This window comes from Schistocerca cancellata, chromosome 9 (assembly GCF_023864275.1).
Source record: "Schistocerca cancellata isolate TAMUIC-IGC-003103 chromosome 9, iqSchCanc2.1, whole genome shotgun sequence".
Classification (NCBI taxonomy): domain Eukaryota; kingdom Metazoa; phylum Arthropoda; class Insecta; order Orthoptera; family Acrididae; genus Schistocerca; species Schistocerca cancellata.
In genome coordinates this window covers 69,467,569-70,621,001 of record NC_064634.1, presented here as the reverse complement: position 1 = coordinate 70,621,001, position 1,153,433 = coordinate 69,467,569, and the positions used below count along the sequence as shown (strand labels likewise).

Here is a 1,153,433-nt window from a genome sequence, read left to right as displayed (position 1 = left end):
AGTTATATATTTGTAAAGACAGTGCAATGCATTAGGTTGGTGCATGAGATCGTAGCGTTTTTGTTTGCATGTTGGTATTCCGGTTGCTATAGGCTTATTTATCGATTGTCTTTTTTTTTATTTGTAATTCACTGTTGCCATTTGAGGCTACATATTGTCATGTTGTCATTTGGGAACACTAAGTGAAGCTGTGGACGCTGGAAAAGGGACTGTCAAATGGAGTAATCGCAACATTTCCGATTTATCTTCTGTTTGAGTTCAGTAGAGAGATGACAGCAACGGAGGCAGCCAGAAATATTTGCACCCTGTATGGGGATAATGTCATTGGGCTGATCACGGCAGAAAATGGTTTTCTCGTTCTACGGAAGATCGTTTTGACATTAGAGACTGTCCACGTTCATGAAGCACTTCGGTGTCTGATGGAGATTGTCTAAACGTATTAACCCACAATGATCCACGTCACTGTATTCGAGAACTGGCAAATGTGACGAACTGTGATCATTCCACCATCGTGCGACATTTGCAAGCAACGAGAAACGTCCAAAAATCGTGTATATGGGTACCGCATGCTCGAAGCCAAAATCACAAAAAACGGTTCAGATGGCTCTGAGCACTATGGGACTTAACATCTGAGATCATCAGTCCCCTACAACTTACACTACTGGCCATTAAAATTGCTACACCACGAAGATGACGTGCTACAGACGCGAAATTTAACCGACAGGAAGAACATGCTGTGATATGCAAATGATTAGCTTTTCAGAGCATTCACACAAGGATGGCGCCGGTGGCGACACCTACAACATGCTGACAGGAGGAAAGTTTCCAACCGATTCCTCACACACAAACAGCAGTTGACCGGCGTTGCCTGGTGAAACGTTGTTGTGATGCCTCGTGTAAGGAGGAGAAATGCGTACCATCACGTTTCCGACTTTGATAAATGTCGGATTGTAGCCTACCGCGATTGCGGTTCATCGTATCGCGACACTGATGCTCGCGTTGGTCGAGATCCAATGACTGTTAGCAGAATATGGAATCGGTGGGTTCAGGAGGTTAATACGGAACGCCGTGCTGGATCCCAACGGCCTCGTATCACTAGCAGTCGAGATGACAGGCATCTTGTCCGCATGGCTGTAACAGATCGTGCAGCCACGTTTCGTTCCCTGAGTCAACAGATGGGGACGTTTGCAAGATCACAACCATCAGCACGAACAGTTCGACGACGTTTGCAGCAGCAAGGACTATCAGCTCGGAGACCATGGTTGCGATTACCCTTGACGCTGCATCACAGACAGGAGCGCCTGCGATGGTGTACTCGACGACGAACCTGGGTGCACGAATGGCAAAACGTCATTTTTTCGGATGAATCCAGGTTCTGTTCACAGCATCATGATGGTCGCATCCGTGTTTGGCAACATCGCGGTGAACGCACATTGGAAGCATTTATTCGTCGCCGCCATACTGGCGTATCACCCGGTGGGATCGTATGTGGTGCCATTGGTTACACGTCTCGGTCACCTCATGTTCGCATTGACGGCACTTTGAACAGTGGGCGTTACATTTCAGATGTGTTACGACCCGTGGCTCTACCCTTCATTCGATCCCTGCGAAACGCTACATTTCAGCAGGATAATGCACGACCGCATGTTGCAGGTCCTGTACGGGCCTTTCTGGATACATTAAATGTTCGACTGCTGCCCTGGCCAGCACATTCTCCAGATCTCTCACCAACTGAAAACGTCTGGTCAATGGTGGCCGAGCAACTGGCTCGTCACAATACGCCAGTCACTACTCTTGATGAACTGTGGTATCGTGTTGAAGCTGCATGGGCAGCTGTGCCTGTACATGCCATCCAACCTGTGTTTAACTCAATGCCCAGGCGTATCAAGGCCGTTATTACGGGCAGAGGTGGTTGTCTGGGTACTGATTTCTCAAGATCATTGCACCCAAATTGCGTGAAAATGTAATCACATGTCAGTTCTAGTATAATATATTTGTCCAATGAATACCCGTTTATCATCTGCATTTCTTCTTGGTGTAGCAATTTTAATGGCCAGCAGTGTAGAACTACTTAAACCTAACTAACCTTAGGACATCACACTCATCCATGCCCGAGGCAGGATTCGAACCGGCGACCGTAGCAGTCGCGTGGTTCCGGACTGAAGCGCCTAGAACCGCTTGGCCACCGCGGCCGGCCAAAATCACAAAAATCAGCGGGCATATGTGTATCTCTAGTAATCAATGGGCTGGTGAACAACGCCGACCATTCCTATAATGTATCGTTACTGTTGACGAGCAATGGCGTCTTTGTGCTAATGTAAGGAGAAGAAAAGAGTGGTTAAGCCCAAGCAAACGAGCAACTCTCAATACAAATACGTGCGTGCATCCACAAAACATAGCGCTATGCATCGGACGAACAGTGACGTTTTGGTGTGCTACGAATTGCTTCACCGAGGAGTAACCATCGCTGCTGACATTTGCTGTCAACAACTGAAATGTCTTGCAGACGCAATCCAAGAACAACGACCAGGAAGACTACTCAACGATAACGACCGCGCGCATTCTGCTAGACATGCAAAAACACTATGCAATAATTGGGTTGGGAAGTCATTCTGCACCCACCTGAGTCACCTGATCTTACGCCATTGGATTTTTAACCTTCCCCCTCTCTATCGAACAACTTTCAAGGAACTTCCTCTCCAGATGAAAATGTGCCCCCAACATGGCTCGACGAGTTCTTCGTCTCAAAATCAAGTGGTTTCTACAGTCGCGGAGTCGAAAAGTTACCACGGCGTTGGCAGAATGTTGTAAATGGTGAAGAATAACATGTTATTGGTGATCAAAGTCTCTGTTATGTGTATGTGCCGTGTTTATTATTTTATATAAAAACGCGAAGAAGTTACGCACCAACCTTATACTTAGTAGATAAGGTTTTACATAGGAATTTCTTTCCGTCTTACGAGGAAAATAAAACTGACTCGCGTTTTTAACTCTCCCACTAACATCGGCTTCCCTTACATAAAACCCCTATGTTCATCGCGTAACCGTCTGTACATTACGCTGTGATCACTCCCATCTTCCAAGAGGAGAACAGCTGAGTTCACAGAAGTGCAGGCTGGTAGCTCTGTGGCATCTAATCACTAATGAGGGACTGTGGTTGAATATGGCATTCGCAGACTGTCTCACTGGCCCAGTTGAGGCCATTATCAAGTCTAGAAATACCGCCACGAGGTCTGTCTCCTGGGTTGTGACAAATTTTTTGTGTTTTCTGCTTACATTCCGACATGTGCATAACAACTTGTCGTAAACGGTAAGGAAGGAAGTTTGAAGGAAGACTAGGATTCCATTTATTTAATCGCATGGCTAGGGCCCCCCGTAGGGCAGACCGTTCGCCGGGTACCAGTCTTTCAATTTGACGCCACTTCGGCGACCTGCAGTCGATGAGGATGATAGGATGATGATGAGGACAGCACAACACCCAGTCCCTGGGCGGGGAAAATTCTCCGACCCAGCCGGGAATCGAACCCGGGCCCAGAGGACTGACAATCCGTCACGCTGACCATTCAGCTACCGGGGGCGGGCAAGACTACGATATAACGTGCAGCCAACAACGTGGTCATTAGGGATGGAGCACATGTTCAGCCTGTGGAAATACACTGCCTGAAAAAAAAATTGAAGCACCCAGAAGACACCGTCGGATGTCTGTGTAACTTCGTATATGTATACGACATTGACGAGTATGTAAATGTTTAGAGTTACAATTCTCTGTTACAGGTAGAACGGCCACCAGAGTGCATTACTGTTGTTCCTGTTTGAGCGTTGTTACCATGCCTTGTAGGTTATACAGGTTGTTCAGAAATATCCGTTGCAGACAGCTAGAGCTTGCAGAGCGAAGTGAGTACATAATATTTTGAATACGAATCCATGTCCGGAAACGTCTTCCACCAGAGCTACAGTGCATGAATGTTATTGCTGCTGACGCCTGCAAATATGTGTGTATAAATGGTGACACCATGATGAATTTACAAACTTACAGGGGAAATGGTGACGGATAAATGTAACAGTTTTAAGTAAGGGTCCCTGTACCGGAACCGAACGAGTCGAAAGTTACAATCTATAATCATTCTGATATCTCTGACAGTGGGATGCATGTACCGGTACTGTCGTTGCTAAGAAGGTAGGGTATGCAGCTTTCAGAGGTGATAGTGTAGATCAAAACAAGGAAAAATGTCTAGTAAACATGGGCTCTGCAATGCATACCTGAGGAGCTATGAACACTTGTTCACCTTCTCTAGTGTGAAACACATCTCTACTGAACAAGCGCTCATAGTTCTCACGAGATGCCATTTATAGCCCATGTTTACTAGACTTTCTTTTTCTTGTTTTTCTTGTTTTTCTCCATAATACAGTACAATCCTTGCAATAACAGTCCCGGTATAGGTATTCCATCGTCAGAAGTATCAGAAAGGTTTGCGCTTGTAACTTTCGACTCGTTCGGCTGCGGTATTGGGACGCATACTTCAAAGAGACAGATTGAAAGGTCTCTGTTGGATTCCTTTCATGTTAATTTCTAAAATCTGTTGTCATTTACGGCATAAACTCCTCTTCTAAAATTACTGTGGCGTTTCTGACTATCTGGGAGGAGACTGAGTAGTGGAACGTGTTACTTTTACACATAAACAAGAACGATCTGTCACACTACTACACTTTAAAACACAGTTTATATGTAATTCATGTCACACAGTCTCATACGGAACCTACATCCGCTTTCTTTGATATACTGTATATGATAAGATACTGTCATCCCCTTCCCTTCTGTGTGAGAGGATGAATGAGCAAATGTATTTCTAGTTGCATGCTTGAAGGTAGCAGACAAGCCTGTCTGCTAGAGAACAGTAGGACCAACGTCTAAAAGCAGAGAGGTTTCTATCCTTAGTATGGTCCTGTCCATCCCTTGTCATGTTGGTATAGGAAGCTGCCCCTCTGGCCACTTCCGTTTGTATTTGTGAGCCACCCTCAGGAAAGGACCAGGGCAGTCTGTCCGTGGCGAGCGTCTGAAGTGGTAAGATCTCCGGCTAAGCGCATCTCTGCTAAGTTCGTAGGACAATGGATTTCTTAAGTTCAGCCTAACTGAAAATTTAATCACCTTTATTTCAGGTTTAGCTCTAAAATATCTAATGTTATCTTAAATTGCAACGCAGTATAATTCGAGTGTGAAGTTCAGAATATATTCCGGTAGTTGCTTTGTCACTACTTTATGAGTAAAGTGGAACCACGTGTTGATCAGTAACTCTAACTAAGGTCATCAATCTTAAATGCGAATGTGCGTGAGATTATAACGTCTCGTCTTGACAATATTTTTCAATATAGCAACTTTTCCTTATGTTCAACCCACGTGGGGTGTACTTTGTGAGATCAGTACCACGTGCTTATACAACTGTTTAACCCATCAGGTTAATAGTAAGACGATAGTAACCAGTTTGAGGTTTTTCTTTTGCAAATTGCTTTTCGATCTAATTTATTTTCGTTATCGAAATTTATTGTGGAGTTACACTCTTTGTGTAAACCAAGTTGACCACGTGAAGCATGTGGTGTAATCATCAAAGTAGTCCTCAGCTACTCTTTTCGGGAAGATTTCACAGGGAGTTAGTATGAATTTAGTATAGCAGTGTGTGGTAATTACATGACGGACAGGATTGTGCTACGAACGTAACTTCTTTGGGTGAAAATTGAATCGGTTGGTTGTGGTTAATTTCCTCTTGCATATGTTTCAACGTTCTTCGTGTGTTATTTTATGAATGCAGTGTTGTATGCAGTCTCCCAATCTTGGCTCCACATTTGATGTGTTCCGTAAGATTACAATCTCACATTTTCACAATCCTAAATAAGGCACGAGCTTAGTTATGACTCACGTTTAATATGCTGAAATTTCCAAATATAAACTGATTTATTTCTTTTTATTTAAATTCTCTTTTATATATATATATATATATATATATATATATATATATATATATATATATATATATATATCACCGATTGTCGTATGACTATTAAAAGATTATAAGTAATGTTAGTCTGGTTGGGAATTTGGTAAGCTAGACTGGATACCTGGTCAAACAGTTGCGCAGTAATGCAAGGTTAACTTCCCCAGACAGCTCACAGCTTTTGACCCGCTTTTATTGTCAATCAGCACTGCTTTCATAGAAAATTAAAGCAACAACGTTACAACATTTATCCGTCTCCATCATCCTTGAAAGTTTGTAACACGTTCACGAAATCACCCTGTATACACACATATTTAAAGGCGCCAGCGCCAGTAACTTTGACACACTGTAGCGTCGTTGGATGACGTTTCCGGACATTGGCTCCTACTCAAAATATTATGGACTCACTCCCCTCTACAAGTCTTAGAAGTCTGTAACGGGATTTTCTGAACACCCTGTGTAACAGGCGAGAACAGTGTCAGCTGAGAAGGATACGGGGATGATACGTACTCGTATGAGACAGCTTTATCAGCATGAGACAGAGTTTGTAAGGGGCCTCGTAAGAGGTCTCCATATGTCTGGTTCGTCAAGCTTCCGATCGACAACGTCTGAGCAACACAAAGGAGGATCGCCACGTCGTGCAGCAAGCACAGCGTGGTCCCTTCTCACCTGCGCCTGCCTTCACAATGGACTCCATGCAACATTCTATGTCAGGGACTGGCAGCAGCCGGACTAGGTAATTGCCATCCCATGCGTGGAGTACCGTTAACACCGCAATAGGAATGGCATCGCCTACAGTTGTGTCGTGGCCGGGAAGATCAGACTGCTGATTAATGGTATCGCATTGTGTTCATCGATGAATGGTTGTTCTGCACTCCCTCGGATGACCATCATCCACATTTACGGCGACAGGACCTAGGGAGAGGTCATATTCTTCAAATGTTTTGCAGAGGGCCAGCTGTGTTTCTCCTGACGTCAGGGATTGGGAAGAGTGGGTATGACTTCAGATCACGGCTGGCAGTGATTCAGGGAAGTCTGACAACGCAGTGGTACGTCACGGACATCCTGCGTCCGCATCTGTTACCTCTCACGAGATAGTATCATGCCGTCACTTTTCAACACAATGCTCGACCACAAATTCCTCGTGCCTCTATGAACTGTCTGCGAGATTTTGAGGCACTGCCGTCACCAGAAAGATCCCCAGATCAGTCCCCATCATAAAACGTGGGAGGACCACTCCGGACGTCAACTCCGTCCCGGTACCAGTATCCAAGCTGATCCTGTGCTCCGCCTTTAATGACCATGTTGTCACCTGTACGTTAGATCTTAGTCTTCCTTCCTGCTTCCTTCCTTGTCATTTCCGACACGATATTACGCGCATGTGGCAATGCAAGCACACCACATAAAAATTTGTTCCCCCCCCCCCCCCCCCCCGCCACCACCTCCCTCTTAGGAGACAGGATCCAAATGCCGCTTGGCGATATTTCTACCCTTGACAATGGCCTCTGTTGGATAAGTGAGAGAGTCTGTGTCATATCCAGTCATAGCCACTTAGTGATTAGATCTCATAGAGCTATCAACTCAAAAATAAGGACAAATGTGTGCAGTTCTGAGCCACTGAAATAACATCACATACACTCTCAGATCGTGATGATTCATCTCGTTCCCTCCTGTGTGCTTCAGGTTCTTTCTATGGCAAGGTATGAGCAAGGAAATATGTTGTGCCCTTCCAAAGGAGCTCACGCTTCTTTCTCCTTAAGTGATTGAAGGAAATCACGGAAAAAATTCATTTGGGTGGAAGGGGTGTCTGACGATGATTTTAACTGCTTTACAGGTGTCCAGTTTCAGACTGCTAAAGATGACAGCAGAGAGCCGAATGGGATGATGTGATGATGACCTAGCTACGCTCGAGAGCGCCAAGAAAACATCATCGACAGTAACACGTTTACTAAGCATTTGACTTCCAAAGCGCCACGTCTCAATCGATGGTTCCACCAGTGCAGTGAAGCGTTGTGTCATGACAGTTCGTAAGTAGGCTGTTTAGGTTTTTATGTTGGTAGCGCCACGTAGCGCTCTGTATGAAAATCACTGACTGTGCTATGTGTAGTCTGTGGCTGATTTGCATTGTTGGAATATTTGCTATTGTAGTATTGGGCAGTTGGATGTGAACAGCGTGTAGCGTTGTTCAGTTGGAGGTGAGCCGCCAGCAGTGGTGGATGTGGGGAGAGAGATGGCAGAATTTTGAGAGCGGACGATCTGGACGTGTGTCCGCCAGAAAAAGGAAATTTGTAAGACTGGTTGTCATGAACTGATAAAATGACTTTTGAACACTATTAAGGTAAATACTGAAACGTCCCCTTAGAAAAATTATACATACTGTGCTTAAACTGACACACAATATTTTTAGCGCAACGCAATCTGACTTTCAAAAATCCCTACAAAAGAATTGCCCTGACTAACATTAACCTATACGTTTCACAAATCTCTTACCTCACAAAAATCTTCGTTACTCAAACTACTGCAATACAGCAAGCGCCACTACTGCCAGCTAAATAAAAGATTCAAACTACTGAAGGCACTAACTACTGATAGGCATAGTTAGGCAATGAAAGATTTTGATAGAGAACAAACAATGTATTTACCTCAATAGTGTTCAAAAGTGATAATATATATATCAGTCCATGATATCCAATATTACAAATTCACTCTTTCTGATGGACACATGCAGATCGTCCGCTCTCAAAATTCCGCCACCTCTCTCCCCACATCCACCACTGCTGGAGGCTCACCTCCAACTACGCAAACGCTACGCGCTGTTCGCATCCAGCTGTCCAACACTACAATGGCAGACAACAATGCAAACTAGCCACAGACTGCACACAGCACAGCCAGTGATTTTCATACAGAGCGCTACATGGTGTTACCAACATAGAAACCTAAACAGCATACTTACAATACATTGTTTGTTCTCTACCAAAATCTTTCATTTTCTAACTATGCCTATCAGTAGTTAGTGCCTTCCATAGTTAGAATCTTTTATTTAGCTGACAATATTGGCGCTCGCTGTATTGCAGTAGTTCGAGTAACGAAGATTTTAGTGAGGTAAGTGATTCATGAAAGGTATACGTTATTGTTAGCAAGGGCCATTCTTTTGTAGGGATTATTGAAAGTCAGATTGTGTTATGCTAAAAATATTGCGTGTCAGTTTATTGATGATCAGAATAAGTAAAGACAGAAAAGTCTGAGCACGTTCAGTTTTGCTCAGCTGTTTGAAAATCAAATAACGTAAGAGGTTTACCTGCATAGTAATTCATAAATTTTTCTATGGGGACGTTTCATATGGCGACCCTGCCAGGATTCGAACTTGGAATAAATGTCTGAGCACGTTCAAAATGGTTCAAATGGCTCTGAACACTATGGGACTTAACTTCTGAGGTCATCAGTCCCCTAGAACTTAGAACTACTTAAACCTAACTAACCTAAGGACATCATACACATCCATGCCCGAGGCAGGATTCGAACCTGAGACTGTAACAGTCACGCTGAGCATGTTCAGTTTTGCTCAGCTGTGTGAAAATCAAATAAAGTACGAGGTTTACCAGCACAGTAATTTATAAATCTTTCTATGGGGACGTTTCAAGTTATGTCACGGGTTGGTCGTCGACCTATGGGTTCTGGCAGCCTCCTACTCTACGTATTTTCGCTGATGACTAAAATTTGCACTCAGGAGTCACGCCCCCTGGCCGACCTGAAGTACTCGTTGACTCTAAGACGTCGGCTCTCAGCCCCTGTTGAAGAGAGGTGCCAGCAGCATCTGTGCCAGCCTCAGGATCAGGATGAGCAGCAGCAGCAGTGCCCCCCCTCTGGGAGGTGGCTGATGGACAGTGTGCTAGTCACTCAGGTCGAGCCTCCAGGGCCTGCAGGGTGAGGGTGGCCGCCACATCCAAACAGCGATGCCTGGCAGCAGCGTCCTTCCTGCCAGATTTGTGACTCCATAGGCGATCGAAGACAGCTAGGCATGCCGAGGGTCGATCTCAACAGCCTCCTCTCTCACTGGATAACTGCAACTGACCCAAGGGCTGAGGCTACACCCTGGGCAGTGAGCAGTCAATAGCAATTAACCATTAATGAAGATCAGTGGGGTATTTTTATTGGCGGTCCCCTATGCTCTGCAGAGTTGGAGGTGGCAATGGCATCATGTTTCCTGGTTCTCCCCTCGGTGTTAGCTTTTCTAGTGACTTCCGACTTTAGAGCCTCTTTTCTGCTGGTTCGGCACCTGAATATTTATTATTGCATTGTACCTCCTTGCGACACTCCGCTTTGTCACTAGTATGATGGAATATGTCGGCTTCCATGATGTCATTTTGCTTCGCTTGCAGACTTGGGTGCTCGTTGTGGTACTTGGTTGTTCCCCTGTGCTGCAATAACTTCTGCATCTGCCGTAACCCGTTCATCATTTGCCTCTAGCCGGGAGTCTACTGGTCACTGAAACAGGTGGTTCGCCTTCCGGAAGCTGCCGAGTTAGAACATCGATAAATTTTTGGTGTCCACTAGGGATACTATCATAGGATGTAACAGTTTAATTACGGAACACAACCGTAGAACTTTGCTCGGTGGAACTGAAAAGAAAAAACACAACAACTAAATGTTTATAGATTGACGTGTCAACAAGAATCCACGAATCAGAGAGGGACTTGAAGGTCTCGGGAAGCGGCTCGTTTAGAGCTGCCGGCAACCGGGCCTACACTTGTGGCTGGCGGCACGCTGCGTGGGCGGCGGGGGCGGCGGACGCGGCTGTCAGCGGAAGGCATTTTAACGGCTGCCTCTCGTGCCGGCCGCGCCCGCTTGCTAATATGGGTTAGCGCCGCCATTAAGATGGCTAACTGGCGATTTATTCGTCGCCGATCTCCGGCCGCGATAAACGGTTTTTCGCTCGCAATCTTTGCCTGACGGAGAGGCATCTGACATCCAGGACGCTGATCGACCGTCGCCGTTTCTCCTGCACAGTTATACCTGCCGCCCTTCCATTACTGCCGTGATGAAAGGACTTCTGCCTTTGTTATCTGCCCTACCATTACTGGCTTCCATTCTTAGTAGTCTGATTTCGTGTGCAACAATTAATCCAAGTCACATTTATGTCCGTGATTTTCAGCTTCATAGCAATAGATGCAACATCAACTTCGTCTACTTTTGTATTTGATCTCCGCAAATATCAGAAAGTGCTGCACTTGACAATGAAGACGCGACTGAAGAAACATCAATATACTTTGACGGTACTCGTCGATCTAAAAAGAGGAGATAAGTTCTCGCTCTCTTATTAGCTTGATGTGTTCCAATATCTGTATTGCTCTATAGGTTTTGCCCTCTACAGGCTCCTATACTAACAAGGAAGTCATTCCCTGATGGCTTAACAGGTGTCCTATCATTTTCTCCCTTCTCTTTGTCGGGCTTTTCCTCAAATTCCTTTCCTCTCCGCCTCTGCCCAGAACCTCCTCAGCCCTTACCTTATCAGACCACCTAATTTTCAACATTCGTCTCTAGCACCTCATGTCAAATACTTCGATTTCCTGCTGTTCCACTTTTCCCACAGTCCATGTTTCACTACCACACAATTCCGTGCTCCAAACGTTCTTAGAAATTTCTTCCTCAAATTAAGGCCTTTGTTTGATAGTAGTAGATTTCTCTTCTCCAGGAGCACCCTTTTTTCCAGTGCTAGTCTGCTTTTGATGTCCTCCTTGCTCCGGCCGTTATTCGTTATTTTGCTGCCTGGGTAATAGATTTCCTCAATCTCATCTACTTTGTGACCATCAATCCTGATTTTTAGTTTCTGAAGGTGGCAGGGGTAAAATACAGGGAGCGAAAGACTATTTACAATTTGTATAGAAAACAGATGGCAGTTATGAGTCGAGAGGCATGAAAGGGAAGCAGTCGTTGGGAAGGGAGTGAGACAGGGTTGTAGCCTATCCCAGATGTTATTCAATCTGTATATTGAGGAAGCAGTAAAGGAAACAAAAGAAAAATTTGGAGTAGGAATTAAAATCCATGGAGAAGAAATAAAAACTTTGAGGTTCGCCGATGACATTGTAATTCTGTCAGAGACAGCAAAGGACTTGGAACAGCTGTTGAACGGAATGGACAGTGTCTTGAAAGGAGGATATAAGATGAACATCAACAAAAGCGAAACGAGGGTAATGGAATGTAGTCGAATTAAGTCGGGTGATGCTGCGGGAATTAGATTAGGAAATGAGACACTTAAAGTAGTAAATGAGTTTTGCTATTTGGGGAGCAAAATAACTGATGATGGTCGAACTAGAGAGGATATAAAATGGAGAGAGGCAATGGCAAGGAAAGCGTTTCTGAAGAAGAGATATTTGTTAACATCGAGTATTGATTTAAGTGTAAGGAAGTCGTTTCTGAAAGTATTTGTATGGAGTATAGCCATGTATGGAAGTAAAACGTGGACGATTAATAGTTGGGACGAGAAGAGAATAGAAGCTTTCGAAATGTGGTGCTACAGAAGAATACTGAAGATTAGATGAGTAAAATGGTTCAAATGGCTCTGAGCACTATAGGACTTAACTTCTGAGGTCATCAGTACCCTAGAACTTAGAACTACTTAAACCTAAGTAACCTAAGGACATCACACACATCCATGCCCGAGGCAGAATTCGAACCTGAGACTGTAGCGATTAGATGGGTAGATCACATAACTAATGACGAGGTATCGAATAGAACTGGAGAGAAAGGAAATTTGTGGCACAACTTGACTAGAAGAAGGGATCGGTTGGTAGGGCATATTCTGAGGCATCAAGGGATCACCAATTTAGTATTGGAGGGCAGCGTGGAGGGTAAAAATCGCAGAGGAAGACCAAGAAATGAATACACTAAGCAGATTCAGAAGGATGTAGGTTGCAGTAGGTACTGGAAGATGAAGAAGCTTGCACAGGATAGAGTAGCATGGAGAGCTGCATCAAACCAGTCTCTGGGCTGAAGGGCACAACAAGAGCAGTTTCTCGTTGTTCTCATTTCTGCTACTTCTCATTACTTTCGTCTTTCTTCGACTTACTCTCAGTCCACATTCTGTAATCATTAGGCTGTTCTTTTCATTCAGCAGATCACGTAATTCTTCTTCACTTTTGTTGTTCCGTCGTAACATCAAGCACCGGCACGTCGGCTTGGAACGTAATCGCAGAGAAGGCTGTGAGACGACGTCAGCCAATACAACGCTGACTCTTGCGACACCACGACAGGAGCGGCCTCTATACGAAGAGAATGGAAGCGCCTCTGTCGCACTAGAAGACGCTCCGCCTCGCCTTCCGTATCCGCCTCCCGTCCCCCCACGCGGATCCTCTATGATCTCATTCCTTTCCCCCATCTGCTCCTCTTCCTCGAACATATCCGCATCCTCTACACCTCCCGCCGTCTTGAACCCCCTCACCCCCTGGTTGCTCCTCTCCTCTCCCATCCTCGCCCCCTGCCACGTCTTCACCGTTGTGTCCCCCCTACCCTCCATCTCTACACCCTCCATCTCCTTTCCCAAGGTGGCTTCCGTCAACTCCCCCTCCCAGATGATGCCCTCTCTCCCTCCATTTATCCTTCCTATCAACTCTGATCCTCCCTCCCCCTCCTTTCCTCTGTCCTTTCCCTGGGCTCCCTCTTCCCCCCCCCCCTTCCGTCCTGTTTCCTCCCCACTACACCTCTCCCTACCTCCCTTCTCCCCCCCAGTCCTTTTGTATTCCCCTCCTCTGCCTACCCCCCCCACCCTGTCGCGTCTGCCCCCCACCCCTCTTGTGGGTCCTCATCCTCCATCAGCTCCTTTCCCGGTTCCCCCCCCCTTCGCTTTTACTCTCCTTTCCCCCATGTTTTGTTTTCCCATCTCCTGTCCAGTTTCCCCCCACCTGCTCTCGACTGTGGTGTCACCTTTGCCGACTTTTTCGTGCTGTGTTCTAGTGACTATTCAGTGTTGTGTTGCGAACAGAAACCATGCTGTCGCTGGGTGTGAATTTTATATACTTTGTGAACAGAATCCAGACTGTCGCCGTGTTTTTTTTAATTGTCTATTGTTTTCCCTGTCTGCTCCGTATGTATTTTTATTCGCTTCATCATCCCTCTGTTGCTTGTTTTAATTTCCCCGTTTTTTCACCTTGTTACTCACTAAGTCCCCGATTTTATCGCCTGTTTTTTATTATTATTTATTCTCCTGTTCTTTGTCAGGAAATCTGTAGGCTGCAGAGCGGCGTCCTAAGCTGCTGCCAGCCCGCCCCCTTCGGGGGGGATTGAAATTCAATAAAGGAAAAAAAAAACTAGAAGACGAGCAGTTTTGAAACAGCAGCTTGCTGTAATGGAACGCTGGGCGCTGCACAATAAGATAACGATCAACCCGACGAAGACGGCAGCCGTTCTGTTCACACGGAGGAAACCAGTTCTCAACGACAGACTCCAAATAGCTGACCACTTTATCCCATGGTCGCCGGGAGTGAAGTATCTCGGTGTCTACCTTGACAAAAAATTACTCTTTACGCAGCATATTGACGACAAAAAGACGGCAGCCCAGAAGATGGCCAGGTCGTTGATTCCGTTCCTGAAGAGTAAGGATCTCAACCCTAAGACTAAACTCCAATTGTATAAGGCAACGGTGGAACCCACAATGTTATATGACTCCACCTCGTGGGGAACTACGTGCGTCTCCAACTACAACAAACTCCAAGCGCTGCAAAACATTTGCTATCGATGGATCACAGGAGCTCCATGGTGGACAAGAAACGTCGACATCCGCACCGCACTCCACGAGACCACCATACAAGAGAAGGTCCGTGACAAGGCTCTACGAGTTTTTGACAAGATCGATGCCCTTAGGGACGAAGTTCGACAATTACAGTCATTAGGAACGGTAAACCCTGCAAGATGGCACAAGTATCGCGTACCGAAGTCAATAACGTTTCACCCCCCATAGGCAATCTGTCATAACACGAGGAAGCAGTCACACATAACAGCCTTGACACATTTCACCCTCCACAGGAGATAGACATCACCAAAGACAGCAGGCTAAAGGACCCATTGCGTGCCCAAGCCTAACTGAATGCGTAATAACTAAAGTGTTTTCCTTTTATCCTTACATCCCATCCTAGAAGAATAAGTCATCAAGGATGATCTCTTCAGTCCACACTACTATAGCAATGACTTATAAACTTGTGTGATTGCTTGCATGGAAATCGATTATTTGCATCAATTCAATTTACTGTAATAAGCTCCATTAGTAAGATTTTTTAATGTTGTCTAGCTATCCCAGAAAACAGCTTCTAGGCTCCCTATGCTAAACGAGTGGGCAGCATCCCAAAACTTTTCACTTATAATAGCAATCTCATCAGCGAATCGTATCATTGATATCCTTTCACTTTATATTTTAATTCCAATCTTGAACTTTTCTTTTATTTCCGTCATTGCTCCTTCGAGATACTGATTGAGCAATAGGGGAGAAAGACTACTTCCCTGTCTTACAGTCCTTTTAATCCGAGCACTTCGTTATTGGTCGTCCATTCTTATTATTCCCTCTTGGCTCTTGTACATATTGTGTATTACGCGTCTCTTCATGAAGCTTACCCCTAGTTTTCACAGAATTTCGAACTTTTTGCACCATTTTGCAATGTCGAACGTTCTTTCCAGGTCGACAAATATCAGCGTGTCTCGATTTTTCTTTAGCACTGCTTCCATTATCAACCACAGCGTCAGATTTGACTTTCTTGTGTCCTTGTGTTTTTCTGATTAAAAAGGGTGAAAGGCAGAGATACAGTTTCCTTCCCAATGACCAACAAGAGTCTCGAAGAAGTAATGAAGGAAATAAAAGGGAGCTTCAGAAGCAGGACTAAAATTAAAGGATATCGTGAAGAGTAACAACGATAAGATTTTCTGTTTCTAGTACTATTAGCGAAAACGACGAAGAAATACAAGAAATACCGAAATGAATGAATCGTCTAATGAGCACAGAACAGAACTGAGAGTAAGCCAAATGAAAATTAGCAAAAAGAGATTAGTTATAAACCTATCGTCTAAGTTCTGGTCTACGAATTAGACAAAGGGAAGGAATTCTGCTATACTGGCTAAATAACGCATGAAAGGTGAAACAAAAACGATATAAGAAACAGGCTAGCACATGCAAAAAACCCATTACTCGCTGAAAAGAGTACATTATTATGAATCAGAGGCCGTTATTTGATGAAGATATTTCTGAGAATATATATTTAGATCACATAATAGGATGGAAGTGATTCAAAGAGTGTGGAGAGATAGGACAACAAAAGAATCGAGTGTTTGAGATGTGATGTTACAGAAGAATGTTTAAAATTAGTCCCATTAATAAAACGAGAAATGACTATATTCTACACTGAATCAGCATGGAAAGAACTATGTGGTAAATATTGATAATAAGCAGGGACAGGACGATAGAACATGTGTTAAGAGTCCGGGAATGACTTCCATGATACTGTGGAAAGCTGCAGTGGTCAGAAATTGTAGGGGAAGACAGCTGTCGCAATATACCGGGTGATCAAAAAGTCAGTATAAATTTGAAAACTTAATAAACCACGGAATAATATAGATAGAGAGGTACAAATTGACACACATGCTTGGAATGACATGGGGTTTTATTAGAACAAAAAAAAGTTCACAAAATGTCCGACAGATGGCGCTGGACAGCAAAACGTCAGTGACTGCGCATGACAGTCGTGTATAAAAGGAGAATCAGATGCGTCAGCTGTCGCAGCATGTTGACGCGCTTTTAGTCAAGTTGTATTATCAGAGTGGAGAATGTGCTAGTTCAGCGTTACGATCCTATCACCATAGGAAGGGTAAACGTCCGTTGACAAATGCAGCTGTGCCGAGAATGATTTCAAAGTTCGAAGCCACGGGTTGTTTAGACGATAGACCCCGTAGTGGCCGACCGAGCACAAGGCGTAATGCTGCTGAGACAGTTCAGGAAGAAATGGAGACTGTAGCGAGGGCGTCTGTGCACGGGGAAGTCAGCGCTCGTGCAGTCGCACGTCGCACCGGCATTCCATACACTACTGTTTGGTTGGCACTTAGGCGTACCCTCCGATGCCATCCGTACAAAATCCATCGGCATCATGAATTGTTCCTGGCAATTTAGTGAAGCGGAGGGCATTTGCGGTGTGGGCGTTTCAAAAGATGGCGGAAGATGACGATTGGTTGAGTAACTTTTTGTGGACCGACGAAGCTCATTTCACGCTCGGAGGGTCTGTCAACGTCCACAACTGCAGAATTTGAGCTACCGAAAATCCTAGTACTTGTCGTGGAAACTCCATTGTACGACGAGAAAGCACGGTATGGGTTGGATTTACCACATCTACCGTTATCGGGCATTTTTTTCTTCAAGGAAATGCGTGATTCTGGTTTTTTAACTGGTACCGTGACGGGTGAGAGGTACGGCGATATGTCACAGAATCGCATTGTCCCCAGCCTGCCTGATAAACATCTGCTGGAACGTACGATGTTTATGCAGGATGGCGGTCCACCCCATATTGCTAGACGCGTGAAAGATCTCTTGCGCGCGTCGTTTCGTGGTGATCGTGTGCTCAGCCGCCACTTTCGTCATGCTTGGCCTCCCAGATCCCCAGACCTCAGTCCGTGTGATTGTTGGCTTTGGGGTTACCTGTAGTCGCAAGTGTATCGTGATCGACCGACATCTCTAGGGATGCTGAAAAACAACATCCGACGCCAATGCCTCACCATAACTCCGGCCATGCTTTACAGTGCTGTTCACAACATTATTCCTCGACTACAGCTATTGTTGAGGAATGATGGTGGACGTATTGAGCATTTCCTGTGAAGAACATCATCTTTGCTTTGTCTTACTTTGTTATGCTAATTTTTGATATTCTGATCAGATGATGCGCCATCTGTCGGACATTTTTTGAACTTTTGTATTTTTTTTTGTTCTAATAAAACCCCAAGTTATTCCAAGTATGTGTGTCAATTTGTACCTCCGTATCTACATTATTCCGTGATTCATTCAGTTTTCAAATTTATACTGACTTTTTGACCTCCTGGTATTTAACACATAATTTACAACGTTGGATGAAAATCCACTTTAAGACGATGAAGTTGGCACAGGATAGGGAGTTGTGGCCGGCTGCATCAAACCATTCAGAAAATAGATGGCCCGAAATATGCCTTTTGAAATCTTTCCTGTACCATTTGTGGGTGGTGCACTGCTACAAAACAAACACAGCATCACAGTGTAACTCTGAATTACTTTAATCTCATTACAGTGGTCTTCAAGGGAGGTATATTTTTTTCCAGCCACACAGTTTTTAACGTATATTTCTCACTTACTCATTTATAGTATTTCCCGAGCTCAGTTTGTTACTTTTATACAATTCTGTGGTCCAGAGGAGCCTTTTCCTATGCACTTGCCACGATCCTACACCAAATTTGGTAGCAGTGGATTCATTTATAGAAATAAGTTACCTATTTTTTCCTACAAGAGAAAGAGGTAAAAGTAGCACCAGATTTATTTGCTGCTCTGATAGTTTCCCTTTTCATCTTGCATCTGAATTTACAAGCCATCCAATGCGGCGACAGAATTGAGAAGGAAAAGAGTATATGACGACTAGCACAACCCCTGAAAGGAGAAGGGTGAGGAGGGACGAGGATCTTGTTATTTCTTGTGAGACATCTTGAGTTCGCATTGGTCGTGGCCAAACGAGAACTATGTTTCGACAGTGGAGATTACTTTGAGGCCCATTAAAGACATCTCGTTTCTATCTTTCGTTTTCCATCTGTTTTCGTAAGTTTCGCCGAAGTTCTTAGTTTTACTTTTTACTTTTTCGGGAACTTGTACCACTACTGCAAAATGTAACATCCGAAAATAATTACCAAGAGATCAGTCTGTAAACACCATAAGAAATTTTGTTTCCACATTTATTGGCTTCGCCACCGCACGACCTAATTGTTACGTTCCAACATACGCCAAACCTTGGGCTAAGCTACAGATCAGTCTGTACATTCCAGAATGATATTTTCATTCTGCAGCGGAGTGTGTGCTGATATGAAACTTCCTGGCAGATCTGCCAGGAAGTTTCAGTGTGTACGTTATTTGACTGTTTCATATACACACCCACGTTAATCAGCTCGAACAGCTTCACTTCTAAACTGAAAAAAAAGAGCAGAATCAAACCACGCTAATCTAGGCCAAAGCAGAACGTTGTCGATGACAATTCCATCATCATTACATTAGATTCGCAGGCAGAGTCGTAGTCATGTCGAACATTTGGAAGTAATAGTGTGTAGAGGGTAAACTGGAAAAAGAAAAAAAGTAATAAGAAGTAGCAGAAATGAGAACAGAGAGAAACTTAACAGCAAAGTTGGCGATCACAAAGGAGACGAAGCTAAGGAATTCTGCTGCCTCGGAAGAAGAAAAACAATATGTAATTACTTAGAACATTTCTCGTCGAGAAAAACAGTGGCTGGTTAAAATTAAAAGCGGATTAAAAACAGTCTTGACCGCAGTAAAATATTTATATAAATGGTTATCTGTTTCGGTAAGAATGTGACCATCGTCAGACCATTTATACCATGTCGGTAGGCGTCGGAGGTAAACGGAACGGGTATTGTGACTCCACGTAAGTCAACTGCTCTTTGATTCGAAACAAGTGATAGAAAATAGAAATGGAAGAATAAAACAAAATGAGACTGGCTGCAGTAATTTTCGGAAACTTTTATTCATTACAGTCGCAGTGTTGCACATCCATAACGGATAAAAGTGTTACGTCCAACACGTAATTTAGGTCGTAGGCTGCAAGTGCTACTCTCAGATGAAGAGGTCACTGGAGAGAAATTCGTGGCGGGCCGCAACAAACCTATCAGAATAGTGACGACTCAAAAACAAAAGGTGTATAATTTTCCAGTCTTTTTTCCCCCCCACAGTTTTACTCTGTTCAGCTCCCTCTAATTCCTCGAAACTTATTTCCGGATCTCGTAACACATGTCCTGTCATCGTGCCCATTTTTCTTGTCAGTGTTTTCCATATGTTCCATTCTTCGCCGTTTCTGTAGAGAATCTCCTCATTCCTTTTGTTGTCAACGGATATAATGCTCAACATAGCGTCATATTTCAAACGCTTCGTTTGTCGTTTACCCACAGTTCAGCATTCACTACCATACAACTCTGTCCTACAAACACATGTTATTACAAACGTGTTCCTCACATTAAGTAAGTGTTTGATATTAGTAGACTTCTCTAGGCCAGGAATTTACTCTTTGACTGTGCTAATCTGCTTTTCATGTTCCCTTTGTTTTATCCTTCATGTTTTATTTTGCTTCCAAGATATCAGAATTCATTAATTCTGGTTACTACGTGGTCCCATGTCTCGGTGTTAAGTTTATCGCAAATCTCATCGTTGTTACCCCTCATTACTATTATTTTTAATTACTTTACTCTCTGCCTATATCCATTAAACATGTTCTGTAATTCTTCTTCACTTTCACTGGGGATCGCAACGTCATCAGAAAATCTTACGATCGATATACTTTCCACTGAATTTTAATCCCACTCTTGACCCTTCCTTTTATTTGAATATTACTTCTTTGATTCTATATTGACCAGTAGGGGAGAAGGCTTTCAAGGAAAAATATTTGCGGTTGTCTACGGAACCGTTATTGTACCCAGACGTTCATTCCTTTGTTCGAAGCAAATCGACCGCCAAGAAAGTCTTCTTAAGCGGCTACAAAAAATATGGAAATTGCATGGGAAGAAACTGGGACTGTATGGAGGATGTGTAAGGACTTTCCAGCGAAATTGCTGCACCGTAGTTGAAACAGGCAAGCCAGCTTCGGGAAGGACGTGACGACATTTTTCTACTACTGCAAGAGCTCGCTGCCCTTAGACTTTCTGGAACACTGCGCTACAATTAACGCACAACGGTACGTGGACACTTTGCAAAAACTGAAGCTTGGCGTCAAGTCCAAACGCCCAGAAATGTTGACAAGCGGCGTCATTATGTTGCCGGATAATGCCCGCCCATACGCGATTTGCTTCGGACGAAGAGGTGCGCCGTTGCTTACAATAATTGTTCCGTATGAAACAGCAAACATTTTTCCTATGACGGCCTTGATCGTCTCATCTCATGGCGGGATAAATGTATTAACAATTATTACGATTATTTTAGAAATAATGAACAGTTTACTTACTTTCTCCATCTGTCTCGTTTTCAGTTGAGTGCCCGTTACATATCGTCTTTCTCTATAGTTTACTATCATTTTCTTTTTCCAGAATTTCGATTATATAGCACAATTTCATCGAACGCTTTTCCAGGTCAACAGATCATATGAACGTGTCTTGATTTTTCTTAAGCCTGGCTTCCATTATCAATTGCAACGTCGGACCTGCCTCTAAATTGTGAAACGTCCCCTTAGAAAAATTATAAAGGACTGTGCTTAAGCTGACAAACAATATTTGTAGTGCAACGCAATCTTACTTTCAAAAACCCCTACAAAAGAATGGCCCTGACTAACATTAACCTATACCTTTCACAAATCACTTACCTCACCAAAAATCTTCGATACTCGAACTACTGCAATACAGCGAGCGTCACTACTGCCAGCTAAATAAAAGATTCAAACTACGGAAGGCACTAACTACTGATCGGCATAGTTGGCAAATGAAAGATTTTAATAGAGAACAAACATTGTATTTACCTTAATAGTCATAATATATATGTATATAGCAGTTCATGACATCCATTCTTACAAATATCAATACTCCGCCATTTCTCTCCCCACATCTACCACTGCTGGAGGCTCACCTCCAACTGCGCAACGCCACGCGCCGCTAACATCCAGCTGCCCAACACTACAATAGCCAACAACAATGCAAACCAGCCACAGACTGCACACAGCACAGCCAGTGATTTTCATACAGAGCGCTACATGGCGTTACCAATAAGAAAACATAAACAGCCTACTTACAATTGCCCTAACCTATCAGAAAGCGAAGCTGATCTTCATCCAACAGATCTTCAAGTTTCTTTCCCATTTTTCTGTTTAGCTGATTTTGCGGTAGTTCTAGTACTTATTTGTCTTCGTAGAGATATTAAATAGAAAGCAGCGATAGCTAAATTTTAAGGTAACTTGGTCATTTTATGCGCTCATTTTAGATCTATTTTTTTCTTTTTTTCTCTGTAAAATCTATTGACTGGCGCGAACTTACGTAACTATTCTTTTTATTTCACTGATAGCATTTCGTTTGTATCAATGCCATTGAAACAATTTCTGTTTAACATCAATACTTCCAAGTTTCTGAGTGATTTCCTACATTCAGCGAGTATTGGTACTTTTCTCACAACAGTGGCAGCGTGTAGTTTATTTATATCGGTATGATTACTGCGATTATAGTTGTGCTTGTAGACAAATATAGATGAAAACCGAGTGGAACATTACTCGTTGACGATCAGCTTTCTGTAAGGTGGAGACTGTCAGAGAAGAGGTAGTAGTAGTACATTTTTCCATGAAATTTGCAACACTTTGGTAACTTGGAAGAACACTTGCAAGCGATATATAACGAAGATGCGACTGTCATGAAGCCAGATATCAATTTTGTTTACAGCGATGACAACTACGACAAAAGATGAACGATATGGATTTTGTGTACAGCCTGTCAGGCAATCTCCCATTCAAGTGATCGATCTTTGTAATTATTTGTTTTTTAATTAAAGCATAGGACTGGCTGGATGGATAAGTGAAGGTAAGTGGATCAGCTTTTACCGTCAAAAGTAATAACACATTCAGAGGAGAAGCAAGACTGTAAATTTTGTCGCTGCTCGATTCAGTCGCAGCAATACGTCACGATTTTCTATGATGCGGTTGGGCATAAAAGTAATAGTACAGTTTTAATTGCTGCGCCTGCAACAGGCGGTAATCATTCTTACAGTCTTCCTTCTCTTCCGAATGTGCTATTATTTTTGATAGTTAAAACCTCAGTCACTTACCTTCACCCGTCCACGTACCAAGCCCCATGATTTAATCTAAAGAAATAAATCACTCAACACGTTGATCATTTGAAATGAAGATTGCTTGGCACGGCAGCCGCGTGGTCTTCAGTGTGTGTATAGGTGTATAGAGTATAGAAGCTTATTACAAACGTAAGTGGGCTCGTTTTTCGGAATTTATTATAGCGCTCTATTTTGTAGAAGTAATTAAAAAAATACTTCCAATATTGTAAAAGCCCCCCCATGAATCATGGACCTTGCCGTTGGTGGGGAGGCTTGCGTGCGTCAGCGATACAGATAGCCGTACCGTAGGTGCAACCACACCGGACGGGTATCGGTTGAGAGGCCAGACAAACGCGTGGTTCCTGAAGAGGGGCAGCAGCCTTTTCAGTAGTTGCAGGGGCAACAGTCTGGATGATTGACTGATCTGGCCTTGTAACACTAACCAAAACGGCCTTGCTGTGCTGGTACTGCGAACGGTTGAAAGCAAGGGAAAACTACAGCCGTAATTTTTCCCGAGGGCATGCAGCTTTACTGTATGGTTAATGATGATGGCGTCCTCTTGGGTAAAATATTCCGGAGGTAAAATAGTCCCCCATTCGGATCTCCGGGCAGGGACTACTGAGGAGGACGTCGTTATCAGGAGAAAGAAAGCTGACGTTCTACGGATCGGAGCGTGGAATGTCAGATCCCTTAATCGGGCAGGTAGGTTAAAAAATTTAAAAAGGGAAATGGATAGGAATTAGTGATGCTCGGTGGCCGGAGGAACAAGACTTTTGGTCAGGCGAATACAGGGTTATAAATACAAAGTCAAATAGGAGTAATGCAGGAGTAGGTTTATCAATGAATACAAAAATAGGAATGCGGGTAAGCTACTACAAACAGCATAGTGAACGTATTATTGTGGCCAAGATAGACACGAGGCCCACGCCTACTACAGTAGTACAAGATTATATGCCAACTAGCTCTGCAGATGATGAAGAAATTGAACAAATGTATGATGAAATACAAGAAATTAGTCAGATAATGAAGGGAGACGAAAATTTAATAGTAATGGGTGACGGGAATTCGGTAGTAGGAAAAGGGAGTGAAGGAAACGTAGTAGTTGAATATGGATGGGGGCTAAGAAATGAAAGAGGAAGCCGCCTGGTAGAATTTTGCACAGAGCACAACTTAATCATAGCTCACACTTGGTTCAAGAATCATAAAAGAAGGTTGTATACATGGAAGAAGCCTGGAGATACTGACAGATTTCAGACATCTTATATAATGGTAAGAAAGAGATTTAGGAACCAGGTTTTAAATTGTAAGACATTTCCAGGGGCAGATGTGGGCTCTGACCACAATCTATTGGTTATGAATTGTAGATTAAAACTGAAGAAATTGCAAAAAGGTGGGAATTTAAGGAGATGGGACCTGGATAAACTGACTAAACCAGAGGTTGTACATAATTTCAGGGAGAGCGTAAGGGAACAAATGGCAGGAATGGGGGAAACAAATATAGTAGAAGAAGAATGGGTAGCTTTGAGGGATGAAGTAGTGAAGGCAGCAGAGGATCAAGTAGGTAAAAAGACGAGGGCTAGTAGAAATCCTTGGGTAACAGAAGAAATATTGAATTTAATTGAGGAAAGGAGAAAATATAAAAATGCAGTAAATGAAGCAGGCAAAAAGGAATACAAACGTCTCAAAAATGAGATCGGCAGGAAGTGCAAAATGGCTAAGCAGGGATGGCTAGAGGATAAATGTAAGGATGTAGAGGCTTATCTCACTAGGGGTAAGATAGATACTGCCTACAGGAAAATTAAAGAGACCTTTGGAGAAAAGAGAACCACTTGTATGAATATCAAGAGCTCAGATGGAAACCCAGTCCTAAGCAAAGAAGGGAAAGCAGAAAGGTGGAAGGAGTATATAGATGGTCTATACAAGGGCGATGTACTTGAGGACAATATTATGGAAATGGAAGAGGATGTAGATGAAGATTAAATGGGAGATATGATACTGCGTGAAGAGTTTGACAGAGCACTGAAAGACCTGAATCGAAACAAGGCCCCGGGAGTAGACAACATTCCATTAGAACTACTGACGGCCTTGGGACAGCCAGTCCTGACAAAACTCTACCATCTGGTGAGCAAGATGTATGAGACAGGCGAAATACCCCCACACTTCAAGAAGAATATAATAATTCCAATCCCAAAGGAAGCAGGTGTTGACAGATGTGAAAATTACCAAACTATCAGTTTAATAAGTCACGGCTGCAAAATACTAACGCGAACTCTTTACAGACGAATGAAAAAACTAGTAGAAGCCGACCTCAGGGAAGATCAGTTTGGATTCCGTAGAAATATTGGAACACGTGAGGCAATACTGACCCTACGGCTTATCTTAGAAGCTAGATTAAGGAAAGGCAAACCTACGTGTCTAGCATTTGTAGACTTAGAGAGAGCTTTTGACAATGTTGACTGAAATACTCTCTTTCAAATTCTGAAGGTGGCACGGGTAAAATACAGGGAGCGAAAGGCTATTTACAGTTTGTATAGAAACCAAATGGCAGTTATAAGAGTTGAGGGGCATGAAAGGGAAGCTTTCGAAATGTGGTGCTACAGAAGAATGCTGAAGATTAGATGGGTAGATCACATAACTAATGAGGAGGTGTTGAATAGGATTGGGGAGAAGAGAAGTTTGTGGCACAACTTGACTAGAAGAAGGGATCGGTTGGTAGGACATGTTCTGAGGCATCAAGGGCTCACCAGTTTAGCATTGGAGGGCAGTGTAGAGGGTAAAAATCGTAGAGGGAGACCAAGAGATGAGTACACCAAGCAGATTCAGAAGGATGTAGGTTGCAGTAGGTACTGGGAGATGAAGAAGCTTGCGCAGGATAGAGTAGCATGGAGAGCTGCATCAAACCAGCCTCAGGACTGAAGACCACAACAACAACAACAACATTGTAAAAGCCGCGCCTATTTTAAATATATCAAATCGACACAATTATTACTCTGTTCTGATATTAACGTAGTAAGTTGGTCATGTTATTTTAATTTTTGGTATGTCATCGATGTCGAGAGAGAGAGAGCAAGCTATGTTACTGTTAAACAGTCTTCGGTCTTGTCATAGCACCGTCCTTGCCTCTGTGCAATCTGTTACAATCTTAGATGTAGTGTGGAAGGTGAAGGAAGTATTCAGTAGTGTTGTGATGATTTGTGATGAAGAAAGATTTATTGTAAAGGACAGCAAGGATGAATATGATGTATATGCTGGAAGGCGAAAAGGATATAAAGTTTGAATAATGTTATTATTTTTGAAGAGAAGAAGTCTGAAGTAAGACTGCAGCACTGTGTAGCTAGGAATGATTATTGTCAGCTAGTTAACTCGCTCAGAGCTGAGAGAAAGACCACCCCACTTCCTCTAGTCAAGCATTAACGTATTAATTGATTAAGCCGTTTGACTTTTATAGAAATTCGCTTTTAACATTGAATTCTCTTTAAATCATTGTTCACCTAGTTTAGCATAGTAGTGTTCAGACCAGTGTTATGTGTGAAGTGGAAGTGAAGTTTTAGTCTGTGTTTCTGAATACATATTTCATTCTAAAATCGTTGTGTTGGAATGTCATTTCATGGGAATAGTTACTCTCCATATCTCAGTGTTTATAATTATGCATCACTAGATGCAACAGTCTGAATACGTATTTAGAAACAGTAATTTAGCTCAGCCGCAGTCTGCTTGCTATCTGCTGTTATGCTTTCAAGCAATCTGCAACAACGTTGTCAAGACGCGAGGCAAGTAGAAATTTTGATTAGGGCCATATAATTGTTTCACTTGAGTTAATATAAAGACTAGTTGCATTCAGGTCAGTTACAGTTCAGTTCAAATTAGGTTCTGTTTAGTCAATGTTGGCATACGAGTTTAAGTTGGATAACAGTTCGTGAGTACGTACTTGTGGTAATACGTAGACTTCTATAGAATGGGAAGTAAAGTTGAGCTAAATTACCCACAGAAACAAATACAGTGGGGAAGTTACAACTTTACACGAGATATTAGTTTCATGTCGTATTCGAACAGCCGCTCGCTTTGCTACACATTACGCCAACTCTCATATTCGATATCTGGCCCCCTGACAGTCGCACTTTCGATATATATCGTTTGCAAACGCTCTTCCAAATTAGTTGCAAAAAGCAAATATAGTGGGTAGGTTACAACTTCATACGAGATATTAGTTTCATGTCGTATTCGAAAAGCCGCTCGCTTTGCTACACATCACGTCAATTCTCATAGTCGATATCTGGCTTCATGACAGTCGCACCTTCGATGTATATCGCTTGCAAGCGCTCTTCCAAATTACTAAGGCTTCGTATGCAACTAACAATACTCAGTTGTGTACTACAGGATAATGTTGTCCAGAAAGAACGGATTCCTCAAGAAGAAGACTGTGGTAAATACAGATGTGCAAATTTGAAGGCAGTGAGCAACATTCGAATCGTCACGCCTCCCTAGGGCACACACACACACACACACACACACACATTGGTGCTGGACGGCCACTGCGCAGCCGGGCAGCGGCTTAATGAGTTCTGAAGCTTAGCCTGGCCTAATGAGGAAACTAAGCCACCCCTTTGAGTTAGAGGAAATGCGCCCCACCGCCCCCGCGTGGGGAAAGCCCCCCGGATGTGACGTGTTTCTTAAAGACTCACATTTACAACAGGGGGCGGGGGAAAAAAAATTAAAAAAATGAGAATGGGAGGAAGGGAAGTGAGCGCCACGGGGTAAAATTAAAATTGTTCCTATTATTATTCTTACGCGCACTTTTTTGCGTTTCCACGGCAACAGACAGACAGAAAAAAGGAGATCTGCCTCCACTTTCATATCGAGCTTAAACACGAAAAAGGACGCGGGCAAGCTTCTCCACTTGGCCGGAGCGCGGAAGGAGAGAGGGGGGCGGAGCGGGGGTGTATGTCGTCCAAGGGACTAAAATATTAACAAAAATTCAGTTACTTAAATTGTCTTATTTTGTTTGAAATTAAAAAAGGGAACATGAAACACAGTAGCGGCGCAAGGAGGCGGGCCGTGTCCTGATTGCCAGCCCTCCCCAAACCACCCCCCACCCCCGCCATAATGCGACGTCGCGTAGAGCCAAGCCAAGGCGACTGCGCCCAGATCCGACGTTGTAATATCAGCTCAGGAACCGCGCCGCTCGCAACAGCTTCCGGAATACCAAGTGCGTGTAATTTAGTTCTTTGAACTCGCAAGGAAGGTAAAAGGGGAAGTAGTGTAATCTGCAGGACGGATTAATAAAGAAGACGTGGACTGCTTGTAAACAAATGTGACGCAGACCGTGGCGCGGGGCAGCCCGTAATGTCTCCAGTGGCCGAAGCTGGCGGCGAACGTTTTCTCTAAACCGTGCTGTGATGTCCATTACGAATTATTTATATACCACCGATATTGAAATAAATATTAAACAAAGACGGAGTCCCCTATAAAGGACTCTGAAATGCCTGGGCTAGCACGATAGAGCGGATTAGGTTGTGGAAAGGGGCCAAGATGAGTTGCTGTCAGTTGCATTCAACATACAAACTTTGCTTAACAACACACAATATTACAACAAGGATGTAAAACACTCAAAACTTTAATCGACCTCCTTTGATAAACTTCAAAATCCAGGACACAAGGCTTAAGCAAAATTGAAATACAAAGTTCTTCTGGAGGTTTCACCCAAGAATATTTTCTAAGCCTTCAATATAATCGGCTGAAGGCATTAGTAATTTAATGTTAACGGATCTAGGCTGGAGTTCCAATAAAAAAGCATAAGGCCTTATCTTAAAACATTTCATGCAAACTGGGCTGAAGGCCCCATTCAAAAGCATAACAATTTTATTCCTTAAGGGCAAGAGAAGAAGATTAGTTTAAGAGATATTAAAATTCGGCTGAAGGCTGCTCACCAACAAATAATTTAACTTCTTAAGCCCTAGAAGAAGAGTTTAAAGTTTAAAGAGCAAAAGGCCATATCTTAAAACATTTCATATAAAATAAAGAATAACAATCTCATGCCTTAAGGGCAATACAAGAACATTACTTTAAGAGATATTAATACTTGGCTGAAGGCCACATATCAACAAAATAAGTTTAACGGCTTAAGGCCTAGAAAGAGTTTCAATCTAAAAGGCAGAAGGCCTTATCTTAAAACCTCTCCAGTAAAATTCGGCTGAAGGCCCCATATAAAAATATAACAAATTCATGCCTTAAGGACAAGACAAGAACATTAATTTAAGAGATATTGATAATCAGCTGAAGGCCACACCTCAACCAAATAACTAAAATCCGAACAGGGAAATTACTACATAACGCACAAGGAACGGCGCACGGAAGTTTCCAAGGGTCAGCCTGGGGTTTTAACACTACCGCCCATTTAGGTTCAAATGGTTCAAATGGCTCTGAGCACTATGGGACTTAACATCTATGGTCATCAGTCCCCTAGAACTTAGAACTACTTAAACCTAACTAACCTAAGGACATCACACAACACCCAGTCATCACGAGGCAGAGAAAATCCCTGACCCCGCCGGGAATCGATCCCGGGAACCCGGGCGTGGGAAGCGAGAACGCTACCACACGACCACGAGCTGCGGACGCCCATTTAGGTAGGGACCGACGACCGTCGCAGTCTGGTCCCTTGAATCCCCAAACCAACCAACCAACCCATTTAGGTGAGACAGGCAGCCTGTCCGACGACTTCTTAATCTGGAGGCAACTCCACCAACAGACAGCTGACCGACCAATCAACCAAATCAGTTCCACTCCACGCAACCATCAAAACGACCACAAGATTTCAATACACGGCACACAGAATATTGGCACCCACAACGACCTCAGCTGTCGAACTACAAGCTACGCTGGACAGCAACAACACGACGAGGAAAATACACTTCCCAAATTACGTCAACGACCAGGGCAGGTAACCGGAACGTCAACGGCCACAAGGCAGAAGATACGGCTGGTGAACTTCCATAACAGGTAATAAATTAATATAAATTTCACGGGAAGATGGCTGGAATCTTAGCCGACTTAAATACAGGGTTATTACAAATGATTGAAGCGATTTCACAGCTCTACAATAACTTTATTATTTGAGATATTTTCACAATGCTTTGCAGATATACAAAAGCTCAAAAAGTTTTTTTTAGGCATTCACAAATGTTCGATATGTGCCCTTTTAGTGATTCGGCAGACATCAAGCCGATAATCAAGTTCCTCCCACACTCGGCCCACATGTCCCCATCTATGAGTTTGAAAGCATCACTGATGCGAGCTCGCAGTTCTGGCACGTTTCTTGGTAGAGGAGGTTTAAACACTGAATCTTTCACATAACCCCACAGAAAGAAATCGCATGGGTTTAAGTCGGGAGAGCGTGGAAGCCATGACATGAATTGCTGATCATGATCTCCACCACGACCGATCCATCGGTTTTCCAATCTCCTGTTTAAGAAATGCCGAACATCATGATGGAAGTGCGGCGGAGCACGATCCTGTTGAAAGATGAAGTCGGCGCTGTCGGTCTCCAGTTCTGGCATGAGCCAATTTTCCGCGGGCTACGCGTGAATCTTGCCCGCACGCGTTCAACCGTTTCTTCGCTCACTGCAGGCCGACCCGTTGATTTCCCCTTACAGAGGCATCCAGAAGCTTTAAACTGCGCACACCATCGCCGAATGGAGTTAGCAGTTGGTGGATCTTTGTTGAACTTCGTCCTGAAGTGTCGTTGCACTGTTATGACTGACTGAAGTGAGTGCATTTCGAGCACGACATACGCTTTCTCGGCTCCTGTCGCCCTTTTGTCTCACTGCGCTCTCGAGCGCTCTGACGGCAGAAACCTGAAGTGCGGCTTCAGCCGAACAAAACTTTATGAGTTTTTCTACGTATCTGTAGTGTGTCGTGACCATATGTCAATGAATGGAGCTACAGTGAATTTATGAAATCGCTTCAATCATTTGTAATATCCCTGTACATTCACGTTGTGGCTCGTGGGAATGTCCCAAACGTGACAACCAGGATGAAACAAAGAAATGTAAACAGTTGAGGCAAGACAGTAAGTTAAGTGAGGACTGAACTTTCATGTCCAAGATCGTTTGCAGGCTGGTGTTCATTTGATTTTTTTATACTTTGGTTGCTAGATTGCCTTTGTTGTTAGTTTTATGTAGGGTTTATGATTTTTCTAATACTTTGTATTTTCCTTTACTGGTTGATTTTGTTTCTTATTGCTTTATACTTTATGTTTTTATAATTTTGGCCTTTTTATTTAAGATTCCAATATATTTGGTTCATTTGTGACTTCCTAAGTTCACGCAAGCAGCACCTCACACTCCAACCGCGCATGCACGCCTCCAGCAGCTCCAGCCTGACTCCACACGACAGGGGCTTGCTTACTGCTCCATGCCAACCGACCGACTGGACTGCTGGTCGGTCCGCGACTGCTGCTCCGTCGCATCTGCTTTGCTGGTGCGTCTCCCACTCACTCACTACCCGCGATTTGACGACCCGGAAATATTATCAGTCACTCCAGAGATGGTAGGACAGTGTGCTTATCGATACGCGCTGCTGCTGCCACTCGTGGGCAACTAGGGCAGGAAGTTAGTGACGCCAGTGGATGGAATAAGAAAACGAGGTGGCACTATCGTAACAGAAGATGATAAACAATTAACGGGATGAACACGAGCCTTGCGCGGCTCGGACTCTTAGAAGGGCAACAATGCACACCACAGTTTCCACATGTTGACAGAAATAGATCGCTCTTATGAATATGTTCCAACGTTTCCTAACTGGACAGTACTTGCTATTTGTTTTGATACTTATGACTGAAAAGAAGACTTTAGTGCCATAAATGAATCTTACTGTTATACAGGCATGCAACTCGTACCATTAATGATTTTACCTTGGTGTGGAGCCACAATGACTTTTTGAAAGATACAACCGGAATTTAAGTGTACAATTGTTTCATTCCACAATCTAGATTTCGCCCTTAGGCCATTATCAAATGTTAACAACTGTAACAGACAAAAACACAATAAAAGTACAAGTATCAGAAAAATAGCAGGACAAACAGTTAAATTAATGTGTGGGTTGCATGGTTTGGTCTCTTACTTACGTATAAAAATCATTAGACTTGAGTAGAACACAAGTCATCGTCAAAATATTAATTATCTTCTGTTGTATAAACCAATTTCGTCAAAAGAAAAAAGGTTATCACATTCACTTGATGCATAAGTAACAGAGCATATCACGAAGCCCGTACCTTAATTTGTTTTCCCTGCTATTTTTCTGATACTTGTGCTTTTACTGTCCTTTAATCTGTTGCAGTTGTAACACTTGATAATGTTCCAAGGCCTAGATTGTGGAATAAAACATGTTCCACAGTCAAATGGTTGTTACATCTTTCAAAAAATGTATACCACATTGCTGTTGCGATCTTCTGTCCGAAGACTGGTTTCGTACAGATCTCAACGCAAGTGTATCCTGGGTAAGCCTCTTCGTATCTCCGAAGTAATACTGCAGCCTACATCGACTTGAACCTTGACCCCCCCCCTACCAACCCTGTTCTCACACACACTTCCCACTAACACAAAACTGATAAATCCTCGACGTCTCAGAGTATGTCCTGTCAATCGATCCCTTGATTTAGCCACATTGTGGCATAAATTTCTTTTCTTCTCAGTTCGATTGAGTACCTCCTCATTAATTAAGTGGTCCATCTATCTAATTTTCATCACTACGCTACAAATGCTATAAACGGAAGTTTAACTTCCTTTAATCTACCTACTATGATACTTCTAGGGGTCAGTATTGCCTCAAATATTCCTACATTGCTCCAGAACCGAAACCGATCTTCCTCGGTGTCAGCTCCTACCAGTTTTTTCCATTCTTCTCTAAATAGTATGTATCAGTTTTTGGCAGCCATGATTTATTAAACCAACAATTCGGTAATACTCACACCTATCAGCATCTGCTTTATTTTGAATTGGACCACTTAAACTCTTCTTCACTTCTTATGGTATTTCGCCTGTCTCATATATCCTGCATACCAGGTGTAATAGTTTCTTCATGGCTGGCTATCCTAACGATCTTCATAACTCTGAGGGAAAGTCCGGACATACACTGTAGGAAAAAATTGCAAAACCAAAAATAATTAATGTAGCGTAATGACATTCGGGGAATATATTTGTCTAGGTAACATATTGAAGTAATTAACGTTGCAAGATCGCAGGTTAATGGAAGCGCGAGATAAGTCATTGCAAATGTTAAATGCTGGTACATTAATAACCGGTATAACAACCAGAATGTTGAATGCAAGCAAACAAACGTGCAAGCATTGTTTTGTACAGGTGTCAGATGTCAGCCTGTGGGATGGAGTTCCATGCCTGTTGCACTTGGTCGCTCATTGCTGTTTGTGGATGACACCGGAGTTGTCGTTCCATGAAATCACGTATGTGCTGCACTGGAGGTAGATCTGGCGATGGAGCAGGGCAAGACAACATGTCGACACTCCGTAGAGCACGTTGGGCTCCAACAGTTGTATTTGGGAGAGCGTTATTCTGTTGGAAAACACCCCCTGGAATGCTAGCAATAAATGACATCACAACAGGTCGAATCGCCTGATTGACGCACAAATCTGCAGTCAGGATGTGTGGGATAACCACGAGAGTATTCCTGCTGTCATACGAAATCGCGCCACAGGCCAGAACTCTAGGTGTAGTTCCAGTGTGTCTAGCACGCAGACAGGTTGGTTGCGGGCCTTCAATTAGCCTCCTTATAACTAACTCATGGCCATCTCTGGCTCCAAGGCAGAACTAGCTTTCATCATAAAACACAGCAGAGCTCCACCCTGGCCTCCAATGAGCTCCCGCTTGACACCAGTGTGTGTTTGTCCTTAGGTTAATTTCGGTTAAGTAGTGTGTAAGCTTAGGGACTGATGACATTAGCAGGTAAGTCCCATAAGATTTCACACACATTTGAACTTTTTTTTTTTTGACACCAGTGAAGTCGCAAATGGTGGTTGTTTGTGGTCAGTTTTCTCACAGTGCAGGTCTCAGTTTCAGACAATGCTGTGCCCCAAACGCGCATTCTCAGAAATTTCTTTCTCAAATAAAGACCTATGTTCGTTAGCAGACTTCTCTTGGCCAGGAATGTTCTTTTTTCCAGTGCTAGTCTCTTTTTATCCTCCTTGCCCGTCCGTCATGGGTTATTTTGCTTCCATGGTAGCAGAATTCCTTAATCTGATCTACTTCGAGATCACTAGGCATGATGTTAAGTTTCTCGCTGTTAACATTACTGCTGCTTCTCATTACTTTCGTCTTTCTTAGAGTTACTCTCAATCCATATTCTGTACTCATTGGATTGTTCATTCCATTCAACAGATTCTGTATATTTTCTTCATTTTCACTGAAGATAACAGTGTCAACAGCGAATCTTAACATTGATATCCCTCCTCCTTGAACTTTAATCCCACTATTGAACCTTTCTTTTATTTCCGTCTACGTGTAGACTGAACAGCAGTGGAAAAAGACTACATTCCTTCTTTTCTGAGGACTTCGTTCTTCATGTTCCACTCTTATGGTACTCACTTGGTTGTCGTACATTGGCCGGCCAGGGTGGCCGAGCGGTTCTAGGCGCTTCAGTCTGGAACCGCGCGACCGCTACGGTCGCAGGTTCGAATCCTGCCTCGGGCATGGATGTGGGTGATGTCCTTAGGTTAGTTAGGTTTAAGTAGTTCTAAGTTCTAGGGGACAGATGACATCAGATGTTGAGCCCCATAGTGCTCAGAGCCATATTTTTGTTGTACATTGGGTAATATAACACAAATATAAAATTGTGCAAATTGACTTTTGGCACATGAATACAGTGCATGTATTCTGAAAGCATCAGTCCGCCTTCCTAACTGAGTGATCAGCGTGTCTCCCTACTGTGTTTAAGACCCCACTTCGATTCTCTGTGCTGTCAGGGATTTATTCTTGGTGGGTGGACTGGAACGGAGTTTACTCACCCTATTGATGTCAACTGAGAAGCTACTTGACGGAGTAGCAGCGGCTTCAGGGCATAAAAACTGACAAAGACCGGGATAGCGGTGTGTTGACCCAACGCCCCTCCATACCGCATCCAGTCACGCCATTGGCAGAGGCTGGTTCAAATGGCTCTGAGCACTATGGAACTCAACTGCTGTGGTCATAAGTCCCCTAGAACTTAGAACTACTTAAACCTAACTAACCTAAGGACAGCACACAACACCCAGCCATCACGAGGCAGAGAAAATCCCTGACCCCGCCGGGAATCGAACCCGGGAACCCGGGCGTGGGAAGCGAGAACGCTACCGCACGACCACGAGATGCGGGCATTGGCAGAGGATGACGTGGCGGTCGGTCGGTATCGATTGGCCCTTAGGGTCAGAAGGAGTTGCCATTCTAAAGTGCACATGTGAAAGGTCGCCGAAAGACGAATCGGAATATCTGCCTACATTATTTTTATGTTAATTCATAAAACACGACGTAAAAAGATACAAATAGCATTTATAATTAACGAAAGAACCAGTAGAATTAGACTCACAACAAGAAAATTGAAACTGCAACGTTCGAAGGAGAGCATCTGTAAAGTTTGGAAGATAGGAGGCTAGGTACTGGCAGAAGTAAGGTGAGAGGACGGGGCGTGAGGCGTGCTTGGGTTGCTCAGTTGGGAGAGCACTTGCCCGCGAAAGGCAAAGGTCCCAAGTTCGAGTCTCGGTCATGCACACAGTTTTAATCTGCCACGAAGTTTCATATCAGCGCACACTTCGGTGCAGAGTGAAAATCTCATTCTGGGAACAAGAAAATTGGCTGTTTTTGTAGAGGTATGGTGCAGTAAATGAAACAAACAAAAAGGAATACAAACGTCTCAAAAAAGAGATCGACAGAAAGTGCAAAATGGCTAAGCAAGGATGGCTAGAGGACAAATGTAAGGATGTAGAGGCTTATCTCACTAGAGCAAGATAGATACTGCCTAAGGAAAAATAAACAGACCTTTGGAGAAAAGAGAACCACTCGTATGAATATCAAGAGCTAAGATGGAAACCCAGTTCTAAGCAAAGAAGGGAAAGCAGAAAGGTGGAAGGAGTATATAGAGGGTCTATACAAGGGCGATGTACTTGAGGACAATATTATGGAAATGGAAGAGGATGTAGATGAAGATGAAATGGGAGATATGATACTGCGTGAAGAGTTTGACAGAGCACTGAAAGACCTGAGTCGAAACAAGGCTCCGGGAGTTGACAACATTCCATTAGAACTACTGACGGCCTTTGGAGAGCCAGTCCTGACAAAATTCTACCATCTGGTGAGCAAGATGTATGAGACAAGTGAAATACCCTCAGACTTCAAGAAGAATATAATAATTCCAATCCCAAAGAAAGCAGGTGTTGACAGATGTGAAAATCACTGAACTATTAGTTTATAAGTCACAGCTGCAAAATACTTACGCGAATTCTTTACAGACGAATGGAAAAACCGGTAGAAGCCGACCTCGAGGAAGATCAGTTTGGATTCCGTAGAAATATTGGAACACGTGAGGCAATACTGACCTTACGACTTACCTTAGAAGAAAGATTAAGGAAAGGCAAACCTACGTTTATAGCATGTGTAGACTTAGAGAAAGCTTTTGACAATGTTGACTGGAATACTCTCTTTCAAATTCTGAAGGTGGCAGGAGTAAAATATAGGGAGCGAAAGGCTATTTACAATTTGTACAGAAACCAGAAGGCAGTTATAAGAGTCGAGGGGCACGAAAGGGAAGCAGTGGTTGGGAAGGGAGTGAGACAGGGTTGTAGCCTCTCCCCGATGTTATTCAATCTGTATATTGAGCAAGCAGTAAAGGAAACAAAAGAAAAAATTGGTGTAGGTATTAAAATCCACGGAGAAGAAATAAAAACTTTGAGGTTTGCCGATGACACTGTAATTCTGTCAGAGACAGCAAAGGACTTGGTAGAGCAGTTGAACGGAATGGACAGTGTCTTGAAACGAGGATATAAGATGAACATCAACAAAAGCAAAACGAGGATAATGGAATGTAGTCGAATTAAGTCTGGTGATGCTGAGGGAATTAGATTAGGAAATGAGACACTTAAAGTCGTAAAGGAGTTTTGCTATTTAGGGAGCAGAATTACTGATGATGGTCGAAGTAAAGAGGATATAAAATGTAGACTGGCAATGGCAAGGAAAGCGTTTCTGAAGAAGAGAAATTTGTTAACATCGAGTATAGATTTAAGTGTCAGGAAGTCATTTCTGAAAGAATTTGTATGGAGTGTAGCCATGTATGGAAGTGAAATATGGACAATAAATAGTTTAGACAAGAAGAGAATAGAAGCTTTCGAAATGTGGTGCTACAGAAGAATGCTGAAGATTAGATGGGAAAAATCGTTCAAATGGCTCTGAGCACTATGGGACTTAACTTCTTTGGTCATCAGTCCCCTAGAACTTAGAACTACTTAAACCTAACTAACCTAAGGACATCACACACATCCATGCCCGAGGCAGGATTCGAACTTGCGACCGTAGCGGTCGCGCGGTTCCAGATTGTAGCGCCTAGAACCGCTCGGTCACCCCGGCCGGCAGGACTTTTTCCCTCCATTTCTAGTCAGGAATCTGTCCCTGCAGTTTGTCGGTTTTATTAATGTGCACTCTGTATATGTAATTGAGATTCACAAGTGCTGCGGATCCTTGGTCTCAGACTGGCGTTCCAGCAGCATCTTCGTTCCAGCAATGGGCTGATGAGAATTCGCCATGAGGCAGTGCCGCATGTCCATTTCTAGTCAGGAATCTGTCCCTGCAGTTTGTCGGTTTTATTAATGTGCACTCTGTATATGTAATTGAGATTCGCAAGTGCTGCGGATCCTTGGTCTCAGACTGGCGTTCCAGCAGCATCTTCGTTCCAGCAATGGGCTGATGAGAATTCGCCATGAGGCAGTGCCGCATGTCAGCCACGGCATGTGTAAAAAAGAGTGATGTTGGTCTCCCTTTTATGTCATCAGTCGAAGGTGTTAGTGGACTGATAGTGCTTTTACTTAAGATGAATGCGTTCTGAAGCGAGTTTAAATTTTACTTTTCGCGAAGTGCCGCAGTGTACCGCAGTGAATGCGAGACGATTTAAATTATTTCGTCGTAAATTATTAGCGTTCATGAGAAACTAAAAAGTTCCTATTGGGCAGTCTCGTTACTGCTATTCAATGACTATAGTACCTCTTCATTTTCCTATTTTTTTACATTTAAGACACTTATGGACTCTAAAATTGGGCGCCCGTCTATGGTAGTATGGCAGTTCGCCGTGTTCAGATAGAATGTTGTTTGTTGTTGTGGTGGCGGTCTTCAGTCCGAACACTGGTTTGATGCAGCTCTCCATGCTACTCTATCCTTTATGGGCCTCTGAATCTCCAAATAACTACTACAGCCTACGTCCTATTTAATCTGCGTACTGTTTTCATCTCTTGGTCTCCCTCTACAATTTTTTGCCCCCACACTTCCCTCCAATACTAAACTGGTCACCTCCCGATATCTCAGATTTGCCCATCAACCAATCCCTTCTTTTAGTCAAGTTACGCCCCAAATATCTTTTCTCTCTAACTCTATTCAGTACCTCGACATTAGTTATGTGACGTACCCAACAGAACATTCTTCTGTGGCACCACATTTCGAAACTCGGTATTCTCTTTTTGTCTGAACTGTTTATCGTTCGTGTTTCGCTTCCATACATGGCTACATTCCAGACATATACCTTCAGAAAAGATTTCCTAGCACTTGTATCCATATTCGATGTTAACAAATTTCTCTTCTTCCGAAATGCTTTCCTTCTCACTGCCAGTCTACATTTTATATCCTCTCTATTTTGGCCATCGTAAGTTATTTTGCTGTCCAAATAGCAAAGCTCATCTACTACTTTAAGTGTCTCGTTTCCTACGCTAATTACCCCAGCATCAGCTGATTTAATACGGCTACATTCCTTTATCGCTGTTTTGTTTTGTTGATGTTCGTGTTATATCTTCCTTTCAAGACACTTCCCATTCCGTTCAACAGCTCTTCCAAGACCTTTCCTGTCTCTCATAGAATTACAATGTCCTCGGCAGACCTCAAAATTTTCATTTCTTCTTCCTAATGTTTAATTCGTACGCCAGATCACGTTGGTCAAAGGGTGATAAATGGAGCGATGTATAATACTGTTCAGGCTGATTTTCTGCTAGGTTGCACATTTGCTACATGCTCTGATATTTCGATCGCAACTTACAAAATTAATTTTATTGGTCGAAACAGAGAGGGAATCTCTCAGGACGCTTTTATTATGGTCCTTTACTTTGCCCAAAGTCAAGCGGATCGTTATTTGCCAGAATTCCACTTCTTTTCCATAGTTTTGTACATTATTATGATCAGCAATATGTATACGTGAACTGACAAGTTAATTTATTTAACCTTACCATATTCGGGAACGTTTCATTTAAATACCATAGAAGGTGTTTTAACAAACTACTTTTTATCCTTTGAATGAGTTTATCTGCTGTTTCACAATTCCTGTACCTCATTCGGTGGTTCGTAATTTAGAAAACATTTTGGGTGTGGACCAATGTCCCTGGATATTCCGTTTACCTGCTACGATTAAAACGAAATTAAATCTAGTATAGGCGTTCATAATTTCTACAGGAGGCAAGAGACGGGTTCGATAGCATACCTTCTCATACCACAGCAGTGTTGTATCCAAGAGCAGTAGACACATGTGTGAGAGGCATGATCTATACCTAAGGTTCCATGGGGACCAAGATGCTGGAACTGTTTAGCTTTCCCGATTGCGAATTTAATTATTATTGTTTCTTTTTTTGCATAGAACCATTTGAAGTGTTTAATCCGCACTATCTGATCAGAACCGGTCAAAACTGTAATGTCCTTTCATTTATAGCAAAGGAAACTTTTTCCGATACGCCTTTAGTAAAACCGTTGACAATACAGGATACAGTACGAATCCATACAAGTGGTTAATAGATGTGTACAATGACCTCGTTCAATGAAGCGTGGAAGGAAAGCAAACGTTATTGCGTTTGTGTATAATGTTCTCCTGATTACATCACCATCACGAGCGTCCCATTATTTATTGGCATTAATGCCCTAGCCGTACCTGATAAAGCTATCATAAACTTCCGCTCACGCAAATCCTCTATAGCGATAAATTACACAGATTATTTCGAACTGCGTGACAAAGTAGGCCTATACATTTTTAAATACGTTCAGACAGTGAAGATAGAGATCTTGCTTTTCTTTTATCACTCTGACCAGAGGTACATTATTATTAAACAAGCTGCTGTGTCTTCCAATACACTCAGTACATTATTTCCTATAGCTTTTTTCCCCGTTCCTGACGCCGGCCGTTGTGGCCAAGCTGTTCTAGGCGCTTCAGTCAGGAACCGCGCTGCTGCTGCGGTCGCAGGTTCGAATCCTGCCTCGAGGATGGATGTGTGTGATGTCCTTAGGTTAGTTAGGTTTTAGTAGTTCTAAGCCTAGGGGACTTACGACCTCAGATGTTAAGTCCCACAGTGCTAAGAGCCATTTGAACCATTTGAACCCGTTCCTGTGATTTACCTTAAATTATTCTTTCCCCCATCTGAAACGCATTATCTTTCACAGAATGACAGACCTACGCGAAAGCCGAGGCATGGATACATGAAATGGAAATATTGAGCTAAATTTTATTTTATTTGAAAGAAACCTCATACTGGGACATCCAACTTTGTCTATCTGCCATGGGACTAGTTTCCATAATAATTTGTGACCGGAATAGTTCAGTTATTTGCGGAATAATGTTTGCAAAGGATATCTAGAAAATTAACTATTGCACGAGGACTCCATAATGTGCAGAGCTTACAATGGTACCCGGGATATGTCATTTATGGAACACAGGTGTAATTTCGGGTATAACACAGCGATATGTAATAAAGTCGAAGCATTACAAAATTTAGTTCCGAGATTCAAATGGTTCAAATGGCTCTGAGCACTAAGTGACTTAACATCTGAGGTCATCAGTCCCCTATAACCTAGAACCACTCAAACCTAACTAACCTAAGGACATCACACACATCCATGCCCGAGGCACGATTCGAACCTGCGACCGTAGCAGTCGCGCGGTTCCGGACTGAAGCGCCTAGAACCGCTCGTCCACCGCGGCCGGCTCCTGAGATTCAACTTAATTGTATCAGGTATACAGGATGACCTAGAAATGTCGCGACAGACTTCGAGGGGTTGTGCAGGGTGTCTTGAGGTACAAATCGAGGATAGGACCCCACGTCCAGAAATGTCATCCAGCGACGCTACAGAGCGTCAAAGTTATAGGCGCCGGCGCCTGTCACTAGGCACCCCTTCAGCACCAAATATGACTTTGTACGCTGACGGACTGTAGGCGGAACGTCTCGATACGTTGTTTGTTGTTCAGTGATCGCGACTGATTGCCACGATCGCCAGTGAAGCACATGGAGCTAGCCAGTGGGTAGACATGACTTGTCTCCTATGAACGCTATGCTTTACTGCCTCAGTGAATGAGCCCACATCTCGTGGTCGTGCGGTAGCGTTCTCGCTTCCCACGCCCGGGTTCCCGGGTTCGATTCCCGGTGGGGTCAGGGATTTTCTCTGCCTCTCCTTAGGTTAGTTAGGTTTAAGTAGATCTAAGTTCTAGGGGACTGATGACCGTAGCAGTTAAGTCCCATAGTGCTCAGATCCATTTGAACCTCAGTGAATGATGGTTTCGGATACAGGTTTCCATCCTCAGTTTACTTTTCTCCTGGAATCTTCTAAGATCTCCATTGTTTTTCTGTGAACAGGAGAAAAACAAAACTGCAGATGTAACCTGTGTCCATAACCGTCATGCACAAAAGCAAGAGACCATCGCACTCATAACGAGGCAAGGCATGTCTACACAGCAACCAGCTCCATCTTCTCCATTGGCGATAGTGGCAATCAGACGCGATCACTGAATAACAAACAACTCTGCGGGACTTTCCGCCTACAGTCCGTCAGCTTATAAAGTCTCATTTTGAGCCGAATGGGTGGCCCAGTGGCAGGCGCCTGTAACTTCGACTCTCTGCAGCCTCGTTAGATGACGTTTCCGGACACGATTTCCTATCCGCGGTTTGTTTCTCCAAACATTCTCTGCAATCCCTCGTAGATTGTCGCAGCATTTCTGGTGCACCGTGTAGATGTACTACCTGAAGTGACATATGAAAATTTGTGCTGGACTGGGTTTCGAACCCAGATATGACCTTTATCACGTCCAGCAGATCGGGGTTCGAGTTGCAATCTGGCACGTATTTTCATATTGGTTAAGGTAGTACATCTGTACCTATTACGGTTAAGTTGAAATTCAGGAATAAAATTCAATATTTGAAACTGTCATCAAATGTAAAACAAAACATTATGATCACAGCCCCCTGTGAGACTGAATCCTGCCTAATATCTTTGCGGACAGATGACACAATAGGAATGTACTATATACACTAAAGCGCCAAAGAAACTGGTATAGGCATGCAGATTCAAATATAGACATTTGTAAACAGGCAGAATACGGCGCTGCGATCGGCAACAAGTGTCTGGCGCATTTGTTAGATCGGTTCCTGCTGCTAGAATGGCAGGTTCTCATGATCCGAGTGAGTTTGAACGTGGTGTTAAAGACGGCGCACGAGCGATGGTTCACAGCATCTCTGAGGTAGCGACGAAGTGGGGATTTTCCCATACAACCGTTTGATGAGTGTACCGTGACTATCAGGAATCCGGTAAAACATCAAATCTCCGACGTCGCTGACGCCGGAAAAGGATCCTCCACGAACGTGACCAACGACGACTGAAAAGAATCGTTCAGCGTGACAGAAGTGCAACCCTTCCGCAAATTGCTGCAGATTTCAGTGTTCGGCCATCAACAAGTGTCAGCGTGCGGAGCATTCAACGAAACATCATCGATATGGGCTTTCGGAGCCGAAGGTTCACTCGCGTACGCTTGATGGATGCACTACACAAAGCTTTACGCCTCGCCTGGGCCCGTTAGCACAGACATTGGTACTGTTGATAACTGGAAACATATTGCCTGCTTGGACGAGTCTCGTTTCAAATTGTATCGAGCGGATAGACGTATACAGGTATGGAAACAACCTCATGAATCCATGGACCTTTCATTTCAGCAGGTTCAAGCTGGTGGCGGCTCTATAATGGTGTGGGGCGTGTGCAGTTGAAGTGATACTGGATTCCTGATGCGTCTAGATACGACTGTGACAGGTGACACGTAAGTAAGCATCCTGTCTGATCACTTTTTTACATTTGTCCATAATACATTTGTGCTGTGTACACTACCAAGGACTCGTCGAATACACGCATAATTACTGTCGTATTGCTGCTTTCCAAAGGTGGAGAAACACTCTGTTAAGTGCGTGTTCATAATGTTTTAGCTCATCAGTGTATGTTGTAGTCCCAGACTTTTCACAAAGACTGAAATTATATGAAGTTTTTATCGGATAAATTTTTTGTAGTATTATAAAATGGTTCAAATGGCTCTGAGCACTATGGGACTTAATATCTGAGGTCATCAGTCCTTTAGAACTTAGCACTACTTAAACCTAATTAACCTAAAGACATCACACACATTCATTCCCGAGGCAGGATTCGAACCTGCGACCGTAGCAGCAGCGCGGATCCGGACTCAAGCGCTTAGAACCGCTCGGCCACACCGGGCGGCCGTTGTATTATAGGTTGCGCAAAATAATACTAAGCTGAAAAATATTTATAATAATTAAGTGTATATAGCTGCAAAAAAATTGATACATTATGCGTTTGGGGTGATAGTTAAAACTTAATGGCTACCGTTGACAAGCGCAGAAATTTCAGTTTTCGTTTTCACCTCTGGATAACGAGTATTGGTTCAAATGGTTCAAACGGTTCAAATGGCTCTGAGCACTAAGGGACTTAACTTCTGAGGTCATCAGTCCCCTAGAACTTAAAACTAATTAAACCTAACTAACCTAAGGACATCGCACACACCCATGCCCGAGGCAGGATTCGAACCTGCGACCGTAGCGGTCGCGCAGTTCCAGACTGTAGCGCCTAGAACCGCTCGGCCACCCCTACCGGCTATAACGAGTATTCTAAACACAATTAATTTAAGAAACTACGCTAGGCTACTGAGAATTTTTTAAAGTAATACACTGCCTTATGAATGATATCATATGAAAAAGAATGTGTAGTATTAATTTAGTTTAGGTGATAATATTTAATTTCCAATAAATAGTTACTGGCGTATCGTTAAGGTACGGATGTCGTTAGCCTTGCAAATATCTCACAAATGCGCAACGATTGCAGTCGCTGAAGAACAGCAAACATGCAGGCACATTAAAGTAAGTCCGAGCGGGAAAAGACAGAGACATCTCCTATCAACGCGCTCCAACCGTAAAATGCACGGAAATATCAACATCAGAGCAGCAACGAAGTCACAGCGGAAGAAAGAAGCGAACTTCCTGAGGCGTACACAAACTTGTTCCTTCACGACAGGCCTCGGGTCGGCATCATAATACGAATGACAGATTTATACTTTTGCCATTCTTATTTAGTTTCCGATTATACGCCCCTCCCCTTTCGCTTCCGCTCGCTGCTCGGACTGCAGGCAGTTTTTCCCCACAGCCTCCTTTTGATGCTCGTATGTATATTCCTATACATATACGGAGGCGGAGCACAATGCCTGTCTCTCGTCTCGTTGACTTCTCGTAGCGGTAAATGCCGCAAGAAAATAAGAGAGAGAGAGAGAGAGAGAGACGGAAAGAGAGAAATCACATGTAAATCGCGCGGCGGAAAATGTTGTTCGAATAAAAAGTTGCGCGTGTGAGGGCTGTCATGGCAGAGGGAGGGAGTGAAGGTTTCGGCGTGGGAGAGGGGTGGGGTGGGAGGAATGGCGCAGAAGAACCGGGGCGCGGGGCAGGAGAAGGAAGCACCGAAGACGTGTCTGGGCTGTGACGCGGCCGCCTAGAGGGAGGCGCTCGGAGCGCCCCGCCTGACCCCTTCTGGGGATGACTCGACTCTTCACTGCTCCAATAGACCCGCGCGCCGTGTGCCCGGCGCTGCGCTGCGCGAGGAGCCGAGCGAAAGGAAATTCCTCGCCCTTCACTTGCTCCTCCGGTGGCACTCAATTTGAATGGTTCGCTTCTTCCAAACGGCGGCGGGCCAATCCCGGCGGCCCCGCTGCGCCGCTCCGACGTCGGCAGACGGGCAGAGGGCGGTCGACAAGAAGAAGACGCCGGCCGCCTCGCCTTGTTAGCCGGGCCTTCAGCGCGGCTCGGCTGCTCCCCGCCCGCTGCCAATTTGAGGGGCAGGGATCGGACCGCGACTGCTGCTTATAATGAGATTACTTGTTAGGCTGGCTCGTTCCGCGGATCCGTCACTCGCCGCGATCCGCTCGCAGCGGGCACGGGCCACCTGGCGGCGCCCGGAGGGTACTCGCCGCGGCTGCCTGCGGGTAATTGGATGCGGCGGTACCTGACACGGCGAGACAGCCGCAGCTGCAGGAGACAAGACGCGGCGCTCCTTCCCAAAGTGATTGTACAGTCTGTTCAGGGATATTTACTTAAAATTAAAATTAAAACTGAAGAAACTGCAAAAAGGTGGGAATTTAAGGAGATGGGACCTGGATAAACTGACGAAACCAGAGGTTGTACAGAGTTTCAGGGAGCGCGTAAGGGAACAAATGGCAGGAATGGGGGAAAGAAATCTAGTAGAAGAAGAATGGGTAGCTTTGAGGGATGAAGTAGTGAAGGCAGCTGAGGATCAAGTAGGTAAAAAGACGAGATCTAGTAGAAATCCTTGGGTAACAGAAGAAAAATTGAATGAAAGGAGAAAATATAGAAATGCAGTAAATGAAGCAGGCAAAAAGGAATACAAACGTCTCAAAAATGAGATAGACAGGAAGTGCAAAACTGTTAAGCAAGGATGGACAAATGTAAGGATGTAGAGGATGTAGAGGCTTATCTCACTAGGGGTAAGATAGATACTGCCCACAGGAAAATTAAAGAGACCTTTGGAGAGAAGAGAACCACTCGTATGAATATCAAGAGCTCAGATGGAAACCCAGTTCGAAGCAAAGAAGGCAAAGCAGAGAGGTGGAAGGAGTATATAGAGGGTCTACACAAGGGCGATGTACTTGAGGACAATATTATGGGAATGGAAGAGGATGTAGATGAAGATGAAATGGGAGATACGATACTGCGTGAAGAGTTTGACAGAGCACTGAAAGACCAAAGTCGAAACAAGGCCCCGGGAGTAGACAACATTCCATTAGAACTACTGACAGCCTTGGGAGAGCCAGTCCTGACAAAACTCTACCATCTGGTGAGCAAGATGTATGAGACAAGCGAAATGCTCTCAGACTTCAAGAAGAATATAATAATTCCAATCCCAAAGAAAGCAGGTGTTGACAGATGTGAAAATCACCGAACTATCAGTTTATAAGTCACAGCTGCAAAATACTAACGCGAATTCTTTCCAGACGAATGGAAAATCTGGTAGAAGCCGACCTCGGGGATGATCAGTTTGGATTCCGTAGAAATGTTGGAGCACGTGAGGCAATACTGACCTTACGATTTACCTTAGAAGAAAGATTAAGAAAAGGCAAATCTTCGTTTCTAGCATTTGTAGACTTAGAGAAAGCCTTTGACAATGTTGACTGGAATACTCTCTTTCAAATTCTAAAGGTGGCAGGGGTAAAATATAGGAAACGAAAGGCTATTTACAATTTGTACAGAAACCAGATGGCAGTTATAAGAGTCGAGGGACATGAAAGGGAAGAAGTGGTTGGAAAGGGAGTGAGACAGGGTTTTAGCCTATCCCCGATGTTATTCAATCTGTATATTGAGCAAGAAGTAAAGTAAACCGAAGAAAAATTCGGAGAAGGTATCAAAATCCGCGGAGAAGAAATAAAATCTTTGAGGTTCACCGATAACGTTTTAATTCTGTCAGAGACAGCAAAGGACTTGGAAGAGCATTTGAACGGGATGGATAGTGTCTTGAAAGGCGGATATAAGATGAACATCAACAAAAGCAAAACGAGGATAATGGAATGCAATCGAATTAAGTCGGGTGATGATGAGGGAATTAGATTAGGAGACGAAACACTTAAAGTAGTAAAGACGTTTTGCTATTTGGGGATCAAAATAACTGATGATGGTCGAAGTAGAGAGGATATAAAATGTAGACTAGCAATGGCAAGGAAAGCGTTTCTGAAGAAGATAAATTTGTTAACATCGCGTATTGATTTCAGTGCCAGGAAATCGTTTCTGAAAGTATTTATATGGAGTGTAGCCATGTATGGAAGTGAAACATGGACGATAAATAGTTTAGACAAGAAGAGAATAGAAGCTTTCGAAATGTCGTGCTACAGAAGAATGCTGAAGAATTGGTGGGTAGATCACATAACTAATGAGGAGGTAATTAATAGAATTGGGGAGAAGAGGAGTTTGTGGCACAACTTGACTAGAAGAAGGGATCGGTTGGTAGGACATGTTCTGAGGCATCAAGGAATCACCAATATAGTACTGGAGGGCAGAGTGGAGGGTAAAATTCGTAGAGGGAGTCCAAGAGATGAATACACTAAGCAGATTCAGAAGGATGTAGGCTGCATTAGGTACTGGGAGATGAAGGAGCTTGCACAGGATAGAGTAGCATGGAGAGCTGCATCAAACCAGACTCAGGACTGAAGACCACAACAACAGCATTTATTTATGTATGGAGTATCTGTTAGGTAACTATCAGTTTGAATTTAGCAAAGTTAAAGGTACTACAGAGGAAGCTCTGACCCTTGACCTCCATGATGGAAGCAAGGCTTAAGAAAAATCAAGAGACATTCGCTGAATCTGTCAAACTGCAAAAGGTGTTCATCAGCGTACCAGGCGCTTGTAATTCAACTGACGGTATACGTACAGGCACTCCGTCTTCAGGGCACAAGTGACCCATCGGGACCATCCGACCGCCGTGTCATCCTCAATGAGGGTGCGGATAGGAGGGGCGTGTGGTCAGCACACCGTTCTCCCGGTCGTTACGATGGTTTTCTTTGACCGGAGCCGCTACTATTCGGCCGAGTAGCTCCTCAATTGGCATCACGAGGCTGAGTGCACCCCGAGAAATGGCAACAGTGCATGGCGGCCCAAATGGTCACCCATCCATGTACCGGCCACGCCCGACAGCGCTCTATTTCGGTGATCTGACGGGAACCGATGTATCCACAATGGCAAGCCCGGTGCCACGGTACACGTACAGGGTGACAATTATTAAACTATATGAAAAAAAATTGTCATGACTACTGAAAGGTTTGCATTAGGACGTTCTAACTGCACGGTTGGCCGTGGGGCACGATCAGAATTAGTATGCTCATATCTCAAAAAACTAAAAACCCTCCTCGATTGCGAAAAAAACACCTAGTGTTGTTAAGTGTTAACCCAGGTTTCGGCGTAGATAACTACACCTTCTTCAGGACTACAATGAAAGCCACAAGTGCCTAAGAAGACATTTGTCAGTGTTTAAAATAACACCATAGCCATGCATTTATAAATGAAAAAGAAAAGAAAAACACAGTACATATGTACAAAGTCAAAACCACTACTTAACTTAATGGTGTACGCTCCACCTCACACCGGCCTATGTTCGATGGGCCATGATCAGCCATAAACTGCAGCTACAAATGGTCGCTCACTTACAAGCCTGACCCGCTATCTATGCACATGGGCAAGACAAGGGAAGTTGCTTGCATGCGCATGCGCATACGAATACGAGAAAGCTATACATGGGTCGGGGCTAAATAGCCCATATATTCCCAGCTGTGGATCAACGTATATAAAAAAAATTGAATGAATAGAACAAGAGACGAGCTAAATAGGAGATGAAACCTAAAAATAACCACACACGGTTGCTTATGCTAGTAAAGAAACTTATATATGAAGTCACCTATGACAACAGGAGGAACTTTTAAAAACTATACCTAAAGCCAGTAGTTAGTCCGGGGTGGGCGGGAGGGGAGGGGGCTGAGGGGACGTAATCTAAAGACGTCGTGGTAATAAAGATATAAGGATAAAACGTGAGGTGTTCAACGGGCTAAAATCACCTTCATCGTAAAAGGAAAATGAGGATAAAAAGAAAGAAGATGAACAGCTTGACCAACCGCGCTCGCCAATCAGCGCGCGCATGTGATAATGCCCAGATCATCAGATTTACAAGTATGAAGAACAAAGTAAAGGCGTGAAACCTTCAAAAAATTTCTATTTCTTGGTTGGTCGTTAAGGATATAGTCTTTAGCATATAGCAGATGCTTAAAGATCTGCATTTCTTCCAAAACATCGCAGCGCTCTCGCATGGAGGCCAATATGGATCCGTGCATGGAAGCGCTTTGTCCAGTTTGTGATCCCAGCTGAGGCAGTCAACCTCATAAAGTAGAACTAAAAAGTTATTCAAGTCTCAGATGGAACTGCATTTTAGTAAATGTCGAACGTTACACTTGTAAGACGTATGCGTTGCCGGCGATGGGCGAGGCATGGCAGAGTCTCTGACCAGAGAGTAGTACGTAGTTAGTTGTTGCTTGTCGCGAGTCGGCGTCAGTCGGCTTTAGTCTTCAGTTGTCTGCGTGAGTCGGCAGTAGTCGACAGTAGTCGGCGCGTGCCTGCACGTGACGGCAGTCTGCTCTGGTAGGGACTTCGGGCGATGAGTATTATTGTAGAAGGTTTTTACGTAAGAGCAGATATATTCGCAGTTTTTATTGAGGTAAGAATTTTTCCTTTTTTTTATTCAGAATACAGGGCCGAGGCGCAGCGCTGCTGTCGTCAAAAAAATTTACCAGGTAACTGAATTTTTTTTATTACTTCCGGATTTACGAATTGAATTTTGTGGTTACATTAAATGTGAATGCATTTCTGCACAGAGATTATAAATGGGAGCCAATTTTGTTCAGAGGTTACAATACTTTAAAAATTCATTTAATTATTGCCGGCCGAAGTGGCCGTGCGGTTAAAGGCGCTGCAGTCTGGAACCGCAAGACCGCTACGGTCGCAGGTTCGAATCCTGCCTCGGGCATGGATGTTTGTGATGTCTTTAGGTTAGTTAGGTTTAACTAGTTCTAAGTTCTAGGGGACTAATGACCTCAGAAGTTGAGTCCCATAGTGCTCAGAGCCATTTGAACCATTTTTTTAATTATTATTTTTGTGCGGAGGTTACACTTGGTTCTTGGTTTATTTAAAAAATTCTGTGGGGAGGTTACACACTCCAAGAGAAGAGTTCGTTAATTAGTGAATCAGTGATGCTTTAATAATCAGTGACAGTTGTAAATTGTCAAGCACACCCGTGGCAAGGTTTGCATCAAGTTAAGTAAATCTTTTTATTCATTCGTGCAATGAAGTGAACTAATATTTCATATATTGTAGATCCAACGTGTCATCTTCCAGAGCAATTAAAGAGCCCACAGTTTTGACCAGATGATTGTAGTTTCGTCTGGTCATAACAGTTTACGTATTAGAAAGTCTTTGTGGTAGGTACTTGTGTGTAGTGTAGGCTTACATAAAACTGAAACGTGAACAATAAATAATTCACACAAGAAGAGAATAGATTTAGAAATTGATGTCATGGAAGAAACATGAAGATTGGTCAGGTAGATCGAGTAACTGACGAAAAGGTGCTGAATCGAATTGAGGAACGAGGTGGTTGATAAGACACAAGCAAGGCATCAAGAAACAGTTAATTTGGTAATTCACGGAAGCGTGAAGGGAAAAAAATTGTAAAACATACAAAGGCTTGACTGCAAAAAGCAGGGATAATTGGATGCACAGGGGATGGACAAAAATATGGAAATTCAAAAAATATAACACATATCATGTGAAAAACGATAGAGGAAAATCATTGGGATTCAAAACAGCTTACAGTCGTCTCGGAATGGATAAACACTGGTATACCTTGGGATTCACATGATCAGTCAGAATGGTCACATTATCATTGGCAGTAGTGTGACATTTCAGAGTAAACATCAGGCCAACAGAATACCATGATATGTCTGCCCAAACCATCACCGAACCCCCGCCATGTTCCACTCGGGGCACGTTAAGCAGACCAAGACTTGGAAACAGTGTGGAAGAAGACTCATCCGACCAAACGTCTCTGTTCTATTGATCTATAGCCCAGGTTTTATGGCATCGGCAAAGCGTTTCCCTATCACGGACATGTGCATAACTGTGTGTTATTCTGGAACTCAATCTCGGCCTGCAGTTCCCAGCTTGTGGAACTCTCTTCGTATTCTTTTGGTGCTGACATGGTTTGCGTGTGCGATATTCACTTCTGCAGTGTCTTTTGCAACTGTCGTCCTCTTCTTTTTCTTCACAATCCTCTTCAATGACCGTTTGTCACGATCATTCAACACTCACTTTCGTCCACTTTTTTAACAATAAAATATACAACGGAATACAAAAAGGAAGCCAAATACCCAAATGAAATATAAGAACATTTTTTAAATTGTAATGTTTTGGGACTATATAATTATTCACTGTCTTAACTCGTCACAAGAAAAGCTAATTTTGCTTTGAAAAAGAATTTTTGATTGAAAACGTCACAAACATTTCTGTCAGATGAAAAATGCTGATCAGTCTGTATCCATTTCATTTTCGTTTTGAGGCTGACAACAATTATTGCACGTAACTGTGGTGGCTGAATGTCGTAGACAGACGATTCTTCCACATGCACCGCATTCTCGCCTTGTTTTTATATTCTTTTTTGAGCCACACAATTAACATATTCCTCTCCTTGTAGAGGTTGATACAGCTGGATAAACTACGTCACTCTCTCTGTAATTTTCCAAAAATACTAACAAATCTTTTGGTAAATGCTTCAATTTAGCTCTTTCTTTCAGGTTTTCGCTCTTCAGTTCCAAAGATAAAGCATGTAAGAATAGTCTTCTCGTTTTTTCTTTCATATTACCTGTGTTGAACTGAAAAATGCGTAACGAATTTAATCCTGCCAAGCCGAGTAACTGGAAAAATATACATGCAGGCCACCATTGTGTTCTTCTTGATGATGAAAGTCTGAAGCACATGCACATTCACTAGAGAACTGGAGAGTCTATAAAATTGAGGAATTATAGGGGAATTACAAAAAGAAATACTTACATTCCGAAGTAGACGAGTAGAACAAAGTCTCGTAAGCGCTCGCAAGGCGGTAACTGACCGGTTTTGTAAGTGCCGTAAGAGCTTGCAAGGCGGTAAACTCACCACCGAACGTGTGCGGACCTATTTGAACTGCCCGCATCTCGTGGTCGTGCGGTAGCGTTCTCGCTTCCCACGCCCGGGTTCCCGGGTTCGATTCCCGGCGGGGTCTGGGATTTTCTCTGTCTCGTGATGGCTGGGTGTTGTGTGCTGTCCGTAGGTTAGTTAGGTTTAAGTAGTTCTAAGTTCTAGGGGACTTATGACCACAGCAGTTGAGTCCCATAGTGCTCAGAGCCATTTGAACCTATTTGAACTTGTCCTGAGAGGCAGAGAGGTGCGACTTGGACGAACTTTGAGCAGCATCTGTCGTAAAAAGGTGCAGCTAGAGAATACATGTCCCTCCCGCCGCCTCGTTACCTTTGTGGAGTAAGTATGACGAGAAATTGCATAAAGGCGGTCACTTCACCGCCCGCGCGAGCGCGTGAAGGTTAAACTGCAAACTCTTCGGCTACTTTCAAAACGGAAGCACCCATCACACGAGTACCTACACTTAGAGCGCCTTCAAATTCATTTAGCTCTGACATTATGCTCCCACAGTTACACAGAACACAGTTCCGACACAACTGACGCTCGCAACTGAGCAAGTGCCGTTTGTGGTCAAACACAACAGCAACACCCGCACGCTCGGTTAGCATCTGCATTTATGTACAAGCTTGCATTTCTCGCTGTGTTCCGTATGTTTTGTCCAACCTCTGTTGGTTTCATCTATTGTTCAAAGATGAAGGGACTCGGGCAGCATAGACGAGGCGGAGAGCTTCGTCAGACCACTCTTTGGTCTACGGGGTGTTCAAAAAGTCTCTCTGCAGTGCCGTATGATTGTTCGCCTGCCTGGGTTACTTCCCTTCAAGTGGACTTGGTTCAAATGGTTCAAATGGCTCTGAGCACTATGGGACTTAACATCTGTGGTCATCAGTCCCCTAGAACGTAGAACTACTTAAACCTAACTAACCTAAGGACATCACACACATCCATGCCCGAGGCAGGATTCGAACCTGCGACCGTAGCGGTCACGCGGTTCCAGACCAAGTGGACTCTCCCAACATTACTCTGTTTCGTTTATCTCAGCCAGAGTCAGTAGTATTGCTGGTATGTGTCGTTACGTGTTGACGTGAACGTTCAAGTTCCTTTCTTCGTCTGTTTCGTTTTTGTCACTGTTAAAATTCTAACCATTGAAGAACGTGTGTTTTTAGTCGACCAAGTGTTCAAAGCTGGAGGCAAATACACAGTTTCAGTTCGTCAAACATTTAATTCAGTTTTCCAGGAGACAACACTCCCACATCGCGATACTGTACGAGATTTGATTAACAAATTTCGAAGTACGGGTTTAGTGACAGATGCACCGAGATGTGGTCGTCCTAGCGTTTTGTCTGAGGATAAACTACTCGATATTTCCGATAAAATGTCCATGAGTCCGAACAAGTCAGTAAGAATATTCGCCCAGGAAATCGATGTTACTGTCGGAACGACCCACACAGCTGTAGGGAAAAAATTAGAACTATTCCCATACAAAGTGACAGCCGTGCAAGAACTGAAAAATACTGATCATGGCAAGAGACTGCATTATTGTCAATGGTTCAAAAATTTCTTTCAACAAAATGGAAGGGATGTTCTTAATGAAACGTTTTTCACTGATGAGACGTGGTTTCATTTATCCGGGTACATGAACTCGCAAAATTCTCGTATGTGGAGTACTGCAAATCCATTTTGTATTCATGGGGAACCACTTCATTCTGTGAAAATAGGAGTTTGGGTTGCAATTTCTAGACGTCGGATTGTGGGTCCCATATTTTTCAACGAAACAATAAACGCACAACCTTACTGCAGTGATATTCATAGGAGAACTTGTGTTAAGTGAAATACTGAACGGTTATTTTCAACAAGATGGTGCAACCACGCATACAGCTCGCGTTTCAATGTCACTGCTTGCTGATGTTTTTGGTGATCGCATAAAGTCATAGGGACTTTGGTCTCCACGATCGCCTGACCTAACACCACCTGACTTTGCCGGCCGGAGTGGCCGAGCGGTTATAGGCGCTACAGTCTGGAACCGAGCGAGCGCTAAGGTCGCAGGTTCGAATCCTGCCTCGGGCATGGATGTGTGTGATGTCCTTAGGTTAGTTAGGTTTAAGTAGTTCTAAGTTCTAGGGGACTGATGACCTCAGAAGTTAAGTCCCATAGTGCTCAGAGCCATTTTTGAACCACCTGACTTTTTCTTCTGAGGTGCAGCGAAAGCAACTGTCTATAAAAACTGTCCAAAATCCACCGATGAACTGAAAACTGCAATACCCACTTTCACTGATTATGTTACAGAAGAAATGTTACAGCTTGCATTTGGAAACATGATTATACGAATTGAATTGTGTATTCAACAACAGGGTGGACACTTTCAACATTTAATATGAAAATTTGTAAGTAAAAATGAATATTCAATAAATTAATGACTTGTATTTCACCGAGTTTAATTTCGGTATATTCACTGCCGCATATGGCACGCGCAGCTAACAATTATACGGCACTGCGGAGAGACTTCTTGAACACCCGGTATAACAACAACTGATAATTGATGTAAATAAATGTTGCCTTGAGTGACTGGAAATATTTGAAACCGTAATTGATTGGAAGTATAGTTTAGAATTAGGCACGAGAATGTTCCTCAAAGCGCGGGATTAGCCGAGCGGTCTGAGGCGCTGCAGTCATGGACTGTGTGGCTAGTCCCGGCTGAGGGTCGAGTTCTCCCTCGGGCATTGGTGTGTGTGTTTGTCCTTAGGTTAATTTAGGTTAAGTTGTGTGTAAGCTTAGGGACTGATGACCTTAGCAGTTAAAGTCCCATAAGATTTCACACACATTTGAACATTTTTTTGTTCCTCAAATGCGCCATGACCTGAAACGAAATGGTATCGTAGGTGAACCTAACAGGGATTTGTAACATCGCGATTGGATCTCTGCCTATTACGAAAACTAGCAGAGTTTTGACGGTTCCATTGTGAGACGAGGTCTCCGCCGCAGAGAGCCGCCGCCCAAGTTGTGCGCCCGGGCCGCACAGTGCTCGTTAGGCAGACACAGCAGGTCGGTACCTCCCGGCGCCCGCGACACAAAGACCGCCGGAAGTGACGTAATAAGCCTGCCCTTTCGCCGCCGATATCGGCTCCCAGCAGCCGACCCCCACCGTCACTCGTGTGGGCATTCTTCTCGCGCTAAGAAACCTCATTAGAGGCTTCGCACGCGGAAGAACTGGGGTAGTGTGCCTGGAGAAACAATCAATGAGGCACGAAAGAAAGTAACGCCCATTGTTGGGACCGTTTATTTGTCCTCGCACCAGGGCCAGGATCTTATTAGTATTGTCCTTTGGCGGCCTTGCGTGAATTCACATACTGTATTCAGCTACTTTTTTTTTTAACACACTGGCGATCTGATACAGGCGGGCTACCATACCATTAAGCGACAAAAAATTGGGAACCATTGTGTGGTTCGAGAACAGGATCTTATTAGTCAAGGACCGCCTTCTCAGCGAAGGGAGAAAATTGTATATAAGTGTACGTTAATTAAATTAACGCACCAATTGAAATATTACCCTTTGTTATGGTCCAAAAATACGCTCGTGTCGATTCCTCCTGTAACTCATTACTGTGAAGCACCGAGCAACTATTTGGGAATGTTTCTACTAACAGCAAGTGAATTGAGAGGAGCATTTCCACTATCAGTAACCAGATTAATAAGATACTTGTTTTAGAGAGATCCACTTTAACTATACTAATTATTTATTCAAACCACGACGGGTTTCGGGATTTTAAAATCCCTTCTTCAGGTGTCTGAAACTGTATCATACAAAGGAGAGGAGCGTAGAATCGTAATGCAAGATATCTGTAAGGATACGTTGCATCATATATGTTTTGTAGATATGTTTCATTGTATTTCTACCCTCCTCTCGTTTGTATGTTACAGTTTTGGACACCTGAAAAAGGGATTTAAAATCCCGAAATCGGTCTTGGTTTGAATAAATAATTAGTACAGCTAAACTGGATCTCTCTAAACTAACTAGCATGCCTCTAAGTTGCGGATGTCCTACATACCAAATATTGTGCAGGTTGATAAGACTTTTAGCGTTTTACGTAGAGCAGAGAAACGACTTCCAAGCCTACATTCATCATTTCCAACTGAGAAATACGCATTTGCACATACTACAAAATACACTACTAGCCATTAAAATTGCTACACCACGAAGATGACGTACTACAAACGCGAAATTTCACCGACAGGAAGATGCTGTGATATGCAAATGATTAGCTTTTTAAAGCATTCACACAAGTTTGGCGCCGGTGGCAACACCTACAACGTCTTGACAATGAGGAAAGTTTCCAACCGGTTTCTCATATACAAACAGCGGTTGACCGGCGTTGTCTGGTGAAACGTTGTTGTGATGCCTCGTGTAAGGAGGAGAAATGCGTACCATCACGTTTCCGACATTCATAAAGGTCGGATTGTAGCCTATCGCGATTGCGGTTTATCGTATCGCGACATTGCTGCTCGCGTTGGTCGAGATCCAATGACTGTTAGCATAATATGGAATCGGTGGGGAGAGTAATACGGAACGCCATGCTGGATCCCAATGGCCTCGTATCACTAGCATTCGAGATGACAGGCATCTTATCCGCGTGGCTGTAACGGATCGTGCAGCCACGTCTCGATTCCTGAGTCAACAGATGGGGACATTTGCAAGACAACAACCATCTGCACGAACAGTTCGACGACGTTTGCAGCAGCATGGACTTTCAGCTCGGAGACCATGGCTGCGGTTACCCTTGACGCTGCATAACAGGCAGGAGCGCCTGCGATGGTGTACTCAACGACGAACCTGGGTGCACGAATGGCAAAACGTCATTTTTTCGAATCAATCCAGATTTCTGTTTACAGCATCATGATGGTCGCATCCGTGTTTGGCGACATCGCGGCGAACGCACATTGGAAGCGTGTATTCGTCATCGCCATACTGGCGTATCACTCGGCGTGATGGTATGGGGTGCCATTGGTTACACGTCTCGGTCACCTCTCGTTCGCATTGACGGCACTTTAAACAGTGGACGTTACATTTCAGATGTGTTACGTCCCGTGGCTCTATGCTTCATTCGATCCCTTCGAAACCCTACATTTCAGCAGGATAATGCAATACCGCATGTTGCAGCTTCTGTATGGGCCTTTCTGGACACAGAAAATGTTCGACTGCTGCCCTGGCCAGCACATTTTCCAGATCTCTCACCAATTGAAAACGTCTGGTCAATGGTGGCCGAGCAACTGGCTCGTCACAATACGCCAGTCACTGCCCTTGATGAACTGTGGTATCGTGTTGAAACTGCATGGGCAGCTGTACCTGTACACGCCATCCAAGCTCTGTTTGACTCAATGCCCAGACGTACCAAGGCCGTTATTATGGCCAGAGGTGGTTGTTCTGGGTACTGATTTCTCAGGATCTATGCAGCCAAATTGCGTGAAAATATAATCACATGTCATTTATAGTATAATATATTTGTCCAATGAATACCCGTTTATCATCTGCATTTCTTCTTGGTGTAGCAATTTTAATGGCCAATAGTGTATTTCAATCTGGGATAAATTCACCTGGGATAAATAAAATGAGACAGAGATCATGTTTTATTGGCAACGATGCAGAAAGAGTAAACTTTCCAAGAGAAAATAATTTTTTCGTAACATAATTTATTTTAATTAGTTTGAACAAAGTGTTGTTCGTAAAATATTCGTGCAAAGATTCCATTAAAAACTAGTTTAAGCTCATTTAATCTTTCCATTGTGATGGAAGGCGGAAAAGTAGTCATGTGATAAGTTGTATTTTTATATAAATTAGTTTCTGGCTCCAAGGATGGTTTTCAATTTCTTTGTTGCAAGGATAATTCCAATGGAGCTGAGTTATAATGTCCTGGTATGTCTGGAATGTAGTGTTATACACCAGAGAATGACAGACAGTTAAAAACGAAAAAAGAAAGATATTTAGAAAGTTTTGTAATGTGCTTATGGGGAAGATGCTTATAGTAAAGTGTACTGAATGACTTAAGACATGAAATGTATTCGCAGCTACGCATATGAACCAGATGTATAATTGAAAATTTGTGCCGGATGGAGACTCGAACTCGGATTTCCCACCCAAACCGAGCATTCACTTTAACCTCTTTGGCTATGCGAGCACGGCACACGTCCAGACCCGAACTTCCATATGTAATTCGTCCATGTGTCGTACCTGTCCTCGTACATCCCACTAATGTTATTTCCGTAAATGGGAGACATTTTATATGAATGTCGCAGGACCGGCACAGGTCGATAAATACGAAATTGCAGTGCCTGTCTTGTGAAGGCATCTTTGAAGGAACATTGCATCGTACTCCTTCACAATACACGCACTGCTATTTCGTATTTATCGGCCCGTACCGGGCTGGTGACGTACAAATAAAATACCTCTGCTGTAGTTGAATAACGTTAGTGGGATGTGCGAGTACAGATATGACACATGGACGACGACGTATGGACGTTTGGTGTGGCCGTGAGTTGTGCTCGGGTAGCCGAAGTGGTTAAGGCGACTGCTCCCGTATAGCGGAAAATCCAGGTTCGACTCCTGGTCTAGGACATATTTTCGTTGTTGCGGTTCCATTATACAGGTTGAGGTAGTTCATATTCGCAACTGCGAATACCTGTAATGGGAACTAGGTTGGTTACACCGCGTTCCAGTTGCAACTTACTTGACTTACTTACTTCCTGTTGCCCTGCAGAGCATAGGACTTCGACGATGCTCCGTCAGCGCACTCGATTTTTGGTGAGGATCTTCAGCTCTGCAAATGTTTTCCACTCCTCCTTCGCCTCTTCCTGCACTGTCTTCCTCCGTGATGTCCACGATCTTCCTCGATTCCTTTTATCCTGTAGGTTCCTGCAGAGATCTACAGCATCTTGACTTTTTGGGAGGCTGTGTCTGATACAGCTTCACGTCCTTCTCTTGATTTCGATGGTGATAGGTTCTTCTCTTGTTCGATTCCGAGAATCTTTGTTGGTATCGTATTTGTTCAAAAGATTTTAGGAATTTTCTTAAGATATCCACTGAGGAAGGCTTGCAAACTCTTCGTCATTGTACGGCTAACCTTATAAGTTTAGCATTGGTATAGCAGTACTGCTTTCACCTTTGTTCTACATATTCGTAGTTTAGTTGTTATGGAAATCTCTCTTGCCCTCCATAACAGATACAGCTGGGTAATGGCCTCATTCGCCTTTCTGATGCTTGCTCTGGCTTCGGCAGCTTCTCATCCGTCTTCAGTAGCAACACTCAAGGAATGTTAACTCGCTTACCTTTCTAACATCCTCAATGTTCGCTCTTAGCTTTCTCCTATCCCTTGTATTGAGTTTCATAATCTTCGTCTTGGTGACAGACACTTTCAGTTCTACAATCTTTGATTCATGTTCAAGGTCACTCTTAGCTTTCTCCTGCCTCTCGTATTGATTTTCATAATCTTCACCTTGGTGACATTCACTTTCAGCGCAAAGCTCTTGGCTTCATGTTCAAGGTCCTGCAACTTTCGTTCCATGTCGACACAGTTCCGCGAGAGGAGGCTGATGTCGCCGACGAAGTCAAGATATTCCAGTCGCTTACTCATTTCACAGTGTATCCCTCTTTTCTTCTTCTCCACAACTTTCCTTATCACTTCACTCAGCACCAGTAGAAAGATAGTTGGAGATAAAACACATCATTGCCGAGCTCCAGACGAAGGGTTCTGGCCGACAGCGGTGGTCTAGTGGCTCTAGGCGCTCAGTCCGAAACCGCGCGACTGCTACGGTCGCAGGTTCGAATCCTGCCTCGGGCATGGATGTGTGTGATGCCCTTAGGTTAGTTAGGTTTAAGTAGTTCTAAGTTCTAGGGGACTGACGACCACAGATGTTAAATCCCATAGTGCTCAGAGCCATTTGAACCATTTTTGAAGGGATCTGTAACATTACCCTCCTGACTGATTAGGCATATGTAGTTATTGTAAGTCGCCCTAGTAACCTTTCCTGTCTTCTCTGGCATCGCATACTTTTTGAAAATTTGCACAAATGACTTAATGGAGACGAAGACTTTCTCAACGTCAACGAAACGAATGTGACGACTAGTGACGAATTCCTTTGATTGTTCCATTGTCACTCTCAAGCGAATTTCTTTGATCTATCTTGTAACGTGATTCTATTAAGGATGATCCGCGCGAACAGTTTGCTTGGAATCGTAAGCAAGGTGATTCCCCTCCCAGTATGACAACTGTGCGCATTTGACGGTGAATCCTTCTCTCCAGTTTTTAAAGGCACATTTTTAGCCATAGCATGTAAATCTATTTTTTCTTCATCAGAGAACCCTGTTTAATAAAGCATGAAAGCCAATGCACGTTATCCTGTGTGCGGTCGCATGTGATCGCTGGTGAGACACAGAAAGGATGTCCAGTCTTCTGTTAATTACTTCTTCTGTTATCTGTTCTGAAATGGAGTCGAGAGAGAGCCTCGCGCGCTAGACTGGCCGCACTAATTTAAACTCTTTAATTTTATAAAAAGTCACTGCGTTCTGCAGGGCGCATACTCGCGCATACTAGTAATTATGTAAGGAAATTTCCACTGCGCACGGACGAGATACCGACGTGCGGATAATCAACATATCACTAGTGATTAATATTGTATTCCCAATGTAAGTAGCATAGTGCACTTCAGCAGTTATAGTTATGATTAATGCTATTGTGATTTCATTATTTGTTTAATCCATGATCCTAAAATTTCAACATTATATGTAAACCGCATTTTCAGAATTTATCTGATTTTAGCTCAGAAATAACGTGGCCCACGAACCCCTTCTTACGGCAACGAAATTCTCAAGGCATATGTCCGATGCCACCTTATCATGGTTTAAATATATTCACTGATTTTTTAATATTTCCATCCATCTCAATTCAGTTCAACAAAGATTATTAAAAAAAACCAAAATAATATAAATAATCATATATATATATATATATATATATATATATATATATATATATATATATATATATACAGGGTTATTACAAATGATTGAAGCGATTTCACAGCTCTACAATAACTTTATTATTTGAGATATTTTCACAATGCTTTGCACACACATACAAAAGCTCAAAAAGTTTTTTCAGGCATTCACAAATGTTCGATATGTGCCCCTTTAGTGATTCGGCAGACATCAAGCCGATAATCAAGTTCCTCCCACACTAGGCGCAGCATGTCCCCATCAATGAGTTCGAAAGCATCGTCGATGCGAGCTCGCAGTTCTGGCACGTTTCTTGGTAGAGGAGGTTCAAACACTGAATCTTTCACATAACCCCTCAGAAAGAAATCGCATGGGGTTAAGTCGGGAGAGCGTGGAGGCCATGACATGAATTGCTGATCATGATCTCCACCACGACCAATCCATCGGTTTTCCAATCTCCTGTTTAAGAAATGCCGAACATCATGATGGAAGTGCGGTGGAGCAACATCCTGTTGAAAGATGAAGTCGGCGCTGTCGGTCTCCAGTTGTGGCATGAGCCAATTTTGCGCGGGCTACGCGTGAAACTTGCCCGCACGCGTTCAACCGTTTCTTCGCTCACTGCAGGCCGACCCGTTGATTTCCCCTTACAGAGGCATCCAGAAGCTTTAAACTGCGCATACCATCGCCGAATGGAGTTAGCAGTTGGTGGATCTTTGTTGAACTTCGTCCTGAAGTGTCGTTGCACTGTTATGACTGACTGATGTGAGTGCATTTCAAGCACGACATACGCTTTCTCGGCTCCTGTCGCCATTTTGTCTCACTGCGCTCTCGAGCGCTCTGACGGCAGAAACCTGAAGTGCGGCTTCAGCCGAACAAAACTTTATGAGTTTTTCTACGTATCTGTAGTGTGTCGTGACCATATGTCAATGAATGGAGCTACAGTGAATTTATGAAATCGCTTCAATCATTTGTAATAGCCCTGTATATATATATATATATATATATATATATATTATTTACAAGTTCCAAGCAGTATGTGACGCCACTTCACACTGCAAGCACCACAAAAGTCATCACCGAAGTTCCTTCGCAGACAGCGAGCGCTTCTTCATCTCGTTAAGGATTTGATAATGAGAAACTAGTAACAGTGGGGACGTAAAAGCACATGGAACTTGGAAGCAAAATTTTCACGTTAGGCAATTCGACTGAGTGCAACTCACAGCAGGAGCGACATGACGCTGAAAGGGGTGCTATTCCAGTGTCTGATCGGCAGAAGAAAGAAAATGCACGCACAAAACATCATATTGATGACAGATGCCAGGCAGAAATTTCTGCGATATTATGAACAATACACAGCAACACCAACCTTGCGAAAACTTTACAGCTTTTATCACTCAAAGCTAGGAAGGAGGAAAGTGAGGAAATTGTTCCATGCAAGGGATTTGGTTTTAGAAGGTGCCATAACAAAGAGTCATCATATTCGTACGAGACAAAATAGTTTCAAATGACATAATACATTAGAATTTTACGAAAAAATTAAGCTTCAGAATCAAGGTAGCCAGTGGTTTACTCAGAGGAAACATGCGCTCATACATATTACGCTTTGAACAAATACTGTCACAGTGATAGCGTGCGGAAGGTATTGTCAAATGAAAGTGCAATGTATAACTGTGCTGTGCAGCGAATCGGCATTAGAAGTACAGCGTATGACAGCGTTCTACGTGTAAGAATACTGCAACGTGTGCCTTTACTTCTTAGATTCCCTGTTTCTAGGGCGTAAAAACGGCGGTGCTGGACGCTGATCGGGTCTTCAGTTCGCTTTGCCGCTTAATAAGAACTGATTTATGGACAAAATATCATTTACATGCGAAGCCACAGTTTCCAAGCCCTTGAACCAACGCAAAGAGAGTGTGTCACGATATTGTCAAGTACGAGTGGCAAAGAAAGTTAACGTATCTTGTATGAACTACTTTTACTGTTTTTAATGGTTCGTTGAATTGTTACTTGTTTTGTAGTTTGTGTCTTCTGTTTCGGAATTTCTCAAAAATTTATGCCATTTTGGTTGAACATTACATTGCTAATCCTTATCTTGTACTGGAACACTTTAGAAACACTGTTCAGGAACCATCATCCCATTTCGCGATTGTATTTAACGTTCGATAACGATGTACGTTTTGGACTTTTGAAAATTTCTTCATAACATAGTATTGGCAGCACTGCCATTGAACTCACCTCAGACATGTAGAATACCTTTTTTTAGTATGGTTTATCGAGTTTCTACTTTGTCTGTCTGTCTAAAACAAAGTTTTGCGTTTTTTTCTTAACCGTATGATTAAAATATATAAAAGCATAATTACATAAATAAAAACTCAAGCCATCACAATTTTTACACAACAATTTTTAACAAATAGCATGATAAGTAAATTGGACATTTCTGAAACACCACTTCACATTACTTTTTAAATTTAATTATAAGCGATACAGAAAATATGAAAATATGAATACTATTAAAAACTACAGGTTTTTTTCCATACCCTTAAGGAAACTAACAATCACTTTACAAAGCCTAATGCCTTTAGCAAACAAAATAAAAGAAGCTGACTGAGGGAGATCGCACCCTATATCAATGTCTTCAAAAATGCAGATCTTTCACAGTCAAATTTGGACATCAAAACGCGATGTGGTGTAAACCAGTGAGTGAACGAGGATCACATTCACATGCAGGAGAATCGAAACTCTTGATTCTGTATAGATTTGAAGGAAAACAGGCATAGCTGAAGCGGAGTTGAATAATTGTGGAAGTCGTTAATCGGTTCAAATAATTCCTCGTAAACCACAACAGTAAACGAATTTGAGTTTGTAATACTACTTCTTTTGTCAGAGCACAATCCACAACTCTTGTCATTGATATTTTCCGTGGTTCTTAACCTCACCTAAGCAGTTTACACACGGCAATTTCAAATCGAGAACAGTTCCTGATGCAGTTTGCTTGGCTAACATGTCAACTTTCTTACGATAGCGGATGGCAGAGAGGAAACGCACATACACAGCAGATAGATGTCGACTCCTCCGTTTACTGCAAACGAATTCCTCCATATCCAGAATACAACGATTACTTGTTTTATTCCGTCTCTTCTGTTTTAAGGACACTGTGCGATTCGGACACGATTAATCTCTTCAAGAAGAGAATCTGCGATACAAACTTCATTGTTGCCCGAGCTCCCTCGATGCCTGCAGCTCACGGTAGCGCCTGTATTCTCGCGTTAGACTGTACCGCAACACACGCGCGCTCTCTTTACGGTAATAGTGAAACTTGGGCGCCGAGACAGCGGACGATATCGCCAGCGAGATACCGGGTGGCGCTCTTCGTTATCGTTCTTGTTTGCGCATAACGCGAGGTAATTTTGGGTGGGGGAGCGGCACCTTTTATGGATTTGCTCGGCGTATCGCTGCGAGCTGGCAAGCAATTGTTTACCTCTATCTCGGAGCGCGTGTTGCCGAGGTACTGCACAGGAAGCAGCTTATTCACGTTGATTCCTGCAACTGGTTTCAGCTCTTCATGCGCCCGCATTCGGGACTGGCACACACGACGGAACTTCAGATCCTCCGAAGTTGCAACTGCGTCCTGCGACGACTGCGGCCATGTTCCACAGCACGAAAATCTTACCATCTCTGCACAACAACGCGGGCATCTTTTGCCGTGAAAGGATTTTATCGCTGAAAGTTGTATATACTGACTTCCAACTCGATAATCCCAACAGCTGCAAACTCTGTCTAGCCATCCATATACGCATCTCGGAACAGAACTCGGGTCTGTCGTTCTTAATGAGCAGGCGTTGTCAAAATCTAAGATACCGATCGACGTTCATAATGCTCCCGCTAAACTGTACGCTCAAAACTCACGGGAAAGATTTTCCCATTTGAAGATGCAGCATTCGAGGGCTACCTGGATATGAATAACCACGGATGCATTCATCTGCATCTACAGTAATACTGACTTTGCGGATAAAAGTCTGCGTCGTTACGTATACCCGCAGCTGTATCTGCAGGTTGTGACATTTTCTACTATTAGTGTCGATAAATTAAATTCTGTGTCCTGAAGGATGTTACAAATTCAACTTGAAGGTTTCATCAGTATCACATCACGAATTAAACAGGCTGCAGGTCTCTGGTTCCAGAGTTCACTTGTATCTTGTGTATATTGGTAAATCAAAGCATCTCTTCGTATCATAATATTTATTACGTAAAACAATTCACAAAACAATTTAGTAGTAACAAAAGACATAGGATATGTTTTCGAACTGTTGCCAACCTACATTTTGATGGCGTTCACAGAAAGTAAAAGTTTTGTAGATCTACACGACCTATCACGAGACCAGTTCAGTCTGAACTGCCTTCTAGTGACTCCTTAAAAATCAAATACTGATACCCCTCTCACATACACTTCAATGGACGTGAGGTCACAAAACCGAAGTATAAATATGTACTTCATAGTATAATTAAGCTGCCTGAAGTGTAGCACTATTTTAACTTAATATTAGCTTAAAACAAATTTCCTTTGCTTATTAAATTTGTCGGAATGTATATTAATGTGGCAAACGTACTTGAGTCCATTATTATTTTGATTACCCTTTCTGACATCTTACTGAATGAAAAATTATTTTTTCGAAATTTAAAACAATTGTGGACTGATATGATTAGTATAACTTAAAGCAAACTTCACGCCGATTCCAGACCTGGTTTTATATTTTGATAGTCTTTAATATTTCCAAAGTTGTAGTCTGTCTAATATTATGATTAATATTTTCGAAATACTAATTCAGCTGATACGTTTTGGTTACAGTTGTATGGGTAAAGCAAGATATTTCGTCCACCATATTTCGTCCTCCTGCACAAGCTGAATAAATGTTACATTTAAGAACAGTAGTTTAACTGAATATTAATATTACACCACAGTTGGCATTATTAATATGCGATGTAATTTTATAACTAGTCAATTGAGTAAGTACCCTATTAAACTTATTATATTTTATGGTCTTCAATTATTATAAAACCTCAGTTCATAGGAGCAAAATATTCAACGATGAATTTAACCGGCTGTCTTGCCGAGCGTGATCGGTTCTGAGACATACAGAAACGATCACACTCGGCAAGAGAGCTTGTATACAGCTGGAGAAGGAGGAGAGGAAAATTCTGAGGGACCTATGAGGCACCAAAAAGCATGGGGATATCTGGATACACTGACCACGACAGGAACAATATGGAAAGCACTCTATATATACGAGGGTTCGAACTTAAACAGTGGCAACTATTTCTTCACAATCGATACAAAAGAGTTACATGTTTTTTTCTCTTGTTACTTTCCTTCAAAGTAGTCTCCAGCGTTGTATAGAACCCGTTGCCAGCGATGTGGAAGGCGTAGTAAATCGTTAGCAGAGCCTGTTTTTTTTATGGTGCCAATGCAGCGGTCTACTGCCTGTCGAATCTCTGGAACAGTTCTGAAGTGAATGCCACGAAGCCAAAACTGAAATGCCAGTCCAACGAATGGGGTCATTATGGGTCGCCGCGAAAGTCGAAAGTGCGTCAGAGCCCCAGTATGGTGAAAGTTATGGTGATTCTCGTGTACGACTGTGATGGTGTTATCCTAACGCATTACTTTCCTCCACAACAGACCGTGAAGGCACAGTATTACTGTTCGTTTCTGTAACATCATCTGCGACCAACTTTGCGAAAGAAGCGGAGACAGTTTCTGCGCAACCCACCCATCATTTTGCATGACAATGCACTGGCGTATACAGTGCAAGCTGTGGCTGCTCTGTTCGGGAGATAGGACTGGGAAGTACTGTACCATCCACCACAGTCCCCGGACTTAAGTCCTTGTGACTATAATTTTATTCCGAAAATGAACACTACAGGGCAGGGAGAAGTATAAAGGATTGGTGGATGATCACAGGTGGCCGGACACCAAAATCAAAGTTGTATTACCAGAACTGTTCCAGAGATTCGACAGGCAGTAGACTGCTCCATCCGCACCATCAACAGAACAGGCTTTGCTAACGGTATATTACGCCTTCCACATCGCTGGCAACGGTATCCCAGAAATCCTGAGGAAAGACGTTGACTGTGCATATCATATCACAGACACAGTCCCTTTGACTGTTCGGAGATGTCACTAAACCGCCCAAAGATGTAAACAACCACGCATGAGCAGCGCCTATTAGACGGACAGCCGATCTGTTCCAGTCATTCCACCAAGAAGGAGGTAGGCGGCTCGTGTTGTCTGTAGTTTAACCATGCCTATACGGTCAATATCGCGGTTCGATCGTGTCCGCATTGTTACTTTGTTCCAGGAAGAACTCTCAACAAGGGAAGTGTCCAGCCGTCTCGGAGTGAACCAAAGCGATGTTGTTCGGATGTGGAGGAGATACAGAGAGACAGGAAATGTTGAAGACATGCCTCGCTCAGGCCGCCCAAGTGCTACTACTGAAGTGGATCACTACTACCTACGGATTATGGATCGGAGGAACCCTGACAGCAACGCCCTCGTGTTCAATAATGCTTTTCGAGCAGCCACAGGACGTCGTGTTACGACTCAAACTGTACGCAAGAGGCTGCATGATGCGCAACTTCACTTCCGACGTCCATGGCGAGGTCAACCTTTGCAACCACGACACCATGCAGCGTGGTACAGATGGGCCAAAAAACGTGCCGAATGGACCGCTAAGGATTGACATCACGTTCTCTTCGCATATGACTTCAACCATTCAATCGTCGGAGATGTGTTTGGAGGCAATCTGGTCATGTTGAACGCCTTTGACACACTATCCAGTGAGTGCAACAGGTTGGAGGTTTCCTGTTATTTCGGGTGGCATTATGGGGGCCGACGCACGTCGGTAGTGGTCATGGAAGGCGCCGTAACGGCTGTACAATAAGTGAATGCCATCCTCCGACCGATAGTGCAACCATATCGGCAGCATATTGGCGAGGCATTCGTCTTCATGGACGACAATTCACGCTCCCACCGTGCACATCTTGTGAATGGCTTCCTTCAGGATAACGACATTGCTCGACTGGAGTGGCCAGCATGTTCTCCAGACATGAACCCAATCGAACATGCCTCGGATAGATTGAAAAGGGCGGTTTTCGGATGAAGTGACCCACCAACCACTCTGAGGGATCTACGCCGAATCTCCGTTGAGGAGTGGGTCAGTCTGGACCAACAGTGCTTTGCTGAACTTGTAGATAGTATGCCAAGACGAATACAGGCATGCATCAATGCAAGAGGACGTGCTACTGAGTATTAGAAGTACCGGTGTGTACAGCAATCTGGACCACCACCTCTAAAGGTTTCGCTGTATTGTGGTACAACATGCAATTTGTGGTTTTCATGAGCAATAAAAAGGCCGGAAATGTTTATGTTGATCTCTATTCCTATTTTCTGTACAGGTTCCGGAACTCTCGTAGCCGAGGTGATCCAAAACTTTTTTTTATGTGTATACAGGGTGTTTCAAAAATGACCGGTATATTTGAAACGGCAATAAAAACTAAACGAGCAGCGATAGAAATACACCGTTTGTTGCAATATGCTTGGGACAACACTACATTTTCAGGCGGACAAACTTTCGAAATTACAGTAGTTACAATTTTCAACAACAGATGGCGCTGCAAGTGATGTGAAAGATATAGAAGACAACGCAGTCTGTGGGTGCGCCATTCTGTACGTCGTCTTTCTGCTGTAAGCGTGTGCTGTTCACAACGTGCAAGTGTGCTGTAGACAACATGGTTTATTCCTTAGAACAGAGGATTTTTCTGGTGTTGGAATTCCACCGCCTAGAACACAGTGTTGTTGCAACAAGATGAAGTTTTCAACGGAGGTTTAATGTAACCAAAGGACCGAAAAGCGATACAATAAAGGACCTGTTTGAAAAATTTCAACGGACTGGGAACGTGACGGATGAACGTGCCGGAAAGGTAGGGCGACCGCGTACGGCAACCACAGAGGGCAACGCGCAGCTAGTGCAGCAGGTGATCCAACAGCGGCCTCGGGTTTCCGTTCGCCGTGTTGCAGCTGCGGTCCAAATGACGCCAACGTCCACGTATCGTCTCATGCGCCAGAGTTTACACCTCTATCCGTACAAAATTCAAATGCGGCAACCCCTCAGCGACGCTACCATTGCTGCACGAGAGACATTCGCTAACGATATAGTGCACAGGATTGATGACGGCGATATGCATGTGGGCAGCATTTGGTTTACTGACAAAGCTTATTTTTACCTGGACGGCTTCGTCAATAAACAGAACTGGCGCATATGGGGAACTGAAAAGCCCCACGTTGCAGTCCCATCGTACGTGCATCCTCAAAAAGTACTGGTCTGGGCCGCCATTTCTTCCAAAGGAATCATTGGCCCAATTTTCAGATCCGAAACGATTACTGCATCACGCTATCTGGACGTTCTTCGTGAATTTGTGGCGGTACAAACTGCCTTAGACGACACTGCGAACACCTCGTGGTTTATGCAAGATGGTGCCCGGCCACATCGCACGGCCGACGTCTTTAATTTCCTGAATGAATATTTCGATGATCGTGTGATTGCTTTGGGCTATCCGAAACATACAGGAGGCGGCGTGGATTGGCCTCCCTATTCGCCAGACATGAACCCCTGTGACTTCTTTCTGTGGGGACACTTGAAAGACCAGGTGTACCGCCAGAATCCAGAAACAATTGAACAGCTGAAGCAGTACATCTCATCTGCATGTGAAGCCATTCCGCCAGACACGTTGTCAAAGGTTTCGGGTAATTTCATTCAGAGACTACGCCATATTATTGCTACGCATGGTGGATATGTGGAAAATATCGTACTATAGAGTTTCCCAGACCGCAGCGCCATCTGTTGTTGAAAATTGTAACTACTGTAATTTCGAAAGTTTGTCTGCCTGAAAATGTACTGTTGTCCCAAGCATATTGCAACAAACGGTGTATTTCTATCGCTGCTCGTTTAGTTTTTATTGCAGTTTCAAATATACCGGTCATTTTTGAAACACCCTGTATATACCAACGGAGAAGACACTTTGCGTGGTTCATGCATCAACTGCAAGACGACAGTGATAATTTCATACTACAACAGAGATGTGTTCCGCTGCATTTTCACAACGACGTTCGTAAGTTTACGGATACTGCGCTACTACGTCGATGGATGGGATGTGTATCGACTGGCAGTCTCCAGTTGGTGGCACGGCCCCCATGTTCTCCGGACCTGCCACTCGGTCACTTTTAGACGTGGGGTGGGTTACAGCAGCGACCCTCTTCTCACATCTCCAATCGCCCACAGCATCGCTGACTTACAAGCACGTACGGAGCAGCTGTGACGCACACCGATTCGGACACTTTTGAGCGAGAGTGGACCGGATTGAGCAGTGTGACTTACGGTTCACACATTGAACATTTGTGAGCGTGACGTAAGAAGTTTCCTGAGTTGGTGTAGTCGTACATATTGTCATTTAATTCCTTAATACATACTTTTTTTTACGATCGCTTGAAAATGTCCAAATAATTTTGAATAACGCTACATGAAATAACGTGGAATCATCGTATACATTTTTATTGTCATTATCAGAGGATGCTGACAATATAGAAACTGGTTGTCAACTTACTTCCAGCGATCTGGATAATTCAGTAAAGATGGTATCGCATCATTGTTCGCGTTTTTTTTGCTTCCTATTGACTGAGATCGTAGTTCACAACAGCAACAACAGAGAGATTAAAATTTTGATGTATTTGGTTCTAAGCTAATTCAAAAGCTGACTTATTCTAAATAGTTTAAATCTGTCTATTTAATCCTCGTAGAATTTCTTTCATTTGACGAATTCTTACTGATTTTAGCTTCGTAAAGCTTACACAAATGATTTCACGAAAGTAAGTATTTTTGCAAGTTGTTATATTTCCTTTTTCTGTATGATTTTCGCGGAAAGTGAGCTCATCTCGGAAATATCGCGTTGCACTAACTGTGTCTTCAGAGACGACGAAACAATTCAACATATTACCTAATTTTAAATATTGTTTCTAGATTTATTGTTTAATCTGTATTTCAAACTTACAACGAGAACTTTGTTAACGCTGCAGTTATAGAATGGCAACTTTTCGGGGCCCCAGGCAGAACAACAAATTGCGAGATAAATCAATAAACCATGAGCTCCCTTTGAAGGTTCGTAATAATAATTTAATTACACAGTTAAAATCATGTGATGTACTTAGATTCTGCGTATGCAGTGACGATTATTAATTCCCTCTTTAAATCTTTGTTACCAGGAAATTTTACGCAATTAATTTAGCTTCTGGCATCCAATTAATTACTGAAAACAGCCCGATTTTATTTACGTGTGTCTCGTAAATGAATATCTGCTGGGAGCAGCTCGACAACTTTTCCACACTCGTGCGGCAATACTCAGATTCCTCGTGCGACCCACACGACCTACGGTTGTCGGTTCTCTTTACATAATGAAGAGCAGAGAGTGACTTTCTGCCGAATCAAAGCGGAAACAAAGGATTTAACATATAAGCTAAAATAATTGCCGCGAGGGTCGCTTTGTGCTCGGACATGCGTGTTGCTGCAGATTCCAATCGACTTTATGCTGGGGTCACGTCGTTCCGCTAATAAGTTCAGAAATTTATACTAACCGCTTTTATACCCATCGCTTTGCAGAAGCTCAGAATTAACGCCTGCAGCTTAAAAGGTAGAAGCGACCTTGCGATAATTAACATGAGTCACAAAAAAATCAAAGGCATGAAAACGAGACGTGCTGCTTTTAACGTTTCTACGAAGTAAGGATAGGTGAAAAAATCCTTTGTTGCTAATCTCTGTTTTCAAGTGTTCTATGTAAAATGTTGGATTATACTAAGATAGTATTATCACATCACTCCCGATAAAATACCTCTTCTTCCATTGAGAACATAAGGTTGTGATGACTTTTACGCGCAGAAAGTTCAAGGATAGGGTGTAATCGTTTTTTTTTTTTTTTTTCACTACTACTAGTTTCTGACTACCGTCCACTTTCTACATGTTTCTATACAACAGAAATACCTGAAGTAAAATAACCTGAAATTCTCACAGGACAGGAGTGTTAAGAAATATGGTTGTAAACAGGAATAAAATAATTCCAGTTTGGTAAGGAATACTACCAAAAGTGTACAAAGAACGCTAACACGGCAGAGGGCGGTTTGCTGACAAGCAGAAAATAAATCATTTCCCTCCGTTCTTGGTGGTTTTTGCCCATAAGCGGTTATGTGATTGGATATTTTCTTCTCTCTTCTCAGCGATCACAGGCCCTGTAGACCACGGGCTGCATCAACGATCTGCTTCCACCGCCTTCTATCTCGCGCAGCCTCTCTCCACCCTGCGGAAATTCCTAATGCTGCGATGTCTTTCTCTATGTCATCTTTCCACCTTGTACGAGGTCGGCCCAATGGTCTTGTTGCCTGGAGAGTTCCTTCAAATGGTGATTCTGTTGGTTTCCATTCTGGCCACCTGTCCAGCCCATTGCAGTCTCCTACTTTTTAATTTCTGGATGATAGTGGGTTGCTTCATTAACTGATAAATTTCATTGTTCTTTAGAATTCTCCATACGCCATTCTCCAACACAGGTACCCAGATTTTTCTCATTACTTTTCTTTCGAAAACATTCAGCTTTTCTCTTTCATTCTTTGTTAGCGTCCAGCTTACTGAACCGTACAGTATTATGGGGTAGATAATAATGTTGTATATCTTCATCTTTGTGGTAATTGACAAAGCTTTACTTTTGAGTGGGTTGCTTAGTGAGTACAGACACCTTGACCCTGAGGCTATTCTTTCATTTATAGCCATTGTTATGGTATTTTTACTGTTGAAACGTGATCCAAAGTATTTAAACTGGAAAACTTTTCTGAATTTAGAATGTTCGTCAATTTCAAAGTAAGGATTTGGGTTCATGAATCGACCTATTTCCATATATTCTGTTTTCTCTTGGTTAATCAAAAGCCCGATTTTGCTGGCACTTTGCCTGAGAGATCTGTACATGTCTTTCAGTTCTTCTTCAGTTTCACTCAGCAACACTGTATCATCTGCATAAGCCAGGAGTTTTACGAGTACTTCACTGTGTTCGAATCGGAGACCATTGTATAGATGGAAATTACTCTCCCGAACCACTTTCTCTAACGCAAGGTTGAAGAGGACACATGAAAGAGCGTCTCCCTGTCGTAAGCCTGTTTTACTTGGAAAGGTGGGGGACATGGATCCTCTGAACTTCACTGCTGCCTGGGAGACATCTATGCATAGTTGTATCATCCTAATGATTTTACTGGGTATACTAAATTCTCGTATTGTGTTGTAGAGGCTACTTCTGTGGATGCTGTCGTAGGCTCACTGGAAGTCAATGAAGAGACAGTGGATGTTTTTGTTAAATTCCCAGTATTTCTCAAAGATTTGTCGTATAGTAAACAAATTATCAGTTGTGGGACGGTTTGCTCGAAATCCACCCTGGTAATCTTGAATAATGTTTTCTGCGTAAGGTTTAAGTTTTTCCAGAATGGTCATTGACAGGGTTTTGTATGTTATGTTCGGCAAACTGATTCCTCTGTAATTTCCAAATTCCATTCTGTTTCCTTTCTTATGTATGGGACAAATTATTGCAGTTTTCCAAACTTCGGGGAGTGTTTCAGTTTTCCAGGTCATTGTGACAACGTTATAAATTTCTTTGTGTAGTTTGCTTCCACCCTCTTTTAATATATCTGCTGCTATCTGGTCTTCGCCTGCTGCCTTGCTATTTTTGAGGTTTTGAATGGAGTGGATCGCTTCCTGTTCTGTGATTCTACATTCGTCATTATTAATGCCGTCAGTCTCAGACATTGCGTAATTGAAGGTTATGTGCGGATCAGTGCAATTTAACATTTCTGAGAAATACTCTTCCCATCTTTCTAGGATACCTTCCAGCTGCGTTAGCATATTTTGATTTTTATCTTTTACGAATAGGTTTTCACTTTGATAAACTCTCTTACTTTTCTTTGTATACTGAAACAACTTCTTTGAGTTTCGATTCCTGCTTTCCTTCCTTTTTCCATTCCTTTAATTTCACGCCTATCGAAATATGCCAGTACGTAGCACAACCTTAAACTGAGATTCCTGTGCTTATTTGATAGAAAAACCTTTGTCGACTGGAAGGAAGGTCAGATGACATCCGTACAACAAAAAGCTGATAGGATGACAATTAAGGATAGATGCATGTATTCACTGTACACCACGTACGAAGTTTGTACGAAAGTAATTCATGAGAGACTGCATTCTGTGTTAGACACTTTCTTGCTTGATAAATAAGTCGTATTTATAAAGGGTCGAATATGTGTAGATGACATAAATTCTTTAACTACGAAAACGTCTTCAATAGTGCGAAAAGATCGCTGCCTAAGGATGTTACGATAACACAATGAGACCTTGTCAATCTTACGCACGTCGTAAAAATCTTTTACAGGGCTTAAAAATAATCTTGGAAACAGAAGATCAAGTATCTCAAGAAATTTATATCAGCCATGGGAGTACGTCAGGGTTATAGCTTACTACTTGTTTTTCAAATATTTTCAGAGCTGAAATGATTGCACAAACATATTTAAAGCAAAAATAGTATCAGAAGGCCGGCCGAGGTGGCCGAGCGGTTCTAGGCGTTACAGTCTGGACCCGCACGACCGCTACGGTCGCAGGTTTGAATCCTGGCTCGGGCATGGATGTGTGTGATGTCCTTAGGTTAGTTAGGTTTAAGTAGTTCTAAGTTCTAGGGGACTGATGTCCTCAGAAGTTAAGTCCCATAGTGTTCAGAGCCATTTGAACCATTTTGAGTATCAGAAGGATTCTCAATCAACCAGGGAGTAAGTCATGGTTATAATTCATCCCTCAGTTTTTTAACATTTTAGGAAATTATAAAATTAGAGAATCGAAATCCAGAAAAAACTCGTTCGCACTTCAATACAGTACTATTTCCTAATGGGTATTTAATCCAATCTTTCTATCTCTTTATTAGTTCGGCTATAATAATCATTTTTCAGTTTAACTGCTATTGGTTTGGAATACAGAAGGGTCCATCTTTAGGCAGAAGGATGCAGACAGAAATCGTTGAAATCAACAGGCAAAAAAAAAAAAAAAAAAAAAAAAAAAAGAAGCTCAACCCTGAGTTGAAGTGTTTCCATATCTGTTGACACGTAAGCACGTAAGTAGATGAGCAGTTTACTCGTATTTGGATGATAATTACAGTATTTCAGATTCGCACCGATTTAGGTTATCCCTGTGTCTGCTGGTTAATGTCTTTAAAATTTAGATACAGTAAACACAGCTACGTTGTGAAAGAAATAAAAATAAGGTCAAAAATATAATTTATTTTCCTTTGTGAGTGTTTTAACTGGTGAGTCGCCACCATGTTCCATCACTACGGATACTACAGGACAAATGAAAACTACAGAACTATGGGAACCACAGAAAGTCTAATAACATTTTCCTTTGAGACTGTGACAGACAACCGCATATTCACTAAAAGAAGAAGAAAGATGATTATTGGAAACAAAATATGTAAACATAATATTAATTTTATATTTCGTGGAACATCAGTACAGCGTATTTCAGTTTTTTCTCTCTTTTTTTGCATGTGTAAACAGCCTCAACGCCGAAAATGAGCAAATGACAGAATATACCAACCAGTTCTTGTAAGACGATGTGGCGTTATAACCTTCTCCTCCTTCCTCTAGTTCTTGTAATAGTAGTAGTGTTCTCATTCGCATCAATCGTACAAGACACTCGATCAGGTTACAGGCTAGTAAGATGCTGGGGATTGTAAACTTCTCCTCCTTCCTCCACTTCTTGCAAGACTAGTTGTCTCATTGACACCCGTGACCCGTAAAACTTTACAAGACGCTCGGGAAGAAGGAAGCATCTGTCTCGGCTGCGGTTTCTTAACCAACGGTGTACCACAAGATTCGATGCTGGATCCTCTCCTCTTCTCGTTGCGAATCAGTGGCTCCCCAGGTAATATTCATGAAAAACCAACTGCTTTTTCTTAACATGGAGATTACCCCTAATTTTAGAAACATGAAAAACACATAGGACGACGGACACATTGAAGCCCGGAACACGAAAATACCATTTGATTAACACAAAAATGCAACTGAACTAAAAATGAAAAAGAGAAATGGTTCAAATGGCTCTGAGCACTATGGTACTAAACATCTGAGGTCATCAGTCCCCTAGAACTTAGAACTACTTAAACCTAACTAACCTAAGGAATTCACACACACATCCATGCCCGAGATAGGATTCGAATCTACGACCGTAGCTGTCGCGCGGTTCCAGACTGAAGCGCCTAGAACCGCTCGGCCACACCGGCGGGCATGAAGAAGAGAAAATTCGACTGAATTTCCTCTGGGTTCTAGAACGTACAGTACCGTAGACGGATGTAGCGACATTTCGGATGCTATTAATAGTGGCCTTCATTGAGGTTTGTAATTGAGACGGGCGACGTTTAATGCAACTAAGTGTCAGGAAGTCGTTTCTGAAAGTATTTGTATGGAGTGTAGGCATGTATGGAAGTGAAACATGGACGATAAATAGTTTAAACAAAAAGAGAATAGAAGCTTTCGAAATGTGGTGCTACAGAAGAATGCTGAAGATCAAAAGGGTAGATCACATAACTAATGAGGAGGTATTGAATAGAATTGAGGAGAAGAGGAGTTTGTGGCACAACTTGACTAGAAGAAGGGATCGGTTGGTAGGACATGTTCTGTGGCATCAAGGGATCACCAATTTGGCACTGGAGGGTAGCGTGGAGGGTAAAAATCGTAGAGGGCGACCAAGAGATGAATACACTAAGCAGATTCAGAAGGATGTAGGCTGCAGTAGGTACTGGGAGATGAAGAATCTCGCACAGGATAGAGTAGCTTGGAGAGCTGCATCAAACCAGTCTCAGGACTGAAGACCACAACAACAACAAGAAAATAACTCTGATACTAAGTCACACTTATTATGGAATTAAAACGTTCCACGCCGGAGCACATAACCTTTTTCATAGGGTAGAATTCACCAAGATAAGAGCGAGTTTTCAGAATTCACCCCGTTTATCTATAGCAATGAGAAAAAATACATTTTTTATTACAATGCTTTTCTTCCTTCTGTTAAATTACAGTAATTTCCGTCTCGCACCCAATTACAGACATAGACAACTCTGTACGGTCAGGGTGTTTCTAGTACAGCCTGCAACGTCTTCGTTTCTTTGTAACTTTCCATAGAAGCAGCTCCTCGCTGCAGCCATGAACTCATTAATAGCTGCTCCCAGATGGAGCGCTGCTCAGCGCTGGAACGTATTCCTAACTTTGATTTCAGTTAACAGGAACGGACTGCCGAGTGTGGGACCATTCTACGATACAGGGAATGCCACTGTTCCAACGTGAAATCGGGGACACACTTAGTGCTGTATCTGTGATCTGCATTTTATGATGGCAGTTCTGTACTCGTGTATATGAAAATATGATCTACTATAGAAAAGTGCCGGCCGGGGTGGCCGAGCAGTTCTAGGCGCTACAGTCTGGAACCGCGCGACCGCTGCGGTCTCAGGTTGGAATCCTGCCTTGGGCATGGATGTGTGTGATGTTCTTAGGTTAGTTAGGTTTAAGTAGTTCTAAGTTCTAGGGGACTGATGACCTCAGAAGTTAAGTCCTATAGTGCTCAGAGTCATTTTTTTATAGAAAAGTGAAGCATACGAGTTTTAGCATAAGTTTCGTGAGTGATTTCGCGTGGCTGTCGAGAACTAATAAAAGACAGATTTTGTGGGTACATTTTCTGTAAGAGGTGTAAGTAAGAAACCTGCACAGTGCGATATTTGTGCTCAAACATTTAATCAATTTTAGATGGGTGACTATCGGGTCTTCCGTGAGCTCTTGGCAAGCGGGGTTTCACTCAGCCCTTGTGAGGCAAACTGATGAGCTACTTGATTGAGGAGTAGCGGCTCCGGTCTCGTAAACTGAGATACGGCCGGGAGAACGGTGTGCTGACCACATGCCCCTCCATATACGCATCCATTGACACCTGTGGGCTGAGGAGGACACGGCGGCCGGTAAGTACCGTTGGGTCTTCCAAGGCCTCTTCGGACAGATTTTTTTTTTTGTGTCACCCGTACATGTTATAATTGGCGCCTCACGACGGAACTACAAGCTAAAGACAGTCTCTGTGAGACTCAGCAACGAATGAGAGTAGTCGAGAGAAGCCATACACCGCCGTTACTGGAAGACTACTTACGTCAGAGCACAGCGCCGCTCTCCCCCGTCCGTGATAGCCGAATATGAGAGCGGCATCATCATAGCTCAGATCCGGCAGTGCTGGTATTATTAGTTAGAAATGTGTACCAAATTTTACAATTAAATACACGTTTATCTGTGACTGTCGTTCAGTACTGCTCAACGTTAAAAACAGTTACCGTTGTGTACTGCGACAGTAATAAATATGCAAGGTGGTTCTTAGTAACGTTTAAAAATACCCGAAGCGACGCAGATGACGGTGACACAAGTAATTTAATATCAGAAACTTGGGGTCTCAAACAGATGAGAAATGTAGATGTACCTCGCCGCACGTGCAGCGGTTGAGCTTGAGCGTGGAGGGATGCAATACTTGCGCTCGAGCAAACGGTGCAAATTTCGAACACCTTTTGTAAATGCGATCTCTCGTAAACGTCGAAGAGTGTGGCACAGACCCCACAAAACCATGGACCCAAGTTGTCAACAAGGCACTGCGCAAACTTGGGGTGGCTGTATAATGATATGTGCTGTGCTTACAAAGAATTGACTAGATCCTCTGGTGGAAACTGTTATGTTGGGCTACTCGGAGACCATGTGCAGCCGTTATTGGATGGAATTTTTATGGATGACAACGCGTAATGTCACTTGGCCACAATTGTTGGCGAATGCTTTGAAGATTCTAGTGAATGATTTGGCTACCTTCGTCGCCCGACATGAATCCCAGCATTTATGGAACACAATCTAGAGATCAGTTCGCTTACAAAGTCATGCACTGACAACACTTTCGCAGTTGTGGCTCAATATTTCTGCAAAGGACGTCCATTCCACTTCTACTTGCTGCATTACGCCGCGCAAAAGGAGGTTCCACACGATATTATTAGGTATCCCATGACTTTTGTCACCTGAGTATAAAGCACACCTCAAATATGCGTTACTTAATTTCATAATCCAAAACTGAGTTGTAACTCGAAATCTTGAAATCCTTAGTTAGAGAACAACCAAAAAAGAGAGCACTGAAATCATTACCTAAGATGCATAACGTTGCCTTCACAATGAAGATTTAAATTACACCAAATAAATTAAGTCCAGGGTGCTTCAGCATAACGAAATACACACAGAACTTGTTAGTAACCAGAATTATTATAAAAATTAAACTCGTTAAAATAATATCATTTATGAGGTATAAGCCGAGTAGCTGTACGAAGATGATTTCTTCGCAACTACCGATTTCATCTGTGTAGATGAATCTTCAAGGTAAAGCAGAAAAAAAGCCGCTTAGCTGTGTGAAGGTGCCTTATCTGAAGCTTACACGTACTGTACTGTTTATTTACGTGTAAATTCTTTATTTCCTGCAAGTAAACAAGGATTCAAATGGTTCAAATGGCTCTGAGCACTATGGGACTCAACTGCTGTGCTCGTAAGTCCCCTAGAACTTAGAACTACTTAAACCTAACTAACCTAAGGACATCACACACATCCATGCCCGAGGCAGGATCCGAACCTGCGACCGTAGCGGTCGTGCGGTTCCAGACTGTAGCGCCTTTAACCGCTCGGCCACTCCGGCTGGCTAAACAAGGATTACTAGGAAGTCATGATGTAGGTTTTGTCTACTTGTCCATGAGGTGGCTCTGCTGTATCGAATTTACGTTGTTCCATGATAAAACGTGTTATGAATCAACACCATCCTCATTCTTCAACATGACGGTGCACCGCCTCACTTCAGTATGGAGGTCCGTAACGATGTCGATGCTGTATTTCCTGGTCGCTGGATTGGAAGGGGAGATCCTGTTCCATGGCCTGCGAGGTCAGCCCCCCTCTTGATTATTTACTATGCGGATTTCTAAAGTCACTTGCGTATGAGACACCAGTGAATACGGAGATGGAATAATTGCCAGAGTTTTAGCTTCCTGTGATGTGACTCGAAACACACCAGGGATATTTGTGAGGCTCCGTCAGAATCTTGTTCGCCGATTGCAGTCAGCTTCCGCACATTTCATGAGACACTGTACAAACGGTACATTCATTGTGTCAGTGATGGTATTTGCAGTTAAGTGTACCTAACGTAAATAATAAAGTCCACAGTAATGAGATTGTATTCCATTATCTCCTAAAGATGGCTTCTCCGACCCGAGGTTCCCTGCCTCAAGTTGTTCGGTTGAGCATCCTCTGCCGGCCGCGGTGGTCTCGCGGTTAAGGCGCTCAGTCCGGAACCGCGGAACTGCTACGGTCGCAGGTTCGAATCCTGCCTCGGGCATGGATGTGTGTGATGTCCTTAGGTTAGTTAGGTTTAAGTAGTTCTAAGTCCTAGGGGACTGATGACCACAGTAGTTAAGTCCCATAGTGCTCAGAGCCATTTGAACCATTTTTTGTTTTTAGCATCCTCTATGTCCTGTTAATTTTTTACACGCTATTACTGAAACACCCTCTATATGTAGGGTGTAACGTATAACTTAAAACCCACCAAATATGGGCTTCTACTGAACACGAAAACTAAGTATGGTGTCTTGCTTTCTCCTCGTGACGTAGGAAGCGTTCTTGCTTCCTATCGGTTCTATTTTACGTGGTACGTTGCCGAAATATTGTCACAAAACTCGTAGAGTGCCACATCAGCGTTAGCCAACCTGTCCCGTATGCCGACGGCTTTGCAGGGCAGCACCGGCCGGTTCGTCCTCCGCGCATTCGGCACCGCTGTGTTTGCGATGTCAGCCTCTAGTCACCGATCACCCTGGCTCCAGGTTCCGGCTGTTCCACTGCTCTGCTCCCTGTAAGACTCGCTCCTCACCGCTGCCGCGGTCGATCGCTTGTTTCACACCGGTGGTGCTGTCCGTAGCAGTTTCTATGAAAGGTGCCGCAGCGAGCAAACAGCTACAGTTCTGGCGTCATCTCCTGTGCTGCGAGAGACGTTGAAACGTCCCCTTAGAAAAATTATGAATGACTGTGCTAGTAAACCTCTTACGTTATTTGATACAGAGACAGCTGAGTAAAACTGAACGTACTGACATTTCTTTCTTCCCTTATTCCGATCATCACTAAACTGATATACAATATTTTTATCGCAACGCAATCTGACTTTCAATAGTCCCGACAAAAGAATGGCCCTGACTAACAATAATCTATACCTTTCATGAATCCAGAATGAGATTTTCACTCTGCAGCGCAGTGTGCGCTGATATGAAACTTCCTGTCAGATTAAAACTGTGTGCCGGACCGAGACTCGAAATCGAGACCTTTGCCTTTCGCGGGCAAGTGCTCTACAAACTGAGCTACCCAAGCACGACTGAAGTAGGAGACAAGGTACTGGCAGAAGTAAATCTGTGAGGACGGGGCGTAAGTCGTGTTTGGGTAGCTCAGTATGTAGAGCACTTGCCCGCGGAAGGCAAAGGTCTCGAGTTCGAGTCTCGCTCCGGCACGCAGTTTTAATCTGCCAGGAAGTATCTTTCATAAATCACTTACCTCACAAAAGTCTTCGTTACTCGAACTACTGCCGGCGGAGTGGCTGTGCGGTTCTAGGCGCTACAGTCTGGAGCCGAGCGCCCGCTAGGTCGCAGGTTCGAATCCTGCCTCGGGAATGGATGTGTGTGATGTCCTTAGGTTAATTATATTTAATTAGTTCTAAGTTCTAGGCGACTGAAGACCTCAGAAGTTAAGTCGCATAGTGCTCAGAGCCATTTGAACTCGGACTACTGCAATACAGCGAGCACCAATACTGCCAGATAAATAAAAGATTCTAACTACTGAAGGCACTAACTACTGATAGGCACAGTTAGCAAATGAAAGATTTTGATAGAGAACAAACAATGTATTTACCTTAATAATGCTCAAAAGTCATCGTATATATACATAGCAACCTCTCAGAACTCTGGCATCTCTCTCTCCACATCCACCACTGCTGGCGACTCACCTCCAACTGCGCAGCGCTACGCGCTGTTCACATCCGACTGCCAACACTACACAAGCGAATATTCCAACAATGAGTAAACTAGCCACACAGCACAATCAGTGATTTTCATACAGAGCGCTACGTGGCGTTACCAACATAAAAACCTAAACAGCCTACATAGAACATGAACAGTGCCGCGCAGTCGCAGCACGTGATTCATAGGGTTTTTGCAACCTGTTACCCGGGACTGGAATGTATCGAGGTTGGTGCTGTTGTTGTAGTCTTCAGTCAGAAATCTGGATCGATGCAGCTCTCCATCCTGCTTCATCCAGTAAAGCCTCTTCACTCCGAGTAACTACTGCAACGTACATCCTTCTGAATCTGCTTACTGTAATCATGTCTTGACCTCCCTCTACAATTTTTCCCCTTCCTCCCCCCCCCACCCCTCCCCACACACACACTTCTCTCCAGAACGAAATTTGTGATCCATTGACGTCTCAGAACCTGTCCTGTCGACCTATCCCTTCTTCTAGTCAGGTTGTGCCACAGATTTTCTTTTCTCGACCATTCTATTCCATATCCCCTCATTATTGACGTGATCTACCCATCTAAACTTCAGAATTATTTTGTAGCACAACATTTCCAAAGCTTCTGTTCTTGAGAATGCACTGCATTCCTTTACCAAACCGCATTAATATTCAGCACAGTCGGCTGTGGGGTGGGACAGCGAATCCAAGGTGGTAGCAAGAAACGCATCTTTCACAATTCAAACAAATACAACACTTTATTTGATAAAACGTGCAGCAAATTGTGACAAGACATTAAACAACTGCAGCTTAGTGAGGCAGTGATCTGATAGTGTCCAATTATTGCAAGAAAATTTTACTCTAATTGTTTGGATTATTTCTCATAAATGGCAGAAGATTCTACTTGAAGTACAGAATTATTTAAAGCTCTCAAGTTAATCTGTTTAACAAATATAAAAGCAAACAAAATTCAGAATTTTAAAAACTTTAGCTTAAATCAGTTGCTAGGCCTCATGATGACTGGGTGTTGTTCGCTGTCCTTAGGTTAGTTAGGTTTAAGTAGTTCTAGGGGACTGATGACCATAGATGTTAAGTCCCATAGTGCTCAGAGCCATTTTTTCAGTTGCTAGCTGCATCAACAAATGAAAACCTTAATTCTTAAGAAAAACCTGAATGAAATGGTTTCGTAAATATATCCATCATAAGTTTAACTGCGTTGAATAAGATACAATAATAGAACGTTTAATCAAAATCTTTAGTTGGCCAAGTATCCATATGAAGCCACAGTGACGGTGCGTTCATGTAGAAGCCCATTCAACTGCCCGGGAAACAACGGCCGGATCCGCGCTGCTGCCAGACCAAGCAGAGCACTGGCGAAATCTGCACAAAACTAAAACTAAAGTTAGATTACACAATTGTAGGTCGATTAACAAAGAAATCAGTACATCGATAGAAAGAGGCCCAGAGAGGGGACTGATAGAAAAATTGTCAGGCCCAAGTGACAAGGCCTAATTCCCTGGAAGGCCTTTTAAGATTTGTCAGTAGCCACAATGAAACTGACTTAAGTATTAATACAATAATTCAAGAGATCATTTCGCAACATTCCAGACAATAATGGGATTAAATAACTGACCTAAACATTTCCTCATCTAGAACAAAAATTACAATTACCGTTTGGATGAATTTTCAGGGAACTGTTACTACAAATAAGCAATGAGAATAATTCGGCCTGTATCTGATTGCCGTTAGGTAAGGGTAAACAGTAGACCCCTAGAAGTCCAACTTAATACCATGCCTATACTGAGGTCATAGTTTTCTGACAACAATGAAGTCACGATATAACAAACTCCTGGGGAACAATAATTACAATTACCGTTTGGACGAATTTTCAAGGAACTGTTACTACCAATAAGCAATTATAATAATTCGTCCTGTATCTGATGGCCGTTAGGTAAGGGTAAACAGTAGACCCCTAGAAGTCCAACTTAATACCATGCCTATACTGAGGTCATAGTTCTCTGACAACAATGAAGTCACGATAAAACAAACTCCCGGTGAATATAATCAACATGCTTACTCAAACCTTCTTGTACAGTTAACAAGGAGAGATTTCTTAATTTCCAGACTCTTAAAAACAGCCAGTAGAGAGATTGTCACAATATCAGTTACACGGGCAGAATAGTAATTCATGAATTCACTTGGCAATAGCGTAATTTAGAGTGTGCACAGCCTTTGACCTACTCTTGCAGAACCGCTGTAGCCCAACAAGCAATAACTGCATAGAATTTAAAGACCGCAAGGTTCATAAAAAGGATCAAAGTTTTATTTCAGTGAAGCGTGGTTCAGACAGCAACTCCACAACTAGATCCCCACAGTCCACGACGCAATACAGGGTCTCAAATTCTCGCCAGGAGGGTTTTCCTTTTTCCAACCAGACGCTCCCATCTGGAAGGACAAGGCCTCAAATCCCCGTTTCAGGCCTTCGCTTATAATCTTGTTTCCCGGGATACAGCCCGTCAGGCACAGACACTGAACGCGGCTCAGTCATCTACATCTACATCTACATCTACATCCATACTCCGCAAGCCACCTGACGGTGTGTGGCGGAGGGTACCTTGAGTACCTCTGTCGGTTCTCCCTTCTATTCCAGTCTCGTATTGTTCGTGGAAAGAAGGATTGTCGGTATGCCTCTGTTTGGGCTCTAATCTCTCTGATGTTACCCTGATGGTCTCATCGCGAGATATACGTAGGAGGGAGCAATATACTACTTGACTCCTCGGTGAAGGTATGTTCTCGAAGCTTCAACAAAAGCCCGTACCGAGCTACTGAGCGTCTCTCCTGCAGAGCCTTCCACTGGAGTTTATCTATCATCTCCGTAACGCTTTCGCGATTACTAAATGATCCTGTAACGAAGCGCGCTGCTCTCCGTTGGATCTTCTCTATCTCTTCTATCAACCCTATCTGGTACGGATCCCACACTGCTGAGCAGTATTCGAGCAGTGGGCGAACAAGCGTACTGTAACCTACATCCTTTGTTTTCGGATTGCATTTCCTTACGATTCTTCCAATGAATCTCAGTCTGGCACCTGCTTTACCGACGATCAACGTTATATGATCATTCCATTTTAAATCACTCCTAATGCGTACTCCCAGATAATTTATGGAATTAACGGCTTCCAGTTGCTGACCTGCTATATTGTAGCTAAATGATAAGGGATCTTTCTATGTATTCGCAGCACATTACACTTGTCTACACTGAGATTCAATTGCCATTCCCTGCACCATGCGTCAATTCGCTGCAGATCCTCCTGCATTTCAGTACAATTTTCATTGTTACAACCTCTCGATATACCACAGCATCATCCGCAAAAGCCTCAGTGAACTTCCGATGTCATCCACAAGGTCATTTACGTATATTGCGAATAGCAACGGTGCTACGACACTCCCCTGCGGCACACCTGAAATCACTCTTACTTCGGAAGACTTGTAACCTCCCCCTCACTTACCGACCTTAATGACAGTGAAAAATGAAACCGCGTGTACCTAATGGGAGTTTTGGAAAAGCAATCGTCACCGAAGTTAACCTGTCGGTAAAGAGGGGGGAAAGGGTTACATCTAAATGAAAGGAAATGTGCTAATGAAACTGGTGGAAATTAATTTTGAAAAGGGGTAAAGTTAATAAAGAAAGTAAATGTGCAGCTGTTACGTTAACAATTAACTAGCGGTAATTAGGTATTTGAGATTTGGGGGAAATCACGGTCGCCAGTCCTAAGGACAATTACTATAGTAACTGAAAAAGAAAGGTTATTACACATATAATTAGCACTAGAAGCGTGGCAACTGAAGGTTGACACGTGTAGTGTGAAAACTGAAAGTTTGTCAGAAGTAATAAATTTCGCTACACCCTGACTTAATTTAGCAAAAGAATTAATAAAACCGGAAAATCGAAAGTTAATTTAGTGACTGAAGTTAATAGTGAGCTTTCTTTCTGAAGCACATCGAAATTCAGTAAAATACGGTTAGTCTTGGACTACCTCAACAATCATTTCAAAAGCTACTTGAATCTACGCAATTTAGAAATAAGAGATTTAACTTTGAACTTGAATTAAATGATTCTGAACAATTAACAATAGTAAAATTTAGTACGTACCAAGCTGAGCTGCAGTCACAGGTAAGCTAAAATACGATAACAAAACTCGCACTCTTAATTTGTGCTTGTGTAATCTGAATATTGAAGCCAGCTATGAATACCTTTGAGATTAAAGCAGTGAAATGATGTTACTTTAATGCTGGCGTCTGAATTTCAACGACACTCGGGTTCATTCCGGAAAAGGAAGGGACCCTGCTTGGTAATGCAATTGGGACAATGAGCAACAAACGTTCATGCTAAGTTGCTGTAATTATAGTAACGAAAATGGAACAAGATTAAAAGCTGAGGTCTGCCATACAGCTCTAAAACTTTACGTGCGTCCAGTCTTCCTTGTCGGTTGATTGAAGGTTTGAAGCCGTCGGTCGAGGAGGTGGCGACAGTCACTCATTGTCGGCCGTCGCTGTTGTAGAAGCTGGATGTTGGCGCGCCTTCTTCTCGACACGGTCACCAGACGAAACGGGCTCTTGATGTGCGCTAGTTAATGTTTCCCGTCCGCGACATCATGTCAGAAACTATCATCGCAAGTCGAGCGCAATTACATGTTGCCAAACCCCGAAAGCGCGGCAACTCGCGGGAGCGTCACACAACACACCTGCTCCACTCGCTACTCCAGCCAGACTCCTTCTGCTCAGCCCGCGCTCCACGCGGCAGAGTTAACACTACCAAAGATCCTACATACTTTGATTCTTCACACGACCTATCGACGTAATCGTTTGATAGCAGTTTTCCCTAGGCAAGACCCAGCGTAAAAATACAAATAATATTTACGAAACAAACTAATTATACATCGACATAAATGCATAAATATACAAATAGTAAAACAATTACAATATACAAAGAGACAGAAATGTCATATCTTGAGGTAACAAAGCAAGGAAAGAAAATAATAGCACAATAGATGGAAATAGGAGGATATGCATTTCCGGCGTTACACGTTCCCCACATTGTCTGAGGATGTTCGTGTAACGTAAACAGACTCAGAAAATGTCCCAAAAAAGAAACAGCGGAAATGCATATGCTCAAAACATCAAAAAAATTTAGCATTCGTCTAATTAACCATAAACCAATTTTTAGACAATAATAATTGAGTGGAGACACTCCTAATCTTATTGCACTCTGTCATCTTGAACAAAATAAAACAGGTTGACAACATATCAAAATTCATAGAAAACATAGAAAATGGTTTAGCTATTCCAAAATCATTAAAATTCGTAACACTATAAGAAATGGAATACTATTTGCAAAATTGATCAGAGTACATGGTCATAAAAAACAGGTATATCAAAATACGCAAACTAATAATTAATTACATAGAATACACAATTTTATGTAACCTTTTCATAATTAATATTCTCGTCATGTCCAACTAACGCTAAACAAGAAAATAATATACAGCAGATAAAATAAAACATAAATATTGACAGTAGAATTCTTTCAGCTGTCCAGGAAGAAAAACAGTTCCGCCTTCCGTACCCGCAAGTACAAAGAATGCCGACAGCGGCACAAGAGCCGACAGCGGCACAGAGCCGACAGCGGCTTCGCCTCACAAGTATTGTTGCGCCCGCCTGTGCGGCACGCTTGATCTCACCTGCCTGTGTGACGGCATTTCCAGAACGTCCGTTTCACTGAATTCTTTAGGAAAAACTCACTCCCGAGTAATCTCAAGGAGTCCATAAACACTATCACAGTGGATAACTCAACACTGTCCATCATCACACGCATGTACTAGCCTGAAACTTAAAACAGCGTCTAAGTACATCGGCAATGACTAATAAAAACACACATTCATGAAATATTACAGCAAGTTACAATATCATATTTACATTCCTTAATCTACTGTGACTCAGCTGAAAACTTAAACTAGCAGCTTGGTTTTAAAATTTATTAATATTCAGTAACTCTTAAATCATTTAATCAACATTAATTACTTATTAATTACAATTTCTTTAATGACCTCTAGGTCAGGCAAAAGCATCGCAACATGGCACATCCTTAAATCTTACACTCTATATTTACATACTGTACAAATTACCCTTTCTGTGGTATTAATCAATCCTAGGTTGGTACAATTTCAAGTCTACAATGTTCCGTATACCTAATCGTTTTCCAGAGCTTGGATACTCTAAGCAATAAGCATTTGTGTGAGGTATACCAATGACTTTATATGGTCCATTATAAACAAACTTAAATTTAGAGATTTCATTGTCTATCTCGCTCGATTTCTCATGAGCTTTTACAAGTACTAAGTCTCCGATTGCAAACTTAGCAAAACGCGCTTTTGCGTCATGACGACGTATGCGAGCATCGGCTTTTAGCTTCATTACTTCTCGCAAACGATCTTTTTTCACACCAATACTAATGTCAATCCGTGGAAGGAATTTGATTGTCTCTTCCAATTCACTTTCTACACTTTTGTCACTGCCGAAATTCCTCACGTTACGGCAGTTCAAATTCATTCCTACGTAAATGTCATCCGGCCAGTTAACAATGTGTATAGGCTGGTATTGCTTATGCACACCGTCTCCTGCCTCGTCAAAACTAACTACTATCGTTTTATCTTGTGACGTACATGTCAAAGTTTTGCTTTCGCAATTAATCACTGCACGGTACTTTAATAGCCAATCTAACCCGATAATTACTTCCGTAGTCAAGTCTGGCACGACGACAAACTCTTGTTCAAATCGTGCCCCACATATCTCGAAGTTGACAAAAATCTGTTTTGTGACCGGTTTACTGGCCTTCCCAGTAGCACCGATAATTTTCACTCCTGCTACTGGCATAACTACGATGCCAGGTCTGTCTTTCAGTAACTCAAATATTTTCCCAGATACAGCACTCAATTCTGCACCGGTGTCAATCAACACGTTTAGTTGTAGGTCGTGCATATTAACAGACACTACTATCTGTCTACACTTGTCCTCGACTGTTTCTTTATTTTTCCCACAGTAAATCCTCGTCTATATCCAGGTCATTCCAGAAAAAACCATCCGGCTTTGACCCTAAATCCGGCTTATCTGGCGGCTTTTTCAGCCTCCGTTCACTTACAGTTTTAATTGCAACACTTTTGTCCTGAGGCTTAGTCTGTAGCTTCGCCTCCAATACCGAAACCTTTTCCTGTAACTCGTCAACTAGTGAGTGTTGCTTTGCTATCAATTCATTAATCGTCACCTTCGTTGATTCCACTTTGGTCAGATTAATCTCATCCGCCAATCTACCTGGAGGAATGTGTCCAGTAGTTTCTGCAATTACTTCCGCTAGATCTGCGCAACCCACACTGCTATCGTCTGACCGTATAATGTCAGCTCTAACCTCATACACGTTGTAATCTATGTGCTTTTCTACCAATCGTGTCCGGCTATCACTAAAATTTTCGCAATCTTTCTCCTTAATACTCTCGCAATGTTTAAACTGGAGGTTTGCGTCGGATGGGTCGGTTACTTCTACCACTGAAACTTTCGGTAAGGTCTGCCGGTTAGGGCCAGAACTTTCCGTTACTACTTCAACATCTAACTCCTGCAGGACGAAACACGACGAATCTTGCTCGTGCTCCCCCTTAACATCAACTATTTCTAGTAAAGTCTGCCGATTAGGGCCAGAACTTTCTATCATTTCACAAACACTATCTTCCTGCGGGACGAGACGCGGAAAATCCTGCACGCGCTCCCCATAAACGCTTCTCCCATACAGACCCCTATAATCTCTTAGTTCGTCGTATAAGCGACCGAACTGCCTTAACCAGACCTCATCCCTCTCTGCATCCCCTCGCTCGATGACGGACGTTTTATCCGACATCTGATCTTCTCTCAACACTTGTGAATCATTATTAAACTCAATCTCCAGTTCCGCTGTGGGTATTACAGCTGCCACTTTATGATCGATTCCCGGAACACTACTTAAATTGTTCTCACTGACAGCGAATGTATTTTCTACTGCCGTGTATACAGCTGATCTACTACCTGTGGGCGCACTCCTTTCTCCTAACACTGGCACACACTCCCGCCGTTGATTATTCCACACGGAATTTTCATAATGACGATACCTGGGTTTTCTCCTGTTATTGGGCCGCCAAAATTTCTCCACGCCCGCTCGGCCCCTCACCGGCGCGGCTAATGGTTTCCCTGTCTCGTCCCAGCAGATACGCTCCCCGGATGCTGCTGAGGCGGCTGATCACACCCTCTGGCGTTATTACTATTCTGTGAAGCCCGTATCACGTTAGTACGATACTGGTTTCCGTCATTCCTGTTATTATTTGCATTGTACCGATTATTATTACGGTCCGAACCATTATTGTTATTGCTGCGGTATGCATTATTCCCATGGTTATCGTTTTTATGGTTGGGGTGGTACCCGTTGTTGTTACCACGGCCTCTACCACTGTCGCGATTATTGCGCCAATTGTCCTCGTCCTCAACTCTTTCCAGGAAATCATTGATTGTCCTGTAATTGCTTCCTACGTAGCGTTTTGTATCATCTGGAAGCTTCTTGTAGAGTTCCCAGACTATTTCGGATTCCGTGCGGCGATCACGCAAATATTCCAACTTGCGGATCCAGCCCTCACAAAACTCCTTCATCGAGCCGCGCGAATTCGCATCGAAAGGCCTCGATACGACAAATTCGCGCCAGACACTTTGCTGTTTTTGCTCTGACCAGTATTCAGCCAGAAACAAATTTTTAAACTCGTCAAAAGTCAGGTTCGTAATGTTGAGGTTTAAGCCCCAACGCTTGGCATCACCAGCCAGCACATCAATAACCGCATTAATTTTTCTCTCATTAGTCCATGATCTGGGTAAAACTCTTTCACAATTTTTAATGAAATCCGTCGCGTGTATACCGCCTTTTTTCAAGGGGTCGAACCGCTCCTCTTTCGTCAACAATTCCGAACTATGTGCACAGATTGGCACATAGCTCTGTTTTTCGTCAAGTTTCTTTTCTAATTCCGACACTCTCGTAATTACTTGGCAAGTGGTTGTCGCAAGCGTTTCCACTTCCCTCTTTTTCTCTTCGCAGGTATTAGCCTGCTCCCTCACTTTAGTGTCTACTTCGGACACCAAAGCCTTTAAAGTTTCCACCTTCTGTTGATCCTCTTTTTTCACTAATTAAATTTGTTCCGTCACCTTATTCTCGATGATCGGAGCAACTGCTTCTCCTACACTTTTCTCGATTCTGCTAATTTCGGAATCAAAACGAGTATTTATGCTCGCAATTTCCGCCTGAACGCCTATCATTTCCTGTTTAAGATTACCGATTTCGGTATTAATTACAACAATATCTTCTTTGATTTTATCAACTTTTGTATTAACAACTCCAACATTGTTGTTAACAACGTTAATAGCTTTGTTCTGATTGTCTAGCATCCGTTCAATTTTTTCAGACTGAGCTTCTTGCTTGGCAACCTGAGCTTCTTGCTTGGCAGCCCGAGCCTCATGCTTGACAGCCTGAGCTTCTTGCTTGGCAGCCTGAGCTTCTTGCTTGGCAGCCTGATCTTCTTGCTTGGCAGACAGAGCTTTAATTTCTGCCGATTGACTCTTGATTTCGTTAATCAAAACATTCAATAAATCAGTTAAATTCCCGGAAACTACCGGTTTTACTTCCGTAGCGGCTTCCTCTTTAATTGTCCCCCCGTATTCGTCATCAAGGGATTCACATTTGATTTTCACTTCCGATTCCGAAACATTTTCTAAAGTGTGGAATTCCATTTCTGCTCTTTGTTGCGTTTCGGCGGTCGCGTCTTTCATGCTAGCCGCCTGCCCCTGCACAATGGGTACCGCGGTGCGCGTTTCCCACTGTTCGACCGATTGTTCCGTATCCAAGTCTACCAAATTTTGGCAATTGTTGCCTTCACTCATTTTAATAATTTTCAATATAAATGCAAAACCTCAAATATAATTAGGATTACTCCCACTACTTATTCTCGCTGACGTAACGGCCTGTACGTAACCAGTACTTTGTTACGAGATTTGCACAATGCAAAATTCGTGTCCAGAACAACCTCAAATCCGAAGATTGTCCTGTCACCAGGTCGCCACGTGTAACCTCCCCCTCACTTACCGACCTTAATGACAGTGAAAAATGAAACCGCGTGTACCTAATGGGAGTTTTGGAAAAGCAATCGTCACCGAAGTTAACCTGTCGGTAAAGAGGGGGGAAAGGGTTACATCTAAATGAAAGGAAATGTGCTAATGAAACTGGTGGAAATTAATTTTGAAAAGGGGTAAAGTTAATAAAGAAAGTAAATGTGCAGCTGTTACGTTAACAATTAACTAGCGGTAATTAGGTATTTGAGATTTGGGGGAAATCACGGTCGCCAGTCCTAAGGACAATTACTATAGTAACTGAAAAAGAAAGGTTATTACACATATAATTAGCACTAGAAGCGTGGCAACTGAAGGTTGACACGTGTAGTGTGAAAACTGAAAGTTTGTCAGAAGTAATAAATTTCGCTACACCCTGACTTAATTTAGCAAAAGAATTAATAAAACCGGAAAATCGAAAGTTAATTTAGTGACTGAAGTTAATAGTGAGCTTTCTTTCTGAAGCACATCGAAATTCAGTAAAATACGGTTAGTCTTGGACTACCTCAACAATCATTTCAAAAGCTACTTGAATCTACGCAATTTAGAAATAAGAGATTTAACTTTGAACTTGAATTAAATGATTCTGAACAATTAACAATAGTAAAATTTAGTACGTACCAAGCTGAGCTGCAGTCACAGGTAAGCTAAAATACGATAACAAAACTCGCACTCTTAATTTGTGCTTGTGTAATCTGAATATTGAAGCCAGCTATGAATACCTTTGAGATTAAAGCAGTGAAATGATGTTACTTTAATGCTGGCGTCTGAATTTCAACGACACTCGGGTTCATTCCGGAAAAGGAAGGGACCCTGCTTGGTAATGCAATTGGGACAATGAGCAACAAACGTTCATGCTAAGTTGCTGTAATTATAGTAACGAAAATGGAACAAGATTAAAAGCTGAGGTCTGCCATACAGCTCTAAAACTTTACGTGCGTCCAGTCTTCCTTGTCGGTTGATTGAAGGTTTGAAGCCGTCGGTCGAGGAGGTGGCGACAGTCACTCATTGTCGGCCGTCGCTGTTGTAGAAGCTGGATGTTGGCGCGCCTTCTTCTCGACACGGTCACCAGACGAAACGGGCTCTTGATGTGCGCTAGTTAATGTTTCCCGTCCGCGACATCATGTCAGAAACTATCATCGCAAGTCGAGCGCAATTACATGTTGCCAAACCCCGAAAGCGCGGCAACTCGCGGGAGCGTCACACAACACACCTGCTCCACTCGCTACTCCAGCCAGACTCCTTCTGCTCAGCCCGCGCTCCACGCGGCAGAGTTAACACTACCAAAGATCCTACATACTTTGATTCTTCACACGACCTATCGACGTAATCGTTTGATAGCAGTTTTCCCTAGGCAAGACCCAGCGTAAAAATACAAATAATATTTACGAAACAAACTAATTATACATCGACATAAATGCATAAATATACAAATAGTAAAACAATTACAATATACAAAGAGACAGAAATGTCATATCTTGAGGTAACAAAGCAAGGAAAGAAAATAATAGCACAATAGATGGAAATAGGAGGATATGCATTTCCGGCGTTACAGACTTCTCTCCATTGAGAATGACATGCTGCGTTCTGTTATCTAGGAACTCTTCAATCCAATCAAACAATTGGTCTGATAGTCCATATGCTCTTACTTTGTTCATTAAACGACTGTGGGTAACTGTATCGAACGCCTTGCGGAAGTCAAGAAACAGGGCATCTACCTGGGAACCCGTGTCTATGGCCCTCTGAGTCTCGTGGATGAATAGCGCGAGCTGGGTTTCACACGATCGTCTTTTTCTAAACCCATGCTGGTTCCTACAGAGTAGATTTCTAGTCTCCAGAAAAGTCATTATACTCGAACATAATACGTGTTCCAAAATTTTACAACTGATCGACGTTAGAGATATCGGTCTATAGTTCTGCACATCTGTTCGACGTCCCTTCTTGAAAACGGGGATGACCTGTGCCCTTTTCCAACCCTCTGGAACGCTACGCTATTCTAAAGACCTACGGTACACCGCTGCAAGAAGGGGGGGGGGGGGGAAGTTTCTTCGCGTACTCTGTGCATAATCGAACTGGTATCCCATCGGGTCCAGCGGCCTTTCCTCTTTTGAGCGTTTTTAATTGTTTCTCTATCCTTCTGTCGTCTATTTCGATATCCACCATTTTGTCATCTGTGCGAAAATCTAGAGAAGGAACTACAGTGCAGTCTTCCTCTGTGAACCAGCTTTGGAAAAGGACATTTAGTATTTCGGCCTTTAGTCTGTCATCCTCCGTTTCAGTACCATTTTGGTCACAGAGTGTCTGGACATTTTGTTTTGATACACCTAACGCTTTGACATAAGACCAAAATTTCTTAGGATTTTCTGCCAAGACAGTACGTAGAACTTTACTTTACAATCGCGTTCCTTGCTTACAGCTCCACCGGCCTCCAAAGTAGCCGCCTACCTGCCCCAACAGGCTCACGGCTTCCCCAGCTAACAGCACAGCGCTCCCTGGCCACTTTCTTCAAGCCGCGGTCCTTCCTCCGAACCCTTACTGCTTCGAGCCCACCTTTCAGCTACCGAGGCGACGCTGTCCAGTCACAGAGGCGCGCTCGGGTAAAGATGGCCACACAACGGCACAACCAACAACCGAGAGATCGAAGCGAACCGCGCGGTTCAGTTCTCTTTTCGTCTAAACTGTTTACCGTCCATGTTTCACTTCCATTTATAGCTACGTTCCAGGCATATACCCACTGAGAAGGTTTCCTGACACTTAAATGTATACTCTATCTTAACAGATTTTTCTTCTTAAAAAACGCTTTTATTGCCAGTATACATTTTATATCCCCTCTACTTCGGCCAGCATCAGTCATTTCGGTGCCCAAACTCTGTATTGCCTCGTGTGTTCCTCATTTTCTTCTGGAATCCAAACTAATCTTCCCTGATGTCGGCTTCTAACAGTTTTCCTTCCTTCTGTATGGGTACTGTTAAGTATTACTTGAAATTAATAGTTGGGCCATTCCCTACTATGTAATACACTACTGGTTATTAAAATTGCTACACCACGAGGATGACGTACTACAGACGCGAAATTTAACCGACAGGAAGAAAAGGCTGTGATACGCAAATGATTAGCTTTTCAGAGCATTCACACAAGCTTGGCACCCATGGCGACACCTACAACGTGCTGACATGAGGAAAGTTTCCAACCGATTTCTCATACACAAACAGCCGTTGACCGGCGTTGCCTGGTGCAACGTAGTTGTGATGCCTCGTGTGAGGAGGAGAAATGCGTACCATCACGTTTCCGACTTTGATAAAGGTCGGATTGTAGCCTATCACGATTGCGGTTTATCGTATCGCGACATTGCTGCTCGCGTTGGTCGAGATCCAATGACTGTTAGCAGAATCTGGAATCGGTGGGTTCAGGAGGGTAATACGGAACGCTGTGCTGGATTTCAACGGCCTCCTATCACTATCAGTCGAGATGACAGGCATCTTATCCGCATGGCTGTAACGGATCGTGCAGCCACATCTCGATCCCTGAGTAAACAGATGGGGACGTTTGCAAGACAACAACCATCTGCACGAACAGTTCTACGACGTTTGCAGCAGCATGGACTATCAGATCGGAGACCATGGCTGCGGTTACCCTTGACGCTGCATCACAGACAGGATAGCCTGCGATGGTGTACTCAACGACGAACCTGGGTGCACGAATGGCAAAACGTCATTTTTTCGGATGAATCCAGGTTCTGTTTACAGCATCATGATGGTCGCATCCGTGTTTGGCGACATCGCGGTGAACGCATATTGGAAGCGTGTATTCGTCATCGCCATACTGGCGTATCACCCGGCGTGATGGTATGGGGTGCCATTGGTTACACGTCTCGGTCACCTCTTGTTCGCATTGACGGCACTTCGAACAGTGGATGTTACATTTCAGATATGTTACGACCCGTGGCTCTACCCTTCATTCGATCCCTGCGAAACCCTACACTTCAGCAGGATAATGCACGATCGCATGTTTCAGGTCCTGTACGGACCCTCCTGGATACATAAAATGTTCGACTGCTGCCCTGGCCAGCACATTCTTCAGATTTCTCACCAATTGAAAACGTCTGGTCAATGGTGGCCGTGCAACTGGCTCGTCACAATACGCCAGTCACTTGATGAACTGTGGTATCGTGTTGAAGCTGCATGGGCAGCTGTACCTGTACACTCCATACAAGCCCTGTTTGACTCAATGCCCAGGCGTACCAAGGCCTTTATTACGGCCAGAGGTGGTTGTTCTGTGTACTGATTTCTCAGGGTCTATGCACCCAAATTGCATGAAAATGTAATCACATGTCAGTTCTAGTATAATATATTTCTCCAATGAATATCCGTTTATCATTTGCATTTCTTCTTGGTGCAGTAATTTTAATGGCCAGTGGTGTACTATTTCGACAAAGTGGCTTTTTATTGTGTTATATTGTTTTATTTGACAACGATGGAGAGTCATGAGCAATCCGACAAATTTTTATTTTTCTTTATTTTTATTTTAAGAATAGCTGTTTCTTTATTCTTGTGTTATGTATTTTAACGGTACGTTTTTGATATTCTGTACCATTTGCACAAGCGCAACTTAAATATTCATATCTCACTAACAATCTAAGCACTAGAGAGGTCAATAACTAGTTTTACTTATATCTAGTTGTCGAACCCGGCATTGGCTGGTTATCCATTTTGTTAATTTTCTATTAGAAACGAAATTAAAAATGAACTGTGTTTGCAGTGAAGTACGGAAAAAAATTCATTTCCACATTTTCGTGAAAATACTTTTGAAATTACGAAACAGTCGTACAAAGAAATGTGCTTAATGTACAAGTGTCTAAGTGCAGCATCCAAATTACGAGTCATGTCCTGGACAGCTTCTGTACACTGGGCGCAGCTGCTTCGCATGTCTATAAAGCGATTTTGTTAACGTGTCTAAGGCAACGCCTCTTCATAGCTCCATGCATGGCTAGGATTTTCGCGTACAACCGTTTGCGGTTCGCAGTTGAAAGCTGTCAAAAGCGCTGCCAGGTGTCAGGGATTTCGTTCAAATGGTTCAAATGGCTCTGAGCACTATGGGACTTAACATCGGAGGTCATCAGTCCCCTAGAACTTAGAACTACTTAAACCGAGCTGACCTAAGGACATCACACACATCCATGCCTGAGGCAGGATTCGAACATGCGACCGTAGCAGTCGCGTGGTTCCGGACTAAAGCGCCTAGAAACGCTCGGCTACCGCGGCCGGCTGTCAGGGATTTCCTTAAGCTGACCTAAATGTAGGTTTGTCTTAGTAGAAACGTATAAAGATTTCATGCATGATGCGTCATTTTTTCAGTATCTCAATGTTTATGACGCTATATCTCTTGAAATATTCGTCGTACATGGTATATTTGTGTTGGTACTACCAGCAGCGTATGTGTATACCGCCAGAGAAATATTTTGTGAATAAAGTTAGTAGCAAAGAAAAAATAAATTTAAACGTTATACGTGATGCGGCAGATTTTCACGACTCCCACTGTTTGTGAAGTCCTGTCTCCTAAACTGTATGTGCTACGATGATATACTTTCGTACGTGCATTTATCGACATATGTGGATACTGTCTGCGAAATTTATTGCGAAACCAGTTGGTAATGCAAATGATATAGATTTAAAAGTCATGCATGTAGTTTCTGATGCATCTCATTGTTTATGACATCATATCTCCTGAACTATGATGGGTAGGTGGTTCTTATCCCCACAGAGATTGCTGTCTGACAGTAAGGGATAAGTGTACCAAGTTTGGTCGAAATCAGTCCAGTAGTTTAGGAGATAAGGAACAAACAAACACACACACACACACACAACACATTTTTGCAACGTGTATGCACTTCACACATTAAATGGCTCTGTATACAGTGGGAAGTATCTCATTACATTTTGCATCTCAACTTGTTGTACCAGGAGATGCTTTGCTATGCATTTTCAGATTCAGCACGCAGAAGGCCTGCTTTGTTGGCACTGCACATTTTAGCAATTTTGACAGAGATAATCTCACCTTCCAGTGTTCTTCTGCTGCACACCATTGTAGAAGTGTGCACAGAAACAGCTAAGTGAAAAGTCGGCGCAATACGCACGTTTATTTATATACACTCCTGGAAATGGAAAAAAGAACACATTGACACCGGTGTGTCAGACCCACCATACTTGCTCCGGACACTGCGAGAGGGCTGTACAAGCAATGATCACATGCACGGCACAGCGGACACACCAGGAACCGCGGTGTTGGCCGTCGAATGGCGCTAGCTGCGCAGCATTTGTGCACCGCCGCCGTCAGTGTCAGCCAGTTTGCCGTGGCATACGGAGCTCCATCGCAGTCTTTAACACTGGTAGCATGCCGCGACAGCGTGGACGTGAACCGCATGTGCAGTTGACGGACTTTGAGTGAGGGCGTATAGTGGGCATGCGGGAGGCCGGGTGGACGTACCGCCGAATTGCTCAACACGTGGGGCGTGAGGTCTCCACAGTACATCGATGTTGTCGCCAGTGGTCGGCGGAAGGTGCACGTGCCCGTCGACCTGGGACCGGACCGCAGCGACGCACGGATGCACGCCAAGACCGTAGGATCCTACGCAGTGCCGTAGGGGACCGCACCGCCACTTCCCAGCAAATTAGGGACACTGTTGCTCCTGGGGTATCGGCGAGGACCATTCGCAACCGTCTCCATGAAGCTGGGCTACGGTCCCGCACACCGTTAGGCCGTCTTCCGCTCACGCCCCAACATCGTGCAGCCCGCATCCAGTGGTGTCGCGACAGGCGTGAATGGAGGGACGAATGGAGACGTGTCGTCTTCAGCGATGAGAGTCGCTTCTGCCTTGGTGCCAATGATGGTCGTATGCGTGTTTGGCGCCGTGCAGGTGAGCGCCACAATCAGGACTGCATACGACCGAGGCACACAGGGCCAACACCCGGCATCATGGTGTGGGGAGCGATCTCCTACACTGGCCGTACACTACTGGTGATCGTCGAGGGGACACTGAATAGTGCACGGTACATCCAAACCGTCATCGAACCCATCGTTCTACCATTCCTAGATCGGCAAGGGAACTTGCTGTTCCAACAGGACAATGCACGTCCGCATGTATCCCGTGCCACCCAACGTGCTCTAGAAGGTGTAAGTCAACTACCCTGGCCAGCAAGATCTCCGGATCTGTCCCCCATTGAGCATGTTTGGGACTGGATGAAGCGTCGTCTCACGCGGTCTGCACGTCCAGCACGAACGCTGGTCCAACTGAGCCGCCAGGTGGAAATGGCATGGCAAGCCGTTCCACAGGACTACATCCAGCATCTCTACGATCGTCTCCATGGGAGAATAGCAGCCTGCATTGCTGCGAAAGGTGGATATACACTGTACTAGTGCCGACATTGTGCATGCTCTGTTGCCTGTGTCTATGTGCCTGTGGTTCTGTCAGTGTGATCATGTGATGTATCTTACCCCAGGAATGTGTCAATAAAGTTTCCCCTTCCTGGGACAATGAATTCACGGTGTTCTTATTTCAATTTCCAGGAGTGTATATAAGACGACTTTGAAATTTTCCTTTGCGTGAGACCGCGTGTACAAGATTCGTATACTGATCTGAAGTTCTAGATTCGCATATCGTACTGCTTGCGTTGCTTCTGCATTGTACCGTTTGTATTGTCATACATTGCGAAATTTCGAACTTTCGCGAATGTCACGAGAAACTCGTACTGTTATTGTTGAATGTAGGCTAAAACTTAATTGTGCTCTTTTAAAATTTTTGAGAACAGTAGGCCTACTATCGCTCAGAACAATCGTTCTCTAATTTCTTTGTATAATTGCGTGAGAAACAGGTTATTTTTTAGAATTTTCGGACGCTTGCAAAACTATATTTTCGTAAGTTACCAGTACGAGTGTTTTGGATACGTAACTTGTTTCGTAGGTTCAAATGGTTCAAATGGCTCTGAGCACTATGGGACTCAACTGCTGAGGTCATTAGTCCCCTAGAACTTAGAACTAGTTAAACCTAACTAACCTAAGGATATCACAAATATCCATGCCCGAGGCAGGATTCGAACCTGCGACCGTAGCGGTCTTGCGGTTCCAGATTGCAGCGCCTTTAACCGCACGGCCACTTCGGCCGGCTATTTCGTAGGAAATCAGCGCTTGTGGTTCACAGTTAATGCCAAAGAATACATCATCCCTGTATTTCATTGTATATCAACGCATATAAACGGGTGCTTTTGAGAATTTTCGTAAGCTACCATTGTCCTTTGCAGAATCTACGAGTAATTTGTTGTAAATAGGCGTTACTGTAGCAGATATTCTGACTAACATGTGTTACGCCTAGTTTTCCCTTAAAGAGGAGTAGCCCTAGATAAATTACCTATATTTCTAATAAATTAACTGTGTTTTCGACTTTGCTAACAACTGTAATTAACCTCGAAACATTTTAGGAAACTAGTAATTTTTACCATAGATTTTTGTGTTGACTTAATAATTATCTCATTTTGTGCATCTGCTTCAATTCTTGTCGGGGATTATCAACTTCTTAGCTTAACATATTCAAAGATAATCAGCGGGCTTAATTTAAAGGTGTTTGTTCATGTCCTGCAATACGTTTCTCCAGCCAAAATGCAACCCCCTTGTGAATGCTCTTCTCGAACACGGGATGAATTGGTTGACGTTCGATATCACCTGTAAATTGCCCTGCCTACCGTGAAACGATCGGCAGCTGTTTCGAATCGGTGAGTTACAAGAGCTCCCGAGAGTCGTGTACCTGTGATACCTGTACCAGAGGTACCACAAGTACTATCCTATCCTGTGGATCCTGTCTCCTCTGCAGAGAGTACAGGATCTGTCATTACTCGTTCACCTCAGTGCGAATAGCGTGTCAGTGGTAGATCTAGGCCTCCTGCATTGCGTGGACGGGAACCAGGGAAGACTCAGGATGTCGTACCGATCCCTCTAACCAACAAGTTTGACCTGCTGTCTGAAGCATTACATGGGCAGACCCACGTTATTTTATGTAAATTTGACGTCCCAAAAACCACGGAAAGCAAAAAAATGTACACTTCTGTATTTATTCACTGTAAATAACTTCAACTGTAAATAACTTATGTAAATTAATTTTGTGAAATGTAATTATTATTTCATAAATAACATTCCCAAGATAAATCGGTTGATTGCGATCAATTGTAATACGTTATTTTTGTTTTAGAACGTAAGTGAAGAGCGTTTCTGCTCGGATCTCTCTCTCGTCTGTTAGTCTTTTTACTGATAAGACGCACTATACCCGCGTTACCTGCGTATCAGTAAATGATCTTTCTTTTGTGTAGATGGATCTGTTGTATATGTCATGTATTAGCTTTGGAAACAGTTGCACTTGAATTAATGTAAATTAGTTAAGTCTCACGATTTTATTATTTTAAGGGTTCTCCTAACAGATGTAGCTAGGATGATTGCAGGTACTAGCAGATGGGAACAATGGCAGGAGGGTGTCCACAATGAGGAAATCAAAGAAAAACTGGGAATGAACTCCATAGATGTAGCAGTCAGGGCGAACAGGCTTAGATGGTGGGGACATGTTGCACGCATGGGAGAAGCAAGGTTACCCAAGAGACTCATGGATTCAGCAGTAGAGGGTAGGAGGAGTCGGGGCAGACCGAGGAGAAGGTACCTGGATTCGGTTAAGAATGTATGCTCCAGACTGAACGCTGAAAGGCATAATCAGTCTTAAATGATGATGATGATGATGATGATGATCCTAACAGATATACGCAGAAGAGTCAAAGAAACTGGGACACCTGCCTAACATCGCGTAGGGCCCTCGCGAGCATGCAGAAATGCCGAAACACGACGCGGCATGGACTCGACTAATGTTTGAAGTAGTGCTGGAGGAAACTGATACCACGGATCCTGCAGGGCTGTCCATAAATCCGTAAGTACGAATGGGTGGAGATCTCTTCTGAACAGCACGTTGTAAGGCATCTCAGATATGCTTACTAATGTTCGTGTCTGGGGCGTTTGGTGGCCAAGGAAATGTTTAAACTCAGACGAGAGTTCCTGGAGCCACTCTATAGCAATTCTGGACGTGTGGGGTGTCGCATTGTACTGCTGGAATTGCCCAAGTCCGTCGGAATGCACAATGGAAATGAACGGATGCAGGTGATCAGACTGGATGGTAACGTACGTGTCACCTGTCAGAGTCGTATCTAGACGTATCAGACATCCCATATAACTCCAACTGCACATGCTCCACACCATTACAGAGCCTCCACCAGATTGAACAGTCCATTGCTGAAAGTCAGGGTCCATGGATTCATGAGGTTGTCTCCATACGCGTACACGCCGATCTGCTGGATACAATTTGAAACGAGAGTCATCCATCCAAGCAACACGTTTCCAGTCATCAACAGTCCAATGTTGGTGTTGACGGGCCCAGGCCAGGCGTAAAGCTTTGTGTCGTGCAGTCATCAAGGGTACACGAATGGGCCTTCGGCTCCGAAAGCCCATACCGATAATGCTTCGTTGAATGGTTCGCACGCTGACACTTGCTGATAGCCCAACACTGAAATCTGCAGCAATTAGCCGAAGGGTTGCACTTCTGTCTAGTTCTTGCAGGATCTTTTTCCGGCCGCAGCGATGTCGGAGATTTGATGTTTTACCGGATTCCTGATTTTCACGGTACACTCTTGAAATAGTCGTACGGGAAAATACCCACTTCATCGCTATCTCGGAGATGCTCTGTCCCATCGCTCGTGCTTCGACTGTAACACCACGTTCAAACTCACCTAAATCGTGATAACCTACCATTGTAGCAACAGTAACCGTTCTAACAACTGCGCCAGATACTTGCTGTCTTATATAGGCGTTGCCAACAGCAGCGCCGTGATCTTCCTTTTAAATTTCAAAACGGTTCAAATGGCTCTGAGCACTACGGGATTTAACTTCTGAGGTCATCAGTCCCCTAGAATTTAGAACTACTTAAACCTAACTAACCTAAGGACATCACACACTTTCATGTCCGAGGCAGGATTCGAACCTGCGACTGTAGAGGTCGCGAGGTTCCAGACTGTAGCGCCTAGAACCGCTCGGCCACCTATGCCGGCCCTTTTAAATTTGAATACGCATGCCTATACTAGTTTCTTTGGCGTTTCAGTGTAGATGTAGATGTGCGAGCATTATCGTTAACGTAATTTTGGCTACAGTGTATAGACATGCAAAGTGATGTAGAAAATTACAACAGCTAGACTTTTATGGACACCCAAATTACTGTAAGTCTTTTAGGACAGAAAATACGAGGACTGTTACGCCACTCTCTTGTAAATAAATTTCTTATCCGTCCCTTTGTATCGTACACTGAGGGAAAAAGTCAAAACACTAAAGAGTAGCTATGCGACATAAATAAAAATTGATAGGCGTCTTGCTACAACTGAAAGATGGTGCCTTTTCAAATTTCGTGCCAGTCACAGAAGAATGGCGCTAGTAGCCCCATTGTGACGTTGCAAATCAGGTTGCCTTTAAATACACGCTGTAACGGTCGTGGGCGCAGTTACCTTTGAGACTGGAGGTGATGAACTGATGTTACCCAAGCATGCCTTTAAGGGGCCACAGACGCCATTATTGGGAAAACGGATAGAGGTACTCAAGGTACCCTCCACCACACATCGTCAGGTGGCTTGCTGAGTACGGCTGTAGATGTAGATGTAGATTTTAACGCCTTACTGAGATTGAACGAGACTACGAGACTCTGGATGTTCCTTCTGCGATACTGCCGAAAGACTTGGTGGGAATATAGCCACTGCACATAATTGTTGGCAGCGGTTGTCAGAGAATGTGCGGTTGAAAGTATCATGTCCAAAAACTATCTTTAAAAGTGAAAGTATCTAACCAAAATTGTTTCCTTTTTTAATTAGTGAAAGTATTAGAGATAAAATTGATCCAAAATAATTATTCAACAAACCTGCATCTGACTGCGTCTGCGAACTTGTTTCGTGCACTCCTCCATTTTGCCAGTAATGAAACATGTATTTGACTCAGCAATCAAGTTTAAGAGAATAATGCCGTTTGTGCAATGGCATTAAGATGATACTGAAAAATTAACTTTAGGCTCTGATGTTTACGTAATTAAATTTTATCTTGACTTGAATAATGCGAGTTGTGCAAAATTAGTTATTTGAAATAACTTCGCTCTGGTAACTTTAGTTACACCAATATCGATCTCAAACCATGAACTGCACATGTATATTGCATAGAGGCCTCATTTTCTTTACTTTATTTCATTTGGTGGGTAACTTTACTTTACTACTCATTTTCATATTTAATACAAGCAAACGATGTGGATTATGATTCAGGCTGTTAGATTAAAACACAATGTTGATCTCAATATATTGTTAAAATTTTAAGTCATATAGAAGAACTACTGTAACCCTGTTTAGGTTTTCATATTGGTAACGCCACGTAGCGCCCTGTATGAAAATCACTGGCTGTGCTGTGTACAGTGTGTGGCTGATTTGCACTGTTGGAACATTGTTACTGTAGTGTTGGGCAGTTGGCTGTTAACAGCGCATAGCGTTGCGCAGTTGGAGGTGAGCCGCCAGCAGTGGTGGATGTGGGGAGAGAAATGGCGGAGTTTTGAGAGCGGATGATCTGGAAGTGTGTCCATCAGAGACAGTAACTTTGTAAGACTGGATGTCATGAACTGCTATATATATTGACTTTTAAACACTATTAAGGTAAATACATCGTTTGTTCTCTATCAAAATCTTTCATTTGCTAACTATGCCTATCAGTAGTTAGGGCCTTCAGTAGTTTGAATCTTTTATTTATATGGCAATAGTGGCGCTCGCTGTATTGCAGTAGTTCGAGTAACGAAGATTTTTGTGAGGTAAGTGATTTGTGAAAGGTATAGGTTAATGTTAGTCAGGGCCATTCTTTTGTAGGAATTATTGAAAGTCACATTGCGTTGCGCTCAAAATATTGTGTGTCAGTTTAGTGTTGATCAGAATAGGTAAAGAGCGAAATGTCTGAGTACGTTCAGTTTTACTCAGCTGTTTGAAAATCAAATAGGTTTTATCAGCACAGTAATTCATATATTTTTCTAAGGGGACGTTTCACTACCATTTCCAACATTTTTGCAGCACGAACCACTCTTAGAAAAAAAATTTTACAAAACGCTTACTGCATCAAAACTCGGACATAAAAATCCTAACTCGGAACATTATCTAACAAAAACTATTTTGAAATCATTTTATAGCTTCTCCCGTTAACGTGCTAAAGTTTGCTCAATGTAGAAGCTGAAACTGCGTAGCGCGAATCCTCCCTTCAAGCTGTCACCACACGTCTGCTTCCTGCGGGCACCCAGCTGCAACTCCCGAGTTTTTTACTGCGCGCGCCCGGCTCTCTTAACCACCAAAGATCCTCCTACTCAAAGATATTATACTCATTCCACCTTGCAGTTGGCAACTATCGACTTTATTTTCTGGATCTATCCTGATCCTTTCACGGTCACAAGAAGACAGGGCTTCCGTCAGTCACGTGGCACTACTGCGAGCGAAGAAAAAAAATGGTTCAAATGGCTCTGAGCACTATGGGACTTAACAGCTATGGTCATCAGTCCCCTAGAACCTAGAACTACTTAAACCGAACTAACCTAAGGACAGCACACAACACCCAGCCATGACGAGGCAGAGAAAATCCCTAACCCCGCCGGGAATCGAACCCGGGAGAGAGCGAAGACAATCGTGTTCAGCGGATGACTCTAGCGCACCGTACTGCGTCCGCAGTAGCAATTTGAGCAGCAGTTGGCACTCCATTGACACGATGAACTGTTATAAATGGGTTACTGCAAGGACAGCTCCGAGGTAGGCGCTCTGCACCGTGCATTTCACCGGCACCAAGTCGCCGCCATTTGCGACTTGAGTGACGTCAAGCGAGAACTCCTTGGTGAACAGGGTGAAGGTATCTGATGAAAGCCGGTTCTGCCTCGGTGCCAATGATGGCCGCTTGCGGTTAGGAGGAGGTCAGCAGAGGGCCTGCAATCGACCTGTCTGCTTGCTAAACGCACTGGACCTGCTCCTGGAGATATTATCTGCGGTGTGATTTTGTATGACAGCAGAAGCACTCTTGTGGTTATACCACGCACCCTGTAAGGAAATTTGTACGTCAATCTGGTGATTCGACCTCTTCTACCGCCATTCACGAACAGCATTCCAGGGGGTGCTTTCCAACAGGATATCGCTCTCGCACATACCGTTGTTGTAACCCAATATTCTCTACAAAGTGTCGAGAAATTGCCTTGGCCTGCTCGATCACCAGATCCGTCTCCAGTCGAGCACATATGGGACATCATCGGACGACAACTCCAGCGGCATTGAAAAATAGCATTAACCGTCCTTGTATTGACCGACCAAGAGCAATAGGTGTGGAACTCCATTACACAAATTGACACCCGACACCTGTACAACACAATGCATATACGTCTGCATGCATGCATTCAACATTCTGGCGGTTACACCGGTTATCAATGTCCCAGCATTTCACATTTGCAGTGACTAATCTCGCTTTTACATTAACCTGTGATCATGCAGTGTTAACCACTTCAGAATGTTACCTAGACAAATACACTCCTGGAAATGGAAAAAAGAACACATTGACACCGGTGTGTCAGACCCACCATACTTGCTCCATACACTCCTGGAAATGGAAAAAAGAACACATTGACACCGGTGTGTCAGACCCACCATACTTGCTCCGGACACTGCGAGAGGGCTGTACAAGCAATGATCACACGCACGGCACAGCGGACACACCAGGAACCGCGGTGTTGGCCGTCGAATGGCGCTAGCTGCGCAGCATTTGTGCACCGCCGCCGTCAGTGTCAGCCAGTTTGCCGTGGCATACGGAGCTCCATCGCAGTCTTTAACACTGGTAGCATGCCGCGACAGCGTGGACGTGAACCGTATGTGCAGTTGACGGACTTTGAGCGAGGGTGTATAGTGGGCATGCGGGAGGCCGGGTGGACGTACCGCCGAATTGCTCAACACGTGGGGCGTGAGGTCTCCACAGTACATCGATGTTGTCGCCAGTGGTCGGCGGAAGGTGCACGTGCCCGTCGACCTGGGACCGGACCGCAGCGACGCACGGATGCACGCCAAGACCGTAGGATCCTACGCAGTGCCGTAGGGGACCGCACCGCCACTTCCCAGCAAATTAGGGACACTGTTGCTCCTGGGGTATCGGCGAGGACCATTCGCAACCGTCTCCATGAAGCTGGGCTACGGTCCCGCACACCGTTAGGCCGTCTTCCGCTCACGCCCCAACATCGTGCAGCCCGCCTCCAGTGGTGTCGCGACAGGCGTGAATGGAGGGACGAATGGAGACGTGTCGTCTTCAGCGATGAGAGTCGCTTCTGCCTTGGTGCCAGTGATGGTCGTATGCGTGTTTGGCGCCGTGGAGGTGAGCGCCACAATCAGGACTGCATACGACCGAGGCACACAGGGCCAACACCCGGCATCATGGTGTGGGGAGCGATCTCCTACACTGGCCGTACACCACTGGTGATCGTCGAGGGGACACTGAATAGTGCACGGTACATCCAAACCATCATCGAACCCATCGTTCTACCATTCCTAGACCGGCAAGGGAACTTGCTGTTCCAACAGGACAATGCACGTCCGCATGTATCCCGTGCCACCCAACGTGCTCTAGAAGGTGTAAGTCAACTACCCTGGCCAGCAAGATCTCCGGATCTGTCCCCCATTGAGCATGTTTGGGACTGGATGAAGCGTCGTCTCACGCGGTCTGCACGTCCAGCACGAACGCTGGTCCAACTGAGGCGCCATGTGGAAATGGCATGACAAGCCGTTCCACAGGACTACATCCAGCATCTCTACGATCGTCTCCATGGGAGAATAGCAGCCTGCATTGCTGCGAAAGGTGGATATACACTGTACTAGTGCCGACATTGTGCATGCTCTGTTGCCTGTGTCTATGTGCCTGTGGTTCTGTCAGTGTGATCATGTGATGTATCTGACCCCAGGAATGTGTCAATAAAGTTTCCCCTTCCTGGGACAATGAATTCACGGTGTTCTTATTTCAATTTCCAGGAGTGTATATTCCGAAAATTGCATTGCTCTACATCAATTATTTTTCGGTGCTGCGATTTTTTCCCGTAAGTATATGACAGTATCATTATTAGACTCCTGTGTTCTGTCAACAAACGCAAAATAATATCATGACAGTGTGATTACAATTGAACACCTCGGCTGTAAACAATAGGTAGTGACAAGTTGGTTTTTTTGAGAAATTGCACAGTAAAGTTGCAACAAAATCTCATACTTAATCTTTTATATACATGGGTCCACAGCCGCTCCAATTTTCTTGAGTGAAGTCACTGTGCTTCGTAGGACAATGACTTCCCTCAACGTCTCATAAATAATGTATTTCAATTACATCCACCGTCAACTTTTTATTCAGAGAAGTCATTGTTTTCAAATATTTCTAGAGCAAAGATAAATTTTTAAACTTGTAAATTCTATCGGAAATTTCTTTCTTAAAAGTACTTTGGTTAATTAACTTTGTTTACCTGTAAACTGAGTAAACTTAAATCAGTTACCATTGACTTACCAATGTTTACTTGCTGTGCGAGTTAACGGAACATTATTCAAAAACCACTGAGAAGTAAAAATTTGAAACGTTCGAACTATCTCATATTATGATACTAAGATCTTCATTACGAAGTACTGAAATTATGTGGTATAAGAACATCATAAATCAATCTATGATTCAGCGCAATTTAAAATTAATTTCGGTATCGCCATACTGCGCCACGTAAACAATGTTAATGATGCGCTTTAATATTTCTGCCATAACAACTCACGTAAATTCATGTAAACTACAGTAAGGGTCACAACTCAACATTGTTCACTTGCTTCAAGAATTATTCACGTTTATCTGCCAGCAAACATTTTTGAGGCGCATTTGCGTTCAGTAATATATTCAGAATCTTTATTTGAGTCTTAGTCATCCACATCATCCTCAAATTTGTACAAATCATTCCCGAAAAGTTTTTTCCTGGCACGAACAAAATGGTTCAAATGGCTCTGAGCACTATGGGACTTAACATCTGAGGTCATCAGTCCCCTAGAACTTAGAACTAGTTAAACCTAACTAACCTAAGGACATCACACACATCCATGCCCTAGGCAGGATTCGAACCTGCGGCCGTAGCGGTCGCACGGTTCCAGACTGAAGCGCTTAGAACCACTCGTGGCACGAACACCGTACATGTTACCACTACTAACAGCAATGTTTCTGGCACTTGCCACTGTTTACAATGTTGCCATTAGTGAGAAACTGAAGTTAGAGATAGAGCTGCTATTTCTCGGTTTATCGTAGAACTGTTAATTAATCTGAATGAAGTACACGATGTACCATGTTTCACAGGTACAAACTCTGCTTCTCATGGATTATCCCTTACCACTGTTTACAGACCAGGACTCCATTTGCGCTGTCTGGGATGTATGTTCTCAGACAAGAGCAAAGAGAATATGACTTGTGATTGTATCTTCACGACAGTTGCCTCAGTTCTCATGTAAACAGCATATAAGATCAGTGGTTTGTTGCGAGTTATGTTAAAGATGGTCATAATGGTAATAATTTATACCGTTTCCACGAAGTACATAGCCTCGCGCTTGTTTAATTTTGCTGTCCTCTTACAGTTTAAAAGGCTCAGAAGATTTTCAAAGTTTGACTGGCGCTCTTTACTGGTCCTACTCCAGTGAAGAATGCAAGAAGCGACTGTCCTACTCCGTCAGTGGGAAAGGAGGTGGTGAAATGATCGTATGGCATTGTTGGCCGGGAGGCCCCATGCAGGGAAGTTCGCCCGCCGTATTGCAAGTCCTCTTTAGTTGACGTCACTTCGGCGAGTTGCGAGTCAATGATGATGAAAATGATGATGAAAGACACACAACACCCAGTCATCACGAGGCAGAAAAGGAAAGTCCCTGACCCCGCCAGGAATCGAACGCGGGACCCCGTGTGCGGGAAGCGAGAACGCTATCGCAAGATCACGAGCTGCGGACAAGGATGTGGTGACTTAGCTTCAGTGGAGTTATGACGCAAGCGCTCCTCATCACGAAGAAGGCTGGTAGCCCACCTTCCAAGACTTAACAATCAGGGGAACCGCAGCTCCCTGGGGCACTACAGCGAGGTACCTGGCAGTAGCGTTGGACAGGGGGCTAACGTGGAGACAGCATGTTGACGACGTCCTCCTAAAGGCCAGGCGTCTACTGATCCAACTGCACCCTTTAATGAGAAAAAAAATATTTATTATGTAAAATGAATGGATGAAAATGGGGAATAAATGGTTTTAAATACTTTTGTTATTTACTCTTTCAGTCCGAACTTTGTTGTAGAACCCCTTTTTTTACGTGTGGTAATAAAAATACATTTAGACAGAAATAAGCACATTTAAAATTACGTGAACCTTAGCAACCCTCTCATGCTGATAAATTCAAACTAACTGATTAATAACATTTATGACTTTGAAAATTATTTAAATTAAATTTTTTTATGTATTTCGGCCTCGGCACATATTTTCTAGATGCAGTGGGTTTTTAAATATTTTACTGAATTCTTTCCCGGCGTTAGCTATGGAACACAAGACTGTCTCTGTTAGCATAAAATGGTTAAATATTGCCAAGCCGACCCGAACGTTTAATTATCATTGACAAAACACACTTCACTATACGTTTCAGTTATTTGCTTTAGAAACTGAAAGAACCAACAGATTAACAACTTCAACGTTAATTATCCGCCTATGAATGCACAAATGTAAAACCAGTAACAAATTCAGTCAGCCTCAGGATCGCTGTAAAAGAAAAATATTTCGTAATTCACTGCTAATTTTACCTGCTCCCGACTGACGGGTTTGGTTAATTTTATAGCGGAACAATTTTTTAAATGTGCCGCCGCTGCAAATCGTTCGGTCGCGGCGCAGCCCAGCAACACCAACAATAATCGCTAAAAGTGCTGAAAATTCTTTAAAGAAATATCATAGATGACATGGGCAATCTAATTTTCGTTAGTAATACACAATTTTGATAAATTATAATGTATTTAGACCACAACAATAATTAAAATTACACACCTTTATAATTTCTCCTCCAATGGCGGATAAAGAGAGACAGACAAAAGAAGTCTACTCATTCATATAATGCTACGTCACAGGTTCCTCTCTCTCTCAGCTCTCGAGGAAGACGACAAAGAATGCACATTATGTAGTGCTATTTATACTATTGCTGATTATGAATGTCTCTTTGTAATCTTACAACATTATTTTCCTCTGTGGCTACATTTTACATTTTTTCATCGCAGATATTAACATATTTCGTAATTACATTATGACTATAGAAATATTACAATCATAAATATATCGATAATATTATTACAGAAAATATTACAATAATAACCAACGTCCTTTATACAAAATTAAATAATATTTTTTGTTAAACAATTACAGTACATACGAATTGCTTCATAGCGGCGTACATAGTACAATTAAATATTTCGGTTTATTAATAGTGTGTGTGCTGCCAGGGAACGTTACAACCCATTTCTGAACCCATCGACGACACTACCTCCACACCTAAGTGTGGCGATTTACGTCACACTCATGTGACTCATATTCGAATACGCCGCAGTGGTTTGGGGGCAACGCAGCGGAGACTTACGATGGACGCCTGCAGCGGCTACAGAACCTGGCTCGGCCGCTGGCGTTACACCTGCCACGGGAATTCCCATCAGCCGACCTCATACGGGTCTCAGATATACCTACCGTCAAAGACAGGTTTCGACAGAAACCTACGAGAGGACCGCCCAGTCAACAAATAGACATATCCGCACTCTGGGGCAAACGGTGCAGCGTCACACCAGCTTCGTGACGGGGAATTCGTAAGCAGCCCTGGAAAAAACCGTTCACGCCAGCCAATAGGACGACACCAAGACGCCAGGCTCACAACACCTCTATCGTCAATTCGGAGGCATGGCTCAACAGCTTGAATTCCACAGGACAACAGAGACCGATCTGTCTCCGTCATGGGGCAGCAGCGAAGTCTGACGTATGCTAAAGCGCAACGCCGGCCTGCAGCCCAGCACGGCTTGCGACCCAGCCGTCGGAACGTTGAAGTGGGCTCGGCGAGTGTGCAACGAAAACATTACCTTATATGGCACCACTGACGTCACAGAAGGCAGCGTGGCTGTACAGTGCAGTCTTGACGATGGCCCCGGAGTAGTCGGCCGACAGCTCGTCGATTTTAAACCACCTAGCGTGGCTGGAGGAGCGAGAGAATTTTATCAGTCTACAGGGTGAAAAGTATTTAAACCGACAAACTCTGGGAGGATGTATGGGACATTAAAACAAATATTTTTCCCTAATGTCATTTTTTCCTGTGAGGATTATTTAAACTGGTGGATGCCGTATTATGCTCTTCAGTTGTTAGAGGCCGCATTACGAACTTCAGTTGTTAGAGGACGTATTACGCTCTTCAGTTGTAGCCAACTGCTTTCCACCAGTGCAGTAGTGCATTGTCTCTGTTTACTGATGGAGCGATACACCTGGAGTGAGTACACTGATATGGTTGGTGCGTACTACGTAGCGCACCACAACGGACGAGCTGCACAGCGGGTTTATCAACAACAATATCCTAATCGCCATATCCCGCATCATACGACCTTTGCTGCTGTGTACCAACGTCTGCGTGAGACCGGGTCATTTAGCAGATTACCTGGACAGGGACGCCGTCGCACCGTAAGAACGCTGCAATTTGAGGAAGCTGTCTTGCTGCATGAGGAGCGGGATTCTTCAATCAGCGCTCGTGCAATTGCACGTAACATGGGGACGAATCAGACGAATGTAAGAACAGTCCTTCGAGAGTAATTGTTACGTCCATTTCACTTACAGCGTGTCCACAACCTGGAACCACTTGATTATCCACACAGAGCACAGTTTTCGCAGTGGTACCTGGAACAGGGTGAAATGCATCCTACATTTCCATCCTCTGTATTGTTTACCGATGAAGCAACGTTCGGGCGTGATGGAGTCTTCGCCGCGAGGGATTAGCCGAGCAGTCTATGGCGCTGCAGTCATGGACTGTGCGACTGATCCCGACGGAGGTACGAGTCCTCCCTCGGGCATGGGTGTGTGTGGGCATGGGTGTGTGTGTTTGTCCTTAGGATAATTTAGGTTAACTAGTGTGTAAGCTTAGGGACTGACGACCTTAGCAGTTAAGTCCCATAAGATTTCACACACATTCGAAAATTGTTTTGGTGGAGTCTTCAACATGCACAATTCGCCTGTTTGGAGTGAGGGTAACCCACATGCCACAGTTACCAGCGCTCATCAAGTGCGGTTCTTCGTTAATGTGTGGGTCGGCGTTGTTGGGGACTGTTTAATTGGGCCTTATCTGCTACCTAGGCCATTAAATGGCACGCACTTTTACAATTTTCTCGCCAGAGCATTGCCAGAATTGCTGGAAGACGTCCCGCTCCCTACAAGACAACGCATGTGGTTCTAACATGACGCGACGCCAGCACATGTAAGTCATCGTATGCGTCGATTCCTGGACCGACCCAGAAACGTGCATTGGCAGAGGTGGTCCTGTACCATTGCCTGCTCGATCCCCAGATACGTCCCCTCTGGACATTTTTGTGTGGGGGGAGATGCACAACCTTGTTTACGCAACTCCGGTTGCATCAGAAGAGGATCTGGTTGCCCGGATAGTAGCAGCAGCAGCAGGAATAATTCAGGATACTCCTGGGGTTATGCCCGTGTCAGACAGGACATGATCCGACGGTGTAACTTTTGTTTCCGTGTCAATGGAGGCATTTTTGAAAATCTACTGTAACTGAAATTGGGTTGTGTTAGTGAGTTATTTCTTGTTCATTAAAAAAATGGAAAAGTGTTTGTTGATTTAATTAATTTGCCTCCAGATAAATCTTCCTCTACCGGTTTAAATACTCCTCATAGGAAAAAATGAGATTAGGGAAAAATATTTGTTTTGATGTCCCCTACAACCTCCCAGAGTTTGTCGGTTTCAATACTTTTCACCCTGTATACCGCCGCAAAACCATGCATTCATATTTTATGTAGACTTGTTTAATGGAATTATAGTGGATGGAGTGAAGATCATATTTCTCGTGTACCCAGATGAAGGCCACATAGTTTTACAACATGGCGCTGTCTCCTGTACAGATGAATTTTTAAGAAAATCGGTCCCGAAAGGTAGCAGACCTGATAGGAAGCAAGGTATCCGTGGAAATTGAAACAGTGCGGGATTTACAGGCCACACAGACGCGTGGCGTGTGGTCCCTTAATAGCCCGAGCGCGATCTCAAGCGATGAGCGACACGTATCGACCGGCGCGTGCTGCGCCGTGCCTTCCCCCCTCAGGCGTTGTCGCCAGTAATGGACGACAGCGGCGGCCCGCATTTCCCCGGAGGCGGCAGATGAAGCCGTCACGTACGCCGCCGCCGCCGCCGCGTACCCGCGCTCCTCTGATCGCCGCCGTCGACTATCGATTGCGCTGCGGCGTCCTCGGGGACTTCCCCGCCCGCCGCGCGCGACTTATTACTGCGCGCCGGCCGACTGCCACAAAGCTGTGGTCACGACGCCGTCTGCGCCCCCCTCCACCGCTGCGGACCTCACAGCGCTGGTCGCGGTTGTCGAGCATCTTCTGCGCAGTCAACGGTCTCGGGTGTCTAGAAAAGAGTGCAGGCACTCCCGTTTACTAAGACGGTAAACAATCGCACACACAGAGTTGCATACCAATATCGTCGATTTCTGTCTAACAAGGACAGGTCCCCAATGGTGGGACCAAATTTTTTAAGCCACTGAGAGGTGGCATGAGCCCGCTTTCATATTTCTATCTTACTCTGAGTAATTCTATTTTACTCTCTAACTGCATGCGGTGAAAAGTTGCTATTCCTTCACACGCGGATTTCCCACGCAGCGTCTCTCGTCACCCAGGTGGTCCGGTGACAGGTGGGTTCTGCTGACCTTGAAAGGGCTAAGCCGACGGGTGTGAGGGAGTTGAGTAGATCCTTTCCAGACGCCAACATTGTCATAAGAGCGTCGGTGACACGCCCGCAGGGGCCTGAAGGAGCGGCTGGGCTAGAGATTCCGTTACTTCGCAGAAACTTTGTGAAATCACTTTCTGGCGGGCTGCCAGCGAGGCGTGGGAATGACTTCTGTTGTTCCCAGACAGTCTTGGCGGGCAAATTCCCCCGTTTTCTGCAAAATCGTAACTGTGATTGGCTTGCTCAGGGCATAGCTCCGTGACCTAGCAAAATCGGCACAGAAATTGGCGCCAAGAATCTCCATTGGTGGAACGGTAGTGATTCGGCAATAGAGTGGAATTTTCCGCCTGTTTTCGAGTTGCTGGTTGGAATGTTTAACCACGGCCACTGTCGTGGGGGCGGGAATGTTCTGTGTTCGGCTTGTATGGGTGCTCTTGAGAGAGTCGGCTCTCGCCTTTCGGTCTGAGTAGGTGAAAAGACTGAGCTCTCGCTGCTCTGGACAGGCTGCCTTCCGTTGGCTGTCTAATATACTATCATTTAATTGTAACTGTTTGACGAAGTTTCTGAAGTTTCGACTACAACGTAACTTTCCGAGTACAGTTGGCAGTTGAGCGTTCTGCGTACAAGTGGCTTATGTTGTCTGTCTTGAGCAGTTCTGGCTGAAGTTGACTGTATTGGAGTTACTGTGTGACTTCGCTTATTAAAATCATTCACTGTACCATCACTGATTGTGTGGCGAGCCTTCTTTGTCTCCCTCAGAGGCGCATTTGTATTGATACGAAGTCTTTAGTCTGGAACAACCAGACCAGGATAATTTGTTTCGAGCTATACTCGCGACATTATCATGACCACGACGGGACGTCGAAGCAACCAGCCATCGCCTCCGGTACGCCAGATCGTGTCCTTGCATTTAAGAAAACAGCTTGGTAATGTATGTCCGCAGCACCGGCAGATTAGGGAATTTTGCTCTGTGATAATCAGAGCTCAGCAGAGCGCGCCTGTTCCCGTCTTTTCTTGCGTGGTTCTGTCTTGGATGTTCATTGTCTGAGTTCTCACTACTGTAGCAGCAATTAATGTTGGGTTGGCTGGGTGTTTCTCTTTTATGGACAACTTCACTTTTACAGCATTTATTTGAGTATCCAGTTTGACATATTGTAAATGTTTCATGTGTTTTGTTTATTATTTTGAGTTTAGTCATAATAAATCAAATTGTTATTTTGGACAGAACTTTCATTCTGTGGATCGGTAAAGCAACCCTTTCATTTCTCATTACGTTAATGAAACTTTCCTTTATCAAATTAACTTCTATCAAATTCAATTATTGCAGGTGCCAAACTCTTTACTACACTACTTGCAGGGTCGATTACAGTCAGTTCGCGTTTCTTCTTAATCCATGTGCAACAGCAGAAGTCGGAGTTAGAAAAGGGGAGGCTTTGAGCATCATTTCAATATGAAGATTCTCGAAGAATTTAGTGTTAAATACACTGCTAGCCCCGGCACCTCGCACCATCTACGCGATGATGTAGGATATGGTGCAAGGTATTACACTCTGGACCCATTCACCTTGGTGGGCCCACAAAATATTTCGGAATCTCACCTGATGCTCTACAGCTTTAAAAAGAGCAACGTTGGGCAGACTGCTGTAGCGTAACGGTTATTGTGCAGTCCTCAAATGCAAGACGTTATATGTTCGATTTTCGTCAGGTACTTTTGAAATTTTTTATTTTTTAGTCTTTATTGAAACAAGTTTCTCCGTTATTTCTATTCAGTTAACTGGTATAAATGTAATTTCGTTTCCTTTGTCAGTAATTTTAATCAGTGTTTTAACTGCGTCAGATGCTGTCATTTCTTCGACCTGTCATGGTTTTTCCACCTGAAATATTTTTTCATGTGAATTTTGTTATTTTTAGTTATCTACCATAATATTTGAACACTTTAAAATGACGATTTATCAGTTAGAAAACAAAAACTGAAATTATCTGTTCATATAGACTCCGCAATGGTGTCAAAAATGTATTTTTCGTTACAAGTTGTACTTTTCTTTCGATGGCAATAGTCGTATAAACATTTAAAACATAAATTCTTATTCCACCGTTCACAAAAGTAACGCAGATAAAGATTTAAACCAAACAAGGGGCTATAAATAAAATAAAATTCGAGGAAAATGAGGAATAAAAATAATGAACGCGATAACATGGACGAGAATATAAGATGATGAAAGGGAAGAAATTAAATCGAAATCAATAAATGATAATAGTTAAATTCACATGCACAAAGATTAGAAGTGGAAAAAGGAGGAGAGCAATTGAAACAGTTAATTCGTTGATTAAGATGATCTACTAAGTCTACAACTTTTCTTCCGCCGTTTTTTCTCGGAGTTCGGGGCTTTATTGTGAGAAACTTACAAAAAAATTATGATTCACAGTATTGCCCATCGCTGGCCACTACATTCTCCCATCTTTCGGGTAGTATACGAATTCCGTGGCGGAAGAACTGGGCGTCTTCAGTGGGGATCCATGAATCGATTCAATTTTGCACTTGTTCATATGATCGGAAGTGCTGGTCAGCCAGCCTGTATGCCACTGATCGAAAACGGTGGTAGTCAGAGAGATTAACGTATGGAGAATACGGAAGTAGGGATAGGACTTCTCATTTCAACGTCTCCATGTATATTTTGACGAGTTTTGCGACACAGGGGCGAGCACTGACATGATGCAAAATTACCTTTAGGTGTCTATCGCTGTATCGTGCCCGTTTGTGGACTCGAACGCATCAGTTGCTTTCGATAATGATGTCCTCTGACTGTCTTTGTGTGTTTCAGTAGCTACGAAAACGTTCCGTCTTCCACCGCCATGCCGGTCTTCGACAACAAAATCACCATTCTTAAGTTGTTGAAAACATTCTCTACACGTTCTTCTACTAATAGTTCCCTCACTGTTGGTCTTACCCAGTATTTTAAGAGCCAGAGCCGCAGATTTCTTCATGTTAAAGCAGAAAATTAAAACTTCCCGCAAATGGCAAGAAATGGGTACGTAAGTTGACGTACTTAATCGAGAATAACTTTATGATACAATCACAAATCGACTAATATTTTATGGCATTATGTTTGCAGCCGCCTAAGCTTACTGTATTACACCTATGACCAACCACCTGAACCCCACTTGCCGCTACTGCTGTCCATTGCAAAAAATGTTCAAATGTGTGTGAAATCTTATGGGACTTAACTGCTAAGGTCATCAGTCCATAAGCTTACACACTACTTAACCTAAATTATCCTAAGGACAAACACACACAACCATGTCCGAGGGAGGACTCGACCCTCCGCAGGGACCAGCCGCACAGTCCATGACTGCAGTGCATAAGACCGCTCGGCTAATCCCGCGCAGCCTATTGGAAAACGGCGGAAGCAAAGCAGTAGACCTAATAACAAAGTAATAGAAATAAGAAAACTAAATTTGAATCAGTTAATTGAATAAAAATAACGATAAACGCATTTGATCAAGACAGTAAAAAATTTTAAAGCAACTGACGAGATTCGAACCCAGAAATTTTTGCGTGGAAGGAGCACATGCGGACTGTCACACTACAGTAACATCCTGGTTGATTAAAGCTCGAGAGAATCACTCGAAATTCCAATTTATTTTTCGTCGATTACTTGCAAACGAAGGCCCACCAGTTTGAATGGGTGCAGGTTGTGATACCGTGCCGGCCGGGGTGACCGAGAGGTTCTAGGCGCTACAGTTTGGAACCGCGCGACCGCCACGGTCGCAGGCTCGAATCCTGCCTCGGGCATGGGTGTGTGTGATGTCCTTAGGTTAGTTATGTTTAAGTAGTTCTAAGGGGACTAATGACCTCAGAAGTTAAGTCCTATAGTGCTCAGAGCCATTTGAACCATTTTTGTGATACCGTGGTCCTTACCTACAGCACAGTATAGATGGTTTCTAAAAATGTCTCACCATGGTGGCCTGTCTTTGTCAGTCCAAACAGTGTCACTCACGCTCCTGGAGGAAAAGAATCTTTTCAGAAAGAATCAGCACGGTTACAGGGGAAACCACTCGTGTGAAATACACGATGCCACATTCATACACAAACTCTTCAGAGAACGGTTGCACGTTATGAGGTATCGTATAACAGCTGAATGTGGGAGTGCATGTTCGTAGCACCAGAGAATACATTCTGTCATGGTGGACCTGAATCGTTGACTTCCAGAGTGGAAGCAACGGCTCCAGCGTATGGAGTGAGGACGGTGGCCGCTTTCATTTTCTGCATCTACATCTACATATACATCTACACTTACATCTACATCTATACTCCGCCGGCCACCTCACGGTGTGTGGCAGAAGGTACTTCGTGCACCAGTGTCACTCCCCCTTTTCCTGTTCCAGTCACGAATGATTCGCAAGAACAACGGTTGCTGATAAGCCTCCATGTGGTGTAGAATCTCTCCAATTATCTTCATGTAACTTTCGCGAGATTTACGTGGGAGGGAGGAATATGTTTGTTCACTCTTATAGGGGTGTACGCTCTAGGAAATTTAACAGGAAACCACACCGTGATGGATAACGCCTCTCTTGTAGCATCTGCTACCGGGTTTGGCTGAGCATCTCCGTGACGCTGTCTCGCTTACTAAATGAACCAGTAACGAGATGCGCTGTTCTTCTATGGATATTTTTGCCAACGGCCTTGCCGCAGGGTAACGTCGGTTCCCGTCAGATCACCGAAGTTAAGCGCTGTCGGACTGGGCTAGTACTTGGATGGGTGATGTCCGCGGTCTCGCGGTCGCGTTCTCGCTTCCAGAGCACGGGGTCCCGGGTTCGATTCCTGGCGGGGTCAGGGATTTTCACCTGCCTCGAGATGACTGGGTGTTTGTTTCGTCCTCATCATTTCATCATCATTCTTGCAAGTGGCAAGATTGGACTTTGCGAAGGTTGGGAATTTGTACAGGCGCTGATAACCGCGCAGTTGAGTGCCTCGCAATCCAAACATCATCATCATCTTGGATGGGTGACCATCCGGTCTGTAGAGCGCTGATGGCAAGCGGAGTGCACTCAGCCCTTGTGAGGTAAACTGAGGAGCTGTTTGATTGAGAAGAAGCGGCTCCGCTCTCGTAAACAGTCATACTGTAGGGAAGCAGCCTACTCACGCCTTATAAAATTCTCATCAGTCTTTCCATTGTGTACCAGCATAGTCCGCTGTAACTAGCTCTGACGTCATAAATATTGCGCAATACTTTAAAAATCAAGTAAATAACCTGAAACGGTTCTAGCATGTCAGGAATAATACTAAATTAATATGTGTTGAATATCAGTTCGATAACTTTAACCAATTTCGAAATTTGGACGTTTTTCTGTAAAAATCATTGGCGCAACAGAAAATAGCTAGAGACTTAAAAATTTATATTTAGATTCCTTTTTCATAATAATTTAATAGAGACAGTACTTTGGATCTCACAAATTTAGATTTTAGTTGAAATTCAATATTTTCTGGTTTTTGTCTTAAAAAATTAAGGAAGCAAGATAGATTAAGTACGCGAATAAATAAGGCTGGGATGTTTATATTTAAGTGGAATGGAGATCCGCTATAATCATAAAGATGTGAGAAATTTCAATTGAAAAACTATAAAACTATAGCGATAACGTATCTCCAAAGGGCAAGTTCAGAGCTCGTCTACTGCATGTAGTGTAATTAAATTAATTCTCTCGCCCAAAATATTTTACTTAGCCACGTCAGACCTTTATTATAATTACTTACCTGTGTGCTGAATCCACATTTAAACTGAGAGCTTCATCGGCCATCAGCAAAAGAATCTATGATTTATTCAATGACTTAAAGTGGTGCATTACTAGCCCAGCGGCTAGTTGGGAGAGCCGATTTGATCAGGCGTTCCCTTAGCCGTCCGCACCGCGGCTTTATATATAAGAACGCTGCGCGAGGAAGTAAGGCCCCAGTTCTCTCCAGACACTGAATAGCACACCATCTGTGCCGGGAGTCGCGTCGCGTCGGTATCATTGCTATAAACAGCCTCGGATGCCGTACTAAGTTACTTGGGCTACGCGTAACCATGAAATCGTTTTTTTTCGAGTGAAGTGTAAATTCTGGGATGACTTTAATTATCTATCTTCAGTTTGCGTATGTCGTATTTTCACGTGCCGCCGCGGGACAGACATTCTACCATTATTTAGCGTGGCGTTTGATGAGCACATTCATCAAATTATGGCGAGCATTCACTTATACATTTAATATGGACAGTTATAGTTGCATCAGCGCATTAGACTCTGAACTGCTCTGTTAGTCAGGTTGTGTGGATTCTTTTTTTTTTTTTTCATCTGTGACTTTCAGAATACAGAGAACGTCTTTTCAAGATCGTTTTTGATTATGAATCTCAGACAATCTCCTAATTCCTCAGAGCTATAAGCTGTAGCTATAAGTGTATTTCTCAGATGAAGTGGGCACTAGGAATTCTAATTACAGGCTTCACGTTTTGCTAATCACTTTCTGGTTGCCAATATTGTAGTTAGAGAGCCAGTGCTGAGAACGGCAAAAGACGGCATAAATAATAGGAACATTTATATAACAATTAATTCCACCTGCCGCCCCACATATGGTTAAACGGCAGGGAAATGCATCTTTTCTGCATTACATTACAATTCTACATTTTAAAACAGCAAAAATTTCCACCCGCCGCCCCACAATACGACTGGGAGAACGGTGTGCTGACCACATGTCCCTCCATATCCGCATCCAGTGCGCCCATGGCCTGAGGATGACACGGCGGCCGGTCGCTACCGTTGCGCCTTCCAAGGCCTGTTCGGTAAGAACTTAGTTTAGTTTCTTTGGATATTCTCTAGGTTGTTTGAGGGAAGAGACCAAACAGCCAGGTCATCGGTCTCATCGGATTACGGAAGGACGGAAAGGAAGTCAGCCGTGCCATTTCAAAGGAATCATCCCGGCATTTGCCTGGAGAGATTTAGGGAAATCACAGAAAACCTAAATCAGGATGGTCGGACGCGGGATTGAACCGTCGTCCTCCCGAATGCAAGTCCAGTGTGCTAACCACTTGGATATTCTCCGTTTGGTCTATCAGGCCTATATGATAGACCATAGCGAAGGTGAGCATCCCGGCCCACGAGAAAAGTCTGCCAGGATAGAACACGAGTTGCCAGTGACCTCTGCGGTCTGTCTTTGGGTATGGGGCTACGACAAAAAATGTAATTTAATCAATAATAAACAGAAACCAGGGTGGAAGAAGGAAACGTGATTGTTCTCGCATATTGGACTCAGAAGTTATTGCAAGTACTTTAGCAGTGAATAGAGCAGTGATTATGACAGGAACTGTGGTGTCGCACGGTACTACACCAGGCAAAAAGCATGCGGAGGTGCCGCGCGGAGTGGCTGCGCGGTTTGGATCGCCATGTCACGGATTGCGCGGCCCCTCCCGCCGAAACTTCGAGTCCTACCTCGGGCATGTGTGTGTGTGTGTGTGTGTGTGTGTGTGTGTGTGTTGTTCTTAGCATAAGTTAGTTTAAGTACTGAGTAATTCTAGGGACCGATGATCTCAGCAGTTTGGTCTGTTAGAAATTCACACACACACACACACACACACATATATATATATATATATATATATATATATATATATATATATATATATATATATATATATAAATTTGAAAACTGAATAAATCACGGAATAATGTAGATAGAGAGGTACAAATTGACACACATGCTTGGAATGACATGGGGTTTTACCAGAATCAAAAAAACACAAACGTTCAAAAAATGTCCGACAGATGGCGCTTCATCTGATCAGAATAGCAATGATTAGCATAACAAAGTAAGACAAAGCAGAGATGATGTTCTTTACAGGAAATGCTCAATATGTCCACCATCATTCCTCAACAATAGCTGTAGTCGAGGAATAATGTTGTGAACAGCACTGTAAAGCATTTCCGGAGTTACGGTGAGGCATTGGCGTCGGATGTTGTCTTCCAGCATCCCTAGAGATGTCGGTCGATCACGATACACTTGCGACTTCAGATAACTCCAAAGCCAATAATCGCACGGACTGAGGTCCGGGGACCCGGGAGGCCAAGCATGACGAAAGTGGCGGCTGAGCACACGATCACCACCAAACGACGCGCGCAAGAGATATTTCACGCGTCTAGCAATATGGGGTGTTTTTTTTTTGGTTCTAATAAAACCCCATGTCATTCCAAGCATGTGTGTCAGTTTTTACCTCTCTATCTACATTATTCCGTGGTTTATTAAGTTTTCAAATTTATACTGACTTTTTGACAATAAACCATGTAACTACCTCGCCAATCCGCGGCTGTCATGTACACACAACTTCTGCGGCATGCGTACTTAGCGCCACCATCGAGCCGATATAAGAAGAAGACGCAACGACACCAACCAGTCGACATACAGTCAGTCGAAGCATCAGCAGTTTACAGTACAGTTTCTGTTTAGTGATTATTTACGACGACGAAGCGCTGTTTATGGAACCTCTTGTATCTGCTGTTCAAGTTAAGTAAAGTTATTGTCAATCAGATTATATGCACTTTTAATCATTTCTGCTTTTGTCCAGCATCTACCTATTTCAAGGCACATGTCAAAAAAGTGGAGGCAAAGAAGTCTCCTGACTGGATATTTACACATTCCTTCTTGGGAGACAGAGAAGGACCATTTGGAACGGCACGAAAGATCACTTGGTCTGCTGAGCTGGATGGAGAAGGAGTAGACTAATGACAAAGAGTGAAGCAAAGGCTCTGACTCGACCATTTTGGCAGTGAAAGTTGCGGGTTTGTCATGCTGGTCTCTGTTTTTATTAAAGCGTCTCCGCCTAATAGCATCATGTAAGTTATCCTGGATGTCGCTCGGTCAGTAGCATCCAGAGTAATATCGGGCGTGTCCCAGGAAAGCACGTTAAGGACCTCTAAAGTTCTCGACATACGCAAACAGTTTTTCAGATAGGCTCATTTGCAGTGTTATCTCATCAGTTTCCGAACTACACAGCTTCTCAGCAAAAAGAAAGTTACAAAACTTGTGCAAAACTGCTAGAGCATCGATCGCTACATACTTACATTACTAAATCTGAATGCGCACTCTTAACGAAGAGTGGGCGCACATCGCTCCCGCTTCCAGAAAGAGTAGTCGTCCTCATCTCTGATTGGCTACAACACATTAAAACGCTCCTTCCACGGCGCTGAGGTACGTCATAGTGCGTCGCGTGAGGCAAACTGCGCGACGAACTGCTCGTAGTAATCGGAAACGTGTTCTTGCGGATGGAAATATATTCTCCGCGCTGTTACACTTCCAGTCATTGCAAATTAGGGTTGCCAGTGCTGCTTTCACCCGAGAGGCGGTCTTAAAATTCTTGCAATTCCAGAGTCAGTATCTAAAAACCCGATAGCTATCTCCCTACTGTGACGGAAGATGACGAGTTCCGACCGATGGACTGGCATATGTTCACCATTAACAGTTCTACACTTATCTCCATCTAACTACCGCCAACTCTCGCCGATAATCGCTAAAACAAAGAAACAGGATTACAATTCAAAGTCAGTAGGGGAAGAGTCAGATGAAAGCATCATTCTCAAGTTTTCACGAAGAAATGAAATTGATAGGAATGAATTAACTGTAGTCAAGATAGTCAGTTTTATCCAACACCACCTGCAGTTAGCTAATGGCTCCTCAATCTGCTACGGAAAAAGCTGTAAGCGTCAGACTTTTTCTCGATGTTTCACACACTGATACAGAGGTCTCAGCGGCTGTACATCCAGTCCTTAAAAAGAAAGGGAATAAAATTATTCGGCTAGTATAAAATACAATCACAGATCGATACAGAAGGGGAAATTCCAGCTACGACAATGATGGGTCGATTTCATGCATATTTAGTAAGTCGAAAACATTAATACGCAAATTCCCACTGTAAAATCAATTTTGCTCTGTTTCCTGGACTTGTCGAAATGTTGCTGAAGTACAGTACCATCAGATGGTAAGGCCAAAATAATTTTGTTATCTACAAAGCATATTGTTTTTAAAAAGTCCCAAGCTGGCATGGAGTTTGAAGCATATAGCTGTTCAGTACAAACTGGTTCTGTGTCCACCCTATCACGGACGAAGAACTACCTTTAGGGAGGGTTTCCGAGTGGCTCACTTCAGAATGGCCAATCTACGTGCAAGAGAGTCACCCCGGCCCCAGCAGTAGTTGAGGTCACCACAGCCTTCGCAGCAAGGAAGTAAGATTATGATTTAACGTCCCGTCGACATTTACTTTACTTTACTTCTCCGTGTCCAGATCAAATTTTATTTTTCCAGTAGTTAGCCACCGCTACGGCTTTGTCGTTGGCTTGTAGCACGTCACTAAAACTGCAGGGTTCGGGCAGTAGCCGGCACATGAGCAGACGTGCCTCGTCTTGAACCTCTCCGCATCCGCAAAGAACGTCGTCATCGTCAGTCAGCAGTCCCCACTTGCACAGATTAGTTTTGCATCTGGGTACACCAGCCCTCAGCCTATTTAGTGTTCTCCACACTGTATGAGGAAGTTTGTCTCCAGGTGCCATTTGCTCTTTTGGTATAATCTGCAGTGCGGTTTGTTCATTCTCCCATTTACCGACTCTATTATCTTGGTACCTGTCAAGTGAGACCTTGCTGCTGCCGGTCAGACCCTGGATGTACTGGGTACGGCAACCCCTTGGGATGTTTTCCCTTGAGATCCCTTTCACAAGATCGATAAATCTACCATATTCATCTGGTCGAGGAGGGCTTTCTTCAGTCTCTTCGTCCAATTGCTCTTTAAATTTCTGCCAGCCTGCCTTTTTGAAATTAAACCGTCTTCGGAAAGGCACCTCCTCTGGTTATATAAATTAAAGTCCCGTCGACATTGAAGTCATTCGAGACGCTCGGAATGTTTCAAGAATTGGGAGGAAAGAGGCCGTGCCCTTTCTTAGGACCCATGCCCGCTTTTGTGTGGGGCAATTTAGGGACATCACTCTGCACCTACTACATTTTTACTGATGGAGGCAACCACTAAGGCAATAAAACTAAAGGAGTCACACTCTCCAGCCCCTCCCTGACGTAGTTTCTTATCGATACCATCTGGTTTTTAGGTCGCTGGTTGCAATTAGTGCGGAACTGTATCTCCAGCTTTGTTTGGCATCTGATGCCCTCTGCTACTTGGGTTCAATCATGCATAGAGTCATACCCGTAACAATTCAGTTGTCACGCGAAATGAAGCGTGTGACCGCCGCGATCACTAAAATTACACGCGTATGCAGTCTGCTCAGCCAGCTGATTACACACCACACATTGATGTTACTTCCGCGCCACCCTTTGCAACCAAATCTCGTTTCTCTCATGGCCAACAGCATCTAATATACTCCTCCTCTGAGATAGCTTTCCCACAGTTTTACTGCATAGAAACTCCCTAGTGATTGGACGAATATTTTAATCATTTTTGGATATTTTCTCTTATAAATTTTTGTTCCTGCGGAGGACCGCTAATGCTAGGGATAAACCAACAGTTTGGATTAGTGTTGTCCAATTCTGCAAAGGCTGCCTGGAATTTTATTGTGTTGAACGGTTGAATATGTTAAGAATTTCCACCCTCCTCCCTGTTCCTTATTCTACAGTTTCTGCTGAAACACTTGCTGTAGGTCCGATTTCTGATGCTGCAACAGTCGAGGAGACAGGAATATCCTGAGGTAAGTTATCATATATCAGGAAATAGGAGAAAAAGTTGCAGTTACGGCAGCAGGACCATTATTCACCATAACTAGTATTCCATCATTTAATCTGATTATCTCTTTGGCATAATTCCACTGAGTTTAAATACTCCTATATACAATGACGGAACAAAAAGCACAACACCAAAAAATAGTTACTGTAAAGCAATGAAATTTCGGGAATACCTCTGTCTAGGTAACATACTGCAGTGATCAACATTGCAAGATCACAGGTTAATGTAAGCGCAAGATAAGCCACTGCAAATGTGAAATGTTGGTACAGAAATAAAGAATGTAACCGCCGGAATGTTGACTCCAAGCATACAATCGTGCATTAAGTGCGTTGTATAGGTGCCGGATGTCTGTATGTGAGATGGAATCCCATGCCTGCTGCAGTTGGTCGGTCCATACAGGATGGTTAATACTGGTTGTGGATGAGGCTGGGGTTGTCGTCCGATGATGCCCCATATGTGCTCGACTGGAGACGGACCCGCTCATCGACCAGGGTATGGCAACATATCGACACTCTTACAGCATATTGGGTTACAAGAGCGGTATTTGGCCGAGCGTTAACCTGTTGGAAGACAGCCGCTGAAATACACTACTGGCCATGAAAATTGCTACGCCAAGAAGAAATGCAGATGATAAACGGGTATTCATTGGACAAATATATTATACTACAACTGACATGTGATTACATTCTCACGCAATTTCGGTGCATAGATCCTGAGAAATCAGTACCAAGAACAACCACCTCTGGCCGTAATAACGGCCTTGATACGGCTGGGCATCGGGTCAAACAGAGCTTGAATGGCGTGTACAGAAACAGCTGCCCATGCAGCTTCAACACGATACTACAGTTCATCAAGAGTAGTGACTGGCGTATTGTGACGAGCCAGTTGCTCGGCCACCATTGACCAGACGTTTTCAGTTGGTGAGAGATCTGGAGAATGTGCTGGCCAGGGCAGCAGTCGAACATTTACTGTATCCAGAAAGGCCCGTACAGGACCTGCAACATGCGGTCGTGCATTATCCTGCTGAAATGTAGCGTTTCGCAGGGATCGAATGAAGGGTACAGCCACGGGTCGTAACACATCTGAAATGTAACGTCCACTGTTCAAAGTGCCGTAAATGCGAACAAGAGGTGACCGAGACGTGTGACCAATAGCACCCAAACCATCACGCCGGGTGATGCGCCAGTATGACGATGACGAACACACGCCTCCGATGTGCGTTCACCGCCATGTCGCCAAACACGGATGCGACCATCATGATGCTGTAAACAGAACCTGGATTCATCCGAAAAAATGACGTTTTGCCATTCGACCACCCAGGTTCGTCGATACGTGGCTGCACGATCCGTTACAGCCATGCGGATAAGATGCCTGTCATGTCGACTGCTAGTTATACGACGCCGTTGGGATCCAGCACGGCGTTCCGTATTACCCTCCTGAACCCACCGATTCCATATTCTGCTAACAGTCATTGGATCTCGACCAACGCGAGCAGCAATGTCGCGATACGATAAACCGCAATCGCGATAGGCTACAATCCGACCTTTATCAAAGTCGGAAACGTGATGGTACGCATTTCTCCACCTTACACGACCCATCGCAACAACGTTTCATCAGGCGACGCCGGTCAACTGCTGTTTGAGAAATCGGTTGGAAACTTTCCTCATGTCAGCACGCTGTAGGTGTCGCCAGCGTCGCCAACCTTGTGTGAATGCTCTGAAAAGCTAATCATTTGCATTTCACGGCATCTTCTTCCTGTCGGTTAAATTTCGCGTCTGTAGCACGTCATCTTCGTGTCTGTAGCACGTCATCTTCGTGGTGTAGCAATTTTAATGGCCTGTAGTGTACTATTCATAAATGACAGCACAACAGGTAGAATCACCAGAATGACATTCAAATTTGAAGTGAGCGTTCGTGTGATAACCGCGAGAGTGCATCCTAGACCAGGTCCAGTATGTTCAGGACGCAGACAGGTCGGTTCCCGGCCCTCAACTGGCCTCCTTCTTACGAACACACGGTCATCACTGAGACCGAGGCAGAACGAGCTTCCATCAGAAAACATAACAGACCATCACACTGCCTTCCAAATGGCTGTCGCTTGACACCAGTAAAGTCGTAAGTGGTGGTGGTTTGGGGTCAGCGAAACGTACGTGATAAAGCGTCTGGCTCGTACCTGTTCTCGAAGTAACCGTTTTGTAACATTACGGTGTGCCAGTGTGGTGCCAACTGCTGCTCAAATTGCTGCTTCAGATGCTTAAAATCGCGCCACAGTCATACGCCGCACAAGGTAGTCTTCCTTCTCGGTAGTGCCATGTGGCCGTCCGGAGCCCGGTCTTTTTGCGACCGTACATTCTGGAGACCACTGCTGCCACCAACCCTATACAGTAGCTGCATTCCTGCCGGATCTTTCTGAAATATAGCAGGAAAACGGTCCAGCTTTTCGGAGCTCTATTTCACGACCTCTTTCAGACTCAGTGAGGTGTTGATAATGTTGTCTTTGTCGCCTTAAAGCTGGGGCGGGCAGGAATTCCGCACGTGTGAGGTGCACATGCACGTGTGCAGTTAACAGGTGTTCTGCGTGCACACAGGGGCAAGCTGGCCACCCGATTCTCACCACTCCCCACCATACCGTCTCTCCGCTTCTTTCCCTGTAATGCGTTTTGTTTCCTGGCCTGCTTTATTAAATGAAGGAATAAGGTTAGTAGGAGTGTTTGAAAGTAATCATGGTTTGAAAGAGTACCTATTACGTACGATACGTTTTGTTTAATTGTCACAGGTGGAGTTTACAATACGTTTAATGTCTGGAAGAAAATTTCTACATACAGACAAACGCAAACAGTTACGTAAATTTTCATTATTGATGTTTGCTCTTAACCGAGACTTATTAATTTTCATAACAGAAAAAAATCTCTCACAAAAGTATGTCGAGCCCAACATTGACTATCCTCATGGCTTCACGATGGAGACGAGGAAACTCTTGCTGTGGAAAGACGTGATAAAGATCTATTACACGCCTTGCCAAAAGGAACTTGTCTCTCAGACGAGAATTACACTGTAGATCTATTAATCCCATTTGCAAACTGAGATGAATATCATCTACAGAAACCAGATTCTCTCGAGAACTATTCAGAACCTTGGGATAAGTAAGATATATCCACAAATCGCTTGAGAAATTCCTCTTTTATTGCACTAAAAACGGCAACATACTGAAATTTATTATAATGGCGTTCAATATTAAACTTCCGCTCACCAGCGAGAATACTGTCACATATTATACATTTCCAATCTTCACGTTTTTCCACAGAGAACAAATGATTCTCCCATTCCTTTTTAAAAGATAACAAATCTCCAATTCTCCGTTTCCTTGATTCACTCTGCATTTTCCGGTTATTGAAATACAACGTTCAGTACGTAGTGGTCGCTTCGCTTCAACGTCCGCAGCTGAGCCTGGTACTACACTGCCGCAACCTGCAGGCTGTCAGCACTGTCCCGTTCGACGGTTGCGCGCGAGCAGCACACGTGCAGCGCTGTGTGCTCATGAGCCGCGTGCAACGTTTGCCCGCCCCTGCCTTAAAGGCATTCTTGACTAACGTCTACTCACCACGTTCACTCTCAAAGGCAACTAGCGCTCACGACCGTTACAGCCTTTAAAGTAAACCTGATTTGTATCCTCTTAGTGGTGGTACTAGAGCCAACCTTACGCGATTGGTGCGAAATTTGAATAGTCATCACCTTTCAGATGGGGAAAGAGACCTAACAACTTTCGTTTATGTTGTACAAAGCCTTCTTGGCGTCGCAGTTTTTTTTCCGTCGAGCCTGGAATAGAAGGGAGAACCGATAGAGGTACTCAAGGTACCCTCCACCACACACCGTCAGGTGGCTTGCGGAGTATGGATGTAGATGTAGATTGTGTAGATGTAATAGAACAACCGGTAGTCCACCTGGTAGTCGGTGGACGTACCATGCCAGAAATTTGGCGACCACACGGTAGGATGTGATATGGGTTTCGCCTACGGCCAGAAGAGAAACCCAGATCAGTATGTGCATCGCTGCAAAAAGCCGGGGAACAACTCACCCACCCAGCCCACCAGGAGAATTTCTTCGGCGCATTCTTCGATCGCCAGTTGTGGCAGTCCCACCTGCTTTTATTTATTCGTCGATTGATGATTGTCCTCGGTGTCGACGTACTGCATTGCTACACTGGCTGAAAAAATGGGTTGTGGATTCCGACACAGACTACTGTAAATCATGTAGCCGACAGGTGCACAGTTGTGTTACACGGTACTTTAATTTTCGCTTTGCACAAACCCCCAACATTACGCAGTTATATGGCCAGTGCACTATTGTTTAACTTCTGATAAACCTCATTAAAAGTTAGCAGTCGAAACTCCACATACTGCTGCAATAGTTTCCTGTTGAACATCTGCGAGCAGTAAAACCTAACCACAAAGTTCACAGTTCTTGAAGAATAATCAGGTACGTATGGAGCAGACACTGTCACTGTTCTTACACACGGTCTAATTATTTAACACTGATTTCACAGTTGAATTGAAGCGTTGTTGTTGTTCTAGCCAGCACAGTTTACTCGTCTGGAACTCGGCCGTGGACTGGCTGTCTCGTGACTAAAAATCGGGCCCTTACATGTCATCACAATAATAGGCCCTGAAACCACACATTGTTAGAAGTTAAATTTACAGAAATTATCATTAAAACTTAACTCATTAAATTAACTGAATACATCGAAAAATTGTTTCTTTTCTTCTACTACAAGGGTTATACCAAATTATTTGATTAAATCGTGAAATTAACAAATATAGTGACGCAAGCAATACTTTTCACAAGACTGTTAATTACTCTGAAATTAATGAAGGGCTGGCTTTGCTAACATGTTTTCGAATAGAGCCAAATAAATACTTCAAGCTTACTAGCATTTCGTCTTCCGAATGTTTCCAATTATTATAAAAAATGGTTCAAATGGCTCTGAGCACTTTGGGACTTAACATCTGAGATCGTAAGTCCCCTAGAACTTAGAAGTACTTAAACCTAACTAACCTAAGACCATCACACACATCCATGCCCGAGGCAGGATTCGAACCTGCGACCGTAGCAGCAGCGCGGTTTCGGAATGAAGCGCCTAGAACCGCTCGGCCATTGCGGCCAGCTAAAATTATTACAGAATTCATATTTGTTTATATGTCAACAATGGAATTTAAGTTCCGAAAAAAATGGTTCAAATGGCTCTGAGCACTATGGGACTTAACTTCTGAGGTCATCAGTCCCTTAGAACTTATAACTACTTAAACCTAACTAACCTAAAGACATCACACACATCCATGCCCGAGGCAGGATTCGAACCTGCGACCGTAGTGGTCGCGCGGTTCCAGACTGTAGCGCCTACAACCGCTCGGCCACTCCGGCCGGCTAAGTTCCGAAACAGTTTACTGATTTCGCCCTATAAGAAAGATACTAACTAGGAATAACCGAATTAATTAGAAAATGAAATACATACATAAAACTAAGAACAAAACTAGATCATCCATTAGAGGTGAGGGCCAACCTTTTACGAAAATATAGATTATATTCACGTACGTTAATGGTAAATTGTAAAAAGTGAAGAAAACGAATTTAAGGAGGCAGCTGGCAAAACAAGAGGGGAACTAAAATTACCCCAGCTTTCTTCGTTGCACAGTGTTTCGTACGCTTCTACACTATTTGGAGCCCCGTGAAGCGTTTTCAGAAAGATGACTATCAGAGGAGTAATCGCGTCATATTTACAACGTGTTGCAGCCTTGTTTTCCATTGTGCAGTTGTCCGACTAGTGGGGCGCCCACCCACAGCGACATTTCGCCGGCAGTGGGCGGCAGGTAGAGGGCAGGTGGGTGTGGTCCGGCGGGTGATTGATATTAAAATCTGCCCGCTAACAGAGAGCGCCGGCGTCCGTCATTTCATTAGCGCTGCGGCGGGCACCGCCAGCGCGCGGACAGATACCATCGCGGCCTCTGATTGGACGGACCGCCGCCGCCCGGGCGCATCCGTCCTCCTGGGCTGCCTCATTTGTTAGGCCGGCCTGCCTGCCTGGCGGCATGCCACTTTTCTTTTACAGTCGAGCGATCCTCTGTATTACTGGTAATACCCTGCATTCACTGAGGCGACAAAAGTCCTAATATCGTGTCAGAACTCCTTTTGCCGGGCCTAGTGCAGAAACTCGACGTGCTATACACTAAACAAGTCTTTGGAAGCCCACCGCAGAAATGTTGAGCCATGATGCCTCTCTGTTGTTGTTGTGGCCTTCAGTCCAGAGACTGGCTTGATGCAGCTCTCCATGCTACTCTATCCTGTGCAAGCTTGTTCATCTCCGAGTACCTACTGCAGCCTACATCCTTCTGAATCTGCTTAGTGTATTCATCTCTTGGTCTCCCTCTACGATTTTTACCCTCCACGCTGCCCTCCAATGCTAAATTTGTGATCCCTCGATGTCTCAGAACATGTTCTACCAACCGGTCCCTTCTTCTAGTCAAGTTGTGCCACAAGTTCCTCTTCCCCCCAATGTCCCCATCTAATCTTCAGCATTCTTCTGTAGCACCACATTTCGAAAGCTTCTATTCTCTTCTTGTCTAAGTTATTTACCATCCACGTTTCACTTCCATACATGGCTACACTCCATACAAATACTTTCAGAAACGACTTCCTGACATTTAAATTTATACTTGATGTTAACAAATTTTTCTTCTTCAGAAACGCTTTCCTTGCCATTGCCATTCTACATTTTATATCCTCTCTACTTCGACCATCATCAGTTATTTTGCTCCCCAAATAGCAAACAAAACTCCTTTACCACTTTAAGTGTCTCATTTCCTAATCTAATTCCCTCAGCATCACCCGACTTAATTCGACTACATTCCATTATCCTCGTTTTGCTTTTATCGATGTTCATCTTATACCCTCCTTTCAAAACACTGTCCATTCTGTTCAGCTGCTCTTCCAGGTCCTTTGCTGTCTCTGACAGAATTACAATGTCGTCGGCGAACCTCACAGTTTTTATTACTTCTCCATGGATTTTTCTATTGTTTCCTTTATTGCTTGCTCAATATACAAATTGAATAACATCGGGGACGGGCTACAACCCTGTCTCACTCCCTTCCCAGCCACTGCTTCCTTTTCATACCCCTCGATTCCTATAAATGCCTTCTGCTTTCTGTAGAAATTGTACATAGCCTTTCGCTCTCTGTATTTTACCCCTGCCACCTTCAGAATTTGAAAGAGAGTATTCCAATCAACATTGTCAAAAGCTTTCTCTAAGTCTACAAATGCTAGAAATGTAGGTTTACCTTTCCTTAATCTTTCTTCTAACAAGGGAACCTCCCCATTGCACCCCCTCAGATTTAGTTATAAGTTGGCACAGTGGATAGGCCTTGAAAAACTGAACACAGATCAATCGAGAAAATAGGAAGAAGTTCTGTGGAACTATGAAAAAAATAAGCAAAATATACAAACTGAGTAGTCCATGTCCCAGATAGGCAACATCAAGGATAATATAAGCATGATCGCTGTTGTCCGATGGTTAGCGTGAGCAGATGCGGAACGGCAGTTCCGTAGTTCAAGTGTTCCCTCGAGTGGAAATTTTAATTTTTTATTTTCAGTCTATGTGACAAACTCTTATCTTTTCATCACTTTTTTGGGAGTGATTATCACATCCACAAGAAAACCTAAATCGGGCAAGGTAGAAGAATCTTTTTACCCATTCGCCAAGTGTACAAGTTAAGTGGGTCGACAACATATTCCTGTCATGTGACGCACATGCCATCACCAGTGTCGTATAGAATATATCAGAGGTGTTTTCCTGTGGAAGAATCGGTTGACCTATGAACTTGCGATCAAATGTTTTTGGTTCCCATTGGAGAGGCACGTCCTTTCGTCTACTAATCGCACGGTTTTGCGGTGCGGCCGCAAAACACAGACACTAAACTTATTACAGTGAACAGAGACGTCGATGAACGAGCGGATATATCATAACTTTGCGAAAATAAATAAAGTTAACTCTTTACTCGAGGGAAGACTTTAACCAAGGACCTCTCGTTCCGCAGCTGCTCACGCTAACCACGGGACCACGGCGTTCCTGAGATCACATTATCCTTGATGTTGCTTATTTCGCACATGGGCTACACAGTTTGTATATTTGTCTTATTTTTTCATAGTTTCACACAACTTCTTCCCCTTTTCTCGATTGATCTGTGTTCAGTTTTTCAAGGCCTATCCACTGTGCCAACTTATAACTAAATCTGAGGGGGGTGCGATGGGGAGGTTCCCTTGTTAGATAAGTCGTAAGGTCAGTATTGCCTCACGTGTTCCAACATTTCTACGGAATCCAAACTGATCTTCCCCGAGGTCGGCTTCTATCAGTTTTTCCATTCGTTTGTACAGAATTCGCGTTAGTATTTTGCAGCTGTGACTTATTAAACTGATAATTTTCACAACTGTCAACACCTGCTTTCTTTGTGATTCTTCGGGATTGCCTCTCTAGCCTTCCATAATGGTGAAAGTGTCGCCGGTGCAGGATTTTCTGAAAGAATTGACCTCTCGATTACGTCCCAAAAATGTTCTACGAGATTCACATGGGGCGATCTGGTTGACCAAATAATTCTCTCGAATTGTACAGATTGTTATTCAGACCAATGAGGTATTGTGTCCAGGGGACATGCTGCATTGTCATCCACAAAAATTCCATCATTATTTGGGAAGTCTACGAATAGCTGCAAGTCTCCACGTAGCCGAACATGATAGGTTCAGTTGGACCAGAAGACCCAGACCGTTCCATGCAAACACAACCCCCACTATTATGGAACTACCATCAAACTTCTTGACGACTTGCGTCCTTGGGTCTGCTCCACACTCGAACCCTGCGATCAGCTTTTACCAGCTGAAATCGGGACATCTGACCAGGCCAAGGTTTTCGTCTAGGATCCACGAACCCAGGTGAGTCACTGCAGGCGATGTCGTGCTCTTGGCAAAGGCACTCGCGTAGGTCGTCTGCGGCCATAGCCAATTAACGCCACATTTCGCGTTACTGTCCTAACGTATACGTTCCTCGTACGTCTCTCATTGATTTCTGCTGTTATTTCAGGGCAGTGTTGCTTGTCTGTTAGCACTGACAATTCTATGCAAATGCCTCTGCTCTCGGACGTTACTTGAAGGCCATCTGCCATTGCGTTTTCCGTGGGGAGAGGTAATGCCTGAAATTTGGTATTCTCGACACAATCTTGACACTGTGCATCTCAGAATATTGAATTCTCTAATGATTTCCGAAATATAATGTCCATGAGTCTAGCTCCAACTACCATTCAGCGTTGAAAGAAATATTTCCACACGAATCACCTGAATACAAATAACAGCTCCACCGACGCACTGCCCTTTTGTACCTTGTGTACACGATACTCCCCCCCCCCCGCCCCCCTCTTTGTACATGTGCGTATCGCTATCCCACGACAATGTGGCGGTTCAGTAAGTCTACTCCAGCGAAACGGATACTGAGTCCATCGTAAGAGCCAATGTTATGAATGAAATTTACTTCGCTCTGTATCATTCAAATGGATGTACCACCGCTTTTAAGAACTACTAACTAAACTCTGTCCAGAGAGCCCCTCGGTACCGACAGACCGCCGTATCCTCCTCTGCCAATGGCGTCATTAGATGTGATACGTAGAGGAGTACGGTCAGCACACTGCTCTCCCGACAGTTCTCGGTTTTCGGTACGTTGAGACCTCCTCAGTTGGCCTCAGGAGGCAGAGGATGCCCCGTTATGCTTATGTCTCCTACAGCTCTTTTAATTTTTGATTCTATACTGGATCCCCTATTTCTTCTAAATCGACTCATGTTTCTTCTTCTGTCACATCAGGCAAATCTTCCCCCTCATAGAGGCATTGTGCAGTCTTTCCACGGATCTACTGCTACATACCAACCCCGTTTCATCATGTTAGCAGATCAAGCGGAAAGCAGGACATCAGCTTCAAAGGTTCAAATGGCTCTGAGCACTATGGGACTTAACTTCTGAGGCCATCAGTCCCCTAGAACTTAGAACTACTTAAACCTAACTAACCTACGGACATCACACACATCCATGCCCGAGGCAGGATTCGAACCTGCGACCGTAGCGGTCACGCGGTTCCAGAGTGAAGCGCCTACAACCGCTCGGCCACTCCCGCCGGCTTAGTAAAGCAAAATGACTCAGAACTATCACTTCAGCTTGTTACGTGAAGTAAGAAGCCGCTTCGCTAACGCAAGAAGGGGTACTGAATATTGTTACGGACCAATCTGCTGGTATAACAAATGTGTCAAGCAAATAAGGAGGCGGTAGGAATCGCTGATACATTCGTATTAGGAAAGCCTATGCGGTCATTACAAGTGACGTTGGATCAACACCAGCCGATATTTCACACTGTAAATACTCCAGTATTTAAGTTCAGAGGGGAGTCAGTCAGAAGGATCGATGGCGTGCAGGACGCCCGTACTCGATTCTCCGACACGGTATTAACGCGGGGTATAAGTCTGTTGTACTGCTGGTACTGAACACCGCCAACAACCACCGGAGAGATGTCTTCGTCTCCGTAAGCACCAGTCAGGAGTTCAGAACTGATGACAGCTTCCAACGAAGATGGGAAGGCCTGGGGGTCTTCCGTGTCGACTTGGGCCACACCAGCGTTCCTGACACTTCAGCGGAGCCACGGGGCCAACCTTCACGGCTGGCCAGGGTCGGCGCACTTCTCTACCACATCTACATCTACATCTACATCCATACTCCGCAAGCCACCTGACGGTGTGTGGCGGAGGGTACCTTGAGTACCTCTATCGGTTCTCCCTTCTATACCACTCTCGTATTGTTCGTGGAAAGAAGGATTGTCGGTATGCCTCTGTGTGGGCTCTAATCTCTCTGATTTTATCCTCATGGTCTCTTCGCGAGATATACGTAGGAGGGAGCAATATACTGCTTGACTCTTCGGTGAAGGTATGTTCTCGAAACGTTGACAAAAGCCCGTACCGAGCTACTGAGCGTCTCTCCTGTAGAGTCTTCCATTGGAGTTTATCTATCATCTCCGTAACGCTTTCACGATTACTAAATGATCCTGTAACGAAGCGCGCTGCTCTCCGTTGGATCTTCTCTATATCTTCTATCAATCCTATCTGGTACAGATCCCACACCGCTGAGCAGTATTCAAGCAGTGGGCGAACAAGCGTACTGTAACCTTCTTCCTTTGTTTTCGGATTGCATTTCCTTAGGATTCTTCCAATGAATCTCAGTCTGGCATCTGCTTTACCGACGATCAACATTAAATGATCATTCCATTTTAAATCACTCCTAATGCGTACTCCCAGATAATTTATGGTATTAACTGCTTCCAGTTGCTGACCTGCTGTGTATTCGCAGCACATTACACGTGTCTACATTGAGATTCAATTGCCATTCCCTGCACCATGCGTAAATTCGCTGCAAATCCTCCTACATTTCAGTACAATTTTCCATTATTACAACCTCTCGATACACCACAGCATCATCTGCAAAAAGCCTCAGTGAACTTCCGATGTCATCCACCGGGTCATTTATGTATATTGTGAATAGCAACGGTCCTATGACACTCCCCTGCGGCACACCTGAAATCACTCTTACTTCGGAAGACTTCTCTCCATTGAGAATGACATGCTGCGTTCTGTTATCCAGGAACTCCTCAATCCAATCACACAATTGGTCTGATAGTCCATATGCTCTTACTTTGTTCATTAAACGACTGTGGGGAACTGTATCGAACGCCTTGCGGAAGTCAAGAAACACGGCATCTACCTGGGAACCCGTGTCTATGGCCCTCTGAGTCCCGTGGACGAATAGCGCGAGCTAGGTTTCACATGACTTTTTCGAAACCCATGCTTATTCCTACAGAGTAGATTTCTAGTCTCCAGAAAAGTCATTATACTCGAACACAATACGTGTTCCAAAATTCTACAAATGATCGACGTTAGAGATATAGGTCTATAGTTCTGCACATCTGTTCGACGTCCCTTCTTGAAAACGGGGATGACCTGTGCCCTTTTCCAATCCTTTGGAACGCTACGCTCTTCTAGAGACCTACGGTACACCGCTGCAAGAAGGGGGGCAAGTTCATTCGTGTACTCTGTGTAAAATTGAACTGGTATCCCATCAGGTCCAGAGGCCTTTCCTCTTTTGAGCGATTTTAATTGTTTCTCTATCCCTCTGTCGTCTATTTCGATATCTACATTTCGTCATCTGTGCGACAATCTAGAGAAGGAACTACAGTGCAACCTTCCTCTGTGAAACAACTTTGGAAAAAGACATTTAGTATTTCGGCCTTTAGTCTGTCATCCTCTGTTTCAGTACCATTTTGGTCACAGAGTGAGTGACCGTCATCGCGGTTCAGACGGCGGAGATGAGCCACAGTTACGGGAGGGGATGGAGGACTTCCTAGGCCGGCGTGTGCAAGCCACATACGCACGAGCCACCTTCTTCGAGCGCGGAGGGTGGAGACGCAGCATCCACTTCCTGAGTAGCTGCCGGGCGCTCGCAACGCACCCGGTCAAGTAGCGGCACAGGACCACCGTAGCATCGATATAGGAGAGATGTATTGGCGGAAATAAAGGGTTAAAAGTCACACTTCTTTTACTGCGACCACCGGCGTGCACAGGTTACAACCACCTCCCCTGAGGAACCTGCAAGTGGCAAACTGGGAGAGTGCCTCCTGACATACCGTTCATCTGCCACGCCTCCCAATAGCAGCCACCTGCACCGCTCTCTCCTCTGCATTTAACAGTGTAATCTCTGTTGTGCCCTTAATTTTACCACCCTTGTTTTTAATTTCGCTGGAGGTTCTTTTGACTTTCCCACATGCTGAGTCAGTTCTTCCGACAATCATTTGTTTTTCGATTCCTTCACATTTTTCATGCAGCTATTTCGCCTTAGCTTCCTTGCACTTCTCATCAGTTTCATTCCTCAGCGACTTGTATTTCTGTATTCCTGAATTTCCCTCAACATTTTTGTACTTCCTTCTTTTATCGATAAGCCGGCCATTGTGGCCGAGAGGTTCTAGGCGCATAAATCTGGAACCGCGCGACCACTGCGGTCGCAGGTTCGAGTCCTGCCTCGGGCATGGATGTGTTTGATGTCCTTAGGTTAGTTACATTTAAGTAGTTCTAAGTTCTAGGGGACTGATGACCTCAGATGTTAAGTCCCATAGTGCTCAGAGCCATTTGAACCCTTTTTTTTGTCGATAAACTGAAGTATTTCTTCTGTTACCCATGGTTTCTTCGCAGTTACTTTCCTTGTACCAGTGTTTTTCTTTCCAATTTCTGTGATTGCCGTTTTTAGAGATGTCCATTTCTCTTCAACTGAACAGCCTACTGAGCTATTCCTTGTCACAGTACCTGTTGCCTTAGAGAACTTCAACCGAAACACTTCATTCCTTAGTACTTACATATCCCACTTCTCTGCGGATTAATTCTTGCTGACTAATTTCGTGAACTTCAGCCCACATTTCGTCACCACTGCATTGTGATCTGAGTCGATATCTGCTCCTGGGTACGGCTGACAATCCAGTATCGGATTTCGGAATCTCTGCCTGACGCTGACGTAATCTATCTGAAATCTTCCCGCACCTCCTGGCCTTATCTCTCTTCCTCTTGTGATTCTTGAACAGAGTATTCGCTAGTACTATCTGAAATTTATTACAGAACTCAATTAGTCTTTCTCCTCTCTCATTCCTAATACCAAGCCCATATTCACCCGTAACCCTTTCTTCTGCGTCTCCCCCTACAATCGCATTTCAGTCCATCATGACTATCAGATTTTCATCTCTCTTTACGTATTTCATTACCCGTTCGGTATCGTCATATACTTTCTCTGTCTCTTCATCTTCAGCTTCAGCTTGTAAAGTCGGCATTTATATCTTAATTATCGTTGTCGATGTTGATTTGCTGTTGATTCTGATGGGAACAACCCTATCACTGAACCGTTCACAGTCACACACTCTCTGCCCTACCTTTCTATCCATAACGAATCTTACTCTCGCTATACCATTTTCTGCTTATGTTGATATTGCCCTATACTCACCAGACCAGAAGTCCTTGTCTTCTTTCCATTTCAATTCAGTGAGACTCACTATATCTAGATTGAGCCTTTATATTCCGTTTTACAAATTTTCTAGCTTCCCTATTACGTTAAAGTTTCTGACATTCTACGCCTCGATTCGTAGAACATTATCCTTTCATTGGTTATTCAATCGTTTTCTCAAGGTCGCCTCCCCCTTGGCAATCCCCTCCCGAAGATCCGAGAGGTGGACTATTCCGGGTCTTTTGTCAATGGGGAGGTCGTGAAAAAACTTTTTCAGTTTCAGACCCAGTCCTGTGGACACACGTCATGTGTCTTTAATGCACTGGTTTCCACTCCCTTCTTCATCCTCATGCCGTTGATCATTGCCGATTCTTCCACTCGTAGCGACTGTTTCCCACTCCAAGGGAAGAGAGTGCCCTGAACCTCTGTCTGCTCCTCCGCCCTCTTTGACAGGCCGTTGGCAGAATGAGTGTGACTTCTTATGCCGGAAGTCTTCTGCCGCCAATGCTGATTATTATTCAAAATGAAAGCCGTGGCAGTGATCGAACCTAGGACCAAACACGTCTTGATTACGAATTAAATACGCTACTCCCCCCCCCCCCCTTTCTTTTGTTGATCGCATTATGTTCGGGAGGCCGTCCCATGAAACACGTTTAAGTTCGTCGTTGATCCATTCACTCAGATTTTTTCATTCATTTTTATTTTTTTAGTGTTATTGCAGAGGGCACCTAGCCCCGAGACCAAACCGACTGAGATACAGTGCCGGCACCCCTTGACCACGAGTATGTTCTTATTGCCACACGAATGAAAGATCTCTTGAGCACATCGTTTGGTGAGAACGGCGTGCTCAGCGGCCACTTCCATCGTGCTTGGCCTCCCAGGTCCCCAGACCTCAATCCCTGTGGTTGCCGATGACATTGTAGTTCTGTCAGAGACAGCAAAGGACTTGGAAGAGCAGTTGAACGGAATGGACAGTGTCTTGAAAGGAGGATATAAGATGAACACCAACAATAGCAAAACGAGGATAATGGAATGTAGTTGATTTAAGTCGGGTGATGCTGAGGACATTAGATTAGGAAATGAGACACTTAAAGTAGTAAAGGAGTTTTGCTATTTGGGGAGCAAAATACCTGATGATGGTCGAAGTAGAGAGGATATAAAATGTAGAATGGCAATGGCAAGGAAAGCGTTTCTGAAGAAGAGAAATTTGTTAGCACGGAGTATAGATTTAAGTGTCAGGAAATCGTTTCGGAAAGTATTTGTATGGAGTCTTGAAAATTATGGAAGCGAAACATGGGCGGTAAATAATTTGGACAAGAAGAGAATAGAAGCTTTCGAAATGTGGTGCTACAGAAGAATGCTGAAGATTAGATGGGTAGATCACATAACTAATGAGGACGTATTGAATAGAATTGGGCAGAAGAGAAATTTGTGGCATAACTCGAGTAGAAAAAGGAATCGTTTGGTAGGACATGTTCTGAGACATCAAGGGATCACCAATTTAGTACTGGAGGGCAGCGTGGAGGGTAAAAATTGTGGAGGGAGACCAAGAGATGAATACACTAAGCAGATTCAGAGGGATGTAGGCTGCAGTAGGTACTGGGAGATGAAGAAGCTTACACGGGATAGAGTAGCATGGAGAGCTGCATCAAACCAGTCTCAGGACTGAAGACCACAACAACAACAACATATCGATTGTGGAGTTACCTGAAGTCGCAAGTCTACAGCTATCGTCGGGCCTCATCAGGATAGCTAAAATACAACGTCCGCACAACCAAGCTGAACATTTGTTACAAAGAACATCATCTTTGCTAAAAATGGTTCTGCTAATTATTGATTTTGTGTCATATGAAGCGCCATCTGTTGGTCATTTTTTGCACTTTCTTTGGTTTCTATAAAATCTCAATTCATTTCAAGTATGTTATGAAACGTCCCCTTAGAAAAATTACACATGACTGTGTTTAAACTGACACACAATATTTTTAGCGCAACGCAATCTGACTTTCAAAAATCTCTACAAACGAATGGCCCTGACTAACATTAGCCTAACTACTGATAGGCATAGTTAGCAAATGAAAGATTTTGATAGAGAACAAACAATGTATTTACCTTAATAGTCATAATATCTATAGCAGTTCATGTCATCCAATTTTACAAATTTGAAAACTCCGCCATTTCTCTCCCCACATCCACCACTGCTGGCGGCTCACCTCCAACTGCGCAACGCTACCCGCTGTTAACAGCCAACTGCCCAACACTACAACAGCAACTTCCAACAATGCCACCCAGCCACAGACTGCACACAGCACAGCCAGCGATTTTCATACAGAGCGCTACGCGGCGGTGGCGTTACCAATATAAGAACCTAAACAGCCTACTTACATAGCCCCCATGCTCCCCACAAAATATTTACAAATTGTCTTGGGCACTGGCCAATACATATTTGTTAAATTTTTTTCACAATTACAATAGCAAAAAAAAACAAATGCACACACTTATTGATACAATGTTGGTCAAAAGATAAAATTTTCTCATAGTCCATAAAGACAATCCTGATCGTTCATCACAGTAAAATTGCAGTGTTTTTCTCGAAGTCTGAGCAGTAAAAGAAAATCCACATGGAAGTAGTGGATTTCCATGCAGTCTTGAAGAAGTAGTGTTGTCCTTCCAACGGAAAGACAGTGCTGACTCTTGACATGCAGACAGGTAATGGGCCACAACAGAGCAAACCCACAGCAGAGTCAGTCGAAGTTTTGGAGAATATTAGTAGGTAGGTCATCACAGAGCAGACCCAATGTAGTTCTCGTAGAGATTATGGTATTGGTGGGCCACCAAAGATGCAGACCCACTGTAGTCCTTGTTGAGACAGCCAGCAGGCATCTGTTGTGACGGTGCAGGTGCCACAACAGAGCAAACCCACAGCAGAGTCAGTCGAAGTTTAGGAGAATATTAGTAGGTAGGTCATCACAGAGCAGACCCACTGTAGTTCTCGTAGAGATTATGGTATTGGTGGGCCACCAAAGATGCAGACCCACTGTAGTCCTTGTTGAGACAGCCAGCAGGCATCTGTTGTGACGGTGCAGGTGCCACAACAGAGGAAACCCACAGCAGAGTCAGTCGAAGTTTAGGAGAATATTAGTAGGTAGGTCATCACAGAGCAGACCCACTGTAGTTCTCGTAGAGATTATGGTATTGGTGGGCCACCAAAGATGCAGACCCACTGTAGTCCTTGTAGAGACAGCCAGCAGCCATCTGTTGTGACCGTGCAGGTGCACAATCATCATCGAAGAGTCTTGCGGACAATATAGCAAGTCCATAAACCACCACTTGTGCACTCACAAAGTTTTTGGAGTTGTCCTTAGAACCAGCAATGTTGTTAACCTGTCCCTTGCTGAATTATTAACACACGTGCAAGCACTAACAGTCCCAACTTCTCACATACTGTGCATATATTATGACCAACAGAAACATGTGCAGTGAAATGATACTTAATTTGAAGAACTGGTGTCTATACAATTATAAATTTACAACATAAGAATACAATTACAAAGGTACAAAATACATCATTAAAGAACATAACAGTACAGATAACATTTGTAGTAACACAGGCTTTACAAAAGAATAGAAATAAACATATACATCAGTGTTACAGGAATTATGACATAAGTAAATATATAGAATAATGAGAATAGTTTTCGAAACATTAATTTCACACATGAGCATTGAAACAGAACAGAATTAATAATGTCTATAAACATCTTTACAAAGAAAATAATATATTATTAATGCAAATTATGTTTGAGGATAACAGTATTCCTCCTCATAGTGAATGTAGCTTAGTACTAGAAAAATTCTACAACATAAATCGTATTAGCAAAACACATAAAGACAGGAAAAACACAAATACACAAGAGTACACAAACACATAGCAGAATAACACAGGAGGAAAGAACAGGGTTTGTTTTCAGTGTAACGTTTGGTACTGCAGTCCAACCCAAAACTTCATTCCATAGATCTTTCGTCTTATTTCAACATTTGTTTCTACGAAAAAAATCCTATGTTCACATATTTCTTACCTCATTATTTATTTTCCATTATCTTACCTCTTCATTTATTTCCAAGAAAATCCTACCTAAACCTGTTATCCCTAAACCCTACTTTTTTGTTCATATCCTGTTTCAAAATACTTTTTTTGGCCAAACCGTTTTCTTATAGCTTCTCAATGCATTTCTTCCAATTCATCACAACTCGTTCTCTTATATAGCCTACCCCATCTTAAGCTAACTTAAATCTACTGAGCTCAAATACATAAACTAAGGGACGAGGCAATGCAGCAGTACAAAACAATTAACACAAACAGTAATGACAAAAAAATGCAAATTGGCAAAGCAAGCAGCAGAATATCTAAATTAGCAGAGCAAATGCAACATTGCAACGAATATGAGCTAATGTGCAGCAACAAGAAAAATAAATCAGTAGTAGAACTGGCTTAACAGAGTAATACAAAGTGAAGCTCAGTAGCACTATGCCTGGCAAACAGCAGCAGCAAATGCAATAACTAATATCTAAACATGACAAACCCACAAGCAGAAAAAATGGTACACTAAAGACAACAATGCAGATAAGCGAAATGTATATTCACATCTTAATGTCTATGTAATTAAAGTGGTGCACCACAAAAACGTATTCTACAAAAAAGTACCACATACTTGAAAAGAAAATTATGTATGCAGTTACTGTTATTAGTCCCTTCTTATTGTTCTTTCCTTTCCAAGTGCTCCTTTCTTTTTTTTTTTTTTTTTTTTTTTTTTGAAGGATGTGGATCATAAAATTATTATCTAACAGATCTGTTGACAGAAAGTGTTCACATTAGCAAATGCATTTAATTTTATTTTATAAAACCAATGATGCAACACACCTGGAAAACAGATACCAAATGAAATAAGCAACTATCAAAAAGCGAAGCATAAAAATATCATTCAGTAGTCATGAGGCGTTTCATAAGTTAGTAGAAATTCTCTCAACTCTCGTAGAAAGACACTTGTCATAATCAGATGTGCAGATGTAAGAATATTTCCCATCAGTTTATAAGCATTTCAGTAAGTAGCACAAAGTACGCGCTCCACAATATAATCATATGTTTCCAAGTAATGAGCGTGTCGTATTTGCGATGCTTTCTACAAAGGAATGTCAATAGCGAGTTTAATGGTCCCTTTTTTTTCTCCACCTGTGCCTCTGAAAGGCACACACTAATGCTTTTTTCCAGGCGACTGTCGCGCAGTTGGGTGCCCACAACGCATTACGTGCAGGTGGTCACTTAACTTTCTTACCTAAATATTTACAACACCAGTTTGTTTACAGTGACAGTCTCATATAAAAATTTCCAGGTCGAGAATTTGCGTTTCAAATCTGTATAAACAAAATCCTGTAAATATAACAGTGTCCAAAAAATTTTCGCCAGCATAGCGATACATTCACGCATATACACACATTTCATAACTCTTAAAGTACGATTCTCGGTTTCTAACATCCTTTTTCACAAACCAGAGTCCCTAACCACTACTCATTATTCATATACGTATTCGTTGACACTTCTTCAATATTTCATCATAACAAAAACGTAGCATAATCAAATTCCTCATATACGGTAGCACCATCTTATTGATCATAAACATATCTCCACATCATAATACACATCGTCGTTGTAAAAATAACATCATAACACCTCAGTCAAATCTCAAAAACGTCGTAGCTTTCTGCAATAATATCAAAACCTAAAAAAATTCTGTGCTCATTTCAATAGTGTCATCTACCTCAAACATACTTTAAAATCATGCTCCCTTACCAAATACGTCATTCAAAGCTCTCATAGTATCACAATGGTTCCGAAAAAATATGAACAGTTCACAAAGTACAGACAAAATACAATTTCATAAGTGTGAAGTTATCCAACTGTGTAATTAGATAAACATGTTTCACTGATGTAGTAAAAAAATGTTTCTTTCTCTGTTAAATAATCAGATAGCTGTGTATTTTGTGTGTTAGAGAAATATGGTACCGATATGTAAAGTTGTGTAAGGAAATACCATATTAGCTAGGGCTCCTTGTGCTTGCTACACACATGGTACACAAAGTAAGCGTGTACCCCCCTGAGGATTAATGTAATTATACAGATTACAGCAATGGAATGAAATGTATCATGGAAAACTTTCTTTGTAATTCAAAAATCTTTAAAAATAAATGTTTTAAGTACAAGATTAATCACTCAAATGCGTGTCCTGTAGCGCTAAATGTGCGTCTTGGTGTAAGATAATTCTGTGAAAGTGTCGTAGTTATCGTCTTCTGTAAGCAAAATTCTGCTGAAGTCAATATACTCACCTCCTCATAAACAAAAGTGAAATGCTTTGCATATACATATCTTAGTTATTACGCTTATTGCCATAATGAAGAAAGTACTGTGCTGTAACGTATTGCTGTTCTACTGAAAAGGCTGTCTCATTGTAGGTATACCACAAAAGTTACTACTAAAACATGTTTTACTTTACAGAATAATTCAGAAAAACTGTGCAGATATAAAACAGAAACACTGCAAAAGCAACATTGTAAATTGTCACTCATTAGTAGCGTCGTGATGAAATCGTGTAGCTGTCACATAAACTAACCACTGTGTCATCTGGTATCTCACAGAAAGTACTTTAAATCCAGAATGTATTTTCAAGTAAACCAAAATGTTGCATTAAAATCTCATTAGCAGTACTAGTACATGTTCTAAGTATGTCAGCCTTATAGTCGTTACATAATTGTGCAACTAACAAGCAAGAATGTACACACACAATAACAATGTGTCGTCTGTTCATTATAACAATGCTCTCGTAAATACTGTCTAAATATGTTCCCTAGGTTCTAGACTGGATAGTGAACTTTAAAACATTGTTGCATGTTAACAGTTTGTAAGTCTGACAAGGCATACTAATAACGTGAAGTGAAAAATTTTATGGCAAAGACTAAGTTATAAAGCAGATCATCTTTCAATAAACGGTTTTACATGTGAAATGTGGTGCAATCCTTTACTCTTCCTAGTACGCAGAGTTTCAACTTCAATGCAATAATCTGCGGTATACGTCGGTAAAGAATATTGGAATTTTTCTCAATGTTAGCGTCTATGTTATTTTTCTCTGAGCCAGCCGGCGCACGCGGCTGCCTGCGGTGCGAGTCATTGTCTGTCTCTTTGTTGGCGCGCGTCGTTATTAGTATTAGGAGGCCTAACTTCTGCACATTCACCTTGTCGAGAAGGCCCTGCCCTGTTTGAAGCTCGCCAGTTATGATGGAATTCAGGTATGTCGTTTTGTCGGTAGTTTACATATTTTCCTGTTTGTCGGTCATGTGGTGGAGAATTTCTCCCGGAATCGTAACTGCGTGGTGGACCGTTGCATCTGAAGTTATTCTGTCTCGCTTGATAATAATTATTTTCGTTCCCATATTGTCTGTTTCTATGGTTATCTCTGTCATATTCATTACTACGGAAATGCGATCTTTCTCTGTAACTATTACTCTGCCAGTGGTTGTCATATGGGTGGTGTCTGTTTTGTTCACGATTTGCGTTGTAAGAATAGCCTTGTCGTGTCCAGTTATTATTTCTTTCATCGCGGAATTGCGATGGATGTGACCTGTAATTGTTGTGTTCCTGTTTTCGCGTTCCGCGATTGTCAGTGTCAATTTCTAATTCTTGTAAGAGTCCCTGAAAAGCTTCAATGTCGTCTTTGCAACGTCCTGCCAAAATAATATGTCGTAAATGTTCAGGTAATTTGATTAAGCAAATGTGGATGAGTTCTGAGGGGCTATATGGGTTTGACAGGTACTGATTCTTGTGTAATATGTCTTCAAAATATTTCACAAGACTGATGAATTGAGATTGTTCGAAATGTTTCATCATTATGATGCTATGTTTTACTTGGCCTTGTGTAGCTTGAGACCAATATGCTGAGAAGAAGGCATGATAAAATTCTCCCTCACTGTGTCAATCGTGAATGACCGATCACATTCTTACAGCTGGTTCATTCTCTAAATAGCCACACATAAATTCTAATCTGTGCTCTAATGACCTTTTGGGTGGAAAACAATGAGAGAATTGATGGAGCCATGCTTGTGGATGAATGTCGTTGCCAGAATTCTTAAATGTTTTGAATTTACGTGTAGTAATGAACAGCTTATAGTCAAAATCATCATGTCGGCGAGTCGCATGTCGTTCACTGTTACGTCGTTTCGGCGGTTCCATCTCAAAATTCGGTGTACCTTGCCAATTTCTTTCATAGTTTCCGAAATGCCCTGAGTTATTATTTTGTGGCCGTTCCGTATTTCTATGTCCCTCTTGGGAGCGCGAGTGGCCTCTGAAATACGTAATTCTTGTATTACCTGTGTCAGCTGATCTTGTGCTTCCCGGATTTCTCTTTGGTGTTGCGTATTAATTTGATTCTGATTTTGTTTGAATTTCCTAATTTGTTCGCACTCTTCTGTGTCATTAAAGGCTAACGGTTTTATGTCATTCAGATTATCATCTACCTTCGTAGATAAATTATTTAGCTGATCCGATATTCAACTACTTTCTCTGATAATGAACTAATTTCCTCCATGTGTCTTTCTGAACCAATTTTCAGAGTATCTACTGTGTCCTTTAAGTTTTCCTGAGTTTTTGCAAGTTGCGTAACCGAATCGGTAGATGCAACTGAGTCAATTTTAGCTTGCAAGGTCTCATGATTTTCATGAACAATAGTTTGCAGTTCTTTTATGGCTGCTTCGTGATTCTGTAATTCGTTTTCATGCCGCGAAAAAATAGGTTGAAAATGCTCACAAATTTGTGTTTTTACGTCATTACAGACTTTTTTACATTCAGATTCAATGTTATGTAACTCAGTAGTTAAATCTTCACGTGTTTGTTCAAGCGTGGTGTCTAACTTCCGAAAATTTTGTTCCATTGTGTCTAACTTTTGAAGCTTTTGCTGTGTTTGTCTCTGATTTTGTTCCATTGTGTCTCACTGTTGCTGTGTTTGTCTCTGATTTTGTTCCATTGTGTCTAACTGTTGCTGTGTTTGTCTCTGATTTTGTTTCATTTGTTGCATTAATTGCAATAATAATGTATTAGTGTCTGGAATCTGTTCCTCTATGTTTTTTGGCAGTGCATTTGCACCGACAACATTCACATTTTGACAAGCAGAAAATGTGTCTTGACTTACTTGAGGAAACGGTGAGGACCCAAAACCTGAATCTGCAGTATTTGCAAGATTGTGTCCTGTCATTTCGGATTCCTGAGGCGAGCTGTTGCCGCCCGATCGATCGATAATGCTTCCCTGTTCACTAATTGTTTCACTGCCTACACCATTGTTTGCAGCCGGCTCCATTTCCCTATGCACAATTACCAAATTACTATGTTGAACATTAGTTAATTCATCACACGGTGGCGCTAACACACTGCTTTCGTCTTCACTGTCATTTCTCAGTTTACTTTGGAGCCTAGTATTACGTTTTTCACACGGCATAATTGTCACAATATTTCACACGGCAACACAAAAAAACACAATTTGAAGAGCAAAAATAGGGGAACACATTAACATAGCACTGAAAATAGTATCTAGTTAATTGCAAGCGCAGCTGCGAAATACTTGCTGCAAATCTACATGTATGCCACAACTGTTTTACTGTACAACAATGAAAAACTACAACTACAAAGGAAATTCTCTCTATAATTACGCGCTAGCAATAAACAAAAGCTACACTAATTACACAAACTACAAGAAAAAATCAGTAGATTCCAGTGAGGTATCCTCGGCTAAGGGTCGACGTATGAAACGTCCCCTTAGAAAAATTACACATGACTGTGTTTAAACTGACACACAATATTTTTAGTGCAACGCAATCTGACTTTCAAAAATCTCTACAAAAGAATGGCCCTGACTAACATTAACCTATACCTTTCACAGATCACTTACCTCACCAAAAATCTTCGTTACTCGAACTACTGCAATACAGCGAGCGCCACTACTGCCAGCTAAATAAAAGATTCAAACTACGAAAGGCACTAACTACTGATAGGCATAGTTAGCAAATGAAAGATTTTGATAGAGAACAAACAATGTATTTACCTTAATAGTCATAATATATATAGCAGTTCATGCCATCCAGTCTTACAAATTTGAAAACTCCATCATCTCTCTCCCCACATCCACCACTGCTGGCGGCTCACATCCAACTGCGCAACGCTACCCGCTGTTCACATCCAGCTGCCCTACACTACAACAGCAACTTCCAACAATGCCACCCAGCCACAGACTGCACACAGCACAGCCAGTGATTTTCATACAGAGCGCTACGCGGCGGTGGCGTTACGAATATAAGAACCTAAACAGCCTACTTACAATGTGTGTCAATTTTTACCTCTCTTTCTACATTATTCCGTTGAGTATCGAATTTTTAAATGTTAATGGACTTTTGGGGTGACCATGTCTGTGAACTCGTGCTATCCTGCGGCTAGTGGAGACCTTTGGTCGGGCACTCCTGCAGGGCAAGTGCGTCCCCTGAAGTTGCCGATCGAAGGCGGCGATGTGTCGGCGACGTGGCACCGCCTGGAGGGGCGGCGGGGGCGGCCGTCTAATCGCATCAGCATCGACGGAGCGCCGCTGGGCTGAGCCGGTGAGCGTCCACCACGATTGGGGAGTGAGGCTGAAGCCTGAGGAGCGGCCGCCAGCCGAGCAGAAGAGGCCGCCCCCCCCCCCCCCACCCTCTCCGCACGCCCTTAGCTCCATGCGCCCTCGCTTCACGAGTGTCACAGCGTCAGCCTCTTCGGCGCCGCCTCCGACAGCCAAGACGGGAGGTCGTGTTAACACCAACTAACAGCAGACATCTTTGATTTGCAATAAAAATAGTAAGTTCTGTAATTTTGACTAGGTGATGCCTCACAATTGGTATTACGAAAACTGCTCACAAAGTAATTATTTATTTATTTAAGTCTTACTGTTGTGTTGTTGTTGTGGTCTCCAGTCCTGAGACTGGTTTGATGCAGCTCTCCATGCTACTCTATCCTGTGCAAGCTTCTTCATCTCCCAGTACTTACTGCAACCTACATCCTTCTGAATCTGCTTAGTGTATTCATCTCTTGGTCTCCCTCTACGATTTTTACCCTCCACGCTGCCCTCCAATACTAAATTGGTGATCCCTTGATGTCTCAGAACATGCCCTACCAACCGATCCCTTCTTCTAGTCAAGTTGTGCCACAAACACCTCTTCTCCCCAATACTATTCAATACCTCCACATTACTTGTGTGATCTACCCATCTAATCATCAGCATTCTTCTGTAGCACCACATTTCGAAAGCTTCTATTCTCTTCTTGTGCAAACTATTTATCATCCATGTTTCACTTCCCTGCATGGCTATATTCCATACAAATACTTTCAGAAACGACTTCCTGACATTTAAATTTATACTCGATGTTAACAAATTTCTCTTCTTCAGAAACACTTTCCTTGTCATTGCCAATCTACATTTTATATCCTCTCTACTTCGACCATCGTTAGTTATTTTGCTCCCCAAATAGCAAAACTCCTTTACTACTTTAAGTGTCTCATTTCCTAATCTAATTCCCTCGGCATCACCCGACTTAATTCGACTGCATTCCAATGTCCTCGTTTTGCTTTTGTTGATGTTCATCTTATATCCTCCTTTCAAGACACTGTCCATTCCGTTCAACTGCTCTTCCAAGTCCTTTGCTGTCTCTGACAGAATTACAGTGTCATCGGAGAGCCTCAAAGTTTTTATTTCTTCTCCGTGGATTTTAATACCTACTCCGAACTTTTCTTTTGTTTCCTTTACTGCTTGCTCAATATACAGATTGAATAGTATCGCGGAGAGGCTACAACCCTGTCTTTCTGTAAGCATGGTTTTTGTTTTATTTGCGAACAATATAAGACCATTGTCATACAGGCTGCTGTAAATAATTTTAATAACCTAAAGATAATTAGATGATCGAAACTTAGTGAACAAAGAATTTTTTATCAGCAGCTCTAGGTAATTTTGAAAACGGCATCGCCTTTTTTTACAGTTTCAACATCCAAGAAAACTTTTCTTTAAAATAATTTTAAATCCCCACTAACAATTTCCTTAGAACGATTTTCAAGTCGCAAAACCCCCATTAAATGTTAATTACGATGATGTCACCTACAATTATAAGGCACAATTTCAAAATACTTAATTGGAATTAATAACTGTAGTATAATTTTATGACTTGGTTGCCCAAGTTAGAAGCACAACATAAACGATTTTAGAGAATGCTTCTTCTTAAATATGAAATATTTTAACTGAGAAGTATATTGCAGTAGACACAACTAACGAACAACATTCCGTTATCCATGCCTGGAATAACTGTTTCTGCTAGCACCACAGATAACGTTACGTGTCTGAATATTACTAAAATTCGGGACCATGCACAGTTGGTCTCCTACTTACGTATAGTAATTGGGGCGCGAGGCACCGTGCCGGCTTGCAATTGAAGCCTATATGAATATATGCCGTTTATAACCACGAGAAAATTACTGGTCTCTCAAAAAGCCCTCGTTAATTGTACGATTTGGTGAAATAAATCGACAGGAAACATCATATTGCTGGTTAAAGAACAATTGTTAACTTGCATATAAAAGTATGCCGTTTCAAGGCACCGGTATGCTGAGGATCATCAAAAAGTGCATTTTTCTTCGTACAATTTGTTATAATTAAATGTCGGTCAGTAACATATCTACAGTGAAAGGTTTCAGGAGATGGTAACATGCAAAATATGGTCACAAAACGTCTACGATAGCTGTAGCGTAGCGTGTAGGGCTGCAGATTAGTGGCATAACAAATGATGCGTTGCTGGTTGGCGTCCACTGGATCCAAAGATCTTTTCACTTACCTTAGCGTTTTCTGATAGGTTCTTACACTTTCTTATTAGTGTAATAGAAGGATATTATGTAATATTCGATGGTATGTAAATATAAGTGCTTTCTTCCTGAGCATTCAATTTCTTCGATCACTTTTATCTACAAGACAACCTACACTTGTTTCAGTAAGATATTTTGCACTTTCTTTTATCAAGTTTAGTTTTTCATACATTATAAAGATACTGCTAATGAATAGGAACAGTGGTCAAGTAAGAATGACATTAGAGTTTTCCTAAAAAGTGAGAAAGGTGAAATAATTTACAGGGTGTCCGAAAAGTCTTTCCCTGATTACAAAAATTGATAACTCAGGCTAGAAGTAAGATACAAATATTAAACTGGTGTCTAATTGTTTACAAACTATCAAAGTTTTTTTCATACATCAGTAAACTTCCACATGAGCACCCTTGGTACCACGTAGCACATCTAGGCGATATTCAATTTCCGTCCACACATTAGCCAACATCACTGGAGGGATCGATTCAACGACTGTGGTTATCCGTTGCCGCAGGGTTTCAAGATCTGGTGCACGTGTTCGGTAGACCTCGTCCTTGACATATTCCTATAAAAAGAAGTCTGATGGGGTTATGTCAGGAGAGTGTGGAGGCCAAACCGTTGGCCCATCACGACCAATCCATCGCCCAGGAAAGGTCATATCGAGACAGGCACGGGCGTCCAAACCCCAATGAGGCGGTGCACCGTCTTGCTGAAACAAGACATCGGGGTGATACTGAAGCAGCTGAGGAACAGCATACAGTTGCAACATGTCCAGATAAAATGCAGATGTGATGGTAGCCTCAGCGAAGAAGAATGGCCCGATAATTCGATCGTACAATAGCGCGCGCCAAACAGTCACCTTTGGACTGCCTCTGGTGCACTCCATGACCTCGCCAGGGGGTTGTGAACCCCAAATGCGCACATTGTGATTCACTACTCCACTGACAAAAAAGGTCGCTTCGTCGGAAAAGGCAATTCGTCTGAGATAACCATCATCGTCCTCAATACGTGATAGCATATCGACGTGTACTGCCACTGGGCAACAATGGAAGTGGAAGTTTACTGATGTGTGAAAAAAACTTTGATAGTGATAGCATTTCGACCGCAAAGTCATATCGACGTGTACTGTCATTGGACAACAAGGCCTGAACGATTTGCACTTTGTATGCACGAAACAATAAACGTTTGTGTAAAATGTCGTGGAGAGAGCTTTTAGGCATCTGAGGCCCTGCGCACCGATTTCTTCTGACTTCGCAGAAAAGACTGCCTTACAGCTTCCATCCTGTCTGCTGAGGTTCTTGGTCGACAAGACCTCGGAAGGTCAGCAACCGATCCTGTGTTCTTGAACTTCTCATACCAGGCTTTACTGCTCTTGACATCAGGTGGATTCCTTCCAAATGTTGTCTGGAAGTGTCTCTGCACTGTGGTTGGTGATCGTGTCTCATGGTACCACAGGACACACTGTGCCTTCTCCTCATTGGTTAACTTGGCTTCTTGGGCACTGCACCTCATCCACTACTTACGTACTGCGAACCTACAACAGAAAAAAACCTTGATAGTTGTAAACAATTCGACACAAGTTTCATATTTCTATCTTATTTCTAGCCTGCGTTATCAATTTATGTAATCAGGGAAAGACTTTTCGGACACCCTGTGTATCTTACGTGGAGAACTGCTGTAAATTTCCATCGCACATCTGTAATGGAACTTTTAGAAGCCTACGCCCTTAATAGATGGAAACGCTACTTTTCTTTTTATCTTATAACATGTTCATGGATCGAACCTGCGACCGTAGCGGTCGCGCGATTCCAAACTGTAGCGCCTAGAACCGCTCGGCCATTCCGGCTGGCTTTATTCAGTAGCAGAATACTGCTGCCTCATTTGAATTAACATCTCCCCTATGAAGAAAACAAACATCGAAGTAAATCACACAACGCGTACAGCTACCAGTCATAAGTCGTTTATCTCCGTCACAAGACAATCAACAGCTTCCTTTGCATTTTTTCTCTGAAAACATAGATATTAAAATACTTTTCTGTAGAAAATTATTTTTTGCAGAAGCTATACGCTTAGAAAATAAATTTGGATATTGCTGAATACTTAAAGAGCGCCTTGAAACATACTGGAAATGTGGCTCCCAAGAAAATCTGATATATCTCCGAAAAACAGACTAGCTTTGATCTCCCAAGAAAATTCTGGGTAATTCTAAATGAAATTATAAGCAACCACGGCAAATACAGAGACTCATTGTATAATAGAAAACTGAAGACGTCTCCGAAGTGCGACGGTGGTGCAGAAAGGCAGACAACCCGGCATATAGTGAAGACATCTTCACTAAAAGCCTGCAGGGGACAATTTGAAGCTCTCCTGAATACGACTGATATTTCAGCTAACTATATTTGTAAACCAGATGCTTCTTTACCGATGTTATTCTTAGTTTATGTTCATTCATGTGACCCGTAATAATGCATGAAAAATAAATTAGGGCAGTATGAGGACAGTATGTACACTAAATAGAGCTAGAAAAACTGGTAACAGATACTGAATACGTCTTTTTTAAGAATTATATGCTCTGGGATCGTATCAGAGCAAGGTACTATTCTAACCACCGCCTACGTTAAGCTGCTCCTAAACACTAGTGCAAAGAGCTCAATATTATCTGTTGTGGTCTTCAGTCGTGAGACTGGTATGATACAGCTCTCCATGCTACTCTATCCTTGGCAAGCCTCTTCATCTCCCAGTACCTACTGCAGCCTACATCCTTCTGAATCTGCTTAGTATATTCATCTCATGGTCTCCATCTACGATTTTTACCCTCCACGCTGCCCTCCAATACTAAATTGGTAATCCCTTGATGTCTCAGAACATGTCCTGCCAACCGATCCCTTCTTCTAGTCAAGATGTGCCACAAACTCCTCTTCTCCCCAATCCTATTCAATACCTCCTCATTAGTTATATGATCTACCCATCCAATCTTCTGCATTCTTCTGTAGCACCACATTTCGAAAGCTTCTATTCTCTTCTTGTCTAAACTATTTACTGTCCATGTTTCACTTCCATACATGGCTACACTCCATACAAATACTTTCAGAAAGAACTTCCTGACCTTTAAATCTGTACTGGATGTTAACAAATTACTCTTCTTCAGAAACACTTTCCTTGCCACCGTCAGTGTACGTTTTATATCCTCTCTACTTCAACCATCATCAGTTATTTTGCTCCCCAAATAGCAAAACTCATCTACTACTTTAAGTGCCTCATTTCCTAATCTAATTCCCACAGCATCACCTGATTTAGTTCGACTACGTTTTGCTTTTGTTGATGTTCATCTTATATCCTTCTTTAAAGACACTTTCCACTCCGTTCAGCTGCTCTTCCAGGTCCTTTGCCGCCTCTGACAGAATTACAATGTCAACGAAAAACCTCAAAGTTTTTATTTCATCTCCATGGATTTTAATACCTACTCCGAATTTTTCTTCTGTTTCCTTTACTGCTTGTTCAATATACAGATTGAATAACATCGAGGATAGGCTACAACCCTTCCTCACTCCCTTCCCAACCACTGCTCCCCTTTCATGCCCCTCGACTCTTGTAACTGCTATCTGGTTTCTGCACAAATTGTAAATAGCCTTTCGCTCCTTGTATTTTACTCATGCCACCTTCAAAATTTAAAAGAGAGTATTCCAGTCACCATCGTCAAAATCTGTCTCTAAGTCTACAAATGCTAGAACCGTAGGTTTGCCTTTCCTTAATTTACCTTCTAAATAAGTAGTAGGGTCAGTATTGTCTCGCGTTTTCCAACATTTCTACCGAATCCAAACTGATCTTCCACGAGTTCAGCTTCTAACAGTTTTTCCATTCGCCTGTAAAGAATTTGCAGCCGTCACTTATTATACTGATAGATCGGCAGTTTTCACACCTCTCAACACCTGCTTTCTTTGGGATTTGAATTATTTTATTCTTCTGATATTCTTATATTATTCATGGCACCTGAACTCAACAGATATATTGCGTTTCTACTTCAGGCCTGCTTGTCAACTCTACTGTACATGCTGCTGTCTAGCACCGCGTAAAAGATCTAAATCTCTACGTCCTTCACCTCCTCTTCCACATAACCTTGTCAGGCTTGTGTAAGACATTCTTTCTTGCTTAATAAATGCCTCACCAAGTTTTTTTACATCTTTTTATTACACCATCCGTCTCCTCCCTCACACTCTTCTCAGGACATATTAATCTTTCCCACTCTCCATGCCTCTTATTCATCAAATCCTCCACCCTCTCTATTCCCAGAAGCCTTTATCCTTTCTCTGTCTTTTATCTACATTTTTCACTTTTCAGTGTCATACAGGCGGATACAGCATACAAAACAGATTAAAACTCTGTGCCGGACCGAGACTCGAAGTCGGGACCTTTGCCTTTCGCGGGCAGGCACTCTGCCAACTTTTTTTTTTATTTTTTTTTAGACTCGAACTCGGGACCTTTGCCTTTCGCGGGCAAGTGCTCTACCTACTTTTTTTTTAGGACCTTTGCCTTAGGGATGCAAGTGCTGTACCATTTTTTTTCTTTTTTTTTCTTTTTTAAGAAAAAAGAAAAATATTTGATTCCGAGCGGTATTGAACCCGGGACCTGCGGTACGAAAGTGCAGAACATTTTATTTATTTTTTTTATTATTTTTTTTACAATAACAAACATAAACTGCTTCTAGCATTTTTTTTAATATATAAGACGATGACTTTATAAAAGAAAATGTTTCTGGGAAACGTAAATAAGTGGATTTTTTTTAACATAATAGTGAAAAAAAATAAATAAAATATCCTGCTTCTGGCAGTACAAACAATAACGGTCTACGTTCCTCTTTTAGGCGCGTACCTCGCTAATCCCGTCACACCTCGCGTTGGTGTCGGGTACGTCTTCACGTGTGTTTGTGGATCCTCTCCACTGTCCTGGTCCTTTCTTGTTCTGATACTTATAGACAATAATTACATTCTCCTACCCGGGACACCCCAACTGGGTGGGGGATCAAGCAAGGCACTCCCTAAAAAATTTGCGTAATATGTTCGATATTTCGGATGTCTCATAAGCTGTGAGTGATGTTCCTGTAGTAAGGCCCAAAAGTCAAGCACATTCTTACTGCCGTCTCGGAAAAGATAACGCACAGTCAAACCTCGAATCCAAGTCACTGTGTTTGTCTTCGTTCGGGGATAATATGTCCTATCTGGGAGAAGTAGTGTGCGTGGTTCTATTGTTTGCGGCCCCACCCGAAGGAGGAAGGCGATCATTTTTTTGACCAAACACCAGACGTCCGCCGAAGGACCGCATATCTGGCGATGCTCCTCAGTGTCTATAACATTGCACTGCGGACACAGTGGCTCGTCCGCCATATGAATTGTATGCAACCTGGAACGAGTCACGTATTTCCCATTTACCACCTGATACCACAATGCGCGCGTTCCCGTATCGAGGTGTGGGTGGTGCACTGTACGCCATACCACTGACCACGTAACTGTTGGTTGGCGGCGCTCTACGGCATTATTCGGCCGTCGTCGTGTGAAGATGTGATATATATCACGTGCCGTTGCCGTCCTGGTAGTCGGTAGTTCCATATGTACATAACTGTGTTCCACAAAGAAGGTTCGCATATGGGCAAGCGATGGTGAGATGTGAGCCACCGCTACCGGAGCCGAAAGAGAAGGTGGAGCGAGTTCGTCTATCAAGCTGCCCGTCAGACTTGTCTGGTGTCGTGTCCACATCTTTATCATTGTGGTTACATAAATAGCCACTGCTCGGTCGCGTACGTGGACTAGTCCAAGACCTCCACGACTACGAGGAAGGGTGAGGGTTTCGTACCCTACCTTAAAAAGCAGACCTGTGCTCACAAAATATCCGAGTGCCACCAGGATTCGGCGGGCCAACACCACCGGCATAGGAAGAACTTGTGCCAGGTGGGGGATGCGAGAGGCTAGATAAGTGTTGGCAAAGGTGACCCGTTGTATCATATCCAGTGCCCTTAACCTGTGACTTCGGACACTCGCATGAATTGTTTGCAGAAGATTTCTGTAACTCAGTGCCACCGTGCGTCGAACGTCGGTAGTGAAGATAATTCCTAGGCATTTCATCTTGTTGATCGGTTGTAATGGTGCTACACTTCCTGTTGGGAGTCCTCTCCCGACGTTCATCGCTCCCGACTTTGCCATGTTCAGGCGACTTCCCGTAGCCATACAAATTAATCCAATGCAAGGCCGCTCCTGCCTCGTCGCCTGACCGTGCTAAAAACACTAGGTCATCTGCGTATGTTCGGCATACAAACTTGTTGTGCGTTATCGTCATTCCTTGAAGTCGATTCCGGAGCCCGCAAAGCAGCGGCTCGACAGCGATGGCATACAATATCGTTGACAGCGGGCACCCTTGTCTGACCGATCGTGAGATGGTGATGGGCCCCACCAAGCGTCCATTGATGAGCACTTTGGATGCGGCTCCGTGGAGTAGTCGCATGACGACGGTGACAAAACTTTCCGGAAACTTCATTTTCGTCATCACGTCCGTGAGATAAGCATGACTCAGCCTGTCAAATGCGCGATCGAAGTCTATCGATACCAATACACCCCGGAGATGACATGTTGATGCCAGTGCGATAACATCGCGGTAGTCGCAGAGTGCCGTTTGTATATTGCTAGCTCCTCCTAGCTGGGTTTGGTCGAGTGAAATCACTTGTCGTATTACGCGTTTAAAGCGTGCTGCAAGTATCCTGGCGTAGATCTTGTAGTCGCAATTAAGAAGGGTCAGTGGCCGGTAGGCCTGTATCCCTGTACCGCCAGATGGTTTGTGGATGGGGATGATCATTCCTTCCAAGAAGGAGGGTGGAAGAGGCACGTTGGGAGACATCAATTCGCCGTACATGGCAGTCCATCGTGGAATCATGAGATCTTTAAATGTACGATAGAACTCTAACGGAAACCCGTCGGGCCCCGGCGATTTGTGCGACGCTCCCTTATCAATCGCTTCCATTACGTCGTCAACTGTGATTTCACCTGTTAACTCCAGGTTGGCCGACTCGTCGAGACACGCGGAGAGCGTTCGTCGGACCTCATGAAAGGCTGCCTGATCGTGTTCCGCTTCTTCATAGAGATGACCGTAGTGTTCCACGAAAGCGTTGGCAATGTCTTTTTGCGTTGTCATGCGGCGACCATCTGGCAGTACGACCGTCTGTATTAAGGTTCTGCGGCCACGTTGTTTTTCTCTAATAACGTGATACATCGACGGGGATTCTCCACGGACTCGTTCAAAGGCCCTTGCACGGATTGCGACACCCTCCAGTCGGCGGCGCGTTATGGAAATTATTTGGGCCTGTGCTCGTTTTATACCGGCACGACGCTCCTGTGAAAGTGCTTGTACAGATAGTTCGCGGAGCATCGTGAAATAAAATTCCGTCGTGTACCGGCTCCACATCATCTGCTCTCTTCCGTATGCAATTAACGCTCAGCGCAATGCAGGCTTAACGCATTCCAGCCACCACTGCAACGTCGTCGGATATGTCGGGAGGCGTCGTTCACACACGTGCCAAGTGTCTTCGACTAAGCGTCTGCACTCAGGTTCCCTAAGGTGTGCTGTATTCAGTTTCCAAACACTGCGACTCCTCCACACCTGTTGACGACTCAGGGAGACCGTACATATATATGCTATGTGATCTGAAAAGGCGACAGGCCACAATTCCGCATCGAGGATCGCAGGTTCGAGACGACGTGTTACGTAAATGCGATCGAGACGACTTGCAGAGTGACTCGTGACGTAGGTGTATCCACGTCTGTCGCCATGTATCTGCTCCCATGTATCAATGAGATTCATGTCCAGTATGAGTTGCCGCAGCTCCGGGCATGAAGTATAACGGGGGTGTTGATCTTTTGGTGCGAGCACGCAGTTGAAGTCGCCTCCAAATAATACATGTTCATACCGACCTAAGAATAGTGTTGCAATCTCCTCTGCGTAAAATCGGGATCGGTCGCGCCGTCTGTCTGACCCCGACGGTGCGAAGATGTTAACGACGCGTACTCCCAGCACTGTGAGCGCTAGTCCTCGCGCTGACGGCAGGTACACCACGTCCTCGGCTACTATGCCGCTACGTAGAAGTATCGCTGTTCCGCTGCCGCCGTCGGTAGTAGGTGTAATGTACGTATCGTACTCATAGAGGTCGGGGAAGCTCTCAACACATACTTCCTGCAGCAGAACGATGTCGACGTCTGACGCATGCAACATGTCTCGTAATAATTGCAATTTGACAAGCGTTCTGATCGTATTAATATTAATAGAGGCTGTTCGATATGCCTGCCGCTGTTCCTCAGTGCGTAAAGCGCACATGAACGCTTATGTTAATTTGTGTGCTGCTGCCCGGTGACATGCTGTCTGTGCGTCAGTCTGCATCTTCTGCGCGGTTAACATGCGGTGGACGCAGCACTCGCCATTGCGGGTGCGTCGTCGGTGTGGGGGTCAGTATCAGATTCGTCGGCCCAGTTCCTGTGCTGGAGGTCCAGCTCCCGTCGTGTCTCTCCGGCCGGGCTGACCGAAGGCGGTGGCGTTGCTGCGGTGGGTGGAGGGAATCCGTCCGTCGGCTTTCCGTCCGGTGTGTCTGTATTCAACCCCTGCGTAGCATGATTCGCGTCGTACTGCTGTGTGGGAGGTAGATCCTCCCGTTGCGCATCCGGAGGCACTGTATCGACGTTACACCCAAGTCCGTCTGACGTGGACTGCAGTAAGCAGGTATCCGACGGCGCGAGCCGTCGTTTCTTGTGGCGCTTCGGTGATCGTTGTTTGCGCGTGTGCGCCTCCGTATCCGAGTGCGGAAGTGACTCCCGGTGCTCAGGGACGAAAGCAGCTGTCGGCACAACAGCAGGATCAATTTCCATTTCTCCTACCGATCCTTTCCGCTCGGTTAAGTGCGTCGTCGGCGCCGGAGCGGCAGAGGTGTGCGTCGTTTCGTCACTGGAGGCGGTCTCTGCCGCAGTCGGTTGCCGTAAACTGTCATGATTCTGTAGCTGGTCATTCTTCGGGATGGGATCCGTTCGAAATGCGTCCGCATACGTTAGTGGCAGCGGCGTCAACGTGGACGGAGGTACGGGTTCGCCGTTTGGAACTTGCACTATCCTCCGCTGCATACATTCGGAACGGACGTGGCCCTCTTTCCCACAGCCTGAGCATGTTTTGGGTTGTCCATCGTAGATGACTATGGCTCTACATCCGCCGATGAACAAGTACGAGGATACATGTTGTGTCAGTTCTATTCTGATTTGACGCACCCCATTGAGAACGGGGTAAGTCGCGAAGTTGCACCATTTTTCCTCAACGTGGCTGAGCACTCTTCCATACGGGCGTAAGGCGTCAATGACCAAGTCAGACGGAACCTCGAAGGGAAGTTCGAAAATACGAATGTTTCGTAAACCCAGTCCTGCGTGATCAATAGTTACTTCTCCAACATGTCCATCAGAGTGACAAAATTTGAGTCCATGTTTAGTATCTCGGATGATTCTGTCACATACTGCGTCGTTAATCAGCTTGACGTATACTACACTGCTCACTATGGAGAGGTGGATTCCGATAAGTTCGTTGTAGTCAAGTTTAACTTCGTCTCGTAGGAACCTTTCTATTTCGTAGGCTTTCGGTCTCGCATATTCATTCGAAAAACTAATCTTGAGAGTCGACTTTCGGTATGCATGTGCCATTCTATATCGAGTCGTCTAAACGCACGAGTACGCCGACGAGGTAAACAACTGCGCGAGCGCGAACTTCTCCGGCAGGGACGTAAACAGACGTCCGTGCCGTAGCACCGCCGAAGGCAGACTGTGCCAACTGAGCTACCCAAGCACGACTCACGCCCCGTCCTCACAGCTTTATTTCTGCGAGTACCTCGTCTCCTACCTTCCAAACTTTACGGGCCGTGAGCCGTGCTTGGGTAGCTCAGTTGGTAGAATGCCTGCCCTTAAAAGGCAAAGGTCCCGAGTTCGAGTCTCGGTCCGGCACGCAGTTTTAATCTGCCAGGAAGTTTCATTTCAGCGCACACTCCGCTGCAGAGTGAAAATCTCATTCAGCATACAAAACATTTTATCGCTTTCTGCCGTGCTTTTTAAATACCGGGTGATCAAAAAGTCAGTATAAATTTGAAAGCTGAATAAATCACGGAATAATGTAGATAGAGAGGTACAAATTGACACACATACTTGGAATGACGTGGGGTTTTATTAGAACCAAAAAAAAAAAAATACAAAAGTTCAAAAAATGTCCGACAGATGGCACTTCATCCGATCAGAATAGCAATTATTAGCATAACAAAGTAAGACAAAGCAAAGATGATGTTCTTTATAGGAAATGCTCAATATGCCCACCATCATTCCTCAACAATAGCTGTAGTCGAGGAATAATGTTGTGAACTGCACTGTAAAGCATAGCCGGAGTTACGGTGAGGTATTGGCGTCAGATGTTGTCTTTCAGCATCCCTAGAGATGTCGGTCGATCATGATACACTTGCGACTTCAGGTAACCCCAAAGTCAATAATCGCACGGACTGAGGTCTTGGGACCAGAGGGGCCAAGCATGACGAAAGTGGAGGCTGAGCACACAATCATCGGTCGCGGTGGCCGTGCGGTTCTGGTGCTGCAGTCCCGAACCGCGGGACTGCTACGGTCGCAGGTTCGAATCCTGCCTCGGGCATGGGCGTGAGTGATGTCCTTAGATTAGTTAGGTTTAACTAGTTCTAAGTTCTAGGGGACTTATGACCTAAGATGTTGAGTCCCATAGTGCTCAGAGCCATTTGAACCATTTTGAACACAATCATCGCCAAACGACGCGCGCAAGAGATCTTTCACGCGTCTAGCAAAATGGGTGGAGCGCTATCTTGCATAAACATCGTACGTTCCAGCAAGTGTTTATCAGCCAGGCTGGGGATGATGCGATCCTGTATCACATCGGCACCCGTCACGGCAGCAGTTACAAAACCAGTATCACGCATTTCCTCGAAGAAAAATGGCCCGATAACGGTAGATGTGGTAAATCCAACCCATACAGCGACTTTCTCGTCGTGCAATGGAATTTCCACGACAGTTCTAGGATTTTCGGTAGCCCAAATTCTGCATTCGTGAGCGTTGATAGACCCTCGGAGCGTGAAATTAGCTTCTTCGGTCCACGTTACTCAACCAATCGTCATCTTCCGCCATCTTTTGAAACGCCCACACCGCAAATGCCCTCCGCTTCACTAAATCACCAGGTAACAGTTCATGATGCTGATGGATTTTGTACGGATAGCATCGGAGGGTACGCCTCAGTGCCAACCAAACAGTAGTGTATGGAATGCCGGTGCGACGTGCGACTGCACGAGCGCTGACTTTGAAACGTCCCCTTAGAACAATTTATACAAGACTGTAGTTAAAATGACACACAATATTTTTAGCGCAACACAATCTGACTTTCAATAATCCCTACAAAACAATGGCCCTGACTAACTTTAACCTATACCTTTCACAAATCACTTACCTCACCAAAAATCTTCGTTACTCGAACTACTGCAATACAGCGAGCGCCACTACTGCCAGCTAAATAAAAGATTCAAACTACGGAAGGCACTAACTACTGATAGGCATAGTTAGCAAATGAAAGATTTTTGTAGAGAACAAACAATGTATTTACCTTAATAGTCATAATATATATAGCAGTTCATGACAAATTACAAAACTCCGCCATCTCTCTCCCCACATCCACCACTGCTGGCGGCTCACCTCCAACTGTGCAACGCTACGCGCTGTTCACATCCAGCTGCCGCTGCCCAACACTACAATGGCAGACAACAATGCAAACTAGCCACAGGCTGCACACAGCACAGCCAGTGATTTTCATACAGAGCGCTACGTAACGTTGCCAATAAGAAAATATAAACAGCCTACTTACAACTTCCCTGATCATAGACGAACCCGCTACAGTCTCCATTTCTTCCTGAAAAAATGGTTCAAACGGCTGTGAACACTATGGGACTTAATAGCTGAGGTCATCAATCCCCTAGAACTTAGAACTACTTAAACCTAACTAACCTCAGGACATCACACACATCCATGCCCGAGGCAGGATTTGAACCTGCGACCGTAGCGGTCGCGCTGCTCCAGATTGAAGCGGCTAGAACCGCTCGGCCACTCTGTCCGGCTTTCTTCCTGAACTGTCGGGTCTATCGTCTAAACAATCCGTGGCTTCGAACTTCGAAATCATTCTGGCTACAGCTGCATTTGTCAACGGAACCCTACCCATTCGAATCCCCTTCCTATGGCAATAGGATGGTAACGCTGAACTAGCAAAATGGTTCAAATGGCTCTGAGCACTATGGGACTTAACTGCTGTGGTCATTAGTCCCCTAGAACATACAACTACTTAAACCTAACTAACCTAAGGACATCACACACATCCATGCCCGAGGCAGGATTCGAACCTGCGACCGTAGCGGTCGCGCTGTTCCAGACTGTAGCGATCTGAACTAGCACATTCCTCATTCTGATAATATAGCTTCACTAAAAGCGCCTTTTCAGGTAACGTCAACATGCTGCGACTGCTGGCGCATCTGATTCTCTCTCTCATTACAGCTCCTTTTATACACGATTGTCATGAGCAGTCACTGACCTTTTGTTTTCCAGCGACATCTGTCAGACATTTGTGAACTTTGTTTTTTTTTGGGTCTAATAAAACCCCATGTCATTCCAAGCATATGTGTCAATTTCTACCTCTCTATCTACATTATTTCGTGGTTTATTAAGTTTTGAAATTTATACTGACTTTTTGATCACCCGCTATTTAAAGCTTTGTCCATGATCTCAGTTTTAGCCTTTCAGCACCATGTTTGCCATTTTATTTTTGAGATGACCAATCAGAACGTTATAACAGTTTTAACACAAGCTCAAGGGAAGGTGGAACGGCTAGGCAAGGATCAGGGAAAGCAACTTTCACCCTTTAGTTTATACCCTTAATTTAAACAAGACACAAAAATTTTAATACGAAAACATTTCCAATACTTCAATAAATACCATAACAAGGTTTGAAGAAATTAAATTAAAAACACGTAGAGTAATTACAGGGATACTAAAGCGCTTGAGAAAGGTTTGCAACTATCCAGTTCTTAAAGGGACATAAGAGAAAAAAACAATTTAAGAGACTCCCTAAAAATGTGCTTTCAAATCCTTTAAAACTCCCAATGTGTCCAGAATGTTTAGCGATAAACAAGCAACAGAAATTTTGTAAAGGTATTGACCATTTAAGAAAAACAACCATTTAAGGGACACCTCAATATGTTTTCAAGACAAGATTCCCATTATGTACAGTTACTTTCAAATATTAAGGTATCAGTGATTGTGTTCCAGCGTAACATCAAGCGCCGGCCTGGAACTTAACCGCAGAGAAGGCTGTGAGGCGACATCACCCAATAGAACGCTCACTAGGACGACACCACCACAGGAGCGACCTCTATACGAAGAGAATGTAAGCGCCGCTCCAGCTAGTCGCGGCCGCACTGGAAGACGAGGCGTCATCCTAACTCTTTAGTCGTGACTTACACTACTGGCCATTAACATGGCTACACCAAGAAGAAATGCAGGTGAAAACGGGTATTCATTGAACAAATATACTATACTAGAACTGACATGTGATTACATCTTCACGCAATTTGGGTGCATAGATCCTGAGAAATCAATACCCAGAACAACCACCTCTGACCGTAATAACGGCCTCGATACGCCTGGGCATTGAGTCAAACAGAGTTTGGATGGCGTGTACAGGTACAGCTGCCCATGCAGCTTCAACACGATACCACAGTTCATCATGAGTAGTGACTGGCGTATTGTGACGAGCCAGTTGCTCGGCCATCATTGACCAGACGTTTTCAATTGGTGAGAGATCTGGAGAATGTGCAGGCCAGGGCAGCAGTCGAACATTTTCTGTATCCAGAAAGGCCCGTACAGGACCTGCAACATGCGATCGTGCATTATCCTACTGAAATGTAGGGTTTCGCAGGGATCGAATGAAGGGTAGAGCCACGGGTCGTCACTCATCTGAAATGTAACGTCCACTGTTCGAAGTGCCGTCAATGCGAACAAGAGGTGACCGAGACGTGTAACCAATGGCACGACATACCATCACGCCGGGTGATACGCCAGTATGGCGATGACGAATACGCGCTTCCAATGTGCGTTCACCGCGATGTTGCCAAACACGGATGCGACCATCATGATGCTGTAAACAGAACCTGGATTCATCCGAAAAAATGACGTTTTGCCATTCGTGCACCGAGGTTTGTCGTTGAGGTTTGTCATGGCAGGCGCTCATATCTGTGATGCAGCGTCAATGGTAACAGCAGCCATGGTCTCAGACCTGATAGCCCATGCTGTCGCAAACGTCGTCGAACTGTTCGTGCAGATGGTTGTTGTCTTGCATGCGTCCCCATCTGTTGACTCATGGATCGAGACGTGGCTGCACGATCTATGCGGATATGCGGATAAGATGCCTGTCAGCTTGACTGCTAGCGATACGAGACCGTTCGGATCCAGCACGACGTTCCGTATTTCCCGCCTGAACCCACCGATTCCATATTCTGCTAACAGTCATTGGATCTCGACCAATGCGAGCAGCAATTTCGCGATACGATAAACCGCAATCGCGATAGGCTACAATCCGACCTTTATCAGAGTCGGAAACGTGATGGCACGCATTTCTCCTCCTTACACGAGGCATCACAACAACGTTTCACCAGGCAACGCCGGTCAACTGCTGTTTGTGTATGAGATATCGGTTGGAAACTTTCCTCATGTCAGCACGTTGTGGGTGTCGCCACCAGCGCCAACCTTGTGTGAATGGTCTGAGAAGCTAATCATTTGCATATCGCAGCATCTTCTTCCTGTCGGTTTAATTTCCCGTCTGCATCATTTTGGTGGAGCAGCAATTTTAAAGGCCACTAGTGTATGTTCTGCTTGCATGGAAATTTAAAGGCGCTGCAGTCTGGAACCGCAAGGCCGCTACGGTCGTAGGTTCGAATCCTGCCTCGGGCATGGATGTTTGTGATGTCCTTAGGTTAGTTAGGTTAAAGTAGTTCTAAGTTCTAGGGGACTAATGACCTCAGCAGTTGAGTCCCATAGTGCTCAGAGCCATTTGTACCATTTTTTTGCATGGAAATCATATACAGGGTGTTACAAAAAGGTACGGCCAGAGTTTCAGGAAACATTCCTCACACACAAATGAAGAAAAGGTGTTATGTGGACATGTGTCCGGAAACGCTTAATTTCCATGTCAGAGCTCATTTTAGTTTCGTCAGTATGTACTGTACGTTATCATGATTTCATATGGGATACTCTACCTGTGCTGCTAGAACATGTGCCTTTACAAGTACGACACAACATGTGGTTCATGCACGATGGAGCTCCTGCACATTTCAGTCGAAGTGTTCGTACGCTTCTCAACAACAGATTCGGTGACCGATGGATTGGTGGAGGCGGACCAATTCCGTGGCCTCCACGCTCTCCTGACCTCAACCCTCTTGACTTTCATTTATGGCGGCATTTGAAAGCTCTTGTCTACGCAACCCCGGTACCAAATGTAGAGACTCTTCGTGCTCGTATTGTGGACGGCTGTGATACAATACGCCATTCTCCAGCGCTGCATCAGGGATTCCATGCGACGGAGGGTGGATGCACGTATCCACGCTAACGGAGGACATTTTGAACATTTCCTGTAACAAAGTGTTTGAAGTCACGCTGGTACGTTCTGTTGCTGTGTGTTTCGATTCCATGATCAATGTGATTTAAAGAGAAGTAATAAAATGAGCTCTAACATGGAAAGTAAGCGTTTCCGGACGCATGTCCACATAACATATTTTCTTACTTTGTGTGTGAGGAATGTTTCCTGAAAGTTTGGCCGTACCTTTTTGTAACACCCTGTATATCGAAGGACATTGATTGTTGGCGTGTCGCCAATTGCTTGCGACACCTATTATAAAGAGGTAAAGTTAAGTATTGTCACTTCAGTTTACTGTAATAAGCTCCAGTAATATAGATTTGCTTGTGTGTTGTCTAGCTATCCAAGAAAACAGCTCCCTAGGCACCCTATGTTAGACGAATGGCCAGAATCCCACAGATTGCACCACACTTAATAAAACCTTACACTCTCTTTCGATTGAACAAACACGAGAATTCTTAAGATATTAACCATTTAAGAAATAAACAACCATTTGAGAGATAATTTTACAAATGCGTACGAACTGCGTTACGTAGCACTCGATTCGGTGCGCCGCTTGCCGAGCCGTCGTCCCTCTGTCGTGGCAGACCTGGCCGCCCTCCTACACCCTCAGACCGGCGGCCTCTTCTGAAAGGCGTGGCCCTGACGCTGGCAAAATTACAACACACTAAGGCCTGTGCTAACGGTCGGTTCCATACCACTTGCCCAAAAATAGTTCTAGTAAATACAGGCGGGAGGTAAATATAAATCTGGTACGAAATAGCTCAGTGCCTTTGTGAAACCGCAGTCCGTGTGAAAGCACCGGGCTACCAGAGTCTCAAAAGGGAACGGGCAGAAACCAAGTCTCACAACCCCCACGCGGCCGTATCGAATCGAACCACAGGAGAGACGCTACGGAGACCCAGAACAACTCAAGAGATGGCAGACAGACGCAAAGGTTAAACCTACTTAGGTCACCTCTGAAGAAGACAGCTTGAAACATCCCCTTAGAAAAATTATTGAATTACTGTGCTGATAAGCCTCTTACGCTATTTGATTTTCAAACAGCTGAGCAAAACTGGACGTACTCAGACACTTCGCACTTTACCTATTCTGATCAACACTAAACTGACACACATTTTTAGCGCAACGCAATCTGACTTTCAGTAATCCCCACAAAAGAATGGCCCTGACTAACATTAACCTATACCTTTCACAAATCACTTATCTCACAAAAAACTTCGTTACTCGAACTACTGCAATACAGCGAGCGCCACTACTGCCAGCTAAATAAAAGATTCAAACTACGGAACGCACTAACTACAGATAGGCATAGTTAACAAATGAAAGATTTTGATAGAGAACAAACAATGTATGTACCTTAATAGTGTTCAAAAGTCATTATATATATATATATATATATATATATATATATATATATATATATATATATATATATATATATATCAGTTCATGACATCCAGTCTTACAAATTTCCTTTTTCTGACGGACACACGTCGAGATCGTCCGCTCTCAAAACTCTGCCATCTCTCTCCACACATCCACCACTGCTGGCGGCTCACCTCCAACTGGGCAACGCTACGCGCTGTTCACATCCAACTGCCGAACACTACACTAGCGAATATTCCAACAATACCAACCAGCCACAGACTGCACACAGCACAGTCAGTGATTTTATATACAGAGCGCTACGTGGCGTTACCAACACAATAAACCTACTTACAGGCTGTTGCGTAAGAGTATGGCGAAACGTCCAGATAGTAGTTTGTGCGGTTAGTTCATTGGGGAAGACGGGTGGAGATAGTCCCACTATCTCCCGGCGTTAATTTGCACCTGCTATCCAATGCACTTGCTCCCCCACAACCTGCTGATAACGGTTCACTTTTTGAACCACGTCCTCAGTGTAATTTTATGTCCTGGTCGTCTGCCTTCTGACATCCTCGGATTTACGATCGCTGGGAGATCCTCATGGAACCGCAGCTCTTCCTCCAATGGTTCAAATGGCTCTGGGCACTATGGGACTTAACATCTGAGGTCATCAGTGCCCTAGAACTTTGAACTACTTAAATCTAACTAACCTAAGGACATCACACAAATCCACGTCCGAGGCAGGATTCGAACTTGCGACCGTAGCGGTCGCGCGGTTCCGGACTGAAGCGCCTAGAACCGCTCGGCCACATCACCCGGCCAGCTCTTCCTCAGAGTCCTACTTATGCCTTGCCTGCTTACAGACAATACTGACTTCAGGTGGCGAGGGCAATGAACTGCGCCGTGTGGGACATCCCGCGGGATGCGCCGGGCTGTCAAGAATGAGTCAGAACCAGCGGTGCGCGCTGCCGCATTAGCGGCACACGATTAATCGCAATCAGTCAGCGCTGCCCGTCCATTAGGTAATCATCGCCGTCTGCCTCTCTCTCTCTCTCTCTCTCTCTCTCTTTCTCTCTGACGCTTCGACACAGAAAAACGGCACAGGCCGGCGCGGATCGCGTGACCCCCTCCCTGCTTTGGGCGCAAAGCTCGCGCCGCTAATTGACGCCTCTTCCTGGCGCACTACGCGCCGTAATGGAGAGACCACGCCAACATACAGGCGGGGCTGCCTCCAAACACAGAACGGGCAATGTGGCAATAACGATTTCTCGCATGCCTTCAACACGCACTTCATCGTTCACTATAGTACATTCTCTTATGCCGACGTGGAATAACCATCTTCGCCGGTCGGAGTGGCCGTGCGGTTCTAGGCGCTACAGTCTGGAACCGAGCGACGGCTACGGTCGCAGGTTCGAATCCTGCCTCGGGCATGGATGTGTGTGATGTCCTTAGGTTAGTTATGTTTAAGTAGTTCTAAGTTCTAGGGGACTGATGACGTCAGAAGTTAAGTCTCATAGTGCCCAGAGCCATTTGAACCAATAACCATCTTCTCTAAAATGGTTCAAATGGCTCTGAGCGCTATGGGGCTTAACTTCTGAGGTCATCAGTCCCCTAGAACTTAGAACTACTTAAACATAATTAACCTAAGGACATCACACACATCCATGCCCGAGGCAGGATTCGAACCTCCGACCGTAGCGGTCTCGCGGTTATAGACTGTAGCGCCTAGAGTGGCCACTCCGGCCGGTCTAACCATCTTCTCTGTCAAAGCACATTGTTACGACCACTTTCTAGACTTGTCTATAAGATGAAGTCGCCAGAGGTACGGGGATGCTGGAATAGAGGCTGTGGGGCGGGGCACAATGCAGTCCACGGCTGCAGAGAGACGCCCCTGTTGCCTGTGAACATTTCATTTTCCTTTGCCTCAGGCGGAGAGCCGGCCGGTGTGACCGAGCGGTTCTAGGCACTTCAGTCCGGAACCGCGTGACCGCTACAGTTGCAGGTTCGAATCCTGTCTCGGGCATGGATGTGTGTGGTGTCCTTAGGTTAGTTAGGTTTAAGTACACTCCTGGAAATGGAAAAAAGAACACATTGACACCGGTGTGTCAGACCCACCATACTTGCTCCGGACACTGCCAGAGGGCTGTACAAGCAATGATGACACGCACGGCACAGCGGACACACCAGGGACCGCGGTGTTGGCCGTCGAATGGCGCTAGCTGCGCAGCATTTGTGCACCGCCGCCGTCAGTGTCAGCCAGTTTGCCGTGGCATACGGAGCTCCATCGCAGTCTTTAACTCTGGTAGCATGCCGCGACAGCGTGGACGTGAACCGTATGTGCAGTTGACGGACTTTGAGCGAGGGCGTATAGTGGGCATGCGGGAGGACGGGTGGACGTACCGCCGAATTGCTCAACACGTGGGGCGTGAGGTCTCCACAGTACATCGATGTTGTCGCCAGTGGTCGGCGGAAGGTGCACGTGCCCGTCGACCTGGGACCGGACCGCAGCGACGCACGGATGCACGCCAAGACCGTAGGATCCTACGCAGTGCCGTAGGGGACCGCACCGCCACTTCCCAGCAAATTAGGGACACTGTTGCTCCTGGGGTATCGGCGAGGACCATTCGCAACCGTCTCCATGAAGCTGGGCTACGGTCCCGCACACCGTTAGGCCGTCTTCCGCTCACGTCCCAACATCGTGCAGCCCGCCTCCAGTGGTGTCGCGACAGGCGTGAATGGAGGGACGAATGGAGACGTGTCGTCTTCAGCGATGAGAGTCGCTTCTGCCTTGGTGCCAATGATGGTCGTATGCGTGTTTGGCGCCGTGCAGGTGAGCGCCACAATCAGGACTGCATACGACCGAGGCACACAGGCCCAACACCCGGCATCATGGTGTGGGGAGCGATCTCCTACACTGGCCGTACACCACTGGTGATCGTCGAGGGGACACTGAATAGTGCGCGGTACATCCAAACCGTCATCGAACCCATCGTTCTACCATTCCTAGACCGGCAAGGGAACTTGCTGTTCCAACAGGACAATGCACGTCCGCATGTATCCCGTGCCACCCAACGTGCTCTAGAAGGTGTAAGTCAACTACCCTGGCCAGCAAGATCTCCGGATCTGTCCCCCATTGAGCATGTTTGGGACTGGATGAAGCGTCGTCTCACGCGGTCTGCACGTCCAGCACGAACGCTGGTCCAACTGAGGTGCCAGGTGGAAATGGCATGGCAAGCCGTTCCACAGGACTACATCCAGCATCTCTACGATCGTCTCCATGGGAGAATAGCAGCCTGCATTGCTGCGAAAGGTGGATATACACTGTACTAGTGCCGACATTGTGCATGCTCTGTTGCCTGTGTCTATGTGCCTGTGGTTCTGTCAGTGTGATCATGTGATGTATCTGACCCCAGGAATGTGTCAATAAAGTTTCCCCTTCCTGGGACAATGAATTCATGGTGTTCTTATTTCAATTTCCAGGAGTGTAGTTCTAAGTCTAGGGGACTGATGACCTCAGATATTAAGTCCCATAGTGCTTAGAGCCATTTGAACCATTTGAACCTCCGTTACGGAGAAGGTGTCCGTCGTCCCGCTCAAGTCGAATCCCGCTCGCTCGGCGGTTTAGTCGTTGAGCTTTGCCGAGGACGCAGCCCCGCTGCCAATGGCCCGGTCGCGACAGCCACGGCGAGCCGCCCAACCCCAGCAGCGAACTCTTCAATGATGACCGCGCGGCGGTCTCCGCTGACAAGTCGCAGTCGCCCCACACCGACCCGCTCCCGAGACGCCGAAAGGTGGATGCTGGTGAGTGGAATTCCTCTGAAGCAGCCGGGATGTGATCCCCCTCCCACCGGGCAGCAGTCGACAGCGCTGCTCGAAGGCGCGGTCTGGCCCGCTCAGAACTCAGAGGGTCCAACCGACACCCCCGGGATAACAAGGCCGCCCAGCAGTGTTAGTGACGTCACACTAAGCGGCCCATAGCCGACGCAGCAGTCCACGGACACCTCCATACAGACGCGCCTCATGCTAACGATCTTCTGTCCGTCATACAGAAAGGAGCGAACTATAATTCGAACCAAAGGCCAAATTATATATATTCTTGTAAACAGCATAAAGGTTCATAACGAAATACCGATTACATATACGGGCAAGAATAAGTTTAATCGATTGAGGAACTTTGCCACTATTTTATAATTGTCAGAACACTATTTAGCTTTAAAACTCGCATACAGGTGGTGACAAATGCCAACTGAGAGAAGGACTTAACATTTTCAAGCTATTACACTGAAAGTAAATTATCTTAAACGCTGTCATACATAGGAAAACCCTCACAACTTTCGTTTACAATAAGGTAACAAGAGTTCGCTTCATCTCATAAAACACATGACTATTGTGAATTTACTCATATGTTCATGATGACAGCTATTTTCAAGAATTTTTACAAGTTTATCCCCAGTAATAAAGAATGGAAACGAAAGATAGATATCAAATATTCTCCTTTTAACATAGACATCACTGAACACAAGATTCTATCTTGCACTGTGATACTAAGGGACTGCTCTTTCCTTTAAGAAAAGCCTGACAATTTGAAGTTCACTCTGCTATTGAAGATACACTTCTCGAAACAATATTAAAAATGTTATGAAAGGTAAGGAAATGAAAAACAACCAAGTGCATTACATGTAAGAATGTGAGCAAAAGGCTGAGGCTCTCTTTACTTACCATTTTCAATCTCTCTACAGTTTATTTCTTTTCCACGTAGAAATCACAAACTGCAAGTCTCATTATTGCTGTCTGTTACTAACAAAGTACTTTTCTATTTAGAAAACCTGACAATTTGATGTTCATTCTGGTACTGTAGATAAACACTTTTCAGAGGAATTCTAGAACTTATTCCTGCCCGTGTATGTAATCGGTATTTCGTTATGAACCTTTATGCTGTTTACAAGAATATATATAATTTGGTCTTTGGTTCGAATTATAGTTGGCTCCTTTCTGTATGACGGACAGAAGATCGTTAGCATCAGGCGCGTCTGTACGGAGGTGTCCGTGGACTGCTGCGTCGGCTATGGGCCGCTTAGTGTGACGTCACTAACACTGCTGGGCGGCCTTGTTATCCCGGGGGTGTCGGTCCAACCATGGCCACGCCACACACTGGAACGGCGGTCTGCGTCGGAGGCTTCCTTTGGTCACCCGTGTAGCACGGCACCGTCGTCCGAGAGAGCCGTGACACTACAGACACTAGTATCACGTGACTGCCCCCTATTTATACTCGGCAATTAGCATAAGTCTTCGAATGCACCTACTCAAGCCACGCGCTGACACGCATTACATCAGCGCCAGTGCGCTGGTTTCGATGGCGGCTTGCAACAACAGTTACACGCAGCCCACCAGCGCCGCTAGCCGCGCATTCTAAAGCCGTCAGCACACGGACCGTGCTGTCGAGCGTTAACGTTGAGCGTGCCAAGTTCAACGTGCTGATTAACGCTCAGGAACGATGTGACTTGTGCATACGGTACGTGGTCCCCAATTTGGATACGCTATCGCAACGCACTCTAGTGGCAGTTGAGGGATGTTTCTAGTTCATAAATCACACCGTTTACTCAACGGGCGTGCGTAAAATTCCCACTTCAGCTCTATTAAAACGCACATTTCCTCAATCGTCCACGAAAAGGAAAGTACCATGTCCAATCAATAAGGACACAGGCTTATAAAAGTTCCATTACAAACAGTGCGGTACAAATTCGGAATACCTCTCCGCATAAGATAAACATTCTTTCATGATTCCCACATTTTAGTAAAACCCCGAGGTCAGTCTCACTTGATCACTGTTCCTGCCCAGTAGCAGAATCTTTGCAACATGTGAATTACGAAACGTAAAAGTAAAAGGAGCAAAACATCTTTATATAAGTAGCACAAGCTCTCCTATAGATTAAGCCAATCGTACAAAGTCACCCCTCAAAAAAAGGTGAACTTATATTTACATAACATCAAATATTATAGCATTACTTATATTAAACTAATAATAAAGTATCAGAACCTAATAAAAACGCGAATGTTAGAAAAAAAATTTGGAAGTGTATAGACGCGAACCACTGCCCCAGAAAGTACTCTTTGTGGGGCAGAGACGCTACTCATTACGCTCTACGAAAACTATGGTCGTTGTCCTTAATCATATTGTCTTACCCAATGCTAAAAACGTTAATCGTAGATAATTATGTTACTAATTGAAATTTAACTAAAACAAATTGTACCAAGAACAATGCATTTTGGGTGGATCTTCAGTGTGTCGCTGCCTTCAAATACCCTACTCTCATAATAAGCTAGTTACAATAATTCTTTTGCCACGAATATGATGTTTCTCATTATTTTATTGCAACGAATCACACAACTAACAACGGGTTTTCCAGTGATTTTCAATTTGCTGGTGCTCAGAAACGGCATATATACATATAGGCTTGAAATGAACGCCAATACGGCGCCTCACAACTCTGTACTGAAGGGAGACGGCGTGCGTGCGACGTAGGTGGCGTTTTGCCATCTCATTGGTCAACGCTCAGACGCACGCTCAGAATATCTGACATGCCAGATATTGCTCTGCACGTTCGTAAAGACTCCCGAACGTGCTGTTCCACGCTATGACGTCAGAAACTCGGCACGCTCAGCGCTCAACGTTCGGATGCACGCGCTGCTTCCCGAGCGGGAAGGCGTGCCGGTCCCCTGCACGAATCTGCCCGGCGGATTAGTGGCGAGGTCCGGTGTGCCGGCCAGCCTGTGGATGGTTTTAAGGCGGTTTTCCATCTACCTCGGAGAATGCGGGCTTGTTCCCCTTATTCCGCCAGATTTACACCACGTCGGCGATTGTTGCACAAACACTGTCTTCACGTACACGTACACCACAATTACTCTACCACGTAAATATTTGGGGCTACACTCGTTTGGTATGAGACGTTCCCGGTGGAGGAGAGGGGTGTGGTGGGGGAGGGGGGAGGGGCTGCACTGGGGGCCGAACCTCACAATAACCCTGGGTTCGGTGTGGGGCGGCGGTGGGGAGGGTGGACTGCTGTCGCCTGTAGTGGGGTTGTGAACCACCGAGGGCTACGGCGGTACGGAGCCTCTCCGTCGTTTCTAGGTCCCTAGTTTAATACGCAATACACACAATACATGCAGCCCACTGAGCACGCCGTTTCGACAGCTCTTATGCCCATGTCTACCCGACATACCTTGCTACTACATGTTGCATGAAGTTATTTTCTATAAGCCCGCCCCTAACTTAGGAGCGCGGTTGTAATCCACTGCCGCAAATTCACAAGAAAACTATCTTCTGCGGTGACGCTGCTACAAAGGATACGTTCGCCGGAGAAAATACACTACTGGAAATTGAAATAAGAACACCGTGAATTCATTGTCCCAGGAAGGGAAACAACGTAGTGCACCGTTCAGCATGGATGAGATGATCAAGGCGCTCTTCATTGCGAGGAATGACAGCTGTGCACCATGAAAATGCCGTACCCATAGCCTCACGTTGCTCACGTCTACTGTATCGTCGATAGATTTCTATCGGCGCAATTTCTTTAGCAGTGAGGAATTCAATCACACTTCGCCGTTTTATATGCGCGTCCATATCAAACTCCATTCTGGAACACTCTTCTGCTGGCGTCATCCATCGAAAAACAACGGAACCACCTGCAAACGAAAATAGGAAGGTTCAAGCATTAGCATTATACGAACGACATATGGCCCGTACATCCAAAGTCACTACAAAAAATAGGAAGCACTGCATTCGGAATGACCCTCGTAATTGTTGAAAACATTGTGCCGTCAAACTACGGTATTCTTAGTACACACACATCAAAAAAACTTTTGCATCACCTCGGTTCAGAGATTTCCGGAACCTGTACAGAAAGTTGGAATATATATCAACATAAACATCATTTCCGCCCTTCTTATTGCTCAAGAAAACCACACATTGCATGTTGTACCACCATACAGTGAGACCTTCAGAGGTGGTGGCCCAGATTTCTGTACACACCGGTGCCTCTAATACCCAGTAGCACGTCCCCTTGCATTGATCCATGCCTGTATTCGTCGTGGCATACTATCCACAAGTTCATCAAGGCACTGTTGGTCCAGATTGTCGCACTACTCAACGGCGATTCGGCGTGGATCCCTCAGAGTGGTTGGTGGGTCACTTCGTCCATAAACAGCCCTTTTCAATCTACCCCAGACATGTTCGACTGGGTTCATGTCTGGAGAACATGCTTGTCACTCTAGTCGAGCGATGTCGTTATTCTGAAGGAAGTCATTCACGAGATGTGCACAATGGGGGCGCGAATTGTCTTCCATGAAGACTAATGCCTCGCCAATATGCTGCCGATATGGTTGCACTACTGGTCAAAGGATGGTATTTAAGTATCGTACAGCCGTTACTGCGCCTTCCATGACCACCACGGCGTACGCCGCCCCCACATAATGCCACCCCAAAACATCAGGAAGCCTCCATCTTGCTGCATTCGCTGGGTAGTGTGTCTAAAGCGTTCAGCCTCACCGGGTTTCCTCGAAACACGTCTCCACGACTGTCTGGTTGAAGGCATATGCGACACTCATCGGTGAATAGAACGTGATGCCTACCCTGTGCAGTTCATTCGGCATGTTGTTGGGCCCATTTGTACCGCCCTGCATGGTGTCGTGTGTGGTAGCAAAGATGGACATCGCCATGGATGTCGGTAGTGGAGTTGCGCATCATGCAGCCTATTGCGCACAGTTTGAGTCATAACACGACGTCCTGTGGCTGCACAAAAAGCATTATTGAACATGGTGGCGTTGCTGTCAGGGTTCCTCCGAGCCATAATCCGTAGGTAGCGGTCATCTACTGCAGTAGTAGCCCTTGGGCGGCCTGAGCGAGGCATGTCATCGACAGTTCCTATCTCTCTGTATCTCTTCCATGCCCGAACAACATCGCTTTGGTTCACTCCGAGACGCCTGGACACTCCCCTTGTTGAGAGCCCTTCCTGGCACAAAGTAACAATGCCGACGCGATCGAACCGCGGTATTGTCCGTCTAGGCATGGTTGAACTACAGACAACACGAGCCATGTACCTCCTTCCTGATGGAATGACTGGAACTGATCGGCTGTCCGACCCCCCTCCGTCTAATAGGCGCTGCTCATGCATGGTTGTTTACATCTTTTGGTCGGTTTAGTGACATCCCTGAACAGTCAAAGGGACTGAGTCTGTGACACAGTATCCACAGTCAACGTCTGTCTTCAGGAGTTCTGGCAACCGGGGTGATGCAAAACTTTTTTGATGTGTGTAGTTAACACTGTGTGCAGGTTTTCGTTCTTTACAAGGTCAAAGTCCTGAGTGAGTCTGCGGATTACCTTTTATGAATATTAATTTGATTCAGGCTGTCCGAACGGCAGAATTTACGTCAACTGCAGCTGCGATTTATTACGCAAGACCGAATGTAAGAAACTTTGAGCCGAATCTTATCTGCATCTGTTTTGCTGCCTTGATGATCCTGTATTTTACCGTTGTGGTGATTCGTTTAAGTGAATTGTAAGTTAATGTTGACTTCGTGTGTGTTATAGAAACTGTTGTCAGTGTACAGCCCGTGCTGGTTGTTGTTTCCGGTCGGGTCTCAGACGCGAAGCCGAAGCTGAATGACAGCCATGAATAGTGTGCTAATTTGTGTTTACTCTTTTCAGGCTGCTGCATTATGTTAAGTTCACCCAATATTTGTTTTCATTCTTTTCTTTGTAAACTGCAGATTCTTTGGTGAGTAAGACTTTTACTGTTAAGACGATTTACATTTGAATAGTTTGAAACCTTGCTTACTATAAACTGTGTTGCCGATATTTGTTGTTATGCTTTTATCTATAAGTTGCAGATTCATTGTTGATTAATCAGGTTGCTCAGACGCGATAGACTTTTTCTGCTAAGCCAGTTCGAATAGTTTGAAAACTTGCTTGCTATAAATTATTACCATATTGACATTCGTAAGGGATTATCACCTGGATCAAAATTCGTTCATTCAACTTACATCAGATTTTTTAAATTTTAATTTTGAAGTTAATTCTATATAATAGTAATACAGTTTTCATTGAAGTTTTGGGCCGTACCTTCCATCCCTTCAACAATTATTTGCTTCAATGGACCGTAAATTTTTAAAAATTTTGTTTTACGTAATCCTATAACCATGAATATACAACCGGCTGCTTATAATAATATTATTCTGTAACTGTGTTTTTTTTTTACTGTATTCTCAAATTGTAGGTCAGCATTCCACACCAGCAACGTTGTGCCGTGCTCCCTATCTTATCAAGATCATTTGAACGATTCACTTATCGAAATGATGTGTAACGGGTCCGTTAACAGGATAATCATAGACCTCGCCCATCTCGGTGTGGTGGCTTGCATGCCTCAGCGATACAGATGGCCGTACCGTAGTTGCAACCACAACGGAGTGATATCTGTTGAGAGGCCAAACAAACTTGTGGTTCCTGAAGAGGGGCAGCAGCCTTTTCAGTAGTTGCAGGGGCAACAATCTGGATGATTGACTGATCTGGCCTTGTAACATCAATCAAAACGGCCTTGCTGTGCTGGCACTACGAACGGCTGAAAGCAATGGGGAAACTACGGCCGTTATTTTTCCTGAGAGCATGCAGCGCTACTGTATGCTTAAATGATGACAGCAAATTGGGTAAAATATTCCGGAGGAAAAATAGTCCTCCGTTCGGATCTCTGGGCGGGGTATACTCAGGAGAGTGTCACCAGGAGAAACAAAACTGGCGTTCTATAGATCGTAGCGTGGAATGTCAGAGCCCTTAAACGGGCAGGTAGCTTAGAAAATTTAAAAAAGGGAACAGATAGGTTGAAGTTACTTGTACTGGGAATTAGCGAAGTTCGGTGGCAGGTGAATACAAGGCTATAAATACAAAATCAAATAGGGATAATGCAGGAGTAGATTTAATAATGAATAAGAAAATAGGAACGCTGGTACACTATTGTGAGCAGCATAGCGAACGCAGTATTATAGCCAAGAGAAACACAAAGCCAATACCCACGACACTAATTCTAGTTTATATACCAACTAGAACCGCACTTGGTGAAGAGGCTGAAGGAATGAATGAAGAGATAAAAGAAATTATTCAGGTAGTCAAGGGAGACGAAAATTTAATTATGATTGGGGACTGGAATTCGATAGTAGGGAAAGAAAGAGAAGGAAAAATAGTAGGTGAATGTGGACTGGGGGAAAGGAATGAAAGAGGAAGCTGCCTCATAGAATTTTGTACAGACTATAATTTAATCATCGGTAACACTTAATTTAAGGATTGAGAAGGTCGTGTATGTGGAAGAGACCTGGAACGCTAGACGGTGTCAGATAGATTATATAATGATAAGACAGAGATTTCGGAACCCGGTTTTAAGTTGTAAGACATTTTCAGGGGTAGATGGTCACTCCGACCACGGTGTACAGTTTATGAACTGTAGATAAAAAGTGAAAAAACTGCAAAAAGGTAGGAAATAACGGAGGTGGGACTTGAATAATTTGAACGAAACATGTTGTGGAAAACTTCAAATGGAGCAATAGGCAACTGATGACTAGAATAGGAAAACGAAACACAGTAAATGGCGAATGGGTTGCTTTGAGAGATGAAATAGTATAGGCAGCAGAGGATCAAACAGGTAAAAAGACCAAGCCTAGTAGAAATCCTTGGTTAACACAGGAGATATCGAATTTAATTGGTGAAAGGAAAAACTTTAAAAATGCAGCAAATGGAGCAGGAGAAAGGGAATACAAACTAAAAAATTAGGTTCACAGGAGGTGCAAAATGGCTAACAGGAATGGCTAGAGGACCCAAGTAAGGATTTAGTAGCAAATTTCACTAGACGAAAGACAGATACCGCTTACAGAAGAATTAAAGAGGCCTTTGGAGGAAAACGAAGTAGCTGTATGAATGTGAAGAAATGGATGAAAAATCAATCCTAAGCAAAGAAGCAAAAGACTGAAAGGTGGAGGGAGTATACAGAGGGTTTCTACAAGGGAGATGAACTTGGAAGCAATATTACAGAAAGGAAAATAGGATGAAGATGAGGATTAGATGGGAGATATTATACTGCGAGAAGAATTTGACAGACTAAAAGACATAGGTCAAAACAAGGCCCAAGGAGTACACGACATTCCATCAGAACTACTGATAGCCTAATAAAATTATTCCACCTTGTGTACAAGATGTATAAGACAGGCGAAATAGCCGGCCGGTGTGGCCGTGCGGTTCTAGGCGCTTCAGTTTGGAACCACGTGACCGCTACGGTCGCAGGTTCGAATCCTACCTCGGGCATGGATGTGTGTGATGTCCTTAGGTTAGTTAGGTTTAAGTAGTTCTAAGTTCTAGGGGACTGATTACCTCAGATGTTGAGTCCCATAGTGCTCAGAGCCATTTCTGAGACAGACGAAATAACCTCCATCTTCAAGAAGAATGTAGTAATTGCAGTTCGAAAGAAAGCAATTGTTGACAGGCGTCAAAATTACCAAACTGACAGTTTAATAAGTCATGGATAGTAACAGGAATTTTTTACGTAAGAATGGAAAAACTGGTAGAAACCGACATCGGGTAAGATGAGTTTGGGTTTCGTAGAAATTTAGGAACATGCGAAACGATACTAACCCTAGGACTTACTTTACAGGACAGCATACGTTTATAGCGTTGTCTACAAACTCTATAAACTTATGCTGTCCTCTAAAGTAAGAAAGATTTTGGCAGTGTTGACTGGTATACTCTCTTTCAAATTCTGAAGTTAGCAGGGATAAAATACAACGAGCGAAATATTATTTATTAAACCATATGGCAGTTACAAGAGTCGAGGAGCATGAAAGGGAAGTAGTGGTTGAGAAGGGAGTGAAACAGGGTTGTAGCCTACTCCGACGCCATTCAATTTGTATATTGAGCAAGGAGTAAAGGAAAAAAAGAAAAATTTGGAGTGGGAATTACACGCAAAAAAAAAGTAAAACGTTTGAGATTGGCAGGCGACATTGTAATTCTGCCAGAGACGGCAAAGGACTTGAAAGAGCGTTTGAACGGAATGGACAGTGTTTTGAAAGGCAGATAAGGATAATGGAATGTAGTCGACCTAAATCGGGTGAGGCTGAGAGAATTAGACTGGGAAATGAGACACTTAAGGTATAGATGAATTTTGCTATTCGGGCAGCAAAAGAACTGATGATGGCCGAAGAAGAGAAGATATAAAATGTAGACTGGCGATGGTAACAAAAACCTTTTTGAAGAAGAGACATTAGTTAACACAGAATATAGATCTAAGTGTTAGGAAGTCTTTTCTGAAGGTATTTGTCTGGAGCGTAGCCATGTACGGAAGTTAAACGTGAACGATAAACAGTTTAGACAAAAAGAGAATAGAAGGTACTGAATGGGGGAGAAAAGAAATTTGTGGGACAAACTGACTAGAAGGTAGGATCGGTTGATTTGTTCTGAGACATTAATTGGTCACTATTTTAGTTTTGGAGGGAAATGAGGGGGCTAAAAATCGTAAGGAGAGGAATACAGAAAGCACATTCAGAAGAATGTACAATTAGGTTGCAATAGTTATTTGGAGATGAAGAGGCTTATAGAGGAACGAGCAGCATGGAAAGCTGCATAAAACCAGTCTTCGGGTTGAAGACCACAACAACAACGTACACCATTAGCGTTAACATTAATGAAGACATTGTCATTTTATTCTTACTCAAGCAACTACATTTAATTTTATTTATTTTCTTACTGGCAACCAGTTTTTAAGCAGAAATTCATAAATGGAATACAAGGAGTTGTCCAGGAGAAATAATTTTAAATTACACTCCTGGAAATTGAAATAAGAACACCGTGAATTCATTGTCCCAGGAAGGGGAAACTTTATTGACACATTCCTGGGGTCAGATACATCACATGATCACACTGACAGAACCACAGGCACATAGACACAGGCAACAGAGCACGCACAATGTCGGCACTAGTACAGTGTATATCCACCTTTCGCAGCAATGCAGGCTGCTATTCTCCCATGGAGACGATCCTAGAGATGCTGGATGTAGTCCTGTGGAACGGCTTGCCATGCCATTTCCACCTGGCGCCTCAGTTGGACCAGTGTTCGTGCTGGACGTGCAGACCGCGTGAGACGACGCTTCATCCAGTCCCAAAAATGCTCAATGGGGGACAGATCCGGAGATCTTGCTGGCCAGGGTAGTTGACTTACACCTTCTAGAGCACGTTGGGTGGCACGGGATACATGCAGACGTGCATTGTCCTGTTGGAACAGCAAGTCCCCTTGCCGGTCTAGGAATGGTAGAACGATGGGTTCGATGACGGTTTGGATGTACCGTGCACTATTCAGTGTCCCCTCGACGATCACCAGTGGTGTACGGCCAGTGTAGGAGATCACTCCCCACACCATGATGCCGGGTGTTGGCCCTGTGTGCCTCGGTCGTATGCAGTCCTGATTGTAGCGCTCACCTGCACGGCGCCAAACACGCATACGACCATCATTGGCACCAAGGCAGAAGCGACTCTCATCGCTGAAGACGACACGTCTCCATTCGTCCCTCCATTCACGCCTGTCGCGACACCACTGGAGGCGGGCTGCACGATGTTGGGGCGTGAGCGGAAGACGGCCTAACGGTGTGCGGGACCGTAGCCCAGCTTCATGGAGACGGTTGCGAATGGTCCTCGCCGATACCCCAGGAGCAACAGTGTCCCTAATTTGCTGGGAAGTGGCGGTGCGGTCCCCTACGGCACTGCGTAGGATCCTACGGTCTTGGCGTGCATCCGTGCGTCGCTGCGGTCCGGTCCCAGGTCGACGGGCACGTGCACCTTCCGCCGACCACTGGCGAAAACATCGATGTACTGTGGAGACCTCACGCCCCACGTGTTGAGCAATTCGGCGGTACGTCCACCCGGCCTCCCGCATGCCCACTATACGCCCTCGCTCAAAGTCCGTCAACTGCACATACGGTTCACGTCCACGCTGTCGCGGCATGCTACCAGTGTTAAAGACTGCGATGGAGCTCCGTATGCCACGGCAAACTGGCTGACACTGACGGCGGCGGTGCACAAATGCTGCGCAGCTAGCGCCATTCGACGGCCAACACCGCGGTTCCTGGTGTGTCCGCTGTGCCGTGCGTGTGATCATTGCTTGTACAGCCCTCTCGCAGTGTCCGGAGCAAGTATGGTGGGTCTGACACACCGGTGTCAATGTGTTCTTTTTTTTCCATTTCCAGGAGTGTATATTTAAAACCCGCTTCGCTAACTGTCAGAAATTTTATGTTGTTGGACAAACGATCAAATATTTTTATTGCTGCATAATGAACTCCTCTCTGGGCCATTGACAGCTTCAACAATGGATAATAATTATTGGCGTTGAGATCCGTCACTGTGGGTTTTAACACCGTTGTCGTGTCGCTGGCTAACCCAGGGTGGGAGGCAAGGAAGGCATCATTGGGTCAGAGTTTTATTCATGAACACATTCAAGAATTCATGGGCGCCGAGCCTGTTCGCGAGACGTCCTCCAAGAAAGAGAGTGTGTTCCAAGGCAGTGAAAGGTGAAATGGTATGGGAGGGGGTGAAGGGGTTGGTAGTGGAACAAGGAAAGAGGAGCATGGAGGGGGAACGTGGGCCCGGGACAGGGAAGCTCCGAGCCTCGGCGAGTTATTAAACCGACACGACGACCGGCGTACACAGCGATGCGTGGGTTGTGGGGGTGGAGATAGGGAGGGGGGGGGGGGGGGTAGGGGACTGCCAGATGATCGTGGGGGTGGGGAGTGACAACGAGGCAGCGACGGCGGCGCCGCGGTGGCGGCAATAATAATTATAAATTCCAGCGGGCGCTGCCGCGCGCATCTGGAAACTCCTAAAATTGTATTCTAGATGATCGCGCGAGGGCATTTCGCGAGGGTCGCACTGTCGCGTAATACGCGTGCACTAAATTCTCATTTCTACTGGAGACTGTGTATAGGTACAGCGCTGCGTACACGCGGGCGGGTACACACTCGCACAAACGAGCACGCGCAAGCGCGCGACTGCTGTCTGTACCCTCGCACGGCGTTTGTTTATGAGGACCGAAAGGGGCCGCTACACTGCGTTAAGGGAGGGTGGCCACCCGCTGCCGGCTGCGAGAGAACAGGAGAGAACAGCGCCGGTTTTTTCGGCAAGTCCAGGTTTTTTTTTTTTTTTTCTCTGGGAGGACAAGGGGAGGGGACGGGGTGGCGGAGAGCGTTCGATAAAGCGCCCAGGGAAGGTGATATGGGCAATTCTGTGGTCGGGCCGTAACCTCGCCGGCTACGCAAGTGAACCTCCACCCCGCTCCCTACAGTCCTTCCACTTCCGCCCTCGTTAATGTGTGGCCGTCGAGCTGCCACCCGTACGAGAACGAAATTCAGATTTGAATGTTTTAAACAGGTAAATTGAGCGACGCCCTCGCGGCGGGGGCGGGCTGAAGCCCGCGGTCAGCGGAGAAGACGGGGTGGGCGAGGAAAGGTCGTCCGTGGCCGGGAGAGTGAGCGGCATCGCGGATTATGGTTAGTTAAGTTTATGGATATCGCATTTCCATACGTTGCACGCGTCGTCCGGCCCGACCGCTATTTTCTTTCCGCGGCCAGTGCAAACACGTAGCGGGCGGGCGGCCGTGGCCGCCTGTGCCGGCCGGACGAAAGATTGCTCCACCAGGGCCCCGTTTCAAAAAAAAAAAAAAAAAAAAAAAAAAATTATGTATCTCGGCCGCGGTTTATTAAGTCCGTCTGAGTTACTGCGCTACGTCTCACTGTTCCATTATAAAAATCTGTGCGGAAACAATGTGAGAATTACGACTTTGGTTCGTGGCAGTAACGGTGGAGAGGAACGGAAAAGGTGGATGAGGCTTTTTGCAAAAAAAATAAAAAAAAAGCACCACCGTGCATGGTGCTTGTGCCTGAATAGCTGGGTTGCTTTCCGAGGCGGAAATGTAGCGTGTGCACTGGTGTGGATTTCGGAAATGACGGCACCGACTTTTCTGCTTTACGACGTCTGCAAGAGACTTCTGAGCCTCACTTGCTGTTTAACGTCATGACGTCGTCTTCCACAAACGCAGTTGCAGAGAGTCCTCAGTTTTAAACTAAACGTGTAAGGTGAACTTATTCTTACAGATATTTTGTGTAGGCGGTGGTGAACAGCTTTAATAAAGGATGAGAACTGCATCATGCAATACACAGTTCTTTTTATTCTGCTAACCGATTTAGTTGATAATCGGAGCACCCTCGGGTCCTACAGGACATATTTAAGTGTCCATTTCACAATTACAATAATTAATAAAATTTTGAAACACATAATTTTGATGTAACGTACATTAACTGATCAAAAGTATACGGAAACATATTAGGGGCCAGTAATACGGGTCGCGTCCATCGTTCGCCTTTATAGCTTGCTGAACTCTGCTGAGGACACTTTCATTGAGGTATCTGAATGTTTGAGGAGAAATGACAGCCCATTCTTTGTCAAGAGCCGAATCTAGAAAAGGTAGTGATGGCCGCTGGTGCCTCGAACGATCTCAAAGGTGATCCATTGGGTTTAGGTCGGGACTCTGGGTAGGCCAGTTCGTTTCAGGAAACATCTATGGTGCCAGAGTGTCTAGATGGATCCCGTCGGACATGGTGTGTTGTTTGGTCTTTAGTTCTGTTATTGCTACAGCAGCTCCTTCGTGTTTAACCAGGCAGATGACTGTAGCTGTGTTGTACGGAGTGTGTAGGTGTCCTCTGAGTGTGGTTTGTTGTCTGTGTGAATAACATCGTCGGGGAAGAGTTTACTGAGGAGAAACTGTGCAGTGTTTCTCCATCCTCCAGCCACTATAGTGTCATCCTGCTGTAGCGTATCCAGAACTAACGGAGTTTTATAAAGTTTCCTGTTAGTATTTTATATGCTTCTCCTCAAACGTTCTGTTATGTATGTCTTGCCACGAATTGGTTGCAGTGAAATTTCCTTGTGGCAAAAGTCGTATTTTAGAAGGTTTCCTTGACCTACCGACATGTAGCATGTCTCAGTTGTCTGTCTCTATACGTCCAAGCTATCTGGTATAATTTTCGTTTTCTTACATCCCTTTATAGTCTTGTCATCTCGGTGTTGTCTTGGTATGGAGTGTTCTTTTACATGTTCTGTAGTGTTGTCGTGTCCTGACATAGGTGGGAGAGGGAAAAAAAGGGCTGCTGGTCAGTCTGCGCTCCCGAGCGGTACAGAGCAGAAGGCAGAAGGACAATTCACAGTGAAGGCATTTGATTCTTTTCGTCTATCTGAGCCAACACTGGTATAGGCATTTACTAGAAATGCAGGTGGTGAGACTCGGCAGGGAACTCGTTGTGGAGACTCTTGGACAAACAGGGTTTTGAAATAGTTGTTTATTCTAGACAGGGCTAACTAATACACTGGAGGCTAGTTCTGTGGTCAGAAGAAGCATGAATAACACTGTCACAACAGAAGCCAGTGCAGAAGACCCAGAAGTGGATGCTAACCACAGTACCAAACGCTAGCAGCACCTTAAGGCAACAACTTAGTTGCAAAACAAAACATACTGAATGTGATACTGTTCACTGCGGCACTCCAAGTGAGAGAGCAGACTTACGCGGAGCTGGACCGAGGCTGGAGTCGACGGACGCGGGTTCGGCGCCCAGATCGTCTGACTGAGAACTCTGCCAAAATGCGGATCTAGGGGTTTTAAAGAGTCGCGTGGGGGCACTGTTTTTCCCACTTAAAGCCACCCAGCCAATCCCTTAGGTCTCTTGCAGGTGCCTGCCAATCGTGGTTTTGTTAGGTCGCCTCTACTGCTCCTAAGGCGGGGATGTTAATGCAGTTGTATTAACTAAGTCCGTATTTGGTATCAATATTGTTCAGCTGAAAGCTAAACGTAACTGCTCTGCCAAATAAGGCTTGCAACATTATTGTTATACGTCATTTAGCCCCGCCCCTCGGTCTCCCCGGAGTAGGGACTAGTAGGTCAACAGTTTTTGGCGTTTTCGCTCTCTTTCTAACCGTTGTGAGTCTACTGACGTTGCTGTTCTCAGGGCTGGTATCAAGCTGACTTTATACGCTAGTACGTGCCTGTTGGTTACATAGATCTACGGTGGAAACCTACCACAGCGTCTAGACGACATATGAAGTTACATGTTAATTCCTTGAAGAGTAACTAACGCCCTGGCATCGCGTCTGGAGGCGTCTGCATTTTCGCAAGGCTCTCCCCTTACGGTTTACTTCATGTAACAATATCTCTCCTAGTTTCCACTTCCACTAATATTGCTAAGGTTGAGGTACTGTAAGAAGACATGCTTCCAGGGGCGAATCCAAGGAAGGGGGGGGGGGGGCAATTGACACCCCCCCCCCCTGGTGCGTGACCGATCTTTTTTTTCCGACTGCTTTAGGGGCTGATTACGTCGGCTTACCTAGTATGTTTCACTGGAAGTCGAAGATGTAAACAATGGCACACAGTTTGATGTAACAATTCAAAAAGAGAACTTGAAACCTCTTCCATTTAGCGAATAAACTACAGAAGAAACAACTATACTTACGAATAAAATGATAATATTCGCTAAGGCGTGAGCGATCTGTGTTCCTTTTTTAGCACTTTCCCCGCAGCGCGTATGTAAGATTTTGTTTCTAGTGGCAATTTCCAAAGAGATGGTGTTGATAATTAAGCGATGAACACCGAAGGAATACTTGAAAACATTCTCATTAGTTGCAAATAGTGAGAACCTTACGACAGTCCCTTTTATTGCACATTTTCGATTTGGATGAACGCTTCTCCCCCATTTTGGCTTTATTCTCACTCTTTCTCCAAAGTGCAGAGGGCAACTCTGCCAAAGACTGAGGAAGATGCGTTTTCCTCATCAATATAATTCATTCTGAGGTACTAAGCGTATTCTTCTATCGCAATCTGAAAAAAGCATGAATTTCATAACAGTGTTAGAACTTAAGAGTTGTGGCTTTGCTCTAAACTGTTTGCTTATTTCGGAAGTCAAATCTTGAAGAAACAAACTGGTGTTTGCAAATAGCCAAGGAAACTGCCGGAGTAGAAGGAAGAATCTGCTTATTTAAGAACATCGATGAATGAAAACCGCCTCCTCAGTCTTGCACTTATGCATATTCATTACCAGATTCCTGTAAACGTAGAAGAAGTAATTACAAGATTTTCAAAAAGTGGGCGTAAAAGGAGATTAGAATTTAATATTTAAAAGCAGTATTGTGAATATACATGTTTAATATTAAATTTCATTTTATTTATACTTTTGCATTTTTATTTTATTTTTTATTCTTTTTACACGAAGAAAGAAAGAAATTTCTTATTGTTAGTATTCACATTCATGAGAAAAAACAGCTTATTATGAGCATAAAATGAACGTAATTAACAATATAAGATGATTTCCTGAACACAGTCAAATACCCTATTATAACTTTTCGCAGTCGTATCCTCATTGTTACGTATAAACACATGCGCGAATTCGATGGCAACATTCTGGCAAGTGAAAGCAATTGGTGAAGTAATTTCGGAGATTTAAGAAAGGAAACAAATGAACATTAGCATTTCTATAGATTATTTTACATTAGCAGACAAACACAGAGTTTTACATGTGCACGTGTCGTCTTTGAAGAATATGTTTTAGGTAATGCAGTAATTTATTTCATTAAACACACTTAACACATATCGATACACAATTAAACTAAAAACAGAATATTATATAGGTGAGTCACCTAACATTACCGCTGGATATATTTCGTAAACCACATCAAATACTGACGAATCGATTCCACAGACCGAACGAGAGGAGAGGGGCTAGTGTAATTGGTTAATACAAACCATAAAAAAATTCACGGAAGTATGTTTTTTAACACAAAACCTACCTTTTTTTAAATGGAACTCCGTTAGTTTTGTTAGCGCATCTGAACATATAAACAAATACGTAATCAGTGCCGTTTGTTGCATTGTAAAATGTTAATTACATCCGGAGATATTGTAACCTAAAGTTGACGCTTCAGTACCACTCCTCCGCTGTTCGATCGTGTGTATCGGAGAGCACCGAATTACGTAGGGATCCAAAGGGAACGGTGATGGACTTTAGGTACAGAAGAGACTGGAACAGCACATTACGTCCACATGCTAACACCTTTTTATTGGTCTTTTTCACTGACGCACATGTACATTACCATGAGGGGTGAGGTACACGTACACACGTGGTTTCCGTTTTCAATTACGGAGTGGAATAAAGTGTGTCCCGACATGTCAGGCCAATAGATGTTCAATGTGGTGGCCATCATTTGCTGCACACATTTGCAATCTCTGGCGTAATGAATGTCGTACACGCCGCAGTACATCTGGTGTAATGTCGCCGCAGGCTGCCACGATACGTTGTTTCATATCCTCTGGGGTTGTAGGCACATCACGGTACACATTCTCCTTTAACGTACCCCACAGAAAGAAGTCCAGAGGTGTAAGGTCAGGAGAACGGGCTGGCCCTGCAGATGCTGCTCGCCGACCGTGGCCCGTGTTTGTTACAACACGCAACTGAACGTCGGAGGTTTCAAGCGTCAACTTTAGGTTACAATATCTCCGGATGTAATTAACATTTTACAATGCAACAAACGTCACTGATTACGTATTTGTTTATATGTTCAGATGTGCTAACAAAACTAACGGAGTTCCATTTAAAAAAAAGTAGGTTTTGTGTTAAAAAACATACTTCCGTGCATTTTTTTTATGGTTTGTATTAACCAGTTACACTAGCCCCTCTCCTCACGTTCGGTCTGTGAAATCGGTTCGTCAGTATTTGATGTGGTTTACGAAATATATCCAGCGGTAATGTTAGGTGACTCACCCGGTATATATATATATATATATATATATATATATATATATATATATATATATATATATTATTGGTGTTTTGCCCTTAAAGAGCGCATTTGGACTAAACTACATGGCCAGTTCCTTTTGCTGCCTTCCTTGCTGCCCAAACTTCGCTCATTCGCTCGCTGTGTTTCTGTTTCCGGTCCTCTGTCCATGCTTCTTGTCGGCTTCGTGTCTTCGGCTTCATCTTGATTGCCTTTTTGGTTGCCCATATTTCTTTCATCTTCTGGCTGTGATCTTGCTTTCGTTCTTCGGTCCATTTTATGCCTGTTCGTTTGTCGCATTGTATCTCATGTAGTTTACTTTTCTTAATGATGTTTCTGAACTTTATTCTGTCGTTTATTGTGTCTGCTGTTATGTTGAGCTGGTTCAGGTCGTTTTCTACCTCTGCCACCCATTTGTTGTTTCTAGTATATATATATATATATATATATATATATATATATATATATATATATGTGTGTGTGTGTGTGTGTGTGCGTATAATGATTTTATTTGGAATTAATTTTTTGGATGGCAGGTACCAAAAAATTTGCCCCCCCCCCCCCGACCGAGATCCTCGATCCGCCCCTGCATGCTTCTGTCTACCGAACGAAAGATAAGACCCCTCGGGCATACGAAAAGTAATTCGCAACTCGCGCGTCGATACCTAACACTTACGGCGTTTGTGGCCGACGGCTTTCATCATTTTCCAAGGAAGTGTCCTTTCTTTCCTGTTGTGCAGAGTAAGGTTCCAGCTGCAAGTGGACTCCCGCCTCCCGGGTGACTTCCAGCAGGACTCGGCCTTTCCCCCGCCGGCAGCGCTGCGCCCGCCGACGTCGACGCACGAGGAGTGGCGCCGGCCGATCAGTCACTGCTCGGCGCAGATGGTATCGGGCGCTCGCCGGCCCGCCCACAATCGCGCCGACGGGAGACACGCGAGGCGTGGGCGCGTCACGCACTGCGTGTCACCGGGGCGGGCGCCGCAGTTCCGCGAGCGGCCGCTTCAATTACCGCGGCGCTGCGGGCAGAGCCGGCCCCGCCCTGCCCACGCACTGATTACTGGCGACGGCGCCGGAAGTCGCGACACGGGACTGCTGCGCGCTGGCGACGCGCGACAAACGCACGAGCGCCGCGCTGCGATCGGCATGAAAAGTGCACTCTAGGGTAAACAACGGAAATCCAATATTGTTAACTTCTATTTGCTGCAGAATCCTTGAACGTATTCTCAGTTCGAATATAATAAATTTTATTGACTGAGAAGCTCTGCGAATCAGCATGGTTTTAGAAAGCATCGCTCCTGCGAAACTCAACTTGCCCCATTCTCATATGATATACTGCGAACTATGGATGAAGGTGTATGAGAAAATTAAAGAGACCTTTGCAGAAAAGAGAACCACTTGTATGAACATCAAGAGCTGAGATGAAAACCCAGTTCTAAGCAAAGAAGGGAAAGCAGAAAGGTGGAAGGAGTATATGGAGGGTCTATACAAGGGCGGTGTACTTGAGGACAATATTATGGAAATGGAAGAGGATGTAGATGGAAGATGAAATGGGAGATACGATAAAGCGTGAAGAGTTTCACAGAGCATTGAAAGACGTGAGTCGAAGCAAGGCCCCGGAAGCAGACAACATTCCATTTGAACTACTGATAGCCTTTGGAGAGCCAGTTCTCACAAAACTCTACCATCTGGTGAGCAAGATCTATGAGACAGGCGAAATACCCTCAGACTTCAAGAAGAATATAATAATTCCAATCCCAAAGAAAGCAGGTGTTGACAGATGTGAAAATTTCCGAACTATTAATTTAATAAGTCACAGCTGCAAAATACAAACGCGAATTCTCTACAGACGAATGGAAAAACTGGTAGAAGCCGACCTCGGGGAAGATCAGTTTGGATTCCGTAGAAATGTTGGAACACGTGAGGTAGTACTGACCTTAAGCCTTATCTTAGAAGAAAGATTAAGGAAAGGCAAACCTACGTTTGTAGCATTTGTAGACTTAGAGAAAGCTTTTGACAATGTTGACTGGAATACTCTCTTTCAAATTCTGAAGGTGGCAGGAGTAAAATACAGGGAGCCAAAGACTATTTACAATTTGTACAGAAACCAAGAAACCAGATGGCAGTTATAAGAGTCGAGGGGCATGAAAGAGAAGCAGTGGTTGGGAAGGGAGTGAAACAGGGTTGTAGCCTATCCCCGATGTTATTCAATCTGTATACTGAGCAAGCAGTAAAGGAAACAAAGCCGGCTAGTGTGGCCGAGCGGTTCTAGGCGCTTCAGTTTGGAACCGCGCGACCGCTACGGTCGCAGGTTCGAATCCTGCCTCGGGCATGGATGTGTGTGATGTCCTTACGTTAGTTAGGTTTAAGTAGTTCTACGTTCTAGGGGACTGATGACCTCAGATGTTGAGTCTCATAGTGCTCAGAGCCATTTGAACCAAAGGAAACAAAAAAAAATTCGGAGTAGGCATTAAAATCCACGGAGAAGAAATAAAAACTTCGAGGTTCGCCGATGACATTGTAATTCTGTCAGATACAGCAAAGGACTTGGAAGAGCAGTTGAACGGAATGGACAGTGTCTTGAAAGGAGGATATAAGATGAACATCGACAAAAGCAAAACGAGGATAATGGAATGTAGTCGAATTAAGTCGGGTGATGCTGAGGGAATTAGATTAGGAAATGAGACACTTAAAGTAGTAAAGGAGTTTTGCTATTTGAGGAGCAAAATAACTGATGATGGTCGAAATAGAGAGGATATAAAATGTTGGCTGGCAATGGCAAGGAAAGCGTTTCTGAAGAAGAGAAATTTGTTAACATCGAGTATAGATTTAAGTGTCAGGAAGTCGGAATATAAAGGCTCAATCTAGATATAGTGAGTCTCACTGAATTGAAGTATTTGTATGGAGTGTAGCCATGTATGGAAGTGAAACATGGACGGTAAATAGTTTGGACAAGAAGAGAATAGAAGCTTTCGAAATGTGGTGCTACAGAAGAATGCTGAAGATTAGATGGGTAGATCACGTAACTAATGAGGAGGTATTGAATAGAATAGGGGAGAAGAGGAGTTTGTGGCACAACTTGACAAGAAGAAGGGACCGGTTGGTAGGGCATGTTCTGAGGCATCAAAGGATCACAAATGTAGCATTGGAGGGCAGCGTGGAGGGTAAAAATCGTAGAGGGAGACCAAGAGATGAATACACTAAACAGATTCAGAAGGATGTAGATTGCAGTAGGTACTGGGAGATGAAGAAGCTTGCACAGGATCTGCATCAAACCAATCTCATGACTAAAGACCACAACAACAACATGGATGAAGGGCAACAGACAGATCCTGTATTTCTAGATTTCCCAGAACCATTTGACACGGTGTCCCTTTGTAAGCTGTTAAGGAAGGTACGAGCATATTGAATAACTTCGCAGATACTTATGTGGCTCGAAGACTTCTTAAATAATAGAACCCAGTATGTTTCCTCGATGGCGAGTGTTCATCAGGGATAAGGATGTCATCAGGAGCGCCGCAGGACTGCTGTTTTTCTCTATAGACATAAATGATTTGGCTGACAGGGTGGGCAACAATTTGCGGTTGTTTGCTGATGATACCGTAGTGTACGGTAAGGTGTCGAAGTTTAGTGACTGTATGGAGATACAAGACGTATTAGACAAACCTTCCAGTTGGTTTGATGAATGGCAGCTAGCCCTAAATGTGGTTAAATGCTAATGAGTGGGAAGATCAAACCTGTAATGTTTGTGTAGGTAGGCTGTTTAGGTTTTTGTGTTGGTAACGCCACGTAGCGCTCTGTATGAAAATCACTGTCTGTGCTGTGTGCAGACTGTGGCTGGTTGGACTCATTGTTGGAATATTCACTTGTGTAGTGTTGGGCAGTTGGATGTGAACAGCGCATAGCATTGGGCAGTTGGAGGTGAGCCGCCAGCAGTGGTGGATGTGGAGAGAGAGACTCCAGAGTTTTGAGAGGTCGCTATATGCGGACGATCTGGACGTGTGTCCGCCAGAAAAAGGAAATTTGTAAAGATGGATGTCATGAATTGAAAGATATATATATATATATATATATATATATATATATATATATATATATATATATATATATATGATGACTTTTGAACACTATTTGTTCTCTATCAAAATCTTTCATAAACGCCTATCAGTAGTTAGTGCCGTCAGTAGTTAGAATCTTTTATTTAGCTGGCAAAAATGGTTCAAATGGCTCTGAGCACTATGGGACTTAACATCTATGGTCATCAGTCCCCTAGAACTTAGAACTACTTAAACCTAACTAACCTAAGGACATCACACAACACCCAGTCATCACGAGGCAGAGAAAATCCCTGACCCCGCCGGGAATCGAACCCGGGAACCCGGGCGCGTGAAGCGAGAACGATTTAGCTGGCAGTATTGACGCTCGTTGTATTGCGGTAGTTCGAGGAACGAATATTTTTGTGAGGTAAGTGATTCATGAAAGGTATAGGTTATTGTTAGTCAGGGCCATCCTTTTGTGTGGATTATTGAAAGTCAGATTGCGTTGCGCTATAAATATTGTGTGTCAGTTTTGTGATGATCAGAATTGTCTGAGTACGTTCAGTTTTGCTCAGCTGTTTGAAAATCAAATAACGTAAGAGGTTTAACAGCACAGTAATTCATAATTAATTTGGATACAGTATTACTAGTGTCCTGCTTGCCACGGTCAAGTCGTGTAAATATCTGGGCGTAACGCTGCAAAGCGATACGAGGTAGAACGAACATTTGAGAACTGTGGTAGGGAAGGCGTATGGTCGAATTCGGTTTATTGGGAGAATTTGAGGAAAGAGTGGTTCACCTTTAAAGGAGACTGCATATAGGACGCCGGTGTGACCTATTCTTGAGTACTGCCCGAGTCTTTGGGATCTATACAAGGTCAAACAGAAGGAACACATCGAAGCAATTCGGAGATGGGCTGCTAGATTTGTTACCGGTAGGTTAGAACAACACGTAAATGTTACGGAGATGCTTCATGAACTCAAATGGAATTACCTGAAGAGTAGGCGACGTTCTTTCTGACAAACTCTATTGAGAAAATTTAGAGAACCGGCATTTGAAGCTGACTGCCGAACGATTCTATTGCCGCCAACATACATTGCGCGTAAGGACCACGAAGATAAGATACGAGAAATTAGGGCTAATGCGGACGCATATAGATAGTCGTTTTTAACTCGCTCTGTTTGCGAATGGAACAGGAAAGGAAACGAGTAGTAATGGTACAGGGTACCCTCCGCCACGCACCGTACGTAGGCTGGAGGAGTATCTATGTAGATGTAGACGAAGCGTGGCAGAGTACTCGATAGGCATTCGATAGCCTTCACCGTGCTTAAGGACACTTTCTTGTGAATCTGCTTCAAAAAATTTATTTTTTGAACAAAATGGTACTTACAAGAACCGGATTGGACATCAGGAAGTTATTTGAAAACCAACTTAAGAATCTCTCTGTGATCAACCACACCCGTGTTTCCGCTGCTTTCACACACCAAATGTCATTAGACTCCCATTCGAGAAAGATATACAACTGTTTCCCGGGTTGGCACCCGTCTTGGATGGTCTTACTTTTTCTTTGTATATCTTTAGTTTTCGAGCGTTGTTTTACTTATGAACATTTCTGTATTTCCGTTTTTGCTGTTCTGACATTCTCGAAAGTTGTTATGCTTCCTAAAACTTGGTTTGGTACTGGTGTGAAGTTACAGATTTGCTAGAAATATATTCTGGGTTCAGTATGAGGCAATCACTGGTCGCAGTTGATTCTATGACAGCGACCTTACCTGAAAAGTGGGTCCTTAGGCAACTAAAGAGACCAGATTAACAAGGAGAAACAAGAAAAGGGAAACAGAAGATGAATGAGAGGTAAACAAAAAATATATGTAGCTCGACTGTATTACGAACAATAAAGATGAGCCACAGATCAAATATAACTTTTAAATGAATTCCCTAAACATTAAATTTTGTAACATGCTTATTTTATGCAAAAAATTCATTTGAACTAGAGATTTGAAATTTTTTTGGATGTTTCAGGAGACTATCTGGAGTAAAGCAGACTACAGACAGTAATGTACTACCAACAGGAAGAATTATACATACTGATTAGTTATAGAAAAATAATCTTAATTTTTATTATCAGATGTAAATATTTCTAGAATAAAAACTTTGCTACTGAAATGATATGACTGTAGTCTGCTGTCTAGATGGACTTGCTGTTGACGTGTACGTAAAGTTTCAAGCATCTATGTAGGATCGTAAGTCAGTTCATAGATTCCGAGTAATGAGCGGCAAATAGAACGCGTAATTTACTGTTCTAACCAAAAAATTGTAGTAAACTCAGTATAGAAGTAATGTGATTAACTGTATATCAAAACGTTCAGAAAGAAACACTCGTATTGTCCTACAATTTTCACCATACTAAGAGTTCACGCTTTTTAGTTAAAGCCATGTAAACTTCATGAAAATTGTTAGTATTTTTCCAGACGTTCAAAGGCAAGTTATCAAGCTGCGTTTACAGCGGCATTGTTTTACGGCAATGGTGTGGCTGCAGTAGAATTGCCGTCAGCATTTTGCTGCAATGTTGTTGTAATACACGGCAATATAGCATTCTGACCGGACAATATTCCTGATGGAGCAGACTAGTTCGTGCAATAGCCGAGGTACTTTCAAGGCGTTGTCGGTGCTCGGGGCCAGGGCAGTGCCTATCCCTGTCCTTTGTCTGTAAACGCTTCCCTTTCACTCTCAGCTGTGCTTCTTCTTTCTTACGCTGACAGCCCTCCAGTGCCAAGTCAAGTAATGTGAGCGCAGAAAACAATGTCATTTCGCTTCAGTTCGAAAGATGATGCCCGTACCCAGAGACCCTTGATTTGCTTGTTTTTTACAGGAATGTAGAATTGGGCAAAAGAGACAGCAAGGATTTCCGGAAATGTAATACGTACGTCAAAGGCCCGAGCTGTGGAACAAAGATAGTCAGCTTTCCAGACCCTGGAGCCGCTACTTCTAATTCCTCTAGCTCCTCAATTGGCTTCACGAGGCAGAGCATATCCCGTTCCGGTCTTCCTGCAAAGGAAAACCTCACAGCAGTACCCGCAATGCCACCTTGGTCCTTCGTGTGACAGTGCTATAGCTAAGCTACGGGAGGGACGTAAACAACATGTACACGATCTTTAACCTGGATTACATTGTTACTTTAGATATGTCCTCCTTATTCTAGTCTAACAATTCAGTAGCTATGCTATAACAGATCTTCAGTACACTGCCAAAAAAAAAAAAAAAAAAAAAGAAATCGGCAGGACACACAGTCCTAATACCATGTTCAAAAATGGGTCTGAGCACTATGGGACTTAACATATGAGGTCCTCAGTCCCCTAGAACTTAGAACTACTTAAACCTAACTAACCTAAGGACATCACACACATCCATGCCCGAGGCAGGATTCGAACCTGCGACCGTAGCGGTCTCGCGGTTCCAAACTGAAGCGCCTAGAACCGCACGGCCACACCGACTGGCTAATACCATGTAACATCGCTCCTAGCCCTAATACAATAAGGGAAGATCTGACACACGAACGGCTAAAGATTTTAAACAGTGCCATATCCCATTTCGGTCTTCAGAATGTGTGGACTCAGGGTGACAGAGTAATCATTAAGACAGCAGCTGGAAAGAAGACAGTCACAAACATGACAGAACTGAATAGTATTAAGTGAAGCTACTCGAGCCAAAAGTGCAAACTTAACACCATTTGCAAATTGTAACAGCCCTATACTCAGATATAGTCTTGTAATTGTATTAACTTTTTAATTATACCCATATTTGTACTTTCAACTAATTGTTTTTGTAACTGTATTAACTTTTCACTATTTTTTTGTGTCTGTAGCTCTAACCATTACTTAATTTTAGTTACTGCTAATACTTTTTTCATTTTCTCAGTTTATTCTCTTCCATTCTGTAATAGTTCTATTGCAATTATTATTCTTTTGTTTAGTTCATTAATCACCCATCTCTTCAGTTTGAATTGTTCATAACAAAAATCACCATCAGTATCACTTTAGCAAATTTCAATCTAATTGTAGCTACCTAAGATAATCACTACCAGTATCACTTTAGTAAATTTCAATTTAATTCTAGCTTCCTACGATAATCTATTAATTATTAAGCTTACTTCTCTCTGCTGGCAGCATCGGCCTCTTAAATCACTCCCCTTTCCCTTATTTCCACCCTAACCTGTTTCGAATACGCTAATTACATTTCTCCTCTTACGACCTAGGATACACAGTGACACACAGCCGTCACTATTTTGGTCATATTCTCCTTGCACCGAATACCACTAATCCATTTTCTATACTCCCGCAATCTCAGGAAATCTCTTGCAGTCGCCTTTCTTTCGGCACTCGCGGAGTCACAAACAAGGCGCGCAAAATCTCGGACACCCCTGTGTTATGTCACTTGGCGGAAGCACCGGCCAGTGCCCCTCGCGGCAGGTAGTGACTAACAAAGGGACAAACCAGTCTGCCACCCTACTCCAGGCTGCTCAGCGGAACGCGTCAGAGCTTTTAGCAGCTCACTGCAACATCCAGTCTTTACCTGCACATTACGAAGAACTTAGCCTCCTCTTCAACCAACTAAACTACCACGTAATCCTCTTATCCGAAACGTGGTTGAAACCACACATATCCTCTGCATCTATTCATCTCCCAGGGTACACATTTCTTAGGGCAGACAGATCAAAAAAGCGAGGTGGCGGGGTCGGCGCGTATATACGAACAGATCTCAAAGCGAAAGTCTTATGTACGTCAAATCCTGCTGAAGAAAAAGAGGCTGAATTCATGTTCATTGAAATAAATAACAAAGTCGGAAATTCTTGACTGGCGTCGTGTACAAGCCGCCAAAAATAAACTCAATGAGTTCCTTCCAGAGTAATTACATTCACTTCAGTGTCAATACGAACATGTCATCGTAATGGGTGACTTCAACATAGACCTGCTAAGAGACACTCCCTCCACAATAAATCTAAGAAGACTGTTTAGTTGCAATAGCATGAACATTCTTCCATTACAGCCTACACACCATACGGCGCACAGTCATACTCTTACAGACGTAATCGCAACGAAACAGACTGACAAAGTAAGAGATGTTGGTCAAACATCGGCCCATGGCCTCTCAGCACATGATGTAATATTCCTGGCCTACTCTGTGCAGCCCCCAAGGATCAGATCGCGTTACATAACTTGTGGGAACATGAAACGTATTGACCTTGACGCTCTAACAGCCGATTGCTCAGAAATCTCGTGGCATCAAATAATCAGAGAACCTACAATCGACGGCAAAATTAATGAACTTGGTGATAAACTCACTGCCCTCTATGACAAACATGCACCTGTGCGCACAATCCGTGTAAGAAAATCTCCTGCTCCATGGCTGACAGCTGAATTACGTCAAATGATGACTAATAGGGATGCTGCCCACAGGCGTTTCAAGGCAGATCCGAAACCCGAGCGTTTCGAAGAGTACAGAAAGCTACGGAACAGAGTGAAACAATGCATTCGCAATGCTAAAATCAGGCACGCTCGCTCCCTTGTATGTAGCGATCTGACGCCCACGACTCTATGGAAGAATCTCCGTAGCTTGGGGGTCGGAAAGGCAAAATCGGAAACTACTTTTCATGTGTCAGCTAACGAATTAAATGAATTCTTCTCTGCACCTCTGAATACAGGCGCGGCGGATAATTACCGTCCACAAGAATCCCCAAACAGGATAACTCACAACGATACCTTCCATCTAAAACATGTAACAACAAATACGGCAAGAAAAGCAATAATGAGAATCTCTTCTGATGCAATAGGCAACGACAGTATCGGTATAACCATGATTAAGAATGTTGCCGATATCTTAGTATCTGTCTTAACTGACATATTTAATTTTTCCCTCGTGAATGGAATATACCCCACTGCATGGAAAAGAAGCATAATTTGACCCATCCCTAAGATCGAAAACCCGCAACTGCCTAGTGATTACCGACCAATTAGCATACTGCCTGCTGTTTCCAAAGCACTTGAATATATTGTTCATGACCAAATCACTGAACACTTGCATGAATTCAGCCTATATGACTAATTTCAATCCGGTTTCCGTAAACATCACAGCACAAATACTGCTCTAATTAAAGTAACTGCTGACCTGAAATGTGCCATCGACAATCGAAAGGCAACAATATCGATGCTAATGGACTTCAGCAAAGCTTTTGACACTGTTAACTTTGACATATTGCTCCGAAAAATGCAACAGCTTAATTTCTCTGATAGTGCAATGAGATGGTTTGAAAGCTACTTAAAAGACAGACAGCAATGTGTTGTCTGCGTAAATGAAAAATCTTCCTGGAAACATGTTTCCTCGGGAGTGCCACAAGGATCAGTCTTAGGACCACTTTTGTTTTCTTTATATGTCAACGATATTTCGTCGGTTCTGTCCTCCTGTAAATATCATTTCTATGCCGACGACCTCCAGCTCTACCTAAGCGTCAGATCTGAAGATGTAAACACTGCAATCGCTCAGATGAATGATGCTCTGTCTTCAGTAGTGACATGGGTGAAAAACTTGGGGCTTAAACTAAATGCAAAAAAGACGTAAGTAATCTTAATAACCCATCAGAAATTAATAAGTTCAGATTTCCGCGACTGGCTACCTCCTATTCTGCTCGACGGTACTCCAATACCATATCAGAAAACAGTGAAGAACTTGGGTGTAACCTTGGATGAGCATCTCAACTGGGCGGAGAATACAGTCGCAGTGTGCCGAAAGACGTCTGCTTGTCTCTATGCTCTCAAAAAGTTTCGGAACATATTTCCACAGGACTTGAAACGCCAGCTCGTGCAAGCACTCGTTCTACCTAACCTCCACTATTGTGATGTGATTCAACAAGGCACGAGTAGTGAAAACAAAAGACGGCTAGAGCTAACCATGAATGACTGTGTGCGTTACACCTACAACATTCGCCGATATGATCATGTTAGTGCTTCATACTCCGAGCTAGGGTGGCTGCGGCCGGACATATTGCGTGACTACCACACTCTATGTCTACTTCACCGACTCCTCGTCGCGCAAGCACCCCAGTACCTTGCTTCAGAGATTAAAAACCTATCATGCCATCATAATCGAAACACTCACTCTTATTTGGTATCCTAACTGTGCCCACTCACAGAACAAAAACTTTTGCAAACTCCTTCTCAGTTGCCGCTGTCCGCCTCTGGAACAAACTGCCCCTTACCTTGCGCAAAATTCAATCTCCTGCAGCTTTTAAGAAGAAGTTGAAGCATTTCCTACTATCATCCTCATAAAGTTCTCCACAAAATTAATGTACAAGGCCAATCCTCTCATCTGTCAAATAGCAAAGCTAGCGTCTCCTATCTTGCTCCTGAGATGCCTTCCTCTTCATCTATCTCTATTAGCTACGCAATCTTCTTTTCCTTTATATTTCCTTTATCATGTTTCATCATGTCTCTCTATTCTTCTCCTCCTTCACCATGAATCTCCCTCATACTCCCTGCTGCCAGCACTCCTATCTAAAATCTGTCTCTTCATTAATGTCTAATTATAACAGTGCTTATGATCTACGAATATAAACTCTATATGTATGTATTTTTCCAAGTGTACCTTTCTAATTGTTTATTTCACTTTTTGTACTAGATGTAGTTTAACATGCCTACTAAAACATATGAATGTAAAATAAGTAGAATGCCTGGTTAGATGTAAGAGAGGGCCTGATGGCCCTAATCTTGCCAGGTTAAATAAATAAATAAATAAATAAATAAATAAACATCAATTTGGCTAATGGCCAATTAGAGGTCACAAGTTTCTTCAGGCATACCTTGTGATCCGGAAGCCACTCACTGACGATTAGATCCCGTATAATTACCAAACTGGGGGGATGATGATTGCTACGTTTCGCCCGTGTTACGAACAACCCCAGACACGTCTTTTCTGTAGGATTAACACCGGGCGATTTAGCAGTTCAACAGGCGTGCGATAGGGGGTTCGTCAGACCTGCAGCGAACGTGTGCGGCCCTGTCAACAAAGTTGTTGTCTACTTGGAAGACGCAGTTGTCGTCAGTATACTCAGGATGAAGACTATTCTGTAAGAAAGAGTAGCATTTGGTCTCTGAGAATTCTACTTCATCCTCCTGAATGAGTAGACCTAAGCAGTGGTAGGAAAACACCCCCGAAACTTCATACAACACCAACCTGAACAACACCCTCCACACGCTGCTGGTTAAAAGCCCCAATGGGGCTCAGCATCATTTAAAAAGGCGCAAAGTCGTGATATACCAAGTGAGGTGGCGCAGTGGTTAGCACACTGGACTCGCATTCGGGAGGACGACGGTTCAATCCCGTCTCCAGCCATCCTGATTTAGGTTTTCCGTGATTTCCCTAAATCGTTTCAGGCAAATGCCGGGATGGTTCCTTTGAAAGGGCACGGCCGATTTCCTTCCCAATCCTTCCCTAACGCGAGCTTGCGCTCCGTCTCTAATGACCTCGTTGTCGACGGGACGTTACACACTAACCACCACCACCACCACCACCAAAGTCGTGATACGTCGGACCGCTCTTCTCATTCCAAATCATCAAATGTCCAATTTCTGTGTTATTTGGCTCAATGCAGACGTTCACCGTTACGTACCGCTGTGAGCAGCTAGTTTTTGCGGGCCACTCGACTTGAGAATATCCATTTCATGCAGTACGATACACAAGGTTGATGGTCGTCTCCACAAATACTGTCAACGAGGTGAACGGCGGTCGAAACGTGCAGCGCGATAGGAACGCAGGCTGGCGCGAGCAGTGCTACCAGGGGGGCGCAGAAAGCTATGCGCAGAAAGCAACGTGTTTTCTCAGTTGTGCGCATGACGTCACGGTGGAAGCAGCTGTGCCAAACAGTACACAGTTCGAATTGTGTGTGATTGTTTTTCTTGTGTTGTTTTGTGTTTGAAGGAGTACTTTGATTGAGTTCTTTCTTCTGAGGTATTCAGTCAACAGCGGAAACATTCGGAATTCGGGAGTTAACGGTTTTTGCTGTAATTGATATTTGATTCGGAACTGAAATAGTTAGCGATAGTGGACAGCGGAATCAACATTGTGTTCGCCAGCTCTATAGTTTATGGTTCATCCTGTGTAATTCTTATTGGAGAATCTACAAGTGAGTGAGAAAATTAATTTTTACAATGCCAGGCTGTGCTGTAACGGGCTGTTTTTCCTACAACTGGAGCACAAAGGGAACTGACGTAATGTATCACAGGTTTCCCGCGTAATGAAACATTACAAAAACTATGGTTGTCGAAATGTTGTAGGAAAGACAGTGTAAATGTTGCGCATGCAAGAATATGTTCTCGCCATTTCGCAGAAACAGATTACTTAAGGGATTTACAGTCTGAATCGCTTAATTTGCCCCGAAAAAGAATGCTCAAGCCAGATGCAGTTCCTTCGCGCAATTTGCCGTGCAGTAGTGCGACTGTCAATGTGTCACCCGCAACAGAAGACAGAACCAAACGGTATAAGAAACGAGAACTACATAAGAAATCTCTGGAAACTCTGTAAAAGCTGTCACCAAATAAGAAACATCATAATAAGAGCACATGTACAGATGACAGTTTTTTTTTTCAGACACAGATAAAGTTACTTTGATAAATACGAGGGCAGTTCAATAAGTAATGCAACACATTTTTTTTCTGAAACAGGGGTTGTTTTATTCAGCATTGAAATACACCAGGTTATTCCCCAATCTTTTAGCTACACAACACTATTTTTCAACGTAATCTCCATTCAATGCTACGGTCTTACGCCACCTTGAAATGAGGCCTGCACGGTACCATTCCACTGGTCGATGTCGGAGCCAACGTCGTACTGCATCAATAACTTCTTCATCATCCGCGTAGTGCCTCCCACGGATTGCGTCCTTCATTGGGCTAAACATATGGAAATCCGACGGTGCGAGATCGGGGCTGAAGGGTGCATGAGGAAGAACAGTCCACTGAAGTTTTGTGAGCTCCTCTCGGGTGCGAAGACTTGTGTGAGGTCTTGCGTTGTCATGAAGAAGGAGAAGTTGGTTCAGATTTTTGTGCCTACGAACACGCTGAAGTCGTTTCTTCAATTTCTGAAGAGTAGCACAATACACTTCAGAGTTGATCGTTTGACCGTGGGGAAGGACATCGAACAGAATAACCCCTTCAGCGTCCCAGAAGACTGTAACCATGACTTTACCGGCTGAGGGTATGGCTTTAAACTTTTTCTTGGTAGGAGAGTGGGTGTGGCGCCACTCCATTGATTGCCGTTTTGTTTCAGGTTCGAAGTGATGAACCCATGTTTCATCGCCTGTAACAATCTTTGACAAGAAATTGTCACCCTCAGCCTCATGACGAGCAAGCAATTCTGCACAGATGGTTCTCCTTTGCTCTTTATGGTGTTCGGTTAGACAAAGAGGGACCCAGCGGAAACAAACCTTTGAATATCCCAACTGGTGAATAATTGTGACAGCACTACCAACAGAGATGTCAAGTTGAGCACTGAGTTGCTTGATGGTGATCCGTCGATCATCTCGAACGAGTGTGTTCGCACGCTCCGCCATTGCAGGAGTCACAGCTGTGCACGGCCGGCCCGCACGCGGGAGATCAGACAGTCTTGCTTGACCTTGCGGCGATGATGACACACGCTTTGCCAACGACTCACCGTGCTTTTGTCCACTGCCAGATCACCGTAGACATTCTGCAAGCGCCTATGAATATCTGAGATGCCCTGGTTTTCCGCCAAAAGAAACTCGATCACTGCCGGTACAGACGCCATTTTAACAGCTCCGTACAGCGCTGCCACCTGTCGGAAGTCAATGAAACTATACGAGACGAAGCGGGAATCTTTGAAAATATTACACAAGAAATTTCCGGTTTTTTAACCAAAATTGGCCGAGAAAAAAAATGTGTTGCATTACTTATTGAACTGCCCTCGTACTATAGCGGCTTTAGAAAGAAGGAATGCTGTTCTTACAAACAAGTGTGTGCAACTTCGAGCTGTTAAGTAAATTAATTTCAATGCGATTAAATGAATAGTTTCTGATTTATTTGAGCCGAGGTTTTGAATTTTAAGTGTGTGTCAGTGTGGTTGTGATCTGACATTTTACCGATGTGTGAGGCATAAGCTGCGAAAGAATATAACTCATCAGTTTTAACTGTAATATTTTAGCAGCAGAAAAGCAGTTTAGACATCTCATTTCTGGTATAAACAAAATCTTCCGCCAAAAACTTGACGTAAACGCGCATGCCGTGTCGTCTGCTTGTGAGCGCTTGCTTCCACGCTGACGTCACTAGTCCAGCCAATGGCAGAGCAGAGCGCTTACTGCCCAACCTTATTATTTAGTAACCTTGAGTGCTACGCTATGGGAGACATTGTCCTGCACTTGCGTGGGGCCTTCGTTAGTAATCGTAGACACGCTGGCAACTGCGAACCACCTGCATCCCTTCCTGTTTGATTTCTTCCCCAACGGCGATGTCATCTTCCAGCACCATAACTGTCCGTGTCTCGGAGCCAGAACGCTGCTACAGTGGTTTAATGAGCACTACAGTGAACTCACACTGATGTCTCGGAGACCAGTTCGCCTGATGTAAAACCTACGGAACCCATCCTGATCGCTAACGAGCACCATCACCGAGTACACAAATCATCCGCCCGTTATATACGAGAATTAGATGACATGAGCGGAGACTTGTAACGCCACATATTTCCACAAACATACGAACAAACTGTCGGATCCGTGATATGCAGAATCAGTGATCACTGATTTCATTCCAAAGACGGACAAACAAGCTATCAGGCAGGCGGTCACAATGCTTTGGCTCATCAGTGTAATTGGCCTCTTGTGGTGAAAGGAGTGGGACACTTTATTGTGATTGATTGGTGTGATGATTTTTATTTGATTCGATTTATTACAGATTTAGGACCTGTTGCCTTACATTTTATAACAGGTCGTTCATTTCACAGCTTTTCATGTAGACTACAAAACATGTTTCATACACTCCTGGAAATGGAAAAAAGAACACATTGACACCGGTGTGTCAGACCCACCATACTTGCTCCGGACACTGCGAGAGGGCTGTACGAGCAATGATCACACGCACGGCACAGCGGACACACCAGGAACCGCGGTGTTGGCCGTCGAATGGCGCTAGCTACGCACCATTTGTGCACCGCCGCCGTCAGTGTCAGCCAGTTTGCCGTGGCATACGGAGCTCCATCGCAGTCTTTAACACTGGTAGCATGCCGCGACAGCGTGGTCGTGAACCGTATGTGCAGTTGACGGACTTTGAGCGAGGGCGTATAGTGGGCATGCGGGAGGCCGGGTGGACGTACCGCCGAATTGCTCAACACGTGGGGCGTGAGGTCTCCACAGTACATCGATGTTGTCGCCAGTGGTCGGCGGAAGGTGCACGTGCCCGTCGACCTGGGACTGGACCGCAGCGACGCACGGATGCACGCCAAGACCGTAGGATCCTACGCAGTGCCGTAGGGGACCGCACCGCCACTTCCCAGCAAATTAGGGACACTGTTGCTCCTGGGGTATCGGCGAGGACCATTCGCAACCGTCTCCATGAAGCTGGGCTACGGTCCCGCACACCGTTAGGCCGTCTTCCGCTCACGCCCCAACATCGTGCAGGCCGCCTCCAGTGGTGTCGCGACAGGCGTGAATGGAGGGACGAATGGAGACGTGTCGTCTTCAGCGATGAGAGTCGCTTCTGCCTTGGTGCCAATGATGGTCGTATGCGTGTTTGGCGCCGTGCAGGTGAGCGCCACAATCAGGACTGCATACGACCGAGGCACACAGGGCCAACACCCGGCATCATGGTGTGGGGAGCGATCTCCTACACTGGCCGTACACCACTGGTCATCGTCGAGGGGACACTGAATAGTGCACGGTACATCCAAACCGTCATCGAACCCATCGTTCTACCATTCCTAGACCGGCAAGGGAACTTGCTGTTCCAACAGGACAATGCACGTCCGCATGTATGCCGTGCCACCCAACGTGCTCTAGAACGTGTAAGTCAACTACCCTGGCCAGCAAGATCTCCGGATCTGTCCCCCATTGAGCATTTTTGGGACTGGATGAAGCGTCGTCTCACGCGGTCTGCACGTCCAGCACGAACGCTGGTCCAACTGAGGCGCCAGGTGGAAATGGCATGGCAAGCCGTTCCACAGGACTACATCCAGTATCTCTACGATCGTCTCCATGGGAGAATAGCAGCCTGCATTGCTGCGAAAGGTGGATATACACTGTACTAGTGCCGACATTGTGCATGCTCTGTTGCCTGTGTCTATGTGCCTGTGGTTCTGTCAGTGTGATCATGTGATGTGTCTGACCCCAGGAATGTGTCAATAAAGTTTCCCCTTCCTGGGACAATGAATTCACGGTGTTCTTATTTCAATTTCCAGGAGTGTATAATTGTTGCTGTCCGCAACCGCAGTGAAAGTAATAATAATTTAAAAATGCATTAGAATTTGAAGGAAAGCAACTACAGAAAACTTTCAGATATTAAGAAGATATGATAATAGATGATAGGAAAGACCTGATTAGAAAGAGAGAAAGAAATGTTACCCTATATGAGCCAGCCTGGTCTGAAAGCCTCGGAACTACTTTCAGCTTTGCAGTCCCAGTTCGCTACAGTTTAATTTATGGATTAATATTTCTAAACACTATTTACAAAAACACTATAACTATTATGTACATCGTGAAAAGCGCAGTGGTGTGTGAGTATAAAGTTTGTTGTTTCTTGGGGTTATTAATTAACGTTCAGTTCCTGTATTATGTATCTTGAATTTTACCTGTTACGTTGCTTACATACTAAGTGTCCAGTTACGAAAGTTACATCCCAACAGCGGTGTAATGATTGCAGGATGGATATGTCTGCTGTTTATACTTAAGCGAGAACAGGTTTACAGGACTGATTGCATTACACTGTTTATTCTGATGCAGTTTAATTATTTTAGATGTTGTGTAAGGTTGTCTGTGGTACGTTTTGGTGAAACTGTTTGCTGTTTGAGCGTGTGTTTCGAGTGCTGTCTGCGTTGGTGCATGAATTGGAACTGTTAGCTTACGTACTTCGTGTGTCTTGCAGGGTTCTGTTAAACGACGTGTCTGTCTGTATTCGTCACGTAATGTCCTTTGGGACATCGTCAGCGATTTCATTTACTATTTCCCACTCGTCTTTGTCTCTTATTGCCCGTATCTCGTCATTGTTTTACTGCTTGGGTGTCTGCTGTGCTGCTCTGTATCGGTCACAGTGAAAAAGTATGTGTTCTAGGGATCCATGTTCCCCACATGTACGCAGGTGGCGCCGTGCTGTCTCGGCCCTCGATATTTCCTCAGAAAAGGCAAAAACGTCAAACTCAGGGACGGCTGTTGCATCACCTGCCACCTGCCCCCAGCTAGACAACGCCGCTGGATCCTTCGACTATGGGAAAATTTATGGTAAGTTCCTGCTAAGGTCATCTGTCCCTCGGCTTACACAGTACTTTAACTTACGCTAAGGACAACACACACACCCATGCCCGAGGGAGGACTCGAACCTGCGACGGGGGTAGCCGCGCGAACCATGGCAAGGCGCCCAGACCGCACGGCTACCCCGCGCGGCTGACTGTAGGACAAAGTAGGCAACAGCCTCACTTCAGAAAAAACTGCCTGTCGCTCGTGGGGAGGTGGCTAAACCTAATGCGATTCACTGACTGCCCTCTGCTGACACCGGCCTGTGGTGGCCGAGCGGTTCTAGGCGCTTCAGTCCGGATCCACGCGACTGCTACGGTCGCAGGTTCGAATCCTGCCTCGGGCATTGATGTGTGTGATGTCCTTAGGTTAGTTAGGTTCAAGTAGTTCTAAGTTCTAGAGGACTGATGACCTAAGATGTTAAGTCCCATTGTGCTCAGAGCCATTTGAACCATTTTACTCCAGAACACTACAGACAGGCTTAGTAGATTTGCTGTATCTTTTTCTGCGAACAAAGCCCAGTTTTTGGTTCGCCTTCCCCGCGATTTTTTAAAAAAATGGTTCAAATGGTTCTGAGCACTATGGGACTCAACAGCTGAGGTCATTAGTCCCCTAGAACTTAGAACTAGTTAAACCTAACTAACCTAAGGACATCACAAACATCCATGCCCGAGGCAGGATTCGAACCTGCGACCGTAGCGGTCTTCCGGTTCCAGGCTGCAGCGCCTTTAACCGCACGGCCACTTCGGCCGGCCGATTTTTTTTTTTTTTTATTCTTGATAATTCCAATTAAAGTTGTTTGTAACCAGAGGCAGTCCCTTCCGATCCACAGCAACACACGTCATTAGTACCGACATGGGACATAAATCTGCAGTTGGCTGCACCCTGTGCTCTGCATGACATCCGTTCCGCATCCGAGATGGTTCCCTCAAGTATCCATACGCAATATATTGAGTTTTACCAACAGTCCGGGACGGGGTGCTTCTCTCACGGCGGAGACAGCAACGGTTCTTACACCGTCGTTGTCCTAGTTAGCTATCACATCGTCTACAATTACCTCCATGAGCTTAACCCTAACAGTTTTGAATGCAAAAAAGTAATTCATTAGTCAAGATTACAAGTATATACATTTTTAAAAACTCATCACTAGTTTTAGCTGCATCAATTATCCGTTTTCATATTGAAGTTTACGAGACCTTTAAGTGCCATCTATAACAACAAAATCAAACACTTCCCATGTGCGCATAGTGACAAAGTGAGAACATAACTGAAATGCATATGTTATTCTGAAGATATTGCACCTGAAAAAATATATAATGTTGACTCCATTATATCTGACGGTGTTTAATGTAGCCGAAACCAGTTATCAGTATAAGAAAATACATACTTGCGAACTTTACTAATAAGGAAATTTTTTGAATCCACAACTTTTAATAAACACTGGTAGCTTATCTCCAATGTGACTATGTCATATAACACACAATAATTCTTCGATTTTTTCCCTAAAATGATTCATCTGATTTCGTAATTTTCAAGTCCGTAATATCATACTGTTACAATTCTGCTCTAACAGACAGACATCGATCTTTATTTAACAGTAGCGCACCCGACGATGCTTCTCAATTCCTAGATATGTATGGGAGTTGGATGTGCATCTCCCACATTTCTCTATACTTCTCCTTCTACCCCCTCCCTTCGTCCATCTCCTCCACCACTTCACCTCAACTCTCCCCATCACTTTTCCCCCGCTCCCTGTACATCTCTTATACGACACTTTCTCTATCCATTTCCTCCTGCCTCATCTCGATATCCATATCTTTCTTCCCCTTCTTCATATCCATTTCCCTTTCCCTTCTCTGTCCATCTCCTTCAGTCCCTCTTTCTCACCTTAGTTATTGTTGTTGCAACAACAAACGGGACCTTGATTGGAAATAGAAGCCAAAATTGAAAGGTACATCGGTTTGAATCTGGATCTGTGAGGACAGTAGTTTTAGTGACATTGTTTCTTAGGGTTTTAATCTACAAACAAGTAAGATTAGAAAGTTAGCCATAAACACAACTTTCGTATATTCTGTTAAAAATGATTGCGAAAACGAAAACAAAACTGAACATTTTCATAACACAGCTTAGCATGTACTTTCTCGCAGCCAGTATAACAGAAAGCGTTTATTGTTTAACATGTCTATATGTCCAGTGGTTTAGGATGTGCGTTGTCTATTTGTCAGTCAGTCATCCAGTCAGTCAGTTGGTCGAGAAGGTATTCATCCAACCAAATCTTTCCTTGAAACTTCATGGCAGATTAAAACTGTGTGCCGGGCCAAGACTCGAATTCGGGACCCGAGTTCGAGTCTCGGTCCGGCACACAGTTTTAATCTTCCAGGAAGTTTCAAAGAAAGATTTGGTTGGATGAATACCTTCTCGACCAACTGACTGACTGGCTGACTGACTGTCGGTCCGGCACACAGTTTTGATCTGCCAGGAAGTTTCATATCAGCGCATACTCCGCTGCAGAGTGAAAATCTCATTCTGGAAATCTTTCCTTGCATGTCTGTGAATCGAAACAAAACGTTTTCAGTAAGAAGCTGTAAAGATGAAAACAAACTGTTGATTTGTGAGGCTCGGTAAGACTTTGTGAATCGTTGATGTTTGTTTGTGTGATACAGTCGAAAAATAATTTACATTAAAAGTGGGGTTAGAATTTCGTTCTTCGGTAATATTCGCCCCAAGTGCTGTCTTTAGTAGGAACTGATATCCTTTTGTACATTCTGCAAGAAATGCTTCGATCGTGGTTCTTGGCCAGAAAGCAGAGATGCCAGTGGCTTTGGTGGCGGTGTCAATTGTGGTAGTTCGACCATTCCGCTAGTACAACACAGTCTTGGCGGTTCGTGTCGAAACTAAAAGCACTGCATTGTTGACAAACATTGTTAATTGTTTCATAGTCGACGAATACAACCGCGGCGTAATCGACTGCTAGATCGTATCTGAAGGCCAAACGATCAGTTCGAATTGTCATTTGACATTCTAAATCATTGTGAGCGTAAGCTCCAAGTGAGAGAGTTCAACTCGACTGTAACTGTTGTTCCGGAGTCATAATGGATCGCACCTGAGAAATTCTTATTCGATTTGCCTCCATACGCTGTCTACACTCTTTGTCAGTCTCACTGACTCGACGATCATGTTTTATATTGTTGACTTAGGTTGCGCGTAAGCCGACCAGTATTTCAAAGCCTCACTGGTGGCATTTTTCCAACTGAAATCAATTGAATATTTGCAACACACCAAATTACCACGAACTGACGTCAATTTAATCTTTGCGACACACCAACGATATGATTACCACCGATTACGCTGTTAATCGTATTCTTTTTCGCAAAATATCAATGCTTAATGCGGAATCCCTTGTTACGAAAACATATGACAGCAGAATTGTCAAACAAACCAACCAACCATCACATTTCTTTCATTGAGATTTTCATACAAAAATAACATCCAAATTTCCGACTTTTCCTGTGGATTTTTCAAAATTTTCTTTCATACAAATTTGTGCTGACAGATAAACACGTGAAGAAATCAACCAAATCGATCGAACCGTTCTGAAATGACGATTTTTTTTATATTGCGACAACTGATTTTTATTTACAAAGATTTCCAGCTGCCTATCACAGCATATAATACAGATATACTGTAAATTCTAAGGAAATAAATATTTACAGTATGTTTTCCCAACGTCTCCCAGAGTATTACCACTGCTAGACGATTGCAGCCAGGAGAGCACAATAGAAAATGTGAAACGGTCGGAAAAAGCTCTCCAGCTACGCATACGTAACACAAGAAATATCCATTTTAATGGAACTGGCGCTAATGCTATTTGCTTATAAATCGCACTCGCTTAAAATATTGCAAGTACTTCTTTCATTTCCACCGATATATCAGAAGAGCTATCGTAATATTTTGTCTCTGCATACATAATATTCTGAATTCCATAATGCACTGTAAACAACAGCACACACGGCCGCCATCCACTGTTGTCAAACTTTATTATTATTTAATGTGCAAAAGGACACAAAACCAAAGTCGTTTCGGCCGCTTTCGCGTTTTTCTGGACAGGAATAAAAAATATCGCCCGCACGGTGGCTGAACAGTCGGTGGGGGTCGGTATTTACTCTGCCGAATTAGCGTCCGACCGAATGCTGGAATTCGGGTCTCGCTGTGGCCGGTACAATAATTTCTGGAACAAGAGAGACAGCGGGTAAGTTCCAAACACATTTCACACGCGTTTTGCAGGTCTACCCGTGAGATGAAAGCAAGTCCCTTGAACAAGTGCAAGCGGTTATGACTCTGCCCGGATTCGTACCCTAGAAGAGACAGAATCCGTCGTGGCGCTTATCTGAGTTCTTTTTTTACCCTCAGGAAATCAATTTCCTACTTCCTTGGTTATGTTTCCGATGTAGTAATTGCATGAGGGTCATATGAACTGAAATCGAGTTCAATGGAGCCAAGATAAGCTAAACAAATATTACGAAATTGTTACTGCTATTCTGGTGCCACTCCGTTGCCGGTGGAGGCTGAATCTCTGACAATGCCAGTACGTCAGAAAAACCGTACATCAAACGTGGGTAGAAGATCCCGAGACAAACCCCAATTCGCAATACGTACACAAATATTTCTATCAACTGTCAAATTACTGTCCCTTGCAGCTCACTCAAGACGAATTTAATTTTACTTTATTAGTAGCGTGACATTAGATCCAATAAAGTTTGACACCCAGCCCGCATCTCGTGGTCGTGCGGTAGCGTTCTCGCTTCCCACGCCCGGGTTCCCGGGTTCGATTCCCGGCGGGGTCAGGGATTTTCTCTGCCTCGTGATGGCTGGGTGTTGTGTGCTGTCCTTAGGTTAGTTAGGTTTAAGTAGTTCTAAGTTCTAGGGGACTGATGACCATAGATGTTAAGTCCCATAGTGCTCAGAGCCATTTGAACCATTTTGAAAGTTTGACACCCAACAAACAAACAAATCAAAATCGTGCTTAACGTGACACTACTTCTCAACAGTTGATCTCCCTACTGAAAAAAAAAGTTTTTCGTGGATCACTCACATCATGTTCCCTCAAAGTGATGTTTGGTGCACGAAAGAGCTTACAATTGAACTGATGAAAGTAACAAATATAAAAAAATAGGAACTCGGTGCATTTGAAATGTACGACACCAAAGCGAAGTGCGCAGAATAGTGCAGAGTGGAGTGATATTCGAAAAAAGGAGAGACGTATAAAGGCTGGAGGCACTCGTACTATAATATCCTGGACTTGCTAATTTGTGTATGGATTGAACATAACATCTTAAAACAGGCTAAGGAACATGAATGAACGAAATAAAGGACGAAGAGGTCGACGCAGAAATGGAAGAAATCGTAGACAGAATTCAATTTCACAGAAGTCTAATGACGAAAATAAAGGAATAGCGTCAAGCGCGTATGACGTGAAGTATTAGGGAAGGCTGGTTGCTAAGAGCATAAGTTAATATGGAGTTGTAACATAGCTCCACAGTTATTTAAGTAGTGTGTCGAAGACGCAGTGATGGAACTGGAAATAAATTTCTAGTTTGAGTACCATACGAGAAATAAATACTAATGATAAGATCCGCTGATGATATAGCCTTAATCCAGAGTGTAAGAAGGTAGAATATTAAAGACAATTCACAGGTTAACTGGCAAAGAATTTCGCACAGCGTAAAAAAAAATGAAAAATGTGTCCTCACTTGGAAGTAAGAGTAGACGAGGTAACTACTGCATGGGAGACATCATAAGTAAACTGACGCAATTTAAATAAATATTTCTTAATTGAAAAAGCTTTACTGCTGTACAGAATTGAGCTGGAGGTTTCCTAAAAATAACTTTCGTAGCACAGAATTATAGGAATGTGAAATGTGGGCCGCGGCAAAACTGGAGAAGCAGAAACTAGAAGTATTTGAACAATAAAGCTATAAGAGGATGTTAAAAATGATTTGGAGATATGCGCTGCGAATACTAGACACAAGAAGAAGCCTAGGTCAACGTTTCGTAGAAGAAACTTTCAGACTACTTTCCTTTTCCGTTATGTTAGAAGAAATAGTATAAGTCTCCAGTACATGTGGTGATGGACTTATCGTAAAAAAGGAATACTTAATTCTTAACTCCATTTTAAGGCGTAGAGTTAAACAGGCACCGATTTTAATGCAGATCTGAACTGCGTGAAGTGACATTTTTCTTAAGGGGCTCCGGAAAGGCTCAAAATCATGAAAAGTTCAATTTTTACTTTTTTGCGTTTTCTGAATCTGCAGACTATTACCTTTTAATAGATATATAATTTATTCAATTCCGAAGACTACAACTATTTTTAAATTTTTTTTGAAATGTGTTCTACATGGGCGTGACCCACTGTGGCGCTGTTAAACTGCTGTCAAATGGTGTTATTAATAACGTCCGTGTTCATCAGGTACATTTTAGTGATGTGAGATAGAGTATGTGTTGAGGCTAGCCTATTTTCAGAGACTTAGCAGCACCTGAACTGTTGAAAAAGTGTATTCACGGAAAAACTCAAAACCCCAATGAAAGTGTAAATAGTGTTATATGGTCGAGAATCCCCAAGACTGTATTTGTTGGAATAGAAACACTTCACTTTGGTGTGTATGATGCTGTTGCGACTTTCAATGATGGCAACATTGTAAGGTGCAAGGTATTTAGAAATATGGGAATGAAGATAGGTTCTAACGTGGTACGAGCGATGCTTGCTTTAGACAAGGAACGCCTTCGGGCTGCAGACAGGGCTGTAAAGAGTCTAGAAATACAAGCAAGAGTAAACAGGAGGAGGAACAAGAGGAAGCTGGAGGAGGAGTTTGCAAATGATGAAGATAATCCATCCTATGGACCTGGAATGCACTAAAAAGTTAATCCAATCTTTGTCGCTCGATTCCCAAAACTTTTATTTTCTCCTACTAATTACATGTTTTCTAAGGATCTTCCAAACATATTTGTTTCAAACTTTCAGTAAATGTTACACAGTACCTTCTGCATAATTTAACACAGCCTTTTTCCAAAAAACTGTATATTTTTGAATAAATAAATAAAAAATTGCAAAAAAATGTTGTGAATTTTCATTACAATTGAAAAAAAATCATCTTTAATAACTGAACTAAAATTTTGTAAAATCCCTGAATTAAGTTGTAGCCCATTTTCCAATAAATAATCTGTAAAAAGTTCAACTTCCTACCTCAAATACTTTGTGAGGAAAGATGTAATTTATAAGCGTTATTTTAACATTGCAAGTATAGGGCGTTCCGGAGCCCCTTAAAATAAATTTCTGTCTGAGTTGAAAGTTTTCTATAAGTGTTCTTCAATGACCACTATGATCTGTAACGTACTTTAATTGTACTTCCAGGATTACACATGGCTACTAACAAACATGCCTAAAATTGCTGTGCATGAAAGCCAATGACAAAGAAACTGTCAAACCCTAGCGTCTCTGCAAAGAAGTTGTATGGCCAAGATGTACCCACTGGACCCTACGCCACTGTCAATGGACCTCCAGCAGCCGAGGAACCAAAGTTCTATACATAGATCGACCGACTCCAAGCCATCCAATTATATCACAACTGATATCTACGAAGACATACAGAAGTAGCTAATTTTGAACTAGAATGAATAGTGTAGAGGAAGAATTCCATGTGCACAGATTAGGATATGCGGATTATTTTCTTGGGGGTAATACTTCTCATGGCCTACACCAGAATATGAGGTGTAAGAATAAGTCAACAATTCTGTTACCATCAAACATGAGGGAGTCCACCGCTAAAAAAAAAGGAAAATCTTTGTGACTATTACCGTCAGGTGAGACACAGACTTTATGTCAAATTCAGAATTCATACAAACAGTATTACAGGAAATTAAATTGACAGAGACCCCCAGTCATTTTATAAGAATAGAAGGATATGAAAAAACCATTTTTCTTGATCAGAATGTTAGAGAAGTAAAAAATAAAGTAAATGAGTCGATAATTTGTTTGAAAGATCTTTGTAGCCAAAAAAGAAATCGAGGGAATTTGTCTGTCTGAATGCCATACGACCACAAGGATATAAAATCTTAATGCAGCTGTTTATAAATTAGAATCATATTCATGTAGATACACCATAAATAAGGGAAGAGTTGTTGCATACATAAAAGAGAAATATAAACACAAAATTATAGAAATAATTAATTTTTTTGTAGATTTCTATATAGAGGCATGAGCTCAGGACTTATTACCGAGAAATGTTGTACTTGTGATTGTTATACTGACTGGTTCCTTGCTGTAAAATTGGGAGATAATCACTAAAAATTGTAACGGTTTATTATTCGACAAGGAAAGTGCATACAGTTGAGAAGATAAAGCAAAACAGTACACCGAAGAAACAATGGAGTAGATATTTAGTGAAATAAAAATGAATTCACATCCTCATCTGAAATAAGGAAGATTGTCATCACTCTAAAAAGTAAAACATCATATGGGGTGAATAATATTTCTAAAAGATACTGGAGGTTATGGCCCTATAATATCTAATGTTCTTAGTCACTTACATAAAGCATGATTGATTCAGGGTGTTTTCCAAGATAGATTAAAATGTACCATCGTTAGCCTCGCTAAAAGGAGAGTAACTCCACAGGTGTAAACAACTTCGGCTTCCTCCGTCGGAAGTTCGAGTCCTCCCTTGGGCATGGGTGTGTGTGTTTTCCTTAGCGTAAGTTAGTTTACGTAGTGTGTTGTAATATTTCTGGCTTATTCAGCCACCATATTAGGCTCCAGGAAGCTATTCCCAGGGCAGTGGAGATGCAAGAAGCATAGAGATGACGCAATGTGGGATGAGGTACCGGTGTCAGATGTTATATTCGGTACCATTTCCGTGAGAAAGACCGCCTGCATGATGCTGCTGCTCTGTGATTGGCTGCTGTGTTCGGCGGTAGGGCGCCAAAACGTTAAACTTAAGTTGCTATTATTAGTTAAAGATGTCACCCAAATTACTTCATTTTTTTAAATAAACATCTCTCAACAGCCAGCTATCAATCAGTCATTTCAAAATAATTAAAATCAAAGTATTACTAAAACAAAAGATGTCGATATTACTGCCGATGCACTTCGGTGGCGTTCGGGTCACGCCTTGCTGGCGGGGCGCGTGGAGTGTCTCGGGCAGTCCGGCTCTCCAGTTCTGATCGTTCCAGTGGACAGACATGTTGTCTGTCATAGCAGTATTTGTTTCATGCAATTTTATTTACTACAGTTCCGACAGTCGCTAGGTACAGACATGTTGTCTGTAATAGTAGTATTTGATTCATGTAATTTTATTCTCCAGTTCTGACGGTTCCAGTAGACAGACATGTTGTCTGTGGCAGGATGTATTTCATGTTATTTTAGCCAGATATAATGACTGTGGAAAGGTATGTTCAATACGTTGTGAACAAGAATAGTTTCTCGTGTCTATATCAATAAAAACGCGAGTGGCATCCCAAAAGAGTTATAGTTTATTCGTAGCAGTAGTTCCTTGCGAAGTTAATTTCAGCCTCAAGAAAAAGAATCCACGACCTGCGTGCTGTTTTCTGCGCTGGGGACATCATCATCATGAAGACAGCAGGTTAGTGAAGTGTACAAGAACTCATGTATTCCACACAGTGGAAACAACTAGGCACCTCACGTGTACTGCATGCACAGTACAAATGTGCTCAGAGACACGTCATCTGCAGTAATGCAGAGGAGGTCAGGATGAAAGTATTAACACAATCTCACTTTTATTCCTTTTTCTTACCGTAGTGTAAGCCTAGGGACCGATGACCTCAGCAGTTTGGTCCCATAGGAACTTACCACAAATTTACAATTTTCCGAGAAGGTACATTCGGACGTACATCTCGCGATATGACGACGACGAGAAAACCATAGAAATCTGGGCTTATACCGAGGTTTACCGACGATTTCCTCGCGACACTGATGAATGGGGCAGGGGTGCACGAGGAAAAGATAGCGGTATCAGGACTACTCTTCGCCACACGCGTTAGGTAACCTGTGGAGTATCCTATATCAAAAGTTATCCTGATTCTTTCTACACACGGAAGGATCCACCTTAAAGAAAGCCGGCCACGGTGGCCAAGCGGTTGCAGGCGCTTCAGTCCGGAACCGCGCGACTGCTACGGTCGCAGGTTCGAATCCTGCCTCGGGCATGGATGTGTGTGATGTCCTTAAGTTAGTTACGTTTAAGTAGTTCTGAGTTCTAGGGGACTGATGACCTCAGATGTTAAGACCCATAGTGCTCAGAGCCATTTGAATCATTTGAACCTTAAAGGAAAGTTTTGCCACTTGTTTTTGTTTCCGAGGCCACTTGTTATGCAGATATGGATAGTTAGGGGCGCAGCGCCCGAAGTTGGGCAGTGCCTGCGTGCTCGCGCCCCGGTAAACAGCTGCGCGCGCTGTACAGTTCCCCGGGGAGGGTCGGCGTCCTCGGCAGCGGCTGGAATCTCCAGGGCGCCGCCGGTCGTTCGCGCCTGGAGCCGGTGGCCAGCCAGCCTGGAGCCGGGGCAGTGAGGCGGCCGGAGTGCGGACCGCTGTTATCCGCCAGTTCTGGGCCGCCCGCTCTCCGAACTCCTGCGGCCCGTATCGCCCGGCCGGCCCACGCCTTTCGACTCTTAACGCCATCCCGGCGGTCCGGTTTCGTTTCGGCCCCAGAGGCCCGGCCGACGTCAGGGGAAATTCATCGGCCGCTTCGCCCCGGCTGCCGGAGCGACGGCTCATATGCAAAACATTTCGCATCCCCGCAGTCCCCCGGGGGCCGGCCGGTCGGTTCCTGCCGCAGGCGCCGCCGTCTCACTCCAGCTTCGACGCTGTCCGGCCGTCTGGCCCCTACTGCTCTTACGGCTTTCGCGCCGTCCGAATGCCGGTGCCGGAATGTGTAGCTCGACCTTGTACATCGAAGAAGGAATGATGGAAGGGGAAAAGATTTCCGGAGAGGAAAAAAGGAACAAGGAGACTGGACACTGTGCTAAGATCTCCAGAGGCATTCACGTCATAATCCAGCTGTCTGTCTTATGTCCAATAGGAAACAGCTCTGTAGTGTCGCGGGATAGTAAAGAGTTCGAAACGTGGAATATTGTCAAAGTTTCGTTGCCTATGCCGAGAGCCAGACGCAATACGTTAGCCGAGATGTAGGAGGATTGCACATATATCGGAATGTGTCGTCACGCAGGGGCAATGGCCTGGTTACACACGACAAGCGAGAGAGAATTGCTTAGCACGCGGGTTTGTGTTGGACAGAGTTTTGCAGAGTGTAAGACAGAGGTATAGCGTCAGCTGTATTGCATTTCACAACTTCGCGTAAGTCTGTGGTAACAACACGTAACTCTGTCGCAAAAACACCTAGGGGGCAAGTATGACAGATGAATCAGCAGTATAAGTGGAACGAATGCGTTCATTACAAATGAGCATGACGCCAGGACGTCGCTCGTGCTTCCTTTAAATACGCCAGCTTTGATAGCAACAAGGCACTCGCAGTTAGACTTGCAGTTAGATGTGTACTGGGTCGCTGCATTGCAGTAAGGGTGGTCCATCCAGCAGCAGACGTGAGGGGACAGTACCAGCTCTCGCCTTCTCTGCTGCTGCTGTCAATCATCAACCCAGGATTAGCAGACAACGCGGCAGACTCGCTCGCCGCCAATGCTGACCACATCAGGGAGCCGTCATCGAGATCGTGCGGGGCCTAGGCCCTGTGCATCCAACGTCACAACCGGGTGAGCCGACGACACTGTGGGATTGCAGCCCGTTCCGCCCGTCCACAACGGACGAGCCACCAGGAGGAGCAGGGAAGAAGACGGGGTGGGATAGAGGACACTCTGCACTACGAGAACGCTTCTCGTGCCGACAGCGCCAGGACTCCAACCCGGAGCCACCTGCGGCAAGCAGCCTGCTGCCCGCAGCCGAGCCGGCCGTCCAGCCGGGCGCCACCAGCCACACGCGGCCAAAGTACGAAGTAAGGACATTCCTTCACTACGTCACAGTACGTGGCGCTGCGCTAACAAGACTGTGTGGCCTGGAGCTGGTGTCACCGCTACGAGTCAGCGAGGACTCGGGAAGGTCGTTGATACCACCAAGCCACATTGTACTCAGCAGGAATAAAGGTGTTATGAATTAATAATGTTTCTTTGGCGTTTCTGATGCGTCCACAGTCATTTCCTAGCATCCTGACAACTGGAGAGGTCACCGCTCGGCCTCCAGTCCACTGTAGGTGACCGGGACCACCGGGGCGCCTACAGCTCTTCTCCCATCACACCGTCAACACAGTCCCAGCCATATTCATCCCTATCCATTTCCATTTTTTTCTTCCATCACCACTGGACGATCATAAGAAAATCCAAAAAGATTCATACACAATTTTCATGTGTTTCTATCAATGGTGGTTCTATTTAAATGTAGATTAATGAAGAGTGAAGGTAGATAGCTCATTGATTAAGTTTCTGTCAATAGATGTCAGAGGATGACGAATCAAATCCACGTCCAGCCATCCTGATTTAGGTTTTCCGTGATTTCCCTAAATCGCTTCAGGCAAGTGCCGGGATGACTCCTTTGCAAGGGCCCAGCAGACTTCTTCTCCCATCCTTCCCCAACCCCGGTGACTTCGCTGTTAGTCCCCTCTCCCAAATCAACCAAACAACCAATAGATACAGAAGACTGGTGTTCAATTCTCCGTCAGTCCTAGGATTTATGTATGTAACTTATTACTAGTTTTACCCCTGGCAATGTTTCTTAATTACACTACTGGCGAATAAATTTGCTACACCACGAAGATGACGTGCTACAGACGCGAAATTTAACCGACAGGAAGAAGATGTTGTGATATGCAAATGCTTAGCTTTTCAGAGCATTCACATAAGGTTGGCGTCGGTGGCGACACGCACAACGTGCTGACATGAGGAAAGTTTCCAACCGATTTCTCATACACAAACAGCAGCTGACCGGCGTTGCCTGGTGAAACGTTGTTTTGATACCAAGTGTAAGGAGGAGAAATGCGTACCATCACATTTCCGACTTTGATAAAGGTCGGATTGTGGCCTATCGCGATTGCGGTTTATCGTATCACGACAATGCTGCTCGCGTTGGTCGAGATCCAATGACTGTTAGCAGAATATGGAATCGGTGGGTTGAGAAGGGTAACACGGAACGCCGTGGTGGATCCCAACGGCCTCGTATCACTAGCAGTCGAGATGACAGGCATCTTATCCGCATGGCTGTAACGGATCGTGCAGCCACGTCTCGATCCCTGAGTCAACAGATGGGGAAGTTTGCAAGACAACAACCATCTGCACGATCAGTTCGACGACGTTTGCAACAGCATGGACTATCAGCTCGGAGACCATAGCTGCGGTTACCCTTGACGTTGCATCACAGACAGGACCGCCTGCGATGGTGTACTCAACGACGAACCTGGGTGCATGAATGGCAAAACGTATTTTTTTCGGATGAATCCAGGTTCTGTTTACAGCATCATCATGGTCGCATCCGTGTTTGGCGACATCGAGGTGAACGCACATTGGAAGTGTGTATTCGTCATCGCCATACTGCCATATCACCCGGCGTGATGGTATGGGGTGCCATTGGTTACACCTCTCGGTCACCTCTTGTTCGCTTTTGACGGCACTTTGAACAATGGACGTTACATTTCAGATGTGTTACGACCCGTTGCTCTACCCTTAATTCGACCCCAGCGAAACCCTACGTTTCAGCAGGGTAATGCACGACCGCATGTTGCAGGTCCTGTGCGGGCCTTTCTGGATACAGAAAATGTTCGACTGCTGCCCTGGCCAGCACATTCTCCAGATCTCTAACCAATTGAAAACGTCTGGTCAATGGTGGCCAAGCAACTGGCTCGTCACAATACGTCAGTCAATACTCTTGATGAATTGTGGTATCACGTTGAAGCTGCATGGGCAGCTGTACCTGTACACGCCATCCAAGCTCTGTTTGACTCAATGCCCAGGCGTATCAAGGCCGTTATTACGGCCAGAGGTGGTTGTTGTGGGTACTGATTTCTCAGGATCTATGCACCCAAATTGCTTAAAAATGTAATCACATGTCAGTTCTAGTATAGTATATTTGTCCAATGAATACCCGTTTATCATCTGCATTTCTTCTTGGTGTAGCAATTTTAATGTCCAGTAGTGTATTCCAGTGCTCCTTCGTTGGCGTCCGTGTTAAACAGTGCGCCACCCTACAGCTGACGGTAAAAGTCTGTTCAGACACCGGAGGAAGGAATCAGTTCTAATAGGACCTTGCCTAGGAAAACACTGTGACGTTGAAACCACCCATCGTGTCCGCCTCAGCAGCTGCAGCATCAGGGCAGCAGATTGTTAACCGAAGGGACCCATGTACGATTCTCGACCGGATCTGTGATTTTCTCCGCTTGGGGATTGGGTGTCATGTTGTCCTTGTGCTCGTATCGTCATGACTGCCACGAAAGTCTCCTCAATCACACTGCCGTATAGTCTTTCCCCTGCTAAGATGACTGTAGGGGACAAACTGAAAAAAAAAAAATCTTCAGGCTCATGACAGGTTTACCTTAAATACAATGCGTGTAACAAAGAGAAATAACCTGATAGTATGCAAACTATAATGTGTAAGTATTTAGGTAGGAAGAATAATGACCAACTCACGAGAGACGGGGATATGAGCTAGACTCGAATCAAATCCGTGGAGTTAGATTAACAAATGATGGTCTGGTAGACTGGCCATCCTGAGAATGGTTATTAGGTAGGTTTCCACTCTCTTTTAAACAGGTAATGGGCAGTTCTCAACCTCAGCCACAATAAATGAAGAGCAAAAAAACGATAACATACAGAAAAAGTTTCTACCATTCATGATTCCCTTATGTTAACTGAAGATTGTGGTGACAGGAGGGGCATTCATCCGCAAATCCACATATTCTGTATACATATATAAGGCATCTCCTCCCAAATCCCTGGTTCGATTTCATCCAGATTTGGCATATAAACAGTAGGCCTCACAAGTATCAGCACAGTGGGATTTATAATCTCTCAGCTTCTATAGGACCAGATATGCGCACAGGAACATGTTTTTTTCCAGGCACTGTCGTACAGGTTGCCTTGTATGACAGATACATTGCATAGGAAGGGGATCTGCTGCCTGATCGACCTACTTTGCAGGCTAGCCTACATGTCAGAAGCAAGCAACAGTTCTCAATCCCCAACTCGCAGGCAGCACTGCACAACAGGCATGCTGTGAAGGAGCAGTATCAGCCTGTTTTATCGACTTGCCCTACATGACAGTTCAAGACAAGTCTACATCGCAATAATACACTCCTGGAAATGGAAAAAAGAACACATTGATACCGGTGTGTCAGACCCACCATACTTGCTCCGGACACTGCGAGAGGGCTGTACAAGCAATGATCACACGCACGGCACAGCGGACACACCAGGAACCGCGGTGTTGGCCGTCGAATGGCGCTAGCTGCGCAGCATTTGTGCACCGCCGCCGTCAGTGTCAGCCAGTTTGCCGTGGCATACGGAGCTCCATCGCAGTCTTTAACACTGGTAGCATGCCGCGACAGCGTGGACGTGAACAGTATGTGCAGTTGACGGACTTTGAGCGAGGGCGTATAGTGGGCATGCGGGAGGCCGGGTGGACGTACCGCCGAATTGCTCAACACGTGGGGCGTGAGGTCTCCACAGTACATCGATGTTGTCGCCAGTGGTCGGCGGAAGGTGCACGTGCCCGTCGACCTGGGACCAGACCGCAGCGACGCACGGATGCACGCCAAGACCGTAGGATCCTACGCAGTGCCGTAGGGGACCGCACCACCACTTCCCAGCAAATTAGGGACACTGTTGCTCCTGGGGTATCGGTGAGGACCATTCGCAACCGTCTCCATGAAGCTGGGCTACGGTCCCGCACACTGTTAGGCCGTCTTCCGCTCACGCCCCAACATCGTGCAGCCCGCCTCCAGTGGTGTCGCGACAGGCGTGAATGGAGGGACGAATGGAGACGTGTCTTCTTCAGCGATGAGAGTCGCTTCTGCCTTGGTGCCAATGATGGTCGTATGCGTGTTTGGTGCCGTGCAGGTGAGCGCCACAATCAGGACTGCATACGGCCAAGGCACACAGGGCCAACACCCGGCATCATGGTGTGGGGAGCGATCTCCTACACTGGCCGTACACCACTGGTGATCGTCGAGGGGACACTGAATAGTGCACGGTACATCCAAACCGTCATCGAACCCATCGTTCTACCATTCCTAGACCGGCAAGGGAACTTGCTGTTCCAACAGGACAATGCACGTCCGCATGTATCCCGTGCCACCCAACGTGCTCTAGAAGGTGTAAGTCAACTACCCTGGCCAGCAAGATCTCCGGATCTGTCCCCCATTGAGCATGTTTGGGACTGGATGAAGCGTCGTCTCACGCGGTCTGCACGTCCAGCACAAACGCTGGTCCAACTGAGGCGCCAGGTGGAAATGGCATGGCAAGCCGTACCACAGGACTACATCCAGCATCTCTACGATCGTCTCCATGGGAGAATAGCAGCCTGCATTGCTGCGAAAGGTGGATATACACTGTACTAGTGCCGACATTGTGCATGCTCTGTTGCCTGTGTCTATGTGCCTGTGGTTCTGTCAGTGTGATCATGTGATGTATCTGACCCCAGGAATGTGTCAATAAAGTTTCCCCTTCCTGGGACAATGAATTCACGGTGTTCTTATTTCAATTTCCAGGAGTGTATTTTATTAACGAGCAGTTTCAATTTTGTGTAGAAGTCGAAAGCAGTCAGTAATAAAGTATTATTGTGATCTAGACCGTTATTTAACCCATTTGTATCACCAAATCGTGATACTCCTCTGGACTACATTGTTCAAATTGATGCATTATACATCAGTGGCAAGAAACGGTTTTCCAGTCCCCAGTGTGTTGGCTGCCCTGCATGACGCAGGTGTATTTGTGTCAGTGTAGTAGCAGCATGTATGGAAGGATGGATAGGGAGAGATAGAGACAGGAGAGGATGGATAGAGAGCAGGGAGAAGTAGGGTAGGATCACAGGTGGGGGGAACAGGAGGATAGAGAGTGGACGTGAAGGAGACAGGAAGAGAGTGAGGAGAAAGAGACGCTGGACGTCACGGAGAGGTGGTCGAGAGGATGGACAGAGAGAGGGGTGGGGAGTGGATGGACAGAGAGATGGGGAGGGCGAGATGTCGAATAATTCTGTGGGCGAAGGCATGGAGAAAAGCCCAGTTTGAAACATAATAAAGCTGTTAAATGATGAAAGCAACGGAACCCTTAAGAAGGATAAACGCCAATAAAGGGTCCAAACGCTAGGAAAGACATTAAGAAGCGGCATGAAAAGAGACGATCAAGCAAAATCAATACTACGAAAGGCGAATGAAAAAAGTACTGTAGTTGAAATGGTTCTGGGAAAGTGTAGACATACGCTAAAGGAAATAATTACAAGACGGTAATACGAACAATTCTGAGGTTTTGTTTTAGTGTTTGGAAATCCTTATCAGTAGGTATAACAACAGGCAACATATAAATTTAGAGCCTGATTGCTACATTTCAAAGAGATCGGTACAGTCCATGTGAAAATGTAGAAGGGATGTTCGGGGAATTTAGAAAAAGACGACGCAGTTCTTGTCAAACCCTGCCGATTAAATTTAGAGAACCCGTATTCGAACAATATTATGTGACCATTATGCAGCCACCATCGTATTCTCACTGTCGTTTGCGGAGTCACAGTAAAGTGACCACGACGTATGTTAGACGTCAGCATGCAATAACCACTTACAGACTGCAGGTAGCAGCACTGGCAGCAGAGGTAATATAAAGCGCGTCGGGGGATATGGACAACAGCACAGTCGTTGTCGTAATCCGGAAACGGAGCGATTTATCTGGTGTCAAAAAGGGCATGGACGTTGGCTTTCGGGTAAAGGGTGGGAGTATTTCCAAAAAGCAAAGTTTGTAAACTGTTCGCATGCCGCCATGGTAGGAGTATAATGTGTATGGCAAAATGGCGCTACACGAAATCGGCACCGAGGCGACTGCGGTGCACCACAGGCCATAGTTGACAAATGTGACTGACGTCTAGGGAGAGGTTGTAACACCATAGCTCCGTAGCACTACTGACATAAATTTTTCTTTTTTGTCTGTTCTACCTTCTGTCATCAAGATATTGCAAATATTGTTTGATTGTATTGGTACTACAAGAGTGTTCGCTTTTTCCTTTGTAAAAACTTTAACGTCATGGTTTATTCCTACACGATGTAGTGTCTGTCATTTAAATTCTTTGACTTACTGTATATAATTGTTATTTCTGTGTGAATAACTTTTTGTAGAAATACCAGTATGTGTAACTGATCTATTTTATTTAATATGTTTGGTTGCTGTTATGTAATTGCTGATCCTCACTAAGGGCTTTTAGTTAATGTATAATGTAAAACCTGGTGTGGTTCCCCTCCTGAACGGAACTTAGTAGCGCGCACAAATTGTAGTTGGCATAGGTAGAAGAGGTGGATTAACAGTCAGTCGGAGACGAGCTACTGAACCGCTAAAAGCTCATGTAAATGTTGTGATTTATGCTGGTGCTGAGAGGGGCTTTTAGTGCCGTTTTAATACACGTTAAAGCCTCAGATGAATGGAGTATAAATGGAGTAGTATGCTGGCAATACTCTGAAATTAATATCTATCTTCGCCACCAAGAAATGACAGAGTCCAGCTTGTCTGTCTGCCCCTCCATCCAACAACATGAACTCGCCACCACATTCGCAATCACTGTAAAGGGACCAGGAAATAGTAGAATTGTGCAGTGAAGGATCAGCTCATTGGATATTTCAGTGTGCTCAAATATAAGGTAATTTATAACTGAACTATTGTACCTATCCTGATTTTTTATCCTCAGTCACTTATCCAGTCAGGGTCCTTCCTGTTAAAGTGCTTACCGAGTATCCTAATTGAAAGAATATCAAAGCCCAGGGTGTTATATTAAAAGGCCTCTTTAAAACATTAAAAGATTTGGTTAAAATTAATGTGGATAAAGAATGTGCCGTGGTAACTGATTGTTGAAGCAAATTTTGCAATCAAAGTCGTTGCTTAAAAATCTATGGGTTTTCGAAGAATTATCGAAAATATAGGAGCAGATAAATTCAATTAGGTTTTAAAACAATTTGGTGTTATTTCAAAGCTAATAGAATACTTACTCATACTGAGGCTACAAAATTTTGTTCAGTAAATGAATAATACTGCTTGTTGTCCACTGTACCAGGTGAGTCAATACCTGATATTTTATGTTAACTTGTGTCTTACTGTAGTAACAGGTCATATTACTGATGAAAGTCTCACGGTTGTGTTTGCTAAAATAAGGATCACAAGTGTATAGGAAAGTGCATATCATTAGTGTAATAGGAGCTACAGTTCGTGTATTGTGCTCACTAGTAGGAAACATTTGATAGATAGACCATTTGTTATGATTACACTAACTGCTTTCAGTCATAGATCAGTGAGAAAGTGTTTGTCAGTGCATTACATTTAAATTTTATTCGAAGTCGAAAGGTATTTAGCTGAGACAGACTTAACCTATGTCTAATATATGATTCTATGGTGAATATTAATAGTAATACTGTTGAGACCATCCTGTTTGATTAAGCACTGAAGACAACAGTGTGTGTCAGTATCTGTTGTACTTACGCAAATAGTTTGTTCTACTCTGACTATCAGTTCCAACCTAACGTTAACATATGCTTGTGCTAGAGTCCGTTGCACATTCGTGTGGTAAAGTACAGCTTGTGTTTGTCCATTAAAGTTACTCATATCCATTTTCTTGAATAGGAATGTTACTCATTTTTATGTCTAATTAGGCTGGCGACCGTTTTCTTTATCGTTTATACAGTGTGGATAGGAAAATTTTGTTTGTTACCGTTTAAACATTTACGTAATTCTGACTTTCCCTTCCGATAAGCCACTTCTGTTAGGTACATCACAGTCAACAGAACAAAATTCCTTCCAGATGGTAACACCGCTTTGCTTCTTTATACTATAATTGCTTTGACTAATAATTTCGTGATACAATTTGCCTCCAGCTTTGAGGTTATGGTATAACAGTAGCGGACAGTAGTGTCATGAGGTGTACGGTGGAACAGGCGTGTAACTTTTGAGCAACTGACCGCCCAGATGTACCAAGAGGGCTATCGACAGTGTCTCCCACACGACCGTTCAGCAAATGTTGCTGCGTGTGGGGATCTGCAGCAGGCGCCTGGTTGATGCATCCTCGGCGCAGAGGAATTTAACGTCAATACAGCACCTAGACGTCCACTGATTGGTGACAGATGTCCTCTTCAAATGAATCACGGTTTATGCTCCACCAGACAGATGGTCGTTGGCGTGTATGGCATGAAACGTCGGAAATTATTTGTTTCTTTCTGGTAGTATGTCATTCTCTCGTCCGACAGAATCGTTACGAAAAATTGCTTAATACAATGTTCATGTCACTGACTTTCCGGTAATTCCAGATGTTGTTTACTGAGGTCTTCAGTCGGAAGCCTGGTGTGCTGCAGGTTTCTCCGCTAGTTCTGATACCAAACACCTTTTTCCAAAGCTGTTTCACAGAGGAAGACCGCACTGCAGTTCCTTCTCTAAATCCTCGCACAAACGAAAAAATGGCTGACATCGAAGGACATCCAAGGAATAGAAAAGCAACTGGAATCACTCAACAGAGGAAAGTCCACTGAACTTGACGGGATACCAATTCGATTCAACACAGAGTACGTGAAAGAACTTCCCCCCCCCCCCCCCCCCTTCTAACAGCCGTATACCGCAAGTCTCTAGATGAACGGCAGGTTCCAAATGATTGGAAAAGATCACAGGTAGTCCCAGTCTTCAAGAAGGGTCGTCGAGCAAATGCGCAAAACTATAGACCTATATCTCTGACGTCGAACTGTTGTAGAATTTTAGAACATGTTTTTTGTTCGCGTATCATGTCGTTTCTGGAAACCCAGAATCTACTCTGTAGGAATCAACATGGATTCCGGAAACAGCGATCGTGAGATCGTGAGACCCAGAAAATATTAGATACAGGCTCCCAGGTAGATGCCATTTTCCTTGACTTCCGGAAGGCGTTCGGTACAGTTACGCACTGTCGTCTGATAAACAAAGTAAGAGCCTACGGAATATCAGACCAGCTGTGTGGCTGGACTGAAGAGTTTTTAGCAAACAGAACACAGCATGTTGTTCTCAATGGAGAGGCATCTACAGACGTTAAAGTAACCTCTGGCGTGCCACAGGGGACTGTTATGGGACCATTGCTTTTCACAATATATATAATTGACCTAGTAGATAGTGTGGGAGTCCCATGCGGCTTTTCGCAGATGATGCTGTAGTATACAGAGAAGTTGCAGCATTAGAAAATTGTAGCGAAATGCAGGAAGATCTGCAGCGGATAGGCACTTGGTGCAGGGAGTGGCAACTGACGATTAGCATAGACAAATGTAATGTATTGCGAATACATAGAAAGAAGGATCATTTATTGTATGATTATATGATAGCGGAACAAACACTGGTAGCAGTTACTTCTGTAAAATATCTGGGAGTATGAGATCTGAAGTGGAATGATCATATAAAATTAATTGTCGATAAGGCGGTAAGGCAGGTTGACATTCATTGGGAGAGTCCTTAGAAAATGTAGTCCATCAACAAAGGAGGTGGCTTACAAAACACTCGTTCGACCTATACTTGACTATTGCTCATCAGTGTGGGATCCGTAACAGGTCGGGTTGACGGAGGAGATAGAGAAGATCCAAAGAAGAGCGGCGCGTTTCGTCACAGGGTTATTTGGTAAGCGTGATAGCGTTACGGGGATGTTTAGCAAACTCAAGTGGCAGACTCTGCAAGAGAGGCGCTCTGCATCGCGGTGTAGCTTGCTGTCCAGGTTTCGAGAGGGTGCGTTTCTGGATGAGGTATCGAATATATTGCTTCCCCTTACTTATACCTCCCGAGGAGATCACGAATGTAAAATTAGATAGATTCGAGCGCGCACGGAGGCTTTCCGGCAGTCGTTCTTCCCGTGAACCATACGGGACTGGAACAGGAAAGGGAGGTAATAACAGTGTCACGTAAAGTGCCTCCACCCCACACCGTTGGGTGGCTTGCGCAGTATAAATGTAGATGTAGATGTAGTCTATCCTGTGTAGGCCACTTCACTTCTGCATAACTGTTGCAACCTACATCCTTTGGATAAACATATCGACAATTCCTTGTCGCCTCTGGATGTGTCCTGTCCAGCGATCCCTTCTTTTAGTCAAGTTGTGTCAAAATTTTCTTTTTTCCCCCATTTCCATTCAGCATCTCCTCATTAATTATCCCACCCACCAAGATAATCTTCAGCATTCTTCTGTAGCATTACGTTTCAAATGACACAATTGTCTTCTTTTCTGAACTGTTTGTCGTCCACGTTTTATTTCCGTGCAAGGCCACAACCCAACCTTACACTTTCAGAAAATACTTCCTAACACATAAATTCACTGTTGGGAGTGTGCTTCGACTAATACAACTAAATGAAAGGTTGTTTGTCTTGTAATATGCGCGTTTCGCTTCTTCTCATTTGTGAAAGCATATTACATACAATAAACACGCCAATCAAAACACAGTGAACAGTGGAAGTGAGGCGTTAAGTCGAAATATATGCATAAAATGCCGAAAATCAGACATCCTAGTACGCCGACAAACTAAGTACAACTCCAGAACGCCATACATGCGATGATAAGTCCGCAGCGCCACAAATGAAAAGAAACGAAATGCGTATGGAACATTAAAAACACCCCTTCATTTAGTCGGCACTGCAGATCTTGGTGATGTAAGCTTGTAACGCAGCTAATACTTTATTGCAAATTACATATTTAAGACTTCTGGAAGTTTGCTGTGCTGCCTAGTCAGCAGATTAATTGTATTTTATCGTGTCTGTAAACTTTTTCATGTTATTGATGTTTCAAGGAGGTAAGGCCCATATACACTCCTGGAAATGGAAAAAAGAACACATTGACACCGGTGTGTCAGACCCACCATACTTGCTCCGGACACTGCGAGAGGGCTGTACAAGCAATTATCACACGCACGGCACAGCGGACACACCAGGAACCGCGGTGTTGGCCGTCGAATGGCGCTAGCTGCACAGCATTTGTGCACCGCCGCCGTCAGTGTCAGCCAGTTTGCCGTGGCATACGGAGCTCCATCGCAGTCTTTAACACTGGTAGCATGCCGCGACAGCGTGGACGTAAACCGTATGTGCAGTTGACGGACTTTGAGCGAGGGCGTATAGTGGGCATGCGGGAGGCCGGGTGGACGTACCGCCGAATTGCTCAACACGTGGGGCGTGAGGTCTCCACAGTACATCGATGTTGTCGCCAGTGGTCGGCGGAAGGTGCACGTGCCCGTCGACCTGGGACCGGACCGCAGCGACGCACGGATGCACGCCAAGACCGTAGGATCCTACGCAGTGCCGTAGGGGACCGCACCGCCACTTCCCAGCAAATTAGGGACACTGTTGCTCCTGGGGTATCGGCGAGGACCATTCGCAACCGTCTTCATGAAGCTGGGCTACGGTCCCGCACACCGTTAGGCCGTCTTCCGCTCACGCCCCAACATCGTGCAGCCCGCCTCCAGTGGTGTCGCGACAGGCGTGAATGGAGGGACGAATGGAGACGTGTCGTCTTCAGCGATGAGAGTCGCTTCTGCCTTGGTGCCAATGATGATCGTATGCGTGTTTGGCGCCGTGCAGGTGAGCGCCACAACCAGGACTGCATACGACCGAGGCACACAGGGCCAACACCCGGCATCATGGTGTGGGGAGCGATCTCCTACACTGGCCGTACACCACTGGTGATCGTCGAGGGGACACTGAATAGTGCACGGTACATCCAAACTGTCATCGAACCCATCGTTCTACCATTCCTAGACCGGCAAGGGAACTTGCTGTTCCAACAGGACAATGCACGTCCGCATGTATCCCGTGCCACCCAACGTGCTCTAGAAGGTGTAAGTCAACTACCCTGGCCAGCAAGATCTCCGGATCTGTCCCCCATTGAGCATGTTTGGGACTGGATGAAGCGTCGTCTCACGCGGTCTGCACGTCCAGCACGAACGCTGGTCCAACTGAGGCGCCAGGTGGAAATGGCATGGCAAGCCGTTCCACAGGACTACATCCAGCATCTCTACTATCGTCTCCATGGGAGAATAGCAGCCTGCATTGCTGCGAAAGGTGGATATACACTGTACTAGTGCCGACATTGTGCATGCTCTGTTGCCTGTGTCTATGTGCCTGTGGTTCTGTCAGTGTGATCATGTGATGTATCTGACCCCAGGAATGTGTCAATAAAGTTTCCCCTTCCTGGGACAATGAATTCACGGTGTTCTTATTTCAATTTCCAGGAGTGTATTTCGGGCAGTTTCTTGAATTTGTATCACTCCCGAGCTTAGTGGTCTGGTGCAAGATTTTACTAGAAAAATTTAATCTTCATTCTGCAATTCAAATTTGGCCTATCTCTCTGTGCAGTTACCGCGAGTTTTCCGTCTTGCATCTCGACTAATAAGTTGTGTATCCTAAGTCTACCTCCCATCCTAGTTGTTAATGTAATTGCTTGTGTGGGGCTACCTTGCTTGCGTTATTCGTCCTCGCATGCGTCGCTGAGATGTTCGCGCTGGCCAGTCCCCACATCTGCGATCCCAAAGAGACACCTAGACATCGGGCGACACACCTTGGTATGTGTGACCATTCCACAGGTACTCCGTCTGTATATTGTGCCTGTTGCAAACAGTCCACGAACTAATTGGCAAAGTCAAGTTATTGTTCACTGTGGTTGGAAACTGGCCTCTGGCCTTTGACACTTCTTGTAATAACTGGAAGTTATCTGTTTTTGATGTTCCAAGAAGTTCCTTACTCTGCTGTTCTACGTTCTTGCATCCGGTCTGTTACCGTGTTGATTAATAATTTTACAGGCCTAGTCTTCCTTTAAATTTATATTGTTCTGACTCTCATTTCTCCAAGGAAATATTACTGATAAAATTTTCGTACAGGTTGCAATTTTTGTTCAACTAGTTCCACTTAATGGGCCAATTCCCCATGGTTAATGAATCTGATCTGTATTTCTTAAAAGAAAAAATAATAATTATAGTTTTAGTCTGAACATTAGCGAAACTGTGAACCTTGATTTTCATGTTATTAGTTAGAGTCACGTTACACAGCCTTGAGATTTGCAAAGCAACTCTGGATTAATTGATGGTTTAAAGTAATCTTCTTTTAATTGATTAATTGTATTGTTGTTTTCTTTATGGTTATGATGTTTACATATTTGTGTTTGAAACTAAACGGTGAATGTTGTTGTACAACTTGGGGTCAAGTCCTTCCATTACTGTGTTTTCGTAGAAATTCCTCGGGGCGTAATTTGCCCATTTCAGAAACCACAGCCATTCTGGCTCGAAGTGAGTGATTCTGTTTCGACTACAGATATTAGAAGAAGCCTTTTAGTCAAAAACACTTTCTTACAACAACATCATGATGCAAGAAAGTAGTCATTTCAATAAACAAATGAAAAATGTTTAAGATAACGAATTTGTACGAACAGTTACGATGTTTCACGAGATCTAGACTGAGCACCATAGTCGCCAGTCGGCGATATTATGCCTTTCCATCTAGTTCCAACGTAAGACTACGCTCTCAGAAATAGCTAGTTTTGAGGTAAAAGTGATGGATTGTTTCATTATTGTTAGATAAGGAAGTCCATGAACATTATTTCGACTAATATAGCTTCCTGCTTCATCGCTTAAAAATTCAAGAGAATCCGATGCCGTTGATACAGCTTATGCGAGGGACATCAACAACGAAAGCCTTGGGCCATAAGAGGTACGAAGAAATCCTATGAGACGACTCACTAAGATAATCCGAGGACGGATTCTCTTAATCACCGTACGTTTTGGATGGAAATGCACGGTCAGTCATACTCTACGGCTCTTATAACATCTTCTACGGACTCCCTAACTAAACTGAGACAATTCTGGAGGTTTAGTAAAAAGGTGAGGGGGGGGGGTGGCGATCTTACGCTATTCACTGATCTGGATTGACTCACAAGCCACTCTTACGTCCATCTGGAATCAGTTCGAGCTTGGCACATATATCTTTACAAGACAACGTACGACAGGGGACTCCTTTATTTTACAATATTTTGAATAAACTCAATCTACAGCCGGCGAGGTCATGTCATCTTTGGCGACTGTCTCACTCTTGCCGTGCCGTCGGTTTCCCGCTGTTAGTAGTCTGTTCCACGGGTCGGGGTGCGAACAGCGGTACCGAGCTACACTCCTGGAAATTGAAATAAGAACACCGTGAATTCATTGTCCCAGGAAGGGGAAACTTTATTGACACATTCCTGGGGTCAGATACATCACATGATCACACTGACAGAACCACAGGCACATAGACACAGGCAACAGAGCATGCACAATGTCGGCACTAGTACAGTGTATATCCACCTTTCGCAGCAATGCAGGCTGCTATTCTCCCATGGAGACGATCGTAGAGATGCTGGATGTAGACATGTGGAACGGCTTGCCATGCCATTTCCACCTGGCGCCTCAGTTGGACCAGCGTTCGTGCTGGACGTGCAGACCGCGTGAGACGACGCTTCATCCAGTCCCAAACGTGCTCAATGGGGGACAGATCCGGAGATCTTGCTGGCCAGAGTAGTTGACTTACACCTTCTAGAGCACGTTGGGTGGCACGGGATACATGCGGACGTGCATTGTCCTGTTGGAACAGCAAGTTCCCTTGCCGGTCTAGGAATGGTAGAACGATGGGTTCGATGACGGTTTGGATGTACCGTGCACTATTCAGTGTCCCCTCGACGATCACCAGTGGTGTACGGCCAGTGTAGGAGATCGCTCCCCACACCATGATGCCGGGTGTTGGCCCTGTGTGCCTCGGTCGTATGCAGTCCTGATTGTGGCGCTCACCTGCACGGCGCCAAACACGCATACGACCATCATTGGCACCAAGGCAGAAGCGACTCTCATCGCTGAAGACGACACGTCTCCATTCGTCCCTCCATTCACGCCTGTCGCGACACCACTGGAGGCGGGCTGCACGATGTTAGGGCGTGAGCGGAAGACGGCCTAACGGTGTGCGGGACCGTAGCCCAGCTTCATGGAGACGGTTGCGAATGGTCCTCGCCGATACCCCAGGAGCAACAGTGTCCCTAATTTGCTGGGAAGTGGCGGTGCGGTCCCCTACGGCACTGCGTAGGATCCTACGGTCTTGGCGTGCATCCGTGCGTCGCTGCGGTCCGGTCCCTGGTCGACGGGCACGTGCACCTTCCGCCGACCACTGGCGACAACATCGATGTACTGTGGAGACCTCACGCCCCACGTGTTGAGCAATTCGGCGGTACGTCCACCCGGCCTCCCGCATGCCCACTATACGCCCTCGCTCAAAGTCCGTCAACTGCACATACGGTTCACGTCCACGCTGTCGCGGCATGCTACCAGTGTTAAAGACTGCGTTGGAGCTCCGTATGCCACGGCAAACTGGCTGTCACTGACGGCGGCGGTGCACAAATGCTGCGCAGCTAGCGCCATTCGACGGCCAACACCGCGGTTCCTGGTGTGTCCGCTGTGCCGTGCGTGTGATCATTGCTTGTACAGCCCTCTCGCAGTGTCTGGAGCAAGTATGGTGGGTCTGACACACCGGTGTCAATGTGTTCTTTTTTCCATTTTCAGGAGTGTATTTACTTAGCTCTTTCTGCAACAATTCTTTTACTACGATTAGATAAAGAACTCCCCTCCCCCCCTCAATTAGGGTCAGCAGTTGTCTTTGCAGCTGCCTGTACATTAAACAACAACAAAAAAGGTTCAAATGGCTCTGAGCACTATGGGACTTAACTTCTGAGGTCGTCAGTCCCCTAGAACTTAGAACTACTTAAACCTAACTAACCTAAGGACATCACAGACACCCATGCCCGAGGCAGGATTCGAACCTGCGACCGTAGCAGTCCCGCGGTTCCGACTGCAGCGCCAGAACCGCTAGACCATCGCGGCCGGCGAAAGGTATTTAGCTGAGAGAGACTTAACCTATGTCTAATTTATGATTCTATGGTGAATATTAATAGTAATACTGTTGAGACCATCCTGTTTGACTGAGCACTGAAGACAACAGTGTGTGTCAGTATCTGTTGTACTTACGCAAATAGTTTGTTCTACTCTGACTATCAGTTCCAACCTAACGTTAACATATGCTTGTGCTAGAGTCCGTTGCACATTCGTGTGGTAAAGTACAGGTTGTGTTTGTCAATTAAAGTTACTCATATCCATTTCTTGAATAGGAATGTTACTCATTTTTATGTCTAATTAGGCTGGCGACCGTTTTCTTTATCGTTTGTACAGTGTGGATAGGAAAATTTTGTTTGTTACCGTTTAAACATTTACGTAATTCTGACTTTCCCTTCCGATAAGCCACTTCTGTTAGGCACATCACGGTCAACAGAACAAAATTCCTTCCAGAGGGTAACACCGCTTTGCTTCTTTGTACTATAATTGCTTTGACTAATAATTTCGTGATACAATTTGCCTCCAGCTTTGAGGTTATGGTATAACAGTAGCGGACAGTAGTGTCATGAGGTATACGGTGGAACAGGCGTGTAACTTTTGAGCAACTGACCGCCCAGATGTACCAAGAGGGCTATCGACAGTGTCTCCCACACGACCGTTCAGCAAATGTTGCTGCGTGTGGGGATCTGCAGCAGGCGCCTGGTTGATGCATCCTCGGCGCAGATGAATTTAACGTCAATACAGCACCTAGACGTCCACTGATTGGTGACAGATGGCCTCTTCAAATGAATCACGGTTTATGCTCCACCGGACAGATGGCCGTTGGCGTGTATGGCATGAAACGTCGGAAATGGTTTGTTTCTTTCTGGTAGTATGTCATTCTCTCGTCCGACAGAATCGTTACGAAAAATTGCGTAATACAATGTTCATGTCACTGACTTTCCGGTAATTCCAGATGTTGTTTACTGAGGTCTTCAGTCGGAAGCCTGGTGTGCTGCAGGTTTCTCCGCTAGTTCTGATACCAAACACATTTTTCCAAAGCTGTTTCACAGAGGAAGACCGCACTGCAGTTCCTTCTCTAAATCCTCGCACAAACGAAAAAATGGCTGACATCGAAGGACATCCAAGGAATAGAAAAGCAACTGGAATCACTCAACAGAGGAAAGTCCACTGAACTTGACGGGATACCAATTCGATTCAACACAGAGTACGTGAAAGAACTTCCCCCCCCCCCCCCCCTTCTAACAGCCGTATACCGCAAGTCTCTAGATGAACGGCAGGTTCCAAATGATTGGAAAAGATCACAGGTAGTCCCAGTCTTCAAGAAGGGTCGTCGAGCAAATGCGCAAAACTATAGACCTATATCTCTGACGTCGAACTGTTGTAGAATTTTAGAACATGTTTTTTGTTCGCGTATCATGTCGTTTCTGGAAACCCAGAATCTACTCTGTAGGAATCAACATGGATTCCGGAAACAGCGATCGTGAGATCGTGAGACCCAGAAAATATTAGATACAGGCTCCCAGGTAGATGCCATTTTCCTTGACTTCCGGAAGGCGTTCGGTACAGTTACGCACTGTCGTCTGATAAACAAAGTAAGAGCCTACGGAATATCAGACCAGCTGTGTGGCTGGACTGAAGAGTTTTTAGCAAACAGAACACAGCATGTTGTTCTCAATGGAGAGGCATCTACAGACGTTAAAGTAACCTCTGGCGTGCCACAGGGGACTGTTATGGGACCATTGCTTTTCACAATATACACTCCTGGAAATTGAAATAAGAACACCGTGAATTCATTGTCCCAGGAAGGGGAAACTTTATTGACACATTCCTGGGGTCAGATACATCACATGATCACACTGACAGAACCACAGGCACATAGACACAGGCAACAGAGCATGCACAATGTCGGCACTAGTACAGTGTATATCCACCTTTCGCAGCAATGCAGGCTGCTATTCTCCCATGGAGACGATCGTAGAGATGCTGGATGTAGTCCTGTGGAACGGCTTGCCATGCCATTTCCACCTGGCGCCTCAGTTGGACCAGCGTTCGTGCTGGACGTGCAGACCGCGTGAGACGACGCTTCATCCAGTCCCAAACATGCTCAATGGGGGACAGATCCGGAGATCTTGCTGGCCAGGGTAGTTGACTTACACCTTCTAGAGCACGTTGGGTGGCACGGGATACATGCGGACGTGCATTGTCCTGTTGGAACAGCAAGTTCCCTTGCCGGTCTAGGAATGGTAGAACGATGGGTTCGATGACGGTTTGGATGTACCGTGCACTATTCAGTGTCCCCTCGACGATCACCAGTGGTGTACGGCCAGTGTAGGAGATCGCTCCCCACACCATGATGCCGGGTGTTGGCCCTGTGTGCCTCGGTCGTATGCAGTCCTGATTGTGGCGCTCACCTGCACGGCGCCAAACACGCATACGACCATCATTGGCACCAAGGCAGAAGCGACTCTCATCGCTGAAGACGACACGTCTCCATTCGTCCCTCCATTCACGCCTGTCGCGACACCACTGGAGGCATGCTGCACGATGTTGGGGCGTGAGCGGAAGACGGCCTAACGGTGTGCGGGACCGTAGCCCAGCTTCATGGAGACGGTTGCGAATGGTCCTCGCCGATACCCCAGGAGCAACAGTGTCCCTAATTTGCTGGGAAGTGGCGGTGCGGTCCCCTACGGCACTGCGTAGGATCCTACGGTCTTGGCGTGCATCCGTGCGTCGCTGCGGTCCGGTCCCAGGTCGACGGGCACGTGCACCTTCCGCCGACCACTGGCGACAACATCGATGTACTGTGGAGACCTCACGCCCCACGTGTTGAGCCATTCGGCGGTACGTCCACCCGGCCTCCCGCATGCTCACTATACGTCCTCGCTCAAAGTCCGTCAACTGCACATACGGTTCACTTCCACGCTGTCGCGGCATGCTATCAGTGTTAAAGACTGCGATGGAGCTCCGTATGCCACTGCAAACTGGTTGACACTGACGGCGGCGGTGCACAAATGCTGCGCAGCTAGCGCCATTCGACGGCCAACACCGCTGTTCCTGGTGTGTCCGCTGTGCCGTGCGTGTGATAATTGCTTGTACAGCCCTCTCGCAGTGTCCGGAGCAAGTATGGTGGGTCTGACACACCGGTGTCAATGTGTTCTTTTTTCCATTTCCAGGAGTGTATATAACTGACCTAGTAGATAGTGTGGGATTTCCATGCGGCTTTTCGCAGATGATGCTGTAGTATACAGAGAAGTTGCAGCATTAGAAAATGCAGGAAGATCTGCAGCGGATAGGCACTTGGTGCAGGGAGTGGCAACTGACCCTTAGCATAGACAAATGTAATGTATTGCGAATACATAGAAAGAAGGATCATTTATTGTATGATTATATGATAGCGGAACAAACACTGGTAGCAGTTACTTCTGTAAAATATCTGGGAGTATGAGATCTGAAGTGGAATGATCATATAAAATTAATTGTAGGTAAGGCGGTAAGGCAGGTTGACATTCATTGGGAGAGTTCTTAGAAAATGTAGTCCATCAACAAAGGAGGTGGCTTACAAAACACTCGTTCGACCTATACTTGACTATTGCTCATCAGTGTGGGATCCGTAACAGGTCGGGTTGACGGAGGAGATAGAGAAGATCCAAAGAAGAGCGGCGCGTTTCGTCACAGGGTTATTTGGTAAGCGTGATAGCGTTACGGGGATGTTTAGCAAACTCAAGTGGCAGACTCTGCAAGAGAGGCGCTCTGCATCGCGGTGTAGCTTGCTGTCCAGGTTTCGAGAGGGTGCGTTTCTGGATGAGGTATCGAATATATTGCTTCCCCCTACTTATACCTCCCGAGGAGATCACGAATGTAAAATTAGAGAGATTCAAGCGCACACGGAGGCTTTCCGGCAGTCGTTCTTCCCGCGAACCATACGGGACTGGAACAGGAAAGGGAGGTAATGACAGTGTCACGTAAAGTGCCTCCGCCACACATCGTTGGGTGGCTTGCGCAGTATAAATGTAGATGTAGATGTAGTCTATCCTGTGTAGGCCACTGCATAACTGTTGCAACCTACATCCTTTGAATAAACATATCGACAATTCCTTGTCGCCTCTGGATGTGTCCTGTCCAGCGATCCCTTCTTTTAGTCAAGTTGTGTCAAAATTTTCTTTTTTCCCCCATTTCCATTCAGCATCTCCTCATTAATTATCCCACCCACCAAGATAATCTTCAGCATTCTTCTGTAGCATTACGTTTCAAATGACACAATTGTCTTCTTTTCTGAACTGTTTGTCGTCCACGTTTTATTTCCGTGCAAGGCCACAACCCAACCTTACACTTTCAGAAAATACTTCCTAACACATAAATTCACTGTTGGGAGTGTGCTTCGACTAATACAACTAAATGAAAGGTTGTTTGTCTTGTAACATGCGCGTTTCGCTTCTTCTCATATGTGAAAGCATATTACATACAATAAACACGCCAATCAAAACACAGTGAATAGTGGAAGTGAGGCGTTAAGTCGAAATGTATACATAAAATGCCGAAAATCAGACATCCTAGTACGCCGACAAACTAAGTACAACTCCAGAACGCCATACATGCGACGATAAGTCCATAGCGCTACAAATGAAAAGAAACGAAATGCGTATGGAACATTAAAAACACCCCTTCATTTAGTCGGCACTGCAGATCTTGGTGATGTAAGCTTGTAACGCAGCTAATACTTTATTGCAAATTACATATTTAAGACTTCTGGAAGTTTGCTGTGCTGCCTAGTCAGCAGATTAATTGTATTTTATCGTGTCTGTAAACTTTTTCATGTTATTGATGTTTCAAGGAAGTAAGGCCCATATATTTCGGGCAGTTTCTTGAATTTGTATCACTCCCGAGCTTAGTGGTCTGGTGCAAGTTTTTACTAGAAAAATTTAATCTTCATTCTGCAATTCAAATTTGGCCTATCTCTCTGTGCAGTTACCGCGAGTTTTCCGTCTTTCATCTCGACTAATAAGTTGTGTATCCTAAGTCTACCTCCCGTCCAAGTTGTTAATGTCATTGCTTGTGTGGGGCTGCCTTGCTTGCGTTATTCGTCCTCGCATGCGTCGCTGAGATGGTCGCGCTGGCCAGTCACCACATGTGTGATCCCGAAGAGACACCTAGACATCGGGCGACACACCTTGGTATGTGTGACCATTCCACAGGGACTCCGTCTGTATATTGTGCCTGTTGCAAACAGTCCACGAACTAATTGGCAAAGTCAAGTTATTGTTCACTGTGGTTGGAAACTGGCCTCTGGCCTTTAACATTTCTTGTAATAACTGAAAGTTATCTGTTTTTGATGTTCCAAGAAGTTTCTTACTCTGCTGCTCTACGTTCTTGCATCCGGTCTGTTACCGTGTTGATTAATAATTTTACAGGCCTAGTCTTCCTTTAAATTTATATTTTTCTGACTCTTATTTCTCCAAGGAAATATTACTGATAAAATTTTAATTATTCTTGTAATTTTGATCCAGTTAATTTTCGTACAGGTTGCAATTTTTGTTCAACTAGTTCCACTTAATGGGCCAATTCCCCATGGTTAATGAATCTGATCTGTATTTCTTAAAAGAAAAAATAATAATTATAGTTTTAGTCTGAACATTAGCGAAACTGTGGACCTTGATTTTCATGTTATTAGTTAGAGTCACGTTACACAGCCTTGAGATTTGCAAAGCAACTCTGGATTAATTGATGGTTTAAAGTAATCTTCTTTTAATTGATTAATTGTATTGTTGTTTTCTTTATGGTTATGATGTTTACATATTTGTGTTTGAAACTAAACGGTGAATGTTGTTGTACAACTTGGGGTCAAGTCCTTCCATTACTGTGTTTTCGTAGAAATTCCTCGGGGCGTAATTTGCCCATTTCAGAAACCACAGCCATTCTGGCTCGAAGTGAGCGATTCTGTTTCCATTACAGATATTAGAAGAAGCCTTTTAGTCATAAACACTTTCTTACAACAACATCATGATGCAAGAAAGTAGTCATTTCAATAAACAAATGAAAAATGTTTAAGATAACGAATTTGTACGAACAGTTACGATGTTTCACGAGATCTAGACTGAGCACCATAGTCGCCAGTCGGCGATAGTATGCCTTTCGATCTAGTTCCAACGTAAGACTACGCTCTCAGAAATAGCTAGTTTTGAGGTAAAAGTGATGGATTGTTTCATTATTGTTAGATAAGGAAGTCCATGAACAGTATTTCGACTAATATAGCTTCCTGCTTCATCGCTTAAAAATTCCAGAGAATCCGATGCCGTTGATACAGCTTATGTGAGGGACATCGACAACGAAAGCCTTGGGCCATAAGAGGTACGAAGAAATCCTATGAGACGACTCACTAAGATAATCCGAGGACGGATTCTCTTAATCACCGTACGTTTTGGATGGAAATGCACGGTCAGTCATACTCTACGGCTCTTATAACATCTTCTACGGACTCCCTAACTAAACTGAGACAATTCTCAATTCTAGAGGTTTAGTAAAAAGGTGAGGTGGGGGGGGGGCGATATTACGCTATTCATTGATCTGGATTGACTCACAAGCTACTCTTATATCCATCTGGAATCAGTTCGAGCTTGGCACATATGTCTTTACAAGACAACGTACGACAGGGGACTCCTTTATATTACAATATTTTGAATAAACTCAATCTACAGCCGGCGAGGTCATGTTATCTTTGGCGACTGTCTCACTCTTGCCGTGCCGTCGGTTGCCCGCTGTTAGTAGTCTGTTCCACGGGTCGGGGTGCGAACAGCGGTACCGAGTTATTTACTTAGCTCTTTCTGCAACAATTCTTTTACTACGATTAGATAAAGAAATCCCCCCCCCCCCAATTAGGGTCAGAAGTTGTCTTCGCAGCTGCCTGTACATTAAACAACAACAAAAAAAGGTTCAAATGGCTCTGAGCACTATGGGACTTAACTTCTGAGGTCATCAGTCCCCTAGAACTTAGAACTACTTAAACCTAACTAACCTATGGACATCACACACATCCAAGCCCAAGGCAGGATTCGAACCTGCGACTGCAGCGGTCGCGCAGTTCCAGACTGTAGCGCCTAGTACCGCTCGGCCACCCTGGCCGGCATTAAACAACGCCCCAAACCATTAGAACGATCGTTTGGCTGTTAAAGTAAATTAATACGACCACTAAAAGCAGACCGTTACAAGCCATCGTGTTTGGACGTGCCCATAACAGCACCGTCAACGAAGTTCTTCCGCATTGATGCAGCTCGCTGTTGGCCCCATAAGAAACTCATAGTGGATGGCACGGTGGTGAGCAAACATCGGTGTGCTTGCATAGTCAAACAATGATCTTATTAGAAAGTAAGAACACCCTAATTTTAACTCTCACGCAACATATCGTCTTTTACAATTCATGATAGAGTAATACCTTTTATCTTTCGGGTACCAATTTTAAAAAGGTTTTATCTCATTTCATACAGGCAGAAAATGATAATCTACAATTTCCGTTGCACTGTGTAAAATCGAAATTGGCATTTGAGATTATAATTAAGAAATAGGTCCAGCTAGTTGTAAACGCTTCAACACTTATTCCAGAACAGAAGGAAAAATTTTGTCTAAGATTGCGACAAGGAAAAAGAACAATAAAAAATAATAAACAGTTCGTTTGATATGCGAAGCAACATACTTATACCATGAAGTTAAGTGATTATAGGTACACGAAAGACAATAAGGTCTTACAGGGTGTTTCAAAAATGACCGGTATATTTGAAACGGCAATAAAAACTAAACGAGCAGCGATAGAAGTACACCGTTTGTTGCAATATGCTTGGGACAACAGTACATTTTCAGGCAGACAAACTTTCGAAATTACAGTAGTTACAATTTTCAACAACAGATGGCGCTGCGGTCTGGGAAAAACTATAGTACGATATTTTCCACATATCCACCATGCGTAGCAATAATATGGCGTAGTCTCTGAATGAAATTACCCGAAACCTTTGACAACGTGTCTGGCGGAATGGCTTCACATGCAGATGAGATGTACTGCTTCAGCTGTTCAATTGTTTCTGGATTCTGGCGGTACACCTGGTCTTTCAAGTGTCCCCACAGAAAGAAGTCACAGGGGTTCATGTCTGGCGAATAGGGAGGCCAATCCACGCCGCCTCCTGTATGTTTCGGATAGCCCAAAGCAATCACACGATCATCGAAATATTCATTCAGGAAATTAAAGACGTCGGCCGTGCGATGTGGCCGGGCACCATCTTGCATAAAATACGAGGTGTTCGCAGTGTCGTCTAAGGCAGTTTGTGCCGCCACAAATTCACGAAGAATGTCCAGATAGCGTGATGCAGTAATCGTTTCTGATCTGAAAAATGGGCCAATGATTCCTTTGGAAGAAATGGCGGCCCAGACCAGTACTTTTTGAGGATGCAGGGACGATGGGACTGCAACATGGGGCTTTTCGGTTCCCCATATGCGCCAGTTCTGTTTATTGACGAAGCTGTCCAGGTAAAAATAAGCTTCGTCAGTAAACCATGCTTATCGCCGTCATCAATCCTGTGCACTATATCGTTAGCGAATGTCTCTCGTGCAGCAATGGTAGCGGCGCTGAGGGGTTGCCGCGTTTGAATTTTGTATGGATAGAGGTGTAAACTCTGGCGCATGAGACGATACGTGGACGTTGGCGTCATTTGGACCGCAGCTGCAACACGGCGAACGGAAACCCAAGGCCGCTGTTGGATCACCTGCTGCACTAGCTGCGCGTTGTCCTCTGTGGTTGCCATACGCGGTCGCCCTACCTTTCCAGCACGTTCATCCGTCACGTTCCCAGTCCGTTGAAATTTTTCAAACAGATCCTTTATTGTATCGCTTTTCGGTCCTTTGGTTACATTAAACCTCCGTTGAAAGCTTCGTCTTGTTGCAACAACACTGTGTTCTAGGCGGTGGAATTCCAACACCAGAAAAATCCTCTGTTCTCAGGAATAAACCATGTTGTCTACAGCTCACTTGCACGTTGTGAACAGCACAGGCTTACAGCAGAAAGACGACGTACAGAATGGCGCACCCACAGACTGCGTTGTCTTCTATATCTTTCACATCACTTGCAGCGCCATCTGTTGTTGAAAATTGTAACTAATGTAATTTCGAAAGTTTGTCCGCCTGAAAATGTACTGTTGTCCCAAGCATATTGCAACAAACGGTGTATTTCTATCGCTGCTCGTTTAGTTTTTATTGCCGTTTCAAATATACCGGTCATTTTTGAAACACCCTGTAGGATCCCTTAGAGAAAACGTAACGTGTAATTGTTGTCAGTACTTGCTAATTGGAGGACAAAGTACACAGGTACTTAAGGACAAAAGAAACTTTCGCATGATGTATCACTGTCAAGTAACATAGCCACTGTAAATGGTTGCTGGCAGCGGTGCTAGCGAGAATGTGCGGCCGCAAGATCGGCCTCCGGAAGGTCACGTGGCGCCACCGAGAGCGAAGACCATCGTGTTCGGCGTATGGCTCAGGTTGTAACGGAACATATTAAAGGCTTTACTTTGCCGAAGTATGCGATACCCTCCAAATTCAACTAGTTTAACGAGTTTTTATGATTATAGAAAAGTTATTGTGTATGTTAACAATGATTGCATAACATGTCTGCATAAAGAGTCAACCCATTAAATTATACTGAGTAACTGACCCACACAAAAGTTTATATCACTTGATCACTGATACAGCAAATGTCATCATGTAAAAACACTAAGTTCATCTTAAATAATTAATATGAAGTACGAAAAATAGTGGCCAACTTAGGTATTTTGGGTCTCCTTAAATAAAAATCACCCAGTGAAACCTATTTGTTCACTAGGAGCGTTTTCACTCAGTATTCACGTAAGCAATCCTATTTTAGACGAAAACCAATGTAATTGTTAATAATTCATGTTATTTACTTATTTATGCAAATTAGAGAAGTCAATTGACAAACTTCTAAAAAACGGCCTTTTTGTAACAGAGAATTATTCTGTCAAGTCAACAATTCTGTCTGTCATTTTAATAACATGTTAAATTATGTCACTCGATGCAAATTAATAACTTTTCTGCACAAATTATGATAACAGATGTACATGTGACTTATAAACTATGTCTCTTTTTAGCAGTTCTTTGACAATGTCATAAATACAAGCAGCAAGAAGGGTCGGGGGGCAGTCGGAATGTCACTTTGGTAAAGTGTGTTTGTGTGTTATTGTTTGAGGTGGATAAACAATGCAAAGAACATGTAAAGGAAGTACTACTTTGTGTTGTGTCATGGTCTTTGGTGGACAGTGGAATTAAGATGGCCACCAGAGTAATAAATATTTGAAGTTTAAATATTTGTTGGTTTCGCTCGTTCTTTATCATCAAAAGCACATAAAAAACTCGGGACCTCATGTTTTTAACCCTAGACAAGCAGATTTAGAGCCAGCATCAGCATCGAGACACAGCAGCGATCCAGCAAGTAGCAGCGATTACCACAACACAATGCATTTTAATGGCGCCAACCTAACATCAAGTGCTAACAAGCTCCGTAAATGGGAGAGAAATAGTGCGATTATAGCTACACTCCTGGAAATGGAAAAAAGAACACATTGACACCGGTGTGTCAGACCCATCATATTTGCTCCGGACACTGCGAGAGGGCTGTACAAGCAATGATCACACGCACGGCACAGCGGACACACCAGGAACCGCGGTGTAGGCCGTCGAATGGCGCTAGCTGCGCAGCATTTGTGCACCGCCGCCGTCAGTGTCAGCCAGTTTGCCGTGGCATACGGAGCTCCATCGCAGTCTTTAACACTGGTAGCATGCCGCGACAGCGTGGACGTGAACCGTATGTGCAGTTGACGGACTTTGAGCGAGGGCGTATAGTGGGCATGCGGGAGGCCGGGTGGACGTACCGCCGAATTGCTCAACACGTGGGGCGTGAGGTCTCCACAGTACATCGATGTTGTCGCCAGTGGTCGGCGGAAGGTGCACGTGCCCGTCGACCTGGGACCGGACCGCAGCGACGCACGGATGCACGCCAAGACCGTAGGATCCTACGCAGTGCCGTAGGGGACCGCACCGCCACTTTCCAGCAAATTAGGGACACTGTTGCTCCTGGGGTATCGGCGAGGACCATTCGCAACCGTCTCCATGAAGCTGGGCTACGGTCCCGCATACCGTTAGGCCGTCTTCCGCTCACGCCCCAACATCGTGCAGCCCGCCTCCAGTGGTGTCGCGACAGGCGTGAATGGAGGGACGAATGGAGACGTGTCGTCTTCAGCGATGAGAGTCGCTTCTGCCTTGGTGCCAATGATGGTCGTATGCGTGTTTGGCGCCGTGCAGGTGAGCGCCACAATCAGGACTGCATACGACCGAGGCACACAGGGCCAACACCCGGCATCATGGTGTGGGGAGCGATCTCCTACACTGGCCGTACACCACTGGTGATCGTCGAGGGGACACTGAATAGTGCACGGTACATCCAAACCGTCATCGAACCCATCGTTCTACCATTCCTAGACCGGCAAGGGAACTTGCTGTTCCAACAGGACAATGCACGTCCGCATGTACCCGTGCCACCCAACGTGCTCTAGAAGGTGTAAGTCAACTACCCTGGTCAGCAAGATCTCCGGATCTGTCCCCCATTGAGCATGTTTGGGACTGGATGAAGCGTCGTCTCACGCGGTCTGCACGTCCAGCACGAACGCTGGTCCAACTGAGGCGCCAGGTGGAAATGGCATGGCAAGCCGTTCCACAGGACTACATCCAGCATCTCTACGATCGTCTCCATGGGAGAATAGCAGCCTGCATTGCTGCGAAAGGTGGATATACGCTGTACTAGTGCCGACATTGTGCATGCTCTGTTGCCTGTGTCTATGTGCCTGTGGTTCTGTCAGTGTGATCATGTGATGTATCTGACCCCAGGAATGTGTCAATAAAGTTTCCCCTTCCTGGGACAATGAATTCACGGTGTTCTTATTTCAATTTCCAGGAGTGTATTAGCAATATCTACGACTAGGCGACCATTACAAGGTGCATCGTGCAGTATGTGCAACAGTAATTTGGACAGTATTTGGCACCGCAGTGACACAACAAACCGTTATGATGCTTCAGTGATAGCTCCGAGCCAGACGCCCTGTAGCGTGCATTCCACTGAGCCAAAACCATCGCCGGTTGCAACTTCTGTGGTGTCACCGAGCGCTCATTGGAGGTCAGGGTGGAGATCTGTTGCGATTTCTGAGGAAAGCAGGTTGTCTCTCGGTACCAATGATGGCCGTGTGATGGTTAGGAGGCCAATTGAGAACGTGCAACCAGCCTGTCTGTGTGCTAGACCAACACCGACTCAAAGGAAGGCCTCGGCGCTTGTTGCTGACGTCACGTCAGCTAGGCACGGCGAACGCCAGGTCTGTTGCAGGCATACCCATAATGGTGGTGTCTCCCTCTCTGACACAGGAAAATGTGAAACTATTGGCGGTAGTTGACCGACACACATTGTTCTGAGAGATTTCTGCAATCAATTAATTGTGCAATTCATTACACTTCTTAACAAATAGTGTACTCCTGAACTTAAATTTCCACCTGTTTTAAGGATTGACATACAAAAACAACTTCATGGTCCAGCAGCAAGAAAATTCGTGCTTCTTTACCTTATTTGTAAATCTGAGGAAGTTACGTTTGTACTGGGTTACTCTTACAAGAAACTGTGAACATATTGGTGCTCTTCTTTAGGTATCTTGGTTGACTATGGGGTGAGGAGCACTGAATGTTAATGAAATATCTTGCGATTGTACACGTTGGCGGACGGGGTGGGGGAAAGAAGAAGAGGAAAAAGAGAGATACTTATTTTATCAAATAATTTTTTTTATCTTGTAAAGTTTATCCTTTCAAATGCAAGAGGGAATATTTATCTTTTCTAATGTGCATGTTTAAAAAAGTTTAAGCTCAGCAGTATTTTCGATGTATGAAGCTATTTTGTTTCCTGTTTAGAATTCGTTTCGTTGAAAACGACTGTAATCTAATGACTGGCAACAGTTGGACATTTACACATGTAAATTAGTTCACATTCCAGTGACGATGTCAAACGAAAATAAATAAATAAATAAAAGAAACGAGTTCATTGTAAGGGGGTTGGGGTGAGTTTCGATAACAAAATGTATCAAGTAAATATAGTTACTTGAATGTAAAATTTCCGAAGCTTGCAATGGCACAAAGCGTCTTCTCATATTGATCTACGTTTGTTTTGAGAGGATTCAGTAATACAGAACTATGATCTTCACTTGTAGCTTTACGATAGTAAGAAAGTGTTTCATCTAAATCAAACTGCAGAATCCAAATCACCACCAAACATTTTGTCCAAAAATAAGAGATTTATAGTGATAAGCACGCCCAGGCGTTTCTGCCTGCAACAGACCTGGCGTTCGCCGTCCTAGCTGACGTGACGTCACCAACAAGCGCCGAGGCCTTCCTTTGGCTAGACGCACTAGACGTACACCCGGAGTTATGGTATGGGGTGCGACTTCGTATCACGGCAGGAGCACTCCCGTTGTTATCCCAGGTACCCAGACGGCAAATCTGTACGTCAGTCTGGTGATTCGACCTGTTGGTCTGCCATTTGTGGACAGCATTCAATGGAGTATTTTTCAACAGGATAACGCTCGCCCACATACCGTTGTTGTTAGCCAACATGCTCTACAGAGTGTGGACATATGGCATTGGCCTGCTCGATCAATGACATAATCGGACGACTACTCCACCGTCATCCATAAACACCATTAAACGTCCCTGTATTGAGTGACCAAGTGAAACAGGCACGGAAACCCTTCATACAAACTGACATCCGGCACGTGTACCACACAATGCATGCTTGCATTCAACATTTTGGCGGTTATACCATTTATTAATGTACCAGCATTTCACATTTCCAATGGTTTATCTCGTACTTACATTAACCTGTGATCTTGCAATGTTAATCACTTAAATAAGTTACCTAGACAAATGTATTCCCAAAATTTAATTACTCTGCATTCATTAATTTTTTGGTGTCCAGTCAATATGATTTACAAATAGTTCATTTTCCATTTTTGTTTCACAAATCTTCAGTTATTATTAGAACATCATGTCGAAACCTATTCAAAGAATTGGGCATACTAACCACAACTTCTCAGTATACTTATTCCTTAACGAAGTTTATTGTAAATAATACATCTGTTTTTCCAACTAACTGCTTAGTACACAGTATCAATACTAGGAATAAGAACTATACAGGGTGTTACGAAAAGGTACGGCCAAACTTTCAGGAAACATTCCTCACACACAAATAAAGAAAATATGTTATGTGTACATGTGTCCGGAAACGCTTAATTTCCATGTTAGAGCTCATTTTAGTTTCGTCAGTATGTACTCGATTCACTGCCAGTTGGCCCAATTGAAGGAAGGTAATATTGACTTCGGTGCTTGTGTTGAGATGCGACTCATTGCTCTACAGTACTAGCATCAAGCACATCAGTACGTAGCATCAACAGGTTAGTGTTCATCACGAACGTGGTTCTGCAGTCAGTGCAATGTTTACAAATGCGGAGTTGGCAGATGCCCATTTGATGTATGGATTAGCACGGGGCAATAGCCGTGGCGAGGTACGTATGTATCGAGACAGATTTCCAGAACGAAGGTGTCCCGACAGGAAGACGTTCGAAGCAATTGATCGGCGTCTTAGGGAGAACGGAACATTCCAGCCTATGACTCGCGACTGGGGAAGACCTAGAACGACGAGGACACCTGCAATGGACGAGGCAATTCTTCGTGTAGTTGACGATAACCATAATGTCAGCGTCAGAGAAGTTGCTGCTGTACAAGGTAACGTTGACCACGTCACTGTATGGAGAGTGCTACGGGAGAACCAGTTGTTTCCGTACCATGTACAGCGTGTGCAGACACTATCAGCAGCTGATTAGCCTCCACGGGTACACTTCTGCGAATGGTTCATCCAACAATGTGTCAATCCTCATTTCAGTGCAAATGTTCTCTTTACAGATGAGGCTTCATTCCAACGTGATACAACACACTGACGAAACTAAAATGAGCTCTAACATGGAAATTAAGCGTTTCCGGACACATGTCCACATGACATCTTTTCTTTATTTGTGTGTGAGGAATGTTTCCTGAAAGTTTGGCCGTACCTTTTTTGTAACACCCTGTATACATAAAGATTTAAATCACTTACTCTTGTCCAAAAAGTAGTCCAGTATTCAGCAATGCATATTTTCAATAAGTTACCAGCAACCGTTAAGAGTTTAGTTTCAGACAAGGCGCAATTTAAACATAATTCAAAAGAATTTTTGGTGGCCAACTCCTTCGATTCCATCCATGAATTTCTCAGCAAGTTCAGTAGACCATTTTAATGAAAATTTATTATACTTTAATATTTGACAATACTTGGTTGTAACAGCCAAGTAACTATCTACTCTGTGAATGATTGATGTATGGAAAGCAGATGTAAGTCTTAAGTCTATAAACAGTGGAAGTTTAATTTTAAATCTTGTACATAATTTGACTGTTCTTAACTGAGGATCACTGAAATGAACAATTTACTTTAATTTTTGAAAATACTTGGTTGTAATACCCAGGTAACTAGCTACTGTGTGAATGATGGATTTAATGAAAGCAGATGTATGTACTAAACCTGTAAATATTAGAAGTTTAATTTTAATTAATGTACATAATTTTACTGTTTATTGACTGAGGATCATTAAAATTAATAAAACTCAACTTTTTCTAATTACATTTTTGTAATGTGTTTATCTGACATGTTCCACACCCAGGTGGATCCCCTCTTTTGTGGGTCTATAGAATGAATAATTAATCTAATCTAAAGGCAGTAAGCTGTAATCGTGCTTCCAACATCCCAGTTTGCTGACGCAGGGACACGTATTTCGATGTATTCCCGGCGACCTCCTCGGTTATTTGTATTTATACAGAGACTGCCAGGAGCAGGGGGAGGACATTTACTGCCTCGGATGGAGGCAGCCGTCGTTAAAAGCCGTCTTTTTTTCTGTAGCCCAGGCGCTGACCTCGCGAGTCCCAATCAGCGGAGCGCGAAGCCGTCAGGCCTGATTACAACCATCGACCGGTCGACTGCCAGCGAGTGTCGACTGATTGACTGCTGCCGGCTCGTGGGTCTGCTGTGAACACAGGCCCGCACCTGTGCTGACGTCGGCAGGGGTCTGGCTCTCAAAGGCGCCCAGTGCAGACTCCGACACGAGACCCAACGCCTGCTCCGGGTGTTAACGAGCCGAACGGGTAACGAGTTCACTGTCCTCTGGTAAGATTTTATTAAGGATCATTGCTTTCTGTCGGTGAGTAGACCACACATCCTAAATGAGCTGCTCTTGGCATCAGGGGAAATACTTCTCCATGCTCGATGCCAGTGCCTGGCCGATTAATGTCTTCAAGTCTCAAGCAGCCAAACAGGAAAGTAAGTGGAAGGACTGGTGGGATTGGGGGTCACATCATTCACCATTGTTAATTAAAACTTATTTACTTAAAAACAATAACCAAATTCAGATAGTGACAATCTACAGGATTGAAAACAACACTCTGAACTTTTCAAATTTAAAAAATTACGCACCTTAGTTTAGTGACAATTTAAATAAGCTAATAGTTAAAGACCAAAAGCTGTGTCTGACAGTGGTTCTTAACCTGAGACTCAAAATTTCCACCTTTACGAAATACAGATCAGAAAATGCCTCAACAAATGAACAAATAATTAATATTTGGAAACAGATGCGTCTTTAAGACAACACAGAAGCACAATTCATTTCAAAAGGTTAAAAACTTAATAGTTATACAGGAAGGCAGAGTAACTAGCGGCTGCCTCGAGACACAAATCTTAAAATACACCTCCAAGAGCATATAGCTAATTTAATAACATAACCGGTGCACAGATTTATAGAGCTGCCTTCAGGCAGACAGATTAAGTTTCCTTAAATCTCGCCCAAAAGAGCAGTTAACTAATTAATAAGAGAACGAGTGTGCAATTATTGATATACCTGTCATCTGACAGTGAAAATTCTGTTAAAGTACATACTAAAAACACTTAAGTGATTCAGTAAATTAACGATTATGCATAGTGGCTCAAGAACGCCATTAAAAAGGAAGAGAACAAATAATTAGTAATCAGAACCGACTTGTAGCAAAAGTTAAATATATACATAAATAAATAAAAGGTGAGGGAAGGTCATCCTATGAAAACATTTAAATAACAAATAGTTGAACAATTAGATCTAGTAAGCTGTAACTAGAACTGAAAGAGGGAATAAATTTCTTTTACTCTTCAGCTTACAAATGGCTAGCGAACTAACACAGAAGCAACCTTCATAGCACACTAATACAGGGTTATTACAAATGATTGAAGCGATTTCACAGCTCTACAATAACTTTATTATTTGAGATTTTTTCACAATGCTTTGCACACACATACAAAAAGTTTTTTTAGGCATTGACAAATGTTCGATATGTGCCCCTTTAGTGATTCGGCAGACATCAAGCCGATAATCAAGTTCCTCCCACGCTCGGTGCAGCATGTCCCCATCAATGAGTTCGAAAGCATCGTTGATGCGAGCTCGCAGTTCTGGCACGTTTCTTGGTAGAAGAGGTTTAAACACTGAATCTTTCACATAACCCCACAGAAAGAAATCGCATGGAGTTAAGTCGGGAGAGCGTGGAGGACATGACATGAATTGCTGATCATGATCTCCACCACGACCGATCCATCGGTTTTCCAATCTCCTGTTTAAGAAATGCCGAACATCATGATGGAAGTGCGGTGGAGCACCATCCTGTTGAAAGATGAAGTCGGCGCTGTCGGTCTCCAGTTGTGGCATGAGCCAATTTTCCAGCATGTCCAGATACACGTGTCCTGTAACGTTTTTTTCGCAGAAGAAAAACGGGCCGTAAACTTTAAACCGTGAGATTGCACAAAACACGTTACCTTTTGGTGAATTGCGAATTTTCTGCACGAATGCGTGAGGATTCTCTGCCGCCCAGATTCGCACATTGTGTCTGTTCACTTCACCATTAAGAAAAAATGTTGCTTCATCACTGAAAACAAGTTTCGCACTGAACGCATCCTCTTCCATGAGCTGTGGCAACCGCGCCGAAAATTCAAAGCGTTTGACTTGGTCATCGAGTGTCAGGGCTTGTAGCAATTGTAATCGGTAAGGCTTCTGCTTTAGCCTTTTCCGTAAGATTTTCCAAACCGTCGGCTGTGGTACGTTTAGCTCCCTGCTTGCTTTATTCGTCGATTTCCGCGGGCTACGCGTGAAACTTGCCCGCACGCGTTCAACCGTTTCTTCGCTCACTGCAGGCCGACCCGTTGATTTCCCCTTACAGAGGCATCCACAAGCTTTAAACTGCGCATACCACCGCCGAATGGAGTTAGCAGTTGGTGGATCTTTGTTGAACTTCGTCCTCAAGTGTCGTTGCACTGTTATGACTGATGTGAGTGCATTTCAAGCACGACATACGCTTTCTCGGCTCCTGTCGCCATTCTGTCTCACTGCGCTCTCGAGCGCTCTGGCGGAAGAAACCTGAAGTGTGGCTTCACCCGAACAAAACTTTGAGTTTTTCTACGTATCTGTAGTGTGTCGTGACCATATGTCAATGAATGGAGCTACAGTGAATTTATGAAATCGCTTCAATCATTTGTAATAGCCCTGTACTTAACTGTTTCACACCCTTTTCCTTTTTACACCCGGTGAACCTCAAATGTGCCAGTTAGTTACTATCAACGGGCTGTTCTTGTTGTGGTCTTCAGTCCTGAGACTGGTTTGATGCAACTCTCCAAGCTATTCTATCCTGTGCAAGCTGCTTCATCTCCCAGTACGTACAACAGCCTACAACCTTCTGAATCTGCTCAGTGTATTCATCTCTTGGTCTCCCTCTACGATTTTTACACTCCACGCTGCCCTCCGACACTAAATTGGTGATCCCTTGATGCCTCAGAACATGTCCTACCAACCGATCCCTTCTTCCAGTCAAGTTGTGCCACAAACTCCAATTCTCCCCAATTCTATTCAGTATTTCCTCATTAGTTATATGATCTACCCATCTAATCTTCAGCATTCTTCTATAGCACCACATTTCGAAAGCTTTTATTCTCTTCTTGTCTAAACTATTTATCGTCCATGTTTAACTTCCATACTTTCAGAAACGACTTCGTGACACTTAAATCTATTCTCGATGTTAACAAATTTCTCTTCTTCACCAACGCTTTCCTTGCCATTGTCAGTCTACATTTTATATCCTCTCTAATTCGACCATCATCAGTTATTTTGCTCCCCAAATAGCAAAACTCATTTACTACTTTAAGTGTCCATTTCCTAATCTAATTGCCTCAGCATCACCCGAGTTAACTAGAGTACATTCCACTATCCTCGTTTTGATTTTTTCGATGTTCATCTTATATCCTCCTTTCAAGACACTGTCCACTCCGTTAACTGCTCTTCCAAGCCCTTTGCTGTCTCTGACAGAATTACAATGTCATTGGCGAACCTCAAAGTTTTTATTTCTTCTCCATGGATTTTAATACCTACTCCGAATTTTTCTTTTGTTTCCTTTACTGCTTGCTCAATATACAGATTGAATAACATCGGGGACAGGCTACAACCCTGTCTCACTCCCTTCCCAACCACTGCTTCCCTTTCATGTCCCTCGACTCTTATAACTGCCATCTGGTTTCTGTACAAATTGTAAATAGCCTTTCGCTCCCTGTATTTTACCCCTGCCACCTTCAGAATTTGAAATAGAGTATTCCAGTCAGCATTGTCAAAAGCTTTCTCTAAGTCTACATATGCTACAACGTAGGTTTGCCTTTTCTTAAACTAGCTTCTAAGATAAGCTCTAGGGTCAGTACTGCCTCACGTGTTCCAATACTTCTACGGAATCCAAACTGATCTTCCCCGAGGTCGGCTTCTACCAGTTTTTCCGTTCGCCTGTAAAGAATTCGCGTTAGTATTTTGCAGCCGTGACTTGTTACACTGATAGTCCGGTAATTTTCACATCTGTCAACACCTGTTTTCTTTGGGATTGGAATTATTATATTCTTCTTGAAGTCTGAGGGTATTTCGCCTGTCTCATACATTATGCTCACCAGATGGTAGAGTTTTATCAGGACTGGCTCTCCCAAGGATATCAGTAGTTGTAATGGAATGTTGTCTATTCCCGGGGCCTTGTTTCGACTTAGGTCTTTCAGTGCTTTGTCAAACTCTTCACGCAGTATCATATCTCCCATTTTATCTTCATCTACATACTCTTCCATTTCCATAATATAGCCCTCAAGTACATCGCTCTTGTATAGATCCTCTATGTACTCCTTCCACCTTTCTGCTTTCCCTTCTTTGCTTACAACTGGGTTTCCATCTGAGATTTTGATATTCATACAAGTGGTTCTCTTTTCTCCAAAGGTCTCTTTAATTTTCCTGTAGGCAGTATCTATCTTACCCCTAGTGAGATAAGCTTCTAATTCCTTACATTTGTCCTCAAGCTATCCCTCCTTAGCCATTTTGCACTTCCTGTCGATCTCATTTTTGAGACGTTTGTATTCCCTTTTGGCTGCTTCATTTATTGCATTTTTATTATTTCTCCTTTCATCAATTAAATTCAATATTTCTTCTGTTAGCCAAGGATTTCTACTAGCCCTCGTCTTTTTACCTACTTGATCCTTTTTGCTGCCTTCATCACTTCATCCCTCAAAGCTACCCATTCTTCTTCTATTGTGTTTCTTTACCCCGTTCCTGTCAATTGTCCCTTATGCTCTTCCTGAAACTCTGTACAACCTCTGGTTCAGTCAGTTAATCCATGTCCCATCTCCTTAAATTCCCACCTTTTTGCAGTTTCTTCAGTTTTAATCTACAGTTCATAACCAACAGATTGTGGTCAGAGTCTACATCTGCCCCTGGAAATGTCTTACAATTTAAAACCTGGTTCCTAAATCTCTGTCTTACCATTATATAACCTATCTGAAACCAGTCAGTATCTCCAGGTTTCTTCCATGTATACAACCTGAAAGGGTACAGTACCGCCCGACATTGAAAATAGGTACAACATACTTCATTATTTTTGTCAGAACAACACATTTTTTTTTTGTAAAATAACTCAATTTCAATTAATACAGTGAAGCCGGATACCAGTGTGGGAAAGAATGACAACTTATTTATTTAACTGATCACATGTGCACTCCCACAAAGTAAATCCCTACATCCAGTTTGGTGAGATCTGTGAAATGAATGAATGTATGGTCGTCTGCTAACCGGAGATAGTGAATGTGAATATATGATCATCTTTGAGACGATCCTTTGGCCACCTTTGGTGGGACCAAAGAGATGAAATTTACCTGAGCTTTGAGCGCCTGAAATGTGGCTATTTCAGGAACTTTTGTGGGGAGAATTAAATGTCAGGCAGGTAATATTAATGGGATCGTAGTAATCTTCGGAAGTGACCAACGGTCACAATGAAACCACGTGTAGCAATAAGTTGAAATACTTCCGTGTGCTTAAGTTAAGCTGAATTACTAGCGTGTGTACTATAAGTTGAAATATTTAAGAAATACCGTGTGCAGGACTTGAAATTAGAGGCGAGTACTTCCACGTGGTGAGTACTGTGTGAGTCTCAATCTGTGTATGAGACAAAGGATAAAGAGAAGTGCTCGTCCATGGTATCAGTTGAGGATTCGTGTGTGTGATGAATATGTTCTTAATATTACTTTGCGAGATATGTTTCCGTGTGACGCTTGTTTCAAACTATAACACTCTGAGAGAGAAACAAGGTGAGTCAGCCGTCTATCCATCAACGCCACTTGGCTTGCATTGCACAGGAAGACGTGCATATATCTCCAGAGTTCATAGTAGGAAAGAAGAATTACGAAGTGGGGCAGTGTCGTGTGAAACTGGGATAGATACTAATTGAAGTGGGAAAGCTGAAAGTGATAGTGCTGTGACTATTTATTGTGTTGTATCCCATGTTGTAGTGTGGTGTATGTCATGTAATTTGGGTATGTGTGGTTTGCATGAGGGAGTAGCAAGGTAGTTTCAGAGGTAGTGGGTTGTGCTTGTTCCTTTTGTACCGCTCGGTCTGGAGGAAAGTTTCGTGATGATGATTGCGAGAGTCGAAGTGTGAGATATAGCAAAAGATCCACCATCCTATCCAGAAAGTGCACTGTAGCGTTAAATAATTACGAGACCATAAGATAGAGATTCACCAATGTAAAGGCAAGCCCACTGGGCGGAATTTCTCATGTGTTATTGTTGTAGGTTATAGAATTTGTGTGTTTAGGTTATAGAATTTATCGGAATAAATAAGATAGTGAAAAGAAAATGATTGGTGGCCTTTTCCTTCGAATTGTATGTTGTCATGATATCCAGAATTTATAATGTGTGCGCCACTCATATTCAGTGCGATGGCCACGTGTTGATAAAAGCCGTTAAATAAAAAGGAAAGAAAACGTGGTATTGCCAGTGCGTAGTGAACAGTCAGAGTTCTGTAAATTACTGATAGCCAGATGTGCGTTTCCGTTGCGTATTATTCATACAGGAGGATAATTTGTAACTTAATTGTGAGTACGAGAGTTCATGTTACTCGATAAATAAGAATGAATCCACTCGCTTGGCAGACCACTCATCTTGCAGGCCTGACTGCTTGATGCCACAGTATGAGCAAGGCATGTGGGTGCCTCTCAAACTTTCTTTTATGATTCTTGAACCATGTGTTAGCTAGTATTAAGTTATGCTCTGTTCAAAATTTTACCAGGTGGCTTCCTCTTTCATTTCTTACCCCCAATCCATATTCACCTTCTACGTTTCCTTCTCTCCCTTTTCCTACTATCGAATTCCAGTCACCCATGACTATTAAATTTTCGTTTACCTTCACTATCTGAATAATTTCTTTTATTTCCTCATACATTTCTTCAATCTCTTCGTCATCCGCAGAGCTAGTTGGCGTACAAACTTTTACTGCTGAAGTAGGCGTGGGCTTCGTGTCTATCTTGGCCACAATAAGGCTATATTTTCACAATTCCAGACGACATCTCAATAAGACACGTGCGATTCATGTACAACCGACGAACATATGGCTGACCGAATGGAGCTCTACACTATGTCCAACAAGAGGGTCCAACAAGAGCAGCTGAGTCCACAAAGCCCAAAACATCAAAATATACACAATTTATTACAAAATTTCAAACAATAATTTACATAACTTGAGTGAAGGCAGCCCAAGGGCAGCCGGCGGCGGTATATTCCATGAAACCGGTGTAGAGAGGCGATGTTAATAGCCGCAATACCTTGAGCACTCAGTGAGTCCAGGTCCAAGACAGTCAAAGCTTGCCACAACAGTAGAAAACTGGAACAGACTAAGAGAGCGTTTTAATTCCACTCTCATTCTCACTTAACACGACCCCATGACCACTGTTCTTGTGCAGATCAACGGACACTTCAGATGACCCTCTTAAAACACTTGGTCTAAGGCGAAACATGGATGCACTTAAAGCAATGTATAGTATTACCAAATCATCGAATCCACTGCTGAACGTGGGAAATTGAACTGCAATAACAAGTGTCTCCGGTTGCTACACGTTACCGTAACCTCTTCCAAGACCACGTTTCAAGGTATTAAGTCGCGCCACACGACTCAAATCAGGCAATTTATCGGGTCGGAAAGTTCCTTGCAAAACGTGACTCCCATCGAGAAGAACCAACAGCAAAGTCAGATACCCAAGATCACACGAATGTTTCGTTTTCAGATAACACCCGTGCTCACAGCTATTAAATAGACAACACGTTTAAAAGGTTACCGAATAGTCCATGACGCATCAAGTTCGGCCGAACGGCACATGCTGCCCACGCGCCTCACCCAGCGGTCCGTCTTCAAAACACCGACTGCCCGTGCGTTCGGCTGCCGCTCCTCGCAGCCCCTGCGAGGCTCCACCGCACCAGGCCCACTGGCCATATAAGCTCCGAGCCGCGAGAACTGGCCTACGTCAGCCGCCCGGGACGGGAATACAAGCAGTAAGACCGCCATTGGTCATGTACGTTGAGGAGACCATAACTCTGGATTCCCCAGTGGCTCTAAAACCATACACTACTAGCCATTAAAATTGCTACACCAAGAAGAAATGAAGATGATAAACGGGTATCCATTGGACAAATATATTATACTAGAACTGACATGCGATTACATTTTCACGCAATATGGGTGCATAGTTCCTGAGAAATCAGTACCCACAACAACCACCTCTAGCCGTAATAACGGTCTTGATACGCCTGGCCATTGAGTCAAACAGAGATTGGATGGCGTGTACAGGTACAGCTGCCCATGCAGCTTCAACACGGTACAACAGTTCATCAAGAGTATTGACTGGCGTATTGTGACGAGCCAGTTGCTCGGCCACCATTGACCAGACGTTTTCAGTTGGTGACAAATCTGGAGAATGTGCTGGCCAGGGCAGCAGTCGAACATTTTCTGTATCCAGAAAGGCCCGTACTGGACCTGCAAAATGCGGTCGTGCACTATCCTGCTGAAATGTAGCGTTTTACAGGGATCGAATGAAGGGTAGAGCCACGGGACGTAACACGTCTGAAATGTAACGTCCACTGTTCGAAGTGCCGTCAGTGCGAACAAGAGGCGACCGAGACGTGTAACGAATGGCACCCCATACCATCACGCCGGGTGATACGCCAGTATGGCGATGACGAATACACGCTTCCAGTGTGCGTTCGCCGCGATGTCGCCAAACACGGATGCGATCATCATGATGCTGTAAACAGAACCTGGATACATCCGAAAAAATGACGTTTTGCCATTCGTGCACCCTTCGTCGTTGAGTACGCCATCGCAGGCGCTCCTGTCTGTGATGCAGCGTCAGGGGTAACCGCAGCCATGGTCTCCGAGCTGATAGTCCATGATGCTGCAAACGTCGTAGAACTGTTCGTGCAGATGGTTGTTGTCTTGCAAACGTTCCCATCTGTTGACTCAGGGATCGAGTCGTGGCTGCACGATCCGTTACAGCCATGCGGATAAGATGCCTGTCATCTCGAATGCTAGTGATACGAGGCCATTGGGATCCAGCACGGCGTTCCGTATTACCCTCCTGAATCCACCGATTCCATATTCTGCTAACAGTCATTGGATCTCGACCAACGCGAGCAGCAATATCGCGATACGATAAACCGCAATCGCGGTAGGCTACAATCCGACCTTTATCAAAGTCGGAAACGTGATGGTACGCATTTCTCCTCCTTACACGAGACATCACAACATCGTTTCACCAGGCAACGCCGGTCATCTGCTGTTTGTGTATGAGAAATCGGTTGGAAACTTTCCTCATGTCAGCACGTTGTAAGTGTCGCCACCGGCGCTAACCTTGTGTGAATGCTCTGAAAAGCTAATCATTTGCATATCACAGCATCTTCTTCTTGTCGGTTAAATTTCGCGTCTGCAGCACGTCATCTTCGTGGTGTAGAAATTTTAATGGCCAGTAGTGTATTAACTACAGCAACGGTAATGTATCCCCCCCCTCCCAATCAACAATATCTTTGTATTTGTTATTTTTATCCATTTTATTTCCAGAGTAGTTCTCTTAATATTGTGTTTATACAGTCTGTAAGGAGCAGGGAACTGCCTATAACAAGGACCTGCGGCTGCTGTAGACCAGGCGAAATTCAACGTGCAGTATTATCTTCCGGACTCGCTTTATAGCACTTATAAGCGTTCAACGTCAACATTTTGAACTCTTGATACGACTCTCATTATAACAGGCACACCAACCGTACCTTAGTTACCTGTATGCTTACTTTCGGTACTGTATCCTCTTCCTCTGGCAATGGCGGAGTGGCTTGCGGCGCTGCTCTCCTGTCACTGATTGATAACGCGTCAAAGCGTTATGTCATCCTTCTTCGAAGGCTCTTCCTTGCTCCATAGAAAGCAGTAGTAGTTTAATTTAAACAAACAAAGAAATAAAGTCGGTATAATAAGTCGGCACCTATAAACATTAAAATATACTTGTGTTGTCATAAAATTCTCCATATGGCCGCTGCACGACATATTTACTAATTCTCGATATAATCTAATCAGAAATACAGGATGTTTCAAAAAGGACTTTACATTTTTTTTAATTCGTACAAATTTATTGAAAGAAGATGTAGAGCTGAGTTTAGTGTTATTTTGTAGGGAAACACGTCCAGCATTTTACCTTAAACTGAAGATGTTGTGGACCGGCCGGAGTGGCCGTGCGGTTCTAGGCGCTACAGTCTGGAGCCGACCGACCGCCACGGTCGCAGGTTCGACTCCTGCCTCGGGCATGGATGTGTGTGATGTCCTTAGGTTAGTTAGGTTTAAGTAGTTCTAAGTTCTAGGCGACTGACGACCTCAGAAATTAAGTCGCATAGTGCTCAGAGCCATTTGAACCATTTTTTTGTTGTATGTGGCTTCCGTTGGTTATCTTGCACACATCCCATCGGAAGTCAATTTCTTCCCAAACTCGCTGTACCATTTGTAATATTAGTAATTTTCGCCTAACAAACATTAATATACGCTCAATAGTAAACGCCTGATGGCCTAAAGTTATCGGACAATTGTAAAGTAAAAGAAATGAACCATCGCATAGCAGCGACAGAATCTATTATTCTTTATCTTTGCCGTTCTTACGCGGTGCCTGTAAATCTCTATGAACATGTATCGATTAATGATATAAAAAAAAAGAATTCTGTTGTTGCAAGACAAATGAGGCATTTGGCGCCTCACCTTTTACTGTTTGTATTCCATGAAAGGCGGACGCGGACTTGCTGCGTTGCGTTCCGCAACGGTATTTTATATTTCATGTGAAAATATTGAGTGAGTATGCTAATTGTTATTTTTCCAATCAGAAAACATGTTGTTTCCTGTAACTGATTACGAACAGACAGCATCAAGAAGACATTTTGACTGTTACGTATAAAGTATTTAACCACAATGGTCTTCTATTGTAATTTAATATGAAAAGGTACGTAGCATTAAAAAAAGGTGTGTTAAAGATAAGTGTGCTTATTTTAGTAAATTAACCTTGATGATTTCCATCTCCTCATGTACTCAATTGATAATTATTTTGTGTTAGTTCATCACCAGAAATTACGATCACGCTGATGGGCCGAACGCAGCATGAGGCATAAGGAACATTATCGTTTTCCTATTATTTCTGAACCAACTTTTTTAAATTGTGTAGTGTTGAATTTCTTTTAAAATCTATAAATCTTCTGGTCCCTTAATGTTGTTCCGGGTATGACAACGCGAATATAAAAATGCACAGAAATGATAATGTTTCTCTTATTCAGGTATTTAATGCTCAAGGTATGTTATTATAATAGTGTAATCAATCCCTGATTCTGTTGCCAAGTGGCCCACCAAAATATTCACTTTTTCGACATTTTTAAGAAAAATATAAAATACCAATTCTTTTTCTTTTTGCCCCCCAAGTGCAACGCTACACATTGCAGATGTAATTTGCTCAATGGCGGTTTTATGTTCTGGTAGAGAAGCAGGCACAGGAGGTACAACGACGATACCCCTGATGAATTCCCATTTTAAAAAATCGAGTCGTGCCAGGTCTGGGGAACGTGGGGGCCATGCAGTTGGCGTGTCAAGGCAAATACATTGACCTGGAAAGCGGTCACTGAGAAAATCCCGGACATTAGCCAGGTAGTGGGGCGGTGCACTATCTTGCATGAAGTAAACATTTCGTTCTTGGTCATCCTCATCATGGTATCAAAAATTGTTGTAACATATCCAGGTACACTATCTTGTTGATGGTTCTCTCACGGAAAAAAGGGGCCGTACACTTTGTTCTTGCTCAATGCACAAAAAAAAACCTTCAGTTTAGGACTATCACAAATATGTTTGATGTGGATTTTCACTGCCCCAAATCCTTCAGTTATGTGGGTTAACCTTGCCACTTCAGTGGAAAGTCGACTCATCAGAAAAGATGGTTTTGTGCAAGAAATGTTCATTATCATGTAATCGATTTAACATATCCGCACAGAAGTTCTTGCAAACAATTTTATCAGTGTCTTTTATTGCTTTTACGATCGTCAAACTGTACGGTTTCGATGCAAAGGTTTCTCACCACACGCCAAAACAGTCGTAAGTGGGATCTGCAGTTCGCGAGACGCACACCGGGTCGATTTCGTAGGGCTGTTGACAAAACGTTGTCTCACTTGCTCAACGACGTCGTCAGATGTGCTTGGACGACCTGATGATTTCCCGTGTCTTACCGAGCACCCTGCTTCTACGAAGAATTGAGGCCACTCATAAACTGTATGCCTACTACATGAATCTTTAGCGTACTTGGTACGGAAATTACGCCGAACTGTTCTCGCCGACTTCGATTCCTCAAACCAAAACACACAGCTGTCACTCTCGGGTCAGGTGAAGACAGCCATCTTTAACGCAACTGCCGCTAGCGCTCCTTACGGTGCGATTCGGCACTAGCGAACTACGTGAGACAAAACTTGATGTATGATGTATTTACCACAGTGTAACTTAACAGTCGCGACACTTCGCCTCGATTTTGTTGCCTACCGCGCCAGCAGCGCCCCAAGTGGCCAGTAAGTTAAACTGTGAGTTCGGTGCGATCATGAAAGCGAATAGTGGCTGTTTGTCTTGATTTATAGAATGGTTTTTACAAGCGGGAGCGTTTGTAGCGCAATAAATTACAACAACAACAGGAAGAAGACACCATAGCTGTCTTTTTTTTTTTTAGTGTTCCTAAGGATCCTGAGAGGTATGTACCACCACGTTACTAAACTAAATCGTCAGGATTCACTTGCAAACTACATGTGTATTAATGATTAATATTTCGTTTTAGGAGCAGAAAATGGCTTATTAATAGCACACGAGAAGAACTTATGAAAAAAGATCCAGTTTACCTGTATAATAATATTAGGTTTTGTTCGCTACATTCCGTACAAAACCAGTCCATGAATGCAACAATAATAAACTCGTGTGGAATGCAGTACCCACACTGTTTGGCATCCCAAATAAGCCACGTAAATTAACGATGAGGAGGAAACGGCCACAAAGATTCCACAATCCATTTAAGCTGTAAAACAGTCGTATGACACAGAAGCAGCTAGTTCAAATCACCATGTATCAGTGCCAGATTCGTGTGCATCGTCAACACAGACCTGCTTTGACGGTGAAGTGGTTATTCGTGTCTTACAAAAGCGTGTGAAGTGGCAGAATGTGTAGATCGCTAGACTTCAAGCAAAACTATTACAGGAAAAGGGAAGTGCCTACAGACAGCGACAGAAATTGTATCAGAAGAATGAAGTGAACAAGGACAAACGAATGTTGAAGTCTGTAGGTATGTATTTCATTCACTTCTGTTATTAGTCACCTTATTTCCCTTGCTCCCTTCGTGCGACGACATTTTTTTAGCACGTCGTTCACTGACAGATTGTTTGAAAATTATTCAAATATTTGGTTTTGCGTGAAATTTGATGTAATCAGCACATTATAAAGTTTTCAACATATTTCCCCACTATTTGGCAGTTGCTTGTCCCACTTAGAATAATATAAAGATGAAGGTCGTACTTGTGGCAACAGATGACCATGACAAACACAGTAGGCCTACCGAACGATAAATGAGCTGTCGATTGCTTCCGCATGTAGAGGTGCTTCTCACATTTGAATCTGTGTGTTTATATTCTTTTAATATCAACGTGGTAAGCTGCAGTTCTATCCAACGTCACAAGTGTTTCTTCACGAATGTGTTGTAGCTTGCCACTCGATTCATGGTTTTTTTCCATACTTGCTCTTGGTTCAGAATCATTTTTAGAAACATATGAGCCTTCTGATACTATACAAACCCTTGGAGGCAAGAAAATAACTCAAATATTTCGTAAATTACGTAGGAACAGGATGCAAACAAACATTATGCCTACGACGCGTCTGACGTTCACCTTACTAGCCGTTTGGGACGCTAGTGTCACTCCATCTGTCAAACGGCAACAACTTTTACACCAGTGAGTGTCGCGACTGTTATGTTACACTGTGGTATTTACCTACAAATTGACACTACAATCGCCTCTGTAGGTATTACGAATTAATTTATATGAGTTTTCAAACTTGTAAAGTCCTTTTGAAACACGCTGTGTACTTATAACCCTTAGCAGTGGTAATGGAGAATTGTCGAGGAGAGGCGAACGCGCCAATATAACAGGAAGCGGGGAGTATTTTACTATCCATCCTTACCCGACGCATCCACCAGCATCTCCGCCAGCACCGCCTCCTTCGCGTTACCCAGTGTGGCTTTCGGCCGTCCTTCTCTACCGATGACCTTCTCCTTCACCTCACTCACCTCCTCTCCGAACAGCTTAATTCCCGTCGCTCTGCTATCTTCCTCTCCCTCGATCTCGAACGCGCCTATGACCGTGTGTGGCATTCCGGTCTCCTCTTCAAGCTCCAAACCTTCGCCTTTCCTATTAACTACGTCTGTCTGATCGGGACCTTTCTTTCCCAACGCCCTTCCTACGTCACCACCCATAACACGGATTCCTACACCTTCTTCCCCTCCGCCGGTGTGCCCCAAAGTTCCGTCCTCTCCCCTCTTCTGTACCTTTTGTATACGGCGGACATGCCGTCGCCTTCACACCCCGTCCACCTTCTCCAGTACGCCGATGACACCGCCTTCCTTGCCCTAGCCCCCACCCTGCAGCGCTCCCAACACCTTCTCCAATCCCATCTTGACCGGTTCACCACTTGGTGCAACCAGTGGTTGCGTAAGGTCAATCCTTCCAAAACCCAGGCGATCATTGTCGGCAAAACCAACCCTTCCTTTCGCCTCCTCGACTTCTATGTCACCATCCATGGCCGTCCTATCACCCTCACCCCCACCCTTAAGTACCTTGGCGTCACGCTTGACCGTCGCCTCTGCTGGACCCCCATCTCCGGACAATCCAAGCCAAGGCATGTTCCCGACTCCGTCTCCTCAAGCTCCTTTCTGGCCGTATATGGGGTCTGGACTACTCCACCACCCTCTACACCTATAAATCCCTCATCCGCCCTATCCTCTGGTACGCCCACTCTGCATGGATCTCCGCTCCTCCTACGTTTTACAAATCCCTTCAAATCCTAGAACGCCACGCTCTCCGCCTCGTCTATCGCACCCGTCTCCCTTCCCCACGCGGATCCTGTATGACCTCATTCCATTCCCACACCTCCTCCTTTTCCTCGAACGGACACGGATCCTCTACACCTCCTGTAAACTTGATCCCACTCACCCGCTTGTCTCTCCCATCCTCTCACACCCCTATCCACTGCCACGCCTGTATTCCCGCGTCCCACCTGCTATCCATCTCTCCACTCTCCATACCCTCGCCCAAGGTGGCTTCGGCCAACTCCCCCTCCCTGATGATGCCCTCACCCCCTCCATCTACCCCTCCTACCAACTTTGATCCTCCTCTTCCACATCCTGTGTGTTTTCCTTAGGGCACCCTCTCACCCTTCTCTCCCTCCTCCCTTCCTCCCCCCACCTCCTCCCCTGGGGCTTCCTCTACCCCCCGTACCTTCTTCCCTCCCCTCCAATCTCCTCTGCCACTGGCATCTACACTCTCCCCTCTCCCTCCTCCCCACCTTTCCCCTTTTGGCAGGTACCCGGACTCGCACACATCAAGTGAACATTCGCGCGCTGGAGATCATCGCCATCGGTTCTCTGTGTGTGTCGTCGTGTTAGTGCTTCAGTGTTTTCGCCGCCCACGCTCCATCGTTCACATGTGTCATATCAATCATCAGTGTTCGTGTACAGTGCTGAACCGTTTTTTATTTTTCTACGCCCGTGAACGGCTTCGTGTTTTTTGCTCATGTGTTTACTGTTTGTGTCCACCGTTATCTTTTATGTTTCTCTGTCTTCCTCGATTCTATTTGTACTGTCTGTGGCCGAAGAGCGTCGTAATTATGCCGCTGCCGGCCCGCCTTTTTATGTAAGGTGTTAAAATAACAATAAAGGAAAAAAAAGTATTTTACTGTCAGTGGAGAAGCAGTAACAGCAGAACTGGTCCGTCAGATGAATTCAGTGACTTCGAACGTGGACCAGCCATTGCATGTCACACCAGAGCAACTAATCCAGCAGGGACTTTCCAGCCCTTCTAAGGCCGCCCAAGGCGACTGCTGGTGATGTGATTATGGAGCGGAAGCTTGAAGGAACAGCCACAGCTAAACGAAGACCGGCAGATCTCATGTACTGACGGACAGGAACCGGCGAACAGTGCGGAGGACGGGTGTAAAAACTCGGATGAAAAGAGCGGAAGGAATGCTACCGGCAGTTCACCTACCACAAACAATGTGTATAGGCAGTTCAAAAGAACGGGGTACAGAGGTCGAGAAGCTCCTCGTAAACCACACATTTTTGCAGCCAGTGCCAAGCGATGCTTCAGGTGGTGTCCAGAGCGAACTGCCGGCTGCGGTGGTCTAGCGGTTCTGGCGCTGCAGTCCGGAACCGCGGGCCTGTTACGGTCGCAGGTTCGAATCCTGCCTCGGGCATGGGTGTGTGTGATGTCCTTAGGTTAGTTAGGTTTAAGTAGTTCTAAGTTCTAGGGGACTTATGACCTAAGATGTTGAGTCCCATAGTGCTCAGAGCCATTTGAACCATTTGAACCAGAGCGAACTGGGAACGAACGACTTGGAGTGATGAACCTCTGTACTCCACGGTAATCTGATGGAAGAAAATGTTCAAATGTGTGTGAAATCTTATGGGACTTAACTGCTAAGGTCATCAGTCCCTAAGCTTACACACTACTTAACTTAATATATCCTAAGGACAAACACACACACCCATGCCCGAGGGAGGACTCGAACCTCCGCCGGGACCAGCCGCACAGAATCTGATGGAAGGGTTTAGCTTCGACGAGTGATTGGATAACGTTACCCGCCATCATGTGTGGTGCTCAAATGGTTCAAATTGCTCTGAGCACAATGGGACTCAACATCTTAGGTCATAAGTCCCCTAGAACTTAAAACTAGTTAAACCTAACTAACCTAAGGACATCACACACATCCATGCCCGAGGCAGGATTCGAACCTGCGACCGTAGCAGCCCCGCGGTTCCGGATTGCAGCGCCAGAACCGCACGGCCACTGCGGCCGGCATGTGTGGTGCCAAGAGCAAAGTACGGACGAGGTGGTGATATGGTATGGGGATTTTTGTGTTTAGTGTGTGGTCCTCTTATTCCACTTATCAGCCGGCCGCGGTGGCCGAGCGGTTCTAGGCGCTTCAGTCAGGAACCGCGCGACTGCTACCGTCGCAGGCTCGAATCTTGCCTCGGGCATGGATGTGTGTGATGTTCTTACGTTAGTTAGGTTTAAGTAGTTCTAAGTTCTAGGGGACTGATGACCTCAGGTGTTAAGTCCCATAGTGCTCAGAGCCATTTGAAACATTCCACTTAACAAAACGCTAAATACGAAAGGGTATTGTTTGTATCCACATACCAATGCACCGTGTGATAAAGAAGCATCTGTGAGGCGAGACCCATACGTCCGACAGTACTATGTTCTCTGGATTCGGCACTTCAGAAAGAATGGCCTACCATTACTCCACAGATATTCATGTATGTCATATTTTTATCAACCTCTATTTTCTTTCAGTTGATTATGCTTTACTTCACAGTCTACGCAAATGTTTCCGACGTACCCGGATTGGGTGTAGTATCTCTAAACTGTTAGTCTCCATTTTAAAAACAAAATTATAAATCAAGCTATTGCTAGATGTCTGGCTGCTTAGCAATTTGTAAGTAGGCTATTTAGGTTTTCATGTTGTAAATGCCACGTAGCGCTCTGTAAGAAAATTACTGACTGTGTTGTGTGCAGTCTGTGGCTGGTTGGCATTGTTAGAATATTCGCTATTGTAGTGTTGGGCAGTTGGATGTGACAGCGCGTAGCGTTGCGCAGTTGAAGGTGAGCCGCCAGCAGTGCTGATGTCGAGAGAGAGATGCCACAGTTTTGAAAGGTTGCTATAAGCGGACGATCTGAACGTGTGTCCGCCAGAAAAAGGAAATTTTTAAAGATGGAGGTCATATATATATATATATATATATATATATATATATATATATATATATATATATATATATATATATATGACTTTTGAACATTATTAAAGTAAATGCATTGTTTGTTCTCTATCAAAATCTTTCATTTGCTAATTGTGCCTCTCAGTGGTTAGTGCCTTCAGTAGTTAGAATCTTTTATTTAGCTGGCAGTATTGGCGCTCGCTGTATTGCAGTAGTTCGAGTAAAGAAGGTTTTTGTGAGGTAAGTGATTCATGAAAGGTATAGGTTATTGTTAGTCATGGCCGTTCTTTTGTGGGGATTATTTAAAGTCAGATTGCGTTGCGCTAAAAATATTGTGTGTCAGTTTAGTGTTGATCAGAATAAGTAAAGAGAGAAATGTGTGAGTACGTTCAGTTTTACTCAGCAGTTTCTGTATCAAATAACGTAAGAGGTTTTCCAGCACTGTCATTTTTAATTTTTTCTAAGGGGACGTTTCAAATTGTTAGATGCTTCCTTCTCAGAGAGTGTAAGTGTTAATGTTCTCGCCAAGACAACTCAAACAATTACGGCACAGAGGACAAAAAATAAAATAAAAAATAAAAAAAGCATCGTGGAGAAAGAAGGAACCTCATCGTGTGATAAGCCCTTCCCGTGATCTCTTAAGCGATTAAAACGGTTTATTAGAGTAACTAAATTATCAGATTTTCACGCTTTATTATTTTCGCACCAGAAAGAACCCTTTTTTGTGCTTGAAACGTTAAATCGCGCTTTAGAGGCCGCGCCTTAATTGCCAATAAATCCGGTACGGAGCCGAAGTTTTAAATCTGCCATAGATTATCTCAGCGAGCACAGACGACGTGCGCTAAGGGCGGAATCATATTAATACCAAAAAAAAAAAGGCAAGGCTAGGGGGCGGGAAAGAGAGGTGTAAAAAATGTCAGGTGGGCCGACAGAGGCCAGTGCACGCAGGAGGTGCGGTACCCGCAGTAGGACCCACCTACACACACCCACACACACAGGCGCGCGCGCGCGCTCACACACATGATGTCAGTGCGGTCGCGTAATATTGACTCTGGTGGCCACAAATCACGCAGCCATGAAGTGCCCGAACCGAACCTCCAACCATCCCCCCTCCCCACTCCCGCGAGCACGGGAAGATTTAGGTTGTGTGTACACGGCTATTTTCGCACCGGGGTCGTCCGCATACGCGAGAGAAGTTTGCATAAGCGGGACCGTTCGCGCATACGCACACGTGTGTGTGTATGTGTGTTCCTGTGTGCGTGCGATCGCGCGTGCCTGAGGGACAGAGAGAGAAAGGAGAAAGAGAGGGTTAGGAGGAGGACGGAATTGGTCAGCGAGAGGGGGATGGAAGGGGTTGAGGGTTGCTATAAGCATCGTGTTAGGGGCTGCTCCGAAGCGCTAGCTAGCCCTTCCTCTTTTTTACCGGCACCTACAAAAAATTATATAATAAAAAAAACTGTCGGCCGCGGTGGCGCATATAAAGATTGTGTTTTATATTGTGTGTGCGGCGGTTCACTTATCACGGCGGGGCCACACGTACGGCGGCCGTGATGGACGCCCGCGCTCGCATTAAAAACGATTATGGGTGCGCCGCCGGCGACGACCCGCCTCGGTGCTTATATTAGCACGCGGTCAGCTGTTATTTATCGGCGCTTTTAATGAGTTCGCGAACCTCTTTGCAGGGACCGTTGCCCCCCCCCCCCCCCCGCACCCCCTCTCCAGCGCACCTGCTCTGTCCGTCGTCCTCGCTAGTCAGTTCGGCGAAACACCTGCCATCTGGCACTGCACTGCGTAAATCTCGCTTAACTGCAGTCCCGACCTTGCACGTATTACTGCCCGGACCTTACATTGGCGGCAGACACTGCACCGCCTGAAATACGAGGGCAGTTCAATAAGTAATGCAACACATTTTTTTCTGATACAGGGGTTGTTTTATTCAGCATTGAAATACACCAGGTTATTCCCCAATCTTTTAGCTACACAACACTATTTTTCAACGTAATCTCCATTCAATGCTACGGCCTTACGCCATCTTGAAATGAGGGCCTGTATGCCTGCACGGTACCATTCCACTGGTCGATGCCGGAGCCAACGTCGTACTGCATCAATAACTTCTTCATCATCCGCGTAGTGCCTCCCACGGATTGCGTCCTTCTTTGGGCCAAACATATGGAAATCCGACGGTGCAAGATCGGGGCTGTAGGGGGCATGAGGAAGAACAGTCCACTGAAGTTTTGTGAGCTCCTCTCGGGTGCGAAGACTTGCGTGAGGTCTTGCGTTGTCATGAAGAAGGAGAAGTTCGTTCAGATTTTTGTGCCTACGAACACGCTGAAGTCGTTTCTTCAATTTCTGAAGAGTAGCACAATACACTTCAGAGTTGATCGTTTGACCATGGGGAAGGACATCGAACAGAATAACGCCTTCAGCGTCCCAGAAGACTGTAACCATGACTTTACCGGCTGAGGGTATGGCTTTAAACTTTTTCTTGGTAGGGGAGTGGGTGTGGCGCCACTCCATTGATTGCCGTTTTGTTTCAGGTTCGAAGTGATGAAGCCATGTTTCATCGCCTGTAACAATCTTTGACAAGAAATTGCCACCCTCAGCCACATGACGAGCAAGCAATTCCGCACAGATGGTTCCCCTTTGCTCTTTATGGTGTTCGGTTAGACAACGAGGGACCCAGCGGGAACAAACCTTTGAATATCCCAACTGGTGAACAATTGTGACAGCACTACCAACAGAGATGTCAAGTTGAGCACTGAGTTGTTTGATGGTGATCCGTCGATCATCTCGAACGAGTGTGTTCGCACGCTCCGCCATTGCAGGAGTCACAGCTGTGCACGGCCGGCCCGCACGCGGGAGATCAGACAGTCTTGCTTGACCTAGCGGCGATGATGACACACGCTTTGCCCAACGACTCACCGTGCTTTTGTCCACTGCCAGATCACCGTAGACATTCTGCAAGCGCCTATGAATATCTGAGATGCCCTGGTTTTCCGCCAAAAGAAACTCGATCACTGCCCGTTGTTTGCAACGCACATCCGTTACAGACGCCATTTTAACAGCTCCGTACAGCGCTGCCACCTGTCGGAAGTCAATGAAACTATACGAGACGAAGCGGGAATGTTTGAAAATATTCCACAAGAAATTTCCGGTTTTTTCAACCAAAATTGGCCGAGAAAAAAAATGGGTTGCATTACTTATTGAACTGTCCTCGTACACTGCGAAATCAACATGGCTTTCGTTTTATTAAGACCGCATCCTCCGACAGCGCAAAAGTTCCGAGATGGCCACAGTGTGTGGCTGTTTCAGCTCAGTGAAAAGTGCATTGTGAAAGTTGCCTCTAACGTACGTCAACTCTCAGCTTCTAATCTAAATGTCGGGTGATTAGGGCCTCCCGTCAGGTAGACCGTTCTCCGGCTGCAAGTCTTTCGATTTGACGCCACTTCGGCGACTTGCGCGTGGATGGGGATGAAATTATCATGATTCGGACAACACAACACTCAGTCCCTGAGCGGAGAAAATCTCCGAGCCAGCCGGGAATCGAACCTGGGCCCTTACGATTGACATTCTGTCGCACTGACGACTTTTTTTACCTCATTTTGTTCGCTTTCGTTCGTTGTATCTGCTCGGGGCGGACGTCGTAAGACATCCGTTTAAGTTCGTTGTTGATCGCCCTGCAGGATTCATGGTGTCAGTTGCCTCCAGCACTACTTCAGACACTAGTCGAGTCCATGCCATGTCGCGTTGCGGCACCTCTGAGTGCTCGCTGGGGCCCTACACGATATAAAGCAGGTGTACCAGTTTTTTGGGTGGACAGATCACACTGCTCGACAAGGGTTCTATTTCTAATATTAAAGTGTGTGCTTCTAAACCAGTTTGACCATGGGAAATTCAAATATGTAAACAAAATATCGTTGTCAGGGATAATATATACGGCCGAGCGGTTCTAGGCGCTTCAGTTTGGAACCGCGCGACTCCTACGGTCGCAGGTTCGAATCCTGCCTCGGGCATGGGTGTGTGTGATGTCCTTAGGTTAGTTAGGTTTAAGTAGTTCTAATTTCTAGGGGACTGATGAACTCAGATGTTAAGTCCCATAGTGCTCAGAGCCATTTGAACCATCTTTTCTAACGCACGGCCCAGTCACATTAATGCAACCACCTGTCAAAAGTCTAAATAACTATGTTTTGCAGCGCGGATCGCTGTAAGACGTGCAGAAAAAGAGTCAGTGAGGTTGTGGAACGTACTGACAGGCATGTGGAGCATGCCGACTCCAGTTTTGTGGACAGCTGCGCAAGATTTGTCGGTTGATGATCCATGGCACGGACAGCCCGATCTAGGTGGCCTCACAAATTCTCGATTGGGCTTGAATCCGGGGAGTTTGGTGGCGGGTTGTGTAGAGTAAGCTCTTCCAACTATGCACGTAGCGTGCGCGTTGTGTGAAACGTTGCGTTGTCGTGCTGGTACATGTTGTGGCAAGTTAAAATAGACTGTATGTAGGAGTGAACACTGTTTCCAAGGATAGATGCATACTTGCGTTGATCTGTTGTGAGTTATCGTAATGAAATTACGGACTGGATGAAGCAGCAATGCTGTACATCAAAGTGAATAGGCAAAATTGAAAGTGAACTCTGAATAAGACAATCAGGCTGACAATTAGACAGAGAATAACCTAACATGACAGAGAACGTCACTGATTCAAAACATTATACTGTGGCGCTAAGTTGCCTTGTATATGCAATATTGATATACACTCCTGGAAATGGAAAAAAGAACACATTGACACCGGTGTGTCAGACCCACCATACTTGCTCCGGACACTGCGAGAGGGCTGTACAAGCAATGATCACACACACAGCACAGCGGACACACCAGGAACCGCGGTGTTGGCCGTCGAATGGCGCTAGCTGCGCAGCATTTGTGTACCGCCGCCGTCAGTGTCAGCCAGTTTGCCGTGGCATACGGAGCTCCATCGCAGTCTTTAACACTGGTAGCATGCCGCAACAGCGTGGACGTGAACCGTATGTGCAGTTGACGGACTTTGAGCGAGGGCGTATAGTGGGCATGCGGGAGGCCGGGTGGACGTACCGCCGAATTGCTCAACACGTGGGGCGTGAGGTCTCCACAGTACATCGATGTTGTCGCCAGTGGTCGGCGGAAGGTGCACGTGCCCGTCGACCTGGGACCGGACCGCAGCGACGCACGGATGCACGCCAAGACCGTAGGATCCTACGCAGTGCCGTAGGGGACCGCACCGCCACTTCCCAGCAAATTAGGGACACTGTTGCTCCTGGGGTATCGGCGAGGACCATTCGCAACCGTCTCCATGAAGCTGGGCTACGGTCCCGCACACCGTTAGGCCGTCTTCCGCTCACGCCCCAACATCGTGCAGCCCGCCTCCAGTGGTGTCGCGACAGGCGTGAATGGAGGGACGAATGGGGACGTGTCGTCTTCGGCGATGAGAGTCGCTTCTGCCTTGGTGCCAATGATGGTCGTATGCGTGTTTGGCGCCGTGCAGGTGAGCGCCACAATCAGGACTGCATACGACCGAGGCACACAGGGCCAACACCCGGCATCATGGTGTGGGGAGCGATCTCCTACACTGGCCGTACACCACTGGTGATCGTCGAGGGGACACTGAATAGTGCACGGTACATCCAAACCGTCATCGAACCCATCGTTCTACCATTCCTAGACCGGCAAGGGAACTTGCTGTTCCAACAGGACAATGCACGTCCGCATGTAGCCCGTGCCACCCAACGTGCTCTAGAAGGTGTAAGTCAACTACCCTGGCCAGCAAGATCTCCGGATGTGTCCCCCATTGAGCATGTTTGGGACTGGATGAAGCGTCGTCTCACGCGGTCTGCACGTCCAGCACGAACGCTGGTCCAACTGAGGTGCCAGGTGGAAATGGCATGGCAAGCCGTTCCACAGGACTACATCCAGCATCTCTACGATCGTCTCCATGGGAGAATAGCAGCCTGCATTGCTGCGAAAGGTGGATATACACTGTACTAGTGCCGACATTGTGCATGCTCTGTTGCCTGTGTCTATGTGCCTGTGGTTCTGTCAGTGTGATCATGTGATGTATCTGACCCCAGGAATGTGTCAATAAAGTTTCCCCTTCCTGGAACAATGAATTCACGGTGTTCTTATTTCAATTTCCAGGAGTGTATAATTTCTTAATAATACCTATCGTAAAATCAAGAACTGAATGGCCCCAGGTGGGCTTGTACTTGGAATACATGCAAATCTTAATAATTGAAACATTTGTAGAGAAAATATCAATCAGAGGCTCCAAGTGCTGATCTTGGTAGCTAAAAAGGTGACAAAAATCATGGTTTAGACTCAAAGTGGCCTATTTTAACATAGCATAAACATCAAAGCTGAGAAAGCATCACAAAATGTCATTTACTTATAACTCTATATGGCACTCAGAAGCCTACGCATAATTCATAACGAGAACATGTAATTCGATATGGCTTTAACAAGAACAAAGTGCATAAATAGCAGTATTATATAAAAGTATGGCTCTGTATGACCTGTATGACTACATATTAGACAAATAGCTTCATAAAATCAAAGTATGGCATTGCACGAGTAAATACACAATATTTATAAGTTGTGTAGCACCCTCAGGACTTCATAAATTTCAGTATAGTAAATGACCTGTATCTAACAATGCTCATAGCTAGAGGGAAGGATACGGGAATGATTTATATGGGCAGAGAACTTTACATGTAAAGAAAATGGTTGTCAATCGTCGGTAAAGTTTATTGAATTGAGACGTACGTACCAGCCGATGTCCCCTGGCCATAATGGACCGACAGAAACTCCAGGAGTTGTTATGTTTGTGAAATAAACACGTGGCAGGTCTGAAATTATGTTAAACCAACTGGTAATTTTTGTTGTAGACTTCAGTTATTAAGATGAGGAGCTTAGAGTTCGAAGTTTCAGAAAATGATGAAGAAACAAGACAGTAAAAGAATACAAGAATTATTTTATCTCAGGCAATTGTGGGTCTTTAATTTCAGATACACTATACATATAAAACAGATGATGGTCTATTTTACTGTCATCATGATGGCCAAGGTAAGAAAGTTTCTAGCGACGAGTGCACCTTTGCCGGCCGGTGTGGCCGAGCGGTTCTAGGGGCTACTGTCTGGACCAGCGCGACCGCTATGGTCGCAGGTTCGAATCCTGCCTCGGGCATGGATGTGTGTGATGTCCTTAGATTAGTTGGTTTAAATAGTTCTAAGTTCTAGGGGACTGACGACCTCAGATGTTAAGTCCCATAGTGCTCAGAGCCATTTGAACCATTTTTGCATGCACCTTTCTACGCCGTTACACTGAGAAGTGTGTCACCAAAAACATAAGAGAGCTCCAATTGTTCAGCAATGCATGCGGAGACCAAAATCGGAATCATACGGTTATAAGAACGTCATTGAATTTAACAGAGAGTGACAGATCTAAAAAATCTATCATTAATTCCCCATTAGAGGACACTCTTATCTACCACCTGCGTTTGGTGTCGTGTAAAGGAAGTTGCAAATGTAAGACCAAATGCTTACTGCAGATCAATATACAGTATGTCACTTATCACCGAGTCCAGCAACGCTCGTCGCTTTAAAGTTTATTCAGCAAAAACAAGCGAAATAGAGGATTTGAAATCATGGTGGATCCCTTTATGTAAAAATCTCGTCATATCAGATGAAACCATCGGAAAAAGGCACTAGAAAATGACAAAGTATTGTTTGCTCCATAGCAGTCTGCCTTGAGAGTTCAGGAGCAAGTGGTTCCTAAGCCCCATATCGGAGAACTCGAATCCCACACCTCAACATTACAGAAAGCCAGGAAGTATTTTCTCAATAAGAACATTTGGATTCCGCAAACAGAAGTACGAGTAGATGATGGGAAAGCTCCCATAAACAAGGAAAAGAAATATCTTTTTGGAAAATAGTGGTTACAGATCCACAGGGAAGAGCCAACTAAAGAATTTGGTTCTCGGTAGAAACTTTTTTCTTTAATTATTTCGAAATAAACCTCAATTTTCCCGCACCATGCAGCGAAGTGCAATGAGGTCTAATGTAAGTCCTGCTAGCAATTAGCGTTAAGGAATGCAATTTATGTATTAGAAGATGTATTCATCGTCCACTCAAACAGACATTGTTTCTAAAATTCTCTACACAAAAATGCTGATTGCGATTTTTAGAAAAGTTATGACTTTTCAGACTTCATTTGCAAGAGACATTTAGCTGACTTTGCGTCGTTTCCAGGGGACACCACGAGGAGGTAGTCTCTCTTCGTCTCCCATTATATTTATTTACAATATTTACAGGATGATTATTTATTTACAATTTTTACAATAGAGCGATCGAGTGTTGCTGTAGCTTCAGCCATTTCCTTTTCATTGTAATTTCTGTGCATAGGCCACGCAAGTAAGAAATGATTTTATATCGCCGTCAACTTGGAGTCTTGTAAGGGCCTTAGAAACTATCTCACCTGTCTTAATTGCGGACTTCTTTCTTCTTTTCCCACCTAGATTTAAAACTAGTCGTTCAAATTGGTACCCATGATATTCTCGTCCTCTCTGAGAATTTTTACTAAGGAGTAAACATTTGGATCAACCTTCGAAATTAATGTATTTATCCTCCTATTCCATCCTTCTGAAACATAGTTGGTGCGGTGACGCCTTCGTGCGCAGTTCCATATATCCCTTGACATGTCTTCATTATCCAGCCATTGTTCAAGAAAATAGTCGTAAAAATCCTGCAGTTTTTCATTATCTGGCGTGCTCTCCTGAATGCATAGCCACCCATCGTATAACATGTCGAGGGGAATTTGAGTCAAACCGGAACATAATCTTATGCGAAAACGAATTTCTTTGTTTGCCTTGTAGGCAGCAACGAGGCCGCAATTCTGCACTTGCCTCCAAAAGCACTGATTGAAATGGTAGTTGCAGCCATTAATCTTAGCATCAGGAAACAAATGTGTTACTGATTGGATGATTGCAGCTTGAAAATCCATCGTGATAGCTGTAGTATTCCATCCAGGTACGTTGCTCGTACGTTTCTCGCTTTTTATTGGGTAGCAAGGCGTACACGGTTGGAACTGTGTTTGTTTCCTCCTCAGAACTAGAAATATCGGCATGAACAATAAATAACTGTCCAAACTGCTGGCTGGAGCTTTTGAACGTTCCATCGACAAAGAACGAATTGCAGTCTGTTAAACAGGATTTTCCCCTTTTGCTGGCGAACACCAATAACCTATCGTTTGGTCCTCTGTCGTCATCTGCAAGTAAAAATTTGCTCCCATCATTCATTAGCAAATAATGTTCTTGCAGAAATATTCGTGCAGCAGCATCGGTCGGATCTTGTGTAGATCCCATGCAGCGATCGTTTTGCACTCCTGTGTGACGGCAGTGATGTGACGATCCTTGATTGAACAGCGGCCCTACTTCTTCGGCGTAAACAGAGGAAACTGAAGTCTCCGTTTCTTTTGCACGCTTTTTGGCGTTTGCCACGTGGTTTCGCACTTGATTAGCCGCGACGTCCGGAATACATGTATGGCTGCCTTCGCCTAAAACTAAGTTGTTTCTGTTGGATAGTCTTCCTTTACACTTCTTGTTTACGTTTACGCACCGCCAATAACTTATACCTTCATTGTTGGTATATTCCACTGTATACTGGTAACCGTTATAAAACACTAGAGGCTTCCCTTTCTTTGTCGTGGTGAATTACATCTTCACAACAGCAGTACTGAACTGCAGTGCGCCACATGTTTGGTGTCCCTGTAGACCGCCCGCTACATGTTCGGCCGGGTCTCCTCACAAATGTCGCTCCTCACAACTGTCCCTCCTCATAAGTGTCCCAACCCCATGGTCACAGGCGATGCCGTGTTGTTAACAAAGGTACTCGCGTCGGTTGTCTATTGCCATGGCCCATTAACATCAAATTTCACCGCACTGTCCTAACGGATACGTTCTTCGTACGTCCCACATTGATTTCTGTGGTTATTTCACGCAGTGTTGTTTGTTTGGTATCACTGACACCTCTACGCAAACGCCGCTGCCCTCGGTCGTTAAGTGAGGGCCGTCGTCCGCTGCGTTACCCTGGTAAGAGGCAACGCGTGAAATTTTATACACTCCTGGAAATGGAAAAAAGAACACATTGACACCGGTGTGTCAGACCCACCATACTTGCTCCGGACACTGCGAGAGGGCTGTACAAGCAATGATCACACGCACGGCACAGCGGACACACCAGGAACCGCGGTGTTGACCGTCGAATGGCGCTAGCTGCGCAGCATTTGTGCACCGCCGCCGTCAGCGTCAGCCAGTTTGCCGTGGCATACGGAGCTCCATCGCAGTCTTTAACACTGGTAGCATGCCGCGACAGCGTGGACGTGAACCGTATGTGCAGTTGACGGACTTTGAGCGAGGGCGTATAGTGGGCATGCGGGAGGCCGGGTGGACGTACCGCCGAATTGCTCAACACGTGGGGCGTGAGGTCTCCACAGTACATCGATGTTGTCGCCAGTGGTCGGCGGAAGGTGCACGTGCCCGTCGACCTGGGACCGGACCGCAGCGACGCACGGATGCACGCCAAGACCGTAGGATCCTACGCAGTACCGTAGGGGACAGCACCGCCACTTCCCAGCAAATTAGGGACACTGTTGCTCCTGGGGTATCGGCGAGGACCATTCGCAACCGTCTTCATTAAGCTGGGCTACGGTCCCGCACACCGTTAGGCCGTCTTCCGCTCACGCCCCAACATCGTGCAGCCCGCCTCCAGTGGTGTCGCGACAGGCGTGAATGGAGGGACGAATGGAGACGTGTCGTCTTCAGCGATGAGAGTCGCTTCTGCCTTGGTGCCAATGATGGTCGTATGCGTGTTTGGCGCCGTGCAGGTGAGCGCCACAATCAGGACTGCATACGACCGAGGCACACAGGGCCAACACCCGGCATCATGGTGTGGGGAGCGATCTCCTACACTGGCCGTACACCACTGGTGATCGTCGAGGGGACACTGAATAGTGCACGGTACATCCAAACCGTCATCGAACCCATCGTTCTACCATTCCTAGACCGGCAAGGGAACTTGCTGTTCCAACAGGACAATGCACGTCCGCATGTATCCCGTGCCACCCAACGTGCTCTAGAAGGTGTAAGTCAACTACCCTGGCCAGCAAGATCTCCGGATCTGTCCCCCATTGAGCATGTTTGTGACTAGATGATGCGTCGTCTCACGCGGTCTGCACATCCAGCACGAACGCTGGTCCAACTGAGGCGCCAGGTGGAAATGGCATGGCAAGCCGTTCCACAGGACTACATCCAGCATCTCTACGATCGTCTCCATGGGAGAATAGCAGCCTGCATTGCTGCGAAAGGTGGATATACACTGTAGTAGTGCCGACATTGTGCATGCTCTGTTGCCTGTGTCTATGTGCCTGTGGTTCTGTCAATGTGATCATGTGATGTATCTGACCCCAGGAATTTGTCAATAAAGTTTCCCCTTCCTGGGACAATGAATTCACGGTGTTCTTATTTCAATTTCCAGGAGTGTATATTCTCGGTAGACTCTCCACACTGTGGATCTAGGAATACTGAATTAACGCTTTCCAAAATGGAATGTCCTATGCGTCTAGCTCCAACTACCATTCCCGTCATGCAGCCATAATCGCAACGGAAGCCTTTTCACATGAATCACCTGAGTACAAATGACAGCACCGCGAATGCACTGCCCTTTTACACCTTGTGTACGCAGTACTACCGCCATATGTATATGTGCATATCGCTACTCCATGACTTTTGTCACTTGAGTGTACCTGTTGTTGTTGTTGTTGTGGTCTTCAGTCCTGAGACTGGTTTGATGCAGCTCTCCATGCTAATCTATCCTGTGCAAGCTTCTTCATCTCCCAGTACCTACTGCAACCTACATCCTTCTGAATCTGCTTAGTGTATTCATCTCTTGGTATCCCTCTACGATGGAGACGCTGCCCTCCAATACTAAATTGGTGATCTCTTGATGCCTCAGAACATGTCCTACAAACCGATCCCTTCTTCTGGTCAAGTTGTGCCACAAACTTCTCTTCTCCCCAGTCCTATTCAATACTTCCTCATTAGTTATGTGATCTACCCATCTAATCTTCAGCATTCTTCTGTAGCACCACATTTCGAAAGCTTCTATTCTCTTCTTGTCCAAACTATTTATCGTCCATGTTTCACTTCCATACATGGCTACACTCCATACAAATACTTTCAGAAATGACTTCCTGACACTTAAATCTATACTCGATGTTAATAAATTTCTCTTCTTCAGAAACGCTTTCCTTGCCATTGAAAGTCGGCATTTTATATCCTCTCTACTTCGACCATCATCAGTTATTTTGCTCCCAAATAGCAAAACTCCTTTACTACTTTAAGCGTCTCATTTCCTAATCTAATTCCCTCAGCATCACCCGACTTAATTCGACTACATTTCAATATCCTTGTTTTGCTTTTGTTGATGTTCATCTTATATCCTCCTTTCAAGACGCTATCCATTCCAGTCAACTGCTCTTCCAAGTCCTTTGCTGTCTCTGACAGAATTACAATGTCATCGGCGAACCTCAAAGTTTTTATTTCTTCCCCATGGATTTTATTACCTACTCCGAATTTTTCTTTTGTTTCCTTTACTGCTTGCTCAATATACAGATTGAATAACATCGGGAAGAGGCTACAACCCTGTCTTACTCCCTTCCCAACAACTGCTTCCCTTTCATGTCCCTCGACTCTTATAACTGCCATCTAGTTTCTGTACAAATTATAAATAGCCTTTCACTCCCTGTATTTTAAACCTGCCACCTTTAGAATTTGAAAGAGAGTATTCCAGTCTACATTGTCAAAAGCTTTCTGTAAGTCTACAAATGCTAGAAACATAGGTGTGCCTTTCCTTAATCTTTCTTCTAAGATAAGTCGTAAGGTCAGTATTGCCTCACGTGTTCCAGTATTTCTACGGAATCCCAACTGATCTTCCCCGAGGTCGGCTTCTACTTGTTTTTCCATTCGTCTGTAAAGAATTCGTGTTAGTATTTTGCAGCTGTGGCTTATTAAACTGATAGTTCGGTAATTTTCACATCTGTCAACACCTGCTTTCTTTGGGATTGGAATTATTATATTCTTCTTGAATACCTAGTCCATGCGACTTCTTCCTTTTCCCAAAAATGAAACTGAAGCTGAAAGTGCGGCGTTTTGACTTCACGGAAGAGATTCAGGCGGAATCGCAACTAATTCTGAGCATGATTCGCTCAGAAGACTTCCCAGCATTGCTTCTAACAACAGAGAAGTAGCCGGTTGTGTTGCTTACAAGAAGCGAGGGGTCTACCTTGAAGGTGATGTTAGAAACAGTAAGTTCTCTGATTTTTACTGGAATATTTTCGGAAATCTTGCGTTGCATCTCGTATTGTAGGAAGAATACGCAACTAAATTTTCAGGATGTCAGGCTATACAGGGCGCGAAATTTAGCACACAGAGCTGCGGCCTCGAGCGTCAATAATGACTCTGTCCCAGCTGAGGATGAAACTGCTGAACTGAGTTTGTACGACAGAGACGGGTACGTAAATCTATGCTACTCCTTCAACTCTATGACAGAACTGGTGTGCTGTAGACGCTGAGGACTGATGATGATGATGTTTGGTTTGTGGGGCGCTCAACTGCGTGGTTATCAGCGCCCGTACAATTACCCAATCTTTGCTCAGTCCAATTTCGCCACTTTCCTGGATGATGATGAAATGATGAGGACAACACAAACACCCAGTCACCTCGAGGCAGGTGAAAATCCCTGACCCCGCCGGGAATCGAACCCGGGACCCCGTGCTCGGGAAGCGAGAACGCTACCGCGAGACCACGAGCGGCGGACACGCTGAGGACTGAAGTAGAATTACAGGATCTGGTGAACGGAATGAACAGTATAATGAGAAGAGAATACGGATTGAGAGTAAATCAAAGAGAGACGAAAGTAATGAGAAGAAGCGGAAATGAGAACAGCGAGGAATTTAACATCACAATTGACGAAGTTAAGGAATTCTGGTACCTAGGAAGCAAAATAGCTGATGGCGGGCGGAGTAGCAGAATATAAGAAACAAACTAGCACTCGAAAAAAGGGCATTCCTTGCCTTAATTTAAAGAAGAAAATTCTGTGAATGTACGTCTGGAGCGTAACACTGGGTGACAGTGACACATGGACTGTGAGAAAAACTGAACAGAAGAGAATCGAAGTATCTGAGAAGTTGTGCTAAAGAAGATTGTTGAAAATTAGGTGGACTGATAAGGTAAGAGATCAGGAGGTTCTCTGTAGGACCGGTGACGAAAAATATGCGGAAAACATTGACGGAGAAAGTGCAGGTTGATTGGACACCTGATAAGACATCAGGGAATAACCTCCATGGTACTTGATGGAGCTGCAGAGGTTAACAGCTGTAGAGAAAAGCAGAGATTGGGACACATCCAGCAAATAATTGAGGATAAAGGGTGCAAGTGCTACTCTGAGAAGAAAAGGCTGCCACAGGAGAGAAATTCGTAGCGGACCACATGAAACCAGTATCGAGGTAGGTGAGGAAAGCATCGACTTTATACGAGATAAGAACTTCGTAACAACTGCTCCACAGTGACGTGCTCCCACAATGAAAAAAAGACATTTCCAATTCATTTCATAATCATGATTAATCAAAATGGTTCAAATGGCTCTAAGCACTATGGGACGTAACATCTGAGGTCATTAGTCCCCTACACTTAGAACTACTTAAACATAACTAACCTAAGGACATCACACACATCCTTGCTCGAGGCAGCATTCGAATCTGCGACCGTAGCAGCAGCGCGGTTCCGGACAGAAGCACCTAGAACCGCTCGGCCACAACGGCCGGCTATGATAATTATACACAGTCATAATTACGATACAGGAACAAAGACGTATACAGTATAATATATCATTAAAGAATATTTTATAAGGTAAGTTGTAATCCTCCTAGTATATCTTAGGGCATGATTTGTTCTTGTGTTAAATTCATCAGTGATACTAATGCATTCAGTGCAATTTGCTTCCGTTTTAGATACTTGAAAATGGAACAAGGGCAAAATTGTACGATTGCACATCAAATAAAGAAAAGTCTGCTGACAGCATCACAAAATCACTTAAAACACCCATCGTCGCTGCAGGCCTTGTCGCAATGATGATCATATTCAGAATCATTAAAATGAGACATCTTATAAAGTAATAAAAATGCTAAAATATCCAACGTGTCTCACGTGTTGCAACGGCCTTCCTCAGGATGTAAAGTATTTAACTGCGGAATGAGTGTTTCATTTCTATATGTCTCAGAATATCATCGACGTCAAATGGAGCCAAAAAATCTAAGAAATTCGACACTGGTGGTGCTATGGACCGTTAGAAACGCATAATATTAAAGATCACACTCCCCAGCTGACTTAATCAACGCCCTGACGCAGATACACATGCACCCCGGAAGCCTCTGGGATAGACTAAGTACCGGCCGGAGTGGCCATGCGGTTCTAGGCGCTACAGTCTGGAGCCGGCCGAGTGACCGCTACGGTCGCAGGTTCGAATCCTGCCTCGGGCAGGGATGTGTGTGATGTCCTTACGTTAGTTAGGTTTAATTAGTTCTAAGTTCTAGGCGACTGATGACCTCAGAAGTTAAGTCGCATAGTGCTCAGAGCCATTTGAACCATTTGTTAGACTACGTCGTTCTCAATATCGTCTCCATCCACTTCTTTTTTCCCTAAGGTACAATGGCACTGCTTTCAATCATTGTTCTGTCTCGTTGAGTGACAAATTTACTTCAAGATCTTGTTCCGATGTTGCGTCCCTGATCCACGCTGACGAGTTAAAACTGTCACGTGAAGAAGGAGGTATCACGACGTCTTTAATAAAGAATAACCATTTACAGGAATTGTTCTTTTTTTAGCGGCTTAACAAAGTTCTTTAAGTCAACATCAGAGTGTTACAAATGTGGTCAACTCTAAATATTTGCAAATCACATTTAGACTTTTTTCTTTCTACTATGGAATATCATCCATTCAACCAGACTATAATACGTGAAGATTCGAAGCAAAATATTACCCAGTTACATTGTGATGGAAGTCCTCTATTTACTCGCACGTCTACGCACACCCTCCGCCCGCCTGGCCTCCTCATACGCTCTTCCTCCCTCTCCATACATACACAGACAAAATCATACTGTTAGTTCAACACTTAAAACATTATTATTAATTATCCACTAACTAAGAGGCTGACTATTTGTGTGTTTTGTGTTGTTGTTCACAAAGACTTCTTACCAATGGGTAAAGCACGAAAATGCTTTCGTCACACTGCACTCTGTTCGCCTAATGCATCTTATGACATCACAGACAACAAGAGCTTGTATCTTAGGTCGACACCAACCAACAGAGGTTCAGAAGAAGGATTGGGAAAAATTATTGAAGATCATTTGTTACCAAGTACTCTTTAAAAAACAATTTATCAACTAACAATACAAGGCTCTACCAAAAAAAAAAAGAGAGAGAGAGCTGGCCGATGTGGCCGAGCGGTTCTAGGCGCTTCAGTCTAGAGCCGCACGACCGCTGCGGTCCCAGGTTCAAATCCTGCCTCGGGCATGGATGTGTGTGATGTCCTTAGGTTAGTTAGGTTTAAGGGGGGTAGGACGTCAAACAGGCCGACTTGGAGCAGGAGAGGCAGCACAGGATATTTTAATTTTCAGTGTCTATACTTTTGCAAATAAATTCATAAAACTTTGTCAGCATCACCAGGAAGGATTCAGGATTCACATTCATCGCAGTGGAAGTTCGAAAACATAACGAAGTAATTTTTTTTACGTGTGAAATTTCATCATTTTTTCCCTTACTAATGGCTGCATTTGTTGCTATAGGTACACTTTTCTTCATAAGTTAGAGAGATTCTTCGATGAATTTTGTACAGCATACATACCATACTTACAGGTATATGAAACTCTAGAATTTATTTAATTTATGAAAAAAGGAATGAGCTGCTATATTTTAAACTTCATGTTTAGAAAAAATACAAATTTTGTAGTTAATTACCTCAATTTTTACCACAGCTTTTAATAGATTTTGAAAATTCTAGAGTTTCATACACCTTTAAGTATGGTTTGTTCGCTGTGCAAAATTCATAGAAGAATCTCTCTTACTTATGAAGAAAAGTGTACCTATAGCAACAAACGCAGCCATTAGTAAGTGAAAAAAATGATGAAATTTCACATGCAAAAAAAAAAAACAACTTCATTATGTTTTCGAACATCCACTGCAATGAGTGTGAATTCTGAATCCTTCCTGGTCATGCTGACAAAGTTTCACGAATTTATTTGTAAAAGTATAGACAGTGGAAATTAAAATGTCCTGTGGTGCCTCTCGTGCTCCAAGTCGGCCCTTTGACGTCCTACCCCCCTTAAGCAGTACTGAGTTCTAGGGGACTGATGATGTCAGATGTTAAGTCCCACAATGCTCAGAGCCATTAAAAAAAAAACATATTACAGATTAAACCTGAGCTTTCATCTTTAAAAAAAAAGCGCTAAATGTGAAACACCAGAAGCAAACAATTTAGATATTCGTTCTGTTTTTTTACAAAATAATACACCTAATCTAAACATCAAAATTCAATAATTTATATTGAAAGTCATGCTGAGGCACACCATAACCTGAACATTGCCATTAAGTAAAAGAGCGGCCCCACGTCAGGTCTGGACACAAACCCGAAGACAACACGTCCGACCCCAGACGTAGACATCGGGTCCCAGCTCCCCAGCGACAACAGAGCTCTTTTAATCAGTGATAAGGTTAAATGAAACCAAAGCTTTTGCCCCGGCTCTAAAAGAAATCCAGAAACTACTGTTAAGATTAATGCACCACTGAATATAAACTCGCTTCGTGATGGTGCTTCAAGATAACAAGTTCGAGCGAAATACAGACTTACAGCTGAATTGCTACCGCCCAAGGGTCAAAATCACTAGTATCTAAAATGTAGAATCAATATCACCACAATATCACCTTTAAACTAGCATCAACAACCCAAGATATACCAGTGGACTATTTTTTAGCTTAAGGGGAAGTTTACTATCTTTAGCCCGAAAGAAGCATGTCCTTTGAGAATTTTTTTCTCGCGATGTGTTACAGATATCAATGTCAAATTTAGTTAAAATGTTTATTGATAGTTCCTCTACAAAGCAGAATTTTTTTGACCGGAAATGTCGAAGAGTAAAGGCGGAAGTGCCGTCGGAACGAAACAAAATTTCGATGTAGACCTCCACGCGCGGTATGACACAGGTCATCCGGCTCGTCTGAAATAAAAATTGAGTTGCATTAGTGAAGTATATAATATTCTTTAGGAGTTGTACCACGCTTAAGTTATTTGGACCATAAGGAAACAAAATGGCGGCCATTTGAAAAAAAATAGGGTTTTTTCATCGATTTTTCGACTTCGTCGGCCAAGTAAAAATATTTATAGTTGATGGATCGGAATAAAAGTGGTACAACTCCTAGACAATTTAATTAGCTTCGTCGGAAACAAAGAATCATGCCAATCGGTTCAGTAGATTTGAAGTTACCATACCGCGCGATAAAAAACGACATTTTGAGGAAGACGGGTTCGACTTTTTGACTACATATAAATGCAATATTATGAAACGTAAGTCCAATCTGCTATTCCGTGTCCATAAACTAATCCTTCCTATTCCCCGTACAGCTCTATCTGGGCCATCCTGCGCTGCTCTAGAGCCGCTCGTACGGCCGGTGACAAGCGGTTTTGGGCCGCTTGAATCCGGTGGGCATCCGAATACTTAGCGAACTGCGTCGAATAGAGTCCCAGGGTGACGTCCATCGTTGTCATGCTCTTCAGAATCGCCGAATACCCTTCGTTGAAGCTGCTCACTGCCAGAAAAGTCGCTATCTCCACAGTCTTCGCACCACAATGCAAATGCTTGGGGGCTAACTTCCAAACTCACGTGTTCAAAATTTCATTTGAATTTTGTGTGTTTCCTCCCAAGCAGTGGTACAACAACACGTACTCCGAAAGAAAAAAACTGGTGCGAGAAAAAGGCCGATTTCAGGCAGGTGCATTTTTTTTTTGTTCAACCGCAAATAACAAACATTTCCGTTCCGTATTCGGAAAAACCATTTCAGGGTTGTATTCTAAACACTTTTATGGATCCAAAAATGCAGTTTTAAAAAATTCGATCTTTTGAACCAAAAGATAGTAAACCTCGCCTTAATGATCAAATCAGAGGCACTTAGGCACTTCAATTGTCCTCGTGGAATCACTTTAGCACAGTGTACATACAATTTAACAGAGGCAAGCATCATTTAAGCATCATATAAAAAAATCCACTTATCTTTCTTAAAGTTTGTAGTGGTATCTAAGGGAACAGGCCTCAAGGTCTTAAAATCAAATCACCAAAACCACAGTGTGCACTTTGCTTTAAACTAGGAGCCCAAACATTTTTAAAAACATTTGCTCTAGACATATATAAATTTCCCCACGCGAGCGAGTCAAGCACGTGCCGCAAATCCGTTCGAAATCACATTACGGGGAAATGGGAGAGTGAGGCGCAATCGGAAATTGAAGAACCAAGCAGAAGGCCAGCACCAAGCTGGTTGAAGCACAACCAACAGCGAGCAATGGAGAAAAGTCACTGGACAACATTAAAATGACGCTCGCCATAAACGTAGGGAAGCAGAACCGGGCTCTTTCCTCGATCAAGGAACCCAAAGAAGGCGCAGACTCGGTGCCCGGCAAAATCCTGTGGTGGAGGCGTTCCGGTGGTCTTGTGCAGAAGGGTACACGAGCGGCGACCTTCGCCGAATTACTGCGTGAACAACTACGCCAGGGCAGGACTAGGGCGGTCCAGGTCCAGCACGGCGCGTCAACAGCCGTACCGGCCTGCACGGAGAACGCCGACCGCCAGCGTCCACACCAGGAAAACGGTGCGCCAGCAATCCTGACCAAGTTCTCTCCAGGAGGCCCCTACGTTCCACCGGACACACCATCCACCGTAACCGACCAAATCCGACTGCCCTTTCTCTTCCAAAAATCCACTTCCTCTCTTCCACCAGAGAGAAAAGCAAAGACACTAACCGGCAGAGGCAGTGCTCAACCCGCCGGGCGCAAGCTGTTGAACTCGACACAGGGCCGCGCGGGGTAGCTGCGCGGTCTAGGGCGCCTAGTCACGGTCCGAGTGGCTCCCCCCCCCCCCCTTTGGAGGTTCGAGTCCTCCCTCGGGCATGGGTGTGTGTGTTTTCCTTAGCGTAAGTTAGTTTTAAGTTAGATTAAGTAGTGCGTAAGCTTAGGGACCGATGACCTCAGCAGCTTGGTCCCATAAGACCTAATCACAAATTTCCAAATTACCACTCGGCACAGGGCTCATAACAGGGCAACGGTCTTGCCGCAGTGGATACACCGGTTCCCGTGAGATCACCGAAGTTAAGCGCTGTCGGGCGCGGCCGGCACTTGGATGGGTGACCATCCAGGCCTCCATGCGCTGTTGCCATTTTTCGGGGTGCACTCAGCCTCGTGACGCCAATTGAGGAGCTACTCGACCGAATAGTAGCGGCTTCGGTCAAGAATACCATCTTACGACCGGTAGAGCGGTGTGCTGACCCCACGCCCCTCCTACCTGCATCCTCCACCGAGGATGACACGGCGGTCGGATGGTCCCGGTAGGTCACTCGTGGTCTGAAGACGGAGTGCACAGGGCTCATAAAGTGTACAATCTTAAAATAGGCAATGTATGGCCGAGAGTGGTTGTTACTGTGCATAAATAGACAAAAAGATCCATTATTATATTACACGATTGCAGAACAATCATTGGAAGCTGCCACATCGATAAAATATTTAGAAGAATGCGTAAGGAGCAGTTTAATGTGGAACGACTACATAGAACTAATTACGGGAATGGCAGATGCCAGGCTGAGAATCAGTGGAAGAATCCTCAGGAAATGTAATCCACAGAGAAAGAAAGTAGCTTACAAAACAGTGGTTTGACCTGTACTTGAATATTGCTCGCCAGTAAGGGATCCATGGTAGATAGGACTGATAGATAGTACAGGAGGTCCAAAGAAGAGCAGCTCGTTTCGCTACAGGTTGGTTTAGTAAGCACGATAGTGCCGGCCGTTGTGGCACAGCGGTTCTAGGCGCTTTAGTCCGGAGCCGCGTTGCTGTACGATCGCAGGTTCGAATCCTGCCTCGGGCATGGATGTGTGTGTTGTCCTTAGGTTAGTTAGGGGACTGATGACCTCAGATGTTAAGTCCCATAGTGCTCAGAGCCATTTGAACCAAGCACGATAGTGTCATGGAGCCCCTCAGACAAATACAGTGGCAGATGCAGCAAAACAGGTGTTCTGCATCTCGATGCGGTTTACATTCCTTGGAAACTGATTTTCGCGATGGAACGCTTCCGCAACAGCCAAAATACTAAATTCTACTACCAATGTCTCCCGTCACTCCGCCACGTCATCCATTGTTGGGAAAAAGTGTCTCTTTAAAGGATGAACATGCAGAGAACGGCTAACACTGTCACTAAGTTCACCATCGGAGCCAACACTGCCTATCAGGCGTACCAACGGGTAACTCTCGCTCTCTGACCGAGAAGAAGAATTAGATTGACAAAGAAAATTAAATATTTCCAGAATGAGATTTTCACTCTGCAGCGGAGTGTGTGCTGATATGAAACTTCCTGGCAGATTAAAACTGTGTGCCTGACCGAGACTCGAACTCGGGACCTTTGCCTTCCGCGGGCAAGTGCTCTACCATCTGAGCTACCGAAGCACGACTCACGCCCGGTACTCACAGCTTTACTTCTGCCAGTACCTCGTCTCCTACCTTCCAAACTTTACAGAAGCTCTCCTGCGAACCTTGCAGAACTAGCACTCCTGAAAGAAAGGATATTGCGGAGACATGGCTTAGCCACAGCCTGGGGGATGTTTCCAGAATGAGATTTTCACTCTGCAGCGGAGTGTGCGCTAATATGAAACTTCCTGGCAGATTAAAACTGTGCGCCCGACCGAGACTCGAACTCGGGACCTTTGCCTTTCGCGGGCAAGTGCTCTATCATCTGAGTTACCGAAGCACGACTCACGCCCGGTACTCAGAGCTTCACTTCTGCCAGAGTCTCGGTTGGGCACACAGTTTTAATCTGCCAGGAAGTTTCATATCAGCGCACACTCCGCTGCAGAGTGAAAATCTCATTCTGGAAACATCCCCCAGGCTGTGGCTAAGCCATGTCTCCGCAATATCCTTTCTTTCAGGAGTGCTAGTTCTGCAAGGTTCGCAGGAGAGCTTCTGTAAAGTTTGGAAGGTAGGAGACGAGGTACTGGCAGAAGTAAAGCTGTGAGTACCGGGCGTGAGTCATGCTTCGGTAGCTCAGATGGTAGAGCACTTGCCCGCGAAAGGCAAAGGTCCCGAGTACGAGTCTCGGTCAGGCACACAGTTTTAATCTGCCAGGAAGTTTCAAAATTAAATATGTTTTGAGAATGAGAGAGTTTAGACTAGTACTCCGTTCCCAGAATAACAGGCTCTCAGTTACTAATTCACGAGTGTGCGAATATTAATTAATACAGGCGCACCTGCTTTACTCGCTCTTAGACATGGTACCTCGTAAAAAAAGAATAACTGCAGGTTCTGATAAAGTTTGCTAACCGTCAGTAGCGAGCGAGCTGCATGAGATGTAGAAAATGACTGTTAATTTTTTGTCGGCAAACCCGTTATTCCTGAAAGTATTACAAGTAGTTGCAACAACCAGAAAATTTCGTCTGTCAGTTGCGAAAACGTTGGTAAATAGCTTTACAATGAATAGATGTACACCATCCTCAGTTAATTAATTCCATTATTTAGTATTTTATCCATCCTCAGCAATTACAGTCATGTTCAACGAAATAATAAGCAACCAGTAATTTCTTTACTGGTTTCGGACAGTTAGTGTCCTTCTTCAGAAGGTTATACCCATCACATAGGCACTTAGCACCAGTCAGGAGAAGGTCATATATGTCACATTAATGCGATAAGTATAACCTAGTGAAGAACGGCACTAAGTTTCCGACACCAGTAAAGAAATTAAATATCTTTTATGGAACTGGTTGCTTATTGATGTTGTTGTGGTCTTCAGTCCAGACTGGTTTGATGCAGCTCTCCATGCTACTCTATCCTGTGCAAGCTTCTTCATCTCCCAGTACCTACTGCAGCCTACATCCTTCTGAATCTGTTTAGTGTACTCATCCCTTGGCCCCCTCTACGATTTTTACCCTCCACGCTGCCCTTCAGTACTAAATTCGTGATCCCTTGATGCCTCAGAATATGCCCCACCAACCGATCCCTTCTTCTAGTCAAGTTGTGCAACAAATTTCTCTTCTCCCCAATTCTATTCAATACCTCCTCATTAGTTATGTGATCTACTCATCTAATCTTCAGCATTCTTCTGTAGCACCACATTTCGAAAGCTTCTATTCTCTTCTTGTCTAAACTATTTATCGTCCAGGTTTCACTTCCATACATGGCTACACACCATACAAATACTTTCAGAAACGACTTCCTGACATTTCAATCTAAACTCGATGTTAACAAATTTCTCTTCTTCAGAAACGCTTTCCTTGCCATTGCCAGTCTACATTTTATATCCTCTCTACTTCGACCATCATCAGTTATTTTGCTCCTCAAATATCAAAACTCCTTTACTATTTTAAGTGTCTCATTCCGTAATCTAATTCCGGCAGCTTAACGAGATCTAATTCGACTACATTCCATTGTCCTCGTTTTGCTTTTCTTGGTGTTCATCTTATATCCTCCTTTCAAAACATTGTCCATTCCGTTCAACTGCTCTTGCAGGTCCTTTGCTTATTATTTCGTTGTAATTATTATTGTCTAATAATCACAAATGGTTCCACAGGCAATGGGCAAGGCAGAAGAGAGCAGGCCAGCTGAAGAAGAAGACGAGAATGACATCCTATCAGAGACAAGTGATGTACAACTTACGAAAATTCAGAGATAACATTATGTTGATTTTTCTCGCAGTTATTGAGATGTACATAAAGTTTACCTTGTCTGGTTTTGCACAAAAGATCACTGAATTACCGATATTAGAGAGCACATGTAATACAAAATATATAAAACTTAAAGAATCATTTGACATACACAGGAAAAGAAATCGATGCGTCGTTAGATGTCTGAGGTGTGGTGTTGATCTGTTATTCTGCACAACGGATTAATCTGAGACGTACCCTTTACCCTGTGGCTCCTGCAAGATGCAATTTCCACCCCCACACTACAACAGACGTTAGACAGACGCTCCTAATGTTCTAAAGAGAAATGCCTGAAAAACTTACAGCAATAAATATCTTCTGGAGTGGTCCGCTGTAAGGAAATGACACAAAAATTCACAAAATTTCTTACGTAACTAGTGAGATACTTGGGTACTGGAGTAGTACTAGTTAGTGTAAGAAAAACATGAAACTAACGAAAGTTATTATTTGTTTTGCAAAAATTCTGAGAAATCACAGTGGCCCTTTTAGTTATGAATTAAACAAGTTATATCCTGGTTCTTTTCGGAATGTGAAGTTACCTTTCAAGGATAGGATTCGCTAATGAAATTTCTACACAAAGTTTAAGATGCTTGTTAACTTGGCAGAATGGCTGAGAGGCGCGCCTACTCAATTTGAATAATTATCCTTTAGAATGTTGCTAGGTACGGTCGAGGCTGTCGTGTGTGAAATGCAGTGAAGTTTACTGTTGTGGAGGAAATATGGGGCTCGCAAGAGCTGTAGCGCACAACACCGTAAGCTGCGATGGCTGCTGTCTGCGCCGCTCACTGCTGAAAAATAAGATAACTCTCGTTCTATCTGGATTGACCTTCGCCAATCAAACTCTCCCATTGCCTTGATGAAGTCAAGGACTCCTATTCGCCCCTAGTCTAACTATTGGCGTGGTACACCGGTCAGATAACCAGTCCACCGAGATGCGACTAAAAAATTCGCTCACAGGCGAACAATAAGTGTGTCGGCCAACACAGTGAACATCGCTTAATTGCAAGGACTCAATATAGAGTAGCACTTCGATTCGCTCTCGACAGAGGTGCTCTCCCAGTGAAGTACTGAGGAGAGACTTGTTCCTCGCTCAAAGAGCGACAACGGAATGGCGCCTCTCCACGCCAGATGTGAAGGGGTATATCTTTCAGTCTCTTCCATTACTCCTTCATCTCAAGGCATCAGAAATATCGTCTGCCAATCAGCATTGCTCTTCTAAAACTGGAGAATGACGTTTCGTTTAAGGCGACCAATCCAGAAACCTGTAGCATTGGCTTTTGGCGTATGCTTTCTCCCTGTGAAAATCTCAAACTGCGTGCAATGTGTAAGGAATGCATAGGCTGGCCACTCCCACACAATATAGCGGAATTTGTTTTTAAGCTGAACACGGGCTTGTTCGCCCCTTTCACTCGGGCCCACACTATCCACTACAAAGGCAGTCACGGGCCAACATAGGCTGGGTCGTCCTCTGAAGGGACCGGCGTCCCGTTGTGCGGTTTCTCTCCCGAACTAAAAGCTTTTGTGACCGTCGTGTCTCGAATGTAAGTGTGAACGCCAGCCTCTAGTATTTCAACCACGGTGTGCTTACTTGTTAATTGCATATCGTTTACATGAATTCATATAATATTGACTTGATCTTATCGAGTTTGGGTTCGAATGAAGCGTCTTGATGTGCGGAATATGATTGTGAGGGCGGAATATGTAAGCAATGAAGGTCAGTAGACCACGACGTGTTACAGAAGGTTTAGAATCTCTCCTTGGCTGAGAAGGATCTGATTGTGTGAAGTGCTACGCAGCTATTCGTCAATGTTGAGTTCGGAAGAGAGATATCTGTGTGAGGGCGGGCAGAAGACGAGGCGGCTCCGATCGCCCAGTAGCACCTACACACACACACACAAGCGAGCAGGGGAGAGACAGCTGACAGATCGCGGCCGCCGACGAAACACTTGGGGCGCCCATCTGGAGGGCCTGCAAGAAAGACGGCGGCGATAGGTGCCGGCGCGGGGGCGGCGGATCCATTAATATCGGCCGCATCGACACCTGTGCCCACGTCTTTATCTCCGTCCCGCGCGGGCAGGGCCCGCAATCCGCTATCCGCTATCCGTCCTGACCGATGATTCGGCCGGCCCGCGATCAATCACCGCGAGTGCCCCCGTCTGCAGCGTCAGCTGTGCTGCGCCACCCGCCGCTAGCGGCCCAGCCCGAGGCCTCGCTACGCTGCACCCGTCTTTACACCTCTCTCTGTTCTCAGAATAGTGGAACAATTTGTGGCATAATTTGGCTCGCTGACCATCTGACAGAGCGAATGCCTCTCTTGTATTCGACGATGATTCCATTCCTACCAACCTGCTACAGAGAGCTGAACGGAGAAACCTCTGCGTGAAGGCAGGATAGCTTTCGGAAACATGCGATGCGTCTTCTGCTCTAGTAAAACATTATTAGATTACAGTTACACTACTGGCCATTAAAATTGCTACACCGCGAAGATGACGTGCTACAGACGCGACATTTAACCGACAGGAGGAAGATGCTGTGATATGCAAATGATTAGCTTTTCAGAGCATTCACACAACGTAGGCGCCGGTGGCGACACCTACAACGTGCTGACATGAGGAAAGTTTACAACTGATTTCTCATATACAAACAGAAGTTGACCGGCGTTGCCTGGTGAAACGTTGTCGCGATGCCTCGTGGGAGGAGGAGAAATGCGTACCATCACGTTTCCGACTTTGATAAAAGTCGGATTGTGGCCTATCGCGATTGCGGTTTATCGTATCACGACAATGCTGCTCGCGTTGGTCGAGATCCAATGACTGTTAGCAGAATATGGAATCGGTGGGTTCAGGAGGGTAATACGGAACGCCGTGCTGGATCCCAACGGCCTCGTATCACTAGCAGTCGAGGTGACAGGCATCTTATCCGCATGGCTCTAACGGATCGTGCAGCCATGTCTCGATCGCTGAGTCAACAGATGGGGACGTTGGCAAGACAACAACCATCTGCACGAACATTTCGACGACGTTTGCAGCAGCATGGGCTATCATCTCGGTGACCATGGCTGCGGTTACCCCTGACGCTGCATCACAAACAGGAGCGCCTGCGATGGTGTACTCAACGACGAACCTGGGTGCACGAATGGCAAAACGTTATTTTTTCGGTTGAATCCAGGTTCTGTTTACAGCATCATGATTGTCGCATCCGTGTTTGGCGACATCGCGGTGAACGCATATTGGAAGCATGTATTCCTCATCGCCATACTGGTGTATCACCCGGCGTGATGCTATGGGGTGCCATTGGTTACATGTCTCGGTCACCTCTCGTTCGCATTGACGGCACTTTGAACAGTGGACGTTACATTTCAAATGTGTGGCTCTACTCTTCATTCTATCCCTTCGAAACCCTACATTTCAGCAGGATAATGCACGACCACGTGTTGCAGGTCCACTATGGGCCTTTCTGGATACAGAAAATGTTCGACTGCTGCCCTGGCCAGCACATTCTTCAGATCTCTCACCAATTGAGAACGTCTGGTCAATGGTGGCCGAGCAACTGGCTCGTCACAATACGCCAGTCAACACTCTTGATGAACTGTGATATCGTGTTGAAGCTGCATGGGCAGCTGTACCTGTACACGCCATCCAAGCCCTGTTTGACTCAATGCCCAGGCGTATCAAGGCCGTTATTACGGCCAAAGGTGGATGTTCTGGGTACTGATTTCTCAGGATCTATGCACCCAAACTGCGTGAAAATGTAATCACATGTCAGTTCTAGTATAATATATTTGTCCAATGAATACCCGTTTATCATCTGCATTTCTACTTGGTGTAGCAATTTTAATGGCCAGTAGTGTATTTATTCACAGTGTTTACGAGTCGACGTTTTCCGCACCAGGCTCGGCTGTTGCTCATTCAGCCGCGTGCTGTATTCTAGCTGACACCCGAGCGGCTGCGCACCTACGCCAAGATGTCAGCGAGCCTGGTGCCGCGGCTGACTGTTGGCGAACAGGCGCGGCTGTTGCGTCCTGGCTACTATAGTATCATCGGACCCACTCAGAATTCTACCCCTCCGCGATGTACCTAGTGTCGGTAGTCGCGTGGTCGGGTGTTCTCCGCCCTGTCTTTGGTAGGTGTCAGCACCCGAAGGCGCTTGAGTGTTGAACAGGAACGGGGACCCGGAGAGGCCCTATTGCTGGCTTCCGCGTTGAAGCCCGGCTCTGGCAGCGATCATCGATGTGGTGCTGTCGAAAGACGCCAGTTTCTGCATCAGTAGATGGTGGGCGGCGAGCAGCATGAAGTTGATCAGTTATTCAAAATGACAATCACAAATGCATTATGTATTTTGCCGCCAACCGGTTTCAACCCGCGATGGGGTCATCTTCAGGCAGCTTACACTGTAAAGTTGTAATATTAGTAAGTAATCGTGTACGTAATCTACTAGCAATTAGTCAAAGTTACATAAATAAACAGATTTTTACACCCATTTGGTCGCTCGCTGGAGTCGTCACCCTGCCTGTGCACAGTTGGTAACTATGTTTGGTTGGCTCTCTGCATGAGCTCAAATAACGGCCAAACACGTGGGCAGACGGAAACGCCCTCCACGGTGACCAACGGTAGTTGCATGCTAAAGCAAGAAATCGTAAATTTTAAAGTTTGTTCCAGTTGTTATATAAAACATAATAAATAACTAATTAAATCTCGAGAAATTTACAATTACTTAAAATTCAGCTAACTGTTGTCCCATTCATTTTTCACATCATTTGTGGATAGAGCAGAGCCCTTTATCTTTTGTGGTAGTGGCGCCGTTGCCATGGGCGATGGTATATATCAAGCGCCCTCTAACTTGTGTGGTTGGGACGCTGTCGTCGTGGTAGCCGCTTCGTGTAAGTCGTCTGCTGTAATATCATAATTGCGTGCCATTTGTTGTACCATAACCATTCTTCCGTCATATTGTTGTCAATCGATGTGGTCTTCTGCTGCGTCTAACACTTCAAAATCAGTGTAACTTCCGATATAAAATTAACACATTAAAAATAGGCTAAGGGGCACTTGATATACTTCCATTTTTTAATATGTTAACGTGTTGTTGGCCGTTATTTACGCTCATGCAGAGAGTCAACCATGCATAGTTACCAGCTGTGCACAGCCAGGGTGACGACTCCAGCACGGTGTGGCCGTGCGGTCTAGGCGCTTCAGTCTGGAACCGCGTGACCGCTCCGGTCGCAGGTTCGAATCCTGCCTCGGGTATGGATGTGTGTGACGTCCTTAGGTTAGTTAGGTTTAAGTAGTTCTAAGTTCTAGGGGACTGATGACCACAGATGTTAAGTCCCATAGTGCTCAGAGCCATTTGAACCATTTTTTTTTTTTACTCCAGCGAGCGACCAAATGGGTATAAAAATCTAATTATTTATGTAACTGTGACTAATTGCTTGTAGATTACGTACATGATTACTTACTAATATTATAAATTTACAGTGCAAGTTGCCCTGAAGATGACCCCATCACGTATTGAAACCGGTTGGTGGCAAAATAAATAATGCGATTATGACTGTCATTTTGAATAAATGATTATAAGCAAATTAATCGCTGTTATCTCTACACAACCATGTTGTCTAAAAATTTATCGTACGGAAGATATTCTAATGCGTTAACGCGGAACCGATCTGCGTTAGAAAAAAATTAGTTCCAAGTTTGGCCGTCAGGTGTAAATCTGGCGCTGTAAATGCAAGAAAAAGCTACAGAAATGTTTCCATGAGTGACGGATCAGGAGAGGCACGTGGGCAGGAAAGGCCTATCAAATGACAATGGCATAATGCTGGTTTTATTATTAACCGTAGCTTACACAATTAGTTCAGTACGAGCACCAGAGACAGCGATGAGGTGCTGAACAGCACGAGATGTGCATCCTCAGTGAAAGTGAAGGATTACAAGATTTCCTGAATGAAATTGACAATCTGATGAGTGTAGAAAATGGATTGAGAGTAGAGCGAATTAAGACGAAAGTGATGAAAGTACCAGAAATGAATACAACGAGAAACTTAGCATCAGGATGGTGATCACAAAGTAGATGAAGTTAAGGAATTCTGCTAACTAGGCAGGAAAATAACCCAACGCCGGGCGGTGCAACGAGAACACAAAAAGCAGACTAGTACTGGCAAAAAAGGCATCACTGGCCAAGAGAAGTCTACTAGTATCAAACACAGGCCTTATTTTAGGAACAAATTCCTGAGAATGTACGTTCGGGGCACAACACTATATGGTAGTGAAACATGGACTTTGAGAAAAATGGCTCAAATGGCTCTGAGCACTATGGGACTTATCTGCTGTGGTCATCAGTGCCCTAGAACTTAGAACAACTTAAACCTAACTAACCTAAGTACATCACACACATCCATGCCCGAGGCAGGATTCGAACCTGCGACCGTAGCGGTCGTGGGGTTCCAGACTCTAGCGCCTAGAACCGCTCGGCCACTCCGGCCGGTACTTAGAGAAAACCGGAAGAGAAGAGAATCGAAGCATTTGGGACGTGGTGCTACAGACGAATGTTGAAAATTAGGTGTAGTGATAAGACACGGAATGAGGAAGTTGTGCGCAGAATCGGAGAGGGAAGGAATGTTCAAATGGTTCAAATGGATCTGACCACTAAGGGACTTAACTTCTGAGGTCATCAGTCCCCTAGAACTTAGAACTACTTAAACCTAACTAACCTAAGGACAACACACACATTCATGCCCGAGGCAGGATTCGAACCTGCGACAGTAGTGGTTCCAGACTGTAGCGCCTAGAACCGCTCGGTCAGAAGGAAGGAATGTATGGAAAACATTGTCAAGAAGAAGCGATAGGATGATAGGACATCTGTTAAGACATCAGGGAATAACTATCATGGTACGAGAGGGAACTGTAGACGGTAAAACCTGTAGGGGAAGAAAGAGATTGGAATACATCCAGTAAAAAACTGATGACGTAGATTGCAGGTGCTATTGTGAGATGAAAAGGTTAGCACGGGAGAGGACAGGCCTAGCAAACTAGTCAGAAAATCGATGACCCAAAAATAAATAAATAAATTAAATTAAATTAAATAATAAGGAAGGTTCAAATGACTCTAAGCACTATGGGACTTAACATCTGAGGTCATCAGTCCCACCTAAGGACATCACACACATCCACGCCCGAGGCAGGATTCGGACCTGTGACCGTGGCAGCAGCGCTCTTCCGGATTGAAGCGCCTAGAACCACTCGGCTACAGCGGACTGCAAATAATAAAACGTACCAATCAGTGATATTTTTATTTCTGTCCTATATTTTTCTTCGTACGCCAAATGAGCCTAACATATAGTGTCACAACCTCGCTTCGCTCGGAGCGATCGAGTCAAAGTAGAATGTGTCTGTCAAAACCAGTGACACCCAGCACCGACACAGCCACGTATCGCCCCTACCCATGTTTAGACACGCCAAGTGCCAACGAAAGTTAGCTTGATGAACTGTGGTATCGTGTTGAAACTGGATGGGCAGCTGTACATGAACACGCTTTGTTTGACTCAATGCGCTGGCGTATCAAGGCCGTTATTACGGCCAGAGGTGGTTGATCTGGGTACTGATTTCTCAGGACCTATGCACCCAAATTGCGTGAAAATGTAATCACATGTCAGTTCTAGTATAATATATATGTCCAATCAATATCCGTTTATCACCTGCATTTCTTCTTGGTGTAGCACTTTTAATGGCCAGCAGTGTATTATGTTTATTGAGTTACTTATACTGTTGAGAGGAAGTAATCTGATTAAGAGGACACATGTAAAATAGTCACACGGCTGTGAATGTTGCGGCTACTATGTTGCGAGTGCAAAATACATTGCCGTAAAAAATTAATACACTCTTTTACAGGTTTCCAACTTACTCAAGATTTGTTGTTGCAACAGTGCATATGGAGTACATGAAATGATTACATTTACAGCTCAGTAGTACAAGCGGTTCTGAGGTACCAGGAATCGACTCATGCTGAAACACTCATATTAGTACGTGATGTAGTCTCCACAGGCGACAATGCAGGCGCTAACTCTGGCACCCAGTCTATCGTACAGATGGCGAATAATGTCCTGGGATACGTTATGCCACGCCTGTTCGACCTGTTCATTTACCTCTGTAAGAGTTGTTAGTTGGGCAACGGCCTTGCCCCAGTGGATACACCGGTTCCCGTGAGATCACTGAAGTTAAGCGCTGTCGGGCGTGGTCGGCACTTGGATGAGTGACCATCCAGGCCGCCATGCGCTGTTGCCATTTTTCGGGGTGCACTCAGCCTCGTGATGCCAATTGAGGAGCTACTCGACCGAATAGTAGCGGCTCCGGTCAACGAAAACCATCATAACGACCGGGAGAGCGGTGTGCTGACCCCACGCCCCTCCTATCCGCATCCTCCACTGAGGATGACACGGCGGTCGGATGGTCCCGGTAGGCCACTCGTGGCCTGAAGACGGAGTGCTAAGAGTTGTTAGTTGGCGAGGCGCACATCATCTCCCACTCTTGCTCGTCCAAGTCCGGGAACGGTGCTGGCCAGGGAAGTTTCCACACGTCTTGCTAAGCACGTTGAATTCCAAGAGCCGTGTCTGACGATCATTATCCTGTTTGAACACCACACCACCTTTGTGTTGCAAGAACGGGTCTAACAACATTCTGTACATACCGAGTGCTATATGGAGTCTCCCCACCCAGAACAACGGTGAACGAGAACTGTAACTTATCACACCCCAGACCATAAGGCCTAGGGTGGGGCCAGTATGTTGGACAAATGCACTCTACGAGGCAGCATTCACCTGTTTTACGTCGCATGCGCAAGCGACCATCACTTGCGAGCAGTCAGAGTCTGCTTTCATCACTGAAGTCCACAGCGCGCCATTCCATCTTCCAAGTGATCCCCCGAAGGCACCAGTCGAGCCGTGCATGCCGATGCTGTGGCACGAGTGGAAGACGAGGGAGAGGTGTGCGTGCCAGTAGTCCCACTACTAACAACTGGTTCGCAACAGTTCGTGTTGACACGTATGAGCTCACAAGCCCTCTTATCTGTACTATGGTAGCTGTACGGTTTCCTGCTGGTACCCTTACAATACAAGGATCCTGGCGGGCGTCTGTGCAGTGTGGCCGTCCTAAATATTCGCGTGATAACTGATTCCCGCATCGTTGTACAATAGACGCATGGGACATTCCATTTCAGAAATAGTTAGGGAATTCTGTATTCGGAGATCCACGGTGTCAGGAGTGCGCTGAGAATTATCCAATGTAAGACGTGTATATTTCTATTGTCTATTGTCAAATCACAATTTATGAAAGATGTTTATATTTTATTAATAGGATTAAGTAGGAATAATTAATATTTGTCATCTTGGAAATAATTGTGGTAGCAGGGAATGTCTGCACCAAAGTATTGTTGACAAGAGAGACCGCAAATTGATATAATTTTAAAAAGCGCGGGAGAGACCGCGTATGGACACATTTCAAGAAAAGAGCGGGATTGACCGCGCATTGATACATTTTGTAATGGTAGTAGGTATTGTCTGCACCAGAAAGCATTTTTGGCAGGACAGACCGCACTTCAGCGTTCGTAGGAAGTCAGTAGAAAGCAAGATGTGAAGCGAGTCGGCAGCAGGTCTAAAGCGAGAAGTTGAGAGAAGCGGTGTGCCTGCCAGCCACCAGCTATGATTTACAAGAGATTATAAACGGATGTACAGAGACATCAGCTAACTATTATTATAAGAGGAACTAATATTATTGAATTATTTTTTTTTTTTTTTTGAGAAACTCAAGACTACTGAAGGTATGTTTGCGCAATGCTAGTTGTAAGATTATTGTGAAAAGTAAGTACCATTTGAACGTTTGTAAAATCATTTCATTACCAGTAGTTTTCAGAATATAATTAATTTTTGCCAGCAATGTTGCATTACTGATTACAATCCATCCCAAAAACCATTAACGTAAAACTTTGCAAATATTTTATTGTTGTCAAGAAAAAGTGTAGCTATGAATTACGTAACTTCAGTCAAATTAATTAAAGAATAACGTCAGCTTTGTTAATAAATACAGCCACTTACTATGACAGCCCACCAGCAGTTAATAGAGTATAGTAAACCAGAGTAAGTATATTCATGTCGCAGTTCGATGTAGCAGTCAGATGGCGATCCAGTAACAGTAAAAAAAGGTAAAGAACAGTTTTGGGCTATTGCAGATAACGACTGAGGGCCACGACGACGACACATTCTATGTTTCGTCGAAATAATCAGTAAATCACTTTTAATAAGCAGCAATTAAATCTGTATGCGAAGATTGAGAAAGAGAATAAATTTCAAAGGAAAGATTTCATTTGTTATTATTAAGCAAGAGATAGAAATCCTAAGGAAAGGTTACATAGGTTATTGTAGAAGGGAAGGTTGCGTAACAACAACAAAAAAAGAGATATAGAGGAGACGGGAAGGTTTCACCAACTTCAGGCATCATCTCTGACTACGGACAACGCAGTGGCTGACAGTCTTCATTTAACGACCGAGACAGCGGCTGCTGCCTCGAGTTCTCAGTGCTAACAGACAAGCGACACTACGTGAAACAACCAGAGAAATCCATGTGGGACGTACCACGATCGTATCCGTTAGGAACGAGAGGCGAAGAAATTTGTCGTTAATGGGTTATGGCAGCAGACGACCAACGCGGGTGCCATTGCTAACAGCACGACATCGCCTGCTGCGCCTCTGCTGGGCTCGTGACCACATCGATTGGGCCCTAGGTAACTGGCAGACTGTGGCCTTGTGAGATGACTCCAGATTCCAGTGGGAAAGAGCTGATGGTAGGGTTCGGAAGTGGCGCAGATCCCACGAAGCGATGTACACAAGTTGTCAAAAATGGTTCAAATGGCTCTGAGCGCTACGGCACTGAACATCTGACGTCATCAGTCCCCTAGAACTTAGAACTACTTAAACCTAACCAACCTAAGGACATCACACACATCCACGCCCGAGGCAGGATTCGAACCTGCGACCGTACCCAAGTTGTCATCAAGGCACTGTGCAACTGGTGGTGGCTCCATGGATGTGTGAGCTGTGTTACATGAGATGGACTGGGTCCTCTGGTCCAACTGCCTGGAAATGATTACGCTCAGCTTTTTGGAGACTATCTACAACCATTCATGGACTTCATGTTCCCAGACAATGATGAGCCACAGTTGTTTGCGTTTGCTCTGAAGAAATTTCTGAACAATTCGAGCGAATGGTTTGGCCACCCAGATAGCCCGACGTGAATTCCATAGAACGTTTGTGGGATATAATCGAGAGGTCAGTTTCTCACAAAATCGTGACCCAGCAACACTTTCGCAATTGTGGACGGGTATAGAGGCATCATGGCTCAATATTTCTGGAGGGTGTGATGTCGTCAGCCATACGACCACATCGCCGCCTGTGAGATCGATCGGCCGGATGCGATTATCTCGATAAACGGAATAGAAGAACGGCTGTCTCAGCCAAAGAGTACACTGCCAGTCGCAGAACTTACGCTCGCCGCGAGGCGCCGCTAGACCACTTTATGTGCAGCGGGAGAGTAGTGCAGTTGCGCCAGTCTACAGTTCGTAGCCGCGCTCAGTGGTCAGCCAGTGCCGATGTTAGTCATCGTCTTCAGCTCAGTCATTGCTGCCATCAAGTCTTTGCAGCTCCGTTCCAAGTTAGTCTTCAAATTCAACGGATTCGACATTCAAGATTACGAGAGATTAATTCGTCACTGCAAGATTTGTGACTTGTAAATTATGTCGTTCTACAGACGCTTAGTCTAGTCGCGTCTTCTGTAATTGTCAATCAACTGACCACGGACTACAGCAAAGTTAAGTAATAAATACTTTCTCATTTTGTACTAGTGCCAGTTAATTGCGTTTTCCTGTTGTAGCTATCGAGCAGTCTTGGCATAGTAGAACCCACGTTTCCACCTCCTTGGCTACCTCATATTTGCCACCTCATGTTGGTGGACTCGGTTATGGTGGGAGATCGAGAGCCGTCACAGGGGCCACGGAACGACTTGTCGAGTCCATGCCATGACGCGCTGCTACACCACGCCGGGCAAGGGAGGCCCGATATGGTATTAGGAGATCTCCCGCGACTTATGTCGCCTCAGTGTATACGGTTCCGTCTCTCGTGACATCTAGTGGTCGATTTCGCATTACGTAGGGCTGTCCGGATATTTTTGATCGCTTAGGGGGAAATGAAGCAACGTATCGGATCAGGAAGATTCTCTACATCGATCTTTTCGAACAGAAGAGATCGGTAATTGATTTATTTTTGTAGTGAGCAGCTACACTACTGACCACTAAAATTGTTACACCAAGAAGAAATGCAGATGATACACGGGTATTCATTGGACTAATATATTATACTAGAACTGACATGTGATTACATTTTCACGCAATTTGGGTGCATAGATCCTGAGAAATCAGTACCCAGAACAACCACCTCTCCCCGTAATAACGGCCTTGATACTCCTGGGCATTGAGTCAAACAGAGCTTGGATGGCGTGTACAGGTACAGCTGCCCATGCAGCTTCAACACGATACCACAGTTCATCAAGAGTAGTGACTGGCGTATTGTGACGAGCCAGTTGCTCGGTCACCATTGACCAGAGGTTTTCAGTTGGTGAAACTTCTGGAGAATGTGCTGGCCAGGGCAGCAGTCGAACATTGTCTGTATCCAGAAAGGCCCGTGCAGGACCTGCAACATGCGGTCTTGCATTATCCTGCTGAAATGTAAGGTTTCGCAGGGGTCGAATTAAGGGTAGAGCCACGGGTCGTAACACATCTGAAATGTAACGTCCACTGTTCAAAGTGCCGTCAATGGGAACAAGAAGTGACCGAGACGTGTAACCAATGGCACCCTATACCATCACGCCGGGGATACGCCAGTATGGCGATGACGAATACACGCTTCCAATGTGCGTTCACCGCAATGTCGCCAAACACGGATGCGACCATCATGATGCTGTAAACAGGACCTGGATTCATCCGACAAATTTACGTTTTGCCATTCGTGCACCCAGGCTTGTCATTAAGTACACCATCGCAGGCGCTCTTGTCTGTGATGCAGCGTCAAGGGTAACCGCAGCCATGGTCTTCTCGTCCTAAAGAAGAATCTAAGCCTTTTGACTCAAAAGTTAAATTCAATAATTTATTAAGAGACAGTCCGAGCTGATAGTCCATGCTGCTGCAAATGTCGTCGAACTGTTCGTGCAGATGGTTGTCGTGCAAACGTACCAATCTGTTGACTCAGGGATCGAGACGTTGCTGCACAATCCGTTACAGCCACGCGGATAAGATGCCTGTCATCTCGACTGCTAGTGATCTAGTGATACGAGGCCGTTGGGATCCTGTACGGCGTTCCGTATTACCCTCCTGAACCCACCGATTCCATATTCTGCTAACAGTCATTGGATCTCGACCAACGCGAGCAGCAGTGTCGCGATACGATAAACCGCAATCGCGATAGGCTACAATCCGACCGTTATCAAAGTCGGAAACGTGTTAGTACACATTTCTCTTCTTTACACGAGTGTGGTGTGCGTAGTGTAAGACCTTCCGTACACGCACCATGAGATTATTTGATTTGTCGCTCTAACGAATAGGCGAGTGTCAGCAATATGTCTCGTGGTCAATATGTGGCTTGTTTATCTTCTGCCGTTAGGTCAGACGATAGAAATGCCACTTGCACGTTTAGAGTAGCAGATTGACAGTGACCAACTTTAAACAGAACTTGATTAATTTTCACACACATTTATTAAAATAATAAAAAGCATAGACATTATGTAATTTGATTCTGGATGCTGTTTACAATTGACAATCTGAAGTTCCTTTGGTCTTGGTAAGTTAATCTTATTCTCAATATCTCTGATACTTGACAAAGTGTCTATACATTTCTCTTCATGACTATGTACAGGAATATGATAATCCTATTAGGTGCAGACTGAAACTTGGCCAGAGGCTAATGCAGAATGGGACAGACTGGTGCAGACAAATGCAGACTGACTAATCGGAGTTCCTTACACTCGTTATAATACCTCGCACGTTCAGGTATCACCGTGCGAGTGTGATCCGCAACGAGAAAAGGTTCTACGTTAGCAGCAATCTCATTGACTGTGTTACATATTAATACTCGGATCGGCGGAAGCAGAATTTGGTCTGTCTCTAAGGCAGCGCCATCTCGTAGTGCGGAGACGGACGAGCGCTGCGCCTGCGCTGTTGTGCTTAGCGGGGCGCGCTCTAGTGGGAAAGTTGTGTACGCGCTGACTATGCGGAACTATGTACACAACAACAAGGCATCACGACAACGTTTCACCAGGCAACGCCTGTCAACTGCTGTTTGTGCATGAGGAAACGGTTGGAAACTTTCCTCATGTCAGCACGTTGTAGGTGTCGCCACCGGCGCCAACCTTGTGTGAATGCTCTGAAAAGCATATCATTTGCATATCGCAGCATCTTCTTCCTGTCGGTTAAATTTCTACATCTACATCCATACTCCGCAAGCCACCTGACGGTGTGTGGCGGAGGGTACCTTCAGTACCTCTATCGGTTCTCCCTTCTATTCCAGTCTCGTATTGTTCGTGGAAAGAAGGATTGTCGGTATGCCTCTGTGTGGGCTCTAATCTCTCTGATTTTATCCTCATGGTCTCTTCGCGAGATATACGTAGGAGGGAGCAATATACTGCTTGACTCTTCGGTGAAGGTATGTTCTCGAAACTTTGACAAAAGCCCGTACCGAGCTACTGAGCGTCTCTCCTGCAGAGTCTTCCACTGGAGTTTATCTATCCTCTCCGTAACGCTTTCGCGATTACTAAATGATCCTGTAACGAAGCGCGCTGCTCTCCGTTGGATCTTCTCTATGTCTTGTATCAACCCTATCTGGTACGGATCCCACACTGCTGAGCAGTATTCAAGCAGTGGGCGAACAAGCGTACTGTAACCTACTTCCTTTGTTTTCGGATTGCATTTCCTTAGGATTCTTCCAATGAATCTCAGTCTGGCATCTGCTTTACCGACAATCAACATTATATGATCATTCCATATTAAATCACTCCTAATGCGTACTCCCAGATAATTTATGGTATTAACTGCTTCCAGTTGCTGACCTGCTATTTTGTAGCTAAATGATAAAGGATCTATCTTTCTGTGTATTCGCAGCACATTACACTTGTCTACATTGAGATTCAGTTGCCATTCCCTGCACCATGCGTCAATTCGCTGCAGATCCTCCTGCATTTCAGTACAATTTTCCATTGTTACAACCTCTCGATACACCACAGCATCATCTGCAAAAAGCCTCAGTGAACTTCCGATGTCATCCACCAGGTCATTTATGTATATTGTGAATAGCAACGGTCCTATGACACTCCCCTGCGGCACACCTGAAATTACTCTTACTTCGGAAGACTTCTCTCCATTGAGAATAACATGCTGCGTCCTGTTATCTAGGAACTCCTCAATCCAATCACACAATTGGTCTGATAGTCCATATGCTCTTACTTTGTTCATTAAACGACTGTGGGGAACTGTATCGAACGCCTTGCGGAAGTCAAGAAACACGGCATCTACCTGTGAACCCGTGTCTATGGCCCTCTGAGTCTCGTGGACGAATAGCGCGAGCTGAGTTTCACATGACCGTCTTTTTCGAAACCCATGCTGATTCCTACAGAGTAGATTTCTAGTCTCCAGAAACGTGTGTAGGACGTCATCTTCGTGGTGTAGCAGTTTTAATGGCCAGTAGTGTAAGTTGTCTTTCATTAAGTTTAAATTTTCAGCAGTGTACCTGTGGAAGGCCTCGTTGGACAGACGCCCGGAGCCTCAGAATGTCGTGGGCAGGCAGAGGGTTCGCAGCCGCAGCGCCGCCGCCGCCGTGGGCGACCTCCGTGTCACGTGACGGCGGCGTCGTGATGGCGTCGCGTTCCCGGCCACGGCACGGCTGCGGCGTCGGCGTCCAGTAAATTGTGTGTTTAATTACCGTCGGCCGCGGGCTGCTTCCCTGGCCCTAATTTATTGGTCAGCGGCCGCTGGGGCGGAAGGACCGCCCACCCCCCTCCTTGAAGGAGCCGTCCGAGGAGCGGCCACGATTTACACAGCGCAGCCGACACAGCCGGGCAAACAGGAGCGCGCCCTGTGCCCCGCCTGGCTGCCTACCCTGGGGAGGGCGCCGCCTCCTCGCTCCTTGATTAGTTATTAGTTACGTCTCGCTGGACACAGCCTCGTTTCTCGGGCGATACGCGTTATAGATACTTCCGGATGCACTCACACTAGTGCAAAACGAGAAGTGGACACCTACAGAGAGGCGACGGAGAAACTCTACAGGGTGTCAGAAGGAAAGGTACACGTTTTGAAGGGTGATAGTGAGTCTGGACAAAACCTTCCATGGACATATGTCCTATTCCAACTGGTTTCCAAGACAGAACACATTTAATATTATTTCTGTACGTTTTTCTTGAATAACTCGTTGCTGTTGTTGTGGTCTTCAGTCCTGAGACTGGTTTGATGCAGCTCTCCATGCTACTCTATCCTGTGCAAGCCGCTTCGTCTCCCAGTACCTACTGCAGCCTACATCCTTCTGAATCTGCTTAGTGTATTCATCTCTTGGTCTCCCTCTACGATTTTTACCCTCCACGATGCCCTCCAATACTAAATTGGTGATCCCTTGATGCCTCAGAACTTGTCCTACCAACCGATCCCTTCTTCTAGTCAAGTTGTGCCACAAACTCCTCTTCTCCCCAATCCTATTCAATACCTCCGCATTAGTTATGTGATCTGCCCATCTAATCTTCAGCATTCTTCTGTAGCACCACATTTCGAATGCTTCTATTCTCTTCTTGTCTAAACTATTTATCATCCATGTTTCACTTCCATATATGGCTGCACTCCATACAAATACTTTCAGAAACGACTTCCTGACACTTAAATTTATACTCGATGTTAACAAATTTCTCTTCTTCAGAAACGCTTCCCTTGCTATTGCCAGTCTACATTTTATATCCTCTCTACTTCGACCATCATCAGTTATTTTGCTCCCCAAATAGCAAAACTCCTTTACTACTTTAAGTGTCTCATTTCCTAATCTAATTCCCTCAGCATCACCCGACTTAATTCGACTACATTCCATTATCCTCGTTTTGCTTTTGTTGATATTCATCTTATACCCTCCTTTCAAGACACTGCCCATTCCGTTCAACTGCTCTTCCAATCCAGAGAAAACATGTCGCATTATAAAATTAAACTACATTATATTTCCTACAAAAAAAGCTCCTTTTCATTTTTTTCTCTAGGGCTAGTAGTTTGCTCGAAGAGCGAGAGAGAATACTGAAAATATCGTGCGACGGCATGCGCTGTATATTAGGTAGTTTCTGTAGGCCAGTCTGAGGTAGTTTCCCGACTGACAGACCACAACTCTTCGGTATCAAAATGTCAAATGGGTCAAATGGCTCTGAGCACTATGGGACTTAACATCTGAGGTCATCAGTCCCCTAGAATTTACAACTACTTAAACCTAACTAACCCAAGGACATCACACACATCCATGCCCGAGGCAGGATTCGAATCTGCGACCGTAGCAGTCGCACGGTTCTGGACTGAAGCGCCTAGAACCGCTCGGCCACAACGACCGGCAACAAACTGTCCATCTCAACCTCCTACTGTGGTACGGTGTTGACAATGATAATGTCTGAATAATACAGAAAATACATAACAATGTATATTAAATGTGTTCTACACTTGCACTGTTTGATTGAAGACTTGCTAGCAAACTTAGCTGTGTGTCGCTGTATGGGCTGAAGCAAAACTCCGACAAAAATTTGTAGGTTTTTCGGAGGCATTTTCTGAGTACTCTGGAGTGAGGAATCTATTGTCGCTGGCAACTAGCTACAGACTTATTGCATTTCATTTTATTTCTTACCCTCCCCTATCTCCATTACACAAAAATATCTACAAAAATTGGTCTGAGCACTATGGGACTTAACTTCTGAGGTCGTTAGTCCCCTAGAACTTAGAACTACTTAAACCTAACTAACCTAAGGACATCACTCACATCCATGCCCGAGGCAGGATTTGAACCTGCGACCGCAGCGATCGCGTGGTTCCTGACTGTAGCGCCTAGAACCGCTCAGTCACTCCCGACGGCAAAAATATCTACACCACAGTGCAATTATCGCCTGTATGTGCTGAAGATCTTGTTTGGAAAATGTAAGGGTACAACTTTAGGGAGGCTATGTAAATATGTAACTTTCAATATCTAACGGATTGGGAGCCCTATGTACCAATGTTTTCAGCACCCGTTCCTCCGCCTCAGGTGGTGGCAGCTGTCAGCATGTAGGTATAGATCAGTCTGCGTCTTCCTCTGGTGTACGCTGTGGCTCATAGTGCCCTCCGTTCTTCTCATTACTAGGACGAACAGAAAGGGGAGCACTCCATCCACTTCAACTTCCACGATAAAATTAATGTTCTGGTGCGTGGAACTGAGATAAGGAAATCATTCAGCTTGGCTCTTCATGTTACCATATGACGAAGATGACAACTACATACCCGAAAGATATATCCCACAACGAACTTACTTTTGGAGCAGGCGGAACGAGAACAGAGATGCTGCCACCATGTGTCCCTGGGAAGGAACCAAGTACGGTACAGTAAGTCGACTGTAGAAGGGCGGGGGGGATATATCAGATAGGAGGGGGTGGATGGTCGGAGGGATGAAATGAAAGCGCTACTCAGAACCTCAAACAGTCACTTCATTATTGTGCCCGATGGTGGAAATGCCCGTTGGACACCGACATCTGGCCGTTATATATATTTTTAAATCTGGCTAGCGTTGTCAGCTAGGACAATTCAGCTACAGAGAAAAATCTCGAACAGACAAAACAGGCAGTTTTAGACACCTAGAGATACCTGCTGAATTGTAGATAAGTAACGTCTTAGCAACAAATTCCACTGCTGACATGTTACATATCCAAAATTTCGTTTCAGCTACACCTACGATAAGCAGCAGTACAAAATATTAGGGAGCGACAGCGTTAACGTTTCTTTCGTAAGTAAGTACCATGACAGATATACAAAAAATTGTCATTAATTACAAACAGATGCAGATATATCCATCAACAACGCCATGTATTTGAAGATAACTTGTTAGTGGCCTTTGAGCTGAAATAATCTTATATCACCAGAAAAAGAAATATCGTAAAAAGTCTTTATATATAGCAGCGTTTTGGCTTACTAAACATATAATTTCATTAAAAATATTACATGTGTTATACTCGTACTTTGGAACATGTGTATGATGCTTAAGAATTTCATCCCAAAAAGTGATACACTGTTTCTTTCTCTAGTCTACGCTGGTAACTGCATAACTAAATACAGTGTCATATTAAAGCAGCTTATACTCTCTAACATTTGCAATTGTTTCCTCACTGTTACTCTTTTTATTTCAAAAATACAGACATGTTTTGCGATTTTATATCATATTTAGGTGATGTTACCCTACAGACAGACTGGAGCGTAACAGACGCCTTCCTAAGTCTGCACATAACTGTAGACAATATTAATACGAAGTCGTGCATGCTAATATTCATATCAGACGCTTTGTATCGACAAACTACCAGGCGCCACTGAATTTTTCCACCGACGAACGGCACACGTCATTCACGACAGAGAACACTGGAGAGAGAGGGAGAGAGAGAGAGAGAGAGAGAGAGAGAGAGAGAGAGAGAATGTGGCTGGGCTGTTATTAGCCGGTAAACGAAAACAGGCTCAGGCAGCCAGATAATCGGTCCCTGCGACCGTCATTCTTTCCCCCGCCGCGCCACTCTGTTTTTTAACCTGGCAAAGCACGGGGGAGGAGTTCAAAACCCACGACAACGGCGGCAGTCTGTCACTTCAAACAGCTCTGCCGCCGCCCCCCTCCCCCTCCCCTCTGCCCGTCTATCGGCGGAACCGCGGCGGCGGACGACGACAATATCGCCGCCGTCGATTGCTCGGCTGTTTCCGCGGCAGCAACGGCAGACGCCGGCGCCACCTGCGCCGCACCCCCCATTTCACCCCTTCCCGATCCGGGCGCCACCCCCGCCCCTGCTGTCCCCACCCCCGCTGGCGCTCCTCGACCCCCTACGGAAGCCGTCGCCGTGGCTCCAAACTCTCTGTCGGTTCTCTCGCTAACGCTGCCGCCATCCCGCCCACCCCCCGCATATTAAAAAGTTGCCAAGATCGATTCTGCGGGATTAGCAATTGAGCCCCGTTAATGCCGGGTCTTTGTGCCTTGTATTAAATTTCGTTGCCAAGATTGATCGGACCGCGAGTGGAGCTGCTTATTAAAACACGGGGTGGGGCGGCAACGCCAGCGCACAAAGACACTGCCGCAACTCGCGGACGCGGGGGAAACCGGAGAGACAAATAAAAAACAAAAAAAAACAACGACACTTCTTGCAATTAAACCTGCGTGTCCCTAATTCACTCATTTCTAAAAGCAATATATTTCGCCGCCGATCTCTCGCACAGCCGTGCTCGTCTCTATGTCACGTTCGCTCCGCGCAACTCCCACCAAAGCAGGCCCTTCTGCCCTTCCCTTTTATCATTTTTTTTTTTCATTCTAACCTCCTTTTAAGTGGATTTTCGTGCTTTTTTCCCAATAAAATTTCAATTTGCATTGTCTGGGAGAGGAGATTGGAGCCGTTAATTTCGAATTCTCTTAAGAAATATTGCGCGCGTAACATTGCGGTTGTCCTCTGTAATCCCCTGTCTTCCCCGCCTCCATCCGCTCCAAATCCCCGCGTCACATTCTCTCGCGCGGCGCACGCCTTCAGCCTGCCTTTCCGACTCGTATGGCAGACTTCATGTAATGAATAACACGACTAATGGCGAATTATAATGAATCTTTATACGGCGGCGTCCTCAGAGAACTGTTCAAAAAAAGTAAACAAAGAGAAAGCTAATACGTGAAATAACAACCCCGTAATAAAAGTCACAGTGAAACATGGACTTCAAACATCTGCGTACAATACTGGCATTAATTCTGGACGCTTTGTAGAGATTGACTGAATATTGCATTCAGGAGTGGGAAATTTTTAGAAACACGGGGATTCCATTCCGTGTTACAAGAACTGTAAAGGGTTCTTATAAAACTAACAAAATACAGATAAAAATAGTATGGCTGAACAAAAAACAAGGAGTTAAAATTAACGATGTTGATGTTAATATACTACTTTTTGCAGACGATCGAGAAGTTGTTAGTCACAATGAAAATGATTTACAAGGAGCTGTCTTTAAGTAAAATAGCCAGAGAAGACAATCTGAAAGCTTCCATAACAAAGACAAAATCAGTGGTATTTTCAGGACACCAATCCATGAGAGTTAAGACTGAAATTGAACAAACAGATCATAGAGCATATTAATACATTTAAATATGCAGGAAGCAGTGTTATATACAGGGCAAACAATGAAGTACAAAGTAAGTTAGACCTGAAACTTCCTGGCAGATTAAAACTGTGTGCCCGACCGAGACTCGAACTCGGGACCTTTGCCTTTCGCGGGCAAGTGCTCTACCAACTGAGCTACCGAAGCACGACTCACGCCCGGTACTCACAGCTGTACTTCTGCCAGTGCCTCGCCTCATTCTGGTAAGTTAGACCTATTTAACTGTTACTGTGGAACTTTACGCAGAACATTAGGAAAGAAAATTCACAGAAATACTCTACTAAAGTTCTATAAGATTATGGCGATACCAGCGCTACTGTATGGATGCGAGAACTGGACTCTTAAGACGACAGATGAGAGACGTGTGGAAAAACAAATTCCTTAGATGCGTGGCTGGATATATTTTGGTGGATAAAAAGAGAAGTGACGACATCCGAGCTGAACGGAATATGCAGAACATAACTGGCATAGTAAAACAATATCAGTGAAAATGGATAGAACTTATAGACCGTATGCCAAGTGCAGGTATAGCTAAAGCTGTAAAACAATATACACCAAGAGGCAAAATATCTTTAGGAGGATCAATGAACAGGTGACTTGACCAGTTTCGAAGGAGACAGAACGAACCAAAAGGCGCAATCCTTGATACAGATGATGATGAGTTTATTCTAGCTGAAATATGCATTATAATTTGTAATAAATTTTCATGAAACGTTCCCTGATGGCCACTGTTTGAAATTTGAGTTAAAATATAAAAAATTAATTAAAGTAAAACAAAATGCTTACAACCCAATAATTTCAGAAATTTACAAATTGTTTAGTACAAAAGTTACTGCTAATTTAGATAACATGATTGGAGATAAAACAGCGATCTATTACAGATTATCACTTAATGGAACAGTCAACTTCGTAAATAAACGTTTATTTAAAAATGATGACCGGCTTCACGCTTAACGCTGGCCGCCTTCACATCCAAAGCACCATGTGGCTGAAGTCCGCAGTGCACAGAACGGCGGCAAGAAGTCACTATCGTTTACTGAAGTAACCGTTCTGCGCACCAACCACTTCAACCATATGGTGCTTTAAATGCGCCAGCACTGAAGGTGAAAACGGTCATCACTTTTCAATAAGTGATTACTCACGATCTTGACTATTCCTGTTATGTCTCTCAGCATTTCACGGAATATCCTCTTGGTTTAATCACGGTCTCGATTCAGTGTAGCACCGAATCCATCAAATGCCGGAGATGTCTGGCTTGATCACTCTGAACCATGAATCGACGATGACCTTGGCATCTCCTCTTCTTACTGGGATTCCGTCGTGGTGTAACATTACGAGTCAAGATAGCTGTAACGGAAATTGAATAGCGTAAAGTTATCATTAAAAACGCACGCCGCGCGATTTAATTGAATAGCGTAAAGTTATCATTAAAAACGCACGCCGCGCGATTTGTGACGATTTGGTTGGTCATAACAGTAGTAACATGCTTTTGAATACAGTTAAAATATAACGGCGATACCTGTTTAGTGTTATTGGAAACAATATGTAGTAAATTAATGAGTAAGGTAGCCGATCCTATAAGAAGAGGTGAAATTGGGCATATTAAGGTGTTTTGCTTTATGTCGACTAAGCCCATGATACGGCGTCTTTTTTTCCGTTTGCTCTTAGAAAAGAAAAAAACGAGTAATGAAGTGCTAATTGTGCGTTGTGAAAAATATAGGGGCGAATTTTAAATAGCTACAGTGTATAATCAGACTAACAAATAGACATTCAGTTACGCGAAATAGCAGACAGCGAAGTGTGGCCATTAAATTGAGTACACCTACAGGGCGGTCAATTCCGGGATAAGTCTATTCGCATCTCACGAGGGACGCGGTATTGAGACCAGTTTTTTTTTTCATTATATCACGGAGAGCGGGCTTCAATTTATAAAAAGGAGAAAAGCTGTATCATTATCATTGACTGTTGGTGTTAAGCAACCAAAACTGTTCATCAAAGGGTTCCGGTGAATGAGTGGTGAATGCGAAATGAAACTGTGAACGAAGTTATATTAAATAAAGCAGAAGAGACAAGACAGTTTGGTCGTATCTGTTATTATTCCATCAACCGTAACATTTCTTCTCGTTGTACGAAGCCTTTATAGACGATCGTTATGACAATTTGCTTTGAAGGGATCTCGTTACGAGTTAAGTTTTGGGGACCTGGTCAACAAGGGATAGTTCGTAGATCTTAACTACTGCAGCTATTCTGGAATCAGGTGCTACCGTGACCGTTGTGTGTTGTCAACGGCTTAAGGTCATCATATCTCATGCTCTAAGATCGACGCGCCTTTCCTCTTGGTATAACGGTGTCTCACGGTAACAACGACAACGCCGACGGCGAATGAAGATACGGTAGAGTGGAACCATAATTTTCAGCCTTGACCCCAAGTTCTCCGTCGGGTTGAGATCGGGAATGTTGCCAGATCAGTAAATCAGTTGACGGTCAGTAAGCCGTTTCTTATTGATTCTAACGCTGTGGCACGGCGCACTGTCTTGCTGAAGCTGCAGCGATCGTCGTTACCTTGAAAGAAATCTCTGGTACAGGCAGCAATTTCAACACTTACGTCAGACTTCTTCTTGGTACTTGTTGGTGTTGATGCTGCCCTGTAACACTCGCAGCCGCCTCACGCCATGTTTTGCCATGCAGCCCCACAGCACGACACTGATGCTTCATAGTGGCAGTGATGCATTCAGGAAACAAGCCCTCACTGGTCGACGACGCACGAATCTAATTCCATAGTTTCCAAAGATTTTGATGTTGGTCTCGTCACTCCAAATGACTCTAGACCACTCTTCTTGCGTCCAGTCCCTGGGTGCTAAAGCCCATTGCATACGTTTCTGCCTCTGCATTTTCCTGGGACAAGGCTTCTGTCTTGGACTCTTCGCTCAGAAGCCATTTTCACGAAGTATTTGTCTGACCCTCCGATGAGAAACTTCAACCCCTGAAGTTTCCAAATAAGCATTTACAGCTTTTGCAGTAAGGTAACTATCTCGTAAACAAACATGACAGATTCCATGAGAGTGTCGGGCAGGCGGTAATGGATTTCTTTCGGTTCTTGGAAAAGTTTTGGTTGTTCCAGTTTCTTCATAAAGTTTGCCAACATTCCTCACACCCGACCCAACCTTTTTGCTATACTCGGCTCTACTCGGCTCATTTTAAAGAAATCTTACATTTCAGCGACAATGTATTGCTGACTGCTATAGTTACAAGTATGATCAAAACACTTTTTCTCATTGGATAGAGCAATAATACTCATTCATTGTTTGATTTCTTTGAGCAGAACCAACGACAGACTAGTTTCTAGCTACACCAGCATGTAAAATAACAGTTTTTTAACTGTTGTCAGTTGAGTCTACCTTTTTAATTATTTATCTCAATCAGATTAGGGCCTTCAGGCACGCTCTTACACCCGATGAGTGTTTCACACATACAATACCTTGTTTACATGTTAGTTTCCTAAGAAACATCACTAATTTTAATGTAACAAATAGTAATAAAATGATCTGAATGTCTGTAGTGACAACATGAATAAATAATGTTGAGTATGAACTTCTCAATACGTCTAGCACTGCAGTCCCTAATAACAATAACAATAAAATAATTTATAGCTGTAACAAACAGATATTTTCTGATGCAGCGAGTTCTGGGAAAGGGAAATTTAAGAAGAATGCACTAGCTAAGCACATTGGGATATGAGGAAAATGTGGCTGGAAAGAAGGATGTTAAGGTGTACCGAGTGTGCACAGCAAATATAAAAATAGACGTTCAAATGGCTCTGAGCACTACGGGACTTAACATCTATGGTCATCAGTCCCCTAGAACTTAGAACTACTTAAACCTAACTAACCTAAGGACATCACACAACACCCAGTCATCACGAGGCAGAGAAAATCGCTGACCCCGCCGGGAATCGAACCCGGGAACCCGGGCGTGGGAAGCGAGAACGCTACCGCACGACCACGAGCTGCGGACAAAAATAGACGTAACACACACGTTTTTCGAAAAAGATGTATACTGAGTATACATATCGCAAAACATAAAACAGCAACATAATTCACTGATATATTGTACCACAACTTACCTACGTCTTGTGAGTCTGAAAAGAATGAATATTTCAATAAAGTGTACAGAATTAATGCCAATACTGTACACTGTATGGGTGACATACTAAAAAAATGGCTCTGAGCACTGTGGGACTTAACTGCTGAGGTCATCAGTCCCCTAGAACTTTGAACTACTTAAACCTAACTAACCTAAGAACATCACACACATCCATGCCCGAGGCAGGATTCGAACCTGCGACCGTAGCAGTCCCGCGGTTAGCCGGCCGAAGTGGCCGTGCGGTTCTAGGCGCTGCAGTTTGGAACCGCGAGACCGCTACGGTCGCAGGTTCGAATCCTGCCTCGGGCATGGATGTATGTGATGTCCTTAGGTTAGTTAGGTTTAAGTAGTTCTAAGTTCTAGGGGACTAATGACCTCAGAAGTTGAGACCCATAGTGCTCAGAGCCATTTGAACCATGTTTTGGTCCCGCGGTTCCAGACTGTAGCGCCTAGAACCGCACGGCCACTCCGGCCGGCGGTGACATACTGAGCGGGGCTCCAAGTTCTTTTGGGATTCGGACCATTGTTGACGATCGTAGTATGTATAACACGAGTTTTCCGAGCAGCTGAGCGCCCGTGTATTTTCGAGGGGTCACTGAGGACAGTTTTATAGGGAAGCGTGTCGCGAGGGCAAAGTTATACTGACTGCAGCGAACATTAAAAGGAAGACAGATATCCACGGAAGATAAGAAGTGGAAATACGGTAAGAGAAACCGTATTAGTTGAAGAATTCAAGGGAAAAGTCGCGTTACAAGAAGTTATCATGGAAACTGCGTCGGATTCATTTAACATTAACGGTCGCACACGTATCATGAGTAATGGTAATTGTCCAAATCAATATTTAACTTAAGCTTCAGTGATTTTCATGGACACATTCCAGAGTGACACTGTTGTTGCTGTGGTCTTCATTCTGGTTTGATGCAGCTCTCCACGCCACTCTATCCTCTGGAAGCCTCTTCAGCTCCGCACATAACTATTGCAACCAACATCCAATTAAATCTGCTTGCCGCTTTCAGTCCTAGATCGCTCTGCAGAATTGTCGCCCCTCACCTTCCCCCCAACCTCCCCTCCACCTCTCCCCACCTTCCACCAAACTTTCTCCACCTGCCCTCCACCCCACACCCACACACTCTTTTCTCCAGTCCCACCACCTCCCCCCCCCCTCCACACACACACACACACACACACACACACACACATATATATATATATATATATATATATATATATATATATATATATATATCGGTCCCTTCAATGAAATAGATAGACTACTACTCACTGTAAAAATGACATGACGAGTTGCAGACAGGCACAACGAAAACACTGTTACACACTAACACCCCAACCTCCAAATGTCAGACACTCACATGTGTACCAAACGTTGTGTATCGATAGAGTATCAATTAAAGCTGAGATTTAGTTCGCACTATGTGCTGTCGTCCAGCAGAAAAGGCGTAAACGTTAATGGAGAAATAACACCAGAAGTAACAGAGCAAGGGAAACCATATCTGTGAGTAAACAATATGTACGGCTTCTGTGGGTGAGTTGCCAGAGCGTAAGATAGTAGTACCGAAGTGCAAATGCTTTTTCTCAGATGTACGCTTCACTCCCCGTTTGATCTTTGCATCGTGTTTTCTAGCACTCAGGAAGTTACACTACTGGCCATTAAGTTTGCTACACCACGAAGATGACGTGCTACAGACGCGAAATTTAACCGACAGGAACAGGTTGCTGTGATATGCAAATGATTAGCTTTTCAGAGCATTCAACAACGTTGGCGCCGGTGGCGACACCTACAACGTACTGACATGAAGAAAGTTTCCAACCGATTTCTCATGCACAAACAGCAATTGACCAGCGTTGCCTGGTGAAACGTTGTTATGATGCCTCGTGTAAGGAAGAGAAATGCGTACCATCACGTTTCCGACTTTGATAAAGGTCGGATTGTAGCCTATCGCGATTGCGGTTTATCGTATCGCGACATTGCTGCTCGCGTGGGTCGAGATCCGATGACTGTTAGCAGAATATGGAATCGGTATGTTCAGGAGGGTAATACGGAACGCCGTGCTGGATCCCAACGGCCTTGTATCACTAGCAGTCGAGATGACAGGCACCTTATCCGCATGGCTGTAACGGATCGTGCAGCGACGTCTCGATCCCTGAGTCATCAGATGGGGACGTTTGCAAGACAGCAACCATCTGCACGAACAGTTCTACGACGTTTGCAGCAGCATGGACTATCAGCTCGGAGAACAAGACTGCGGCTACCCTTGACGCTGCATCACAGACAGGAGCGCCTGCGATGGTATACTCAATGACGAACCTGGGTGCACGAATGACAAAACGTCATTTTTTCGGATGAATTCAGGTTCTGTTTACAGCATCATGATGGTCGCATCCGTGTTTGGCGACATCGCGGTGAACCCACATTGGAAGCGCGCATATATGTCATCGCCATACTGGCGTATCACCCAGCGCGATGGAATGAGCTGCCATTGGTTACACGTCTCGGTCACCTCTTGTTCGTATTGACGGCACTTTGAACAGTGGACGTTACATTTCGGATATGTTACGACACGCGGCTCTACCCTTCATTCGATCCCTGCCAAACCCTACATTTCAGCAGGATAATGCACGACCGCATGTTGCAGGTCCTGTACGGGCCTTTCTGGATACAGAAAATGTTCGACCGTTGCTCTGGCCGGCACATTCTCCAGATCTCTCACCAATTGAAAACGTCTGGTCAATGGTGACCGAGCAACTGGCTCGTCGCATTACGCCAGTCACTACTCTTGATGAACTGTGGTATCGTGTTGAAGCTGCATGGTCAGCTGTTTGACTCAACGCCCAGGCAACTGGGTACTGATTTCTCAGGATCTGTAGGCCCAAATTGCGTAAAAATGTAATCACATGTCAGTTCTAGTATAATATAATTGTCCAATGAATACCCGTTTATCATCTGCATTTCTTCTTGGTGTAGCAATTTTAATAGCCAGTAGTGTAACTGAAAAAAATATTCAGGGAGAGAAACGGAACTGACAATTTTATTCACAGACAATAATTATACTGTAGCCACTGCAATTCGTGATGGTCCCCTGAACCTTATAAACAGTAGACTTGGTTCTTTCGAAATGGTTCAAATGGCTCTGAGCACTATGGAACTACATCTGAAGTCATCAGTCCTCTAGAACTTAGAACTACTTAAACCTAACTAACCTAAGGACATCACACACATCCATGCCCGAGGCAGGATCGAACCTGCGACCGTAGCAGCTGCATGGTTCCGGACTGAAGCGTCCAGAACCTGTCGGCTACAACGGCCGGCCATGGTTCTTTACAATGTGTGTGATCACAATGGACAGCAATGCATGCTCTGCAACGTGCTCCCATGCTGGCCAGAAAGTTGGTAAGGAGTTACTGTGGTAGGGCAATCCATTCATCCACCAGTGCAGCCGACAACTGCTGGATGGGTGCTGGTCAATGTGGAAGTGCAGCAGTATGTCTCTCCAACGCATCTCACATATGCTTGACGGTATCTAAGTCAGGGGACGAGCAGACCAGTCCATTCACTGAATATCCTCCCGTACCAAGAGCTCCTCCACTTGCGGTGTTCGACACGATCGTGCATTGTCATCCATGAAAAGCAAGTCAGTGCTGAATGCAACCTTTAAAAACACAAATAGAGAAGGCGTACGGTGTCACAACAACGTGTAACCTCCCCCTCACTTATCGACCTTAATGACAGTGAAAAATTAAACCGCGTGTACCTAATGGAAATTTGGGAAAAGCAATCGTCACCGAAGTTAATCTGTCGGTAAACAGGGAGGAAAGGGTTACATCTAAATGAAAAGAAAAATGCAAATGAAACTGGTGGAAATTAATTTTGAAATAGGGGTAAAGTTAATAAAGAAAGTAAATGTGCGGCCATTACGTTAACAATCAACTAGTGGTAATTAGATATTTGAGATTTGGGGGAAATTACGGTCGCCAGTCCTAAGGACAATTACTATAGTAACTGAAAAAGAAAGATTATTACACATATAATCAGCACTAGAAGCGTGGCAACTGAAGGTTGACACGCGTAGTGTGAAAACTGAAAGTTTGTCAGAAGTAATAAATTTCGCTACACTCTGACTTAATTTAGCAAAAGAATTAATAAAACCGGAAAATCGAAAGTTAATTTAGTGACTGAAGTTAATAGTGAGCTTTCTTTCTGAAGAACATCGAAATTCAGAAAAATACGATTAGTCTTGGACTACCTCAACAATCATCTCAAAAGCTACTTGAATCTATGCAATTTAGAAATAAGAGATTTAACTTTGAACTTGAATTAAATGATTCTGAACAATTAACAATAGGAAAATTTAGTACGTACCAAGCTGAGCTGCAGTCACAGGTAAGCTAAAATACGGTAACAAAACTCGCACTCTTAATTTGTGCTTGTGTAATCTAAATATTGTAGCCAGCTATGAATACCTTAACTGAACATTGAAATTAAAGCAGAGAAATCTAATAATGCTGGCGTTTGAATTTCAACGACACTCGGGTTCATCCCGGAAAAGGAAGGGACCCTGCTTGGTAATGCAATTGGGACAATGAGCAACAAAGGTTCATGCTAAGTTGCTGTAATTTTGCGAGGCAAATGGAACAATTTTAAAAGCTGAGGTCTGCTATACAGTTCTAAAACTTTACGTGCTTCCAGTCTTCCTTGTTGGTTGATTGAAGGTTTGAAGCCGTCGATCGAGGAGGTGGCGACAGTCACTCATTGTCGGCCGTCGCTGTTGCAGAAGCTGGATGTTGGCGCGCCTTCTTCTCAACACGGTCACCAGACGAAACGGGCTCTTGATGTGCGCCAGCTAATGCTTCCCGTCCGCGACACCATGTCAGAAACTATCATCGGAAGTCGAGCGCAATTACATGCTGCCAAACCCCGAAAGCGCGGCAACTCGCGGGAGCTTCACACAACACACCTGCTCCACTCGCTACTCCAGCCAGACTCCCTCTCTGCTCAACCCGCGCTCCACGCGACAGAGTTAACACTACCAAAGATCCTAAACACTCTGGTTCTCCACACGACCTATCGATGTAATCGTTCGATAGCAGTTTTCCCTAGGCAAGACCCAGCGTAAAAATACAAATAATATTTACAAAACAACCAATTATACATCGACATAAGTGCATAAATATATATATACAAACAGTAAAACAATTACAATATATAAAGAGACAGAAGTGTCATATCTTAAGGTAACAAAACAAGGAAAAAATAATAGTACAATAGATGGAAATAGGAGGATATACATTTCCGGCGTTACAAACGTTGTTCAGCAAGTGTACCGTGTTCAAAGATTTGGTGTTCAGTACACCTACACACATTGCGTCTCCCATCTCCATAACACTGGGCCACCGCAACGATCGTTTTGTACAATGTTAGATGTAAAATTACCAAATAAGCAGCAACCAGTCGCAAAATCATGTTTTCTCTATTTACTTTTGCAAATCGATTTCAACTGATTACCAGCCATCATCGGTGATACAAATACAAGAATAAAAATAAAAATAATGAATAACAGTGACCAAATGAATAAATGTACATAAAGCAACGTAAAACCAATTAAATGTATATAGACGCATTAAACCATTTAAAATCCACATGCAAATTTACCTTTCAACGAATATGTGCCCTGAGTAGTAACACTGTCTTCAGCAGAGGTCACACATAAAATGATACATCGAGAATTGACTATGACAACGAGAAACCATAAGGGGGGCGCTGCAAAGCAAACCCGCCCTCTATGCTAAAAGATACAGCTAAAATAAAAATGAGAAGAGGAAATGACATACAAAGTGAGGTAAAATATAATGATAAAATACTGAAATATTTACAAAAAATGGATATATAGACAAAGATTTTCTCAACCACATTGTACAGTTATATACGCCAAAAAGCGATTGTACAAATTAGTACGCCACCCGCCGTATTCTCTCTGACTGTCACCTGTTTAGATCAATGGCACATGGCCAGGCTGACCAACACTTCCGATCTCATGAAGAAGTCACAAATTTGATATATTCGTGGATCGCTTCAAAAGATGAATAATCCGTACACTGCCCGAATGATGGTAGAAAGTAGTGGCCAGTGATGGAAAATACTTTGAATGATAAAAGTGTAACCAATTTATTTCATTATAGTCTCAAATGTTGGGGAAAAAACGGCGGAAGCAAAGTTGTAAACCTTGTGGGATCTTTAGAGTAAATACGAAGCTTTTACAGTTCATTTCATCAGTGTTTTGTGTTACTGTTATACAATAAAATCTTTGCCTTTGTTAAACTGTTATTGGACGGGATTTTGTAAGAATCAGTAAGCATAAAGCGGCATGTAAGGTAGCTGTCGGGTATTTAACATCGTAATGTACTCCGCCTCCCCACAGTCAATGTGCTTTGGTTTACACAACGACTGACTTTATCAGTTAGCATTGTATGTGTTCAAGGAAGTTTTTTCTGGGTAGACATCTGGAGGAAGAAGAACATATGCTCCTGCAAAGACTTTGTATATACTCTGGCTTGCTGGGGGAAGCAGAATCACTGTTGGATGCGAAAGGAACCAACCCACACCTGGAAGGATGGCTAATTCTTTTATCGGTCTTTGCATATATATATATATATATATATATATATATATATATATATATATATATATATATATATGTATATATAGACACAATAATACGAAAAATTCCGAACGCAAATGGGGAATACGGGATATCTACAGTTACTGCACTTATTGTTGGAAAGTAGCCACATATGTTGTCATACTTGCAAAAAATCTTATTCTCAGGGAGTTTAATAACGTAAGGAACATATGAAAAATGAGTTTATAAATCTCCAGCAGAAAACGCAATAGCTGCTGTATTTGTCGAAAACAGTTGTCACAAAGAAAAACTATAGACAGTTACTTGATAAAGAGCAGGTCATTACCAACGTGCAAGCAGGGCTTACAAATTGCTCTAAACACAGCATATACAAAAGAAATCTGTGTACAAGTGGGGGATATATCTCCAAGCACTGTAAATACTAACTGAGAATTGTGTACTTGAAGAAAAATCATGAATTCGAGGGCATTTACCACATGCACATTAGTTACATGATACTTGAGCTCTATGAAAGATAGGAAACTTTTAAATATTCTGAACAGTTTACATAGCAATAGATGTACACAATCGCAAATCATATGGTAATGTTAGCTAAAAATGCAGTGTAATTGCATGCACACAAAGCATGTAGCTGTTTTCAAATAAAACTTTTCCACTTCATTAGGCTGGCTGGTATACCAACCGAATAAAGAAAAGTACCTTTTTTATTAAAAAAGTTATACTGCATAACAGCATTCCATATCAAGACAGATGGGTCAACTCTTAATACCATAGATATGATTACAACTTGATCCTAACATATCCTTCAAAAAAACTGGTTGACATTAAGGAACCATGATTTTAGTCTAAACACGTAGAAGTAACAGAAACGACCACCATTTGTTGACATACACAGTCGTCCAAAAGGTTAAAAAAAAACACCATTTTATTCCTTGCTCAGTGCTATTGCTACCACATTCATCTGTTAACAAGTGCTTTGCGATGTGGGAATAGCCCACCAGCAACGACTTGTACACACTGCTAACCTAGTAATCATTTGAGGCTGCCTTGGGATGTATACCTGGGGGATATCAGACTATGTTTCACAGTAATTATAATTCGTTGCCCATGCCTGTATGTCAGAATCCTTTAGTAATGCTACGCTTATTTTACAGAGACACCTAGCAAAAGCATTATACAGTGGAAGTACTCGGAATTTGTGACTGAAGTTGTTAGTATTAGATATAAGAGAGGAATGGCACCACATATCTATACCTTAATTGAGGAAAGGTGATACATTCTAGAGACATGATGTCAAGATGAAACTAAGATTCCTCCCACACAGAAGAAATACTGTGGCAGTAAAAGGTATGTTATCAAAAAATTGTGAGCACTGCGGATTCTTCCAAGGAAATCTGGAAACACACCATATAAAATCGAATTGGCCAACATCAAGATGAATCAGCTGTCTGGATTATTGCCACAGCTTTATATAGACGACGATTTGCTTGTGGACGTGGATACAACACAGGAAGTTGCTAAAATTTTTAATAAAATTGAGATGTGTCACTACCAAGTACCGAATCACGACTTCTCTGTGGAATAAGTGTACTACCATGGGAATAATAATTTTATTGTGAACAACGATAAGACTGTTTAACTTGGATGAGGTCAAGCTGTATATTAAGGAATTATAACAAATATATTTGTCAAAAGTCAACCCCAAGAGCGAACAAAGTTATCAGTAGCCATATTATCAATTTTAACATGTGCACTGACACACTTCTAGCAGAAACTTTAATATCTTCCTTGGTTAAAGAACATGATCTTAAGCTAGAATTTATAACTGTAACATCTCCACAATAAAGTTAGTCTATATTAACTGAATAATAAAATGTGCCAAGCATAACCTCGTTGCAAAATTAAAGAATAATAATGGCCCAAATGTAAACTCCCCACAAAATTAACGTTAAGGAATGAAGATTGATCACAAACCCACACAATAATATTGATTAAATAATGAACCATGAACTGACTGTAACATCTCAACACAAATAATTAAACCTGATAAATTTTATAAGGGCAGCTGCGCTGACCTTCGGCCCTGTGAAATAATTAAACCTGATAAATTCTTACCTCAGTAAAACTGCATCTATATCTGCTCTTATTTTTCGGCATAGCTTTGTGCAATGCTGGCTTATATTTAATTTTGATTCTTGGAGGGAATGCATAGGAAATATTATTTAGCTTGAAATGAATCTTTTTCTCTAAATGAGTTACTTTATAAAAAGTTATTATTGGGGCATCATTTTGAACAAATTAATTACAATTAACACACATTATTAGCTGAGCGCAATGCTGCTTCATTACCTTTTACAATATTACACATCGTCCTGAATCGTGACCAGAGTCGCGGGAAGATCGCGCCGCCGACGCATGCCGACGTCTGCTCGGTACAACTGTCCACTCGCTACTACTGTCGACTGACTACACGCAACTACAACTCGCAACTGTTCCTGTCGACTCGCTACGTGCTACTACTGGACTCTCGCGCGGTCAAGCGCTGACTAACCACGATAAATAACTCTCTGGTCAGAGATTCTGTCATGCCTCGCCATCGCTGGTAATGAATACATACGTGTTTCATAACCATGGAATGGATTGTTCATGTTTGACCTTGTGGAAAACTCTCTAAATGTATTAAATGCCTGCAATAAGGAAGTGTAACAAGAAATAAGGAGAGAAATAAATTTTCTCAATCCAGAAGTTTATTTGCCATAGTACTGTCAAATATAGAGATATTACCAAATTAGTAAAGGATAATATAGCCCATAGTGGGCTGTAACACTCTTTATTAATTGCTCACTCAGCTCACTTCTATATACATACATACATACATTAATCCTTGTTCCATAGATCATGAATACGACACTTCGTAATGATGTGGAAATTTCACTTTAACATCTTTTCTTTACAAAAAATAACTATTTTTTTTACAGTTACTACTCCATATCTAAGAATTCATCTATTGAGTAGAAGTTGTTGTCATTCAGAAATTCTTTTAATTTGCTTTTAAATGTTGGTTGGCTATCTGTCAGACTTTTAATACTATTTGGCAAATGACCAAAGATTTTTGTGGCAGCACACTTCACCCCTTTCTGTGCCAAAGTGAAATTTCATCCATAATAGTGAAGATCATTCTTTCTTCTAGTGTCATAGCTATACACTTTGCTTTTATTTTTTAATTGGGATGGGTTATCAATGACAAATTTCATAAGTAAATATATTTATTGCGAATGTACTGAGAATATCCTGAGTTCCTTAAAACAATGTCTGCAAGGTGATCTTGGGTGGGTTCCAGCTATTATTCTGATTACACACTTTTGTACAACGAATACTTTCTCTCTTAATGACAAATTTCCCCAAAATATGATGCCATATGAATGCAGTAAATGAAAATAGTCATAGTAGGCTAATTTACTGATATGTTTATCACCAAAATTTGTGATAACACTAATAGCAAAAGTAGCTGAACCTAACAATTTCAGCAGATCATCGATGTGTTTCTTCCAATTCAATTTCTCATCAATGCACACATTAAGAAATTTTGAGTATTATGCCTTAGCAACAGACTTCTCTTCATAGTCTATATTTATTAATGGTGTTATGCCATTTACTGTACAGAATTATATAAACTGTGTTTCCTCAAAATTTAATGAGAGTCCATTTGCAGAGAAGTGCTTCATAATTTTTTTAAAGACATTATTTGCAATTTCCTCAACTGATTCTTGTTTGTTGGGTGTGTTTAGTATACTTGCATCATCAACAAAAAGCACTAGCTTTGCATCTTCATGAATATAGAGTGGCAAGTCATTAATATATATTAAGAACAATAAGGGACCCAAGACTGAACCCTGTGGCACACCATTCTTGATACCTACCCAGTTAGAGGACGCTGCTGGTTTTTGTAGACTATCTATACTGTCAGTTTCAACCTTCTAATTCTTCCAGTTAAGTATGAATTAAACCATTTGAGCACTGTCTCACTCATACCACAATACTTAAGCTTATCTAGAAGAATTTCATGATTCAAACAATTAAAACCCTTTGAGAGATCACAAAATATCCCAATGGGTGATGTTCAGATATTCACTGCATTTAATATTTGATCAGTGAAAGCATATATAGCATTTGCTGTTGAAAAGCCTTTCTGAAAACCAAATTGACATTTCATTAATACTTCATTTTACAAATATGTGCTGCTACTCATGAATACATTACTTTTTCAAGAAGTTTGGATAAATCTGTCAGAAGTGAGACTGGGCAGTAGTTGTTAGCATCAGATCTATCCCCTTTTTTATGCAGTGATTTAACAATAGCGATTTCGAGCTGTCTGGAAAAATGCCCTGTTTCAGTGAGCTAATATATATGTGGCTAAGAATCCTACTTGTTTCTTGGGAACAGGCGTTTAGTACTCTGTTGGAAATGCCATCAATTCCAAGTGAGCTTTTACTTTTGAGTGAATTTACAATTTTCCTAATTTCAGTAGAAGAGGTGTGTTGAATTTCAGTTTTATCAAATTGCATAGGTACTGCCTCTTCCATATACTGTCTTTCATTTTCTAATGAATAGCTGGATCCTATTTTCCTCTACACCATTTAAAAATGATTATTAAAGATATTTACTAATTCTGACTTCTTGTTAACAAACTTTTCATTGTGTTTGATAGAAATACAGTCTTCCTGTGCTCTCAGTTGCCCTGTTTCCCTTTTAACAATATGCTTGTGTCATTGTCAAGTTCCTAAAATAAGACCTACCAACTTGTAACACATTCTAAAAAAACACTTAGTACAATGTCATATTTAATTTATGCCATTATGATCTTACATGTACAGTATATGTATTTAATGCCTGTTCTATGAATAATTAAAATGACTGTGATGGGAATGATATTCCATGTAAATCACTGACTCTGCATTTTTATAAATATTCAGTGAAGTTCTAGCCATCATGAGACATTTATATATTATTTATGACCATCCCCATCTAACTATGGGATGTGCAATGTATACATATATACATACACATACTTCTTTTATGACAGGTCAGATGTCGATTTACTTATCAATGGATATGCAGACATATGTCTTTTCTATGGTAAATGTTTAATTAATTTTTATTATGAAATAGATCAGTCCAACTGGGGCCTTTTGATAATATAGTTACCTGTTTTGAATGCAAAACTGACAGGATATTCTGATGTAATGGAAAAAAATATAATTTAAATGGATAGATTAGCCGAATGCAATTGGATTTTCGTTTTACCTTTTACAATCTATGGCATACTGTGCCTTACCTAATTGGTTTTAGACTTTTGTTAATCTTGAGACACCTGTTCCCTGTTTTGATATGTGTGATGTTTTACTTTTTCTGGTGCACTAACCAAGTTTGTTAAAGATTTCGGGTATAAAACCATGTGTTTAGTACTATTTAACTGTTCTGTAACAGCAGAAAAATACAGATTTCTCATACTGACAGTATGCATACAATAGTAAGCATAGTTTATGCAGCCTCCCTTTAGTAGATCTGCTACATCTTGTAAGTGTGCTGGTAATAAAACGTGCACTGCTGTGACATACAGCAATACACTTTGATTTACACGATACTTTGGACATTAGAGACATAAAATATAAGTAAAGGTTTTGATGTGCTACATGGTTTACATTGCATTAGAAATACAAAGTTATAAATGCTATGGTAGGGTTGGCAGAAAATGCTGTATAATTATACACATCTAAAGTATGTGGCTGGTTTTTGTTAGAGTGAGACATCAACATTCTACATTTAGACAGGTAATACCTAGATTTGTCAACTCTTAACATGACGGATGTGATTACATCTTGATTTTAACATTTTCTTCGAAAAAACTGCCCTGTAACACGCAGTTTCACATCATCTGTTAACAAGTGTTTTGCAGTGTGAGATTAGCACACTAGAGGCAGCTCATACACTCTAACTCAGTGCTACATTGGCATGTATTGCATGGAGAAACAGCAATTATAATTTTTTGCCTACACCCATATGTCATATTACTTTAATAATTTCACACTAATTTATAGATACACTTAGAATAAGCAATGTACAGTGGAAGCAATTGGAATTTGCAGCAGAAGCTTGGGAAGTTCTAATATAACTGCTAGATATAAAAGGGAAATTACCCCACATATGTGCACTTTAACACAGGGTAGATGACAAAGCATTCTAAGTTAATGGATCGAATAAACTATGTAAGCACATGTTGTCAAATAAGATCACATGGCAATGTAGAAGGAGATAACATCGGATAAAGGACTACAAGTGTGGATTAGACAGAGGTGCGCTTCGCTAAGGAGCCATCAAAACACTTTGCAACCGGTCATTGTTTCCTGTGCCGGATCAGAAGTACTGGAAAACGTTACAGAGAGATTGGGGTTTTACAGTACTTATCACTTTACTATGCAAGGATGCAACATACCCGTCAAGCTAGGATATATTGTCATTTTAATACATATGCACCTATAAATTTCCTCCCTAGGAAGGAACATTGCCTGGGCGGAAATGATATGTGTGCAGAGCATATGTATGTGGCTTATGGTAATATACAGAGGCTGCTCACAGATGAAGCAGTTGCCTATGAGAATAAGATAGCAAGCAACATGCAACAGAGTAGCAGCCATTGTGATGTCAGTGCTGAATATGATGATTAGCATATTCCACATGACCCGTTATACTAAATAGTGTCTCGATTCGGGCTCATCCAAAGATAATGAGAACTGAGGTACCAGTTTCAAGCAGGAAACTGGCAGATAATATCAACAAATTGAATGTAAATGAAGTGCAGAAAGCAGGACCAAAGGTAATACCGGTGGCAAGCAGGAGCGGTTGATGGCTGAAATAGGTTCGCTGACTAGCTTGGCCAGCTGGTTGCTGGGGTGTTCTAGTGACCTTGGTTGTAGTGAGTAGACTAGTATCCTGAAGAGTGGGAGTGAGGCATGTCTCCAGTGCTGAGTATGATTGCAATGCTGCATGACCTGTCTGTCAGTAGATTAAACTATCATGACAATCTTCACGAATTTCCTGCCGCTAATATACCGTAACAATGCATTAAGCTGTCAAGTGTGGGAACTTGGGCTCCAAAGCATAATATTAAAGAATGTAAACGTGAAACGGGTTCAGAGCTTCAAGTGAGAGAAGCTGTAAAAGCAACTACAGTGATAGTATAAGAATGGTTCTGGATGAAAGTCACATTATTTATAAACTAATATTCGATGGAGATTCAAAATATGATCTGCCCTTAATGATGGATAATGGCCATGCAGTGCGTTTAGGCTTCCAAGCCAAGTGGGGCAAAGTCCCTTCATGACAGGACGCTAAGAGAGTGGAAATGCCTTTCTATAGTAATAAAGCTAGAAAATACGCTAGGTACACTTGAATTTGATAGAAAAGCCACGTTTAAAGCATTGTTATATGAAGAAGAGCCATTGGACAGTCCAGATGATGTTAATCCTATCGTAACAGCACTAGTAGGTGGTTCGCAGAGCGAGTTATTCGTTGATAATGCTTCAGAGATTTCAGCGATTTCAGGTGAATACTTTACAGCCTTGACAAGCACTCTGGATATGGCCAGTCTCCAATGTTAAAATCTTCAATGCTACAGGGAAGTTGTCCAAAGTAATCCTGCATGAAGTAATACTACCTGTGTAATTTAAGCTTGTAGTCATAGGGCACATATTTTTTATTGTTCAAAACTCAGTGTTAATACGATAATATTTGTAGATTTTTTTGAATTTTTTGTGATGTAAATTCTGATTTGGATCATATAAAAATGCACGTGCAAAAAAAAAAAATCGGTAGTAGTACCTTTCTTAGAGAAAAATGAGCTGGTTTTGGGAACCTCTGAACTTCAGAGTAGTATTGAACCCAATAACTAAAAAGAAGTATGAAGTATAAATCTATACGTTTTTAGAGTTAAAAGGAAAGTAGAAAGAGTATGTAGTAAGGGAACCAGGAACAGACATTTTGGAGGCAGATGAACAGATGATGGTGGAGATGGTGCTATCCTAATGGAAAAGTGTAAGGGATTTCTGTGGGCTTTGGGAAGCTCCACAGTTGAGCAACTGTGTGCACCTGAGCTGTACAGAAAAATTCTTCCTTTTCTTGTCCTATTATCTTTCTCTCTTGTTTGATCTATAGTTGTTTTTCTTTTTAGTGTACATACAGGCATCAGAAATATTTCCATGAAGTAATGGGAGGGGAAGTTATTGAAGTGGCAAGAGAACATGGCAAGTTAATAAGAGGTAGACATAGTATGGTGAAAGGTAGCATGAAAGAAGTGAAGTACTAATGTTAGATCATTGTGAATAGAGGTCTGAAATATAGGGAAATGAACAAAGTTAATTTTAAGCAGAAATGAGGCATAAGTCCAGATAAACCAGAATACTGAAAGCAATATTCTGAGACACTTATGTATCAATAGTGTTTCCACAGTTTAAGATTAAAACGTTAAATTAAGCCTACGTATAAAGGAAATGCAGCTTGAAACTACGGTACAAGTATGAAATGTAGGATACGTACAAGGACGGGGTTCTTGTCTCAAGAAGATGAGTGTTCTGTGTCGTAAACAATTGATTAATCTGTAAATATTATGCAAAAGGCTGAGGAAACAGAGACTGAGCAGCACAGAGCGCCAGAATAGGCGGAGAATAACTTTTGAACATATACAGTGTGTTAAAAATCTATCCAATATATAAGGGGATGACTGTTCGCATCAAAACAACAAAAAAGTCTTATTACGATGGATAATACAAACTATATTCCGGCATATGACCACTTGTTCAGAGGAGGTTCTCAAGATGATGTTCTTTCATCTCAACACATGCTTCTGCTCTTTGGTGTAAGGACTTAAGCACTCCTTGAAATCCCCTAGTTGGTTCTGAATGTGCTGAGATGCACAGAAGACACAACTGTGCAGTGTCTGCACGTCGTTTCTTGGAGTGGCATAAAACATACACTTCATGCGTTCCCATAACCTGAAGTCTAGTGAACTTATGCCCAGGTAACGAGCGGGCCAAGGTATGGAACTTCCCCAGCCAATCCACCAGTTTTCAAATGTCCTCGTCAGGTGACGACGCAAAATGCAGAGAAAATGTGCTATTGCGCCATCAAGCATAAACAAAATCTGCAGTTTGTCCAGACATGGCACATCCTCTAGCAAGATAGGCAGTATGTTCTTCAAAAAGTGATGATAACCAGCCCTGGTTAATCTATGTGCTAGCATGTATGGCTTTAGTAAGATATCTCCAAGAATGCCTACCCACACATTGATTGATAATCGATCCTGATGCCTTGTTTCTTGAACCACATGGGGATTTTCATCGCCCACACATGCTGATTAAGGAAATTTACACTGCCATCTCGTGTAAACACCTCACATCAGCAAACCAAATCTTGAAGGCAAATTGTGGATCTACACCAAACTGCTGCAAGAACCACTGGCACAACTGCACTGTGGCAGATCGGTCTTTTGCCCTAAGGGCCTGGACGCGCTGAACGTGGTACGGATACAACAGTTGCTCATGAAATACCGCCCAGACACCCCAGAGGATAACTGCCACCTTCAGATGCTGCTATTCACCACACACTGGTTTCAGGATTGTAGTCCACTGCACCTAGAACACTCTCCTCCATTTCAGGCATGCGAACTAAATGAGGCCTTCCACTGTCCACTTCATTGTGTGCTACAGAGCCTGTTTTCCCAAGACGTGGGAACGATCAGCTGAGCAGCTTAACAGATGGTACCCAGAATGTTGGAAATCGTTCAGTGTACAGGCTCTCAGGTTAACTCAATCTGCTAAACCACAGCAGTAAATCATGTCTGCCATTTCCATTGTGGAATAAAAGACCTCCATTTCTATGTAGTGTCAGAGTATCTGCAAGAGAGTAAATGTGTTGTACCACACCATAAACATCACAATAAAATGTTCTTTAAACTTGACCTGTAAGTACGCCAAATATTACAGTATGCATCCGGAATTACACTCCTGGAAATTGAAATAAGAACACCGTGAATTCATTGTCCCAGGAAGGGGAAACTTTATTGACACATTCCTGGGGTCAGATACATCACATGATCACACTGACAGAACCACAGGCACATAGACACAGGCAACAGAGCATGCACAATGTCGGCACTAGTACAGTGTATATCCACCTTTCGCAGCAATGCAGGCTGCTATTCTCCCATGGAGACGATCGTAGAGATGCTGGATGTAGTCCTGTGGAACGGCTTGCCATGCCATTTCCACCTGGCGCCTCAGTTGGACCAGCGTTCGTGCTGGACGTGCAGACCGCGTGAGACGACGCTTCATCCAGTCCCAAACATGCTCAATGGGGGACAGATCCGGAGATCTTGCTGGCCAGGGTAGTTGACTTACACCTTCTAGAGCACGTTGGGTGGCACGGGATACATGCGGACGTGCATTGTCCTGTTGGAACAGCAAGTTCCCTTGTCGGTCTAGGAATGGTAGAACGATGGGTTCGATGACGGTTTGGATGTACCGTGCACTATTCAGTGTCCCCTCGACGATCACCAGTGGTGTACGGCCAGTGTAGGAGATCGCTCCCCACACCATGATGCCGGGTGTTGGCCCTGTGTGCCTCGGTCGTATGCAGTCCTGATTGTGGCGCTCACCTGCACGGCGCCAAACACGCATACGACCATCATTGGCACCAAGGCAGAAGCGACTCTCATCGCTGAAGACGACACGTCTCCATTCGTCCCTCCATTCACGCCTGTCGCGACACCACTGGAGGCGGGCTGCACGATGTTGGGGCGTGAGCGGAAGACGGCCTAACGGTGTGCGGGACCGTAGCCCAGCTTCATGGAGACGGTTGCGAATGGTCCTCGCCGATACCCCAGGAGCAACAGTGTCCCTAATTTGCTGGGAAGTGGCGGTGCGGTCCCCTACGGCACTGCGTAGGATCCTACGGTCTTGGCGTGCATCCGTGCGTCGCTGCGGTCCGGTCCCAGGTCGACGGGCACGTGCACCTTCCGCCGACCACTGGCGACAACATCGATGTACAGTGGAGACCTCACGCCCCACGTGTTGAGCAATTCGGCGGTACGTCCACCCGGCCTCCCGCATGCCCACTATACGCCCTCGCTCAAAGTCCGTCAACTGCACATACGGTTCACGTCCACGCTGTCGCGGCATGCTACCAGTGTTAAAGACTGCGATGGAGCTCCGTATGCCACGGCAAACTGGCTGACACTGACGGCGGCGGTGCACAAATGCTGCGCAGCTAGCGCCATTCGACGGCCAACACCGCGGTTCCTGGTGTGTCCGCTTGTAAGTAGGCTGTTTAGGCTTTCTTTATGTAAGTTTGCTGTTTATGTTTTTTATTGGCAACGTTACATAGCACTCTGTATGAAAATCACTGGCTGTGCTGTGTGCAGTATGTGGCTAGTTTGCATTGTTGTCTGCCATTGTTGTCATGAACTGCTATAGCTGGATGTGAACAGCAGATTGCGTTGGGCAGTTGGAGGTGAGCCGCCAGCAGTGGTGGACGTGGGGAGAGAGATGGCGGAGTTTTGATAATCTGTAAGACTGAATGTCAATTATGAATATTAAGGTAAATACATTGTTTGTTCTCTATTAATATCTTTCATTTGCTAACTATCCCTATCAGTAGTTAGTACCTTCAGTAGTTTGAATCTTTTATTTAGCTGGCAGTAGTGGCGCTCGCTGTTTTGCAGTAGCTTGAGTAGCGAAGATTTTTGTGAGGTAAGTGATTTGTAAAAGGTATAGGTTAAAGTTAGTCAGGGCCATTGTTTTGTAGGGGTTATTGAAAGTCAGATTGCGTTGCGCTAAATAATATTGTGTGTCAGGTTAAGCACAGGCTTGTATAATTGTTCTAAGTGGACGTTTCACATGTAAAATTGTTCAAAGGGGACGTTTCACGCTGTGCCGTGCGTGTGATCATTGCTTGTACAGCCCTCTCGCAGTGTCCGGAGCAAGTATGGTGGGTCTGACACACCGGTGTCAATGTGTTCTTTTTTCCATTTCCAGGAGTGTAGAAGAAACGTACGTGAACATAAACGGATGTAACAAGGCTACAGTACAACCACACAACATAAACGGAACAACTCACTGCAGACCACTGAGTACGATACGGAGCGCCGATGCAACAACATTGCTCACATCCGCAGCCATGTTCGTGGTGCCTTTCTACCTTGTAGTATTCCATGCCAGGGGTTGTAATTAAAGCTAAATTTCGGGTAGTCGTCTTTAGTAGGACAAGTAATGCATTGCCATGGACGACATCACAAGAGCACCTCCTATGAACTTGTGTCCATGTCAGATATCAGGACGTTTGCTTTGTAGGACACATTATCATAAGACATTTTTGTCTTGTTTAGATACATACTATCATCCCCTGGAATATTGGGTAGCCTTTTTTTAACACCCTGTACATGCAGAGGTCTAGAGATTAAGAACCAAGAAAGTATCATATTCAGTCGATAAGATTAGAATGGTACAATAACTGATGGAGAAAAGTCGATGCAGTTGAGAGTTGTAGTCATTAGCCGGAATGTACCATGATGATTAAGAGTGGCAAACGTCCAACGTTTTCCTGACCATCCGAAAGGCTATCCTAGAACTAAACGGAGAGTTAATCCAACAAGGGAAACCTGGCTCTAGGTCGGGAACAAACTTTTTTATGTGGCAGGACAACTGGTGCCCTTTAGGCACCATGGCAAGGCCAAAATTCTGAGATTTGTAAACTAGCCAACAGCTGAAAAAGAAAGCTATGGAGTAGGGATTGGAGCAGACAGTAGCAGTAAAGAGGAAGGAAGCGACATCGTTGCAGCTATGCAGTACACGGTAGTACCGTCCCGTGTCCCATGTTATTGATAGACTTCAAGGTGAAAAATCAGATTCAGTCTCCACATGTCTTTTTGATCACTGTACCAACACTAATGTGTGAAACTGTATAGTGATGCAAGAGCAGAAGTGTTAAATACTGCGACAGAGTAACAGAGAAAACTATACACAGACCACATAGACATCATCTTAGTGTAATTTTGTGTGTTATAATTAAGCTTGGTGATAGATACATTTTATATGGAATTAAAACTGATGGTGATAAGTATCATTTGATGTTTCCTTGCAGTCAGCAGTGTTAAATACTGATGAAATTTATAATAAATTGGTAATGCTAGCAAAGGGAATGTAACCACCAGAACCCGAAAATATAGAGTACAGAAAAAATATTTTGTTTAAATCACAGTGATATATAGCTACATGATAGAGTAATAACAGAAAGAGGAATTTATGATGCTGTTATTCAGAACTCATGGAAGTTTTGGAAACAATGGGTGGGTGGGTGGGGGGGGGCGGATGGGGGCGAGGCATGGCAGTGGAAGGTCTTCCCACTTTTTACAGTCATCTCGACATCAATAAGTTGATAAATTGTAATAATGAAAGACAAAAAAATCATATATAGACAGACGTAAAATTTTATTAGAGTGAGATTGGTGAAGACAGCGTGATGGTGCGAGCGAAGAATGGCGAGACATCTGAATTTTAATTGGAATGCACGAGAGCTGGTGATGACCACCGATAGCCATGGTTGCAGAGAAGAGCGCGGGCGCCCATAAAAATGCAAGCCACCTTGATGGGAGTTCAGGCTAAAACTTCTGGAAGTTTGAACACTGGGACGAGGTTACTAACAGGGAATGAAACGAAAATACCGCAAAGTTTTGCAGGAACAGTCGTGCCTCAGTTAATACCTCGTTGAAAAATCCAAGGGAACCTACAAAGTTACGAATTATCATAGTTAGGGTGGAGGAGAAATTACGTCAGGTATCATTCTGAGAGCGTCCCCAGTGCAGCGGTCAATTTAAGCTGATATACTATCAGAAGAATTAATATTTCTAAAGTGGATGGTCTGTCACTGTAGTCCAGGATGGGCAGCCGTAGGGGTGATGCGTCACTGTTAGTGTGAACTTGGTTGGCATTGGAAAAGCTCAGACATGCGGCAAATGTCAGCTCCACTTCTGTGGCGTTAATAAGCTTTGTTTTTGCTCATGTCTAATGAAGTATTGTTGCGTAAGAAGTGAATGTGGTCGGTGTTGACAGAGTACATATTTACCTGTGACAACAACACAGACGAGGGTAGGTAACAAACAAAGTTTATGCTCAGGTAAATGCTATCACTCCAGCTCATGTCGGTCAGTAGGATGCTATCATTATTCCAGCGTTCACAGTCCCAGCGTTGTAACTTTATCGTCGCAGATGACTACATGCTCAAGACGCTGGATTTAGGTTATTTTCGTGTGTCTTGAGGACTGTAGTGTTATTAGTTCCCTGCAGATCCTACAGAATCCTGGCATTGTGGTCCGAAGTACCACCTCGCAGACAGCACAAATCATATTCTGCACAGCAAAGCAGAGTTGTGGCAGCTTAGAACTGTAAATCCGTAGTTGAGTAACTTTTCTATAGTAGTGCCGTGTTGAGAGGAAAGACGGTTCTGATAAAAGCACTCGTAATTTTATGCAGCTGATGTAACTAATGTACACCTACAAAATAGGAGGACACTGGGCTTCAACAATATATTAGATTTTACCAGATTTGTCTGCTGTTCATTTATGGGTGGATCAATATCCCACAGAGTTTTTTTTGTCATAGAATAACTCATTATCAGAGTTCATATAATGGAGCACAACGTACTAGCAGATGCACTGCAGGTAACGTCAGGTAATAACAAAACGAAATTGTGCGGATGGCCCTTGAAGATGCAGGACTAATAGAAAGATCCGCATTCCAATTGAGTCACACGCCTCTACTAGGCTTCCGCTTCTTGGTACTGTTAGGTTGTTCACGATACGTTGTTGGTTACGATTTGGACAATGGCTATTTTTCTCTCGATGACAGTTGTCAACCAATATGTGTTGTTTCGATTAGTTCCAAAAACGCAAAATCAAATCAACTTCAAATACGAGATGAAGTAATGTAGGATGTTTCAGACTAGCTTCACTTACGAAAGCGTATATTTTCTTTTCTTTCTCCCCTTCTCAATATGCTGTCTGTAATTTCTTTTTCTTTTTAACAGTGGCGTCGCTACGGACATACCGTACAACAAAGCAAGTCCAGTTAAGCGGTTTTGCGCACAGTGGTTTTCGACAAAGTATCCATTAGTTACAGTGTCGAGGAAGATATTTCTCCTGTTGCAGTTGACGCAGGAAGAAAAAATAGGATCAACATTAAAAATTTAGTTGAAGGGAAATTTCTGGAGTGCAAGATAGCAAACACTCAACTGCACTGCGTGATGTAAGTGCTTTGTTTGCATCTTACCTTTTCCATTTTGGCACCCGCAGCTTGATTTCTACCTTCAGTTGAGAAATCCAGTCACTTTTATCACCCCATTCCCTTTGTAGTAGTTAGTTACCAGTTTATTATTTCCTAATCACTTACTCCATGGACCTTGTTGAAGATGAGCAGACTTTTGGTAGAAGTGTACAGAGATTGTAGAGACTGACAACATCCTTAGAGGATCTGTTTTTTAGATCGAGGTTTATTGTGACAAGCATAGGGATAAACATATTCACCCTAAAATAACATTCCATAGCACATGGAGCGGTGTTAGGCCTTTCAAGGTGTCGAGACGTGATCCTTTGTGTTTGAATGGTACTTCCTATAATATCCGCATGTTTTTTCGGCTCGATTATACATCAGGCTGAACTATGCAACCACATTTCCTCGTTCTGTTTCTAAAATTGAGAAAATATCAGTCAAGATCGCAGTTGCATTGCCAACATCAATAGTCTCTTGTTGGAAAAACCTACAAAGAGGCACACGAGAGGTATGCTGTATTCTCCATCACTGTTTGCATGTAAAAGGGTCCTACTTGTTACGCTAGAAGTGTCACTTGAAAAATTTTCCCACTGCTAAATTTCCTCAGGACATTAAATTTTTTTTGGAGTAACGCTACATGGGGTCTAGCTGTTCCCCTATATGCTGTATGAGTACAGCATTTCTTTTTGGTGAAAGTGTAAAAAACAGACAACTTCTTTAACGATCCCAATTGAATTCTGCGCTAGTTGCACGTCAGAGCACCTAGTAAAGACAAGTCAGAGCATCCATCGACTGCAATACCAGTAAATGTACTAAGAGCGAGATTAAAACTCCTCATAGTATTTACCACAGTTTTACCTCATTTTTCTCCAGTCATTCAGGGATCTTTATTCTTTTCATCTGCTTTTTTTGTCACAAATAATGGCATTTTTGTCGCGTTGAAAAGACTCCTCTCGGCTATTGCCACTTCCACAAGTTGAAGAGTAATCTCTGTTTGCTTTACACCTGTGCTGAACTTTGAGAGACTGTTCCCACAGATTTTTTTTTTCTGTCTTCCGCAGATTGACAAAACATATGAAATCTTCTCTGATCATATCTTGGTAAACAAATCCCAGAAAATGGTCAAATGAGTTTTGTGAGAATTATCAGTGGTCTCAAAAAGCCGAATATTGTAGAATCAGGTTTCTTTGGTTCTGTGTAATTTTTGCGAAATAATTTCTTCGCCACCACATTCAATCAAATACTTTTGTACAGCTTCACTGAGAAATGTAGTTATCTCTTTTAATATACTGTATGGCTAATACAATATCTCCACATTATTCGGCACGAAGTTTCACAGGATTTTCGAGTTACCTTTATTTGTCGGTTTGGACGCATTTTGATCAAAAAGAGCCATCATCACGGTGTCCTCTAAAAGATATATTCTACCTACCAAGAAATACAACGTTTTGCAAAGGAAATGACAGGTTTTTTCTGTTTATATTTGCTCTTTATATTCTGTACATGTTCACTTGACTTTCTGTGGATTTCTTGGAGTTTTGGTAAGAAACCAAACGTTCGTTAGCTCGTTGTAAAGCTTACTGACGACTTAACGTTTTGCTGTGTTTTTTGAAATATTCATCTTTTCCTAGAAACTTAGAGAATTTTGCGAGGGGTACTATCACTAATGTGTTTAGCTTCATTCCTCTATGACGACCACCCTAACGAGCAGGCGCAAGAGAAATATATACCTTTCAAAACAGGCTGTGTTTTATTGTGAGAAAGATAACAATGATTTGTAGTTATCTAAGTATTCTCTTTCCCAAAATCTGTTTTCAACCTTTCCTCTCTTGCTGTGATTAGAATGCGGAAATTTGTAATCAGCAGGAGGTTCCCAGTTACTGTGGAGTATGTAGCAAGTATTCTGTCTGAAGTATTTGTTCGAATATATAGACCAGTCTCGTTTTCATAATGCCTGAAACCGAAGTTTAACCTGTGCGTAATGAAGCTGAAGGACATCTGATCTAATCATCTTGGACCTGCGATGTGTCGGTCGTTGAAGGCTCTGAATCCTCAACATCCTTTGGTCTGGAACAAGAAAGCATATGCAGCGTTAAATTCATAATCGATATGTGTTCTGCCCTGTCACCATACAGACATGCATGTACCCATCGCAGTTAGCACCACCAAGTAGCTATTGGCATAAATAAACACTTAGCCGCTCGCCCTACCAGACGGCTACTGGTCTACATGAACGCCCAGAGTTTACCACTGTTGACCAATGACGCATCCAGAATTTTTTCCCTGCGGGGGAGCACGATAAAAAATTATGCTCTATATCTTGCGCTTTTGAGAACATTATGCTTTCTGTAAAAAAGTAATTGACTACGTAAGTTTCCTATTTAGGATAAAAATCCGGCAGGATGTAATTTTATTTTGAATTCTAATTAGAATTGTGGCTAATCTGGTTATTTAAGGCTAAGGGTAAAAATGGTAATTATGTATACGTAATGAAAAGACATCATTATCAAAGTGATAAAATACTTGTAAAAGGAGACTTAATGTTTTATACAGTGACATGGGCATAGCGTACCTAAATGTCACGTAAAAATCAGGATAACCAGATACATGTGTACCAGAACATTTCCACACATTTATTGAAGAAAACGAAATCGTCATAAAAAGGAAAATATTCAAGGAAGATACCATTGTTTTACATTATTATGTGCAGCTATATTTATGACGAATATGTAAACAAAATCACACACACACACACACACACACACACACACACACACACACGTCACACTAAACGAGGCACGATCTGTTGGATATTGGGAATAATGCAAGGGAAGGTATACTACAGTTGGCTCAAGAGGACTCATTACATCAATAAATACGTTCGTACGTGAAAGCTCAATTGGAAATTTGTGGTAAGATCTTATGGGACCAAACTGCTGAGGTCATCGGCCCCCAAGCCTTCACACTACTTAATCCAACTTACTCTATGGACAACACAGACACCAATGCCCGAGGGAAGACTCGAACTTTCGACGGGGGCAGCCGTGAAAGCCCATTTTTTGCTGCCTAAGCAAATAAAATTAATTTAATTTTGTCAGTTAGTTTGATCCATTTACCATCTGAAGATGGGTGAGCATCACAATACTCTGTGCTTACCACGTACAGCGACTGACTCAGAAATACTTTCTATTTTAACTTTACAGCAGCAACTTCAAACATAGTCCATTGTGGACGAAAACGTGCAAATGGTGAATAATCTCCTTTAATAACCTTAATTCCGAAATTAATATAGGAACAAAAAATCATTGCTCCACATAGCACGTATGGAACCGTAGTCTTACGCTGTGGTAGACTTACATGACGTCTTCTGTTTCTTAGACAAGAAAGATGTTATTGTTTAAACTCGTTTCATGACGCACAAAACCGAAAAACTCGACACCAACTGGACGGACTGTCTGCACAGGCTACTGAATTCTGTGTGATCCAACAACAGCAGCAATGAAAATAATGGGGGCAATGCAAATGACCTGAATTGGTGTTGGGCCGACGCGAATCTCCCGCTGCCGTGTCAGATCGGGAAATCGTACTAGTATTTGGCATGCACAATTGGAGAGCCGAACAGGAGGGGAAAGCACATGCTACTGGTACAACATTCTCCCAGGACCACAAAATATGGTGGCTAGGGGAAATGACCGAATCTACTGACCAACACTTTAAATCTCCTTGCGTAACTTCCGCACTGATTCGCATTTGAATTTAGTTTTAGCTCTCGGGGACGGGGAACGAGAGGCGATCATCCGCTCCTCCCCCCCCCCTTCACCCCCCGCCCCCGATGAATGCATGAAAATTACTGATAGAATTCCTTTATGAAGCACTCAGTATTGTGACACGTCAAACTGCAATAGCAGTTCTCCACGTGTGAATAAAGAATACGTTTTCGGCAATATCGCGGATACTTCCTTACTTGTCAACAACGAAGGACTAACAGACTACAATGAAGAAAAAAGTCGATGAATTGCACTAGCAGTATTATTTCCTGAATGTAAATTCCAGTAATTTATGCAGCAAGGGTGAGGTCATCTGAGAAATTCCTAACTGTTTGAATGAATAACAGTCTGTGATAGAAATGATACGACTTCGGATACGGCCTGCAATACTGTTTTCACCTGTCATACACATTTAGTGACGCATTACACTGTATTCCTGAGGATTAGTGATTGTAACAGTAACTATGAAAAAGAATTTACAAATGGTGGTAAGTCGCGTAAGTTATACAGATCCAGATGGTGTTGAATCCTTTATTGTGCTCATGGTCGAAAATCAAGACAGGTTTAAAAGATCCTGCAGGTGAGGTGCTGAAACCAATGGAGAAAAGGAGGAAGAGCAGACGATGGTTTAATGATAGGTGTATAGATGCAGTCACCAAGAGAAAAGCAGCGAAACTGTTATGGCTGACAAACGAACAGGATGAAAGAACAAGGTTGGGATTCATGGAAGCAGCTAGAGAAGCAAGACAAGTCCTTCGAACACAAAAGCGAGAGTTCATAAACAGTAAAATAAAACTGGCAGAAGAAGACTGGACAGTAGGAAATACAAGAGACTTTTACAGGACAGTCAGGTTCATTAAGAAACGACAGAATCCAAGGATTGACGTGATCGGAGGTCAAAATGGTTCTAATGGCTCTGAGCACTATGGGGCTTAACATCTGAGGTCATCAGTCCCGTAGAACTTAGAACTACTTAAACCTAACTACCCTAAGGACATCACCCACATCCATGACCGAGGCAGGATTCGAACCTGCGACTGTAGCGGTCGCGCGGTTCCAGACTGAAGCGCCTCGGAGGTCAAGGACAATCACAGATGAAATGAAAGCTATGGAGGAATGGAAAAGCTACTTCGAAAACCACATGAATGTGGATATAAACACCATACGTGCTACAACAGAAAATGAAGAAGAAGAATCATATAGAGAAAACAGAGATACTTGACCAGTGGGGTAGTATGAACTACCAAGAATGGAAGAGGTAAGAGCGACCATAAAACTGCTGAAGAGGGGAAAGGCAGCAGGAATAGATGCCATACCTGCAGAGATGCTGGAGGAGGGAAGAGCTACTCTACAACCGAGACTATACCACTTAATCTCCTTTGTTTGGAAGAAGGAAAGGATCCCAGAAGAATGGAAGGAGTCTGTCATCTGCCCCATACTAAAGGAAGGAGACCCAATGAGATGTAGCAACTATAGAGGAATCACATTACTATGTACAGCTTATAAGATCTTGAGCGTGTTGTGACTGAAGCGACTAATACCACATGTCGAGAAAGTACTGGGATTCCATCAAGCAGGTTTCAGAAATGGAAAGGCAACAGTAGAACTTTTACATACAATACGGCAAGTGCTAGCAAAGAGCTGGGAATTCTGCAAAAATGTTTACTGCCTTTTTGTGGACTTCCAGAAAGCATATGATAGTGTGAATAGACAAGCAATATGCCAAGAACTCGAAAGGGCTCTAGTTCCCAGAAAACTCATAAAACGGACACAGACACACACCCAGGAGACAACATGCATGGTGAAAGTAAATGGAAACATATCAAAGAACTTCAAAGTGAGGACTGGAGTGTGACAGGGAGACTGCCTCTCCCCTCTTCTGTTTAACCTGGTACTGGATGGAGTCCTGAGAAAGGTAGCAAGCCTAGAGACAGGAATACAGCTGGGAAGAAGGATCAACACCTTAGCCTATTCGGATGGTGTAGTTTTAATAGTAGAGAAAGAGCAAGACCTGGTTCAGATGACAAGAACATTAATGGAAGAGGCAGCGAGAGCAGGCCTGAAGTTGAATATGCATAAGACAAAATACCTCGTAGTTAGCAGAGAAAATGATGAGAGACCCCTGGAGATGGAGGACAAAGTCTTTGAAAGGGTAAAAGACTTTAAATATCTTGGGGCTATAAATCAATGAAAGGAACGAGATAGACCAGGAAATTGGCGCACGAATACAAGCAAGAAACAGGACAAGGTTTGCTCTGGGAAAGCTGTTAAAGTCCCAGCTCCTATCGAGATCCTCAAAGACCAAGATCTACAAGACAATCATACAACCTGTAGTCTTACATGGAACAGAGGCCTGGACCATCACCCAAAAGATGGAAAGAAAACTCCTGAATTTGAGAATAATGCTATCCTCAGACAGATTTTTGGGCCAGTGAAGGATGGAGATGAGCGGAGAAAAAGAAAGAATGTGAATTGCAGGAGCTATACAAGTCGATTGAATCGTGACAGTGATCAAAGAAAGAAGGCTGAAGTGGTATGGATATGTAATGCGTCGAGAAGGCCAGATGATCAGGCAGGTAGTGGAGAAAGATATTAGAGGCAAAAGACCACGGGGAAGACCACGACTCCGATAGATCGATCAGGTCAGAGAGGATATGAGTACGCTGGGGCTGTCTGAAGAAGAAATGCATAGTCCGAGGACACTGAAGGAGGCTGACTAGTGAGGCCAAAGACTGACTGCGGTTTCTACATCTACATTTATACTCCGCAAGCCACCCAACGGTGTGTGGCGGAGGGCACTTTACGTGCCACTGTCATTACCTCCCTTTCCTGTTCCAGTCGCGTATGGTTCGCGGGAAGAACGACTGTCTGAAAGCCTCCGTGCGCGCTCTAATCTCTCTAATTTTACATTCGTGATCTCCTCGGGAGGTATAAGTAGGGGGAAGCATTTTTAAGCCTGGGGTGCGCTGACTCAGCGTCAACAGCAAACCCTGTAAGTTCTGAAACGACGACGACGACGTCATGTGGAGTATACGAGAAACACTTCCTAAGACGCAGAATTTCTTGCGATTCTGCAGCAACTACTTTTCTCGATCACAACGTCAATGTCCTTTCGGGCCACACGTGCAACTTCCGCGATATAAAAATCGCACCTCCCCGGCGGGGAATCGAACCCCGGTCTCCCGCGTGACAGGCGGGGATACTAACCACTATACTACCGAGGAATACCACCTGAGTGAGTAAGTATTATGCTCATGACACGTTTCGGGCATAGCTCATAATGGGATGGCTTGGTAACAAATAATAAAGAGTAGTGCAAATAAAGATATCATACAATACGGTTTTACCAAAGAAATGAGATTATATAACTCTCAAATGAAATTAATTGCGCACAATTTTGAAGAGCCATCATACCATCTAGGACCATTATGCATTGACAAGGTCGTTGAATAATGTAAGTACAAACGTCAAGCAAAACATGTGACCGTCGTATACAAGAAGTAGACGTAGCCAGTAGCTACGTGACAACGCACCGCTAACGGAACCATATCAAAGCGGTACGAGCTTATGCAAACGCTCCGTTAGCAGTGCCTTGACACTGTAGTTGTCAGCTGCTGGTTAGGCCTACTTCTTGTATAAGATGGCACGTGTTTTGAATGGCATTTGTACGGACATTATTCAACGTCCCTGTCAAATCATATACAGTAATGACCTTAGATGGAATGCACTTATATTATTCAAAATTTGTATAATTAATGTGAGATTTATATAAATTCATTTCTCTGGTAAAGCTGTATTTGCAGTTCTTTGTTATCAGGTCATCTGATGATGTGGCTGTGCCCGAAAGGCGTCATGAGGACAATAAAGGACTCAATATCATCTGGTTCCGTATTACTTATGCGACTTCCCAGCATTTTTAAATTCACTGTCATAGGTACTGTTACTATGGTAGCACACCTCTACCAGGAGCTCAGGTCCGTTTTACATATCATAAATGTAGTTGTTCTTTAAACAAAACTATTTCTTATACTCACAGAAGGAAGGTTTCTTCGTTTACAAAAATATTAAGTGAATCTCTAATTAAAAATTACAATGAGTCTTTCTTCTCCTTACTTGTGACTTCGGATAACCTGTATAGCCATCGGGAAAAGTATAATGGTTTTCCTCTGTTCATTGTCGTTGGCAATCATGTTGATTTAGACTCATTTCTTTAGAGAGCACTGGATAACAGTTGGCTTCTGTTGATTTCCGTTGGCAGCACTGCTTGGCACGCACGTTGGAGATAGAAGCCAAACAAACATGGCGCTTCCCGCGGATAGGCTCGGTTTGTCAAACCATTATCTTTTTATAACATTGCGCGAACATCTGAAAAAAGTAAATTGCAAAACACAGAACATTTTAGAATGCAAGGACGATATGCTTTACGTGTGGAATCCCGAGGAAAGTTGTGTATTGACGCTGAACTTGAAGCTCTGCAGAGATGAAGAACCGGACAGACCGCTCATGCATCAGGTAAATAATTGTTATTTATACGTTGTAGAGGTACCAGATTTCCCCGGAATGTCGTTTCATCCTTTATAACTGTGTGTGATTACTGTACAGTCTCGGGAACTGCGTACATACGCATTGTTTACAAATCGTGCTAGTTGTTTACAGTTCTCAGTGTTCCTCGTAGAGTTTAAGTATCTTTTAGACAGTTGCGATATAAAGGCATATTGGTTGTTATGACTGTAATAGCAAGGATAATTTATCAAAGGTCAGTTGTTTTCTGTGTATTTAGATTTTGCACTTATTTTGTCATTATGTGTGTTGTCATTCGTGATTACGATGTGGGCAGCGAAAAGTATTCAGTTGTTTGTCGAAAGAAGCGTGTTTTAGATAATAATAAGGTGTTTCTGTTGAATGAACTACAGTTAGTTACAAAAATTCGACGTTATGAATACTTTGATGGGTATTACACAACAAGTAAGATAACTGGGCGATATTTATCATATACGTTCTCTACTGGGCTCACATAATTCTCTGCTGAATAGCATTTACTTGTTGTAGCACCATCGGTTGTGTAGTAATTCCCGCTCTGTACTGTTGTTATTGTGTCAACTACTTGCTGTTTATTCCTGTCTTGAACTTCATAATGAAAAAGCTACTGCCCTAGATAAACATTATAAGTGGCAGGATTTAGATGTCACTTGCTCACTTTTAAAGCTAGGGCTTGCTTTTCAACTAGCCCCATGTGTAATAATTGTTTTTATAATGATTAAAGGTTATTGTAACTGTTTTGTAAGTTGTTGAGTATGATTTTTCTACATCTCAGCAACAGTACAGTCTAAAAATACAGTGTTATTTCTATTCTCAGCTAGATAGTAGTTTTTAATTGCATTTCTGTTGCATTTGTAGCATGAAACATAAAGAGGGTAATATTTTTGGCCTCATAGTCGTGTTACCTTATCTCATAATAGGCCTGTTAATGAAAAATAACCTGTGGAGCAAATTTGTGCTGTGAACGAGATCACACACAGAAATAAGCAAACAGAAAACATATCTACATGTAAATACAGTTTTCTCATTCAGAAATATGCAGCTGCATGGAGATTCAGTAAACTAACAAAATAAAGCTTCGTAGGTGGTAAAGGTAATATGTGAGGCTAAAGGTTTTGGTATGTCATGTAGTAGGTGTCTTGCCTCTGACCATTATCATGTGCGTTATTTGGATAATAGTTTAAGGACATGAGTGAACTTCTGTTGTGGAACTTTTTACAGAAAATAAAGGAACTCTTCTTAAAGTGGCATGGGAATACCTTGACACATGATTTTATCAGTTTTACTGCCATTGGGATATTTCTAAAGGTGTTGTACATTTTTTTAGCCTATATAAAAAAGAATGTTCTCATTAAGGAGTAGAACTGTTGCACTAAGTAGTGTAAATAGTCTTAAATTTAATGTTATGACAGAAGTTTATTTGAAAAATTGTTTGTAGGTCATAAAACAATAGCCAGCATTTGAATTTAGCTGTTTTTTGAATCTTGGTTAGGAAAAATTATTGATATGATAAATAACCAAGCTGTAAATTATTAGTCACACATTTTACATTTTTACTCTGAAAATCGCTATACTATTTGGCAGATGGAACAGTTTATTGTTGACAAATATTATTAATGGGGGTTTCAGTGGAATAAAAATGTAGTTGTGTTTCTGTTTCATCCACTTCATAAGTTGTTTCGTTTTTGTTGCCGTGAACACCACATTTTATCATTCAGTGAGTGATGTTCAGTGCAAGTAGTTCACCATCACTCGCATATGGTCTTAGAGTTGCTTGTACATGCATGATGACTCTTTTTCTGCTGTGTAGCACCTAACCATGAAACTTACTCCTCATATGTTTGCCCATTTTACTGAATTTGTGATGCTTAGAGGTATACCGTACCTAATTTTGCAACACAGACCGAGCTTCATTTTGAAATTTTTCCTTGCATTAGCTACATTGAGGAAAGGGTGGTGGTGGTGTGGATGAAAGTAAGTAAAATGAGAGTTTCTCTTTACACTAGTGATCACCAGGGGAAAGTGATCAAGATTATGATTGCATATCACTAGCAAAGACTTTTTTTGCGTAGTGGTCCTTACAGGAGTTAAGTTTACTTGTTCTGCCCATACGGGTCCTGCACAGTGGAAGGTGCTTCGTGCTTTCGTTTTCCAGTTGTGAATTGTTTGTGGGAAGAATGACTGTCCGTAAGCTTCTGTGTGAGCTCCAGTCCCTCTAATTTGATCTACATGGTCTTTTCACGAGATATGCATAGGATGAAGCAGTAGGCCTATATTGGTTGACCCTTCCAAGAACATACTCTCTTGGAAGTTTACAATAGGAATTTTCTAAGCAAAATTATATAGGGAGAACATTTTCTTTATAAACTATCTGTGTACTTTTAACATCCAATTGCTGGATAATGTGGCCAAGTAGAAATCTATTGATATGCTGCAGAGTTGATTCTGTCCCATCCTTCAAGTCAAACAATAGGTACCCACACTTGTACAGTAGGCCCCTACATAAAATACTGTGTTGTGCTGAAAAAACTGCTGCTTATGTGATCTGCCGTATTTGTATTAAATATGTAAAGCATCATTAACTGGAGACATTTTTTCCAGAGATACCGAAATATCCCTCCATAAAAGAGATGACAGGCGAGATGTCATTATCTACCAACCTCTTTCAATACTGACACATTTTTCCAAAGTTTCTGTGGGGGTGACCTATTGTAGAATCATATCCCAACTGAGAAACAATAATGTTCTCAAAAATCACAGTTTGGATTTCAGAAGAGGTGCTCTACTGAGAATGCCACTTACACCACTCACCGAATGTTACAAATGTTAAATAAAAAACAATGCTGGTTTTATTTTCTGTGACCTATCCAAGTCATTTAGCTGTGTGAATCACAATATTTTCCCACATAAACTGAAGTTTTATGGAACTGATGGTATAGTTATCCTGTGGATATATTATCACATTTAACAAAAATAATGCAGAAAGATGTATTTAGTAATTCAACCATTGTAGTCAGGAGAGCTTATTATACCTGGCAAGAGATCACATGTGGGGTACCTGAAGACTCAATCTTGGATCTACTATTGTTCCTCATATATGTAAACAACCTTCCGTCTAATGTGCTACAACCAGAATTATTTCTTTTTAGGGAAAACTAGTATTGTAATCACAGAAGAAATGTTGTACAGTCTTTTTAAAAGCCTCACTCTCAATTTTAAAAAGACACAACATATTCAGTTCTGCACATCTGGAGATACTACACCAGTGATAAGTGTAACATATAGTGAAGCAATAATGAATTGGATGGCAACTTCAAAATTCTTGAATGGCCATTTTGATGAGGATTTAACCTGGAAAAAGGAATTTTTGGAACTCCTAAAACAACTTAGTTCAGCCACGTTTGCACTTAGAATCATTGCAAAGCCTGGGGAGAGAGAAGCCAGTAAGTCGACATATTTTCATGTGGTAGTGCCATATGGGGTAATGTTCTAGGGTCACTCATCTTTAAAAAAGAAAGTCTTCAGTGTTCAAAAACTTGCTTTGCGAATAGCGTATGGTGATCACCCATGATCATCTTGTAGACATCAAGGATTTATGCATTGTGTCTACTGCTTCACAATATATTTATTCCTCGTGAAGTTTGTTGCAAATAATCCACTGCAGTCAAGAATGAACAGTAAGATACATAATTACAGTAACCAGAAGGAAAAAAAATTACAATAATTAAGATCGTCTTTAGCACAAAAAGGGGTGCAGCAATGCTGCAACCACAATTTTTGTTCACTTAACCTAGTGAAGAATTTCTGACAGACAACAAATTGAAATTTTAAAACAAAGTGGGAAAATTTCTCCTTGACAACTCATTTTGTTCCATAGAAGAATTTTTATTATTGTAGCATGTGAAAGGTGGTGGGTAGGAATCACTGACTCATAAGTGTATGCTCTTTTTTATTCATGAAAATAATCCATGGAACATGAAACCAAGTAACTCTGGGATCTTTTCTATTATAGCAAAGCCATTCACCCTTAGTAGTTATCAAATATATATTGTAGCATTTGTTGTTTGTTTTGCACAAATTGTCAGAGCTACCTGTAGTAGCATCAAGTGTGCAGATTGAAAAATCTGTGCTGTATGATAGTGCCATTGCCTAGAATTTGTTGTTACCATTGAAGGTGCAGCTGACTGTTACTACTTAATGCTGAAGAATTGTGAAAACTAATTCACTTCTTATTATCATACATTTGTTTCTGTTCTAATCAAGGTACAACATGTATTCTTCTTGTTTTAGTAAGTGGAGGCAAAAGGACAAATTAGTTATTTTTGACAATTTTGCACATTTTGACAGTCATTCTATTGTATATTTGTAGGTTCCTTCTGCAATCAATTATATGGGTTATGTATACATGTAGCTAAAAATTACTTTATCCTTGTTGTCTTGATGCCATCCTTCCTATGTTTTCATTTGGTGGGGAGGGGGTGTCCTTCCACTCTTGCAGACCTGCCAATGAAATTAAATTTGTCAGCTGAAACTGCAGTATTTTCACCATGTCACTAAATAGGCAGCAACTTGCTTGGTGAAATTTGGGTTTGCTTGCAGGCGTGTTGAAGTGATGCATACATTTCTGGGCATACATCACGATTATAGTTTCATTATTGCCCTGTGTTTCAACTGTTACCCCGACTGTGGCCAGAATGTTACAAGAATGTGAAATCCTCCACCCAGCAGACTGCCTTAAAATGTATGTATGTCTTAAAACTTGGAGACATTCTGGAAGCTCCCACAAAGGTGACAGGTTGTACAGTGACTTTGGGAAGAAAGTATCATTCTTTTAATCTTCAGATTAGATGAGTAAAATCCAACCTAGGTGCATCGATCATTCTACAACAATAGATAACTGACCAAATTGAAGATTGGAATCTCAGTCAAATTATATGTTGAGAAAATTGGGAATATACTGCCTATGGTCCTTGTTTTTAATGAAACTTAATAGGCGAGATCATATTGGTGCAATTTTGTGTGACTTATCTTTCCCAATAGACTTCAGGAAAGAAATTGTATACCTTATTCCCATGCATTGGTCATTTATTGATGCGAATAGGAAGGGGTGCATTGGGTTCTGGAAAGTCCACTGTGTCGTTTAGCTGTATACTTTATTTCTTTCTATACTGGACAACAGATTGTCATTTTTCATCATTGCTTCTTTACAGTTTTTCAAACATCTTTCATTTTTTTGGGTTTATGTCAGTATATATAGGAGATGAACAAAAATATGGGATCACCACAAGAACTGCATGTTTGAACATAAATGTAAATGCTAGCCATTCCTACAGGGGGGAGAGGGGTGCTGTTGTAAATGACCACAAATGGCACCTGTACATTGCAAGTGTCAGTTGTGGTTAGAACAATATTTTGTGTAATTGGGATTGCATTGTGTCAGAGCTAAGTGGATTTGAACCTGGGTCAAGTGTTGGTGCTTCCATAACCAGGGTAGCCTATGTGTTTGGTGTTTCAAGAGGCACCGTATTGATGATCTACACCACAAACAGAGAAAGCATAAAAATATCGTCTGATAAGTCATAACGTGAATGAAAATGTGTTTTGACTGATCACATGTACATGTACCCTGCAAGCTGCTGTACAGTTGCTTGGTGGAGGGTATCACGTACTGCTACTAGTCATTCCCTGTCCTGCCTGTTCCACTCACAGACAGAGCAAGGAAAGATATGTCTTAAGCCTCTGTACAACCCCTAATTTTTGTCATTGTATCTTCGTGGTCTTTATTCAAAATGTATGTTGGCAGCTGTAGAACCGTTCTGCAGTCAGCGTCAAATACTGCTTCTCTAAATTCCCTCAGTAGTGCCTTGTGATCATGATATATCATCATTGAAGATGATTGTGATGAAAAGTAAGAGGATGACAGCTGCAAAAGCCACTGCAGATATGAAAGTCGCGCTTGCAAACCCTGTCAGCACCAAAATAACAAAATGGTAGCTTGCAGTATGAATACACATCAGTGATGCAAATGCCTGTATCAGAAAAACAAGATGCTCAAGCCTTAAGACTGGACTGCAGAGCAAGGGAAAAAAGTCTTTTGGTCAGGTGAGTCTTGTTTCACACTGTTTCCAACTTCTGGTCAAATTTACATCTGATGTACCGCATCTCAAGCCTATGATGCCGACTGCTTGCTGCCAAGAATGTAACATGAAGGTGATTTGGTGATGGTTTGGGCAGCCAGTTTATGGTGTTCCTTGGGCTGTGTAGTTGCTCGGCAATATAGGATTACTGTGAAGGATTGTGTGATCAGTTTGTCTGATCAGGTCTATCTCATGGTACAAGATTTATTCCTCAGTGGCAGCAGTGCTGTGGTTCAAGTTGACAGGGTCCTTGCTCACACAGCTTACATCATCCAGAGCTTTTTTTTTTTAAAGATTCTGTCGAAAACAACATAGGACCTGTATTTATCCATTCCAAGACAACTGGAAGCTGCATTTTATGCAAATAATTTTTGTACACCATATGGGGCATGGTAACGTGTTGTTTTTGGTGTTCCCTTATTTTTGTCCACCACCTATAAATAGAGTGTGACATAAAAGTCTAAGGTACCAAAAGACAATGTGAATAATATGTACTGTAAAATTAAATTCCTTTGAAAATTATTTACAATTACATGTCTGAAATTAAAATCCAGTTTTTACAAGGGCTGTTATGAATAAGAAAGGATGTCATAACATTCCACAAAATAATGTGCAACAAAACGTGAAAAGCCTTACTGAGCTATTTAGGTGAGCCATTTTTCAGTCAGTGCAGTAACTTTTTGAACAGTGAACTGAAGTACTTAAGTATTGAGAACTCAAGAAAGCATACTATATAACAAGTTTCTTCAATGATTGGAGAAGAAATTGATTATGTGCTGCTGAAGTAATTTTGTAAAATTTTAAATGTCAAGATTTAAATTTGACTCTTAATAACATTAACTGGCCAGAATTTTACCTATGAGTTATTCTGTGTGATTTGAGCTTAATAATTTGATAGGCGGTTTGCTTTACAGAAGGCAACTTAGGTGTAAATGATTTGTGGATTTTATATATACAAATGAACACTTGCAAACATTGTGAGATACAGTTAAAAAGAAAAGCAGCACAGCAGTGGTGTGAATCTGTCTCCACGGTCAAGGTCACTTGACGCACACTTGTGCAGTAGCACTCGACCCGGGGGTAAGTCGGTTCGAATCCTGGTGTTGAAAAAAATTTTCATTGACAGTATTTGGCTTGGAAGGGGATGAGAGGTGGTGGTGTAAATTTCCTGATCATCAGACTTTGTGGCAGTTTCCTGGTTCAAATACCAACCCTCTCCATAGTGTCTCGTGAAGTGAAGGCATGTGACTCTTTGGTTGGTGATCCGTCAGTCGGTGGGGGACATTAAGCTTGATGGACCCCTCGGTATTATTCACGACACACACACACACACACACACACACACACACACACACACTATTACAAATATTGTAATGGAGCATGTTGCAAATAAATAAACAAAAAAAAATGTGAAAATATCAAGCTGAAAAGAGAGAACATATGTTCAGTTAGAAAACTATTGTTTAGAGACATGGCTATATTAATACTTTTCTTCATATATATTTTAATAATCAAACATATAGATACAGGCTGATAAATTCTGCTTAGCAAAACACATTATCACCCCATTTCCATAGTCCATACAGCGGAAAATGAGCCCTTACATTTAAGTGAGGCTTTGTGTGAGTGCTTCGTGCAACTACTACAACAAGTGTGTAATGTGATTTTGCATACGTGAGTATGTTAATACCTGAGTGCTGCAGCTGCCGAATAGATGACTTGTTTTCAGCCACGTAGCTTCAGTGTCTTCAGCAGCCTTTTGTGTTTCACATTTAAAAGTGGGCAACAGTACTGCCTACCATCAGGGTTCCTTTTTGCCATACAGAGTATAATTATGTTAGAAAGAAATTTCAGCTGACCAGTACTAATAATTGTTGATTTTTGTTTACTAGTTAGGTGACTTTCTCTGACGTAGTCTATGAGTGCCATGACCACAAGATGAAATGTGCTGTGGATATTTAAGTTTGTGATCAGCGTTCTCTGTAGTTAAAGATTAAACAGATCAACATATTACTTAAGTAATGCTAGTTTCAACAAGGCCCATTCTCGTCATCAAAAACTTTTTGAGAGAGCTATGATAATGATACTCATTTTCTGTGTACAAGCCATATGGGCTTACTCATATAATTTACTGCATCCCAAGCAGCATGTCACACGTACAACAACATGGTTGCACTGAATAATAAATGATTATTGCATAGAGGGCATGGGAATGTCAGCATGGCATCTTATAGGCCATTCTTATTGTTGAGGTTCATAGTCATATATTTACTCGTCTTTTCTCCCTGCACAGCTAATGTGTCCAGGTGCTTAACAGCTCGGTAGTTTTTTTGTGATTTTCCCCACTTGCTTACCAATTGAAACAACTACACACAAATGTAAATTGCTGTTAAAGATAAAAAACTCTCATAGTTTTTATACAATCATTAGTTGTGTATAAGAAAACTGAGTGCATCCCTTTTCTGATCTATCCATAACAGAAAAATTTGTCACTGGGTATTGAATGCAGGGGCCTGCATCAATAGCCAGTGACAGGAGCCACTGTTAAAATCGAAATAGTGTATGTTTTAGAAAGAGTAAAGAAACGTATTACTTCCACCCACATGTATCTAACAAAATTACAATGACAGTAAACTGAGAGGAATTCGAGCTCATATGGAAGCTTGCTTACAGTCATTACTTCTGTGCATCATTTGTGGGTAGAGAGAAGACAGTGTTACACATAGTACCCTATGTGTTCCTTGTCAATTATATATCTATATTTCAGGAGATCGTTAAAATATATTTTTTAAGTTGTCAAAACCTTCTTTACATTCTTCATATTGTCACACTAAGCTTAATAATTCACATTTTTACTTTGTTTTTAACTGGTTATTCTTGTGGGTCTACTTATAATGTGTAATTTTATGGGTCAAAAAATATTTTGTGTTATAAATGGGTACACGGTCAAGATTTGTTCTTGGTCTTTTCACCATACTAAATTTTGGCTTCCATGGGAGCTCCACTCAGGTTCCTGATGTATGATGTACGTTAAAAGCTCTAAATTAAATATAGATGTGAAGCAGTAAGTAAACGAATGACTCAATATTCAGATTACGTAAATCCTTAAATATGCTCAAACAGATGGAGAAATTTTGTGTTTGCATCTTGTAATGAGCAAAAAAGGAGGTGCAGTGCATTACATGCAATCTGTACAGATAATTTACTGTGAATGTTTTTCATAGTAATAGCAATAACTGCAAGATTAGCCTAGTCACTGATGTAATGTGTTCAGTGTCGCACTAAGACATACGAAATATTTGTGAGGTCATGGCCTGACAATCTGAGTTTGTATTCACAATATTTTAGTAACGTGAGTACTGTTGAGAGAACATTCTAAAATTTTGTAAAGATCAGTCAATGTGCTTTAAATCTCTGATGTTTTCATTCATATTCTCAGTCGCAGTAAGTCTATATGTGTATCCAGTAACTGATTGGTGTTTCAGATGTATAGAAGGGAAAATTGAAGTGTTTAGACAATGCATCTGAGCCGGAAATATTTCATTTCATGCAATCAAGAGTGTGCTTCTAGGGCAGTATTTGCTAAGTACACTACCATCCTATAGTAAAATCTAATAGTTATTCCTTCTAATGATTGGCTTCTTTCCTGACCAGGGTATTAAAGAACTATGAAATGTAGACCAAACAGGGTGTCATAGTTTTGGAAATGTCGCTGATGGAATTACGTTGATTGATTATGAGTGTGATCTGAAAGTTCTATCCACCCAGAAATTCACAGAAGGACTTACTTTGTGTGTTTGGCATCCTAATGTAAAAATCACTATTTTTTTGTCATTCAAGTGTGTCCTTTTTTATGAGGAGGGGGGGGGGATATGGAGTCGTCTTCTAGTTGAATGCTAGAAATCTCAGGCCCATATGTTGCCATTGGTTGCCTCATTGTCCATAAAAGAATGTCCCATTTTCTTTGATATGTTGTAACAGTTTAATTTTGACTATTTACAACAAATTTTACATCAAATTGAAGTTGAACTAACCTAGTTTTTCTTACAGATGTGCAGTTTGTGCACCTTTAGTTATACGGAAGACGTCCAACCTAAAACTCAAATCTTCGCACACTTTGGATAAAAAGTCTGAAGTAATGGAAGCAGTAGTGCCTTCTGCATCTCAGCTTTGGTAAATAGTTAGGTGGTGGCTGAATGTAGACATGACCTGTTATAAGTCCCCTAGAGAAAAAATTGTATGGCAAGGTTCAGCCACATTTTTACTTACTGCGAGTCAGGGGGAGAGAAAAATTCAGGAAGTTTTTTGCATATTTTCGTTCGGTAATGTCATATGGAATAATGTTCTGAGGTTACTCATCTTTAAGAAAGACAGTCTTCATTGCTCAAAACTGAGCTGTAAGAATATGTGGTGCTCACTCATGATCATTTTGTACACATCTGTTCAAGGAGTTGGGTATTCTGACTACAGCTTCACAGTATATTTATTCGCTTGTGAGATGTGTTGTAATTCAAAGTTTATCGAGTTAGTTGAGTCACATTTGAGCAGTTTCTTCCTAAAAACTTAGTTTTTCATTTGCTGCATCCAGTTCCCACAAGGCTCACTTTTCCAGTTTGCGTATTGTTTCGGAGCAGTATCAGGTTCCTTAGTGGTCTGTGTAATTCGCTCTTTTACTTTATGCCAAAATCCTGATCTGTTTCAGTACTCGTCTTTCCTCGTATAACTATCGGGTCTTTAATTTAGCCTGACGAATAGTTTTATACAGGGTCTTTCGGTACAGTGGTTACAAATTTTCGGGAGACACAGTACACCTAGACGTTGGAAAATCACAGAGCAATGCATAATCGATAACGCTTTCTGTTGAATTCCTACCTAGTCGTCGAATATGCGGTGTGCAGGAAACCTGCTTTCTCGGATCGCTAGACAACATTCAAACGAATCGCGTTACTGAGCTTTATTACGAAAGGAACAAAAATACAATACTTAATTTTGTGTTGTACAGGTGAGTCGCAAGCAAAGGACGATAGACAAAATAAGAAATCTCTTCAGTATAACAATTCCAAGTTTGAGCTCCGTAGAAAGTACGAGGAAAGTAATGAGTTTTGACGCTTCTGTCTAGTTGCTAGTCTTCAAGCTGCCGTAGCACTGGGCCGCGGCCAGTCGGGTTTCTGTCCTCTTCGCATAGAGGCCACTGCTGTCGCGTTGTCCTGGAGAGGGCTCGGTCAGCGTGCGGTTGGCTGACTCCTTCAGCCCTCTCTACTCTTTCGTTCCCGATTGGCGTGCCGGCGTTTGACTTTACGCCGTGACATTTTCCTGGCAGAATAGTGAAGACACCAAACACAAGAAAGCTCGCGCTATTCGTCCACGGGACTCAGAGGGCCATAGACACGGGTTCCCAGGTAGATGCCGTGTTTCTTGACTTCCGCAAGGCGTTCGATACAGTTCCCCACAGTCGTTTAATTGACAAAGTAAGAGCATATGGACTATCAGACCAATTGTGTGATTGGATTGAAGAGCTCCTAGATAACAGAACGCAGCATGTCATTCTCAATGGAGAGAAGTCTTCCGAAGTAAGAGTGATTTCAGGTGTGCCGCAGGGGAGTGTCGTAGGACCATTGCTATTCACAATATACATAAATGACCTTGTGCATGACATCGGAAGTTCACCGAGGCTTTTTGTGGATGATGCTGTGGTGTATCGAGAGGTTGTAACAATGGAAAATTCTACTGAAATGCAGGAGGATCTGCAGCGAATTGACGCATGGTGCCGGGAATGGCAATTGAATCTCAATGTAGACAAGTGTAATGTGCTGCGAATACATAGAAAGAAAGATCCCTTATCATTTAGCTACAAAATAGCAGGTCAGCAACTGGAAGCAGTTAATTCCATAAATTATCTGGGAGTACTCATTAGGAGTGGCTTAAAATGGAACGATCATATAATGTTGATCGTCGGTAAAGCAGATGCCAGACAGAGATTCTTGGAAGAATCCTAAAAAAACATGCAATCCGAAAACAAAGGTTACAGTACGCTTGTTCGGCCACTGCGTGAATACTGCTCAGCAGTGTGGGATCCGTACCAGATAGGGTTGATAGAAGAGATAGAGAAGACCCAACGGAGACCAGCGCGCTTCGTTACAGGATCATTTAGTAATCGCGAAAGCGTTACGGAGATGATAGGTAAACTCCAGTCGAAGACACTGCAGGAGAGACGCTCAGTAGCTCGGTATGGGTTTTTGTTGAAGTTTCGAGAACATACCTTCACCGAGGAGTCAAGCAGTATATTGCTCCCTCCTACGTATATCCCGCGAAGAGACCATGAGGATAAAATCAGAGAGATTAGAGCCCACACAGAGGCATACCGACAGTCCTTCTTTCCACGAACAAAACGAGACAGGAATAGAAGGGAGAACCGATAGAGGTACTCAAGGTACCCTCCACCACACACCGTCAGGTGGCTTGCGGAGTATGGATGTAGATGTAGAAAGGATGGACACGAACAGAGTGAAAAGACCGTTTTGTATGCTTAATACAGCAGAAAGCAAGAAATAAGAACAAATATAAGCAACGATCGTCATCAAAGAATGTGTTCGAAGTTGCTACCCCGGACCGTGTTACAGGCCTCACATCTCCAGTGCCTGGAAGATCTTGCTTTCTGGAAAATAACGGGCGTGCGACAACTGCCTCAACAAAAGCCGTCCCAGCGTTTTAGCTGTACTAACAAGGGAAACTCCCCATCGCACCCCTCTCAGATTTACTGGTAAGATGGCCCATTGGATAGCCCGTCAAAAACTGAACATGGATTAAAGATGAAAACACGAAGGAGGTGTTCAAAACTGTGAAAAAAGGAGCAAAATAGAAACAGTGAACAGTCCACGCTTACGATAAGCAACATCGGCGTCGTGGTTATGTGACGGTGTTGGACTGCGAAGTGGTAGACCCGTGTTCAAATTTCCCTTGCGTATGCCCCATTTTTTTCCCTCAAAATTATGAACTGGCCATACGGTCCTTGACGAGTCTGTTCGCTGTATTTGTGTCTGTGTCGTGGTGTAACGTCCGTTTGCAACAGAGAGGTGTAAGGAAGGGACCTCCAGACGTATGTACCCCCTATTTGGTCTATCCACGTGCCACATGTTATGACTCTCGCATTGCGTTTTGGAAGCTTTGACTCTTGAATTTCTTTATTGTAGCGTAGTTCACACCCGTTTATTTGTTGTATTCATTTATGTGAGAGAGCTAGGCGGTATGTCGCCTGCTCTCACTATTCATAACATTTACTTTCATCTACATCTACACTCTGCAAATCATGTTTAAGTGCCTGGCAGAGGATTCTCTATTGTTCCAATCTCGTATACCGCGCGGATAAAAGCGAACACGTATATCTTTCCGTGCGAGCTCTGGTTTTCCATATTTCATTATGGTGATCGTTTCTGCATATGTAGGTCGGTGCCAGTAAAATATTTTCGCATTCGGAGGAGAAAGTTGGTGATTGAAATTTGGTGAGACGCAATGAAAAACGCCTTTGTTTTAATTATGTCCACCCCAAATCCTGTATATTTCAGCGCCACACTCTCCCCGATTTCGCGATACTATAAAATGTGATGCCCTTCTTTGAACTTCAATGTACTCGGTCAGTCGTATCTGGCGAGGATTCCAAACCGCGCAGCAGTATTCTAAAAGAGGACGGACAGGCGTAGCGTAGGCAGTCTACTTCGTAGATCTGTTTCATTTTCTAAGTGTGCTGCCAGTAAAACGCAGTCTTTCGTTAGCCTTCCGCACATTTTCTATGTCTTCCTTCCAATTTAGGTTTTTGGTAATTGTAATTCCCAGGTATTTACTTGAATTTACGGCCTTTATATTTGACTGGTCTATCGTGTAACCGAAGTTTAACGAATTCCTTTTAGCATTCATGAGGATGACCTCTCACTTTTCGTTATTTAGGGTCAATTGCCAATTTTTGCACCGTGCAGATGATATCTTTTCTAAATCGTTTTGCAAGTTGTTTTGATCTTCTGATGACTTTACTAGCCGATAAACGACAGCATCAACTGCAAACAACCTAATACGGCTGTTCAGATTGTCTCCCAACTCGTTTATGTAAATAAGGAACAGCAAAGGGCCTACAACACTACCTTGAGGAACGCCAGAAATCACTTCTATTTTACTCGGCGACTTTCCGTCAGTTACTGCGAACTGTGACCTCTCTGACAGGAAATCACGAATCCAGTCACATAACTGAGACGATATTCCGTAAGCACGCAATTTTCTGTACAAGCCGCTTGTGTGGTTCAGTGTCAAAAACCATCCGGAAATCCAGAAATACGGAATCAATTTGAAATCCCTTGTCAATATCACTCAGCACTTCGTGCGAGTAAAGAGTTAGGCGTGTTTCACAAGAACGATGTTTTCGGAATCCATTTTCTTAGAGGTAATTCATAATGTTCGACGGCAATATATTTTTACCACATGACTCATATTCTACAGCCAGTATATAGTCTGAGAATTGCCATGACTACGGAAGGAGAACAGACACATCAATAAACGGACGGAAAGTTCATAATTTTGTGGGAAGAAAGGACACGATTGAGATTTGACCACGAATCTCCCGCTCCGCAGTCGAGCATGGCGACCACACAACCACGACGCCATGGCTCTTGCAGTTTGCTTGATGTCGCATATCTTGAGCTTCGACCGTCCACTGTTTCTAGTCTCCATATTTTTTCATAGTTCAGTACACCATCTTCCTGTTTTCATGCTTGATCTGTGTTCGGTTTTTGACGGGCTATCACTAAAGAGCTGAGGGAGTTGCTATGGGGAGTTTCCCTTGTAAGCATAATGGAGATGTTTTCTCATATGTTCTTGGCTTTCCTTTCATGTGTTTTTTGCCGTAACTACCATTCCAGGAAAGCATTTCCGACCATGCACTTCACGAAGCCGTCTACCTCTAGTATCTAAGTGAAGGGATATAGCAATTGTGCTGACTAAATCAGAATCTGGAAGCTGTTTCACAGACACCATATTTAGCTTGGCTAACAAATCAGCTTCAGACCTTAACATGTAAATGAGACAGCCAAAAACGGTGTCCGAAATTTGGTTTTTATCGTTCGGAAGATGGTCGCATGTGAATGTAATTATAGATTCCTAACATAGTTTTCACAACACAGACCGTATGTAGTGCTATAAACGTCAGCAGCAATTAAAAAATGACAACATATTTGCCTTTCTTTAGTATCCTGTGGACCCTGGGAGGTATGAGGACAGTTTATTTGCGATTCTCCTGTAAGCTACACGAATTAGAGGATTTGGAACGTCTAAAACTTGCGTTGAATGGAATAACTACATTATTTAACGTACCAAATAAGCCACCACAACTGAAGCTGAAGGTAATGATGAAACATCAAAAACAATAAAACTGTTTCCAACGCAGAAGCAGCCAATTCTATATCTTTTGCTGCATCGAGGCCACAAACGGCATGGATCTTCAAGACATGTGTTTGATGAAAAAGTAAATACATTTACAAAAATATTCGTTTGTTACAGAGTCGAATGGAGTGTAAGAATATGTGTATCATTAGAATCCACACACAACTTTTGTGTCAAAGGAAGGGCCTATTACAGTAAGAACAGATAGCAAGAGAAGTGTATACTTCTCATGCATGAAATTTGTATTTATATTCTCTTGATTTCCAGCAGAGAAAGTAACACACATTCGAAAATATTTTTTGAGGAATACGCTGTAGCTTATGTCCACGGAGTCAGTGAGATGCGTCTGTTTTTAGGCCCCGATAATTTGTTAATACTTGGAACCAAAACTATAGTAGCTGTTTCTTTAATGTAGTAGAAAAATAATTAAAAACAAACATTTTTTCTAACCGGTGACTTCTCGGGCGGTCGTATCGTTCCAACTGATAGACGGGAACAGTTTCAGCAGCAGTGAGTGTCGCCGACTGCGTATGTTTGCAAGTCCCGACGGACGCAAAAAATTCTAGACTGAATGGAAAAAAAACTAATCACGCATTTATTGGGCAGTAACATTTTTCTTTTATTAACAGTTTTGTACTCTGTACGGTCACTGTTCGAAACAAAATATTCGCAGTGCTGTTTGGAAATCTTGCGCTGTTAGTGTTTATGCTAAGTGCGGCAGTACATCATTTTATGCTTCCTACTAAAGGCGCCAACATCGCAGCGAGAGGAGTCTTTCTTCTGGAAATGACGCACTATTTCCTGTTTTATTCTCCATTGGAGGTGTTTGGAAAGAAAAGACTAAATAATTTTATATATATATATATATTTTAATTTTATTGTCTGTTCCCTTTATCTAGGCTGTTGGCCAGGGGTACTTGGGAAGCGCAGGGATGCGGGTAGGGGTGCGGTGAGGGATAGATATTCCACATTGTACAAAGAAAGTAAGTTTACCTCCAAATGCCAATTTTTATTTCCTCAAATAGGTAGTTTCTGGGTTTCACAAAGTCGCAATCTTCAGATTATTATGTTGTGAAATCCCGAAAGTCGTATTTCAAGAGATAAAAATTTGCTTCTGAAAGCTGACTTTTTTTCTGTATGAAGGTAAAATAAAACAGGTGCAGGATAAGTGCTGAAACCAGTACCACTGCCAAGATTCTCAAGATGTTCCGCAGTTCTAACTTACACAACTCGTAATTCATACCGAACAGATGCTGTGGTTAAAGTGACACAGAAGTATCAGTGTTCCATAAAACCGCGTTACAGAGACGTTTATGCCCATCTGCGGTGGGCTGTTATTCTCATTTTACTGTCACTATTTTGTAACTCTTTCCTTTTTCGGTGCTGAAGCCAGAATAAAAAATATTAATACTACAGTTACACACCCTTCAAAAAAACTGTAGAAGTTTGTTAAGGCTAAAGGAACTGAACTCATCTGCGCGAGTTGTTTATCCTTAATTTTCAACATGGTGAACTAACAACGAAGACAGAAACACAATCTCCTCCTCGGGAGTTAAGAATGTACACTTGGAAGTAACGATGTTTCTGAGATTACAGTGGACGCACGAAAAGTTGTCTGATGGGTCCCTGGTTTCGGTCGTCACATGCCGATCCCGTTCGAAGCACACGCAATTACATTAGCTGTAGTTTAACTTACGTTATTTGCTCCAAATAAGTATCGCATTTGAAAATGGATTGTCTCATAATGCGTATTCCCGAATCTGTGTTATATCTGTGCTAAATTTGTACTCAGGAGTCAGTGACTCATCGGTAGGAGGAGCGCTAAGCTGCAAATATGTTAGTTAGTGTTTCCCCCGTCACGTATTTTAGGCCAGCGGTGACATACGTATGCACTGCTTAAAATTTATGCAGGTTGCAGCTGTTTTAATTTCTTATTTTGTAATTTTTCTTTTTTGGACAAAAAGTCTCTACATTTTTGCCTATGTCTCTAGATTTTGGAAAAAAGTTCACATGCGTAGGGACGTGCCCCTACGGTTGGCAACTATGATGCGTTAGACTGTGGCTCTTAACTATGTGGAGTTGTATGCTGTGTGCCGATTATTGTTTGCGAATGCACTTTCTCTTGTGTTGGCTTCCGTTCACTCATGCATAAACTGAGCTTAACATGATAGCAACGTGAGATTTAATTGCCACCATGTTGGTAACTGCTATCGGATTCGTCGGCTTTATTTGTTCTTTTCGTGTATTCAAAATTTGGATGTAACTTTTTTTAATTTTTAGACCTCATGTCAGCATTCGCCGTTGGCAAACGTGATTGGCTGTGATGATAGATCAAAGATGTAGTTTTACTATCGTAAAATTTTAATCTACACACATTTGTTATTATATGACTTGGTCAGTACCTTAATCAATCTTGATATCCTCGATTTGTATTTAAAGTAAATGTGTGTATGAAGGATGGTTTTATGGCGAAAAAGCCAAACCTAATTTAATAATAATAATAATAATAATAATAATAATAATAATAATAATAATCAAAGGTGTACAGTAATATTCAGAGATTCTAGTCAAACATTATTCTTACTTTATAGTATAAAATCATTGACTAAATACTTCAGAAGGAACGTGGCTGCAGATTTTCACCTCCGTCCTTTACACTGGATGCGGCCTTCTAATTACAGTTCCTCGTCTTTTTGTTCCAGAATCTCTGTCAGGTATTTATGATCTTGGTATCAGATTTCATTTATCACGACGAGGTAATTGTTTCGCTTTTGGTGTGGCCGCCGCGGGATGGGCTAATTACTCAATTAGGGAACCTGGAGGTGGTGTCAGTCTCACGGCACGGTTGGCCATCTTGTATTGAGTATAAAGTCCTCATCATTCTTAATCACACGCTCCATTACACCTATCGAGTCATCAGCTGGGGGTTGCGGTATCAGCATTTCTAATTAAATGATTAATTACCGCGAAATTTCCTTTTATTTCGAAGTTCAAAGGTAAGCTTCTTTGCATCTGAATGTTCAGAAAAACGGTGCGTGCCTTTGACAGAACGACGTTCGTGTGTCTTCCGCCAAAAAGATGTAGTACTTTTGTGTTCTGAAATATTTGCAGTAAGGTACGTGTCTTTAATAGTATACAGCGCGCTCTAAATCTACAATATGTATCTGTTAAATTATCACCGTTGGCTTCTGATGTTTCACATGTATTTCTCTCTCTATTGAAAAGGGTAGTGAAGAATCTGTAGTTCTTGGAAGCATGACTGCAAAGACAGTTATGAAAGTAGGTACTTCTATTTAAAATTCGATGCGAATTATTGAGTGACCGCGTGTGGCAGTGTAAATATCGCGTGACGGCGAGTAACAGGGCACTCTCAACTGCTTAACAGGGATAAACAGAACAGGTTATTGGAAAGAAATGAACGTTGAGGATTGATAGCACATCTTTCTCACCATGCTGCAATTAAATTATTAACTGGGTCAAATGAAAGGGAATTGTTATCGATCCCGTAGTGATTATTACATTTTTTTATAAACTTCGGCGTCATTTCGTAATTCTGCTCGCTAGCTAATGAATAGATTTGCTGGGTGTCACTTCATAATTCACTGATTGTTGATTAATTAGTCTGCGACGTAAGTAATAATATTAGACTAACATGTTGCGACCATTGTGTTAAAACATTTTGAAATGAAGCTGTTACTTGCCATAAGTGTCATGTCGGCACTAACAATTTTGTGGACCTTAGCCATAATGTACATGATGCACACGTTAAGCCGGTAAGCTACTGTGTGTGTGTGTGTGTGTGTGTGTGTGTGTGTGTGTGTGTGTGTTCCGGGGAGAGAGGGAGGGGATAGAGCAGGCGAGAGATTGTTAGTATATGAAAAATGTGTAAAAAAAAACCTGCTGCCAGTCACGTTTTTAAATTTCCAGTACGATGGCCAATATCGTGCTAATCGCTGGTGTACGCTCGAACTATCTTACGCCAATTGTGATACCTGGCGTTCTCTGCTTGGTGTTCGCCTGATGTTCTAATGTGCCATGTGGCATATTTTATGAACTGAATGTTTCATGAAATTTTACAAGGCAACAGAATGAAGAATTACCTTAGAATGCTGGACACTTATTACAGGTTTATGCCCATTCTGACCGTGATAAATTAATTATGAGAATACACGGTGTTTGTGATTCTCGCATGCGGCATGAGAAGAGCTAAAAATTGCTGCGAGCTATGCCGCATGCATTGTAGTGTAATGGTTAGTGTTGTTGTCTAGCGTGATGCTTGTCGTCAGTGCAAACCCGACCACCACAAGTTATTTGTTATTTAGTATTTATCATTTCTGGAAGGTTCGCGAAGTATTTTATGTTTATATATTCTGGAATATTCGATGTTTGTGTAAGTAGCAGCACTCTCCCCCCCCCCTCCCGGAGTTTAATTCTGTTGTTACTGTAGTCGATGTTCGCGATAAATGTGTTTTCAGTGCTAAGTGATGTATTTCATTGAAGACAAAATGGCTCTGAGCACTATGGGACTTAACTACTGTGGTCATCAGTCCCCTAGAACTTAGAACTACTTAAACCTAACTAACCTAAGGACATCACACACATCCATGCCCGAGGCAGGATTCGAACCTGCGACCGTAGCAGTCCCGCGGTTCCGGACTGAGCGCCTTAACCGCGAGACCACCGCGGCCGGCATTGAAGACACTGCTCTTGGATTTGTACTGTTGTGGTTACGACATGACAATATGCTGTGACGGTGATTGCCACCGAAACTAAAATAGACAAGCACGATCTTTCTAGATTCTGCAATTCCATTAATTTTACCAGATAATGCTCTTAAATCCTACAGAGTCTTTCCTTAAGTATCAATTTTGTAATAAATGCGAAGGCTCTGTTTCTGGCTGCACGCTCCTTTCCTTGTAGGATCACTTTCCGTTTCCCATTTGTACGGATCGATAACAGTGAAGAACCCAGACTTCATCCACTCTTCTACTTCCCCATAGACGTGGCCCCTTGTGGGACGCTGTGTCTTCCGACATGAGTCATCGGCTTTCAGTACTTCTGAGACTGGGTAAAGCCTTCGTATTAACTCCTGTATCCTTGAGATATTTGAAACTATTTCCACAGCCTGCAAGCAATGACACGATTTGCAAAACTTGTTTTCCTGAGGGGAAACTTCATTTTAAAAGTTGATCCGACACTGTTCGTTCTTACCAAGCCATCTAATAAAGGCGTTTAGAAACTTAACTGATAGTCATTGTTCATGCAGCACATCTCTCTTTATTCTTATATTTATTATTGTCTGACAGCCTTTGTTGAATTACTGATTCAGTAATTGTTGAAGAGTCTTGTTCTATAGGGATTGACCGAGGCAAATGAATTACACTACTAACCATTAAAATTGCTACACCAAGAAGAAATGGAGATGATCAACGGGTATTTATTGGACAAATATATTATACAACTGACATGTGATTACATTTTCATGCAATTTGGGTGCATAGATCCTGAGAAATCAGTACCCAGAACAACCACCTCTGGCCGTAATAACGGCCTTGATACGCCTGGGCATTGAGTCAAAAAGAGCTTGGATGGCGTGTACAGGTACAGTTGCCCGTGCAACTTCAACACGATACCTCAGTTCATCAAGAGTAGTGACTGGCGTATTGTGACGAGCCACTTGCTCGGCCACCATTGACCAGACGTTTTCATTTGGTGAGAGATCTGGAGAATGTGATGGCCAGGGCAGCAGTCGAACATTTTCTGTATCCAGAAAGGCCCGTACAGGACCTGCAACATGCAGTCGTGCATTATCCTGCTGAAATGTAGGGTTTCGCAGGGATCGATTGAAGGGTAGAGCCACGGGTCATAACACGTCTGAAATGTAACGTCCACTGTTCAAAGTGCCGTCAATGCGAATAAGAGGTGACAGAGACGTGTAACCAATGGCATCCCATACCATCACGCCGGGGAGACGCCAGTGTGGCGATGACGAATACACGCTTCCAATGTGCGTTCACCGCGATGTCGCTAAACACGGATGCGACCATCATGATGCTGTAAACAGAACCTGGATTCATCCGAAAAAATGACGTTTTGCAATTCGTGCACCCAGGTTCGTCGTTGAGTACACCATCGCACGCGCTCCTGTCTGTGATGCAGCGTCAAGGGTAGCCGCAGCCATGGTCTCCGAGCTGATAGCCCATGCTGCTGCAAACGTCGTCGAACTGTTCGTGCAGATGGTTGTCGTCTTGCAAACGTCCCCATCTGTTGGCTCAGGGATCGAGACGTGGCTGCACGATCCGTTACAGCCACGCGGATAAGATGCCTGTCATTCGCGATACGATAAACCGCAATCGCGATAGGCTACAATCCGACCTTTATCAAAGTCGGAAACGTGATGGTACGCATTTCTCCTCCTTACTCGAGGCATCACAACTTTTCACCAGGCAACGCCGGTCAATGGTTGTTAGTGTATGAGAAATCGGTTGGAAACTTTCCTCATGTCAGCACGTTGTAGGTGTCGCCACGGGCACCAACCTTGTGTGAATGATGTGAAAAACTAATCATTTGCATACCACAGCATCTTCTTCCTGTCGGTTAAATTTCGCGTCTGTAGCACGTCATCTTCGTGGTGTAGCAATTTTAAGGGCCAGTAGTGTAGTAATAAAACGTAGCCTCATCACGTCAAAGGAATTTGATTTGTTTGCTTTGTAATGTGGAGGTCATTTAGCTTCTTAGCTGACAAGTTACGGTGAAACAATAATAGGGTTCAGGAGAAATTGTTTCTAAATTTAAAACCGCTCTTGCGGTCTTGAGCCCGAAACTTGGTTCATGTTGTGCAACACCATAACCGTTATTTACAGTCTGATTATGAATCGGGCTTAAGCTGATGACGTTTACCACAAAGACTATTTTATATTACTATCGACCACCAGAAAAAAATAAGTTGATAGTATTTCATCTCTCTTGCCAATTTTTCGCTGCCTTGTGGCTAATCGAAGACCGAAATGTCCCGAGAATCGTCTTGTGGATATCACGCCCGTTCCGAGAAATGGATGAAAGCAGCTCATGACGCTCGGGGAAATGTATAACTGTTGTTCATCTGATACGAAATTCCAAAAAAAGAAGAGTAACGACCCTTTCGCAAAGCACGGGAAAGAGCAGCCGAACAAATATACGGCGGCATTAAAATAAAGGCGAAAAAGAGCACGCTTTACGGGCGGCAATAATCTAAAATGTAGGCAAGTATATTTCAAACCCACATCAAAAATCATGACTGACAGGGTGAATGGAGCGCGGCTCGCACATCTGAAAGACATAAAATAACGCCGGAGCTGAATGCAGTGTGGGAGGCGAGGGAAGAGCGAGCAGAAAGGAACTATTCCCAGACTGCGGCAGCAGAAATAAAGAGACTGGCGAGCGTATAGAATGCCGGCGAGTATTGTCTATAGAGCGGCGCCACGCCGCGCCGCCATGTTCGCAGTATATATATACGGGAATATTGGTCTCTGAATTCACATAAACATTCTTGCCACCCTCCCTTACCAACTCTTAAGGGAAGGCTCCGCGCTCGTCGCACACCCCGCCGCCCCCCTTTCAATATTACCCCCTTGGTGGTGAAAAGTAGCGACGTTCTTCCTTATTTTGCATATGAAAGGTGACAAATGTCTGTATTTCGAGCACGGGGGAGGAAGGCGAAATAGTCTCGCGTACTGGCGCGCATGTGTATGTATGGGAATAAGATGCACAGCGGAGGCCTCGGTGAGGAGAGAGGGAGAGGTGGAAGGGAGGGGTGGCGCGAATTTGGGCCGAATACGAAATCGCACGGAGGGGAGCGACGTGCGTCTACCGTGCACACGTGTCTTCGCTGAGGTGCAGAGGGCGGGGGTGTGCTGGAGCTGGAATGAGATGGCTCAGACAGTAAACACCGGGCATGCGCCACTCGTGGGAAAGAATTCCGCGTTTGAAACCGGCCCAGAAACAGTCAAGAAAGCTGCGCTTTCGAGATCGGAATGCAGTGAGAGGGAGTTGGCGTCGTAGAATTTCCGCAAACTACATCTTTACTTCCGCTGTCTCTCTTAAGAGTGAAGTCGTATGGCATTGTTGCCTGGGAAACCCCGAAGGCCGGGTTCTGCCGCGTAATTGGAAAGTTTTTTCCGTCCTTCGCGCATATTAGTACCTTTGCGTCGCGAAGTGTGACAGCGATGTGTTTAAGTGTAATTGTTAGTCGTGCTATGTTTGTCCTGTATGATAATAAGAGAAGAGAGAGGGTGAAATCTGGTGCTGACACACAGCCTACTAATCTCCAGTAGCATAAATGGGCAGCCGAGCTGAACGTCCACATCCGACGGTCGGATCACCATCAAAAACGTCACGTGTCCTCATTTCGTGAGACATTGCGTAGAGGTTTGGAATTTAACCAAGGACATTGACGCATATTCTGGTGATCACGAACTGTACGCCACCAGCACCCGGTTTGCCATAAAGGCAAAGCAGCCAACAGCACGTAGTTACACCAAGACGATTGCCCGTGCAAGTAGTGGCCACGCCCGACGTTGCTTAACTTCACTTTGGTGATCGGGCAAGAACCGGTGTACGAGGGGGTCTTCTGAATTGTGCTGCAAACCAGTCATCTGTATCCCTTCAAAGTTTCAGAAATCGCCTGCCATTGAGATGTTTCATGGAGTATAGGAACAGATAATAGTCTGAGGGAGCCACGTGAGGTGAACGTTTGGAGACCCAGTTGGTGCTTCAGTTTGTCCAGAAGTTCAACAAAGTGCATTGCCCTGATGGTTTTACCATGTTGTAAGTAGTCATTAAGCAGGAGTCCACCTTTATTCCAAGACAGAGATGCGACCAACTTGTCTTCTGATCGTCGTAGTTTGAACTATTTTGGACATGGAGAACCATTGTGCCCCACGCTTTGGGATTGTTCTTTGGTCCCTGGATCATAATTGTATAGCTATCTTTCGTCCATGATGACGAGATGATACAAAAATCCCACAGGACCCCTCCGAAATAGGACCAAATTGGACTGTGAAGCAATCCCTCGTTCATATCTTTGGTCTGGATTGAGGCATTTTGGAACCCGTCTGGTTGAGAGCTTTCTCTTGGCCAGAATCTCGTGATTAGAATGACCCACACGTTCTAGGAATCTCATATCTTTTTGGCAGCTATTCTCCGATCATCAAGAATATGGAATGAGCAGCACCCACAGTTTCCCGAACTGTTGACTTGAATTAGTCTTCTAGGACACTCTTCATCTTCAGTGCTGAAATGCCGTGTTTTAAATACAGCCACCTAATTCTTGATAGTGGAATATGGAGGGCAGTTACCACCCAGTGTAACCTGGCATATAATCATAAATTTGTGTGGTCGTGTTACCTTAAAATACTTAATCTCATCTGGACTCTCTTTCACTGCGAATTCTCTGTTTTCTTGTGCCATATTCACTTCAAACCTGCACAGAAAAATAAAAACGAATGTTACTGCTACGCTGTTACCACCACATGTAATGTAAAGAACTAGGTTTAATACCAAAGCATTATAATTAATCTATATCAGTTTTAACTAGGAAGATCTTACCAGTATCCCGTCGTATTCAGAAAGGTAGTGCCATTGGCGCTCTGTCTCTTGAAAATGGTGGAATCAACGATACGTGCAGTCCATTACAAAATAATGATAGACCATGAATTTCAGGTAATCTAAATTACAAATGTACGACGGTTTGATTTTACACCGTGGGACGCGCTGCCCTGATTGTAACATGTAGTGTTAATCAGAATTGCATCTTGGACATTAGTGTACGTTTACAAGAAGGGTTTTTTTTCTGTGCTGGGTGGAGAAAAACAGCCTGTTGATAATGTCAAAGCAGGTAGGGAATTTCGAATGTAGCGAAATTTTCCAAACAACCATGGGTTGGAAGAGCACCGTTGTACATTTGCGGCCGTTAAGTGTCAGCCAATCAGAGACAAGCACATTGAAGAGTGTGCATCTAAACTAACTTGCCCCGGATTATACCTATTACGCCAAGGAGTACAGTTACTAATTGAATTAGCTAAAGTTATTGGATTCATCTGCACAGTCAAAGCTAGATAAATTTTAAATTTCTTGGCATGTCTGGTTACGCTAGACGCAAATTTGCTGTTACTTCTATTGGGTAAAGTTGGCAAGTCAACTGCGGTAAAAGTACCGTAATACTATTATGTCTGCTAAGATAATAAATAAGCTGTATTGCAGAGACAGCACTACAGCGAGGTGGTGACATTTTGTACTGTAAGGTGCAATGGTTTTAAACATGGAATCTAAAGTTCACGTGTTTCAATTTCTCTAATGCATAGTGAGCGTGAATGTAGATTTATTTTAACATTTACTGTAGCAGTAAGTGTGAACGAAGATAAAAACGGAAAAGGAAATAGAAATTAAGTTTTAAACAGTTCTTTTCTGAGACCACGTTTTTTACAGCAAATACACGAAACGTCTGCCTCTTGCATCGTTGATGTTGAGCCAGCGCGGTACTGCAGCACACGCCAAAAGTGTGTTAGAGCTCAACAACCATAGCATAACACAGCGGCAACTCAGGGTGCGGTCACAGTGGCAGCGATATCGGAGGCTTTCGCCGACGACCGACATCGGCCGAAGACGGCCGATCTTTTAAAATCAGCACGCCCGTACGTGCTTGCTCCCAAAGCAACCGATCTCAGTACCCGAACGTACAGACTTCGGAGGACGGTCGGCGGAATTCATATAACGGTTTTTTTTTCTGTCGAATCGGGCGACTTGCCCACACGCAAAACAAGGATTACGAGAAACTTTCAAGTTTATTACAAGAAGGAAGAGATTTTGGGGGATCCTGAAAATGAGAAATAAAACTACACGGATAAGTCTGGAAATGTATGGTCCGAAATAGCGCGCGTCCTTATCCATGACGATCCTTGTCGGGGTTGTGACGATACAGTGTATTCTATGAACCTGGCACTTCATTTACACAAGTTCTGCCAAAAATAAGCCGTAGGGTCAGTATGGCCTCTCGTGTTCCTGCAAACTGATCTTCCCCGCGGTCGGCTTCTACGGCGTTCCATTCTAACTGATATTTCACTAATATACAGACTTATTAGCCCCTGCCTTTTATGGAATTGGAATTATTACAATCGTCTCTAAGTCTGAGGGTATTTCACCCGTCTCATACATCTTGCACCCCAATAGCGTTGTCATGGCTCGCTCTCCCAAGAGTCTCAATAAGTTTGATGTAATGTCATCTGCCGCAATACCTAGTCTCAGCCGGCCGGTGTGGCCGAGCGGTTCTAGGCACTTCAGTCTGGAACTGCGCGACCGCTACGGTCACAGGTTTGAATCCTGCCTCGGGCATGGGTGTTTGTGATGTCCTTAGGTTAGTTAGGTTTAAGTAGTTCTACGTTCTAGGGGACTGATGACCTCAGCAGTTAAGTCCTATAGTGCTCAGAGCCATTTGAACCATTTTGAACCTAGTCTCAATTAGTTTTTTCAGTTCTCTATCAATATCTTCTGTCAGGATCATATTTCCCATCTCATATTCATGTATTTGCTCTTCCCTTTCTGTGATATTGTCTCCAAATTCATGTCCCTTGTACGTATAACCCCTCTATATATTCCAATTACAGACTTCTTCTCTTTGCTTAGTAGTCGCATGCCATCTAAGCTTTTAATACTCATACAAGTGCTTCTCTTTTCTCCTAATGATTCTTTAATTTTCATACAAGCTGCACTTATCTTTCCATATTCATACAAGCTTCTACAGTCTTGCATTTTTCCTCTAGCCATTCGTGCTTTGTCATTTTTCTCTTTGTCAGTCTCATTTTTTGTGCGTGTAAATTCCCTTTTGGCCATTTCACTTCCTGCGTTTTTATATTTCCTCCTTTAGTCACTTACATTCAATATCTCGAGCGTTACCCAAGGATTTCTATGGATTTGTAGCTGTTCCCGTTCTGTTGTGTCACTTACCCTTGTTTCAGTCAGTCGTTGCCTAATAAGCTCCCTTTGAAACTCTTGACAAACCTCTGGTTCTTTTAATTTATGTAGGTGTCTTCTCCTTACACTGAGGTGACAAAAGTCACTGGAAACGTCCTAATATCGTGTCGGACTTCTTAGTACAGCAACTCGGCGTGGCATGTGCTCAACAAGTTGGAAGTCCCCTGCAGAAATAATGAGCCATGCTGCCTCTGTAGCCGTCCATAATTGCGAAAGTGTTGTCGGTGCAGGATTTTGTGCACGGACTGACCTCTAGACTGTGTCCCATAAAAGTTCGAGTGGTGGCCAGATCATTCACTCGATTATTCCAAAATGCTCGTCAACCCAATCGCGAGTAATTGTGGTCCGCTGACATGGCGCGTTGTCGTCCATAAAAACTCAACCGTTGTTCGGGAACATGATGTCCAGAAATTGTGCAGATGGGCTTCAAGTGACCGAACGTAACAATTTCGAGTCAGTGATCGGTTCAGTTGTACCAGAGGACAATGTAAACTCATCCCGCACCATTATTGAGCCACCACCAGGTTGCACAATGCCTTGTTGACGACAAGAGTCCATGGCTTCGTGGGGTTTGCGCCACACCCGAACCCTACAATCAGCTCTTACCAACTGAATTTGGGACTAGGCAACTTACATTCAGTGGTCTAGTGTGGTACGAGCCCAGGAAAAGCGGTGCAAGCGATATCGTGTTGTTAGCGTAGGTACTCGGGTCGGGCGTCTGCTGCCGTAGCCCATTAACTCAAATTTCGGCACACGGTCCTAACGAATACGTTCGTCGTACCTCCAAGTTTGATTCCTGTGGTTATTTCACGCGGTGCTGTTCGTCTGTTAGCACTGACAACACTACGCAAACGCCACTGCTCACAGAGCCGGCCGCTGTGGCCGAGCGGCTCCAGGCGCTTCAGTCCGGAACCGCGCTGCTGCTACGGTCGCAGGGTCAAATCCTGCCTCGGGCACGGATGTATGTCATGTCCTTAGGTTAGTTAGGTTTAAGTAGTTCTAGGGGATCGATGACCTCAGCAGTTAAGTCCCATAGTGCTCAGAGACATTTGAACCATTTGAGAGGTAATGCCTGATGTTAATGGTACTCTCGGCACACTCTTGTCACTGTGGATCTCGGAATATAGAATTCCCTATCCCGGAACAGAATATCCCAGCCGGCCGGTGTGGCCGTGCGGTTCTAGGCGCTTCAGTCTGAAACCGCGTGACAGCTACGGTCGCAGGTTCGAATCCTGCCTCGGGGATGGATGTGTGTGATTTAGTTAGGTTTAAGTAGTTCTAAGTTCTAGGGGACTGATGACCACAGATGTTAAGTCCCATAGTGCTCAGAGCCATTTGAACCAAGCCAGAATATCCCATACGCCTAGCTTCTAGTTATTTTTTGCGCCCTAAAACAAACGAACAAACAAACATATGTCTAGCCCCGACTACCATTCCGTGTTCGAAGTCCGTTAATTCACATCCTGCAGCCATAATAACTTAGGAGACCTTTTGACATGAATCAAGTAAGCACAAATGGTAACTCCTTCAATGCACTAAGCTTTTATACCTTCAGTGTACGCGATGCCGCCGCCATCTGTGTATGTACATATCGCTATCCCATGACACTTGTCTGCTCACTGTATACTAGGGATTATTGATTCGATTTTTTAAGGTGTTGGCAGAGTGGGGGTGGAGACCGCTGCCGGCCGCCGGCGACATCGACGTCTGCAGCGAGCCGAGGCGGTGACCACGGCGCCGCCCCCGCCTCCGCCCCCACGCCTGCCGCTGCGGCAGCTAATCTGATTGATGCGGCCTCTGCAGGCCCGCCCCCTTCGAACGTTGCTCTCCGACGACAATTACCGCCTCCTTTTCCCCTGCTCCTTAATTCTGCCGGCGCTCGTCCCGCTTGATTACTATTCACCGGCCTCTACTTTTGTCCGCCAGTTAATTCTATTTTGCGTGGCAGTTAATTCGCCAGCCGCCTCGTGTTGTTCCTCGTAGTCTTCCTCCCGTTCACTCTCTTCTGCTTCTCGTGCCACGCGAGATGGGACTGTTAAGGGGGGGGGGTAGAGGGGGGAGAGGAGTAAGCGGAAAGCAGAGTGCGTACGCGGCCACACCGCTTGTCGGTACTGACAGTTACCGGGTAGGATACTCAGTGTGCTACTTATTGTCTCGCCTGTTAAAGTAGTTGATGCTGCGCCAGTAAATCGCAAAAAAACTATTAGTCACCATTTTATGTCATGTAATAGTCACTCCAGTCAGTAGAGAGAGTTCTATGATAAGTCTGTGAGAAGTGACTCCTCAAGCTTTCCTGGCGGATATATTGTAAATAGTCTTCAGGGGTTCGCCGCCGGAAGACGTTATGCAAATTCTACAATATTTCCTCGGAGCAACTATACGTCTTCTTCTGATGGTTGAACCTTGCTGACGGCTGGGTATGACTGGCGGCATCAGCACGTCGACGCCTCTCTATATAGAACACGAGCGCGGAGAATGCGCAGGCCGCGGAAATCAAACGTGCGCAATCATTGGCAGATAGATGGCGCCATACTCAAAAGCCCTCTGCCGGAAATCGCAGAACGCCCCTCCTGTGCGTGCGCTGTATGCTATGTTCACTTACAGTGCGGCCAGACGTCACTCACTAAAAACCTTGCTAGACCAGTTTTATGACAGGCCTGTTATCGAAAAATCGTGATTTTCTCGTCGTGATTTCATAACAGCCAATGCAATGTTCCACGGTGTTCTCATTTCAAATCCCGCATCTCTGCCGATGAGATTATCAGCTGCACGGATATTTCCTTAATGGCGCAATCTCAGAAAGATGATGATGACGATAAAACTTCCGTCCGGTCATAAATGCTGCGATGTCCTGTATTCAGACGGTGTTCTACAACTGCCGACTTCTCCTGTTAGCGTAGGGGTGTTCATCGCAGCGTTCTTGTACTCGCCTATACAGGGTGTTACAAAAAGGTACAGCCATACTTTCAGGAAACATTCCTCACACACAAATAAAGAAAAGATGTTATGTGGACACGTGTCCGGAAACGCTTAATTTCCATGTTAGAGATCATTTTAGTTTCGTCAGTATGTACTGTACTGTACTGCACATGTGTGGGCTGACGAGAACCCGCACGCAGTTGTGCAATCACGTCATCAGAACGGATTTTCTGTGAACGTTTGGGCAGGCTTGTTGGTGCTGTCGTGATTGGGCCCCATGTTCTTCCACCTACGCTCAATGGAGCACGTTATCATGATTTCATACGGGATACTCTACCTGTGCTGCTAGAAAATGTGCCCTTGCAAGTACGACACAACATGTGGTTCATGCACGATGGAACTCCTGCACATTTCAGTCGAAGTGTTCGTACGCTTCTCAACAACAGATTCGGTGACTGATGGATTGGTTGAGGCGGACCAATTCCATGGCCTCCACGCTCTCCTGACCTCAACCCTCTTGACTTTCATTTATGGGGGCATTTGAAAGCTCTTGTCTACGCAACCCCGGACCAAATGTAGATACTCTTCGTGCTCGTATTGTGGACGGCTGTGATACGCCATTCTCCAGGGCTGCATCAGCGCCTCAGGGATTCCATGCGACGGAGGGAGGATGCATGTATCCTCGCTAACGGAGGACATTTTGAACATTTCCTGTAACAAAGTGTTTGAAGTCACGCTGGTACGTTCTGTTGCTGTGTGTTTCCATTCCATGATTAATGTGATTTGAAGAGAAGTAATAAAATGAGCTCTAACATGGAAAGTAAGCGTTTCCGGACACATGTCTACATAACATTTTTTCTTTCTTTGTGTGTGAGGAATGTTTCCTTAAAGTTTGGCCGTATCTTTTCGTAACACCCTGTATATGCCGCTCCACATTGACAGAGAATCCTATACATACCACGTTTCGTCAGGCCAAGATCATCCTTAATCGAACCAAGCAGGTTTCTCAGTTTTGCAGATGGTCGAAAAACACAATGTCATATCTTCCGAGGACTTTTCCGATTCTTCACGACGTGGCACCAAAAATATTGTGGAGATTGCACAATATTAGCCGTTGGCAAACAAGCGAAAACTATTTACAGGCTGTGAGAAGTTCGAATTAAGGGTGCAAGTGTTTTAGCCTTTTATTTTTATTTAAAATGTGCTAAGAGCGCGATTTACGTCATTGGGGTCCATCGCATCCCGCCGCTCGAATGGAATGCAACAGATGTAATACAGTAAAGTTACCGACAAAATATGGGTCCTGTTAGTTTCGGATAGTATCACAGAGGGCAATAATATCAACTAAAATACTATTCCCAACAAGATTTGTCTTCGTAGCATTATTCGTTTGTGGTAAACAGCCGGCCGCGGTGGCCGAGCGTTTCCAGGCGCTTCAGTCCGGAACCGCGCCGCTGCTATGGTCGCAGGTTCGAATCCTGCCTCGGGCATGGCTGTGTGTGATGTCCTTAGGTTAGTTAGGTTTAAGTAGTTCTAAGTCTAGGGAACTGATGACCTCAGATGTTAAGTCCCATGGTGCTTAGAGCCATTTGAACCATTGTTTTAATGGTAAACGGTATGAAAGCACGAGCTTGCCTCGCGTCTGCTGAACTAGTCGTTTCGCTTCTTTTATACAGGGCTATTACAAATGATTGAAGCGATTTCATAAATTCACTGTAGCTCCATTCATTGACATATGGTCACGACACACTACAGATACGTAGAAAAACTCATTAAGTTTTGTTCGGCTGAAGCCGCACTTCAGGTTTCTGCCGCCAGAGCGCTAGAGAGCGCAGTGAGACAAAATGGCGACAGGAGCCGAGAAAGCGTATGTCGTGCTCGAAATGCACTCACATCAGTCAGTCATAACAGTGTAACGACACTTCAGGACGAAGTTCAACAAAGATCCACCAACTGCTAACTCCATTCGGCGATGGTATGCGCAGTTTAAAGCTTCTGGATGCCTCTGTAAGGGGAAATCAACGGGTCGGCCTGCAGTGAGCGAAGAAACGGTTGAAGGCGTGCGGGCAAGTTTCACGCGTAGCCCGCAGAAGTCGACGAATAAAGCAAGCAGGGAGCTAAACGTACCACAGCCGACGGTTTGGAAAATCTTACGGAAAAGGCTAAAGCAGAAGCATTACCGTTTACAATTGCTACAAGCCCTGACACCCGATGACAAAGTCAAACGCTTTGAATTTTCGGCGCGGTTGCAACAGCTCATGGAAGAGGATGCGTTCAGTGCGAAACTTGTTTTCAGTGATGAAGCAACATTTTTTCTTAATGGCGAAGTGAACAGACACAATGTGCGAATCTGGGCGGTAGAGAATCCTCACGCATTCGTGCAGCAAATTCGCAATTCACCAAAGGTTAACGTGTTTTGTGCAATCTCACGGTTTAAAGTTTACGGCCCCTTTTTCTTCTGCGAAATAAACGTTACAGGACACGTGTATCTGGACATGCTGGAAAATTGGCTCATGCCACAACTGGAGACCGACAGCGCCGACTTCATCTTTCAACAGTATGGTGCTCCACCGCACTTCCATCATGATGTTCGGCATTTCTTAAACAGGAGATTGTAAACCCGATGGATCGGTTGTGGTGGAGATCATGATAAGCAATTCATGTCATGGCCTCCACGCTCTCCCGACTTAACCCCATGCGATTTCTTTCTGTGGGGTTATGTGAAAGATTCAGTGTTTAAACCTCCTCTACAAAGAAACTTGCCGGAAATGCGAGCTCGCATCAACGATGCATTCGAACTCATTGATGGGGACATGTTGCGCCGAGTGTGGGAGGAACTTGATTATCGGCTTGATGTCTGCCGAATCACTAAAGGGGCACATATCGAACATTTGTGAGTGCCTAAAAGAACTTTTTGAGTTTTTGTATGTGTGTGCAAAGCATTGTGAAAATATCTCAAATAATAAAGTTATTGTAGAGCTGTGAAATCGCTTCAATCATTTGTAATAACCCTGTATACGAAGTAAAACTTCAATGCTTGAAAATGACAAACTAACGTATTTAACATACGGGTAGAAGAGGTTCGAAAAGTAAACTAAGTTTTGCAAAAAACGTTTCGGTTGGTAAGCGGAAGTCAGTTCATCGATTTAACTTAACTGTCAAAATGACAGTGTTTCGGCATTGGCGAAACCAAGGCCAACTGTACAGTGCAGACATTTCCGATTAAAGGTTTGACCAATTTTAATATTGAAAAAGACAGATTGCGACTTTAAACGCTTGTTTTAAAACATTTTTCAAGTTGACGGGACGTGTGACTCGTGAAATATACACCGATGAGCCAAAACATTAGGACCACATACGTAATAGCTTGTTTGTCCGTGTGTTGAACGAAATATATCACTGATTCTGTGTATCACGGATCCGACAGTTTGTTGGTAGGTTTGTGGTGGTAAGTGCCGTTAGATTCCTATGCACTGGTCATGTAATTCTTATAAGTAACGGGCATATGATTTGCGTACGCGGTGATGGCGACCGATAGCGACCCAAATGGGTTCCATAGGATTTACATCAGGCGAATTTGGTCGCCGAGACATCAACGTGAGTGTAGCAAGGTTCTGGCTCCGAGAGAGAGACAGTTATACTGCTGAAAGATGACATTGCTGTCGGGGAAGACATCAAGCATGACGGGATGCACTTGGCTCGGAGCTGTTTTCGATCACTACCACAGAAGCGCAGGAGAATTTATCTGACAGCATAACACTGCTCGCACCAGCCTGCATTCATGGCGTGCTGCACGTTCCGAGCCGCCGTTCACCTTGATGACGGCGTTTGTGGAGACGACCACCGACTTATGCTTCAAATGGCTCTAAGCACGTTGGGACTTAGCATCTGAGGTCATCAGTCCCCTAGACTTAGAACTACTCAAACCTAACTACATACTTAAACCTAACTTACATACTTATATTACTGCGTCTTGTGCCCGCAACGCCACTAAGTTGTATCCATCGTTGCGGTGGGCAGTGGTCATAATGTTTTGGCGTATCAGTGTACATACAATTGCATTATAATTTTCTGCAATTTGTGAGTCGGCGTTTTTTCTGCTCCAGTACGTAGGATTTTTGCGATGTACTTTAATTTACATTTTTGATCCAAGTTCTTATATAGAATTTTTGTCGAAAAATTTGACTTATATTTTCGTGTGTCACCATTTTGTTAAAAACCATTTTTTAAATATTCCAACGTAATACATTGGACAACATCACCAGTTCCAAAGCAGTTTTTGAAGTGTTGTCCTAGATTGAAAATTGTGGCATTCAGAGCTCCCACCAACCGACATTGCATTCTGCAAAAGCCTTTGGTCGACGACATGTAGTGTACTCTGGGTGCAAGTTTTTTACCTAAAAAGTACGTAATACAATGTTAAGGGTGTACACTGAAGATCTGACTTCCGTCTTGTAATTTATTTGTTATTTTATTGAAAAAAATTCGTGAACATCGATTCCAAAATCGAGGATCGCCCTTGTCTGTCCCCTTAATTTCTTATACAACTATGATACAGAAAAAGTTGAACATATCTGGTGCTTCTCTCTCGGTTTATGCAGCTCGTGGTCTATGAGTTAGCATCGCAGTCTCTAGATCATGGGGTCGAAGATTTTCTTCGCTCGGGGACTCAGCGTTTCTGTTGTCCTAATCATTTCAGCTCATCTTCATCGATGCGGAAGTCGCCGATGTGGCGTTATATAGAATGTCTTTCACCAGGCACCCGACAACCTCAGATCGGCACTGCCGGCAAATAATGTTACACGATCATTTCATTTTCTCTCTTGATTTGAAGCTTCTTAAAAGACAGACAAAATGTTAGTCGTCCAGTTGAAATGGTGCACTGGTCACTTTGGAGCGTTGGATATGCCTAGAACTGGTACCCAGCGGTCATGTGATCGTTGAGTGCTGGGCCGTATGGTATAGCAGTTACGTGGTGTCTGAGAGTCCGGCGGCTGTATGGATTTCGCGCGATAAGATGGGCCGATGTGGAGACGCGGCAGAAAGGAGCTGTCGTGTTCGGACGTGCCAAAGAGTGAAGTTGCTCAAATTGTCGGTGTATCAACGCGGACTGTCGAACGTGTATGCAATGAATGATGTACGACCCGCAGTCATGAAACGTGGCATAAGAACAATGGTAATAATAAGATTCTAATGGACAGAGGTCGGAGACTATTGTCACACCTTGTCAATGACGGTCAAGACAAATAGTTCCAGAAATATGTTGATACTTAAATTTCTAGTCTGAGATCTAATGACAGGAAAGTCTCATTCGCAACTGAGCCCATGGTACCGAGGTCTTGTTGTTATCGTTGGCGTTACTGTGGCCTAGCTTCTTTCCAGTGTCATTATGAGGGTCTCCAGTCCTCTCCCCACACTTTTTGTGGCAACGTGCTTTATCTTGTGCAGGAAGTGTCGCGACGGTATTAGTTTCTGTTCTTCTTTGCCATCTTAAATGGATTTCCTCGCAACAGCGTCACGCATTTCGTTACTTGGTACATTGATCTGACAAATTTCTAGGCAGGTCAGTATCAAGTAGGCTATTAGATCGCTTGAGCATCCCTTACTCACCTTTTTAAGCAAGGTGATTGCAGATTTGTAGTCGCACAGTAGAAGAGGCGCGCTTGTCTGTTAAAAAGTGAGAATACTTTCTAACTTTCGAGGTGGCAGTGGGCACTGCAGCAGCGTCATTATTCAGTTTGTCTACCCCTTCGAACTTGTTGAATGTTTTTTCTCGGCGCTCGACGGCCCGCGCCAACCAGCCGTAAGACGCGATCAGGCCCCCACAACCGCACGAGTGGCCGACTGTGAAGAGCGGACAAATTGAATAGCTGGGCGGCGGCCATTAGAGTGGTAAACTGACGCGCGGAGTTCGAATGTTTATACATCGCTTTTGGTTATAAAATGCCTTCCCTTGAGTTAGGTCGCAAACATAATGCCTCGTTTAATTACATTACTACAATATACTTTTTAATTTATGAACAAATAGCAACTAGTCACTGTTTATGAATTTATCTTACGTACTACATGGAATCTGCCGTAGCTAAAAGTTATGTACTGGACCCCTAGCATTTTTCCTAGTTCATTTTGTAGTGGTTAATAAAAAAAGAAAAGAGAGAATAAAAGAAAAAGAAAAAAGGTTGAAAATGTGGGAAGAAATGGTGAATAAAAAGGGGGTTTTAAAATCGTAAATAACCGTGAAAAAAAGGAAAGAATGAAATGCAAATCGGACTTCGTTTTACAGAAAAGCTATAGTTGGGGTGGTCCTTGTGGCGTTTTTGAGCAAAAGTTAAACCAATTTCCACTACAAAACTTACTGAAAAGAAACAGAGAATAACAGAATGTAACTGACAGGGGGGAGTGGCGTAGATGAGAGATCATCCTTTACCAGGTTAACTTGTCTTCTTTCGGGCGGCGTCCAGGTCTTCAAACATCTCCTTCATTTCTGCGTGAAAAGTCTGCTCCGAAATCTTGCAATAGTCCAGGAATCACTAATTTATACCAATTAAAATCATCTTGATACTGTATGCAATTTAATTTACTTTGCTACTTCCATCCTCAGAATTTCTTAACAACTTCCACAACATGTCTACACATTAAAATCAAATCAAGACTAGCTATTAAGTTTTTTACGTCAGCATCAGATCACGTCTGCCTTAAGCTCCGGCTATCAAGAAAAAAAAACCGAATAGAAAACAAAAAAAAGTTACAATTTTAGTAGTTTCTCTGCCGTCGAACGCTCATACCGCTGCGACGGGATATTTTTTATCTGAGGGAACGAGTGTAGCGCGGCGAAATTCAAAGTCCCGCTACAATTTTCAGTACATGTACGCAAAATGCATCAAAATACTCGAAGATTTGCTCACTATATTAATAGATATTTTCTGACTCTACCTTGCTTTAGATTTTATGACGAGAAGTGCGTTATATATGGCATAGTGCTTTGGCAACTTACGACCAAATTATCAAGTTTCAACCTAACCTAGACCATGAAAACACTACCCATCAGCCAACTTTTTCAAAATGATCAGAACATATAAAATGGTATTCTGTCGGTCGGAAAGCTTGCCTCCTGACAGCGTGTAACCATTTTTGTAACAGCTGTGGTTTTGAGAAAGGAAATCTGCAAATAGATGCACAGACATTATGCTAATACCGTGTTACAAAAACATTTATTAAGCAAGTGCACTGACATACAAAACAACTTAAAATATTCACATACCTGTGAAATGTAATATTCGTTCCTTTCTCGAATTTATCTGTACAATTAATCGCTGCACAACTCTTCACCATTGTACTTCTTTTGACTAGAATGTACAGACAGTAGAATTACGAGTAACAAATACTGTATGTACGCCCCAACAGATATACAACGTTGAATCAGGGTATTCATAAACAACAATACTACACAACACATCAGACTACAACCACTATAATGGCGTCCAGCCGAAGGTTCAAATTATCCCGCGACTGCAGCGCCATCAGTGAGTCTAGTTATTTTTACAAGGTCTTTGGACGCGATCGACCACCATCGTGCCTCCCCCTTTGCGGGCTGGGCCGAGGTTGTGCCAGATTAGCCGCCACTGCCGGCTCCTTGTGTATTAGTTAACATTCAGCCTCCGGCTTGCGGAGTCGCCCGCGGAAGGACTTCTTGAGGCGTAATCTTCTGTGTCGGGTTAAAGAAGTGTGAATGACATGCTAAGGTTCTCTTTGCTGGGCTCGCCCCCTTCCTGCACGCTCCTTGCCGGCTTTGCCTCCCCAGTAACGAGTCTCCCAGCGGCGTGACCGAGCCGGCTGTTGGGGGAGGGGGAGGCGCCGGTTTAGCCTCTTCCCCCCCCCCTCCCGCCCTCCGTGCTCCTCCGTCCCCCCTTAACCCCCTTTTCCGACGCAGCCATCCACCGCGTGTCGCCACTTAAACCCTCGCGTGCCACCGCCCCTCCGCCCACCCTTCCCCTGCCGCCAACCCCGCGAGCCTTAGCAAGTGTATTTGGACGTGCTTCCCATTTAAACACTAGTTAAAAATGCCATCAAGGGTCGACTTGAGGACGAGTCTCATTACCATGGGCCGTCTGCTAGACAGCAGCTGCCGCCCCCGCTGCTGTGTCCTCTGCCCAAATAAAAATTGCAGCAGCGCCGGCGGCGGAGGCGTCGTGCTGGCGCCATCTTGCCCGGCAGTCGAGACGCCGACGCCGTATGGTCGCAATTACTGTGTACTGCCCAGCAGACGCGTCTGCCTGTTCGTCTTCCCGCGCCGCCCCAGCGACAGTTTAGCCACATTGCTTTACGGCCGCTAGCTGACTTGCATCGAGGCCACAAGTGGGGCGAACAGACCGCACAATGTCACGTTTGTGTTAAAACGCCATGTCGCAGATGTTCACTGTTACAAATACGAAAGCTCCTGTATTTACTCTTGGCCTCCCTAAGCCTCTCTACCGACTGACTGGAATGTCTGCTATTCACAATATACATAAATGACCTTGTGGATGATGCTATGGTATATCGAGAGGTTGTAACAATGGAAAATTGTACTGAAATGCAGGCGGATCTTCAACGAATTGACGCATGGTGCAGGAAATGGCAATTGAATCTCAATGTAGACAAGTGTAATATGCTGCGAATACATAGAAAGAAAGATCCCTTATCATTTAGCTACAATATAGCAGGTCAGTAACTGGAAGCAGTTAATTCCATAAATTATCTGGGAGTACGCATTAGGAGTGATTTAAAATGGAATGATTATATAAAGTTGATCGTCGGTAAAGCAGATGCCAGACTGAGATTAATTGGAAGAATCCTAAGGAAATGCAATCCGAAAACTAAGTAGGTTACAGTACGCTTGTTCGCCCACTGCGTGAATACTGCTCAGCAGTGTGGGATCCATACCAGATAGGGTTGATAGAAGAGATAGAGAAGATCCAACGGAGAGCAGCGCGCTTCGTTACAGGATCATTTAGTAATCGCGAAAGCGTTACGGAGATGATAGATAAACTCCAGTGGAAGACTCTGCAGGAGAGACGCTCAGTAGCTCGGTACGGGCTTTTGTTGAAGTTTCGAGAACATACCTTCACCGAGGAGTGAAGCAGTATATTGCTCCCTCCTACGTATATCTCGCGAAGAGGCCAAGATGAAAAAATCAGAGAGATTAGAGCCCACACAGAGGCATACCGACAATCCTTCTTTCCACGAACAAAACGAGACTGGAATAGAAGGGAGAACCGATAGAGGTACTCAAGGTACCGTCCACCACACACCGTCAGGTGGCTTGCGGAGTATGGATGTAGATGTAGATTATTATTATTATTATTATTATTATTATTATTATTATGTTCGATTAAACCTCATAGGATCACATGATTCAGTTGTCTGTGTTTCCTTGCAGCTCTCGTTTTTGGATTCCGTGTCTCAATCTGTAAAAAAAAAAAAAATAAAAAAAGAGCCCTAATAGGATCACTTTCTTGTTCGCCCGTCCGTCTGTCTGTCTGTTAAGAACTCTTTTTCTCCGGAACGGGTAGTCGTATCAAGTCAAATCTATGTCATATATGAATATCTATGGTCTATCGGAGGTGTAAAAAATTTTGAACTTCTTAGTTACTTCAAACGATATACTGGGTGATCAAAAAGTCAGTATAAATTTGAAAACTGAATAAATCACGGAATAATGTAGGTAGAGAGGTACAAATTCACACACATGCTTGGAATGACATGGGGTTTTATTAGAACCAAAAAAATACAAAAGTTCAAAAAATGTCCGACAGATGGCGCTTCCTTTGATCAGAATAGCAATAATTAGCATAACAAAGTAAGACAAAGCAAAGATGATGATCTTTACAGGAAATGCTCAATATGTCCACCATCACTCCTCAACAATAGCTCTAGTCGAGGAATAATGTTGTGAACGGCACTGTAAAGCATGTCCGGAGTTATGGTGAGGCATTTGCGTCGGATGATGTCGGCCGGTCACGATACACTTGCGACTTCGGGTAACCCCAAAGCCAATAATCGCACGGACTGAGATCTGGGGGCCTGGGAGGCCAAGCATGACGGAAGTGGCGGCCGAGCACACGATCATCATCAAACGACGCGCGCAAGGGATCTTTCACGCGTCTAGCAAGCAATATGGTTTTTTTTTTGTTCTAATAAAACCCCATTTCATTCCAAGCATGTGTGTGAATTTTTACCCCTCTATCTACATTATTCCATGGTTTATTAAGTTTTCAAATTTATACTGACTTTTTGATCACCCGGTATACGACCATTTATGTAACATTTTTGACACACTCAAACTTTCTCATCAAAAACTATAGAGTGCTTCACATTGACCTAGAATCATAGAAATTCGACTAGTTGCATGGTTTTGTAGTACAAATTAAGTAAAAAAGAAATGTTAAACTGTAATTATCTCACATAAAAATATCTTTTTGCCATTAGAACATACGTTGTATTCATTATCCGTTAAAAGCATAACAGACGCACAATACTGCATGAAAACATAAAATGTAAATTGTAATCGTGTTCTAATTAGTAAAAAAAATGTTTTATTGGAACTTCTCTCCCTCTGCATGTATAAATTGAAGACCCCTCCTAGTTTCTTTTTGTATGTCCGGGCTAGTCTGAGGAACTATTGTAGAGATTTTGATACGATCTTGCAATTACTGGGAACAATATCTTGCCAGTATCAATAACAGGCAAAAATCGTGGATATTTTCGATTCCCAGGGTGGATAGACAGTCTGTATACCTAATTAAGTTGCACGGAACCCTCAGTGCGCGAGATCTATTCGCACGTGGCCAGTTTTGTCCGTGAATTACTCTTCTTCCTTCAGTCCATTTTCTTTAAAATATCGTTTCCAGTTGCACTTCCCATCTTTCAGTTATTTTGTCTGTACGCTTTTTTCTCTAAAACTTTGTAGGAGTTTATCTCTGCCTATTTTTTCTTCGTGATTCTAGAGGCCAGTTCTCAGTAGTTACACGTATTTTAAGTTTTTGGGTAAGTTTGTTGCTGGGAGTCTACGGATGCATTCATAAAATGTTAATCTTCTTTTTTCCGTATGTGTGGCGATACTGTTTAATTTTTCAGATGTTACAGAGGTTTTAGTTTGTAGCCAACTTCTCTTCAATTTCGATGAAGAATTTTAAGTTCCTCATTCAGGACTTCTTCCATGACGCCTTTCTTGTGAAGTATGAGGGTTTCGCGAGCATACACTGCTTCTGATTTGATAAGTGTTGTGGTGTCTCATTTTTGTGTGGGTCTCGAGAGACATTTTTGTTGTAGATGTGAGTTCCTCCGCAGGCCTTATCGAGTTTCTGTAGACAAACTCTGAGCTGTATTTTCTCTTCCAGTAGATTCAAGCATCTCGCATGGGTACTTGTAGTACGAGACACACTATATGACCATACTTTGTCTACAATCTTTGATGTCGAGTGAGTCCAACATGGAGTCGTTGAAGTAAGGTGGTGTAGTTAATTTGGTCCATAACGGAAATATTTACATCCGTGACTGTAAAACTAATCAGTGATATATAAATGCAACCTTCGATCGCAAAATAACGTCCCTAAATGGTTTATATTGTTTTTCAAAGCTGTGGACATGCCTTCAAGTGCTGGTTACAATTACACGGCATTTTATGCATTGACGTTGTTGTTGGGTAAAGATTCCTTATTTACCACGTTTATTCTGTGACTTTTGGATGTACCTTGAGTTTACAGATATTTCTCTTGATGCAACCACTTGCAGATCTATTTTCGCACATTTTTAGAAGCTCAGTTCTTATGCTTTCGTATTTACTTTTTTTATCACTGCTTGTATGGTAAGGATATCGAAGATATACAGTGCTACGTGTTGCTGTAATCACTTTCTTTCAGCGTCGATTCTGGAGCGGTATCACCAAAGTATTGAAAAGGGTTCATGTATTATTATTGTGGTTGTGCAGTTTCCCTTTAGTCAGATGCATTTCTGTAAAATAATGAAATAGTCTTCTTATAGATATTATTGTTAAAAGTAAAGGTAAAGCTGTCCTATAACATGATCGCCACATAGCTTTACGGAGCGAGGTCGTGTTTCTTCTGTTTTATGGGCTGTCGAGTGACCTCGTAACACACATTACGGAAAAACTCTGCTACGATGCATAATGGCCAACTTCGCAGTCAAAGCAATAATACAAACTGTGGTAACAACTCATAATGCTCATGAAGATCTTATGCCCTTGGCTTCACACGATCACAGCACTGAGCTTTTCAGCCAGTTTTTTTTGGGTACCTGCATTTTAACGTGGACTGTTTACCGCGGTGCAACTAGGTATTCCTCACGTGAGAAACATTGCCAGAAGCGAAAGAAGCGGTCAGTAACAGAAAAAATGCTCAGTACCAGCGAAAATCGAACCCCGAACATATGTGTCGGTAATTATTATTATTATTATTATTATTATTATTATTAGCGAGGAAATTATGAAGGCGGATACTCGACTATCGATTAGTCATTCCGAGTATGTTACAGCCGAATTCATCTGGCACACCATAGTGAGATAGAACCGATCATTGATGAAAACCACGTGAACGCCCGACACATTATATTGTAGCTAATAGTGCTGATGGTATCTTAACAGTATTCGGAGGTGTACCTTCTATTTCAGAAAAGTATTAATACTTTTCTGTGTCCCGTTATGTGGGGGCAGTTCTGAGCATTAAACATAGAGAAAACTACACGGTCTCCCGTCTTTATTTAATTTAGTAAGAACCCTCAGAAGTCTTATTTTACTATCGTAAACCGTTTATGAGTGGGACACGCAATATGTATTCGGAGGGGAAACTGTTTTGCTTTTACAGTAAATGAAACTACGGCATATTACTCCCTATTATTCTGTTAGTTCAGTGGGTAATGCGGTAACCAAAAAATCAAAGGCGCTGGTCCATGGTATGGATATTTTTCATTATTTAAAATCATTTATACTGCTGGCAGTGCTTTGTACACAAGTTTCACCAAGTTCAGATTTCAACGATGGCGCCGAAAGGAGGAGATACAATTCTCGATTCGGCCTGTAGCTTTGTGAGGATGTTACAGCCTTCGGTGTTGTTGCTTTTTTGTCGTTACCGTCGACTACAGTCGGAAGACTTGTTTGATGCAGTTCTCCGCGCTAGCCTGCCCTGTGTATTTCTCTTCTCCTTTGCATAACTACTGCAATCTACATTCTTTTGAATCTGCTCTCAGTATTCGTGCTTTTGTCTCTCTCTACAAGTTGATGCCTCAAGGTGCATCCTGTCGATCAGTCCATCCTTTTGGCAAGTTGTGCCATAAATTTGTTTTTCCCCCAGTTTTTCGCGTTAGTGGCCTTATTTTTATGACGGCGAGATGTCAGCTGCGTGCGATGAAGTCTTCCACTATGCAGATCTGGAGCCACTCGAGTAGGAGGGTTCCAACTTCCTCTCGCTGTGTCGCAGCGAAGGTCCGTCTCGATTTGGTCCGACGGTACGCTTCTGTCCTCCCGTGGGAGGGACTGCACCAGCCTTTGTCCTCTGCCGCTATCGCCTGTGTTTACAGGAATGCCAAACACGGCCAACCGCGGCCTGATCACAGAGAGGCACAGTGGGATTAATTTGGATGACCCGTTCTTATGCGAAGGCGGCGTCTTTCGTTCACTGAAGACTGAGTGCTCACAGTCGCTTTATTGCTCTCCGAATGCGGTGTTATTCCTGGGAAAACAAGTGCTCCTAGTCGGTGTTCTCTCTGGCGTTATACAGCGGACGGAGGTCGTATTTGCATTTCACACTCCGCTGACGCCGGAGCATCGGAGATTACCGCTAGCCGTATTTAATTGCCCCGAAGAGGTGAGTGTTCAAATGAATGTACCGTGAGTAGAAAGGATAGTGTATTCTAACTACAGGCGTTTAAATACTGTCTTAAAGACCAATGTAAGCTACCTGTCATACAGAAGAATAAACCGCGTAAGCCAAAGACGGGAAAGAAAACGATATGCCAGTATTGTATAAGATCGGTCGAATCGGGTCGGAAATTGAATAGGACCAATTCTAGGAAAACCCACCTTATCGTCAGCTACGGAGTGTTAAAGGAAGCATTACTCTACAGTGACTTTTGGATCTTGATGTACAAGTTAAGTGGAGGACATTGCCAGGTTCTTTCACTCCTGCATTGAAGTTTGTGGAAGATTTTCCGGCGAATCGGGTCAATACAGTGCATTTGAAAAAGGTTAATATTTATTTATTTATTAGTTGTTCCCGGCCACGCATCGCTGTGGCTCAGTCAGGTTAAATGGTAAAGAAACGAAAAGAGAAATCACATGTTTCTAATATGTATTAGATTTGGATGTGCGTCCCTAATCCACTTCTCCCCCTGTCTCTGTCCATTTCCTGTAATCCCCCCCCTCTTTGCCCATCTCCTCCTCCTTTCCCCCTCTCTGCCCACTTTCTATTCCCCCTTTTCTCTCCATCTCCCCCCCCCCCCCTCTCTCTCTCTCTCTCTCTCTCTCTCTCTCTCTCTCTCTCTCTCTCAATCCTAGAGCGTCGTTTATTGTTACTGCGTATTCAAATTCTGTGTAGTATTCAAATCATAAGCCGTTAAGCCATAAATACAACTTTCCTGCTCGCTGACAACGTCCAACTATTATATGTTTTATATTTACATCCCATATACGTTAAAATATATAGCTTGTGTCCATCCGAATGTTAATTAGCGTATTGTGTGAAAATTAAAGTAAACCGGTCAAGATTTTTCTGAGATTTTTGGAAGAATAACGTTTCCCTTTTAAATATTACATATTTATTTGTATCTTATATTTAACAATAAATATATAAAAACATGCGTGTATTCGAGTGCAAAGTTTCGTTAAAATTTCAAAGCAATCGGCGAAGAACTTTCGGAGATTTACGATTTTGTACAAACGAACATTTACCTTTTTATTTATTTCCCGTATAATTATTAAGTAATATATATATATATATATATATATATATATATATATATATATATATATATATATATATATATTACGCGACGCTCTAGTAGGTATATAGAAATACTCGCATCTTCGAATGCAACATTGTGTCAAAATTTCAAAGCAATCAGTGAAAAACTTTGGGAGATATACGAGTTTGAAAAGACGAACATTTTTATTTATATAGGTCTGTTTATTTTTTATTTGCTTTTGAAATGGGTAAATAGAAAAGAAAGACCAATTGTTTGTGGACCGAAAATTACATGCTAATCTTATAGTGAGGCGGAATTATTCCCGATGCCTGACTCCCTTCTACAGAGCCAATTACAGAGTGGAAAAGATTACGCAAAAAAGGTAAAAGGTGTTGAAACAATCTTTAGTAAGGGACAAGAAAGATCAACAAATTCCGATTTGGAAACATTCCCAATGGTAAACGGATCAAAGCGATTACAGGAAATGGGCTTCATTCTACAAGCGTTTTCTGAGTTAGACATTTGGAAGAAACATCAGGTTAAGAAGGGAATGCACTTACAGGATGAATCATCACAATCATCTGAAGGAACAGATGAAGATAATGACATATCTTGTGAGGTCTGCAAGATTAAATACGAAAATCTAATATCTGCGGAACATGTTGACTGGATTCAGTGTCAAGGCAACAGCAAGGAATGGTGCTGTGAGAAACGTGTTCTTGCAATGGAGAAGGAGAGGTTTATTTGTGGAACATGTGTTAAATTAGTTAGATACAGACATTTTTGTACTGAACGTATAGGCTGGGCTTATGATCCTACTCTCCTTACTTGAAGATTAATTTTGTAAAATATGAACTGCATTTATGTAGTGTTGTATATTAGCATGTGTAGAAAAAATACGTAGTTGTTGTCTTGTATTTAGACTTCAAAAAATTTTGACGCGATTCATTCGACCTTGTGCAGCATATCCGACAGCTGTTACTGCTGTTTTGTGCAGAATACAGATTTTTTATCACACACACACACACACACACACACACACACACACACACACACACACACACCTGTCTCTGTGGAGCTGTGAACCTGTATTGATTATAAGTTTGGTGGGTGGTAGTTAAACCTGGTTCCCAAACAGCGAAAACTCGGAGCACAAATTCCTTTGTGGAAAAAGATAAGTTTTATGTAGATCTAATGCATTACATAGAAAGGAAACTGTGAGCAGTGTCCGAAGGTTATTGATTCCTCGAGTAGCGGGTGCAAATGCGGTGTTCAGCCACCAATGATCTAATTGTTGAAGGAAACTAGTGTGCCTTAGATGTCAAATGCACCTTCCATGTGCACGCAGGTTGTTTTGTCTTAAACAACATTTTGCCGGCCGGAGTGGAGTGGTCATGCGGTTCTGGGCGCTACAGTCTGGAACCGAGCGACCGTTACGGTCGCAGGTTCGAATCCTGCCTCGGGCATGGATGTGTGTGATGTCCTTAGGTTAGTTAGGTTTAATTAGTTCTAAGTTCTAGGCGACTGATGACCTCAGAAGTTAAGTCGCATAGTGCTCAGAGCCATTTGAACCATTTTAAGCAACATTTTCCGTGCTCTCGCGAAATTTTATAGTTCAGTGCTTTCTGTAAGAGCAGCTCATACTTCACACTCCTCAGAAGAGCTGTCTTTTGATGTTTCTTCAGGATTTAGTCTGGCACTGACTCTTTTTTCCGGTAATTTTTAGAAGTGCGTACTCGTTCGTTTGCTAGAGTGTGATTTTCTAAATTTACATTCCTCATATGTCTTTGGTTCATTGCAGTCAGTGGTAAAATATTTATACCGTTTTGCTACTTCATATTCATTCGACATTTCCACTGTTGATTTAATAAACCATTTTCTTCTTTGTTGCAGGTACCTTCACTGCATAACTCCCTGCTTTCTTTCGATGTTGTACTTTCTCTCCTTCTGCTGCTGGAAGAGTAAGTTCGTAAAAATTTAAGATATTCTTACAATGATACGCTTGATCCTGGTAACGAAAATTAATACATTCGTTATTGAGATTCTTACGACCTCCTCGTACCGGCCGGTTTCTCACGCTTGTTATGGCAAATGCTGGGCTGGTTCCCAAATTACGCCACGGAGAATACTGTACACAAACAGGTAAAATGCGTTAACAGACAATAAAGTTTGCACGATTCAAAGACTGATTGTGCACCGGAGTTCGGTCGCTTAGGTTACCTTGACGGTGTGGCGCCAGGAAGAGCATTCGGCCATAAGGTTAAATTAAAAAGACACCGAATCCTGAAAAAGCGGGCTTCGTACTAGACGAGGACTAGACAGAAGGAAAGAAAGTTATTTAGTGACTTCCACTCTGTTGTTTTACTTCTTAAATTCGAGAATGTTTTGTACTGTATTTTGCTTCGAGCAAGTATTCGTGCGGGGCTCCAACTTGTAACATTTTTCTGTGCTGCTTGGTGCAGTATATAGTATAAAACTCGTAGTGACAGTTGTCTGGAATATTTTGAGCCGTGTTCTTGTTGTTGTGTAAGTAGCCAACAGCAGAGTGTAGTTTGGTGTGCCCCTTTTGCTGAAGTTGCGTATGTTCGTTGAGGTTATTGTGTACCCATTAAATGAGATTGCTGCCGTCTCATACACATGACTGGGGGCAGGGGGAGAAGGAAGACGTAAACAATCAGTCCATTTGCAAAACCCCGTGGTGTGTATGGTGCCGGAATAATGGGACTGCTCAGGCTCCGTCACATACCCATTATGACCCAAAGGTCAATTTTCAATGCCCAACGGAATCACTAACTCAGAAATGACCCTAACATGGAAACCTTAGGCGGGGAATTGCTATAAAAGCCTACTGAATGATTATTTTTACTCAGTCTACAAACAATAATAATAATAATAATAATAATAATGAATTGAAGTAAAATACAAGCTACTTCAAATGAAATACAAATAAAATTAAACTGATGTTTTATTATATTAAAAGCAATGATATAGGAAAAGACTCAGTGACATGACTGTTAGAAAAGTGATTGCAATAAGGTTACGAAGCAATTGCGTGGAGCACTACTATATCGTAGCTGCACACTTGTTGTTGTTGTTGTTGTGGTCTTCAGTCCTGAGACTGGTTTGATGCAGCTCTCCATGCTACTCTATCCCGTGCAAGCTTCATCATCTCCCAGTACCTACTGCAACCTACATCCTTCTGAATCTGCTTAGTGTATTCATCTCTTGGTCTCCCTCTACGATTTTTACCCTCCACTCTGCCCTCCAGTACTAAATTGGTGATCCCTTGATGCCTCAGAACATGTCCTACCAACCGATCCCTTCTTCATGTCAAGTTGTGCCACAAATTCCTCTTCCCCCCTTTTCTGTTCAGTACCTCCCCATTAGTTATGTGGTCTACCCACCTAATCTTCAGCATACTTCTGTAGCACCACATTTTGAAAGCTACTATTTTCTATTTATCGTCCACGTTTCACTTCCATACATGGCTACACTCCATAAAATACTTTCAGAAACGACTTCCTGACACTTAAATCTATACTCGATGTTAACAAATTTCTCTTCTTCAGAATTACAAAATTTTTTAGTTACTCCAGTGGTTGATTGAATAATAAGTGAAAACGATACTATCAGTATGTCAGCGGTACGCCCCCTTTGCAAACATCAACGCCCACCTATCGCCGGTGCTGATGCATACTCTCGCGAATCTGCCGTGGCGGTAAGTCAGCCGTGCGTTGTCGCATTTTAAGAACCATATCTCGCTCATCAGGATTCGGACACCGTGAAGTGTTATCCACCGTCTGAACTCAAGAATCCTCGACGTCTAAAACCAGTGACCTTTCACCTTCCACATCCAAACCTCGATTGTTCATCTTCACGTTTCCGCTCCCGACTCTGGTGTTTGTGCCGTTCCGGCCGCAACCACTGTTCAGGAAAAATGTTACTGGTTTCCGCCAACAGCGTGAATACTGACAAGTTATCACAGAATGTCTCCAGAAGCGGATCAATCGGAGCACGTCTTCCTCGACAGTTTGCTCTAGAAATTCCAGTCTCAGGTCAGTAGGCGATGGGCGAATCAGAGCGTTGTTCATACACTTCTCAATTTGCGGAAGCCTGCCGAGCATAACGGGAACGGCGCGAAGCATCTCCACCAAACGCGCAGGCCAGGACATTCCGGGATGTGGGATTCCCAACATAAATTATTAGGTGGCATCCAGCAGTTGAGACTGCCGCCCTCAGACTTCTACAGAACCGAACCGTGCCGAACACCGCGAACCCCGCCTTAGCTTGACTGGCAGAGGAGTTTGGTGGGCCCTCTCAAGGTGGCTTCTTGACACGCGTAAGTCTGAACAATGCCTCTGAATGCCGTGCGGACTCTGCCGCGAACTGAGCGGTACTCACACATTCATGGAATGGAACTAAACGCCTCGGCCGATAACCCCTGCAGTTTTCCAAAATACATCCCCCAGCATTAGGTAACGTCATGAGCATTTTAGCATGGTGAAACTAAAGTATCCTTCCCATCGCCAGTCGTGACAAGAGGCAGATGAATTTAGCATAGGAATGGAAGGAGGCAAGACAGGCGGCTTGTAATCTTTCATAGTTTCGCGTCAATAATGTCTCTGTGATTTTTTGCTATTTTTGCTATGTTTATCAGTTAAACAGATGTGTAAAGTTTTATTCATGTTGCCGATTATCACAATTATTTTCTACCGGAAAAATTGAAGAGACAAGAAACGAATTACTTCGATTTTAGTTGCGAAACCACATGGGCGCAAAAAAGTTTAGAAAAGACGCTATTTCTGTACTCTAAAGAAAAAGTCGTTTTCGTTTGGGTTACATGACTGGCACGGTTACCTGAATTTTAGAGCATTTTCAGTTGCTGCCGATTTTGTTGAACGATCCTGTTGCGCTTAATAAAAAGTGAAGGCAAAGACTTTTAGTGGTGTTTCGGGGTGTTAAAATTAGCCATCGTGAGCTTGAGTGAGAATATTATATACCCAATAAATTTGTCGGTGGGCTCAGATAAGTTACCGCCACTGCTACACTAAGGGAATCATTCTAAAGAAGGGTCGCCAGCTTTGGCCAGAAAGACCGGTTAAGATTGTTAGTAATCCACTATGAAAGACGGGACGTTCTGTGGCAATACAGTTGCTTTCAGGAAGACCACTGGGTCCGACCATTGCCAACTGTCACTACCTAGTCCTCCACTGGTTCCTTTCATCTTTTCCAGAAAAACTCCACGAGTATGAAACAGTGTAGTGATTCAAAGATATTTAAGTGAAAGGCGACACCGGAACCTTCAATTCCACAGCCACAAATTGTTTTATTGGCGTGAGTTACACCTCGTCCGTAAAGTACCATCCGCATCTACTAATGACTCAACAGCCTCATATTGGCCACTTCCTACCAAAGATGTACAAATACTCTAAGCTGCAAACTTGCATGCAAAGACCAGAAAAAACAGCTTAGCACGCCAGGACTGCACACGGAAACTCGCTGCAAATTCGTGTAAGTTTTCCGTAATGGAAGATATCCTTTACTTACCACAGTGAGTCACTAACCCCAGAAATCAGTAATGCAATGGAAACCACCTCTCTTGTAGAGCGCCGATGACTGATAAACCTCGAGATCTGCTGACTAACTACTCGATTTCGCGAACTCCAAGCGACCCCGTTTAAATTTTCCAACATTTTAGCCAGTCAGCCTCAGTAACAGAATGCAAGTATTCGCATTAGTTTATTAACTGAAATTTGAAACATGTAAGTGTAGAAAATTTTGGCTTCAGGAATGGTTTAGGGCTACGGAGGGAGTGTCAGTCTTCCGGTATTGCATCAACGTTGTTGTGGTGCTTCTATCGGTGTTTATGCTTGCTTCATCGATTACGAAAAAGTTTTTGACACTGTTCAGCTTGACAAACCTATGTGTATCTTAGGTGAACTGGGGCTGTGTGGCTGTGACATTAGATTGATTGGAAACCTGTACTCGAACCAAAGTGATGGTGTGCGAGTCAAGGGTCAGCTGTCAGAAGTGGTATCGTTTATTTGTCAGTATCTGTTGTGAAAAGATTTTCCGAGATACTCTTCATGGAAAGCACAAGGTGATTAAAGGAGTTATATTCTGTTCTAATTGCAATCAGGCAGGATATTACTACTGAAGAGAATTATACCTTGCAATTGTTGTCAGTAGAAACAGGGATGAAATTCAGTACACTCTTGCACTAGGTAATGATAGGGTCGAAAGGGTTTCATCATATAAATACTTGGAGAGTCAAATCAACGATAAATGAGACTTGCCACAAGAAATTCTGTGCAGATTTGAACAAGCCAGAAAATGAGGTAAGTTTTGGCCACCTATTACTCTACGTGGTAGACTAAGGGTTCTTTATTCTACTCTGCGGGATTATCTCATTGAGAGTTACCGTATTATTAGATAAGAAATTGGATACTCATGGATACCATGCTCCGATAAAGTCACACATGTGTTTGTGCCGTGACATATGAACAAAGATTTGGAAGTTCTCAATACCATCTAGAGAAGAAAACTCGAATATTTTGGTCATATAATGCTCAGAACAAATACAACCTGTTGCAGCTAATACTTAAAGGAAAGATTGATGGCAGACGTGGTCAAGGATGGAGAAGATTATTCTGGCTAAAGAACTTAAGCCAAAGGTTTGGATTGAGCACAAAATTTCTGTTCAGAAAACCATAGACAAACAGCAGACATTGCTACTGATTGCCAATGTTCTTAGAAGATAAGTTGTTTAAAGAATTAGTATAGAGTGGTACGTTACACATTTTTTCCCATGTAAATTTAGGAGAATTCCAGTGTAAAAAACTGTAGAAGGCGCAGTTTCAAATGCACATTTATTTCCTCACTGCTGAAGCAGGAGACTTTTATTAGTTGATCCTCGGCTGATAAGACTGATGCTTTTGGTGTACCGAGAGACTTGGTGTCCATTTTAGGCGATGACGAAACAATGGCCCCCCCAATTGTTTACATTTTTTGTGGTGTCAGGATTCCTACACATTATAATTGGACGTAGATTTTAATGTGTTTTTTTATTGGCTTGTGCATCCTTGTGGTTCCGCGATCAACCACCTTTCTTGCTGACCCCAACTCTTTTATTAATTCTTTTAACATGTGACAACGGTATAACTAGATCTATTACACGCGCAAACAAAGTTGACACTCGGCGCGGTGGCCGATGAGAGCGACCGTAAAGGCGTTTCCCGTCCACAGTCGCTCGCATCAGCCACCGCGCCGAGTGTCGTCTTTGTTGGCGCGAATATTATGGAATTTTTATGTAGCATTTGTTGTTGTTGTGGCTATCGTTATATGGCTTTTGGTTTTCATTTTAAGAGTACTCCTCATTCACCGTAACAAAGATCTTTTAAAAGGCGGCGATAATAAAGCTATTTAGCTCGTAACTGTTAAAAATCCATCCATCCATACTCTACTAAAATGTGCAAGTGAAACCCACAGCGCATAGAAAACACTAACAGTAAATGTTATAAATGAAATTCGCCAACAGTCGTATAATTGAGATTTTATTTTATTTTGACTTCCAGTTTTCATTGTGCCATCTTCATGCCCCATACGCATCTCTCAAAACGAAATGATATAGTCATACAGTGCCGTGTATTCTTGGAAGTCGTGAATTCACGACTTCCAGGAATATATGGCATTGTATGACAATATCATTGATGGCATAATGGAATGCCGAAACAGATAGTCAAAATGAAATAAAATAACATGTCCCCTGTTGATCGTGGATCAGTACATGTGAATTACGCGTGACTGGCCTAACGCCGAAATTGCACACTTCTTGTTGCTCGTTTCCTGCATCCACTACAGCCTCCTGTGGAAGGTTCCATCTGCTGCCAGGAGTTATCGCAAGTCCGTTTCCAATACGTACTGGAAACAGCTGACGTCGTGGGGAAGTCAATAGCGTAGTGGCTGCGACCACTGCCAACTTGGCGACTGAAGGAAAGACCAGACCAGCTCTGGGCTAGATAGAGAAACTTCAGCTTCCACCAGATTTTAGGAGCTGCCTCTTGATGCCTTAATAGCCAAGATGGCGACACAACCGCGCAGTTGCTAACGTGATGTTACCCATCAATTGCTTGTTAGACCTGTTGACAGTCGAATAAAATTGTTGCAAGAGTCACGCTTTCAGCCGTATCGCCTTACGTTGTCTCTTAGCTGTTTACCAAACTTACTTTCGCGGAAGGTCGTGAATGCAGATTTGGCGAATCGTAGCGTTACTGAGCTGGAACGTGAGCGCTCTGCCTCACAGTGAAGAGTCCCCCCGCATGGCGCGCGCGCCCTTAGGCGACGGCAGCGGCAGAAGCCACGGAGCCCTCGCCGGCAGGAACCCTTGCCGCCGCCGCAGCAGCAGCCCCTGTAATTGCCGTTCTTTGTGCTGCCCGCATGAGCCGGCCCGCCAAGCTATCTGCTACAGCGCACACACTGGCGCGCTCGCTTAGCTTAGCTAATTGTTCCTAGCCGGCCGATTGTTTCTCTCTTATTAAAGTTTTCTGGGCGGACGAACAGAACTGTTAGTTGGCCGGCGCACCCCTCGCGACTGCGGGTAGCGGCCGCTATGCGGGGCGCGGTCCTTCCGATGATGTGGGCACCCCCAACAGCCGGTGTTTAGAGTCCCCTTTGTTCTCGGCGCACTGCTTGACGAACGCGGGGGCTTCCAGGTCTCCGCGCGCTCATCTTTGGCGTTATCTGGGCGCGCCACTGGCGGTGCGATTCCAGTCTCGTATTTTCGGTGCACGGTCATCGTGAGACTGGTCAGGCCGCAGCGAAATTTACTGGAGACAAGAGATACTTCGACGTAGACCAAACGAGTAGTGATACGATTGGCTGATATTCGTGATAAAATGGTGTCTTGTTCATTTTTCTGCCTTAATGATTAATCAATAGACCAACATGCCGAAAGGTCGCCGAGGCATCAACGCAAGTTCATTATAATGCTCCTAAAACCTCTGTAGCTCGATTCTGTCTACCAGACACGAACATTTATATTGCTAAAAGATGATACCGCCGTTGGAGAAGACATCAAACATGTAGGTGGTTCACAGCTGTCGGCGTGTCTTTGATTACTACCACAGGTCCCATGCAAGCGCAGGAGCATATCTCCCATAACATAATAGTGTGCCCACCAGGCCAAGTCCGTGGCGCGCTGCACATTCCGAGCCGCCGTTCGCCTCGATGACGGCGTTTGTGGAGACGACCACCGACCTAGTGTAGCAAAAATGTGATCAACCCGAAGAGCCGAAACGTTTCCATTGATCGACGGTCGAATTCCGATGGTCCCGTGCCCACTGCAACCGCAATTGATGACGTCGTTGGGTCAGCATGTGACCTGCTGCAGAACTCTTATGTTCAACACCGTATGATGAATTGTGTTTTCCGAAACATTTGTGCGTGCACCAGGATTGTGCTCTTTCGGCAGAGATGTCACAGATCACAATCTATCCTCCTTTACAGAGCAGACATGCCTCCGAACCCCATGTTCTTTGAAGAGCCGTGGACATCCAACCATTTAGCGCCTAGTGGTAATTTCACTGCCCTACGTTTTTCCGCAGATGCACGTGACAATAGCACGTGATTATATAACCAGCATCCCCCTTTTACGAGGCACTCGTTCACTGGCTCTGCGTAATAATAATTTGCCCCATGTCAAAGTCGTTTATCTCAATGGATTTCTCGATTTGCAGCCAATATTTTCGCTAACGTGATCCCCTGTCTCTTTCTGTTCCGCTTACGTACTTTCGTTCTCGCGTCGTGCGGCCTCCAACGTCGCGGGGTGGGCAGTGGTCACAGTGTTTCAGCTTGTCAGTGTATTTATATTTGTGGTGTCTCTCTTGTCGGGCATGTCCGCAATAAACACACCATACGTATAAATACGTATAAAGATAATTGATTCGGTACCTCTGTAGTTAAAGTGAAATGGTTCAAATGGCTCTGAGCACTATGGGAATCAACATCTGAAGTCATCAGTCCCCTAGAACTTAGAACTACTTAAACCTAACTAACCTAAGGACATCACACACATCCATGCCCGAGGCAGGATTCGAACTTCCGACCGTAGCGGTCGCGCGGTTCCAGACTGGAGCGCCTAGAACCGCTCGGCCACACCGGCCGGCCTAAAATGAAAACAAAATGCATTCTTCGTTGCAATGTAACATTCAGTGCTGGGGAAAGAGATTGTCAGATTGAAACGCAGTGAGGTATTATCTGGTATTTGAGTAGGTTAGAGCGCATCTCCCGAAAATCAGGAGTCGTCAGTAGTCATGTGCAGGTGCGTAGACTGAACTTAACAAGGTTTTTGCTGTTTGCTTCTCTTAAGATACAAACATTCGCATTTTCTGTGCTTTTCGGTTAACCCCACGACGAATCATTCAACTTTGGCCATACAAGTATATCCACGTTGTCCATTTTTAATTGCCTAGCATTCTTCGATATTTCACAACGCAGTTGGTATACCGTTGGACATAACATTGGTTGCTTTCCAAGCTTAGTTTATAATTTGATGCCATTTGCTCAGAATTTAAATACTGCTATCGTAATACGGGCTGGAATTCAAATTTTTAAAAAGCTTTAAAATTGCATCCATTTCCAAGTATTTATCCAGTGCATCGATCATTTACTCATGATCTTAAGAAATATTTAATGTGTTAAGGGATATAGTTCTGTTTTGACTATTATTCGTGCAGTTATGGAGATAGTCCCACTGTGGAATCATATAGAGTCTGTAGTGCCTGATGAAACGCAAGAAATGGCAAACTCTCCGTCAAGAATGGCGCTTTTCTGTTGCTGTCGAAAATTTTGGCCAAGCTGTGGCGGGTACACAAATGTTGATGTTACACCTTACTATGCGCTCGATCGAGTTAACACAATCGAGTAATTTAATAGGAGTCTATTGGCATGTGTGACAGGACTGTTTCTCACGTTCCAAATATATCAATCGAGGAATCAGTGTGTTTGTGGTTGGTGCGAACTCTCTTTAGTGGAAGACACAGAAAATCTCGAACGAGGTAGCGCTGTAATTTGCGATACTTAAAAAAATGGTTGTGGTTGTAGGTGTTCATTTTACCTACCCACTGTGTTTGTTGGTTTTTAACTAACGTTCCAGTCTCTCTGTTACTATTCATTATGAGTTTAGACACCTACTAATGCCATGTAGTCTTCTATGTGTTAATTAATAAGAACTACGGTGTATGTTCCCTAGAAAATTGCCAATTTTAAGTCATGGTCTGAGCACTTATGATTCTTTTTTAAATCCTCAGTAAACAAACAAACAAACATGCATGCTCGTGAACTTAAAAGATACATGTAGTACAATGTATGCTAAATACGATAGTGTTTCGATCACAGAATAAATGTATTATGACTGTCTCTACAATTTTATAAGCTAATAAATTTGATGGTATTCGTTATGGATGACGAACTGCAACTGTGATTTACACTGACGGTTTATTTGGAGTGTAAATATGGCTCGAAAACAATTTAACGGTTCAGTAAATCGTATCAAAAATCCAAGAAAGTGACCATTTACATGTTTTTTTCCAAATAAATCACATAATCAGTTTTACCCATTTTAGATAACCAGATGACTAGTCAGTGTACAGCGCAGCGAGTGGGAGTCTTACAGTGGACGGCGGTAAGTCGATAACGAAAGTTTAAATAAAAAATAGAAAGGAAGAACATTTACCCAATGTGCAGCAGTCTTGGTTGCGTATTGCGAGTGTGCCACTTTGTTGGTCCTCCCTAACTAACTCTCATTTAATGATTATAAAGAATCCGCCTGGATTGCAAATAGAAACTGGATGTTGACCTAGGTTTCGGCGCGGATAACCACGCCTTCTTCGGGACACACTATAACTACAAACTGCCTTAAGAGGCATGGTCTAACATTAATACAGAACGCCCAAAAGGGCAAAAGACTCGCATTCTGTATTAATGTTGGACCATTCCTCTTTAGGAAGTTTGTAGTTTTAGTGTGTTCCGAAGAAGGCGTGGTTTTCCGCGCCGAAACCTAGGTCAACATCAGGCTTCTATTTGCAATCCAGGCGGATTCTTTATAATCATTAAATTATTCACGATTGCTGACGCGCTGCAGTGTTAAAAGTTCTTAACTGCCATTTTTCGAGTGTTAGGACGTACTTCTGGATCTTTTTTATTGTGAAGGATCCGACATTGGATTTGCTCCAGTGTTTTAAACTGCTTACGAGGGTTGCCACTTATTTGTCGGAAACACTCCAACTGCAACATAAAATACGTGCCCCCGTGGAAAGTGTATGAAATTATTCGATTGTGAAGAACAGAAATTACTCCCCGATTTGGTGTAGCATATAATTATCCAGCGTTTAATCTCTTCCGCGGTCGAGCAGCGGCGCAGTTCTTAAGCGTCTCCCCAGGCCCTCGGGGAACAATAGCGGCCTCTCCTCGGAACGCTCGGAGAACGGAATTTGCTCCTCGTGGCCGCGGAGAGGCCGCAGCCGCGCCGCCGTCGAGCGGACGATCGCGACCTAATTGCCGCGGGCCCACCTGCACGATCTGATCTCGCGACAATGGCGCCGCCCTCGCCGCGCCGCGCCGCCACCTCTGTGACCCGCCGTCGAGGGTTTACTCGACGCTGCGAGCTGTGTAATTGCTCCCCCGTGCCACCTCGGCGCCGCCGGGCATCGTTATTACGCTGGCCGTTTCTTTTATTCATCCGGGCAGCGCCGCGGACGAGTGGTCGCTGCTAAAGATTCCTCGAACAAGCGGGCGGCGGGGGCGCGCCGGCGCTCGAGTGACGCCCTCCACGGCCGAGTGGCGGCCCCCACGGCCCCGTGTTCGGGCCCCAATTATCTCGACGCCCGCCCCGCGGACCCTCGGCAGCGCCCTTTGTTCTCTTCGACCGAGCGAGGTGGCGAGAAACGTAAGACGCGCGGCGCTCGACCTAGCGACCCGCAGTGGAGATTCTTACAATTTCCGCCGCCCGGGAAAAAACTGGATTTACAATTTGGTGCTTCCTCTCAACTCCAAAGAGAGTCCTTTATCAGAATATGGCGCCATTTTGCTGCCACCAGTGGTGTCATCAGAACGCTAATCCAGCTACACTGGGCGAAGCAAGTAAAACAGGTCCTCCAACTATACGCAGAAAGAGTAAGTGTATCGAGGCGCAGTTTTCGCTAAGTTACAGCGGGCAGTGTGGCGAATTGTCTGACGTACGCAAGAAATTTTTAACATTTATAGCTGTTGAATAATTATGACACGTTATTGACGTGAAAACGTGTTAATTATGACACGTTATTGACGTGAAAACATGTATTCGCTCGTCAGTTGTACATTCCCGTGTTACAAAATAGCGTCAGATTTTAATCGCTAATAATTACGAGACTAATACAGTGTAAACAGTGTTTGACTCCACAACAGTCTTTCGCGCAGTTGTTTTTTTGTCTGTGACGTCAACATGCCACTGTAGGCACACGCTCGTGATTGTTACGAATTAGCTTTTTGTGAAGTTACAAACTGAAGTAGACTAGAAACACGTTTAGCTAGGACTTCGATTTTTGGCTGGGACTTTGATTCTCGTGTCATTGTGAAGAGCTTGCGCAGCTGTACTAGGACACAGAGCGACACAAAAATATTCTCTGGAATATAACTGAAAATCGGCATTAAATTGAAAATCACAAGTAATGAAGGATGTCGCCTCAGATGGCTTGTACACACATCAAAAAAAGTTTTGCATCATCTCGGTTCCGAGAGTTCCGGAACCTGCCCAGAAAATTGGAATATAGATCGACATAAACGTCATTTTCGCCCCTTCTATTGCTCATGAGAACCACACATTGCATGTTGTACCGCCATACAGCGAGATGGTCACACCGGTACCTCTATTACCCAGTAGCGCGTCCTCGTGCATCGACGCATGCCTGTATTCGTCGTTGCGTACTGTCCACAAGTTCATCAAGGCACTGTAGGTCCACATTGTCCCACTCCTCAACGGCGATTCGGAGTAGACCTTCAGAGTGGTTGGTGGGTCACGTTGTCTATAAACAGCCCTTTTCAATCCCAGTCATGTTCGATAGGGATTATGTCTGGACAACATGCTGGCCACTCTAGTCGAGCGATGTCGGTATCTTGAAGGAAGTCACTCACACCATGTGCACGCGAATTGTCGTCCATGAAGACGAATGCCTCGCCAATATGCTGCCGATATGGTTGCACTATCGGTCGGAGGATGGCATTCACGTATCGTACAGCCATTACGGCGCCTTCCATGGCCACCAGCGGCGTGCGTCGGCTCCACATAATGCCACTCCAAAACATCAGGGAACCTCCACCTTGCTGCACTCGCTGGACAGTCTGTCTAAGGCGTTCAGCCTGACCGGGTTGCTTCCAAATACGTCTCCGACGATTGTCTGGTTGAAGGCATATGCGACACTCATCGGTGAATATAGCGTGATGCCAATCGTGAGCGGTCCATTCGGTATGTTGTTGGGCCCATCCGTACCGCGCTGCATGGTGTCGTGGTTGTAAAGATGGATCTCGCCATGGGCGTCGGGAGTGAAGTTGCGCATCATGCAGCCTATTGCGCACATTTGAGTCGTAACACTACGTCCTGTGGCTGCACGAAAAGCATTATTCAACATGGTGACGTTGATGTCAGGCTTCCTCCGAGCCATAATCCGTAGGTAGCAGTCACCCACTGCGGTAGTAGCCCTTGGGCGGCCTGAGCGAGGCATGTCATCGACAGTTCCTGTCTCTCTGTATCTCCTCCATATGCATTGTTGGTACCACGCCCGACACCGTTATGCGCCTGCAGCTAACACCACGCCAATTCAGTGTTGTAATTCTTGGCTGTTCGAAACATGCACCGTACTAAGGACGCAGGCCGGTGGGGTGGTGCTATGCTATAGGGGATATTTACCTGGGCTCCCATGGGACCAGTTGTAGTAATGGAAGGATGCATTACAGCTCTTAACTAAGTGTACGTTATTGCGGACGACTTGCACACCTTCATACGTGATGTCTTCCCCGAAGGCGATGACTTCTTCCAGCAAGATAACTGTCTGCATCACAAGGACAGAGTCGTGCTAAAGTGGTTTGACGAGTATGATGGTGAACTCACGTTGATGTCTTGGCCACCAAATTCGCCTGATGTGGGACTTAAATGAACACAGCTACGACGCCCACAAACCACAGGCCCTCAGCTTAAGTGAATTGCGTGACCTGTGCGTAAACATCTGGCGCTACATACCTCCGGAAACCTACCAACGACCTGACGAATCGCTGCTGTATTGCATTCCAAAGGTGGAGGAGCACGGTATTAAACAGTGTATGAACTGCACAAGCCACCCTACGGCTTATGGCGGTGGCACCACTATGTTTGGTTTCCTATTCTTGTTTCACTCAGCTGTGGTGTTAGGGAAGAAGAACTGTCGGTCAGGTTACGTATGAGCTTTTATTTAGTGCGCTTTTCCCGTCTGGCAATTTCCGAAGCAAATGTTGCCTGACTTCTTGGAGGAACGCTCTTGGAATTTCAACAATAACCTTCTCCGTGATGTACAACACTTCATTTGCAGCGACTGACAGTTGAGTTTCCTAGCCGTATTCGTAAAGGTCTCGAGCTTAATAAACGAACCGGTGAAGAAACACGACGTTCATCTTTTGAGCTTATCGCTCTCCTCTGTTAATTGATGTAGTCTAACAGTAGTGACTCTTCCCTCCTTTTTACGTGCAGTAAGTTATATTTATCAACGTCGAGGGTCAACTGTCAGTTCTCGCAGCAAGCATAGATACTCTGCAGGCCTTCTTGCGCTTTGCTAGTTTCTCGTGGTGCTGCAGCGTTGCCATGCATATCATTTGATTCTCTTATAATGTAAAGTTCTGTAATCTTAATTCTTTGTGCTTTCATATATACCTAATCTGTGGCACAAAAGTTCATTTCAGTCACTTAGGTCTTTCTCGAACGTGCAATTTTGACGAACGCCATTGCTTTTCCGCAGGCACGAATAGCCACTCGGGACTAGCTCTCGGTGTTCGCCGAGTTAACAGAAATTTTAGTGCGCTGTGCCACACAATGTTGCGATGAATAATGCAGGCGCGCCTAAAAGAGGCGAAGCGTAGCGCAGGGGGCTGCGTGCAAACAGCTGGGCTGGCTACTTAGCATCGCCCGCAACACTTGGCGCGTGTATTCTCCAGCCGATACATAATTAACGGTCCGCGCCTGTATTATGGACGAGGCGGGACTTGTATTGCCCTTCTGCAATACGGGATCCCCGGTTTGTTTATGCGAGTTAATTACTTCTCAGCATTTGCTTGTACGACTCATACGAAATGCTCTGGTGTAAGGCCCGTTTCGCTTGTTGGGACGCATGCACTGCTCTGTATAACTTAGGCCTAACGTTCGCCAACGGAGCACGTGAAAGCCTGAGCGGCACTAGTTATGTACAAATAATTCCTGTTTCTACTACTCAACATTTCCCCCAATCAAATGAAAATTTGTTGTAGCCACAGTTGCATAAAATGAAAATTTTGTCTGTTGGGTGCTCTGTAACTTGCGTAACTTTAAGTTCACAACCATAGCATTGATTTTCTGCAGCTCTCTAAGCAACATGATCGTTGGATCCACATTTGCAATTACAGACATGTTTCGTGCCCTAAGTCCTGCGATCCTGCGGTATCTGCCTCATGTTCGTTCCTCTGTGTCATCATCTTCCATTTTTACCCACTCCCAAAGATTACAATATGGGGTGCAGGAGAATTTCATGTCTCAATATATGACCCACGCAAATGCGTTATCATTAATCATCTCCGAAAGCTACGTCATTTTAATAAATAAATATTTATATATTGGTGTTAAGTACTATAACAATACTAAAAACTTAGAGGAAATGGCACGTAACTCATGTAGTAAAAAATGCACGGTGTACCTAAGATTAAAACAAACAAAATCTTCTTACTTCAGATGAGATCAGTACTATCTGAAGTTTGAAAACGCGGAAAAAAGATGAAAAAGAGGTATTAGATCCATGACACAATTTTTCAGTAAAGCCAAATTTAGATAGTCAAACAATTTACAACACAGAGCTCGCTCATCAGTATTGTTTGTTCCTGCGGAATAAAATATGTACAACACACATTTAACGAGGCTCTAAAAGAGAGAGAGGGGGAAGAAAGAAAATTATGACATTAGAAGGCAACTTTCCAGATGTTCCAGAGATGGGTTTTAAGGGCTTGTAAAAGTACACACAATTCATTATGTAGGGTCTAAAGTATCTTGCGTTAAAAATAACAGTTATGTGCATAAGAAGTCAAATTTTAGACTATTTGTGTTGTCATTGCATGAACGTTGAAAAATAAAGCAACGCAAATTACAACAGTTTAATAAACTTGTTACTGTCATTATCTTGGTGTATAAGTTTCAGGCAGCAGAATTGCGCTTAGATAAGCAAAATTTTGCACGGAGGTAGATATACTCAGCAATAAATATAGTTTTTGAATGTCGAAAACGAAAACCTGCATTGAAATGCCTTAATGGAACGAGGAAGAATTGGGCACTCCGAAACATTGTCTCCCAGCAAATGCTGTTCATAGCTTCCATATCCAAAACGTAAGGGCAGAAGAGACATATGATAACCTTTGTAACGTTTCGTAAATATCTGTCAACGTGAGCAGGTGATAGCCTCGAAGTGGTTGTGTAAATGATAAAGTTATTGTGGAATTTGAATGGCAGTTTTCTTGTCAGCAGATTATACGGACTCGATCAGAGAAAAAGAGGATTGTTATGGAATTAGTGTCTATAATATAATAAAAACTATGCTTAGATATATGGAATTAATGATATTAATTTTTCGGCGCTCGGACAAGCACAGTAAGCTGGGCTGTGCCCGTAAATGAGCTCATATTAGTTCTGCCTGGACGAAATAGTCTTTCTCTTGCTGTAGATTTATGCTTACCAATTAATAACACTACGTCCGATCGCCGTATCCTCCTACAAAATCTTGACCGTGTCCATGATTTGGTAATCGAATCTTCGTGATAATTCCGAAGTACATAGGTGGCCTTCAGTTCTTATTACACTACTACTTGGAATAATAACTCAGTTTTTCACTAACGAAATATGAATGTATTATTTCTTGACACACACAAAAAAACAACTTTTCACTTATTCCCATAATCAAAATGGCTACCGCCGATTACGCTCTAAAATAACGTGCGTTTACCTTCGTTCATTGGCAGAGAGCGATTTCTTCCTCTTACCGAGGCACAGGGAAAAAATCTTATGCTTTTTAACATTTGAAAATCAAAAATACATGACGGTAGGCACAGGCTCTACGCTGGGCTACGGCTTCACCTGTTCTCTTTGCCTTTAAAGGAAACGAAAACATGAAAGCAAGAAATGCAAAAGGTACATCACATGTCCCGTAAATGCCTTAAAATTCTTGCAGTCCTCGTAGCTTGTCTTCCCCTTTGGAGCTTTCCTCTTCACTCTCATTCGGGAGGACGACGATTCAGATCCCCGTCTGGCCATTCGCGTGTGAGTTTGCAATGATTTCCCTAAATCGTTTAATGCAAATATTGGGTTGTTTCCTTCAAAAAGGACACATTTCATTTCCTTCCCCAGTCCGAGCTACTGCTGGATTTCATGCGACCTCAGCTTCGATGCTATGGTGAACCCGAATTTTTCTTCCTTCCTGTTAAATATTTCATTCATACGGTGAAAGCACTTTCCGTTTTCTTACTGAATAGTATCTAGAGTATCATTTAGTTTAAAATTTGGAACAAAAAGCTGCGACAGGGGCTCGAATCCTGATACATGCCTTTCGTAGGCCGTGCGCTTCTACCCCTTCTGTCTGAGCGCTGCTCAAAAACAGAATCAAAAGCTTCAACCTCCTGTTGGCTTCTCTCCATACCTTCCAAGCATGACAAGAATCTCCCTCGCGGTGCGATAGGACCGACACCCATGGGGAAAACGGATACCGCACAGATTGACTTAACCAAAGCGTGAGAAACATTGCTAATATGTAGGCTGAAGGGGGATTACTGCTGTCAGCTGCAGTTGGATATTACGCAGATTCAGCGGCGACGAGCGAAAATGTGTCGGACCGGGATTTGAACCCCGCCCGACACTGCGCATTCATATAATTGATAAGCCTAGCTGTGCAGTGGATCCCCTTTCTTCAGTGCGAATGCACAAATACATCTTACCTTCTCTTGGAATCTGAGTAGCGAACGGAAGTTTAATGGACAGGAGCTGCGATTTGGTGGCGCCCGGTGAGATTGTGGATCGGCCATGAGGCGTGCCGAGGTACTCTGTGCAGTTGCGGTAACGCTGTGTCGCGGATGGTACAGAGGTTACCGCACCTGCCTAGTAATCAGGAGATCCTGGGTTCGAATCCCGGTCCGGTAAACATTTTCGCTCGTTGTCGCTGATTCCGCTTGATGATCCGCTGCAGCTGATAGCAGTGATCCGCGTTCAATTTACATGTAATGTTTGACAGCTACGGATTCTGCGTGGTGTCTGTCCTTTCGGACAAGAGTTCGTATAAACATTACTGAAATTGTACATTTTTACTGCTTAGCGGAATATATGTGGCTCAGGGGCCAAGGGGGTAAACGTCAGATTCCAAAGCAAAACCTCATGGGTCGATTTTCTTCCGTTACTTGTTGCTTCTGTCATTTCCGTCAGTGCTTGTGTGTGTGTGTGTGTGTGTGTGTGTGTGTGTGTGTGTGTGTGTGTGTGTGTGAAATTCCCAGTAGCTCCGTGATTCCGAGTCCACCTAAAACTGCAGGTCCCCCAATAACTGATCATTTCGACGTCTGAGAAAGGCAAGTGTATCCCACCTTCAGCATGACCTCCTATGAAAAGGCTGTGATATTCTGACTTATCTACAGATCGATGATAGCTTTTACCTTACTGAACCAGCGGCAGAATGAAGCTGTGAAATTCAGGCCCACGAATTGCGGGACTTCGAGATCAAGTCCCGATCCAGGGCACGCTAGTAACTGCTCTCAAATGCTCGTTGCAGCGTACTCTCCGCTGCAGAGAAAACTACGAGATCTGCGTATGAAGTAGCGCCCCTCGCGACGAGAGCGTTTGTGAGCCAGCGGCCGGCATTGTCTCCGCCCCTTCATACTGCCCGCCTTTGACCGAGACTCGGTGAGGACTATCGATGTCCGCATGCGGGTCCAGCTGCGCGACCAACTGACCGAGGAACGTCGAAGTCCCCCTGGCGCTCTGACGCGGCGACGCAACTGTCGGAGCCGAGTGGCGAACATGCGGGCAGTTCAGCTCTCCACCCCGCAAGCTCCCTGCCGCCAATACCCACCGGTTAGCGGATGCCCTCTTCTGACGGCAGCTATTTTGAACTGTGGCATGCGGTTCACCAGATGATAACACGCGTACTGGACTTCGATGGTATTTTGCACCCATCTTTCAGGAACTGACACGTTGCAGACACATTTTTTTAAATTCTTTATTACAAGCCATAGTAATTATACAATGTTAACCCACTTCCTTATATGATTAGTGGGTCATAATAATTAACAACTGATATAATTATGTTGCAGCTAATTACAGTTATCAAGTGAGCTACAGTTGGTATTACATACAATGGGCATTTAATATCAAATACCTACGACTTATATCTGTTTCTTATAACTAGTTCCTATCGCCTGCAGCGTCACATGTGTGCCAGTGAGAGATAAACCTACTTTGATAGCCTTGCTCATCGAGCTAAACCCGAAGAACATGCCCCTGGCACTGGGCAGGCCACGATGTTTATTCGCTGCAGTTCCCTATATTAATTTTCCTAAACTAAGTCCTACATACTAACTTATCCTACGTCATATCCGGTGCATGTCCTTATCGGTAGCATTGGCCCCCACTCCCACTACTCCTGCACGTGGCGGATTCCAACTATGATGGAAAGTCGGCCAGTCCACGCACAGGCGGTATGGGAATAGGGCTCTGGACGCAATCGGTGTTGGTTGTCTCAGTTATTTAATTCATGCCCCTCAAATACTCTGTTAAAACTTTCCGTGATACCTCGTTAGCCAATGTATTTAGCAGTTGGAAAGTGTTTTCACGTCTAAGCAGTTGGTATGTGTCATGGTTTGGAAGTCTGTCTCGAAATGTAGTCGCAACATCGCAAGAGGGGGCACTCGTAAACCACATGGTCGGGAGTACCCTCTGACACGCCACAGTCACACGCGGGTGTAGCCCTCTTCCTAAATAGACATAAGTATGTCGGGTAGGGTCCATGACCAGTGAGAAAATGGATCGGTCCTCGTGTTGGCTCAAAGTATTTCATATCCAAGCGCTCCCTCACATCTGGTATGAACTGAAAAGTTCAACGTCCAGTTTCTTCTACCTCCCAAGACCCCTGCCGAAGTTCCTCCCCTCTTTTCCTTATTTCCCTTTTGTCCTCCGCCCTCACGCCCATGATGTCTACAATTTTCTCATAATTCCCCTTTTTTGCCCAGTACCAAGCCGCTTGTTCCCTTATTTTGATGTCCAGTGGGCAGATCCCCATTATGACTAATAGGGCCCCCCTGGAGATGTTCTGTAGGCCCCCACAGATCTCAGTATCATACTTCTCTTGCAGACACTTATAGTATTTGGGATAGAGAGATTTAGCATCGGTGAAATGATGTTGAGGTACTTCCAGCCATTACGCTGCTCGCGGCACTTTCTTACTATCCTTGGACCATATACTCTGTATTCGCCGGGAAACCGTTGGCACCACAAGGGAGCAGATTTCCAAACGGAGATCATTTGAGCGTCCTAACATTGAAACGGTAGCACAGCAGCATCGCCAAGACATGTAAATACATGTTGAGTATGAGATAGGACTGCAAAGATTAAATTCTCTGGTGGTATAATTGTATATATAATATGAAAGAGGTTTTAATCGTCTTGAGGCGGAAGCTCTTCTGTCCACGTTTGCTAACAAATCGATATGTGTTAGAGAGGGTCCGCCTTGAGTAAAACGCAATTTTTCTTTAACTTTTTATAACCTAGATATGTCCCGGTGAAGTTTCAGCACCATCATTGGGTTCTTTATTGCCTTTCTATAAAACAGAACGAATGTTGAAAATTAGGTGCGGTGATAAGGTAAGGAATGAGGAGGTTCTGCGCAGAATCGGAGAGGAATGGAATATGTGGAAAACACTGACAAGGAGAAGGGGACAGGGTGATAGGACATATGTTAAGACGTCAGGGAATGCCTTCCATGATGCTAATGGGAGCCGTGGAGGGCAGAAACTCTAGAGGAAGGCAGCGATTGGAGTACATCCAACAAATAATTGAGGAGAGCTTCTACTCTAAGATGAAGAGGTTGGTACAGGAGAGGAATTCCTGGCGGGTCGCATCAAACCAGTCAGAAGACTGAAAAAAGGCAGGAAAACGCTCTTACTACTTGTACACACATAAATTCGAGTTTTTAAGACAACATTTACACATTTTAAAAACAAAGTTTTCTATGTATACCTTGTTACCGCATGCTGCGGATTTCATGGATTTTGATGTTGTGCCCTCAGCGTTGTGTTTACTGGACCCAGTACACCTCTGTGGCGTTCGCATAGCGACAGGAGCTTTTAGGACGAGTCCAGTGACCAGCGTCCTTGTAGAAACCGGAGTGCCTCCATTGCAGGTTAGGCATGCACAGCTGCTGGACAGTTACATAGCACACGTTCACAATTCTCCTGCGCAACCTAATTACCGTCTCCTTTTCCCACCCACAGCGGTTCATCCCTCGCATCTGCGGCCCAGGTCAGGGCTTCCAATTGCGGTTCGTGTCCGATCCCTTCTTTCTGAACTGGAGTCCTTGCCTTTACCACCTATACTTGAGGTCCATTCACGTACACCTGCAAGGAGTACACTTAGGCTGCAGCTTCGCCTGGACCTTTCACATGGCCCTAAGGACACAATTAACCCCGCGGCTCTCCGCTGCCACTTCCTCTCGTTTCTTGACAAGTACTGAGGCCACGAAGTGGTTTACACCGACGGCTCGATGGCTGATGCTCACCTCGGCTTCGAGTATGTCAATGGAGGACATACTGAACAGCATTCCTTGCCTGATAGCTGCAGTGTTTTCACTGCCGAGCTGGTGGCTATATCTCGTGCTCTTGAGCATATCCGTTCATGCCCTGGGGAGGCGTTTCTTCTGTGTACTGACTCCTTGAGCAGCCTACAAGCTCTCGACCAGTGCTACCCTCGTCATCCTTTGATAGCAACCATCTAGGAGTCCATCTATGCCCTGGAACGGTCCGGTCGTTCAGTGGTGTTGTCTGGACCCCAGATCATGTCGTAATCCCAGGCAACGAACTTGCTGACAGGCTGGCCAGACAGGCTACGCGGAAACCGCTTATGGAGATCGGCTTCTCTGCAACTGACCTGCGTTCAGTTTTTTGGTCATCAGTCTTTTGACTGGTTTGATGCGGCCCGCCACGAATTCCTTTCCTATGCTAACCTCTTCATCTCAGAGTAGCACTTGAAACCTACGTCCTCAATTATTTGCTTGACGTATTCCAATGTCTGTCTTCCTCTACAGTTTTTGCCCTCTACAGCTCCCTCTAGTACCATGGAAGTCATTCCCTCATGTCTTAGCAGATGTCCTATCATCCTGTCCCTTCTCTTTATCAGTCTTTTCCACATATTCCTTTCCTCTCCGATTCTGCGTAGAACCTCCTCATTCCTTACCTTATCAGTCCACCTAATTTTCAACATTCGTCTATAGCACCACATCTCAAATGCTTCGATTCTCTTCTGTTCCGGTTTTCCCACAGTCCATGTTTCACTACCATACAATGCTGTACTCCAGACGTACATCCTCAGAAATTTCTTCCTCAAATTAAGGCCGGTATTTGATATCAGTAGACTTCTCTTGGCCAGAAATGCCTTTTTTGCCATAGCGAGTCTGCTTTTGATGTCCTCCTTGCTCCGTCCGTCATTGGTTATTTTACTGCCTAGGTAGTAGAATTCCTTAACTTCATTGAATTCGTGACCATCAATCCTGATGTTAAGTTTCTCGCTGTTCTCATTTCTACTACTTCTCATTACCTTCGTCTTTCTCCGATTTACTCTCAAACCATACTGTGTACCCATTAGACCATTCCGTTCAGCAGATCATTTAATTTTTCTTCACTTTCACTCAGGATAGCAATATCATCAGCGAATCGTATCATTGACATCCTTTCACCTTGTCTTTTAATTCCACTCCTGAACGTTTCTTTTATTTCCATCATTGCTTCCTCGATGTACAGATTGAAGAGTAGGGGCGAAAGGCTACAGCCTTGTCTTACACCCTTCTTAATGCGAGCACTTCGTTCTTGATCGTCCACTCTTATTATTCCCTCTTGGTTGTTGTACATATTGTATATGACCCGTCTCTCCCTATAGCTTACCCCTACTTTTTTCAGAATCTCGAACAGCTTGCACCATTTTATATTGTCGAACGCTTTTTCCAGGTCGACAAATCCTATAAAAGTGTCTTGATTTTTCTTTAGCCTTGCTTCCATTATTAGCCGTAACGTCAGAATTGCCTCTCTCGTCCCTTTACTTTTCCTAAAGCCAAACTGATCGTCATCTAGCGCATTCTCAATTTTCTTTTCCACTCTTCTGTATATTATTCTTGTAAGCAGCTTCGATGCATGAGCTGTTAAGCTGATTGTACGATAATTCTCGTACTTGTGAGCTCTTGCCGTCTTCGGAATTGTGTGGATGATGCTTTTCCGAAAGTCAGATGGTATATCGCCAGACTCATATATTCTACACACCAACGTGAATAGTCGTTTTGTTGCCACTTCCCCCAATGATTTTAGAAATTCTGATGGAATGTTATCAATCCCTTCTGCCTTATTTGACCGTAAGTCCTCCAAAGCTCTTTTAAATTCCGATTCTAATACTGCATCCCCTATCTCTTCTAAATCGACTCCAGTTTCTTCTTCTATCACATCAGACAAATCTTCACCCTCATAGAGGCTTTCAATGTATTCTTTCCACCTATCTGCTCTCTCCTCTGCATTTTAACAGTGGAATTCCTGTTGCACTCTTAATGTTACCACCGTTGCTTTTAATGTCACCAAAGGTTGTTTTGACTTTCCTGTATGCTGTGTCTGTCCTTCCGACAATCATATCTTTTTCGATGTCTTCACATTTTTCCTGCAGCCATTTTGTCTTAGCTTCCCTGCACTTCCCATTTATTTCATTCCTCAGCGACTTGTATTTCTGTATTCCTGATTTTCCCGGAACATGTTTGTACTTCCTCCTTTCATCAATCAACTGAAGTATTTCTTCTGTTACCCATGGTTTCTTCGCAGCTACCTTCTTTGTACCTATGTGCGTTCAGTACTACGCCACAAAGTTTTGCGGCTTTGGGAGACGAAATGGCATAATCTCAGCACGCACAACAAACTGCGTGCCATTAAGGAGACTAAGAGTGTGTGGCAGTCCTCCATGCGGGCCTCTCGCAGGGACTCTGTGGTGCTCAGCCGGCTCCGCATTGGCCACGCTTGGGCGACCCACGGCTACCTCCTGCGCCATGATGACCCACCGCAGTGTCGGTGCGGCTCCCGGCTGACAGTGGCCCATGTCTTGGTGAGCCGTCCTTTGGCTGCCCTGCGACGGACTCTTCAGTTACCGGACTTGTTGCCATTAATTTTAGCTGACTACGCCTCATCGGCTAACGTAGTTTTACGTTTTATACGCGACGGTGGGCTCTATCATTCCGTATAACTTTTAGCGAATGTCCTTTGTCCCTTTGTGTTCTCCACTCTAATGCTTTCAGGGTGGATGTTTTAATGTGTCGCAGAGTGACTGGCTTTTCCTTTTTATTCTCGTGGCCGGCCAGCCACGGTTATCTGCTCTCTTGTTTTTACCCCTTCTACCTGTTTCTTGCTTCTCTCTTGGTTTTCTTTTCCTGTTTTTGTCCATACTAGTGTTGGTTGTCCTGTCTTTGTTCTTTCCGTTGTATAATTATTTTACTGAGAACAAGGGATCGATGACCTCGCAGTGTGGTCCATCTCTCTCTCCCCCCCCCCCCCCTCCCAGGCCCTCTTTTAAACAAACCAACAACCAGCGTCAGGCCTTGTCGATAGCGAAATATTAGTGAACAATGTGAGCAAGTTGCGCTAGTTTAGTGCCTCTCTCATTTGCTCTCATTTGACCAGGGAGGGATGCAGGATTCCAAGCAGAATTTAAACAAAAACCTCCATTTATTTGGTCGCTTGCCCGTTGAATAATCTCAGTTGCTTCCTTTAACACTATCCCAGTGCAGGAAGTGCACGCAAGAATCTCTGTTGTTGTTATATATATAAACTATTCCATAGCATGACCGGTACCAAGGCAGTTTTGTGCACTCGCAGATGTCGTAGACAACCGCCTTACGCAAACCAAGACCGTGCTTTAAAGCTCCGTAAAGGGCTGTTATCATAGAAAGTGGTCAAGAAACATCCTTCTTACCCTGTTTCCTCAGACTGCTATTAATCCTGTTAGAAACACTACCTGCATTAGGCGAAAAGCTACAGAATTAGGCTCGACGTCATTATCCTCAGCATTCACGGTTTGACGATAGCGCAACGAAGTCCTGACCTCCGTCGCTTTATCCGTTATGGCCATAGATAATTTCGAAGTGGGCTAACTCAGCTAACACATTAAAAGAAAGGTCAGCGTTGGCCGTAATATTGATGGTTTATTGATAGCTAAATCTATTTTCAATCACATAGTGATCATCTTCAGAGCTGTGGTGTACAAATTGAACACATAGGCACTGGTATTCAAATGGCTCTGAGCACTATGGGACTCAACTGCTGAGGTCATTGGTCCCCTAGAACTTAGAACTAGTTAAACCTAACTAACCTAAGGACATCACAAACATCCATGCCCGAGGCAGGATTCGAACCTGCGACCGTAGCGGTCTTGCGGTTCCAGACTGCAGCGCCTTTAACCGCACGGCCACTGCGGCCGGCCGGCACTGGTATTAAGTTATCAGTAACCAAAGCTGAGAAACGATCCTTTTAGTTTAATATATATGGTCGTTGTGCACTCAGCACTCCATGGAATCGCCAATCAGCTAACACAGTTTCATGACCTGAAATGACCAGGGCTGTGTGAGCCAAGGTACGCATAACCGAATTGTGACAACTATTTGCTTGACGATAAAAATTAGTTTAGTTGGCATCCTGGAAATGGGATTTCCCATTGTACTAAATCCTTCTCTCTGACCAACACATCAAATAGTGGAAGTCAGCCATCATTTTTCATCTCCAGAGCGAAGCAAATATTCGGCGAATTATATCGACTTGTTCAGTAAAGCTGTGCAAATTCTCACTGCAGCGAGACTAGTGCGGCGGTTGTCGAGGTCATTAAGGAGTCCTCAAACGTTCCAATGAAATTGCCAAACCGAAAATATATTGACCGTTTGAGGACGCGCATTGGGCAGATTGGTGGCCTCAAAAATATTGTCAGACTGTTTGAGCGTGTGTGGTCGAGTATTGAGGGTTTGACGATATTCTCAACTGAGATGTGTGACAGCTTCATGAACCAGCCACACCATGTTGGTGTGTACTGTTTATTATTTCAGTTCATGCGTATCATACCCCGATTCAATTTTTTAAATACTCTTTTAAATCAAAATACTTTTAGTAGGCCTATGCCGGGGTAGTCGGTGAATTTGCCGCTTTAGGACGGTGAGTGGATGATTCACTGTGGTATTGCTTTGTTTATTAAGACACATTTTTTTTCCTGTTGCACTACACAGGTGTGAAGCATATGGAAAAACATTTCTACTTTGAAAAGCACTTCATACAAAGGGTGTCCCAAAAAACACGTACACTCTCTAGGGACAGGTTCCTTATACAAAAATATGTAAAAAATATCTAGTAAACATGGTCTCTAAAATGTATACCATAAGAGACATGAGGATTTGTCCTTCTTCGATACTGCGAAACAGATCTCTTGTACAGCAAGGTCTTTGCTTTCCATATTTTGAGAGGAGAAAGTATTGGCCAAAAAAAAGAAAAAATGTTTAGTAAACATGGAATCTGAAATGCATTCTTTAATAGCTATTAGCACTTGTTCATCTGCACTGTAGCGAAACACGTCTCTTGTACTCAACAGGTGGCCATGTCTTTTAAGATATGCGCTTTAGAGCCCTCGGTTACTATAAATTTTTTCTTGTGTTGGTGTAAGGAACCTGTCCCTAAAGTTTGTCGGTGTTTTTCTCTTCCTTTTGCAATGACTAGTAAGAGCTCTGCGAAATGCGTCAGTCTTACCATATTCTCTAATTGTGTATGCAGATATAGATCACTAAACTTTAAGCGTTCGAATGTCCTGCCTGTTGCCAGACCCTAACCGCTCATCGACTGCCATAGCTTCTCCCATTAACGCATTTTGCTTCTCAACTTTATGGCTTGTAAACATTGATAAAGTGTGGCATAGTGCAGGAATTGTGTGAAAGTGTAAGAGACCTTTCGGGTCCGTGGTTTTAATTTCAGCATGCAACAAGTCGGTTCTTTAGAGCAATTCTCAGACCAGTTTCCTCTGTTTCATTGTTTTCAATTTTTGTTGCCAGCTATAGCTAATAAGCCAAGAGCAGTGGTAACATCGGTTCTCTTCAGGTCGCCGAAGTTAAGCGCTGTCGGATTTGGCTAGCTCTTGGACGGGTGACCGTTCGGGTCTACCGAACACTGTTGGCAAACAGGATGCCCTCAGTCCTTGTGAGGCCAAGTGAGGAAGTGCTTGACTTCGGTCTCGTGAACTGACATACCGCCGGGAGAGAAGTGTGCTGACTACGTGCCCCTCCATATCCGCATCCAGTGACGCCTATCGGCTGAGGGTGACACGGCGGTCGTTCGGTACCGTTGCGCCTTCCGAGGTCTGTTCGGACGTAGCTGTAGCTAATAAAATTTCGGAACACTCTTGGGTGTTCCACGTCATTCTTAAGGTTCTTAAGTAGCGTTACCAATTGACGTCCGCCAACATTTACAATTTTTTTTTTTTTGTGATTTAACAGTCGGTTGAAGGTTTGACAAAGTAATGTTGTCAGTAAATGTCCAACATGCACCCGGCTGCGTTCCACGAACCTCTCTGAACATACCGTGAACAGGTAGACACGGATATATCGTGCATCCACAACACAGCGAGTCGCAGATGTCACCAAGGTTCCACAACTGGTGGTCTAGTGTTTACCGTTCCTGCCTCTGGATCACGGCCTACCGGCTTCGATTCCCGGCTGAGTCGTGGATTGTCTCCGCTCGGGGACTGGGTGTTTGTGTTGTCCTCACATTTCATCAACACTCAGGAAAATGGCGAGACTGGGCAGTGAAAAGATTGGGAATTTGTATGGGAACTGATAACCACGCCGTTGAGCACCCCACAAGCCAAATCTCATCATGTTGTTGCCAAGGTTAGTGAAGGTATTGCGCTCTGATGTGGTGAAGGTGACAGACTTTTTATACTGTGGACCTCCATGTTCTTACCGTTGTTGTTGTTGTTGTGTTGTTGTTGTTGTGGTTTTCAGTCCTGAGACTGGTTTGATGCAGCTCTCCATGCTAATCTATCCTGTGTAAGCTCCTTCATCTCCCAGTACCTACTGCAACCTACATCCTTCTGAATCTGCATAGTGTATTCATCTCTAGGTCTCCCTCTACGATTTTTACCCTCCACGCTGCCCTCCAATGCTAAATTTGTGATCCCTTGATGCCTCAGGACATGTCCTACCAACCGATCCCTTCTTCTAGTCAAGTTGTGCCACAAACTTCTCTTCTCCCCAATCCTATTCAATACCTCCTCATTAGTTACGTGATCTACCCACCTAATCTTCAACATTCTTCAGTAGCACCACATTTCGAAAGCTTCTATTCTCTTCTTGTCCAAACTATTTATTGTCCATGTTTCACTTCCGTGCCTACACTCCATACAAATACTTTCAGAAACGACTTCCTGACCCTTAAATCTATACTCGATGTTAACAAATTTCTCTTCTTCAGAAACGCTTTCCTTGCCATTGCCAGTATACATTTTATATCCTCTCTACTTCGACCATCATCAGTTATTTTGCTCCCCAAATAGCAAAACTCCTTTACTACTTTGTGTCTCATTTCCTAATCTAATTCCCTCAGCATCACCCGACTTAATTCGACTACATTCCATTATGCTCGTTTTGCTTTTGTTGATGTTCATCTTATATTCTCCTTTCAAGACACTGTACATTTCGTTCAACTGCTCTTCCAAGTCCTTTGCTGTCTCTGACAGAATTACAATGTCATCGGCGAACGTCAAAGTTTTTATTTCTTCTCCCTGGATTTTAATACCTACTCCAAACTTTTCTTTCGTTTCCTTTACTGCTTGCTCAATATACAGATTGGAGAGGCTACAACCCTGTCTCACTCCCTTCCCAACCACTGCTTCCCTTGCATGCCCCTCGACTCTTATAACTGCCATCTGGCTTCTGTACAAATTGCAAATAGCAATTGCTCCCTGTATTTTACCCCTGCCACCTTTAGAATTTGAAAGAGAGTATTCCAGTCAACATTGTCAAAAGCTTTCTCTAAGTCTACAAATGCTAGAAACGTAGGTTTGTCTTTCCTTCATCTTTCTTCTAAGATAAGTCGTAAGGTCAGTATTGCCTCACGTGTTCCAACATTTCTACGGAATCCAAACTGATTTTCCCCGAGATCGGCTTCTACTAGTTTTTCCATTCGTCTGTAAATAATTCGCTTTACTATTTTGCAGCTGTGACTTATTAAACTGATAGTTCGGTAATTTTCACATCTGTCAACACCTGCTTTCTTTGGGATTGGAATTATTATATTCTTCTTGAAGTCTGAGGGTATTTCGCCTGTCTCGTACATCTTGCTCACCAAATGGTAGAGTTTCTCGTACATCTTGCTCACCAAATGGTAGAGTTTTGTCAGGACTGGCTCTCCCAAGGCCGTCAGTAGTTCTAATGGAATGTTGTCTACTCCGGGGCCTTGTTTCGACTCAGGTCTTTCAGTGCTCTGTCAAACGCAGTATCGTATCTCCCATTTCATCTTCACCTACATCCTCTTCCATTTCCAAAATATTGTCCTCAAGTACATCGCCCTTGTATAGACCCTCTATATACTCCTTCCACATTTCTGCTTTCCCCTCTTTGCTTAGAACTGGTTTTCCTCTGAGCTCTTGATATTCATACAAGTGGCTCTCTTTTCTCGAAAGGTCTCTTTAATTTTCCTGTATGCTGTATCTATCGTACCCCTAGTGAGATAAGCCTCTACATCCTTACATTTGTCCTCTAGCCATGCCTGCTTAGCTATTTTGCACTGCCTGTCGATCTCATTTTTGAGGCGTATGTATTCCTTTTTGCCTGCTTCATTTACTGCATTTTTATATTTTCTCCTTTCATCTATTAAATTCAATATTTCTTCTGTTACCCAAGGATTTCTACTAGCCCTCGTCTTTTTACCTACATGATCCTCTGCTGCCTTCACTACTTCATCCCTCAGAGCTACCCATTCGTCTTCTACTGTATTTCTTTGCCCCATTCCTGTCAATCGTTCCCTCATGCTGTCCCTGAAACTCTGTACAACCTCTGGTTTAGTCAGTTTATCCAGGTCCCATCTCCTTAAATTCCCACCTTTTTGCAATTTCTTCAGTTTTAATCTACAGTTCTTAACCAATAGATTGTGGTCAGAATCCACATCTGCCCCTGGAAATGTCCTACAATTTAAGACCTGGTTCCTAAATCTCTGTCTTACCATTATGTAATATATCTGATACCTTTTAGTATCTCCAGGATTCTTCCACCTATACAACATTCTTTTATGATTCTTCAACCAAGTGTTAGCTATGATTAATTTATGCTCTGTGCAAAATTCTAACAGACGGCTTCCTCTTTCATTTCTTATCCCCAATCCATATTCACCTACTATGTTTCCTTCTCTCCCTTTTCCTACTGTCGAATTCCAGCCACCCATGACTATTAAATTTTCGTCTCCCTTCACTACCTGAATAATTTCTTTTATTTAGTCTTACCGTATCTTGGCGATTTTCAGAACGCCGTTTGTGATTATTAACAACTCTGTTTGTGGGGTAGTTGCTGTGCCATTACATCCGCAACAGAAGACACGAATGAATTCTGCGACCAGTGGCAGCCGTCAGCTGGCCCAATACGTCTTGCATGGCAGAGTGGTCGCGGACGAGCACCGACTGCACGGCCAGACCAGGGCGGGCCTAGGGGGAGCTTGTGTGCGTCCCGAGGGGCAGCAGCCGCCGCCGCCTCCGCTATATAGACGTTGCCGGATAGCTTCTGTCTTAACTCAATTTAGATTAAGTGGCGGCATTTGTTGGCACCGGCCCCGCGCTCCGCCCACGCACTTCCCAGCATTTTCTAAATCGGCGATTTCTCTTCGTCGCCTTTATGTTCGAGTCCGTCCCGCCGCGCCGTCCTGGCCCCCTAACTAAGCTACTCATTTTTCACACCCGAACTTGCCGCGAAGGCGAAACTTTTTTTTACGTCCTCCCTTTCCCTGAAACGGGAAAAAAACTTAAAAAACGGCGAGCGATCCCGACCCCCGTTTCCATCTTATACTGTGAACGAAAAACAAAATAATTTATCAGCTAGGCCTTCCACTACTTCAGCGGAGATGCGCTCGCGCTACGTGAGTGGGAGAAGCGTCGAAAATATTTCAGACTTTAGAGCGACAGCCAATTTTCGCTTCCTCTCGATAAGAACTGCGAGTTTCGAAGCGGGGAGTACGGCCGGTGAAGATTTGGTATCTGTAGCTTTCTGTTTACCTCGGGTACGGTGGGAGAGAACATCTTTTATTCCTGGTAGTTAGTTTTTCGTCAAAATGTAAATAATGATTGTCGTAAACATGATTATGGGCTACATTTGACTACACTTTCTGGCACTGTAATACGCAGACACTGGTCTCGTCTTCGGCGAAACTGGGGTGTAACCCCAGACCACCTTGACCTAACTGAGATTACACGATTTGAAATAAATGATGGTACGGTTACCGGAAGGACACCGCTGCAGGTCCACTCCACCTTCAGCAATTCAGGAAGCCCAGGGCTTACTTTCTTACATTTCTCCAGTGATAACTCTTTGCTCTCTCATTCTGGAGAACGACGACCGTTCAAGTCCCCGTCTGTCCAGTCAAATGTAGATTTCGATTGGTTTCCCACAATTGCTTAAGGAAAATGTCGGGACAGTTAATATGAAAAGAACACTGCGGACTTATTTTGCTGTCCTTCCAAATTCCGTGCACGTGCTCCGTTTTTAAAGATCCCGTCGTCGATAAGACGTTAAACGCTACTCTTCCTTTTCTTTTTCTAACGTTCGTTCATTTTCGGACGTTATCAAACGCAAAAATTGATTGCCACCTCACTTCTGTTGTCTGGTAAATATGTTATGAGTACGTGAAATAAATGGTCTAGCGAAATGTCATTTAGTGCTCACCCCGTTGTATACACATCGTGAGGAAAGCGCACGCTCTTTCAATCTTGACGGATGGGTAGTTGTGACAAGTTCATCGCATAGTCCCGATAACGCACCGGGAACTTCATTTCGCTTTCAGATCCGAACGCACACGTGATTCGAAAGACTTGCAGATCCAGTTGTAAAAATACTTTTGAGAGCAAGCGTAGAAGAAAGGATCAGATTCACGTTCAGAAAACATTTAGAGATTGATGTTTATTAAGTGGTGTAGGTAACGAAAGGCATAATCAAGACATCTCTGAAGATGCATTGAGATCGTCCGGATGCACTGTCTCACCTGAACTCTTCCGTGATGCGACCAGCAATAGGTATGGTCGACAAGGAACGCTACGTAAGTATTGTGCGACAAGTTGATAATTTGGGTGAGACGGAAAGCTTGCTCGGTTAGCCGAAGTGGAAAGCGGATAATCTGGGTTCGAGTGCCGACTCGGCGCAGATTTTCACTTCTCGCTACTGAATTCATTTCAGTCCCCAGTTGCGGCCGTTGTCAGAATTTATTTTATTCCATCTTACATATCTGAAGATTAGGCGAAAATGTAGTGTTGCCCTACTGTCCTCAGTTTACGAACAAATTTTCTATAATTACAAGCCAATTGACGATACAGTTTGTGGGCGACACACGGCCCATCGCTTATTGCCACTAGTTGCTAAAGAGTACGACAGACTGGGATTAGAATCGTCAGATTTAATTAATGTCATCACTTTAAGGATAAAGACTAGCCCGCGCGGTTAGCCGTGCGGTCTAACGCACTGCTTTCCGGGCGGGAAGGCGTGCCGGTTCTCGGCACGATTTCGCCCGGCGGATTAGTGTCGAGGTCCGGTGTGCCGGCCAGTCTGTGTATGGTTTTTATGGCGGTTTTCCTTCTGCCTCGGCGAATGCGGGCTGGTTCCCCTTATTCCGCCTCAGTTACACTATGTCGTCGATTGCTGCACAAACACTTTCTCCACATCATTATTCTACGACGCAAACATTAGGGTTACACTCGTCTGGTGTGAGACGTTCCCGGGGGTATACTTGGGGGGGGGGGGGGGAGGGGGGCAACCGCACAATAACTCTTGAGTTCGGTGTGGGGTGGCAGTGGGGTGAGTGGACTGCTGTAGCCCGTTTTGGGGGTTGTGTACCACTGAGACTACGGCGGGGACGAAGCTTCTCCGTCGTTTCTAGGTCCACAGTTCAATACAAGGTTAAAAATAACTGTGGTGGTGGTGGTTCCAGCGCTGTAGGGACATAAATTAAATGAAGGTCATTAACGAGCAGTGGCTGTTAAAATCAGTTGCTTAATATGGGTAAAGGTAGCTAATCAGGCAATGAGTCGTGTTCCAGAAATAAGCAAATAAATGAAATTCACATGAATGACTTCTTCGCCCTGAGTTGTTTACAGTTGCCTATTAACGGGGAAAAACCGCCTGTTACTTTGCGCTGTTCGAGATAGAAATTGTCGTGAATAAACTAATTATTTCATTAAGCTATGTTGCCTTACAAATATACAGATAGGTACCTAGCGCACACGTCGTGCTGTTTCCGGTCATGATATTCGAACTACGGGGTTTGCGCTTCTTGTGCGGCAAGGTAGAGGAAAAAATATCCAATAGCTTCCACTCTAGCAAGTTTATAGTATTTAATTTACCTGATCGTTTTCTAAATTTCACGGTTTCATCTTCAGTGATTGTAACAGTGCCTTTCATTGTAAGATTTCGAGTACATAAAGTGATCCAAAGTCAGTACATCGAAAACTAACACAATAACGTAAACAAAAAATGTACCAAACATACATTACGGAAGTTTCACTCCTTTGTGTACACAAGAAACGGAACATCTTATTTTTTCTATAACCTACTGATGTTCGATGTGGTCACATTTTGGCTCAGATTACACTCAGAAGTTTTAGCGGAATGCTGATGAAACACTCCAAAATATGTGTTGTGCCGTGTTGACTTAATTAACAAATCCATTTCGGTAATACATACAGTGTTGGGAGCGTATACTTGGGCACATTGTATTTTGATGGCGAAAGAATAATTATTCCATTAATGTCGCCTGGAATGCGACATTCTTCACAAATTAAGGTTTTAGAGCGAATTGATGGTTGCAAAAAAAAAAAAAAAAAAAAAAAAATATCGCTGACGGGGATGTCCCAGCATTCTAGAAGGGACAGGTTGGCACCTGAACATCTTTCAGCGCGAAGAGATGAGTCAGTCGAGTGTGAGGAAGCCTGCAGGGCAGGTCCCGAGAGCTCGGAGCTCGTAAGAAACTGAGTTAGTTTTGTGATTTTGCGAAATGTTGTAAGTAGAGCCGGATCATGATTGCAGAGCAGCTCCCGAGTGTGTAAAAGTGATGATTTTGAAGTCAGATTTAAACTTCGTATCGACAGACTTGTTACGTAATGAAAATGCTATCGTACGATAATGAACCTGCAGTGGTAAACTCATACAGGCTCCTGATAAATGAGACTGCGTTCGTAGAATGAGCGCAATCGGAACAAGTAGGGACGTTTTATATGAATTTAAAGTGGAATAAAATTGACTGAGTCGTACAGAAGTGTTCTCTTCATTATTGATACCGTATTTTGGAAGGGACAGAATCGTAGAGCAGTGTAGGAGAACAGATAGGGCATGCTTCGTAGGCTCGGGGCCAGATCTGTAATTGTTAGCGTATATACTCTGCAGTAAATTCCCTCTCTATAATGGGTTACTTAGTGATGTCCAAAGCCCAATTTTCCGACCATCGGGCTACAGCAAGGAATAATCAACTAAAAGAAAAGCATATAAATATTATGGGGGCTTACAAGTTCTCGCGCATTCATCCGACGGTAATACTGCTGTGGAAGAGAACAGCCTCGCAATAAGACAACACTAGCAGTGCTTGCTTTCTTGTAGCTCACGCGGAACTTTGTCGTCTTTCCCCCCCTCCGGGAAGACCTGAGGAATTGTGGGCGGAGGGAGAGAGAGAGATATGGGAGGAATCCAGGCCACGACGGATGCGAGGAAAATTGCATTATCAGCGCGCCGAGGTCCCCACGGGCGGCGCTGATCAAGACAAATACCGATACATTGTTTACCGCGGGGCGGGGAGTCCCCCGCGGCCGGATTATTACACGTCGGCCCTGATGACCGCGCCGGCGCGCCATCACTCTGCGCTGTGCGCCGCTCGCTTTTCTTCATCTGGGATCTGGGGGAAGTCCCGACCCGCCCAGCCGCTGCCGGTGGCCACTTCCTGTCCGCTGCTAGCTCACCTAATTCCTTCAAGTGCCGACCGCGAGGCCGAGGCGACCAACCGCTGCAATGAGAGAACATTGCTGGGCGGAAGCCCTCTACGCCTCCTCTGCACGAGTCGCCGCATACAGTGTATAGTGGGAAGTACTCATTCCCGTCCCTCTCCCTTCCTCTTTCCCGTTCCATTTGCCAACCAAACTCGGAGAGATTGATTATCCTTTTTATTTCCTTACGACATATTCACAAAAACGTTTCACAATACGCAGCCGGTTTCTTTAGAATTGGTGATCACGAAGTAGACTAAGTTAAGGAATTCTGGTACCTTGCAGGCTAAATAACCCGTGATGGACAGAGCAAGGATGACATAAAAAGCGGACTAGCACTGGCAGGAAGGGCATTCCTGGACAAGACTAGTGTCAGACATAGACATTAATTTGAGATTGAAATTTCTGAGACAGTATGTTTTGAGCACTGCATTATACGGTAGTGAAACGTGGACTGTAGGAAAACCGGAACAGAAGAGACTCGAAGCATTTGGGATGTGGTGCTACAGAAGAATGTTGAAAATTGGTAGACTGTTGTAGGTTCTCTGCAGAATCGGTGAAGAATGGAATATATGGAAAACACTGATAAGAAGAAGGGACGGTGTGATATGACATCTGTTAAAACACCAGTGAATACACTGGACTCGCATTCGGGAGGACGACGTTTCAATCCCGCGTCCGGCCATCCTGATTTAGGTTTTCCGTGTTTTCCCTAAATCGCTCCAGGCAAATGCCGGGATGTTTCCTTTCAAAGGGCACGGCCGACTCCCTTCCCCGTCCTTCACTAATCCGATGAGACCGATGACCTCGCTGTCTGGTCTCCTTCCCCAAAAAAACAACCCAACCCCAACCAGTGAATAACTTTCATGGCATTAGAAAGAGCTTTAGAGGGTAAAAACTGTGGACGAATAGAGAGATGGGAGTACACCCAGCAAATAATTAAGAACGTAGTTTGCAAGTGCTTCAGTGAGATGAAGAGGCCGGCATAGGAGTGGAATTAGTGGCGTTCCGCATCAAATCAGGCTGAAGACAAAAATCGGTTTCGACCTGCCAACAGTCTTCCTCAGACCGTCAATCGATAAAAAAGAAGAGAACCGTTATAGAACATTCAAAAACTGCGATATAGCTACCTCTATAATGAAGAAACAAGAATAAAATAGTAGAATGAGATTTTCACCCTGCAGCAGTGTGTGCGCTGTTATGAAACTTCCTGACAGATTAAAACTGCGTTCCGGACCGAGACTCGAACTCGGGACCTTTGCCTTTCGCGGGCAAGTGCTTTAACCATCTGAGCTACCCAAGCACGACTCACGACCCGCCTTCACAGCTTCAATTTTACCAGTATATCTCAGTGACGGAACGTTACCGTTGCGTTATCAAACATAACTAATGGAACGGTAGGTAGAAGTCGATGTTTTACGAGAGTAAGAGGAGTGAGTGGTTGACCAATAATTTGTGACGGTTCTAGCAGTATGTTATACGAGTGAAAAGTCAACGTTGATAGTGACATTTTTCACTTTTCAGTGCTTTTGTGTTTTCGGTGCAGTGTTGCTTGTACGTAGGCCTGTTCCGATGGAGAAAATATTTCAGGCATTCATTACAAGGTCATAGTTGGTCTTTGTGCTAAGCAGTGGCTCACTCTGGCTTTCTAGGTGCCGTGGGTCAAACTCTCCTCCATTTGGTTGATATACCGCTTGTGTGATAACTAGAGTGCATATAAGCTTTTGTTGCCAGCCGGTGTGGCCGTGCGGTTCTAAGCGCGTCAGTTTGGAACCGCGTGACCGCTACGGTCGCAGGTTCGAATCCTGCCTCGGGCATGGATGTGTGTGATGTCCTTAGGTTAGTTAGGTTTAAGTAGTTCTAAGTTCTAGGGGACTGATGACCTCAGTAGTTAAGTCCCGTAGTGCTCAGAGCCATTTGAACCATTTAAGCTTTTGTTTGCATCAGTAAACATCGTTGTAACGGAAGGAAACAAATTCGGTTTCAAAAATAGTAAGAAAAGTAAAAAGCAGTATGACTGCAGTGTCTCATACTAATCCATTTCAAATAGCTTGTAAAAATTCTTACTCTGAAAAAGAAGAATGGAAAAGTCAGTTTATTCAAAAGAGGAAAGACGATGGCTGCTGTATGCTGTACCGTATTTCATCTGTAAAACCAGCCGTGTCTGTCAGCTGCAAAACAGAAAAACCTGTTGACAATGTTGCCATTTTTTTCTTAACAGTACAGGGAGTTTTTCAGTAAATGTAACATCATCGTGTCACAAGAATGAATATGTGTAAAAAAAATCAATAAATTTAAAAAGAAAAAATACGAAAAGATATTTTTTTCTTGAATTTAATTTTGTTATTCGCGTGTAAAAAATTTAAGAGATGTGATACATGGTTTTTGTCGGTTATAGTTCTACATGGGAAAACAGAAGTGCTGTTTTTTGTTTTTGTATTATTACAAGTAAAATGTAGTGCCTCAGTACTAAAGGCGTTTGAAACAAAAACATTCTTATTGGCACTTAGAAACAGTGAGTTCCCTGATATGGGACGTTCTTAATAAATTATTTATTTTCTAATTTGTCTCATAAGTTATTGCAGTGATCAGGCGAGCATCATAGAATAGCTTCTCAATTTTTTGGATAGAAATAAGTTATGAACAAAAAGAGATACACTGTCTTTAACAAATGTGAGATCTGACGTTTAGGACGTTTGGCATTTTGCTTCTTCACACGAATATTGGTGGTGGTGGTGATTATGTTTTAGGGCGCTAAATGGTGAGGACTTCAGCGCCATTTCCCTCCGATGACGTACTTGATGAGTGTGGCCGATTTCAGGGATTGATCGTCGATAGTATGGTCAAATGATACCTTGGTTATGTTTGCATGCGTTGTATTTCAGTGTGGTCAGACTTTTTACCAAACGGTGATCAGATCCGAACCAGACGGCCGCGGTGTTTTCGGCACACGAACGCTCTTACTTCTGCCAACCCACAACATTATAATAATGTATTTCTAGACAGATGTCAAGACTGTAACTCAAGCAGGTCCTTTTGACGGTTTTATTATGCATTCCTCAATTTAAAAATGGCTACACGGCCAAAACTGTTTAGCAGTGGAGTGTCCAAAGTAAAAGAATATTTTAATTCAGCCAATGCGGCAGATTGTCGAAAGTGAGAAAATTTGTATCATCAGTTTCGCTTCTGACATCACGTTATAAAGAACTGTGTAGTGGGTCCTGTCAAGCTGGGTACTATTGTAACAACGGTGTTAAACCGACGGTCTGCTGCTACGACAGCTGCTCGGTCGCGTTGGTGACTATGTTGAGAAGTAAGCCAGAAATGCATTATCTTGCTGTATCAGGGATTTCTTCGATACTGTCGCCTGGTTCTGCCTCTAGCACTAACGAGTTTATGGGAAGGGCACGGCTCGTAGTTTCCTGGTTACTTTTACTGTCGCACTGTGCACGGAACAGCTGAGGATATTAGTTCTAGGGAAAAAGGGAAGCAGAGCAGGGTGGAAGCACCTGCAGCCGTTACTCCATTATTGATCACGTTGGGCTAGGAAGGAAGGAAGGTTGCTTTCCGCGGCGCCCATCTTCGGCCGCAGGACGAGCCGCTCGTAAAACCGGGAAAAGGATTAGGTAATGTGTCGGCAGCACTCAAGTATCTGATGACAGTAAAGGCTTCCCCGGCCAGGCGCGGCCGGCGGATTGAGTGTTTTCCGGCAGCTATTACGGGTAATGGCCAATGAAAGCGGCGGTAACATCGGCTCTGGGACCCATCACGGGGCCGCACCCCCCCCCCCCCCCTCTCCCCACGAGTGCTGGGCTGGGCTGCGAGAGGATCGCGATCCGGCAGCTCTCTCGCCCAACGCGCACGTGCGTGTCGCGTCGTGCACAGCGCAGGCGAAAAGTGGGCACGGCGTCTGGCGTGTCCTGACCACGGCTCGCTCGTCACGAGAATGTGATTGGCGCAGTAATATAATCGTGCCTACCTCCCACCTGTCCCCCCCCCTCTCTCTCTCTCTCTCTCTCTCTCTCTCTCTCTCTCTCTCTCTCCCTCTCGTGTGTGTATCATATGTATATGGGTTGAGCCGCGTAGAATACGACACGCTTTTATTTCGTGAGTGATTCAAGATAACGAAATGAGGTTTTTGACAAATGACAGTATGGAAAGGGATAAGTAATTTTGTTGTATGTGTAATCGGCTTAACTCTTGTATCTTTTGCGATGTTAAATAAAGTATGGTGTTTCTTCCATAGGGACCACATGCCTTTTAACGGCATTCGAAAGCTCTAGAAAATAAGAGTACGTCACATTTTTGTTAGTGTGCGCGTTCAAGCGTTTCGCAAAAATCTCCGAGAAATGGGCTCAAATTGAAAGTCGTATTGAGGATGCCTCGTATATTCTCCTGATGCTCCGTCACCATTATTATTGTCGCTGTCGTCATCACCAACTACTACTACTACTGCTGCTACTACTACTGCTACTACTACTACTACTACTACAAAGAGGCTTCACCTATCCCTGGTTTGTATCACCCTCAAGTAATCTTCCATATCCATCTTTTCTTTGGGAGTTAGAGCTGCCTTTTTCCTTGCTTTGACTTCTACGAGGGGCTGTCAGTAAGGAATGCAACATCTTCTTTTCTCAGCCAATTTAGATGGAAAAAAATTGCGCCGTTTGTTGAGGGACATCTTGGAATATTCCCGCTTCAGCCCCAGTTTCGTGAAGTTCCGATAGGTGGCGGCGCCTTTCGTGATCTTCATAATGGCGTCTGTAACGGAGGTACGTTCCAAGCAGAGAGCTGTCACAGTTTCTTTTTGCGGAAAACTAGAGCATCGCAGATATTCATAGGCACTTCCAGAATCTCTATGGAGACCCGGTAGTTAACAAAAGCACGGCGAGTCGTTGGACTAGGCGTCTGCCATCATCGCGCAAACCTGTCCGGTCTCCTGCGTGCCGGCCGGCCGCACACGGCAGTGACTGCCGCAGTGTTGGAACGTGCGGACACTCTCATTCGAGTTGACAGACGGATCACATCAAACGGCTCACTGCGCAACTGGGCGTCTGTGTTGGTAGTGCTGACACTCTCTTCCACCACTTGGGGAGCTGTTTGCCCGCTGGGTTCCTCGCCGTCTCACGGAAGACGATAACGAACAACGAAGGACCATCTTCGGAATTGCTTGCGCGTTACGAGGCTGATTGTGACCATTTTTGTCGAACATCGTCATTGATTCAACACCTCGAACGGAAAAAACGGCAATGGAGATGTGGAAAATACTCATAAAACCATTTTTATAATATGTATGGATTTATTGAATTTTAGAAGATTGAACTTGTCTCATTCTTGCAGCGAGTAATTTTGTTTTTTTTTTAATTATAATGTTATGGCTGTATACAATTAATTAAGGAAACAACAAATATTACCATTTTACAGGTTACTGACTGTTTAGCTGAGTATTTGGGGGGGGGGGGGGAGGTCTGAGAACTAAAAACAATCCTAATAACAGTCATAGGTGGAAAAGATTAATAAATAGTTCATTTTACTTCTCCTGATGATGAACCGTAAGTAGCATCCGTAGGGATTCTGTCGCAGACCAGCTTATTATAAAATTACATGTCTGAGGCTGGCATGTAGCTTTGGGGAACGTCAAGACATCGCTATATTTCTCAGATGTAAGTGGCACAGGCACTTTACAAACATTTTCCTTGGGAAAAGTCGTCGATTTTTGAGGCTTTCTTAATTACCGAAACCATGATAGATAAGTTGTGGTAATAATGCACAACAGCGAACTGTTACTTGTGTCCAATGGAGAGTCAGAGAACTTGTACTTTGCAATAATGAACTTTATATTATCAGCACTCTTAATGCTAGACTGAAACAGCCTTTCTTGACGGGACGAAAAGTGTAAAAATATATCTTGTGTAACATCAGCCACAGAGAACTCCTTGCATGTGTTTCATATGCCAGAATCTGACTACTGTTTCGTGCAGTGACAAGGAAAGACTTGGACATGTCTGCTACTTGGCCCAAACATCTGACGTTGACAGGTCAACTTCCTATGTTATTCTGGCTTGGTTCCATAGACAGTTCTAGTTCTTGCATCATACACTACTGGCCATTAAAACTGTTACACCAAGAAGAAATGCATATGATAAACGGGTTTCATTGGACAAATATATTATACTAGAACTGACAATTGATTACATTTTCACGCAGTTTGGGTGCATAGATCCTGTGAAATCAGTACCCACAACAACCACCTCTGGCCGAATAATGGTCTTCATACGGCTGGACATTGAGTCAAACAGAGCGTGTTGATGTGCAGCTGCCCATGCAGCTTCAACACGATACCACAGTTCAACAAGAGTAGTGACTGGCTTATTGTGACGAGCCAGTTGCTCGGCCACCATCGACCAGACGTTTTCAATTAGTGAGACAGTGGAGAATGTGCTGGCCAGGGCAGCAGTCGAACATTTTCTGTATCCAGAAAGGCCCGTACAGGACCTGCAACATGCGGTCGTGCATTATCCTGCTGAAATGTAGGGTATGGCAGGGATCGATTGAAGGGTAGAACCACGGGTCGTAACACATCTGAAATGTAACGTCCACTGTTCAAAGTGCCGTGAATGCGAACAAGAGGTGACCAAGACGTGTAACCAATGGCACCCCATACAATCACGCCGAGTGATACGCCAGTATGGCGATGACGAATACACGCTTCCAATGTGCGTTCACCGCGATGTCGCCAAACACGGATGCGACCATCATGATGCTGTAAACAGAACCTGAATTGATCCGAAAAAATGACGTTTTGCCATTCGTGCACCCAGGTTCGCCGTTGAGTACACCATCGCAGGCGCTCCTGTCTGTGATGCAGCGTCAAGGGTAGCCGCAGCGATGGTCTCCGAGCTGATAGCCCATGCTGCTGCAAACGTCGTGCTTGTTGTCTTGCAAACGTCCCCATCTGTTGACTCGGGGATCGAAACGTGGCTGCACGATCCGTACAGCCATGCGGATGAGATGCCTGTCATCTCGACTGCTAGTGATACGAGGCCGTTGAGATCCAGCACGGCGTTCCGTTTTACCCTTTGAACCCAGCGATTCCATATTCTGCTAACAGTTATTGGATCTCGACTAACGCGAGAAGCAATGTCGCGATACGATACGATAGGCTACAATCCGACCTTTATCAAAGGCGGAAACGTGATGGTACGCATTTCTGCTCCTTACACGAGGCATCACAACAACGTTTCACCAGGCAACACCGGTTAACTGCTGTTTGTGTATGAGAAATCCGGTGGAAACTTTCCTCATGCCAGCACGTTGTAGGTGTCGCCACCGGCGCCAGTCTTGCGTGAATGCTCTGAAAAGCTTATCTTTTGCATATCATAGCATCTTCTTCCTGTCGGTTAAATTTCACGTCTGTAGCACGTCATCTTCGTGGTGTTGCAATTTTAATGGCCAGTAGTGTATATTCTAACAGTTTTCAACCTACACAATGATAGTAAAACTTATTTTCGGCCAAAAGTGGACACATCTGATAATTGCAGTTCTGTAACGTCGCTTTTTGGTATATTTAGATAACACTAATTTGCTACATTCACAAGCAGGTACGTCGCTCTTGTTGTAGATAATCTTCTATTCCCGCCAAAATCACTCGCTCCTCTACAAAGGTGTGTTTCCTAGGTACGTGCGGCGCCGCACATATTGGAGGAAATTGCGATTTTGCAGGAGAACGAAGATAGATGGGGCACGGCGGTGGGGGTGCTGCGGTGCCTGATATTGTTATACGGCCTGGCGCTGCCGGCTGATCGAAGCGCTGGCGCCAGTGACCGAGCAGCCGTGCGCGCTGCACGTAGCCGGCCGCTTAGAGCGCGACAATATGCTTCCGCCCGCCGGAGCCCATAAAGAAAGCCCTTCGCCGCCGTCATAATCTGTTTTATACCGCGCCGCTGATGGCGCCCTAACCCCGTTACGCCCACCTACTTGTCAATAAGCTATCGCGCCAGCGAGGGGCACGTCGACGCTCGCTGCTCTGCCGCGCGCCGGGAACAGCCAATAAAAGGTGGCGTTAGACAAGTGTATTATTGCCGCCGGATTTATTAGGCGCGCCTTTATCCCGGCCGCCCCCGCTTCCTGCCCTACCTGCGACCCGGGCGCCGTCGTAAAACGGCGTGCGCCGGTCTTCCGCACCGCAACGTGTTCCGCCACTAGAGAGCTGCCTGTGGTGCGGCATTCCAAAATATGTAAATGGGCGCCACGCTCGCAAACCGGCCGCGTCTTCCTCGTATCTGGTGTCGTAGACGTCGTTTATGATTTGCGCCGCTACGCTGGAAGAACTGTTTATAATACCGTACGGGCTTAACGAGTGCACTCAAATAGAGAGGACCTCTTCTCAAACTGCTGGGAGGGGGGAAAAAATAACGTGTCGAACAAAAGAGCTTATTTAGAGTGTGAGCCACCTTAGCTATCACCCGAAAAAAAGAAAGGAAAAAAAGTTCGCATCGATAAGAATTTCGAAGAATAAAGTAACAAAGGGTGGTGCAATAAGAGTGCAAGATATGAATTCCACGTTCCAACCGATCACTGCGTATCGAGGAGACTTCACCAGCCTGATCTTGTGAACAACAAGAAGTAAATGCTGATTTGTGGAGAAAAGCGTCTTCAGCGACGAGCCCCATTTTCACTTCAGTGGATTCGTTAATAGCCGCTGTTGCCGCATTTGGGGCGTAGAAAATTCACAAATGATTGGGGAGAGGAAAACAAAAATGCATCCACGACGTGTCACTCTTAGGTGTGTGTTATAATCTGGAGGAGCCATTGGACCATTTTTCTTTGGAAACGGTCCAGGTTATGCATTTAACGGTATAGCTAACGTTATTATAACATGATAACCCAGTTCTTTGCTCCTCAGTTGGAAGACACTGCTCTTGAAGACGTATGGTTTCCCTAGGACGGCGCCGCTTGCTACACCGCCCATACAACAATGACGATCATGCACGACTTACCCTAGTCATATCACCTCCCATTTTGGTGATCAGGACCAAGTTTACGTCAACAAGCCCACAACCATCCAAGCAACAAACGCCGAAACTGACCGCTGTATCATCGAGACACCACGGCATTTATGCAAAACTGTTATTGAAAATTTCACCGGAAGAGTATGCGTGTGCCCCCAAAGCCGTCGCGGTTGATTGACCAGGTGTGTTCTTCCGTATCTAATTCCCAATGTCTGCTTTATAAATCAATAGATATTACAATGTTTTGCTGCTGAAAACCATACTTCCCCTAAAATTTAAAGCATCTGCTATATTATACTCTACTCAAACGAACGAGGACTTTTTCTGTGCGATGTGTACTGAGATGTGAAAGTAAGTGTGAATTTTTTAACTGGCGTTCGATGGACGCTATAAAGGAAAAGATTAATGATGTGGCTATTCAAGTGCATTGTACTGAAACACGTCGCAAAAAAGGCGACTGCCGTGATACTATCTGGACGTAGTTCTGTGATATGTTTTTGCCACGTAAGCAGTGGCTTTAGAGTGGATTCTCGGTAACATTTTGGTGCGACATTGGTGATATGCTCGACTCGCTTTGGAGGAGATGTAGGTTCTTTCAAACGTCCGGCTATGAATATGCTGTTGATGCGAAAAAGAAGAGATGGAGTTCTTGCTTTGCGAAGGGTACGGTCGGTTTCCTTTCTAATCTCTGTTCGGTCCGGACTCCTGCAAACTTAAATCACTACGTCTTGGAGCGGATGTAATACCGTAGTCTTCTTCTTCTTAGTTGAAATTTTGATTTAGATACTGTATGGTGTCTCTAAGTCATTGCATGTTTATGGCGTCATGGCTCCTTCAAACAGGACAACCGGTGACTGCTACCGTCACCGCTGTCCAATGAAGTTAGTACCCCATCTCTAACGACCTTGCGGCCGAGGTAAACTTTGAATCTCCCGTTCACGCTCCATCCATTTTGGGACGAACAGGTTTCTGTACCCCTGTGCCCAACCTATCTCTCCATAATATTTCCCTAAATAGGTTCAGGCGAATGGTGACGATGTTCCTTAACCGTTTGACAGTGTCACTCTGAAGGAACTCTTGACGTACAGCATCATTGTGCGAACAGTAAGGCTCCTGCACACTGTTAGCGGCTCTTTAACATTTGGAGCGCGGTATTTTGTCACCAGGTGGCACCGTACGTCAAGATGCGCGGAAAAGAAAATGGCTTGACCGCAAAGAAGGAAGATTTTCACACAAGCATTGTCAGTTCACTGTTACAAAACAGATACAGGCACATCTACTTTGATTTGCATGAAAATGAAGTAATTTTTTTTAGCATTGGAATGAACTGCTTGCATTTCAGCAACGTACTATATTCTTAAAATGTATTACAATTTATTTTTATACATTTTTAAGGGCTGTAGGATGCTACTCAGAAGCAAGTAGATCATTCAACTAATTAAAATGTTACTTTGTTTTTATGCAAATAAAAGTACATGTACATGTTTTATAAAAAAAATTTTATACATACATCACGTTCAGCGAGCCCCATATAGTCCGAAAAATACTGAAATATTTCTTCTTTTTCTCTCTTAACATTGCTAAATGAAGAGTTAAATAGTACATGGTCATTTATTTTCACCATAATTCTCTTATGTAGTGCTCTGTTTGTAAATATCTCACGGACGACAAGTCGTTAATCGCTCAACTTACTCCCTCCCACCATTCATTCATTCATTCATTCATTTCTTGCGTCACCATGTAGATGTTTGGAATGTGATCCATAACATTGGCGCTCAGTCTCCTGAACAGTAAGTGAGCATAGTCTTCTCTGCTCCATTTTATCATCATATCGCGACGTTGACACTACCTGCCATCATCGCAGGCCGAAACGTTTTTTTTACGGAGCGACTGCACCGCGACTTGTGGGGTGTCCGCGTCAGAGAATGCTGTTGATAATGAGGAAAGACGAAACAAACAAATAAAAACTATAACCAGGAGTTGCTTAAATTGTAGGGGTGCAAGACAGTGCGAACCTCCAGTTTAGTAAGGAGGCTATTCATATTATTTTGAGAATGAAAACATTGTCCTATCTTAAGCGTCCAGCTTCAGTCTACCTGTTATCGTTTCCAATACACCGCTTGCTCGGAACGAATGGTTCCGTGTCTAACCTTTAATGCACTGTCTACTATACAAATAGTTCTGTCTTATTGTATCAGTCTTCTTGTACTCGGAGTTAAGTAAATAAAAAAATTGTTCAAATGCTCTGAGCACTATGCGACTTAACTCCTGAGGTCATCAGTCGCCTAGAATTTAGAACTAATTAAACGTAACTAACCTAAGGACATCACACACATCCATGCCCGAGGCAGTATTCGAAACTGCGACCGTAGCGGTCGCTCGGCTCCAGACTGTAGCGCCTAGAACCGCGCGGCCACTCCGGCCGGCAGTTAAGTAAATACACAACATACAATTATCAAAATACGTTCTTCTCTGTTAGCACTTTCTGCTGTCGACTGCTTTGAATTAGCCTTGTGGTGGCTGAGCATCAGCGATTATGTTATTATAGAACTTTTCATTTGCAGTCCCAGTCGCAAAAGTTTGGCAGCTATTGGCGGTTTCGACGTTTAACTCCTTATCAGATAGTCGGCGCTTGATCCGTCTTCACTAATCTTCCGCAACTGAACATGCAGGCAGCACAAGTGCGTGGAATGGAAACAACAGGTAATCCGACAAAAGCCGCGCGCGCGATGGCACATTCAGTACGGAGACCGGGGCCAAGCGGGCACTGCTGCAGTCCGTACACGCGGCGCGCAATCGAAGTCCAAAAGCCAACGATTCAAAAAAACTGTTTATCGGGATCAGCGTGCGGCGCGAGCAAGTGAACGCTTCAACAGCTGGCGCATTGAAAAGTGACGGCGCGAGTAATCCCGCGGCATTGCCGCGCCCGTTCTCTCTTTTTCTCCTTTTTTTCATGGCACTGCCAAAGCGGTGGATGAATAAAAATGTGGCTGCAACACGGCATGACCGGGTGTGAACGTTGGGGGGAACTAATAAATCTCAGAATGGGGAAAGCTGCCCCGCAGTTCCGCCCATAAGCCAAGCGGCTTTTACTGTTGCTCTAAATCCGATACGTTATAAATGGCACGCCAATAAATAACACGGCGAGAATAAAAACGAAAAAAAGGGGGACGGTGGACCTGCGCCGTGTTATTGGATGGAAGGGAACAGTATTTTTAATGTCGGTTTATAAACTGTTGGGCCACACAACGAAATAAGCTGCGTTAGTAGATGGGGCGAAGGGGGTGCCAGGGAGGGGATTGCCTCGATATAAAAGGGGACAATAAAAAGAAATTTCTTCGCTGTTCTACAAATCAAGAATTTGTTGGTCTGTAACTTGAATGCAAATGGCATGTAAAAGAAAATCGAGGTAAAAGTAAACTGATGGCCCACTAGGCCTAATAATGATAAATACAAATGATTTTCACTCTATGAAAGTCTGACTCGATTTCCACTTGTTTAAGTACGTGCGAAGAGATTTCTGTGGTCATAAAACAAGATGTCAATTCTCTGCTGTATCAGGAGTCTGTTGTTAAGGTACGTCATTATTCCTTTATTCGCCCGTAAATATTTGACCGAAGGCTATAGAGCTCGCTCACGGATGTCCACTGTTTAGTGATAAATTAATTTAAAAATATGGTGTGGTATGTTTCTTTCGCGTATAGTCACCTTTACTTCGCGAAGAGTGTGAGTGTGTGTGTGTGTGTGTGTGTGTGTGTGTGTGTGTGTTTGTATGAGAGAGAGAGAGAGAGAGAGAGAGAGAGATTTGGAATTCAGTACATGAATTTATATATGTTCTCTACTCCAACTGACTGTGCAAGTAATTTGAAGTTATCTTCATGTTCAGACTTTGCCAGTATAAGGCTTTCCAACTCCACCCATTCTCATTGTGTCAGCTTCTCTGTAATCTCTGGTCCATGCCTTCAAATTACTCGGGGAACGCCTGACCGTATGTGGGTAGGATAGAATAACTTGTCGCTACGATTAAGACATACTCGGTAAGTTCAGATAACGCGCCTCCGTCCTTACTTAAGTTTTTCGTGAGGCCACTAATCACTTCAGACGAATTCCGGAATAGGTGCCCTACGCCAGGAGAAGGCAACAGGTCCCAGTCTTGATCGTGGTGCACCACTAGCATCTTGTCGTGAACACAGTATGGGGCCTCCCTCTATCACGAATTACTTAAATTTGGTCTTTGAGGTCAGGCCTACCTCCTCTTCTCTCGGGAGTTTCGTGTATCATCTACGACCTTTTCTCAAGCTGGATGTAGAGATACTCCGGATATGTGTTTGCAGCTGTCCTCTGGTGCTCCTAATTGGCCTCCCGTCAGTTTTCAGTCCATATTTGGAGTACGCGTTGGACAGCTGCAGCTAGAACACGAATTTCTTAAATACACACCAGGTGTCAGCGAATCAAATTGCGTTCGAGACGCGACTGTCGCTACTCTGTCGAAAGTCTTTTAGGTTTTACGTGTGGAGGGGTTCAAGAGATGTGTTCTGCCTTCATTCGGGATACAGCCATTGATGGGACTACATGGAAATTTTTGTGGAGCGCCCGGAATCACCGCCAGCGGTCTGAGATGATGACGTGTGCCCGAGTTGCAGGCCGCAGCGAGCGCGTTTGGAGGAGGGCGATATGCGTGCAATACATGTATGTAACGGCGCTGGCCGCGTTTCCTCGAGTGTGTTTTCCTACCACTCGAGCGCCGAAAAGAACTCGCCGACAGAGTCGGTGGGCAATAACCGGACGCGCTCCACCACCGGGCTACTGCTACGGCTGCGTGCGTGGCCGTCTGCAACACGTGCGGGGGGAAGGAGCCCGCCGCAGACCGCCTCTGCACTTTATGGAGCGTCGTTCAAATGGAAAACAGCGGCGAGTTTCCTCGCCAGTCCGGAGTGTTTACAGTGGACACAACCACGTGATCGGACTGAAACAGCAGTCTTCTTCTTCTTCTTCTTCTTCTTCTTCTGAAAGACCTGAGTCGAAACTAGGCCCCCGGAGTAGACAACATTCAATTAGAACTACTGACAGCCTTGGGAGAGCCAGTCCTGACAAAACACTACCATCTGGTGAGCAAGATGTATGAGACGGGTGAAATACCCTCAGACTTCAAGAAGAATATAATAATTCCAATCCCAAAGAAAGCAGGTGTTGACAGATGTGAAAATTACCGAACTATCAGTTTAATAAGTCACAACTGCAAAATACTAACGCGAATTCTTTACAGACGAATGGAAAAACTGGTAGAAGCCGATCTCGGGGAAGATCAGTTTGGATTCCGTAGAAATGTTGGAACACGTGAGGCAATACTGATCCTACGACTTATCTTAGAAGAAAGATTAAGGAAAGACAAACATACGTTTCTAGCATTTGTAGACTTAGAGAAAGCTTTTGGCAATGTTGATTGGAATACTCTCTTTCAAATTCTGAAGGTGGCAGGGGTAAAATACAGGGAGCGAAAGGCTATTTACAATGTGTACAGAAATCAGATGGCATTTATAAGAGTCGAGGGGTATGAAAGAGATGCAGTGGTTGGGAACGGAGTGAGACAGGGTTGTAGCCTTATTCAGTCTGTATATTGAGCAAGCAATAAAAGAAACAAAAGAAAAGTTCGGAGTAGGTATTAAAGTCCATGGAGAAGGAATAAAAACTTTGAGGTTCGCCGATGACATTGTAATTCTGTCAGAGACAGCAAAGGACTTGAAAGAGCAGTTGAACGGAATGGAAAATGTCTTGAAAGGTGAGTATAAGATGAACATCAACAAAAGCAAAACGAGGATAATGGAATGCAATCGAATTAAGTTGGGTGATGCTGAGGGAATTAGATTAGGAAATGAGATACTTAAAGTAGTAAAGGAGTTTTGCTATTTGGGGAGCAAAATAACTGCTGATGGTCGAAGTAGAGAGGTTATAAAATGTAGACTGGCAATGGCAAGGAAAGCGTTTCTGAAGAAGAGAAATTTGTTAACATCAAGTATAGATTTAAATGTCAGGAAGTCGTTTCTGAAAGTGTTTGTATGGAGTGTTGCCATGTATGGAAGTGAAATGTGGACGATAAATAGTTTAGACAAGAAGAGAATAGAAGCTTTCGAAATGTGGTGCTACAGAAGAATACTGAAGATTAGATGGGTAGATCACATAACTAATGAGGAGGTACTGAATAGAATTGGGGAGAAGAGGAGCTTGTGGCACAACTTGACTAGAAGAAGGGATCGGTTGGTAGGACATGTTCTGAGACATCGAGGGATCACCAATTTAGGATTGCAGGGCAGCGTGGAGGGCAAAAATCGTAGAGGGAGACCAACAGATGAATACACTAAGTGGATTCAGAAGGATGTAGGCCGCAGTAGGTACCCGGAGATGAAGAAGCTTGCACAGGATAGAGTAGAATGGAGAGCTGCATCAAATCATTCTCAGGACTGAAGACCACAACAAAAACAACAATGTTATATAAAACCCCAGTCCGCCTCCGTAGCTGAACGACCAGCTTGTCTGAGGGCCCTGGGTTCAATTCCCAGTACTTATAAGAGATTTTCATTGGTGACTGGACTCTAACGGCTTACACTCAGCCACGTGAGGCCTAGTGAGAAGTCATCTGAATGGCAGTTGTTAGCAAGTCCAAGGTTCGGAGAACTGACAACGACCGAGAGAGCGGTGTGCAGGCCATACGCCCCTCTATATAGCGTCCAAATAACGCAAGTGGCAGTCGGTGACGCATCGACTCTTCGGCATAGCTTAGTTTTTGAGGAGTGATCGCTGAGTTCAGTTACTAGAGTACACTAATCACGATGGCCGGGCATCATTTTGTAGCCTGCTCAATAAAAAACCCATCCCAATACCTTTACCACTATGCCACCTCGCCTTATGCCGTCCTGTGGAATAAAGCACCTTACCGCAACAGTAACCGCAGTAATTTTTGCTATGGAACGTGAGACACAAGTCATGGAACTATCTTACGCTGTGGTATCTACCACAAATTCGTCCAGGCAAGCAGAGAAAGTGTCCCGAGTTTACTACGCAGCTCAGTGACGAGTGAACCTTATATGGCTGATTTCACCACCTTAGACGAGTCTTCACTGTGTAAAGAGGTTCTACGAACAGCGTCCGATTTCGTTATATTTTTATGCACTGTCGCTCCCCGAGGTACACAATATCGTGACAGAACTTTTCAGCGCCCTTCTTTCATGAAGGCGATCCATGTGTCTCACCATGTTAACGGGATGTAGATACCTTACTCCTAACAACTAATTTATATTATTCAGTTGTCATCTTGAAATGAAACACATAGGTGCCTAAATACATCACTTAGAAAGGATAGGTGAGATAGTTAGGCATACGCTAACCGAATCTCTATCAATAGTGGTCCAACTAAAACATTCATATTTATTTACGTACTACACGAATATGTAATAAAAAATGGGGGTTCGTATTTAAAAGAACGCAGTTGATATCCGTTTGACCTATGGCAGCGCCATCTAGCGGGCCAACCATAGCGCCATCTGGTTTCCCCCTTCAAGGTAGACAAGTTTCGTTCTTTGTAGTTTTTTCGTTTGACGCTTATTTCGTGAGATATTTGGCCCGGTCACGATCAATGGTCCACCCTGTATATTGTTTCAGGGTATCATCTCACTGAAGATGCCTTGAAAACGCGGCGTTTTTGGTATCAGCTGTTCTGATAAAATCGCGGGAAACGACATATCGGTGGCAAAGGCTATTCATATTCTACACTTGCCTGGTATTAAAGTACGCCATATCAAGGCACGTGCTCGATGAAGATATATAAAAGAACTCACGGTTTTTGGAAAATTGGAAATTCGTAGTAAGGTCTTATGTGACCAAACTGCTGAGGTGATCGGTGCCTAAACTTAGGCACTACTTAATCTAACGACAAAACACACACACACACACACACACACACACACACACACACACGCCCGAGGGAGGACTCGAACCTCCGACGGGAGGGAGCCGCCCGGGCCGTGACAAGACGCCTCACACGGCATTGTTTCTGGTAATATGTTATAATTAAATGTCAGATATTAACATACCGGCCATTAAAGTCTTGAGGACGCCGTAAAGTGAAAGACATAGCCTCAAGTAACACCTGTCTGTTGCAGTGTAGTGTTCTGAGATGCCAGTGAACTCTACGATTTTGAGAACGCCAGGCAACGTGGATCATTGAATTACTGTCTACGTCAAGCTCAGTAGAGCGTATACTACAAACAGAACAACATGGCTGGTGTTTGGGCAAAGGAGCAAATGTGCTTTAAAGTACAGTTTCCACACTAAAGGCCGTGCGGAGTGGCCGCGCGGTTAGAGGCGCCGTTTCACAGATCGCGCGGCCCCTCCCGCCGCAAGTTCGATTCCTCTCTCGGGCATGGGGTGTGTGTTGTTCTTAGCATAAGTTAGGTTCAGTAGTGTGTGGTCTAGGGATCGATGACCTCAGCGGTTCCTTAGGAGTACACACACACACACACACACACACACACACACACACACACACACACACTCCACGATACACATTTAATGAAAAGCAGCTCCAGTTGCTGATATATATACTTTGAATTTACGATCGGTTTCGGCCTTCCATTCCAGGAAATTTTCAAGTGGATTTGAAAATTCTCCTTTTATTTTATTTTTTGTGTTTTCAGAATTTTCATTCTTGAGGAATGCTAGCCCATTCTTTACGGAGTGCTGCACTGACGAGAGGTATCGATGTCGCTCGGTGAGACGTGGGACGAAGTCGGCGTGCCAAAACATCCCAAACGTGTTCTGTAGGATTCAGGTCGGGACTCTGTGCAGGCCAGTCCATTACAGGGATGTGTCGTGTATGTCGTGTAACCACTTCGCCACAGCTGTGGCTGTACTCGATCATGTTGAAAGATGCAGTCGCCATCCCCGAATTGCTGTTCAACGATGGGAAGCAAGAAGGTGCTTAAAACATCAATGTAGGCCTGTGCTGTGATAGTGCCACGCAAAACGAGGGGTGCAAGCCCCCTCCATAAAAAAACACGATCACACCATAACACCACCGCCTCCGAATTTTACTGTGGGTGCTACACACGCTGGCAGTTGACATTCACTGGGCATTCGCCATACCCATACCCTGCCTTCGGATCGCCACATTGTGTACCGTGATTCGTCATTCCACACACGGTTTTTCCACTGTTCGATCGTTCAATGTTTACGATCCTTAACACCAAGCGAGGCTTCGTTTGGCACTTACTAGAGTGATGTGTGGCTTACGAGCTGCCGCTCGACCATGAAGTCCAAGTTTTCTCACCTCCCGCCTCACTGTCATAGTACTTGCAGTGGATCCTGATGCAATTTGTAATTCCTGTGTGATGGTCTGGATAGAAGTCTTCCTATTACAGATTACAACCCTCTTCAACTGCCCACGGCCTCTTGTCAGTCAACAGACGAGGTCTGCCTGTACGCTTTTGTGCTGTACGTGTCCCTTCACGTTTCCACATCAGTATCATATCGGAAACAGTGGACCTAGGCATCTTTAGGAGTGTTGGAATTTCGCGTACAGACGTATGATACAAGTGACACCCAATCATCTGACCACTTTCGAAGTCCATGAGATGCGCGTGGCGCTCCATTCTGCTCTCTCTCTCTCTCTCTCTCTCTCTCTCTCTCTCTCTCTCTCTCAATGTCCAATGACTACTGGAGGTCGCTGATATGGAGTACCTGGCAGCAGGTGGCAGCACAATGCACCAAATATGAAAGACGTTTTTTTTTGATGGTGTCCGGGTACTTTCGATCACATAATGTACCAGCAATTGGAGCGGCCTTTCATTAATTGAATATACAGTTGCAGAAAAAGAGAATTCTCCGAACGTGGAAAAATTAACAATAAACATTGCGCGGCGAGGCGCTTTCGCGGGTGTTTGAAAAATATAAAGTGCATTGGGCTGGAACTATTGCCTCAGAAGTTCCAAAGAAGATTCCGAAATTCGCGTAACATGCTTCACGTTGAAATACGAAGCCGAAAGCTTCCTCTGTACTAGCTCGTTTCTGTACGTGAACCAATCACATTCGAAACCACCTTTTCCGTGTTAAACGTCGAGAAACACGTACCTTGTGAGGAAGGCATTCACGCATGCACCTGTGTGTTGCGCGATTTCCTCTTTAACATATTCTGCCATCGTCATCCGGCGATAGCCCCCGCAGCGCGTCCCTCGGGGGACGGAGCAGCTGCCGGAGTAATCTTAGTCCAGACACGCGACAGCGGCATCGGCAAGAAGCCCTGGTAATCCCGGACCTCGGGAACGGAGCTATCGAGCCGATCCGGCCGGCAGCCGGCGGCTGTTTGCGTGGCGGCCTGATCCGCCCCTAAGCCTCGTCCGGCGCTGCGTTCCGATCAACAGGTAGCGCGCACGGCCCGTGGCAGGCGTTCACGGGCAAGCGCGGTCCTAGCGATATGCTGTTTTTGAAAGATTTTTCAGGAGGTGGAGCTAAAAAAATGGTTCAAATGACTCTGAGCACTATGGGACTCAACTTCTGAGGTCATTAGTCCCCTAGAACTTACAACATACTGTACCAGCAACTGTAGCGGCCTTTCATTAATTGAATATACAGTTGCAGAAAAAGGAGTGTTTCGAACGTGGAGAAATTAACAATAAACATTACGCGGCGAGGCGCTTTCGCCCGAGGCAGGATTCGAACCTGCGACCGTAGCGGTCTCGCGTTTCCAGACTGCAGCTCCTAGAACCGCACGGCCACTTCGGCCGGCGGAGCTAAAATTCGTCGGATGTGAATCTGCGCCTAATTGACCCGCACAGATCGCGAACCAAATGCGGGACACGTGGGACGAGTATTCCTCGGATGGAACCCGCCTCGCCGATTAAAGACGACGTCAGGCGGGCCGGTCAGCGTGGACGTGGTTTTTAGGGGGTTTCCCACACCCAGCTAGATAAAAAGCTGACTGGAGCCCACGTGCCGCCTCAGATAAACATTACGTAAATGCCGGCTGGAGTGGCCGAGCGGTTCTAGGCGCTACAGTCTGGAACCACGCGACCGCTTCGGTCGCAGGTTCGAATCCTGCCTCGGGCATAGATGTGTGTGATGTCCTTAGGTGAGTTAGGTTTAAGTAGTTCTAATTTCTAGGGGACTGATGACCTCAGAAGTTAAGTCCCATAGTGCTCAGAGCCATCACGTAAATACTTGGAAAACATTATCACACTTAAACACTAGAGAGAGTGGTGGCGTGAAGAAGGCATCCGATGACCAAATGCCACGAACACTGCCGCAACCGATATACAGGGTATCATCAGCCAGTACCTACTGCTTTTACGCAACCAGCAACGCCTTCAAACACCACGTGCAGATTCTCATATTCTCTAGCTCACTACATGCAGACTATTAGTCCTACAGAAAAAATGAACAGGACCTTTTTGTTGGGAAATTAATGTAGCTAAATTTTGTATTGGGATACATTTTCGCTAGAGGCCGTAGTTTTCGAATTATTCAGGACAAACGTACAAAACGGACCTTGAAATGAGTTTTTCTTGAATAATTCCTAAACTGTGGCCTCCAACGATTAAGATTCGAAGAATATGGAAGTCAGTCGAGACCCATTCCAGTGGCCTCAGGGTACCGAGAGCCAAAATGCGGTCCCATAAGTGCTCCTGTACACATCATACACTCTCGTGCTTCGATGGGGTCGAGCTCCGACGTGCGTGAACCACATCTTGTCGAAATCAGGGTCGCTTTAGATAATGGTGATGAAATCATTTTCCAAAATCTTAATGTAGCGTCCGGTAGTCACCGTGCCATCAAGGAATCGCACCGATTATTCCGTGGCTGGACATTGCACACCACACAGAGACTTCTCGATCGCGAAATGCGGATTCTTAGTCCCGCAAATGCTTCAGTTTGCTTATTAACGAACCCATACAAATGAAAGTGGGCTTCGTCGCTAAACCAAACCATATGGGTATTATGACCCAGTAGTTAGAATTTATTAGTAGAAAATAGCTCTCAGGATACTTTTGAAAGACCTGCAGCGATTTCCAATTAAGGCCAGCCCAGTGCCAGGGGCACGCCCACTGGGCTTAGCTCGGTGGGCATGGCCAAGAGATAGTAGGTTTGTATTCTGCTGGCACACTTGTAACGCTGCAGGATGTAGTAGAGTAGAGTAGAGTAGGTCAAATAGTAGGCTTGCCCATAGAGTAGCTAACCTTCCATCCTGTAGTCAATACTAATATTAAGTAGATCAAAGTATACTAAATGCTGCTTGTTAATTAGTACTTTTGTATGTAATTTCGGCCCACTAATGTTTTAGGTGGTGGGTTACTATGTATAATATTGGTTTTGATGAATAAAGATATTTAAAAAGAAATCATATGGGTATACTAATTCTGATCACGCCCCGCGGCCAACCGTGCAGTTTGAACGTCGTAACACAAGCCGATCAGAAGTTACGACTATTTTATTTCATATAGTTCAATAATTGTCACCCTGTAGATACTTGGGAATCGAGAGTTCCGACGTTTTTTTGCCTGTTACTGATATTCATAATGGGAGGATATCGGTCCCGGGAATTCCAAGACTTCGAGAATGAGAATTTTTTTTCATGTGCTATAATTATAAATCAACAATTTTCAGAATTTTTCCTTCACCTGTACTGCGAAACCCTGCTTCTTGCCAAGGTTCATGATTCTAGGTAAATGGGAAATACCGTAGAGATTTTGATGAGTGAATTTGTGACATAAATGTTGGTATCTTTCGATTGCTTTGACCCAAAAGCTTAAAATTTAAACGGCGCCAAGGGACAATACATCTTAGTATATGACATAAATTTTAACTTGATACGTCAACCTGTTTCTGAGAAAATGTCATCGTAATCGACGGACAGACAGACGTCGGAATAAAAAATGATAAATATTTTTTTTCGTGTGATACAATTACAGATTAACGAACTTCGATTTTTTTTTCCTTTACTTGTATTGCGAAACCTGGCTTATTGCCAAATTTCATGATTCTACGTCGGCGGGGAGTACCCTACAGGGTTTGGTGAGGAGTATCAAAATGTGACATCTTTTGATAGGGTCTATAGACCTTAGTATACGACATAAATTTCAACTTCATACGTTCAGCCGTTCCTAAGAAAAAAAGGCGGACTCTCAGAAAATAGAATGGTCCTGTAAGATTTCCGTTTTTACTGACTAGGATACAGAACCCTAAAAAGGAAAAGAAAGAATGCGCACCTGATTAATCACACAAGGATGTTTTGACATACGCTTGCGTACAACTGGCCTGTCTCACTGACCGTTGCCACAAAGAAGAAATAGACAAGTTCGCAAGAAGAGGAGCGCCTTTCGTTGCGGGTTCATTTTATATACACGATGAAGTCACGGGGATGCTCACTGAAGTCCAGTGGCAACGCTACTCTTTTGCACCATAGTGCGGTTCACTATTAACATTTTGTGACCTTACGTTGCCAGAAGAGTCAACCAATGTATTGCTTCCTCCTAAGTGTATCTTGAGGAAGGACGGTGAGGATGGAATTAGAGAGACCCGAGCTCATTCCGATGCGTGCGTACAGTCCGTATTTCCGGGAACTGTTCGCGATCGCCACACACCGTAAGGTGGCTTGCGTAGTGTAGATGTGGATGGGATCGCCTTCGCTATTAAGGAAGGATAGAAACACAGCAGTCAGTCGCAGTACCACTGTTTTTTTTATTATTATTCTTATATTATGTCCAGATTTCTTATCTTATATCCAGATTTGAACTATAAATAGCCATCTTCAGTGCATTTGTGTGAGTTACTATCCAACAAACTCGCAGCAGTACATGTCACCATATGAATCTACTAGTGCAGTGGTTCCCAACTGGTGGTCCGCGGACCCCAAGGGGTCTGCGAGCTATGCCAGAGGGGTCCGCAAGATGCTATTTGAATAAGAAATATATTAAATATGTATAGTATGATAACAGTTTTTTGTTTGGGCCGCTCAATATTGTGTCAATAATGAATATGTCAATGTTTTTGCCAAGTGCCAAAAATAGAAAACGTATAAAAAGACTATTAATTTGGCTTTTTTAGGTACTTGATACTGTAGTATGACAACGTACCTATCATGCTCGATGAGGGGGTCCTCTAGAAAATTTTGTTGGGAACCCCTGTACTAGTGAATAGGCGGAAAACTCCTTCGCTATTTACCGGGTGATCAAAAAGTAAGTATAAATTTGAAAACTTAATAAACCACGGAATAATGTAGATAGAGAGGGAAAATTGACACACATGCTTGGAATGAAAAGGGGTTTTTATTAGAACAAAAAAAACACCCCATATTGCTGTCTAGATGCGTGAAAGATATCTTGCGCGCGTCGTTTGGTGATGATCGTGTGCTCAGCCGCCACTTTCGTCATGCTTGGCCTCCCAGGTCCCCAGACCTCAGTCCGTGCGATTATTGGCTTTGGGGTTACCTGAGGTCGCAAGTGTATCGTGACCGACCGACATCTCTAGGGATCCTGAAAGACAACATCCGACGCCAATGCCTCACCATAACTCCGGACATGCTTTACAGTGCCGTTCACAACATTATTCCTCGACTAGAGCTATTGTTGAGGAGTGATGGTGGACGTATTGAGCATTTCCTGTAAAGAACATCATCTTTGCTTTGTCTTACTTTGTTCTGCTAATTATTGCTATTCTGATCAGATGAAGCGCCATCTGTCGGACATTTTTTGAACTTTTGTATTTTTTTGGTTCTAATAAAACCCCATGTCATTCCAAGCATGTGTGTCAATTTGTACCTCTCTATCTACATTATTCTGTGATTTATTCGGTTTTTGAATTTATACTGACTCTTTGATCACACGGTACTTTTCATTGCGATTTCCTGAAATAATCCAACAAAGTTTGTGCGGCAGGCAGCTGATCCGTGACAGGATAAGAAGTGTCGTCGTAGTGATAAAGGTACATATGTAGTGCACAGGGCGCTACTGAGAAAGGGAGCTGAAGTACTCATTGATTACAGGCAGGTAAGGAACAAGCACTCGATTGCAGTTATGTTATATAGGGTGTTACAAAAAGGTACGGCCAAATTTTCAGGAAACATTCCTCACACAAAGAAAGAAAATACGTTATGTGGACATGTGCCCGGAAACGCTTACTTTCCATGTTAGAGCTCATTTTATTATTTCTCTTCAAATCACATTAATCATGGAATGGAAACACACAGCAACAGAACGTACCAGCGTGGCTTCAAACACTTTGCTACAGGAAATGTTCAAAATGTCCTCCGTTAGCGAGGATACATGCATCCACCCTCCGTCGCATGGAATCCCTGATGTAGCCCTAGAGAATGGCGTATTGTATCACAGCCGTCCACAATACGAGCACGAAGAGTCTCTACATTTGGTACCGGGGTTGCGTAGACAAGAGCTTTCAAAAATGCCCCCATAAATGAAAGTCAAGAGGGTTGAGGTCAGCAGAGCGCGGAGGCCACGGAATTGGTCCGCCTCAACCAATCCATCGGTCACCGAATCTGTTGTTGAGAAGCGTACGAACACTTCGACTGAAATGTGCAGGAGCTCCATCGTGCATGAACCACATGTTGTGTCGTACTTGTAAAGGCACATGTTGTAGCAGCACAGGTAGAGTATCCCGTATGAAATCATGACAACGTGCTCCATTGAGCGTAGGTGGAAGAACATGGGGCCCAATCAAGACATCACCAACAATGCCTGCCCAAACGTTCACAGAAAATTTGTGTTGATGACGTGATTGCACAATTGCCTGCGGATTCTCGTCAGCCCACACATGTTGATTGTGAAAATTTACAATTTGATCACGTTGGAATGAAGCCTCATCCGTAAAGAGAACATTTGCACTGAAATGAGGATTGACACATTGTTGGATGAACCATTCGCAGAAGTGTACCCGTGGAGGCCAATCAGCTGCTGATAGTGCCTGCACACGCTGTACACGGTACGGAAACAACTGGTTCTCCCGTAGCACTCTCCATACAGTGACGTGATCAACGTTACCTTGTACAGCAGCAACTTCTCTGACGCTGACATTAGGGTTATCGTCAACTGCACGAAGAATTGCCTCGCCCATTGCAGGTGTCCTCGTCGTTCTAGGTCTTCCCCAGTTGCGAGTCATAGGCTGGAATGTTCCGTGCTCCCTAAGACGCCGATCAGTAGCTTCGAACGTCTTCCTGTCGGGACACCTCTGTTCTGGAAATCTGTCTCGATACAAACGTACCGCGCCGCGGCTATTGCCCCGTGCTAATCCATACATCAAATGGGCATCTGCCAACTCCGCATTTGTAAACATTGCACTGACTGCAAAACCACGTTCGTGATGAACACTAACCTGTTGATGCTACGTACTGATGTGCTCGATGCTAGTACTGTAGAGCAATGAGTCACATGTCAACACAAGCACCGAAGTCAACATTACCTTCCTTCAATTGGGCCAACTGGCGGTGAATCGAGGAAGTACAGTACATACTGACGAAACTAAAATGAGCTCTAACATGGAAATTAAGCGTTTCCGGACACATGTCCACATAACATCTTTTCTTTGTGTGTGAGGAATGTTTCCTGAAAGTTTGGCCGTACCTTTTTGTAACACCCTGTAGAGACAACCACAAATTTTGCAGAGCGGTTTGTTTGACGGCGCAGCCTACCTGGCAGGAGGCGGGACGGCTGCGCCGCGCCAGCGCGACAGGTAGCGGCCAGCGGCCTCTGCGGCCCCATCCGGCTGTCGGCGACGCCGCGGCCGCCGCTGCGGCGTCCCTCACGCTCGATTGCCGGACACGGCGCCGCCCCCTCATCGCATAGCCGCATACATATCGGACAGGCCGCATCCGATCATTAATTCGGCGACCTCGCCGCCGCCGCCGGCCGGTAACAAATCAGTGTTGCTCGGCGGCGGTGTCGCGCGCGCCCCGCATGCATAATGCGGCGCCGGGCACTGTCGCCGGCCCGCAGAATGGCCGCTCCGAGGCCCCGCGGCCGCTGCAGCCGCCTCACAGATTGCGGCCTCCATATGCATACCGCGGAATTCGCCGCTGTCGTATTAACGACCACCTTATCTGTTACGACGTCTGCTCGCCCCCGCCGGTGCTGTCGAGCTTTGTTGATATTGGTAATATTTGCCACGGTGGTACCGAGCAACACCGTGTGATCGTATTATAGTAATGCACAACACAGTCCCACTTGAACACTAACATTTATTCAGTTGTGTCGGTTTCTGAGGTCAGTGCTGCACAGCTCCAGTGTTCGAGTTGCTGATCGTAACTGACCGTAAAATAGTTCATTGAAACTATATGCACGCCTGCCAACTCCCCAATTTAGATGGGAGACTCCCAATTTTCGACTTTTTCTTCCGCCTCTCAATTATTCCATTATTTCTCTCTAATCATCGTCAAACCTAAGAAATTTGTTTTGAAAAAATTTCAGTTTTTTTGCCAGTGGTCCGATTTCGTTTCCGCACTAGTCAATTTTAGTCAAGAACTACTGACAGCCTTGGGAGAGCCAGTCCTGACAAAACTCTACCATCTAGTGAGCAAAATGTATGAGACAGGTGAAATACCCTCAGACTTCAAGAATAATATAATAATTCCAATTCTAAAGAAAGCAGTTGTTGACAGATGTGAAAATTACTGAACTATCAGTTTAATAAATCACAGCTGCAAAATACTAACGCGAATTCTTTACAGACGAATGGAAAAACTGGTAGAGGCAGACCTCGGGGCGGATCAGTTTTGATTCCGTAGAAATGTAGGAGCGCGTGAGGTAATACTGACCTCATGACTTATCTTTAGAAGAAAGATTAAGGAAAGGCAAACCTACATTTCTAGCAATTGTGGACTTAGAGAAAGCTATTGACAATGTTGACTGGAATACTCTCATTCAAATTCTGAAGGTGGCAGGGTAAAATACAGGGAGCGAAAGGTTTTTCACAATTTGTACAGAAACCAGGTGGCAGTTAAAATAGTCGAGGGACATCAAAGGGAAGCACCGGTTGGGAAGGGAGAGAGACAGGGTTGTAGTCTCTCCACGATGTTATTCAATCTGTATATTGAGCGAGCAGTAAAGGAAACTAAAGAAAAATGTGGAGTAGGTACTACAATCCATGGAGTAGAAATAAAAACTTTGAGGTTCGCCGATGACATTGTAATTCTGTCAGAGGCAGCAAAGGACTTGGAAGAGCAGTTGAACGGAATGGATAGTGTCTTGAAAGGAGGATATAAGATGAACATCAACAAAAGCAAAACGAGGATCATGGAATGTAGTCGAATTAAGTCGGGTGATGCTGAGGAAATTAGATTAGGAAATGAGACACTTAAAGTAGTAAAGTAGTTTTGCTATTTGGGGAGCAAAATAACTGATGATGGTCGAAGTAGAGAGGATATAAAATGTAGACTGGCAATGACAAGGAAAGCGTTTCTGAAGAAGAGAAATTTGTTAAGATCGGGTGTAGATTTAAGTGTCAGGAAGTCGTTTCTGAAAGTATTTGTATGGAGTGTAGCCATGTATGGAAATGAAACGTGGACGATAAATAGTTTGGACAATAAGAGAATAGAAACTACAGAAGAATGCTGAAGATTAGATGGGTAGATCACATAAGTAATGAGGAAGTATTAAATAGGATTGGGGAGAAGAGAAGTTTGTGGCACAACTTGACTAGAAGAAGGGATCGGGTGGTATGACATGTTCTGAGGCATCAAGAGATCACCAATTTAGTGTTGGAGGGCAGCGTGGAGGGTAAAAATCCTAGAGGGAGACCAAGAGATGAATACACTAAGCAGATTCAGAAGGATGTAGGTTGCGGTAGGTACTGGGAGATGAAGAAGCTTGCACAGGATAGAGTAGCATGGAGAGCTGCATCAAACCAGTCTCAGGACTGAAGACCACAACAACAACGTATCGATGTTTAAGAAACCACGAAGTGCGGCCGACCTGTACATCAGTTACACTTGTCCTCTTTCCGTATTTCCATTTATATTTTATAGCCATTATATAGCTATGTGACGTCATAGAGAAAGACTCAAATCAGTCTTGAGTTTATACAGAAATGAGCCGCAGCTTTTTGCTCATTCATATCTCCTGGTTTTAAAAACTGAATCTCTCGATTTTTTTGTTTTTGAAGGATAGCAATTATGTATATGGTTCCAGAGACGTTTTCAAGGCTCTCATACATCTACGATTATGCGCAGACCGAAGCACGGAGTGAAAATTTGTACCAAGGCCGGGATTTGAACCCTGGGTACAAGTTTTCAATCGGCGCTTCAGTCGTACGTGTAAATGAAAAATATTTATTAAAGTTATTGCGTCTTAACTAGATGCCCAGTGAACTGAAGAAGAGTTACAGAATGTGTGTTGAGATTAAACGGAAATAAGACGAAACTAATGAGGACTATCAGAAATGAGCTTAGCGACAAAGTTAATATCAAATGTCGTAACCTTGAAGAAGATGAAGTTAAAGAATACTGCTACCGTGGAAGCAAAATAACACACAAATGTAGGCTTTCGCGACCGCTATTTGCCTTTTTGCTGATACGTGTTTTTATGAGCATAAGGCCGTGCCCAAAGATATTACTCTCTGCCTAATTGTTCGTCGTTCAGTCCTGCGGACACCATCGAAGGCTTTAACGAGACGGAAAGCAGTTAAGTTCTCAAACAAGCCCAGCAAGCGAAACTGTTTGCATCTGCCCACGCAGCAGTCTGTTCGTAGCATCATGATGATGATGCAGAGGGGCCATAGGAATTCATAAGCATAAAACCAACTTTAATAGAAAAGAAAAACGATTGGAATCTGAAATGTTGTGGGCTGTAGTGCTGAATAAAGCAAACAGTCTTCCCCACTACAAGCTCCATAGCACACATCGGGGCGATTCCCCGATCTTAGGTAGCTGGCCCACGAGAAATACGGGCCCCGCGGTGAACTTATGACGTCATATTAGACGGCTTGTCCGCCATACTTCGCGATCGCTCTGCCCCGTGCAGGACCCACGGGAAGTCAGTAAGTAATTGAAAAGGTATCCACCAAAAGTCATAAGCTGGGTCGCTTGCTATCGAGAGTTTGCATGCGTTTAAACGCGTAATTAAAAATTATTAAACTCGTCTAAAATAGTTACTCGCTCCACGCCGAAGATGGCTGCTGGCATTCCTAACACATGCACTGTCACTGTCTTTTTCGTCGGCTTCGGGAAGCGGTGTAATGATGACGCGAACCGTCAGTTGCGTGGATACGTGTCAACAGCTCGGCTTGATGAACTTTTTTGAGACTGCAACTGCTTTCTGAGGCTTATAGCCTCTAATGATGCCGCCAGCACTGGAAGGCGCAACGTTAGCCAGGAAGTACGCGCTGGACCATGGCCTTACGTCCATAAAACAAATATCAGCAATAATCCAAAATAACACGTCACAGACGAAGCGAGGAGGACATAAAAAGCACACCACCACAGGCAAAAAGGGCCTTTCTGGCCAAGAGAAGTCTGCTAGAATCAAACATCGGACTTAATGAGTGGAAGAAATTTCTGAGAATATAGTTTGGAGTTTAGCATTGTATGGTAGTGGATCATGGACTGTAGCAAAACATGCAAATAAGACAGTCGAAGTGTTCGAGATGTGGAGCTATAGAAGGATGTTGAAAATTAGGTGGATTGATTATGTAATGAGTGAGGATATTTCCGCAGAATCGACGAAGAAAGGATCATGTGGTAAATACTGACAAGAAGAAAGGACTGAATCATAGGACATGTGATAAGACATCAGGGAGTAACTTCCATCGCATTAGAGGAAACTATTGAGTGTAAAAATTGTTGGTGAACACACAGTTTACCATTAGGACTGTAAAATTGTGTCCAAGACAGAAGCGTTACCTCTCCGTAAGCAATTTGTTGTGCTTTGTTTTTCCCCGCTCGCCCAGTCTTCCGATCTCATAACGATAGCGTCGTAGTTGATTCTCGCAGTTTCAGTTCTTCCTTGAAAATGCTGCGAGTCTCTCTTCAGTGGTCTCTGATTTAATCAGGTAAACGTTCCGAATATTGTGAATGAAAGGGTACGTATAGTTGAATCTTACGTTTGTAGTGGCCCATTTAAGATGATTTTCTGAAGCTTTTGATGAACAAATCCTGAAGTCTAATATTCCTGCAAAAAGTGGCGTTGCAATGGAGATGCCTCTAATTCAAGGGGTAACCGTAAGACGTAAGTTCGAACTTCGAATTTTCTTTGAAACCAGTGCCATTACAGACGTTTATCTTCAAATTTTCGAGAACGTCTGCTCTCAGATTAACACACATATATAGCCAGTGTTGCTTTTGACAGCAAGATGGAGCCACGTCTCGAGCATCGCTCTCTCCTACACACGAAGCCTTCACAGAAGAACGCAGAATAAGTAAAGTTTTGGTCCGCTTCGTTCGGCGGGCTTGGGTGCTTGTTATTGTTATTTATGGAGATAGTGATTCCATTTCGAATCCATAGTCTTTCCGAAATTGGTAGTTTCCGTCTTTAGTCAGTTTGTCAGCTTTTCCTTTTACAGGTCTTATGTTATTTTTCGTGTATCACATTTATTGAGGATGACTGTGCGTTTGGGATTGTCTGTTACGAAATCTCCAAGTTACAAAACGCCTTTACGACTTACTTTCCTTCTTGTTAATACTGTTTGAGCGATCGTAAGTACCCTTCCTTCCGAGGATTGTTGCTTTTATTTTCCTGATTGTTCTGTTGGCTGATTAGCATTTTACACTTGGCTTTCTTTTATTAGGTTTTCTAACGTAAGTACATCTTGTCTTTTGTTAACCGGGTAGCAAGTGTCACTGTCTCTGTAACTGGTTCTTAACTTCTATGAATTGAATTGCCACGGTAACAGGCTTCCATTGAGTGCAGCATGATTTGTGTAGTACAAAATCTGTTTCAGGATATAAGTTCATAATAAAACTGGGAATTAAGACATTTCTATGTTGTGGCTGTCCCGTTTGTTCACTAGTGAGGGCTTTATTTTCGTGAAAATCGCTAGTGTTATCTCACAGACAAAATAAAGACTTGTATATATGCTCCGTAGTATTCCAGATAGTCGTTAAATTCTGCACGGGCATCACTGGTGCGATCGACTTGACCATTTATTTTCTATTGGAAGGAATATGATGGGTGCAAAGCACTGTGCATAAATAGACGCTGTAGAGCGAGAAGGATAGTACGGACTGTCTGCTTTAGCAGTGTATATCCAGCTGCGACTGTGGTGAACCTGGCTTAAACGCACTGCCTCGTCTCTCCCTCTGTACCTTCATTTTTGCCCTTCACACAGCAGTTTCACTGTGGTGCGATTTTTATTGCATTCCAATGGAAAGAGAAGCAAAAGAGAGCAAGAAAAAAGCAGAAACGGCTACACTAGCACCCCCGCGCTGGCGATTACTGCGATAGCCTTTCATTCAGTCGCGCACTGCGGTGTGGGACACACACACACACACACACACACACACACCTCGCATTTCACTGCTTCGTTTCATCGACTCCGAAAATTGAAAAGTACTTAATGGTTCTTTGGGTAATTTAATCTTTTAGCCTTTCCCCGCTGCAGCTGGCATTTTTTTAGATAATCGATCGCGCTCTCTCTCTCTCTCTCTCTCTCTCTCACTCACTCACTCACATAATCTATACCAGTTGTACGCACACTGTTGTACACATCTCTGTATGGAGGTGCACGTATGGCCTGCCCTGCAAAGCCACACAAAACCCCTTGTATTCGTTTTTAAATGGTTCGGCACCGAGCATTTATATTGTGCGTCTGTCTCCCTCCCTCCCTGCCTCCCCCCCCCCCCCTGTGTTTGCGTGTTGCCATTGTCGTAGTGTTTTGTTTTCCACCTTTTTGCAGGCGTCGCGCTGGCAACGTGTCGAGTTTTTAAAACCTGTTGACGACGAAGGTTTCTCGCTCTCAATGGCGACTTTATCATTTACAAGGCGGTGCTTTATACCATATGTTGTGCAGAAGAGTTTTTTACTTTTAATGTTTCTCCACCTGAGATTAATTTATAGCGCCTGGCTCAGTGATTATTTCGACCGACTGTCCCTGTGCGGCTAGTTCAAATACATGAATAAAAGACGGTCGCCAGACTCCTGTCACTCGACGAGCCCTCAGAAAGATTACCGTCCTCTCTAAATGGTATTCACGTAAATGTTCTGGGCGGAAAGGCAGATGTTCGATTCTACTTGCAGGATTATACAGCAATATTGTGACCGTGCGTCAATTCCAGAATTGCAAGGGTGAACTGGTTATGCAAAAGAATTTATTGAACTTTTTTGCAGTCGATTGCTAAATATTTGTCTTTTATGATAACTTCTGATTCATTTTACACTATTAGCACGGTATCTGTGTACATATAAACAAAGCACGAAGCAGCAATAAATGCACAAAATGCAGTGAGTCATATGTAAGTGGTATGAATTATTACTTACGAAAGATCAAATGTTAATCACACGTCATAGCATATCATGTCAGTGTCGCGATCAGTATAAGTACTGCCTCATATGAACTGCTGAACGCGTACTGAACCAAACAAAAAGTGGTATGTCCAGTTTGAAATCACACGTGTAACTGATCATCAACTATGTGTAAACATATCAAAAAGTATAGAGTCAAAGATGTATTTTATGAAGACTAAACCAAACCAAAGATGTTACTGTTTTCGTTTTTCATTATATTCTTGTACAGCTGGATTGTAATTTTATAGAAAGAAATATTATGTTCATATGTCTAGAGTCAATTGTTTACGTAACATGTTTAATAACTTGTAATACTGAATGCATGAAGAAGCATTTGTTACACCTTTTCCTTGCTTTGTTCTTCATAACAAATATCTTTGGTTCGACAGTCTTTGATATGTTTACACATAGCTGCTGCTCATTTATAAGTGTGATTTGAAACTGTAGAAGCCAGCTCTTGTGGAGGAATATCTGTTCGGTTCTGTAGATGGGGAATTTATTATATGGATTGCCATGTTGATATGATATGGCATGTGATTAATATTGTAAGTATTAATGTGATTAATGCTGTAAGTATTAATTTATACTATCTGTGTGTAATTGACGTGGCTGTATGTTTTCTAGTTGTTTCTTGTTTTGTTTTGATATATACAGAAACCGTGGTGATGGTCTAAAATGGAACCAGAAGTTACAATAAAAGACGGTTAAATAGCTGCCTATCATGCAGTTAAAAATTTTATGGGCAAGGGGAGTCTGGTAAGAACTGCGTATATTTCCAAGGAATTGAAATGCGCGAACTGTAAAACGTACCGAATTCCGTTGACTGCGGGAGAAGTCAAAAGAAATATTGCTCCAGGGTTTTGCTATCCAAGGAGAGTTTGCATGTCTACTGCAACTTGCTTTGCGCAGCTATTGTGACCTTAAGTGACGCGTGGAACCGGCATTGGAAGCGGAGGCTCGCATTTTTCAGTGATTGTGCGCATACACGTCTAGGAGTGGGCTTTTATTCCACTACGAAAACCATTGGCACTACTTCGACATTTGGCTTCAGAATGTCTTTTGTAATCTGCAGCCCCTCCACACCCCCCCTCCCCTCCAATGTTGCCACACTCCTCCCTCAGTCTTTAACTTGTTTAAAACTCACTCTGTAAATTCGTAATTTACCGCACACTTTCCTCGAGCACCAAGATGATTATTCCTAGATTGTTCAGGATGTGTGCTACCAAGCGATCGACACTCTTAGTCAATATTGTCCCATAGATGAAATAATTTTATGAAATCCTTAGGTTAGTTAGGTTTAAGTAGTTCTAAGTTCTAGGGGACTGATGATCTAAGATGTTAAGTCTCATAGCGCTAAGAGCAATTTGAACCATTTAAAATAAAATTTCTTAATTTCGTTTCCGTTTGGTCACTGTACAATCCCATCTCGGTTCAAGGAGTTTGCGTCGCTTACCCCTTCTTTCATGTCTGGCTGTGATTTGTAAATGTTGAATTATATTGTGGTTCGGGGTCTTTGTTCAACTTTTAGAGTCCCTATAACGTCTTAATTTCTATATGATAGGTACTGCAGTCATACAGAATTGTTTAAACAACACATTAGCCAAAAAGACAGAATTATTTACTGTCTGTAGTTACCACCTGATGGGCACTGGAGTATACTTACAACCAACATAATAAGCGTTATGCCACGAGTACAAAGTTGATAACATTAAATGCGTAATTGTTGCGCAGTGAAATAATAGTATAGTTTTATGACCTAAATATCCTTATTACTTTGATATCGTACGTTCAGTATATATTGTGCGTCATTATTTCTGTTAGATTTTGAATGTTAGCGAATATTTCGGTTATTAAACATGAAAATAGCCAGTTGTTCATACACTGCTCAAAACAATTAGGGGATCATGTGAGCTATCATACACAATAGACATGAGGTAACGTATTTTATTCAGATATCGTTTTAATTGTAATTTTGTGTCGTACAGTACAATATTTTGCTGTGTCAGCTCTTTACTTGGCTTTTACGTAGAGCGACGCACCATGGAACTACCATAATAGTGAAACTGTCAACCTCCTTGCTCTCTAATATGGTGTGTGGTTGCCTCGGACGGCCAATAAAGTTGCACACCGGTGTGCCATGGACAGTATTAGGGTATCAATCAGCTCTTGAGGGATATTTGGCCATTCTTCCATGAGTACAATATCCAGCTCTGCAACCATTGTGGGAGGTGCTGGCCTGGCTGCAATGCGTCTGCCAAGTGCGTCCCAGGCATGTTTAATCGGATTTAAGTCCGGTGAACAAGCTGCCCACTCCATTCGTTCATTTCCCTCAGCTTCAAGCATGTTGTCCACCAGTGCAGCTCTGTGGGAACGAGCGTTTTCGTCCACCAGAAGGAACCTTTCTGCTATAGCACCAGCGTAGGGCACAACAAAAAGTCGAAGGATCTCGTCTCTATACAGCTGAGCAGTCAAAGCGCCGTTGTGGGGTCCGTACGTCCGCCAATACTGACTGATGCCCACACCATTCGTTCATCTCCATGATACGGTGATGTTACCTGCACAGAAGCAGATTGTTCCGAGTTCCACGTTCTCTCCAAATGAGGGAACGACGATTGTCCGGCTGAACATAAAATCTTGACTCATCTGTGAACAGCACCCGACGCCATGCGTTACCACTCGAATCCTGATGTTCCTCCGTCCAGTTTCTGTGGGCTAAACACGGTGTCGTGGTTTTAATGGGACACACACCATAGGCCTCCGTGCGTAGAAGCCACATTCCCGAAGGCGATTTCGAACTGTCTGTGTTGATATTGCGCGTCTTGTTGCTACCTGGATGGTGCGTTGCAGCTGAGTTGCATTCAGCCTCGTGTCTCGACGGGCTGTTAACCGGAGATAACGGTCATCTCTTGCTGATTTTACCCGTGGACGACCTTGGTCTTGTCTTCTTTTAACGGTTCCTGTTTGAAATCGCGTCCATGTCCCGGAAATTACACTCTGGGTCACTCCAATAGCTGCAGCCACCTCCCTATGTGTCTGTCCCCCTCCCAATCGTCCTATGGCTCTCCATGAAATAGCTTCGGGTAAGTCACATTGTTGTTGCACTGCACTATCTGCTCACTACACTATCTGAACCCAACTGCTTGTGTAATTCGTTTAGTCGTGTAAAATCAAGTCAACAACAGCCCCCTGAACCGTCAAGTAGGGCGATTCACAAACAACAAGCCAAGTACACACATGTTATTCCAAAACGTTATCGTGGAAGTAGGGGCCAGGAGGTGCTGGTGAAATAACACACACTGCTAAGGTTAACTTTTTATTTTAAAAGTCTTTCTCAATAATAAATTTTTAAGTCTGGAATTTAAAAAAAAATCCAAAAACAATTTCGAATAGCTGACAAATTATCCTTATGAAAAGGAGATTGCCAGGTATGACGTTAATAACTTCCCAATAATATTTTACACTTGTTATATCTATCAGAGAACAATTCCTTTAGTTGTCTCTTGCCAGTTAAATAACTTATATTACACGTGTCAGTTGTTACAAGATAAATGTGAATAATCCAGCACACAAACCTTCGCATTAAAGGGAGTTCCCAAAAAAAATTTTCCTTAGCTCGGTGAGGGTGTGACACGTGTAAATGGACCCGAATCAGAATAGGCGGAATAGTTGATGGTCTACACGGCCACAGCAGATCAGCCCCAAAACTTTCATTACAAGCCACCACCTCCCCGAGTTACCCAAAACCAGAAGATGTAGCAAGGGCGGTGCCTGCACAGACCCCGAACCACGGAGACACGCGACACCGACCCTAAATCACCCAATCGAGGTGTGAATGAAACGGCCCGACCAAGAAACAATTACCACATTCCCGCGGACAGGCAAATGAAAAATGTGGTGGGAAGACCCCAACAGAACAACTGGTGGAGAAACTCATACAATTCACTAGAACTTGAAAAACCCCTTAACTAACTCTGTTACGTAAAAACAGTACTCAATTTGTCACACCCCACCACAGCGCCGGGAATACGTTGCACTTCCAAATACTCGTCAGAGCCAACCGCTGCCAGTAGTTTCAACGGCGGATAAGAAGACATACGATCCCAGGCGCCGATCTCCTGCACCACGGCTTCTAAGCTTCATGAGCCACGTACATGCGGGTAAGGCAGACTTAGCCCCTGACAGCCAAGAGGTCGGCCAAAGCACGTGGCGAGCAGTTGACGACCCTCAACAACAGGCAACAGGGCCACGCTCGCGCCACCACCTCTCTCGGTCACCACCCTATACGTACTCCTCGATCGTCACGCGACCGTACACTTACCCTAGTGATCCAAACAGCGTGCCAAACCGAAAGCGCCGCCGCAAACACTAGACGCGTAGCGAAAGCACTACACCTGGCGCGCTTTTCGAAGAGCCAGACACAACTACGGCTCACCCCCTCTGCAGCAACTTTCCGTTATTACCACTATCTCGGTGACCGTAATGTTGTTGTCTCCATTCCGTAAAACCGACAGAAAGACGTCGAACCATTTTAGTTCATTCTGCCGATGACAATACTTCTGAACCTAGACATCTCAACTGGTCCCCTAATTGTTTTGACCAGTGTACATAGAGGAATCAATCAATGAAACGCACTGTTTGAACGATAAGATCAATTTTACGTTTTTTAAGTTCAAAGATAAGGAATCAATAAATAATGATCATCATATACATTGAGAGGAAGAGAACAAGTCAACCTTGGTTCATGAAATTAGCACAATAGTTAGTATACTATGTTTCAAATATTGTTCTAATGAGAGTACTCGAAAATTTTATTAAACGATTCTAAGAATTTCCTTTTACGCAAGTCAGTTTGTTCGTTCCAAATCGTGTTAGGATACGTTTTATGTGCTCATAGATCTCATTTTCCTCTAGTATATTGTTTTTCCCCATCTTAGCAATGTGTAGAAATTGTGAACTATCTGTTAGGTTTCCAATAACATTATGTCCTGAATCTCGTAAGTCTGCATTTAACGTCAAGTCTGTGTGCGATCATTCTGACGCACCTCACGGAAAGTCTGTTGAAGGATTGTCCGGTCTGATCTACATAATTATTGTGGCATGGCCTAGAAATGATTTTATAAACACCTGATGTAGCCTGTGCATCCACACAATCCTTGGTCAGTCTCAGTACGTGTCTGAAGTTGTTCGCTGCTCTGAAATTTATATCTATGTTTATGGTTACAAACAGGTGAGAAATTTTATGCGACACTGTTCCAGTATAAAGTATCACCGAACATTTCCGCTAGCCTTTTTTTTTCATTTCTGGGCGTAATTTCTCTATATACAGCGTACATACTTTCTGTCCTATAAGATGCTTGTTGTGTTGGTGCTGAATACTGTAGTGAGCACTCGAGAATGGTAAATTCCGAAAATGGACAATAACAGAGCCATAAATAATTCAATAGTTTCGTCGAATGTGTAGTCGTTTAAACACCGTATAATTGTTAGGGTAAGCCTGTCAAAGGTTGGAGGAAGGCAACGACATACCATCTGAAATGGTACCATGCTTTTTATTTACGCGATTTTCAAACCAACCTCCATGTAGATCAAGGCTTTGCCTTTATTGTAATGACAGGTTAATCAACAGTGGATTAAAGATAATTCTGCTTGTGGCATACGTCGCTGTAGACCACTAAGTGTGTATCGAACGCCGACAGCGTGTGACGCAAGAGATACAGTAGCCTATCCGGGCGCGTCCCCTGGAATATTGGAGGCGCCTTGAGAGGAAGGGAAGGGTGGACCGCGCAGGCCCCGAGTTTGTCGGGCGGCCTGGCGTCCAGGCGCTGGTGCGCGGCCACAGCATCGGAAGCGAGATGATTGATGAACTCATCGATCCTCTTCCAGCGGCAACGCCAGCCAGGGCAGGTAATTAGCGGCACCGGCAATCAATACGGAGCACGGCACGCCCCCCCCCCCCCCCCACGCCAGTGTCGTATCGCATCGCGTCTTGAGGCGGAGGCGTTCATCAAAGGGCCATCCGCTCCGCTCCCTAGTTCCAGCGGTGGCGCGACCCTTCCGCACCTGGCCTCCTGCACCTCTTCCAGAATTCGTGGTGTGTTCTGTATTGGTTGCATCCTTTTGGTCTCCAGAGCCCAGGTGCATACCAAGAGTACAGTTAACTGTTCCAAACGTGTCTCAGATGTTGGCTGAAAATAACGCGAAATTTTGTGCTTCGGTCGTTTTCGTGGAATTAAACAAAAGCCAGACATCATAACACAGCTGTAACACAAACCACACAAATGAACTTACACGATATTTCTAACCTCTCATTCCACAGTGTCTCAGGCTGTCACATTGTGGGATAAACAATAAAGCCAAGAGGCCAAGAGCGTTACATAAATTATTTGTGGTGTGAATTAAAGAATGTCTTGCAGAAGCCTGTTCAGTGTAATTGGTAAGCAGTCTATTACTTCTCAGTGTATTTATGTCTTAATGAAATCCCTCTTCTAAATCAACAGCTCGGTTCACGGAATCAATACCAGAAATAAGAACATTCTTAATAAGTACTTTACACTAAGGTCATTCATTCTGGTACAGGATGTACATCGTTCAGAAATTCACATTTCCGATAGGTTACCAGCAAATTTATGCATCTCGTTTACTAATAAAGTACATATTGGGAGTGCCCTAACGATTTATTGATATCCTGCATCACTGATAAGTTTCTTGATTGCTCCGGCTGATATGTGTATTATTAATTATCTCACGAACCGTAGCTAGGCGCCCCGACCCCACGGCTACCCCGCGCGGCAACATTGTATGGGCGTTGGCACAAGTAGCCAAAAGGCGTATTGGAATCCTGAATAAAAAACGTGATTTCAGAAAAAAATGTGTTGGATTACTAATTGAACGCTTCTCGTACATAAAATCTCATTTAGTTGCATTATACGGCTTTGGTAAATTAGTTTCTTGTGTTTTTGCGTGATCTTTTTTTAAATGTTGTTCAAATAAGAATAGTTGGTAGTGAGAATGAATCTCTCAGGACCGTCATGTGAATAAATAAGCAAAAAAATCCTGAAAATGGCTGCAGTGCGATTTATTCAATGCTTTGTTTATTTTGGTTAGCGTATGGTATTCCATTTGTAGCGATGGCGTTACGGATGGAATACATCCTGATTTTTGACGAGGACTGAAGGAAAGAAATGACTGGAGTCTTGTTGAAAGAAACGTTCCAACACTCAATTAAATTGGAACCCCATATGCGAGTAGGCGCCTATTAACCATATATTTCTCCTGAATTCTCAGTTTGAACATTGCTGAGAGATTCGGTTAGAGGAATGTACCACTTTCAACCCCATCGATATAAAAGTTCTTGGCATATTCAAACGTTGTGCAGGACCGGGAATGGAACCTGGTCCACCGCCTCTTTGCAGGCTGTGCTGTGTCGTGCCGTGCCGTTGTATCGACTCTGTTTTAATTTGTCGCAAAATTCAATTACAGTGTACACGGCGCCGAATGGTAAAAGGTTGCTCCTGGAAATTGACTAAAGCGAGACTCGCCCCGGTGGCGAAGCTAAGGAGAGGTATGGCGGCCGGAGCCTTTTGTGTGGCCGGCTGCCGTCTGGAGCGCAATAAATTCCGGGAAATTCGATGCGTGCGGTGGCGGCGGCGGCGGCGGTGCACGGAGCGGCGCAGACAGCGATTATAGCCGATAATGCCCCGGCGCTGATATATCGCGCGCGCGCCGCCGCCGGCGGATACCGTGTTAATTTAATTTGCTGATTTCAATTAGCGGCTCCGGAGGTGAGTTGTAGTGTGTTTATGGGCGCGCGCTGGAATGCCCCGGGAGTTCATTGCGCCATTGTGCGCGCCGCGGGCCGCTTCTGCCCGCGCGATTTGTGGCCTCGGGCCCTGGCCCCCCAGCCCTAGCTAGAACACTAGCTAGCTCCGCCCTCCCGCCAGCGGTTCATTTCCGATATTCACTGCAGGCGCTGGCAAATTGTATCCTGCTGATTTACTACGGGCTGCCGAGTCAAGACACTGCCTAAGCAAAACGTACCTTAATGGCCTGGTACTTTCTAACCTGGAGAACGTTTTGCTGTGAGCTATATTCGTGCTTAGCCGTCTTCCTGCGTATGAGTCTTCCCAGAAAGCTATCCTTAATTCTAGGCACCTTCTTTGTGAGTATGTGCCTTCCCAGATAGTTCTAGGCAGCTTTTTTCTGACCAACTACTTTTAGTTTTTTCTGAGTAGCTGATTTTCTTGCCAAGTATCCATCTGGCACTTCATCCAAAGTACTTAAATATCTGCTTTCTACATGTGTCGGAAATATTAATAAGGAAAACGGACTTTTTCTTGAATAGTTATACATCAGAGTTTTTGACTGCTGTAAGTCACTGTTATTAAGATCAAATTTTGTTCCGTGATGTTTCATTTTCACACCTTTTTTCCATTTCATTCTTATCTTTTGAGACAGTCAACAGAAGTATTTTTGAACCATTTCTTGAATGTCGTGAATTCTACAAGTATACCGTTTTATAATCTACAAGCTGTAGGCTATTTTGAATATCGACAAGAAAACATAAAATCTGTAAGATCGATAACAAATTCTCAACATTAGATAAGCTTTAGGACAGGGCCAGAACTGTTCATTTCGGAAATAGTCATTGATAAATGACTTGTTCATAGTATGTTTAAAACATCTGAACAAGAAAGTGAGAGTAATCCTTCACAAAAGCGTCTGCAAGGTGAAACAAAATTCGCCCAAGTATAGTGACACATCTCGTTAATCGTTATTTCTAAATCTTACACTGCTATAGCTGTAGACGTGGAGCTAGCTAGTTCGAATCGTGATGGAATAATAAATTTTGTTTAACAGTATACAGCTGTATATAGTTCCTGACAACCAGACTATTTGTGTCATACTTCAAGGTCATTTATAAGGACTGATATGACAGCGAAATAAACAAAAATTACATATGACGTTTAACTTTCAGAAAAAAATAATCAGCAGAAAAGATCAGAATGTAACAATAAGCCGGCCAGGGTGGCCGAGCGGCTCTAGGCGCTTCAGTCCGGAACCGCGACACTGCTACGGTCGCAGGTTCGAATCCTGCCTCGGGCATGGATGTGTGTGATATCCTTAGGTTAGTTAGGTTTAAGTAGTTCTAAGTTCTAGGGGACTGATCTCAGATGTTAAGTCCCATAGTGCTCAGAGCCATTTGAACCATTTTGTTGTAACAATAAGTGCAAAATAATTATTTTTTTAAACTGACACTGCAGTATTTCGGACATATTACGCCTTTCAACAGGAAGTCGGACATAACTGGCTGCATGTGCCCGGCTAGCATGTTTGGCGAGTAATCAGGACTAAGCGCTGTAAATTACGGCGACGGTCAATTCTGTTTTTCCGCCGATTCCTGTTTGCGTCCAAGGATATGGGAGAGACACCACAGGAAAATGGTAATGTTAAAATGTGCTGGAACAAGACGAAGAAAAACAGGAGGATGGGCGGAGGACGAGGAAAACCAAGAAGCCACTGGCGACGATCAATTCTATTTTTCCGCTGATTCCTGTTTACATCCAAGGATATGGGAGAGACATCACAAGAAAATGGTAATGTTATAATGTGCTGGAACAAGACGAAGAAAAACAGGACGATAGGAGGAGGGAGAGGAAAACCAAGAAGCCACTGATTAGAATCCATTAGCGTCATGTGAGGAACTGAGAAAGAAACAAACAGAATCGTTCCTCTTGGTAACACGAATCGGAAACGACTTAAGGAAATGTATCAACACGAGCACTCGCATCGTTTTATCGGAAACTATTTTTAGTGGTGTTCTGGATACTACTGAGTGCGGCAGCGGAGTTTTTTTGTCGTATTCGTGTCCGAGTGTCGTTAGGCATGTGCGGCCGCGCAGCTGGTCCCAAATGCGCCGTTCGCTTAGGGACGTCCGCTGACCTTTCCGGAGGAACCGCGTGGCGGCTCCCCGACAATCAAGACGCCCACCGCGTCACCCTGACGGATTGATGGAATAATCGATAGGCTATTTGTGTATCCTCCTGTGGCCGCGCCGGAGGCTTGTTGTGCCGCCTGTAATCAATAACGCCCACCCACTCCCACACCCGCTGCCGTTTCTGCCCCTGCCCGGCCGATACTCCTTATTGGCGGGACCACGGATGAGGGAGGAATGATAAAGCAGCGTCTGGGGGCCGCCGAGTGAGGGTGAAGGAGCGCTTGTCACCGCAGAGGAGCAAGACGCCAGGACAGCGCCTTGTCAACACGTGTCGCCGCTCGTAAAGAACCCTCAGCAAATGCTGGGTGGCAGCGTCTTTACTGCCGTCTACACCTTTGCAAGAGGTAATGCGTGCAGCACTCGAGAGCGTGCGCCAGTCTCCTGGTATCGTACTAGAGGGAAGAAGATAACCAGTCATCCATACTTGTGCTCGTATTTTCTCACCACCTTGTTAACCTTTCCGTTTCCGCGTGTACATTTCGTCAGTACTACGCCGCCATAAGTGATCGTCGTAGCGAGGGAGATAATTACCATTGTTAGCCTAGTCGTCCAGTGAAATATGGCCAACCGTAGAACATAGCGAATCTCTCGCACACCGCAAAGATCCAAGCGAGTGAAAAAAGCACAGGTGATTCTCTTATAAGAAGGGCTTAAGAACGGACCCGCAAAATTACAGACCAATATCGCTAACACCAGTTCGCTGCAGAATCCTTGAATATACTCTCATTTAGCTTGCCCTTTCCTCGCATAAATACTGCGAGCTATGGATGAAGGGCAACAGACAGACTCCATATTTCAAGATTTTCAAAAAGCATTTGACGCGATGCCCCAGTGCCCCGTTAACGAAGGTACGAGCTTATGGAATAGATTCCCAGATACGTGAGTGCCTCGACGACTTCTTAAGTAATAGAACTCAGTATGTTGTCCTTTACGGAGTGTGTTCATCAGAGACAAGGGTATCGTCAGGAGTGCCCTAGGAAAGTGTGATAGGACTGCTATCATTTTCTTTATACATAAATGATCTGGCGGAGTGGGTAAGCAGCAGTTTGCGGCTGTTTGTTGTGACGCTACGGGAAGGTGTCGTTGAGCGACTGTAGGAGGCTACCAGATGACGCAGAAAACATTTCTAGTTGGTGTGATGATTGGCAGTTAGCTATAAATACAGAAAGATGTGAGTTAATGCTGACTAGAGAAAAAACAAACCCGAACAACACCATTAGTAGTGTCCTGCTTGACACAGTCACGTCGTTTAAAAATCTGGGCGCAACGTTGGAAAGCGATATAAAATGGAGCGAGCATGTGAGGACTGCGGTAGGGGAAGCGAGTAGTCGACTTCGGTTTATTGAGAGAATCTTAGGAAATTGTGATTTATCTGTAAAGGAGACCGCATGTAGGACGCCGGTGCGACCTATTCTTGAGTGCTGCTAAAGTGTTTGGGATCCGTACCAGGTCGGATTGAAGGAGAACATCGAAGCAATTCAGGGGCGGGGTGCTAGATTTGTTACCTGGAGGTTCGAAAAACACGTGCTACGGAGATCCATCAGGAACTCAAATGGGAGTCCGTGAAGGCGAGGCGAAGTTCTGCTCTAGGAGCACTGTTGAAAAAAGTTTGAGAATCGGCATTTGAAGCTGACTCCAGAATGTGCTACTGCCCCCGATATATATTTCGCGTAAGGACCACGAAGATAGATGTGAGAACTTAGGGCTGATATGAAGGCGTATAGAAAGTCGTTTTTCCGTCGCTCTATTTGCGAGTGGAATAGGAAAGGAAATGACTAATAGTGGCACAGGGCTGCCGTACGCCATGCACTGTACGGCGCCTTGCGGATTGTATACGTATATGTAGATCGTCCACAGTAGCTAATGATGTCATGCACACAGTGTTATGCTGGGTGCTACAAGAGAACACTCATCGACCCTCTCGCATGTCTACGAGGATACTCCGTACATCCATATCTCGGTTATTAGGACACGAGGTCCGCGAGGAAGATGATGTGCTATGCCTAGGTAGCGCTGCAGAGAGGAGCAGAGTTGTCTATTTCACGCAGTGCGGCCCGTCGACGAGTGGCGTGACCGTGGTCTGAAAGCCGAGGAAAAGCTAATGATACTCCAGGTCAGGCCAGGGATGCCTACGAAGACGCTGCAAGCTCGGGCAGGATGTTGCGGTGGAGACTCAGACGCACCAGTGGGGGCATCTCTCCTCAGAAGGCGTCTCGAGTTGTTTCTTGTGACGCTCTGCGGCGCCGCCGATTTAATTCCGCCTGCAATTAACGAGCAAGTTCTGTGTACTACTACCGACGCGAGCCGAAAATGGAGACAGAGAGAGAGAGAGAGAGAGAGAGAGAGAGAGAGAGAGAGAGAGAGAGGAAGACTGCCGGCAAGGCAAGGGTTGAAGGAGGCAGAGGAATTCTTACTTGAGCAGGCAGCAAGTGCCACCTGCAGATTGAGCCAGATTAGATTGCAGGCCCGCCAGCCGTAACGAACCGCCCGCTAGCGGCTCCGGACATTTGTCAACCGCAGCCCAGATATCACGTCCCGCAGTAATTAAATTGTCCCCTCCCCCGCACGGCCGCAGTTCCCTCTGCGTGGGAGAGAGGAGCCGGCTTTCGGTATTTATGTTTGCTGTCTGTCGTTGGCTGGCGGCAAGAAAGCACCGGGCCCGGCCCGGGTAACCGGAGCCACCGCATTGGACAATCCTGCGGCAGCGGCGGCGCAAGATACCGCTTCTCCGCCGATAGCCCGCCTCCAAGACGTCCGCTTCTGCCGCGTAGCTGCTGGCCAGCTCATCTGGCAGCGACTGGGAGTTCAGGTACCTGTTAGTGTGAAGGAGGTTTCTGTCTAACAGTCAGGAGACTGTACAGCTTATTCATCGAGATGACTCAAAAAATGTTGTAATATTACGTGGCAGTGTGATTAATAATAAATAATAGATCCCCCAGTAAATTCAGCAACGAAAAACTTCGATTTGAAACTTATAGGTAGACATTTCACTGAAATCAGCTGAACTGAAACAATCTGAAGAAAATGTAATATAATCTGTTCTTCTGAAACGCCGGACGGAGTGGCCGAGCGGTTCTAGGCGTTACAGTCTGGAGCCACGCGACCGTTACGGTCGCAGGTTCGAATCCTGCCTCGGGCATGGATGTATGTGTTGTCCTTAGGTTAGTTAGGTTTAAGTAGGTCTAAGTTCTAGGGGACTGATGACCACAGCAGTTAAGTTCCGTAGTGCTCAGAGCCATTTGAACCATTTGATCTTCTGAAACTCGAGTTCCGACGTTTTTTCCAACAACTTACGGCAGTGCAGCCGAGCGACTTTTTCGACAACATGCTTATGTTTCGACAATTGAACATTCGTATCATTCGGGGCTTGAAAAGTCCTGTAAAGAAAAAGATTCAATGCACTTGCGGGAATCGCAGGGCGCCAGGTGTAATCCGACGGCGAGTGCGTAGCCGGCGTCAGGATGGCCGCGACCACCGAATGGGATGTGAACACAGCAGCGTTACATTGTATTCTAGCCAAGTGTACCTAGTATAAGGAAACGGAAAGCTTTCTGAAGTAACAGCGAGCACAGGGCTACAGGAAGACTTTCAGAGAGATGTGGTCTGGAAAGGGAACCTATACGTCATGTGAAGCCAATTACAGAAACCCAGTATATGGACATATCCCTCTCCCCTTCTACCCATCCTGTGGAAAGGTACTAAGGACGTGTGCAAATTAGAGTCAATGAGTAGGCAGCAGCCTTGAGCATCGCGTCATATCAAAGATAGACGGGAATGGGAAAGGCCAAACACAGCTAAGGAGCACGGTGCTGCTTGAGTGACTCTGAGAGAAATGGAGACTTACTCAGAGCAGCCGAAAGCTCGCAGAGGGCCTAGTGTTGCGGAACTGTGTTTCTTGTAGAGTAGGTACAGTACCAGTCAACAATGATATTCGGTATAGACTAAACGGTGCCATCAAATCACCGTCCCTGCATAAAGAATTTATCTTTTTGGTTACGAAGCTCAACCAGTAAGAGCAGCAAAATAAACTAAAGCTTGCTCAGTCCGGAGATTGGTTTGAACACTGCGGTGCGTTCTGCTCTAGGCATGTCCCAATTAGAAATAGAATGCCAATGTCTTCCCCCAACTTTTGAACAGACGTTTCCAGTCAGTTGCTGGTGGACCTGCGGTTTAACGTGGGTGCCCAGCGGCGGAGCACCTTTGCATTTCTCACATTAATAAATCATGGTCATAGATGAAAGAGGCGATAAGTGACCTGCTTAGGGACTTCAGGAAGGAAGTTACACATGTCCCACACTAGGACAATCGTGCAGCACGAGTGGCGGTCCGCTTCGGCAGCTGCGCGGTTAGCACCCATGGATTAATTACCAATTGAAGGGGCCCGGGTTCGATTCCCGACCGGGTCGGAGACGTTCTTCGCTCGGACTGGGTGTTGTGTCGTCCGCTGATAAAGTCATAATTGACATTCCACTAATGAGATGGCTGAATAGGTACATTCCAAAAACCAACAAATTAAAACATATTTATAAAAAAGAGTAGCACATTGTCAGGATGAAGTGCATGTATCAGGTTCAGGTTTTCAGCAGATTTAGTTCTGCTGCAGTACAGAGAACAGGTGCGTAACACTATGCGAGTGAAATGGCGCGACAACTGGAAAAGCGACGCCAGAGCTGAAGTACACAGGACTGTACGATTGTCGAGGGCAAAACGTCTAAATTACACAAAGCTTCACAATGAAATTCTGGGGGTACAGGGAACAAACGCAGTGTCGCGTCCAGCCGTAGTGAAATGGTGCCATCAATTTGACGAAGGCCGCACAGACGTGTTTCATGGTGATGGGGAAGGAAGCCGATGGATATCGATCACAGACGACAATGTCCAGGCTATCGAAGAGCTGAGCCACAGCCGTCTCAGAGTAATGAGGAAGTTTATACAGTGGTCCGAGAATGTATCCCGCCGGCCTTTTGTAGCCGAGCGGTTCTAGGCGCTTCAGTCCGGAACCGCGCTGCTGCTACGGTCGCAGGTTCGAATCCTGCCTTGGGCATGGATGTGTGTGATGTCCTTACGTTAGTTAGGTTCAAGTAGTTCTAAGTCTAGGGGACTGATGACCTCAGATGTTAAGTCCCATAGTCCTCAGAGCCATTTGAACAATTCGAGAATGGTTCCGTTACCAAGGAGCGGATCTCTGTAGTCGACGGACTGAACGATTCGTATAACGTTCTTATCGTTGTTCACAGAGACTTGGTGACTATTTTGAAAAATAGTATCTTGTAACTGTGTAACTTTGAAGCATGGTGTGGCATTCAGTGAAGGTTATTTCGACTGCCATAATAATGGGTAACTTACTTTTCGAAGCCCTCTCATAGCACTGATCGAAGACTGTACCCCGGACCAATGTATTAGTAGTGATATATTCATTGAGCATGAAAGAATTAGGAACTAAAATTTTAATTTCACAGATAAGAATTATTCATGGAAGAATGATAATTGCTCCATTAATGGTGAAGCTCCATCTTGAAGTGATAAATTTGATCATGTTGCGATTGTAAACTTCTAATAAAAGGTCAAACCTTCATTTGTAGAACACAGAGTATTTTGTACGATTAGTAGTTGAATTTCACAGCAATCAGACTGGGTCGAGACTGGGGCAGAAGAAACGCAAAGAGCCGATTCTAGTAGGGAAAAATATTAACGGAAAATACAAAGAATTACTTGACCCAAAGTCTGCTGCTATAGGGTGGTTATAATACTGTAGCAGCCAACGCCAAGCTGGTTGCAAAAGGAACTATTGGTACGACGTGTCTTAAGTATGGTTTAATTGCCATCGTAAGAAATAATGTGGATTGCAAGGGTATAGCACTTCAAGAATAAATTTTCGGTCGGCACCGGAGTTTGCATCGATATGAAACTTCCTGAGAGATTCTAACTGTGACTAGCACCAGGATTCGAAAGTGGGACCTTTGCCTTTCGTGGACAAGCGCTGTAACCGCGTGAACTACCAAAGCACGACTAACAATCCGCCCTAAATAGCTTTACTGCCACCAGTACCTCGTCCCCCACAGTTCAAACTTCAGTTCTTCTCCATGCCTTGCGGTACTAGCTTTTCTGGAAGAAAGAATGTTTCGAAAAAAAGGCGTAGCCACAGCCTTGGGGATTGTTTCCAAAATGAGTTTCCACTCAGCCACAGTGTGTGCGCTGATTCGAAACTTCTTCTCAGATTGAAACTGTTTTAATCTGCTGGGAAGTTTCGTTTTAGCGCTATGTGGTATCGAATATAAAATCAGAAGAAACTATGAGACATATATGACTAAGGGCGATGTGGCAGTTCCGGTTTGAATAAGTTCCCTAAACCAAAAGGTTGTGGCTACGTAATCTTAGAAGTGGGACTGAGCAGCAAAGAGGAAAATAAATTCTAGATCGATGTGAAGTACTGTAAAGAATAGACACGAGCAGATGACACTGAGTGAGGAGGCCAAGACAGCCGATAAGACGCTCGTCTCGCATCCGGGAGGGCGACAGTTCAAACCGACTCCAGTCGCCCAGCTTTGGGTTTCCCGTGGTTCCCCTAAGTCACCCAAGACAAATTTCAGCATGCTTCGTTCGAAAAGCGTGTGTGAAACTTTAATTTCTGACACTAGAAACAATGCAACACACATTGTGCAACAACAAGTATGAACACCGAATGGTTGTACGCGTATGCTCTTGCTTGTATATTTGAAGCGGCACACGTCATCCGTCTGAACTAAATTACATCAGATTGTCGAAATCGTAGGCACTATTCTTTTTCTTTTTACTGTGTTGTGTGCATAAATTGTACGATTTAAACATAACAAATTATGCTTATTAAATTGCCACAATATAGACGGCTACCTTTATCCATGAACTATGAATCTTGACTGACAGTTTTTTGACTTTGGATTGCGACCTTGCACTGTGATCAGCTTCACGAAAATCAGTCATTCTTTTTTACGGGTAATATAATTAGTCGAGTAACACATACCTGGAAGCGATTACGAAAATTGTGTTCGTGATACGTTTTCCACATCAAATAGTACCGTCATCAGTAATTAGAGCTTTTACTGTCCCTAGAAAAAGGCCATTTTCAAGAAACACTTTAATCAACCGAGTTCACCTCCTGGGTCACAACGCAGATGGGTAGAACAAGATTTTATGCCACCCGTCATCCCAAGAAAGTAATGCTGAATTATAGAAAATGGCATACTACATCGGTTATTAGAATGTACCTGGGACACGCTTATAATCTGAGCTATCTCCATAGGCTAAAAATTAAATACGTCCATATACCTTGAAGAGTCCTTTCAGAAGAGCCAAAATCAGCCATATCATTCTGGCATACAAACAGTACAGGAAAGAACAAGAGGAGCTACACAAGGAATATGGAAACCAAGGAGAAATATTTCGCACTTGAGTATCTGTAGCCGGCCGGTGTGGCCTTGCTGTTGTAAGCGCTTCAGTTTGGAACCGCGTGACTGCTACGGTCGCAGGTTCGAATCCTGCCTCGGGCATGGATGTGTGTGATGTCCTTAGGTTAGTTAGGTTTAATTAGTTCTAAGTTCTAGGCGACTAATGACCTCAGAAGTTAAATCGCATAGTGCTCAGAGCCATTTGAACCATTTTGAGTATCTGTTTTAGTGCACGGACACAATAACAGCATTTACGGAAGATAATCTACCTGCTTATCTTAGGCAAACGTTACTGTACCATTTAATAAATAACGAGACAGTATGCGAATATTAAGCCATATAGAGCGAATCTAAAACGAACTTCAGTCGTCATTAGTCATCGAACATCATGTTTTAACACACGTCTTGATTCTTTGACTTTAGTGTTTTATGTTCACTGTTTCAATGATTGGTAAAGAGGGCATTAAATAAATCGTCCTCTTGCATCACTAACCACCTGTCATGACTGCTATCCGTCTTTTCTAATGACGACTTTCTTTTTTGTTTTCAGGTACGTTGAATGACTGAGTATTTACGTCTATCTTCGTAAGGTAAAAAGATTTGAGCATCTACATCGTGTACTATAAAAATAAGACGATTTAATGCGTAATTGTTTTTTTTAATAAAATAGTAGCCTTTTCCCCACTGCTTCACCTGCCTACATATACGTCACATGTATTGCGCACATCTCATGGTCTATCTTCTTCTCCCCCCTACCTTTGCCCATCACCTCCTTGCCTCCCTATCTGTCAGTGTCTTCCTCCCACATCTCAGCCCATCTCTCTTTCCCTCCCTTTTTTCTGTCCATGACCATCATCCCGTCCCACTGACCATTTCATCCTCCCTTCTCTCTGTCGATCCCCTCCTCCCCCTCTCTCCTTGTCGATCCCCTCCTGCCCACTCCCCCCTGTCCATCCCCTCCTGTCTCCCTCTGCCCCTGTCCATCCCCTCTTGCCACCCTCTCTCGCCGACCATTCCCTCCTGTCCCCCCCCCCATCTCTGTCCATACCCTCCTTCCCCTCTCTTTCCGCCCCTGCTCTCTCTCTCTCTCTCTCTCTCTCTCTCTCTATCTATCTATCTGTCTATCACACACACACACACACACACACACACACACACCTATCCATCCCAGTCTTTCCCCACGTATCCAGCCCCTGCAAAAGATGTCGATAAAGCAATCTGGTAGTACACCCACAACGTGCCTCCCATGCAGCACAGCATATATACAAAGGACTTGCACACACTTTTTGTCCCATGATGTGTAGGCTGCCATGCAAAGCAAGCCGACACTACTCTGACATAACACGCCTGTTGTGCGAGGCAGCTTGTGTGTCAAGGGCTCGAAGCCTGTTTCTTCTCCATGACAAGTAGGTTGCTCTGTAAAGCAGATCGATAAGACAGGTCATTACGGTTCCCACACAACACACCTGTGGGGCTGCCATGCAAAGCAGATCGATAAAAGGAAGGTCAATGCTATTCCCACACAACATACGTGTCACACAGGGCAGCTTATATGATGGGGGCTTAAATAACACGCATGTCTGTATCTCCGTAAATATTAGAGAAAGAGCGTTAAAAACCCTCCTTTGTTGGTCGTCTTGTGGCAAGGAATTTGTGTGTCAGATTTGGCCAATTTTCGTCCATGGGCCTTGGAGTCGTTCTTATAAATACTTACTACTTAAGCTCGGCCACACACACACACACACACACACACACACACACACACACACAGAGAGAGAGAGAGAGAGAGAGAGAGAGAGAGAGAGAGAGAGAGACTAGCTTAGCGTCTGCTTCTTCGCTTTTGTAGACTGTATGGCCTGCGAAGATTTCTTTTGTTTTTATTTAATCGAATTTTTATGTTGTTGACAAACTACAACACCTTCTAAGTTTTCACGCTAATTGAGGCCATATAAGCATGGTTTCCTCCGAATGTAGCTCTGACCGAGAAGCGAGTGTGGTAGCTAAAGTCCAAAGTTTTTGTTAATCGTGCCTTTTGCGTTCTTGTGGAGATATTTCCATAGCAACTTCCATCCCCTAACAAATATTTCATTATATCTGACCAAGAATCGAAATACGAAGTTTCATAAATGTAGCGTTCAATTTTTTTTAATGTATTGAAATATTTACATAAAAATTCAGTTCCTTAAGGGTTGAATTTCCAGAACCGCTGAAACACACATTTTTTATTTGTAACCGAGAAGTTAAATACCAGTGTTCATAGACGTAGCTTCAAAAATATTTCAGTAGTTCTTTAATAATAAAATATTTTCAAAAAAATCTTTCTCCCACTATTTGACAGCCATAGGGTTAAATTTCCAAAAATTCTGGAATACGTATTTCTTTATTTCTGGCCGAAAAACCAAATGCCAAATACCAGTTTTAGTAGGTCTAACTTCAAAATTGACTTAATAGCGACAATTTTTCAGAAAAATAACTTTTATCCCCTGTTCCACTCCCCGCCCCCGAGCGGTCGAATTTCAAAAAATCCCTTCTTAAGCGACGCCTACAGTATAAGATCGAAACCTCCATTATATATAATGTGCCCGTCGACGAGGACTGGTGTTCTGGAAAAGCGGCAGCCTCCTCGCGCCCCAGGCGTACTGAGGAAGTGCTGCTAGTTCATCGGGAGGGCACGTACTGAGGCGGCACGCCCCGGTGCACTCGGCACACGCTACCCGCCCACTCCACCGCCCCGCGCGCGCCATCTTTTACTAATCGGAATTCAATTAAGCCATTAGGAAGCTGTGCGGCAGTTGGCGTGGAGCTTGCGGAAGTGGTGGTGGTGGCGGCGGCAGCGGCACTAGCTGCCTCGGTCCCTCCGGTTCGAGCGGGACGGACATAAAGGTGAAAGCGGAGGAAGGCCGCGAAGAGGGAGAGGCGGAGGCCGTTTGATTTATCGGGCGGGTTCCTGCCGATGACAACACCGCCTCCATAGGTTAATAGCGCCGGAAAGACGAATCGCGTTGCGGCGCCGCGGGCGGAACTCCTAGCGGAGAAAGGGAGGAACCAACTGCGCACCGCAAACGCCCGACACGTATAGACGGCCAGGTCGCCCGCTTTGTTTGTTTGTAAACAAGACGCGCGCGGGCACAATGGGTGTCGGTGTTGTGTTTGCCGGCGACGTACACGAGCCATTGAGCGGTTCTTGCTCCGCGAGTTGTCGACGACACGTTGGCGTCTCAGAACAGGCCAACTCGCGGTCCAACTCCACTACTGCCGAACGACTGCTCACGCTCCCCACAATAGCCGATAAGGCGTGCTTCATTCGCAGCTGCTGCCTGGAGGTGACAGCGGCAGCGATTTAGGTCACTTCCGAAGGTCAGGCCACTAACTTGATGTGTGGTGCAGCCAGACAACTTCAGGCGTATCCCCGGGAAGTGTGTTCGGACCCACACTTTTCATGCTGCATATTAACCTTCCCACCACAAGGCGGTGTGGGATCCAACACGTCTTGTTTGTTTTTCGTTGCACAGGAAACAGCGTTAGTGTGCGCTACTGTGTTATGTATATAATCGAAATGGACGTGATGTATAAGGGGAAAACATTTTTCAGCCAAGTGTCGAATACGACACGGCTTTGTGACATGTGTCCCGATATTTCACCTTGTGGCAGGAAGATTAATGACCTGGGAGAAAATCGTAACGTCACACTTTCTGCAGAGGTACTGTCTGGGGAAAAAAACGCAGATAGTGAGTCAGATCTTCATAACATTTCCAAGTGGCACAAAGATTGACAGCTGGCTGCACAAAGATTGACAGCTGCCTTTAAATGTTCAGAAATGTGAAATTTTGCTCTTCACAAAAAGCATAACCGTTGTCTTTTATGACTGGAATATCAGTAACTCACAGTCAGAATCAATAAACTGGGTATAACAGTTCGTAGTGATATGAAATTATCTCACATATTCAATCGTCGGTGAGGTAGATGGCAGACTTCGTTTAATTTGCAGGATACTGGGAAAAGAAACTGACGGTACAAAGGTGATGACTTACAAAAGACTTGCGCGTCCTATCTTAGAATATTGCTCAGGTGGACCTGTATCAAATGGTAGGGGTGTTGAACGTACGCAAAGGAAGGCAGCACGAGTGGCCACAGTCTTGTTCGAGACGCCGTAAATGCTTAAAAATTTGGATTGGCCGGTGCTTGAAGATAGACGACACTTACCGCCTGAAAGCCTGCTTACAAAGTTTCAGAAACAGCGCTAGTAATACACTACAGTCGTCGACGTATCGTTGACATAGGAACTATTATTCTGCCCGCGCTCAAGATGTGAACGAAACGGCAAAAAGCCCTAACAAGTAATCACTGGGAAGCATCCTCTGCAATGCACTTCACAATTGTTAGCAGGATGCAGATGAAGATGGCAGACGCACAACATGGGTTTCAGGTTGTCGGCAGTTTCAATCTACAGTACTGCGGGTTGTATAAACTGGCTGTTACAAACTGAAAACTTGTGGCGATACTTCGTAAATATCTACATCTACATGACTACTCTGCAATTCACATTTAAGTGCTTGGCAGAGGGTTCATCGAACCACAATCATACTGTCTCTCTACCATTCCACTCCCGAACAGCGTGCGGGAAAAACGAACACCTAAACCTTTCTGTTCGAGCTCTGATTTCTCTCATTTTATTTTGATGATCATTCCTGCCTATGTAGGTTGGGCTCAACAAAATATTTTCGCATTCGGAAGAGAAAGATGGTGACTGAAATTTCGTAAATAGATCTCGCCGCGACGAAAAACGTCTTTGCTTTAATGACTTCCATCCCAACTCGCCTATCATATCTGCCACACTCTCTCCCCTATTACGTGATAATACAAAACGAGCTGCCCTTTTTTGCACCCTTTCGATGTCCTCCGTCAATCCCACCTGGTAAGGATCCCACACCGCGCAGCAATATTCTAACAGAGGACGAACGAGTGTTGTGTAAGCTGTCTCTTTAGTGGACTTGCTGCATCTTCTAAGTGTCCTACCAATGAAACGCAACCTTTGGCTCGCTTTCCCCACAGTATTATCTATGTGGTCTTTCCAACTGAAGTTGTTCGTAATTTTAACACCCAGGTACTTGTTGACTTGACAGCCTTGAGAATTGTACTATTTATCGAGTAATCGAATTCCAACAGATTTCTTGTGGAACTCATGTGGATCACCTCACACTTTTCGTTATTTAGCGTCAACTGCCACCTGCCACACCATACAGCAATCTTTTCTAAATCGCTTTGCAACTGATACTGGTCTTCGGATGACCTTACTAGACGGTAAATTACAGCATCATCTGCGAACAACCTAAGAGAACTGCTCAGATTGTCACCCAGGTCATTTATATAGATCAGGAACAGCAGAGGTCCCAGGACGCTTCCCTGGGGAACACCTGATACAACTTCAGATTTACTCGATGATTTGTCGTCTATTACTACGAACTGCGACCTTGCTGACAGGAAATCACGAATCCAATCGCACAATTGGGAGGATACCCCATAGGCCCGCAGCTTGATTAGAAGTCGCTTGTGTCAAAAGCTTTCCGGAAATCTAGAAATACTGAATCAACTTGAGATCCCCTGTCGATAGCGGCCATTACTTCGTGCGAATAAAGAGCTAGCTGCGTTGCACATGAACGATGTTTTCTGAAACCATTACGTATCAATAGATCGTTCCCTTCGAGGTGATTCATAATGTTTGAATACAATATATGCTCCAAAACCCTACTGCAAACAGACGTCAATGATATAGGTCTGTAGTTCGATGGATTACTCCTACTACCCTTCTTAAAGGGTTTTGCTTTCGTCGAATAACATGCCTCATGTGCATTTCAGTGAAGTTTTTAAATTCCAGTTCAAACATAATTAAGTAGTATTCTTTTTATAATTACATACACCACTAATTTTTCACTATCATTGACGATTTTTAATTGAAGATACATGTTTGTCCATGGGAAGCTAATCACGGATGATATTACCCCATTTTTATATTGTACTTAGCGAACCGTTTAAAGGCGCTGGCTGACAAGTGGAATCTGCAGCCCTCTCCTTTGACCACGAAATGGGGTTCAATATGAAAATGCCAACTTTTGGCAGAAAAATCAAGCGTGCTTCCATTCGGCCTTTACTTTTGTTCAGTGTGAGGTCCCTACGAAATAGGACTAATAGAATAGGTTCAGAAAATCCCAAAACAAGTAATACGCTTCATCGCAGATTCATTTAGAAAGCTAGACGGCTTTAAGGACATTGCCAGTCTCCATAGGATAGGCGTTGTGCATTACGGAGAAGGTTACTGTTAAAATTCCGAGGCCATGCACACAGGAAGATTCAGTGCACATATATTCTCCCACAAACGTCTGTTGAAATTACCATTCTGGTAAAATAAGAAAAATGTGATACAAAGGCTTAACAACAACTGCTTTTTTTTCCTGTCATTAGCGAACAGAAGAGGAAATTACAAAACGGTTTTAGTTTCGATCACAGTCGCAAACAAGTTTCATACCAGTCGCCGGCATCGACGTTTACGTCATCTTCAGAAAGTCATACCTATTTTGGCTTTTTATTCGCCTGGGGTTATTGTCTTTCAGTAATCGCCGGTAACTGGTCAACTTCGTAACGGGAAAGGGTGAGGGGGGTGGGGAATCTTACGGGTAGCAGCACTCTACTCGTGCGTAAGGTGGCTTACTTAATTGATACATACTTGCGATAGAAATTATCTCGTGAATGAATCATCCCGAGTGATACAACTGACTAATAGTATGTATTCCTGCATCATTAAATGAACATCTTTGGATTTCGAAATTCTTCTCTCTCATTCCTCTTTTGTAGTTTATGTGTAATTATTCTGCAGTGTGGTGGGCAAATCGTTCGCTGAGGATGGGTGATGGCTGTAAGGCGATCCCAGTTAACGTTGCGTCACTTATGTTGTGGACTTAACATAACATTCCATATTACTAGGGTAATCTAGCGTGACCTGTAAAATGTGCGTCAAGTGCGTACTATATTCACATGAATGTAAATTAGCAGATGATCAGCGGGAAAAAATAGTTCTGAACGATCACAATTTAAAGAAATAAAATTCTAGACCAGTTTAATTAAATCCACAGAAATAAAATGACAGAAATCAATGGAGATGAGTTAAGTGTACCGCAAAAACATGAATCGTGAAGTGCTCTCAGAGCTGCCGAACCTACATTATAATGAATATATCGTGACAAATGGAAATTTATTCCAGATTGTAGTTGTAGTCAATGTAACTGTGGCCTTGGTATTCATTTTGAACACTACATTTGGAGGTTGGGAAATGTGGATTGAATTCAATTCTGTAAGCCACGGTCATCCACCAGATTCTCCCCCGACCAATCAACCCCACTCTCCCAATGATACTGTTTTAACTTATCGTTTTGCATAACCTCCTGTTGTAATTTTCGGAAGCAATAGCAGCAAACATCAGTGACCACGCTTCAGGTCTGGAAGCGTGTTCAACTAGCCTGATGGTTCAGGTGATTGCACGCTGTTAGTTGGAGATCCGATTCGAATTCCAGCCTGGCACAAATTCCCATTTGTCACGACATATTCAGACAGTATGCCTGGGATACACACTGACGGAAAAAATCATGTCACTAAAACATGATTAATGTAGAGTAATGAAATTTCGGGGATACATTTATGTAGGTAACTTTTTAAAGTGATTAACATTGCAAAAGATCACATGTTAAAGTAAACGCGAGATAAGCCATCGCAAACGTGGAATGTTAGTACATTAATAACCGGTGTAACCGCTAGAATGTTGAAAGCAAGCATGCATGCATTGTGTTGTACAGGTGCCAGCTGTCACTTTATGGGTTGGCGTTCCGTGTCTGTTGCACTTGGGTCGGTCAATACAGGGACCCTGCAGTTGTTGTCCGATGTTATCCCGTAGGTGCTCGATTGGAGGCAGATCAGGTAATCGAGCTGGCCAAGGCAACATGTCAACACTGTAGGGCGTATTGGGTTACAACAGCTATATGTGGGCGAGCGTTATTCTGTTGGAAAAATACTCCCTTGAATGCTGGCCGTGAATGGCAACACAACAGGCCGAACCACCGGGATTGACGTACAGTTTTGCTGTCAGAGTGCATGGAATAACTGCGAGAGTGCTCTTGCTGTCATACGAAATCGCACCCGAGACAGTAGCTCTAGGCGTAGGTCTAGTGAGTCTAGCACGGAAACAGGTTGGTTGCAGGGCCTGAACTGACCTCCTGCCAACCAACACACGGTCGCTAGCCCCGAGACAGAACCACCTTTCACCAGAAAACACAACAGACCTTCATCTTGCCCTCCCAGTGAGCTCTCGATGGACACCACTGAAGTCGCGAATGGTGGTGAATGTTACAGGGCGTCTATCTCGGAGCTGTCCCTGACGTAACGGATTTGTGACAGTTCGTTTTGTGTCTGTGGTGCAACTGCTGCTAAGATCGCTGCTGCAGATGGAGTACGGGACGCCAGAGTCAGACGCAGAACACGTTGGTCTTCGTTCCCGGTAGTGCCACAGAAGGAACATCCAGCTTCTCGTAGCCGTATTACGCGACCTCGTTCAAATTTGGTGTCATTGTCGCCTTAAAGGCATTCTTGATTAACATCAACTCGGTATGTCCGATCTCAAAGGTAAATAATGCTGACGTCCGTGCAGTCACACAGTGGCGCTACTAGCGCCACTCTTATGCGACAGGCACGAAATTTGAACAGACATCATCTTTCAGACGTAGAAACACGCCTTCCAACTTTCGCTTATGTCGCACAACTCGTTCGTAGTGTTGCGATTTTTTCCGACAATGATTGTGACTGATGGCTGCCATACCAGTACGAACTGCATTTGATTTTGGTTATCGTTAGTTTCCCCAGCGCACTTCAGGTGAAATATGAATGGTATCTTGGAGAAGGCCACGGTCGATATCATTCCTTCGCCTGTCCAACTGAACTGTTTCTTCCCGCCTCTTGACTTCATTGTGGACTGACTGTGAAGTGGTACGAGTCTTCGTCCTTTTCGTCGCGCTGTAGCAGACACGGCCCTTGGAATGAAGTCGTGGAATGCAGAGCCTCCGTCACAGGCAAGTCGACGGCCGTGCATCGATCGCTTCTAACGCCCGTTGTAACGAATGGCGGTGAAGCGGCAGTTATCTGGCGGGAACACCCGTGCTCGCCTAATCAGGCGCGAGTGCGGCCGCCCCTGCCTCGCCAGAGTCATCAATTCGACTTTCCAGCCGCCCTGCCCTGATGGGCGCGGCGTCGCCGCCGCCGCACAGCGCAGCGGGGCCCAAATTGTGACTGATATACGACTGCGAATTTTTCATCGGAAAATACACACGCGCGTGTACATCAGATATTCCCGGCGCAGAAATGTCGCGCTGGCATTTCCGCCTACGTGAGCGAGTGGAAGCGTCGTAAGCCGCTCTCCCGTGGCCGGCGATTTGCGCCGACTCCCCTCACGGCCCGGGCCACAATCAGGGCTCCGCAGTTTCTCTCTGCTGCTCTCGTAAGATAAAATTTTGACGTGTACGTCCCAGTCGACGTCCTTATTCCTTTTTTCCCGCTTTGCCGCTCGTTTCTGTTCGGGAGTCCGCCGCTCACAGCCGCTGATACACTGTTGGTATTTCTGGTGCCTTTCCTCCTGGCATCTCTGCTCACCTTTGACCCAGAAAAGTAATGCTCAAGACTTATTTCTTCACCTACGGCCCACAACGTTTCGTTTTTAAATATCTGTCATTATTACGTGGTCAGACCTAGTGACAAAATCCGCTGTAACAGCTACAGTTGTTAGTCAAGACTGTACTGTCTGGCACAGGAGAGATTGTTTGTAACTCAGTGAAGTTATCTTCTGTTTTTTCTTTGTACAAATCTGGGAATGTTGTGATGGACATCATTTTCGTCGTTGACTGTCAGTTTAATTCCAGTCACCAACATTTCAAAAAATGGCTTTGAGCACTATGGGACTTAACTTCTCATGTCATCAGTCGCCTAGAACTTAGAACTAATTAAACCTAACTAACCTGATGACATCACATACATCCATGCCCGAGGCAGGATTCGAACCTGCTACCGTAACGGTCGCTCAGTTCCAGACTGTAGCGCCTAGAACCGCTCGGCCACTCCGGCCCAACATTTCAGTTGCGACTTCATGGTTATTTTCTGATTCAGGATTTTGTCCCTTCACAGATGTAGTGCTGCTCTTTGTTGTAATTGCATTGCTTGCTGTTACAGCTAGAGCAGCATGTCGCCACCACACAAAGCCAGTGATATTACCGAAAGCAGAACGCCATGGTGGCACTGCAACAAATGGACTACGTGACTCCTGGGGCGTGTGCTCAACAGGCTGCCCCTGGTGTTCATAGTAACATCGAATAACCGATAGGAATGGAGAAAACCGGCCGGTTAAAAGCGATACCGGAATTTTTGTTTTGAATAACTGGCATTTTTTTGGTATTTGTTTGGTCTCGGTTATAAAAGGTCTTCTTTATTTTTTGCTCATAACTGAGTAACCAAACCGAAATATCAATTAGCCATAGCAGCAGTGCTAGAATTGTTTTTGAATAAACATTTTTTTAAAAAAAAGGAGATATATATTTGTTCGTAAAATTTGCATTGGTTTCAAATAGTGCGTTATTATAGAAAGTGTAAAAATCGAACAGTGTTATTTTAATAACAATACCGACAGGAACGAACAACAAAGATATTGCACAAGAATTGGTACAGCATTGCTGAGACTGTAATGAACGTGTTGCCGTATGTCATGGCATAAGGCACCTGTGTACGTGCATTGTGCAAGATTATCGCCACCTGGTCTGTATGGTAGTTTATTGCAGAATGGCACAAACCCAAGTCTGGAAATATTTCTACGAAGTGATGTAGGAGTGTAGTACAATGCTCCATTTGTTTTAAAAGTTTAAGATTTGTCTTCCATTTCTGTAAAATAATAAAATAAGAAGAAAATTAGGGTAACAGTAGTAATTAAAACACTTAACAATTCAATCTACACATATGCCTTTATTCCGTGTAGCCCATAAAAACGTACAAATTAACGCGAAAAACGGAGTTCTTCGATCTCAGCTGTCGCCCTTTGGCTCTGACTATTCGTCATGTCCAAATAGTGATATGATCCCTGATTACAACATGATTTTTGAGCGGAGTTTCAAAAAATTAAAATCAATAGAACACTACGTGTCATTTTTTTGCAGTATTCGACCACTTACCACTGTTCTAGAAAAGCAGCGAACGGTGGACGGACTAAATTGTCTTCTATTTGCCTGTTTAATTTAATATTTTGATTCTATGTATCTTGAAACTCAGATAGTCAAAATTTTTCAGTCGTTGTTCGATTTCTACGTTTAGTACAGGAAATTGCAGGAATAGAAAACCGAAAAGCAGTTACTTCAGAAACTGGTTATTTGATCAGTTTTGATAGCACGCTTAAATCGACGTGGAGAGAGATCAGTATAACCGAAAACCGGTTGTGTCAGCGATGACCGCCTTGGCTAATGAGCGACCTCTGTAGAACGGACTACCGTCGTAAGACCGTTGTCGCTCACCGTCGATCCCCTGGAACAACTGCCGCCGTTCGCCATCCTATGTGACTGTCTACTTGGAGATCCAGCCACAGCACAGTTGCCCGAGGATCGAACTTAGGCTCACCCAGCTGCCGATCCGCTGGGCATCCATCGCCGCCATGCGCCGCCTGCCGGACGTGTAGGCCAGAATTCGCTCCCCGGATGTTACGCTTCCATCATTCCTCACAACTGGGGCAGGCCTTCTGCCCGCCTTAATTGCTGCATAGCAGCGCCAGCATCTGACTTAGTACGCCGCCAGGCCTGGAATGCCTACACCGCAACGGCACTTCGCTCCTGGGCCGCACTGGGCGTAGCTTGTGCGAGCATCTTGACACTTGACTACGCACTGGGCACCGAGGGCCGTGGGTTCGACGTCCACCCACCGCATATGGGCACGAGTCTTCTGTGTAAACTGTTGTGAATAAGTAAATCAAACAATTGTCTCGAAGCTGAAAAGTGACTGGAGCTGCCTCGCCTATCCGCTAGAGCAGTGTTTTTCAACCTGTAGGATGCGACCCGGGGAGGAGGAGGGGGGGGGGGGGAGGTGGTTTGCAAAAGCCTTGGTAAGGGGGTCGCGGAAGCAGGAGAAAGCAATTGCAGCACGGCTGGTAACGCGGCAAAGAATATAATTATACATCTCTGCCTGCAGCAGAGCACTGCAACCTCTTTTCACATTGCACTCGATCAGAGTAGTATCATCATCATCATCAGTGTTCTACGTAAAGGCAGGTTTTCACATGGTAGTTCTCCAGGCTGTCCGGTCTTCTGCCAACCTCTTCAGGTCTGCATAATTTCCTCTTCCCTTTATGTCGTCTATCACATTGTATCTCCTCCTTCCTCTCAGTCTTCTCCCACAAACCAATCCTTTCAAAGCATCTACTAGCAAGCACTCCCTTCTCAATGAATGTCCCAACCACTTCTTTTTCCTTTCTCTTGCAACCTTCAGCGGACGTTTTCTCTCACCAACCCTTTCCAATACTCTTTCATTACTCACTCTTTCCATCCAGCTTATTCTCTCCATTCTCCTCCACGTCCACATCTCAAATGCTTCTAACCTTTTTTCATCCTCTCGTCTCAGTGTCCATTTTTCTGACCCATGTAGTGCCACACTTCAGACAAAACGTTTGCGAAGCCTTTTCCTTAGTCTTTTATCTAATTTGCCACATAAGAGTCTCCTCTTTCTATTGAATGCCTCCTTTGCTATGGCAATACGAGTTTTCACCTCCTGGTGACATCTCAAGACTTCAGTTGTTGTGCTTCCGAGATATTTAAATTGACTTACTTGGCTAATGGTAGATTGTCCTATTTTAATATTGGACAGTCTGCGTCTTGTACTGATGACCATACTCTTTGTTTTTGCTGTGTTTATTTGCATCCCATATTCCACACAAGCTTCATTCAGATCTTTGAGCATGTTATTCACTGTCCACTCACTTTCTGCCACTAATACCATGCCATCAGCAAATATTATACATTCTATTCTCTTTCCACCAATACATGTTCCTCTTTTCCCATCTAAACTTTTCGCAATAATCTCTTCAAGGTATACGTTAAACAACAGTGGGGAAGGGCAACAACCTTGTCCAACACCTCGTCCAATGCTGCTTCCTTCTGACATTTCGTTTCCAATCCTTATCCTTAAAGCCTTTTCTAAATCTATAAAGACAGCAAAGATTTCTCTACCCTTTTCCTTATATCTTTCCCCTATAGTTCTTAGCAGGCCAATAGTATCTCTTTTACCTTTTCCTCTTCTAAATCAGTAGAAAGAAAATTAAATACGTTGCCTTTGAAATCGCTGACATACTTTTATGATGGTTCTGGGAGTCGCCAGAATGTTTTTACTTGGAAAGGGGTCGTGTATTCAAAAACGTTGAAAAACACTGCGCTAGAGAACCCATACGTCAAAAAATCGAAACTTTACCGCTGTTGGGTTCCTCCACGTGAACTGTGACTATAAAAAGAGTCGAATGTCATTGTTCGCTGAGAGACCCCTTGGGGTAGGTTCAGCCACATAATCGGAAAGGATTTTCGTGCTCCGCACACAGTGACTCTCGCGGTGTGTAGTACCTGACGCGTATCTCTCGAGTACAGATGCCAGTAAATGTGATGAGAGAGTGAAGAATGTAAAATCCCTAACCAGTAAATAGCCTACTCCATTCGAATAGCACTAAGGGAACGTAGCTAAAACGACACGTTTTCAAGACATCCTCAAGTTGCTGGTGCCTCCGTGTACTCGATGAAAAAGAAAACCCACAAAATACGACGTTTAACGCCGTACACTATGGTAGCTCCTGTTTTGCTTGTGACGGAAAACGATGTCGCATTTCACTGGCCACATTGCTCTCCACATGGAAAAAATCTGATATGCCATATTCTTGATTTCACGCTCCGCAGTGTAGTGGAACGTGGAATTCCACGCTGTGACGTCAGCAGCTCCTCGTCCACGTGTGTTTTCACGTCCTGTGAGAGGTGTTGGAAGCCCATCGTGAAAGGCTCGCCTAAGATACTGACAATTACAGCGGTATCAATAACGTTTATTTATCGCAGAAAAGGAAAAAAAAAGATTGCCGCATTCATTATAAGCATCTACCACTTACATTGCATGCGAAATAACATCGCAGTTGAGATAACTAATGCAAACCAACTATTTTTTTTTCTCCTCGTCTGGTGAGGGGAAGAAATTCGCATTATTCTCGTCTTTATCGTAAAAGGGTGGGCCCACTAGTCTTCTGTATAGGAAAGAAAGAGGCCTTGTTAGGGAAAAAAAATGTCGTAAATAATGTTTCGATGCGTCTATATTTCGTGTGCGGTGGAGGGATGGGCTGCGGAAGGGGAAAGCGACGCGCCGCCTTGGGAGAGACGTTCTTCACCAGAGGCGGCCGGTTTGAGTAATTGGCGTAGCGGCGCCTGCTCGGGGAAGAAAGCGCCGATGATATCGGCAGAGGGCTCCCTTCCCCTCCACTCAAAGGCGTCGCCATACTTCAGACGTGAAGAACCGCGACCCGTCTTTTTAGGCAACTGCCATCGCACAGAGCCGAACAGTTTCCATAGGATAGCCTCTCCTAATACGAGATGCACAGCGATCAGAACAACAAACGGTTCTGTATACATACTGTGTGATACATAATGAATCTGTCAACATCATTAACAGAAACGTGCCAAATGGAAGAAGTGATTTGAGTCATGCAATACAACTACGTAAATGGGCAATTTCTGCGGTGTGTAAAACGTCGGTAGACCTCATTACAATTTGAAAATAACTTTCTCCAAGTGACCACCTTTCGCTTGCCTGCACTGCTGAGAGGGTCGCAGGGATTGCTTCCAGAAAACCGAGTGGAATGCCAAGTTTACTGTTAACAGTCACCAGTGTTTTTTTCCACGAGACGTTTCGAAGGTTCAGACCTCCCTCATCAGGTGGATTTAAGTGGATGAATCTGGCATGTATGTTTGTCTAACGACTTTTGAGCAACCTGTGGCACTGTTAGTATATGACACAAGACTATGAGCCGGGTGCTGAAACAGTGTTTTGTTTCTCTCTGCTAGACCGTCTCACAAGTTACTCTAAACGTGTAACACAGGATATACATGCTATATTAATCCATATAAATCCCGCTAATGACAGAGGTCTGATCCTCCGAAACGCGTTTCGGAAATAAAAATCAGTGACTGGTAACACTAAACTTGCTGTTTCATTCGAAATCAGTAACAGTTACAATAAAGCCTAAGCAAATAGGTTTTCATTGAAAGTCTCCCATAACACGCTATAACATATCCTGCGGAATGGCGCTTATTTCACAGCAAATCGCAGTCTTAAATTGATCAGTTGTCCGTAGACGATTAGTAAACGCCCATTATTTCACATAACTCAACAGCAAGTAACACGGAGTTGTTAAATGTGGGGAACAGAGTGGCCGTGTCACATCGAAAATCGGGATATCACAAGGTTTGGAAACTTTTGTCAGAATATAGCCATACATGGGCGTACTGTGTAACCCGTTGCACCATCCTGCTGAAACCAGATATTATCCAGCAATCAGCATGCCTGCAATTCCAGACTGAGGAGTTTCTGCAACATTTCATAATACCGGTCGCCGTTCACTGTTGTCCGACGTCATCTCAAAATAAAAAAGTAATACTAAGCGATAACCACACACATGCCTACTGCACGCTATACCAAAATTTTTGAAGTCGCGTGGAGCTTTTCATGTAGACGTCGTGGATTTTCCCGAGACCAAAGTGCTTTCCTCTTTCAACATTTCCAGTCATGAGAAAGGTTGCTTCACCGTACGTCAGCAGTTGATTTAGAATCAGTGGTTCTCCATGAATCATTGCAAGACTGTTAAGTGTAGTTGCCGAGTCAACTCCTGAACCACCTGCTGTTTATACGTCTGGGCCGGCCGGTGTGGCCGTGCGGCTCTAGGCGCTTCGGTCTGGAACCGCGTAACCGCTACGGTCGCAGGTTCGAGTCCTGCCTCGCGCATGGATGTGTGTGATGTCCTTAGGTTAGTTAGGTTTAAGTAGTTCTAAATTCTAGGGGACTGATGACCACAGGTGTTAAGTCCCATAGTGCTTAGAGCCATTTTTTTATACGTCTGAAACATAAAATGAGGCAGTAATCGACCCAGTCAACATCGCGACAGTTGTCATGCTTGTGTATGTCGTTGTGCTGACCGTTCGGCATTGTGTTCTAATGATACGCGCTCTCGTTCCACGGTTTCACACATCCAAACATTTCTTCTCCGGCCTGGTAACTGCCGCTTCAAAGCACTACCAGTGGCTCTTCACCTGAGAATACAGTACATCGCGGGTAAAGCCAAATGCCGATCGTTGCTGTTCCATCGCAATGTCCGCTGAGCTGTTGTGACAGAATCACTTTGGATAAAATGCTTCCACCGCCGCAATTCGCGTCTGCTCATCACCATAGCATACTAACTGCCTCATAACCACATGTTAAGCGATATACGTATGTACAACATTCAACTCGTATTTAATCATAGTTGCCAACTGCAGTTTGTGGATGCGGTACTTCAAATGGTTCAAATGGCTCTAAGCACTATGGGACTTAACATCTGAGGTCATGCATCCCCTAGACTTAGAACTACTTAAACCTAACTTAACCTAAGGACACCACACACATCCATGCCAGAGGCAGGATTCGAACCTGCGACAGTAGCAGCAGCGCGGTTCCGGACTGGAGCGCCTAGAACCGGTCGGTCACAACGGCCGGCGATGCGGTTTGGGGAAAAACTCCATTTGGAGTTGTTTGGAATACAGTGGCCGAGTTCTTGCTTCGGGCAGCAATCGTAAAGTTGATCGGAAGCAGTTTTCCAGTTCTTTCGCTTGCCCGGTATTCATTTCAGCGTAAGGGCTGCATCATACCTCAGCAATCTGCCGTATACATTATCCGAACACCTATAAGTGGACATAAATATGCGATGTGTCGACCCTTCGCTGTTACGACAGTTCGAACTCTCCTGAGGACGCTTTTAAAGAACTGCGGCCACTCAAATCGCCCACGTAGGCACTATGGACTTCATGCCAACCACAACGATAGAAGGAAGCGCTGCTCACCAGACTGCGCATAGTACGTAGTGCACTAACGCACACTGTTTCCTGCTCTGGGGGGGACGATTCACTTCCATCGGATTGCCACAGGGTGTACAGTGATTCATCACTCCAAATAGCTCGTTTCCATTCATATACTACACAGTGGCACCGCTCTTCACAGCGCCTCATACGTCGCTTACTAATGACTATAGAACTGTGTGTCTTCTAGTAGCTGATCGACTGTTGCACCGCATTGTTCTTAATTTCTACGCGCAGTCATTGTGTTACTTGGACTCCAGTCTGCAGTAGCACTTTGCAAGTCACTAATGATTCCTTCCGATGATTTTGTACGAGTTTTACAGTCATCCTTCGCATTGCTGCATGGTCCCTGTCTGTCAGTACGTGAGGTCTGCACGGTGTTGGTTTAGCTTGGGTTCTTCATTCCCGTTTCCCTTCACAATCACATCACCACCAGTCCACTTTAGGCGTCTTTAGAAGGGTTGGAATATACCTGATGGACGCGTTACTCAGTTCAAATCCAATGACTAGTCATCAGTGGAGTCTACCGATTCCGCTGTTAATGTTTCTCTACTCACAAGACAGTACTCCCCGCCTCCTTTTATACCAGCAGGCCGGCCTCTCGTGACATCTAGAGGTCGATTCCGCATTACGTAGCGTTGTCAGCATACTTTGATCAGGTAGCGTAATTGACGTATTCCAGCAGTAATAAGAATGCAATAAATACATCCAGCGTCAAAAAGTCACTGAATTGATACGCCGTATTGTGAATTATGAGTATATATAGTGTTTGGTACCATACAACAACGTGGAACATTTACCTTCCCCCAGCTGTGTTTGTGATCGTTCTGCCTGTTATCGGTCGGAAGGAAACTCGTAGGCAGTTGAATTTTGTGGCCGAATCTGATGTGTGATAGCCCTCAGACGGCGTAGGATATTTTTGTCTATATACGTGTATTAAGTTATGTTTATTATCTTGTTACTTCCATAATGCTACAAAATTGGGGCTGTCAGCTATTACATGTTTTTGCTATTCTTATAGTTCTCTTATAATTTTTCTCCTCTCGGTTGTGCTTTATTTTTTATTTATTTATTCGCTATACATGTAGCAACTAACGATGACTTCATCTTCAGACACTTCAGTAATGTGTGCTATGTGATATAGCTCTGCAAATATATCCGGTTATGCCCCACGTCATTACAACGGTATATTATATCGATGACAGTATTGAAATGCCTGAAGATTCATCCATGCTTCGTTGCTTCGAAATCGATGTGATCAAAAGTACCCGGACACCCCCAAAAACATACGTTTTTCATATTAGGTGCATTGTGCTGCTGACCTATCACGGTGCGTGAGAAACAGCGTGCAGTAATCGAGTTTCGAATTCGATGAGTTGATCCATACACTGATCACCCTCTTCTTCAGCATGACAATTCGTGACCACACAGGATCGCTGCGACATCTGCATCAATCTAATGCCTTGCGTTCGCTATCATCGCTCGTTCTCCATATAGTCCCGACTTGGCTCCATCCGCGGGGCGGAGTGATAGAGCGGTTCTAGGCCCTACAGTCTGGAACCGCGCGACCGCTACGGTCGCAGGTTCGAATCCTGCCTCGGGCATGGATATGTGTGGTGTCCTTAGATTAGATAGGTTTAAGCAGTTCTAAGTTCTAGGGGACTGATGACCTCCGATGTTAAGTCCCATAGTGCTTAGAGCAAGTTGAACCTTTTTTTCTTCCACCCGATTTCCATCTGTTTCCAAAACGTAAAGAACACCTCCGAGGACTTCATTTCGATAGTGACGAAGCGGTGCTAGCAGAGGTGAGGTGCTGTCCCCGTCAACAGAATGAAACATTCTACAGTGACTGTGTTAGGGAACTAGTCTCTTATTGGGAGAAATGTGTTCGTCGCCAGGATGACTGTTGAGAAATAAATATGTAGTCTTGAAGAATAAAGACGAAGAACGGTTTATTTAAAAAGCTTTAAGGGCTTTCACATAAAAAATTCGGAGACGTTACTTTTCAGCGCGCCCTGATGGTACCTTCGTCTCACTTCAAAAACAGAAAAGTTTCCGGCTTTTCAAAAATTCTCCATCGTGTCTTTGCTCAGTTTGGACACTGATGTTATAATGGTATGATTGTAAATGACAGGATAGTGTTTATCAGTATTAAAGATATGATGATGAAGTAAACCTAAATGCGGCATGGAAAGTTAAAAATAAAGAAAAACAAATGTTGGCTACCAACACAAGTGCCAGCATGGTCGCAGACCCCCCTCAAAAACTTCTTGTCTAAGGTAGGGATTCCCATCGCAGGCGCTCCTGTCTGTGATGCAGCGTCAAGGGTAACCGCAGCCATAGTCTCCGAACTGATAGTCCATGCTCCTGCAAATGTCGCCGAACTGTTCGTGCAGATGGTTGTTGCCTTGCAAACGTCCCCATCTGTTGACTCACGGATCGAGACGTGGCTACACGATCCGTTACAGCCATGCGGATAAGATGCCTGTCATCTCGACTGCTAATGATACGAGGTCGTTGAGATGCAGTACGACGTTCCGTATTACCCTCCTGAACCCACCGATTCCATATTCTGGTATGAGTAATTGGATCTCGACCAACGCGAGCAGTAATGTCGCGATACGATAAACCGCAATCGCGATAGGCTACAATCCGATCTTTATCAAAGTCAGAAACGTGATGGTACGCATTTCTCCTCCTTGCATGAGGCATCACAACAACGTTTCACCAGACAACGTCGGTCAACTGCTGTTTGTGTATGAGAAATCGGTTGGAAACTTTCCTCATGTCAGCACGTTGTAGGTGTCGCCACCGGCGCCAATCTTGTGTGAATGCTCTGAAAAGCTGATCATTTGCGTATCACAGCATCTTCTTCCTGTCGGTTAAATTTTGCGTCTGTAGCACGTCATCTTCGTGGTGTAGCAATTTTAATGGCCAGCAGTGTAGTAGCACTTATTCACCCTCCGCGAAACACAGTTTGGGAAATCGTGGTCTAAGGTGAAAAAGATGAATTTTCAAGAGCTTTTCGTATGTCACCTTAAAAACTGTTTCTGCAAATAAGACTAATATGGAAACTTAATGCAGATTATCCAGAAGACACTGGTGCCGTTACGCTTTTGTAGACTGAACAGTTCACGAATTCGAGTTGGAGGAGACGTAAGATTGCGCGTGTGTTCTGTGCCGTATGTGGCAACTATGCTCAGCGCCTCCACTTGTTACTGCCGAAGCGTCACTCCGGAAGTCATTCTGAAAAAGAGTGTAGTGAATCACTCGCCCCCTTAATACGGAGGTGGTGGAGAGGCGGCGCGTAGTACGCGGTCTCACGAACGATCCGCTCTTTGAAAAGCAGCTAATACGAAATCAGCCGGTGGTGACTGGGCGTGTCCCTTTTGCGTTTGAGCCCTGCTGCGGTCACAAATCTCGCCACGGCTGTCGTGAATGCCTCTAATTGTCACCAAAGAGTTGTGCAGTGGGGCGGGGCGGGGCGCGGCGTCGCTGATTTATCGCCCCCGCGTTGTCGAGGCCGCCGAAGAATTAGTCGGCGCCTCTGGCGGGCGGGCGGCCTTCCGGCAAGCCGTGCCGCGCCACTCGCGGCCCGAACGGTTATTACCGCGGCCGCTTTGATGTCGGCGCGCAAATTACCGCCTCCTCTTTTTAATTGTCCATCGTTTTAAGGCGGCGTTCTGTTTGACAGGTATTTCTCTCATATAATTATCATCTGGGCGTGGTTCATTTGCCTTATAAGGTTTCATTATCTCCCTGCCCTCTCGCCGCCTTCTCCCCTCGGCCTGCTGCCATGTCACGGCCCTCCCTAGCCGCCCCACCCCCATTTCGAGCTCCTGCCGCTCCCTTTCCCTCCCCCTTTTTTTTGTTTAACTCATTAATTAATTATAATTTTAGCGTGACGTGTGTCCGTGAGCATATAGATATTAGCTTCTATCATTGTGGCTTGCCACACCCAGTTTGGCCGTGTCACCCGACGCTACAGTCACGCTCAAATATTTTTACACTTTCTAAAATTAAAACCGTCCGGTTTATTTGTGGCCGTGCATCAGCGGGACTTTTTGTTGTAGTGAACCTGCCTGCACCGGGACACGCCCAAAAGCCCTACCGTTGCAGTCGTAACTCTTTTGATCGTGTCACGAATGCAACTGCAGTTTCATTTATCTCTACTGATAACTGTAAATGTATTACTACATACCTCGTCACAACATTACAGTGAGTAACTGAATAAGCGGAGGTATTAAACACACGCGGTGTTCTTATGCTGCGGTAGTCGAACCGCGTTAAAGACGTGCACAGAAATTAATAAGTAATTAATAATTATTCGATTTATTTGTGTATGTTTTGGCACATCTGTTCCTTTGACTCTTACAACACGACACTTCTATTCATGATGACGGCGGTTCAAATTTGCGACTGATCATCCGGATCTAGCTTTCCGTATTTTCCGTAAATCGCTTAAGGTGAATGCCGGAATGGTTCTTTTGAAAGGGGACGGGCGATTTCCTTCCCCAATCCGAGCTTCTGCTCCAACTGTAATGACTTCTTCATCGATTGGACGTTATACCACAACTTTTTTCCTCCCTTTCCGATATTTTACCCTCTGCAATATTCGTCACATAACAGCCGGTTAGTCCTATTCGCTGTTTATCATCATTCTTTTGTCTTTTGAAGTTTTTCTTACGTCTTCTACGGAGTTGTTAACGTTTCTTTAGGTTATTTTGAATTCGTTCTTTCGTATAATTCCTGTTGTTCTGTAGATGCCGAAATATTTCGGTAGTAAGACTCCGTGAGCTCTCTTGCGTCAAAACCTATTATTTTTCAATTAACGGGTGGATTCCTTGACTTAATCGAAAACTCCATTGCCTGTTCACTATACCTCACGGAGAGTATCTCCAGACTTGTCGTGCTCGATCCTCTCTTGAGGCATTACTTTTACGTTCTTCCTCCAAGTTGTCTCTCTGAATATGTTACTTTTTCGCCATTGTCTCTTGTTAATGGGCGAGGTAACCATTATACACGATTTTGTACTTTGTATCCCATTATCGATTGTTCCGTCATTTATTTCGTTTTGGAGTTCGTATGATCAAAGATTCAAGGCGTCATTATTTCTGTTAAAGGTGGAGCAATTATTAAAGAGGAAATAGCTAGTGTTGAATTGGGATATTTATTTGCAAAAACGAGATTACCTTTTTATCCTGTCTTAACTGTCGCAACACGAACATAATAGCAATTTTGGATGTGGCATTCGAAGTTTCACAAGACATTATGAGAACCATAATCGAAGTGAAGCCTGTGAAACAACAAGTCAATTACAATTTCCTTGAAACGTGTACGTAAAACGTACGCATTAATTAACACCCATGTACCTAACAACCAAGAAAATAAAACAAACTGAGAAAAAAATAAATAAGACTTGGCAGGCAGCAGAAAATACAATCTCTAAAATTCCGAAAAACATTGTGACGGAGGTTTTAATGCGCAGTAAGGGAAAGCGAGAAAATTCAGTAAAACAATTGGTGACGTCATGATCAATCAGAACGGAAAGAGCCTTGTGAAACTGTGTAGAAATTTCACCCTCAAAATTGTGTCAAGCCATTTTAAGTGAGAACTTCGAAACTGATCATATTGCAATTTCGTAATCACATCGCAAGGAAATGTTGACTTACGCAAAGGATCAGATACTGACTCAGACCATTACCTAATGCGAGTAAAAATAAATGTAAAATACCAGAAATTCAGTAAAATGTCAGTACTTTCTAAATTTGGTACTACTAAAATCAAACCATTGCTGTTAACAGACTATCTCGACAAAGCGCAAGGATAAAATTGGTAACTAATCAAACAGAAGCTCATCAGAACTGGTCAAAACGTCATCTACAAAGGCTGAAAAAGTCATCTACAAAGACAAAAAACTGCTTGGTAGAATGAAGATTGTGAACAGGCGGTATAATCTCGATACAAGACATTCAAAACATAGAATAGTAACAGATCAGAAAAAGTACATGAGTGTTTCTGTCAGGTAGAAAAAACGCTACAAAATCTGGCAAATAAAGATACGAGAACAGTCAACTCCGTGAAATTGACGATTCCATTAAAAAATGACAGGACTTTTTACAAAATTTTTAAAACAAAACCTTGCTTCAGGAAGGCAAATGCAAATATCTGTAAAAAAAACTAATTTCCCTGAAACCACAGAAAGATTTTTATCAGAAATTCCAGCAGGCCAAAAAACTTGAAGACATCATGTAGATCATGAAAAACGTTTAGCATACTGAGAAAATTCCGGATGGCTGGAAAATTACATCTTTACACCTCCCACATAAAAGGTGAGTAGAACTAATATTTATAATTATGGAGGGGTTTTCCTTCTTACTATCCCATACAACATTCTATCCCTCTGTCTCCAAGACAGAGCACAACAACGACTTGAATTCAGAGTTGGTGAATATCAAGCACGCTTCAGACCAATATGGCCAGAAAAAATTTAGTTCTGAAACTAATACTCAGGCATCAAAATATTTGTAGTAAAAAAGAAAAATTACTTTGTACGTTCATAGAGTGAAGAAAAAGTATGCGTTAGTGTACCGTTACTTTCTCTTCCAATTCTGAAAGAACCTGGACCTCAAAACGACTGCAGTTACTAGCGAAACAGTAAATGATACAAAATCTCAGGTATATATCAGGAGAGAAATTTCCGCAGCAGTTTTAAATGGGAACAGGAGTGAGACAGGATGTTGGACTCTTGCCATTGAATTTCAACTGCGTAATTCAACAGTGGCGAAAACTTTCATAGGAGCTTAAAATTGACGAAGCAGTTGAGTTAGGAAGAACCAAGACTGCTTAGCTGTTGCAGACTACCGGCGATTCTATGCCAGGGCACTGAAACAGCACAAAGACCAATAGAAAGTCTTAAAGGAACATCAGAAAGCGTAGGAGCCCAAATGTCATTTGAAAAAAGAAAATACAGGTTTAGCAACTATCTAGCGCCTAAACGTCTAAAAACTAAAAACCGATAAATCCAGAGATTTTCTCGGTTCAAATATTTAGGCGAAACGGTTGAGGAAACTGACCTATAAAAGATTGGTTACGAAGTTCGTTGTCGCAAAGTGGGAAAAGTTTTCAAGCGTACAGAAGATATCTTTTAAAAAATGCTACTCAGAATACACCACACTGAAACGCTACAACACTGTCGTCAAACCAGACTGTCCTTATGGGGCTGAAACACTCCGTTTTGAAGAATCCCAAAAAAGGGCGCCAAAAGTAATAAGAAAAATTCGAGATCCAACTTATACTGAAGAAGAAACATACAGACAAAGTGCAAATGATGAAATTGAGAAATATACCAGCATTTATTCGGATATGAAAGAAACGCAGGCCAAAGTTCCGTGGGCTTAATGAAAGACGGTTACCAACCAGGTTAACTATACGGATTGTGGAATTGTATGGAAACTGCACTAAAGCTAAATTTCAAAGAAATTGAATGGTGCAGTAAAGTAAGAGTGGAAGGAAGCAGGATAAACACAATTTGATTTATAGACATAAAAAAAATTAGGCCGAAAATTAACGACTGGTCAGTTGATGTGGCAGAAAAACCCAAGGTGATCGGACTAGCTTGATCTGACGAGCGAAGATGAGCCCATTGTAAGAGAATGAAAGTAACATGGGCAAAAAGAAAAGCTGAAACAAGTCTCTGAAAATTCTCGGTATTGCACATTGCGTGGTCCAGTAGGGCCCAAACATGAACAACAACAATAGTAATACAATTTACTGGTACTATTACACGTGCAGTTCGTTCCGACATAATACGGGGTTGTTAATGGTCTTGCTCTTTCTGGTGGGAAGCAACTAAGTGCGGGATTCTAGAGTTGTTTGTGTTTACAGCTGCTTTCTGAGACTAGACTGGAAGAGTTCTCAGTACGCGCAGTTCTTCTGAAGGCGCACGTGGTGGAATAAAAGGGTCAAGTACTTCTTTCTTCTCGTAGTTGAACGTAGCGTTATGAATGCTTCTGAATTTCTTCCACGTTAGAGACTTTGGAGGCACAGTAAGTCAGGATGAAGCACATACTTTTGATAAACAGCAGATGTAAAGTGCTTTCTCAGGCTATAAGGCTCGACAGAATTTTGTCGCTAATCTTCTTCTTTATGTATCCTACTCGATCTTTTACATAGTGACAGCCATTTAGAAGAGAACCATCTTCCTTAAATTATAATTTATTGCTTCTGGCTCGCTCAAGAGCCGTTAAAACGAATTTTCCACCCACCCATCCTTGAACTCACTGCATCACCCATTAAATTTGTGAGCAACAGCGGACATAGTTAAGGAGAAGCGCGATCTATAATAGTTCACCATAAATTTGTGTTGAGCGCCGTAACAATATGAGGCTGTTTTCGGTTCACCCCTATTGGCAATGTGTCGCAGTATTTTATCAAATGCCAGTGGCATTAGGAGACAGAGTACGTTATCGTGCATGAATTTTAATTTTTTTTTAAATTTATCTGTCTTGCTTGAGTTTTACCAGTGTGATTTCTCCTACTGATAATTGTTTCCGTCTTATTAATTGTAGATTTGAAGATGGCTGTTCGATAACTGAAACAAATTGTGTAACTGCTTCTTAATATTGCGACCAAGACAAATTTGTATGTGTAATGCTTTATATTTATCTCTTTATACTTAGTTATTGTTGTGGATTTTCGTATCATTATATAAAATACGTTAGCTATATGGGACATATAAAGTAAGGCCGGCATTTAAAATCGACACCCATTCCAATGAAGGGATTCGAACCTGTCATATAAACTTAAAAGTCGACGACGATGCCTATAGATTGAATTACTTTTACTCTATTCAAAAAACATGAATTCAGTGGATATGTAATTTTCGTATAGCCTATGATTGTAATTAGTTGCCTTACTGCAATAAAATTCTCGTTTCTGGACACATCACTTCTCATTTTGCGAATTGACGCGATAGGAAACCCGAAAAATATGACACTGGGCTGCATTAGAACAATTTATTAATTTATTTATTGTGGCACGAAAAAATTGGGAACTGCAAGTCACATATCGATTATACTGAACCATCCAATCGTTTTAAACTGTCAGTTTCATCAGCAATAATATAAAGACAAACACTTTTCATACAGCAACGACCTGCCTCATGCACACACAACAAAATGGAAATGAGCGTTGGAAACAGGCCATATGCTGAATTGTCCTGACTAGATATGGGTAGATTCAAGTTGTGTGCGCATGAGGCAGGTTGTTGATGTATGAAAAGTGTTAGTCTTGTATGTTATTGCTCATGAAACTGACAGTTAATACGATCGCATGATTCAGCGTAATCGACGTGTGACTGGCAGTAGCCAGTTTTTTCGTGCCAGATGATGTTCAGTGACCGATAACCGTAATAAATTAGTAAATGTCTCATGAATTTCCTGGAACATATATCCGCTGCTGACATTTTCCAGAAGGAAACATTTGAAACACGAAAAAATTTTATTCCATTGATACGCTACAGTGATTTGCATAGTTGTCTCCCTGTTCTTCCTCAACGAAGAACTACATTTGAAATCGAAGCAATGGTAGGTATAGGGTGGTTCCTGCAGTCGACAAACGTTTAAATTGCTGATGGCCGATTGGTGTCTCCAAAGTGTAGCATTCTTTGTGGCAGGAGCAGACTTATGCTGAGACTGCTGTACCTTCGCTGTCCAATCGGCGAGCTGTCCTTCTGAGTCGTTATGCTAGCCATCTGTCTTCCATGCCTGCTAATCCGGCCCATGACATTTTTTTCGACGCCTCCGTGCATTTAGGGTATGCAGGCCGCCCTTCCTCCCTACTACCACCGGGAGTCCGCTTCCGTCAACTGCTCCATTCTCTTTCCTTCCGCTTTCTTAAAACTTTCTTGACAACTAGGGGTACAGCACCGCCTTGGCTCCGTCCCCGGACCTGCCTGCTCCGTGACCTATGTCAGTTTCCCAAGGATGGTACCCCTTCACTTGTTTATTGTCGGGCATTTGCTGCTCTATGTGCACAAATGAAGGAAGCCACTTTTATTTACACTGATGGCTCAAAAACATAGTTTGGTGTAGGGAGTGCCTATATTGTTGACGACACCCCAAATCGATTTCGGCTTCCCGGCCAGTGTTCGGTTTATATTTCGGAGCTTTACGCTGTTCTCCAGGCTGTCCAATACATCCGTCGCCATCAGCGGATACAGTATGTTATCTGTTCAGATTCTCTCAGCTCTCTCCTCAGTCTCCAAGCTCTCTACCCTGCCCACCCCCTGGTCCACCAGATTCAGGACTGCCTACACTTGCTCCACTTGGTGGGGGGGGGGGGGGGCGTCTCTGTGGCGTTCCTCTGGATCCCAGGACACGTTGGTATCTTTGGAAATGAGGCGGCCGATATAGCGGCCAAGGCTGCAGTTCTCTACTTCAGCCAGCTATTCGCATGATTCTCGTCGCCGATCTACGGAGTGTTTTATGTCGTCGTGTTGCTCTTTTATGGCACGCACATTGGTCGACACTTCCCGATAATAAATTGCGGGACGTGAAAGCTCTTCCCTGTGCTTGGACCTCTTCCTCCCGAACGCGTCGTCGGGAGGAGGTAATTTTAACTAGACTCCGGATAGGGAACTGTCTTTTTAGCCATCGACCTCTTCTAAGTGGCGATCCTCCCCCACTCTGTCCCCACTGCTTTCAGCTGTGGACGGTAAGACACCTTTTACTTGAGTGCCCGTATTTTACTCCGTTACGCGCCCGTCTACAGCTGTCGCCTGATACACCTTCCATTTTAGCAGATGACACGCGCTCAGCCGATCGCGTTCTCGAGTTTATTAGTGCCAGCGAGATGACGCCAATCATTTGAAGCTCTTTTTGGGGACAACCAACCCCCTTCTATAGTGGTTTTTTAAGCTTTCCTTCTGTTTTTAGTTTCTCCAATTTTTTTGAGTTTCGTTCCCATTGCTGCTGGTTTCCAGTTTCGTTTTTTACCTTTTCCTACGTCACAGACCGGACGCTAATGACCGTAGCAGTTTTGCGCCCTAAAACCATAACAAAAAAAAGACATGCTTCGTAATAGTGTACGGAAGTCACGAGGACGGCGCACCGTTTCTTTGTCGTTTGTTCACTTTACCCTCGCGCCTCCTCTCGGGGACGGAGCTGGTCAGGAGGACTGAGCGAGGTCAGAGATCCCGCGGCTGCGTAATGCCTGCTGGTTTCGCCCCGGTTCATTCCGACCTCCGTCCCGGCACCCCCTCCCATCCCTCGCCCCTGCCGGACCATTTCCACCCCCACCCCCCGATTCCGCTTCACCTCCGTGCAGGGCCCTTCTTATTTCACGGCCTTACCCTTCTTTCGGTATTTACTCTCGGGGATAATCAAATGTAGTTTGCATACGAATCGCATCACTGAGCCTTTGGTGGACGATAAAGGGGTAGCAGGAGCCATATCTTCAATGCATGTTGGATTCTAGTTTTAATCGCGCCGCCACCATCACCTACTCCTCCTCCTCCTTCTCCGTCTCTCTTCCTCTTTCTCCTCCTCCACACGGCTTCCTCACGCCGCGGCCATCTCTCCAGCTTCCTGTATCTGCAATACGAATAATGGGTATTACTTGGAACAAAAGATAATTGTAAAGGATGGCACGAAGACAGAGAGGGAGAGAACCTCTGCAGAATTACGGCCGGCCTACACTGGCGCTGCTCGCGGGAACAGAGAGGAACGAAATTGGAGAGAGACGGAAAAATAAACACACATACTTATCTCTCGAGCATTACTCAGAGTGGCGGCTGTAGGGAAAGGAGTCGAGAGTAAAGGAATCAAAAAAGCGAAAAATACCGAGGCTTCTCTTCCTCATGGAGTGATGCACCCCTTTTGTTCCTCCTATCTCAAATTCGGATCGATTAATTACTTTCTTCTCCCTTGTCGGGGACTCGCCCGCTACGTCGTTTTCTTTTTGTGCGAATGAAATTTATTTTTACGGGGCGACCGTATTAAGGAGCGGCTTGGGAGTCCCAGGGGACAGCGATAGCCTCCCGTTTGTCCTTTTGTTTCGAGCCTCTGGCTCTACGTCACTTTCACGATTCGACTCCATTGCCGCGGAGACTGATAACGCACCATTCGTGACTGTTCACGACCCTCAGTACAAACAGGGGTTACGACCAGGAGGGATTCTACTGCCCTCACCCAATCATACAGTTAAACTTACCTCACTCTTGGTATCCCAGTCGTATTATAAATGATTATCTAAAGCACAATTAAAAGATTTTTAAAAAAAGTTCGTGTGTGTGCGTGTGCGTGTGCGTGTGCGTGTGCGTGTGCGTGTGCGTGTGCGTGAGAGAGAGAGAGAGAGAGAGGGAGGGGGGGGGGGGGGAGACTCCATATGACAATTTCATTCTTGAAGACCTCTAGTTGCTCAGCAGAAACAGGTTGACAGGGTATTGTTTACATCATTGAAGTACAACACGACGTTTAGTCCAATATTTAGGAGTAGGGTTTCATGTGTATTTCCTTTTTGGTTTAGGGTCACGGAAGCTTAATGTTTAGGGAGTGGAAACATAAAAGTAGACAACTTGTTGTCGGAAACGTGTATGGACCTCATGTGGCGCTCAAGAATACCTGAAGTTCCTTTAAGGTATGACCGTTCGTAATGCGTAAGTTGCCTGTATATACACACATAAAAAAATATAAAAATATTGCATCACCTCGGTTCCGAGAGTTCCGGAACCTGTACAGAAAAATTGAAATAGAGATCAACGTAAACATTATTTCCGCCCTTTTTATTGCTCGTGAAAACCACACACTGCATGTCGTACCACCATACGGGGAGACCTTCAGAGGTGGTGGTCCAGATTGCTGAACACACTGGTACATCTAATACACAGTAGCACGTCCTCGTGCATTGATGCATGCCTGTATTCGTCGTGCCATAGTATCCACACATTCACCAAGGCAGTGTTGGTCCAGATTGTCCGACTCCTCAACGGCGATTCACCGTAGATCCCTCAGAGTGGTTGGTGGGTCACGTCGTCCATAAACATCCCTTTTCAATCTATCCCAGGCATGTGCGATAGGGTTCATGTCTGGAGAAAATTCTGGCCACTATAGTCCAGCGATGTCATTATCCTGAAGGAAGACATTCACAAGATGTGCATGATGTGAGCCGAATTGTCGTCCATGAAGACGAATGCCTCGCCAATATGCTGCCGATATGGTTGCACTATCGGTCGGAGGATGGCATTCAGTATCTTACAGCTCTTACGGCGCCTTCCATGACCACCAGCGGCATACGTCGGCCTCATATAATGCCACAACAAAACAGCAGGGAACCTCCGCCTTCCTGCACTCGCTGGACAGTGTGTCTAAGGTGTTCACCCTGACCAGGTTGCCACCAAACGCGGGTCCAACGATTGTCTGGTTGAAGGCATATGCGGCACTCATCGGTGAAGAGAACGTGATGCCAATCCTGAGCGGTCCATTCGGCATGTTGCTGGACCCATCTATACCGCGCTGCATGGTGTCGTGGTTGCAAAGATGGACCTCGCCATGGACGTCGGGAGTGAAGTTGCGCATCATGCAGCCTATTGCGCTCAGTTTGAGTCGTAAGACGACGTCCTGTGGCTGCACGAAAAGCATTATTCAATATGGCGGCGTTGCCGTCAGGGTTCCTCCGAGCCATAATCCGTAGGTAGCGGTCATCCACTACAGTAGTAGCCCTTGGGCGGCCTGAGCGAGACGTCGTCGACAGTTCCTGTCTCTCTATACCAACTCCATGTCTGAGAAACATCGTTTGGTTCACTCCGAAACACTGGACATTTCCCTTGTTGAGAGCCCTTCCTGGGACAAAGTAACAATGCGGACGCGATCGAGCTGCTGTATTAACCGTCTAGACATGGTTGAACTACAGACAACACGAGCCGTGTATCTCCTTCGTGGTGGAGTGACTGGAACTTATCGGCTGTCGAACCTCGTCCATCTAGTATTCGCTGCTCTTGCATGATTGTTTACATCTTTGGGCGGGTTTAGTGACGTCTCTGAACAGTCAAAGGGATTGTGTCTGTGATACAATATTCACATTCAACGTTTATCTCCGGGAGTTCTGGGAAGCGGGGTGATGCAAAACTGTTTTTGATGTGTGTTTGAGAAACTCAGCCTCCCTATTCAGTCAGCGACAACGCTAAATATTTGTTAATGAAAGGCAAACACGTATTGGAATGAAATATCCTTGAAGTTTTATGAGTTTGTTTTATATTTTCTCCCTCGTTATACGTTTTAATAGGAAGAATAACATTAATAAAACAAAGCGGCGTGAGGCGTAATTTTGTGCATTTTACCATTTTGGAACTAGGGTGGATGAGTAGCCAGAATTAATTTTTGAAGGTTCAAATGGCTCTGAGCACTATGGGACTTAACATCTGAGGTCATCAGTCCCCTAGAGCCTAGAACTACTTAAACCTAACTAACCTAAGGACATCACACACATCCATGCCCGATGCAGGATTCGAACCTCCGACCGTAGCAGTCGCGCGGTTCCGGACTGAAGCGCCTAGAACCGCTCGGCCATCGCGGCCGGCAATTTTTGAAGGGATGAATAAACTGTCAGTTACATTTGCCTATTCGTAGCTCGCGAAAATACACGAGAACTATTCGTAAAGTAACTCTCGTTTATATTTTTTCAATGTGATTATAGTTACAGTATTGTTTCACAGGAGTACGAAAATACACATTCTAATTTATTGTTCCACCTTGTTTCTAGCCGTATTGGGACATATGTCGTAGCGTTTAGCGACATTTGAGAGTCCGCAGTCGTAGAATTCTGCCGCCTTCACCAATCTGATAAATTTCTGATAGCCCAGATCTTCGGTAATCAGTGAAGAACGTGTAAGACAGGTGCCGTATATTCAAAAATGGGCGAACCAGTGTCCATGATGAAGATAAAAGTGGTTGACCGAGTATCTTGAAAGCAGATCTGATTCGTGTGGTTGATGAAAGGGTAAGAGAAAGCTGCAGATTCACCATCTTAGACTTCGTGTTTATTTTCCACAGCTTAGTCCCTCTATTCTGTACAGAGTGATTACCGAAGATTTGGGTTGCTGTAAATTTAATGCTAGATTGGTGCAGGTTGCGAAATTCTACGATTGCTGAATTTCAAAATTACAACAAATGTCTCAGTGCAACTGGCAGCAATACGGAAATTTAAATTGGTGTGTGTACTTTCACAGTAACGTAAAACAAATTCTGTAATTTCATTCACATTTTTTTAATAAACGGACATTACTTTACGTGCAGCCCTCGTAGATGACTACACACAGTACGCTTCAGAAAACAGGGGATTTGGTTATTTCTGTGCAAGTTGCCTGCCGATGTAACATAAAATTGCTTCGAAAGGAATATCTGCGTATTTATAACGTATTCTAAATTCAAGTAGATCGTCGAGATTTCAGATTGGAGAATGTAAATGATGATAACAAAGGTTGTTCCCAGCATATGCACATGTCTCCCACCAAGTGCTACAGTAGTTCGCTATATCTCTAAGAACGTACTGAGGATAAATGGTTGATACGAGTATACCAGACGTTTCCTGTAACTTACATAATAGTGTGTGATGTTTCATATCGTTAAAGGATAAATAATCTTGGACGCCCAGTTTCATTACTGTGTCTGCTGTAGATTTTTTCCTTGTATCGCATTATTACAGGTTGCCATTTCGTTGAGTCTTTACAAGAACATCAACAACTGGCGATATGCTGTCCGGTATATCGGCTCAAATTCCACAAATAACTGAATTCCCATAGAATTCCTGTTATATCGAAAGTGATAATTACATAAGACTACTTTTTCCCCTTGCAGACAGTAATGTAACGTCTTTCCCTTCGAACTTCTAGATCCTATTTTGTACGTCACTCAGATCTTTCTGTGAATGTGCTTATAGTTACCAGATTCATTGCTGAAGTACTCTCTATAATTTTCTCGGTGAATTATTATAAATTTTTCGTGATATTGCTAAATCAGTTACTTTGCCAATCCCTGATCGTAAATGGTCACTTAGGTAAACAGGGCAGATTCGGAACGTCCCAAACTCATTTATATCGTATTTGAATCATCTATGCACCTGGTATGTCCTAGCAGAATACCGGGCAATGCTACGGTCCTTCGTATTTTAAGGTTATGCTTAGTAGGACTTGAACAGTGGACATCAAAGTAAACAGCTGAAGAAAAATATTTTGTAATATTTTTATTGTAGCCATCACACACTATCGATTGAACCAGCATCCGATACATGATATTCTACAAATTATAATGTATAATATTTTTAGTAACTTAAAGACATAAATAAGTCACACATTATGGAATGCCAAGTAACTTACATTGAATTCTGCACTAGATTTCTATGTACCATAGACAGATGACACTATTTTTCAACACAGTCACTATTTTTCGACATAGTCACTGTAAACATAGTCTGTATAAAGAAACGTCAGAATGTTGTACCGCTCGTTCAATTCATCGACCATAGAAATTCGCTGCTTGGTCATGGAGTTATTTAAGAACTAATGTGTGAATTTACTCATAGTCGGAGAATCTCTTTCCCTCAGGCGTTCTTTCAGCTTGCCGAAAAGATGGAAATAGCATGGTACAACATTTGGACTTCCCAGTTACCTTTATCTCTCACGGCTGTGCGGCATTGGTCAAATTGTTGGCACCACTTCGCTACGGCCGGATATTTCGTTGATATACCGCCAGAATTTCAAGGTGAAGGTATGTGCGAGTTAGACATTTTTATCCAAGAAAGTCATACTGACCCGTGTACTTCAACTTTGCAGTACGAGGGTCATACGAAAAGTAAAGAAAGCTTTTTTAGCAGAAATTTTATTTCATATAATTAAACAAAACTGTATTTTACATACAATTTGATAATCAAACTTCTTTTCTACATAGTCACCGTTCAAACTTAGGCACTTGTCGTACCGTTTTACCCGCTTTTCTATACCTTCTGTATACTTAGTCCGGATGTATGACGGGTGTTGAAAAATTTCCCATAAGACCGATAAAGTATGTCCTGTGTCACTCCCGCTGCATGTGGACATGCGTTTCGTCAGGGAGTATTCCGCGCCGCTTGTGTTTAATGGCGCGCCGAAGTCGATGAAGCGTCTGACAATAGGCTGCTGCATTTACGGTCGCACCTCTAGGCAAGTAGTCGATAAGCAGGACACCCATACGATCCCAGAACTCCGTAAACATAATCTTTCTGGTGCTCAAAATTTGTTTTGCTTTTTTCGGTTTCCCTCGGCATTGCGAATGGTGCATTTCTATTGATTGGCCTTCTGTTTCATGTGTGAAATTTGATCTCCAGGTCTCATCACCAATGACCAAGTGATTCAGAAATTTATCGTCATTCTTTTCATAGCGACTGAGAAATGTCAATGAATCTACCATTCGTATGCTTTTGTGTTCGTCTGACAAATTTCGAGGCACCGACCTGGTACACACTTTTTTAGCCCAGATCTGCACTAACTGTCTCATGAAACAAAGTTCCTGAAATGTTTGGAAATAATTAGTGTAGTCTACTAAATTTGAAACACCTGTCTTCTTGGATTTTTATTTGAGTTCTCGGTTTGAGTCGATCAGTCACTACTGAGGGTCAGCCCGAGCGATTTTCCTCGCGAATATTCTTCCGTCGTAACAAAACGTACTTTACCTGCCGAATAACCCTTGTATGTCACCCGACGCTTGTGAGGCGGACGTGGCCGTATCGGGGTATGAACTTTCTTCATCCTTTGCGCGTCTTAGCCACTGTGACGCAGGAAGCTGCTCGATTGTGCTGCGCCTTTCTTTAGCGCAAATTAATCCTATTTGGACAGGTCGAGCAATCCTCAGGGAGGAATTTGCTAAAACGAGCACTCGTTTGGCGCGGTGCTCGGTTTCTTGTGCAGGACGCTGGCTGTAACCGGTCCGCTCGCGAGAGGCGGGCGCGGGGGCGCGCAGATGATACAGATGTGGCCCGGCGGCGGCACAGTACAGGTTTAATCTGTCCCCGCCGCCTCGCCGCACCCCGTCCCACTCGGCGCTGGTCGGCGCGGTACAGCCTGCGCCATAATTACTGCGAGCCGCGGCTGCAGCCGGGGATTGCCTGCGCAGTTGCCCCCCACCCCCACCCCCACCCCCCTCCTACAGTCCCATCTTTAATTAAGAAGCGGTCCCCAGGACCTCGGAGCCCCGGCGAGGAGCAGAACAAGACGATATCGAGATTCGGGACGGCCCGTTTGTCTCGGAGACCGACGTCCAACGGCCCCTCGCAGCCACTGCCGGCTGCTCCTCCGGTATTCCATGTTGCCTCCGCAGGGCACGCTGCACAAGATTCACACCGCGTGCTGGAGTGGGCGGTGACGTTGCTGCCGGCTCCTAGAGGTTCGGACGTCATGCGAACAGAACGCAGCATGTCATTCTCAATGGAGAGAAGTCTTCCGAAGTATGAGTGATTTCAGGTGTGCCTCAGGGGAGTGTCGTAGGACCGTTGCTATTCGCAATATACATAAATGACCTTGTGGATGACATCGGAAGTTCACTGAGGCTTTTTACGGATGATGCTGCGGTGTATCGAGAGGTTGTAACAATGGAAAATTGTACTGAAATGCAGGAGGATCTGCAGCGAATTGACGCATGGTGCAGGGAATGGCAATTGAATCTCAATGTAGACAAGTGTAATGTGCTGCGAATACATAGAAAGATCCCTTATCATTTAGCTACAATATAGCAGGTCAGCAACTGGAAGCCGTTAATTCCATAAATTATCTGGTAGTACGCATTAGGAGTGATTTAAAATGGAATGATCATATAAAGTTGATCGTCGGTAAAGCAGATGCCATACTGAGATTCATTGGAAGAATCCTAAGGAAATGCAATTCGAAAACAAAGGAAGTAGGTTACAGTACGCTTGTTCTCCCACTGCTTGAATACTGCTCAGCGGTGTTGGATCCGTACCAGATAGGGTTGATAGAAGAGATAGAGAAGATCCAACGGAGAGCAGCGCGCTTCGTTACAGGATCATTTAGTAATCGCGAAAGCGTGACGGAGATGATAGATAAACTCCAGTGGAAGACTCTGCAGGAGAGACGCTCAGTAGCTCGGTACGGGTTTTTGTTGAAGTTTCGAGAACATACCTTCACCGAGGAGTCAAGCAGTATATTGCTCCCTCCTACGTATATCTCGCGAAGAGACCATGAGGATAAAATCATAGAAATTAGAGCCCACACAGAGGCATACCGACAATCCTTCTTTCCACGAACAATGCGAGACTGGAATAGAAGGGAGAACCGATAGAGGTACTCAAGGTACCCTCCGCCACACACCGTCAGGTGGCTTGCGGAGTATGGATGTAGATGTAGAAGTAGAACTGTTAACAAAAAATAACGGTTCAGCAAATCGGTAGAGTCAGAACAGCTACATAATAATCGCTATGATGCTCGTCATCATCAGGGTGCAGAAAGAAACAACTTGCCGGCCGCGGTGGCCGAGCGGTTCTAAGCGCTTCAGCCTGGAACCGCGCGACCGCTCCGGTCGCAGGTTCGAATCCTGCCTCGGGCATGGATGTGTGTGATGTCCTTAGGTTAGATAGGTTTAAGTAGTTCTGAGTTCTAGGGGACTGATGGCCTCAGATGTTAAGTCCCATAGTGCTCAGAGCCATTCCAACCATTTCAAAGAAACAACTTATAGTTTTGTATCCCGCCTGGAAGGCGGGGCGTGGGTTGGCTCAGGAAAAGGTAAAACAAGTCGGTACTGCTGTATGAATTTAAATCCCCTTTACTCGAGCAATAAGAATACATAACTTGGAATGAGGTACAAAGCTGAAGCGAAGTGTCCTGGCTGGCTGCACCTGATGAAATGGGCAGAATCGGTAGCGATGCTCGTAGAGCTCCCCAGCGCCGGCTAGAGGGCGCTGTCGTCTGTGTCGGTGTAATAGTGCCAACTTAACTGGCACCTAATCCGTGGCATGTAGATGTCGATACCACTTACAGTAAGGTCACAGCAGAGTAGATAATGTCCATTCGAGCAAAATTTGTCTCGCAACAGCAGGACGGAAATGCACAGTTGCGGAGAATGACAGCTTAGTAACGATGTGATCCTAAAAAAAAAAAGACTAGAGCGGATTAGCAGCACTTTAAGATTGTTCGCTGCGGGAAAGTTTGGCCAATGGACGATCTAAGTTTATGCAGAAAGACTCTGACAGACTTTGTCTTGGTGTGATCAATGACAGGGAGAGACTGATTTTAACAAGAGGAGAAACCTTTTAACATCCAGCTGGTTATATGAACATCCCACAGTGATCTGATAAAGTCTATTGTTTGAGTGTGCTGCTGTACGGACTTGAAACATGGACACTCGGAACAGTAGAAAAATACACAGTAGTAGCCTACGAGATGCGGTGCTACCGTAGAATGCTAAAGTTTTCCAGAGTGGACAAGGTATCAAATGACGACAGGCTCCAAAGCTGTGGAAGAGAAGCCATGTCTCTTGAAGCTTATCCAACACAAAAAAAGTTTTAATGGCTCTGAGCACTTTTGGGACTCAACATCTGAGGTCATCAGTCCCCTAGAACTTAGAACTACTTAAACATAACTAACCTAAAGACATCACACACATCCATGCCCGAGGCAGGATTCGAACCTGCGACCGTAGCGATCGCGCGGTTCCAGACTGAAGCGCCTAGAACCGCTCGGCCACACCGGACGGCTTATCCAACACAAAAGGCACGCGTAGACCGGCCATCTGCTGAGAAGTGATGGTGTCTTCAAAGTATCATTGAATGGGCAGTAGAATGGAAAAACACAAAAGGCAAACCGAGACTAGAATACAGGAACCATATATGGATGTTACCACCTATTATGCTGCTGTTAAGAGAAAGGCCGATAACATCAAAGCATCTGGAACTGCTGCCAACCAACATGATGGTTGAAGACCTAAGGAGAAGAAGAAATGTAAGATAATACTCCATTACAATGAGAAACAATAGTATAATGAAGAGAGATTAATTGTGAACATCCTGAGCACATTACATCGTACAAGTATTTAAGGCTGACATTGAAAAGAGATGTGAAATCAGAGCAAAATCAGTGTTATGGGGTGGGAGAGGAAGACTTGGCGTTGTTGGAGCGGCTCTGCAGAAAAAAGTTAATGCTTTAGTAAAGGAAATTGCGTACAAGACGCTAGTTCACTCAATTCTAGTGTACTGTTCCAGTATTTGTAATGTTTTTAGCGAATAGGCATGACAAGAGAGGCCGGATTGAGAGGCGCGTAGCTAGTATTGTAACAGGCCGATCTGCTGTAGTGGTCTTCATTCCGAAGACTGGTTTGATGCAGCTCTCCATGCTGCTCTAACCTGTGCAAGCCTCATCGTCTCCAAAAAAACTACTGCAACCTATATCTCTTGATCCCGCTCAACGAATTTATCCCCTAAACCACGCACCCCCCCTCCCCACACACACACACACACACACACACACACACACACACACACACACTTGCCTCCATATTAAACTGGTGATTCCTTGTCTCAGAATGTCTCCTATCAACTGATCCCTTCTTCTAGTGCCACAAACTTCTTGTGTCTCCAATTCTGTTCTGTGCCTCCTCAATAATTACGCTATCTATCCATCTAATTTTGAGCATTGTTCTCTGGCACCACATTTCAAAAGCCTCTGTTCGCTTCTTGTCTAAACTGTTCATCGTTAATAATTCACTTCCATACATGGCTTCACTCCATCCAAATATCTTCAGAAAAGACTTCGTAATACCCAAATCTATACTAGATGTTAACGAATTTCTCTTCTCCAGGAACGCTTTTCTTGTCATTGGCAGGCTACATTTTATATCCCCTCTACTTCAGCCATCGTCAGTTATTTTGCTGCCCAAATAGCGAAACTCGTATATTACTTTAAGTATCTCGTTTCGTAATCTAATTCCCGCAGCACCACCGGATTTCATTCGACTACGTTCCGTTATCGTCGCGCGGGGTAGCCGCGTGGTTTGAGGCGCCTTTCCACGATTCGCGCGGCTCCCCCCGTCGGAGGTTCGAGTCCTTCCTGGAGCATGGGTGTGTGTGTGTGTTTTGTCCTTAGCGTAAGTTAGGTTAAGTAGTGTGTAATCCTAGGGACCGATGACCTCAGCAGTTTGGTCCCATGGAACTTACCACAAATTTCCAATTTTCGTTCCGCTATCCTGGTTTTGCTTTTGTTGTTGTTCACCTTATATCATCCTTTACCCAAGACACTGTCCATCTGATGTTACAAGTTCTCTGATGGCTCTGCCAGAATTAGTGTCATCGGAAAACCTCAAATTTTTATTTCTTCTCTCTGAAATTTAATTCTTTCCTTGGTTTTATTTACTGGGTGCTCAATGTATAGTTCGAAATGTCCCGTATAAAAGTGAAACAGAAATTTTTGGGGAACTTAAATACGAATCCATGCGACATTTATGGTTCCATTTAGTGTATTTCGCATTTTATTATGAGAATAGGATAAGAGGGTTTAGTACAGATGCAAAGGAAAAAGACAGCTATTTTTTCTCTCCCTCAGTACACGAATAGAATAAACGAGACTATCGTAAATTCGTAAGATGTTACGCCCAACGATCGTCTTCGATTTAGTATGAGTCGTACAACGAAAGAAAAATCTGTTGTATGCCAGGGAACAATGAGACTGGAAAACTAAGAACGAAGTGCGCGGATTACAAAGGATGTAAGACAGTCCTGGTGTTTCGGCCCTACTGATCTGTGTTTGTCAAGCTATGATAGAAATAAAAGAAAGATTGAAGAGTGGGATTAAAATTTAGGGTGAGAAGTTGAATGCAGTGAGCAATCTGATGAATGGAGAATACAGATTGAGAGTAAATCGAAGGAAGACGAAAGTAATGAAAAGTAGCAGGAATCAGAATACAGAGAAACAACATTAGAATTGCTGATCACGAGGTAGAAGTTAAGGAATTCAGCTACCATGGAAGCAAAACAACGTATCACATCCGAAGCAAGGAGGACAGAAGAAGCAGACTAGAGCTGGTAAAAAGGGCGTTGCAAGCAAAGAGAAGTCTGCTAGTCTCAAATATAAGCATTACCTTGAAGAAGAAAATTCAAAGACTACGTTTGGAAGACAGCATTGTGTAGTATTTAATCGTGGACAGCTAGAAAACCGGAACACGAGAGAATCGAGGCGTTTGAGATACGGTGCAGTAGAAGAGTGTTAAAAATAGGTGGACTGAAAGGTATGAAATGAGGTGGTTCTCTGCAGAATCGACGAGGAACGTAAAATATGGAAAACACTGCGAAGAAGAAAGAAGAAGAAGAAGAACAGGGCATGTGTTAAGACATCAGGGATTAACGTCCATGGTACTAGAGGGGCTCTAGAGCGTAAAAATTGTAGAGGAAGACAGAGATTGGATTGCATCCGTCAGATAATTGACGACGTAGGTTGCTAGTGCTACTCTGAGATGAAGAGGTTGGCACCGGAGAGGAATTCTTGGCGGGCGGCGCCAGGGTTTATCGGCTGCCCATGCATGGTCGTTTGCTTTGAATCAAAAGAGATGTGATTGGTTCCGAGATTCATATGATGTTTGTATGTGCATTCCAAAATCGACCATGTGTGTCGGGCGAATAATCAGCATCAGCAAAGTGTACTTGAGGCAGTATGTGATGTCACAGAAAATATATTGCGCGGGGGGGGGGGGGGGGCAGTTTCCAGGTGCCATCGTGAACAAGGATGGAGCGTTCGAAATGCCGAGGATATTGTCGCCGTGCCGCTGTGGATGGCGATTGTCGGTGAAACAACCGCTTTTCGGTTATATCGATTCTTTTCACGGTAGTTTAACCTGCCGCCCAAAATAACCGATTTCTGAAATAATCGTTTTTTTTTTTTTTTTTTCATCCTTATATCGAACAGAGACCGAAAAAGCCAGCCGGTGTGGCGGAGCGGTTGTAGGCGCTTCAGTCTGGAACCGCGCGACCGCTACGGTCGCAGGTTCGAATCCTGCCTCGGGCATGAATGTGTTTGATGTCCTTGGTTAGTTAGGTTTAAGTATTTCTAAGTTCTAGGGGACTGATGACCTCAGAAGTTAAGTCCCATAGTGCTCAGAGCCAATGTAGACCGAAAAATTTTGACACGCTGTTTCAAGATACATGTAATCAAAATGTTAAATAGACAAGAACTCTACGAAAAATCACCTGTTTTCTTCTATTAACTCTAATTTTTGTAAACTCTGCTCACAAATCATGCTGTAATCAGAGGTCGTACCACTATGTGGGTTTTACGATAGTCAATGCTACAGGGTGTAAACTGAAAACTGATGTTGAAGAACACTGTTTCTCGTGTTAATTTTTAGTGGCTGCAAGGAGATAAAGGCGTATTTTGTAGAAACAGGCAACAAATCAGGTACTTAGTGTTTTTATTGTATCCTGTGTATGAATTGTTAAGTATTTAATTTATTATTGTTACCGTAATTTCCTTCCTCTTTTATTATTTCATAGAAGTGGCAGAGAAATCTGTAATCTTTTAAAAACAAACGAAGAATTGTACTTCCCTTCTTACGTCACTTCGTAAAAATATTTCCAGACCAGCATTGGTACCATTCTGCAGTACAACGGGTGTCTGGCGGCGACAGTGTGAAACTACCGTATAGACCCAGGTGAGGACAAGTGTTGCACACTGCACACAAGTGCACATCTTAAGCCACGAAACACGGCAACAGGGGCAGCAGTATTGTACCAACTCTTACGTCACGTGTTTGGGGCTCGTTTCTTTCGATATTGGTAGTAAAATAACATTGATATCTTTCTTTTTCATTTTCTGTAATAACGCGATATTTCAAACCTACGCAGAGTGTACGAATAAAATACTCTTTTTTTAAAAAAAAAATTTGCTAAAAAACGAACAATTTTAGCACTGCTGCTATGCCTAATTGATATATCGGTTTCTGTAGCTCGGTTATAGTACAGAATGAAAAGACACCTGTTATAACCGAGATCAAATACCGAAAAATGCAAGATATTCAGTACCAAAATACCGGTATCGGTTTTAACCGGTCGGTTTTCCCCGTTCCTACCTGCCGCCAGACAGCAACCAGTAGACGTCGACCTCGCTAACGACAGTCGCCGTGGAGGCGGTAGCAGTACACGCGTCCGCCCTTCCGCCCTCTTCCCTTGTCCGCTGGGTCGTCGGCCGGCGCGCGGTGGCGTTTATCGGAGCGAGGCGCGCGCATCTACATAACTAGTAGCCGCCGCGCCCACCTGCACCTAGGCGGCTGGCGCCTCTTCACGGCCGCCGGATCAGCCACTGCCTGGCTGCTCGGGTGGACCTCCGTTATCCTCTGCCTTCCGCTCCTTTTTCCTCGCCGCCACGCCCCCGCCTCCCTCTCCCCGCGTGCCCTTTTTATTTTTGAGCGGCTCCGCCATTCGTATGCAGATTTTCTTGAACGTTCGCATCCGCGCGCTGATTGGTCTGTCTTCCTTCCTTCAGCTCGCCGAGACTTTTTTATTCTGAAGCCGTTGTCGTTAAGACTCTGTCTCCATTGCGGCGTGGGCTCTCTCACTGTTCCAGCAGTCGCGTCCAGTTAAAATTTTTTGGAGGATACGACTCCCGGACGGTGTTTCGCTTCTTTCCGAGCAACGAGACCCTCGGATCCTTCCTGTGTCCGACTGCGCCAAAATGACGCGCCATTTCTTCTCGCACTAAATGTGTTCCGGAGCGCTAAATCTCTCGAGTACTTCATTGCTGAAGACGTCTGCGCTATTCACTGGAGTGCTCCCGTAACACTGTGCTGTGAGTAGACGACAAAAATCTCCACCGTGGAAAGTCCCCGCTAAATAGTGCACGATTCATTAGTTTTTCGTTTAAGTGTGTGATTACATTGCACGTGGAATACTAACAAATTTGTTTAACGAGTTACTTGCTCAAGAGCATGTGTTTCACGTCACTCAGAAAATATCTCTTTATAACCTCAGAATATACATGTGCAGATTTTAAGTATATAAATGAAAAAGTAAATGTTCGTTTGTACAATATCGTAAATTCCCGAAAGTTCTCCACCATTGATTTGAAATTTTGACATAACGTAGCGTTCTAATACTTCTTACTGAAGTGCCACACGGTATATAAATATACACACAAGCACCAAAGAAACTGGTATATGTATGCGTATTCATGTACAGATTATGTAACCAAGCAGAATACGGCGCTGCGGTCGGCAACGCCCATATAAGACACCAAGTGTCGGGTGCAGTTGTTAGATAGGTGACTGTTGCTGCAATCGTAAGTTATCAAGATCTAAGTGAGTTTGAACATGGAGTTGTAGTCGCCTCTCCGGGATAGAGATGAAGCGGGGATTTTCCCGTACTACCATTTCACGAGTGTACCGGAATATCAGGAATTCGGTAAAACATCGCTGCGGCCGAAAAATGATCCTCCAAGAACGGGACCAACGACGACTGAAGACTATCTCTCAACGTGACAGAAGTGCAACCCTTCCGCAAATTGCTGCAGATTTCAGTGCTGGGCCATCAACAAGTGTCAGCGTGCGAGCCATTCAACGAAGCATCATCGATAAGGGCTTTCGGAGCCGAAGGCCGGCTGGTGCGCCCTTGATGACTGCACGACACAAATCTTTACGGCTCGCATTGGCCCATCAGCAGCGACATTGGACTGTTCGTAACTGGAAACATGTTGTAATTTCCCTGCATCCACAGAAAGATTTTTAATCAGAAATTCCAGCAGACCCAAAAACTTGAAGACAAATCATGTAGATCATGCAAAACGTTTAGCATACTAAGAAAATTCCGGATCGCTGGAATATTACATCTTTACACCTCCCACATAAAAGGTGAGTAAAACTAATATTTATAATTATGGAGGGTTTCCTTTCTTACTTTCCCATACAAAATTCTCTCTCTCTGTCTCCAAGACAGAGCACAACAACGACTTGAATGCAGAGTTGGTGAATATCAAGCACGCTTCAGACCAATATGGCCAGAAAAATTTTAGTTATGAAACTAATACTCGGGCATCAAAATATTTGTAGTAAAAAAAGTACTTTGTACGTTCATAGAGTGAAGAAAAAGTATGCGTTAGTGTACCGCTACATTCTCTTCCAATTCTGAAAGAACAGCGCCTGGACCTCAAAACGACTGCAGTTACTAGCGAAACAATAAATTACACAAAATCTCAGGACTGTTATTGACTGGAAACATGTTGCCTGGTCGGACAAGTCTCGTTTCAAATTGTATCGAGCGGGTGGACATGTACGGGTATGGAGACAACTCTTGAATCCATGGACCCTGTATGTCAGCAGGAGACAGTTCAAGTTGGTGGAGGCTCTGTAATGGTGTGGGGTGTGTGCAGTTAGAGTGGTATGGGACCCCTGATATGTCTAGATACGACTTTGACAAGTTACACGTACGTGAGGATCCTGTCTGATCACCTACATCCATTCACGTCGATTGTGCATTCCGACGCACCAGGACAATTTCAGCAGGACAATGCGACGCCACACACGTCCAGAATTACGACAGAGTGACTCCAGTACCACTCTTCTGAGTTTATACACTTCCGCTGCCCACGGAACTCTCGAGACATGAACATTATTGAGCATATCGGGGACACCTGCAACGTGCTGTTCAGAATAGATCTTCACCCCTTCGTAGTCTTACAGATGGACAGCCCTGCAGGATTCATGGTGTCAGTTCCCTCCAGCATTACTTCGGACATTAGTCGAGTCCATGCCACGTCGTGTTTCAGCACTTCTGCGGCCATATACGATAATAGGCAGGTGTACCAGTTTCTTTGGCTCTTCAGTTTATACCACTCCAGTGTTTTCACACGCGCGTATTCGAATTCAACGTTGTATCGAAACAGCAAAGCAATCGGCCTAGAACTACCTTGGCTTTACTATTTTGTACAAACGAGCATTTACGTGTACATAAATAAAAATGTAAATGTTCTTGTGTTCAAAAACTTAAATCCCCGGAAGCTATTCACCGATTGCTTTTAAAGTATGACACAACGTTACTTTCGAATACGCCCGTATTATTATATACCTTTTTTTTTAAATATGTTATACACAAATATACAGAGTGCGGAAAAACACTGTGACCAGAAGTATAGGGCAGAAAGACAACATGAAACGAAGGGACTTGAGTATAGAAATTAGGAGTCGCAGTTGCATATTCTCGGCGCTACTTGAACGTGTTTGAAATCTGACATGTGGACGTCATTACTCAAAATCGAAAGTAATGGACGGAAAATATATACGTAAACAAAAAGTTTGCACTAGCTAATCATCAGTTCAAGAGCTCTTTCACTGTCTGCAATTTTCATATCAGCTGGATGGTAACCTCAGACGGCAACCGTGAACGGCCAATTGCGTTCGGGTATTTGAAGCATGTGACGTTACGCCACTGCGTGAGAGCAGGCGTAAATCGAGTTTTGTTTGCAGTCAGTAGCAAGGCAGCTACGAGCCCCCTTGAAAGTGTCTTCCGCAGATGGAAAATTCATTCGACAACGGCACAATAGCCCGGAATATTTTATTAATTGTAACCTTAGACCTACCTACTAGCCTTACTTCCGTTTGCAAACCATTATACACTCCTGGAAATTGAAATAAGAACACCGTGAATTCATTGTCCCAGGAAGGGGAAACTTTATTGACACATTCCTGGGGTCAGATACATCACATGATCACACTGACAGAACCACAGGCACATAGACACAGGCAACAGAGCATGCACAATGTCGGCACTACTACAGTGTATATCCACCTTTCGCAGCAATGCAGGCTGCTATTCTCCCATGGAGACGATCGTAGAGATGCTGGATGTAGTCCTGTGGAACGGCTTGCCATGCCATTTCCACCTGGCGCCTCAGTTGGACCAGCGTTCGTGCTGGACGTGCAGACCGCGTGAGACGACGCTTCATCCAGTCCCAAACATGCTCAATGGGGGACAGATCCGGAGATCTTGCTGGCCAGGGTAGTTGACTTACACCTTCTAGAGCACGTTGGGTGGCACGGGATACATGCGGACGTGCATTGTCCTGTTGGAACAGCAAGTTCCCTTGCCGGTCTAGGAATGGTAGAACGATGGGTTCGATGACGGTTTGGATGTACCGTGCACTATTCAGTGTCCCCTCGACGATCACCAGTGGTGTATGGCCAGTGTAGGAGATCGCTCCCACACCATGATGCCGGGTGTTGGCCCTGTGTGCCTCGGTCGTGTGCAGTCCTGATTGTGGCGCTCACCTGCACGGCGCCAAACACGTATACGACCATCATTGGCACCAAGGCAGTAGCGACTCTCATCGCTGAAGACGACACGTCTCCATTCGTCCCTCCATTCACGCCTGTCGCGACACCACTGGAGGCGGGCTGCACGATGTTGGGGCGTGAGCGGAAGACGGCCTAACGGTGTGCGGGACCGTAGCCCTGCTTCATGGAGACGGTTGCGAATGGTCCTCGCCGATACCCCAGGAGCAACAGTGTCCCTAATTTGCTGGGAAGTGGCGGCGCGGTCCCCTACGGCACTGCGTAGGATCCTACGGTCTTGGCGTGCATCCGTGCGTCGCTGCGGTCCGGTCCCAGGTCGACGGGCACGTGCACCTTCCGCCGACCACTGGCGACAACATCGATGTACTGTGGAGACCTCACGCCCCACGTGTTGAGCAATTCGGCGGTACGTCCACCCGGCCACCCGCATGCCCACTATACGCCCTCGCTCAAAGTCCGTCAACTGCACATACGGTTCACGTCCACGCTGTCGCGGCATGCTACCAGTGTTAAAGACTGCGATGGAGCTCCGTATGCCACGGCAAACTGGCTGACACTGACGGCGGCGGTGCACAAATGCTGCGCAGCTAGCGCCATCCGACGGCCAACACCGCGGTTCCTGGTGTGTCCGCTGTGCCGTGCGTGTGATCATTGCTTGTACAGCCCTCTCGCAGTGTCCGGAGCAAGTATGGTGGGTCTGACACACCGGTGTCAATGTGTTCTTTTTTTCCATTTCCAGGAGTGTACTTAATTCCTGTATAGTTTTTTTTTTTCCACTCTCACCCGTACTTTTATTTTGACTAATGCGATAGTGCAGTGGCGAGAGAAGAGCGTTAAAATTTTTCCTTCCTTTCTCAGTCCTTGTTCCTGTGCAAGTGGAATCGTCCTGTCTCATTGCGTGTCAGAGTTGCCGAAGCTCATCACCTAAACAGAGTTTTTCTCTGTGATTTGTGTTGTTTTAACTTATGGATTTTAAATCTGTAGAAATGTAATTTGGCAAACTTAATTCACCAATTTTGTATTGGAGGGCAGCGTGAAGGGTAAAAATCGTAGAGGGAGACCAAGAGATGAATACACTAAGCAGATTCAGAAGGATGTAGGCTGCTGTAGGTACTGGGAGACGAAGAAGCTTGCACAGGATAGAGTAGCATGGAGAGCTGCATCAAACCAGTCTCAGGACTGAAGACCACAACAACAACAATTCATCTGAAACTTTATGCAATAAAGGATCATACCTAGTTAATACAACAGGTTACCACAATATTATTGATATGCTTTTGTATCATTCCGCTTTGTTAGGAAGATTTGTATATAAGAAACCATTCTGCCACTTGCCTCAGATAGTTACCTTCAGACCAAGTAAGATAGGATGGTAATAACGAAACAGTAATTGATTCAAACGTGTGTTATTCGTAAACAAGACAATGTTGAAAGACAGTGTAGTCGAAGAAAGAATACCAAAGAACAGTAAGGTCAGTGCTTAATGTCTTGTCGACGAGCAATTAGCGTAAGTTCAGATTGAACAGTGATAGGAAAATACGGAAAAGATAATACAGAACTGGGATTTGATCCCCGCTCCTTACAAATACGAGTCCAGAATGATACTCACTTGGGCTCGTCGCCTGGTGAAAAGGAGGACAGTGAATTTTTGGTGAACGCCTACATTTTGTAGGATAAGGTAGTAATGAAGTAGAGCTCCTATGTATTAGATAAGACTGCATAATATAACTGATGCAAAAGAAACATCGGAAGGAGAACAGTTCAGTCGATTAGTGGTTTCTTCGACATAGGAGCTCTATTCGAGTGAAATACCGCACACAACAAGCTAGGTGGTGCGTTAGTTAAGATACAGGGCTCGTATTCTGGAGGACGGACGTTCGATTATCAGTTCTACTACCTAGATTTTAGTTTTCCGTTGTTTCCCTAAATCGCTTTCGCAAAATCTGTGAGGATTTCTTTGGAAAGGGCACAACCAACTTCCTTTCCTATCCGTCCCCATTCCAAGCTTGTGCTGCGTTTATAATGACGTCGTCGTTCATGGGACGCTACATACTAATATCCATCCTTTGGGCTACACAGTATAACTGAAAAAGCTTAGGAGGTTGTACATCTGGAGCATAGCGTTGTGGATCGTGGAAAATCTGGAGATCATTTGTATTGTGCTGCTTCAGAAGGATGCTAAAAGTTAAGGAGCAGATACAAAACGAAACGAAGAGATATTACAAACGACGGAATAAAAAAATTGTGTTTGAGGAATATATCATATTGCAAGCAAAAACAGTTGATGGAGTAAGCAGTAGAACGGATTCATTGCAACGGAAACTACACTGCTTGACAGTTGCTAAGGAACAAAGACATTGGTGGACAGGAATAATCACAGGCAACGACGGACGAGAAATACAAGACATACGTAATAGAGGTGGAGTGATATATATATATATATATAACGACAAAAAGGTACAGATTTGACCACATGGGAAATCCGGATGACAGACATCAATAACGTTCATGTGTGACATAGGTCAGACTCCCAAAATAAATGGTAAGGAATATGTCCCCCTCGGGCACTAATGAACGTTTTGCACTTGAGTCGTGACCTACCGCACCTCTGAACAGACGGACGTTGTCCAGAATAACCTCCCTGCAATACCGCTGTGCTGTAACGGCACCTCGCGCCAAGATATGCATTGGTATTCAGCCACTGTGTATAATGCGTGCCCAGGCCACAATGCCTAGGCCAGACAAATGATGTTCATGAACATTCCGTGGTGTGTAACGTGTTCCCCTCTCTCCACGCTAACTGGTGGCCAGGATAACTTGCCACAGAGACGTGGGATTTATCGGAGATTATCACTCTGGATCACTGTTGCCGACTCCAACATACTCACCTACACCAACGAACTCTTTCTCGACGAGGGCGTGGTTGCAGTGGGATGTATTTAACTGGATTCTGAGCATACCAACCAGCGTGGTTTAATCGCCGTGGAATAATCGTGGCTCCGTGAAATGGTCGGAGCAAAGACACCTGTCCCGTAGCAGTTGGTTGCAAGATCTGCAGGGATCCGCTTGGAAGTGATGTCTGTTCTTTTTCGCCACTGGAACTGCATATCGATTCTGTTGCGGTTTTTTGCTCCGTCTATGACCACCGACGTGCTTTCGCTTAGCAGTTCCATCTTCATCAGCCTTTTTTAACAGCGAGATGATACTTGTGGACACGCTCGTTACAATGGCCACAACAGTGACACTTTGACCGCCTTCGAGCCGTCCAACTGCTTGTCCACGATTGTTAAGCACTGAAATGGCGCCTTTCAGACATGTTGCCGTACCGCCCCGAATGTTGCACTAATCGGTTCCACAACAATCATCTCAGAGTATAGCATGAACTGTCGAATGCATACAGAACGTTCGTGCACAGTCTTCGCTGCAGTTAATATGTCCCTCCCCCCTCCTCTACATTTTCTTTTATTATCGTTGGTCGGTTGTTCCGTAGCAACTGTCAGTTGCTCCTTAGCAATTCGCAGGCAGTGTAAATATTAGAATGTGATGCTTGTAGTAGTCGTCTCGGGATGAAAAGATGAGCAGAAGGTAGGAAGAGGTGATGGCCACCATCATACCAGTCGAAAAACGATTTATTGTAAACAAATGCGGTATTCTAGGAGATCCTGGAACTAAGCATTTTCCCTCCATAAGTTAATGACTGTTTATTTTTTTCACCCCGTAATTTGGTCGGTTGACGGGTGTCTTTGTGGCAGACTTTGGTCTTCACTTTACATATCACCATGACACTGTTACAACTAATTTTCTATGTCTCTCGGTACATCGAGGCGAAACCACCTGTCACAGATGATCGCCGAGTGTTTTCCGCGTGTTAGAAGCCTTTGAAGTGGACTGATTACTTGTGGAAACAAGTGAGGGAAGAGCAAATATTGCGTCACCTCGTCGGCAGTGGCTGGGCGCGCGATAAATCGAAAGTTAATGCGCGGTATCGGCGGCGACCTCAAGTTCCGGCGAGTGCTGCAGCGCGGCCACCTTAAAGTTTGTTTATGGTCCCGGCTGAGGTTCAAGATAAGCTAGTTATCCAAGTTGTGATGGGATAGGGAAGTAGCAGGTGCGAAGTTTGCTTGTTTAGGCGCGAAGACTCTCAAGACATTGGCTATTCCTCAGCGGTGGGCAGAGCGCCGTTACGCGATTAATGCATGGCTATCAGCCCGCCCAAAGACAAACTCTGGCGAATTGTCCTCGGCCGCAGAGGAGCAGCCGTGCCGCCTGTGCACTCGTGAAATTCTGGCGAACTAGTCTGCAAGCGGCGAGGGCGAGCGTGTACCAGCCACCAGCCGCGGACAAAACACCTGCAGAATCCTGCAACACACACACACACACACACACACACACACACACACGCGCGCGCGCATATTCCACCGTTATTGCAATTGTGAAGCAGATATTCTTCGATCTCACTCTTGGCCACATCGATACGTGTACAACGTACGCGGCCACTTACTAACACCTCGATGCAGAAGAAACTAGACTACTCGCGTTACTGAAGGGCTGTTGGTCGTGGTGTTTTAGTACACGGCTGGTTTTTGACCGTGAACTTCATCGTTACGCTCTGACCAAGTCACTGGCATGGGGCAAGCAGTTAACGACATATGTGTTCTTACGCTCTACCAGAAGCCAAAAACGGCGAGGGCCCCAGTGCAGCCGCAAGGAGATTGCGCAGAAATTTGAAGCAAAGGAAGGAACACACCCGGGCGATATACTACTCAAATGAGTAGTATATCGTGGCCAGCCATTCGCACGGCTTTTGTAAACAACATTCTGTGTTCAGTATCTAAAATTCTTCGTATGTACAAGCACCTTTCGCATTTTTACAATAATAGAGCAGTCTGGACAAGTGAATACATTGAAAATAATGGCGCACCCTGAAGGAATTATCCGAATGGGACGGAAATCCATAGATGTGATTTACATGTACAGACAGACAAATCATTACAGTTTCTGAACAATTGGATGCTTTATTCAAGAGAAAGATCTTCACAATTTGTGCAAGTCAGTAACGCATTGGTCCACCTCTGGCACTTTTGAAAGCAGTTATTCGGCATGCCATTGATTGATGGAGCTGTAGGTTGTCCTCCAGAGGGCTATCGTGCCGAATTCTGTCCAATTGGCGCGTTAGATCTTCAAAATGCCGAGCTGGCTGGAGGGCTCTGTCCTTAATGATCGAGGCGTTCTCCATTGAGAAGGATTCGGAGACCTTCCTAGCCAAGGTAGGGTTTGACAAGCACGAAGACAAGAAGTCTGCGGAGGCGTGTTTTGTCTTGTTGAAATATAATCCCATGACGGCTTGCCATCAAGAGGAACAGAACGGAGTGAACATTGTCGAGTTACCGCTGTGGTGAAAGGTTCCACGAATGACAAGCGAAGGGGTGCTGCTCTGAAGAGAAATTACATCCCATACCATCACTCTTGGTTGGCGGCTGACAGTAAGACTGGTACCCTACCGCCGTCCGGGACGTCTCCAGACACTTCTTCGGCCTGGAATCTCATTGATGAGTGTAGAGAGTTGTCTTCTGTGATGAGTCCTGCTTCGAATTGAGCCCCGGTGGCCAGCGTGGACGTGTCTGGAGATGCCCCGGACAACAGCTGGATACCAACGTGACTGCCGCCCGCCGAATGGCCCGACAATCAGGAGTAATTGTCTGAGGTGCCATTTCTTTTCATAACAGGACTCCTTTGGTTGTCATCCGCGGTAAGTCGATGATATTCCTGAGTTTACATTTCAGCAAGATAATAATCGTCCGCGCAAGGCGAGAGTTTGTACAGCTTTTCTTCGTGCTTGCCAAACCCTACCTTGGCCAGCGAGGTTACCGCACCTCTCCCCAGTTGACAGCTTTTGGAGCGTTATGGGTAGAGCTCTCTAACCAAAACGTTATTTTCACGATCTAACGTGCCAATTGGACATAATTCGGCACGATATCCCTCAGGAGAATATCCAGCAACTCTATAAGTCAGTCGGGGTCCCGGGTTCGATTCCCGGCGGGGTCAGGGATCTTCAACTGTCTCGAGATGATTGGGTATTGTGTTGTCCTCATCATTTCATCATCATACCTGACAGTGGCGAGTTTGGACTGAACAAAGGTGGGGAATTTGTACGGGCGCTGATAACCGTGCAGTTGAGAGCCCCACAAACGAATCATCATCATCATCATCATCATCATCATCATCATCGTCAATCAGTCAGTGCCAAGCCTGCCAAACCGAGTAACTGCTTGTATTAGGGCCAGAGGGGGACGAACGCGTTATTGATTTGCTCCAATGGTGAAGCTCATCCTCTTGAAGAAATCACCCATGTTTTCTGAAATAATAATCATTTGCTTGTCTGTACATGTACAACAAATCTGTGGATTTCCAATGCATTCTGACAATTCCTTCGTGGGTTTTGTATTAGAGTGAACATCGGTTCAGTTAAGTGGTTTTCGTGACCTTCCGCTGCGTGCAGTGACGCAGGAGTTTATCCTGGGCTGCAGATTCCTTGTCGAAAATTGGACTTCAACCATTCAGTCTGCCCTTAACACCCTTTCCCCTCCAAAATATTTCATAAATGGATCAACACATGAGCAATTGAACTTTGTGCAGTTTTACCTGGCTTTCGATGTCTCACGTACTGAACACCTCATTACAACAGTACTTATCAATGATCGTGGCGAAACATTCCCAACGATATCAATGGCCGGCCGGGGTGGCCTAGCGGCTCTAGGCGCTACAGTCTGGAACCGCGCGACCGCTACGGTCGCAGTTCGAATCCTGCCTCGGGCATGTATGTTTGTGATGTCCTTAGGTTAGTTAGGTTTAAGTAGTTCTAAGTTATAGGGGACTGATGACCTTAGAAGTTAAGTCCCATAGTGCTCAGAGCCATTTGAACCATTTTCGATATCAATAAAAAAGTGCTAAAAAAGACGCCGAAACCAGTTATTTCGCGGAAATCCTCTTTCACGCCGTATCGATTGCCATTCCGTTTATAATTATATTCTTTCTTGTAAGATCATAATTTTTTTCTAAGTTCCATAGATAAAAAGTTTAATATTTTGTATCTGGTGCAGTTTACGACGTATGCGGACGTACATAATATAAGCTGTAACTTCGTCATATGACTTAGCGTCTTTCATGTTATGCATTTTGCGTTCGAGGAGGCGGAAAAAAGTATTCAAAATTGACGGCAGAAAAATACGTTTTCAGATATCAATAATGACAGCTTCGGCTAAATGCTGCGTAAGCTCTATGCGCACTTGTTTCGAAATGACACTCTAGTATGCGGAAGGCAACTGTGTCGTAAAAATGTTGTGCGTGGGGCAGTTCTAAAGTCCTCAGTGTTACCCAGGGCTCCAGACTTACACCTGCAAACAAATAAAAATCAATTACGTGTTTTTATATTTTCGAAGTCATAATTAAAATTAAATTACTACCCCTCATAGACGAGGCCCGCCAGCCGTCGTTTGTTCGATTTAATTGTGTCGGCAGTATTGCTCGCACAGTGGAAGTCCGCTATAGATGTGCCAGGTGCGGATGACACTGTGATGTGCCTTTCGCTCGGTTTTGTTGTTTTGTTCGCGTTGGGCAGTGATGTATACCGCTATTTGCGTGGCCGATGACACCGCCTCGCCTCGGCGCGCCGTCCTCGTTGTCGGCGACAAGTATCTCGGGCGCAGCGCCTGAAAAGGATGAGTAAGAGGGACAGAGGGCGCCGTATAAAACGGCCCAATCTCCCGGGAGCACGCCACCGCCGCTGGCCGGTCACGCATCCTCCTCGCTATCACCTTCCGCGCAAGGAGAATGGGCCCATAATTTCTTTCCGTGGCGTGCGCAGGATGAAACACGGCGGCCGACTCAATTACTCGTCTTTGATCCACTGTAATTACTTTTCTTGGCTGAATATTTCGTTTCATTACTGACAGTCCTCGTGCTGTCATCGTATTCGGTGCTTCTGAGAGAAATAAGTAACCTGAGCTGATGACACGGCATGGCTGGTGGAAACCGCCCTCCAAACATTCTCGTTTCTCCGTCACCCACCTTGTTTCCACATTCACTGACTGGTACAGGAATCGAATCGAAATTCTAAGTCAGTCTCTCACGATCGAATTCATTGTATTGCAAGCAGAAGGTGGCATTCGTGACATCAATTCAGAGGAGTGTCGTAATGTCATTTCGTGAATGTAGACATACAGGAATGGTCAGAGAGAGGACCGCAATCCTGTACCTCAAACTTTGCACTCCTGTTCCTCATTCTGGTACCTATGCTTACGTTTCCAGTGTACGGAGCAACTATAAATTATTAATTCGTTTTCAGAGATCTGTATTTATCAAAGTATTACATGTACAGGTATAACTGGCAGATGAGCAGAGCTGTGAATTCACCAAGTTCGCATTTTGCGCTTTACAAATGTTCCACGAGTGTTTTGGTCGCACGACACAGGTCCAAGCGGCAGTCAGATTCGTTCCATGCTTTATGTGGCAACACCTTGTCAATAGTCATCACAGCAGCATTGATGGTTTCTCTGAGCTGTTCCAATGTTCTTGGTAGTGGAGGTACTTAAGCACAGTCCATAATATAAGTCACAAGGCGTTAAGTCAGTCGAACTTGGGGGGAGGGAATAGAGCCCCATCATCTTCACGACTCTGCCACATTCAACGACACGGAAGTTCTTTTTTTAAGGTAGCGACGAACATCGATTCTCCAGTGAGGTGTTGCTCCGTCTTGTTGGAAGATGAAATTATCAGAATCAGCAATCAGTTGGTGGAAACGACATTTACAACATATCAAGGTAAGAGGTACCTGTCACAGTCTTCTCACAGAAGAAAAAAGGCCTATACAGTTTCTTCTGCAATATTGCACAGAAAACATTAACGTTCGGCGAATCTCGTTCGTGCGTCGCAATTTCATGAGTGTTCTCAGCGTCTCATTTTCTTAGGTTGTGACGATTATCCTTCCGAGGAAAATGGAAGGGTGCTTCGTCGCTGAATATCAGGTTGGAGACGAAATATTCATCCTCAAGTGCTTCTTGCATTCTGATGCAAAATGGAAGGTGCCGGCCATAATCTCCTACTTTTAATGTTGCACGAGCTGTAGAAGGTACGGTTTGAAATATATTGGTCGTCGCAGAATCTTCCACATATTTGGATACAGTATTCCAAGTTCGTAGTTTGTGCGTACCGTTGATTTTTAAGGACTACTCTCATCCTCTCCACGGTTGCAGATGGCGCACTTGGTCGACCGGTATTGTCGACGCCAACGCACAAAGCCTGTTTACATGGCGGTTCTTTTGTATCATTGTTTCCGAATGCACACTGCAATGTTAGAACAGATAAAAATCTCGCACTTTCTAACACACAAAAATCTTTTCTTCCTTTGATGTCATTTTGTCAAGATACCGCAGTAGCAACACCAGCCGATGAACACAACACAAACTCTGTGAGTTTACGGTTCTGTTCGTTCGTAAGTCATATTTGTACACCTAATACTTTGGAAAATATAGGGCTCTGAAAACGAATGAATCAATTATAGTAAAAGCAAGCACTCCGTCTTCAGGCCATCCAATCCTCAGTTGAGGATGCGGATAGGAGGGGCGTGTGGTCAGCACACCGCTCTTCCGGTCGTTCGATGATTTTCTTTGACCGGAGCCGCTGCTATTCGGTCGAGTAGCTCCTCAGTTGGCATCACGAGGCTGAGTGTATCCCGAAAAATGGCGACAGCGCATGGCGGCTGGATGGTCACTCATCCAAGTGCCGGCCACGCCCGGCAGTGCTTAACTTCGGTGATCTGACGGGAACCGGTGTATCCACTGCGGCAAGGTCGTTGCCAATCAATTATAGTAGCCCTGTATTATAATTCTTGATGTGTCCTCTATTTCATCTGAAGAGAGTATGATGATGACGACCAGCGGCTGGGTGAATCGGTAATTGCATTGTGTAATGGTGTAATTCTTGTGGTAAGAAAACAAAAGATTAAAAATAATTCATCAAATAATCTCAGTTGAAATTTTATCCTTTCGCTTAGTCTGCTTTCGCAGGCAGTCCAACATGTTTCCTCGTTTTGTACCGACTCACATAGCGCAGGATTGTACAGTAGTAGCGAATCTACCTAGAAGTGCGCAAGTGATGCTCCCTCTCTCTCTCTCTCTCTCTCTCTCTCTCTCTCTCTCTCTCCCCACCCCCTCTCCCCCCTCTCCCCCTCTCCCCCCTCTCTCCCCTCCCCTCCCCTCCCTCCCTGCTCCCTCCCCGTGATGTACGCCCAAGTGAATCTTAAGTACCAGAAGATGAGGAAAGCGATGATAATGTGACGTGGATCGTAAGCAAGTAAGTTTATCTTGATACTGATGGTGACTTCATGAAGTTACCGTACTCTGCCCCTGAACTAAGATTCTCGTTTCTTCACATACCGCTCGACCAATAATGGAATTCGAATGTTTAGTGACTCCACTAAAAAAATAAAAGATTGAAAGATTTATCATCGCAAGAAGTGAAGGCACTTCTCGGAGTAATATGAATGCGAAGGTCGAATCGGATGATTATTGTACCGAAGACTGTCGTGGCGACCAGCATTCTTCTAGGATGTATTGTTTCGTCTTCGAGATAACAACTACGGCTATTACCTACCCAGAGAACAGCTGTGAAGAAAGTGATTGGCCAAAAAAAAAAAAAAAAGATATAGAAGTAGTTAAAGGATGACGTGTGTAGCTTTATATATTTCAGCCATTCTTACCGCACGCTGGTGAACAGCATGGTAAAAGAAACGCGTCTGGGGGATGGAGCGCGGGTGCCAGGCGTCGTACGGCAGGAAGCAGCCCAGAAGCCTGGGAAGGTTGGTGCTCGCCGTTAGGCTGTCAGCCGGCAGGAGGCGCGTGTATCGGCGCGACAATTACTGGCTGGCTGCCCGTGGGCCGTTTCTGCTCCTCCTGCCCCGGCGGCTGCTGGGCACGCACGCCGAAGACGGCAGCGCGTAATGAGACACGCCGGCTGGGGGATTACACTCGGTATTAACGGCACGGGGAGTGTTCCTCCAAGGTGACGCATAAATACGGCCCGATTATTGTCGGCCGCCGTAATTACTGGGCCTGCGAGGGAAAGGGTGGGAGGGGGGGGGCGTGAGAGTGAGTGTGAGTGTGAGGGGCGGCGGCTTCCGCCACGCCTACGCCGAGCGCTCCCTTTACCCTGTGCGGCCTCTGTATCCGTCCGTCGCGCCTATCGACGTACCTGTCGCTTACTTGGGACGGGGAGTAGCAGCGAAAAAAAACATTGTAACGTTTACTTGAGTGGGCCCAACGCTGGGTGCTAAATTAGTTGGGGTTTTACTAGCCCTGTAGTGATAGACAGCTATTATTTGAGTCTCCTGTCATATGAGTCTTCTTAATGATTGCTGGCACCAAACCACAGAAGGTAAACCAACAACGACCACATTTAAAGAGCTGTGAACGATATGTAGGGTGGTTAAAAAATTGTCACATATTCCTCCAGAAGGTAGTATTTTTTAAAACTAGAAGAAAAGTGCCCATAATGATGTGTCCGGAAACCACCCCCGCGCTCTGTCCCAGATAGCCAGTCGGGACATATCGTCCGTCATGTCATCCTCCGCCAGTGACATAATTCGGATGCGAAATGGAGGGGCAGGGGGTCAGCACATTGCTGTCCCAGCCGTTGTCGGCTCTCTCGACCTCGGAGCCGTTACTTATCACTCAAGTAGCCCCTGAGTTGACATCGCAAAGCTGAGTCAGCCCCTGCCACCAATGAGAGAGTATCAGGAAAGTATAGCAGCTCAGACACGCTGATCAGTGAGCTACGGAGGCCGACTACAAGAACAGTATGTGTGTTGAGATACGGCCAATCATTTCTCTCATTCTCATTCGTCTACCGTGTAGGAATACAGATAGTGTGAAATGTAAAATTTTCCCGGCGAATTAAATGTTCGAAGAGATTTCGAGATTGCAGCCGGTCGTCGTTAACTTCAGTCCACGGTATTTCATCTGGACACCCATCTGTCGTCTTCAGGTGAGCCATCAAAGACTTCGATGGTTCACCAGAAGATGACTGGCAGGTGTCCGGTTGAAGCAGCGTAGAGCGAAGTTTACGACGACCGGCTGCAATCCCGAAATCTCGTCGAACAAATACAGATAATTTTAAACCAAGGGTAACAATCCAATGGCTACAATACGTATACATAATTTACAGGACTTTCAAGTTAATGTTAATGTGGGTAAAACTGATGAACATATAGCTGAATGAAAGTTCGTTTATGACTGTGTAATTTTCACAGTTGCTGGGGATACTGCAGGTCGGCGTCGACCATTATAGCTTGTCAGTCGTAAACTACAATAACTACGTGTAACACCTGTAGATGCACCAGAAGATGCAACTGAAAATGTTGTGGAACTAGTAGTGCGAATCTACAAAGACTTCAATAAATACAGCTACTGTGGATTAACACGCTTTCATTCTTTTATATGTTCATCAGTTTTACCCACCTTAACATCTGTATTTCATTGCTTGAAAGTTCTTTAAACTATGTATACGTAGAAGAGACACTACAGGCAGTGGTGCAGGTGGTTACTACGCCATCCTGACACATCCTTCAGGCCTTCTTCGCAGTGAACCACGCACTCTACAGATCCGATCGGACTTCGCTAAATCCATTGGTCACAGGCTCCTGTATCGTCTGCACATTGTTGATGGGTTGGACATACACCTTTGCCTTTAAATGTTCACATACCCAGAAATCGAGTCGATTTAGGTGCAGCGAACGGGAGGCAATGCTTACTGGACTTCCTGGAGCAATCCATCGCCCATGAAACGTTGCGGTGAGATATTTCCGCGCGATCTGTAGAAAATGGGATGGTCCCCTTCATGTATAAACTACAGTCGTGGTCTTTCTGCAAGGGCAACATTTTTCAGTAGTGCAGGTAATTCATTGCGCAGGAATCTGCGATACACAGCACCTTTTAATCTGCCTGCTAAAGTGTAAGGGCCTCTGAATCTGTCAACGACTATTCCTCCCATTGCATTGATACTGAAGCAATCCAGTGCCTCATCTCAATGGTTGCTCGAGAATTTGCATCTCCCCACAGAAGCGTGTTATGGCAATTTACTACGCCATATCTTTTGCATATTGCATCATCTGTAAATAAAATGCAGGCTGTGGACTGCGGATCTTCAACGGCCTACATCGCAACAGGTACTGTTTTTTTCGGACAGATAATTATAGGAATTTTTCTTATAGAATTGACCAACACTGTCATATGTAGCAATATGTCACCTTTTTTTAGCACCCTGTATATTAAAACAAAAAGCATTTTAATTTCTATTTTCTGTGGAATAAAAAAAATATAGAAATTGTCCCTATACATATCATCGTCGCATAACTTGGATGGATATTCAGCCTGGAACCGAGCGACCGCAACGGTCCCAGGTTCGAATCCTGCCTCGGGCATGGATGTGTGTGATGTCCTTAGGTTAGTTAGGTTTAAGTTGTTCTAAGTGTAGGGGACTGATGACCTCAGATGTTAAGTCCCATAGTGCTCAGAGCCATTTGAACCATATTTGATGGATATTCGTTTCACGCTGATTCCATGAGGAGCCCTGATGCATAATCCATTAAAAATGATTGTCAGTTAATTGACGTGTGGCCCCTGCTGAAATGCGAGATATCCTCCTTTGTGCTATCGACGGGTAACTTAAGTTTCGTTATAATTTTTTAGTGGAATATACTAGAATTGATTTCATTCTTTTATGAGGAGATCACTGTGAAGAAGAAGAAGGAGGAGGAGGAGGAGAAGGAGAAAAAGGTGAAATAAGACGTTCTTACACAGGTGAGATACGAAACATTCACCAGGGCTCAGAAGCTCGGCATATGCGTTCAAGAATTACATGGCTGATGGAATCACTCAGTAGTCGTTGTTGTTGTTTCTGTTGTTGTTGTGGTCTTCAGTCCAGAGACTGGTTTGATGCAGCTCTCCATGCTACTCTATTTTGTGCAACCTTCATCATCTCCCGAGTAACTACTGCAGCCTACATCCTTCTGAATTCGCCTACTGTATTCAACTCTTGGTCTCCGTCTACGATTTTTAACCCCCATGCATCCATCCAGTACTAAATTGGTGATCTCTTGATGCCTCAGAATGTGTCCTACCAACCGATCCCTTCTTCATGCCAAGTTGTGCCACAAATTCCACTTCCCTCCTTTTCTGTTCAGTCCCTCCTCATTAGTTATGTGGTCTACCCATCTAATCTTCAGCAATCTTCTGTAGCACCACATTTCGAAAGCTTCTATTCTCCTCTTGTCTAAACTATTTTCGTCCATGATTCACTTCCATACATGGCTACGCTCCAAACAAATACTTTCATGACACTTTAATCTATACTCGATATTAACAAATTTCTCTTCTTCAGAAACACTTTCCTTGCCATTGCCAGTCTACATTTTATATGCTCTCTACTTCGACCATCATAAGTTATTTTACTTACCAAATAGCAGAACTCGTCTACTACTGTAAGTGTCTCATTTCCTAATCTAATTCCCTCACTATCACCTGACTCAATTCGACTACATTCCATTATCCTGGTTTTGCTATTGTTGATGTTCATCGTTTATCCTCTTTTCAAGACACTGTCCATTCCGCTCAACTAGCTTACAAGTTCTTTGCTCTGTCTGACAGAATTATAATATCATCGGCAAACCTCAAACTTTTTATTTCTTCTCCCTGCACTTTAATTCCCGCCTCAAATTTTTCTTTTGTTTCCTGTACTGCTTGCTCAATATACAGATTGAAAAACGTCGGGTATAGGCTGCAACCCTGTCTCACTCTCTTCTCAACCACTGCTTCCCTTATCTGGTTTTTGTACGAATTGTAAATAGCCGTTCGCTCCCTGTTTTTTACCCCTGCCACCTTTGGAATTTGAAAGAGAGTATTCCAGCCAACATTATCAAAAGCTTTGTCTGAGTGTACAAATGCTATAAACGTAGTATTACCTTTCCATAACCTAACTTCTAGCAGAAGTTGTGGGGTCAGTATTGCCTCACAGGTTCCAACATTCTCGGGAATCCGAACTGATCTTAGACAAGGTCTACCAGGTTTTCCAGTCTTCTCTAAAGGATTCGTGTTAGTATTTTGTAACTGTGACTTATTAAACTGATAGTTCGGTAATTTTCACATCTGTCAACGCCTGCTTTCTTTGGAATTTGAATTATTATATTCTTGTTGAAGTCTGAGTGTATTTCGGCTGTCTCATACATCTTACTTACCAGTTGGAAAAGTTCTGTCATGGCTGCCTCTCCCAAGGCTGTGAATAGTTCTAATGGAATTTTGTCTACTCCCGGTGTCTTGTTTCGGCTTAAGTCTTTCAGTGCTTTGTCAAGTTCTTCAGGCAGTATCATATCTGCCTTCTCATCTTCATACGTCCTCTTCCATTTCCATAATATTGCCCTCAAGTACATCGCCCACGTATAGACCCTCTATATACTCCTTCCACTTGTCTGCTTTCCCTTCTTTGCTTAGGGCTGGTTCTCCATCTGAGCTCTTGATATTCATACAGGTGTTTCTCTTCTATACAAAGTCTCTTTAATTTTCGTGTAGGCAACATGTATCTTACCCCTAGTGATATCATTACAATTGTCCTCTAGCCATTCCTGTTAGCCATTTTGCACTTCCTGTCGATCTCGTTTTTGAAACATTTGTTTCACTTTCCGCCTGCTTCATTTGCTTCATTATTACATATCCTCCTATCATCAGTTAAATTCAATATCTCTTCTGTTTCTGAAGGATTTCTATTACCTTTCCTCTTTTTACCTACTTGATCCTGCGCTGCCTTCACTGTTTCATGTCTGAAAGCTACCCATTCTTCTTCTACAGTAGCCATTCTTGATAAGGAAAAAATCAAAACTTTGAAGTTTTAGTGAAACATTAGCACAATTTAAACGGATTACAGTATATCCTCTTCATTCGAAATGGCGCACTGGCTCAGGCAATGGAAGTACACACAACCTGTTGAGTAAGATCGTCGTCGGTTTAATCAGTAGAAAAATCTATTTGACAACAAACGAAAACATTTACACACATCATATATCAACAAAGCAAAATACAATTACAATTAATAAACGTCCAATCACCCGCACAGTCGATGATAGCTCGTCACCTCCGAGAAAGGCTTGAAACAAAGAATTCCGCGTATTCACCTGAAAGAGACCTCCAAATGCGTCGATTTTGCGTCGACAGGTATTTCAAAGTGATCTCTTCTCCTTGCAATTTCTTTTCGATGTAATATCATACATTTTCAATAGGATCAGCGTCAGGCGACTGTGAGGGCGAATCCAGCTCCTGCACACCTTTCTCCTTTTTCCAGTCGCTGCAAAAGTCTGCTGCGATGCTTCGGATCGTTGCCTTCCTGCAGTATCCAGTCTTCATTTTTGTCGATGAACCAACGTTTAGCAGTCGGCATTAAACATCTTTGCTAAAGGTGATGCATAAGCTGCACTCGTGTCTCTTCTTGTGTATCTCAGTCAAGAATTCAAAATAAATTTATGCTTTATTGGCCATTGCATGAAGGACAAAGGTTCCCTGTGTTCAGCTGTGAAAGAACTAAGGCGATATCTTTTAACATCAGTGTGTGATGCAGACCTCGATCTTTCTTGGCAGATTGTATTTGTATGGAGAGAGGTTCTGTCCCGTCCTTTCGGATATCATGTAGTTTGCCTGTATCATTTCAGACTATTTCAGGGGCGGTGCCTTCAGAAAGGTAATTGGGGAGTCCCTTCCCTATGTAGCCTCGTTTTTTTTTTCCTATGATACTCATCGTAATGGGTATCGGAGACTATGCTTGTATACGAAACACCTGTGACAAATGTATTTCTTTGTTTTCTATTTCCTATGAAATGTCGTGTGGCTAGGCCTCCCGTCGGGTAGACTGGTCGCCTGGTGCAAGTCGTTTTTAGTTGACACTACTTCAGCGACTTGCATGTCGATGGAGATGATATGTTGATGAAGACAACCCAACACCCAGTCCCCGAGAGGAGAAAATCTCCGACCCAGCCGGAAATCGAAACCGGGTTTCTTGCGTGGCATTGTGCCGCACTGACCATTCAGCTATTGAGGCGGATTTCTATTTCCAATCATTATTATTAATTATCTCGACGGAAAGCTGCTGCTTCACCACATTACGTGAGAACGGGTGTGCATACGTTGTTAGTGTTGTGTTATTCAGGTTTTCGTTACCGGAGATATGTCTGCACCGTACCCCTACCCGCCGGCGCGTATTAAAGCGAGCTTAATAAAGTGTGAGGGCGATTTTTTAAAACACGGTGGCCGAGAGTGGATTGAATTGGAGCACGCAGCGGATAATTGGGCGGGCATCAGCAGCGAGGCAATCAGTGATGCGGCGCCTGTCGGAACCGCCCGGCCCTAATGTCTCCTTGGCGTGATGCGAGGTGTGGCCCGCAGGCCTAATTAAGCGACACCTCGCGATGCGTGTGGCCGGCCGGGGCGCCACTTCCGTGCGCGACGCGGCTGATCCGATCAGCCGCAGCGGGGCCTCCGCCCACCGTCCCACCATCATGATCCTCGGCTAACAGCGCACCAGAGTTTATGGAGCCGTCGCTGCGTTTTGCCAGCAGCGCTGGACTTCTTATCCTGTCACCGTCGCCAGACTACTAGTTCTGTCGTGGCCGACAAACCGTGTGCGTTTTTGTTGGAGACCGCCGGCCGGATGGCCGAGCGGTTCTAGGCGCTACAGTCTGGAACCGCATGACCGCTACGGTCGCAGGTTCGAATCCTGCCTCGGGCATGGATGTGTGTGATGTCCTTAGGTTAGTTAGGTTTAAGTAGTTCTAAGCTCTGAGCCAGTCCTGACAGAACTCTACCATCTGATGAGCAAGATGTGTGATACAGGCGAAATACCCTCAGATTTCAAGAAGAATATAATATTTCCAATCCCAAAGAAAGCAGGTGTTGACAGATGAGAAAATTACCGAACTATCAGTTTAATAAGTCACAGCTGCAAAATACTTTACAGACGAATGGAAAAACTGGTAGGAGCAGGCCTCTGGGAAGATCAGTTTGGATTCCGTAGAAATGTTGGAACACGTGAGTCAATACTGACCTCATGACTTATCTTAGAAGAAAGATTAAGGAAAGGCAAACCTACGATTCTAGCATTTGTAGACTTAGAGAAAGCTTTTGACAATGTTGACTGGAATACTCTCTTTCAAATTCTAAAGGTTGCAGGGGTAAAATACAGGGAGCAAAATACAATTTGTACAGAAAGCAGATGGCAGTTATAAGAGTCAAGGGACAGGAAAGGGAAGCAGTGGTGGGGAAGGGAGTGAGACAGGGTTGTAGCCTCTCCCTGATGTTATTCAATCTGTATATTGATCAAGCAGTAAAGGAAACAAAAGAAAAATTCGGAGTAGGAATTAAAATCCATGGAGAAGAAATAAAAACTTTGAGGTTTGCCGATGACATTGTAATTCTGTCAGAGACAGCAAAGGACTTGAAACAGCAGTTGAACGGAATGGACAGTGTCTTGAAAGGAGGATATAAGATGAACATCAACAAAAGCAAAACGAGGATAATGGAATCTAGTCGAATTAAGTCGGGTGATCCTGAGGGAATTAGATTAGGAAAGGAGACACTTGAAGTAGTAAAGGAGTTTTGCTATTTGGGGAGCAAAATAACTGATGATGGTCGAAGTAGAGAAGATATAAAATGTAGACTGGCGATGGCAAGGAAAGCGTTTCTGAAGAAGAGAAATTTGTTAACATCGAGTATAGATTTAAGTGTCAGGAAGTCGTTTCTGAAAGTATTTGTATGGAGTGTAGCCATGTATGGAAGTGAAACATAGACGATAAATAGCTTGGACAAGAAAAGAATAGAAGCTTTGAGAAATGTGGTGCTACAGAAGAATGCTGAAGATTGGGTGGATAGATCACATAACTAATGGGGAGGTATTGAATGGAATTGGGGAGAAGAGGAGTTCGTGACATAACTTGACTAGAAGAAGGGACCGATTGGTAGGACATGTTCTGAGGCATCAAGGGATCACGAATTTAGCATTGGAGGGCAGCGTGGAGGGTAAAAATCGTAGAGGGAGACCAAGAGATCAATACACTAAGCAGATTCAGAAGGTTGTAGGTTGCAGTAAGTACTGGGAGATGATGAAGCTTGCACAGGATAGGGTATTTCTTTAGCATGATCACTGGAATGATAATTGCTGGGATGAAGGATCTCATACACTGTAGAATCGCTTCGATGTTTAAGTACTCTTCCAAATTGAGCTTTCTTCCCATCACTAGCCATAGCATTTTTAGTTCCCTTATCGTCAAATTCATGCTTTAGAACGTTTGACTATTGTAATTTTTATTAACATCACGACACCATTAGCCCTACGTTAATTTCATGTCATTAAATACTCGATTATGTAAAGAATCGAATTCCTGTGTTTAAAATAGCTCCAAACTTATGATTGATTTACAAATGATTTAAATTTTTGACGTTAAGCATCTAAGCGAGAGAAAGTATAGAGAAGGTTTGAAATTATGTTCTGAGTCGCTAATGCTGTCATTATCAAACACTGGTTGATGAGCAGAGATTGGGTAATTTGCGCTCCGTTATGAGCGAAAACTAGTTCTTCCCGCATCATAACGTTTATGCCGTATTTTCCGAACTACGAGTCGTTCAGTGATATTTCTATGGGTGCAGGATTCTTCTTACACTCCTGTCAAACATTCCCAGGCCAGTTTCATGTTTAAGTGCTCAATGCTTTGGTGATTGATGGACGGACGCTCTCAACGCGCAACATTTCCCGGTTTTGTTTTAGTCCGAGGTCGCCCAGTAGATTTTATTTTCAGTGCATAACCTGATGCTTCAAAAAAATGTCTCTGAGCACTATGGGACTCAACATCTGTGGTCATCAGTCCCCTAGAAGCTAGAACTACTTAAACCTAACTAACCTAAGGACATTACACACATCCATGTCCGAGGCAGGATTCGAACCTGCTACCGTAGCGGCCACGCGGTTCCAGACTGAAGCGCCTAGAACCGCACGGCCACACCGGCCGGCTCCTGATGCTTCATAGTTTGATAGACAAACTCAAGTAGTTTGTGTATCACAGAATCGGTTTTACGAATACACTCCTCTAACAACACGATGCTCGCCTACTCAAGCCATTGCTCGTACTGAGAATGACACGTACACCGCTATAGATGTATACACCCACCGATTTAGTGCCCCCACCACAACTCATTGCCCTCCCTAATACGGGCGGTTTTTGTGCCGGATCCTGTAGAAAGTAGAGCCCTGTTGTGCTGTGCGTTACGTGTATGGGAAAATATGTTGTTCAAATACTGAGGTTCTTTAGTGTCTCGTTAAATGATTGTTTCAGTGGTTTTAAAACATTAAGTCCAGGAGCCGAAAAAAGACGTGCATCCTAAACGTTGCGATGCTCAAGTTTATTTTTCTTTTAGCAGCGGCACTAAACACTGTAGCACGTAAGGACTGGAGTGTTCATTAAAGCGGCTATCGATTCTGCGCTGGAATGCGGAATGAATGGCTGGAACGACCTCCACGGCCGTTTAAAGCGTCAGCGCTGCCGTCCCGCGGGCGCGGCGTCGCCAGCGCGATATATTTGTGGGCGGACAGCGTCAGTCAGAGAGACGGGCGGCCCGTGGAATGCCGCACCACCGGGGCGACGCGACGCCGCTGCCGGTCAGCGCCTGGGGGCGCGGCCGGTCTGCGAGATGCTGGTCTCCGCCCCCCAGCCATCTGCTGCTGTGCGCGGCCCCGCTCTGCCGCGGCGCCGAAATTATTTCGTGGCAGCCGGGACGGCGTGAGGCACGGGGCTGTAAATTCTGCCCGCCCGGCCCGGCATACCCCAGAGGTCGGCACGCCACCGCCGCCGCCGGATAATGTGTTATTAATGAAGGACAAGAATTTCATTAAAGATTGTTTGTGTATCAAAATGTCCAGTAAATTATGTTTCCTCTCTCTCCTCGCTCTCCGTTTGCCACCGTTTAATGATAAGCCCTTTTAAATGAGGGGAGGAGCGGGAGGCGAGCTAGCCGAGGGTTGTCTCGAGGGGCGGAGCCCGTGTGGTCCTGTCTTGTCCTGCATCCTTTGCGCGGCAGGTCACTAATGCCAGATATGTTATTACTGTGAAATGCGTCGGACGTCAGACGCGAGACAAGATAGCTGTTGGGAACCTGTGAAGCGTCAACGACGCCCTTCTGCAACAGCCTCGGCTGTTGTATAATTCAGCTGCGTATCGGATTCTAGCCAGGAGGTGCTGTCAGCGACCCCCGGCAGCGCCGAGTGTTTATCGCGCCGGCTGCGAAGTGTACTCTGCTCCACTCCGAGTTCTACGTTAACCCAGCCGCGATGTACCGGGTGTCGGTAGTCGTGTGGTCGATTGATCTGCTCCCGAGCCGTGACAGGTGTCAGCGCCCGAGGACGCCTGAGAGTTGATCGGGAACACGGACCACAAGAAGTTCTGTTGCTGGCTTCTCAGTCTAAATCCGCACCGCTATGCGATGTGGTGTTGTCGGAAGACGGTCAGTTTCCCCGTCAGTAGATGGCAGGCGGTGAGCAGCATCAAGTTCACCTGGTGATGGCCCACCTCTTGGATATATCTTCGTCTAGTTCATAGATAGTGCAGGGGCATCTAGGACACACGTTCATTACAGTATCGTAACCAAGGAATCGATTACTATTATTGTGAATGCCATCGATCCCAATGATCAATTCATCAGGAGTCCTGGAGAGGTGGAGTATTTAAAGGCAGCTAGCGTGAGGCTGTGACGCAAAAAAAAAGGTTAAAATGGCTCTAAGCACTATGGGACTTAATATCTGAGGTCATCAATCCCCTATAACTTAGAACTACTTAAACCTAACTAAGGACATCACACACATCCATGCCCGAGGCAGGATTCGAACCTACGACCGTAGCGGTCGCGCGGTTCCGGACTGAAGCGCCTAGAACCGCTCGGTCACACCGGCCGGCCTGTGACGCAAAGCTCGGTTCGTAATGACCGAATGCGTCCTAGTTATTCTATTACGTTCACTTCACAGGCTGTTAACTGCTGTGTCGTTTCCTCGCTGTGTGCTCTTATCAATTAGACACAGTTTCTTGCTACATGCCTTACGAGCTAGCGAATAGACAGCGTCATTGACTTGACCCATTTGCGACATAAAGACTCGCTTCCTGCTTCTGCCTCTTACCTCTGGCATGACTTAAATTTACCTAAGACAGTGAGAGTGTTCACAATTTCTTTATCATTTCTACACCTTACTCTTCTGTACCGTAACTAAATATTTCTTCCGATACTTATTAACGGTATCCAAATACCATATTAAAAAAAAGAAAGATCATCTCGGTATAATTTTCGATGAGCATGTGTTTTGCGAATAAAAAAGTGCTCCATCACACAGGTAACCTCTCTCTCTCTCTCTCTCTCTCTCTCTCCTGTACCCATACATATTATAAATACGGAAGTATGCATGTCTTTGTACTGTCATGCAACACTCGCTGTGGCAGTAAGAACCACGACCTAGGAAATATGACGTCATAAACAATGAGATGCGTGAAGAAATGACGGATCATGCATGGAGATTTAATGCATTAATTCTTTGCTACTAAGATGCTTCTACAATCGAGGCGACTTAAGGAAATCCTTCACACGAGACAGTGCTTTTGACAGCTCTCAACTGCCAAGCGCAAACGGCTGTAGACGAAAACATTGGCCGTCTCTAGAGCTTTGAAGATGCGTTCCCACAGAAATTGCATGTTAGACAAGGGAGCATCAGCGCCCAGCGTAGAGAAACTGTTTCTTAATTTGGATATTGTACCTATACATTTATACATAATGCATATCTCTTTGTAAGAGTGTCTTATAATTTCAAACGTGTTCTTACGAATACATGTAAATGAATTTTTTTGGTTATTACACTATAAAATGGTTCAAATGGCTCTGAGCACTATGGGACTTAACATCTATGGTCATCAGTCCCCTAGAACTTAGAACTACTTAAACCTAACTAACCTAAGGACAGCACACAACACCCAGCCATCACGAGGCAGAGACCCCGCCGGGAATCGAACCCGGGAACCCGGGCGTGGGAAGCGAGAACGCTACCGCACGACCACGAGATGCGGGCTATTACACTATAAGCACAGTTCATTTTTGTTTTCATTTCTAACAGAAAACTGGTAAAACGAATAGCCGAACAATGCCGGATTTTTCATTTAGTCTAATATATAAATTTAGATAAATATTTCCACCTAAAATTAAGCAAAAGTTATTCTCCTCTTTAGCCTGTCAGATCTTTACTGCCAGTGCTTCCGTAAGACAGGTGTGTAAGCTTTGATTGTTCGATCACATCAGCCCTTCCTTTCCTCACTTAGGCTGGATGCGATCCGATAGGCGATGAGATTTTCACGCGTTCTGTTTTCGTAGTCGCTGGTGTCTTCGTAATGTCTCCTCTCAGCATCATTACTCAATTGCAATACCAGATCGGATACGTCCACATCTTTGGTGGCTATACTTTTGCGTAACACTATATCTCTCTGCATCTCCTCGTCCATTGTAGCCATACGACTGCGTAACGAACTATCTTTTATCCTGCGTCTTATTCAAAACCATTCAGCATTCACGAGAAGTTTATAGCACGATGTGTTGTTATTGGCGTAGCTTCACTCTCAGCACATCCCAGCTGTTCATCTCAGGTCCAGAATGTAACCAGTATCTGTCGCATTGTAATCTACCCATGCTTCTGTATTCCTTTTCGTCTTACCATCTCACCTGTTAATCTTGCCCATTTTCTCTTGCTCTTCCTCTGACCAATCAACTTCATCTCCGTATTAATTCCATGTGTATTGCTGCGACATATTTGTTAAGACGTCATTACTCGCAAACGACAAGAACGTAGGCTAATTAAGAAATTACTTAACAAGCTGTTAATAAGACTGGCATTTGTTATGTCGTAGTAGATGAGGTAATTACCCGTAATAATTGATGGTTATCGTTGAGAGAGCCAGCCATGACGGAACTGATGTACCTGGCTGGGAAGATACATTATTAACTGGAATGCAAGCTTTGTCTCTCTGAAGGTAGCAGCGGTAAAATACAGGGAGCAAAATGTTATTTCTATTTTTTACAGAAACGAAACTGGAGCTGCCAAGCGTCGAAGGGCTTGAAAGGAAAGCATTAGGTGAGAAGGGAGTGGCACAAGTTTGTAGCCTGTCCTGCATGTTACTCGGTATGTACATTGTGCAACCGGAAAGGAAATTAAAGGTCGAGGAGAAGAAATAAGAACTTTAAGTTTGTCGACGACATTGTAATTCTGTGAGGAACAGCAGTTGAAGGGAATGGATAGTGTCTTCAGAAGAGATCATAAGATGAATATCAACAAAAGTAAAACAGCGGTAATGGGGTGTAGCAGAATTAAATAAGGCGATGTTGATGGAACTAGATTAAGAAACGAGACACGAAAAATAGTACACAGGTGTTGCTATCTGGACGGAAAAATAACTATTTGGGCAACAAAATACCTGCAGAAATAGAGAAGTTACATCAGAGTGGCAATAGCAACTAGAGCATTTCTGATAAAGAGATATTTTTTAAAACGAAATATAAATTTAAGTATCACGAAGTCTTTTCCGGGCATTTTCAGACGGAAGTGAAACATGAAAAGATAAAGTATTTCTTAGAAGAAAACAGAAACATTTGAAATGTGCGCTAAGGGGAAGAATACTGAAGACTATGCGGGTAGATCGAATAACTAATTAGGAGCTACTGAATTGAAATTGGAAAAAAATAAAATTTAGGGCACAAGTTGACTAAAAGAAGAGATTGATTGATAGGACGCATCATGAGGCATCAAATGGTTCAAATGGCTCTGAGCACTATGGGACTTAACATCTGAGGTGGTCAGTCCCCTAGAACTTAGAACTACTTAAACCTAACTAACCTAAGGACATCACACCCATCGATGCCCGAGGCAGGATTCGAACCTGCGACCGTAGCAGTCGCGGGGTTCCAGACTGAATCGCCTTGAACCGCACGGCCACCGCGGCCGGCCGTGAGGCATCAGTGAGTGGTTGATTTGGTAATGAAGTTTGCTAAAAGTTGTAGAGGCAGACCAAGACGTGAATACTGTCAGCAGTTTCAAACGGATGTAGGATGCAGAGAGAAAGGGACTTGCTTAGGCTAGACTAGCGTGGACAGCTGCATCAAAGGCTGATCTGAAGACCACAACACTTGCTGTTTGATCCCCAAATTTATTACGTTCTTTACGATCTGCTGCTCAAAGTATTTCATATGAAGTCAGAATAGCTATAGTTTAGTCACCTTTAATTACTGAAATTGTTAAGTTTACCTCGTATTAGTGAAACGTCTGCTGCTGCAATGGTGTTATTTTTTTAAGTAAGAGGAAAAAGTGTAGATTATATCACAACCGACTATTGAACAAGAAGAGTTGTGCCTTGATCTATGCAGGAGTACGAAAAAAAATCCGGATAAGTGTGAGTACGACTCGCCCACCGACGCTTCCGGAAAAAGTCATGTTTACAGATAGCTAACTCATCCCAGGAATCTACATCTACATTTACATCTACATTTATACTCCGCAAGCCACCCAAGGGTGTGTGGCGGAGGGCACTTTACGTGCCACTGTCATTACCTCCCTTTCCTGTTCCAGTCGCGTATGGTTCGCGGGAAGAACGACTGTCTGAAAGCCTCTGTGCGCGCTCTAATCTCTCTAATTTTACATTCGTGATCTCCTCGGGAGGTATAAGTAGGGGGAAGCAATATATTCGATACCTCATCCAGAAACGCACCCTCTCGAAACCTGGCGAGCAAGCTACACCGCGATGCAGAGCGCCTCTCTTGCAGAGTCTGCCACTGGAGTTTGTTAAACATCTCCGTAACGCTATCACGGTTACCAAATAACCCTGTGACGAAACGCGCCGCTCTTCTTTGGATCTTCTCTATCTCTTCCGTCAACCCGTTCTGGTACGGATCCCACACTGATGAGCAATACTCAAGTATAGGTCGAACGAGTGTTTTGTAAGCCACCTCCTTTGTTGATGGACTACATTTTCTAAGGACTCTCCCAATGAATCTCAACCTGGTACCCGCCTTACCAACAATTAATTTTATATGATCATTCCAGTTCAAATCGTTCCGCACGCATACTCCCAGATATTTTACAGAAGTAACTGCTACCAGTGTTTGTTCCGCTATCATATAATCATACAATAAAGGATCCTTCTTTCTATGTATTCTCAATACATTACATTTGTCTATGTTAGGGGTCAGTTGCCACTCCCTGCACCAAGTGCCTATCCGCTGCAGATCTTCCTGCATTTCGCTACATTTTTCTAATGCTGCAACTTCTCTGTATACTACAGCATCATCCGCGAAAAGCCGCATGGGACTTCCGACACTATCTACTAGGTCATTTATATATATTGTGAAAAGCAATGGTCCCATAACACTCCCCTGTGGCACGCCAGAGGTTACTTTAACGTCTGTAGACGTCTCTCCGTTGAGAACAACATGCTGTGTTCTGTTTGCTAAAAACTCTTCAATCCAGCCACACAGCTGGTCTGATATTCCGTAGGCTCTTACTTTGTTTATCAGGCGACAGTGCGGAACTGTATCGAACGCCTTCCGGAAGTCAAGAAAAATAGCATTTACCTGGGAGCCTATATCTAATATTTTCTGGGTCTCATGAACAAATAGAGCGAGTTGGGTCTCACACGATCGCTGTTTCCGGAATCCATGTTGATTCCTACATAGTAGATTCTGAGTTTCCAAAAACGACATGATACTCGAGCAAAAAACATGTTCTAAAATTCTACAACAGATCGACGTCAGAGATATAGGTCTATAGTTTTGCGCATCTGCTCGACGACCCTTCTTGAAGACTGGGACTACCTGTGCTCTTTTCCAATCATTTGGAACCTTCCGTTCCTCTAGAGACTTGCGGTACACGGCTGTTAGAAGGGGGGCAAGTTCTTTCGCGTACTCTGTGTAGAATCGAATTGGTATCCCGTCAGGTCCAGTGGACTTTCCTCTGTTGAGTGATTTCAGTTGCTTTTCTATTCCTTGGACACTTATTTCGATGTCAGGAATCTCGATTTCTACTTGTTACCGATGTACACTGAAGAGCCAAAGAAACTGGTATAGGCACGCGTATTCAAATAGAGATATACGTAAACAGACAGAATATGGCGCTGCGGTCAGCAAAGCCTATGTAAGACAACAAGTGTCTGGCACAGTTTCTTAGATCGGTTACTGTTGCTACAATGGCAGATTATCAAGATTTAAGTGAGTTTGGACGTGGTGTTATTATCGGTGCACGAGCAATGGGACATAGCATCTCGCAGGTAGCGATGAAATGGGGATTTTCCCGTACGACCATTTCACGAGTGTACGGTGAATATCAGGAATCCGGCAAAACCTCAAATCTCCGTCATCGCTGCGGCCGAAAAAAGATCCTGCAAGAACGGGACTAACGACAACTGAAGAGAATCTTTCAACATGACAGAAGTGCAACTCTTCCGCAAATTGCTGCAGATATCAATGCCGGGAAATCAACAAGTGTCAGCGTGCGAACCATTCAACGAAATATCATCGATATGAAGTTTCGGAGCCGAAGGCCCTCTCGCGTACTCTTGGTGACTGCACGACACAAAGTTTTACGTCTCGCCTGGGCCCGTCAGCACCGACATTGGATTGTTGATGACTGGAAACATGTTGCCTGTTCGGACGGGATTCGTTCCAATTGTATCGAGCGGATCTACGTGTACGGATATGGAGACAACCTAATGAATCCACGAACCGAGTATGCCACCAAAGGACTGTTCAAGCTGGTGGAGGCTCTGTAATGGTGTGGGGCTTGCGCAGTTGGAGTGATATGGGATCCCTGATACGACTAGATACGACTCTGACAGGTGACACGTACGTAAGCATCCTGTCTGATCACCTGTATCCATTCATGTCCATTGTACATTCCGACGGACTTTGGCAATTGGAGCAGAACAATGCGACACACCACACGTCCAGCATTGCCACAGAGCGGCTTCTGAGGGTAAACACTTCCGCTGGCCACCCAACTTCCCAGACATAAACATTATTAAGCATATCGGGGATGGCTTGCAGCGTGCTGTTCAGAAGAGGTCTACACCCCCCCACGTTATCATACGGATTTATGGACAGACCTGCGGGATTCATGGTGTCGAGTCCATGCGACGTCGTCCTGCGGTACTTCTTCGTACTCGCAGAGGTCCTACACGATATTAGGCTGGTATACCAATTTCTTTAGCTCTTCATTGTAGATACAGGCCAGATATACGTCAACCCGCTCCCGAGAAAAAGGTTTTTAGTAGACGGACACTGACGCAGTCGGATAACAAATGATGAAAGATTATTTTTTTCGTGTCATGTAATTACAAATAAACAATTTTCAGATTTTTTTCTTTTAGTTTTATCGCGAAACCTTGCTTATTGCTAAATTTCATGATTCTACGTCGTCGGGAGTACCCTGTATGTTTTGATGAGTGAACTTGTATCAAAATATGTGACATAAATGGCCTATCTTTTTATTGCATTGACCTAGAAGCTTTAATTTTTGACACTGTTAGAGACTGTAGATCTTGATATATGACATAAATTTCAACTCCGTACAAGAACTCATTCGTGATAAAAGGGGTTTTTGACAGACGGACGGACGTACATCATAGTGGTCCTGTAGGAGATATGGAACCCTAAAAAGGAAAGTTCAGTTGGCCCCTAAAGTACTGTAAGGATTTTGTTGAAGTAGACGAAATTGGCTCGACGTTCCCTCTCTGATAAAAGACTGATTCGTGCCAGGATTTGAATGGAACGCAAGTGCGTTTAGTTTGCCTTCCGCGTGGCTCCAGACCGGAGTGGGAGCGCTGCACAGGAGGTCGCAGCAGTCGGGCGTGTTTGGCGCTCCCCACCCTCAGGGAGGCGCAAAGCTGTGACGCGGCTGCAGCCAGCTAGCCGCCTACGCCGCCCCCGCAACAGGCAGGCAGGCAGGCAGACGGCCGGCCGGCGCGGCTCTGTTCGCGGCGTTCCACAGGCCGCTTCCCTTCCCTTGCCGGCTCGGCTGCGCGGCGGTAGGCGATTTATGGTCGCGGCCCGCTAGCGGTATATTAAACCGCCGTAAATACACGCTAGCAAATGGCGACAACGCGCCCCGCCGCGCCCTACCCAGCCGCCATCATCGCCGCTTCCCGATCTTTTCCGCTCCCTCCCACCCTGCGTGCCCTCCACGTCGTGTTTGTGCACGCTTCCTGTCCGCTGTCCCTGAGCTCAGAGCCATTGCGGCCACGTGTCCTTCCTGCGCCAGTCACCGGACTGACGAATGAAATAAGCATGCTTACACTTACACTTTGACGCGATTTTAAGCCTGGTTTTCCGAGGAACAGGAATTCTACGCCGCGCGAAGAGGTCAGGCTTTCTTTATTATTATTATTTGCAGCTATTTTACTGAAAACTATACCTTTTATAAGCATGTAACACAAAACAAAAACCTCAAATATATACAACCATAAAAACAGTTTTCGTATATTCTAGTGAGTTACGATGCAGGTAAATTACGGAATCTTACACAAATCATTGTCTCGTTCTGTATTATTTGTTGTAATAGTGCTGTCCATCAGTTCGGTGAAGAACCAAATGCTTCAGTGGCAGTGTCGTAACGTGACCAAGAGTTGTTGTGGACCTGTCAGTGGTGGACCTCGGGAACGGAGCTAACGAGTGCTGGCAGGTCGAGTGACTCATTATGATGATCTAATTAACTGGAACCTTACTGACGCTGTCGATTTCACACTTCCGTCTCTGTGACCATTCGAAAAATTATAATCTTGATCTGCGTAATGGAATCTGTCTGAACGTTTTCTACAGTCATAGCCATGATTTTGAAGAACATGTCTATTTTATTCTCTTGTGGTGGTGGCTTCGGGAGCTCTTCCAGACAGTTTGTAAAGTGAAGTCTGTGCTCTTGGTTCTCATTTAAATATTTAAGTAGGACGACAACTTTGCTTCCTCCTTTCGGTCGAAGGAAGTTGGCATGTGGCTAAAAGAGGTGGTTCCGACATTTGTTGAAATTTGGGGGAAAGTGTTTCGGATTCAAATTATTTCTGGATATTTATCATCAGCGTTGTTGCAGAGGCTGTTACTGGGTTCCGCGGACACGCTAGAGCACCTTTCCATATTTCCAGTATGCGGAATAACGTGTGAAAATGCGGTTTTTTTTTTTCATTCTAGAAATCCCAGTCTATCCCAGTAGGTGGCTGTCTTTCTTTGCAGCAGATTCTGTGATTCCTTTTTCGTCTTTTCTGTCTGTTCCTTGGCGATCACGGATACTCTTCCACCGTCTTTGGCACTCCGTCACTAGAACGCACGGTGTAGTGCATTCGACATGTTCAGAACCAGTGGTCCTATCACGTTTGACGTAAAGCGCTGGCGCACTGCGCATTGCTGTGCGGCTGGTCCCGGCGGAGGTTCGAGTCCTCCCTCGGGCATGGGTGTGTGTGTGTGTGTGTGTGTGTGTGTGTGTGTGTGTGTGTGTGTGTGTGTGTGTTTGTCCTTAGGATAATTCAGGTTAAGTAGTGTCTAAGCTTAGGGACTGATGACCTTAGCATAGCAGTTAAGTCCCATAAGATTCCACACACATTTGAATTTGAACTACGCATTGATCTGTGTCCGAAAACACCTTCAGCCTTTGCCGGCCGTAGTGGCCGCGCGGTTCTAGGCGCTTGAGTCCGGAACCACGAGGCTGCTACGGTCGCAGGTTCGAATCCTGCCTCGGGCATGGATGTGTGTGATGTCCTTAGGTTAGTTAGGTTTAAGTAGTTCTAAGTTATAGGGGACTGTTGACCTCAGATGTTAAGTCCCATAGTGCTCAGAGCCATTGAACCTTCAGCCTTTGGTCACTGCTGTGTGGTCGACGCAGTAGGCCGGGCGCATTACGTACTACGCAGAGGAAAATTCCTGCTCTACGGAAAACACGGCTATGAATATTTTACGTGGTGGAGAAGTAGAAAGCACTCAGTATTTTCCCCTAATACTTTGTTCGACACCTCATGGCACGCAGCTGGAATCTCGTGTAGTTTATAAGTTCCAACCGTACAGAAGCATTTAATAACATTTTGAAAAACATTACGTTTACTTCATACATTTTACTGTCCATTTTACTGTTGTGTTGAATCTCGAAAAAAAGCGATTTAACAACAGTTTTAAGGAGTCAATATTAACCCATAAATACTCAGGCTGGTGTACTGCATAAACCACTTTTCCATTTTTGCTTATTCTCTGAAGAAACTTCGTTGCTGTACCTTGGCGATTCACCTGTCAAGTCACTGAAGTTGGCAAACTTGGCTGGTGTGCTTTTCTTCCCGCATGGTGCAATCCACCAATGTACAATACGTGGAAAACATCCCGTGACGTCACGTGGTGTAGGCAGTACACCACGCGAGTGTTTTTGTAGCGTCTGTTACAGCTTTGTCAGAGAATTCGTCCTGGTGAGCTATTTGTCCCTCGTTTGTGCAGAGTACATATTGTCACGTAATAATTTCAAGTTTGTGCAATGTTGTGTAAATATATTTCCGTATGGGGAATCATTTTATAGCAATTTTGGTCAATTTTTATTTTGCAGATATTTTGTCATCGTTTTACGTTGAAGGGAACATGAGAGCGTGCTTTATTTCTACTCCAGGACTTCGAGTAGGCGAAGTACTTCAGTGGAAACTATGGAAGTGTTGCATGAATAAAATCCAGACACTGACGATGGGAGTGAGGAGGCAATAAACTTCAGTGACCATGATGTAGATTCACAACACAACACGACTTCAGATGATGAAATGAACCAAAAGATCAGAAAACAAAAAGTAGTAAGTCCCCAACGCGTCATAACATGGCAAAAACGAGCTCCAAAAATGAAGTGAAAAACGTTATTGGCGCCTACGCAGCATTCGTGTGTGGTGTGGTGTGTGGCGTTGCGTTGTCATACTGAACGAGAGGGTGCTAATAGCTCCATGTGTGGACGAGCTCTACGAATTCGAAACTCGATTACAGCACGCTTTATTTCTCACGCACGGACATAGTTACGTTAAGACGCTACAATTCGGAGCCCTCTTCTGGCAGAGAGTTGCAAATACGTAGACATGAAGAATAAAGACGTAGAATGTTAATATCGTTTATTTTATTTTAAATGCTTCAAGAATTTCACATCAGTATTCGAAGGCATTACTTTTCAGCACGCTTTCCTAAATTTGGCAGTGATACTGTACTTTTTGATACAGAAAACGCGCGTCGCGGCGCGTATATTTGTGTTTGTGTGTGTGTGTGTGTGTGTGTGTGTGTGTTATGAGTTATAACAAATAACTTGAGTCACTAATTGTTTCAACACCATTATTTAGAATTGTAATTTACATATTCTTGAGTTGCTATACACGTGATAGCAACATGAGTAATTCTGATCATGACACTTACTCGCAATCACAATAACTCATAATAGCCAGCTTTTGGTACCTAACCGAACCAGTTACTAAAAAGATATTACAAAACGGATCACGTGTGACAATGTCCGCTCACATTGACCACTAAGAAAGTTTAGTTCGTGGTCAAGACTTGCATAAGACGCCAGGTTAATTTTGGATAGTTGAAAGTCACGATTTACACATAAAAATAGGAATTTTGCGTGTTCGTCTTTCTCATACGTTCTCGATCAGTACGCAGCACTCCACGATCAAGTTTTGTTCATTATTCCGTCAAGTTTTGTTCATCATTCCGCAGAATTATTGCATCGATTCAGAGATCCAGGTGTACGCGTCTAAACATGATGATGGCTGATCTCCGCTTTGGCCCACAAAATACCCGCGAACGTACTGTTCCGTGATTGGATGATATCATAGCCAATCGGGCACCAGTAGTAAACCACGCCTTCCCGCTTCTTTTATTACGAACCAATCACGACTTAGTAATGTTTATGAGCAACTTAATACAATACATTTATAAAGCCACAAGTATCGAAATAGCTCCCTGTGTAAATAACAGAGTTACTGTAAAATCTTTGCTTTTCCCAGTACCATAAACAGGCTAGTTACTGTACAGGTGCTGACAGATTGAATACGGGAGTCCTTTATTTTCAATAAATGAAAAGGGACTTTTTTTTCTAAATGCGTGAGCTATGGATGGCAATGGATCTTCACAAAGCCGTGCACGGGCCCTGGGTTGGCGACACATCAGATTTTTCCAGTATGTGCCGCTATCCCACAGCTTCTTCACGTGCTCGACGAACAAACAACCTTTCTGCTGACGGCGTGACGCTTAGGGAAGCGTCGCTTGCCTAGGCAGAGCTCCTACAGCAGCCAATCAGAAAGGTCCAGTAGATCACGTGTGAGCGCCCGCCGCGCCGAGCTGCGCGGACGAGGCGTGTGGATCGCCCTCTTTTACTGACAGGCCCCGACGAGATCAGACGCATTGGCCGGTTGCCTCCGTGCACTTTTCGAGGCCCGGCTCAATCTGTTTGCGCCTTAGGGGCGCTAAACTCACATAATGTACCCCGGGTAGGTCAATCAGTAAATGTTTTCTCAATAAACGGGAGGCAGTTTGCCGACCGGAGTTGAAAAATTAGCACTTGTTCTTTTTAGACCCCACTTCTACCTCAGCCACATACTGATATTCACATTACTCTCTGCAAATTTCCCTTGTGAATATGGTTATCTGTCTTCGTTCTGATATAACTCCCACGCTACCATTTATTAGTTATTAGAAATAACAATATTCATTTACTTCATTATTTACATTCACATCTTCAACCACATTAATACCTAAACGTATTAAATGAGAAATAATTGATAGAAGACATAACATTTATAAAATATAAATAATTTTTTACGAAATATATTATTTTGGCTACTAAAAATTCTACAGTCGGTAAGATGCTGTCACCTTTCGGCCTCAGCCGTAACTACATGAATCAGGCTACTGGAGCAAATCGTACATGTGATACGAGATGGCCATGACTCATCTCTGCAGAAAGCTGCTCGCTCGTATTAACTGCTGTGCCCGCGATGTAAAGGCACTACGCCCCAGACAGTAGTGGGCCAAAAATTGATCCTCGTGGAACGCCATTTCATTTTTCTGCGCCATTGTAACTGCGCTGGACCTAAGACTGAACCTTTTGGAACACTGTTTTCATTTCAGCCGGTGTTTACTTATTTAGCGGATGCGCCGCCAAACGAGTGAGTGTGAGAGCACTCATCGGCAAGGTGTGGGCGCGGCGTCGCCTGCAGATTGCCGCGCGTCCGCTCTCTGTCCACTAATAAACTCGGCGGGCGCGGCCCTCCGCCCCGCACCGGAGGATAAGTTAGAGGCAGCTGGCAGGAAAGCGCGCACCGCCCACATGCATAATACATGGCGCACATATGGGAAGCCGCCGGTGATAATTTATTTCATACTTCGTTATCGTATTAATAAGCGGCTCGGCACGGCTCTGCGACTCCGCGCGTCCCCGAGGAGAGGTTTGTCAGCATCCGGATCCCGCAGTCTCGCCCCCGAACGCGGCTTTAAATTTTCACTGCAATTGAACATTATTCTCGCTTCCTGCCGCTCGCTCGCGCACGCCTCTTGCCTGCGCGTCACTGCCGCCGCCTGGCGACGGGTTTCCTTTCGCGGCCGAAATGAAGCGTCTGTGCGCGCCTACGGGCCCGTCTCCCTGTTGACAGCCCGGTAACTGTTATCTTCCGAAATGAAAGTTTCGCGTTGACAGCACCACCGAAAAGCGAGTTGTCATCTGTATTTCCATTTCGCATGTCTTTTTCTGGAAACAGCACGGTGTCTTCCTTCCGTGTGCGTGTATGTGAAGAGTTTTATTGTTCTTACACGGCTAGGGCGTTTGTCGTTCTTTAGTCGTACTGCTCATTAACTTCACACAGACGCCAGTATATTGTAGCCGTATTTAACATTACAGACCAGACACTCATTGGAACAAAATTTGTAATCTTTCACATTTACTCGGGTGGATAGAACAGGCCAATGTAGCTTATTGCAGAAAAACAAATCTGACGTATGTTTCATTCTAGGTGAGAAGCCTAAGACTTAATTTTCCTCGAGACAGAAATAAACACGGATTTAGAAATCATCACTCGTACGAAAGTCAGTTCGCCCGTTTCTCTCACGATATCTTGGAACAATGAACGGCGACAGGTAGATTCCATGTTCTTAGATTTTAGAAAAGCGTTTGACGTCGAACATCACTGCAGATTATTATCTAAGATCTGAGCGTGCAGGTTAGGTTCCCAGATATATGAATGCCTCGAAGACTTCTGAAGTAATTGAACCCACGACATTATCCTCGATGGCGGGTGTTCATCACAGACAGTGGTAACTTTATTTTTTTCTCATTTATTTACATGTCAAGTTCCGTAGGACCAAATTGAGGAGCAAATCTCCAAGGTCATGGAACGTGTCAGTATATGAACTTACAACATAAAAGTAATAACAGATAAAAATAAATGTTCATGAACCTGAAAAAAAGTCAGTCCATAACTTTCAGTAAACGCTATCAGCAATACAATAAGAATCAGCTTAATTTTTCAAGGAACTCCTCCACAGGACAGAAGGAGTGACCCATGAGGAAACTCTTCAGTTTCGATTTGAAAGCGCGTGGATTACTGCTAAGATTTTTGAATTGGAGTGGAAGCTTATTGAAAATGGATGCAGCAGTATACTCCACACCTTTCTGCACAAGAGTTAAGGAAGTCCGATCCAAATGGAGGTTTGATTTCTGCCGAAGTATTAACCGAGTGAAAGCTGCTTATTCCTGGGAATAAACTAATATTGGTAACAAGAAACGACAGTAAGGAATATACATATTGAGAGGCCAATGTCAAAATACCCAGACTCGTGAACAGAGGTCGACAAGAGGTTCGTGAACTCACACCACTTACTTACCCGAACCGCCCGTTTATGAGCCAAAAATATCCTCCTAGAATGGGAAGAGTTACCCCAAAACACAATACCATACGAGATAAGTGAATGAAAATAAGCAAAGTAGACAAATTTACGTGTCGAAGTATCACTCACTTTTGATACCGTTCGAATAGTAAAAATGGCAGTATTAAGTCTTTGAACAAGATCCTGAACGTGGGCTTTCCTCGACAGCTTACTATCTATCTGAACACCTAGAAATTTGAACGTTAGGAGTGACACAGTGAAGTGTTATAGGACTGGACGGAGAGGGTCAACAGCAATCTGCTGCTGTTTGCTCATGGTGCTGTGGCGTACGGTAAGGTGTCGTAGCTGAGTGACTGTAGGAGGATGAAAGACGACGTATGCAGAATTTCTAGTTATTGTGATAAAAGAAACCTTGCTCTAAATGTGGGTTAATGTAGATGAGTAGGAAAAGAATCCCGTAACGTTCGGATAGTGCATTAGTAGTGTACTGCTTGACATAGTCACGTCGTTTAAGTGTCTGGGCGTAACGTTGCAAAGCGAAGTGAAATTGAACGAGCGCGTAAAGATTACAGTACGGTTTATAGTAAGAATTTTAGGAAAGTTTAGCTCATGTGTAATGGAGATAGCGTGTAGAATATTAGTGCGAGCCATTTTTAAATACTGCTCGTGTGTTTAGATCCCCGACAGCTCGGATTAAAGGAAGACATCAAAGCAAGGGAAGATTGAGACTGACTGCAGAACGATTCTACTGCTGCCGACCAATGTTTCATGTAAAGATTACGAAGACAAGGGAACTCAGAGGTCGTACGGAGGGATATACATAGTCGTTATTGTCTCGTTCCATTTGCTAGTAGAACAGGAAAGGAAATGCCTAGTAGTAGTGCAAGTTACACTCCGCCATGCACCTTGCGCTGGCATGCGGAGTATGTTTGTGAGTGTAGAAAACTTGTTCTCCCGATAGAGCATTTCCTTTCAAGTGAAAAGCAATTTCCACACTGAAGTGGGCTTCCAATGTAATTAATAATAATAATGACAACTTCGTGTGGCTCAGTGCCCTGGTGCAAGCCTTTGACGTAGGTTGTGTTCGAAAAATTAACAGCATAGAGACAGAAGTGATGACACTTTCTGCAGGACCTGACCATTATTTTGCAGGACAGTGCTCAAGCTGTTACTGATTTGTTTGACTGATGAGGCTGCCAAGTTCTATACCACCTACTGCACTCCCCTGACTTAAGCCCTCATGAGTTCAACTCGTTTTCTAAACTGAAGGAAACACTTCACGGCATTCGCTTCAGAACTGTTACAAATTCGTCGGGCAATAGATCGCGCCGCTCGAGCTGTCAACACAAATGGCACTGCTAAGAGTGTCCTACGACTTCTACATTGCACGCAACGGCTTATACACAATGCTGGTGAGTACTTTGAAGGTCAGTAAAACTTTGAAACACGGATCTATTTTGTACTAGCTGTAAATATATAGTTGCCACTATTAAAGTGCTAACCCTCGTATAAAAATATAATGATGAGAGAAAATTAACAACAATTAACGGAAAGTCGTTTCTTTTTCAGGGAGTGAGAGGAAATGGGAAGAACAATAGAAAGAGAAATAACATAAATCAATTTTCCACTCTTACAAATAATACATGGAGAAGGTGTTAAGTTCTAATCTTGAGTAACATCTAGTAATCTCACTAGCTAGGGTACTGCTGTACGTCCAATTTCCTCTTCGGAGTAGCTTTAGACTTCTCGTGGGTCCGGAACCAAGTCGACTGTGCAGAGTATTCCCCTTTTTTCCACCTATGTAACAGATAAGGTACTGGAGATCCAGTCTCCCTTTCAAACTCGACTACGGATCTTCATCTGCTGGTTTTGCTGATGCTGCAGCTGCTGCAGGCGATCAGGAAAGAAACAGTGAAACTTTGTGGCGCAGCATGTGAGCCTACTCTTCTGGAACATCTTAATGCCCCATTTCACGGACTGAACACCAACAACGGTGGGCTTAGAGGCCTCACTCGTTAGGAGTTCGGCACAGTCTGCTCAAACCTGCTGACCTCTCAGCCCCAATAACAGATTCTTCAACGAATTAGCATTCTTCCATTTACTTTTAGCAGCGGCAAGCAGGAAAGAGTACTACAGTTTTTTTTTATTATTATTTCACCGTCACAGATCGTACATTTTCACACACATCATTTTGGTTTCTATTGTTGTTTCTTATCACAGACAGCTATGTCCACGCGCGGAAGGATCAAACTGTCGAAGAGACGCGCTCTAGTAAAATCCCTCGACGAGAGAGAGAGCGAGCTTGAATTTTCTCATTTTGAGAATATCGAAGAAGCTATCTGTTTTACTTGCTAAAAACATTCGACAGCCTAGTTAGCATTAATATTTCTGTAAGACAGCCGGTTTCGACAGACTTTGCTGTCATCTCCAGGTCTTGATTTTTTTTTTTTTTTTTTTTTTTGCAAAACGTGATATATATATATATATATATATATATATATATATATATGCTGTAACTTACCAAACGAAAGCGTTGGTATGTTGATAGAGACAATAAAAAACACACACACACACAAATTTCAAGCTTTCGCAACCAAAGGTTGCTTCATCAGGAAAGAGGGAAAGACAAAAGGATGTGGGTTTTAAGGGAGAGGGTAAGGAGTCATTCCAATCCCAGGAGCGGAAAGACTTACCTTAGGAGGAAAAAAGGACAGGTGTACACACACACACACACACACACACACACACACACACACACACACACACACACACACATCCATCCGCACATCCCTTAAAACCCACATCCTTTCGTCTTTTCCTCTCCTTCCCTCTTTCCTGATGAAGCAACCTTGGGTTGCGAAAGCTTGAAATTTGTGTGTGTGTTTTTTATTGTCTCTATCAAGATACCAACGCTTTCGTTTGGTAAGTTACAGCATCTTTGTTTTTAGATATATTTTTCCCACGTGGAATGTTTCCATATATATCGCTCACAGATGCTTGTTACATCAGAAAAAAGTAGTACACAGTAAGTAGCACATCTATTTACATAAGCTGGACGTATTATAAACACTGAAAATCCAGTTTAAACAGAGTATAAGGACAGCTGACATGCCATTCATCGCTTCAATGTGCATGTATACATGATAATTATATCTTTATGACCAACCCTTGTGTGTGTGTGTGTGTGTGTGTGTGTGTGTGTGTGTGTGTGTTCGTGGACGTAGTAGATGCTTGTGTTACACACTGTCCAATGGCATACTGAGTTTCTTCTCATATCATGTTACAAGCTCAGCAAAGCATGGGGAGAAAATAACAGATGTGATGAGTTTTCGCGTTGTCCGACTTTGTCGCTCAGTGGGGCGGTTTGGCAGCGACCTTGGGCCTTCGGCCCCCCGCAGCGGGATGACAGGCCGGACCCCGGCCTGCAGCGGACAGCGCCGGCCTTTTCCGTGTTTGACGTCGCTAATCCCCAACTTTCCGTCTCGCCGGAAGTCGAATTTCGGGGCCCATCTGAGCGGAAGCGACGCCGCTGGTTAATGCGGCCGTCGCCGTCTGCCGTATTTATTAAAACAGTCTGAGCCGGCCGGCATTATTCCGCGGGCCGCGCCCTGCGTCTGACAACCGGCAGAGGGGGCGGGCGGCGCCGGAGCTCTGGAGCTGGAGCGGCCCTCGCATTGATTACGCGCGTCGGCTCCCGCCCGGTGACATTAACATTCGCGGCCCGCTTGATGTATCGCCCACAGACGATCGCTCGCGCGCTACTCCATTATCGGGCCGATCGTTTGGCCGCGTCCCGCCTGCCGCCGCGTCTCGTGCGACTGATTGAATCAATTAAAAGTGACAGCCCAGAAGTCGGCGGGGGAAAGATCTTGACAAAGTAGATGCCCGCAGCAAGTATCGGTTTCCCGTTAAGGAGTCGGGGGAAGAGACTACAGCTTCTCTCTCTCTTCTGCTTCTTATTCTTTCCGAATGAGTAATTCCTCCCTGCGTGCCCCGCGGATAGCGCGGACGAATTTAATAAATGTGTCGAGTAAAATGTCACTTCCATGCTGCCTACCAGCCTCTTTTGAGGCCGGCTTACACCGTAGCGAACACTGGCGAACAGAGCGTTCTCAATGGTGTAGACACTAGCGGGCTTTCGGTCATTTTCGGCTCGCATTCGTAGGGGCTCCTTCGCGTTCCGCTGGTCGTTGGTGTTTCTGCGTACCGTTAAATCAAGTTCGCGCGCGCGGGACTTAGCATTGGTATGCTGTTTGCGTGCGATCTACTTTTGTCATTGTTGCGGGAAGGGTGCGGTGGTCTGAAGAGAAGATAATAGTGTTACTAGTGTATGTAATGTGCTTCCGGGAACGAAGGCATCCACAGCATAAAATCCTGAACAAAGAGAAACATCAGCTGTATGTCCACTGGGGGCCGAACCGCGCAATAACTCTGGGTTCGCTGTGGGGCGGCGGTGGGGAGGGTGGACTGCTGTGGCCTGTTGCGGGGTTGTGAACCACTGAGGGCTACGGCGGGACGAAGTCTCTCCGTCGTTTGTAGGTCCCCAGTTTAATACATAATACAACTCCAAGTTGATCACTTTCACCAAAAATTTTGACCGATCCCTAATAGTGAACACTCCGTTCTGATTTATGATTGAAACTGCTCATCAGTCGTTTATGTCATGAAACTAGTTGTATAAAAACAAACATTTCTTCAAAGATTGAATATGCAGTTGCGGTATATCTTGTGGCGAAATGTTGTCTGTTGACAACATGTCTCATCACAGCTTATTGACGCAGTTCACGTTTGTGACCCAGTGCATATTGAGCGAAAAGTGAGGCTCTTGCTTATAGCGTGCAACAGAATATCATTTTTAAGAAACATGACAACGTGAGCTGGAGTTAATGTTTGACGTAGTGTTTTCCCAGATTATACCACGAGATTCCACGTACTTCGAGGGTATACGGTGCAGAATGGAATGTGAGCTGAGAGCAGTGCAGCAGATATCTCGTCCTATAGAAACCGTTATTGTCTGTACGGGTTCTCATTCTGCTGAATAGTAATCAAGACAAAAGAGGCTTCGTGTTGATAGGATTTATGAAAGAAAAAGAGGAGACCGCTCGTATGAGATGACGCAATATCTTGCCAGAGTAGGAGGTGGACGAGATACAAACCGAATTCGCGTGCCATTTCATAGTCGCTGCCCCGGTACGCCAGCCATCCTGGGTATGAGCGAGCGAGGTAGCGCAGTGGTTAGCACACTGGACTCGCTTTTGGGAGTAATACGGTTCGAATCCGCGTCAGGCCATCCTAATTTAGCTCTCACGCAAAAGGTCACGGCCGAGTTCCTTCCCCACCCTCGACGAATCCGAGCCTGTGCTCCGTCTCTAATGACCTCGTTGTCGGCGGGACGTTAAAACATAGTCTCCCTCCCTACATCTACAACTCCGGGGACTGTGGCGGAGAATACTTTGTCTGCCAGTCTCACTTCCTTTTGCTGCTACACACGCGAACGATTCACTGGCAAAATGAGTGCTGGTAAGCCTCCGCGTGAGTTTGAATCTCTCCGATTTTATCTTCGTGGTACTTTCGTGTGATATACCCCGAAGGAAGCAATGTATTAGTTGACACTTGCATGAACATACGCTGTCGGCCTCTGCCATTGGAGTTGGTTGACGCTTTCGTGCCTACTCATTGAATTTGTAACGAAAAGTGCTGCGCTTCTTTGGATGTTCTCTATTTCGTATGCCAGTGCCATCTGGTACGGATTCCAGAATGCCGAGCGATGTTCTAGTATTGGTCGAACGAGCGTTTCGTAAGTTACGTCCTCCGTTGATTGGCTGCATTTCGCGAGGATCCTTTCAGTGAATCTCAGTCTGGCTTTTGCCTTACCCACCAATCATTTTATGTCGTCGTGCCATTTCAAACCGCTCCGTGGACATACACATAGATACCTTGTGGAAGAAACTGTTTCCAGTGATTGCTCTGCAATCGCGTAATCGTTCAATAAAGTGTGTGTCTCTGCACAATAAGTTTCATTTGTTCATTAGAGTGTCAGTTCGCTCTCCCCGACCAAGCGTCAGTCCTCTGCAGGCCTTCCTGTATTTCGCTGTAATTTTCTAGCGTTGCGACCTGTCTTTATGAAATAGCATCATCCGCTAAGAGCCACACGGAACTTCCGACGATAAACAAGTAATGGTCCTAAAGGAATCCCTTGGGGCACACCCGAAGTTACTTTAACGTCCGAAGACCTCTCTGTTCAGAACGACATGTGTCCTGTTTGCAGAAAATCTTCATTCCAATCACACAGTTGTTCTGATATTCCGTATTCCTTTCTGCGTATGGTTTTTAAACAGTTTTCCGGTGTATATAAATACCGGATAGTTTCTGGATAGCATCACTGGATGGAAACAGTTAGAATACATAAACCACAGTACAGAGTTTCCACGTTTGAAGTCTGACGGTTCAGTACGATCTCGCTCTAGATTTAAGGGGAGTGGGAACGCCCTATCCCGACAATGCAAAATTTAGTGACGTGGCTTCCCTGTATTTCAGGAACCACTGTAACCATCGACATGAAACTTTTACAAGACATTAAACTGTATGTTCTGAGTGTACTGAACTACAATAATTGCATTTCAGCCACTGCTTTCGCAAATACATTTTTTTTATTTTACGGTTAAAATGTTTTGTTCTTTTGTATGTTATTCTAAATAATCTTAATTATACATAACATTATGTTCTTCTTCTTGTTCAGTAGACTCATGACATGTATGTTATTACTCCCTGAAAATTGGAATGCTCCATTCGAAGTGGTTTCTGAGATTTAGGGAAAAATGCAACAGAAAATATGAATTTTCAGGAACGGCTTCTAAAGTTTCAAAAGACTGCAACTCACTTAATATATGCTTGATTTTTTATTTTTAGTCACTCAAAAGGACCCTACACCATACCATCATCCTATTGATCTTTTTCCAAGTTTTTTCTTCTTTCTGGACTTGCTAGTGGCCAACTGTGCTGGATACTCTGCTTTATCAATGCGAACCTTGTCCATCCGTTCGAGTTCTCTGATGCAGTCTGCTGCAGGATTAATTTTCATATGCTGTAGCACTTTCACCCTAGCAATATTGCCACGATTAAAAGCAATAACAGCATCACTGACACCCACTGTAGTATCTTCATTCCAACAAAAATATTTGTTTGGTAAGCAAGTCCATATACGATTACTGAACGATTCATTGGGATTTTGAGTCTGACCATGCAGACATATCTTCAGTGATTCAGGATTTGGCAGGTCTCTGTAAATAGGTTTTATTATATCATGACTGCTGCTGGTATGGAATGATTATGGCTGTATGAACTGTTTGAGTACTGGACATTGCGGTAATTGCACCATGAATCAGGTCCAGGAGGGCAAAGGTGGTGTTCTGGTTTTTCATCAGTTGAGAATCTGTGGAAGAAGGTAGGCCATATTGCCTGATTCATTTCCAACACATCTTTGGTGTTATTTCTAATGGCCATCCCATAATACTGCTGTAGTTCATCAATCATTTTGTCTGTGAGCCTGCCATCAGAAAGTTTCTTGTCTCTCAAACTTCGTTTCAACTTCCGCAGCCTGGTGCCCGTCCTCTTCTGGGCATGACGTTTATAACACAGCAGTCAACAGCCTTCTATATAAAAACTTACCGATTTTATTAGATCTTGAAATAATGCACGTAAAAATTTTAACATTTTCAACCGGAGTAGATTATATTTAAAAAAGTAAAGTAAAATACTTCCCATATATATATATATATATATATATATATGTGTGTGTGTGTGTGTGTGTGTGTGTGTGTGTGTGTGTGTGTGTGTGTGTGTGTAATTTTATTCCGAAAATTACAAAGTTTATAAAGAGATAAAAATCCGAAAATGTGAAAAGAATTTTTCCCGTTCTAACTCCATTAACTGATGTATCTTCTAGAATGAAATGCGACTGTAGTGACAAAGTCCCATATGTACGAGGAGCAACAAGGATGCATCACGATGCGGATGATGTAGCGCAGGATAACATACAGAAACGTTTCTGCTTACGCAGTGAGTGACCAAAAGTGATGGGTAAGATCTGCGACACGGCTACGTCGTACGCTGCAAAAGCCTGTGCGCTGCGTTTGTCATGTCAAAGACGCTTTTCTGACGCTCCGCCTGTAAGTCGGCGCCAGTGCGCTGTAGACCGTTTACCACGTCTGTGCAAACGAAAGTCTTTGCGAAGCGAAAGATTCGTGCCTGACGCTGTGGGCCAAGAAAATCCTAACTCCTTTGTAACCTTAGGCGTGCTACGATCCATGTGTATTACGCCGATTATCATCTCACGTTCAAATTTACAACATCGGGACGTCATAGAAGACACATCTTCAGTTGGAACAAACCTTACTGGGACCACTCGGTTTGTAAGGGACATGATTCTGTCATTGGGTCACTGATAAATTCGTTGTATTTCATTGATTCCGTCCGAAAGGAGAAATTTAAGGTTGTTCAACGAATCATGGTATGCACTAAAGAGGTCTCAATCAAAGCCTTTCCTGTGCCCAGATATTACGGTCTGCGCAGTTCGATTATGTTGCGAAAAGTGTTTTCCCCGTGATATCCGTGTCGTTTTGTATTTAAGGAGACCTACCTGAGAGAAGGCAGGGAAGGGCATTCTCGAATAAACTACGGCGTGCCCCCGCTTCATTACAAGAATGGATGTTCTCCTCCTGCTCCCGGTTTCATTTCGTGCGCACCCTGTCTCATTACGGGTTCGGTGCTTAAACACATCAGCAGCCATGTCATCATCATCATTTATTCGGCATCACCCTCTTTCTACAACCCCGCCGCATCCGTGTCCCGCGCCGGCTGGTTAAAGCCGAACGGACGAAGAAAAAGAACTCGGCTTAAGTCCTACACACTAAAATAAGTCTCCCTGTCCGCTCCCGAGGCGAGGGACGGAAAACCTTAATCCCTCGGCTGATAATTATTTTTCCGCTTCTCTGGAGGGAGAATGTCGTGTGGAGAAATAGAAATACAAGCAGATTTGAACTGAAATTCTGGGGGTCGTCTGTTGGTAATAATAAACTTTTATTAGTTAAGGAATTGCATTATGTAGTACACAACTGTGCTTGTTTTCATTTTGACAATCGATTTCAGTCAGAATCTGAGCATCCTCGGGACATAAAAGACGTTTCTAAATATGTCTTCCACTCCGCTTTGGTATAACTTGTGAAACAACTAATCACCTGCTTCTGTCTTCCTATGTAGACATCAACATGCGTGGAACAACCCTAGTGCCTTATCTACTGCTACAGTTGACTGATGTAGTTGATTTGCAACAGGAGACTGAATACTGAAACTAGCGACTTCTAATCATGCTGCGGGCCTATGGGGTATCGTCTCAGTTGTGCGACTGGATTCGTGATTTCCTGTCAGGAAGGTCGCAGTTCGTAGTAATAGACGACAAATCATCGAGTAAATATGAAGTGATATCAGGTGTTCCCCAGGGAAGCGTCCTGGGACCTCTGCAGTTCCTGATCTATATAAATGACCTGGGTGACAATCTGAGCAGTTCTCTTAGGTTGTTCGCAAATGATGCTGTAATTTACCGTCTAGTAAGGTCATCCAAAGATCAGTATCAGTTGCAAAGCGATTTAGAAAAGATCGCTGTATGGTGTGGCAGGTGACATTTGACTCTAAATAACGAAAAGTGTGAGATGCACATGAGTTCCAAAAGAAATCCGTTGGAATTCGATTACTCGATAAATAGTACAATTCTCAAGGCTGTCAAGTCAACTAAGTACCTGGGTGTTAAAATTACGAACAACTTCAGTTGGAAAGACCACATAGATAATATTGTGGGGAAGGCGAGCCAAAGGTTGCGTTTCATTGGCAGGACACTTAGAAGATGCAACAAGTGCACTAAAGAGACAGCTTACACTACACTCGTTCGTCCTCTGTTAGAATATTGCTGCGCGGTGTGGGATCCTTACCAGGTGGGATTCACGGAGGACATCGAAAGGGTGCAAAAAAGGGCAGCTCGTTTTGTATTATCACGTAATAGGGGAGAGAGTGTGGCAGATATGATAGGCGAGTTGGGATGGAAGTCATTAAAGCAAAGACGTTTTTCGTCACGGCGAGATCTATTTACGAAATTTCAGTCACCAACTTTCTCTTCCGAATGCGAAAATATTTTGTTGAGCCTAACCTACGTAGGTACGAATGATCATCAAAATAAAATGAGAGAAATCAGAGCTCGAACAGAAAGGTTTAGGTGTTCGTTTTTCCCGCGCGCTGTTCGGGAGTGGAATGGTGGAGAGACAGTGTGATTGTGGTTCGGTGAACCCTCTGCCGAGCACTTAAATGTGAATTGCAGAGTAATCATGTAGATGTAAGCTTTTTGTTCTGTTCTCATTTGGAATTAACATGAACAAGCATAAATAACTTTCAGGCAGAAGAAAAGAAGTCTTCTTCTTCTTCTTCTTCTTCTTCTTCCTCTTCTACTACTACTACTACCACCACCACCGCTGCTGTAGCTCTACAGCTCTCGGGGAGCCCTGGCTTCTTCAACTATTTTCCTCCATGCTTCTCCGTATTGCATCATCAGTCCACTTCCTTCTAGAGCTCCCTTTTCGTCTAGTAGCATGGATCACACCTTTCATCACTTTTTTGTTTTCTGCCCTCCGCCATTCTCTCCATGTGTCCTATCCATCGTATTTTACTAGATCTCTTCGTTGTACGAGGGTTATAACTTTAATAGCGGCAACTATCTACTTACAACTTATACAAAATTGAAAAATGTATCTAAGTTTTACTGGCCATCACACTACTCAACAGCATTGTGGATAACCCGTTGCCAGCGAAGTGGAAATCGCAGGATACCCGTGGCAGCGCCAGTTGTTTTGATAGTTCCAATGGAGCAGTGTATTGCGCGCCGAACCTCTGGAACAGTTCTGAAACGAACGCCATGAAGAGCTCCAATCACTTTAAACATCAAACTGAAGTCACAAGGGCTTAAGTTGGGGGAATGTGGTCGGTGGTACAGCACTTCTCCAGCCTTATAGATCGAACCCATCCCTCACAACTTGCGCCATAAGCGCTCCAGCATTGTCGGGAAAAATTATGGACTGGTCCTGCAGATAGTGTCGCCGCTTCTCTCTCTGTGTTCATTTTTGGAACGCAGCCTGAGTTGAAGGAGGCACTTGGTGGCACTCGCTTGAGAACCGCTACAGAGATTCGTCGTCTGCTGGTGAAGGACAGTAAAACTTTGAAGTATGTATACGATTTGCAGAAGCTGTAAATAAATAGTTGCCTTTATTAAAGTTCTGACCCTCGTATTAATGCTCTTAGCTCGGTGTTATACCGTATCATCCAAGCATTTTCCTCCTTTATTGAACCATAGACTGTATGTAGTATTTTTTCGCTCAAAGATTCTTAAAACAATTTTGGCGTCCTCAGTCAGCGTCCATACCTCTGACTCATATGTGACAACTGAGCTAGTTGGGGAGTTACATACTAAGAGTTTTATGCCGGCCTTGGTGGCCGAACGCTTCTAGACGCTACAGTCTGGAACCGCGCGACCGCTACGGTCGCAGGTTCGAATTCTGCCTCGGGCATGGATGTGTGTGATGTCCTTAGGTTAGTTAGGTTTAAGTAGTTCTAAGTTTTAGGGGACTGATGACCTCAGCAGTTAAGTCCCATAGTCCTCAGAGCCATTTGAACCATAAGAGTTTTATTATCCTGTAATAAGACTGTTTCTGAAGATTTGTAGCTTTGCAAAGTAGCATATAAGTGTTTCCTGTTACATTTTAGAGTTTGGATTTATACCCTTCCGCCCAAGAAAGAATGAATTTCGCAGGAAATTTTTAGTTTCTGCAGAGACATCTGAACTAGTCATAACTGCAGCAGTAACATGGATATAATTTACAAGTGCAAACGCCACCACTGCAACAGTAATTTCACAGAATTCTGCTGCTCGGTAGATAAATCCTTTGTGGCAGATGCCTGTTATTCGACATTACGTTTGTCATGACTCGCCATTTTGAAGATCGTCTTCATTTTCAGTATAGCAGTTGCGCCATACAGCTGTACCCTTTCGCTAACTGGTATTTCTCAAATTGTTTTACAAAAATATAAGGGCCTGCCTACATATTACCAAGGTTGTTTCGACGACGCTGCGGAAGTTTCGTTGGGAAGCCCTTACACAAAATCCGTAAAGTCCCGATTCCTCCCGATGCTATTTCCATATTTTTGGAGCCCTAAAAGAAGACAATGGCGGCCATCGATTTGCTTCGGACGAAGATGTGCATGTCTGGGTAAAATCATGGTTCCGTTCACAACCGCAAACAGTTTTTTCATGAAGGGATTGACTGGCTTGTCTCACAGTATGATCAACGTATTAACAGTTATGACGATTACTTTTGAAATAATGAACTGTTTGATTACTGTTTTCCACCCGTCTCGTTTACATTTGACTTTCTTCTATAAAAAACCATGCATGTGCGTGTTTCTTAAACTGCTCCATGTTTTCCCTTACTTCGTTACCGGCAACCATGGTCTGTCGCAGAAAAGACGTTTTTCGAGTGATATCTGTAAGTAAAATACGTCGGAAATTTTTATTTTTGAGATCTATCTTTGGGTGACTATCTAAGTCGACGATTCTTTTTCGGAGGACAATATTTCGACAGAAGAAGCAAGAATTATTTGAGTGTTGCGTTTCGTTGACGACGAGGTGCTTAGAGACAGTGTAAAAGGTCGGGTACGGATGAAACCGTGGTCATTTACCTTAAGGAATTTAGGAGGACAAACACTAAATCGAACATGGCCCGAAGTGGTTTTCAACTGCCGTCGTCACAGTACTGCGATACCTTGCTCGGTCAGCGCTTTGCTGAGTGATCTGACCTTCATTTGATGACGTAAATGGTGATGTTTCGTGTGTTTGTTGCCTGTAGCATGATAGCGAACCGCGCAACGGCTGCACATTGCCGACCGACCGGAAAGAATAGGTCAGTCTGCGAAATATTATGCATAATAACGGAATCTTTAACCCGGCGGCACACCCAAAAACCATACCAAAATCAAGTGTACACGCACTTTTTGCTAACTTGTTGCAGAAGGCAGAGGCGAACGCGATGCCACCCCTTGAAAGCGACATTTGCGTGCTGAATGTTTAAGCAAATGGGTCCGGTCCCTGGGTAATTTGTTCGCCTCCCACCTGCCGCTGTCGGCGGCCTAATACGCAGCAGGGCTCCTTCCGAGCAAATGACCATTTGGAAAAGTTTCTGCGTAATTTTATTTAATTTTCCCGGCCACCCGACGCCCTTCTGGGGCCTATACTTACTCCGCGTGCTTCCTTATTCTGGATATTTCGGCACCCGGCGCTGATTAAACGCGAGATACGGGGCGACGTAAAACTCTTCGCCATCTTTGTGTTGGGCCCACTTTTGTTTTATTTTAAGTCGGTTAATCAGCACGGGAGAAATTACTGTACGGTACTTGCCGTTATAAATTTGCATTTCAATCAGACCATTTTTGTCGCTCTCCCTTCTTGGAATTGTTTGACACTCTTATTCTTCACGTGCCCGATTTTGTTACGCATACTGTTTCTCATCGTCGACGGAGGTACTGTAGATTACCTCAGTCTGGCTAATATCACTCTCCAGGCCAACATTTATAGCATTTCAATTGGTTATTGTACATTGGTCGTACTTCAGTGAACTGGTGTAAATATTTTATCTATTCATTCGTTTCTAGAAACGTTTCGTTGTGCTCCATTCGCAAAAGATGTAAGTTATATGGTTCCTTTGTCGCCAACAGTTCTTTAAATTGTACTTCGTGGGGTACCAATGGGTTTACGAATAGTTACATCTGAATAATGAAGAATTTTTTTATTACCTACGTCTATACTCGGCAAGCCACCATACTGGTACCTTATACGACTACTAGTTGTTCCCTTCCCTCTTCCACACGGGAAAAACGTCTGTCTGTATGCTTCAGTAAGAGTCCTCGTTTCTCTTGTTTTGCCTTCGCTCTCAACGCGCTTTGCAGTAGGATGGTTCCGCAGTCAGTCGCAAATGCTGCTTCCCTAAACTTTCTCAAGGGTGTTTAAAGCTAAGAACGTCGTTTTCCATCCGGAGATTGCCATTTGAGTTCACCAAGCACCTCCATAATACACGCGAGTTGATCGAACTGCCGGTAACCAATGTAACAGACCACCTCTGAACTGCTGTGTGGTCTGCCTTTAATACCACCCGTTGTGGATCCCAAACACTCAAGAATATGTCGCACTAGCTTTCTCTACTCGGTCTATATTATGTAACTGACGGTAGAAGGGGAGAAAAAGTAAAGTGAGGGAACTATTGGTATCAGCTACATCAGAATGAGCAGCGACGATTGAAAATTCGTGCCAGACAGGGATTCGAACCCGGGATCTCCCTCTTATTAGCCATTTGCGGTAACAGCTTCGCCGTCCACACACAGCCTTTATTGAAAAATGCGCGGACTATCTCGGCACGCTTTCCGGCCGACTCACATTTCCACATAGCGCCTCCTATCTGCACTTCCCGTCCACATCCTCCACACTCTTTAGAAAGAAGAGTCACTACGTATATACACTAGATCTCCTTTATAGATGAGCTACGCTTTCCTAGAATTCTCCCAACAAACTGTAGACGACCATTCACATTGCCTGCCACCGACACTGCGTACGGATCCATTTGATGTCGTCTAGATATTTAGTCCACGTGTCCGCCTCCGTGACTGAGTGATCAGAGTGGCCGATTGCCGTGCGACGGGTCCGGGTTCGACTCTCGGTCTGGTCGTAGATTTCACCCGCTCGCGGATGTGTAGTCCTCATAATCATTTTATCATCATGATCGACGCACAAGATCGTCGTAGTGGCGTCAGATAAAAGGACTTGCACTAGACTGCCGAACAGCCCCAGTCAACGATGCCATTCCATCATTTCATTTAGTCGACGTGATTGTGTCAAGCAACTCTACATGGTTACCTGGCGCTGTCCAGTTTCTTCACCTCTGTTGGTGCTAGAAGTGATTCAACTATAAAACTTTTTTTTCCACGCCCACTACTAAGTTCAGTAAGTATCTCTAGTCTGGTTAATATTACGCTAGACGTACATACAGAAAGTTTCGTTGTTGTATATTAACCCAGAGCGTATTCTTCTGGAAAATTAATAGGAGAAAAACACACACACACACACACACACACACACACACACACACACACACACACACACACACTGATGAGCCAGGAAATTATTACTATCTACCTAACAGCCGGTATGTCCAAATTTCGCAGGAATAACAGCGGCGATGTGTCGTGGCATGGAAGTAGAAAGGTCTTGGTAGATCACTGGTGGGAGTTGGCGCCGCATTCCCGTATATTCCTGGGATGTGGCGATGACCTCTGACGCCACGTTCAATCACATCCCAGATGTGATCAATCGGTTTCAGATCTGGCGACTTAGGGGGCCAGCACATCAGTTGGTCGCCACTGTTTTTCTCAAACTACTCCATCGCATGCCCGACTTCGTGACATAGCGCACTACCTTAATGAAAAATGCAATTGCTGTCGGGAATCAGGATCGCAATGAACGGGTGTACGTGGTCTGCAACCAATCTACGATACTCCTTAGCCATCAAGGTGCCTTCCACGAACTCAACTGGATCCATGGATGCCAACGTGAATGTTCCCCAAAGCATAATGGAGCCGCCGCCAGCTTGTTTCCGTCCCACGGTACAGGTGTAAAGGGGCTGTTCCACTGGAAGATGATGGATTCGCGCGCTACCATCGGCTTGATGATGAAAGTATCGGATTTCGTAAGACCATTCAACACTCTACCACTGCGCCAACGTCCAGTGCCGATGGTGACGTGTCCATTTCAGTCGTAGTTGTCGACGTCGTGGTGGTAACATTGGGACATGCATGGGTCGTCATTAGGAGTGTCCAGTGCGCTGTATGTTCACACACACTTGTACTCTGCCCAGCATTTAAGTCTGCCGTTAGTCCCGCCACAGTTCGCTGCTTGTACTGTTTTCCCAATCTGACCAGCCTATAACGTCTGACCTCTGTAATGAGGGTGGCAGCCCAACCTCACGACGTCCGGACGGGGTTCATCTCGTCTTGCCACGTGTTGATGGCACTCACGACAGCACTCTTCGAGCACACGACAAGCCGTGCAGTTTCCGAAATGCTCGCACCGAGCCTCCGGGCCATTACAATCAGCCCTCGGTCGAACTCGGATAGATCGCGCGCGCCTTCCCCATTCTGCACACGGACAGACGCTCACTGATAATACTCATACATGCACCGTGCGTGTGTCTTAATAGCAGTCATTTCTCACTAGGTAACGTGGCTAACGGCTATCGCCTGCAGGATTTTTATCGATAGTAGGTCGGTGGTCATAATATTCTGGCTGATCAGTGTATATATCCACTGCTGCATGTGGCCTCTTCTAGACTCTAGACTTCTCCCTGCATTAACATCTTCAGCCTTCCGCATGACAGTTCCTCTTGGTTGTTTTTTTATCCTCGATTAGGCAGGCACCTGCGACTCTAGGTTCAAAATGGTTCAAATGGCTCTGAGCACTGTGGGACTTAACTGCTGAGGTCATCAGTCCCCTAGAACTTAGAACTACTTAAACCTAACTAACTTAAGGACTTCACACACATCCATGCCCGAGGCAGGATTCGAACCTGCGACCGTAGCAGCAGCGCGGTTCCTGACTGAAGCGCCTAGAACCGCTCGGCCACAGCGGCCGTCTGCGGCTCTAGGTCTTTCCTTATCGCGAGGAGGGGAACAAGTACGATACATGTTCCAATAAATGATATTGCTAATGAAAGCAACTTGTTGAACCTACACAAAAAAGCAAGTATTCACCATGTTTGCTTCATGAATATATATCATTTAAGTCTCCTAAAATTATACATTATGTACGTTTTGCCTTAAACATGATACTAGTATTGTAAAAATTTACCGTATTTGTAAATGTGATTTCCGCCTCTGGATCATTTAGCTCAAAGGGTGCGTGCAGACGCAGTGTGACGCAAATAGTATCCGTATACTCGGTAATTAACGTACCATCTGCCTGGTCCCCAGATAAATTAAATGTACCAAGAACAAATGTCCTTTTTTCCTTCACTCACTGTCCTGTGAAATCGTGACACACCTTTTTATTGTTGTTATTATTATTACATTCCACTAAAATTGCTTTCTGCAAGGGCGACATCAGTAATAGGAATCAAGAAGACATTTATTCCGAGACTAAAATTTCTCTGGCTACAGAAGTAAGAATGCTTACTACCTCCTTTTTCGGAACGTTTTTTTTTTTTTTTTTTGCCCTTTCTTTTTCATTCCCCCCCGTCGTGTCTAAGTGACAACGTCTTCATTTACGGCCTCTTTATAAGGATCAGGCCGTCGCCCTTTTGTATTTAATTTGGTGAAACCGGACCTGCGAGGGAGCACAAGATTCTTAAATTGCTGAAAAAGACGGAAAGAATAACACGAGAGAGTAAAAAATAATAATAATTAAGAGACACGATGATGCGTAGCTGCCCCGCCCTTTTTTCCGGTTGTTACGCGCAGTGAAACGTCTGCGACATTTCCCCGCGATTTAAATTGACGCTCTGCGCGGAGGGATCTCGCGGCCCCTAGTAAGACGGGTAGGAGTTTCCGAGTTTATGTCGTCTCTGTGTGCTGGTTGTGCCTGTGACGCGTCTCCCTAATTCCTATCTCTCGGGGTGCGCTCACTCCTGCAGCTGACTTCAGAAAATATAACAAACTTTCGTTTCAGAGACGTCACAAGGATAGTGATTATGGTCATAGTTTTTCCCATTTTTGATTATTGTAGCATCTTACGCCCAGGTCCATACAGTGACAAGTCCTGACGCTTTGACATCACCTTAAATTGTGCGTGGAACTTGTTGCCGACACGCCACATCACCACTTATTGCAGATAACTATCTTAGTCACGTGCATTCCAAAGCCACCATTAAAAGCCTTGGTACTTGTTTTTTGAGTCATCAGTAATTCCAACCCCAAACACCTCACCTCAAATACAACATTACTGCATCAACAACATCCGACAGGCACCGGTTCCTTAACTTATGTATTACTCCCCCCACACTGATCTCTCCCACATCATACCACAAGCATTTACGCCAATTGTTTCTGTGTAGCAAAGATCCCACAGTATGGAATAGCCTGGTCCGTAACATAACGTACAGTTTCAAAAATATCCTCATGAATTATCTCTTCAAACAATTATAGCTTAATTACTGGATCCGTAACACATGAACCGAGCGAGTTGGCGCAGTGGTTAGCACACTGGACTCGCATTCGGGAGGACGACGGTTCAATCCCGCGTCCGGCCATCCCGATTTAGGTTTTCCGTGATTTCCCTAAATCGCTCCAGGCAAATGCGGGGATGGTTCCTTTGAAAGGGCACGGCCGACTTCCTTCCCCGTCCTTCCCTAACCCCATGAGACCGATGACCTCGCAGTTTGGTCTCCTCTCCCAAACAACCCAACGTAACACATGAAGGTCTGCAGTCTCAAATAGATACTTAAACTCGTACACGTTTTCCTACCTACTATTTCTCTTCATCCTTTCATTTTTTCCTGTCTCATGTATTATATCTATCAGCTAGACAGTTGTCTTAAATACATTATTATTGAGCCTTAACTCACTAATGTGGTCCTGGGAAATTAAAAGTCCATTCTACACGCTACACCTTCGAGTCAGCCCGCATCTCGTGGTCGTGCGGTAGCGTTCTCGCTTCCCACGCCCGGGTTCCCGGGTTCGATTCCCAGCGGGGTCACGGATTTTCTCTGCCTCGTGTTGGCTGGGTGTTGTGTGCTGTCCTTAGGTTAGTTAGGTTTAAGTAGTTCTAAGTTCTAGGGGACTGATGACCATAGATGTTAAGTCCCATAGTGCTCAGAGCCATTTGAACCTTCGAGTCAGTACTACAACCACATGCGGGTACCACTATTCACTACTGTTAGCAATAGATACAGAGCACGTAAACAATCTTAAGATAACTCCAGTCAGATGCCTATCGCTCTCCATATGTTTCTGGAGCCAGGCCGTCTGCATTCCTTCTTATAGGTGTTGGAGCTTGCGTCGAAGACAGTAATTAAGGTGGAGTAACAGATATTCATTGTACTCTAGGTAGGCAAGTAATGTGATACTGTATTCATTTTCAGACACCTATGGCAGTTTGCCAACGCGCATTATCTTCAATTAGGTGGGTGAATTTGATCCGTTACCAAATCGGTGAATAGAGTCGTACGCAACGATTACTAGCCATAGAGAATGCAGCGAAAATATTCATAGGACCACCTTCCTCTGTGCATTATACTCCAGATATTGCAGAAATTGTTACATGATGTGTGTGCGTTTCTTGTCTCATCAGAGAGGTCTACATACATCCTGTCTGCGAAGCGGGAAGCGTAGCTCAACAAAGGAGATTACTCGTTGACAACCAGCAGCGTTCCAGAGCAAATTCTGGGTGTTTCCTCGTGTCGATGCGCAGTCCTTAACATGCTAGCAGAAACTATATCTCTAGATCGGAATCCCATGTTACGCCTTGTTGGATGCAGTTCTCCATGCTAGTATATAATGTGCTCGCTTCATCATCTAATCATATGCAACTGTATATGTCTACTTCTTGTACCGAACATGTTTCTAGTTGCCTCGTAATTTGTTCAGTAGGTGAGCTGTTCGACTGTACACACTACATGGCCTTCACATGCCGTATCAGCCCACTTCTTCTCGGAAATGAATGAAACGTGAAGTTTCATAGTTAGCACGACGTTTTAACACAAAGGCGTTTTTAGTCCCCTTCTAATACTCGTATATTGCGCAAACTCAAGTCATAAACTGTTTCAGGAAGCAGTTACACAACTGCCTTCTCGTTCGGACAGTTTCGTTTCCTTGAGCCCCGAAATATCTCACGAAAGCAGAGTCCGTCGGATGTAATGGTGAAACTGTGTGCTTCAGATCACCTATAATGGTTATTTCCTGTGTGTGTTTCGAATCCTAGAGCTTGCTGTAAGTTGGATGTACCATTTTAATCTAAGAAAGAAACCGTGTAGCCCTTTTCTAGATCTTGTTCGATTACTATCATCGTAGTTGAAATCCACAGAGAAGATAGTACTGAAAAACTCAAGGACGTTGTCTTCCTTCACCAAAGTCGTCATAAGACAAAATACTGACATCTGACTCGGGGGTAACTACTGAGCGGTAAACAACAGTTGATTTCCTACTGGCTTCAAATGAAATCTTAGAAGACAGTCCGAGAATTGTCGTCCTTCATCATTCTGCGCTTCATCACAGGGCTCCCGTTATGATTTGAACTTCATGATGGTGCTCCCTACACAGCTATTCTTACATCATCATTAAGCTGCCCTGATGTGTCCGTCTGTAACTAACTGGTTGAGGAACAGTCAAAAGAGAGTTAGATATTCTTGTCCAAAAGAAGCGTTAGCAATGTATAAACCAGAAGTATCGTTACTGAGAACGAGCAGTACTATACCATTCTTTTTAATCCTAGACATTATAAACAGAAGTGGGATAGCATGTGACTAGGACCAATAAAGACGCCTTCAAGCATTCACAACGCCTAATTATAATTTTTTCGCGTCTTTACTCCCGTTATGAAAGCTCTCATTTTGTACACGAAATTGAGCCAATGAGCGGTAAGCGTCTGTTTTTTGCATTTTGTGTTCTGGAACACAATTAAAAGAAAAAAAGAGAAAAATAAAAAAATCCGTTTTAAGAAATTGGTAGGTCCGGCAGTGACAGTCGTGACAGTAAATGGTTTGAAAGCGGACATGTCTTTTATCGTGCAGATGAAATTATATCAAGCGAGGACCAAACACTGCACTCGAGATAATCTGCAGCTTCACGTAAATTTGGTTGAACGTCAGTCGGGGGAAGGGGTACACGAGGATCGACAAAGCTGAAGGTGACATATTGTATCATTCTGACGCTTTTTTTATTTACAAATTACCCGATATTATATTGCCACATGTCTCCGTTGCGACACGCTGGAGCACAGTAATATTTTTCCTGTTAGGGAACGTGTATGCATGTGTGATTTTCCTCCCGCACTGCCCCATTTATGCCAGAGCGCCTTCGCAAATCCTTGACACTTGCACGTGATGTCTAGATACATTCCTCTTGCGGTGAAATGTCCTTTTTTCTGTATTATATATTCTACAGCCGTTATTTAGCTGCACATACGTCACATTTGTAATCAGTTGAGCAGGCGGTCTGATGTATGTGAGATGGAGGGAGGACGTGGGAGGGAGTTGGAGATAGGATCCGGGTGACGTACGCTACGAGTTCTGAGGCCGAAATGTTGCTGTGGAAGGCGACGGCGACGTTTCCGGCCAGAGCTGGGGAATATTTTCAGCACCACGTCAGACGCACCCTGCCCCCCCCCCCCCCTCCCCAAATCTCCTCTCTACAGCCCTCCCACCTCTCGCTGCGAGCCCGGCGCCCCGTATCGTCAGGAATCAATTTGTTCTGACATTTTCATAAAATGACTCTCATTTTGTGCTGTGGTTCTACACCATTGCCTTGCCATTTCGCCGTCGCGTTGTGGCGGGAGTGAAGGCGCGCCGTCGACGCCGAGGTGGCTGTGTATAAATCGTTACGGAAAGCATTTCCTCCACCCCTGCACACCACCCGACGCCACCCACTCCAGTCCCCCACCCCCTACCATCACTCCGTCGTTCGCGACTGCCGCGCCGGCGTAATGACACACTATTTGTACACCGAGAAGCACTGTTGTCGTTTAAAGTTCTTTTTTCGCGTGTATGCGTGAGGCTTCATTTTTTCCGCGGTTGTTATTCCCTCCCCTCCCCTCCTCTGCCTTTTCCCCTCCATTCCGCGGGATAAATATTCCACCGTGGTCCTTTGTTGTGACGGATGTTAGCTGCGTTATGAATTCTTGTTTGTTGATGTGTCTCTTTTTACGGCCACTCCCATCGCTGCTGCCAGCGTAGATTGATCTTCTCGCGTTTCTACGATGTGTAGTACGAAAATTTGTGGAAAAGAGCCAGTTTTATGGACAAGTTGTTCGTAACACCTTGCATCAATCACATTCAGGGAGCTGGCGATGACTCGTTCTTTGGTGCCTTTTGCACGCACGTCACTTCCGTATCAGCCGCCTCTGCCCCCCTTTATAAATAAAATAAAAAAAATTTAACATGTCACTAAAGGTGATACAACTAAATGATTATGCTTTGAGGTTCGTACAACTACTATTCATTTAAAAACTGGTGATTTACAAAGCGCCGGCCGCAGTTTCGAATCCTGCCACGGGCATGGATGTGTGTGATATCCGTAGGTTATTTAGGTTTAAGTAGTTCTAAGTTCTAGGGGACCGATGACCTCAGAAGTTAATTCCCATAGTGCTCAGAGCCATTTGAACCATTTGACTCCCGAACAAAATCGACACGTGGGCCTCTGTCGCGACTTCATTCGAAATTGCGGACAGTTCTTTTTTGGAAAGAATCATCTCGTCTCACGAGACTTGTTATCAGTACTAACCTATAACAAAACGACAAAGTGCAGAAATTCCCATGAAAGCTCAACGCTTTGACGACATAACCGACATTCAAGTCAATGTAACGTTTAATTGATTTTCTGACAGTTTCACATGGTTGTATGAAGGTTCTGTGCGTGGTACCCGAGTGGGGGAATCCCATGAACAACACCTGAACCATTAAAAACCATCATCTCAACAATTGTTTTTTATCAATACATTGTCGTAAATCTCCATTATAGATACGGAATGATTCCAAACGTAAATGCTAAAGAGGAATCGTGTTTCAAAGTCTTTGGGCTAACGAAAGTCTAGGGATGATAGATCACGTTATGGAAAATAACGTCTGTTACAAACAATATGTTCACTGTCGCTTCTCAGCGACAACACTAAGTGACCGTTTAGTGTTCGCCATCCCTGAGACGATGAAATTTCAACCAACTAGTAGGGTTTACTATCCAGGTGTGCAGCATAGTACTGAGCCCAGAAAACTGAGAGATTCATTAAACAAAACATTAGAATGACTGTGTCCAAGCGGGGGAAGGTATTTTAGAAGCGAATCAGAGATTTCAGTTTTGTGCGGCTTACTGCCTTTCATGCGAAGCAGACGACTGGATGATAGGCAACACACATTGCATACCAACGTCACAGAGTGCCAACGCCGTGCCGCCTCTCAAGGGGCGTAGCCAGTGTAAACCCTTTCGATCCGAACAATATGAAAAAATTTAAAATTTTCACAAAATTAACCTTCATTATCATAGTAAGCAACGAACACAAGAAGAAAGTGCTAAACTGTAAGCAATCAGTTGTTTTAAGGAGGTGGTTTCACTCTGGAACCACTGAGACATACAACTTTTGATCACCCACCATTTCATGTGATATATTTGAAAGTAGGTTAGCATTTCTGCTGGACGCAATCCCACATCTCGGAACTATCATGAAGTCATAATGCCTAAAACAAATTGTAGCCCTAAATAAAAGCAAAATGGACCTAAAATTTAATAAATGTATATCAAAAGTACGTACTGCCCCAGTGGTTTCATTTCGAAACCACCCATAGAAGCAGTAGTTCAAGCTCAAATGTACGTTACAATAACTTCAGATAAACTTACTTTATTGTCATTTTGTGTGTGTGTGTGTGTGTGTGTGTGTGTGTGTGTGTGTGTGTGTGTGTGTGTCTGTAAGTGAGAGAGAGAGAGTCACGTAATACAATCTTCGCGGCCGGCTGTTGCTTTGAACGCCTGTTCCGAAGGAACGTTGCAACGTAATTCGAAATAACGCAGGCACTGCAATTTCGTATTTATCCGTCGACACAGAGAAAGCAACTTTCAAGTAATATAACTCCCCTGTACTAGAATATACATATATACATAATGGATATATGAGTAAGATATCAGGCACATGCTTATATATGGAAGTTAGGATAGCCGTATCGGTAAAGGCGTCTTCTTGCATAAAACCGAAAATCCAGGTTCGAGTCCCGGTCTGGCAAAAATATTCATTGTCGTCATTCCAGTGTACAGCCGATGTTGGTTCTTATTCGCAAATGCGAATACGTTTCCTGGAAAGAAATTATCACTCTATGGTTGAAACTAAAAAGATACTCCTATCATGATCGGAAAAGAAAGTAGAAAAACGTGTGGTTCGTATATCTAAAAATTATCAATGTTACATTTGCAATAAGCATATAAATTTCACTTTTTGAAAGAACTTATGACTCAGTAAACTACATAAAATTGTGTGACGTTGCCGTGGAACAATAATGGAAAAAAACTTGGCAATTCTTGTTGAGGAAGATAATTAAACTATCTGAGCTTTTCCTTAAGCGGCATTTTGATTTACAATGGATTTTTCGTACTATCTGTCAATATTGTGGATAACGTTCTTACCGCATCGCTTTGTTACTGACCGCTCAGAAACGAGTGCATGTTTGGGACTTCCTTCGTACTAGTTTTACATAGAATATTGGTTGAAACTTTCGGACTGCATCCATCAGTCTGGAGAGTTGCAACCGAGCGAGCTGGCGCCGTGGTTAGCAAACAGGTGCAGCGTTCGGGAGCACGACGGTTCAAATCACCGTCCGGCCATCCCGATTTACTTAAGGTATGGGATGGTTGCTTTAAAAGGGCACGGCCAATTTTGCATCCTCATTCTTCCCTGATTAGAACTTACGCTCAGTCTCTAATGACCTCGTTGTGGTTCGAAAGTTTCAGATACCGACTGATCAGCCAAGACGTTGGGGAAGAAACGTTTCTTCACAGGTGTACTACCTTTAGTCGCGTGCGCATAAGAAGTATTGCCTAGTACTCGGTGACGTCACAATTCGGCGGCCTCTGCACCGAACTGCACTCACGTTTAGCAGGCCCCCGCGTGTGTATAAAATGGAGATTGGACCGTTTTATTGTCACTGTTGGTTATTCGGGCAGTATTCCCGGCGCTCGGCCGCTGATTTATGCGGGCCATAACACACTTGTCTTTTGGTTATTTCCTCACACTACGTGCCTTGTTTGCGGAGCGCAACTTTCGCTCTTTTGCCGCCTCGACCCTCCAGGGCGGGACTGCGAGAGGCCGCGACGCCACACCCCCCAGCCTGCTTACCCATCCCTCATTTTTCCGTCTTTCTCCACCCTTTATTCTCCTCGTCGTTCCCCGTCTTTATTTGTAAGCATTCGGCTTTGTTGTGTATGTGTGTGTGTGCGTTTTGTGGGTGGGAACTTTCCGATATTGGATGCTATTTGCATAAATCTATAAAATTGGCAGAATGGAGTTAACGACTTGGAGCGAGCAGTTCCCCTCCACGGGCCTGGCCACACCGCACTTCTCCACCCGTTCCACCACCTCCCCCTCCCACATTACTCCCACGTTTCCCCCTTCTGCTTTCTTCTGCAGAGTGGGGCGGAGGGGTGGATTAGGTTCTGATGCTCGCCCGCGCTATGACAGGTCGTCGGCGAACGTCCGCGACTCTGCGGCGAAGTGGTGGTGACTCCAGGCGACTTTCTACGCAGACACAGAACGGCGAATTTATTCTTACTTTTGTTGACATTGGCATCTGACCGTACCACGTAACCGCATACAACACCTAACCAGAAGTTTGAGGTTTGAACATGTGCCTTTCACCCCGTTTTTCTCCACCTCCTTCTGATCGCATTTTTCCGCCGTTGTCGTGAATCACAATAGAAGAAAATAAATTTTTAACTCTCGTAGATTTCGGGCGATCGCTGTAACGACGGGGCATAGAGAGATGAGCTGCTCACCTCATTTCATGAAATAATTAATTATTCACTTATCCGTTACACAGAAAATTGGATAAGTTTTGAATAGCAGCAAAGTAGAGGCCGGTTAAGATATCGTTGTTAGTTGTTCCCATACGGCGTATTGTTATGACTGACATCGTATAACAAAATAAATCTGGAGCCAGTTGAGATTACGAACGTAGCTAAATCTGTGTTAAAGCGTTGGAACCTCTTTACGTTTTCAGCCTTATTACACAGTTATGATGAAACTTCTAGCATAAAATAAGTACCTTCTGCCTCCTCCTGTATACCATAAAACCATACGCTAGCGTATAAAATTACGACTGTATTCGTATTTCACATTAAACGGTGTGACGAAAATAAACAATTTGTTAATAATTATTATGCAAACGTTACTAATGTGTAATAGTTTTCATCTTTTGATTACCATAAACATAATCAGTTTTGCGTATAAGTGAGATATGTAAGTTACTGTGAGTATTAAGCTTCATAATATACTATGTTGTATAAGTCATGTACAAATGAGGGACATCAGCGTACCGTCTTGCGTAGTGGCTACATGAATTCTGGTACCTAATACACAGTGCTTGCTGTAAGGAAGTCTACCACATTTTATTCTACTTCAACAACTTTCCATATTTTCATTGCAGGTCACTAACCCGGGTGAAAATTCAGACATAGCACGATTTGTCTATAGTTTCTGACGGTAGAAAAGTGAAGTCACACTTGCCGGGGATTTTTCCTCCGTAAGACGCCCGCAAATCTCGCAATCTTTCGGAGTGACAGAAGACTGTCCGACTGCTCCCCCTGCCCTGAAAATAATACGTACTATACATATTACTCCTTTGTGAAGTTGCTTCTGGACATAAGAAGAGGGTACCAACACGACAAACCTCGTGACCTTCACAAAGGTATAATTGTCCTACTAAACAGATGAAGCAGAGTTAGCAGCGGTTCATGCAGTCTGTTCTCTCCGTGTGGACGCTTAAACTTGCGGTAGAAATAAGATATTTTCTACAAAAAGCTGACCAATTCTTGGAATACTAGTGTAAGTGAAATAGTATCTGCACAACATTTTTCTAATTTATTACAACAACAGTGCAAAGTTTACAACCTTATGATTCTTGGACAGTTACCCTCCTTTTCAATGAACTTTCAGTATCCTCAGAAAAAAGTTTTTCCACTGAGTAACACAGCTACACTAATATCATCATCATCGGAGGTAAATCAAGGACCTCTTGCACCATCCCCGAGAGGACCAAACAAATGGATATCCGATCAGGCAAGATCAACATTGTTTGCAGGATGCTCCAACACTTCGAAATGCATATTTTGAAGAGTTTGAACTGTGTGGGCGGCAGTATGTGGAGGTGCTTTGTCACGCAAAAGAAAGAATGTTGTTCGACAATAGGCCTCGACGTTTGTTTCGAATTACAGGATTCAGCTCTTTACCGTGTATATTTCTGTAATGTTGATTATTAACCCGTTTGCGACCTAGTGTTCCAGAATTAGCTCTTGTGTACCCCAAAATACTGTCACCCTCATTCTGTCTGCAGAGAATTAACTCTTGAACACATTTTGGCTGGAGATTCTGAGTGTTTCCACACCGTGCTCGTATTCGTAGGCTATTCAGTCAGGTCACAGATTTGCTCATTCCTGGCATGAGTAGCGGATGTGACTTAACGTGCTGCTCCTCCCTCGTCGTTCACGCTAGTTGGCCGGTTTTGAGTTTTTTAATCCACGGGTAAACATTTCGCTGAAGCGAAACTTTGTCCCTGTATTGTCCTGAAAGTCTTCTGTGGATTTCAGCTTTAAACAAAAACGGGAGATTATAGAACGCTGTTCCTCACTGGTGCAGACGTAGTGGCGCAGCCATGTTTGTTTAGCAAGAGCGCAAAGCGAACTGTAGTTAAAGAGCTGTATATCTGCCATAAGCAAAGATATAACCATGCCATCCAACGGCAGGCTATAGCACTAAGGCGAACTGCCAACATAAAGACGATTAGAACGAAAAGTGCAAATACTTGACTCAGCCTCGTAAAAAAATTTTTCGTGTTACCCGTGTTGGGTGGCTATTTGTCGGACGTAACCCTTTCCACTCGATTTTTCCAATCTGTTCTTCCACTGTGCTCGTAATATTTGCTCTGAAAGCAGCCTGTATTACATATAATGAAATTATGTCAAGACTAACTAAAACTATACAACAGAACAAATTACACACACATTATAACACTGAGTATGTCATGTTTTGTCTTCCATTTCGTGTATTTCGTCACTTAAACCCTATATTTTTTCGTGGTGTGATTATTTCTGAAAAACTCTCACGGAGTTCTGTTTTTTTTCCATGAGTTGCAGTGGTAAACAGTTTCCCTTCTACCAGATTTTATCTACGTGTTACAGCGTAATACTTACTGTTATACTTTTCATTAGAGTGAGTGAAACGCGGCTACTTCGGCAATATCTGCCCGTCGTCGAAACTAGAGGGTCTTCCCCTCTTTCTTCCCTTTGTGTTCCGTAAACAGGACTTTCAGAAGTGCCATTCTATATCTCTTGTGGCTTAACTCGAGTGTCTGGTCAGTGTCAGATTGTACAGAATGAAGCTATTAACTACTGCTACCGCCAACAGCCAGAAAAACATTTCAGTCAACCACTTCTTTTAGTTGCCTGATGAAGCTGTTGTATATACTGGTTACTACTACTTCTTATAGACTCTGCTGGTTCATCTCTATCAATTTCTGTGTTTTCACCTTCACTGTCACTGTTTTGTCGAATAATTACTGTTGTCTTCGCTCAAGTCACTTATATCACTAACACTTTCTTCCACTATCTCCAGTATTGCTTTAGGATTGCCACGTAAATTCGACATTTTTGTTTTTATAGCTCCGAACACCGCCTGCGCCCTTCGAAGTTACCTAGAAACTTGAACACGAAACAATAGCGGTATGTGTTCAACAAATGCGTTTCCTCACAGTTATATCGCTTGCCAACAGATGTCAGAACACTTCCGTACAAGAAATTCGGCGGTGGGAGCCCGACATGCAAAGTACGAGTAACAGCGAATTGAAATTTGTGTCAGACGAAGCCCGACATGTGTGTCTATTGTGATATTTACGCGGTCGGGGCTGCCCCGCCGGTCGAGAGCTAAGTCATATAAGTGTCTCTTACACTGGAGTTTTCTGTACCTAAACTTTTTATTCACAAATACCTGCCTTTTTTTAAAAAAAAAGTTTACCACTGTTGTTGTAAATATAAGCATGAATCGTCTCTTATGTCGCTATTTCAGTATTCTATTTGTCTAGAGCAAGACATTGTATGTTTGTTGTTAAAGTAGGAGTCGTGAATTCCTCGATACGTCCTCCGAATGAGTCTTCTTCAGTTTTCTCTTTTTGGCGGAGCTTATAATAAGGAGCTCGATCATTTGCCACTGTGCCCAGTTCCCTGAAGGCGAGGGTCCTGCGGCCAAGGCGAAATTGAGAGGCGTGGTGGAGGGAGGCAGGCGCACCACACCTCGATCTTCTCATTATATCGTTTCATTTAACGTAAAAAATTACCTTCATTTTTTAAGAAATTAAGTGGATGGAAGGAAAAGAAACCGCGCACGGGCATCTGGGACGGGGACGGGCTGGAATCATCTTATGCATCGAGCTGCGATCTCGCTCTCCCTTGCCACGTTTATCGTTCGCTGCGTATGCGGTAGTCATTATGTAGCCTCTTGACAAAAAGGACGAGGAGGGCTCGAGAGGAGAAAGAGGAAACGGAGCTTCAGAAAATTGGAACTCTTTAATCCGTAATATTGCTTAATTTAAATGAACAAGGCGTTATAAATTATTGAAATTATTACTTTATAAAGGGAGATGCGGATCGTTTCAGCGCACATGGCCCCGGTGGAGAGGGAGATCTATCTGGCTGCTCCGGATCGCGCGAAGCTATTACCTAGTAATGAAATATACCCGGCATTATTTTTTTTATCTTATAAGACCGTTGTCTAAGCGAAAATTTATTGCCCGGATATTCGTTTACTCGGCAATTTTTCCCCTTTTTTTGCCCTATAGTCTTGCGCTATTATGGCGAATGCGGGTGAGGCATGCTCCACCGTTTGAATCCCAAACGGACCTTTATGCGGGTGAGGTGGGAGTCTCGCATAATTCAACCGCTCCGGCAATCTCCATTTCCGCGATCCGCGCCGCTCTACCCGCCAGATATGGCCGCCCGCGTTAGCAAAATGCTCCCGAATGAATGGGGCCCACCATTTACAAATTATAATACCAGTGATGCACTTGTTAGGTACACAGCTTGCCATAAAAGAGTCACTTCAAAAGTACTGCTTTATGTGTAATTCGTAACTAATTCAAGCAAGCTATTAACAAATTTTTTCAGGTAAATATAACGAAAAGTCTCATGTAATATGGGTGAAGCAATTGTTTGGTTTTGTTTTTTATTGAAAAATACATAAAAACATACAGCCGTGCGGTCTAGGGCGCCTTGCCACGGTTCGCGCGGCTCCCCCCGTCGGAGGTTCGAGTCCTCCCTTGAGCATGGGTGTGTGTGTTGTCCATAGCGTAAGTTAGTTTAAGTAGTGTGTAAACCTAGGGACCGATGACTTCTGCAGTTTGGTCCCACAGGAATTTACCATAAATTTCCAATTTCCAAAAAGATACACTGGGCTGGCAAAAGTCACGGTATAAATGGTTCAGATGGCTCTGAGCACTATGAGACTTAACTTCTAAGGTCATCAGTCCCCTAGGACGTAGAACTACTTAAACGTAACTAACCTAAGGACATCACACACATGCCCGAGGCAGGATTCGAACCTGCAACCGTAGCCGTCGCGCGGTTCCAGACTGTAGCGCCTAGAACCGCTCCCTCACCCCGGCCGGCAGTCACGAATAGCGATATGCACGTATACCATTGCCGGTGTTGTCATCTGATTGATGTGAAAAGGTTTCCGACGTGATTATGGTCGCACGACGGGAATGGTGTTTCGAGCTAGACGGATGGGACATTACATTTCGGGAATCGTTAGGTAATTCCGTATTCCAAGATTCGCACTGTCCAGAATGTTCCGAGAATACTAGATTTCAAGCATTATCTCTAACCACGGACAACGCAGTGGGAGACGTCCTTCACTTAACGACCAAGAGCAGCGGCATTTGCGTAGAGTTGTCACTCCTAACAGATAAGCAGCACCGCGTGAAATAACCGCAGAAATAAATGTGGGACGTACCACAAAAGTATCCGCTGGGATACTGCGGCGAAATTTGGTATTAATCGGGTATGTCAGCAGACGGCCGATACGAGTGCCATTGCTAACAGCACGACATCGCCTGCAGCGCCTCTCCTGGGCTCGAGACCACATCGGTTGGACCCAAGGCGACTGAAGAACCGTGGCCTTGCCAGATGAGTTCCGATTTCAGTTGGTAAGAATTGATGGTAGGGTTCGATTGTGGCGCTGACCACCCGAAGCCAAGGACCCAAGTTGTCCACAAGGCATTGTGCAAGCTGGTGGTGGGTCCATAACGGTGTGGGCTGTGTTCGTTTGGAATGGAACGGAATGGGTCCTCTGGTACAACTGAACCGACCATTGATTGGAAATGGTTATGTTCGGCGACTTTGACCATTTAAAGCCATTCATGGACTTCATGATCACAAACAACGGTGTAGTTTTTGGGGACTTTATTTATTTAATCGTATGGCTAGCCCCCACCCCCGCCGTCGGGTAGACCGTTCGCCGGGTGCCGGTCTTTCAATTTGATGCCACTTCGGCGACCTCCAGTCGATGAGGATGATAGAATCATGATGACAGCACAACACCCAGTCCCGGGCGGAGAAAATTCCCCGACCAGCCGGGAATCGAACCCGGGCTGAGAGGATTGACAATCCGTCACGCTGACCATTCAGCTACCGGGGGCGGACAGTTTTTGTGGATGACAATGCACGACGTCACCGGTCCACAGTTTTTCACGATTGGTTTGAGGAACATTCTGGACAGTTCGTGCGAATGCTTTAGCCACCCAGATCGCCCGCCATGAATCCCATCGGACATTCACAGGACATAATCTAGAGGCCATTTCGTGCACAAAATTCTTCACCGACTACAACTTCGCAATTGTGAACGGCTATAGAAGCAGCTTGGCTCAGTATTTCTGCAGCGGACTTACGACAATTTGTTCAGTCACATGCCACGTCGAGTTGCTGGACTAGGTCGAGCAAAATGAGGTCGGTCATGGTATTGGGAGGTATGCCATGGCTTGTCACCTCAGTATATCCTCTTTTGTCTCTACGTGCAGCGGCGTGGCTGGAAGTCATGTGGCTGTAATGAGATGGTTTCACTCACCTCATTAACCTCCGCATTTCCGCTGCGACACACGTCCGTCCAAAAGCCCCGAGAGACTGATTTTATTGCGACGTCAGCGCAATAACTGCAGTACCAGCCTTAACTAACAACTGTAAGCAACAGATGTGGATTGGACCAGTGAGTTGCGAACAGGCGCTGTTGAGTAGCGGCCGTGTGGCTGTAGTGTGTATCAACGTGATAGTGTCACAAACCATAATGGAGTAAACGTGTAAATCAAGAGTTGTTTTAAATGAGAGAAAACTGTGTGCACCTTGACTCCCGAACAAAAACGACGCGTGGACGCCTGCTGCGACTTGATTGGAATGCAAAGCGCGGACAATTCCTTTCGTGGAGAAAAAAAAAAAAAAAAAAAAAAAAACATTGCAGGTTACGAGGCTACGAGTTACCAATACGAACCTACCACAGAACGACGACGTGCAGGTATTCATATGAATGGGAGTCAACGCTTTGACCATGAGCCATTGTAATGCGCGAGTTGAACATAGTTCCAGTTCCAAAGAAGGATTTTTCTGACAGTTTCCCGTGGTTGTATGAACGTTCTGTGGACGCAATGTAGAAAACCTGAGCAGTAAAACCCCAATCATAACGTGTCTTTATTTTTTATTAATCCAGGCTCTGCAACTTACTGGACTGGTGGGGGAGGTATACAGAACTGCTCTAATTGCAAAAAGTCTCTGGTGAACTGCCGAATAATTACTATTTAAAATTCTGTAGTAATTTTACATGCGTCACGTACACCTTCACACTGCAGAACGCAGGTACACGCTTTTCTCTGGTTGGCTGATTCTAGTGATGACCAGCGCCTGGAGTGCGTGTTTTCATATGACAAAGAAGATCTTCTAATTGACCAATCATAATTCTGAAATGTAATTTGTATAAACGGCCAAAAATTATTTCCATAATGCCAAACCAACGTCTGATAGCCATATAATCATCACATTTTTCCTTTCACGTAAGTGTACGTGACCGAATCCTCTATCGCACAACAGTATTTCACATGCTTAGACATTCTTAATTGGTCACAAATTCAAGATTAGTCCTTCACATTCAGTCCACACACATTCTAGTAATATACAAACTGTAATTTGTTTTCGATTACGGATAATGCATAAGCGTGTCGCTCCTGCACCCCGAGACCCTCTTTTGAGTTAGCGCTGCCCTACATTGTGACTCGTCCCACTGTTATTAAACACGAATGGTTGCTGGTCTCTCTGGACAACATGTGTCCCCCTAATTAATTTAACTCGAAGACACAGGCTTTTTTTTGGTAAATTCGACTTTTTTGTCGTTGCGATTAAATGATACTGCAGTTTTAACTCGCACCCGCCTACCTGTACATCTACACCTACACCTCTACACTTAAATGCCTGGCAGAGGGTTCATCGAAATACGTTCAGACTATTTCTCTGTGGCGTCGCAGCCAGTCTTAAGGAATTCCGCCCCCCCCCCCCCCCATATCAAGAGAAATAATTATGAAATGACAACATCTAGTAAGCTTAAGTGAAATAATATTTAATTTTCTTACTGCCAGCTATGTAATACAGCGATGCATGAACTTCGTAACTTCTACCAAGATAAAATATACACTAAGATGATGATGTTGAAGCACTTTTTAAAGACGTGTACCAGTGTGAACAGATCTCTTGTCTCTTGCGGTTGGGTTCTGGTCGTTCTTGTCTCCTGCTATCTTACTCGCTCTTATCATCTTGCTCTCCCTTACGCTATTGTCTCTGTTATCAGTGCCGATACGTGGTTGTCGCTTGGCTGTGGTAATTGATGTGTCGTGATATCTTTGTCACATTAAAAAATTCAAAAAATATTTCTGCATATCGACTGTTATTTAATCAACCTTTCAGTGAAAAGTATAGTAAAAGCATACCAGTGAAAGAAAGTGAAATATTTAAATACGGAGACTTTTTCGTTTGGTTCGCGATCTTTCTATGAGCCATTTTGTGCGTGATTACCATTTAATTGTTACACTCGTTAGAACCTAAAGTCATATTTAATTTTCTAAGTCCCATAATCTTTCTGGTTAATGTTTTCCGAAAATGAAAAAAACATGTATCATTGTTTCGTTCCTGTTCTTATAACGTTGCCGCCGAAGATAGCATTTTCAATAAATAATTTACCTAATTTCAAGTTTGCTTGTTATTAGACTTTATAGTTAACTTAAGTTTTACATAATGTTAGAGGCAGTAACGTTATATCTCTACCGTTCCATTCTCAGATAGGCTCGGGAAAACGCTTCTTTCCGAGGGAGCTCTAATTTGTCTTATTCTGTCGTGATGATAGTTTCTCCCTATGTAGGCGGGAGTCAACAAAATATTTTCACATTCAGAGGAGAAAGTTCGTGATTGCAATTTCATGAGAAAATCTCGCCGCAACGAAAAATCATTTATTTTAATGATTGCCACCTTAAGTCGCGTAACACACCTGTGACAGTCTCTACCCTATTTCGCGATAGTACGAAACGAGACCCCAACAGTTAAGTGGTCAGCGTGTGTGACTGCTACGCGGTCGACCCGGGTTAAATTTCCAGCAAGAGTAGGGATCTTTTTTTCCTTTGGGGAACGTTGTGCAATCAGCCTCCTGATGCCAACAGTGGAACTACTTCAGTAGCGGCTCGCAGGTCTCGAAAGCAGCCAGAAGCTGGAGGAGCGGTGTGCCCGACCCCATGCCTTTCTGCGAGAGGCGTTCAGTAGATAATGCAACTCATTTTTCTCTGCCAGTTTCGGTTGAAATAATGCGAAATTTGGTGTGAAGCATCGTCGAATGTTCCCGCTTGAGGGTTTCATGAAATTCTGACAGGTGGCGGCGCTGTACGTAGCCTTCAAAATCTCTAACAGAGGGGCGTTCCAAGCAGAGAACTGTCATTGAATTTCTTTTGGCGGAGGAGTATCGCAGTTATTCATTGGCGGTTGCAGAATTTCTACGGAGATCTGGCAGTGAACAAAGGGACAGTGAGACGTTGGACGAGGCCCCTGCCATAATCGCAGCAAGATCGCGCAAACCTGTCCAGTCTTCCGCGTGCCGGCGGCCGCCCAAAGCTGTGACTCCAGCAGTATTGCAACGTGCGTACACTCTCATTCGGGGTGACCGACAGATCACAATCGAACACCTTGCTGCACAGTTATACGTATTTATTGGTAGTGCTGATGCACACGTCCACCAGTTGCCAGCCTACATAACGTCACTGGACTGTTTACTTCTGGTCTGCGCACTTCACAGCTTCTGTGGGTCTCCTGTGCAAGAACACCAAAATGAAAATCTCCGCTCGAAACAACCTAATTCGCAAACTAGCGGGGACACAGTGGGGATCACATACACAAACTATTCGCTGTTCTGCAATTGCACTTTGCTTTTCTACTGCTGAATATGCTTCTCCAGTCTGGTACAGGTCATCTCATGCCAGACAAGTAGACATTGCTCTCAACTAAACCTGCAGGTTGATCACAGGTTGCTTAAGACCTACACCAACTGATAACCTCTACTGCCTGGCTGGAATAGCGCCACCATGGATACGCAGAACAGTGGCTGCCAACAAGGAGAGATTGAAAGTGGAACAGGACAGTGTCCATCCACTGCACGGACATAATCCACCACAGCAACGGCTGAGATCGCGAAAGAGCTTCCTGAGAACATCCGAGAAGCTCACCATTTCACCAGAGAAGGCAAGGCTGGAGTTATGAAAGAAGTCGACGCCTCACCTGCAGACGCCAGAAGCTGAAGAACTACCACCTGGACACAACGAGAGCTGGCTGGTGTGGAAATCTTTAAACAGATTACGATCAGGAGTTGGACGATCCAGAGACAATCTGAAGAGATGGGGTTTCATAACAGAAGATACGTCCTGTGATTGTGGACAAGAAAAAACCACAAGCCACATGCTCCAGTGCCCTACATCCTGCACGAAGATTGACCTCCTGCAAGCCACTCCAAGCGCCTTGGAGGTTGCAAAGTACTGGGCACATGTAATACAAATATAATTTGTGTATATATATGTACATATTTATTGATGTGTATGGCTACTGTAAATTTGTATGTTTCTGATTCGAGAGTAAAATTGGACTGTTCTTCCTCATCCAGCCTACATCCTGGATGTCTCACTCGCTGACTTCCATCAAATGGTTCAAATGGCTCTGAGCACTATGGGACTTAACTTCTGAGGTCATCAGTCCCCTAGAACGTAGAACTACTTAAACCTAACTAACCTAAGGACACCATACACATCCATGCCCGAGGCAGGATTCGAACCTGCGACCGTAGCGGTCGCGCGGTTCCAGACTGTAGCGCCCAGAACCGCTCGGCCACCCCTGCCGGCCTGACTTCCATCCCAATGAAGTGACTTCCATCCAAACATCCCAATGAAGGATGCACACCCCGGGAAACAGTACGTGGAAGATGGGGAGGTTATTAATGCGGCAAGATGTTGGGTGCAAAGCCGACCACTAGAGTGGTGCCATGCGGGCATACAGGCCCTATCAGAGAGGTGGCGTAAGGGTGTCGCATTGAGCGGCGATTATGTTGAAACATAGGGTCTTGTAGCCCAACGGGTGGGGAATAATCTGGTGTTCTGGAATCCTGAATAAAACTGACCTGTATTAAGAAAAGCTTTTGTTGTACTACTTATTGAACTGTCCTCGTATACCGCATTTGAATGACGCAGTGGCTGGCAGGGCGGTCGCTCATTACCGAATGGCCCGCCAGGGCCAGTGGGCAGAGCTGGCATAAAGCTAATACCTACAGCCACGACGAAAGCGCGCAGACTAATTGATCGCGGCTGGCCGGAAACACAGACTGTCTTATTAGCGCCCTGATTAACAGCATGTGTCGACAAGAGCGGCAGCCCCGCCGGGTCGTGGACACAAAGTAAAAAGCAAAAAGGAAAAAAAAAGGTACGTGTTTGGCGTCGCGGTCGTGTTTGCTCTTCGTGCAGGGCGCGCTTCCGCCGTTCGTGACGGAGCTGTTCCGCCGCCGAAACATTACGCGGCCGCCGCAGTCCGCGCCCAATTTATCCGCTGCGACCCGCGCACGCACGCACGGTCCGGCGTCGCAGCTCATTACGCCGCCACGCGAAGCCTGCGCGTATATACCTGCGCGGGCCTCGGGGCGCCGAATGGGACAGCGCGCGTAATTATGAGTCGGCTCCGCCCCGCCGCCCCGATCCAGCCTTATCGGCGAACTCGTATCGCTGCCGCAGGGACAGCGGCGCCCCGTCTTCCGACTGGTATCGGCCGACTTGCCCGAACTTCGTCAGCCGAGACTTGCCTGCGCTCTTTAATGGCGCAACATGTACAACTTTTCCGGCCTCGTTAAATCGCCAGGCCCGTACTTCCGGATAATAGCGTAGCAAAATCAGGGCGTTCTTGTTCGCTGTTTAATTGTCTCGGAGGAAATGTTGACGGCGACATCTCCTGTCCCTTTGCGGCTAGCAGACGGGTACTTGCTGCAGTATCAATAAGCCCGACTTTCGCAGGGAACTCTGTGATTATCGCCTAAACTGCGCTTTAGATTTAGCTTGCGATTACTCTTCTAACGTTGATGTTCCCTTTTAATATTAAAGACTAGTTGAATATCCAGCGTTGCCCGATTTCCAGAGACAGTCATAAGAAGTTAATTATCACCAATCATAAAATGTTAATTATCACCTTATTGTATCTGCATGAGATCCACAGTTAAGCAACACAGGCTGCAATGCGGGCTGCCGCCTCTCTAGCCCCATGGTGACACCACCGCGGAGGATATAGGTCAGTCTGCAGTAACATAAGCGCACAGAGTTGTCAGCCACATCACCCACAGCCGCCATTGTGCCGTCGATCTTCAACTGCTCAAATTAAACTCGGAAAATCAATACAGAGTGACATATATTAAGACACTAATACTACATTTATCTAGTATGTTACGAAACTCATCATAAGAAAATCTTCATAGGAAAGATAACACCATTAAGGTCCGAGGCATGAAAAATTTACAAGCAATAAGCCGCTACGGTAAGACAAAGTTCATGACGCTTCAACTTCTAACAACCCTACCACAACAAAGGTCAAAAATTAATTATAATTGTAGTGTTGCTCACGCTGCTAAATATTGCATTTTCGGGCAACAACAAAGTTATATTATGTTTCAGGTATCATTAAAGCACAGTTAATAAAGTCATTTCTTGAAATAATGGATAAACTAGGCACTCTTCTTTTCGTGTTTCCCACACTGGTCTCGTTGTGAAATCGTGGCTCAATCGTCGAAAATCTAGGTAGTGATGATTCCAAGCTCGGATGCAAAGAGGTCTAGGTGTTATTCTGCGATATTCAAAAGTTTTGTAGATGTGTTTCATAAACCATTCTTGAAGATTAAACTTTTGCAAGTTAACACAATGGTGATGTAAAAAAGTAATCAGCACTCCTAATTCAAGTTAAACTTCTTTTTTATTACTTTTGTTGCAATATCACGTAATTCACAATATAAAACATACTTGAAAATATCTTCCTCACTGTTAAAGTTCACATTTTATAAACTGACTACAATTTGCGTCTTTTCAACATGACGACCAAGACTTGACTCTATAATAACCGTTTACGCGTCCAAAAATCAGAGTTACAAGTACATCAAAGATCATAGTGACAAAAAGAAAGAATTCACATAAGAATAATATCATTGCAATAGAAACATATCGATGTATCAAAGTACCTTTACATTAACGAAATCAAATCTGAATGTTGTCCCAGAAATATGTTAACTATTCTACAGAAACACAGTTGAATATCGCTGGTATCGAGAGGTTGAGGTGAGGTGCCGCAATGATTACGTAATTCAACTTCTATTACAAACTCCACTTAAATTCGAAAGCAACACCAGATGGGTTACCTAACATTTAATGCCAGATATGTACGTTACATCCCACATTTCACAGTGATAACTACTAACAGGACATATTTGGCGTCGAAACGAGCGCAGCTCAGAATTATTCAAACACAGGTTTTAGTGTGAACCTTTCATGTACTTCCAGTCGTTCTGTATCTACACATCTCTATATTGTAATTTTCTACACAGGGCCCACTGCACCCTTATTTGAAAATTTTCACTTAATACCATTAATAGCAATACTGAAATCTGAAACCAACAATAGCATTACTAAAATCCAAAGCTACAATCTAATTCATTCAGTAATAACAACCTCGACCTTGTAAGAACACTTCCAGTACAACGCCACTGACAAGGGAACCTCCCCATCGCACCCCCCTCAGATTTAGTTATAAGTTGGCAGAGTGGATAGGCCTTGAAAAACTGAACACAGGTCAATCGAGAAAACAGGAAGAAGTTGTGTGGAACTATGAAAAAATAAGCAAAATATACAAACTGAGTAGTCCATGTGCAAGATAGGCAACATTTAGGATAGTGGGAGCTCTGGCGTGCCGTGGTCCCGTGCTTAGCGTGAGCAGCTGCGGAACGAGAGGTCCTTGGTTCAAGTCTTCCCTCGAGTGAAAAGTTTTGTTTTCAGACAATTATCAGAGTTCAGGCACTCACACATAATCAACTTCGCTCTCCAAAATTCCAGGACATGTTCAGATTTGCTTGGACATATGCAGGATTTGACGGTCTACACACGGAAAAATTTAAAAACGTTAAAAACATATGTTTTGACAGAGCACAGAGAAAACTGTGCGACTGTGAAACTGTTGCATTCATTTGTTGCAGTTTATGTGACACAATCTTATGTTTTCATCACTTTTTTGGGAGTGATTATCACATCCACAAGAAAACCTAAATCGGGCAAGGTAGAAGAATCTTTTTACCCATTCGCCAAGTGTGCAAGTTAGGTGGGTCGACAACATATTCCTGTCATGTGACGCACATGCCGTCATCAGTGTCGTATAGAATTTATAAGACGTGTTTTAGTGGATCAAATGTTTTCGGTTCCCATTGGAGAGGCACGTCCATTCGTCTACTACGGTTTTGCGGTGCGTTTGCAAAACACAGACACTAAACTTATTACAGTGAACAGAGACGTCAATGAACGAACGGACAGATCATAACTTTGCAAAAATAAAGTAAGTAAACTTTTCGCTCGAGGGAAGACTTGAACCAAGGACCTCTCGTTCTGCAGCTGCTCACGCTAACCACGGGACCACGGCGCTCCTGTGCTTACATCCTCCATGATATTGCCTATGTTGCCCATGGACTACTCAGTTTGTATATTTTGCTTATTTTTTCATAGTTCCACACAACTTCTTCCTGTTTTCTCGATTGATCTGTGTTCAGTTTTTCAAGGCGTATCCACCGTGCCAAATTATAACTAAATCTGAAGGGGGTGCGATGGGGAGGTTCCCTTGTATCACTGAATTGGAGTCAAGCTATGGCGATGCAAGTCCGAATGACTGACTGGTTGTATTTAGTTCATGGGCGTATGTAAAGATCATGTATTCTTGCTACGCGAGGGACGTTAATTGCTGAGGCTCTCTCGGCTACGACATAGAACACCTAAAAATATATATATATAAAGTTAGTTACCTAACTTTTGTCTGTCTGCAGGTATGTCTCTGCAGTGCTGGTACACAATGAAGTACGGTGGCACGCCGCTAGGGCAGCCAAAACATAGAAGGTGCAGCCTTTTGATTAAGTGAAATATCCAATTGCTTTCTGTAACCTTCTGGATTGGCCTGACACCGCTGCAATATTTCCGTTGCTACGGAAAACGAATTATCGCACAGCACCCCTCTTTATGTGTGAGCTGCGTAATTTTATTTGGACTCCTCTGGCAGCATTCTGCGGGACTGTAGCGCTGGCATTTTAGCGGGTACCTCCAGTACAAACATCTACCTGCAAATAAACAGGATGATAATTAAAACTATATTGTGAAAAGAACGAAATCAGTCCATATTGTAATATCTTCGCATTAATATTAATTCAACGCAAAAACTGATTATTTGCGATATTTTGAGTTTCCTCTCCAAGTGCAATAATAAATAAATCCGTGGGGGAAATTACTATGGAACAAACAACATAAAGTTGCCCTTCTGGGAAACACGAACATTTCAGATCCCCTGCGATTATCGTGAATGGGAGCACAGTTGTACTCTATCAGTTCCGCTTTCATTTTACCGTCTTACTTCCTGTACCCCCTATTTCATCCTAGGAGAGCTAGGAATGTCATAGTCTCGCTGTTTCCTTACACTGGATACTTCGACAAATACTGTGTACAATGTATTCTGTCAAAAGGCCACTTCCCATGAGAAAATAGATCGTGTCTCACAAGGCCACTTCACTTAATAAATTAGATCATTTTTCTTCAAAGTTATGTTAATAAGTACTTGAGGTTTTCGTTTGGGTGGTAGCTGTTTCCTGTGGACATTGCCTCCAGGTGTGCATAACCATAAATAAGCATTACTAAACAGCATTCCCAGGCAGATACGTAGTGTAGCCTTCACTTATTGTTAGCGCAAAGGGAAATTGCATTGTAATGTACAAACTGAAGAACAGGGCTTTAAGATGATGTCACTGTACGCGGTGCAAATAAAACGACGTGTGGTATACATAATTTTAAAGTGTTTAGAAGAGGTAAAAAGAAACACGCTTCTAAGTGATAAAAACATGGCAGGTGCATTATTATCCCTCTCGGGTTACAAATTAACATCGTCGTGAGCAAGGTACCCAGTGACGGTACTCCACTGACAGCTCACTTTTAAAAGAGTATACATATTATTTATTTGGGATGGACCCTTAGCGAACAGGACAGAATAGAATCGAAAATGAGATTAAGGCAAAAATCGCAGCAGCAAATTGAGCATATTTTGACGTGCGGAACGTGCTGTGCGCTAGAGCCCTCCCGAAAAGTTTTAAAATCAGAATATACCAGAGTGTAATTCTCCCAGTAGCTCTGTACGGGGCTGAAACATTTAGTTGAGGATCCGGGAAAAAAAAAGAAAAAAAGTAGGAACTGAGAAGATAGACGTGGTCAAGACACCTAGAAGAAGAAATACTACGACGAATAGCATTCTCAGGATCCCTGACAGCTCATGAATCCACTTTTAAAAGAGTATACATATTATTTATTTGGGATGGACCCTTAGCGAACAGGACAGAATAGAATCGAAAATGAGATTAAGGCAAAAATCGCAGCAGCAAATTGAGCATATTTTGACGTGCGGAACGTGCTGTGCGCTAGAGCCCTCCCGAGAAGTTTTAAAATCAGAATATACCAGAGTGTAATTCTCCCAGTAGCTCTGTACGGGGCTGAAACATTTAGTTGAGGATCCGGGAAAAAAAAAAGAAAAAAAGTAGGAACTGAGAAGATAGACGTGGTCAAGACACCTAGAAGAAGAAATACTACGACGAATAGCATTCTCAGGATCCCTGACAGCAGAAGGGACTGAGGAAAGTCACGATCAAGATAGAATGATGATATCGACAACGATACGGAGGCGATGGGCCTGAGAAAAGGAGAGTGGATCACGAAAGCCATGAACAGAAATGATTGGAAGAATGAGAGAACACACAAGGCCACCAAGGCCAAACCGACCATTAAGAAGAAGAAAAAGTAGGGAGGAGGAGAAGAAGAAGATGATGATGATGATGATGATGATGATGATGATGAGACACGAGGTTGAAACTGCAGTGTGGTGAATATTGTTTTAGAGATGTTGCTGCAGATGCTATCCTGTGAATTTCTTATTATTAAGGGAAACAAAGAGTTTGGTGTTCGAGGCACTGATAGACATTGCAGAAGAACTAGTTACCCACTTGGTTGAAACTGCACCCATTATTCGTGAAACATCTGGTCATTTTAAGAGTGTTAGACAAAAATTTGCACGCAGATGCCAGTTTTGCATTAATGTAAACGGACGACATTTTCATCAATATCTCTTAAACAATATTCACAGTTTGAATACCGGGTCTGAACATCACTAGTATTAATGCCTTCACTGACCCCAAGCAGCGAAACGGTGCACATGTCACATTTGGCAATTGAAAAAAGTAGTTCTTTTCATGTCCTCCACTTCTTCTTCGGCTTTAAACCATCAGGTTGGTTAGCAACAGCTCGCCATCCTTTCATATCTTCGGCATTCCTGTTCGAGAGGTATATTAGTGGTGCAGCTGGTATATTCCACTATCTGGTTTACGTAGCCCAGTCTCCGTCTGCCTGTTGTGTTCTTATTGTATGCTTTTCTGCTTCTCCGAGTGCCCATGTTTCACGTCCGTTCACCTTAAGACGCAGGTTGCACAAACAGCTGAAAACAAATATTGGGAACACGAATTATTAGGATTTAGAAGTAGCTGGCTCAGTTAATTATTCTGCGACCGTGAGTTTTAAATATCAAGGGTCGGCCAGTCGTGTTCTCACTGGCGAATAGGAATTCGTAATATAGCCAGCAGGCTCTGTATAATTACTACAATCAATAGTCACATCAATGAGATAGCCAATGGCGGCTACACAGATCACATCCAAGCCAGCTGATTCTGATCATGAAACAAAACTCACCGACACGTCTTAAAGGTCTTTCTTTAGATTTTTCACTCTGCATCTGAATGTGAAAAGGTTTCTTCTCTTGTTAAAAACAGTCTTTGACTGGTAGATTCGGCTTGCAGTATTCTTCTTTGATCTTCCATCTGACGTGATATTACTTCCTAGGTAGGCGAAGGATTCAATGCTGTACAGTCGCTCATTGTTAAGTGATCCTTGGGCAACGGTGTTTTGTTTACTGACCACTAAGATTTTTGTTTTATCTTTATTAATTTCCATGTTATAGACATAGTTTAGGATGGTTTCAATCTGTTCCGCATCTTCCCATAACACTGCATTATTATAATGAAATCGCAGTATGTCAGTGGATGTTAATTCCTCCTACAGCTCCTAGTTTTTCTCCCTGACTTCATCAGTTGTCCTCTGAATATGTCCATTGGAAAAGACGGGAGAGAGTGAGCAGCCCTGTCGTACATCCCGCTGAATGAATGGTTGCTTCGTCTTGATGTTCTTCACATCTTATCGAAGCCACCTCTTCTCTACACCGTCTCTGTATCACTCTTCTGACCTTACACTTCATGTCACGCTGCCTCTGTATCTCAAAAAGCTGTTGCCAGTCTATCCTGTCAAACACTTTTTCTAAGTCGACGAAAGCAATGTGTGTGTCGTTAGCCTTCTTTACTTTTCGTAAGCCGATTTCTGCTTGTAGGTTGGCCACACTTCTTCTAAAGCCGTATTGGCCGTCCGTGATCGTTGCACAACCCTGCCTTCGACGCTACCCACAATGGAAGAGTTCAAGATCTTGGAAGCATGTGTAAAATTTTGTAAACGTAATTTTTATACACTCTGTATAAGGCACAAGAGGAAATTTTTTTTATCTCGAAAAACTTTAAAGCATTTCTACTGAGTCCCAAACGTAGGCAGTAGGCAGATGACAGACGTAGGCAGTATGCCACAGTTTCAGTGCTCAAATATTTATATCTTTCCATGTGCGAAAGAAGCCATGGCTTAAAGAATGTCGTAGCGCCTTACTGCAGAAGAAAACACGCTTCGGTATTTTAATCGGATGAATGAAGGGATGCACGACAACATTTATAACAGGTTTTGGTGTATCTCAACGACGAAAAAATGTGGTTTTGGGAAACCAAAACCGGTTACAAATTTTAAAAAATTGCAATCGGAACTGTTTTTGTTTCATGATCGCGAAATTAGATAGTAGTTCTCCTTGAGAGAGGTGCACTGGCCTGTAAGTCGGAGGGCCATGCTCTCTCTGATTTATATTTAATTAGCATGGGGCCCAGAGACGTTAAACCTGAACCTTCGTTTTTTCGTGATAATTAAGCCACAGATGTCAGAGTATAGGGAACTGCGTTTTTTTACGTACCTTTCTGCTAATTTTGCGTACATAAATAGAATAAGGAAGGCAGATTAGAATTTAACATCCCTTCGAGAACGAGGTCATTACAGATGGATTTTGGGAATTCGGCCCCCTTTTAAAAGGAAACAAGTCAGCATTTGTAGTAAGCGAGATAAAGAAATCACGGAAAACCTATATCTGGTTACGTAATAAAATGAGACACAGGCAGCCGTCGTTTTGATATTGTTTCATTATATTGTAATCAGTTTCGGTGATTCAGTACACCGTACACCTTGCAATATAAAAAAACAACATCAAAACGAAGGCTGTAGTTTTATTTTATTACGTAAGTGAACGGGCAAAGTCACATAGACCATCAATTACAAGGATGGACGTACAAAAACTAAATCTGGTTGAGCGTCGTTCTCCCCAGTGCGAGTCCATTGCGCTCACTACTGCGCCACCTCGCTCGGTACACGAATAGACATAGGATAATCAAGTGTGCTAGGGGCGTACCGTCCAAGTTTTTGCACGAACCCTCGAATAAAGTCCGACAATGTCACTGTGTCTCTTCCACTGTGTATAATATAGGTAAAACAGTTGCTGTAGGGCAGAGATACAAAATGACGTAGGCGAATGAAAAGTTTCCAAGTTAAAACGACAGTTTATTCGAGCTCCAAATTAAAGTGTCTGCGGTTAGAACATCGACACAAGTGCTAAAGATTAGCGCAACTTTACCTTAACTGCCATAAGTCGGATGTAACTGTTGTAGTAACACCTTCCGCTGAATCACATAAAAAGTTTTCGAACATGTACGCCAACTCGCCACTCATCAGGTAGACGCAGAAGCACAAATCCTGCGTTCAGGAACCTGAGCAAACCCCTTCTATCTCCAGGAAAAAAAGAACGCCCGTTCCAACCGCCAACTACATTCCGCATATTTACCGTGTACTAGTCTTACAAAAGCTGACGCGTCGTAGGTGGCAGATACCTCGTATTTAAGAAATAAAAGAAAATTGACAGCCGAAACTGAGAAGCACTCGTTGCGAGGGTAGTGAGTGAAGTTTTCTGTAGTTCTCCGCGGTACAGTGCGCAATGTGACTCGGTTCCTTAGCCTCGCCTCGCCGCGGGGCGGGGTCGTTCGCCTGTCCGGAGGTGGAGGCTGGAAGGGAACTTTTTTTTTCGCCCCCCCCCCCCCCCCCGGAAGACGATTTCATTTCTTGGTGTCAGCACTCGGCCGCCTGACGCGCCATCAGCGGCGGGCGGCCAGATGTTATCGGGTGGCGACTCCTGGGGAATCTGCGCGACAGAGATAAAAGCCGGCGGATCTCGCAGCCGTCAAAGTGAAGCCGCGATGAGCCATCAGGGCGCCTTCGACCGTGTCCGAGGGCGGCGGCCGGCCCCCGGGGAGGCTCCGTGTGATGTGGCCAGATGACTGCTGCGGCCGAGGGCGTGGGCTGGCCAGCCGCGCGTGAGATGACCTGCGTCCGCCTTGCCGGCACCTGCGGGGGCGCGCCGCACACGTGGCGCTCTCGCTGCGATTAATCGCTGGAGTTATTCTCTCTGTGAGAGCGGGGGAGGAGGTGTCTTTCTGACTGGTGCCAGGCGCGTGGGTGTTAAGGGAACTGAAGCGACGGATGTAGTAGCCGAGGCGGCGTGTCGCGATAATCAGATAGTTGAGTGGCGTACTCCTACACGCTGTCCCTTTACTGTTAAAGTATGTATTCAGGGACAGACGGGAAGGAGAGGGGCTGCAAGTGACAGACAGTAAGTTGCGTCTAGTAAAGGCAACAGCTCGGCCATGTGGGTACCTCCTTCCCGTCAGGCCGAACAAATAGTTGTCTATTGAAATGCTGTACATGATAAGGTGCAATTTACCATATAACACAGTGAGGAAGGATGGCTATCTTATTTACATCTAAATCCTAACAGGATACAAGGATTGAGTATGACATTTTTAGAGAGACTACAATGACGGATACTGTTATACACAGCAGATCTGATGACCCCCTTACGACAAGGTGGCAGCTTCTAAATCAATGTTTTATTGCCTTCACAGTGTACCCTTGTCTAAGGAGGCACATGGTTGGGAGTTTTAGTGGATTCTGCACATTGCGCATGATCAGTGGATATGATATTATGAATATTAATAATGGTATAATGCGTAAAAGGGATTCGCTAGGTAGAAGCAGAGGTCAAATGGTAATGAAATCACACTACAGTGGTTGGACGACGAAACGACGAATTCATTCGTTACAATAGGATACCATACTTTGGCACAGTTTCACAGAAAGGAAGCAAAAAGATAAGGACAAAAAAGATAAAACCAGCGTTTTTAATCCCACATAATCTTTGTCAGAGGCTTCTACATAGAGAGAAGATATGTTGTCAAAAGTACGACGTTAATGGTATATAGTGCATCAGTTGTACTGCCAGGTATGTGGGGCAGATTGGCAGAGGGTTTGGTACTATGTTGCGAGAACACCAGAGCCTGAGGAATTCGTAGTCTACTTTAAGTAGCCATTTGCGTGATTCTGGCCACTCCATAACAAGTGTAGCTCATAATTTAGAAATCGTACACAGAGAAGTAAAGGAGTAGACATTAAACATTATGGAAGAAATTAAAATTATCCGGAGTTTGAAACTTTACCCCCCCTCCCCAACACACCGTTAACAATCAGGTGGAGTTAAGGCATTAAAATATACTGTCGAACTTTGATTGCTTTTCAAGAATATAATGTCATTGTTGTTAGACTGCTTGGTTATTGTCGCTATACTTGTTATATGCTCTTGTGTCTGGTCCGGTTCGTTTTCACAACTTTTACACTGAAATATTTTATAGTTTCTAAGGTTATGCTGTGTAACGGGGGCCTCAATCATTCTCATGATGTTTGGAAACTCGCGAAAATGTTTGTAACTTTCCCTGCTGTGTGTACGGTGGCGCTACTGCCCTCCAAGATACACACGAGCAGATTGACTAGCTGCGCAGCCCTGCACCCGAGGCTGTTGGAGGAATGCTGTCCGTCGCTTCCTGGTATGAAGTCAGTTTTCTTAACCAATGGCTTTCAGTGTTGCTGGCTGGGGCTTGTAACTTTTCTTGTTTTCTTATTTTGCTCTTTTCGTCGTAGGTAAACGAGCTTTCAAAATGTCAGTTTTTCAGGTGGTCAGTATGAACTATGACGCCCAAATTGTTGCGGCTGACAGTATTTTATTTGGAGAAGGTTGATTCCCCTCCTTCCCATATCGGGGTTTTAATGGTTAACTCTGTTGTATTTCATATTGGTTGTCATAGAGCAGAGATTATTAGGGTAGGTATCTGTTTTTAATTATAATCTTAATTGTACGTTTCCTATCTTGTACACGTACACCTGAAGATGTATTTGACATCACGGAACCGGCCGTGTTTCTGTAAAGGCTCGTGTAAAACTGAAAGCGGTTTATTTCAGAAACATGAGATCCTTTTCACTCTTTGCATAGGACTGAGTCCTATGACGCGTAGCTTCTTGCTTCGGTGGGATGACCCTCCTATCTGTAGTGTTTGTAAGGTTCAGATCACAGCGCGCCAAACTTTAGTTGACTGTGTTTTATATTCAGACAAGAAGCCACCATCCGATTTACCTACATATTTGTCCTCTATTTTAACTGACAGTGACACAAATGTGGTAAGACTTCTGTCGTTCTGTGAAATGTCCGACTTGCTGCCTAAAATTTTAGGGAGAAGCTTGTAATGTGACAAAATAGTTCACGGGTGAACTGCCAGATGTGTGTGTCCACCGGGGACGATATTTGAGCAAGCGACCGATTGCAGTCATTAGATACGCTGATGAAATGACCTATTCGGAGCCGTCGCGTTGCTTTTATCTCTACCTCTGCACGGGCACTGCGTGGTAGTATCAGAGACAATCTCGGACAACGGAACCCCGACGTCTAGAAGATATCTAACCAATGTGCCAAGATGTCTTTAGGTCAGGCAATGCCTACGGTCGAAGATCGTTGTCGAGACCACGAACGGCACACGAGATTGCAGCAACCTGACAAGTCGGTAGTCGCAGAACACTGCCTGTCGGAATCTCAGGGAACTGACTGCGACCATACTAAGGTCCTGAAACATATGTCTAACGTCTGGGCCTGTGTCCTTAGAGAATCAGTCGAAATTGGAGTAAGCCAACTACTGATCAAGCGTCATAGCAGTTACATTCTTAATAAGGCCTGGGAATCTGCAGTTAGATTGATTAAAAGGAGGAGAGATACCCTACAACGAACTGACTTCGGGGCAGGCTTGCTGTCCGTCAAGTGAACACTTTCTCCGTGTGATACGAACAGTGCTTGGCACCGTGCAGGCTTCTGCTAACATATTTATACTTAATATGGCAACAGGTACCTCCGAGCGCATATCATCCGGCGTAAAATTCGTCCGTATAGCTTTGAGCGTCCGAAGTAGCGGGTCGTTGCGACGTTTCCCTCGCCACCGGGGGGCGATCGGCTCGGTCCGGCGAGCCCGCGGGAGCGATTCAGGCGGGACGGGGCGTCAAATTGCCGGCGGGAAGAGCGCGCCGGCGACTCCTTTTTTCTTTCTTTTTTCCTCTTTTGCCGCCGTCGTGCACCGTCTTTTTTAATCAATAGAGCGCCGGGGGTGGCGCACCGAACAAGATAGCAAACGCTAGCGTGGCGAGGCGATGAAACCAATCCCCGGCGCCTCGATACGCGCCACACCAGATTGCCAGCCGCGGGGAACACTGCGCAGATTGCTACGGCAGCGGCCGCCGGCGCGCCGCTTGCTCTGCCGCTGCGTTGGGTTTTGGCCCGTTCGGTTCGGTAGCAGCCCAGCCCGTCCCATACACACAGTGTCCGAGCCTCCAACTGCTCACATTCTGCTGGGGAACTGCTCACATTCTGCTGGGGCAAGGGCTTATGGAGCATTGACGTATCGCTCTATTCACACACGATGGCACATTGCTGGCTGTTAAAAGTGCACACCATAGAGGCGGCATGCAAGAAACACAAAATTGTAATAGCGCGTACTAGATGTCTAGATATAGTAATCATTAACCTTTCAACAGACCTGCACAACATATACCCTATCACTAATAGCATCTACAGCGGTTTCAGAAATGCGTGCTTCAAGATAAATGCGGATACTAGCCAAGCGTGCAGGTTGCGCTGCTGTATTTGGTCATGAACTGTTCGTGTGCAATGTCCTCAACACGTGCCAAATGTCAGTCGTGGTCAGAACAATGTTCTGTGTAGTTATGAGTGAGTGCAGTATGTCTTAGCTAAGTAAATTCGAACGTGGACAAATTTTCGGTGCTCGTATATTTGGGCGCTTGCGAAATCAAGGCAGCCGAAATGTTTGCCACACCATATCGAACTTTTATAGGGAGGAGAGGGAAAGGAAAAATACACCATCTGCTAAGCCACAACTCTGACTGAAGTATGTGTTAAGTGATTGTGACATACGCTCATTGAACAGGTTTCTAAGGAAAAATAAGGGGACAACGGCTGAAAAATTCACTGCAGAACTAAATGTCACACTCGTGAACCCAGTCAACAGGGAGTGAGTTTCTGGAGCAGGTTATTTCAGGGCGAACTGGAATTCCATAAGCAGGGCCACGTGGTGTCGAAGGCATAAAACCTGACCTATCGAGCAGTGGACGAAAGTGCAGCACTCCATGAAGAATGGGCTGCCATTCACCAACAAACCTTCCAGCACCTGACTGAACGTATGCCTGCGAGAATGGAAGCTGTCATCAAGCCTAAGGGTGGGCCAACACCATATTGAATTCCAGCATTACCGATGGAGGGCGCCACGAACTCCTAAGTCATTTTCAGCCAGGTGTCCGGATACTTTTGATCACATAGTGTAGGAAGTGCGAGAAAGACTAAGCGAAACTGATGCAGGAAAAATTAGAAGGAATAGAAAGAAGTGGTCCTCGGAAGAACTGAAGCACAACATAGAAAATTAATTGGTGAAACGAAAACCAAGGAAGTAAGCATTAGGGCCCGCATCTCGTGGTCATGCGGTAGCGTTCTCGCTTCCCACGCCCGGGTTCCCGGGTTCGATTCCCGGCGGGGTCAGGGATTTTCTCTGCCTCGTGATGGCTGGGTGTTGTGTGCTGTCCTTAGGTTAGTTAGGTTTAAGTAGTTCTAAGTTCTGGGGGACTGATGACCATAGATGTTAAGTCCCATAGTGCTCAGAGCCAAGTAAGCATTAGGAGTGCACTGAGTATTCCACTGTTGTGCGCACGTGAGAAAGTGGATGGGTGAAAAGAGTTCTTTAAAGTCTTGTGTGACGAGGAGGGCTCGTCAGTTGACTTAATTGAGGAAGGAATGGTAGACGATATGGAAGACATAGGGGATTCTGTATTAGAATGCAGTTATTTTTTTTTCGTGTTAGTCCGAATTTGTCCTTTCTTTAAGCGCAGTGAAGGGATCATACCTTATCCAAGGAAAACACCCCAACACCGCACACCACCTCCTCCGTACTATATGTGATGGCAAGTAAAGTTCTCCATGTACTGGCCAAGCCCATAGCCGTGCACTGAGTTGCCGCAGGATACAGCCCGATTATCACTCCAAATCACTCGTTTCCATTTCGGCTTACGGGGAGTTCTTCGAACAGTGTAGCCAATGATTTCTAACCTCTTACCCTGAGTCGTTGTGCTGGCCGGACTGCCGGTAGCAATTTGATATTGACGAGTGATTTCTTTCGCCGATTATGTGGTTTTCATTTACTTCGCGATTCCACTTCACGGTGATATCACCAACAGTGGACGTCGCCAGCTTTAGAAAGGTTGAAATGTCCCTCATGGATGTGTTACTCAGGTGACGTCGAATGTTCGGAGTTACTGAGCTTTCCTGGTCGACCCATAAGGATACAAAGAAACTAAATCAAAATTCACTGTAGTAATTTAAAGAAATTATGGGAAAAAAAAGATAAACAGTTTTGAGGGGGTATGAGAAAATACACGTGTACGTATAAGCTAATGTATGAGAATCGAATCAAAGTTTGCACTTGTTGTCGTTATCTTATAGGCTATAATCTGAAAGTTTTTCAACTTTTTTGTCAAATAATGTAAGACATTGCTGGATACTTGTAGAACACATTGTATGACATGAGGAACATTTTCTCAAAGGTTACTGTACTTACCACCTTCAAAATTTGGTACGCTATTCTTAGTAATTAGATGAACAAATTTGTGTATCAGTTTTTTAATATCAGTCTTAATACTCTCGAAACATTTTTTTTAAATTTGTGCGTATGACTTTTACTTCACAAAAGTTTAAATAAATTTTGTAATATTGCATTTTGAAATATTTTGCACCACAAGATGTTTTTTAATAATATGTTCAAAGTCTGCAGCAAATTTCACCTTTTTATCTGCAGTGGTTGAGCGGATGATGTTCTTTATACGCCAAAAAATGAAAGTTGTGGGAAATGCAGAAAAAAGATTTTTTTTGGCATTAATACAAGAAATGTGTGCCTAATGTTGGACATTAGTATACATTCGATATTTTTGGTTTTCATGTAGCTCTTTTCTTCTAGTCTGTCATTGGCGTGCCCTTTTAGCAATATCCTTTACTGACGTTCCAGAGCTGTCAAATACGCACATCATCAGTAGGTTTTCAGTGAACCTCATAATCGTCCTGATTCTTCCAGTATTACCATAATTTAAGACCAGACAAGCATCATAGAGGAAATTTTAACAAGAGCACAATGTTGTAATTTCTAAATGATGTTATTAAAGCTTTCGTTTGGGATTTATGTTCCAACGCGTGTGCATGTTTTTAATAAATCGTAATTAATCGCATCTTGAACGGACTCACTGCATTCTATACCCCAAACAAGGGCAGAGTCTTGTAGAAAAGGGGGCTGGCACTGCGCATTGGTTGAAACAAATGCCTTTTACATCATTTTTAGCAAGAATTTAACTCTGAAAATTAGGGGACCTTATTTTTAACATGCTACAGAACTATCTGGTGGCCAAAAAATTCAAAATCTTCGAGCCATTTTACATACACCCCTACCCCACTTAAACAAAGAGAATTGTGCGGCGTAGTGAAGTAAGAACATAAATTCGCAGTAGTGAAATGTCCTGTCAGGCTACGAGGTGCAGAACCGGTAGGTACAGATTTAAGGGCAGTCAGACGAGATGAGTATATCAAACTGCTGTGCGGCGGGGAAGATATTTCCAGCTCGTGAGTAAATGGTTCAAATGGCTCTGAGCACTATGGGACTTAACAGCTGAGGTCATCAGTCCCCTAGAACTTAGAACTACTTAAACCCAACTAATCTAAGGACATCACACACATCCATGCCCGAGGCAGGATTCGAACCTGTGACCGTAGCGGTCGCTCGGTTCCAGACTGAAGCGCCTAGAACCGCTCGGCCACTCCGGCCGGCCCCGTGAGTAAATGATTGGAACTGACTCTTTAGCGGCACTGTTTTGGTGAGTTTCTGGGCACAAACTGCATGATCTTGTGCTTTCACTGATTTCACTAATCGTAATGACGCTTTTCTGTCACGCATGTAATTATGTAATCGTCAGCGACGATTCGTTTTCGGTTGCAAATTACTGCGGGGAGCGTCCGCAAGCTTGTGCAACGGTGACGTGTTGCTGCGCTATAAAACCAGAAACAACAACGAGTCACGAACGTAAGCAGGCGCCTCCGCATTATATAAATACGATCTTTGTGTAATTATTCTCCCTAAAATACCATTGTGTATCCGAAGCGCAGGTCAACACTGCAGTACTGCATAATAATAATAATTTTTGAAGCTCGTTTTCGACGCATGTCAACCTACAGACAGTGGCTCTACGCTCTGTAAATAATTTAATTGCACCGAGAGTGAAAACTTGCGATAATAAAATGTAAATAACACTTTTGGAACGGAAGTGAAAGAATTTCGCCACACCGATTCGTGAAGTGTGTTCAGTGTGTCCCAGCCGGGAGAACACGGAGAGATAAAAAACGGAGTCCGGTTCCAATTATAGTACTGAATGCATTACTGTGCTATCAGTCACCTACTGTCATATGAGCATTGTTCGAAAATTCTGCACATACATCGGCTTCTCATTGCAGTTGATGAGGGAATTTAAACGCAGAACCATCATAACCTGAAGAAAGGGTAACATTTACACTCTGGTTATTAGCAACTGCAGACATTTACGTTAGTGATTGTTTCGCATTTCAGTAGCTCATGTATTTTAAGTCTGCAGTGACATATGCGAGGCACAGCAAGGATTTTATTAAAAGTTTGTACAAGGAAGATAACATAAACAAAATACAGTTAATGAAATGTGACATTATAATCTGTTACGTAATTTGCTAGAGGGCAGGTAGCGTGGTACGAGGTAAACCATTTTTATTTATAATAAAAAATATCTAAAGTAACAATGAGACATCAGCCATGTGATTGCAGTTACTGTGAACGTAACCAAGATCAGGTCTTTTCTGTATTTTTAATTTTAATAAGCATATTCGCGCTTGTTTACTTTAAAGTAGATTTATTGCGCTTTTCAATTTTAATAAAAATAAAGCCTCTGCTTCTTCAATCCGTTCTCGCATGATCGAACCTATCGTCTTTCTCGGATTCCCGATTGGAGTTTTGAGTGCTTCGGCAATCTTCTTCCAGACGTATTCCTTTTTCTTCGATATTTGTTCTGTGGATCTCTTGGATCTTACAAGCATCTGTGATATCTATATTCTATTGTCTTCAGACCAACAACAGAAGTAGACAAGATAGCAGACGAAAGGTTTCTGTATTGCTAGGGCTGAAGCGGAGAGGACGCGAACTCTTGTTGCGAACCAGCGGAACAGAAGCGAACACTAGCGAATGCGACCCGAACACGACCGATTGCAACTCGCTAGCGCTCACCTACCGTCTGCACCATGGAGAATTCTCATTCGCAGATGCTCGCACACACGTGTTCGCTCTGGTGTAAACCTCACCTAATACATACAATACTTGTTTCACCTCGCTTGCTCTTACTACCCACGTGCCTGTACCGTTTAATAATCTCCTCTCGTATTATTCATATTGTAAAACGAAACAACCAACGTTTATGCTGGTGCAGTTAGTGCTGCCCATAACTTCCCATTCCGTTATTAGAAACGACTATTGTTCACCCCTACCACCAGTCGGTAGCTGATAAGCCGTAGTTGTATCGCGAATAGTTACGTCATCTCTGTCTCTTACAGTAATTTTTAAGTTGCAACGTCCATTTTAAATACCAATAAATAAATGTTCGTCTGATTCTAGAGTATTGTTCGTCGATCTGGGATCCTTATCGGGTAGGACTGATATAAGAGATACAGGAGATCCAACGAAGAGCGGCGCGTTTCGTCACGTGATCCATTAGCCAGCGCGAGGGCGTTACAGAGATGTGCATGCGAATACCGTAGCCTGTTTCTCCGACAAGTGGCACGGGATGTCGTCGTGCTCTAGGATTCGTCTACGGTGATGTTACGGCCCCTCCCTTTGGTGCCTGTGCTTTTCTAGCGAGTCAGCGTATGTATTGGCGAGCCACTGCAGCAACATGTCAGTAAGCACCTGAAGATGGCGAGCAGCTGTCTCGGGACCAATGAAGTCGTGAATAAACTCCAGTAGCAGACACTGCAGAAGAGGCTTCGTGCATCTCGGAGAGGATTGTTACAGAAATTTCGAGAGAGTAATTTCCGGAAAGAGTCGGAGAACATGTTACTTCTTCCCACGTGCATCTCGCGAAACGAAAATGACGAGAAAATTCGAGAAATTAGAGCTAACACAGAGGCTTGCCGACAGTCATTCTTCCCAAGCGCCATTTGTGAGCGGAACAGGGATTTGGGGATCAGTTAGTGGTACCACAAGTACTCTCCGCCACACACTATCAGGCGCCTTGCAGAGTATTGATGTAGATGCGATACAAAAGGTAGCGGAATGCCTCTACCGTTAAAAGTGTGCGGCCTGCCGCCCCTTCCCTTCCCCTCCCATCTCCTCCCCTTGGAGCTGTCGGCCCTCATTTCGCTCCCTTCGCCCATCGCCGCCTTAGCGTGGGACGTTTAGCGCCGGTTTTTGATTGAAAAATACAATCCAATAGTTCCGCCGTAGCGCGCCGAGCGTCTGTAATACGGCCCGCGGGATTGTCTGCTGCTTTGCAATTCATTGCGTGCATTGATTGCATAAAATAAATAACCAAAATCTGCCAGCTCTTCCTATTCGGGGAGCAGATTCCCAACTCTGCAAGAAATGTAATACCCAGCGGCATCGGCAAGGGGCAAGGAAAACTTTGAACGAGATAGCGTATTTTCTTTTTCTTTTTTTTCTTGAGTGCGTTGTGAGTTAAGATGCTTCCGCTAAGTCTTGCCATCAAATTTTTATATTCTTTTATTATTTACGTGAACACAGCAATAGACGCCAGTTTATTGGCTTCGAAACTCGGGAGAGAAAAAAAGGTAATATTAACAAGCAGCAAACGTAACGACTTCAGTTTCTTTTTTCTGATCCCCCACCTCCTCTCTCTCTCTCTCTCTCTCTCTCTCTCCCTCCCTCCCTCCCCCCCTCCCCCCCTCCCCCCCTCCTCCCCTCCTCCCCTCCCCCCCTCGCGCAGGCGCGTATAGGTACGTTGGCATGGACGACAACGGCATACCCATCATTCGTCCATTTCACCGTGTGAAACCTTACTTTCATACACTGTTGTTGACGGTAATGTAAAATTGTCTTCCAATTCCTGCCGTCTCTGAGAGTTTTGAGATTGTTGCCGGGTGCAGCCAACAGCGGAACGTATGGTGGACGCCATTCAATATCTAATACAGTCTAGCCAACACCTGCCACGTAATGTGTAAACAAAATTCATATTTGCACTCCAGTATTTCCTTACCTTACTCAACTTATTTGTAAGCGTATACTTCACCCTTATAAGGAGGCCTCCGTATCAAAGAGGCCATTTTGTAGACTTGCGTCGCTGTGTGTCTGAGGACTTCACTTTATCTGTTAAAGCTATAATAAATGTTAACATACCACAAATGTCGGCAACGCCCTAATCTGAAATCATACTGTCTGTGTGCGCACCTAACACCGTTAGGCATGCATGCATTATTCCTGTAAGAGTCTGTAAACTGTTTTATTAGGATATCGCAATCTGGCTTATAATACCATAATTCTTCCAACACAGATGCTGCAGCAGACACATTTATTTTATTTCCTTTTAAGGTGAAAACCAACTCACACGGTCTTGCATCGTTTGGTGCTAAGAATGCAGGCAGAGGTTGTCGCGATAGAATCTGATACGGTTCCATTCCTGTTTTTTTCCGCAAAAAGAAAATAAGAAAAGAAAAAAGCCCTGAAGAACAGTCATAGGCTGTAAACAGTTTCCTTTATTTAGAACTTCGCCTTTCCTTTCCTTTTAAAAAAAAGTCACCTACACTACATTCTTACACACAGATGTTACACGTAAATGATATGTACTTAACCTCACTTTGATGTTTTGAATCTTTCTTAGACTCTAGACCAGATACAAGAATACTTGGGTAAAACGGATTTGACATCGAAACAATTTATTTTCAGCTTTATGTTGGCTCTCCAACGTTGGCTCATCTTTAATTTCACATAGTTCAGCGGCTTGTTGTGATTTACTGTATCTTATAAACTTCCACCTGTTACGTCCGTTATAAGAACGGCATGTACATCCAGTTCAGTCATATCCTTGAACTCTAAATTTCCCCAATTTATTGCTACAGGCAATGCAAACTTTCTCAAGAGCACCTTACTCTTCAGACTACGTTTTAGATGCCGACCCATCATTAGTAATGCGCGCCAACAACACTCAGACAGTTTCCAGTTTCATCAGTCTGGTTTCATCTGCCATTGATGAAACTGGGCATTACAGAATATTTGACTTCAACGTATTAACTGCAAATTTGTTCACTTGCTAAATCGGGATGGGTAAGGTTACGTAAATCACATAACTGCTCATAGCTTATGGAAAATTATCTTTTAGCCATAGCTCGAGGACGTCACACCACAGATCCAGATCTTCATGATGAAGTTCTGAGACGGCGATGGATTTTTTTTTATCGTTATTCGCACGTTTCTCACAATATTTGCTAAAATGTAAATTTCCTAAGCTGCTATGTTTTTTCAACTTCGGGAACAAGTTGAAGTCTGGTGAACACATTTCCGGGCTGTAGGGAGGATGTGGCAACACTTCCCATCCGCATTCACGCAGTTTTAAGGCTACAGCATTGCCGTAAGGCGGGCGAGCGTTGTCGCGGGGAGTGAGTGGCGCTGCCTCGAGCAACTGAGGAAATTCCGAAAGAGTGGAACCATATTGCGGACTTCGTGAATAAGAACTGCGAATGAACGCTTTTCCAGAAAATTAAGGTTTTCGAACTGAACAAATATGGCATTATGAGCAGACTGTCTGACTTTTATCTACATGGAACAACAGAAAATATTCAATAATCATAAAAATACAGTAATCGAACAGAAAAGTAGTGACAGTAGGTCTTAAAACAGCAGTACACACCTATCGAGTTTGTGTGTGTCACAAAGACAGAAGCAAAGGACAAAAAAATCAGAATTTAACGTCCTGTCGACAGCGACGTCAGCACAGGTATAGCGTAGCGTCTGCTGGATAAGGAAATCGACCGCGGCCTGTTAGAGGGGCCTTAGCGGTTGCTAGCGTGATTTAGGGAGTTACCGAAAACCTAAATCTAAATGGCTGTATGGTGATTAGGGATAGGAAATACGAGGGTCATTCCGTAAATAATGCGTAGGTTGGTGTTACTGTGGATTGTTTGATCACCAATGAAATTATATCTACATCATACTCCGCAAGCCACCTAAAGGTGTGTGGCGGAGGGTACTTTCGGTACCACTATCTGATCCCTCCAACCCTATTCCACTCGCGAATAGTGCGGTTGTAGTTGGGGGCTTAAGGAAGAAGCATGTGCTTTTGTTTTTTCGGTCTATATTCTAAGATGAAGTTGGCAAGAGATAGAAATGGACCCTGCAGGGGTCTCGGCCGCTGTGCCTGTTGAAAACCAGATGTCGTACATCAAGATCGAAACTTGACGCGGCAAAAACCCTACAGAAATCCACAGTACATCAAGTGAAGTTTATGGTGAGTTTACAGTGGACCGTAGTACAGTTTCACGTTGGGTTAGTCGTTTCGTGGATCTTGGGGAGTCCATAGAGGCGTGGTATCGCTGGAGCTCTGGGGTACAGTCGCTTCTTCATTTGCTCTGGTAAGTCCGATTTCTTCAGCAGAGCTATCGTCTTTCTACTCATCGTCGGGGTTGGAACCTTCTTCAGCCTCTTGTAGGCCTCGTCTTGTAGCAGAAGGTTTATTTTCTGTCGGTACTCGGCAGGAAGGGGTACCTCTGAGACCGATTGTGGACTCCATCAACTCTCACAGTTACGAACTTGCTAAATACCTAGCGACACTGCTCAAACCACTTGTGGGACACTGCAGCCACCATGTGAGAAACTCAGCCGAATTCGAAAAAATACTCAGGGACATGCGACTGCAAAGGGAGGACCTACTCGTGAGCTTCGACGTGACGTCGCTTTTCACAAAAGTGCCTCTTCAAGACTCCTTGGCACTTTTAACCCAGCACTTTGAACCACAAACAGTCAGCCTCTTCGAACACGCACTAACAACCACGTACTTTCAGTGCAACGGGGAATTCTTCGAGCAGATCGACGGTGTGGCGATGGGCTCCCCATTGGCTCCTGCGATTTGCAAACCTCTATATGGAACATTTCGAGGAGGTGGCCCTTCAAACTGCCAGACAGAAACCGAAGCACTTCTTCCGCTATGTCGACGACACTTTTGTCGTGTGGGGACATGGCAAACAGGCACTAGATGAGTTTCTTGAACACCTCAACAGCATCCATCCGAACATAAAATTTACAATGGAAATGGAGGAAAATGGACGCCTCCCCTTCCTTGATATTTTAATTAAGAGGAAGGCAGATAGATCACTAGGCCATGCAGTACATAGGAAGAAGACACATACGGATCTATACCTTCATGCAACAAGCTGCCACCATCCAGCACAAAGACAAACAGTACTGACCACCCTGGTACAAGGGCGCGCGCCGTCTGCGACAAAGACAGCCTACCATCCGAGCTGCAACACCTGAGAGAAGTCTTCCAACAAAATGGCTACAGTAGAACGCAGATTAACAGCGCGCTTAAAAGAAAGAAAGAAGCAGTGAGAACCCCAGAAGAATATAATGAAGGAGAAGAAGAAGATAAACGACTCGCTTTCCTTCCGTACGTGGGTCCGCTCTCGGCCAAAATTGCACGACTTCTGGGAAAATACAAGATCAAAACCACTCTCCGACCACCACCGAAGACGAGGGAGCTCCTAGGTTCTGCCAACGACGCGCTGAACCTTAACACACCAGGAGTATACAGTATACCATGCGAATGCGGAAAGCAATACATTGGGCAAACACAGCGCTGCATATCTAAACGCTGCAAAGAACATATCAGATGTGTGCGACTAGGCCACACAGAAAAATCAGCCATAGCGGAACACAGCATCAATGAAGAACACACCTTCAACTTCGAAAACTGTGCCGAGCAACTGGTTTTTGGGAAAGCGTGATCAAAGAATCCATAGAAATAAGGATTCACAAGAATCTGGTCAACAGAGACGAGGGATACCAACTCAGCGCAGCATGGAACCCGGCGATAGCGGCAATCCGTCGGGAGCACGCCCGTCAATGTCCTCCGCCGCGGCCGCAAACAGAATGCTTACACCGAGAACCGAACGCGGCCGCCGGGGGCGACCGCCATCCCCACCACCGCGCGCACGCCGCTGGTCCACCGCAGCCACCCGAGGTCTAGTGGAGGGGGGTGACCGCGCATATAAATAGCCCGCTCTCCGCGAATCTCGACACTTCGCTAGAAGATGGGTAGTATGACACTTCCCGAAACGTCGCGAGATATCAACGCTACCACTCGGCTGGAGACCCGAGAAACCTTCATCAGTAAACTAAATAGTCTGAAAGCAGAAAATGCAAACATATACCAACAAGATAAAATAAATTTAAAATCGTATGCATCAAGCCCGCAAAGTCAAAAATTTCCCGTTGCTTTTTGATTATACTTTGTATGTCGGGTTAAAGGAAGACGTCGAAGAGATTCAGAGGCGTGCTGCTAGATTTGTTACCGGCAAATTTTAATATCAGGCGAGTTCTACAGAAATGCTGCGTGAACTCGAATGGGAATCCCTGGAGGGAAGAAGACGTTCTTTTCGGAAAACGCTATCAAGAAAGTTCAGGGGACAGTACACCTTGCGTATGGACCGCGAAGAGAAGATAAAAGAAGTCAGGGCTCGCATGAAAGCATATAGACAGTCGTTTTTCCCTCGCTCCATTTGCGAATCGAACAGGGAAGAAGTGGTACAAGGTACCCTCTGCCATGTTCCGTATATTGGCTTGCGGGGTAGCTATGTAGATACAAAGTAGAACATACGTAGGTAAGTGTCGTACGCCGAGAACGAGCCAGATGTACTGTTCCTCACAAATCTGTTGGACCTCCTTTTAGTGCCAAATGCGGCATTGTCTGCGCCGCAGTAAACAACTTCCGCGCATTCGTTCTTGCGATCAGCGCATAAGCAAGACCGTGGAAAGAAGAGGTAGCCATTCGCGGAGCGTTGTGCGCAGCTGAGCGGCAAGGAAAGTCCTCTGCGAAATATTGCAAGAATGTGTGAAAATCGTTTCTTGCAGTAGCCTACAGTTTAGTGTTCTGTAGTGCCTGTCACCTAATGCATTAAGACTAATAATACAAGAAATAAATCACATAACTTTCAGTCTTTAAAGAATTTACTTGAGCCCACACCGGTCTAGCTTATTCATGGACTCTCACTCGAGTTGAGGTATTTCGCTAAGTCGATGAACCAGACGAATGCCAGACGATTCCCGCTACATCGCTCTGACGGAATACTTTCATCATCATCCACGTTCCAAGCCTAGTGCTTCCCCTCTAATACTGTCGTCGTTGACGTGACGTTGAACTCGAATTTTTCTTCCTTCTTTGTCTTCCACAATATCTCTTACATAAACATGGTTAATTAATCCAATATCGACTGGCATTACCTGCAAACAGCTTGTTGAAGCAAGATGCAGTAATGTAAGCGTAGTAAATATTTTCGACTACCAGATACTCATGTGCCTTTTTCATAGGCTTCGCTCAACTCGATGCTTGCCACTGCATTATCTTCCAGATGTGTCACTAGATGGACAAAGATGAATTACGTTGAAAGTGTGTATTTTGGAGACTGTGAGTGTACATAGCTCATATGCGACAAAAGCACAGTAGTTGTTTTTCATTAGGTCTCCACACACAGGTTCGCCGTAGGTGCCGTTCCTGTATTCGTCAGTGTAGCATCGTGTTGTTTCTGCCACTCGTTAGCGGCGTATTTATTAAGCTAAAAGTGACACAAAAAAAATGAGGGAGTCGCGTCCCTGGTGAGAGCGTGGTAAATATAATTAACTAATTATTATAATGTATCATTAGGGGAGAGAACTGAGATGCGTGGCGGGTGGCACGCCCACGAAATACTGTCACAGTAGAGAGTTTATAGTTTTCTCATCACGAAATGCATGAAAAACATGTAGTCACTAGTCGCTGTCCGGGGTCATCTTGCTGGCATTAGTTACTGATAAACAGACATCGTGCTAATTAGTGTGTTGCCATGTGGAAGAAGTTAACAAACTTTAACATTCACAAACGAAGGAGAATACCGAGAATGATCGAATCAAGCTGAGATAATCCAGAATAATTGCAAAATTAACGTCATTAGTAACAACAGCAGTGTCAGTTCAGTGCCATACACAGCAAATAGGCATTGGAAGTAGAGTTGCAAATCACATTCTGCCACTAGGGGCAACGTCTTGGTGAGACGGGACTGTCTTTCCTTCCTTTCTTCCTGCCTATTATAAAGCGGATACCAACTTTAGGCAATATAAGTTTTCATGATATCACATAGTGGTTTAGAACAATACAAATCCCTGCGTCTTAATTGCACATACGCTTAATTACTCTTTGTGGTTCTAAGAATAATGTTCTTCGTATATCCCACCTACACAATTCAAAAGTAAGATCAATACATTTTGCGGGAAGGTCACTCGGAAAACAGGAGATCCTAAAGAGAAAGAGGATGGTTTGGTTACTGAAGAATATGACTAAACAAAACCTAGTAGTACATACATAGCAAACAGATTAAATCTTCGATTACTAAATCTAATTTTACATTTCGCCTGTCATCTTCCCACTTATCCCACGATAGTTCGCCCCATTCCGGACTGATTACTCCGAAGGAGAATTTAGGACAGCTTGTGGAAGCATTATACGACCTGATGATCATGCATTTCATTGAATCGCATCCTAAAGAGCCTCCCGCTAAGAATTAATGGCGCTCATTGTTGGTTACAAACCAGTATGGCTCGAAAGTGTCGTCGGGTGCCTTTTCTCTGATTTTTCAGAAAATTTATTAAATTTAGTTTGTGAACGACGGGTTCTGTTCACATTGTGCGTAAATAGTACAAAACCGAAGTAGGTTCCAAAACACTATTTTTTTAATTTAGTGGAATAGTTAATTCTTACCTGTTATTGTAACGTGTTCATTATGTTTATGCGACATTGGTTACTGGGAAGTAGAGGCACTACCCAATTGTAAATACATCACTACTCCACCTTACGTAGATTCAAATATTTTCTTTGTTCTTACCGACCAGTGTTGGCCGGTAAGACAAGTGGCTACAACAAGCCAGATGCAGCTATGACCGTTAGAAGTCAACGATACTGGTGCAGTTAATGTTACAGCAACCACTCTAAAACACAGTCAGAACGAAACAAACCGTGATGTTACGGACTACCAATAGCAAGGACGGATATCTGGCATGTGAAACGCATGTCATATGCTGTAACTGTACTGTACATAAAAAGAGAGAAAAAAATCTCTTTAGCTACCCCATTTAGCCAACCCGTGTATTTGCACCTAATCTATGGTTAAGTACTCCTACTTTTATACTGTATCTTGTAACTCGTTATTTTGAATAATGTATGTATTGACTGATATAGTGCTGTAGCACATCATTCGGAAAATGGCCGACTCATGTGTTTGCAGACGCTGAAAATTACACGTAGGGTCAAATTACGGTTTTCGTGTTTCGAAATGTAGTTGACAGAAACATGATAACGAAGAAAATATGACGGTATTAGGCCAATTAAAGATGGATGAGAACCAGAAAGGTCACTTGTCATGAAGAGAGCTATAAATAATGTGCCTAGTAATTCGATCCCGAGCCACAGAACTCAGGCATCATTATCGTAGGTACATTAAACTTATACGTGAGCGGCTGTGGTAGTCCACATCTACATGATACAATTCACAATTAAACGCCTGACAGAGAGGGTTCATCGAACCACCTTCAAGCTATTTCTCTACTGTTCCACTTCCGAACAGTGCGTGGGAAAAAGAACACTTAAACCTTCCCTTGCGAGCCTTGATTTCTCTTATTATGATGATCATTTCTCCGTATGTAGGTGAGCGCCAACAGAATATTTTCGCAGTCCGAGGAAAAAGTTGGTGATTGAAGTTTCATAAGAAGATACTGCCGCAATGAAAAACGCCCTTGTTTCAATGATCGCGACCGCAATTCGCGTATTATATCCGTGGCACTCTTTACTCTATTTCGCGATGTACAAAACGAGCTGCCCTTGTTGGAACATTTTCGATGTCCTCCGTCAATCCTATCTGATACGGGTCGCACACCGTGCAGCAGTACTGTAGAGGAGGGCGGACAAGCGTAGTGTAAGCAGTCTCTTTACTATTGGTGATGAAAGCGGGCACGGCAATATTGAGGATCGTCCTCGCAGCGGCAGGCCTCGTACTGCACACACTCCAGACAATGTGCAGAGAGTTAACGAATTGGTGACTGCTGACAGACGCATCACAGTGAACGAATTGTCACGCTACGTTGGGATAGGGGAAGGAAGTGTCTGCAGAATACTGAAAGTGTTGGCGTTAAAAAAGGTTTGTGCCAGGGGGGTTCCCAGGATGTTGACAGTGGCTCACACAGAAAGAAGAAAAACTGTATGCAGCGAACTTTTGGAACAGTACGAGAATGGTGGAGATGAATTTCTTGGAAGAATTGTGACAGGTGATGAAACATGGCTCCATCATTTTTCGCCAGAGACGAAGAGGCAGTCAATGGAATGGCATCATGCAAATTCACCCAAGAAAAAAAAATTCAAAACCACACCTTCTGCTGGAAAAGTTATGGCTACGGTGTTTTTCGATTTCGAAAGACTCTTGCTTCTGGACATCATGCCAAGTGGAACCACCATAAATTCTGATGCATATGTGACGACACTGAAGAAGCTTCAAGCTCGACTGAATCGTGTTCGACCACATCGGCAAAAGCAGGATGTTTTGCTGTTGCACGACAATGCACGGCCACATGTCAGTCAAAAACCATGGAAGCGATCACAAAACTCGAATGGACAACACAAACACCCGCCTTACAGTCCTAACCCGGCTCTATGTGACTATCATCTCTTTGGGTAACTGAAAGACTCTTCGTGGAACAAGGTTTGAAGATGATGACTCCCTGTGCACGCTGCCAAACAGTGGCTCCAACAGGTTGGTCCAGAATTCTACCGAGCGGGTATACGGGCGCTGGTTGCAAGATGGCGTAAGGCAGTTGAGAGGGATGGAAATTATGTGGAGAAATGAAAATTTTATTCCTAAAAGAAGTATCTACACACTGTAAAACTTTCAAAAATGTAGAATAAAAGATGAATTTTTTTTAAAAAAAATAGTGTACATTTGTTATGGAGTGATCCTCGTAGTTGGATTTACAGCCGTTAGGTTTGTGTGTTGTATCTTGTAACCGAAATGTAGTGGATTCCTTTTACTACTCACGTGGATAACTTCGCAGTTTTCTTATTTAGAGACAATTACCACTTTTCGCAACATACAGGTATTTTTATATGAAGATGGTATCTGTTCTTTCGGATATGCCTTGCAGCTTCGAAGAATGAAATTACAATGAAATCCAGACCTTTAGCTGCTTACAGGCGTTGATAGATATAAACGGGGACAGTTGAAAATGTGTGCCCCGACCGGGACCCGTAACCAAGATTTCCTGCTTACATGCCAGACACTATCAGACTGAGCCATCGAGAACACAGAGGATAGTGCGACTTATCTCTGGCACGCTTCCCGAGAGACCCACACTGCCAATTTAACTGTGCACACACTACATTTGTAGTGCCCCTGCCCACTATACTCATTACTCGCAGCAGTCAGTCTGCCGATTTTGTAACTAAATGCAGTTTTTTTTCCAGTAAGGACACAACGGCACGTTTTCCCTACAGACATGCAACATAATTTTGAAAGGGAGGAGAAGGTGTCTACTGACATTCTCATTATCGGATCTTCAAAGGACTGTGCTGAAATATACCTTGTCTTGATGATGTTTGCTTAAAACGGTAATGATGTTGGCAAACTCATAATAGAAAGAGTAGCAGTACGCATGCCAGAAGAAAAATTGTCAGTGCGATGTTGTGAGGTTAGTGTTTTGGTGGTGTTGCAGACGCTGCAGCCGACAGACCCTCCGATCCACGAGGTGGAGCTGCTGCGGTCCAACCAGACGGCGACGCAGCTGGCGCTGGTGGGCCCGCACGGCATCTCGGTGCTGGAGCTGCCGCGGCGCTGGGGGCGCGGGGGCTGCTTCCTGGGCGGCAAGCCGTCAGTCACCTGCAGGTAGGGAGCAGCGCAGCGCACCACTGTAGGCAGCCTGCTGTCAGCCGGTGACCGGTTGCTGAACTCTTGAGGCGTCCTCTCACGGGACCTGGAAACGTTCGCGGACAAGGAGCTGGTGGCGTCACAGCGTGGAGTTCAACGTCCCGTTACATTCCGAAGCGTGAGAGGGAGAGTCTGCCGTGTCTGTTTTTTGCCTCGTTGACAGGAACATGGTCAGTGAGACGCGACGTCTGTTTTATGTCGCAAGCAGAACTTAGGAGACACCACATTCACCGAGGGAGGTGGTGCTGTGGTTAGCACACTGGACTCGCATTCGGGAGGACGCCGGTTCAATCCCGCGTCCGGCCATCCTGATTTAGGTTTTCCGTGATTTCCCTAAATCGTTCCACGCAAATGCCGGGATGGTTCCTTTGAAAGGGCACGGCCGACTTCCTTCCCTAATCCGATGAGACCGATGACCTCGCTGTTTGGTCTCTTCCCTCAAACATCCCAATCCAACACCACATTTTATTACGTTATACTGAGCTGAACTCCGTGTTAGGTGGTTTTTTCCACTGTCCAGTCACATCAATGTGAGCACCTGTCAGAAGCCTGATTAACCACTATTTGCAGCGCGGCCTGCTGCGAGACTTCCAGGAAGGGAGTCATTGTCGTTCTGGAAGCTACCGATAGGGATGTGGATCCGTGCCGACTCCCATTGCCATGGTCAGCTGAGCTAGGTTTCTCAGCTGAGGATCCACATGGCGCGATCGAATTGGTCCCACAGATTCTCAGTTGAGTTTAAATCCGAGAGTCTGGTGGCCAGTGGAGTACAGTAAACTCACCCTGCTACTCTTCGAACCACGCACGTACACTGCGAGCTGTGCGACAAGTTGCATTGTGCTGCTGGTAGATGCCATCGTGTCGAGGAAAAATGAACTGACTGTAGGGAGGGGAGGGGGGGATGGACATGGTCCCCAAGGATAGATACAAACTTGCGCTGCTCCATTGCCCCTTCGAGTGTTTCCTTTAAGACATTTCATGCTCTACACGCCGACGGTTATCTGTCCGATGGAGGCTAAAACGTGATCCATCTGGAAAGGCCACCTGTCACCACTCAGTGGACGTCCAGTTGCAGTAATGGTGTACAAATTCCAGCCTTCGTCGACGATGAACAGTACTCGGGAAGGACGCATGAACCAGGGTTGCTGCGGAGGTCCATGCGCAGCAACGTTCGCGGAACGGTCGTTGAGGAGACACTTGGTTCCTCTTGGGTCAGTTGCTCAACATTTGCACATCTATTCGCGCGTACACATCTCCGCCGCCGTCATTCATCGTTGTCATATGGCCCTTGGTGCATCACGCTTCCCTCGGCACAGGTGTCCGATAACGGCATTTTGCCATACACGGTATACTTTAACCACTGTGACACACGTATAGTTTACAGCATTGGCTGTTTTGGAAATGCTTCCACCCTTGACCCACGAAAATGTTCAAATGTGTGTCTAAATTATCCTCAGGACACACACACACACACACACACACACACACACACACACACACGCCCGAGGGAGGACTCGATCCTCCGCCGGGACCAGCCGCACACTCCATGGCTGCAGCGCCCTAGACCGCTTGGTTAATCCCGCGCGTCACCCTTGATCCAAGAGCCAGTCGTCATGCCCTTTTGGACGTCTGATAAATACACTCCTGGAAATTGAAATAAGAACACCGTGAATTCATTGTCCCAGGAAGGGGAAACTTTATTGACACATTCCTGGGGTCAGATACATCACATGATCACACTGACAGAACCACAGGCACATAGACACAGGCAACAGAGCATGCACAATGTCGGTACTAGTACAGTGTATATCCACCTTTCGCAGCAATGCAGGCTGCTATTCTCCCATGGAGACGATCGTAGAGATGCTGGATGTAGTCCTGTGGAACGGCTTGCCATGCCATTTCCACCTGGCGCCTCAGTTGGACCAGCGTTCGTGCTGGACGTGCAGACCGCGTGAGACGACGCTTCATCCAGTCCCAAACATGCTCAATGGGGGACAAATCCGGAGATCTTGCTGGCCAGGGTAGTTGACTTACACCTTCTAGAGCACGTTGGGTGGCACGGGATACATGCGGACGTGCATTGTCCTGTTGGAACAGCAAGTTCCCTTGCCGGTCTAGGAATGGTAGAACGATGGGTTCGATGACGGTTTGGATGTACCGTGCACTATTCAGTGTCCCCTCGACGATCACCAGTGGTGTACGGCCAGTGTAGGAGATCGCTCTCCACACCATGATGCCGGGTGTTGGCCCTGTGTGCCTCGGTCGTATGCAGTCCTGATTGTGGCGCTCACCTGCACGGCGCCAAACACGCATACGACCATCATTGGCACCAAGGCAGAAGCGACTCTCATCGCTTAAGACGACACGTCTCCATTCGTCCCTCCATTCACGCCTGTCGCGACACCACTGGAGGCGGGCTGCACGATGTTGGGGCGTGAGCAGAAGACGGCCTAACGGTGTGCGGGACCGTAGCCCAGCTTCATGGAGACGGTTGCGAATGGTCCTCGTCGATACCCTAGGAGAAACAGTGTACCTAATTTGCTGGGAAGTGGCGGTGCGGTCCCCTACGGCACTGCGTAGGATCCTACGGTCTTGGCGTGCATCCGTGCGTCGCTGCGGTCCGGTCACAGGTCGACGGGCACGTGCACCTTCCGCCGACCACTGGCGACAACATCGATGTACTGTGGAGACCTCACGCCCCACGTGTTGAGCAATTCGGCGGTACGTCCACCCGGCCTCCCGCATGCCCACTATACGCCCTCGCTCAAAGTCCGTCAATTGCACATACGGTTCACGTCCACGCTGTCGCGGCATGCTACCAGTGTTAAAGACTGCGATGGAGCTCCGTATGCCACGGCAAACTGGCTGACACTGACGGCGGCGGTGCACAAATGCTGCGCAGCTAGCGCCATTCGACGGCCAACACCGCGGTTCCTGGTGTGTCCGCTGTGCCGTGCGTGTGATCATTGCTTGTACAGCCCTCTCGCAGTGTCCGGAGTAAGTATGGTGGGTCTGACACACCGATGTCAATGTGTTCTTTTTTCCATTTCCAGGAGTGTAGTTCCGTTTCTACATTACCAGAATTAGCGTAAGAGAAGTTTATGAGGATGTCGGCATATCGGTCGGCTCGTGTCATGCAATTTTTTCGGTTGTTTTTGGCGCGAGACGTATGTCAGCGAAGTTTGCTCCAAAACTTCTCAAATTTGATCAAAAGAACCGTTGCATGAGCATCGCTTAGGAGCCCTTGAATGACGTCAGTGATGATCCTGATTTGCTTAAAACTGATGACGGAACATGGGTTTACGGTTATGACGTCGAAATCATAGCCCAATCTTCGCTATGTAAGCATCCCGGAAAGCCAAGTCCCAAAACAGCTCGCCAAGGCGATCAAATGTCAGAGTTTTGCTCACTGTTTTTTCAATTACCCTGGCGTGTGCATAATGAATTTTTGCTTCAAGGTCGTACGGTTAGGAAGCAGTATTACCGTGATATTATGCGCCGATCGCGAGAAGCAATACGCAAAAGCGTCCGGAATTGTGGAAAATAATTCATGGCTTTTGCATCACGCTAATGCACCTGCTCATTCACCGTTGCTTGTGAGAGATTTTTTGGCCAAAAACAACCCGACAGTCATGCCTCAGCCACCATATTCACTAGATTTGGCCCCCTGAGACTTTTTCCTGTTCCCAAAACAGAAGAGACCTATGAACGGACGAAGATTATCAATGACTGAGGAAATAAAAACTGTATCGTTGGAAGCACCCAAGGCTGTACCAAAAAGTGCGTATGAGAAGTACTTCGAGGATTGGAAGAAGCGTTGGCACAAGTGAATTGTAACTGAGGTGGATTACTTTGAAGGGTACAACATAAATATTGATGAACACACAAATATTTTTTTCATATAAATATAAAGTCACTTTACTTTTTGAACACACGTCGTACATATGAATGGTGTCTGTTCTGTAAGACATGTCTGACAGAACAGACACTACTCGTGATGGCGTCGCTGGTGGGGAAAGAAAGAGAAATGATGGATGGGAATTGACTTCAGCTGCATAGGACATTGTGGCAATGCAATGACGGAAGTTGAACATTAATGCCGGGACCGGACATGTCGGTCAGTACAGATACCACTTACATGAGCGCGACAGCTTCGTGGCGTTTATTTCGAGATGGCTCTGTGCACTAAGGGACTGAATATCTGAGGTCATCAGTCCGCTAGAACTTAGAACTACTTAAACCTAACTAACCTAAGGACATCACACACATCCATGCCCAAGGCAGGATTCGAACCTGCGACCATAGCGGTCGCGCGGTTCCAGACTGTAGCGCCTTAATTTGAACGGCGGACGCTGCATTGGAACATGCGATAAACTGAGAATTTGGATGGGACGGAGAGGTGTCAGGATGACCGAGGCGGGTAAGGCAACCGTTCTAGAGAAGCAGAGCATTCGGAGTCGAGTCCCGGCCCGGCACAACTTTTCAAGTTTGACCACAGCATTACGGCAATGCCCTGTCCAGCTGGACGTCAGGAATTTCCCACAAATCCTTTCCCCCTTCCTTCCTCATCCTCTATTTCACGTAAATTACCAGTTTCTCACAGTCCATATTTCGTATGTGAGAACGTCGGGCGATTCGACCGAAGAAAAACTGTTTTGAATTTCTTCGATCTTCGTCTAAAGTCTGTACGTTCGGGCGATGAGATCGGCTGCAGTGTGGCCGCGCACGCAATGGCGCATTAGTTTGAAAGGGTTGGCCAGTGTAGGTCGTCGCCAGAATTCACCGATGTGGGTGCCACTGTGTGCGCATTCTAAGAGATTGGCGGTTCTGCGATCACTTCTAGCAGTAGATTCAACCGTTCCCTCAGAACTGACTGAAGATACTGCCTAACCGATACAGGTATTTTAATTCTGCATTACCGGTATTTTTCGATATTTGTGTGGTCTCAGTTATAACAGGTGTTTTATAATTTTTACTAATAACCGATTAAAAAACCGGAATATCTACTAGCGATAGAAATAGTGCTAACTTTTTTGTTTTTAAATTTACCGTTCTTTTAAAAACAGGAGTAACTGTTATTCGTAAAATGTCCATTTATTTGAAATAATGCGTTCGTTATTATAGAAAATGAGAAAATCGGTCAGTGCTATTTTAATAACAATACCGACAGAAATGAGCAGCAAACACGTGGCATAAGAATTAGTACAGCATTGCTGAGACAGTAATGTCCCTGTTGCCTGTGTCGTGGCTTGAGGTACGCGGGGACACGCAGTGTGCAAGACCTGCCTCCTCCTGGTCTATACGACAGTTACTAGCTGTCGTTGCCTCACACCCGTTGTGTATTGCAGAACGGTACCAACCCAAATTTGGAAATATTTCTATGAAGTGATGTAGCAATCTAGTGTAATGATTCATTTGTTTTAAAAGATTTATATACCATTTTTATGAAATAATAAAACTGAGAAGAAATTACGGTAACGTTTAAAATTCATTCATAGTATACAATTCATTCATAGTATACAATAAAAACAGAAAGTAGCAGGTCTGCGCCTGTCTCTACGTAATGTGCCTTTATCTGCTTGTACGGCTTGGAAACCGTCGAAGTTCTTCAACCTCAGTTTTTAGCCTCTTGGACTGATTATTCGTAATGTCCAAACAGTATTAAAATCCCCGATTACAACATGATTTTTGAGCAGAGTTTCTAAAAATTAGAATCAGTAAAAGAACACTGATGATTTTTTGCATTATTCAACCACTTACCACTTTTCCAGAAAAGCAGCGAATGATGGACACACTTAAGTTTTCTCTTATTGGCTTCTTTAAAATAACAGTTTGATTCTGTATATTTTTAAGCTGAGGGAGTCAAAATATTTCAATCTTCGTTCGATTTCTACGTTTGTTACAGGAAATAATAGGAATAAAAAGCAAGAGTCTTGTTATTTCAGAAACCGAATATTTTGAACGATTTTAACAGTCAAGCTGGTGTACAAGAGGAAAATCGGTATAAACGAAAACCGGTTGCTTCAGCGATAGCCGCCATCTCTGATTTCCTGTCGCACCCATTATTATTAGTCAAACATCGAGAACTATCAGACTCGCGTGGCCGCCATGTAATAACTCAGGGTTAAAATGGGCGCGGATACTGTGGCGGTTCTGGTATCACTGATTACGCCGGGCTCGAAGAAACGTGCGGCGTGTACTGTCTCAAAGGGGGGCAGAAGTTGTGTCGATTCCGGATGCATAACAGCAGTCCGCATTATCCTGTGCGGGGGCGCCTTAAGATGACTCGCTCTCCGGGCTCATTCACACGTAGGAAAGGCGCGCCGAGGAAACGGCTACATATTATTTAACATGCATAACTGCGGCGCCTCGCTAAGTTTCGTCTGTACTGGCGTCGACTGCACGAGAGGGATTGCGGTCGCGCTCGGGCCGAGAAAATGCTGCGCAAAGCATTTTGCGGTGGCGGTTCGTCTGCCGTTGCGCGTGTTTGCGTCTAAGTCCTCTCCCAGAGAGAGAGGGAGAGAGAAGGCAAGTGGGAGCTTAGCCCGCGGCGGTGCCAATTGTTGGCAGTGGGTCGGCCATGTCGCCGTTGCGCGGACTGGAAATTGCCCCGTAATGAGCAATCTTTCTAACACCCGCAAGCCCGCCGGAATCCCCTATATTATAAGAGCTTATGGCAACATTAAAACAATATTCCCAAGTCCAATAACGGCGATTACATAATCCGGCGGCCAGACTTTGCTTCGCCCCCGGCAGCCTTCGCGCCCGCCTTTCGCACACGAATACAAAATAAGTGCCGCCCGACGCTGTACTGTAAACGCCTTCGTCGCCTTGCCCCCTCTCCTGACCCCCTTGCATCCCCCAAACAACCTAACCACGCCCAATCCGCCTCCTTTCGAGCTTCGCGACTTCGCTGGCATGGCTTGCTGGTGGAGGATTTAATGGCCTTCTGCAGATATTAGTGCTACACGTGTAGATTCTCATACCATGTCTCGGCTGCCGTCCGTCTTGCAAACAAACTTCTTTAATCGCCTATACAGTTTTTTTTATTATTTTACGAGGGACACTCCAAAAGAAATGCACACTACTTTTTTTTAAAAAAATCCATCTTCTATTCTACATGTTTGAAAGTTTTACGGTGTGTAAATACATCCTTTAGGAACAATATTTTCATTTCTCCACATAATTTCCATCCCTCTCAACTGCCTTACGCCATCTTTGAACCAGCGCCTGTATACCCGCACGGTAAAATTCTGGACCGACCTGTTGGAGCCACTGTTTGGCAGCGTGCACATGGAAGTCATCATCTTCAAACCTTGTTCCACGAAGAGTCTTTCAGTTTCCCAAAGAGATGATAGCCACATGGAGCCAGGTCAGGACTGTAAGGCGGGTGTTTCAGTGTTGTCCATCCGAGTTTTGTGATCGCTTCCATGGTTTTTTGACTGACATGTGGCCGTGCATTGACGTGCAACAGCAAAACATCCTGCTTTTGCCGATGTGGTCGAACACGATTCAGTCGAGCTTGAAGCTTCTTCAGTGTCGTCACATATGCATCAGAATTTATGGTGGTTCCACTTGGCATGATGTCCAGAAGCAAGAGGCCTTCGAAATCGAAAAACACCGTAGCCATAACTTTTCCAGCAGAAGGTGTGGTTTTGAATTTTTTTTTCTTGAGTGAATTTGCATGATGCCATTCCATTGACTGCCTCTTCGTCTCTGGCGAAAAATGTCGGAGCCATGTTTCATCACCTATCACAATTCTTCCAAGAAATTCATCTCCACCATTCTCGTACTGTACCAAAAGTTCGCTGCATACCGTTTTTCTTGTTTCTTCGTGAGTCACTGTCAACATCCTGGGACCCCACCTGGCACAAACCTTTTTTAACGCCAACACTTTCAGTATTCTGCAAACGCTTTCTTCCCCTATCCCAACGTAGCATGACAATTCGTTCACTGTGATGCGTCTGTCAGCAGTCACCAATTCGTTAACTCTCTGCACATTGTTTGCACTCTGTGCAGTACGAGGCCTGCCGCTGCGAGGACAATCCACAATATTGCTGTGCCCGCTTTCATCACGTAACCTGCTTGCCCACCGACTAACTGTACTGCGATCGACAGCAGCATTTCCATACACCTTTCTTCAACCTCTTGTGGATGTTTCCCACTGTCTCGTTTTCACAGCACAGGAATTCTGTGACAGCACGTTGCTTCTGACGAGCGTCAAGTGTAGCAGCCACGCTGTGACGGTGCCACTCACGGTAACAGGTTGAACTAAATTTGGAAACAAGTGGGAAGGATGTATCTACACACTGTAAAACTTTCACACATGCTGAATGAAAACTGTATTTTTACAAAAATAGTGTGCATTTCTTTTGGAGTGACCCTCGTATATTGCAAAGTGGAAGTAATTTTCTACCTTCTTTAGCCATCGCCAAAGAGAAGTGTCTTTTTGTGTTCGTTTCCTGGTACTATCTGACACTTCGCTTTATTTATATACTGAGGTGACAAAAGTGATGTATACCTTCTAATATCGTGTCGGACAGCGATTCGCCAGGCGTAGTGCAGCAAGTTGATGCGAGATGGACTCAAGTTGTTGGAAGTCCCCTGCAGGAATGTTGAGCCATATTGCCTCTATAGCCGTTCATAATTGCAAAAGCGTTGCCGGTGCAGCATTTTGTGCACAAACTGCCTCTCGATTATGTCCCTAAAACGTTCTATGGGATACATATTGCTCGATATGGGTGGCCAAATCATTCGTCGGAATTGTCCAGAATGTTCTTCAAACCAGTGGCGAACAGTTGTGACTTGTCGCACAGTCGTCCATAAATATTCCATCGTTGTTTGGGAAAATAAAGTCCCTGAATGCCTGCAAATGGTCTCCAAGTAGCTGAACATAACCATGACCAGTCAATGATCGGTTCATTTGGACAAGACCACCCAGTCCATTCCATGTAAACTCACCTCACCATTACGGAGGCACCACCAGCTTGCACAGTGCTTTGCTGGCATGGCTTCGTGGGGTCTACGCCACAAGCGAACCGTATCGCCATCTCTTACCAACAGAAACTGGGACTCATCTGAATAGGTCACGGTATTGCAGTTGTGTAGTGTCCAACCAATATGGCCACGAGCGCAGTACTGGCGCTGCAGGCCATGTCGTGCCCCCAGCAAAGGCACTCGCGTTGGTCGTCTGTTGCCATAACCGATTCGCGCAAAATTTCGCCGCTCTTTTCTAGCGGATACTTTGTCATACGTCCCACATCGATTTCAGTGGGTATTTCATGCAATGTTGCTTGTCTGTTAACACTGACAACTCTGCACAAACGCCACTGCTCCGGGTGGTTAAGTGAAGCCCGTTGGCCACAGCGTTGTTCGTGGAGAGAGGCAGTGCCTGAAATTCGGTATTCTCAGCACACTCTTGAAACTGTGAATCTCGGCGTATTGAAGACCCCAACAGGTTTCTGAATGGAATGCCCCATGTGTCTAGATCCAATTACCATTCCGCGTTCAAAGTCTCGTAACTCCCGTACTACAGCCACAGTCGCGTCGGAAACATTTTCACATGAATCACCGTAGTACCAATGACAGCTCTGCCAATACCTTATGTATGCGATACTACCGCCATCACTGTATGAACATTTAGTTATCGCCGGCCGGTATGGCCGAGCGGTTCTAGGCGCTTCAGTCCGGAACCGCGTGACCGCTACGGTCGCAGGTTCGAATCCTGCCTCGGGCATGGATGTGTGTGACGTCCTTAGGTTAGTTAGGTTTAAGTAGTTCTAAGTTCTAGGGGACTGATGACCACCGATGTTAAGTCCCATAGTGCTCAGAGCCATTTGAACCATTTCGCTATCCCATAACTTGTCACTTCGTTGTACTATGCGATTAGGAATTACTATTGATGTGTTTGTATTTTGTGTATTATTGTTTTAAAATCTTATTCTAAATTGCGCTGTATGTAAAAAATCTATGTTATTTAGTAACAGATTTAACATGGTACAGTAAGCGGCGACTATTATATCGTAAGAGGTGTTTCTTTGGTTTGATCTGTGTTCAGACACTGCCTAAATGGATAGTTTACGCATAGGTGCCACGCTGTGAACCGCAGCAGTTCACCGACGGTCGAGTTGACTCCGCAACCAGCGGCCCTACAACTCTGCCGCAAAGGGCAGATTTCGCCACAATCTTTGCGCTCGTTTATCGCTCTACACGGAAGATCGCAGCGAGCGGTGTGCTCATCACTAATTCGAATCATTTTTCGGTCCCCACGGAGGGGCGCGGGTCGCTCGCAGAGACAGACGGGGGCGCGACACGCGATGTAAAGCCCGCTCAGCCATTTATCCCGCGCCGCGCCGCCGACACTAATTTTTCTGCTCGCCCGCGACTGTTCGCGCGGCCCGGCCGGGCCCGCGCCGTTTGCTTTTACTCTAATTGCAATCAAGAGCTATTAACGGGCGGCGCAATTAAATTAATACGGCTAATATGCATATGTTTTATCACTATTTTCGTGTTTTTTATCTGATTGTGGCGTGTCGGGCCGCAGTAAGGGCGCGACGCGTCCTCGGCGAGCACGGAACGCGACAACACCCAGCGCGCGGACGTCGACGCCGCACGCCATAGTGCCGAAGCGTCGCGTGTGCCGGTAGCGGTCTCTAAGCGTGTTTACAGTGATGCCGATCGGCGTAAAAAGTTACTCCCTTCTCCAACCAGCCAACCATCCGCCGACGCCCTCGGGCGAACACACCGCTCATCCTCCAAGTAAAACGCTTCATTCGTTACGCATTCGATTTTTAAATGACGAAACAAAATACAGGATGTTTCCGTAGGAGGGTGCAAAAAATTTAACAGGAGATAGAGGATGCTCAACGGAACAATTTGAGGTAGGGAACCTGGAATTGGAAAAGCCTGCTTAAGTAGTTAACAGGAAAAAAATCGCATTATTGTGTACCTTTTTATTTACGTTAGTTACCTGTAAATACCGTCATTGGCACAATGAACATACCATTGGGCGGTATCTTACAAAATGTGCTGAAACTGACAGCGATCAACCTCAATGCAAGCATGATATCGGCGAACAAGGTTGTGTTTCGAATCAGGTCACAGGCAGCTACAATTCCGGCAACTAATTCCATCTCCCTATCCACTGGGTGCTAATCATGTAATCGGATACTGTCCGGTTCTTCCACTTTGTTATAGGCATTTGTCGTAATTTTTTCCACCTTTAAAGAGAGCTAACATTGATTACAGCAAGTGGAAATTATGTCCAAGTCGTTCCTGCAGTGTCTTATGATCGGCCAGCGACGGTACTTTGTGTACACAACAGCATCACCAGCGAACTCGTTTGTGTGGATGATTAGTCATTCAGTATAACATACTGGGTTCAGTTAATTAAATATCCTTCCAGTCATTTATTTCCTATGATGGTAGGGTTAGTAGTTGACGATATGGTACTGTTTGGAACGCCTTTCGGAAGTCTAGGAAGATGGAGTGTACCTATTTGCCCGCATTTATATGCTGGGTATGAATAGATCTAGCAATGTTTCACACATGTTGATTTTCTTAAACCCGTTTTTATGCTCGGAGAGTGGCTTGTTTCCTACGAGAATTTACAAGCTTACACACAAACATCCAGATGTCAGACACTCAGATCGTTACCAAACGTTGTATGTCGATAGAGTATCAATCAAAACACCGATTTAGTTCGTGCTATGTGCTGTCGTCCAGTAGAACATGCGTATACGGTAGTTAAAAGTAGCACCAGAACTACGAAGCACAGGAAAAGCGTGGCTGAATTGGCAGAGCTTAAGTTTTGTGTGTGTGTGTGTGTGTGTGTGTGTGTGTGTGTGTGTGTGTGTGGTTTTTTTGAAGCTGTTACATGATCTAATTTGCTTGGCACACTTCTTCGTATGAAAAAATGATTGTGAAGCCTTTGGCCCTAAATAAATGACGCGCGTGTGTGTGTGTGTGTGTGTGTGTGTGTGTGTGTGTGTGTGTGTGTGTGTGCGTGCGTGTGCGTGTTTTTGTGTGCCTGCGCGCATTGATTTTTGAACGTTTGTACTTATTATTACTACTACTATTAGTTTTTTATGTGTATTATTAGTATTGCTACTACTACTACTACTACTACTACTATTACAGGGTGTATACGGCCCGGGACATCCGGGAATTCCGGGAAAAACCCGGGAATTTTTTCATCCGGGACAAATCCGGGAAAAACCCGGGAATTTTTTAGAATTCCGGGATTTTTCGTTGTTTTAGATTTCAGTTAAAGCTTTGTAGGTGTGACGTGTAAGATCTGATACGCTGACAAAGAACTTTAGTCCACTACTGCTGAATAATATTGCAGCAATGAAACACAAATCAGAGAGTAATACCAAAATAAAAGTTTAGTTGCATAGAAAATGGGTAATTTACACAATGCACAGACCAGCTTACCGACACCGTTAAGTGTCAAAGGCTTTAGGTCGAAGATTATGCAGTACGTCCGTAACAACTAACGTGCATTCGATGTGTGTGACGTCACAATTGTTTACATTTCTAACAGATCACCAGAAAATATTACGAATAGTGGCTTGAGATGCGTTACTTTCAAAGGAAATTTCCACACAAGATGATTTATGTTACGTGTGAGAATGTGCAGTGAATTTCTTAAATCACAGGGCGTTATAACTCTCATTCAAAACGTAACACTTTGAGGATCAGCCATTTGAAAAATGTCGGGCCGAGAAGATAAGTCATTTATGCCACTATTTAAAATTTTACCGGCACATTTGTATTTGATATGACTTAACGTGTAACACACGCTAAAAAAAGACCTAGCTTCAAGTTAGTTTTCATATTTAATGTTGTTTTTACATAGATAAAAATTATGCGATCGATGGCAAAAAGTGTAATTGATCTTCAAAAAAATGTGCATAATGTGTTACTGGGTAATGTCACAAGGCTCTTCATGCCAGAACACCTCGACTTTTCTACGCAACTGATAATCATTTTGGCACGATTTTAATTGCCAAATTAGAGCCTGTTAGTAGGCCTACGGACTTCCTATCATTGTAGGACTAATATCAGTGGATGCCAATAGACGATGCAATTCTCGTTCGTACATACACATCTACTTAAGAGTTAAGCGCTGTAGAACAGCACTTTTCTGAGTTGAGCGAGCTCGGCCCACGTTCGTAACGTACGCGCCGCGGCCTGTCTTTCGTGTAGGCCTCGTGCTCTGAATAACTGCCGTCATTCGCTAGCGAGATCACGTGACATGAACTATGACTGGCTGACAAAAGTGCATCGCTCAACGCAATCTCTATTTTAGAGTTTCGGAAGCTACCGTGCTGTAATTTGTGAAATTTGTGTATATACTTTAGCTATACGAAAATAAACCCTGTGCATATTGTCTCGCATCAAACGACTTTCCAAACGCATTGTTTTTCCTAGATTCCGTTTTCTTAAATGCTGGGACGTCCTCCGCCGGTATAAGACCTTTACGATTCAAAGGACTGATAGGTTTTACAGCTCCGAGGGAAAGTATACTGCTACTTAACACGGATGTAGTTTCACCCGCTTTATACGTAATTTCATCCGGGAGAAATTGTTTTTAACCGGGAAATCCGGGAAAAATCCGGGAATTTTTTTTTCTTGTCCACGTAGACACCCTGTATTACTACTACTACTAGCTACTACTACCACTACCACCATTACTTCCGCATGTGTCATGCAATGGGTTTTCTAGTTTGAAAGAAACGGAGCGAAATCAGACTGCCCAGAGAACATTGCTGTAAACTTCAACCAGCAATTTTACATGCCATAAACATACTGTCACATGTAACAGTTCCACGCGTAACAAAGTAAAAGTAAGGTGACGTCATTGAGGTTTGCCCCAAAACCATTGGTACAACGATCTAACGCTCTACAAGCTTCTCCGTGGAAGCTACACCTAACAGTGACACACAGTTATGCTTTTCATGTGCTGCGTAGTTCTGGTGTTACTTTTAATTAACGTTTACGCCCGTTCTGCTTGACGGCAGCACATAGTACGAACTAAATCGGAGTTGTGGTTGATACTCTATCGACATACAAAGTATGATACTGAGATGAGTGTGTGACATCTGGAGATCTGGGTGTTAAAGTAGGCCGTGGCATGCTTTCCTGTCGCCTATTATAGCATCAGTGGAATGGAAGGGGATAACACGTTCGTCGGAAAGCCTCCTTCACTGACGGCTGTACCTTCCGCTGACCGGCAGCACGGACTGCGTCTTAGCTGTGGAGGAAGGGATGGAGGGTATTCCCCCTTCGCTATTAGACGTCAGGCGGGCGACAACCGAGGCAAAACCCTACCCGGCGACGCGCGGGCCCTCGGCTCGGCAAGAAGCGGCGGCTGCGGCTAAGCCCGAGACGAGCCTCCCACGCAGCAACCAATAAAGCGACACTGTGCCAGGAGGGGAGGGGAGGGCACTCCCACTCACCCGCCGCTGCTTAATATCGCCCGCGTGCCATTACCGCAGACCGGCGGCAAACAGCCGCCGCAAGCGGCGCCAACGGCCCTGGCAACAGCGAGATACGTCCGTCTTAACATAATAAACATTAGCAAAAATCCATGCTTTAAGCTTTGATTCGTTGCGCGGGCGGTTGGCGCGCGCCAGATAAGAAGCGCCTCCTCGTAAAACTAAGTCCCCGTGCCGCGGCGCCTCCTTACCCTTACCCGCGCGCGCCTTGCTTAATGTTAACGACGTTTCGCTTTTAATCTCCCGCGCCGCTGTTAACCGCTCCCAGACTCGGCGCCGCTTCTCGCCACACTAAATATTAGCGATCTGCGGAGGCAGCTAAGGCGACGCCGCAAAACCTGCAAATCCGATTTGCTCGCCGCCGCTTCTGCCACGCACCTCGCTCTGCACTGCGACAACTGCGCGGCTGACGTCAGGCTGACGTGTCGAACTTTGCTCCCGCAATTACCGCCAGTTTTTACTGCTGGCCGCAGTAGAACACGAATCGTGCACGTTTTTCCGTTGCGTGAACTCATCTACTAGCTTTACTGCGTTACCACCGATGGATTAAAAACTTCCAGATTTGCAGAACGGTTCGCCGATGACATTGTAATTCTGTCAGAAACAGCAAACGACTTGGAAGAGCAGTTGAACGGAATGGACAGTGTCTTGAAAGGAGGGTATAAGGTGAACATCAACAAAAGCAAAACAAGGATAATTGAATGTAGTCGAATTAAGTCGGGTCATGCTGAAGGAATTAGATTAGGAAATTAGACACTTAAAGTAGTAAAGGAGTTTTGCTATTTGGGGAGCAAAATAATAGATGATGGTCGGAGTAGAGAGGTTATAAAATGTAGACTGGCAATGGCAAGGAAAGCGTTTCTGAGGAAGAGAAATTTGTTAACACCGAATATTGATTTAAGTGTCAGGAAGTCGTTTCTGAAAGTATTTGTATGGAGTGTTGCCATGTATGGAAGTGAAATATGGACGATAAATAGTTTGGAAGGGAATAGAAGCTTTCGAAATGTGGTGCTACAGAAGAATGCTGAAAATTTGATGGGTAGATCACATAACTAATGAGGAGGTATTGAATAGAATTGGGGAGAAGAGGAGTTTGTGGCGCAGCTTGACAAGAAGAAGGGACCGGTTGGTAGGACATGTTCTGAGGCATCGAGGGATCACAAATTTAGCATTGGAGGGCAGCGTGGAGGGTAAAAATCGTAGAGGGAGACCAACAGATGAGTACACTAAGCAGATTCAGAAGGATGTAGGCTGCAGTAGGTACTGGAATTTGAAGAAGCTTGCACAGGATAGAGTAGCATGGAGAGCTGCACCAAACCAGTCTCAGGACTGAAGACCACAACAACAAAAGCAACAACAAAAGAAGAAGAAGAAGACGCGCCATGAAGCAAATATCTGAAAGGGACGAAATTTGGTAGATGCGATTTACATTTACAGACAAACAAATGGTTACAAATTTAGAAAAATTGCATGATGTATTCAAGAGAAAGACCATCGCAAATTGGGCAAGTTAATAACGCGTTGGTCCACCTGTGGCCCTTATGCAAATAGTTATACGGCTTGACACTGATTGATAGAGTTGTTGGACGTCATCCTGGGGGATATCGCGCCAAATTATGTCGATTGGTCAGCTAGATCGTCAAAATTCTAAGCAAGTTGGAGGGTCCTGCCCATAATGCTCCAAACGCTCTCAGTTGGGAAGAGATCCATCGACCACGGTGGCCAAGGTAGGATTTGACAAGCACGAAGACAAGCAGTAGAAACTCTCGGCGTGTGGGCGGGTATTATCTTGCTGAAGCATAAGCCCAGGATAGCTCACCAAGGAGGGCAACAAAACGGGGGTGTAATGTCTCGAAGTACCGCTGTGCTGTAAGGCTGCCGCGGGCAACAATCAAAGGGCTCCTGGTATGAAACTAAATGCCACCCCAGACCATTACTCATGGCTATCGGGCCGTAAGGCGGGGGACAGTCAAGTTGGTATACCACCACTGTCGGCGCTCGGTTCGAAGCAGGATTCATAACTGAAGACAGATGTACTGCAGTGAACGGTGTTCTAGGTCGAATGTGCCCCACACCACTGCAGACGCGCTTGTTGAAGTACAATGGCAGTCGGTGCTAGGGGCGTTGTGAGCTCAGCCCCCTTCAATGAGCCGCCTATCAATGACCCTTGTGCTCACTGAAGCACCAGTTGCATGTCGGATCTATGGTAATGATGAATCCGGGGCTCTGAGTGCCCCTCTGACTATTGCTCGGGCCTCACGTTCTGTCTTCTCTCTAGGTCGATCATTTCCTTCTTGACGCTGTGATCGACTATGATTCATCTATTCTTGCCAACATCGTCGAATAGTGGCACGCTCCTACACAAAGGTCGAGCGGTTCGCCGATTACTCCAACCGGCTTCTTTGAATGAATGGCTCTGAGTACTATGCGACTTAACTTCTGAGGTCATCAGTCGCCTAGAACTTAGAACTAATTAAGCCTAACTAACCTAAGGACATCACACACATCCATGCCCGAGGCAGGATTCGAACCTGCGACCGTAGCGGTCGCTCGGTTCCAGACGGTAGCGCCTAGAACCGCATGGCCACCCCAGCCGGCGGCTTCTCTGAGCCCAGCTACGCATCCCCTCTCAAATGCGGACATCTGCGTATATTGTTCACACGCCTGTCTGCGAGGCCAAGCTACTGTCCAACTGAGTATACGGAATGAAATTCGCAAAGTCTTTAATGCCCTGATATCGACATGTCCCCTGTTCACCATCCGTGCTTGCTGTGCTCTGAAATTGCGCTGCAGCGTCACACACTCATCCATCGGGCAACAAGGTTTACAATTTTGCATATTCCGTCGATACCTGTATGAATATCAGTTTGTGACCAATTTGCATAACTCTTCCGTGGTGCATCTTTCTTTTGGCTTGCAGTGTATCAATTTCACCATCGAAACAATTCTGAAGCGGATAAACGTAACTCATCAGGAATTTTGAAACTACACACACATCGCTGTGTTAGACTTAGCTGTTCGTAGACATAGCGGTTGTTTCTGTGGACTGACATCACTTAAATGTTACCTAAGGGCAGGAAAGACATCAAAGACGTTTGTGAGAGAATTATGCAATCGAATTTTTATCCTTTAAATATTTGTCTTCTGTGTTTCAAGGGTGTGGAAGGGAACAATTGTGGAATGCACCTAACTTGTTGTGCAAAAGCTTTAAACAGGTTGGTTGCTGGTGAGTCGTCCGTGATGTAAGCCCGTGGTCCAAGAAACTTTTCGGTCCCTGATGTTCGGTCCAGAGTTAAGCTGCACATCTTCGGAGGTGCTCCTGGCGACTGACAAGTCGGACTTCAGAAAGTGACATAAATACTGTGTACGATGGGCGTGGTCGAGTTTACCCGTGATCGGCAGAGATAATCCTTGTCACAGATATAACTGAACTATCGACTGTCGCCTGTCGAGAATAAAAACATGCGTATCGATTTTGAAGAGCCACTGTCATATATCACTAAGTTTAATGGCTTCGTCTTTTCTGTTAAAATTGTCCCCTTGTTTGTTTATTTCGACGGCTTCTCTATATAGTTGTGGATAATAGTTTCACTGTAGATAAAATTCTGGTTTTGGGAAACTTCACTTTCTGGTTTCATGACTGAAGGCCGTGCTCTGGGACCGAGAAGTCTCTTCACCCTGTGTAGTGTGCAATATCCAGTCACGGAATAATCTGTGCGATATTCCTTGATGGCACGGTGACTACCGAACGGAAAGTGAAGGTTTTGGAAGATCATTTCATCCCCATTATCCAAAGTGACCCTGATTTCCATAGGATGTCGTTCACGCAAGACGGAGGTCGGCCCCATCGAAGCAGGAGAGTGTTTGATGTCCAGGAGGAGCATTTCGGTGACCGCGTCTGGCTCTGGGGTACCTCAGATCACTGGCATGGGCGTCGACTGGCTGCCATATTCTGCGGATCTGAACACATGTGAATCCTTTTTGTGGGGTTATATTAAAGACAAGGGGTACAGCAGTAACCCCAAAACATTTCGGAGCGGGAAACAGCCCTTCAGGAGGTCATCGACAGCATCGATATTCCGACACTTGAGCGGGTCATGCAGAACTTCGCTATTCGTTTGCGCCACATCATCACCAGTGATGGCAGGCATATCAGCCATGTCGTAACTAAATCCGAATATCTGTAGTGACGTTTACATGTTGAATAAAGTGTGTGCACGCCTTAGTTTGTAACTAACTTGCGTTTCTTTTTTGATATAGTTCACTATTTGTCACCCTGCATGTCGCTCTCCGACGTCCGTCTCGTGAGTCGGCAAGATTCTACGTCGCTCGGAGCACATCCGAAGATGTCCATTGCAGCTGCGGTCGAAACATCAGGAACGGAAAAGTTTGTTGGACCCGCAGCCATACAACCCAGAACACTGACAGCAACTAAAAAACAACCAGTCGTAAAAGCCTTCGTTATAGGTAAATAGGTTACCTAATGTACCTGTCCCAACGTTCGTTAATCCCAGGAGCGGATCCGGTACTGTTGTTTGTGTAACGATTTCCTAGCTGATCTGAGAAAACACAGAGTTTGTGATCTTACTTGGTACATCTGAATTTTGCGTTTTTCGCCTTGATCATAAGGAATTTCTGTTATATACTGCCAAAGGTTTGTCTCCATTTGTTGCACCATTGAGCGGGGATTACGAAAGTATTTGTAGATTATCTGATGTTTACTGCTACGAAAGACAAATACTTCGGTGCCTACTGCTACAGATAGCGAGAACAGTGTTCGAATAGTTCGTATTCCGTAGTAGTGATCATCGGGTAAGTGGCCACCGATTTTCTTTGTCGCTGACGATGATTGTCACAGCAGGAGAAGAGGCGGCTTCCCCCGTCGGAGGTTTGAGTCCACCCTCGTGTGTGTGTGTGTGTGTGTGTGTGTGTGTGTGTGTGTGTGTGTGTCGCCCTTAGCACAAGTTAGGTTAAGTAGTGTGTAATCTTAGGGGCCGATGACCTCAGTAGTTTGGTTCCATAAGACCTTACCACAAATTTAAAAAAAGGCCACACAGGAAGTGGACACCGACACCGGCCATAGAAGCGGGCATTGTGTGATCAGTTGGTTGTAAACGCACGAGAAGAGTGGAACACTGCGTGCAGCTCCACACCCACACGCCTTTTAACCCTGTGATGCAGTTTTTACCACACCGATAAATTCCGCCATACAGGATACCTTGCAGGCATGTGAAACAAACGGACAGCAGCACCCACTGCAGTTAATTTCTGCAGATCACACTAACACCCCGTTACACTAGTGATCATCTACTCACATTGATAAATATGAGAATTGTTTCTAGATTATTTAAGCAGCTACTTTGGAAAAAAAACTGCTCTACCGTAAACACTACTTAGGTCTGTTTTTGTCTAATATTTCAAACTAAGCATTATGTAACTTCACACTGAACTCTTATAAGCTGTCGCTATACTAGCAGCAGATTTATAAGATGTTTAATACAGATTAATGTTAATCCTAATTTACACCCCGAGTCGAAATAGTATGGTATAGGAGTGGCTGTTAAAACGCTCTTACTATTGTTGAATGGAATTGAACGTTTGAGGATTTCCAGTTTCGTGGCTGCTGAATGCTTGCAGGCAGTTAGACATTTGTACCAATATTTATTTATTAAAAAAAGAAAAAATCTTCAGATCTGAATGCTGGACAGGGATGCGTAGTATATAAGGAAATTATTTCTACCTATAATATTGTCGTAGTGAATTTCACATTTCACTCACCAGTCTCATTTTTATATAGAAATACCATTATAGAGTTAGTCTGTTGGCACAATGTTGTTAGAATCCCAAAGTCCTAGAGCCGTCTTCAGTATATTTTTTTCTTTTTTTTCCTATTATCTTTGCTTCCTTGCCCCGGAGGATTATTTCGTAGAACACTACTGAGTGAAAGTATGCAAACTAATGTGTCTGTCTCATCCGCAAGTCTGTACATTATTTCTAACGCCAGTCAGATGGTACTTAGCTTTTTAGTTAACTTATCTACTTGCTGTTGTCATTTCAGTTTGTTAACCATCTGGATGTCTAAGAACTTCACGCTGACATGAGATTCATTTAGTGTGTGCACCAACTGTTTCTGTTTCTCGTTACTGTAAGTAATTTTCATTTGCATAATATGAGTTTTTTTGTAATGTTAAAAGTTACGTTGTGAATCTAGAAAACTTCCCTGCGTAGTGAACAGTCGATGATGATTCGGAAGTCCCGCCTCTCGTCGTTTTCTCCACGCAAGATTTTTCTGCTGAACACCTACCAGACGTCTTCAATGCAACAGACGAAGACTGTCTACTGTGTATGACAGGTCAGTTGACGACAATCGACAAGTACCCAGTGAAAACAGTTCAGCAGTTTGCTGTGAACCAGTTGTAAACCTGTTCCACTAATATCCTAGTTGTGTGAGAACATTTGGGTCCTTATCAGTATGTTGTTGTTGTGGTATTCAGTCCTGAGACTGGTTTGATGCAGCTCTCCATGCTACTCTATCCTGTGCAAGCTTCTTCATCTCCCAGTATCTACTGCAACCTACATCCTTCTGAATCTGCTTAGTGTATTCATCTCTTGGTCTCCCTCTACGATTTTTACCCTCCACGCTGCCCTCCAATGCTAAATTTGTGATCCCTTGATGCCTCAGAACATGTCCTACCAACTGGTCCCTTCTTCTTGTCAAGTTGTGCCACAAATTCTTTTTCTCTCCAATTCTATTCAATACCTCATTAGTTATGTGATCTACCCATCTAATCTTCAGCATTCTTCTGTAGCACCACATTTTGAAAGCTTCTATTCTCTTCTTGTCCAAACTATTTATCGTCCACATTTCACTTCCATACATGGCAACACTCCATACAAACACTTTCAGAAACTTCCTGACATTTAAATCTATACTCGATGTTAACAAAGTTCTCTTCTTCAGAAACGCTTTCCTTGCCATTGCCAGTCTACTTCGACCATCATCAGTTATTTTGCTCCCCAAATAGCAGAACTCCTTTACTACTTTAAGTGTCTCATTTCCCAATCTAATTCCTCAGCATCACCCAACTTAATTCGACTACATTCCATTATCCTCGTTTTGCTTTTGTTGATGTTCATCTTATACCCACCTTTCAAGACATTTTCCATTCCGTTCAACTGCTCTTCCAGGTCCTTTGCTGTCTCTGACAGAATTACAATGTCATCGGCGAACCTCAAAGTTTTTATTTCTTCTCTATGGACTTGAATACCTCCTCCGAACTTTTCTTTTGTTTTCTTTACTACTTGCTCTATATACAGATTGAATAACATCTGGGAGAAGTTACAACCCTGTCTCACTCCCTTCCCAACCACTGCTTCCCTTTCATGTCCCTCGACTCTTATAACTGCCATCTGCTTTCTGTACAAATTGTAAATACCCTTTCGCTCCCTGTATTTTACCGCTGCCACCTTCAGAATTTGAAAGAGAGTATTCCAATCAACATTGTCAAAAGCTTTCTCTAAGTCTACAAATGCTAGAAACGTAGGTTTGCCTTTCCTTAATCTTTCTTCTAAGATAAGTCGTAGGGTCAGTATTGCCTCACGTGTTCCAACATTTCTACGGAATCCAAACTGATCTTCCCCGAGGTCGGCTTCTATCAGTTTTTTCCATTCGTCTGTAAAGAATTCGCGTTAGTATTTTGCAGCTGTGACTTATTAAACTGATAGTTCATCGTTAATTTTCACATCTGTCAACACCTGCTTTCTTTTGGATTGGAATTATTATATTCGTCTTGAAGTCTGAGGGTGTTTCGCCTGTCTCATACATCTTGCTCACCAGATGGTAGAGTTTTGTCAGGACTGGCTCTCCGAAGGCTGTCAGTAGGCTTCATTCATATAAGTGAGCTAATGTGATGTTTATATTTTCGTAGTGGAACGTGATGGCAAGACAATGTTCGTTTAGTTGTACCAGAACGAGAGAGTGAATACAGGAGGTGTATTGACAACACCCGGCTGTCGGTGTTCGCCAGCTATCGAGAACCCGCCGGCCGGGCCGCGACGTTCCGCTGCTCTGATGTGGGGCGCTCGCTTCTTGCCAGCCGGGCGCCCTCCGCCTCTTCCGCGGTTAATTTAGCTAATCAACACTTTTGGAAACTCTATACCGACGCGCCGCCGCCAAGGCCCCAACATCCACTTAGAATAATGCGACATCGTTAAATTCTCTTTTAAGCCGCTCCCTTCTGCCCCACCGCCCACTTCCTTTTCCTCCCCCCCCTCCCCCACAGGCCCCTCCCATCCCCCCCCACCTCCCTTTCGTGGCAGACCATCTTCAACTCTTTTTTTTTTCCTTCCCTCTCCCTGCCCCCAACACCTCCCCTCCGCCGTCACCCTCTTTCCGCCCTTCGTTCTCTCGACAGCGTTTTCTTTCATTCGTTTTCCCTTTTTTGTTTATTTTTTATTTCTCGCCACGCTGTGTCTTCCCACAGCCGTTTCCGGCCGCCCCGTGTTCCTCTCTTTCTTCACCCCTTCCTTTCCGCTAGCGTTCGAGCCCCTACGACCCCACCTCCTTCGCTGGTCGAACCTCTACACAATCTATTGTCGCCCGCCCGCAAACTGTACACACCCTAGCAGGGCGAGGTGCGGCGAGAGACCAACGTATTACACTTTCTTAAAGTTCGGTATTAGCAGGCAATAACAGAACGAGCGGTGAGGCTCATTTCTTTCGCGCGACCGCAGGGCAAACTGCACTGCTACCTCTCCCTTCTCACACCACCTCTCTGGTTTCCGCGAGGCGGCGACGGCGAGTAAGGTTCGGTATCTGCGCCGGTATTTAGGGCTCCCGAAAACTCCTCCTATAACTGCTTCATTTTAATGTGCCGCGGCGGCGGCTCTAAGAGAGTGCCTGGGAGGTGTGGGGCGAAGCAGAAATTATGTAGCGCCGGGCCCGGAGAACTGCGCCCTACCCTTTCGTTTCGCTCCTTCCTTCCCCAAAAATGAGTCTTGCGGGCTTTATTTACGGTATTAAGATAATTGCTATCCGTGTTTTAACCACGACTGTTCATTAAAAGATTAGATATTTGATACGGCTCGCCGTGTCGGAGTGTGTTGTGTGGTGTAAGCAGCTGCAACTCGAGTACAAGCAGGCCGACTTAAAAATGCGAGATAAGGGTTACTGCCCTTAATTGTCCCCTTGTGTTGGTGGCCTGCTAGCGTAGTTTAATTACTCGCGTGTTCGTTTCGCGCGAGCAGTTGTTAGTACTAAGGGGGTGGCGGCCGACCTCGGGGTGTGCCTTTCTGCTCATGCACTGGCATTCCCAGCCCTTGTCTAATTTCCGGTTATCATGTTCATACACTGAAGGGCAAGAACTCGGAAGGAAAATAACTGGCCCCACTATTATCTCCATGCAAGAGGTGGGAAAGACATCGAAAGGAATTCGAGATGGCAGACTATGATCATGTTCAGTGTCAAAAATCATATTTTGGGAGGTAGTAGTAGGAACCAAACCATGTTAAAGATGTCCAGTAAACATGGGCTCTAAAATGCATACCATAAGAGCTGTGAGCATTTGTTCGTCTTCGCTACTGTGGTGTCACCGCCAGACACCACACTTGCTAGGTGGTAGCCTTTAAATCGGCCGCGGTCCGTTAGTATACGTCGGACCCGTGTGTCGCCACTATCAGTGACTGCAGACCGAGCGCCGCCACACGTCAGGTCTAGAGACACTCCCTAGCACTCGCTCCACTTGTACAGCCGACTTTGCTAGCGATGGTTCACTGACTACATAAGCTCTCATTTGCAGAGACGACAGTTTAGCATAGCCTTCAGCTACGTCATTTGCTATGAACTAGCAAGGCGCCATATTCAGTTACTATAATCTGAACTCATAATATTGTGAATCATGTACCGTCAAGAGCGACGTTCATCATTAATGGATTGAAGTTAAGCATCAAACTAATTAATCCGCTTTCTGAATTCTAATTCCTTGTCATGTTCCAGACCTCACGTCAGTATAGTCCTTCCCTCCTCACGCCAGCCTGCGTGAGCTAAAACGCCTGCATTTCGGCCTCCACTAGTAACATGGTGTTGGCTCTTCAGCCAACACAACAGCTACTGTTAAAGACATCTCTTCTGCTGTAAGCCCTTCGCCGCTACTAACGACTTACACGGCGCTATAAACAAATGGGAACACATTATACTGTTACTGTGAAACAGCAGAGCCTGTAGACATTCGTTTCTTTTTCTACCCATATTACCACATCTCAAAATCTGAAATATTGTTTACGTAGCCGAGATCGCTAACGCACGCCATTTGCGGTCCCGCTCGACTCGCGGATAAGCTGGTCCCAGTCCTTCTAGCGAATAAAATTTTCATTGCCAGTATTTTACCCGCATGAGGAGGAGAGGTGGTGGCGTAAAGTTTCTGATCACCAGTTTTTGCACCAATGTCGTGGATTGAAACTCAAAACGCTCCGCAGTGTCTCATGAAGTGAGGGGGAGTGACGCCGTTGATGGTGATTAGTCCGTCGGAGCGCGGCAGCCTCCTTGGTGCTTTTCCAGAGAACTACGATGTGTGCCGGCGCCGAGTTTCACCCTCTTCTTTTCCCTTCATCCATAGAACCGCAAATCCAACGCTACACTGTACAAGTACTCGTGACTTCCTTCACACGACACAGGTACGAAACTGGCCTTTCTAAACAGGTCGGAGAAGACGATGAAGAACCACCTCTACTACGACCTTGACACGAGCGGCGGTGCAGGATTCCTGCGTCTGCTCCCCCTACGCCCTTTTCCGGAGTGTGGAACTGTTCCATACAACATCTGCATCTATACTCCGCAGGCCATCTTGCAGAATGTGGCGGAACCACTGTAGTTCGCCACTTTTCTCTTTCATTCGCCAATGGTTGGGAAGAACGACTGCCATACGCCTCCGTGTAATGTCTCTCATTTTTCCCGTCGCGGTCGTTTTTTGGGATACGTGTGGGACCGAGTAATATGTTGTACGACTCATCTTGGGGCGTACGCTCTCCGGATTTCAACTGTAAATGGCGTTTGTTGAGCCTCTCCGTAACGCTTTGCGTCTTGCCAAAACGAGCGCTCACTGCTGTTAATCCTGTTTGGTAAGGCCCCAGACTGACGAACAGCATTCCAGAATTGGTCGAACGAGTGTCGTGTGAGTCAGTTCTTTCTGAGGTGAATTACATTTCCTTCACCTAATGGCGTCGTATTTAAATACCATACCGCAGTGGTGGTCAAACCGAGGCCTGCGGGCACGTGCGGCCCGAAACAAGTACTCTTGCGGGCCACAGTTCTCAACCAATTTGTCTTGCTCAGTAACTAACAAAAATACTTGCAGAGACATTAATATTTTTAGATGTGCTTAATTTTATTTGCCGTTGGTGAATTCGGCCGCGAGCTAAGTTTGCCGCTTACGTCAGGTTCAGAGTGGTAACGTAGCGCGGCCACTGCAGGATTAATACAACTGGGAGGGGGATATTTTAGTGTTTGTCTTCCAATGTGGACAACTCACGAGCGTGCGCCACTTGCACCGATCAGCAACTACGATATACATGTCAAACGGAAGTAACGTGGATTCGTGAATGAACATTAGAGAGACGATGATCTTCAAATGTCGAACATGTTTGTAGTAAGTAATATGAAATCAAATTAGACAGTTCTTGTACAATGCAAAGAGTAAAAGTAAAATGATATTCAAAGCATTTAGTAAACATTTGGAATCGTGTCTTATATTGCAGTTACTGGTATTAGTGGATATAATATACAAATTTATGTAGATTACCAATAAATAGTAAGATAGGTAGGGGAAGGTGTGGTAAGGTGGCCATTACATTTTTGTTCACTGAACATTGCTGATGCCTGTGGAGAAGTGCTCAGACTTGTTCTCATACATATCGGCATAGTTGTTATTCAGATTGACAGAGGAGGCTCGTTGTGTTATCTGTAGCAAAAAAATACAAGACTACCATCCGTGATTCTATGCCTCTGTGACAATTTTTTATTAATTGAGCTATATTATTTAAAATGTCTCTGTTCTGTTATATTTGGCGTAATACAAAAATCCGATTGAAAACAGTCTGCTGCAACCGCTTGGAATTCTTTCAGATAATAGGGCGTGATGACGCCTAGAAAATGTGCCCGGAAATCAGAGAAACAAACATGGAATCCTGTTGCTTTGACACTGGCCATAGTAGCCGCTTAGTTTCGGGGAAACTGATAAGTATTTAAGCCTTCAGAAAAAATGCATGTGTTTCCAGTATATTATTTTCTTTTCCACTTTAAAATATCTGGTGTGATATCTTGTAATATGTAGATTCAAAATTTGTAAATGGTAAGCTTCTATCAATAACCATGGTAAGTAAAAATTGAATTTCTCTTTGAGTGGCTCCTTAAAATCCCACCCCCGCCCCTTCGTATGAGGCCCAAGGGATCGCCCCACAAAGTCAATAACAAAAAAAAAGTTTGACGACCAGTGCTCTACCGGTTGCTGTGATATCAGATTTAATACCTATCAGCTAGTACAGATAGTATAACTGCTTTAGGTGTCAGGTAGTAAGATTGTTGGTATGGTAGACCTCCAAACAGTCCTCTACGTGTAGAACAACACTACGCTTTCTCCACTGCCATCCGCTTTCACTGCGACTGCAGTTCGTCCTTTGATGCGACTGGGCTAAGACCATTCCAGTGAACCTTAGCCTCACGCCTGTTTTCCCTGCAGCTAGATTTGTATGACTATTTAACTTCAAATCGCTCCTTACAGTCACTCCTACATATTTTACGGTTGTTACTGTTTCCAGTATTTTACAGCTTTTGCTTTTATAGAATAGTAATGGATATTACCACTGACACGTCAGTACATTACATTTGATTTATTCCGAATTCGAAAATTAAAAAATACTTTACAAAGAGAGTATCAGTGTTCATTATACTCGCTAAATAAAATTCGAGATGTTTATCATGCCAGAAATCTTCCTTTACAACTACTTATTGCAGTTAAACACGCTGTCGATGTCCAAATCCTTAGACACTTACCTCCAGCTTCGTCTTTAACATGGAGGGGGAGGGGGTGGAGGAATTTGCCGTTTCATTGTTGTGGGATCAATCCCACCATTTTAAGAAAACAACGCAAAACTTTAATAAGAATGAATGGAGATTAGTACCCTGCTCTTATGAAATGCGAATCCATCATCTCATTCGGTGAGCGATGTCGTTCGGTTGCGACTGTGTTTATTAAGTGGCGTACAAACACGTGTTTTAAGCGTCGGACTGAGTTCCTGAGCGCTATTGACGTTAAGTTTCCATCAGTGTACGGCAACTGGGGTGCGACTCTAAATTCAAAGAAAGAAAGAAAAAGAAAGAAAGCAAGGAAAAAAACTATTCAGAGATTCTGTTGTTACTGCAATGGAAGCAAATTGCCTTCAAGTTCTGTTTTTAATTTATTTTGATGCTTATGTCACGTATATGCTATTGATTTGAAGACAATTTTCTCTCATCTTCAGCTGTCTAACACAAAACACGTAAGCAATCACATACTTTATATTCAACATCTAACTACAGATATTGATCAGGTATTGATCAGTTAACATAATAGCCCAACAATGACATAATAAAATGGTTCAAATGGCTCTGGGCACTATGCGACTTAACTTCTAAGGACATCACACACATCCATGCCCGAGGCAGGATTCGAACCTGCGACCGTAGCGGTCGCGCGTTTCCAGACTGTAGCGCCTTTAACCGCTTGGCCACCACGGCCTGCAATGGCATAATAGGCGAATAAAATAATTACTGGTAATATGTGTTGGATTTGCATAAAATATTGTCGATCGTACAAAATTGTATTTATAGTATTCCAATATCACCAGGAAACACATGTTAGAGTATATATGTACTGTAGTATTTTTTATTGGCATTCCCAGTTAGAACCCCACATAATGATTCTATATACACTCTGAAATGTGTTTTCTGTAGATACGGGTATATCACAAGTACTTACACAATTGATAATGTTTTATGTAAATCCCACAGCTATTGTTGTCTGTAATTATTTTATTTCACTACTTTGTCATGTGTACGTAGATGAATGGTAACCGAAGTATACTTTAACAGTATATGTAGGTAGATGATGACTGTATTATAGATGATCCCAATTGTCATTTCTGTTGCAAAGGTGCCTGTAGATCAGATAATCTTGTCTCGAAATCGGTAGTTCACATTATGAAATACCATCAAAATAAAAAAATATAGCGGCAAGAAAATTAATTTCATTGAAAATGTTCAGTGGGTGCACATTTACGGGTTTTGGAATCTGCTGCAGCTCCAACTAATTTTCCGTCTTGTATCTTTGTTAATATGTTGTTAATTGACCATTGTATTCATGTAATTCAGTGTGGGCGACACAATTTTCTCCATTGCATATGATGTTCGTTAAGCTCTCAGCGGATGGCGTATAATTGCAACGACCGAGGAAGCATGAGGGTCACCCTTGAGTAGGAGCTGCATCTTAGAAAGAAAGAAAAAATATTAAAGATAATATGACACGCTGTACGAAGGCTGAAGGTATGAACTGTTCGATCAACATCTACACTCCGCAATCCTCTCGTGTATTGTGTGCATCCAGAGCCAGTTGCATTATATCACTCCCTACTTACATTCGCGGATGGTGCCCGGAAAAAAGACTGCTCGGTATACTTTTTTCAGATTTTCATCCGACAATCCAGATTTAGATTTTCCGTTTTTTGCGTAAATCGGTGAAGGCTAATGCCGAGATGGTCCCTTTGAAATGACATGATGAGTTCTTCATGGTCCCAGAATTACAGTAGTTAATCAGTCGGACAATTGTTTCGTAAGTCACATTGCTACATGATTTACTTTCCGTTAGCACATTGTTCTTGTTGTACCTTAATTTGGTCCGCATGGATACTGGGCTCGTACGGACTCTTTCACAGGGTGATTCAGCAGCCCCTACCAATGGGTTTTATGGAACCCGCAACGCCTTCAAATACGACTCGCAAAATTTCCATATTTTTTCGCTCGCTATGTGCAAACTATTTGTTCTACAGAAAAAATGAACAGGACCTTTTCCAAGAAATTTTGTGTATTTAAACTTTGTACTGGGATGTGTTTTCGCTAGAGGTCGTAGTTTTTAAATTATTCAACAAAAACGTACAAAAGTGACCTTAAAACGCTTTTTTGTTGAATAACTCGAAATCTTTGGCCTCCAGCGAAAAAATTTAACCATATTAAATTTTTTGTAAAAATATTCTGCTTATCTTCTCTACAGAACTAAAAGTTTACTCGTGTTCTTTTAAGTCGTTGCGGGCTGCGTAAAACCCAGTAGTAGGGACATCCGAGTCACCCTGTAGATAGCAGTTTTTCCTTCGCACTATTTGCGAGTGGAATATGAAAGGAAATAAGTGGTGGTGTGGAACAGGGTACTCTCCACCACGCACTGTACGTTGTCTTGCGGAGTATGGATGTAGATGTAAAATACACTCTTGGCGAAACCTAGCGACTGCCTCTATTTCTTGTTCTGTGGTCATGTAGCCAAACAGCGTCGGTATCTTTCACACTGTGATTTCATTACGTTTAATTTTACGGATCAGCAGCCAGATTTTATGAAACAATGATCAGCTTCAGCTGTTCCCCTACGAGCGGTCAAATGTTTGCTCCGTTTAAGTGGTCACATGTTGACGAGCGCGTCTGTAATGATGCTTGTGGTGAAGGGGGAAGATTTCTGCATCTGGTCTGTGTTTTACACACCTAAGCTCTAGTCGTAACGACGCACAGTATTGCTCGGGACTTTCGGCTGCAGCATAAATCTCTGGCGTCCATCCGCGGCGCGTATCAGTCGCTGCCACCACAACCCCTAACGTACGCGGAGGGTCCCGACGCGGAGTGCGGAGGGTAAAAAAAAAGGAAAAAAATTAACATTTTTTTGTACATCGTAGTTCATTTTTTTCGATGAGTTTGCAACAGTTGTTTTTATCTTTTCAAGCCATACGCGGTTTGCGTGTAATTTTTCCTTATTTTATAGCCCACGGACCGCGCGGCGGCAGAAGTTCAGCCCCCAACCCTCGCTGTTCGCCTGTATTGGCTATTCGCTGTATCTTCCTCGCACTCCGCCACGCCGCGCCGGCACACACACGCTCGCACGTAGCGTATGCGCCGTGCAAGAGCGGCAGGAGCAAACACACACACACACACACACACACACACACACACAGACGCGCGCGCCCGCGGTGTGGGGGATAGTATTGCCCGTTCGTCTGCGTCGACCAGCCGATAAGAGGTGTGTTGCCTCTGCGCCGCCAGAACAGAATACCGCCACCCTATTGAGTAACGGCGTCAATGGCCAATGACAGCGCGGGCGGCCCATCGCCGGATATCGGAAAGTTATATATCCTCGCGGTTGCCCCCTCACTCTTTACGCACCGCCGCCGTTCGTTCGTCGGCTGTTCGGCACCTCGCGCGTTCACCTCGCATGCCGGGCGTGCAGATACGCAGATAAATACTTGCTGGCGGAGGTACCGCGCGCCGTACGTGTAGCAAAAGAGCGTAAAAAATGTCCCGGGGCTACATTTGCCGGCGTAATCGCCCTGCGCGCGGCCACCACCGCGCCCGCGATAACTTCTGTATAAACAAGGGCCGCGCCGTGGCCGTGCTGCAGCCGTCTGGTCAGTTGGTCCGCCTGCCGTGCGCTATTGCTATTACTAGTATTTCTGCCGCGCACCAGCTGACGTCAACACGTGTCTGCACGGCTGGCTGCTCTACCCTCGTGCATTTGCCTCCACTCTCCCGTTCCACGTTTACTGCCCCACCCCACTCACCCTTTGACTCGTAGCAGAGCCAGATAGTAAATTCTCTTGTTGACCCCTGTTCGCGCCGACATGCAACGGTTTACACAAAAGTATTAACAATAACAATTATTTTATTGGTGAGAGGACTGAGCTTGGAGTAATGATACTTAATTTCATTTGCCACCATGAATTACCACCTTTCATTATCGACAGTCTGTTTTCCTTATTCGCTTTCGGCCAAATAGTGATGAAGGTGGTGTATTAAAAATGTGTTTGATGTAACCCCAACATGTGGATGTTATAATTTTCCTTTGAAGCCAAAATTAGTTCTCGACTTTGGGAAACCTTTTCGTGATTTCAGCTCTGGCGCTTTTTAAAGTTCGGATCTTCTTCCTCTTCTTGTTAAGGCAGTTTTTATTTCACCGGTTCTACTACTGAATTTTGCGTTATTATGTTCTCTTCAGTACTTTCAAAGTTTTCTCAACGCTTTCACCAAAATGCTTGGTACTGTGGTTAAGACGTTCGATTCTGGAGAAATGAGCTTCAGGTCTCCATCCCGCATTTAAATTTTCCCTTATTTTCCTTTGTTCATTGCTTGCTCCTCGTCGTTTGAAACGAACACGGCCTGTCTCCGAAACTCATCCTCGTGCAACCGAACTGTACCCCTCGTCCAACCGAACTGTACCGACGCAAATAACCTCGTTGTTGATGTTCTCCTGTCTGTCTCATGAACATCAGTTTTTCTTCCACTGTTATGTTTAGCTGAGGACGTTTTGCTATTCTCTTGACATCAAATACATCTATAGATAAATCTTAGAGAACTGGAAGTGTGCTCAGGGGTTCACAAACTGATCGAGTACCGACGATTTGGCCTCGTCGGACTTCTGATATGTGGTGGATCGTAGAACAGCTCAGCGGTCAAAGACAAACTGTCAGTTGACAGCACATTCAGTGGCGGTGTACTAAAGGAAGAAAGGACTAAATTTATTTGGTCCATACTGGCCATTGAACAGTGCTATTGTTAAACATGTTAAACCACGTGTATGGAAGTTGTGTTTTCCAAACTTATATAACTGATCGATTTGAAGAGCCATACTCACAGCTTCCAAGATTAAATGCCGTCTGCGCAATCCCAGCGACTAGATATACGTAGTGCAAAATTAGTAACCCGACCTCAAATTGTGTAAGTAATTGAACTCGTGTATAAAATAACTTTAAATGCACCATGACGTTTCTGATTAGTTAATGTGTAATGTTGTAAGCGAGAAAAAGTTTAGAAAAGGTTTGGAATTATTGGTAAAGTTTTTTTAGAAATCGTCAAATGCTCTCATTCTCAAATACTAGATGAATATAATATGGGAAATTTGCGCACCAGGAGCTATGCTCCCTCGATACATGCACACAGTAGTATTTGTGTTACTGTGATAAACCTTTAACTTGAAATTGTAACTCTCTGAATGCGTAGATTATGGCAGCATTTTAAATTTTTAGATTCTGTTAATAACAGTATGAAATATTGAAAATAAAAATTTTGTTTCCCTGGAATTCCGTACACAGGCAGCCTGAAACTTGAACCGTACGTCAGGTTAGTCATTTAATAATATTGATATAAAACTGTAATGTATATTCACCATCCGACTGTGAGCGCACGGAGGCGTACACCAGTCGTTCTTATCGCGGTCCATCCGTGAATGGAACGAGGATAAATATGAAGATGTGGTACAAAAAATGTCCCCTTTGCTTCACACTTCAATGACTGGCAGAGAACTGATGTAGATGAAGTCTTACCGAGTTGTTCGTGAAAAAACTCACAACTGATAAGCAAGATTCTCAGCACTAACTTAATTCTTCAGTGTTGATTACGTCAGCTACGTTGTCCATATCAAAACCGGAAATAGCGTAGAACGTCTTCAGCGTCAGCAGTTGTTCTTAATAAGAGCACAGCGAAAATTATCTACAGTGTGTACTGAGTGTATTACACAGCACTCGTGATAAAGCAACAACGCCCACCCCACACTAATCACCAAAGCTCTCGCCATTTTTGGTCACTCTGTCCGTACAACGCAACAGGCTGAAAGCGCACGCCCACCTTCCGTTTTATGCGCTCCGTACACGAATGCTCATTCGCGTGTGAGTGCAGCACTTTCACTATTGTTTTAACTCAGTAATTTGTTATCGCCACGAACGTGCGGTGGGGCGATGTATTTTGCCGCAGTTCCGTGCCGTGTTACAACGCGCGAGGCGCAACGCTCTCTAATTGAAAGTATAGCCTCCTGTCCTATCCCGCTGTGGGTGAGCCCCTGGCCGCTAGGCTGACCCGCGCAGCAAAGGGAGGGCACTGCGTGCGACAGATAACGCATCAACAGCACGCGAAATGTTCTCTCAAGTAGTTGCTTACCGTATGCAGACTGTCACTCATTTTTCATTCGTATCTAGGATGCAGACAGTTTCTCCCCTCCCCCAGCAACACTCGCGCTAGGGAGTTAGAATATAGAAGTATTAAAACACGTTGCTGCTCCTTGCTGTAAATTGCACGTAAACTACAATAACGATAAGTCGTATATTACGCAACATTAAATATAAACGCTGTAGTACAAATCCTTTGTTGAAGGACTGAATCTTGGATGAAAAAAGAGGAGGATTACAGAAAACGAATGAGAGAGTACATGGTGCAAAGTTCAGCTTGAAGAAAGACGCTGTTGAAATAATACGGCCCTCGGCTGACCGAAAAGGAAAGCTGCAGCCCAGTACTGGAATGACACCCTGCACAGTAAGACGCTGCATGGACAGTTTTTGGAGCAAATCGAAGGCAAAAGAGATAGTGAAAGGACCTGGTTTTGGCTGGCAGACGGAACTCCAAAAGAGGCAACTGTAGGACCGATTCTGGCTGCAAAGGAGCAGGCCATCAGAACTAACGCCATCAAATACAAAACCAAGAAGTGAGCAGAATATCCCAAGTGCAGACTCTGCAAAGGAGCTGAGGACCCAGTTGATTAGATGTTGAGCTGTTGCACAAATATCGCTCGGGCTGATAATGAGCAAAGACACAGTGATATTACACTAATGATCCCCTGGAGCTTATGCCAAAATTATCATCTGCCGATGACTCGTGAACTGGTAGGAGCTCAAGTCAGAAACAGTTGTTGATAACAAACTTGCTAAGTTACTGTTTGACATCAGACATTAAATGCTTGAGCAGAGTACACCATACAGCACAGTTGTGCAGAGAAAGGGGGTATGGGTAATAACCCTTGCCATCCCAGATGATGGCATTTCAAAATGGAACTCCACCGACTGTGATATAAATCACTGAAAAGTGTTTCTTAGAGCAGTGTCAACAGATCGCAGTTGGCTCTTGAAAACCATTGACACTGATAAAATATCCATTTGCCAACTACAGAAAGCCATTTCACTGAGATCTGTACGATTTATTCGCCAATACATTTCACTGTCCGAGACGCTTTGAAAGTATCCGACTAATGATAAAATTCGAAATCCAGCTTACTGATCTCGTTTACTGTGATTGCTGTTGCAAAATCCGTTGTTCGGGAGGGTTTTTAAATGGTCTGTGCAGAAGCGAGAAATTAACCTTTTGTAAATGGAAATAGCAAAAAACAACCCTTTATTCGAGATAGAAAACACTCCTCATTTTACCAGTTTCGTGATTTCTTATGTTCCGGTTGCTAATTACTGTGCGTCATCGAGAGAAGAGATTTTGTGGCAGAAAATGATTACATGTTCATAGAAAAATGAATTACAGTTACAACATACGTCAGGTGAAGACATGCTCTACGGCTTTAAAGATAATACTACAGCCTTTGTTGACATTTGAGGTCGGTCTCCGCAAGATCAAGTGTTGGCTGAAGAGACAACTTTTTTTAAATAAAAATATCTTTTGCAACTTCATTAAGGTCTGCCCTCTTGATTTTCTATTGCAGGTCGTTTGGCACAGTAGTAGCGCCATATTATGTGTAATCAATTATTGTTGAAATTACAATAATAACATTATTTGTAGGAAAACAAAATGTTTCGTATAATGTGGTGACGATAGTAAAATAAAATAAAATGACTTGGAATGTAACTGGCATTAACCCATCACCAAGGATAGAAAAACCTGAGTCCCATCAATGTGCTGTTATTTTGTTTCTCATCTTCTCCCCATATTCATGAATTCATTAATCTTTCAGAAGTCTTTGAATGTAGGCTCTCTTGTCGTGTTTCTGTACAAGTTACTACACAATATTTAGTCTGCTCGGTTAGTGCTATTCTGATTCTTATACTACGTTCTACACACTAATTATCTGAGAATGTACAGAAAAGTCAATTACACACTGATAACATTTAAATATAAAATAACAAATTTTGCTGGAAAGAGATCAAGCAAGGAGGTTAAAGAGCTATGTGTGCACTGATGAACATAATTCTCGGTATAGTAGAAGGTTGTACAAATCTTTAGAAGAAACTTGCTCCCTAACGTCAGCCATAAGTGGACACATTTGTGAGTGACGTTTCAGAAATTTAAACCAATATTGCGGGTATTGAACCATGGCCACTAATGAGATGTACCATGATGTGGATTGGATTCAGATGTATCCTTCCCGTGCTGTTCGGGAACATGCCATAAACTCTTCTATCATTTGTAAATTCGCTCCACTCAAGTTTACCTTCCAAAATTTTAAGGTACGTTAGTCTGGAACCTGTAATTTCATAGACGTTACCTACATCTTCTCGTCATAGGCAGTACGACGCTGCCTGTCGGAAGCAATATATAGATGTTTAACAAACTCAAGTGGCGGACTCTGCAAGAGAGGCGCTCTGCATCGCGGTGTAGCTTGCTCGCCAGGTTTCGAGAGGGTGCGTTTCTGGATGAGGTATCGAATATATTGCTTCCCCCTACTTATACCTCCCGAGGAGATCACGAATGTAAAATTAGAGAGATTAGAGCGCGCACAGAGGCTTTCAGACAGTCGTTCTTCCCGCGAACCATACGCGACTGGAACAGGAAAGGGAGGTAATGACAGTGGCACGTAAAGTGCCCTCCGCCACACACCGTTGGGTGGCTTGCGGAGTATAAATGTAGATGTAGATCTATATACTGACTCCATAGCATTGATGATGGCGTTTACTATGCACTGCGTGCAGCAGTATTTTGTGGTCTGCAGTGCTGGCAGGGGCTGCCGTGCACACAATTGTTACTGCCTTGTGCGATACTGTGTAGATAGGCCTAGTCGTGTGATTTTTATACTTTATTTATTAGTGGCTGTATTTACGTACGAGCTGCACTCTAGAAGAAACTGCAGGTCGTGTTTTGCACGTATTATTGTTTTTTTGTTAATATAATCATCATCATCATCGTTATAATACATGGTACATTAATAAAGTTCTTTCCTTCTTTTATAAAGCGCCATCTGTACAGTTGCAAAAGCCAACAATACCTTATACTACTAAACCGCTTAGAAAGAAGAAAAAGACTAAATGAAAAGACGGTGATGTAGCGGACGAGGAAAGGTAGATGAAAGGAGATTCTTAGATTGAGAAAAGAAGTTTCCTATGTAGCTGCGAAAAATCGTCGAAAATAACGGGAAGAAACTAGCAGCATTGATAAAAAAAAGGGTAAGAAGATTTGGAACATAATGCTAGATCTAGATAGTAATTATTGTGTTATTGTTTTACGTGCACTTGATTAATCCTTTAACTGCCAGCGACGTATATATCCGTGCTGAATCGTCGCGCCTCCAGAGCTAACGACGTTTATATGCGACAGGAGCTGAGCATGCCAGGGGTGCGAACGTCGGATACATACTTTTAGAGATTGTCGTAGGAAATGGTAACACTACGTCACTTGTAGCACCCCAAGCGGTTTGGAGGATCAGTAGTGGTTACTCGGTGGGACTCTGACGGCAGAAGCGGCTGTCTCTCGGTCACGTGACTCGATTTGTATTACTGCGTTGTGTTCGAGCCTGTGTAAGGGCGTGCTGTCTGACGAGGAAATAGAAACTATTCTCGTGTAAAGTGATAATGAGAAAGTGTTTCCTCTTTCTTCGTCTAGCCGGCCGCGGTGGCCGAGCGCTTCTAGGCGCTTCAGTCCGGAACAGGGCGACTGCTACGGTAGCAGGTTCGAATCCTGCCTCGGGCATGGATGTGAGTAATGTGCTTAGGTTAGCTAGGTTTACGTACCCTAAGTTCTAGGGGTCTCATGACCTCAGATGTTATGTCCCATAGTGCTCAGAGCCATTTGAACCATTTTTTCTTCGTCTATAACTGAGGACACTGTGCCTATATTCCCGTCCTTGGACATATCATGGACCGTCAAACTAATAGCGAAACATTTCAACCAAAATATGTATTGTATTACGCTAGTCTATGATTGCAGTGGACAAATGCTACGTGCTACCTAGCTCAACGGTATGTGTTCGCAAAATACTGAAATGGTTACCAAAAAAAATTAGACGTGTGCCGGTTAAATTCCCACGTTATTTACAGGGAAAGAGTACACCAGTAGACGAATTTCATCTCGGCCTCAGTCGTGAGTTTTTAAAGACATACTACGAAGGAAAGCATCAAGCGGTCATCGATAAGACGAGGAAAATCCATTGCAGCTTGGAAAAAGGCAAGCAACGTTGAATCATTAGTAAAACAGCAGGGGCCTGTAGAGAGATGCATTGTGTGTAGCGACAGCAAAAAGCGAAAGGGATTGAGTTACTGCTGTAAAGAATGTGATTTGAGAGCGTGTTGGGCCTTGCTTCGAAATATATCACACAAAAGAAACTTTCTTCATTGTGCTTCTTCGTAATTTTATCACGTTTCAGGAACTTCGCCGTCTCGTAAACTAACATACGGCCGGGAGAGCGGTGTGCTGACCACACGCCTCTCCGTATCCGCATCCAGTGACAGCTGTGGGCTTCGCAGACACAGCGGCCGGTCGGTTGGACCTTCATGGCATGTTCGGGCTGTGTTTAGTTCCAGGAACTTTAAAAACATAAAATATTCAGCGTACACTAGTATAAGAAATTATTGGCGAGAATAAAAACAGAAGTAGCGTGCGACGATGAAAAGGCGCTGCCGTGATATATGACGTATCGTGCCTAGCAATGGAAGAACAGCCGCGTGGAACGGCCCGACAGCGCACTGTTAATAGCGCACTCAGCAGGAAATGGGCTAAGGGCAGACCACCAATCGCAGTCCGTGACTACGGAGCGCTGCAGCATGCCCGGCACTCGGCGCTGGACTAATAAAATGTGGTCTCCTTCATTCTAGCGTCCGCCCCGATAGCTGAGTGGTCATCGCGGCGGTCTGTCACGCCAAGGGGCCCGGGTTTGATTCCCGGCTGGGTCGGAGATTTTCTCCGCTCAGGGACTGGGTGTTGTGTTGTCCTCATCATTTCATCATCATCAGTGGAAGGCAACGGGAAACCACCACTGGAATCACTTCCGTAGACGCTCATGCGGTGGACCTGTCTGACGAGGCTTCCCCCATGACAAGACCTGCCGTAAGGCAGAATACAAAGGTATTTTTTTTTTCATTCTAGCAGATGCAGAAGCTGGTCTTCATGATTTTGACAAGCCGGTTGTCATCCACCGGCTGCGTCTGAGGTCCACTTCTTTGTCTGGATCCTATTGACGTGATGCTGTGTGCATTCCTCCGTTGGCACGAAAAATGTCAGCAGTAAAGAGAATCAGCAGGTTTAGTGGCTTAGTTGTGCTGTCCTGCGAGCCGTGTAGTACGTTACAGAGCGAGGTGCAGCACGCTCGCTGACAGGTGGTGGAGGGAGTTTCACGCCCAGAGTGTGTGGGCGGGCTGGGGCGCGGCCACGTGCCGGCAGATGGAGCGCCGCCGGACCGCCGCCGATTTATTTATTCATTAATTAATTTGTTCCTCGTGGCGGCGGCCCTCTCAGATTGAGTCCGTGCTCTGCCTCCTCGGACGCTGCCCACGTACAGTCGCAGGCAACGCTCTCCGCACGAGGCTGCTTCATCGCTTGCACTGAATTACATGTTGAGAAGTGCTAGGGGCAGTCAGATGAAAATGAGGCAAATGGAAAAAAGTTAATAAAATCTCTGTTATTTCAGAAGTAATCACCATAATTGTTACGACATTTATACCAATGTGAGACAAGACAGTCAGTACCTTCATGGAAAGATGTTTGCGGTGGTACCCAGGGGTGCACCTCTTCGTGCACGGGTAAATCGACTCTGCTGTTCTGCAGGTATCAGTAAACAGTTCTGCAGCGTCGGCTAGCACAAGTTTGCATATGAAAATTAAACTGCTGACGTCTTTCCAGCCTCTGAGGATGTGTCCCGCATAAGGAGATGACAGGCGAGGCATGAAAACGTGCCTCACACCTCGACCTAATGTCCATAAAATTTATGTCGCCGTCGGCGCACTGCGCACCGCTTATTTCCATGCATACTGTGGTATTCGTGTCATATCATTTCTGGGAAACGTCTTCATGTTTAAATGTTCCTAGCTTGTTCTTCCTGTGTAGGGGAGGGTGGGGATTATTGTGACAAATCTACGAAAACCCTGGGTACCACCGCAAACGCCTATTGTAAGACTGTTCGAAAGAACAATTTTATTTGTATATTTTGTATTTAATATAGCTTTATTGAGCTAAGGTGATGTATGGGTATCGTAACAGCTCGTCCCCCTTCGGTGAGGTAACTCTTCAGTGCGGGGGTAAGTTGTTACAAATTTTTTTCTAATGGCCATTTGCGTATATTTATGTAGAACTCAAATACATATAATGACGTGCACAGTGCACTGCAAGTCGTACTGAATCAGGGACGTACGCGACAAGAAATTACCTTTATTAAGTATCTAAATCACTAAACTCTTAAAATTCATAGTCTCGTTTGCTGTTAAGGCAAACTCGATATGGATAATCTTTGGAACATTTTGAGTGAGCCTCTCGCTTGCATTGCATACACTGCACCCATTGTTGGCCATGTAAAACACATCACTGGGACCCGAAGGTAAAATATCTCATTGTTTACGTTCTCTGCAGCAAACACGCATCCACCTGTGCTTTTACGGCTTACATAATTTTCTTTTGTGTATTTTACCATTTCTTCCTTCAGCTTCTCGTTATGATGGTTCTGTCTCTATAGAAGTCTTCATTGGAGAAATAGTTAGTCTCAGATTTAATTTATGTTCGACCCTTTTAAATCTGGGTCTGTAGTCGTAAATCTTCCGGACGGGGGGCGTTACAGCAAAACAATGTAGCCGCACTCTCTTGTAGCCCGCTGCAGGCAATGACAACGAAGCGCCTACTAAAGCACCGTGCGCCGCATTGTGGGATTCCCGTGCTACACATACACACACACACACACACACACACACACACACACACGCACACGCTCCCAATATTTGTCTCAGTGTGCAGTTTAAATACACCCCGATTGCTGGTAAATGTTTCTGAAGTTACAGGATTCACTGTAAGACGAAATGTGTAGTTCTAACAGACCAGTGAAAAATGTTTAACATTTAGAATCCAGAAAAAAACAGAGATGGAGGAGAGGCTAGAGGAGCTGAAGGCATGCTTACCATGGTATGTAATGGATGCGGCAGTTGTAGAGCCAAAACTAAGTTGCTTCTTTTGTCGGTGGATGAGTCTTTTGTAATCCATAGTAATTAGAACCCAGAAGCGCAATGGGGTCGAAATATTGGAATTGCAGATTGTTGAAGATAGATTAAACTATCACGACAAAGCCTACTTATAAAGTTTTTTAGGACCGGCTTTTAATTATGACTTCGGGGACATACTAGAATTCCATTACGTGTCGCTCCGGAAGGGATCGTGAGGGCGAGATTATGTTAATTACATCGCGCACGGAGGCATTTAAGCAGTCTTTCTTCCCGCGCTCCATAGGTGAATGGAACGGAAAGTATTCCTAATAACTGGCACATTCGGACTTACCCTCTATCACGCACTTGACGGTGGTTTAGCAAGAGTTTAGATGTATGTGTAGTTTGAACTCTCAGTCCATTCTCTCATTCTGTCATCCTCTTATTCTGTCATCCTGTTTTGTTATTTCATGAATCACAACAGGTAACTGCCACCACACTCCCTAAAGTAAATTTAGGCTTCATTTGTTTATCATTATGAGATGATATTACGACAGTACAGGATATCCAAGTCTAATGGACATTGAGCTCAAAATGGAACAAAGAAAATGCACTGGCAAATACGAGGACGGTCAGTTCTGAAAGCAAGCTGGTTTTGTTCAGGATTCCAATACACCATATCATTACCAACTCTTTTGGCTACAAAATACAATTTTTCAACACAGTCTCCGTTCAAAGCGATGGCCTAACTCCACCTTACTGGTCAACATCAATAACCTCCCCATCGTCCACGTACTGCTTTCCGCATAGGGCGAAACACATGGAAGTCGGAAGATGCGAGTTCCGGGCTATAGAGTGGATGAGGAACAGTCCAGTGAAGTTTTGTGATCTCCTCTCGGGTGCGCAGACCAGCAGAGACGTCCAGTTGAGCAGCGAGGTGCTTGAATGTGAACCATTGTTCACCTCGAATGAGTGTGTTTCGCACGTTCCAATGTTGCAGGAGTCCAGCTTTGTGCGGGAAATCGAGCAGGTTTCGGCGACGTCGTTGCGGTGATGACAGATGCGTCACCCAACGACTCACCAAGCTTTATCCCACTGCCAGGCCTCCGTCGACATTCTGCAAGCGGCTATGAATATATGCGGAGCTCTGATTTTCCACCAACGTAAACTTAATCACAGCTCTCTGTTTGGAACGTACCACCGTTAAAGGCGCCATCTTGAAGGCTTCGTATAACAGAAATTGGCCGAGAAAAAAGTGTTGCATTAGTTATTGAACACTCTCCGTAGATGTATCGTAGCTCCGGATTGTAGCGTGGAGGTAAATTGTTCACATCGCATAAAGCTGCAAACTGTTTGTCTTGGTTGAGATTTTCACTCTGCAGCGGAGTGTGCGCTGATATTAAACTTCCTGGCAGATTAAAACTGTGTGCCGGACCGAGACTCGAACTCGGGACATTTGCCTTTCGCGGGCAAGTGCTCTACCAACTGAGCTACCCAAGCACGACTCACGCCCCGTCCTCACAGCTTTAATTCTGCCAGTACCTCGTCTCCTACCTTCCAAACTTTACAGAAGAAGAGCTTCTGTAAAGTTTGGAAGGTAGGAGACGAGGTACTGGCAGAATTAAAGCTGTGAGGACGGGGCGTGAGTCGTGCTTGGGTAGCTCAGTTGGTAGAGCACTTGCCCGCGAAAGGCAAATGTCCCGAGTTCGAGTCTCGGTCCGGCACACAGTTTTAATCTGCCAGCAAGTTTCATGTTTGTCTTGCTGTCTTTACTAATAACAACAACTGATTCTCAGAGGAATTGTGACGGATTTGAAACGAAATTAATTCTAGTTTAGTAAACTACGTTTCGGAAACGCTCACAACCCAGTCTCCCCGTGTCCTGTTTGTGTTCGAGTTGCGCTTCCGAGGCTCTACCAGACACCTGTTAATGTCCGTGATTAACGGCGGGGGACTAATCCTCGCGACAAATCCGCCAAGAATGCGCTGGGGATACCTGCGGCAGGGCGCCCGTTAACACCGCAAACGGCCGCGAGATACAGACCGTCATTAACTAAGTTAAATCAGACTTAATCGCAAATATAATTGCGCCATTATGCAAGAATACCGGCGCAGGCATTAAGAGGAGGACCGCGCGGGGCAGTTAAACAGTCTATTTGTCTGATGCGAAGTTTAGCTGCGATGGCGCTCGCCTCGAACGAATTAGGAATAATCATCGTGTGCAACTTGGGTCGGAAAGTATGCAGTATTCCTCGAGGAGGCATTCCGGTAATTGATGTTAACGGCACAACTTTGTTGCCCGCGCCGCTTCGTATTTGCGGATGCTACTGATTAGCGGTCTGCGCCGCTGCAGATAGATGTGACGCACTGACCTCCGTATTCCCGTTACGTTGCGTGCATTCTGCCCCCTTTTCATTCCTGCTCTGGTGTCTGCAGAAAGCAGCCTGTGTGTTTTCAGCTATTTATTAGACAGTATCTTCACATGAGTTTGCCTTCTGTAATACGTGTTTGATCCTTTACTATTTTCACAGAAATTATTTCATCGACGTATTATGAGCTATTTCCTTCTTTCTTCGAATATTAAGATTTTTGAGAGCGAGATATAATTGCCAAGTCTTTGGCCTGTCAGTTTCCAGCAGTCAAACAATCGTTTAAAGGAAATGTCTGGACGGTCCTTTGATAACGACACGGCCGATATCCTTCCTCGTACATTACATGCTTGTGCTCCGTCTTCAGTTGCCTCGGCTTGGGCGGTATCTTAAAACACTAAACTTTGTTCGACGGTTCAAATAAAGGGCTAGATAGTCTTGGGTTGAGACCCGTCATTGATCTTATCTTTTCGTGTAGAAGACAGCGTTTTTTATAATTATTTACGGTCCTTGGCCAAACCTGTTGCAATTCGGCTAACCAAAAGTCAGTATATAGATCAAAAATAGTCTGTCTACTCGCTCAGATATAATACTAGTAACGAAACCGGGGACGACAAAGAACGACCGTCAAAGTTTTGTTCTCCCCGTGTTCGAAACCCGATTATTACTTTCATTTTTGTTCTTTATTTATATACCAAGGTCTGTAGAAATTACTACACGAACGAATTTCAGTGTATATTGATACAACGTTGTCTTTATTCGTCCGCAAATTGGGTCAGATGAACGAATTGTTTCTTTCCCAAATGAGATTCATACGAAGAAATTGTAATGTCTCTTGCAGCGGTCTCTCCGCGATATTTTCAGAAATTTTATAAATTATATAACTCAGTACATATCTCGAAATATCTCTTCTTGTCTTACCGATTATCAATGCAAATTAGTTTCAAGCCCAATTATTCCTTGGAGCGTCCATTTACTCCATGGAATAGCTTCTCTGCTATCTATGTTTTCTCTTATGAAAAGAATGGGTGCTATCTATGTTTTCTCTTATGAAAAGAATGAAGGAATTCTTTTCATAAGAGAAAACATAGATAGCAGAGAAGCTATTCCATGGAGTAAATGGACGCTCCAAGGAATAATTGGGCTTGAAACTAATTTGCATTGATAATCGGTAAGACAAGAAGAGATATTTCGAGATATGTACTGAGTTATATAATTTATAAAATTTCTGAAAATATCGCGGAGAGACCGCTGCAAGAGACATTACAAAATGTCGCTGTGGCAAACATTCTTTCGCGCGATGCTCGTGGTGTTTGGAATATCTACGTTTTGAATGTTCCTACAATCTGCATTATCCAAGGGAATACACCAAATCTTATTGAAGACATACGAGAAAAATATGAGAACGGATATGCGAATGGAATATCAGAATATGAGAAATCAAAAAGATTGTAACCCCTCGACACACACACACACACACACACACACACACACACACACGTGTGTGTGTGTGTGTATCACTTATTGTGAATTCTAGTTGAAATTTCATAGTTAATATAGCGCCCATGTATCCCCAATTTGATAGGCAACATCCGTGTAGTAACCTTCTAGGGAAGTGGATATATAAATGAAAACCATAAAATGTAATAATGTAAATGTTGTAATCGGGTTTAGAACACAGGGCGCAATATCCAGAAGCTGCGCCGCTACTACAGTACCACTATGTCATCTGAGGATATCGTGCGCTAAAAGGCACATATAGTACCTCGAAAATTTTGACCGTTGTTTTCTGCGAAGCGGTCGAGTACGCATGGATAAGCCGAGACAAGTGTTCGGTTATTTCGACTCCTCTTCCACTGAGCGAAGCTCCTGGAAAATCGGGTGATGGCACTTGCCGTTTTCTCCTCGTCACTCAACTGCAGTGGCAAGTGCTGTAAGAGAGGCGTTCTGCATCGCGGCATAATGTAGTGTTGACTTTGCGAGAACGTACGTTCCCAGAAGTGACAACCTATATTCTACTTCCTCACTCGTGTATCTCACGAAAAGACTATGACGATGAGATGAGAGAGATTCAAACCCACACGGAAGCTTACCAGCAATCGCTCTGCCCGCGAACGGTACGCGGCTGGAAGAGGAAAACGGTCAAGTGTGACTGACACACAAAGTACCCTCCGCCACACACCGAAAGGTGGCTTGCCGAGTATAAATGTGGATGTAGGGGTAGGTATGGAGGCCCAACGGTGGCAGTGGGCTTTTGGAAGCGTTTCTATTGTAGGCCAGTAACAGCGTAGGCTAAATATCCACATTTAATGTGAAGGCGACGATGTAGTCCTTATTGGACGAGCAGAGGGTTGAGAAGCACGTACGGGAATTATTTTAGTACCGTAAAGCCGTGAAGGAACGACGCGTGCGCTCTAGCGCAATAGCGCGACGCGCAACATCGGCGGCTCCTTGCGAGCGCTTCGGCAGTTAATTAATACAAATTATAGATGGCGACCGCGCCGGCGCGCCCTTGAGCCGCCCGACCCCCGCCGCCGTCGCTGTCTTTGAGGATTGCTGATGAACCCACTTTCCGGGGCGCGCCGATAATGAATAAAGTATAGAAGGAAGAGTGATGGGTAAGCGCGCCGATTGGCTGACAGCGCCGGGGGCTGCAGGGCCAAGGTACGGCGGCCGCGCGGGGAGGCGAAGCAGCAATTTTAATTGAGGATCAGCAATTTCTTTTCCTCCCTCGACTTTTTTCCTTTTTCGGTCCCGGTCGGCCGTTCGTTCGTTCGACCGGCCACTCGCTCGACCACCCTTCGCTACGCCCTGCTCCGCTTCGGTAAGGCGCCCACCCAATCCAGCTGCGGCGGTCATTAGCGCGGCTCGCAGGTTAATCTTGCCACCGGGCCCGCCGTAATTAAAAATTAATAAAAGAAAACTGCGATTTAGACTTAATTTTGCGTGTCGATTTCGCCGGCACAAGACAGCCTGCTTCTCTCTTCTCCCTCTCGTCTTTTTTTTTTTTTTTTTCCCTTCTGTGAAGGAGGAAAAAAATTCCAATTTGCCTGTTCGGTTGCGGCAGACGTACCGATACAGTTCCTGTAGCGCAGCGCTGTCCTATCCCGAAATGTTTCGGAGAGAAAAGTGTGACCCGGCGAAGACTTGGCCATTTCCAACCGTAACGTACTGCGGAGTTAGTGTACTGTTCTGTAATCTTTTATCCAGCTTTATTAAAACATTTTAAGACTTGCGTGGGGCCATATTTGCACCTGATTCCCTTTATTGCTATTTTACAAGTTTTTTGTGATTCTTCTTTTTCGAAGAGAAATAATTAATCCTTGTTTTGAGTCCTGTTATCATTTCATAAACTTGTTATAATTCCAAATTAATTCGGTGAGTGCGAATTCCTTGGCATCAGCTGCACTAGATGCATACGAAAATTTGTGTCGCACCGGCAATCAAAACCGGATTTCCCGGTTATCGCGACCAGTCGTCTTAACCACTTCGGATATCCGTGCACGCTCCCTGAAATGACCCAAACTTCCATATGTCATACTGTCTACATCCTTATATCCTAGTCCACTGAGGTCATCACCTAACGTTCGCAACATTACTTAGATTCCAGAAACAGGAAAAACAAGACAACGAGGACTCGAGACCAGTGTTGTTATCGTTGTGTGCCCGCCCAGGCTTGTAAAACTTACATGCGTGTCTGAGACCACAGACACTGTTGACCATCCACAGCTGTAAGAAATAATTGGATCAACAGTGTCTGTGGTTTCTGACACGTATGTAAGTTTTACAGCCGGCCGGTGTGGCCGTGCGGTTCTAGGCGCTTCAGAATGGAACCGCGTGACCGCTACGGTCGCAGGTTCGAATCCTGCCTCGGGCATGGATGTGTGTGCTGTCCTTAGGTTAGTTGGGTTTGAGTGGTTCTAGGGGACTGGTGACCACAGATGTTAAGTCCCATAGTGTTCAGAGCCATTTGAACCATTTTCTAAGTTTTACAAGCCTGGGCGGGCACACAACGATAAAAACACTGGTCTCGATTCCTCGTTGTCTCGTTTTTCCTGTTTCCGCAATCTAAGTAATGTTGCGAACATTATGTGATGAATTCAGTGCACTACGATATAAGGATGTAGACAGTGTGACATATGGAAGCTGGGTCGGTCTGCGAGCGTGCACGGATAGCCGAAGTGCTTCAGGCGACCGCTCTCGATAAACGGGAAATCCGGCTTTGAATGCCGGTCCGGCACAAATTTTCGTATGTGACTGTTGGCTGGGAGACCTATAGCTGATGCCAAGGAATTCGCATTCGGCGAATTAATTTCGAATTACACCCACGGTGGCGATTGTTCTGGAAAACCTGGAATTCTCGGGGAATTACATATTGCCGGGAAAAATCTGGGAAATCTCAGGGAATTTCGGGAATTTCATAAAATCTCAGGGAATTGTCTTTTTAACCGACATCACTAATTTTAAAGTACTTAATATTTCAGAGTGTGTTAATTGTATGAATATTATTCTATGTAAATTATCGACGTCTAAAAACTGGGGTAAAACTGCTAAGCTACAGCTTAATGGCTGGTATAGCACAGACGAGAGGAAAGAAAAATCGTTATTGTGGTATGCCACCACGCTCCCGCCTTCCTCGCTCACCATTAGTTTATAAAGAGCTTACTGACACCGTCTTCCTCCTCACGCCTGAACTTCTCAGAGACTTATTTAAATTTGAGTAGCCGTCTTGTGGATCGTCAACGATTTCTTTTCTTTGAGACAAGCCTTTAAGTAAAACTTGTTACAGTTGTTAGTGAAGGTAAAAATACGGAATTTTACTTAAGGAAAGTAACTTCAAATACAAAACACAAGAGGGTGGCCTTATTGAAGCGCTTCCCTGTTAATTTCGCTTGACAAGGCTGTTAGAAAATTGAGTGATTGGCGAGGAGAAGGAATCATTTGATAGAATAAAAAGAAATGAGTGGAGAAAAACAGTGATGCATACTGTTCGTTGAGAGGAATGTCTTGGGCTTTATCGGTGGCAGCGTCCAACGGCAAACCAGCGCTATTGAGCTCGGTAATCTTGCGCGCCGTTTATTAAAATACGCCGGCGCGCGACCGGACCACTGGACGCGGGGGCGGACAGCCCAAGGGCCCCGGCCGGGCTGTCAGCGGCACGTCCGCCACCCACGCTGCAGCCCTGCCCTGCCCTCTCCCTCGCCTCGTCCCGTCCCTTTTTCTTTTCGTCGTGTTTGATTTCAAAGGGTAAGCGGGTATGTATCTCTGATAATCCACTGGCTGCGAGCCCGGCCCGTGTGTGTGTGTGTGTGTGCGCGAGCGCCCGCGCCCGTATTTTATCGCCTCGGGCGGCTATGGGGGTTAAGTAAGTAACGTGCCGCCGCCGCCGCCGCGCCCTCTCCCTGTCCCTGTGGGCGCGCGCGTGTTGGTGCCCTCATGTTCCCGGCGCCGTGTGTGTGAGAGGGTCGGAAAAGGGATTTCAGAAATGTCTCTATCTCGACGTTATGACGTGGGGACCCCTTTTCCCTAGCCGGCCCGCCTGAGCGTCTCTGATATATAACATCCACCCTTGCAGCACGGCCCGCACGCGCACACGCGCCCGCGTTCCTCATTATACTCCGCATAAGGGAATTTAATGCATGGAAGGCCGGCTGGCGTATCAGGCGCGCCTAATCTGTAGGCCACGTACAGGGCGCTGAGCCAGGCCGCTGCTGGCTGGCTTCTCCGCGCCGCCCGCCCGACTTGGCTCTCCTCTCTGATACGCGCCGCCGCCCGAAAAATTAAAAGAGGAAAACAAAAAGTGTCGTGGATTAATAAAGTCGCCGTGTCGTCATTGTCTGCGCAGACGTCCCCCGAGGAATACGCGGCCCGCGCGAGGAGGACCTACGGGCAACTCGGGCTTAGCGTTCGGTTTGAAGAGTACAGTTTCACGCGGAGAATTTGTGTTACACGGTGCGTAAAACGACCTGCATTCGAGTTAATGTTGCCGACTTTGAGAGTAATTTCTTCCGTATTAGTATTTCTATGGCTCAGCAGTTTCCGTTCCGTGTTAAAACACGGTGTCCATAAATGTTTACCCTGATAACAAAACAATGTAACTCTTTATTGGAATCGGTGTAGCGCAGTGGTTAGCACACTAGACTCGCTTTTGGGAGGCCGACGGTTCAAATCCGCCTCCGGGCGTACTGATTCAGGCTTTCTGTGATTTCCCTAATTCGCTTCAGGCAATTGGGGTATGGTTAAGAATGAGATTTCACTCTGCAGCGGAGTGTGTGCTGACATGAAACTTCCTGGCAGATTAAAACTGTGTTCCGGACGTGACTCCGCAATATCCTTTCTTCCAGGAGTGCTAGTTCTGCAAGGTTCGTAGAATAGCTACTGTGAAGTTTGGAAGGTAGGAGACGAGGTACTGGCAGAATTGAAACAGTGAGGATGAGTCGTGAGTCGTGCTAGGGTAGCTCAGTCGGTAGAGCACTTGCCCGCGAAAGGCTAAGGTCCCGAGTTCGAGTCTCGGACCGGCACGCAGTTTTAATCTGGCAGGAAGTTTCGGCGTATGGTTCCTTCGAAAGGGCACGGCCGCTTTTCTTCTCCTTCCTTCCCTAATTCGAGATTGTGCTGCGTCCCTAAATCTCCAAGGACGTTGTTGTCTAAGGGGCTTTAAATAATAATCTCCTCCTCCTCCTCCTCCTCCTCCTCCTCCTCTGTATGTATACAGTAAATACAACATGTTTTATACCATGTGCGGCTCTACTCATTAACTTTTGAACCTTACATAAACAGTTAATACAGGTAAAACAGTTCAACATTTAAATCTCTTAAACATGTGCACCACTTGTAACACGCAAAATAGCAAGCCGGCGTTCAATCTGTTGCCGCACATTCTGCAACATACCTGGTCTGGTTGTGTATGGCATGAGGATTTTTCGATCCTCTGATCCGGACATTATGGTGGTTAACTGAGACATAAACATGAAATGTAGCATCCTCGGGAAAATACGCATGCTGCAATAAATCATTTTCCTCATCCAAACTGTTCGGCATGTCCATTGCAAGTTGTGCACATCTTAGGCGAGCACCTCGTTGTAATGCCTCAACAATTTGGACCTTGTACGCATACAACTTAAGACGTATACGAACCATTTTATGCAGTGCACTCCTTGGCATTTGAAGCTCCCGCGAAGCTTGTCTAACCGATTTCTCTAGCGATCTCGAGAATGCGGTCTGAACTGGGTCCACAGTCGTCTCCGAAACAGATGGTCTGCCGCTGCTTGTCCTTTTCTGGACCGACCCCGTTGCTAAAAAGGTTTCCATCCATGTTCTGATTAATTTGGCATCTTGTGCCTTCGCCGGCCGGAGTGGCCGAGCGGTTCTAGGCGCTACAATCTGGAACCGCGCGACCACTACAGTCGCAGGTTCGAATCCTGCCTCTGGTATGGATGTGTGTGATGTCCTTAGGTTAGTTAGGTTTAATCAGTTCTAAGTTCTAAGGGACTGATGACCTGAAATGTCAAGTCCCATAGTGCTCAGAGCCATTTGCACCATTTTTGTACTGAAACTTCATGGGTTCCGTAGTAGACCTCTAACGATAAACAAACGTTAGCATCGTAAATATAATTAATATTTAATCTTTAAATTACAGTAAACATTTATGGGCACCCCGTATATCCATGGCTATAAGTATGCACAAATAAGAAATACGCTGCCCCATCCGGAAGTCTGTTGTTCATAACCACACGCGAGCATATTACAATACTGTAAAAAACTTCAACCCATTCGGTACTCTTGTGCTCTGACGGTAGATATGCGCCTGGCTTAAATTATCACATCACATGGGCTAGAATTATAGAGTCCGATCGTCGTAGTCTTCATGATCTTTATGCATTCCGGAAGTCACATTTCTCTAAGCAGCTTTGCGCAGAGAATCGGCGCTTTCGTTTAAATTTCTCGTAATTGTAGTTGGATGAGGCGGCAGTTCCTTAGAACGCATCACCTCACTTGGCTGTCATATCAGTAAGGCACTTTGTGGTCCTCAAGAAACCATTGTGGTATCGTCCAAAGACAGCGATGCCACACCAAAGTCGACAACGCGCATCAATACCACAGACATTGAAACGCAGGCGTTTCCACCGAACAGAATTAGGACAAGCAAGAACATGACTGGGATTCAACAACCAACAGCTTTTGCTTGCTGTATGTGGATATCAACAGGAGACTTGGGAAAACGTTTTGCGCCAAGAATCGTACTGCCATATAGATTTAGCAACAGTAGGGAGTTGAATTGGCAGCTCTAATTCTGTATGATTACTGCAGTCCAGCGATCGACGATGCAGCTTTCTCACTTGCAAAGCCTCGTACGCTCCAGATATTGCGTACATCAGTACAGAAATGTACTCCACTCCGATCCTAATTGTCGTCATGCACTAGAAAATTCAGATCGCTTCCCGGGTGGCACTTTTAGTATGTGTAAAACAAAAGAGAACAAATCATTCCCGAAAAACAGACCACCCATTTCCGCGGTGTGATTTTCCAGATTCCGAGAAACAAGATTTTATAATTTAACTGGCGAACCTGGCAATGCCTCGCAGTTGCTAAATATCTATGGAACTTTGCACCCCCCTCGCCCCCGCCCTTTCCCTTTTTCTGTGTGCTCATTTACTCATCCCCCTTCTCCCCATATATCTGTGCATAATCTCCTGCACCCCCCCCCCCCTCTCTCTCTCTCTCTCTCTCTCTCTCTCTCTCTCTCTCTCTCCTCCCCTCCATCCCTCCATCTCCTTCTCTATGTCCATTTTTGTCGGAATGTTCAGTAGAGCACCGTGTAAAAATTTGAAGTAAATCCACCAAAATGTTTTCGAGATTTTCCGTAACAACGATTCTCCTTTATATATCACATTTGTATTTACATTTTTTTAATAAATAGAACTGTCAAATTGATTTCTTTTGTATGAAAACATGTGACAGCTCAACTGTCACACTAGACTCCATTTTGTTTATTTTTTCGTAGTACCAAAAAAACCTTACCAACAACAATTACGAACACAACCAAAAAGTTAAAAATTAGTCGAGCCGTTGTCAAGTGATGATCTTTCACAATTGTTTTCACTTTCCGACTTTTCCTTTGGATTTTCCAAAAATTTTCTTTCGTAGAAACATTTTCCTTGCGGTTATAAACACAACGGCAGAAAGATCAACGATATTGGTCAAGCCGTTCTCAGGTGATGATCTTTCATACAAGCGGTAATTGATTTTTCTTTGTGTAGATCACTGCACTTTGAAGTTTCGAAAAGTATTCATTTTTACATTGAAAGTTCAGACCGTGATCTTCTCGTCGTCTTCAGTCCGAAGACCGGTGTGATTCACCTCTCTACATTATTATACCCTGTGTAAGAATCTTATCTGTTCAGAAATACTGCAACTTACATCTATTTGAACCGGTTTAGTGTAGTCAAATCTTGGTCTTACTCTGCAAATTTTTCCCTCCATTACTAAATCGACGATTCCTTAAAGTCTGAGGATGTCTCTTATCGAATGAGTCTATCTTCTAGCCAACTTTTGCCACACATTTCTTGTCTTGTCGATTCGATTCGGTACCTCTTCATCACTTATACGACCAACCCACATCATCTTCAGCTTTCATCTGTACATTATGTTTCAGAACCTTATATTCTTGTCTCAGTTGTTTATCGCCCACATTCCACTTCCGTGTAATGGTGCACACTAGACAGCTACTTACAGAAAATACATTCTCAACACTTAAAATTTGTATTTGATCTAAAAAGTTCCTACCGAACGAGGTGAAGCAGTAGTTATCGTACTGGACACGCATTCGGTAAGACGACGGTTCAAACCCGGTCCGACCATCCAGATTTAGACTGTCCGTAATTTCCCGAAATAGCTCCAAGGCAAATTTCGGGATGGTCGCTTTGAAATGACACGTCCGATATCTTTAACTACTTCTCCGTTTCTAATGACCTCGATATATGTGGGACTTAAACCCTAACCTTCCTTACTCCTCCGTGTGACAAATTCCTGTCCGCAGCTCGTGGTCGTGCGGTAGCGTTCTCGCTTCCCACGCCCGGGTTCCCGGGTTCGATTCCCGGCGGGGTCAGGGATTTTCTCTGTCTCGTGATGACTGGGTGTTGTGTGCTGTCCTTAGGTTAGTTAGGTTTAAGTGGTTCTAAGTTCTAGGGGACTGATGACCATAGATGTTAAGTCCCATAGTGCTCAGAGCCATTTGAACCATTTTTTGACAAATTCCTCTTTTTCAGAAAGTTCGCTTGCTACTGCGAGTGTACATTGTGTATCCTCTGAACTTCTTCAATCTTGTTATTTTGCTGTCCAAATACCAAAACTCATATATTACTTTTAGTGTCTCAGTTCCTAATCTAATGGGGCTCTCACAAAATCAGTAATATTGTCAAACAGTCTGTTTATTGACTGTCTGAGGGCGCGTATTGCTGTATTGTCAGTACTAGAAATATTGACGAGCAGTATTGATGGACCTCAAGATATTTTCATTATTGTCAATACATACTGAACGTGTGAGGTGAAGTTCAGACGGTTTGACAATATTCACGTGTTGGCAGAGCTTCAGGAACTAGCCACGTGGTGTTGGTGTGCACTGATTATTGAGTAGTTCATACCTCACATTCAATTTTTCATGAGTGTTTTAACAGGAAATAATTTTAATATGCCGATGTAAGGATAATCATTGCATATACCACATTACGGTGGTTAACGGAGGATTGCGTATGACTATACTTACTTCATTAATGTGAGAATCTAGCGTAGCAGTTTGGAAAAACCTCCCATTTTGGAAAATACCTCATATATCTGCAATGACTTATAAGAGGTTTTCGAAATACATGTCAGTTTCACCAAATTGTCACAAAACGTAAAGAAAAACTGTTTTAGATTAATTGCCTGAACAGGTCCTTGCCAAGCAGGTTTAATTGCTTCACAGATTTCCACAGATTTTTTTCTAATTGTGCTACTCCTAATCTCTTGTCGATTGCGATTGCCTCTCTCGTTAATGTAATTTGTTTCTATCTTTTATCTCGTATCAGCGCTAATAACGTGACTTCGATGCTGGACTCATCGCAAAATAATTTATTAAATCTTTGGGATCCGTGGCTTGGACTTCAGTCAGTAAATTAACAAGTGAGCAATCTTTTTTTTTTTTTCAACCATTCTCGAACCCATTTCGTCTTTTTCGTTGTTTTCTGTTGCTTGTAAGCTAACATAACTGCAGCGCACGCGTTCTTTTAGCTGTTCGACATCTTAACCTTGTAAAATCGCGTTGTCAACTTGACAGTGAGAGGTCTTTTCAATATATTGAAGGTTTGACAAACTAGGATTGTCAATAGATATTGAAGTGTGCAGGGCCCATAACTCCCTCAGCAACACCTAATTTGATTCGACTACATTCCATTACTCTTGTTTTACTTCTATTGATACACATGTTGTAATCTCTTTTCAAGGAACTCATCCATACAGTATGTTTAACTATTTCTGATGATCATCCTACGACCACTATCACTTAGTATTTCCCAATCTGTGCCTTTCACTTTCCTGATACCACATCTTCCCTTACACGAACATTTCCCGTTGATTGGGGAAGAAGGTAATACTGTGTGTCGCTGGCGCCCTGTGAGGGAACGTCGATTGGTAATCAGCCAGGCTGGTTCGCGCGCTGCTGGACCAGCCGCTCTTTCCCTTTGCGGCTATCAGATCTCGTTCCACGGCCGCGCTCAGCTGCTGCTCCCCATTCCCCCCCCCCCTCCACCTCCTCTCCTCCCCTCTCCCGGCCCTTTTCGTCCACCGCGTAGGCACCGCCCCCCTTTTCTCCGTCGCTGATGAATCATTAAATATAGACGAGCAATAAGGTTCGGCTCGCCGGCCAATGAGGCTAGATGAGGTAGAAGGCTGGCTGGGTGTACAGTCCCGGCGCAGTCAAAGTCGGCCGCGCAGTCTCTGCTCCCCGCTGCACGAGTTCCGCTTTTTGCAGTGTCTGCTGACTGAGGTGCAGATCACAGTTGGCTGTTCCAGCTTTCGTTGAAAGTCAGACCGACACGTGGAGTATAGTAACATTTGCCTGAACATGCGGCCTTGACGTCTTCGTGATCAGTTGCTTCGAGGCTACCTACATAGGAAATTTTGGGCAAGAGGCTGCATTTGAAAGGGGTTTTTATGTAGTTAGAAGTACGATCTCACAGATATTGTAATGCTTACCGAAGGAGAACCGAAATAGCTATATTTACATGACCTTCTTAACTAAGAAACTGAGAACTATGCGATATGAGCTATGTCGGACGTAGTGTCGCAGTTAGATCATTTCTGTCTGAAGTTCGTAAATAAGCAACTTCAGAATTTCGCCAATTTCAAGAAAAATATAACTCCGGCCGTAATTAAAATGAACAGATTTTTTACGTGTTTCAAAAAATCATAGAGTTCTATAGCGTTTCAGAATTTTTGCGTGGTTTTTATATAAGACAGATAACTTTAAGCTTCATACTTGTTACGAGTTAAATTGACAAAATTGCGACAAAAAAACGCCTTTTTCCGAGCGTTGCACATAGCAAACGGAATGCGGTATGACACATTGGAAAGATCCTTTGCTGATATGGCTATTCTGTTAATCAATAAAAAGATATCTCTTTCTATTCCATAGAAAAATGTAGAATAGAGAGAGATTTTTTGATGAGTAACAAAATAGCTATCTCGGCAAAGGATATTTTCAGTGTTTCGCATCGCATTCCGTTTGCTATGTGCAACCCTCGAAAAACGGCGCTTTTTTGCCGCAGTTTTGTCAATTTAACTCATAACAAGTATGAAGTTTAAAGTCCCTCTGTCCTGTATGAAAACCACGTAAAAACTTTGAAATGGTATCGAACTCTATGATTTCTTGAAACACGTCAGAAATCTATTCTTAATTTTAATTACGGTCGGAGTTATCTGTTTCATCGAATTGGCGAAATTCTGAAGATGCTTATTCATGAACTTCAGACAGAAATGATCTAACTGCGACGCTACGTCGGATGTAACTCAGATCGTATAGTTCTGAATTTCTTAGTTAGGGAGGTCATTTAGTAAAATAGCTATTTAGGTTCTCCTTCGGTAAGCACTACAATACGAGTACCTTGTTCGGCTTCCTGTGCTGAAAACTCGTGTGCGGCGTGACAATACATGTGCCGCTTACCGATCAGCTGTTATGGCATAAATTTCCAACGGAAGTAACATGAATTAGTGAATGCACATTATAAAGATGCTTAGCTTCATTTGCGGTGCGTCTTTTCAGCAAGAAAGTTGTTGTAATAGAACACAATGAGTAGAAGAAAAACGACACTCAAAACATTTAATAAACATTTGTGATCGTTTTTTTTATACTGCATAATGCATTTAAATGCAAGTGAAGTTACTGTTATTAACACTACGACTGCCAACCCCGTCAAATGACGGGACGGGTAAATTCCGATAGACTGACGGGCTTCTTCTCCCGCTTTTTGTACACGAGACCACGTATATAGACGGGTCTTCATTGTGTTGCGAGGGACTTGTAATTTCTAAAACAACCGCTTATTGTGCGAAGTCAAGCTGGTAGAGGTCGGCAGCTGTTCTTTCAGTACGAAAGACATGACTTCACGTTGTCTAACGGACGACAAAATTTTGCGTGAAATGGATCAAGAATTTGCTGACAATGACAGTGAGAAATACGGTATCGACGATTCATATGATTATCCTGACTTCGTGCAAGGTTTATACGGCCTGCATTCAAGGTTTTAATCATATTAATCATCCGCTCACACGGACAACAAAACGCAGTTTCGTCAGACAGTTACAGTGTCACGTCTTTTGGAACCGCTAAGGATAGAAGCAGTTTCAAACAAAACAGTCGATACGAATTGTTACGAATAAGGCCAACTTCTAACGATCGGTACTTGGAGGGGGCGGGTAATTCAATATCAGCTAGTCTGTTGGGGGCTCATAAAATACTAACTTTTGCAGGATACCAGTTAATGCCGGCCGGAGTGGCCGAGCGGTTCTGGGCGCTACAGTCTGGAACCGCGCGGCCGCTACGGTCGCAGGTTCGAATCCTGCCTCGGGAATGGATGTGTGTGATGTCCTTAGGTTGGTTAGGTTTAAGTAGTTCTAAGTTCTAGGGGACTGATGACCTCAGATAAGTCCCATAGTGCTCAGAGCCATTTGAACCAATTAATAATAGGATCGGTAAATGTGGAACACGAGGTACCGCCCCACAATGTCAGTATTAGCTCTTGCCCTGAAAAGTTTGACGTCCACTGCGTTAGGGTGTTTGATTCCAGTACCGAGGGGTGTTGTTAATCGCACGACTTACTGCTGCTAGGCCAGTGATTATCTGATGGTCCTCGCTTCTCATGAGAGAAACCAACGGTAGTGCATCCAACTGTGTGCACCATGTGGCTCGTTTTATCCGTATATTCATTATTAATTAGAGCGTTCTCTGAGGTTCGGGCAGACGATGCCCATGTTTGCTAAGACGTAAGAATTTTTGTCAGACGTATAGGCGCCATAGCGTACCAAGGAGAATTTCAGATTTACTGCGTGATTTTTTTTTTAGGGGAAGTAGGCTTTAAAGCAGTTTCCTATCGCCGTCGAGAGCGGAGCGGTCTTGTGGCTGCGTGTATCAGTACTTGTCGCCGGACTTTAAACATCTGATGCCGACCAATTGAAACTACGCTATAGTCGTACGGACTCTTGAAACTAGCTCTGCTGCAGCCAAGAGTTCTTTGTCTGTCGGCGCAGAGAAAATGAATTGCACTGAAGTTTGTGCGCCGGAAACAGGTATTGAGAAGCGGCAGTTACCTCGGCATCGTCATCGCGTGAGGCCGCGAGTCGCTTGCGGATTTCCACGGAGGCCGGCCCGCGCTAGTGCGGCTTATTTATTGCCGGGAAAGTTTATACGTGTCATTAGGTGGGGAGGCACACGCGGCCGCTACTCCCGCGAGCCAATTCCCGATGCAGATAGCTACAAATTGTTTATTAATTACCCATATATCACCGCGAGTGGCGCGCCGTGCGGCCGTGGGCGCCGCCTCCGTGGTTAGGGGGGGGGGGGGGGGGGGAGGTGGTGAGTTCTTCCCAAGAGGCAAGAAGCGAAGGCACAGCAGCGGCATACGGCGGGCCGAGCTATCTCCCAGTCAGGGCCGCGCTATAAATCCGCCGCCAGTACATCTTGCAAGCTATTAAAACGACGCAACACCTGTGTTTTATGGCTCCAACTTTCCGATTACACCGGCCAAGTTTACATTAAGACGCCGGCGAGAGTGTGTGCGCGCACGCGCGCCTGCCAGGCGGACTACGGGCGGAGGGAGGAAGGGAAGGAAGGAAGGGACACTTTGGAATACCTAACAAGTTTGGGCGCCGCCGCGACGCCACGCTGGTCGCTGCCGCCGCCGCGTCCACTAACCGTTACGGGACCGTTGCTAAGAGACACGGAAATCCTCGCCGTTACAGCCACTGTACTCCGATCAGCTCTCTTACAAAACATCACAGCAGTTTGGAAAAAAAAATTGTCGGTTAACTCGGCGCGTCAAATTTGGAAGGAAAGAAGATTCTAATCTAGCCTCTCGTCTACAACGAGGTCATTAGAGACAGAGCACAAGCTCGCGTCAGGAAAGATTGGGAAAGAACTTGGTCGTACCCCTTTCATAGGAATCATCCCGACATTTTCCTTGATCGATTTAGGGAAATCACTTTAAATTTGGATAAAATTGCCTCTATCATGGTCGCTACGGCGTGACACTATGAGGGTATAATGGATCGTATTAAGATTAACTGCAGTTTAAAGGCATTTTTTCCCTGCGTAATGGATGGCAAGTGTAACACTATCACATCAGGCAAGGTGAATGAATGTTCGAAATGTCGTCCATCATAGTATGCTCAGGGTGAAGCTACATGGGATTTACAGATGAAAGTCTATTGCGTCAGCACCCTACATCCCGTAACTGAATTGTAGCCAACTTGTTTTACCCCGCGTCGCGTCTCATAGATGCTGTCCCAGTTGCTTTCTTCTCCGGCGGTCGCGAACTCTAACACTTGTGCCATAAACGGTGCCTAATAATGTGACAAGTGGGTAAGTTTAAATGCTAAGCATTATGAGAATCGTAAAAACTAATTTTGATTTATTTCGCCAATCGCAGAATTAGTAAAACGATTTGCAGGGCCAGTCTATCGGTAACATTAATAACAAAATTCCTTGCCATTAATGGTTAGTTCACGAGCACCGCAAAGTCAAAAAATGCTTCACACGACCTTAGAGTCAACATGAGGTTGCACAAATATGCTTTCTGAGGCAAATTTAACAATTCACACACTAGGTCCCGTGTGCCACCGATCGTAGACTTTGTTGAATTAACACAACATCGCACAAGCACGTCATCCGAACATATTTTTCAACAAACTCTTTCGTTTTTATATGAGATCATATTTTATGCAAGGATTCATGTATTACCTCCTCAGAAAGCGATCGTAGACTAGTCGTGAGTTAAGGAAGCTGTTTGATGGCTGCCCTTTCAGGGTGCATATGTGATTAGTCCATCCTTTCCATCAATCAGCACTGACAGTAACTAAAATTTATAATTATCATTTCCTGATGAATTGAGCTATATTGAGATTATTATAGACAAGTTCTCAGTACAGGTAAAGTCACCAGCGTGGTTGGAGCTGTATATTAATATTTAAACAGTAAATGTAAATAATACACGATTCACTTATTTGCGCCCAGCGTTGTACGTGAATCCCCACTGTCTCTGTTCCAGTTCGATACGGTCTTGTTCGTCCGGCCGCTCTAACGTTATGTGGCTATCTGGTGCGTTGTTTGATGAGTCTTCCTTGTGATCGTACCCACTTGCTAGCCTCTCGTACATCATCTTTCTATACTGTGCATTAAAACATAGCTGCAAAAATGAAATAAACGTGGAGAGGGATGTGGCACAAACGCCATAAAGGGGCTAAGTCTCAGTGTCGTGGAACTGGCTAGGCTCACACTTTTGTACCCAGCGGACGTTATCTGATTGGCTGGGTTACGTCACGGACACGGCGCGGGCTGTTGTGATGCCATCTGCATCCATAGATTACATTTTCGTTTACGGTCTAGCGTAGCTTTCAGCGCTACCGCTTACATCGGGCTGTAAACTATGAGAATGTTTCCTCTGTGATCTTTCTTTATCAGGTGCATGTTTCTATGTATTGCTAGTGCATAGGCGGCGCCTCTAATTAAGTTCTCGTCACACTCGTTGCATAATCTTCAGTTCTCGTTTATTCAAACATAATCTTGTGTTTATTTAACAAGCTGTAATCCTTACTGTCGATGTAAGTTAATGTGTCCAAAATTTAATATTTTCTATTTCGTTTTTATCAAGACTGGTTTTGTTTATTCATAACGACTGCCTTAATCCCGTTCGTTTCACACAATCATCATTGACTTCGATCTCATGGGAATTTTATGTTCAGTCACAAGGCTACGTTTCTTTATTGTGGATGTATTTCAGACCTTCCTCCGTTCCTCTCTTGGCTGAAAGCGTACTGGATTTATCTGTCTGTTGCAGAAACGACGTTAATTTCAAGCCATAGTAATCTATAATGTCGGCATGTGTATGCTTGCCGGCCGGGGTGGCCGAGCGGTTCTAGGCGCTACAATCTGAAACCTTGTGACCGCTACGGTCGCAGGTTCGAATCCTACCTCGGGCATGGATGTGTGTGACGTCCTTAGGTTAGTTAAGTTTAAGTAGTTCTAAGTTCTAGGGGACTCATGACTTCAGAAATTAAGTCCCATAGTGCCCAGAGTCATGTCAACCATTTTTGTGTATGCTTGTGCTTGTGTCCTTTATCTTCTTGTGCTCAGTTCGTATGGCTGTTCAAACTTCGAGAGGTTTGGTGTATACCGGAAGTGCGGCACGATCTACTGATCACTCAGGGAGTCGCGGCAATAGAATAAATAACTTCTCGGTGTTCAGTTACATATCGATCTGAATTTGCGTTATTCGCATTACTTCAAATATCTGAACACCAAAGCCAGGCACTCTGTCTGAATCTTGTTTTTTCACGGTCACTTTTTCGTGGAAAAGAATGCTTACTGTAGCTTGTGAGCATGCATGAAAGGTGCAGCCATTTAAATTTCAGCTAAGATACACATTTTACAGGTAGATTGATTTACAAGTATTGATCAAAAAAATTAGAAAACTTGCCTTCATGTACATTAAGAGGAACTATACGCATCATAACATATTTTTTTTTTCTTTTTACAGTTCCTAAAGATGCAGAGTGTTCTAGAGTGAGTTTTCTGTTGTAATTAATTTCCTCAGAAAATTTTCCTGCAGTTTAGGTCTTGTTTACGGATCTTCCAGTTGGATCGATGTACAGAATTATGAATTAGTGTGAGAGTTAGTTGTTTCGTGTTAAGTGAAGTAATCGGCCTGGTGTTTTTATTGCCTTGTCTGTTTTAAAATTAAGGCAAAGATGAATGTTTCGTTACTTGTGAAATATTGAACGCCATATCCTTGTGATGAATCAACTTGTGTGCCAAATACAATCACGCTACGCTCCATTGTCACCGGAAATCTACTTTTTATTTCTGCTCATCTTGAAGGGAAACCTGGCAAATCTGCCTGCATCGAATGGGATTTTGATAACATTACTGGTGTCAAATTCTCGTAGCTAAGTAATAATATAGCGCGACCGCTACGGTCGCAGGTTCGAATCCTGCCTCGGGCATGGATGTGTGTGATGTCCTTAGGTTAGTTAGGTTTAAGTAGTTCTAAGTTCTAGGGGACTGATGACCTCAGCAGTTACGTCCCATAGTGCTCAGAGCCATTTAAGTAGTAATATACTTTGGCGGGCAACGTCAACATACACATTGAAAGTAAAGAGATTAACTGCCAGTGCGCATTGATTTATATCAATGGGCAAGTTGAAAATTTGTACTGGAGGTGGATTCGAACCCAAGTCTCCTGCTTACTACGCAGTTGCTCTGAGCACTTCACCATCAAGACACAGTGGTCACCACAGCCGCACGGACTGTCCTAGCGCGCGTTCCGTCAGACACGAATTCTCAACCTGTACCACACTCTACTGATTTCCTGCTCCAGCTCATTAGCCTTGTTACTCGCGGCATCTCGCCGATTCCCGTAAGAGTACGAGCTTGCTGCGCATCTGCACTGAAGGGATCATTGGCCGTCATCACCTCGATTATGTATGTGGTGTGTCTTCTGGACGTATCCGAAAGAACAGACACCACACACATAACACGAACATACTGCGTGACTGGCCTTGTATATATTGATTACTGTCGTCCCTTTCACGTCCAGTATTGGGCTGCGTGTAGCGCTTTTACGCATTCCAGTGCAGCGAGCAGATAAGTTCCTCGCTATCTGTCACTGAGCACAGCAAGTGTTACACCGGCGCCTGTGCAGCAGGTACTGTCGGCTGCGCCTCCTCCGTCCGTTCATTGAAGATATTGTTCCCCCCTCTCCCATTTTAATTGCTGTTTTAATGGCGTACCAAGTTGTGTCTTTTGTTCTCGCCGGCGTGTGCAAAATAAACTGCTAAACAAGTTCTTAATTTACGTTTACGCTCTTCTATACATCTTTGCAACTACAGCCTAATGTGTGCCATAAATTTACGCGTCTTTTTTCCCTCCGAAACTTTAAATTATTTATTAGACGAATAAATTGCGGGTCTTTGTGTGTTATTGCGCACGGCACGGCCATTCTTCAGCGTTGCCTCAGGAGCGCCTCCGTGCTATGCCCCTGCGGAAGACAACAGCTTTCGCTGACTGCGCGATTTCTGATACGAGTAATGGTCTTAGCGGCAATTGATAACTTTCACTCCGCATATTTGGTCATTTCCTTCTGACTTTTCACCCGGTGGCTAACATATCCAGCCGGCAGCGGGCGAAGAAAATGGCAGTTTCCGACATATCAGCCAGAAATTCGAACTTAGCGTCAGTCGGTAACTCGGCGATTCCTGGAGGTAAATGTCACTTGGTTTGACCTTTCACTTGGTTTGACCTTTAGAGCCACCAGATCCGTTTAATGTCATCTAGGGACACAATTCATCGACTGTATTCCATTAGGATTTAGTCACTATTGAGCTTAAACGACGCAGATTTTAGACTCAGCAGCACGGTTATACGTTTCTCGTTAATTTCTGTTATAGGTATGTGCAATGTTTTCACATTTGTAAGTTGAGTGACCTCGTGTTAGATAGTTCACTGGTGCTATATTTCATAACGACAGTGAGTGACTTATTAAGTGGTTTGGAGAAACGAGCGTGGTTAGGGCTTTCTGTACTCTTTCAACTCAGAAGACTTAGAGTATAGCTGCATCCTGTTTTTAACTTTATGAGCGCCGAAAAACGGTATCAAATAATACTGACATTTTTTGGTATCTATACTTACTTATAAGCATTTTTGAACCCAGTTCCTATACTCATGAATACATTATTACTATTTATTTAGCTTTCTGTAGATGGCAGTGACAGTTATTTCACTGTTTTTGTTTGTCTAACATGGCACTGTCAGCTGTGAAAAGATGACTGTGTCACACTAAAAGATGAATGATGTCGGAAATAGAAAGAGCAGTTAAGCAGAGAAATGGGAAAATTAAACAATATCCCAGTGTCAACTGGACCTGTGGCTTGTTCCACGACTTCCCCACAGACCGTGCCTTTAACTCCAAGGTCAGTTTCATGTTGTAAATTGTTGTTTACTACTTCATAATGGATCTTGCAAATTCCTGTAGCGCCACATTGCAAATTTCTCGGATAATGGTTTAGTGGTGAGTGCAAATGTGCGACAAGACTACGTGAAAATGAATCTTGCAGCTGGTTGTAAGAAGGGACTTTATCCAGATTAGTGTAGATAGTAGGGCGCAGAGCTGTGCGGTGGTTACGTTTATTTGCGTCCACGAGTAATCTCTGCAAGCCACGTTATGGTGTGTGGCGGAGGGTACGTTAAGTGGCACTACCAGTTTCCCCCTTCCTTGTAACATTCCGGAATAATGAGTGGAAAGAGCGACTGCCGATAAACCCCCATATGAGGTTTAATTTCTCTGATTTTTGTCGTTCTCTTCAAACCGCGAGGAGTAAGAGTACGTGGGGAGAACAAATATGTTCTCCAATTGTTTGTGGAACGTTCGCTCTCGAAATTTCAACAACAAGCCTCTCCGCGATGTACAACGCCTTGTTGGCCGCTGTATAGACACAATAACACAAGTCTACAAATTTGTCCTTTGTAATTTTTTCTTTGATCATTTTCAGTGATTCTAATAATTTTTTAAATGTTAAGTCAGGATTGCTAAGGGATTTTCTCTTGTCATATAAGGTAATAATGAGGATCCAAAAATTCGTACCAATCACACACATTCAAAATAGCTTTATTAAAAACAGCATGATAAAATAAGGCACTCCTGACAATATAATGAAGTAATACGTTCTTCAGGTCTAATACGAGAAATAAATCTTAATTTCTCTTTTTTTCCCCCTAAGATCTTCGTTGGGTTTTTTCTATGCACTGCCAGAGGACAGTCCCTCTGCAGTATCCAACAGTAGTCAGCGATCATGCTGACATTCCATCGGTCCTGGCATCCTCCTTCCGTATTGTTGTTTTGATGGAACCATTCTCCGTGTTCCTCACTTACAGCCCACAGATGCTTTAGAGAAGTTTCCGAACGTCAGGTCTGACGAAAACTGCTTTCTTTCATCTTAATTTCTGACAGCCACGGTAAGTTACTTGCCACATACTTGGAAGTGTCACCATCTTTTGGTAGTACTTAAATAAAGTATTTCATCATGCCAAGTTTTATGTGGGCGCAGAAACCTTCCTTTCTTCTCTCTCTCTCTCTCTCTCTCTCCCCCATGAGTCGAACAGTACGTTTTCCACTCGAACTTCTGGCGTTCTGACCGGTCAGATTTTTTTTTTTTTTAGACCAATGCTTGTCTTCTGCTTGATTGCCTCATTTGCCTAGGAAGCAGGTATCCTTCCTCACCACTTGAACACATTCGATGTATGGCCCATAACTTGTACTCAAACCCAACCTCTACGGCAGACTACGTAAAGTAAACATCTTTGACAATGTCTGACATTTGGAACACAGTGTTGTCTTGTAAATTATTTATTCACAGTCGGCTTCGGTCACAGACCATCTTCGCAGCAGAAAAATCTTTTACAAAGGCAACAACACATGACAGTCATGCTTTATAACATGAAATGAAGAACACTTATGACGAGAAACTTCAGAAAACAAAAGTTCTCAGCATTATAGCACTGACTCAAACAACCGCAAGTAGTGTAGTCTGCATGCGGTTCTTTGAGCCATTGCTATACTGCTGAGTACTTGTGTTTTCTGAAGTTTTTCGAGTCATCAGTGTTCTTCATTTCAAGTTATAAAGCATGAATGTCATGTGTTATTGCCTTTGTAAAACATATTTTTCCACCGCGAAGGTTGTCGGTGACCGAAGCCAGTTGTGAATAAATAATTTACAGGACAGCACTGTGTTCACATGCATTTTTCCAGATATGTTGATGACGATAATTGTTGCCTGATGAAAATGTTTGAAAGTCTCAGCTAGTTGGCTGCTGCTTTTTCGCTACAAGTTTCCCACAGATGTATCAGAGGTGGTCAGGAGAAATAATATAAGCTCTTGAAGCTACGAAATTCTCAGAAGCAGGCACCAGGCGACTTATCATTCGTTGCTATAGTTGGCGAGTAAAATGGAATGTAAAATGTATAAGCTTCAACAATACAAATCTCTGAAATATGCGGATAGCTGCATCATAAACTATAATGATCAACATCATTTTGGGTTACAGATTACACTGCAAATCTCCACAAAACAATACTGGCGTTATTTTAACAATTAAATAGCTACATGTAGCATATCCCACAGAAATCCTAAATTTGTGTCAAAACTGCATGTTCAAGTACTTTACTTGAAATCAGGATCCGAAAATACAGGAGAATAACCCTTTACATTTAAGAAAAATTTCATTGTCAACTAATGTAAGCGGATGTAAATATAGTAAACATTAGTATTGATTACAAAAGTGATACCTGGTGTAATTTGCGTTTGTTTTACATTCGCCACTCAGCACTTCCGTGGAGGAGGCGGCGTTCCGTCCCTGGGACGAGGAGCTCAGCGGATCCCACTGTTTAGGAAACGACTGTATTACTCGTCAGCCCATGTCGTAATTACTTTACTGGTACTGTCTCATTCGTTCCTTTCCACTGCCGCTGTATCTTCTCGTTGCCATTACCTCTCTCTTCCTCGTAATCATTGTAATATACTCTGTCTTTCATTATCACTGGCTCTCACTCATTTCCACTTCCTCCTTCTCGTTACTCCTCTTCAACTGGCACTGTCTCCTACACTCTTTCCTAGCCACTGTCAACTGTGTTGCACCACTCTCTCTTTCATGGCATTGCCATTGTCTCTTTCACTCTTTCTATACCTTAGCCACTGTCTACCATCATCCAGTATTTATTACTTTCCGTCTCTTTCCCACAACCACTGTCTCCTTCCCTGTCCGCATTAAAAAGCGCGAATATGTTCGCAAGCCACAATTTTTGGGAAAGTTTTTAAAGCTGCTGAGGTATTTAGAATGAGGCAGCTGATACTCCACTTTTAAACACAAATATATTCGCCTTTTATGTGCTCCAGTCGGAGCATTTTTTCTCCGGTTTCCACCTTTTCCCTGCTACAGCAGCGCACGTCAGTCATATGAAAAGAACTTGATAGGCCAGTTAAAATTTGGGTGACGCAGTTACGCAACACGCTATAATTTTGGCGCCGGTCGTGTTGGCCGAGCGGTTCTAGCCGCTTCAGTCCGGAACCACGCGGCTGCTACGGTCGCAGGTTCGAATCCTGCCTCGGGCATGGATGTGTGTGATGTCCTTAGGTTAGTTAAGTTTAAATAGTTCTAAGTTTAGGAGACTGATGACCTCAGCTGTTAAGTCCCATAGTGCTTAGAGCCATATGAACCATTAGCTATGATTTTATACCTCATAACTGATTTTACGTGGATGAAAATTTTGTATGCGCTTCAGTACAACAACATGGGGTTCCCAGAACACTTCCGGTGATAACGGGGGCACTTAGCAGCGTCTTCCTCCGTGCTACTTCGCTTTGTAAACTACGTTTTCGCCTCACACAGGATTTTAGTATACAAGTAGGGTAGTTTTGAACCCTAGTACTCGGAAACGGATCAAGATAACAAGAAACATTTTGAAGGTATTCGGGATTAGTATCTTAGGAACACTGCGTAAAAAAATTTAGTCATTTTCTGTGCTAGGCTTATTGGAATCCGCGACTCCGTTTTGGTACCCAAAAATAATGCTATTGGGGTGTTTCTTGATTACGGATAAAGTTTATTGGAAACGGGAAGATTACACTTTTAGATAAATGCCTAGAGAAAATACCGTTAAAATCTGAGCAATTTACTGGGGTTAGTTATTTAGATATCCGGCGGTGACGGTAAAAACTGGTGAAGAACTCTTTTTATCGGGTTTTCTCAGGAACAGCCTTTGAACTAAATGGTGCCTCCATAAGCCACTTGCGGAGCACCATAGAACGCATCTAATACAAAAAGAACCAACCGATTTGCCCTATTTGCGAAGTAGGTGGAAGTACATAATATTGGGAAAAAAATGTTCAAATGTGTGTGAATTCGTAAGGGACCAAACTGCTAAGGTCATCAGTCACTAGACTTGCACACTACTTAAACTAACTTACGCTAAGAACAACACACACAGCCATGCCCGAGGGAGGATTCGAACCTCCGGGGGGAGGGGTCGCTGAGCCCGTGACGTGGCGCCTCTAACCGCCCGGCCATTCGCGCGGCTAATTTTGAAACTTTAACCCTGTACTGTAGGGTATTTACAGTAAGACGATCTGTCCGTTAAGTATACAAATGGTCCGTAGCCCGAGGGCTATCCAAGACATTTGACCGTACCTTTCTATCACCAAGAGAACCCGAGGTATGAGCCCCGGAAAAATCCCGTTTTTATGCGTGGCGTTTGGGAAAATATTGGGAACTCGTGCTGTCGGATGTGTGCCGATTAGACTCATTCTTGATTGCTCTGCTGTCGATAAACGTAAAAAAATAAGCAGGAGAGGGCAGGGTAACGATTTACCTATAACACACTTGGTGTACCCCACGTCTAATTTGCAATGTATGGAGGTGTCATCTTCGTGACTGTCCTGTTTGTTAAAGGTAAAAAAAGAAATACAGCCTGTATAAGGTGGTGACGTGGTGAGATAGAGCTGCGCCCCCGTGCCCCGCCGAGACAAAGCCGTACGGTATCGCCGCGTCCCGGCGACCCATAAAGGCGGGCGTCGCGACGCCGGCGCCAGCAGCGGCAGCGTCCTCCGGGCAGCCGTTCCGCCGTTTTTACGGCGCGGCGCGCGCATGCCAGGCCGCCGAATCGGGCCCGGGCACGCCATGCGGCGCGCCGGCACCTGTCCCCGGGGCCGGCGAATAAAACAGCAGCAGCAGCCGTAGCCCCAGCCTCGCAGGTTTCTTTAATTTTACAGCCGGCGCCAGCTATCGGCGCGGCGACAGTCATGCATCTTGCAGCCGCCCAGCTGCCTTGTGGGGCCGCCGGGCCCTCGTCCGCGTCCCTGGAGCGCCCTCACTGCCGCCACGCACGAAATACGCGGGCCCTCCGCTGGATCCGGGTCTCCTGCGTGACGTCATATGGGCTTGGTGCTACCGGCAACCCGGCAGGCTCGCCTGTTGCCCTGTGTCACTTGCACCACATCCAGAGCGACACGGAGCGCTTGCCACATTGTTGCTGGAGTGCAGACACCCCCTCCCTCCATTCCTGCGATCACCATCATTCCGCTCGTGGCTGTCATCTTTTCTTCTCAGGCTCCATCGATAAGCACTCACTGGGTTCGGGAAACACTACAACATTTCGATATCGTTATGTGTTCATCTACATGTACTACTTGGTTCAAGAATCATTAAGAAGGCTGTATACATGGAAGAATCCTGGAGATACTAGAAGGTATCAGTTAGATTATATAATGGTAAGACAGAGATTTAGGAAACAGGTTTTAAATTGTAAGACATTTCCAGGGCCAGATGTGGACTCTACCACAATCTATTGGTTATGAGTAGTAGCTTAAAACTGAAGAAGCTGCAAAAAGGTGGGAATTTAATGAGATGGGACCTGGATAAACTGACTAAACCAGAGGTTGTACAGAGTTTCAGGGACAGCATAAGGGAACAATTGACAGGAATGGGGCAAAGAAATACAGTAGATGACGAATGGGTAGCTTTGAGGGATGAAGTGGTGAAGGCAGCAGAGGATCATGTAGGTAAAAAGACGAGGGCTAGTAGAAATCCTTGGGTAACAGAAGAAATATTGCATTTAATTGATGAAAGGAGAAAATATAAAAATGCAGTAAATGAAGCAGGCAAAAGGGAATACAAACGTCTCAAAAATGAGATCGACAGGAAGTGCAAAATGGCTAAGCAGGGATGGCTAGAGGACAAATGTAAGGATGTAGAGGCTTATCTCACTAGGGGTAAGATAGATACTGCCTACAGGAAAATTAAAGAGACCTTTGGAGAAAAGAGAACCACTTGCATGAATATCAAGAGCTCACATGGAGACCCAGTTCTAAGCAAAGAAGGGAAAGCAGAAAGGTGGAGGGAGTATATAGAGGGCCTATACAAGGGCAATGTACTTCAGGGCAATATTATGGAAATGGAAGAGGCTGTAGATGAAGATGAAGTGGTCGATACGATACTGCGTGAAGAGTTTGACAGAGTAGACAACATTCCATTAGAACTACTGACAGCCTTGGGAGAGCCAGTCCTGACAAAACTCTACCATCTGGTGAGCAAGATGTACGAGACAGGCGAAATACCCTCAGACTTCAAGAAGAATATAATAATTCCAATCCCAAAGAAAGCAGGTGTTGACGGATGTGAAAACTACCGAACAATCAGTTTAATAAGTCACAGCTGCAAAATGCTTACACGAATTCTTTACAGACGAATGGAAAAACTGGTAGAAGCCGACCTCGGGGAAGATTAGTTTGGATTCTGTAGAAATGTTTTAACACGTGAGGCAATACTGACCCTACGACTTAGTTTAGAAAATACATTAAGGAAAGGCAAACCTACGTTTCTAGCATTTGTAGACTTAGAGAAAGCTTTTGACAATGTTGACTGGAATACTCTCTTTCAAATTCTAAAGGTGGCAGGGGTAAAATACAGGGAGCGAAAGGCTATTTACAATTTGTACAGAAACCAGATGGCAGTTATAAGAGTCGAGGGGCACGAAAGGGAAGCAGTGGTTGGGAAGGGAGTGAGACAGGGTTGTAGCCTCTCCCCAGTGTTATTCAATCTGTATATTGAGCAAGCAGTAAAGGAAACGTAAGAAAAGTTTGGAGTAGGTATTAAAATCCATGGAGAAGAAATAAAAACTTTGAGGTTCGCCGATGACATTGTAATTCTGTCAGAGACAGCAAACGACTTGGAAGAGCAGTTGAACGGAATGGACAGTGTCGTGAAAGGAGGGTATAAGATGAACATCAATAAAAGCAAAACGAGGATAATGGAATGCAGTCGAATTAAGTCGGGTGATGCTGAGGGAATTAGATTAGGAAATGAGGTACTTAAAGCAGTAAAGGAGTTTTGCTATTTGGGGAGCAAAATAACTGATGATGGTCGAAGTAGAGAGGATATAAAATGTTGACTGGCAATGGCAAGGAAAGCGTTTCTGAAGAAGAGAAATTTGTTAACATCAAATGGGTTAAATGGCTCTGAGCACAATGGGACTTAACTTCTGAGGTCATCAGTCCCCTGGAACTTAGAACTACTTAAACCTAACTAACCTAAGAACATGACACACATCCATGCCCGAGGCAGGATTCGAACCTGCGATCGTAGCGGTCGCGCGGTTCCAGACTGAAGCGCCTAGAACCGCTCGGCCACCATGGCCGGCTTGTTAACATCGAGTATAAATTTGTCAGGATGTCGTTTCTGAAAGTATTTGTATGGAGTGTAGCCATGTATGGAAGTGAAACATGGACGATAAATAGTTTGGACAATAAGAGTATAGAAGCTTTTAAAATGTGGTGCTTCAGAAGAATGCTGAAGATTAGATGGGTAGATCACATAACTAATGAGGAGGTATTAAATAGAATTGGGGAGAAGAGGAGTTTGTGGCACAACTTGATAAGAAGGGACCGGTTGGTAGGACATGTTCTTAGACATCAAGGGATCACCAATTTAGTATTGGAGGGCAGCGTGGAGGGTAAAAATCGTAGAGGGAGACCAAGAGATGAATGCGCTAAGCAGATTCAGAAGGATGTTCGACTGAGTACCTTCTCATTTGTTACTCGATCCACCCGTCTAATCCCCGCCCTTCTTCCGTAGCACCACATTCTAAAGGCTTCTGTTCTCTTCTGGTCTAAACTCCTTATCATTCATGATTTAATTCCGTACACGTCTACATTTCAGAAATGTGCCTTCAGAAAATGCTTCCTAACACTTAAGGGCAAACGGATGGTAGTTTTTATCCGTATTCTGCCAATGCTGTTTCACCTTTCGAAAAGTTACGCTTTCCAAAAGAACTGAAGTATTGAAATATTGAAATTTTTACGGAACGTATATAACTTATGCCTGCTTTTACAAGTAAAATGTACAAAACACCTCTTCTGGCTTTGAAGAAAATTATTTTTAATTCTTTCACTAATAAAATTTCACTTTTATAAATACAATATTTATTATTAAAGAGTTTCTGTTGGAATCGTGGTTCTCGATTTACTTATAATACCTTATTACCATCCTGAGTACAAATTGGCCAAATTTTCTGTCTAGCTTCTTTTGTGCAATGTAAACTATCAATTTGTGCTTTGCGGATTCTGTCTTTTATCTATTTGCACCAAAGATTTTGCAGTATTTCCACTATATTTTATGCGCGATACTTCCAAAACATCCAGTTCTCTTCTTACACCAACATTGAAGCATGAAACAGCATCACAAACACCCTAGCAATTTTAATGATTCTTTGATAACGTCATCTACTCCAAAGGCCTTGCTTCGAGCTACGTCTTACAGTGCTGTGTCACATTCTTCTCGCAATATCATATCCCCCATGTCATCTTCATCTGCTTCCTATTTCCTGTGGCAACTACAATATGACCCAAGAAAACCACATATTGCGCTTTCTATACAGGTATTGATAACAAGCTTATCTGGCTTATGTCGATGTTGCCGATAGTTTATTATAGCCAGTAGCAGAGCTCCTTCAAAGGTATCCCAGATTGTTTGCTAAATTCACATGTATACTGTTAAGTAAATATTTCAGATTTAAATAATTATCTCAGTCTTCTGATCAGCTTTCACTAAATACATCAATTAATTCTGTCCCTCATAATACATTTCTTCCAACCGGCTCCTGCCCAATCTACTACGAAACTCATGCGGTATTAAAAACATGTCTGTTGAAGATGGCCTGAAATCTGTAGATATACCAAGTCGCGGTAATATTTGAGGTGGCGTATACTCCTCTAAAAGCAAACACATACCACTGCAAACATATCCTGTAGCTAAATCTATTCTGCAGTGCTGCTCATTGATTTTTGTGCCTTGTTCCAATCTCTTCCCATTGTCCCTGACTTCTTTCATACAATTATTCCCTATTAAACATGTTACGTCCCATATATTATATTATTGGTCAACATGTTATCGCCCGTCTTGATGATGTGGAGGAAAACCTTTCTTCGCCTTCGCATCATGCTTTAAATTGGTGCTAAACTCTTTTCTTCACCTTCGTATCCAAACTTCACTGAACTTTTCACGCCTGAGATACATCCCAAATTCTATTCTTGTCCTGCTCCTGCATCTGGATATAAGCTCTTTTGCCGAAGGTAGTCGCCTCCGTTTCATATAATGCGGGGTTTCTGATTACTTTTTCATTATTATTATTATTATTGAGGCTTGAGACTACGATAAATTAAGTTTTCAGTCCGATCAAGGCAGCGGCTCTTGATTTCTCACCACTTCCCCCTCCTCCCCCCCACCCTCCCTTTCAAGGATGGAAGTGGTCGCGGACGTATTTTCATTAAGGGGTAACCCTAATTTTTGTGTTTTGCTACAGTATGCAACTTCTTGGATGCTGCTACTACCGCATGGTCGGTTGTTACAATTGGCAGGTGAATCCGTGTATACACTTTTATGGGGTATTCAGAAAAGTTACCTAAAATTTTATTAGCTGACTTTGTATCTTTCCGATCACTTCCCGTTCAGCATCGTTTGAAATATAAGGATTAATCGTTTTCGTCAAAGATACAAGGAGAAAGGCAGCTAGTGTAGTTGCAATTAGTTCTTACACAGGGCGCGAGCACAGTTGATAGTTGATAATCAGCGAAACTGGCACCTCGTCTCTCATCATAGAGCAAAGAAATATGGCACTATTGCGTGGCGGACGTTTTCGCAGTAGATCACACAGAAACATGTCGTTACAGCGTTTTGGATAATCATCCCTCCATCCAGTTCTGTGGCAGTGCATGATTTGCTGGCAAACGCCTGTCTCATACATACAATGAAGCAAGTACCACAACGGTGAAGGCAATGGACTCTGATGCAGAAGTAGGGAAGTTGAAACCTCGCCCAGCCAATCCTGTCGGTTTTTTTTAGTGTAGTTTCTCTAATCACTATAGTGGTGAATCCTTGCTACATCCAAGGCTGTAATGTCACTGTGATAATAAAAAGTTCAATCACAACGCAAACCATAAGCTGTCAAAACATCATTCGGATGCTAAAATGCTGATCAACAAACACTTTATTTTTTTCCCCACAAATGTTTATTGCTCTATCTTAATGTTTATGTGATCCTTTTCAAAATACTCCCTACCTACTTGAATGCACTTTTCATAGTCTCTCTGCCAGTCCTCGAACACATGGTGCAGGCTATTCTTTGATAGGTCCTTGAGAATCGCCTCACTTTCCTTCGGCACTGCTTCAAAGTCCCTAAATCGAATAACCTGGAGCTTTGCCATTAGTGAGTGGAATATAAAAAAAAATCACAGGGTGCAATATTGGGGCTACAAGATGGATGTGGCAAATATGTAATTTTGAACTTAGACAGAACATGCCTGACGTGCTCTGCGGCATTAGGCCGCGCATTGTCGTGATGAAGTCACCATCCAGTCCGAGAAAGTTTTGATCCTCTCCGGGCAATGGGTTTTCTCATTGTAGCTAACACTGACATGTAGTATGCTGCTGTACAGTAGTGTGAGGGGAACTGCATTTTGGTAAATCATCTCCATCAGTTTTCGTGCAGATGGAACAACTTTCACCTTTTTGTGTTGGAAGACGTGGCAGTGTCCACATTGTGCTAGTTCATTTTCCTTCAGGACCATAATAATGCAGCATGACCCCTCATCGTTGATAATCGATTCCAGAAACGCAGCACCTCACTGCTGGACTTCTTTTGCACAGCCTTTTCGGGAATCAACAGATGTGACACTGCCATATGAAATTCTCCACACTTCGCTGAGATTACATATTGTTATCCTCCGATCCTCACTGATAAGAACAGTAGCTGCGATGGCGTTCACTTCAGTCACAGCAGAAGCAGAAAGACCAGGCCACCTCGCTTAACGTAAGCAAGTCGATCTTCTATGAAGTCCTTGAACGACCTAAACACTGTTGCACGAGGTAGTGCATCTTCATCATGCGCTTGCTGCAGCTTTTCGTGTACGAGAGTGCTGCCGCCTATGAACGTTATACACAAAAACCCGCTGTTTTCAAACATTTATTCTTCTGGCTATGTGGCCGCGTAATGCTGTAAAGCGAACCAACTTTTCGGCGACTATTGCAGATCATAAGATGTACTTACTGGATCAATTAAAGCGCAGCGCTACGATTCTTCATCTACCCCGGCTCACCTTTGTCTCCTATTTTCTGTGTCATAATACGAGAGCCTATACAGAGCTACGCCGCTGCTGGCATTTCTTACGAAACGGTGGAAAAATTAACACTTCGACGCTGCCACACATCCTGAAGACGTTGTTCGATTTCACGCTTGAAATTCTACTGTTCAGCATATCTCATGCCACTCTTCAGGTAAGAACGTCCATAAGCAAGTAGGTAAAGCAGGAATTCCAAGGTGGAGTGATGTTCTGTAACGGAATGCGTCACGCTGATTGCGTCCCCCGCGTGGCACGCATCATTTCGTACTTACACGTGTTGTCTTTGAACGCTCCGTGCTTGCTGCGCTGACAACTCGAGGATGCCAGTTTAAAGAAAAGAGGGGAAAAAAACACAGAAACAGGTCTCTGGATAGAAAAAGAGTGAGGAAGGGGGATGAAGGAGAATCTGCGCTGTCCCCTCATCGCGTTAATCAAGCAAATTTCCATTTCCGGCCGTTTAGCCTCAAGGCCAGAGGCGAATGAGAGACGGCAAATTGAGCACAGGAGAAAAATCTGGGGCCGTCGCGCTTAGGGGGAGGCGGGAGCGAGACCGAGACAGAAGCAGCGAGCGGTCCCATTAAATCATAATTTTCTTATGTGGTCCAATCCCCGGGAGAGCCCCAAACAGCGTCCTCCCATCTTGTTGCCCGCCACTCGCTTGTCCTTCGGGCAGGAGGGGAGATTCCGCCGCAACCTCGCGGTGAAGCTGCGTTTGTTGCCCATAGGTAAGGTTAATTTCGCTAAGTATGACTCGCTGATTGATAGGCAGATGCGGTTGTTGCGGGCGAGGGGCCGGGGGGAGTGTTTTAAGGAAATAAGTTGGCCAGCCTGGAGCGAGCAGATTGGCCGCCGCCTGCTCCGGCGAGGTATTAGTAATTTAGCGGCCGAGATTTTTGTCGCGGTCCCCGCGGGGCAAAGCGAGGCGAGGCGCCGTAATGAGGCATACCGAACCTCTACCCTGCTCTGCTCTGCCCTGCCGGGCCCGACCGCCCCCGCATTAATTATACGATGCACAGCCGCCACGAAATCGCCGCTTGTCGCGTAATGGTGGCCGCCCTGCCGCAAGAGGGCGAAGCGCGCGCGCACGTGTGCGTGTAGCTCAGGGGGCTACATCCGTGTCTGGCGTCGCTCTCCTCCGAGTGACGGGGGTCTTTGTCAACCAGAGTCATAGGTGCCACGGCCGCGTTTAGGATGTACATCCACACCCATGTGAAACAGTGGTGCAAGCCCAACCACATGGAATTTTATGGCGACCAACCTATAAACATAGCATTTGGGAACATTCTTTGAATTAAAAATCTGCAACACACCGTTTATTGTTTATTTTTTTATGCTATATACAGGGCGTTGGTTTTAGCTTGAGACAACTAAATACGAGGGGCGTTTGAAAAGTCCGTGCAAAAATAAAAACTACTTACGTGTTTGGGGTACATCTTTTTTATTTTTCGGCATAGTTTCCTTTTAGAATTATACACTTCGTCCAATGCCGTTCTAATTTGTTGATCCCTTCCTAATATTAGGAGTTGTCCAAGTCTGCAAAGTAGCTCTTAGTTGCTACAATCACCTCCTCGTTTGAATAAAATGTTTGTCCCGCCAACCATTTCTTCAAATTGGGGAACAAATAGTAGTCCGAGGGAGCCAAGTCTGGAGAATAGGGGGGGGGGGGGGGGTGTAAAACGAGTTGGAATCCTATTTCCATTAATTTCGCGACCACAGCTGGTGAGGTGTGTGCTGGTGCATTGTCGTGACAGAAAAGTACTTTGCGGTCCGATCGCCGGCGTTTTTCTTGCAGCTCGGTTTTCAGACGGTCCAAAAACGATGAATAATATGCAGCTGTAATCATTTTACTCTTTCCCAGATAGTCGATGTGGATTATCCCTTGCGAATCCCAAAAGACAGTCTCCATAACCTTTCCAGCCGAAAGAATGGTCTCCGCCTATTTTCGTGCATTGTTTAGATTGTTGTTTGGTCTCAGGAGTATAGTAATGTATCCATGTTTCATCCACAGTGACGAAACGACGCTTAAAGTCCTGCGGATTCTTCCTGAACAGCTGCAAACCATCGTTGCAACACTTCACACGATTCCGTTTTTGGTCAAGCGTGAGCAATCGCGGAACCCGTCTTGTGGATCGCTTCTTCATGTCCAAATGTTTATGCAAAATGTTATGTACCCGTTCATTTGAGATGCTCACAGCACTAGTTATCTCACGCACCTTAACTCTTCTGTCATCCATCACCATATCATGGTTGTTATCAGTGATTTCTGGAGTCGTAACCTCCACAAGGCGTCCGGAACGTTCAGCATCACTTGTGCCCATATGGCCACTCGAAAAATTTTGAAACTACTTATAAACTGTTGTAATCGAAGGTGCAGAGCCACCGGAAAGTTTATCAAGCTTCTCCTTAGTCTCCTGAGGCGTTTTGCCTTTCATAAAGTAATGTTTATAATCACCACACGAAATTCTTTTTCGTCCATTTTTTAACAATCACTTGATTCCTTGATTCAGACGAATGCCAAACACAAAAGAAGTAGACCAATATGGCTGAAACTTGGTGTCCGTTCTTTCCAAAGATGCCACTAACTAAACATGACCTCGATACGCGCCGGTGGTGCCATCTCTCGCACTTTGCACGGACTAACGCCCCTTGTATCTCGAAAACGACGCATCGCACGAAAAGAAAAATGTTCTAGGCGAAAAATTAATGCTGGTGAAGAGAAGATATGTCAATGCTACAGCAGACCATCTTATAACCACGCCTCATGCGTCGGTGGGGACAACTCTGTATTTTCAAATGGGAACCCTCAATTTTATTGCATATTCGTATTCTACGCCAAAAAATTCGTACGGTTTACTCAAACCATTGTTTCCCCTTTCATGGCAGAAGGCGCTCTAATCGACAGATATCAAGTGTGCCTGTTTCTGCAATTAAGAACCTATATATTTGAATCTATATTTCACTTCTGATGTAAATGTAAACATTTGTGTTCTAAATGTTAATACTGATGATCAGACTTTAAATGAGTGCTGCAGATGTGATTGTATGGTACAATATGGTTAGCCGCATTCGGGAGGCGACGGTTCAAACTCGCGTCCGGCCGTCCTGGTTTAGGTTTCCCGCGATTTCCCTAAATCGCTTCAGGGAAATGCCAAGATGGTTCCCTTACAAGGGCACGACCGTCTTCTTTTCCGATCCTTGCCTAATCTGTGGGACCGATGACCTCGTGTCGGGTTTGCCCCCCCCCCTCCCAAAAATCAACCAACCAACCAATATGGTTAGCCTTTTGAATTTCTGCTTGAAGCTAAGTTAAGCGTGATCCAGGAACTACTAAGTGGATGTAATAGTTTTCCGTTGCCATCGTGCTTGATTTCGGTGAGTCCCCCTACGTCTCACCATTGGGGTGCTTGGTTTCGATGAGTATCCATGGCATGTGTACCTGTCACTTCATGGGTATTTTACCATATTGCAGTGGTTTTGGTTGCATCAGTATCAATCGCTAGAACAAAAAGGTTTTCCTTTAAATTGTAAAGGAAATGTAGAATCAACTGCGTCGCTTGTTAATCGCGAAAACAGGCACACTTGATATTTGTCGATTACAGCGCCACCTACCACGAATGGGAAACGGTAGTCTGATTAAACCGTACGTATTTTTTTGGCGTAGAACCCGAATATGCAATAAAAATGAGGGACTGCCATTTGAAACTACAAAGTTGACCCCGCCCACGTAGGAGGTGTGGTTAGGAGATGTCCAATTGTACCACAGACAGATGCCCCATTTACGAATATTAACTTTTCATGTAGAATTTTTTTTTTCTTACGGTGCATCGTTTTTGAGATATTTAGCTGTCTCAAGTTAGAACAAACACCCTGTATATTCTTCCTCTTCACCTACATTAGGTCGATAACTAATGATCTGCGGCCCTGGAGACTTTGTGAGACTGTTTTCGTTTCCTTTTTTGTTAGTGCCAGAAGATAACGTTCTGAATTTTGTTCCAACATAAATTCCTTTATGTCTGTCCATTACGTTGATGTTTGCCTCTTTGACGTGAGTTTGTCTCTGTGTAAACGATGCCGGTTGTTCTTTCAGAGTCGTAATTTTTCTAAAGCTTTTCTTCGTCGGTCAGTTGTCATCCGTTGTAACCAAAAGTCCGGAGAATGGCATTCTTCTTACGCGAATGGTTTATTGTGTTCTCGACATGTTCATAAAGTTCTTTATTAGGTCGTGGCTTGGTATGTTGTACCGGACGAAGATACACTCGTTGGTACAACGGAGGATTTTTGGTCTGCCCCAGTGGATACTGTAACACATGAAGTATTAGTCCACTTTATTGCAGCATAGATAAGAAGAACTACTTAACTTTGTACAATCCACTTGCACAAGAGTATTTACAACTGTCTCTGAACAGTAACGTATTATTTTGAAACTGACAAAGCAAAAGTCTTTCACACAGAGTAGATTTAGCAGTAACTTCGACATTGAGTTCTGCCTAATACATTGATCACACAGCTGACCTAGAAGAAGACCATACTGACGTCTTAGTCGATGAGATGCTTGCGGAGTTGACTGAGTAGTAACTGTGCTCGGCCGTGAGTGTTGCGGCGGCGTAGCGAAACGTTTCTGGGCGTGGCTTCGCCGGTGTCGCTCATACGTCGATGCGGCACGCAGTGACTTTTCATGTAGTTACATTGCGAGGTACTAACATTACTTTGGCACCTCGCTCTTCGAATGACACCACATGTTATATTCTGTTTTTTATGTCCGTGGGGCAAGTATGCTTCTCACCACTATTCTACCTATTTTCATGATTCTGTTTGTTCCATTTTTTCCGCGCCAGTTTTAGTGTTTCGGCGCCGTACAGAGTCATGTCTCGCTACTGTGTTATAATGATTAATTTTGGTGTTCCACAATAAAGCTTTCTTCTTCAATGTGTTTCTTGTGTCCTGGAATGTAATGTTCATCTTGTTTCCTCTTATCTCTGGACTGTCCTCATTGTTGTTCATGCTTAGCCACTCACATAAATATCTAAATGAGCTGACTTTCTTGATTTTGTTTTGATTTATGAGTAATTTCTGTGGACAATTTTTAATGTTTGTTCTAAATTCTGTCGTTGGAAAACAATTTTGTAAACCCATTTTTCCCGCTTGCGCACAGTTACATGTACTATTTGGATTTCGGCATTCTCTGCTGTGTCTCTTATCAAGGCAGTGTCATCTGCGAATGCCAGTCGTCGGATTTCCTCCACACTCTGATCACCTTCTCTAGGGCGCAGTTGAAAAGCAAAGGTGGCAATCCATCCCCTCGCTGACCCCTGTTTTTATCTAAATGTTTTTGGAGAATGCTCCACGGTACCTGATTTTCGATTAAGTATTTGCTAATTTATCGTGGACAATGTTGGTGGTTTTTGGATCTAAACGATATTCTTTCATAATATTGATGAGAGATCGTCTATCAGTGTCGTCATACGTTATTATTTTAATTTCCACTAAATTTTAGTGCACGATAGTGCTCGTGCAGTTGACTCCGCCGTCGTTTGATTCTGAGGCAGTCATCATATTCTGCACTTTCATTTCTGCATTTTTCTGGTAGTATGGCTGTACATTCTAGCTGTATATGTTTAATATTAAAATATTCAATGTCATACTGAAAGAGATATAGAAAGTCCGACAGACGATCAGTTCCAGTCATTCCACCAGGTTCAAAATGGTTCAAATGGCTCTGAGCACTATGGGACTTAACATCTATGGTCATCAGTCCCCTAGAACTTAGAACTACTTAAACCTAACTAACCTAAGGACATCACACAACACCCAGTCATCACGAGACAGAGAAAATCCCTGACCCCGCCGGGAATCGAACCCGGGAACCCGGGCGTGGGAAGCGAGAACGCTACCGCACGACCACGAGATGCCATTCCACCAGGAAGGAGGTACACTGTTCGTGTTGTCTGTAGTTCAACCATGCCTAGACGGTCAGTACCGCGGTTCGATCGTGTCCACGTTGTTAATTTGTGCCAGTAAGGGCTTTCAACAAGGGAAGTGTCCAGGCGTCTCGGAGTGAACCAAAGCGATGTTGTTCGAACATGGAGGAGCTACAGAGAGACAGGAACTGTTGATGACATGCCTCGCTCAGGCCACCCAAGGGCTACTACTGCAGTGGATGACCGCTACCTACGGATTATGGTTCGGAGGAACGCTGACAGCAACGCTACCATGTTGAATAATGCTTTTCGTGCAGCCACAGGACGCCGTGTTACGACTCAAACTGTCCGCAGTAGGCTGCATGATGCGCAACTTCACTCCCTTCGTCCGTTGCGAGGTCCATCTTTGCAACCACGACACCATGCAGCGAGGTACAGATGGGCCCACCAACGTGCCAATTGGACCGCTCGGGATTGGCGTCACGTTCTCTTCACCGATGAGTGTCGCATATGCCTCCAACCCGACAATCTTCGGAGACGTGTTTCGAGGCAACCCGATCAGGCTGAACGCCTTAGACACACTGTCCAGCGAGCACAGCAAGGTGGAGGCTCCCTGCTGTTTCGGGGTGGCATTATGTGGGGCCGACGTACGCCGCTAGTGGTCATGGAAGGGGCCGTAACGGCTATACGATATGTGAATGCCATCCTCCGACCGATAGCGCAACCATGTCGGCCGCATATTGGCGAGGCATTCGTCTTCATGGACGACAATTCGCGCTCCCATCGTGCACATCGTGTGAATGACTTCCTTCATGATAACGACATCGCTCGACGAGACTGGACAGCATGTTCTCCATACTTGAACTCTATAGAACATGCCTGGGATAGATTGAAAAGGGCTGCTTATGGACGACGTGACCCACCAACTCGCTTAGGGATATACACCGAATCGCCTTTGAGAAGTGGAACAATCTGGACCAACAGTGCCGTGATGAACTTGTGGATAGTATGCCACGACGAATACAGGCATGCATCAATGCAGGACGACGTGCCACTGGGTATTAGAGGTACCGGTGTGTACAGCAATGTGGAGCACCACCTCTGAAGGTCACGCTGTAAGGTAGTACTACATGCCTTGTGTGGTTTTCATCAGCAATAAAAAGGGCGGAAATGATGATTATGTAGATCTCCATCCGAATTTTCTGTACAGGTTCCGGAACTCACGGAACCGAGATAATGCAAATTTTTTTATGATGTGTGTATTTAATTCAAATTACCCTATCGCGATATCTTGTTATCTGAACAATTTTTTCCCCTGTCGTTGGAGTTCATGAATCCACGTCTGAAAAGAGAAGATACCTCTTTTTCTTTATTTCTTTTTTTTTTAAATTAATTCCTGGCCTAGATGCTAGAATATGGCTTTTGCGAAAGTCAGTTGATTTCAGACTGGCAAAATTCTAGTAACCATTCGTTTAAAATTCTTGCCGATTTTGGCAGCTAAAATGTGACGCCTTTGATCGGACGCCACTGGAACCTTTACGCGAAGGAGTGTGGGATTTGAGTTATCAGTGACGGCTTAATACATATCTGCTGCTTTATTTTAAATGTCTGATGTGCTGGCCACTTTGTGGTGTGCGACTCTAGATTGCAGCATAACTGAGGCTCTAACGGATTGGCTGTATCTGTGTGGAGCCACTTCAGACTCACCTGACTAAGGTGACTTCTGCAACTTAGATTTGCGGTCAACGTATAAGAATCGGTCAGCGGCGCACACGCACGCCGTTTTTTCAGACTATGCAGTTATTTACAATGAATTACTGTCTGAAAAGAGCTGTACAAGTATACAGTCCGATCTTGCCCAGATGACTTGGTGCAAAGATTGCCAACTTGTTTTAAATTTACAGAAATGTAAAATCTTGCAGAAACGCCGAAAAGTAGTACTTTATGATCATAACATCATTGAGTCACAGGTAGAATCACTAATCGCATACAAACACCTGGGTGAAATGGTTAGTAGGGATATGAAATGGGACTATCATGTAGTTTCAGTCGTAGGTAACGCACGTCCCAGATTTCGTTGATTAATAGAGTATAAGAGAAATGCAATCGGTCTGCAAAGGAGATTGCATACAAATCAATCGTAGAATATTGCTATAGTGTGTGGAACCCGCATCAGATAAGACTGACGGGGAGTGTTGAACGTATCCAAGGAAGGACAGCCCGAGTGGTCACTAGTTTTGCCAGTAAACACTTAAAGACAGATGCAAACTATCCAGTGAAAGCGTACTTAGGTTAGTTTCCAGAACTAACTTTAAGTGATGAATCTATTTAAGTACTACGACCCCCTACGTATTGCTGTCTTAGGGGCCTAAAGCAAAATTTGATTAATTACAGCGCCTACAGAGACCTAAGGCAATCATTCTTCCCACGCTCCGTACGCGAATTGAACGATAATTTCTGGTACAGGGGGAAGTACCCTCCGCCCTGTATACATCACAGTGGTTTACAGAGAATGGATGCACCTGTAATGCAGATAATAATTCTCATTCGCCTACGAGATTCAAATGTGCTATTCACGTCTTCTGGTGAACATTGAAACATAATCTACAACCACCAAAGGTATTAAGTAGCTATTCCAGTTACAGGAAGATCCTAAAATATACAAGAAAGAAATTAAGTGATGATCTGAGACATTGTAATGTTGTTGCATTACTTTGTTCTTAAATCGGAGCTGATATTCAAGACCATAAAAGTGAGTTAAAACCTGTGAGCTGTCTGGGGAAGTTAACCTTGCATTACTGAGCAACTGTTTCACCAGGTGTCCAGTCTAGCGTACCAAATTCCCAACCAGACTAACATTAATTATAATCTTCTAATAGTCATACGACAAGCGGTGATATATATATATAAAGAGAATTTAAATAAAAAGAAATAAATCAGTTTATATTTGGAAATTTATTTTAACATTGATCATTGAAATTCCATCATATTAAACTTGATTCATAACTAAACTGGTGCCTTATTTAGGATTGTGAAAATGTGAGTTTGTATTCTTACGGAACACATCAAATATGTAGCCAAGATTGGGAGACTGCATACAACACTGCATTCATAAAATAACACACGAAGATCATTGAAACATATGCAAGAGGAAATTAACCACAACCAACCGATTCAATTTTCACCCAAAGAAGCTACGTTCGTAGCGCAATCCTGTCCGTCATGTAATTACCATACACTGGTATACTAAATTCATACTAACTCTCTGTGAAATCTTCCCGAAAAGAATAGCTGAGGGCTACTTTGATGGTTACACCACATGCTTCACGTGGTCAACTTGGTTTACACAAAGCGTGTAACTCCACAATAATTTTGATAATTAAAATAAATTAGATCGAAAAGCAATTTACAAAAGAAAAACCTCGAACTGGTTGCTAACGTCTTACTATTAACCTGATGGCTCAAACAATTGTATAAGCACGTGGTATTGGTCTCACAAAGTACACCCCACGTGGGTCGAACATAAAGAGAAGTCGCTATATTGAAAAATATTGTCAAGACGAGATGTTATAATCTCACGCACACTCGCATTTAAGATTGATGATCTTAGTTAGAGTTACTGATCAACACGTGGTTCCACTTTACTCACAAAGTAGTGACAAAGCAACTACAGGAAAATATTCTGAACTTCACACTCGAAATACACTGCGTTGCAATTTAAGATAACATTAGATATTTTAGAGCTAATCCTGAAATAAATGTGATTAAATTGTCAGTTAGTCTGAACTTAAGAAATCCATTGTCCTACGGACTTAGCAGACACGCGCTTAGCCAGAGATCTTACCACTTCAGACGCTCGCCACGGACAGACTGCCCTGGTCCCTTCCTGAGGGTGTCTCCCAAATACAAACGGAAGTGGCCAGAGGGGCAGCTTCCTATACCAACATGACAAGGGACAGACAGGACCATACCAAGAATAGAAACTTCTTTGCTTTTAGAAAGCGTAGCTATCTGTTCCGACGTTGGTCCTACTGTTCTCTAGCAGACAGGCTTGTCTGCTACCCTCAAGCATGCAACTAGAAATACATTTGCTCATTCATCCTCTCACACAGAAGGGAAGGGGGATGACAGTATCTTATATACAGTATATAAAAGAAAGCAGATGTAGGTTCCGTATGAGACTGTGAGACGTGAAGTACATATAAACTGTGTTTTAAAGTGTAGTAGTGTGACAGATCGTACTTGTTTATGTGTAAAAGTAACATGTTTAACTGCTCAGTCTCCTCCCAGATAGAAACACCACAGTAAATTTAGAAGAGGAATTTATGCCGTAAATGACAACAGATTTAAGAAATTAACATGAAAGGAATCCAACAGAGACCTTTCAACATTCATAGGGTAATATCTAATAGATCACGGGTTAAATGTGGTATTTCTCACTGCACAGTATTAACATTGTCTTAAGCAAATTACCTGTTGCTACTCAGTTTCTCTCAACAGTGGGTTCTTCTGTCATTCATTGGTAGGACAATTTCGTATCTAAGATTGAAGAGATAACAAGTTGCGCTTTACTGCAATAATATTTACAGATTGGGCAGAATTAGGTCTGCTTCAGATCTAAAACTCTAAAATCAGTCCTAGCGACGCGCAACCAGCTGAAGGAGGTGGCAGCAACCGTCCCCTCTATATTAGTTTCAAAGCTAGAGATGGCTAAATTTGGCCAGCAGGTAATATAGACTATTTTGTTCGCGCAACCGCTAATATTTATTACGAACCAGTTTACAAGGTTTCGGGCCTTCATAGGTGATATGTGACCAGTCCTGTCATTTGTCGCCCGATGATGGCCTTATGAGCCGAAAAGTTGTGCGTAATAAACATTAGCGGAACAAAACGCAGTTAGATTGCTTTTCTTTTCAATCATATTGTCAATATGATAACATTGTATAATACTCTATTTTCAGTGTTATATTGTGAGAAAGGTATATGTGTAGCCTGTAATCTACTACATAGATATTACGTCTTGTGTATCTCATATCGTTTGCTGTGTATTGCAAGGTCTTGATGTATTTTTAATTACCACTTAATTTCTGTAGTTGTTGAAGATTCCTTTTTTCACACTGCACCAGAAGACACGAATGCCACACGTCGAACAGTAACAGTAAAATACTGGTTTCTGAAATCCGAAACCTAGGTCACGTGAAATAAAAAGGTATTTTGTGTCGGTTTCCACATCCGCCAACTAAAATATTTGAGAATTTAACCGGAATTAAGTGTTTAAGTGTCACAGATCGATGTGTGGAGTGGCGCAACAGAGAATGTGGACAGATGGAATTTTAGACAATGTAACTTGCAATATTGCAGTTTGATAACCGATCTAAGTTGTGATTGATCTGAAAAACTCGTTACTTATTGTGCGAGTATGAATGACTGCAGGCTCCGCGGACACAAACCGTAAAAATGAACATTGAAATTTAGTAATGAAGTAACACCAATGGCGAATGGATGCCGCGTTGATGTGTTTCGTCTCCCCTGCGAGAAGTGCTGATAAATAAAACTCGTAATACAATAAATATTGAGATAAACATGTGATCTGCCGAATTAATAAAGAAGCAGCACGTTAGTAACTGAAAATATCTTGGTATGTTAAGGATGATTAACAGCTAGAGCCCACAGTGCTAATATTCTTATAGCTGGAAGCAGAGACAGGGTGTATACGACCCGGGACAACCGGGAAATCCGGGAAAAACCCGGGAATTTTTTCATCCGGGAGAAAACCGGGAAAAACCCGGGAATTTTTCGGAATTCCGGGAATTTTTCATTGTTTTAGCTTTCAGTTAATTTTTTTAAATTTTGGCTGCAGAATTGATTCTCTAGCAAAGAATGTTATTGTATCCTGCTACTGGAGAATGATACTGCAGCAATAAAATATAAACGAGAGGGGAAAAAAGTAAAACTTTAGTGACAAAGGAAATGTACAATTTACAACAACAAAAAACCGTGCACGCACAAGCGTTTGCAAATAGCAAAAATATGTCAAAGGCCATAGGGCGCAGACTGTAATTCTTCGTAACAATAAACTGCTTGCTATGGTATGACGTCACAACTGTTCACATTTGGATTTGGTTCGTTTGACCAATTGCCAGCGGTCTGTTGCGCATGCGCATTTGACTCGCGTATAAGCAGTACCTTCTCCCGCTACTTGAAGTTTGACTGTTAACTGTGTCGGTAACAGTAGCAAGCAGCCAGATGCAAACGAGAAAAATTTTTCTCGCGCGCCATAGCTGTCAGATTCACGCTTGCACAGAGTTGTCCGAGTTGTAGTGGGGAGGGGATTAACCTCCACGTAACGCGTGTTTACGTTAAGTGATTTCGCTGCTTCTCTTCGTGTACAGCTCCCAAGTCAAATGAAAACAAAACGGATTTCTGTGGCCGGGGAGCTATCAAGTGAATTAAAATACATTCACATAATTATGGAGGGCAAAAATATATTATTAATTTCACTTTTCTGATTTTTATTTTATTTCCAAGTTAGTAGCAGTCAAGCATTAATCGCCTTGCAGAACAGTGAAGTTATTTTTGCAAGTTTGGAAAAGAAATTTGGCTCTATTAATCTTTCCGCTGAGGCAATCATTTTATTTGAAACGAAGTGTTTCATTGTACAGTATTGGCTAGTTCCAACTTTTCGCTGAATTTCAAGTGCACGTTATCATCTTCTGCCATACATGGCATTATGCCATAACAAAGAACCAAAAATGAGATCGTAGAGTACTGGTACTCCAAGAAAATTTACATCCCAAAAACCACACTGGAAAGCTTAGTATCAGATGGGACATACTTCATTGTGAATCTGGAAAAAGCCAATTCGCACTTCAAGCCGAATTATGCATTTTAGTATGGTTTACGAAATTCCGATGCTCTTTGGAATACCCTCTGATGCCCTGTTTCTTTTATGGTGTAATGTAAGCTCTTTTAGTGCTTTATCCACACGAACATACGGGATTCCTACACCACTGCAGTTGCACACGCACAATAATGCCTGTTTTCTGGCGCTCTCTGGAAACTGGTAAATCGATCCTATTTCTAACAGTCTTCGGATGGTATTGCGAACGGTGGTTAGAAAAGCGTTACTTTCAAAGCAAATTTCTTTTTACGCAAGATGAATTATGTTACGTGTGAGAAAGTGGGATGGATATCTAAATCACAGAGCGTTCGAAACTGAACAGTTTGAGGACCAGCCACTTACAAGAATTTCGAGCCGAGACATTTATGTCATAATATTAAATTTACTGGCACATTTGTGTGATGTATCTTAAAGTATAACACACGCAAAAAAGATCAATAAGCTAAGCTAAGCTTCTGTTGTAGCGTGTTAATCTTAGAGACTAATATTATATGTGAAAGCTTAGCTTTTATTGTAGATATACGGTACTGTGAACATTAATGTAAACCGTTAACTTTTCCTATTGCGTGTTCGCGCTATTTAACCAGTGATCTTGCTACTGGCTGACTATAACACGTGTCCTATGCTCTGAATAGCTGCTGTCATCGGCTGACGAGATCTCGTGGCTTGAGATATGACTCGCTTACAAAATGACTTCGCAACCTCGGTTTCAACGCTCCGCAAACTAACGCGCTGTGTTTGGTGCAATTCGAATTTATACTTTCGTAATAAGAAAATATGCAACGTATGTGTTGCTGCAAATCAAAGGTCTTTCCAACACTTCTCTCCTTTTATTTTTTTTATTTTTATTTTTTATTGAAATTCTCTCCAAAACTTGTCTGCCCGTCTTTTTTTTCTTCTTCTTCTTCTTTTTTTTCGGGACTTCTACGCGATTGTATAAAACGTTAACCATTCAAAGAATTGATAAGTTTTACAGTTCCGAGGGAAAATCTGTCACTTAGCACAGAAAAAGTGTATTTTCGCCCGGGAAAAAGCGTATTTTTTAAACGGGATATCCGGGAGAAATCCGGGAATAATCCGGGAATTTTTTTTCCTTGTCCCCGTATACACCCTGAGAGAGACAAATGTGAGCAGCCAGGCCTATCCCAGCTGCTACAAAAAAATTTTAAGGCTACGCCTTCTTTTATTACACAGATAGCGAAAATATGAACATAGACTCTTTGGTCGAAAATCTGTACACAAAATTTAACATAAAAATATTTTTTTAGAAAGGAGCTCTACATTGTGAAACATGTGTAAAACTTGTGCAACATTTCTTATCTCTGTAAAATGAGCTACAGACTTCTGCTAAAATTTCGTGAACCTCGGATGAATTGTCGTCGCCGATAAATTGTCGAGAAACAGAGAAATGGAAATCGGCCTGGTGTTATACATCAGCCATTTGAAAGCAGCACGACTACTTTAAAAAGCCCTATAAAGAGGACTGCTCCGTACATGAAGTTGACAACTGACTTACCTTACTGTTGGAGACGAAGCACATGGTTCGATATTTTAGTAATGACCAGATGCAAAGTTTTATTTTCAATACAGCCCTCTAAAAATATCATTAATCAGCTCTGAAGTTATAATCACGAAATGGCGTCCTTCTTTGAGAGAATACACACTGCTAATCTGTGGGTTTTTTTCATGTGGAAATATGGTGATTTGTACTTTCTAAGTTGTTTTTGTGATTACGGGGCGAGGGATGTTAAATCTGGAACATCCTCATATACCAAAAACTTGTGTTCCTAGCGAGTAACTTATTTCAGTTCTTATTGAAATATTTAATGTGTGCCAAGCTAGTCATCGCAGAGATAATCCGCAGCTCGTGGTCTAGTGGCTAGCGTTGGTGCCTCTGGATTACGTGGTCCCGGGTTCTATTCCCGGACGGGTTGGGGATTTTCTCTGCCCGAGGACTGGGCGTTTGTGTTGTCCTCACCAATTTATCATTATCATCCGTGACGGTGGCGAGATTGGACTGCGTAAAAAATTGGACAGTGTACGGGCGCTGATGACCGCACAGTTGAACCAAACATCATCGCAGAGAAATATGTGACACGGGGAAAGTTCATTTGACAATGTAGACATAAAGTAAGACTTCATAAAAAATTTAAAAAAATTCACTTTTCTCCCCAATCCAACCGCGTTTCCTTTACTAGTCGCTCGATGTGTGGTACTCTCGCGGTGTTGCGCGTGCGGGCGTCGGAGCATCTCACAAGTCAGTCGATAACAAGAGTCCTGACGGCGAGGCGCCCCCTGTTGCATACGAGGAAGCCGCTCGTTTGCTACTAGTTGCGCGGAACGCCGCACCGCGCGGCGGCAGCACTGTGCGGCAGTGGTCAGCCTCGCGCCGGACAACTGCGAACGTGGTGTGCTGCTGCCGGCAAGGCACGAGTTTTTCTGTTAGTCTCATAAGGGTACGAGTATTTTCTCTTGCCGCCATCCAAATTGCACCAGATGCTACGAAACAAAGATCAGTGTTACTCTAGATAATGAATTTCTTTGGTCGTGTTGAACAGGCAGCCATGTGGCTTTTAGTCTCGACTTGGTAAAACGAACGCACACACTCCTTGCAGTGGAGGTTGAACAGAAAGTGTTCCAACCATCTGTGTGACCGACAGTATATAGATTATTCGTAGTTTCTTAAAGTAATTGAAGCGAGCGCTTGTATGGTTCCTTAGATGAAGCCGCTATCTATTTTATTCTCCGTCATCGTCCAACTAGACAGGTGTATTTGAGGTTCAACAACAGATTCCAAGCCCTCTTTCGTTTCTCAACTCGGCTATCACGAGAAAATAAATTTTCACTGTTCTGACTACGAGGAGGACACATGAACACTAACGAAACTTCGTTAAAATTAGAGTTGCGCTCTACCAAAACTACGGTTCGCTAATTTTGATACACCAAAGAAATGACTTAGTAAATGGAACGATTATCTATGGTAGTGGTAGCATTGGTTTGGAAAGAAACGCAAATGAACGTGTTGCAAAGAAACTGGGAACCGACAACTTCTCCTTGTTCTTTCTTTGTTTAGTTGTTTGATGTGCACGTAATTAGAACCGCACATCATGCAGTGTTAGTCCATTGTGTATTTTACATCCTGTTTCAGAATAAAAATTGCAGTTTATAAGTAATAAAAATTAGTTCATCTTGTAACTTCTGCCCTTTTATGTAAAAGCAATTACTTTTGATGCAGGTATTGTTTACATATCCAGACATAAAAATATACATACAGTAACGTTATTGTTGTTTTCTTCATCATGATCAAAGGCAAGAGTTTCTTGTTATTATCGATAAATGCAAAAGTTGTTTATGAATAAGAGGAGCATTTTATATAAGTACGATAAAGTATTGCAGCCGTTTTTCATATATTGTTATTTTGCTGTTTTTTATTTCATATTTTTGTTGAGGAAACTGCATTTTTAGCGCTATATGATAAATCTGTATTGTTTCCTTTATTTTTACTACGACATCCCTCGGTTTCACGTTTCAAATCAAGAACTTTCGAATAAAGCCTGAATTAAACATTGACAGTTTCAGTTTTGCTACAAACTCGGTAAAACCTACTACGAAAATTACCGTAGTATACACTTATCTACGTAGTCTATTTTCGTTTCACAAATCTAGTTAAAATTAATGCCCTCCCCAACCTGTGATTCCTGCCTCATTGACGAAAAATTGTACATATATTAATAGAATGCGACAAATATCATCATCCATGAATAATTACACTGTACAACAGTTTAGAAATTAAGTATTATTTTTCTCTTGTAGTAGGTTTTAGTTCCATCCACAGGCCAGTTGCCAAACGCATTTTGTGTTTCATTCGTTTTTGTAGAAGAGAATTTTAAAATTCGAAGAGGTTGTCTTATGTTTCATATTAGTTTTTACAGCGCCCAGTGTTTGACCATTGTTTCTGTATAATTGAGGCCATGTGTTGGGAACCGTGACCCTTTTGTTGTAATAAATAAATAAACAAACACCATTTGAATCATAGTTTTTATGTGCCGGCTAATCTACATTAGCTTTACACAACTGTCAATAAACTGCAGTTTGTAGCGCCAGATCTGAAGATAATCTGCAACACAGATTAAAACTGGTGGTCACTAAACGAGAAGTTGCGATCCAGGCGCTGTTTGTTTCTGCATTAATTGTCAGAATGAAGTGGTCCACTGATCTCAGCAGGGGTGTTGCCCGTAAGACGTTTAGTACGACTTTAAACTACGGGCATGCTTTTGAAAGTATGTACACTAAGTTTTCTTCTGATTAATCCTCATCTACACATCAGTTACATAATAAGAATGAGAGTTCCTCTGCCATTGTTGAGCAATGATTATATAAATAAAAATCTCCAGTCGCAAGTTGGTTGTTTGTTCATCCACAACCGGTTGCAACCTTCAGTGAGGCTGTTATTACTCAAATCATAAAAGAACAAGTGGGTAACAGTAGTACGATAGCAACGATAACACAGAGGAAATTTTGCGGACAAGATCATAGTAAAGTAAACCAAAGACGTGTACTAGATTCCTATAATTCTGTTAAAGCACAAATAACGATAGAACCATGTTAAAAGTCTGAATTCTAAAAAATGAAAGTATATTTTTGACCACGGCGTAATTGTAATTGAAGGCAAGGTGAATCGCTTGTTGTTTGGTTTAAAAGCGAACATATACGTATTTTTCTTGGGTACTGAACATACATTTATATGACTAATGTCCTTATAGGTAACGGTGTGTGTGTGTAAATTAATAACGTGTTGGTGCTTGCTATTGCTGCTGAGTTATAGAGAGATCAGAAGGCATCGGCGAATAGTTTTCTTTCCTTTTACGCGAAAATGGAATCGTCAGCTCGAGTAAGAACTTGAAAACGTACCACATTCACTGATAGTCAAATTTGGATGCACGATTAACCAATCGTAAAAATTTAATTATTTGTCCACCGTTTGCCCATTCATAACCAGAGAATAGGTAAAACACGTAAAAGGAAAGCAATAAGTAGGCAGGTGACTGGAAACCCCGCCGAGAGACATCAGCATTCGGAGCGCGTGTTGGAAATTATTCTGTATGTTGACGATCTTTTTACTGTATAGGACGTGGCTCACCTGGCTTGTATTCTAGGGGAGACGTGTGAAGCAAAGCAACAAAATGTGCAGGTGCTGCAAATAATAATAAATCATATGACAGTATTTTTCGACGGAATTACTCTGACGCTTATTTACCGCATAAGTTTCAACCTCCACAACTGATCTTCCCCGAACGAAATTATAAGCCCATCACAATAACTGCCCGCAAATAATTTAAATAAATTATTCTCTCCCGATCTGGGGATGTTCCAACCGTACACCCTGAATAACAGACGGCTGCAACGGTAAATATATCGTATTGCAATTTTGTGTTAACCTGTAACTTGCTCAGAGTTGTCATTCTTTTAGATGATACGTATTACTTTACTTCAGTTTTCAGGAAGTATAAGGTGATTTTCATAACTTATTTTTCTGCCGAAGTCGGGCGCGACCGCCGGTGATGAAAAATGCTTGATTCTCGGATTCATCGCGTTTTGAATTCTCGTGAATCGTCGTCGCCCTCCCCCGCGTTCTCCGTCCTCTTGAAACTCGAAGCCCACTGAAGCAGATACCTCCCCTCGCGTCGTTTTCGATTAGCTTTATCCTCTTGCAAGCCCTTAGTGGCTCTCCAACTTGGAATAATTATTGCTCAGCTCGAAACTGTTGAGCATCGAGCACCACTCGGCGGGATAAAACACACTGCTATACAGGGCTGCTGCTCGCATTAATGAGTTGCCGTCTTGAGCGCTACAGTCCTCTCCCTTAACTCTCACATTCTCTCAGTTCCTCTCTCTCTCTCTCTCTCTCTCTCTCTCACACACACACACACACACACACACACACACACACACACACACACACCTGTGACTATACAGGGTGATTCACGAAGATATGCAAGTATTTTAACATGCTATTCTACAAGTCAAACTAAAGAAAAAAAGTTTATATAAACATAGGTCCGCAAATGTTTAGTTACGGAGTTCGGCTGATAAAAGATTTTGCCTGAAATTTAGCAACTTAGCTAATATGAAGCCATCGTAAAACTCTACGAGGTTAAAGTAAAGCACGATTTCCATTTATTTTGTTGTTATTGGTCTGGTGAATCTAATAAAACATGTCCCAGACGTGTAACTGCAGTAGTTTTCCAGAACATCGAGAGAAGCAAAGATTGTTACACAAGTAATTATTTTACTTTCCATTTAGAATGTAGAAACGTTTATGTCATTGTTGGCAACCGTTAGTGAGTTGTTTCAGTCGTTTCCTAACCTTGTAACGAGTTAGTTTTCTGTATTGTTCAGTGAAAGAACGTAATAACAACAGCGTATTTAAATGAAACCACATAGTAACTGTTGTAGTTCGTAGATTTTGTGAAATAGGGGTGCCTTTTAAATTTACGACAGAGGAATACGCCGATATGGTGTTTATTTATGGCAAATGTGATGGTAATGCTACGACTGCAGTTAACGAATATCGCTTACGTTATCCAACTCGGAGGATTCCGAATGCACGAACCATTAGTGGAGTATTTCGAATGTTACGGGAGACAGGTTCTCTACTTAGCGTTCATAATTATCAGTACGAGCGCTCGATATGTGAAGACGATAATAAGGATATTATGGATTCTGTTCAGCGTAGCCCGGGTACCAGTGCACGACGTAGGCCTATCTCTCAACGATTAGGCATTTCACAATCTGTGGTATGGCTTACATTGAAGTACAGTAATCTGTATCATTACCATAAACAAAAAGTGCATGATTTACATCCGGGAGATCCTATCTTTCGCTTGGCGTTGTGCAAGTGATTAAATACCAATCGGCAAATACATTTTATGAACTGATGGGGCACAGTTTCTTGAGATGGTATAAACAATTTACATAAGGAACGCGCATGGTCTGAAACAAACCGACATACAATTGTGCAACGCAATTTCCAACAGCGACTTATCATAAATGTGTGGTGTGGTATAATAAACACACACTTTATTGGACCATTCATTTTCCCAGGCGTCTAACTGGTGAGACGTACTTACAATGCCTTCAAAAAAAATGCAACCTTGCTACGCGATTGCAAATGTATTTTCAATATGACAGCGCTCTCCACGTTTCACCAACGTCGTTACTACACATTTAAATGAACATTTTCCCCAGATATGGATTCGTCGTGGTGTTACACGTCTGTGGCCACCCAGATTGCCCGATTTAACACCAATGGATTTTTGTGTATAAGGATGGATGAAAGACATAATTTATTAGGCCAAAGTCAGTACACGTGAGGCATTATGAATGCAATAGACGAAATTAAGAACAACCATAAACGTGAAGGTAAATGCGTTGAACTCGGTGGAGGCATTTTTGGACATTTATTGTGAATGTATTGTGAAATTGTGTGCACACTGTACAACTTCCTTAACACCGGCCTTTGTTTCTTCCGGTTTAACATCAGTTCACGTGTGCTATGGTATTAATGAAAGCAGATTATCTGACACATTCAAACAGTTTCAGTTAACGTTATTGCTATCATTTTTCCAAAATTAAATTCTCTACAATTTCTGTTCAGAACTTTGTGTAATTTTCTGGAATTTAAAAAGCAAATTGGGCCAAGTAGTTAATAAATTAGAAATTTTACGAAATTACATCTTTGCTTCTCTCCATGTTCTGGAAAACTACTGCAGATACACGTCTGGGACATATTTTATTAGATTCACCAGATCAATAACAACAAAATAAATGGGAATCATGCTTTACTTTAACCTCGTACAGTTATACAATGGCTTCATATAAGCGAAGACCGCAGAAGCAGCGCGGTTCCGGACTGAAGCGCCTAGAACCGCTCGGTCACAGCGGCCGGCTCAGTGATTACAAAATCGAGTCAAATTTACAAAGAACTTGACAGTATGAGCACATTTATTAGTATTGTACTGCACCCCTTCTGTCCTGGAAGCATGCCTTGATTGGGTTAGGATGACTGTCATAAAGCCGTTGTATGCTCTCCTGAGACAAGATGTCCACAGCTGTTGACACTGGTCCTTGATATCACAGATACTGACACTGGGACGGAATTGACATCCGAGCTGGTCTCTCACGTGTTCTATCGGGAACGTGTCTGGAGATCATACCCACTGTTCATAGAGACTTGTGCCTTGTGTGGACGAGCACTGTACTGTTAAAAGAAAAGAAAAACCACGATGCTGTCGCATTAGTGGTAACAAATGAGGATGCAGAATGTCCGTGAGGTAGCGTTGTGCCGTCAGAGTTCCTTCAGTCACTACCAGGCGTGACCTGAAGTGGTATCCGATGGTTACCCACGCCACGATACCAGGAATGGAACACTGCTGTGCCTCTCATAGAGTGTGGAAGAATGGGACCCCTCCCCCCCAGGTCTCCTCCATACTCGCGACGATGGTCATCCAGAATACTGGTGAACACAGAGTGACGCCATTCATCAGCAATCGTTGCTCCCCAGTCACGTCATCACGCCAAAAGCAGCCGTATGGGTTGTAGTCTTGACACAGCCCACGCTTCTTACGGTAACTCCCAGTTCCGTTGGCCGGCCGTTGTGGCCGAGCGGTTCCAGGCGCTTCAGTCTGGAACCGCGCAGCTGCTACGGCCGCAGGTTCGAATCCTGCCTCGGTCATGGATGTGTGTGATTTCCTTAGGTTAGTTAGGTTTAAGTAGTTCTAAGTTGTAGGGGACTGATGATCTCAGATGTTAAGTCCCATAGTGCTCAGAGCCCAGTCCCGTTGCTGCTTACCTCCGGCCAGTACTGCAGGGTACACAGAATGCTACAGGAAGTCGCTTACTTGTTCTCGGGTAGTAGGCGCAACTGTGAAGGTGCTACGATGTGGTTGATGCCCAAGACGGCGACCCTCCCTTGTGGTGGTCAGACGTGGTCACCTGTATCCCTGAGAACGGGTATACCTGTTCTCAGGTTCCCATGCAGTCCAACATTGAGCCTCTGTCGTTTACATATGCCCCACAAATCTGGGTCTCACAGGATAGAGACCCACAATGAGCTCCCTTTCACACTCCCTCAGCTGCTGATAACGCTGTCCCAAATGGGTACGTGGCATGTTCGTGTCCTTCACACTGATTACTCAACATCTGACACTGTACACACCCCTTGTGTGAGGGTGTTTTGGAAGTCTGATAAATTTCCATGAAAGAATGGAACATTTTTGTAGCGCCTTCATGGTTGGTAAGCTTGATTATTCCATGGGTCGTATAAAGAATTTCAACAATGATAAAATACGGCGTATAGTTCATTGTTGACAGCCGTTTGAATTTGCCAGTGTGTTGACTGAGATTGAAAAGGAAGGAAACTGAATTTGGTGTTGTTATTAAACATTTCCAGGGTTGGATTGCCGCACAAATCAAAACAGAATTGGGCGAAGTTCGCGCGGACTCTGCGACGTTATCGAAGTCGATTTACTTTTGGATTAGTGAATTTAAACGTGGCCGCACAAGCACTGATGGGCGCTCCAGCCGTCCAGTTGAGGTCACCATAAAGGAAACAGTCGACAAAATCCATGGTACGGTAATGCAAGACTGCTGAATAAAAATTCGTGAAATTGCTGGGATGTAGTCATCTCAACGGTCAGAGTTCGTAATATTCTGCACGGAGAATAGGCTGTGTAACTGTGTGCGAGTTGGGCGCTGCGATTACTCACGGTCGACCAAATGCGCATCCGGCACAACATTTCAACACAATGTCTGGCGATGTTTAATCACAGTCCGCAAGACTTATTCCACCGATTTGTGGCTGTTGCTGTGACCCAGATCCATCGTCACACACCAGAGCCAAAACGGCAGTCAAAACAATGGATAGAGGCTGGTGATAGTGCACCGAAGAAGGCAAAGACCATTTGTTCAGCTGGTAAGGGGGTGGCCACTATTTTTTTGCAATTCCGAAGGAATAATCCCAACAGATCACTTGGAAAAAGGCAGAAGCATGACTGGCTCTGTTATGCTTCATTGTTGGATCGTTTGGTACTTGCGTTGCCTGAAAAAAGACCAAGGCTGACACACAAAAAAGCACTCCTTTACCAGGACAATGCTGATCAGCAATAACAGCGGCGAAAGTGCATGAATTGGACTTTGAATTGCCTCCTCATCCACCATATTCACCCCAAGTGACTTCTTCCTATTCCGTAACTTGAAACTTTCGCTTGCGGGAAAGAAACTTTCATCAAATAAGGAAGTAATAGTGGCAATCAACGAGTTTGACAGAACTTATTTTTGCGATGGGATTGAAAAGCTGGAGGATCGATGGACGATATGTATATCCCTCATAGGAGACTAATTCGAGAGATAAAGCGAATTGTTTACGAAACAGACATTTTTTTCGTTTTTTTACCAGACTTACCAAATCAGCCTCGTATACCGTGCTCGGCGTTGTAAGAACGCTAACAACAATACACTCTGGCTGCGTTTCTGCCTGTCAGAGAGAAAAGCAACTCTGATGATTTACCTACCCGAGGACGGTGTGTACAAGTATGATTTACATTGACACCCGATCATCCCTTCCGGGTACGTAATTTTTTTGTCAGGCAGTGCCTCGCTTTCTGGATATGCCTCGTATAATTACTGCAAATTCGGTAATTTCCAAGAATGATTGCCTATCGAAGTTGGAGCGCTCCAAGCGATACATATCGAAGTTTAGATAGTAAATCGATTATGGAGGTCTCGTGGCGCGCGTTATGATAAATTACTTGTGATCGTCATTTGTATCAGTTTTGCGTTGTTTCTTCCATTTCAGTAAATTACATTCCGGCCATAATTGTTTGTGACATTTTCCCTCCATAGTGAGTGTAATGAGTGGTGCTTCTCAAGTTTCGTCTGCGGATTGCCTCACATGGAGAACTCTCATCCCATGCATAAGCAGTGTAGACAAATGTTTGACTTTTTCCCGGAAATATGGACTTCTGCCCGACGAAGTCACGAGAGACTGTATTGACTGTGGTGCTGCCAAGTCTGTGAAACTGCGTAAGAGGAGTGCGGACACAGAGATTCCTTTGCAATTTCACTGCGGGCTTTGTGGAAAGTGAACCAGCACCAGGAAAAATACGTGGTTCGAGTCCTCGTTTTGAGACGAGCATAATTCTTGTGTCGTGCTGGATTCGTGATTACACCGTGCAAGCCACAGCATCAGAAATTGGGCTGTCGGCGAATACCGTCTGTGATTACTTAGGATTTTGCCGAGAGGTGTGCTACGTCATAGTGACAAACGACAGTGTGCCAATTGGTAGACCGCATAAAATAGTGGAAGTAGACGAGTCTCACATTGCTAGGCGAAAGAATCGGAGAGAACGGCCTACTAAAACTGAAGTAGATCACATTTGGGTTTTTGGTGGCGTAGAAAGGGAGTCACGCAACTGTTTCGTTGTCAGGGTATTGTCGCGAGACAAGGTGACTCTAGTGGGTACTGCCAGGAACAAAAGTCATTACCGACGGGTTTCAGTCATACCACATTCTCAAAGCTGAAGGGTTCGAGCACGACTTTGTGAACCACTCTGTCGAGTTTGTCTCTTCAGGTGATGCCAGTGTCCCTACCCAGAACGTAGAACGCCTGTGGAAGTCTATCAAGTCAACCATACAAAGAGAAGGCCGTCCAGGACAGATGGACGAACCCCATTTATTCCAGTACGTATACAGTCACAACTTGCATCTCCAGGGAAAAGTCGACGCATGCGACACTCTGCCGATATTCCTACGCGATATTGGCAGAGTATACCCTGGGTATGGCAAAAAAGGACTTGTCCCTGCAGCTTATACATCGAGCGGACTCTCACAAGACGATAACACCGACGGCGGCTAAGGTAAGTCGTCTCCTTTCAATTTACCAGTGCTTCTCTAACACTTTTCTCTTGTCGTTCTCTAGTGACAACTTGAAACATACTCGTAACGCGCGCCACGAGAACTCCATAATCGATTTACTATCGCAACTTCGATAAGTATCGTTTGGAGCGTTCCAACTTCTATAGGCAATCATTCTTGGAAATAACCTTTACGAAACACACATTTTTATCGCATTTTTACCAGACTTACCAAATCAGCCTCGTATACCGTATTCGGCCTGGTAAGAACGCTAAACAGATACAACAGCAATACACTGTCAGAGAGAAAAACAACTCTGATGATTTACGTACCCGCCGACGGTGTGCACAAGTATTATTTACATTGACATCCGACCATCCCTTCCCGGTACGTCATTTTTGTTGTCAGGCACTGCCTCGCTTTGTGGATATTCCTCGTATAATTACCGCGAATTCTACAGTACCGTAAATTTGTAGCCGTTAATCTCGGCGACGATATCCCGCGACCTTCTGTCTCATGCAGCCGTCGCGCTGCGGAGGCGGTGTAGCGTATGTCGCCGGCGCGTGTGTGTATGTGTAAAATACGCGGAACGAAAACTTGGGAGGCCGCCCGTAGCGCTGCCGCGGCCGTAATAAGAAAAGGCTGGCAAACGTACGAGGCGGCGCAAGCGCGGGCGTGGCTGCCGTATCTCCGGTTGTTGCTGTAACCGAGCAACCCTTCGCAGGCGCCTCGGCACCTCCCCCCCCCCCTTCACCCCCGCATCCAGCGCTCGCGCCTCCAGAAAACCGCAGAAGTGGCTGAACAAGTTGGCGCGCCCCCGTAAACAGCTAAACGCGTCTTAGCCCTCGCGAGCGCTAAGTATCTCCGTATCTTATTTCGAGTGTTTGCACCGCCAAGTTTTTATTTAAGAGCGGTGTTGGGATTCGCAAAGCGAGCAGCGCTGCCTCCCGCGGCCGTATATATATAAGTAGCGTCTTTAGTTAACCGTGCGCGTTTCATTGTTATTAAGTTTGTGTGCCGACTATGAGGATAATTTTTTTTAAAGAAAAGTAAAACTCTGCCCCGTTTCCTTGAAACTCGAGCCCAGTTTTTACGTTGCGAGGGTGTTCGTTATTGCGCTTCATGCAATTAAGATAATTTCCTAAAATGTTGGACTTGCGCGCTCGGACTACGTATTTCCGTCTTCCGCCTACGTATCCGAGGTATATCTTTTTTGTGATACCTCGCCGTGCGTTGGTTAAGAATCGTGCTGCCTTACAGCATGCGAACTTCTTATGTCAGTATCATTTGTGGGAGGGAGAACTCTTCCGACCAGCTATGTGGCAGCGTTTCCGGAAAGGAGCAGTACTAACTATGTTTAAGAAAACTGAAAAATATCAGCCTGTGTCTCCAAATTGACTCAATAATTCTTGACAGAGTGCGTTTGGATTGTGTTTCTCAGGCTAGGGCGACAGACATTCATAACCTATTTCAAATTCTTAGAAACTCGCAATAAGGCGGTTTAAAAAGAAACAAAGCAGGTTATATAAATCACTAGGAAAATACATTACAAACTCATAAGAATATCTCTATACAGCTGTTCTCACCTAAATGCATCACATACTAGCTCATAATAGTACGACTGAACGAACTAAGAGAATCGCCGAGAATCTGCTTCTGGTGAACGTCTAACCAACCTGCACCACAAGTTACACGTAATTTTACTAGTTTTCGCTTTGAGAAGGGCACAAGCTTTACACGGTCAAAACATCTGTGCAGTGTGGAAATGACTAGAAGATGTTATGAGAGGCGGACCACCAGTATAAAACGAGGCGGGAAGTATTGTGTAATCATTAGAGAAGAAATAACAGCAGAATGAATGGGTCAGGAAATCTGAGTGACTTCTAACGGTTACTAGTCATTGAATTTCACCCGAGTAACAGATCCATCAGGAGCATTTCAACCTTTCTAAAGCGGTGCATGTCGACCGCTGGCGACGTGATTGTGAAGTGGAAATGTGAAGGAACATGGAAGCTAAACGGAGACCACGCAGACCTACATCTACATCTACATGGTTAAGCTGCAATTCACACTTAAGTGCCTAGCAGATGGTTCATCGAACCATTTTCATACTACTTCTCTACCTTTCCACTCTCGAATGGCGCATGGAAAAAAGGAACACCTAAATTTTTGCGTTCGAGCTTTGATTTCTCTTATTTTATTATGATGATCATTTCTCCCTACGTAGACGGGTGTCAACAAAATATTTACGCATTCGGAAGAGAAGAAAGTTGGTGACTGAAATTTCGTAAATAGATCTCGCCGCAAAGAAAACCGCCTTTGTTTCTGTGACTGCCACCCCAACTCACGTATCATATCAGTGACACTCTCACCCCTATTGCGCGATAACACGAAACGGGCTGCCCTTCTTCTTTTTCTGTGTCCTCCGTCAATCCTACCTGGTAAGGATCTCGCACCACCTCGCAGCAATATTCCAGCAGAGGATGGACAAGTGTAATGTAGGCTGTCTTTTTAGTGGGTTTGTCGCATCTTCTAAGTGTTCTACCAACAAAGCGCAGTCTTTGTTTCTCATTCCCCACAATATTATCTATGTGGTCTTTCCAATTTAAGTTGCTCGTAATTGTAGTTCCTAGGCATTTAGTCGAGTTGACAGCCCTGAGATTTGTGCGATTTCTCCTATACCCCAAATTTATCGGAATTCTTTTAGTACCTATGTGGATGACCTCGCACTTTTCTTTGTTTAGTGCCAATTGCCACTTTTCGCACCATACAGAAATTCTCTCTAGATCATTTTGTAATTGGAATTGATCGTCTGATGATTTTACTAGACAGTAAATTACAGCGTCATCTGCAAACAATCTAAGGGGGCTGCTCAGATTATCATCTAGATCATTTATATAAATCAGGAACAGCAGAGGGCCCATGACACTACCTTGCGGAACGCCAGTTATCAGACCTCATGGAAGGACTGACAGGGGCTGTCGAGCATTGCGGAGTGTGGCTGTAAAAAACCACGTGAAACCAAAGCAAGGAATCACTGGTGAGTTCCAGTGTGTTACCACCTGTCTACCTAGCTCACCGACTGTGCGTAAGGAGGTAAGAGCTCCTCATAAGCCACACGTTTGTGTGGCCGATGCTAAGCGACGCTCGAGGTGGTGGGAAGAGGGACGCCACTGAGCACTGGATGACTGGAAACGAGAGATTTGAAATGATGAATCATCGCTCTATCCTGTGGCAATCCGATGGCAGGTTTGGGTTTGGCGAATGCCTGGAGAGCGTTACCTGCCACCACCTGTGGTGCCAGCAGTGAAGTACGGAGCAGATGGTGTTACGGTGTGGAGGTGTTTTTCATGGCTAAGGAGCTGTTATTGCGTTCTAGAAAAGGCCAAATGCCGAAGGATATCAACGCATTTTACAGCATTTTGTACTGCGTACAGTAAAGGAACAGTCTGAAGACGAAGATTGTGTGACCATACTGCCTGTCACAAAGCAGCGCCTGTGAGGCAATAGTTTGTGGAAAATAACATTCCTCAAATGCGCTGACGTGTCCAGAATCCCGGCCTGAAGCCAATGGAACACCTTTAGGATTAGTTAAAACGTCGGCTTCGCTCCAGGCTGCGATGTCGCATCAATACCTACTCTGGTTTCGGCTCTTGAGGAAGAATGGGCCGCCATTCCTCCACAGACATTGAAATACCTCGTTCAAACTTCCCAGCAGCGTTCGAGCTATCACAAAGGCGAAGGATGGACACATCGCTTATTACTGCCCACTAATAGCTGTCCGGATACTTTTGAACAGATAGTGCACTAATGTGCTGTTAACTGTAATCTTCGGATCTAACTGTCAGAACGCCGAGATATGTTTCCGTTGTGAGCGTTTCCCCTAGTCCGTTCAGTCGCACTTTGACGAGTCACTATTTAACATATTGAAGTGATGGAAGCTGAAAAAAATGAATTAAGATTTGTGCCTGAGCTGGGACTTGAACACAGGTCTCCTGCTTACTAGGCAGCTGTATTAGCCATTACATCACCGTAGCAGTGTAGGTAACAAGCACAGCTGCACGAACTACTCTAGTCCAGTGCCCTCCCTAACACGAACTTCAGTTCGCGCCTTCAGCCTATTTTTCCGGAAGCTCTCCGGTGTTGGAATAGCACCTCAGCTTTGTAAGTAATGGGGATATCCTGCCGCACCCCGGGTATAACTGATCTATAGATCTTACATAATTAGATTTTCCTTGAGACATATGAGTCTCAAACATGATTCAATTTATTTTAGTATTTCCTTTCCTCTTTCTTTTTAAACAGATCATTGGGCGATGACTTTGTAATAAATCTAAAGCTAAAAGAAGCTGATGCGGTGCTTATGAATTGAATATGACTTATCGTATTAGCAGTTTAGCTGCGGCTGTCGATGGGTCCCTTTGTAGGGTTAAGAATGCAGTCTGTTTATTTATCTGTATCAAGATTATCCGAATTTATTGTGATAAGTATATTTTATATAGAAATGTGAAGTATAAGATTTACATATATTCAGAGCCATGAACGTAATTAGTGTGGAGTATCTTTTTTTGTTGAGCCTCACTAACCTTTGAGTGATCTAACGTAGGCCATTGGTGCTACTTTAGGGGTTTTTCCCCCCTTTTTCAGTATCGTCGTCAGACTTGACTGCTTTGGTGAAGCCCGCCACCATTTTATCTCCTCCGACAGCCTCTTCATCTCGGACGATGTACGTATGTATTAAACTGGGGACCTAGAAACGACGTAGAGGCTTCGTCCCGCCGTAGCCCTCAGTTGCTCACAACGCAACAACAAGCCACAGCAGTCCACCCGCCCCACCGCCGCCCCACACTCGACCCAAAGTTACTGTGCGGTTCGGCCCCCAGTGAGCTATTTTTTCCGTATTTTAGGAGAAGGTTAGTATGGACCGAAATAAGAAAAAAAAAGTCCGGTAAACATACGCTCTGAAGTGGATATCTTAAGGGCTATGAGCACTTACTCATCGTTGCTACTGTGCAACCTTACTTTGCTGCTGAACAAGTGCCCATAGCTCTTAAGGTATGCATTTAGAGCCCATGTTTACTAGACATTTTTTGTTGTTTTGGTCCATACTACCAGGTCCCAAAATTTGGAAAGCAAAGACGTTGCAGTAGAAGAGATCCACTGTCAGAGGTATCAGAACGATTTTTGCTTATAACTTCCGACCTGTCTTTTCCAGGCCAGGTGCCCTTAAGTCAAGTGGATACATTTACCTCTCTCCATCATCGCTGAAAGTTTATAACATCATCACGGAATAATCCTTTACATTTCGTTCTCTCTCTTCCCATATCGGTTTTACCCTTACGGTATTATAAACTGCCAAGGTACCTATTGCCACGATCTCTTAACAAACTTCTCTTCTTCTTGTTCGCTTTCTCCACATTCATTTTCCCATCGATTCTGCGAAGAAGCTAGTCGCTTCTTAGCAGTGCTCATATCGTCAGCATCCTTTTGTAACCGCGGAGCCGCACTGAATGTTTACAAACACCATCCGCTGCGCTGTAAAGCGCTTTTCCGACACCCGCTGCGCCTTCTGTTAGCAGAGTTCTCTGCTGCACACGGGGCGAGTTCTGTGCCGGGAGACGTCGGGGCCGTCGCAGCAGCCCAGCACGTAAGACGCCTGCCGCCGGGGTCCGAGCGGGGGCAGCCTATGTACCGGCGCTGATTAGCTTAATCAATATGGCCTCCCAGTGTGGCGGGTCAGGGCGCGCGCGCTAAGTGTGAAGTTGTGTCGGCGGCGCGCGCTGACAAGTTCTCCGCAAGACAATTAAAACGGCGTCGCGCCTAATCAGCCGGCTCCCTGCGCTTCCTCCACGCCGGCGTTACCGTCTTCGCGGAATCACGATTTACCGTGCATTAAGGCCCGAGGTGACGACGCCGCCCGCACTCAGCGTCGCGGACTCAGGCGACGCCCACTTCGCCGCCACCCCTACTCCCGCCGCCTTCCAGCGCCGTGCAAGCCGTTACTTAATTCTAATTTATAACGACGACTTTTATTCCTCGAACTAAGTCATAAAACCCCCTTCCTTCCTCCTCGCTTACTTCCTTCCCTCTCGTCGGTGCGTCGCGGAACGGCCAAAGTTTTCGCTACACTTCGGAGTGCTACCGCTGCCGGCTTTAGGTGAGGAAATAAATAAATATATTTAGCGACGCGAGTCTCTGCCGCAGAAGCGCAGACCGTGTCTCTGCAGCATCAGTGCCCTGAGAACTGGCGTGGCGCTCTGGAGGGCTTGGGCGGCGGCGAGGTGTTGCGGATGGGTACAAGGTGGCGAAACGCCGGCGAAAGTGCGCCGCGTTATACGAGATAATCTCGGTTATCACACGCGCAGAGTTGTTTCCGTCGTTCCTAATTACGCTCGTGCTCTAATGTCACTTCGCGACTTCTCTTGGCACTGTGCACATGTGTGAGCTCTTCCCCGAGTTGAGACGCCGTGTCTTACGTTGGACTCGCTGCTGAAAATTCGCTGACGGAATCCAACGCAAATGCGCCTTAACCACTTGCAAATGACTTAAAACTCGGAATTACAAATGTACAAATTATAATAAATAATGCAGTCCATGACGAAAATGTCGCTCAAAAAATTGAACAGGATTCCGAACCCAACACACTTACAGTTAAGTAAATGGGGATTCTCGGAAGAAAGACAACATAGTTCTCGCGAGAATCTGTTGGGTAGATTCAGAGAACCACTGTCGTTTCGGGTTCGTCCTAAAATCCTGACTTTTTGGTTTCAGTGAAAATTTTGCGTTAAAAATAAAATGTTTTGGCAATGCGTTTTATGTTATTCGATAGAGAATTATGTGCTCTACAAAATACTGTGTTTAGTGTTTTTAAGCTGATGTACTTTCTAGTTGACTGGAATACGCTCTTTCAAATTCTGAAGGTGCCAGGGGTAAAATACAGGAAGTGAAAGGCTATTTACGAATTGTACAGAAAGCAGATGGCAGTTATAAGAGTCGAGGGGCATGAAAGGGAAGAAGTGGTTGGGAAGGGAGTAAGACAGGGTTGTAGCCTCTCCCCGATGTTATTCAATCTCTATATTGAGCAAGCAGTAAAGGAAAGAAAAGAAAAATTCGGAGTAGGTATTAAAATCCATGGAGAAGAAATAAAAGCTTTGAGGTTCGCCGATGACATTGTAATTCTGTCAGACAGCAAAGGACTTGGAAGAGCAGTTGAACGGAATGGACAGTGTCTTGAAAGGATGATATAAGATGAACATCATCAAAAGCAAAACGAGGGTAATGGAATGTAGTCGAATTAAGTCGGGTGATGCTGAGGGAATTAGATTAGGAAATGAGACGCTTAAAGTAGTAAATGAGTTTTGCTATTTGGGGAGCAAATTAACTAATGATGGTCGAAGTAGAGAGGATATAAAATGGAGACTGGCAATGGCAAGGAAAGCGTTTCTGAAGAAGAGAAATTTGTTAACATCGAGTATAGATTTAAGTGTCAGGAAGTCGTTTCTGAAAGTATTTGTATGGAGTGTATGGAAGTGAAACATGGACGATAAATAGTTTGGACAAGAAGAGAATAGAAGCTTTCGAAATGTGGTGCTACAGAAGAATGCTGAAGATTAGATGGGTAGATCACATAACTAATGAGGAGGTATTGAATAGAATTGGAGAGAAAAGGAATTTGTGGCACAACTTGACAAGAAGAAGGGACCGGTTGGTAGGACATGTTCTGAGGCATCAAGGGATCACAAATTTAGCATTGGAGGGCAGCGTGGAGGGTAAAAATCGTAGTGGGAGACCAAGAGATGAATACATAAAGCAGATTCAGAAGGATGTAGGTTGCAGTAAGTACTGGGAGATGATGAAGCTTGCACAGGATAGAGTAGCATGGAGAGCTGTATCAAACCAGTCTCAGGACTGAAGACCACAACAACAACAACTACTACTTCCTAGTCTCTACAGGTCATCTAAATACAGTAAGGGATACCAGAATAAAGGCATGGGTATTTGCAGGAAGATTAACATTGTCTGTTGGAATAGTTGTGCACAGTGTATATGGAACACTGTGAAATCCAGTATACTGACAAATGCAGTCAAATGGCATCGCATTTTATGTCAGCAGTATTTTATATGATGATGAGGTCCCACACTCCGAGGAGCGTAGGGGACGGTGCGGGAGACCCGCACCGCCGACTAGGCAAGGTCCTAGAGGAGGTGAAGGCATAAAGAATTCAGCTGATAGAAAGGGGAACTCTGTACAAGCTCTGTGCTGTGCGGTGTTAGTTTTGCCTACGTGCCTTTACTGCAGATAGGAAAGACACCGTTAGCAACAGTGAATCACGATTGGGACAAAGCCACTCAGAAAAGTTATCGTGTGAGGAAAAAGCAGAAATCTGCACGGACAAGGAAATGGAACTCCGTGATCGTTTAACTGCCAAGAAGATGAACTGTTCAAGTACAGTGAATTCGCGCACGATGGGCAATGTGGAAAGTTATCTGAGGCATAGAAAAGGTTACTTTTGCGCAAACCAGGGGGCCACAAACCATTATTTTCGTCAGCTTGTTGCTGATTTACAGTTGCCAGTACGTACCAGACATGTACGACAAATTTTGTCTTGCATTCAGGAAACGACTGAAGAAACCTTCTCCAACACCCAACTATAAACAGGCTAGGATGAACTCTGATATGTACTGAATGGATTGGAATGTATGAGGGCCTAGGGGACGAAATTCTAATGTATCAGCAACATAATGCATCTGGGCATGTTTCTGCTACAACAACAAAAAAAGTGGTTTGAAGACAAAGATATCAGCGTCTTTCTCTGGCCTGCACGCAGCCTGTATTTGAAACCCGTGCAAAATCTTTGGGGAATATTTGCAAGGCGTGTTTATCGCAATGGAAGGCAATTTCTGGCCGTACGTAAGCTGAAACGAGCAATACGAGATGAGTGGCCGACAGTTTCACTGCAAGAATTAAAAGACGTAACTAAATCAATGCCGAAAAGAATTTTTTAGATAATTAGAAAGAACGGAGGTTGGACGAAGTACTAAAAGTGGAACAACAGGACAGTGAGTGCGTCTATACAAATTACCATCCAGGAAATGCAAACGCCTTATTTTGGTTCAAATGGCTCTGAGCACTATGAGACTTAACATCAGTGGTCATCAGTCCCCTAGAACTTAGAACTACTTAAACCTAACTAACCTAAGGACAGCACACCCATCCATGTCCGAGCAGGATTCGAACCTGCGACCGTAGCGGTCACGCGGTTCCAGACTGTAGCGCCTAGAACCGCACGGCCACACTGGGCGGCCCTTATTTTGTTACTCGTGTTATAAAAGATTTATCGATGACTTTCATAGTAAATTCGATACATGTGTGCTTCAGACAATGTACTATTACTTTCGTGAAACCATGCGTGTATACCCTATTCCACTGCTGTAGTCGACACAAAAGAGCATTTTCGACTCTTCCTGCCTTTTTAATCGAGTTGCCCAACCCACATAAGCTACTATAAAGATTTGTGAAGAGTGTGGCAAAGAAGCTTTGTCTCTTACGACAGTTCGAAATTGGTTTAAAAGATACGAAGGCGACAGTTTCGACCTCAAGGACATGCACGACCACCACGAATGGGTTGATCTGAACCAAACAGCGAATACGGAACTTTGCGTCCAACAGATGCAACGATTCAACAACGCTATCCAACAGAAAGACCTGATCGGCGACATGGCGTTCTCCTGTAACAAGACACCATCGCATTGTCGAGGACGCCATTACCAAATGCCTGTCTGGCAAGTGCTGCCATACTTCCGGATATGCCTTCGCATTTCCATCTGTTCCGATCTCTCTCGAATGCACTGCGTGGCGTTTCGCTTAATAATGACGTGGAATTGAAGGCTTGGCTGGACGATTTCTTCGAATGCAGAGCAGGTGATTTCTACCGTCGATACACTGAAGAGCTTGTTGAATGTTGCGAAGATATTGTAAACAACAGAGAATACATTATTGATTAGTTTGTTGTTCATTGCTTGTTTATTTTTGTGTGAACCTAAACTTAAAGAATAAAACACCAACTTTATGGGCCAATGTAACATACGTGGCGTAGGGATGGTGAGAATAAGGTAAAGAGATACCACGTCACGTACAGAGGCATATAGACGGCTATTTTTCCTCTCGCTTACTGTGGCTGTGGAATAGGAAAAACGATGTTGTTAATTCGGAGTACCCTCCACACCATGCTCTCTTACAACGGCTTGTCGAGTGCATTTGTAAATTTAGATTTAGTATTTTCATCGAAGAAACACCATTCCTACTGATGAAGAATGGTGTAACTGTGCGGTCACTTTTGGGAATGTTTAACGCTACTGAAAAATTTAAGGTGGGCGTGGCTTCATAGCTTGCCCAGAGGATGTACACCTGCAGCTTATCAAATTTCGGAATGTGATTAAGTTCGAGTCATTGACTCCAAAGGCATGGGAGCATCTTACCGACAGATCACACCTACAATACAGCGATGACAGAACTAGCAGTGCAGTGACGAGATCGATTCTGGATAACAGCGTGCCAGCAGGTGTAGGGATAGATCGTAAAGATTGTTCGACTAGCTCTGACGAATAAACAGATGACAGGTAAAGGCAGGATGAACGCTTGGCAGTACGTAGTAAGCATGGTAAACCATGATGTAACCTTCACGGCCAGGGTACGAAACGGCATTAGCGGGTTAATGGAAGACCTGACAGTACTATTCACACAACAAATTTAGTCCGCCGCTCGTGGTCTCGCGGTAGCGTTCTCGCTTCCCGAGCACGGGGTCCCGGGTTCGATTCCCGGCGGGGTCAGGGATTTTCACCTGCCTCGAGATGACTGGGTGTTTGTGTTGTCCTCATCATTTCATCATCATCCAGGAAAGTAGCGAAATTGGACTGAGCAAAGATTGGGTAATTGTACGGGCGCTGATAACCACGCAGTTGGGCGCCCCACAAACCAAACATCATCACCATCACACAACAAACGCCTTGTGGGAATGTACGTATCCTTGCTTGGAGGCCTGGTCTCCTAATCTATGACCCGTAGAGCACGTCTGGAATGCGACGGGAAGACTGACTTTTTCATACCAACCTCCAGCCAACAATCTTCATAAACTGATGCACCAGGATGAATTTCGAAGCCTGTTTGCGTCCATGCTGCAACGAATGCAAGAATTTATTCGTTACCGCAGTGCCACGCGTCATGCTGGTTTTGATGGTGGCCATAAGTTCCGAGTTTCATTTACATTATGTTGTGAACGTCTTTATAAAGTTTGATATGTGGGATTGGTTCTTCATAGTTCTGTCAGTGTATTTTGTAAGCTTGTATACGTTGTGCGAACTCATCCTCGTCTCTGAAACTACAGACAAATTCCTGACAGTTTTGGAACTCTCCAAGGGTACTGACTGATCGACAGAATTTCGGAAATACAGCGGCGAGTGGTCGTCTTGCTGCTAGTGTGCTTCTTCCTCTTGTGACACTGTAGTTACCTGCAGATCAGGTCGGTTGTATGATGCCGTCGAACCTGTGCTACCGTCGACAAAGAGGTCATTAGAGATGGAAGACTTACTTGGGAAGTATATGGGAATTCAATCGGCCTAGGACTCTTAGAGGAAGCGTTCCGCTTTTCTTCAAAAAGCGATTTACTGGAATCGAGGAAAAACTAAATCTGAAACGCCGCCCTGCCGAACACGAGTCCAGTGTTTCGCCACTGCGCCAGTTCGTTATGTAGTCATTGTGTAACTGTGAGGGTGAAGCGTATTTTGTCGTCTGGTCGGCAGTGTGACTGCAGATATGATGTTGCCGACAGCGGTCACGGCAGTGAATATCATGACGACGACGATGACGATGATGATGGGGTGATGGCGTCCTCGGAGTAAGATGAGCTCTGTCGCGGCCACCGCCCGAGGCGAGACAACGAGGTAATTATGGGAGCTACTTTGATCCGCCGAAATATTATTTTGGTTTGCTCTTTGCGGCGTGTGCGCGCAACAGCGGAAAAGGGGCGTTGTCGGGCGGCGAATCGGAGCCCTTTGCGCCTGTGTCCGCGCCGCGGGTACACGCCGGGCGGCCGGCGGATGTCGTGACCGGCGTACAGCGCCGTCATTAGCGGCCTCTGCCGTGCCCGCCCGCCTGCAGCTCCCAGTCGCAGCCATTACCACGTCGCCCCGACAAGCCGCGCCGCTATACCTCTGCCCGCGTAGCGCGCCTCCGCAGTTCACTGTCTGCGTTGCGCTGCGCTGCAGGTCGTATCGGAAAGGGCGAGGGGCTGGGGAGGAGGGAGACGGCAGGGGAACTTACAGTGAGCTGCCCTTTCGTCAGTGAATTCGACTGGCGTTTCGCAAGGGTGCCTTCCTTGTTGTACCCTTCTCACAAATGACGACAGTGGAGAGGTGAACTCGAAAGTGGTGAATAATTTCACGTATTTGCTACATGAAAACAACATTTCCCTCTAGTATAATTTTCAGTAATTGACTATTGCTGTTGAAATGTTGAGAAATCGCTTATCTGTGTGTCCTGTTTTCTTTTGCTATTGAAGGAAACATGTGCTGTATCGTGTGTGTGTGATACAGAGACGAGCGAGTGCACCGTGACTTACCCCAGTTCACTGATAGTAGCGCCACGTCACCTTAACGCGTCTGCGCGTAGGGCGCAAGTGTTGCACCACAATTAACTATAAAATTAAAAGTCAAAATTTACGTTTAAAACTGTATCATATATTTTATTGTAATAACGTTTCAAATATCAAATCTTTATATAACAAGACTTGATAGTTTCCGTAAAAATGCCGTTTTAAGAAAAAAAATAAAAATAAGTGGTGCTAAATGATAAAGCTAGAAAGCCAGAATTCCGTCAGAATGTGCCTATGGAGCTCATAAATAACTGATACAAGTTTCAAAGCTAAAGAACGAAAAATACGACCAGAATCCACGTTTTTAAGAAAAATGGAAGGCGATAAAAACTTGACTTAGAAACGTAAAAATTTGTTTTGTGCTTCAGTTCACCATAAAAATCATAACTTAGAGACCATTATAAGCTACCTCTTATAGGTTTTGAGCAATTTAACGAAAACCAGATTTGTAGCTAAAATATACCCAACTGTAGTAGATTAAGTACCTGTATTTTAATAGTAGAGAACTTTGATTACACCACATGATAAAATCTACTAAATAATAGAATTATACTAAACTTTAGAACTTTAATAACAGTAACATTATACACGTTCTAGTAAAGGTATGGTCCAGAGGTAACGATCTATCGTTAGTCCCACTATAAAAATTCTAGAAGGCGAAGTTTTTGTTCAAGCGAGCTGAAACTTTTTCTGTGCTTTCAAAAAACTGATCTGAATACAAGTAAAAATTAAGAAGACTCTTAATGAATTCATAACTATGTTACTAAAGGTTCTGTGTCCGAGAAAGCGGTCGTTCTGAGGCTGCTGCCGTGTGTTCAGGCAGTAGACAACAGATGTTACCGTGGCCGTCCGCTGCGGCACCCATGTAAATACAGCCCGAGAGGCAGGAGAAGTTTCACTTCGCACTCAGCCACTTTAAGACCCACGTCTGTTAAACGTCGGATCGCGCTCTGCCTCGGATGACGTCAGAGCCGGACTGTTGACGAATCTTGCGGTGAAAACGGATAGTGAACTCGCGAGGACTGTACACCACCCTGGATCGCTTAGAATTCGCCAAAGTAACTGTTAGTATGCTTTCCGTGATAATTACAGGTGCGCGTGCAAGTGGCGACTATTATTTCCACTTTTATGGCGAGCATTTATTTTGAACATTTGTCAGAGCATTAATAGTCAGGGCGAAAGACAAGTTGGTAGGAACATAGTGTAGAGGTCGCCTCTGAACTGATAATAGTGCTGCTTAGAATAGAAAGATTTACTGTCAATTGAACATAGTGAATTTCAGAGTGTTGTACGCGAGAAACTTTACTCAATGTATGTATGAACTAAAACTTTATACTTTCATTTTAAATCATAGTCCTGATCCCGCTAATTAGAAGGAGAATAGAAACATTTCCTTCAGTGGGCCGGACCAGAAAGTGGCCGTGCTGACTGGAAACTAAAGTCTGTATGTTTTCTTTCGCTTTCTGGCTGACCACAAAATTAGTTGCCAGGCTCGTGTGAGAAAGACGGCGTAAAACAATCTTCATAATTTTTACCCGCCGCCCCACACTGGTATAAGAAAAAAACATATCTCCATCGAAAAAACACAGTATCTAACGAATATCAAAACACGTCCCAAACAGATGGCATTAGAAGGTGCAAAAAATGAGAAACTGAGACAATGATTTAGTCCTTCGCCTCAACTTTTCACTCTGTATTTCGAATAAGCACTTACAAAAATAAAAACGGAAATGCAGCATGATAGGATATCAATGATAAGATTCGTTCATGACATTGCTGTCCTCAATGGAAGTGAGGAAGAATTTGGAATGAACTGTGTGACTGAGCACATACTATAGACTGAGAGCAAACCGAAGAAAGACGAATTCTCGCTTCCCACGCCCGGGTTCCCGGGTTCGATTCCCGGCGGGGTCAGGGATTTTCTCTGCCTCGTGATGGCTGGGTGTTGTGTGCTGTCCTTGGGTTAGTTAGGTTTAAGTAGTTCTAAGTTCTAGGGGACTGATGACCATAGATGTTAAGTCCCATAGCGCTCAGAGCCATTTGAAGAAAGACGAAAGTAATGAAGAGTAGCAGAAATAAGGGATTAACATCAAAATTGGAGACCACGAAGTAGACGAAGTTAGGGAAATCTGTTAGCTAGGCAGCAAAATAACCAATGACGGACGGAGCAAGGAACACATCAAAAGCAGACTAGCACTGCTAAGAAGGGCATTCCTGGCCAAAATAAATCTAGTGGTATCAATTTGTGGAAGAAATTTCTGAGAATGTACGTTTGAGCACAGCATTGTGTGATAGTGAATCATAAGACTGTGGGAAAACCAGAACGGAAGAGAATCGAAACATTTGAGATGTGGTGCCACAGAAGAATATTGAATATTAGGTGTACTGATAAGGTATGGAATGAGGTTCTCCCCAGAATCTAGAAGGAAAGGAATATGTGGAAAACACGAAGAAGGAACAGGATGATATTACGTCAACTAAAACATCAGGGTAAGACTTCCACGGTACTGGAGGGAGCTTTAAGGGTAAAAACTGTAGAGGAAGACAGAGTGGAATACATCCAGCAATAATTGAGGACTTAGGTTGCAAGTGCTACTCTGAGATGAAGAGGTTGACACAGGAGAGGAATTCATGCCAGACCTCGTCAAACCAGTCAGAGGTCTGATGATTTAAAAAAAGAGAGAGATTTAAATATCTAGGAGTACTGACGGAAAAGAAGCAATGGGAGTACTAATCAGCAAGATGAATATAGTATACAAAATTACTATGAACATCTACAACATGAAGAATGTAAGAAAAGTATTAATTAGGTGGCCATGACATGTGGAAGGAAGGATTCTCGCCGAGGAGTAGTGCGCAGTTTATATGCGAGATGAGCGAACCAAGAACAGTACATCCGTAAGAAACGGACTCTCTGAAAAAGGAGATATATTTTCTTCGGACACAAACGTAGATTGAGCCAAGGGAGATTAACATAACAAATATTGCAGTTTTACTGTGAATGGGAAAACCAGAGTACGCTTGATGCAAGAGGTACAAAGCTGTTTTGGCAAAACAATGGGAATACTTGAAACAGGGATTTACAACGTGATAAATTTCAAACTGAAAACCACAGATACCAGAGGTGTCGAGGACAGAATTAGCTAGGGCGAAAACGTCATAGTCATAGCAGCGAAGGAGTTTATAAGAATTTGTGACAATGCAGAATACTGGAAAGGGGAAAGACAGAAAATAAGCTCATCAAAATAGGATGGGCGCTACAATACTTATTTAACAATACTGATTGCAGTCACTAATTCTTTGCCTACGCAAACTGCTGCAAACGAATGTACTTCGGCACTTTAATTCTTCTTCGTAAATGTGCACTTTCTCCTCCTTTTTAGGTGCACGCACTATGACGGAATTTTCTTGCAGTCACTGTCCATTATTTCGAGTTATATACCATGAAATTTTTAGCTGTATATCGTAAGTGCAGTAATATCTATAAACAAAAGAGTAAAAATGTCCTTGTGTGCTTTTGGTAAACTAAGAAGAGCTTCCAAGTTTCGGATGCGTTTGCAAAGAAAAATTTACATCCAGTGTGTGTTACCAGAATTGATGTATAACTGGACGTCGACTTTCAGCGCAAAAACCATTGAAGAACTATAGGTTTGGAGGGATGCGCTTTGCGAATTACTGTGAGAGATATGGAAAAAATTAATGTATAACGGAAACGACTGGAGTGGAAGAAATAATACTGACCGTAATGAAAATGAAATGGAGAGGACCTGAGCATATAGCTGGTGGATGGACCAAGGAAGGTCTTCGTTGGATTCCAGGAGATGACGAAACACTAGACGACGATCTAACGAAAGGCAGGTCGATCACATTAGAAAAAAGAGCAAAATCGATGCTTACTGCTGAAGACTATAATTAACAGAAAGGTCTAGAGATCTTTACTTACAGTGGACGTGAAATTGATGGTGGTGGCGGAGTGGAGAACTACAAAGTGCAATGGGACTCGAGTTCGAGTGAAACACAAATATTGATATCGTTTCCGTATCCGTATTTTCGTATTCCGGTGTTTCTCCGAATTGCTCGTAGTCAGCGCTTGGAGGGCTGCTTCTAAGAAGGCAGCCGGCCGGAGTAGCCGAGCGGTTCTAGGCGCTTCAGTCTGGAGCCAAGCGACCGCTACGGTCGCAGGTTCGAATCCTGCCTCGGGCATGGATGTGTGTAATGTCCTTAGGTTAGTTAGGTTTAAGTAGTTCTAAGTTCTAGAGGACTGATGACCTCAGCTGTTAAAAGTTCAAAATGGCTCTGAGCACTATGGGACTCAACATCTTAGGTCATAAGTCCCCTAGAACTTAGAACTACTTAAACCTAACTAACCTAAGGACATCACACACACCCATGCCCGAGGCAGGATTCGAACCTGCGACCGTAGCAGTCCCGCGGTTCCGGACTGCAGCGCCAGAACCGCTAGACCACCGCGGCCGGCAGCTGTTAAGTCCGATAGTGCTCAGAGCCATTTGAAGCATTTTTTTCTAAGATGGCACGGCCGATTGTGTAAATCCCTAGTCGATTTATGATCTGTAATTTCTGTGCTGCCATTCGTGACGTTCCTTTTTACTCAGAATGTATTAATATGTTCGTAACAACTGGTTTTCTTTTAGTGTTGCATTTAATGTACTAAGCGGCGGAAAGATCAACATGAAGACAAGTTACTTCACGAAATCAACGAGCAGTCGTAGTTGCACTCAGTTTTTGGCACGACTAAAGTGAAATTAAGAGACGAAAGGGGGACCTGGATAGCGATAAAATAGACTGAAAACTGCACCAGCTGGAGAACTTCCGCAGATGTTTTATGCCCAACCACAAGCGACAAGAATTGTCGATAATATCAAGAATTTCGGCAGCGTCGTTCAGGTTCGTAGATACGGAGAGCTGAGGTTTCGAAATTTTAATGTATTAACAACCATCACTTGACAGGTACGTCGCATACCACAAGTAAGAATAAATAATACGCTCCAGCCGCCTGATAACTGAGGACACAGGCCTGAGACGTGGCAGTGTGTTGGACGTGGTCAGCTGACCGCCGCTGACTGTGCGTAGTCGGCGGCGGCAGCGCTGCAGGGGAAGGAGAGGCGAGCGGAAAGTTGGCTTCGAGGGTGGCGAAGATGGTCGCAACTTTCCAGCGGCCGCCCCTGGAGCCGCGAGGAATGATTATCTTAACAGAATTTCCGTGTTTTTGGCCAAGTGTGAAAAATCGCCAAGATTTAAAGGTTTTTCTCCTAATTAGATTTGGCCCTTTATTTCCAACAGGGCCGCGAGCGCGCGCGATATTATTTCAGCTTCATTATGATGCACGACCTTCTCTCGCTAACCAGGCTCCTTCACCTCCCTCCTTCTCTCTCTCTCTCTCTCTCTCTCTCTCTCTCTCTCTCACTCTCTCTCCCTCTCTCTGTCTCTGTGCCCCACCACCTTTCCACCCCAGCAGTCCTCAGCAAATTTTCGCCTTCGCACTCCATTCGTGATGAGGTGCAGACTCGAAGGTGTTCGCTTTCGGTTGCGGCGTGCGTATGCCATTTCTCAGATACTAATCTTGAGTTTCACGCATGTTTCGTTTTTGTTGTTATAGAAGTTTTTGATGAATGGGTGGGGAGGGGGGACGGGGGGGGGTCTGGTGGAGGAGCAACATACCATATGATACTTCCGGTTACTTACCTTCGCCCAGCAAAACAGAGAAACGAAAGCTCCATGCATAGCCGTATCCAGATAAAAGATTGTACGCAGTCATCAGAAAAATGTTATTTTAAACACAAGATTTTCAGTTACTTGTCAATATTTTCTTCTTTGTGTGGCTCCATTTAAAGATTACTATATTTGTTTCCTACAAGGGATAAATAAGTCATTCAAGTACATCCACGGGTAGTAGTTAGTTACTTAGCTGCACGTCCTACACATTAAATCTGCGATGAACACTGTGAATTAGAACACGTAATTGAACAGCAAATGCATATATTTGTTCAGAAAGTCCTGTTCAAAAATTTTCTGAGACTGGAGAAAAACAACATGGAAGTAAGGTGAGAGCAGAGTAGAGGACGTCGAATCAGGTGAAATTTTCTGGATTTCCGTAGTTCCGAAATGCACCGTTGTGGAGTTACAGCCATAAAAAAAACACCAATGAACAACGAGCGCGCGGGAGTGTATCTAAACTGTGTTGCCCCAGTTAATACCCTTTACACTATTGAGCTCAGTTACTAATTAAATTAGCTGAATATAAAGGGTAGAGCTGAACAGCCAAAACTACGCAAACTGTAAATCCCTGTCCGTAGCTGGTTACTTTGGACGCAGATTTTCTGCGAAGAGTACTGGTTAAATCCTGACAGTTAAATCTGCTAAGCTAACTGTACAGTAATGCTATTAAATTTAGATAATAAGCTGTACTGCAGAAACCGCCCTACAGTAACTTAGTCCATATGTGGCGCCGTAAGGCCCAATGCCATGATTATTATTATTATTATTATTATTATTATTATTATTATTAATGAAATCAAAAAACTGAATGTTTAATTTTTCCTAATGTACAGAGAGCATGAAGTAACTTGTGTTCCGTCAAATACAATTGTTCAATATGTGTGAAGGAAGACAGTGGTGAGGAATAAAACAGAAATTAAATTTTACGCGTTTTCTTGTGGTAGATTGTAGCATTTTTTACTCTCGTAATCTGTGACCCAAACATAGGTGCGAAGTTGATGCCGTCGACGAAATGATCGCCGCAACGTCTTGAAAATTCTTTGCCTTAGCTAGTGTCTGTCGCGGCATGAAAAGCTCTTGAGACAAGCTCTTAGCGAGTGCTGATTCGCTCGCGCTCATAGCTGGTTGGTGGCCGTTTTATTGCCGATCCCGAAAGGGAGAGCGACAAGTAATTAGGAAAATCTTAAGTTCAAAATATATTGAAAAAAGAAGATGTAAGCTAAGAGCAAATTAAGGTATTGAAAACGGTCCCAAGATACTAAAGGAATGGAACCAACCACATTAACTAGAGAGGTTGTGGACTTCTACGAAAGTCACACAAAATTTAAAATCAAAACAATAAAAGAGATCGATGCAGTAAGAGGAGAGCTGAACAAAGTAGTGATATACCAGACAAAGAAATATTTTTAGACAGAAAATTCACGACGGACACTTAGCGTGGCAGGAAAACCGAAGGAAATTGCAACAGGTTAGTCTGACGGGCGGAAAATATCCCGTTCTGATAAAAAGGAAGTAATATGGGCACAAAAAAGCAAAAACAAAACAGTTCTCATAACACATCGAATGGCGCAGTAGGGCCCATACGAGTATACAGGGTGAAAAGTATTTAAACCGACAAACTCTGGGAGGTTGTAGGGGACATCAAAACAAATATTTTTCCCTAATGTCATTTTTTCCTATGAAGATTATTTAAACCGGTGGAGGCCGTATTACGATCTTCAGTTGTTAGAGGGCGTATTACGCTTCAGTTGTAGGCAACTGCTGTTCACCAGTGTAGTAGTGCATTGTCTCTGTTTACTAATGGAGCGATACACCTGGAGTGAGTACACTGATATGGTTGGTGCGTACTACGTAGCGCACCATAACGGATGAGCTGCACTGCGGGTTGATGAGCAACAACATCCTAATCACCATGTCCCACATCATACGACCTTTGCTGCTGTGTACCAACGTCTGCGTGAGACCGGGTCATTTAGGGACAGGGACCCTGACGCACGGTAAGAACGCTGCAATTTGAGGAAGCTGTCTTGCAGCACGTGGAGTGGGATCCTTCAATCAGCACTCGTGCAATTGCACGTAATATGGGGACGAATCAGACGAATGTAAGAACAGTCCTTCGAGAGCAATTGTTATGTCCATTTCACTTACAGCGTGTCCACAACCTGTAACCAGTTGATTTCCACCCAGAGCACAGTTTTCGCAGTGGTACCTGGACCGTGTGAAATGCATCCTACATTTCCATCCTCTGTGTTGTTTACCGATGAAGCAACGTTCGGGCGTGATGGAGTTTTCAACATGCACAATTCGCATGTTTGGAGTGAGGGTAACCCACATGCCACAGTTACTAGCGCTCATCAAGTGCGGTTCTTCCGTTTATGTGTGGGTCGGTGTTGTTGGGGACTGTTTAATTGGGCCGTATATGCTACCTAGGCCATTAAACGGCAGGCACTATTACAATTTTCTCGCCAGAGCATTGCCAGAATTGCTGGAGGATGTCCCGCTCCCTACAAGACAACGCATGTGGTTCCAACATGACGGGGCGCCGGCACATTTCAGTCGTCATTTGCGTCGATTCCTGGACCGACGGTTCCCAGAAACGTGGATTGGCAGAGGTGGTCCTCCCTCTGGAGGTTTTTGTGTGGGGAGAGATGCGCAATCTTGTTTACGCAACTCCTGTTGCATCAGAAGAGGATCTGGTTGCCCGGATAGTAGCAGCAGCAGGAACAATTCAGGATACTCCTGGGGTTTTTGCCCGTGTCAGACAGAACATGATCCGTCGGTGTAACCTTTCTTTACGTGTCAATGGAGGCTTTTTGAAAATCTACTGTAATTGAAATTGGGTTGTGTTAATGTGTTGTCTCTTGGTCATAAAAAATGGAAAAGTGTTTGTTGGTTTAATTAATTTGCCACCAGAGAAACCTTCCTCTACCGGTTTAAATACACCTCATAGAGAAAAATGACAATAGGGAAAAATATTTGTTTTGATGTCCCCTACAACCTCCCAGAGTTTGTCGGTTTAAATGCGATTACTTTTCACCCTGTATATGGAATTGTGTGTGTGTTTGGGGGGGGGGGGGTATAATATGGAGCGAACCTTCCATTTTCTACCACGTGTAACGTAATCGCCTAATAAGCGCTCCAAGGCGCCCAGGGTTTTCAATCCTGGGATGGTATTCGATGCGCCGTTCGACCACCTCTCTGTCTAGCGAGGTAACGCTGCGGGTAGGTCTCGAAACTCATCAGCTCTATTAGTAAAATTTTTTATAGCAACGAAAGGGTGTAGATTTCTATAATGTATTTGAAAAGCAGAATAACACACATCTGTGATAGAGATAATCGTGTCATAAATCCGTAATAGTAAGGAAAACTACCACAAAATGGGTCTTGCCTGGACAGAGAAGATTCGAACTTAAGAGACTGTAGGTGTAGGAATGAGAACTGCGTCCCACCGACGGAGCTGTGGGCGTGCAGTATAATGTAGTGCGGCAGTTAGTGGTGGACGAGTGGCTGATAAACCGGGCCCGCTGGAGAGCCAATTGCGCGGCGGAGCACCGGCGGTGAGGCACGACCCGCGCCTCTCGGCCGCCCTCGTCGCCCCTCGATGGCCCTAATTAATGCCCTCGGCAGCGCTTCTTCATTAGCCACGGACACGATCGCCGCCCAAACTCGAGATCTGAGCGCCGCGCCGGGCGGGGGCTGGCGACTTCCCGCACAGCGTGCCCTGCCGCGCCTCCCGCCGTCGGCTCCAACGAGGAGAACGCGGCAACTGCCGTAATCCGATTTGTCAGATACTTTGCGTTAGGAAGAGGAGTCAAAGTAAGCGAACACGTGACTCGGCGCATCCGAAGATATTCGATCGCTTTTGAGAAGCCGACCGTCATAGTTCACGATGTAATTTAAAAGCCTTTTGGCCCACAATAAGCTCAATCGAACTGGTGGCGCGTCGTGGACTCTCACTTTTGGGTCCGTGTTTGAATCCCCCGTGTTTGAATCCCAATGTTGTTGTTGTGGTCTTCAGTCCTGAGACTAGTTTGATGCAGCTCTCCATGCTACTCTATCCTGTGCGAGCTGCTTCATCTCCCAGTACTTCCTGCAACCTACATCCTTTTGAATCTGCTTAGGGTATTCATCTCTTGGTCTCCCCCTACGATTTTTACCCTCCACGCTGCCCTCCATTGCTAAATTTGTGATCCCTCGATGCCTCAGAACATGTCCTACCAACCGATCCCTTCTTGTCAAGCTGCGCCACAAACTCGTCTTCTCCCCAATGCTATTCAATACCTCCTCATTAGTTATATGATTTACCCATATAATCTTCAGCATTCTCCTGTAGCACCACATTTCTAAAGCTTCTATTCCCTTCTTGTCCAAACTATTTATCGTCCATGTTTCACTTCCATACATGGTTACACTCCATACAAATACTTTCAGAAACGACTTCCTGACACTTAAATCTATACTCGATGTTAACAAATTTCTCTTCTTCAGAAACGCTTTCCTTGCCATTGCCAGTCTACATTTTATATCCTCTCTACTTCGACCATCATCAGTTATTTTGCTCCCCAAATAGCAAACACTTCTTTAAGTGTCATATTTCCTAATCTAATTCCCTTAGCATCACCCGACTTAATTCGACTACATTCCATTATCCTCGTTTTGCTTTTGTTGATGTTCATCTTATATCATCCTTTCAAGACACCATCCATTCCGTTCAACTGCTCGTCCAAGTCCTTTGCTGTCTCTGACAGAATTACAATGTCATCGGTGAACCTCAAAGTTTTTATTTCTTCTCCATGGATTTTAATACCTACTCCGAATTTTTCTTTTGTTTCGTTTACTGCTTGCACAATATACAGATTGAATAACATCGGGGACAGGCCACAACCCTGTCTCACTCCCTTCCCAACCACTGCTTCCCTTACATGCCCCTCGACTCTTATAACTGCCATCTGCTTTCTGTACAAATTGTAAATAGCCTTTCGCTCACTGTATTTTACCCCTGCCACCTTCAGAATTTGATAGAGAGTATTCCAATCAACGTTGTCAAAAGCTTTCTCTAAGTTTGCAAATGCTAGAAACGCAGGTTTGCCTTTCCTTAATCTTTCTTCTAAGACAAGTCCTAGGGTCAGTATTGCCTCACGTGTTCCAATATTTCTACGAAATCCAAACTGATCTTCCCCGAAGTCGGCTTCTACCAGTTTTTCCATTCGTCCGTAAAGAATTCGCGTTAGTATTTTGCAGCTGTGACTTATTAAACTGATTGTTCCGTAATTTTCACATCTGTCAACACCTGCTTTCTTTGGGATTGGAATTATTATATTCTTCTTGATGTCTGAGTGTATTTCGCCTGTCTCAATCGCCTTGCTCACCAGATGGTGGAATTTTGTCAGGACTGGCTCTCCCAAGGCCGTCAGTAGTTCCAATGGAATATTGTCTACTCCCGGGGCCTTGTTTCGACTCAGGTCTTTCAGTGCTCTGTCAGACTCTTCACGCAGTATCATTTCTCCCATTTCATCTTCAGCTACATCCTCTTCCATTTCCAAAGAATCTCAATAGTTTCCTTTTTTTAATTTTTTTCATTTCTCTACCCACGTCCGTGGAAGGTTACTACACAAATGCTCCTTATCAAGTTAGCGCATACAAGGGCATTATATTAATTGTAAAATTACAATTGGATTTAACAAGCGTCAAACATTTCCTACGTAATATCTGTTTCTTTGGCATTTTCAGGGTTTGCAATCCTTTTTAAATTCTCGCGTTTTTGTATTTCATTCTCATACAGGGTGTTCGGAAATTCGTGTTGCACACTTGTAGGGTTTGTAGAGCGGAGTGAGTACATGATGTTTTGAATGGGAATTCATGCCCCCGGAAACGTTATAGGCGCCGGCGCATGTAAATGTGTGTATACGAGGTACAGGGTGATTCCGTGATGATGTTACAAACTTGCTACGATGATCGAGAAGGATAAATGTATCAATTTGAGGTTAGGGTCCTGTACTGGAAACGAACAAATTCGAAAGCTAAAATCGTTCTGGTACGTCTGACAATGGAACACATGTACCGGTACTGTTCTTGCTAAGATTGTAGGATAGGCAACTTTCAGAGGTGACGGTATGGACCAAAACAAGGAAAAAGTGTCCAGTAAACATGGGCTCTAAAATACGTACATACCTGTGGAACTATGACTACTTGTTCCTCTTCGCTAGTGTGAAACACATTTTTTCTATTGAAAAAGTGTTCATAACTCGAAGGTAATACATTTTAGAGCTATGTTTACTTGACGTTTTTTTCCACACTTACCCTATATTCTTAGCAACAGGTACTCGTATCGGTACATTTGCTCGTATTCCACTGTAGAGGTCCCAGAATGATTTTTTCTTGTAGCTTTCAACTCGTTCGTTTCCGAACCACGCGACTTTGCCTTAAATCGATATCAGTCTCCATCATCCTTTTAAGTTTGTAGATATTCAGATGTGTGTGAATTCCAAATGGGCCAAACTACTGAGGTCATCGGTCCCTAGACTTACACACTATTCCCCTAACTTATGCTAAGAACACACACACACACACACACACACACACACACACACACACACACACACACACACGCCCGGGGGAGGACTCGAACCTCCGGCGGGAGGGGCCGCGCAATCCGTGACATGGCGCCTCAAACCGCACGACCACTCCGCGCTGCTAAAGTTTGTAACACCGTCACGTAATCGTCCTTTGTATACATAGATTTACAGCCGCCAGCGCCTATAATTTTGACGCTCTATATTGTCGATATATGACGTTTTCGGACATGGGCTCCAGTTCGGAATATTATATACTCACTCACCCGTACAAGTCCTAGAACTTTGTAAGGGGAATTTCCGAACACCCTGTATCTGTTCTTAACTCATATAGTTGATCCTCATGTTTATTCTTCAGCAGCATTTGCTGCGTTCACATGAATGATGAACCAAGATACACTACAGGAATTTCAGCCAAGAGGTTTCCAAAATATTTTTCCATCCGTTTATATCTATTTTTTTGTTCATTCGACATACACACAGTTAGTACACAAATAATGGGAACGTTATTTCATTATACATTGGAGAACAGTCGTGTAGTAATCTTCTGGTCGTGGGTAGATGAATAGAAAACAAAATTAAAAATAACAATTGGTTTCCGAACATAAGGCGTAAATGTGTGAAGCCATGACTCCAGCCACTTTGCCACCGCTTCAGTTCAACTATCTACTCGCCAAAGGGCCCACACAGTACCTAGAAAACTTCGAGCGTCGTTTTCTCAGAATCTGTCGGGTACCTGCGGATAAATCGAGACACATGTTCGCCTATTTTGAACCCTCTTCCATTGAACGAAGGTTCTGGGAAACGGTGTAGTGGCACTTGCTGTGTTCTCCTTCAGTCTAGAGACTGCTTTATGAACACAGCGGCTGATTGTGTCACACACAAATAACGACAGTGTTCTGCGCCGGCCTCACTTTGGTACGTTCATCGACTTGTATGCTCTACAAGCCACAGTGCGCTGTATGACAAAGGGTACTTCGTGTACCAGGGCCATTTCCGCCTTTCCTGTTCCATACGCAAATGAACCACGGAAAGAGCCGTTGTTGGTAAGTCTTTGTCTGAGTTCGTATCTGTCTAATTTTACCTTCATAGGGTTTTTTTTGCGAGATACACGAGAGAGAAAACAATATATTGATTAACTTACTAGGAACATACGCTCTGGAAATTTCAGAAGTAATGCCCACCTAGATGCACAGCTCTTTCTTATAGCAACTGCCACTGACATTGGCCGAACATCTCCTTGACGCATTGTGTACTGAACGAACCTATGATGACTAAATGCGCGCCTTTTTTTTCTTTGGATATTCTCTATTTCCTTTATCATTGCTATCCGGTAAGTGCCACAGACTGTCGTACAGTACAGAAGTACCGGTCGAACGAGGATTTTGTAAACTACCTCCTTTCCTGAGGATTCCTCCAGTGAACCTCTCTGAAATCTGTCCTGTCTGCGGTTGGTTTCATGTGATCGTTTCACTTTCAATCGCTCCTTATGCGTTCTCCTAGATATTTAAATTGAAGTGACTGCTTCCAGTGATCGTATATGTTGCAGTTGTAGAGTGTGGGACTGCGACTGGTCGATGAACTGTAACAATACTGTTCCAACAGCCGTTATTTTCGTGAAATCTTCTCGGGTGATCAGCCGAGTAAAGGCGTCGTCTTCTCGCAACGTTTCGAAGGGTTTCGTACCCATCATCTTCAAGCGAAGATGATGGGTACGAAACCCTTCGAAACGTTGCGAGAAGACGACGCCTTTACTCGGCTGATCACCCGAGAAGATTTCACGAATGGAATACGCCGAGAAAGTCTCAAATCACATTTAGCCGTTATTTTTAAAGCTTTTTATTTAGGCTACCAGTTTCGTCTCCGCAATAGTCATTTCAGGCCCTATAGCATGAACGGCACAAAACATCCGGTCTTACATGTATGTGTAACAAGGAACCTATATTTGCGCCTGCTTTCCGTAGAAGACTTCACGAACAATGTGTGCTTTCACACATGTAACAATAACTGTCAGCTAAACACCCAGAATGTCCAGTCAAAGATCTGTGACTGGCCATTCTGGGTGTTTGGTTGACAGTTGTTAAATGTGTGAAGAGCTATGCGTTAATACGGAAGCGATTAATGCTGGAAAAAAATTAGTCCCAATTTTGTCCACCATGTGCAAAACTGGCAGTGTACAGCATCTCGTCTACGTCTCCGGTGCTCGTATTGAACAAACTATGAAATTAGCCATGAACAATATCAACATTATGCCTTTTTCATTTGTTTGGCGTTTTCTGGCGACGTCCCGTTTCTAATCCATTACATATGGAAACATACGTCTTTCTTGCATTCACATCTGCCCAGCATAATTCGGCTCCACATTAACGCATTAGAATATCTACGAAGTTTCACTGCAATACGATAATTACAGTCCACAATGGGTCTCTGTGAGCAGCTGCACTTTAATTATAAGCACATGTTATATGCAAATGTAACAGAAGTAGCGCTCAGTTGCTTAAAGTAAAATTGCGTTTCATATTGTAGTAGCGCTATCTGAAAGGAGACTGTAAAGTGAGTTCTGTATGTTACTTTCTGGAGATGTGTTTCTAAGGAAACTAACGCAATACCTACGAGTATAATTAACCACTGTACATTTATTTGGTGCATGATTGTAGAACAGTGTTATACTGTCCATTGCAGTAACTAAGTAACCGACCCTTAATAAACCTAGTATGTGAAAAAAGTCGATGCCGCCGAGAGGAGGATGTAGAGCTTTCGTATTTCTCATATTACAAATCCTATGCAGAGATGCGGAGTTCAGATTGACACCGTGTTAATCGACTACTGTAGAGCCTTTGACACAGTACTTCACTTTCACACATTTGGTAAGCTGGAGCTTATCTTTTTCTTCTTCTACTTAGCTCTGTTATACAAGGATGACGATGTTGCAACGCTCTTTTATAGCGCCGTCCCCATCTGCCTATTTTAATTTAATCGCACACCATATCACAGCGTCGTTCCAGATTTATGGATCTTTGTGGTCACCGTGTCGATTTAAGGAAACCTATGCGCCACTTCGACTTCAGTATTTCTATGCAGTATACTCCAACTGAGCATAGTTGAAGACTCCATTAGGGAGTTTAAGGATGGATATTGCTCATGGCCAGGTACTAAGTCAGTCGTGTCTTTTGTTTATAACTGCTGTCTGGTTTCCGTGGCAACCTGCGCGAGGGAAGAACATTCAGACAGGACACGTTCTGGAGATCCTGGACCTACTGCCGATTCTCTCTTCCCTGCCAAACGGAGATAAACCGGATGTGCCCCCTGGTCGCTGAGAAAGTGAACTATGAAGGAGAACACGGCAAGTGCCATCAGCCGATTTGCCAGTAACTTCCCTCAGTGCAGGAGGAGTCAAAATAAAGATACTCCACCGTTTCTGAAAAAGCGACGTCTAAGTTTTCGAGGTACTTTGTGTGTCTTTTACCACTCCATATTCTCAGACGAAATGATGGCTCAGAGGTTAGCGTCGCGGCTTCTTAATTTTGCGCCCCGTGTTCGAAACCCGATTATTGTTTTTGTTTATGTTATTTTACTCTATTTTCATTGTGTTCATTTATCTGCTTATGTCCGTAGAAGGTTACTACACGAATGTGTCTTACCAAATTAGGGATATAAGGGCGTTATATCAATTGGAAAATTACAACTGGATTTCACAATCAGCGACAAACATTTATTATGTAGTATATTTGTGTATTATATGTTGAGGGGCTACAGTCACAGTCTCATATCAATTCTCATATTTTATTCTTATATTTATTCTTCAGGAAGGTGTGGTGCATTACCTTGGACGATACCAACCATAGGAACATTCGGAATGAAGATATTCGGAACATCACGGGCATCAAGCGATGACAGGTCTGCCACAGTGACATTCTTGGTGTGAGTCTCACTGGGGAAGGAAACGGCGTTAAGACCAGTGACGATTTCACGTGCTGGCAATAATTTCGCGGCAAACCATGCATACCGGATCACTCTTTCGAAAACGGGTACTTGCAGTTGATGATGAATCAAGATACACTAAAGGAATTTCACCGAAAACAATTTCAATTAATTTCCTGATTCCTTTTTTAAAATTCGTTCATCTGATACGGAATTAGTAGACTATTAAGAACAACATTATATCGATATACACGGAAAACATTCGTGAAGCAATCTTTTACAGACAAGGATATCTAAACGAAAAAAGAAAATAAAGTAATAATCGGATATCGACCACGGACGCAATATTCAGAAGCCACGACGCTAACCATTGAGCCACCATTTCATCTGGAGTGGTGGAAAGCACATAGAGTACCTCGAAAATACCTAAAAAACTTAGACCTTGTTTTTTTCCAGAAACTGTCGAGTATCTACAGATAATCCAAAACACGTTTTCGGTTCTTTTGACCCTTCTTCCGGTGAGCGAAGTTTCTGGGAAATCAGATTACGGTACTTGTCGTGTTCTCCTTGTAAGTCTTTGAACTATTGCTACTGTTTTTGTTTGAGTGGCAGGCTGCATCGATTCCTCTAAATGTGTGGTCTGTTAACAACATGCATGACTTTCGTACCTGTAGATCTGTTTAGGTGCAGTTATAGCGTATCGGGGAACCGCACTTCGCGTGTGGAGGACGGAATGCATTTTGACATGCAACTAGCGGAGGAAGTGTTCAGGGGCGCGAGTGCGACTTTCTGTGGCGGCATTACTTATTTTCTGTGTGTGTTGCCGGGAAGGGGGGGGGGGGGGGGGGGGAGCACGCCGCGGGTGCTGCTGCACGCGCTAAATTATACTTCTAATACGTGCCGACCGCCTCCGCCTCGGGAACAGCCTCTTGGACCCTGTAGAGTTTGCTTTTCGTTTCCACGGTTGTCCGCCACAAGCCGCTGTACCCGTGTGCGTTTCCCAGTTTTACCGCAACCCCTAAGGCGCTGACACGACGCCTCCTACATGGAAATGCCGTCATTTCTATATATATATATATATATATATATATATATATATATATATATATATATATATATATATATATATATATAAAGCCGAGGACTCCGGTCCCAGACACTCACAGAGATGACGGAGTTAGTGGGGGAGGGGGGCGGAGGCGGCCGCAGCACACACACGGAGGGGGTGGGTTGGGGTGGACAGACGGGGACGTTGCGAAGTATAGGACGGCACCCCCCCCCCATATCCCCCAAAAAATAATATAAAAAACAAAGACGGGTCCGGCAAGGGAAATGAGGAAGGAGCAGATATGAAATCCATATAAGAGTGTGCACGGCTAAAGTCTAAATACACATCCCCTTCTACCGGCAGACACCGCTTGTGCCCTCTTTGAAGCGAGCACGCGCGCGCATATTCGGCAGAGTGAGGGCTGGCTGGATACGGCCGTGCCTCTTTCCTCCACTTTTTAACATGGGAGCCATCATTAAGGAATGTATTCGTATTCATAACGCACGGAAACGCTTAGCTCACAAGCCCGCCCCTGCCTCCCTCTGCCCCTCTTCCTCCTCCACCTCCACCTCCTCCTGCTATTCCTTTTTTCCACCCTCGCCTCCCCTCCCCTCCGCTCCTCGTATCCTGTGTTTTCCGGAGCTCGCGTATGAGTCCGCGAGTGTGTGTGTGTGTGTGTGTGTGTGTGTGTGTGAGGGAACCAGAGCCTGACCGCTACACGCGCTTTTGTTTTTAGACATGTCCGAAGCCAACCGCAAGCGATTTTTTTCTCGTTCGCCCTCTTCTCTCTCTCCCTCTTTTTTTTTGTGCCCTCCCCTTCCCCACGTTATATTATATATGTATTTTGCATCTCGTGGAGATGAAATAAGCCCGGCCGTGGGGTCGGAGCAACTAATAACCAGAGACGCGCGGCTCGCCTGCTGCTCCTGAGCGAAAGAAAGCCGGCTGACCCGGCGTGGTGTGCGGTCAGCGCACTTGCGCCCCTGTGACGAGGCGGGATGGCGGGAGACAACGCAGCAGACTTTGCCCTCGCCCGCGCCGGAACGGAAACACACTGCCACAGTACTGCCGGCCGCCGGCTCTATTGTTCCACTCAGCTCTTTCCAGTCTTCACCTGCCTGTCTCTGGCACCTCGCGCCTCGCGCATGCCGAGCTACTCGAGAGAGTTGACTTCGTTACCGGCTACCTGTCGATAGCGCAGTTCCGCACACGCGCTACACTGAAGGGACGGATGCTGACTGCACTTGGCGTTTGGGAGCTTCGAGGACAGAGAGTACTCTTTGTGTCTAGGCTTGAGCACCTGTTTGTTATTCAGCGCGACTGACTGTCATGTGAAGGGCCAGCATTCGATTCTCGGTACTGCCAGGGATCTTACCTTGTTGGGAGGACTGGAACGGGATGCTCTCAGCCTCGTGATACCGATTGAGGGGCAACTTGACAGAGTAGTGGCGGCTCCAGGTCATCAAAACTAGCAGCGGCAAGGAGGGCGGTGTGCTGTCCCCATACCCCCACGTATCGCATCCAGTGACGGTATTACCAGAGGATGACACGGCGGTCGGTCCGACCTGTGGCGGCTGCCAGGGCCTATGGACGGAGTTTTCGGATCTATCTAGTACTACACTCGGTATGTTCAGTGCAGATTCAAACGCTGGGGATGTACATCCGCATATACATGGCTACTCTGCACATCACACTTAAGTACCTGGCAGAAGGTTAATCGAACCACCTTCACAATAATTCTCTATTATTCCAGTCTCTAACAGCGCGCGTAAAAAATTCACGAGCTCCGATTTCCCATATTTTATCATGATAATCGTTTCCGCCTACGTACGTCGACGTCAACAAACTACTTTTGCATTCCGGACAAGAAAGTTGGTGAGATACGTCTTTGTTTTAATGATGTTCACCCGAAATCCTGTATCATGTCTGTGACACTCTCCCCCTCCCCCCCCCCCCCTTATTTCTCGATAATACAAGACGTGCAGCTCTTCTTTGAACTTCCTTGATGTACTCCGTTAATCCTATCTGTTAAGGATCCCAAACCGCGAGCAGCACTCCAGAAAAGGATGGAACAGCTTAGTGTAGACAGTCTCTCTAGTAGATATGATGCATCTTTTAGGTGTTCTGCCAGTAAAATATAGTTTTTGGTTTGCTTTCTCCACAACATTATCTATGTGTTGTTTCCAATTTAAGTAGTTCATAATTGTAATTCTAAGGTGTTTAGTTGAACTTCCGGCCTTTAGATTTGACTGATTTATCGTGTCCCGAAGTTTAACGGATTCCTTTTAGCGCTCATGTGGATAACCTCACACATTTCGTTATTTAAGGTCAACTGCCAATTTTCGCACCACGGAGACACCTTTTCCAAATCGTTTAGCGATTTGTTGTGACCTTCTGATGACTTTACTAGACGATGAACGACAGCATCGTCTGCAAACAACCTAAGACGGTTGCTGAGATTGTCTCCTAAATCGTTTATATAGATAAGGAACAGCAGAGGGGCTATAACACTACCTTGGGGAACGGCAGAAATCACTTCTGTTTTACTCGATAACTTTCCGTGAGTTACTACGAACTGTGACCTCTCTGACAGGAAATCACAAGTCCATTGGCATAACTGAGACGATATTCCATAAGCATGCAGTTTGACTACAAGCCTCTTGTGAGTTAGGGTGTCAAAATCCTTCTGAAAATGTAGAAATACGGAATCCGTTTGAAATACCTTGTTAACAGCGCTCAATACTTCGTGTGAGTTATGAGCTAGTTGTGTTTCACAAGAACGATGTTTTCTAAACCCGTGTTGACTGTTTGTCAATAGACCGTTCTCTTCGAGGTAATTCATAATGTTCCAACACAATATATGTTCCAAAACCTGCTTCATATCGGCGTTGATGACACGGGCCTGTAATTTAGTGGAACACTCCATTGCCTTTCTTGAATATTGGTGTGATATGTGCAACTTTGCAATCTTCGGGTACGGATATTTCGTCGAGCGAGCGGTTGCATAAGATTGCATCAGCATGCTCTGAAAGGAACCTAGGTGGTATACAGTCTGGACCGGAGGACTGGCTTTTATTTAGTGATTTAAGTTGCTTCATTAATCCGAGGGTATCTACCTTAAGTTGCTCGTGTGGCAGCTGTTCTTAATTCCAATTCTGGAACATTTACTTCGTGTTTTTGAAGGAATTTTGGAATGCTGTATTTAGTAACTCTGCTTTAGCAGCACTGTCATCTATAGTCTTTCAATTACTATCGCGCAGATGATGCTTTGATTGTGTCTTGCCGCTAGCGTAGTTTAACGAAGACCAGAATCTCTTTGGATAATCTACCAGGTTTCGAGACAAAGTTTCGTTGTTGAAACTACTATAAGCACCTCGCATTGAGGTCAGCGATAAATTTCGAGCTTCTGTAAAAAATCTCCAATACTGTAGTTTTGTATTATTACAGACGAACGAAAAGAAGAAAAACAAGATTTCGGTATCATCCATGCATCCCGAAGGACGTAAACTGCTGCCTGTCTGTAGCAGCGGGGCGGTCATACAGATTATCTTCGCAAATATGTAGTTGGCGAGAGGAATATTTCACTAATAGAACTACTAGAACTTAGTACGTTATACTGGGCAGCGCATGTTACTAACGAAAGTGACAGCAAGTGTGCCCAAGGAAGTATAATAAGAATCCTAACATTTCTAGTACACATGAATTATTTAGCAAATAAGATCGGCGCCGCTATAAGATCGTTCGCTGATGATGCGGTTGTGTACATCAAAATATCACAGACGATCGTAAGAAAATGCAGAAATACTGGAACAAAATTTGTAGTTAGTGTAATGAATGGCAGCTCACTACAGTGTGGATAGATGTAAGATAATGACTATAACAGATAATGAGAGCAGTATAGCATCTGATTACGATATTAATGGCATAGCGATACGAAATAGGACGATCGCATTAGGGATATGGGAATGGAAGTCGTAAGATTTGTTGTAAGGGAAATCGCATAAGACGCTGGTGCGGCAAATTCTAGAATATTGTCGCTAGTGGCGTCTCGTGATTTGGATCTTATTGTCAAACTTGATTACGGTTTAACCATAACCCTCTATTTGTGAAAATCAGAGGAATCTCATTTGTAAGGCTAAATAGCGTTAAGTGTTGGGAGGCTCCCAGTCCGGTGTCGTTTACTGCAATACTTTTTCCCTAGTCGTGACCCAGTGTAGGTGAATATTGAAAACTGTTGAATTCCCAACAGATTATTATTTTAAAAAAAGATGATTTTACGTGACTGGCAGACGTATTTAAATGAACTGAAGACATAGCTAGGAAACCGTGTGATAAATGTGAATTCTCGGCCCTACAAACAAGCCTACATTCGACTTAATACATATGAGCAGTCATCTTATTCATTGGAAGGCGAAGCGGTGAGACGAGGGAACTTGAGCAGCCGTGTCGCGGGTCGTACTGAGGTGTCTGCGCCGCTAAGTGTCGTACTCTCGCCCACAGCGACAGCTGAGTACGCAGCTTTCAGAAATGGCTATGGTGAAAGTCGGCAGGTCAGTTGGCGTGTCGCTATTAGGCCGCCCCCCCACCTTTTCATTGGAAGTACCGTTGTTGCACTTGTGAAGACAACGAAACTGCGTAAATGAACCCTTTTCACTCGCTCCAAGGTGCGGTTGGCTACTTTAATACTGGGCGTGGCGTATATCCGTCTCCGCAGTTGGTGCTGGCTGAAATTGACGTCACTAGAATCTCACTTTGGTGCCGAATGCCGAATGCGCTGACGAGGAAAAAAAATACTTTGTTGTTATAGTCTAAATATCTCGTAAATCAACAGCATCGTCTCTTCGCACGTATTCGAACTCGTGTCAGGTACGATAAGTCTGTAATACCGAAAAAAAAAAAGATATACGTTATCCGCTAGGTGGCGTTTGTAATTCGCGGCCAATGGAGTTGGGAGTTACAAATTTTGTTATGCCGGAAATCTTATGAGTTTATGTAGCTACAGTTAGAAACCGCAACAGTAAAAGTGACTAGTTTTACAAAGCAAGTACTTAGTAGTAGGTTAACGGGTGTGATTTACAGTCCGACCCAGTTGTGGTACGCCCGTGCGCGTGCTTTCCGCATGAAGAAAGCGTATATCCTGCAAATTATGTCTCTCCCTTGCTCATGCAGAATTTATCACTTATCATCACCATCAGTTAAGACAAATCGCAACAAATGGAATAGAAATTCTCTGAACAACCCGCTACGATCACTTGTAATGGTCGCATTGGCTACGACATTTACACCAGAGCGGTCAGAACACTACTGAACGCTCATCGGCTGTCGGGGAACGTGTGACGTAGGTGCGCTGAACAGGCCTAAACTCGACGGCCGTCGTTCGTGACTCCCAACTATAGTGGTGAGGTAGCACGAATATGTCGAGCGAGTCCATCGCTTCAAACACTACAAAGGTATTTCCTGCTTTCGAGTCCGTGCTAGGATGCCAATACGTCACCTCGGTGATGTTTCATGTTTCGATGATGGATCAGTAATGTAAGAAATGTCACCGTAAGCCATGTGGACTATCTTTTGTTTCCATACTCATGTTGCCCGGAAGCATTTTACTCCATTTACTGTGCAGATTTTTTTAATGTCTTGTTCATACATTAAACAGCGTCTTCCACGCATTTTATGCCAGTCCTAATACAATATATATGTGACAATAAAGTTAGGTCCACTCGCCTTGCAGTTGCAGCTGATCAGCGCTTGTCGTGACTGCCAACGAAGAAAGAATCTACAGTAATTAATAGTTTATCTTGAGCATAGGTATAAATGACTTGAGTTGTAAATTGAAGCATGTGGATTAATTTGTACATTTCCCTCCCTCAGAACAGTTGCTGTACTGTGTCTTAAAGATAGGACCTGTTGGAAAAGAATGACGCAGATCGAAATCTACGTGTAGTACTGGTAAGTCGTCGTCGTTTTAGTCGAAATTTTGAACAGCTATTACCATAGCTGTTGAACTGAACGGCTGTGTTTTCCTTTGCAACCCACCGTAATCGGCACCTCATTGTATATTACTGCGTTCGGTCTGCTAGGCAGCTCGTTGCTGTCCAGCATTGAGACGGGTTTGCAGTGCACCGTTTTTAGATTTTGTTAGTTCTGTTTTCAATAGAATGGATAGTGTTTTCAAAAGAGATTGTAATATCAGCATGAACAGGAGTATAAAAAGATAATAGTAATGGATTTAAATCAGGCCATTCTAAGGGAATTACACTGAGCTGACAAAAGCCTTGCTATAACAATGAGTAAATATACAAATGGCGATAGAATCACGAACACAATGTGTAGCCGTTCGATGTGGTCGAGCGGTTCTAGGCGCTTCAGTCTGGAACCGCGCGACCTCTATGGTCGCAGGTTCAAACCCTGCCTCGAGCATGGATGTGTGTGATGTCCTTATGTTAGTTAGGTTTAAGTAGTTCTAAGTTCTAGGCGACTGATGACCTCAGACGTTAAGTCCCATAGTGCTCAGAGCCATTTGATTTTTCTTTTCATTGCGCGGAATTAGCTTCCGACAAAATAAATTTAAAGTTAAATTCAACAAAATCTGTTGAAAATGTTGCAATCCAGAGATAGAAAAAGAAACTCGCTCGGAAAGTTAAATTCCATGGAGTACAATCTAAACAAGTATATTCTCCAACCATGTACGAGATGAGCATTGGAATAATTCTAAGTCCAGTATCGCAACTGTTCACAAGCAACAAAACTGCTGTACTATGGCCATCAAAATTTTCAGAATAGAAATAACTCCCGCATTACGATATCAGTGAAAGCCCATAAATAATGTCCCGCACATAACTTAACATTGACATCTAGTCTGTGCCCCAACTCCTTAAATTACACTAGCAAATTCTGCGAAACGCCGAACATCAGCATTTCATAGCTAAACTAATCAAGGGTATTGTATTGTATTGAACTGGGGACCTAGAAACGAGGGAGAGGCTTCGTCCCCGCCGTGGCCCTCAGTGGGTCACAACCCCACAACAGGCTACAGCAGTCCACTCGCCCCACACCGAACCCAGGGTCATTGTGCGGTTTGGCCCCACAGTGGACCCCTCTCCCCCCCCATGCCTCACACCAGACGAGTGTAACTCCAAATGTTTGCGTGGTATAATTATGATGTACGCGTACGTGGAGACTGTTTGCGCAGCAACCGCCGACATAGTGTAACTGAGGCGGAATAAGGGGAACCAGCCCGCATTCGCCGAGGCAGATGGAAAACCTCCTTAAAAACCCCGGCACACCGGACCTCGACACTAATCCGCCGGGTGGATTCGTGCCGGGGACCGGCACGCCTTCCCGCCTGGAAAGCAGTGCGTTAGACCGCACGGCTAACCGCGCGGGCTATCATGGGTAGTATTTTATACGAAAACCCGCTTGGAAATTCCGCAAGCAGCCAGTCGGCGCTAAAACGACGACGACTAATTGATTACTGGTCGACCACAGTATTATTGAACCTAGAACTGAGGACGCGTCGCTGGATTTAGCGTTGAGTCAGCGCGTGGTTGGAGTTGGTATATGCACAACTGACCTGAAAACATTGACTTCCCTTAGTCATTACTGTACTTTTTTACTGTAACGTCATCGCGTGTTTTCCATAACGGCCGAGTGTTATAATACCGTGGTTGAGTAGCAGATGCGCTCCGTCGAGAGTAGCTAACCTCGTAGACGTTATTTGTTTACAGTCACCTAGCTCTTACATTTCCAAGGAGGAGATCATTTTTTCTGGCGTAGGTGATCGCCTGCTTTTTCATTTATGTGAAATGTACCTTCCTCCTAAGAAAGAGCAATTATGGTATTTCATTAAATATCAAATGTAGTGGGTTCATAGTCGCTATTAACAGTTACAAGAAAAAAAAACTTCCCATTTTCATAAAGTAAAAGTCTAAAACCAGCCACATTAAATGTTTCAGAATACTTTCTAATTACTGGAAACGTTTCTAAGTGCAAATTTAATTTCCTTAAACTGCGTAATATGCAATTGCTATACTCAAAACGTAGTAATTTATCGAATTTCTAGGCCAATATTCTTTTCTGCAAAGTGGAAAGTTGCGGCATTGTTTCCCTTTGATTCTGTAGCTATGAGCGAATTTTCACTGTCCTAACTTCAATATCAACACTTTTAACCCTAGAACATTAAAGGGGACAAATGTTACATTGTTACTAGTTCATCGTAAGGTTTACAAGCACTTTATTCAAACGAAGTTATAATTTATAGGTTGTGCATTAGTTAATTAACATTATTAGATTCCCAGTTGTATGTTACATATCAAATTAAGGACAAAATGTCCTGTTTTATGTCCTACTGAGATCGTAAATTTTACGAGGGTTTAGTAATCTAGGAATAATATTTTAAAAAGTGTTACAGATGTTCAGAAACGACTCCTCGATTGGCCTGTAGTTTTAAAGGGAGTTAATTTACAAATACTTTTTATGCTATGGGAATGTCAATTCTTTTTATTTTTATCTGTTCGAGATCGCACATTAATAATGAATTTGCGTATAAATTTTGTGCTGTGTTTAGCCGGCCGTGGTGGCCAAGCGGTTAAAGGCGCTACAGTCTGGAACCGCGCGGCCGCTACGGTCGCAGGTTCGAATCCTGCCTCGGGCGTGGATGTGAGTGATGTCCTTAGGTTAGTTAGGTTTAAGTAGTTCTAAGTTCTAGGGGACTGATGACCGTAGAAGTTAAGTCCCATAGTGCTCAAAGCCATTTTTGTGCTGTGTTTGGGAGGGGGGGGGGGGGAGGGGGGCGAGCGGTTGTTTACGTTTCTTAAATTACATTGTACATTTTCTTAAAGTAAAAAAATCCAGTTGTCTACGTGGTTAGTATGTAGCGATAGTTTCACTGAGATGTATTATATTTGTAAACCTTGTGACACACTCAGCATCTTAGCTAATGTTGACACATACCGGGTGTGAAGAAAACAATTTGACTAGAAGCGTAGGGCAGAAAGACAGCATCAGACGAAGAAATTGGGTACATTTACTAGGGTCACAGTTGAATATTTTCGGTGGTAAGTCAGCGTGAAAACGGTCGACAGTTTGAACATTTGCTACAACATATTTATATCAGTTGAGTGGTGGCAAGTCTGTACAATAGAATATTCATTTTTCATTTACTTTGACTTTTTATGGGATACTGAAACATAAAACACGGATATGTGTTTGTTTCATTTCTGTTATAAGGCACATCAGCTACGTACAGTACACGTGGATGTTACGCTTCAAGTTTTTCTTGTTCTCATCATGACGATTGATTAGTCCAAACATTTTGTTAACGTTTACATTTTCCGTGAATTATATTTCATTTTGAATAAAGTCTTCCGTATGTCAGATTTCAATTACGTTCTTGTAGCGCCGAAAAAGTGCAGTTGCGAACCTTAGTTCATATACTGAAATTCCTTTGATGCATTCCTTCTGCTCTACACTTTGGTTAGATTGTTTTTCCGCACCTGTATAAACATCACGAAGACTGTAGCTTTATGCATTGGTAGATTCAGCCCACTTTCCGTCGTTGGTGAATTCCAGTGTGTAGTAGTTACATTGACAACAGTTCTATTTTAAATCACAAGTATAATGCGTCAGAACTGAGTAAGGAGGTGTATGTTTGCTAAACGCTCATAGGCGCGCACACACAGTGCTTGTTAATCTCATTCGTTTGTCGTGTTATTGTTTTGCCCCGTGTTAATAGTTCTTAAGTACTCTTCCTGACAAACAACTCTTTTCATCGACATGAACGAGGTTAATTTACAAGCTTCTATTATACCCAAGAACTGAAGCACCTTGTAATCAGCTTCAAGAATTTCTCTTCGCCGTACGTAACGGCAGTGCAATTACTGCTTTGTCGCTACTAATACGAATCGATGCAGATGGAAATGACGCATTTAGCCTTGCCGTGCACCCTTATTAGCGTATTCATTCTTGCCCCACTGCCACCGTCCCACAACCAGACCACTCGAGATAAGAGTTACGAGCAATAATGGAGGGACCAAGTGTGCTCCTCGAGAGGAACGTTGATGTGGCAGCGAACTCTGGTTCATCAGATTATTTTTTCATAGATCCGAGCAGGACCGGGGTCCCCCCTCGGTATTTTTATTGTATATATTGTTCGAGTGGATTCGTAGGTTTATTTTTCTGCAGTAAATGGATTGGATTACGGAACGGGCTTCCTATTCGCCCCGCGCGAGTCTTCGCGGTCGCGTCTACCTCAGAATTCCCTCACCACGCCTCCCTGCTCCCCTTCCTCTAGCTACTCCACCTCTCGCGACCGCCGGGGCTCCTCTTACGTTTGAAACGTCTTTTTTTTCTCCTCTTTCTTAAAAAGAAAACGGACACGGGAAAATATCTTTCTTTTTCGTTACGCAATGTGGACGGGTCCACATCCTCGTTTGAATACGTGCCTCGTCCGCCCCTATATCAGTTCCGGGCTACGTCTTCATCCAATCCTAGATGTAAAATAAAGTCGTTATTTTCGTAACAACCCTTTCCAGGGCCCGCTCCGCGTCGCCGGTGGCTGCTTTAACTCCTACCGTCGCACGGGCTTCCCCCGTTACTTTTTCTCTTGCTCCCCTCTTTTTTTTCCTACTTTGTTTTTAATCCGTAATCGGCGGTTCCCTCTGTCTTTTCCCTTTTCCTCTTGGTCGTTCCGGATCGTTGGTCCGGCAGGGAGCGTTTTAAAACCAGGAGGGAGCTGGAGCGAGCGAGCAAGGGAGAGAGAAAGAGAGAGATAGAGAAAGCGAAGGCTCGGTCGGCCATGCCAGGACGGTCGCGGAAAAGTAATTAGAAATATGGCGAGATCCCGGTAAATGGTGTGTTAAGACCGGCTTCTGGGAGGGTGGGAAGGGGGGGCGAGGGTGGCACCCGCGCCGCTAGCCAGCGGCCAACCAGCATTAATGATTGCCCCGGCGGCGGCGGAGGCGGAGGCGGCGGTCCACCACCAAGATTGCGGGCTGCGCCGCGCTGGCGACATCGCACCCTTACAAATCGCCCTCATCCACAGCTCGCCCCCCCCCCCCCCCCATCCCCGTCATCCGCTGGAAAGATTATCTAGCGCTCGGCCGCAGTCTTCAGCGCATACGCAGATGTGCCAACAGTCACCCCAGAACTGCACAGTTCGCGTTTCGTGTGTAATCATACTGTGCATCCTAGGGCATTTCTAAAACATTCGTGAGGGACTTCGTTTGGGCCTTTGTCTTATACTCCGATGTGACAAAACCCGCCGTCGTACAGCAACTCGGCGTGGCATGGACTCAACGAGGCGCTGAAAGTTCCCGACAGAAATATTCACTCAGGCTGCCTCTATAGCCGTTCATAATTGCGTTTTATTGCCAGTGCAAGATTTTGTGCACGAGCTGACTTCTCGATCGTGTTCCATAAATGCTCGATGGAATTCACATCGGGCGATCCGGATGGCCAAATCATTCGCTAAATTGTCCAGAATGTTCTTCAAACAAATCGCGAACAGTTGTGGCCCGGTGACATGGCGCATTGTCACCCATAAAAATTCCATCGTTGTTTTGGAACAAATGGTCTCCAAGTAGTTCAGTTGACCAAGAGGTCCCAGTCCAGCCCATATAAAGACAGCCCACACCATTATAAAACCACCACCAGGTTTCACAGTGCCTTGTCGATAGTTTAGGTCCATGGCTTCGTGACATCTGCGCCACACTCGAACCCTACCATCAGCTCTTATCAGCTGAAATCGGGACTCATCTCACCACGCCACGGTTTTCCTGTCGTCTGGCGTCCGACCGATATGGTCGCAGGAGAGGCGCTGCAGGCAGTGTCGTGCTATTAGCAAAAGCACTCACGTACGTCCCACATTGATTTCTGCAGTTGTTTCACGCAGTGTTGCTTGTCTGTTAGCACTAAGAGCTCTACGCAAATGCCACAACTCTCGGTCGGTAAGTGAAGGCCGTCGGCCACTGCTTTGTCCGTGGTGAGAGGCAGTGCCTGAACCTCGGTAATTCTCGCCACACTCTTGCCACTGTGTATCTCGGAATACTGAGTTCCCAGACGATTTCCGAAAAGGAATATCGCAAGTGTCTAATACGATCAAAGTTTATTAATTCCCGTCGTGTAGCCATAATCACGTCGGTAACCTTTTCACATGAATCACCAGAGAACAAATGACAGCTCCGCTAATAGAATGACCTTTTTTATCTTGTGTACGCGATACTACCGCCACGGTAATCCAGACCTCCAGCTGTGTTATAGATTACATTTTAAGATTGAGGCAGCAAGGTTACGTGTAAAGCTGTCTCTTGGAGTTGAGACCCAAGGCGTTTACACACGAGCCAGTGGACGCACATAATGCATAAAACACGTAAAAATCCATTCCGGGTGCTTGATGCAGTTACGTGAAATGTGTATGAATAAAAACTACGACAAAAATTCAATTACAAAAGACGGTTAAAGCAAGATAAAGGGCAAGCGACTGTGTGTGCGTCTCCGGATCTTCTTAAGGGATATACTTTCCAAATGTCGCAGTATAGCATCTATATTCGTGCTACCTCTAAGTTAGATCTTGTCCCTCGTAGTCTCAAAGCGATTTTCTTTGCCGTTTTAGTAGCACTGCTGACGTTTTTGGGTACTCGCAGACTTTTGGACATTTTAATGTAAGCTTGCCGGACAAACAACGAACTGCTTGCGTTAGTGCCCTGTAAATTGTGTACAACTGGTACCAGGAAGTTACCCTCCACCGCTGATGTAACACATGACAGTGAAATAGTGTGCCTATCGATCGTACGGATCACTACAATAAGATGGGTAGATGTGACAGAACGGTAGAAGGGAGAGCTATCGCATTCGGACATACTGGTGAGCACACCTTGAATAATGTTGTCCTATTTATTGATGTATCAGGGTGGTCGATCCAAGGTGTCAACAAGGAATGGTGTACCAATCGCAGCCAAGTAACAACGCTTTAGAATATTGTCGTAAAAAGATGCTAAACTACATTGTCACGATTTGTCAATGACAATTAGTTTCAAACCTGTCAGGATTTGCTGCCGTCAGTAAATGTAGGTTCATCTCAACGAGTTTTCCGAGGGAATATTGCACCAACTGAGCTATCCAAGCATGACTCTCACCCTTCCTCACAGATTTGCTTCCGCCAGTACCTCGTCTCCTAACTAGCAGATGTCACAGAAATTCTCCTTCGTAACTTGCGAGACTAGCACTCCTGACAGAAAGGATATTGCGGAAACGTAGCATAACCACACAATGTGGGATAAGCGCATTCTAGAAACAATCTTCCAGACTGTGGCTCAGCCATGTCTCTGCAGTATCCTTTCTTCCAGAGTTGCGAGCCGCGCAATGTATGGAGGGTATTTTGCAAGACGTTTGGAAGTTAGGAGCTGAGGTACTGGGAGAAGTAAAACTGTGAGAGCAGGCCGTGAGTCGCTCCTGTGTATCTCTGTCGATAGACCACTTTCCCGCGAAAGGCAAGTGTCGCAGGTTCGCGTCACAGTACAGCACACAATTTTAGTTCGTCAGTGAGTTGCTTCAGATGAAGAAACTTCCTTGCGGAATTTAGGCCATTATCAAGGCGAGAGGGGATGTTGTACGGTGCTAGCGTGATCTCTGCTGGAGAAGACTATTTCTTTTGTCCGGTGAGCGTTGTAATTGGTATATTCAAAGTAAGAATACACATTTTGGGACACTGTATTTAGCGGCGGTCTTATCAAAACTGTTCGAGGAGGCCATTACGAGCGAGTCCGCGTACCGAGCCCCCGGTGGCTATGGGGCCAACGGGGAAGAGCGCGTGCCCTCTCGAACCGGCGGCGCCCGCGTTGCGCCGCGCCTCGCGCGGTTGCCTGCCAGGTAGGCGCCGGCGACTGCACTCTCTTAGCGGCGACGAGGGACGCCGCATGCAAATGGCGGCGACGCTTTTCAGATTGCGGCCGGCGGCGAGGAAACCTCACGCCGGCGTGGCCAGATAACGTCAGGAACCTTCCCCCGTCTCGCCCGCGGAAATAGAAAGAGCGCTCGGCCGAGCGAGGGGTAGGCGAAAAAGGGACGAAAAAAACAGAAGCGGCGCTACAGTTGGTTCTGGCCAACCCCTCCTCACGGGCGTCACACACGGCCGGCCGGCGCGTCTCGCGGCAACCGGAGACGATCTCTGGCGGTTGTCGCACTTCGGTTAACCGCCGGCCCGGCCCTAATGGCGGTTACGTAATCTAATGAATTCACCGCTCCGCCGAGGAGGCGGCCTCCGCAACTCGCGAGGAATTTATGTGCGGCCGAGGAGAGGCGCGCGGGAATTATCTTAATTTCCTCTTCCAGCGAGTTGGCTCGCCGCACCTCTGATAGATTCCTTTCGAGGGAATAAAAATGGGGAAGCGGACCCATCCCACGCCTTTTATCTCCGCGGCCCTAGCCACCTCTCATCTCATCTAACTTGGGCCCGGCCACGTAGCGGAATGAGTGATAAGAGCCTTCCAGTTCGGCTTTGGCTTTTTTGTGATTGCTGCAAGCGCGGTTAGGCGTCTTAAAATTTGCAGTGTCGTCAGTTGAAACAGTATTACGAGAGAACGAACGGCTGCATCCTAATTCTTTACTGTTTCTAGCGGTGTCCACCTTCATTAATCAAATAGCTGTTCCTGGAAACGCGTTACTGTGGCTCAGTCTGGTTAAATGGAAAAGCAAGAAAAGAGAAAACACTCGTTTATAATATCAATGGGTACTGGATATACGGTCTTATATCCTCCTGCCAACTGTCTCTGTCCATCTCCCCCACCTCTCCTCTTCGTCCATCTTCTCTCTCTCTCTCTCTCTCTCTCTCTCTCTATCTATCTATCTATCTATCTCAATCTCACCATCACCTTCTCCCGCCTTTCTAGGTCAATCTTCTGCTCTCCTTCTCTGTCCATCTCCTCTTGCCCCTTCTCAGTCCATCTCCTCTTGCCCCTTCTCTCTATCCACCTACTCCCCTCTCTCTATCCATCTCCTCTTTCTTTATCCACCTCTTCTCCTTCCTCTCTCCTCCTGTCCCTGTACGTCCCTGTGTCCATCCCCGCTTCCCACGCCCGGGTTCCCGCGTTCGATTCCCGGCGGGGTCAGGGATTTTCTCTGCCTCGTGATGACTGGGTGTTGTGTGATGTCCTTAGGTTAGTTAGGTTTAAGTAGTTCTAAGTTCTAGGGGACTGATGACCATAGATGTTAAGTCCCACAGTGCTCAGAGCCATCCATCTCCAACACCTCTTCTCTCTGTCCACCTCCTCAACCCCTCACTCTCTCTCCTTCTCCTGCCCCTCTCTTCGTCCATCTCCTTCTCCCCCTATCTCTGCCTATCTCTTCCTTATCCCTCGTTGTTTGTCCACCTCCTCGTTCTCCCTTCTCTCTCTAAGTAATGACACTCACCCCAATAGCAAGCTTGTAGTTCTTACCCATACAGTATATATTTCTAGATTGTAACTAACATATGTACCAAATTTGACTGAAATCATTCCAGGGGTCTAGGATGAGCTGTTCACCCGTGGCTTTGCTCGCATGCGCATATGTCAAATATATTTCACACACATTTAATATATTTCACACGTATTTGTACACTTCTTTCACCTGTATGTCTAACGAATTTCGCCCTGCAGTTTCGTTTTGACGCAGCTTTATTTTTATGAAGTCCTGTATCCTGAACTATGATATAATTTTGCAGGTACATCAGCGGCATATGCAGATAGTGTCTGCGAAATATATTATTAATAGTTAGTAGCGACGAAGTAGTGAATTGAAACGTCGTGCATGTTGCGGCAGTTTTTTTTTTTCTCGCATTCAGTGTTTATGACATCGTATCTCCCGAACTAAATGTCGTACAGTGATATCATTTTTCTGTACATTTAGTGTGTATGTGAAAACTGTCTGCAAAATGTGTCAGGAATACAGTTTAGTAGTAAGGAAGTGATAAACTAAAAAGTAATTCTTCGTGTGGCAGTTTTATTGCAGGAACAGTGAAAATATAGTTAGCAACAAACCTTTTTCCTTTCATCATTTTGTGGGGGTTGTCAACTAGAAAAAGCTTCGTAAAGGTCTGAAATTATGGAGTAAAGTTTTTTGCAAGCCTCTAAGAGCCCTCATGCGTAAGTGCTGGATAACTGAAGTATGGGTAGTCTCGCGTCTTGGATGACTCTACCTTTTCATTCCCGTCCCGAATCCTGTGATAGGTGGTTGGTTCTTACCCCCACAGTGGTTCTTTAGAGACAGTAAATGATTTTCGTACCAAGTTTGGTTGAAATCGATACATTGGTATAGGAGATGTGGAACATACATACATCTTTATAATTTTTCTGGATTTGTGTGGATATATATGAAGGAAGTAGATATATAAGAACACGCGCGTATTCTTTACAGTGTTGTCTCATAATTCCGAAGCAATCGGTGAAGATCTTTCGGAGATGTAAGTTTTAAAGAAACGAACATTTACATTTTCACGTAGATTTAATCTATAATTATTATTTATCTATCTATATATTATACATGGCACTCTAGTAGATACATAAAAACACACGCGTATTCGAATGGGTTATGCATAAACGAACATTTAAATTTTTAAAAAAAGTAGATTGTGGAGCTCTGAGTCCCACATGACTGTATTCTCTGAGAAAAGAATTATCTTCTCGCAGTGCATTATCTGCTAATTTGAAACTTCTTGGCAGATTAAAACTGTAAGCCGAACTGGTACTCGAACGCGTAACCTTTGCCTGTCGAGGGCAAATGCACAACTGACTGAGGTATTCAGGCTTGATTTTTATTTTTATCCCGCCCTCCCTGCCTATTTCCGTCGTTACCTACTTGGGTAACCCATTTCTTTCCAGTATCCCTTCTTCCAGGAGAGCTAGTCTCGTAAGGCATGCAGGAGAACCTCTCTGATGTGTGGAAAATTTGAAAGAGATACTGATGAAATTAAAGTTGAGGGCGGTTCGTGAATCTTATTCCCTAAATAACGATTTGCAGTAGACTTGCGTCTTTTTTCGTCATGCAAGCGAAGACAAGTAAAGTTATCGATTGCAAGGCATAATGCCAACCAAAATAACTAAAATCTGAAAACATGCTACAACTTGTCTGCCTGATAGTGACGCATACGATGCCAATTATAACTCCAGTTGGTTGCTTGAGATGCCTTTATTTTTTAACGTGTGGAACTATACATACTCTTTTGCCCGATATGCGCTGTCCGTTACAGTGTTGTATGTTCGCCTGTGTTTCAAAATCTTGCGTTTCCCGGTTTTATAAGTGTGTGTGTTTTAAGTCACAGAATGTGTTCTCACAGAATATGTTCAACTAGGTTTGTTTGTCTGGATTGGACCCCAGAGATTGAACTTCAAAATAAAAATGGCTGCATTTTTTGTGAAATCCAAAATTGTCGAATTACCACCTGTCAGTATGTCAGTTGCATGAATCATGTGTGGATCTTTTATGTTGTTAAAATATGGCTCTATCGAATGTGCTACGAATTTTCTAACGATGCTGTAATAGCACATTTATGCGTATATTCGATTAAATCAAAGCGATGATGTTACGTCATACGTGCACAGTAGTATGCCACATAGTGGCCATGCACAGGCACTTGCTCCTTACGTGAGGCAGCTCCGACGCTACTGTAAAGTTAGTGCCATGCCTTTTATACGCTAGGGATACTAGCCTGCTCCGGATTCATCGGCACATGGATTGTTTACCTGTCGGTTTGTCGTGTAATTTGTTCTTCGTACGAGTAGTTAGTGAAAACAGTCTACACGTTGTCTTAACAAAGCGCGTTAAACAACAGCAAACATAATTTTTTAATTGAAGTATTCACGACTAATGTCTCATTTGTGGCCGGATGGCGCCAGATCAACAAGGTGATTTAAAACTAGTTGAACTACATCCCCGATGTGGCACACGTAGTGCCGGCAGACCCAAGTGCCTAAAGCTCCCATGCGTCTCTGGTACTCAGCTGTGGAGGCAAAACTCAACTCGATCGAACAGAGTAAAGTTGCGTACACAATGAACCTGCCAAGGCTGTATGTATTAAACGCCTATGTGGTGCGGAAACGGGGAATCTGCCCCAGCACTTATGTATCTGGGAAACTGTCCCCACAATCTGTGTCCACATCGTGTTGTGTTTTCGGATTGTAATTACTCGTGTACTTCATTATAAAGGCGGAACAGGAACAGAAGTAATGAAGATCTGTAAAAAAACAATTGAATAACTAAATGTAACGATGACAAAACGTTGGATGATGATTTATAGCAGTCTATTTCAGATGAATGAAAATGGCACATGTAAGAGAATTTTCGAAGATGCCAGTCCCAAAAACTCGCCCTGGTGCAAGCGGCTCCAAGAAACCAAAAGTCGTCAGGAAGAAATTAAGACCATAGAACATGAAATTATGAACAGAGATACGTTTCGAAAGAACGTTTTAAATTTGTGTCTCCAGAGAAAACTGGTGCAAAATGGTCAGAATTTCGGATTGAATGAAAATGTATTGCAAAATACATGAGTTACTGTGAGTTAAATCAGAAGCGTAGGAGTCCCATATTAAGTAAGAAATATACGGAAAGGCAGAAAAGGAGTGCAAAGTATTTGATGGTTTGCACCAGTTTAGAAGAGACGTAGAAACTAAATATTAAACTTCACTTTTGTATGATATACTCTTAATACGTCGATAATCACGGAGAACGGTTTAGGTTCCAAGAGAATAAAAATCTGTGATCTGAGAAAGGGAACTTCAAATGAGAAATGAATTGGATTTTCTAACACTTAAAGCTATAAGCTGTAAGCAACACTGCTAAAGGCGTCTTAGCAAAGGGCGAATTGCATGTAGCAATTAAAGGGAATCCCTGGGGGGGGGGGGGGGGAGGGGAGGTGACAGATAGAATCTGTAGAAGGTAGGGGTTCTGGGAAGGAATGAAACCGGGAGAAAAATGAAAATGTATGTATTGAAATGTGTATAACGCGCCATTACAAGTGGCTTACGAGAACTGAAGACAGAACTACAAAGCATAAAAGGCGTGATTAAGAGATAAATACACAGCCTTTTCCCTGGAATGCAGAATTAAACATGACAGTGGAAAAAATTGAGCTAAATGTATCAATATCAGGAGTAGGGAGAGACATTAGTGTTATTCACAGAAGAACAGAACAGAGAGCGAGCAGACGACTAGGACTTCCTGTGAGTAAAATCGTTGCGGCGCGACTGATTTAATATGTTCGGCTGTAGTAAGGTTCCAGGTTTCTGAAAATCAATCTTACTGTTCTCAATTGTTGTGTTAAAAGTTATGTTTAGAAATTATAGAAACGTGGGGGCACATTTTCGTTGTTTCTCAAACTCGCCTATTTTTATGAGCCGAGTCTTCCTATGATGGGTTCTGTAGTCATTTGCAAGAACATCACAAACATTTACTAGTTCACACTTTCAGCGCTAGGGGTGATTGTGCGACTGCAGGATTAAGTGGATAACTTAAGAGTGACTACGATACTCCGTGGAATTAAGAGGAGTGAACAAAGACGAAAGTCAAACAACGAAGATATTGCAGAAGTTGTGTAACTATTTCGCAGTCCTTTACTATGAAGCGTCAATTGCAGTCAATAAGGACGTTATTGTGAAAAAAGGAATACGGACCTAAACTTACTCGAGTATTAGTTAGCACAATGACGCTCACCTGTTGCCCCACAAAACACACTGAAGAAGTGAAGGAAGTGCAGAATTACGGAATGACGCCATAGAGGACAGGAAAGCTATCAATATCGAAGAAGTAGGCTGCCCAGGTATATAGTCGCAGTTTGAAAGAGCTTTGAAATGAACGAAAAAAGAAACTGCATGTGGCGGCAATATGCCTTAACTTTCAACACGATGACGGTCGAGGCTAAGAAACATATACAGCTTTAATAAAATTCCGAAATAAAAATTATTCTCCCCCTCCTTGAAATTGTGACTTGAGGATAAATGCGAAAAAGCCCGCGCGGCGCGAACTCAGTCATATTCTGAGTGCTCCAAAATTTTGCGAAGAAGTGCAGAAAAAATTAACCGAGAAGCCGCACAGGTTTGTCATTCATGGTAGTCGTGAACCAGTAGTATCTTTACCCTCGCACAGTAATCAAAATAGCGCTGAGTGTACCAATGTATATTAAAAGTATTTGTAAAGCTGGACAGCGAATCAACCGTATAAAAATGAAACTACATTTTGGAAATACCGGGGAGAGTAAAAGGTAAAAGCAGAGGTAAATGAACAGTTTACTCGAACAGTATTTTGAAATGTCTGTGAGCGTCGTGGATAGATAATCTGCTGTAGAAGTAATGCTCTGTAGGAGATGGAATTACACATTCCATTTAACCGTCGTATCACACTCTTTGATTAAAGCCAGCAACAAACGTTTGGCCGTTGGAAGTTTCGATAGTAAGCCATTCGTACCAGCAATTTATATCCATATATGCCAAGTACTTTGTTTCATATTTTGTGCGTTCTTGGATGCTTGGTGGAGGGTATACTCTTGCACTAGAAGTTGGGTTATTCTAACTTAAGCTACTGGGGCAGACGTATGTTGATACGGATGGACAGTGATTTGTTCCGCAATGGAAAACTTTTTCCCGACTTTCTTGATAATTGCTTTTCCAGTTTACCATGCTTGTATGGCAATTGCCATATGTTTGTGACTAGCTGAAACAGACCCCATGCCGCTTTGCATGTGCAGAAAATGCGTTGTCCAGATTGGCCATCAGTTTTGAAGTATAGCATACATGTGCAATTACTCGTATTTTACGCTGTGTGGTAGAAACTTTAGTAATGCTGTGTGTTTTTCGGATTAACAATCAGTTACCTGCAGTAGTAAAAGAAAGGCACCTTTTAGATGTTACCTTGATCTCTGGCCATCTATTTGCAGGTACATTACATTAATAATTTCGTCACTAGAATTCGCTGTAGACACGGCCGTTGTTTTAGCATCGGCGAGGATTGTGACATCTTCTTGCTGTACAGCATCCCTACATTTCATTGTGCACACTCTTCATAACGCAGGAGAAATAAATAAGAATAGAAATGTTCTTAATTTTTGTTTTCCCTCCAAGAACTCCATAAACAGAACCAAATTCATGAACACTGCTTAAAGTGTTTACAGATGTTAGTGATAATTGTTATAGAGAGTCACGTAACGGGTGATTACAAAGTACACCTATATGAATATTGCACAATCGGAGAAATACAGTAAAATTGTGGACACTGGGGACAAATGGGTAAAGCTTTTGAAATACTAGTAAATCTTAAGGGAGACATTATTTGGCCAAGAAGTGTGGATCGATATGGAGAAATTACATTTGCCTGATATACGTACAAGGATGCTGAAAGGTGATTCACTTCTAATGGGAGGTCATGTACAAGCACGAGCTCCAGATGAAAAAAGCGTGTCACGAATTCCTCTGAAAGCTGAAAAAGTGTGTCAAATCACCGCTTACAGAACCCTAAACAATCTTTTTCAGTGTCTAGCTGACAACATAAATTACATCTAAAACTAGCATACTAGTGTCCGAATTTATACCTTTCGAGGAAAGTGCAACTGAGAGAAGTTAGTATGGAGAAATTGACGCTAATTTTTCTGGACAAATTGCAAGCTTTCACAACCGCATTCATTTACGGGCGAAGTTTCTTGTACTTTCGCTACACGTTATGCATGTTGTAATCGTGCAATCTTCGGTGAACGCCCTCCAGACGTGTTCACTGTTCCCTCTTGAGAATCGCCCCTGCAGCAGAGTGTTTTATCTGATCGTGTCATCGACTGTCTTCACTGTCGGCACTCCCTCAGCCTGCCAGATGTTCCTCCTCGTTCTTATCCACATTGTATCAATTTCAGACCTTCCAGTTTCTCATTTACTTCTCCACATGTCGTGGAATAGTCTGATTTATCCCTTCCGTAAAGCTGTTAGTAGATTTTAGGTTCAAATGGCTCTGGAGAGAGAGAGAGAGAGAGAGAGAGAGAGAGAGAGAGAGCAGTAGTGTCTGTGCAGTGGTTCAGGAGAAAACAGATTCAGCAATTCGTATACTAAGGGGAAGTGTGAATTTTAAACTGAACAGAAATCGTTTATAGGGCGTATTATTGCCCTATCCAGTGGACAAGGAACCAAAGGGTAAGTACCAAAGAAGCCCTCGGCATATTACGTTTCCTTGTAGACAAACACTTCTCCTGGTAACGTTGAACAGTCAGATACTGGTGCGCCTAGTAACAGAAGAAGCATTCTGAAAAGTGGCATTGAATGAAATGGAAAAGGCAAGTGATCCACCAGTGGGAAATTTCGAAGGAATGTATTGCTTAACGAAAGATGTTCACTACGCTCTATAAATGCAACATTGCTACGAGACTGCAATTCGCTCAGATTGAACGTGTTGATTAACATTAGTTCAAAGATGGATAAAAGGAGAGGACGATATTGGAAAAATATAGGAACTGTTAACGGGGGGGGGGGGCAATAGAACAACAGCATAAACTTTTAAATTATGAAGTTACACGAAAATGTACACACACATAGAAATAATTGCATAAGAAATTAGGGAAAAGATTGAAATTTTACAGCTACATTCGAGGAATGTGGAAGGCGCAAAAAGAAAAAAAAAAAACTACTTGCTTCGAAAAATTTGGAAGTGTGCTTAATGCACCTAGGGAGATACATACAACCCTAGAGGAAATTATATAAATAAGGAAGAAAAAAGGGAGACAAACTTAAGAAGTAAGGAGCTTGCTAAACGAAGAATACAGTAAAACAAATGACCCACAGAAGAGAAGAAAGACAAAAATGAAGTGCTGAAGGAATATTGGAGAAAGCGCAGATTTGACGTAGCCTCTTAAATGTGATCTTTAATTGGCCTGGAATATAGAATATAAGAAAAGTGACAACAACGATGTACGTTGTTTTGACCCCACGCGCGACTCTTGAGAAGTGTCTGCTCTGAATGCTGCATAGAGGACCAGTGTGATATAAACGCGATGGTTTTGCACCTGCCGCACTTCAGCTGCCTATCAAAGCCAAGAAAGGAGGGAAAGCAAGGCAATAACTTTGAAGCTGCACCGTGTGCGGACCTCTCAGTTCACTTCTACAGTTCCCATTCGGCTGCTCCCGTACGACGCGCTACAAAAGGCAGAAGAAAAAAGAGAGGAGTGGTAGCCACTCGTCGCAGGAAAGAGGGCAGGCGCCGAGTCCAAGATGGCGGGCGGCGAGTGTGTGTGTGTGTGTGTGTGTGTGTGTGTGTGTGTGTGTGTGAGCGGCGGCGAGTCAATACCGCGGCGCTGGTCAGCGGCCGCAGGTGGCGTGGCCGCCATGTCTCCCCGCTGTCTCCTCTCGCGAGACGCTAGCCTTCTCCCTTCTGACTGCAAAACACGACGTGGGGACCTATTGCCGAGAAAAGCTGCATTAAGATGCACGTCAGGACAGCTCTTAACGTCAGCACACACTGCCACTCCCTGCTCTTTTTTCTGCGTCGTCGTTGTCGTCGTCGCCGTCGGCAGGCTGTCGCTGCTGCATATTTTCTGATGTCGTCTGTCTGCTTAGTAGGTCGTCGTCTAGGTCTCAAAAATGGCTCTGAGCACTATGGGACTTAACAGCTGAAGTCATCAGTCCCCTAGAACTTAGAACTACTTAAACCTAACTAACCTAAGGACATCACACACACCCACGCCCGAGGCAGGATTCGAACCTGCGACCGTAGCGGTCGCGCGGTTCCAGTCTGAAGCGCCTAGAACCGCTCGGCCACACCGGCCGGCTATCTAGGTCTCATATTACCTCTTGAATCCAGCAAAGAACATAGTTGGTCTCACAGGCGTCCGCGAGGTGGAGGGTGGGGAGCAGGGGCATTTGTCCCCTCTTGGAATCTAGTGAGTAGAGACTAATTCTGTCACGGCAACTGAATTTTATTCATGTAAGATGTGGCTTGGCTGCTAGGAAAGGAGAGAAGCCTTATTAACAGTAATAGACTATCGGGAAAAAAATTGGCACGCCTGGTAAGAGGACGGCGATTTTGATCTGATGACGGCGTATGCCACCTTGGAGATAGTAGATGTAATGATAGTGGTTTCAACGTCGTCCATCAACAGATACTGTAGTAGCATACTACCAGAGAGCCATCCTTGTCTACCCTTTAATAGGGAATGCTCACAGCCGGTTGGCCCAGTGTGGTGCAAACGTGTGAAGCAAGCAGGCAACCATGTCACAGACCATGGAATTCGGAATCCTGCTGGCTCTGCAAAGCAGGATAGGCGGCGATCTGTGACAAATGTAACGGGGACTACACATCTGGTGTAGCCCAAGTGTTTGGGAGCGCAACGTTCAGCGCACATTGTTCAAAATCGGGCCACACGTCAGACGTCCAATACTTGACTCACCTACGCTATCAGTTAAGATTGTAGTAGACACGGTATCATTCTGGTGGGCCTTAGTCGTTGGAAACGTATCGCGTGGTCGGGTGAATCGTGTTTCTTGCTGCACCAGAAGATCGCCGTGTTTCGATACGCCGTCATCCATGCGAAAAGCTGCCCGAAACGTGCAGCTCACCGTTACGAAGTTATCACCTCCACCATAATACCAGCGTGGTCTGAGGTGCCTTGCGACGGTTCGCGCGGCTCGCCCCGCCCTCCCTCGGGCATGGGTGTGTGTGTTTTCCTTAGCGTATGTTAGTTTAAGTTCGATTAAGTAATGTGTAAGCTTAGGGACCGATGACCTCAGCAGTTTGGTCCCATAGGAACTTAACACAAATTTCCAACATTTCCAGGCTGGTGGTTCCTGTCCCATCAGTAATTATTTCCAGACAGAAAGTGATTGTGTATCAAGTGTGAGTGAAATCGGTCCAGTGGTTTAGGAGGAGATGTGGAACTTACGTACATACATTTTTACACTCCTGGCCATTAAAATTGTTACACCAAGAAGAAATGCAGATCATAAACGGGTATTGATTGGACAAATATACTAGAACAGACATGTGATTACATTTTCACGCAATTTGGGTGCATAGATCCTGAGAAATCAGTACCCAGAACAACCACCTCTGGCCGTATTAACGGCCTTGATGCGCCTGGGCATTGAGTCACACAGAGCTTGGATGGCGTGTACAGCTGTACAGCTGCCCATGCATCTTCAACACTGTACCACAGTTCATCAAGAGCAGTGACTGGCGTATTGTGATGAGCCAGTTGCTCGGCCACCATTCACCAGACGTTTTCGAATGGTTCAAATGGCTCTGAGCACTATGGGACTTAACATCTGTGGTCATCAGTCCCATAGAACTTAGAACTACTTAAACCTAACTAACCTATGGACATCACAAACATCCATGCCCGAGGCAGGATTCGAACCTGCGACCGTAGCAGTCGCGCGGTTCCAGACTGAGCGCCGAGAACCGCACGGCCACCGCGGCCGGCCAGACGTTTTCAATTGGTGAGAGATCTGGAGACTGTGCTGGCCAGGACAGCAGTCGAACATTTTCTGTATCCAGAAAGGCCCGTACAGGACCTGCAATATGCGGTCGTGCATTATCCTGCTGACATGTAGCGTTTCGCAGGGATCGAATGAAGGGTAGAGCCACGGTTCGTAACACATTGAAATGTAACGTCCACTGTTGAAAGTGCCGTCAGTGCGAACAAGAGGTGACCGAGACGTGTAACCAATGGCACCCCATACCATCACGCCGGGTGATAAGCCAGTATGGCGATGACGAATACACGCTTCCAATGTGCGTTCACCGCGATGTCGCCAAACACGGATGCGACCATCATGATGCTGTAAACAGAACCTGGATTCATCCGAAAAAAATTATGTTTTGCCATTTGTGCACCCAAATTCGTCGTCGAGTACACCATCGCAGGCGCTCCTGTCTGTGATGCAACGTCAAGGGTAACTGCAGCTATGGTCTCCGAGCTGATAGTCCATGCTGCTGCAAACGTCGTCGAACTGTTCGTGCAGATGATTGTTGTCTTGCAAACGTCCCCATCTGTTGACTCAGGGATCGAGACGTGGCTGCACGATCCGTTACAGCCATGCGGATAAGATGCCTGTCATCTCGACTGCTAGTGATACGAGGCCGTTGGGATCCAGCATGGCGTTCCGTATTACCCTCCTGAACCCACCGATTCCATATTCTGCTAACAGCCATTGGATCTCGACCAACGCGAGCAGCAATGTTGCGATACGACAAATCGCAATCGCGATAGGCTACAATCTGACCTTTATCTAAGTCGGAAACGTGATGGTACGCATTTCTCCTCCTTACACGAGGCATCACAACAACGTTTCACCAGGCAACGCCAGCCAACTGCTGTTTGTGTATGAGAAATCGGTTGGAAACTTTCCTCATGGCGGGACGTTGTAGGTGTCGCCACCGGCACCAACCTTGTGTGAATGCTCTGAAAAGCTAATCATTTGCATATCACAGCATCTTCTTCCTGTCGGTTAAATTTCGCGTCTGTGGCACGTCATCTTCGTGGTGTAGCAATTTTAATGGCCAGTAGTGTATAATCTGTGTGGATTCCAAAGGCGGATCAATACGCTAATGTTTTCGCTCATCAGTGTAAATCTTTCCAAAGGCGCTCCGGAATGGTTTCTTGTTTTGTTACTTTCACAGTAGGCCCCTACTTGTACCTGTCTTAGAGTTCTCTAGTCTCACAGTGCGGGCAGGTCAGCGAGCAAAAAAAAAGAAGGAAAACGGTGCGGCTATGTTTATGATGTTCACTAACAAAAAAATTGGTTCAAATGGCTCTGAGCACTATGGGACTTAACATCTGAGGTCATCAGTCCCCTAGAACTTAGAACTACTTAAACCTAACTAACCAAGGACATCACACACATCCATGCCCGAGACAGGATTCGAACCTGCGACCGTAGCGGTCGCGCGGTTCCAGACTGAAGCGCCTAGAATCGCTCGGCTACTCCGGCCGGCGTTCACTAACACCATTATAATTGATCCTCATTTAGCAATGAAGGGCGATTCTCTGTGTCCGCTACTTAAACATCATATGACACGCCTAACACGCGTAGCAATGATAAAACTTTGAAAGACGTCTTACCTCTAAGGGTATTAAAACCATGTAGCTTCTGCAGTGAGCTACAAACCTAACGAAGAAAACTGTCTGTGAAGATCAACTATAACCTTACTTCATTGCTTAAAAACTTTTGGAGTTGTAATTTTTTTACGTAAATAGTGAAATATGTATGACATCTTGGTTTAGACTACTTTTGCAGTTATTTTAAAATAATTTCATAACTAAGATGACATTCGTTATTTGCTACGCAGACCTAAAACCACTAAAACTGTTGCGTCATACGTCTTAAACGTGTGTCTAAATACTTGTTGCAGACATTAAAACTGAACAACATAGAGATCTCAGTTGTTTCTGACCCGGCATAAATACGAAGTAGCTTCTGGCTATGAAGTAACATAATTTATGGTATTGGAAACACAAAAATTTTTACGGAGCACTTAATATACAGTGCTACATTTACTGGAAATGTGAAAGTGGTGCGCTGCTGCTGGAACTCGAAATAACGTTCTGTGCAAAATCCAGAAATAGATGCAGTAAGAGTGTTATGGTCCTGATTTACTGTTCAGTTGTATTGTTTGTTAAGGAATAAAGATGCTTCGAAGTGGAGGGAAGAGCACAAAAGCGTAGTTCAGTGTAAAGTCAAGAAATAGCTTTTCGGCTGACGAGTTCGAATATATGAAGCTGACGGCAGCGAAAGTGATACATCACGTGTTGCGGACGTACAGTGGGGACTTCTTGACGCGGAGGTGGCGAAAAATCTTTGAATTAAGTGATAGCGGTTATGCAAACTGTCAAAGTGTATATAAAAGGAATTTAGCCCGTACTCGCGTGTTGGAATGACTTGTTTGCCACTTGCTAGAATTAAGAGGCAACTCTTACTTGTTAATGTAAATTACTTTTGTTTTTCATCAGAAAACTAGTTTTTGCAAGAGGTGGTTGCTCAGACTAATAGCAATGTTGTGCGCATATTTCTCAGTGTCGAAACCAAACAAAATTCTCACATTTCTCTGTGCAAGGATAGATACACATCAGAATTAATATCATTTAAGTATTTGTGTGCCGGCCGCGGTGGTCTAATGGTTCTAGGCGCGCAGTACGGAACCGCGGGACTGCTACGGTCGCAGGTTCGAATCCTGCCTCGGGCATGGATGTGTGTGATGTCCTTAGGTTAGTTAGGGTTAAGTAGTTCTACATTCTAGGAGACTGATGACCACAGAAGTTAAGTCCCATAGTGCTCCGAGCCATTTGAACCATTTGAATCAAATATTTGTGTAAAACTCTTATCAAAAACAATCTTGTACTCCCAGTTCTCATTGAAATAAGGGCTCACTGTTCATAGCACACACATTCTGCAACATCTGTAGGCAGCATAAGTAGCATTTTTTCCGAAAAAGATATTGAACCCTAGTCCTGTAAATTGTTCTTTAAGTAGAGGATCAAAAACCATGTATGATTATTTGTTTTTATGGACACATGTGGTGGCAATGGGCTTATTAATGGCCAATGATCGACTGTACATTAAATACTGTCTCCTTGTGGAACTATTAATTTTTTGTAACACGAGTTTAGTTGTATAAAAATGTGAGAAGGAAGTTTAGTTTTCTTTTTAGTCGATACTTTTCTCCAAAGTCTGGCCGAAAAGTATCGAGACTGGATTAGTAAAAATCGCAGAAAAAAGATAGTGGTTTTAATGCTTCAAGTGTCCGTCCCTGGTAGCTGAGTGGTCGGCGCGACGGAATGTCATACCTAACGGCCGGGGTTCGATTCCCGGCTGGTTCGGAGATTTTCTCCGCTCAGGGACTGGGTGTTGTGTTGTCCTTATCATCATCATTTCATCCCCATCGACACGCAAGTTGCCGAAGTGGCGTTGACTCGAAAGACTTGCACCCGGCGAACGGGTTACCCGACGAGAGGCCCTAGCCACACGGCATTTCCATTTCCATACTTCAGGTGTTCTACATACTCTGCCTTCACTTGAGTACAACAGACGCAAAGTTTATACAACTGTATGAAATTATGAGAAAAGTCCTTCTTTGGGATGTTGCTCAACTCGTGCGTCACTTTGGCTCGAATGTTGACTGTGTCGTCAAGGCGCTGACCCTTCATGTGAATTTCTGCATTGCGCCATTTTGTTGCACGTTCGTATGCATAGTATCAAGTCTTATCACTAATGATGATTTTTTTTTCATGTAGATGATAGTCCGGATTTTGCATGTCAATCAAGTCACGACAGGCGTCGTTTATATTCGGAAGTCAAGGTGTGCGGGACAAGCATTGCATACGCTCTTTTTCTTCCTCAAAATATTCTGGAGAATGTCTCGAACAATTGGTTTAGAGATTTAGAAATGTTGCACAACCACTGCCTCAGACTGCCTGCTCACAATTGAGTGGTAATCGCACACCTGTTGTTTACACTTGTTACTTCAAGCTGCCGCCGTAGTTACCGCACTGGCATCACTTATACGCCGGGAGTAAAATTAGTCTCGGAACTTTTTGGACGGACATTGTAAGTTACATATAGCTCCGTAACAGAGAAAAGTTCAGAAGCGTCTAAAAATAAAAAACTATGCATAACACTCCCAAATAGGGTATTTTCAAGTATGTGGCACGTGTAGAGAGGAATATTTGTGTAGACCACTTGTACAAAATATTAATCGTGAAGTTCAAGCGTAACACTACTAACATTTTGTCAAAAATGATACGTGTGCGTACCTGCAAACTCTCGCTATTCAGGTAGGAGAGTCCCGAATTCCCGCTTTTCCTCCCGTCTCCCGATTATGCTATTATTTTTCCCGTTCTCTCTCTCTCTCTCTCTCTCTCTCTCTCTCTTTTCAAATATCGTCAGACCGAAGATATTTATGTTTAAAACCCACCATTTCAGTTTTTTGACCCGTCTGCTGAATTCCCTCGCTCACTAGTAGTTTCTAAGCAATATATGGATGTAAGTTTATCGAAATTGGGAAGTGGCGCGCGACTAGTATATCAATTGTTACTTTTCCCCTTTCCTGCTCAGACTGTATAGTCGTGTTGCTGAGTGTTGTGCTCTGTTTGGGCTTGTGTCTGTGTATTATCATTGTGATCAAGTTTCAAAAATGGCTCTGAGCACTATGAGACTTAACAGCTGAGGTCATCAGCCCTCTAGAACTTAGAACTACTTAAACCTAACTAACCTAAGGACATCACACACATCCATGCCCGAGGCAGGATTCGAACTTGCGACCGTAGTGGTCGTGCGGTTCCAGACTGTAGCGCCTAGAACTGCTCGGCCACCCCGGCGGGCATTGTGATTAAGTGAAGTCGCTTACTGTACGATGTTTTTATAGTCGGTGTAAATCTTTAGAGTAGATGGTATGATTGTTACTTTGTTACACGAATACTTGAAAAGCATTATTTTGGGTAATAAGTTGTTTCATTCGTATCTTATTCGTCATCTTCTTAGTATTTTGATCCGGTGTTTTGTTTTTCATTATGACAAAACATCGTGATTTTGTTTTCTTGAAGCAATATTCGGAACAGTTTCCGTGTGTTACGGATTCTATGGAAGGTCTTTTGCTAGCATTTTGTATTTTTTGCCGATGTAACATTTGTAGATTACATGATGAAAAAAGCGGTTTCAAAAAACGTGGAAATAAAGAAGCACCAAGAAAAAATGTTGATTGTGTGAATAACCAGAAAACATCCCAACCTATTACCTGTGGTACACTAGGAGTACGGAATCGAAGTTTTGGATAGTTCTGATGTTACCATTTGTGTTTTTGTAGTCGTTATATAGCATTGTCACGACATAAGTGAAGAATTACCTCAGCTGATTAGGATTATACTGAAAATAACCCGCAGTTTTTGATCATTGCCGGCCGAGGTGGCCGTGCGGTTCTAGGCGCTCCAGTCTGGAACCGCGAGACCGCTACGGTCGCAGGTTCGAATCCTGCCTCGGGCATGGATGTGTGTGATGTCCTTACGTTAGTTAGGTTTAAGTAGTTCTGAGTTCTAGGGGACTGATGACCTCAGATATTAAGTCCCATAGTGCTCAGAGCTTTTTTTTTTTGTCATTCGTACCTCCTGATTTTTTTTAAAAACTGGATCTCTTAATTTTTGAAAGTTTGGCAGGTTTGCCAGTGTGCCACTTTACATCGCCGCCAGCCACGTACTCTCGATATACCTCTCGGAACATTCTGTTTTATCGCAAGTGTCGCCACCTAGACAGAGCAGCGACCCCGACGCCGCCGCGAGCGCGGACTTTTCCCGTGCCGCGGAAGAGGATTTTTTTTCCCTCGGCTGTGCAGGACGCCCACCCCCCTGCGTCGGCCCCGCCTCGTGATCGGAAAACAGCCAATCGGGCGCCGCCGATAAAATACACCGGCGACCCGGCGCCTCCCTCTGGCCCGTTCTCTTTTTCGTCCCTTTTTTGTGGAGGCGGCTCTCGGCCGATCCGATCGAGCGTAACTTGTCGAAGAATCGCCGGCGACCAATAGCGGGACTGCGATAAAAATAAACCTCGCTTCCCTGGCGTGCCGTGCCCTTCCTCTCGGGCTCTCCTTCCCCTCTTTTATCCCGGCTGGCCCGGTCCGGTGTTGCTCGCGGACGGCAGGGGGCGGTGCCCGCCGCCCGCGCTTCTGTTTTATTGGGCAGTCTTCGGACCGTCCGCACGGCACCTGCCGCGCTGCCGCCGTATGTTGTCCGCGCACCTACACGAGTCGTTGCAGATCTTGCACCTGCCCCAAGTAGTATCTTAGGTGAAATGTATGGTGCGCCGAAAAAATTCGTCAGTAGTATCATAAAACAAAGAAAGTAAAAGGTGCAAAGTACCTAAAACGAATATTGCATTTGGAAATATAAATTACGCGGTCCAGTCGCATTAAAGTGACAGTCGCCTATATTCTACGTCGACGTACAGTAACTACTCACAGACGGCAGGTAGCACAGCACTAGTAGTGGAGGGTATACAGGGTGTTACAAAAAGGTACGGCCAAACTTTCAGGAAACATTCCTCACACACAAATAAAGAAAAGATGTTATGTGGACATGTGTCCGGAAAAGCTTAATTTCCATGTTGGAGCTCATTTTAGTTTCGTCAGTATGTACTGTACTTCCTCGATTCACCGCCAGTTGGCCCAATTGAAGGAAGGTAATGTTGACTTCGGTGCTTGTGTTGACATGCGATTCATTGCTCATCAAGCACATCATTACGTAGCATCAACAGGTTAGTGTTCATCACGAACGTGGTTTTGCAGTCAGTTCAATGTTTACAAATGCGGGGTTGGCAGATGCCCATTTGATGTATGGATTAGCACGGGGCAATAGCCGTGGCGCGGTACGTTTGTATCGAGACAGATTTCCAGAACGAAGGTGTCCCGACAGGAAGACTTTTGAAGCAATTGATCGGCGTCTTAGGGAGCACGGAACATTCCAGCCTATGACTCGCGACAGGGGAAGACCTAGAACGATGAGGACACCTGCAATGGACGAGGCAATTCTTCGTGCAGTTGACGATAACCCTAATGTCAGCGTCAGAGAAGTTGCTGCTGTACAAGGTAACGTTGATCACGCCACTGTATGGAGAGTGCTACGGGAGAACCAGTTGTTTCCGTACCGTGTACAGCGTGTGCAGGCACTAGCAGCAGCTGATTGGCCTCCACGGTACACTTCTGCGAATGGTTCATCCAGCAATGTGTCAATCCTCATTTCAGTGCAAATGTTCTCTTTACGGATGAGGCTTCATTCCAACGTGACCAAATTGTAAATTTTCACAATCAACATGTGTGGGCTGACGAGAATCCGCACGCAATTGTGCAATCACGTCATCAACACAGATTTTCTGTGAACGTTTGGGCGGGCATTGTTGGTGATGTCTTGATTGGGCCCCATATTCTTCCACCTACGCTCAATGGAGCACGTTATCATGATTTCATACGGGATACTCTCCATGTGCCTTTACAAATACGACACAACATGTGGTTCATGCACGATGGAGCTCCTGCACATTTCAGTCGAAGTGTTCGTACGCTTCTCAACAACAGATTTGGTGACCGATGGATTGGTAGAGGCGGACCAATTCCGTGGCCTCCACGCTCTCCTGACCTCAACCCTCTTGACTTTCATTTATGGGGGCATTTGAAAGCTCTTGTCTACGCAACCCCGGTACCAAATGTAGAGACTCTTCGTGCTCGTATTGTGGACGGCTGTGATACAATACCCCGTTCTCCTAGACTGCCTCAGCGCATCAGGGATTCCATGCGACGGAGGGTGGATGCATGTATCCTCGCTGACGGAGGACATTTTGGACATTTCCTGTAAAAAGTGTTTGAAATCACGCTCGTACATTCTGTTGCTGTGTGTTTCCATTCCATGATTAATGTGATTTGAAGAGAAGTAATAAAATGAGCTCTAACAAGGAAAGTAAGCGTTTCCGGACACATGTCCACATAACATATTTTCTTTCTTTGTGTGCGAGGAATGTTTCCTGAAAGTTTGGCCGTACCTTTTTGTAACATCTGTATAAAGCTTGTAGGGGAAGGGTGGGGAGCACGCAGAAAACAGTGCAGCAGTCGTTGTCATAATACAGAAACGGAACGATTTATCTGACGTCCAAAAGAACATGATCTTTGCCTTTCGAGCCAAGGGAAGAAGCATTTCCGAAACGGCTAAGTTTGTAAACTTTCCGAGTGCCACTGTGATTAAAGTATACCGTGTATGGCTAAAAGGCGCTATCCAAACTGGCGCCGAGGCAACCGTGGTGCGTCACGGCCCGTGTATGACAGGCGTGAACGACGGCTGTGGAGATGTGTACGGGCGAAAAGACGTGCAACTGTTGCGCAACTGACCGCCCAGAGAAACGGAGGCGCTACCAGCAATGCCTCGTCAACGACCGTTCAGCGACGTTGCTGCATACCGGCCTCTGCAGCAGGCATGGTTCTTGCACCAATGCCGACTGCTGTTCATCGGCGACGAAAGTTGTAATTTGGACGCCAATAACGCAAGTGGACGTCCACTTAGTGTCGAGGGGTGACCTTCTCAGATGAATCACATTTTACGCTCCATCGGGCAAATGGCCTTCGGCAAACACCCTGCAACAGACTTCAAAGTCGAGGCCGGAGGAGGGAACGTTGGGGTCTGCGGAATGTTTGAGTCACATTCCCTGGGTGATCTTGTCATCTACATCTACATCCATACTCCGCAAGCCACCTGACGCTGTGTGGCGGAGGATACCTTGAGTACTTCTATAGGTTCTCCCTTCTATTCCAGTCTCGTGTTGGTCGTGGAAAGAAAGATTGTCGGTATGCCTCTGTGTGGGCTCTAATCTCTCTGGTGTCCGCCGCTCGTGGTCTCGCGGTAGCGTTCTCGCATCCCGAGCACGGGGTCCCGGGTTCGATTCCAGGCGGGGTCAGGGATTTTCACCTGCCTCGAGATGACTGGGTGTTTGTGTTGTCCTCATCATTTCATCATCATCCAGGAAAGTGGCGAAATTGGACTGAGCAAAGATTGGATAATTGTACGGGCGCTGATAACCACGCAGTTGAGCGCCCCACAAACCAAACATCATCAATCTCTCTGATTTTATGCTCATGTTCTCTTCGCGAGACATACGTAGGAGGGAGCAATATACTGCTTGACTCCTCGGTGAAGGTATGTTCTCGAAACTTCAACAAAAGCCCGTACCGAGCTACTGAGCGTCTCTCCTGTACAGCCTTCCACTGGAGTTTATCTATCATCTCCGTAACGCTTTCACGATTACTAAATGATCCTGTAACGAAGCGCGCTGCTCTCCGTTGGATCTTCTCTGTCTCTTCTATCAACCCTATCTGGTACGGATCCCACACTGCTGAGCAGTATTCAAGCAGTGGGCGAACAAGTGTACCGTAACCTACTTCTTCGTTTTCGGATTGCATTTCCTTAGGATTCTTCCAATGAATCTAAGTCTGGCGTCTGCTTTACCGGCGATTAATTTTATACGATCATTCCATTTTAAATCACTCCTAATGCCTACTCTCAAATAATTATAGAATTAACTGCTTCCAGTTGCTGACCCGCCATATTGTACCTAAATGATAAAGGATGTTTCTTTCTATGTATTCACAGCACATTACACTTGTCTACATTGAGATTCAGTTGCCTTTCCCTGCACCATGCGTCAGTTCGTTGCTGATCCTCCTGCATTTCAGTACAATTTTGCATTGTTACAACCTCTCGATACACTACAGCATCATTCGCAAAAAGCCTCAGTGAACTTCCGATGTTATCCACAAGGTCATTTATATATATTGTGAATAGCAACGGTCCTACGACACTCCCCTGCGGCACACCTGAAATCACTCTCACTTCGGAAGACTTCTCTCCATTGAGAATGACATGCTGCGTTCTGTTATCTAGGAACTCTTCAATCCAATCACATAATTGGTCTGAGCATTTGCTCTTAATTTGTTCATTAAACGACTGTGGGGAATTGTATCAAACGCCTTGCGGAAGTCGATCGTCTCTTTCGAAACCCATGCTGATTCCTACAGAGTAGATTTCTAGTCTCCAGAAAAGTCATTATACTCCAACATAATACGTGTTCCAAAATTCTACAACTGATCGATGTTACAGGTATAGGTCTATAGTTCTGCACATCTGTTCGACGTCCCTTCTTGAAAAGGGGGAAGGCGCGGCGGATCAACACAATTATGCATCTATCCTTGGGGACCATGTCATGCCCTACATGCAGTTGGCTTTTTCTCGATGCCAGGACATCTACCGGTAGGACAATGCGTCGTGCAACACGACTCGCAGCATACGTACGTGGTCCGAAGAGCAGCAGGATGAATGTTCCGTACTACCCTGGCGAACAGACTCCTCAACTTAAACGCAATCAAGAATCGATGAAACCACCTCAGTTGCGCCAAGGGTCCCAAACCGACAAGCCTAGGGCAGCTGGCTACGATACTGGAATCGGCATTTTTTCGTATCCCTGTCGGTATCTTCCAGAACCCCATTGACTCTCGTCCTGAATGTCTCGCAGCGGTCCGCGCTGCAAAAGATGGGTTATTCAGATTTTTGACAGGTGGTCACATTAATGTGAATGGACGGTGTACGACACTTCGTGGTGGCACTCTTAGTCTGCCCACCTTTCCGCTAACAAATGGAATCCAAGGCAGGTGATGCCATATCGTATGGCCTAGGAAGCACCACACTCGACCCTTCTTGCAGCTGTCAATAGAGCAGCCACTTTGAACACAGGTTAATCGAAGCTAGTAATGAGAACGTAAGTGAGCAGAAAGGGCAGCATGAAAATCATGACAGTGGCAAGAGCCCAAATTCGACTCCTTAATTGCTGTATATTCTGCATTCAAGGTGTACAAGGCTAGAGAAAACAAATATGAAGCACTGAAATCGGGAGGAAATAGTACACTCGTGTCAGTATCGGATCACATATTATCAGGCATGAATGAAAATAAAACGTAGAAAAATGTCGTCAATGGAGGCCCAGTAATAGGATTGGCCTCGGCGTGCCAAATTTCTCGCAGACCGCGTACAGGCTTTGCTCGTTCCTCCCCGGAAGTATCCTTCACAGCGCTACATTTCGTTTAGTATTGCAATGTGGCACATTGCGGTCGGCATAACTCTCTTCAGTTCGACAGAAAGGCGGTGTCAGTGGTATTTGTGCGTTGGTATGACAGACTTTCACATGTCCAGTGGCAGTTTGTACAAAAAAAGATTTAGTCTGGCAATCTCTCGTCACAAGCCTTTAAAAATCAACGGGAATAACAGATTAGAGGTATGAGAATTCTCAATATATATTATGCAGTCGCATAAGTAACGGGTACAGAAAATTTGCTATAAAACGATTTTACAGTGCAGAATGAATTTAAAGGTTTAGATGACAATGAAAGAGCAAAAAAATTACAACGATGGACAAACGCTACTCATTGCTCTGTACATTAGGAAGCACTGCTAAATTTGTAAGCATGCAGCAACTGGTGGTATGACTAGTAAAATTTCTGAAGTCGCACGCGTTATTCCACTGTCAGTCCCAACAGTCTTCGACGGTGTATTCAACGATTTTCTTTCCAGTGGCCCTGTAGCTTGCATGGAAACTTTATAACTGCGAAATACGTTGGTTACGTCAAGGGGCATACCTGGAAAGATTTTTTTCGATTTAAAACTCGCTATTGTTGAATTAATGATCGAAAAATGAGTCCAGCAACGAAAATTAGAACATTCGGAGTCGATTGCAGAGCTTGCATTTTAAAAGGACTTGACTGCACGCCACCCATAGTAAGACACTGCAAGGTGAGAAACACCTGCTTTCTGATTTGATGGGGGTGCATTTAGAAACAAAATCGCGTCGTAGAAGGAACACATTCTGACAAACTGACAGTCCAGCTCCCTAAGCTCACAAAGAAAACGTGGTGGTTAAAGGATGCATTCTGACCTTGAATGAATAACAACGATAGTTTCGTAAACGTTTTGAGGACATTCCCAATTTTGCATCGCTTTTCGAGCTGTTTTCGAGATCGTTGCAGTTTGAGTTGAAGGCGCCCCTGGACCATAATTACTCCTGTATAGATCGGGAATGATGTTAAGTAATTGCCACCTCATTCTCGTCTTAGAGGCAAACAGAGAGTCTGGAGGTCGGGTTTATTTGGTTTTAAGTTATAGCCTGGTTCCTCAGTAAAATAAATGCAATATCACAACTGTCCACCACACATATCACCTGAATTTTATGTCAGTAAGGCATTGATGTATTGTAAGTTGTGTTGGGTAACAAAGAATCTTTGCTCAGGCCAGTGTACAGTATTAAAGAATCTTTGCTCATTCATTGTATAGTGCGTGACGTAAATGCAACTAAAAAGGAACCTGTGACCACAGAAATACAGTGCCGCAGTTGACAGAACAGTGGTAAATACAATTCTTGCCTCATTATGTATGTGCAACCTTATTCCTCCATTATGTAGGAATGTTTCATTGTATACAAGCGGAACGCAGTCCCTTCTCTCTCTCTCAGTATACACTGAGGCGACAAAAGTCTTGGGATACCTCGTAATGTCGTGTCGGGCATACATTTGCCCGGCGTAGTGCAGTAACTCGACGTGGCATGTTCTCAACAAATCATTTGAAGCCCCTGCAGAAATACTGACCCATGCCGTCCACAATTGCGGAAGTGTTACCGGTGCAGGATGTTGTGTACGAACTGACGTGTCGATCCAGTTCCATAAACGTTCGATGGGATTCATATCGGCCGATCTGAATGGCCGAATCATTCGCTCGAATTGTCCAGAATGCCCGTCAAACCACCACGAACAATTGTGGTCCACATGGCGCGTTGTCAACCTTAAAAAATCCATCGTTATTTGGGAACACGACGTCTACGAATGGCTGCAGATGATCTTCTTCAATCAACGATCGGGTCAGTTGGGCCAGAGGCCCCAATCCATTCCATATAAACACGACCCATACCATTATGGAGGCGCTACCAGCTTGCGCAATGCCAACTGTTACCAACTGAAATCGGGACTCATCTGACCAACCCACGGTTTTTCCAGTCGTCTAGGGTGCAGCCGATATGGTCACGAGCCCAAGAGGCACGATGCAGACGATATCTTGCAAAGGCAGTCGCTACCGTCTCCTGCTGCCATAGCTGACGCAAAATTTCGCCGCACTGTCCTAAAGGACACGTTCGTCGTACGTCCCAGATTGATTTCGGCAGTTATTTTACTCGGTGTTGCTTGTCTGTTAGCAGTGACATCTCTACACAAACGCCGCTGCTCTCCGTCGTTCAGTAAAGGCCAGCGTCCGCTGCGTTGTCCGTGGTGGTAGGCAATGCCAGACATTTTATATTCTTGGCACACTATTGGCACTGTGGCTCTCGAAATATGGAATTCTCTAACGATTTCCGAAATGGAATGTCCCGTGTGTGTGGCTCAAACTACCGTTCAAAGTGTTTCAATTCCCGCCGTACGGCCATTATCACCGGAAACCTTTTCATTTGAATCAGCTGAGTACAATTGAGAACTCCGCCAGTGCATTGTCCTTTCATACCATGTGTACGGGACATTACCGCCATCTGTATATGTGCATGTCACTATCCCATGATCTTTGTCACATCAGTGTGCAAAGTTGTGAACATGCAGCTGTGACTGGTTTTGAGTTACCTTCCTCACCTGGAGAATCGTGTAGTTGCTCGGAAGAAAACTACTAAATCTAAAGTGTTCCATAATTTTTGAAATGTTTTATAGCCCTTTTAGATCTGAACGTTTTCTGCCAGAAGTAAACTTTTGCTTCATGTCGTAGTGCTCTTATGTGATTTTTTTATGATTTTGGATTCAAAATTTATTTAAAAAAATGTACCCGTTTTCAAAACATGCATTGTATACTTGGCTTCATTTTTTGGACTAAAATATATGTAGTAAAATGATCATTCAATGGAAAATAACTAACAATATTCAGTGATACAGTGGAATGCAGCGAACCAACCACATCCGCGTATTCTGGTGGTCACGATCTGCTGCGCACAGCTACATTGACTTGCTGATACACTATGTGATCAAAAGTATCCGGACACCTGGCTCAAAATGACTTAAAAGTTCATGACGCCCTCCACCGGTAATGCTAGAATTCAATATGGTGTTGCACCACCCTTAGCCTTGATGACAGCTTCCACTCTCGCAGACATATGTTCAATCAGGTACTGGAAGTTTTTTTGGAGAAAGGCAGGCCATTATTCAAGGAGTGCTGCGCTGAGGACAGCTATCTATGTCAGTCGGTGAGGCCTAGCACGAAGTCGGCGTTCCAAAACATCCCAAAAGTGTTCTATAGGATTCAGCTCAGGACTCTGTGCAGGCCAGTCCATTACAAGGATGTTATTGTTGTGTAACCACTCTGTCACAGGCCGTACATTATGAACAGGTGCTCGATCTTGTTGAAAGATTCAGTCGCCATCCCCGAATTGCTCTTCAACAGAGAGAAGCAAGAAGATGCTTAAAACATCAATATAGGCCAGTGCTGTGATAGTGTCACACAAAACAACAAAACATATGTTTGAGGGGTGTCCAGATACTTTCGGTCACACAGTGTATTTTCATATTGATGCCCAACAGTTGGCAGTACTTGCGCCTGTTGAAAAAGTTGAACATTTGCAAATATGTAACTCAGGTTTGCGTGGGGAAAAATACTGCTGTTGCAGCTAAAATACAGTAAAAGTTAATGTACACAATTATAGCGACAGGATGTGAAAGGGATAGAGATTAACAAGGCTTTAGCGATTTCTATCGTACAAACATGGTAGTAACACTTGTTATGCCTTTACGGCGGGATGTTTCTAACTTCTGCTTATTTAAAACAAAATTTCAGTAATATTGTTTTATTCCCTTTTTAGCTTGTGATTGTTTAAATCGTTCATAGCTCTTCATTTGTCTTCACCTCCTAAGACTACTTTCTCTTGTTTCAGGTAAGAGGTGGCTTCCGTAAGGAAAATTAGTCTCAGTAGGCGAAGAATGGGCTGTCTCGTAAGTACCTAGAGTCAAGGGAATTCTAATGTTACAAACTTCATGTTTCTTATGTATGCAAACCACGAGCCACAGAAATAGGAAAAACCCATTTTGTATTCTATAGGATTAACTGAGTAAAAGTAGTCGAGCATAGAACGTGCCATTACATAATTCAAAGGATGCAAGTAAAGGATTAAAAAAACACACGAATTGTGAAGTCGTTGTAATAAGCAGCGCAGTACAGTGTGACCCAAATGCAAATCATATTCGCGATTCCATTAAAACTCGTGGATAAGTCTGTGATGATTGTTCGGCAGTAGTCTATAATGGATAATTGGAACTCAGTAACAGTCGGCTGTTTTCGTGGCTCTTCCCTCTCTGCTAAAACAAAAGGATATGGCGTCAAAGAATGTGCACACCGCTAATATTCCCTTGACCGTTAAAGCTATAGTAATTCTTCACCATAACATAACGCAGCATAATGAGACGATATAAACCTATTACCTTGCGCTATAATGAATACCGTACTCCAGTTTACAAGAGGTATCGATGGTCGTTGTACGGTAGATGGTTGCATATATTTCTGTTTACATCGAAAAATACGTGATACTGCAAAATATTCACCCAAATGTGATGGCCTGGTGAGAGATTTTGCCTGATGTTGTGCAGCCCACATAACATAACTGTCATGCGTTTCGTTCTTCATGACAATTGTCGGCCGCACTCTGCAAGGACAATGGAGATGCTCTAAAATTATTTTTGATGTTGTGATCTGTTCACACTCCCGCTCACATTTTATCGGATACGCGTTATAAAAATTATTCTTTAGCATTGGTTCGACGAATGCTAAGAGAGATGTGTTGTTTACTGAATTCGGTACAGAATTGCTGTCTCACAGATGTGCGAAATTCCAGTCAAGAGATCACATAGAAATACATAACACTCAGTAGTATTACAACAGACAAATAAGAACTTTGGACTTTTAATTCTGGCGTCGCGTAGGCGTCTTCTTTGCCACTGTTAGTAACCATGCACAGCTTGTCTGACGTGCAAGTGTGCTGTTGTCGCCCAAATATTTCGGCATTTATTTCACTGACACAGATCTGTCGCGTCAACATTTGTTTTTGCTTTAGAACACATTGATTATGAGTAAAACTGTATGAAGTTATCTGTAACTAGCTTTTCTTACGGGGAGAACGTCATATGGTTCAAATGGCTCTGAGCACTATGCGACTTAACTTCTGAGGTCATCAGTCGCCTAGAACTTAGAACTAATTAAACCTAACTAACCTAAGGACATCACACACATCCATGCCCGAGGCAGGATTCGAACCTGTGACCGTAGCGGTCGCTCGGCTCCAGACTGCAGCGGCTAGAACCGCACGGCCACTCCGGCCGGCGAGAACGTCATACATGTCGTAAATAACATGTAGTAGTACATCTTCTTCTAATAAATTAACGGCTGTCATTAACTCTGCTCATCGTGGTGGATACACTGTTTGAAAAAAAAGTCGCTAAACTCGCAAGAAGTTATAAAGTAAGGACTATAAACAACGACAAAAATAGATATGAAATACAACTATTCACAAGTTACAGCCAGCGACATTATAAATCGTTCTCCAACTGAAATTTATCAGTGAACCAAACGCTAGGCTTACGGCAGCACTGCTGGCTTGCCATCTCCTTTGTGTTTTTTCTCTTTTTTTCTTTTAAGTTACATCAACTCTTTGATTAGTGTGTGCGCACAAAAGCGTCAGGTGAGATCTCTCGACTGTCTAGGCCCGGACCTACCTGGCCCAAATTTAAACCAGGACATAACGCGAAGGAGGATACATGTGACTAAACTGTATGCTACATGGGTATACAAATGATTGAAGCTGGACCTTCTGCAATATTTATCTTTTGTTCTCAAAAACGTTCAGCATGTTGGGAGCGACGCACTTGAAGAACTGTCTTTGCTGTCAGTACAGTTACAGAGTTTCGTTTTCGTGATGCCTTGAGTACTGTTGTAGGTAGTATCGTTGGATTTGTTGAGTAGAGGCGATTAAAATCGTGTCTGGTCTGTCTGCTCTGATCATTACCCACGAATTCTGTGTTCCCGCCCCCACAGACTTCGCTTTTCCCTCGTCCGCCGGTCTTTTGCAGTCGTCGACGGTCTCCACATTAATTTCCCTATATCGCCAATCGCACCAGCCGCATAAGTGAAAATCTCCGTTGTCCTTAATCCTTCCCCTGCCGCCATAAATTCCAATTCCCCGCAGTAATAAGCCTCGGTCGCCATTAATCGTTCCTACTCGTCCCATCGTACAAGTAAGAACAGCACGAAATTGAAAAAAAAAATGAAGGGGGGTGGAAGAAACAGTAAAAACTACAGAAGCCGCCTCCTCCTCGACGGCGCGCTGACGGAATTTGGGGTGGAAGAAGGGATGAGGATACAGATATGCAGACGGGGATACAAGATCTGTGGGAGGGGGGGGGATGTAAAAAAGAGGAGAAATTGCTGTACGAGGGTCGCAAGACAAGGACAGGATCGTTAATTTGTAGCGCTGGTAGCCACTCCACGGAAAAACGCGCCGTATCAATAAACCCACACTTCGACTGCTTTCAATTAAAAAGAAAGACTTACACACACAGAGGCGCGGTGCGGTACTGGACAGCAGCCGTCCTCCCCCCACCCCTCGAGAGAGGGGAAACAAGAACGCACGCATACAGTGACACTTGGACGGCCGCGGGAGCGAGGGAGAGCAGGACGGTGCAGGAGGTGGAGACGCAGCAGGGGCGCGCTCCTCGCCGCCTGCCGAAGAGAGAGCAAAAATTGCGAGAAAGCCGCGTGGAAGACAGGAATAAAACGCCCGCCTCCCTCTCGCGTCCCTTTCGGCCGTTTTCGCCCCCCCCCCCCTCTCGGCCCTTGCGGCCGTCGGCGGGCAGCGCTTTATTTTTCGGCGGTCGCCGGGGATTGGCCCGCGCCCTAAGCTCTCGCCTCTGATCTTCCCGCTCCTCCACCTCCTCCTCCTCTAGCCGGCGCCCCGCTATCGGGTTGCCATGGATACAAATAACCAATTTAAGTAATCTGCTTCTATTGTATAATTTATGATTTTGGGCCGGCGCGCAGCCAGCGGCGCGGGTGGAGGCAGAGTGCCGGCGGCCCCCGGGCTGTCCGGATCTGCAGAGGGAGGAGGAAGGAGATACCATCGGAAGGGCTGGCCGACCGCGGGGGCGGCGGCCGGGGGGCGGAATGGAGTTCTTTCACAGCGGCCGCCGGTCAAGATCCACCCCCTGCGGTCGCGCGTGTATTAGCGGCCGCCCCCGCAACCCTTCCTCCGCGTCTTTCTCCCGGATAGAGCGATTATGCAGAACGGAGCGAGCCCGTGCCGCGCTGCCCGGGCGCGCAGTTTCAATATCGCGCTGTCGCCTTCCATTCTCCGGTTGCGTGGCCGCGGCCACGTACTGCGCGTTCCGCCGTTGCACAGGGCGGTCAACGTGAAACCTGGTCCGGACTGGGATGGCGATTTCCTGATGGATAATGGCGCACGTTCGGCGAGTTCGCGTACCCTGACAGGCCAGACCAGGCCTCATCGGAAGACTTGAAAAACTGAGGTCCAAAAGTCGAGATTCCACTTCACTGAGGGGCCACCTGAAACACTGAGCAGGCACAGTTCGTCTCAACGCTTTACCTGGTGCGCAACAGTAAATTTGTAAGGCTCCAGGTGTTGGTCCTTTTTACGTAAATGACGTATGGCGCCGGTCGTTGTGGCCGAGCGGTTCTAAGCGCTTCAGTCTGGAACCGCGCGACCGCTACGGTCGCAGATTCGAATCCTGCATCGGGCATGGATGTGTGTAATGTCCTCAGGTTAGTTAGGTTTAAGTAGTTCTAGGGGACTGATGACCTTCGATATTAAGTCCCATACTACTCAGAGCCATTTGAGCCATTTTGACGTATGGCTTTGTTGGCAGGGACGCCCCACGGGATGGGTTCAGCGCCTGTTGGCACTAGTGTTACACTACGCGCACACTCATCTCCCTCCGTCCGGCTGTGTGAGACTTACGTATGTATTTGTAGAGTGTAGGTGAGTCTAATGGAAACATGTACTGTGTAATATTACGCGTGTGTCGTATGACGGTGTTGAGAGAAGGGACAGAGTGAAACCCAGTGCCAGCACATGATCCACTCCTCTCCAATAACACCAAGAGGGCCGCCCAGCTGAACTTCCTAATCCGACGGATGGATAACCATGAACACAGTCACATTTATGAAACAGTGCGGAGAGCTTTGAAATTTAATCTAGGACTTTGACGCAAAGACTGTTGACCTCGAACTCCACGCCACCACTTCTCCACCCATTGCCCGCCTAATACACTGTCCAGTTGATACGTCCCCTTAGAAAAGTTAGTGAATTACTGTGCTGATAAACCCCTTACGTTATTTGAGCAAAACTGAACGTACTCGGACATTTCTCTCTTTACTTATTCCGATCATCACTAGACTGACACACAATATTTTTAGCACAACGCAACCTGACTTTTAATAATCCCTACAAAAGAATGGCCCTGACTTACAATAACCTATACCTTTCATGAATCACCTACCTCACAAAAATCTTCATTTCTCGAACTACTGCAATACAGCGAGCGCCAATACTGCCAGCTAAATAAAAGATTCTAACTACTGAAGTCACTAACTACTGATCGGCATAGTTAGTAAATGAAAGATTTTGGTAAAGAACGAACAATGTATTTACCTTAATAGTGTTCAAAAGTTATATATATAGCCGGCCGCGGTGGCCGTGCGGTTCTGGCGCTGCAGTCCGGAACCGCGAGGCTGCTACGGTCGCAGGTTCGAATCCTGCTTCGGGCATGGGTGTGTGTGATGTCCTTAGGTTAGTTAGGTTTAAGTAGTTCTAAGTTCTAGGGGACTTATGACCTAAGATGTTGAGTCCCATAGTGCTCAGAGCCATTTGAACCATTTGAACCATCCAGTCTTACAAATTTACTCTCTCTGTTAGACACAGGTCCAGATCATCCGCTCTCAAAACTCCGCCATATCCCCCCCCCCCCCCCCCCCACATCCACCACTGCTGGCGGCTCACCTGCAACTGCGCAACGCTACGCGCTGTTAACAACCAACTGCCCAACACTACAATAGCAAATTCCAACAATGCAAACCAGCCACAGACTTCACACAGCACAGCCAGTGATTTTTCATACAGAGCGCTACGTGGCGTTACCAGCATAAAAACCTAAACAGCCTACTTACACAGTTACACTAGTGTGACCACGTGTCAAAAGCCTGAATAACCACCTTTTGCAGCGCGGACCGCTCGATGCCGTGCGGGAAGAGTGTAACTGAGGTTGTGGAAGGTACCGCCAGGGATGTGGAGCCATGCTGATTCCAGTGCCGTGGCCATGTTTCTCGATTGAGGATCCGTGGCGCGAACAGCTCGACAGGTTTTCAACAGGGTTTAAATCCGGGAAGTTTGGAGACCAGGTGTAAACTCGTACTTGTGTTCTTCGAACCGAGCACGTATAGTGCGAGCTGTGTGACGCGTCGTACTAACCTGTTGGTAAATGCCATCGTGCCAAGGGAAAAGAAACTGCATGTTTTACTGGACATTTCCCCAGGGATTCAGGCAGACTTTTGTTGATCCATTGTGTCTTCCAGAATGACGAGATCAGCCAGGGAATGACACAAAACATTTCCCAGACCATAATGCTCCCACCTCTGGCCTAGACCCTATCGTCGATTGTTGCAGGGTGTGTGCTTTCAGGCGTTTCCATGTCTCTGATGGAGCACAAAGCGTGATCCATCTGAAAAGGACACCTGTGCCCAATAAGTGGATGTCTAGTTGCGGTTGGCGTGCAAATTCCAGCCTTCGTCGCCGATGGACAACCACCAGCATTGGTGCATGAACCGGGCGCCTGCTGCGGAGGCCCAGACGCATCAACTTTCGCTGAACGGTTGTTGAGCCGACGCCGTTGGTAGCCCCTTGGTTCATCTGGGCGTCCAGCAGCTCAACAGTTGCACGGTCTTTACGCTTGTACCTATCTCGGCAGCCGTCGTTCTCCCCTTCTCACAGGCCCGTGGTGCACCGCAATTGCCTCGGCTCCAGTTTAAGATAATGCCACTTTGCCAACCATGGTATTCTTTAACCACAGTGGCATGCGAACAATTTACAAACTTAGCCATTTCGGAAATCCGTTTCCACACTGCGATGAGGACTGCAATGTTTTGTGCGTCCCATCGACACTCTTCATATACCCTCCACTGTTGGTGCTGCCGTCTGTGATTAGTGTGTTTATACTACGAGGGTTGTCCAGAAAGTAAGTTCCGACCGGTCACTAAATGGAAACCACAGTGAAAATCAGAAACGATTTATTTGCAAGAGTTAGCTACACTTTCCAGATACTTCTCTACATAGTCGCCGCTCCGACTTAGACATTTGTCGGAGCGTTATACCAAATTTCCAGCAGCATCGTCATAGAAGGCAACCGCCTGTGCTTTCCGATAATCCTCTATGCTGGTGTATAGCGCGTAGCCTGCGCCCAAGTGTTGTCTTTGTATCCAAAGTTTCATGTGAACAGAGATGATATTCAGGACGAGCCAATTAGGACTGTGTCGTGGGTGGTAGAACACTTCCCATCGAAAAGGCTGCAGGAGTGTCTTCACTGCCCCTGTAGAGTGCGGCTGAGAATTGCCATGAAGAAGGAAGTGCGTGGCAGTTGCGTTAGGTGGGCTGCATTCATTAAGGCGAAGACTCTCATCGGGCCATCCTACTTGGCGGGAGACATCGTTGTTGTAGGCACCTTTACTCGCTCACAGTGCGCTCACGACTGAAAAGAGCGTCTTGATGCGATCGACGGTCATACTAGAGACACTAGCCAACACATCTGTGCAAAACTTCATCAGGTTTTCACTGTGGTGTCCATTTCGCGACGGATCGGAACTTACTTTCTGGACAACCCTCGTATTTAGTTTACATTTTGGGACGATTGGATGGTCCAAAAGTAAAAATTATAAACATACTGTATCACATACGTAGCTGAGGACGACAGGACTACAAAAGTTGAAGCTGTATGAGATTGTGGTTTGTAACTGAAATAAAGACGTACTTTGGTCGGTGTACTAACATACGTTGTAGATCTGAACATACACTCTGCAAGCCGCAGTGCAGTGGATGGCGGAGGGTACCTCGTACAAGTATAAACTCTTATTCTCATTGTCCCTAACGAGATAGACACCGGTGGCAGCGCGATTGTTGCACAGTCTCGTTTGGATACAGCTGTTTTAAATTTACCCAACGGCGTTTCTTGTAACCTTTCGTACAAGGATTCCCATTTAAGTTTCCCGTATATATCTGTTGCACTTACTTATGCGCTATAGTGTGTTCTTGTTTTTCCGATCCTAGCAACGCGTCGTGCCTACTCCATACGAATTCCAAACTCTGGAACAGTGCTCTACGGTTGAGTGCACTTGAGAGCCTTGCAAGAGATTCCTTTACAGAAGGACTGCGTTTTCCCAGACTCCTTCCATCAAAACTAAGTATTCCATTCTCCTACTCTAATAGTGACATTTACATGATCTACCCATTTCACATCGCTTTTTAATATTGTACCTAAACAATTTATTATACCTGACATGCTCAAGCTGTTCACCATTAACCGTGTAATCTGAGACTAACTGGGTTTTCTCAGTTTTATGAATCCGAAGATTCTGTACGTCTGTTAGGACAAATTTCATCGAAACCAAAACATTCTTAATGTTTTTAAATAACTATCACTAGGGGAATCGTTCAACTGTACGTACAAATAATCAGTCACTCAAAATGACAGTCACAATCGCATTATTTATTTTACCGCCAACTGGTTTCAACCCGCGATGGGGTCATCTTCAGGGCAATTTACACCATTTGGTCGCTCAATGGAGTCGTCACCCTGCCTGTGCACGGTTACTAACATAGACCAAATGGTGTAAATTGCCCTGAAGATGACCCCATCGCTGGTTGTAACCGGTTAGCGGTAAAATAAATAATGCGATTGTGACTGTCATTTTGAATAATTGATTATAAGTAAATTATTCGCTGTTTATCTCCATACAACTATGTTGTAAAAAAAAAAGCACGTACACATCTTGAGCTATATTTGCTATCAATGTCGGCGCTACGGTGCACTATCTTCAGGCCCATCTACTATGTTCTGGTGCTGTCATTATCATAAGCAGGAAGGGAGAACTAATAATAATCGTGAACTTCGATTAGTTTCGCCCTGTATCGAGATATATTACGGCGGTTACCCGGTTATTCACATGATTATCCGTTTCATCATAGAGATTGTACATTGTAGTACCGAAATCGATAGCAAATAAAACAAGACCTTTAAATACAGTTAAAGGAGACTTTCATACTCAGATACCTACATCTCAAACGTCTAGGGGTAATAGGAAACAACTTTTGTTAGAGACACAATATTCGCTGACACTCGAAGGAGACGCTAGGCCTCTCTTCACTGAATCCTCCAGCCGTTGTACGACGACATTTCGCCGAACTAGCAGGGTTTACTAACCAGTTATACTGCATCTGTATAATACCTACCCCAGTAAATTGATAAAGTGGTTGTCAACAAGAAAAAAAGGTATGGTTCAAATGGCTCTGAGCACAATGGGACTTAACTTCTGAGGTCATCAGTCCTCCAGAACTTAGAACTACTTAAACCTAACTAACATAAGGACATCACACACATCCATGCCCGAGGCAGGATTCGAACCTGCGTCCGGAGCGGGCGCGCGGTTCCACACTGTAGTGCCTGGAACCGCTCGGCCACTCCGGCCGGCACAACAAGAAAAGCGTAAGGGTCTATTCTCCTCACTCAGCATATAAAATAAGCGTTTTTTTTTTTTTTTTTGGAAAAATTAATGACCAAATCAACGTAATCTTTTTGCACATTATTTATTGATCCTTGGACAACTTTTTTAATTCTTTCAATAAATTCAGTCATTATTAAGCCCCCTATCCGAGGAGTTAAACGTGCTTTGTCCAGAATGACGTGTGTGTTGTCGGAAGTCCTGCAGTCTGCAAATCTTGTTTGAACCCAAAAAGCAAACTTTTTTTTTATCTGTAGGATATTGCGCACGGATTAATTTCACAGTTTTATTTAAATTTGAAAAATAATGAAATGCCGGACGTTTGAAACATAGATGTAGTTTTGTCTTGTTTGTTTGGTCAGATTTTTCGGAGTAACTAATGATTAAATTAAAATACAGAAAATAGCCTATTACTTTTTGCGGACACGCCCGAGGAGTAAAATTCAGCCAAATATCAGAAAGACATCTTTATTACTGTGCCCACAATCCATTCCGTCAGCTTGAAAAGCAGTGTATCGATAAATGCGCGTTTAAAGATAAAAGGATGATTTGTGTCAGATTAAAAATGCATTTGTGTGAAAATGTTCATAATCGCAGGTAGCCTGTTATGCCGGTACCGTACACGAGTCCCTCCACGAACTCGGCGCGCTGCCGCTCCTCGGTTCTCGCAGAAGGGTGGCCGCCAGCGCTTCGCACGAATCGTGCAACCCGCGGCGGTGAACGTCCTGCAAACGATCATTACTACGATCGACGGCTAATGTTTGTGCGTGGTGTCCATGTTCGACCCTCGTGATTCGCAGCATTTTTAAATGGGGTTTGCAACCTTCATTGAAAGTTGAAGCTACCATAAAACACGATATTGCTGTGGTTCTAGAGACGCAATTGATGTGTCTTGGAGCGAATTGCCCGATGGACCATACCGACTGGCATTCATGTGTTCCATCAAATATTTCACCAAGGGTGTCGAGCGTGTCCACATTCCATTCCCATCTGCTCTCCGACGCGCCATAGGGAGTCCCAGAGCTCTCCAACTGAATGACGCATAACTTTGTTCCTACGTGTGATATGAACTCGCGGCTTTGTAGCTTTAACCCTTTCGTGGGCAAAATTATTGAGCCGTTTTTTTAATGAATGGAGAGCAGATAATAGTTAACAGATACGTATATTTATCATACAGACTATTAAATTTGCTCCAACTGTGAAAGTGAGGCGGGAGGTATTCTTCCCACTGCCCGTCCTTGGAGTTAAATGACAAAAACAACTTTTTCAATATATGTCATATTTATTTGATAAATTTACTTCTCTTGTTACAATGATTGTTCACAATTACTTGCCATGAAATTTTCTGAAACATGGGTCTATGCAAAGTGGTATTTGACAATATGTACAAACACACCGAGTGCTCTTTTCCGCAGCTTTGGCACTACAATGACAGCACGTCCAGCAGCTTTCTCCTAAAATGGGTTGATGCTCCCCTACAGCCACATGACGAAAATCTTCGGGTACTTTACCCCTTTTTGCCAGAAAGACAGGTTTTTGTCCACGCCTTTTTTGGAATGAGAAGCCAGCGATCAATTGTCTGGCTAGGTGGATCCTGTATGTGAGATGATCATGCTGTCCACTTTCTCTTTTACTTATTTTCACAGGATAAAACTGTTCACTGCAGCAACGTCCACCAGGAAATAAAATATTCTGTGCCACCATTTTACAGAACGTCTGCCAATAGCATACCTTTCTCGTAATTGATCAAACTTATCGACACCACCCATTATTTTGTTGTATTCTGCCACAACTTCAGGACAAGAAATCTCTGTACTAGTACCATCCTTGTTTCTCCTTTTCACTGTGGCTTTTTCTTATGGGTCATGAATTGAGGACAGGAAAGTGACTGGACGGTTGTCCATCCATTTTACTGCAGAAATGGCTCCTTTTATTTCAAACTGGAATTCTCCTGGTTCCAATTTTACGTTTTCCTTCATAAATTTGGGTAAATCACAAAATGTCACGCAAACAGCACTGAAAGGCTTCTCTACAGAGCAACACTTAGCCTCTGCGCGAAGGTACCGCAAAAACGGCGGGAACTTTCGATTGGAAGTAGTACCCTATACTGTTCACTAGGTGGTAGCACTGTACAGAGGTGGGAACTGTGAATCCCACTGGACTAGGAGCATATTTCCCACGGCTCACGAAAGGGTTAAAGAAGTCATAAAGCGGAAAATCCATTTTTTGAAGCTGACTGAGCAGAATGGACCCTTCAAACTGATTGTCTCCAAGTGGAGAAAGATACACTGATGGGAAAAAATCGCGACACCAGAAAATAATTAATGCAGAATAATGAAATTTCGGGAATACATTTGTCGAGGTAACATATTTAAGTGATTAATATTGCAAGCAAGTAAGCGCGCACACGCACGCCCCCCCCCCCCCCCCACACACACACACACACACACACACACACACGAGGGAGGACTCGAACCTCCGGCGGGAGGGGCCGCGCAGTCCGTGACATGACGCCTCAAACCGCGCGACCACAAGGCGCGGCTTGCAGGATCACAGGTTAATGTAAGCTCGAAGTAAGACATTGCAAACGTGAAATGTTGATGCAGTAATAACCGATGTATCCGTCAGATTCTTGAATGCAAGCATGCAAATTAGCATGCGTTGTGTCGTAGAGGAGCCGAATGTCAGTTTGTGGGATGCAGTGCCATGCGTGTTGCACGTGGTCGGTAAATACAGGGACGGTGGAGTTGTCGTCCGATGAAGAACCAAATGTGCTCCATTGGAAATAGATGTGATTGAGCACACCAAGGCAGTATGTCGACACTCTTATAGAGAATGTTGCGTTACAACAGCGGTATGTAGGCGAGCGTTATTGTTGTGTATATAGTTCTGCGTAGTCAGCGCGTACACAACTTTCCCACTAGAGCGCGTCCCGCTAAGCACAACAGCGCAGGCGCAGCGCTCGTCCGTCTCCGCACTCCGAGATGGCGCTGCCATAGAGACGGACCAAATTCTGCTTCCGCCGATCCGCGTATTAATACGTAACGCAGCCAATGAGATTGCTGCTAACGTAGAACCTTTCCTCCTCGCGGATCACACTCGCGCAGTGATACATGAACGCGCGAGTTATTATAACGAGTGTACAGACCTCCTCCGATTGGCCAGTCTGCATTTGTCTGCGCCAATCTGTACCAGTCTGCATTAGTCTGTACCAGTCTGTACGAGTTCTACATCTGTCTGTACCAGTCTATAGTCAAGTTTCAGTCTGCACGTAATAAGATTACCATATTCCTGTACATAGCCATGAAGATAAATGTATAGACACTTTCGTCAAGTATCAGAGATATATGTGAGAATAAGATTAACGTACCAATACCAAACGAACTTCAGATTGTCAATTGTAAATAGCATCCAGAACCAAGTTAAGTAATTTTAATGCTTGTTATTATTTTAATAAATGTGTGTGAAAATTAATCAAGTTCTGTTTAAAGTTGGTCACCATCAATCTGCTACTGTAAGCGTGCAAGTGGCATGTCTATCGTCTGACCTAACGGCAGAAGGTAAACACGCCACGATAAGACCACGAGACATATTGCTGACACTCGCCTACTTCGTTAGAGCGGCAAGTCAAATAATCTGATGGTGTGTGTACTGAAGGTCTTACAGTAAGCACACCACAGTTATACAGTTGGAAAACACCGCTTGGAATGCTGTCCATGAATGGCAACACAACAGGTCGAATCATCAGATTGACGTACAGATTTACAGTCAGGGAGCCTGGAATTACCATGAGAGTGCTCCTGCTGTCATACGAAGTCGCACCCCAGACCATAACTACTGGTGTAGGTCCAGTGTGTGTAGCCCGCAGACAAGCTGGTTGCAGGCCCTCAAATGGCTTTCTTCTGACCAACACTCGGCCATCACAGGCACCGAGGCAGAACTAGGTTTCATCAGAAAATGCAATAGACATCCACCCTGCCCTGCAGTGAGCTACCGCTTGTCACCACTGAAGCTGCAAATGACGGTGATTTGGGATCAGTGGAATGCACGTTACATGGAGTCTGGCTCGGAGCTGTTCTTGAAGTAACAGATTTGTAACAGTTCGTTGTGACACTGTGGTGCCAACAGCTGCTCAGATTGCTGCTGCAGATGCAGTACGATGCGCCAGAGACATAAGTCGAACACGATCGTCTACCCTCTCGATGGTGCCACGTGGGCATCCGGAGCCCGGGCTTCTTGCTACCGTAGAGTACATTCACGTGAACACGAGTTCCAGCAACCATAAACAGCGGCTACATTCCTGCCAAGCCTTTCTACAGTATCGCAGAAGGAACATCCAGCTTCTCGTAGTCCTGTTACTCGACCTCGTTCAAACTCATTGAGATGTTGATTATGGAGCTTTGTGGCCTTAAGGGTATTCTTGACTAACATAAGCTCACCACGTCCAGTCTCAAAGATAACTAACACTCAAGACCGTTATAGCTTGTATTTAAAACAAATCTGATTTGCATTCTCATGGTGGCGCGAAATTTGGCTAGACATCATGTTTCAGATGTAGAAACACGCCTACCGTCTTTCGTTTATGTTGCGCAACCCCTTTTTGGTATTCCGATTTTTTCCGTTAGTGTATTTTAAAGCGAATCAGGGACTTTTAATTTTCCTCTTTCTACCCCCTTCCACGCGGAGTAGATGACAGGACTGTAGCCGGCCGATGCGACCGAGCGGTTCTAGGCGCTTCAGTCTGGAACCGCGCAACCGCTACGGTCACTGGGACACGTGAATGAACATTTTTCCTCTAACGAAAGTTGTTCCTCATGACGTGATTTATCACCCACAGGACGTCATTCATAAAGACTTCGAAACATCCTGTATATATAATAGCTGATGTCCACAAGCTTTTTCAATATATATGAATCCTAGACAGATTGATTATTCACAAGCCTTGCTCCGTTCTTTAATTTTATTGGCCATTTGCACTTGGACCTGACATTAGATAATCAATATGTAACAATGAAACGAATAGATTTTTAAAGCAAAGTAATTAAATAGGGGAAACAAGTTATCCAAAGCGCTTGTAGGAATGGAGAGGTGTTCAAAATGTGTAAATGTGTGTGAAATCTTGTGGGACTTAACTGCTAAGGTCATCAGTCCGTAAGCTTATGCACTACTTAACCTAAATTATCATAAGGACAAACACACACACACACCCATGCCCGAGGGAGGCCTCGAACCTCCGCCGGGACCAGCCCCACAGCCCATGACTGCAGTGCCCTTAGACCGCTCGGCTAATCCCGCGCAGCTTATGGAGAGTTGTAATTTAAGACCAGACACTAAATACTCGTCGACTTGTGAAGCATGGTTGTAACCTTCAGCGGACGCTGTTTAACATTGCCTTTGCTGGTAACCAAATTACCAATTACGAAAATAAAAATAATGTTGAACTGGTGATCATCCAATTGAACTATTTTTTAAAAAAATAGACAAAGATCGTTGCTTTCAAAAGTATGCATACATTAAAAAGAAGGTTCTCGTATTTCATAACCCGTCCACATCTACAAGTAGCTTTCCAAACCACTGTGAAGGTCATGGCAGAGGGTACTTAGCATGGTTAGAGTACCACGTGTTAGGGTTTCTCCTCGATCCGTTCGCGCATGAAGAGAGAAAACTTGTCGTAATCAAACTTCTGGGATCACAACGTAAACTACTTGATCGGCAAACTGTCTCAGTATGCTGCCCACAGTTACAGAGAAGAGTCACGCCTCTTTCTGGTGACTTTTTGGAATAGCGTACTAGGTTCTGACACTCAAAAATTCTTCAGCCTAATCACGTATTCGGAAGTGTGATGTGAAATCTGTTATCTTACAGTTTGAAGACAATCGCGTGTGAAAGAACGAGCCGCGTTTCGCATTACTTTTGCTTCCTAAATCCGTGCTGATTTGTGGGTAGGGGGTTAGCTGGTACCCAGCAATATTTCTTCATCCCCTTTCGTTTTCCCATATTGTATTTTTATTTTTTTAAAAAAAGAGATGTGATATTAGATTGTTGGGCAGTATATTTATCGCCACTTCCCACGGACAGAAGTCACTATTTCAGCCTGTAAAGTGACGAGGTTCTCCGATTGGGTGCAGTGATTTCCAATTGGGTGTTACAGCAAATAGTTGATATGGATTATTATCGTGAATTACTTGTCGGTAACCACCCTGCTATTGAAAAACACTTATACTTTTCAACATCGTTCTGAATAAAACGGCTTAGTCGTAGCTGGGTAATAGCCTTCGTTGGTAAGGTGCTATTACCAGCGGCATCTCGTGTAGAGTATTTTTGTTCTGAAGACCAGAAATTAGATAAGAGTTAATACTCGAGCTGTTCCTAATTTAGCGATCTCATTAACAACTGGAATTTTCGACGCAGGCCACATGAACAGTTTTGGTTAATATAACACTGTCACGTGAGGTTGAGGAGAGGGATGTTGAAGTTACTACAGTTTTTTTAATAATTTATTCAAACTACGGTGCACAGCAGGTATGTAATTATTAAGTGACGTCATTGTTCCTTTATTTGGCCTGTAATTATGCGCAGTGGACTACACCGTACATCTCACATGAGTGACAGGTTGTTTAGGGCACAGGAGTCGCGCATTTGGGAGGAAGGAGATTGAACACCTCGCCCGGCCATCTATATTTATATTTCCCGTTGTTTCCGTAAATCTCTTTACACAAATGCCGTGGCTAGTAAACATGGACTGTAAAATGGATACCTTAAGAGATATGAGCACTTGTTCAGTAGAAGAAGTGTGTTTGACAGTAGCGAGGATGAAGAAGTGCTCTTAGCCATTAAGGTATCCATTTTAAAGCCCATGTTTACTCGAATCTTTTGCTTCGAATGATCGTTCTTGTCACGTCACTGAATATCTACCATTCACCCTGTGACACCCTGTATATCTCATCAGATAAAAAACGTAACAAGCTTTAATAATGTAGCAAATTGCCTTCACTCTTGACGGGGCGGTTATTGTGATAGCTTGACGTGTGTGTGTGAAATAGCGGAGGTACTCGCATTCCTAAGGCGTCCTGTACATCGTAAGTTGGTACTGCGTATTTACCGACGGTAACTTCTAGAGATCCCCGTCAAACAGAAAATAAATTACTGCAAGACAGAGAGATTGCAAATTCCAGAAAAAGAGTGATTTAAAGTCAAAGGAGTCGATGGTTCAAATGGCTCTGAACACTATGGGACTTAACATCTGAGGTCATCAGTCCCCTATAACCTAGAACTACTTAAGCCTAACTAACCTAAGGACATCACACACATCCATGCCCGAGGCAGGATTCGTACCTGCGACCATAGCAGTCGCGCGGTTCCGGACTGAAGCGCCTAGAACCGCTTGGCCACCGCGGCCGGCAAAGGAGTCGATGGCGCTCCTTTTGCGATACATTCACGTTTTAGCTACCTACGTCCTTTCGTAGCACAGCCAATTTTGTTCGTTATTTGAGCGGTCATTGGAACGTCTTATTACTGCCGATAAAGCGGCGAGGCAACATCTCTTCATTGTTAAGTTGGAATTGGCATTCAGGGTACGTGTGAAGAGGAGGAGGAGGAGGAAGAAGAAAAAGAAAAAGAAGATAAAGATGACATCCTCGCAACATAGATTGTACATAGGTTTAGCAACAAAGTAAAATGTAGTTGGAGAAACTTTTTTTTAGTCTGTCTCATCACGAACATTGAACCATAGAGGTCGTAAACCATTATTTCCCTTCATTTGTATTCCGGCCAAGACCATCGTGTTGCCTCTCTTCGCCCTTTTTCGGTGCTAAAGACCAGCCTTACCAGCGGAGATTACTTGCTCACCACTGTGAATCGGACACCCCATAAAAAAAGCAGGTAATTTTCGCGTCTTAACAAAGTGTGCAGCGGGGCATGAACGGTTCGTCTGGGGGACTTCCTCATTTCTGGACGGCGGGCCCGCTATCGGTATGCGCAGCGTACTGCGAACAGCGACGGAAGCGGACACACACACACACACACACACACACACACACACATACACACACGTGCGTAGGACGCCTCTGGGGTGGGACGGGACGGAGGACGGAGCGACATGCAAATGTCCGAGTAAACAAAAAATATATAGAGGCCGAAGGGAACGCGCACAAAAGGAATCAACCGACAGAGGAAAAAAAAACACACACACGAGCAGCCGCGGATCCCCCGCGTTAATAGGGGTGGGGGAGAAAGACCCGGGCGCTAAGAAATGGGGACGGCGACCGGGAAATCCATTTATCACTGTTTTAAATAGCGGGACAGAGGCTGGGCGGTGCGGCGCGGCTGTCCCCTCCTTGCCGGACAGTGGCTCCCTCAGGCGGCCGGGGGTGAAAGTGCAGCAAGAAATGGCCGCAGCCCGCGCTCGCTCTGCCCGAGTCTTCAGCCCCTCGCCCGCACGCCGCTCCGCCGCCCTGTTAAAATCTTTGAGCTCCTGCGTCCGCCACTTGCCGCGGAGGCATCGATCGGCGGCAGTTCGTCTCGGTGCCAAGTGCTTGGTATCTTCTCAATAGAAACATTTCTGCTTCTGTGAGGGGCAGTTAAATAAAAACCGAACGCCGGGAGACGAGATGATGAATTCCGATTTAGTAGAATGCAGTTGGCGGCTGACTGATCCACAACCGCACCCGCACATCCACTTCTGCGCCCGACTGAAACTGACTTCCGTGCATGTCTTTCTTCAGCTCCATCGAGCCAGGTGGCGCAGTGGCTACCACGCTGAACTCTCATTAGGGAGGACCACTGTTCAAACTGAGCGAGGTGGCGCATTCGGGAGGACGACGGTTCAATCCCGTCTCCGGCCATCCTGATTTAGGTTTTCCGTGATTTCCCTAAATCGCTTCAGGCAAATGCCGGGATGATTCCTTTGAAAGGGCACGGCCGATTTCCTTCCCCATCCTTCCCTCAGCCGAGCTTGCGCTCCGTCTCTAATGACCTCGTTGTCGACGGGACGTTAAACACTAATCTCCTCCTCCTCCTCTGTTCAAACCCGCGACCGGCCATACTGATTTAGATTTCTCATGACTTCCCTACATCATTCCAGGCAAATGCCGGGTTGGTTCCTTCGAAAGGTGCCCTTTCGACTTCCTTCTCCATCCTTCGCTAATCCGATGGGACCGATGACCTCGCTGTTTGGTCCCCTCCCTCAAAATCAACTAACCAATATTCAGGTAGCCAAAGATATGAAAACTACAAGATTCGGGCTGTACGGAGGACGTTGCAGTGTTTCCCAACGAAATCTCTGAAGCAGTGTAGGGCTGGGCGTTGTGATGATTCCGTCCGACAGCATTCCTGGAGGTTTTGACTTTATGCCACGTCGCAGTTTTAGCAAAATGCCTTCATAGTGCTGGGCATCGATTGTGGTTCGACGCTCGAGGAACTCGACGAACATAAGCACCCTGTAGTCGAAGAAGGAAGTCATCACGACCTTACCGGAACTTGTGTGAACGGTTGTCTATTTCTGGGGAGGGAGACGTGTGATATTCCCACTGTTGGCTTTGCCGTTTGCCAAAAATGGCTCTGAGCACTATGGGACTCAACTTCTGAGGTCATTAGTCCCCTGGAACTTAGAACTAGTTAAACCTAACTAACCTAAGGACATCACATCCATGCCCGAGGCAGGATTCGAACCTGCGACCGTAGCGGTCTCGCGGTTCCGGACTGCAGGGCCTAGAACCGCACGGCCACTCTGGCCGGCGCCGTTTGCCCTCGGACTCGAAATGGTCATGACTTCGTCGCAGAAGAGCTTCTGTGAAGTTTGGATGGTAGGAGACGAGGTACTGGCGGGATTAGAGCTGTGAGAACGGGTCGTGAGTCGTGCTTGGGTAGCTCAGTTGGTAGAGCACTTGCCCGCGAAACGAAAAGGTCCTGAGTTCTAGTCTCTGTCCGGCACACAGTTTTAATCTGCCAGGACGTTTCATGTCACACTCTTCCTTGCTGCCGTCATATAGAACAAAAATATCAACATACAGAGTCCGCCAGGAAAATGTATACACTCTTTTTCAGTCTCTATCGAGATATCGATATTGTTCGATTTGAGTTACAGGTGTGTTGTAGTATGGTCTTTGGCTAGATGTTAGTACTTTCATCTCGGTATGGCTGGAACACTCTTGACATTCGAGTAACGAAAATGTGTTGTGAACTGATTTTTCAAGTTTTATAATACCGTGGAAGTGCAACGTCTGTGGAGGCGAGAGTTTGAAACAGAATTGCCAAACCGCCTAATCATTAAATGCATCAATGACAAGTCTGAATAGCATGAAACAATTTGTGATAATCACAAAGGAAGGTCAGGGAGACAGCGTACAGCTACAAGTCCTGCTTCGTCGGCTCTCGTGTTGAAAACGTTTGTTAATTCTCCGCAGAAGTCTACAATGTGCACGTGAAGTGGGGGTTAGCAGTACAAGTGTTCGAAGAATTGTGAAAGCTGCAAAGTGGAAAGTTTACATTCCACGATTCCTGCACGCGATTAATGATGACGATCATGATCGCCGAATGCATTTTTGCCAATGGTATCAGGAAATGGTAACTGATGACGAACAATTTGTGATGAAGGTAGTGTGGAGTGACGAGGCACAATTTAAACTTAATGGAACCCTGAACAGGCATAACAGTGTGTACTGTGCACCAGAAAGTCCGCATCTTTACGTGGATAAAGCGGTCAAATTACCAGGGGTTCATGTGTGGTGTGGAGTATCATCTAAGGGCTTAGTAGTACCCTTTTTCTTTGATGCTACTGTCGCTGGAGAAGTGTACCTGGAAATGTTACGCACATCAACTTTGCCAGGTATACGTGCGCTTTATGGAGCTTATGACGAGGTTTTCTACCACCAAGAGGGGGGCGCCACCGCACTACCAGCTAGCCGTAGGAGCTTTTCTGGACGACAATTTTCCGGCGCATTGGACTGGACGAAGAAGGCCCATTGAGTTCCCTCCACAGTCGCCAGATTTAACACCTATTCACTTTTACTTGTGGGGAACTGTGAAAGACAACGTCTGTCGCCGTCAGCCACGCACGCTGGAGGAACTTCTCGAGGGGATTGCAGCGACATGTGCAGCGATCTCCACTGTAACATTGACTGACGGAGTTGCTGCTACGGCTCGTCGTTCTGTTATGTGTATAGCCGCCAACGGTGAACATTTTGAACATTTAAAGTAACCACATGCTAAATTGAAGGCTTTACAAAATGTGTGATCAATTATGAAATGTAAAATAAACACATAAGTAATATTTTGCCTTTCTTAATGTTTGTATACATTTTGTTTTGGCGGACTCGTAGTTCTTCCAGCATACTAACTTAGCGGCCTCCTCCAGGTACTTCTTAAAAAACTCATACTCGAAATGAGACGTAAAAAATTCGCTAAAAGGGAAGCAGGGGGGCGGCACGACCTTTTGCCAGTACACTTGATCACTAAATTTAAAATAATTAAAACCCAGGTCGGAAGTTAAAATGTTAAAAATCTCCTCGATTTAGTCGGATGGGCTGGTGCTAAGTCTGCTTTCAAGAACGATGCCACACATTTTGTCTGTCGGTACATTAGTATACGTATTGCTGACGTCAAAGATAGCCATCTGGATATCTAGTGGGATGCTGGTATCCTGAAGAACTGTAATTAAAATTTGGCGGTTTTTTATTACTGTAGACTCCCTAAAGTAAAGATATTCTTTTAGAAAACCTGCAATAAATTTCAGACTTGAGGATCCACTCCCATTGTCTGCTAACACAATACAATATCTTCATTATTATACTTTACATTAGGTGATGGAGCTTTAAGTGTTCCGAAACCGGTCGTGTACACATTATAAGAATGTTGATTCAGCAATTGTTGTACGGTTTCTTCATTTTACAAAATAGCCTTACACAATTGCGGCTGCCCCCCATAACAAGAACTCTTTGTACAGTAGCTGTATACCAGTTTACTCAAAACTAACAGTTTCGATCAGACAACGGACCATACTGAGGTTTAAAATGGAGTGTCTTACAGTACATGAGAAGTTGTATCTACATCAGTGCTGAATTCGACCTACATCGAAACCACAGCAGATTATTCGTCTGGAGTGTATCCTTATACAGAAGTAAAACGTGAACGAGAATCATTTCAGACAAGAGGAACTTTTGTAATATGGTGCTGCCGAAGAATGGTGGAGATAAGATTGGTAGATAGGATTTCTAACGTGGGGGTAACTGTATCGAATTGGGCAGGAAAGAAATTTATGACTAAAAGACGGGATCGGTTGATACTATACATCCTGTGGCACCAAGTGAAGTTCAGTTTGATAAGGGAAGTATAATGTAGGGGGAAGGGTAAAAATTGGAGGAGAATACCAAAGCTTGACTACAGTAAGCAGGTTCAAACGGATGTAGGGTGCAACAGTTATCCTGACAAGGAGAGTTCGCCAGTGGTGGAAAAAGCTCTTTGGAACCACCTTATGGTGGTGTAGGTTAAGAACCCAGTTATCACACCCTGAAGCCATCACCCTGGTGGGCCTCGTTTACGACTAAAAGCCGAAAAACAATTTAGCCTGTTGTCTAGAACATTAAAGTAACACCGGTTTTGCGACTGCCACTGTAGTGCAATGGATATTGTAACAGACTGGAAAGCTGAAGATGGCGGGCTCGGATCCTGTCACGCTCCTACAAAGTTTGTTTTATTTTTCAATTTTATTTTTCTTCAGTTACTTGCTTCAAATGTAATGTCGTTAAATTTTCGAGTCCTTTGCCAAGTCACTTTAACCATTGTATTAACTTTCTTATTCATTCTCATATTGTCTTCCTGTCATTCTTTTGATCTGAAATCTTTGTCCGTATGGTTTTAATTCTTTATATGTATATATTGTATTATTTAATCATTTAAAAATACCGATCAGGCGACCAAAAAGCCTAATAGTTATTAGTATTCATACTGATTGTGCAACAGTCACAAAAATTTATTTTTATTTGGCAATCGTCACACAAACATTTGAAACACACATTGTTCTCTCGCAATGGACAAAGTATAAAATCTATCTTTCTACATTCACATAGTTCTTCATCAAATTCCTCCATTCTTTGGTCATGACATTTGCTGGTTGATGAATTTGCGATGCCGGACATTTTAAATGCCACACATAAAAGAAAAACAAATGTGAGAGGAAAACGCAAAAAATAAACAAAAAAATAGATTTGTGATTGGTAACTGCAAATCCACCAGTTATTCTGAGCCCAATGGAGAAATGAGAAAAAATAAGAAAGTGTTACATTGGTTAAAACGACTTAGCAAAGGATTAGAAAATTGAAAAACATTAGATTTGAAGCAGATAACTGAAGAAAAATTGTTGTTGTTCTTGTTGTTCTTTTCAGTCCTGAGACTGGTTTGATGCAGCTCTCCATGCTACTCTATCCTGTGCGAGCTTCTTCATCTCCCAGTACTTACTGCAACCTACATCCTTCTGAATCTGCTTAGTGTATTCATCTCTTTGTCTCCCTCTACGATTTTTAACCTCCACGCTGCCCTCCAATGCTAAATTTGTGATCCCTTGATGCCTCAGAACATGTCCTACCAACCGGTCCCTTGTTCTTGTCAAGTTGTGCCACAAACTCCTCTTCTGCCCAACCTTATTCAATACCTCCTCATTAGTTATGTGATCTACCCATCTAATCTTCAGCATTCTTCTGTAGCACCACATTTCGAAAGCTTCTATTCTCTTCTTGTCCAAACTATTTATCGTCCATGTTTCACTTCCATACATGGTTACACTCCATACAAATACTTTCAGAAATGACTTCCTGACACTTAAATCTATACTCGATGTTAACAAATTTCTCTTCTTCAAAAACGCTTTCCTTTCCATTGCCAGTCTACATTTTATATCTTCTCTACTTGGACCATGAAGAAAAATTATTTTTTTAAAGAATTATTTTTTTAAAAAAAAAAGTGTAGGAACGTAACAGGATTCGAACTCGCCATCTTAAATTTTCCAGGTTGTTACGCTAGCCATTACGCTGCTGTGACAGGCGAAAACCTGGTGTTAATTTAATTCTCTTTTATTCGAAGATGCGACAGTCCACCTACACCAACATATTGGTGGTTGCGGGGAACCTCTGCTTGTGAGATGAAGACGCGTAGACTAGCATGGAGAGCTGGGTCAAACCAGTATTCGGATTGAGGACCGCAGCAGCAGCAGCAACAGAAGAGGTGTAATTACATCTCGGAGAGTGTGGGGACACTGGCCGCCCGGCAGTCGCCGTGCTCTTGTCAAATTGCAGTTCCTTGACGTAACTGAATGCAAGCCTCGGTCGAGCTGTCAAGTAGCGCGCCGCATGCGTGTCTGCTGTCCCGCTGCTACAAAGGTGTTGCATTGGAGTTCCGTTAAAGGAGTGCCATTGGAAAGGCGTACGGACACAGCCGCTCGGCTCTGTCGTCACAGCTCTGCACTGTAAAGCCGTCGGCACACGGACCGTGCATCCGAACGTTGAGCGTGCCGAGATTCTGACGTCATAGCGTGGAATAGCACGTTCGGGAGTCTTTCTGAACGTGCAGAGCAATATCTGGCATTTCAGATATTCTGAGCGTGCGTCTGAGCGATGACCAATGAGATTGGACAACGCCACCTACGTCACAAGCACGCCGTCTCCCTTCAGTACAGAGTTGTGAAGCGCCATATTGGCATTCATTTCAAGGCTATATGTATATATGCCGTTTCTGAGCACCAGCAAATTGAGAATCAGTGGAAAACCTCTTGTTAACTGTGTGATTCGTTGCAATAAAATAATGAGAAACATCATACTCGTGGCAAAAGAATTATTGTAACTTGCGTATTGTGAGAATAGGCTATTTGAAGGCAGCTACATACTGAAGATCCACCCAAAACGCATTGTTCTTGGTAGAATTTCTTATAAATAAATTTCATTTAGTAACATATCTACGATTAAAGTTTTCAGCAAGCCGTAAAATAGTATGATTAGATTCAAGGATTGAGTTGTTGGTTTAGTGTAATGAGTAGCGTCTCGGTCCTCAATACAGTCGGAAGTTGGGGCAGTGGTTCCCGTCTTGAAACTTCCAAATTTTTTTCCCTAACATTCACGTTTTTATTAGGTTCTCATACTTTATTACTCGTTTAATATAAGTATATACTATAATATTTGATGTTATGTAAATATTAAGTTTACTTTTTTTTTAGGGGTGACCTTATTCGATTGGCTTAATCTACAGGACAGCTTGCGCTACTTGTATAAAGATATTTTGCTCCTTTTTCTTTTACACTTCGTAATTCACATGTTGTAAAGATTCTGCTACTGGATAGGAACAGTGGTCAGGTAAGACTGACCTGGGGGTTTTACTAAAATGTGGGAATGATGAAACAATGTTTATCTTATGCGGAGAAGTATTCCAAATTTGTATCGCACTGTTTGTAATGGAACCTTTATAAGCCTGTGTCCTTATTGATTGGACATGGTACTTTGTTTCGTCGACGATGGAGGAAATGTGCGTTTTAATAGAGCTAACGTGGGAATTTTACGCGAGCCCGTTGAGTAAACTGTGTTATTTACGAACTAGAAACATCCCTCAACTGCCGCTGGAGTGCGTTGCGATCGCGTATACCACGTTGGGGCGCACGTACCGTATGCACTAGTCGCATCGTTCCTGAGCGTTCAACAGCACGTTGAACTTGGCACGCTCAACGTTAGCGTTCAACAGCACGGTCCGTGTGCCGTCGGCTTAAGCGCAAAGACTTTCCCTGTTGTGCGGTGCGGTGCGGTTCGGTTCAGTTCAGTTCATTTCGAATCGAGCCGTGCGTGGCTCGCGGAAAGAGTCGGGCAGTAGGTCAGGATGGATATCGATCGCAGAGCACCAGGCCTGATTCGCTGTTGGGTGAGTGGAGAGGTGTGGCACGCGGACTCACGCAGCGTCCCCGCTTCCCTCCAAGAGCAAGCAGGAGTAGCGGCAGCCGCGTACCAGAGCTCGCCTTTAGGCTCTAAACGACGTACACCAATAGAGACCGTGATCGTCCATTTGGCATACTCTGCTGGGTAAAGGCTCCGTCAAACCATTTCCATGCATTAACGTCCTCAGCGATACACATCAGTGCTGTTCCTTCATGTTTTTTAAAGTCATCCATCGACCCTCCATCTAGTCGTCGTCTCCGCCTGTTCTTCTCTCTTGTAGGACAAGTACTTCCTTAGAACGTCCACCAATGTCCATCTGCCTGGCTACAGTCAATGCCTTTTTTTACATACGAGGCTCAAGGCCCCGACCAGTGGCTTTAGTTGTTCACAATGTACAATGTATTTTAGACTAGAGCTTTAGAGCTTCTTTTTAAATTTTTACTTAGGGGACACTTCTGCAGTAACACCTGCAACCTCTCGCTTTTAACCCTAGATTGCGAATCCCCCGTAAAATGCCCAAGTTGTTGACTTCCGCCCGCATCTCGTTGTCGTGCGGTAGCGTTCTCGCTTCCCACGCCCGGGTTCCCGGGTTCGATTCCCGGCGGGGTCAGGGATTTTCTCTGCCTCGTGATGGCTGGGTGTTGTGTGCTGTCCTTAGGTTAGTTAGGTTTAAGTAGTTCTAAGTTCTAGGGGACTGATGACCATAGATGTTAAGTCCCATAGTGCTCAGAGCCATTTGAACCATTTTGTTGACTTCCGTGGTTGATTCGTATGTACATGTTTCGTGTACCTTACTGCAATCGCAGTAAGGTGTAAAACAGGACTGTTGTACTTAATATGGTATATGACATAACCATTTGACATCTGATATTCTAATTAACTAAAGTATTACCTGTTAATAACAGTTTGGTGACCGTCAATGTTACACGTCAGTAACCGGATTCGATCTTATCGACCGACTTAAATCTACAACGGATCACTTTGCAAGGGCTGCCATTAAACTATTGTAAAAAATATCTTGCTCTACACTAAAAGTCGATATCAGTACAAGGCATTCCTCTCAGCAACATCATTATAGAATAAATTCTGCAGAAATGGTATTGCATATACTTCTGCTGGACGACAAAGAAGTTTGATTGCTATCTGTGTGCAAGCAAAACAAATATTAAAAGTATTTCAGATTAGTGTTTCGTTCTTTTCGTAGCTGGAGGAACACTGATTCGGAATTTATTTCCTTCTTTCGTTGATTAATGTTATGTTTTTAGCCTTAATTATTGTATTTAATGATGTTTCATACATACTTGTGTAAAGAAATAAATTTTAACGCAGTTTCTTTTACGCTTATGATATGGTAGACTCTATACAGCAGATGGTGTTAAAGTTTCCCATTGTGAGCAAAAAAATAAAAGAATCGAAACAGAAATTTACTGCGGTGTTTCTCTCATTACATAAAACATTAAAAAGCTACAGTCACGGTTGTAATTACAGTGTAGAAGTGATATCCTATTTGACAATGTCCACAAACTACCAAATATTTGGGAAAACTACTTTGTGACGGTCGACGAAAGCTAAGCATTTGTCACATTCTTCTCAAACTATTTCCTCAGATTGTAAAACGGACTTTCTACCCATCTCGTCATGATATTCCTAGTAAACCACAGTGTGGAACTTCGATGTATCCGGAGCAAGGGGATGCAGTTGTAAGACACTGGTAGAGCCCTCTACATTTGTATTTTCAATGCTCTCCCTAAATCGACTGCGTGGTTCCTTCGGAGAGGACACTGCTGATGTCCTTTACCATCTTTGCCTAACCCATGTGTGTGCTCCGTCTCAAATGACAGCGTCGTTGACGGAACGCTAAATCCTGATGTTCCTCGTCAACATACAAAACTCTAAATCGCTGCCGAATAAAAATTATAACAAGCCATTTCTGTCCGATTCATATGTCGAATCAGTGATTCCAAAGAGGGGCAGTAGAGAGTTCAAAGGGCACAGGAAGCCTGAGATTGGAATATGCCCAACAAATAATGTTGAGGACGGTGGGTACAGATGATACTCGAAGATGAAGATGTTTGCACAGGAGAGGAATTCAGAGTGGGTTACGTCAAACTAGTGAAAAGATTGATGACAAAAAAATGAAAATTATAAATCCTGTTCTGGTGTTTCTGCTCTACTGTTTCCTCTTTGCCGTTTTGCCATTGACAATATATCGCATGTTACAGCCAGTTAAAGGGTATTTCTCTGTTAGAATAATGCCAGAGTTGTTGGCTTCCTTGTGCGTATGTACATGTTTCGTGTACAAGATAGCATTACGCCCAACTATTGGTGTAGTTATGTGGCCGTATCATTGCTAAAGAAGATTTAGAGCTCGACGGCGCCGAGTATGTGCGTTGAAGGTATAAACACATATTATTGTGCATTTGTTGGTTATTATTATGTATTCAGTGGTTGTTGTTGTGGTCTTCAGTCCTGAGACTGGTTTGATGCAGCTCTTCATGCTACCCTATCCTGTGCAAGTTTCTTCATCTCCCAGTAACTACTGCAACCTACATCCTTCTGAATCTGCGTAGTGTATTCATCTCATTCAGTGGTATCGCAGAATATTGTACAAAGCCTGCGTCAGCATTTACAGGGTGTCCCTATTAAGAGTCGTACGGCGCATTTGCTCTGCTGTAACGGCAGAAATTTGCAGTTTGCTTTAAGTAGCTGGAGTCAGCCCAAACAAACCGTTCATCGTGTGTATCTTGCGACGTTCAGTGTCGACGAAAACCGTCGGTTTGTATCCCGCTACAAACAAAACTATTTTCAAAGCTAAATTTTACTTGCCCATTCGATAGACCCGTCTCAAATTAGTCTAGAGCGATGTTAATTTTGTCAGTATGTACGAAGGGCGTTTGAAAAGTCCGTGCAAAGTCCGAGAGAGGACACAACCGGCGCGTATCGAGGCCATGTTTAGTTAGTAGCACCTTTGGAAAGAACGCACACCAAGTTGCAGCCATATTGGTCTATTTCTTTGTGTTTGCCATTCGTGTGAACAAGGAAGTCGAGTGATTGTCAAAGAATGGACGAAAGAGAATTTCGTGTGGTGATTAAACATTACTTTATGAAAGGCAAAACTCCTCAGGAGACTAATCCTCTTCGACTATCTTGAAATGGGTAAAACTATTACAGGTGCGTATTATACATCGTTATTGGACCGACTGAAAACCGAGCTGCAAGAAAAACGCCGGGGATTGGACCACGAAAATGTCATTTTCCATCACGACAATGCACCAGCACACACCTCAGCAGTTAATGGAAATAGGATTCCAACTCGTTCCACATCTCCCCTCGGACTACTATTTGTTCCCCAATTTGAAGAAATGGCTGGCGGGACAAAGATTTTATTCAAACGAGGAAGTGATTGCAGCAACTAATAGCTATTTTCCAGACTTGGACAATTACTGTTATTCGGAGGGGATCAACAAATTAGAACAGCGTTGGATGAAGTGTGTAAGTCTAAAAAAATTTTAAAAAAAGGTTTACCCCAAACACGTGAGTAGTTTTTATTTTTGCACGGACTTTTCAAACGCCCCTCGTATTAACAGTTCCAGTAAAATATGAAGAATAAACAGTACTGCACAGCGACAGCACTGCCCTGGCCTGTGCTGACTGCTATCGCCGTGCAGAAACGCTGCTCAGTCGCTGTTGGAGTGCCCACGAGTCTTCGTGTTTAGTTACCCTCGTTCATATATACCGATAAAATTAATATCGTATTTGACTAATTTGGGACCGCTGTGTTTAGTGGCTACGTAAAATTTCGCTTTAAAAATAGTTTTGTTTGTAATGGGAAACCAACAGGTGCTTTCCGTCGACACTGGACATCGCATGAAAGACGTGATGCGTATTTGTTTGGGCTCACTGCCGCTTCACATTGCAAAAAGTAAACTGCAAATATCTGCCGAAATATCAGAGAAACGACACCAAGTATAATTGGAAAGTCGCTGCGCAGTGTATTGCCGATGGTTCGTCATGTCAGTATTAATAATTTCTCTATTCTATTCCATTTCCGCATCGAGTGGCGGGAAAATGACTGTCTTTTCTCTGCACGTGCCTTAATCTATCTCTATTTCCATGATCCATACGCGAGATTTCATCTATACTCCGCAAGCCGCCTTAACGTGAATGGCAGAGTCTACTTATGCTCAAATTCGTGTGATTTTCCCGTCGTGACCGTTTTGCGAGACGTATTTAAGTGTGAGGAAGTCGTTTCTGAAAGTATATGTATGGAGTGTAGCCACGCATGGAAGTGAAACATGGACGATAAATAGTTTGGACACAACTTGACTAGAAGAAAGGATGGGTTGGTAGGACATGTTCTGAGGCATCAAGGGATCACCAATATAGTACTGAAGGGCAGCGTGGAGGGTAAAAGTCGTAGAGGGAGACCAAGAGATGAATACACTAAACAGATTCAGAAGGATGTAGGTTGCAGTAGGTACTGGGAGATGAAGCAGCTTGCACAGGATAGAGTAGCATGGAGAGCTGCATCAAACCAGTCTCAGGACTGAAGACCACAACAACAACAACAACAACAACAACATGTAGGAGTAAGTAATGTAGTTCCCGACTCTTCCTAGATCGTACACTCTCAGAATACAGACAGTAAAACTCTCCGTGATGGACAGCGCTTCCCTTGTAGCGTCTGCCAAATGGTTCAAATGGCTCTGAGCACTGTGAGACTTAACATCTGAGGTCATCAGTCCCGTAGAACTTAGAATTTCTTAAACCTAACTAACCTAAGGACAGCACACACATCCATGCCCGAGGCAGGATTCGAACCTGCGATCGCGCGGTTCCAGACTGAAGCGCCTACAACCGCTCTGCCACACGGCCGGCCGTCTGCCAATGACGTTGATTGAACATCTTTATTGGTCCGCGCTGATAAAGGTCACAGACTGATGGACAACTCTTGGGAATTGGTCTTGTAACTGCTTCGTAGAAACTTCTTTCGTGAATGAATTACATCTTATTTAGGTTCTTGCAATAGACTGTGGCAGCAGCATGGTCGCTCAGTCTTCTGCGAATGCAAGTTCTCTCATCTACCGTACCAACCCGAAGCACATCTGCTGCACTTTCATATGGGCTGCACTGAGCTCCTACAGTTTAGTGTTTCCAGGTGACAGCCTTGCACCATGTTATCGTGTCGTACTGGATGTAAATGATAACGTATCAGAATTGTGTAGTGGAAGTCGAAACGAACAATACGGTGTAGAAAATTTTTGTGGCCTTACTTGTTCGAAAAGAACCTCAAATTGGCCTACAGAAGCCACCTAAACTACAGTGCATACGCGCTGAGATTTTGAATGGCCTCTCCTCCTCTTATGCCATCTACTTAGACAACCACATTTTTTATTCTTTTGTGTCGTTAACAATAGTAATTTAAACTTTGCAGTGAGATTAATGAAAGAAAAAAGACTTGTAAACGTAATGCAAAAACTAATGACATTTACAATTCAATCTAAACTTAACGCATATGAGTACAGTAGTCTCAAAATAAGAAGACCAGAGAATCAAAACGACTTAGTTGTTAATTTCATACCGTTAAAATTCATAAAATTTTGAAGTGAAGCTTACACAAACGTCAGTTTTACAATTTGTAAGTGCAAGAACAAGGTGTATTTAATATTCAAAGACGGTGTTACCGATAAAAAGAAATGAGCTTCAGAAGGTTGAGGCCGGTGGCGTAAAGGCGTCCTGGTCCGCTCAATATTTATTGTGCAATAATATTGACCGTCCGAGAGCGGTATGGACGGTTTGCGCAATACATTGAAGGAGAATACGAAACTTTAAAAATATAGAAGCCCGCACAAGGTATTGCGGAATATTTTGTCGTTTTAAGGGTAGTATTGCGCAATAAACGGCAGTACTTGCCGAGATCGGGACATTCAGTTTGCTCCAAACGAATTTGTGCAAAGGAATTTAAAAAATATATGTCAAAAAATCAGGGCATGTGCTTGAGGACGTTTATGAAAGCTCCATGCGCTACTGCGAGAAATGAAATTCCCAGCTGTTCAGGAAACACCAAATACGTGACAGCGATTATTCTGGAAAACCTGAAATTATCTGGGAATTACATTTTAACTGGAAAAATAAGGGAAATCTCATAGAATTTCAGGATTTTTGTAAAACCTGAGGGAATTTGTGTCTTTAACCTAGCACTGAAATTCTGAGCTTTATAAACCACAAATTTTAAAATATTAAATATTTCAAAGTCTCTTAATTGTGTGAATATTATTCCATACGAATTATCTATGTTTAAAAACTACGGGTAAATTATTGCTTGTGGCTAGTATATCTCAGCTGAGAAGAAAGAAAGGTCATTATAGTGAGATGCCCACCACCACCACCACCACCACCACCTCTCCGTTCACCATTAATTTATCAGGAGGTTCTTGGTACCATCTTCCTCCATACGACTGGAATTCTCAGGAACTTCTTTTTCTTCTCCAAGTTTCAGGCCACCGTGAAATATCTCGTTGCGCACAATAGCAGCGGAATCTAAAGATCATGGTGTCATGACAGTGAGCATGCATGTTTTTTATTTCTTGCTACAGTTGTGACGCCACGGACATAATATCGTGTAAGGTTTGAATCAGTAATCAGTAATTAATTGTTTTATTTAGTTTGCCACAATTTTTACAGTAGAAAAATACACAGAAAACAGTATATGTACACTGTAAATTGCACAGTTCATTCGTTTAATTTGCAATTTGTTGTAGTTTACGAATCTTATTTTGCAATGATTAAGCCGCTGGTCCATTTAAATGATAACTGGATGCTTTTCAGACTCGCTGAGCCTGTTCTGTACAGTATTTTAGCTGTGTTCTACAAGGCAAACAACTCAATCGAAGTACATATGCGCAATAATATTGTGCCATTCTTGGTCTCGCACTTCCGTTCAGTATATTGACACAGTATTACTGTGCAGTAAATACTGAGCGTGTGAGGACCACTGAGAAGTCGGGAGGGTTTTCAAAATCTCTCGAGCAGGCAACATAGCTTTGGCGTCTTTTGTAGGGCAGTTTGACGTTTACACATCCTGGCTGATTAAAACTGTGTGCCGAACCGAGACTCGAACTGCGAGCCCTTGCGTTTCGTGGGCAAATGCTGTATAGTCTGGCAGGTTTCGCAGGAGAGGTTCTTTGAAGTTTGGAAGGTAGGAGATGATGAGGTACCGGCAGAAGTAAAGTTGTGATGACGGGTCGTTAGTTGTGCTTGTGTAGCTGTCGGTAGAGCACTTGCCCGCGAAAAGCAAAGGTCCCGAATTCGAATCTCGGTTCAGCACACAGTTGTAACCTTCCAGGAAGTTTCATATCAGCGCACACTCCGCTGCAGACTGAAAATTTCAGTCTAGTTTCGCGACTTTACAGACCACAAATGTTACGTATCAAATTGTTGTTCTCGACCTGCCCTAGTTCACTGTAGTGTGTTGTAAACGCTTATCGTGTACACGCTGTGTACCGTTATTGATCGTAGGGGGAAGTCAGGCGGATGCTAGCCGAATTGCCGCAGAACTTGGCGCACACGAGCGGGCGGGACAGTGATTGTAGCCAGGCGTCACGATACAAACGCAGCGTGCAGTAGGCCGCGTCCAATCGCCCCGGATCCCGCGCAGTTAAATATTCTTCCTCTCCCGGATTGAGAGCCCGGGCCGGCTGCGCGGAATGCCTACTAATGTAGCTTTGCTGCGGCCAGCGTTCGCCCGAGACGTATTTCACGGCCCGGACCCAGCGCCGGAGACCATTTCAATTTTTATAGCCGCTACCGGCTAAAGGGCCGCCGCTGCCGTTCCTCCACCCTCGGTCGGTCTTTCCCTTTTTTCCGCTGCCACCCCCCCCCACCCACCCTGCTCTCCGTCCGACGTCCTCGCTCGCCCCGAGGAAGCGTTCGTTCGGGGATCAAGGATTAAGCTACGGTCGGCCACAGCTACACCGCCCCCCCCCCCAAACCCTCTCTACCCCCCTTCCCGTGCAGGCAGGCGCCCCATCCCCGAGTCTGCGCGATTTTTATTCGGATTTTTGCGGCTCCACTCGCGTGTGTTTCTGCCGGCGAATTCTCCAGGGGTTGGACGGACTGCGGTAGGCGGGGAGTGGGGAGGAGGGAGGTCGCAGAAAAGGAGGAGAACACCGCGGTATTGTGCGGTCTGAGTCCGCAGGAGAAGTCGGTCGGCTCAGCGCGCGCGCCCACACACACACACACACACACACACACACAAAAGGGGTTGCGCGGGACGAGGAAAGGGGTGGCGAAAAAAAAAGAACAGGAGAGCGTTCGGCGAATTGATTTTATATTTGGTTATTGCGGTATTTAGCGGAAATTGGATTGGGATTCGAGTCTGGCCGGCGGGGCAGCCGACCGAGGGGAAACCTCGATTTATGGTGCAGTGGCTCGTTTTATTGCCGAGGATATACAGTTGCTCTCGGGATAGCGGCGGAGCGCGCCGGGCTAATCTTGAAAATAAAATGCGCCGAATACTTGACTGCCCATGACGGTAAACGTACACTCGCTACCTTGGGCAATAAAACGCCGTAGCTGTATTTCTTATTCGGTGGCACGTTAATTGCGCACCGGGAAAGAATTAGGGCGCCAAGTGTATCGCATTTCGACCGAGATCGGCCACCGGCCCGAGGGGGACCCTGCAGAGTTTGGTTTTTAATCCGGCCCGCTACTGCCGGTAGGGGCTCCGGCAGTTCGAGACCGTTGCCTGGGATTCATGACCGGTCGGTATTTACATCCGTCGAGCTGCAGTTCTCAGCCGATACCCTCTGTACCTCTCTAGAGATTAAGTACTCGCTGTAGCGCATTGCCTCTTAAACTGTTGTCGAAGCGCAGGGAGTGGTGTGTCTCAGAGATAAGCAGAGAAAGAAACAAGATTACGGTTTATTGCCTCTTAAACGTCGGGCTCGTTGCTGACAAGAACCCTTAATCCCTTGGACAAGGTCGACGAAGGAATTCATAGTTGAAATTCGTCAAGGAACTGTTTCGGCATTCGCCTGAAAATACAAGGAAAATCACGACTTGTCTAAATCAGGATGGTCGGCCGTGGATTTGAACCACCTTTCCTGTATACTTCACAAGACTGTCAGACACTGCAGCCGGCCGATGTGGCCGAGCGGTTCTAGGCGCTTCAGTCCGGAACCGCGCTGCTGCTACGATCGCAGGTTCGAATCCTGCCTCGGGCAGGTTTGTTAGGTTTAAGTAGTTCTAAGTCTAGGGCACTGATGACCTCAGATATTAAGTCCCATAGTGCTTAGAGCCATTTGAACCATTTTTTTGTCAGACACTGCACCCCCTCGTTTAGTCTGTCGAGGGCACCTGAATCCTCTGATATTTGGCTGTTAAAAACGTGAAAATATGAACAGAGCTTATCTTTAACTGCATAGCTGCGCCTTTTTCCCTTCTGTGATGATCAGTGCCGGGACTGATCGGCAGCAGTCAAGTTCGCTGCGGAACTCCGCTCTTCTTTTATAACGTGGTCTATGTACCTGAGTCCCTGATGTCTCTTTAGATGCCCAATACGTCGCACACTTCTTTGAACAGCTGATTTCCACAGGCATCTCTTCTCAACCATTCTTCTAAGGACGTTTTAGTTTGTAAACATGTCAGGCTACTTTGTTTGCCGCGTGGATTAGCCGAGCGGTCTAAGGCGCTGCAGTCATGGACTGTGCGGGTGGTCCCGGCGGAGGTTCGAGTCCTCCTTCGGGCGTGTGTGTGTGTGTGTGTGTGTGTGTGTGTGTGTGTTTGTGTTTGTCCTTAGGAGGATAATTTAGGTTAAGTAGTGTGTAAGCTTAGGGACTGATGACCTCAGCAGTTAAATCCCATAAGATTTCGTACACATTAGAACTTTTCTTTTTTTTTTTTTTTTTTTTTTTTTTTTTTTTGCTACTTTGTTTGGAACGTGTGTCACACATGCTGCTGTAACACAAATGCATCAAATGAATTAATACACTCCTGGAAATGGAAAAAAGAACACATTGACACCGGTGTGTCAGACCCACCATACTTGCTCCGGACACTGCGAGAGGGCTGTACAAGCAATGATCACACGCACGGCACAGCGGACACACCAGGAACCGCGGTGTTGGCCGTCGAATGGCGCTAGCTGCGCAGCATTTGTGCACCGCCGCCGTCAGTGTCAGCCAGTTTGCCGTGGCATACGGAGCTCCATCGCAGTCTTTAACACTGGTAGCATGCCGCGACAGCGTGGACGTGAACCGTATGTGCAGTTGACGGACTTTGAGCGAGGGCGTATAGTGGGCATGCGGGAGGCCGGGTGGACGTACCGCCGAATTGCTCAACACGTGGGGCGTGAGGTCTCCACAGTACATCGATGTTGTCGCCAGTGGTCAGCGGAAGGTGCACGTGCCCGTCGACCTGGGACCGGACCGCAGCGACGCACGGATGCACGCCAAGACCGTAGGATCCTACGCAGTGCCGTAGGGGACCGCACCGCCACTTCCCAGCAAATTAGGGACACTGTTGCTCCTGGGGTATCGGCGAGGACCATTCGCAACCGTCTCCATGAAGCTGGGCTACGGTCCCGCACACCGTTAGGCCGTCTTCCGCTCACGCCCCAACATTGTGCAGCCCGCCTCCAGTGGTGTCGCGACAGGCGTGAATGGAGGGACGAATGGAGACGTGTCGTCTTCAGCGATGAGAGTCGCTTCTGCCTTGGTGCCAATGTTGGTCGTATGCGTGTTTGGCGCCGTGCAGGTGAGCGCCACAATCAGGACTGCATACGACCGAGGCACACAGGGCCAACACCCGGCATCATGGTGTGGGGAGCGATCTCCTACACTGGCCGTACACCACTGGTGATCGTCGAGGGGACACTGAATAGTGCACGGTACATCCAAACCGTCATCGAACCCATCGTTCTACCATTCCTAGACCGGCAAGGGAACTTGCTGTTCCAACAGGACAATGCACGTCCGCATGTATCCCGTGCCACCCAACGTACTCTAGAAGGTGTAAGTCAACTACCCTGGCCAGCAAGATCTCCGGATCTGTCCCCCATTGAGCATGTTTGGGACTGGATGAAGCGTCGTCTCACGCGGTCTGCTGGTCCAGCACGAACGCTGGTCCAACTGAGGCGCCAGGTGGAAATGGCATGGCAAGCCGTTCCACAGGACTACATCCAGCATCTCTACGATCGTCTCCATGGCAGAATAGCAGCCAGCATTGCTGCGAAAGGTGGATATACACTGTACTAGTGCCGACATTGTGCATGCTCTGTTGCCTGTGTCTATGTGCCTGTGGTTCTGTCAGTGTGATCATGTGATGTATCTGACCCCAGGAATGTGTCAATAAAGTTTCCCCTTCCTGGGACAATGAATTCACGGTGTTCTTATTTCAATTTCCAGGAGTGTATTAGGAAATATTAATTATAATATTAAGTCTTCAATAAATTCAAATATATTACAGGCCTGCTAAAGCTAAGATCAGTTTTGGAATCAGCACAAAAATTCCTTGAATATGAGTCACTTTTACGCACCAATTCGCAGGCATATTAAATTTCGTAAAAATTAGTTTATTTTATTTTGCTACGATGGTAGAACTACTTGTGGAACGAATAGTGCAATGCTAGCATATTTATATACTTTCCGACTAATTTAATATATCAGAGAAAAACTCTTTTAAGCTAATACTAATGTAAGTAGCGCTAGCCTTCAGGCAGTTTAATTCTACTGTGGAGTACATACTTATACATTTTTGTGACTTCACACCCTTTAAACTGGTGAGGCGAGGCATGTCTATAAGTAGATTCTTGAGACGCGCGCAAAAGCAGTTCAGAATATGTCGACACCAGGTAGGCCGTGTAGACCTACTTCACTTTTAATCCTATGAATGAATGTAACACAAATGTAGGTTGGCAACAGTGTGAGAACATGGCCGATGCATGTTGTTACTGTGAACTCTATTTACGAAATAAGTGAACTCTGGGACCAAAATCTTCGAATGAACTGCAGCCAGTTTAATTCGTTATATGTTATGGATATAATCTATAAGTTGAATTTGTGGTTTCATTGAGTGGGGACTCAGAATTTGATTTTTTGACGACCTAAAGTATAGAAAAAGTCGCAACCTTTACTGCAAAAGCTGAGGGTTGTTCAGCGAGCTATGGACAGATGCACAATAGGAATTAGTAGAAGAGACAGGCAAATAAGTGACTCAGGTAAGGGACTGGAGTGTAAGATGTTGTTATGACGGCGACGCAAGTGAAGCAGAGATTTACCAGGCTAATGGATAGTCCTCGCATATGGACCAACGGCATTCTCTATTGGTTTGGGACTCGAACAGGGCCCTTTCGGTTAGCAATCTGCCGCACTGCAGCTACCGAGGCGGACTTGGCCGGGAAAGTGTTCTAGGCTGACACTCTTTCAAAATTCTTTCGCGTGAAAAAATATCAATTTCAGTAATCTTGCTATTTGAAAAGTAACCCTTATTGAGTCCGCGGTCGCTGAACTCGATGCCGCTCGGCATGGAAAGTGGTCAGTATCCTTCCCAGTGACGAAATTTCATTACAAGAAAAACGTTAACTATGGCGGTAGGCGATATGGAGCACAGTTTTTGATTTTCCGGCAGAGTCTTACTTGAATTCCAAACTTCTCCGCAGTGTTCCAGGCAGTCATCTCGGAAGTCACTGTAGATTACGGTGCGACAGTCGGTAATGGCTGCCTCCTGGCACTTTTACGTTAGGATTGGACTATGTAGTGGCTGTCGTCGTCTTCTCGCCTCCACTCTAATCAAGAAAACAGACAAAACAATTCGCTCAACAATTACTTATCGCAGTCAGTTACACTGAAAACAGTTACATTAAGACGCTACAGTTACACTCGCCAAGGAAAGTTTCCAGTGAGCTCAAGTGAAGAAAACTTTCTTGCTTTTCGACGACTGAATAATCGCTGGGAACCGCCCAGCCAACAAACGGTATCCCACAACTTTACTGCACCTGTATTAACGTGATGTTTTGATCATATTAATGTATTCTGTTTGCCTTAACTCACAGATACACTCGTTAAGCATTCAGAAATAGATTTTGGTAGTAACAGTTAGGTACCTCTTGTTAAATACACAACGAGGCTTGTTAATTGTGCGCAAGATACACAACATAAAGTTTTCTGCTGTCAAGTGTTTGTAAAGATCATCCCATTCTTCTTGAAACGACTTGATGTCTACAATTTTAAGCCAGTGGTTAAATATGTGTACTGACATTTAGATGAAGCTGCGTGGAGACGGAAGACAATCGGATAGTTAAAGTCTCGCCCACCCCGTCCCCCCACCCCCAATTTTAACTGGCCTCACATGCGTATAATAGTAATAATAATAATAATAATAATTCGTCTACATCAGTGCTTACAAGTGGAGGCCACGACGTTGGGATCACGGATTTACTTCAAACTTTGTGCACCTTTAATAGGCCAGTAAAACAGCATGATGTGAAAGTAGTTATGTGCACTACTCTGGCAATTCCCAGAGAATCGCAAGAGAAGTTTTACGCGTCTATTACGTAAATCATGTACCCGTGCAAAGATGCAGGCCGTAAGAATCCCTTGTGGTCACGTGGTTAGCGTTAGCGCGTGGCAAGACGGTCGTGGACGATGTAATGGTTCGAATCCGCAAATACTTATTTTGTAATCTATATTTTTTCATCATTGGTCTCGTTATTTAATTTATATGACAGTTGAAAAGTACTATAATGAAAAAACATGTATATTTGCATGAAATTTCAATTTATGTTTTCCATGTCTGTATGACAAATAACATCCTCCAACGTGTGATGTGGAGAGCACAAGTAATTCTACATTACTCTTTTGGTCTGGCCCACTGTGACGTACTATATTACTGGTTGTGAATAACGTCATTCGCATAATTATATATCGAGTTTGCAGTTGGGCTTTCCAGGCCTGTCCTTGGTCCTTCAAAGTGTAATTACCAATAGTAAATAGTCAAATAACATATGGAATTCACTACAGCTTCATGAAAATGTTGGTGGGTTTCGTTTCATTATATTACCTCTCAAATATCTTTCTACTAATGAGTCAGTGATGAAAAAAATAAGTGCTACCAGGATTCGAACCGCCGCTTTGTCCATGACCCATGGGCGAACGCTAACCTAGTGACCACAAGCAATTCTTACGGTCTGCAACTTTTCACGGGTACATGATTTACATAATAGACGCGTAAAACTTCTCTTCAATTTTTTTTCGGAATTGCCGGAATAGTAACTGCCAAGAACTTGAATTTCAGAGAAACGGCCTACAGCCTTTCAAAAGCATTCGTCTGTACATTTGAGAAGTGTCATAGAATTGATTTAAGAACTACAATAGCAACAATCTCTCAGAAGTTTGACATCATCAGAACGTATTCTTAATTTCACTCAGCAATACGACTGTGAATATAGGTCTGTAGACTATGTTGGGAAATACTGTTTCCTTCAGTCATTTTCGGCTGCCGGCCGGTGTGGCCGAGCGGTTCTAGGCGCTAGAGTCTGGCAACGTGCGACCGCTACGGTCGCAGGTTCGAATCCTGCCTCGGGCATGGATCTGTGTGATGTCCTTAGGTTAGTTAGGTTTAAGTAGTTCTAAGTTCTAGGGGACTGATGACCTCAGAAGTTAAGTCCCATAGTGCTTAGAGCCATTTGAACCATTTTCGGCTACGTTCAGGTAACATGCGCGTTCAGTTAACCTGCGGTTGTTAGTTGAAGAGGAAATGCACCTTATGGAAACCATTTGGTAGATTTGTTTTCTTCACTGGATTTGTTTATTTGGTTTCTGCAAAACTGTTGTTACATGTTAATCTCTAAAGAAACTTTTGGTAGAAAATGTTTTACTTTGTTATTTTGCTGTTGTTGGAGAGGCGGTGAGGGGGAGAGGTCTTTCCCTTTTGGTCGTGACTCACTCGAGTTGCTGTGCTTTGCCGATTCTGACTGTGGACTCAGGAACCGTATCTTTGCCAGCAGCAGCAGCAGCAGTAGGCAGTTCGTGAAAGAGCGCCTTTACCTGCCTGAAGCCCATCCACGTCGACAAGAAACTGAACTCGATTTTGTAGAGTTCCTTGCCATTGTCGAGATTCTTAGTTTTAGTGTTACTGTATTCTCTTAAACTTAGGTGAGAGTAATTTGACAAAAGGTGTTTCACTATTTTGTGAGGCGGTCCCACGGCCACGGCCTCCTCAGCGCGCCTCGGATCGGCTGACCAGCTGTGGTCCCCGCGTGTTTCAGGTGCCGCGGCGTCGACCAGCGCCACTGGCTGTGCAACCAGCACGTGGAGGTGCGCGCCGCGCAGTGGCACCCCGGCTCCGACGCGGACTCGCTGCTCGTCGTGCTCGCCTCCAACAACACCATCCGGTAAGGCGCCCGCCGCCCGCCGCTAGCCCAGCCGCCTCGGACGAGGTGTGCGACAAAAGTAGTGAGGCCTGCAACACTGTGGCGGACCCGGCAGGGGTGATCGTGTCTTCTACATGCTCGGTCCGAGTTTCAGCCCCGTACAGTCATCACGTGACTTTTCAGAGAGCCCTCAGTGAAGATGTGTTTTTGTTGTATGTTACGAAAATGTAACAGCGGAATTTAGAGCAACGGTATCCCATCAAGCTTTGTCTTAAACTTGGGGAGTCCGCTAGTATGACACCTTTGAAAAGTTGAAACAAGCCTATGGGGAACATTCCTTACCAAGAACACAAGTTTTTCGCCGGCAGAAATCATTTTTCGAAGGCCGAGAACAAGGTGAAGATGATCCTCGCTCAGGGAAGCCTTCAGCTTCAAAAACCGACGAAAACGTGTCTGTGCTTTTGTGAGATCAGACCTAATTTGTTCCTCCAAGACAAACTGTCAACCAAGTGTTTTACCCAGATGCCCTTGAAAGGCTCAGGAAAAGGGTGAATCGAGTGAGACCGGAAATTGCAGACGTGTGGATTCTGCATCATGATAAGCCCCCCCCCCCCCTTGTCACACAGCCACTTCCAGCACAGAACTTTTGACCTCAAAATGCATTCCTCTTTTTCCACAGCCCCCCTATTCACCTGATCTGAGTCCTTGTAACTCTTTTCCCGAAATTGAAAAAGGGCTTAAAAGGATGTCATTTTGGAACTCTGAAGAACATTAAAAAGAATGAGACTGACATGTTATAGGCCCTACCATTTAAGACAAACCGTCGATGTATAGCTGCGGAAGCGAACTACTTGGAAGGGGACAGTATTGTTGTTTGAAAAATGAAAACTTTGGTAGATAAAAAAACCAGTCATTACTTTTCTCACACACCTCGTAGCGCTCTCTCTCTCTCTCTCTCTCTCTCTCTCTCTCTCTCTCTCTGTCTGTGTCTGTGTCTGTGTCTGTGTGCGTGTGCGCGCGCGTCTGTCTGTGTGTGTGTGTGTGTGTGTGTGTGTGTGTGTGTGTGTGTCACAGAGAGAGAGAGAGAGAGAAGAAATGTGGGCAAAGCATGGAACCAACAGAACTGAGGTCGTACACGACAATAATCTTCACTGCGAGGTGGTGGAAAAAGAAAACGAGTACGGGGATGGGAGTCTTTACTGTGTAACATATTGGTACGGAGACAACAGCTTCCAAAAGTTCGCTATCTGGTTACAGAACTATGTCGTTTGGTGTATCTGAGAAATTTTACTAGGCTACTTTGTACCGTTATCGCATAATTGATAACAAACATAATGGAACGGTCTATGCCAACCAGCATCCATTTCTAAAACATCGATATGTGAAATCCAAGTCGCACTTTTCTCACATGATATCCTGAAAGCCATTGATGAAGCCAGTCAGGTGGTCGCAGTATTTCCGGACTTCCGAAAAGCACTTCACTCATTACCTTACATACACTTATTATCGAACGTAAGATTGTATGAGGTGTCAGGCGAGATTTGTGACCGATTGAGGTGTTTTTTAGTAAGGAGAACAGATAGTGTTACATCGATAGAAATAGAGGTAACCTCAGTCGTGCCGTGGAAAAGTGCCTTAGGATACTTGCTGTTCAGTCTCTATGAGGGATGTTCAAAAGAAGAGGTACGAAGCAATAATGTGGATATGTTTGAAATCTTCATTGAAAAGCAATCCCTAGAGGCCTAAGCACAGCTATTCCACTGTTTCACCAGCCGAAGGCTTCCCTGTTCCCGAATCCCTGGAACTAGTTCTCCACTATGTCCTTCAGTTCCTCGTCAGAGTTGAGGCTATTCCCTTTGAGATTTTCTTTCTTTCTTTTAGTGAACCAAACACATTTGAGTCGCAGGGCGACGTTTCCGGACTGTAGGGCGGACGTTCAAGCTGCCCGCACTTGAACTTGACTGTTACACTTTGTGTTACGTTGGAGACTCGGATCAGAACCACTCTCTCCGTGAACAGCCCTGGCTGTCGTTTACCCTTGATGGACTTGAGCAAGCTACAGTGTGTCTCACAGTACACTTTACAGTCAATTTTTTTTCCGTGTTCGAGGAATTCGACGAGTATCGGACTTCGGACGTCGAAAAAGGCCACTGAGGCGACAGATTTGAATTTTTTAGAGGGAGGTGACGACGCTTGCTTCAACTGAATGCATACATCACTACATTATCCCAAAGCGGCATATTCAGATTTCAACCGGTTTGGTTGTTAAGACTTTTCGCGCCTTTTCATTTGAACCTTTGTGTACCAGTGACCTGCCAGACAGTATTAATAACGTGAGCCTTTTCGCATTTGAAACAGTTTTCTCTGTTGAAGTATTGTCTGAATACTTCTCATCACGTGATTGAATATTTGTGCATCTCTTTTTCTGAGTGGTGCAGAGATTCACAACGTGCGTTAAACGTTCAGAAATGTTACACTGTGCATTTTGCAATAGGGAAAAAAAATATAAATTCCTCTGAGTACGCTAACAGTGATGCACAGTTAGAATCCTGAGTGTAATAGTTTGTATGGATGAGAAATGGAATGACAGCATAGGTAAAGCAGGTGTCAGACGTAGGTTGATTGGCAGGATTCTGCGAAAATGTATTCAGTCTAGAAAGCAGTCCGCTCACAAAACGTGCGTCCAATTTCAGAATATTGTTAAAGTGTATTGAATCCCTATCGAATGGGACTAACAGGATACATTGGACGTATACAAAGGAGGACGAAACGAATAGTCTCAGATTTCTTTGACACCCGCGGGGGCGTCGCAGAGATACTGGAGAACCGAGATCGGCAAACGCTTGAAGATAGATGCCAGTTAACCCGCAGAAGCCTACTTACAAAATTTTAAGAAGCAGTTTGAAGTGAAGACTCTAGTAAAGTACTCCAGTTGCCGCCCTCAACCTCCGGTACGACGCCCGTAGGGAACGCAACAATCGTCGGACCGTTCTGGTATGGGAATGTTTTCGTGGCATTCCCTGGGCGATCTCGTCATTCTGGTAGGCATAAAAGATCAACACAAGTATGCATCTATCCGTGACCACTGTTTTCACCCCTACATACAGTTTGTTTTTCCTCCGAAGTATGGCATCTACCAGCAGGACAATGCAACGTGTCACACAGATCCCAGTGTACATGCGTGCTTCCAAGAGCATCAGGATGAGTTTACCCCTGGCCAGCAACCTCCCCGGATTCAAACCCAATCGAGAATCCGTGAGACCACCTCGATCTGGCCGTTCGCTCCATGGACCCTCATCCGAAAAATCTGTCGCAGCTGGCCACTGCGGTGCTGTCGGCGTGGCTCTACGTCACTGTCGGTACCTTCCAGAATATCACTGACACTCTTCCTGCACGTCCGCGATGCTAAAGGTGGTTATTTAGGCATCTGGCAGGTGATCACATTAATGTGACTGGGCCGAATAAAAGCACAGCATGAACTATCAGGTGAGAAAATTAAAAAAGGACGAGCATTAGATTGCCTCAGAGAGAGTGGAATGTGAAGCCGAGGGTAGCCATCTCAAGCCGACCAAAACATTGCTGCCGTAAGCTTGTATGCATAGGCTTGTCGCTCGCTTTTGGAGGGATTTTGCGCTATTATGGTGACTTGTGTGGTGTTCGGGTGTACGAATCGTTCTGATTGTGATGCGAAATCGAAGGGAATAACATTTCATGTGTAAGTTGTCTCGGTAAGTGTGATTTTACAAGTATTGTAGCAGCTATTTACTAATGTGTAACACACTGATTGCGTTTCTGACCACCACACACATCTGAAGAGGTAACCAAATGATCTGTCTTTGTTGTTAATTATTTAAACAATGAAGCAGCAGATAAATAAGTCTGATAAAATAACTCAATGTGAGTTAATGTTTAGCCAACAACCTGTCACATTGTGCACAACTTCATTCTGTTGTCAGGTGGAATAGATCTGCGGAGAATCCCAAGAAATATAAATTAGGTGTTTGTTATACACAAAAAAGGTACTTTCAGTTTGGATAACATTGACCCTCAGAAAGAAAACAAAGCTCTTTGCCATACAATTCATACACACTTCAACACATACCCACATTTCTTCTCTTAAGTGGTATGCAGCAGCTCTAGTATGAGACTAGGGCACTTTTTTAGTAACTAACAAATCAACTGCGGCAGCAGCACTTACATGACATGTCTGTTAGCCAAGGCAGTATAACAGTGTTCCAGTACATCATTCTCAACGCAAACAACTGAAAACTTTTGGTTTATATGTCACGAAAATCGGAAAAGACGTCGTCACTTTTCGTAAATCTGGCATTGCTTCGTCCAGTCAGATGGTTGTATCAGATGATCGTAAGACTAAGTAAAGAAAGAACCCGAGTTTGTGATACACGTTTATTACTGAATTAACAAAATTGTATCATTTACATTGAAGACCGCCATATACTACTAGCTATTCGTAATATTACTTTTAAAACTATTTTTAATCAGAAGAAACGCGGAATTTCGCCTTTACAAAATTTTATGTTAAACAAAAACTTTGGAACAACCAATTTGATGATGTTAGATGCGTATATGGTGTAATTAGCGTCTTTAATACACATAGCGCTATAGCACACTGGCAATGTTTTGGTCAGAGTGTCATGGCAGCGAGCCACGCCCCCATGGCATCAAAACGTAGTACGGCTGGGATACGTAGCGCCGTCTCCCCTTATTCTTACCTCCACGCGTATTACCTTGTCGGCGGACAGTCGTGGAATCACAGATTTTGCTCGCACGTGGTTTCAGGGTCTACGACACGCTGGAAGGAGAGCCGGCGCTGCACAACGTGTGGGTGGTGGGCCGGATGCCCGCCTCTTCGCTGCCGTTCCTCGCCGCCCTGGGAGACACCGCCGTCGACTTCACGTTTACCCCGCCCGAGGTAAGACTCAGTAGCGACGCTTCTGCCAAACATAAATTGTCCTTCATAGCTACGTACGTCGCTTCACGTGGCGTTAAAGGCTCTGAGCTTAAGTTAGCAGCGTATAACACGTAAGGTGGACGTGAGATTGGAACTATAATGAATAACGTATGTTGTTTTTCATAACGGCCTGTGACGATTAAACTGTCTATAACCCATGAAGATCTGTCTGCTGTACTAACCTTGTTGATGTGAGATTGCGTGTAAGAGAAATGTATGTAATTATGCTTTAGTGACGTATGTGACTAGGCTGTACTTTCACTTACTACCAGTTAGTACAAGTATGTATTGATCTGCACAGGCCTGTAATGAAATAGTCTGTTGGCTTCATCGGGCTGTACGCTGTACTGAAAGTTTACAGTTTTGAACATTTATGTCTTTCAGCAACCGTGTATAAGTTTCAATGGAGAAATAACACAGCCAACCGGTTGCAAATAATTGTTCAATACGTTTACTTTCGAAATGTGGTGCTACAGAAGAATGCTGAAGATTAGATGGGTAAATCACATAACTAATGAGGAAGTATTGAATAGGATTGGGGAGAAGAGAAGAGTTTGTGGCACAACTTGACCAGAAGAAGGGATCGGTTGGTAGGACATGTTCTGAGGCATCAAGGGATCACCAATTTAGTATTGGACAGCAGCGTGGAGGGTAAAAATCGTAGAGGGAGACCAAGAGATGAATATAGTAAGCAGATTCAGAAGGATGTAGGTTGCAGTAGGTACTGGGACATGAAGAAGCTTGCACAGGATAGAGTAGCATGGAGAGCTGCATCAAACCAGTCTCAGGACTGAAGACCACAACAACAACAACAACAACAACAACACGTTTACTGCCTAGGTTTCGACACCTCTAAGGGCGTCTTCATCAGCATGAAAATTTAAAAGTCTTATAAAATAATTTATAGAAAAATAAGTTTGACAGAATATTAACCAAGATGAAAAAATGTTATAACATAGAAGGTTACTTACGTAAAGTTATTTTGCGGGAAGGCAGTAGTCAAAGTTTAGAGCAGACATACTGAAGTCAAAAACGTTCCAGCCTTTGGTACGTACATTCTGCAAGGAACCTCACTCAGACTGAGCGGCCCGTGGCTTACATTGCTGCCACGAAGTAGCGCTGTTTATCGTTCGCGGAGAGTTACGTGTGCCCACTTCAGACATTACATTACAAATAATCGAATTAAACAATTGTTAATTATAAAAACAAAATTCAAAGGGTGAGAGCGTAACGTATTTTTGGCAATGCAAATGAAGTACAGCTGAGAGCCATCTATTAGGCTTTAATGAAATGCCCATTACATAAAGTACAGTGCACTGAAGAATGTTTGCACAAACAGCTGCACGGTCCGAAAACATCTGCATGAAGGAAACTTTAGTAGTACACGTCTATATGAGATTTGAAAAAAAGATGTGTCGGAACTATAGGCAAGAAAACACAGTAAAAAATACAGGAATCAAAAATTCACGAGTAGTGGATTAAAGCCACCGAAGAAAATTTTATTAGCTAATTGTAACTGTTCGTTGAGGATGAGGCCATCGTTCTTCGAAATATGCTTAAAAATCTAGAGCTCTTCGAGCACGTCGAGAATGTAACATTTCTTTTCCCTATGTAAAATGAATTTCTTAAACACTTTTCGGTTTGTGACAGCTGATCAGCAAAGATGTAATTATGTAAATTAATGCCTCTTTTTTCGAATAAATGTATCTTATACCTGACATAGAAAGATCTTCCAGTTTGTCCTATATAATAAACAGGACACGTAAGTGATTTTATAAATTCCTGAACTGCGTTTAAGAGCAACTGTGGATTTGAGATTGTGAATAAAATTTATCTACAAGTTATTGTTAGTAGTAAAGGCAACTTTGCATCCACATTTTTTTACTAGAAGACGACCAGCTCCATAAGAAATAGTAGTATGATACAAGATGACAGACAAAATTTATAGTTGGTATAATGCATGCATGTGGCTCTTAATGTACAAAAATGTAAGTTAGTGAGGATGAGTAGGAAAAACAAACTCGTAACGATGGGATATAGCATTAGTAGTGTTCTGCTTGACACAAGTCAGGTCGTTCAAATATCTGTGCCTCACATTGCTAAGCGATATGAAATGGAAAGAGCATGCGAGGATTGTGGTACGGAAGGCGAATGGTCTACTTCGGTTTACTTGGAGAATTTTACGAAAGTGTGGTACATCTGTAAAGCAGATCGCAATATACTGTGTGTTCAAAAGTATCCGGACACCCCCAAAAACATATGTTTTTCATATTCTGTGCATTGTGCTTCCACCTACTGCCAGGTACTCCATATCAGCGACCTCAGTAGTCATTAGACATCGTGAGAGAGCAGAATGGGGCGCTCCGCGGAACTCACGGACTTCGAGCGTGGTCAGGTTGCAACTGAACTCGGGCTCGTTTACTACCTATTTTTCGCGTGGCTCATCTGTAAAGGGGGTTGGTAGTAAACGGTTGCATTTGCGCCCCTATTATTGAGTCTGATATTGGCTGGCTATTGAAGAGCAGTGAATTGAACTATACACGTTCAGATTGAAACTTATTTATTCAAAAGAAACACTTTAACGTTGTGGCCATGCATTTTTAAGTTCACAGATAATAATCTGTGCAATTCGTACACTGTTTGTCTCACACCCACACACTTTCACTTTGTTCCTTCGCATACCCTGGCGTCCATGCTTGCACTCGCGGCACTTTGCCGCTCCCAACTCGCCACCACAACGGCCAACCACAAAAGACCCCGATTTTCCCGCTCATATCCACAGTCCTGAGTCGGGTCACATGACACCACAGTAGTCAAATTAATCGCTAAACATGGCCACAATTCGTTTACAATATTTTATAATATATAAATACTTGAATCTAAATACATTATATAATTTTACAAATTATCACCACACTCATAATTCGTGGCAATTAAAAGAAAACCTAAACACTATGCAACAGAACTACAATGCCCATCACAACACACAACAAGTATTTTCCGGTCTATTTTGCCCAGCATATTATCTCTGCTGCTGTGCTTTAAAATTTAAATTACTTGAAAGAGTTCCATATTATCCCCTGTTACCTTACAAGGTGATTGGATGTCACTTGTGTCATACGTCCATACGCGAGATTTCCACACTCCTAAACATCCCTAGGTCTACTGTTCCCGATATGATAGTGAATTGGAGACGTGAAGGGACACGTACGGCACAAAAGCGTAAAGGCTGACCTCGTCTGTTAACTGACAGAGACCGCCGACAGTTGAAAAGGGTCGTAATGTGTAATAAGCAGACATCTATCCAGGCCATCACACAGGAATTCCAAACAGCATCACGATCCACTGTAAGTACCATGACAGTGAGGCGGGAGGTGAGAAAACTTGTTTTTCATGGTCGAGAGGCTGTTCATAAGCCACACATCAAGTCGGTAAATGCCAAACGACGCCTTTCTTGGTGTAAGGAGCGTAAAAATTGGACGACTGAACAGTGGAAAAACGTTGTATGCAGTGACGAATCACGGTGTACAATGTTTTCCATGGAGGGGGCTTGCATCCCATGTTGTTTTGCGTGGCATTATTGCAGCACAGGCGTACATTGATGTTTTAAGCACCTTCTTGCTTCCCACTGTTACGAGCCATTCGGGGATGGCGATTGCGTCTTTCAACACGATCGAGTACCTGTTCATAATGCACAGCCTGTGGCGGAGTCGTTACACGACAATAACGTCCCTGTAAGTGGACTGGCCTGCACAGAGTCCTGACCTGAATCCTACAGAACACCTTTGGGATGCTTAGGAACGCCGACATCGTGCCAGGCCTCACCGACCGACATCGATACCTCTCCTCAGTGCAGCACTGCGTGAAGAATGGGCTGCCATTCCCCAAGAAACCTTCCAGCACCTGATTGAACGTATGCCTGCGAGAGTGGAAGCTGTCATGAAGGCTGATGGTGGGCCAACACCATATTGAATTCCAGCATTACCGATGGAGGGCGCCACGAACTTGTAAGTCATTTTCAGCCAGGTGTACGGATACTTCTGATCACATTGTGTAGAACGCTAGTGCCACCTTTCTCGACTGTTTGCAATCCGCATCACGTCGGATTAAAGGGAAGACATCGAAGCAATATGTAAGCGGGCTGCTAGATTTCTTACCTGTGGGTTCGAACAGCACGCAAGAATTACGGAGATGCTTCGGGATCTCAAATGGGAATGTCTGGAAGGAAGGCGACATTCTTTTCGAAGAACACTATTGAGAAAATTTGGGGGACCGCCATTTGAAGTTGGCTGCAAGAACGATCCTACTGCCGCCAACATACATTTCACTTGAGAACTATGAAGATAAGATACACCAAATTAGGGCTCATACGGAGGGATATTGACAGCCTTTTTCCCTCGCTCTGTCGGTGAGTGGAACAGGAAAGGAAACGATTGGTACAGGGTTCCCTCCAACACGCACAATACTCGCGGAGTATGTATGTAGATGTAGTGCTGTGTAGCGGGCAGTTCAGGTTATGATCTGTACTAATTCCGCTGTTGCACGTCGATTATTAATTTATGACGCATGAGGCATTACTCATTTATCTCCCCTCGTATTAATCATCTGCGCTTAAAAGCAAAAGCAGCTGGGTCTGATATTGTTAACTGTCTGAATGGACACTGTATTACAAAGATTAGAATCGGAAAAGAGTATAAAGTCAACCTCGGAAGCGCCTCATCGCTTACGACGGCACCAGCGTTGAGCATCGACTGGCCGTTTATACAGCTGTCCCCTCGTAATTCGAAGATTTCGGCCGGCTTTGACCGACTGCGGAAAGAGTATCGAATGCCGGCCGAACAACAAACGAATTGTTTCGCTGTCAATTGTGACGCCGCTTTGTTTATTCAAATTACGAATGCGTCAGAAGTGGTGCTGGCTGGACGGAGGGCGACAGCAACGGACGCGGTGTGGGAAATCGTGCTCGCTGTGGTGAGAGAGAGAGAGAGAGAGAGAGAGAGAGAGAGAGAGAGCGGAGGGGAGTCCCAATTTGCAAGCACCAAAGCACCTCAGTTAATTCCTCTCTGTCTCCCTAACCGTCCAGGCTCGGTTACCTACCTGCCTAGTCTGTCTTTATTCTGGCCCCTCCGTTGTTTTTCTTTCTTTTACGCCCATTCACGAGTGCTAATGATGAGCGTTTGCTGCAGCAGTGATCGGCAGCACGTTCCGCGCTCGTCTTTTTTTCCCCCCCTACTCCTTTTTTTTTCGGTGCGGTTGCGCACAGGAGGTATAGGGAGGGGGAGTTGCCGCTGGTTGTCTGGCGGGAGTCTGTGCCAGCGCTCCAATCGAAGGGGCGTTTTAGCGTGGCTGCTGCGGCCGCCGCGGGCGTGTTTTTCCGGCCGTCAGAGACGGATTGATGAATTAAACAGCAGGGCCCGCGGGCTCTCTGCCGCGGCCTCCTCGGCCCTTTGCGAGGGACCGGAACGCAGCAGGCAGGCAAAGGGCCGCGGCGTAGGTAGGCCAGCAGGCGCCGATAGGTGCGCCAGATAGAAAAAATAAAAGCCCCCTGTTTATAGACGCCCACCGCCACACGGATTTCCCTGTCTGCGTTTCCTCGCCGCCTGTTTTCTCGCCTAGCGCTCGCTGTACTAGGCAGTACTTTCCGACAGTCGTCACAGAAACGTCGAGCGTTCTTTTTTGTCTCTTAGTGAGTGTCCCGTTTACCAGAGAATTATAATTACAAAGCGGTCAGTTTTCTCGCGCCCTTACAGTGAACAACTTCAACGTGTATGATGCTATTCGCTCTGATAGGCTCTTCATTATGTTGTCATTGTTGTGCTCTTCAGTCCAAAGACTGGTTTGATGCAGCCCTCCATGCTAAATTATCCTATGCAAGCCTCTTCATCTCCTAGTAACTACTGTAACGTACATTCCTCTCAATTTGGTTACTGTATTCATCTCTTGGTTTCCCTCTACGACTTTTACCCCCACGCTTCCCTCCAGTACTAAATTGGTGATCCCTTGGTGCCTCAGAAAGCGCCCTACCGACCGATCCCTTCTTTTAGCCAGCTTGTACCACATTCCTATTCAGTACCTCCTCATTAGTTGGTATGTGATCTACCCATCTCATATTCATCATTCTTCTGTGGCACCATGTTTCAAAAAGGGCTTCCTGACGCCTAAATCTATACTCGAAGTTAACAAAGTTCTCTTTCTTAGAAACGCTTTTTTTGCCATCGCAGGTCTACATTTTATATCCTCCCTACTTCGACCAACATCAGTTATTTAGCTTCCCAAATAGCAAAAATCATTTACTACCTTAAGTTTCTCATTTCCTAATGTAATCCCCTCAGAATCGCCTACTTTAATTCAACTAAATTCCATTATCTTAGCTTTGCTTTTGTTGATGTTCGCCTTATGTCCTCCTTTAAGATAATGTCTATTCCGTTCAACTGCTCTTATAAGTCCTTTGCTGTCTCTGACAGAATTACAATTTCATCGGCAAACCTCAAAGTTTTTATTTCTTCTCCCTGGATTTCAATTCGTACTCTAAATTTTTCTTTTGTTTCCTTTACTTCTTGCTCAATAAAGAGATTGAATAACAGCGGAGACAGGCTACAACCCTATTCACTCCCTTCTCAACCGCTGCTTCTCTTTCGTGCCCCTCGACTCATGCAACTGCCATTGGTTTCTGTTCAAATTGTAAACAGCCTTTCGCTCCCAGTATTTTACCCCTGCCACCTTTAGAATTTAAAAGAGTATTCCAGTCGACATTGTCAAAATTTTTCTCTTAAGTCCACAAATTCTATAGACGTAGGTTTGCCTTTCCTTAACGTAATAAGAAACAAGATCAATTAACGCCTGGCACACAGTGCTTACTTGATTGTAAATGATCAAACAGAGCTTTCCATGTCTTAAAAGTTCGCCAATTTTCTTTCTTTATTTATTATTTTTTTCCTTGCTTCGCTCTGAGTGTTCAATGGCTCTGAGCACTATGGGACTCAACTGCTGAGGTCATTAGTCCCCTAGAACTTAGAACTAGTTAAACCTAACTAACCTAAGGACATCACAAACATCCATGCCCGAGGCAGGATTCGAACCTGCGACCGTAGCGGTCTTGCGGTTCCAGACTGCAACGCCTTTAACCGCAAGGCCACTTCGGCCGGCCTGAGTGTTCAGCTACTTCTTAATGCGGAAGTAAGTTTCCTGTCAAATCAACGTAAGTGCAGATAAAAAGTGAATACCATAGGTGAAGTTCAAACGCACTCCAATAGCACAAAACTGACAAAAATTCGCAGCAAAACACTCCAGGACGCTATGTTATAACATCTAAAACCATCACTTGAAATCGGCATAATAGCGGAAATGAGACTCGTCGTATGTAAATAACGAGCTAATAAAATCAAAGTGAAAAATACATACTATTAAACATGATAGTTTTTAAGGAGATTAAAAGTGAGAACTTTAAAGCGTTGCCACACGTACGAGGTCAGTTTAAAAAAATACTGATTTCTCTTAAGCTGCGACGAGGCGTCCTAGCGACGTGGTGTTGGTAGCACTGTTTAGGTCTCTTCGTATCTCATCCAGCTTACTAGGTTTTATTTCAATGAATGCTGGTACGATTTTTTTAGTGTCAGTAGCTTCTATTTTTGCTTGAAATTTTATCGTATTCTGCAACACGGTCAGAGTATTTCAGTATCTTTACAAAATATCATGAAACTTAGAAAACGCGGACAATGTCTTTAGGGGACACGTTGACCCTAGTAATTAATTTACAGAACACAGCCGCAGGTGGCGGTGTGTTTGATTTATTTCGGCCGGTTTCGCATGTCAGACGCGACCTTCGTCAGAAATTCAGTTCCTTTGTGGGGAAATGCTCGAGTTAAAAGCACAGCTCGGCGCTATCTTCAAAACAAAAATTATGAAATTTCCTCACATAGTTGTAATGACACACAATACCAACGCGACCACTCGTCATGTAGCAGGAACAAAACATTTCTAAATAATTCATTTGGCGGGCCCGGTATTCTCCTATCTATGGTGCAACAACTCATCTGCTTGTGGAACGCCATAATTAATGTTGCCTAAGAGGTAGAAGTCTTGCTGAGTTACGGAAATGGATGCCTTGTCTCCATACTAAATCACCGACTGCTCTGTAGATGTGTATATAACTCGTAGCTATGATAGTTACAGCTGATGTAGGGAAATGAAGTATCAGCTTCAGCTGAATAAAGAAATGAAAAACTGCTAGCAAGTGTTCTATTTACCTTATACAGGTAGCATGGCATTAGCATCACCAAAAGAAAGTCGCAGAAAGCTGTGTTCAAGTTACAGGAGCAACGTTAAATGTTTCGTGAAAGTGGGGAAAAGATGTATGGAAAAGTTCGAGCTGTAGAAACAAGCGGGTGGAAACAGGACTCGAGATTGATCTCAGTGTTACGAATGATTCTTCCTTTTCAAAAATGGCAGTACATCATTTGAAGATATTACTCGACAAGGAAAACGTTCGACCTCATTTGGTGGTTCTCTCGTTAAAAAGAAGAAAAACAAGTCAAAGAAGTGGTGCGCGCCAACATCGTCTGCAGAATAGGTTGACATTTTTGACCGAAAAACTGAACATGCATTGAGTATCTACAAAACTGCAACAAAAATTGTCGTCGCAATGTTTGTGAAAGCATATCCACATCCAAAGACGTTCCCTATACAGCGTTAAAACGATGTTGCCAGTTTTTTCGATATCACTGGAATTGTGCAGTTAGAATTTTTCATCTCAAAGCAGCTGTGCTTTTGTGAGGGGCGGCTGTCCTATTAATTTTGTGGAAGGGAAATAGGTGAGGAACGCTGTGCACAATTTATTACAAAATAAACCTTAAAACTTTGTTTATTAATCACCAGACACATTAATGCTACTACTTTATAATAGTTACCTACAATTTTCCTAATTGAGAGATTGTAATTTGTGTCAGATTTGTACATATTAAACCGAGCGAGGTGGGGTAGTGGTTAGCACACTGGTCTCTCATTCGGGAGGGTGACGGTTCAAACCCGCGTCCAGCCATCCTGATTTCGGCTTTCCGTGATTTCCCTAAATCGCTTCAGGCAACCGCCGGGTGGTTCCTTTGAGAGGGCACGGCCGATTCCCTTCCCCATCCTTCCGTAATCAGATGGGAGCGATGACCTCGCGGTCTGCTCTCCTGCCCCAAATCATCGAACCAACCATTTGTACATATTATTTTGCTGCCAGACAGGTAGCATGACACCCTGCTACCTGTTATAAAAACATTTAAGTACTTTTTGACATTGGCTGGTAACACGCGGAAAAACAATACAAACTACACGTACAACAGTTATGGAAACCTTCAGAACCTATAGCCACCTGGCATTTTTAGTTTAAAGAAGAGAATAGTGCCAAACGGCGAAACAGTTTTGCGATAAATGGCTCAAGTTGCAATTACTGGCCGTGCCCATTACATGTTCTGTATTGTGTGTGGCAGGGCAGGATAGGGGTTCGTTCCGCGAAGTTGATAAATTTCCTTTCTCCCAACGCGGGAAGGAAGTGAGGGCAGTATCTGCCCTTAACCTGCCCCTTGCAGGATGCTCCCTTCTTCCAAGGTCAGTTAACCGTCATTACTATGCAGTTGTTTTGAAAATGTTGAACGAGAACGAGATAATTCACAAAGGACACGACATGTGCCCCCAGCGGCCACTGTTTTCAGGCCTTTCAGTGTAGCTTCTTTTTGTTTCCAGACTCAGAAATAGTGCCGAAAGAACGTCGTTTCGACAGACCGTGTGAACAGAGGTGGGGAGTACGTGGAAAAACTTTCGTCTACGGATCCTTGCAGGTTGTTTGAAGTCTCGTAACCTGAAGTTGGATTAACGGAAGAGAGAGGAAAATTGCTGACGGGTACTCATTTGTCAAGGTGGCACGAGGGTGCCAAGAGAAGTATTATACAACCTCCAGTGTGACACATTAGAGGATTTAAATAACGCTGTATTCAAAGTACAAAAGAACGTAGTTATTTCCACGCACTCGGGCACGATTCGTCGCATATCAGACAAAATTGTCCGATGAGGTGGCAGACGATACCGCGGAACGTGCTGAAGTGTCCAGCCTAAGAAGGTTGCTACGATACAAGGCGCCGGCCTCGGTCGCTTCCCACAGATTTCTCGGCGCAACTAACGTAGTCATCTTCATCATGCTCACCCAGTTCAGCGCGCGCCTCCGCACAGGTAAAGGAAACTATATTATTAAAGTATGGGAAGTGGTTGTGCTCCGCATATGATCGTAACCACCGGGCGACGTGTGCACGTAAACAATATGAGTGTACATTCTGGGTGTTCACAAATTTTTAGATTCAGATAAATTTGAGAGTGTGAAATTAATAGCGTCTCCTATATGTTATGATTATCAACAAGTTTATACAACTACAGCCACTCCCAATAACAATAACGACAGTAATAATAATACGCATAAATTAGCTGACATAAGGAACAATTGTTTTGTGGTAGTTTGTTGTTTTATACATAATTAAGTACAGCTTAGGGCGATAACGAAATAATGTGTAAGCTTTCGCAACTCTCCATTTCGAACTTTTGTGGAAGTGGGAGTTTTCGTGGCTTTCCATTTTTTTTTTTTTCGGGCAAATGTACAAGATTCCTAACAGATGGTTTGATGGTTTAGTTCACGAATTTACTTCCGGGCTGAAAATCAGATAATTCTTACGCTGCATCCACACAACAACTTGTGCTAACTGTATACTTCCTTGTTAAAAGTTCGCTTGTAGTCACCCTAGTTTGATTTCGTCGCTCTCTCAACCAAAGGATCCGTTCTCGGAGCCGCTAGTCACTTTGCGGCTAACTATCCCTGGTAATTTACTTTTCTGTGCCCAGAATAACATTTTCAATCTGCAGTGGAGTGTGCGCTGAGATGAAACTTCCTGGCAGATTAAAGCTGTGCGCCGGACCGAGACTCGAACTCGGGACCTTTGCCTTTCGCAGGCAAGTGCTCTACCAACTGAGTTACCCAAGCACGATTCACGATCGGTCCTGACAGCTATACTTTTTTGTTAGCATTCAACATAGTTCATGTTTACACTGCACACAATGTGCCGTTTGTGGAAATAATGAAACTCGGGTAGTAATTTCTACAAGCATGGTCACTTGATTAGAAAACAAATGAGGCGCTGAAATTCATAAGGGCCTAAAGCACACCGCTGTCGATCCCACATTTAAGTGAATATCAGAGAAACCAATGATACAGCTATTCGTGTGCTTTCGTATATACAGTGTGGGCCTACGGCGCAGATAAACTTGACTCACCATAAGACCAACAGATTTCAGAAGCATGAACAAATGCCACAGTCTCACAATCGACGATGATGTGCTTTAGGCCCATAAAAGTCTCAGCACCTCGAATGGAGTACTGTGTGATAAAATTCATAACTTAATATACGATAACTCATTCAGAAACCCACAAAATAGGTTTACTGCCAGTACAGCTTTGACATATACTGACGTCCGATCTTATTTTACAGCATTATATAGTGAGTGAATTAGCGTATCTGAGGATTGTGCCATCATCGAGCAGCATTTATACCAAGTGAACGGGGCTAAACGTCCGCCGCAGTTTGCTACCACGTGGTGGCACTGACGTAAACTTTTAGTTGAGTGAACTGTGCAAGTTTATCAAACCTGTACGTATTTGGCCCGTAAGGCAATTACGTCACACGAGTTGCGCATGCGCATAAGCTGCTTAAAACGTGCACAACTGAGGGTTTGCTCGCGGCCCTGACGCCAGGTTTCATGGAGTCTAGGGGAGCAGTAGCGCGGTACATTTAAGTGCCGTATCTTTCAGATTGCAGCATCTGTGTTACATTCAACAGCATTCAAAGAAAAATAACCAATAAATCCGCAAGGTGTGGAAAGTTAGGGTGTTCACTTGAACTTGTGCTCTTACACGGCAGCCGCCACTAACAATATAGCTACGACAATGTCAGTGTGCTAGCAAACATAAAATCTAACAAAGGTTGCGACTGAAAAGTGTGAATATGGGCCCACAGTCAAATAAAGTCTTCCGACTTTTATCGAAACAGCTACTCCCGTCAGCCAACGCGCCGTATTTTCGTAGAGAGAACAATTAATGTCTGTGAGCGTGTGGGGGGGAACACTAGTTGAAACAGAGTCGTTAAGCACCGGTAGTGTAAGAAACGAAATGTCCCCTGCCCGGCGAGTTGTATTCTCTGACCGTTAACGAACAGAAAGAGAGAACTTCAAACGTCCGCCGCCCTCGCGAGCAGACTTCGGCCCAGCCTTGTATTAAAGAGAAGTGTGCGTGTCTTTTTATAACATTAGAGCGACAGCGCAATTCGGATCTCTCGACCATAATTGCCAATTATGGGAGAAAACTCATTTGCAGAGGAAATTGTAAAAGTTGCATTTAGAAAAAGTTCAATCGCAATAAGCTTCTCCCGTGCCTCCCTCTTCTTTCCATCCACTCTTCTTCCAATCCAGCCGCCCCCACCTTTTCCCACCGCTCGCCCCCACCCCCCGACCGCTAAACTCTGGCCGCGTCATCTATTTTCGTTTGTATTGGATCGAGGAGGACGTCTGATTTAAAAATTACGATGTCTCGAGGACCTTCCCCCGAAGAAATAAGCGGCGTAAAACAAGATAAAAACGCCATCATCTCCTGATATCTATATTCCACTCGATTCCCCGCCCCCCAGCCGCCCTAATTTTCTTTGCCGTCCAATTCCCGTGCCGGTCGGTTTCCTCGGCGGCGCGCTGACGACACCTCCGCCTCCCCACCCCCGCGATCTTAAACCAGAATTCTCCAATTGAAACATATTAATTTTCTTCCTGATTAGCCATGCACCGCACGGGTCCTCGAGCCCGGCCCCTCCCCTCCCGGATACCGGCAGAGTTATTGAAAAGTCCCAACTTTACGGGTCTTAAAAAGTCCGCCGCAGCCTTCTGGCGCGCCTTATAATTCTATCAATAAGGCAACGGCCGGCAACTCGCCCGCCTGGAACCCCCCCCCCCCCCACCCCCACCTCCACGCTCTGAAACACTTTGCTGGCAACTCCTCCAGACGAAAGTCGGAAAGGGTGGGTAGCAGGAGGAGGAAGGGAGATTTTCAACGCCATTAAGTCCATGCGCCATTAGTTTTGAATTTATTAATCTTTGAAATATTTTGTCTAATTGATTGCCTGGTAACAGTCGCGGTGCCCCCGCCTCCGCCCTGGCCGTGGCGTGCATTTTTATCGCTTCTATTCCCGCTTCCTTCCGCTGCCATAAAGGGCGTTATTTATAACTCGCAGAAACGGCGATCTGTTTGCGCCAGGATGAAGAAAGGGAACGCGAGCCTCAAGCCTTGCGGTCCGAAAATGTTTCCGTCACTATTCCCAGCGCATCCGATCGAGCGTGCCAAGGATTCCAGGCTTTCCGAATACTTTCCTGTGCACTTTTTTTCGCAAAATATCAAACCCATTGCTTCAGCGTACATGTGAAGCTTCATCTTTCTTTGTTAAGCCAGGATCACACATATAACTGAAGTGACGTCACAGCTAGTGGCGCATGGAGTGGCACAGCATAGTGTTACTCAGGTGATACAACTTCAGTCATGCCATAAAAAGTTCAACTCAGATTGTTCACTGGTGATCTTATTACTTGCTGGAAGGCAACACCACTGGACTTTTGTAATAAAATCCAGAACAATCAATTTACAGTCCAGTTCAACTCAGTTCTACTTTGTGACACCTCTGGTCTTTCCCTGCCGTTGAATAGCACCATTCGACTGTATTTGGAAATAAGAGTATTCTGTCGCAGTTATCGTGGAGTAATTGCTGCTGTACCCAATTCGATTTCAGTGTGAAAAAAGTCGAAACAGTGGTCAGCAGTTACACATTTTCACAGCTTTTGTAACTAAAAGTGTGTGTGTGTGTGTGTGTGTGTGTGTGTGTGTGTGTGTGTGTGTGAGTTATTTGGGGGGGGGGGCGGTTGCATGCAGTATTTGCAAATGAATGATGTATCCCACAGTCTCGAAAATGTAACCAAAAGCATGAGTCTTACAAACATAGTGGTCTGAGAGACTGAGCACTGGATACATTGTGGATTGTATGCGGAAAATGCCCCGGAGTGTGACGGGGCAGCTGTTAAACTAAAAATTAGCCCTATTTGAACTGCCTACATCAATACTACAGTAAGATTCTAAAATCCTGGAGAGTGGTGTGTGTGCAGATGAATTTACATGCCAGTTGTTGGTTGGTTTGGCACAGTTGACAGTATTTTCATCTTAGATTGTTATTTCTGTTGTAAAAGTGTTTGTGGCCTATAATTTAATACTGCACGAAGTCTGTCTTCGGATCCAACATTTGGTTTTCGTATTCCTTGTGTTTCACTTTTGTCACACCTCTAAAGCCATAACCTGCTCTATAACATTAATAATTGAGCACGATAGCACAGTGGTTAGCGCGATGGACTCACATTGAGGTGGACGACAGTTCCAATCTGCATCCAGTCATCCTGATTTATGTTTTCTATTATATCCCTGAATTGCTCAAGTCAGAACCAGGATGGTTGCTTCAAAGTAGCATGGCCAATTTTCTTCTCCATCCTTCCCTAATCCGAGCTTGTGTACCACCTCTAGCGAACGAGTTGTCCACAGGACATTAAATACTAAATGTGATTTCATTTGCCACCATACTGAAAGCTGTACAACAGTATAGAATTAGTAGTCTCCTGTGTGAATGGTAACACATGGTGCCACTACAGAATGCCATGAGCGGTGGCATCACATTACTTTTATGTGGGAACCCAGCTTCGCTCTTGTATCAGCTACAGTATTTCACCAAATGTGTAACTAATTTGAAAATTTACTGACTGACACAACCCAAAATGGTACCCTGGAGGTGGGATTTCCAAAAGAAACAAAATTATCTGAAACGGTACTATAAGAAACTGTAGTACGACCACTAATGTTCTCAGTATACATAAACAGTCTATCAGAGTGAGTCAGCAAAACACCCAGATTGTTCACTGGTGATCTTATTACTTGCTGGAAGGCAACACCACTGGACTTTTGTAACAAAATCTAGAACAAACATTTTACAGTCCAGGATCATTGTGCCTGTCGGTGACTCAACACCTCTATTTTATTGAAATGGCAAATGGACACAACAATTTCCCTGTGGTCTGTTGAATAGCAGCTTGACTTCGATAAACATCAGGCAGTGTGCATAAACAACAAAAGAACTGAAGTGTAACAATTGACAACAATGGTGGTGAAATTCTAAGGCATGTGATGGCATTCAAATAGGTAGAGGTAAGGCTATAAAATGATATGAAATTAAAGGACCATCTGAAATCAGCAGTGCAGAAAATTAATGTAAGACACATTTTTCTGAAGAACTATGATAAAATGCAGTTCAACTTTTTAACAAGACACACAAAAAACTGTTGTGCTCTATTCTACAGTGTTATTGGCAAGTCTGCTGGTAAAAGCAACTTCCACTTTTTAATGTCAAATGGAATAATTTTCTGGGACATTTCCACCCATAATCACAAACTATTCATTCTACTGATATACTGTATGTTGCAAGCATATCATATGTTCACCCTCAAACCGGAAAAACCAGGCATACTAACAACATGCTCATATGACAGCTTCCTCTTATTTTGAAATGGGCATTCATTAATGCAACAATAGGTACAAAATGAGCTTCCACTAACCACAACTTAAAATTTTTGTGCCACAAAGGGAGCAAAATGGGCAGTAATAAAAAAATTTAGTTTCTTCCATAGCGAATTAAAGGTTTCCACAGACAATGAAAACAGTCTTAAAAACAAATGGAAATCATTTTTGTTTGAGAAGTACTCAAATTTCATAGATAAATTTCTGTTTTAAATGAGTGAGTAATGTTATTAAATTCTATTATAAATTAAAATTGAAAGTCAACTTCCAGAAATGATGAACATATTGTCATATTTTCTTTGACAAAACTTTCATTACTTGTAAACCTACTGATAAATTCCACATTATAGCAACCAGTTACAAATATGATACCCAGCAAATAAAATAAAAAAAACTGAATGAACAAGTTAAAACAGTGTGCTGAACTGTGTCTTGAACTCAGATTCCTGGCATTCATAACACTGAATAACTGCACTATCAGTGCATATAAAACATGAATGAAAACTAGTTACAGATTTAAACTTTGATTTGGTCCTTGAAGTATGCACAAATGAGATGCCTGATAATACATAAAATGTGCAGTATCCAGGTTTGAGATCCAGTTCAGTGTGCAATTTTAACTTTTTACAGATGTTCTTTATAAGAAAGATTAACGCACTTTTTATCTGCCATTGTTCCTTCGACTGTTTTACTAGTAGAACCTGATCAGGAGTAGCTAATATTAGTACAAAACATCCTCCTCCATTTAGCTTATGGTAGCTAACTTAAAATATCATATGTAAATGTGTGATCCTTTATCTTTTTAGAAATGCCCCTTAGTGAAACAGCCTAGTAGTAGATTGTTGCAATAATTTCCTAACTAGGACCCCTGAAATTTATCACAGGGAAGGAAGGTATGATAAGTTTTGCCTCCCTTGAAGAATCTTACCATCATTCAGTTGATATGCTTTTAGGTATACTATGCAAGTTCTAAATCGAGAAAACCAGTTCAGTGCAGGTCCTCTCGAATATGATTCCAGTGCCCTAAACAATTTTGTAGCTTTCCATAGTACACAGTGACTCCCAGTGTTTTATTGTACAAATGCATTCTGTATGTTTTAAATTTCCAGTATTGAGCAGACATTCCCTCCTTATATTTCAAATTATTTTTGTCCTGGAGAGAGTAGTAGGCTAAGTAAGGTTAATATGTAACATTCCTCTGACAGAATAGTTATTATAGGAAGAACACTTCCATCAGTTCAGCAAGATTTGTGGAAATTGAGCCTACCTGGCATTCATGTTGCAGATTCAAGGAAATTACAGAAACCCTAAACCTATATGAAATAATTTTGAAAAATTGTAAAACTACATTGTCTGAATGATTTCTGTCCAATTTTTTATATCCTTTAAATTTGTATTATAGGGTGTTAAGGCAGCTGTTATGTCACATAAAGCTGCTTGTTTTTTTATTTTCTCCGAAGCATGTTATATAATTTAAAGTATGACATATATCTGTTACATTTGCTGTCTCCTGTACTAAAGGTTAGCAATATAATTGTCTTTTAATACTTTGCACACAGACTAATATTGCTTAGTAAGTTTTATGTACAAGATGCTGTTTCAGGGAAAACCAACTGTTTCATAGATTATTCATCCTCAGAAATGATGGAAATTTCACACTTCGTGAAATGATTATTGAGAGTGAAAAATATTGGAAATGCTTTAGGGCAATTCTGTCAGATAAGATTTATTGTAATGATGATGTTTTCCAAAGACATCATAGTATTTCTTCCTATTGTGGTGTGGGAAGAGGCAACAGTTATACAGGAAAATATTCAGCTACTGACAGTCACGAGAATTTTCTACACTCAGTGATCATGCCACATTGCATACTCCATACCACGTATCCCTTATCTTCCCCAAGCTTCCTGTTCCATACCACATGTGTAGTTATATGAATGTACATACCTTGTTGCAGTCATCCTGTGGTTCCAAGACTTGAAAATTCTATAAGCTTTTGGATGTGTTCTGCTTGAAAACAAATCAGTTTGTAAATGCTAATATTTATTACATAACAAATGGTGATGTTTTTGTGGCCATCTCTTTAACTATCTTTAGACTGGCAGTAGGTGGTGTCTGTGGTTGTATCTCAGTTGATATCATGGTGCTCATTTTGTCTTGTATTTTGCTAACAAATGACATGTTATCATGGTTATCAATCCTTTGTTTCAGGAAACTACCTCACAGATAACTGGTGGTCACAATACATCTCCTGCTCTTCAGTGGCCCATCCTTGTTTTATATGGCAATGGAGATGTGTATTATGTTGTAACTTCAGTGGACTCAGAAAGGTGACACAAATCATTCAGATAAATTACGTGATCATTGTTACATAGTCAGTCCTGCACAGTGCAGTGTGTGTATTGCATCACGTAAAAATATTTTTGAAATCATGATATTTCCAAGTTTATACCTGAATTGATGTTATCTGAATGTACAGACAGTTTTGTTAAGAAATCTTGACAGATAATGTTTTGGATCTCTTTCATTGTTAGCTCAGCTAGGGAAAAAAAGAGATAAAATATAGTGACTCACTAACATCAGTAGGCTTTGGTTCCTCCACATGTCAGACCCTTGAGTCTTTCTTTATTTAGTCATTCTGAATCTTATCTTGCAGTCATATTTTGAAATTAGTTATGAAAATATTTGTTATAAGGAAAGGTTTCTTGGTAGTATTTTTAATACCTAACTCTTTCATTGCTGTAGGGGAAAATTCAAAGATTCAGAGACAACCACCTCATAGGTAATACATCTCTAAAGGACTTTGTCCGATAGCTTAGTCTACTCCCTGCCATTTAATGTCCCCTCTTCATGGTTGGTAACAATCTCTCATATTTCATATTATTGTTGTTGCTGTATTTGCCAATATTTTCCTTTCTGTGTTTCAACAAGAGGCCCTATTAACTATCTTATCATTGTAAGAGACACACTCTTTGCACTGTTACTTTCTAATGAAACGTTTGTAATATATATTAGCAACTATTTTGTAGATTAATTCTTTTTAAGACTCAGCATTTCTTGTACAAGTAACTACTTTTATTCTTTGTGTGAAATGATGATATATTCACATTGTCACAGACTTTCCCATGGCTAACACATAATCAACAAAGTTAAGGTAAATACAACATTTCCAAAGGGAATGTTCTGTTGTGAAAAAAGCAACAGATGCCATAACATATAATCTGTTATGTGAAAGTGATTACTCTGAATATTATATAATTAAAATTGTGGTTCATACTTAATGAAAAGCCACATCTCCACCCCCCCCCCCCTCCTCCTCCCCAATTACCTCTTCCTCTCCTACCACTCCTTCCCCTTGCACAGATCAATTTCCAAGTCTGTATCAGAGTCCCTCTTCTGCCCATTCACTTTTTTTTCCATTTCACATATATTTATTGTTTTGCTTGTTTCTGCATCACAGTTTCCAGCTGCAGTATTGTCAAACAGTTTGTGCTACATCTATATTTGTCACTGCTTTCCGAATCTTGGTTTGCTTTCACTGTTGATTTGCTTCCAGAAATATCAGCCTGTAATGCAATGTTCATTGCTGCTCACATAAAGGAGATATTGAGTTTCAGATAGGCACAACAAAAAGACTGTTGAGCTTTCGAGCACAATGCCTTCTCCTAAAGTAGACATTATATGATCCATTGATCATTTCCATAATTTTTTTGTGAAATGATGTGGAATGAGTCAGCTTACAAGCTAGGTATAAACAACTTGTTTGTAATTTCACCATTTACAGATTAGTTATATGAACACTTGCTTAAATTTAATAAAAACGAACATTTCAGTTTTAAATACACTCCACTTTCACTAAGCAACATAAGCTACCAGTTTTTAATCAAAGATTCAGATATGGAATACAAGGAGTTATCCCGAAGAAATGATTTTAGGCTAGATTCACAATTTGTTTTGCTACATGTGCCCGTCATCATTCGTAATCAGTGGTGAAATAAAAAGTAGAAATGACAATCCAGCATTTACGAAACATTTGCCTTACTATCCAAGAAATTGTTAGACAGGCTGATATTACTGTATAATTGGCCCTCAAGCTCCTGGATAACTCCACATGACAAAGTGTTGGTCTGATGGATCCCAGTTTGTTAACTACTGTTCAAAGGAAGCCTGCTAATCACAATGGATGAAGTAAACTATAGGAATAAGCAAATTTCCCTCCATCTAAGAAGACAAAGGTGCACTGACTTGTCGGAAAGTTATGGTGTCTGTCTTTGCGACTACACACAAAAGGAACTGTCAATTATTTGAAGAATTACCAAACTCTTCAGCCCCGTCTGTTGCCTAAGATGTTGCAAAATAGGTGAGGTATGATAGCCAGAGGTGTGCAACTCCTGACTCCTGCTAGACAGTGTTTTTACTCTCACTGCTCAATGATCTGTTGGTCTTTGTTCACATCTAGGCAGTGAAATCATTCTTTTTCACCATACCTGGCACCCACAATTTTTTTGAGTTCAGAAAGAGAAGGAACGACCATGTTGGCAACATTTTGGCAGTGATGAGGTGACTGTTGGAGTGGAAAAATTTTTCCAGAGCTGAGTGGTGAACTTTCAGATTGTACATCATTGTAAAGGTATGTAAATTTGCAGGGAACTTATGTGATGAAGACTAATAAATAATAGAAGTTGAAATTTCTCCCCCCCCCCCTCCCCCCACCCAAAGGTGTAGTCTTAATGAAAGCCCTTTGTACAAACTATAGGCAATAACTGATAAGTAGTAATAGAGAGATAATGAGGTGGAACAATTACAGCAAAGACATTTTGCTTGGAAGAGTAAGGAAAAGAAAAAAATACAAAACATATGGCAGACAGTGTAATCAGTATACTTTATGTAGATATTGGAGAAGGAGAAAAATTGAAAGAAATAAAATGTGTACTCTTGCTTCCCGATCCATGTTTCTTTGTTTTATTTCTGTTGCTCTTCCTAAATCTATTTGCATAATCATTGATTACTTGATCTTATTTTCAGCTTCAAAAAACCATTGCTGCAAGGTCCAATATCAATGTTTCCACCTGCTGATGATAATTATGGTGTGGACTCCTGTTCCATTCTTTGTCTCCAATGTGTGCCTCCAGTTGTTGTGATTGCATCATGCTCTGGAACCTTGTATCACTGTTTTCTGCTGAATAATGATGCAGAATCTGATAATGAAGATGACAAGGTAATTTGTTGTTCTAATTTCTCTGTAATTTGTTGTTCTAATTTCTCTGTCCTTTCTTAGTTTGTTCCATTGGTTGAATCAATCAAACAAGGTGCTTACCTGTGGATCATCAAAATGAAAATAGTAACAAGAATAATAATGTAAAATACTCAAAACAAACTTAAAATAACTTGTCAGTCAGCAAAAGAAAGGTGAGAGTGCCAGTCCCAGTCTATAAGCTCATGGTGATTTTCTTCTGTGCAGAATTGTTTGGTACATTCTCAGTTGAGACAATAATCGATGGTAAAAATGGCTGGATGCAGGAGAACCCAGCCAAGTAAGATAGAAAGAATTACTGACTAAAACTGGTAGCAATATTAATGATTGGACACCAAAGTTTGAAACTCTGTCAAAAAGCACAAGTAGTGGAATTTTTGCATTTTGTATGAACAATATTCTCACAAAGTTGGCTAATAATAGGTTCAAATGCATACTGTGGCTCATCCTGTGAATTACATGCATTTTGTAAAAATAAGGTAGTTGGGACATTTACGGAAATAAAAAAAAATTCATTGCTGGAAAATGTAAATAATCCTGTTTAATTGTGTTACAGTCACTGGTGTCACAGGAGAGCTCGGCATACACAATTCATCCTGCTGATGTGAGTCTACATGTGTTTGAGGCTGTTGAATTAGAGCTTGGATTGGCACTGAATGACTCTACTGATACCTACACATGTCCCATCTACTTACATGCTGACTGTATCTCAGCTGCAAGGTGATTTCTTACTACCTGTGTTTAATAATTCTTCAGATTATAATGTGAAAGTAGAAAACGTTACTGTTCGTATATGAACAGAGATTTACTGAATGTAAAACATTTAAACAACCAAATATAATTTTTGAATAACAGGCTGCAACCATGAATTCTTACATAATATGTGAGTGTCATTAATTACTGTTTAGTCTTATGCTTCATAGATAATCATACCACTTGTAAATGTCCCACTGTTACATGAGTGTAGAGTGTAAGATGGTTTTTTTCCTTTAGTTGTAACGAAAAAATTTCAGGAAACCACAGCAGTGCCGGCTGCTGTAGCAAAGTGGTTCCAGGTGCTTCAATCTGGAACCACACGACCACTACGGTCGCAGGTTCAAATCCTGCCTCGGGCATGGATGTGTGTGATGTCCTTAGGTTTAAGTAGTTCTAAGTTTTAGGGGATCTCCGATGTCAACTCCCATAGTGCTCAGAGCCATTTAGCCACAGCAGCGAAAACATAAGTTAGTGACTACAGCAGTTGGTTTTGGCTTGGTGATATTATATTTAAAAACCTGGGTAAATTTTTTACCTATTTCATGATCATATGGTTATTAAGGTTGTTTTTCAAGATTTTGGGATCTATTCTTATTTGCTGAAACAAGATTACAGAAGTGATATTTTTCTGTTTCAGATACTTTTGCAGTCATGATACTGGAGTCCATGTTGTCTTCATACCTACTGTTTCTCAGCTTGATCAGTTTCTAGATTGTGATGACGGTAAGAACCTTCAGTTAATAATCTGCTTTTGTTATAGGTGATTCGCCAGTAATATTTTATTACATTATTTGTGCATAGGTAGCTATGTAAACTTGTAACAAAATTCTGTTACTCTATTTTTCCAGCCTTGGGTCACCTAATTGGTATTGTCCCTTAAAAAGAAATCATTAAATGATTTGATGAGTGAATGTCTTGCCTGGTTTGTGCAGTTATGATTACAATCACTTTAGTATGCATCCTTTTGATGAATTACTGTGTAATATGTTCATACCAACTGATGATGGTTTGCTGAGTTGTCTGAACTGGCTGGCTGTAAAGATACAATAAGAGAATTTTGTTTTCAAGACAGTCATTGTGTTTCTGTTGGTATTTTTTAATTTAACTTGATGTTGCACAGTTTTCTCATATCATATAATAGGAAAATGGTTGCAGTTGTGTTTGGAAACTCTAAACCTCTTAAAATACAAATCCTACAAAAGTCCAGTGACTTTTTCCATAAAAATAAAATTACTTCATAACATACTTTGATTTACTCTTAATTGAAACACTAAATTTAAAAATCATGTGTTAATAAGCTAAAACCTGTCATATTTTGTGTAGTGAATGTATCTGAAATTTGAATTTCAATTCTTTAATAATGTCAAAAACTTTTGTCAGACAAACTGCATCTGTGCACGTCAATATTGTCACAAAATGCTGTGGTGGAGTACGCAGTGTGCACTCGGGCTGCAGCTTCCTCGTCAGAAACAGGCATACCACAGGAAGGGTCAGTGTTGCCTGTTCTTGGGTTGGTGCAGACACCTGGAACACCAGTTATGCTTGTTGCCCTTCTGGCTAGTGGAGAGGTTATCAGCCTTACTTTGGCCTCGATTCCCCTGCCACTTCCACTAGAGTCTGCAGATAGACTGGAATCTACAAAAGAAAAAACTGAATCACCACTCAAAGCAGTAAGTTTATACATCTTAGGACACAATAGACAGCTTGTTATATGTATTGTCTCTCTTTGTTTTGTTTCATCGGTCTTTTGGCACAAGGCTGTAAACCTTTGTTACTGAATCCTTAAGCGAGAGAAAATTGTATGAAAAGAAAAAAAATATATTATAGTTATGTATTTACAATTTGAATATAGTAGTTTGTTGCATACCTACAACATGTATCACTTGATTTATTTGGTTAAGCTAAGTGAAAAGGATGTATTGGTTATTTTTCTAGTAGGTGTAGTTACGTATGTAGCTTATAATGCCCCTGAACTTCATCACCAATTAGCCTGTCCTTTTAAATGTAATTTCAACATTTTCTCTCATTTATAGATGCTGAAAGAACCTTTCAACATGCGTATTACAAATATGTTAAAACATGATGTAACACAGCCAATCCTGAAACTGGGACCTCAAGCAAACACTACACCTCAAAAGTATATGGAGGTATTTACTAATTCACAGTTTTGATACACAAATTAAAGTTTTTATTGCTTAATGTAACTGACAACCAGCTTTATTACTAATATGAAGGCATTACTTGTTCATCAATGTAGAACCTTGGTTCTGTATTAGAAATATGGCTATTGCACGATTGAGTGTGCTTTAACTTGTTATTATAAAGTTAGAAATTTAAATATACGCTGCACTAGTTGAGTTTACTTTTTATTTATGCATATTTACCAGGATGTTTACCGTAGCCTGTTGTGTCATGTAACATGCAGTGTGCAAAAAAAACTATGAGTACAAAATGTTAGGGTATTTAGAGGAGTTAAAAAGAGAACTTTTTTTTAATATTACAAAAAGTCACAGGTGCACTATTTCCAAACTAGGGGTCCACGAGATTTTGCTGCTAGACATGTTCAGAGTCAGTGTTCTAACTGTGTGATGAATATTGTTTTAGAGATTTTGCTGCTTGAAACAACCAGATGTTTCGTGAATAATGGCTACAGCTTAAGTCAAACACTCTTCTGGAGTGTCTGTTGGTGTCACCTATCCCAAACTCACCATATAAAGAAATCCACAGGAGGTAAGCTACATCTCTAAAACAATATTCATGCTGCAGCAGTTCAAATACCATGTCTGAACATCACTTGTGTCAGAACTTTCATAGACCACTAGTTTGGGGGGGGGGGGGGTGCCTGTGACATTTCTGTCCTATAAAACAGTGTTTCTTTTTATCTCGTCTGAATGCACTCAAATTTCATATACATAGTTTTTTTGCACCCTGTGTAAATATTTCCACTAGCTCCAGTCTGAAACAATCCAAATATTCTGTATACTATATGTTACATTCAGTTTCAGCCTTTGTGACCTGCAATTCTTTTCCCAATTTTTCCATTGTTCCTCTATACCTAAAATTTTATTTGATAAAACACACATTCTGTTGGGATTAATGGCCAGTTGGACCAGTTGTGTTATTGAAACTTACTTCACAGTTGACGTTGCTGGTTTATTTCGGCAATTTTCAGTATTATTTTGTATATTTATCTCGACAAAACTATTCCATTTAAATTTATAATATCAACATACATGCTTTTCGCAATTCCAGCTTGTAAACCAGAGTACACAGCTGTTGCGAGAAGAATATTTTTTGAAGCATGACCAAGTCCGAGAAGAAATTGATAAACGGTATGTTGAATTTATCGGCCCATTTCAAGTCACTTTAGCTCTGTGAAGTGAAAAAGATAAAACAGTATTCAAGTTAATTTACCACTATGTTTTCAAGTTAATGTAATGAGAACTGATGTGATATTATTAGCATTTCATAAAGACACACTTGTAACTTGCTGCATGGCTAGTACTTACCTTTAGGATGCAAAATTGCTGTACCACCAATAGACACTTTTAAAAGTGAAAAAAAACTATATCTTTTGGACCTATTATTTCCTTCCTGGGGATGGAAAAAGGTGCAGGTTGGTAAAGGTTGCATGTTTCCCCTTGATTCCACCACAGGTGGGCTCCTCCATCGTCAAGTACGAGAGTCGTGAAACTCCTCTTCACCTTTGCTGACCTATCCCTCTTTCCCATAGGAGGGGGGGGGGGGGGGCTAATAGCTCCAAAAGCAAGGATTTTTTTCCACTTTTAATTTTTTCTGTCAAGAGTACTATACGTTAAAATTAATTTAGTGTTTTCAGGACTTTTATTTTATTTCTGAAGTAAATAGTTCTCTCTCATTACAAACTTCTTTTTGAGTGTCGGCCCTTGTTATTTATGGGATAATATAGTTATCATATTTCTTTCACTGTTTTCTATACAAATGCATCTGGCTAATGGCTTCAAGATAATGTTGTTAAAATACTTTGCACTGTACTTATCAGTTATTGCTTGTTTATTGCTTGATAGTCATACTGCTCTTTACTATAAAATCAGATTCTTTTCTTAAAAAACTGTCAATTTAGCTTTGAAAACATGAGTCCCAGGAATGATATTATGTACTAAATACAGACTGTGAAAAATCATATGCGTAAGAGTTGCCAAAGAAACAAGAACATGGCAAACAGTTGTGTAGAAGTATCAAAAGAGCATCCACCTTAAAATTTTAAAACCAAGATTCCTTTGTTATAAGACAACAGCAATGTAAAAGACAAAAGTGTATCAGAAAAATGCTACAAGTCTGAGAAGCACAGAAAGAACGACAACTTCCAAAATGGAGAATGGCATTTGTGATACTTAATTCTTGCTTCAGACTATCCTGTACCCAAATCAAATCCGACCTTTTGTCCCAATTTTCATGGTCCAGAAATGCAACTGCAGCTTAGAGTCAAGATCAAAGCCTAAGGCAATTCCAAACAATGCACTAGAAGCTGCCGTAAGTAGTTATTTTGCCACATATGCTGTTGTGTTCGTTTTTAGAGTGTTGAATCTTTTTTATTTTTTATCATGGGGAAAATTCAAATTTAATGTTGCGTATCTCTGAAATTAGCAGTTTTTCAAATACTCATAGCAAAGCAAAAAAAACAAAAAAATTTTTTTACATACATACTATCAAAACAGGTGCTCTTAAGAAACTTTCGCAAGTTGGCAAGCATGATAAGTACAGTTTTAAATTTTGACAGTTCCAGCTCTGTTCTTAAGCTGTCAGCACACTTCAATGTACATCGAGCCCTTTATCAACGCTGCCAATGTTCACTACGTAATAATAATACAGCACACTTCAGTGTACATCGAGCCCTTTAACAGTGCTGCCATTGTTTTCTACATAATAATAATAATAATAAGTGTTTCATTGCCGTAATTTAATTATGTATTCATGAGTACAAATAAGTTCCACATTTGAACATGAGTGTCCTTAAAAGTGAAATTTTATGAAACCATGTTACTTCCATGAGAGATTTCTGTCATAGCAAATGACTGATATGAGTCATATGTTAGCCACACTGCAAACAGTGGGTGAAACCTTTCCACAGCAGCAAATCCCTCCTAACTTCATTTGTGTTTCTTCCATTGATCCCAAGGCTGTTTGTCTCAGGTTTGCAAGTGGATTGACCAAGTGTGGAAATTTATCCCGAATAAAACTATCTATCACACATTTTCAAAAAAATGCTGTTTCTAACATACTTGATGCCACAAAGGGTGATGCTCTCTATGAGGAGAATAGTGACAAGGAATCAAGTGATGATACTCAAAATCATCTGCTAATAATTAAAGAATATTCAGAAATTCCTACTACAAACTTCTAGGACTTGTAGAGGGGAACTCATGTCTAAAAACATAGAGCCATTTGAAAACATGTTTGCTAGGTAGGTATGCAACATGACATCAGTTACATTGGATCAGCTGATGCCATTTGGTGTCCATCCTACCTCTCTGACCTGGTTTGAGCCTCTTTCATGTGTCTGTGAGTGTTAGAGCAACATGTTTGAGTACATATATGCAGAATACACTGACAAGATCCTTTGAAATGGCAAAGCTTACAGTAGTGGAAGAAATGCTCGTCGCCTTTATCAAGATAGTTCATCACAGCATCCAACAGCTTTGAGGAAGGCTACCTTCACTGTCAGCAGGCTTGACTGAGGTGCTACAAAAAGACACTGCATACCTGAATCAGAAGGTACCGTACTGCATCACATTGAAGAGAGTCTGTCAGCAAGTCCAGAAGCAATTTCTTTGGCTATTAATGAGTGAAACTGTAAAACAAGTGATATACTGAGTCACGCCTAATCAATTACTTGTAAAAGTGGTACGTTTCTGGACATGGCTTCCAAAAATATTATTTACACACATTGCTCTACAATTCCAAGAAGTTTGTACCAGGAATTTCTGAACACCCTATATGCATTTATGATAGTTCACCTTCCATTTCTAAGTTATTTTCTTTGTAGATATTTGATGGTATCCTGCCAGTCAATGAGCCTGTGCTACTACAAATGAGAAGATACGATGTATGTTTCTTATGTGCATGTTTATGTAGTAGCTATTTATGTCTTTTTGTTTGTTATGTGTTGTAAATTTGCATTCATGTTTGCCACATTATTTGAGGTTTCTCTGTCAGTTTAGTCTACCGTAAGCCTGTTTGAGCACCTTCTCCGGGGATGGGGGAGGGGGATGTGCTCTTCTAGTTGGCTGATGTCTTTAGGAGGGAGGCTTTATACTGGCATTTCACCAAGCATATAAGAAATCTTGAAAAATCCCAACTGTTTTTAACCATGCGGCAGAGGGAGACTCGCCTGATATTGCCACTCACCATCTAACTGTATGTGGTTGCTAATTATGGCCACCTGTTTTCTAGGTGGCCGTGCCCTAACTTGTTTGTCGAACAACATGGATAGACATAGGAGACATGGCCGGGGAAAGATTTTCTGCATTATAACAAAGCTTACAGTTCGCCGTTTGTACTGACCACTTGTGTTGGAAATGATTCTGTGTAGACAAATTATATTGTTTAGAATGTTAAAAAAGGTAATCTAATAAAGCACACTGTTTGACATCTAACAAAAAACTGTACAAATCAGTGTCTTGAATATGTAGTCTGCTCTTCACCAAATTTATATTCTTTAAATCAGTAGTGATCCTCTGTCAAGCCAAACTGCAACTTTCTTGGATGAAAACACTATATTTCATTAAAACAAAGAAATACATTGGATGACATTAATGTAATATGGGAAGACTGACATACGACTCAAACACATATAGCGCTATCATCTGTAAAATTCTTAGTGGTCCCAGCTACCCTAGTTCTGCTCAGAATATTTTGAGAGATATCATGAATTCTAACTGCTGTCAGTGTTTGTAATGTAACTGTAATAGGCTAAATATAAATCCCCCCACGAAGTTTCATTTCTGAGGTTCAGCTTGCATTTGAGGCCTACTTACATTTGGGTAAATATGGTAGATGTTATTGTTGACATATAGTTGCAGGATGAATTCCTCCTCCCTCTTCTATTTTTCTGCAAACTGAATTTGCCTTTAGCCGTCCATCAGGCACATCAGCTCCTTAAGCATCATGTCTCCAACAACATTATTTTCCTATAATTCCTAACTGTATTGGTGTTCGACTAATAACTTTATAACTGCATAACACTGTAATCATCATGATCTCAATAGCCCTTTAACACTTCTATTGCAATATTACTCTGTAAAATTATAATTATCCCATCTCTTGCAAACACTAGAAATATTCTGAGTATTAGACTATTCTGTTATAGCAGTGTTCTGTAATACAACGTGTCATCCATGAACTTCATGTAGACTACTATTTAACACTGATATTGTGTTTCATCTAGTCTCTGCATTATGCAATTTGCTGTAGACAATTTCCTGTTCTGCTTTGTATAGCAGGAACAGCAGAATGTATTCAGTTCACAATTCATCCCCCATTCATTCATCATGTTCATAGATCCCACCTTGAAGGAGAATCTCCGGTGATGTGGAATGAGTCAAGGCACACATCAACAAAGTGTCTGTCTGAAACTATTTAATGATTATTGTTACACTACTATAAACCATTTGAGCTAAATGTAACAGCTGAGCACAAGGCAGTTTCTGTATGGGAGTCACATCCTTCACTACCATTCTGAAAAGTATTTGTAACTGTGCAGTACCTATTTTTAACAGTATTTTCCAAGAATTGAAGATGATCATTGACACTATAAGTTCTTTTTTTATTAGGAAACTACTTCTGTTCTACATATGAGTAACTAAACTTCTTTTAACTTTATTATTACTATTGTTATTTACTAAAAATGAATAAAATCTGTGGCATATTGTTGTAATGAAAATGGCAACCAGCCTTACTAATATGTATTTTCTGTTGGTTTTTTCCAAATGCTGACATATTCTACCTTGCTGTTAATAATAAGCCATTCACTTTACCCTGTCCTTATAGATAATACAAAATTTAAACCTTATTCAGAAACATTATTATTATTGGTAGTAGTAAATAAAGATATTTCATAATACTTCTTTACATGCAGGGCACGAACACTGCGTTTGATGAAGGAAAGACAGTTAAAAGAACTTGAAAATCTTGAACAAGAAAAAACACAGCTTAAACAAGCTGCAGAACAGTTAGCTGAAAAGTATGAGGACACAAAGGACAAACAGGAGGAGCTCAGTAAAAGGTAAAATAAAAAAACCTTATATTCTGGACGAGTTAGTAATGATTTGGAATTAAATTGTAGTGTCAGTCTAATATGTTGTTATTATTCTCAGTATTTCAACGAGCCTTGGTGATAACTGTTAAAACCAAAATGAAACAATGGAAAATCCAGGATGGAATGTAAGAATGTAATGAAAAGAATAGTTGCTACTCACCATATAGCAGAGATGCTGGGTTGCAGAAAGATACTTCTGCAAGTCAGTCTTTTGACTTTATGATGAGTAGCAACTGTCCTTTTTATTATATTGTTAAAACCTAAATGAAATTTACTTTGGTACAACCGTTGAGACAACCAAGTACTAAAGCTGAAAAGAATTCTCAAAATGACTAATTACTAGTGTCTGCTAAATAAAGTAAATGTCATGTGACGAGGGCCTCCTGTCGGGTAGACTGTTCCCCGGGTGCAAGTCTTTCAATTTGACACCACTTCGGCGACTTGTGTGTCGATAGGGATGAAATGATGATGATTAGGACAACACAACACCTAGTCCCTGATCGGAGAAAATCTCCAACCCAGCTGGGAATTGAACCTGGGCCCTTAGGATTGACGTTCTGTCATGCTGACCACTCAGCTACCGGGAGCAGACTAGTGTCTGCTGATAATCGGGAACTGTAATAAAATTTTTGCTGACACATAAGCAAGGTACTGCGATAACATTGCCAATCTCTTACTTATGAAGGTATACCAAAGTGAAAAACTGACGTCCTGAGTAGATTGAGCAGATTTACTTAAAGTGAAATAACTTTCTGTGTTACTTTAATAAATGGTGGGTCATACTCTAGCAATGTGGTAGTTTATTCTTATAGCTGGTGTTCTGCTTCCTGTTTACCACTTGATCTCTTAAATGCAGCACATTGTGAAGATCTTTTAGTGCAGAGGGCCGGGCGGCGGAGGGGATGGGGGTTAGAGAAAGAGAGAGAGAGAAACCACTCATAAGTGGTCAGTGCCACTATGATCATGGGTGGGTGCGTGGGTGTGAGTGTCTGTTACATGTGTGGGAGAACTTGCATGAACTGGAAAAAGAGTAATAGCATGAAAGCTAATAAAGTCTCTGTACCGTTGCATGAGTCTATGTATGTCACATCAGTCAATTGCAGGTTGTGCTGGTACTGTTGTGTTTGTAGCAGAACAGTCCAACAGTGGTAACCATGTAAATCAGACTTCGTTTGTGAAGTGAACAAAGTACTGTATGCTGTAAAATATCTGGAAAATTCTGTCGCCAGGATAGCAGGCCAATAGACCTGTATTATCCAAAAAATAAGACAAGTTTGCTGTTACAAAGCTCATTATCAATGATGCTCGTACATTGTACTATACACATTTTATGAGAAATACCCTTTTTGTTTTGTGATATTGGTGTGATGGCCTTAAGAGAGTAACAAGCTGCAGTCTGCAAAAAATGTGTGTCCAAGTTTTACAAAAATATTAATGCTTCTGGGAGGCAATAATAGAGTTGTTGTGTTGCAGGTGCAACACCATTCTCTCTCTCTCTCTCTCTCTCTCTCTCTCTCTCTCTCTCTCTCTCTCTCTCTCTCTCTCCCCCCCCCCCTCCCCCCCCTCCCCCCCCTCCCCCCCCTCCCCCCCTCCCCGCCTCCCCGCCTCCACTATCCCTCTCCCTCTCCAAAACATATAACAAACACTTTGTAACATGCAAACACAAAGAAAAACATAATTAACTTCTACTCCCTCTTTTTTTCTACATAACTTAAAAAATAAAAAACTTTTGACTTAAATTATGATTTCATTTGGGTGCTGAGGAAGTAACTGCATTTCTTGCTGGCAAAAATACATGCAGATGACAAGCAAAACTCACTAAACATTATATGCATGTAAAAGTGTTACTGGTTCCTTACAAGGTTATGGTTGCATTTTCTTATTTTTGTTTATTATGATAAACTTCTGTCCTTCCAATCAGAAATTTATTTTGCGCATAGAACTGCATTTTTTTCTCTTAACTAATAATTCATTATGTAATGCCGTGGATGTTCATCTGGAACGATAGTGTTACTAAATTTTTCTGTTATAAAAATAATTACTGTTCCATTTTCAGGGCAGAAAAGATTCTTCGTCAGGTCGTCCGATGTCAGCCTTTGGTGTCTGCTGCTGAGAAAAAATTAGAGAGACAACTTAAAGAAGTGGAAGAGAAACTCAAGGTTTACAAGAGAGCAATGAAGCAAGTAAAAGCAAAGGAAGCCTATCACAAAGAGCAGGTTGTTATTGTTAAGCTTTGTAAGCTTTTAAAAATCAAGATAACCTTATTTCTGGATGCTTTCATCAGTGGCCACGTACTCTCTAAAAAGTATATTTTATTGATGTGATATAGTAAAGTTGTTCTCAGATCCCAGTACTTTGAATTTGTAATCTGGCACATATGGACTGAGCCACATAGTTTATTAAAAGTGGACACTGTATAATAATTTCACAGTTCTAATAGTAGCTAAGATTAATAGCACTAAAATGCATTTCATATGCATGCTTTAAAATATGTTAATGATTTCAGGTGTTGCAGTGGCAAGCCCAGCTGAAGGAGAAGGAAATTCAACTAGGACCAAGCCGAATAAATAATCTGAAAGTAACTCTCAAGCAAATGTAAGTGTCATCCCTCTACATGATATAAAATACAATTAACTGTAAATGAATCACAGCCTCCAGTGTGAATTGCTATTTGATAAACCAAAGAAGAAAACATGTTTATCTTTTTATTTCATCAAACATTCTCCTTTTTTTTCTAAAATTTGGTGGAATACTTTTTCCAAAACCAATTTCTTAGGCTGGACATAATGTATTAAGTTTTGGCAGTTAGTAATGTTATTTTTTAAAAATTAAAACAGTCGTGATCACATAAAAATAGACACGTCTTCACTGGTCATCGGAGCTCAATTTGAAATGCGACTGAAGACAGTTCTACACCAGCCAATTAGATTCCAGGTCATACACATGACTGGAGATGCCCCCGCCAACGGAGGGATACAAACCTGACTATCGCCTGTCATACAGCCCGAAAACCAGGAGTAATTATCTATGGTGCCATTTCTTTTCATAGCAGGATCCACTTGGTTGTCATCCATGGCACTCTTATAGCACAGTGATAGGTCATTATTCTACACTCCATTTTATTGCCTTTCATGGCAAGTCACCCGAGGTTTACATTTCAGCAAGGCAATGTCCGGCCACACATGGCAAGAGTTTCTATTGCTTGTGTTCATGTTTGCCAAACCCTATCTTGGACAGCAAGGTTGCCAGATCTCTCCCCAACTGAAAACAGTTGGAGCATTATGGGCAGGGCCCTCCAACCATCTCGGGATTTTGATGACCTGTTGCACCAGTTGGATAGAATTTGCACAATATCCCTCAGGAGGACATCCCATAACTCTATCAATCAATTCCAAGCTGAATAACTACTTGCGTGGATCAACATGTTACTGACATGCTCAATTTGTGAAGTTCTTTCCTTGAATAAATCATCTAATTTTTCTGAAATTATAATGATTTGTTTGTCTGTACGTGTACAGATAAATTTCATTATACGTGGTAGGTGTGTTCCATGTACCAAATTCATGTAAATCAATAGTTATTTTATGTGTAAAATATGGGGTTAGGGTATCATTTACTCCCTGTTAAGTTTAACATAAGAGTCATACCTTCAAGAAGGTGTTCATCAGCCAGGTGAGGGGTAATGCAGTTCTGTAACACTTGTCATGCTGACATGATTCTCATGTGGCATCACTGACACTTTGCTATCTAGGTCCATCTGTTGTCCAGTGTTTGCTCTCATTTTTGGTTTCAGTAAAACCCCATTTCATTTCAGGCATGTGTCAATTTTTTCATCTCTTCCTACATTGTTCCATGAATTAATGCATTTCCAAATGTTAACTGGCTTTTGGGTCACCCTGCTTGCACATAAATTCATGAATGTCATGTTATCATGTGAGGATTTCCAATTGACAGTTCTTCCTTATGACTGTAAGTATTAATTTTATTACACAAAGAGCACATGTGAAATAAAGACAGTACAAAGAAAGAAAATCAGAAAAATTTTAATGTGACTGAAGTCTCATCAGTGACATCATTGCATAAAAAACACTCTCAGTTTACTTGTTATGTCAAATCTGGGTGAAATCTCAAGCTTTCAGTGAAATCTCACAGTCTCACCGTCAGTGCAGACGGGATGTAATGATGATGTACGCTGACCAATCACAAGCCATCTATGGGCTACATATGGTCACAGCAACATAAGCTGTGAGAGTCTTTTGTTTCTATTTCCCTGCCACCACCTCAGCCGAGCTCACTGCAGTGTTAAAGTCAAGCACCATTGTTAAGATGTGATAATTGTGTGTGTGTGTGTGTGTGTGTGTGTGTGTGTGTGTGTGTGTGTGTGTGTGTAGGTGGTCCCCCCCCCACAACATCTGAAAAAAGTCATTGTCTAGAAGTTAAGCAGTTTATCATTCATTCTATGCACCTGTCTCTCTTTTCTATTAGGAGAGTGTGTGTGTGTGTGTGTGTGTGTGTGTGTGTGTGTGTGTGTGTGTGTGTGTTTAAAAATGTTCATTTCATCCCTATTATCATGAAAGGAGTGTCTGGTGCTGCAGTCCACATTCTTCAGACAAGATAGAAATTCACTATATGATGTAATTACATCTCAGTAGTTTATGGAAAGAAACCAGCACCTCCCACATTAATTTCCCACACTCCTCTGCTTGTGAAATATTTGCTGGAGGAAAGTTGCCAGCATCACTTAGACACCCAAGCCAACATTAAACAGTTTTACCTCCAGAAAACTTTGTGTGCACAAAAAGAATTATAATTGCCCTATGCACTCATCAAACATTGGTATCACATGTCTGACAGTCCCTCTAGGCCACCACAACTAACAGCTGCCAATGCAATCTCATTGTTTTTAATCTAATGTGTGTCTTCATATGTTTCATTTCAGAACATACCCCTTTAACTGCTCTATAAAACTTACGTAGAGACAGACGAGGTTATTACAGCTTGATGTGATTCACCTTTCATTGAGTCGAGTGGTAGGAGACAACTGCTAGCCAAGCATAGTTCTTGCTTGAGAGCCAGGTGTCTGCTGTGTTGCCTGTGTCATGCACAAATGCAGATCCTTGTCAATCTTGGCTGGCTGCATGCTAGCAACACTGCTTCCTGCTATAGCAGTCTGTCTGTCAAAAAGTTATTTTATTCCAGGCAGAAATGTGTGACCTATTTTGTAGCTGACTCCCTTTTTCCCTTCCTTTATTCAGAAGACAGCGAAGTTACTGTTACTCATAAGTGTGAAATTTGACCATATCACTAGTTTAATGAACAAATACAAAAAAATGTAAATAAATAAAAGAGAGAGCTTTAGCCTGATTTTCAAGTAATTGTACTAGAAAAATAATAGATTGTTCAATGTATTATCTTTTCATTATTAATTAATTACCTTCAGATACTAAGTAATGCAGCTCAATTACCTTTCTTTGACATTGTTTTTGTGTGAGCAGATGGAATTTATTATTATACTGTCTGATTTTGGCTCATTGGACACTTTGTTTTCATTACAGGGAAGATAGCATTGGAGAACTAGTCAAGACAATTAATTTTATCAAGAAGGAACTGAATACATGATTGCTAGTTTTTACTGTTAATGAAATTTCTGTGGTGTGCAAAGAATTGCTGTGAAAATATTTATTTTAGTACTAATAGTATGTTGTGTGGTTGAAAGCATTACTAAAGTGCAACGTATTTCCTGTTTTGTATGGCACACTGATTTTGTACCAATTGTATTAAATTATTTTTCTAAGAAATAAAATGCAGTTGTTTTGTATTGTGAAAGCAAATGTTCTTGGCTGCTTCTTTTCTCAGACACAGTGAAATGTCGACAAATATTTTCAAAGTATCTTGCAAATGAGTCACATCATACCTAGCTTTTTTTCTGTATTACAGGGATACCATCTTCTCTATTCATTTTTTTGCTTTCTTTCTATCCTGTTAAGTAAATCACACAAAGACATGATAATACGTTGTCACATAACTGGCAGTTCTGCAAGGTTCGCAGAAGAGCTTCTGTAAAGTTTGGAAGGTAGGAGACGAGGTACTGGCAGAAGTGAGGCTGTGAGGACGGGGGATGAGTCGTGCTTGGGTAGCTCAGTTGGTAGAGCATTTGCCCGCGAAAGGCGAAGGTCCCGAGTTCGAGTCTCAGTCCGGCACACAGTTTTAATCTGCCAGGAAGTTTCAAAAAAACAGTACTTTATAATTTCCATATAGTGGTTGGAAACCATTGGATGCATTAAATATCTGGGAGTACAAAGAGATTTAAAGTAGAGTGACCATATAACACTAATCATGGGAAAGGCAGACTACAATATAGATGATATGCAACACAGTGTGGTTTACTGTTAAAATTTCAAAAGTGTGTGTTCCTAGAAGGATCAACCAACTTCCTCCTCAGTATATCTTGTATCTTGAGATGGTGTTAAGTGTACAGAGTTTCAGTGTGATATGATATGGAGTCCTACCAACTGTCACTCTTTCTGCACACCATTCACAACTGGAACAAGAAAAGGGGGGGGGGGGGGGTTAACCAAGTACTCTCTGACATATGGCATAAGTTCATAAGGTGACTGGGAGAGTAAAAATGCAGATGTATGTTGAAGCATAGACTCACTCACAAATGGTGTCAGCTCACTAACTACTGCTCCTCTTCTAACTTTAGTGTATATACACACAAATATAAACATGTAAATGCTCATCTGCACAGGTGTGGTGACACTGGGTGTGGAGAGGGCAAAGAAGAGTGTACAATGTTGGGATGCAGAGGAGTGGGCTAAAAAATGACCAGAGAGGAAAGATTGAAGGCAAGGGAGAAGGAAGAGGGTGGCTGAGAATAGGATTGTTAAAGGTTCATTCCTGGTTGGGGGGGGGGGGGGGGGGTTGCAGGATGGTAGGATATGTTAAGGATATGTCTGAAAGGTAGTTCATACCCATTCCATTCGAAGGAGCTGATGCAGGGGGGAGGGGGGGGGGGATCCAAATGGCATGGGTGCTGAAATATCTGTTGAAGTTATAGATGTTACGTGCAACGTGTGAAGCTATGGAGTGGTTGAGTTTGTGATTAGCCAGAAATTGGTGGCGGCCTTTCACGAGAGTGGAAATCTGGTTAGCTGTAACACCCATATAAACATCTCCACAGTGGCTATAGCACAGCTGGTGGATGACATGTCTGCTTTCACATGTCACCTTGCCCCTGCTGGGCTATAAACTTACTTTGAGGACACTTGGTGCCCAAGATTTGGAACAGGAGTGAATATAAGAATCCACTAGGATATTGTATAATTTGGATAAATGGTGTAATACCACTTTGAGAGTGGAGACAATATCTTGTGTGGGTATTCCTCAATAACAGACATGACAAGAATTTGTGAAAGCTTTGGTGAATGTGAGCCACGGTCAGTGGCTGGATAGTAGTGGGAACAGGTTTATTTAGATTGTGGGAAGTAACGGTGCAGGAAATCTGTTTATGTGCTGCTGGACAGAGTGTTGTCATTATTAACAGTTCTATCAAGGTTGTCAACATATTTAGGTAACTCTTGCTTTTCACTGCAGATACAGTGACCGTGGGTGCCAGGATAATACGATGAAGGTATTTTTTGAAATGGGAAGGGTTTCAGTTATCAAAATGGATATTAAGGCGAGATATTGCTGTCTAACAGGGATGATTCCTATGAATTCTCTCAGTACATAGTATAGTTTGTTGCTAAACTTGTGAATAAGCAGGAAAGCCCCCACACTGCCTACCCAACTTCATGACAAGGTGCTTCTACAAGCTGTTTCACAATATTGCACTGGCCCTTCTGTGACATGCACTTTAAATCAGCAGTGGCAAAGTGTGCAAATACATCTGGGCAGCATTAGTTTTTAGGTAAGTGAATCAACACTATATGGCATATAGAAGACAGTTCCCTTCTTCTGAAACACAGTGTTATAAAGTAAATTACATTAATGTAGAATTGAAAGTCATCCATCAGGATTCATGTGTCTACTGTAAATATGGAACAGAATGAGTGTTCATCTGAACACACATTCATGTACCAACTCCTTTTAAACTGATGGATATATTTTGATAGGATTTTCAATAAAATACAATGCAAATAATCTGTAGAATTAAAGGCTTATTTCTTTGTTGTGTTTCCACTAAGAGATAAAAGTTTCCTTTGATAAGCTGCACTGTGTTGAAATGCAATAATTCTTTCTATACAAAGAGTGTTAGAAACATGGAAAAGTAATTTTACATACTGTGTTAGTCCAATTTGAACAACTTTTTGTCACTGAGTTATTAAATAAGTTTTAAAAGTATCTGTACAAAGTTAGGCATACCAGACATTTAGTCTTATTGGCACTATCAGAAAGTTTACATGTGTTTAGGTAGTATCAATGATTATTTATTTTATATAGAAATGGATCACAGAACTTGTATTAGATTTTGTGATAAGAAGGGGATAAAGTTTATCAAAGTTGTAGAACTGTTACATATTGCTTTTGCTGAGTCTGTTGTGAATAAATAGCTTATGAGTAGTTTAAGCATTTCAAAGAAGGCCATGAAGACATTGGAGGTGACAAGCACCATGGACACTCCAGCATATGAGCCAATGAAATTGTGGAAAAAGGTAAAGAAATGATTATGAACGATCACCAAATTACATTCAGAGAAATGCTTGATGATGTTTGCATATCAGCTTGTGTCGAATCAAGCTGGGATAATTTTAATTCCCCTCTTGTTTTGCCATCTGCCTCCTTGGAAGTCATGAGGCTTATCAAAAGTTAAACAATAGAGCACTGGCCAAATAACTGTTAATATTGTGGGTTGTGAAAAGGGAAAGTAAAAGACAGTGAAATGCAAGTGTGCCTCTGTCGGCTACATCATTTAAAGCAATCTGTGTTGTACTTCCACAACCCATTTTTCAGCCATTGTAGCAACGCAGTACGTCAACACCGAGGACAACAAACAAAGAAATAAATAAAGCAGGCAAGCACCGCTACAAGCTTCCTCATGCCATGAAATTGTTTCAGATGTTTTTGGGTAAATTATGTATCAAAATTGTAGAATTTATGCCAAAAACAGAGATTAATACAAGTTGCTCAGGAGTCACTAGATGAAATCAAGAACAATGCAGAACTACCAAAATGGATCATAACAGATGATGAAACATGAGTTTATGGATGTGATGTTGAAAATAGAGCTCAATCTACCCAGTGGAAGTATTTTGGATTGTTAACACTGAAAAATGTTTGAAAAGTGCAGTCAAATGAGAAGGTTGTCCTCATTGTGTTGCTCAATTTGAAAAGTATAGTGCACCAAGAGCTCTTGCCACAAGTTAAAATGATCCATCCGAGTTTCATAGTTATAAAAAACTGTCTTTCGCTCTTAATTTCCTTATTTGTATCAACTGTTTGCATTGCCAGTCAGTCACATTAGTTCTGTCACAGATCTTGTCCTCATTAATCCTATTTCATACAGAGTCTTGTGCAAAACACCTTTGTGCTGAGGAAAATGAATTTTTTAGTTTACTGAAATAAGTAATTTGCATAATATCACCACTATTTTATTATTTATGTGAAAGTCCTCCACCGTTTATCAAATTACCAGTTTTTTATAGCTGTCTGTAACAAAGGGTTTTCTCCCAAAATTCTTAAAGCTCTACTTTTTAGTAATTCCATTAAACCATACAGTTTATATTTGTCTTCCATTCCAATATGTACTGTTGTGGCAAGGCTGACTTTTGTATAAATAGCAGTCCTTTGATTGGGACTGGCAATGTTATCCAACAGTTCTTTTTGTCTCAACCCTTTAATACAAGTTGTGGTTACATAAGAGGTGACCAAACACTCTTTACTCTGTAAGTATCTCTTCTTCATATTGTGCACATTTTTCAGCAATGTAGTATGCTTATCCATAACTAAATATACAAACTAAGCCAGGGGTTAACAACTGGCCGGTTTTGAGCGCGAGTACTCGCGTCTGCTCAGGCATGTGCTCGCGAGCAGGTGCAAGGTTGCGGAGTAGGGAGGGAGGGGAAATGCGCGCGCACGCTTGAATAGGGCCGCAGCGTGCCTATTGAATTCGCGCCGACTGTGTAACATTTAAAGTACTACGATCAGCTCAGATAACAATCACTTTGCTGGTTAAGAATCATGTCAAGTCGCCGTTGTGTAACCCCAACCATGCTTTCGCAGTTCAACCCCCATTGGGATGACTTGTATCAGTTTACAGAAAAAGATGGTGTTGCAAAATGTTTAGTATGTCACAAAACGCTGAATTCTTTTAGGAAATTTAATTTGCAGCGACATTATATGTCGTACCACGCAAAAGACCACGGAAGTGGAAAATGTGATGGACTGGATCGTGCACAGGAAGTTATTAAACTTTTAAGCTATTATTAAACTATTAAGCTATCCGAAGAAGATCTGGATGACAAAGAAAAATCAACCGAGGCAGCTCTCAGAGTGAGTTACAAAATTGCTTTGCTTTTAGCAAAAGCCCTGCGCCCCTTCACTGATGGCGGTTTAATAAAAGAATGTTTGGTAGTTGACGTGGAACATTTGTGTCCATCTCAAGTTGAACAGTTTCGGATTGTGCCATTATCTAACATGACCATTATGTGTCGCATACAGGACATGGCAGACGACGTCCAGAGCCAGCTTGCAAATATCTGTAAAGATTTTATGGCGTATTCTCTAGCTCTGGACGAAAGTGTTTATATCACTGGAACAGCACAGCTTGCCATATTTATTAGAGGTGTTAATAGAGATCTGCAGGTGAGGGAGGAGCTCCTCGATGTAGTAGCCATGAAGAACACTACAACCGGAGGTGATATTTTAAGTAGTGTTGAAGAAAGTGTTGAAAATATAGGATTGTCGTGGAATTCTTTAGTTTCAGTGTCTACAGACGGTACACCAGCGATGACAGGGAAAAAAATAAGGCTTCGTTGCACTGTTGAAGGAGAAAATGCAAAAACTGACCGTGCCGAATGAAATAAGGTGCATTCACTGGGTGATCCACCAGTAAAAATTATGTGCAAAGAGTATCGCTCTAAAAAATGTGATGAGTGGTGTTGTTCGTACAACCAATTATATAAGGAAGCATGGGCTACAACACAGGCAATTTAAAAGCTTTCTTGAGGATGTAGAAAGCCAGTATGGTAGCCTGCCTTAATACAGCGAGGTCCGCTGGCTTAGTCGTGACAAATTATTAAATCGATTTTTTTGCCTATTAGATAAGATAAATATGTTCATGGAAATAAATAACATGTGTGTTCCTGAATTGAAAGAGCCTTCATGGAAATGTGATCTCGCGTTCTTAGCAGATTTAACTAGCCATCTGAATGCTTTGAACATTTCACTACAAGGTAAAGATCTGCTAATTACTCATTTTAGATCGAATATGAGCTTTTAAAATGAAATTGACACTTTGGGTGAGTCAGCTGGAAACAGGAAATCTAGCTCATTTTCCTAAATTATTATCCATGCAAGATGTTCACAAAGACTGTGAACGTTATTCACATAGTTTAGTTGCCCTTAAGGAAGAATTTGATCAACGCTTTCAAGATCTGACAGCACTAGACAGTGATTTTGAACTGTTCTCCTCTCCATATTCGGCGAATATTGAAGAGATTCGTCCTGAGTTGCAACTAGAAATTATTGACCTGCAGTGTGACAGAGAATACAGAGACAAATTTCAGAACAAGAAAAACAGTTTGGAATTCTACAGACACTTCCCTCAGGGTAGATTTCCTCGTTTGCACAAACTGGCGGCTACAATTATATCAATGTTCGGTTCCACATATGTTTGTGAACAACTGTTCTCTGCAATGAAATGTAACAAGACGCGCCTGAGAAACGCATTGTCTGATCGAAATTTAAACTGCACGCTGCGTCTACAATGCAAAAGAACAATTACTTCGAACGTAGATGCAATTGTAAAGGGCAAAAAGTACAAGATAACCAAGAATCCCACACTTCAGTGACACCTTTTATTGTGTAACAGTTCACAAATTAATACGAATGTAGAGGCATACACTAAGCTAATAAAATTATGTGGCACTTGTACATTCTCCTTTATTTGTTTCATTTGTCGCAGTAATAATTCGTGAGTGATATCCCTGCAGGTGGCCGGGGATTTACATTGACTGGCAGCAGCTGTTGTGTGCCCCACGTGACTCTCCCCACTCTCCGCTCTGGTCCAGTAGTGGGGGTAGGGTGCTCGTGCTGCTCCGTGCTCACGCCTTGCTGCTCACAGCTTGCTCCGCGAGCACGTATGTTGTGAAGCCCTGAACTAAGCTGACTGATGCTGGTAACTAAAATCACATGACCAGAACCAATGTAAATTACCATACACTACCCTACGCAGCTAGACATGAAATGGACAACTGATTTTTAGTGCCCTTGTAGTGCAGTTGCAGGGTTCTTCCAGGAAAGACCACATCCCCTAACAACAGCACTGCTCAGTTGTGAGTTTACCGATAGTGTGTAACCATTCTGCACATAATTTGAATGTTATTGAGCCCCACTGGTTGAATTTTGAACAAAGAATATAATGTAGCTTCATTACCTTGTCATTCTGTAAAAAATAAGTACTCCATTGGGTCATATCTTGGAGGTGCTCTGCTAGAACACATTTTGAATGTTCAGGAGTTTTATCAGAGCTGATTCTGCCTAGTGGACAGATGTAGCCTCACCTCACTATTTACACTTAGAACTGTTCCGCACTATCAGAGTCTGGCGAAGACAAGAGAGAATTCCTTCAAGTCACAGCAGTAGTGAAAAGTGTCGAAGCAATAGGATAGGATAGACATTATCTCAGAATTCTGAAGTCGATATTATGTTATAGGTGTAGTATGTATATGTAATATGTATAACATATATCTGTCTGGTAGTGGGTAGCAGCTCCACAATCCCAGTGAAGGATAATCCTGTTTCAGGGAGTTAATGACCATACCTACACAAGCTTTTGGTTTGTCCTGTCTCCTTAACCGGGATGAACCATGACCTTACCACTGATCCTATCCACTTTGACTTAGTCTTTACATTTTCCTTTATAGTTCCAACCAACAGGGGAAGGCAACAGAAAACCACTCCAGTGGTACAAAACTATGAGCATCCAAAGGAATATACACAAGACTGTGACTTGGAACATATAAGTATTGTGCCAAATTGGAAAATTACAGGTTGTGGGAAGGGAATACCAACAAACTAAAATCAAAATACTAGGATTAGCAGTAACTCATTGGAAAGGCAGTGGACACGTCAGAAGAGCGAATGACAATACAGTACATTTTTCTGGTAGATGAGATAATTCCATTAATGCTATTACTTTGGAATGCTGCAGTGATTGAATACAAACCTTTCACCCACCAAATGATACTAGCCAAAATTCAACAGTAGGCCTTTGGACAACTGATTGGCTGGTTACTTTAAAATCGGAAACTTACTCACAATAGTTGCTAACAGCGATGGTCAAAACTGTAGATCTTGCAAGTTAAATGTCACACAGGCATATGCACCAACTGCAGCAGCTGATCATTAAGAGTTGGAAGAGTTTTATGAGTCTCTTTTCAACCATCTTGAATCACTAGCCAAAAAGTAAGTACCATAGTGCAAGAACATTTTAATGCTAAGGTGACTAGCAGATGAAGTACTTGGCTGTCAAGGTTTAGGCAAAAGGATATTGATTGACTCTTTTCCATCAGGAAAAAAGTTTGTTATCACCAATACCTGCTTCCAACACCATCCATGAAGACTTTGCATCTGGAACCTACTGTTATCAGTATGATGATTCTTTGATTAGTCTAAGATGGAAATTATGCATTGAAAACATTAGGAATCTTCCAGATGCAGACTGTGCTTCCGGCAATTAGCTTCTGTGTCTTGAACCAAGAATGAAACTGTCAAAATGTAGAGGGACACCTCCAAAAACAAGAAGACTAGAGCAAATGGCTGAAAATGAAATTTTTAGGAATTGAAAAAAAATTTCAACCGGTCAGATAATATGACTTCCCCAGAGATATGGAACTTCCTGAAGGAGACATTAGTTAAAACTGATCAGGAAAATGTCAAGAGTAGCAGAAAAGTGAAGAATGAAAGTAACTGACTTACTGATGAGACCATAAAAAGTCATTGAAGACAGAAAAGTTCTGAAGACAAAAGAACTGCCTGCAACTCCGCAGGACTGCAAGTAATCTGAGTTAATGCAGAGAAGTTGCTGGAGAGACAAGAATAATTATGTCAGTGAAACGCAAGAGAATTGTGAAATTCTGGGATTGCAATGAGACCAGGAGCATGTTCAGTGTAATAAAGGAATCAACAAGATCCTTCAGATCAAGAATGTGGGTTATAGAAAATGAAGATGGCACACCTCTAACCAATATGGAACTAGCAGCTGATTGGTGGAGAAATACTGCAAAAAGTTTTACACAGATAACAATGGAGAACTTGGCCATGCAAACATTCCAGAAGAGAAGGAACCTAAAATTTTAAAGCAGAAGTTCAAAAAGCTGTAGCTAAATTCAATAACAAACCACCTGGACTTGACCTTATTACTACCTAAATGATCAAAGTGTCTGGAGATCTAGGTTTGGGGGTTGCGCATGACGTATGTAACAGCATATGGGGAAATAGAACATGGATAGAAAACTGAACATTGTTGGTAATGATAACAGCATTGTGAGAAACTACAAAACAATTTCTTTGATTTCATATGCCAGTAGGATTCTTCTAAATGTCGTCCATTAATGTCTGAGAGCGTACTTAGATAAAGAAATATCAGCAGAGAAAGTTGGATTTTTGCATAATAACGGACTGTGAGAGCAGATTCTCAATGGCAGACAGCTAATTGAGAAATGTAGAGAATTCAGTATCCCTTTATTTCTTTGTTTCTTGGACTATAGCAAGATTTTTGACCGTGTTTGATGGAATGTACTGTGGAGTGTACTAGCAGAAATGGGTGTTCCTGGTCACCTTGTTACCCTGATCAGAAATCTCTGCTCTGATAGTAAAGCAGTAATCAGACTAGGAAAGACAATTTCAAGTTATTTTGAACCATGTAAAGAAGTTAGACAATGATGCATTTTAATATCAGTTCTATTTAACATCTTGAAGAATATTTTGGGAGGAAAAGTCTTCAAGGCTGGGCATTGGAATCCATATTGGACAATGAAGAACCAGCAAAGAATTGCTGATAACAACACTCTGTGTGCAGAATCACAATTGGAAATGAACAAACTACTGACTATGGTGAAAAGAGGAAGTGAGAAACTTTGGTTGTCAGTGAATAAGAAAAAGACAAAGATCATGATAATTGATAAGAGGTGAGTCACAGCCAGCTACTAATGAACTATTAGAGTATGAAGGAGTTGACCGCTTTGTCTACCTGGGATCAGTGGTTCAGAAATAGGGTTGCTCTCCATAAGAAATATCCCGTAGAATTGCCCTGGGTAGGGATGCTGCATTGCACTGACAGTGATTTGGAAAGATCAAACTCTGACCAGACTTACTAAACTGAGAGTGATGAAATCTCTGATGTTTCAGTTTCCCTTTATGGGGCTGAAAATGGACTCTTAACTGAAGGGGGCCATAAAAAAATTGTTGTTGTGGTCTTCAGTCCAAAGACTGGTTTGATGCAACTCTCCATGCTACTCTGTCCTGTGCAAGCTTCTTCATCTCCGAGTAACTACTGCAATCTACATCCTTCTGAATCTGCTTAGTGTAGTCATCTTTTGGTCTCCCTGTACAACTTTTACCCTCCACACTTCCCTCCAATACTAAATTGATAAGCCCTTCAATCCTACCCTCCACACTTCCCTCCACTACTAAATTGGTGATCCCTTGATGCCTCAGAACATGTCCTACCAACCGATCCTTTCTCCTAGTCAAGTTGTGTCACAAATTCCTCTTCTCCCCAATTCTATTCAGTAGCTACTCATTAGTTATGTGATCTTCCCAACTTATCTTCAGCATTCTTCTGTAGCACCACATATCAAAAGCTTCTATTCTCTTCTGGTCTAAACTAATTATCGTCCATGTTTCACTTCCATACATGATTACACTCCATACAAATACTTTCAGAAACGACTTCCTGACACTTAAATCTACACTCAATGTTAACAAATTTCTCTTCTTCAGAAACACTTTCCTTGCCATTGCCAGTCTACATTTTTATATCCTCTCTATTTCAACCATCATCAGTTATTTTGCTCCCCAAATAACAAAACTCCTTTACTACTTTAAGTGTCTCATATCCTAATCTAATTCCCTCAGCATCACCTGATTTAATTTGACTAAATTCCATTATCCTTATTTTGCTTTAGTTGATGTTGTTCTCATACCCTCCTTTGAAGATACTGTTCTTTCTGTTTAACAGCTCTTCCAAGTCCTTTGCTGTCTCTGACAGAATTACAATATCATTGGCAAACTGCAAAGTTTTTATTTCTTCTCCATGGATTTTAATTCCTACTCCAAATTTTTCATTTGTTTCCTTTACTGCTTGCTCAATATACAGACTGAATAAAATCATGAATAGGCTACAACCCTGTCTCACTCCACTCTCAACCACTGCTTACCTTTTGTGCCCCTCGACTCTTATAACTGCCATCTGGTTTCTGTTCAAACTGTAAATAGCATTTCGCTCCCTATATGTGACCCCTTCCACCTTCAGAGTATTCCAGTCAACATTGTCAAAAGCTTTCTCTAAGTCTACAAATGCTAGAAACATAGTTTTGCCTTTCCTTAATCTATCTTCTGAGATAAGTCATAGGCTTAGTATTGCCTCATGTGTTCAAACATTTCTACGGAATCCAAACTGATCTTTCCCGAGGTCGGCTTCTACCAGTTTTTCCATTCGTTCTGTAAAGAATTCATGTTAGTATTTTGCAGCCATGACTTATTAAACTGAAAGTTCAGTAATTTCCACAGCTGTCAACACTTGTTTTCTTTGGGCTTGGAAATATTATATTCTTCTTGAAGCTGAGGCTATTTCACCCGTTTCATACATCTTGCTCACCAGATGGTATGAGTTTTGTCAGGGCTGGCTCTCCCAAGGCTATCAGTAGTTCTAATGGAATGTTGTATACTCCCAGGGCCTTGTTTCAACTTAGGTCTTTCAGTGCTCTGTCAAATTCTTCACACAGTATCATATCTCTCATTTCATCTTCATCTACGTCCTCTTCCATTTTCTTAATATTGCCCTCAACTACATCGCCCTTGTATAGACTTTCTATACACTCCTTCCACCTTTCTGCCTTCCCTTCTTTGCTTAAAATTATTTTTCCATCTGAGCTCTTGATATTCATACAAGTGTTCTCTTATCTCCAAAGGTCTCTTTAATTTTCCTGTAGGCAGTATCTATCTTACCCCTAGTAAAGTAAATGGTTCAAATGGCTCTAAGCACTATGGGACTTAACAACCTAACTAACCTAAGTACATCACACACATCCATGCCTGAGGCAGGATTCAAACCTGCGACCGTAGCAGCAGCACGGTTCTGGACTGAAGTGCCTAGAACCACTCGGCCACCTAGTGATATATGTTTCTACAGCCTTGCACCTGTCCTGTAGCCATAACTGAGTAGGCGTTTTGCACTTCCTGTCGATCTCATTTTTCAGATGTTTGTATTCCTTTTTGCCTGCTTCATTTACTGCATTTTTATATTTTCTCCTTTCATCAATTAAATTCAATCTCCTTCTGTTATCCAAGGATTTCTACTAGCCCTCGTCTTTTTACCTACTTGATTCTCTGCTGCCTCCTCTATTTCATCTCTCAAAGCTACCCATTCCTCTTCTACTGTATTTCTTTCCCCCCGTTCTATTCAATTGTTCCCTAATACTCTCTCTGAAACTCTCTACAACCTCTGCTTCTTTCAGTTTATCAAGGTCCCATCTCCATAAGATATCCAGGTCCCATCTCCTTAATACATCATGGTGCATCACGTCATACAAGCTGTTGCATTCGCTATGCAACAGAAGGGTGTACTTTGACAGAAATGGTGAGCTGTTTAAATTTGAATCTGTAAAACATTTTGTGGAGGTAGTGTGACATTGTTTTTGTGTTATTGGGTTAGTGTAAACTCGGTGGGGTGACAGTTTGCCTAGCTGAGTAGCAGATCTACAATTTGGGGAAAATGTAAAACCCAATAGTCAAATAGAATATACAAACAGAACTCAATTTGTTGATTAACACAGAAGACATCACAAGTAACAATGTCATTTTAGAACTGAACAAACTACAGAATATTGTACAACAAATAAAAGAAAAGTACATGAAACCAGAGAGAAAGAAGAGAAAGTCATGGATGACAGATGAGATGCTGAATCTAATGGAGGAAAGGAGATTAAATAAGGGCAACCCAATGGAATACAGGAAGATAAATATGAACATCAGAAGAAAAATAAAGGAGGGAAAAGAAAATGGTAAAAGTGGAGCAATGCAAGGAAATAGAGTTTTATCAAAGTAAATATGATAGAAATGAGTATGAACAGTTACAGCTGCAATAAATGTCTCTTTTTTTTTTAAATAAGGTTACCAGTTTCAGTCTGTTTTAGACCATCTTCAGACACACACCATGATGGCAGATGGTGGCTGTGAACAGAGCAGGCACTACACTTCCATGAATGCTAACTGCAGGTTAGAGGTGTAGACCTGCTCCATTGACAGTCACCACGGTGTGGGCCTGAAGATGGTCTAAAACAGACTGAAACCACTAACCTTACAAAGCAGGGAACTTGATGGAGGAATTACAAGACATGGGAAAAATACATAGAAAATTTATTTCATGGCACTAGGTGTGCTTTTAATTCAAGTACAAATGAAGTAAGTGGCACAGGTATACTGCAAGTAGAGGCTCAAACAGTCATCAGTAAGATGAAGGACAGAAAGACTGTGGGACCAGATAAAGCAGAAGCAGAGTTCTTAAAATTTTAGAAACCATTCTTGATTGGAGCACAGTGATCTGTATAAAATGCTAAAAATCAATAAAAACAATCTCGATCTGTTTTCAGATTTTTTATTTTCTAGCAACCGGTTTCAGCCCTTTCCTCAGACCATCTTCAGGCTTATCACTGCCGTTACAGCTGCTGGTGGTGGCAGACGGAGGGAGATCCATATAAGTGCAGTGACAATACTACGGATCTCACTCTGTCTGTCACCACAAGCAGCCATAATGGTGGTAGTAAGCTGCAAGATGGTCTGAGGAAAGGGCTAAAACCGGTTGATAGCAAATTAAAAAACAGAAAACACATTCAAGACCGCTTTTATTGATTTTTAGAGTTCTTAAAATTGATGGGTGAAAATCATGTAAAATAAGGGAAATTTTCAAACAAATTTATGTGTAGGGAAACATTCCTTTGGAGTGGCTGAAATCAGAGTTCATTATTCTGCCCAAAAAGCCAAATGCAAAACAATGCATAAATTCAGTTCTTTAAAGAGCCATATCTCGAAATTGTTTTTGAGGGTGATACACGGAAGAATATATAGACTACATCAGAAACAGATAGCCCATAATCAGTTTGGATTTTTTAATGCCATGGGTATGAGGGAAGCCTGGTGCTGTGTACAAGTATTGTTTCAAAGATGTAGAGATGTAAATAAAATGTATTTGCTTGCCTAATAGATTACTAGAAGGCTTTTGATAGAGTAAAACATACAAATTGATGGAGATTTTGAGAAATATTGGAAAGGAGGAAAGAACTGTAGCGGTTCCACCTGCTTTTATTTCTTCGTTGATTTTCCTCAGTGTCAATGTACTGCTTTGCTACTCTGGCTGAAAAATGGAATTTGTAATTTTTATACTGACTACTGTAAATTATGTAATTGACAAAATTGTTAATTGCTTTGGAATTAATGAAGGGCTGGCTTTGCTAATATGTTTGCCTAATAGCTTACTAGAAGGCTTTTGATAAAGTAAAACATACAAATTGATGGAGATTTTGAGAAATATTGGAAAGGAGGAAAGAACTGTAGCGGTTCCACCTGCTTTTATTTCTTCGTTGATTTTCCTCAGTGTCAATGTACTGATTTGCTACTCTGGCTGAAAAATGGGATTTGTAATTTTTATACTGACTACTGTAAATAATGTAGGCTACAGATGCATAGTTGCGTTTCATAGTACTTCAATTTCACTCTCTCACAACCCCCAATATACACATTTATACATGTGTGGCCAGTGTACTATTATTTAAACTTTCCATAAGCCTCATTAACAGTTTACAGATGAACCTCCACATACTGCTACAGTAGTTTACTGTTTAAACATCTACGAACAGTAAAACCAAACCACAAAGTTCACAGTTCCTGAAGAATGATCAGGTACGTATAGAGCAGACACTGTCACTGTTTTCACACATGGCCTAATTGTTTCACACTTATTACACAGTTACTTTCAAGCATTGTTGTTGTTCTAACCAGCACAGGTTACTTGCCGGAAACTCAGCTGTGGACTGACTGTCTCGTGACCAAAAATCAGGCCCTTATATATCATCACAACAATAGGTACTGAAACTACGCATTGTTTTCAGTTAAATTTACAGAAATTACAATTAAAACTTAACTCATTAAATTAACTGAAAACATCAAAAAATTGGTTCTTTTAACAGTTTCTTCTACTATAAGAGTTAGGCCAAATTATTTGTTTAAATGATGAAATTAACATGTATAATTACACAAACAATACTTTTGACAAAATTGTTAATTACTTTGGAATTAATGAAGGGCTGGCTTTGCTAATATGTTTTCGAATAGAATCAAATAAATACTTTAAGATTACTAGCATTTCATCTTCCAAATCTTTACAATTATTACACAATTTAAATTTGTTTATATGTCAACAGTAGAATTTAAGTTACGATACAGTCACTGATTTCACCCTTTAACAAAATATACTAATTATTAATAGTCAAAGTAATTTAGAAAATCAGTTACATACATAAAACTAAGCACAAAATTACATCTGGGGCCAATCTATTTCTTTTATGAAAATGCAGATTCTATTCACATATACTAATGTTAAATAGTTAAAAGTAACAAAATTAATTTAATTAAGCAGATGGCAAAACAAGAGGGGAATTAAAAATATCCCAGCTTGCCTCGTCACAAGACATGCAAATCATCAAGAACCTGTACTGGAATCAAACAGTGGTGTTGTTTGTTGATGGCGAACACACTGAAGCAGTCAAAATTCTTTGTGGAGTAAGACAGGGATGTATCTTGTCACCCATAGTATTAAATATGTACTCAAAATTCATATTTAGAGACGCCCTGGAAGAAGCAGAAGAAGGAATTTTGATAAATGTAATAATATTAAGCAACATTCGATATGCTGATGATACTATTGTATTTGTTGATCCTATTCAAGTGTCACAATTATTAATGGATAGAATTATAAGAATCAGCAGTCAGTATGGGCTTGAAATAAACACCACAAAGACAAAACTCATAATCTTAAGTGACGAAAATATTACAGAAGTTAACTTATTCATAAACCAAAGAACTATAGAAAGTGTAAAACAATATACTTATCTTGGAACCATAATAAATTAAAATTGGGGTAACTCAAGAAATCTAGGGTCACAGTCAGGAAAGCAAGCAAGAAGTGTGTTTCAGAAAATGAGTGCTGTCTCCAAAAGCCATAACCTAACTCTAAGAACAAAAATCAGACTTTTGCAGTGCTATGTATATTCTGTCCTCCTATATGGGGTAGAGACGTGGACCTTAAATAAAATCATGGATTAGAAGCTGGAGGCCTTTGAATTGTGGCTGTATAGGTGGATCGTGAGAATACCTTGGACCCAGAGAATGGAAAATGTAGAAGTTTTGAGAAGAATGAACACAACACCAATATTAATCAGTATAGTGAAATGCCAAAAGTTGCAATATAGTAATAAGTTGCAATATCTAGGACATATAATGTGTTATACAAATAAATATACACTCCTGGAAATGGAAAAAAGAACACATTGACACCGGTGTGTCAGACCCACCATACTTGCTCCGGACACTGCGAGAGGGCTGTACAAGCAATGATCACACGCACGGCACAGCGGACACACCAGGAACCGCAGTGTTGGCCGTCGAATGGCGCTAGCTGCGCAGCATTTGTGCACCGCCGCTGTCAGTGTCAGCCAGTTTGCCGTGGCATACGGAGCTCCATCGCAGTCTTTAACACTGATAGCATGCCGCGACAGCGTGGACGTGAACCGTATGTGCAGTTGACGGACTTTGAGCGAGGGCGTATAGTGGGCATGCGGGAGGCCGGGTGGACGTACCGTCGAATTGCTCAACACGTGGGGCGTGAGGTCTCCACAGTACATCGATGTTGTCGCCAGTGGTCGGCGGAAGGTGCACGTGCCCGTCGACCTGGGACCGGACCGCAGCGACGCACGGATGCACGCCAAGACCGTAGGATCCTACGCAGTGCCGTAGGGGACCGCACCGCTACTTCCCAGCAAATTAGGGACACTGTTGCTCCTGGGGTATCGGCAAGGACCATTCGCAACCGTCTCCATGAAGCTGGGCTACGGTCCCGCACACCGTTAGGCCGTCTTCCGCTCACGCCCCAACATCGTGCAGCCCGCCTCCAGTGGTGTCGCGACAGGCGTGAATGGAGGGACGAATGGAGATGTGTCGTCTTCAGCGATGAGAGTCGCTTCTGCCTTGGTGCCAATGATGGTCGTATGCGTGTTTAGCGCCGTGCAGGTGAGCGCCACAATCAGGACTGCATACGACCGAGGCACACAGGGCCATCACCCGGCATCATGGTGTGGGGAGCAATCTCCTACACTGGCTGTACACCACTGGTGATCGTCGAGGGGACACTGAATAGTGCACGGTACATCCAAACCGTCATCGAACCCATCGTTCTACCATTCCTAGACCGGCAAGGGAACTTGCTGTTCCAACAGGACAATGCACGTCCGCATGTATCCCGTGCCACCCAACATGCTCTAGAAGGTGTAAGTCAACTACCCTGGCCAGCAAGATCTCCGGATCTGTCCCCCATTGAGCATGTTTGGGACTGGATGAAGCGTCGTCTCACGCGGTCTGCACGTCCAGCACGAACGCTGGTCCAACTGAGGCGCCAGGTGGAAATGGCATGGCAAGCCGTTCCACAGGACTACATCCAGCATCTCTACGATCATCTCCATGGGAGAATAGCGGCCTGCATTGCTGCGAAAGGTGGATATACACTGTACTAGTGCCGACATTGTGCATGCTCTGTTGCCTGTGTCTATGTGCCTGTGGTTCTGTCAGTGTGATCATGTGATGTATCTGACCCCAGGAATGTGTCAATAAAGTTTCCCCTTCCTGGGACAATGAATTCATGGTGTTCTTATTTCAATTTCCAGGAGTGTAATTTGCTACAAAAAACACTTGAAGGGAAAATCAACAGCAAAAGAGGCCCTGGAAGAAGACGAATATCTTGGTTTGACAACCTTACGTGCTGGTTCATTATGTCTCCAACAGAACTATTCTATGTTGCAACCAACAAGAGAAGAAGAGCCATCATGTCTACCAACATTCGAACTGGAAGGCACCAAAAAGAAGAAAAAGAGTAGTAGTTGAACAAAAGATAAGGGTATATTTGTGTTATATGCCAGTAGGCACATGTAGCATGGCTGCAGAGGCTCCTGATTGCCTACAAGCCCTGATGCAGAAAGTTAAGGATTTAAATACCAAGTTAAAGTCAACTAAGGACAAATTAATTAATACAGTAGAAATCAAGTTAATGAATTTAGAAAACACTTTGACAAAGTTACCTATGGAGCTGGAGAATGAAGTAGATAACCAATGTGATTAAGTTTGAGAGGAAGTCAGACAGCAGCTTCAGGAAATAGATGGCAAGATTAACAACTTAGATCAGTCTGCCTTAAAGGAATTTAAACAGGTAAAGGATCTAATCTCAGAGACCAAATTACATGTTATGGTGTTAGAAAAATGCAAAGAAATTGGGGAAATAATTAGAACACCGAAGGCTTTATCTAATTTGGAGGAATGGTTACAGGAATTTGTAAATCATACAGTATGAGAGAAGTAGAATTAACTAATATTAGCCCTCATTCTAAGGAAGCTCTGGCAGAACAACAAAAGGAATTAGAATGATTGTGTAGAACTTACTGTCCTATGAAACACACACTATGTGATCAAAAGTGTCCGCACACCACCAAAAACATATGTTTTTCATATAAGGTGCATTTTTCTGCCAACTATTGCCAGGTACTCCATATCAGCAACCTCCGTAGTCATTAGACATCATGAGAGAGCAAAATGGAGTGCTCTGCAGAACTCACAGACTTCGAACGTGGTCAGGTGATTGGGTGTCACTTGTGTCATATGTCTGTATGCAAGATTTCCACATTCTTAAACATACCTAGATCCACTGTTTGTGATGTGATAGTGAAGTGTAAACATGAAGGGACACGTACAGCACAAAAGCGTAGTATAGGCTGACCTCGTCTGTTGACTGACAGAGACTACCATCAGTTGAAGAGGTTTGTAATATGTAATAGGCAGACATCTATCCTGACCATCACACAGGAATTCCAAACTGCATCAGGATCCACTGCAAGTACTATGACAGTGAGGTGGGAGGTGAGAAAACTTGAATTTCATGGTCGAGCGGCTGCTGGTAAGCCACACATCAGCTCAGTAAATGTCAAACAACGTCTCACTTAGTGTAAGGAGCATAAACATTGGACAATTGAACAGTGGAAAAATGTTGTGTGGGGTGACAAATCATGGTACACAATGTGGCGATCTGATGGCGGGGGATGGGTATGGTGAATACCCAGTGAATGTCATCTACCAGCATGTGTAGTGCCAACAGTAAAATTTGGAGGCGGTCATGTTATGGTGTGGTCATGTTACGGTGTGGTCATGTTTTTCATGTATGGTGCTTGCACCTTTTACTGTTTTGCATGACATTATCACAGCACAGGCCTGCATTGGTGTTTTAAACACCTTCTTACTTCCCATTGTTGAAGAGCAATTCAGGGATGGCAATTGCATCTTTCAACACGATCGAGCACAGCCTGTGGCAGAGTGGTTACTCGACAATAACATCCCTGTAATGGACTAGCCTGCACAGAGTCCTGACCTGAATCCTACTGAACAACTTTGGGATGTTTTGGAATGCCGATTTCATGCCAGGCCTCACCGACCGACATTGATACATCTCCTCAGTGCAGCACTCCATGAAGAATGGGCTGCCATTTCCCAAGAAACATTCCATCACCTGACTGAATATATGCTGGCGAGAGTGGAAGCTATCATCAATGCAAAGGGTGGGCCAACACCATACTGAATTCCAGAACTACCAATGGAGGGCACTATGAACTTGTCAGTCATTTTCAGTCAGATATCCTGATACTTCTTCATGGCATCATTAGGAATGTGTAGTGACACTTCGCTCTCATCAAAAAGGCAAAACACAAACAGTTATTTGTGTAGAGAATTCAAAAAGCGAGTGATGAAAGGTATGTGTGTATAAAGTGCAACTGCTGGCTACACGAAAAGTGTGTGACGATAAACCTGAAGTTCATCAGTGACGATATTTCATGGACATGCCAAGTTTGTTTACGTACAGAAAGGGACGAACTCGTAAATACAGTAGACTCAAGAAACAAAGTTATAAAATTCCTACAACAGGATATTGAGTCATTAAAAACAAAAAATATAAACATAAAGAAATAAAATAATAGCTTTATGCGTGAAAAGCAACTCTGCGTGTATGAACTCCATCAAATAGAATCACAAGCCTCAGAAAACAAAACTATAAAAAGGCTACAAAATGACATTGACAGAGTAAAAACTGAACTATTTGAGGCAAGGAAAGAAAATAATACACTAATACAAGAAAGGCACTGCCGTGAGAATGAAAACCACCAAAAACAAATAGAAGATCGCGAAATTACACATGAATATACAAACTCAAAAAACAATAACATATCCCGTGCTGCATACGCAGGCTCAAACTTCAAAAACAAAAATATACCCAGTATCTCCAATGAAGACACGAAAAAGTCAACAGGCCAAACATCAGCAGATAAATATAAGTGAAGACGGTGAGATACAACAAAAGAAGAAACAAGCCCACAGCTGCACAAGATAGCGAGTTTCCAGAAATAGGAGATTTGCTATTGAAAAATATTGCTGTCCCCAACTGTGAAATTGACGTGCATGCGACCTGGGATTAGAGTGCAACAACTCGGCAAACGTTTTAAAAATATTGCAAAACAAGCAGCCACACAACAGGGCACAGAACACAAACGAAATCACAAAGGTGTTTTTATACATGTTGGAACAAACTCACTTAAAAGCAGCAGCGAAGATGAATTAGTGAATGAAACAAGAAACATTATTCGTGCAGCAAGAAGTCTTTGTAAAGGATCCAGGCTCATACTTGGCGGAATTGTAAAAAGGAGGTCAGTGAGTGGCAAATACATATCCAAAATAAACAGTGCCATCAAACAACAGTGTGATTGTCTCGGTGCTACACATTTAAATAGATTAGGTTTGACAACACTCAGCAGAATGTATGCAGATGTATGTAAAATCATTAGGAACAAGAGAAACTAACACTGTATAGTGGGGGTGAAAAATCAGGAAATCTGATATCCACAAAAAACAGTGGTAACGAAAAAGAATATAGAACAAAAACAAACATAGAATCAGGATATCCAGTTATAAAAATAATGCACCAAAATATACAATACATAAAAAATAAGGTAACCCAATTAGAAATAATGCTAAATGAAGAAAAACTTGACATTCTAGCTCTGACATAACATGGTCTAAATGAGCATGAAATTCTGAATCTTACTGTTTGCAAATTACATTGTAACAGCTAGTTCATGCAGGAGGAATAGTACGGGTGGTGGAGCTGCTATATTAGCCCATAACAATATAAACAGAAACCATATAAACAGCCTTGACTTTTATAAAACATACAACACTGAAAATGTAGTTGAAGTAACAGGACAAAAAATAGTTTTAAGTAGTTCCTCACTGTACATCTTAAACATCTAAGGACCATCAAATGGGTGCATAGAAACGTTCATTGAAAACATAGGAGAGCTGTTACATATCATCCTAAGCAAGAACTGTGCACTTGTACTACTAGGTGACCTAAACATAAACACATTGCAAGACACGAATGACAATAGGGAGCTTCTAAACACAATGAAAACATATGGCTTATACAGTGCAATAGCTACTCCAACACATATAAATGCAAACTCCTGCACTCAAATAGATCACATCTTCGCAAACTTAAGGAACTTTCAGTACAAAAGCGAAGTTATAGAAACGTACCTGTCAGACCATGATGCAATAATAATATGTCCAAATCATATCACCACAAATCAAAAGACACAGAAAATGTAGGATAAAACTTGAAAAAGGATGGGAAATACTGGAAAAAGACTCTCCATCAGTGGATCATACAGTGACCTATTTTATTGACACATTTCCTACCATCTTAGTATTACATGCCCAGTAATAAAAACTAAAGCCAAAACCACAAATAAAAACAAAAAATCGGTAACAAAAGACAATTTTCGTCTCTAGGAACAAGATAAAAATGATGCCCAAAATATATAAAACTAGCATTGATGAAAACTGTAAAGAATACTACAGAAAATGTAAAAGAATGTATGCTAAAGTACTGTAAGAAGCCAAACGACTAGAAGCAAAAAAGTACATAAATAGTGCCGATAATAAATGCAAGGCTTGTTGGTCTATTATAAATACAAATCACAAACCCTCTACCTCACAGGAACACAGTAAAATACAGTTCATGATCAGAAAAAAACTACAACTGAATAGAATAATGTCATAAATCTCTTCAGTGACCTGTGGCGTCGATAGGTCACATCGACCACACAAATTACAATCTTTGGAACATTAACTGCTCTGACTTGCTGCCATGTTTAAGGCAGTCTGCCTCTGTACTTCATGCAGTGTTCAGTGTATCAGTCTTTATGGTAAAATATATGTGTATATAGAAAACTTGGGAACTGTTTATTATGTATGTTATGATCTGTATCCAGAATCCCATATTGGTGACCCCAGACAAAAAAGTTCTATGTCTTCCGTGACTTCCACATAGAATCAACAGGTTTTACATCTGACGACATGGCTACATTACCGAACATTCTTTATGAATATTTGGAGGCCCAGCTCTAACGACCAGGCTAAAACAACCTTCCGCCATCAGTTATTTTGCAGCTAATGGACAATAATCTATGATCTTCAATGAGGATAGCCTCTACTTCAGTAGCTCCACAATGACCGAGTGTTATGCAGTTACCTCAGACAATGGACTCGGGCTTTGTTTCTCTGGATTATGCACAGCAACAAGTGAAAAGTTAAGTGGATGATCTACTAAATAGTGTGATGATCAATGACTTGTATGAAGTACTTGATCCTCTACGCGCCACGACATCGGTTACAGTAGTGCCGTGTGCAATGCCGCCGTTTGTACAAAACGCACATGCAGTCAACTGTTACCAAGCTATGCCAGCCTCGCATTCCTCACATATCAGTAACAGACATTTTTTTGCATCCAGTTCGCCACAACAAACCACCAGATCAGCAGCCCAGTTTCGCGACCACGTGGGTAAGAGTGCACCAAACATAGCCTCTTCACCCACCAATGTTTTACTACAACAGTGTGAATGCCTTCCTACCACGAAGGGTGCCTGGCCAGTGTGTGCAGAAAACTCTTGTTGTTGCGACTTTAAGCTCCAGGCCACGCCCCATAACCCCCCCCCCCCCCCCTCACCCAAAGGGGGCCTTGATTACGACCATAAAATTACTCGCTCCTTCTGCAGTACTGTCTGCATCTGCCACGCTGGCCTACCGCTTCATTTCCAAGCTGGACAATGTCAGTGCAATTCCTGCCATTTCTGGTCCAGTTTACGGGTCCCCATTACGCGCTGCTCACCCAAACACTCCCACGGTTCCGACCGTGCCTGGCGCATCCTGTTTTTGGGCGTCTTTGGAGACATTACAACCAGCCATTGTTCCGAACGTGTGTGCTAGAGTAACATTTCCTCTCCAGTGATGCCGGATCTCGGCATGACCTCTTGTGCAGCGGGACCGCAGGCCTTCCAAGACACACCGAAGCCACCTTCATCTCCACCTCCATACCGCGTACCCAAGCTACCTTCCCTATACGAGGACAATCAATTTTCATGGTTCGCACCGGTGGAATACCTCTTCGAGGTGCATCAAGCGACTGATGACAACTCCAAGTTCCTATGCTTGGTCACACACCTTCACGACCAAACGGATTTAATTTGTGATCTACTTTCGCCTCCACCACCACTGAAATACGAGTTCACCAAGAAAATGATATTGGACTGACTTGCCTGCTCGCCACAGGAACTGATAATCAAGATTCTGTACGAGGAGCACCTGGGGGACCACACTCCATTACAACTTAGGCGCTGCCTCAGGTTACTCGGGAGTAAACACACGATGCCAGACGTCACCCTGTGGGCGGTGTGGTCTGCCAAGTTACCTACTGACCTACAGATACACCTACTGCAGCACTCTTCCAAGTCTATCGGTTCTCGCCTATGCATCACAGATCAGCTGTATGCAATCCTGCTCCAGAAACATTGGCTCATCCACCATCGCTGTGTGACACTACACGTCCTGTTTACCAGCCGTCTGCAGGCAGGGGCAGGGCCCATTCCACCAGACAGTACTCGTTTGCACTCTCCTCTTTCCGAGCACTCAAGACTCACCCATGCTCCATACATCCCGGTTTATGTCCCAGGACAGATCAATGAGGACAAGCCTCCCCCACTATCACAGTCACCGCCACTGCCACAGCCGGCTCTTCCATACTGTTGGTGCCACAAGATTTTTGGGGCTGAGGCCAAGAAGTGCAGGTTACCTTGCCAACACCCTAACGCCCACCACAGGAAGTAAGTGACGCTGAGTCCTGCGGGGAACTTCACAGGTGTCCCCTTAAATTGCACACTGTCCACTCGTCCCTTCAGCCGAGTGGTCGTTTATATGTGACAGACATTTCATTGCAGTTTATCTACCTAATTGACACTGGTGCTTGGGTGTCTATCATACCTCGATCGATGGCTCCTATTGACTTTTCATCGACGAAGTCTCTCCTACGAGCTGTCAACGCACCACCGTTACAAACTGTTGGTTCTGTGAAAGTGATGGTGCACCTATCCCCTTCTCTGCATTTCCTGTGGACCTTCTACATCACCGACATCGACGAACCACCTCTCAGTATGGATTTTTTGTCCCATTACAAGCTCTCCCCGAACATAGTCCAGTGTTCAGTGTTGCACCACCCATCTAACACTCAGATACTGTGCTCCGGTACCCATTCTCCTCGTTCCGTTTCCACCGCAACATGAGATTTGGTTTGTGAGTGTTCCACCCTTGCAGGCAAGATTGTGACCTGTGTCACTAACCTACTTTCAGAATATGACTCAGTGGTGCACCTCCGCAGGAGAAAGACAAGCTGAAACAATGCATTGCTCACACTTACAACGAGCTCGCTGCGGCCCACACCTCACTGTTGACACTGCAGTGTGCAGTTCCTTTACCAGATCGAACTTCATCGCCAAGCATCAGTTCGAACACTCATCAGGTTAGTTCATAAACATTCATTGCTTGTGACGATTAGCGCTCAGTGACCTCCGCACTGCCCAAGCACCCACTACGTACAGTGCCTCATGTTTCAAACAGTGTCTCTAATAACAGCCGCTCGCCCACTACGTAGGCAGCTGCCCCGCTTGTTGATAAACATTCCTCCTCTCCCGCACGCCAGCCTAGCAACTCAGTGGCCATTGCTGTCCCTCACACGACGCCAGCGCCACTTGCCCAAGCAAAGTTAACAACAGACCTCTACCAACAAGCAACCTCTACAAACAAGCGCATGCCGCGCTTGCAGTATAGGCATGTGACTATCATGCTGCCTCATCGCGCCCCACTCGTCCCAAAACTCCATGTCAGAACGTTACTCAGCCTCATGTGCAGTTCTTAGTCTCTTCCATCACCAACGGAATGACACACAAGATAATTACCACTGTCGGCCCTCCTATTTCAAAACACTGTTAGATGCCTCAACCCCATTAAGTTGCGCATGGCCTGGTAGCAAATTAATGAACTTCTGGAGGCAGGTATCCTACAGCCATCGGACAGCAATTGGTCTTCATCAATTCACCTCACCACCAAACAAGATGGTTCAATTTGTTACATCGACCACACAAATTACAATCTTTGAAACATTAACTGCTCTGACAAGCTGCCATGTTTAAGTCAGTCTGCCTTTGTACTTCATGCAGCCTTCATGTGCATCAGTCTTTATGGTAAAATATATGTGTATATAGAAAACTTGGGAACTGTTTATTACGTATATTACAATCCGTATCCAGAATCACATAGACTATTTTGCCACAGTAGGCCAAAAACTAAAAGAAAAAACAAATGGCAAAAAATACAAAAACACATGGAAAACATTTATTAATCACCATGGAATAACAATGGCACTTTTCCCAGTGAGAGAAGAAGAAACACTAAAGATAATAAAAAACCTAAAACAAACAAAGTCATTTGGAATTGACGGAATATCAGGTCGAAATTAGACACTGTATGCAGGAACTCAAGAAACCTTTTACACAACTAATCAACTCATCATTCCTGGAAGGAACATTTCCAAAGTGCTTGAAGGCAGCACTGATAAAACCTATACATAAAAAGGGGAAAGAATACAATGCAGAAAATTATAGGCCTATAGCTCTTTTACCAGTCATATAAAAAATATTTGAACGAGCTTATGCACAGAGACTCGCTTTTCTGATGAAGTATGAAATAATCAACAAGAATCAGTTTGGCTTCCAGAAAGATAAATGCACCATAGAAGCAGTAATAGATCTCATTGAAAATGTCATAAAAAACTGGGACTCTAAAAATAAATGTGTAGGAGTATTTATGGATCAAACAAAGGCATTCGACTATGTAGACCACAAAACTTTAGTGGAAATATTAGGAGTATATGGTGTAAGAGGAAATGCAGGAGACTGGATTCTCTCATACCTGACAAACAGGAGCCAATATACTGAAATTACAAAAACTACTGGTGAAAAAATAAGGTCTAAAACAAGAATTTTACACTACTCTGTGCCACAAGGCTCCTTTCTTGGGCCAATACTCTTCATTGTACACACAAATCACATCGCAAATATGATTAGGTATGGTAGTATAGTGACCTATGCAGACGATGCAACTCTTCTGTTCAAGGATAAAGACACAGAAAAGCTAGAAATAAAAGCAAATGTAAATAATGCCATCCAGAGATTTACTGAATTAAACCTGCACAACAATATTACTAAAACACTTTGTGTAAACTTCAGACTTCAAAACTTTCACAGTGAAGATATCAAAGTATGCATAGATGAGTGTATAGCAGAGAACACCAAATGTACAAAATTCCTTGGGATAATTATTGATGAAAATGTAAACTGGGATAAGCATGAATAATATATAAGGGGGAAACTCGGCGCAAACCTATATGTGCTGCACAAATTCAGCTGCCTAAAAGATGCGGGCTTTATGAAAACGATATACTATGCATTAATTCGTATGACATTAAGTAACGGCATAATTATGTGGGGACGTACCTCGAAAACAAACATTAATAAAGTATTTAAATTACAAAAAAGAGCCATAAGAATGAGAGCCAACCTTAAGTGTAAAGATTCATGTAAACCAGCATCTAAAGCTCTCAAAATACTAACATTACCCAGAATATACCTATACAAACTCCTCTGTTGGACAAAATTCAAATATTCTGCCAATACTAGAGCTAACAACACACAACACAACCATGACGCAAGAAAACAGAACCTCTTCCCTGAGCCTACACTCAACAACACAAAATACAAAAAACAAGCCATCATACTCTGGGCCAAAAGCCCTTGAAAAACTCCCTTCAAGCTTGAGAGAAATACTCAATAAAAAATTTTCAAAAAAGTCTCAAAAATTTTCTAATAAAAAACTGTTATTACAGTGTTAACAGAAATGGAAATGTCATGTGACTAGGGCCTCCCATTGGGTAGACCGTTTGTCAGGTGCAAGTCTTTCAATTTGATGCCACTTCAGCGACTTGCATGTCGATGGGGATTAAATGATGATGATTAGAACAACACAACACCCAGTCCCTGAGTGGAGAAAATCTCCGACCCAGCTGGGAATCAAACCCGGGCCCTTAGGATTGACATTCCGTCGCACTGACCACTCAGCTACCGGGGTCAGACAGAGCGTTACTGAATTTATGTGCATTACAGTTCAAAACAATTGCAGTACCATTATTGTATCAAAAGAAAAATTGTACAAATCTAATTTAATATGAAATAGCCCTAGAATAGTTTTGTAATAAATTATATTTTTGTTAAACAGTAGACAGTAAAAACAATGTACCTGTCGGTGCATGAAATGAAAATATATCTTTATCCATAAAATGTATTTTGTCAAAGGATAAATAAATAAATGTCAACATAGTGTACTACATGAGCACAGCTAGTCGCAGAATTTCAGGTAATCCTAAATGAACTGCAGCATATGTCAATGGGATTAGCTCCAATAGAGATTATGACATAAACATTTATAGCAGAACCCTTGTTGAAAATGTTTACCTGGCCATTATCACCAGAGACTGACTTGCATGAGAGGGTGCAGCAGAATCTTCATACATAGGCACAGAAAAGAATCAAGGCTTTCAAAGTTAAAGCTATAATATCTAGTTTCCAAATGGATGGTCTGGTATTAGTGCATGATTTTCATCATAGCTCAAACTTCAAGGAGGACACAAATAAAGCTTTCCCTCCTTACAGGGGACCATTCAAAGTATAAGACATACCGCCCCAAAAACAATATATTTGGTAGACACTGAAACAGGACAAAATAAGGGAGTGTACAATATAGATATGCTTAAAACATTCAAGGCCTCAGGAGGGTTCATGTCCTTTATGAATTCAGTGGAATGATTACCATCAGTTATCCTAGTTAAACTTTTTTCTAGGAGACAATTTCTTTCTTCCTCAACTATTCTGGTATCTTTTAATAAAGTAATACCTTCTGCTATCACTTCTTCCACAAAAACAATTGTAAGAAAATGAAAGGGGACTGAGCTTGACGTGAAAACAGTTATGTAGGCCCCTACGTCTACAACAGCTGGACGTATAGCCCCTAGTGTTTGTTTGGTGACTATGGAACCATTTTTTTAAGATAACAATCAATTAGTCCATAAACTTAACTGTAGCACAGATTAAATTTGTCATGAATATATGACAGTTAATATTTCCACGCGATTTATTTAACTGCATGTTACCATGTACACATGCTCCATGACAAAGTAAGAATAAGAATGACTTTAGTTTTATTCTCATATGATAGTATTAGGAGTCAGAGGAATATATACTAATGTAAAATATACAGAAAAGTGGCATAGGAGGTGGTAAGGGAATCCGTCTATGGGGCACTACTATCATATTTTTGTCTTCAATCCCAACATACCTGTCTCTTCATTTCCTTTTCTTATTTCTCCCTCAGGAGTATGAAATCTATCCTCCCTCTATTGATATGTGAAATCCCAATTGCAGGATCCTTTCTCTTTACAGTTCACATAATTGAAGTTACACTCTACAACACTAGGTGTGCACTGGAGAGTATGATGATGACAATAGACGGACAAAATTTCATGGAGTGTCAATTAAATGACACATGTTAGTCACACCACATGCTGTAGGGGAGGAGAGTCCATGGATAACATAGAAGGCTAGGAAAATTGATGGCATTTAAACATGTGTAACAGAACAAGAAATATTATGCAGAAGAGTCACAAGCTAACGAGGAGGTGCACTGAGTTATCTTCAACAAAAAGTATGTTATGCAGGGTAGGAGTTAGGACATTCACATATGTTCACAATGAAGGATTTTACAGAAGAGGAAATGATATGCTAACATTCTCCTAATATATTAAAAAGAAGTATTTTGCATATACTCAAATAATCAAGTGTTGTCTAAATCTAGTAGATATAAGAGAGTGAAAGATAAGAAAATATGTATCAGTAAGCAGAAGCAGAATACACAATGGTGAGAACTATGTGTATGTGGTGTTGTTACACATGTTATGTACAAGAGTAACAAGTAAAAAAATATAAATTTTAAAAAATATTATGAGAACCCAAGTTGCGACTCACAGGAGCACCAGTACGTTATGGGAGTGGTGACTGGTTGGGGGAAAGGAGGAGGCTGGGGTGGGGAAGGGGAGGGATAGTATGGTGGGGATGGTGGACAGTGAAGTTCTGCAGGTTGGGTGGTGGGTAGGGGAGAGGTGGGGCAGGGAAGGGGGGGGGGAAGTAGCAGAAAAGGAGAGAAATAAATAAATAAATAAAGGAGTTAAAATGCAGAGGTAAAGAGTAATCAGGTAAAGTCAACGTAAAATGATTATGGAGAAACTTCTCATTTAAAGTGAATGAAGATTGTAGAAAAAGGCTAGTAGCTGTGTTTACTGATGAAGTTAAGGTGAAGCATACCCAAAATTGCAAAATAGGTTTAGGAGAAAAAAAGAATAGGCAGATCCTTGATCAGGTGAATTCATGGGAAGAATGATCTGTACTGATTTATGTAGGTGGGAAAGTTGTAAGGAAAGGCAAACCCATGGAAGGGATGGTCTCTACCTTAGTCAGGTGAATCCATTGGGGGAATAACTATAGGGATTTGCCTAATTAGTTATAAAGTTGAATGGAATTACCTGATAACCAAGACAAAGGATGGGTTGGAGCAGAGATGTTACACACAAGTTAACAAGAATCTGTTCTGAGAATTGACTCCAAAGATCGTATAGTAGACATATGCCCGACAGGTAACAACAACATAAGAAAGTTTTGGAAAGTATGTTGAAACTCACATACACATAAAAATTTCAAATCAAATAAGACTCCAGTAATAGATAAATGAAAAGAAATCTAACTGCTGTACTAAATTAAAGACAGTACCATAGCTAATAGCATAAATACACAAATCACAATAAAGAGATTTAACAACTTTTTTATTTAAATCTTGTCAAGGGGATTCATATATATATATATATATATATATATATATATATATATATATATATATATATATATATATACCTAAAAACAAAGATGATGTGACTTACCAAATGAAAGTGCTGGCAGGTCGACAGACACACAAACATACACACAAAATTCTAGCTTTCGCAACCAACGGTTGCTTCATCAGGAAAGAGGGAAGGAGAGGGAAAGACAAAAGGATTTGGGTTTTAAGGGAGAGGGTAAGGAGTCATTCCAATCCCGGGAGCAGAAAGACTTACCTTAGGGGGAAAAAAGGACGGGTGTACACTGGCACACACACCCATATCCATCCACACATATACAGACACAAGCAGACATATACAGAGGCAAAGAGTTTGGGCAGAGATGTCAGTTGAGGCGGAAGTGCAGAGGCAAAGATGTTGTTGAAAGACAGGTGAGATATGAGTGGCGGCAACTAGAAATTAGCGGAGATGGAGGCCTGGTGGATAACGGGAAGAGAGGATATATTGAAGAGCAAGTTCCCATCTCCGGAGTTCGGATAGGTTGGTGTTAGTGGGAAGTATCCAGATAACCCGGACGGTGTAACACTGTGCCATGATGTGCTGGCCGTGCACCAAGGCATGTTTAGCCACAGGGTGATCCTCATTACCAACAAACACTGTCTGCCTGTGTCCATTCATGCAAATGGACAGTTTGTTGCTAGTCACATAGAATGCGTCACAGTGTAGGCAGGTCAGTTGGTAGATCACGTGGGTGCTTTCACACGTGACTGGAGTAGGTGGTGGTGGGAGGGTGCATGGGACAGGTTTTACACCGGGGGCAGTTACAACGGTAGGAGCCAGAGGGTAGGGAAGGTGGTTTGGGGATTTCATAGGGATGAACTAAGAGGTTACAAAGGTTAGGTGGACGGCGGAAAGACACTCTTGGTGGAGTGGGGAGGATACCCGTCCCTTTTTCCCCCCAAGGCAAGTCCCCCCGCTCCTGGGACCGGAACGACTCCCCACCCTCTCCCCCAAAAAACCTGTCCCATGCACCCTCCCACCACCACCTACTCCAGTCACGTGTGAAAGCACCCACGTGATCTACCAACTGACCTGCCTACACTGTGACGCATTCTATGTGACTAGCAACAAACTGTCCATTTGCATGAATGGACACAGGCAGACAGTGTTTGTTGGTAATGAGGATCACCCTGTGGCTAAACATGCCTTGGTGCACGGCCAGCACATCATGGCACAGTGTTACACCGTCCGGGTTATCTGGATACTTCCCACTAACACCAACCTATCCGAACTCCGGAGATGGGAACTTGCTCTTCAATATATCCTCTCTTCCCGTTATCCACCAGGCCTCCATCTCCGCTAATTTCTAGTTGCCGCCACTCATATCTCACCTGTCTTTCAACAACATCTTTGCCTCTGCACTTCCGCCTCAACTGACATCTCTGCCCAAACTCTTTGCCTCTGTATATGTCTGCTTGTGTCTGTATATGTGTGGATGGATATGGGTGTGTGTGCCAGTGTATACCCGTCCTTTTTTCCCCCTAAGGTAAGTCTTTCCGCTCCCGGGATTGGAATGACTCCTTACCCTCTCCCTTAAAACCCAAATCCTTTTGTCTTTCCCTCTCCTTCCCTCTTTCCTGATGAAGCAACCGTTGGTTGCGAAAGCTAGAATTTTGTGTGTATGTTTGTGTGTCTGTCGACCTGCCAGCACTTTCATTTGGTAAGTCACATCATCTTTGTTTTTATATATATATATATATATATAGCTATCTTTGTAAAAAGACTTGTCTTTACAAAACAGTTTACTGTATTAGATAAACAGAAGAAATATGTGAGATGAATACTCATAAGGTAAGACTATACAGTTAAAATTAAAAGGACAATACTAAAAATAGAATCAACTAATGGAAACTCCAGGTAGGAATATCAACAATGTAGGAAAAGACAGATCGCTACTTACTTAAAGAAGACATGTCAAGTTGCAGACAGGCACAATTAAAAGACACTCACATAAAACTTTCAGCCACAGCCTTTGTCTGTAAAAGAGACCCCCCCCCACCCACACACACACACACACACACACACACACACACACACACACACAAGAAAGCACACCTCACTCAGCCATGCAGTCTAATGCACTGCTTCCTGCCCAGCGGATTAGTGTTGAGGTGCAGCGTGCCGGCCAGGATGTGGATTGTTTTTAAGGCGGTTTTCCATCTTCCTCTGCAAATGCAGGTTGGTTCCCCTTATTCCTCCTCAGTTACACTGTGTCAGTGTTTCCTGCACAAACAACCTTTCCACGTACACGTCCACCATAGTTACTCTACCACTCAAACATTTGGGGTGTTACACTTGTCTGGTATGAGACATTTCTGGGGGGGGGGGGGGGGGGGGGGGGGGGAAGGAGGGGAGGTCCACCGGGGGGCCGAACCGCACAATAATCCTTGGTTCAGTCTGGGGCGGCGATGGGGTGGGTGGACTGCTGTGGCCTGTTGTGGAGTTGTGAACCACTGAGGGCTACAGCGGGACGAAGTGTCTCCATCGTTTCTAGGTCCCCAGTTTAATGCATACATACACCTCACTCACACATGACCACCAACTCCAACATCTTGGACTGGAACTCCAGCATCTCAGACTGGACTGCAACATCATGTGGGATGCAAGCAGCAATGTGGAGGGGGTGGGGAAGGGATGGTAGTGTACAGGTGGGGGGAGAGATGAGTGCTGTCTGGTGGAATGGGCAGTGACTAGACCGCCAAGAGACAGTTGTGGGGCAGGGAGGTGGGGAAGAAAATAAGTGGGGAAAGACGGATGGATGCATTGGCTCAGGGCTGCAAATAAACAGGGTGGGAGATGAGAATGGGGTGGAGATGATAGGACAAAAGGGGTGGAAACTATTGGGTGGAGGGCATGGGGACAGTATGTTACCACAGGTTGAGGCTGGGATAATTATGGGAGCGGTGAAATACGTAAAATCAGCATGTGAGTGATTTTGAATGGTGCAGAATTATTGGTTCTCAGAGAATGAATTTGTCATACTATGACACTGTGGCTTGTACAGGGCACATTGCTATGACAGTAATGCATGTGTGGAACCAGTGGATAGAAGAGGGTTGTACACGGTGACAAGTGAGTATTGAATCACACGATGTGACCAGAGTGCTTGATGACCACTACCTTGTCCACATGCTTGTGACAAACAGAATAACTTAGTCCACAATGTTGGCTCAACGTTGGAGCACTACAGTGGATGTAGACATGCCTGCATCAATGGTTCAAAGCTGTATGCTGAAGGCTGGATGGGCAGCACACAAATGTTTGTGTTGGCCCCCATTGACTAGAAACCACTGTCACCTCAGACTGCGATGAGCACATGAAAGCCGTGATTGGAATGCTGAATGGGAAAGTGTAGTGTTTCAGGATGAATCCTACTTCAGTTTTTCCTACATTCATGGCTGGATAGATGTTAAAAGCTATCATGGTGAATGCAGCCAGGCTGTCTGTGTCGATGAGCAGCATAGCAAACAGACACCAAGTGAGATGGTTTGGGGGATTACTGGCTATAAAATGCAATCTTTCCTTGCACATGTTGAGAACAATCTGAACAGTAGCCTCTACATCAAGCAGGTTTTTGAGCCTGAGGCACAGCCCCTCCTTAGGCAGCTCCACGTACCATATTTCAGCAGAACACATGTGGCAAGGAATGTGCACACCTTCTTTCAAATCAATCATTATCATTGCTTCCCTGGCCTACATGTTCACCTGATGTGTTGCCCACTGAACATGTCTGGAATATGACTGGTTGGCAACTTGACCATTTTTGTCCATTCAGAGCAACTTCTATCCATACAGCTGAAGACTATAATGCACGGGGAAGTCTGGAGGAAGCAGTTATCAAGTAGATGATGCCAAATGCTGATAATTACGGTAATGATGAAGAATGTTCATTACATAAGTTTTGGTACCAAGTGATTATAATTAAATTGATGATGTTCTGAGAAACATTTTAGCTATGTCTGAGCCATGGTAAAAATTGCTGTTTTGAAGAGCGCGTCGCAGCACGTAGTGTGAAGCAGTCGCCCTCCGTTTCTGGCGGTGGCACCACTGTGGCAATCGCAGCTTTGGTGTCTCCCTCTGGTGGGAAAGGGGAAAAGTTGCCTGTTCACATGCATTTAAGGGGGCTATGAGCTCGCCAGTCAGTAGTCGGAGGCAGTTGGTCAGCCAGGGCAGTCTGTCAGTCTGGGCGAGTCTGGTCAGTTGGCCAGCCAAGTTAGTCTGGGTCTGTCTCTCGTCCACATTGGTGAGGCGATTAGTGTCTGTCGGTCATCTGGGGTGCTAGTATGTGTTAGTCTGCTCGAGTTTGCTCAGACAATGGGCATTGGCGGTTGGATCGATCTCCGCCTGGAGCATCGGCGCATGTGAGGTCGCCACGTGAGTCCTGAGGGCAGCGCCGTATAGAAAGGGGTAGTGGTTTCACAGCCAACATGAGAGCAACAGGAGTCAACCCATGACATCGGTCTGGCTGGGGCAAGCTGCGATGCTGAGAGACGGGAGATCGGCGTGCATTCCTGCGTCCGTTGAAGCGGCTGGCAGCAGACGGTTTGGGAGAGCATTGGGGGTGCTGCACCAGGTCTTCATATGAAATCACAGTTATTAGAAGTTAAGTGATCTGTGATATGTTGTTTCAGTTACTTGTTAAATTCTACTTGTTTTAGCTTGTTTGTCTCTCATCTGCATTTGTTAGGCAGTTAGTGTCTGTCTGTCGGTCTGCCATACGTTAATAGCTGCCTCTGTCATGTTTGTCAGATTCGGTGTTAATGAATTTATTGCTTAAAGGTCGAATTCTTGAAAAATGTTATTATCTTGCCTATCATCTTGCAAGGTGGTATATGTGTAATGCAGAGCATGTTGTACATTTTATGTAAGTCTGCATTTTATGGGTTTTATTTCAATAGTAATTTTATGTTATAAGGTTGCCACCCTTCCACCGTAAGAGTCACCTACAAAAAAAAAAAAAAAAATTGCACTTTCGGTGGCAAATAATTTGAGTGTTGTACCACTTCCATCCCTATTATGGGGTGCATAGTTTACATGTTTGTGTGAATTGTTAAAAATTTTTTTGTTTAAAGTAATCTGGTGGGTTGCAGATTTGCACAAGTGTACTCTTTCAGAGGTTGTTGTGAGCAGTCATGACTATGGCCGTGTTGAAAGGAAGCAGGCAAGCTTCTCAGCCTGAAGGCTCATACTGTTAATATTGTTCTTTCTGCCTCTAAATAAAACTGTAACTTGATATTTCGAGGGTGCTTTTCTGCTTATAATATTAAATCTGTTTTTGGAAAAGCTTTTAGGAATAAAATTCACATTTGTTAAAAGTAATTTCATTTTCCATCAGTTACTTCCTGGCAACTACTTCCACGCTCACCTAGTGTGATTAAATGTGTTAATGTTCTAGATGAATCGCCGGTAAATAAAGTAAATTCTTTAAGAAAAGATTTTGAAAGTAAATTCATGGTTCAACGTCCATTAGTTGATGAATCATGGAGTAGGTTGCACAAAATAATAGTTCCACTTTTTGCCACCAGGTGAAAAAATGACACTGCAAGTAGTCAGAATGTGGTGTGGCTGCAGGGAAAGGAGAGGAATGATCAAACACATTATAACAGTGGTTCTGGTATATTTATTAGGATACGGTCACAAGTTACAACATGCGGTCAATATGGTCTCCCAACTTAGCAACATGCTGCACCCATACCACTTCATGGTCGACAGTTGCTCACTGCATATCAAGTGTAAACAGAGTGATATGTTGTTATATGTTATCCTTCAGACCAAGAAAAGTCCTGATACACCCCTAACAAACACAGTCTTCTAGATATCCCCACTGCCAAAAGTCACATGAATTTAGGTCAAGAAATCTGGAAGACCACACATCTTGAAACTGCCTACAGGTGATGCAGTCATTCCCACAGGTTTCTCAAAGCAAATCTTTCACTTGGCAAGCAACATGTGGTGTCACGTCTTGCATGAAAATAGTGCTGTGGATACAGTTATGTTCTTACAAAGCTGGGAACATGTATTGCACTAGGAGGTCCTTATAAAGTGTTGCAGATGTCACTATACATGTAACAGGCCAGTGACGCATCACCTCCTCAAAAGAAAAGTAGACTGAGAATGAAGGATCATGTGCATCCACACCACACCGTAGGATAAGCTGAGTACAATGGATGTTCCTAGAAAACATGTGGTGTAGTAGAACCCCATGTACAACAGTTCTGTACATTCATGGACAGTGCAGAGTATAATGTGCCTTGTCCCTCCTAATAATATTTCCCAGCCACATGTTATCCACTTCTATGCATGCCAAAAAATGAAGGGCAGAGTCATGGTGTTGTAGTGTATCTTGGGGCTTCATTTTGTGAACATTCCGTATCTTGCAGGGATACCAATGTAAAATGCACCACAATGTCTTTTGAACTGATGACTAGGGGAGGGACAATTCCCATTACACAGCTCAAGCACTGGCTGCAGAAATTGAGGCACGTGCTGCCTGCTACAGCAACTTCGATGACAACTGCCATGGGAATGTGCTGCTTCCCTCTCCCTGTTGTACTATCTAATTCACCTGTTTCTTCAAATTTCTTGATCATATTCATTAGGACATTTATTAACATGAAGCCTCTTATCAGCCTTTTCTATTGGTGACATTCTTGTCACACAGTGCTGCTATTACAATAAAACAACTTTACCAGCAGTAGATGGTCTTTCTTCTCAATAGCAATTTTGTTTCATATGGAAAACTTCTGCCTTCATTAACCCTTTACATTAACAGTCATTCCACAAAAGATATCAACATGTGTCATCAAGAGACAAACAGCATATTGATGTCAAAACAGGAAACATTTCACATTCGGACTGCTTACAGTGCCATATTTTCCCCTTGTGACAGAAAGTGGAACACTTATTTTTTCCAGCATACTCTGTGAGCTCACCAATTAATGAACATACCTATAATGTTTCAGGGTTCTGTGATGTATACAGACAGCATTGCAGCACTTAGAACACCATCAGTGTAATTAAAGCCAACTAGTGTATAGCAGTTTTCCGAAAAAATTTAGTTACTGTATGATTGATGAATTATCTATGAATAAATTTTAACAACAATATTGTGAAAAGGAAAGATTGCTACTCGCCACAAAGAGAAAGCACTGAGTTGCAGACAGTCCTCCTCCAGAAACAGAAAACACATTCACACAAGCACAGGCACAACTCTCTCTCTTACACACACACACACACACACACACACACATATCTTCAGACTAGTAGTTGACAGTTGACAGTTGACATCATCCAACTCATCATAAGAGGGCACTTTGAATCTTGGTTCATAGGGCCCACATCATCTCAGACCCTGAAAGTTTTTTTAGGTGAGTTATCCCATCTCAAAGTCACCTTTTACCAGAATAGTTATAGTGAATGACATATCACACATTCATCATTCAATCAACCAACTATGAATTGGGTAAGTGATGAAAATAACAAGGAGGCACCTAAGTCTATGGGCTGTTTGCCTTACAGAGTTAGCATTTCCAGCATGATTGGTCATATTCTGCAGAAACACATGAAGTGTGTTTTTCAACTCCCATCAAAGAAGAAGGCTTTTTAGGATAAGTAAAGGGTGGCATGATTTGTGTAAGGCGTGTGTCTGCCATATCCCTTGGACTTGTGTTGTCATATGTTGGTTAGACCATCAAGTGCAAGGCACTGAAGTACTGAGCATAAGTGTCACACCACCTGCTTACAGCAGCTGAGAAAATCTGCTATTGAAGAACATTGCCTTGGTATTGGTCATCCTAGGGAACATAATAACACAGAGATTCTGGCATGCAGTTCTAGCTATTGGGACTGTGTTATTAAAGAAGTGACCTTATAAATAGAGGAAGTTTTGCTTAAATTCTGCTTTGAATCCTACGCTCTCATTGATCAAACAACATAGGGACAGACAAAATGCCACTTGCTCACCAATTGGTGATTAATATCGACTTTCAATAACTTTTAACGTTGGTCATCTTTGGCCATTTAGAGGTGATAGCTATTTACAGTGAGCATGTCACATGCCAGTGGATGCCCTGCATATATCTGTGCCATGAAAATGACAAGGCATTTCACTGATTACTGTCAGAATATCAGTGGTTATCAGAGAGGCCACCTGACTGTGTTGCCATAAGCTATTTGAATACTTTATACATCAAGAGAAACAGAGGTTTCACATAGTTTGTGCAGTAGTGAAGATGTTGACAGGCTGTTAAACCATAGTCTTTCTTCCTATTCTAATCCAAGTGAAGATGCGCATGGGTGAATTAATAACCATTTTGTTGTAAGGGGGCATACGACATGCCTCAAGTAACCCTCAACAGAGTGATTTGTATTGTGGCAGATTTAGGTTGATCAGGGCCCTCAGCACAGCAAAATCATGCCATGCATCCCCCCACCCCAAAAGAAAAAAAAAAGCATGTATAGTAATGATATATGTTAACCATATTTTTATACAAATAAAAATATGTAGTATTAATGTTTTACCTCCACTATAGACACAAAAGAAGTGCAGATATTTCCTGCATGTAGGCAATGATTGCAATCAACGGCTCAGTGGTCAGAGCATCTGACTAGTAAACAGGTGATCTGGGTTGCAAGCAGGCATCAATTGAAATCAGTGGGGAAAGTTGAAAATTTGTGCCAGACCGGGATTCAAACCCAGGTCTCCTACTAACTATGATGATGCTCTTACCACTGAGCCATCCAGATTCAGCAATCATCACAACTGCATAGACAACCCCAGCACACTACCCATCAGAACCAAGTTCTCAACTTATCCACACACTACTAATGTAGTGCCCTTTGCCCATTATCCTCATTACTCACTGCATTTCACTGATTACGTTAAGAATCAGTGTGGCCAAATCAATGAAGAGTGGTAGGGCTTGAGAATGGTTCAGGAGAGGGGACCCATCGAGGTGGAAGGCTCATAGCATGCCCTTTGCCCATTATCCTCATTACTCACTGCATTTCACTGATTACTTTAAGAATCAGTGTGGCCAAATCAATGAAGAGTGGTAGGGCTTGAGAATGGTTCAGGAGAGGGGACCCATCGAGGTGGAATCTCATAGCTGCTGGACATAGTTTGGCTGCTGTAGAGAGATGGCTCTGTCAGACAGGTTGGAGACACAGCCAGCATGACCCAGGAGTGATGGTGAGTTGAGTGCTGGTGGCCCTCCGGTGTGGCCAATGTTTGGCCCAGCATGGAGGAACTGGATGAGATACTCAGTGTAGAATTGGTTGCAACTCTGTGCAAAGGACTGCTCTGAGGCAAAGGGAGCTCCGATTAAGGGACTGTTGATTTTGGTTGGCATTTGTCCCAGAGCAACTCCTGATGTGAACTTCCTCTGGTGGCTGGGTGACATCATTCATAGTGCCTAGTGGAAGAATACTGGTGGTGGTAAGTGAGCATCTGATCACTGGCAAAGAATTGATGCTTGTAAAGACAGCACTAATTATGGCACCTCTGATGCCTCTAGCAAGGGAGCTGGTGCTACTTGTTACTGTGTCAGCTGTGTAGACGTTGTTGATGACAAACATGGTGTGTTTACATTGCCATGATATTGTTTATCCTGCATCTCCCACGGTAGTGTTGCCAGCAGCATGGAGAGGTGGCAGTCTAAGGTCACATCTATGTTGATTAATGGTGGATCCCAGGGGATACAATAATAAGCAAGTGCAAAACAGATACTCATCCAACTCTAGTGGCAAATACTACAAAGAAAAGCACTGTGCATTGTGGTGGGGTTCATTGTTAAAATTATGAAAGCATGATGATGATGATGATGATGATGTTTGGTTTGTGGGGCGCTCAACTGCGTGGTTATCAGCGCCCGTACAATTACCCAATCTTTGCTCAGTCCAATTTCGCCACTTTCCTGGATGATGATGAAATGAGGAGGACAACACAAACACCCAGTCATCTTGAGGCAGGTGAAAATCCCTGACCCCGCCGGGAATCGAACCCGGGACCCCGTGCTCGGGAAGCGAGAACGCTACCACCGCGAGACCACGAGCGGCGGACTATGAAAGCATATGATCCTAGAAGAGGAGTTAATCATCGCATTGTTTCCTCTTCCGTATATTTTGCTAAAAGTCCATCAAGATAAAATAGATGTCTCTCAGCAACAGTTTCTTCTCCCATGGATTATTTGGGACTGGAACAGTAAATGGGGGAGGGGAGGAGGGTGATGGTTTGCCTTTTTTATTTCTTCATTTGTTGTCATCAGTGTAGATGTACTACGTTGTGATACTGGCTGAAAAATGGGATGTGGAAGTACAACACTGACTACTTTAAATAATGTAGCCGACAGGTACACAGTTGTGTTTCGCAGTACTTTACTTTCACTGTTCACAACCCCCCCCCCCCCCCCCCCCCCCCCCCCCAATAAAACACAGTTGCATATGGCCAGTGCACTATTGTTTTAACTTTCCATGAGCCTCATTAATAGTTTGCAGGCAAACCTCCACATACTGCTACAATAGTTTACTATTGAACAACTATGAGCAGTAAAAACATAACCACGAAGTTCACAGTTCTTGAAGAATAATCAGGTACATATGGAGCAGACACTGTCATTGTTTTAACACACAGCCTAATTATGTATCACTTATTTCACAGTTAAGTTGAAGCAGTATTGTAGTTCTAACCAACATAGGTTTCTCGTCTGAAACTCAGCTGTGAACTGACTGTCTCAGGACCAAAAATCAGGCCCTTATATGTCCTCACAATAGTAGATCCTGAAACTACAGCTCATTCAAAGTTTAAAAAATGTTCAAATGTGTGTGAAATCTTATGGGACTCAACTTATAAGGTCATCAGTCCCTAAGCTTACCCACTACTTAACCTAAATTATCCGAAGGACAAACACATACACCCATGCCCGAGGGAAGACTCGAACCACTGCCAGGACCAGCCAGTTCAAAGTTTAATTTACAGAAATTACAATTAAAACTTAATTCATTAAATTAACTAAATACATTGAAAAATTAGTTCTTTTTAACAGTTTCTTCCACTACAAAGTTAGGCCGAATTATTTGTTTAAATCATGAAATTAACATATATCGTTATGCAAACAATAATTTTGACAAACTGTTAATTACTTTGGAATTAATTGCTAAAATGTTTTGGAACAGAGCCAAATAGATCCTTTAAGAATACTGTTAGTTGTTCCTCCAAATGTTTATAATTAGTACAGAATTTATATTTGTTTATACATCAGCAATAGAATTTAATTTATGAAACAATCACTGATTTCACCCTATAATGAAAGTATTAACTAGGAATAGTCAGAATAAATCGGAAAAATCAAATACATACATAAAACTAAGCACAAAATTAGATCTGGTTATATTCCATAAAACTGAGGGCCAACCTTTCTCTTTTATGAAAATGCATGTCACACTCACATATGTTAATGGTAATTACTTAAAAAAAAAAAAAAAAAAAAAAAAAAAAAAAAAACAAGTTTAAGGAGGCAGATGGCAAAACAAGAGGGGAAGTAAAAATATCCCAGCTTGCTACATCATGGGGCGATGGGGGGGGGGGGAGGGGGGGGGATCGGTGGGAGAGGGGACACAGGGGAGCACGAATTACCCTCAACTCAGCTATGCTTTGTAAGATATCTTACGGAGTACAGATGTGGATGTACATGCTTCTGATTATTTTGAGTCATTACAGTAGGGCATATCAGCAGGTTTTCGAGAGGCAGTACAGGAGATCACATTTTTCCAGTCTGTAAATGCAGTTGTGCTGGAGATCAGTTGCAAAGGTGGCAGGAAAAGATGGTTAAAGAACACTCATAGAAAGTGCAAGCAAACATGCTTCACTACCTTTTGCTTATATGTAATCTTCCAACAGCCACATTCCCTGTTTGTGAATGCTGTAATACTACATTACAGTAGGAGTTAAATCAGGAATGTCAACAAAAATTAACAGAATCTCTTTGTATTGTTAATTGTGAAAACATGCTATTGGTGGCTGCACATGCACGTGTGCCTGCACCCCCCCCTCACACACACACACACACACACACACACACACACACACACAAACTGCACAACTACACTATGCTGGCTTAATACACAATGCTGGAACTGCAGTTCTCAGGTAGACTGGGGGGGGGGGGTTGTGTCAGTTGGAGGGGAGGGGGGGGAGGAAGAAAGGAATTGAGGAGCAGAGGGAGGGTTGGGGAAGGGTGGCCGATGACTCAAACTTCAAGGAAGACAACAGATGTAATGGCTAGTAATTTGACATACTGGTTCCAGAACTGTTTAGTTTGTGCAGCACACAATGATGATGACATGCGATAGTGGATTAGGGCAGGTTGACAGAACAGCGTCTGAAGGAGAGACTGTGGGGAAGAGTGTATGAGTGCTAAAGAGATTGAGGCCAGGAGAATTATGGAAACAAAGGGCGCTTTGCAAGGATAACTCCCATCTATGTAGTTCAGAACATATGGTACTGGGAGGAGGATTCAGATGACATGAGATGTGAAGCACCCAATGACTGTGATCATGTTGTGCTCAGCAGCTTGTTTTGCCATTGGGTGGTCCACTCTGCTCTGCCATTCACTTTGATGAGGAATTGGTTGGTAGGCATGCTCACATGAAATGCTGTGCAAAAATTGCAGCAGAGCTTGTATATGACATTGCTTTCACAGATTGCGCTACCACTGATGAAATAGGCTAAGCCTGTCATAGAAATAGAGTAGGATGTAGAATGTGCTGGGTGGATTGGACAGGACTTGTATCTGTGCATTGTTGTGTCCTCATCATTGGATGCAGCCGGAGCTGATGCCCTGAGACAGTTTCCAACACAACCCTGCGGGTTCAGGGGTTAGAATAGGCCCGTGGTATTCCTGCCTGTCATAAGAGGTTACTAAAAGGAGTCTCAAATGTTTCAGCCTTATGTGATGGTCCCCTCTCGGGTTTGATCTCCATCTTTCTAAATTCTTCTGAAGAGCGAGCCAATTGGGGAAGGGCGCCTTACATGGTGCACTGTATCCGTTGTGCATTGAGACCTTTAGTCGGCTTTCTCGTTGTTGCAATGCTGTCCCGCTCGTTTTCCATCTCTTGTTGAGGATACGTTCCTGGGTGCAATTACCACTATGCACTGTGCATTGTGCATTGTTGCTTTTTGCTGAGACGACGACCTTGGACATTTTTGCACCTAAGATCCAGCACGGTAGCCAGTCCGTTGTGGTGGGGTCGCCATGTACCCTGTTGGTTGTAGCCCCCTGACAACACAGGGATCGTTCTGCTGATGCCTGCGCCATTAACTCCCCATGTATGCCAAGGAGTAGATGCCTATCCTCCTGGGGCATCGGGACTCCCAGCAATGGCCATCCTGCCAGGTGGCCCTTGCTGAGGCTGGGTGGTGCCTGTGGGGTGGGCCCTTGGTCAGAGTAGGTGGCATCAGGGTGGATGACACGCAATGAAGCGTGGCACATCATATCTGGTGGCCAGCCATGAGCAGTCTCTAAGTGTTCGAGGGCTCATTTTAAAGCTAATGTGTATGACCCCAAATTGTTCTCCTCCCTGGCCACACCATGGGAGGAACGAAAGGCTATGAATGACAGTGAAATGTATTCAACCCGGTATCTTGTCTGTACCAGAGCTGATGGGGAATCCTTTGTATCCCTTAAGCCTCAGTTCTTTGTAGAGAATTTAGAGGACAAGTTTGAGGAGGTGGAGGGCTTGTCCAAAATGCAGTCCGGTTCAGTCTTGATACAAACGGCATCCTCTGCCCAGTAACAACGGTTACTTGCTTGTGACAAGTTGGGGGATGTTGCCGTTACGATCATGCCCCATAAGAGTTTAAATATGGTCCAGGGTATTATTTACCATAGGGACCTTCTTTTGCAGTCTGATGACGAGATGCGCGCCAATTTAGAGCGCCGAGGTGTACATTTTGTCCGGCGCGTTCATCGGGGTCCGAAGGATAATCAGATTGCTACCGGTGCCTTCATCTTGGCCTTCAAGGGTGATACATTACCGGAGAAGGTCAAGGTGATGGTCTACCGATGTGACGTCAAGCCGTATATCCCTCCCCTAATGTGGTGCTTTAAGTGCTGGAAGTTCGACCATATGTCTTCCCGCTGCACTTCCAGCCTCACGTGTAGAGATTGCGGACGCCCTTCACATCCCGATACTCCATGTGCCCCGCCTCCCATCTGTGTCAACTGCGAAGAGCATCATTCACCTTGCTCGCCAGACTGCAGGATCTCACAGAAAGAGTGCAAAATCATGGAATATAAGACCCTGGACCGACTGACCTATACTGAGCCCAAGAGGAAATATGACCGACTACATCCTGTGCGAATGACTTCCTCCTATGCTGCTGCAACGACAACCGTGTTAGCCCCATCAGTACAGCATATTCCAGCCAAATCACAGAGCTGTACAATTCCACATGCCCCCTTGCCCATGGGGGGCACTATCCCCCCTGTTGCTCCTACGCCACCTACCTTGGGAGCAACACTCCCCCCCACACATCGGGGACGTCCGTCCCCACTTCTAAGCCAGAGAAGTGTCCCACTTCTTCGGCTTCTCACGCTCACAAGGGGTCCCTTGAGTCCCTCCCTTCCCAGGTTTCCACACAAGCGGGAAGGCTGACGCCCGATAGTGGCATAAGTGCCCACAACCAGCTGGTCGTAGGGCTTCACGATCCTCCTCCATCCTGGAGACTGCCTTATTCACCAACACAAGCAGGAGTGCTGCGAACGGTATGTCTCCTCCATTTGGCTCCGTATCTCTCCATTGCAGGTTTGGGCCAAGATTAGGCACCTCTATGGCTACCGGACCCCTGTTAGCGTCCCTGCAGTCTCACTGAATGGAGCAGTTTGTACAGACTCCGACATAATTGCAAACCACTTGGCAGAGCATTTTGCTCTGAGTTCCGCTTCTGCAAATTAGCCACAGGCCTTCCGCTCCATTAAAGAGCGCGTGGAACGTCCAAGCTTTTCATTACACACCCGCTATCCTGAAACCTACAATGTTCCATTCAGTGAGTGGGAATTCCACAGTGCCCTAGCCACTTGTCCTGATACAGCTCCTGGGCCAGATTGCATCCACTGCCAGATGCTCAAACACCTTTCAGTGGACTGCCAGCGACGCCTCCTTGACCTTTACAACTGTATCTGGGTCAAGGGCGAGTTTCTGTCACAATGGCGGGAAAGCATTGTTATCCCCATTTTGAAACCTAGCAAGAAACCATTGGAGGTGGAAAGCTACTGCCCCATTAGCCTCACCAACGTTCTTTGCAAGTTGCTAGAACACACGGTGAGCCAGAGGCTGAGCTGGGTACTCGAGTCTCGGGGCCTTCTGGCTCTGTCTCAGGGTGGGTTACGTAAAGGCCGCTCTGCCGCCATCTGGTGAGCCTGGAGTCAGCCATTCATACGGCCTTTGCACACCGTCAGCACCTCATCGCTGTCTTTTTCGACATTTGGAAGGTGTACGATACGACATGGCGCTATCACATCCTCTCTACGCTTCATGGTTGGGGTCTTCGGGGTCCACTGCCGATTTTCCTACGAAATTTTCTGTCGCATCATACCTTCTGCGTGCAAGTCACAGCCTCCCATAGTTCCTCCCAAGTTCAGGAGAATGGGGTACCACAGGGGTCTGTCCTCAGTGTCTGTCTGTTTTTAATTGCAATTAACGGGCTCGCTGCAGTGGTGGGAACGTCTGTCTCAGCTTCCTTGTATGCTGACGACTTCTGTCTCTACTATAGCTCCATTGGCATTGCAGCTGCTGAACTTCAGCTGCAGGGTGCTATCCGCAAGGCGCAGTCTTGGGCTGTAGAGCATGGCTTCCAGTTTTTGGCTGACAAGACCTGCATTATGCATTTCTGCCAGCAATGAACAGTTCACCCTGAGCTGCAGCTTTATCTTGCTGGCGAACTTCTTGCTGTGGTGGAGACACATTGGTTTTTGGGTGTGGTGTTTGATGCCCGGTTGACTTGGCTCCCACATATTCGGCAGCTTAAACAGATGTGTTGGCGGCATCTTAATGCTCTGCGATGCTTGAGCCACACCAGCTGGGACACCGACCGATCTACCCTCTTACGGCTCTACCAGGCATTAATCCAGTCCCGTCTGGATTATGGTAGCCTTGCTTATGGTTCAGCATCCCCATCTGTGTTGCGGGTGCTGGACCCAATCCTTCACAGTGGGATCCGACTTCCCACTGGTGCTTTCTGGACTAGCCCTGTGGACAGCATACTTGTGGAGGCAGGTGTCCTTCCACTGCGGTTACGGCATGAACATTTATTGGCCGCTTATGCTACCCATATTTGTAGCTTTCCCGGACATCCTAATTATCGTCTCCTGTTCCCTCTGTCGGTCATCCCCCTCCCAGAATGTAGGCCCCGGTCAGGTTGTACGATCGCGGTCCGCATCAGAGAGCTTCTCTCCGAGCTTGGGGTTTTCCCTCTTTCCACCTCCTTTCTGGGCTCCTCTGCGTACACCCCTGTGGTGTGTGCCCCGCTCTTGCCTTCGGCTCAAATTGGCACAGGGCCCAAAGGACTCACTCCCTCTGGAGGCCTTCTGCCGCTGCTTTCTTTCCATCCTTGCCACGTATCAGGGCTCTGGCATTGTTTACACTGACGGTTCGATGTTTGCTGGTTGTGTCAGTTGTGCTCTATCTCTAGGGGACCACTAGAACAACATTCAGCTGGCTGCAGCGTTTTCACTGCTGAGCTGGTCGCCATCTTTTGTGCCCTAGAGTATATCCGCTCCTGCTCAGGTGAGACCTTCGTTATCTATAGCGACTCCCTGAGCAGTTTACGAGCTATCGACCAGTGCTTCCCTCGCTCTTGTCTGGTGATGGCTGTCCAGGAGTCCCTCCATACTCTTGCCCATTGCGGCCGCTCTGTGGTCTTTGTGTGGACCCCTGGTCATGTTGGCATCCTGGGCAATGAACATGTTGACCGCCTGGCCAAACAGGTCACCAGTGAACCAACATTGGCCTCCTGGCGACTCATTTGCGAGCAGTCTTACGCCACAAAGTTTTCGCGCTTTGGGATGCTGAATGGCGCGATCTGACCATACCCAATAAACTCCATGCTATTAAGGAGATGACGACTTTGTGGTGGTCATCCATGTGGGTCTCTCGCAAGGAGTCTGTTGTCCTCTGCTGGCTGCGCATTGGGCACACACGGATGACACATGGCCACTTATTGCGCCATGAGGACCCACCTCTATGTCACTGCGGATCCGTTTTGACGGTGGTCCACATTTTGTTGGAGTGTCCCCTTTTAGCTGTGCTCAGGCAGACGTTTGCGCTGCCTGATACGCTCCCTGCACTTTTAACAAATGAAACTGCTATGGCAGGCTTAGTTTTGCATTTTATTCGGGCATGGGCTTTTATCACTTAATCTAAGTGTTTGTCCTTTTTGTATTGATTCTGGCCTTTAGCCTACGATTTGAGATCGAGTTTTTAGTGTGTTTCTCGGTGGTTGGCTTTTCCTTTTTTGTCTTGATGGTCGGCCAACCGCTGTCACACTCTGTGTGATTTTAATTCCTTTTGTCTGGTCTCTGTCTAAGTCTTTCTTGTCCTGTGTCATCTGTCATCTTTTCCACTGTTTATTTTTATTCTGGGTGGGTGTTTGAAATTTTGGAAAAAGGGACCGATGACCATAGCAGTCTGGTCCCTTTAATCCCCCAACCAACCAACCAACAGTTTCCAACAGATGGTGAAACTCATTTTCTCTAGCTTGACGGTTTGTTTGTTCAAGAGCATTAAAATGTTTGCCTGCCTTTTACTCAAAACTGAATGTGCTGTCCTCTGTTATAAAAAGTTGAACAGAAATTACTAATGCAAACAATGTGTCTCAGTGTATACATTTACATAGAGATAAAACTAACTGGCTTTCACTGTTCAGGAAATTAAATCAAAACTGTTACTCAAAAACCGCTACCAAAAACAAATAGTGCCTTGCCAAAAAATTGAAATTTTGAAATTACACAGCAACACTATGGTACACAAACTGATTAAAATCTGAATTACAAAGAAAATGCATAGAATTTGCCTGATGGAAACATGAGATGAGAAACGAAAGAAACAACAAAATATGGAAAGAATTTCACCTGAAAAATTACAGCTTAATCAGCAGCAACAGCACAGACTGAAGAAATCACACCAGCTAAAATATGCTAAAGAAAAACTAAACAACTGGCAGAAAGATTGATTTTCTCATACTAAAAAAAAAAGAACTTCTTACTTGAAATGAAAAAATTAATCCATTCATTATAATGACAATGCTGTATTTTAAACTCTTATTTCACAAGAACATAAAACTCACAGAAAACCAGAAACTTTACTTTCTTTACGAAAGTCTTACCAGGGAATGCTTTTATGATTATGCAAATTGAAATGAATTAAACTGAACTGACCTAAACTGAGGTGGGGAGGTGGACTGCTCTGTTGCAAGAATTGCTAACATTATCAGTTCACACCAGCAAAAATTATCACCTCAAAAACATATCCATAAGCAAATCCATTCTCTCTGTTCCATAAATGCTGTATCAGTAAGTCCTCTCCCAGGAGGCACACCCTTATCATAGCACTGTCTGTGCAAGCGGGAGAGTTTGTGTGCTCCAGTGAAGCAGGGAGCTATGCCAGTGGTAGCGTAGCTACTGGCAGGTCCAACCTAACCAGACAGGCCTCAGCAGAGAAGCCAGACCAAGTGTGCCTTACAACAACCTGTCTTTCTTTCCTTTCCTTACCCATCCCTACTTCCTTCCACTTCATCCTGTCCCAGGGGCTGAAACACCTCAACACTTTGCACATCTCCAGTTGTCCTAGACACTATGCCACTGGGACAAGATTACAAAGCTGTCAGGGACCATGTGATTGTTGTTGTGCAGGAACATTTTCTCATTAAAAAATACATGCACAGGCACCTTTTGGAGGACATATCAGTGCCAAATGGTGTTTTTGCCTGCTAATGACACATTCTGGTGGAAAAACTAAGTGATGCACAGAAAATCACAGTGCAGATAACAACACAGTCCTTCATTCACTAACCAAACAGAATGTTACACCTAATCAGAGAAAAATGTGCATTAATTGCTTTACCCATGGTGTGGCATTTGCCTGCTCTATTTCTTCGTTGATAGTACTCAGTGTTGACGTACTGCATTTTTATACTTAAAGAATCCTAGTAGTTCTTCTTCAAAATGTTTACAATTAGTACAGAATTTATAGTTGTTTATAAGCCAATAATAGAATTTAAGTCACGAAACAATTACTGATTTCAGCCTATAACAAAAGATATTAACTAGGAACAGTCAAAATAAATTAGGAAATTGATTACATACACAAAACTAAGCACAAAATTAGATCTGGTGCTATATTTCTTAAGACTGAGGGTCAACCTTTCTGTTTTATGAAAATGTAGATTATACTCATGTATATTAATGTAATTAGGCAAAATTGAAATGTTGTGCAGGAACATTTTCTCATTAAAAAATACATGCACAGGCACCTTTTGGAGGACATACCAGTGCCAAATGGTGTTTTTGTCTGCTAATGGCACATTCTGGTGGAAAAACTAAGTGATGCACAGAAAATCACAGTGTAGATAGCAACACAGTCCTTCATTCACTAACCAAACAGAATGTTACACCTAATCTGAGAAAAGTGTGCATTTATTGTTTTACCCCTGGTGTGGCGTTTGCCTGCTCTATTTCTTCGTTGATAGTACTCAGTGTTGACGTACTGCATTTTTATACTGGCTGAAAAATGGGGAGTGGAAGTGCAACACTGACTGCTATAAATGATGTAGCTGACAGTTGCACAGTTGTGCTTCACAGTTCTTTACTCTCATGTTCACAACCCACCAAGATTAAACAGATATTGGCCAGTTCACTATTGGTAAACTTAGATAAGCCTCATTAACAGCTTGCAGGCAAACATCAGCAGACTGCTACAACAGTTTCTGTTGAACATCTATGAGCAGTAAATACCTAACCACACAGTTCACTATTTCTCAAATACACTGAACAGACACTGTCATTGTTTTAACACATGGCCTATTCATGTTACGCTAATTCCACTGTTCAGTTGCACATTACTCTAATTGATACAGACTTCCCATCTGAAAAATGGCCGTGGACTGACTGTCTCTGGACCAAAAATCGGGCCTTTATACATCCTACAATAATAGGCACTGAAACTATATATTTTTCGATGTTTAAGTTACAGAAATTACAATTAAAACATGACTCATTCAATTAACTGAATACATTGAGAAATGCCTCCTTTTTAACAGTTCCTTCTATCACAAAGGTTAGGCTGAATTATTTGTTTGAATGAAGAAATTAAAAGATATAGTTATGCAAACAATGCTTTAGGCTGGCTTTGCTAATATGTTTTTGAATAGAGCCAAATAAATACTTAAAGAATCCTAGTAGTTCTTCTTCAAAATGTTTACAATTAGTACAGAATTTATAGTTGTTTATAAGCCAATAATAGAATTTAAGTCACGAAACAATTACTGATTTCAGCCTATAACAAAAGATATTAACTAGGAATAGTCAAAATAAATTAGGAAATTGATTGCATACACAAAACTAAGCACAAAATTAGATCTGGTGCTATATTTCTTAAGACTGAAGGCCAACCTTTCTGTTTTATGAAAATGTAGATTATACTCATGTATATTAATGTAATTAGGCAAAAATGAAAATAAAATGAATTTAAGGAGGCAAATGACAAAACAAGAGAGGAAATAAAAAGATCCCAGCTTGCTTTGTCACACTAGCACTTGCAAAAATATTACAAAGTATTAAAATGATGTACAGTCTTTTTACATGATACAGAATTACATCCACAAATAAAGAATACACAAAGATATATAATAATTTACATAAAAATGACATATACACTTATGCTATACATAGATAATCATGAAAATTCAAACATTGAGAATAAACTGTTAATAATAAACAAGCAAAGAAATCACATAAGATACAATAAGAAATCTACAAAATAAGAAACACAGTAGTGTAATAATAACAAATCCACGTGTGTTCTGAAGAAATCAAAAACATATTACAAATCAGCAGCTTTACATTAATCCACGAAAATCAAAGAAATATAACCTATCATTAGAAACATATATTCTTTGGTACCAAAATTATCTTTACTATAAAATTTCAGATATCTGCCTTGGATTCATGATCAAGTGTTTAGGGAAGGGAAAAGGGAGCTGTCATAGTCATGTGTCAACAAGTCATATTCACCCAAAATTGTCAGACATTCCCATGCATGCATCAAATATGTATTTCATCACTTATGACATCCCCATGCATGCATCAAATATCAATTTCATCACTTATACTTCAAAAATTCATCAAATTATTTCCATCCTTCAACTTCTTAAATCTCACAGAACTTATTTCTAAAACCTCTCATTCATCACTTACATTTTCCTAAAATTTCATTTTTCAATCATTTAACTTCCATAGTACTCAAACTAGACCTCAAATATTGCTCAAACTTCATACATAGACTTCAGGATATCCACATTATTAGAACCATAAACTCAAAACCTTTTTTTGTCAACCGTGCATTTCTAAAATCGTTACCTCATGTAAAACCATATTCTTTTCTCAAACCTTAAATCCTGCATCATCACTTCAAATCATTTCTTTACCTCTCATTTTCTCAACTGTGTTTAACCATCATCTTAACTTATACCCCTGTAGCTTATTGCTAACTCATGAGTTTCTAAATTACATCTATTACTTTAAGTATGGAGATCTCACTGACATTAGCGTAGCACACCAGACTCATTCACACAACATAAAAAAGAGCGAAGCATCTAACTACAAGAAAAAGAAGCACCAAGCAGACTATACAGAATGGCATCTTAAAAAAAATGTCATTAGTAATGCAACTGGACACAAAGAAACACTGAAAAACACAAAATCATAGAAAAGTAAGTCATGTGTCAACAAGTCATATTCACCCAAAATTGTCAGACAACCCCATGCATGCATCAAATATGTATTTCATCACTTATGACATGTGCAACAGTGTGTGCCATTGATAGGTCACATCGACCATGTAAAACATGATCTTTGAACTCTAACTGCTCTGACAAGCCACCATGTTAATGTTCCAGTCAGCCTTAGTACCTTGTACAGTGTACACATGTATCTTTCTTTGTACTGAAATGTATGTATGTATAGACATAATGGGAACAGTTTGTTGGATATACAGTTATCCGTATTCCCATTTCCCATATTGGTGACCCCAAAGTTTCTACATCTTCCGTCACTTCCACGCCAGCTGTGTGGAATCAACAGGCTTTATGTTCAGTGCCATGGCTGCCTCATCCAATATTTTATACGAGGATTTGGAGGCTCAGCTACTACTACCAGGCCACTCCAATCCCCTGCCAACAGTTGTTTCACCACTAACGGACAGTGATTCACGATCTCCAATAAAGTTAACCTCAAACTTTGCAGCTCTACAATGGCTGAGTGTTATGCCCTTACCTCAAACAATGGATTTATGTTTCATGTCGCTGGACTGTGCACACTAACATGTGAAAAGTGAAGTGGACGATTTCCAGAACTGTGTAACGATCAATCGCTCATGTAGTGTTCAAAGGGACCCAAATTCGCACATGTGCTTTGATCCTCTATGCGCCACAATGTCGGTTACAGCAGTGCTGTGTGCAATGCTGTATTCATGCAAAATGCACATGTGGTCAACTGCTATCAAGCTATGCCAGTTTTGCCTTCCTAACAATTTAATAACGGACATCTTTATACATCAAGTTCACCAGACTCAACCACCAGATCTGTCCCCCAGTTTCTCGACCACATGGGTTCGAGCACACCTGATGGTGCTTTGCCATCCAGAAACATTGTACCATGACAATGTGACTGCCAGCAGGTTTCACCAGTGATTTATGGTCCTACCACACGGGGTGCATTCCGGATGTGCACAGAAAACTCTCGCTGTTGCCACACCAAGTACCAAACCACACCCCCCCCCTCAGTCACAAGGGCCCTCGATTCCGACCATACAGCAGCTCGCTCCTTCCGCAGTACCGTCTGCGCCTGCCGTGCCAGTCTTCGGCGTCATTTCTGAGGTGGACAACCTACGTAAAGTGCCTTTAACCTCTGGTCCAGTTTACGGGCCTACTTCATGCGCTGCCCATCCATTTGTTCCCACCATACCAACCGTGCCTGCCATGTCATGCTTCCGTGACTCATCAGGGCGATTGCAACTGGCCGTTGTTTGGGACATGTTTGCTACCAACACGCCCACACCAGTAGTGCCGGGTTACAGGGCAGCCTACACTACCACGGGACAGCAGGCCTTTCATGATATGCCAAAGCTGTCAGCTGAAGCTACTTCCTTTATACGAGGACAACCCCGTTTCATAGTTCGCACTTGTGAGCACCTTTTCAAATTACATCAGGTGACCAACAACAACTCTAAATTTCTACCACACTCCTTTGAGTCTATCGGCTCTCACCTTCATATTGCAGATCAGCTGTACGCACTACAACCAGCACACCTCTCACCACTTGTTGGTACTATGCTGCCTGTTTACCGGCCATCTGCGGGCAGAGGCAGGGCTTGTTACGCCTCCACGCCATCTACACCACCAGGCAGTACTTGTTCACTCTCTCCTGTTTCCGAGCACTCAAGAATCGCACACACACCATATGTCCCGGTTTACATTCTGGAACAAATCAATGAGGACAAACCTCCTCCATTGTCACAATGACCACTACCGCCACATCCAGCTCATTCATACTGTTGGTACCACAAGATTTTCGGGGATGAGGCCAAGAAGTGCAGATTACATTGCCAGCCCCCAAACCCCGACCGCAGGATCTAAAATACGCCGAGCCCTGCAGGGATCTTCACAGGCGTCCTCAAATGTTGCACTCGTCCTCTTGGCCATGCGGTCGTTTATATGTGATCGACATTTTGTCGTGGCTTGTTTTCCTAGTCGACACAGGTGCTGATGTGTCCATCATACCTACTTCGTTGGCTCCTCCCATTTTTTCACTGGTGAAGTTGCTTCTACGCACTGTCAACGAATCAACATTACAAACTGTTGGCTCTGCTAAAGTTATGGTGCATCTATCTCCTTCTCTACGTTTCATATGGACTTTTTACGTTTCCGACATTGACGAACCAATTCTCAATATGCATTTCTTGTCCCATTACAAACTCTCCCCAAACATAGTCCAAGGTTCAGTGCTCAGGCCCTTACGCTCGTCATTCTGTTTCCTTCACGACATGTGATTTGGTTCGCGAGTGCTCCACCCTCACAGACAAAATTGTGACCTGCATCATTAATCTACTGTCAGAGTACAATGTAGCGTTGTAACTCTGTCAGCAAAATGACGAGTTGAAACAACGCATTGCTCACACTTTTGACGAGCTCACTGCGGCTCGTACCTTGCTGCTGCAACTGCAATCCACAGTTCCTTCAACTGATCAACCTTCATCAGCAGACACCAGCACAGACACACATCAGGTTAGTTCAAAAACATTCATTGCGTGTGATAATTCATGTTCTGTGATCTTTGCACCTGCCACACACCCACTACGTGCAGTGCCATGTGTTTCAAACAGTGCTTCTAATGACAGTCGTGTGCCTGATGTGAATGCGCCCACCACGCAGGCAGCTGCCCCGCATGTTGGTAAACATCCCCCCCTCTCTCGCGTGCCAACCACGTGATTCAGCAGCCATCACCACTCCCTGTGCGATGCCAATGCTTCTCTCGCCCGTGCCGGTTACTTAAGACAAAGCTAACAACGGACAGCTGCTGCGCGCCCCGATCCCCTCCGTGCTGCATGCACAGCTGACTTCTACAAACAAGTGCTCGCTGCACTCATGTAATAGGCATTTGACTTTCATGCTGCCTTTTCCCACTCACGCTAATGGTTACACCTCATCACACCCTACTCGTCCCAAGACTTCACGTCAGGACGTTACTCAGCCTCGTGTGCAGTTCTCAGTCTCTTCCATCACTGACAGAACGACACACAAGATAATCACCACTGTTAGCCCTCCTGTTAGGCACAAGGTTAGACCCCTCAACCCCATTAAGTTTCGCGCGGCCTGGCAGCAAACTAACGAACTTCTGGAGGCAGGCATTCTGCAGCCATCAGACAGCCATTGGTCTTCACCAATTCACCTCGTCACCAAACACGACAGGTCTTTTAGAATGTGTGGTGATTACAGATGCTTAAACGCTCATACTGTCATGAACAGTGCCGAACATAAACGATTTCACCCATATGTTATCGGGCGCCACAATCTTCAGTGTGATTGACTGTAAACATACCTATCCCCAGATTCCCATAGCGCCGCAAGACATTCCAAAGACTGCTATCATCACACCACTCAGTTTGTTCCAATACAACTTCTTGCCATTCAGCTTAAAGAATGTGGCACAAACGTGATAACGTTTCATTGATTCAATCTTACGAGAGTTCGAGTTCTGGTTTGCATATCTGGGTGACATTCTCATTTTCAGCAAGTCAACTGAGAACCACAAAGATCATTTATCCCAGGTCTTCCAGATCTTGAACTCCCACGGTGTCGAGGTCAACAAAGATAAATTCTAACTACGCCAGACTTATGTGAAATTTCTGGGTTACACTGTCTCCGCAGACAGAATACAGCCTCCCAAACCCTGCGTGCAGGCTATCATGTCATTGCCACCCCCAGCTATACAAAGAACTCTGCAGACAGAATACAGCCTCCCAAACCCTGTGTGTAGGCTATCACATCATTGCCACCCCCAGATACTTACAAAGAACTCCAATGTTTCCTGAGTACTATAAATTACTACCGCCGACATCTACCTTCTGCCTCCACCAAGCAGGCCCCTCTGATGGACTCGCTGCCCGCAAACAGACTTCAGGCCTTAAGCCAGTTCATTGGACTGAACCTATGCTAGAGGCCTTCAGGGCTCTAAAGACAGCATTAGCTCATGCCGTCGTACTCGCCCACCCCGATCCATCTGCCGAGTTGTTCATCACTATGGATGCCAGGGACTTCATGGTCAGGGTAGTATTACAGCAACGCAAAGGCGACATGGTTTCACCCCTTCATTTCTTCTCTAAAAAACTGTCTACAGCACAGAAGAAATATTCCACTTTCGATAGAGAACTTCTGGTGGTCTATGAAGCCATCAAACACTTTTGCCCTGACATCGAGGGCTGTTCTTTCTTCATCCTTACTGACCACAAACCACTGGCAGACTCCTTCTGCAACCCTCCTGAGGACCCACTCCCTCGGCGTTTCCACCACTTCAACCTGGTCTCTCAATTTACTGCAGATGTATGCTACATCAAAGGCACGGAAAACATCCCCGCTGATTTCTTTTTGCGGATCAATACAGTCTCACGCATCGTCAATTTATCTGACCTCACCACTCTCCAGGCCTCTGTCGAGGAATCTCAAGCTCTCTTCATGGATCCTCAGACATCACTTGTGTTTACCAAAGCCAAGTTCCCCGACTTTTTGGACGACGTGTGGTGCGACTCTTCTACCGGCACTCTGCGGGCGTTGCTCCCTCCCTCGTTGTTCCAACAAGCCTTCAACGCCTTGCATAACCTCACCCACCCTGGCGTCCATGCCACCACACGCCTCATCACAAAGCATTTCGTTTGGGGGCACGCAGCTGCATTTCCTGCCAACGCAACAAAATTGGACGCCACACCTCTGCCCCCCTTGGCAAGTTTGACATTCTGCAAGGACGTTTTCATCATGTACATATCGAGCTTATCGGCCCTCTGCCACCTTCAGAGGGCCACAAATACATCCTCTGCACAATCGACCACATGTCTCGTTGGGTGGAAGCTGTTCCTTTACCCAACATCACAGCAGAAACCGTGTCCAAGGGATTCGTCTCATCATGGATCGCTAGGTTCAGTTGCCCATCCGCCATCACCACCAACAACAGTCGACAGTTCGAGTCTGCACTTTTCACGATTTTATGTAACCTTTGCAGTATTAAAAAAATTCATACAACAGCCTACCACCCACAAAGAAACGGTTTAGTGGAACGATGGCACCGCACCCTTAAAACAGCACTGAGATGCCATGACTGCCTCTGGTCTGAGGCGCTTCCTTGGGTGTTACTCAGTCTCCATTCATCCTTTAAACCCGACTTACAGGAAACCATCTCTGAATTTGTTTTCAGCGAGAACCTGGTTCTACCTGGGGAACTTATTCTGCCCGAGGATTTCCCCACTTCCCCAGACTGTATTAGGGGAATGCGCACCCACTTTAGACACATATGGCTACACCTGCCTGTCAGTCATTCCCCACCAGACACTTATGTGCCAGCCACACTCAACACATACTCCCACGTTATGCTCAGGGATGATTCCGTTAGACAAGCCCTGCAACCCCCATACCTCGGCCCCTTTGAAGTAGTCTGGAGGGGCGAGATGATGATCAACTTCATGGTTAAAGATCGCCCGCAGACCGTTTCGCTACACAGGCTCAAGCCTGCTTTTGTGGACTCTGACGCCCCTCTGCCATCATAGTCGGACCATCCAGATGAATTTTGCATTGCATAGCCCAATAATGAGTTAGCTCATCCCCTGGTTGGGTCTTCTCCTTCTGATGATTCGTCACCGCAGTTCGCATGTTTCCCAAGCATGTCGTCAAGGACCCCATGTGAAGGTTTTGATGATGTTTCATCTACTGGAGAGACATGCTCCCCGACTTTCAACTTGCTCTGCATTGTACCACCTAACCGCATCGACTACGTGTCGATTGTCACTTTTGACAACTGTGTGCTCATGCTCCTTACAGATCCTCAGGACTCAACACTCAACAAGGAACTAGATGTCAAGATAGTGCATAGCCTGTCTCTCCCCCGAGAGTGCAATCCATCAAGAGTTCATGCATTCATCTCCTCGGATGGCTCGATCTGCATTAGGGGCATTTACGCTCGCACACTGCACCCCTCCCCACACCTCTACGCCCGAGCCGGCCGACTCATCGTCCACCCCCACTGGCTGTCTGATTACAATATGGACCTGCAGCTTATCACCGCACCTTCACACGCCACCCTGACTGACATGGAGCTTCCAGATGTGCGCCTGCTGCCTCGCACTACTCACTCCGACACCGACGCCCACATGGCCTCCCTTCAGGCCTCATCACAGGCCATACTCCGTACTGCGGGCGGGAGAGGGGGGAGGGGGGCGCTGTGTGGCGTCGATAGGTCACATCGACCACGTAAAGCATGATCTTTGAACTCTAACTGCTCTGAGCTGCCGTGTTAATGTTCCGGTCAGCCTTTTTACCTTGTACAGTGTACATGTGTATCTTTCTTTGTGCTGAAATATATGTCTGTATAGACATTATGGGAACAGTTTGTTGCATATACAGTTAGCCGTATTCCCGTTTCCCATAAGTGTATCACATCATAGCAAAAATTGGTTTAACCAGAGCAAAATGTAGTGCATACCATCATAAGCCAATCTCCCTGTCAAGTAAAGAAAGATGCCTATGAAAAGTAAACAATAAATATTTGATTATCTTTGCTAGCTTAATTAGATTGGTGTCCCAAGGTGCTCCCTATACTAAATATGTGTTGTATAATAAGTTAAAAGTGTTTTCTGAAAAACACTGTTAGTAATTACTAGAATTTTGCTCTTTATCTTTGTGACAGATTTCCTCTCTCATTTTTCATAGTTTTTGAGTAAGTCTCCCCCATGATCTTTCAGAATGTGAACATTTTTCAGAAAAAATTTATCATGAACTTTCATGATGTCTGATGAACAGAAAAGGTAAAATATCAGTACAAAGTGATAAAATTATTTTTAAGTTTACAAAAGTATCTAAAGGAAAATTGCAGGAAATACTGCTGTCATGCAAACAAAACATCATCCACAAGAAATGTGGTCAGTAAAAACAACTAAGTGGCAAACCATATTCCATCTAACATTTTACTAACTCACACATTAACTCTTCCGGGTGTTCAAGCAAAAATATTCATATAGAGTGTGTAAAACATTTCACATCATTCATTTCATATGACATCAACGCTTACTCACTTCTTAGCTTGCAACCTACTAAATGTACCGTTCTTCCAACAACATGTGTCAACACAAAACAAAGTCCCTAACCAGCCCCTGTTCATCATTACCTCAAATATCATCAATGTATATCATCACACCACTCATCATAAACTTCATCATACATCACCACCAAATATAGCCACAATGGTTTCAATGCACAAATAACCTTATATCTCATAAAACTTCATCACTTTTCCAATACAACACTAGAAAAGTTAAGACATTAGCTGCTTGCTAAGAAAATCGCTTACAGTACTACCTCCATTCATCATTATAAACCAAGAAATCTGAATAATGTTAACTGCTGTTACCTAACATATTTCATGGAATTGTATACAATACTCTCAGTATACTTGTTTACCATGTACCAACTTAGCAGAAAACAAAATTTCATTCGATGCCTAATGAACTACATAAAATTCCATACATACCACTATCTACAGTATCAGGTATTACCAACATAGTATTTACTCAACAAATTGCTTTCTGTGTGACATGTGATGTATTCCTTTGAATTTCTGTGTATGTGGTGTTTCAACTTCAGTTACCTGCTTGTGTGCTATTTTTTTTTAATTCTGAAGGGTCCGTTGTAGAGAAGGAAGAATTAAACTAAGAGACTTACCTTTACTTGATATCAGATGCGATTTGACCAAAACTTGTTGTCCTACATGAAATTTCCTGATCTGTGCCTTCATCTTATGAGATTTCCTGCACTATTCAGCTGTGTTTGCAATATTTGTTAAGGCTAGTTGTATGATATCTTTGTGCCATAATTTTCTGGTGAGAGGGAACTGTATGTTGTTATTTGATTTTGCCTGGTGGCAGGTGGTATTTTAATACTAAGACTGGTGGCAAAGAAGTTGAGTCACAAGGAAGCTCATTTAATACATCTTGAAATAAAGTGATATATTTGTCCCAGTTTTTGTGTTGACAGTGGCAGTACAGTCTGCACAACTTGTTAATCTCTTTCATTACATTTTCTGATGGATGTGAATGTGGAGAATATAATAAAATAAATATTGGCTTGATCTTGTTTCTCTTTACTGTACATAGCCAAATGTTGAATCGAAACTGAGGATCGTTGTCTGATATGACCTTGTCAACATGTCCTACATGCTGTAAAAAGTTCTTAATGAAAGCTTTAGGCAGAGTTAAGCTGTTGCCTTACACAAAGTGGTGAGTGATACAAATTTAGATGTCAACTCCTTTGCAACAAAAACATAAGAAAAACCATTTCTTGATCTAACTAGTGGTCCTAGTAAACCTATGGCTATTAATTATTTTAGCTTACTTGGATAGATGATTGGAAACACTGCGGCAAAATGTGAAATGGTGGAAGGTTTGGCCTTTTGACAGTGTTTACATTTTGCAAGTAATTTTCATATTCTTTTTTCCATGTTGTTAAAATAGCATGTGGCCCATGATTTGTGGAAACACTTCCGTGGACCAAAATATGCATAGCTTAAGTGCATGTTCCACATCAACTTGTTGACAAATTCCTCTGGAATACACACCACCCAAAGTGCACTGTTTACAATGCTACATTCAAAGAGAATACAATTTCTGACCAAACAAAACTGTCTGATAGCTGTATTTCTCCTGGCCTTCTATTTTTATTTAATACCATTCCAAATGGGATCTTGATTTTGTTCTTCTGCTATGTTGACTAATGTACTTGAGATAAAATTTTCGAAAGCTATTTTTTGTTGATAAAGCAAGCTAAAATTTGTGTCTTGTGAAGTATCTATGTTGTTAACAGCTAAACCAATTGGGGTATGAGATAAAGTATCAGCAATGATGTTGTCTTTTCCTGGAATGTAACAGATAGTGAAATTATATTCCTGCAAGGTTAATGTGCAATGATGTAATATTTCATGGTTTAACTTGGAGGTCATTAAAAACTGTAATGCTTTGTGGTCTAAATAAACTTTTGTATGCTTGCCAAATAAACAATACCTAAAATTTTTAATAGCCCAGACAATGGCTAAGGCCTCTAATTCTGTTACTGAGTAATTTCTTTCTGATTTATTAAGCACTTTACTGGCAAATGCAATACTCTTTTGGACAATGATTCTATCATCGATATGCTCTTGGGAAAGATGGGCTGCAAGTCCTATTTTGGAAGAATCTGTAGACAACCAGAATCATTAAAGAGCTCAGGATGAGCTAAAGTAGGTATGGTAAGCAGTGCCTCTTTTAGTATATCAAACTCTAATTGGGCTTGGTCATTCCAGTGTCAAATGGTTTTTTTGCCTGTCAAAGAACATAAAGATGATGCAGTCAAAATTTTCAAATTTGAAAATCTATGGAAAAAATTTACTATTCCTAAAAAGCTTCTGACTTATCATTTAGTAGTAGGCAGTGGCATTGCTCTGATTGCTTCAGGTTTTGCAGTGTCAGGTGCCATACCTTCTCGTGAAAAGATTATGGGCTAAAAATTTTACACACATCTTACCAAAATGTAATTTATCTAAGTTTACTGTCAAACCTGAATCTTCAGAAATGTGCAACTAATTTTCTAAGATTTTGTTATCTGTTGATCAAGATGGTTCTGCTATCAAAATATCATTAACCTTGGTGGTAATTTGTCTCTTTAGGTGGTCTGGAAGAAAAGTGTTTAGTCCATGAATGAATGCTACTGATGAAGATTATGGCCTAAAAATTTTACACACATCTTACCAAAATGTAATTTATCTAAGTTTACTGTCAAACCTGAATCTTCAGAAATGTGCAACTAATTTTCTAAGATTTTGTTATCTGTTGATCAAGATGGTTCTGCTATCAAAATATCATTAACCTTGGTGGTAATTTGTCTCTTTAGGTGGTCTGGAAGAAAAGTGTTTAGTCCATGAATGAATGCTACTGATGAAATATTTAAACCAAAAGGCAATTTACAGAACTGGTACCATGACCCAAGCATAAAAAGGTTGTGTACTTCCTGCAGTCAGGATGTAACTCTATCTGCTAAAAACTGGAGCATAAATCTGTAGATGACAATACTTGTATGCCACAGAAATTTTGTAACAATTCGTCAAGTGTCTGGGGTTGAAACGAAGACATGACCAATTCGTCTTCATGTTTCGAGTGCCCAAGGTCATTTACCCACTGGGGCCCCCAGGGTCAGCTTGGCGGCGGTCCCTGTCCCACTGAGATAATTTGTCCTTTTAGGACAATTATCTGAGCAAGCACCCACGCCAGCAAAAGGTTGGCATGTGTAAAAGTTTTCGTTTTGGAGTGACAGACATATGAGTATTGATAACTGCAGTTGGTTAGCAACCACTCCAGTATATAAGGGGCATGCTATTGTCGTCTGTACATTATGTCCTCTGAATCAACTCCGAGAACTTCTATTGTCGCTAACAAGCTGCCAGAAATAGTAAGTATACTTCTATTACAATGGAAACTGTACAAACTAGCACGAATTGCTGTTTGTGGAAGACTGCAAAATGCGCTGGATGTTTTTCAATTAGATGTAATACAAACTATACAGGAAGATATTCTGTTGGAATTTCGTGTTTCGAAATTTAATTTCATGTTAAATTCCTATAGGTTGCCAGAATGTTATATATTTAATAAAAGTGAGAATGTTCCAATGATTTATCAGATCGTAAATGGTGTATTAGAAGCTTGTGGAAAAATAAGAGCAGGAATTCCAGTTCCATGGGAAACACTTGGTTTAATCACAATGTCTTCTTTTGACATTTGTACATTCTGGTAAAGTAGATTCAAAATCAAAGTATTTTTTATGAAGTAACTTACAAGCATTTTGTATATACTGTTTGTGAAAACTGTTTATGTAAATTATCCGATTCATGGCAAAATGTGCTACTGCAACCACTTCTTATTGAAATGAAAATTAATATGGTAACTAAGACACCATCATTTTCATATGGGGTAACTTGTCTACCACATGTTAAACAATATAGTCTTTGGTGCATGTTTTGTGCAAATACTCCATTGTTCAGAAGTGTACGTTGTGGTGGCTCATTAAGCAGTGTATCGGATTCAGAGGAAGACGACACTGATATAGCTGATTTGTTGTTTGCAGATTTGTAATGGAGAATCTGTTGGAAGCCGTCCAGAAGATCTTCACTCTGCTGGAAGCAGAAATACCAACACTGTCCTTGAAGACAATGATATACTTAATGACGAGATTGAATTGCAAGCTGGCACAGGGAGATGGACTCTTAGGCGAATACATCTTTACCATTTTGAACTATTTGACTCAATTCGAAAGTTCTTCATTAGTCTCATCCTTTGGTTTCCAGAGCTTCTCCAAATATCTGTGATCTCTGAAAGATGGTATTACACTGATGTTATTGTCCTCAGAGGAGAGGGCGAAGTTGATGAATTTTGTAGATGAATTAATATCATCGCACAAACCTACCCTGGCCAGATTATCATGTGGAAACATGATGGGGACCACATCCACCTCATACACGACTGTATCTACTCATCAAGACGGTGCCGCTGTAGGTTTCGAACTGACGGATTTATTGCCAGTCGAATTAAGAAAACAAGACAACGCACTAGAGCAATCGCAGCCATGTCAGACATCGACTGGCTCAATGTTCTTTTATATCTCTACTTGCAAAAACGGCCAAGTAGGGGACAAGTTCAGCTTAGAGGAACTGATAAGCAATTGCCTGATGAGCTTGAAATTTATACAATGGAACAGTTTTGTCGAGCAATCCCTCACAGTATTGGAGGGGCAAGACACTGGAAATGTTAATCAATGTGGAAGCGGACTCACCAGTGATGCAGCATGTAAATGGCCTCATAGCAAGCACCAGCCAATCGTTACAGGGAAAGGGTGCAATGCTGAAAAAACAGCGAAAAACGGACTATCCCTTTTATTAAGTTATAATTGTATCCCTCCGGAAAATATAGTCCATGTAATACCATCTGCTCATCCATATTTTATTAATTTGATTGACCCTAAATTCAAACGATTTTTTGATATGGGCTTAGAATTGTATAAAAAAAACTATAAATGAATTGGATTTACATGGTATAGAAAATTTATTGTGCTCTGGTTCTGAAGATAATATTTTTTATTCTCATTCGACTAATGTTTGGGAATATTATTATACTCTTCAAGATTCTCTTTCTTGGCTAAATAAAATTTTATTATTTCAATGTGAAGATGATACTGACGAGGCTACGAAATTTTTAACAAATCTTGTACCTTGGATTAATAAGAAAGGATTGTATCAATGGCAAGAATTTGAAGGTACCAAATAAAAAGTTAAACACACTTTGTATTATTGGTCCACCAAATAGTGGCAAAAATTAGTTTTTTTGATTGTATAATTTCATTTGGTTTGAATGTTGGGCACATTGGGCGTAATAATAGAATGAATCAGAATGAGATTTTCACTCTGCAGCGGAGTGTGCGCTGATATGAAACTTCCTGGCAGATTAAAACTGTGTGCCCGACCGAGACTCGAACTCAGGACCTTTGCCTTTCGCGGGCAAGCGCTCTACCATCTGAGCTACCGAAGCACGACTCACGCCCGGTACTCACAGCTTTACTGGTAGAGCGCTTGCCCACGAAAGGCAAAGGTCCCGAGTTCGAGTCTCGGTCGGGCACACAGTTTTAATCTGCCAGGAAGTTTCAGAATGAATCAGTTTGCATTGCGAGATGCTGGTAACAGACATGTGATTGTTGGAAATGAAATTTCTTTAGAGGAGGGTGCAATTGAGGATTTTAAAAAAGTGTGTGAAGGCATTGCATGTAACATCAGAGTGAAGTACAAAGGAGACGCTATATTAAGACGTACTCCATTATTGTTAATTTCAAATTCACAACCAGTTATTTGTTCTCACCCAGATTTTAAAGATATTCGTGTACGTACAATTAGGTGGAGAAAGTTTGATGAATTAAAAAATGCTTGTAAAAAGCCGTATCCTTTGGCTTTCTTTCAATTACTTCAAATGTATAATATTGATTATTGAAATGAAACACTGTTCCAATGTAATAATTCATTTATTTACAATTTTGTACAATACAAATGTTTTTTACAATAAATACAAGATATTATATTCAAGCTTGTTTAATTTCATATTGTCCCTTGTACACTGATGATTCCCGATTCCTTTTCACATTTGACATATAAATCATATCAGATACCTGAACATTTGGTACATTTGCTCTGGGATAATGAGTTTCCAAACCATCTGAATAAACAGAACATTCAGCAATAATTTCAAACAACATTTGAGTATCAGTATATTTAACAATATCATTATTTAAACTGTCAGTGCTTAAAGCATATGTAGGGTTTGTACCTACATGAAGACTAGGTTGGACATTTGTATCATGGAGTCTAATATTGTACCCAGCAGAAGCAATATCTGTCTTTTCTATTAAATCATCATATCCAGAGAAATGATCATTTGTTACTGGAGTAATAGCTTGTACTAATTGTTCCTGAATTTGAGCTGGTTCCAAAGGTGTTTTTGAAAAATTGTCACATGCCATAAATGGATTACAGTGCTCATCACCAGTAATTGTATACTGTTGAGGTACTCCTTGTGCAGTGGCTGTAATGTGGAATATATCAACATTTGCAACTTTTGGTATTTTGACAAAACCTAATGTTGGTTTATAGTCATACTTAACAATAACACTGCCAGTACGAGAATCTGCATCTACCTCAGAAACACACGATTGAACACATTTCTATCCACAATTATGCAGCCCTTTTGCCTTTGTACTAGACACACAGGCATAATAATATTTCAAATTAATGGGTTGTCCGAATTGATGGGCAGGTACTGTAGTTAAAAACGATTCTTCATTATTCTTATACCCGTACCACGATTTCCAAATTGGATTAAAATTACATTTATGATCTATACTACTTGTTTCCATAGCAGCTGATGAGCCAAATGCAGTAGACGTAACATTAACACCAGGTATTTTTAAATTAATAACCACAGAAGTAATCATATTCTTATTTTGATTTAAAGTTGCAAGTTCAGAGTCAATTGAATTTGTTGGGAAAGCAATCCTGGGATTACGTGCAATCACTTGTGCAGAGCAATGAACAATTCTACCACCATGTGGTAATAAATCAAATACAGAGGGGGTCATGTACAAAAATGGTCGATCAACAGGAATTTCTGCCAAAGGGGTAATCATAAATACAGCACTTTCATGCGTGAGTACTTTATATGCTAGACCATATGTAAAAAAATCTGTGTACTTTTCTATATCTGGTAATGTTACCCATATCTAATATTGACGGTGCAGGTAATGGCACATCACGTGTGTTGGCAGAATCACCCATTCCGTTAGCTGAGGGAGCTGCTGTGCCAGGAAGTGTTTTTTTAGCCTTCTTTGCACCCTTTGCTTCTTGGGCCAATGCTGTACATTTAGCTGTTTCTTCGTTCATAGCACTATTTTGTGTGTCAGAGTCAGAATAAGGAACTAATGGTCGAACAGGGTTTGGATTCTCTCCGTTGTCGTCAGAATCTTCTACGTCCTCTTCTGAGTCGATTGCAGAAACACTTTCTGAGCTTGGTGCTAATGATGTACCTCCAGATGTTGATGGACGTTCATGATCTATGGGCAAACCACGACGTACACGTGACATTAGCCACTGTTCATATGCATAACGTTTCTGGCCTCCATGCATTTCACTCCAATTTGGGCATTCCCAAGGAGGCCAATCGTACTTCTGCTGAAAGTGAGAAACATTATTATTAACATCGACATATAATTTATAATCAATTATTGAATATTCATATGCACATAAATATACATACCTTCTGGTTTGGCATCTGGTTTTACTGGATATAAAACTTTTCCAATCTTCTGTTCAACAAACGATTTTAATTTCAGTCCGTATTTTCCTGCAAACGAATGCCAATTGCGTGTATGGCTCCAATCTATGGCAAAGTCTATAATAGCTTTAGCATCCAACTTTTGAACTCTTTCTCTGAATTCTTTTTCAGTAAATGCACGTTCTCTAGCTTCTTTTAACAGGCAATCGTACCCGACGTCGTGTTCCTTGGCAATTGCATCTGCTGCACTTTGCGGCGCGTCTATATTTATAGGGTTTCCAGGCCCAACATAATCGCTACCTGGCAATGTCAATCCTTTGTTATTTATTCGATCAACTAATTTTTTTGCACCATATGCTACTCCAGAAGAATGATAGTACTGATCTGAGAAATGCCCCATGTTACTCTTTCCAATGGTTTGTTTTTCTTTGTGACATCTGGTATAAGAGATATTTGAAGTGATAAAAACTGTTTTGTGGGTGATTGTTTCAGGATTTTTTAAACTGCTGGAGATACTCTTTAGATAGGGGAACCTGTTGTCTGGATTTATCCTTAAAAAGACCTACTTTTGCTACCTATGACAACAGGTATTTGACCATGCATGGACCAAGATCCACCCCCTATACTTTCATGAATCAGCTGTACCAATCTTCACTTCCCAGTCCTGTTTAGGTGTAGGCCATGCCTAGTGAAACCCCAACTGTTGATAGTCCCAATGGGCACCAGATAAGGAGGGTATAGGCAATAGCAACTCCAATGAAACCCTTCTGACTAAATGCTCAGAACATGATCTCGTCATTACAAACACTATCTTCTGACAGAAAAATAAGTATAAAACCCCATGGAAACACCCCAGATCAAAACACTGGCATCTCATAGATTATGTGATTGTGTGGTCTAGAGATCAATGTGATGTGAGGATCACAAGAACTGTAGTTAAGGCTGATGATTTCTGGACAGATCATCAAATGGTCCATTCAGCAATGGCTCTGCAAGTACCACCCGAATGGTGGAAGCAAAAGAAACAAGCAAAACATCTACTAAATCTTGAACAACTAAAAGATAGAGGTCCAAAAGAAGTTCCAGAACACTGTGGACCAAAAGTTGCCTGCTGAGTACTCTGACAATGTTGAAGAACACTGGTCAATACTGATAACCATCATGCTTTCGGCTTGCCAAGAATCAACTGGATTCATCGAAAGGAAACTTCAAGACTGGTTTGATGAAAATGACGATGAAATTCAAAGCATGTTAGATATAAAAAAAAGAAAGGCCTACAACGCCTGGCAAAATGATCCAAAATCAGTTCACAGGAAACAAGTTTATCTCCATGTCAAAGCTAATGTTCAAAGGAAAACCAGAGCTCTCAAAAACCATTGATGGACTAGAAATCAGCCAAAATGGAAAATTTAGCAGCAACAAACAACTTCAGAGCCTTTTTCACTACCACAAAAGTGATCTATGGCCCCTCCACAAAAGGCCTAAACCCCCTTTGATCTAAAGATGGTACACAACTTTTTAAAAACTCAGAATCTAACAGCTCTTGATGGAAGGAGCAGTTTGAAGAACTCCTAAACAGAGATTCAGAAGTGCATGAAGGCATTTTTACAAAAATACCACAGAAACCCATTCAGGACCATATGAGTGATGACCCTTCCCTTCAAGAGGTTGAGGAAGCTATCCACCAAATGAGGAGTGACAAAGCACCTGGACTGGATCGAATCCCGGCTGAACTATTTAAAAATGGCAGCACCGAACTAACCAAAAACTTTCGTATCCTTATCACCAAGATAAGTGATGATACTCGCAGATCTCCATGTCACTGCTATTATTATTATATTTAAAAATGATGATAAGACCCATTGAAGAAACTATCGAGGAATATCACTACTCTCAACAGCTGGAAAGATCCTTGCTAGGGTTCTCTCCAACAGACTACTTCCTCTGGCTGAAAAAAAATCAACCTGAAACTAAGTGTGGATCTAGACCTAATCAAGAAACATTGGATATGATTTTCTGTGCAAGGCAATTGCAAGAAAAATCTAAAGAACAGAACCAATCCCTGTACATGGTATGCATAGGCCTTGTTAAAGCCTTTTACTCTGTTAATTGACAAGCACTCTGGAAAATTCTGGCATCAAATGAATGTCCTGAAAAATACATCAAAATACTTCAGCTTCTACATGACAACATGAATGCCACTGTCCTTGCCAGCAACAGACCCAGAGAAATGTTTAAGATTACCACAGGAGTCAAGCAGGGATGTGTTATTCTCATTATTTGTGGGAACCATACTTCACCTTGTTAAGGAAAACCTACAGTTGGGTGTTGAAGTAGCTTATAGGACTGATGGTAAGCTATTCAACCTTAGCAGACTCCGAGCTAAAAGCAAAATAACCATAACAGCTGCCACCAAACTTCAGTATGCTGATGATAACATTATCTTGGCAAACACAGGTGAGGATCTACAACTTACCCTAAATGCATTCAGTCTGGAATACAAATCCACTGGTATAGAGCTATACAAAATGAAAGTCCTCTATCAGCCAGGCTCATATCCCACTGCAGCAGCTCCAGTTATCACAGTTGATGGAACACCTCTAGAGATTGTAGAGTATTTTTCCATACCTACGAAGCCATCTTCCTACAAATTCATAGATGCAGAAATTCTACACCAACTAAAGTGTGGAAGTACTGCATATGCTCATCTTTTGAAAAGAGTATTTGATAACCATGATTTGAGTGTTAAAACTAAGCTTATAGTCTACAATGCCATTACCATGCCTACACTTCTTTATGGATGTAAAACCTGGACCACATATAGACATCACTTAAAGTCCTTAGAAAAATACCAACAAAGCTGCCTAAGGAAAGTAAAGTGGCAGTATTGGTGAATAAACAACAGCATTTTGGAAGAAACTAAATCCACCAGCATTGAAGCAAAAATTGTCAAACATCAACTTCACTGGGCTGGTCATATCATCTGCATGCCAAACTCCTGTCTCCCAAATCAAATCACATTCTCCCATCTGAAGAATAGCCAACGCAATCAGGGAAGGTAAACAAAACAATATAAAGATGCCCCCAAGTCAAAAATGACAAAATGTCAAATAAACACAAATGATTGGGAAACTGCAGCCCTGGATAGATCCAAATGGTGACAAATTTTTCACCAAGGAACACTTAATTTTGAAAAGTAGAGACAATTGCAGAACAACAGGAAGACAGATTGCAGAAGAGAACAGGAGCTCTTGAGAGGAACAAACCTGTTACATCATTCAATCAACACCAACTGGGTATTCCATTACTGCAGGAGAATCTGTGGCTCCAGAATAGGACTATTTAGCCACCAAAGAATTTAAGGATAACATTACCATAAGACATTTCATACTCGTCAATAAGTAAATGTCTATGAATGGATGACATCAGTAAGGCCTTCCATCAGATCAATAAATCCTAACAATTTTCCTTAGCAAAACCCTCCTCCAATATCCACTATGAAAAAAGTTCTGCCAGCTTACTACATGTCCAACACTCAACTACTCTCCACTCTAAAACTTAGTAAAAAATACACAATTTTAGAGATACTACAGTCACTGACATAAGGTGACTATTCCACGGATGTCACATGTGACTGCTTCACTCTTGTAACATGAAATTTACACTCATTCTAAATCCATTCACAAATAGATGTTCAATACACCTGTATATGTCCATGTTTCAGCACCACGGGCAGCACTTTGAAGTTCACTACTAACCACAAGCATAGCTCAATCAGCAGTCTCCACATACTATCACCAACGAGATGGACTTCCAGTCACGATACACGGCGGCCGCAGGCGATAATGAACAGTTCATGTTCGGAATTGATGTATAGCAGTATAGCGGTTCTATCTAGTACTGAGTTTGAGGGTTACTGTTTGTATAGTTGAGCTTTGCAGGGAACCCCAAGAGATGGGGGCATGTGCAAGCACTGTGTATTGAATACAATTATTGTGCACAAGAGTGCTGCTAATTAATTACAATGTTCAAAATGCTATACATATCGAATCTGAAATTCAGGCTTTATTTTCAGTTCCTTACCATTGCTTCTAAAAGGAAATATGTTACACTAAACCTCAAGCATAAACTCAAAATTTTTAGGTGCCTTGAAACATGGTTTTTCGCAGAAAGCCATTACTGCTGATTACAATGTCAGACAAGCAACTATTTATGACAATGGAAATAAAGGTGGTGATATTCAATGGTACATAACCAAAATGGAGAGCGAGTCGGGAAAACAGAAGGTTATGTGAAAGAGTGAGAATGAAGAACTGAATGTAGTTGTATATAGGTGGTTCATATGACATTGCAGCAAAGGATTTTCAGTCAGTGGTCTGATAATAAAGAAGTTGCATTTAATAAACAACTTGGCAGCAGTAACTTGTTTGCAACAAGCAAGGGTTGGCTACCAACTGAAAAAAATTCAGGGGCATGTGGCAGCTACAGTCACTGGGAAAATATGCACAGGTGATGAAAAAATGCAGCAGAAGCATTTTTAATGATGATGCAGAAGTTAAGAGAGGAAGAAGATTTAGCTGCAGATGCCTTGTACAATGCTGATGAAACTGGCCTCTTTTACAAGTTGGTTCATACAAAAATATTAGCAGCCAAGATTGAGAAGGAAGTTCATAGGTACAAAAAACATCACCTGACATTAATGAGTGTTGTAACACAAATGGGAATCATAAACCACAACTCATGGTGACTGGGAAATCCAAACATCCATGACGTTTTCAACACAGTGACAGAATTACACTACCAGTGCAACATTGTGTTCAGAAGAAAATGTGTATGGACAGATAAATATTCTTTTAGTGATTCCATGAAACATTTTTACCAGGTGTGAGAAAAGAGATGTAGAAGGAGAACCTTTCACTAAAAGCTACCATCATAACTGACTATTTGGAACAGTGGCCCTGCTTGCATATCCTGTTGAGTCAGTGTTTCATAGCTTGATGCCTAGTGAAATAGCTGAAAACTTGTTTCTATGATCAAATAAGTGATGTACACTACAAATTTTTTTATGGTTAAGTGGCTCTTTCCCATTTATTAGCACTGTAAATAATGCAATGAACAGTTCATTTCACACTCAGAAGTCTTATACTTCTATCTCAAACATAACCTTAATGACATAATCTCAGTAAAGTGACATGATAATCAGTGAACACAATAACAGCTTGACACAGTCATAGTATGATGAATGGAAACAGTGCACTTGATAATGTTTTCAATAAAGAAAGAATCAACTAATAAATTAATCGCTATACATATTCAGATTTTACATGGTAGCTAATCGGACACATACTTTGCAAATACATTGAATTGTTACATAGGCATTACATCAGTGCTTGCCAGTCACAGACTTTTCCACTACATAGATTTACTTGAGTTACTTCTGGCAACAGACTTGACAAAAATGTTACTCATTTATCAGATTGACAAGTACTGAGGATTTTGGGTGGGGTTTGAATATTTAAACACTGGCATAAAGATGTTTGGTGATTCCAGAAATTACATTATCATCTGAAAAATGACTGGGTTTGATTTTGCTACTCAGGAGGACTATAAATATTGGCAGTAATTTAGTTTGTGAAATACATGTGGGTTTTGAAATTTAGAAGAGTTCACGAAACCACTTTCGCATCTGTGTTAGGAAAGAGAACCTACTTACGAGTACGGCTGGCATTTTGAAAAGTATTTTACATTATGATAAATTGTACCAAATCCTAATTAGTTACTTAATGAATTAGTTAAGTATGTCATTTCATTCATAAACATTATGGCAACGAAAGTACAATATCTAACAAGAAAAGAGGCAAAATCTGTAATGGAAAATTATAATGGTCCTGATCTTCAATGTTAATTACTTTTTAAGTAAATTAGTATTGTAAAAATTGGAATGTGTTACTGCAAAGTTGAAATGTCAGTGTTTCTTGAGGTGTATGTTAATTTTTCTAAATAAATGAGTTAGCCCATTAGAAAGTTTTCATGGTGAACTGTAATATTGTTTTCGATTAGGTCTAAGTTTTGATTAATATATGTTCCAGTAAAACTAAATGCAGCATTGGAATCATCATGTTAAAAATATGACCTTGAATAATGAATTTAGGTGGGGAAAAGTGTAGGTAATGTTTTTAAATATTTGAGTACCTACCATATGTACATCAAACAATGGAAAATCCAGGGTGACTAACTACCATATGCATATTACTTACAGAAAATAAGAAAAATAAAAAATAAGTAAAGAAAAAGAAAATCTAATTATTATCAGGAGTTGAAGTCATAACAGATGGAGTAGGTCCAAATTAGTATGTTCTGAATGCTACCAGTCATCCTTCATTGTGTCTCTATAAAAGTACAGTGGTATACAAGCACTCTTTCTTCCAACCCAATGTGACAGCCATCATTTCAGGCCATGGACCAGGGGATGTTGAAGTAATTGAAACATCATTATCAAATGCCACCTTCTTGGCTCCTTGCTGAATGAATACGAAAATGACTCTACTGAGACTATACTGAAGGTGTGGAAAGCAATTAAACTATATGATTTAGCTTTCCAAACAGCTGACGTATGGGGATAAAGTGGAGGATGTTACCATTATGAGGAGTTGGAGCAAAATGTGGCCATCCCCTCATGAAGTCATGAAGCCAGTATTGAGTGACAGTTATGAACCAGTCGATTTGAAATCATTAAATGCTGACACTTCGTGGATTGACGTGTTCGACAAGTTATCAGGAGGAGAAATTAATGAAGAACATGTTGCTAAATGGCCAGACAAAGTAAACTGTGAGATAGGCTAAACTTTTAACACATGAAAAACAATCAAAAGTTTGCACGAAAGTAATGATCAAAATGAAGAATCAGAAGAAAGGGGAGGAGACAGTGTGAAGATTTCTCACACTGCTAGTGCTGAAGCTGCAGACATCTCTCTGGAGTATATAATGCAATAACCACATATGTGCAGTACCAAAGTAATGTTTTTAAAGCATTTGTGTGATAAAGAATGCTGCCATCATCTATCATCATTCTGACAACTATAAGTTCAGGACATGTTCCATAGTGATTAATACTACTGTATATGTACACACTCATGACTTAAGTTTTATGTGAAACGGAATGTACCTTTGGGTTTAATAAAGTATGCCCTGAAGGTGTCTGAACTAAATTTCAGACACTCAATAATTCAGCATTTACAATGAAATGGCATCCATATGTGCAAGGAATGGCTGGATTAACAAGAGTGTAGAGTAATTCTCAACTATGAGTGTACTGGGAATTCTGCTGAGCATAGATGGTGTTTTGATGTAATCTGAAGCGCAGATGTGATCTTCACATGAGAATATTAATAGCTCAGAGATTGTTGGGCTCTACATATTTGAAGCTGGTTTGGCAACAATCTAGTTGAGTCATTGTAAAATTGAGATATGAAACAAATACTAACAAAGAGATAGAGGGGCTGGCCAGTACTTACCTCAGCTCAGTACAGCTGATAGATACACAAAAAACAGAACCAAAAATTTACGTTCCTAGCTTTCGGAACAAATGTTCCTTCATCAAGGAGGAGAGAGGGGAAAGAAAGGGAAGAAGGGAAAGTAGATTCAGTTACTCACAACCCAGGTTATGAAGCAACAGGGAAAGGAAAACAGGGAGGGTAGCAAGGATGGAGGCATGGTTGTCAGAGGGAAGCCAAAGATATTCTACTGTAAGTACTGTGCCAGCTTCAAACCAAAGAGGATGCATACAGAAGTAAAGAGCTATATAGTATAAAGATAAACACAACTATGAAGGATGAAAAGATGCGTGAATGGCTAAAGAGGAAAGGGAATGAGGAGAAGACTGAAGAGTAAATGGGAGTGATGTTGTTTAATGTAGGTTCAGTCCAGGCGGATGGCGGGATGAAAGGATGTGTTGGAGTGCAAGTTCCCATCTCCGCAGTTCAGAGGGACTGGTGTTGGGTGGGAGAAGCCAAATGGCACATACGGTGTAGCAGGTTCCTTGGTCCCTAGAATTATTTCTGGAGGGCATGCTCCGCTACTGGGTATTGGGCATCTCCTAGGCGGACAGTTCGTCTGTGTCCGTTCATGCGCTCAGCCAGTTTAGTTGTTGTCATACCAATGTAAAAGGCTGTGCAGTGCAGGCATGTCAGTTGATAAATGACATGTGTAGTTTCACACGTGGCCCTGCCTTGAACTGTGTATGTTTTACCAGTAGCAGGGCTGGAGTAGGTGGTTGTGGGGGGGATGCATGGGGCAGGTTTTGCAGCGGGGTCGGTTACAGGGATAGGATCCGCTGGGTAGAGAAGGTGGTCTGGTAATATTGTAGGGTTTAACAAGGATGTTATGGAGGTTAGGGGGGTGACGAAAGGCAACTCTGGGTAGTTTGGGGAGAATTTTGTCAAGGAATGATCTCATTTCAGGGGTTGACTTGAGAAAGTCATATCGCTGGCGGAGTAATTTGTTGATGTTTTCGAGGCCAGGATAATATTGGGTGACAAGGGGGATACTTCTGTGTGGTCTGGGGGTAGGAACATTGTTGTTGGACGGGGAGGAATGTATTGCTCAGGAGATCTGTTTGTGGACAAGGTCTGCAGGATAGTTGCGGGAGAGGAAAGCACTGGTCAGGTTATTGGCGTAATTGTTGAGGGATTCGCCACTGGAGCAGATACGTTTGCCACGAATACCTAGGTTGTAGGGAAGGGAGCATTTGATGTGGAATGGATGGCAGCTATCAAAGTGAAGGTACTATTGTTTGTGTGCTGGTTTAATATGGACAGAGGTGTGGATGTGAGCTTCAACAAGATGAAGGTCAACATCCAGGAAGGTGGCTTGGATTTTGGAGAAGGACCAGGTGAAATTCAGATTCGAAAAGGAGTTGAGGTTATGGAGGAAATTAAGGGGTGTTTCTTCACCATGAGTCCAGACCACAAAGATGTCAACTATAAACCTATACCAGGCCAGGGGAAGCAGCTGTTGGGTCTTCAGGAAAGTCTCCTCCATGTGGCCCATAAAGAGGTTGGCATAGGATGGAGCCATTCTGGTTCCCATGGCCGTTCCCCTGATTTGTTTGTAGGTCTGGCCTTCAAAAGTGAAGTAATTATGGGTGAAGATGAAGTTGGTAAGTGTGATAAGGAACAAGGTTTTTGGAAGATCTTCGGGTGGGCATTGGGAGAGGTAGTGCTCAAGGGCAGAGAGACCATGGGTATGTGGAATGTTTGTGTAAAGGGATGTAGCATCTATGGTGACAAGAAAGGTTTCAAGCGGGAGAGGAGTGGGAATGGATTTGAGGCCTTCTAGGAAGTGGTTTGTGTCTTTGATGTAGGATGGGAGTCTGCAGGTGATAGGTTGGAGGTGCTGGTCTACCAGAGCTGAGATACGTTCTGTTGGGGCTTTGAAGCCTGCTACAATGGGACGGCCAGGATGGTTCTCTTTGTGGATTTTGGGTAATAGGTAGAAGGTAGGGGGTACTTAGCTCAGGTGGAGTGAGTAAGTCTATGGAAGCCGTTGTGAGGCCTTGTGAGGGACCTTGGATTTTTAGGATTTTCTGCAGCTCAGTCTGGATGGAGGGAATGGGATCCTGGGTAACAGCTTTGTAGGTTGAGGTGTCTGAGAGTTGACGCAGTCCTTCTGCCACATACTCCACATGGTCAAGTACGACAGTTGTGGAGCCTTTATCCGCCGGGAGGATGACAATAGAGCGGTCTATTTTCAGCTCTTTAATGGCACGGGATTCAACTGGGATGATGTTGGGGGTTGTCAGGATGTTCTTCAAGAAGGACTGGAAGGCAACACTGGATGTGAGGAATTCCTGAAATGTCTGCAAGGGATGGTTTTTGGGGAGGGGAGGAGGATCCCTTTGAGAAGGCGGTCGGAACTGTTCTAGACAGGGTTCAACACTGGGTCTAGTATTTGGGGGCTGTGTTTGGGTAGTGAAGTGATATTTCCAGTTGAGGTTCTGGGTGAATAAGGGGACATCTTTAACCAGGGCAGGGTGGTTGAATTTAGGCGTGGGGCTAAAGGTTAAGCCTTTTGATAGAACAGATGTCTCTGTAGGAGAGAGGGATCTCGATGAGAGATTTAGAACTGAATTGGGACTGGTGATATGTGGCATTTGACTGTGGTTATAGCTGAGATTTGGTCTGTGTGGGGTATGTGCTGGGATGGGGAGATTGAATAGGGTGGCTAGGCTAGGTTTGTTCGCTATAAGGGGGGTTTGTTGAAGGTTCTGTTGTGGTTGGTGTTTGTGAGGGATAGGGAGAGGGGCCCCACTTCTTAGGTGTTGCACTAGCACTGTGGATAGTTTTTTCAGGTGGTGTGTGGCATGGAACTCAAGTTTGCAGTTGGCTTCTAGGATGATGTTCCTGAGTGTGTTCTCCAAGCAAGGGTTTGAGAGGTGGAGGACTTTGAAGAGAGATAGGAGCTGTTGGGAGTGGTGGTTACATGAAGTAGTGTAGAGATTCAGGACAAGTTGGATAAGGGCTAAGGATTGAAGGTTTTGGAAGTCCAGGAGAGGCTGGTGGAAAGAGGAATTGCACCCAGAGATGGGAACTTTTAAGGTAAGTCCTTTAGGGGTAATTCCAAAGGTTAAGCAGGACCGGAGGAAAAGTATGTGGGATTGCAGTTTGGCTACGGTGAATGCATGTTTCCGGAATGAATGTAAATAATGTGGTATAGGATTGGGGTACATAGTGGGTAACTGGTGGGTAGGGAAATTAAATAACTAAAGTTGAAATAGTAATCATAAGAAGGAATAAAACACGGAGGGAAGGACAAGAAAGAAAGAAATTGTGTTGGTAATGTTCAATACCAAAGGAAGACCACTAAATAAGAAAAATACGGAAAAGTTGATCAGACCAAGCAAGTATGTCCAGATCGGGGGAAAAGAACACACGTTGCTCGAAAACAGAGATAGCGAGTGGCGAAAAAAAGATCGCACGTGCCGCAAAGGAGATCGCGCATGGCACAGCAAAAAAGATCGTTCGTGCCGCAAAAAATTCGCGGGTGGCGCAGAAATGTCCAAAAACATTTTCCTGTGGCAGACAAAGATAGCCAATGGCACAAAAATATCGCCAGCAACAAGAAATCGATGGAAATGGATGATACTGGTAGGTGTGAAAGAGATTGTTGGCAGTGATTGTTGGCTGGAAAACAGTGAATAACGAACGTTAAAACTATGGAATGTTAGATAAATAAATCAATAAATAAAAAAAGAGAAGTAGACTATAAACGGAACAAGATAATAGGAGGAAGATGAAACTAGCACAGTTGGTGACGAAAATATTTATTTATGTATATATAAAACACTGAAGAAAAGAAACTGTTAAGATGACAGATGTAAGTGACAGCTAACAAACGGGACAAAACAATGAAGGATGTGGACCATATAGGTGATCTAAATGATTAATGGAAAATCTCATATAAAGATGTGAAACAAATACTAACAAAGAGATAGAGGGGCTGGCCAGTACTTACCTCAGCTCAGTACAGCTGATAGATACACAAAAAACAGAACCGAAAATTTAAGTTCCTAGCTTTCGGAACAAATGTTCCTTCATCAGGGAGGAGAGAGGGGAATGAAAGGGAAGAAGGGAAAGTAGATTCAGTTACTCACAACCCAGGTTATGAAGCAACAGGGAAAGGAAAACAGGGAGGGTAGCAAGGATGGAGGCATGGTTGTCAGAGGGAAGCCAAAGATATTCTACTGTAAGTACTGTGCCAGCTTCAAACCAAAGAGGATGCATACAGAAGTAAAGAGGTATATAGATAAAGATAAACACAACTATGTAGGATGAAAAGATGTGTGAATGGCTAAAGAGGAAAGGGAAAGAGGAGAAGACTGAAGAGTAAATGGGAGTGAGGTTGTTTAACGTAGGTTCAGTCCAGGGGGATGGCGAGATGAAAGGATGTGTTAGAGTGCAAGTTCCCATCTCCGCAGTTCAGAGGGACAGGTGTTGGGTGGGAGAAGCCAAATGGCACATACGGTGTAGCAGGTTCCTAGGTCCCTAGAATTATGCTGGAGGGCATGCTCCGCTTGCATCGCCCCACAACCACCTACTCCAGACCTGCTACTGGTAAAAAATACACAATTCAAGGCAGGGCCACGTGTGAAACTACACATGTCATTTATCAACTGACATGCCTGCACTGCGCAGCCTTTTACATCGGTATGACAACAACTAAACTGGCTGAGCGCATGAACGGACACAGACGAACTGTCCGCCTAGGAGATGCCCAATACCCAGTAGCGGAGCATGCCCTCCAGCATAATTCTAGGGACCAAGGAACCTGCTACACCGTATGTGCCATTTGGCTTCTCCCACCCAACACAAGTCCCTCTGAACTGCGGAGATGGGAACTTGCACTCCAACACATCCTTTCATCCCGCCATCCGCCTGGACTGAACCTACATTAAACAACATCACTCCCATTTACTCTTCAGTCTTCTCCTCATTCCCTTTCCTCTTTAGCCATTCACGCATCTTTTCATCCTTCATAGTTGTGTTTATCTTTATACTATATAGCTCTTTACTTCTGTATGCATCCTCTTTGGTTTGAAGCTGGCACAGTACTTACAGTAGAATATCTTTGGCTTCCCTCTGACAACCATGCCTCCATCCTTGCTACCCTCCCTGTTTTCCTTTCCCTGTTGCTTCATAACCTGGGTTGTGAGTAACTGAATCTACTTTCCCTTCTTCCCTTTCTTTCCCCTCTCTCCTCCTTGATGAAGGAACATTTGTTCTGAAAGCTAGGAACGTAAATTTTCGGTTCTGTTTTTTGTGTATCTATCAGCTGTACTGAGCTGAGGTAAGTACTGGCCAGCCCCTCTATCTCTTTGTTAGTATTTGTTTCACATCTTTATATGAGATTTTCCATTAATCATTAAAATTGAGATATATCTATTTTGCTTCTTGGATGGGAGAACAGTCAATCTTGACAGAAGTTTGTTTAAAACAAATTAGCTACTGGAATAAATGCACAAGAATGGAGAAAGATAGAATCATTACAACTATTCTCATGTAAAAGTATATAGTTTAAAGAATGTGGTCTGAATGGAAAACAATTTCCTTGGAGTGTCAATCAGATTGTACTATGTATTAATTATCATCTATGTAGTTAACTGCAATTAACAATTGTTTAATTGTCAATAATAGTTATAATTAAAGAAAGCTAGTGACTTAGCACAGTACTTTTGTCATAGAGGGCACAGAAAATAGCTGTAAAATTATGGGAGAATCCATTTTATATGTGCACTTGTTCAAATACAGTCTTGTAAACTGTTTCCTGTACATCAGGATCCCTACTTATGAATCAGTAAAACTCAGACAACTTCAGGGCCTTTGTGTTTGTGTCTATTCACTGCCACTCTAAGTGATCCAACCAAACAATCTATAGAAACACAGTAGCAGACGTTGTTGACCAGCATGTTCTACTTTCCTGGCTTGTGTTACGATTGTTTCTACTGGAATGATGCAAGAGTTCCTTATCCATCACTGGTTCTACCTATGACTCATATATAACACTTCCCACAGTGAGTGTAAATGCTTCATATGAAACACAAAGCATACGAGTAGTGGCTGCACCACAAGAAGAAGACAGGGCTTGCTAACTCTGCGCAGCTCCTCTCCCCAGGTCAAGTTTCTAGCTGTGTAAATCAGGGTGTATGTTATCACAGCTAGCACTCCAGCTTATTTCAAGGTGGATATTGAGTTTAGGTTCAGTTGCAAATTCAAGATTGAAAAATCAACCTGTTACACAGTTTACATCAAGCTGTAAAAATTTAGCTTGAATTAAAATAATTTTCCCAAGCTTGAAATAAACTGTAATTTCCCTGGAAGGCTGTACAGCAGATGTGCATGCAGCATAGCTTCCATAGACGTCCACGGGAAGTGCCACAAGCGTTTATAAGCCTTGCACTGACTCTGCTAGGTTTACGGCCATTTTATTTTTGTGACGTGCGTTGATGATTGTTGACTGTTGTGACGTTTGTTTTATACTGGAAAATAGTTCGGAAAGTGTGTGGCGTCCCCTGCCTTACTGCTACACTGGGTCTGAAGAAGTTATATAGTGTATTACAGGTACGCTGGTGCATTTTTCTCTAGTGGTACGTTAATATTACAAATGTTAAATATTATTACGTAACGTAAAGAAATATCATATTCTTTTACGTAGAAAAATTGAACCTGGATGAAAGTGAAATGGATTACCAGCTAAGAAGACATATTACAAGTTGTTCAGCAAAAAGAGGTCATTTTAAACTAGCTGTCTAGTACGTGGCACCAATAAATTAAAACTTAATGTTATTTTACCTTTTTAAAATCTCGCCTTTTTATATATATATCACCCTATTACATTTGTTTACTTGTAAATACTCATGTGTGTCACATCGTGAATGAATAATCGTAAAGTGTGAAAAGTTTCTTTGCGAATACAAATAGTAATGACATGGTGAACGGGAAAAAGTGCATCAAGAACCAGTCACTACATAGGTGTCAGTCTTTTTTATTTACATAGCTTTGACTGGTCTTCAATTGCTCTTAATTTTGTTGTTCCCTAGGTGAAATAATACTGCAAGGCCTACTGGTACTTCTTACTTTTATTGTTATTTGTAATGTGGCTGAAATCTAATAAAAGGCAATATTAAAATATGACAAGGAGAACATTTTTTGTTCTTTTACATTTCAGTTCCACTGAACTGCTAATTTCTTAAATTCATTTCAATTTCATCTTTTATTTCATTTTGATTCAGTTTTACTTACCAAAAAATAATTGTGGATAGAATTAAACGTCTACATTTTTCTAAACGGTAGTTTCCTTATAAGCTTACAGTATGAGGTGTATATGATTTCAAGTAATTGTTTCTTTATAATTCAGATTAAATGGCCCTGAAACTGTTAGAAATAGTGATGTGTGGCTTCTTCATGAAGTCATCGCAAAATTACCCAAATGTCATCTTTACTTTAAAAATTTCAAACAAACAGTTATTTCAAATTACTTTAAAAACTCTTTGGAATGAAGTCACCAGAAGCAGCTGCTTACTCAGTGACGTTTATACTAGTTAATGATTCTTACTACATCAGTGAGTCTGAAGTTATTTTGCTAATCTGGGGCATAAATTATATTTAGGTTGATCAGTTTCAACTTTTTACATTTTTTATGTTTAGGTATGGCTAACATTTTCTTTTACCTGTTACAGGATCATTATACCAGCAGAAGTCAGCGACATTTGATCCTGCTCTGGTCTGTGTGCTGGAGCTGGAGGAGCTTCAGAATAATTAAATTTTAAAATAAAAAATTTTAAACACTTTGAAAATAAAAAAAAATTTAAACATACATTCTTGATAATTTTTTTCACACCATTTCCATTTTGATATTTATTTAATTAATTAGGTTCAATAAATTCAGATTAATAATTATGTAGCTTAAAACAAGCTGTAAATACCAGGCTGTATTCCACGTGTGTAGATACAGCTGGAGCCAAACTTGATAAGTCAAGCTTGAAATATAGCTTGAACTCTGCCAACTTTGATGTTTGTTTCAAGCTTGAATCCAACTAACAGGCCTGAATATTCCAGCTTTGATCAAGCTTATATACTTGAACTTTACATCTGGAAACAAGTTTGAAACCGGCTTACTGTGCTGTCTGGGATTAAGCATTTTCTTTCAATCAATAAGGTGTAGTGGAACTGGTCAGTGCTACTATCTCTCTCATGTATTGTAGAAGATGATATTCACATTAAATTCAAAACACAATCAATGAAATCAAAATCATAAATCTAATAACATAATCCACACTTATATTGTTTCATAAACAGAAATAATATATAAAATTAACAGAAGATTAATTTCCAGCTTAATAAAAAATTGTAATTATATTTTAAAAATTACTGTCATTATTACTATTTGTATAATAATTTCTTCTGGAAACATTTATAAAAAAAAGTATTCAGTTGTGTATGGAACTCCTTGGAGGTAAAAGATTTATGTATTATAAAATCATTGACCTGTGACTTCTATGTCTTTGTACCTGTGGATTTGCATAACAAGTTGTTAGTGAGTTATGGCCTGAGCTGTTGTGAAGTGGCTTTCATGAATTGATATGAAATTATTATACTCAAGCAAAAGTATTGTATCAGAATGGAAACCGAATTTGCAACATTTTACTGAAATGTGAGGTGAATAAAATGAAAGTTCTGATGAACAAATTTAATTATGCAGTGTCCAAACTGTCAAACTCAAAAGAACCCAATCATACACCAAGACATCATTGTTTTCAATGAGCCATATTTTCAACAAAGATCCATGAGAAACACTTGAGTATATTTTAGACTTATGTACTATTTTGAACTTCCTTCTTGCTTAAAATGGTTGTACAAACTTAGTAATATTATTCCTAACAAAGTGCACAAGAATAATTGGTGATTTTTATTAGCAACAGAGGAGTAGTTTGTAACAAAGGGAAAAAATTATTATTTTGATGAGTTCTGCACAACACATAAGCAGTGACAAAACCTAATAAGCCAAAACATTCAGGAGAAAACGTATTTCACCACTGAACAGGTCGCTACCAGTACGTAGGGTTTTATTATTTAGTTGGTGAGTTTCAGCACTTGTTAATTTTCATGTTAATATTCATGAAAATGTCATCCAAATTATTTGAGTGAAGTCATATATCAACAATAACAATAACAAGAAATTGTTCTCCATGAGCATTGAAATAAAACATGGACTATATGCTTTATTTAGTCTCTTTGTCACTTACAGACCATCCATTATCTCTATGTCTTACAAAACATGAAATTACAAAACATATAAAAATAGGAAATACACCCAATATATTGGAAGACAGATTTTTTTTCCACGTAATGCGTTGCTTACTGTATTTTACTCAAGACATAAAATATTTAAAAATGTATATAAAATGTTGGTTTTGCTTATCAACAGCTTTAGCTTCTGTGTAAATATCTCTTTTTAATTACTGCATAACAAGGTGATGATTCACTCAAAAAGTATTACACGCATAAAGTGTCTAAAAGCCTTAGATGGGAAAGAACTGCCCACCCTAACAGATAAAACCAAAAGAGTTAAGCTGTGAGTGCAGGACAATCTCTTTACCAAATATTAGAGATGGTGTCCTCTTTGATATAAATGATCACTTTGCACTTAAATGCAAATGGCAATGAATACAGCTCATTAAATATTGAGGTATAAAATACCTTAATTCACCACAGCCAATCATCCAGTAACCCAAAAATACCTCACCTCTCTTCAAACACACATCAATGTATGTATTTAATAATGACTGAGAAGATGAATCATTCCTCTTTTCAAATGAGGGACAGACATTACAAATATGTGAATATTGCTGGTTTATGAAATTTACACTGTTCTGCATTACTCACTTCCTTTTTAATGTGCCTGTTCATCATTCATCACTTTATCTTTAAGGTCTATTCCCTGAAACATAATTTCAGCCCATCCAAAATTTTCCACTATCATAATAATTACACACTATTATTAGAAGTCCTGTACCACCTTCACATTAAAAAAAATTTGTATCACCACCTAATATTGTCCATAATATTAATATATTGCATGTGAATTATGGAGTTAGAATATCCTGCTTAACACAATTTCTTTATCAAACATAATTTTATAGATTATATCAGAAAATACATTTAATATATACTGATCTGGTTGAGAATTTTACTTTGGTAATGACAGAAAATTTATCATGGCAGTCACACTATTTCAACACATTTTCTGAGATTTAATTGATACTCAGCACAGTTTTTATTCCTTACTCTCTAATAATCCAATTACGTTTTCAGAAAAAAAAATGTTGTGTAATTTTCTTGTCCCTAAATTTGGAGAATGTAATATCCTTCTGAATTCATTGCTGAACAGCGTCTTGAAATTAAACAACTAATAATTAGTTACTCTGTAGTTCATTACACTATAAAACATTATCCTACATTTTAACATATATCCCACAGTGTGAAGATTATAGTCTCTTCACTTTACTCTGCCTCTAGAATTGTAGTAATTTTCTGGTGTCACATTTGTTGTCACAAGGCAACAGTAACTTCTCTCTATTATTAGCTGAATAAAAACTCAGCACGACAAAAGTACATTCATCAATGACATGCTTGTCGAATGTTCAGGTTTGCATTATTAAAGTTATTACCACCATCGTTATCAGTTCTTGCCAGATATTTCAGCATATTAAGGCTTGATGAGAGGACCCCAGAAGTATTTACTTGGCTTTGACTCATCTTCTGTGATAAAATACTCCCTTCCAAGCCTAACAAATTCCTCATCACTAAGATGTCCATCATGGTTCAGATCAATAGCAATGAAGCTCTCAATTGCTTTCTGAAACAAAACAAAAAATATTTTCTTTTGTAAGGTCTTCAAAGCCTCTCTCTCTCTCTCTCTCTCTCTCTCTCTCTCTCTCCGTGTGTGTGTGTGTGTGTGTGTGTGTGTGTGTGTGTGTGTGTGTGTGTGTGTGTGTGTGTGTGTGTCTCCTTGCATGGAACAACACTGATTGCCTAGGAGTGGTTGCTGGACAGACGTGTGTTGTGGGGATAGGGAGGTGGCAGAGAAAGGAAGTGACTGAGGATTGGGGCAGCAAAAAGAAGGGGAGGTGCTGAGGTAAAACCCATGGATAGGGAAGTATTTTGAGATGGAAAGACTGAAGGCTCTCAGCAACTGCTGAAAAATGTTGGCAATGATTCCAAAACTGATGACAAATGAGAAAAAAGTGAGTACAAAGATAGTGACAAAGTGGTAAAGGAGAGGTAAATAGGTGACTGAGGAAGTGACTGAACACAGTCTTAGGCCAAGTGTGCTGGAGGATCAGTTTCCACTTGCACAGTTCAGAGGAGCTAGTAGCTTCCAACTTAGGAGTGTGTAATGGCAGGTAGGAGAGGGCTGGGGGGTTGAGTTTCTATATGGCATGGATATAGAAGAAGTGTGAAACATAGAAAAGTGGAACAAATCAACATGCCTTGATAACACACTTAGTGCAAATAGTATTTTTTTTTGCTTTTTCTACCTCATGTAATATGTATGTACAATGGTTACCTGAAATATAAAAATACTTTCATGGTATATTTTAGATAATTTCATTTAATGCAATATTCAATAATACCTCAAGCGCTCAAATTTCCAGTCCACAAATAAATATTTGTTGCAGTCCATTCATTCATTCATTCAACCATCCATCCATCCATCCATCCATCCATCCATCCATCCATCCATCCATCCATCCAATCCATCCATTTCCCACACATCACATCTTGGAGAAGAGAAGCAATCAGGGATGTGGAATGAGTCATGTTAATGCATTAACCCTGCTTCAGACATGCTCTTTGCATTCTGTGCTAAGATGACTTTTGTGATGACTGTACTGGTCGCCAAATGCCAGTTCCTGTGCTGAGAGATGGCATTCTGGCCAGTAAAAAATACTCATCATCTGATTTTTCAAAAACTATTACATGAAAAAATGTGATTTTGGCACATTCTACAATATGATTATCATCAATTGATGTAGTTGTTCTGGTCTTCAGTCCAGAGACTGGTTTGATGCAGCTCTCCATGCTAATCTATCCTGTGCAAGCTTCTTCATCTCCCAGCACCTACTGCAACCTACATCCTTCTGAATCTGTTTAGTGTATTCATCTCTTGGTCTCCCTCTACGATTTTTAACCTCCACACTGCCCTCCAATATTAAATTGGTGATCCCTTGATGCCTCAGAATATGTCCTACCAACTGATCCCTTCTTCTAGTCAAGTTGTGCCACAAATTTCTCTTCTCCCCAATCCTATTCAATACCTCCTCATTAGTTATGTGATCTACCCATCTAATCTTCAGCATTCTTCTGTAGCACCACATTTTGAAAGCTTCTATTCTCTTCTTGTCTAAACTATTTATCATCCACATTTCACTTCCATACATGTCTACACTCTATACAAATACTTTCAGAAATGACTTCCTGACACTTAAATCTATACTCAATGTTAACAAATTTCTCTTCTTCATAAATGCTTTCCTTGCCATTGCCAGTCTACATTTTATATCCTTTCTACTTTGACCATCATCAGTTATTTTGCTCCCCAAATAGCAAAACTCCTTTACTACTTTAAGTGTCTCATTTCCTAATCTAATACCCTCAACATCACCCGACTTAATTCGACTACATTCCATTATCCTCGTTTTGCTTTTGTTGATGTTCATCTTATATCCTCCTTTCAAGACACTGTCCATTCCGTTCAGCTGCTCTTCCTGGTCCTTTGCTGTCTCTGACAGAATTCCAATGTCATCGGCGAACCTCAAAGTTTCTATTTCTTCTCCATGGATTTTAATACCTACTCCAAACTTTTCTTACGTTTCCTTTACTGCTTGCTCAATATACAGATTGAATAACATCGGGGAGAGGCTACAACCCTGTCTCACTCCCTTCCCAACCACTGCTTCTCTTTCGTGTCCCTCGACTCTTATAACTGCCATCTGGTTTCTGTACAAATTGTAAATAGCCTTTCGCTCCCTGTATTTTACCCCTGCCACCTTTAGAATTTGAAAGAGAGTATTCCAGTCAACATTGTCAAAAGCTTTCTCTAAGTCTACAAATGCTAGAAACGTAGGTTTGCCTTTCCTTAATCTATTTTCTATACTAAGTCGTTGGGTCAGTATTGCCTCACGTGTTAAAACATTTCTACAGAATCCAAACTGATCTTCCCTGAGGTCGGCTTCTACTAGTTTTTCCATTCGTCTGTAAAGAATTTGCATTAGTATTTTCATCCGTGACTATTAAACTGATTGTTCAGTAATTTTCACATCTGTCAGCACCTGCTTTCTTTGTGATTGGAATTATTATATTCTTCTTGAAGTCTGAGGGTATTTCACCTGTCTCATACATCTTGCTCACCAAATGGTAGAATTATGTCAGGACTGGCTCTCCCAAGGCCGTCAGTAGTTCTAATGGAATGTTGTCTACTCCCGGGGCCTTGTTTCGACTCAGGTCTTTCAGTGCTCTGTCAAACTCTTCACGCAGTATCGTATCTCCCATTTCATCTTCATCTACATCCTCTTCCATTTCCATAATATTGTACTCAAGTACATCGCCCTTGTATAGACCCTCTATATACTCCTTCCACCTTACTGCTTTCCCTTCTTTGCTTAGAACTGAGTTTCCATCTGAGCTCTTGATATTCATACAAGTGGTTCGCTTTTTCTCCAAAGGTCTCTTTAATTTTCCTGTAGGCAGTATCTATCTTACCCCTAGTGAGATAAGCCTCTACATCCTTACATTTGTCCTCTAGCCATGCCTGCTTAGCCATTTTCCACTTCCTGTCGATCTCATTTTTGAGATGTTTGTATTTCTTTTTGCCTGCTTTATTTACTGAATTTTTATATTTTCTCCTTTCATCTATTAAATTCAATATTTCTTCTGTTGCCCAAGGATTTCTACTAGCCCTCATCTTTTTACCTACTTGATCCTCTGTTGCCTTCACTACTTCATCTCTCAAAGCTACCCATTCTTCCTCTACTGTATTTCTTCCCCCATTCCTATCAATTGTTCCCTTATGCTCTCCCTGAAACTCTGTACAACGTCTAGTTTAGTCAGTTTATCCAGGCCCCATCTCCTTAAATTGCCACCTTTTTGCAGTTTCTTCAGTTTTAATCTACAGTTCATAACCAATAGATTGTATTCAGAGTCCACATCCGCCCCAGGAAATGTCTTACAATTTAAAACCTGGTTCCTAAATCTCTGTCTTACCATTATATAATCTATCTGACACCTTCTAGTATCTCCAGGCTCCTTCCATGCATACAACCTTCTTTTATGATTCTTGAACCAAGTGTTAGCTATGATTAAGTTATGCTCTGTGCATAATTCTACCAGGTGGCTTCCTCTTTCATTCCTTAACCCCATTCCATATTCACCTGCTACACTTCCTTCTCTTCCTTTTCCTACTATCCAATTCCAGTCACCCATGACTATTAAATTTTCATCTCCCTTCACTATCTGAATAATTTCTTTTATATCATCATACATTTCATGACTCTCTTCTTCATCTGCGGAGCTAGTTGGCATATAAACTCTTACTACTGTGATAGGCATGGGCTTCATATCTATCTTGGCCACAATAATGCATTTCTATGCTGTTTGTAGTAGCTTATCCGCATTCCTACTTTTTTATTCATTATTAAACCTACTCCTGCAATACCCCTATTTGATTTTGTATTTATAACCCTGTATTCACCAGACCAGAAGTCTTGTTCATCCTGCCACTGAACTTCACTAATTACCACTATATCTAACTTTAACCTGTCCATTTCCTTTTTTAAATTTTCTAACCTACCTGCCCAATTAAGGGATCAGGCATTCCACGCTCCGACCCGTAGAACGCGTTTTCTTTCTCCTGATAACAACATCCTCCTGAGTAGCCCCGCCCGGAGATCCAAATGGGGGTCTATTTTACCTCTGGAATATTTTATCCAAGAGGATGCCATCATCATTTAACCATACAGTAAAGCTGCATGCCCTCGGGAAAAATTATGGCTGTAGTTTCCCCTTGCTTTCAGCTGTTCGCAGTACCAGCACAGCAAGGCCGTTTTGGTTAGTGTTACAAGGCCAGATCAGTCAATCATTCATTCAGACTGTTGCCCCTGCAACTACTGAAAAGGCTGCTGCCCCTCTTCAGGAACCACACATTTGTCTGGCCTCTCAACAGATACCCCTCTGTTGTGGTTGCACCTACGGTACAGCTATCTGTATCATTGAGGCACGCAATCCTCCCCACCAACTGCAAGGTCAATGGTTAATGGGGGGAGGGAGGGGGGGCTTCAATTGATAAAGAACTGAATTTCTTTTCATTATTGATCATACTTATTGTGCTGCATCAAATTATATAAAATATTGCACAAAATTTTAAATATCTCACAGAGGAAAAATACATGGCATAAACTTTGTGTATGGTTGATTTTAGTTAGTATATTGCAGCAAATCTAATATAGATAAGATATTTAAATTTTATTTAAAATTGACAGCAGAAGGATATCTCATTTTGCTCTCGAGTTATGGGGTTTTATATCTGAGGGGTGGTCAGGTGCAAGGCATCTACTCACATCCTTGCACACCAAGAATCATGTGATCGTAAAAATCATCATATCTTATAAAAAACTCAAGGTGTTGAAATGAGGTTTTTTTTTTTTTTTTTTGCAAATGTTAGAACACAATGATACGCATATATTGTATGATAGATACTTAAATACTCAAAACTTTTTTATTCAGATATATAAGTAACTTGCTGCAGTTGTGACAGGTCAGCAATGAGGATGCATTCAGATGTTCATGGCACTGTAGGAAAACCCAAGAGGCATGCAGATACACATCCTTAACACCTGGGGAATGGAGTAACAGGATGTGTATACACACCCACAGCAGTGAAAGGGTTAATAAGCAGAAACAGGTGCAGTAGAATACTTCTGTAAAGGAGGCTAGCAACAAATTATGATTAGTGCTCATCTACCACACTAATAATTAAGGGAATTGCTTCTATGTACAGTTATACATATTGGCAAAAAAGCACCTACTTTGGAAAAAAGCAGCTACTTTGGAAAAAAGCAGCTACTTTGAAAAAAAAAAGCCAAGGCTCTTCTTCTCCTACTACTCAGCAGCTGTTATCACCTAAATATTCAGAACATTTATGTAACACTATACAGACCACTATCGGCTGTCTACATATTGGAAAAGTCAAGATATGTTTATATTCTTTTAAAATCTTCACTTCTTTATGAATTGTATGGTTAAGTTAAGTACTAGAATCCAGATATTCTGATAAGGTTGGCTAATAATGTATTCTTTTACTTTAGTTTTGAATATTCAGGGATTTTCAATTTTCTGACTGATATCTGTTGTTAATGTGCTGCAGACTCTTGCACAATGTTGTAACACTCCATTCTGAATATTATTTCATTGTCATATCTGAGCCTTTTAAGATTGTCAGCTCCCTTAACACAAATCCCAACCACTGTTCTTGTACACTGTTTACATGTTAATTGTGGCAGCTGACACCAAATGCACAATTAACTTGTAAACTGTGTATAAGAACAGTGGTTCACCATGATTTGTGTTGAGGGTGTTGACACTGTTAAAAGGCTTGGTACGACAATGACATATGTACATCGAGTGGATTTTTAAAGTTTGACACATGCTGAAGCAGTCTTTTGCAATATAACATTTTATAAGTATGGTAAGTCCAATGATGAAAATAAACAATTTCTACATAATGTCTTTCAAAAAACTGCTGTTATTGTTCACTAGAAATTCTTGTCTTCTCTTTAGTAGTTGCCTTGTTCTATTTGACTTTTCTCATCTTTTGCATTTTACTAAAGAATTTTTGTTAAATGATTCCTGAAATGCTAGCTTGTTACTTACTTTAATCTGGTTTATTCTTAAATAAATATTCATTATGTACATTTCTCATGTCCTACTGGATGAGTTTACATACAGACTAAAAACAGAATATAATTAGATTTTGAAAAAGAACAGAAAGAGTTGACTGTATCTTCCCAGTCTTCCAGGCGGTTGATAAATCTGTTTCTTACTATACTGGAATTATCAATTCCAGAGGAAATGTGAAGCATGTCATCCATAACTCTCAGTTTGAGGAAACATAAGGAATCACAATGGAGAGACTATTGCTCAATACATGAATATCCGTGGTGTTCAACACAACCAGCCACCATCAGTTTCTTACCTCTGGTCCTAGGTTCAAGCACTGAAAGAACAATTTGAACTCTTCAACAGATATGTCACCACTCTTGTCCTTGTCAATAGCCTGAAACAAGAAGTTCTGTTAAATTTCCTCTGATGGAATTTCATTGAACTGTTTACATTCAAGCTGTTCACTCAATTAGACAATCAATGTTCTGAGCTTGCACTACTGAAAACAGAATTACAGAATAATTATGGCAGATTTGGTAAAGCAATACAGTGGGATAAAAATTTCTAGCTACATTTGATCCACTTACAAACCATAGCTGCATCGAGATGTGAGAAGTTACCATGTGTAATCAGTAGAAGAATAGGAAAAATGCAACAACAGTTGTAAGACTGGTCATTGTAATTAGAGACAGTTCAGTTTAGATCTTGCTTCTGGTCAGTTTTTATTCTGAGCTGTAGAGGAGCACAGCTTGTGGTTGAAGATCCAATGGGATTTTATGAGAGCTCTCTGGAAACTAAAATCCATTTTTATGTAGCAAGAGAAGTAGCTGGGGAGGGGGGGCAGGAGACATTCAATACACTGTACACTGACTCATGCAGTATGTCAGTGTGCTTAGACTTGTGATAGTGAGAAAGCCACATTTCGTCGCAGTCACCTGCAACAGCCTTTCAAACTGCAAATCCCACCAATTGTGAAATTCGTTCTGTAATATAGTTTTCAGTGGAAAAAAAAAAAAAACAACTTACTCTCATCTATTGAAATTTATCATGAAGTTTGCGTTGTATGTGAACTAAGTGTTCCATGAAGGTGTTAAAAGAAAGGATGAAAATTCAAGAAGACATCAAGCGTGTATCTGTTTGTTGTCAACTATGAACTACTACAGAAAATTGATGAAAACCTTGTGAAAACCTGTATTACATGATATCTTTAGTGCCACACAACTTTCTGCAGTTTTCTGTGAGTATTTTGAATGAGGTTGTGACTAAATAATTAGTATACCATAAGTTCCTTGCTTGTTGGGTTCCAAGCACCCTTCCAGAAAACTGCAATGTCAATGAATTACTGCTTGTCTAGATTTTCTTCTCCTTTATGATGTGGAAGGAAAAGCCCTACTGAACAGAATTATGACTGATGGTGAGAGGTAGTTTACCAATGGTAACATGGAGACACAATGTCAGTCAGTGGTGTGTGTTTCTATTGCCTCACACATCAAACCAAAAAACACAATCCAAGCTTTATAAGTCAATGTGGATACAATTTTTTGAAACAGTAATTCTTTACTGTATGTGTGTTTTATGGGATGTGGAAGAACAATCAATACTGAATCTTACAGTGAGCTATTAAGAAAACTGAGAAGAAAATAAGCTACACTTAGTCTTGACTATGGGTATCATGTTTTTGCACAGGAATGTAGACCATGCTTTATATTGTTCCCATTTCTTATGGCACTTTTGTCCTTGAAAGCCTTGTTATTATATCCTAAAAAGATTCTTTATGTCATATACAATTATTTGATATTGTTTCATTCTAGTTCTTGTAATACTGTGTAATCTATGCTATTGTCAACTTCTTTTTTCCAGATATAGAACAATATTTGTTTTGTAAGCATGTTCTCATTCATTCAGCAGAGGTATCCAAGAATAGTAAGCTTAACTGTGCCATTATTTCTGATACTTTGGTAGATCATTTATTTTTTAGTATTATTATTGTGATAATAACAATAATAACAATCATTATAAAGTATCTCTATAATATGTTAACTTTAAAGACCAAGAATGGGCACAAAACGGGAAAGCTGGCAACCACAACCTATTGTTAGAAACCATTCCAGCAAATACTTGGAATAATCTGAGGAAAACCGAGGCCACTGATTCCACACACACATCACTTGCAAACAGTATTCCCTTTACAGTCCGAATTATAATGGTATTGCAAGTTCATTCCTGTAGGCCATTTGTTCAGTGCCACTTGAACACACCTTTGATGATGAAGCATACTGGCATTTTCTTTCATCTTTCTGCTTTTTTTAATAGGTTGCTAGTGAATAAGGTTTACCTAACAGTCACTTTTATAGCCCCAGATTTGTACACACCTTTCAAGTATGGTTTCTTTTCATTTTATAACTTTTAGTTTGCAACATACAGCCAGTTTATTCATATGGCCAGTACACAAATCTTGCACATCATGGATAATTGTTTTTGTACACATCTTGGATGTATTGCACTGGCGCTAGATGTGAATATCTGCAGTGGCATCTTGTATCATATCTCTAAATAATGCATGCCTATAATCCATAATTAGAATTTCAGTCCAAGTTACATCTGCTGCAAGAGCAGTTTCTTTGGCTCCATGATCAACAATTCATTACTGATAATTCCAATATGTGGTTTCTTCCAGGTGATGATACAGATTTGTCTTTTTCACACATTGGCAGCAGCACTTCACTGATCCTGTATACAATAAGGTTTCCTATCTCCTGGCACTAAAGTTCTTTAGAAATGAAATCTTGAGGCATCAGGTGTTCGGCCAGATATGTGTCATCCATGTACAATATTTCAACAGTGTGACTTGTGTTCGCCAGGCAGTAGAGACTCTATGGTGGCAATATATTGGCATTTTAAGAAGCTGGGCAAACTCTGACAAAGCAAAGGGTTGAGACACTATGAGCGGAAGAGGTACAGGAATATCAAGAAGCTGGGCAAGCTACGACAAAGGAAAGGATTGATGAAGGAAATGAACCACGTTGTCGAGACATTGTGCAAGGATGACACTGATGTCTGGCAGAACACCCAACATCTCACAGTGTAAATCAGGAAGGGTCAAGAATTACTTCTTTAGAACTCTTAGGGCCAACAGTGAATCACTGAGTTTAATTTATGGAGCTGTTGTCTCAACAAACATAAGTGTACAGCTTCTAGTATGGCTACAAATTCCTCATTCATGAGGTCTGTGTCTGTTGAATAAACCAACTTTGGGTTGTAGAATGCTCTTCCAATAGAGCTGGTAGTTTCAAAGCCTTTAGTGAGGATATTGACTATTTGTGGCTTCTGTCTTAAAGACTGCACCGTAATTCTGCTATTTATGTCAGCACAATATTCAGAAGAAATGACAGATATTAGTTGGAATGGTATATTAAAGATTTTTAGTTGAGTTAGCTTTCCCAGAGATCTCCTGAATGTGTAAATATGTTTATACTAGAGGAGTAATAATCCTAGCTATCTCAAAGTGTCCAGTGAAGCATTTTTAGTCAAATTTGAAACAATTGGTCTGAGGTTATTTGATACATTTGGAGCTCTTTTAAAAAGAAAATTGGCTTGGAGTTACAGCTGGAGTTTTGGGTGCTTAAACTAATTGTGCATTGGCTGGAGTGGACTGGAATGGATTGCCCCCACAGAAACCTGCCTCTCTGTATTGACAGTTGTTAATTCTCGCAAAACAATTTTCCAATGCAGGTCCATAACAGATACTCCTTTAACCCTTGGACAGGTGCACCATCTGTTATGTTACCAAGGTAAACAAATAAGAACAGAATCACAGTTTAATCTTAATTTAATCAAACAGTGATGAAATAAACTTACATTATGTGAGCTAAATCACTATTTCACTAAACAATTGTAAAATAAAAATTCATTATATAAATAGTTCATTATACATACAATAGTTCATTATACTTACAAGTGTTATCCCATATTTATGACCCATTCACAGCATTAAACAGTGCAGCTGCACCAGATCCCAGCCAGCTGTTTATTCAATTGCTCATTATCTCACAGACAACTGCCTCACTGTGGGACTGCACTGCTAGCTTGGAATCTGATTCATTTTCTTGCACGGACCATAAATATTTTCTGATCTACCTCACTGTTTATTTTACATTGCTACTGCTCACTTGGACATTTGATAGCATAGCATAGCAGTGCGTTGGGTGAAGCAATAATGAAAGAATAGGTACAGGCTTGCAATTGTAAAACAACAATGGAACAGTACAAGACAATGTCATTTGTGACTGGCTTACATTATATATAGGCACACTCGCTCAAGGGTTAATGAATGACTGGGTGTACCATCTACTGGTAGGGCTATGGAGCTGTCCAGATGCTCAGCACTACCAAAATCTTATCACTGATACGATTACGTTGATAACCACTCTGTCAGCAATGTGACTTATGTGCATCTCCCACATTAATAGATCATGAGTCCTATTTCGCAACTTCTTTACAGGGAGATGGCACAGTTCAACTACCTTAGAAAGAATCAGTGCAAGTTGGAGAAAAAACTACAGGAAAAGTTAGCTGCAGGGATGTTCCATAGGAATCTTTCTTGTAAGGCATTGTTTGAGCGCAGATATTGTAGTAATCAGTTGAATCCCACACCCTTCTGGAGGCACACCCTTGAAGTAGAAACATACATCATACTGAAGAACTTTCACCTTCTCTAAGAATATACTAAGTATGTCAGGAGTGTAAACATTGAACAAGAGGGACACCAAAACTGTAACTTTCAGGAAATCTGTGTTCTTAGTTCTTGTATATGCCTTTTGATTCATATGACAGGAAGCAGTCAGAGATAAAAGACAATAACCATTCTGTAAAACCATGAGGCATATTTTGTTACTTTAATGTCTTGCCACTGGGAGAGCAACATTCTTGTATGTAATGCTCGAGTCCAGAAACACTGCTAGATAGCAGACATTTCTGCAGAAATAGAGTTGAATTTGACTTCTTTCAGGCCAGTCTTTTTGGATGTTACAATAATTAGAAATGTTGTTGTATACTGCACAAGTCTGTAAGGCTCAAAGTAAATTTTCTTTTGATCAGCTTCTGTAACTGTTCCATTAACCAACTATAAAAGGGCTAGGACAGGCGAACAATCACATCATTATTGACATATTGTTTGCTTTACCATGGTAATTTGTTTGTTTAGTGGTTTTTGTTAGAGATAAAGAACAGGTGTAATAAACTGTGACAAGGTTACATCTTCAACAGTATTATTGATAAGGCACATTGTCGAGCATAGAAGAAAGTTACTTTATATTCCTTTCCTGTGTGTTATGTGTCTTCGTATATTCTTATAGGGTACAAAGTGGCACAACCTTCCCAGTAATAGTCAGACAGCTTTTCTTCATGAATATCATACTCCCCTGATATATTAAAACACACTGTATTCAATAATATAAATTTTTAAACATGGTTGTAGACAGGAAGGAGATGAAAATATTCAACAACTATATATATATATATATATATATATATATATATATATATATATATATATATATATATATGAATATAATAGAGGGAAACCTTCCACGTGGGAAAAATATATTTAAAAAGAAAGATGATGAGACTTACCAAACAAAAGCGCTGGCAGGTCGATAGACACACAAACAAACACAAACATACACACAAAATTCTAGCTTTCGCAACCAACGGTTGCCTCATCAGGAAAGAGGGAAGGAGAAGGAAAGACAAAAGGATATGGGTTTTAAGGGAGAGGGTAAGGAGTCATTCCAATCCCGGGAGCGGAAAGACTTACCTTAGGGGGAAAAAAGGACAGGTATACACTTGCACACACACACATATCCATCCACACATACACAGACACAAGCAGACATTTGTAAAGGCAAAGAGTTTTTCTCTTTGCCTTTACAAATGTCTGCTTGTGTCTGTGTATGTGTGGATGGATATGTGTGTGTGTGCAAGTGTATACCTGTCCTTTTTTCCCCCCTAAGGTAAGTCTTTCCGCTCCCGGGATTGGAATGACTCCTTACCCTCTCCCTTAAAACCCATATCCTTTTGTCTTTCCTTCTCCTTCCCTCTTTCCTGACGAGGCAACCGTTGGTTGCGAAAGCTAGAATTTTGTGTGTATGTTTGTGTGTCTATCGACCTGCCAGCGCTTTTGTTTGGTAAGTCTCATCATCTTTCTTTTTAAATATATATATATATATATATATATATATATATATATATATATATATATATATATATATATATATATATATATATAGTTAAGTTCATCAGTAGTTGGCAAAGGGTTGTATTTATTTGCTACTGTAAAGATTAATTAGCTTACAGTTTTCAAGTTTGTCTCAAATTTTGACAGTTAATATTTTTTAAGACTTGCTGTAGCTTAGTGGTGTTGATTTTTATTAAGTTTAACACAATTACTTCTTGCATGGCCTCAGGATGCGCAACACATCAAGAGACAACATATAATCAAACAGGCAGTTATGAAATGGAAATACAAACTATGAACAACAAGAAAATGACTTCTTTATCTCATAGCTTGACTGTTTCAAATCTCTTATTACTGGCGGACAGCTGGTACAACGTATCAAAAGGAAGAGTCTCTTGAGGAAACTAAATTTATGAGACAAAATTGCTACCCTGTACTTACCTTCAGGCTAGCTGTCAGTACTGTCAATAGATATGTATAGCAAGCAGTACATGCATTATCCTAGCTTTCAGAACTAATATTGTGTTTGTTGGGAAGGAGAGAGTTGTAGGCTGGGGAAAGTTAAAAAGTGAGGGCAGGTTACTCAGGCCATGAGACAACAGGGATCCACATATTTTGAGGACAAGTGAAGAACTCTCTTCTCCCTTAGGATGGAACTATTAATCCTGAAGGCTTGGTAACTGTGTGTACTTTTATACACTATGTGATCAAAAGTATCTTGACACCCCTAAAAACATATGTTTTTCATATTAGCTGCATTGTCCGGCCACCTACTGCCAGGTACTCCATATCAGCAACCTTAGTAGTCATTAGACATAATGAGTGAGCAGAATGGGGCACTCCGCGGAACTAACAGATTTAGAACATGGTCACTTGTATCATATGTCTGTATGCGATATTTCCAGACTCTTAAACATTCCTAGGTCCACTGTTTCCAATGTGATATTGAAGAGGAAACTTAAAGGGACACATACAACACAAAAGCGTACAAGCCGACCTCATCTGTTGACTGACAGAGTAATAGGTAGACCCCTATCCAGACCATCACACAGGGATTCCAAACTGCACAGGATCCATTGCAGGTACACAACAGTTAGGTGGGAGGTGAGAAAACTTTGATGTCATGGTCAAGCGGCTGCTCACAAGCCACACATCATGCCAGTAAATGCCAAATGATGCCTCACTTGGTGTGAGGAGCATAAATACTGGATGACTGAACAGTACAAAAATGTTGTGTAGAGTGACAAATCATGGTACACAATGTGGTGATCCAATGGCAAATGCCTGGTGAACGTCATCTGCCAGCATGTGTAGTGCCAACAGTAAAAGTCAGAGGTGGTGGTGTTATGGTGTGGTCGTGTTTTCATGGAGGGGGCTTGAACCTTTGTTGTTTTGTGTGACACTATCACAATACAGGCCAACATTGATTTTTTAAACTCCTTCTTGCTTCCCACTGTTGAAGAGCAATTCAGGGATGGCGGCTGCATCTTTCAACACGATCGAGCAGCTATTCATAATGCACGACCTTTGGTGGAGTGGTTACACGACAATAAAATCCCTGTAATGGACTGGCCTGCACAGAGTCCTGACCTGAATCCTATAAAACACCTTTGGGATGTTTTGGAATGCCAACTTCATGCCAAGCCTCACCGACCGACATCGATACCTCTCCTCAGTGCAGCACTCCATGAAGAATGGGCTGCCATTCCCCAAGCAACCTTCCAGCACCTGATTGAATGTATGCATGCAAGAGTGGAAGCTGTCATCAAGGCTAAGGATGGACCAACACCATACTGAATTACCAATGGAGGGTGCCACAAACATGTAAGTCATTTTCAGCCAGGTGTCCGGATACTTTTGATCACATAGTGCATGTATCTATAAGTGGTACTGAAATTTGTCTTGAAATTAAGTACTGGCCAGCAATTCTGTGTCATAATTTTATACAGAGTGAGCCAGAATTCCACTGAAAACTTCAGAGGTTGCTCAGGGATACCTTCTGAGTATTTTGGTGCAAGGGCCTTTGGTCTCTGGCAGCATATTACAGAGTAATAATGTGATTATGATTGATTTGGTTTGTTACCATGATCACCCTTTTTCCAATGAAAATACCTTTAAAAATGTGAAGAAGCCTGTTATAGGCAATAACCAAAATGTATAACACACAACACGGAGTAATGCAACAATCCTCAGATGCATAAGTACCTCAGTGTAATTAGTGTCACTGGAAGAACAGCTCATTACTGAACACAAGTTTGAGAGTGAAGAGACACACAGTGCATACTATAATCATTTTCAATCTTCTGCAGATATTTTCAGTGTGATACAGAACAAAGTTGACTGCAATGCAATAATTCTGCAATGAGCTGACTGAGACCATGGGTCCCTTACACCAAAATATTCATACGGAGTCCCTGACCAGTTTCTGAAAGTTTATCAGTGGAGCTCTGGTTCACTTTGTAATTATTATAATTAAGAAATCATCTGAGAAAGTTATAAACTCTCAAGGAGACAGAATGCATGATAAGTATAAATCGCTGAGAGGCAAAATTCCAAGTGAAAGACATGTCTGGAATGTAAGCACCATTTTGGAAAAAAAGCTCGTAAAAACATTTTTAAACAAAAACTTATTTCTAGAAGAAAGAGCACTTCTTAAACTGTTTTTCTATATATTTGTCACCATCGTTCAGGCATTTGTCACAGCAAGACACTAACTTTTTTATATCCTCTTCATAGAAAGATGCCACCAGTGAAGACAGCCACTTCTGAAAACAGTTTTTTGCACCATCATAGCTGTCAAAGTGTCTTCCTCCAAAATCACTCTTCCAGTTCAAGAAAAAGTGGTAGCTGGAAGGTGTGAGATGGGGGCTGTATGATGGGTTATTGAACTGCTCCCAACCGAATTGCTGAGTAATCTTTTGAATGACACAAGCACAATGGGAATGTGCATTGTCATGAAGCAACACGTCTTGACTCAGCATTCCATGCCTTTTGTTTTGAACTGTATGCTGGAATTTTCTCATTTTTTTTCATTATAATATTACACTGACAATTTGACCTATGGGAAAGAACTCATTAAGCAGAATACCCTGCCTGTCCCAGAACACAGTGTACGTGTTTTTTGTGCTGACAAAATTGTCTTGAATTTTTGTCTTTTGGTGCATAATCAGTACCGCCACTCAATTGACTGTTGTTTTGAGTCTGGAGTGACATGAGCAATCCAAGTTTCATCACTGGTCACAGTTTTGTTACAAATTCATCTCCCTCATCACTGCATTGGGTAAGAAATGTCAAAGCACTGCCAAGTCGCTTCATTTTGTGGACACACTTAAGCATTTTCAGAACTCAACGGGAACACAATTTCTGAAAATTTAAGTGATTGACAATCTTATCCAAAACTGTTTATGAAATTTGTGGAAACTCATCACAAAGCATTCTTATTGTGAACCATACTTTACTAATTTTGTCATTCACTTTCTCAACCAAACTGCCATTGATGACAGAAGGCCACCCACCCCATGCTTCGTCATAAACATTGGTTCATCTGTAATTGAATTGTCTCACCCACTTTCTCACCATTCCACCAGTCATTACATTTTCACCATAAATCTTTACAAGATGAAGTTCAGCAGGCTTAAAATTCTTTGCACTCAAAAATTATATTACGGAATGCAGTTCACTGTCTGTGGGCTGAGAGACCACCTTAAATATTTTGAAAAATCAGCAACAAATGTAGACACAACAGAATCCAGCTGTAATGGTGTCAATCACAGGAAATGATCCAGAGAGATGACTGAATGTGCAGAAGAGCAACATCAGTGCTGTGGTGGTGTTGGAACAGAACGGTACTACTTTCCAGACATCGCTCATACAACACAATTTCCTACCTTTTTCCACCTCTTTAAGATAAGTACTGGTCAGTAATTCAGTCTTCTTCTTATACAGTATTCATTTTCATGAAGCAATTTAATTCACAGTGTATCTGTAAACCTTTTCACAAAATATAAGGAAAGCGTCTAACTGTTCTCTGACTTGAATGTCGACATTACAATCAGTTACTATATCAAATACCAAGGTATGACTACTGTAGATAACAAACATTTATGAAAAATTTCAGAACAGAAAATTGTGCAAATGGATTACTTTTGTAATTAAAAAAGTTGCAAATTATGCAACCAGCACATGAAAATGTGTTAGTGCATAACGTACCTTGAAGAGATGCGGAAGAAAATGATGTGATTTCCTTTTAAGGGACTTGTCATTGATCACATGATGCATATTCTCCAAATATTGTTCTGTGGTAACCAAGTTATATGGGTGTGCAATACCCCATTGCTCTTCCCACACCACCTGGGAAAAACAGATTTAGTATCAGCAATAACAACAGCATTTTATTCCATACAAACAGTCTTAAGTTATTTCCGGATGTATTTCTGTAATGCTAATAGCATCTGTAGTTTCATGGGATTGCAGTGAAAAAGTATCTAAAGTCAATTGTTTGACTAGCTTTGTGTTGAATATTGTTAAAAATACTTTATAATACCTGAAGAGCTGCTCTGAACTCTTCTTCCTGTTTCTTTGTCAGGTGTCCCAGGTTAATGAATCTGTCTGCCAAAATATTAAAGTCATCCATTGATACTACGCCATCATGATTCAAATCAATGAGTCCATGAAATGTCCGAATTTTTCTTCGCCAAAATTCTGTGTTACCCTACAGCAAAAAAATAATGAAAGTTTTATTTTGAAATGTTAAGAGAATATAAGTTACATAATTTTTAAGAAATTTGTCTGAGTGGACAATACAAGAGAAATATTGTGAAATGGGTTACATTGAAAATGATAAATGTGACTGTGAACAAATACAGACTTTGTAATATATTTCCATGCGCTCAAATCTATACAAAGCTGTGAATGAGCAAGACTTTATTTTTACCATAGGACAATATAAAAAAATAAGATTTACTGCACTTTGGACTGGAAAAATACAGTAATTTATGCATTTAGTTAATCTGCCTTGCTTTTCTTTGTAGGATACAACTTCTTTCTGACATTTCAGCATTTTATGCGCATTTAAGTAGTACAAAACAGTCAAGAATGGGCCAACAAGAGTAGCAAAGAGGCTTTGACCATCATTAATATATCCTGTTATAAAAAACCTAAGTATCTGAATTTGTAAAAAATAAAAAATGAATGGCTATATAATTCCTGTAAGAGAAAAACAGGCTCATTAATGCTGATGTATTTGATAGCAAACACACATTATTTATGGCAATAAAAGCCAAATTCCTCATAATCTGTCCTGTTACATAAGCATTTGCATTCCAGTAATAATAAAGACTGTTCTGCCACATACCTTTCTAAAAGAAGTTGTAAAATAGGGGAAAGGCAACCACTCACCTACAGCAGACTGATGTGTGGCACACATGTGTATGAACAGAAAGCACTACTGACACTTGTTTTTGAGCTCTTGCTCTTTTTCTAAAAAAAGGTACACACATTCACACACACACAGAAACCCAAATGCACAATCCTGTGGCTACGAGTCTCACCGTGGTTTCTTTCCCTTATTTCACACATTAGTACCTTATAAATTAACATTTTGTAATAGTGTGTTGCGCAATCAGTGAAGTAAAATACTGCTTAGATATGTTTGAAGAGCCATTGGAAGCCATGACAACAACTGCCTTTCCTGTACCAAATTAAACTTTTTTCATGTTTATTAATATATTGATTGGAAAAGACACATATTTATTGATTATCAGTACAATTATACAAAATTAATGTTGGAACATATTTTTTGCACAATGGACCTTTCTCTCTGCAGTGAGGTGTGTGCTGTTTTTGAAATTTCTTGTCAGATTAAAACTGTGAGACAGACCAGGACATAAACCCAGAACCTTGCCTTTCTCTGGAAAAGCTCTTAGCAGCTGAGCTATCTTTGCATGACTTAACAACAGATGGTAATCACGCTTTTTAGTCAACTTATTCACATGCCGGCATCACCAAAATTTATTATCCATCTGGATGCCTATGAACATCATACACAAAGCCTCATTTAATGTTTGCCCATTGACCTCTACTTCTGTCATCTGTAAATCATTTCGATTTGCTTGGAATTGGATAATGCCATTTTTTATATTATTAAGAGGTAAGCTGTTGTCTGTGAATCAATCCTAAGCCTGTTCCATTATTCTCCAGTCTGTCTAGGCAGTCTGTTTAGGCAGCTTATTAATACACTTATGTTAACAGCAAACATTATAGTTTTTGAAGGATCCGCCATTGTCCTGGATGAATAATTTATGTAGACCAAGAACAGAAACAGCCCAATTACCAAGCCTTGTGGTACATTTAATCTTATTCCTGAGCATGGGTTTAGCATGGCAGAGTTTTAAATAGACACTTGCCCGGAGGGGGGGGGGGGGGGGGGGGACCGAGAGAATGCATCAGTTACTATTTGCTCTTTCACAGCACACTCTCATGGAAGACAACAAACTGCTAATGTGCATGACTTTCCAATGTGTGCACATTACTACATTCCTCTCCCCTTAGGGAACAGCTCAGATTCACAAGATGTCCATGGCTTCTTTTTCTGTGAGGCTCTCACTGAGATGATGTACTGATACGAGGGGATATGGTTGAAAGTACTTGGGGCATGGGTAGGCAGCAGTGCAGTCCGTCTTTTCGTAACAACCTATACAGTAGGATGCCCCTGCAGTTGACAGCTCAGGCAGGGGAGACGGTTCTGGTATGGACAGTGGCTGCACTGGTACTGGTAGCGGAATTGGAGAAGCTGTGCCACGTTCATCCACTGGTGATGGAGGACCCCTCATATGTCACAGCAGAGACCCAGCAGACTCAGATGACCCATTGGGTGATGGAGGCTGGCGTGGCACCGTCAGTGCCCCAGCCAGGGTTGTCTGGTCGTCCATGTGCAGGTGCATCTGGTTGTAATGATGTGCACAGAGACCCTCCTCCATATGGACATCATAGAGACAGTGGCCACGGCATCAGGAGATGATGGCGGGAATCCATTTTGGGTGATGACCAAACCCATGTGCCCAGACAGCCACCCCAGGCTGGAAACAGGATGATGGCTGCACAGGTTGGAGTCCCTGGCAGGACCACAGGAGATGCAGGAGTGGCCAGGGTTGACAATCTTTGAGAATTTCTGCTGGGCTGTTGTTGCCGAATGGCATGAACTGACAGGAAGACAGAAACTGATCTGAGGCAACATCAGGCGGGGACTGAGTAATGTATTTCTTGATTTGCATTTTGAATGTTCTAACTAACCTTTTGGCCTCACAGTTGGACTGTGGGTAGAAAAGCGGGGGCAAAATGTGGCAAAACATGTGGGCATTGCAGAAACAGGCAAACTTCTCCGACACAAACTGAGGCCTGTTATGAGAGACCAATGTTGCTGGAAGTCTTTTGATGGAAAAAAACTTTTGACAGGGCTGCCATGGTGGCAGAGGCCAAAGTGGACAGGTAATGAACAACATGTGGGAACCGAGAGAATGCATCAGTTACTATTTGCCAGCATGCCTTAAGGAAAGGGTCGGCAAAATAGATGTGGAGACAGTCCCGGACCTGCAAAGGCTGCACCCACAGAGACACTGTTGCTCACAGGGCAGCTTGCTGTGATGCTCGTTGAGAACATGTAATTACCAAATGAGTGATGTCACTGTCCAAACCAGTCCAAAAAACATGAAAGTGGGTTAATGCCTTGGTGTGTGACACCCCCCAGTGATCAGCATGCAGCAATTGCAGGATCTCCGAATGGAGAGCAGAGGGAACCACTATGTGAGGAGCTGAATAATCCATATAAAGAAATAGAACCACCAGTGACAGAGAAACAATGCTGAAATGCATGGTGGTTAGGGCCTCAGGCCAGCGATGTTATATGCAGTGTACCACTTTCCGTAAAATCAGATCAGTAGCACTAGCCTGCATGACCCAAGTGATTGGGAAACTGACAACAGTTCACTGAGCACGTTCATCAAGTGGAAACAGAGTAACTCCTCCTGATCAAAAACTGGGTCAGACTGGCTGGAAGATGGGAGAGCACAGCAGGGTCCACATGTTTAGCCATAGCAGTTGTACCGAGAGAGGAATGACACCCGACGTTGAAGGTGATGCACTGCATTGTCTGGCAATGACGCTGAGGAGTTAAAGAGCAAAACTAACAGCTTGTGATCTGTGAGGAGATGGAATTTTATGCCGTACAGGAAAACATGAAACTTCTTTAAGGCATAAATAATGGTGAGGGCTTCTTTCTCTGTTTGTGGATATTTAGTGTGCGCCAATTTAAGCATCTCTGATGCATATGCAATAAACCGCTCAGAGCCATCAGAATATTTATGAGCTAACACTGCCCCCCAGCCCATGTTGGGCTAAATTTGTTGTTATCACTAAACATTGACCCGGTAGGTACGTTACCAGGAAGATACAGATTGTAACATAGATTTCAGTTTGGAAAATGCCATTTCACACACCAGTGACCAGTGGAAAGATATCCCCTCAGGCAGCAAGGCATGTAACAGCTGTGAAACTAACACTACCCCTGGTAAAAACTGATGATAATAAGCATTCTTACCTAAAAAGACCTGGAGTTCCTTGACAGATGTAGGACACAGAACGGACATTCTGACAAAGGGGTCTGATACCAGCACTAGAGAACCTAGAACCCAAGATAAACAATAGAAGGGTGAAAGAAGCAACACTTTTCCAAATTCTGTTTTAACCCGGCGGCCTGTAACATTGAAAAGAGCATATGTGAGCTGTTGAGATATTCAGCAGTGGAGGAGCCAGACATCACAATATCATCAACATAGTTAGCACAAACAGGCACACCCTGTGAGTTGTCCGAGAAATGGTTGAAAAATTGCTGGGGTGCTGGCCACACAAAATGGTAACCACAGGTATTGATACAAGCCAAAAGACATGTTAATGTCCAAGAGCCATTGAGAGTCAGCATCAACGGTAAGCTGCAAATATACATTGGAGAGGTCAATCTTGGAAAAATACTGACCAACAATGAGCTCAGCAAAAAGTGCTGCAAGAGATACGTGTCAATGGTAGACTGAGCATTGACAGAAACTTTGAAATCAGTGCAAAGGAGTAACCGTCCCAACATCATCTTGACAATGACTAAGAGGGTAGTTCATTTGCTGGATGCAATTGGTTGGATGACCCAGAGGCCCAGAGGTGGTCGAGCTCTGCCTTGACCTGGTCATGGAGAGCCATCTGCACTGGACAAGCCTCAAAGAAATGGGGTCTGTGGCTGCAGGTTTCATGGTGATGTGGGCTTTGAAATTATCGGCACAATCCAAACCTGCAGAAAACAGGGAAGAAAATTCACAGAATTAAGTGTCAAGTTGTGTATAAGGCACATGACCAGAGACAAGATTAATTTCATCAGAAATGGGAAATCCAAAAAGGTTAAAGATGTCCAAACCTAACAAATTTTCAGTGAGTGATTATTCACCACCTGAAAAGTCAGTGGACGAACCACAGATTTCTATGTGACTGGGGCCAAGAAACTACCTAACATCAGAATGATTTGTTTATTGTAGGTGACTAATGTATGTGACAATGGCACTAAAGGGGGAGAACCAAAGTCCATGTACATTTGAAAGTTGAATAATGACACGGCAGCACCAGTATCAACTTGCATCTGCTAAATTCTCTGATAAACCTTGATATCAATAAAAAGCTTATTGGGTGCAACAAAGATTCATGACACACAACTGAAATCCATCTCGACATCAGTAATAGGCTGTTGGAATTTTGCATTACAAACAGGAGCAATGTGGCCCATTTTGTTGCACTGGCAGTAAACATCCCACCACTTAGGGAATCAAGCCTATCATGAGTGACAAAACACAATGGACAAAAGGGAAGCATGGAGCGCTTGCATTGTTGTTTATTTTCAGGCACTCTGTGCTGCTGCTGTGACCGTGGCTGCTGCAGTGAGTTGGGTCAGCTGCCAGGATGTTTTGCTCACGCACGGACCGCTGCCACGATATCGTGCCCCTGTGGATCGTCTGACAAACAGCAACAGCAAGTGGGTTAAACTTCTGCAACCTTGCACCACAATTCAATTTGAGCACCTGGAGCCCTCGATATCTCAGATTGTGCAATGGTCAGAACATCGGAGGGGGTTTCACATTGAAGGGTCCGTTCACGAACCTCACGATTGAGAGCCAAACAAATGATTGCATCATCAACCATTTGGTTGGCATATGACTCCTTATGTCTATCAGTGACGAAGTGACAACAATGGCTTAAACCGTGAAGCTCAGCTGCCCAAGTCTTATACGAATGTTCTAGTTTCTTGCGACACCATTAAAACTTGACTTGAGCAGCAGATGTGTGTCTGTTTACATTAGTATTTCGAAAGAAGGTTGCACATGTTATCAAATGAGAGTGAAGACTGTTCCTGCAAGCGGGCCAATTCACAAAGGAGTTGATACATGTGAGGCGATAACCAAAACAAAAAGAAAGCATGGCATAAGGCAACATCAGTCAATCCAAATACATGAAAATACTGCTGCAACCATTTTTCATAGGCTTCCCAATCTTCACCAGACTCATCATAAGCGGTAAATGGTTGGGGGATAAATGACTGGGGTAACGACAAGCAAAACAGAAGGTGCAAGGGGTGACGCGGCAGGTAATGTAGACAGAGACAGACCGGAACAGGCCAAAACAGAGGCATGCATTTGCAATACCTGGGTTTGACTCCTCCTGTTGACTGAGATGCTGAAACGCCACAGTAAGAACCACTTGTTGATCAACCAGCCAGCATAAAAACTCATCAGCAGCACTGTCAGACATCATAGGTGCAAGGGAGGGCCAACCAGAGACTGCAAACCACCCAGAGAACAAAACCACTCTCATTGTCACTTGTGTTGTAACTTGGACACACAACACAACCACAAATGTTAGAACAACTTTATTGGACTGTGGCACATATGCCAATCACCTTAACATACACTGAACAAGGTAAGATAAGGCAAATGTATGCAAGCAGTAATACCATGATAACTGAGTGCGAGCATAGTGCAGCAGGGTTCAAATAGGCACTTGCCCATGGCGGGCTCTATTGGAAGTTCACAGTATTGCTCTTTTGTGGCACATTCTCAGGGATGACAACACACTGCTAATGTGCACAGCTTTCAAGTGTGCGTGCATTACTTCAGTTACCTAACACGTTTCTTTCAAGGAAATTGGGAGAAATGGGGAGAAGTAAAAAGACTGTGGGTCTGTTAGTGGCATAGCGACTGTGTAGTACTTCCCTGTTCCCACTTCATCCTTACATGGTCCTCTATTCCACTAATGGAACCACGATCTTTTTACTTATCTCCTTCCCCTCCCCTCCCCCCTCTCCCCACTCTACCACCCTCTGTCTAACCTATTGACTGCATCTAGCTGCCGTACCCTCTCCCCCCCTCATCCCTGTATTTTCCCGCAAGCAGCACTTTACCGTCCTCCACCACTACCCTGCTATCTCTTCCCCTCTCCATCCCAGCCTCCTCCTTACCCACAACACCCAGATTGCTTCTCCCATCATGTGCTGCTGCTCACAATCTGATCTCAGCAGCCACAGACTGTGGTCATTAGCTATCTATCCTTTCCATAATACTGTCACTAATTAAAATTAACATGATGCATTTTGGCAGCACCATCTCTTCAACGGCCTTATTCTTAACATTTTACAATTTCCACTCTCACATGAGTCATTTTGCATACATCAGGGACAACCACGTGAGATTTACCCCACATTACTTCAGAAATCTTTCTCCTATCTCATGTTTTTCTTCAACACCACATTATTCACTTTTATGTTACAGCATTCCAGCTTTCCAAGACCATCAGACTCCCATCCTCTCTCACACATTTCATCAGTTCCTCATGTTCTCCGTGTATTACATCAAAAGAAAAATTCACTTGGATAAACTACAATTAAAAGGAGACAAAATGGCTGTCCAATATTAAACCTCAGGTTGCTAAATTCTAAGATACATAAAAATCTGGCAACAAGTAGTATATGTGATATGCACAGCAATTGAGTTGATAGTTCTTCCCTCTTTGTTGTTCTTTTTCTTAAATCTGTCTAAGGTTTCTTCCCCTCTGTGTTGATATAGAAGCTCTAATTTTTGCTGTCCTTCATTATGGACTGTATTGTCTCACCATCAAGCTCATTTTTGCTGTCCACAACCCACACCTTGTTGAGGAAAAAACTGAGAAGCAGTCACAGATACCCGCAGGCAGGCAACTAGAAATTGGATGGGTGCTAATTGGTTGCCTACCTGCAGGAGCCTAGGGCTACTTCACAGATTTTCTCTGTAGAGATGCATTTTTAAAATTCTCAATAAAAGTGGTTAGGTACCACTGATGGTTTTGCCAAACTGGGCAGTGTTAGAGGGACACCTTGCTGTTATTTTCAGACGTGTGTCGATCTAACACTCCTCCATGATCATCTCACAGGATGGCGTGAAACAGGAGTATTGAATAACTGTAATCACTCTTTGCTGCTTCGGATCACATTCAAATTCCGTTGAACAGTTTTCAACCGTCACTTAAGTTTAAACCCTCACACCAGACCGAAAACAACGATCACACAGAGCCACAAAGAGGTGAAATCTCATTCAATAGTATTGCTAGCACACTATGTCCTTTACAGAATGGTTGAAGCATCATGGTGATGTCAGCAGTATCCAAGACTGTCAAGAATGTCTTCCTGTTGCTCGTAAAACAGCAAACTGTCATTCTCGACCACGAAAGGGAATGAACGTCCCAAGGAAACGGGTGGCTTCATTGACGCCCTTTATACCATCGCCTAAGGCCTTTTCGTATGGATGCTGACCGGCAGTGTGTCTCAAACGTTTCCTTTGGCCACTCATAACAAAGCGGTTTGATTTCAATTCTGGGTGTCGCGTTTCAGATCTCCATCGCAGAAGCGTCAAAAAAAAGGTGTGAAATGTGGGTAAGAGGGTCTGTAAAGACATTCCTATCGCATGGCACGTCCATGGTGGAGTTAGGCAGAATTGCATTGAAATTTGGTGCCAACGTTGCCACCCACTTTACACATCACATGAACTTCTGAGCCCTGATCTTTTTTCGCATGTCGACACGTTGTTGTTCGAAGCATCGTCGAGCTCGAAGGCGACGTCGCAGGGCGCCTCGCGTTTGCAGCAGTGAAGAGGAATGTTGTAGGCACCTATGAGCCAAATTTCAAACTTATGTGTAGCAGTTGGAGACAATTACAGGATTTCGAAAAAAATAGTCTTTTGATTCTCTTGGGCAGTGCATGTTTTTTCCCAAAATTAATAATGTATTAATTTTTTCAACATTTTTCCTGACTTCACTGGACAATTTCAAATACAACAAAAAATTATGTGGTGTTCTAAACAAAGTGCGGAATGAAGGGTTAAACTGATTTGGCCTAGCGTTATTTTTGGTACCATTGTCGAGGTATTAAGCTGTTTGTTGCGGCGAACAATGTTTAAGGCAGATGCACTGAACGTCGTGGTAACGAGAGAAGGCCAAAAGTACTTGAATTTGTTGAACTGTACTATAGTAATGGAGCACTAAGCCGAAACTGATATGTTTTGACCAAAATTCTGATTTTCTTTCCTTCTATGCTGTCATTCGAACTTATCTCTGAATTCCCTAAATATCGCAGTTTTTTGAGAGGGATATTCAAAATAATACGATTGGATTTTTTTAAGGAAGAAATTTGCCACTGACAGTTTCATTTGGAGATGTATCGGCAGATCATAAGGCATATCTGTTTCGGAGATTTTACACACTTAACTGTGACAGCAGACACGATTCTTGGCTCTCCAGTGCACTGAGATGCCTGACTCGAAGAGACGAACAATAGAAGAAAGTGTATATCGTCCCCATTTCCATTTAGGAATCGGTAAGGTACGCGATGCTGAATGTTCGAGGATGGTTTGATTAAGTCTGTTAATTTCCATAAGATAATGGAACATTTACGTTGCGCTTGATTATTCCAAGGACCGTAAAAAGAAGTTCAACAATATACAGCATACAGGTCATTGTTGTCAGCCATATCAATTGGTATGTGTGTCGACTGCACTTGGAAATACGGAGTTTTATGCTGTAATTAAACATTTTCATTTGAAGGGTTGAACTGCCACGCATATCAAAACAGAACTGCAAGTTCACGCGGACTCTGCAACATCACTGACGACCATTTACTTTTGGATTAAATGAAATTAAAAGTGGTCGGGCAAGCACCAAAGACAAAGCGCGCTCCGGCCGTCCAAGTGAGGTCACCACAAAGCGAACCACTGACAAAATCCATGACATGGTAACGCAAGATCACAGAATAAAAATTCGTGGAACTTCTGAGACTGTAGGCATCTCAACTGGGGGAGTGCATAATATCCTGCACGCAGAACTGTCTACGAAGGTGTGTGTGAGGTGGGTGCCGCGAAGGAGGTATGTTTGGAATATGGTAGTGGAAAGCCTGGATGAAGAACAAGTGAAGCCAATGTTTTTGCCCCTTTTCTCAAGGAATTTGGCTGTTAGTGTCACCATGATAAAAAATTTCAACAAAGTGTGTTGTGGTCCAAGTATGGCTAATGCTTACGTATCAAAAGTCACACAGGTCACACATGTTATTTGCAATTTTAAATCAGAAGTCAGTGACATATAACTTCAAATATCTGGGCTGATTCTTTTGATACGTGAACGATTTTGAATTATGCGTTAAAAATATCGAAAAATCTGCTGGCAGAATACAAAACTATCACACACTATAGCGTCTTCCGTTACCACCTTCGCTCATCTGCACTCGATGGGGAGATGAGTACTTGGTTGAAAGCTGTCGTGTTTCTGTAATAGTTTTCAGGCTGCGTGCACATTTTTAGATGTTTTGCCAGATGAACTTCATTTCGTACACGGTCCCTCCAACCTGAAAACAGTCGTGAGAAAACTGGAGAAGCAATATTCTGAAAGTTTTTTTGTTTATAGCTTTCTGAATGAGTGACTGAAGTTGGCCATTGTCTTCAGTGACGTGTTTCAATATACCGGGTGATCAAAAAGTCAGTATAAATTTGAAACCTGAATAAATCACGGAATAACGTAGGTAGGGAGGTTCAAATTGACACACATGCTTGGAATGACATGGGGTTTTATTAGAACCAAAAAAATACAAAAGTTACAAAATGTCCGACAGATGGCGCTTCATCTGATCAGAATAGCAATAACTAGCATAAAAAAGTAAGACAAAGCAAAGATGATGTTCTTTACAGGAAATGCTCAATATGTCCACCATCATTCCTCCACAATAGCTGTAGTCGAGGAATCATGTTGTGAACAGCACTGTGAAGCATGTCCGGAGTTATGGTGAGGCATCGGCGTCGGATGTTGTCTTTCAGCATCCCTAGAGATGGTCGATCACGATACACTTGTGCCGGCCGTTGTGGCCGTGCGGTTCTAGTCGCTTCAGTCCGGAACCGCGCTGCTGCTACGGTCGCAGGTTCGAATCCTGCCTCGGGCATGGATGTGTGTGATGTCCTTAGGTTAGTTAGGTTTAATTAGTTCTAAGTTCTAGGCGACTGATGACCTCAGAAGTTAAGTCGCATAGTGCTCAGAGCCATTTGAACCATTTTGTACGATACACTTGCGACTTCAGTTAACCCCAAAGCCAATAATCGCACAGACTGAGGTCTGGGGGCCTGGGAGGCCAAGCATGGCGGAAGTGGCGGCTGAGCACACGATCATCACCAAACGATGCGCGCGCAAGAGATCTTTCACGCGTCTAGCCAGCAGGTGTTTATCAGCCAGGCTGGGGATGATGCGATTCTGTAACATGTCTGCGTACCTCTGACCCGTCACGGTAGCAGTTTTGCTGTCCAGCGCCATCTGTCGGACATTTTGTGAACTTTGTTTTTTTTTTTTGTTCTAATAAATCCCCACGTCATTCCAAGCATGTGTGTCAATTTTTACCTCTCTATCTACATTATTCCGTGGTTTATTAACTTTTCAAATTCATACTGACTATTTGATCACCCGGTATTTTTTTTTCAATGCACGAGTGCATTCCCTTGGGCGGCTTGTGACGTAATTACTTCTCGGCCTATCTGCATATATACTTCGCAAATCACTGTTAAGCACTGGGCGCCCGCATCTCGTGGTCGTGCGGTAGCGTTCTCGCTTCCCACGCCAGGGTTCCCGGGTTCGATTCCCGGCGGGGTCAGGGATTTTCCCTGCCTCGTGATGGCTGGGTGTTGTGTGCTGTCCTTAGGTTAGTTAGGTTTAAGTAGTTCTAAGTTCTAGGGGACTGATGACCACAGCAGTTGCGTCCCATAGTGCTCAGAGCCATTTTTTTTTTTTTTTTTTGAAGCACTGGGCAGAGGCATAACAAATTTTTCGCTTTTTGAACTGACAACTTTTTAGCACCTTTTTCGTCAGATCCTTGCACCTAAACTTCCTTGTTCTAACTGCAGCGTTGTCCTACTTGCTGGATGCTTTCCCCCTGCAGCGGTTCACGCTGCTCCGCGCCCCCTGTTATTCACTTCCCGTTGTGCCGCGCGGCGTACGTGCCGGGGCCCGCGTGCTGCTGAGTCGTCTCTCCCAGCACGTCTACTGCGCGTCACCTGCAGATAATCACCCATCTGCACAGCCTAGAACTGAATCGTTCACCCAAACACTGTTGTACCTAACAGAAAGCAAATTTTACAGCGTAACAAAAACCGTATTCACTCTTACTTATTCTGGCCTTCTGGACGCAGGCAGTACGTATGATGTCAAATGCCATTCCACAAATTGTTATAACTGTTCTTACACAACTGATCATGTTACTTCTGAGAAAACAGCAACATTTTAATTTTCTGGCCGATCAAAGTTGTATCTGCGTAGCTACAACGTTGTACTGCCGAAATACACCTGTTTTTCTGTGTTACTCATTGCAGAAAGCTTATTTTGAGAAAATTCAACAAAACAAGTCAAACAGACACTATGTTTAATGCGGCACAAATCTGCATTGGTAGCGGCAGAAGACACTGAGAAATGTAACAATCTCTGCTGGAATTACTTTGAACATACAGTGTGCTGCACTAAGACATGCAAATATTTTAATATGTTATTGTACAAGTAAAACTAAAGAAAAAAGTTCATGTAAACATAGATCTGCAAATGTTTAGTTAAAGAGTTACGGCTAATAAAAGATTTTGCTTGGAACATAGCAACTTCGCTAATATGAAGCCATCGCAAAACCGTACCAGGTTAAACTAAAGCACGATTTCCACTTATTTTGTTGTTATTGATTATCTGCAGTAGTTTCCCAGAACATCCATAGAAGCAAAGACGTAATTTCGTAAAATTAATTTATTAACTACTTGGCCCAATTGCTTTTTTAAATTCCAGACAACTGCACAAAGTTTTCAAAATAAGTTGTAGAGAATTTAATTTTGGAAAAATGATGGCAATAACGTTAACTGATACTGTATGAATGTGTCAGATAATCTGCTTTTATTAATACCACAGCACATAGCTGAATTCGTGTTAAATCGGAAGGAACAAATCTCAGTGTTAAGGAAGTTGTACAGTGTGCATACAATTTCACAAAACATTCACAATAAATGTTCAAAAATGCCTCCACCGGGTTCAATGCATTCAGCTGCACGTGTCTGAACAGATTTTGTTGCTTGTTTCAGTTTCACAGAGTTGTTCTTAATTTCATCTGTTGCATTCATAATGCGAGCAAATGGTTCAAATGGCTCTGAGCACCATGGGACTTAACATCTGAGATCATCAGTCCCCTAGAACTTAGAACTACTTAAACCTAACTAACCTAAGGACATCACACACATCCATGCCCGAGGCAGGATTCGAACCTGCGACCGTAGCAGTTGCGCGGTTCCGGACTGCGCGCCTAGAACCGCGAGACCACCGCGGCCGGCCCGACTGAGCAACCCAAGCACGACTCACCCCCCCGTCCTCAGCTTTAATTCCGCCAGTATCTCGTCTCCAACCTTCCAAACTTTACAGAAGCTCTCCTGCGAACCTTGCAGAACTAGCACTCCTGAAAGAAAGGATATTGCGGAGACATGGCTCAGACACAGCCTGGGGGTTGTTCCTAGAATGAAATTTTCACTCTACAGCGGAGTGTGCGCTGATATGAAACTTCCTGGCAGATTAAAACTGTGTGCCGGACCGAGACTCGAACTCGGGACCTTTGCCTTCTGCGGGCAAGTGCTCTACCAACTGAGCTATCCAAGCACGACTCTTTCAGGAGTGCTAGTTCTGCAAGGTTCGCAGCAGAGCTTCTGTAACGTTTGGAAGGTAGGAGACGAGGTACTGCCAGAAGTAAAGCTATGGGGACGGGGTGTGAGTCGTGCTTCGGTAGCTCAGTTGGTAGAGCAGTTGCCCGCGGAAGGCAAAGGTCCCGAGTTCGAGTCTCGGTCCGGCACACAGTTTTAATCTGCCAGGAAGTTTCAGGAAGGTAACTTCTTGTGTCACAAAGCAGCAGTGGCTCGAGGATCGTAGCTGCAAACTCATGCTTATGTCTCGGCTACCCAATCCCGCCTGATCTGAATTTGATGGAACTCATCGGTCGCGTTGCTGGGCACCATCTCCACGGTCACAAACCACCTGCCCGTAATTTACGAGGATTGCGTGACCTTTGCGTAGATGTAGCTATCTGGTGCCACATACCTCCGGAAATCTATCAAGGACTTGTCGAAACTGTGCCACGGAGATTCGCTACTGTACTTCAGTCCAGAGGCGGATCAACAAACTCTTACACTGAAGGCCATAATGTCTTGATTCGTCATGGTAAACACGCATTTTAGTAGTTGCAAAGACGGGTTTGAAGTAACTTACAATCAGAATTTAAGAGACCTTTGGAAGACTTAAGATCAAATAAGGCAGAAGGGATAGATAACATTCCATCAGAGTTTCTAAAATTATTGGGGGAAGTGGCAACAATACAACTATTCACGTTGGTTGTAGAATGTACGAGTCTGGGGACATACTATCTGACTTTCTGAAAAATATTATCTACACAATTCCGAAGACTGAAAGAGCTGACAAGTGCGAGAATTACCGCAGAAAGAGCTGACAAGTGCGAGAATAACCGCAGAATCAGCTTACAGCTCACGCATCCAAGTTGTTGACAAGAACAACACACAGAAAAATGGAAAAGAAAATTGAGGATGTGCTACATGACGATCAGTTTGGCTTTAGAAAATGGAAAGTAACCAGAGGGGCAATTCTGACGTTGCCGATGATAATGGAAGTAGGACTAAATAAAATCAAGACACGTTCATAGGATTTGTTGATCTGGAAAAAGCATTCGACAATGTAAAATGGTGCAAGATGTTCGAAATTCCGAGAAAAATAGGGATAAGCTATAGGGAGGGACTGGTAATATACAATATAAAGGGTGAAAAGTATTTAAACCGACAAACTCTGGGAGGTTGTAGGGGACATCAAAACAAATATTTTTCCCTAATGTCATTTTTTCCTATGAGGAGTATTTAAACCGGTAGAGGAACTGTGCTCTGTGTGGATATTCAACTGGTTCCAGGTTGTGGACACACTGTAAGTGAAATGGACGTAACAATTGCTCTCGAAGGACTGTTCTTACATTCGTCAGATTCGTCCCCATGTTAAGTGCAATTGCACGAGTGCTGATTGAAAGATCCCGCTCCACATGCTGCAAGACAGCTTCCTCAAATTGCAGCGCTCTTACCGTGCGACGGTTTCCCTGTCCAGGTAATCTGCTAAATGACCCATCTCAAGCAGACGTTGGTACACAGCAGCAAAGGTCGTATGATCCGGGATACGGCGATTAGGATATTGTTGTTGATAAACCCGCTGTGCAGCTCGTCCGTTGTGGTGCGCTACGCAGTACGCACCAACCATATCAGTGTACTCACTCCAGGTGTATCGCTCCATTAGTAAACAGAGACAATGCACTACTACACTGGTGGACAGCAGTTGCCTACAACTGAAGAGCGTAATACGCCCTCTAACAACAGAAGAGCGTAATACGCCCTCCATCGGTTTAAATAATCCTCATAGGCAGGCGCGGCTCGTGGTTTCTATACTGGGGAAGGCTGCGGCATTTATCAATCGGAGCCAATATAGATCTCTGGTTACGTTACAGATTAGTCTGACATAAACAACTAAGAATTCAGGGGGAGGGGGGTGGGCAGATCACTCTCTACCCATAATTCTACGTACTGTGTCTTCTATAATCAGGTATTTATTAAATATCATTAGAAGCTAACTTCGAGTTAAAATCTTTGGTTAGTGTTTTTATACGTCATCATTACATTTTCTGACACTTTGCAGCAAATCATATGAAAAGACGCGTTTCGGAGAGGCCTTTAATGCGATGAATGTTAACTTTGCAGCTGCTTAATATTGTTGGTGTTTTCAGTTCTAAATTTAAGGCATTTATTGTAGTTTACCTCCAAAGCTCGAAGTTAAGTGTTTTTCACTGGAATTACGTTTTTTCACCTTTGCGTGAAAATTCTTTAAGTCAGTGATACCAGTTTCAGTCCGGGCACTGTCAGTACTATTTGTACGAAGACAGGTGAAACAGACAAATGCATTTTTCACTTCACAACCACACAACCACTCAGCTGCATCGTACATTGCTCTATTAAAACTGCGTTTGTATCCTTGCCTAGATTTTCACTGTTTCTGTTCTTGATTGATCGTTAGATCGGGTCTGGGTGCACCAAGTTCTTTCACTTGCATCCTATGTCCGTGTTCCAAGTTTTTATCTACTAAATTGTACACTGAATTCATATTGCGCTGGTTTCACACTCGCGGTATGTCGCAGATATTCACAAGCAAGTAAAACTCACTAAAATCTTGCAAAATACACTCCGAAAAAGAAACTTGCTATATCACACGATATCGACAAAAGCAGTCAGCATCAGCAAGCAAGGAAAGTAAAGTCACGGGACAAATTTCGCGCGCTTTGTCCTCTAATCACTTATGAAACTCTCGCTAGATGGCAGTACTGTTGTTACGGTTAGAGAGCCTGTAGTTACCGTAGTCTAGTGCACTCTGGCGGGATATTTGCAAACTTATTCTAAATGTGGATAAAATAGCCAATGGTAGAAACAAAACAACTATGTAAAACATTATCAAAACAATAATACTAAACGTCGATTAATGACGCATTGAGGCGTAGTAGAGATGTGCAGAGACAGAGATTGGATAGCGAAGTTTCGGCCACTCTGCATTCCTTCCTTACATAGATAGTGGAACGTGAAAAACGTGTGGTGGTTGGTATGACACCCTTAGGCTGCACGCTCTGAGCCTTCGGGTCGCCCATAAAGAGCGGTACTATGTAGAAGCCACGCCCCCAAACCGCTACTACATGCAGCTTACGGACGTTCCAATGCGCAGCCTAAACACTACTAATCGTTCGGAAAACATCTATCGATACAAACAGTTCCAAAAACGTTGACAGTCGTTATTTTAGTCGGAATGGGAAATGTGCGAAATTCGTCCTGATAATTTAAATTTTGTAATATGTTCTTGCGCAATTTACTTTAACGTATATTTTGGGGCGGCTCCGCCTCAGAGCCTTTAATTACGAGCCGCGCCTGCTCATAGGAAAAATGACATTAGGGAAAAATATTTGTTTTGATGTCCCCTGAAACCTCCCAGAGTTTGTCGGTTAAAATACTTTTCACCCTGTATACAAGAGCCAAGAAGGAATAATATGAGTGGACGACCAAAACGAAGTGCTCGGATTAAAACAGGTGTAAGACATGGATGTAGTCTCCCCCCCCCCCCTCTTCCTACTGTTCAATCGGTACATCGAAGAAGCAATGATGGAAATAAACGGAAGATTCAGGAGTGGAACCACCTCTGTCGGGCACCTCTGTTGGCACCTTCCAGCTCATTCTCTCTTCCTTCAAGTCTCGCAGCAGTCCGAGCTGCGAAAGTTGGTTATTCAGGGTGGCCACATTAACGTGACTGGACAGTGTAAATCTTTAAGCACGCTCGTTCCTGTTGCCACAAGGGCAGTTTGGTATCGACGCTTGCGTCAGACACAGCTGTGGTTACCTTTTCCCTGGGCCGGTGCTCGTCATCGGAGTCGCTGTCGGAGTCCGAGTCTGAGAGGTGGCGCTCCAGGGCGCTGGGCCGGCCGGCCGCCTCCTTCCGGTACAGCCGCGCCGGGAAGCTCTGCAACAAAGAGGTAGGCAATACGTGAAACTTCTGTCTGCTGCATCGTCATCGGCTTAAGAGGCTCCGGAAAGGCTCAAAATCATGAAAAGTTCAATTTTTACTTTTTTGCGTTTTCTGAATCTGCAGACTATTACCTTTTAATAGATATATAATTTATTCAACTCCGAAGACTACAACTATTTTTAATTTTTTTTTGAAATGTGTTCTACATGGGCGTGACCGACTGTGGCGCTGTTAAACTGCTGTCAAATGGTGTTATTATTAACGTCCGTGTTCATCAGGTACATTTTAGTGATGTGAGATAAAGTATGTGTTGTGGCTAACCTATGATGGTTCAATATATATCGCTGGTGTGATTGTCGATTGTTTCATGTTTATTTACTCTGTCGTTATCTCGAAAATATTCGTAATGAATTCTGTTTCTTGAGTCACTGTTTTGTTGAAGTATAATAATGAGTAAAAGTAAAGTCTTAATTCGACTACATTCCATTATCCTCGTTTTGCTTTTGTTGACGTTCACCTTGTATCCTCCTTTCAAGACACTGTCCATTCCGTTCAACTCCTCTTCCAAGTCCTTTGCTGTCTCTGACAGAATTACAATGTCATCGGCGAACCTCAACGTTTTTATTTCTTCTCCATGGATTTTAATACCTACTCCGAATTTTTCTTTTGTTTCCTTTACTGCTTGCTCAATATACAGATTGAATAACATCGGGGAGAGGCTACAACCCTGTCTTACTCCCTTCTTAACCACTGCTTCCCTTTCATGTACCTCGACTCTTATAACTGCCATCTGGTTTCTGTACAAATTGTAAATAGCCTTTCGCTCCCTGTATTTTACCCCTGCCACCTTTAGAATTTGAAAGAGAGTATTCCAGTCAACATTGTCGAAAGCTTTCTCTAAGTCTACAAATGCTAGAAACGTAGGTTTGCCTTTCCTTAATCTTTCTTCTAAGATAAGTCGTAAGGTCAGTATTGCCTCACGTGTTCCAGTATTTCTACGGAATCCAAACTGATCTTCCCCGAGGTCGGCTTCTACCAGTTTTTCCATTTATCTATAAAGAATTCGCGTTAGTATTTTGCAGCTGTGACTTATTAAACTGATAGTTCGGTAATTTTCACATCTGTCAACACCTGCTTTTTTGGGATTGGAATTATTTTTAAACCATACTTGTAACCAATTGCTGTTACAAATTCTTGTAACTGTACTACTACAGCCATGGTTCACGTAATTCCTAATTTCGACGAGATAGCATTAAGGGGCTCCGGAAAGGCTCAAAATCATGAAAGTTCAATTTTTACTTTTTTGCGTTTTCTGAATCTGCAGACTATTACCTTTTAATAGATATATAATTTATTCAATTCCGAAGAGTACAACCATCTTTAAATTTTTTTTGTAATGTGTTCTACATGGGCGTGACCCACTGTGGCGCTGTTAAACTGCTGTCAAATGGTGTTACTATTAACGTCCGTGTTCATCAGGTACATTTTAGTGATGTGAGATAAAGTATGTGTTGTGGCTAACCTATTTTCAGAGACTTAGCAGCACCTGAACTGTTGAAAAAGTGTATTCACGGAAAAACTCAAAACCCCAATGAAAGTGTAAATAGTGTTATATGGTCGAGAATCCCCAAGACTGTATTTGTTGGAATAGAAACACTTCACTTTGGTGTGTATGATGCTGTTGCGACTTTCAATGATGGCAACATTGTAAGGTGTAAGGTATTTAGAAATATGGGAATGAAGATAGGTTCTAACATGGTTCGAGCGATGCTTGCTTTAGACAAGGAACGCCTTCGGGCTGCAGACAGGGCTGTAAAGAGTCTAGAAATACAAGCAAGAGTAAACAGGAGGAGGAACAAGAGGAAGCTGCAGGAGGAGTTTGCAGAGGATGAAGATAATCCATCCTATGGACCTGGAATGCACTAAAAAGTTAATCCAATCTTTGTCGCTCGATTCCCAAAACTTTTATTTTCTCATACTAATTACATGTTTTCTAAGGATCTTCCAAACATATTTGTTTCAAACTTTCAGTAAATGTTACACAGTACCTTCTGCATAATTTAACACAGCCTTTTTCCAAAAAACTGTATATTTTTGAATATATAAATAAAAAAATTGCAAAAAAATGTGAATTTCATTACAATTGAAAAAAATCATCTTTAATAACTGAACTAAAACTTTGTAAAATCCCTGTGTTAAGTTGTAGCCCATATTCCAATAAATAATCTGTAAAAAGTTCAACTTCCTACCTCAAATACTTTGTGAGGAAAGATGTAATTTATAAGCGTTATTTTAACATTGCAAGTAAAGGGCGTTCCGGAGCCCCTTAACGTCCGTATTACGCTGTAAAAGATCATCGACAAACGTCTTTGTCAAAGGTATGTCAGACTTCTTCGAGGTATTTTCTGTGATTTGTCAAAGGCATTCGATTGTGTGAACCATAACATCCTTTTGAATAAATTAGAATTCTATGGTGTCACGGGCAGTGCTGCAAAATGGTTCACGTCATACCTCGCTAACAGGAAACAAAGGGTGTCAGTGCAAGGGACTAGTGAATTAAGTCATCAGTCATCATCAGAATGGGAAGGAATTACATGTGGTGTCCCACAAGGATCCATCTTAGGGCCATTGCTTTTTCTTGTGTACATTAATGATCTCTCATCAGTTACACTGCCAGAAGCAGAGTTCGTTTTGTTTGCAGATGACACAAGTATTGCAATAAATAGTATGTCGAGTGTAGTTTTAGAAAGATGTACTAATGATATTTTCATGGATATTAATAAATGGTTTACAGCCAACACACTGACATTAAACTTCGAAAAGACTCACTATATGCAATTCAGAACCTGTAAAAGGTTTCCACCCAGCATATGCATAAACTATGAAGAAGAGCAGATAGAAGAGGTTGACAGTCTTAAATTACTGGGATTACAACTTGATAATAAATTCAGTTGGGAGGAGCACACCACAGAAATGCAGAAACGCCTTAACAAATCTGTATTTGCAATTCGAGTGTTAGCAGACATAGACGACATAAAAATTAAAAAGCTTGCATACTTTCATTCCATAATGTCATATGGTATAATATTTTGGGGTAACTCTTCAAGCCAAACAAAAGTTTTCAGAGTCCAAAAGCGTGTAATACGTATTATTTGTGGAGTAAATTCATGGACGTCCTGTAGAAACCGCTTCAAAGAACTGGGTATACTAACTACTGCCTCTCAGTATATTTACTCCTTAAAGAAATTTGTCCAACATAATATATCTCTTTTTCCAACAAACAGCTCAGTTCATACATACAATACCAGGAACAAAAATGATCTGCACAAAGACTTAAAAGCACTTACTTTAGTTCAAAAAGGGGTCCACTGCTCAGGAACACACATCTTCAATAATTTGCCACCAAACAAAAAAAATTTAGTTACAAATAAAGATCAGTTTAAAAGGAGCCTGAAGGACTTACTAGGGGCCAACTCCTTCTACTCTATTGACGAATTTTTTAATAGAAACAAATGATGTATTGTATATATTCATACTATTAGTATTGTTATTTCAGCTTTTTTTAAAAAAAAAAATATTGACATGTTCTACATCCACGAGAATCTCCTCAGCACGGATCTATGGATCGAAAAACTAATCTAATATAATCTAATCTAATCTAATCTAAACTACTTCACGCTATTGTAAAATTTTTCGTCGTCATTGCTCCGGAATGGATGCCGAACAGTTACTCGTCAATACAGCATCACTTAATATATGCTAGTGAGCGCGTTTCTTAAGGGGCTGCGGAAAGGCTCAAAATCATGAAAAGTTCAATTTTTACTTTTTTGCGTTTTCTGAATCTGCAGACTACTACCTTTTAATAGATATATAATTTATTCAATTCCGAAGACTACAACTATTTTTAAATTTTTTTTGAAATGTGTTCTACATGGGCGTGACCCACTGTGGCGCTGTTAAACTGCTGTCAAATGGTGTTATTATTAACCAATAATAATAATAATAATAATAATAATAATAATAATAATAATAATAATAATAATAATAATAATAATAATAATAATAATAATTATTATTATTATTATTATTATTATTATTAATAACTGAACTGTTGAAAAAGTGTATTCACGGAAAAACTCAAAACCCCAATGAAAGTGTAAATATTGTTATATGGTTGAGAATCCCCAAGATTGTATTTGTTGGAATAGAAACACTTCACTTTGGTGTGTATGATGCTGTTGCGACTTTCAATGATGGCAACATTGTAAGGTGCAAGGTATTTAGAAATATGGGAATGAAGATAGGTTCTAACATGGTACGAGCGATGCTTGCATTAGACAAGGAACGCCTTTGGGCTGCAGACAGGGCTGTAAAGAGTCTAGAAATACAAGCAAGAGTAAACAGGAGGAGGAACAAGAGGAAGCTGCAGGAGGAGTTTGCAGAGGATGAAGATAATCCATCCTATGGACCTGGAATGCACTAAAAAGTTAATCCAATCTTTGTCGCTCGATTCCCAAAACTTTTATTTTCTCATACTAATTACATGTTTTCTAAGGATCTTCCAAACATATTTGTTTCAAACTTTCAGTTTCTGCATAATTTAACACAGCCTTTTTCCAAAAAACTGTATATTTTTGAATATATAAATAAAAATTGCAAAAAAATGTTGTGAATTTTCATTACAATTGAAAAAAAATCATCTTTAATAACTGAACTAAAATTTTGTAAAATCCCTGTGTTAAGTTGTAGCCCATATTCCAATAAATAATCTGTAAAAAGTTCAACTTCCTACCTCAAATACTTTGTGAGGAAAGATGTAATTTATAAGCGTTATTTTAACATTGCAAGTATAGGGCGTTCCGGAGTCCCTTAAAGTGAAAAAGAAATGGAAACAATTGTTGGTAAAACTGTGGATAGCTGTTATTTTGTCCCATTTTCCGATTGCAGTAAACCACAAAAAGACGACGGCAGGGGGAGAGGGAGAACACGCATCCAAATATCGCATAAAATACCTAAGAAAATATCTCCACTTGATAGTAAGAGTAATTCTTGAAACGTGTCATACCAAGCTTTATCAAATATGTGATTGGGGCAGAGTTTTTTATTTAAATCACGAATGCCATGTCTGCTAAATATCATCTTATGGTTCCGTTAAAATTCTTAGCAACAGGCGAAAGCTATTCCAGCTTGCAATATACTACTCACATGCCCCAGTAATTTCGCGTATTATTCCAGAAACACGTGAACAAATATACATATACACTGAGGACCCAAAGAAATTGGTATAGGCATGCGTATCCAAACACGGAGTATGTAAACAGGCAGAAGACGTTGCAGTCGGCAACGCCTATGTAAGACAACAAGTGTCTGGCACCGTTGTTAGATCGGTTACTGTTGCTACAATGGCAGGTTATCAATATTTGAGTGAGTCTGTACGTGGTGTTTTAGTCGGCGCACGAGCGATGTGACACAGCATCTCCGAGGTAGTGAATAAGTGGGGGTTTTCCCTTACGACCATTTCACGAGTGTACCGTGAATATCACGAATCCGGTAAAACATCAAATCTCCGACATCGCTCGGCCGGTAAAAGATCCTGCAAGAACGGGACCAACAACGACTGAAGAGAATCGTTCAACGTGACACAAGTGCAATCCTTCCGCAAATTGCCGCAGATTCCAATGCTGGGCCATCAACAACTGTCAATCATCGATATGGGTTTTCTCAGCCGAAGGCCCGCTCCACACAAAGCTTTACGCCTCACCTGGGCCCGTCAACACAGATATTGGGCTGTTGATGACTCGAAACTTGTTATCTAGTCGGACGAGTCTCGTTTGAAATTGTATCGAGGGGATGGACTTGTACGGGTATAGAGAGAACTTCATGACTCCATGGACCCTGCATGTCAGTAGAGGACTTTTTAAGCTGGTGGAGGCTCTGTAATGGTGTGGGACGTGTGCAGTTGGGGTGATATGGGAGCCCTGATACGTCTCGATGTGGCGCTGACCGGTGACACGTATGTCATCATCCTGTCTGATCACCTGCATCCATTCACGTCCATTGTGCATCCTGCGGACTTGGGCCATTCCAGCACGTTCGGACTTGTTACAGAGTGGCTCCACTCTTCTGAGTTTAAACATTTCCACTGGCCACCAAACTTCCCAGACATTAACATTGAGCATATATGGGATGCTTTGCAACGTGCTGTTGAGAAGAGATCTCCACCCCCTCGTACTCTTACGGATTTATGGACAGCCCTGCAGGATTCATGGTGTCAGTTCCCTCCAGCACTACCTTCAGACTTTAGCCGAGTCCATGCCACGTCGTACTGCGGCACTTCTGCGTGCTCGCGGGGGCCCTAAGCGATATTAGGCAGGTGTACCAGTTCCCTTGGCCCTTCAGTGTAGATCGTTCTTCAGAGATCCATTCATATATGTCGCGTTAATACTGGCTGTCACACGAGAAGGGACTGATAGTGGTCGAGCACTTGATGCAAGTATGTTTCTACATTGCGAGGGCCGGCCGCTGTGGCCGAGCGGTTCTAGGCGCTTCAGTCCGGAACTGCGCTGCTGCTACTGTCACAGGTTCGAATCCTGCCTCTGGCAAGGATGTGTGTGATGTCCTTAGGTTAGTTACGTTTAAGCGACCAATGCTGTAGTTCGGCTCAAAGATGCTCGATGCAGTTCGGGTCGGGATTGTGAAGCGGCCAGTTGATTCAATGCGCCATTTCATTCCAAGCACTTCGTAGTAGCCGGCCGCTGTGGCCGAGCGGCTCTAGGCGCTTCAGTCTGGAACCACGCGACCGCTACGGTCGCAGATTCGAATCCTGCCTCGGGTATGGATGTGTGTGATGTCCTTAGGTTAGTTAGGTTTAAGTAGTTCCAAGTTCTAGGGGACTGATGACCTCAGATGTTAAGTCCCATAGTGCTCAGAGCCATTTGAACCATTTTGAACTTCGCAGTAGCCGTTGCGGACTGTAGCGTGATCAAGATGTAGAAAAGGTCCCATTTCACACTGTTTTGTTTAGTATGAGGAGCAGAAAAAGAAAAAAAAGGTCGAGCCGAAGGCCTGTAAACAGAAACTTGTATGGGGATGGCTTGATAAGGCAAATTTCCATGAAAGAACTGAACATTTTTGTTGAGCCTCCATGGTTGGTAAGTTTGATTATTTCAAGGATCGTATAAAAAATTACAATGATGTACAGCGTTCATTGTTAGCAGCCATCGAAATTTGTCATTGTGTCGACTGTGGCTGAAAATTGGGAAAACAAGAGTTTCCTACTGGTTTTTAACATTTTCATTTGAAGGGTGAACTGCCGCACAAATCAAAACAGATTTGAATGAGGTTCAAGCAGAGTCTGCACCATCGGTGAAGACTGTTTACTTTTTGATTAATGAATTTAAACGTGGTCGGACAAGTACCAAAGACGAAACGCACTCAAGCCGTCCAATTGAGGTCACCATGAAGAAAACCACTGACAAAATCCGTGGTATGGTAATGGAAGATTCCCCAACAAAAGTTCGTGAGATTGATAAGACTGCAGGCATCTCAACCGAGCGAAGAGCATAATATCCTGCACAGAGAATCGGCTATGAAAAAGCTAGGTGGGTGCTGTCAATGCTAGCTGTCGACCAAAAGCGTATCCGGCACAACATTTCACACAATGTCTGGCAATGTTTAATCGCAATCCGCAACACTTTTTGCGCCGATCTGTGACTGATGAAGAAACATGGCTCCATTATTTCACACCAGAGTCAAAACGGCACTCAAAACAAGGACAAAGGCTGATGAAAGTACACTGAAGAAGACAAACCCGTTTTGTCAGCTGGTGAAATGATGGCCACAGTCTTTTTTCTTTTCCTTCTTTTTGATTCCCAAGGAATAATTCTCGTGGATTACTTGGAAAAAGGCATAAACCATAACTGTAACAAATTATGCTTGATTGTTGGATCGCTCGACGGCAGTGACCCTCCATGCTTCAGCTGGGCTCAAAGTGATGACATCATGTTTCGTCTCCAGCGGCCACTCGAGCCAGGAAATCATCTTCATTCATAGCATAGCGTCGCAAGTTGTTCGAGACAGTGTCCCATTCGACATGCTTTCTGCGCTGGTTGGTAGGTAGGGGGAAGCGGACCAAACAGCGAGGTCGTCGATCCCATCGGATTAGGGAAGGATTGGGAAGGAAGTCGGTCGAGCCCTTTCAAAGGAACCATCCTGGCCTTTGCCTGAAGCGATTTAGGGAGACCATGGAAAACATAATTCAGGATTGCAGGACGCGGGTTTGAACCATCGTCCTCCCGAATGCGATTCTAGTGTGCTAACCACCGCGCTATCTTGCTCGGTCCTGCGCTGGTTCAAAACTGTGAGGCATCCATTGGGCGTATACTTTGCAAAATCTCAAATTGTCCTTAATGATGGCGAGAACATTTCTGGCGTTCAATCCGATCTCTGCGACAATTATTGTTGCAGTAACTCGCAGCTCTTGAATAATGATTGCACCCACGTTCTATATAGTGGCACCGGCAATGCATTATAAGCTAACGACATCCATTCTTCCCTAATCACTTGTGCCATGCCGTGACCTTTGCAACGGACATACAGTGCTCTCCGTACGCTTGTGCCATTATTTGATGAATTTCCGTTTCCTGGAGTCCTTCCGCGTCAAGAAACGCACTACACGCCAGTTGCCCTTCTTATGAAGCCCCCGTTACACTACTTTCAGCACGACTGAATGCAGTGGACGATCAACGCATGAGTGTGTTCACTCTTGTAGTCACATGGGTTTGCGGCTGTGCCCCTCTAGCGGCAAGTGTGGGACCTCAGCGGTCTTACAGGGGTGGAACCTTCTTCCACAACGACATTGCAATGCTTTTAGAGGTTTTCATTTCATATTCTCCTGCTCGTTTTCTTTTTTGTTGCATCTTATGTGTTATTGTTTAAAATGTTTGTGAAAAATTCATTCCGCCACTGACGAAAACTTCGTGTGGATCCCAAACTGGGAGAGAACACCCAGGCCATCACACAGTTGGCTCTGGTATTGATCATCATCATCGTGGTCAGCCTTAGACATCCACTGCTCTGGACTTTTCCATGATTTACGGTCTTCATGTCAGTGTTGTAAAGGGTCTGCGATCCATTACCCGACGATAAACAATTTTTTTTTCCTTACACAGGTCGGTGGTAGGCACATAGCTAGCGCTAAGCGGGTAGAGAGACAATGAGTCGAGTCTGTGATGAGTTCGACTCATAGCTTCCAACCGTGCGGACATGTCCCTACGTGTAGGGACTTTTCATCTACATCTACATCTACATCTACATCTAAATGGTACTCTGATGTTCAGAATGTGCGCTGCAGGATTTGCGTTGTTAATAGCATTAGTGTCACGACTTTATGTTAGATGCCAGTACTGGAACGGCGATGTCTGGTTGGAACACAAGCGTGAGTGTTCATTGCAGTTGCAGTCAGTCAACGTGGGTCTGGACAACATACCCGTAAAGCTGTTTTATCAAAACAATAGCAATACTACTGCTACTCCTCGCGAGTAGACACCGTAAAGGAGAGAGGTACTCTTTCCGCACCGGGGTTTAAGAACATGATTCGGAAGTTCGAATTAACTAGCGGTTGGGGATTTCCTCCTGGAAGAGGCCGACGCGCAACTGAGCCACAAATCGTTGAAGAAGTTACTGTTACAATGGCTGAGAATGCTGGAAGCAATGTACGATCTTGAAGCAGTGCTCGAGCAGTGTCACGGCTGCTGAAGCTTCCAAGGTTCACCGTTCGAGAAGTGCTGCTAACGGTTGTGAAACGGTACCTGTTGTGCGGTTCCAGCTGTCGTGGATGCAGATGGGCGTCACATTAAGCAATATTTGTAACATGGAACGTAAGCATAGCACTAACAAACGTCACTCTCTCATATGGAAATTAAAATGTGTTTCTTTCAATAGTTTGTTCGTTATGTCTCTTCCTCCTGTTCTTACAAATGTTTCCACAAAGTTTCATCGTCCTAGGATCACTCGTTTGTCATGGGGAGCCCTCTCAAGTAGCGTAAGTTTAATTATAGACACCCTATACGAACAAAGACAGAAAAAAGGGGACGCACCATGTTTCGTCCTTGCCGATATCAACAAGGCATCTGCTCTTTTAGTGGCGGGACATGCTTCCCATCCAACATAATGGCTCTCCGTCCCAAATGGATAATTTTTTAATTTGAATCATAAGCAATACATGATTATTATCATTAAAAGCAAATTGAAACGTAACAGTCTAAAAGAGACTTATTAAACAATAAATTTTAACCATAAACAATAATTACTGACACCGAGGTGTATGGAAAAAGTGTGAAAAAGTTACAAAGAAAACTATTACGGAATCTTAATTACATTAATGTGTAGAAGTCCATTAATTGGTAGGAATATTTTATATGATATGAATCTTCTGTAATTAGTAAATATAACAAGTGCACTGTTAACATTTGACACCTAAGCGTTTATACACGATACAATTAGTATATAGACTAGAATTCACACGTGTGTCTGATATATAATAATCTAGGTAATCATTGAAATGTGTCATTTGTTTTAGGATGAGAGTTTTAATTTTTAATTAATGAAATAATAGTTTTAAACAATGCTGAGGATTGTTTGGGATTGTTACGAAAGTATAAATAGTTCAGCCATGTTGGCAAAGAGAGGAAGTCTGGTTTTGGTTGTTGAGGAGTTAGCATGTAGCTGCTCCTTTTGTATTGTAAGTATTGTTTGCCTTTGTAATAATACTTTAATTAAACTAAATTAACTCTCCACTAGTTGAGTTACATCGACTGTCAATGTACTCACAGGACGACGACTGCGGCAGATCATGAGTAACTGTGGACAACCCCAGTATTACGAGTAGTTAAGACAGGCTATAAAATGAAAGGAAGAATAATGAAGTTACTCTACTATTGGCCAGAATTTTGCAACTACAACTGCGCCCGGAGTTGCACGCAGTACATCACCTGTGTGAGATGCAGGACTCAGTCGACAATCCACAAGGTGCTCCATGGTGTGTGGTTCCCCGCAGTCGCAGATGGTATCCACAAGGAAGTGCCATTCTGGAGATTAGCTACTCTTCGCTCTTCCAACTCCAGCTCCAGAACGAAAAGTGTTGAGTGACCTCCACACGATCAGTTCATGCCCAGATGGGAAGGAGGTTTCGAATGGGGACGCCAGGTAGCGTTATTCTCAAGATGAGAAATCCACAGTTTCTTCCTTGCTGTAGTTGCTGCTCCTTACAAGATTGAAGTGGCCTTGAGGAAACTACCTTTGTACGTCAACCTCGGGGCTTCTGCCACGTGCCTATATAAGGGATAGGTTTCCTGGTCTGTTCTTTCCCCATTCGCAGTAACTTCACGACGCACATATGGTGCCGCAATGCCTGCTAACTGTAAGAATTTTACAAGTGGCGTGGGTTTCAGACACCTTGTAACAAGCCTACACGTTTTGTTTAGCGCCCTGTCAACCATGTTTATGTGGACAGAACTATGTTTACGTGGATAGATTGGTGGCAGATTGGGCACACATACTCTGCAGCGCTATAACATGTTGCTAGTGCCGTCGTCCTCAGGATTTGTGGTCGAGATACCCAGTGATCTTGCGAGATTATTATTTTTGGCTTCCACCTTCATTCTCGTATTCCCGCAGTGCTGCCTGTAGGTCAGAGTTCGGTCCAGAGTGACTCCTAGACATTCCGGATGGGGTGTATTTACCGACTGAGTCGCTTAGATGCAAAACTGTCCATGTTGTTGTTGTGGTCTTCAGTCCTGAGACTGGTTTGATGCAGCTCTCCATGCTACTCTATCCTGTGCAAGCTTCTTCATCTCCCAGTACCTACTGCAACCTACATCCTTCTGAATCTGCTTAGTGTATTCATCTCTTGGTCTCCCCCTACGATTTTTACCCTCCACGCTGCCTTCCAATACTAAATTGGTGATCCCTTGATGCCTCAGAACATGTCCTACCAACCGATCCCTTCTTCTGGTCAAGTTGTGCCACAAACTTCTCTTCTCCCCAATCCTATTCAATACTTCCTCATTAGTTATGCGATCTACCCATCTAATCTTCAGCATTCTTCTGTAGCACCACATTTCGAAAGCTTCTATTCTCTTCTTGTCCAAACTATTTACCGTCCATGTTTCACTTCCATACATGGCTACACTCCATACAAATACTTTCAGAAACGACTTCCTGACACTTAAATCTATACTCGATGTTAACAAATTTCTCTTCTTCAGAAACGCTTTCCTTGCCATTGCCAGTCTACATTTTATATCCTCTCTACTTCGACCATCATCAGTTATTTTGCTCCCCAAATAGCAAAACTCCTTTACTACTTTAAGTGTCTCATTTCCTAATCTAATTCCCTCAGCATCACCCGATTTAATCCGACTACATTCCATTATCCTCGTTTTGCTTTTGTTGATGTTCGTCTTATATCCTCCCTTCAAGATACCATCCATTCCGTTCAACTGCTCTTCCAAGTCCTTTGCTGTCTCTGACAGAATTACAATGTCATCGGCAAACCTCAAAGTTTTTATTTCTTCTCCATGGATTTTAATACCTACTCCGAAATTTTCTTTTCTTTCCTTTACTGCTTGCTCAATATACAGATTGAATAACATCGGGGATAGGCTACAACCCTGTCTTACTCCCTTCCCCACCGCTGCTTCCCTTTCATGTCCCTCGACTCTTATAACTGCTATCTGGTTTCTGTACAAATTGTAAATAGCCTTTCGCTCCCTGTATTTTACCCCTGCCACCTTTAGAATGTCCATGTCCACTTTTAAAACAAATTGAGTTGGCAACTCTGGATTGTAGAGCATGACATTTTACACATGCTTGAAATACTATTTATGCTCAAAGCTCTCCATGTCCTGTGGAAAACAGCTCACGAAAAGTGTGGTTAGATTCAAAACTGTCCCTGTCCATCAGTAAGTTGGGTGCAAAACTTGCCTTGTCGCTTTTGCCAAATCGCATTGAAGGCTGGGGTCATATGACTGTAATGCAAGATGGCTACAATAAGCATGTAAACATTGTACCTGTGTGGTCTCTTACAGCTGTTTATTCTGAAAGTTATACACATTCTCAGAATGCTATAAAAGTCCAAGGGGAGCCTAATTATAATTCTGAAATCAACCTACCGGTGTCCGTATGCAAACGTGGGAAACACTTGGGACACACAAACTCGAGCTGCATTACGAACACGGTTGTTCCTATTAATGAAAAGAAACTGGAGGATGTTTCAAAACTCCTCGAGAAACACTATGGTGAGTCTTGGAGGGAACGTAAATCCCTGTCGTCGTACATGACATTACTAGGTTTCAGCGGGTCAGGGGCATCAGTTGAATCAGAATGCCTAGCAGGAGAAGATGAAGACATTGTCCCAAATATGATGTATTAAGTGGATTGCAGTTTGTCAGTTGTTACACCATGTACCTTCAGAAATATTAAAAGAAATAAAAACTGAATACACAGTTTTATGTTCACCCCATATCCTCTCCTCATGTACAGATACTCAGGTTCAAAACTGTCCATGTCCATTTCAGTTGCACGCAAAAGTGGCCATCTGCAAAGTCAGATGTAAAACTGTCCAAGTCCATTTTTATTTTGCTTATATCTTACATGCATTGAGTTCCTGATTTTTTTTTCAATAGCCCAAATGGTTTTGTACTAATCCATACATATGTACACAACATACAGTGTAGGGCACTTTGTGTTTACCCAGTGAAAACAGTTTTTCCACTTTTTCTCAAAACCGGTTATGGAGGGCATGGACAGTTTTGCATCTAGGCGACTCAACTGTATCCCTTGCCATGTGGTGTTAAGTTTGCGACGTGCCTCATTGTGGTTAAGATGAAATTAGGTTTTAGATGGGTTTGGGCGAAGTTGATTGTTTAAGCAATAGACACACAACTCTCTCAACGCATCTTTCAGATGAGCTTCAACATCTTCAGAAAGTTTCCCTTGACTCTCTAATGCCAAATCGCCTGCATAAAGGAAATCCCTTATGTTCGCCGGAAGTGTTTAGTTAGTCATTGGTATACGTGTTAATAACATTGTTGAAAGAAAAATTCCTTATGGTAAGCCATTTCTTTGACCTCTCCGTACCTAACATTTAACCACAAAGCATTTATTATTGAGCATATCTGCATCGGCGCTGACTTCTTCCTGCAGGGTGTTTAAAAAATGACCGGTATATTTGAAACGGCAATAAAAACTAAACGAGCAGCGATAGAAATACACCGTTTGTTGCAATATGCTTGGGACAACAGTACATTTTCAGGCGGACAAACTTTCGAAATTACAGTAGTTACAATTTTCAACAACAGATGGCGCTGCAAGTGATGTGAAAGATATAGAAGACAACGCAGTCTGTGGGTGCGCCATTCTCTACGTCGTCTTTCTGCTGTAAGCGTGTGCTGTTCACAACGTGCAAGTGTGCTGTGGACAACATGGTTTATTCCTTAGAACAGAGGATTTTTCTGATGTTGGAATTCCACCGCCTAGAACACAGTGTTGTTGCAACAAGACGAAGTTTTCAACAGAGGTTTAATGTAACCAAAGGACCGAAAAGCGATACAATAAAGGATCTGTTTGAAAAATTTCAACGGACTGGGAACGTGACGGATGAACGTGCTGGAAAGGTAGGGCGACCGCGTACGGCAACCACAGAGGGCAACGCGCAGCTAGTGCAGCAGGTGATCCAATGGCGGCCTCGGGTTTCCGTTCGCCGTGTTGCAGCTGCGGTCCAAATGATGCCAACGTCCACGTATCGTCTCATGCGCCAGAGTTTACACCTCTATCCATACAAAATTCAAACGCGGCAACCCCTCAGAGCCGCTACCATTGCTGCACGAGAGACATTCGCTAACGATATAGTGCACAGGATTGATGACGGCGATATGCATGTGGGCAGCATTTGGTTTACTGACGAAGCTTATTTTTACCTGGACGGCTTCGTCAATAAACAGAACTGGCGCATATGGGGAACCGAAAAGCCCCATGTTGCAGTCCCATCGTCCATGCATCCTCAAAAAGTACTGGTGTGGGCCGCCATTTCTTCCAAAGGAATCATTGGCCCATTTTTCAGATCCGAAACGATTACTGCATCACGCTATCTGGACATTCTTCGTGAATTTGTGGCGGTACAAACTGCCGTAGACGACACTGCGAACACCTCGTGGTTTATGCAAGATGGTGCCCGGCCACATCGCACGACCGACGTCTTTAATTTCCTGAATGAATATTTCGATGATCGTGTGATTGCTTTGGGCTATCCGAAACATACAGGAGGCGGCGTGGATTGGCCTCCCTATTCGCCAGACATGAACCCCTGTGACTTCTGTCTGTGGGGACACTTGAAAGACCAGGTGTACCGCCAGAATCCAGAAACAATTGAACAGCTGAAGCAGTACATCTCATCTGCATGTGAAGCCATTCCGCCAGACACGTTGTCAAAGATTTCGGGTAATTTCATTCAGAGACTACGCCATATTATTGCTACGCATGGTGGATATGTGGAAAATATCGTACTATAGAGTTTCCCAGACCGCAGCGCCATCTGTTGTTGAAAATTGTAACTACTGTAATTTCGAAAGTTTGTCTGCCTGAAAATGTACTGTTGTCCCAAGCATATTGCAACAAACGGTGTATTTCTATCGCTGCTCGTTTAGTTTTTATTACCGTTTCAAATATACCGGTCATTTTTGAAACACCCTGTATCTGGTTTCCGTGTAACGCGACAGCAGCACAGTGTTGTCCGTATCGCCATGCACGCACTTCTTCGGGCTGCGTTCTATTGTTTGTAAATAAGGAGCCGCAGCTGTTTGATAAAACGAGTCGGGATCCGTAGGCAAACAGAACTCCGGCGTTTGACGTGCTTCAGACCACGGCGTTGTCTTCCGTGACGCACACACGCTGTTTGACACAGATAGCCAGGTCCTCACTTCGGCAATATTAGAATACTAACAAATTTTGTTTTCTGTTACCACACATGTCCGATTGTCACTGTATTGACTCTCCTTTCCGCGCATCGTGTCCAGTGCTAGATAATAAAAGCTATTGGCGCTTCCCACGGGATTGCACAAACCTTAACGGAAACAATTCTGTAACGATGTACAGCTTCGTTCACTACATCAGATTGGATCACTACATCGTCATTATCAGCAATTCGATGTCCACTGCTGGATAAAGCTCTGCTCTGGATTTTTCCCTGTAGTAATATCTTCAACTACGAGGAGACTTCAAAAAGTAAGTTACACGTCATCATGGAGGCCAAACAACATTTATTGAACGCTGCACTACGCTTCAAGGTGACGCAAACGAATGAGACTATTTTTTTGTTTAGTCACCAAGCCTCTGCAGACAATGGTCGGAACACGGTAACAATGGTAATCAATCAAAAATATACCAAAAAAATGGTTCAAATGGCTCTGAGCACTATGGGACTCAACTTCTGAGGTCATTAGTCCCCTAGAACTTAGAACTAGTTAAACCTAACTAACCTAAGGACAGCACACACATCCATGCCCGAGGCAGGATTCGAACCCGCGACCGTAGCGGTCTCACGGTTCCAGACTGCAGCGCCTAGAACCGCACGGCCACTTTGGCCGGCCAAAAATATACACATACGTAAACTCAAAAATGTATAAATATGTAAATAAAAATAGGAAAAGTATTATATATATATATTACTCAAACAAAAACAATAAAATTGAAAGCAAAAGCTCAGAAAGTTGGTAACACAAACGAGTACATTCTAGACAAAGAAAATGGCAGTTACAGTGCTATATTTCGTAAACAAGACTGACCACAAGGAAAACTGCAAACTTCCAGCCAGTTTTCCACATGAGAGAAAGTTGTTTAGCTTATAAACAGTGCAGTAGGCCCCGAACTGTATAGCCCTTTCCATTTTATTACAACAATGAACTGTTTTCAATTTACAACCTGTATGTGCGTACAATAGCCTATACGTGCAAACGAAAAAAAAACCTAATATTTCAGGACATTCACTCAAGATGCCTTGTAAACAAGGTGAAACGCGTCTACGCATCTAGGTGAACAAGTTAAATAAAAAACTTAACATGCAGCAAGCAAAAAGGCGTTTTTCTTTTAACCCTTAACCCGCGAGGTGACTTTTCTGTAACGTATACCACGAGGTAGGATCTTATGTATAAACCGAAATTTAAGGCAAAAATCATTCGAAATTTTTAATTTATGCTGCATAACATTTATTTTTACAATTATTTAAGTGTTATTTAACTGCTTCTACTTTATTTTATTGCACTAAACAAAGCCTGCAGCATTTTACTATTTATCACGCAAAAGCACATAATTTTGTGTGGTAATTTTAAATAGTACACACAAATGGACGGTTAGAGTATTGAATTTTACATTCTGAAAAATTATACAATCTCTGTAGCAAATAAATTTCCCAATAAAACTAAATTCCAGGGTTTAAATTTGCGCATAAAAAATTCCACTCGAAAGGTACAAAAAGAAAGTCTGTAAAACTGACATTCATTGCTGGGAACTAGATTTTTATCACCACTCAGAAAACATTCGATTTTAACCGACACTTTAAGTATTTAATTGAAGAAACAGACAGATTCCCATCAAAACTTTCCTGGAGTTCTTCCTCTGAATGATACTCTTGTTCGATAGCAGAACTGTGATCACTGGTTAATGTAAAATCGTCGTCTTTTTTGTTTATTTCTTGATCTATATCACTGACACCTTCCTCCATAGACGGAAAAACAATTTCATCAACTCGGGAAAGTTAAAAGTGACTGTACTTACTAGGCAACAGGACACATGCTGAACGAAGGTGACTGAAGCGCTAATCATTTCTGCAGAACTTACTAATGTACATGTCCTGACTATGAACGTCCTGTCACTAGTCGTTCAAGGTGTTTTGCTTCTTCTGAACATGAGTGTATAAACACCGAAGAGCCAAAGAAACTAGTACACCTGCCTAATATAGTGTAGGGCTTCCGCGAGCACGCAGAAATACCGCAACACGATGCGGCCTGGACTCGACTGATGTCTGGAGTAGTGCTGGAGGGAACTGACACCATGAATGCTGCAGGGCTGTCCATGAAATCCATAAGAGTACGAGTGGGTGGAGAGCTCTTCTGAACAGCACGCTGCAAGGTATCCCAGATATGCTCAATTATATTCCTGGAGCAACTCTGTAGCAATTATGGATGTGTAAGGTGTCGCATGTCCTACTGGAATTGCCCCAGTTCGTCGGAATGCACAATGGACATGAATGGATGCAGGTGATGAGACAGGATGCTTACGTGCGCGTCACCTGTCACAGTCGTTTCTAGACGTATCAGGGGTCCCATATCATTCTACCTGCACACGTCCTACACCATTACGTAGCCTCCACCAGCTTGAACAGTCCCCTGCCGACATGCAGGGTCCACGGAGTCATGAAGCTGTCTCCATACTGGTACACGTCCATCCGCTCGGTACAATTTGAAACGGGACTCGTCCGACCGGGCAACATGTTTTCAGCCATCAACAGTCCAATGTCGGTGTTGACGGGTCCAGGCAAGGCGTAAAGCTTTGTGTCGTGTAGTCATCAAGGGCGGGCCTTCGGCTGAGGAAGCCCATATCGATGATCGACACTTGTTGATGGCCTAGTATTAAAATCTGCAGCAATTTGTGGAAGGGTTGCACTTCTGTCACGTTGAACGATTCTCTTCAGTTGTCGTTGGTCTCGTTCTTGCAGAAACTTTTTTGCGGCCGCAGCGATGTCGGAGATGCTGTGTCCCATCGCTCGTGCGCCGACTATAACATCACGTTCAAACTCAAAACTTGATAACCTGGCATTGTAGCAGCAGTAACCGATCTAACAACTTCTCCAGACACTTCTTGTCTTATTTAGGCGTTGCCGAGCAGCGCCGTATTCTGCCTGTTTACATATCTCTGTATTTGAATACTTATGCCCATACCAGTTTCTTTGGCTCTTAAGTGAACATACAGTTATTGTTTTGTCCACAGCAGCTATCATCCCAATCACAAGTTTCCGTTTGTTACCAGTTACACTAACGGTATTTGCAGTGCAATTCAGAACATAGAGCAGATGTGATGCTATTTGTTAACTCCAAGAGATGCTTCGCCCTCATGCCACTATTACATTATTGCCTCAGTGTTGTCATGAGCATGAAAACGGAAGTCATAGAAAGAGCATATTCGAGTGTGTAAGAATTGTAACAAACAATACTTGTTGCAGATCAACTGCTAATATAGAAGTGTTACTTCCGTAACAAGAGCTGCGCGGGCTAGCCGTGCGGTCCTGGGCGTCTTGCCACGGTTCGCGCGGCTCTCCCCGGTCGGAGGTTTGAGTCCTCCCTCGGGCATGGGTGTGTGTGTTGTCCTTAGCCTAAGTTAGCTTAAGTTAGATTAAGTAGTGTGTAGGGATCGATGACCTCAGCAGTTTGGTCCCATAGGAACTTACTACAAATTAAAAAAAAAACAAAAATCCATAACGCAAACAATATGGCAACTATTACGTCCACGCATTAAGACCAAAAAAACTGTTGAGAAAATTATTTTCAATACAGTTTTTGGCACAGTTAAATCATAATCTGTAGCGGTACAGATATTTGTATTGTACCACGGAAGAATTGGCCGTCTGCGCGATATACAGGGTATTCTGAAATTCTCGTTTCAGACGTCTAGAGCAGAATGAACACACAATATTTTGAATTGGGACCCATGCCCGGAAACGTACCGTTTCTGTGCTACAGCCGTTTGAAAACATGTTTTCTGGGTAGGTTCAAATGGCTCTGAGCACTATGGGACTTAACTTCTGAGGTCATAAGTCCCCTAGAACTTAGAACTAGTTAAACCTAACTAACCTAAGGACATCACATACATCCATGCCCGAGGCAGGATTCGAACCTGCGACCGTAGCGGTCGCGCGATTCCAAACTGTAGCGCCTAGAACCGCTCGTCCACTCTGGGTAGGTATGCAACAGGGTAGTCATAGTGGCAGGGTGGCTACGTCGGACCACCTGACGTCATTTGACGTCCCTCCTTCCCCTCTGACTTGATTCGAGCCTCATTCATGTGTGAGCGTCAAGGTACGTTTACACTGGGATACATGTATCGCGACATGTCAATTTGACATGTCGCGATACATCACCTCAAACAAAAATTCACGGAACTTGTATGCGGACCCTCGAGCTCATACATGTCGCGTATACATTTTGTATATCGCTTTTTGGCCATATACGCGACATGTACAGTATGAGCGACATTTGAACTCGCGCATGCGCAGTACCTATCATTTCATGTCTTGTCGCCTGCCGCTTATTTTGACGATTAGCGCATGCGTAGTACCAGGCTCTTTGGCGGCTGTTTGAGTTTTGGAGGTGCCGACTATCGTTTCGACGTTAATGTATCTGCATAGAACATCAAAAAGTGCCATATGCAACATTATTCTTCGTGTTTGCGAGGCCATTGTGCAAGTTTTATTCCAAGAAGTGAAGGTAACAGTTTTATATATATCAGAGTATGTAATACATTCTATAATTTTTTCATGCATCTGGCACGTATATCAATTTTTTGCTATTATTCCGGCGGCCTCGCGTGATAATGTTGACAACGGATGCCGACAATCGTGTGTGAGACGTTGGCATTAGCAATCGCGCGACAATGCAAATGTTTTGTAATAAAATCTTCGTTTCAAGAGGAATCCCCAGTGGGCAAAAAACGGAGTGTTACTGCCAACTGATCCTCTGGTGGAATCGCTTCCCGAAAGTTTGTGTTGGTTTTGGACACAAGAGGAGCCACAAGTGATGAACAAACCGCGGAAATCCTCCATACTCATTCTAACATAATTTCTAAAATATCCGCCATCCTTTAGCGTTAATTCGCGAGAAACTCTCTCTGCCGCCATCTACGCTTCCTCCGCCTTTTCTTCCTATCATCTTCCGAAAGAGCAAGCGTACCAGCACATAAAAATGTTAAATCTTCCAAATCGTCGTCGAAAGCTATCGCACAGTGATACATATCAACCAGTGTAAACGCACGCTCATACATGTATGAGGTTGATACTTGTCAACTCATACAAGTCGCGATATATGTCGCAAAGTCGCATATACATGTATCTCATACATGTGCCGATACGAATGGCAGTGTAAACGCACCTTCAGAGCAACACCGACATGAATCTCCTCAATGGTGAAACTCACATTAATGGCAGAGCCGCTCGTCGCCGTTATCAAGATCGTTTTCGCCACACTTAGGGTAACTTCACGGTTATCAGGGGCGATTGTGGTGCTCCGAGGAGACGCATTTAAAGAGGTGGTACTGCATCTCGCTGAAGATAACCCGTCAAGCCAGTACACGACCAAGTTCTTTCGCTATTAATGCGTGTAATTGTAAAACAAGTGATCTACTGAGTCACACCTAGTCAATTACTTGTAAAAATGGTCGCGTTACAAACATTTTTTTTCAAATTGTTGTAGCACGAAAACGCTACGTTTCCGGACGTGGGTTCCAATTCAGAATACTATCTACTCACTCCCCTCTACGAGCCCTAGAAGTTTGTAACACGAATTTCCGAACACACTGTATTGTGGAGTACGACACTAGACGTTAATGACTTTTGATAGTAATAAAGTGAAACTACAAATAATTTTTTTGTGTTTTACTTTGTAGCATGAACGACACGGGGATCGAGAGAGAGCTGGCGGTTGTTCCCCGCTCTTCACGGGAACCACAAGTCTCTGGATTGAAGTGCGGCAATATTTGCCAACGCCGGCCCCTGTGGCCCGAGCGGTTCTAGGCGTTTCAGTCCGGAACCGCGCTGCTGCTACAGTCGCAGGTTCGAATCCTGCCTCGGGCATTGCTGTGTGTGATGTCCTTAGGTTAGTTAGGTTTAAGCAGTTCTAAGTCTGGGGAACTGATGACCTCAGATGTTAAGTCCCATAGTGCTCAGAGCCATTTGAATATTTGCCATCGGTCATTTTTGATGTCCTGCAGTATCTAGGCACTTGAAAATTGTGCCCCGAAACTGCACGATAACAGATAAATATACCAAACGTCGCGGAGTGATAGTGTGGAACCATTCAAGAAATTTTAGTAACTGTGGACCCCTGTTCGAAGAAAACGAGTCGTAAATAGCGGGTGGTTATAATTAAAGCGCAGCTGCTCACAGAGCAGCGAAAGTTGATAGGTATTCTAATGCGTTAATGCGGAACCGATTTATGCTAGGGAAAAAAAATAGTTCCAATATTCGCAACCAAGGGTAAACCTGGCACCGTGAATGCAAGAAGTACGGAATAGAAATGTTTCCGTACCTGATGGACTGTAAAAGGGACATGGGTAGAAAAGATCAAAAAATCAGAAGGGCATAATAATGTTTTTATTAATAATCGCTTCTTACACAATTGGTTCTTTTCAGTAGGAGCACCACAGGCGTCGACGAGATGCTGTACATCCCCAGATTTGTAACTGGTGGCGAAAATTGGAAATAAGTTTTTTCCGAGGTAAATCGGTTCCGATTTAATGCACTGGCATATCTACCGAGTTTCTCTGCCATACGATAATTACAACCCACACTGGACCTCTGTGAATAACTGCCCTTTAATTTATAACCAACCAGTATCACCTTCAATTTTGTACTTTTAACTCTGCTAAATATATGACGTTTATGACGCGTCTTACATCATTATACGGTGGGAGCACGTAGCTATAGCAAAATAAATAAGTAAATGGTCACTGATGGTACATCTGAGACTCTAATAATTTCAACAGAGTAAGGTGTCTCTCTGGTTAAAGCACAGGTCCACCGTTCGAGGAGAATTTATTAGCGGCCTGGTTAAACAGCTTACTGTAATTATATAGAAACGTCGCAAATGCATACGAAGAGGACGTGACACGCATATCTCAGGAAAAGAGGTCAGTGACTGAACGATCCGTCGAGAGCCGTTAGGGCAATGTTTTCCTGGTCGGCCTATTGCCCAGAAAGCATTAATCACGAGAACGAATGCGCGACTTCGTTCTAAATGGTGCAAACAATGCTGTCAATGATTTGTGGAGAAGCGGATCAAGGTTTTGTGGAGCGGTGTCACCGCCTATGACGCACCCACAATCAAACGGGCGGATGCCAGGGGAAGAAAGTTAGGCGAGAGCGATATTCAGCAGAGGGCGGTGATGTTATGGAGTGACACTGTCTTCCTTGGTTTGGACTCCGACTACTGGCAGACGTTTGGGAAAGTATTTGAGACAACACCGTACTTCTCATACGGACAATATGGCCTCTCCTGTATCACCATGAAATTGCTTAGGTTTACTGAACAGCAATGTAAGCAAACCGTTGAGATTTGCTACTGAAAGCCCTCGTGTATCAGAACGTAGAACGAAAACTACTTAGAACGACACACGCTGTAATGTTGTCGGAGAGTAAGTTCTCACTTACACACACGGCTTCTTTGGAACGAGAACTCACCAGAGTGTCATACGCTTTCGACGTCATGTAGTATTTTACAAAACTAATAACATTACACAAATGCAAAACTAGCAAGAGTGGAAATACTGTAATAAGTAAAAACGCGGCAGTTTAGCGATGAGATTACGATTGGGATTAAGCAATAATCACTTCATCAAAATGGGATTCCACATATGGGTGTCCACAGAAATTTTTCCAAGAGGGGGGCAATATTCTAAAATTGCTGCTTTTTTATAGAACTGATACACTTAATTTGAGAAAGTATATTTCCCCAAGAACTAAGTTTAACAGGGTTTACAAAAACATTAGCGTGTCTTAAACGATTAATAGATATCCATTCGACGTTTTGAAGTAGAATACTTTGAAAACAAAATGGTAAGTAAATTTCATTAGTATAAGCGAAGTGTGTATCTCTAAATTATTAATATGAATAGGAAAGCTATCGTTTTGGTTTGACGATCTCAAACTACATAATTTTTATGATTTATTTTAGTATATTCGAGCTATTTACGCAGATATTTTTTATTAATACACCAGTTATGTTAGGTTGTCATTGAAAATAATCTGAAATCAGAACGGTGGAGAAAACTGTATTGAAATGTAATAAAACAAACGAGTTAATGCTGGCAAATTAATACTCCTCTAAGTGCAAAAACGGAAATAAATTTTATAAGAATTACAATCAAATCATTGCTAGAAATGCTAGAGGGTCTTGTAATGTACCCCTATATTTTCAGATTCCAGGAGAGGCAAGAACCTCCTTTATTCACCCTTTGCGGTAGCCTATGACTCCAAATACTTTTTTAATAAAAATAATGATGATGTACATCCAAGGTCTGTGACAAGACTTATAACAGCAGAAAGAGGCCGTAAAACATAGAAGACAACATATAAATAGCGATCAGTCACTGTTGAATCCATTTTTAATGTTAACAGTGCATTTCGGTGAGAAATTTCCATCTTCAGATGGTGCATTGTGGCCACTTCATTGTGTTACTCTCTGTCACGTTATTTCGGTATAAATAGAGTAGAAGAGAATAAATTCGGCGGAAATTTCATAGAAGGTAGTTTGTGAAATACTAGGAAATTCAGTTATTATAAATAATTAGTCTTTGGTATCAAGTTGACTTTTGCAATAGATGGAGAAGTGCATAAAATTACATCTTTTCTCACAAACAAAGAATCCAGAGATATTTGTACTTATATGTATACAATGCTTTCTTATAAGCGAAAATTTTGTGCGATATTTTTAGCTGGTTACAGAGATAAGTTACAAAGGACTTCATAAAAAAAGTCGCGTTAACTATGACACAGACTTGGCACTAGGTGCGAATGCATCTACTAAAATACATTACTGATGTACACGGCCCAATTACATTAATGTGACCACCGCCTATGCTCGACGTCAACGTGTAATAACACCAGAAGTGGAGAGCACAGAAGGCTTGTCGGGGTGATGCGGATAACAGTGCTGTTGCTGTCATAATGCGGAAGCGGAGCGATTTATCTGACGTCCAGAACCGTTTGATCATCTGCTTTCGGGCCAAAGGGCGAAGCTTTTCCGAAGCGGCTAAGTTTGTAAACTGCGCGCGAGCCGTTCAGTCATCTCCTTGACATCGCTAAACTTAAGGGGAGTTTGCAGGCAAAAATTGGAAAATTTTCACATTTTACGAAACATGCCCTAGAATATTATGCACTCTTTCCTGCACAAAATAGTGCATAAATTATCTGTGTGTGACGTTTAGAAGTATTTTATTTTTAATTTTGAAGTCTTACATGCGTATCTGCAAGATCACCAAATTTTGGACGTGCATTCGTTATATGTGAATATCTCGGAAACTACATTTTATAGAAGGCTGTGATTTTCATATCTAACAGAAAGCACGTGGCGCTCGGTGTTAGTCACACTGCTATTTCGCAGTAGCTTGGCAATTGTTTGTTTGTTTTTAGTGAAACAGTGACTTTCGATATAATCTGGTGCAGTTTGACATAATATAAACATGCCTAGAAGTGCTAGTCTATTCAAGAAACGTTAGTTTAGTGGAAACCAACACACTAGAAATGTAAAACCGTGTGCTGTTCAAGAGTTGGTACCCACAAGCAGTGTAAAATCAAATAACCTTGATGTGCCACCAGAGAACAAGGGAGATGCGACCTCACCCAGTGCAAGTGAAACTAAATTACATAAACAGTTCCAGGAACTAGGATTACTGCAGGATAATTTAGAAAATAGTACTTCTGGTCTGGGCTATCTTTTGTGTGATATGAACATTCTAATTCAACAATTGTGTGATACATTGTGCTGCAATATTTGTGGTAGAAAAGTAATTATTGAAGAAGATTTTTCTGCAAGAATAGGACTCACTACGACAACAATAATTATTTGCACTAGCTGTGACAACAAACAGTCATTCGTAACGTCAAATGAACGCAAGAAAAATCTTTATGAGGTAAATGTAAGACTTTTCTATGCCATGAGAGCTATCAGAAAAGGTCTTGATGCAGCTCGGTGTTTCTGTTCGGTTATGAATCTACCACTACCACCTACAAAAATTCAGAGGTATACTGAAGTTATAGGAGAAGCTGTTGAATCTGTCGCTTCCCTGTCAATGAAGGCTGCAACAAATGAAGCTGTTGAAGTGAACGAAGGCAACATTGATATACCAGTTGTGTTTGATGGGACATGGCAAAAGCATGGTCACACGTCGAAAAACTCAGTTGCCACAATCACAAGTGTAGACACAGGCAAAGTAATTGATTTTGAGGCACTTACAAAACATTGCTATAGCTCCTGTGGCAAAAATGGAAAAAATGAACATGAAAACTGCCAGAAAAATTATGAAGGAACTAGTGGAGGAATGGAAGCTGATGCCGCAATGAAAATGTTTAGCAGATCACGGCAGGAAAGGGGTGTACAATACACCCAGTTCCTTGGGGATGGAGATTCTAAGGCGTATAAGTGTATTGTTGAAGCAAATCCGTATGAAAATATTGTGATAAAGAAATTGGAATGTGTTGGGCATGTGCAAAAGAGGATGGGCACACGTCTCAGAAAATTAAAAAAATCTCTTCGCACCACCACACTGTCTGATGGCAAGCCACTTAGAGGTTGGCTGACTGATAAAACTATAGACCAGCTCCAGAAGTATTATGGAATGGCCATCAGAAATAACGGAAATGATTTAGAAAGTATGAGAAAAGCAGTCTGGGCCACATACTTCCACAAACTTTCAATCGACAGAAAACTGACACATGCACTCTGCCTACCTGGACCAGAATCATGGTGTAAATTCCGGAAGCTTACAATTTCAGGAGTGTCTTTTGAACACAATAACTCTATTCCTGAAGCTGTTATGGAAGCAATAAAATCAATTTATAGGGACCTAGCTCACCCAGACCTCCTCCGAAAGTGTCTACATGGGCGAACACAGAATCCTAATGAATCATTCAATAACATTATCTGGACACGAGTGCCCACAAATGTTTTTTTTAGGGCTCAGTACACTAAAATGGGGAGTTGGTGATGCTGTATTAACATTTAATGATGGAAATATGGGAAGAATAAGAGTTCTAAAGCATCATCACTCTAGGATACCACACTGCAAAGGGCTTGAAGTGATTGGAGAAGATAAGACTCACCATGGCACAGCGTGCAGTTCAGTTCACCACCAAAGAAGCAAGATCAATCAGAAGAAAGAAGCTTTTGGAGAAGGAAGCTGGCAGAGATTGTGATGCTGACTATGCTGCTGGGTGATTTTGAGGCTTAATATAAAATTACAAGTCAATTTTTATCATTTTATACTTTATAAATGCGATTTTCTATGCTTTATGTTCCTTTATATCAAAACCTACTTGTGATAGCTATATGAAACTTTGGCACCTATTTCATTATAATATATTGTATCTACTGAAGCACAACCATAGCATTAACTTGAATAGAAGGCCATCTAGGGCATTATATGTACAATTATTTCTAATAAAAAATAGCATAATTGAAAATACATATATATCACTCCTTCTTTTGTACCTCATCTTTTAATTCTGGTTCAGTAGACATAAATAACATGGACAAGACAGCTGTAAAAATTGTACAGTGTTATCTTCATTGGTTCTAGAGATAAAGGTACATGAAGTAGGCTAATGTAACATTGCCTGCATAGACCCTGCAAACTTCCCTTAAAGCTGTCGACATTGCTTCAAATTAGTCTGTCAGTATTAACCCAATGAGATCAGACTTCAATGGCTTTGCTAAGGCTCGAAAAGTTACAAAATCCATGCTAAGAGACTAGAAAACATACTATCTACCTACATTAGAGATAAAAAGTATTGAAAGGCTTAACTCGAAGTATATTTATTTTTGGTATACGTATATTTATTTTTGGTTTGTACTTCGAGATAAGTATAAACCAAAAATAACAAAGAAAGATCCGTAAAACAGCGCCATAAGACGACTGTTGTAATGTGAACTCGTCGCCTCTGCCTCCTACTTCTACCATCTTCCACTACGCTGCAGCACTGTCTCCCATTGACTGCAGCGCTACTCAACTGAGAAAATGTTGCTTTCGGTGTTGGCTAATACGACGTTATTTCCCCCGTCTCCCCTCACTCAGAAAACAAACCTCAAATGTTGTAATATATATTATTGGTGCTGTGCTATTTAATACGTCGCTTAAATATCTAGGCGTAACATTGCAAAGCGGTATGTAATGGAACGGGCACGTAATCTCGGTAGGAGGGAAGTCGAATGGTCGACTTGAGTTTATTGGCCAAATTTTAGGGAAGTAGAACTCTTCTATAAAGGAGCTCTCGTTTAGGACACTAGTACGACCCATTCCTGGGTATCTCTCCAGTGTCGGGGAGCCCCAGGAGGTCGCATTAAAGGAAGACATCGAAGTATTTCAGAAGTGTGCTGCTAGATTTGTTACCGGCAGGTTCGATCAACAAGCGAGTATTAAGGAGACGTTTAGTGAAATGGAACGGGGAAATTTACTGAACTGGCACTTGCAGCTGATTGCACAACGATCCCACCGCCGAAGACGTACATCTCAACATCTCACATAAGGACCGCCGAGACAAGAGAAGAGAAATTAGGGCTCGCACAGTCGTTTTAACCTCATCTCCATTTGCGAGTGGGACAAGTTTAGAAATGGGTAGCAGTGGTACAAGGAAGCCCCCGCTAAGCATCGTATGGTGGCTTGCGGAATATGTATACAGATGTAGAGATTTATACGTGTTTAGTTGTTCGTGGCAGTCCTCAACCGGTGCCAGTTCCTGTGTTTTGTTGTTGCTCCGCTGGTTTCCGGCAGATTTTGTACTGGAGCACGAAGGCTGCTTTTATTCATATTTTCCACTCCACTGTGTCTGTTGTTTTCTTTATTTGAACATGATTTCGAAGCCTTTCCCGCCTGAAGATGAAGTAATAAAAAGGTAGAAAATCGATCACAAATAGAAAATCGATCGCAACACTAAAACATTCTGATGAGTGGAAAATTAGTGTGAAGTAACTGTGCGCTAGTAAACGAAATTGATTTGTTAGTATTGTCGGTCAGGTTGAGCTACGGAACGCGAGGGACGGGGCGAACTTACAAAGGACAGTGGGTCAGCGGGGGAAGAGGAGGGGTGCAGTCCAAGGTCAGCCGGTCCCAGCTGAAAGCGTTTCCCCCTCTGCAGCCACAACCGCCGCCGCTGCTGCAACCCGCAGGAAAGCATTTCATTCCACTTGCAGCTCGTTACGCCGTCTTACACCACAGGGGGACTACGTGTTTCAATATACGCTGCGCTTTGCGGTACATTACAGCACCGAATTGCTTACCAATCAGTTTCACTGCCAGTGGATTCTCCTTACGACCTCTGCAACGTTGCTTCATATTGAAGTGAAACTACCGTTATAGGCGTCAGTTTGGCTCACTTAATGGGTCAGAACATACACTGCATACCTTCTTACATTGTATGCAACGATTACATCGCATTTCACACCAAATTCTTTGCTATTTAACCAGCTACAAACGTAAACACGATACTAAGACCGATTACTGCTCAAAGTACCCCTTCCCTTCCCCCTCAAGACTCCACGAGCGCGATTCACATGGGGACTCGGTACCAAACGAAAAGTACCGATACTTTAATAAAAATATTAGAGTAGATTCTATCGGCTTCAATTTCTCCATCTCTGTTTTGAAAAACCTATCTACAGGGTGAACATTAATAAAACCGACAAGCTGCAGGGACGGATTCATGGCTGGAAATAGAGGAAAAAAGGCCCTATGAACAAATTCTAAAGGTGGCAGGGATAAAATACAGGGAGCGAAAGGCTATTTCCAATTTGTACAGAAACCGGATGGCAGTTTTAGAGTCGAGGGGCATGGGGCAGTGGTTGGGAAGGGAGTGAGACAGGGTTGTAGCCTCTCGCCAATGTTATTCAATCTGTATATTGAGCAAGCAGTGAAGGAAACAAAAGAAAAATTCGGAGTGGGTATTAAAATCCATGGAGATGAAATAAAAACTTTGAGGTTCGCCGATGACATTGTAATTCTGTCAGAGACAGCAAAGGACTTGAAAGAGCAGTTGAACAGAATGGACAGTGTCTTGAAAGGAGGATATAAGATGAACATCAACAAAAGCAAATCGAAGATAATGAAATGTAGTCGAATTAAGTCGGGTGATGCTGAGGGAATTAGATTAGGAAATGAGAGTAAAGGAGTTTTGCTATTTGGGAAGCAAAATAACTGATGATGGTCGAAGTAGAGAAGATGTAAAATGTAGACTGGCAATGGCAAGGAAAGCGTTTCTCATGAAGAGAAATTTGTTAACATCGAGTATAGATTTAAGTGTCAGGAAGTGGTTTCTGAAAGTATTCGTATGGAGTGTAGCCATGTATGGAAGTGAAACATGGACGATAAATAGTTTGGACAAGAAGAGAATAGAAGCTTTCGAAATGTGGTGCTACAGAAGAATGCTGAAGATTAGATGGGCAGATCACATAACTAATGAGGAGGTATTGAATAGAATTGGGGAGAAGAGGAGTTTCTGGTACAACTTGACGAGAAGAAGGGACCGGTTGGTAGGGCATGTTCTGAGGCATCAAGGGACCACAAATTTAGCATTGGAGGGCAGCGTGGAGGGTAAAAATGGTAGAGGGAGAGCAAGAGATGAATACACTAAGCAGATTCAGAAGGATGTAGGTTGCAGTAGGTACTGGGAGACGAAGAAACTTGCACAGGATAGGGTAGCATGGAGAGCTGCATCAAACCAGTCTCAGGACTGAAGACCACAACAACAACATGAACATGAATCCGGAAGTGCGTCGTTACCACGGTAGATGGCGCTGACGAATGACCGTTCCTCTGACCACGTGCAATGTGTTCCTTGCGTGTCGCAGACTGTGTGCTTCACGCGGCGCACTCTAAGCAGCAGAATGGTCCGGTATTCATGTCGGGAACAAGCCGAGATGATATTCGTGTACGGCCAAGCAGATGGAAACGGTCGAGAGGCAGCACGGCTATACCAAAACAAGCATCCTCACAGACACCAACCACATCACACAACATTTCAAACCGTTTTTGAGCATTTGTGTGATCGTGGGTCCTCTCACTTGTCAGACAGATGAACGTGCAGGGAGGCGACGCATTGTGCGTACACCAGATATGGAGGACCTGGTCCTACAGGATGTTGAGACGAATCCTAGAAAAAGCTTCAGGCAAGTGGCCCGCCAACATGGTGTAAGGCAAAGTACGATTATGTGTATCTTGCATTACAGCCGATACCATAGAGACCACTTTGAACGTATGATGTGACGTGGATGCGTTGCATCTCTGTACTGTGTTCTGGGATGATTTCTGGACACATGTCCTACGACCTTTAATCCTTCATTTCTAGTCAGGAATCCATCCCCACAGTTTGTCGGTTTTATTGATATTAGCCCTATATAACAGAGAGAGCTAGTCCATTTTCACAAGTTTTAAGTAGAATAATCAGCCAGTGTTTTTGTTTTCGTTACAAATTACTTTTTTTTCAAATTTGGAACTTTATTCTAACAAATATGTAACGCTCTATGCAGTCTCCTATTATCTTGTTAAACAGATAACGTTAGCTTGTTCCTGCTGTAGTGTTTGTTGTTGTTGTTGTTTTTTTTTTGGGGAAGGAGGCCAGACAGTGAGGTCATCGGTCTCATCGGATTAAGGAAGGATGCGGAAGGAAGACGGCCGTGCCCTTTCAGAGGAACCATCCCGGCATTTGCCTGGAGTGATTTAGGGAAATCACGGAAAACCTAAATCAGAATGGCCGGACGCGGGATTGAACCGTCGTCCTGCCGAATGCGAGTCCAGTGTCTAACCACTGCGCCACCTCGCTCGGTGCTGTAGTGTGTTTTCTCAAATGCTTATTCCCGTTTGTTGTATTTCGTAAGGATTTCAAACTTTAGGAACAGATTTTGCACTTCACGTAATTGTTGTCCAGTTTATCAAAACACTGCCATATTTCACTTTTATTAGGGGCCATTTTGTTTTCTGATTAAGTAATTGCCGGCCGGTGTGACCGAGCGGTACTAGGCGCTTCAGTCTGGAACCGCGCGACAGCTACGGTCGCAGGTTCGAATCCTGCCTCTGGCATGGATGTCTGTGATGTCCTTAGGTTAGTTATGTTTAAGTAGTTCTAAGTTCTAGGGGACTGATGACCTCAGATAATAAGTCCCATAGTGCTCGGAGCCATTTGAACCATATTTTTGATGCGTCACTTAAATAAGGAATAATTCCTGAACGCCTCAAGCGCGCAGCTGTAAAATCATTGTATAACAGCGAAGATGAGGGACAAGTTCGTAACTACTTGTCCAGCCTCACAAGCTTTTGGAGGAACTAATGAAAGTCAGAATTCATCATTATCATAATCAGAAAAATTTAATATGGTTTCAAAAAGAGCTTGTCAACGAAAAATGCAATAATTGCTTTATATTTTGAACTCCACCAATGAAAATGTGTGGGCATTTATAATATTCAGTGACTAATAAAACAGTTTGCTTGTTTTAGTTAGCAGTCCATGTCAAACTGGCTACGGGAAATTCCAGCATGTCAACAGTGTAGAGAATATACAGAGTAGAAAAAAGAAATGGCGTTGGGGACACACATCGAATGGGATATAGTATGTGAGAATCGGTGTTATTTATGATTACGTACGTTGGTGGTTGAATAGGAAGGGAGCAATAAGACGAAAATTTGATTGAAAAAGCATTTGTCTGGAGATTGAAGACGAGACCGGAATGCCACGTATCTTAATAGCCTGATCGACATCAAGGTGCACATAGATTGAGAATTTCCTGTTACTGAGATGATGGGACGGGAGACAGATGAAGTTGATTAGGAGTTGGTCAAAGCCACTCTAATTGACAGGGGGAGAGAAGTGCACATGTACATGTTCATGGTTGCCGTGGGAGAGAATTGATTCTGCCGAACACCGAGGAGACATTGACTGGTTCGCAAGAGAAGATGTTACTGAGGGATTTCCTGGGTTTAAGGAGGATTCAGGCGCTTCAGTGGATGCGCCATCACTCAAATTCAGCTGCCTACAGAAAATAATGGATTCTTCACTTAATGTGGAACCTGTTTGGTCCTGTATACTGCTGGAGCTCAATCTTTCAAAACTAAGTGCAGTATCACAACTCTTAATTCAAAATTTTCCCAAAAATCGTGACGTCTGTTTGCACGATCGCAACAAAGTAGCAACTAACTGCTGGTCGCGCTTATTTTGTTATCTCGCAAGCCTTGCATTAGAGCAAAAGCGAAATGAATTGTTTCTTGTATAAGCACCTTGTAATGGTACTTGGAATTACGTAACCATTACGGCACCTCACCTCAACCTCTCGATACCGGCAATATTCTACTGTGTTTCTGTAAAATAGTTAACATATTTGTGTGACAACATTCTGATTTGATTTCATTAATGTAGAGGTACTTCGATACATCGATATGTATATATTGCAATGATATTATTCTTATGTGTATTCTTTCTTTTGTCACTATGATCATTGACGTACTTGTAACTCTGATTTTTGGGCGCGTATGCGGTTATTAGAGAGTCGAGCTTTGGTCGTCATGTTAAGAAGACGCAAATTGTAGTCAGTTTATGAAATGTGAACTTTAACACTGAGGAAGATATTTTCAAGCATGTTTTATATTTTTAAGTGATGTTTTGGAACGAGTTACGTGATATTGCAACAAAAGTAATAAAAAAGTAGTGTAACTTAAATTCGGAGTGCTGATTACTTTTTTTACATCACCATTGACCTAAGTTGCAAAAGTTTAATCTTCAAGAATAGTTTATGAAACATCTATAAAACTTTTGAATATCGCAGAATAACACCTAGGCCTCTTTGCATCCGAGCTTGGAATCATCACTACCTAGATTTTCGACGGTTGAGCCACGAGTTCACAACGAGACCAGCGTGGGAAACACGAAAAGATGAGTGCCTAGTTTATCCATTTTATCCATTATTTCAAGAAATGACTTTATTAACTGCGCTCTAATGACACCTGCCACATAATATAACTTTGTTGTTGTCCGAAAATGCAATATTTAGCAGCGTGAGCAACAGTACAATCATAATTAATTTTTCACCTTTGTTGTGGTAGGGTTGTTAGAACCTGTACTGTCGAAAATAAATTGCCGTTTCATAATGTGCGTGTTCAGAAGAGCTAGTGGCTGGATGTTCTTATTCTACGGCTGATTTATTACCTCTTTGTAAACACGCAGTGCACCTTTTGCAGGGACAATTCCCGCGTTTACCCAGACAAGTGTTTGGAAACCAAGTAAGGCATAATCATACCGACTGGAGGTAAGACGAAACGGTTTCCCCTCACGAACTAGTTTTCGCTATGTGTCACCAAACACCTTCGACGACAGAAAAATGTCCATAACTTACGACAGAAGGCGTATTATGAGATTTCTCAGACAAACAAAAGCTTCCGTCATATTGTCATTGCTTTAAAACAAACAACTTGGGCGAAAATATGGTCAAATGTAGTGCGACGTTCCCTCTTCGCACATAATTTGTCACTTATATTGATGAGCCGCGTAACATCTTTTTTTCGCTGAGGTGAAGAACGTCGCGTCGTAGGGAGATAGGAACCAGCTCGAAGTAGAAAACGCGTCTGGGAGAAGATGCTGGCGTCCCCCATGATGTAGGTCAGACGAGATTGGAGCCGATAAAGGCTGGTGCTCGCGTCCACGTGTCTGCCGCGTGGGACCGGGGTTCACCGACCCCCAGTGGCCGCCACGCAGAGGGTCCCACCGTGGCGGCCGCAGCAGCGGGCGTGTCAAGGTCGACGTCTACACTGCCGTGATCGCACCGAACCAGGTGGCACGGTGGTCAAGAAGCTGGACTCGCACTACGGAGGACTGCTGTTCAGATTCCCGGCCGCGTCTGCAGATTTAGGGCATTTGGGTAGGCGTGGCTTCAAGTCCTACCTGAATATCCAGATTTAGGTTCCCCGTGGTTTACTAAAGTCGTTTAAGGTACTCTGTGGATATGGGTGTGCCCACCCTTGGCATTTATGACGACTTCACCTCCGCTGGGGACAGTTTCAGTCATGTCTCTGAATGTTTGTGGAAGAATGGCAGCCCATTCTATCTCAAGAGGCTAGATCAAAGAAGGTAGTCATGTTGGACGCTGGGGTCGGGATTAAAGTAAACGTTCTAACTCATCCCTAAGGTATCCCACTAGGTTCAGGTCGAGACTCTGTGCAGAGCCTATCCGTTTCAGGACTAATATTGTCCACAAACAATTGTTTGAAAGATGCTGCTTTAAAGGAGGCTGCATTGTCTATGTCGATACAGTCAGTCATTGTTTCCGAACTGTCTCTGTACTGTACGCAGAACACAGTGCCGTATAATGTGTTCATATCCTTTCGCATTGAGGGTTTTCTTAAGAGCAATAAGGGGACCACACTAACCACGAAAAACATCCGCTTACCGTAACACCACCCCCTCCGCTCATCATTGTTGGCGCAATAACAACACAACGTCTAAAATGTATCTTTTAAATATCTTGGAGGAGGATGGATAGCAAATAATATGAAAGAAAGACAGCAATAGGCCACAAAATACATAAAATGGAGAGGGCCCTTCAAATAATAAGAAACAGGTATACTAAAAAAATCTTGGATCACAAACGCGAAACACCTTGAGACAATGGTCAGAGCAGAAATATTCTGTGTGGTGGAAACTCTTAAACTGACCACGAAATGAGAGTTCTAAATATTAGGAAAGACTTAAAGAAGAAATCTCAGAAAAATACTAGGATCAAAAAGTCGAAATTTGTCTTAAATTGCTGAACTCTCATACCTTACATCTCGCCAAAAGTGTTTATTGGCTGGAAAAAGAAGGTGCCAATGGAGGGTTGCAGCATCACGGATCCCACAGGGATCAGTACTGGGCCTATTACTCTTCTCATTATTTGTTAACGATGTGTCAATTATTCTCTGCCACTGCAGATATACGCAGACGATATTCAGTTATATCTAATTGCAAGTCCAACGAACCTGTGCACAACCAATCGGCATGTAAATCCCGATTTGCTTGTCCTGTCAATTCGGGCGCAGAGCAGACGTTTGAAACTTAATCCATCTGAAACGCAAGTAATCTCAAAAAAATGGCTCTGAGCGCTATGGGACTTAACTTCTGAGGTCATCAGTCCCCTAGAACTCAGAACTACTTAAACCTAACCAACCTAAAGACATCACACACATCCATGCCCGAGGTAGGATTCGAACCTGCAACCGTAGCGGTCGCGCGGTTCCAGACTGTAGCACCTAGAACCGCTCGGCCACCCCGGCCGGCCGCAAGCAATCTCAGTAGCTCATAAAAGACTTATTACCACTCAGTTCGGAAAATATCTTCCACAATTTATCCTAAACGTCACAGAAATAACCTCTTCCTCTTCTTCAACAAAAAACTTGAGAATAATACTAGACCATCATTTAGACTGGACTGAACACGCAACTGCAGTCTGTAAGAAGGTGTCAGCGTCACTTCAGTCACTACAGAAATATAAATATAAAAAGTAAAGTATTTCTTTTCTAGCTTAAATAGCACCTGGTGGAGACACTAATACTCACCTTAGTTGAGTAAGCTGATTCCATCCTCAAAGGACTTTTGTAAAAACACACGCGCAGGGTGGAACTGGCGATGAATGATTGTTTACTATACGTTCGTGACGACACTTTCTCGGCCATATCACAGCAAGGCCGATAAGTGTAGAGACTATCATACTCTATATCTGCTCTGTCCTTTTCTCAATATTGCACTCTCTCCTATCTGTCTTCAACTCTTACTTTACTACATCAACAGCACGGCAGAAATACTCGTTCTCGACAAAGTGACATTCTTTCTGTACTATCGCACAGCATGGCCATGTTCTGTAAATCACTTCCTGTATCAAAAACCAGACTTTGGAACAATATTTCTGAAAGTAGCAGAGAAAGTTCTTTCAAAGTTCAAAAGACAGCTAGAGGTCCACCTATCACAGTAGCCCTCTCCTCCTGCAGCTCATTTTCGTCAGTCTACCTCACCCACAACTTTTCTCTACCCCTTATCCGCAGAGTTCTCTATGTATATTCTTTTATTTCCTAACAGCCACTGTCACTGTCATTTCAATCTTCTCTTCCTTTATCCATTCCGCTTCAGATAATACTGACCAAGACTACAAATGTGCTGTGCTAATCTGTATCACTCTAAATGCCCTATACTATTATTATTATTATTGGTAAAGTTTTGTAATATATTTGGTACGTGTTGTTCCTGGTCAGAAGTAAGAGAGGGCTAAGCAATACATAAATAAAAGCAGCAGTGAATGAGAATACAGATAAAGATCTAATACACAATTATAGCTGAAAGTTGCAAAATTAGGAGAGGTAACGAGAAAAAGAAGATTAAAATTATATGGACACACAGACACGATGAATAATCACAGAATAACTAAACAAAAATGTTTGATTTACTAAATAATTATAAATCGAAAATCACGTGACTGATAGGAGTTGGAAGAGAGATCGAAAATGTGGGAGTCGACATAGACACAATAAGTAACAGGACACTTTGTGAAGACGCAACAGAAAAGTTTTCAGGACAGAAAGAAACTGTGCAGAAGAAAAGAAGAAACAACATTTTCGATCTCGAAGAATAAAAGAAATGTGGGCCCAAATAGCAGCTGAAAACAGAGAGGCAGAAACAATGTTGATTCATCACACCCGCTAGAAAGGGTTCATAGATTTAAAAAACTTTAACAGTAGTAGTAGTAGTAGTAGTAGTAGTAGTAGTAGTAATAGTAGTAATAGTAATATCAGTAGTAGTATAGCAGTGTATAACCGGTATTGCAATATCGTCAATCTTATTAATATAGTGTCAAGTAACTTCAAAATGGCTCTGAGCACTATGCGACTTAACATCTGAGGTCATCAGTCCCCTAGAACTTAGAACTACTTAAACCTAACCAACCTAAGGACATCACACACATCCATGCCCGAGGCAGGATTCGAACCTGCGACCGTAGCAGTCGCGCGGTTCCGGACTGAAGCGCCTAGAACCGCTCGGCCACAACGGCCGGCCAAGTAACTTCCACATGATATAATATCATTATTGAATGCGAACAATGATATATGAACAAAAATGCATGGCAGCAGCGCAGAACAAATGAAATCTTTAGAAGTTAAATAATCTCGCGAAGGGTGAGTAGAAATAGAATCAAGTTAGCAGAGGACGTGTAAAACGAGAAAAAAAAATTATTGGGATAAGAAAAGCTGTGACAGTGTTAGCGCTGCTACAGAAGTACAAGTTCGTTCGCTGTAGGTCTGAAAGAAGACTGGTGTGATGTGCTGAAAGGGTAGCTACACCGAAAATAAAAACTTCCTTCCCACAAGGTCTTAAAGCCCAAGTGTACCGATCGAGCACGTGTCATCCCAGCGTATATGCGTCTCTGATAGCGGATGTTGTTTTGGTCTTCAGTCCTGAGACTGGTTTGATGCAGCTCTCCATGCTACTCTATCCTGTGCAAGCTTCTTCATCTCCCACTACTTACTGCAGCCTACATCCTTCTGAATCTGCTAAGTGTATTCATCTCTTGGTCTCCCTCTACGATTTTTACCCTCCACGCTGCTCTCCAATACTAAATTGGTGATCCTTCAATGTCTCAGAACATGTCCTACCAACCGATCCCTTCTTCTGGTCAAGTTGTGCCACAAACTTCTCTTCTCCCCAAACCTATTCAATATCTCCTCATTAGTTATGTGATCTACCCATCTAATCTTCAGCATTCTTCTGTAGCACCACATTTCGAAAGCTTCTATTCTCTTCTTGTCTAAACTATTTATCGTCCACGTTTCACTTCCATACATGCCTACACTCCATACAAATACTTTCAGAAACGACTTCCTGACACTTACATCTATACTCGATGTTAACAAATTTTTCTTCTTCGGAAACGCTTTCCTTGCCATTGCCATTCAACATTTTATATCCTCTCTACTTCGATCATAATCAGTTATTTTGCTCCCCAAATAGCAAAACTCCTTTACTTCTTTAAGTGTCTCATTTCCTAATCTAATTCCCTCAGCATCACCCGATTTAATCCGACTACATTCCATTATCCTAGTTTTGCTTTTGTTGATGTTCATCTTACACCCTCCTTTCAAGACACTGTCCATTCCGTTCAGCTGCTCTTCCAAGTCCTTTGCTGTCTCTGACAGAATTACAATGTCGTCGGCGAACTTCAAAGTTTTTATTTCTTCTGCATGGATTTTAATACCTACCCCGAACTTTTCTTTTGTTTCCTTTATTCCTTGCTCAATATACAGATTGAATAACATCGGGGATAGGCTACAACCCTGTCTCGCTCCCTTCCCAACCACTGCTTCCCTTTCATACCCCTCGACTCTTATAACTGCCATCTGGTTTCTGTACACATTGTAAATAGCCTTTCGCTCCCTGTATGTTACCCCTGCCACCTTCAGAATTTGAAAGAGAGTATTCCAGTCAACATTGTCAAAAGCTTTCTCTAAGTCTACAAATGCTAGAAACGTAGGTTTGCCTTTCCTTAATCTTTCTTCTAAGATAAGTCATAGGGTCAGTATTGCCTCAAATGTTCCAACATTTCTACGGAATCCAAACTGATCTTCCCCGAGGTCGGCTTCTACCAGATTTTCCATTCGTCTGTAAAGAATTCGCGTTAGTATTTTGCAGCTGTGACTTATTAAATTGATAGTTCGTTAATTTTCACATCTGTCGACACCTGCTTTCTTTGTGATTGGAATTATTATATTCTTCTTGAAGTCTTAGGGTATTTCACCTGTCTCATACTTCTTGCTCACCAGATGGTAGAGTTTTGTCAGGACTGGTTCTCCCAAGGCTGTCAGTAGTTCTACTCAGGGTGATGGCGGATATGAAGGGCCATGTGGTCAGCTCACCACTCTCCCGGCCGTTGTCCGTTTTCGTCACCGGAATCGCCACTTTGCAGTCAAGTGCCTCCTCAATAGCCCTCAAGGGCTGAGGGCAGCCCGCTTGCCAACAGCGCTCAGCAGATCCCGATGGTCACCCAACCAAGTACTAGCCACGCCCGGCAGCGCGTAACTATGGTGATCTGACGGGAACCGACGTTCTACTTCTACGTCACACTCCGCCAGCCACTTAATGGTGTGTGGCGGAAGGTACTACTGGCACTACTAACTGGCCCCCCCATCCTGTTCCACTCGTGAATGGCTCGTGGGAGGAATGATTGTCGACTGCGCAAACACCGCTACTGCAGACCAATAACTCTACATGCACGTCCAATACGTTTCCGCGAGAAAGTCAAATACCTCGGTGTCTGGCTGGACCGGAAATTACTCTGGGGGGACCACATACAACACATGACCAACCGAGCTAGCGCGAGGCTCAAACAGCTCTATCCTATGCTCAACAGGCGTAGCACACTGAACAGGAGGGTGTCGAGGTCCATGTACATGACACTTATCCGACCCCTGATGACGTACGCAGCTCCCGTCTGGGGATACGCTGCGCCTACACGCCTGCGCCGTCTGCAGCTCATACAAAACAAGGTACTCAAAATCATAAGCCATGCTCCACGATACACACGCATCGCGGACCTACACCGGGAATACCGACTTGAGACTCTCACGGAGGTAATCCACAAACTCACCACAAGACTATACAGAAACTCCAGACATTCGCAGAACCCGTTTATTCTGAATCTGGGGAACTACGACCACAACCATAGATGGAAACATAAAAGACCAAAAGACATACTTGTACGGACATAACATCTATGCCCAAGCTTACGCAAACATAACGGCACAGGCGAGCCCCTGCTAATCAGACGCATTTACTGGATATCCAGCTGAAATACACTGCCGAATAACTGGCACCACACACGGAAGCCGTACCGTACACTGCATGCAAACAAGCTCCACACATCCCCCACACAGTGAGATGATCTATGGCCGATCTCCCACTACTGTATAACGATCTTGATTGATCCAGGAAAGTAGCAGCCGCAGCAACTGGGACACATCGCCATCGCCTGTCACGGTAATGATGCATGATACCTATGCTAACAAATCCAACCTTGCATGAGCTATCGCAGCTAGTAAGCCACTACTGCTCTTACTACCCATCCCACTGTCGCAGAGGTTTTTCTCCCACGGCACGAGCCATGGCACTTTTTTCCCTCTGCTCTTCAAATCGCTACCCTCACTCGCGTTTCGTCCACTATCTATCACCTGATGGACCGTGTTAATGCGTAGCCTTACCCAGACGCACGGACAACATCACAGCCCAGCATCCTGTGATCCACCTACTAGATAACTAACATGTTTACGGAGGTAACAGTAGAACTTTTGGTTTGGTCACCACGTTTGTGCGGGCGTGGAGGGGCCCCATCCCGGTAAGCTTCTGTATTGGCTCTAACCTGTCGAATTTTCTCGGTGTGGTCATTACGCGAGATGTACGTGGGCGGAAGTAATATGTTGTTCGGCTCTTCCCGGAAAGCACTCGCTCTAAATTTCAATACTGAACCTCTCCGTGATGCACAATGCCTCAATGGAGTTCGCTGAGTAACTTGATAACGCTCTCGCGCAGTCTGATCGATCCCGTGACGAAACACGCCGCTCTTCGTTGGACCTTCTCTGTCTCTTCTATCAGTCCTATCTGGTAAGGATCCCAGATTGATGCATAATGCACAAGAATTAGTCGAACAAGTGCTTTGCATGCCAGTTCCTTCGTGCATGCATTCCATTTCCCCAAGATTCTTGCTACGAATCTCAATCTGGGATCTACTTTTCCTACTATTTGCTTCACGTGGTTCAAATGGCTCTGAGCACTATGGGACCCAACCTCTGAGGTTATTAGTCCCCTAAAACTTAGAACTAGTTAAACCTAGCTAACCTAAGGACATCACACACATCCATGCCCGAGGCGGGATTCGAACCTTCTAGGTATTTTACGGTGGATACGGTTTCCGTCAGTTTCTGATGAATAGCGTAGTTGTACAGTAGTGACTTTCTTTTCCTATGTATGCAGAATATGTCACATTTATTTACGTTCAGGGTTCACTGCCAGAGCCTGTACCATTCATCATAAGCTAAGGGAATACCTTCACGGTTCCTTGAGAAGCACTGCAGTTTATTTCCTGTCGACACTGTCGCCGTCTCTGATGGCCTCAACATCGGTGGGTCGTTATCTTTCACTTCACTTATTTTCATATAACGTTCAAATTACGATCTTCAAATACTCAGACAGACAATTTACTAAGTATAACCATTTGTTGAGAATACACAACTGCTACTGACAGCAAGACGTAATATTTGTTTCCTATAGCTTGTCCCGTCGGAAGGGGCCGCTGTTTTCAGAGTTTGTCAAATTTCTTTTTATTTTAACTCGGGGGGTCGGATCACCTTCGTGTTGCTATAGTCCTCAGTTAACTTTGGGTTTGGAGGGGTGGTAGGTGGGGGGAGGGGGGGGGGAACTGAAGTCGTGTGCGTCATCTGTCTGAAACGGGTAAAATTTTTTTTGTGCGAGTTATCGTTCGGCATAGCAGAGAAACTCATCAGTCTGATAAAGAACTGTCTTAACGAAACACGTGCAAAGGTGAAGATGGGAAATCGCGTAACTGAGGAGTTTGAAATTGTGACAGGACTCAGGCAACGAGATGGGTTGTCCCCTATCCTGTTCAACTTTGCCCTCGAGAAGATCGTACGTGAGACCTTCCAAGAGAACGAAGGGATTGAAATCGAAGGAAAGAGACTGGCATATTTAGATTATGCAGACGACATCTGTTTACTCTCTAGGTCGGAAGAGGAGTTGGAGCAAATGACCTAAGCACTAAAGGAGACTGCCAGCAAATTTGGGCTAAACATAAACGAAGCCAAGACAGAGTACCTCTTTATGACGCCTGGTCATTGTCAGATTGCTGATCATCTACAATCACTGCAGGTTGGGGACCAGTCCTACAAGAGAGTGAAAGGATTCAAATACTTAGGGGTACTTTTCACTGAGAACTCGTCATGTGAAGCAGATATCAATGCCAGAATACAAGCAGGAAACCGATCTTACCACAGCCTAGCACAAATGCTTCGGTCCAGATATCTCTCCAGACAGTTGAAGATTCGACTGTACAAAACCCTGATCCAGCCTGTTGTTCTATATGGCTGTGAGACATGGAGCATCCGGAAGCAGGACTTCCATAAGCTCCTTGTTTTTGAGAGAAAAGTGCTTCAGAAGATCTTCGGCCCGGTTCTGGATGCAGGTACAGGGGAATGGAGGATCAGACACAACCAAGAGCTTGAGGAACTATACCAGCAGCCCAACATAGCAGGAAAATGTCAAAGCCAAACGAATGCAGTGGGCCGGCCATGTGGCCCGGATGGAGGATCACAGATGGTCTCGGAAGCTCCTGGATTTCACACCTACAGGAAAGAGACCGCCAGGGAGACCCAAGAAGCGTTGGAGGGATGGGCTCCATGAAGATTTAAACCACGTGTCAATAGATGTGAACGGATGGCGGATAACAGCAAGGGACAGAATACAGTGGAGGAGGAAACTTGTAGATACGTGCGGTCCGTGGTCTAGCGGTTCTGGCGCTGCAGTCCGGAACCGCGGGACTGCTACGGTCGCAGGTTCGAATCCTGCCTCGGGCATGGGTGTGTGTGATGTCCTTAGGTTAGTTAGGTTTAAGAAGTTCTAAGTTCTAGGGGACTTATGACCTACGATGTTGAGTCCCATAGTGCTCAGAGCCATTTGAACCATTTTGAACGTGCGGTCCACTGGGCCTGATCACGTAGTAGTAGTAGTAGTAGTAGTAGTAGTAGTAGTAATAATCGTATTTTCTGAGACGAAGACTGGGGTGCTACGGTCGCAGTTTCGAATCCTGCCTCGGGCTTGGATGTGTGTGATTCCTTAAGTTAGTTAGGTTAAGTAGTTCTAAGTCCAGGGGACTGATGACCTAAGATGTTAAGTCCCATAGTGCTTAGAGCCATTAGAACCATTTTGAAGATTTGGGGGACCAGCCGAGAATTTGCGTAAACGAGCGTGGGAAACCGATTAAAACAAAACTCCAGCTCGCAAGTGTACCAGAGCAACGGTCGTTTACCCGACGTATGGATTGGATACGTACCCGATCCACCCTCAGTGTCACAAGATAGCGTGCTACGCGTTACGGACGGGTTGTTGAAAGAAACCATAGTAACATTTTAATTATTTTATTCTCACACTCTAAGTAAATAACAGAATGGGAACATTTTTGATTAGGCTTTACCGTGACTGTTATTGATATTCGAATGAAGTAACACGTTTCCTGTTACCAGACACCATCATTTCCACAACCCTTTTCGAAAGGTTAATAAACCTGCGTCACCATGTGGATTAATAGGTGGATTTATGTGGATTAATATGGCGTGTATGTGTAATTTTAGGACTGTGGGGTAACCTGTGGCACCACCACCACTGGTCAGATGCTCCTTTTCCTGTCGTGTCACATCAAACGCACATCACACTTTGTAACAGTTATAGGGTTTAAAAAGTATGGTGATGATGGTGTGTGTGTGTGTGTGTGTGTGTGTGTGTGTGTGTGTGTGTGTGTGATGTGACGTGACGTGACGACAGGAAAAGGAGTCCCTGGCCATTGGCGACTCTGACTCGGGTTACCCTCTGTCTTAACACGACACATACCTGTAATATTAATCCACATGATGATGGAAGTTTATTAACCTTCCGAAACGCATTGTGGAAATTAATCAGCAGTGACTGGCTACAGTAAATCTGTTGTTTCATTCGGTCTAAGGCGCTGCAGTCACGGACTGTGCGGCTGGTCCCGGCGGAGGTTCGAGTCCTTCCTCGGGCATGGGTGTGTGTGTGTGTGTGTGTGTGTGTGTGTGTGTGTGTGTGTGTGTGTGTGTGTGTGTGTGATTGTCCTTAGGATAATTTAGGTTAAGTAGTGTGTAAGCACAGGGACTGATGACCTTAGCAGTTAAGTCCCATAAGATTTCACACATATTTGAACGTTTTTGTTGCTTCATTCCGTAAACTACGGAGTTACGACAAGAGGCGGAAACCAAACCAGCCTGTTTACTCTCGCCACTCAAGAAACTTTCTCTGCTCGCCATTTGTTGAAGCAAGTAAACGACCCGCCAATTTTAGAAACAGGGATTTTCTTACTATCAGAGCAGATCGACAAACATCTTTATTTATATAGTGGACTGGAGCACTGGACACACTGCTCCACTAGAAACTAAAGAGTAATATAAAATTCGCATATTTGTTCCCTGCTCTAAACAAGAAGTAATAGTAGTACCCCCTTACGTAAAGCTGTCACCAGCCTAAGGATGGATTAAACTACACATTGCTTTACTGGAAGTGATCCTTCGTAGTGTGTTCTTACCGTATTCCATCTAACGAATCGACCGACCTGGCCTTACTAGTTACAGAGGATCTGAAATTCAAACATGTAGGCTGCCAGAGGCAAAAGCTACGTCAAGGGCCAGAAAAAATTTAGCAGGCCAAAGAATTTCGAATCGTTGAATTTGGAATCTGTAAATAATCCATTACACCTCGGAAGTAAGGTGTACAGGGTGTTGAAATGGCTCTGAGCACTATGCGACTTAACTTCTGAGGTCATCAGTCACCTAGAACTTAGAACTAATTAAACCTAGCTAACCTAAGCGCATCGCACACATCCATGCCCGAGGCAGGATTCGAACCTGCGACCGTTGCGGTCGGGCGGTTCCAGACTGAAGCGCCTAGAACCGCTCGGCCACACCGGCCGGCGGTTTGTTATCCTTATTACCTTTATTCCTGTGGACAACTTAACAGTTGTGAAGAAGTCTACAATATGCAATCACCAAAACGTACAACACAAAGCAGAAAGTAATGGAAAAACTCTCAGGTGCAAAAGTACTGTGACGTGGTTGCCGCCGCTGTGGGAAAAGCTCATCAAAGTGTCGTCCTGCCATGCTTGCATTGGATTCGGTGAAGCCGTAAACCAGGTACACATTGACTAACCCTTAGTACGATATTGCAGTGGCTGTGTGATTCTGAATACGATGCAAAGTTTCTTTGGACGTTCATGCATGTCGGAAGGAACAGGCACTGCGACTACAGCCGTTATGAAACACTTTAAATGTATTTGCAATTGGGAATACGGACATCCATCAGCTGTGAATGGAATGACGACATTGAAAATTTGTACTGGCCCGGGACTAGAAGACTGATTTTCCTCTCATCGAGAGTAGTCTTCTTGCCATTTGGGTATCCGCGCACCGCCCAGGGCCAGCCTCAAACTTCCATATGTCGTCAACCATGCGCCTACAACTTGTACGCCCATTACGTATATTGCCGTCCAACTGAACTATTTTACTTGAATCACGTTGCCCGGTGTCGGCAGATAAGTAAGATATTGCAGTGTCTGTGTTATTCCGAATTACGACCCAATGTTCCTTCGGACGTGCTGATACCGAGCAAGCGACTTTCAATTAAAATGTCCCACCTGTGAGGGAATACACATAATGGATGTACGCGTGCGTTGTAGACGCATTGTTGACGACATATGGAAGTTTCGGCCTGGCCCTGAGTTGTGCACGGATAGCCAAATGATAAGGCAACCGCTCGCGCTAAGCGGGAAATGCGGGTGCGATACCCGATCCGGCACAAATCTTCACTGTCGTCATCCCATTCTGCAGCTGATGGACGTCGATATTCGCAACTGCGAATACATTTAATACGCCCGTACTGCTGTCTGTCACTGTTTACGCAAAACTGACACTGCCGGTTAAACAAGCCCGAGACAGAACCGAAGAGTACCAAGTGCAAGTTTGAGGGCGACTTGTTAAGTGAGGGATTACTGCTGTCAACAAGTACCGTGACTAAAGGGAACAGTTTTAAGAGTTTTGTTTTATACAGAAAATTGTAATTTTGGTAATTGTTGTGACTTGGCAAGACAGCCAAGCCACTATGACCGGTAGCCGAAAGGTACGCGTTTAAGCTCACGCAGGCTGGCGTGAGGTCTGGAACAGGACAATGTAATTAATATAGCCAATAAGGTACGTTGCTGCTGGAATACTTAACTTTAATCCATAATTGGTGTACATCTCTCTTGACGGTACATGCATCACAAGATAAATAGCAATTGTTAAAGCGCCTTGCTAGGTCGTAGCAAATGACGTAGCTGAAGGCTATGCTAACTATCGTCTCGGCAAATGAGCGCGTAATTTGTCAGTAACCATCTCTAGCAAAGTCGGCTGTACAACTGGGGGCGAGTGCTAGGAAGTCTCTCTAGACCTGCCGTGTGACGGCGCTCGGTCTGTAATCACTAACAGTGGCGACACGCGGGTCCGTCGTATACTAGCGGACCGCGGCCGATGTAAAGGCTACCACCTAGCAAGTGTGGTGTCTGGTGATGACACCACAGTAATAGTCACGCGGAAAAGTGAAGCTTCAATAGCATCTGAGCAATAGCGGGCAACATCTCTGCCAAAGAGGTTGTGCTGCGAGAGACCTTCGGTTGTGAGTGCAGTCAGTCTTGTAGAGAGAGAGAGAGAGAGAGAGAGAGAGGAGTCGTATCTTGTGATAGAGTAAGATGTGTTTAGGCGGTGCTGTGTGATAACGATAATTTTCTTACATTATTTTTCATTTACGGAGAGATATTTTGTAAACTCATTCAGAAGACTTCGAAAGGTACTGTAATAGCACACTTGCCGAGACATCCAAACGTAGTAATTAATGTGGTCAGGGATTTAGAATTAGAGATTTTTGTAACAACGTAGCAATGCGTGATTTACTGACATTTCTTCAAAGATGGATGTCATTCGTGTTTGTATGAAAGTAAAGAGAATTTGTTCAGGTTGTTCCACTATTAATGAAAAGTGAATTTTTAATATTCCAAGTGTTAAAACAATTTGTCTTGGTGATGCAAAGTTTGGTTAGTACAGATACGTTGTTGTTTTTCCATAAATCAGCATTTGTCTCTTTAAATGGTTCAAATGGCTCTGAGTACTGTGGGACTTAACATCTATGGTCATCAGTCCCCTAGAACTTAGAACTACTTAAACCTAACTAACCTAAGGACATCACACAACACCCAGTCATCACGAGGCAGAGAAAAATCCCTGACCCCGCCGGGAATCGAACCCGGGAACGGGAAGCGAGAACGCTACCACACGACCACGAGCTGCGGACTTGTCTCATTATTTCGAGTTTCACATATACAGGGTGTTACAAAAAGGTACGGCCAAACTTTCAGGAAACATTCCTCACACACAAAGAAAGAAAATATGTTATGTGGACATGTGTCCGGAAACATGTTAGAGCTCATTTTATTACTTCTCTTCAAATCACATTAATCATGGAATGGGAACACACAGCAACAGAACGTACCAGCGTGACTTCAAACACTTTGTTACAGGAAATGTTCAAAATGTCCTCCGTTAGCGAGGATACATGCATCCACCCTCCGTCGCATGGAATTCCTGATGCGCTGATGCAGCCCTGGAGAATGGCGTATTGTATCACAGCCGTCCACAATACGAGCACGAAGAGTCTCTACATTTGGTACCGGGGTTGAGTAGACAAGAGCTTTCAAATGCCCCCATAAATGAAAGTCACGAGGGTTGAGGTCAGGAGAGCGTGGAGGCCATGGAATTAGTCCGCCTCTACCAATCCATCGGTCACCGAATCTGTTGTTGAGAAGCGTACGAACACTTCGACTGAAATGTGCAAGAGCTCCATCATGCACGAACCACATGTTGTGTCGTACTTGTAAAGGCACATGTTCTAGCAGAACAGGTAGAGTATCCCGTATGAAATCATGATAACGTGCTCCATTGAGCGTAGGTAGAAGAACATGGGGCCAAATCAAGACATCACCAACAATGCCTACCCAAACGTTCACAGAAAATCTGTGTTGATGACGTGATTGCACAACTGCGTGCGGATTCTCGTCAGCCCACACATGTTGATTGTGAAAATTTACAATTTGATCACGTTGGAATGAAGCCTCATCCGTAAAGAGAACATTTGCACTGAAATGAGGATTGACACATTGTTGGATGAACCATTCGCAGAAGTGTACCCGTGGAGGCCAATCAGCTGCTGATAGTGCCTGCACACGCTGTACACGGTACGGAAACAACTGGTTCTCCCGTAGCACTCTCCATACAGTGACGTGATCAACGTTACCTTGTACAGCAGCAACTTCTCTGACGCTGACATTAGGGTTATCGTCAACTGCACGAAGAATTGCCTCGCCCATTGCAGGTGTCCTCGTCGTTCTAGGTCTTCCCCAGTAGCGAGTCATAGGCTGGAATGTTCCGTGCTCCCTAAGACGCCGATCAATTGCTTCGAACGTCTTCCTGTCGGGACACCTTCGTACTGGAAATCTGTCTCGATACAAACGTACCGCGCCACGGCTATTGCCCCGTGCTAATCCGTACATCAAATGGGCATCTGACAACTCCGCATTTGTAAACATTGCACTGACTGCAAAACCACGTTCGTGATGAACACTAACCTATTGATGCTACGTACTGATGTGGTCGATGCTAGTACTGTAGAGCAATGAGTCGCATGTCAACACAAGCACCGAAGTCAACATCACCTTCCTTCAATTGGGCCAACTGGCGGTGAATCGAGGAAGTACAGTACATACTGACGAAACTAAAATGAGCTCTAACATGTAAATTAAGCGTTTCCGGAAACATGTCCACATAACATCTTTTCTTTATTTGTGTGTGAGGAATGTTTCCTGAAAGTTTGGCCGTACCTTTTTGTAACAGCCTGTATAATTTAACTTTCCTTAGTTTCCCAGATACAGAACTTTAATTGGCAATGATCATTGCAGTAATGAGATTTATTAGTACAGAAGTTTTGTGGATGTCTCTATAGTTTAAAGCACGCATTGCACATCGCGTTTCTAGTAGTTTGAATTTTTATTTTTTAACTAGCATAGCAGCAGCAGCCGCAGTATTTTGGAGATAGCAGCAGCACATCATTTATTCGTTGCGCAAACAGGTAGGCCGTTAATAATCTTCGTGTGATACAACCAACATTTCAACACTGACATACATTTCAGACAGGGCATTTGTGGTAGTATTTATATTTCTATTTTTCTCGCAGTCAGATTGCTTGTATTATTGCTAACAGAGCAGTTTTCTTAAATTTAACAGAACAGACTGTACTCTCGCCATGAACTCTGCAGTACACGTTTAATGTTGCATTTCTGATTAACTTACGCATTGATGATCGCTTTTCATTACATTACTTACGAACTTAAATACGAGCTTAACTGTTTCTCTAATCACGAGTTCAACTTCACATTACCAGGCATGCAAAATACCAATAAATATAACCATATATTACCACATATCAAAAACGAAATAGCCACTTCTCAAAATTTTGTTGCCAAGCAAGATACATAGCGGTATGGTCGACATTTACAGTGCTGTGAAGTTATTTTCAGTGCAACACGGGTGCAAGGACATAGGGGGTAAGAAATCAACCGAAATGTTGTTAGTCTGTCACGCGCTTCTGGAGACCACGCCAAAACACTAAGAACGCATCCTTGAACAGCCTCCGAAATTTGTCAGTGGACTTCGGGTTCAACTTAGTGAACCAGAGCTTTCAAGAAGCACAAACGACGCCACCAGAGATAGAGTCACTGTCGTATTTTCATACACACTGAACGAAGGAGCCGACCGCATTCTTGGGCACGGAATAATACGCTCAGGGACAGGGGCGGGACATGGGTGAAAAAAACACTTCGAGGGGTACACGGTTTGGTCCCTAATCCCTTGAGCTGGCGGCTCACATTTCCTTTCTGACGGCAGGTTGAGGGCAGGGGAACGAGCCACTGGAGGATCAGTGGAAAAAATGAACAGATTTCCAGACTCCCCCCCTCTACAACCCTTTCAGGCGCCAAGCGGATTTGACGGTTGAGAAGCTCTGACAGTGTTTCTTGTCTGAAGGAAGAACAATGATAAGAGCCATCGACAAGTTTCTCTGATAGCGTCGGTGTTAGTGGAAGTAGTGACGTTCGAAAATAAAAAAGCGACTTAACTGCTGAGGTCATCAGTCGCCTAGAACTTGGAACTAATTAAACCTAACTAATCTAAGGACATCACACATCCATTCCCGAGGCAGGATTCGAACCTGCGACTGTAGCGGTCACTCGGTTCCAGACGGCAGCGCCTAGAACCGCACGGCCACTCCAGCCGGATAATCTAGTGGGGATCCCAAATACTCTAACAGTACACAGGAATGGGTCGCGCAAGTGTTCTTTGTGCACTCTTCCTTATAAATGAGCTACATTTTTATTACGGTATATTGATAATTTTTACTTATGAACCGTCTGACAGCAACTGAATAAAACACAATATTAATGCCATACGCGTTTCGCCTTTATTTTCTGCAAGGCATCATCAGTGGCAGGCTGCGTGGACAATTTCTTACATATTACGCTCCTGTTGCATTTTTGGTGTTATTTTTCTTCTTATGAACGCCAATTTGTGGTTTTTTTCCACATTACACAGCACTATGAACTGAATGCTTGTTTTAATTTTTTTTTATTTTTAATTAAAAATTTCCCCGAATTCTCCCAGTGAACTCAAGTCGGCCATTCCGCCTGCCTTACTTCGGACCGTAAGCCCACGTTCCTTTTCATATCGCTTTGCAACGTTATGGCAAGATATCTAATAGATATGACAGTGTCAAGCTGTTTTCGAACATTGCAGGATTGCTTTTCTTACTCATCTGCAATAACTTACGTTTTCCACATTTAGAATAACCTGCGTTCGTTACACGAAATAAAAATTCTGCCCCGTCATTCTCTATCTTCCCACAGTCACTCCACGACACTTTAACGTACACTAAAGCGTCATCAGTAAGCAGTCCCGGACTGCTGCTCGCCCTGTTCGTCAGATCGTTTCTGTGTACAGAGAACAAGAGCGATCCTATCTTCCCCAGGGCTTTCCTGACGATATCCTTGCCTCTGCTGAACAGTCGCAGTCCGGGACCTAAATAGTCTTCGAGCCACTCACAGATGTGGCAACCTAGTCCCTTGCTTGGATCTTCGTTAACAGCGTTTGGAATGTATCTTCTCGAATAATTATCTGTGACGTCCTCACGATCGGACATGATGAACACGGAAGTAAATCACGAAAGACATGATACACTACTGGCCATTAAAATTGCTACACCACGAAGATGACGTGCTTCAGACGCGAAATTAAACCGACAGGAAGAAGATGCTGTGATATGCAAATGATTAGCTTTTCAGAGCATTCACACAAGGCTGGCGCCGGTGGCGACACCTACAACGTGCTGACATGAGGAAAGTCTCCAACCGATTTCTCATACACAAACAGCAGCTGACCGGCGTTGCCTGGTGAAACGTTGTTGTGATGCCTCGTGTAAGGAGGAGAAATGCGTACCATCACGTTTCCGACTTTGATAAAGGTCGGATTGTAGCCTATCGCGATTGCGGTTTATCGTATCGCGACATTGCTGCTCGCATTGGTCGAGATCCAATGACTGTTAGCAGAATATGGAATCGGTGCGTTCAGGAGGGTAATAAGGAACGCCGTGCTGGATCCCAATGGCCTCGTTATCACTAGCAGTCGAGATGACAGGCATCTTATCCGCATGGCTGTAACGGATCGTGCAACCACGTCTCGATCCCTGAGTCAACAGATGGGGACGATTGCAGCAGCGTGGACTATCATCTCGGAGACCACGACTGCGGTTACCCTTGACGCTGCATCACAGACAGGAGCGCCTGCGATGGTGTACTCGACGACGAACCTGGGTGCACGAATGTCGAAACGTCATTTTTTCGGATGAATCCAGGTTCTGTTTACAGCATCATAATGGTCGCATCCGTGTTTGGCGACATCGCGGTGAACGCACATTGGAAGCGTGTATGCGTCATCGCCATACTGGCGTATCACCCGACGTGATAGTATGGGGTGCCATTGGTTACGCGTCTCGGTCACCTCTTGTTCGTATTGACGGCACTCTGAACAGTGGACGTTGCATTTCGGATGTGTTACTACCCGTGACTCTACCCATCATTCGATCCCTGCGAAACCCTACATTTCAGCAGGATAATGCACGACCGCATGTTGCAGGTCCTGTACTGGCCTTTCTGGATACAGAAAATGTTCGACTGCTGCCCTGGCCACCACATTCTCCAGATCTCTCACCAATTGAAAACGTCTGGTCAATGGTGGCCGAGCAACTGGCTCGTCACAATACGCCAGTCACTGCTCTTGATGAACTGTGGCGTCCTGTTCAAGCTGCATGGGCAGCTGTACCTGTACACGCCATCCAATCTCTGTTTGACTCAATGCCCAGGTGTATCAAGGCCGTTATTACGGCCAAATGGTTCAAATGACTCTGAGCACTATGGGACTCAACTGCTGAGGTCATTAGTCCCCTAGAACTTAGAACTACTTAAACCTAACTAACCTAAGGACACCACAAACATCCATGCCCGAGGCAGGATTCGAACCTGCGACCGTAGCGGTCTTGCGGTTCCAGACTGCAGCGCCTTTAACCGCACGGCTACTTCGGCCGGCTATTACGGCCAGAGGTGGTTGTTCTGGGTACTGATTTCTCAGGATCTATGCACCCAAATTGCGTGAAAATGCAATCACATATCAGTTCTACTATAATATATTTGTCTCATGAACACCCGTTTATTGTCTACATTTCTTCTTGGTGTAGCAATTTTAATGGCCAGGAGTGTACCTGATTATCCACAGCGGAGTCTCGAATATTCTGGAGGAAACGTGGTTGCTCATTTCACAAGCTGAAATACAGAACAAGGGATGTGCAGAAAAAGGAATCCGCGACTTTCCAGACGCTGCATTTGCTCTAAGTAACAGATTTGCAATGGTACTGAAAGCTCTGAGAATGATAAATCGTAACAGGTAGCCAGGTATAAAGATGCAAGTAATCAACACAAGCACAGCACTCCACCGATGTTGAATAACGTGCTAACAGAATGGTGTCATTTGTCTTTTCACTGGAAAAATCATTGTTGGTTTATCTGTAGGTACGTATACGCTACTGGTAATAAGTGATATCAGCATAGTTTGCAGTATTACAAGGTGTGCGTTCCACACAAGCTGTTTCGAATCATATGCGTGACGAGACGAGATGGCATGGCATGCCCTGATCTTCCTCCAAACTGTGGATAGGTTCACCCCGCTCATTTCTGACGTGATAACCAAATCAGTGTGGACGTTCACGCTTTTTAAATACAAGTAAAAGTTGTACCATACATGAAAGGTAATTTAGAAAGAGGGAGGGGGGGGGGGGGGGGGGAGGGAAGAGTTCTTTCTGCCAAGCACGATTACAAGCCCAAACATTTATTTTTAGCATGATGCCAGAGTTAATACACTACCGAAGACAATATCACACTGTACATACAAGCATAGATCTTAACAAATGTCTCTTAGCAAAAAAAATACTGGAGCATTTGTAGAGCAGTTTAACAGGAAAAACTTGCTGCGGATTGTAGTTGGAACGGGAACTTACCCTGTGACTGAACCGAAACTATTTTCCGTACAGCTTCAAGTCGCCATTACTGCTCTATCTTCGAAGAAGTTTCTGCTGCAGTATTTTTCTCCCAGGTCCCAGGCAGACGCACTATCTCGTATCCTACAGGTCCAGAGGTGATCGAGATAAGCGGCACTTACTGCGGAAGTCGTGAAGGGCCGAATAAAGCACAGAAATCCGCTTTCAACGGGGCAGCAGATGCACGGCCTACACAGTAACGAAGCTGCAAACAAAAGTATCTGGACAGCTATGAGCGGACATTCTTATGGGGTGTGCCCCACCCTTCGCCTTTATGACTTCTTAAGCTCTGCTGGGGACAGTTTTAATTAGGTGTCTGAATGTCTGTGGAGGAATCGTAGACTATTCTTTCTCGAGAGCCGCAACCAGAGAAGATGGTGATGTTGGCCCTTGGTATTTGGAAGGAAGACGACGTTCTAACTCATTCCAAATACGTTCCATTGGGTTCAAGTTGGGACTCTGGGCCGCCAGCCTGTTACAGGAATGATGTTGTCCACAGACCATCGCCTCACATTTAGTGCTTTATGACTGGGTGCATTGTCGTCCTGAGGCAAATAATCATCGTCTACGAACAGTTCCTCTAGTGGACGCAGTACACGACGCTGTAAGATGCGTTCATATCCTTCAGCACGTAGCGTTTTCTTAAGCACAATAAGGGGACCACACCCTAACCATGGAAAACACCCCCATAATGTAACACCACTTCCTCCACATGCCAAACCCAAACCCCTCCCATCAGATTACCCAAAGACTGGAAAGCTCCACAGGTCACACCAATATTCAAGAAAGGTAGTAGGAGTAATCCACTAAATTACAGGCCCATATCGTTAACGTCGATATGCAGCAGGATTTTAGAACATATATTGTATTCGAACATTATAAATTACCTCGAAGGAAATACGGGTTTAGAAAACATAGTTCCTGTGAAACACAACTAGCTCTTTATTCACATGAAGTGCTGAGTGCTATTGACAAGGGGTTTCAGATCGATTCCGTATAATTGGATTTCCGGAAGGCTTTTGACAATGTACGACACAAGCGGCTCGTAGTAAAATTGCGTGCTTATGGAAATATCGTCTCAGTTATGTGACTGGATTTGCGATTTCCTGTCAGAGAGGTCACAGTTCGTAGTAATTGACGGTAAGTCCTGGAGTAAAACGGATGCGATTTCAGGCGTTCCCCAAGGTAATGTTATAGGGCCTTTGCTGTTCCTTACCTATATAAACGATTTGGGAGACAATGTGAGCAGCCGTCTTCGGTTGTTTGCATATGACGCTGTCGTTTATCTACTAATAAAGTCATCAGAAGATCAAAACAAACTGCAAATAGATTTAGAAACAATATCTGAATGGTGTGAATAGTTGCACTTGTCCCTAAATAACGAAAAGTGTGAGGTCATCCACATGAGTGCTAAAAGGAACTCAAACTTCGGTTACACGATAAATCAGTCTAATCTAAAAGGCGTAAATTCAACTAAATACCTAGATATTACAATTACGAACAACTGAAATTGGAAAGAACAGATAGAAAATGTTTTGGGGAATGCTAACCAAACACAGCGTATTATTGGCAGGACACTTAGAAAATGTAACAGACCTACTAAGACTGCCTACACTACGCTTGCCCGTCCTCTTTTAGAATACTGCTGAGCGGTGTGGTATCCTTACCAGATAGGACTGACGGAGTACATCGAAAAAGTTCAAAGAAAGGCAGCACGTTTTGTATTATAGCGAAATATGCGAGAGAATGTCACAGAAATGATACAAGATTTAGGCTGGATATCACTAAAAGAAAGGCGTTTTCCGTTGCAACGGAATCTTCTCACCAACTTTCTCCTCAGAATGCGAAAATATTTTGTTGACACCGACCTACATAGGGCGGAACGATCACCACGATAAAATAAGGGAAATTAGAGCTCGTACGGAATGATATAGGTGTTCATTCTTTCCGCGCGCTATACGAGATTGAAATAATAGAGAATTGTGAAGATGGCTCGATGAACCCTCTGCCGGGCACTTAAATGTGATTTTTAGAGTATCCATGTAGATGTAGATGCCGCGTTTCATCAGCGAAATCACTCGTTTCTATAATAGTCATCCGCTGTCCATTGGCGTCGCTCTTGGCACCACCGGAAGCGTCGCCTAGCAGTGACTTGACAAAATGTGTGGTTTATGAGGAGCTGCTCCACCAGTGTACCCCGTTCTTTTTACCTCGCTCTTCAGGGTCACTGTGCTAGCTGGCTGCTGGTAGCACCTCGGAACCGAGGAGTGATTCCTCGCGCTGATTTCGTGCCATTGTTTACAACTGCCCACGGCAATGCTCAGTGGTCCCTGGCCGTCAGTACGTGAGGCGAGGCTGGTCTTGCTTTAGCTGTGGTTCTTCCTTCGTGTTTTAATTTCACAATCAGATCAGCAACAATCGACCAGGACAACTTTAGAAGTGGTGAGATGGCACTGATGGATTTGTAACTCGGGTGACATCCAGTGACTAGTCCACGTTCGAATTCACTGAGCTCCCCTGACCGATCCATTCTTCTGTTCCTGGTTCTCTGCTCACAACACAAAACCCCCCCGCCTCCCCTTATACTGGCGCCCCCCCCCCCCCCCCTCTCTTAACGCCTAGGGGTCAATTTCGCATCGCATAGGAGTGTTCGATGCTTCTGGTCAGATACCGTTTTACCAGCCTCTTCTAACAACTCTCATTAAACTTTATTTTTGCATTTATGTACATCGACACGTAGAGGGTTTAGTATATTCTCAGTTTCCTCCGTTCAAACTTTTCTAAGCAAATTATTGAAGGATAGCTGTTGAAAGCAAACAAAAGGATCTTCCAGTTTAAAGTCCTCTTTATATTGTAAAGGTCTTTAAAAACGACTGCGGTATGCTGCATTCTTATTGCTAAGAAGTTCTGCTCTTCTTGCTTTCCGATCACGATTTTTAGAATGAGAACGTCCTCACAGTAGAACTTTTTCAACTCTGTCAAAAAATAAAATCTCAAGTATTTGTGTCTTCCACCCATTATTTTGCTGCATACGGCCAGGGAAAGAAATATTAGGTTTTAATTTCCAAAGACGACGGGGTCAAATAGACATGGAGCACAAACTCGGCGTGGGGAAAGATGAGGAGGACGTCTTTTCAAAGGCACCATCCCTGTACTGTTTAGGGAACATACGTAGCCGGCCGCAGTGGACGAGCGGTTCTAGGCGCTACAGTCTGGAACCGCGCGACCGCTACGGTTCGAATCCTCCCTCGGGCATGGATGTGTGTGATGTCCTTGGGTTGGCTAGGTTTAAGTAGTTCTAAGTTCTAGGGGACTGATGACCTCAGAAGTTAAGTCCCATAGTGCTCCGAGCCATTTGAACCATTTGAACATAGGTAGAATTTAAATCTAGCTGTAGAATTGGCATATGAGAGACTGTCTTCACAAATGAGAGTCCAGTGCCTTTAGAGCATCACCTCGCTCTTTTCAGAGTCAAAGAGCGTGACGCTGCTGTTCCGCGCTGAAGTATGAAACTAATACTTCACGTTTAAAAAAAGTTGGTTCGGGCAAGGAGACTGTACGAACTTCGACTTGCTGATTTGATCCGTATAGACAAGGTGTGGAGTGCACGGCTAGAACTTCAACATGGGTAAAAAAGATGACACAACTCTCAACTCCCTCCCTCCCTCTCCCTCTCTCTCTCTCTCTCTCTCTCTCTCTCTCTCTCTCTCTTTCCAAGCATTAGTCCGACTGCCGGGGTCTGCTGGTTAATCGGATGTGGCCTTTTAATTTTAAGGGGTGGCCGGATGCCCTTCCCGTCGCCACCCCGTACCCCCCAGGAAGGAATGAGTGTACCCCAGCTTTCTGTGTCTAGTGTAATCCATGGAATAGTGTGCATGTGTTGAGATGACTGTGAGCCGTGTAGCTGAGGCGTAACGTGGGGCCCAGCCCGGTATTCACCCAGTGGGATGTGGAAAACCGCCTAAAAACCACATCCACGCTGGCCGGCACACCGGCCCTCGTCGTTAATGCGCGGCGGATTCGATCCGGGGCCGGCGCGCCTACCCGAGTCCAGGAAGAAGCGCGTTAGCGCTCTCGGGTATCCTGGCGGGTGACGCAACTCTCAACTGTTTTTGAGAAAATCGAATTTGAAAATTTAAGACTTACGTATCAGCTCCGTACAGTCACTTGTATCACAGGAGTCCCCAGCAGCCTATCGAGTAAGCACGTAGTTCTGTAAGCGCGAGTTCTCTGGGTGAATCTAGCTGCTGCTACTTTTTTTTTTTTTTATTACGACGTAATTCTAACACCACACTTATTGCGACTCTTCATACATCAATATGTAATGAAACATTTATTATTTTCTCAATCTGTATCCTGACACTTGGTTCAAGAATCATGCAAGGAGGTTGTATACATGGAGGAACCCTGGAGATACTAAAAGGTATCAGATAGATTATATAATGGTAAGACAGAGATTTAGGAACCAAGTTTTAAATTGTAAGACATTTCCAGGGGCAGATGTGGACTCTGACCACAATCTATTGGTTATGAACTGTAGATTAAAACTGAAGACTCTGCAAAAAAGTGGGAATTTTAGGAGATAGGACCTGGATAAACTGAAAGAACCAGAGGTTGTACAGAGTTTCAAGGAGAGCATAAGGGAACAATTGACAGGAATGGGGGAAAGAAATACAGTAGAAGAAGAATGGGTAGCTTTGAGGGATGAAGTAGTGAAGGCAGCGGACGATCAAGTAGGTAAAAAGAAGAGGGCTGATAGAAATTCTTGGGTAACAGAATAAATATGGAATTTAATTGATGAAAGGATAAATTATAAAAATGCAGTAAATGAAGCAGGCAAAAAGGAATACAAACGTCTCAAAAATGAGATCGACAGGAAGTGCAAAATGGCTAAGCAGGGATGGCTAGAGGACAGATGTAAGGATGTACAGGCTTATCTCACTAGGGGTAAGATAGATACTGCCAACAGGAAAATTAAAAGAGACCTTTGGAGAAAAGAGAACCACTTGTATGAATATCAAGAGCTTGAGGACAATATTATGGAAATGGAAGAGGATGTAGATGAAGATGAAATGGGAGATACGATACTGCGTGAAGAGTTTGACTGAGCACTGAAAGACCTGGGTCAAAACAAGGCCCCGGGAGTAGACAACATTCCATTAGAACTACTGACGGCCTTGGGAGAGCCAGTCATGACAAAACTCTACCATCTGGTGAGCAAGACGTATGAGACAGGCGAAATAACATCAGACTTAAAGAAGAATATAATAATTCCAATCCCAAAGAAAGCAGGTGTTGACAAATGTGAAAATTACCGAACTATCAGTTTAATAAGTCACAGCTGCAAAATACTAACGCGAATCTTTACAGACGAATGGAAAAACTGGTAGAAGCCGACCTCGGGGAAGATCAGTTTGGATTCCGTAGAAATATGGGAACACGTGAGACAATACTGACCCTACGACTTAACTTAGAAGAAAGATTAAGAGAAGGCTAACCAACGTTTCTAGCATTTGTAGACTTAGAGAAAGCTTTTGACAATGTTGAATGGAATACTCTTTTTCAAATTCTAAAGATGGCAGGGGTAAAATACAGGGAGCGAAAGGCTATTTACAATTTGTACAGAAACCAGATGGCAGTTATAAGAGTCGAGGGTCATGAAAGGGAAGCAGTGATTGGGAAGGGAGGGAGACAGGGTTGTAGCCTCTCCCCGATGTTATTTAATCTGTATATTGAGCAGGCAGTAAAGGAAACTAAAGAAAAATTCGGAGTAGGTATTAAAATCCATGGAGAAGAAATAAACACTTTTAGGTTCGCCGATGACATTGTAATTCTATCGGAGACAGCAAAGGACTTGGAAGAGCAGTTGAACGGAATGGACAGTGTCTTGAAAGGAGGGTATAAGATGAACATCAACAAAAGCAATCGAATTAAGTCGGGTGATGCTGAGGGAAGTAGATTAGGAGACCAGACACTTAAAGTAGTAAAGGAGTTTTGCTGTTTGAGGAGCAAAATAACTGATAATGGTCGAAGTGGAGAGGATATAAAATGTAGACTGGCAATGGCAAGGAAAGCGTTTCTGAAGAAGAGAAATTTGTTAACATCGAGTATAGATTTAAGCGTCAGGAAGTCGTTTCTGAAAGTATTTGTATGGAGTGTAGCCATGTACGGAAGTGAAATATGGACGATAAATAGTTTGGACAAGAAGAGAATAGAAGCTTTCGAAATGTGGTGCTACAGAAGAATGCTGAAGATTAGATGGGTAGATCACGTAACTAATGAGGAGGTATTGAACAGAATAGGGGAGAAGAGAAGTTTGTGGCACAACTTGACAAGAAGAAGGGACCGGTTGATAGGGCATGTTCTGAGGCATCAAGGGATCACAAATTTAGCATTGGAGGGCAGCGTGGAGGGTAAAAATCGTAGAGGGAGACCAAGAGATGAATACACTAAGCAGATTCAGAAGGATGTAGGTTGGAGTAAGTACTGGGAGATGAAGAAGCTTGCACGGGATAGAGTAGCATGGAGAGCTGCATCAAACCAGTCTCAGGACTGAAGACCGCAACAACAACAACAACAACAACATCCTGAAAAAAAATAGAAAACAACTTTTACTATGTAAAATGCAATTAAAAAAGGATACACGAGAACTTCCAATCAAATCACTACACTCATTTTATTTACATTACTGTGTCTACATCTGTTACAAGTATAACCTGTAACCTATGGAGCACTGCATGAATCATCATGATAGTGATCGCAGAAACATGGAAAACAATAATTATTCCGGCGAACAACGACCGATGACCTCGCTGTTTGGTCTCTTCCCGCAAACAACTCCCAACCGGCGTACAACATATGTAATGAACGCCGAATTTTTGCATGTTCGTGTTTTTTTCTATTGCCAAACAAGCTTAGTTTACATTCATCAACGTTCTTTTTCCTCACATAATTTCGCGGTGAACCACGCATATAGAAGGATTTCAGCAAATATTGGTACAGACAACCGATGGCGTACTATTGATTGAATTTTTATACTGCCATCTCTAGAAGGTATCTCTCTATCCTTTTCGATGCCGTACGCGCAATTTTGTAATCGTTTTATAAGGTACTTTTTATGACCGTATACATAAACCTCGCAAGGCTACATAGCGGACAACGTTTTGGTGGAATTACTTTAATACTGCACTGGTCAGAACATCTACTTTCTGAAAAGTTTAAGTGGAATGAAAAACAAAAGCAATTACCTGCAAAGGGATTCGATAAACAGACGTCTCCCTTATTAGCACGTATAAATTTTTCTAACTCGATTTTCTCGAAAACGCTTGAGAGTTGCGTCTTCCTGTTTACAAATTTTGAAGTCCTTGTCGTGCACTACACACCCTGTGAATATGAATCAAATTGGTGAAAGTTCTTACTGTCCCCTTGTGAGAATTTGTTTGGTGACATATTCAGTTCTTGCCGCTCCCGATAGTTCGTAACTGACGCTAAGAATGGACTAACAGAACCGTTAGGCACGTTGGAGGAAAGCGAGGATAAAATGACAAATTACTTCTTCATGCAGTGTTCATTTGGCGTACCGCGGTTTTCTCATTATGAGTTATAGTATTTCGAGAATTAAGAGCCAGACCCCTATTTCATCTCGTGTAACTAGTCAATGCACATCACCGACGCACACGCGAGGATCACTTGCATACCCCCACGACTACCGTTTCCACCTTCATAAACGATGCTTGCAACGTTCCTACTACTCAAGAAAATATTAATTCAGTGCCTACGATTGGACGGACAGTGGGGACGAGGTTACCATACAGCGCATATCCGATGAGTGGCGACCTTCCATTGCCCTTCTGTTGGAATATGCCTTGGTAAGGTTAAAGGAAATACAATATACTTTCATGTTTAACGAGTAGGACCTTTAATTTAAAGTTACTGTTTTTTGCCTATATGACCATGCACACTCCTAGCGTATCAGTCACTCTCACGAAGTGAAAATGCTATGACAAATATTTCTCATTGACCAGAATGAGATTTCACTCTGCAGCGGAGTGTGCGCTGATATGAAATTTCCTGGCAGATTAAACCTGTGTGCCGGACCGAGACTCGAACACGGGACCTTTGCCTTCCGAGGGCAAGTGCTCTACCAACTGAGCTACCCAAGCACGACTCACGCCCCGTTCTCACAGCTTCACTTCTGCCAGTACCTCGTCTCCTACCTTCCAAACTTTACAGAAGCTCTCCAGCGAACCTTGCAGAACTAGCACTTCTGAAAGAAAGGATATTGCGGAGACATAGCTTAGCCACAGCCTGGAGGATGTTTCCAGAATGAGATTTTCACTCTGCAGCGGAGTGTGCGCTGATATGAAACTTCCTGGCAGATTAAAACCGTGTGCCGCACCGAGACTCGAACTCGGGACTTTGCCTTTCGCGGGCCAGTGCTCAGCCAAAAGCTGTATTTCTGTCATACAAGCGGACCATTTCAACGTTCGACTCCATATGGGTACAAAAAGAATACCAATAAAATACTACCTGAAGGCTAGTATGTATTATTTGTGGATTAGAATCAGATGAGCCTGAATGTAGACTCTAGGATCTCCTCAAACTGCCACACTGCTTTTTTTAAAGTCAGTAGCTGGAAGATTAATGAACAGTTAACAATATCTATGTAAACACTATGCCAGGGCACCTGTTGAATGCGTTGTTGTTACCAAAGGTTTCGGGCTGTTTGCAAGTCTCAGTTCGTGTTCTTCAAAAGCAGCACGCCTGATGCCGCAACACTCTCCGTATGAATATTCATGCCGAGTGTATATACAATACTCCGTTTAAAAGTCTATAGAAGTAGGTAGCATGATAATGTAAGCATTCAATAATCAGTGATGCCCGCTCACCCCCCCCCCCCCCCCCCCTGCGCTCCACCCCTGATTATTTAAATTTGGAAGGAAGGATTTAACGTCCCGTCGACACTTAGGTCATCAGAGGCGGAGCACAAACTCGGAATGTTTCAAGGATTGGGAAGGAAACCAGCATTTGCCTGGATCAATTTAGGAAGATCACAGGAAACCTAAATTTGGATAGCGGGGCGCGGATTTGAACCGTTGTCCTCCCGAATGGATTGTTTAAACTTAAAGAAGCGCACTTCCCCGTGTAAAACCGCTTGAAACGTTATGACGTCATAGTTCCTGGATTATGTGTCGTGCAATGATACAATTTTTTAGGTACATTCAGTGATATATGAGGACGCTGTCAACAAAATGGGAAATGAAGAGTTGGTAGTAAATAAATAATAAATTAAAACGGTATGAACTGCGAAAATGTAGTAACCGATGAAGTCTTCATTATTTTGTGGAGGTTGGCAACGGGAAAATGTTTCGAAAAGCTTTGAAATGATGTGTAAAATTCGTTAAGTGTCGCCAACTGCTCTCATTCTGAAATACTGTATAACACAGCCTGGGTAATTTGCACCATGAATTACGCTGCCTCCAGACATATAGTTTCTAAAAGTAGTACTTGGCATTAATACAAAGGTTTAAAGTACGACTACACATCTTACTGAGTAAATTTTAATAATTATCTATGTTTCAGGTCCAGTGGGGGGGGGGGGGGAGGGGGAGAGGCAGCACAGATTCTTTTGATCAGGAGTGTCAGGAGTCCTAAATATCCCTCCTAATTATATGAAATAATAAAAAACAAATCTTTGCCGTTAGATAGGCAACGTGCAACTGGGAGCCTGGTACAGTTGGACGCATACAGCGGAAGACTTTCGGGAGACCACATCAATATGACAAAATTTTCATTATACAAATTATTTCTGATCATCTATCCTCTTCTCAGCATTGCTGGCATACTAATACGGAATATAATGCGATGGTGAGAAACAAATATGAGTTGTTCTCTTTGCACGTGATTTCATAACAGTTCGGCAAAATTTTATGGTCCCGTATTTAATGCGGTTTCTATTTTTTGGCTGTGAAAGATCATTCTTATGGAACTGGGCAGGTGACTATAGTTATCATTAGAAAGGAGTTGACTAAAACTATGGCTTATTAAGTCCATTTGCAGTACATTTTGAGGTCGTAGCTGCTCTTGAGTGAGGATCAGAGAAAATTAATTTGTTCTTTTTTCATGGAGGAACAAAATTCATTCGTACAACTGCGTGACTACACCAGAGGAAAGTCGTAAGAAAAACCAAATTTTTACAAAGACCCCAGGAAGATCAAAGATTCTAATTAAATTTGCTACGTGCCAACAGAAAGAACTTTCAATGCCAGATTTTAAAGAATCAACTGGTAAATGTAATTGGCGATAACGAAAAACTGGTTGTAAATTAACATGCCCGGTTATTTCGTTAAGTTTTAACTGGCCTTGAGTAGACAGCACAGATGCACGCAAATATGCTTAGAAATTAGGTCAGTAACAGAACTTAAAATCGAATTAAAATTTGTGAAACTGGGTTACAGGTACAGGAGTATATAGGAGAAGCTACAATGACACGGACCACTACTCAGTGCAAACTAAAGTAGAGTTTAGGTTATAAATGGTTTAAGAGCTGAAAATATGTACCCCCTGAAAAAAAAAGCATGCGAAAAATTGAGCCTTAGGAAAAAGAAAGTCTTTTCGGGCGCTAGGGTGCTGCTCGGTGGATAGGTATCAAGCTACACAATCATGTGGTGCATGCAGCTTTCCGTTTTTTTTCACAGCGTTGGTTTTCACAACGTTGGTTTTCCTGCAACTGGTCGAATAAGACAGTTCAAAGATCGCAGGAAGGCAAAGATATACCGTGTCGAACAGGACGATGCCTAGTAAAGCTCTGTGCTGGCCAAACGAACGTTCGGATTGATGATAGCTTCTCTACTCCAGCAACGACTTCGGAACTACGTGGCCCTAAGGCACTGAAAATGATTAGCGAGGATTCCAGTCTAACGTACAGAAGTGATACGAACAAGGAAAAAACTACCCAAAAGTAATCAACTGAAACGAAACAATGTACAAAGCAAGCGATTATATCGTAAATGGTTACAAATCAAGCAACAGCCAATGATGAGGTCTACCGACCAGAGGCAGAGGTAAAACAGTAGTTAAGAGCAGTTTGTAGCGAGAACAAGGTCAGGTTCTTTTCAAACGTCGACGTTATGTCCATAACAGACAATTTTTGACATGTATTCGTTACGGATGAGACTGAATAGAAAAAATATATGAGGTGGGTTCGAAACTGGTGAAGAATCGTCGGTAGAACACTGCAGAAAATGGACATCAGAGATCAGTGTGACACGAAACCGGAAATTTTGCAGTGTGACGTCAGTATTAATGCTGATCGTTTAAAATTTTGGCATCTGTTACTATAGGTTATCCTATCCGCCTTCAGCTGACTGTAATTTTAATTAAAAAGAATTAGACCAGACGCGTTTAGCTTCTATTTACAAAGCATCTTCCGTGGTTATTCTGCAAATTGGATGCATACGTTCGTGCATTTTTTGATTGTTTTAAAATAACAACAGCGTTTTCTTTATAAAGTCAGTCTGCAAGCTACTTTGCATAATCTGCTACCTCTCTTCTTGCTAGCAGTGGTTGGCATCGACAGGCTTCATGTAACATCTGCACTTGGCAGTTTTGGCATTCTGCAGTATTTCCTGCGCTTCATTACCTACACTTCACTTTCTTAAACTGTTTCTCAATCCGTACTGCAACAGTGTTTATGTCTGTCCGTTTGTTTTCGTTCACGTTGTGAGTGTCGCCAACTTGTGAAACTATTTGTTTTAATAAAAGCGAAACGCGTCTGGCGTGATTCTTTTTAATTAAACTGCAGTCAGCTCAAGACGGATGACCTATAGTAACAGAGTTTAACAGCTGCTGCGGAAGATGGTGACGCAAACAAACTTAGAATTTTGGGAGTTTGAACCAAAATTACAGGAAAGTAAGGCAAGAAAGATAATTTAGGCAAGAAGCTTTTTAAAAGCCCACAGGCAGAAGCTAAGTAATATATTATTACCCTCAGTCAGTGTTAGAAATACTATGTACAGTAAGTCCCATAGAGTGGATGGTAGATAAGGTTCAGTTCCATCTTATCAGATCGATCCAGTAGATTATTTGATCACTATAGAGAAGATCGAGTGCATATCGGCCTTTTATCTAGTTTCAGTATGTTATTTATTTATATCTCAATTCCCTCAACCTGGAGAACCTCTGCATTCACGGGAATAGTAAACGCTTCACAAAAATGTGCTTTGTACTGGATGATTTCAAGTTGCTGGACGATGGATATGCACATTAACAAGTGGTACACATAACACAGCCTAGTGATTCTTTGAAACGGGGATGGGGGGAGGTATTTTATGAGGTTCCGATGGTCGTTACCCAACAGATTAAAGTGTACTGAAAAAGGGAAACAACATTTCTCTTATCTGGGGAAGTCAATACGTATATGGACAGGATATGGGAAGTTCCGCGCAGTTGGGATCGAATGTGACAACCCAAATGTAGTGTGTTCTGTGTAACGTCTAAATGACATGTGTCTGCTTCGTTTTTCTTCGCCTAGAGAGCTGTTGTAGGATGTCAGTTCCTGAGCTTTCTGGCTCGTTGTGTGCTCAAATTGGTTCAAATGGCTCTGAGCACAATGGGACTTAACTTCTGAGGTCATCAGTCCCCTAGAACTTAGAACTACTTAAACCTAACTAACCTAAGGACATCACACACATCCATGCCCGAGGCAGGATGCGAACCTGCGACCGCAGCGGTCGCGCGGTTCCAGACTGTAGCGCCTAGAACCGCTCAGTCACTCCGGCCGGCGTTGTGTCCTGCTACAACCTCAATGAGCGGTTATATCAGGATTCTTCAATTGCATAGAATTAAGTAAGAGAAGCCACCGAGACTAATGAAAATGTTAATTAATTAATGGGTAGAAAAGTTTGATATTAATTTCGGTTTGTGCTTCGTGGGCGATGATAATTAGGGTACAATGCTGTTCAACAGGCAAAGAAGCACTTTTCCACAATTTTTCGAGTCAGTTCTTAATGATCTAAAAGGTGGCGATTTCTGTTAAAACCAAGAGTTTGTGCGATATAAGCCTGACCTCATAAGCAGTGATACACTTGCAAGGTGACATGGTTGGTGAAAAGTCACTGGAGCCTGCCAACCTAAAATCCAGAATGATCCTTTCTCAACGTGCTTCAAAGACTCAATTATGTTAGGCAAAAAAAGTAGGATGACTATGATGAGGTTTCAAATAACTAGAGGAGAGCTGTCGTCCCCACTTTTTAGCTGGCTTCGAGAGAACACCACACGCGCTTCTGCAATTCGTATAGCAGCTTATATGTCGTATCTGTAGAAGTTGACCTCAGTGCTGAAGCCTCACAAGCTAAAGAAAGGCTGTCGATTTACAATTCGCAGTTGTTTTATAATTTTATTGCTCGCTAGCCGTGGCAACTTGTTTCATCCGTGCCGCCGCGCAGGTAATGCAAAATGTTCTACTGCTGTTGTATCTTGCCCCATTATCTGTCGTTTTCTTCACCTCTTGGGAATTTTATCCTCCATTTACCCGAACAATGTCTGCTGAAATGTTGATTAACTTAAGAACGCTTTGCTATCTATCGTGTTGTGCTTGCATTTGTCAAAAAGTGATCAGGATTGTAAATTCAGCTGAAGATATAAATGTATCTGTTGATTCTACTATGAATAAGACTTTTTTTTTCTTGGTCATCAGTTTACTGACTGGTTTAGTAGCACTTGCAACCTAGGTCCTCAATTATTTGCTTGACGTATTCCAATCTCTGTCTTCCTCTACAGTTTTTGCCCTCTACAGGTCCCTCTAGTACCATGGAAGTCATTCCCTCATGTCTTAGCAGATGTCCTATCATCATGTCCCTTCTCATTAACAGTGTTTTCCACATATTCCTTTCCTCTCCGATTCTGCGTAGAACCTCCTCATTCCTTACCTTATCAGTCCACCTAATTTTCAACATTCGTCTATAGCACCACATCTCAAATGCTTCGATTCTCTTCTGTTCCGGTTTTCCCACAGTCCATGTTTCACTACCATACAATGCTGTACTCCAGACGTACATCCTCAGAAATTTCTTCCTCAAATTAAGGCCAGTATTTGATATTAGTAGACTTCTCTTGGCCAGAAATGCCTTTTTTGCCATAGCGAGTCTGCTTTTGATGTCCTCCTTGCCCCGTCCGTCATTGGTTATTTTACTGCCTAGGTAGCAGAATTCGTTAACTTCATTGACATCGTGACCATCAATCCTGATGTTAAGATTCTCGCTGTTCTCATTTCTACTACTACTCATTACCTTCGTCTTTCTCCGATTTAAGACTTTTATCTGAGTAGTATTGTAAGCTTCTCACATGTCCTTTATCTCTAATATTATCTTGAACTGTGTTAATTGTGACTAAGCAAAAGTCTGGGGTTAATTACACCTGCCAGTAGGAAATAGGAGGCGAAGACTTGTTCACGGTCAAGACAGGAAAAGATGTCAGGCAGGTTTAGCAGGAATTGAGAGGTCAGGGGATAGAATACAGGTATTTAGTGTCGATGGTGATCACCTGTTTTTTTCGGTAGTTTCGTAACTCCATACTTATAACTGTAACGAGGATGGCGTTTTGTTACAGGTTACAGTTCTTAACAACGTCGAACTTTGGCAGAATTCAGGAGACGTACTACTGCAGTCACCGAGTATATCGCACCCGATCTGCCAGAGAGCGCTTGGCAAGAATGTAGCATCTCGTTACACATAGGGTCTCGATAAAGTGTAAATACTGAAAACAGTCCCCTCTCCGCCAAGCGCCATCCTAGGTTCGATGTCAGGCAGGCGCGCGGCTACCCCGCCCGGTTTCGCAGCCGTGTCGACGCCTTCTTTTTGTACGAGCGACGCTGAAATTGCAGCGATTAACCTCGATATGCACACAATGTGACTTTTGCTGCTAGCGAGAGGCGAACGGCGAAGGCATGCGTGCCGTAGCACCGGAGACGTAATGGCTAGCAATCTCACTTTCGTTTCGATTCGCGAAACCGCTAGCGTAGGTGCTCAGATGATTCCTACCTGCGAACGTTGCACGCTTGTTCTGCCTCGCTTGTGAAGGTTATGTACACCATAGAAATGAAGTTATTTTCCAGTTCCTTAGAATCGTCTGGGAAGAATGCAAATAAAAAGTTTTAAACGCTACAAGCACGGGCCGTCATTACGAGGTGGTAAAAATCAACAAATGCCTGAGTCAAAATCCTTAGTGTAATTACTGTTAAAAAATTATTTATTGCGATTGCAATTTCGACACAGTTCATTTTCTACCATTCTGAAAGGAAACAGTCACCTTTCTCATGTTGAAATCGTCGATTTTTACTATACACGTGACCCAATGAGATTCCAGTTTTATATCCCATCGGGATATAAAACTGGATGTCATGGCCGGCGAATGCTGGTTTACAAATCACTTGTCAATGTGGACGGCACTCTTGGTGCTTCGACATCTTCTGGCAAGGGTAAAAAGAACGAAACGAGAGCGGTTTCTAAAACAGCTCAATTTGTTCTTATTCATGGTCCTACTTTGTTCTGTGGGGCGAGGTTTAATTTTTCTTTAATGAAAGTATCTTCTTCCTCTAGTTTGGGTAACGGATGGCTAACTGTAGCTTTCGTTGCCTGTAACAATGCAGGTAGACCAGGTTTGGAATCCTTTGAAAGCAGAGAAATCTTAGCATACCGGACTATTCCTGTTTCTGAGATTATGATTGCTAGTGAGGGTTCCTACCTTTATCCTCACGGGAATTTGTCTTTGTCTTGTCGTAGGCGTTCTAAGATACATTCTGACTGTAGTGTTCACTTATGGGTGAAGGCAAGTGGTCCTCCTCCTTTGGAGGATTGTCGTATTGTGGGTGATGTTACGTTATATAATCATTGAAAGTAGTGTTCTCAATAAACGGCCCTTTTCAGGGCCACAATGAGTAATATGACAATTAGCACGTACAGTATATTTACTTAATCCGTATTGCTCAAAAACTCACTTCCGGTAATGTTATTCTTACGGGATTTTTCTTTGTTTATCACAAAAACTCGTGAAAAAGGCCCGTGTTGCCCGGATTTGAATGCGCGCCACGATTTGAGTCGCGCAAGAGCAACACGCTACTTTTAAACCCGACGCTTTACTGTTCACTGAGGTAACAACAGTCTTGGAATGGCGATTTGCACATGCAAAATGGCGGTAATATCGCGGACGCAAGGTACAAAAAGGCAGTGCATTGGTGAAGCAGCCACCTGAACTCAGCTAAATCGTGTGAACAGGTTTCCGACGTGATTATGGTCGCACGACGGGAGTTAACAGACTTTGAACGCGGATTGTGGTTGGAACTATGTGCGTGGGATATTCCATTTCGGAAATCGTTCGGGAATTCAACATTGCGAGATCCACAGTGCTAAGAGTGTGCCGAGAATACCAAATTTCAGACATTACCTCTCACCACGGCAACGCACTGGGCGATGGCCTTCACTTAGCGACCGAGAGCAGCGGTTTTTGTGTAGACTTGTCAGTGCTAACAGACAAGCAACGGCGAGTGAAAGAACCGCAGAAATCAATGTGGAACGTACGACGAAAAGCATCCGTTAAGAGAGTGCTGCGAAATTTGACATTAATGGGCTTTGGGATCAGACGACTGACTCTGGTGCCTTTTCTGACAACGCGACATCGCCTACAGAGCCTCTCCTGGGTTCGTGACCATATCGGTTGGGCCCTGGACGACTGTAAAACTGTGGCGTGCTCAGATGTGTGCCGATTTCACTTATAAAGAGCTGATGATAGGGCTCGAATGTAACGCAGATCCCATGAAGCCATGAGGCCCATTTGTGCAAGTTGGTGGTTGCTCCGTAATGATGTGGGCTATATTTACGTGGAATCGGCTGGATCCTCTTGTAACGCCGGAAATGCATATCCTCCTATTTCCATCTATTGTACTATAAATTTGTTTTCCTTATTTTTGTTACCCGAATATATGACATTTCTGTGTCTTTACATATTGTAATTATTTTGCTATATATATATATATATATATATATATATATATATATATATATATATATATGCTTTTATGTCGATGTATAATTGGTTTGTTTCGTAAATATTATTTGTATTTTTACGCTGGGTCTTGCCTAGGGAAAACTGCAATCGAACGATTACATCGATAGGTCGTGTGAAGAATCAAAGTGTTTAGGATCTTTGGTAGTGTTAACTCTGCCGCGTGGAGCGCGGGCTGAGCAGAGAGAGTCTGGCTGGGGTGGTGCAGTGGAGCAGGTGTGTTGTGTGAAGCTCCCGCGAGTTGCCGCGCTTTCGAGGTTTGGCAGCACGTAATTGCGCTCCACTTGCGATGATAGATTCTGACATGGTGTCGCGGACGGGAAGCATTAGCTGGCGCACATCAAGAGCCCGTTTCTCCTGGTGACCGTGTCGAGAAGAAGGCGCGCCAACATCCAGCTTCTGCAACAGCGACGGCCGACGGCTTCAAACCTTCAATCAACCAACAAGGAAGACTGGAAGCACGTAAAGCTTTAGAACTGTATGGCAGACCTCAGATTTTCAAACTTTTAAAATTGTTGCATCACAAAATTACAGCAACTTAGCATGAACGTTTGTTGCTCATTGTCCCAATTGCATTACCAAGCAGGGTCCCTTCCTTTTCCGAAATGAACCCGAGTGTCGTTGAAATTCAGACGCCAGCATTAAAGTACAATCATTCGATGTCACTGCTTTAATTTCAAAGTTCAGTTAAAGCATTCATAGCTGGCTACAATATTTAGATTACACAAGCACAAATTAAGAGTGCAAGTTTTGTTACCGTATTTTAGCTTATCTGTGACTGCAGCTCAGCTTGGTACGTACTAAATTTTACTACTGTTAATTGTTCAGAATCATTTAATTCAAGTTCAAAGTTAAATCTCTTATTTCTAAATTGCGTAGATTCAAGTAGCTTTTGAAATGATTGTTGAGGTAGTCCAAGACTAACCGTATTTTACTGAATTTCGATGTGCTTCAGAAAGAAAGCTCACTATTAACTTCAGTCACTAAATTAACTTTCGATTTTCCGGTTCTATTAATTCTTTTGCTAAATTAAGTCAGAGTGTAGCGAAATTTATTACTTCTGACAAACTTTCAGTTTTCACACTATACGTGTCAACCTTCAGTTGCCACGCTTCTAGTGCTAATTACATGTGTAATAACCTTTCTTTTTCAGTTACTATAGTAATTGTCCTTAGGACTGGCGACCGTAATTTCCCCCAAATCTCAAATATCTAATTACCGCTAGTTAATTGTTAACGTAACGGCCGCACATTTACATTCTTTATTAACTTTACCCCTTTTCAAAATTAATTTCCACCAGTTTCATTAGCATTTTTCCTTTCATTTAGATATAACCCTTTCCTCCCTCTTTACCGACAAATCAACTTCGGTGACGATTGCTTTTCCCAAATTTCCATTAGGTACACGCGGTTTAATTTTTCACTGTCATTAAGGTCGATAAGTGAGGGGGAGGTTACACTCTGATCGAGCTAAACAGAGCATTGACTGGAAATGGTTATGCTCGGCTACTTGGAAACCATTTTCAGCCACCCACAGATCACATATTCCCATACAACGATGAAATTAGTACGGTATGTCACCAGACCACAGTTGTTTGCAATTGGTTTGAGGAACATGCCAGACAATTCGATCGAATGATTTGTCCACCCAGATCGCCTGACATGCATCCCATCGAACATTTATGCTGCACTACGCCCGGCAAAAGGATATCCGATACGATATTAGGAGGTATCCCATGATTTGTGTTATCTCTCCGTATATTTTCCACATTGACTATGCGTAGCCGCAGTATGACGTAGTGTCTAAAGCGCTGCTACAAGGGAGAGTTAATACTGCATGTACCTGCTGAATACGTTTCTCTTCCTGGCACAAGCTTCGTCCACTCGGTCCATGAATAATTACATCGGTTATGTTCATACCTCCTTGTTGTTGTTGTTGTGGTCTTCAGTCCTGAGATTGGTTTGATGCGGCTCTCCATGGTACCCTATCCTGTGCAAGCTCCTTCATCTCCCAATACTTACTGCAACCTACATCCTTCTGAATCTGCTTAGTGTATTCATCTCTTGGCCTCCCTCTACGATTTTTACCCTCCACGCTGCCCTCCAATACTAAATTGGTGATCCCTTGATGCCTCAGAACATGTCCTACCAACCGATCTCTTCTTCTAGTCAAGTTGTGCCACAAACTCCTCTTCTCCCCTATTCTGTTCAATACCTCCTCATTAGTTATGTGATCTACCCATCTAATCTTCTCCATTCTTCTGTAGCACCACATTTCGAAAACTTCTATTCTCTTCTTGTCCAAACTATTTATCGTCCCTGTTTCACTTCCATACATGGCTACACTCCATACAAATACTTTCAAAAACGTCTTCTTGACACTTAAATCAATACTCGATGTTAACAAATTTCTCTTCTTCTGAAACGCCATTGCCAGTCTACATTTTATATCCTCTCTACTTCGACCATCATCAGTTATTTTACTCCCCAAATAGCAAAACTCCTTTCTACTTTAAGTGTCTCATTTCCTAATCTAATTCCCTCAGTATCACCCGACTTAATTCGACTACATTCCATGATCCTCGTTTTGCTCTTGTTGATGTTCATCTTATGTCCTCCTTTCAAGACACTGTCCATTCCGTTCAACTGCTCTTCCAAGTCCTTTGCTGTCTCTGACAGAATTACAATGTCATCGGCGAACCTCAAAGTTTTTATTTCTTTTCCATTGATTTTAATACCTACTCCGAACTTTTCTTTTTTTTCCTTTATTTATTGCTCAATATACAGATTGAATAACTGTCTCACTCCCTTCCCCACCACTGCTTCCCTTTCATGTCCCTCGACTCTTATAACTGCCATCTGGTTTCTGTACAAATTGTAAATAGCCTTTCGCTCCCTGTGTTTTACCCCTGCCACCTTCACCAAAGCTCCTATGATGAACAAATACACATCAAAAGCAAATTCGAAACCTTCGTTACACCATACGTTTATCACAGTGATGAAGATACCAAGGCGCGTGACGTATCCTGACGAACACACAGAATCCGAGTCAACTCTCCAGCAAGGCATGAAGACTATTTCCCTTAGGGCCCTGATGGTGGTTTCAGTTTCTCGCGCCGTGGATAGATAGAGGACGCAAGTAGTGTTGGACGTGCTGACCCAGGATTCACCCAATTATTTATTTATGCTTTCTGATAACTGAATAAATCAGGGCCCTCAAGCCCTCTTCATCCCCATAATTAAGAATTCTTAAAGATTCTCCGTAAAATAATTACAAATATCACTAATAATAATGGTTGGAAGTGAAAGAACGTAAAATAATGAGGAAAATCCTAGGACCATTAACTAAAAATGGTGTGCATTGTCCAACTATATAAAAAATATCTCCAAAATAACAGACACAATGCGCATGAGAAGAATCCAATTCATGAGGCATTTAGAAAGAATGGACTCAAACAGGCTAACGCACAAAATCCATACATTTTTAAAGATCAAAACTACAAGACCGAACTGGTACAAACAGACGGAAAAAGACCTGAGAGAATTAGGGTCTCCAAATCTACATGATAGAAATGAAATCAGAAAAATCACAAACACACGGGGTTTTGAAGAAGAAGAGAGAAAAAGTAACCGACATACTTGGTCTACGCAACGAAAGCTAGCCCATTCGTTGTTTATGAAGGAATACTGGGCGAAAAGGAAGGCCAACAAATGTTGATTACGCGTGGTCTTAAGTGATCCATCTGCGAAGAAGAAGAAGAAGAAGAAATTAAGTATTATAATTTCAGTTGTATTAACATGTTGTTGAGTATATTTCTCTCAAAACATTTCTATCAAACGAGTGATGATGTAATAACAGACAGGTCAAATTCAGCGCAACCCCATACTCGGAGAATTAACGCAGGGGAGCGGTTGCACGAATCCTGCATCGCAGTTATAGGCAATGGCGTAGGGGAGGTTGGCCATTGTCTTCCTCTGGTCTGTTTTGAAGTGTCAAGCGTGTATCTGTGTCGTGTGGATGGCTGTGGTGAGTGTCTGTACGGTGTAGTGTTGGGCTGCTGTGTTATGTACGAAAAAGGCAGAGCGTGAAACCTGATGCTGGGTCATAGCCAACCACCAGCCACGGACGGATCACATCAGTATCGTCACATGCCCTCACTTCACTGCGAAGAGGTTTGAAATTTAATCCAGGACGTTGGCGCAAAGACTGGTGATCAGGAACTTTACGCCACCGAATACCGGCAGTGAAGATTTTCCACCATTAGGGTTCGAACCGGCGCACCTCCGAATCGATCGCCACCGCCCGAGCGTACGTTAGCGACTTTGGCTGCTTAGGCGAGTTAACAGACAGATCTACAAATAAAAAGAAATTATAATAAACAACGCGACGAGACCCATAAGGCAGTGCGATGCTGACCGACCGCCGTGTCAGTCTTTGCCAAATGACGTCATTCGGATGCGGTATGGAGGACCATCGGGTCGTTACCCTGCTCTCCCAGCCGTTGTCGGCTGTCCAGACATTTAAGCCGCCACTTCTCCTCAGTGAGCGACCCCGGGCTGAAGGCACCCCGTTCCATTCCTCCCACCAAGGAAAAGTCCCTACTTCCACCGGGAACTGAAGCAGCATGGCAGTCAGAAGCGATTACCGCTCAGCGACGGAGACGGGTGGATAGAAAGGTATGCCAGCTGTAACTAAACAATAAAACTGAGGCAGACGTTTACAGGCCGCGTGAAAAGCGAGGAAGAACAGGCAAAAGTCAGTAGCAGACATATGAAACACTATCACGTCTACCAAAACTTCTCTTTTGTCACAAGCGACGAGTCATCCTATACAGTTGAGGCATCACGTAGAGCTGAAGTTGAAAGCGTATTGTGATATCGCTGGCTTAGTTGTGGAGTATATTTGCGGGCAGCCGCGTCTGTAGAGAGTGGAGGATGCTAAGTTCACCCAACCTGGATATGATGTGATGTCATTATGACGTATATATACTTTAGTCGATTAACACACCTATCGACTTTTACGAACGTTCGAGATTCTAAACTGTCGTCAGCTAGTGGTTTGTTTTGACACGTGCGATTCTGATAACAGCTCAGTGTGGCAGCGTATATGTATTTCGCCAAAATAAAAGAGCTGGATATTAATAGAAATATTCCTGACCGTGGCCTTGAAAACACCACGGACAACACGTTTCGTAAAAAAGTGAAGTCTTCTTATGTTCCGACCAGATTAGATTGTGTGATTGTTGTATTGAACGCTTACGCCGAAAATAATATTTATTTATTATCAATATTTTAGTATGGTTTCATACAGTTGGTCTTGTCGGTACATATTAGATTGTAGCAGCATACTCTTGCTGACTTTTTTTTCTTAATTTATATAGCTGAAAGAGAACTCGTTCAAGTTTGTTAGCTAAGTAATTTATATGTCCAGCCCAAGATAGTCTTTCATCAACCATAATTCCAAGTAATTTTACACTCGGACCGCAGAGACAGGTACCTTAGTGCCCAGTAATGACTGGTGTGTAGAATGATTGAATTTCGAACTTAAAAAGAAAAAAATGAGGCATTGTTGAAGAAAAATCGTCGACTGGAGATGAAATACGAGGGGAAGTGGATTTCTCAATGTAATCTTAACCAAAGGTTAGTGTCTTAACGCATCTAAAGATTTTGGCTGCTGAGTGCTTCTTCTCACCGAGTACGAATAACCGACGCACTTCAGCTGGGTCAGAAGTACATGAATTTCTGCTTGAGATTCACAATAACCACGCAATTGCCCGTCGTCATCGATGCTGAACTCTTTCAGCTTTTCTCTCATTAGTCTCTCAAATGCTGAACACATAATTAGAGACGAGCAAACGTAAAACAACGCACAGGACACAAACACAGTACAATACACGATTTAAACGTAAGGAACGCAAAACACATCTAAACGACTGGCGCAGAGCACAGCGCTACCCTGTCACAACCTCTCGAAAGTTCACAAAAGTCGAATAGTCGATATACTGTTTCTATCGTTTTCGATGTAGCGAGTATACGTCATAATGACGTCACATCGTATCCAAGTCCGGTGAACTTAGCATCCTCCGTAGAGAGTCGAGCACGGGATACGAAACTGTTATGTTGTGTAGTGTGTAGCTATGCATGCAAGAAGCATTGTTAATATTCAGGTTGAAGTGTTGCTACAAGTGCTACTACAGGAAAGTGATTAAATATGGAACTAATTCAGAGGAAAGTGCGTCAAGATGTAATTAAAAATGAGCAGTGCCGCCGATAACGTATTTGTGTATCCTCTCGTTGCGTGTCGCACAGTATCAACCATCCGCGCCGTTTTCGGTCTCCCAGAATGAACTCATGTGAATCAGTAGAAATTAGTTACCATAAAAGAGTGTAGTCAAATGCCAGCGTCTTGTAGCGAGCGTGAGGACGTGCGTTCGATCATCGCGTTTCCGCATCATCAACAATCAGCCGCGCCGCGACGGTTACGCGCACGCTCGTACAAGTGAGAATAGAGAATTGAAAAATTAACTTTACGAACAGTGTGACAAGGAGGACTATTACCAGATATCTGTATGTGTGACGAGCGTAAGAACTTTCGTTCGATCATTCGGCTTCCGCATCATCAACAATCACCCGCGTCGTGTCGGTTACGCGTACGCTCGTCCGAATGATCTTATTGGACTGTTAATCATCAAGATTGTTAATTGGGATAAACATTTACGAATTAGAGTGTAAACAGTGCAACTTGTGATTTCCATATCGTCTCAGAATATAGATGCTCATACCAGACATAGGACAGTGTTGAGTTTTAACGTTGAGTGGCTCCCCTAAACCCGCTTGCATATTTCGACAGATAATTGCAGGCAAGCCAACAGCAGTGTGGAGCAGAACAGTACGACCGCCGCGGGATTCTCAGGGACGTGGTGTGGACAGGGCGCACGGTCAAGAAAAGCAACGGTCACGAAACGAGAAGTCAGTTTAAAGTACCCCACCCATTTGTACTTCCGGGCGTGTTACAAAGTGTCAAATTTTCAGCAGAGTGACTAACTGATAAGTGGATGATCAGAAGGACGTTCCACATCTAATCTACCGAACTGCTGTCAACAGACGGCTTTTTAAAAACAGCTTAAAACTCTATTAGAACCAATATGGATTCCTTAATAATATCTTTCTGAGCCGGTACTAATTCCTCCCCTCCCCCACCCATTTGCCTGTGAATTGTTCTCCGCTTGTGGAAAAATTATCACAGGACGCAGACTCATCTGGTCATTATCACTTTAGCGGTTTCTGGCGCTACGTTTGGGCTGAATGCCCCAACGTTTTGGATACCAGATCGCAGTATTCCCAAACTGTACAAGGATCATTTCCAGCTATATGTTGACATATTTATTCTGGTTACGGACTATAAAAGTTTTGCATCAAGTTAGTACATTCCGTCAGTAATGTCCATCTTCAGCCTGACTACACTTTTTTTTTTAATCACACCAAGTCGTCATATGTAAAGATGATACAGTCAAAGTAATAAGCCATACAAAGTTCATCGTATTTATATAAATGTAAATACCACACTTTGTTGACTCTATACGCTTGGCTTGCTGTTACGCATTCGTACAAAGTAGGGCAATCATGTTAAACAGTTAATCACTTTAATATTCGAACACTATGGTATGTTAACCTTGTAGTATCATAGCTTTATTCGTAACAAAACAAACAAAACATATAACCAAGTATTATATACCGTGATGTGTCTTGTAAATAATAGCATAAACTTTATTAAGATTACGTCCCTTCTTCTTTTAATCGCTTCAGAGTTTCCTTGGACGATTTGGTGTTTCCTAATACGTCGCTCCAGTTCTTCCTACACATTCTCAATGGGGTTGAGGTGATTGAGGTGGTGGCTGTAAGACTTCGGGGCAATTGTACAACAAATATTCCTGCACAATGCGAGCCTTATGTTTCGGGTCATTGTACTGGTAAAACTTAAACGTGTTTGATATCCCCATGTTAAAAATGTTCAAATGTGTGAAATCTTAGGGGATTTAACTGCTCAGGTCATCAGTCCCTAAGCTTACACACTACTTAACCTAGCCGGCCGGTGTGGCCAAGCGGTTCTAGGCGCTACAGTCTGGTATCGCACGACAGCTACGGTCGCAGGTTCGAATCCTGCCTCGCACATGGATGTGTGTGATGTTAGGTTAGTTAGGTTTAAGTAGTTCTAAGTTCTAGGGGACTGGTGACCTCAGAAGTTAAGTCCCATAGTGCTCAGAGCCATTTGAACCATTTACTTGACCTAAATCATCCTACGGACAAACACACACACCCATGCCCGAACCTCCGCCGGGACCAGCCGCACATATCCCCATGGTTTCAGCACTTTTTCGTAAATTGTTCTTTAATATGTACAATCAGACATATTTGTCCATAATATTGTCGATGAACGCCAATTCGCCCGGTCCAAATATCGATATACAGCCCCAGACAAGAACGCTGCCACCTTCGTGGATTTGTGACTAACCACCATCAGACCCAAAAACGTTAAATTTACTTTCGTCGGCAAAAATGACGTCGTTCCACCATATTTAATCCTTCGTATACTTTCCCTGGCAAAGTACAGTCTCTTCTTTCGATTCTGTTCATTCACATACGGTTTCTTCCTGGCCACTCTTCCATCGTAGCCACTTTCATTTAATGCTCTGCGAATCGTTTGAGGATGTACCTTTTTGCCAGTCCCGTTTAGCAGCTCACGTGTTAATCTGCGTGTACTGAGTGCAGGATCCTTCTTTATTTTCCGTATTAGCTGCCTCCAGCTTCGGTGGCTGGCCCTTTTGCGGTATAGAGTCGATACAGTCCTCATTTTTGAATCATCTGACGATATCTGCCACAGTACTCTTACTTACGTTGAGTGTGGCAGCAATTTGTCTACATGATTTATCTTTCGCGTTGTGAAAAATTACAAGCTGTCGTACCCCAAAACTAGTATTAGCTTTGCGTGGCATCGCACCGTCTGGACAGTAGACCGCGCTTGTAAAAACACACTTCTGACTGGAAGTATTTATTTCGGTGCGAACGGTGAAAACAAATGCGGCACTGCCATCTGTCTGGATATTAAAGTAAGGTGACCATCGAAGAATGTTTTATTTAAATCGTATTATTTAACAAGTGGTATACGTTATGTAATCATCATTCATACTATTATTTACTAGACATCTACCTTCATATAGTACGTGGATATATTAAATTTTTCTTTTATTCAGAATACAGTTATGACGAAGCAAAGTAAAAATCTCTTAGTGTCCGTATATTAAGTTTCTTCACCGTACTTGAATCAAGATGGCCAGACAACCGAGCAAACCATATAACATTCGATTAATTTCAACTGGGATATGTAGCAGAAATAAAAACTTTGAGGTTCGCCGATGACATTGTAATTCTGTCAGAGACAGCAAAGGACTTGGAAGAGCAGTTGAACGAAATGGACAGTGTCTTGAAAGGAGGATATTAGATGAACATCAACAAAAGCAAAACGAGGATAATGGAATGTAGTCGAATTAAGTCAAGTGATGCTGAGGGAATTAGATTAGGAAATGAGACACTTAAAGTAGTAAAGGAGTTTTGCTATTTGGGGAGCAAAATAACTGATGATGGTCGAAGTAGAGAGGATATAAAATGTAGACTGGCAATGGCAAGGAAAGTGTTTCTGAAGAAGAGAAATTTGTTAACATCGAGTATAGATTTAAGTGTCAGGAAGTCATTTCTGAAAGTATTGGTATGGAGTGTAGCCATGTATGGAAGTGAAACATGACGATAAATAGTTTGGACAAGAAGAGAACAGAAGCTTTCGAAATGTGGTGCTACAGAAGAATGCTGAAGATTAGATGGGTAGATCACATAACTAACGAGGAAATATTGAATAGGATTGGGGAGAAGAGAAGTTTGTGGCACAACTTGACAAGAAGAAGGGATCGGTTGGTAGGACATCTTCTGAGGCATCAAGGGATCACCAATTTAGTATTGGAGGGCAGCGTGGAGGGTAAAAATCGTAGAGGGAGACCAAGAGATGAATACACTAAGCAGATTCAGAACGATGTAGGTTGCAGTAGATACTGGGAGATGAAGAAGCTTGCGTAGGATAGAGTAGCATGGAGAGCTGCATCGAACCAGTCTCAGGACTGAAGACCACAACAACAACAACAACATCATGTAGCAGTTTTAGTTTTTTTTAATCAGCTCTTAACACTATTGTAACCTCTGGAAAAACCTATCAATATATCTGTCAAGTACTTTTTGTGAGAACTTTTTTTCAATGTACAACGCTACGGATGTGATTTGTCAAAAGTACTTCTACCTCTCAGAAGCCATATTGTTTTCGTGGGGTTTTCTAGCCATCTTTACAAGCGGAACTTGATGAGACGTACGAACATCTTACACGAACACAACACAGTACAATTGTCCAGGATCTTTCCCATGCTTCAAAATGACCCTAATATTTCAGTTTCCAATATTCTGGAATAATACCTTTCTTCCAAATATCGTTGAAGATGCCCACGGGAACGCGTTTAGCGCTGCCTGACAAATTTCTGATCATGAAATAATGAAACTGGTCGTATCCAAACGCCATGTCCGTTGATTATTTCAGAACTTTGAGCAATTCGTCGATAGAAAACGTTTTGGCAAAATTACCAGGATGGTTGTCAGCGGTGTCAGACGAAGTGAATTTGGCCGGGTCTCACATTGCCGAGGAAGGCGTCACGGTCAACCAATTCTTCTGTCCAGGTCCGTAATTCGCAAGTTCGCAACTGCCCCGGTATCTTTATCGTTAGAGGCAACAACTGCCCAAATCTGACCGTGGGGGACGTTTTTTTTTAATAATTTTTCGCAAAATATCTTCCATTGTACTTTATTATAGGTCTTCGCAAAACTTTTGACCTTCAACAAGCATTGAAAGTAGGTTAACTGCGCATTTCGCAGAAACTACAATGCTCAGGAATTGTTAAGCGGCACATTATTGACACAGCAAGTCACATCACATCGCGTCAAGTCACTGTAAAACAGTTGTTCTTCGAAATTCAAACTACACTGATAGCACTACGAGGATAGGGAGAAAGGTACTCAGCCTGACAAACAAAAGGCGTTGCCATTACTGAAACTTTGTTATGTTTGTATATGTTGTGCAAAGACGTAATTCAAATATCAGCTTGAACTAAGGAATAATATTGTTAACGTGACTTTTTAAAATCAGTCATGCCGTATCTGTAGCGCTCAAATGATGACTCTGTATTACAGTCCCACATAAAAGCTGATGAAGGTTTAAATCGCGTCTGCTCCTCGCGCATTCAAATGTTAAGAAATGGACGCTGGTTTCAACCGTGGCCGTACTTTTCCGACATGGCATCGACGTGAAGCGCGTCGCAGAACTGCAGACAGGGATGGAGACGTCCAGAAAGTGGACTATAAGTATGTAGTATCGTTCTTTCGGCGATCAAAGTGATGCGATACGTAAACTAGAAGGTGTATTGTACATGTGCGGTGTAAAATTTGCGAATGGCTGATGTAAAAGTTATGGGTATACTTTACATAGCTTGAGTACGCCTCCAACACAGTCTTAGATTGCCATCTGTCATCTCAAACGTCTCTTGTTGAGTTATCGTCTTGCCACTCCTTTCTGGTGGCTCCATGCCACCGTCCTGCCACTCTTCTGCTCTTTGTACCGTCTTGCATGGAGTAAGAGTCGCAACTTCTACTCCGAGCTACGAAATGACTTGGAATGACATATCACTTGAATTCTTCTATATTTTAAGTTCATTACTATATCCGTGAGTGAACCTTGCACCTCCAGGATCGGAGTCTTGTGCTCTACTCGCTCGACCACCACCTTGTAATTGTCAATATTGCCACATAGGGATGTCGTTCTTAGTTATTTTTGGCGAGAAGATATTAGATGAGTAGGCTGTGGGAGTAATTTCCGACAGAAAGTCAGTCTGTGCACTGCGCAATACAATTAAAGAGTCACTTTTTCGAGATGCAGTAATTGTCCCCCATTGTGACGCACAAAATTGAACTTTGGCTCAAAGATATGTACAACTTTCCTTAGTAAGGGTGCAAGAGCGTGGGGTTCTATGACGTCACCCGCGGGCTCGCCGACGCTTCGGACAGCAAGTTGTCGACACACGCGGAGAAAAGGCCGCAGCTCGGAAGTTCACGTGGCGTGTAATACAGGTGAATGATGTCAGATTGACACAAAATTTCGCAACAGTTCTGCCTAACGCCATCGTGTCACACGATGGGAAGGTCTTCACAACCCCACTTATCCGCATTTCGCAATTTTTCGGAGTTGAACCAATATTTGTGTTCGTGTGTGTGTGTGACGTCAGATTCATGCCAAATTTCTCAAAAATTCTGCCCAACGCTATCGTGGACCTGATGGTCGCAGCCTGCCCCCTCTCTGAGTCCACCCAAAAAGTCCTCAGGGGTGGCGTAAAGGGCGTGAATGAATCCACCTCTTTATTTGGAGCGTTGATTCCCACATATTTCGCCGTTGAAAACGACATTTCGCAATGTGATGAGCAATATTCCGACGTTGCTGACAACGTGCGGCACTGCTGAGACCCCCGGATGATTCAACACTCCTCTCAGGACATCGGGGCTACAGCCCTATCGAATGTCATCTGACCAGTTTGGAGAACGGTCGTAATTGTTGCTCTGATATACAGGGTGTTTGATAAAGAACTCACTAGTTTTAAGTAAAAATTTAATGGGGAGATTAATGAGAAATTACATCAATGGGTACATATCATGAAAGAATTCCTTCAAGTTTTGTTTAGTGTTAGTAGACTTCGACGTGGGATCCATTTGTTGCCCTGCACATATAGAGACGATATTCCACTTCTCGCCACGTATTCACCAACATTTCAGGTGTAACTGTCCCAACTGCCGCGACGATTCTTTCCAGTAAATGATTGATGTCTCTGATCTTTTCACTGTACACGACTTTTCTTATGTGGCCCCAAAAGGAAAAGTCCAGTGGCGTTAAGCCTGTGCTTCGTGGTGGCCAAGGTATTGGGCCAGTCCTGCCTATCCACCTTTCTGGGAAGCGAGTGTCAAGAGCCGCACGCACATGGTTACTGTGGGGACGCCATCTTGTTGGAAAAACACAAGCCCCTTTTCCGCCACAATATCGCCTATTTGGGGAAAGACGTACTCTCTCAACATGTCACAGTAAACGTCCCCGTTTGGTTCCTTGAAAGACTTTAGCCAATGACGGATAGTTTTTGCTGTGGGTGGTTCACCATCATACTACCGTCTAAAATTACGTTGCACTGTTATAACTAACTCAGTTTTTACAAGCCAAATAACACACCGCTCTTTCTGTTGCGGAGTACACATTGTTTCTGAGTGTCTTGCACTGCACGCACGATTGGATTGGACTGAACTGAGGGAACAGAGGAAAACACAGCGCTGGTGCCGTCTCAAGGTCAAGCAGACCTTCCAACTGCAGGGGGGGGGGGGGGGGTGGCAAACTTAGATAGTTGATGAATCAAGCACCACGAACTAGAATAGTATATGTCACTTTTCACAGATACTAGGACACATTAAAACTAGGGAGTTCTTTTTCAAACACACTGTACAGTGTGGAACCACTGGTGACCATTCAAAACCTTTCGACGAAATTCGAACGTAATCCGAAGCAGCAAAGGTATTTGTGCTTTTTCAGCCCTCACATTTCACGCCCTTCTGTGGCGTGATCACAGGGACGCGCACATTGGTAAGAGCGTCAATAAAACGGCAAAGGGCTCTCTAAGTAGCCCCAGTTCTTCAACACTCTTGTTACAACTCGCTCACCTTTGCTGACAACATTAAAAATGTGCTACGATATCCATTCAGGTAATAGGTGTTCCACTGCTGCTTTAGCGCCTGAGGGCAGGTAACCCCTTCGACACCCCCTACATTCCATATGCTAGCGTGTGTCCACCCTTTACTGTCTGCTGCGTCGCCGAACCCGAGGGTGACGTCGCAACATGTCACGCTTTTGCCCCCTTACAGGTGAAGTTTGTAGGCACCTTTGAGCCAAACTTCAGACTTACGCGTCGTAATGGGGGGCAATTACCGGATTTCAAAGAAGTCATCCTTTCTGTTGCGCATCTAGTGTCAGAATTAAGGACTAGGGATGACAAAGTATATTAAGGAACAAAGCATAATTCATAACAATTCTTTTTGACACAATTGTATTGTAAACTGCTGAGAAGCGAAGAAACAAGAAAAGTGTCATCCAAACATTTCAGTACACTGACGTTCATTTGCTTGGGAAAATACGAGGGTTGGGACTTTAATAGTGGCAACTATTTATTTACAGCTCGTACAAAATAGATACGTGTTTCCAAGTTTTACTGACCTACAAAGTAGTCACCAGCAATGAGTATAACCCGTTGCCAGCGATATGGAAGTCGTAGGATACTCTGAGCAGTGCCAGTTGTGTTGACAGTTCGAGCGGCGCGGTCTATTGCCCGACGAATTTGTAGCAGTTCTGAAGCGAATGCCGTGAAGTGTTCCCTTCAGTTTAGAAATCGAGTTGAACTCACGAGGGCTTAAGTCAGGGGAGTGCAGTAGGTGGTATAGCAATGAGCAGCCCCATCAGTCAAACAAATCAGTAACAGCTTGCGTTGTACGTGCTTGAGCATTGTCCTGCAAAATGATGGTCAGGTCCTGCAGAAAGTGTCATCACTTCTGTCTCTATGCTATTGTCTCTATGCTGTTTATTGTTGGAACACAACCTACGACCAGCTCAGAGACAGAACTGATGACACTTTCTGCAGGACTTGACCATCATGTTGCAGGACAATTCTGAAGCAGGTACAGTGCAAGCTGTTACTGATTTGTTTGACTGATGGGGCTGCTAAGTGCTGTACCACCTACTGCACTCCCCTGACTTAAGACCTTGTGAGCTCAACTAGATTTCTAAACTGAAGGTAAACACTTCACGGCATTCGCTTCAGAACTGCTACAAATTCGTCGGGGAACAGACCGCGCCGCTCGTACTGTCAAGACAACTAGCACTGCTAAGAGTATCCTACGACTTCCATATCGCTGGCAACGAATTATACTCAATGCTGGAGACTACTTTGAAGGTCAGTAAAACTTTGAAACACGTATCTATTTTGCACGAGCTGTAAATAAATAGATGCCACTTTGAAAGTCCCAACTCGCGTATATACGAACAGCAAAACATATTTGTAAGCTGTAAGGCAATACATAGAGAAAACGGTGTGGCCACGAGGTTAAAGGCGCTTCAGTCTGGAACCGCGCGACCGCTACGGTCGCAGGTTCGAATCCTGCCTCGGGCATGGATGTGTGTGATGTCCTTAGGTTGGTTAGGTTTAAGTAGTTCTAAATCTAGGGGACTGATGACCTAAGATGTTAAGTCCCATAGTGCTCAGAGCCATTTGAACCATAAAAATAATGAAAGGGAAATTTGGGGAGGCTGAGAAAATTAGCCAACAATTTGCAACTGAAGGTTTATTGGAACACTTGAGCTAATTTCGAAATTGTCAAATTGTCTTCTTCACAAGGCGTAATGTATCATACAAAAATTGTGATGCAGATGAAACTTTATTAATATTGTAATGAGAAATTGTTCTTACGAAAAGAACCTGCTCACAACAGACTTTAAAAAAAACGTAAAAAACTGTAATTTACTCCTTTTTCACCATTAAAAAAAGTTATCTAATGAAAATTACTTAATGAATTAATGGCCTGTATTACACACCGTGTAGGCTTTCGCTCTGTTTATCTGTTGGACAACCTAAATCATACTTCGCTTTCAAATTTTGATTTGTCTTCTGGGCGAACAGTCAGTGGAAAAAGGTGCTAGTTCCATGGAACTGTTGCAAAAACAAAGCAGAATAATGAAATATAAAGACTAGGAAGACGCAAAGGGACGCGATGTCAGCGTACGAGGGCACTGTCCCTCATCGTCGACAATTCAACCTTGACGTCGATTTTCCGTTCCGTTCCGTTGGCCGCCTGAGTGAATGTGAATGCACTGTGGATCTTTTGGCGTTCCGTTCCTTGAAGTGTGAATCTACTCGCATCTTCAGGCCGTTGAGCTATAGCCGCTGCACGACGGCTGGCGCTCTCGTGGAACTCAATAAACCCGTGAGCCTTAGGACGTCGATTTCTCGCAAATGCTTGAGAAACGCATCAAATAACAGTAGCGTTTGTTACACCCAAGTATGTACCAGAATAGAGCGAAATATGAGCAAACTTTGTGACCCTTTTGCACTACACCGAGGTGTCAAAATTCATGGGACACATACAGATGGCGGTAGTATGTGTACACAACGTACTGGCAGAACTGTCATTTGTACTCGGGTGATTCACGTAAAAAGGTTTCCGACGTGAATACGGTCGCACGAAGGGAATTAACATACTTTGAGCGCAGAATGGTAGTTGGAGCTAAGTACACTACTGGCCATTAAAATTGCTACACCAAGAAGAAATGCAGATGATAAACGGGTATTCATTGGACAAGTTTATTATACTAGAACTGACATGTGATTACAGTTTCACGCAATTTGGGTGCATAGATACTGAGAAATCATTACGCAGAACAACCACCTCTGGCCGTAATAATGGCCTTGATACGTCTGGGCATTGAGTCAAAAAGACCTTGGATGGCGTGTACAGGTACAGCTGCCCATGCAGCTTCCACACGATACCACAGTTCATCAAGAGTAGTGACTGGCGTATTGTGACGAGCCAGTTGTTCGGCCACCATTGACCAGACATTTTCAATTGGTGAGCGATCTGGAGAATGTGCTAGCCAGGGCAGCAGTCCAACATTTTTTGTATCCAGAAAGGCCCGTACAGGACCTGCAACATGCGGTCGTGCATTATTCTGCTGAAATGGAGGGTTTCACAGGGATCCAATGAAGGGTAGAGCCACGGGTCGTAACACATCTGAAATGTAACGTCGACTGTTCAAAGTGCCGTCAATGCGAACAAGAGGGGACCCTAAGCAATGGCCCCCCATAGCATCACGCCGGGTCATACGACAGTACGCTGATGAATACGCGCTTCCAATGTGCGTTCACCGCGATGTCGCCAAAAACCGATGTGACCATCACGATGCTGTAAACAGAACCTGGATTCATCCGAGAAAATGACGTTTTGCCATTCGTGCACCCAGGTTCATCGTCGAGTACACCATCGCAGGCGGTCCTGTATGTGATGCAGCGTCAAGGGTAACCGCAGCCACGGTCTCCGAGCTGATAGTCCATGCTGCTGCAAACGTCGTCGAGCTGTTCGTGCAGATGGTTGTTGTCTTGCAAACGTCCCCATCTGTTGACTCAGGGATCGAGACGTGGACGCACGATCCGTTACAGCCATGCGGATAAGATGCCTGTCATCTCGACTGCTAGTGATACGAGGCCGTTGGGATCCAGTGCGGCGTTCCTTATTACCCTCCTGAACCCACCGATTCCATATTCTGCTAACAGTCATTGGATCTCGACCAACGCGAGCAGCAATGTCGCGATACGATAAACCGCAATCGCGATAGGGTGCAATCCGACCTTTATCAAAGTCGGAAACGTGATGTGCGCATTTCTACTCCTTCCACGAGGCATCACAACAACGTTTCACCAGGCAACGCCGGTCAACTGCTGTTTGTGTATGAGAAATCGGTTGGAAACTTTCCTCGCGTCAGCACGTTGTAGGTGTCGCCACCTGCTCCAACCTTGTGTGAATGCTCTGAAAAGCTAATCATTTGCATATCACAGCATCTTCTTCCTGTCCGTTAAATTTCGCGTCTGTAGCACGTCATCTTCGTGGTGTAGCAATTTTAATGGCCAGTAGTGTATATGGAAAATTCCATTTCGGAAATCATTAGGGAACTCAACATTCCAAGATCCACACTGTCAAGAGCGTGTCAAGAATACCAAATTTCAGGAATCATGGCTCACCCCGCACAACGCAGTGGCCGACAGCTTTCACTTGACGACCGAGAGCAGCGGCGTTTGCGTAGAGTTGTCAGTGCTAACAGACAAGCAACACTGCGTGGAATAACGGCAGAATCCAATGTGGGACGTACGACAAACGTATCTGTTAGGACAATGCGGCGTAATTTCGCGTTAATGATCTATGGCAGCAAACGACCGGCGCGAGTGCCTTTGCTGACAGCACGACACAGCCTGCAGCGTCGCTCCTGGGCTCGTGACCATAGCGGTTGAACCCTAGAGGACTGGAAAGCCGTGGCCTGGTCAGATGAGCCCAGATTTCAGATGGTAAGAGCTGACAGTGCGATTCCATTGTGGCGCAGACCCCACGAAACCATGGACACGAGTTGTCGACAAGGCTCTCTGCAAGCTGGTGGTGGCGGCTCTACAATGATGTGGGCTGTGTTTGCAAGCAATTGACTGGGCCCTCTGGTCCAACTGAACCGATTATTGACCGAAAATGGTTACCATATTAACAGAATATTCCGTCGGTTCTTGGTAGAACAACATTATAATAATAAATGAAAAGCACCAGTTTGCTTTTGTTCTACAATATTATTTTTATTGCTAACCGGTTTTCGGCTTACAAGGCCATCTTCAGGCATTTACTGAGTATTATCACCAAAGAAGTTAAATGTTAGCAGACAACATTGGAAGAGAAGTAACACATCTAGGGTGAAGTAGAAACAGTGAGTAACATCTTTGCAATGAAATAGTAAAAACTGAACAGTACATAAATAACAATTGAGTAGACAGGAAACCTTTAGCACAAAATAGGAATAGGATGCCTACATAACAGTGTCTATTAATAAACAAAACTAATAAAATAAAATTGGTACTAGACAAGGTTTCATCAGGAGGTATGAAACAGGGAGAGTGATACAGAACAAATTAAAAGAAGAGACAGTTATCAATGTAAATGCAGAATACATAAGGAACTTAAGCAATATCAGTAAGATAAACAGAAATAAATAAATGCAGGAAAATTGAGGTGTTTGAGGGAACCTACAGTTTGAGAGTGTGGTAGTACTGCATTTTAACATTAACATTATAATCAAAGCAGTGGCTGTATACCAGTTTACATTAAATAAATGAGCGAAGTAAAATATGAACAGTATTTGATGAGACAACTAGAAAGGGAGTTAAACATGGACAGTAATACAAGTACAAGTTAAAAGCAAACCCTTAACTATTGAAACTACAGCATACGTGGAATACAAAGACAACTGCAACAAATAAAAACAACTTAATGACTACAGGAAAATGGGAATATGTAGGAAGAGAGAGTGTGGGAAATAATGAACAACAAAGATGATTATATGAAGTTTAGGAGAGGGGAAGTGTTGAGTTGTGTCTGGTCATTTAGGATGAGATCTGGACTGTGAGCAAGATGTTTTCCTGCATTTAGTAATTTCTGTTTATTGTATTGATATGGCTTAACTTCCTCGTGTATTCTGTATTTACATTGACAACTGTCTCTTCTTTTTTATTTGGTTGTGTATTACTCTCCATGTTTCATACCTCTTGATGCAGCCTTGCCTAGTACTAATTTTATCTTATTTCAATAGTTTTGTTTATCAATAGAAAGTGTTATGTAGGCATGCTATTCTTATTATGTGCAAAAGGTTTTCCTGTCAACTCCATTGTTATTTATGTACTGTTCAGTTTTTACTATTTCATTGCAAAGATGTTACTCACTGTATGTTTCTACTTCACTCTAGATGTGTTACTTCTCTTCCAATGTTGTCTGCTAACATTTAACTTCTTTGGTGATAATACTCAGTAAATGCCTGAAGATGGCCTTGTAAGCCGAAAACCGGTTAGCAATAAAAATAGTATTGTAGAACAAAAGCAAACTGGTGCTTTTCATTTATTATGAAAATGGTTACGTTCGGCCACTTGATGACCACCTGCAGCCATTCAACGATGGAATTTTTATGGATGACAATGCGCCATGTCACCAGGCCACAGCTGCTAATTGATTTGAAGAACATTCCTGACAATTCGAGTGAATGATTTGGCTGCCCAGATTGAACCACATTGAACATTTATGGGACACAATCGATAAGTCAGTTCGTGCATAAAATCCTGCACCGGCGGAACTTTCGCAATTATAAACGGCTATAGAGGCAGCGTGGGTCAGTATTTCTGCAGGGGACTTTCAACGACTTATTGAGTCCTTGCCACGTCGAGCTTCTGCACTATGCAGGGGAAAAGGAGATTCGACATGGAACAAAAAGATCGCATGGCATTTATTGGCCGGGATATCCCCTTCGGGATTCGACCGACATATTGCAAGTCCTATTTTAGTTGACGCCACTTCGGCGACTTGCGTGTCAATGATGATGAAAGACACACAACACCGGGAATCGAACCCGGGCCTCCTTGCTTGGTAGGCGGTAACGCTACCGCTGCGCAACGGAGGCGGACATAATATTAGGGATTATTCCATGACTTATGTTGAAAGACGTACACATTGCCGGCGATGGGCGAGGCATGACAGAATCTCTGACCAGAGAGTAGTTTATCGTTAGCTGTTGGTAGTCTGCGCTTGACCGCGCGAGTAGACAGTAGTAGTAGCGAGTGAGTAGTCGTCGTCAGTCCGTGCTAGTCGGCGGGAGTCGGCATGCGTCGGCTGTGTGCTCTGTTCGCGACTCTGGTCAGGACTCTGATGGATGAGTATTGTTGTAGAAGGCAAAGAAGCAGCCTTGCGCATATTTAATAATGTATGTTAATTGTAATTTAATTTGTTCAAAGAAATGCCCCAATAATAATTTTTATAATATAAACCAACTCTTTTAAAGAAAAGCATTCATTTCAATTTAAAGAATTTCCAATGCATTATCATTGCATCCAAAAATCAAAAAATATTTGCCAGCATTGCACGAAGCTGTGTCGAAAAATGAGTAATTAAGAGCGGATATAATTGCAGTTTTATTGAGGTAAGAACTTTTTTTGCTTTTTTTATTCAGAATACAGGGCCGAAGGTCAGCGCTGCTGTCCTTATAAAATTTATCAGGTTACAGAAACTTTTTTATTATTTTTGGTGTTTAGGAATTTTTCTATTCCGAACTTGACATTAAATGAGAAAAGAATTTTGTGGGAATATTAAGTGTGAATGCATTCTTTGCACAGCGACTATAAATCGGAGCCAATTTTGTTCAGAGGTTACAATATTTAAAATTCATTTAATTATTATTTTTTGTGGCGAGGCTACGCTTGTCTCCATTTCCATTTAACGATATTTTGTGGGGAGTTAACACTTGGCTCACATTTTCATTTTTTTTATTTGAGGAGGTTACGCTTGGCTCATTTACATTATCATTTATCATTCTCATTTTTGCGGGGAGGTTACAATGTGACCTCAGTGTATGCGTCCCTATTGTGACTAGACGCCGGCCGGCGTGGCCGTGCGGTTCTAGGCGCTTCAGTCTGGAACCGCGTGACCGCTACAGACCCAGGTTCGAATCCTGCCTCGGGCATGGATGTGTGTGATGTCCTTAGGTTAGTTAGGTTTAATTAGTTCTAAGTTCTAGGAGACTGATGACCACAGAAGTTAAGTCCCATAGTGCTCAGAGCCATTTGAACCATTTTTGTCACTCGACCTTCATTCGCTCCGCGTTGGCCCTACAGCTACGGCAGTCTTGATAGCCGTGGAGGACGCAGTTAGCCAGACTCAATTTTTGCGTCGGCGTGCGCTATTCGATACACACACTGCAATGCTTTCGCGAGTTGCAGAGAAAGTTGCGCCGTACCGATTCCACTGCACCTGGCCGGGACGCAGTTAAATGTCACAGCAAACGATGTTATTAAGGCTCGTTGAAATTCTAGGGCAAATTCTCGAATGGGAGGCCGGAGTCTTAATTACCCCACAATGCGGCCTTAATAACAGCACCACTAGCGCAACCAGTGGACTGGTCTTGTAAGAAGCGTGGAAGTTTTCGCCGTTCTCTATTGCAAGGTAGGAACCGGCTACATGGGAGATTACGCTCAACCTGTTGGTGCCCACCGGTCCAAAGCTCTGCGCTCGCATTACGGAGGAACCGAACTCAAATGCCTATAGTGCTCTTCTGATTTTAGCCTATGTTAATAACGACAAATCGCACCATAAGGAAGCTGGACCTTAGTTTCTTTTTCTTTTTCTTTTTTTTTTGTGGCAAGACGACAACAGATTTCTTGTACTGTCGATTCCAGAAAGAAATGTTGCAACCTGTATGCTGTCGAGGTTAATCTCTATTATATATCATTAGGAACAACATTAATGACTATACCAGTAACCTAATCAACTGTACTTGTTTATTCGCTTATTTAACCTGCCCAGACTTACGCTTTAAAGTTTTGTGACATGCTAAGCTGTTATTTCTTTGACGTGTGCCATTGGAACTATAGGCTCTCCCAAAACGAGTCAGGTGTGCACTAATCATCAGAGGCTGCTACCAAGGTAGTTGTGTGTGTGTAGTGCAAACAATTTTTTTTTTTTTGAATAGGCAGCATTTCAAACGCAACGATTCTCTCCTTTACCGGTGTCCCCAAAATCCATGATCGACTTCCTTACAATGCTGTGCCCCAAACGTACGTTCCGGTCATTTTCTTTCTCAAATTAGGTTCAAAAAATGTTTCAAATGGCTCTAAGCACTTAACATCTGAGGTCATCAATCCCCTACACTTTATAACTACTTAAACCTAACTAACCTAAGGACAGCACACACATCCGTGCCCGAGGCAGGATTCGAGCCTGCGACCGTAGCAGCAGCGCGGTTCCGGACTGAAGCTCCTAGAACCGCTCGGCCACAGCAGCCGGCTCTCAAGTTAGGGTTTATGCTTGGCACTATTAGACTTCTTCTGGCGAGGAGTAGTCTCTTTGTCTGCACTAGTCTGCCTCTTATGTCCTGATTGGTTGGTCTGCTACGACTGATCTTGTTTCCGAGGTTGCAAAATTCCTTCATATAGGCCAACAAATGGTCCCAAATTTCGATGTAAAATGTCTCGCTAATCTCATTTCTGGTGGTCTTCAATTACTTCGTCTTTCATTGGTTTACTCTGAATCCATATACAGTGAGGAGACAAAAGTCACGTGATACCTACAAACATCGGGTCGCACCTCCTTTTGCCCGACATATTGCAGCAACTGGATTTAGCATGGACTCAACAAGTCGTTGGAGGTCATCTGCAGAAATACTGAGCCATGCTGCCTCTATAGCCATATATAATTGTGGAAGAGTTGCCGGTGCAGGATTTTGCGCACGAACTGACCTCTCGATTATGCCCCATAAATGTTCGGCGGGATTCCTGCCTGTCGTAAGAGGCGACTAAAAGGAGTCTCAAATGTTTCGGCCTTAAGTGCAGTCAGTCGTCCGTCTGCCAGACCGTCGGCCCCGGTCGGGTTGTCCGATCGCCGTACGCGTCAAGGAGCTTCTCTGCGGCCTTGGGTTTTTCCCCGTTCCACCTTCTTTCCGGGCACATCTGCGTACACCCCTGTGGTGTGTTCCTCGCCCTTGCCTTCGGCTCGACTTGGCACAGGGCTCGAAGGACTCGGTCCCTCCAGAGGCCTTCCGCCGCCGCTTTTATTCCATCCTGGCCACGTATCAGGGCTCTGGAATTGTTTACACTGACGGTTCGATGGTTGCTGGTCGTGTCGGGTATGCGCTAACTCTAGGGGACCATTCCGAACAACCGTCCTTGGCGGCTGGCTGCAGCGTTTACACTGCTGAGCTGGTCGCCATCTTTCGAGCCCTAGAGTATATCCGCTCCTGCTCAGGTGAGTCCTTCGTTATCTGTAGCGATTCCCTGAGCGGTTTACGAGCTCTCGACCAGTGTTTTCCTCGTTCTCGTCTGGTGATGGCTATCCATGAGTCCCTGCATACTCTTGCGCGTTGCGGCCGCTCTGTGGTCTTTGTGTGGACCGCCAGTCATGTCGGTATCCCGGGCAATGAACATGTTGACCGCCTGGCGAAAGAGGCCACGAGACAACCGACTCTGGATGTTGGCCTCCCAGAGACTGATTTGCGGGCAGTCCTCCGCCGAAAAGTTTTTGCGCTTTGGGACGCTTAATGGCGCGATCGGATCACGCCCAATAAACTCCGTGCCATTAAGGAGACGACGACTGTGTGGCGGTCATCAATGCGAGTCAACCGCAGGGACTCAGTCGTCCTTTGTCGGCTCCGCATTGGCCACTCCCGGCTGACACACAGTTATTTACTGCGCCGGGAGGACCCTCCTGTATGTCGCTGCGGGGCGGCTTTGACAGTGGCCCACATTTTGTTGGCCTGCACCCTTTTAGCTGTGGTCAGGCAGACATTTGCGCTGCCTGATACGCTGCCTACCCTTTTATCTGATGACCCTGTTCTGGCTGACTTAGTTTTACGTTTTATTAGGGCAGGGGTTTTTTATTCTTTAATCTGAGTGTTTCTGTTTTATTTTATTGTTTTGTGTTGATTCTGGCCTTTGGCCTACGGTTTTAAACTAAGTTTTTAATGTGTTTTCGGTGGTTGGCTTTTCCTTTTTTTTTGTTCCTATGGTCGGCCAACCACCGTCACACTCCGTGTGATTTTATTTCGTTTTGTCTGGTCCTTGTCTATGTTTCTTTTGTTCTGTGTCGTCTGTCTCCTATTCTGTTGAACATTTTTTATTCTCTGTGGGTATTTTTAGTATTTTGGAAAAAGGGACCGATGACCTCTGCAGTTTGGTCCCTTTAATCCTTAAACCAACCAACCAACCAACCAAATGTTCGGCGGGATTCGTGTAGGTCGATCTGGGTCGTCAAAATATTCGCTCGAATTATCCAGCATATTCTTCAAACTAATCGTGAACAATTGTGGCCTGGTGACATGACGTGCTGTCGTCTATAAAAAGTTCCATCGTTGTTTGAGAACTTGAAGTCCACGAATGGCTGCAAATGGTCACGAACTAGCCCATCCCAGCCGTTTCCAGTCAATGATCGGCTCAGTTAAACCAGAGAACCCGGTCTATTCCATGTAAACACACGCCGTACCATTATTGAGCTACCATCCGCTTGCATAGTGCCTTGTTGGCAACTAGGGTCCATGGCTTCTGGGGCCTACGCCACAGTGGAACCCTAACATCAGCTCTTACCAACTAAAATCGGAAATCATCTGACCAGGTCGTGATTTTCCCGTCGTCTAGTGTCCAACCGATACAGTCACGAAGCGAGGAGAGGCGCTGCGGGTGATGTCGTACAATTAGCAAAGGCACTCGCAACCGTCGTCGGCTGCCATAGCCCATTAAAGCCTAATTTTCGCCTCATTGTCCTACCGGATACGTTCCGTCGTACGTCCCCCATTGACTTCTGCGGTTATTTCACGCAATGTTGCTTGTCTGTCAGCACTGACAATTCTACGCAGACGCCGCTGCTCTCGGTCGTTAAGTGAAGGCTGTCGGCCACTGCGTAATCTGTGGTGAGAGGTAATGTCTGACATTTGGTATCCTCGACACGCTCTTGACACTGTGGATCGCGGAACAATTAAATTCGCTAACAATTTCCGAAATGGAATGTCCCATGTGTTTAGCTCCAACTACCATTCTGCTTTCAAAGTCTGTTAATTCTAGTCATGTGGCCATAATCACGTCGGAAACCTGTTCACATGATTTTACTGAGTTCAAGTGACTACTGCACTGCCCTCTTATAGCTTGTGTACGCGATACTACCGCTATCTGTACATACGCATACATGATTTTTATCACCTGAGTGTATTTACTCTGCAGGTTGTGCTTTCCATTCCACAGGTCTTGTAATTCTTACCTAGTTTCACGAAGATACCCTTTGTCGTCAGCGAACGTCACTATTGACGTCATTTCATCACGAATTTTAATCCCACTTCAGAATCTTTCTCGTTTTTACTTCGTCGTTTCTTCAACATACAGTTGAAGTAGCGGAGGAGAAGGAATTGAACACTGCTTTACGCCCTTTTTTAATCCGATTGTGGATCATTTATGCATCACTCTCCCATGAGAACAACGCGGTGAGCCCCGTGGAATTCTAAAGGTCTGCAGAGACTGATGGAGGAAAGTTAAGAGTCAGTCCGTGAGGTACAGTCTGATAGCGCAGCTAGTAGAAGAATAAACACGAAGCAGGGAACTGGAGTTCGAACCCTCTTCCGGCACACAGTTTTAACTCTCCTAAATTTACATGCAGTTTATCCTCTACTAAAGAGTAAACACACGGCACCTCCAATCCTGTGATCATTCGCGCGGGTCTTCTGCAGTGCGCGGAAAAGCAATTTGACCAGAAATGCAGGACAAAAAAATGGCTCAAATAGCTCTGAGCAGTATGTGACTTAACATCTGGGGTCATCAGTCCCCTAGAACTTAGAACTACTTAACCCTTTAGTGACCAGTGGGAACTATAGTTCCCACTTATTTGTTTTCGCTGTAACTTCAGTGGTAATCCGTGTTCCCACTTCTAACTTGTGCTACCACCTCTGTTAGAGTGTGCTAACTATATGTAGATTGTCAACGGTTAGGCGAAAGCCGTTGTATTTCTACCTTGTGAGTCAATCAATGCAGAAGTGCAGTTCCCGCCTGAAAACGAGCCACTGTTTCGACCGCTACAGCGTTTTTTGGATAGTGTGCTTTCCTTTTGCGTGTGAAGTGACTTGTGTTGTATTTATCTACTTTTATATTTATGAGGGAGATAGTATTCACGTATATTTGCTGGATTAGACTGAAAATTACATAAATATTACAAGGTATGTTAGTGGAAGCAGAAGTGAAGTGTTCTGCCCATTGGCTGTGGCAGAGTGTAATAAAATAATGTGAGGCGTGGATAGATTTGATCAGCTGCGTGAACTGTATGCTGTAGGCTGTCTTTCATGGAAGTGGTGGCACAAACTGTTCTTGTTTCTTGTGGATTTGGCAGTTGTCAGTTCCTACGTTATGTAGAAGCTACAGAACACAGAAGCAGACCAGCTAACAATTAGATTTCATTTGGCAAGGCAGCTTATCTCTGGCTTCTCAAGTCGTAAGAGAAGAGGAAGGCCTGTTCATTTTCAAACACCAAAAAGAGGTGTGTCTGGAGTACCAGATGAAGTTTGTCTGGAAAAAGTTGGAACTCATTTCCCTACAAAAGGTACAACAAACAGAAGATGCCGCCAATGTAGCACCAAGAACAAAGAAAAGAGAACAAAAATAATGTGTAGCAACTGTCGTGTACCTTTGTGTGTAGCACCATGCTTCTCTAAGTTCCATAGTACATCACCTTAGTGAACTTAAAGGACAGTATGAACTAATACAAATATAAATGTAATGTTTAACATGTTTTTGTACTAAAAAATAAAGGAAATACATTTTTTAAATAAGCAAGTGAAGTTACTGTAGAGTTCGGTGGGAACAATAGTTCCCACTAATTTTTTTATACTCGTAGGCTAAACTCTCACTTTCAAGATTTAAACTATGGTTTTATGAATGGTTTCTAAGCCCAATAAAGTGATCATAAAAAGTCTACAACTTCCGGAAATAATTTGGTCACTAAAGGGTTAAACCTAACTAACTTAAGGACATCACGCACATCCATGCCCGAGCCAGGATTCGAACCTGCGACCGTAGCAGTCGCGCGGTTCCAGACTGAAGCGCCTAGAACCGCTCGGCCACAATGGCCTGCAATGATGCAGGACAGAAAGACAGCATCAAGCAAAGGAATCTGAGTATAGGAACTAGGGGTCGCTGTAGCATATTTACTATTTACATGCATCAACATCAACTCCGGCTGCGTCACGGTCTTCAAGTCTGAAACGTGTTCGTGTTTGCTAAATGTAAACAAACTGCACTCTACTCACTGTCACTGGGGTAAGATTGATGTGCAGAGCAGAATGTCGGTTTTAAGTACCCTTCCATCGTACGCAGTAACTACAGTGGTCCGACTAGAGTAGGTACCAACGACTGAGTGAATTTTGTGAAGAAACAACATGGAATACGGTTTCACCTGAAATGAGCTAAGTGACGTGCACTCGGCCTAAGGCACTGTTCATGGCAATTCAAGGGAGGCTCAGAGGATTTACAAGGAATGTTATCCACAATGCAGGCTTCCTCAAAAAAAACCACTTTTGTGTCAGTTGACAGAAGAATGAGAGATAGGATCTCTGAGGGCTACAGTTGAGCTTGACGAAGATCGCGTAGAGCAAGATCCAACGACAGATAGCAGTCGAATCGCTCTTGAACTTGACGTGGATCGGTGTCACATGTGGAATGTCGTTCATGAGATTGGTGTACATTCTCTCCACCGACGGAAGGCACAAGCTAAGGGTCCGGACGATTTCCCTAGTCGTCTTGAATTTGTTAACTGCTTCTTACAACGAGTAGCATCACAGCCGCATTTTCCTGAACGTGTGGAGTTTGCGAACGAGGCTATCTTTAACCGTGAAGGCATTTTCAAGTCACACAACAGCTACGTTTGGGCACTACATTAACGTCACGCAACGAATGTCCGTGGTCAAACATATATGCGGGAATTGTGAATGACTCGTTCATTGGGACCGAGCGAGGTGGCGTAGTGTTCAGCACACTGGACTCGCATTCGGAAGGACGGCGGTTCAAACCCGCGCCCGGCCATCCTGATTTAGGTTTTCCGTCATTTCCCTGAGTCGCTTCATGCAAATTCCGGGATGGTTCCTTTGAAAGGTTCAAATGGCTCTGAGCACTATGAGACTCAACTGCTGAGGTCATAAGTCCCTTAGAACTACATAAACCTAACTAACCTAAGGACATACACACATCCATGCCCGAGGCGGGATTCGAACCTGCGACCGTAGCGGTCGCGCGGTTCCAGACTGTAGCGCCTAGAACCGCTCGGCCACTCTGACCGGCCTTTGAAAGGGCACGGCCGATTTGCTTCACCATCCTTCCCTAATCTGAGATTATGCTCCCTCTCTAATGAACTCGTTATCGACGGGGCGTTAAATACTGATCTCCTTCTCTTCTTCCTCTCACTGGGCCCTATATGTTATCTCAAAGGTTGAGTGCTCACACGTACCTTGCGTTGTTGCAAGTTTTGCCTGCAATCCTGGAGGATGTACCGCTTGGAGTTAGGCAGAACCTTTGGTTCCAACATGACGGCGCAACTCCACATGTTGCACATGCTGTTCGAGAACATTTGCTGGCACATGGATCGAACACGGTAGAAAACGCGGTGGCCTCTACGTTCGCCAGACTTGACACCGGTGGAATTTTTCCTCTGGGATACCAAGAAAGACTGCTCGTGTGCACCATCAGCTGCGAGTGGACGGTAGTTGGTGGATCGCACTGTGGTAGCAGCATAAGTGATTCATACTATACCTGGTGTATCTCAGAGAAAACACCAATCCCTTCATAGCCGTAGCGTTATACGCCAGAATGGAAACGGTGGTCAGTTTGAACATTTGCTGCAACAGACTCGTGTCAGTTAAATGGTGGCGAGCCTGTATACAAGAACATACTCCTTTTCCATTTACTTTCACCATTTTAGGACTTATAACACGAAACATGGACGATTGTCTTCCTTTCTAAATAAGTGGTGTATGGTACGTCAGCTAAGTACGAAACACGTGCACGAGTATGTGATGAAGTTTTTCTTATTCTCATCCTGACGATTAGTTAGTCCAAACATTTTGTTTACGTGTACATTTTATGTGAATTACTTTTCCATTTTAAGTAAAGACGTCCATATGTCAGGTTTCAGTTACGTTCATGTGGCGCCGAAAATATGCAACTGAGACCCATAGTTCAATGCCAACGGCCTCGTCGCAGTGGCGACACCGATTCTCGTCGGATCATCGAAGTAGGGCGCTGTCGGGCTGGGCCTGCACTTGGATGGGTGACCATCCGGTCTGCCGAGCGCTGTTTGCAAGCGGGGTGCGCCCAGCCCTTGTGAGGCTGCTTGACTGAGAAGTAGCGGCTCTGGTCTCGTAAACTGACAAAATGGCCGGGAGAGTGGTGTGCTGACCACATGCCCCTCCATATCCACATCCAGTAACGACTGTGGGCTGAGGATGACCCGGCGGTCGGTCGGTACCGTTCGCCTGTTCGGGCGGAGTTTAGTCCAGACCTGTAGCTCAAATACTCAAAGCCCTTCGTTTTATGGAGTCATTCTGCCCTACACTTCTGCTCAAACTGTTTTTTCTACACCCTATTTGTGTATGTTATTTCAATCTCACTGATTCCAAACACGTCATTATCAATCTAGGCCTTCAAATGTTTTGCAGGCTAAAATACAGTTTCATCCGGACTCTCCCAATGCATCTATCATCAGGTTCCTTTACCTTCTGTCTTTCAATTGTTTCATTCCCAACTATTTGTGCAGCATTACTGGCTGCAGCTGAGCCGCATTAATCGCGTAATGAACTCCACCAGCAGCTAGTTTCAAGTCTTCATCAAGTTCTGTCTAGTCATGACTACAATTCTTGTGTTACAAGTTTTTGGTACAGGAAGTTTGGCTCGCAATAAGATACGTTACTTAGTAATGAAAACGATGGCTGGTAAAAGCTACACAGAGCTGCACAACGTGTGACTCTATTGAAAGGAAGAACGGAAAGCCGATTAGTAATTAACGTCCCGTCGATAACGAGGTCATCGGAGGCAGAAAACAAGTTCGGACTGAACAAAGATAGCAAAGGGAATCATTTTAAAGACATTTGACGTAAATCATGGAAAACCTGATTCAGGATTAACGCACGGGTGTTTGCGCTACCGTTTCCCAGAAAGCGAATCCAGAACCGTAACTATTCTACGGTACTCGAGTTGGTATACTTCTTTGGTTCTTCCGACCTACTCACCGGTTCACTATCCTGTTACGTTCAGTACTACTGCTTCGCAGTGACTACAAAACACCGAGTAAGCTTTGCATCTGTATGACATTCGGCGACACTACTAACAAAAGTGTTAACCGAAACAACCGTTAGAAATTTCGGAAAATATTGTTATGGTGTTGGAGTCTTTCACAAGGTAAACAACGCGCTTACAAGAAAAATTGCCGGAGGTTCGAGTCCTCCCTTGGGCATGGGTGTGTGTGTGTGTGTGTGTGTGTGTGTGTGTGTGTGTGTGTGTGTTGTCCTTAGTTAGATTAAGTAGTGTGTAAGCCTAGGGACCGATGACCTCAGCAATTTGATCCCATAGTCCTTACCACAAATTTCCAATTTCCAAGAGAAATTTTAAACACTATTATTAATTTTAAAGTAATTAACTTCACTCCAGTTTTCGTGTAATGAGTTGTCAGGGTGCTACAGGAAATTATAATTAGGGGCGACGAATAGGAAGCAGGGGGAGAATTTAACATCTCATCAACAGCGAAGTCATTAAAGGCTGACAACCATCCAAGTTGGACATGGATGGGAGAAGAAAACTTGGAAGACACCAGGAAAGCGAAATGTGAGCGGACGACGATGGGATCTGAACCCAGCTCATCCTGAAAGTGAGACTAGCACCCTTGCACAGCGTGTCAACCTCCACTCGTGCACGAAACGTAAAGCGTAGCACTTTCTCTGTACCGGGCTGGCTTCAAAGCAAATCAAACTGTACAGTACATAATTTTAAATAACAAATGTAGTCAAATCTCCACCCATGCAGCATTTACGTCATGTAGTGTACACTTATTACCACAGCTTCACACCAATTACATGTACATCTATGCTGTACAAACCACTGTGAAGCGCATAGCACAAGGTACAGACTACAGTACCAGTAGTTCGGGTTTCTTCCCGTTCCATTCACGTATGGAGCGCGGGATAAGTGATTGTTTAAATACCTCTGTACAGACTGTAATTAATCTAAGCTTTTCCTCGCGATCCCAATGGGGGCGACACGTAAGGAGCTGTAGTATGTTCCTAGATTCATCATTTAATGCTGGTTCATGAAACTTTAGGGATAGTTTGCGCCTGTCTTCAACTGTCTGCCAGTTCTGTTTCTTCATCATCTCTGTGGCACAAACTACCATGTGACCATTCTCGCTGGCCTTCTCTGTATAAGTTAAATACCCTCTGTTAGTGGTATTTGGTACTGGTAAAACACAGTTGAGCAATATTCTAGGATAGGTCGATCGAATAATTTGCAAGCGATCCCTTTTGTAGGCTGTTTTTTTTCCTAGTATTCTATCAATGGAACGAAGTCTGTCACCTGCATTACTTACTACCGAGCGTATGTGATTGTTCCATTTCCTATCTCTACAAAGTTTTACGCTGAGGTATTTGTATAAGTTGATCGATTCCAACTGTGACTCATTGATATTGCAGTCATAGGATATTATGTTTTTGGAAATTTGTGATAAGATCTTACAGAACCAAGCTGCTGAGGTCACCAGTCTCTAGGCTTACACACTACTTAATCTAACTTTAACTAACTTACGCTAAGGACAACACACACACACACACACACACACACACACACACACACACACACGCACACGCGCGCGCGCGCGCGCGCGCGCGCCCGCCCGCCCGCCCGCCCGCCCGAGGGAGGACTCGAACCTTCGACGGGGGGAGCCGCCCGAATCGTGACAGGACGCCCCAGACCGCGCGGGCACTATGTTTTTCCGTTTGGTGAAGTGCACAAATTTACATTTCTGAATGTTTAAAGCAAGTTGCCAGTCCGCGCGCCAGTTTCAAATCTTGTGAAGATCCGACAATATTTTTGCAGCTTTTTTTCAGGCACTACTTGATTACAGAAAACTGCATCATTGCTAAACGTCTGATGGTACTGTTAATATTGTCTACAGGAGCATTAATTTACAACATCAACAGCAAGAATCCCAACACACCCGACGTTGCTTCTACACTTGCCGCTATCTATCCACCCAAAACAACAAGCTGTCTTCCTCACCAAAAAATCCTCAACCCCGTCTCAACTTTCGCTTGATACCACGTGAGAGTGTAGTTTTGATAATAATCACAGTTGTGCATCTGCCTGACTGCCTTGATCCATAGTATTCATGATATCACGTAAGAAAAGCTGTGTGAGCTCGCTTTCACATGAACGAAGTTTTCTCAATCCATGCTGGCTAGCAAGGAGGATGCCATTGTATTGTAAAATAAGTGGATGTCAAGCGTATTATATTGTACAATGCCGGCCGTTGTGGCCGAGCGGTTCTAGGCGCTTCAGTCTGGAATCGCGCGACTGCTACGGTCGCAGGTTCGAATCCTGCCTCGAGCATGGATGTCGTCTTTCCGCGAAATGTAAGTTGGCGGCAGTAAAATTGTACTGCAGTCAGCGTCAAATGCTGGTTCGCTAAATTTCCTCAGTAGCGATTCACGAAAAGAACACCTTTTCTCTAGAAATTACCACCCGAGTTCCTGAAGCATTTCCGTAACACTCGCTTGATGATCAAACCTACCAGTAACAAATCTAGCAGCCCGCCTCTGAATTGCTTCTATGTCCTCCCTCAATCCGACCTGATAGGCATCCCAAACGCTCGAGCAGTACTCAAGAATAGGTCGTATTAGTGTTTTATAAGCGGTCTCCTTTACCGATGAACCACATCTTCCCAAAATTCTACCAATGAACCGAAGACGACTATCCTCCTTCCCCACAACTGCCATTACAAGCTTGTCCCACTTCATATCGCTCTGCAATGTTGCGACGAAATATTTAATCGACGTGACTGTGTCAAGCGCTACACTACTAATGGAGTATTCAAACATTACAGGATTCTTTTTCCTATTCATCTGCATTAATTTACATTTATCTATATTTAGAGTTAGCTGCCATTCTTTACACCAATCACAAATCATGTCCAAGTCATCTTGTATCCTCCTACAGTCACTCAACGACGACACCTTCCCGTACAACACAGCATCATCAGCAAACAGCCGCACATTGCTATCCACCCTATCCAAAAGATCATTTATGTAGATAGAAAACAACAGCGGACCTACCCCACTTCCCTGGGGCACTCCAGATGATACCCTCACCTCCGATGAACACTCACCATCGAGGACAACGTAAGGGGTTCTATTACTTAAGAAGTCTTCGAGCCACTCACATACTTGGCAACCAATCCCATACGCCCGTACCTTAGTTAGGAGTCTGCAGTGGGGCACCGAGTCAAACGCTTTTCGGAAGTCAAGGAATATGGCATCCGCCTGATACCCTTCACCCATGGTTCGCAAGATATCATGTGAAAAAAGGGCGAGTTGCGTTTCGCAGGAACGATGCTTTCTAAAGCCGTACTGATGCATGGACAGCAACTTCTCCGTCTCAAGGAAATTCATTATATTCGAACTGAGAATATGTTCGAGAATCCTGCAACAAACCGATCTTATGGATATTGGTCTGTAATTTTGAGGATCCGTCCTTCTACCCTTCTTCTATACAGGTGTCACCTGCGCTTTTTTCCAGTCGCTCGGGACTTTACGTTGGGCAAGAGATTCGCGATAAATGCAAGCTAAGTAAGGAGCCAATGCAGTAGAGTACTCTCTGTAAAACCGAATTGGAATCCCACCAGAACCTGGCGATTTATTTATTTTCAACCCATTTAGCTGCTTCACAACCCCAGGTATGTCTATCACTATGTCCTCCATACGGGAATCTGTACGAGACTCAAACGGCGGTATGTTTGTTACGATCCTCCTGCGTGAAAGATTTCTCAAATGCTATATTTAAAATTTCAGCTTTCGTTTTGCTGTCTTCCGTTGCCAGGCCAGACTGATCAGTGAGTGACTGGATGGAAGCCTTCACCCACTTACCGATTTTACGTAAGACCAGAATTTCCTCGAGTTTTCAACAAGATCTTTTGCTAAGGTATGACGGTGGTAGTTTGCAGTGATGCGATTATTAAATTGGATTTTCATATGTAAAGGAACATTTGAAAACGGACTTCAGCGTTTCTGCTTTTGCTTTGCTGGGTTCGGTTGCTCTGACACAGTATGGGATGTCAAGGATCATCAATTTAGAAATGGAGGGAAGCGTGGGGGTTAAAAATGGTACAGGGGGACCAAGAGATGAATGCAAGATGAACCACAGGTGACTAAGTTGTAATGTTCATCGCCTCAACGACTCGCCCTGTCTTCCCTCCCCCTTCAACAAAAACTTACCAAATTCCTGACAAGGATTAGAGAGAATCGTTCGTGTCTTTCAAGAACGGCATTTGCTCTGTGTCTTGCTGGTCTGGAGAACTGTTACCAGACGGGACTACTTGACACCGCCGGTGCACCAGAGGCCTTGGGGCAGCTTAAGGAACACCACTTCCCCTGTTGCCACGTTGAAGTTCCCTCCCCTGGTGAGACGTCAGACGTTTGCTACCTGTTGCTACAAAGGACTGGTGCCGGACGCGGAACAACCTGTTGACATCGGCCACCTACTTCCAGCAGTACACAGTACAGTTCTCCCCGCGGCAAAGCAGGGGACTTCCAGTTGGCCTGTATCCTATACGCAATTCTGTCAGCAATGTAGCATTTGTGAAAGGTTTATTTTTCTCTTTGGAGAAGACGTCCACTCGATAATGACGCCGATGGACGCAGTACACTTGCAAGTATTTGGAAATGATGACGGAAGAAGCAGTACTCCAGAGATTTTTATTTATATTTTTATCTTGTGGAACCGAAACCTTGAAACGCAGTAGTTCAATAATCTGTGTACCAGTTTATTTCCTATCTGTAAAAGGAAATTTCTCTCAGTTTCTCCGTTTGCCTCTTCTATTGAACTTAGCAGTGACGACACCAGTGCAAAACCATTGAAGACTACCTTCAGATGAGATGGGGTAAATGGTTCATATATAAATTTTAGACTTCGCTCGCATCACAAGCGGTGATCAGTCGAGCAAGGAAATGATCGAAACGTCCATACGATACTCCAGAACGTCACTTTCAAGAACGGCAGATGTTCATTCAGACTTTTCAGATGTATGAAATAGCCTTAGCTGTAACAGCAGTAGAGCAGGCACTGTAGGCGTAAATAGTTCTGTTGAGCTAGATACATTTTTGGTCCATTTGTTGACTGACTAACCTGCCTGGTAATGGAAGTACGATATTGGATCGTACAGTAGGTCCCAAATCGTGATCAAAAATAAACGGACAGCAGACCATTCCAAAATGAGTACATATACGTAGGAAACAAATGGCCTACTATGAATATTTCAGGTGTTAGGAGGTCATACATGAGTGACTTGTACGAGCCCCTTAGTAAAAGTCTTCTTATATTTTTATTGTTTGTGCTATCTTAGCAATTGAAATACGTATTATCTTAGCAGCTAAGAATCTTTGTGATGGAAACAACTGAATGTGAAATTGTTTTAAGTGATGTTGTTTCAAATACTGTGCTCTGTGTGCCAGACAAATACACGTTCACCAAAAATGTAAGTAAGGACATCAGTTAGATAATTTAAAAATACAAGTCACTTAAAGCATAGACAGAAATAAATTAATCTTTCTGTAAAGCGGTAAAATTCGATACATAACCTCACTGCCAAATGTAGCTGTAAACTATCTGATGATTGCAGCATGCTATCAGAGCGCGTCGTGCTAAAAAATATTAATAAAATAAGTAACCGAAGCAGAAAAAAAGTTTTATAAATCACTTGTGTTTCCGCAGAAACAGATGCCTGTCGCAACGGCGCTGACGACAATATCTTGAAAAACGAAACAAATGTTCAAAGTTCATGTCTGGTTGTTGAAAATGGGGTACTACTCATTAGATGTATTTAGTGTATGGTGCAGCAACATTTGTGCCCATGAAGCCGAACAAATATACATTTATTTCATCATCATCATCATCATCATCATCATTATTTAAGACTGATTATGCCTTTCAGCGTTCAGTCTGGAGCATAGCCCCCCTTATACAGTTCCTCCATGATCCCCTATTCAGTGCTAACATTGGTGCCTCTTCTGATGTTAAACCTATTACTTCAAAATCATTCTTAACCGAATCCAGGTACCTTCTCCTCGGTCTGCCCCGACTCCTCCTACCCTCTACTGCTGAATCCATGAGTCTCTTGGGTAACCTTGCTTCTCCCATGCGTGTAACATGACCCCACCATCTAAGCCTGTTCGCTCTATAGAGTTCATTCCCAGTTTCTCTTTGATTTCCTCATTGTGGACACCCTCCTGTTCCCATCTACTAGTACCTGCAATCATCCTAGCTATTTTCATATCCGTAACCTCAACCTTGTTGATAAGGTAACCTGAATCCACCCAGCTTTCGCTCCCATACAACAAAGTTGGTCGAAAGATTGAACGGTGTACAGATAACTTAGTCTTGGTACTGACTTCCTTCTTGCAGAAGAGAGTAGATCGTAGCTGAGCGCTCACTGCATTAGCTTTGCTACACCTCGCTTCCAGTTCTTTCACTATGTTGCCATCCTGTGAGAATATGCATCCTAAGTACTTGAAACCGTCCACCTGTTCTAACTTTGTTCCTCCTATTTGGCACTCAATCCGTTTATATTTCTTTCCCACTGACATTACTTTCGTTTTGGAGATGCTAATCTTCGTACCATAGTTCTTACATTTCTGATCTAGCTCTGAAATATTACTTTGCAAACTTTCAATCGAATCTGCCATCACAACTAAGTCATCCGCATATGCAAGACTGCTTATTTTGTGTTCACATATCTTAATCTCACCCAGCCAGTCTATTGTTTTCAACATATGATCCATAAATAATATGAACAACAGTGGAGACAGGTTGCAGCCTTGTCTTACCCCTGAAACTACTCTGAACCATGAACTCAATTTACCGTCAACTCTAACTGCTGCCTGACTATCCATGTAAAGACCTTTAATTGCTTGCAAAAGTTTGCCTCCTATTCCATAATCTTGTAGAACAGACAATAACTTCCTCCTAGGAACCCGGTCAAATGCCTTTTCTAGATCTATAAAGCATAGATACAATTCCCTGTTCCACTCATAACACTTCTCCATTATTTGCCGTAAGCTACTGGTCCTGACAACCTCTAAGAGGCCTAAACCCACACTGATTTTCATCCAATTGGTCCTCAACTAATACTCGCACTTTCCTTTCAACAATACCTGAGAAGATTTTACCCACAACGCTGATTAAAGAGATACCTCTGTAGTTGTTACAATCTTTTCTGTTTCCATGTTTAAAGATTGGTATGATTACTGCTTTTGTCCAGTCTGATGGAACCTGTCCCGACTCCCAGGCCATTTCAATTATCCTGTGTAGCCATTTAAGACCTGACATTCCACTGTATTTGATGAGTCTCGACTTAATTTCATCCACCCTAGCTGCTTTATTGCACTGCAATCTATTGACCATTTTCTCCACTTCCTCAAATGTGATCCTATTTCCATCATCATTCCTATCCCATTCTACCTCTAAATCTGAAACATTACTGATCGTATTTTCACCTACATTGAGCAACTCTTCAAAATATTCCCTCCATCTGCCCAAGGCATCCACAGGATTCACCAGCAGTTTTCCTGACCTGTCCAAAATACTTCTCATTTCCTTCTTACCTCCCTTTCGAAGACTGCTAATTACACTCCAAAATGGTTTTCCAGCAGCTTGACCCATAGTATCCAAGCTGTTTCCAAAGTCTTCCCAAGATTTCTTCTTGGATGCTGCAATTATCTGTTTGGCTTTGTTTCTTTCTTCAACATAACTTTCTCTGTCTACCTGAGTTCTAGTATGTAGCCATTTTTGATACGCCTTCTTTTTCCTTTTACAGGCTGCCTTGACTGTGAGATTCCACCAAGCTGTTTGCTTCATCCTACTTTTACATACTACTGTTCCAAGACATTCTTTAGCCACTTCTAGTACTGTGTCCCTGTACCTTGTCCATTCCTTTTCCAATGACTGTAATTGACTACATTCAACTAACTGGTACCTTTCTGAGATCGCTGTTATGTACTTGTGGCTGATTTCCTTATCCTGAAGTTTCTCCACTCTTATCCTCCTACATATGGACCTGACCTCCTGCACTTTCGGCCTCACAATCCCAATTTCACTGCAGATTAAATAATGATCAGTGTCATCAAAGAATCCCCTGAATACACGTGTGTCCCTCACAGCCTTCCTGAATTCCTGATCTGTTATTATATAGTCAATGACAGATCTGGCTCCCCTGCCTTCCCAAGTATACCGGTGAATGTTCTTATGTTTAAAAAAGGAGTTTGTGATTACTAAGCCCATACTGGCACAGAAATCCAAGAGTTGTTTCCCGTTCCTGTTGGCCTCCATATCTTCTCTAAATTTACCCATAACCTTTTCATACCCTTCTGTTCGATTTCCAATCCTGGCGTTAAAATCACCCATGAGCAGAACACTGTCCTTGTCCTTTACTCTAACAACTACATCACTGAGTGCCTCATAAAAACTATCCATCTTATCTTGATCTGTCCCTTCACAGTGCGAATATACTGACACAATCCTAATTTTCTTGCTAAACACTGTCAAATCTATCCACATCAGTCGTTCGTTTACATACCTTACTGCAACTACGCTGGGTTCCATTTCTTTCCTTTCTTACATTTATTTATATAAAAAAAAATCGTTTGGTTTTCTGGGCACTATATCCGACTGATACAGAGTTTTGATGATCAGTGCATAAAAATTCAGTTGTTTTAACCACTGTTACGCAAGGCTTTGACCTAGTAACACGATCGGTCACGCGAATTTTTATGAAATATGACATTTCTATGTCTCCAAAGTGGACTAGAAGAAGGGATCGGTTGGTAGGACATTTTCTGAGGCATCAAGGGATCACCAATTTAGTATTGGAGGGCAGCGTGGAGGGTAAAAATCGTAGAGGGAGACCAAGAGATGAATACACTAAGCAGATTCAGAAGGATGTAGGCTGCAGTAGGTACTGGGAGATGAAGAAACTTGCACAGGATAGGGTAGCATGGAGAGCTGCATAAAACCAGTCTCAGGACTGAAGACCACAACAACAACAACAACAACATGTCCCCATCACTAATTGGGAAAACGAATGCTAAAATCTGCGTCCGGCCAGCCAGATTTAGATTCCCCGTGATTTCCCTAAATTGCCCAGGCGATTACCGGCGTGGTTCCTTCGAAAGTACACTATCAGTTTCCTTCCTCATCCTTGAAACATTTCTAGCTCGTGTTCCGTCTACTGACCTCGATGTCGACAGGACGTTAAATCACCATCACCACACCACCACCACCACCACCACCACCACCACCACCACCACCACCACCACCACTAATACTGTTAGTAAGAGACAAGCATAAAAAGATGGCTATTTTGCAAATTGACAGTGCTGTGAAACCATATAGCTTTGGCATAACACGCCCGAAGGAGACGTGGCCGAAAAGATGGAAGCAGAAACCGTTTAAGAAAATGATTAAGTCATTGTCTCTTCTACGTTTGGCTCAAATTTAGTTTATTATACATTCCTCGTGCTCGTTTCAGAATGATGAGCAAAGCGTAAACTGCTTGTAAACGGCTCAGTGACGTATTGAACGCTCACTTAGAAACGGAGTTGCAGCAGACGTCTGTTTATAGACATAGCGGAACAGTAGGTCTTGGAAGAGCTCACACAGCGGACAAGATAACGTTATCGAGCTACAAGACGAGACCGGTGGCACAATTCAGAGAGGGGAAAAGGGGATGCTTTCGTAATGGGGCCCAGAAACTGTTCTCCAAATCCACAAATCACTGATAAGTCGGCGATGGAGGTACTTTCTCATCATATCATATATTAAATTTTCTTTCCGTTTCATTTACAGACTATTTCGCTTGTATACCTTTATGCGTGCTCTAATTAGTTTGACTTCATACCGTCTGCGCCAGGAAGATGTAATAGGAGGGCACTATTAATAGGTATCGTGCTGTAATCTGCTCTTGGCTGAAATAAATCCTTCCGTCTGAGAGGGAGTGTGCGCTGTTTAGAATTTTTCTGGCAGATTAAAACTGTGTGCCAGCTTGGGACTCTTACCTGGATTTTCTCCAGCCTTGGGCAGTGTTCTTCTGGACAGTTTTACACTGACCACCGCTTACAAGGGTCTCTATCCTGTTTTCCAAACTGTACGGAAGCTTGTCTGGCGCACCTCGCACTAGTAATAAACACTTCAACATGCACTGGAGCGTGCTCTGTGAAGGATGTGAGTCCACTTGGAAGGCTCGGTCAGTATAATGTATTTATTATACATTAAAGTAACCTTAAAGACTTTTTTAATAAAATATGGTTTATAAAATCTGCCGGCCGGTCGCAGGTTCGAATCCTGCCTCGGGCATGGAAGTGTGTGATGTCCTTAGGTCAGTTAGGTTTAAGTAGTTCTGAGTCTAAGGGACTGATGACCTCAGATGTTAAGTCCCATAGTGCTGAGAGCCATTTGAACCAGTTTTTTTTTATAAAATCTTTGACGATGTACTGGGATACCTTCACGATATGCAGTCGTGTAGTAGAAGTTGGAGCGTGATCATATTAAAAAGAAAAAAAAGGAGAGAGAGAGAGAGAGAGAGAGAGAGAGAGAGAGAGAGGAGAGAGAGAGGGAGGGAGAACTTCCTCTGAGAGACTCGTCAAACGCTTTTGGCAGTGTAATTCTTGTCAGAGAGTGTTCCTCGAAACGCAAGCTTCCAGCCCAGTATTGAATCCTCATCAAATCTTTCCAGTCAGTCTCGTGTGAAAAATACGCAACTATATACAGGGCTATTACAAATGATTGAAGCGATTTCATAAATTCTCTGTAGCTCCATTCATTGACATATGGTCACGACACACTACAGATACGTAGAAAAACTCATAAAGTTTTGTTCGGCTGAAGCCGCACTTCAGGTTTCTGCCGTCAGAGCGCTCGAGAGCGCAGTGAGACAAAATGGCGTCAGGAGCCGAGAAAGCGTATGTCGTGCTTGAAATGCACACACATCAGTCAGTCATAACAGGGCAACGACACTTCAGGACGAAGTTCAACAAAGATAGACCAACTGCTAACTCCATTCGGCGATGGTATGCGCAGTTTTAAGCTTCTGGATGCCTCTGTAAGGGGAAATCAACGGGTCGGCCTGCAGTGAGCGAAGAAACGGTTGAACGCGTGCGGGCAAGTTTCACGCGTAGCCCGCGGAAAATTGGCTCATGCCACAACTGGAGACCGACAGCGCCGACTTCATCTTTCAACAGGATGGTGCCCCACCGCACTTCCGTCATGATGTTCGGCATTTCTTAAACAGGAGATTGGAAAACCGATGGATCGGTCGTGGTGGAGATCATGATCAGCAATTCATGTCATGGTCTCCACGCTCTCCCGACTTAACCCCATTGCGATTTCTTTCTGTGGGGTTATGTGAGAGATTCAGTGTTTAAACCTCCTCTACCAAGAAACGTGCCAGAACTGCGAGCTCACATCAACGATGCTTTCGAACTCATTCATGGGGACATGCTGCGCCGAGTGTGGGAGGAACTTGATTATCGGCTTGATGTCTGCCGAATCACTAAAGGGGCACATATCGAACATTTGTGAATGCCTAAAAAAACTTTTTGAGTTTTTGTATGTGTGTGCAAAGCATTGTGAAAATATCTCAAATAATAAAGTTATTGTAGAGCTGTGAAATCGCTTCAATCATTTGTAATAACCCTGTATAAATGTAGATAAATGTAAAGTTTTCCACTTCGAGACACGATGGTTTTCCCTCTCGGTAGTGACATGTGGTGGCCGGAGCCCGGTCGTCTTGCTGTTGTACATTCTCGTGATCACCGCTACCAGCGCCGGCCGAAGTGGCCGCGCGGTTCTGGCGCTGCAGTCTGGAACCGCGAGACCGCTACGGTCGCAGGTTCGAATCCTGCCTCGGGCATGGATGTGTGTGATGTCCTTAGGTTAGTTAGGTTTAAGTAGTTCTAAGTTCTAGGGGACTGATGACCTCAGCAGTTGAGTCCCATAGTGCTCAGAACCATTTGAACCGCTGCCAGCAATCACTAACAGTGGCTGCATTCCTGTCAAGTCTTTCTGCAGAACCGTAGAAGGAACATCCAGCTTCTCGTAGCTCTATTACACAACCTTATTCATACTCAGTGAGGTGTTCGTAAAGGCATCTTTGTTGCCTTAAAGGCATTCTTGAGTAAGATCAACTCACCACGTCCAATCCCAAAGCTAACTAACGCTCACGGCCCTTCGAGCGTGTATTTAAATCAAACATGGTTTACATCCTCATAGCGGCACTACTAGCGCCACTCTTACGCGACTGGCGCAAAATCTGAATAGGCATCATGTTTCAGATGTAGAATCAGGCCTACCAACTTTCGCTTGTGCCACACTACGCCTTCCTGTTGCTGCGTCGTTCTTCGTAGGATTTATGATCAAATGCCAGTTAATAACATATCGTCGATTAAAGCCTCCAAAACATCGTAACCTAAATTGCAAAATCGTTATGTAGAAGTTCAGCGTAGCATTATTGGTCGAGATGCCGAGCTATGAAGCAATGGGTAAAGGTTTCTCGTTTTGCTCTGTCGAATATTTTTTCGCCCCTACGTTTTCTAGAAGGTGTGGGTCTTTCTTATTAAATTAGTACAAATATTTGCAAACAAAGCGCCATGAAAAGATTAGTCGATTTGTGATTGCATCGTAAAGTTATTGTCGATTGATTTTGCCAATTTACGAGCCAAATTCTTGTCATTGGCGGAAATTTTAATTTTCTGCTTTAACATGAAGAAATCTACGACTGAAGGTCAGAAAATGCTGTGGTAAAGACTGAAGTTGTGTGGACTATCTGTTTAGTATTAAATTGTCTGACGATAGCCTATGAAGCATAAAGCCGGTTTATAATGAACCATTAAATAATTATTATCATGGAACATTAATACTGTTTATTCAAGTCTTAATATGTCTACGTTCCTCCAACGACCGACGGAATATTCCATAAATCACACGAGATCGCTATCGAAAGCAACTGATGCGTTTCAGCCGACCACTGAAAAGACAAAGGACCACACTACAGCGATAGACATGAAAAGGTGATTTTGCAGCCTGACGGTGCTCGACGGCAGGCCACAAAACTCGTCAAAACATACTTGGAAACATTGAAATGGTACGTCTTACCCCACCTGTCGTATTCTCCAGACATTACTCTGACTACCACGTTTTTCGATCAATACCACACGACCTGACTGACCACCACTTCCGGTTGTTCGAACGAGTGCAAAATTGGATCTATTCATGGATCTCCTCAAAAGACGCCCAGTTCTTCTCTCGCAGGATTCGTATGCTACTCGAATGACAGGAGAACGTAGTGGCCAATGATGGTCAGTACTTTGCATCGAAAAGTTACTGTAAGTTTCTCTTGCCCGCATCTCGTGATCGTGCGGTAGCGTTCTCGCTTCCCACGCCTGGGTTCGATTCCCGGCGGGGTCAGAGATTTTCTCTGCCTCGTGATGGCTGGGTGTTGTGTGCTTTCCTTAGGTTAGTTAGGTTTAAGTAGTTCTAAGTTCTAGGGGACTGATGACCATAGATGTTAAGTTCCATAGTGCTCAGAGCCATTTTTGTAAGTTTCTCATAATAAAGCCTCAAACTTTGAGAAATAACGGCGGGAGCTAAGTTTGAGACCTCTCTCTCGGGAGTGAGCTTGTCCGATGCTGTGAAGTACTATAAGCTGACGTCCTTACTGTCGATGCAGACAACTTTCCTTTGTATCTTATAAGACGTTCATGGATATTGAAGTTTTCCATTATGTATACTACGGAACAACATAACCAGCGTGTGGACACGCGAGGAAATGTGCGTTTTAATAGAGCTGACGTAGAAATTTTACGCGTGTCCATTGTGTAACAAAAAAAATGGTTCAAATGGCTCTGAGCACTATGGGACTCAACTGCTGTGGTCATTAAGTCCCCTAGAACTTAGAACTACTTAAACCCAACTAACCTAAGGACATCACACACATCTATGCCCGAGGCAGGATTCGAACCTGCGACCGTAGCGGTCGTGCGGTTCCTGACTGTAGCGCCTTTAACCGCTCGGCCACTTCGGCCGGCCATTGTGTAACAGATAAACAATATGTGTGAATTGCGAGCCAGATACAGCCGACGGCTGCCGCTGGATAGCGCTACAATGGCAAAGCAGGTTAACGCTTTTGCTGGCCCTGGGGGATATACTGTACTTCCCACTACATGCATTTATTTACAACGTTTACGGGGCATGTGTTACCGCTTCTGTATGCTCTTGGCATCTAGCGGCAGTCCGCCGTACATTCTTTCTGTTTGCTGTGAAATATAGCCTTCAGGACTGTGGGAAGTATGTATCCCTCCAAACAATGTTTTAATGGTTCTAGGAAAGTATGGTTGCCACCAAAGTAGTTTCCGGAAGGGGCTTGGGAAGTATGCTTACCACAAAATTAATCTGTCATTTGTGGTCTTTGCGAAGCGTACTTACCACCAACTTAGGGGTACATCTTACCACCCCTGTCTATGCCTGAAATCTTGTGGTAGTATACTGCACCTGGTGTATGAAAACTGATACAACAATCAGTTTCTGTTTGTTGTAGGATCACTACTGTTGTCGGAACACACTGCTTCGCTTATGCAATATACATTATTGATTGAATCCCCTGCTGCTTTTAACAAGAAGTTGAAGCATTTCCTACTATCATCCTCACAACGTTCTCCACAAAATTGATGTACAAGGCCAATCCTCTCATCTGTCAAACAGCAAAGCTAGCGTCTCCTATCTTGCTCCTGAGATGCCTTCCTCTTCATCTATCTCTATTAGCCTCGCAATCTTCTTTTCCTTTATTATATTTCCTTAATTATGTTTCATCATGTCTCTATTCTTCTCCTCCCTTCACCATCAGTCTCCCTCATACTCTCTGCTGCTAGCACTCCTATCTAAAATCTGTCTCTTCAATAATGTCTAATTATAACAGTACTTATGATCTACGAATATAAACACTATATGTATGAATTTTTCCAGGTGTGCTTTGTAATTGTTTATTTCACTTTTTGCACTAGATGTAGTTTAACATGCCTACTAAAACAAATGAATGTAAAATAAGTAGAATGCCTGGTTAGATGCAAGAGAGGGCCTGATGGCCCTAATCTTGACAGGTTAAATAAATCAATAAATAAAAAAAATATAAAAAAATATTGTGACATGTATCAGCTCTTACCTTTATTGCATGATAAAGTTTCTAGGACACTTCTCACGTTGTAGTAAGTGAACTTTAAAATCGGCAACATGTATTTTTTACAAGAAAGTAAAAGAAAATATAAAATAAAAACAGAACACACTGTTCATTATTGTTTTAAGTATAGTGGCAACACATGGCAGCTCACAAAAGGGAAGTGGAGAATCCATTTACCACAATATTTTTAATACCTCACAAAAGTACCAGGGTGATGTATGTACTACCACAGTTTTTGGTACTAAATCACAAGAAAATTATCAAAAAATATAGTCAGTAGTCACAATTCTAAGATAATAGCAAAAAAAATTATCTTCACTGAGTTGCTACAAAAAATGCGCCCGTGAGGGGGTTAACCAGCACGATCCATGACACGAGAGGCTGGATTTCCCATCCGCGTCACGTCAGCGTTAGCTGCCATGTCCCGTGTGACGATCAGGTTCGTTCGTGATACTGTTGCATCCACGCGAATTCTCCCAGTTTCCGTGGTTTGTGATTGGGAGAAAACTAATCGAGCTGCGGCCAATGGACGGTTGCAACTAGTTTCGACTGATCACAGGAAATTCTTGTGACTGGCTCCAAAGCCTTTCATAAGCCTGCTCCAAAGAGATCAGCGCGCGCATGTGCAGAGCAGTCTCACAGAGCGAGATGGTGCAGTGGTTAGCACACAGGACTCGCATTCGGGAGGACGACGGTTCAATCCCACGTCCGACCATCCGATTCAGGTTTTCCGTGATTTCCCTAAACCGCTTCAGGCAAATGCCGGGAAGGTTCGTTCCAAAGAGGACGGCCGACTCCCTTCCCCATTCTTCTCTAATCCGTTTGGACGGAGACCGCGCTGTTTGGTCCCCTCTCCCGAATCAATCAACGACCAACAAAAAGCATGCAATTACCAAAACGTACAACACTAAGCAGAAAGCAATGAGAAAACTGGTTCAAAAGTAGTGTGATGTGGTTGCCGTGGCTGTGGGGAAAGCTCATCAGTGTCGTCACTCCATGCCTGCACTGGATTTGGTGAAGCCATAAACCAGGTACACATCGGCTAACTCTTCGTCAGTAAACCTACACGTACTGCGATATTGCAGTGCCTGCGTTATTCTGATTACGATGCAGTGTTCCTTTCGACGTGCGAGCGTGTCCAAAGGAACAGGCAGTGCGACTACAGCCGTTATGAAACATTACATGTATTCACAGTACGGACAACCATCAGATGAAGAATGGAATGACGTCAGTGAAAATTTATGCTGGACCGGGTCTCGAACCCGGATTTCTCGCTTAAAGCCTGGGGTGTCACAATCAAAAGGATCTTACTATATTTTAATTTTCTCTCTTCCATATAAGGATACAATCAGAATAGCCGATAATTGGGGGGCACATACTACACTCATTGCTATAAATGACACTCGCACATTAAGTTGGCTCCCTTTACAGGAGAGGTGACGCTCGGACATATAAGCATGCTATGCTGATTGATACACGTACAGGGTGAATCAGGAGGAAAGGTACGTGTTTTGACGGGTGATAGCATTAGTGATTCTGAGCGTAAAGTTTGGTGTGGATATATGCCCTATTCCGAATGGTTTCCGAGATAGAACACTTCTAATGTGCATTTCTATTTATTTTCTGTATTATTCATTGTCATTGTTTACAACGTACTACAGTAATATAGAGGAAGCTGAGACGAACATTTTAATACAGGACGCTTGTGGTCTATCAAGTAGGAAAACTACCTCTAACTGGCCTACAAAAAGCGGCTAAGCTACGGCGCATGCGCGTCACGCGAGATTTTCAGTATTCTCGCGATTTCTTCGGCAAACTGTTAGTCCCAGACAGAAAATAAAATGTAGCAAATTTAATTTAATTGCGTTCTGAGACACGTGCGGTTTTCGAGTTATTAAAGAAAAACTTGCGAAACCGATACTAAACGTGTTCTATCTCGGAAACCATTTGCAATAGGCATACGTCCACATGAAGTTTTTTGTTCAGAATCACTAATACTATCGCATCTCAAAGCATGTACCTATCCTCTTGACTCACCCTGTATATTAGTAGAATTAAGCTGCATACCAAATTCTTAATCAGTGGGTACATTGCGGCCACTCACCACCAAATAAACCAACGATAATTTTTCTTCAAATTACATAATTTCCGGCATTTGTAACGTTTGGATATTTACTAAAGTATTGTTTGTTGATATTGCTACTAATTGGTATCCGCAGCTCGTGGTCGCGCGGTAGCGTTCTCGCTTCCCGCGCCCGGGTTCCCGGGTTCGATTCCCGGCGGGGTCAGGGATTTTCTCTGCCTCGTGATGACTGGGTGTTGTGTGATGTCCTTAGGTTAGTTAGGTTTAAGTAGTTCTAAGTTTTAGGGGACTGGTGACTATAGATGTTAAGTCCCATAGTGCTCAGAGCCATACTAATTGGTAATAAATAAGATAAGCTGATCAAATTTTTTCATCATATACATATAGTCAAAATATGTCAAAGAAAACAGGATGTTGATGAGGAAAGTGGTGTCACGAATAATTACGAACTTCCTCAGTTAACATTTTGTATCACTGGTTCTCCAAGAAATGCTGACCACAAGTGGGAAACAGGGCAGTTTCACTCAATTTGATTCATAATACACTACTGGCCATTAAAAATGCTACACCACGAAGATGACGTGCTACAGACGCGAAATTTAACGGACAGGAAGAAGATGCTGTGATATTAAAATGATTAGCTTTTCAGAGAATTCACACAAGGTTGGCGCCGGTGGCGACACCTACAACGTGCTGACATGAGGAAAGTTTCCAACCGATTTCTCATACACAAACAGCAGTTGACCGGTGTTGCCTGGTGAAACGTTGTTGTGATGCTTCGTGTAAGGAGGAGATATGCATACCATCATGTTTCCGACTTTGATAAAGGTCTGATTGTAGCTTATCGCGATTGTGGTTCATCGTATCGCTACATTGCTGCTCGCGTAGGTCGAGATCCAATGACTGTTAGCAGAATATGGAATCGGTGGGTTCAGGAGGGTAATAAGGAACGCCGTGCTGGATCCCAACGGCCTCGTATCACTAGCAGCCGAGATGACAAGGCATCTTATCCGCATGTCTGTAACGGATCGTGCAGCCACGTCTCGATTCCTGAGTCAACAGATGGGGACGCTTGCAAGACAACCACCGTCTGCACGAAAAGCTCGACGACGTTTGCAGCAGCATGGATTATCAGCTCGGAGACCATGGCTGCGGTTACCCTTGACGCTGCATCACAGACGGGAGCGCCTGCGATGGTGTACTCAACGACGAACCTGGGTGCACGAATGGCAAAACGTCATTTTTTCGGATGAATCCAGGTTCTGTTTACAGCATCATGATGGTCGCATCCGTGTTTGGCGACATCGCGGTGAACACACATTGGAAGCGTCTATTCGTCATCGCCATACTGGCGTATCACCCGGCGTGATGGTATGGGGTGCCATTGGTTACACGTCTAGGTCACCTCTTGTTCGCATTGACGGCGCTTTGAACAGTGGACGTTACATTTCAGATGTGTTACCCCTCAAAAATGTTTCTAATGGCTGAGCACTATGAGACTTAACTTGGTTCAAAATGGCTCTGAGCACTATGGGACTCAACAGCTGAGGTCATCAGTACCCTAGAACTTAGAACTACTTAAACCTAACTAACCCAAGTACAGCACACACATCCATGCCCGAGGCAAGATTCGAACCTGCGGCCGTAGCGGTCGCGCGGTTGCAGACCATAGCGCCTAGAACCGCTCGGCCACTCCGACCGGCCCTCTACCCTTCATTCGGTCCCTGCGAAACCCTACATTTCAGCGGGATAATGCACGACCGCGTGTTTCAGCTCTTGTACGAGCCTTTCTGGATACAGAAATGGTTCGCCTGCTGCCCTGGCCAGTACATTCTCCAGGTCTCTCACCAATTGAAAACGTCTGGTCAATGGTGTCCGAGCAACTGGCTCGTCACAATACGCCAGTCACTACACTTGATGAACTGTGGTATCGTGTTGAAGCTGCATGGGCAGCTGTACCTGTACACCCCATGCAAGCTCTGTTTGACTCAATGCCCAGGTGTATCAAGGCCGTTATTACGGCCAGAGGTGGTTGTTCTGGGTATTGATTTCTCAGGATCTATGCACCCAATTTGTGTGAAAATGAAATCACATGTCAGTTCTAGTATAATATATTTGTCCAATGAATACCCGTTTATCAGCTACATTTCTTCTTGGTGTAGCAGTTTTAATGGCCAGTAGGGTATTAGATGTTTTTTGTTTGCAACTGTCAATCACTCTTTAAATGTGGTAATGAAACTTAGGTATTTTTTTCATGTTTCGCACGACGAATTTCGAGAATTTCTCTTCATCATGATCAAATATTTACACTAGTATTTTTGTGTTGTGTTGCCTGCCTTGTACTGTAGCCGGCTTTTTGTGGTTATAAGATACTTTGTCTTCTCCATTATGCAGAAAACAAGACACACACAACCCACCATTCTTGCTGTTTGTGAAATTTAACAGTGTGTGTGTGTGTGTGTGTGTGTGTGTGTGTGTGTGTGTGTGTGTGTGTGTGTGTTCTGCATAATATGGTAGGCACAGTACTGTACATTGACCTCAAAAACACAATACAGCGCAAGAGAGGCACAACACATCTACATCTACATCCATACTCCGCAAGCCACCTGACGGTGTGTGGCGGAGGGTACCTTGAGTACCCGTATCGGTTCTCCCTTCTGTTCCAGTCTCGTATTGTTCGTGAAAAGAAAGACTTTCTGTATGCCTCTGTGTGGGCTCTAATCTCTCTGATTTTATCCTCATGGTCTCTTCGCGAGATATACGTAGGAGGGAGCAATATACTGCTTGACTCCTCGGTGAAGGTATGTTCTCGAAACTTCAACGAAAGCCCGTACTGAGCTACTGAGCGTCTCTCTTGCAGAGTCTTCCACTGGAGTTTATCTATCATCTCCGTAACGCTTTCTCGATTACTAAATGATCCTGTAACGAAGCGCGCTGCTCGCCGTTGGATCTGATCTTCTCTCTCTCTCTCTCTCTCTCTCTTCTATCAACCCTATCTGGTACGGATCCCACATTGGTGAGCAGTATTCAAGGAGTAGACGAACAAGTGTACTGTAACCTACTTCCTTCGTTTTCAGATTGCATTTCCTTATGATTCTTCCAATGAATCTAAGTCTGGCGTCTGCTTTACCGGCGATTAATTTTATATGGTCATTCCATTTTAAATCACTCCTAATGCCTACTCTCAAATAATTATAGAATTAACTGCTTCCAGTTGCTGACCTGCTATATTGTAGCTAAATGATAAAGGATCTTTCTTTCTATGTATTCGCAACACATTACACTTGTCTATATTTAGACTCAATTGCCATTCCCTGCACCATGCGTCAATTCGTTGCAAAAAAAATGGTTCAAATGGCTCTGAGCACTATGCGACTTAACTCCTGAGGTCATCAGTCGCCTAGAACTTAGAACTAATTAAACCTAACTGACCTAAGGACATCACACACATCCATGCCCGAGGCAGGATTCGAACCTGCGACCATAGCGGTCGCTCGGTTCCAGACTGTAGCGCCTAGAACCGCACAGCCACTCCGGCGGGCCAATTAGTTGCAGATCCTCCTGCATTTCAGTACAATTTTCCGTTGTTATAACCTCTCGATATACTACAGCATCATCCGCAAAAAGCGTCAGTGAACTTCCGATGTTATCCACAAGGTCATTTATATATATTGTGAATAGCAACGGTCCTACAACACTTCCCTGCGGCACACGTGAAATCACTCTTACTTCGGAAGACTTCTCTCCATTGAGGATGACATGCTGCGTTCTGTTATCTAGGAACTCTTCAATCCAATCACACAAGTGGTCTGATAGTCCATATGCTCTTAATTTGTTCATTAAACGACTGTGGGGAACTGTATCAAACGCCTTGCGGAAGTCAAGAAACACGGCATCTACCTGGGAACCCGTGTCTATGGCCATCTGAGTCTCGGAGACGAATGGCGCGAGCTGGGTTTCACACGATCGTCTTTTTCGAAAGTCATGCTGATTGCTGCAGAGTAGATTTCTAGTCTCCAGAAAAGTCATAATACTCGAACATAACACGTGTTCCAAAATTCTACAACTGATCGACATTTGAGAAATAGGTCTGTAGTTCTACACATCTGTTCGACGTCCTTTCTTGAAAACGGGGATGACCTGTGCCCTTTTCCAGTCTTTTGGAACGCTACGCTCTTCTAGACACACCGCTGCAAGAAGGGGGCAAGTTTCTTCGCGTAGTCTGTATAAAATCGAACTGGTATCCCATCAGGTCCACCGGCCTTTCCTCTTTTGGGCGATTTTAATTGTTTTTCTTTCCCTCTGCCATCTATTTCGATACCTACCACTTTGTCATCTGTGCGACAATCTAGAGAAGGAACTACAGTCGGCCGATGTGGCCGAGCGGTTCTAGGCGCTTCAGTCTGGAACCGTGCGACCGCTACGGTCGCATGTTCGAATCCTGCCTCGGGCATGGATGTGTGTGATGTTCTTAGGTTAGTTATGTTTAAGTAGTTCTAAGTTCTAGGGGACTGATGACCTCAGATGTTAAGTTCCATAGTGCTCAGCGCCATGTGAAGCAAGAACTACAGTGCAGTCTTCCTCTGTGAAACAGCTTTGGAAAAAGACATTTAGTATTTCGGCCACAGTTGAAACACCACACAATATACTTACGCAAATATTTTGACTTGACAACGAGAATAAATTCTCGAAACGCGTAGTGCCAAGTATGAAAAAAAAAAGAAAGAAAGAAAATACGTACCCGGTGCACTGTTTCATTATTTACATAAGAAACATTTGAGCAAAGCGAAGAGACCAGAGGTTCAACTAATGCTACAGGTGGTCAGGCAACGAAACACGCAAATCATGCTTCCGAGTAAGAGTTCTGCGCATGTGCAGTAGAGACAGTTTGAAAACGATTCCATTCGGCTTCGATAGCCTTACTCGAACGAACCTGATGGCTTAACAATGTGGAGGGAGCTCCGTCAGACAGGCGCTCTCTGACCGCCGCCACAGGGTCTTTGTCTGAGCCATCTGGACTGGCTGAGTTCTGCGGTCTACACGCCTTCCTTGGCCACCCCTGTCCCCCGCTGACAGCGGACAAGGCCCTAACTGCTGCTGGGACTGCCCCCCCCCCCCCCCCCCGGGCAACCAATCCAACGGTTCCGATGCAGCAAGTGCATGGCAGCGGCCACCCAGCAGTGTGTTTATACTGGAGGACAGAAGGAGCCAGCGGACGTTCTCCCAGCAAGTGTTATCTGTCACCGAGTAGACAAGCATTGTTTACAGACGGCAGTGCTGCGCTTTGGCTCTCTAACAGCTTCGACGCTCCTTGTGTGCTCAAAGAAAAGGGAGCAAGATTAGGGTTCGACGTCTCGCAGCCGCAAAGGCTAGCATGATAACGAGTCATTTGAAACCTTCCTTCCGTGCCTCGCGAGAAAAAGCCTCAAATGCCCACGGAAACGCTTAAGATTCATTAGCTTCAATGAAAACCTCGCCTAGTCCTCACTCGCTGCTTACTGCAAGAAATAACTCGGCGAGCACGGTCGCCTTCCCCCGACATCTGAAATATTCGGCTAAAACACGTCCCCCGCTGACACACTGATTTCGCGAGCTCTAAAACCGCTCCACGAAATCGTTCAACATTTAGGCCTTCGACCCAATCAGAGTGATGGGCAGAATTCAAACACTTTCAATGGCCCATTCCATTTCTGACTAATAGAATTCAGTTGAAGCCGCTTCTGATCAGGACCCTTTGGCTTTTACAACTGCGTCCAGCACGAGCCGACAGAGGTTTACAGCAAATGGTGTGTTAAGGTGGCCAGACAGATAACTGCAAACTTGACAAGCAGGCATTGTTAAGCGTTTTGTGCGAGCATGCACGAATACCCTTCTCTTCTACACAGTCCAAGCAAGCTCGCTCAAATATCAACCTGTGCTAGCAATACGTAGAGCTCGAAGGAAGATGATTTGCTAGTCCGCAGCTCGTGGTCGTGCGGTAGCGTTCTCGCTTCCCGCGCCCGGGTTCCCGGGTTCGATTCCCGGCGGGGTCAGGGATTTTCTCTGCCTCGTGATGACAGGGTGTTGTGTGATGTGCTTAGGTTAGTTAGGTTTAAGTAATTCTAAGTTCTAGGGGACTTATGACCATAGATGTTAAGTCCCATAGTGCTCAGAACCATTTGAACCATTTTGATTTGCTAGTTTCGGCTGGTTTTCCCTTTCCGGTACGAAAAAAAAAAAAAATACAAAGAATAGAAGAAGAAAAAATAAAGAGTCTGCTTTCAAGATGTATCCACATGACTGTTATAGTTATTTCGGGGTAAACAGAACAATCTCTATCATGACACCAAATAATAAAAGAGCAACGCACGACGAAGGAATTAAAGAATGGAACGGATATCCTTACATGTGATTTACATGTACAGACAAACATATGATTACAATTTCACAAAAATGGGATGATTTATCCAAGACAAAGAGCTTCAAAAATTGAGCAACTCAGTAACGCGTTGGTCCACCTCTGGCCCTTATGAAAGCTATTGTTCAATCGTGCCAAATTCTGTCCAATAGGCACATGAGATTGTGAATATCCCGAGATGGTTGGATGCCCTGCCCATAATGCTCCAAGCGTTCTCAACTGGGGAGAGATCAGATGAAATTGCTGCCCAAAGTAGGATTTGGAAAACACGAAGACAAGCAGTAGAAGCTTTGACCATGTGCGGCCGGGCATTATCTTGTTGAAATGTAAGCCCAGGACGGCTTGCCACGGAGGACAACAAACCAGGGCGTAGAATATCGTCGCCATACCGATATGCTATAGGGGCGTCGTGGATGATAACCGAAGGAGGCCTGAAAAGAAATGGCACCCAAGACCATTACTCCCTGTTGTCGGGCCGTAGTGGTGGCGACAGTTAGGCTGACATCCCACTGCTGTTCGGGGCATCTCCAGACACGTTTCGCCATTTCGAAGCGGGACTCATCACAGAGGACAATTCTACTACACTCAATAAGATTCCAGGTTGAAGACATTTATCGAGACCCTGGACAGCGGGATACCAACCTGACCGTCGGCCGCCATACGGACCTACAGCCAGGAATGATGGTTTGGGGTGCCATTTCTTTTCATAGTGGGACCTCTTTGCTTGGCACCCGCGGCGCCTTTACAGCCCCGTTTTGATGCCCTCCGCGGCAAGGCACCCTGGGCTTACATTTCAGCAAGATAATGGCCGCCCCCACACGGCGAGAGTTTCTACTACTTCTGTTCGTGCCTGCCAAACTCTACCTTGGCCAGCTAGGCAAGCGGATCTCTTCCCAATTGAGAACCTTTGGAGTATTACGGGCAACGCCCTCCAGCCATCTCGGGATTCTGGCGATCTAACGTGCCCTACTGGACAGAATCTGGCACTATATCCCTCAGAACGACATCCAACTACTCTATCAATCAATGGCAAGACGAATAACTGCTTGCGTAAGGACCAGAGGTGGATCAACACGTCACTGACTTGCCTAATTGCTTTCTTTTGAATAAATTATCCAGTTTTTCCGAAACTGTCATCATTTCTTTGTCTGTATATGTACATCAAATCTCGCGATTTCCGTCCCATTACCTTTGGGTGTTTTCATCTATACACATCTGTAATACGCGATTGTTGATTTGAGTACTTTCGCTCGTCCTTCAATTTTTCCCGTACTGCAATCGATTCCAGGAGAATTTATCGGTTTAATAATGTCAAGTTTCTTTAAGAATGGATGGTATTTTGTGAAAAGTTTAGCATATGCAACGCTCCTCTTTGAATTGCCGTGATAGCCTTTCGATTTCATGTTGTGAAGGAGGTTTAAATGGATCAAATGGCTCTGAGCACTATGGGACTTAACAGCTGAGGTCATCGGTCCCGTAGAACTTAGAACTACTTAAACCCAACTAACCTAAGGACATCACATACATCCATGCCCGAGGCAGGATTCGAACCTGCGACCGTAGCGGTCCGCGCGGTCCCAGACTGAAGCGCCTAGAACCGCTCGGCCACTCTGGCCGACTGTTGAAGGAGGGCTAGTTTTCGTATACTCGAATACACTTGTCCACCTTGATTTGCTTCAAGTTTCTCGAAATAAGATCGCTAGGAAGGTTGCAGTAGAACTAACTTTTGCTACGTATTTTAATACGCTTGCACGAGCTTGCATGATTTAAAATCGATGAAGCGTCAAGCAGCTTAAACAGTCCTACATAATGCACAAAATTGCGCCACAGACAGTCAAGAATGCTTGCTCGTGCATGTTTGTCAGACTTGCAGTCACGTGTGTGGCCGCCTTTGCACACTGATGACAAGTCAGTCGTAGCCGAAAGTGAAGAGGAATCTAGTCGCACGTTTATTGAAACGGAGCTACTGTTGCCCGACTGCTATAATACTGACACATACCGTACTAGAAGAGATACAAGGCGATGTTGTGGCAGGATATTGAGAGCCGCTATCAATCACAATTTGTTGTTAACTTGCTTATATATGGCAATGCCCTGACTGATTGACTGACTCATCAAGGCCCAGCCCAAACCGTTCAAGACAGAGTTTTGAACTTTGGAGAGAGTGTTGTTCTTTTACTGTAGGCGTTGTTTAAGAAGGATTTTACGAAAGTGAAAGATTCTTCGAAAATAAACCATTATTAAAGAACTACTAAGCGTTTTAAAGATACAGCTACGAAAATTGGTATTTGACTTCTTGGTTGGATATAAAGAAATCTGCGTTAGGGGTTGAAAGTTTCTATGGAAACATCACGACAAGAACGCAAAAGACTTGATCAACGAAAACCTTGGACTCCACCTACCAGAACTGCTTTTTGGTCAGAAGTTCATTCAGAAAAGACCCTTGTACTATGGCTTTAATTAGCGTGTAAAGTTTAAAAGGTGTTGCAGTTTGTAAACAACATAAAAATTCGATTAAAAAAAAAAAGAAGCAAATCTGTGCAGACCGTACAGTCTGCGTGAGCGAAACACCGGGCGCTAAGCTAGTTATTTAATATTGCAACATATTTCGAAGTACGATCCCATCATCAGGCAAAAAAAGGTAATATAAAAACATTTAACATGAAAATACATGGTTTTATCTTGGCAAGTATTCTGGTCTACTCTGTTAATCAGAAATTGCTGTATTCTTGTGTCGTATTGAGTTTCTTCCATTCGCTGTGGCTATCTGTTTACAAACTTGTGAAGAACACACAGAGTACGCTGCAAGAGGACAAATATCTATGATGCACAGAGAAGTTCAAAATACGTGCCTACATAGAAAACAAAGATCTGTGTGGTTTCATGTCAAATTTTTTGTACTGCCTTTTTTTGTGTTTGAAGGTAGGGCCGTAATTGAAAACATGTTGGGGATAACGAGTAACGGTCTCTGAAAAACCTGTTTACTCACACTCTCTTTCTGAAAGGCAGCAATCGCCCGGGTACAAAATGCGCGTCGCTAAGTAGATGACTGCAGACTTACCTTGCTGAAGAGGCGCTGCTGCTCCGCCACCAGACGCCTGGGCGTCACGACGCCCGCCGACGCCGCCGCCTCCAACACCGCCCGCACGCCGGACCTCACCAGGAAGGAAGCCATTGTTGCAGGGAGTCAAGAGTTCACCACCACACCTAACACGCGCGACACCTGTAGCGTCTGGGTCGGGACGCAACGCTGGAATGAAGCTCGGCCAGCGGACCCGCGCCGGCTACGCTACCAACCCCGCCGCAGCCACCAGTGCGCATGCGCGATCAACACGCCGCGCGGCGGGAACCAGCGGAAGGGGGAGGGAAGCAGTACAGCGTCGTCTTATTATTGGGGGGCAAACGAATCAAACGCGTCAGCCCAGATCACAGGGGCATGAGTATCGATGCTTAACAATTCCAGCTTAATTTTTTGTGACTTCGTGTCAACGTCTCCTACGATACACGTTACATTCTTTTTCAAATGGCTCTGAGCACTATGGGACTTAACTTCTGAGGTCATCAGTCCCCTAGAACTTAGAACTACTTAAACCTAACTAACCTAAGGACATCACACACATCAATGCCCGAGACAGGATTCGAACCTGCGACCGTAGCTTTCGCGCGGTTCCAGACTGTAGTGCCTAGAACCGCTCGGCCACTCTGGCAGGCTGAATGCGTGTATGTCTGGGACTGATAAACAAGATCAGATGTTATCGTGTTATGTATGTGAACTAAAGACTATCCGCTGGCCGAAAAAACTATACTTTCATGTCAGTGACATGCTAGTTTTCAATTCTCCATATCTGTACAACAAATACTCAGGAAATAAAATTACGTTGATCGATGACAGAATGAACATTATAAAGGGCTTCCTTCCACCAATGGACGTTCCACGAAATGGAGCGAGAAACATCACAAACAAACACACGTTGTGCAAAAGCGGGAAGCTACAGCAGGGAAGAAGCAAGTTATGAGGAAGCGGTGTAAGAAGTGCGCGGAACAAGGCAAGCGCCCTGATACACCATACGAGTGTACAACCTGCCCAGACAAACCTGGATACTGCTTGAACAGCTTTATAATTTCCCAGATTTTTGCGAAAGAATTTGTTGCGCTAAATTTGTTTTAATAGCGCCGCAATTGAAGTGATGGGGGACACGAGAGAAGCCTCCACGTAGCGTGTGTTTCGCTTACTAATTTCTACACATCCGGGCGTCCCCTGGGCGTCTATGATAAATGTAGACGGCTAATTCTCTCACACCAGGAGCAAACATACTACTAAACTGAAGACCTCTGTCAGAGACAATCTTAAAAATGCGCATTTGAAGTAAATATAATTTCAAATGAATCCAGTTTCCTGTTTCCTTTTTTTTCCTTCTTAAGAATTTGCGTTTGGAATCCAAATTTTTCCTGACTGCAGTGGATTTGTTGCTTGTTTGAACTGTATTTTTTGTTACATTATCAACAAATCACGAACATTTGAATGACGCCTGTGACCCCTGTAGGTGTCAGACTGCAAACAGACTTTAAAACATAACCACAGTGCAGTCCAAGCTTATTTGAAGTAATGTATCTAAGGTGTCATCATTAAGTCGGTACAGAACATGATCCTTCAGATCTTACAAGGTCTTGACGTCAGCCTGCAGCTTAGGTGTGCTTAGGAGAGTCGGTTACGAGCAGACCCGAACTTTTCGACTCTGTAAGCGCAGAACAGCGAATCAGTGATCATAAGGCCGTTGCAGCATCCCTGAATATGGAAGTTAATAGGAATAGTAAAAAAGGGAGGAAGGTTTATCTGTTTAGCAAGAGTAATAGAAGGCAGATTTCAGACTACCTAACAGATCAAAACGAACATTTCTGTTCCGACACTGACAATGTTGAGTGTTTATGGAAAAAGTTCAAGGCAATCGTAAAATGCGTTTTACACATGTACGTGCCGAGTAAAACTGTGAGGGACGGGAAAAACCCACCGTGGTACAACAAAGTTAGGAAACTACTGCGAAAGCAAACAGAGCTTTACTGCAAGTTTAAACGCAGCCAAAACCTCTCAGACAAACAGAAGCTAAACGATGTCAAAGTTAGCGTAAGGAGGGCTATGCGTGAAGCGTTCAGTGAATTCGAAAGTAAAATTCTATGTACCGACTTGACAGAAAATCCTAGGAAGTTCTGGTCTTACATTAAATCAGTAAGTGGATTGAAACAGCATATCCAGACACTCTGGGATGATTGTGGCATTGAAACAGAGGATGACACGCGTATAGCTGAAATACTAAACACCTTTTTCCAAAGCTGTTTCATAGAGGAAGACCGCACTGCAGTACCTTCCCTAAATCCTCGCACAAACGAAAAAATGGCTGACATCGAAATAAGTGTCCAAGGAATAGAAAAGCAACTGAGATCACTCAACAGAGGAAAGTCCACTGGACCTGACGGGATACCAAATCGATTCCACGTAGAGTACGCGAAAGAACTTGCCCCCCTTCTAACAGCCGTGTACAGCAAGTCTCTAGAGGAACGGAAGGTTCCAAATGATTGGAAATGAGCACAGGTAGTCCCAGTCTTCAAGAAGGCTCGTCGAGCAGATGCGCAAAACTATAGGCCTATATCTCTGACATCGATCTGTTGTAGAATTTTAGAACATGTTTTTTGCTCGAGTATCATGTCGTTTATGGAAACCCAGAATCTACTCTGTAGGAATCAACATGGATTCCGGAAACAGCGATCGTGTGAGACCCAACTCGCTTTATTTGTTCATGAGGCCCAGAAAATACTAGATACAGGGTCCCAGGTAGATGCCATTTTCCTTGACTTCCGGAGGCGTTCGATACAGTTCCGCACTGTCGCCTGATAAACAAAGTAAGAGCCTACGGAATATCAGACCAGCTGTGTGGCTGGATTGAAGAGTTTTTAGCAAACAGAACACAGCATGTTGTTATCAATGGAGAGACGTCTACAGACGTTAAAGTAACTTCTGGCGTGCCACAGGGGAGTGTTATGGCACCATTGCTTTTCACAATATATATAAATGACCTAGTAGATAGTGTCGGAAGTTCCATGCGGCTTTTCGCGGATGATGCTGTAGTATACAGAGAAGTTGCAGCATTAGAAAATTGTAGCGAAATGCAGGAAGATCTGCAGCGGATAGGCACTTGGTGCAGGGAGTGGCAACTGACCCTTAACACAGACAAATGTAATGTATTGCGAATACATAGAAAGAAGGATCCTTTATTTTATGATTATATGATAGCAGAACAAACACTGGTAGCAGTTACTTCTGTAAAATATCTGGGAGTATGCGTGCGGAACGATTTGAAGTGGAATGATCATATAAAATTAATTGTTGGTAAGGCGGGTACCAGGTTGAGATTCATTGGGAGAGTCCTTAGGAAATGTAGTCCATCAACAAAAGAGGTGGCTTACAAAACACTCGTTCGACCTATACTTGAGTATTGCGCATCAGTGTGGGATCCGTACCAGATCGGGTTGACGGAGGAGATAGAGAAGATCCAAAGAAGAGCGGCGCGTTTCGTCACAGGGTTATTTGGTAACCGTGATAGCGTTACGGAGATGTTTAACAAACTCAAGTGGCAGACTCTGCAAGAGAGGCGCTCTGCATCTGCGGTGTAGCTTGCTCGCCAGGTTTGGAGAGGGTGCGTTTCTGGATGAGGTATCGAATATATTGCTTCCCCCTACTTATACCTCCCGAGGAGATCACGAATGTAAAATTAGAGAGATTAGAGCGCGCACGGAGGCTTTCAGACAGTCGTTCTTCCCGCGAACCATACGCGACTGGAACAGGAAAGGGAGGTAATGACAATGGCACGTAAAGTGCCCTCCGCCACACACCGTTGGGTGGCTTGCGGAGTATAAATGTAGATGTAGATGTAGATGTACCTGCCCTTTCGGAGTGTTACCGGCCCGCACTCGCACGTTGCCGGGTCGCACTGGAGACTTGAGCGCCGGCACCGAAGCCGCAGCGAAAGTGTTAAAGGCCGATTCACACTGGACATCAATGGAACATAGCGGAACGGGACTTCTACATCTACGTTTATACTCTACGAACCAATGTGAAGAGCCTGGCAGAAGCTACATCGCACCGTACCAGTTATTAGGGTCTATCCCATCCAATCCACGTACGGAGCGCGGGAAGAATGGTTGTTTACATGCCTCTGTGGGTGCTGTAGTTAAGCTAATCTTGTCCTCACTGTCCCTACGGCAGCGAGGCGGTTATAGTACGTGCTCAGAGTCGTCATTTAAAGCTGGTCCTCGAAATATTGTAAACAGACTTCCTGGGGATAGTTCCCGTCTGCCCTCAAGACTCTGCCAGTTCAGCTCGTTCATCATTTCTGTCGCACTCTCCCGCACGTCGAACAAACCTTTGACCGTTTGTGTTGCCTTTCTCTGTATACGTTCAATATCCCGTGCTAGTCCTATTTGGTACGGGTCCCACACATTTGAGCAGTATTCTAGAACCGGTCTCACGAGTGATTTCTGAGCAATCTCTTTTGTAGACTGATTGTATTTCCATATTATTCCACCAATAAACCAGGCTCTGCTACCTGCTTTATCCACGGAATCTGTGCGGTTGTTCCGTTGCATGTCCCTGTCCGCCCCCGGTAGCTGAGTGGTCGGCGCGTTGCCAGCACAGTAGCTCAGCGTGTTCGGTCAGAGGGTTAGCTGCCCTCTGTAATAAAAAAACTGAGTTAATAGATCAACAACGAACTTAAAAGGGTGTCTTACGACGTCCACCCCGATCAGATGCAACGAACGAAAAAACGAACAAAATGAAATTTAAAAAAAAGTGGTCAGCGCGACAGAATGTCAATCCTAAGGGCCCGGGTTCGATTCCTGGCTGGGTCGGAGATTTTTCTCCGCTCAGGGACTGGATGTCGTGTTGTCCTAATCATCATCATTTCATCCCCATCGACGCGCAAGTCACCGAAGTGGCGTCAAATCGAAAGACCTGCACCAGGCGAACGGTCTATCCGACGGGAGGCCCTTGCCACACGTCATTATTATTTCTTGCATATCCCTACTAAGAGTTCCACCCAGGTATTTCTATGAGTATAAAGATCCCAACTGTGTCTCACTGATATTATATTCATAGCATACTAAGCTTTTTTTTCTTTTTGTGAAGTGCAGTGTTTTACATCTCTGAACATTTAAAGCAAGCTGCCAATTTTGCACCACTTTGAAATCTTGTCAAGGTATGACTGAATATTTGTAAGTCTTGTTCATACTGAACTTCGTTGTACATAACTGCGACACCTGCAAAAAGGTTGAGGTTACTGTTAATATTGTCCGCAAGAGCATTTAAAATACAAAATGAACAGCAAGGGGTCCAAAACATTTCTCTGGGGTACACCCGACGTTACTTCTACGAGCACACGTCGTTTAGCGTGGAGGAGGTCCTTCTGTTAGAGGTATCTCATTATGTTTGAGCGAAGAATGTGTACTAAGATTTTACAACAAATAGCTGTCAAGGATATTGGACGGTAGTTATGTGGATCACTTCTGCTACCGCCCGCATCTCGTGGTCGTGCGGTAGCGTTCTCGCTTCCCACGCCCGGGTTCCCGGGTTCGATTCCCGGCGGGGCCAGGGATTTTCTCTGCCTCGTGATGGCTGGGTGTTGTGTGCTGTCCTTAGGTTAGTTAGGTTTAAGTAGTTCTAAGTTCTAGGGGACTTACGACCTCAGAAGTTGAGTCCCATAGTGCTCAGAGCCATTTGAACCATTTTTGAACTTCTGCTACCCTTCTTGTAAACAAGTGTGACCTATGCTTTCTTCTTTTTTTGTTCGGGGGATCTACGATAGATTATAGTTTACAGAAGGGCTAACTCAGCTGCAAATTAGGTGTAGAATTTGATAGGGATTCCATCAGTCACTGATGCTTTATTGTAAAAGGTGTACAATTTTGCTTCCACCGTTTGCCGATAGGTGGCGACAACTGTAAGTAGTGGTCGAAAGAAACAGATCGCAGATGTCAGGCAGTTAGCTTGGACCTCGGTCAACATAATCTCATTCAAACATTAGTCGATTTGTGTCTGCAACATAAAGTTGTTCTTGATTGAAAACGTCAGTTTACGAGCCTAATTATCGTCGTTTGCGGGAGGTGTTACTGTTTTGTTTCAGTATGAAGAAAACAGCGTCTGAGTCTCATCGAATGCTCTCAAGTACGTATGGTAAGGACGCTATTGGTGAAAGAACGTGTCGTGAGTGGTTTCAACGCTTCAAGAAGGGTGAATTTAACGTCGTAGACCGGCAGACTGGTGGAAGAGAGAATGTTTTCGAAGATGCAGAATTGGAGACATTGCTGACTGAAGAGTCGCGTCAAACTCAAGAAGAATTGGCACGATTAGTGGGAGTGACACAGCAAGCCATTTCAAAACGTCTCAAGGCTATGTGCATGATTCAGAAAGAAGGAACTTGGGTCACATGTGAGCTAAAAGCAAGAGACGTTGAACGGCGTTTGTGTGTTTGTGAACAGTTGCTTCAGAGGCCAAAACGGAAGGGATTTCTGCATCGCACTGTGATCGGGGATGAAAAATGGGTTCAATACGATAACCCTAAACGCAAAAAATCATGTGGATATCCCGGCCATGCTTCCACGTTGACGGTGGAACCCAATATTCACGGCTCCAAGATCACGCTCTGCATTTGGTGGGACCAGCTCGGCGTCGTGTACCATGAGGTGTTAAAACCAAGTGAAACAATCACAGGTGCTCGTTATCGAACGCAATTGATGCGTTTGAGCAGAGCATTGAAAGACAAACGGCCGCAATACAGCGAGAGGCACGATAAAGTGATTTTGAAGCACGACAACGCTCTACCCAACGTTGCAAAAGAGGTCAAAACGTACTTGGAAACGTTAAAATGGGAAGTCCTGCCCCACCCGCCGTATTCTTCAGACATTGCTCCCTCTGACTATCACCTGTTTACATCAATGGCGCATGGCCTGGCTGACCAAAACTTCCGATCTCGTGAAGAAGTCACAAATTGAATCGATTCGTGGATCGCTTCAAAAGATGAAAAATTTTTCGACGCGGGATTCGTACACTGCCCGAAAGATGGGAGAAAGTAGTGTCCAGCGATGGAAAATACTTTGAATGATACATGTGTAACCAATTTGTTTCATTAAAGCCTCAAATGTTGGGGAAAAACGGCGGAAGCAAAGTTGTACACCTTGTATTTCAATCATTTCAGCTATTTGAGCATTGAGACTAATATCTATTTCACTCTTCTTTTTAGTGGTATGAGAATTAAAATGGGGCGATACTCTTGACTTTATCTTTGTAAAGGTACATTCGTAAACAGAGTTAAGCATTTCTGCTTTCGCTTTGTCACTCTCAATTTCAGTTTCTTCCTTGTCCACGAGTGGCTGACGCTAACTCTGGTGAGTCAGCAAGATTTCGCTGCTTGCGGGTACCGTGAGGAGATCTTGGGATCTCATGCACTGTTGCTGCGAGGTGTTGTGCACCCAGACTCAGCGTTAATGGACGATAATGCTCGACGACCTCACAGAGCGTGGGTGTTTTTTGAAACAGAAGATCTACATCTACATTTATACTCCGCAAGCCACCCAACGGTGTGTGGCGGAGGGCACTTTCCGGGCCACTGTCATTACCTCCCTTTCCTGTTCCAGTCGCGTATTGTTCGCGGGAAGAACGACTGTCTGAAAGCCTCCGTGCGCGCTCTAATCTCTCTAATTTTACATTCGTGATCTCCTCGGGAGGTATAAGTAGGGGGAAGCAATATATTCGATACCTCATCCAGAAACGCACCCTCTCGAAACCTGGCGAGCAAGCTACACCGCGATGCAGAGCGCCTCTCTTGCAGAGTCTGCCACTTGAGTTTGTTAAACATCTCCGTAACGCTATCACGGTTACCAAATAACCCTGTGACGAAACGCGCCGCTCTTCTTTGGATCTTCTCTATCTCCTCCGTCAACCCGATCTGGTACGGATCCCACACTGATGAGCGATACTCAAGTATAGGTCGAACGAGTGTTTTGTAAGCCACCTCCTTTGTTGATGGACTACATTTTCTAAGGACTGTCCCAATGAATCTCAACCTGGTACCCGTCTTACCAACAATTAATTTTATATGATCATTCCACTTCAAATCGTTCCGCACGCATACTCCCAGATATTTTACAGAAGTAACTGCTACCAGTGTTTGTTCCGCTATCATATAACCATACAATAAAGGATCCTTCTTTCTATGTATTCGCAATACATTACATTTGTCTGTGTTAAGGGTCAGTTGCCACTCCCTGCACCAAGTGCCTATCCGCTGCAGATCTTCCTGCATTTCGCTACAATTTTCTAATGCTGCAACTTCTCTGTATACTACAGCATCATCCGCGAAAAGCCGCATGGAACTTCCGACTCTATCTACTAGGTCATTTATATATATTGCACGCATGACGTGGCCTGTTCGCTCTCCGATTTGAATCCCATAGAACACGTTTGGGATGCACTAGGGGGAGGGGTTGCAGCATGTCAGCATCCACCAACCACTTTCCAAGACTTGTGAGCAGCTCTGCAGGAAGAATGGCCGTTATTGCCTCAACATGAGATTGATGACGTCATTCACAGCATGTCCCATCGTTTTCAGGTCTGTACTGATGCCAGAGGCGGTTACACCCCATACTGAGCACATTAACCAGATGTGTGTGCAAATCCTGTAAGTTGAAAAAAAAAACGAAGATAATTTTTGTCTACCGTTATGCATGTCGCAGTGACTACGTTGCGAATTCTTTACGTTGTTTCTACTTTACTATCACCTGTTTATACTGTTCTGTGGTAAAATAAACGCGACCTTGCAAAATTTCCGTTAGTTGCTTTAATTTTGCACACCAGTGCGTAAGGGGAAAACCGAACACCCGCCCTAACGGGACCATGGAATGGTTCCATTCGCAGTTAATGACGTCACGTGTCAAGACATTTATCCCACTGGGAGATGAGGCGACCAGTTTCTTTTGGGAGAGCGCAGTCAGCCGCCGACTCATCCCATAACTGCACCCTCTCTTGCACTCCCTCTTAATGACTGAAACCGACGTCCACGCGTCTCTTTCTTCGAGTCGCCAAAGATGTAAAAAAACACCCTGTGAAAGATCCAGGCTGTATGGAGGATGATGGAGTGATCCCTAACCAACCGGTGAGGTGTAGGCTTTGTCCGATTGGCAGCGTGGGGGCGGGCGTTATAGCGCAACAGGTTAAATTCGCCCGACAGCATTCTACCAAACAGGAAACGATCGTCTTGTCTCCCAGTGAATAAATGTCTTAACGTGTGTGGTGATTATTTATGAACGGAACCATTCCATGGTTCCATTATGGCGGGTATTCGGTTTTCATTTGACTGCCCTTCAATTGTTTTCTTTCATTCTCAGTACCTGATACCAAATTAGCTGAAAAACAACTGTATTTTTCTCCTTCAGTGAAGCTGATTATTCCATTGTTAAAAAATGTTATTTACTGAAAATTGTGTGATCATTTTATGTTCTTATTTAGACAAACGGTAGGCATTTTATTTGACCAGGTATTGTGAAACTTCAGTCATTTTTCGCTTTCAGATAACTGGCCTCTTTTGTGGAAGTACACTCGCTGAGAAAATAACCGACTCATCGTGACACTTTTGAAAGGTGTCAAGAAAACGAAGTAAACAATGGTATGCGAGCTAAAGATATACAAGTGCACAAAATCCACTGCTACAACGTGTGTGAGCGCGGCGACGATAGCCTAACTTCTTGTGTTAGCAAACGACACACTGTCATGTCTCCCTCCGTGTGAATGCTGTACTTGAAATGCGTTGTGGAATGTTTTCACGCACCATTGATAATCAGTGTGAGTACCGCAACTTGAAATGCAATGTGGAATTTCAAATGGTTCAAATGGCTCTGAGCACTATGGGACTTAACATCTGAGGTCACAGTCCCCCAGACTTAGAACTAGTTAAACCTAACTAACCTAAGGACATCACACACATCCATGCCGGAGGCAGGATTCGAACCTGCGACCGTAACAGCAGCGTGGTTCCGGACTGAAGCGCCTATAACCGCTCGGCCACAGCGGCCGGCGCACTGTGGAACTTGCTTTTGCAATTGTGATAAGGGAAAAGACACAACAGGAAACGTGTTACGTGCTGTAAAGACTGGTCAATGAAACGAAAAACGTGTTTCACATTAAGTTATTTAGAGATGAAAATATATACACATGACTGGTGTTTTTGGATAAATAGAGATCCATTGTTCGACCTCTTATTATTCACATCACATTCGATGAAAAAGTGAATTACAATCATGAAAGGGACTGTAACACAAACGGTAAGCAGACATCAATATTGCGATTTCTCCCTTTCCGAAGGGGTTATGAACACTTCAAATATGCATCAACAGTACGTTTATAGTCAGACCCACATCTGTTATATGATGACTTACGTACTTCATCCCTTCTTGTTGCCCGATAATTAATAGCCTCGATTTTCCCCTCCTTTAATTTGGTCTGGGAGAATTTATATTTTTAATACTGTCACGTTTGTCTACGACAGGGCCAGCTACTTTGTATCTCGTTAAAACTATAATGTATGCAACAACTCACCTTTTCCTTACAGTGATATGCTTTCGATTTAATGCTGTTGAAGCAAGGTCAGTTTTCGTATACTCAAAAACCTTCCCAGCAGCTTGTGATAGATGTGCTTTGTACCCATCGACGTGGTGTCGCTACGAGGATTGCCTTATAGCTTACCTTTGCACAAACCTGCACGTTACCTGTTCATAGGTTAAAGCACATGAAGAGTGGAAATTGAAAATGTTCTAACTGCCTTTTTTCGCAAAAAGCGTTTTCAGTAATATTGTATTTTTGGTACTCTGTTACATATCCCTAGACTTCCTGTTACATGTCCCTAGACTTGCTTCAAATGCCAAACCCATAGACTTATAAAAAATCATGATGAAAATATTTCAAACATGTGTTAGTTGGCGCATGGTGCAGTGCTTCGCTCTGGAATACCAAGGGCCAAATCTTCTGCATTTAGCGTGGGATAGTTTGAAGAAGTGAAACACAAGTTTTTGATGAGTGGGCACAGTTTTTGCAATTATAAAGAAACGAAGGAAGGCAACCAAGGCCTTAGTTTCCCATGATTTACACAAGATTGTCGAGTCAGCCGAAGCTACGAACGTATTCCGTGTAATTCCAATTCACACAACTGACTTCTTTGCGTTTAACGTTGCTGTTGCAACACTTGTCAACGCAGGCATGTAAAATCTCTAAATGCAGTATGAACAAAGTGTCTCATACACATCCGTCTCAAACAGACGTTAAAAATACTTACTGTGAAAACACAAGAATGGTACACGTTAATTTCTTCAAAACAGGAAAGACCACGGCTGATATGTGCCATGACGTACTTCATGTGAAAGACTAGCCATGTTTATCAGTTGTGAAACAGGAAGACCTGTTAAGGGCGTTGCCATTTATTCCTCAGCGGCACTGGGAGTTTTACCACAGTCTAACACAACAGTCGCAACACTGTAAAAAAAAAAAAAAAAAAAAGTTGTTACCGTTTGACAACTGGTGCGACACTGGTTCAAATGGCTCTGAGCACTATGGGACTTAACATCTATGGTCATCTGTCCCCTAGAACTTAGAACTACTTAAACCTAACTAACCTAAGGACATCACACAACACCCAGTCATCACGAGGCAGAGAAAATCCCTGACCCCGCCGGGAATCGAACCCGGGAACCCGGGGCGACACTGGTGCTCCAAGCGACGAGAAAGGAGAACTTCAGATGCGTCGTAAGCATGTTTGTTTTGCATCCCTTCCCTATGTGATTTACGAAATATTTTAATTTTTTTTTGCCTCCAAAAGTTTGTATAATATCACAAGACATAGATGTTTCTAAAAATGAATGTAAAATACGCTCAAGTAGGGATACAAATCATAAATCCAGTGGCAAGTTACAACACATTCGTGAAGGAACACGTGACATTAGATAGAACTGTAGCTTACCACGCTGATATCAACGAAATATAATCACAGAGATTCACACATAAGAAACACAATAAAACCTCTGCATGCGAAAGGGATCGACGCCCCATTTGTCGTTCCGTAAGCCTGCTGTGTTTTAGTCATTGTCGCCTGTTGCCTCAAGTATGACATTCTAAGTGAGACAAGCAACTGCCAAATAGTGGGAGAAGTACACCGTGAGTATAAACCCCAAGACCTCAAAGCCAATAACACTATCAGAAGTGCTGTCATATGTTAAATTTGTCATTAGAGACTTTTCATCCAATGACATGTGCACTAGTTTAACAGTATCGGAGAAATGCTGTACCTTTTGCTTTAAAAGGTGGAACATATTGTCACTTATCTCACATTTTATTTGTCTGCCTTCCACATACCTCTGTAATGTACGCACTGATGGAAACACAAAACATTCTGACAAAACCTGTATGCCTAAGTGCAATAATATAATAAATTTAGAGCAAACAGCTTATTTTCGTCTTTCCATCTTACAGAGGACATGATAAGCTGGCTTAACAACAAGTCAAGGGTATCTTTTTCAAAAATATTGGGATCATATAGTCTTCCAAATTTGTTTGTCCTTCGTCACTTGATCCTTATGATACAGTTTCTGTTGTACTTAAAATGATAGGCATGTGGGTATTATGTGGCGTAGAGCCCTAATAACAAATTTTTGCAGTTGAATCAACATTTATTTTACCACCGAAGAAAGCGAATTCAAGAGAAGCTATCGAACATGTCATGCAGTGAGACATAGGCAAAGTGAGCTAAAAGTAAAGTCAAAGAACATCGGCTCAAAGACATGGCGCTTCACACCAGAGCTCCCCCCCCCCCCCACCCCCCGGCAGTGCAGAGCATGGGGGCGAAGCTAACTCATGTCAACACAAAATCCTCGTGCCAGCGCGGAGCATGGCGGATGAAGGAGGCATCCAGCACGCAAAATTGGCGCCTCAGAAGCCACATCGGACAACTGCACAGGCGGCGGGGAGTCGTCGGAGGTCACATTGGCGGCATCAGTGGGCGAGGTTCTGGTGAAGGTAGGCCAACTGGGGGCAGTGGAACGTGGCTCAGAGATGGATGATGCAGGTTTTAAACGGTGCACTGAAACCGTAGTCGGTCATCCATTGAGTACTGTCCTGAAGGTATTAACTCCGTGGCACAAGACACAGTACAGACCAGAGTATGGTGGTTGCAGAGCCGCCCCTACAGAGTCGTCTCATAGCATGATGAATTCACACACTGCCAGGTCTTTGTGTACAAACACTGGTGGCGTGCAATGAGCACGAGGCAGGGATTGGCGAAGGCAAGCGATGTGCACATGTACTCATTCTACAATGGCCAGAAGGTCAATTGCGTCGGTCGGGGGTGTGTCCTCAATGAATTTGGCTGGCAGGATGAGAGGTTCTCCATATAAAACCTCCGTCAGTGAAGCATTCAGGTCGTCCTTGTGGGCAGAGAGGATGCCGAGTAAGGCCCAAGGAATAGCCTCAGACCAAAGCCTGGCCATGGCACATCAGTGCAGCTTTAAGAGTTCTGTGCCATCACTCCACTGAGCTGTTCACCTGCAGATGATAGGCCTTTGTGTGAAATTTCGCTACTCGGCACAGCTCACACAGTTGAGCGAAAAGCGAGGACTCTAATTGTTATCCCTGGTCTGTAGTAAGTGAAAGGGAGCAGCCAAATCTCACCACCCACACTGATAAGGAAGCACCAGCTATAGTCTCTGTGGTAATTTCGACCAGAGGGTCCGCTTCAACCCAATGGGTTATGCAGTCGATCATAGGCAAAATGTATTTGTACCCCTTGGAACGGGGAAGAGGACCGACCACGTCAATGCGCATGTGCTGCAGCCGATCCTTGGGAACGTTGAACTGTCCTAAAAGAGGCTGCACGTGTCTGCTCACTTTACTAAGTTGACAAGGAACACACACATATGTGTCGAGGAGCAGCAATCATGCCACACGTCTGGCCAGACGAAACTTTCAGTCACTAGTCTAGTCATTGCCCACATCCCCAGGTGGGGCCAGATTGTGTAAAGCGCAGAAGATCCCTCGCCAGAGGGCGGGCAGCACCGAGGGGCGGGAGAACCAGTTGAAATGTCGCAGGGGACAGGGGTCTACAACCCATGCGGGGTAAGAGGTTTGATGGGGAGCGATGACTCGTCATCCAAAACCAGTTGCTGGGTGTCTGCATACTCAGTCTGAAGTCGCGCCAGTTCATCTAAGTTCAAGGGTGTGGAGATCACCGAGATACGAGACAGATAGTCAGCTACAGCATTTTCCACACGGTGGATGTAACAAGCATCCGAAGAATGTTGGCAAATGAAGTCCACGTGTCGCAAGCGGCGTAGCGGTAGATCCTTCACTGGGTTGCGTATTGCGCCAATGAGGGGTTTATGGTGTGAGTAGATTGTGAAAGGACGCCCCTCCACATTGCTCCTGAATTGTTTGACTGCCTCATAAACCGTGAGAAGCTCGTGGTCGAAGGCCAACCATTTACACTGACTCCTGCTAGGTTTTTCGAAAAGAAATGGAGCGGCTGCCCACAGCTAACTCACTAGCATCGGTAGTGATAGAAATATGGGCCTCGGGGTAGGGGTGAGCGAAAGTGACTGCTTTTGCGATGGCTGATTTCAAATTGTCGAAAGCATTGAGCATGGATTGAGTCCAGGCCAGTTTTCGCTTGCCTGTGGTATTTTTACCTGAGAGGGTAACTGGACAGAGGCAGCCCGGGGGATATGGAGTTGATAAAAGTTAACCATACCTAGAAAGTGCCGGAGTTGCATGTAATCCTCAGGGAGAGCCAGTGCGAGAATGGTTTCGACACGAGAATCCGTTGGTCAGAGGCCATCGGCCAAGACCTAATGGCCAAGGAATGTAACTGATGCCGAGCAGAGTTGGGATTTGTCGTCACTGATAATCACAGCGTTGGCCATGAGAGCTGTATGAACTGCATCAAGATGAAATTTGTGTTCCTCCGGAGATGAGGAAAAGATAAGTATGCCACCCAAATAGGCAAAAGCGAAAGGCAGAGGTAGCAAAATTGAATTAATTAAACGTTGCCACATCTGCCCAACATTTTTGAAGCCATAAGGCATGTAACAGTATTCAAATATACCGAATGGTGTAATGATGGCCGTCTTCAGAATATCAGGTGGGTGCATGGGAATTTGGTGGTATGCCTTCGAAGAGTCTAAGACAGAGAAGAACTTTGAACCATGCAATAGCTGAGTGAAATCCCTTAAATGAGTGATAGGATAGTTATCAATTATTGTCCTAGCATTAAGGGACCTGTAGTCCCCGCACATGCATAGTGAGCCGTCCTTCTTGGGCACAAGGTGGATAGGTGAAGACTAGTTGCTGTCCAATGGTCAGAGCACACCCGAAGCCAATAAACCCTGAACAATTTCTTTCACTCACAGCAATTTGCAAGCATTAAGACGTTGAGCTTCATGTCATACGGATGGGCTATCCATGGTGCGGATTCTATGAGTGCTGTTGCTGATTGCCAAAACCTGTGAAGAGAGACAGGTGGGGGGGGGGGGGGAAGGGGGCAGGAGGGGGGGCGCGAGAGATAGCAGTTCACTGACATTGCCGGGCCAGAATGGCGAGGATCCTGCGCAGCGGGAATATGCACGTCTTGTAGATTCAACTGTGACAGTGTGGAACAGGAAGCAGGGAATGGTAAGCTCGACCTAGGAGCGATGCAGAATGAAGATGCAGTAGAAGCAGCTGAAGAATCTCAGAGAACTGGCTCTGCAAACAGACTGTGAATAGTACTCCATGTGTGAACCAATTCAGCCGAGGTGGCAGATGCGTGTGCATAACTCCTTGTTATGCGTGTGGAGCCCGTTGATCTGCATGCGGGTGTCCGCCAAGTCAGAGAGACATCCAGTAATACCTTTAGGCAGAGATGCACAGGTGGAAAGTGTAGTGGCAAGGTGGAGAGTGGAGTTGTGCTGAACTCATTTGAGCATGGAACGGTAGAACCAGGCACGTGTTGGAGCCTTGCAGTCTGCAGGTCTGGCAAAAGTTCATAGTGGTGTAGAAAGTCCAGCCCAATCACAGGTTCATCAACGTTGGCGACATGGAAGGCCCGAGGAAAGGTTGCGACCAATGATAGGCGAAGTGATATCTTGATGGAGCCCAGGACTGCAATAGGAGAATGATTTGCTGCTATCAAAGTGACGTTAGCAGGAGAAAGTGTGTTGCCCACTAGCTTGGCCAGGATAATGCTGACATCGACGATGGTGTCGATTAGAAAGCGTATGCCAGATGACAGGTCCATGACGTAGAGGCGTTGCGCCACTGGAGCAAGTGGTGCAGCGTCAGTAGATTGGTGCCGTCAACCATCATGGTGGGACGTCGCACCTAAATGTACCCACCAGAATCATTTGGGTACGCACAAGGTGCACGGCAGTTGCTGCTGCTCAGGTGAGGTCGGCTGCTGTCTGGAGGTCACAGGCAGTACCTCCTGTAGGCCGTCAGGAGGCAGCCCCTGCTGAACCATATGCACTGACCCCTACAAGCAGGGAACTGAAGGTGCAGGCAAATCAGTTGAAGTTGAAGGCAATGTCGTCCATGACAGATGGTGTCAGTAGCAAATGATTGCGCAGGCCTGATCGACTATGCATAGACGAACATCGAGAGGGTCTGCTACATTAGATAGTAGGTGAAGTTGTAGATCCAACGGAAGCTTGACCATTCACAAGGTACACAATGTGGCATCTGGTAGAGCTCAGTCATCAATTAATGCACAAAGGCACTGCCAAAGCTGCGAAGGTGTGTGGTCGTCGAGGTGCTCGTCATGGGTGATGTGGTGGATAGCCTCTGCTGGAAGGCAAGAAAGGCGTTTAATGAGTAATGCTTTTGCCATTAAATACTTAGGTGAGGTGGGCAGTGAGAGGAGCAGATCACTGATGAGGTCTGAATGAGCATGGTGGTGGCTCACCAGGCATACAAAATGTCTGTAATCGTCCAAAATCCCGTTGATATCCAGTAGATGATCC

At 43.6% G+C, this 1,153,433-nt stretch overlaps 2 protein-coding genes, 3 non-coding genes and 1 pseudogene across 5 annotated transcripts; 3 read left to right on the top strand and 3 right to left on the bottom strand.

Moving 5' to 3' along the window:
* The first annotated feature begins 294,774 nt into the window (after positions 1–294,774).
* Positions 294,775–294,892, top strand: LOC126102238 (5S ribosomal RNA; annotated as a pseudogene).
* A 58,053-nt stretch (positions 294,893–352,945) lies between these two features.
* On the bottom strand, positions 352,946–353,017 carry Trnad-guc (transfer RNA aspartic acid (anticodon GUC)). The gene has a single exon. It is a non-coding gene; the product is annotated as a tRNA-Asp (tRNA).
* Positions 353,018–354,047: 1,030 nt separating this feature from the next.
* Positions 354,048–887,007, top strand: LOC126101597 (nuclear pore complex protein Nup88). Its single transcript, XM_049912275.1, has 15 exons — positions 354,048–354,305; positions 635,534–635,703; positions 846,137–846,262; positions 851,042–851,174; positions 869,095–869,213; positions 871,909–872,101; positions 872,694–872,857; positions 873,531–873,616; positions 874,274–874,563; positions 874,927–875,040; positions 876,146–876,225; positions 881,010–881,156; positions 883,246–883,405; positions 883,696–883,784; positions 886,745–887,007. Exons 1-15 carry the CDS (start codon positions 354,093–354,095, stop codon positions 886,806–886,808), a joined length of 2,148 nt encoding a protein of 715 aa, XP_049768232.1. The 5' UTR covers positions 354,048–354,092; the 3' UTR covers positions 886,809–887,007.
* An 84,047-nt stretch (positions 887,008–971,054) lies between these two features.
* On the bottom strand, positions 971,055–1,136,599 carry LOC126101601 (sarcoplasmic calcium-binding protein). The gene is made up of 6 exons (XM_049912278.1): positions 1,136,422–1,136,599; positions 1,007,101–1,007,220; positions 989,570–989,737; positions 989,236–989,376; positions 979,105–979,185; positions 971,055–972,711 (listed from the first exon to the last, which is right to left on the bottom strand). Exons 1-6 carry the CDS (start codon positions 1,136,533–1,136,535, stop codon positions 972,562–972,564), a joined length of 774 nt encoding a protein of 257 aa, XP_049768235.1. The 5' UTR covers positions 1,136,536–1,136,599; the 3' UTR covers positions 971,055–972,561.
* Positions 1,003,211–1,003,285, bottom strand: Trnal-cag (transfer RNA leucine (anticodon CAG)). The gene has a single exon. It is a non-coding gene; the product is annotated as a tRNA-Leu (tRNA).
* Positions 1,003,400–1,003,476, top strand: Trnap-cgg (transfer RNA proline (anticodon CGG)). The gene has a single exon. It is a non-coding gene; the product is annotated as a tRNA-Pro (tRNA).
* Positions 1,136,600–1,153,433: the final 16,834 nt, after the last annotated feature.

Excerpts from the sequence above, each read along its gene's own strand:
- LOC126101597 (XM_049912275.1), top strand. The coding sequence starts at position 354,093 with ATGGCGCTTCCCGCGGATAGGCTCGGTTTGTCAAACCATTATCTTTTT. Across the intron at positions 869,214-871,908 it reads ACTTCAGTGGACTCAGAAAG|CTTCAAAAAACCATTGCTGC; the intron begins GTGACACAAATC and ends TCTTATTTTCAG. Across the intron at positions 872,102-872,693 it reads CTGATAATGAAGATGACAAG|TCACTGGTGTCACAGGAGAG; the intron begins GTAATTTGTTGT and ends ATTGTGTTACAG.
- LOC126101601 (XM_049912278.1), bottom strand. The coding sequence starts at position 1,136,535 with ATGGCTTCCTTCCTGGTGAGGTCCGGCGTGCGGGCGGTGTTGGAGGCG. Across the intron at positions 979,186-989,235 it reads TTCTTCCGCATCTCTTCAAG|GCTATTGACAAGGACAAGAG; the intron begins GTACGTTATGCA and ends TTCTTGTTTCAG. Across the intron at positions 972,712-979,104 it reads GCTTGAACCTAGGACCAGAG|AAAGCAATTGAGAGCTTCAT; the intron begins GTAAGAAACTGA and ends GTTTTGTTTCAG.